This window comes from Myiozetetes cayanensis, unplaced genomic scaffold (assembly GCF_022539395.1).
Source record: "Myiozetetes cayanensis isolate MyiCay16 unplaced genomic scaffold, myiCay2020 scf17, whole genome shotgun sequence".
In the NCBI taxonomy this organism is placed as follows: Eukaryota; Metazoa; Chordata; class Aves; order Passeriformes; family Tyrannidae; genus Myiozetetes; species Myiozetetes cayanensis.
The window spans coordinates 1,953,463-3,106,895 of record NW_026087378.1 but is presented as its reverse complement, the minus strand read 5'-3'; the positions used below and the strand labels follow the sequence as shown (position 1 = coordinate 3,106,895).

The 1,153,433-nt window shown below is 39.9% G+C and overlaps 4 protein-coding genes and 1 long non-coding RNA gene across 21 annotated transcripts; 3 read left to right on the top strand and 2 right to left on the bottom strand.

Moving 5' to 3' along the window:
• The first annotated feature begins 402,354 nt into the window (after positions 1 to 402,354).
• TENM2 (teneurin transmembrane protein 2) lies at positions 402,355 to 1,019,672 on the top strand. Of its 16 annotated transcripts, XM_050312365.1 has the most exons (33): positions 402,355 to 402,486; positions 462,652 to 462,762; positions 539,326 to 539,601; positions 575,351 to 575,626; positions 733,463 to 733,546; positions 798,989 to 799,198; positions 844,777 to 845,011; positions 856,918 to 857,156; positions 894,447 to 894,569; positions 904,978 to 905,183; positions 913,005 to 913,200; positions 915,963 to 916,064; positions 919,920 to 919,952; positions 934,817 to 935,011; positions 940,410 to 940,610; positions 942,233 to 942,445; positions 965,912 to 966,058; positions 976,981 to 977,191; positions 981,642 to 981,761; positions 983,693 to 983,954; positions 984,594 to 984,861; positions 985,994 to 986,137; positions 987,661 to 987,910; positions 990,864 to 990,884; positions 994,722 to 994,954; positions 996,434 to 996,588; positions 997,085 to 997,959; positions 1,004,284 to 1,004,459; positions 1,005,973 to 1,006,208; positions 1,011,024 to 1,011,320; positions 1,012,199 to 1,013,813; positions 1,016,459 to 1,016,589; positions 1,017,784 to 1,019,672. In XM_050312365.1, exons 3-33 carry the CDS (start codon positions 539,376 to 539,378, stop codon positions 1,018,543 to 1,018,545), a joined length of 8,442 nt encoding a protein of 2,813 aa, XP_050168322.1. In that variant the 5' UTR covers positions 402,355 to 402,486; positions 462,652 to 462,762; positions 539,326 to 539,375; the 3' UTR covers positions 1,018,546 to 1,019,672. The 16 variants fall into 16 exon arrangements, with proteins under 16 accessions (XP_050168322.1, XP_050168324.1, XP_050168331.1 ...); XM_050312367.1 differs by lacking the exon at positions 402,355 to 402,486 and having other exon boundaries at positions 942,233 to 942,418; XM_050312374.1 differs by lacking the exons at positions 402,355 to 402,486; positions 733,463 to 733,546 and having other exon boundaries at positions 942,233 to 942,418.
• LOC126638468 (uncharacterized) lies at positions 696,526 to 703,878 on the bottom strand. The gene is made up of 3 exons (XR_007628615.1): positions 703,565 to 703,878; positions 703,330 to 703,479; positions 696,526 to 696,568 (listed from the first exon to the last, which is right to left on the bottom strand). It is a non-coding gene; the product is annotated as an uncharacterized LOC126638468 (long non-coding RNA).
• An 11,776-nt stretch (positions 1,019,673 to 1,031,448) lies between the features above and the next one.
• Positions 1,031,449 to 1,097,395, top strand: WWC1 (WW and C2 domain containing 1). The gene is made up of 23 exons (XM_050311978.1): positions 1,031,449 to 1,031,619; positions 1,062,588 to 1,062,697; positions 1,067,235 to 1,067,438; positions 1,068,722 to 1,068,798; positions 1,069,732 to 1,069,811; positions 1,070,734 to 1,070,863; positions 1,071,369 to 1,071,515; positions 1,072,547 to 1,072,620; positions 1,077,482 to 1,077,724; positions 1,079,196 to 1,079,285; positions 1,081,579 to 1,082,117; positions 1,086,241 to 1,086,349; positions 1,088,123 to 1,088,203; positions 1,088,686 to 1,088,772; positions 1,089,483 to 1,089,675; positions 1,090,464 to 1,090,616; positions 1,091,164 to 1,091,264; positions 1,092,007 to 1,092,154; positions 1,092,829 to 1,092,993; positions 1,094,117 to 1,094,209; positions 1,095,054 to 1,095,284; positions 1,096,038 to 1,096,159; positions 1,096,664 to 1,097,395. The coding sequence occupies exons 1-23, from the start codon at positions 1,031,501 to 1,031,503 to the stop codon at positions 1,096,728 to 1,096,730; spliced, it is 3,363 nt and encodes a 1,120-aa protein (XP_050167935.1). The 5' UTR covers positions 1,031,449 to 1,031,500; the 3' UTR covers positions 1,096,731 to 1,097,395.
• A 1,067-nt stretch (positions 1,097,396 to 1,098,462) lies between these two features.
• Positions 1,098,463 to 1,114,532, top strand: RARS1 (arginyl-tRNA synthetase 1). 2 transcript variants are annotated; one of them, XM_050312011.1, is made up of 16 exons: positions 1,098,475 to 1,098,531; positions 1,099,995 to 1,100,094; positions 1,103,239 to 1,103,373; positions 1,103,909 to 1,104,097; positions 1,107,349 to 1,107,460; positions 1,108,484 to 1,108,584; positions 1,109,039 to 1,109,160; positions 1,109,486 to 1,109,606; positions 1,109,917 to 1,110,046; positions 1,110,355 to 1,110,459; positions 1,111,168 to 1,111,346; positions 1,111,688 to 1,111,797; positions 1,112,415 to 1,112,520; positions 1,113,067 to 1,113,239; positions 1,113,798 to 1,114,045; positions 1,114,385 to 1,114,532. In XM_050312011.1, the coding sequence occupies exons 4-16, from the start codon at positions 1,103,945 to 1,103,947 to the stop codon at positions 1,114,492 to 1,114,494; spliced, it is 1,770 nt and encodes a 589-aa protein (XP_050167968.1). In that variant the 5' UTR covers positions 1,098,475 to 1,098,531; positions 1,099,995 to 1,100,094; positions 1,103,239 to 1,103,373; positions 1,103,909 to 1,103,944; the 3' UTR covers positions 1,114,495 to 1,114,532. The 2 variants fall into 2 exon arrangements, with proteins under 2 accessions (XP_050167967.1, XP_050167968.1); XM_050312010.1 differs by lacking the exon at positions 1,099,995 to 1,100,094 and having other exon boundaries at positions 1,098,463 to 1,098,531.
• A 383-nt stretch (positions 1,114,533 to 1,114,915) lies between these two features.
• On the bottom strand, positions 1,114,916 to 1,135,469 carry LOC126638423 (rho GTPase-activating protein 7-like). The gene is made up of 13 exons (XM_050312293.1): positions 1,135,417 to 1,135,469; positions 1,135,253 to 1,135,293; positions 1,128,109 to 1,128,180; positions 1,126,576 to 1,126,657; positions 1,125,497 to 1,125,560; positions 1,122,966 to 1,124,317; positions 1,122,366 to 1,122,536; positions 1,121,540 to 1,121,699; positions 1,120,144 to 1,120,342; positions 1,119,037 to 1,119,253; positions 1,117,233 to 1,117,347; positions 1,115,632 to 1,116,799; positions 1,114,916 to 1,114,961 (listed from the first exon to the last, which is right to left on the bottom strand). Exons 2-12 carry the CDS (start codon positions 1,135,275 to 1,135,277, stop codon positions 1,116,782 to 1,116,784), a joined length of 2,475 nt encoding a protein of 824 aa, XP_050168250.1. The 5' UTR covers positions 1,135,278 to 1,135,293; positions 1,135,417 to 1,135,469; the 3' UTR covers positions 1,114,916 to 1,114,961; positions 1,115,632 to 1,116,781.
• Between the last annotated feature and the right edge of the window lie 17,964 nt (positions 1,135,470 to 1,153,433).

Here is a 1,153,433-nt window from a genome sequence, read left to right as displayed (position 1 = left end):
AATTTTTCTTTTTCCAGTAAACATTAAATGCTCTGTTTACAAAATAGGCTTTGTTTGGTTTTATCAACTTTTAAATAAAGCCTGTCAAAAGCCATGTGAGACCATTGGGCTGGGACTCATAGCTGAGAATTTTTGGGATTTAGCAGTGGAGAACTGCTGTTTCTTAGACCTTGAAGAGCTTTATTTCACCATCAGGTTTGAAGGGGAGTAGATATTAATTTTTCTAACAAGGAGAAAAGAGTAAAATTGCACAACACTAACTAATTATTAGTGAAATAAATATGGAGAAATCCATACAGCATGAATCTCCTTGAAACGAGGCACAAGTGGAAAGCTGTTGACTAAACTCAAAAAGAACACTAGTGCTGACCCATAAAAAAATCCATCTTTGATTTTAGGATTTGTTCTAATTAACTGTTAAATGGCACCTCAGTTTTGATTTGTTCTGATGAGTACAGTATGGATAGAGCAATAAAAAGAGAGTCTTTTCCATCCTGTATGAACTTTAGTCCATTTCAGAGTAGAGGAAATGTAGACTTCATTTAATTTTAATAGGAAATAAAAGAGCAATAAATACATTATTGCTGAAGCTGAGAAATAGGGTAAGCAATTAGAATCATAGAATAATTTAGGTTGGAAATGGCCTCAGGAGTTCATCTTGTCTACCCCCCCAGAGGGGTGCACAGGGCCTTGCTTGGGTGTTGCTGGGACAGGGGACCTGATTTACATCTTTCATTCTCACATGGGAGTTGAGAGAGCTTTAGAGCACCTGCTAAATTTCAGTTGTAAATCAGAAAAAAATTATTTTACGTGAGCCATTTACTATATATATATATCTACTGGCAATCAAAAACTAAAATGGCTTCAGAGAATAAAAATAAGTTCAAAACATATTCAAAATCCAAGTATCCTTCATCAAATTTAGTATTTACTAGGTTTTTTTTTCCCCTTGTCTATTGGCCTCTCCAATGAGTTTTGCTTTTAAGATATGGGGGGATTAATCCAGCATATCTCTCTAGCTTTGCCCTGTGTGATTTCACAGGATAAACTTAGAATTAATTCCTCATACCCTTTCTGATGGAAGAGATAAGCCTTTAGATAAAATGTTATTTCAGTTGCTGTCTTATCCGGATGTTTGAGCTGCCAGTTAAATTGTAAATTAAAGGCTCAAAACTCTGGATTATGGACTCCAGCTTCATTATTAATGAAAAAATATGCCCTTTTCACAGTTTGTCGTTTTTATGCTTTCCAACAAACTCTCAAAAAAACATGGTGAATCTTTTCCACTGTCCTGCTTAAACAAAACAAAGATCCAGTGATAAAATCCTCCCTTAAATAATTGATTTGTGCCTATTCTGTCCACTTGAATGGCCAGCCCATGGAAATGTGAAGTTACTTCCGTGAGGCGCTTCTTGCCTTGGAATAAAGAAAAGCCTGAATCAGACTTCCCTCATTATACTACCCTGCAAAGTTTGTGTCACAAATTTTAATGTGATAGAAACTTCTCCATTGTTATTACCCTTTGAATGCAGCCTGGCAGTTTTGCCACTTCCACTGACTCATTTTCCCACTCACACAGTGGAGATTTATCTCGGTTGTCGCCTCGTACTTTTACATTAAGTCAATTAAATGATTAAACAACAACTGACCATACAATGTCAAAAACACGTATTTTATTTGGCCTTCCTATAAGGACAGCCATCCTTTATACAATGCTACATACAGTTCTGATTTATGGAAATTGTGCAGTTACATTTTAGATATTAAGGAAGAGTCTCCAAGAGAAGTGACTTGTTTGTAAGATCCATTTGGTGTTTGTTGGTTCAAATACAAGCTCTTTTAGTGGTGTTATTATTTCTGGTGGTCAAAAAGCTTATGGATATGGAAAAACATGTATTGAAATGAAAAGAAAAAAGCCAACAAACTAACATTCTGCAGCCTTCAGCCTTTCTGACTTTGTCCTGTTTCATTTAACCTTACTCCTACCATGGTGCATGTGCAAATGCAGATTAAAAAGTCAGTGTATACCCCCAAGGGTTTTCACAGACATTATAACCATAAAATTCCAAGCCTTAACTGGAAAGTAAGAGTATCCCAGAGAAGTAACAGATGCTGTGATGTTCTGCAGTGTGCATGTGGTCAATAGAGAGTACCAGGACATTGCATGTTGAGATGAAGTCAGTGTGTTAATGTGCATGTGACTGGGAGCACATACACACAGGCAGATATAGTCCTGTGATACAGTCCCCAACCTTAACAACTACGGTGACTTGTTTGAAAGTCCACCTGAAAATATTTATCAGCTTGATGGGTTTTCTGTTCGGTATAAGCATGATGGGTAGGTAGATCAATGTAGTATTCAGCCAAATTTTAGCAATTCAGTGATATCTGTATATCTGCTTTTTTTTTTATCCCTTTCCAAATGGTCAGTTCTTCAACCTCTGTTCCAGTTTCTCTTTCAAAGCAGTGCTCCCCTGAGGCACCATGCACGCTGGCCTTCCCTGGTGGGCCAAAGCTTTCTCCCCTCAGTTCACTCAGGTTGGACTATCATGTCAGCTGGCAGCCTCCACCCTCTGAAATTAGCACTGCTACGTGCTGCTTAGATACTGTGGGGCATCCCACAGGTCTTTGCATTTTTTATGTATTTTGTATGTTAACTGACCTTGCAAATCTCTCAGTGTTGTCACCATTTGCTTGCAGAGGGAGGCAATGGGAGGTAGATTCACTTAAAGGTTGGGGCTGTATTTAGTGAAGTGTTTTAGGGCACTTTGGAATCAGAAGCATTATAAGTATGTACATTATTAATGTCAGCATAAGCACTTTGTAGTAGTGTACGTGGCATACTGGTGAACGTAACATGAACTGCATTATTAGCAAAGAGCTGTGAAAATAATTTAAGACAGGATAAAACCAAAAAGAAAACAGCCCTCATCTAGCAGACATACCCTTTTACAAACTTTCTCTGTTTTCTGTTGCACAGCACATAACCACCTTGGGCCAAAGGGACCGTGGTGAGAAAGACTGGACATCCTTTATTCATTGTACAGGGCAAAAGGAGACAGAGGTGTTGCCTCCTGCGTGCACAAAGTGAGTGTGCTGAAAGAGATTGCACAAATGTATCTTGGAAATGAGGCTGTTTTCAGAAACATCCAGAGTAAACAAAACATACGAGGAGCACTTTAACAGTTTATCTTTACTGGAAAGTAGTAATAGTTATGTGGTCAGGAGACCTATTCTTGACTATTACATGTTCAGTGTCTCTTTTAATTACCTTCCATTTTAAAGACTATCAAAACCATTTATCTGAGCTCCAAAAGCTCCAAAGCATTCTGGAGCTTTAAAAGTGGTCTTTTAAATATTGCTTGTTTATTTTAGAGGGTTTTCATCTTCAGTACTCAGAAATATCCAGTAGTATACGTTATACCCATCTAAAATAGAAGGATAAATTATTCTGTTGATGTTAGCCACAAACTTCAGGGAGCCAAAGCTTTACTATGGACACTTGTTGAATATATATATCCACTTGTTCAGTGATTGCTGCCAGGGTGGGTCCCCTCAGGCACTTCTGTAGATTCCAGCCCTCAGGTTTTGCTCCTCACGGATTTCTCTCTTTCCTCCAGTTTTAATAAAACACCATCTCCAGCTGGCAAATAACCCATGCAACTGAATTGCATGTGTTCGCAAACTCTTCAGGTTCTTTTGACTTGTGTTGATCAATATTTCCTTCTTCTGGCATCTGCTTGAATGATAACTGTGGTGGGCTACCATACTTACCACTTGCATACTAATCCTTCCTTCAATTTTATGCTCTCTATTTCTTTGTATTAAATGCAGATGCATGGACTCGGGGAGGAAAAGTTATTTTTTATTGTGGCATCACACCTGATAATCAGCCACTCTGATGTGTTTCATCCCTTTGACTATCATAGCTTGTAAAGGTGCATAAAAAGATTCTGAGAGAGGACTTTTTTTTTTTTTTATTTCCTTGGGTTAATTACAGATGGAGTCCAAATTCTGTTCTGGATTATCTTTTTAACATCACTGCTGTTTAGAAGTTATTTATTCAATGTTCTTAGAATTAGACCAGATACTCTGATCACAAGATGAAGTGATGTGAGAAGGGATGTTGACTTTGTTGACCCTTTTTTCATTACTCTGCTCATAAGATTTTGAGTTTCCTCAAAATAAAACCTTTCCAGATAAGATCACCTTGAGTCAATAGCAAGAACCTTTACAAGATACAGCAAGCAGTGTCCACACTGGTTTGGGGATTTTCTTTGTTCATTTTGAGATTTTATGTTTTGTACAGCAGACAGCAGCTTTCAACATGTTTTTTGTCATATCACTTTTCTGGTTTTGTTCCAGTAGCTGCAATTTACACCACAAGGGGGATATCTTATTTATTATATTCACCACCAAGATAGAGGGGAACTTTGTGATCAGAATGCATCCAACAGTGAGGTGCCTTGGGTTTGTTGCCAGAGGTCTTGGTCAAAGATCTTTTTCTTTTAAGGTAAAAATAGATAGAATAACTAAATTAAATGCCAGTGTACGTCCCTAGGGGAAGTGTGAGTTGCTTCAGAATGAACAAAACTAATATACTTAAGACCAAATCATGAAAATTCTGATTTCTGCTCTGTTAAAATTGCTGCATTGTGATCAGAAAGAAAATAATGATTTAGGTAGGACTGAAAAAGCTGATTAATTAATCCTTTCTGTTGTTATTGTAGAAAATGCAAGTCTGTTCATTAGAAATTCAAACTTTGATCACAGGTACCTGTCCTTTCATCTGGAAAATGTAGTCCATAAGATTGTCAGGTGGGATTCTGTTCACATTGTGTCTGAAAAAAATTAATGTATTACTCCCTTATTAATCACTGGTTTGTCCAACAAGTTTGTTCTGTCCAAGGGGATTGAGTGGGAGAGTAACTGCTTGTCACTTTAATAAAGGTAACTGTCTCGTTTTAAAGACCTATTAGTTGGGGGCTTATGTGACTTACTCTATCAATTATTTAGTTTTTTAAAAGACTTTGGCTTCACAGTACCCCATTTTGTTTTATTCTGAGGATCAGCTTGAGAGATGATACCACTGATTCATGTATAATATCAAATGACAGACATTCCTTTGCTGGAAAAATTAAAAAAAAAGGTAGAAACTCAAATATAAGTATCTGAATTCAGAATTTACCTGAAATAAGGAACAATCAGGAACCTAATTTTTGGTATGCCTGTTTGGGGAATATATCACAGTAAAGCCTGTTTCTGGGAGTGCTTTTATGCAACACACAATTCTATGGAGGAGATTTGAGCAAGACAATATGAAATCTCAGCTTTTGTGCTCTCACCCTCATCTATTCTTCCCCCCCTCCCCAACTCAAGTCACCTTTTTTTCCATAATAACATTGTTCTGTACAAATATCATTGCTTATCTCTGGTGAGTTTTCCACTGTCTCTATAAACTGATGCAAGTAAACAAAAGTACTACAGGAAGCATCTCAAGTCATTGGGAAAAGAGTTTCAATAAACTACACGTGTATGTAAAACAACTAGGAAATAGCATGGCAGGAGCCACTCTGTGCACCTCCTTCACCTATGGAATCAGCTCAAGAGTTGTGTTGTGATGCCACTGCCAGGCTATAAACATGAGTCTGGTAGAGCTGCTGGACAAATGAGAGGAAGAAATTCCCAAAACAGGAGTTCCCTTTCATGTTCTCAGTCTTCTCGAGGAGGAGATAGATGCTTTCTGCCCCAAGGAATTAGAAATGTGACTCTGTTTGATTAAGTGTGCTGGAGAAAGCTGTCAAGAAAATTAGTTTTTAAAAAAGCCACACTGAATAGAGAAGTTGCAGAAAGAAGGAGAAAACCCAACTCTGGCACTCAAATTCAATTAATAATATGATACAAATTATTTCCCACACCCTGTAGGCAGCCACCTTGATGCTTACAGTTTATTTGGATCCATTTCAGCCATAGAGCTGACAGATTATTTTACCTCTTCTAGAATGTTTTCCCAAATGGGCAGTGGGTAAAACAAACCTTGTCATTACAGGCACAGGATCAAAGGTGAGCTCCCAGCCCTGTGCCAGCCCAGCACTCCTGTCCCCTCCTTTTCAAGAGCCCAAGGGTCCTGTGCAGCACTGGCAGGCTGATAAGGCACTGATGCATGTTTTATTTATTCCTCTGTTACTTAGAGAAAACCATAACATTTTTGTGCATGAAGGGAAAAATAGACCTTTAAATAAGCATTCAGAGAGGAGATCTGTTGCCCTCTTGTTTAAATGTGAAGTTTAAAAAAATCCCCAACAATTGTTGTTTGTGTCCAATTCTATACACTTCAAATTCTCCTAGATATTCCTTGATGGTGGTTGTGCAGATCTGGAAAAAGTGTCTGCTGTTAGTCTGAACATATTTTTTTCCTCTACAGAAAATGTGGGTGAAAAATATAGCAATCATTTTAATCTAAAGTAAATATTAAGCCCTTTACTTCAAAGGGCAGTGATAAGCAATTTCTGTGTTAATTTTAGCATTAGAAAATTAAAACTTGTATTTCAAGAATAAAATTACTTTAGAATGAACTTTGGGCAAAATCAATTTAAAGACTTCTAATGACTCTAATAGGTTTTGGACCAGGCCTGAAGAAGATAAATTATGAACCTACCTTCTTCTTCTCTCTCCAGGAACTCAGGAGATCTTATCATAAGAATGTAAATCTCAAAGGAACAGCTTGCTGCTGCATTTATTTATCACCTCCCAAAGTTCATTGTAGTTCTTGGGGGAATCAGTTTAATTACAACAGTAAATACTGTTCTAAATTTTTTCACTCCATGATGAAAAAGTATACAGCCATAATTACAGTCTGTGCATAGCATGCTTTGTCTCTGATTTACTTGTTTGCCAAAAAGCCATTTTCATGTGCTAATATTGCAGCAGTGGCAGTGTCACATGGCCCACTCCAACAGTGAGTGTTCCCACATAGCTGGAGTCAGTGCAGAGCATGCATTTTAAATAAACTCTGCCATAATTGTAACGAGGAAAAAACATGAAATCTAGGCAACAAGAACCAGGTTTTCAAATGTCACCCACCTGCACTGGTGAGGAGTCACTGTTTCTGTCCTCCTCATGGGGGTGACTGTTTCATTACCCAGAGGTGGAAGGGATGTAAGATATGACTTGTCCAGTCCCTGCCTCTTTAAAGGAGTCTGAAATTTTCCCCCTCCCCTTCACTGAACACATTTCCTTGTGAAAAACAAAAGCTCCTCTTTTGGTTTTCTTCTTTTTTCTTGCAGTGCTTGCAGGGATGGCTCAAGCACTCAGCTGGAAGGGTTTGAACCCAGTCATTCAGGAGTGTGGGGAATGGCAACAGAGGTTTTGGGGGATGCATGATGGGTGACTGTTGGTAGGAAAAGGGCTATGAGTCATATTTTTAAAACATGAGATTGCAGGAGAGATGGGCAGCCTGCTTTTATTCTTACTTAACTAACATCAGGGACAACTTACTCTTCACCCTTAATTGAAGTCTCCCTGTCTGCAGGAGTTCGAAAAGAACTTACCAGGCTGGTGTGAATAAATGATTGTCTAACTGTCAAATAGCACAGACCACCTCGATTTTGTTGCTGCCAGGTCATCCAAAAGTGCCAGTGCTCTATAAAAGAATCAATCCTGTGAAAGCACTGGATGTCTGTTAATAGATTTTTTTTCCTCTCTCAAACGGGATTGGTTTTCTGTTGGTATAAGAAGAGCTTCCTCGTGGATCTCCAGCTGTCATACGGATAAAATTAAAGCTGCACTAATTCACAGCAAGGAAAGGAAATATAGCAGCATATGAAGATGAAGGCTTTTCAAATTAAAGCTGAGATCCAATCATCTTATGAACCAAAACATTCTCTTAAGCAGTAGCCCTTAAACTGACCTTCACACACGGGAGGAAATCTTGGCACCATCCCATCAAATCTCTGATGTGTATCACAGAGAGAGCCAAGAGAAGACATTTTCCTTAACAGGTCATAAGGGTTATTTAACCTGCTGCTCCATACAGAATCTATTATTTAACAAATATTTATATGGATCTATTTTGGTCCTTTAGCTGAGATGTAAATTAAATTCAGTGGTGGGTAAACACTTTGAAAGTTTCTTGGTGTGGGGTTTCTGAGTGTCCCACTGACAGCAAGTCTTTAGTTACAGTACACAATATATGACAGATTATTGTGCTCTGCTGATCATTGTTGGAAACACTTCACGGAAATAAGTCTGTTAAATATATTTTATTTTGGTTGTGAAAGACTTCATTTTCATCAGGAAATACAGAAGTGTATATCTTTTATATGAGAGAAAAAGTGGAACACATACTAATTCTGTGTGTTACCTTTGCATCATCCTTTCTGAAAAACACGTTGGCAACTTTAGAAAACCACTGAATTAAATCCCATTTCAAGACAAATATATTGAAATATTCAAGTATATTTATATGGAAGTCCTTGAATATAAATTTGGAAATATTTTGCATGTTTAGATTGAACTGATAAAGCATTTTAGATTTGGAGAAATATTTAATTCAGTGCCATGTAGGGCTAATAGCATGGGTTACTTAGATTTTGGCAGAGAGGAGTAACATCTTTTAGTGTATATACTGTATCATTAATTTTGAATTAAACATTTTTGGTTTAAGATATTTATTCAACACTTTCAGATTAAATTTTTAAAATATGTTTCTTTCTTTCCTTAAGATCAATGTAATTTTTTGCTGGTAAGTCCTAAAAAACAGTGAAGAAATGATGTCTAATTTTCAGCCACTATTTTTAACAGGGCAACCAAAATAGAACTTTATTTTATACTTTTTTTTGGTATTAGCTCTGGATCAGAACATTTCATTTGAAAGTATTAGAAAAAATGAATCTAATTCATGCCCAAATATTGTAAGCTGTAGATTTATATATCTATAATTATGTATCTTTTCCTTTCTCTGATTTCAGTCAAGGTACTGGCAGTTAGAGGAGGATGGGATGATTATCGTGTTATTTATACTCAGATGAGGGGCAGGACTTTCCATGGCCCCTTGAGAGATCTTGATCTCATTTTTCTGCTGGATAGAATTCCTGTTTTACTGCATGAGCAATTCTGAGATTCATGGAGTCAATAGATCTCTGCTACCCCAGGATATTCAGATCAACTTTCCTTCTTGGTAAATCCCTTAGGCGGAGAAGATGTCACCTCCAACATCCAGTGAGACAGACTGCTTTATAATCAAGCTGTGTGCATCAGGCTGAGCTCTACAGCCTTAGACTTGGAATTAAAAATGAGGGTGACAGAGCACGGGTGTGTTTTAGGGAGTTTAAGAACCGTATATTGATATGTTCTTAAGATAAATGAAAGAATCACACCTCTGGTTTTGATTTTATCACCTGAGGGCACCAAATGTCATCAAGAGTCTGCAGCAGAAGCCCTATTTTCAAGTACCTTGCAGGCTATGAGGAAATAATTTCATATAACATAATTAGAGGCTGATCTTGACACATGCAAGTTCAGGTTCAATTTCTGATGCATGCACCCGGTTCATACATCCTAAATAAATACTTTTCTATCTTTTGATGCTTTCTGATTACCTAGAAATGCTCTCTTTTTTTTTTTCCCCATCATCCTCTCCCCCAGTAAATGGCCTTAGGGCATGTTACTGCAGACTATCATTCAGGAGAGGGGCTTCAGGAAGGTGTAAACACTGTTTGGTTGCTCTTCTGCTATATCTTATTTGTTTATTGACATCTTGAGTCTGCAGGCAGGTCAGTGAAGCTCTACCCAGATCCTTAATTTTGAAAAGAATGAGAATGATCATGTTTTAATAAGAGATGTGTTAATTGCAGACTCTGGTAAATAACTGTTTACAAAATCCCCTAAGTGTGTTTTCACCACATCAGAATTAATGTCAGGTGAGAACTTTTGTGTGTGAACTGCTTGGCTCATGATTGACACATGATTGAGGGATTGAGTTAGAGAGATTGAAATAGCTCAGGAGTTATTGTCTATGTGGGGAAGTGTGTTAAAAATAAATAACAATTTGAGTGCTTGTAAAGAACAGGGGCCTGGGTTTCTCTTCCTGCCTAAATTTGCCATCCTGCACTGAGCTTAGCTGTATTTAGCAGCCTGAGAATTGGAATTAATGAGCAGCGCTGAACTCTTGCAGGTGAATCCTCCATGTCTGCTATGACTCTGCAGACCCCTTAATTATAAGAGGTTTTGGGTTTGGAAGTTTGTATTGGTTTTGGTTTTTTGGTAATGCCACCAAACAACTTCAAGTTCTTTTAAAATGAAGATCCCTAAACCCAAAGAACGGAAGTGTAGTCCTTTAACTTGCCATTTCTTTGCTAACTATTATTTTGATGCTGGTATTTAAGCTTGTCAAGCATCTTTAATGAAACAAATGAGACAGAATGAAGGATGTTTTCTACCAGTTCAAACTTTTTCCTGCTTTCCCAAGTGAAGGCAAATGAGAAGGCAGATGGAAGTTGTAAAGCAAGCAGGTTTGAGGGTTGTGTGGAGGCTGTTTACAGGAACATATAGGGAGACCAGCTTTTTGCTCTCTCTAAATGAGGTGTGTGAAAGTCAAGGCTGTGACTAAGACTGCACAGTGAGCTACAGCAAGAATAGCTTGTTGAAGTTGATTTTCCTGGGTTTGTTCCTCGCTCCCATTTTTATCACCGTGGTATCATAATTTTTCTCAAAGGTTGGGTATGAGAACATAATGTTCTGTGTGGAGTAATTAGGGTGCTCATAGAACACAAGCAAACATGCTTCACAGCTGGAAACCTCTCCTTTAGAAATTACTTGGAGGGAATTTGCTTTCAGAGCCTTATTGAATAGGTCAGTGCAACAGAGGAGAGATTCCCCATCCCACACTGAAGACTGTTATTGTTTCTCAGCCACAGGGAGCAAGTGAATGACTACAGCCTTTAAAAGGAGATTTACTTCACTTTGCACTTTGAAGCTTAAGCCAAGATCTGCTGAGTAAAGATTAAACCATATAAATTGGAGTGGTTGGATTCTGTGTGAGATGATTTCCATGGTTTGACTTCACATTAGAGGATGTGCAATTAGAAACACTAAAAGGTAGTAAAGAGGGGGGTTGGAAATAACATGTATGATTCATCTATCCTGCAAGTCTGTCTTTGGGAGCTCTCAGTTCATGTGCTGGGTCCCTGTCTCACATTTTCTGTCCTTTACAGCCAAGAGCCACTTGTGTATTTATATTGCTTAAGACTCTCCCAGAGAAAGGCTCTCGTGACCTCTCTGTGAGAAGCACAAGGAGCTCTGTTGTTTGCAGATGACTTCTGAGATTGAGCCGTGCAGACAGAGCGTTGCCTTCCTTTGTCCTGGGATCCCAATCACGTTTAGCTGAGGCATAAAGACAGTTGTCAGAGGAATGTTTGCAGAACATGCATTTAAGCCCTCCACTCCAGGACCAGGTTCCTGCTGTTGCCAAAGGAATGTACTGCTGGCATAACCAGGACTAAACTGAAGGAAGTGGGACAGAGAGGTCTGAACTGGATCTCCCACTACAATCTCAGTTGACTGGGATGCCCTCTGCATATATGAAATTGTGCAGAGCAGAAGCAGTGGCAGTAAATGAGAACTCAGACAAACAAACACTGCTATTTCTTCTTCCATTTTTTAAGATCATCAAGATTATATTGACCCAGCTAAGTAGTTTAAAATCACATATAATTATATTGTTGTCTCTGCTGGATTTGCTTTCAAATTAATTCTACTCAATGTTGTGGCAAATTAATTTTGGAAAGTCATTAGAAGCATCAGAGTACTCCCATTGTAAATCAGTTTGTTCCTGCTATATGAGCCAAAACCACAGAATAAATAAAAAAAGGAAAAGCAAAGACATTAGTAACAGTAGCTGAAGGGTTAATAAGCCTTTAATTGAGTCACTACTTGACCAGGCAAATTATAACCCTATTCAGTGTGTGCCATTTACACAAGTTTTCCATGATTTCTCTCCTAAGGTAATAGGCCTAGCAGCTAGCTGGCTGCTGCTCCTGCTACGCTTCGGCAGCTGTCATTTTGACATATTTTCTGCTTTCTTTAGAAGAGAGAGGTTGATTGAATGTGAGAAAAGTGGAACTTTGACAGGCTGTCAGAATCCCTTGCAGCACAAACCTACCTGCCAGCTAACTTGTATCAGGTTTATTTCAAAGAAGGTTTCCAGCACACAAACTTCTATTACTAGCCCGAGAAGGGCTTAAATAGGTAGCTTCCATTTTGTCAAAAATCTAAATTACATAATTTTCCCCTCATATTTGTTTAAATTTCAGGAATTCCAGGTATCTCAGAGAAAGCAAAAGCAAACTCCTTTCCCCCTGTCCATATGCAAACACTTAGGTGGCTCTTCTTTACATTCTTTCATTATTTTTATTGTAATCAGTTATTTGTCCTAAATTATGAACAGCCTTCTGAAATTCTGAAGTTCATTAATTGGTCAGGAATAAATATGCTGTAAATGATCATTCCTTAATAGGGGATCAAGCTGGGAGGAGATGCAGCTGTTGGTCCTAATGGAATCAAGCTGTTATAATTAACAGCAGAAACTCTTCACATGACACATTCACCTCTTGCCTCGTGTCCTCACTCCCTGCCATCCTGCTGGGGCAATCCCCACAGAGGCAGGGCTTGTCCTGGTGTCCTCAAGGCACCTAGTTAAGGGTTTGGAAAGTCCCTCTGAGTGCTCTAAGGTATAAATGTGTATTCCTGAGGTCTTCATTTGCCTGTGACAGCCTCTGCCCCCTCGGCTCTGGCCTGAGTCACAGCCTGCAGGCGATGCCAGTGAGGGCTGGTGGCCTTGAGAAGATTCAGCGTGTTCTCGGTGTCCTGTGATTATCCATTGCTGCAGGTGTGACAAGGCCACTGCTCTAACAGGGTTAAATTAGTCTTGGGAAGCATTCACGCAGTGTCTTCTCTGCAGGGGCTTTTCATTTCTTTGGCCTGGAGTTTTCTGATAGCTGTGTCTCCATCTAAATCAATAAACACCTGTGGAAACCGTTCACTCAATTCACAGCTGAGTGGTCTTTATGAGAGCCAAAAGTAAATAGAAATAAAATGATCTAAAAGAAAGGGACTTCTCATCATACTGATCATCCTGAGAAACATGTTTATGTTGTCATTTCCACTTTGCTTTGTGGCTTGCATGAAAATGGTTAGTACCAATATACAATATTTATTCATCTGCATTGTCAGGTGTCTTTTGAGGCACATCCATAGCATTTTATATGTACCAGCTTTGGTATTTACATTTACCTATGTTTGATGAATGCAAGTTCTTTTGCCAATTTCCATGCACTAATATAGTTTTACTTATGAAAATCTCTTTTCCAGTGTATACAGTGAATAAATCAAACCTTACATTCCACTCTGATCCATATGATAATGATCATATACCATCTCTTCTGGTATAGATCTGTACTGCTCCTGTCAAAAAAGTCACAAAGCTTTGATTGAAGTCTGTGCCTAGCTAGAGTCTCAGCCTGAATCCATGCTACCTACAAAGTCTTTGTCCCTCCTAAGGATTTAAGGAGGTTTATGAAACTATTTAAAACTAAATAATAGCAGAATGGTGTAAAAGGCAAAGATGAGTGCAGCTTAACTGACTGAGAAACAAAGTGTGCCTGAGAGATATACTGGAGAATAGAGGTGAAAGTAAAAACACACTCACTGTACCTCCCGCCCCCCATCCTTTGGAATCCAATGTTTTTGCAGTGTGATTATCCAAATTATTCCTCACCGAAGCACTCAAACTTCCAAAAATGAGCACACATTATGCAGCCCTGCCAGACACTATTAGTCAAATAGCTAAGGTACAGCAATGAAAAGTTTTTCTCAAGACAGCTGAGAATGATTTCAGCAAGTCACCTCACCTGCCTTACTGCTTATTTATCCATAGTCTTTAGAATTGTACATAGTAATCAGTCACAAATTAAAACATTTGGATTATTAAACTGTGATTAGCCAGGTAATCACTGGAAAACCAGAAATGACTTAGAAATCTGCTCTGTACTGGGATTCTTTTCCATGCAGACATTGACAGAAAAACGAGTGGAAAATTTTGAAGACTGGTAGGCAATTACGTGGTTTCATTGCCTGAAAGGGACAGTTCAGAAGCAAATTCGTTGTAGGAGCTGAGAGATTTGATTTCATCTGGAGTGCAGAGAGCTTGGTGAAAATGTAGTCAGAGACCTAAGTTCCAGAAGTTATATTTGATACCTTTAAAAGCAGAGCATGGCATTGGAAAGCAAGCCTGAAGTCCTGACTAGAACCCCAGTCCAGTTTCTTCATCTGAAAGAAGGAACGTAATGAACTAATTGTTACTGGTCATTGTTCACAAAGATCTGTTAGATTTAGAAGTTTATAGAATCTGACACTTTAGCCCACTTCAACATTTCAAAAAGTGCTGCTCTACAAAGCTTAAATTAGAAAAATTAATAATTAAATTAATCCATGTTTTACCTTTCCATATGAAAGATTTTTTCTTCTTAGAGATAAATGTTCAAGGGACTTGGAAAAAGTCAGTTCTAGAAATAGATTTCCGTAGGAATTTGTTTTCTCTCATATTTCTGTACTTATTTGGCTACTCTTTTATCATTTGTACTTCACAAATTTAAGAGTTGGGCAAGTAAAAACCAGTTATAGATTTTGAACAACTGTACAGTGTACAAGATTTGCACTTGAATCTATCTGTATGCAGACAGAAAACCGGGTGCTATTCTGTGTAGAATATTAAAGGCAACAGGAGGAGTGTGAGGATCTGGGCAGAGTTTGTTTGAATGCTGATAAATCACGGAATCACTTTGTTTTCTGACCACTGGGACTTGCCATGTAGGGAAGATTCACTGCAACACACAGGAGTAGCTTGTGCTACAGGTTTTTGTTCCACCTCAAATCATTGACATTTGGGTAAAGAGCAGACATGTCCTCAGAGGCAAAGGAAAGGAAGTTTCCAAAGCATGTGCAGCATACTTATCCTTCCATCCTTCAATTTGATGATGATACTACTAATTGCCTAATTTTAATTTTATTGCTCTTACAGACATTTCTATCTAAAATTTTTTGAGGTTTTAGCTGAAAAGGACAAGTGTTCCTGTGGGTGTGAGCACATGGGGAACTCAAGGTTCTGATTGCCAAATTAATTGAAAGTTAGATGGGGTTACATTGTGTTGAGATTTGTATATTTAGTTATATATTTTAATACATGTGTGTATGTATATGTAGGAATACACACACATGCATATACAAATTTACAAGTGCATATATGCATATATGCAAAATATTTATATGCATATGTGCATGTGCAATAATATCTACATGTACATACAGATACACAGTTTTATTACTTCCTGAAATCATGGACTGTATTCATCCTTTTACCAGAATTTTCCTCTAAGGCACTTTCTGAACTAAATACATTGAGGTAAGGAAGAGGATGGTCCTGCCAGGCAGTGTTTTGAAGTGGAAATGAGAAAGAGCTAATTTTCTTCACAACAGTAGGCACAACCAAAGACCTATCAATATAGTGCAGGAGAGGCAGAGGAGGCAGAAACATGCTTTCATGTGAAATTGAAGTTGTCTGAGAATATCACTGTTGAAATCTTTAACATACTCCTCCTCTACAAAAAAAAAAGAGGAAAAATGACAAGCCTATCTTTTTCTTTTACAGTTCAATGACAAAAATCTTCTTTAAACTGACTTTGCTACAGGGAGGCCATCTTACTTCTGGAACAAAAAATTGCTGTTTGTCATATTGGCCCTCATGGCATGAAAACACACAGCCAAACCAGTCCCCCTGGCAAAAATGCCCACAGTCACTGTGATGCACCACCCCTCTTCCCATGCCAGGGACCAGCCTTTTAAAGGTAGGACTATTATTTCTCAATAGAGCAGAAAAAGATCTATAGAATATGCAAGCTGAAAATGCCATGAGAACATTTCAGGGAAGTCAGCACAGAGAACCTGGGGGCAGGTTCATGTCAGCTGCTGGTTCACTGTCCATGGTGCTCCACCAATTACTGAATTAATTCAGTGCTTTGGAAGAGGGAACATGCTGGTCACTGTCCCTCCTCGGAAGACCCTTGTCAAGTGTGAGGCTGAGAAGGTGAAATGGTGCATTCCAGCCCAGTTTGTCCTTCATGGTAATTAAAGGAATTACTTTCCTATTAGAGTTGAAGGGAATAAGGTAGAAAAAACATGGATTAAAATTGACGTCTTTGGTGACAAAGTAAATACATTTACATACCTCATGTGTGCACACTTATGAGCATCTACTTGACAGTAGCTTTATGTTTGGAAAAGGAGATTAATTTGAAAGTATAGAAGAAACACTTTTTTTTTTTCTTTTTTTTTTGTTTAGCTTTTTCTGTGGAAAAATCATTCTGGTGATGATTCTAATCACATTAATCCTCTTTCACATATTTCATTTGCTCACCCCAAGTGAGGAACGGGTGGAATTCTAAGGCCATCTCAGATTTGACAGTGTGCCACAGAGTAGAAGAAAACAAGCAGCAAAGCCAAGGAAGCACACTTGGCATCCCTCCCCTCACAGGAAAGACTCTGTAGTAAACTTGGGCTCTTTTCCCTCCCAGCCAATTTTCCTCATACTGGTGTTGTACTTCAATTTTCTCCAAAGCATATTTTCTGCTGGTTTAATTCTAATTACATGCATTTTTAGTAAAATACCAAATTGTTAATTTTCGTAATTAGCTTTGATATTTTAGCTTCCACATTGATCTTTCAATCTTCCATGCATATTTTGCTTTGGAAGTGATGTAGTTCTACATTGCATATACATAAAACAATGTGGGGCTTTTTCTTTTTTTGCCTGTTTCATACTTAGACATGAACTTTTCATTTAAAAGATGCAAGCCTACTTTTCTTTTTCCTCACTTTTCTTTCCTCTTTAAAGGTTACTAAAGAATAATGATTCTTTCCAGAGCTGTTACAGGAATAATTAAAATAATGATTGAAATTATGATTTGTGGTACAGTGGTGTGAATGATACTTGGATACTGCTCTTCATTCTCCTGGGTCAAGTTATTGTTAACAGTGATATAATATTTCTAACCTATATTCTGAAGAAAATTCTGCAACTATCTTACTGTGAATCTTTACTCCTCATCAGAGGAAGCATTTTGCCAACACAGTAGTGTTGTGGGGAGCAAAAAAAACCCACAATAACAACAAAAAATACGCAATTTTTATGTTTCCCATTATATACAGATACATAAAATTAACAAACATACTTTCTTTAAAGGCAAACACATTTTTATTAAGGAATTAATTTCTATTAATTTTCACCAGCTCATAGCTCCTGGGCATTTTCTTTTGAGTCCCAAAAATGAAGATGTTAGAGCTTACAAAGCCAAGAAGTGCTGCAGATGCAGAAATTAACCTCACATTTTTTCTTACCAATGGAGGATAAATGATGATTTTTTTGATTTTTCTTTAGCAAGAAGGCATGATAAAAAGAAAAGATAGATTTCAGCATAGGAGAAATTGGTGCATTGCAAATACTGTGAGTAAACAAATGACAAGTAAATATATGGCTTTATGGGTGCCGTCCTCCTGTTCCCTGCCTTGGGTTTTGATAGGTGAGAGGAAAGTAGAGCAGTAAGTAATTTTTTCTCCAAGGTGAGTCAAATCTTCACAAGGAAAAATTGGTATTGCCACACTTACTTCTGCCTGTTTACGGCTGAGCATCGACCACATTAGATTAATATGCAGTGTATATTTATTGCAAGATATTGGCAAGACTGGAAAGAACCTTTCCATGTGAAAAAGATATATCAATGGTGATCCTGGGTGCTCAGGTTTTTTTCTTTTGAATAGTAATAAACTGAATCCAGTGAAGAGTTCCAAGTAAACTAAATATAGTGTAGAATAAGGATAAGATTGTCATACATTATGAATACCATATTTTGTCCTTATGACAATGTAATTGAATTTAAAGTTTATGTTCAGTGGCTTTTTTATATTTTTATCTGTTTTATCTCGTAACAGCTTAAACTTGGTTTTCTTCCAACAAGATTGGTTCAGATTGCCTCGATTATTAAAACCCATGGGCAATTACTCATTTTTGCTGTACATGATTCAGGTGATTGATTTGGGTCAAATGGAAAAGTTCCTGGGTGGTTCATAGATATATACAAATATTATGTTTTCATATAATATCAGATTTGTTATTTTGCATAATCCTGCGATAAAACTCAGAGTTTCTGCCTAAGCTCTGCACAGTAAAAACAGTTGTGTTTCAAATTAGTTTGTGGGAAAGAAGAGTCTACTGCAACTCACCAAATCATAAATACATTAAACACCTCCTTAACCACTCTCAATCAAAATATTTCAGTGAAATATTTTAGCATGTATACAGTGGTGATATTTAGATACACTACCTTTATTCATTCACCTCAATAAAATAACCATACTCAGCAATTTTTTGTCATTAAGCATGGCCAGGAAATTTATGAGGAAACAATATATTATTTTTCATTACTTGTGTCAAGCAAATAAAGCAGAAGTGATAGATACGTGGCGACCCACATTGTCAACGACTATTTGAGTCCCGGGTTGGGGGGAGCACCTTTTGCAATATGTCATTTACTGAAGATTTTATAAAAAACAGAAGTGTCACTGCCTGAGTTCAGATTAGGAAACTCAACGTGTCAAGTGCCTGATTTTGACAAAACTCTCCCTTTGCCCTGCAACCTGCATTTTCACGTGGCTTTATATTATTTTTCCAATCAATAAAACTTGAGAGCAGCGCCTGCTTTTTGAGGTCTAAGGTTAAGTCCCACACACTTTTTCCAAACAGAAGTCTACAAAAGGCTCCCTGATAGCAGTTATTGATTGGGGACACAGTGCTCTTCTCCCGAGGGAATAAGTGTGCTAACCACCTGCAAGGGCAGGCAGGGAGTTATCCCAAAGGGAAAGGCAACACCTGGAAATGGTGAACCCCCAAGAACAGAAAGTGAGGTAACTTTTCACTTATTGGGAACAACAGGAATGGTGTAGGGTTAAAAAAGAGGAAAGGAAAGAAAAAGTTGTTGAATATTATTGCAGTGTCAGTAGTTACTCCAGCAGGAACCGAGCATATGATGGAGTAACAGAGAGTAGCAGAGCAGGAATGGAGCAAGTTCAGTTCCAGGTGGAGGGGTGATGTGCCTGCCTGGCTGTGTGACTGGGGCTGTGCCCTGGGACCCTGGGCCAGGTTGCCAACACTCCCCTTGTTGCTTTGGTCGTATAATGGGGTCTCAGTTCTCAGTGCCACTCTGCCAAATGCTCTTAGAGGAATATTTTCCCAGATATCATTGTTTACCTGTGCTCTTAACTATAGTCTGCGTGTCTGCTCAAAGAGCCCACCAATGCATCAGCTTTTGGGCACTTTTCCCAAAAAGACAGAAGAAAACCAACACTAGGAAGCTCAGGACTTAGTGGCTCTTCCATAATCACCTCTGTCCCTGTGGCCATGGGTGGAAGACAAAGGATTGCCAGCTGCCAGTTTATGTATATTTAGTGCATTGTCTACACTATATTTCGGTTACCTGGTTGGAATCTCTGGGAAAAACTGGCAGGATTATGAAATGGAAAAGCAAGGATGACACATACACACACCCTGAATAATCAAATGACTGGGGTATAGATTGTGCTTTTAAATCTTCCCCATATGGGTCTATTTTACAAAAGTTATTCAAGCTAGAAAAAGTGAAGCAGTCCCCAAGGACTCATGTACCAAATATTTTCTTACTGATTTTGTTGGTTTGCCTTTGTAGCACTAACACTAGATCTAAATTAGCTTTAGTAAAAAAATTGCTATCTTGTCCTCCTAAATACACTTCTTTTCCAAAAGCTGAAATGAGAACATGCATGTGGATAGAATAAGAAAAGAATCCTAAGGAAATCTTGACCCTGTAATCTTTGATAAGGCAGCCCAGCATGTTTACATTAGACCACTACATCACATCATGCAGAAGTGTGAGTTTAAAGGCCAATGAACTCTACAGATTTTCCCAAGTCTTTCACAGTTGCAGAAACACCTGTACTAAATATATTTGGGTTGGTGGTTCAATAGCAGAGTGACAGAGTCCTTAGAGACTGACCTGTGGTACCTCAGCTCAGTGGAAATGCAGTGGGAGCAATAATTTTTACTTGTCTTTATGTTGAACAGAGATCTGTCCTGAAGGCTGGACAAGCTTTGAGTTTTGTGATGGATAATTTCAAATGTGCACCACTTCTCTGAGGACAGCATCTCAAAATGTATCAGGAAAGGCTGGGTTCTGTTTCTGCAGGCTGGTAAAAGAATGGCTTTGAGTAATTCTAAGTGCCTACACAAAGCAGTCCAATCAGTATGTTCCTGTTGTACCTCTGTTTATCTCTGATTTATTTTTTTCTGTAGATGTGCAATGACTATCTTGGCAGCCTTGCAAAATACACCATGTGTGTATGTATGTATGCAAAGCACATGAATGCACTCCATTTTTCTCACAAGGATTATTTTAAAATATTTTGCATATTCAATCTCCTCTCTCTTTACAATACGATCAGCGATGTGCTATAAAGACACTTCAGGGAAGGGAAAGTAGATTGTTAATACTGGTGTATCACCTGCCATCTGGACACACTTAACACATGGTGAGATGTAAAGATTCAGCCATTTGTGGAATTTGATCCCAGAGCTCACTTTCAATCAGGTAAAGTCATGTCTAGACAGGCACAGATGTTGTATGTACATAATGTAGTTCATTTAATTTATGGCTTGCTTGTGTTAGAATAATGCTGCATTGGGATTAGTGCAGACCCACAGTGCCCTGGTAGGTGAATTGGTGACATTTGAGTTCAAAGGAGTGTGATCCATGCCAGTGTCCCCGGTGCATGGCAGCACATAAAACAGCTTCATCAAGGTGATGTATTCCCATTGATTTAGCTCCCAGTCAGAGAAAGACAATGGAACTGGAATTTTGCTTCTCACCTGCCCACTGTGTGGGTTATGCTAAAAAATCTGTAATAGTATCATCAGGCTTCTCTGTAAAGTAAATATAACAGTGCTGGGGATTCTTCTGGCATATTGCAGACCGGTGTTGATGTTTTGTATTCCTTCTGCCTACATTGTGCCTTTGAGCCCAGGGACCACACACTTTTCATTTACTGGCTGTAGCCTGTATAGCCCTGAACATGTAAGTGGAATTTCTTCTAATCTAGAAAACTTTTAACAGGTAGACAGTGGCAGATTGCTGTAAAAACCCCGAAATCTATGTATGTTGTGAAGTCTACTTTACTGGAACACTTTCTTCTATACACATGAATAGTTGCAATTATGGAGGCAGCCATATTCAAAATACTAAAATTACTCTGCAAGTTCACCAAATCCTCAGATGTATTTGGGTGGGCTTTTTTTCCTCTCCAGAAATACCCAAATTCTTTATTGTTCTTTCTTTGCTTAAAAATGTAACTCTTCTCCGAGCATATTCACTTTTCAGATCCCTGTTCTTGGAATGCATCTCCAGTCAGCAAATACAACGAGTGAAATGCAAAGTCTGAGGACACTGCCAGGGCCCCCTGACTGTCCCTGTGTCCTTTTGTGACACCCAAGCACATGTGACTACTGGGCAGTGCAGTGTATTAGCTTGTGGAGCAGCTCTCGTGCTCTGTGCTGAGCCTCCCTACTGAGCCTGTGTGTTAATTGTGAACACTAACACAGTCCATTCACATTTCACATGTGCAGGCGTGTATTGGCATGGAAATTGGCATTGGAAAACGTCCATTGTGAACATGAACTTCGGGATTAGGATTCTGTACAATGGGTTTAGGGCAGGAGAGCTGTGTTCATGTGGTAGCACAGAAAAAAACAGGGAGGAAGCAAAGTCTCTCTCTGCAGGCTGAAGAGGGATGGTAAAAGGAACCTTAAAAGGCTGGCAAAGGTAGACCAGTCTTTCTCCTCTCCATTGGCAGATGGCTCTAAAACAAATCAGTCAGTTATGTCCATGCCCAATCTGGTTTTGTTCTAAGGGAGCTGTATCCTCCAGAGCCCACCATCTGTTCCCCACCCTGCCATACGCCTGCTGAGGTAGGAATGTACATCCTCCAGGGAAGGATGGTGGCATCCATTCCCAGAACAGGGCTGCTGCTGCTCACCACAACTGGGGACATTGAAATGTGCTAAAAATTCAGCGTTCCCCATCTACACATAGCATCTCTGTTATACATCCTGTACTCAGGGAAGAGAGCTGTCTACTGCTTGGCCATTTCATTGATCCCCAAAGGCTGGATGTTGTCTGGAATATGCCACTCAAAAGTTGACATTTAAAGTGTAAATTTAGCATTTGTCAAAATTTGCAGGCTGTATGTGATATCTTTCCTAGGAATACATCACTCTTACAAAATTTTTACCTATTGCCAAAATACCCTTGGTTACCTCCAACAATAGCAAGCTTATCTTCCTTTCTATTTCTGAAGCTATAGAAGGACCTCGTGAGTTTCTGCAAAACAGTAGCAATTGCACCTCTTTATTTGTCTGTTGAAGATGACATAGCTTTTTGTTGCTTTTGTTACAGATTCTGGCTGGCTTTCACATATTAGAAGCTCTACAAACAAGGTAAGTGATTTAGAGTTTTGTACCTAACACATTAAGATGTAGATAAGATCAATAACAAATGGCATAAGAATTTGAAAGGTGTAGTGGGGAAGTAAGTTTCAAGTATTACTTGGAGTGATGGTGGCCGATTGACAGTCAGCCACCAGGAAAAAACATCTTCTCTCAAACTCCTAGAAAATTAATGTATTTGTCCTTTTTCATCCTTGTTTCAGATTTTATGGCTACCCATGCTGTCTTGCCCCACAGGATATTAAATAATAACAGTCTTCAGGCAGCAAAGAGAACTAATTGTCGTTCTTCTTCTACTTCACCAGTGCTGCTGTAATTGGAAGTTATCTCCTTATAATTGCATCTGTAGTGAATAGTAATTATAACTCTTATCATTAGCCTTTTTTTTAATTAGTTTTTTCCCCCTTATAAAATAATATTTTGTACTAGTCCTTGCCTGACTTCAGAACACAAAGATGGTCACTCCATTAGTCTCATATTTACTGTGCTGTTATAATTGCAAAGGTGGGTTCTGCACAGCTAACAGGAAACTTGTGACATGAGCAGTAAAATGGAGTAAGGGAACAGCTGGAGAACGTGAGCTGTGAATACGAGAGCAGAGCTTTCATTTTAATCCTTCCTTTGACTGTACGTGGAGTGCCGAACAGAGAGGCTGAGTATTACTACTGAGCATGGCTTTGAAATTAATTTAGATCAAACTGAATCACTTTAACCAAGAAAGAAAGCTTGCCAGCTCTTACTCAAATCAAACAGATATGCTTTTTTAATTTTTTTTTTTTTTTTTTTTTTACATCAGCTTTTTGGGCATATTTAAGAACGGGAGCAAACATTTTATCGACAGGGTATGATCTATACAAAAAAGGCATGGTGAAAAGATTCCTGAGCTCTCCCTGGAGGGCTGTCTCCCTCATCTCTTTTCCAAGAGCTCCATTTTGTTACCAAAATATATTAATTTCATTTTAAAAATATTACTCTAGAACTATACTGCATGATACAAGAGAAAGGATAACTGTGAAGTTCTACAAGTTAGAGTTTCTCTTCCCTATATATCTTATAAACACGGGGCTCTTATGTGCTCACAACCTGTGAGAAAGTGCTGAGAACTTTAGCAAGTAATAAAACATATTTGGACTGCTAATTTTAAATTTATTTCGAACTGTATATTTGTATACTACCAGTATATTTCATAATATTCATTTGCAGGTCTGAACAGCAGCATAAGATGGGGCTTGCAGCAGCCAGTTGAGAGAATGCTGGTTATTATTTAAATCACTCTAATTTTTAAACTAGAAGGCAGGAGTATCTGAAAATACCTGGTGAAAGGGTCTGCAATGCACAATAAGCTCCATAAGCACATTCCATATAGACTGTGAGGGACAATATTTGCAGAATTTAGTCCCACTGCACTTCCTGCTGTTATTCAGACTAAAGCTTGTAAATATGGGCTTTTCATCCTTTGTTTTAACCATCATTTCGACTTTCAGATGTGTTAGAAATCTCCTCTCCTCCTCCTCATTTTCCAGCTTAGACCCTGTATTTTATATGTTCTTAAGACCTTGAAAATCCTAATTTTCTTCTGACACATATCCTCTCCTAGCTCCAAAATTTGGCACTATAAATTTAGTCAAAACTTCTTTTTATTAGCGTGGTGTACTAAATATATATAGAGCATGTGTTTGACATTTTCGTAGCAAAACACAGACCATGTGTGTAGAAAATTGCATTGTGAGTCAACTTACCTGTTTATTTACTTCTACGCTTTTCCTTTGAAAAAATAAAAGAATTGGCAGATGCAAAAGTTTAATTAAGAGGAAGCTATTTTGGCTCCCTGGTCATAAAAAGAGAAAAACACATAAAAATACAAAACTTCTCTTGCCTTCCTTTACTTTTTGATATGGTGTGATTTAACCCTTATGTGAAAACCCTCTATATCTCCAAAGCCCTGTTTATACATCTATAGATATACAGAGCAGTTTCCACTCGTAGGATGAAATCCTGTGTGCCAAGATGCAGCCTGTAGGGGATTTTTAACAATGAGTTATAAAACCCCAAGGAAAAAGGGTTTATAAGAGAAATGCTGACACAACCTTAACTAAAGTGGTGCAAAAAGGCAGAGATACAATATAATTAAAACAGCGGAAGCCCAGAATGTCAGTAGCTGAGCAGATCTCCTTGACAAGTTCTCTGCTTTTTAACTTTGCAACTTTACCAGCATCAACTGTTTTTTGTGGGTGGTTTGTTGATTTGTTTTGTGGTTTTTTGTTTGGCTGTTTTGTTGTGTTGTTTTTTTTTTAAGGGTGTATTAGAAAGAGTTTTATAAAACTGCAGCAGAGGGCAAAACAGCAGTGAAATGATTGAAGATATGCATTTGAATCAGCTTGGTTTATAGGGATTACTTAGGCTATATGAAAATCCATGAAGGTCATAATGACATTTATGTCATTCTAAAACTGATGTGTGCTTTTTTTTGTTCCCTTTATACACTGAACAATAAACAGTCTCAAATGTGCTGCTGAATTGAAAAGTAGTTGTATTCAGCTTTTAGTGCAAAGCAAACTTTTAAGGAAATATATTATCTGTAATCTAAATTCATACCTTTTGGAGCTAAATAACATTTTCAACTAAGCTGCAATTTCACCAAATATCTACTTCAGCAAATTAGCTAATGTGTAATTTTTGCAAACATACATTTATAGGGGAGCTTTAAGCATTTTTTAAAAAAATTTGAAGACTTTCTTTTGCTGTGCTTAGTAACTGAAGTCTGGAGTCAGAAAATACACGCATCTTCCAAGTCATCTATACCATCCACACACTTTCTCTTTAAAAGTATGACTTTTTAAAAAGTAATTAGTTATAGGCAGATCTAGATTAAAAATTCATAAATATATCATAAATAAATGCTACATTACAGTTTTCAATAGGTATTGATTTTTGGTAGTCAGACACTTTGTCCAAAATCAAATGAGTTGTATTCCTAAATTACCAGAATAAGAACACACTCAATTTTAGCCACCACAGGCCCCATGGATTTAGTGTTCAGCATTTAAACTTTTTGTCTCCTCCATCATTTTTTCAACTAGAAACTGAGGGGAGAAAAGAAATCTGAGATTCAGAGAATTCCAACTCAGAGAACTGTGAGAATACACCACGTACCTTATTAACTGAGAGTGTTTTGTCACGTGCATTAATTTATGCTTACATGTTCTTTTGACTCTGTCTTACTTGTGTTTTTATATAAACAGATTCCTTCTCATTTTTTTAATCCTAGCTAGTTCTAATTATTTAATCCTCGTTCTTTAAATGGAAATCAAAGTTTCTGGTTCTTACTTAATCAATGGCCTTTGTCCTGTGTGCCTTTGATCTGCACTGACCAGTCTTGCAGAAGCCATAACCTCCATGTACAGCTTGGCAGACACAGGAATTGTGCTTCATTTCAGATGTTACAGTGGCACCAGTTGCATCTGAAAATCCAAATAAATATAAACGTTCGAATTGTTTTGTAATGTGGAAAAAAAAATATCCTTGGCTATCAGAGGAACAAGATGTAGGTAACAAAATACCAGTTACTGGGGGAGGGAGGAAAAAAAAGGAAACAACTCACACATTGAAATGACTGAAAATGAAGGCAAAGTTAGTGAAGAAAATCATATTGCTCATGCTGTTTGGCTTAATGCTAATAAAATAGTTTTGGTGGTTTTCCCAGCAATTAAAAGACTTTTCTAAAATACATCCCTAAATGCTTATATAAAAGAAGCACGCACAGCGTGGAATATATTTATGAACCACCTTTTAACTTCAAAGCTTTTTCTTTTTACATAATTTCGACAGCAGAAGAAATTAAAAAAAAAAAAATCCCTCTGAACTGTGTTTGGGTCTCTTAAAATACAGTAATTGGAGTGGATCAGCAGTTGGTAAAATTAATCCAAAGTAACTGTTTATTCAGTGTGGCTCCAATGTAATCCTACAGCTTTCAAGAATTCCAAACCCCACAAAATATAATTATATCCTAAAGATGCTAATGAATATGGGGGAAAATGTTGCCAATAAAATTCCTATCCCACACATGGTGCAGCTGGAATGGGGATCAGTCAGCACAGATCAATTCTCAGTTTTAAATTGTGTCCCAGGTTACATAAGGAATCACTAGAAATTTGAAAATTAGGCCGAGATTTCCAGGATTCAAGAGTTCATATTCCTATTTGAGGCTTAACGGGAGCATGTTATACACAAAATAATACATGGCCAGATACTTTTATTAAAGTCATAAAGAGCATTCCTAAGGAGGTTTTGACATTTTTCAGATATTTTGTTTACCCAAGAGAGTTTTACTATTTACATTCATGTGTTGCTACCAGAATTACACTCTTTAAACACTCGTACTGTGGTATAACAGCATTTTTCTCTGACTTAGCTCAAAGCTTTTCCAAGGACTCAAAAAAAAAAAAAAAAAAAATCTGCAAAGCAAGTGTGGAACCTTGTTTGCAGCAAATATATTGATTTAAACCTACATGTCAGGTTACATGGAATTTTCTGCTGTGAAATAGGAACTCACATCAAATTTGGAACGTGGACTGACGCTGAGATTGACATAGCACAGAACAGAGTGGGCCCAGAATATTGACACTCTTGAGAGAGAATTAGATACTCAGACTGGGTTTTTTTGCTTCCTCAAAAAACCCATGATCAACCCCCTGGATTTAACATTTCAGTGAACATCCTAAAGCCGTGGGTAGAACTCTCCTCTTGCTTTGTCAGCTGCCTTTTAGGCTGGTTGAGGGGTTGAAATGAGAACTAAGTGCAATAATGCAGCGCCCAGAGGAACCTGACACGCTGACAGCTGATCAGGATGGTGGTGTGGACATTGTCCTCTTCTTGGCTGAAGGAAAACACAGAACTAACGTGGTTATATTGTCACAGGTGCACAAAGCCTTTATTCAGAGCTAGTGCTTATATATCTGCACACCACATTATGTTGGGCAGCCACATCATTGTAAGGATCTCGTTTTGAAATGAAAAGCAACTGTTTTGCTGCATCTGGATGTTCAAATTCCATGAAACGTTGTATTTGAGAGAGCCCAGTTACTGGTTACCACTGCTAGACAGTTTCTCTTTCCAAAAGTGGCTTCAGAAGAATTTATTACCTGTGCAGTGCTCATACAAGGGTGAGGAAGATTCATTTCGGTAAGGGTTAGAGGTTAATGTTAATTAACACAACAGTGTTTGTATTATACCCCCAAGTCTTTGACAGAGTTGTTGAGTTAAAAAGGTGGAATGGGAGTTCAAGGTAGGGTGGGAGGAAGATCTGGGGATGATGGAGTCCTGTAGATGATGACACTCAGCATAGGAGGTGGGCTTTCTAAGAAACTAGAAAAGAAATCAAGTGCTTCTGCTGCATTGCACTTCTGAAGAAAAGGACCTATTTGTTGTAAGCACAGAGTGCTTCTGTAGCAGCCTGGTGGCTCATAAAGTGCTGATCCTAAATTACACAGGAGGCATTTCTCTTGTTTGAGGGAAACATAGCAGGTTGTAAGGCATATTTCTTAATATCCTGCTGCTTAATAATGAAGTAGAACAGAAAATGGTTAAGAGGGAGAAGAAAATGAGACCTTAATGAAGATTTTTCTATGTGTACATTGGAACAGATTAAACTGTGTTTTCAGGGCCAGGGAAAAGTGGAACACTTTTGTTATCAATCCTCTTTGTTTTGTTGCATGTTTCTTTTCTCATATGTTGATAGTTTTTCACTGCATTTTTGGTTCTTAGTACTTGTGTTAGCATGATAGATTATACTGGCTTCAGTGAAGTTCATATTTGTACTGGGTCACTGACCAAGGATAGAAAAAGAATTAAAGGAGTGAAAAAAAGGAGGCAAAAAAGACTCTCAGAGCTTTGGAAGAGCTGTTACATTTCATAAAGATAAAAAAGTCTGTCAATAAGCATTTGCCCAATGGTCTTAAACTATTATAATGTACTGAGTAGGTAGTGTGCCAAAATACTCTGTGTGTATTGCTGGATAAATCAGATGCATCTGAACTCCCTAAGAATAATGAACCTCATTTTTTATCTTAAATGCCTTAGTCCTCATTTTCCCACTGTGAGTGGGAAGGGAGGCCCAAAGAGTCAAACAGGAAATGTTTCATTTCTCTTGGACAGAGAGCAGCTGAGGCACAGCTATTTCAGGTGGGATATTCTGTGCTGCTGCTTGAAGATATCATGGCATTGGTGCATCTACTAAGGGCACCTGGCTGGAAAACATGAATTTCTCTTTGTGAACCATGCTGACCAAAACCTCACTGAACTGGGTTCACATGGCAGTAGCCTGTAATAGTGTTGACTTGTACATGAATGGACACAAATGGATCCTCAAAGAATTCCCTTAGGGTCAAGTTTTTGCCAGGCACCATCAAGGATAGTTGTGTGGATATAATTATTGGATTTGTAATAAAAACATTTTTCTAATTGATTAGTTGACCAATTAGACCAACATGATGATCGTGTTTTTAATGATCATCAATAATTCAAAGTAATCAGTGTGATGTTTTGGTTTACCACCCGGTGCTTTTAAAATGATCCCATCTATCATGGAAGTAACATATGGAAACCAAAGGAACTAAACCAATAGAATTTTATAGAATTTTAACTTCACTATATATATTAAAAAAAAATTCAAAAGGTGTAGAATTGAATAGAAAATATTATTCTACTGTAGTGTTTTTCAGTGACCTGCCAGATCCAGGAGGTATAACAAAGAGGTTGTTGGAAAATTCTCTTGAAAGGATTTATTTTCTCTGATAAAGTATAAACTTCTTCTCTAAAATAATGTACTTCTGTTAAGAAATCCCAAAGAGGCAGGAAGAAGACGACTGGCTTTGGCTGTAGTAGGTCTGCTTCACGTTGGTTTGTAGCTGTTTGAACACACTGGGGGATCCAGATCCAGCAGGCTCCAACAGATATTTGTGTTCTTTACCTCTACATGGCTTCCAATGTATTTTTCCACTTAGGTCAATATGAAGTCAGAAACCCAAAAGCATCACTGGGTATAAATGACAGTGACTGTCAGAATGGGCTCTGTCACCATTACAAGTAAGAATAAATCAGAGCAGTCCCAAGGATGTAATAATTTATGCTGGTGACATTTACCCTGGGTGGCTTGGGATTATAATATACCAGAAAGTCATGTTTTCCCCCAATTTGCATTATATTAATCATAGCATAGCTAAATATAAAGATCCAGCGTCAGGTTCAGTTCCATGTCACATCAGCTACCAAACAGAAACTCCAAATCAGTTGCTATGACTTCAAGCGTTGCCCGGTTCATCTGTGTTCAAATACTCAGATTCAAGGCAAGGGTTTTTTTAGAAATCAATTACATTTTATTTATAAAACACTCAGCAATGTGCAAAGTCAGATTTAAAATAATTTCAAACTTCCTGGCAGTAAATAAAAGCTTAAGTCCAGCAAATCATTAGTTGTTTTTATCTTCAAATTTAATAGCTGTATTCAACACTGTATAAGTGGCTTAAGGGCATTAAGGTTCTTAGTGTCTGTAAACTACATTGTTGGGACTTGGTTTTAAATATTTATAAGTCTACTATTAAGAACAAATCATTTTCTCAATCTATTTCACTAACAGAAATTATTTATAAGTATATCATTAATTATTTAGATTTTCCTGGTATTATAGTTACATTAATAATTAAATGCATCTAATTATTAAATCATATAAATAAGATTTAGTTTCATTGATGAGTTGAAATGCAAACGGCAATTCTATCACTGACTGTAAACATCTGAAATGAGATACTCTTCAGTAACAAGCCCTCATACTTGCTAGAAGTCATGAGAGTAACCTGCTGAGGTAACTTAACAGAATTACAGCAGGTAAAATCATGACAGGTTTTGGATTCTCCCAACCACAATCAGCTTTGTCCACCTCTCACAGGTATTCCAGTGCAGGTAGCCAGGATCTTCCTGCTGATCACCAGTTACCTCTGTGCTTCCTGATGGCAATTGCCTTTTACAGGGGAGGTGCAGATCTGATTCCCACTCCAGGAACCTTGGCCATCTCCTCATTAAAATGTTCCAGGAGTGCCACAACTCAGTGCCACAACTCTGTAACACTGTGCCCTGATCCCAGGAGTTATAACCCATTTCAAGGATCACTTTGATTTCTGCCCATCTCTGTCAGTACCAGCAGTGGCAGCTTCCACCACATGGCATCTCCAGCCAGGGGAGGGTGAGGTTTGTGCTCGCTGCTACACAGGATGACACAGTTAACAAGTGGCTCATTTCTCACTCAGTTGTGTCTTGTACAAAATATAATTACATGATGAGTGAAATGTGACCTGTTTCAGCCCCTGATTATGACAAAGGTAGACCAGGTTCAAAAGCCTGTCATTACCTATATAAAGTCTTCAGGTGATTACAGTTCTTCAGCATAAAACTGCAGCTAATGCAGTCCCACTGCTATCTCCAGTCTACCCATTATCAGGGATTACTCATGTCTGGTGATGATGTGCAATGACCCATGTGTGCAACAGACATAAAATCTTGACACCTTTTGAAACTGTGGATAGGCTGTTTTCTGGAATTGTTTACTGGCATTGGAAACAAATCAGCGTTTTGAACCTGGCACCTGGAGACCTCAGGTCTGTACTAATGAAATCTGGGTTTAAAGATTTTTCCTCTTTCATATATTCATGTAGGCCTCCTGGAAACACTCCTAAGTGGTCTTTTCAACTTTTCTTTCTCTCTGTGAAGTGCTCTCATGTACAGCCTAATTAATCACAGGCTAAAACTTTCTAATAAATTACAAACACTGTAGGTTTTCCAAATTTTATTTTGTGCTGTTCATAGCAAGTAAGCATCTGGTATAAATAGCTGCCCATAGTTGATTGGGGACATAAAATGTTCATATATGTTTATAATAGCACTTCATGTTTTCAGTACCAGCTTCTTCTCAGGTCTTTATTTGTTAATGTAATCCTGAAATCTTCAATTGCCTGCTTTCATCATAGCTTCTTTATTCTTTTAACCTGTTTCCAGCCATTCATGTTTATTGCAAAATAAAAGTAAGAATAATGTCAATGATTTCCCACACAAAAGCACCCAAGGGAACACTTTAGGACAATCTGAACTACAATGAGAAAGAACTGAGCTGATGCTAATTTATATGAACTTTTAATTTGAAGATAATACTAGAAGTGAATCATAATCTTCAAGGTGAAGAAGTACTTTAGCTTCCTAAGATGACTTAACCTGAACAGTGAAAGTGCCATTAATTACTTGTCATACCTGTTTATCATTGTTTCCAATGTAATAAAATCTGAAGGATATTTATTTCCAAAAGGTGATGCACTGGTAGAGTATTCAAACAATGAAGAACATGCAATTGGGATCAGAAGAAATCTAAGAAATCTTCTGTGTGTCTTGCATTCAAAGAGTCTCTAGTTTTCTTTCTTTGAGAAGGTTTTGCTTTATTTTGTGTTTGGTCATCTGGTTGGTTGATGAAAAATTGAACTGTTATCACACAAAATGGGGTGAAGTGATAAAAGGCTGACAAATTGTGCCCATCATGGGAAGTAAAGAGCAGAACCTGAGCTGTCCCAGTCCTATCCTACTTTTAACAAGATGAAATGACCAGTGAACTTCAGAAGGGAGCACACAAATAGACTGCAAACATCATGCCTTAATGCTTTTATGTTACAAAGAGCTCTAATTGCTCCTGCAGGGATGAGGAGTCAGAAATTAGAAAAATCGTAATTGCCCTCAATCTAATCACTAAACTTCAGCCAAAGCTGTCCAACTTTCTGTCATGTCAGTCCTCCTTGACTTGACTGTGTACAGCTGTTGCATTTAATCCTAGCCTGGAATTACCTCAAGAACTTTTTATTCTTTTTTTTTCTTTTTTTTCCATAACCCAACAGAGTTTACATCTCTCAACTCTTTCTGTCTCAATCTATGTTATCAGATCTTCTTCTACCAAATTTACTTTGCTTAAATTATTTATGCATAAACAAATTTCCACATAAAGTCAGTCACATCAGTATTCATACATACCCAAGGATTTACTTACTCTCTTGTGAGAGGAATTCAAGCACAGACTGTATTTTTGCTTGCAGGTTGTATATTCTTTATGAAAAAGTTGTCCTGAGTATCACAGAATCATAGAGTGCAAAGAGTCAGGGAAACTCTGAGATGGTGTCATATTAATCTATACATTTACTTGTTGATTATGGGCCTACTAGGTGTAAGTAAAAGTATCAGTCTTTGTACTTGTGAAAAATAAAGTCGTAGAATAGTTTGGGTTGGAAGGGACCTTAAAGATCACCTTGTTCCAACCCCTGCCATGGGCAGGGATATCTTCCACTAGACCAGGCTGCTCAAAGCCTCATTCAACCTGGCCTTTAGCACCTCCAGGGGTGGGGCAGCCACAACTTCTTTGTGCCAGGGCCTCACCACCCTCACAGTAAAGAATTTTTTCCTAATATCCAATCTAAACCCACAGTCTCAGTCTGAAGCCATTTCCTCTTGTCCTGTCACTGCATGCTCTTATAACAAGTCCCTCTCCATCTTTCTCACAAGTCCTTTGCTTTAGGTATGTAACTGCTCCTTGTCACCTTCTATTCACCCCAGTCTTTCTTCACTGCCACTGTTTAGATCAGTCAAATGCTGAGGCCACAGACGTGTGTGTATAATGTTGTTAGAGCTGAGCACGTGGGCAGAAGCAGCAGCAGCAGCAAATTGGAAACTGCGCTCTCTTGTCAACAGAGATTTTGCTTCTCTGAACTCTCATCCAATTTTCAAGTAATTTAAATTTAATGCTCTTTAACGTGATTAGGCAAAAATCTTAATCATGAGGCAGATTGACCTGCATGTCTGACAGACTGAAAGAGTGACACCTTCACAAATTTCTTCTGATTACAATGTAGGCTGGAAAGAGTTATTTTGGGAAGGAGGTTCTGCAGACTCTGGACACAAAGGTGTCACCCAAGTGCCTTTCAAAGTTGATTGAAGCATCAGGGCCAATTTTTGTCATCTTACTGAAATGTGCAGTACTACCAAGCTGTACTTAGTTACCAAAAGACATGCAGGGTTTCTAATACTTTTTTTTTTTCCTTAAAAGGGAATCGATGGAGTACATTTTAAACTGAAAATATCCTGAGGGTGGCATTGGATCTTGATCAAGTCTATCTTTGAGGAGGATGATATAAGGGAAAATTAATTATTAGTAGGATAATAGTGGTACAATATGATATATATTGAGATTTGTCAATAATAAATATAGATTTGAAAACAGAACAGGATTTCCAAGCTCTGGCCAAGAGGGAAGTCCTGAAACATTTCCAGACAAGGTGGAATATGAAGGAGGCTGTGTAATATGATAGAACCATGAAATGAATGAATTAAAAATTAAAACTTGTGACCTTTGTCTTTGGATGTTCAATGTGCTGGTATCCTCAGGAGGAGGATACTGAGACTCTTCGATGTCACTTGTTGATTGTTGCTGGTACTGAATTGATATTGACATTAATTAAATCCGTGCTTGAAGGGTTCAGCTTGGAGACTTAGCATGGCTGGAAAGAGATGCTGAAGGGATGCACTAACATGCCTAGAGATACTAAGAAATCTCATAAGTGATTAATTCATATACCTTCCTTTGCTCAGGATTAAAATGGTCACCAGAATTGTTTCCCAGAACAAAATTTTCACTGTGTTAAATTGGATTTGGGATGGGTAAGAGAAAGAAATTTGCCTCTTTCTGTAGCTGGGGAGCAATTACCTGGATAACCTGCGTGTTTTGCCCTTAAGAAATTCTCAGCTGTTGTAGGGACAAGGAAACTAAGTAATATCTTTAATAGCACTTTTTTCCTACATTTGTGCCATAGGATCACAAGCCTGTTGAATAAAACTGCATGTGCCATGCCATGCATTCTATGGTCTGTGGCTCATCCTTGTCAAATCATCTTTTCCTGGCTGGCTAAAATTTCTGTCTGATGGACCCCTTCAATCTGTGTGTTTCTGTGCTCCAATATCCCTGTCTGTAACAAAGCCCCAGGTGCAAATTCTCCATAGCTTTTAGATTCAGAGATCCACTGTTAATATGAGTAAGTATTATTAGGGATGGGCTGATGATATTCCTGTATGCAGATATCCTGGTTTTGTCTTATTTTTCTTTTACACTGGCAGCTATCCACTGCCAGAGGGGGAAGAAAATGTGGCTTTCTCCATTTAATTTTTTTTTATTCCTACCGAACATTAAGCAAATCTAGTCATCTAAGTATCTGGCTTAATGTCAAGAGTTCTATGAGTAGTAATAGCTGGGTTAGATCTCATCATTCTATGTATTAAGTTATAGTTGTTTCTTATCATAAGCATTATTTTACTTTTACCAACAGTCATTTTCCTCTGCCTTTTTATCACTGAGGCACTAAAGATCATTACATATTCTGTAAGTCTTCTCACCTTTCATTTTTACTAGGAATAATAAAATTGTATCATTAGAAGACTTCAGCCCTTCCCCAGCTTGTCTATGAACAAGTTGAGCAGCACAGTCCCCAGCATAACTCTCTGCAGGATTTTGCCTGTAAAAACTGGCCATTTATTATCTAAATGTCATGTCGGGGGTTTTATTCGCTTACAAATCCGTGCAACGGCTTTGTTTTGTATACCATGGAATCACAGAATGTTAAAGGGTTGGATTGGACCTTAAAGATCATCTACTTCCAGCCTGAGACTGGAAAGATTCAGTTCATTTTTGCCCGTTGATACCCGGTGTTTCTGGGAGGTGGATGGGCCATGGCACAGTAGCACACAAGTCCTGTGGTGTTCCAGGCCTCCCTGACACTGCAGGGTGTGCTCATCCACAGGCAGGGCTCTGAGCAGTTGTCTGAATCCTTTTGTATACCTTAGGGCTGACAGGGGATTCCCAGTGGAAAAGAAATAGTGAAAAAAATCACTAAGCTCTTTGGCATACTCTGTACTTTTTCTGTGAGCTGATAAGACACTCCTGGGATCCAGGAGACTTGAAATATTGTAAACCCAGTCATACTGAGATTCCCAGTGCTTGGCCCCCGAGACATGAGCTCCACTTTGTCATTTTCTTTCATTCCAGGCTTGCACCAGGAGGACAATTTCTCAAAATCATACAATCTATAAGGTTAATCAGTTGTATCTGTATGGATATTTCACATTATAAAGCACTTATGATTTCCTTGTAATCCCAAAGTTACCTGGCTGTTTTAAACAACTGAAACCAGTCTTTAAAATTAAAAGCAGGTATGACACAAGATAACACAAAATGATTTAGAAGTCGGTCTGTTTTCCACCGACAGGTTCAGTGCCCATGAGCTCTAGGGAAAGGAGGAAGCACAGAGCTCCCAGCATCCCAAACCAAACCCCAATCTCCACCCTTGCCCTGCTCCCAGGCTCTCACCACACACCCACCAGTGTGTGGCTGCTCAGGGGCCAGCCAGGAGCCACTGCCTCACATAGTGGTGGTATAACAGGGTTCACTGGACCCATTTTCCTACCTGCCTGCTGACAGCGGCTGCCAGAGTTATAGGAGGAGTTCACCTAACACCCCATCACCTGGGCCTGCCTACATCCTCCATCAAAAAGACCACTCTGAGCTTGGCCTGCATTAACATGAAAATATATTTATCATTTATATTGTATCAGGTGGCTCTGTCACAGACAATATTCCAGCTGGATTAGTCACTGCACCAGGGTCAGACAGGAAGTCCAGACCCCAACAAGCTCACATGTTGGGTAGGAGGCAGGGGCCAGATACAGCAGGAAACAGTGAAACAAAATCCATATCATAAACAGTGATTTCTTTATTTTTTATGAGTGCTACTAAAACCTGCAAACCAACAGATTCTTGGGTCTGTGCCTTATTCACCTTTATTTACTCACACATGGGTTCCAGCAGGCTTGGGAGCTGAAAAGCTGTTTTTTTCTGTCGACAGTAGCAATATACATCTTGCCAAGATTTTTACCACATTAGGAATATATTTTAAAAATTGGGACTGTGCAATTCAACTTTCCAATCTATTAGTTTATGTTTGCATAGGTTGTGTTTTTTTTTTTCCCTACTACCATGAGGAAAAAGATTTACTCCACTGGAGAACCGAAAACTGTGTTTCTGTGAAATCCAGCTGCATGTAAATGAGAAAACAGCTCCTCAGGAACTGTGTCCTCTCATGTGGTTAAGCAGGTGTGGAAGTTTTCCAAAAAAATGTTTTTGAGGCACTGCTGTAAATTCAGAATAGAAATGGAAAATTATTTCCATTTCCTTTTCACAGGGAGGGGAAAAAAAAAGTTTTATGTGAGTATTCTTAATATTATTAAAATTTAGCTATACCTTTTCCACTTAGAAGAAAATGTAGGCAGGTAAAGGCTACAAAGAGTTCATTACCATGCCAGGAACATCACAGGGGACCCAGGGTTTGGCCAGGCCCCCAGAGGTTAAGGTAGAGGCAGCGTGTGTGCTGACAGAGGTGCTAATTGTCTGTGTTTGGGCAGGGGCCCAGCACGGATCCCAGCCAGCCCCTCTCATGTGTAAGATAACACTGACAAGAGAAGAGTGACTGCAGCTTTTGTCTGCAGAATCACTCGTGTGCTGCACCAGGGCTGCAGTCTCGTGCTGCTTCATCTCTGCCCGAAGAGCCCACACCCAGCCCTACAACCTGTTCCTCTGACAATGGCAAGTGTGCAGAGCCTGCCAAACAGTTTATTAAATTACGGTGTTAAATGTGTTATCCCCTCTTCTGTGCTTTACAACAAAAATAACTTGAGTCAGAAGGTTCTGGCTTTGAGTACTTATAATCTTCTTCCCACCACTTTTCAACTGGGTTTCCCAGTTTGAGATCAGTATCCCCTGAAGAACAGCTGCTTCTTTGGATGAAGCAGATTTAAAACAGTAAATACCAATACACGCATTGCCTTATCTACATCTAACATTCCTGTCACTTCTGTACGTGGATGTGATTTAACCTTGCCATCATCTGTTCTCTTGAGGAGGAAATTACAGTCCATTTCTCCTTTGATCTGTCAGCTTGGAAGCAGCTGGCAACTTGTCAGCACCCCTTCTGCAGATGGACATTTCACTGCTGAGAGCAATACCCCAGCAATCTGTACGTACTCAGCCTTGACAAAATGACTTCATAATCAGTAGCCAAGGAGTTACTTTTCCCGGTGCTGTTCCATTTGAACATTTTTGCAGACTCATACTTCACCTACTTGCAGGTTCTCTCAAGCAATTCTCCCCCTCGTGAAGAAGTAGCTGTAAGTGGTGGGCAGGTTGCAAACAGAGATCAGGAAAAGCAAGGTGACATCCTGTCCTGTGTAGCTGAGGAAGTGGAAGCCTTAACAGAACAAGAATGAACATCCTGTATGCAAGTCTTAATGAAATTGGTGATTTAAAATCACAACATTTTTTTAAATGCAGGTTTCCAAGTCTCATTAACTTCAAACAAGAGGATTCATATTCTATTTAACTAGACTTCACATTGAGCCACTTTTCATTTACAGTATATTCCTAAAGGTAGAACCAGCAGGGAGATGAAATGACTTCATTTACTGGAATTACAGCTTCTTTTATATAAAATGTTAATCATTTTATATATGACAACCTTATGCTTAATGTTGCTAGAATACTCCTCATAAAACATTATTTTGTGAATGCACAGACTCCCCTACTGAGCCCATAACAGCTTTCAGTGGATGTGCTAATCCAGTTTGAATATATGTAGTATTTAATCTTCATTAAGATGCTGAAGTCTATACAATGTTAATTATTCATTTTGCATGTTCCTTGCACTTTATTGTAATTCATAATTTCCTTAATCAAAATGTAGTTTTTAATTATAACTGTAAAATTTGGATGAAACCTGCCTGGTAAGCATAAGCAGATTTTTTTTTTTTCTTAGTTTTGCTGAGATTTTAGTGTAGGATGACAAGGGGAATTTGCAGAATTGGTGAGAAAAGTGTTGAGTGAACAACGTTCAACCAAGTGAGGAGCATCACCCCATCCCTCAGCACAGCCCATGAGGGCTGCTGGGATCTTCTGCTGACATTTATTTGCTAAACCTGAAATCTCAAGGCCTGAGAGCACAGAGTGATTTTTAATCGGCCATTCTTGCCTCCTTTTCATCAGCACCAGAATGTGGTAAGCTGCTGCAGGTACTGTAGTGCATGTTTCTTTGAAAAGCTTTCCAGCAGGATAAGAAGACTGCCACGGTACACAGAGAAAATGCTAAGGAGAATTAAGAGAAGCCATTGCAGTTTCAATGTCCTTAAACAAAACATATTAAAACAGATGAGAAAATTTAGCAGAAAAATAGAAGAAAATGGGTAATGAGGGTCACTCTGAACAGAGATTAGGAGTAGAAAGTGTGCTTTTCTTCAAGTATGGCAGGAAACAATTAACTTACATTAACCATTTTAAACTACTGCTGGTTTTGATACAGAATAGTTTTTAAATAACTGCAAAGTGTCAAGTTACAAATGTTCCACGTGCTGAAGTGACAGGCAGTGCATTTAATCAAATATTTCTATGACACAGCAGAATAATCTGTTCCAGTTTCTGTGGGGTTTGTTTCATTTTGAATGCATGTATTTTTAAGTGGTAAAGTACTCAAAAATGACCGAAGGGAGCAAAGTATCATAAATGTGTACATTAGCAGGCAAGTCAGAGATGCATACCCTCTTTACCTTTTTATTCTTTCTGAAGCTCTGGAGAAATAAACTCAGAAATATTCACTTAGGGCTTGTATTATCATCCAGAGAAGACTAAAACATACAATGTCTCATAAAGGGAACCTCTGGGTCTCGGCAAATGTGTGCTCTTGCAAACCTTTGCCATGCCAGATTTACAACAAACTATTGATGAAAGTTACTTGTGAAATCACCAGGGAGGAAATCACATCTCTTTAGCTTGAAAGATATATTGGCAAATATGAACTGCCACAGGAGCTTTGATATGAGCTGCAGCTGCAGCCCCTCATCTGTCTGGAATGTCACAGTCAGTAGCTACACCTTTGGTCAGATGCACTGTGGCACATCCCAGGTGACTCAAGGAATATATCCTTTCTCATTAGTTATGTAGTCATGAAATGACCTTTAGAATAATAAAAATTCTAATGGTAAGGAAAAAAAAAATCTATGTCTTACCATCTTAGGATTTTCCTCATCTAGAACTTGACACTTCAGTTTGGGCTTACAGATAGAACTACTCATGTTCAAAAATCCCTAAACAGGCCAAATAACGTTGTTTAGGAAGTTGCTTTTTCTCCACTCATCAGCTGGGACTTGCTGAGCCAAATAACTCATGTACTACCAGTCTTCAAAGGTGAGCTACACACAAAAGGCAGCAGGACAGGCTGGGCAGAGAGAAGAGCACGGGAAAGAGTTAGGCAGGTGGATTTGTTGTTTTTCTGAGTGGCAATTATAAGTGTCAGCCTGCCAGACTGTCCCTCTTGTTGGGAGTCAATTTTTCATGAGGTCTCTGCTGCAGTAATCTAAAATTGGCTGGAACTTTATCACCTCCATGGTGCTCTGTCAGTGGGAGATCATTACCCAAGGTTCTTTGACCTCTCTGTTGAGACGTATGTATTGTGTTTCCATCCCCTATAACCATTTTACACTGCAGTTTTACACGTTTGAAAGGTGGTGCCTCGTGAGATTTTACACACCCAGTTGTAATATCTTGCAGAGATGATACATTAGTTCTTTGCTCAGTTGTGTCTTCTTTATTTCAAAATATTTCCATGAGAGGAAAGAAAGGTAAGCTGTACTAAAGGGACGTGTGGCGGATGTTATGGCTGGAATATGTAATTTTAAAATCTCTTTTCATATTGATATTAATGGTTAATATTCTGCATTTTAAAGGTTTTCAAAAAAAAAATGGCATTTCAGTGGTTCTGAGAAGTGTTATAAAGCTGTTGTGACATTTAAGAAATTAGCTGTGAATAAATCAAGGATCCTCTGAAACACACTGTGGAAGTGCAGAGCGATTGGAACTGTGGTTGCCATTAGCAAATAGCAATCCCTGATGGTACTGTTTGGACAAGTTGATTTCATGGAGAGATTTTTGGTTTATGCATTAAATCTGAAGTACCTGAGCACAGAGAGCTTTTTAAAGTTAATATAAAAACTCAAGATAAGAGTTTTAATATGTTTCACTCTTTTTCTGTGCTCTAGAAACCTTGTTCTTTTTTTGTCTTTAGAGTGTTTATGGTCCAAGTATACAATCACTCAAAATAAATCTATTGTAGAAGAGGAATTCTCTGTCTAGTTCCAGATCACCTGTATTTATATATGGAGAAAGGATTTATACTTGTTACAGTCCCATTTACTGACAAGGGGATACAATCTAGACAAAAGAGTGCATTTCAGTAATTCTCATCTTTTGAAACCTTTTTATGTCTTCTTTAGAACTCAGTGCTACTATTCTACAGTTCCCACAGTTGCTTAAGAGATGCATTTAAAACGCATTTTAAAAGTTTCTTTGACTAAGCCATTTTATTTCTTCTTTAAGATTTCATCTCCTCTCGTTCCTTTTCCATTTTCCTAAGCTTACTTTTCCAAGGTTTGACCCATAACTGAAGGCAGTAGAAAAATTCCAAGACCAATACAGGCTTTTTGAGCTTTTCCTGATGTCGTTTCTGTTCTCTTCTGTTGTCATTCTCACCATTTGTTGTTGTCATTGGCTATTTTCTGTGACTCTGGTGTTTGTGTATTTCTTCCTTTCTTCCACTGTCTCCCTTGGTTTCCAGCCTGTTGTGATGTTTGGTGAGCTGATCATCGTGTGACATTGTACAGAAAGGATATTGGTGTGTATGTGTGATGTTGTAATAAGACTAAATCCTGTTAAATGAGTTAGAAATGAATTCCAAAATAAGTCTTCAGGATTTTATTTCAGAAAAGATTACTTTGCATAATTTAAATATTAAGAGATTTTTCACAATCTGGTTTAGAGAACAACAGGGCAGTGGGCAAACCAAGAAGAATAACCAATGGCAAATTTTATTAATTTATTTTCCCGAATCATTTATGAGTAGTCTTGCCTGTTTTGTTAGCTGTATCAAATTATTAGCTGAATGATTTATGCAGATTATTTAGACCTGTGGTCTGTTTGCAAATTTTGCAGTATGATTAATTCCTGTCATTGGTTGTGACATATGATTCTTCACCTAAATCACATGATGTTGGGAAAAAAAAAAGTCTAATCGAAGTCATGAGGCTTTTGTTTGCAATTTACCTAAAATTTCAACTAAAATCACTTGTACTAAATAATTATGTCAGAATAAAGCCATATTATATGGTATTGAACTGATTCCAAGGAGATACCAGGACAATACTACTCAACTATTTAATGTAAAACTAATGTAAAAATGCACCTTGTTTAAACCCTGTTCAAAGAGATCTCCAATTTCCTTTTAAAGAGTAATTATTTTTCTTCTAGTTGTCTAACACAGCCTCACTACACTGACCTGGCTGTGGTGCACTGATAAATTACAGTGTCCTGCATGAGGAACAACTAAGTCCCAAATCCCCCCAAAGGATTTATTTTTGTATCATATTCAAGTGTTCTATCAGATCAGACTAGCATTAGCAAAGCTGCTATTGTTTTACTTACAGTCACACTCGATAACCATGTTTTAGTCTTTAAAAAAACTATAAACTAAAGCTCAAATGTTTAAAACCCAGTGGTAATAAATAAAATATGAGATCCAGAGAAGTTGAGGAGGTTTATGCCAAAAAGTTTCACGATTGTCAAGGAAGCAGTATTTCCTTAGTGAGGTTTCTTAAAACATTTAAAGATGTTTCTTTATTGACAAGTACATACCTGTGTTCTGTTAAAAATTTAAATATGTAAAACTATACTGAACTTACATTGAGATGAACAACTAAAAGAAAAGATTGCATGTTGATGTTTCTGCAGTCTGTGCTCTGTCTTGATTCAACAAATGCATGTTGTACCTCTATGAAGTCCAAAATATTTGAGAAAAGACTGTGTTCTATTTCAATGGCTTTTTGTCAACTCTCATCTTTCTACTTGCATTTAATCTTTAATGCTGAATGATTGATTGGCACTGGAATTCTACATTCAAATCCTACATTCCTCGGAGGTATTGTCGCAGTTCTGGTTTGGAGCAGCCCCGGGAGATGCAGTTCGATATTACTGCCTCTGGAACCCTGAAACAACCTGCTAACTTCTGCTTTGTGGCGAGGTGTGGGCAGTGCAGCGTCGTGTTGCTTGCCGGGAACATGAGGTTTTTCCACATGGATCTGGAATCAAACCCTGTTTGAGAACAGTTGTACTGCTGTGCTCGTTGTCTTAGAAGGGCACTGGCAGTGCTGCACGAGGGCCTGGGCAAGGACTGCAGGGGAAATAATGGAACCAGTGAGTATGAAAGCGAAATGACCCTCTGCTCCTTCAAAAATAAGTTATAAAGATGATGCAGAGGGAAAAGGAGTTGAAGCACCCTATCACTGCTCATGATGATTAGAGAATTTTGCAAATTCTCATGAGAAATACAGTGGATCTCATCACAAAGTACATAAAAATGCCAGTTGTGTTCAACACTCCAGACAACTGTCCGGCAGGTGGGACAAAGCCAGGTGGAGATTTGCTTAAAAGCCTTTAGAACAGAGAGGTTTGACTCCACATTAAAGATTTCTTTGTCAACTGAAGGGAAGGATGTGATAATTCATACTCTTTTTAATAGCATGAATAATTTGTAGGTGGCTCACTTTAAAATACATTCACTGGTAAAATAACCTATCTCCCAACAGTCCTACACTGCATATCTTGCCTCTACTACATATGGAAATATGTGCATAACCATGTGTATAACTCGAAGTTAGGTGAACTTAGCAGTTGTTTTGGAGGGTTTGCCTCAGAGCAGTTTGGTTCTGTGAGCAGAACACCTGCCAGCACTTCAGGTACCTTCCCGGAGCACATGGTCTGATTTAGTTTCCACACATTCTGCACTCTTTTGTTCTGCAGTGCAAACCAAAGCATGAAACCAGGGATATCTTGGAGACTGACCTCAAAAGCAACTGATTCAAACTAAAATGCTGACATCCACAGTCACCAAATAAAAGACACAAATTAAATTGCTTCTGGTTGGCCACATTTGAGGATGCTGGGAGGGTTCAAAACGAGCTCTGATTTCTGGAGTTTGTCCTGTGCTGAAAATAGAAGACCTTCCTCCTTGTTAACAAGGAATAACAGAGCTTAAATTAGAAAGAAATTTTATTTCATTGGCACAAAAGGTAAATGCTTTCAAGAGAACAAACATCCAGAATGGGTGCTGTAAACTTAAGAAGTGCCATTTAATCATGACACAAGGATGTTTCTTAGAAGGTATCTCACATAAAATGAATCCGCAGTACACATAATCTAATGGATTTTATTCCCAAATGAAGGACAGATACATTGACAATTGACAAAGGATAAATCTCCCTGTGGCTTTGTTTGTAGCTAGGAATAACCTCACTTACTAGAAGGCAATTTCTACTGCCAGTTCCACCCTCCTGGAACCATGGAACTCCATTGATGGGAGAGAATGCGGCTGTTACACCTTTGTTCTCAGCCAATTTTGCAAACTAATTTTTCCTAGATGATTTCCTAGTTGAAACATTTGAAAATAAACTAGTAGTCAGTTTTATTGCCAGCCTTTTTTTTTTTTTTACCTTTTTTTAATTCTTTTCTATTAGTCAGATACTGGTACCCTTTGTAAACAATTTAAAGAGTTCTTACTTGCATCACCTTGTGCTCAGCAGGTATTTGCTTTCAACAATGAATTGAACTTTAATAAGCTGGTACCCATAGCTTGTGCCATGTTGCTTCCAGAGATGAAAGCTTAGGACTAAAATAACAAACCAGGTCATAGGATTTTAACTGCCAGCCAGAAACAGAATTAGAGTTATGTTAGAACAGCTCCTCTGATATTTTTTTTTATAAAAAGGAAAGTGGTGGTTTGCTTTCATTTCCTCAGCACTGTTCCTTTATCTCAGGACTTCCTTTATTTATTTTTTTCTGATGTTTTGTTTTATTTTATTTTTGGAGGGGGATGTGGGGTTCGTTAGAGATGAGCAAATTGGAGGAGTGTTCATTCACTGCACATTCTTTGAATGTCTACCTGGATTACAAAACACTGCCAGCTGGGCACTGTTCTGCACAATATAAGTTACAGCCACATGTTCACCACATACTCTTCAGTATTGCTGGGCAAGTCGTTTTGTTAACAGTATCATGACCACTTAAATGTTCAAAATAGCTGTCACTGCCTAGTTCTGAAGCACAGGCAAAACCAGAAGCACAGTGACACCTGATTAAGCAGAGGTGAATTCATGGACTTCTCTGCATTTTTTACCCACTTAAATGGAGGCCCAAAGAAGTACTTACATATTTGTTTTGACTATTCCTGGTATTTAAGTGACCTAAACCAGCAAAATTTGACTGAAATTGCCATGAAAATGCCTGGGTTTATATTTGGTTGGGTTCCTTTTAGTGAGTCGGAATAACCTTTTCGCTATAATTAATCATTTCATATCCCACTGAAAGTGACAGATTATGCTTATACCTGACAGTAGAAAATATAGGGAAAAAAAAAAAGAAAAAAAGAAAAATATTTGTGGAAGGTGGGTGTTGTTTTGTTTTGTTGTTTTTTGTTTTGTTGGGTTGTTCGGGTTTTTTTGTCCAACAAGTATTTGATTTTCACTAAGATTTGAAACAACATTTCTGAGATTATTGTATATGATTGCCTGTTTGGGGTAAATTATGTAGTAGAAGGAAGCTGCAATATACATCATACTTATAAAATGATAATCTTATTCAGTGTTTGCTAATGCAGTGGAACTAAATACTCAATACTGAGTATTCAGTACTGAACCAATACTAAATACCATCTGACATTACACTTCCCATGGAAAGAAAAATTGTCTTACTGTTAATACTGCTGATCCATATTGATAGGTAAGAAATAGAGTAGTTAACTAGAACATATGGTAGGCATCGTTAAAAGAGTCCTGTCTCCATGCCAAAAAGTTATTGAATACAGCTGTAAAGGACTTGTTAATTGTGGCCACCCTCAAAGGAGCCAGCTGATCATTAAGGCTTTAGTGCCTTTCCCAGCTGCATTGCATCAGGGATAAGTGTTTAATATATTGGTGGGGATGGGACTGCTACTAGTTGAAGCTCAAACTCCTCAGGCTGTGTGGAGTGGAGTCTCTGTGTGTACAGAGCTCTGAATTTTCGTGTTTCTGAGGGTTACTTTTTTAAGGGCTGGTGGGTCCCTGTAACAACTCGAAGCCCCTGCAGTGCCTGATGCAAACACGCCGCTGGAGTGTGGGGTGAGTGCTGGATTTCGGGGTTATTGGAGGTCTTTGGCCATTAATGTGTGAGCAGTGCTGTGTGGACAGGCTGGAACAGACCTCTGGAACAGGTCATGGTGCATAGGATTTCTCCAACAGGTAGTTTATGCCCTGCTTGATCCATGTTCTTCTACTGGGAATGTAGAAGAGGAAAGTTGGCTGTGTATGTGACCACTGCTGGTTTGCTGAGCCCAGGCACTGATGGGCAGTTTTGGGGGTGTAAGACTAATATGTATGGGTGTAATGTATGAAAAATATAAGCCTTGGTAGATTTACCAATGATAATCTATAACATTTGTTTCTCAACAAACACATTTAAAGCTCTCCTCTGCTCCTCCCAGTAGCAGTGTTTTTAGCAACACAGGCAGACTTAGATGGTCAGTATTAAATTCAAGGCAAAGATGAATCAAAGAAAAAGAAATTCTTCAATGTCTGAGGGTTTTTAGCCATTTTTTTTTAAATTAGGATTTTTATTTTTTTGTTTAATAAAGATGTGCATAATAGAGAGGTTAAGATCTTTAATTTAATATGGAAATGAGCTAAAAAGAAGACACTTTACTCCCTCTGAATTTGCATTGCATATTTGCATTTTAATGAATTAACTGCATTTCACAGACCTGAAATGAATTTGCAACTAATAGCTGAACCCTTGCCACATGGTGTTCTCATTGTGGGCTCAGAGGAAGACTCTGTTACCTACAAATGATGTTCGTGGTTTCGGTGGTGAAAGGATACTGCTTACAGCAACAAAAATTACACAGAGTTATAATATTTAAACAAACATATCAGGGTACTGCTGTTTAATGCCTTCTATCTATGCTCCATACCTGCTTCTAGAGACAGGAGTAATTTGAAAACAACTGGGGCCTTTTTTAGCTGAATTTGGACTGTCCTTTTCCTAGAAACTGTGTGGTTTGTGTAGTGTGATGGCATTTTGGGATCCCCTGCCAGGGTATGTGAAGGCACCAGGTTTGGTGTCAGAACACCATGTGGAGCAGATGGTTTGGGGGCCTTAAACTACAAAATAGGGCATTCAACTGGAAAATATGTAATGAAAACTTTTATTGGTGTGCTGCAGTCCTTTCGCCAGGAGGTTGTTGAACTATGATTGCTGCTGTTTTTGAGATAGAATGTTTATGTATAAAACAAATACTTGGTATGGTTACAGTTTGACTTTGGTAAACCAGCTTTCATAACCTGAGAGCTGAGAATTGCTCAACAACCACTGCTTCTATTTCATTTCACAGTTTCCCTGGGTTTGCCTTACTCTCTGAGTCACCAAACTTTTAGCTTTGCTTGGATGTGACTTTTAACCTAAGTGTGTCTGTGGATAAATCATCTTCCAGATACTCCTGAATTGTGGCCTTTCCTTTTGCTAGGCACAGTTGGAAGTGTTCTAGTCTGTCACAAAGTGCCATTGTTAATTAGTGTTGGTGTGAGTAATTTTTTGTTGAAGGGACAGGTTTTTAATTTGGGGTTGGGATTTCTCATTTATTTGTATTAATTTTTACGTTTCCCTGCAAACTCTGCTTAAGTCTTGTTTTAGAGACAAAACATCTGGTAAAATGCAGCCAGTTTGTGCTGACTCATTCTCTGCATTATTGCATATAATGATGCTAAGTGGCCAAAAAGAAACATGAATGAGAATGATAAGAGTTCACAGATGCTTATATTTAATATGTCTGATAAAATCTTATACTAAAAGGCTTTCTTTGTCTTCAATTTTTTTTTTTTAACCTTGGTGGCACATCTCTACCTCTTTTATGAGATCTAAATTAATGTACTTATTAGGAGGTCTAGAAAAATGCACGTTAAATTACAGAAGCGGTCATGTGCCTGTGGTATTTATTTTTCTCATTACAAAATGTATCTCAAACACAGTTATACTGTGCAACAGGAGCACAGGTAATTCCTGATGCTCTTGTCCCCTGGGAGCTTTGCTATTAGCCTAATTGCCTGACTACTTAGAATGTGGAGGGGAAAAGAAGGGGGATTTGAGCCACAAAACCATAGTTTAAAGTTCTTTATAAGCAAGGTTGCAGTTAACAATGCACACTTTTAATGGACTTCTGACTGTCTTGGGGTTATATAACTAGCTCTGCTCTGATGTATAAGTACCTCTCAAATAATTAAAACTGTAGTTATGGGTACATCTCTCACTCTTCCAGATAGTAGGCAAGGGGGGAAAAAAAGCTTATCAGCTTGTAGCAACTTTGTCTGTAGAGTTCAGCAGGCTCGTTATTTGTGTTCAGAGACAGAATTATTTAGGGAAAGCTAATTTAGAGAAATGAGTTCTGCAATTAGAAATGAAAGATTTGTATTTCATTCCACCCTAGTTTTTGAAGTTCTCTTTGTTGCAGTTATACACTTTCATGTGTAAATTGCTGTGATACGTTTGGGATAAGATTCATGTCAACCTTTCAAAGCCATTTCAAAAAAACTATCTCAGGTTTTGTGAAAGACAACTTGTCAGGCTACCAGTGCCCTGAAACTTGGATTTGAATTACTGAATATCCTTCTGAACTTATTCACATTAATTAAGCATTGAAAAATACCTTCATGAATGCTTGAGACACTCGGAGTGATTTCATGTGTAGCACTTAGTTTGACAAAACCTTATGGAAATAGGCAACATCCTGAGTATCAAACTGATGGTGTGTTAACATTAAGCCCATGCTAAAAGCACGTGGATTCCTGGGGGGATCCTGAGCTTCAGTGTCCAGTTTATGCCTTTGAAGGACCATAATCTTGCACCTGGAAGGGTCTACCCTTTACAAAAGTGTATAACTACATGTTTCAGAGGAAAGTGAACTCAAAATCTTGTTGATTTTGAATGGTGAAAGGATAAGTTATTTTGAGACAAGCTTAAATATGTACACTAATGAGATACAGGAGTTACAGTAATGCCCTCTTAATTATCAAGAAATACACTGACCTAAAATTAAAATATTTAGAAATATTTTTAGAAACAGACTTACATAATGATTATATAAGCAAAGATTTTTATTTTAATTTCATTCATATTCCATAGTGACTTTTTTTTTATGTAAAGATGAACTTGCAGGCCTCCTTTCCCTCCTTCCTCCTTTTTCTTACTGACCTGATATGCTACTTAATGGGAAACTTTTAGGACCTCCAAAAAAACTTAGTAACAATGCAGAAAACCTAATAAGGTTATTCTCTCTGCTTTCATTTACAATACTAACAAAAACTATGGGAGTCCAATTAGAGTTTGACCTCTTCTTGTACCCTGGGGGAGATCTTTTTGTCGTTGTTGGTGTCTGTTTAGCCTTGAGCATTAAAAGAATTCTGAAAAGCGTTCATATCAGCACCAGTGTGCCTCTCCTCACAGACACAAGTGTTAGTCTGTAATTTTAGTGTGTATATATTGCTGTGTAATAGGCATTGATGCCTAGAAGGTTAGTCATCTGAAATGTAGACACGGATCTATTCAGACTGCAATATTCCCCAAATACAATATGTATGACTTCTGAATATTTCATACTGGAGGGAGTATTTCAGTGATGGTTTATTGGTGGTTTTATATTTTTTTCTAATAAGAATTATAAGATAGTGAAACCTTATTAACTTTCTCCCTCTAGTCAGATTTGGTTAGGGATACACCTGAACTTTGATCGTTCCTGGAGAAAAATCAGTGAGTGCACGGCTTGTTCTTGCTGATATTTGTCCCTTGCTCAGTGTACACATGTAACACTCAGGAGCATAGCTGAATGTCATGAGCAAACACTTTGAGGGTCAGGATCCCACAAAATCAATGTAGTCCATGCCAAATCCCACCACACATGCATATAACTAGAAAAAAATGAACTCTAAGCCCTGGAAGATGGCTTGGAAATCCAAATCACTGTAGGGCAAACTTTCCAACTGTCATTGCTTGTGAGGGATGTCCTTCATTTTGGAGCTAATTTTACCTCTGGCCCACAAAGACTTGAAAGTTGGCTCACTGTGCCTATTGTCAGTTTTTTATGGGAGGAAAAACTGAATCATGGAGTTGAGAAGTTCTGAAGTGTTCTTGTTGGAAAAGGGCATGATTAGAACATCAGAATGTCTTGGGTTTATAAGATTTTTCTCATTGGGTCTCCCTTTTAAAGCACTTGTTGTAGCAATTTGAAAAGTTTGTAAATGGCAATAGAGCTGAAGGTTGTTTACCCAATGAAGAAGGTGCTTGAATTCTGACTGTGTTCTACTGTTTTATTGTTTGAGTCCATTTTACATGAACTTCCAGTGGCTGTCCTTTCAGTTTCAAAATTGAAACTTGAAAAATTGTGACCAAATGTAGTCTGTACATTCTGAATATAATACAGTTGGAATCAAATTCTATTTATGTATGAACAGCAAACTTTCTGTAAATGAGTTTTTCTTAATTGGTTTTCACCAAATTGATATGTGGTTGTGTTAACTAATCTGTCATCTATCACTAAGCAGTACTTCTCTTTTACTCAGTCTTTTCTAGTATATGTGATCATGTATATGCTTATTCTTTTTAAAATTTTGATAAGGAAAAGATCATGGGGGGTGGGCAGGGAAGTAGGTTTACACTTGCATGGTAACAATTTGAATATTTAACCTAACTCTTTCTTGCAAGACCATGGGTTCTGTGTGAAATTTCTGTTTGAAAGGCTCTGTCAAGTCCTCAAATGCATGTTGGTGTTGCTGTTTCTGTGTGTTTCAGTATCCAGCAGGAAGACAGTTACCTAAACAATGACCCAGTGATATTCGTCCTTCTATCTAAAAAGGAAATTTTAAATGTGATAAAGCTTTGGATTGATTTAAGTCATTAGTATTTGTTTTATTAAATTTTAACATATTAAGAGTACAGAACATGTTTTTAACGTAAATGTGCGTGTTTTTCTGACTTGTTAAATAACTGCACCACTCTGGGGAAAAAAAATCTGCCTTCTATTAAGATGTGCCGAATGAGTGTCCCTGTTCCCAAGCAACGCCCTTCGTGGTGTTTGCACTGCTTCAGTGTTTCCAAGGAACACTCGTGCACACACAGGACCAGTGCATGTATGACAAAACACTTTCACTGGTGTGCTCACAGGATCTCACAGCTGATGGGATGTGAAACAGCACTTTGCATTAAGCAAGGGATGCTTTCCTTTTCCCTCAACACCCACTCCAAAGGAGGTTCACCTGGAGGGAAACTGCTCTTCCCTGTACAGACACTTTTACACAGTGTAGTCCTCCTCCCTCCTTCCTCTCTGTAGTATCCACTCCGTGTCCTTTTGTTCTTCTCCTGTTTTCATCAGTAAAGTATGTCCAAATTATCCACTAAGGCCAGCATATATAGACTATCATACCCCTAAAGGGTCTAGAGAGTCTCAGGTTTATCTGTGTTGTGTTCAACTAAAGGAGCAGTCGCCTGTTCAGCTAAGGACGTCAGTGAGTGACAGTCTTCATGTTTACAAACACAAAATAGTCTTCCATGTAGGATAGGAGCCTTTAGAGGAGAGTCAAGGTTTATAGTGACTGCCACTGTGTTTCTTAGAGTGCAGCTTTTAACATGCTTGTATACCTTGGCCACTTGACCGGTGCAGAGGAAATACTTCCTTAGATGTAAACAGAGAAAATCCTCAATCAGAAAAGACTAAGCAGAGAAGATAAAACTTAAATGAGCCTAGCTGAAAACAGACTTATCTCTTAAAGCACAGCTGAAGGCATAGAAACAAAGATACTGGCTAAAAAACTCCATGAAAATAGTTCTTAATGTACCCCCACCTCAAGCACTAAGAACTGTCCTGAGAAGGTTTGAGGTAGTTTGTCCTCGTTTTTAAGTGTTCAGAGTAAATACTTGGGCTGTTTCTTGTGATAGTTGTGCATTACATAGATTAAGGGGTAAATTCACATTTTACACTTCTCTAGAAGACAAAAATAAATATGGATCAGAAAACATAATATTAGTGATAGAACTTAACCTGAATAGCCTGCAAATGCAGATGGAGTTTGCAGCTCTAAAGCAGTGTAGGCTGGGAAGATAGCTGGCCAAGGGAGATAGTCAACTTTAAATGTTACCTCTCAGTTTGTGTAAAGTTAGTTAAACTAAAATCACAGTTACCCTCCAGTATAGTGTACAGTGAAAAAGTGTTCAAGTTTAAGGGGGTGGAAAAAAAAAGGTGAAATTCTTGTCTCTTTTTCCCCCTCCCTACCTCTTCAGCTGAGTGGGAATAACTTTTTTTCCTTAATCCTGAACCAAATGTTTGCTGTTTTGCAGCTGAAGGTGAAGTTCCTCACTGCAGCACTGACTTCCCCTGAACACAGATAGACTTCCACATCCTGCTACACTTAAAGCACAGGGTGTCACCATCAGGACTTCAGAGGGCTGCAGGTTTAGCTCTCGAGCTCTGTCTGTACAAGCTGGGGCTTCCATTTTGAAGGAAAATTTTCAGGAATGCATAATACCTGGGTTTTTTCCCTAGATAGTGACCTTTATTTGTAATGTATTTTTTTCATACTGTTGATTTTTAATTACAAATATGAATCCTTTGTGGGTGTTTACTGTAGAGCAAAATATTAGTTACTCACATTGACAGTATTAAGAAATAGCTGGATTGGAAGTGCAGTCAAGAACTTTGAGTTCCTTTTTCTCTGTTACTCTTCTTTCCTTTGTATGAAAATCATAACCCTGTTTTTTTCTTAATCAATTCCCTCTGGACAGGAAAAAATCATAATGGGCAAGATTTATCCAAGGCTTTCTCAGTTGTGGTTCTTTGTGTTTTCCACTCTAAGTGCTAAGATGTAAAGGGACTGATTTAATTTCATACATAGGTGGTGGGTTTAAATTTGCTGAATTTGAACCCTGTAGCATATGGTCCTCAACTCCTGTGTAGCCCTAATTGATATTTGACATTCATGGCAGGCAGGGTTCCTGCATCCACCCAGCAGTGTGAGATACCAGCTGCTGTTGTGCATTTACTGCCTTGGTACAATTGTGGGGCTTTAAGGGGGAAGAGGATAAGGGGATGGAGATGCTGGGTTTTTTTCTTGTTTTAACTTGAATACTAAATTACTTGGCTTCTTAGGAGTAGATAATGGCTAATATTTGTGGGAGGTTCACCTGAAAAGTTCTTCTGAAGGAAAAAAAAAAGTTAGAATTGAGTTGAACATGACTAAAATGTTACTTAAAAGTAAAGAAATACCTATACTGAGATATTTGAAGACACTATTTTTAGACCTAAATTTGTGACATGAAAACTTAGGTGTACAACTAAGAATAAATGATCAAGAGGCCATGAATAACAGGGATACAAATAGATGGTTTTGCACAGACTACTTTAAAACAATAAAAGGGAGGACATCAGCAGCTCCTGTCTTTAAGATCTTATTTGACGTTTTTCCATGACACAGTACAAAAAGCTCTTCTCTCTAACTTGGAGAGCCAGAGAGCAAGTCAAAATTGGTGAAGATGCATTCCATATCACAAATCAATCTCTTGAACTTATGTGCAAGTGTGAAATACTCACAAATATTTCAAATGTACCCCTGTGACTCAGCAACACAAATGTTTTACTTTCAAAAGTAAATAACTTTTTAGAAGTTTTCCTTTTAATGTAAACTTAAACATAAACTTGAAAGAACAATATGCAGTTTCATGATTTAGAGGAAGAAAAGATAAAGCATAATTTTACAGACTTGTCAGAAGAACCCTTTGCATTCTTCCTGTGTGCTTTGTTATTTTCAGACTTCTAACTTCAGTGGGATTTACCTTGATTTGATTTAAGATAAAAGTGGGATATAAAGGCAACTTCTTCAGTGTTGCTGTCAATTAAGATAGTTTCAGAATACACATTAAACATATTCTTAGATAAGTTTATTTTCTGAAGAAGGCATAAGGGTTGCAGCTAACCCCTGTTGTTGTTCTGCTGGCTTAAATGTTCACTGCTTATAAAAGAAAGAGAATTTCCAGCTACCTAAAGTCTATTTCCCCTTACTACTTTTTTCCCTTTGTGGAACACATTGATACTGTTTCTGGGGTTATTTCAGAGTCATCTCCCCCACCTTGTTTCCTTTTCTTCCTCGATTGTTTCAGAAATCCACGTTTATCTGATAAAACATGAAGATGATGGGGGTATATATAACTCAAATACTTCCTTTTGGCATCTGTATTGTCCAGATCACACTCAGTTGTTGTCCTTAGCATGGAACTCAGGATGTTAGTTCAGAAACCCTCTCTCTGGGAACTGACAACAGGGTGAGCTTGGGAACAAAGCAGTGGACTCGTGAGACAGCTCCTGGAAGATCAGAGCAGGGAACTGCAAAGGTGTGCTGCTCCCCAGCAATGCAACAATTGATGCTGCTGCAAAGTTGCAAGTTTTCCATTATGGAAAATTTTCCCAGCCTGTCTGAATGTGTCACAGGGAGAGGAGATGAGTCCTCTTCTGTAGCTCCCTCCCATGTGTTAGATTCAGGTGTGTCATCACTGGCTCTGCCCATTTTCCTTGTGGCATAGGGTAATAAATAAACAATAAAGGGAGAGAGGAATTAGAACTTCTTGAAAGAAGTTTTTCCTCTTGTACATTGACAAACTTTCCTATTTTTTCTCTGTTCTGTGCCACTTCCAAATATGCCACCCCACCTCTGTCCCAGTGATTCTGCAGCCACTGAACTGTTTCATGTACCAAGGGCTGAATAACAACAAAAAAGAGCTTTAGGTTCCCCAAGTGAATCAGCTCTCTATTAATAGCTTGAGGTGTTTTATAATTATAGCTAACATTAGCTCTGTGTGCCAAGACTGACCTCTGAACTAGTTCTTCCCAAAGCCAGTGAAACTCTTTTCCTCTTGAAGGAAGTTGCTGTGCAAAATGAGATCAAATAACATTAATTTAAAAGGCACGTGACACACTTGGAAAGAGATGTACTTAATGATTCATTTCAAGAATCAGAAGTGCACACAGATGTTTCCTTAATATTTTCTTGTGAAATATCTAAACATACCTAGATAAAAACAGTTAGGAAGTGAGAATGCAATTTATATGGTAAAGCTAAAGAGAGGGAAATGTGGGGATTTACTGTGGAGTTAGAATAAGCCTGCTCACTTAGGCTGGCTCCCTCTGCCCTAAAATGTGGAGTGTCACTGGAGAAGGGAGGAATGTTGTGAATAAGAGGAAGGCAGAGCATTCTTGTGAATTCTAAAATAACATTTTTGAGCTTTGCTTTCCCCTTCACGTTGGCATGGGTTAGTTGGCTGAGTAAAGGCAAGAAGCCTAATCTCCTTCCTCTAATGTCTTGTGTGGTGGAGGAAACAGCAGGTTGGCATAAGGCAGCTGGACAAACTGTAGGCAGATTTCTTAAGGCATTAGGCCTCGTTCATTATGAACTCTAACTATGCAGAACAAATTCCTGCTGAATTCATGGACTATTCCTTTGACTTGTCTAGAATTTAGCTTGAATCCCAGGTGACAAGGATGTTCCAAGGATGACAGCTGTGCTGAATAACTTTGTCATTCAAATTTTACAGCTAGTGACCCTCAACAATACTGAAAATGTGTTTGGATATGTGTTCACATGATGTTGGACCATGTGTAAGTACAGACATGTTATACACTGTTGGAAGCTTGGTAGCTTTTCAAGAAGATGCTATAGGGAGAACTTTCATTTAAGAAAACATTATGGCTTCCATGAAAATTACTTCTTCCCAGAGTACTTCATGGTTTATATAGCAGGTACAAGCTGTAGAGGTTGTGGGGTTTTGGGGGTGGGTGGTTTTGGGTTTTTTTTGGTATTATGACAACAGCTGTTGATCACATCACTGTGTAGGATAAAGCAACCACGGACAGCATGTTGAATGGAATTAAGTTTTTTGGATTCTTTCTCACTTCTATAGAGTTATCATTAGATGTGTGTGAGGAGAAATTGCACTGCAGGACAGCTCTCATGAAAATTCAGGTGTCTGGCAGGTGATTCACAGACAACTGTAAGCAGAAGTGATTTGAAAACAGCAGGAGAACTTCCCTTACAGCAAAATGCCAAGCAAATTTGTTGAGAATGAATTCCTATTAGAATTGTTTAAAGATAATGAGAATTTATCTGAGATTTTCCCATTATTGTTTTAAATCATGATTAATAAGGCTTCAGTTTTAAGAGTATAACAAATTTCTTATATAATCTAGGCAAGGCACTCATTAGTAAATGAAAATGAGAAGAGAGATGTAATGTATCCTTCTCATATTGCTGACATTCCCACTTTGGATCGAATCCAAGTGAATATAGTAACAATGCAAATGATTTTAGCTTTGTTGACAGCTGTAAAAAAAAATGGTTTGAAATCAGATTTAAGTATGTATTTGTACTGCAACAAAAAAAAAATCATGTAGTTTTGAACAAATATTTGTCAGTGACTGATGCACCTTGGAGGACTTGGTTGAGGTTGTATTTTTTCCTGTAATAGATGCAGAGAAACCAATTTCTGTTTATTTTATTCAAATGTGGCACCAACTAAATGTGGCTTGTGATGCTAATACAAACCTGTCTTTGAGTCAACAGTTAAGTACAATTAAATGCTGAAGGGTCAAAGCACATCTTCTACATAGCAAGGTGTCCTAGTTGAGTTTTGTTGTAAATGGGAAAAGAGATGTCTGCCTGTCTGATGAAAATCACAGAAACCTTGCAAATAACTAGCCCAGAACTACTGGATGAGTTGCTGAAGAAATAGGATTATAATAAATGACAAGAGAATTTTATGTTAAGTGAAAGTATCAATGGATTATTAATCCTTTTTAATAATGAAAATACCAGCACAAATCAAAGCATTTAACTAAATAATTCAGTTAATGGATTAGTTATTTCTGTCACTGATGTCAAATATGTGAACAGATTTACCTGTTTTGCATTTAATGTATTGTGGCTTTTTTTAAAATCAAAGAAGTGCCTACTGCCTTCAAGATTTTGATTATGATGCAAGTACAGCAGTGTGTACATTTTAATGACTTACACAGCAGAACAGGTGTCAAACCTCACAACAACAAAACATGTCTCCACAGTGATGAGAGAATTCGGTCTCCAGTTCCAGAGAGTTTCAGCTCTGGCTGAAGGAACACAAAGTTTGAATGACAAATCAAAGAAAGCAATGCTTAAAACAAAGAGGAAACTGTGGGTAACAGGCTGTAGAGAAAAGCCACTTCTAATGAGACAAAACACATGTGATTGAAGAGGGTAGATAAAGGAAGATGACAACAGAAGAGAGGAGCAGGTCAAACACAATGAGTTAGGGGAGACCTTGAGGAAAGAGATCAGAGAGGACATTAAAAAATAGAGTGTCAACATCATATGGGGTACTCTCAAATGAGAGAACTACAAGAGGATAAGAAGCTTTTGATGTGGAGTTACCAGCAGATGTTCTTTCTGAAAGACAATGATTACACAGTGTGCAGAGAGAGATGGAAATGGAGCCCCACAGAGTGCTGGAGAGTGTCACCAGTCACTCTGTGCACACAGCACTAGAAGTGCTCAGTGCAAGCATAGACCACTTCCCATTAGAAATAAGAGATGTGAGCATGAGCTTCCTTCTTTTTTTTTTCCCTGTCTCCTTTCCCTGTTTCCTCTTACAAAGTGTAACACAAAGGACTGACAAAAGCCACCATACAGCAGAACTTGTTAGAGATTGCAATCTGAGTGACTCAGATTGCGATGCAGACGTGTTGCACAAGCAAAATAATTTTCCCAGGAAGGGCAGTTGGCACCTTCACAGCTTCACTGGGGACATTTTCAAAGCAAGTAAAGGGAATATACTTTGTGTTGTTTTCATAGAATAGATTGGGTAGGAAGGTAGTAAAGGTCACCTAGTCCAACCACCCCTGCCATGAGCAGGGACATCTTCAACTGGATCAGGTTGCTCAGAGCCATGTCCAACCTGACCTTGAATGCTTCCAGGGATGGGGTGTCCACAGCCTCTGGGGACAACCTGTACCACTGTTTTACCACTGTCATAGTAAAAAAACTGCTTCCTTATATCTAATCTAGATGATTCCCCATTTATTCTAAAACTGTTTCTAAACCCTTTTCCTATTGTAACAGGCTGTGTTAAAATGTCTGTCCCAAGTAGGCCCCCTTCTAGTACTGAAAGGCTGTAACAAGGTCTCCCCAGAGCCTTCCTTGTCCAGGCTGAACAGTCCTAACTCTCCCAGCCTGTCCCCACAGGAGAGGTGCTCCATCCTTCTGATCACCTTCACGGTCTCCTCTGGACCCATTCCAAGAGGTTCCCATCCTTTGTATGTTTGGGACCCCGGAGCTGGATGCAGTACCCCAGGTGGGGTGTTGGTTGCAGGTTTAAGGTGTATTTGTTATAAAAGGCTGTCTCTTAGTACAGTAGAGAGCAGTAAATGACTGCTGTGTCTCCAGCAGTTATGAGCCAGTATAGCCAGGTAAGAGTTTTGTGTTCCACAACACGATTGCTGGGTGCAGTTGCAAGGGGAAAAAGAATCAATGACTTGACTTTAAAGTATTTCAAAGGGAGCTACCATCTGGTACCTAGATATCAGAGCACCCCTCGGAATACAGTGGGTTTAATTACTATCTCTAATCTTTATGAGAGGAGTGGGCAGGAAAAAAAATTCTTTGTGAAAAAGTTAGTTTGCATGTCTTAATATTTTAAATTTTTTTAATTTGCATTTATATGAGTTTATGTATGAGAAAGGAAGAGACTTCCCTTGTTTTACAATTAATATTAATTAGAGATTAGACCTTCTATGCTGCAGACTCTGCAAGGGAATCTCTTTAACACAATGAGCACATCATGAGACTGGTTGTGAAATGGCTTTTAGTCAAACAAAGAATGTTTTAGCTTCTCACGGGGAAGATTCTCTTCATCTTGCTTAGTAGGTGACACCTGGCTGACATCAATGGGTCATGATTTAATTCTGTCTTCACTTGCTCTAAAACAAGCTGATCAAGAGGAGTGTTTTTCGGGGTGGCTGCAGTCCTGTTACATGCACTAAGCTGAGCAGTCACAGTCACGTCTTGGCAGCTCTGAGATCTCACTATTGATCAGTAAATCTCTCCCTGCACTGAGTGCCTTCCAGTAATACTGGAATCTGAGAGCCTGACTGAGGTTGCCAAGTGAGGTTCATGCTTTTTCTACCATCTTTCCAAGGTGGGAATAGCATTTGGTTTGTCTTGTCATAGGTAGAAAGCATCTCTCCATCCAACTACCTGAAGATATTTTACAGGTGTCATACTGTTAATGCTTTATAGGGCGTGGTGGTGTGAGAGGCTTATGAAAATTGTTAATCTTGATAACTTGTCTGTCACTTTGATTAAATGATGTTTGAAATTATGTTACTATGCCTTTCCCAATAGTTATGGTCAAATATCAGGCTTAAAGGTATCTTGTGACTCAGTCCAAATAGTTTATTTTGGTATAAAAAGCACAGAATTTGCTTGGTTTATACCACAATAGTTACTGTATACTAAATTAATTACATTGTAGCAAAGGTGTTCAGGAGTGTTAAAAGGCAAGTAATGCAATTTCTCCTTTAATGTTTTTCTGAAGTATTAACCTGCTTGTTGTCTCCTACATTCATAAACCTCTGCAAGTTTTCTGATTAGAAATTCATTACTCTGCATGTGATTTGTGCACCATGTGATTTCTGAACATTTATCTTATTTTGGGACCAATACCACTGGGGCCTCCTGTATCTTTGTATATGCAGTAATTAAGTGGTCATTTGATAGCAGATTCCTTAAGAAGGTGAGATCTATTTTCCGTGTTTGTAACAGAAGAATTAGCAAGAGTGTTTGATTTCTTAGAGATGTTTGCCAATATGTACTTTAAGAATCAGTGATTCATTTTGAGATTGAATTTTGGTGTCAATTTTAGTGTACTTGGGTATTTAACCCTCTAAAGTACCTAGACTCGAATTTCAAAGCTCTTATACAGGTTTCCAATTATGCCAAATAATTTGTGATAAGTTTTAGTTTATTTTGGCTTGTAGAGGTTTTTAGGGTCAACCAGGAATGTTATCTATCTATACATCTCTTGAATTGCAGTATCAAATCACAAATTAAGACTTGAAGTGTATCCTCTTATATATAACCAATGCTATAATTTAACATTTGTTTTGTGGAATGGTTAATAATTTTAACCAAGTCCTAAAAAATTTTCACAGTAAATTCAAAGTACAGGAGTCATAGTAAGAAAACAGTGCCTCTGTCATCCTGTGTCACTTCCCAAAACAGATGAAACCCTCAAACCAGACTGAGGCTTTTCTCTTACCAATATCTTCTGTTTCTCTAGGAGAAACATGGATTATTCTATTTTCAAGGTAAAAGGAAGGAAGCCAAATTAAGTTATAAGAGGTGGTGTAGGAAGTCTGATAGAGCTCTGGGAACAGGACTTGGAAGACTGAGATATATGACACATGTTTAATACAGTAGACAACACTGCCTTGTGCAAATGGCTTAAAATCTCTTTACTTAGCCAGACCAACTGTAAAATCCAGCTAATAAAGCTTAACCACCCTTGTAAAGTGCTTTGAGGTCTACATATGAAATAGCACTTTGTGAATACAAAGCAACGACAGACTGGTTCTTGCCTTCCCTTGATGAGTAAATAGGAAGGAAGATCTGAGTGATTTATTTGGGTGACCCAGGGAGTAGTTACTGACTGTGAAGCCAGAAGATGTGTCTTTATCTTGAGTCTGGTGCTTTCAGATGCTTTGTAGTGGGAGGAGAGCTGTCCTGACTGCATATGTAGATACTTTAAGTGATGAAGCTCTTCATGTTTTTATGTGAACAGAATAGCAGCTCTACAGCTATGACTGAATTTGGCCAGCATTATTCATCCTTCTGGAGTTTAATACCCTCTATTACATATTGCCAAGGATTTCCCTTTGCTTAGTACTGAAGAGAAATGGAAACAAAGACAGCTTTTAAGACTGGAAAGCTTTACTTTCTCAGAAAACACTGTTGAAAAGCAAACTGATGTTACTGCCTACCAGTAAGGACACTTCCTCTCTTGTCACATCTTGCACAACATCTGAGCCCTTAAAACAAGGTAACAAATGCTTTGCATCTCCAGAAATTGTACACTAGGCACACAGTAAATTATTCCCACAGGTTTATATGACAATCTTTACATCTGAGAATTGATTTAAGACTTCATGTATCTCATTCTGAAGCAAGTGCAGGCTCCTGATGAGGTAACCAACACCAGCAGTTCATTAACTACACAGATGACATCTTCTCTGCTAAGAGAACTACTTAGTTCAGGCTCTGCAGACCTGGACTTCACCTAAGATCAAGTGGCAAGAATTACTTGCTTTAAGATGCTTCACAGGCTTAAAACAGGTTAGTTTTCTGCCCACTTCACCCAGTTATTAAGAATCTGATACTCATATGACTTGCCACAGCGTAAACTGTGTTCTGTAACTCAAAACAGATGCATCTCCAAACAACCCTGTCATTTTAGGGTTACTCTGTGCCTACACATGGTACTGCAAAGAAACTGAGAACATGATTGTGTAGGCAGTATCTGCTTCTTACTGTTTCCTTAATCCTTCCTATGTAATTATGAAGTATAATCCCATTGTAATCTTCCTTTCCAGTTCTAGACCCATTTCCATGTACAGTCAGTATTATATCAATTAATATTTTATTACTATTAAATGAGATTTGATCTTTTATCTTAAAAAAAAGGTAAAACTAGATATAGAATTGCAGACAATATTGGAAACTATTGTTCTAATTGTTACTGAAGATGTGTCACCAGTTGCCACTTTCTTCTTTTTTCTTAAGAGTAAAACCACATGAAAGTGATTGTTCTGCTTTGTGGAGCACTGATAGGAGCAAAAGATGGTGCTTGGCAGATATTTTGTGCTATCCATTACTTTATGTCACAATTTTAAGTCCCTGAATAAGGAGATTGTAGCTACTGCTGCCCTCTTTAAAGATAAACCCTTTCACAATAACTCTGCTGTAATGCAGTATTGTCAGGAAATGCAATATGCTTTCCCTTCGTGAGAAAACCTCTCTAATTGGAATCACTGGACCTTGACTTGCTTGTCACAGCTATATTCAGGGGCAAGGTGAAATCTTTAAGAAGCCTGATCAGGAAAATTAGACCGTGGCTTCTCTGAACAAAAACATAAGAGGACACATTCATAGGAACATCTTTCTACTTGAATTTTTCTTTTTTTTTTTTTTCCTTCTAATACGTGGGAATAACAACGGGCAGGGAGCAGGGGTTGGGCAAGAGAGATGGGTGATTGCCTTTGAACAGTCTGACTTGTTACAATTCAGTAATTAAAATCCAGAAAAAATAACTATTGTTGTTTCTTGTGCTGGAAGAGTTAATAAATATCTCAAACTTAGGAACAGGTGGGGGAATTGCAGCTAAAGCCATTGAGCTTAATGAGAATTAGTCATGCATTCTGATTGTTCAGATATTGGATGAGGGACCTGCAAGGCAAGTGCTTTTCCTAAGCTCCTGAAGTCAGGATAATAAATAGAAACAAATCATCTTCTAGTGATTAGCAGACATGTGTACAGAGAATTCATAACAGAAAAACAAGACAGTTTCATTGCAGTGTAGCAGAGCTATAGCTGAGACACCCTCTTCTCTCTTTCATATTACTGCTACTATTATTATTTAGGAATTCTGGTCTTTAATATTTTCCTAAAATATGAATGAATAAAAAGAAACTGAGCTGAACATGAAGTGTGTGGGTTATGCTGTTGGTGGAGGTGAGGGCAGGAACAGGGGGAAGGCTCAGAGTTAACTTTACCTGCTTCAGGTGTCCTGTGCAAAGCAAGGAATGTCATTAAAGGCACAACATATGGGCTATGTTGGTTGAATAGCACAGATTATGGAACCTGTGGTGTGCAGGAGATGGTGGAAAACCCCTTGAAATGAGCTAGTCAGTTGTTTTACTTGTTGGTATTCCCATGGGGGGGGGGGAACTGAGTTGAAGTGATCTGTAGGTCTGTACTGTATTTGTAGATCTGTAGCCAATGAATATTGGCTGGAATAACTCTGATTATAAATCTTAAAAGTATTGATCAGCCAAATTTTTATACTGGGCTAAGGCTCTTAGTTTACATTTTTAATCCTTCACAGACTTCTCTCACAGTAACTCGTGCATACACAACTCTTAAGAATTCTAATACCTTTTATCATTATAATATAAAACAATTGTATCATTATTTTAAGGGTGTCTTTTCTTGATCCTAGGAGCCTTAGGTGACTGGTTAGTGCAGTGCTAAATAAAATACTTGCTCTAATATTTGGGTTTACATTACATCCTATTCAGAAAGTTGGTCTCAGAATGAAAAAAAAAATTGATAACTGTTGCCTCAATTAGAAAGGTGCTGTGTGTGAAGATATTTGCAGTCACTCTTGCTTGCATGTGATAGAGATCACTAAAAAGTGAGCATTGACTCTCTAGTGAGTGGCTCAAAAATGTTTGTTTAGGCTACCAAATTATTTCCGAGTTCAAGAGTAGTGGTAAATAAAAAAGAAATAAATTACTAAAACTCAAACCAAAATGCAAGACTAGTTGCTTGCTGAAAGTGTAACTAAAATCTCTGCTGATACATTTTGGAACTCTCGTATTCTGAAGTAGAGGCTTTTATGACAGAACTGAAGGAAATGGAAAAACATAAAATCAAAAAAAAAATTTACTAGAGATTAAATAGTTTTTATTGCCAAATCAGCAACACGCACAGCTAATGGAAAATATTTTCTACAGACAGATGGGATAGTCAGATCCCAGGAGCATAAGTATGAAGTATCTGTTAAGATTCTATTTTATACATTTGCATATAAATATAAACATCATTAGTAGGGGCTAATTGCCCTGTAGGAACTACAACATGAGCATTAGAATCTTCAGGGTTGCTGTTTTTTTGTTGGTTTTTGAGGGGGGTTAAGTATCTCTATTACCCATCATGTTTGGTACTGCATGGCTGCAACGGATAATTACGACCATTAAGAATCTCAGTCACAGAATCCAAACCATTTGGACTGGCTTCCAGGGCCGCCCAGCACAGTAAGTAACCATTGTTTTGCTCATGCATATTCATAAGGGTTCTTGATTTGACTTTCATAGTAGGGGGCTTGTAAGAAACTCATCCACATATTTAGCCCTTACAGAGGACTGAACATCCAAGGTAACAGGATACTGTACGTGATCAAAGGCTTTCTGAAAAGCGGTGCATAAAGCAAGGAATTATGTATTGTAGCTCCTCAGAAGAAAAATAATAGTGTAAAAAACCTGGGATTTGAAGTATTTCAGTTTCTGAGTTGTCCTAGTGACAGAAAAGGTCAGAGGTCTGTGCTGTGCAAGGCTTGGTTGATGTGCCTCATTGCTGGGCAAAGAGCAGTTGAGTCATCTGTGATGAATGTTGAGGGCTTATATGTAAGATTTGGGAGTCTGTAACGTGTATGATAAAGGCAGTGGTGTTAGCACAGTGATGTAATTTTAAAAAAACTATGAGTGTTTCAAATACTGCTGTTATTTCCCATTTGAGAACTTGAATGGTGTTTGATTCAGTAAACTTGGACAAGACCTTGTTGACATTTAAAGAACCCAACCAAACAAACAAAACCCCCATGTTTGTGACACTGAGCTAATGTTTGCTACTGTGGACTAGAGGTATGAATTAGAAATAATACAGAAGTAATCTTCTAGAAATCTTCCCACTTCAAAAACCCTCACAAACCCAATATTATCCAAAAACTAAGTCCTTATTGTTGAAACACATCTGCATAACATAACACTTAGCAGGCTTTCTGCCTCCCATGACCCACACAATGTAGGGTATGGGAGCCCTTGGTTCTTGGCTGGATTAGATTGTCAGACAGTCATGGTCACTTGTGCTGGTTTTCTTTCCTTCATCTGTCCACTTTCCAAACCATCTGTCTTTCTCTGCTTCTACGTATTGTTTTTTATTTTTGTATTGACTATTCCTGGCAGCTTTTTCCCTGTCAAATGATGAACACTGTGATATTGTTCCATAGAAAATAACATTGGGGGCCTTGCCAGAAATATCCTGCTTACCCAACTTTGGCCTGCACTGTTATTTTCATGCATATCCTCATCTTCACGTTTAGTTTGGTCAGTGCCACAGGGAGAATTCTTCCCCCACCTTGCAGTGCTGCTTAACACAGTGGCCCCTGATCTCATTTAAAGGGACCTTTGTGGTCTAAGTTCATGTGCCAAGTCAGGGAAAGACCTTCCAGCAGTCAAAGAACAAAAATGAAAGCCTTGGACTGCCTGCATGAGAGGTAAAGGTAATGCACAAAATGCTTATATACCCCCACATAGGGAGTCCAGCCCAGTCAAGCTGCATTTCTGTTTAAAATAAATAAAAAATAAAAATTGGTAGGTGTGATCAGCTGTTGATTTCAATGTGTATTATCCTCAAAACAACATTAGAAACCCCCCTTGAAAATTCCTGTTGGAAATGAGCAGTTGTAACTCTAGATGGTATTAAACTGTGTAGCAGCCTCTGTGACTGGCACAGCAGATAACACTTAAGATGGAGCAAAACATATTTATGGAAGTGTTGATAAAGGTGTATTTCTCTGCAGCAGCAAGGGGCTGAATTACTGATTGGGAAGAGTACTCCTGGTCTTCAAGCACTGAGAGACTAATTCCTGTGAAAATATAAAGCTTCTCTCTTCAGTGGAATAGTATGAGGGGGGAAGTCCTTCATTCCTATCCACTGCTGTAATTGGTACAAGACACTCCTGGTCTCCTGACAGTGTGAAGTTCAAAGAAATTTCAGCATTAATTGGATGTAGCTCATCCATTCATGAGTTTGAGTATATACCAGATGAAATATCTGAGCATTAAACTGTAGGTATAGGGGATTACAGCCCTGGTTCTTGTGGAGGGGCACCAAATAATGTGAGTTTAAAACAGGCTTTGCAGGTAATACATAAAGGTATTGTATGGAATGATGAAAAACAAATTGCAGTAATAAACAAACATATTTTTTCATTCAGAAATTTCAATCACTGTGTCCAAAGTGATTCTTTTTGTAAGGATGTAGCTAAGGGATTCTTGGTGTAACAAACTCAGCAGACCTTTTGTGAGGATGTGTGAGAAACCAACTGTATTATGTGCAGTTGTTGTGTCTGAAACAGGAATGTCTGCTTAGAGACACTGGTAACCATTCCTTTTAGTGAATGTAGTAGAACACAGCCCTAAAGAGAGGCAGTTCAACCCTTATTTGACCATCAACCTTATCATTACCTCCACTGTGGTTATAATAAAATAGTATTCTAGCACATGGCAGCCGTGTGTGGAAAAATATAGGAAAGAGAGCAGGGAAAAGGAACATCATGGCATAGAGCACTATCAATAGCCTTGGGCTTAAAAAGTACATGTTACATTTGTTAATTGTATAATGTAAAAGCATTTCAAAACAACCTGCCACTCCAGTATCCTGTAATGGCAGAGCATCACCCCAGGGTAGAAAAGAATCAGCAGCCTGGTGTTGATCTGGTGTTGGTTTGCAATGCTCCTGGTGTTGCAGTGACTTTGGGCTCAGCCATGTGATGTGTGAGGCCCTAGCTCTGTGGGGTTTTAACCAATTTGGAAAGTAGTGCAGTCCAGCAAAATGTGAATGTCAGTTGGGGTTCCTTATGTGAACTGAACTAAGTTGAACTGTACACAGAGGAAGGTTTACAGTTCTCCATTAGTCACTCAGGAATGTACCATACACTTGATCCCAGTTTTCTCAAGATGATTGTTTAACATAAGGTTGTGTGTAACAGAACAACTAGATAACTTCTTTTCACTTTATACTGTGAAATGATTGCTTATAGTCTCATTCAGGAATTTAGTAATGTCAAAACAAATCAGACTTCTTTATTAAAAGAGGCTATGTGGTATATGCTGCTACTGCTATGTGCAAAGATTATTCTGTATTTTAAAATGGATTTAGTATAATGTAGTAAAATTGATGTCTCTATTTTTTCTTGAGACTTTGGATAGTTTTGGGCATCAGCAATATATATCACTAAAAAAATAATTTGTTCCAATAATGCAGATGTCACAGAAAACTACTCAAATGAAAAAGTTTGGCTTATTCCCAGGGTTATTCCCAGTGCCATCAAGTATCATCATTTTGTCATGTGAAAGTACACTGACACAGCACATTGCATCATGTACCTCTTCAAGCCACAGCAAATTGATCAAGTTTTTGCCCTACCAGAACTGTAAGTGGATTAGGGAAAGTGGATTAGGTGGTCACAAATTACTTTTTTTCAAGTGTCCACACACTGCATTTTGCAGATGTCAAAGTAACTATTTAGTCTGGAAATTGTTTGCTTGATAAAATGAAATATGAATGAGAGTTAATAGAAGATAGTCGTAGTCTGAGTGCATGGTTGGGAGGGAAGAGGATATTCCAGTTCTTTTCCTAATGCCTCTTCTACTCCATCCTCAGCATGGTCTCCCAGTGGCACTATAACTCAGCAGAAAAATCACTGTATCGAGGCTCCACACTAAAATCCAGACTCAGAGCTTTAATGAAGAAGAGGGTTAGTTATTGCTGGAGAGTTTCCAGAGAGATGTGGTAAATGAATACAGTCATTGCAGTTGGGGTCTGCTTAAGCTCTTACTGCCTGGTGGGTGTTCTGCATTACCAGGTGTGCTGGAGTTTACTGAAGTATCACATCTGAAGTATTTCTTCACCCTTCTTGCAAAGGTTTTAAATTTGATGGGTTTTAGTTGATTTCTTCAACAAGGCTGTTTGTTGGTGATTGTCAGACTTGCCTCCCTCCATTAAACATGGGTGGCATTTTGGAGGTGGATATGTCTACTGACTTCACTGCAAAACTGGACAGTGTCATTGAAATACCTGGTGAAAGGATTATGGAATCAGTGAGATTTAGAAGCTGGTACAATCTTATGATTTCAATAAGTTGAAGTCACAGGAGACAATATTTCCTGACTAGTTTGGGTTCTGTTGTGTTCAACAACAAATGATTTTTGTTTAGCTACTGACCACCTTAAAATTACTATAAAAATTCAAATGCTCCCAATTTTCAAAATATGCTCTGAGTGAAAATTCTGTATCTTGGCAACCAGGAATGGACAATTATTCTTTGGAAAAAGTCATCCTATCTGCCGAGATGAATTTATTATCATAATTCTTGCAAGGATATGTGAGTTTATTCAATATCTCTTCTTTGGCTCTCTTTACTGCAAGAGATATCCCAATTCATTGATATTGAAATTGGTGAAGTGGGTTTAATTCAATTCAAAGAAATACATATCTGGTGGTATAGCACAGCTCTTCATAGCATTTAAGGTTTCTCATGCTGCATAGAGAAAAAGACAATGGTCAATTTAAGAAATCTTGAATTAAAATGACTCTCAATCAGAATATGTACAGCTTGGCATATGTATATTTTTTTATGTTGAGGATGTGGAACTGCCCCCAGTAAAATGGCAAGAGATTTAATGCAAAGAGCTTTCTGCTTACAATAGACAGCTGCTATTGCCTGAGCTAAATAGCAGTACCTTTTCTTTTCCTTTTCTAAGTCTTCAGTCTTATAATTTAAATTATACAAGAAAATATTAGTTCTTTGTATCATTGTTCATTTAAATGCAGGACATGGACTTGAAGCAGAAAAGATAGAGGGATATGTGAAAGTGAGTCTGAACTTCTGAATTACATTAAGGAGGTTTAAATTCTTCTTTGAAGGATGGAGACAGAAGCAGACTTAGGTCTGTAAGATTAGCCACAGGAAATCATCAGCTAAATTAATAAGTAATTTGAGTGAATGGAATAGTAGAATTTTAAGGAGAGGAATTTGCTGCTTAGCCTAGGTTAGACTTCCTTCAGAAATGGTAATAATACTCCTTTTCAGGTCATGTCATAACGTGACCTTTTCATAGTGCTGATGTAAATCTGTGATTTCTACACAGAAAACACAGCTACACAAAAGGACAGATGGAATGTGTTCGGTGCTGGGCCTTCCCACACTCAGTTCTGTGTGTTTCTCTGCTGTTTTGGGTGAGGTTATCACTCAGCATGGAGAGTTGAGCAGGACAGAAAAGCTTGATTGCTGTGTTTCAAGCAGACCAGGCTGCTGTGGTACCTCCTCAGCAGGGCCCCTGTCCCAGCTCCACCTTACCCCATAAGGAATCACCAACCTGAGCTGCACAAGAGGAAAAGTGAACTCTGCAAAGAATCCCAACCAAATAAACTGCAAAACATATTTCATATGCAAATGAATTTCAATCAATTTCCAAATTAAATTCAATCAAATTACTTCTTTCAATATTCCATACCTGTCACTTGCTATCTCCATATGTCTGCTACATTTTGTGCTCTGAACAGGTGATTGTAAACAGGAAAAGGGTTTAAATACATCAGCGAGGCTGGCTGTCAGCATCAAGATGGCTTTTTAGCAATTCCTACTCAAACCTTGAAATCAAAACATATTTTTGGTAATTTTCATGAGAGTTTTCTTTGCAGTAAGATTCTTGTATATGAAAAAAAAATCCCTAGCACAAACCCACTAATTTTATGTGAAAAGAAATGGAAATAGTTCTCAGAAACACCCAAGCAAATTGAGAGTTTGTATTTGAGTAAATATTTCTTGGTACTTATTGGACCCTTGCATGTGTGAAAATTCATCTGTCCTCAGGATTGATAAAACACAATTAGGTGTGTCCTTTTTAAACAGTTTTCATTCCAGTGCAAGGAGGTTTATCTAGATTTTACTGCAATTTGGACAGTTTTACTTCTGAAATGGATGTCCCAATAGCTGTCACAAGTGAGTTTGGTGTAATGAACAGCATATACAACATTTTCAGTAATGACACGTGCAAATATTCCTTCAGTTGTTTGAAAGGAAAAAGGAACTCCTGCATAAAAAGACCAAGGAACTCTAAACTGGGATTGGTGCTCTTGGCCATTCCAGGCAGAATTTTCTCTGTTTCTTTCACAAATGGAATGCAGTAAAATAAGAGCACATGTGTACACATATCCCTCTCTTTGTTGTGCTGTTAAAGTCTTTGTTGTGGTTGGTACCACCGGTTATTTCATGGTAGTAGGAAACATTAAGAGCTGATATTACAGCCTTTGTAATATATCTACTCCCCTTTCTGTGCTTATATTAAAGTTTAGCTCTCTGTGTATGTATGACTGAAATGAAAGCTCAGCCCAGTGACTCACTGTCACAGAATAGGTTACTGGATTATTAATATTTTAACATTTTCCTTTAGCAAATATGAAAGCAGTTGTAGGTAAGTGTAGGACTTAGTAGAAATAAACTGCTTCTGGGTACAAGAACAGTAATTGCTGTCTGATTCAGTAGCATTATTTTGAGAGTTACATATCAAAGGAGAGAATAATATTTCTTGTATTCTAATAGGCCCTCCTTCTATATGAGTCATATTTGATAAAACTCTCTTTAGAAAAAGATTAAGTTCATCTTAAATAATTATGATTTGCATATTCCTATTATGACAGCTGCATTATTCTGAAAATGTGCTGTGCTATTTCTATGGCTTCTGAAAACAAAAAAGGTGAATTTCAGACTGTAAAAAAATCAGAACAAATGTTCTCTGCATGTAATTAGGCCATGCATATCATGAACATTGTTCTTGTGACTGCTTTTATAATTTTTACATAGTTATTTCAGAAAGGTTAAAAATTATGCATGCAGTCTTTATTATATTACACACATAATTTGGAAAAAGGCATTTCTCTGCACTAAAAATAATAAAGAAATAGATTCATTGTGTTGAGAAAAATTTATTTCTTGAGCATCAAATAATTTAATTCCTTTTTATTCTATGCAAAAAGTAATTTTATCCTAGGGGGAAATTATTGCTTAACTACTGTTATGTATTCACTGGCAGTCTCAACCACTCAGCCAAAGATAGTTCTAAAAAGGAAGTAGAGAAAGCTGATTGAAGTGAATCCTTAAACCAAATATGAAAAATAGAAGACTTAAGGCTTTATATGTTTCTTTCACAAAGAATCCATAATGTTCCTGACATTAGAGAACCATTTAAAATAGAACTGTGTGGTGACTTTATCATTGTCCTGTCATGGTTGCTTTGACATGTGACCATTTAGATGTTTATTGTGAGAACACTTATTCATTTCCAGGATGGGCACACTTTAAAAAAACAAACAAAAGTAAAAATGTGATGCTTGGGAGGAATGAGGAAATTAATCTCAAATGTTTTTACCCATTATTTATTTGTTTTGTTATTGTTAGATTAGGTTTTAAGTAACAGTTTTCCTGGCTTGTTGTCATGCTGGGATATCAGGCTTAGAATAACCCCCCATTCCTGTAGCTGAGACTGCTGCCAAGTCCTGGTCATGGAGATGGCATTTAATATGTCAGTAGGGATTGTATCAGTCAGGTGCAAAAATGGATGTAGATGGGGCTTTTCCAGCCTCAGTGTATTTCCTGTAGGTTGTGCAGTAGAAGTGTATTGTGTTAGTTGTGTAGGACCTGTGGGTTGTCACTCAAATCTCCATTTGAGTCCTACTGCAGGTCATTATTTTTTCCCTCATTCCCTGCATCAGAACATGAGTTAGGTTTCTTTCCATCACTTCAGGATACCTGAGGATATGGGTGGCCAGAGGAACCATCCCCAAGGGTCAGTATTTAACATGGATGTTCCAATGTGCTTATGTGTCATACTGATGGGATCTCTATGAGCTGTATATTTGAGCTGTGTCTTAAGTACAGAAACTGCCAGGCTAGAAAACTATGCAGAGAAAATGAGATGTTTGCACATTAACACATAGAATGTGTACAGGTCAGAAAAGTAGTAAAACATGCAGATATATGGTGTAACAGTTGTATGGCACATTATGGAATAATAGTGCTGGAATAGAGGTAAAAGGATATGGTTCTCATAGACAGAAATAGAAGGTGAGATGAAGCTTTAAGGATTTGTCAACCTTAATCACTGCCATAACATGCATGGAAAAAGGAACCAACCTATTTTTAAGAATAATATACTCTGTTGAAGGGCCCAAAAAGGTTGATGGAAGAAAAGAACCCAACTTTTTTGGAATCTGATATGTTTATGAACAGGATTATGTTATAGTTTCTTTGTTGATCCAATTCTGTGTTTATATATATCAATAACATCTGTTTGGATTTAGTTTTTTGCCAGTATCCTTTCAAGGAATATCATCACATTTCATGGCTTATGTAGAGCTTGAAAAAGGAAGCTGTACATAGACACTGTAGGTATCCATCTTGCTTGAGATGGAAATAAGATGTACTTAATAACCCAGTTTTTCTGTGTTTATATTGAGAAATCTAATTTTTGGAGTTAGTAGTAGTGTATACCAGTTCCCAAAAGTGAACTCTTATTCTCCTATCCTGTTGACTGCTGAAGAGGCTGCCTGGATAAACAGGCTTTATCCTGTCATGAAATCATAATTTGCATTATGACATTATATTTTGTTGTCATGGAAGCAGTAGCAGTGATATTCTTGATTCTGATGTGAATCTTAACAAATCTTTTACTGGCCATCAAGTTCCAACCTGAGGGGCTGGTTCCTGCCTGTGTTATGCATTTCCCTTCAGAGAGCCTGTCAATCATTCATTACCAGGTCACATATCTGACAGAAACCAGCAATCCCACTAACCTTCACAGCTCTACACGCTTTCTACTCTCATTACCATGTTCAGAAGCTTCTGCCATTAGCACAGGTGTTTTGTGGGCAGGCATATTTTGGGGAATAATCTCCTGTGATTTCTCTACAGGACAATTGTGATGAGTCCTTAGGTCTGTGAGATTTGAAATAGAGTGGTTTACATGCTTTCTTGTTGGCATTTATGAAATATAGGTATTGCATAGATGACAAAAATAGGATTTTTTTTTCTGTTAGAGGCACCACTGAATCTTTGCCTTTCTCTCTACTGGTTTTACAGCAGAGCTGTGGCTGTACCTTTGAGATGCAGCAGGTGAGAAGACATTTCACCCAACTCCCAGTACTCAGTGCAGATTTGTGTTTTCCTCTCGGTTGGGCTGCAAGAAGATAACTCCCAGTAAAGATAATTCTTGAAAATCTCTGCCTTTCCAAACATTTTTCCTCACCATGCCTACAAATTTCATGTGGCTGTACAACTGCAATTGGGAACCCAGGGTTCACCATCCTTCTCTCAAGGCTGTTAAAGCATTCTGTTCAGAAGAATAGCATGAATGCACCCCTGTTCACACAGGTTATTAATGATACTGGGATGTGTGTGAATCCCCAGCTTTGGCTATGTCTTGTTGCCTGCCCTAGATAACCTCATTCTGTCAATCTGCTCCCAGCACCAACACAGAGCTGTTCTTGGCAGATGGCACAGAGCATGACTGTGAGAATGTGCTACCCTCCTATCCCCCTGCTGACCCTCTGCACTAGTAGGAGTTCTGCTTAAATAATTCATGGCAAACTAACAGGGATTTCTTTCAATTTTTTTTATTGTTTAGTCCAGAAAGCTATTGACATACCAGGGTGTTCAGGTCTTTAGCCTGCATCCAGAGAAGTCATTAGAATATTGGGCTCACACAAAGCTGCTGTGGAGCATTACAAGTTGATTTGGATGGCTAGATACAGTTAGGTTTGGAGATCATATCTAATGGGGTCTGAATGCCACTGGAATCCTAAAAGTCTGTACTTTCCTACAGATAACATCAGACCAGGAAGGCTGGTGGAGGTTAGGCCAGGTAAATCCAAGTTGTTTCATTAAAGAGCTCCATCATTCATTCATCACTGTGATCTTGGCAGAGAGGAGTTGTATATCTTACTATTTGGGAAGTTGAAAGCTAGGAACATTTGTATTTTTTGGATTTTGACTGTCAAAATGTTCTGGCAATGCAGGATGAGTTATTACTGTTTTGCTGGGGTTTTTAGTTTGAGAAAATGTAAACATTTTGCATATTGAAGGAAATTACTAAATAGGAAATGCAAAGGGATTTTGATATCATTTTCAGAAAAGTTCACAGTTCTTCAGCTGTTGTTAAAGGAAAAAAAAAACAAATTCAGCATAGCACTTAAGCACGTTTAAATAATTTTAAAGGCAGTAGGAATTCCACAATTCCACAGCCAAGAGTGTCTGGGCAGGATTGCAGACTCTTACTGCTGTACCACCAAATCCTTCCACTGTAGTGTCTCTGGTATAGAACTTGTGAAGGCTTCAAAAATTGGGTTTATTGAGGCTTAGGTCTCCTGGTGATCTGTAAAGAAGGAATTTTATCTACTTTTATCTTTTCAAACCCCTTCACTGCTTGTTCTTGACAGTCATATTATGGGGACTGATGTACAATCTCTTTACTGTTGATGAATTTCCTCCCTCGAAGACCAGGAACAGAAGCTTTAGCTTGAGTAGAAAGCACATTTGCTGTTGAGCTGCAAGAAACTGAAAATTAGAGTTGTTACAGAAATTGCATCCTGTGTTACCAAAAAATGTTTAGGTCCACCATGTGATAACACTTCAATATAGTGGCCACTGCTAATTGTAGGGGAGTGTGACTGTCATCTTAGAAATAACTTGCTGAAACAAAAGTTACTTTTATTCTTTAGGGAATATATACTGGAGTTCATCATCCCTCGTGACTCCAAAGCTGTTCACCACACTTTCTCTGGCATGTTTAGGTTATTAACTAGATGGTTTCTCTAACACACATTTTGCTCCTCTTTAGGACCTGAAGAATTGGTGTTATGCATGAGTGTGTCTCTTTTCCAGTGAAATCAGGTTGTCTAATGAAGGATCTTATTTATTTTTGTGATTCTTTCTTCACTGGATGTTCTCAAAATGGAAAACTCTTTATAATTTTCTGCTTTGGATCTATCCAGAAATAGTTACATTCATATTACACATAAAATTAAGTGTTATATTTAAGGGTGCAGTAAGCAATACTATATCAAAGGCACTGAATTTTAAATACATATTCTTCTTGTATGAATGGACAGCTTAGCACAGTTCTTTAGGTGTTTCATGCTTTCCTGCACTTTAAAGTTCAAGCTAAAATCTTACTAATGTATTGTGCCTCTTTTTTTAAATCCAGGCAGAACTGAGATTGTCTCTTAAGAATGTCATAATAACCAGAAAGTAGCAATTTTACAACCATATATTAAACTCACATGACAGTCTAAATACAATCAATTATTTTCCACGAGTGTGCCACTACAGTGGGATGCAGAGTGTAGCTGTACTCCCACAATTACAGAGTCATATCAAAACTCACTTGATGCTCACACTTCTCATAATATTAAGTGGAGTAACTGGTTGAATGTGCTATCATAAAGACATAACAACCACAAAAGTAGTTAAAGCTTCATATGATCAACATTCACAATACAAATGACAGTTCACTACAATGTAATCCTACTATTTCTAAGGGCAGCTTCTTTCCTTCATTTCCTCTCACCATTTTCAACTTCTACAGGATGAAATTATTTCATGTTCTGCACAGACTTATCAAGAATAAGGTATACTAAAGGAATATAGGTCTCCATTCTGGAATCTTTAAAAACATTGTGGCTTAATAAGTATTTAATAGAAGAACAACATCTGAACACTCTGAATCCATGTCATCCTTTTGGTATTAAGAGTGGCAGTGATGTAAGAGGAGATGCTCCTGTAGTATAAAGGTACTGTATCTACTTGGATGTACAAAAACAGATAAACTGCACCCTTGAGAGGCAATGAAACACATGCTAGGGCAGAATAAATATGCTTTGGAAAGGGTACAGAGTATACTTTCCCCTTTCTTATTCTTCCTTTTGTCTTCCTTACAATGCCTCTTTGTGAAGGAGGAAAAAGGAAAAGAAAATATTTTTTTAAAACTGGTTTCCCCTTTTTACAGCATAGAGGTTTTATGGGAAAATGAAGCACGGAAGGAGATGCAGTGATAACAGCCAAGGGCATTTTGTATTGTATTTGGCAATGTTGTATATTTAAAAAAAAAGAACCTGAAAGTCTTTGGAGTGAACAATAAAAGCTTTTATTAAGACAGGTGATCCTTCTCTCATCAAAAAGGGTTTTGTTTCTTTGCCTGACACCTTCCTTGGGGTATTCTCAGACATGTCACCATTTTATAAAAGTGAAATAAGTAGTTTGTCACAGCTCCACAGGGTCTTTGAGAAGATCCATAGTCTGGGAGCTCAGACTGAACTCTGTTCCTCTCAAGACTTCCTTTTTAATTCCCAAATGTTATAGCTGGTTTTCATTAACCATTAAGGTCTTTCCTGGTATAATAGAACTTTCCAGGATGGGATTCCCTCTGGAAGTGAATCCATGCCATGGATTGCTGTGCTGATGGGTTGTTAGTCTTGACCATGTAGTCAGCCCTTCAGGTGTAATCATCAGTAATAAAAATGGCTGCAGGGAGTAGCTCTTATGGAACTAAATTGATTATCATTTTGAACTCTTTAGGCTTCTCATTCACTTATACTTAATCATGCACATGCTTGATTGCAAACAATTGATGGTAGACTTTTATGTCGTAATAGATCCTTCACTTTTATTCAAGTTTTACTGCAGTACAACTCAACCAGGCTGAAAGTTTTATTTAAAGAGACATCTCTAACCTGAAACCCAGAAACTAAAAAAACCCAACCTAGTATAGTCTCATGATCTGCCCTTGATTAGTCTGTTTTGGTAGTTTGACATGTCTATGTCTATATATACTGTGACTTCCTTGAACTTTATTGGGGGGGGGAAAAAAAGAGGGTCAAATTTTGTTCAGCCACTGCTGATCTGCAGTCTGTGCTTCCTGAAACTTCTTTGGAAATGAAAGTGTGTATAGAACAGGAGAGTCTCTGTGCAGTGTTTAAAAACTGTGTTTTAAGTGTTAAACTTGCTTAACTATCACCCAGGTAACAGGAACATCCTCCCAGCCCCCCAAAGCAATGACAAACACGACATATTTTTTACCATGGATTTTCACATAGCAAAGGTCTGGGGTTTTGTTTGTGTAGCTGTGGCTTTTACTAAATTGTTCCTAATGGCATTCCTTGTTGGGAAAACTTGATTGCTATTCATGTGCTCCTAAAGTTTAGAAAAAGATCCCACAATGTTTTAGCCAAAGTAAAAATTAAATAAAAACAAACTACAGACCAAAAAAACTCAACCAAACTGCAAAGAACAGAGAATATGAAGGACATAACTTTGATCAAGAAACAGGAAAGATTACCAACAGCTGGCATTAATTGTTTGCTAAACTGTTGCCTCAAACAGAATTTCTGATGGTGTTCAATAAATGATTGAAGTGAAAGCTGTCATAAGGCACTCATCCCTTCAGCACACTAGTTCTGCATCATAATAAATACAGTTAATGTTACAAGAGCCTGTGGGATAGAGAAGTCCTGTACTTGAATTTCCATAACTGGACTATCAACTTTTAAAGTTTGATACCTAATATAGTTATCTTAGAAACCATGACTTTTATACCATCAGGAAGCAGACATTCCAGAGCAAATGCCACTGGTACTTTTGGGATGGCTATTGTAATGGGAATATGGAAAATAACTTACTGTAATCAATAAGGTTAGGTTTGAGGACTCTAGAATTCTACAAGCTTGCTGGTGTGATGAGGAAGTATTGAGGAATTATCTGTCATTGTATTTAGAAAAATACTGGGGATATATGAAGAACTAAAAATGGTTCTGTAGTAGGTCTTCCTGAATGCATTTCTGTTGGAAGGAGCTTGAGGGGCTGCCTCGTGTTTGTGTGTTTTGGATTACGTGAAAATTCAAAATTCAGTATTGTAACCAACAGTAAAAACAACCCCCCAGACAAACAAAACCAAAACCCCCAAAACAACAACAAACAACACACACTCCCAAAATAAAACAAACCTATTGACAGTATATCTTTAGCATAAATAAGCATTAAATCAACCAACAAAATTTAATGACCTTACTTCTCAACCGGATTCCTGTGGAGCTCTTCTGGAACCTTTAATTGTGTTGCCAGGTGAGATTCCTTGTGGGAAGAGAGCTCCAGCTCTGCTGATGGGATGTCTCAAGCCCATCTCCAGGAGTATTCATAGCACAGAGTGCATTTCCACCTTGACACGGTAGGTGTGTGTTGAAATTGGGGAAGGCACGAGCTTTGTGCTGACTCAGGCTCCCCACACAGCCTTTGCTGAGCAGAGATGGTAAATGACTGTCAATACTGAGTGCATTAAAATAATTTTTTCCTAATCTTCACGGTAAATCTAACTAGTCACTGGTAAACTTTGATCTCCTATAGAGGATTTTTCATAATGTTGTCATCTGAAGTGAATTTGTCTTTGAAAATGTAGTAATCCCTTCAGGTCAGAGTAAGACACTGCAGAAAGCAAAAGCTGTCAGCTCAAATAAAATGTAGATGGTAAACAAATAAAAAACACAGATGCAAACCAGAGATGTGTACATTTTTAAAAAGTTTACTTTTGTTATTTCAGCTGACATTTCTCTGAATGTCACTAAGAGTGAATAAACAAGCTAATGAGGTTTTAGCGAAATCTCTGCAAACAAGTTGTGAATTAGAAAAAAAAAATTGCTCATCCCTTAATCCCTGACTTCCTATTTTGGGACTGTTCAAGTGTCTCCTGGTTTGCAGTGGTGCATTCATTCAACATGTGACTGGCATCAAAGGCATGAAATTCTGATTAACCTTTTTTTTTTTTTTTTTGGCGTCTCACCTCCTTCCAGTTTGAACTTGGAATCTCCTCCATGCACAGACCGCTAATGAGGAAATCCTTGCTTAGGAATTCAATGCAGAATGAGAGATTTATTTTTTTTCCTTTGCATAATGTCTGCTTTGAAGTCAGACAGTCCAAGAAAGTGATTGATCTCACCCAAGTTCATAACTTTTTCAAAGTGCTGCCGATATCATTAAATTTTAATTAACCCTTTGAGCTCCTTCTATGATGTAAAGATGAGGAAACATCAAAGGCTTGTGTGTTAGAGCAACACTGAAATCTTTTGAGCTGGCTTAGCCTTATTGAGGAAATGTAAGCTGCAAAATATTCCAGTTCCATAGTCAGCTCAATTCTAGTTACTGCCCTACTCAGTGTTAGGGGAGGCAAAGCAGTTGTTACATTCTCAGCTGGGGCTATTTATACACTGTCATGCTAAACCCCTCTTCTTGGAAATGTTCTTCATACTCAAAGAAGTAGTCTAGCTTAAAGTAAATGAATAGAATATAAAACCTTATTCTTTCTATTTTCATTTATTCTTGCTTTACATGTTATTGTCTTGCTTAGTTGTCTTGCAAAAAATGTGCTGTAGTATTTAATAGGGATTAAACAAATAATCTTGCCTTAAAAATAAATAATCTAGGCTTCACGCGTTAATAAAATTGATCCTATGTAATTCCTGCTCTTGACAGGGCAATTTCACTTAAAAGGAAATATCATACCCTTTTATCTCCATAACCCCTTGCTTATAGCAGGTGGGTAGGACCTGCAGAAGGCTTTGAGAGGGGCTGTGTTCTTAGGGCAAAGCCCAATTTTGCCTCTGTGGTGTGAAATGACTTACACCCCTGCCAAGACAGTGTGAACTGTGAACCAGTTGCACATTATGGTACAGAAATCCTTAGAGCAGCAAGAAGGAGGTTTTTTTGCTGCTTGGGTCAAAAGACAAGGCCTGGATGGAGGAATGCTCTGCTGGTACAGAGTGGGATGAGTGAGCAAGGTGAGCAAGAGGAGGAAACACCTTCCAAACTGCAAATGAAGAAAAAAGGAAGGTCAGGAAATGGATACCTTCTGCTGGACAGGGCAGCCTTTGATCTAATTTCCTGCTGATTCTGCTGAGGAAATTGATGGTGAGAAGATAAGAAGGACTGTTCTTCCTTTCTGGTTCTTTTATTAATACTGATTGTGGTAGAATGGACTTTTTGATATGCAAAGAAAATGCTTGTCAAAGCAAGCCCCTTCTGAATAATAATTTTTAAAAATGCACTTGTGATGATTCAGGGTGAAATGAGTATGTTTGACCGGGGGTTGGAGGATGTTTGGTCAGTCTGAGGAATTTCCAAAGAGGATCACTTGCCACTGTAATGAGGCAGGGTGATTGACAACGTTGTGTATTGTTTCACCTTTAACATGAAATGTAGGTTAAATGTGAAATGCCACATTCACATTTAATACAGCATATACCTGTGGGGGGGAAAAAAAAAAGGTGGTAAACCCAGCATGGTTTTTCTTGCCTATCCCTGGCACATCCAGCATTTGTTGAATTTGGAGTGCAGATTCCAAGTAGTGAAAGGGTTTTTTGTGTTCTCAGCTACACCTACCATAACAAGTGAATCAGTGCCTCCTGGGTGGATTACAGGGACCTTTCTGCCCTCAGACAGTGAAAATTAAATTAAGGCAACTGTTGCAGGGTTACACTACTTCAATAGCAGGAGGCTTAATTTAGCCTGATTGAAATTAGACCAATTAAACCAATATTTTAGAAGCAGGGATCAAAGATTTCCAAATGATTGTTTGGCTGGGGCAGAACTTCAGGCATTCCTCTACCACTTTTTAAAGTGACAAGGAGTAGGTAATGAAGGGATTACTAAAATTATTTTTCCACCTGTCATCCTTAAATCTTACAGAAAAGAACAGCATCGAGTCTGCTTTGTGATGTATGAATAAAAGTGAAGTTGTGACATCTGGTAAAAATGGAGTGAAAACAGACATGTGGAAATGGAGGATTTGTAAGGAACAGTCTCTTTTAAGAGCCAAAATTTTCTGAGTCGTCATAATGGGCCTATATGTGTGTGAGTGTGTCCCCATGCAGAGATGTGGGTGAAGCACCATTTGTCACTTACTGCTTGGTGTAATTTTGACATTCCACAGTAAACCCGATTTTCCAGCATGTTCTGAATTAACAGTTCATTTTATTGCGTGAGCATGTACAATGCTTACGTAAAATGTAAAATAATGTTATTAATTAAAACAAACAAAAAAAAAAAAGTGAGAGAGGAGCTGGACAGAAGCAATAGAATGTCTTCCAAAAGGGAAAATGTGTGGAGACACAGAGACACTTTGAGAGTCTATTCACTTTGGTGAATAACTTCCCTTGCTATAGGAAGAGGTGGGTTGTGGTGAGCATGTATTTATGAATGATCTGGGAAATGAAAGCATTAGTTTGAATCTGCATGGTAACTTGCTGATGTTGATTTCAAATTATTTTTAATTCATACCTATTTCAATAGAGGAGAGAAAAACAAAAATAACTGATATAATCTTTGCTTGTATATATGCAACATACCAATCATAGTTCTGTGCTAATGTTTTTTATTTAATAATAGCTAACAAATATTGAATGTAACACATACTAAAGAAAAGCATATGTTACAGAGGTAGAAAAACTTTTCCTTTTTATTGAACATGGATTGGAACATGTGAATAGAATTGCAGATTATGATGAGCCTGTTGATATATTTAAAATCATGCTATATGAGACACTTAAATTGTTATGAAAAAAAAAGAGGAAGAATTCTCTTTGGCTGTTGAAAATACGTGATCATTCAGGTGCCAGAAGTTGAAGCAAAGTACAGCATCTTAACTGAAGATTTTTCTAATAATAGTTTCATTCTGGCATTGACTTTCATTTTTGACTATTTTCAAGGACTATCAGTGGATTCAGTGTTGGAACAGACAATTCCAACATTGTACAGAAGCTTTGAGATTCCCTGTGTCTCAAAGCAGAACTGTGAAAATCAAAGGGCACTGGTCAGGGATGAATTGGCAAGATGCAGGATAAGTAAGGACTAAAAAAAGCTGGGTTTGCCTAAGCTGGGCTGAAATCTCTCCACTTCTAGTGAAGTGTATGTGTGTCTGTGGTGTCTTCACAGGCCATCTTTGCCTCTTATCTATTTCCTGACAGAAAGAAAGAGCCAGCAGATAGATTTGAGAGCAGCAGATAAAGCTACAGCATATTAAAGAGAATATTCAGCTGCTCAGTACTGTGGGTGCTCTACATGCAGTTTCCTAAGCACTTTGCTTAGAAGAGGTACCTGAATGTCAGGGGTTGACACCCCTGATGAGCTTCAGTAACATTTGTTAGCAAAAGCATTATTAAGATGGAAGACTTCACAAAGCGGAGACCCAGATGATCAGAAATGGTTTCTACTTCTTTCCTTTTATTGTTTTCATTTCATAAAATGAGTTTAGCATTCATTAAAGATAGTACTCAACAAGATGAGATGCTGGGATTTTTTTGCTCTGTGGTTGGTTGTTTCTTTGTTGTTCTTGTTTCTTTGGGTTGTTTTTTTGTTTGTTTGGGGTTTTGGTTTGGGGGGTTTTTAGGAGGCAGGAGGATAGTGGGTTTTGCTGTTTGTTTGGGTTTTAACCAGCAAACAGTCCAACTGCCCAATGCCAACCTTCCTCTGGGTATCAATGCTGATGTGGCTTGGTATGCTAAAATGGTAGCATCATCTGTTATTCCATCACATATGGAGTCACATAAAGCACCTTAAGTATTTATTCTTGGTTGGTAATTGCATTTTGTATTTTTCTCACCTTAAGAAGTTTCCTGATCCTTAAGAAATTCGTGTGTGACTTTGAGATGTTTTTGGATTTAGAAGTCTGCAGGCTTCCAGATAACATGCAAATATTATGAGGAAAGGGTCTATGGGTAAATAAGAGCTATTTTAGTTTATTCTTATGGAGTACTTCAACAGAAAAGACTGAGTGCATGTAGAATGTATTTAGAAAACAATTTTGCCCTTGAGAAGTTGTAGAGACTTCAAAAAAGACAGGAAGTAAGCAGAGCTCATTACAGTGATATGAATTACACTTATTTCAGATTGGCTGGAAAACAAATGGCTGCGTTTGCATTTTGCTGCTGTTGTGCATTTCAATGATCACTGCCTGCATTAACACTGCAACTGAACTGCTACAAAGCAATTTGTATATAGTCCCAAATAATCAGGAATCCTAAATCTAGCTAATGGCAGTATTAGTCACACAATTCCAAACTTCATGGATTAAGAAGCACTGCTGGATATAGAGGGATATTTATGCAATTGAAATGTTCAAGTGTCAGTCACTGGAGTTCAGTTCACTTTTCTTTGACATTCACCACTGTTCTTCAGAAAGGGATTTTGTATTTGATTTAAAGTAATTAAGTATACCTTTAATAGCTTAAATACAAGTGCCAACTTTGCTGCACATGAGTGCAAGGGCTATAAATATGTCTTTTTCTCTAATTTCAGGAAATTTGTTGGCAAAGTATTCATTTGGTAAGAAAAATGTGAAACTTTAAGTGTTGTTAGACTTCTTGTGGTTGTCTCCATGCATTTGTACTTTGATTTCTGACCACCATCACGCTCAAAGTGGTTTTGTCAGACTCTGAGGGAGAACTAGCCACCACATTGAAATTCCTTTCCTGTTAGTTTTTCAGAAATTGAATTGAAGTGTCAAAATTACAGCAGTTCTTTGGCACAAAGACACGTGGCACTTTCCCTTGGATCCATTAATATGTTTATAAACAAACCACAACCATCTTTTCCAACCTTGCTTGTCCATTGCTCCCAGCAGGTCCTGCCTCGGGCATACTCTGTGTTACCTGTTTCATCAGGTGCTTCACACAGACCCATTTTGTTAAAACCTGGTTACCTACAGAAATCTTCCCTGCACTTTTAAAGCAACACTCTTCCTTTTGTGTTCTATCTGTTGTTTATTGTTTCTCTGCTTCACCGAGAGGTGGTTGCACTTTTGATGGCAGGGTTAATGATCCTTTGATGTAGCAGAGCAGTAGTTAGTTTGCCAAGCAGTTGGCTTGAATCTTAGTTTGAAACGTCATATTAATAGTATTTACAATTCATGTTTAACTGGAAGACATAACAAAACTAAGTTTTAAAGACAATTTTAAATGAGTTACTGATACTGTCTAAGTGTCAGCCTAGTCTCCTGAAAATGTCAGAACACACTGAAGTAAGTTTAAATAAAGAAAAAAGAATTCTGAATTTACAGCATGACATGTTCTTTTTTGGTTTTTTTTTCCTGGAAAAGAGAAATAGCAAAATCAAAATATGTGAAAATGAAAAATGATAAGACTTCAGTATAAATATTTCACAAATTACATAAGCAGTTGCTAGATGGGCAATCTGCTCATGTTTTATGCCTTGTAATAAATTTTTGTTAGATTGTTTCTAACCAAGAGATGGAAAATGACAATAGGAAAAATTGCAGAGGGCTAATTCATCTGCTATTAAAAGTGCACTGCTATTCCCAGAGTTGTGTTATGAAATGTATCCCTTAGTTAAGGGGATAATAGTCAAGATCAGTTATTCAATATTAGAGTAGCATGATTACCAGGCAGCTCTGTCAGCCTTGCAGGGGCAAAAATACTGCTGCTTGTTACAAGTGCATTATAGTGTGGATTAAATGGGCATAAAAAAGCTTTAGGAATATCACTGTGCTTTCACCATTGAAATGCTGTGTCATAAAACACAGCTAACATTGAAGCACACAGCTAAATATTCTCCTTGGGCTACCTATTTTCTCTTTAAAAACCTTGTGTTAAAGCAATCCTTGTTTTATTTGCAGTTGCTCACAAGTGTGAGTAAATACGATGATTGGTGTATGATATAAAAAGCAGAAACATTCCCTGGCCGGCCTGTCCATTATCCATGAGGCACTCAGGGGTCTGAGCTCCAGGTATTTGTGCCTCCCTGGGTCACAGAGCAGGGCTTGCACGGACTGCAGGATCAGTCTGGGACCAGCAGTGCTGACAGAGGTCATAAAAACTTACAGCAGAGCTACTGAAGGCAAGGAAACCCTCAGTGCTTGCTGACTGAGCACTGAATTGCTAATGAAGAGTGTTTGGGGGTTGGGTTTTTTGCTGTGGACAAAATTAGTCTTCAGGGCTAACTTGTGCTGTGTATTGTTATGGAGTGATATGACTGGTTTATTCAAACATACGTTTTTCATTTCTAATTTGTTAAAAATTTATTGTTTTTATCAAAACCCACAAAGAGAGGGATTCTGAGCTTGAGATGCCTCTTGTTGCAGGGCACACAAAGTTTGGGTATTTAACTGACAAGACACTGGGCCACCCATTTGAGACCATAGTTCATATGGGAGTGGGAGAACAAATCAACTTTATATTTCCTGCTCTGAGCTGATACCTATGTAAGGAAGAGAAATTAATTCCATGTGAATCTTGACAGTATTTTAATGTACTTCTGAAACCTTACTTTGTGATAGAAGTGTCACTGCTGTTTTTATATATTTAAGATATTCAGAAACAAAATAATTTTTTTTTTTTTTTTTTAGTTTGAAGAGTTTACTGCTTAGAATTGGTCAAGGGAAAAAAGGCAGTTAGCTAAAATGAAAGCCTTTCTAAAAAGGCAGCTTCTCTTGTGGCATTACTACCTTCAAATGATGTGCCTACTGAGAGCAGCTTAGTTTGATGTAGCCACTTTCATAAAAGCTGATTCGGGATTTAGACTTTAAGAAAGCCTTCAAAAAAATGGAATATAAAATAAGAAATAAAAAAACAATTCTGAGGGTGTACTACAAGGATCTTTTTTTTATGTGATCCTACTTTATTTCTCATTTGAGAAGCACCTAAATTTTTTTTTTCAAGTATTACTTAAAGAATACAAAATCAGTTGACTATGTGATGTAAAAAGTTGGGATTCCAATAACTAGACACGTTCCTTAGACTGTTGTCAAAAGCTCAGCCTCTGACCTTTTACTTTTTTCAGCTCATTAGAGGTATGTATTTACTTATTGTAGATTGCCCAGTTAGCTCTGGGGTTTGCATCCTGTCAGGCTGTGTTACACAGAGCTGGCTGGAAGTCAAACAAAAACTGTGGTAGTACACACTGATACTCTTGTTTTTGGCTGTTGCAATTTGAGGGGGCATTGCTGAATTCCCATGGGACAGCAGGCATGATACGCATTGGTACATGCTGATATCTCCACCAGTGCAATTGTTGTAGTTATGATAGAAAATTCCTTTAAAGTCTTTTCCAAAACCCAAGTGTTCTAATTAGACTCATCCCATATTTGGAATGGGATTTCTAACAAACTGAGGTAGCTGCTTAAATGGCACTTTCACCTTAGGTAAGCTCAGCCTCAAATGACACTATCACCCCATAGCTCAACTGAACTTATCCTGTTCAGTTTTAGGGGCAAACACAGCTTACTCTGCTGGAAAACATGATGCTGGTCTATGTGGAAAAAGCAAAGTATATGCAAAGCATTCTCCAGTTTTTCATAATTACAGGAGCTGCTTATCCAAAGGGCAAACTGTCCACAAAAGATGCACATCAAATACTTTCTCTTCCAATTGACATTTAACTTTATATTTTAGCAACTATGCTATTTCCATATGATACATTTTTATATGACATGTACACAAGAAAATACCATTTCTGCACCACAATAAATAGATGTTTTTGTGAGCCACTGATGTTTGGGCTCAGAAACACTTGGAGAGAGGAGACTGAACCAAATCTAAAGACCAGTTCTAAAGGTCTGAACCATGTGCATCCAATAACTAACTTTTATTCTATATTTTTCCCCCACAAAATAAAATAATTTGTGTGCATATCTGTCAGGCTTTTTATATTTGTCAGTTTAAGACCCAACAAGTAGGAAACATTAGAAAAAAAAATCACTTTCATTATAAAATTGTAATACACAATGTATTGAAATATAGAAATAAACTAACAAGTGAACAGTTCTAACAAATTTTTGGAGAACTCAAATGAACAGCATTTCCTCCAACAGTGCTGGTCTATAACATATAGAAAAAGAGTCTGAAAAAGGCTTCAGTATTACTTATGGGCTTAGTTCATTAGCTGCCATCTAAAGCAATATTGATCACATTTTGCTTTCAGATTTAGCTCTTTGGTTATCAGCATGCCATATTTTTAGGGTTTCTGAAGTCTGGTGTTTTTTTTTTTTCCTGAAGGGATCTGTAATCACAGAACCATAGAATAGTTTGGATTGGAAGGGACCTTCAAGGTCATCTGGTTGGAACCCCCCTGCCATTAGCAGGGAGACACGTGATATGAAAATCAACTCACTGATGTAGCTGTTAGTATCTGTAAGTTTTTGTGTGCATATTTGGTGAGAATACAGAAGCAAACCTAATATTTCAGTTATATTCAGGATGAATTCCTGAAACCAACAAACATCTTGACCCTCTTTGACACACGAGATGCAAACAGTCTGGGTTTCTTTACCTTTTTATGTCTTGACTGGCCTAGAAGAACCTTTTACAACTAACAGACTGAACCAGAAGAGAACAGTTTCTCTAATGGATCAGGCTCTTAAAAAGGAGAAATCCAAAATTTTTGCCTTTTAAGGTAAATCTGTGCCTAAGTAACAACAAGTTCTGTAACAACCTCAGAGCAGAGTTTTAGTGACACAGGCGAGAACACAAAACACACACAAGTTGAGGTGGTGTAATTGGTCTCAGCCTGGAAGATGGTGAATCCATGGAAAGGAAGGATGACTTGAGGCTTAGAAGAAGTAGGGAAATGGAAAGGATCAAATAATGAAAGATTATAAAACTGAGCACAGGCATTGCCCTTTTGTGAGTAGCTTCCCTTCTACTTCACTAAGAACTTTATCTCTTTTAAAATGTTTCAGAAGGACTAGTGAAAAGTTTTTCCTTCTGCATTCAAAATTGTATTTGATATTGCTTTCAACGTTTGTTCCCAGGAGAGTACAAGACATTATTAGGTTGCTGATAGGGCAAACTAAGCAGCACCACCTCACTGAGTCTTTGTGTGCAGTTGTTCCTCTTGAGTTAGAAACTTTCTGGCAATGGATGATCTTTTTTGCTACAGTTTTTGAACAGCAGACAGGAATTTACTGGGGGGATTAAAGCTGTCCTGCCTCACTCTGCCCATTAGCATTGCAGAATGTGGCACACCAAGTCATTTCTCAGCACCTGAGTCACTGTCACAGCACGGTTCTGGTTTGTGACTGGAAATCCTGGATGCTCTGGTAACACAAATAATAACTACGCCAAAATTGTATCTTTTTTTATTAAATGTCATTCTGAATAGACGCTTCAATTAAGTAAGGAATAAGGAAGGACATCTTTCATCTTCTTCCTTATACTGCTGGTAAAATACAAACCATAGTTTAAAGAGGAGAACTGAATATGTCAATCTTTCATATCAACCTCCTGCTCAAGTGATTCTAGAAATGACTGTTTAAATTAAGGAAATAGGTTTTACCTGTCACCCACCCCTAGACCTTCTTGCTGTTCCTATAGGCTTTCTCTTTTGCTTTTTCTCCATACACTTGATTGAAAAACCAACTGTGTTTCTGCCTTTTTATATTCCAGGATTCTTTGACTCTTTGCAAATGCCAGCAGTCACACAGCTGTGAAAGAATCTTTTGATATTCACATTTTTTTGTAATATAGAATTCAAATTTATTTTCACTCTATCTTTCATGCTTCTCAAGCTTTAAATCCTGTAGAGAAAAAATAGAGATGTGAACACAGAAGAAGAAAAAAATCACCAGTTTGAACTCAAGACTGTAGCCAACTCAAGCAGTGAGAATTATTTCATTTGAGCAGAGGTGTGTGTGCATCTGTGATGAGAGAGATGGATGAAAAGAGATGAAAGTGGAGACAGATCTATGTATGCACACGTGTCAGAATGTGTATGTATTTTTTTATATTCTTCAGAGTATGTATAGATTTATAGTCGATGTGAAACAGAACTTTGCATCATGTAAATAACACATCAAATAAGAGATATTAGGCCAAATTAATCATTTGACTTAGTCCAATATATCTACAAGGCATCTGTATGTAAAAAAGAGTAGCTGCAACTGTTTATATTTTGTTCTATACTCTGATTCCCAATATTTGATCATTCTCTTGACCAATAAGTTGATTTATTCTGGTGGCTATTCTGGGGAGAGGAGCTTTTTTTTTTAATAGCTTTTCGGTCTGTGCAGCCATAAAGTCCTGTTTCCAGTTGCTGGAGCACAATGATGCATTGTAAGTAATAGAGTTTATACTGATTTACAGCAGCTTACTCCGAGGTAACAGGAAAAGTTTTCTACCGCTACTATTTTAAGCGCAGTATAAACTGAATTCATCAACATAGAATCCCACCTACCACATTATGTAAAATCTACTGGCTGTACTATTCCTCAGATGAGCTTACTCTGCTATTTAGACCTTGAAATTTCTGTTTGGCTTTTGTTGATTTTGCGAGGGGCGTGAGGCGCCGCCATTTTGCGAGGGGCGTGAGGCGCCGCCATTTTGCGAGGGGCGTGAGGCGCCGCCATTTTGCGAGGGGCGTGAGGCGCCGCCATTTTGCGAGGGGCGTGAGGCGCCGCCATTTTGCAAGGGGCGTGAGGCGCCGCCATTTTGCGAGGGGCGTGAGGCGCCGCCATTTTGCGAAGGACCACACGTGTTGTTTTTAAGACGACAGGTTGTGTGGGTTTTGGAGGCATTTTGGGACTCTAGTTGTGGGGATGCGACAGTTATTTCTTTAGTTTTTTGGTTTTGAACTAGTCCCAGCGCCATTTCTGTGCTTTGACCCCTTTCCCTTTTTTGATCTACAGTCTTTTTTAAGATTTTAAAAATTTATCTCCAAGCAATTACGGCTTCAGCCACTCGTTTGTCTCCCTCTAAAACAGCATTTGTTAGAGAAATTCCTATTTTGACCCATTCTTGGTAACTCAAGTATTTTGGGACATTTTTATAGACCCATTTTGCTAGTGATTTCGAGGAGCATTTATTCAAGGGGTGTCCCTAGCGTTTAAGCCATGGTAGCCGCTAGAATCCGGAGTCCACTTGGACGAAGCCCACTACCCTCAGCCACGGAGTCCATTGCCCTCCAGCACCTGCCCTGACAGAACAGGTGATCTTCTGGGTGCCAGAAGTCCTCAAGCCTGTCCGTGTTCAGGCACCATTTGACGCGGCTTGATCGGTAAGAACGGGGTCGGCACACTTTGAGGGTCAAAGATGAAATGGCCTCTTTATTAAAATGGTTTCTACCTTGTATAGGGTAGGGCGAGAACTTACTAGAAAAGGGGGGTAACTGGGGAGGAGTGAGGGCAGAGCATGCAAATCGGGTGGATAGCTCATCCAAATAAGGTAAACACTGCAGTGCAGCAAAATTCATCCAAAAAGAGGACAGGGTTCAGGGCCATGAGGGATATGGGATTTTACCAAAAACTGGGATACCATATAATGGGAATTACGTAACAAACCGAGAAGATAAAACATAAAACCCAAACCATGTATTCTTCAATAGTTCACAAAAGTCTACTTTGATGATGATTTCTTCCTTGGGAGGAATATTGAGTTTGGTGCTTTCTTTTCCATTCTCATTTTCACACTCATTGAAACATTTCTCATTGGAACTTGTAATTTAAGGAGAAAACCACCCATTCTGCTTTCATATACTCCATTTCAGGATTTTACTAGTCTAAAAAGTTTCCCAAAAAAGTATTTCAGGTGACAAATGACTTTGTTGTGCCCCTTCTAAACGGCATCTGTATCCATTGTTCTGTAAATGATTTTCTAAAGGCTATGGGGAAATTATGACTGAGGTACAAACACCACATTTCTTTAATACTGATTTCTGTTGTCTCTTCTTGTTTGGAAACAACATCAAATTGGCCCAGGTACATTGTCAGCTTGAATGAAAATGGGGGACCTGTATTACCTTGCTTAGCTAAGCACTCAGTTTTACATCATTTCTTTTAAGCCCCATGGAGTTGAGAGGGGAGATGTAACCTGGGACAGCTTCTGAGCACAAGATAAAAATGGCAAGAGTGTCTTCTCACTGATAAATATTTAGTGATGCACAGAAAATGTTTCTGGGGGTATTTCTAGGGATATGTGGCACAGTGTAAACTGAGAGGTGTGCACTAGTAGTAGACAATTTTACCTGTTTGGAGGAATAGGTATAACACAGAGCATCTTGCACAGTGATACTGAGTGTTACTCCACCTTTCATGGAAAATAGAGATGAAAAGATAAAAATTATTAAAAGATAGAGAGCATTTTCCAGGCAAGTGCCTCTGTGTGCAGTGTAACACTACAATTCTTTAAAAGTGCACTTCAGGAGGGATATTAAATTAATGGTTCAAAAAAAACCAGGGTGTTTTTGTCTGGAGTGGGAAAAAGCCTAATTTCCTAAGAACAATCCTTCAGTGATTCCAGCAGCAATAACATGGTTTGCCACTTACTGCAAATAAAAATAATTAAATTGTTCTTGGAGTGAGCAGAGTTCATCTGAGCTTTTCAATCTGAGTACCAACAGAAGTCAGGTTTTCTGTGATACTATTACTGGAGAAAGGAACAAAATGGAAGCAGGTAATGTCTGACACTAAAAATCCTAATTTTTATTGCTCTATGTTGTCAAAAAATCCTTAACAGGTCACATAGCAAAGGTATATTACATTACTTTATGGAACATTGTCTAGTTATCCAATATTTAAAAGGATACATTTAATTTAGATTGGATATGAGGAAAAATCCTTCTATGGTGAGGGTGGTGAGACACTGGAACAAGCTGTTGGGAGAAGCTGTGGGTGCCCCATTCCTGGAAGAATTCCAGGCCAGGTTGGATGGGACTTTGAGAGCAACCTGGTCAAGTGAAAGGTGTCCCTGCCCCTGGCAGGAAGGCTGGGACAAGATGATCTTTAAAGTTCCTTCCAACCAAACCATCTAATGATTCTAAGCTGCTGATGTGTTGTCAGTACTAATGGGAAACTGTGTGGTAACTGCCTCTAGAGTTGGTCAAAATACTGAATTTTTTTAACTGTTTTTAGTAGAAATAATAAAAAAATGTGATTCTCATTACTTACAAGTATTTTAGGAAAAGAGTTCTGCAGGACTAAATCCTGAAATCTAAATAAGATGTTACTCATATATTACTTCCTACTTGATTTATCCTAAAGTCACAATAGTCTTTCTTGCAAGTATGTCGCTCATGGGCAGGTTTTATCCATCTTCAATGAGCTAATATGGAGTTTTTAATTTCCATTAAACTTCAATTCATAAATCCTGAACTCTAGGAAAACTTTTTTATAATTAACAGAAAATATAAAATTAAACACTATTAAGCTTTCCTGACTTGTACTTCATTTGAAAAAAAATGTTATCTTGTACTTCTTTGTATTATTTTTTTGTTCCTTTTCTATGGTCTCTGGACAAGTTGGTGCAAACTGTCTTGTGTCCTCCTCCCTGAAAATTACCACCCTCTGAAGCAGACTGGTTGTGTCCAATCTTTCAGGACCTCCTTCTGTCCATCCTCAATATCCAGTGTGGCTATTTCCTCTTTTAGCAACTTCCTGCGAGCTTTCCAGTCCTTGTATTAATCTGTATTTCCAGTAGCACTGTGTGGCAGTATCTCAGTGCTCCTCTTACATCCAGATGCATTATCTGGTTTCTGGTTGGGTGTCTAAAACTCAAATCTCAAATTACACTGATTTAGGTATTTGAAATCAGGTAGAAAAGTTTCATCAGGTCAGACTGATAAAAACCACACAGAGATTGAAATGGGAAATGGAAGGAATGTTGTCTTTCTATCTAGGTGGGGATTACGTTTTCTATGATTATCTGGCATTCTGCCCAATCCTGTGATACTGCAGGGATGCTCTTGGGTTTTTTTTTTCCCCCCTACTATACCATATAATATTTTCAGCTGTTAGTTTTGAACTTGATTTGAACTTCATTATAAAGTAGGAGGAAAGATGTGTAGCTGCAAAGCATTACTGACTGCAAGGTGTATGGTCGGTGGAACACGTTGAACTAAGTATTTACTGCTTGTCTGTACTGTGATCAAAGGAGAGGGACATTTCAGTAACTTGGGTGGCCTCTGGATCTGTCTTTATATGTTCTTAATCTTGATATGCTTAAATGCAGAGTAATTATTGTTACCTCTGCTGTGTTTTCAGAATACTTCATTCCTTGTTCTTTTTCACTCTATAAAGCAGAAAAAAAAAAACCCCAAACCAAACCCTTTCAAATTTTATTGTTTAATTTCCTTTGAAAAATCCAGTTCATTAGGATTTTTTCATTTCACTTTTCTGCAAAGCTTTCTGACAAATTCTTTTTAATTATTTCTTCTTTGGTACTTTGTAGTTTCACTGCTTTTTCTTGACATACTATTGGAAAAGCACACTGCGGACCTTCTGTGTTTCCACTTTGGAATGCAAACTCCAGATAGCATTGCAGCTTTGGTCTTGCAGGAATTGAGCATTTGTTCGTGTTCACATAAAATAAGATTAATTTTTCTTACTCAAGTCATTTGGCTCCTTATCTAGTTATTACTTCTGTAGTTTGACTCCCTTAAATTTGAAACTTCAGGTATCGGTTTGTCTGCTTTGAAATTCAGCATGTACTGAGTTATCTGAGTTTGGTTTTTGTAACAGTAAAACAGTAAATAAACTGAAAGACCAAGAAAAACACACTCTTGTAGAATAATATTTTTTGAACAACTGATATTAGTCTTTTTTTCAGAATTTGAACTAAAAGATTTTTTTTTCCCACAATTGATCAAAAGGGGCAAGTACTATTAATTTATTGTTTCAGAGTTGAAATGTGGATCAGATCCAAATCTGCACTGGCTGTAACTGCCAGCGGAGCACATCCCAACGTTTGCCTTGGGTGGGGTGACAGAGGAAACAAGACTTTTTTGATGTCTGATATTTCAAGAATCTGCTTATGTTATTCTTGGGTAAATTGAATTCCAGGAATAATACTGGTTTCTGAGGGAAGATGAGTTTAAAACTTGGGGGCATAAGTGAGATTCTTTTCTAGGAACTTAGGTGGACTTTGAGCCAGGCCAATTACCTGCATCAGGGAAATGCATACACTGAGGGCATTTCAAGGCAGCAGGAACCCCTCAATAGAAAATGTAGAGGTTCTGAGAAGAAAATGTGCAAAATGTATGAAGTCTTCCTTGCCAAATTTGCTGATGATGTATCTTATATTACATTTCTTACCTGATGTCTCGCTGAAGATGAAGTCATCATGACATAAGACAGCCCAGCAGGTAGCACAGAAACACTTCAAAACCTTCCAAGTTCCCAAGCATTACGAGAGGAGTTAGTCACCCTTTAGCCACCAGTACTTCCTAGTTGTATAATACCTGGTTAAGCACAGCATGGCTAAGGAATACCTTTCTTGTCTAAAATATTTGTCTGATCCATCATTTCCAGCTGTCTGCTATCTTATCTTTTGACCCCTCTGTCACAGTGCTAATAGGATTTTTATAAACCAGCACAGCAGTGGACTTGAGAGCTCAACAGATTAGTTCCTGGGCTTTCATCTCTGGAACACAGTTCAAATTCAGCACTGACCAAGTGCACCATAATCCTCCTTTGGGCATTCTCACTGAAAAAGCAAGTATAGACTATCCTGTCTTCTGTAACTCAACTGGAAGCTCCTCCATGTAAGTGTCATTGCCTAACTCAGACATAAAACCTTTATGAAGTTTTTTTAATTTTTTTAATTGTAATTAAAAGAAATCAGGCAAGCTTTGCAATGCATTTCTTTTTCCTGAGCCTCTGCAGGTACCAATTATAGTCTACCAGAATTTAACAGATTTGCCAAAAAGTTTACTGTTTACACTTTGAAATCTAATGAAACCAAAACATTAGATATATTAGTCAGGACAAATATTTGTAAAAATTGTTTATCTTGATTTCAGTTTTACATTTAACATTTTAAAACTTTTATTTCTTATTGAAAATTAATACAATTATTTTTTTAAAATGTGTATATACTCAAATTGTGAAATCACTAGTCAAACCACAAGTTTTCTTCTTTAACCAATTACAGTATAACCTGGAAGATCCTAGAGAAGATTTGAGAAATGTGGCTATATTATTTCACTGCTGGGTGACTTATAAAAGTTCAGAAAACAGAAATGCATTGCTTATTGTTTTGGTAAACGCTAAAATCTCCTGTCAAGGTTTTGATACCACTGTTGTCCAGGCCAGGGTAAAGAGGAAGCTCCTTGCCCCCGTTGCCATTTGGGATTGCAAGGGTGAATAGTTTGGCAGCTCTTTGCAGAAATAGGAGTTAATCAAATCCACTTTTTTAGCACAACACCAGCATGTGCTTAGGAGGGGTCAGCTATGAGCAACTAGTGACAGATAGCAATGATGTGGTTTTTGTGGAGAAGGAATTTTTCCTGAGGCAAGTGACAACAGCTGGGGGAGTGGACTTTCCTACTGTCATGAAGTATGAGGTAAACAGAGCTGTTTTTCAGTTTCTTCATGATTTTTAGGAGAAAATAATAGTACCCTGGGTTTTTCTAATGCCACAGACTATTTTTCTGTGCTCTCCTGAACAGGAGAGTGGGAATATAAATATCCTTATAGCTAGTTGTAGCTAATGTACAATTCACAGCTTTTAGGGTTTTCTTTCCTACACTGTCATGACAATAATGGTAGTACCTCATGCATTTGTTTAAGAAAAGATAAAAATAGGAATAAAACATAATGTAAATTTACCTCATCCCATACACAGTGGCCAGTTATTTATCCAGTGATTTCTCTTCAGGAAAGCTGTTCCAGCTCTAGCTGCAAATGTTAAGGCCGGTCTAGTGATCCGGCTCTGCAAGCTGTTCAATAGGCCAGTTCTGCATCTGCTGGAATAGACAGAAATCTGCCCAGAGACGGGCACTTCACATGTATGGATACCTTAGCAGAACACAGATAGCAAGTCTTGCAAAGGTTACTCTTGCCAAATGTTCTTGTATTTATTGTGACAGTGTCTTTGTTGAATTCATTGAATGCAACTCCTCCTCCACCATCCATTTGATTTGCAAATGAATTCTCTTCGACTGTATTCACACCCCTTCTGTATTTGCTTTCCAACAGTATTCCAGCAAATTACTTTACTGGCAGGAACATTTAGTGAACCAGCCAATTTTAAGTATTGCAGGAGTATTCACAAAAACCAAAATTCTCATTCATAACTACAAGTATTCACAGACAGTTTCAAGATAAACCTAATCTTAAAGATGTGATTAGTGTGTCACTGAGCATGAACATTTCTTGAAACTTATGTTCTTGGTCAAAACAGCTAAACTTTGAGGGTTAAATTATTGTTATGAATTGGCCTGTGTATATGTGACAGATCAAGACTTACTGGAAGAAATGACTTTAGGAATTATATCTGAAGATAAATTCTGACAAGAAAAAAATTCCTTAAAAAGTTATTCCAATTTAGCTGCTTGAGACTGTGTCAGAGAATAGGAGTAGACAGCACAGTTGTGGTGATTGTTTCTTTCTTAATGGATAAAATATCATAATGCTTAATATTCAATGCCAAATGAGTTTGGGACGCTCAGTTTTTGTTTATCTGATTTGCTGTGTTTTCATTGCATCGAAAAGCAAAGATTTGGATATAAAACATTGCATACTTCTTTAAATAGTCAAATATACCTCCTGTAGTCACTGAAGTGACTCAAAACTAAGCAGTGCAGCTATTTCCACTTTGATGAACGCTATACTTTTGTTGTCTGGAAATGCAGGGAAGACAAAATACTCGGTTGCTTCTTAAGTACCCCTTGGTTCCAACAGCCCTGGGTGTGCGCATGCAGCTTGGTTTAGTCTGTGGAGAACAAAATTCTTTGGTATCATTCCTATTAGATTTTTTTTTAAACGAAAATATATCTGGACATACATATCTAGTTTTTATTTTGAACATTTTTTGGTTCCTGTCCAACTTTCCTCTTTATCTCCTGCATACCAGCTTCCAGGTATCTGTCTCCTGACAGTAGAGATGTGTGGAGGATTAGTGTCTTGATTGGCAGGTTGGCTAACATTACAGTTCTCTTCATATGGAGCTCTCCTTCAAGTTCTAAAAAACCACCACAGGCAGGCCAGGAAAAAATTTTGTTTCCCTTGTTGCAAAACAGCATGTATAACCTTCAATTTGGAATGGGATCTGAACTGGGATATCTTAATATAGTTCACCTATCAATGCAGATAAAATTATGGATGAAATAATAATTGTTGTCTTCATGTTCAATAACTCAGAGGAAAGGCAAGCTGTGTAACTCACAGGAATGACAGAAAGCTCAGGGTCATCGATTGTATCTTATGCTGCTAAATTAATAGATCCGAGTCCTTCTTCAATAAATAGAAACAGGAGCATTGTTTTTCACAATCCAATCTATTTGATAACATTCTGTCTGTGTGGCTACAGATACATGAAATATAGAGGGACAAGCAATTTATAGCTGTGTTGACCCACATCCCCCTACATTATAGCATTTAAACTGGATCCAGTCCTATAGAAGATAAAATACAAGTTAAGTATTATGAGCAGCCATTATAAGCAAAAAATTTGGGATGACTTGTTTTTCATAAACTAACTTTGTTTGCTCCCAAGAGGGAGACCTTGCCAAAACTCAGATAACTGTCAGACCTAAGGGATTCCCAGTCTTTTCCACACCTGTAGTGCCAGCCAGCACTGACCCCACCCAGGTCACAGTATCAAATGACTAAGCAGAGTCACTGCAGTATTTCCCCAACAATGGAGACAAGAAGGGAATATCCCTGTAATATTGGAAAGTAGTTTTAAGGAAGACCTTGAAGGAAAAACTGTTTAATTACAAACTGCTGGGGACAGGATGTACAGTAGCCTGGCTCTGGTATGACTGAGAAGGAATGTTGTGGGTTTGGATTTGACTTGTGGATAAATTATATGTGCCTTGTTTTTTTGTGCAAAACGAGCCCATTTAACTTACAGCTAAAACCAAGGCTTGTAACTAAGGTCTGCAGACTGATCCTGATGTGAGAGCTGAAAGACTTGCAGCACTGTGAGCTGATGAGAGCACTTCAGAATCAATGGCTTGTGTTCTCTTATTTGGATCAGAAACAAAAGTACTGCTTGGTACAAAAAGCTTTTACCCTCAGTCCACAAGTCTAAATTTATCCTTTTTGTAATGCCATTGCTTTTCCTACTGTACAACTTCAACACAGCTGTCCCTAACTTCCATCATGTTCCACTATATCCTATTTTCTGGTTTAGGCCTTAAAATTAGGAAGTACCATCTCCCTTGAGCATTTTACAAAAGTGAAGAAAATAATTTCCTCACACATCTCCACCCAGGGATATTTTTAAGCAAACTATTTATTTAAAGTGTTTTCATTTTCACCTCTGTAAATGTATTCTATAAGCCTTGTATTAAAATCCAAAAGGGAACCAAATTTAGGAAACTTATCTATGAGCATCTGAGTGACCTGGACCATTCGCTTGTGGTCTCTTTAGTTTGCCTTCACTCTTATTAATTTCCACCAATTTCACTGTGATTTTGTTAGTTTCTGTAGTATTTTTTAGTTTTATATGGTTATTTTTAGCTCTACAGTCTCGGTGCCTCTGCTGCTGGTATGTCCCCTCTCAGAGTCCTCAAGTTGAATAAATGGGAAAGTCACCAGAGCTTCTGTTCTGGTTTTAATGTAAACAGTCCACAGCTATTCACTTTTAAGTTTCCTCATGGGAAGAAATAGTTCTGCTGTTTGGATGATGCTGTTTTGAGGTCTTTCACTTGAAGCTCACTGCTGGCTAACTTGTGAGAGTTCAAGGAGGGCTGTATATTATTTATACATTATATATTGTCAGCAGCCTGCTTAAAATTGTAAGAATTAATAACTGAAATAAGCCAAGATCCAAAGTGGAAAGTGGTGCCTTTAACAGAGAGTCCCTTTGGAGCTGCTTTTAGGAAAATTCCATTAACCTTATCTTTGCAATGTCTTTTCCAAATTGCTTTTTTTTGCAGGTGGCAATTGCAGTCAAGCTCCTTGTGAATGTGAGGTTCTAACATAGATCTGGTCATGAAAGCCCTGTGCCTCTACCTCAGCTTGCACCTCATATCATTGACTCCTGATTGTTTTTATCAGCTCTGCTGCTCACTCAGAATTCACCTTAAAGGTCTCCTTTAGGATGAGGGAAGTAATTCAAGAAACAAAGGCACCTCGTTGTGCAACAGGTTTTTCTTATTCTCAAACCCATCTGGATGTGAGCTACTACCTGTCTGAGGGGTGATGTGATGTCTGAAATCTGTTACAGGAGGACAAAACTAGATCAAAAAACTACTGGACTGTTTGTATTGCAAAATGAGCAGTTAAGAGCATAACACTAAAAAGCAGCTGAACTGCAGCTCCAGATGGGATGACTGCACACATGCACATACAACCTCCTCCTCCAGAGCCAGCCTGAACTGCTTCATGTCTGATTAATCTGAATGACCCTTATGTTCTTTAGGTGCTTTCTGCACTCAGCAAACTTTAAAATGACTGCAAATTTATCAAGGTCCCTTAAGAGATGATCCATTGTTCCTCTCAATAACTTAATCAGATCTGTCTTCCAGGACTAGATGGGGAAATATTGCTGGTAGGAAACTGAAAACTAGCGAGGTATTGCAATAGTCCAAAGTATTCCCTTGCTAATTTTCCTAATTAAATTGTCAGGCAAAAATTGCCAAGTGATTTAAATCCCAAGGGAAGATTTACTGGTTTTTTCTGAGGTAGTCCTACCAACAGCCAGCCTTTAGAGCATTCCTAAAGTATCATCTCGCATGAGGCACAAATTAAGATTTATTGTTTTGAAGTTGCATCAAATAATTGATCAGAAACTGGAACTGGGATTATAGAACAAGATCAGAAATGAAATTTAGCAAATAATTGCAAAAATAATTGAAGTTACAAATCTTGAAAACTGAGTAACACTTCCTTTTAATGCCCACAGGGATGGGACTTGTGGCTTTGATTAAGATTAACACTGGGAGATAGGGGGAATGAAGAGAACAGAGGCAGTTTTAGGTGGGTTTAAAATTATGACATAATCTATTTTAAGAAAGAAAACAAAATTTACAATCCTACGTACAGGTAAAATTTAAGAGAAAAGCTATTTTTTCCATTTCAAAGAGTGCAGTTTCTTAGAAATACTTATGAATGGCCAACTAGTAAAGCCTTCGGTGTCACAGCTCTGGCTTTTTTAGGTTCTTATCTAAGCATCTTGTGTGTTCTGGCTGATGTACTTACTGAGTCTATTATTTGTTCATCCATTAAGACTACATTCAAGTGTAGTAAATTCCTAGTTATGGAGAGGAAAACAAAGATTTTTTTATTAGTAATTTTTATTTTCTTCATAAGACAACTTATCTCAGTTTCCAGTAACTTTTGAAAAATGCTGCATCCTTAACAATTTATTTTATTTTTTCCAAAACATGATTGCTTGGGTTGTGTTACCAGAGATCTAATCCTACTTCTGCTGAGAACTCCAGGACTATCACCATTTCTATGAATGAATACTAATTTAGGCTTACTGCTATGGATCTGGGAAACAGAGACATCGTGTCAGTCTGCTCAGTATTGGCAAACCGTTTGGGTTTAATTTGAAGTCTGAGGGGAAACTCATCCTGCATGTTAATCAATTTACAGAATCACACATACCAAAAAAGCCCCACTACACAAGACATAAAGCAAGAACACAGTTATTGTATAAAGGTGTGTCTCTATATATCAGTTTTTCTCTCACAAACAGGAGTGGTAGACATCTGGTGCTATTCTACCCCTATTAAGTTCAGGAGCAAAATTATAAATGAATCTTATGAAGGTGGAAAAAAAATCCAAACCCTAGCACAGACTGTTCAGTGACATAGTATCATGATGTATTCTCAAAATTATTACCATTCCCTTTTACTCATCTGTCACTGATTTTTAGTGTTTCAGACTTTTTTGTATTTGACATGAAGTGTAACTTATGAAAAGCACTCTAACTATTCATATTATTTTGTTATAGAAGTTTAACTGAAGTCAAATTAATGAAAGTCAAACTAAATATTTTTACTTTGCTGTAGAATTGTTAATTACACTTTCTGAATCAGAGTAAAGAACAATTGAGATATTCTTGCAAAACATTCTGATCTTGATAAAGCCACACTTTCAGAAAGAAAACTGCTTTTTCAAAACATGAAACACTTCTCAACTCACAAATGCTTATTTAACTACATCTAATTCCATGTAATTTGAAACTAGAACGAAATCCAGAGGGTGTTCTACATACCAGAGTGTCCGCATGACTGCTCCTGTGCAGTTAACAAGGTTGGGCAGCTCTGTGTATAATTCATGGCTACTCAGAGGGTATCTTGGGTCTCCAGGAACAGCTTCATCCTGCAGAACTCGGATTTCAGGTTTGGTGTGAGAAACACAGCAGCACATCCTTCACTGCTGGGCCACTGCGGGGCAGCTTTTGTGTTGCTGATGGAAGTAAACAACTGTAACTAAAGCTCTTGATTAGAGTAGCCCTTGGCCTCCAGAGGTGATCTAAGTTGTAAACATGACGTTGTTGCCAGAGGATGTTACAATTAATAATGGTATCTGCAAAAGAGAAATCTTGTGGCGGAGAAAATCTGAGGCAAATAGGATGAGTTGGGAAATATATTAAATATATATTAAAGGGGCTAATGTCTCATTCCTGTAATGCAAATGCTTGTGGAGAATCTAATTAACCTTTCAAGCGCTGATTCCAGAGTATTTTTGGCATCAAGAGCTATTTCTTGAGGAAAACAGCAGATGCCAGCGCCAAAATGTTTTGTTCCTTGGTTCATCTGTCTCTCTGGAAAAACTTTAATCTTGGCTTTGCCTCACACCTATTTTGTTTTTCTTGCTATTTGTAGAATACAATTCAATTCGGTGTTACTAATTAAATAATGTGCTGTGCTGGCAGTTGTGTTCTTCTCAGCAAGTTTAATCACACGACCTTCCCATTGCCAAAGTCCCGAGGTCCTTTAGCTGTTTATAAGAGAGGGGTTTAGTTTGGTTTTGTTCCTCTGTCTGCATGTTTGGTTGTTGTTTCCTATTCCTTGGAGAATCAGTAAAGTGGTTGAGAAATTCCTCTGGAGTACAGGTGTTCTGTGGACCAGGGGATTAACCCTGTTTAATTAATAGGTAATTAACCACCTTCTCCAAGGCTGCATTTTTGTGTTTTCCTGAGTTCAGGTGGATGAGTGTTGCCCTTGTTAACATAAATGCAAAGTCAGGTGAGAATTGTATTTTAATTTTCAAAATAATTCATTACCCTTAAGATCATGAATAGCCATAAGTGAGTTAAATATGCCTCAGGATTTGTGCCTGTGCTGTGTTATAGAGTAGAAATTGTTTTAACTGGTTAGAATTGCTCAAATGCGTAATTTCATAATATGACTATTTTGCAGAATATTGTACAGTAAGAAGTACTTGATTAGGGCTAAAAGCAGTGAAAGGCTCAAATCCAAAGAAGACTTTCCAGAGGCTTTCACCTCAGCTGCCTGCTTTCACCATGGACTTTGTGCTCTGGGGAGAAGATCCTCAGCATCTCCTGGCACTTCAGTGGTTAAATTGTCCCTTTTGGATCTTGCAGAACAATATCAGTCATCTTGTGTTAAGGGGAAAAAATGTCTAATCTTTGACAGAAATGAATTACTTCATACGGGACAGCTACATTTTGTCTGATACTTGTTGTCAGCTTTCACTGGGAGATGAGGAACTAAGAAATAGATTTCATCAAGTTCTGAGATGGGAGGAAATGAAATCTTAGCAAAGAAAACAAGTTATGCCTCCAGAATGGATTGTAGAAGTGAAAAGATCTATCAGGTGAAAACTGAATGTTAAAATAATTTGCCAAAAGATGACTTAGACAGTGCTGGGAGAGTCAGAAAAAGGTGGAGGGCACTAACATTGCCAGTTTATCAAAGGCTCATTCAAGATGTCCAGGCTTGCTGCTTGTCAGTTATTGTTGTTCTATTATGATTTTGGTTTGGCTTTAATTCCCTGTAGGTATTTTCTGATGCTACACTTTTATAAAAGTCACGTTGCCTGTTCACTTCTCCCATCAGTCTAGAACACAAATTTAATGATTTTGCTGTAAATACTCAGCTTTGCACATGCTTTCCCATCTGATAATCTCTTCCCCCCCGATTATTTCTGTCACTAAGAAAAGGAATTTTCAAATCTGCCTCCTGGCAGACCAATAGTTTGGGTGTAGTATTGAGGTGTGGTCTTTCCTCCTGATTAATTTTTGGCTGTGGAAAAACAGAAGAATGAAGAGGTCTCTACTCTTTTGACCTAACAAGTATCCAAATATGTCAGTTTATAGAAGCTTTCTCTTTACCTTCCTGTTTCTCCTAGTATTAATTGGAATTCTTTCAGCCACAAGGCTAGTCAAATATAATTCAACAAAAAAACTAAATGAATTTATTAGGTCTAAAAAATTCTTACAAGTTCACAATATGAGGTTTTTATTTTTCTGTCTCAGTTCACCACTTCTTGATGAAATATTTTTGACTCTCCCCTGACCTTTGAAAGATGGAGCAAAATGGAGACTGGGACTTGATTCAGAGCATTTGGCACTGAATTATCCCAGTTCAATGAATACCAAATCTGTGAATAAAATGTAGCACTTGTACAGTTGAGGCTCTGCTTTTTTAAGGGTAGGATGTGAAGTATATTCTACAAGGCAAAGGCAGAGTTAAGAACTCCCATAGAAGTCAGTGTTGGTGCATTTGACAAAATCTGTCATTCTAATACTCAGTAAACCCTAAATATTTTCCTTTGAACTTTGTCGTTCCTCCTCCCGATCACACTGTGTGAAAAAAACTCTCAATTGAACGAAACTGTTATTGTTGTAGGGCTTGTTGATTTGTTTTTCCACCAAGTGTGACGTTTATGCTTTGGGATGGGGAAAGGAGGCCTGATAAGAGGTGTAAATTGGAGTTAAATTCGTTTGGTGTGAATTACAGTTCAGGTTTTGTTTTCTTTCCTGAGTCCTGAAGATAAAGCCCGAATTATAAGAAATACTTATTATTCTGCTGCTTTCAAGATTTGACTTTGTTAGAAGTGGGCCTGGGATCACATGAGTTATTTTCTGCTGAAATGCTGTTGCACTCACAGAGATGCACATGCTCAGGAAGTTAATTTTTCTCTCTGCTGAAACAGGATCAGATTCTTTGAGTGACCCTGGTGTCTCCAGTCAGCTGCTTACACAGGGATAAAAGCTTGGAGAACTTTAGCTGATGTCCTGTTTTACTGACTGTTCTCTTCCCTGGCACTTCTGCCTGAAATGTCAGAGTGGAAGCGGGTGGTTAAAATTGCTATTTTTTTAGTTTTACTTGTAAACAATTTCCAGGTTTTATTGCTCATCAAAACAGAAGTAACTTTGATTTATTTATAGGCTACGTAAAGCAAATAAGGCTTGGCACTAAGAACGCCGGGTAGTAAAAAATAAAAATAGAAGTTATAGTATATTTTGCATTTCTTAATAAGTTTAACATTCCACTGCAGAAAGATATGATTCAAGTCACCATGTAAAGTACGGGAAAAATATCAGAGAAACTGCTTTATATTAGTTTGGGTTTTTTAAATTAGTACAGAGTTAAAGTTGAAGAAATGTGACCTCTGTTTGCTGTTAATGTTGTCCAGAGATATTACAGCAAGAGCAAAGTAAGTTTCAAAACTTGTTAATACAAGAAGGAAGAAAAACATAAAAAAAGGTACGTGGGGGGAGTAATAATTGTAGATTGTGGCTGATGAGTACCCTGCAGCTTATTTTGTTAGTCAAAATACATAAAGCTTCTTCCTTCCCACCACATTAACTGGGATTTACAGTTTAGTGCTATATTTATTTCTGTTCTCATCTCAAATTTGTCGAAGTAAAATATTCAGGTGATTATGATACTTAGTATGGTAACATTGACTTGATAGTGCAAACATTTAATAACAGCTGAAGGTGGATTATATTTCTGACATGAAATAGAAGGCTACAGCAATGGAGGAGTGCGAAGGGTTGCTTTTATTTTCACAGGTTGTGTTAAAATCTTCAATCCTGCAGAGTGTCTCTTAGTTTTCAGTGCTTGACTGTGTTAGTGCCAGATCTTCTCAAGCACACTGGAACTCAGTTTCCCTTTTTCAGTGGTTACACAGCCATTCTCATGGGGTATCATTAAAGCAACTTAAGAATTTCAAGCAACCCTTTGAGATGTTTGGAATTGTTTCTTAAATGTGCTTTACATATGTTGGTGTTCCTATGAACTGTTGTTGAGGCTGCAGTATTGATTTAGTGATGAGTTGTATGTGCTGTATGCAGGAGGGTCCCTACCCTCTTACCCTGGGTATCCAACCCCTCTGTTGTGCACAGCTTCTTTAGTTCTAAGACTGTAGGCAGGGGGCAAAGCAGATAACTTTATGAAAATACAGATTTTCAAAAAAGGTAAAAAAAATCCAACTTGTTTTAGGAAGACCTGCAGAGTATTTGAGGTTATTGGTCGTGTTGTAATGAGACATTGATCCTTATTGCATCTGAAAACATTGATCTTCAGAGGAGACTGGCTGAGTGTAGCCTGTGGAAGAAGCAATTTCTCATTGTCATAGTTGGCTGTGTCTGCCCATTAGGACACAAAAAATACCTAAGTCCAAACTGAGATCCTTGGACTCGCTGCCCTGTGATTTCTGCACTTCATGGAGATGGTTCTGGTTTACTTTATTTTACATATTGTTTCTTGGGTAATTCAAGGGTTGAGTGGGTTTTTTATTGTTTCTGTGGTAAGAATTCTGTTGTGCTGTCTATGTAAGTAGACACGTTGACCTGTCATTTTATAAGTGTTTCATTATTTAATCTTCACTGTCTTTTCACACTTCGAACACCTACCAGACACACCTTGTAATATGAAGGAATAGTGTAAAGGTTAGACTTGAATCTGCACTTGTTTGGTCGCCTCCTTGTGCCCTGTCCCTGACTCCCAATTATACCTGTGCAGCTGCAATATCCCCTGGGCATAAAATCCAAATAATCTAGGGCTTTTCCTTCTCTTTATAAATATACCAAGTGTATTTATATACCATAGAAATTTGTACAAGTGGCAGGGGCAACAGAACATGCCAAAGAGCTAAGACTGGGAGGCAGTCAGCTGAGGAGGGTGTGAATTGGAGGTTCCAGTTCCACATCTCTGAGCTCTGCATACCCCAAACAGGGAGCACAAGACAATGCAAAGAGGAACATTGCTGCTTACTGCAAAAACTGGGATACCTGAGAAGCTGCACAAAGCGTTCCTTCAGGCAGTGTTTGGTGCTCTGAGAATGTTGGTAGTGATGGAGTGGATAAAAAGCATTTCCTTTTCAAAACTGTGGAGTACATCCTTGATAAATGTAACCATTAGCAGATGATAGCTATAAAATCTGATGGGGCAGAGATCCATCCCCAGTTTCAGAATATTTAGAAAGACTGGGCTGAAACCCAACTCAGGTACCTCAAACTGCCAGGCAGCTGAGGAGAAAATTTTGTGTTTTCGTTCATTTCAGGTAGATTTTCATAAAAGCCTCTTGAAATCATTGCTTTCACTGAATGGATTTCATGTGTGTGTCAATCACAATGTCCCAGTGGATACAGAAGGTCTGTGTTTTCACTTGCCAGGTAGTTCTTGCACTTGTTTGCTGGTTCACTCATATAAAGTCCAGGAGTGGGAATTGGTTACCCCTTCAGGGCAGATTACATGTGAATGTGGAGAGACAATTAATGGTTGTGATGGTAAATGTCTGCCATTTTAACTTTAACACTTGCAAGAAACCCTCTGATATGTAGAGATGTGATCTGGAGAGGAATATGCTCTCATATAAAGATAGGAAAATTGTTTATGGTGATATTTTAGTCCCCTGCTTGAAGCAGATACAGAGAAAGAAGTACACAGACTTTCAGGGAATAAAAGCTGAAATTTATTTTCCTTTGAATTTGCAGGATATGTAGCTATCTAAGTTTCACAGTTGTGAATTAGGATAGAGTTAGATAGTAATTATTTTGTCAAACTTTATAAATTTTCCTCTTCTGATCCATGCCAACACCTTTAACTATAGCCTTTTGAGCTAGAAGTAGTATCATGTGGCTTATTGTAGTAAATCCTACATGTCTCCTAAACTAGGGATCTTTTTAAACATGATCAGACCAATTTAATATTCATTTTACTATCTGCCACTCAGTTTAATTGTAGTGAAACTCAGCTCTATGGTCTTGCTGACTGGCCCTCTTCAGAGCCTCTATAAATTAGACTTGGGTTTCTTTTTTATTCTTCTTTTAGTTTTAATATCCTTAATTTATTTTTTTTTCCCAAAAGAAGCTGTACAAAAAGGGGCTTTCTAAATCCAAAATAAATAAGTGAATACATAAAATTACAACTTTGGAAAGTTTCTGAAGAAAAAAAGCTTATTTGATTGCTGTTGAAATAAATAAATAACACCAAATGGATTTTATTAAAGCACTCTTTGTTCTGTGACGCATTCATCATACAGGTGTTCTCTCTTGAAAGAGGTGTTGATTCATCCTCTTTGTTGCTTTTGTTAAGGTGATAACCTGCTAAATGCTACAAACCTTCCTTAGCTGATAACAATGCTTGTCTGCAGGGAGTGTTTAGGAGAATGTAAAATCTGTTTTATTCACTGCTGGTACCATCTTTATGATAAGCTGCCATTTGTCGGAGGGATGCCCTTTGCACTGCAAATATGAACACGCTTCTAAATGTGAAATAAGGTGGTTGGGTTCCTTTTGTTGAGGAAATCTCTATGTTTACTGTATGTAAAAAAAAAAAAACCCAAACTATTGCAATTCAAAAATATTTCCTGTTTCTGAGTACTTCAGGGTGGAAAAATACACATTCTTATAACCAACCGTATATTCACTTGGGATATAAAATACTTACAGGGTCAAATGTTTTCTATGTATTTTTTTTTTTCTTGAACTGTGTTTAAGACTTTAAAAAAGTAGCTTCAACTATTCAAGCTAATGTAATACAAACTTGTAAATGTTTTGGGGATAATTTTGGGCAAACTAGATGATGAATAACTCATCAGAAGAATAAAATTAGCCTCTACCCATTCATTTAGTTGAGAGTGAATGAAGTGAACCAGTGGTCTCTGTGTCACATAGGAAGACAAAAATGAAGTGTTGGTCTATCATGCTACTTCCTTTAAGCATTTCCTAATTTTGTTATAATTATATAGTCAAGCAATGATGTTCCCTATCGTGCTGAATAAAATATAAATATTTTAAGTTCTATTAACTGTTCTACATATACAATTTTGATGTGTGACAAGCTGATATTAGACAAGGAGGAAGATTTTGTGTTTATTGTAGTACATAACATCTCCAGACAGTGAGTGAGCTGTGCTGTGCTAGTGAAAGTTCATCATTGCCACTTAAACTGTACTGAAGGGATTGTGAACTAGTCCAGATCTTCAGAGTGGCTGCATCACAAAAGTGCTCCGAGGCGCTGCCCTCCTGCCACACACTGTGCTCTCACCACAGCTGGGGAAACGGGTGTCAAACACAACCCTTAAACCATGGGGTGACAGATCCAAACACCACTAATGGAATAGTATCTCTTATTGTCCACAACTGTCTGCTTCAGTTACTCTTACATATGTTAAATTTTCTTTTTTTTATTCTTCTCTTTTTTACCCCTAAATCACTTTTATCAGACTCCAGATTGGCATTTCTTCGACTGACTGTGTGATCGAGCAGAGACAGAAGAGTTTTTAGACCTGACAGTCCAGGGGATTCACCCTGGCAGAGAAAGTTGTCTGTGTCTGAGTGTCCATTTGCATAACTCCCAGTTTCCCTGCAAGTCAGGTCTGAGATGCTGAGGTGTGTGAGGTAAAACCAGGGAGAATGCTCTGGAATCACAGACACCCCGATAGAGGCAAAGAAATAAACTGCTTCCTGTGGTGATGGCATCACTAATTATAAAGAAGATATATTTTCGTGTCTTAAAGTCGTGTGCTTGAATCTTTTTACCAATCTGTTAACCACAGTAACATGAATCATGTATTTAAAAACCTGAAGCCAAGTTGTTTTTGGGGAACTTTCTAGCAGTTCCGAGTGTCCCTTAACTTTTATCTGCAAGTCTGTTGACAATTTTAAAAAAAAGAGTTTTTTGGACTGCACCTCCTATTGGTAGACTTCTGAGTGTTTTTTGTGAATGCCTCCATAACGCTTCTGTTAAGCAACTAGCTGTGCTCAATAGCAAAAGAGATGTTAAGTGTTTCACAGCAGGTGAAATGAGTTGACCCTGAGCAGAGCAATTGTTTTCCTCAAAAAGGGCACGCCCCTTTCCTATGGACGTTTTGCCAAGTGTAATAAATGGCTGGTAAAGTGTAAATGCAGTATTTTCTTTTTTATAACAAAATTACCGTCCTAATTATTCACCACACTGAATGAAAAGATGATTTTTTTTCTTTTTTTCTTCTTGGAATTAGCTTTTCCCAAATTAAATTTCCCTCCTGGCTTTCTCTGACCACTTCTGCTGTTCTTGATGCTTGTGCCTGAGACACTGGAGGGAAGTGTCATATGTGTTGGGGTTTTTTTTCTGAAGCTGAACCCCTATAACTTAAAAATCAGTAAGTGAAAAGTGAATGAAATAAAGATATGGACAGTAAAGAATACAACATATTGGAAGATGTCATATTCACATCTACCAACTCTGCTTCTGCAATCCTTCAGCTGGGAAATGTCACAAGCAGCATCACTTGCAAGAGGAAGAACACAGATCTGATCTTTAATATGTAATTCTGAGGCTAATAATGTAGTTTGGAATCCCTGAAAAGATCATTTTCAAGTACCAGTGATTTTTTTCAATCAGTACAGGAGAAGGAAAAAAATCTTGACTGTATTTTTGGGTGGTTTTTTGTGCTTTTTGCTAAGTCCTGCTTGCTGTTCACCTGGATACACCTGCAGACCTGCTATTTGTAGGTGTCCCAAAGATAGTGCAACATCTCATTTGTCAAAATCATACATTTTACACCTCTTTTTTCCCACCTACGTGTTCCAAGTGGTTGGGGGTTTGGCATAACTGAGACTGAACAGTTTTTCCCCTTTGATACCTGCCTTTCCAGTCATGGTGCATCACAGCTTTAAAGGTTAATGTAAAAGTCTGACATGTCTTGATGGAATTTGTGGAATTTTAAAACTTTACTGAGCACCTGGCAGCAACTTAAGCCTCAGATGTCTCTTTCAAATGTATTGGATATATATCTGATGACTTTCAAACAATTCAAAAATGATAACAGGAGTTTTCAATGAAACAGTGATAAGCAAGTGGGAACAGAAAATCCTAAATGCATTTCAAAAAAAAAATCTAAGGAATCTTGCTATATCTAGGATACAATACAGGCAAGGGAGGAAAAAAATGTACTTTCAAAATGGATAACTGTAGTTCATGAGTTATCTTCATAATTCAGCAGAACAGTTATCCTCCCAGCATCCAGAAAACTGTCACTTCTGCTGTTTCCACCCTGCAATATCGAATAAGTGTAGATTTAGAAAGTACAAACTACTCTTGGTTGTGCAAATACTTGTAGGGGTTTTTCTGAGTAACATCAAAACTAAAAATGTTAAATTTTTGAGGGGTTTTTTAAAGGAAATATGAAAATATTAAGAAGCTATTTCTTTTTTTTTTTAAGCCAAGAAGATTCTCTTAACTTGACTTACCTGTCAGAAAGTAACCCCCTCAGTGAGCTGATTTGTTCAGGCAGGTTTTAGAGTGCAGAGAGACCAAGCAAGAAAGGTACACTGGAGTACCAAAGGGTTATTTCATTGGAGAGGTGGCATAAGAAGGTAATATTGGCCCAGCTGGTAGGGTGAGGATTTCTATGATCACACGTGGGAAAGGCTTGTCCTCTGCTGCCCCTTAGAACAGCTGAATGTCAGTGTTGTTCAGTTGTTCTTTTCCAGTTCTCTGCTTCTCTTCCCAAGGAGTTTTATACTATTCCTTGTGAACATTTTTCTTGAGCAGCTAAATGCCATGTTCTTGGTAGCTGCACTTTTCTGGTTGGTTTTAGTGCTCTTATCTTGCCTTTCCTTGTTTGACACAACTGCTTAGCTATCTGGAGTTCTTTTCATACAAAATTCTATCTTTGAAAATGTTACCTTCCTCTCTGTCTTCTCTAGACCGGTTTTTATCCTGACCAGCCATCAAAGTTATTATTAGAACTGATAAAAGGAAAATAATGTTTTCATAGTTGCTGGTTTAATAGTATTTCCCTTGAAATATCATTTCAAATATTAACCAACTCCTAAATAATGAGCAGGGGTTTTAGGGTTCTTTTGTTCCTGAAGAGAATTTTTTTTTTAAAAATATGCTTTGTGGAATCTGTATGAAAGTCACACCTTTTGAGTCTGGAGATATTTTTCCAGTTAGATTTGTCTGAGCCTCATTTTAATCTGCATGTCTTCAGCTGCACGAATGTGGGTTTTTTTGATAATTGCTTTGTTAGTCCTCTGACACTGAGTGACAGTACTTTTCAGTGCCTGACAGCCAAATCCATTGGCATACGACACTCCTCGTACACACTGAGGTGTTTTCTCTCTGCCTGGTGACAGGAAGAGCTTTCAAGTTGACAGAGGGGGGCTAAGACATCCTTACAAGTGAGAAGAAAGCTGAGAGAGGATGAGGAGGTTCTCTGTCAAAATAAAAGCATTCCTTTAGTTCATCCTTCCAGCATAATGAAATAAACAGAAGATCTGATAGCTACATGTTAAAACAATTTTATTTGTGTGTTGCTTATGGAAAAATGTATCACTTAGCTTACTATCAGGGTCCTCATGACTTGAAAATTTTTGCAGTAAATGTAACAAATAGATTTTTTTTCAGTGAGGTGATGAGTGGTTTGATGTAGCAAGGGAACATTTACATGTGAAGAGTATTTCAGTATCCTCTGAGATTTGATTTGATATTTTTTCTCGATAAATAATTAGTAGGGAATTTATTTATTTATTTATTTGGGGGGTTGTATGCATTCATTTTGTTTTAAAGTTAAATATGAGTTTGAGAGCTCTGTATGGTTTACAGTATCTCAAGTGATTTGTTGCTTCTATTTCATGCTTTGGATGCTTTCCCAGTGGAAAATAATGGTTTCATTTGTCAAAATTTCTGTAACAAGTTCAAGACATTCTGAGCAATGGGGTAGACAGAAGCCAGAAGGGTGTCTGCACTAATGCAGTGCTTGCTGTATCCATGAGGACAAGAGGATTAACTTGGTAGTATTAACTGGTAATACTAACTTGCTGTCTTTGGGGGAAGAGGGGGAACCAAACAACCAAATCCCAAACAAACCTCTTGCTGAGCTTACTTAGTTGGGAATTCATGAATTACCCATCAGGAGTAACTGTTCAAAGAATCAGATGAGTGGTTTATGTGAAGGAAGGGATGTAGGTTATTGTGGATGAATGTGGTTGATGATTGGCTATTTGTCTGTTCCTGGATGTTGTAGGTGGATATTCATGAGAATGTCTCTACTAATTTGTCTTTGTAACTGGATTCCACTACATCAATCTTTTATTTGTATTTGTCCCTTCCATTCATTGTTAACATTGTTAAATTTCAGTGTTATCAACTTTCATGGCATTTTGCAGCTCTGAATTTCATACTGCAGTTCTTAACACACCTACATCAAGTACGTAGGAAATGTTTTTTTGGTGGGAAGTTTTAAGTCAGGCTTTTCTTTTTCATCTTTCTATAAAACCTGTTTGGGCTTAGTTAATACAGTTGGTACTGAGGTAAAAAACCTAGACCATTCCAGGAGAGTAAAGAGGGATTGAAAACTGAAATTTAGAAGATGTGGTTCTGTACGTGCTTAGTTCTCTACTGTTGTGAAACACTTGAAAACTTTGAAGAGTACATGGTCTTAAAATAAAAATGTCCTACTGTTTATGCCACATCCAGCCTAAATACTTATTGTTTTTCATGGTTGTACTCATTTTGTTGTCTCTCAGCCCATGGCTTCCACTTTTCCTTCTGTTTCTCATTTTATTTCAAGTTGAGTTCAAGTATCAAAGGTTGCTCTGTCAGTGATTTTCAATAACAATGTAGTTGTTCTTGAAAGTAGTGGAAACATTAACTGCTAAATGGTTTCAGGGCATGGACTAGTATTTTAAACAAATCAGATTGCAGAGAACCTAAACCAGCTTATAGTTTTTCAAAAGGCAAGGATAAAGCATTTTAGAGACTGTCACAGAGAGAGCTTCATTAAATGTACAACCTCTCTTTGCTGCTTTTAAAAAAATATCTTTGTATGCTGTTAGCACACGAGTTTAAAACAAGCTTAATTTTTTGTGCCTCTTAATTATGTAATTAAATCTTCAGATTGAATCATTATAAATACTCTCTTTTATGATGGTTTAATCTTCCGTATCTTTTCTGTTCTCAAGATATCTTCACTTGAAACACATCTTAAAGATTAAATGAAAATTGCTTAGAATGGTGTAATCTTTTCAAGGGATGTGCTCAGGGCTGTCTGAAAACACTCAGTTGACCAATGGGTTTTGAAACTTCTGTTGTGTAAGTTGGTTCTTAATGTTCTTAGGCTTGCTCTGGTTACATACAAGCATAAGGGATTCTGTGGAAAATGTGTGATTTTTGTCTGCGGTGCTTGAAAGAAATCGGCTTTTTCTTCTGTTTTCATTAACCACATAACACTGACATCAAGATTTGGAGCCTCAAAATGTCCAACATATTCTGTCTTTGACAGTGTGGTATATTTTTAATTGCATTTTAAGAAAAGTGGCCTTAAACCGTCTTGTATTATGCATTATATCAATTATCTTGGTGGAAGAAACACATAAAGTACATTTAATTATAGGTTATAACTCAGCAAATCATAAAAATCCTGTTCTGAAGTAAATTGTTGTCACTAATTAGCTTTCCTGTTTGTCAGTACTAGAATAAACTCAATTCATGTCTTGCTAATATTAGTTATTTTCAGTGAATCCAAAAGGCATAAAATACTGAGGTGTCCAGTCACTAAGTAGTTTTCTAATATCAGAGGATATATAAATGGAAATCTATGTTCCATGGCTTTAAATACAGCATGCTGAGCTCACTTGTATTGTACTCGAAATTGAAATAATGTCTAACCTTGCTTTAAAATGCAGCAAGGAATGTGATATTTCAAATTTTGGGTTTGGCTTTTTGTTGTTTTGGGTTTTGTTTGTTTTTGGTTTGTGTTTGTTTGGTTTTTGTTTTGGTTTGTTTGGTTTTGGTTTGTGTTTGTTTGGTTTTTGTTTTGGTTTGTTTGGGTTTGTTTTTTGTTTTGTTTGTTGTTTGGTTTTTTGGGTTTTTGTGTTTCTTTGTTGTTTGTTGGTTTTGGGTTGGTTTGGTTTTTTTTGCATTAAAAGTGTTTTCCAAGAATTTCATGTTCGTGACCAGCAAAATTGAATGTTTAATCAAGGGCTGGAAGTGTTAAGGCACTGTTCATAACTGGGTATGGGACCTTTTGACATTTTAAATCACAAGGGTTCAAAGCACAAGAGATGAACGAAGTCTTCACTACATATCAGGGACAGTGGTTTGGCAGTGTGGGTGAAATCCTGACCACTGTCTGTGATGCTTTGCTCAGCTGGAGTCTTTCTTTTCCTGCAGAGCAACTTTTGGAAGTGCTGAACTAACTTTACTACCTAATTTACATGAAAATGCAAGATTATGTTGGAGTTTGTTGCTGTTTTCATTAGCAAACAAGAGAAGATAGTATAGAGGGACATTGTCACATTAATAATCATTACATATTTAAAACAAATAATCACAAATCAGTCCTGCTTTGCTCACCCTTTCCTCTATGTCAAATAACAATCAGAATTTAGGGAGGTATAACTTTTCTTAACTCTTTGATAGTATGTTGTTAAGGTCAGAAACAAAAGCCAGGATGAAAAGTTGAATCAATTGCTATTGTGAAGTAAAACACAGCACACAGTCATCCCAAAGGTAAATATATACAACATTTCAGGCCAGGCAATAGTTAACATGACTTTCTTTAAATAGAAAAAGCATTTTAAATAGAAGAAATGGGAACTGTGATTCGTCATAGCACACGACAGGGGTGTGAGCAGAGGCAATGGGACTGAATTTATAGTTATGCAGAAAGTTCTGTCGCATCTGTTGAGTCACAGAACACCCTTTTCAAATTCATGGATATCCTTTAAAGAGCACTAGTGTAAATCCTGTAGTACATTCTTGATCGCTTCTTTCCCAAGGGCTGTTTGAGCTGCAAGCTCTGTGAATAAACTCAGCAACTTGTATAACAGAAATAAAGGAGCTCCCAAAATCAGTACATAATAAAATCAAGTCCATTGTAGCCTGAGGTACAACGATAATGTCATATCAGGTGCAGTTCACAGACAGGAGAAAGTATCTTTAGCCTATTAAAACATGAAATCATAACTAATCCCTTCCAAGATCTGAGTGGCAGTAAATACTTCACGTCGGTCTCTCATGATGCACTTTTTAGTTTTCATTGGTGTTGCTGCAGATTCACATGGGTTTATTTCAGATTGTTCTATTTTGGGCCTGCTCTGTAAGTTCAGTAAGATCAGTTGAAGCCATCTGTGCACTGAGGCCTCTGTGCAGTTAGATGGTGATGTGAGAAGAGGCAGAAAGTCCTGTCAGAACTTGTGAATGAAAGCATGAGAGGAGGGGGGGAAAAAAATAAAACACTCCACCTGAAACATGAGCTCATGCAAAATATTTGTAATAGAAGTGAATTTTAAATGGAGGTTTGCTTCAGCAGTCTGTGATTACCATCCAGATTTGCTCCTCAGCAGTGCTGGTCTGTGCAGTTCACAAAACCACAACTAATGATGGCGTGGAATACTTTATTATAGTGGTTTAAAAGTGACTCAGAGCAGCCCAGCTGCAGTCTTCCTGAAGCTGAAAGTTTTATAAACGATGTGATGTGGCTCAGTTTGCTGGTGCTGTGTGCTTTTGTGAGATGACTTGATCAAGCTGTAGTCTGGGTTTGAAAGTAATCCTGGTTTTGTTCCTGAAATTTACTTTAGGGTTTACCCTCAGGGCTGACCTTTGGTTACCAGTCAGTATGCACTCAGTGTTCTGAACTGTCCTGCAAAGCCACACTTGGCTTTTGTCCACAGATAAAACTATTTGAAAATCTGCATTTCTGTGTGATGTGTGTGTGTACACACATGGGGGTGGTTTTGGTCTTCTTTATGTTTTGTGGAGGTTTTTTCCCTTTTTTTTCATATTTGACCTGAGCATCTCTGACATTTCGTACTGTTTTCTTAAAGCTGCACAATTCATTGTTCTCGAATAAGCTCCAGGTAAGGCACAGTTATCGTGCTATGACAGAAAACACAACAAAGTCCACTGTGGTGTCTTCCAGAGACATTTGGAACCCTCAAGGGAAAATCTTCATCTACCAGTGCTCTGGAAGGGGCAAAGAGAAGTTTTCAAATATCTACCTAAATGTCCCACAGAAAAGTGCTGTCCAAAGCTATTTTCTCTTTGTGCAGTTGACACTGCTGTGCACATCCACTGCTGAATCTAGAACTTGTTTCCCATTTTATCCCATTGTCGTCTCCGAAGCATCTAAATGTTGAGATGACTAAGAGGCTTTAAATACTTGCATTAGAGATGTTGATTAAAGAATGGAACCTGGAGAGGAATCTAAAAAATTGTTCTATTTCTTAATGGAAACAACAGACGAGTTCAGTGTCTCACTGCAGGAAACAAAAGAAGTGAAGATAGGAAATTAAAGATGAGAAATTCAAGGGCAGTGAAGAGTGATAAACCATCCCCTTAGAGCTACTTCCTTAGGAAGAAAATATATGTTAATCCATATAGCGAATCCAATATTGAGAGACTGGGAGGAGCAGAAACAGGTCAGAGAGGCATCAACATCTTTAATGTGGATTAAAAAATGGAGACATGATGAGTCTTCGTCAAATAACTTTGGGGATTTGATGTCCAGAAATTACTGTCACCTTCAAGACAATAAAGTCATAGATAAAATAGTTGATCCACAAACTTAATGCAAAGTTTGAGATGTCCATAAAAACATGAGGATGGTGCTCTATGAAGTCTTTCTCATATGGTTTTCTTTCATATAGAAAAGGTAAACAGCCCTTTGCCCTGGATACAACCTGCTGGAGTCCATAGTAAAATAGTTTCATCTTGCCAGGTCTTTGGAGAAAAGACCTGTCTCCTAAAATGCTGGAGTCTTATGGGGAAAAACTCACATGTAAATATATTGATTATTTTATTCACAGTCCAAACAGTTAAATGAAAACTACTGAAAAAAATACTCTCATGAAGGGTTGGGCTTTTTTCCCTTCTGGAGTGAACGAAAATGAATTAAGGGTTAATTTAGGAATTAAGGAGGAGAACATAAATTCAGAGACCATCTCAGTAACATACCCTAGGTGGAAATCAGTAAATTGTTTAAGGAAAATATTATTTAAAAGGAAAAGTAGAAAAGTACAGTCTTATTCTGTATGGACATTTAGTGCTGATGGTTGAATATTAGTAATGGTATACTACCAGACTAAAATTTGCTAGGCCTGAGTAGATAAGTATTGCAGGATGTTGTGAAAGTAGAAGTGGAATGTCCTTCAGGGAAGGCAAGTTTTAGAGCAATAACCAAGCACAACTTGAATCAGAACAGAAAAAGCATTAATGTTTTGCAGAAATCTTTGAATGGTTACTTAATGGTGATAACTGAATGAGTTTCCAGCCCATAATCCAGGCTCTGTAGTGTATTGAAGATTTTCTGAGTTCCCTAAATGTGTTATTTGTTACTATTTATCCTCAGATTCATATCCAGTGTGGGCTGCAGAAAATCAGTCAATTAGCAGTGGTAGGTGGGTAGATGTCTCGGGGATTAAGGCACTCAGATATCTATTTGTTAATCACACAAATAAGGAAAGGCAGATGCCAGGATCTGTTGTTACCTGGATACCAAGAACTGTGACTCAGAGGTCTTTGATCTTTTATCACTCCATAGAAGTTTTTCTTGAGTCTGAAAATAACTACTTTTCACTTTTAATACCTTATTGGGTTTATTTTTTGTTTTTGTTTGTTTTGTCTTTTTTTAGAATTAAAGAAAATAGTAACTTCTGATATTTGTGCATGTATGTGAACACTCTGATCATATTATTAAAGCTGATTTTTTGAGTGATTTTCCCAGGCTTTAGATTAATTTTTTAAACCCTGCTTGAAATGGGATTTTTGTCCAACAAGAATAACCTGTATGTGTATATCTGCAATATAATATTGTTAATCTTTTGCTTCTCCCCATTAAATTAGCACTGTAACCTATCTAGCAAGAAGCTGTGATCATTGCAGAGGAAAAATAAGGACAAAATTTTGAGGCAAACTTAAGAAGTAGAACCATATTTTCTGCTGTAATTTTCTTCTCACTGACTGTGAAGACAAGAAAGATCAAGTACAAAAGGGAGCAAATATTGCAAAAATATGCTGGATGAAAATAAATACTGAAATTAAAATGGTTTTATGTACCTTGAGTTAGGTTTTCTTCTAAAAATGGCATGTATTTTTCTCTTAAATATTCAAATCAAGTTTTAGCTGCTTGTCCTAAAATACACAGTCACAGCAAAAAGATTTATTTATATACAAGCACTAAGGAGAAAAGCATGACTGAGTTACACTGTTTGTTCATCAGCTTAACTGTAGAGCTGAAGGTGGCTTTCCATTTCTGAGCCACCTGGTAGCTTGATTTGACATCCTGTATGGCTGAAACCTTTAGACCCTGTCAGTGCCCTGCTTTGGGTGTTGAATGTCATCACAGAATGCTGTACAATTGCACATCCTAATGGTGCTCCTCATATTGTATAGACTTGTCTCTTTATATAATTGTTCTATTAATGTTCTTTGTGCTGCTACTTCCACAGAGGACTCTGGGAGACCACTGACAGTAATGGTTAAACCACTTATAATAGGAATTGTCTCTGTAACATGAAAGCTATTTCTGGATTGCCAGGCAATAGGAATTTCTTCTTCTATTTATAGTGGCATTTTGTATCAGGTTTACCTCCTCCACAGGCCAAAACAAAAGGGTAGTGCAGAAAAAGGAAGTAATTGCACCATAATTAAACTGATTTATGTGTTAGGAAGGAACTGCGTTTCAAATGTAAGAATAACTTTAAAAATAACGGAGTGAAGTTATCTGGAGAGTCTCTTGAAGTAATTGTCTCTGAAAGCTGCAGCAATTAAGTACTTTGGGATCAGAATACTGTTTGCAAAATATTACCAAATTAGCTACACTTACCAACGTATTGTCAACTTAAGTGTAGTGAACTGTGCATATGTTTGCTTTAGTAAACACTATTTGATCATTCAGAGTAACTAAGGGTGAATCCAGAAGCCTTTTGTCTTCTTTCATGGAGTAGAATTTAGAGTTAACACTTGTAAGATGGCCAAGCATGGAGTCTCTTTACATTCTGAGAAGGTAAATTTTATGGGAAGGCTGACAAGACAGGTAGGACTTCTCAATCAGCTTAGTTGTGAGTCTCTTGTGTCAAATCCCAGAGAAGTATTTTGGAAGTTGCTGGGTGTGCATTTTAATGAATGTCACAAAATTTCCCTTTGAAGATTGTAACCACGTGATTCTTCTACCATGGGAAAAATGTAGGATACTCCAGTGAACCGTCAGTTTGTATGTCTCTTAATTGTTATATATGTCTGGTAATAGTGCCTTGTAAAATTCTACCTGCAGGAATGTGCCAAACATCATTTAGTTGCTAATTATGGAGCACTTATGTCAAACTGTTCTTCATACTTCAACCTTTTATTACTTTTGGCATCCGTGGGCCTTTTTGATTTGACATCTGATTGATTGTCAGTTGTTCTGTGTGGTGTGTGTGTACTTTAATATGGGTTGACTGTGTTAAGTTAGACCTCCTGTTAACTTTAGCCCTAAGCACCACTTTCCTGTTGTGTGTCGTATCTCACAGCCTTTTGTAATGTTCATTTGGAGAACAGAGTATTTATAGAAATCTATGACTGATCTTTCCAATTTCAAAAGTCCATAATCTTCAAGCTACTCCTCTCCTTCCAGGCATGTATTTATTGCCTGGAAAGAGAGAGTGGTTTGCAGGAGGAGTGGATAGGAATGGGCCTGGTTGTCTGTAGTGCTCAGTGGCCTTATTTATTCCAGTCACTGATCTAAAAAGTACAGGCACTCCATATGTTCAGAATTATCAGGTAAATATGAAAGCATCATCCAGTGATATTACACAATAAAGGTCTCAGCTATGTGGCTTTTCATATAGAATTCAGATGGGGAAAAAGGTTTTGTACTTCCTAAATTACATTTCATAAGAAAGTCGTGATCTTGTACTCCCTGCTGGGGGGTACAAGAATTATACCTGAATTATGAATAAGAAGCCTGGCCCCAATAGAATGCACTGGGAAATGGTTACAGACATTAAGAATGTCATATTATTTAGTGTAAGCTGAGAAACACTCCATAATTACTGGCAGGTGATCTAGAATAGGACACTGAAATTGCCTATGTAATTGTAGATTGGTGATATTTTATGTGCATCCAGTTTGATTTTTGCATCAAGTCACCACATAATTATATATAAAGAGACTTTGCAAGATACCTGTTATTTCCTGAGGATCCATTACAGTCCATCAGGCAAAATATCAGTTTGGGCTTTTAAACTACATATTATAATATAAGACTTTCAAAATAAGGGTTGTTTACCCAATAGACTGTCAGATTATTTTTGGAGTCACTGTAAATAGATATTCTGCTCCTAGTTAGAGAGTTCTGAGAGAGCAGAGTGGGAATTGCAGTGGATTGTTTCTATGTAACCAAAATGCGGGGTCTTTGGGGTAGAGGGAGGTTCAGTTTACACAGGATTTACCGTGATTTGTATCAGTAAATTAAAATACAGAGCACCTGCAGCCATCTGCTTGTGGAGAATTTGACCAAGTGCAGGGAAGTGAATCATCCTGAAAGCTGAGTGACGAAAGACCAGGGTGATGATCAGAACAAACGTCAAGTGAAAAAGTTTTTCAAGTATTTGTAGCAAATCCAAGAAAAACTGACCAAAGATTGGTGTTGAAGTCACAGGACATGATATTACCAGATATGGCACCTCCTTTTATATGGGGTAACTTTATTCCTTGAGGGATTTGGGAAAGACTGTGTTTTAACTTTAATGAGTCAGTATGAAGTTGAAATTACTTGCCAACACATTCATGCATTTCGGTTGGTTTTTTACACTGCATTTTACATGAGGGGAAATTGCAAATAGTAAATGTCAAGGATTCACTCGGGGCATTACAATTTCAGAGGCATGAAGCTAATACATATTTGTCTCATTACTGTCACCAGATTGAAGTTAGTACATGGATGGCAAGAGCTCATAACTCATAGGAGACATAGTTACAAATGACCTGTGGGAGGTCACAGATATCACAACTTCCTCAGTTCGTATTACAAACGTGGCGTTAATAAGAAATGAGGTACATGTTGTTCATCATCTTTCACAAAGCTGGTTTTCACTGAAAAAGAGGTGAAAGGTTTGGTTGTGGTTTTTTTTCTTTTTTTTTTTTTTTTCTTCATTTCTAGTCTCCATTGATCTTGTCCTTGTAGATTATGGTGTATGGGACTGGGAAGGCAATGCCATCCTTCTGGTTACTGAAGTCATCTGTGATCTTACTGTATTAATATGACTGTATATATAACTGATATTTGGCTGAAGTATCACTAGAGCACTGAGGGGCAATGAGTATTGTATGGAGACTTTTAAATACAGTGTGCATGCAGAAGTTTTTTATCCTCTTCCTTGTTTTCACTCCCATTGAAGCGAAATAACAACACAGAACTCACAGCGGGTTCATCTCAACAACACAAAGTGTGTTGCTACCAGGTTATGTTAAGCAAGTTTAGGGGGTTTAGGACTTGCTTTGGGTTATGGTGGAGCAATCTGTGCTCTAAATTAAACATCCTTAGCAGGTGATTAAGTTACTATTGAGTGTGTACATCTGCACACTGTGACGGGTTGCCTGCCTATTGAATGGGGAGAGCTGCAGTTAATGTATTAAATCATTTGTCTGACAACTGCATTGTCTTCCTCTGTAATTGTAGGTGCAATTGCAGGTGTCAGCTTTGATTCATAAAACCACACATGGTTTGATTCATAAAGCCATAGAGGAGTATCTGAGAGACTGCTTCTCTCCCTGTTTGTGAAAAAAAGTGACACCAGGGTATTGATTCATCTCTTTGGTCACTTGATATTCAAAGGCCTGTTTGGTGGGAGGGTGTGTAATAAGCATATGAGCAAATAAATAAATACTATTCACACTCAGGTATCAGACTGGTATTGTAACTCATTAGTTGAAAATAAATTTTTTTTCTGTGTATCTGACCAAAGTGAATCCCAGCAGCTCAAGGAATCACGGAGGTTACTAAATGACAAACCTTCAAGGACTGAAAGGCACTTTCTGCATTCTTTTCACAGAATGTTTTCTCCTCTCTGATAATATAGTCCAAAAGCATGTCTTCAATGTCAGGTGTTTATGTAAGCAGTATCAATGATTAGAAAGATTTGGGAATGAAGTTTATAGTTCTGTGGAGAAGTTGTTAAAAACAAAGCCCTGGAGATATTTCATTGCATACACAGATTTGCTCCAGACATGGTACTGAAATACTTGAAGTGGCATTTCTGTCTCTTTACCAGGTTTTCAGCAAATGATGAAAAAGGAGAGGGAGCATAGAAAAAAGCATCACTGAAAATTGGCAAGTACAAACTGAATGAAGAAAAACTTGAGAGAGAACTAAGAATATATGCTTTCTGAGCACTAACTGGTTTCTGAGCTCACAGGGTGTCAAGTTATGCAAACAGATTAGTTTCCTTAAAATAGGATTTTTAGGTTTTTTACATATGTTATTTGTTGTAATTCTTGACAGCAGGAAGTCTTTAGTGGTTGGGGTGGGTTCCTAAAAGAAGGGGAGAAAAAAAGGAAACATTCCCCTTTTCAAAAGGACAAGGAGGAGGATCTGGGGAGGTATCAGCCACCCACAGGAGGGAGCAGCCACCAATCTAGCAAGGCCTGATTGTGCCTGATCAACCTGGCAGCTTTCTGAGGTTACTTCTTGTTGTGATGTTTTCTTGATTTCACCAGGACTTTTGACCAGGTGTCTCTTCACAGCCAAGATGGTTGGGTATGGGTTGCATTACAGACTGTAAGGTGTGGGAAATTGGCAGGACTTGTGGATACAAAATTGGCAGCTCCTTACTAATTACTACCAGAATCTTGAAACAGGAGGACCAGTGCTGGAAAAAAATCTTTATTAACAGCTTGGATGATGAGAATGAACAGGGAGCATCTCTGCAAGTTTGTGAGTGATACCAAATCCAGGGTGATGGCTTCACTACAAAGCAGAGTTGCTTCTCTTAAGCTGGAGACATGGTGTGAAAGAAACCTCATGAAATTCAGAAACAGCCAATGCATCTGTGGTGGAGTAACACCACACAAGAGCTGGGGCTGGGAGCCAACAGGCTCCAGAGCAGCTCTGCAGGAAAGGACAGGGGGGTCCTGTTGGGACAGGGAATAGAACGTGACTCCACAGTCTGCCTTTGTGGGAAAGGCTGTGACTGCATTCTGGGCTGTGTTAACAGCGAGTGTAAACAGCAGGGAAGGGAAAGGGACCTGTGACCGTATTTGGGGTTCCCCAGAACAAGAAAGAAATGGATGTAGTGGAGTAAGTCTGGCAGAGGGCCTGGGAGCCACTTGAATGTGGGCTGGAACACATCATTTGTTAGGAAAGGCTCTGCACTGAGTCCAGTGATCTACAAGAGGGAGCCCTTTTGTTCAAAAAAAAAAGCACCCTGAAACAAACCATGAAAACCCAAACTGAACAAAAACCCAAAACCCTGCAGAAATAAAAAAACCACACAACCAACATCATCACAATGATATAAACAAACACAACCCCCCACAAACCCCAAAACATGCTCCACCCTCCTTTCCCAGACATTTCTAAATCCCCAGCCTCAGGACTAAAGACTTGGAATACTGACAGAGGAAAGTATGTCCCTGACAAAAGGATTCAACATAATTTGGATCTTTTTAAACTAGAGCAGTTCTTACCTTACAGATGGAAAAGAAAACCTTTAAAACAGGCTTTATTGCTATGATAACATATTGTATCTCTTCGAGCTTACATTACAGTCAAGGGATTTTGTAGATTATAACGTTCTTTTAGTCACTTCATTTTTGTGAATTGGTTAGCTTTTGAAATGAAGCCTGAGCTATATCGGTGGGTAACTCTTCCAGATGTACACGCCTTTCGTTGGGGTTTTTTCAGCAAAGGAAATAGGAGCTCTTCACTATGTCTAATGACCTTACCATTTAGTGTAAAGAAAAAGTTGAGATTTATGTAAACTGCGAGAATGAATTCCATGTACCTTAAAAAACCAAACAAACTCACCCTAAGTAGTAAAGTATTCCTGTATGGCAGACACCTGAAACAAGACAACACTCTAAAAGCTGTATTTCCAGGCCTGTGTTAAATGTATTTGATGGCAAAGTGGCTTGGCTCTTTTAGAGCTTAAGGTTTGGTCTTTTGCAGTAGAAGGAATAAACAGCTTAAAATTTCCTAAATTCGTGGGCAAAAAATTATTTTATTAAATAATGGACCAAAAAAACCCATGTAAATTTGCTTCATTTTTGAGTCTTGGGGGTGATGATAATCTCTGAATACTGTGGTAAAGAAATGTGTTCCATGGACAGAAAATTAGCCCAGCATTTCCCCCTCTCCTGTTGTCTGTGTGCTGAGAAGGCACCAACACATTGGAGACATGGTGGCCAATTTCCTAATTCTGGTGCACAGCTAAAAGGAGTTTTCTAACCTGGTTATTTTGGTAAGTAAAAACTAGGAAAGGAAAGACATAATTGGCCAATCCCTATTTTATTGAATCTTTTGGTTATGAGAGTAATCTCGGACTGATGAGTCACTATTCATTTCATCTGAAGCTTTGCATGTATGTATTTTTTTACTGTTTTATCTGTCAGCTAAAAATAACTCTTGCAGAAATGACAGAACAAATTTTATGAGGAAATAATAAAATCTACCGCTGTGAACATGTCACTTGAGGCAAAAACAGTTGCTTATGCTGGCTGGAATGTTACTCTGATGTCTTTAAATAACTTCATTAGTCAATAAGATACAGTTTAATTATTTAAGTGACAAAAAAAGATGAGCTTTTGGTACTTACATGTACCCACTGTTTACTCTTTTTAGAGTATTCTTTACATTAGAGCTGCAAGCATTTGCAAAACCCCATTTGGCTGGCAAAATGTCTTTTTGTTTACAAAACCAGAAGCTTTTAGCCACTGAAGGTTTTTGAAGGTTTCCTGCTGGGATCCCAAGCTAACATTTTTTTGCCAGCAGGCAGCACTTTTAGCTCAGGGGAACCTGCTGTCACCAAAAGAGATTTTTCCTCAGGTGTCTTTACTTTTTATTGCAGCGTCTGAGGAGACTCATCCTTAGGAGAACCCCACTTCTTTGTCTCTCTGAAAAGCAGTCTGGTATTCACTGTGCACATTTTCTGCTTGAACTGGCATCTCTCAGTCATAGAATCATGGAGTTGTTTAGGTGGGAGAAGACCTTTGAGACCACTGAGTCCAGCTGTTAACCCAGCATTGCCAAGTCACCACTAAACCCGGGTCCCCAGGTACCACATCTACACCTCTTTGAAATATCTCCAGGGATGGTGACTCCACCACTTCCCTGGACAGCCTGTTCCAAAGCTCTACAACCCTTTTTGTAGGGAAATTTTTCCTGATGTCCAACCTAACCCTCCCCTGGTGCAACTTGAGTCTGTTTCCTCTTCTCCTGTCTCTTGTTTTTTTTTGTTTTTTGGATTTGGTTATACTGACCTGTCAATAATTGATATTGTTGTTCTGATAGATGACAGAATCTGGTCTCCTTAGATTCATCCTTTGGCTGCACTCTACTGTTCCATCTTTCTTTAGACTTCTGACAAGCAGGAACTTGCACAGTTGCTGAAGATTTAAAAGTCATGGTGGCTATTCATCCTCCCTGTCGCTGTGAGACATGGGATCATTACAACAGAGCTTTTCTTCCAGACTGCACATTGAGAAGCTTCAACCAATTCCTTGTACTTCTATTTCTCTCTTTGCAAAGCTGTGGCAAGAGGAATCATGATTTCATCTTCTGATTCTCTGTGGTCATCCCTACGAGATTAAAAGGGCATTGCATACTAAAGTAACTGCAATAGAGCTGTTTCTCTTTTTTTTGCTTCTGCTTTGAATAAGCTGGTACTTCAAAGGATACACCATCTGCCTCATTTCAGAGATACTTGCTTCAAAGCTAGGCACATTTAACAAAAAGGCAGGTAGTAAAGACCCTCTAACACCCCTTTCAATTCTAAAAAGGGAGGAAAAAGCCCAACAACAATCTCTGTTTGAGTAGATTCTTTAGTAGAATCGTGAAGTATGTGGTACAGTGATACTTTTTAATAATATATCAGAAAAAAAGATATGCAGTTTCATCTTCTTGTCCAACAGATCATTTCTTTGATCAGTTCTCTAGGCAAATTCTTTGTCTAAAAACAAAGCATTATCAAGGAAAAGGTTTCATTCTAGAGACTACAGAAGGTGTTTAACTGTGTGTTCAACTTCAGACTCTCCTTCCCAGTCCACGAACTGCACTTAATACAACTGTGTGTGAGTTTTATGCCAAGCTCCAAAGTTTGTGATTGCCATTTTCTCACTGATAGAAGTCACACCTGGTACTGTGTATGGCCCATGACAGAGGCAAGTGTCATCTTGGCTCAGGAGATTTGTTTGCTGCAGTTGGATCTCGTTGAAGTCACTAAGCCAAACTACTGATGAAGCATCCACCAAGTAAACTGTGTATAGGAGATGCACTGTGCTTTTGTGAAGGTGTCAGTACCTCTGATTGACATGGCCTTAAATGTATCTTCCCTCACTCATGACAGTGAATAATCACATATTACAGTGGTTTGTGCTTTCAGTCTCGATCATGTGCTGTAGTACTGCAGTGCTGAGAATACAGCTTTGTTGTTGGGTTGGGTTTGTTTCCTCCCAGCAGATCTGGCATAATGCCACTTACCTGGTGGCTCTAATGTTTAGCTTATTCTTGTCTGAGTTTTTTGGTTTTTGTAGTGCATTTTTCATATTTTCAAGGTTTATAGAGCAGAGTTTTCAGCTTTCTGTATAGTCCCAGTGCTGCTATCAGGGATAAATCAGCTTATTTATAGACTTCTGATGCAGTATAATGTCATGCTATCAACTTGATTCTGCTAGTATAAAATGTTATCACCACACTTGAAGAAAATTTGATAATTGACTGGCACTCCTAAGATTGAGTTTTACTTGGATGAGAGAATTAAGAATTACATCAATTCATGGTGAGATTCCCAGCATGTTTCCAAGTCTTCTGAGATTACTGTATTTATTAGCATTTAGGATAAACTATGGTTTTTAATTTGGAGGTTCCTTTAATTGATTAATACACCTTCCAAGTGGCAAACAGTCTTTACTCTCACTGAGAACTGTGATAAACAGTAAATAAAGCAAATGTATCTTTTAGGAAGTGATTTCATCACATCTCTTAAGTTTGCTATTTTGGCAATGGTGTCAAAAATCCTGAAAAATAAATACTCTGTCCTTCTTCACTTTCTCTCTTGGTGGAGTTTCCTCATGAGTTTGCTATTCAATTGAATATTGTTTCCTTATTCCTTTGATTTGAAACTCCTTGATCGTGTTTAACTGGGATCTTTTTGCTGTAACTGAAGATCAGTCATAACTACCAGGACATGGATAGATGTGCCTGATGGTCATCCAATTGGTTTTCCCCCAGTCCTACAGGGTTTTCCAATAATTCCTGGTTTTTTTCAGCTTGTGCAAGACAATCTGGCTGGGTAGTGTCAAGGGGTTTACTGAAGTCAAGATATGACATTTCCTACTTTGCTCTTAGCTACCAGGTTTGTGTTAAAGGAATTTAGATTGAGCTGTCAAACAGCTGATTTGCTCTCAAGAAGCCTGTGTTGGTGGCTATTCATCTCATGGTTAATCTCCAAGTGCTTATAAATAGTCAGTTTAATGTATTTGTTCCAGAAGTTTGCCTGGGGCTGAAGCAAAACTGAGTGGTCTGTAATTGCTCTGTAATTCTAACTTGTCTTTCTTTTCCCAACCTTCCTGCACAAACTCTCATCTCTGTAGAGACAGGAAATGCCTTAAAAACCAAAATGATTTTTTAAAAACACATTAACCATATGGTTTCTGCCAGGAATAAAAACTTAGAGAGTGTCCTCTGAACAAACATAAACGTCCAGCAGTATTAATTTCCCAGTTGCATTTACCACTTCAGAAATGTTTGTGTGTTGGCACAGAGAAGTTTTTTTTTCTGAATACATCATTGAATAAAAAGTGTGTTTTCCTCAAGAGGAAGTTAAAGACTGTAGAATGCTGAGGAGAAGTTCTAGAAGGTCAGTGAAGACAGTCCAACCTGCAAGTTTCTGCAGCCATTATGTAACTCCCTAAATGTTCTCATTAATGGCACTATGCCCATACTGAGAAGAATTACTGTGTACAACTGTTGTGTTGCAGGTAGAGAATTGACTTGTCAATAAAGCACTGCAGGTTCTGACATTGTCTTAGCTCAAGCAAACTAAATACCTCCTTCACTTAGTTTCAGTGAAGTTACAGCAGATAAAAATTCAGGCTGCCTTAGGATAGTGATGTGTTCCTATACTTTCATCCTTCAGAGGTTTTCCCATATTGTACAAGACTTAAAATACGGGAGCAAGAAGCATGAGATACTTAAATGCAATAAGTAATACTGTTCTAAATGATTTCTTGGGTGGTTCGTGTTCAGCAGTGTCATCTGGACAGGGGGAGGTGTGTGTATGTTTTCTTCCTGATGATCCTGTTTTTGAAAACAAATGTGTGGGTGAAAGAAGGGCCAACTAACACACAAATGCTAAGCAAGGGCAGATTGTGCCCAATACCTGTTCTTGAGATTTCAAAGGATGCTTCAGTTTAACAGGAATATGAAAAATATAAAATCTTAAGAACTCAGGATCTTTCCACTCATCAGTCAAGAATATTGGCTGTTTGTGTTATGCTCCACTGTGGGTGGATTTGTGCATTTGATTTCTTTCTGTGTGTTCAGCTTCTGTGGTCTCTCCCCTGTGGAGCTGATGACATGAAGTTCCTTCCCTTGAGGATGTTCTCCGATTTTTATTTTTTTTAATAAAATCATATTAAAGTTGAAGTAAAATCCACACCAAAGAGACTAAAATTGATAGGGAGAAGAAGGGCCATAAGGAAGGAAAATGTGACAAACACCTGGAAATGAAATATCTTAGTTCTTATTTGAAAAGTTGCTCAATTTGTAGCAATAGAAATATTAAGGGAATTTAAACAGGGTTGTCATTGCACTGATATCCATCTGAGAAACAATTCTGTGCTTTATCAGTGCCAGCACAGCTTTTCAAAGCAAATCAAGTTGAACAGTTTATAGTAGTTGATCACAACACACAGTATTGATTACTGAAAACCTGATATTTCCAAATTCCGGAAAAGCTACAAAGCATATAATTTTCTTGCTTTCAGACTCCGATATCTGAGAGACTGAGTGAGGGGATAACTGCAGTTGCTCTCAGCTCTGCTGCCCTTTGGGTGTGGAAACTTTGGTAGTTTTGAAGAAGCAGAACTGCTTTTTTTATGTCTGATAAGAGAAGATTCTTCTCTTTGGACATTGATTAATGGTGCCTTTTATATCTAAATAAGGTTAATGGAAATGGTATATCAGTAATGACAACAGGTTATGGAGTGATATTCCCAGTTCATTGCAAGAAATATCACTGTGGTGTTATTATGGTTTTTTTGAGAGAAAGAAGCACTGTTGCTGTTTTTGAACAACACAAATTTCAAAACCTAAAGAGAAATGTGTAATGAAAAATACAAACTTGGAAGGAAACTGTCCTTTCGTGGGTCAGCAATATCTCCTGGTGAAGGAATGGTTGAAGGGGGAGTAATCTGTCCCTTTGAGGTTTATGCTCCTGTTCTAGAAATCTCTTGACTAAATCAGGTGGCATTTCTGTAGTTTGATCCCATGCACCACACTGGTCACACACCTGTAATACCTGCAAGCCTTTTACAGATGCACAAGTTGTATTGAGCTCACTGGGCATTTTGGAGTGAATTCTGCAGTTGCTGAACTGGCAGAAAGCAGTGGGGGTCATCTCTTTGGTTTTATGCTGTGTTTATCTCCAGGCAATTTAAAGGTACTGTAGAACATGTAAATTCTTCTTTGACATAAGAGACAGGATAAAAGAAATATCCTACACCCCCATCAAAAGTTTCAGTAACTTCCACATAACTTTCTAGTTATATTCATGGAGTTAACTGGAGCTAGTAATGCACAGGACAACTTTTTCTTTATTACTGGTTTTTGTGTTAAAGTACCTGTAGGTGGTTATTAAAAATACCACACCCATGTTATAACTGCACAAGAGTTTTAATGGCACCTGTCTGCTGTGTTAGGGGAATTAGTGCAAAGACCCTGTAAAATTTCAGGGTCTTGAAGCTCCCTAATATGTTCACAACTCACCTATTCTTACTTTGCCTGTAAAGTAGCTCAGGTGGTGTAGCATTTTAGGCAGTTTTTTCCCTAGATCTTGGTTCTTTTCCAAATGATGATGCCAACAGGCTATACTGTTTTCCTGGTGTTTTGTTTCCAACAATTATATGCTGAACCTACAAATAAGGGCCTCAAACTGTACCTGTTTTGTCTTAAAGGTGTTAAGATTTGTTTATTATTGCTACCATTAAAGATATATTTTGAGAAGATAAACAAAACCTGCTACTTGAAAACTATTTTATAAAAACAAATTAATATAATTCATGTTGTCCACTTATTAGGATTGGTCTTCAATTTTTTTTTTTTCTTTGAGTGTTGAGCTGATTTATTCCAACGTACATGGCCATCCTACCACAGAAATATAAAAGTAAAACCTAAAAGCCATAAATTTCCACTCTGGGTATCACACAGATTCAGTGTAATGCCCTGTGAACTATTTCAGAATGCTCCCTGCAAAATCTTAGTGTGACAAAGTGTCAGCTTTGACAGATCAGTGGTGGAGATGGCACAGACTTGAATTAATAAAGGTCAGAATCGTCAACAGGACGAGATGCCTGGTGGCTTGTCAGCAAGCACTCAGACATAGTGGGAGAGAGTTTGGGGAAGGGCTGGGCCTTCTGAAATGTTTAAATATATTCTGAAATTTTATAGGTATCTCCAAAATGTGAGTTCTAATAGTCTAGGTAAAGCAAAAGCAAGGCAAGTGTCTTGACACTTGAGAAAGCTGGGGTTTTTCTGAGTCAAATGTAGTTCTTCCTTCCCCTCATCTACCACGAAAAAAACCATGTTCATCTGGTGTGTGAACAAGGATGTGGAACTTCATTTGACTTTGGAAATAAGTGAGCTTGTGAGGTAAAACAATGCGTATGTTTTAATAAGCTGAACGTCCAGTGAACATTCAGAATATAACCTTTACAAACTGACAAGTTCAAAAGCGGTTGTCATAAAAAGTTTTCTTAAGATAGCTTTCACAAAGATTTTAATTGAGGAATCTCACTTTCTAAGGCTCCTTTTCTCCCCCCCTTTCCAGTGTAGCATTTCTGTGGTACTTGACTGACATCACCTATTTTTTTCCATGAGTGGAAATGGGTTCTTGTGTATTTCTTCTGAGTTGTCTTTGCTCCCTTTAAAATCCTTTGCAATGTTGATTTGTTGTCTTGTGCTCCCACAGGAGCTTTTGCCACTCTCCCCCCTCCTCTGCAGACTCCAGCTCTCCTGGATGTGGGGTGGAGTTGGGTTTCCCTTTTGTCCCCTTCCTCCCTGACCCGGGCACTTCTCCACAACACACACTTGCTTGAGTACTAATGCCATTGTTAATGTGAGCTATGGTTGTCAATTCAAATGACTGGATGTAGCAAAGAAATTGATTCTTACTTTAAAGACCTTTTTTCCTCAGTCTGATACAACATGATGTAGACTGGGAACTTCATTTTGCTCATTTTACCACTCTAACTTTGAATCTGATGAATTTTGCATCACTAAGAGGTCATTTGAAATAACTGACCTATCAGATGCAGGCTTAATTGTCTTTCTTTAGTTCTGTTCTTTGTACAAATACATTTCCATTCATCTGACTTGTTGACTCAAATAGCTATTTATCTGCCCATCTGTCCTCTGGCTAATAAATAACCTTTCAGTGGGGACCAAAAACTTTGAAAGAAGGTTAGGGAAGAGAAAGGACCACTTTTAAGACAGTGTTGGCAGATTAATTTCTTTGTTTCTCCAATTATTTTTTCAATATAAAATAGCTACGTATAACTGACTCTATGTAAAATATATAATATGTAGTAGCCTTTTCTCAAAAGAATTCTTATATTTATTTGTATTCAACTCCTGTGTGGTACTTCACTATTGTTTTAGTTTCATAAAAACTAGCTAGCCAGTGTTATTCAAATTGCAATAAAACTTGCCAATGTTATCACATTTACAAAAAGGGTTTGATGGAAGAGCCCTGGGAGCTACAGACCTGTTAGTTTAACTTCAGTTCTTGGGAAAATTATGGAGAAGATTATACTGGGGACCATGGAAATGCACTTAAAGAAAAATGCAGTAAGCAGGTAGAGTCAATGTGGGTTCCCAGGGGAAAGTCCTGTTTAACTCATTTGATACCTTTGAGAGCTGTGGTCACCTGCCTGGTGGATGAGGGGAGGTGCTGGATGGAGTTTTTCTGAATTTTACTAAAGCTTGGGATTCTGTCCCTCCCAGCACCTTTTGAACACGTTGTCTAAACGTGTATGAGTGTGTTCAGATGATCTGAGTGAAGAACTGGCTGTAGGACAGATCCCAAAGACTTGCAGTGAATGGGTCCACACCAGTGCTGTCCCTCGGGGTTCAGTTCCATGCCAGTGCTGTTCAGTACATCCATCAGGGGCTGGGTGCAGGAGATGGATGCACCACTAGCAAGTTTGCTGATGGTACAAACACGAAGGGGCTGTTGGCTCTCTTGGGGGACAAGTTACCTTGCAGAGGTGTCTTGACAGGTTGGAGAATCGGGCCTGCCAGTGATGCAGAGGCGTTTGGACAACACTCTTAAGAATGTGCTGTAGCTTGGTCAGCCCTCAAAAAAACATGTAAGACTTTTTATGCAGTTTCTGTGTATTTATCCAGGACACCTGGTTTGAAATGAAGCATCTGAAAATGAAGAATTTATTAAAAAAACCGTAGAAACATTAATTCCTGTTAAGCTGCACGTTAGCTGAAGCAGATGTTTTCCAGTGGAAATGTATTATTGTGATAACTTGCAAGCAGTTCCTACAACATTTGCAATATAAAACTTAGCCACTGAATATATTCATTCTCTGAATACTGTTCAGTGGGGAGGAAAGTAAGTCTTGTAAGGATATTGTTGATTTTCCTGAAGCTTTCTGCTTATGTAGAGAAATTCTGCATTGGAAGCAACCTTCTCGAAATAAATAAATGGCAATTTATTTGGAATGGAAGATTATCTCCCTCTACATTTAACACAGAGTTGTTAGCTACTTAAGCTGAGAAGTGGAAGTGAATATACATAGCAACTCCTCTATTATATGATTGGAAATGTTTATGGAATCAGTTAGCCCTACTGTGAGGGAACCACCTCTGTTTGTGTGCAAACCGTGTTAATCATGCTGTGTTATTAATCCAGAAACCCAGCACTGGGGACACTGATCACACGTTGCTTTGTCTCCAGTTATACACAAACCCCCTAAATACTTGCTGTGACTTGTAACTGTATTCACTATGATCATGGGCCTTCCAGCTTCCCCATTATCTTTAAGACAATTTAGAAAGGAAGCTGAATTTGAGAATTCAGAGAGCCTGGATTTACTGGTTAAATCAGTGTGTGTGTGTGGTGTTTGTTGCTTTTGGTTTGTAAATTAAACCTTAACACAGTTGTGACTGTTTCTGTCCCCCTTGGCTGTTCAAGGCTTCTGTGTGCTGGGCACTTGAGCTAATGAAAAAATGTCTCCTTCAGCTGTTATTTTGTCCACTTGGCCTTTCAGCAGAACAGAAAAGTGGTGGAACAGTTTAATTCAAATGCAGACAAGGAGAGCAGCTGAGAGGAGCAGGAGATTGAATGAGGTGTGTGCTGAGGGAACTGGGGCAAGGAGTTCAGAGAAGAGGAATGAGGGGTAATTGGAAAGGGGAGTAAAGATAGAAAAGCACAGACTGATTTTGCTTTTTAGGCTTTGGGGTTCTTACAAGAGCAGCTCGTTTATTAGGAATGTGTTTTGTGTTTTCTAAACCACTGGTTTCAGCTGAGCAGTGCACTTTGTACTGCATTTCCCTCTTATTTCACACCAAGAGGGAAGAAAGCAGATGGTTGAAATGTTGATTCTCAGGCTGGTTTGTTCAGTCTCTGCTGATGAACTAAGTAATTATCAATATCATTCTGTAGAGAATTATTTTTACTTGGAGATATGCCTGTATTAAATGCTGGGGCAGAGAGTGGTGTATTAAAAAAAGACTGATTTAAAAGAACATAAAAGACCATTAAGATTCCAATGTCAGATATCCAGAGGATTCTTTCTTATAGCTATGCATTAAAAACAGGGGTTTTAACATTTTTTTGCCCTTATCCTCTTTCATTACTGAATGACGTGAGCGACAGACTGTATTGCTAATTTATTTTTCCAATATGACCCAAATCACCTTTAAACCCTTTTTGGTGTTTGATCTTAGAATTTGCATCTTTAAACTGTCTCCTTCATTTTCCTAGTCAGAGAGTGTGAGAACCAGGGAGGGCAGGTGACTGTGCCCTTACCTTTAGATTGTCCTTTTGGTCATGACAAGGAGAGCTGAAGCCTCTTCCAGAGTGCTCCTCAATTTGGGAAAGAGGGAAGCTCTTGGAGCATGAGTAGGACATTAGGCTTGACTTACAGAACAGTTACGTGGATGAACAGTGTGGAGCTTGAGTTTTACACAAAAGGGGACAGAAAATTTGTCTTTTAATGAAAATTAGGTCTTTTCCTGGGGAAAATGGAGGTTTCTGTTTCTCTAATCATACTGTTATGCTCTGTTAAAGATACATTATAAATATAACCATCTTTCAGTCTCCATTCATCAATGTACATTACCAGTGACTAGTGCAATTTATTCTTTCTTGCTGACTTTGTGTTACAGACACAGTTTTGGTGCCAGGTGAATTGCTAAGGAATGCCAGCCTTTCCATATAGAAACTTTCCTTTCATTCTTTTTTGTATATTCTCCCATTCTTGCTTTAACTAGAGCAAAAGACAACTTTTGGTCCAGGAGAAGAGTCAAGGAATTAATTTCTCCATCTGTGAACAAACTGTTTACTCTTTCATCCCAACACTGGAATGATTCCAATAATTTCACTTATATATTTTAAAGGCATATATTATCACTTTGATGATAGCTGTTACAAGTAGATAGAAACTAGGTGTTCCGTTTTATTCTTTCCCTTAATCCTCACCAACCTGAATATAGCCTCTTAAAAGAAATAAAGTTATACTAAAAGTAAAAAGAAATTGTATTTAGATAAGATCCATTTTATCTCTTATTTAATTTGTCTTACACCTCACAATAAATGGTAATTTTATGCTTTAATACTTCTGAAGAATAACAGGAGACTGCAGCTTTACTCTCATTCCTCTGTAGAATTCAGAAGCAAGGAATGGTACAGGCTGGAAACAAAGCAAAACAGTTTCTAAGGATTTCCCTTTTTATAAATGTTGCTCAGTGGACAGTACTCTGCACAAACTAGTCACAAGGGCAAGAGATATTTTGCAGAATATGTATTTAACCAGTTCTCAAGAACAAGGTTTTAAAATATTCACATTCAATCCATAGTTATGCTGCTAAATGAGCAACCCAGTCAAGTGTAAGCTGCAGGGCAGGCAAACAGCAAAACACAATTTCCGAAGGGTTTCTACTTCACAGGTCACCATCTCCTCTTATTTTTAAGATCATTGCTAGCCCTGTGCAGGAATTGACAGTTCTTGCCCAGTTTGTGGATGCTGTAAGCAGCTTTGGCACAGATTACTGATGCAGGGCTGGACAGCAAAGCAGCAGAGGATTTGTGAGAAGCTGCTTTTCTGCAACCATTCAGAGTCTGAGAGAGAGAATCAAGATAGGAGAGAGCCCACAGATTTTAAAAGATAAACTGAGCCTTGGAGAGGTGTTTTTAAAGAGGTCAGGTGTATGGATCCAGTAGGAAGCTTAAATCCAAGGGCTGTATTATTAGGGAATGAAGGCTTTCAGGTGAGACAGGTTCATGCAGACTGGAAAACGTATGGGGGTTTTGTCTCCTTTCTGTTCTCCATGTTCTGTTTCTAAGGGGGAAGGTGATGATGTGGGCTCAAAAGAGGTAATGCTCTGAATATATTGTGTTCTGTCTCAGCATTTTAGGAGTGCAGGACTTGATGGATCTGAGGAACACTTAGGGATGGCAGTGTTTGCAGTGTGGAGCTGGGATCCAGGGACAGAATTGAGAACACTTTCTCCTTTTTCTCTCCTGCATTAGGGGTTCTAAGACTGGCTTAAGGCAGATTGAAAATTGTGAGGAGCTCTTCCTCATAATGAAAGGAAGGGCCAGCAATGTGTCTTTTTCTTTTTATGGTCATCTGTTTAAAGAAAGCATATCTCCACTTTTTCTGATGCTCATATAGTCTAACTACGTGATTTTATACTCTTTTTGACAACTGTAATAATAAAAACAGAAAGAGAGAGAGAGATAAGTTGGATTTCCTTAAGATTGCAGGCTGCAGTAACAGATTCTATTGAAGAGACTTTAAACCACTTGAATATATCACTTTATTTTCATCAAAATGTCATTGTAAGAAAATACACTAACAATGCTGGTGTAACTACATTGCTGGGTATGTATTTAGATGTACATTGATGTGTACAAATTTAGTATTGGGATACTATTCCACTGTTCAGTTGCACCCAGGTAAGTGGTGGTTGATGGAGTGTCTCTAGCAGCATCTCTGTAGCTGGGTCATAGAGAAATTATGCAAATATTCAGGTAAATAAAAGGAGGCAAAACTTAGACAAAATCATTTTGACTCTTTTTTTCTAAGCACTAACAATCTGTCACATCTCAAAATACTTTTGCTAAATTAAATTTGAATTAAGTTTCTGATTGGTTTACTTACTCAAGTCAGGTTTTATTTTTTTCCTTTGATAGTTGTGGTTGTAGGTAAAACTGTATCAAGAGCAACCTTCATTTTGGGAGACCTGGATAGGGAAATGGTGAAGACTTTGAACGCTGTGGGGTTAATTGTAGGAGTAGAAGGAGAAATTTGTGCTAATTTAAGTTACGTGTGTGAAGTTCAAAGTTCTTCAACTGAAGACGGCACACCTTGTCAGAGGAGGAATGAAATGGTATTTCTGTGTTATACAGTTATGCTATTTGAGAAATTATTTTCATATTTCAGCTATGGGATTGAGGGTCTTAAACTGTCAGTCACTGCCAGTGTGTTGATCTGCTGTCTTAGAGCTCTTTCAAACTCTTGAATTCTTTCTCTTGTTTAAATGATAAAAGGAGTTGGGCAATAATTGAGTTTATAGAAAGGGAATTGAAATCAAATGTATGATACCTGCCCAAAGTACAACTGCATTTTAGAGGATGGAGAATAAATAGCCTGAACATTTTAATGGTTTAAATGGTTGTCAAGGATTAATTCCCAACGAGGTATTCTGATAGCAAGAAAATAAAAAGAGAAATGAGTGGAGTCAGGCAACCCTTGGGGCAATATTTTTACCTTTAAAGAGATACTGAGTTAATGTTTTGTCATCTCCCCGGCCCTTGTGCCTGGTACTGCATCATTTAGGCAGCTTGCACAGAAGGCCTTCCCACAGAACTTGCCTACTGAATAGGTCATCCTCATTACTCTTGGCTGTCCATTTGCAGCAGCTAATAACAGCTATTGTGTTAGAATAAAGCAAAATAAACCCCCTGCACTCCATCCAAAATGGCAGTGCTGGTAAAGCTGTGCCATATGCCATCATTATTTTGAATCAGAAATCATAGTCACAGCACAATGTTTCAACAGAAGAGTGTAAAATTATCTTGTGATCTTGAGCAAGGCTGGCTGGCAAGGCTCTCTGACCCATCTGGAGTGCTGCAGGCTCACACAGGGCTGGATCCCACTGCTCCAGTGAAAAATAGGAAGTGGAGGGGTCTGGGAGTGAGGTGTGTGGGACAATGAATTCCTATGAATTCCAAGACAGGATATATGAAATATAGCAGAGGTTGGTTACCCAAGCAAGAAAGCTTTCTGGGGGTAAAGCTTTCTGTAGGTTCAGAAACTTCTTTGGACTTTTAAAAGCTTTTTTTAGTTCTTTTTCCCTCCTTGGGATAGATTCTGCCTTAAGAAGGGACTGTTTTTATTCTTTAAACAGCTGCCTTCTGCTGTTACCTTTAGGCTTGCCACGCTTAAGAGTATTGACTGATTTTATTTTATTGTTATTTCTCCTAGGCAAGAGCTTTGGTTCCAAGTTGGGACATTTGGAAGTATGTGGTATTTTATCTTCAGACGAAAGAAGTTAGAGCTTTTCTTCAGCTCATGGTGCTGTGGATTAGAAGCAGGCAACATCAAGTCCACCTGTGTGGGGGGTTTATTTTTGGTTTCCAGCCAAGTATCACCATGGTATTTTTCAACTAGGTCTTATTTCTGTCATGACAGTCCAGAATGCACTGGTTAGACCTGAGAGCTGCTTACTCTCAGATGGGTAATCCAGAAATCTTGCTCTTGTGAGAAACAACCTTAATCTACCATAGATTAACTACCATAGGAGTGTTGGGGGAACTCCCCCTTGTCTGGCCATGTAACCATGTACCTTATTTAAGAAGAGATTTGAGAAGGGAAGATCTAAGGTTCCATTTTCAAATGCTGCTAAGCAAAGCAACGAGTGAGTTTTTCTCTTTTTGGTATTTCTCTGTTGCACAAGAGGAAGATGATGGTCATTAATAGTAGGCCTGGATCTGCTCAAGACAAGGACCTGTGGGAAGAAGATATGTATGGCTGGGTGTATTCTGGTTTTGTTGGGATGTGTGGAGTTGGACACTGATGCACAGCTTAGTCCTTCAGTGTTGTAAACTGGCTTTACACATGCAGTCTGTGTTTGATCTGAGCCTTCTGACTGACCCACAGGGCTCTTCCTTGATGTTTATAGATTTTACACTTGACATGAGCTATATAGATGACAAAATTGGTATAATGGTGCTCTGTCTACACCTCATTCCCCTTCCCAGGTGTTTCATTACTGTTGGAAAAGCTTCCCGTTTAGGCTGCTTGTCACACACTTGCTGGCCATGTTTGTCTGCTCTTGTACATTAATTAGTACTGGCAGGAATGAGGAGGGTCCAGGAGAGGAGACATGACCCAAAAATGTGTTGAGGTCGTGTTGTCCCCTGAGATGCCTCTTTTTGCAAAGTGTATCTTGATACCATCTGTGTCTAAGGCCATGGCTTATCCCCAGAGTCAGTGGGTTCAAGCAGGAGGATTAATAATGATTATTTCACCACTGTACTGTGACTTCCTGCTTACCCACCAGCTTTTACTTCCTATATTAAATTTCTGCTTTAGTATCTTTTTGGTTCATCAGAAATCTCCCTTAAAACCATGAATACTGTAGGCATAACCATCATTTTGATCAGTGCTTTTAGAAAAGCAGGTTTATCTGCTACTCTCTGCCTGAACTCTGAGTAGTTGATGGCCTGAAAATATAAGCACCACTGATATTGCACCTAAAAGAAAAAAAATCTAAAAGAAAATTTAAAAAAGGTATTTTTCTCTGTGTTTATAATTGCTTCCATGCCTGGCCATGGACATAGTGGTCACATACAGATTGGCTGGTCAGTCCAAATAAAAGAAACCTCTTAGAATTTAATCACAAGCCTTAAATTTTTCAGAAGGTGCTTTCCTCTCTTGCGGTTTGTTTGCATTTCTTTAATCAGAAACTGAAATAATCAAAACAGCCCCAATAAAGGGTCAATAGTGTCCAGATATTAGCTGTAGAAAGGCCTCAGGGATGCCACAGAGCAATGTGTTATCATGAGGTGTAAAAAAAAAAAGGCTAATTAAATATGATACAAACCAGCTTTTTATAAAGCTTTTACTATTGTTTCAGTTGTAGTGTAGCTTCTTTAAAACTACACAGAGCAATCCTAACACATGGAAAAGATCAATATTGTGCAGAAGCTGTTTCTATCCTCATCAGAACACAAATCATTTCCACAGCCTTTGCTGCATGAATATCTAAGGGATTCCATATTACAAATGATTCTGTTCATGTTCTATCCCTGTAACAAAACCTCCTGTACTATTGTAAGGTCTCTCAGGCAGAGCTGGAGACTATATGGCTTCAGCCTTGGGGGTTTGGTAATTTAACAATCATTTGTGGCATTTCACTTTTGAGATGAGAAGCATTTTTTATATCTGTTAGTTTGACTTTCAGTCCTGTTTCCCTTTTTTTTTTTTCTATAAATCCTTTTTTTTGTTTTAGCTGTGCTACATGAAAGAATTGATGTAGGTAATAAACCTGACCTAGTTCTGATCTTAAAAACTGCAACTGACAGTAACTTTTTAGGGAGTTTGATCTCCTGTGAACTAATCAAGGCTTAGGTGGTAGCCTCTATGGGAAGTAGGTGGTATCATAAAAATTCCTCAACAGGTAACTTTCTAAATTGGAATGAAAACTCATAAGAAAAATGTCAGCAGAAATGCTTTCTTAGACGGCAGGGAAGTGATGGCTTTCTGACATGCACAAAGACACACCGTGGAAATACATCAGAGGCAGAGATATCGTTCCATTTCTTAGTGAAAAACAGAAATAATTATCAGCTTCCAATTATCAATGATCCAGAAGGGAATGTAGAGGTGTTAGTCTTGCAGTTCTGACCGAGCAGGAGAGGGGGAGATTTCAGCTCACAACACACTCAATGACTAAAGCTCACATCAAGAATGAAGATAATTTAATTGGCAAGTTTCAACACCTGGCACATCCTTTCTAAAGCAGGAAGAGCTGCTGCAATGAAAGCACTTCTGTCATTTATAAGGAGTTCACCTGCTAACTATATTGACCAGTGAACTAAGAAGCTCTCTGTCTTGTCTGTTGAATTATGATTAAAGGTGAAACATAAAACTCCAGAGATAAAAAGCAATATGTAATATTGACATTGGAGATGCACATCAGTCACTTGGTGCTGTACATAGAACTGCAGTCAGACAGGGCAGCCTGGAGCAGTAATTAAAGGAGCACAGCAAGTATTTGCATGTTTGGGGACTGAAGGAGTTGTGCTGTGCTGTCCCACGATGCTGACCCTGCTAATGCTGTTACACACAGATGACTTGCAGTGCTACAGCAGATTTATTCAAACAGGCTTGTCACAGTCTGTGAGGCTGGAGACAAAATGCTGATGGCCACTGGGCTGAGGCTGTGTCTGCCTCTCAAACAGGCTTCTGGAAAAGGCTGCACTTATTCCATTCAGTCAGAAAAGGGCTTGGCTTTGGGGGTACAAAGGAAGGTGTTTCTGCTTCTCTGCCTTCCTGAGCACACAGGGAGTGGAGAGGATAAGGATACAGTGCCCGTGTTCTGTGTGCCTGAGTGGATCAAGATGCATTTCTGTGTCATCTCACATCCCCTCTGCCCAGTGAACATGCTGGGTATGAGCAAAGCAGCGCTTGCAGGGCTGTGGCAGATTTCTTCCACTACACAGGAGAAGAACTGTAGATTCATTATGTCTAATTAAAGGAAAAAATAAAATTAATCTCTGTAGTCTGAGCCTATTCATGCTTTCCCTGGGCTACTGATGAGAAGGGGACAACTCCAACGTAGCTCCTCTCTCACATTTTATGTATGGATTAGTTCAGACATGGAGTTCATGTAGTTTTGGCCAAAATTATAATGGTATGAATATCTGAACTTTGAAGTTTATTGGTGGAGAAAGTACATTTAGATGTGTTCCTCCTAAAATTTCTGAATGGTGTAATAAGGATCTATATGTCTACCACATGTGGGCCTTATCTGAGGCTCACTGTAATCACAGAACGTATTGCCATTGGCTCCAGCACTCTTGAAGCAGTCCTGGTGTGGTCAGTGGGCAAGAGCACAGTTTCCATGGTACTGCATTTCTTCTTTTTGGAGAAGTTATTACAACTAACGTGTCATAAAGTACTAAACCTTTGCTTAGTGTATATTCCACAAACTGGAAGAAAATAAAGGATAAAGAACACAAATTTTGTAATGAAGACTTTTGTCTTGTCAAGTTGTGGTGAATACCTTTATTCTGTGACATTTATTTATGCAATAATGCAAACAAAGCAATCTTTACTATCACTATATAGGATAGCAAGTTATCTTTAATTATCACTACAGAATGCTTGCAAAATCAAATACTGTTGGCAATCAACATTCATTATACAATAGCATGATTGCATCTGTTCGTATTACCAGATAAGCAGGGAAAATCAAAACAGTGTCTGATACATCCACTAAAACTGTCTGAGCAAAATATTGTATCCAACTCTGTTAATATCTCTCAGTGACTTTCATCTGATTAAGGTCCAAAGATACATAACCACAGATGTAAATTTTCCAGTGCCTCAGAAATTTAATACTGATATATTTCAACAGACTGGATAGTTGGAAGCACACTCCAGCTGACGTGATTATAGGCACAATATAAACTCATGACAGAGAGCTGTCGAAATCTCTGAGGCCGCAGGTGCAGGATTATAGTAAACCCCATTGAAACATGGAGCATTCTGCCTAAATGCATGAGTATGAAATTAATTAAGCAGTTGATCACATAATAAAAGTATGATGGATAATCTAATGGAAACTACCAGCTCAAAGTCAATAACAAACTTTATTCTTTTATTAGATGCAGCTGATTTTCAATTCCCCTATTTACAGGATTTTGTGCTTAATAAAACACTTAAAAACAAGAGGGTGTTTTTTTAAAATGAGAATTCAGTGTATTTATCTCCATTGGAAACTATAATGTGTAAGCAATGTAGAATTTATAGACAGACATATCTGTAAGTAAATCTCTAAGATACTTGGCTGAAAAGCACATCAAAGCGCAGTGAAATAATGAGACAGGCTCCAGCTGTTGGATTCCAACAGCTTTTGATTTGTGCTCTAGTAGAAGCTCCAGGTTTTGATTCTCTGTTGATTATTTCCATGGTACTGGAGATGATTTGTGCATTATTTAAAAAATAGGCAGTAGATAGCAAACAAGGGTGAGTTTGCAAACTGCATCTGAAAGGACATTTTGCTTCCTGATACAAGTTATTGCTTTCTATTCCCGTGTTCTCCATAACCAGCTGCCCTGGCTAAAAAAGACCTTTTAAAAAACATATGTAAAAGATTTTATGAAAATAATAGGTAAGTTTATCAGAGAATGTTGTGAGCAAAAAATCCAGGGATGTCTGTTCAGGCAGCTTTGCTCTTCTCTGTGTAGAGAGGCTTCTGTGGAAATTCAGAGCCTTTTAGGGCACACCTTACCATGAGGCTGATACTGTCAAGAAATTATTACCAGTAAAAAGCAAGTGCCTCTAAAGAAATTTGGAAGCCTTATGGAGGGACATGAGTTTAGAGTCAAATACATTGATCATATTGCTTTGTAAATGTACCGATGGCACTGTGCAGATAAGCTTCTTGCTCTGGAAGGAATTCCAAAAAATCTAGTGCTGAACTACAGTCTTCCTGATTTTATGCTAGAATGGCAGAGTAAAAATTAGGAAACTTCAGGGAACGTGTAGTATCTTAGCTCTTTCCTCAATTAAGGTTTACATCTGTTTCTACTTTGAATTTTAGAGGTGGTGTGTCATTTGGTGATGCATTACATGAAGGTTGTTACTTGTTACCAGAATGACAAAATTCAACCAGCTATACTGAAAAATGTTAGTGTAGTAACTTACCATGATTTTTGAAAGTTTTCTCTTTTTCTGGTGCAGATCAGAATGTTAATTGGATAGCTAAAGGTGTAAGTGCTTGGATATTCCTCTGCGATTTAGCCAAAGCCTGCAGTCTCAAAGAGGTATTAAAAGAAGAAACAAATCCTTTGTTTTTAATGTAACCTGGTGTTTCTGCTGAAATGGATTTCTTATTAGACCAGAGTTTTCTCATAGGTTTTGAACTTTACTTACAAGATGATATCACAGTAGGCAAACTACAAATGCTATTTAACAGCAGGCTGGGGCTGTATTTGCCAGCCCTGCCTCGAGCGTTCCCCTCAGAACAAGTCCATTGTCATTTAGTAGGAGATGTAGGAGCAGTTCGAGGATGGAAGTGAAAGCACATCTCACTGAATCTTGCATTACCTACAGCAGTCAGGAATGCCTTTCATTTCAAGGATTGAAGGTGTTCACCATCACCTTTTGGTTCGTTCTTTGGGAGCAGTTTGATATCTGGAGTTTGAATCTGCTCAGTCTAAACAAACTCTTCAGTCCAGGCATCCCATGCCTGTGTCTGTGTGCCAGCTGCTGACTGGGCTGTGTTATTCTCAGGCTGTTCTCTGGCTGTGCATTAAAAGCAGTTAACTGCTAAAACATTTTTGTGTGGAGCTCTGATTGAAGCCTGTGTGGAAGGTAAATATTGCATTGATCTTCCAAGAAGCCTTAGGTAGACAAATCCTTCATTTCTGCTGGGTTTAGACCTGAACAACATTTTAAGACCTGCCCAAGCCTCGAGAATGAGGGACACAAAAGTATTGCTTGAAACTTTGGGAAAACTTGAAAATAAAAGATGCATGGAGATGAGAGCTAAGGAGGTGTTTTCAAGGCTGGTAGATCAAAGTTGGAGCATACATCTGTTACAGATGTCTCTCTGCTTTGAGATGTGTTTAATCAGTGTGTTGTAAATATGTTAATCATATTAAAGAGAAGAAATACCTTGCAATCTTGATATTCCTTAGTTTCCATGTGTGGTGATTATTTATTATTACTTTTGCTTCTAAATGTCTGACTTAGGTATCCTATAAAGAAGCTTTCATTTACTGGTAGGGCTTGTCTGTTTGCAGTTTTATTCATTTTTCTTTTAATCTTTGTAACATTACCATTTCCCTGTGAAATGTAAATTGTGGTGAGGCTAAGAGGGTGATGCAGTCACATCTTAAGCCACTTACTCAGTTTTAGAAAGTCATCCTCAATTTACCTGATATGATGTACTGCTCAGTAAGACCGAAGACTAAACTTTTACTTGCATATTTGCGAGTTCTTCTGGAAACTGATTTCTAAATACTTAAAAGAGCGTTCCTGTGGCAGTGGGGACAAGTGAGATGACAAGAAATAGAAGGTGTAGGTTAGGTTTTACAGATCTTTGGGGTTACTAGCAGTAAAGAAATTGAATTTCAGGTTTAAGTTCCCTTTTTTAAGGGTTAAAACTGATCTTTTGAAAGAAATGGATCCCCTCCAAGTTGCACTGACAGCTTATGCAGGAAGCAGCACAATACCCTGCATACTTGTAAATAGTTGTGTGCTAAGCCCATTTTGGCACCAACACTCATCAGAGTGGATTTCTGAGCACCATCAAATTGCACTGAATAGGAAGATTCAAATAATGAATATGCTATTGGGATGTTCTACTGAACACTTTGGATGCTAATCTAGGTATACATTTTTTGTTTTTCTAAACTAGTCTTTGGTTTGATATTTGCAGATGTTGTTTGTCATTTCCACATCCTGTGTGTGCATAAATGTAATCCCTATGATAAAAGTAACTAAAACATTAAGGTACGTGATGTCATCTCAGAATACAGTAAATGAACACATAGTCAAACACCAGTGTAGTAACAGAATGTCATTTTCAAGGTCAAGGTATTTATCAGGAGAACTCAAAACAAAGCAGATGACTGTGCTAGTTAAATAGGAAAACAATAAACTAGTTTTTATTTAAAAAGCTGAATTAATCAAATTTATACTTTCTCTTTGATAATTGAAAGCAACAAGTCTGAGAAGACTTGTGTTCTCAAAGTGGTTAACTAGTCAGCAACACTGGCTATAATAGGACCTTTTAAAAGGACCTTTTAAAGATGCTCTATAAAATTAAATTTTAATGAGTGGTATTAAAGAGTGATACTTTCCATAGGAGCAAATGCAATATTAGCCTGAAGCTTTTGCTGTGTACCATCAGCCTCAGTACTGTGCTGTGTGTTGTCTCTTGTTATCTTCAACTATGGGAAGTATGATGATACTACAGCACTTGAAAGAAGTGAAAATACATTTAATATTATCCTTAGTATACTAGCTATTTCTTGGCTGAATAATGGTGTTCCTGTTGCTTTCACGATGCTTTTTCTGAGCAGTACTTATGGGCTTTTTTTTAAATAGGACATTATGCTCTTTCAAGGTTCTTACATTTCCCTATTCAATTCCTACATTGAATAAGAATTGGCTAGCTGAAGAAGGATTTTGGATGAGCAGTATCAAAACATAGGTGTGTACCTCTGAGAAAGAATTGTACTGGCTTTTCCCAAAGGAAAAACTCATAAGACAGTGACCCTTCAAAGATTTAAACAGAAAAAAAAAGTGTTTCCTGAGGGACATGAAGAGAGCAGAAGGGGAAGCAAAGAGAGGGGAGGAGAAAGGAGTGGCAACTTGAATCATTAACCTGGTAAATGGTACTAGAATATCAGCCTCCCTACTATCAGCAGTGATTGGAATGAATCCAGGAATTCAGAATGGGTCTGTAAATGTGTCTTCAATTGTAGCCTTTGGCATAGATTTATATTCACAGTCCCTTGGGCACTGAATTTCATTTCCCCATTTGCTAAATGAGGACAATTTATCCTAAATCAACGATAATCAGAGTAAACACTATTATTAATTTATTGTTTCCAGACTAGAAAAAAAACAGTAAAATGAAACTCTCTTCTTTTATCAGTGCTTTCCCCTACCCCTTTTGCCCTGAGGATCCTATTAGCAGAAAGCTGAGCAACTCTGTTTCATCAGAAATAAATTATGCCTCACTTTTTTAATGTAACTACTGAAGGGTTGTAAAGATTAGACATACGTTTGAACCTGCTATCACTTGATGTTATTTTCCTTGATGTTCTGAGCTTCTTTAGGGGAATGAAACAACATGTTCTTCTGAAAGCCGAGAGCAGAGTTTCTTTAAAAGAACACCAGCACAGATTTTGGTTGATGTACAAAATAGCTCAGGATCTGTACAGCAATATTTAAAGTAAGGTATAGGCAGCCTGAAAGAGAGCTGTCATAATTCCTGGCGTGTGCAAGAGGCAGGATGTTTGCAGGGCAAAGAGGTGGCAGAACTAGTCACCCTCATTTTTTACATGATTAGAAAAGTGTAATTCCCTAGAAACAGTAGGCTAATTCTCACTTTCTTCACAAAAGAGCTAAGGATGAAAAAACACCTTTAATTAATAAACACTGCTGGCACTACTTTGGTAACAAGCTGCTGTAAATGAAACTCTTAATTGCCTCAGAACAGAGTATTGTATACAAATTCATGTTACTCTTTAAGTGCTGTTCTTTGTTGTTGCTGCTTAACATTTTTGTAGGAAATAGAAGTAGCTTTGCCAGCCTCCTTGTCACTGAAAGCAGTTCCTGTCAGGTCTCCATTTGTGGGCATCACTGAGGTTAAAAAGTAACCCAAAACATTCCCTTATTGTAGCTAGAATAGACAGCTCTCAGTGCAGTCTAGATCCAAGATAAATTAAGTTGCGTATGAAGCTTCTGTTAATGAACTTATACTTTAAATTTTGCAATGAAATTGGATGATGAAAAAAAATTACAAAAAAAGAATAGCTTGTAAAATAAATATACTTAAAAATGTATACATATATTTACATTTTAGCATACACTGTGAAAAAATATTTTGGACTCATCTATAAAGCTATGTAAATAGGGTTTTTTACCCTCTGTATTGATTTTTTTTTTTTAATTTAATCTTCAAATTGACTTCTTTTGGCTGTAACTGTCAAAGACTCTGAGTTAGGCAGGAGCTGCATCTTCTACAGTGATAAAGAAAACACCAGAGAAAAATAACTGACATAAGAGTATTTGAATAGGTCCAGTCATGATCCTTTGGTTTTTGAATTCCTTGAACTCTTATTTCCATTATTAGGAGAAGTAAAACCTGTAGATTGCTGTAATTTGTGGGGCATCCCTGCACTTTCCATAAGGAAAGACACACAGATCAATCTGTGCTTAGGGATTGGAGAAGACGATAAAGAGGATGGGAGAAAATTTTTCTTACGTAGACAAGTTCAAGTCTATTGCAGTGATTTTGGTTATGGGAAAACTTTTAGCAAGTTGTAGAACATTTTTCAACATTTTTTTTTTCCTATGCTATCTTTAAATGCTTGTGAGAAGTGCTGAATTCAAGATAGTTATATCAGCTTAAACCTGACAGTGGCACCTAAAATAAGCATTCCTGCTTTCTTCTATTTTAGAGTTACTGAATGAGTGAATTGTCACCAGTCTCAAGGAGAGCAGAAGACTGGTAAGTAGTAACAGTCTTATTTTTTAATCTAAAGTGCAGAATTGTGAAGGAAAACATGTTTGGAATTGTTGTACTTGCTTGGTTTGATGGTCTAAACAGTTCACAGAAATTATTTTTGCTGCTTAGCATAATGCCTTTAGGGTGCACTCAGTGCACACACACACAGGACGATTCGTGATGTGTTTTTTGGGGACTTTTTCAGTCAGGAGATTGGTTTTAGATGCAAAATGGATTATGAAGTTCAGCCTTTACAGAAAGAGGCACTTACACTTGGTAATAACAGACTGATGCATCAGTTTATAAGGGGATCAACAAATATAAAGATGTAGCACTATTGATTTTTTCCTAACAATTGAGTAAAACTTAATTAAAAAAGAGACCAGAGCTTAAAGACACTTTCAGTTTAAATTTATTGGCTGAGATTATGAATGTTCTTCTGGCAGAGAAGACATCCTTGCCAGCCAAGAGAGATCCAGTAGCTCCTTGTTTGTGGATGTCACCCATTAACAATATTTCCCAGTAATAGAACTTGACAGTGGAGATCTGGGATCCCAGGCAAATACCTCCCTTTTAGGGGCTGTCTAATTGCTCAAAGTCAGCACACAGATTCAAGGAGTACTGCTCATTTCTGTTCCCAGTGAACTGCTCTGTACAAAGTAGAGCAGATGTAGCCACTCTGAATTCCCACAACAGATGGAATATGGAGCTCTATCGCAGAATATTCTGGAATGATTGAGTTGTGACAGATTTGACTTTAAATCCCTACTTTCAGGTAGGCAGAAGGAAGCTTAAAAATTCGCTCTCCAATCATCTAGAAGTAGCTCTCTGACCCTTAGTGTCACAAGGTGAGATGAGTGCACCCTGGTGTTGGATAGATTGCTGTTTGTACAAAATATGTAATATTTTCTAATAAGGAGAAAATAAATGACTGTGACACTTCACACTCTGATGGTTAGAACACAAACTTCTGGAATATGAGAAAATAGATGAAAAACCATTGAGGTCAGAACATCATGACCTTTCTTTGCCTTTGGAAAACAGCTTGTTTGAAACACCAAGAAAGTGTGGGAACGTCCTTTCTTATGTTTATTATTCTATGCCTAACCTTTGAAGGTCATATTTTTCTTCTTTTTTTTTTAAGCTTCTAAAACTTAATATGGTAGCGTGATAGCTCTTGAAAGCATGATCTACCATATCCAAAAATTAATTAAAAGGAAAAGCTACACAAATGGAGATGGAAAAGAACACACGAATATCTTACCAGAGATATCTTGGGGCCAATTTCAAGGTCAGCATATAGACCACTGTGAGTCTGTGCTGCAGCCAGAATGGCAGCTTTGATTCCTCACCTCTGACCCCATATTCCTTCTCCCTACTTACACTGCCAATTGCAAGGGAGCAGCAGCCCAGGCAGAGGAGGAAAACACCACCAAAAGCCCCAAATAGCTCCCCAAACCCTTCCCAAGACAAGTCTGGCATTCAGAAACCATAGGAAGATTTTTTTTCCTTTCAGAGCAGGTTTGAGGGGGATGTTTCTGTGCAGTTTTGTGCTCAGGATTGGCAGTGCAGGGGGGAGCAGCAGATCCAACAGTAGTTTTTGGTACTCTGAGAGCAACTGGAGCCTACTGTGGACCTGCTGCTGAAATTGCTCTGAAGGAAATCAAATCCAGAGAACTTCTCCATGAGTTAGAATAAATTTTTTATGATGGTGTGTGTTAGTCCACAGAGTGTTTCAGCTTCCTGTAAGACACAGTTTTAGTTTTATCTTTAATCAGCAGGAGATACAACTGGTATAAACTGTGATCTCTCTTTGATGAGTGGCACTTAGTAAGTACTGCAGATATCATTAGGTGCAATTTCACCCAATCAGTCATCTCTTAAGGTAAGTTAATGTCATGAAAGTGGATTGAGGTTTCTGGTAATCCTCACCCCTACTGTTTGCAGGCAGAATTTAAAAAGGTACAGTTCAGATACTTTATTAACACTTTGAATTTGACTTGCACTTTAGACATTTGTTTGTCTGATATTTATGTTTAGGTACATTTGCATAAAAGTAAATTTAGTATTGTGATATTAATACAAACACCTTTCCTGAACAAGTCCAGAAGCAGCACAAAACTCCAAGAACTGAGTATTTAAAAATAAATACTCAAGGTGATGATTGCAAACTACACGCTGGTGCCTAGCAGGGAAAAGTTTGCAATCCAGAAAATATGCAGAACCATTTATGTTATTCAAGGTCATCACAGTAAAGATAGCAAGTAAATTTGAGAGTTATGTTTAAGATTATTAGGAGTGCTGGAAAATCAAGCTCTGACATTATCTGTACAAGGAATAAATATGGTTAAATATGAGCCTAGACAGGTCTGTGACAGATAGCTCTTATTTAAGACAGTTTTTCATTAAATAACTCATCTGTTGATCCATGAATCAAAGATAAACTGAGAAAAAAAATATATACATGTATATTACAGAATACTTACCATTACTTCATTCCATGAAAAGTAAGAATCTAAAAAGAAGCGTTCTGGGAATGATTAAAAGAAACATTCTAAGAATTATCTGCCTCACAAATTACTGTAGTCCAAAGAAGTTGTTAAAGAATTCAATCAAAATTAAAGGAAAAAAAGAGGAAATACAGTAATTTTAAAAGAGAAACGTTATTTTAGGGAACACATCTCTTATTGTAGTATTTTTTCCAGTATAGTTAATGGCAATATACACATTTACTAATACACAATTTATTATTTATTTTAATAATTACTTGGCAAGATCCATCAAACTCCTGAGGAGTTCTGTCATCAAGAATTTTTAAATATAGGAGCCACAGCTGTTTACAACTGAATCATTCACAATGTATATCAATCAATTTCAGTAAAATGGTGTTGCTGAAATTGTGAACTGAAAGAATATTTCATCTTGAAAAATATGTTGGAGTAACCAAAACATGCTTGGAAAATAGTCCTTTTAAAGAACTGTGGCTGACATTGCTTGTAATAGAGAGCATAAATGAAAAAGTGATGAATAAAACATCCTTCAGTACAATTACAAATCAAAATAAGAGATGCACTAAAAAAATGTACAGAACATTGTCTGGAGGTCTCAGAGCGTACAGGAATGACTTCCCATTCCATTTCTGAGAAGAGGATTTCCATTAGTTACAGGATGTTAAATATCCAGCAGGAATGGTGCAATGTCCTTCTGCTGAAGAAGTTTCCCTGGAATAGGAAATGGATTTACAGTTTCAAAGAGAGGATGGAGTGTAGTGTGTATTTTTATGAGGTGCAGCAATTTAGATGTCCTTAACCTTAGTTTGGAGATGTCACTCTTGTTTAGCTCAAGTTGAGCAGCTGTTGGAAGGCAAGTGAAAATGCAAGTTGAAGGGAAATCAGTATGTACCAGGCAGAACACATAAAGAATATTGGTAAAAAGAGGATGCAAACATGAGGATATATTGGGTTTGGTCTTCAGTCCTCGCTCCTCAAAATAATTTAGGGGAAATTCTAAGATAACCTAGGAATAAAGAATTCTTATTGTTGCCATGGCACCATTTTAGCAACAGTGCAGGAACTGCTCTTTGCTTCCTGAATGATACAACCAAAGTTATTTAGTGGAATATACACAGGAAGAAAAATTTCTATCCACAAGAATTTAATCTGTGTAAGGACAACAGATTTTATTTTTACCATGTTTAACACCATGGAAATTTCTGGAGTTATGTGGCTTTTAAAGATCTGTGCCATGAAATGGTCTTAATCTTTTGGTTTCTCAGTCTTTAATTAACGGTCAAGCTTATATACTTCAGATTTAGAGGCTTTAAATGCAGAGGAATATTTTATAGTGCTAAGGTAATTGAAACAACTTATTATTCACTCTCCATGTAAAAAGAAATAATTCTGTCATATCAGGAATTCTTTCCCACTAGCTGTTTTCATGCAAACTGGTCACTTCTGGAAGTTGATTTTTCTGTGTAAAAGCCAGCGTGGATGAATGGAGGAGAGAAAGGAAAGTGGGCTTTAAGGAAAAAGGATTTTTTCCTTGCCAACTGCATCATGCATGACAAGGGCATGATAGCTCATCATGACAAGGAGTCAGAGAAAAGTGGAGTAATTTAATGTAATCATATGTTTAGAGAAACATAATAAGTAAAAGGACTAATGAATTCAGGTAACACGGATTTGTCTCCTGTGCTTGTCAGGGCCCTGCAACTGAATAAGCATCATTTTGCTGTGTGATAATAATGCATCTTCTCCTTTATGCTTTCTGTCTTAACTACTTTAAACTCCACGCTCATCAGGTCAAAAGCTAATGCATATTGTGTGTGTGAACAGTAACCTATTACAATGAGTGTATTTATCTTAGTTGCTTAAATAGCTCCAGTGCCACACACTCCTCATCATCGCTGGTGACTTCTGGCACTTGCACTGTAACCACTACATAATAACAGCCAGAGAATTTGGTGTATATATAACCTAAATATGTCTTCTGTGTATCTGATAGCTGAGATTAATAGCGTGCTCTCCTTGGAAATGGTTTTGCTGAAGCAATGCTATCATCTGAACACCATATTTGCATTCATATTATTTTCTGTAATCTAAACATTTTCTACAGAAGGAGGGTGTGGGAAGCTTTTTGTCAGTACCATTGAGTCGCATTGTTGAGAAATTCTCTTTCTATCTCAACTTTGCAGTAGAAAATAAGTGTCTACATTGGGTCTAGCAATTGAAATGGAACACTTTCAAAAATTCTCGTAAAATTGAGTATTAAATATTGGAAAACTCCATTTGTCAACTAAACAAACCTGTATAGCAGCTTAAAAATGTGAAGATTACTTTGGAGTTTGGAGTATGAGCACAAGATCCAGATTCTCCAGTTAAGGACACAGTTTCTCTCAAAAGAATCCTCTCAAAAGCTTCTTCAGAACAGTTCTAATACTTTCTGTTTGGCAAGAAATGTAATGAGCAACTGGGATGTATTTAAAATTTTCTCCTCTAAACTTGAACAAAACAAAGGAAGTATAGTCAAATGGAACTGAATGTTTTGAACTTTTTCCTAGTTCTCTTAGTGCAAGCTCAGAATGTTTGAGAGAATACAAACACGTTTCGTCTCCAGTTTCATTCAATCTGTTTTCACTTTCTTGACAATTCAATATGGATATTTGAGAATTTTTTTTTACATCAGCTCTTCTTTACTTTGTAACTCTCCCTTTCTCTCCAACTGTGCTCACTTATTTTATATATATATATATATCATTTCACACTCCTATTTTTCACCTTCTCCACTGGGAAAAATAGACTACTAAGGCTGATGATCACTTTCTGAAAGTTGTTTTTCCTTTCAGCTTGGTTTCCGTAAAGAGGCTGAAAGAAGGCAAATATGGAATGCTGAACGGGAAAATTTAGGATTTTTACTACTACGTAACAAAATGCTTGGCTTGGGTGGGGAGAAATCCAGATTCCATTTTTCTGGAAGGAAGGTTGTCACCAAACTCTATTTTGGAAAAAAAAATAGTTTGTTTCTTTCTTAGAAAATAATGTTTGGTAGTAAGAGTTTGTCTCCATGATCCCAGTGTGTAAGAAGTGGTTAGACTAAAGTTTTGATTGTTTTAGTGTGAAAAATCAGCTCTTAAAACTGAGTTTATACCTCTGCATTTAAACCAAGTCCATTATGATTCTGCACTGCAGCCTTCGAGGTAACAAAGGCCACAGCTACTAGTTCATGTTAGATGGAATTCATCTTCACACTGTTAATGCCTTTTTTTACCTTTATTACGTAAATTTGTTTATATCTCATTGAATAAATTTGGCAATATAAATGCTAAAACTTAAACCAGGATTATTCTTGAGAGCAGGGACCACCAGCAGTAGCAGTCTATGTGTGCAGTGTCTTGCTCAGCCATTACCTGCCCCAGAATCAGGAACAATTTTTTTGGTTGTGGTCAGCACCTCTATCTTCCCAAAGCTGGTGAAACCAAATGTACTGCAGAACTTGTGCAGCTTCCCTGGAGGACAGCACCCAGGTATCAGATGGAATTACATAAGCTTAAAAGTATAGGATTTTGTAGTAGTTTAGTAAATGGAGCTGTGTCTGTTGCCCGTGATCCATCCACGGATTTGTTGTACTCTTAACAGGTACTCATTTGCACTCCTGGGCATTATCTGTGAAATGCAGATGTTTATTGAACTGCTACCCAACATAGTTGACTCAAAATGGTTGTCAGCAGGTTGAAGGGTTTGCTGTGAAATTTAAACCCAGACTGACACTTAGGGCTTGGTGACTTAAGGGGTGTTGACATGCAGTTGTGTACTGAATGCTTCCAGCAGAGAGTGCAGTTCAAACAAACACTTGTACAGCAAACTTCAGACTGTTTGGTTAGTCTCTGCTGCTGGTGATTTCAGGATTTACAGCAGTCAGGACTAACTCACTGAGGTGTTCTCTCAGTGACAAAAACAGCCAAACCATCCCTTCTGATCCAGTACCAGGGCATTGGAGACATCATTTGAGACACACAAGGTAGCAGATGGGATCATGGGGGAATGGCAAACCACCTACGCTTCAGGTAGACCTGTCTCTGAGGCCGTTTCACAATCCCCAAATTTCTATATCATATTTATTTAATGCCAGCATATGCCTATTATCAGCTTACCCCAGCACACACCTAATTTCTGTAGACAATGCATCACCTCCTCTGGGCTGTCTCACGTTGGGTGTGATTGCAGCTCTGCCTGGTGCCCACGCTGCTTTGCCGGTCCTTACCATCCATAATACATTGTAACCATAGATACCGTGCCCCATTCAGACTGCAATCTTCAGGGCTCCACACTTGCTTTTGTAAATATTGTGATGAAAAGAGTGATTATATCTCAGATCAAGGCTTCAACAGAATACTAGTTAAAAACATTGATTAAGAAAATTAAAACTCTGTGCTCAGCTGTGTGTATCCCTAAGAGCACAGGGTGAAGTTAAAACTGAGATTCACAACTACTGCACATCAGCATGAAGTGCTCCTGAAAGGTAGTTTATTTTTGTGTTAGTGATCTCTCAAGGCCTGATCCAAACTCACTTGCAGGGAAGGTAAAACTTTCCATTGATTTTAATTTGCCTTGGAGCATAAGTATTTTATGGTTTAAATTGATATCTTCTAAATAGTGTATTGTGAGGTTTGTAAAGTGGTGAGGGTGAATTCAAATGTAAAATATTGTTATATTCCATTCTGGTGGTCTTAGGCAGCATTCACATCAACTACTCTGTGGGTATTCAACTGCAAAAGTAGTTGAACTCTTTTTTTCGAAGGGGAAAAAAAATCCCATGATTATAATGACAATATTTTTGATTTAATATTGTCTTTAACCTCATTAGGGAAATTTTTTACAAGCCTTTTTTTTTTCAAGCAGAAGTTCTGTCTCTGTATATGGCTATTAAAATCATTATACATTTTTAGGAGTAAATAAATTTAGGAGAACAGAAATGCATAATGCAGCACCCTTTTATCAAGGGCATATACCACACACCAGATGGAAAACAAACTGTGTTTACAACATTACCACTATCGCCACTGACACTACTAGATCTACAATATGTTATAGCAGCAGCTCCATTAACCTTGCTAGTTCTGTTGGAGTTGCCTGGTACTTTGCCCAATCTGTGTTTGTTGTCAGCAAATGGATCAAATTAGGAGATTTTCATTCTGTTTATTGACCTTTTTCCTCCTTCCTCAATTTAGGCCATAGTTCATTCAAAATTGTTCTACTATTGCTCTGTAAAATACTGCAAATAGATGGCTCTGGATCTGTCTGCTACTACACATGTAAATTATACTGTCTTACCTCGGAGGTGAAACCTCAGGACACCCATTGATAGCAAATGTGCTGCAAAAACACCAGTTTCTCCTTAGCTGATGGCCATGGTTGGTGATGTGCTCTCCGAGGCTGTCGACCTTTACCTGCATTAGGACACACGGCTGTTTTTCAAAGTGGGTTTGCCCACAAGATCTTTCACTTTTCAAATCAGAGCAATCCTCACCACTCCAATTTATGTTTTTAACATAGCCATACGTATTTGCTTGATGGCTTGAGAGAAGGGTGCGAATGTTGGGGTTTTTTTAAATAAGTTAACTGGAAGAGTGATTCTGCTGCCCTTCCCTCAATGTTTTCACTCCATACTAGTTGAAAGGATGTTTAGTTTCTAACCTGTGGCCTGTCTCGACTTCCCACCATCATTCCATTACCAGTTCAGTTCAGCAGGAACCACTGCAGTCCCATATGCTCCCACCCTGCGTTTGTGCTACAGAAATTCATAGGCAGCCACCTGACAACCCAAGTCTGTGAACTGATCCAGCCCAAACAGAACGTTTTGCTGCTGCTGTGATTTCTGGCTGGATGCATTTCCCACCTCACTAAGTGACTGCAAGAGCACTTCCACCTCAAGGGAGAACAGAGCCAAGTCCTGTGGGTGAGGAGAAGAGCACAGTCACTCCTCTCCCTAATGATGCTTACCAGATTAGACTGATTATGGACTAAGATATGTTAGCTAGACAATTAGGAAGCCTTAGGAAGCCACTTTCAATTAAATTGTTATTTGGAATGAGGTGGTGTCTTCCATGTGCCTACTGGCAGACACCTAAGCCATTTCTTGGCATTCTGTAGTTTTGTGGGTTTTTTTTTTTCCTTGTCAGTTCATTCATTAACATTATAAAGGAAACAAAGCTGTAGGGGTAAGAAAATTATTTCAAAGATTGAGACAGAAGTAACCTGATGCTGGCTTTGTGCAACCTCCCTTCCACTTCTTCCTGTTGTGCGAGTAGCGCTGAGCAGGCAGCTGTGATTTAGATCAACACCACTTGCCACAGCAAGCTGAATAACCCCCTGACCTTCAGTTCTATTGTGATACACAGGTTTCATTTTCTCTGAGCTGAAAGCAACTTATACTGAAGGGAAAATAAGGCCTGCTTCTCAATTTAGACAGGATTCAAGACACTGCATCAGCAGTCCGGCACACTGAAACAGTGGGGTTTTTTCTACTGCATAAAATATGGCAAATTTAAAAGTTGAGTGTTTTCTTGGTACCCTTATATTCACCTACATTTTGCATGGGGAAAAAACAAAACAAAACAATCAGTTTAGGCTGAAGAGTGAGAAATAATGAATGTAAAATAGAAATTTAGGAATTCAAAATGTTCTGCATTGCATCTTTGCAATATCCTCGTTCTGTGTAAGGACAGCCAGAACAACTGTGATTGCAAACATTTACCCCAAATTAATTCTTTCAAACTTAAATATTGTATAAAGCAGTTTGAGTACAACAGTCTTTATAGCAGTGATAGGTAAGGGTTGCATAAGCTGAAGCCATTTGGTTTATTCCTTCTTAATCTATCATATATTTACAAAAATATGGGTTTACCTGAAAATATTATCACAGACACATTGCATGTGCTGTCTATGAGCTTTCTTTTGCTTTTGCTGCTGAAGTGGCTTCTCTGCAGGGATGTCAAAGTGGATGAAGCCAAACAGTCATGGAACAGTTGTGGAAGCCTCCATGTGATCTGTCATATTTAACAGACTGCAGCACGAGGCTGAAATGTGGGATCTCCTGTCACAGCAGAGTTGAAGCAGTGCTTTTCTGGGTACCTGATAATAGGAGAGGTCACTTTTTAGAACAACTTACCTCATAGTAAATGGTGTAAGAGAAGCACTGGTGAGCCATCATTCATTCGAGCCTGCTATAGACAGTTCTTTGTCTCTAACAAGACAACAGGGAAGCCCAAATTGATAGCTGAGTCCTGCTGATATCACTTGTGTATTCATTCCTTCATGTACTTTGCCTGCAGTGTTTCTGAAAGATAAAATAGTGCTTAGGTTGATGAGAGGGAGTGGATAGGAAGAACTGTTTGGACATAATGAGAAATAAGATATCTTAAAGTAGAATCTATTTGTTTCTCTTTTTCACTAACACTCCTGACACAAGATTCTTTTAGAGGCTTCATTATGAGCACAGTTTTATCTATACTGCATGTAGGCAGATATGTAAAGAAGCAACAGAAGGGAAGGAATAAAAAAAAAGAGGGAAACTAACAACCACAAAGCAGATACCAAGCTTCTGTGAAAGCATCAGTCAGGATAGGAAATGATAATCTTTTCTAACCAAGAAAAAAAAGTCTGAACAAAAGTGCCCATGATCAAAAAAGAGTGACCCTGGTTGCTCCAGTCCAGTTTGGTATTGTATCTTTGTAAGCCTCCTGCTCTTTTGGTCATTCATTAGTACAGTAACTTTCTGTGCAGAGTATTTTAGTCAGATGTTATTGCAGTTCTGCTTGTAGGCATAAATCCAGTCATGCAAAATAGGCAACAGTGCGTGGACTTAATTGCTGTCCTCTGATGGACTGCAGCATGAGCACAAGTTGCAATATTAAATAAGCAGGAGAATGCATTATATATGGTCTCCTAATATCTGCAGCCATTTTTCTGTACCATGCACTGAGATCTTGCCCTTGTTCTTTATGCTCTTATAACATCTTCATTCCATTGTTGGAATTCTGTCTTTAGAGATATGCCACTTAAATCTATTCACTTCTTAGTAGCCTTTGCAATGAGTTTGAGCTGTTCTTCAGAAGATTCCTTGGCCCCCAGAGTGTTCTGTTTGTGCTATTGCTGTACAGCTCAGGGTGGTTTGGGACTCGGGGGACACGAATTTCTGCCAGATGTGTTATAGCTTGTTATTCAGAATCTTTACCAATTGTCTGAGTCTTTTAATTGCTAATCAAGGTTGCAGTGAACAGCAGTGAATAGAAACAGGGGTTAATAAAGACATGGACCCAAAACTGCAGTTTTATCCAAATATACAATCCTTGAAAGAAATTAGTATCTGTGTCCTTTGCTCGGAATACTCACTCATCTCTCACTGAAGTTTATGACTCGTCATGAACCATAGATCAAAGGTATTTTGAAAGGTAAATTCTATAGGGCACTCTTAATTCTACTGAATTGTGTTCTTTTGCAGCTGAAAGTTTATAGAAATTTGTGCAAGGCATTACCTGTCTGAAATACAAAGCTTTGTACAGAGAAATCTAACCTGTCCCTAGTGGTTCTACACATTTCCTCAAAATAAAAAATGAGAAGGAAGAGATATCTGTATTGTTTCTTAAGTTCAATCCTAAATTTTATACAGAAAAAAGTATTTAGTCTTACTGAAATACAACCAGAGAGGTACAGCTGTACTTACAGGACCTGGCTAATGACAGCAGTGACCTTTCATGACATCTGTTTGGTAGGCTTCAGACTGACCTTGTCAAAGTTAAACGCTCATAACATTCATATTTTGTTTTTATAGCATTATGATTCTGCATAACAGTGCTAAACACAAAACCACAGTATAATTATCCTGTCAATCAAGCTACCAGAAAAGGCATTTTCCACTAGCTTTGCACCTACCAAACTGTAAATAATTTATAAAATTAGAATTCAGAATTAAGTGGAGGCATTTTGGGGCTAGTTAAGCACTTGTCAGAGCTCTGTAGTTTAAGTGACCCCACACACTGAGCTCTGGTTGCTTCTATCCTGGGAGTGTAAAAATGGTCATTTGTCTTTGTATTGCTATGCTTGCACCTAATAAAAATATCAAGCTGTTAATAGAGCTCTGAACAGGTGTACAGTGTATGTTGTAATGATGTTTTATTCATTTGAATTTCCAGCCCATTTAGTCTCATCCAACGAACAACAAAAATATTTTCTTCGTTATTTCCAATTAATGTAAATGTCAAATGTTTGAATATATTATCACACTGATAATTCAGTTCGTTCGTTGATTTGTGGAGTATTTGCATTAAAGTGACAATTAAAACAAGGGGAAAAGTAATCCAGATTGCATGTTCTTATCTGTTGTCATGCTCTTACAGAGATGCTGAACTTGCTTCTGTGAGATCTCCCTGTGACTCTGCTAAACAAGTTTGCTAAAGCCTTTGAGTTTGCCATTGTTTATATCTGGTCTTTTTAAAAATACAATAGTTGATTTGTATTCATTTTAAAACAAGGTTTATTGGCTGTCCATTGACTGTTGTGTTGCATTATGTAACATGTTGGCTAGATTTTGGCTGGGATAGAGTTAATTTTCTTCCTGGTAGCTGGTAGAGTTCTGTGTTTTGGATTAAATTATGAGGGTCGTGCTGGTAGCACAGGGATATTTGAGTTGTTGCTGAGCAGGGCTGGCACAGTCAGGCATTTGCTTCTCATGCTGCCCTGCCAGGGAGCAGGCTGGGGGTGCACAGGATGCTGGGGGACACAGATAACCTCAAATGACCTGAGGGATGTTCCTGACACATTCCACAGTGTCATGCTGAGCAATAAAACTGGGAGGAATTGGCCAAGGGGGGATGACCCACTGCTCAAGGGCTGGCTGGGCACTGCTCAGCAGGTGGGGAGCAATTGCATTGTGCATCTCTGAGTTTGTATACTCTTTTATCATCATTATTATTATTTTCCCATCCTCTTCTGTCCTATTAAACTGCCCTTTATCTCAGCCCCCAAGTTCTACCTGTTTTTCTGATTCTTTCACCCATCCCACTGAGGGGGAGGGAGTGAATATCTCTGTGGTTCTTAACTGCCTGCCAGGTTAAACCACTGCACATGTTAAAATTGAGTTGACAGATACTAATCCCTCATAACAGACCTGTTCACGGGGCAGAACACTGCTTTATGGATATATAAAAACAAATGGCTTCTGATAGGACAGAGCCAATAAAATAATTCTCAATGTTAACCTCTCCTTGTGCTTATTTGTAACTTAGTCTGTGCCTGACCACTCAATTAAAGTGGGAAGTGAGTACTTCTCACCTGTCTCTCACTGCTGTCTTTCCAGCTCAATTAAATACTTTTAGAGTAAGCGGGACTGAAACTCTTCAGAAGCAGAAAGTATTTCAAAGGCCTGAAACATAAGTAAGAAAAGTCAATGACACCTAAAATTGGGCTTCTTAATCTCAATCGAAATATTTGAATAGGAATTACTTCTGTAGATGTAAATATCCTGTAGTTATGACCAAACTATTTCTGCTTGTTTGCCTTGTTTTATCATGTGGTGTTTTATTGATTAGCACACGTTGCTTTTGGCCCTGTTGCAGTGCCATGCTGGGGGCAGTGGTGAGGGTGTCCCCCTGCTGCACTGCCCAAGGAGGGTGTAGGTGCTCAGCTGACACTGGGCCTGGATGAGCAGGGATCTGCTGCTTTCAGCATCTTCTGCAGACATCTAGAGAGCACACTTGGGACTTTACAAACAAGAAAAAAATTATTACAGTCACATGCTAATTACTTAGCACCTCTAAAACTGCTCTTGCTTGGTTCAATTCCTAGATCTCTTGGTTAGATCCTCACCAGTATTTGGTACCTAATTTCTTTATATTTTTTTTTCCTGTTTGAGAGTTAAATTTTATATGACCTTTATAAATGCAGTTAATAATTGTCAAATGGCCCTTTCTCACATGGAGAAAATATGAAGCAAAACCAACCTGTGAATCCACCCGAACTACATCTCATCATCATATGCTCTCCATGGAAGGAGTCATGTGGTGCAGTCATTGCACTTTCCCTCCAGGTTTTGCATATGATGAAAATCTGCTGTGCTGAGAATACTGGACATGTTTAGTTTGTAATTAAGTGGTTTAGTACCTCTGATTTAGAAGATAAACTGAAATACTTGATATGGGGAAACAGTGATAGAAACAGAGATAGGAAAATATTTAGACTTTTGGTGTAGACTTTTCATACTTCATGCATGAATTACCTGAGTACTGTGAGAGGTTCATGTTGCTCATTTTCTAAAGAAACTCCTCATCTCTGTGATCTGACTTTAAAGCTGCTTTTGTTATGCCTACAGTGGTTCAAATCAAATTCCTGAATTTTTAGATGTTACTTTGATTTTCTTCTCTGTTACCTTTGCAACATCATCAACATTCAGAGAACCAAATAATGATCCAGCAAGGTGTAAAGTAGTTGGCATTATTAATAAAAGTAACAGAGGAGGGACCTGAAGGGGAGCAGAGAGGGAGCATTCCTAGGAAGAACTTGCTTAAAGTTATTCCATCTCTGTAGCTGAGGTCACAGGGGACTGTCTTGTGTGGTAAAGCTTTCATGCTTCATGATCACACAGAAAATTTAATCCCACTCTGGTTAAAAATGCCAGCTTCATGCCACTGCAGAGGAAAACACACAGCTTATGAGTTTGTAGAATAAATACAAGAAGAAAATATTGCAAAATATGTTCATGCAGGCTAAAATGTTTTCAGTATACAAGTTCATAATAAAAAATGTTGATAGTGTAGCTGAAACTTACTGTGTAAAGCTATGCAAACAAAGAAATGGGTACAAGGTGGGAGAAGATCAAGCCATCTATTGTATAACTTAGAGAGCAGTTCTCACTGAAAGATGGCTTTAAACAATCCTGCACAGCCCCATTATGGGTGTAATATATGGAAGACAATATACTCTGGTTGAATGGGAAATAAATTTAGATGCAGTAGGCAAAATCAGAGGTAGCATAAACTGGAAATAATAAATGGATCTGTACATGTGAGCAAAGCTTTGTGGGACAAAGTCTTTGAAGTTACAGAGAAGATGCTTTCTCTAACAGCTTCCTCTAATTTTATATCATGGTAAATTAAAAGTATAATGAATCTTAATTTTCTATCTGCAGACTTTCCTGAATTACAAAGGAGGGAAAAGACAGAAAAAAAGTCCCAACCCTTGCTTTAATTCTCCAGGAGGTTTTTGTGGGTTTGCTTTTTTGGGGGTTCTTTTGGGAGGGGGGTGTCTCTTTTTTTTTTTTTTTTTTTTTTTTTAACCTGGAAGATTCACTTAATTGCTTCCAGTTTTTGCTGAAGTCTTGATATTTATAACTCATAAAGTCCCCCCTGTGTGGGGCACTGCCACAGCCTGTGCAGGCCTTCACTGCTGGGGCGGTGGGGGCAGAAACTCATGTAAGCTGCTGCCCTGCTACCCTTCCCTGTCACCATCTCTTGAGGTGCTTTGTGAACTAAGAGTTATTTTATGACAGGAAAAGCAAAAACTGCTTCCATTTCATGGTTGTTTTGAGTCAGTCTTTTTATGTTCAATCCCTTTTATCCACGCTGTTCTGTGTCACTGTCTTGGCAGTTGTTTGGCTTTGGGTCAGGCAAGTGTCTCAAGAGAATACAGTTCAAGTGTGCCCAAAAAGGGAAAGAAAGTGGGTCTTTTTAATATGAGTTAAAACCCTTTTTTTATTTTCTTTTTGCCTAACTTAATATAAACTTTAAATCCAGGACATTACATGATTCAATTTTAAGTTTCAGTGGGAGGGTTTTTTTCCCAACAAATTAATTGACCTACCCCTAGTTGAAAGTTATTTGTTATTCCCAAATTCTCTATTTGGTTCTAAAGGTCCAGATGATCTTCTTAGATTTCTTGGCAGTTAGGGATATGTGTAAATAATTGGTAATAAAAAGGAAAAGATTGCAGTGGGTAAAGGGAATTACATATCTTCCCATTTCACTCAGGGAATATATCATAAAGAATATGTTTAAGCAGAGCTTTTTGAGGGCTCTTACATATAGCAAACAAGTTAATCTAGTTTCCCTGCAGTCATTATAACCAACTTTTATCAATTACTTGAGTGATTAGCCAGGACTGCATCATAGCTGACAAGTCTTTCTATGCACAATAATGTAAACTGTGGGAATTCACAGCTCAGATTTCACTTTGTGTAATTCAAATCTGATGAGCAACAAAAAGTCAAAACGTAGTAATTTGTTGGAATTATGGACTATCATTTAAATTACATTTTTACATCTAATCAGTGCATAGGGTCAGTTATTTCTGATCATTTGTAGTGCAACACAGAGATACAAATAAAGGAAAAATGAAGAAAGTACTGGAAAATAATCTAACAAACTGTTAGTGTTCAGATTGTAATTTACCAATGAGTATCCAAAAAATACCCAAACCCTGAACAGGAACAGGAAAAAGAAAAGAGGCTTTACAAGTATGTTTCCCTTTGTAGTTTCCCTAGAAGAAATAGCAAGGAGTGTTCAACTCCAGTGTATTTTAAGTAATTGATGAAGAACAATTTTCCTGGCAATTACTTTTAATGTCTATATCTCAAAGGATAATAATATTTGAGCCTCGGGCCGTGCAGTCGTATCTTCTGCTGTCTGCATTGGAAATAATGCTTAGGTTCATGTGCTTAATTCTATAGCCCTTGCTGTCTTTGTAGCACTCTGCATCATAGCAAAATATATTTGAAGAAGTGTGTTCTATTCTTTCTAAAGTTATTTTAGAGTAACTATGCCTTAGTATGTGTAGGGAGATAAACTAATCATAACGTTGTGTGCGGTGCTAAAGGGCACCAGAAGTGAGCCTGAGTGGAGACAGATAAGCTTGTGCAGCTTTGAGAAGTTTTAAAGCCACCATGTTTTGGGCTTTTTTTAAAAAATGTTAGGAAATTATTTCTGGCCTGCCCCCGAAAATGCTGCATTAATGAGATCACATGCAGCAGGAAGCTCAGATCTGGGCTGAGAAGCAAAAAGATGGTGTGATTCGCTCAAAATTCCTTTAACATCTTTTTTCACGGTGATGATTGAGTGACTTCCGAGAGAAAGGAGCCTCAGTGGTGTATTTCTGCAGCTCTGTGCTCAATAGTAAGGCCAACTAGCAGAGTATTCAGTGATCCCTGTGAATTAGGGCTGCTTTAGGGATGTGACGTGTCCCAGTGGGCACCGCAGCAGATGAGAGCAGTCGGAGAGGAAAAACCCTCTACCATTCAGGATCAGTGATTTGTGACCCCAGAAATAATGCAAAGGGTAAGTCAAATCCACCTTTTTAGATGCCATAACAATAACAAAGTGGACACTTTGCTTAGTGCCTGATTTCTGCAGCACCTTCCAGGAGATGTAAGACCAGGCTTACACACAGACAGCCATCAGCCTCTCACTTTTCGAGTTTGTTTTTCTGAAGTAGGATTTCCTCTCTCAACTGTGCACAGCTGAGGCAGTTGCAGGCACACATGATTATCCACATAGACATGGGTGATGTTGGTAGGTGTGCAGCTCTCTTTTTGTAAAAAGTCTGTAACCAGAGTTCTGTTTACAAAGCTGATAAAACACTGCAAAGTAAAGCAACGTGTACCCTGTACCAGTGGTGTGTTACAGGAGGGTCACCTGTAGCACTGTGTGTGCACTCACAGCAAAAAAACCTTCATGCCTTAACAGAGCCAGCAGTGTTTTGGTTCATCAGGGGGTTTTGGTGCTTTGGGAAGACTACAAATGAAGAGTTAATTGAACAACAACAAAATACGTATCAAGACAATCCCATGACCTATTTTTCGATAATTGTTTCTTCTCTTAAGAGAACATTACCTCTCTCACAGATGGTCAGAGTGATGCATTTGGGGAAATCAGCCAAACTTGGCTTTTTTCCTGGTCTCTCTGCTTGGTAACTGCAGCATTTAACCCCAGAAGTATTATTTAACTTTGCTCCAGATACCATTTTAATCAACAGTACTAGACTTCACAGTTGGAAAACTCCTTTTAAGGTGTCTGAACACAATTTTATTTTTTTTAATGTTTTAGAAAGAAACAGACTTTGCCAAAGTAAAACTTGCTTACTTTCAAATCTCTTGAGAAGGGATTCCTAAAATATAACTTGTAAAAAGGTTAGTGAATCAGGTGTTGATTGTATTAGGAGCTGGTCTTCCAATAGTGAAATCAGTTGTGTGAAGGAAAAAATATTTATTCCCTTTATTCATAGGAAGGAAGATGAAACAGGTGGAACACTCACGTAGAAGCTGTTAGGTTGAGTTCCTACTCTGGGACTAAAATGCAGGACTTTGTCTCTCTTTGTTCTACCACCTTATGCTTATCACAGCATTTTCAAGTGGCTTTGGTGTAAATTTGAACATGCAGAAACAGTGAGGTGCTCAAGCACCGATAGGGTGGGATTGTGTAAGGACAGCTTAGCACTTCATACCTGGCTGTGTGGTTGCCATGGGCAGATGGAGCTGTACGAGGTGCAGGGAGCCTGTTCCTCTCTGCCTCAGGCAGAGGGACACTCCTGTCAGGAGCATCCCGGTGGTCACATGTGAAGAGAAGGGACACACCCATCTTATCCACAGCAAGTTGTGAGTCAGGCAAAAGAAAGGAGCTGGATGTCTCACCTGTGCTTTTCTTCCCTCTCTAATATTTGTGAAAGCTCAGAACTTCTACAAAAGCTGTACAAATACCATTTTTAGAATAGGATGAAGCTGCAACTGAAACGATGATGTTTGGCCACGACAGCTCATTCAGTACAAGCTGAGCTCCTGGCAGAGGCACGGGAAATCATCCTCTCCTTACTCCTGCAAAGACCTTCTATGGTATTTCACGTGACCTGTAGTTTTGGTTTTTTACCCCAGTGCTGTTCTGCAGCTTGAAGACAGAGTTTCTTCACAGAGAAGTTTGATATTTTTCCAGTCACTGCTTTTGTGGAGATTATTCCCCTTCTCTTGTGTTTCTAGGTGAGCTGGGCTTCCATGCTGCAGGATGCTTTGGCTTTGGCTCCAAGCCCAGAATCTCAGCACGTTCCTCTTAATGGGTTTGATTTGATTTTTTTTTTTTTTGTATCTGTCTGCTTTTCTCTTTGCTGTCTATCTTTTAGTCCAAGCAAAATTTTGTTTGTATGATAAGCATGAGCAGGCCAGCCCTCCCCTTGCACAGCTACAAATTTCATTTATTTCCAACTCTGCTTTGCTTCCCCTCCACGGAGCTGAGATGAAGCTGGTGCTGACACTGTCTCACTGCAACATGGGCAGGGATGGGAGCCTAGAAAAGCAAGAAAACATTTCAGCAATAATTGAGCCAGAAATTATTTTTAAGTAATATTTTATTCAGATAAAATTATATTTACTTTCCTTGGAAAAGTTTATAAAGATTGTTTTTTAAGATGCTAAAAAATCAGCTGTTTAAGAAATCTGTTAACTCTTCAAGTACTTTAGAACACACCCATCATTTTTCCAGAAAATGAAAAATTCTCTTTCCTCACAGAACTGTGTTCCTTTCTGAACACTTCAAACTGTGGACAGGTCTCCTTTACCAAAGCAGGCTGAAGCAACCTTTCCCACATGCCACATGTTATCACTCTCTGACAGTTGACAGCAGAGCTTTTCATGTTTGGTCTCCTTAATCTATTTGAGTACAAAGATCTGGTTTAGTGCAAGTGAGCTCTTTTTAAACTGCTTAAAATAACCTGTGTGTTACAGATTAAGAGGTTATGGAACACACAGACGAGCAGTTCCCTGGCAAACGGGAGGGAGTGTTACTCTGATCTGGAGTGGCAAGGCAAGTGGCTGTCCCTCTGGAAAAGCCACGTGCGTGGCTGCTCAGCTCTTAACACCTCTGCTGGCAATTACCCAGGACTTACTGGGGGAGGAGGCTGTTTGTTTATTTAGTGTTGTGAGAAAGCATCTTGGGTATAACTGTCCAGCAGCTGAAGCAATTAAAGTCATTTAGATATGCTACAGAGGAAGTGGGGTTTTTTATATTTGGTTGCCTTACCAATATTTGCATTTGCATTCTGCAGAAAGAGCCTGTTTTAATGGATTAAAAATAAATACCTCATTGTAGAGATGTTCCTTATTGTTAAGTTTCATAGTTTATTTCAGAATTGCTGTAATATATTAAAGCAGAATAGTCTCTGATTTTTTCATAATGAACAATTCTGTTTACTTCTAATTTTCAGACCTGTAAAAAAAAAAAAGGACACAGGAAGAAACAAAAACAATTCTATTAAGTAATTGCTTTTATTCCATTCCAATTATTTTAATAATAGTGTTTAATGCCAGCTTCCTAGAGGCCAGTATGAGTTAGTCATTACCTATTTAGAGTACTCTCTCAGCTAGTTATTGTTTTATATTAAGCACTAATGGTGTCTATTTGAATAAGAAAGATTATTTCTTTCCCTTTACATGTCAACATCCCTCCATGAAGAGCTCTGTATCCCAGGGAGGTGTTAAGAGTTTGGTCCAAACCTGTGATGTGCTGGAGTGTAAAAGTGTTGTAAATAGGCAGATGTAATAACTGTGTGTCCCTGTGGCCTGTCAGGGGTCTTTTTGGGACTTAAAGCACTCAGACTTGGGACAGAGTGTTGTAAATGGCAGTGGGTACCTTGTTCTAAGTAAATGATGGAGTTATGGGGGTAGGTCCTGTCAGCCTTCTATGTCCCTGCAGGAAAGGGGCTCGTGGAAGTGCCAACCAGCAGCTGGTGGTACCAAACCATTCCTGAACTTGGAATCAAAGTGGTGTGTCCAGTTGGTATTGGTATCCTGCTGTGTTTGGGTGACCAGTTTTGGTAACTATTTAGTGGCTGTTGGGTAATGTCTTTGAGAAACAGCCAGGAATAGGCAGAGTGGTGAGTGATCCAGCCCTGCTGATCTGTGCATGGACACAGAGCTCCCTTCCTCTGTGTTTTCACAGCAGTTTGTTGTGTGGTCTCTCTTACATCTTTTCCAAATGCAGCTCTCCCATTTTGCCTCTCTATCACTCCTAATCTTTGGACCTTGGGAGTATTTCAGGCTCCTGCCATCAGCAATACCTTCTATTTCCAGTCTCTAGTTCTTTTAAAAGACAAGAAGCAACTCTGATTTTTTCCTGGGGTAAACTGGAAAAACTCAGACTTCCATAATCAGAAAAAATCTTGTTTGGCTAAAAGCTTTAAAAAAAACCCCTCCCTGAGTTAACAAAGCTGAAGGCAGAGGCAACTCTGTAAGAATCCTTTTCTTTATTGTGGGTTTTTTCCTCTTAGCAGAATGACTGACTCAAATAGTTTCATCACATCAGGTTGGCTTGTTGCTTCGGTAGGCTTTTAGAGGTTTATTTGTGTTCTTTCATAGATTTACTGTAGAAAAAACGTTTGTTTGCCAAAGGAAGAAAAATAATAAAAATACTAAGTATCAATAATGGGTATACAGTTCCTTTTCAGTCAAGGGATCATCTTCATTTTCAAATGAGGGATAGATGAGCTCTCTTACACTCAAATAATAACTTTTCATAGAAACCAAGGAAGCTCTTGTGTTCTCTCAAGGTTGAACATGGAGAATAAAAAAGTGATATTTGCAATTCTCTCGCCTTTTTGACATACTCTCCTTTTTTTTTTTTTTTTTACAAAAATAATAGAAAATTCATGAAGAAATCTGCTCTCCAGAAGCCACACAGCAAAGCAATTTGGCCTGGATATAAGAACAGAAGTATGGGAAAATCCCCTTTTTGCAAACACAGATTTTAAACAAGAGCAAGTTCTGCTTCAGAGCCAGACTGTTATTTTCAGGTCTGCACCCAACCAAGAGTTTTAATTGGTCTAGAAAAACCAAGAACTTGACATGAGTTCTCAGCATTAAAGAGGAGTGGGTGGAAAGGCAGGGGGAAAAGTCAGATACATAGCAAGTATTTTTTTGGCAGCTAGGGGAATACAATTAATCCATTTGTCAGATAGTGTACATACACTGCTCTTCAGGGCATTAACTAGTTGTTCCTATGTTAAAAATATCTTCTCAAATAAATTATGAATAAAAGGAACTGGGTTTTTTTCTCCTTTGGTTCTCTTTCTAATTCTCTTACTTCAAGTTTATTCAGTTGTGTTCTTACATGTGTTTTCTGGAGCCTGTTCACGTTGAAAATTTGAAACTCTGTGCTCTACCTTCATTATATGTCTTTTACCATCTAGCATAGTTTTCTATTTTACTTCTTAATCTTCTGTTTGTCTCCTTTTTACTTCTCTACCTCTCTCCCCTTTTGTCTTACTCTCTTTTTTCTACTTCCAATCATTTTTTTAATTCAGTTCATATTGTTTGCTAGCAAGTCTGTGTGGAGTGGTTCTGACAATATATATGCTTAGCTTTTTGTTTTCTTACCACAGTGACATCACATCAATCTCATCATAGTCTTAATTTCTTTTAACTCTAGTTGCAAGGGTTTGAAAATTTTCCTAAAGTCTCTGGACACTTAATTATTTCAAGATCATTTGAGCAGTTTCTGACACTGGTGAAAACTTGCATAGACAATAAGAAAACTGGTGTAATTTCTTAATAAATAACTGTGCAACCTGCTCTTGACACTGCTTTAGCAGGGCACTTGGACTGAATATCTCCCTTGCAACCCCAACTGCTCTGTGATTCTGTGATCTAATTTGTGGACTATTTATGCCAGATTTTGGCAGATTGCTGTCACTAATAACATTAATTTCCTATGCCATGTAACATACTTTGTTTACTATTTTATGTCTTAGGAAAAAAATTGTTATGCAGTTCTATTTTCTTTAGTAGCTGTCAGAAAATAGTAACTGGAATGAGTTTGTAAGCAGTGCACATTGGGAGGCTGTAGCTGAATACTGGAGTGGTCCATATGTCTTGGAGATTTTTAGGTTGCAGTTTTCTCAATTAATTGCTGCTCAGCTTTAAAAGCATAGCACAGCTCTAATATAGAATAAAAATAAGTGTGTTGGTGAAGTCATTTTTGCCCAGTACCGCTTTATCTTGTGGGTTTGTTTGGGGTTTAAGTTTGTTTTTAAAGATGGCAGTTACCATTTTAATTCAGTGTGGGCACTCCGTGCCTTGCCATTGTTGTGCATATTTAACTGGGAAAGTGGGAGTTGCCTGCTAGTTCTGTTAGAAAAGAATGCAAACCTGTGTTTACAAACCTAAGCTTTTCTTTTCTGCATCTGTTCAATATATTCCTTCCCCCAGCATAAGAAAACCTCCCCCATAATCCCTCTGATTACCAGGCTGATGGAGGTGTTCTCCAGTTCTTTTCAATGCCGTGTCAGCCAAGGCAGCTTCGAGTGTTGCTCACCATTTGCAGCTGAAGTCTCTCCTTTGATTGATGAAGATGACTGATGTTCTCTCACACCTTTGGTTCTGCTGGATAGCAACAGCAATGTCTGGCAGAAGTGAGATAGCAAGGACAAGACAAGCTGCAACACCTTCAGCCTCTGCTGACACTGGGAATAGAACATTTCTTTCCCGTGCTCCAGTTTATCCAGTGAGCTGAAAGTATTATATCTTTGTCCTGACACCAACAGAGTACAAGTTATTGAAGAGGAGAAATGTGTTAAGTACAGTTTACATACCCAAAGTCATCTAAGTCTTCCCTTATCACCACTGAAAATACTGAAGTTTAGCGTATAATTTTGGGTTTTTATTAGGTAGGAATCAAGAAACCACACCCTTAAGTGCCCATGTCCTGTAGGATTTCAGAATTTTATTCTACACCCTTTTATTTTAAAAGGTGCAGACTTCATGTAAAGTCACAGAGTCACCTACCATCTCTGTAGCTTGCAGTCAAAGGTCAAACAATTGACTTTTCTTAACAAATATCAGTAACTTTAATTACAGACTTCAAAGAGCAAAGTATTCTCCAGAGGGGTTTACTCAGTATAGAGCAAAATGTAGGGTGAAGTGTTGAAAATAGTTAAAATTCCTTGGTTACTGAATGTGTAATGAGAAATGGAAGGAACCAGCCTTCTAATTTGTAAATGCAAGGAAAGGTGGAAATATATTTATATGGCTGCGTGTTTACAACATGGTGGTTTAGAAATAGATCCAGAAATGGCATATATATGTTTATATAGGACAGATTCAGAATAAAAGAGGAAGTTTTATTTGTCTCTGGAAAAGGATGTCTTAAATAATTTATCACATTTTGCTCCTTGGAAGTGCCAATAATTGCATATCTGTTGTCTTAGGTATATGTATGTACCACTGCAATCTGAAATGCTGCAACTTTAAAGAATAAAAGAAGATAAAGAAGAAAAACTGTGCTTATTTTCTATAAATAAGCAAAAAAAACCTTTGTGCTGTTAACCACAAAACTTAAACTGTTTTTTTCTGAGAACCTTTTACAAGATATGTTTTATGTGAGAATGTTCAAGGGGCAGCTCCTCAGTTAGTAAAGCCACATCATTTTACTTCTGACCCTGAAAAGTAATCAATTATGACATTAAGGTTGGGACATCTTTGTCCTGTGGACTGATCCAGGGAGGAGCATTTTAACATGTCCCAGGAAACCAGCCTTTCTCCTTAGCTCTTGCTGCTAAGTGAAGTTAGAGATGTAATGCAGGCCAGGCAATCAGTTTGCAAGCCAGAAGAGGTAGGAAGGCTACAGGAAGCAGCAGTCGATGTGTTTGACCTTTCCTTTTTGCTGATCCAAACCTGTGATAGCTGAGAACTTCAAACTTGTTAGAGAAAGCTTTGTGTCACCTCAAAACTCAGTTGCAGAGTGCACTGCCCTGAGGGACAGCACTGAGTGTCCACACAGGGTGTGCCTGGGAGTGCTCCCGGGGAGGAGCAGCACACGTGCTTTACATTTGCATCCTGCTACTGATGCTACAGCAAAACCTATTCAGTAATTGTATTTTTACTGGGAGCCACTCCATAAATTGTAGTAGACTGCTTGTCTTGTCTCAATTCCTTTGGCAGTATTTTCCTCTCTCCACATCTATCTAGTTGTGTTTAAGAACTAGCTGCTACTTTATCTCCATTTGGTCCAGGATGACAAACTATTAATTCACTGGATAAGCTGCTATTCGGTGCAAAGAAATTGCTGCCAGTTCCTCGTGTGCACTGTGCCACAGCATTCCCATGCTGTGGAAAGAATCACAGGGTTTCCTGTGTGCAGGTGCTCTGGGATTCCCAACAATTTCTCCATTATGTCCAAAATTCTGTGATGAGATCGCCCAGTTAATTCAGTGTGTGAACAGCTGACTGAGAGAGCCTGTGCTGCTGCACAGAGAGGCTGCAGCTCCCTTCCAGAGGCTGTTTATTCCCTTCTGCCCTGCCAGGGAAGGGAGTCTGGGCTTGGGGCAAGCGAGCTGTCAGAGGTGATAGAAGCCTCTGAGATGATGGTGACTGGCACCCTTACTGGTGATGAACTTCAGATGTGACTGATCCAGTCAGGCTGAGGCACTGAAATCTGTGGAGCCAGTTGGGCACAATTATTGTAGGCAGGTTTTAATGTTGAGTCTCTCTTTTAGCACCATCTTTGAATTACAAATACTTGGTATGAGCAAGGTGTACAAAGACACAAGAAATTCTCCCAGCTCTGGGCACCATGACCAAACTATACAATAGAGTGTAGGAACTGCCTGTAAATACTGTCAGGTACAATTAGCTTTCTGTGCAAGGAGCTAATATAGCTGTTATCTAGATTTAAACATTCATGAAATTGCAGTTCTGAAAGGAAGAACCAGCATTTTCAACAAAATATCAGATAGGGGGTTTTGGCAGCTCCCTGTAATGTCCTTCATTCTAAAGATGAAGTATCAGTTTCTTCATCAATAACAAAGCTCCCTCACATCATGCCAGAGACAGTGTCATTTAAGAAATCTGTAATTTGGAGACACCCTCTCACAATGATGAAAACATCCTCAACTATGACTTTCGTGTTATTTCCCAATTATATTAAGGGCTTGTACAAGTCATGTAGCCCTGGCATTGCTACTTAGAAGTATCATAAGGTAACTAAACACTTCATAGGGTATTTCATAACAAAAATTCCCTGTTTACCAGCTCTTACCACAGCTGTGTTAGTATTTTCACCTTGTTTTAATATATTTTTTTCTTCCTCCCACTATTCTTTGGGTGATGTGCCTCTCTGCACCTCGAATTCAGCAAGGTAAAGCACCCTGGCATTTAACTGTTCTCCTGCTCGCTGGATATCCTCTGTTCTGAAGGGAGAGCCCTGATGCCAGCAGTCTTGGCAGGCCTCTCTCAGCCAGGTGTGATTCCATGTGGATGTACATTTTCTTTACTCTCTGGAAGAATGTATCTGGCCAGTATTAAGTTGGAGTAGGAGGTACTAAATCATATGGAATTTTTCAGCCACTTCTATTTTGATACATTTGTGTGCAAGACAAGAATAAAATACCTTCTGACAGAAACAATAACTACTCTGCTTTAAAATTCAATTACCTTTCCAAATATAAGTAAAAGGGAATATACCTATGGGAAATAAGGTAGTATGCATGATCATTACACCACTACCCCCTCCCTTTTTTTTTTATACCTGGCTCTTAGAGTGTAAGATTTTGATTTTTAAACGAGCTCACCAGATATACATGCAAGACAGGCAACTCCTATGTAAATTATCATTTCATATGAATCCTTATCCCATCTGCCGCCCCTTTCCTTACAGCTGTCCTTTGTTTCAAGCAATTCCTGTCACGGACTCCTGCAACCCACTGTTCAGACAGTCCTTACTCAGCTGAGTAATCCACTTGGAGGCTTAGATATATTTTTGAAGGATTTAGTTTTTAAATCTTGACTGCTGTGGAGAACAGCTTTTGGGGTTTGCTGGTTTTTTTTTTCTCCCAGTTTTGTCTAATGAGTATAGTTTGCCAGATATTAAGAGCAGTGCATAAAGGGTTGTTCTTGATAAGGCTTTTTTACTTCAAGCATGTTCTCTTTGTGGTGTCTCACAGAAGTTATAAGGATTTCCTTTTGTCTCCTCTCTTTTTGTAGCACATACTGGGATTAAGGACTCAGTACAAATCAAGAGGTGGTGGCATGTTTTAGAATTTATTGCATTTATTAAAGTATTCCAAACTCAAACTTTTCAATATAGTGATACCAATTTCAGATATTTAAGGGGATAAGTACCTATTGAGGATTTAGGGTAGGGTTGATTGAGGAAGCAAATCTACTTTCCGAACGTCTACAAAGAAAAATCAAATGAGAAATTCAGTATCAAAAACATCAAAGACAATAATGCAGTTGCTTTCATCTCCAGTATGTGCTTGCACTTCAAAGAAAAGCAAAATGCTCACCCTTCCGCCAGTGCCCCCGAAGGAGGATGAGCCTATAGTTGAAGATAAGTCTCCATCACTTCTTTGAGAGAACAGGGGAAATATAAGTACAATTTTGCACAGGAAAAATAACAAAACAAAACACAACAAACCCAACCAAACAGCTTTGCACTATTTCTTTCACTGTACTGGTTGTATCATAGGACATCTCTCATACTCAAGAATCCTCTTGTTTCATTGAGATGTGCAAGTAGTGATGTACCCCTCAAACCCTTCTCTTCACTCAAAAATTTTGTTTCCTTTGTTTGTCTCTCAAATCTGAGGATAATGGTATTTTCTGAGGTGATGTGCTTCATCCTAATTATCACTTCTGCCAAATGTGCTGATTGCACACAACTGAAGATGTGTATTTGCTCACTCACATGCTCCCAGACTTTTTATCTTGGAATTGATGATATTAGATTTAATTCTGGAAAGTCATTTTATATTAACAATTGTGTGAGGGACATGTTCAGTTACTCTGGCACTGTGAGGAGAGGAAGAGAGGTAAATCAACCTGTAACGCCTGTCTAAACAGTTTGCTGAGAAACCGGTGAATTTTAGGGCTGACCATGCTATAGAAAATCATGCATGTAATGATTCCCTAAATTCAAGTGTGTGATTCAGCACTCTTGATTGTCAGTGCAAATGTGTTCCCAAAACAACCCCCAGAAATTAACAGGAAAAAAAAATCAGGACATTTTCCTTCTGTACTCACTTTGGACATTTTTGTTTTTAGGCAAAGGTTATTGCTAAAGATATGCAGCAAACTGAAACTTATTTCTTTGAGTGGGAACAGGTTTAAAATGGTTGTTGAAATGAGACTAAATCCAGTTTTGGTTTTTTCTCCATGCTGCTTTAGCTCAGTTTCAAAGCTATCACTGATCAGGAAGCTTGACAGGCACAGTGTTTGCAAATCCTCACCAATGAGCAGTAACAAGATTTAAAAGTGAAACCTCTGAAGAGAGCCAGTTTGCTCAGTCAGCTTTATAAATTCAGTTATTTAACCATCTGCAAGCTAGACTTATTTTATTTTTGTCTATCAGATATAAACCCCACACAAATAAGAGCATCAGAGCCTAGCGAATATCATCACATAAAATAATCGTCCACACGTTTAGAGTTTATTATTTCATAACATACCAATCAGCTGAAAAGGGATTCAGAACACAGTAAAGTGAACAGGTTTGCTTTGAAAGGAGGGTACAAAGGAGAAGAAATATTTGGAAATCACTTTGATAGGGCAGTGTATCTTTGGCCTGTTTTCCTTGTCCTGTGGCAATGGGTAGGAGTTGAACCATTGGGAACAACCATTCCTCTTGCAGAAGCACATGGCCTGAACCCAAACCTGGGGGTCTGCTTGCCACAAATAAGGTGGCAATTTTCAAGAACTAATGATGGTAACAAACAGGCCTTTAAGGTATAATGGGCCTCCCGTGTTCTATTTGTCACTGTTAGATTTTAGTATTTTTGCCAATGAAGAGGATAAGTGTGTGTGTGAGGGGGGGGTTCCCCCAAAGATCGTTGGGGATGCAGGAAAATTTGTAGCAGTTTCAAGTATCATTGCCCTAACTGTGGTGCCATTTGTGGAAAAAGGAAGAGGGGAATACAGAGCAGAACTGATGCAAACCTGCTGCTGTGTTTTGTTGGGCACTCTTGCAGTTGTGTGAATGCACAGATGCGTAGATGTGTTTAATAATAATCACTATTTCTCACCAACTATCATGGTGGAGTCATTTATGTGACTGTTTGGAGCTGTTCAGTTTTGCAGGAGAGAAGGAACCTGTTGTTTCCTTTGCCACAAACTTGCTGCTTGTGGGCATTTGGTCTATGAATTTTTCTAGTCTCAACTGGACAGGTGAGATTGTGGAATGGTTTAGTCTGGATACTGTGGCTTTATGTTACTGCAATTTAGAATGCATTCTAGCTGGGGTAATTCAGGGTTATACAGCACCAGTCCATATGGTAATCAGTTGTAATTAGCTGGGGAATTACCATAAGAGTGAGGTATTTGTAAACAGTAAGGTCATCAATAATGGCTTTGAATGATGAGCAGCAGGAGATATTTAATGACAGTTGTTAAACTGTAACCAGTTCACATGCGAACTTCTGACAATGGATTTTTCTGAAGTTGTGATACTGGTGGGTTGTTTGGCTGAGATTTGCTGCTGTAGACTTATGGATTTCTGAGTGTATTAAAAGCAAGAACAAGCCTGCTATTTACGTTCTTACTCAATGGTCTGAATTTTTTTCACATCCTATGAACTAGTTCTTTGTAAGACTTATATTGATAGGAACTTAGAATTCCTGTGCTTTAAAAAAGGCCTTTTAAATCAAGCCTTTGACCTCATTGCTGTTCAGTTATTTATATATATGTGTGTGTGTAGGAAAATACCTCTCTATATGTTTATTAGCTATGCATATATCTAAGTGTTCCATATGTACCCTTATAGGTAAATAAATATATTGTATCTTATAACGAGAGTGCTTATATTGCTTAGACTTGGAGCCTGCTGTGGGGGTAGGCAAAATACATGAGTTTTTCCTTAGAGATCTCTTTCTTCCTCTGTAACATGAATGTATTTTTTTGGATGTGCTTTCAGAAACATGATGACATAGTTATGGCATGCTTCCTTCATGTCTGGAGCAAACTGGTGACAGTCTGTCAAGTCTATCTTCAGTATTTTAAACTTCCCAAAACTGAAGGGAGTTTTTTGTTGTTTTTTTTTGGGGGGTTGTGTTTTTTTTTCCTTTTTTTTTTTTTTTTTTCCCCAGAACAGTCATAACCTGCTGATTTTTCTCTTCAAAAGGAGGACAGGAAATTTTGACACGTGTAATGCTGTGTGCTCAGTGACTACATAAGTGTGTTTGCAGAACGTGTGTGTGCTGTGCAAAGCTCTGCTCTTTGCTACGAAAGATGAAGTAGCTTATGCATCCTGTCCAGAAGCAAGGACATTTTAGCCAGTCCAAAATAGATCATAAAGACTTGGTAGGGAAAGGCACAAGTGGGTGTAGGATGGGTGTCTGGACCCACTGTCCTCAAAAATCCCAGGTCCCTTGGCAGCTGTTCCAAAAGCCTCTGGCTCTCTGCAAAGTGTGAGTCCTAAATTCTGTTCAGCTCCTTCAGCTGTGTCAAATATCTGGTTAGAGAAGAAAACAGGTTAAACACACACCAGCCTTGAGAAAGCCTTGGAGAACTGGTGCAGTGATGAAAGAGATGAAACATAAATGCTCGTAATTCTATTTTCTGAAAACACAATTCCACGTAAAATTCATATTTGTTTTAATTAAAATAAAGCTGCACCTACTACCAACCCATGAAGCGTTTTTCTTTCCTGAATATCTCAAGAACTACATTTAGAAAACATGATTAAAGAGGCAATATTAAAGATGTTAGATTTCCCATTTTTATTTGCTGTTAAAGCACTTTAGAAGAATGTGATGTTTTGTAGCTTGTTTGTGTATCAGTGTGCAAAAGAAACTGCTACAGCTTAAATATAAATTTATTGCTTTTCACTGAGCAGTTTGTAAAGGCAGTGAGTAAAAAAATAATCTAGTAGATATCTTCACAGAATGCACAAATCTTTCCATTGTAGTTTTGAAAGCAAATGTAGAATCTGACTCAGTGTCACAGTCATCACGTTATTTAAACATTTTATTTTTGTCTGTGAATATAGAGTTGCTCTGGCAATTTAGTAATGCAAAACAGATGAAACCCTTTAAGGAGTTGCTGGCTGGCACAAAAGCTTTTATTATTTAAAAAAAAGTTAATCTCTTAAAAATGTTATACTATTGACAAAGTTGCTTGCAACAATTAAGAAATTTAAATGAGTCCCTCACAGAGCTGTAACAATTGGGTATTATGGTTTCACAGGAAATAAGAGTTTCAGATATTAAATGTTCACATTGTGGCATGAAAAAAATGCTTTGGATCTTAAGAGCAGCTTATCTTGCAGTGGAATTAGCTCAAAACAAGACTCTGATTCCTGGTTCCTCATTATTATTCAGAGACAGAAGTCACTGGGGCTTCGTGCCCTGGCTGAGACAGAGCCTGTGCCAAATCTTTGAGACAATCAGGTCCCTTGGCCTGATGAGGTATTTCGTTTAGCTCTGCAGTGAATAGAGTCTCCAGACTATTTCAGAGGCATTAGTGACTTCTCTTTGAAATATTGGGCACTGAAAGCCAAGTCCACGTCTAAAATAAATAAAGATAAAAAGGCCTGTTGATTCCATCTATGCTCGATCATTATGTTCCTTCCATTTCAGGGATTTTTCTGTTGCTCTCACAGAAACCAGTGACAGTCCCTTAGCGTTTGTGCCCCATGATTAAGTCAAAAGGTTTAAACTATTATGACTTCATTATGTGTGTTTACATAAATGTTTCTGATTACTTGAAATAGGAGGGTAAGCTCAGAAAAAAAATTACAGTGGCTTGCCTTCTTTGGTTTTGGGGTTCAGGGTTTTTCCTTCAGGAAAATCCAGCATCACTGATTCATCTTTTTTCCTGTCTTATCTCCCACATTTGTTACGTGTGGTACCTGTGATATGAGCCACGGTGTCTGCTGTAATAAATGGGCCTGTGGAGCACGAGATTAAATTGAATTCTGCTTGTGCTTATGTTTTTTTTTTGGTGAGACTAATCACATAGGCCGTGGTTTGCCTTGGTCAGGGAGCCCCAGCTAAGAATGTCTTTCTTCTGAGCCCTTTGAAATGCCCAGCACACATCCCTTCAGTCTTTATTCATGTTGCCTCGGAGCAAGGCCTTGCCATACAGCAGATAGTCAGACTTGGCCAAACTCTGCATCAGAAAATTCCTTGTCTTTTGGACAGAAAGGGTTGGTTATTAGTTACAAGCAAAGTTTGAGAATGTTTGTTTTTTTTTTAATATTGGCATAACAGGATTAGGGATTAAGAAAATTATGTCCCAGTATAAGCAGGTGCAGCACTTTAAGAATTTTACACAGTTGTATCTTGAAAGAGCAAGTGTTTTTCAGCCCATGTGCTACAAAATAAGAAGGCAAACTAAACAAATGTAGTTTAGAATTAACTGTATTAGATTTTCTACAAAAGTTTGAAAGGTGCTCTGCTATGGGCAGATTAAATTTGCAATGTTAAATTCAAAATTATCTGCCTTTTGGATGTACACGTACTATAGCTATAAAACCCAGTATGAAAATGCATTACATATGTAACCTTGATTTAGTCAGGTTGTCCTTTGCAGAAGGACAGCAAGTGTTTTATTTGATTGTCTCTAAAACTATATTCCTTCCTGTTTAAATAATCCCCTGTCTCTGCATGAATGCCTGCACATTAATGTTTAAATGTGTTTAAATGTCAGTTATCTGGCATTAGAAAAAACATCATTAATGCCAGATATTAAGCAATTATCATGGCAGGGGAACTGAGGTTTACAAACACATTTCTGCATTCATTTGTGATTTACTTGCAGTCGAGATTTTGCATGTATTAAAGCATGAATTAAAATAGTCGACAAATACTCTGAGCATCAGTTTGTTAAAGGACAGACAAACAGACCTATCACTTTTATTTTTAAAATATATAATTAGAGTGACTGACATGATTCTTAGGCAACTGAGAGAGTAACAGTTGGATTCTGATCTAGAGCTGGCTTACCCTCTTGGGCCTGAGATTTCTTGTCTGCACTGCAGCTCTGCATTGGATATTCTGCCCTCATCCTGTGATCCCAGCAAATGGAGCTAATAGGTATGATGTGGATAGACTAAGCAAGAGGTGTGCATGCCATGGCTCAGAGCGCTGCTGCCCAGAGCTGTCCTCCTGGTGCCGACAGACTTGGGGAGACGTTTACCATGGTGCCCTCAAAGTACTTTTGTCCTCGGCTGTGCGTCATTTTTGTTGCTCGTGTTTCAGACTTGGAGAGTACAGGCTTTAGGCACCGTAAAACAGTGATGTGAAGAAACATGGCCTTAGGAGAACATAAAACTAATCTACATTTTTTACATTAGCTAGACTTTGAAGCAGATTTGTTGTCATATTAGAAGACTGGCAAACCAAGAGCTGGCTAAAAAGCAGCGATACCATTAACTTCCCTTTTACCTTCAGTTACTCGAGTGACACAACAGATTTTTACATGCCCAGGAAGGTTTTTCAGTTGCTGGTAGCCAGGGAGTTCAGCTCCCACTGAAGCCATTTGTTTTGGTGCCTGAATGAGAACTAAAGACTTTGGGAAGTTGGAGCCTTAACTTCTTTGTGTGCCCAGCAGTTGCCCTGTGGCTGCATCCCAGAGTGGGGCAGGCAGAGCCATAGCCATGCCTTCCATCTGAAGTCCTCAAAGGGCTTCACAAAAGGGATCAAGTCTCAATCCCGAGCTCTCTAATTGTGCAGGCAGCTGAGCCAGTCTAATTAATCACTGCTGCCTGACCTGGGAGCTCCCAACCCTCTTCCAGCCCCTGCTTCCTTGTGCCAGGATTAGCAGGAGGAGCAGGAAATTGCCCTTTTGATGTTGAAGTGAGTTGACTCCAGCTTATGGAACAACAGGGAACACCCAGCACTGGGGGCTGGGGAAGGGAGGTGGGAAAAGCTGCAGCGTGGAGCCCTCAGGGTTTAACATCAGTAAAATGCCTAGAGCTTACATAACAACATTAAATAATCTAAAATTTCCAGTAGCTGTTTCAAGATTAAAGTTTACACACCCATACAATAGCTAAATTTTGTAGGTATTTACTGCCTGGGATTATTTTAGTAAGAAACAATCTTATTTAGAAATAAGAAATAAATTCTTATTTAGAAAGAATGTATTTCTTTGAGATTTGTGCATGCCTTAGGAGTTAAAATCATTGATAAAGTTTGTTCACTCTTTATACAGAGACAGTAGAAACAAGTGATACAAGGAAACTGCTAAGCACAAAAAGCCTCTATTTCTGGTATTCCCAGATACTTTTAGTAAGTTTGCCTTAGCTGAGGTTTTAATTTAGCATTAACAAAGGATTTTGTGATGTTTTATATCTAGTATTCAGCCTGTGATTTCATTTAGAACTACTATACATTTAAATCTCAGTTTGGAAGCCAGATACCACAGGAGAATAGCCCTGGAAAAATCTAAATTATCAGTTATGAGCTGATCTAAAACTTACAGTATTGAAACATCTTTTGAAATATGCATTACAGAATCTTTAAAGAGATCATACAAAATTCATCAAAACCCACTTTTCAGAAGCAGCTACTTTTTCATCAGGGTTTTACATGTCACTGGTTGTAGTTCCAAATTTTTCAGGCATTTACATATAAACAAAATTCTGTATATACACACACACACACACAGTGGAGGAGATGAGAGCTCATCTCTTACCGAGTCTTATGTTAGGAAGGAGAAAGCAGCAGTGCTGCTCTTGAGGTTTGGAAAACTGGGTAACAGATCTAAACTGGTAGTGTCTGGAGTTTATGGATTGTACAGGAAACGATTTCTGCAATACCTGGTCAATGTTTCATTAGCAGATGGGTAAATGCAGCAAAGACCTTTGCTAATGGTCATCCAAACTCAATAGGTACAAATGTACCTTTCTATCTTCCTTGAATTTTTAATTTTTTTGCATTATTCCCTTGGCTGGGGCTCCTGTACAAGAGCAGTCAGAGCCTTGAGCATGTAACAGCATCTGACCTCACCCATGTTGTTTACAATTTTGGAGCATTTGTGCATCTGTTTTGCTCATTCTTGTATTTACTTGTGTTGCCTCCATACCTCTCTGTGCAGTAATAACTGAAGACCTTGCAGAATTCCCTCTCTCAGCTGCTCCCATGTCCTCAGTTTGCCTGTGACAGAGCTACAGCTTTGCCTCTCTGTGTTCTGTGCTGAGTGGCCCTTCCCTCTGCTGTCAATTTTGGAGACTGCACAGAGGAAGAGAGACTCAGGTTGACAGGCAAGTTGGTAAGGGCTAAGCAGGGAGTTTCCTGTGAATCAAGATCTCCTGAAAGCCATTATTCATACTGGGAATATGCTGACCAGGGATAAAGGGAGAAGCAAAAATGAATGAAATGTTCCTTTGCTGTCTCCACGTTTCCCTAGATTTCTCCCATCTCTATCTTGCTTGGGAATTCACACCTGCTGAGAACAAGTTACTTCTTTGCATTCCCAGCCTGGCTGTGGCCCTTCAGCTGTGCATATGGAATAAATCCCACAGCTGCTTTAAAAAGAAGACCAGTATGGTACAAAAATAAGTTTTAGTCTCTTGTAAACGTCACTTGGCAAATTATGTGCTAGTTATACTAACTATGTTAACTAACATAAAATATCAAAAGTTTAGGTTCATAAAACTTGGCAGTTATGGACTTGTCCAGGAGCCAGAGTGACCAGATATATATTAACTTAAGCATCTATCAGAACAATAAACATCCTCGACTAATTCATTATCTCAAAGCAACCTGTGCTGCAGCCACACCAAACACAGCTACCTTGCAGCATGCCTTGAAGGGAAACAGGAAAGGAAAAACTTGACCAGCTACCTTTTCCAAATCATTGTAAAACTACTTTGACTCTTCTTCCTTCCTAAGGCATTTAAATAACTATCTAGTTAGTAATTATTCTATTTAATGCAATAAACCCTTTCCACTTGTAGATTTGGATTTCTCTGCACAGCCTGTGATTTGTAGGTGACTGATATGTTTTGAGAGCACCACGTTTAGCTTAGAATTAAAGGGAGAGTTTCATCTGGGGTCATTTCTGTACAGGATCAAGCACAGGCAGCTGGTATTCAAAACTAACAAACCAGGAAGATGCCCAAAAAAATCCTCAGTCTTGGTTTGATAAAATCTCAGTGGATTCATTTGTGTTGCCCTTTTCCTGAGGCAATAAAGAGAGAGGGTATTTTCAGACAGAGGATCTCAGTTAACACAAACATTCTGGGATGCTGGAGAGAGCTGATTGCCACCTTCCTGACTTTGCCTTAGGAAGGGTAAGTGATTATTTTAGCACTAGCATCATTCTGAAGGACTGCAACATATTTTACTTTGTTAACCTTTCTCTTTCCATTGGATTATTTGGTTGGAGTCAAGAGACTTAAACTGATGGTTTTCACTTGTATGATTTGCCAGCCCTTATAACTGGTGTAGTGCCAGGTTCATTCTGAGCTGTCACTGGGCAAGAGTGTTCCAGCTACATCCACCTGTTTGTGCTCTGGCTGCCAGGAGAGTGATTGGTTGTCAATTTGGCATCTTTGCCAGCACTGAAGTATTTTTTTAATTTTTTTTTTTTTCCTGGAGGAGGACAGTAATTGGCATTGGTAGCCTCAGATTGAGTATTATGAGTTTTCACAGACATCAGGACAGACACACTTAATACAATGGCTTGCTGAATTATCTTTTCCAGCATGTTTTAGTGAACACGTGGGTATTTTAGGTAACTGTAAAGGCAGCATATCACAGCTGAAGACATTGTCTTGTGTTGACTGGCTAAAGCTGTTAAAGGTAATCAATTCCTGTCTTCAGTTTGTCTTAATCTATGCCAGTGCTTAGCTCACCACAAAAACATTTGATCACATGCAGAGGTTCTTTTATTGTTTTGTTTTACCCAAACAATAGTGTTAACAGAAAGCAATAAAATCAGTAGCTGATCAAGACAAGTTTGCCTGCAACCTTTGTCATTAATGAATTGATATGAAGTGAGTGAAGTGTTGGTTTTTTTTTCCTTGATTGTGTAAACCTGAGAGAGGATAAACTCAATGGAATAAAAACCTTCATCTAAGACATATCAGCCTGTGTCTCCTTTAGCAATGTGATTTGATGAGAGCTGCCTTAGTTCTACTTCTGTTTGGATTTTCTATTATAACAAACTTGATGGCCCTGTCAAGTTACTTTTCAGATAGTTGTGGATTATCTCTATGGCCAGTTCCTGGGGAGTTTCACTTGTCACAAATACACTTAACACTAGAAAGCAAAAAAATTACACTGTGTGCAGGCTGTAGGTCTTGATAATGGGTAACACAATGAATTTCCCTGGCACTCTACACTTGTGTGCTCCTTCATCACAGGTGAAGTCAGGCAGCACACAGGGCAGGGGCCTTTTCTTCTGTCTTTATATTATTAATGCTGGGAGAGGGAAAAAGAGAAGGGACTGAAGTGAGGGAATCATCTGAAAGCAAACTGAATTTTCAGTACATACAGGCTCTTCAAATGCACAGCTGTTCTTTAACATACAGTTCATTAGATCAGTGACATGAAATAGACAGTAAATTTCTTCTTCTAATTACAATTCTGAAGAGATTTTCCTTTCTGCAGGCTGCCCTAAGCATCCTACTGTAGTCCCTTTCCAAGCAAGGAGGATTCAGTAAGAAGCACTGAGACTGAGCAATGGCTGTGTCCTCATTCTCAGGAGACATATTTCCCAATGAACAACAAAATGTGTGTGTTATTTACTGTATAACCCAAAATATAAATTTAGGCAAGCCTTGTAACTCGAGACTCTTCTGATACAATGTAACAGAAATCTTACAACTAAACTAAACTATTCCTATTTCTGTCCTTAAAATATTTTTCCTTGTAATTGGTAGTCTCCAGCTTTGATGCAGAGTGAGGAGTTCTGAGCAATTCTAATCTTTCAAATATTTTTTTTAATCTACTAGATAAACCTCTCCCAGGTTGCACACTTTTCCTAATTGACCAAAACAGAGGGCAAAGTGGAGGGCTGCAGTGTTATCCAGTGGTTAAGGTGTGGAGTGAAACAGTGCTGTAAGGCAGCTGGAACATGTTGAACCTCTCAGCATCCCATTCGAAATAATTATCTTACAGGAAACTTTAGGATTTCACTCTTAAATTCCCTATCAGAAAGAAGGATTTTTGGGAGTTCTAGGTGTTGCTCTCAAAACCTGCCAGTGTTTTTAACAGCAAAAGAAGAAATAACTTGTGTCCTTTGCAGCAATCCATTGGCTAATTTCAGGGAATTGGTCCTCTGGGACAGCCCCTGAGCTCTCTGGGTGACTTACATTGGAAGAAATAAGGAAAGAGCTTTTATGGGATGTTTTTTCACCAAGCCTTTTTTACGTTCATGGTCTCCCTCTGCTGCCTTTACATTCTGAGCTTGTGATTCCACTCCTTAGAGTGCTGGGTGGGTCCGTGGCACCCGAGGTGTGCTGTGGATGTGTCTGAGTCAACATGCAGTGACCCAGCCCTGCACACACCGCTCGTCCCTCCCCTCCCCAAACCATGGAGGTGCAAGGCAAGCTTGCCCCAGAGGGAACACCCTGGTGCACATGCAGCATGGAGACCCTGTGGGGTTAAGCCTGGCCTCTCTGTTGCCTCTATGAGAATACCTGGAGGGGAATGTGTTGCTGTGATGTGAGGCCAGAGGGCCCAGGCAGTCTCCTAAGGCGTTTGACTTGTATGCTTTCAAGTGTAGGCGAGTATTAAATTTTCATTGCAATGATAGTGTTTTCAGCTAGAATGCCTTTTGAGCACATCAAAAAAAAAAGGGACAGGCTGCCATGATTCAAGGCCAGAAATGGTAGTTGGGCAAGAGAAGGGAGGGCTAGCAATGCTACATCTGCTCAGAGCAGCAGCATCCAACTTCGTATCTGAATAAAATAAACATCGTGTTCAATTTGTAATATGTTATAATTATTGCTACCAAGAAAACAACCTCTTGAGCTAGGAGATAAGTGCCAAAAAGAAGCAGTGCCCAGCCAGTGTGACCTTAGAGCAGGAGGAGGGGTACACAAGTCTGCACACGTTGGTTCTGGAGAGATGCAAAGCTCAGTGAGATGGCAGGGAGGGAACTGGGGAAAAAACCACAAGTTACAGATGTGCCCAAATGGGTGTATTAATTTAGTGCACCATTAATTTACTATATTTTGAAATAATAGTATAAAACAAATGCAATTTCATCCTGTATGTGAACTCTGAATTATGTCATGTGGGTCATTCCAAAGGACAGAAGTGATCTTAGTCTGAGCTACCACCACTAAATCCTGTAAATATGCCTAATGTCTGGTGTCATTACCACACTGCTGTTTCTGTTCTCTGCTTAAGTCAGATTTGTCCTTAAGGTTTTGCACGGCCAATTATCAAAATAGAATGGGAAGTTGAATAAAGTAACAGTGGAAAACTACAAATAAAATAATAGTAAGAATCCAGACCAGTCCATATGGGGTCATTGTATCCATAGTGAAGAGTGCTGCCTGATCTTGCAGCATGAGCACTATTGTCTACATTACACTGCTTGCTCAGATACTTGGAATTCATGATGATAACACTTGAAATTAGGAAGGTTAATGACTAACTGATTAACAGCAGAAAAAGCTTTTGCCACAAGTGAGTTATAGCCATTGTTACAGTAAAGCCTCTGGAAAATGTTTTAAATCATCACAGAATTATTTCCTGAAAAGGTGCCTTGACTGCATCTGAAGGAACTCTGTCATGTTGCTTCACCTTAAGGAGCCTTTGAAAATGAATCCAGATGGATGGGCTTGAAAAATGTTGAGCTGGTCACTTTCTACAAGCATCTGAGCAACAGTGGCTTTGAGTGAACACTGACAGTGCAATTCAAGTCACATTTGGCTGCCACCTTTGAAAACTGAATGATCTGCTGCTTTATTTACTTACTCTTGGACACAAAAATGTAAAGTCAAAGTTTGATCCATTAACCTCCTGCAAACTACATCCTGGCAGCTGTTACTTATGAGCAGGAAATATGAAAATAGGGAAAAACTCTCGGGCTGAACTGAAAAATACACATTTGTAGATGTGAAATAGAGTAATGTTTAACTAAGGTAAGTTTACCTCTGCCTGGAGGCAGCTAAACCCTTGGTATATATTTATTGCTTTTCCATCTGGATGCATTGACCTGCTATATTTTTTAATTTATTCTTATGTACCAACTGTAATTATTACCCGTGAAATGAAGAAAAAAAAAGAAAAATCTCCAGAATTGTCAGCCTTTGAGCCTTTGTTTTCTATCTTCTCAGTTCTCGTATGTGGGATCACTGTCACAGCTTTCAAAACCTTTTTATTAATTTATCCTTAGATATGTTAAAAATCCATTCCTCTACATGATTTAGTTAGTTGAAAAAGAAAAAAAGTGAAGACAAATATCTGGCTGTAGATATCAGGTAACATTTAAATTGGTTGTAGACTATTAAATCTCATTTGTTCATAATGAGTGAAAAAAAGTATTACCCACTGAACTAGTGTTCATTTTCCTATTCCTGATTTATATTCAGAAGCATGAATACAGATGCATGGAATTAGGAGCAACACTCTTTCCAAAGGGTTTTAAATACTTTTCAAGTTGTAAATTCAACCCCAAATTTAAAAAAGAAAAAAATATATGGAGCAACAGTGGTTTGGTTGATACTACAGCAAATATTTTGTGGGTTTTTTTTAAATAACTCTTACCCATTTAGAGAGACTGGATTGGAAACTTATGTTCAAAAGGTAGTTTCAAAAAGGTACTTTGGAGAATTTCGGTTTCATACTATTATGTTTAATCCATATAACATAACTTTCATGGTACAGCTGGAGTCACTCAGTATAGAACTGAAGTTCAGAGTAGAAGCAGTTGTTCAAAGAGCAGCCAATTCTGTAACCAGATGTAGAGCCTCTGGAGGGCTCTGCTCCCTCTCGTGGCTCTCCTGTCTCCCTGGATCTGCCCAGGCTGTGTCCCGTTGGCTGCACCTCCTCTGCCAGTTTCTCTACCTTTTTTACTTCTTTTTCCTGCCTAGTTCTGGTTGCTGTTTATTTAGCAGAGCACTTGGATAGGAGCTGTCCCTGGTTCTGTCTTCATTAGTGTGTTAGTTCAGAACAGTTGCAGGTTCTGGGTGAAGCCCTGGCTGCTTTCACTTGTGCCACGCTGGCCCCACATCCATAAAGCATTTAGAAGTGTAAAGCAGATTTCTTTCAAAGGAGGCAAATCCTGACACTTCTTTCCATGGGGGCACAAAATGCATTCCAGCCCGTGAAAGAAGCGTCCAAACAAATAACTGGCTCCCTGTGTACTTCTCAGATATTTATTGAGGGATGGTGGCAGGGTACAAGGCTGAACATATTCCAGAGCAGGACATGGGAAGAACATACTGCACACGTGCAGGAGCCTCAGCTACAAACTGGTACAATATTGATTGCACCAAATGACTTGCTAATGGAGATTAAAGCCTTAGCTGCTCACACTGGTGGACATTTAAAAATCCATCATTCCAAATCACATTGATGGCTGAGCACGGTTTGCCTTGCAGAGCTGGGCTGGGGATGTTAACACTCAATTATTGCAGTAGAGAAGGGAGGGTCTGGCTGTCTGCAATGGCTTTTCACCCTTCTGTTGTAGAACATGTCATGGCTTCCTCGATAAAAGATATTTTCTTCTGCTCTTCTAGATACTATTATTACAATAATTCTAAACTGGAAGTAGAAATAAAGACATCAAATTTATTATTTATATTATTTTATAATATAGAGACTTTCCCTCATTCTCAGTCAATCTATTGTGCACATATATAAGAACATGACAGTTTTGCTTCCCCAGAGATTACAGACTGTCCCCGTTTTCTGATTCCTTGCTCCATCCTTGTATCCTTGTGACAACTGGACAGAGTTAAGTTGTTCTGATTTGTACTAGTATAAGTCTGGAGACGTGCTGGACAGCAATGAAGCTTTGCCAGCATCTACAGACCATTAGCAAAGACTCCAGAAAAGAGCTCAGTTCAAAGTCTGACTCTGAGAAATTTCATGTGCATGAATCCAAGTACTATTTTCACACAGAAATACAAATTCTGAATATACATGAGAGAGAGAAAAATTTTACTCACTTCAGAAATCTGGCTAAGATATTATTCCCACCAGGACATATGATCATTGAAAGAAAATGGAAAAGCATGGAAGCACCAGCTGTTTGTGAATGAATCAGATTTGGCCTGGTTAACATCAGAGATGAATCAAATATGGTTTTGTTAGGATGATAAAGACTGATGAATTGAAGAAGGTTTAGAAACCCTCTAAGGATTTGTCTGAAGACAGTGCCTGGCTTGTAAAAGTACCTATGCTGTTGAATAATATGAAATGGTTATTGGGTTATTTACTGGTTCACCTTCCCTTATCAGTTTCCTGCTGGCATCATCCTACAGTATCCTAACAAAATCAAAGACCACTGAGCCTCCCTGTTTCAGACAGGACATTGCCAGTCTGTGTGTCAGTGTGAGTCCAAGTCTGAGGCCTTCAAATAACATGGGATGTATTTAACCAAGCAACTTCTCTGCTGGTTTGTTCGAGTTTGTGTTCAAGAGGAATTTTAATATCTTAGGTATTATACCTAAGATGTGTTATATAAACTCAAAAAGCATTTTATGGAGGAGAAGGCTGCTTCACTGACAGTAGAGCTAGGATTAGAGTGTGAATGTGTAAACCGATTTGTTTGAATTTTCCAAGTAAATATTTATGACTTGTTTTAAAATGGGGAAGAATGTCCAGTCCATAATGCTACTGTAACATGCTGTTTGTAGCATTGGATACACAGAAATGCCTGATTGCTGTGAGAAGACTATATTCTGTGTTTGTTTGTCAGCTGCAGAATGCTCAAGTAAAGAACAAAGGTCCTGCAGTGAATGATTTCTAAAGTTTACATATAGATGGAATAAAATTGGTTTTTAAACCTGAAAAATGTTATCAACCACTAAATGAATGGTTTAGGGTGTTTTTGGTCCAGGTTCTTATTTACATGGGTGCATATTAGCATACAGGTGAATATTTATGCATTTATTTAAGAAAATCATGGGAATAGGATATGATGTGCTTTGCACTGACAATTGGCATTTGCTGTTTTCAGCAGAAGTGCTCATAGTGTTCCAAACATTTGGAAGAATTCTGGCAGTGGGGAAATGCTGTCGCTCTCAATGATTTTCATTTCATACATTCAAAAGACAACAACCCAAAAGCTCAAAGCAGAATCTTACACTTAACAAAAACCAACCTAATATGAAACTTTAAAGACACTTTCTGGGGGCATCCACTCCACATTATACCTGTAGCTCAAAGTAAAATTGCACTTGGGTTCACTTTCTGCAAATCAAAAATTCCTTCTCTTTAATTTCATTCAGATGTTTAGCTATGCTTCATTGTTACCACATTAGACAGCAAACACAAATCCAATAAAATGTAAACCTTGCTTTCATTAAGCTGAAAGCAACTTGCTTGTCCAAAGTCTTTGAGATTGACTCTTTTAGAAAATAGTTTATTCTCAAAGGTAAGCAACCTTGGTCAACTTGAAGCTCTGCTTAATCCCAGGAGAGTGATTGATTTTTTTTTTTAGTGGTGTTGTTTTTTTCTTTTCCTTACTCCACTGTCATGCAAATCATGAATTTACTTCATTCTGAGTTTGTTTATTTAGATAGAGTGAAAAAAAAAAGGTTGCTACTAGCAATTCTCTGTTTTCAAGGATAAAAAAAAAAATCCGCCAAGATATCACCTAATATTGCAGTGTTATTCTTTTTATGTTAATTGATGCTTTTAGGTAACAGTGATTGCTAGATTGTGTTCTTCCAAGTATATACTGACTCTGAAAACTGCCAATGTCATTTGAGAAGTAAGGCAGTGTAGATGACAACACCTCACACCAGAATGCTTAGGTAAATTTCTCTCTTTGAAAATATTAAGGGCAAGGTTGAGAGTGACATTAACTCTAATTCAGGCCTGGAAGAGTCGTTTGATCATTGCCAGAATTCTTTCCAGTGACAAACTACTGTGTTTGTATTTAACGAGCGAGGCTGTTAGAGAGGCAGGAGGGGGGTTCATCTGTCTGTGGTGATCTAAGCAGCAGCTCTCTAGTTCCTAGGGCACTCCAAAAATCTGGTGACTTGGATGCAATAAACCATTCCAGGAGTGCCTCTGAACTTGGGCAGGTGTTAATGAGTGCAGGTCTCAGATCTTCGCTGTGCAGCTCTGAAGGGTCCAAGGCCCACAGCATGTCAGGTGTGGGGTGGATGTGCCGAGGGTTCCTGGTGCAGCCCAGTGTTTCCAGGCTCTGCTGTAACCTGCTGTTTGTATCTCAGCTTTTGGAGATCTGGGCACTCCAGGATTTGGGGCATCTTGTCTGTTGAGTGTACAGAGCTGTGCTTAGCATTAGGCTTTGTGTTACCTCCACATGGTCACAGGGCAAAGAATACAGTGAAGTCTTTCCTCAATCTGATGGAATTTCCCCTTTAAAGTCTGATCAGAATGGCAGAGCTGTCACTGTCATAACTCATACAATCCGATGTATTTTAAAGTCTTTTTTCCTGGTAACCATAACAGTTTTCTTTCCATCTTCCTTCAAATATTTACACATTTAGCTTTCCTTGTTCAAAGCAAATCCAATAGTTTTATTTGCCTTTAATAGGCAAAATTAAGCAAGAACATAAGCTATGCTGTGTTGGCCTGGGGGAGCCTTGAGAAACACTAGAGAATTGACAAAAGGTGATTGAGAAAAGCAAATTATTTACTTCTCTAACCTCTCTCTCTCTGAGGCTGTATCTATGATGGAATCTTTTAGTTTCCATATAATTAAAAGATTGACTCATCCAGGCCAAAAACTGCTTATCAGTTACAGATTGCACGTGCACAAACCATGCAAGATCAGGAGGAAAACCTTTGTGGTATCTTGTGTACATGTGTTTGGAGGAAGAGGGAACAGGGAAAAACTGAAATATGTACATATATATATATATCTGTATATATATATGCAGCAAAACAAAATGGGCAAAATGTTTTGGTCAAGTGGGCTCTGTCTGATTTTTTTTTTTTTCCAGAATTCTGTTGTGAAGATGGCTAAACTTTGCTTTGGCCTGTGCAGAGAGAAGGGTTTGCCTTCAAGCTTTTCAGGTGTCCCCACAGAAAAAGTACTTTTTCCAGGGTTCAGAAATAACAGAAAACTTAGGAACTAAAATCTTTTACTATCATACCTTTTTGACAGTAACATTAAACCCATGATTTTTGGTCTGCCAGTCATTCATAATAATATTTTATTAGATTCACTAGAAGAGTTCTATCTTTTCTTTATTTTGTTGGGGTTTTTTTCCCCAGAAAAATGGGTATAAATCAAAATCTTTTTGCTACTGCTTTCCAAATGGATTATTTCAAATACTATGTCTTGATGGAATAGAAAGCATTTTAGGAAATGTGACTCATGTTATTTACAATGGTAAACACAAGAAAATAAAAGGGTAATATCAACTGGTGGGGGTTTTATTACCAATTTTTATTATGTTTTTGAGTTACTAATGGAAAATATGTTTGCTGATCAGTGTTTTATAATAAATGCTTAGTAGAGTAATTTTAATGAAAGAATACACAGTTCTGTTTAGCAATATGGAAAAAATACACATAATAAGATGTATTTTCTTTTAAGTGAAAGCCCTGAAAGAGTATAGTTTTTAGATTGGCTGAAATGTTTTAACTGGTATGAACTGGCTTGAACTGTCTCAAACAATAATAAATGACATTGCTAGAAGGCAACCATGGTAAATTGTTTGCTGCACTGCTGTGCAGGTTACTGTTCTTTTTTCCCCTCCCCTTGATCTCAATACTAATGACAGTAAGGGAATAAATGAAGCAATTTCTCCAGAGTATGTCTAACTATGTTGGATTTTATGTCCAGGAAAATTAAGATATAATAGCACGTCAGCAGAACTGAACCTGGTACCACCAGGACAGTTTTGTTAGTATTGATCCCAGGCTTGTTTGCAGCAGATTGGGGTGAAGGGACAAATTGAATGAGCAAATCCAGATTAGCACTGCTTAGCACCTTGTATTTATTAGAGTGGGGAACCACTGGAGTTGTAATTACTGCTCTGCATTACAAATGACATCATTTTTACTGCTTGGAACTTGCACGTTTCAGTGAGAAGTCTGGGAAATGATATTTTAATGTGCTTATTAGCAAAACTGTCTGAATCCCTCCCTTACATTAATGGTGACATCAGGGAGACTATGCTCCTGTACTGTAGCGTTGGGCAGTGTATTTACAAGAGGGAAATTCCATTCTCTTGGTGACTCGGGGGATGTCTCTGAGAACACATCTGTACTTCACTTCAATCTTCCTTCCTTGCCTCCTGTAATTCTGAGAAAGTTCCAAATTTATTCTTAACCAGCCTTGTACTTCCAGGGAACTAGAAGTCAGTGGGATTCACTGTCCTTCATGCACTGATAACTTCTGTTTCAAAAGCATTTATGTAAAACCGGTAGAGATAAATTTCAGAACCCAGAATCCAGCAATGCCGCATCAAGAAACAGGATGATAACTGACACCTTCAGAAACTGTCTAAATTTAGATGTCTGAATATTGTGACATAATATTTTTTTTTTTTTCCACCTGTGACAACCCAGTATTAAAGTGCTTAAACTTGCAGCCCCACCTACCAGTCAGTCCTCACCTCCAGGAGGCTTCCTGCAAGCAGGGTCCTCTAACACACAGAGTTTTGAACCACGCTTCTTTTTTAAAAGCAGCATTGGCCAGTTTCTTCATGCATTTCTACATTTCCTCATTTTCTCATTCCTTATGCTACTGCTGTAGAATAATTTTTTTCACAGAGGATTTGTTTGGGGGAGAAAAACCCACCTTCTTGTGACACCAGTCATCTTTCAGCGTGTTTCAGTTCAGCCTAGGAACAGGGTGGTGTGGTTATCCTCTGTGGCTCTGAAGAACAGAAGATGCTTTCTGAAAGAGCATTCTTGTGATGAAGTGGCAGAAACTGTGACTAGCACAATGCTTAGTTGTATCCCTTTAACTATTATTTAGAGACAAGAGCAGCACTCTCATGCCTGCAGACATGCACACCTCGCCAGCATTCAGGGGTTTGATTCCTTTCATCTGAAGCAGAAGCCCTGCTCCCTTTCCACGCTGTAATGTAAGATGCCTGTTAGTTTCCTGCAGTGTAAGAGCAGTTGACTTCCTCATGTTTGGCTTGTAAGATCTTTGGAGCCATATTTTATTTTGTGTGTGGGCATGACAAGAAAGTGGGAAGTTTTTTTCTTATTATACGAGCGGAGCTCGGATAGGGAGAGAAGGGGAACAGTGTGTTTCTGTGTACTGTTCCCTTAATTAGGGCTTCAACTCAAGTAGAAGTCAGCAGAGGTCATTCCATTAGTTTCACTTTCCCAAGTTTTTTCATACAATTAGATGGGTGAAGAATTACTTCTTAAGAAAGAATGAAATCCAAGATGCTCAAAACTAAGGGGTAGGTTCTGACAGCAGTCAGACAAGCTATTCCATCCGAATCCTGTCTTAAGCCTTGCCTCCTTCAGAATTCAGGACATTTCAAAATACCTGTAGAAACTTTTAAATAGTCTGTGTAATGTCAACTGCTTCTTAACCAGGACAAAGTGACTGAATTTTTAGTAAGTTAAGAAACAACCCAAAAATTCTTACTTAATGGTTTGTTTTTCGGAGCTGTGGAGAAGGTAGAAGTTGTTTCCTCTGATACCAGAACTTGTAGAACCTTGGATTCCCTCAGGCTGGAAAGTCCTTATGGGAGCTCTAGTCCAGTGTTGTTCTCAAAGCAATGTCAGTGCTGAATTCAGCCCAGGTAGCTGGGCTTCTGTCAAGTTTACAATCCCTTCAGGGATGGTGATTCCACAGCCTTGCTGTTAAACCTGTTCCAGTGCTTTATTACCCTCATAGTGAGCACTTTTATTGTGTCCCAGGGGAATCTCCCCTCATTTAGATTGTAGCTGTTGTCTCACACTGTGCAGAGCTGCACACAGAGCCTGGCTCAGGCTTCTCTTCCATGGGGCTGGCAGACTGCTCTCCAGCCTTCCCAAATCTGGATCTCTCTTCTCAATGCACAGAATCAAAACTTTATTTTCATCTACGTATGAACTAAGGAAGGGGTAAGCGTAGGATAGAAAAAATATTTAAGGATGTTGACATTTAAAAGAAAATTCTTGATGAAGAAGTATATTTAAGACTTTAGGTCTTTATTTCTATCAAAGAGAGTTCTGTTGCCTCTAAATTTTACTTTACAGTGTAAACATAATACAGAATAGTTGAATAATGATTGAATCAAATATAAAAACCCCCAACAATATTTTTTTCTTGTATTGGAAGATTCTTTTGTATTTTCCATCCTGTTATGATGAAATTGAAATGATCTCACAGTATGTCTTTATTTTGATGGAACTAGATTTTTCAGTGAAAATTTTTGTCCTTTTTCTGACAGGAGAACAATTCAAATAAAAACCTGTTGTTTTCATTGTAATTCATACAGAATTTCTAATAGGTCAGTAATACATTGGAAAGTTATTGCCATGTAATCTCTGTAGGAATTGGGCAAGCAATATTCCTCCAGGTACAACACTTCATAGGCAGGTTGTCAACCACTGAAAAATAACGAGTTGACAACAGTTTGGAAAAGAACACCAAGCTAATGGAGCAGTGGCAAAAACCTGGGGTTGTTAAAAGCATGATATATGAGGGAAGGAAAGAATGGGCAGAACAATGCAATGTGAAAAATGAATGGGCATTTCATTATAGAGGACTTCCCTCTTGTTTTCAAAGACGTTGCTGCTTGCAGAGCCCTGTGTGAATGCTGCAAGTGCTTTGTTGGCAGCAGACAGCCATGTCAGGTGCTTACACCTCTTCTTAGCAAGAAATTTGTATTGATGTGTCTTCAGGAAATTTTCAGATTGCAGAACCACACTAAATAAAATGTCATTTTCTGAATAAATTAGGATTTTATGCTATCATCTGAATTACTGATGGCATCCTGGGTAATATATTGTTTATGCTTCTCCTGAGGCAGCCTCTTCAATTTTACTTACACCTGTGGCTTAATATAGGACAGAAGGTCTTCCAAAGACCGCTGCTCCCAGTGGAACACTGCTGATTTTCAAGAGAAGGCTTGAAAATGATTCCAGTGTTTCTAGGTAAACCTCCAGGTCTTGTAGTTTCTAATTTGAACAGGCTTTTTGATGTGCAGGTATCAGCTACCACTGGGAGCAGCTTTTGTTTTATAGCTCATACTCTTCAGCTTGTAACCTCACAAAAGACAACTAAAATTGGCTTAATTTTGTTTAACTTGCATGACTGCTCCAGTCCTCACAAGGGGTTTGATGTATAGTTATCTATACCCCTTGTTGTTAGAATGAGTTCAATATCAGATAGTGATTAATGGAACATAGGAATAGTATAATGAATGATTTGGTAAAATAGTTGCTGAAAATGGCAGTCTGACCTCCCTCGTGGACAGCTTCAGGAAGGCTGGTGAGTCCAGCTGAAGTGCTGGCATCTCCCAGGCACTTGTGAGAGAAGGGTATGAACGTTACCCAAATGTTCAGGCAGTTTCTGTGCCCAAACCTGAGCACACATTTGAGAAAACATCCTCACGCCTTTGATACAAGACTCTCGAGTTAAAAAATCCTTCCCTTCCCCAAGTGGGAGCTTTGTGAAATCTCCAATTCTTAATTTCAGCTCGACATAATTAATAATTTGAAAGGATATCTTTAAAGACAGTTGCCTAACAGCTACAGAGAATGGATATTCCCCGGGGTCCTAACTCTCTGTTTATGTCTAAAAATACATGAAATGCAGCAGTCAACTGGTGTGCAAAACAATTAGTTTAAGCAAATGGCTAATAATTATTCATTAAACTTCAATGCTCAGAATTAAACCTCACTTAAACACCCTGCAGTTCTATTTTAAACCAGGGAAAAGCTGAACAGTGACACAGAAGAATGGAAAACATTGACACACTGACTGTGTGCTTAAAACTGCAGCCTTTCACAGAAACATTAATCTCTCAGTGAGTTAAGAAATACACTAAATATTAACACGGAGTAATCACGCTGGAGATCAAAGCCTTGCATTTCACGGCGTAAATTTAAGAGTAGAAGTTTCTCTGAGAAAGCAGTGAAAGCAAAATCCTGAGAAAGTCTTTGTTACCTAAAAAAAAATTAATTAAAACTGAGTTGAATTTTCCAAGGCATGTGCTACTTGCCCAAAAGGTAAAGTTATTCCAGTTCTCCATGACAGTAGAGGATGGATTTTACATAGTGTATTGCATTTTTTTGCCTCAAAAATGGAACATAAAACTCTCTGCAAAAGCAAAAATCTTAATTTGGACAAAACTTGCAGTTTTTCATTACCAGACCTTTATTTTTTTCTTCCTGAATTATAGCATTTAACCTTTTAAAGGATGAAAATGTTCATTTTGCTGAGTAGAAATGTGGGGGAAACTATTACAGTTTTATACATGACAAAAACCCAACCAAACAAAAAAAATCCCTTACTTTTTACAGAACCTTGAAAAAGTCCTATTAAAGAGCTCTTGGGGTGATGAGAAGTCTGGAGGAACTCAGGGTAATGCAGTGGAGCTGGGCAGGCAATCACTCTGAGAACAGGTTGGATTTTAAAGCTCACAGAGTTAATGCCTACAGACCAAGGTAAATCCTGTTTATCCTCTCAGGTGACGAGTTAGATCAGACAGATTGTATATAGAGATCTTCCCCGAGTCCTGCATTTAACTGCCTGGCAAAAATTGCCTTCTTGGAAAGACTCGTAATTGTAGGAGTTCTGAAACAAAGCAAAATGAAGTGATTAGAAAAAAACACTTAAGGAGGTGATGATTGAAATTAAGTTCAGGCACACAAATCTTCACAGTGGGATAGTTGTGTGGTTTGAATTGTTATTTAATCAAATATATTTAATTTAATATTGTACATTAGAGCTTCTTTCTATTGGTAAGGTTGTGTCAGTATTACCACCTTTTTTGTTTGGGGGTTTTAGTATGGAAATATTGGCATTCCCACGCACTCCTGAGGAAATGCAAATAAAGGAATGAGCATTTATAAACTCAGGTATTCCAAGAAATCCGTGTCCTGCTTTAAGTACATGGAGAATGCTGGTAGTTTTATTTGATGCTGAGTATCACACCCTGTATAAACCATGTCATCCTAGCCCTGGCATAGCAGCCCTTCCTGGGAATGCTGGTGAGTGAATCACAGTTCATTGGGTGTCACTGGGAAGAGGGGCCACACTGGATGAAATGTGGTTGAACATTGAGATCCCCTCGGTTTGGTTCCATGACCAGGGCACTCTCCTCACCTGGGTTTCCATGTTCTGAGACAGGAATGCTGAGATTTGTTGTGTGCTTTGAGATTTAGAGCTAGAAAATGCTACCCAAGAGGAAGGCAGTCTTCAAAGACTGACAAATTTGATGTGTATTTTTTGTCTCCACTGCATAGTTGGACACTGATAGTGGCACTAGAGAAATGAAGTGAGAGTAAAAATATTTGTACCAACATTCTGCTTAGTTTAATGTTGCAATGAGGAGTTTAGCTGGTTTCTAAATTTACAATGTGCTTTAATTTTGACAAAATTAAATGTTTGTCTACTTGCATCTTTTTTTATCCACATCTCAGGCCAACTCAAATAGCTTGCAAAAAAGGAGATAAAAATATTGTATGCTGAGGCTTCCATTCACGTAATTTTTAGGATTATAGAAAAATTTGCTACAAAGACCAGCTTAAATTAGAAAAGTGGCAGCTGTGAGTGTAAACATTTCCTCACTTTTTTCAGCAAGCTCTAAAAACTTAGTTATGCAGATGAGTTAAACCTGTTGAAAAAACAGTCATTTGGAGAAAAGATCACTCCTTACAGTTGTCATAAGTCACAGGATTGCTGTTTTGATTACATGTGAAAGTCATAGCAAAACAGTCTCTGTTGTCTTTCTGAGCGTTGTCCCATTCCTTTTGCTTTCACCAGAAGACTTTCTCTTTTTGTTGGTTCTTCACATTTAGTTTCTGCAAGTATTTAAAAAAAAATTAGTGAGATGTCACCATATCCTTTAATGGGAGCTGGTAAAGAGTTTTTTACAGAGTTTCATCTCTTGGAGAGTTTTGAGAGCATCCTTCTCTGAACCTTTCCTCTTGCAAAGGCCTCGAAAACTTGCTAGGATTTGGAGTCATTTGATAGGATTGTATATAAATATTACTGTTGTCAGACTCTTGATTCGAGAGAAGTAAACTTTTTCCTGACCATCAATATGAAAATATCCCTGGGAGTAGTTGTGTTACCTTTTTTCTTGTTTGCTTTTTACCACAACTAGACCCTATTCTGCCTCTCACTAAAGGATTGGTCTCAGAAACTAATATATTAAAAAATGGTATTAATTAAAATATTCATTTAAAAACTATTCATGTCACAATTGCAATGTAATTTACATTCTGGATTTTTTTCCCAGAATTATTACAAGCCTTGATAAGACTCTTAATTACCCAATCACAATGTCCAACTCTGTACATTTGGTTTTCTTTCCCAGATCTTTTATTTTTAATAGTACAACCCTGAGGACTTTTGATTATAAGATCTTCTGACTACAACTTACGAGCTTAATAGCCATCACTCTGTATTTATGATCCTGTATCACACTTCAGGGAGAGCTTCTGGAGCTTGTTTGTTGGCTTTGTTTGCAGCACTCAGAGCCCTGGAGACGTCAGCATTTAGCTGTGCTTTGGAATTGCTGAAGTGTGTTGTTCCACCAGCCTGGGTGGCCTACACAGCAACTCTAATAACAAATGGCTCTGGGTTTTTTCGTGGGGAAGGAACTGCACAGGCATTGTGTTAAGGTTGCCTTCTGACTATTAGGCAGTAATTTCTGAAGAAAAGAGCCTGCTGTTCTCTCACTTCTGAAATGAAACATGAGTATAACCTGGAATGAACCCGTGTCTTATGTTTTTATTCATTGTTTGTTGACCCTGTGGTCAACCCTCTGTCACTATGATTAATCATTCAGACTCCAGTTGTCCAAAAAGACAATTCAAGCCTTTTCTGCACGAGAAAATGGGGAGTGGAAGGAAATAAAACAAAGTATTAATGAAAGAAAATGGGTTAATCTTTGACATGATAATTTATACTTGGCCTAGCAAACCAACAGGAGTGCTCTTGTATGTGAATGATTAATAGCTGCAATGGCTGCATCTGTGACAAGTGATTAATAAAGTTTGTGATTAAAAAAAGTACTTCCTTTTCTTTTCCTTAACTGTGCAAATCTTGGAACTCCACTTCTGTCTGCACAGTGGTTCAGTTACAAAGCAGACCTATTTGTAATTCAGATGTCACTCACCATTACTCATGCAAACGTCTTCAAAATAGAGTTCCCTTGATCTGTTAAGTACTGAAGGACTGGGAAATCCAGCATGTCCCCAGGAGAATTCCTAGCCTGGGGAGAAAAAAATGTCTGAGGTGCAGCAGTTTGTTCATGTAACCTCTAAACATGGAATTTGTTGCATATAAAAATAGCATTTTATGACTGTAGAAACTAGTTACTAGATGCAAATTGAAGCTGTTGAATTGAACCTGTACTTCATAGTTAGAGCACTAACTTGCATTAAATCTCAAACCTGACCCAGATACAGCTATTTTTTTAATTTTTTTTTTCCAGAAGTTAGATCATGCTATGAAGAGGTGTATAATCTGAATGGAAATCATTCCCAGAGCTGTAAACGTGGCAGCTCCAACCAAGTGCTGCTTATTAAAGCCATACTTTCCCTTCTCCACAAGTTAACAGCATTGGACAGAATTTTGCAAACATCTGTTTACAACACCCCCTGATGTCTTTCAGAGCTCATTTGTAAATACATCACATGCCAGGCCCTAGACCGTCCAAATGGTGCTGGAAGAATGAAATGGGTGTGTTGGGGGAGGTAGGAATGGCAGCAGTGATTCACACTCGAGGTGCAGTTTGCTCTGCAGCCCCTCTCCCAGCAGTGGGTGGATGGGAGCAGATGCCTGGGGAAGCAGGAGTGAGGAGAGGATGGTGCTTTCCATCTTACACTTCACCAGTTCCTGGTAATCTGCAGCTTCCAGAGCTGGAATTTGAATTCACCCCATCAGGTTTGATAGCTATCAATATATCATGAAGTCATGTAAGCACTTCTTTAACCCACTTCTATTTTGTGTCCCTGTGACATTCTGTGGCAGTTCCCTTTACAGTTTCAAATATGAATTGCATGGTTTACCACTTTAAACTTGCTGTGTGAGCATTTCTTTGCCTTCCCTTCTAGTTCCTATTTCATGAGGAATGGTGAATAACCTTTCTTTATGTTCTGTTTACTGTGCATGATTTTGTAGACCTGTTTCATATTTCCCTTAGGTCACCTATTTCAAGATGAAAACTTTTAGTCACTTCATCTTTTCTCCCATGAAGTCTGTGGCACAGATTCTAATTATCTTATTTATGGTAGGGGATCAGTATCTGAGATAGATCCATCATGGATTTACACAGCAGTGTAATGCTGTTTTTAGGGTTCATTCCAAATTAGTTTCTTAATAATTCCAGACATTCTTTTTGGCTGCCCCCAAGCCCAAAAGTGGCACTTTCAAAGCAGCATCTACAGTGACTGTAAATCAGTTTAGCAGTAATAGCAATTTATACATAATCTGAGAGGATTGCCCTGTTGCTTTTTGTTCGTAGTTTTTAATGCTTTGTACTTATTTAATAATTTCTAGCATTAACCTTCATCTTGTGGTATTTTACACAAATGTCAGTAAAATGGGGTTTAATAATTTCATGCTTCCCCACTTGTGAGTAGCATATTTATTTTTCTCCTCTAAAGATATACATTGCTTATCAGGAAAAAAGAAACTTTAATCTAAGGCTCCTCACAGTGCCCTCTTTGGCTTGTGTAATCTGCAATTTAGAGCTGCAGATTTACAGGCTTTACACTCTTCTAGAAGTCTAATAAGGTTGGACTGATGGATTGGCAGAGAAACCATATTAAAGGCCCTTTTCTGGAAACACCACCTCAGCTGATGGTAATTCGTTGCAGTGACACGAAGTGAGATTTGTCTTTCGTGCTCTTGCAGATTAAAGTGCACAGAGAAAGCAACACTCACTCTAAGTGACAAAGTAAGTGTTGTTGAGAAATTTGTATAAAAGCTACCAAATTATTTCTTCCTTTGTAGGCATTAATGTAATATGTGAGAAGAGAGCATTGTCTCCCTGATTTATGGTAATGTAATTGCTAGTTTCGGGTAGAAGTTTTTTGAGCAGGGTTTGTTTTATTTGTTTGGAAATGTGTTTTTGTTGCCCAAAATTTCTTCAAATTATTTTTTGACCAGTCAGCAAAAATTATGTTTGGTAAGACAGGACACTTCAGCTGACATGAAAATATAACATTTTGGTTGATTTTTGTAATTTCAGAAGTGTGAGTTTGGAAATTATTCAACTGAGAAAGTGAACTCTAAGAAGAGGAGGAGGAGTGGGCATTGTTCTCAGTGTTCCCTGCTGGTTCAGGTCGTTGTTTCTCTGGGGAAGCGAATAGCAGTCTGTAATGTGAAATATCTATCAAAAAAAAGGGGAAGTACACAAGTTGGAGTCAGTATTCAAGTATGTAGCTATAAACTAAATATGAACTTAAGCAGAGACATCTGAGTGAAGCACATGCTATAACAGTTGAAAGCTGTGTGTGCTCACTTGGTATTTCATCAATAAATTAACCTTCTATTATTAGATTTTCCTTTTCATCTCCAGACCAGTTTCTTTCCTAAAACAACATGATTTCCAAAACACAACCTCGCTTACTTTGCAGAATGAAGTAGAAGTTTTTGATGCCTTGACCATTAAAATATTATCTTTCTTCTTCAATGTCCTACTAAGCTCGGGAGAAAAGGTTCAGTACTCAGCCAGAGAAAATGCAGATTCAAGTGGGCCTTCAATTTGCGTGTTGAAAACTCCACATGATGTTGATCCCATCATGTCTCATTCAGACTCCACTTGTGCCAGGAGCAGCCTGCCTCATTATTTTTTTCAGAAAGGTATCTTCAAACAAGCTGTGAAGTGGTTTTAAACCCTGTGTGGGTCTGTTAGTCTGCGGGCTCTTTAAGATGTGCAGCCACTGACAGTGATCACTGGAGAAACAGAGAAGGGTCCCTTCCTTTCCCCGTGGTAGCTTTGTTTGATTTACAGCATTTCTTTAAAACAGGAAATTGCTGGGAGTAATTCTTTCTAAACAAACTTGTGTCAGTGTGCTTGCAGAGACCGTAGTATTTACATTTAGCTGTTGATATTTTAATTAACAATTTCAACGTGTTGTTTGCCCTGCAAGTTCAGTGGGAAAAACTCTACAAATAAACAGCAGCTCCCTCTTGGACAATCACTCTGTAAATTAGCTTACTTTGTCAATAAAGCGCATGCCTATCAGCCCCTTCACGGCAGCAGGGGGCAAGGATGTTCATTTACTTAAGCAGTAGGTTATACTATTAGTGTGTGTGATTGCTGTTAATTAGAATATGTGTAGATGTCTCAGTGCTGCTCAGTTTGTAATATAAAACCTTTAAGCATTTAGGCTATTAATGAAGTCAATGAATGGTTCTATTAGGAGACCTTTTTTAGGTTGTTTTTATTGCTTCCTCTCTGTTTTGCTGTTATTTATTATAATAACAGTACAGCAGTCAAAATATAACCAAGGGCTGTACAGAAAAAAAAAGTAAAGCAGAGTTTTTACCTTGGAAGAGGCTGCAGGGGAAGGGACTGTATGTACCAATGTTTATCCTGAAAGTCTGAAACAGAAATGCAGTGAATTACAAGTGACTTCCATCATTTCCATTTGATATTCAGTTCAGTGTTTAAATATGCTTTCCAGATCCCTTTGACTTGAAATAATCTAAGCATTTGCTTAGTTTTTTAAATCCATCATAAACGTTCTCACTTGCACTTCCTTGTAAACAAGGTTATGTCAGCATATATATTTCAAAGACCAGGCTGTATGAATATGCATTTCTAATTTTAATTTTTAAACCAAATGTCTGTAGCCAATCCTGAATTAATGTCTGGGCTGGGCTGTGCTATTAGCTACATATAACCTCTCTCTGACATCAGTAGCAGGGTCAATTCAAACTCTTGTCACAGAGAACATGTTTTTCAAATATATAATCTAAAGGCACGTTCCTGTTTACATGCCAAAGATCAGTCGAGGGGAAATACTGTTTACAAAGATAAATAGTAGAGTATTATATGAAAATGCACCCATTACCTGGAAACAAAGTCCTCCGTGTGCATAGCTGTTGGGAGGGGCTGTTCCATGATCTTCCCAGACACAGTGGTGAGGCTGACAGCTCAGTAGTTCCCAGGGTCCTCCTTTCTACCCTTTTCAAAGATGGGTACAATGTTTCCCCTCTTCCAGTCACCTGGGACTTCACCTGACTGCCATGACTTTTCAAATATCATGGAGAGTGGCTTGGCAACTACATCAGCCAATTCCCTCAGGACTCCAGGATGCATCTCATCATGTCCCGTGGTCAAACCCTTTGCAGCAGGAGGGACTTTGCTCCACCAGCCTTGTGCTCCAGCCCCTCCAGAGGTGTGGGGAGAGAGGTAGCCAGTGAAAACAGGCAAAAATGTTGATGGCTACCTCAGCCTTGTCCTCATCTGTTGTTACCAGTTTGCCAGTCTTGCTCATCTTTCTTTGACCTTCCTTTTCTGGCTGACACACCTACAGAGGCTCTTCTTGATATTCTTTGTGTCCCTTCCCAAGCTCCAGCTGCACCTCAGTCTTTTTCACCCCATCCCTAAGCAAACAAAGAGTATCTCTGTACCCTTTCCAGGATACCTGTCCCTGCTCCCACTGCCTGTGCCTTTGCTTCTTGCCCTTCAGTTTGACCAGCAGGTCCCTACTCAGCCATGCCAGTCTCTTGCCTTCCTTGCACAATTCCTGGGTACTGAGAGCTGTTGTGTTCAATGAAAAGTGTCCTTAAAGATCTGCCAGCTCAGTTCTGCTCCCTTCTCCCTGAAGGCAGTCTCCCAAGGGGCCTTGGAAATTCGCTTCCCTAAAATTCAGGGCTCTGACTTAACTCCCTGCCTGGTCTATAACCCTCAGGATTCCAGTGTGTGATCACTGCAGCTCAGGCCACCTTCAGTGGTGGGCCTGGCAGTGCTGGGGTAACAGTTGAATTCAATGATCTTAAAGGTCCTTTCCAACCTAAATGATTGTATGAAATGTCTCCTAGAAGGTGCCAGGCATCAGTCTTACCAGAGCTCTTTGGAAATGCTCAGCCGGTGCCAGGCGCAGCAGCAGATGTGTTTGTAGAGGAAGTTCTCCAGCCATCAGCGGATTTGATGAGCTTGTACTTTGGCTGAGCTGCTGGAAAAAATGCTGGGCAGAGCTTCAAAGCCATATTGTGGAATTCACAAGATAAACAGGGACTTTCTGAGCTCAGTAAGGACAACTAAATTTAAGAGGACCACAATGATCATTCGAGATTCCCAGAGCTGCAGTTAGAACTCCCTCCCTCAGACCTTGTCTTGAGGCAGTGCTCAGAAATTGAGACAACATGACCTGTGTGAGACAAAGAAAATAGACAGAAGTACTGTGAGCCATCAGTACCCTGGAAGGACTTTTTCAACAAAAACAAAATTATGTGGTTTGAGGCCTGTATTCTGAAACAATATTCACTCACATTTTGATAGACTCTTTTCACACATAATTTAGTCACAAACTTCACATGAAATTGAGCTGAATTGTTGGTGAAATGCAGAGTGGTAAAAATTAGATAACTTCTGAAAATACTTTTCATTATACATATTTTGGCTAATAATCTTATCTTAGGTTGGATAAACAAATGCTGCTGTGTTGAGTCAATATGATCTACAAAGAAGGCTTTAGATTATGCATGGTAGCTAGTCCAGCTATGGCTGTGCACATCATTATAGCATTGATCATCATCTCTTAAGAAGAAATGGGTTTATACTTTCTAGGATGAGTAGAGAAATGATTTTTGCATGGATCAGTGAAGATCTCAATAACTGCCATAAGGCTTTCTCTGCTTTATGCAGAAGACTCTTCTGACAACATGTGAAAAAAAAAAAGATTATTTGAAACTGTTGTAGCAAAGAACAAATGTCCTGTTACATTTTCTTTGTCGAGAAATCTGAACACATGGAGAACAATACAAAGACTGCAGGAATTTGGCACAAAAGTCTATTGTAGTCTTACCTGGTAGAACAATTACAGATTGCTCGATGGCACCAGTAAGTAAAATAGTAATGTGTGTTTTTCAGGGTATTATTGACAGTTAAAAATCATAAAGTCCACAGGAAAATCAGCTTTGTGTATTTGCACAATAAATTAATTCTGCTTTAAATTTGCGATCAGAATGACACTCTGTTGAAAAAGTAAGTTTTTTGGTGTGGTTTCTCTGTGAGTATCCATGCTCCGTGAGCAGTGGTTCCATGGAAACAGGGATGTGCATGGAGAAACCATCAAAACCAACCAAACAAAAAAAACAGTGCCCAGGCTGTGAAATACCCCTCCCAGTACTCATCCAGCTCTATTAAATGCATGAGAAATGGCCCATTGTCTACTTAATTATTTTCAATCCAGCAATGTAACTCTATTAGAAATGTTTGTACTAAACACAAATTGGTTGAACTTTGACAGTGTACTAGCAGCTTATAATTTTATCTTTGAAAAACTGCCATCTGTATGCAAATATAAGGAAAATGAGAACACTTGCTCCTAGCCGGTATTGTAACTCACTTCATGCATTTTCCAAGGAAGTGTGCTAGAGATGAGAGAGCTTTCAAGACCAAATGCTATGTAGCCAAGTTTTCAATCACTTGCTGGCACAATGGTTTCAGAACTACAGAAGACTCTTGATTTTATCAATCCTGAATATGTGGGAATGTTGAAGCCAGTCCTCATGGAATGGATATATGTGTATTCTTCAGCTGAAATGTTTTCCTAATGCAGGAAATTACTTTTTTGACAACTGTCCTATTGCACATTTATTATATTTTCATGTGAGGCTTTTTTATTTTCCTCTTTATCCTTTGAGTAATGTAGCAGTGGTATTACCAACAGAGTAATGTGTGCTACTTTTGCTTCTTGGAAGTCAGAGGAAATGTATAGATAGAACTGGTATAAAAGTCTGGGGGAATAAGACCGAGCTGAAGGTTGTTGGAGTTGACTCAGCTGATGCAGACTTGGCAGAGAGATGAACACACAGGGAGGTGGATGCAGTTGAATATTCTTGCAGAACTTCAAGGCCAAAATTTGTCTTTCATTAAAAACTGGGAAATGGGTAACTGTTGATTGTCATGTAAAAAATCACTCAGAAAGGGCAAGAGGAGCTTCTAAATAATTGCACAGATGAAAACACAGAATGATTCTGTTTTCTCATGACTGAGAAACAGGAGGAACCTTACAGGTTCCAGGAACCTGTTCTCTATGTTTTGAGCTCCTAAAGGAATCTAGTTCTGGATTTCTCATCCGAATTGTTGCAGGTGAACCCAAGATACAGAAGCAAACTGTGTTCTTGGAAGCACTGACCAAACCATAACAACTTCACTGACAATAAGAACAGAAAAACTTTAGGATTCTGTTGCATCACTCAGATCCTACTTCATATACTGTGGCTCTTACAGGGACTTACAATACTGTAACGCTTGTGGCTGTCCCATCACTGGAAGTGTTCAAGGACAGGTAGGAAAGGACCTGGTCTAGTGGAAGGAGTCCCTGCCTGTTGCAGGGAGGTTGGAACAAGATGATTTTTAAGGTCCCTTCCAGCCCAAACCATTCTGTGATTCTATCATATTTAAATTTCTTCCAGTGACATCCACGACTTTGGTTTTCAGAGTCATTTTTCCTTTAATATTGCAAGCCATCAAAGCAGAGGAAGTTAACTTTATGTTATCACAAAAATGTGATTTGCCAAAGCAGATGAAACCATAAAATCCATGGACTTGTTTTTTTCTTCAGTAGAGCAGTGGCTGTTGATTCAGATGCATTTGAACTATGTGTGATGCTTCGTTAGGCTTTAGGTCAGCAAGTGACCTTTGGTCAGCATCCAGCCTTAGAAGTTTTTGAGAATTCTGTGCTTTATATGACCCCAACTGGCTTTTCATTTTCATATTTTGCTCTAAAATTGAGTCATGCTTTAAAGCAATTCTGATTTCCTCATCCATAATTTGCACCAAAATAATGGTTAATCAGAAAGTTAAGCAAAAGAAATTAAGAAGCCAGAGAACGAAGTACACTATTGCTGTGTACATTGATAAAAATATTTCACAGACCTGTTATTACTAAAAAGGATTGCCATTTACTGGCAGCAGGTGTTTGAAGTCAGGAGATGGAAATACTTTATAGCTAACTTCTGAAATATGAGAAGCACCTGCTAATCTTCAAATGAAAAATCACATTTTTCATGTCTTCTCTAACATTTGTGGTATGGCATTACTGACTTCATTTTCTGACCTTAAATAGGATGGCCTGACACATGGGCAGCTTGTGACAGTGATTAATTAGCATTAATGTTCTTGTTCAGTGTTCTGTCAAGAGTGACTGGGCATGGACTGTTCAACTTGTGATCTGCTGCCTTCACACAGCCCACAGCTCAGGGGACAAAAAGGAACACAGGGACAAGGATTTGTTGGTTTGTTTTGCTACACATTCAGTGAGGAACTGAGTAAGTGGTGTCAGACTATTTTTAGTTCCATTGGACTTTTGGGTCGGGTCTTCACAGAATATAAATAATACAAATACTGTACAAATAATACCAATACTATGTAAATCTGGTTAGTTCTGCTTTGTCAGTACAGGAACAACATTGTAGGAGTTGAAGATCAGTCCATAATAATCAGGAAATATAACTTAGGTTTATTTGTTGCTTTTTACATCAAATCTCCTCCAAAGTTAAGAGTTCTGATTTTTCAGTCCTCTTTCTCTCTCTCTTTTTTTTTTGGTGGAGTTTGTTTGGATGGTTGGTTGGTTGGTTGAGTTTGTTTGGTTTTGGGGGGGTTTTTTAGTAGCAGCATGGAAGAAGATCAGAGGAATCGGGCTTGGAGTATCTATAGTTAATTTCTAGCTTTTTGATCAACCTCTTGTAAGACTTTACCTCAATTATTTTTACCTTATAGTAAAAAACTGCCGATTATAAAGGGCTTACAGTCACAGATATTATTATTATTCATTTTTACATTACATTTTATCTACGTTTGCTCAGTGGGCCGATCCATGTTCTGCCTCTGCATTTCTGTGTATAAGCACTAAGTAGGTTGTTATCATTCTGAGGCATGTAAACATATGGATTTAGTTTCAAGGTACTTTGTAAACAAATGTGTGCAGAATACAGGAAAGTCTTTGAAATATAATGTTTCACAAAATCAACAGAAGGGTTTGTAATGGTTTTAATCAGTGTAGTATATGGCAGCAATATAACACAATTTTGTATCATATTAAAGCATGTTTTCCTCTCCTTTAACTTTGTTACCCAAGTCCTCTTGGAATGGTTGTCAGCTTTCTCTGTGTTGGTTATTGTGCAATGTTAGGGAAACTGCAGGGGGATGAAATCAGTTCTGAGAGACCCATTTTCAGATGAAACCATTAAGTTTCTCTGATAGTGATCACTGCACTCTTTTCTAATGTAAAATGTTTCATTGGTCTTGAAACGCTAAAAGTATCCTCAATTCCCCTTGCCTTGAAAGAGCTCAGTGGTGGGGGAGGGAGGACAAAACCTTCCATCCTATTCCACTACTATCTGCATCAAAAGTATAATAAACCCCCTGAAGTAGTGATATTGCAGCTAAATTGTAAACTGCATAAATAATTTTTATATTTGTCATAGCCAAGAGAATGTAGAAATTTGGGGTTGGTGATTAAAATGATGTAGTGAAGCTGATTTTCATGAAGTGCTGAGTGCCTTCCCTCTGTAAATTGTGCTTATTTGGGTCAGTTCAAGACTGGTACCCAAATTCTAAAGCAATATCACTACTTAAATTTCTGTGCATAACAACTGAAAATAGCAGTTCCAAGCCTGTTTCGGAAGGACACAACAACCTTGAGGTAAAGTTATTTGTGATTCTCGCTAAGTTTTAGTCAGTGAATTAGTCACCAGATAAACTTGCATCTGTCTGTAGCCTCCAACTTTGAAGCTCACTGCTGTTCCTTTGTGATAGTCACAGGAAAATTCTAGATCAGATATTCTTCTACCTTGTAAGCAACTGCCTTTGGGTGAGATGAACTAAGTCATACTAATCACATTGCTGTGGTGCAATACCAGCCCCTCTTTGTTCCTAATGCACCCTGCAGATGTAAACCCCTGTATTTCATTTCCCTTAAAAGCACTTACTTTTGGCATCACCAAATCAGAAGGGGATTAAAAAGAGTACAACATGTAATTCCTCGTTGGTTTTGATAGATTTTTGCATAGAGGAGGTAACAGATACTTCAGAATTGTCAGGCCTATCAAACTAGGGAGAAATTAATTCTGGGGAAAAGGTTTCTTAAAAGCATGGAGCAACTTATCCATGGAGATTGATTTGTAGAGCTTGCAGGCCTGCTTTACTTCAGCTCCACTGAACTATCTCCAGCTATGACATTTTACTGTTCTTGACAGAGAAATAAGTGCTGATGGGAATGTAAATATTGTGGAAGAAATAGAAGTTGTAACAATTAGTTTGACAGAGTAGACTTTAGAGGGGGAATTGTCCTCTGTGTTTAGACAGGAAACTGTGCTGCAGAGGGGAAGCACTCCAGGATTGCTGTTTCCCTGGTGCCTCTCTTTTGACTAAAGCATGGAAATGGAAATGAGCAGGTAAGACTTAGTGTCAGCATCTCAAAGTTTAGTTATGGGCAGCTACCTCATCATGAAAAATGTCAATTTAGATTTTAGAAATGGTCTTGATACTGTTTAGCATCTTTTCACACTGCATGCAATGTGCCATTCAGGTTTGTAGTGTTCTGATTTCAGGCATGTGGAAGTGCTAAAGCTAAAACCAGAGTACAGCCCCAAAGATTAGTTACTCTTCCATCCACTAGTAAGAATTGTGCTTAATGGAGTCTCTGTCCAATGTCTATGTAAAACTAAGTGCCGACATGAATAAAATTCTTAAGAGTAACTGAAGTCTTCTTGAGGGCTGTTAATGGAAAAAAAAAAAAAAAAAAAGATTTGTCATTGGAAATGTCAAGTGGAGAAATTGGATCATTTGTTAAGGTAGATCTAGTCACCAGACCCAGACTTATTTCTCAGATAGTATAGAAGACTGTTGTGTATCAAAAGAAAAATCATGAAAAAGAGGCTGTGATGGCAGGGGTGACTGTTACAGGAGTTATCATCTTCTGACTTAGAAGGTTGATTTTATTTTTACCATATTGTGCAGTCTCCTCTATCTGGTCTGTAACATCAGTAGAGAAGTTTCTCTCTTTTTCCTCATTGATCATCCCTGATACATGGTTGAACACCTTATTCCTGTAAATCCTTCTGAAGTGTTCCACATTGGCTTCACCCCATTGTTAGGAAGCTGGTGTGGTGCCTTTGAGTTGGGATCTAAAACTTATCAAGAATGTGCTCCCCTTGGATCCTTTAACGTACATTGTGAGGGGCCCTTTTTATGGTATCTAATGAGCTGTCCCACAAATGTGCTGAACGTTGTCATCAATCACTTCAAGGTGCTCCTTATTCGCTTTTCCTTTCCCTCTAAGAGACAGTTAAGTCAGAATATTTGAGTCCAGCAAGGAAAGTGCTCCCTGTGTAAGCAGCCTTTTCCAAAGCCGTGAGAAGGATGTGTGTGATTCCTCTGAGACATCAGCAGGTCTTGCATAGTCTTCATGATCACCTTCTCTTACTGAGGTTTTATTATCTTGGAAAATTTCAGACAGGCACTCTAGCATCGAGACAGAGAGCACAGGATTTCCCTTCTTGTATCCCCAGATGTTGTATCTATGGTATAACCTGTCCAGATGATACAGGAATTTCAAAGATGTCGTGGTCTGTAGGAGGTTGTAGCCAAAAAATTATTTTTATTCTTGCAGCTGTGTTAAAGACATGACATGTTAAATATTAGCAATACATAAAACATAAAAACTCACAAGGGTGCTGCAGCAATGCTGGAACAATCCCATTTTTCTCCCAAAATTAAAGATTAAAAAGCTAAGTATTTCCAGTTAATGCAGAGAGAGTTAAAAGCTTCAGTCTTAATTCTGCCATCAAGATTTTGTAGTTTGGACCAAAAGATGTCATTTATTCAACTTTATCTTTTTCTTTAAAAGGAGGAAAATAGCTGCACTGCAGGGTATTAAAGGAACATTTGCTTCTGTAAAGTTACAACTTGCAGTAGCAAGAAGAGTAAAGGGACTTCCAGGCATCAGCTGCTGAGTGCAAGGTTTCTTCTACCTCTTGATCAGGCCAGTCAAAAAAGTGATACTTAAAATTGGGTTTCTAAATTTGTACAATTTTTTTTTTTAAATCAAACCTTGTTTGGCAAACTGGGTGGTGGCTGAACATGGTACAGCACATGACAGTGGCAGCTGTAACAGTGGCACTGCCAGCAGACCCACACTCCATTAGCAAGGCCAGTTGTTGGGATTTTCCCCAGTTTTAAGTGAGTTGCTGGCCAGTTGTCCTCCTGGAGCAGCTTCTATTTCACATCTTTATCATTTAAACATTTTTGAAGTTGCTAATGCAAATTATTTGGATGGGGGCATTCAAGCAGTGAAAGTACAACATTTCTTCTAACATCAAAAATAATCTACAGATATTTGCCTAATTCAGATTGCTGGATTTATTATTATTTATTATTTTGCCATAGGAGTGATAACGGCTGAACTGAAGTCAGTGAGTTCAAACGTTATAAATGTTGTTTCTTTCTAAGTGTCAGACACACAAATGGATCAGCTAACAAAGATGATTGAAGTGTGGGTTTGGATGTCAGTCTACATATTGAGGTGTGCAGCTTGGTCAACAACAACGACAAAGAAAATAATAAAAGATAAAAAAGGAAGAGCTTTAGCCCCTTAGGCAAAGGCTAATGTTGATGCTAATTAATTCAGTGGACCTTGGATTAAGCCCACTTTCCTCAGGGAGGTATTTGTCCTCATTCTTTACTCCTGGAGTTTGTATTCAAACTACTGTATCTTTCTGTCACTATGAACAAAGTTACCTTTAAAAAGTCATCTATGAATATCATCACGGTGACTGACTTTTATCTTAACCCTGTGGGTCAACAGTATAAAAAATAAGAGCATTCAGAATCAGGTCTCTTTGACCTTTTCAGACTCCATGAATCTGCTTAATTTTTTTACAGCTGAAAAATCATTTTACAGGAGAAAAATACCCCAATTATTGCAGAATAGACCTATTAATAGAATGTGATTGTTGAAAGTGGGAATATCACCCTTTAACTGCCGCTGTCAGAAGAAGATTATTTAGTATTATTTACCTGTGCTTTTTTCACAATACTGTTAACACCACTGTGATTTGTTGACAAAATATTGCAGGGAAAATAACCCGGCAGGAGGTGCTCTGGGGGATTAGTGTGTTGGCTACTGCTGGTGGTTCTGACTGTCTACACACTCGTGCAGTAGATGCTCAGCTCTGTCTTTTTCCCTGCCTTCCCTGTTGCGCTTGGAATTGTGCTGTAGCTCAACGCCATTTCCTGTTCATTTGTATTCCACCAGACGACACAATTAGCTGGTTGGTGCACCCTTGTTAGCCAGATAGATTATTTCCATTTGGATTCTATGATCCTACTGAAAACTCATGAAAATGCAGATTGAGAAGCTTAGCAGCCGAAATAAATAAATAGAAGCAAGGATATGCAGCTTATCCGTCGTGCACCTCAGACTGGCCTTGCAGCTTCTTCAGAGGCTGCTGTCCCAGCATGAGAGGACTCTCAGTCAGTTTTAGTTACATCTTGTCACAGACACAGCCGATCCTTGGGCAATCCAGTTCTGCTTAGTGTTTCATAGTCTGGAAAAAAGCCCTGGAGTTCCAAAGCGAACTGTGTGCATTGTTAGAAGTTCATTTTGTGTCTCTAAATGCTAAAGCTGCCGCACAACAGTGTAATTACCTAGCCAGGTATATTTGATAGTATAATCTAATGTTTTCTTAAGACTCTCATGAAGGATTTTATTCTGTTAGCTAATTGACTGTGCCCATTCATCCCATGATTATCACAGAAGTAGCTAGTACACATCTCCCGCATTGCATTAGGTTTCAACAGGGATTGGGGGAGACTCATTTCTTTTCTGAAAAGACCCTCAAAAGAAAAACGTCTGAAACTATTTTAATAAGTAACTTCGTGTCTCCCAAGTATCGTTCCATTCCTTTTGCTGTCCCTTGATTTCTCTGCAACATCAAATACGGAGGATTAATAAAATCACGTTCATTAAGAACTAGAAGTAGGAAGCTACGAAAAGCATTGTGTACTAAACAGGAGTAAGCAAATATTGCAGACTCCGGTACTTCTGTTTGTTGTTCCCCAACTTCAGCATGTGGGGGAAGGAGCAGAGTAGGGAATGTTGCATTTACAGCATCTGTTGGTCTCTGTAAGTGCTCGCACAGCTCCGGGTGATGGCGAGAGAGTCTCCAGTGAAAGCTGCTCACCAACCTGAGCGCTGCATCCTGGGGTTCCACCCTGCTCCTGGCTCTCTGGGCAGCTGCTCCTAACATGTACAGCTCCCACGCAAAGGGGAGGCAAAATTAAGGAAAAGCGGAGGTAAAAATGCAGGCGTGTCTGGGTGGCGTTCTCATCTCTGTCTGAGCTGCATGACCCGAGGCCGCTCCCGGGTGTGTCTGCGCTGCAGCCCCGCGGGCAGCTCTGGCTCAGCAGCGACTGTGTCACAGCAGAGATGCCACAACTATCACAGTCCCTTCAGGAGCCGCGGGCCGGGGAGGTATAAAAGCTATTAAAAATCCATACGGGTGCGGATTTGCCCTCTGGCTAATCCAGTTGCTTAGATTTGGTCTCTGGAGCTATTCTAGAAATTGAAACTCAAGTCATTAGTACATAGCGCTGATAACACTGTGACTAAATTAATTTGTGAATTTATGTTAAGTAAATAAATAAATAGAACAATAATCCTTACCAAAGGAAAAAATGTAATAAAACCAAAGTCTTCCTATATATGTGGGCTCCTGGCTTAGCCACTCTTCTTCATAATGTTTTTTTCGAGTGTGAAGGAGGGGATCATCAAACTGACTGGATTAATAAGAAATTTCCTTGGTACATTTATGGAAGAGGAAGGCACATACTAGGAGCAGGTGGAGAAAAATTTAATGCATTAATATTAAATACCTCTAAAGTGTTAAGTAATACCTCTAAAGATCAATTCTGAGATAAGATGCTAAAATAGTTGTTTTACACCTAAGCATACGATCATATTTATTTATGTACTTTAATAAAATTCGGAATATGCAATTCCATGTTTACTTTGAACATGTATTATTGATACTGGGGCAGGGAATGTCATTGCATTAGTTTGACTGCATTGAGAAAGGCAAAGGTTTTTTGCTAATGGAATGCACTTTTTTTTTCTTTCAAGCACCTTTGTCAGAGCTTCCAACAAAAATAGTATTAGACTTATAATCCTTGAAGACATGATTTATATTAAAAGCAAACAAAAGAACAAGAAACTTTGCTCTCAATTTTTGGGCCTTAAGAAAACAAATTAGAGTCGTGTAGCCATGTAATCTGACTCAGAGGAGCAGGAGTGAAAGCAGCAGTCTCTCACCTGCAGACTGCTTATTCACACTCAGGCCAGACCAGGAGAGTCATAAAGGGATTCCAAGGTGTGGGGGATGGCTCTGTGTCCCCACTGCTTTCCACACCTGCACCTTTGTGGGGCCCACACTGACACACCCTCCTCCTCAGTCTTGGCCCTCTCAGAGAGAAAAACCTAAAGGATCAGTTTTGGTGGCTTGAATCATCACTGCAGTTTTAGAGAAGAGCCTGTCACAGAGGGGAATTGCAGAGCGACTTTCACTCTTATTACATGTGTTTTTACTGAACTTCCAAAGCTGCCAAACCAACTACTTCCCTGAGCCCTGAAACTGTGTGTGAGCATGTGTGCACACAGCTTTGCTCCTTCCAGATGCTGTTTCCCTTATGCCAGAAAGATGGTACAGCTGCTGCGTTGTCATTTTTCTATCACATCACTCTATACTTTGATTGAATCTTTTTCAAGTGTCTCCTTCCTTTGAAGCACAGGGGGGAAAAGAAAAAAAAAAAAAAAAGGAGTTTCTAAATGTATTCAGCTAAGGATTTATTTTTTAATCTAATAGCTATTTATATGTATTCCCAAAAGATGCTATTGTATGTAAGGCAAAACACCAGAAGTGATGCTGACAGGTATTGATTATCACCCCCAAAAAGACTGGAAGGAAACAGCAGAAGCTGTCCAGCTGCAGTCATGCTGTATCAACTCCTGCAGGGTGTTCTCATTTTCATCACTGCTGCTGTTCTTTCCTTCACTTTTTATTTTTCTTAAATTTGTGTCTTGCACAGGATAGAATAATGATGATTGGGATTTCAGCTCTGGCATATTTTGCAAGCTGTGAACAGTAACCTCTTCATACCTGCAGTGTAACTGTTGTCTGAAAATGGAGGTGGAACTGGAAGAATGGGATTTGAGATCTTAATCACTCTCATTTTGTTCTTATATTATAATGTATTTTAATAATATACTGTGGTTTAATATGGTCTGCTCTGCTGCCATGGGATAGAGAAAGGGAGCAAGTTAACTTCTAGTAAGGTGGAAGAAAAATGCAGTGATGATGTTTAAATAGACAATCACTATGTGCACCCATTTTCATTAAAACTGTTCAGCAGAACAAATACCTTACCTAGAGTACAGGTTTTTAGTCCTTCTGCACTTGCACATTGTCATATTTAGAAAAAGCTTGAAGAATTCTCTCTATCTCAGATTACAAGGCCCACTGCCACAACGGTTGCAGGACTGGCCACAGGTTTCTTGCTGCAACAGGTACTGCAGTCCACCTTCTGACTGCCTTTTTGTCTTCACTGTTCCCTTCAGCAGAGAGATCCTCAGTTCCCTGTGATCCTCTGGAGGGATAGGAATGGTCCTTCTAGCAAAGAGCATCAGGGCACAAGGATGGACAAACATATTACGAGTGTGTTAAACACTGTTAGAGTGCATATTAAGATTATTTTGGTGTGAGGAGTAATGAAAGGTAAGTAACATGTATTTTCGAACTGCAATAGAGGAAATGCAACGCTCCTGTGGAATGTGAATGCCAGGGATTTCCACGGGGTGTTATATGGATGGATAAAATTGCATGTGGATGGATGGCTGGTTGCTGAAGTGGTAAAACAATAGAAGGAAGCTTGTAATAGCCTGAGCATCTGAGAGAAGCTCCTGTGAGACCCAGGGCTGGGGGTTTGTGCAGGGGTTCTGCTGGGTAACTCCTTGTTAGCTTCTGAGAAAGAAACAAAACTAAAGGGTTTCTGCCAGTGTTCTCTTCCTGACTGGTGTACTCAAAAATCTGACTTCTGTGTAGTTACCACTCCAGCCATGTCCCTGTAGCATGGTCACCCACTCTTTTAGTTACAGCATTTCCAAAAGAAAGCCAGATAAAGCAAGAGCATTGCCCACTCCTGCTCCTCCTCCCCAAATCACTGGGAAGTTGAACATTCATTGTGTGCATGTGCATATTTGTACATATTTGTGCAAATATATGTTTATAAACTCTCTCTGTCTTGATTCACAGTCACTCTCATGTTTGCAGAGCCCTCATACCTAGGCTGTAAGTTGATTCAGAACTGTTGCCCTGTTTCTTGGCTTCCCTATCTCCAGCCTTGGGTTTTTTTCCAGTTTCTGGTTTATTGCTGCTTGCCAGCTACTGCAGCTTGATTGAAGTTCCCACTGCTCCTGTGTCTTAAGCCCTGCATGGGACCATAAGCCTTTACAGAATCCAACCCCAGAACCTAAGCCCTGTTTATCCTGACTCCAGTCTCACATCTTCTCAGGACTTACTGCTGAGTCCAACCTCAAGTTTGCTCTTGTATCTCACATAAACACACCAGAGAGCAAAAGCACACAGAAAATAGATGGATGGAGTTTCATCAGACTGGAGTTATCAGGGACAGGGCTTGTCAGACAACTCTACTGAACAGCAGCTTGTTTGTATGCAACCAGCTTTTCCTCTCTCTCTTCTTTTTATATTAACCCTCTTCTTCATCTTCCCATCCTTGGTTGTTCCCCGTCCAGCTGATATTAAGGATTCCTTTGCATGTTCCCGTAAATTGCTTAAAGCATCCCATAAATTGCCCACAGTCCCACTAAAATCAGTCATTCCCAGGACACTCAGTAATTCACCCCTTCTTATCAGTTCTCCACGACTTTGAATGGTTCCCTCAATGACCTATCATTCAGGGACCCGAGAGTTCTGTCTTTGGTGTTGTCTTCATTATCTCCTCTTTGTTGGAGTTTGTTTATCTGGCTGTGATTTATTGCTCTTTCTGCCTCTTGTCTTCGTTTTTACGCCGATTAGCCTTTAACCGGGTACCCTGTGCAACCCGACGTCCTTATTTGCCAGGAATTTTTTTTGTTGTAGCAGCAATTTAGTATCAATTCAGACTTAATCTGCTCTTTCATAGCCAAAGCAAAGTCAAGGAGAAACCATAAATCTGGATGGTGAACCCTGGCTAATACGACAGAAACGAGTATGCCTGCTTCTGGTACAAATTAGTCTTGCATAATAATCATCATCATCATGGCTAGGCTTCGCGAACGAAGATTTGAAAGGGCTCTACCCACGCTTGCTACAAGCGCGCTGATGGCTAAAAAGGCCAATGCGAGATAGACAAGTCCGGTTGCAAAGCATAATAATATGGACTCGGCATTAATGTCACTGTGGCACCTTTTTATTTCGCCCCTCCACGCCACTGTGTGCTTGGTGTGTACGTGTAGTAAGGAAGGAGTAAAGCAGGTGCTTTACAGGTACTTTAACATAAAATGCTCAGATTTCATGGGGGGTGTGTGGATACGACTGGAGTGAGGTGAAGAGCAGCGTCAGGCTCGTGTGTGATTCACTGCTCTGTGGATCACAGACCCCAGGGCTGTGAATTGTCTGCAATTGCCCGTTGGGATGGAGTCCTCTCTGCTTGGGTTTGTACAGCTCAGAATGAGATGCCATTAACAGCGGTCACTCACAGCTACAACAGTCGCCTTACATATTCTGCAGTCCTGTGGCTCCCTTGCCACAAGGACCCAAGTGTGGGATCACGGAGTGATTCAGCTGGAGAGGAAAGGAAATGAGTTTGAATGTAACGAGAGTGGCAGGATGGAAGGAAGGGTGCGAGGGGCCGAGGTGGTGAAATAGGAAGCTTTTCAGTTCAAGGTCATAAATATGAATCTTTCCCAAGCTGGCAGTGGCCAAAAGCCCAAACTGTCTGAAAGCAACATCACCCAGTAATGACAGAGATTGGAGGCAGGAGCAGAGAAAGGCATGAAAAGCTTTTGAAAGTGCCCTTGCGGGCTAATACTGTTACTCCAGTGAATAAGTCTCTTGAAGGCTGTGAGTCTGTGGCCATTTATCTGCTAGGCTTGCTATTCATCTCCTTTGAGTGTAGTGTAAATGCACTGTATTAGGGTCATGATGAGAGCAACCCTAAAACGTTTAAATATTAGAAATGAGTTGGCCAGCTATCCAGCAGGAAAGTACAGACTATTGCAAGCCAAACACAAAGAAAGCAGGGAAACAAAAGATAACATCTGGAAAGAGATGGCTGCACTGGGACTTGTGATCTTACAACCAAGTCTGTTAAGGAGGAGGGACTGTTTGATGGTATATAAGGCAGCTTTTCTCTTGTAAAATAAGGATAAAACATTGAGCATTCTTTTAAAAAGAGTTCTCACTGCTTCCAAAATATTTTAGGGACGCAAAAAGCAAGAATGCACAGAAACCAAATCATTTCTAGATTGCTCAAAAGTTTAAAATGTTGATAACAGGAAATTTTCATGGAAGAGACTAAGGAAAATTCATGCTACTTTTATTTCTGAAGCCTTAAGAAAGAAATACTGAGAGAATGGAAAGTAGAAGAGGGTTGGAATGTAACACTTGGACTATATTTTAGCATTGAGACAGACAAAATGATCAAGATTATCTTGCCTTAATGTCTCTAAAGAAAAAATGAGATAAGGATGAAGAGCTTACCAGCAGCAGTGACAAAAACTAGAAATTCATTCACCATTGAAACATCTCTCATCTCTGCCTGTGTCAAGGGTCTGAAACCTGAGTCCAAACCCAGGTATCACTTTGACATTTAGAGTTTGTTTCTTTAGCAGAAATGGGAATGTCACATCATTTGGAAGTACAAAATCCATGTATAAAATAGGAGATAGACTTCCCTCCTTGGGAAAAACCCACCACATTTAATAAGAAGTAAACCCCCCTCATTTATAACCAGTGTTGAACAGCAACATGTTTCAAATCTTGAAAAGGATGGGAGAATTTCTGAGAAGTGAAGTTGTAATCATAAAGGATTGGTAAAGCTTAGCTGTAATCCCCCCATATGCCACTTGGTTAAACCCCATTTAAATAAGCAATAGATATCACCACTGACTGGAAAAAGGATGAGAGATTCTCCTCCCAGTTGTGTGTTTCAGGATCTTTCAAAAACTGCAAAACAATTTGGAGAATTTTGTTAGGTGGATTCCTTCTGTTATTCCTTAGGGTATGTTCTCTTTGCAGATGCACACAACCTGTATTTGCTATTCTGTTTCGTGGACAGCAGCTATGCTAAGCTTTGAAAAGAGGATGTTAGCATTTTTAAAGCCTTTTTCCCCCTTTTTATTATATGAATCAATGTTCTTGAAGGAGTCAAAGTTCAATCCTCCTGCTGCATTACAATGCCTTTCAGTCTAATATTAGAGAGTGAGTCCCATTTTACTTTGTAATACGAAGCTTCTCTTCAGCATTAATTTCATTGGGAAAGCAGCTGCACTTATAATAGATTCCTTTAAAGCAAAATGGAAAATATACATTTATCAAATGACTTTCCTCCAATGATGCTGCAGCAGTCTTTATTGCATCAGAGTTGTCAGCCATCAGCCCATCTTCCTGAATAAAGGTGTGCCAAACCATAGAAGCAGGCTTTGTGTTCAATAAGCAAGTAAGTGAATTCTGTGGGAGGGGGACAGACAGACACTGTCTCAGCCTTTACAACATGTCCTATTTATTTATGCCCACATCACACAGCAAATTACTGTTGGACAATATTTCCTACATGGATGCAGCAAGTGACATTATCCATGTAAGAATCAAGCTTTTCCAGTTGTTTTGCCTAAGAGACTGATAACGTGTTAAACATAAAGTGCGTGGAGTTGTTGGAGCGAATCCAGAGGAGGCCACGAAGATGATGTCAGGGCTGGAGCACCTCTGCTGAGAGAGGGGGTTGTTCAGGCTGGAGAAGGGAAGGCTCCAGAGAGACCTTAGAGCCCCTTCCAGTGCATAAAGGGGCTCCAAGAGAGTTGAAGAAGGACTTGGGACAAGGGATGTAGTGACAGGAAAAGGGGAAATGGCTTGAAACTGAATCTGAGGAGGTTTGGGTTAGATTCTCCCCTGTGAGGGTGGGGAGGCCCTGGCACAGCTTGCCCAGAGAAGCTGTGGCTGCCCCATCCCTGGGAGTGTCCAAGGCCAGGTTGGATGGGGCTCTGAGCAACCTAGGATTGTGGAAGGTGTCCCTGCCTAGGGCAGAGGGCTTGGAACAAGATGATCTTTAAGGTTTCTTCCAACCCAAACCATTCTATGGCTCTAGGATCTTCAGGGAAACTTCTTCTTGCAGGAGTTGTGATGCAAGATTAGGCAGTGGAGATGGAAAGAAGGGAAGGTATTTTTACTTATTCCTGATATTCAGGTTGTAAGGTTGCACAAGCTCAGAAACCCCAATGAACAGACATATATTTATGACAAAATCAATCTGAAAGTGTCAAAGTAAATTTGCAGATGCCTAATTAGGAGAGTATATCACATTCTTATTATGATGTAGAATATCTGCATCACACCTCTCTGTATCAAATATGTAAATAAATAGGGAGATTCAGTCTCTGGGTGTTAGCTAGATGATTAGAGACACAGAAATGGAAATTAATAATTCAATTAATTTGAGTGCCTTTAAAATATAGGTGAATTAAGAACAGATTTGCCTCCTGCCTGAGAAGATGTGGATCTTCCTCCCTTAAAGCTCCCTAGGGCAGGACTATATTAATTTCATATTGCAGATTTCTAAAAAGTACTTCTATCAGCAATGGTGAGAACAGCTGAAACTTAAAACAACCCCTGCTCCAACAAACAACTGACCAAAAAAAACCCCAGGATAACTTTCACCAAGGAATTAATGACATTTGAGATGCCTGTCAGTTGTTGTCTGTCTTACTTGTCCATCTCCCCATGTTTTAGCTGTGCTTTATTCTGTAACATAACTCAGACTTCTCACACTTGAGTGTTAGACCAGCTTACAAACGTGCCTTTCATTTCCAGCACTGTTAGCAGAAAAGCATAATATCCTACCAAGATTTCTGGGCACAGCAGGATTTGTGTTCTCTGTTTTAAGGAAGAACTCTGAGGCTTGTTTTACATTCCTGAGAAGTAAAAGTAGCTTTTACACCAAGAAGTAAAATAATCAAATCAAGAAACTCCAGAAACTTTGAATTCAGCCCTGTAGAGCCTGTGTTTCAGAGAACTAATTTTTAGGTGGAATTTTTTATAACTCTATGCAAGTTCTGAGCTTGTGTGGAATTGGGAGTATCTGCTGTCTTAAGTGCCAGATCTGTAGGTTGCTAGGTGCAGCTGAGTACTATTAATTGTTCTAGAATTGGGCACAGCAAAATTGTGCTTTTTAAGTTAGAAACTAAAAGGAAAAAAATCAAGCATTCATTGTGCCAGCTTATTATTGTGTGTTAGAAGTGCAATCTATGTTTATTAAGTGATCATTCCACAACATGCTGATAACCGAAAGAAAATAGAGATAATCTTATTCATCTCTTGATTTGACTCTCTCTCTTTGAAAAAATTAAATGAGTGTAGAAGTTGAAGGTTCTGAATCAAAGTTCTAATAAGCCATGACTGCTGCTCACAGTGACATTTTCCCCCCACTGGGAATCATGTTATGCATCTTTCCTTTTTAGAAGAAAAAAAGTGGAAGGGTACAACAACTCCTTACAATTTTCTGCAAGTTACTATGCATTTATTATGGTTGTGACACTGAAGTCTATACTCTTTTTTTGACACGAGAGGAAAAATGTAAATAAAAGGTTCCTTTTATAAGTATTAAAACCAGAATTCCCACAGCATTGCACAGTTAGATCTTACATTAAGCATTTTTGGCAGGTACAAATTCACAGCATGGTTTTTGAGGCACCAGAAAACCAGAATTAGTCCAACTGACATTTTACAGTCAGAACAAAGATTTGAAAGAGTATGGTTTGTATACAACTACTTAAATATTACATATTAGCCCCTTAAAATAGAACTAAACTCAATAACACCCCTTAAAGAGACTTCATGCAGTTAATTATTAGTAAATTAAGTCCTTCAATCATTCTAAAGGTTGAAGAACATTAAATTATATAGTGCTTGCCAAATGATGGCCAAAATCTTATTTAATTTACACTCTGGAGTCAATGATGTTCAAGAGGTTGTGGCAGAGTAAGAGGGCAGAGTCTGGCCCTCTGAATAATTACTAGAGTAGAACAAAAGTAAAGAGCTCATTTGGAATGTCACTGTGAATCTGCAAAGCCTTATGATATAGAACTGTGCACCTCTGGGAGCACAGTGCTGTGCTGCAGGGTGACAGGGAGGAGAGGAAAACTCACTCCACTTCAGGGCCTTCCTTGAATAGAAATGATTTGTATGGATGTGCTGCAGTTTTGCTGTGAGCCTTGGGGAATGCCTTTGATGCACTTGATTAGGGAACAAGATCTCAACCTTGTAGACTCAGTAAGATCTTCACATGTTTAAATACAGATAATTAGTCTCAGTTCTCCTCACTCTTTTTTTTTTTTTTAACTTATATCATCATGATTTTAGTTTAGTTTTCCTTTTTTTTCTCCTTTCTTGTACTGCTCATTGATTAGAAGTGTTTATTTAATTGCCAGCGCAGTGCCCTGTTCCTGTTTTATGCAATATAAATGACCATGTCTAAACTTAATTTTGGACTGATGATAGATATTTTATAACAGATTTTAATACTGACTAGGAAATTCCTTCACATCCATCTCTGTATTATAATAGAGTGAACTTCAGAGATTGCTTATTGAGGTCCAAGCCTGCTGACATATGCAGAGCCATCTGCAGCTTGGGAGCAGCCTGGAGAAGTTGGGAAGTAGGTGTGTGCCCAGCTGACCTGCACAAAGCTTGAGCTTCTGCTGGGGCCCACATTTGCTGCACAGTCTGTGGCACGAGCCTTTCAGCAGGATGAATCCACTGGTTCCCAGCTGTGTGCACAGATGGGTGGGAGTAGTGACCGTGGGCACAGCCAGCAAGATGGGTATCGTTGTTTAGAGTGTCTGCCAATGGTGTGGTCAGCCCTGGGATTCAGGGCATGGTTCTCCATCGTGTGAATGCTTTGGTCTACACACTTATTTTGGACTTTAGTCCATGATTCTTTGCTCTCTTAAAAGATGGTGCATTCTGCCAAATGCTCACATGAAGTCAGCTATGGAGCTGGGTTGGTGTGTGTGGTTGAGCCCTTTTCTTTTATCATCATGGGTGAAAGCTTGACTTTCAGTGTTGTTGAACATAGTTTTTCTCTGATTATTCAGCTTTTAATAGGCATTGGCCCAAGGCAAATTTTAGTCAAAGTGTATTCCACTATGCCTGGAAAATGTTCTGGTAGTTTTAATTCTCTCTCTGTTGGCAGACTTGTTACTGACTGGTTCAAATTTTTTAACTACAGATTTACCCATTTTCCATATCTGTAACTAGATTCCCTTTCTCACACAGGTGTTGAAAAGACAATTCACTTGCTTACCTCATGGACTTCAAACCTTGTGTGATATAAATGGAGTATATGAGTTTCTTTGCTGTTTTTCAGTAAGTGCCCATTCTGTGCATGGAAGGAAGAGGGTCACAGGAAGGTTCAGAACTCTGGCCTGCTGCTTTTGGAGAGTCTTTTTTAAGAAGCAATTTCAAAATGATTTTGTAGGCAACGTGGAGTCTGTTTAATTCCATGTCAGGGAATGCAATGGGAGTTCAATGCATATTTGTCCACGTGCCTGGATGTGTTCTCGTGGTGAGGTGTCCACTGCACAGATCAGTGTCTTACCTTTAATCACTCTGCTTTGGCACAGGTTAAAATAAAACAACACACCCTTCCTCCCCCCAGAACCACATAAAACTGCTGCTTGTGTTCTGCTCTGGTGCATCAGTTCAAAATGGCTTTCTGTCTCACTCCACTGGTTTCTTGGAGGTGGGGATTGATCTGAGAATCTCTTGCATGATGTGTTTGAAATATTTATCTGAGGTTGAACTGCCAGGTGGTGTCCAAGTCACTCATTACAAGGCAGCAGAGGGAGGCTGTGCTGTCAGGGGGTTATCATTTTCATAAGACATGGCTCTGTGTTGATATTTATGGGCAGCAGGTTCTGTGCTTTATTAAACTTTGCAACAGGAAGAGAGAGTTGTGAGGTATTTGATTTAAATTCTGAAAATTGCAATCTGAAAGTAACAGCAAATTATACCCAAACAATGTTAGCATTGTCATTATCTGTAATATTCATGGTCGTTTGTTTTCTTATTTTTCTTTGCACGATTATCCTTAGATTTATTCTTTTTTTTTTTCTTTTCCTTCTCTTCATTTTCTCTTGCCTGAAGTTTTTTGTCTCCAAACATGTCAGTGGCTGTCTTGCAGCCCAGTGTAATTGGTAGCTGGTAAATGACCTGTGCTTTGTTTCTTGATCTGAGTCCTGCCTGATGTACCTGAGCTGGGTGAAACATGCCTTCAGGGTGCTACAAAGTTTGCCATGATCAAAGAACTGAGGACTTCTCTCATGGTGCACCCAGGCATCAATAAACACTTGTCTTACCTCCTACGAAGTGTAAGTTCAGTTTTGCTGCAGATTATTAGTAAGAAATAAACCAGCAGATGGAATCAGACGTGGCATTTTTCCCGTTGTGTGCTCTCTCTTGAGCCAACGTTACGCCTTGGTACAATCCTCCGGTGCTATACACAGCCCAGGCTGAAAGGTTTCATTATATTTTGGATTCCAGGAGCGTGACAGACATTTTTACATTATACAAACTACCTAAAATTGTAGTTCTTAAACGTTTTCATTGTCTGAAAGGCACATCTTATAACTGTGGGACAGGAATGTTATCTTTAGGTCAAATTACTGTGTGCTGAAGCATGACCCAATTTTCAGTTTAATGTGAATCCTATTTTGGTTGTGCAAAAAAATATAAGAAATACCCATTGACTGTGAGGTGCTTATTTCAGTTTTATTAAAGAGCTGCTGATTGCAAGTTATGGGATGCTATAAAATTGAAACTACCTTATTTAAAAGCATTCTCACTCGTGCCATGGGATAAAGGTTGATTTTGTAGCTCTGTAGATATTGTGTGAGGTAATTTAGATAGTGGTTCTTCATCTGAAGATATTTTCTTTTCTTTTTCTTAAAAAAAATAGTCCTGATACTTTTACATTTCGACAGTTAATCTTTAATTCTTCACCATACCAATTAACTGTGAGCTATTAGAGAAACAATAAGCCATGAATCATCAGCTACAAGTAGGCAGAGAGTTTAACAGTCAAGAGATTGAGCATTTCTTAATCTCATATACACTCAGCATCAAAGGGAATAAATCCAAGGTTAAAAAGAAAGGCTATCACATTCCCCACTGCTTTAGAAAACAACTTATTTCTTTCTCTCTTGTTCATCTGCCAATACAACACAACAGAAAGAAGGACCTGATTCTGCAATCCTTGATTTTTTTCAAGTTCTTATTTCTGTATCAGTCACATTAAGCAGAGTATAATATTAGGAGACATTATTCACAGTACACAAATTAAACCCATGAGAACAAACACCCTACTTCTTGTAAACTTTTAGTTCTGTGGAGGGTCCTCTTGAAAATGAATACTCCCGTTTCAAGTGTATTATGCATGGCAGTACAGCTATTCAATTAAGAGCCTTGGAATCCTTTAAAAGCTTGTTCCCTGCCTAACTGGGAGCACATAAATATCCTTGGCTTTCCCAGGGTTACTCATCTCTCAGAAGTTAAGCCGGGGTTCGTGTATATCAGAGCCAGAGCCTCCTGCATCTTGCAGAACAAAGGTGGGAGATCAAAAGGCTGGAGGCATTTCTGTGGTCAGAACTGCACGGGAAGTGGGGCTGCTTCATCACCAACCTTTTAGAAGTGATTGGTTATGGCAGCACTTCCTAAACACTGTTAACAACTACAGAAGGTTCTGGAGAGAGAGCACTTTAGGTCATATTTAGAATTGAAAACAGTTGTGCCACTCTGAACAGAACTGGGCACTGGGCGTTTACAGGAAGCAATCTGTGTGCAGAGCGAGCGGCTGCGTTTCACACGGGCAGATGCAGCTGGCAGGGTTTCAGTGCTGGGGTGAATGGGAGGCAGCAGTTCTGCACAGCCCTGCAGAGCCTTTCACTCTGACAGGGCTCCTGCAATGGAGCTGAATTTCACATCAGTGGGAGTGCTCTGCCTGCTTAGAACTTCGTTAAAATTCTGAGTGCAGCAGGCTCAGGTTTGGGTTTCTGCACCTTCTCACGAGGTTGGGGAGCAGAGGCAGGCTGGTGTGTTCTGGAGAACACTTTTCTGTGGGAAAATACCCATCAAAAGTGACAGTCTGAAGGAGAAAGGAGTAAATGAAAAAGACTGTTTCAAACCTAAATTTGGAAATCTTTTCAATTGCTAAAGATATTGAAGAAGCCTCATGTCTGTCAAAATGACCCATTTTGTTGGTCTTCAAACATTTGGTTGGAGGTGGCTTAATTAAGAGTAATTTCTTATTTCATAATCCATACCTAATTTGCCTTAATTGGCATGTTTTACAAATGTCTGGGCAAACACTAACAAAATATTCAGTCCAATGTTGAAATAGAAGATTGAATTTAGTAGTTGGCATAGCCAGGAAATATCACCAAGTATCCATCTAGACACTTTACAAAGAAATGGTAAAACTTCTAATTTTATGTCTTTTAGGTATTTTTAGTTTTGATACTAAGTGTTTCAGACAACTGTAGTGTTAATGCACCTGAGGCCAGTGCTGCTTCCTTACCATTAGCTTTCCTTTCTCAGCCATTTTTAGCATAATTCTGGGAAATTCTGATACTGTTTCCTTGCTCAGGTATTCCAGAAAAAACTCCACATTCAGTCCAAAACCTACAGCAATCAGGAACACTCTGCTATAATTCTTTTTTTTTTCAAGCAGTTTGTTGCCAATAGAATTTCCTCAATACCACCAATGCTTCTAATGTGTTTAAATCAATTAAATAGAAGAATTCATCAAATTCTATTCTCTTATCATTAGGAGTAATGAATAGCTAAAACTCCTACTCTGCTGGAAATGCAGAACTGCTTAATTCAAATTTCACTATCAACAATGCTGATATGGGGGAAACAAGTAAAAATTGTTGAAGGGCTTGTTAAGGATCGTCACGTGCTTTATTTCCACTAAGATAAATGTAAATGTTGAGATAGAATTTTATCTGCATTTAATTACTAATGCCATCACATCAGTTATGAACCAGAACAGAAACATTTTCTCCTGATCAGAATGGCAGCAATCAGTGCACAGGCCTGGAAGGGACCTGAAAAATCTGTGATCTCAGGGCAGAACGTTCCAGTCTGGTCCTTCCTTGCTATGGAGCTCCTCCCAGTTGATACTTTTTTCAAGAAGTCAATCAATTTAAAAGAACAAAGACTTTTTAAATCAAAAGTCCTGAATGAACTATTTTTCTAGCAGTCTGTTGAGAGTATCTGTAATAACCAGTCTGTAGTTATTGAGAGGGATTTTCTGTCATGGGAGATTTGAAAGAAGGAGTTGAAAAGAGAGTGACAAGGTGGTGAGCAGGGTCAATTTGAAGCAAACACTTTATTTACAGGAATTCTTTGCTTTGTGATGCAAATCCAGTGGGGAGGACTGGGTTGTTATTTTCATGTTCAGGGTACACATTCTTCCAGGTCAGTGATTTCTGTAGTGTACAGGGATCCAAGCAGCTCCTACTGTTGCCCATCTATCTACTACAACTTCTCTAGGGTCAGCATCCTGAGAGCCTTGTCTTTGCAGGAGCTCCTGTATTTCATGAGGAGCAGTTTCAAACCCAGCATGAGCACACAATGCAGTGGGACACTGTTTTATTGTCTTTTACTGTCTGAGTGGAAAATCGTAGACTATGGTTGGTATTACGAGGTTTTGAGAAAAGGGTGAGAATAAAACATATAAAGGAATACAGAAATATTCAGTGTGGCTATCAATGTAAACTTCTACATTCCAGAAGGACAATTTGGCATCAAGGGAGGAGATGGAGAAATGAGTCCTTCAGGAGATGGTCTGTGCTGTCAGGAGAAGTTGCTGAAGCACCAAATGCCGTTTGGAAAGACACACTGAAACTGAGCCAGAAAATTCCAGAGAAGAGATGATACATTTTGTGTCAAAACAGCAAAAAGCTTCTCCCCTTTTCCATCTCACTTTAGAGAGACCTGCATTCTAAACTAAGAGTGATGGTGGTAACAGTCATTGAAGGGCATTTTAAACAAATACAAAGCACTTGAAAAAGTACTACAATCTAATTTGGACTTACCAGCAGTTTTTAAAATGTAGATTCCCTCATTTCAATTCTTTGCCTTTCTGAGCAATGGGCTGATTCTTTGTTGAACTGTGAAACAACTATTTTTGAAAAAAATAGTGATTTTTATTTTGTGGAGGGAAGTCACAGAACAAACTCAAGTGAAATATTTTCCCCCTCTTTAAAATATACAATTATAATAACTTTGTCTCTTGGAAGTTGAATAGCAATAACACTCCTATAAAAGAATTTACATTTGAAAGAACAGGTCTGAAATTTTGATGCACATTTGATACATCTTTAAGTCTCAAAGAACAATAACTTTTAACTTAAAAGTCAATTTTAATCAGAATCTGTTTCATCATTATTGTTATTTTCCTTTTTGTATATTTGAGTATAGTTATATATGTGCATACTGTTCTTTCCTGCATGTATAAAATAACTGAAACCCAGATATATTCTTTGATGGTTTGGGGAAGTTTTTTCTGAATCATAGTCCCATTTTTAAAAATTTATACCAGATTTTTCAACTCTCCACTGCCTGTAACAATCTGGACTGTATCTTCAATCTTTTTAAGGGCCAGAAAAAGTATTCATCTAGAGAATTACACTGTGGCTTGGCAATGGAGGATCATTTCTTATTTTATTTGCTGACTATTTCTTCTTGTTTGCTATTTATGAAAAAGCTTTTCAAGTTGCATGGATTTTTTTTGGCTATTATTTTCTGCATGGAAAGTCCAGCACTTTACAAGAAAATAATTCTCTTACTCATCTTGCAGTTGTAGTTTGGACTTTAAATTCATACCTTTTCCATGTGGTGAGGACCTTCATCTGACTGCCCAACTAATGCCATTATTGCACTCTTTTCTGAAACAGTTCCTGCATTGTACTGACAGAAAATGTTCCTCTGATACTGAACTTCTGGCTGTTTGGGGCATTGCTTTGGTCACAAAAAGATTTCCTGTTCTTTAATTGTGGGATTCACCATCTTGTAGTAATGCAGTTAGAAACTGTATTTTTAAAATCAGATGCAATTACACTTTTCATCAAGATTGATATCCCAGTTTTCAGGGCTTTCTGAAGAGTGGTGGTCAGCAGTTGGCCTGAGATGTAGAAATACCCACTCCTGTTCAAGGGATAAAGACAAAAAGCTTTAGCCCATGTGTTTCTGAAATACACTTTTCTGGTTGAGTAGGAAGCTGATACACATAATACTCTGTCAGCTCCAAAAAAACCTTTCACCTTCCCTTTCTCCAGGAGTGTTGCTTTGTGTCAGGGTACACATTTCCTGTCTTACAGACTAGCAGAAAAATCAAGTCATGTCACAGTAAGTAAAGAAGTTTAAAGAAGCAAGAATTTTCAAGTCATCAAGGCAAATAGGAAATTGGCCTCATGGGGTGTTTTTCTGATCCAGTTTGACCAATCCAGGCTTTCAACACCTGGAATATTACTTGTTAATAAAACATCAGATGCTTAGGGGAAAAAAAAATCCCCACAAAAATAATAATAATAAAAAACCCTCAGCAATCAAATGTAACGAACATGGTTGTATTTTTTGTGGCAGTTACTACAACAAGGAGCTATTTAGTAAGGCCTATAGAATTAGGATTTAGCAATATGGGTTGGCAAATACACTGTAATGCCATTTAAATCTCTGCCACATCTCCACGGAATCATCGTGTTATAAAGCAACACCAGGAGTGGCATTACAAGGTAAATATCACCACATTCCATCAGCAGCTCACCAAGCTGACACTCTGGGATATTGACAAAGCTGAAAAGCAAAAATTGGGTTTCAGTTCTGTTTAAAAAGCTGTGCTGGTTTTGGCTGGGGTACTTGGTTGCTGGCTGGGGTTAAACCACAACAAAACCCAAACAAAACAAAAAACCCAACAGAGAGCAATGTAAATGTGCAGTCAGTAGGAGTTGTGCTGTTGTCATCAGTGGGACCAGCTGATTCCCACCATCTTCCTGCACATATAAAGTGTATTCTTCTTGCTTCCATTAAATCCAGTTCAGTACCTTTCTTTTTTCTTCTGTATTTTTTGGTGTTTTCCATGCTCATTTCATTTATGCTGTTTCTAAAACAGCCCCTCAAATAGCCAAGAATAACAAACCGGCCAAGGTGTGAGGAAAAATTGTTGCAAAGCAGAAGGCTGGAAGTTCTTCCTGTTGACTTTCCCAAAAGAAATGTGACATTGCTCCTCCCAGCAGGCCTCATTACATCACTGCCATGTGAGTTGGCAGCTCCCGTTCTCAGTGGGCAGTTCACCTCTCCACACTCCGGGAGTTCTTTGCAAACACAAACAGGCACTGGTTACACGGGTAACTTTTGACTATTTTGATTCTCTTCTGTGCAGTCAAAATGTTTAGAAAATTACCTCTGCAGCTTCTTCAAAGTAAAGCTGAGATTGAAAGGCAGGGCAATGTCCCAGCGTATTGCTCTTGCCACACTGGGAAAGGGAACATTTCTCACTCCTTGGGAAATGCTGCTGAGGGAGGAAACAGGCACCCGTTCTAGTGGGTGCCGTTAGCATTCCCTAAACTTCGCTGCTGGCTTACATTTCAAATAGCAAAAGTGATAAGGGAAAAAGCATTTATTTTAATTTATATATGTGCATAATTCTGAGCTCACAGAGGGGATTTAGAGTGAGAACTCAAGGGCAAACTCTGCCCTTCAGCTTTTACAGTTGCAAACTCCAAAATGCATTTCAAAATGCTTTGTACTCTTCTGTTAAAGCCTGAAAACACAACGAAGCACTTGAATTTTGGTCCTTGGGGAGCACTGCTCTGTCACTTTGGGTCCTGCAACACTTTCCAGTGATGTCTCATCAGTGTGAAACTATTTGCAGGTAGTGATGCACTGTGGAGGGACAGTGGGATGTGAGCACATAATATAAGGATTAGAATACTCTGACATAGGAGGTGACACACTGATATTTTGACCCAGGGCTCAGTCTCAGTCACCCAGTGGATATGGCTCTTATCAGCATCAAACAACAATAATTATTTCCAAAGCTGGATCCTAGGGTCAAACAGAAGTTAAGTAGCTTCCATGTTTCTTTGCTCACCACACACACAGTATTTATGAATCTTGATCCAGATTGTCAGTCATGTAAATCAGTGGGGACCTACCAAGCTCAGCAGAGGGTCTAGATCCCCATCAGCTTATCTGTATGTTATTGGAACTGGACATGCAGCAGGAGACTTGCAGCATTTTTTTGAGCAATAGAGTTTGTAGTAGAAAAAAAAAAAAAAAACCAACATATAAGTCATATTGAGTTTTAATCCTGTGCTCTTTCTTCTTTTTAGAAGTGGTTCACTCAGTCTCCTAATCACAGTGTATTATGTTGCTGCTTCACAATCACACTCCAAATGCAAATCACTCTGCTGGTTTCACGGTGACAGCAAGCCCTGACAGCAGCAGGTACTTGGAATCTACCAGTAAGATTTTAACTGCTTTGGAATGGTTGCAAGAAACTGTTTTGGGAGATTACAATCAGGGCATTCCATCAGAGGGCTGCTAAAGTAGCAGTGCTTTATTTCCACCAGCCTATATGCAAGGAGCTAATAAGTGATTACTGTCTTTGTATCTTTATATTTGAGGACTAGGTAGAGCATTTCTTTCGGTGAACAATGATTGTGTCTTCTCAAGGTATATGCAGTCATTAATATTAATGAAGCTTGCATACATGCATCCAAAAAGGCCTTATATCCCACATAATCAGTATTTATCTTGGCAAATTTAGCTTCATCACTGTCTATTTACTAAAAATAAGTCTTGTGTAGTTGATTTATAACTTCTGCCTGGTTTGTGTTGGGAACAGTTACCACTGTCTCGATCTCTCAGATTCTATAACCACCTTCTGCTCACTTAAGAGAAGGAAGGGAACTGTGACCTTGGAAAAAAGGATGTCTGTTTGGCAGCTCCCTGTCTGTCACTTGGAGAATCTGTGGACAAAGAAGCTGAAAACTTAGGAGATTAACACAGGAGTTCAGCAGTTTACTGTTGTTTTCCTGTGGTTGTAGCTGTGTTCACAGTGCAGTGTAGAATGCCAGGCAGGAGCTGCAGTGGAGACCACAAGGGAACAAATGCTGTTCAGAGCACTTTCCACACTACGAGTGCTTCTGACGAGCCCCTTCCTTTCACTCAAGTTGAACTGCTGGCTCAACAAGCCGAGTTTCTATTTCATCACTTAGAAATTATATTTGTGAAGAAGAAATGAGAAAGGGGAGTCTGCCTTTACAGTACTGAAAAGTGTTCATTGACATCACAAGTTCTTAATATGCAACATAATTTTTTGAAGTTCTTTTCTTGGCCCACATACTGTAAGCCATCTCATGAAGATAAATGGATATATTAGTAGCAAGTGTATAATATTTGGGAATTGCAGTGAATTATTAACTGCACCTCAGCTGCTGTTGCAATGTCCCAGGAAAAAGGACATATGTAATTCTTGGGTGTATAAATAAAGGAAGACTTAAGTAGCAGAGGGATAAGACATCAGTTCTGTATCTTATTTCACTGAATATAACTCTGAATAAGTTTCTTCATTATTCCATGCCTCTGCTGCCAATATATAAAAGGGATATAATATATTGAAACTACCCTGCCCTGTTTCTTGAAGTTCTGGAGTTTCTGGGAGTACAGTGCTGGGATATTCTGCCCTTCCTTAATAAATCCTTTTTAAGCAGGTGTAGTCCCTGAGCATGAGAGGCTGAAAACCGAATTCCTCTTTCAAATTTAAAAGAAGTCCTCTGTGATCGTTTGCTATTATTTTATTCTTCAAATGAACTTTCTTTTTATTCCTCACTTACCTAATCCTTTGTTCCACCATGAATAGGGTCTGACAAAATCTCACAGTCTCTTGGAGGAGCTGCTTTGCCTCTGGGTCAGTCAACTTTCAAGACTTTCAGGTTTCCACATGGACTAATTTATACCATTCCTGATTGTCCCAACCTTAGGCCATTCTTTCAGGGACAAAGGCTTTCCCAGCAGCTCCAGTAGCATAATTTTAAATGCCTTTTAGCCTTTTGGAGCATTCTGCTTGTTACAGGCCACTTGATTGAATTCCAGATTCTTTTAAGTAAGTCCAACTACTAGTTTTAGCTGTCTTTCACAGAGAAAAATTTCTCAGTTCATACTATTCTGCCTTTTTATTTAGGTTTAACACTCCTTTACTATGCTAATCTTTGCTAATGAGCAGTTTCCTTGTGCGAGTTTACACCGTCCTAATTCTGCAAACCAATGTCCCAGGTATTAGTTTGGTTTTTTTGGATAAACCATTTCTTATGTTACATGTCTAACGAACAGCAATCGAGTCTTACATGCCCCCAGATGTCCTCAGTGTTCAAGTGTTCCCTGCAGTATCCTGCTATGAGAAAGCTTTCTTTTAATACAGCTTGACAGCTGGACACAATTCCCTCTGTCCTGATCTTTGCCTTAGCCTGTTCTTTAGGATGCTTCTATAGATTTTATTGTCTAATTCTCCATTAAGCATCTTGAAGAGTACTTTTTTTTGATACTCTGGCATCCAGGTTAGGAACCCCAGCACGTGGATGCTTGGGATTGGGATCTGTACCCTCTGAGGGGAGGAACATCCCATTCTTACCTAATCATTTTGGAATGGCCCTTGACTCAAGGTAGCCTCAAGTCAAGTGCAAGGAAAACAAGTTTCTCAGAGTATCCAGAACCCCCCACATGTTTGTGAAGGATGGAAGTGAAAAAAAACAAACCAACAAACCAACAACACCAAAAACAAACAAAACCACCCAAAACCAACAACAAAAACCCAAACCCAAACCAAAACAAAACCCAACAAACCCCCCAAACAAACAAACAAACAAAACCCCCAACCCATTTAACTTAAAAACACACATTTTACTTAAAAACACACGTTTCTTAACCTTTCTCTGTCTTTATGAAATTATTTTCATCACCCTACTATGGCAGGGATGCATTCTTTCGACATTATTTTTGTCTTATATTGGGGAAAAGATTCATTTCATTCCTCATTCCTCATGCTTGTTGGTGCTTTACTCTGGTCCTGGTGTGTGCATCCCAGCAGGTAAGCTGAGACAAGGAGCCAGTGAAAATGAGAATAACCCTATAAAAAAGCACATCAGAGAGACCAGAGTCCTGTACTTCAGAATTTATTACTCCAGAAACATAATGAACAAAGCCTAATATTCAAATTGGAATTCAGGTTTGTGAAAGCAAAAGACAAAAATAACGCTGTTCTTGTGACTCACGGTGGGGTGACACCTGCCACTGGGTTTCAAGAGACATGGTGTAGAGGAGTAGTCTAACACACCTTTTTGGAGGAGACTGTTTCCTGGTGAGATAAGTCTTCTTGTCTTTGGCATTCATTCTACAGTTGTGAAAAGAGAATTCAATCTCTGCCGAATCACTCCAGCAGAAAATCTTGTGTTTTCCTTCAATGGTTTGAACTTGCTTATGGATTTCTTTCTAGATTGTTCCCAGCAGTCACAGACATTGTCTTACTGATATATTTATTCCCTTGTATTTATTGTCCTGGTCCAGTCTATCCTCAATTCTTGGCTAAACCTTCCTGTAGTAATTTTTTCTTGACTTAAATGTTAAGAGAAATTGATCAAGGATGATTTTTAATTATAAAAGTGCTTTGAAAAGATTTTTTTTCACCTGTATAATTAGAAGACATTTTAAAAGAAAATTTTCCAGTCAATTAGTCCCTAATGAAGCTCAATTTGTTTTACAAATTAACCTTTTCTTAAAATAACAGGATGATTTAATGCAAGAGTTATTCTGCTTGTTTCAGTCTGTACTGAGTCCTCTCTTCCACAGATACACATCCCTCCTAAGTCAATAGGAGATACAATCTGAGTTAATAGGGTTTTGTTCCCTAAAGCTTAACTTAAGCTTGTATGTTGACTATGAAACACTGGCATACTGAGGTTTGAGCCTTGCTTTGAGCTCTGGTTCCTTTCTTGCTCCAAACCTTGTTGTGCTGTGGTCCTGAAATCGGTGTGTTGACTCTCCATGAAATTAATCCATGGTGCCATATAAAATCCCCTTGCCAGGTTTTCAGACTCTTCATGACTGTGTTCTCTGTTAGTGAAGTCTTTTGCTGGTTCAACCCTGCTGCAGCTCTTAGTCCTGAGTCTGCTCTCACCTATGTTTACACAGATCTGCTTGTGACTGTGCCTGATTCTTTCCTCTCTGTGTTTTAAAAAGGTAACAATTCCAGGGGGTTAGTGCAGGTAGACCAATGTAAGAGAAGCTGGCACTGTAGGAGGATAGGACAGGGCTTGAGTGTTGCATAAAGACGTTTAAGCCTTCAGACCCCACAGCCTTCTCTTGTGTGCACTGCAGTTGAGTGCAGGAGTGTTTGGGGTCTGTGCTTTCTGTGTGCTCTGCCCCATCACAGGTGCTTCTTTGGTCTTTGAGTTCTTAGTGCAGCCCTCTGCATTACTGAAACAGGGGGGTGAAATGTTAATTGGGTTCAATGACTTTTTTATTGCATGGATTTAATTTTGAAATCATGATAATTAAGGTACTACTTAAAAATGTTTTATCATGACAGTGTTCACATTAATCATTAAGTGAATGAAGTGCTATACCTTTAAGTCTGCCTATATTTGCAACTCTGCATGTTTACTGCATTTAGATCAAAGTATATGATATCTGACTAAAAAATAGAAGATCACGTGGGAGTTCAGTGCCTTGACTTTCCCTTACTTGTGCCTAGGAAAAGGTTCTGTTTTGTATTGTTGCTGAGCACTGCCTGTGCATACTGACAGCTGGAAGAGCTTTGAGGCCAGATTTCTTTCTTGAAGGTGAACACATAATGTCCTTCTGTCTCCCACTGTGGCTGTGTGATGATATGCAGGGGGGAAGATGGGGAAGGACAGTGGTGTCTCGCCTCTTCTCTGCCCACATGGAGATGTGGTTCACTTCAGTTGCTTTTACTGCTGGAATACTGCTGGGAGCTGAGTCTTGAAGAAAATCCTTGGGAAAAACTGAATTAGTTCTGTGTTTTGAGAAAATATGCCATGTTTGAAAAGGTTCTGTGACTCTGACTGGTTTGCACATCTCTCCTATCCTGAGGAAGGACAGCACCGTTTGACTGTAGTTGAACAAACAGGTCTTTCCTAAAGGCATATTATGCTGTCTGCTATGAAAAGAGGTGATGGTTGTAGGCAACCTGAACTCAGTTTGAGTTCTGCTACCTGCAGGGAAAATACTGACTGAGCTGGATATTGAAAGCACCTCAGGAAGCTTGGGTAAGAAAACCAGTCTACATATCACTCCCAAGTAATTCTGAAGAGAAACCCACAGCTGACGGTTCTGCTTTAAATTATCCCTTTCTGCAGCTTCTGATAATTTTGAAGTGGCTTAGAACAGGAGCTGGCCTTTTATTCATTTACTTTTTTGATTTGTAATGGTAAACCAGACTTAGGCATAACTACGAGCAAGTTCTATTGAAGTGAGAAGTCTGGGGCTGGCGGGTAGTTGAGTGGACTTGCATTTAGAGGGTTGGGGACAGAATCAGTGATTGGAGCATTTGTATCTCCTGCTCCAGTCTCCTACAGGCATAAGCTCCTGTTACAAAAGAAAGAAAATGCAGGTTAACGAGTCTCTTATTTAAGAGGTAGTTAAGACTGCAGACAGCAGAAGAACTGCAAAACGGAGCGATCCCAATGTAAAATATTTACCTGCTGAACGTAGCAATGCCTGTCGTCTCAGAGATATACATTGCCTCTACCCTGCTCTCCCCCCCACATTCATCCCGGGTGCCATTTCGTCTGGCACATATGCCTGTTTATTTAGCGAAACATTCCCATAATGTGCCTGTCTGTTTTCGTATGCAGAGTTTAGTGTTTCCTGGCTCCGTCCCCAACATGTTCACATTAGGAAAACTGCTGTGTGTCTGTGCCTGTGGAGGGTTCTGTTCTCGGCTGTGTCACCGTGCTCAGCCGGGCGCGGATTGCATCTCAGCACAGCCTGGAACACTGTGGCCCTTGCAGGCTCGGGGGTCGGGCATCAGCCTCTCGCTGGGTAAAACAGGGTGGCAGCACATCCGCGGAAATAGTTGCAAGTATATGCAATGTATCTGTTTAATGATCTTATCTCTCCTGTGAGATCTTTTCCGATATGTTTGAAAAGCTGAGATCGTTCACAGTCACAGGGGAAAAGAGAGGAACAGGTACAGTGTTTTTCCCTGTTGAGTTCCCAGGCTTCCCCAGCTTCCAGTTCCTGTCAGAAACTCCAGGTCTTTCAGTGCTGTGTGCATTTTATTTAGGAATAAGTGCACTTTTCAGATTTTCTGCTCAGGGCCAAATAAGCTCTTCTGCCTAAGAACTGCAGTGAGAGTGATCCCCCTTGTTCCCACCCCTCTGGACTGAGGGACTCTATAAGCTGCATGCTGAGCTGTTAGAGTCGGGTCAGTGCAAGGTTACACATCTCACCGTGATTACCACCAGTGATTTTTCAAAAACTGAATTTGCCATGGCAGTCAAAAATAAAACAGCATGAAATGTTGTAATTTGCCTCACCAAAACATTCAGTGAAACGGACGAGAAATATGTCATAAATGAAGTATAGTTGATTTAGGTGACAGTGGTAGAAATCTGAGAAATTATTATGTTCTAATTCTTCTATGCTCATTCTTCAATGCAAGTACTGTACTTGGAACTAATTTTCATCTATTACACATTTCATAATACTATTAGTCTGATTAATTAATGCATAATATGTCCTGGAGACTAATTTGTTTACTCCTTGAGGGCTCATTAGGAGTTGCTATATGAATGTGAGATTAGATTTTAAAGTGAGCCACCTTCTAAAGATTAAATCATATGTCTGCTTTGCAGTAAACTGGCAAATGAAAGTCTGGCAATCTATAACCCTTGCTGCTATGGAGAAGCATGCTAAAAGTTTAGTGAAGTTGAATGCATAGCTAGGTGTTTCTCACAACTAAAAAACCCCTAATTCCTTGCCATAGGTATAGCTTTACATATTTTGAACCAAAATACTGATTTGTTAGGACAATTTGTCACTGCTGTGAATCTGAATGGAGTAGTACATGCCTTTTTATTTTGCATTTAAATACATGCTGCATTCTCATAGGGTTTCAACTTTGTTATTTTACTTTTTAATGATATTGTCTAACCAGAAACAATGGGTAACTGCACTGAAGTTCAGCATTCACCAAATACAGTAAAATTTGGGTCAGTCCCCTCGAGTGCTATTAGTCAGTCTAGATTTTATTGCCCATGCTGGATACAAATGTCACATTGTTATAAAGTTTTGCCCACATGACTTAAGAGGAACTTTCATTTGTTAAGTCCTATTTTTTTGTTTGTACTAGCATGAATTCTGAATGTTTTGTTAGACTGTGTTAGAGAACTGAATATCATTACAGAGAGAGCCAGAGTGGTGGCTCCTCCAGGAGCATAGATACTTCTGTAGTTATGGATGAACTCCCATAGGTATGTGAGTGTATTTATACTGTGTGTGTATATGTCTAAAAATGTCTTATTCATTGGTACCCTCCTAGTTCTAACCAGTCATTAAAGCTGTTTTCTATTCCTGTTTTCTCTCAGCCCTTTCAAATAGCAGAGGTAGCAGGTCAGCACTCTTGCAAGAACTTTGTCTGAGGCTTGTGCTCTCCACAGGCAGGTGATTTACAAATATTCTTAAGTTTTACTTGTGCAAGTTCTGAAATAAATCATTGTCTTTTATTTCCAAAACTTGGATTGGAAAATTTATCAGATCAGATTGCATCAGGAGAGTTCTTGCTTTCTGTCAACTATACGTTTTTTACTGTGAAATACTCTTGTTTTCACAACATTGGGAACCTCGCGTTTGAGCTCTGCCTTGATTAGGAAAATCTGAATCCACACCACGAAGGGAACGAGTTAATAGAGTTTTTCTTTCATCCCCCTGCACAAAGAATTCAAGCTGAAATAGCAATAACTTAGAGGGCTTTGAGTTGTGATTTACCTGTCTTTATTCCCTTTCAGGAAGAGTATTTACATTCCTCTTCGTGCTACTGTGAAATCACAGATGGCCTTAAAGTTTTTAGGTGATGTTGCATTTTTTCTTTTCATCTCTTTTCTTCTTCTGCTCACATAACCTTTTATCTCACTGAACAGAGATGATCTTCAAATCACTCTTTAGGCTGAAATCATAGTCCTGCTGAAGGAATTAGGAGGTTTGTTATATATTTTAAACTCTAGATTTTGAGTGTTAGCCTTCTGTGGATCATAAAATTGCCCCTGGATTTGTGCCTTTTGTTTATTTTGTGACTGCTTACCAGAAACTTCTATAGTTTATGGTCAGTAAAGGAAGTCCATTTTCTGAATCATCCTGTCAAGATTAGCATGTTGCTTCACACACATTTGTTATATTCTTCAATAAATGTGGTTTTTTGGGTTTGGAAGAGCTTCACCTTGCACTGGGGTAGCTCATGCTTTGACAGGTACACACACAAAATAGTCTCTCCATCTTTTGCTAGTTTGTGTTGTTGTGTTAGTTGAATACACAATAAATCTTTAGCACCAGTACTTTGTCATTGTACTTGAAACAAAACAGGTTTTGGAAAAAAAGTGAAGTGTTTCTGGAATTACAGAAAATGGAATTGCTCATTAGGAGCTCTCAGTCCCACCAAGGTGGAGAAGAATTTAGAGTCTCCTGTCTCTCAGTGGTGACAGCACAAATTCGACAAACGAAACATGTCTCTGCAGATTATCTCCCTCCTCCTAAACCACTCTGTGAGGCAGGTGTCCTTCTCCCATGGAGGTTCTGGAATAGCCAATACACAAGGAGTTCTGAATGAGATTGTCACTATTATATGCACAACCTGTAAATGTGATCTTGTCAACACTATTTTATTTCAATGTTTATACCTAAAGTCTATGATTATATAAGTCAACTAAAATAATTGTGTATTTTATTAAAACCCCTTATTTTTAAAGTGTATTCACTATTTTAAAAACCCTGAAGTACACATTCCTTATAGAAATATATCACTGAAAATCTCATAGGCAATAACCAATGTTTCTGGAGTGTCACTGCACTCAAATACATGATCAGTTAAAAAAAAAAAATTCTTGAGAATTGTTTTATCTTCATTCTTTTGACCTTTTTGGGTCATTCTAGGGGAATTCCAAGAAGTACCTGCGCTGGAAATAGCACTGTTGTGGCAAGGAAATAATCTGATTGCCTAATTACTTTGTATGGTTCAAAATCTTGTGCTCTCAAAACCCCCTTATTTCTCACTGTCTCCAAACTCCAGCGTCAGTGGCAGAGAAATACAAAGCCACCTCTGCTCTGAGATTTGAATTTGCACTTTGCTGTGACTGTTGTAGTATACAAATGATCTTGATTTATGCTACAAATTAAGTTTGAGACCAAGTCTCTGCGCTCGGGATGCATTGGCAGCTACCCAGCAAATACATCAAGGGGTGTGTTCGCTCTTTTAGGTGTCAGAGTGGGCGTTGGGGAGCGAAACACATTTCTTGGATGCTTCTCCTTGACAACACTGTCAGAAGCACTTAGAGTTAAACCTTGATCCCTGGAATACAATAGAGTTTTAGTTTTTAACTTCCAGTGGGAAGAGAACGTGCCCCTGAACGCAGTTAGTGGAGTGCCCAGGACAAGCTAATTTGTTTTGCTAACCCAGTTCGGCTTCATTAGAAAACACTTTTCAAAAAGAATTAAACTTTCCCCTGGTATGGACAGGACTGACGAAACTTCCTTCAGAGCCCATGAGGACCATTCATTTATAATCAGCCAGAGACACTGCTGTCTAGTGACAGGAGACACTGTCCAATCCTAGTGGAAACCAGTAGCATCTGCTGTGTCAGTGGGTAAGCAAAACAGACAAGTTGAGATGTCTTGAGAGCTGTTTTGCAGCAGCAGGTATTTTATGTGATTCAGAACAGGGTGGGCAAAGCTTCCCTTGATGAGTTTTCAGCGTCTGTCCCTATCTGTAACTCCATGGGGCTGAGTAAAGTCCTTTACCTCAGCAATGCTGCTGCCTGGGAGTCTCAAGTAATAAGACTCTGGGAATCTCTCTTGCATGACAGTTTTAAAGAAATGAATTCTTTAATATTAAGTACTTGTTTCCAAAGTGCCTGAAACTATGGTAGAGGATAAACAAAGCATCTAACTGTCCTTCAGCACTGTTGATTAAAGCTTAGATTATTTCAGCTGCTTAGAACAATTTGTCTTGCCATTGATATTGCTGTGACAGAGACCAGAGCTCATGAGCAGAAAGCAATTCCAGCATCATCCAGAAGGTTACATGTTCAGCACTCAGTGCTCTCTGCTGGGTTCCCTGCAAACCATCAGGAAGGAAAGGAAAATTCAGCGCTAATCCTACCATTTTGCCGGTTTATGACCTTTTGTTAAATTCCATTGTATGCAATTATTGATCAAGGAATGTTTTGCCGAGTGTTTTTGGGAGGAAGATGTTTATGGGTCACCTGCAAACTCTATTGCCAGCCTGGGAGTGGGATAGTCAGCACCAGCCAGAGCAAGGAGTGCAGGGAAGCTGGACATCAGGAGTCACTTGGGAATGTAGACTCTGTAGAAAAAGTGCAATTTGCAGGCTCCTGGGAATTTTTGACCTACAGAATTTTAGGATCCATAAGCAAGTGGTTGTACAGGGACTTAAGAAACTTCTGGCAATTCCTAACCCTGTTATATTGCTCAAAGTCGTATTGTTTCTACTTGTTTTGTGTTGCTGAGATTTGGGGACATACAGTAATAACAGTAACTAATCATCTGGGTTTATTTCTCTGCTTAATTCTGATGCACATGCAAATATCACAATTTTTTCAGCTTTTTCCATCATTATAGATAACAAAAGGGCCTGAGATGTACATATAGCCCAGCACTGCAGGATTTTTCTTTTTTCCTCAATTAATATATGTTAAATGCTGTTGAAAAGCATCTGTTTTCATGGAATTGAGGTTCAGAGGCATAAATCAGAGAGAAGGGAGTGTGCATTGCGGCATATACAGCAGTGACCCACGGCATTCATTGAAGGGCATTGGTGCATGTTCTTGCAGTTGTAAATTATACAATTTACTTAGAAAATCATAAACAATCATCTGCTAAAAATTCCTTTATTCTGAAGTTCACCTGTGCAGCTGATGAAAGCATGTGTTCCCAAAGGAAAATTATTCTCTTTGTTTTCAGATAGAGAGCCCAGTAAGTTGTAATGAGCATGTGCACAGTAAACAATTTATTAAGCTTCCATGAGCATAATGCAGGATGAATTCAAAGACAGTCTTCATGATTTCAGATATGTTGCACAGGGTTAAAAAGACCTGGTGTTTTCAATAGCAAAATGTCTTAGGCCACAGATTCAGCATTGCTATGGAAAAAAATAGTACCTGTCCTCTCTGCTTTCCAAGCTGCCCATTCATTTCAGCCTCTTGCTCTCTGCCACTGCAAGCATTTGTGCATCTGGGACATCAAAGGGATAAGGGAGTTAATCTAGATAAAAAAAATAATCTAGCATCATCTAATTTCAGAAAGCTTTCTTTCATTCAGTTATCTTTTTTTTAATGATGGCAAGCAAGACCTTAAAAAACATTGTCAAATGCAAGAATGTTCCTGTCCTAAGTGTAGACAAGTGCTGCCTCTTACAGCAAAGACACTGGATTTTGGCTCTTTTTGCATGCCAAGCAGATTCCTTTCTATATTCCAGGGCACTTGTGTGACATTGTATTAGAAAACCCATTGTGTAAATCATCACTTGGCTTCCCTTCCTAGTTCACCTCACACCACGTTAGTTTGTCAGCAGTTGGCTTTTGCTCTCACCACAGATTCTAAAAGTTTAAACATATCAACACTGCAAACGGCTCCAAGCTCCATTCTGCAGTGCACAGCTGGGTTTCCCTGGGTGCCTGTGCAGGATTCCTTCCAGCAGGAATGTGCTGTGGGAGAGTGCCCAGCCCTGGGGAGGGTATGGTGTGCTGTGTGTGCTGCACAGCAGTTGGGCTGCAGTTTACTGTTTGTCTGAAATCTGATAATCTCATCAGATTTTCCATGGAATTAGTCTGGTTTTAATTCATATAATATCCTCAATTTTTAATTCATATAATATCCTCAATTCTCTCAACTGCCTTAGGGTAATTTCCCCCAGAAATAGGTGAATTGCTATGGCAATGAAGCAAAAAAAAAGTCAGTGTGATGTTATGTAAATCACTGAAGTGAGGGATAACCCTGACTGGCTAAATCACAGCAAACGTGGTCATTTACACCAATAAAACAAGACTTTAATCTTGCATGTACCAAATTAAGATGAACTCTAAATGGTGTCCTAATGAGAAATATGACTTCCATGCGTCTTTTAATTTAAAAAAAAAAATTGCTTGGATCTGTATTATTGTTTGATTTGCATCCTTTAATGTGTACTATAAATTAAAAACTTTTTTTTTCTTTAAATTTGAAACTTTTGAAATCCTTTTTCACTCCCTGTACTTAATATTTTCACCTCTCTCCCAGGCTGCCTTCTCTTTGCCATTGTGTGTGTTGCACAAGGACAGCTCCAGGCAAGCAATATTCCCAGATTTTAACAAGACTCTGCTTAAAAATTCTTTCTGGAAAAAAACATCCTTAGAACACGATCCTTCCTAATCACATTAGTAAGAGGCTACAGTAATTTCTTTTTACCTTTGCAAATTAGGATTTCATTAGCATGCTTTTAATTTCTTCCAGAGTTTGTCTTGATGAATACACCAATCTCAGTAAGAGAAAATGGTAGAAATGTTGTCAGAAGATTTTGATTGCACTCAGCAGAAAGCATGTATTCGACAATAATAATTTTTTAAAACAGATAAACACTAGGTGGTGAGTTCTCAAGGAACAAAACAAACAAACAAACAAGAATAAAAATGTGATTCTAAAGAGAATGATCTTTCTAAAGATTTTTGCATTTAAGAAATGGGAAGGTAGGCTGTAATTTTGCTTATCAACCAGGTCAATAATCCATTCTTGAAATGATTTCCAATTTCCTTTACTGTAATGTTGATGTGGAGGGAAGGTGGCAGGAGTAGGAGAGGGAAGGGAAAAAAGTCATTTTTTCTGTCTGCTGATAGTCTAGCAATCCCTGAAACTTCAATAAAATTTCAAAAATAGAAACATAACAGAGAATGTTCACATTTATTCATTTTCTCAAGTACATGATTTATATAAAATTGTTACAATTTTTTTTTTTCATGGCAAAATACAAGGCTTGTTCTTCTCACTCAGAAAAAAAAAAAAAGAAGAAGAAGAAAGAAAAAACATTCACTCAAAAAGGAGCAAAACCAGATTTGGATTTTTCACAGGGGTTGTGATTTTTAAAGAAAACTTCCACTTGTTAGGCCATGCTTACTGTGTGTGCCAGGAAGGCCCCACTAGGGTTATGAACTTAGCTAAGATTTTCAGAAGAAACTGATAATTTCATTTTCTTTGTTATTCAGCTGTTGAAAATTATATGCAAAATACATCTTGATGCCCCAATATGCTTATTTTTAGGTCTTTTTTTCCTTCTCCTCCCTCCAGTATGAACGTTTCTCAGAAAACCTCCTGCCAGTTTGCATGGCCAGATCTAATTTCTTGTCCGAGTAAGAAGATTTATCAGCTGATAGATTTTTACACATTGGGATTGTTCTCCAGAGCAATAGTTTTCTTCATGTATGTGTGGATCAAAGTTGGCAAGACCAGACTGCAACACCACAGGGATGTTTTCCAATTGCTTTATGTGCAGTGAAAGGAGTGAAAATGGAACCTGTGGTGACCATCTCTGGGCTCCCCCCAACAGTGCTGTGGGTTGAGCCCTTTTAGTGATAAATTCCTGTGTCTGCTGGGATGGTTTAGCAGTGATTTTCAGAACGTGCTTCTTCCCAAATCCCCTGTGTTGCTCCCTGCCTCGTAGCCTGTGGAGCTGTATGAGGAGAGGATCCTGTTTCTCTGTGAATACTTTGCTAGTGCTATTTCCCCAAATACTCCTTGGAAGTGTTTGGGTACCCTGTGCTTAAGGATCACTGCTTATGGAGCAGTAGTGTATCTCATTTTCTGTTGGCTTGGCTTCTACTGATAAATCATTCTTACTACAGACTGAGATAAATGTATTTATGTACAAAATTTGAAACTCTAACTCTCTGAAAGAGCTGCTGGCTGGGAGTTGCAGGACATGCACTTACACTGTGTTTATTCAAAGACTGAATTTAAGAGTTCTCTCTCTGTCTTTATTGAGTTTGGAACCTGCAGATAAACACTTAACTCCTATGGTCAGACTCTGTGGTGGTACATACATACCTTACACCCCTCAGGGGGTGTTGAGAGGAGAAAATTACCCATCAGCCAAGCTGTGCAAACCTCCACATCCTCTGCATTTCTTCCTCTCTGTTACATTTCCATTTGCCGATAGTTCTTTTCTCCTTTCTCCCATTTTTTAATCCTTCACAGATTTTTCTGAATCATTCTTTCAGTCCAAAGGATTTGTTCCTTTTTCCCCTGTTTTCCCTCTCCTGAGAGTGCTCTCACCCCAGGAGCAGGTTCAGTTGCAGTACTGCATCTGTAGGCAGATGTGGCACAGGATTAATTGCTGATGGGCTAATGGCTTTGCAGTGGCTTAGCCAGCTGTGCAGGGGAGTGCCCTCCACACAGGGCTGGGTAGTGCTGAGCTGAGTCAAGTCCTTTTGCACACCATTTGTGACAAGAATTTCTTTACCATGTTTTATATATTAACATTTGGAATTATTAGTGAATGCACAGATCCATCTGACTGATGTGATGTGCTGGAACGATTGCTGGGAGCGATGTTAGACTGATAAGAGCTTGTCTGGACACTACAGCTGGTAAAAACACTTAGTTTTGCACAAAGGGAAAATAGAAATCAGAAGTAAATGCTTTCTTACTATGAGTATTTTATTTGGAGCTTACCTCAGAGAAATGTGGAAAGTCAAAATAGAGACACTGCAAAAATAAAAACTTTAAAAAAAAAATAATTTAAATTAGATACTACACCAGCCCTTCCAAAAGGCTCCTTTTCCAAAGCCCTCTCTTTCCAAAATGGGAGCTTTGCTGAAAACCCAAATACAAGGTGAAGGACAGACTGAAGCATGCAGCCTGCTGATCCAATGCTTCAGTGAGAACAGATGGTATTCTGAAACAGTCCATTTGTGATCATTCCATAATAAAGATTAAAATTGCATATTCCCCAGCAGAGGTGCTTTGGGCAACCTGCCAATTCACGAGCAAGTTCTTGGCCCTCCTCTTCCACCATTTGACTCCTTTTTGTTTTTTACCAACTTACCTGAATCATACACATTTCCAATGCTAAATCTTTTTATAAAAATTCAAGATAAAGGATTTTTTTTTATATTTCCATTGTTTTCCTGTTATAATAGTCTATTAAGTACAGTAGGAGATTGTTTTATTGTTCCAGACCATCATCTCAGGGTGGTGTTTTTAGTCATACACGTGTTGGAGCTGTGCTCGGTTTCCAAGGTGTGTGAGGTTGATAATTACACAATGAATGCAGGGCATTCTCTCATTGAATTTGTCCTTGTGAGCTAAGATGTGTGGGGGTGTTGTAACAAGGCAGCAGCTGTAACTGACATTCTAATCACAGTTGGGAGTCAGATATAATTTTTTTTTCCTTTAAAGTTGGCTGCAAACTGTTATTTTACTGGTTGCAGTGGAGCCAAACCCTGCCAAGCTGTGTCATAGCAGACAACCTGGGGTAACCTGGGATAGCAACAGTACACTGCTTATAATTAGTGGGTAATACAGGTATTACATCACAGTTTTTAGCTTAGTGTGATCTGAATTTTGATGCATTTCCTGTAAAATTGATAAGTACATTTTCAGAGGTCCATTCTTGTAAGATTTTTTTTAATATGCCATGTTAGTTTTAGAGCATTGTCCACATATCATCTTACTGGTATTACATTTGAAATATATATCTTTACTAAAAGAGATATAAGGAAAGTAAAATGTACTTGGCTGCTTCTACAGATTCTTTACTAATGTAGCTAAAATGACACTGTTTGGTTACAGTGCATGGGTGGGCAGGGTCAAATGTATTAGTTGTATTATGTTATTGGAGGCAATTTTGTGACTTGAATATACTGTGGTATGTTCATATCATCTCTGGGCAGGCAAAGAAGTAATTCCAAGTAGGCCACAGCCTTAAAAGCAAGGTCACTAAATAAGATTAAAAGATCTTTGAAGACAAGGCTTGAGTGAGAATTGTAATACTTTGTGCTGTTGAAGTAAATTCTGTTCAGAGGGAATTGTGACCAGGTTAATAAAAATAGGATACTATAATTTATTAGGTTTCTCTCTGTATGCTATCATTTTCTCACCTAGAAGAAATAACCATTACTCTGTGTTAAATGTTGGAAATTGCTCAGAATAGTCACCATTCTTTGTTCTTTGACTGTCACACTCCTGAGGTCCTTCCCAGAATCATTCTAAAAACAGATCTCCATTAATCCTGACATTATACAAAGAGATGTAAAGGTGTGTTCTATGAGACCAGGTTCACATAAGCAGTGCTGTTACCCAAAAGCAGACTTTGGTTGCTGATGTCCTGCTGTAAGTGCAGAACCCATGGTTAGTGCCTCCTTTTTTTTTTTTCCCCCAAGAAAAGAGTCCCTACTAAAATTGCAAGGGGCCAAATTATAAGAGGATTTGATACCTTCTTCCTAACAATTAGAGATTTATAAATTTCTATTTTTCTGAAGTTAATGTGTTTCCTTATTGTACTTGGGAAAGACCTGATTTTCAGTCACTTTGCCGAGCTCACAGCGTCACCACAGCACTTGGGTGTGCTTTCCTTGGCTTAGTTTGTACAAGCTGCTGACTTGGGCTGACTGCAGTGGGTCAGGTATCAGTAATGATCTTCCTGCTAAAGCAAACACCAGCACTACCCCCCCCCAAAGGAGCACAGTAGGGTGATTATTTCCTTTCTCCTCTTAACTACCTGGGGAAGTCAGACTTTCACAGACTTCCCATTTCTTGGGACAGTGGTGAAGGAACCCTGCCCAGAGGTTGTTAGCAGAAGAAAAGCTGGTGGTGTCTGTTCACTATTACAACCTCTTTTGTTCTCTTTCACAGCGGTTCCTTGCAGAGTTCCTTCCTAAAATGTTGTCCCTAACCCTCTCACATCGGAGCACACATGTGCTTTGTTATGTGTCCCTGAAATACCTCGTGATCATCAACAGGAATGAGAACTAATGTGTCCTGCCATGAGAACCGTGTGCTGACGTAGCTTAGTCTCTCTGGATGTCATAGAGTACTCTGCTCTACAGATTTAAACATTCAAATTCCTTATAGTTATAACCTAGGAGAAACTCTGAAGGTACCTGGGAGCTCTGTTGGTCTCCACTTCTAAAGCAGTCTGCAAAAGTGTCCCATGAGGTTAATGTGAGAGCTGAACTAAAGAACTGCTGTGTACATATGTATATGCAACATATTTACCTGTGTGTGCATTCCTTTTTATTGTCAGGTGTAAAACTAGAATTTTTCTAGTGTAAACTCTAGGCTTCTTCATCTTTCCTTTCTGCTTCTCTTTCTTGTATTTTTAAACCACTGTTAAATTATAGAAAGGCAGAAAGCAGTGTACTGCAGGATCCTTAGTGTTATGGTAGCAGACAGCAGCGTTCCCACTTACTGGATTTGGCATTCTACTTTCTTTCTCTATATCTCTAGCTGAAAACATTTGCTTTTGGACATAAATGCAGTCATGTTGGTATCACATGAAATTTTAAGCATGACAATATGGTTTCTGTAATTCCCAGAGGTGTGTGCTATGTCTAAAGCCAGCAGTGATCTAAACAACTGAAACCTGGGTTAGGAGCATGTCTTTGGAAATAACGTGTTAAAATAAATATCTTGACACCAGCTCTTTGGTGAATTTTAAATGTCTGGGAGAAGCAGGTCTGTAATGGTTGAAATGGTTTATATCTTCTGAGATTTTCAGTCCTGCATGTTTGGTTTGGAGAGGGGGTTAGAGAGTCACTGACAGCAGCAGGAAAATAAACACCATCCACATCTTCACCTGCTGTTACTCAGGGGGAATGGGATGCTGTGACATCTTCTATACCTCTGCTCTCAAATTCATCCGAGGTTACTCAGAAGAGAGAGAGAGCACCTGAGTATCTGCATCTAAATCTGGGGAGTGGATGGTTGTCCTTTTGGGGTTTGAGGGGGGAAGGGAGTTGATGGTTGTCCTTTTGGGGTTTGAGGGGGGAAGGGAGCTTTCACTGTTAGACATAATTTTTCCACAATCGTGCAAAGCAATTGCATCTGTGGTCACACTCAGGCAGAGTTAGAAGAAGGATGTAAGACCATCAGAATAAACAAAGTGGCAAGACTAAGGGGCAAGAAAAACATTACAAAATTACTTATCTATATGCCTGGTTTATTCATTCAATCTTCCTTTTACTCCTTTGTTTAGTTCTTTAGTTCTCTCCATTTTTGGCTGACTCATAATTGGTGTAATTTATATCTTGGTTTACTTCACATTTTGAATTTTTCCTGCTGTATACCTTTCAGTTGGTGAACAGAAGTAGATGTAAAGCTGATACAAATAATGGAAAGAGCTGCTCCTCGCTGGATTTAGCAATCACTTAGGCAAACATTTACATCGAGTGTACCTGTATTCCTTCTGAGGTTCGGATCTCTACATAAAATCAAGGCTGGAATTTCTCTGTGCCTTGAAGTAGACACTGTTTAGTTACATTAAACAAAGTGTTTGCCAGGAGCCCGGTGTGAAGCTTTCCCCTGTGTGCTTCAGTTCTTCATCCAGCAGGTGTGTAAGTAACTTGAAAGCAAAGGGATCTCCCCGGGAAGGGCAGAGCCCAGCTGGCAGTGGGAGCTGTCCTTTGGGCAGTCACTGAGAGCACTCAGGAGTAACTACAAATAGAAGGGGGTTGTTGTCTCACTGTTTGACAGTGTTTGAGTGTTAGTTACTGCAGGATGAATGGCAGCAGAGGTAAGACGTTCCCTCATTGCCTCTTTCTTGTGAAAGCTGTTAAACAGCTTTTGAATGTACCTGCGTCATTCTTGGTTTGTTTTCTTTTAACTTGGGCTTGTTTCTCTTATCTCTGTGATTTCATTGCTACTGTGAGATCACTCTGTGCAGAGACTGATTTAATACTTGGAGGCAGGTCTTCGGCTGGTGTAAATCAGCCCTTAATGATCTGGGAGCTTGACTGATTTACATCACATTTCGACTCAGTGTTTACCTCCAGGCTTCAAAACCCAAACAATTTATGTTGCGCCCATTTCACACTGGTTTACATAACAAATATTTTAGATCTCCCTGAGTCCTAATTTTTGGGTAAAGTTTTCAGTTCCACCCAGGCAAATGACCCCAGTGTTATTGATCATGGGTTATTCCAGACATTCGTTGCTACCTAAGTGAGTTTGAGGTCACAGGATCGTTGTTTTCTTCCCGTTCCTGTAGCTGAGAAGGAACAGACCGTGATTGGGGGGGGAGTTTACTCTGTGGTGCAGGGGCACACGTGTGGCTGTGGAAATCAGCAGTGACAAAGAAGAGAACACACAAAGAGAAATAACTTTAAATAGAATTGTTTAAAGTTATGATTTGAAGGTGATGACTGAAAAGAGGATTTGAATGTGATGCTGTATGAAAGATAAGAGGCAATTTGTGCATGTAGGGTATATTTGTCCTGGAGAGATGAAGTAGGATTAAGAGTATTTATATCCAACTTGAGTTATCTGACAACTTTTCTACAGAATATTTTGTTGACTGATAGAAACGTTGCACGAGATTGAATTCTAGTGCTGATGAAGAGCAAATCCAAGAGTTAACACGTAGGAAATGATAGCACAGGTCTCAAAATCACCTGGTGTTTTCAGGGGTCCCTGCTAATCTTCCCCCACTTCCCCTCTGGGTTGGTGCAGGGTTTGTTGAGTTGCATTGTAACCAGAATGAGTGAAATTATTACAGTTAGAAACAAAATAAGTGTCTTATTAAAGTGGATAAAGGAACTAGAGGCCTGAAAACTGGGCTTTTCTCCTGTCTAATCGAAGTACCGGGTTTTGAACAGCAGGGCTCCACACTCCTGTTTGCTGCTCTTGTGGAGTTCCAGCACCAGCAACACAAATAGATGTTCTGTGTAAGCAGTAAGGAATATTTTAGATTTTTTTTCTAAACACAAAATTCATGAAATTAAAACTCAGCATTTGCATTACTGCAGCATAAAAATTAAAATTTTAAACGGTCCCAGTTTAGTGCAAAAAAATGTGTCATGTACCAAACAGCATTTAAACAAAATTCTTCGTCCTATTCCATGCCCAGCTACTACGTGACTGCTAATGCAAATACTGTTTCTTCAGAACCTTGAATTATATTATTCTTATCAGTGTTAGATGTTCAAATATTAACTTTGAAAATGTCAGAAGGTACACATAGTGAATATGATTTAATGATGCTGAGAAACCATGATGTATTTAGAAGGTTTAAATTCTAAATTTATCTTAATTAAAACTAACTCTTACTGAATATGCACCAATTGGGGGTTTTTAACAGCACTACCTGTAGTTTTGCCAGAATTCTCAAATGACAGTGACATGTAATTTCATAAAGTTTTTTTACAAGCATTGTTTTACTTTTCCTTTCAAGAAAGTTGGAAAATAGAAGAAAAAGAAAACCCAAACCACACCAAGGACATGGAATCACGTTAAACCTTTTTTTGGCAGTTTGTAGGGTGACTGGTACTACTACTAAAGAACATTTGGGAGTTCTCCATTATTTGGGCACTAGCTGGAAGTTCATCAAGCTGTTTTCTTTTGATTCTCCCACAATAAAGAGATATGTACTGAATTTTACCATCAGTTCACTGGGCTTGTGTTACCACATGGAAGTTTTATCACTGTGACTGAGAAGTTTTATGCTGTGACTGAGAGCCTTTGTTCCTTGCCTTGATTTCCAGTCCTGGCTCTTAAGGCAGTGGTGAGGAGCTGTATCACAGGTAGTTGTTTGTTCAGGGTAACATCTGTTAGGCCTAAAATGACATGTTGAAGCACCAACAGGTAAGAAATGAGAAAAATCTCAGTGTCCAGTTGTGTGTACGGTACTAATATATCACATTCTACAAATAACAAAACAACCCAACAAAACAAAACAAAAAACACCCCCCCCCCAATTAGAATGATAATGAGTTTCCCCAGCTGTGCAGGAGAATTGGGCATTTGCTAAGGCATTAGAAAGCAGGGGGACATGGACACAGTCAGTCAAAATATGTTGTTGTTCCATGTCCTTAGGATGTGCATTTTTACTACTGGATTCAGTCCCAGAATTATTTGGCTCTGTTTTGTGTAACATAGAGAACTTCAGCTCTCTGGTCCTTGAAAATAGAGCCCCACAGCACCACAGCTTTAGCTGGGTGGCCACGGCAGAAATGTCCAGTGCCCATTCCAGGAGTATCTGATGGCAGCAGATCTGGTGCAGAGCACGAAAATGCTGCCTGGCAGTGAAGCAATCAGTGCTCTTTGCTGTGCACTGCTGCTGTTTTATCAGGGTGCCAGAGGAGATGGGGAAAATGCAGCCCATGTGCAGGTCCCAGCACCTGAATGGAGTTTTTCCAGTAGGTTCTGAACTGTAGAGGATTGTGGGGTGGGAGCCTGCAGAGGGAAAAGGGAGGAAAGGGAAGGTACAGCAGGTATTGAACAGCAACACAGACTGGCATGAATACAAATTAGCTCAAAGGTAGACCTGGGTAGGATCTTGAAAGTGATATAGATGAACCCCATAAAAATTCACTCTCAGTTTCAGAAAGGTTCTTTGAAAATCATTCCAGTGTAGAGGATATATTATTAACACTTCACTGTGAGAGCAAAAGCAGAAATCCACAGATTTTCGAATAATTCTTCTGAGGACAAATTAAAAGATTTCTCAGGCTCCTCAACTAATCACACACTTATTTATTAAAAATCTATTTAAAGCATTCCATTGTTCTCCATAAATATGCATGTTTATTTTAATAAGTGCTTTACAGATTTATTTCAATTCTATCTGAAACCCTCTGGTGGTTAGAAAACTTCGTATTCAAGTCCAGGTGTACAGAAAACCCAGAATGTATTTCTAAGATGTGGTAGCATAGTTATTAACAGTATTATTAATGACAGCTATTTTTGTTGTTGTTTTTGATTGCCACAAGAGAACACAGAAGCTTGCAGCTGGGATTCTTTGAAGCAATGTTCCATTCCTTAGGGAGCTGTTATTTCAATAAAAACAATGAAATCAGTTAGCATAGGTAATAAAATAATTATAGTAATTTATTTTGGCTGTTAAGTGTTGAATCCCCTTAGCTAATCATCCACTTGAAGCTGTTACTCAAACTGCCCTGGTTGCTTTTGCCTTTGGCTTAATCATGAATTCTTATTCACTGATAAATGCATTTTTAATAAATTTCTACAGTGCTTTTCTACCAGTGTTAATCTGAACACTATCAATAATGTAATGTATTGTTGCCCAAAACTAGTAAAGGATATTTCCCACTGTCCCAGCAGGAACAACAACAGTCATTCCTTGGCTTCTTTGTACCTGGGTACAACTGTACTTGTTTCCAGTGAGGAAAAGCTGGTTGTTCACAAACACAAGAGGAGAGTTTGTTCATGAGGTGTTCAGAAAACCCTGTGAGCTCGATTTACATCCTTCCATAGAAATACCCATCTTCCAGTACAGGGGAAGGCTGAAACCAATACAAATTGTTCTCTTTGATTAACTTAAACTTTCTTTTATTTTGCTTAGTTGTAGCTCCCAATAAGCACCTTAAAATGACCAAAAGCAAAACAAACAAGGGGCAAATTCTGTCTTAACTCAGAAAATGTAGTTAGACTTGCTTAAGAGAAGGACTCTGGGTCTTCCTTTCTTTTATAGGGCAAGAGTCCATGGAATCTGTAAAAAGTTTGATTCCAACTCCTCTGTACAGAATGCCTCATTATTTACAGATTTCAGGATTTTGTCCTTCAGAATGTTTGTGCTGAAGTTCTGGTGAATAAATTAATCATTATGTAAACTGACAACATTCAAACTCAGCCATCTCTAGATAAAACACAATTTTTTGTGATTTAACATCCTTTGCCTTGAACTGATTCAGCCACTCATTTCCTCAGTCTAAGTTATTGGGGGGAAGCTTTGAGTGACACGGATGAACACACGTACCTGTGGGGTGTAGGAGTGAGATGCTATCGACATGTCTATAAATGTGTGATCTAAAATCAATTGAAATCAGTAAAAACTGTTCCAAAGGCTCCATGAGACTTCCAGGCAGGTTTCATGGCCTGTGGCCAGCAAGAGTTGACTAAATGACTAACTCCAAGTGCGTGAACAGCTCCAGAGGGGTTTGCCCTCGTACAAAACAGTTGCGTTCCTTTTCTCAGAGTCGGAGCCTCACAAACAAGTGACAAAATGAAAAATCCCTCAGTGAAAAACTGTGTATCTGTAGCAACAATCTATATTGAAGTTGGTACTGCAATGGTAATTTTAGCTCCTTTACTACTGTATTTTATCTGGCAGGCCACAAAAAGCAACAGCTTCTAAAGCAGTAAATCCCCTCAAGGAAGAAAGCTGAGTTTTGATAGGAGTGGAAAAGAGATTCCAGGATTTGGGCAATCCAGAATGTGGTTTCTTAGATGGTCCTAAGGGTTTGGAAAGGTTAGCAACTTGTGGGAAAGGTGTTTGGGATGGCAGTTATTGGGGTTTTCTGTTTGTTTGTATTTTGCTTCGTAATGCTTAAGAGCAGTGAGTGTTTTCAGGTGGTTTCACTGCCTGGAACTCCTGAGAAGTGCAGGGACAATCTTTCCTTCAAGACTGTTTTGAATCTAAGTACAAACCATTGGCTCAGCCTGAACATTTTAAGGGAAAAATAATCCTCTTGTTAGGTGTGTCAACATTTGCATTCCAATTAAATTTTAAATAATCCTCAAAAGTTGAGCAAAATCTATGGTAGATTCTGCCAAAATTGATATGTCATTGGAACTGTCCTCTAGATCTTAAATACTGATTTAAAAGTCAGGATTTGGGGAAGACTATTGTTAAGGGATTTTGATATCCACATTTCTTTTTAAAGGGTTTTTGTTTTGGTTTGGTTTTGGAGGTATTTAAATGGACCTCCTTTGGGAGCTTCAGTCAGGGAGTGCAGAGAATGCAAACTCTGCGTTGCATCATTTTATTCCTTTAGGGATCACCTTTTACTCCCAGTGAAGTACCAAAAATTGCCATCTTTGATGAAAAAATATGTTCATAAGATACTTTGACAATTCCTATAGACTATAATGATGAGTGTTTTGATAAAAATGTTCTCTTGAAGGAAAACCTTTAAAATACATTTGCTCTGGTTCTGCAAGGCTTTAGTGGATAAAATAGATTTGTGGGTTTTTGTTTGCTTGGGGTTTTTTTTGCATTTCTGACAGCTAATACCTACTGTGGAGGTTTCTTTTTCTTTATCATGCCTCTAAATGTATTTTTCACTTAGTAGAGGCAATGTCAAGGTCTCCTTTAACATGCAGGTGGGGCAGCAGTGAGATTACATGGCTATTGCCCCCCATGAATGAAATCTGCAAAGCACAGTTTGAGATCACCTATAACATGAAAAGCAAACTAAAGATATTTTTCTGCTCAGCTGTATAACCCTTATAAAGAAAAATGGGGCATCATTCTTCTACTCAAAGTTACTGTAAATGGTCTACTAGTTGTGCTTTTTACTGAATTAAATGTAAATAATGAAGACCTAAAATTTCTTGGAAATGTAAAAAACTCTTCCAGTATTTATAAAAAAAAATGGAAATTTAAAGTCTAATGTGATAAACACAGGTATAAATAAATTACAGTAATGTTAGTAATTTATTTGACTTCTTTGGGAATAATAAAAATTTAAATACATGTACAATTGTCCATTACTTTAAAATATAATCTGGTTACTTTTAATAGTTTACAGAATGCCTTTCATATTAAGTTATTCAATTTTTAATTTTGTTGGATAGAAAAGTGCAGGGTTTTATTTCCTCTGCAGTAGAAATACAGGTGGCAAAAAAAAGTTAATCACACATTATGCCATGGGTTTCTTAAAGCTTCTGCTCCAGAGATCATTTGATTATTGAGCATCACAGCTTTCACATGTATACATTAAAAAAGGCTTGAAAATATACTCAAAAATATGGTATAGAGGGGAAATAAAATAAGATTACAAAAAGTGCTGGTTTAGAGGTTGAACTTTGTGAGGAGAGTTTCATGTTGTGAAGCAGCTTGTTAATGGGTTTGACTGCTTTTGTTCATCAGGGTATAGTTCAAGGTTTCCTTTAAACCTTAGACCTTCTTTATTTTCTATTCTGATAAACGTTGGAAAGGCAGAAGTAGGAGAAATACAAGTTTGCAGGCCAGAGAGTGTGTTACTGTGGTGGTCAGTGTAGGGATATCACTGTATAAAATCTTCCATTAAATAAATTAGAACAAAGGCTCTCTGAGCCCATGGTCAGACAGTACAGTACCCACAGACTTTTTCAGTCACCATGAAGCTTTTCCTCTCTTAAAATGCAGCAAAATCTGTTCACTTAGAAGCAAGAAAAAAATTTCTGTAAGTGATGGATTTAACACACTGGATAACCTTTTCATTAGACAATTATGTGTTTCAGGCCACGGGATATGAAGTGTATATTTTTTGTAGTACGTTTTCAGATGTCAATGACCCTATTTCATGGAATATAAGTCACACTGTGAATTTAAAGATCTGAGGAAAATCAATAGATGAGACATTGAAGACGCTTATATCAACTGAAAATATTTTTTGTGGGTTTTTTTCCCTCCCTCTTTTTTAATCTTCTTGCTGAAAGCTCAACCCAAACATCAAAAAACATTGAAAGACTTGGATAATAATTACTAGAGTCTTGGATTTTACTGTAAAGAGCTTTTGTATCCTAGCAGTATTTGAAGTCCTAATCCACTAGGTACAGTACCTTTGGGTAAGACACCAGCAATGTGAGAGAGAGTTAATCCAGGGAGCAATAAAAAGTATTGCTCGACATCAATATTGAAAACCTTCTCTTACCTTCACCATCAAAATCCAAACTGTACAGACATAGCTCACGTTCAACTAAGTCATTAACAGAATTGCATTAATAATTACATGTGTGTATTTGAGGTTAATGGTAGGGGAGGTATTTTTCCAAACATTCCTTTCATTAGTTTTTCAATCAGAATTGATGAAACTGGACTATCCTTTAATATGTTCTCCCCATAATTCCCAAACAGCCACTTTGTTCTTGTTTCTCAGCTTTCCCACAGACTTGAAAGTTCAGTGTTGGACACGTGAAACGTTCAGAGCAAGCCCCATTCTCAGAAGTGCATGTTCAGGCATAAAAACACACGTTTCTCAGAACAAAAAAAACCCCTGGCTCACCATATGCACTGATTATATGTAATCCAACAGGTTTAATCCTGAAAAAAGATGCCATTTAGGAATACTTTAGTGACTGTAGGGATACAATTTTATATTCCCTTATTAAAGCTGTTTAGGATTTGCAAATAGTCAGAGCTTTGGAGTTCTCTGCTTAATTCTCTCCTGTGCATGGATCCAAAATATGGAAGTCGCTTTGATAGTGAAACATGAGAGGAAATGAAAAATACAACAAAGTGGAACAACAGCCCCAATCAAACCATCACACATTTCAAGGACACTTACCCTGCCACTTAGTCAGAGTTAATAATCATTTAACCTTTCTGAATGAACAAAACATCAGAAAAAATGGCAATTCTTAATGCAATATAAATTTAAATAGAAAATTATGACAAATCAATCAGCACAGGTACACAGAGTAAATATTTATCAAATATTATTCATGCAGTTTGTTTCTACTCAAGTAGAGCAGAGCACAAAAAATGCTAAGAATTCATCTAAAGGCTATGTTCAGCTTAATGATACATGTGAGAATGACTGTGCATTTCCAAAATTGCTGACAAGGTAGTTAAAAAGTTAAAACATTCTGAAAAACCAACCACAGGTCTCAGGCTGAATTGGTGAAGCATTTTGAGTCAAAAGTTTGCCTGGGCTTTCTGTGTGGTCGGAAGAAACTCTTCCTATTTAACTTTCAGCTTTAATAAAGTTCTGTAGCAATTGTGCCATCCTGCTCCCAGGTACTTCAGACACTCCCTCAGGGGCTGTGGATTTCTGAAAGGCCATTAGAGGCACAGGCAGGTGCTGGTGCTGCCTGACAGGCCATGCTGGGAACTCTGGAGAAGGTGGATTGCTACAAAACAATTGTAAGACACACAGATTTTAGTGCTGCACGTTCTTCCAGCTGAGAATTTATAATGCAAAATTTCCTTTTTGGAGCTCAAGCTGTATAATGCAATAAAAAGATGCCCTGGATTTGGAAGTGTCATGAAGAACAGCCTGAGCATCAGACAGAAGGGGATGATAGTAAGGAGGAATGTCTCAAACATCTCTGTGAATGAGAAAACTGTGACCAAGGAAGATGAAGGAACTTGCTGAAGGTCAGAGTAAGACTCTTCTCCCTATGCATCTCTATGTGACACTCCTCACATTTCCTAATTTTTTATATGCCCAAATTACCCACTTTTGCTTATTCAGTTGACCTAATAACATCTGGATACTTTTCAGTATTGATTGGTGTAAGTGGGGCTTAGTGGCAAAATCGTTATTTTTTAATCTTGGAACTGCCAGCCCTTACTAATCTAGGCTGAAATTCAGTTTCTTCAATTAAGGGCTGCCATTACTAATTGTTTTTAAATGTTGCTTGGATGGTTCTAGTTCAAAAAGTTTAGTTCTTTAGCAATATTTTATAGTTCTACACTCTTAGTAATTAATTAAAACTCTATGTTCTGAGACATGACTGCAGCGAGAAAAGGGAAAATCCTGGAACAAAACTGGAACTTGAATGATAACTTCCAGAAAATAGTGGCTTGGTGGCTTTCTGTGCTGCACAGGAGCTGCATCTTTGTGTCTATTCATTTTGTGCATTAAACTAAGCCAAGCATTTTGTGCATTAAAGGGGTGGCAGGCAGAGCTGAGTTTGCCTGCCTGCCTCCCATCTATTCATGCAGCTCTGGAGGAAAGGTCACATAAGGATAATATGTCAAAAGGGTATAATTAAGATTCAGAAAGATTAATACCTGTGGTATTTAGTGAAATTGCCTTCTAGTGGAATGCTCATCTATTACTTTGATATTTAACATTTCTGCTGTTAAAATGTTAGTGCTTGTAAAAGTACAAAATTGGCAGCAGACATTTGGTTTATATACTCTTTTCATACCAAAAAAGAACCCCACAGGAGAAGCAATCAGATGGGGTTCTTTTTTTCACAGGGATTCTTCTGTGTAAGTTTTCCACTATTTCCACTATAAATTTGTATCTGGTGAGGTTATTTGAGTGATGCCAATCAGTTTGACAAGTGGTGTCAGTTTGGGAGGGTGGAGGAGAACATGCCAGTAACTGTATCTGAGATGTGTGGAACGGTCTCCAGTGAAATGAAAATGATACATCTGTAGGATGAAGAGGAATAAATGTTATTTAATTCAACATGAAGAGAAGGATCTCTTTAACATGATTCAGCACATACTTAATCCATAATTGAAAGCAGATGAGTAGCCTCACTGGAGTTCGTGCTACGTAGGAGCTGCGGTTCCTCCGACACTTCCAGTTACTGTGCAGACACATAAGAGATGGCACACTTCCCAAAAAGTTCAGTTAAGGTGAGAAGACTGGTGCAAACTGACACCACAAAGCAGGTAAAGTTAAAGCAGTAACTAGACAGGTATCAACAGAATGAAGGCATAACTTTTTTTTTTCCATATTCATTATGAATATTACAAATAGGGCTTTTTTTATGCGTTTCCTTCAAGTGTGAAAATAAATGCACAGTACGCTGCTGAAAATTATAGCACAACAAATTGGAATGAAAATGGGCATTTTTTCCCTAGAATTCTTGTCCATTTTTTAATCTTGAGTTTCTAAAATAAATGGAAATTTTGCTTTATTGCGAAACAGATCCTGCAAGACATTTACATGAATCATCCTTCTACAGATGGAGCTGATAATTAAGTGAGTCATAGGTAGAACTTTTAGATTTAGTCAGTAAAACTTCTACATGACTTTGCTACAAGTTTAACAAGTCAAAGTTTAGAGTACTGGCAGTACTAAATATGCTCTACAACTTGTTGTATGATACAACATGTGTGGCCTTTAAATTAAAAAATTCCCATTAGTGTAACAATAGGATCTTCATTTGCATTCCAAGCAAGGAAATTTGGAACTGTCACTGACATCACCACTGAAGTCATTTAAGGGTTTACAAGACGACAGCCCAAAATTTCTGCATTTCTGAAAAGAGTATAATTACTGTGAGTGTCATATCACTACTTCATGCATTTAATTGTGGGTTCACTTTATTTACGAAATTACAACTATGTTTGGTTAGTGTAATTAACTGTAATTACTGTGTGTCTGTCTGTCTTGGCCTGGGCCTGACTGTGCTTCAGCTGAGCACAGATGGAAGTTCAGAAGTTTCAGAACACTTCTGCTTTAAAGGAACTTTCCTTAGACACATTCCAAAGCTTCGGAAAGGCCTTTGTACTCCTCTGTCATGTAAGAAAATAATTCATCTATTGGTAGAATTTTAATTTTTACTTATACTGGGAAGAAGTGTTCAGCCTTCTAAAACTGAAATACAACTTCTGATTTCTCCTGTGATTCTGAAAGCTGGATCAAGGTATGATAATTACTTCACATGATCACATCATAAGCCTCAACAATACATTTAGTAAACAGCTAAGATGGATGTAGGCTAGACAAGGTGCTGCAGGAATTCAGAAGACAGTATCTTAAGCATTTTCAAAAAAGTGCATTATTTAACTTACTGGAGGTTTCATTGTGCAAACCTGATGGTTGAATATTGTGTGGTAATAAGTCCTTTTTCTGATCATTGAAAACAGATGGGAAATGGGCAACCAAAACAATTACTTTGATGTCTCTTAAGACTCTGACAAAGCTAATAACTTTGTATTCACATAAAAGACAAGGTTATCCCTCGGGCTATTTTGAGAAGAATGTGCTGTTTGTTCACAATTGTGCTGCAAAGACTCAGGGGCCAGAAATATGGTGGTGTTTGGGTTCCTTGTTTGTTGGGGTTTCATATTTGAGTATATTGTCCTACTGAGTCTATTAAAATTATTCCCACACCAGTTTGTGGGATCACACCCAAAGGTTTTTTCTGGTTTGTGCAGTTGCTGTGGATGTTACAGTCTAGACTCACTTCATTCTTCTGTATCTTCAGATGAATCTTGCTGTAATCTGCAGGCCTGCTCTACATGTTAAGAATTGCAATGTAATGCAATTCACTGCACTCGCCATTGCAGTGAGTCTGCACTTTAAAAAGTGGAATATACTTAGGGTTGCCTTCAGACCCACAGCTGCTGCTTCCTCAGGAGTCTTCCTGAACCCACAGATTACTCGGCAAGGCTCGGGAGAAGTTTCCCATTGAGCAACGGGGTGTTGCTTTGTGACTACAAGGCATTGCTTAGTTTAAAATGCATGGGAGTTACTTATACATCTGTTATGGTTTACTGGAAGAAAGTAAGAAAAAGGGAATGAGTATTAAGGGCTAAGAGAAGAGTGAAAGGAAAGAGAGAGAGTAAGCTGAGAAATGGGAGAGATGGAAGTTTGGCATAAATGCAGGTGTGCTCTTCAGGGTTCTTGCAGCTGGGTGTAATGGAGTGTTGTGACTGCTGAGGCTGCAGTGGAGATCACGGCTGAATGGGCAGAAAAGGTGGGAAAATACCAGCGGTGGGGTGGGATGAGGGATCAGCTCTAGCTGGAAAAGGCCAAGGCAATCGTTAGAGCTCAAAGTGAGTTACAAGTGCTGGGTGCTGAAGATACAGGGAGGGTTAAAGGTCTTGCAGCCCTGCTTGCTGCCGTTTGTGTCAGTAATTTTGGAACACAAAGGACAGACAAGTATGGGGCCGTTGCCTGGAAGCTGTTCTGGACTCTGTGTTACCCCAAGAGTATAAAAAGCCAGACGTGCCTTTTCCTTTCTGCTGCTGGGCAGAAGTGTTGGAGCTGACTCAACACGGTGCCACCCTGGAACTGCCAAATACATACAGTAAAGCAAATCTTCAAAAAACTTGTTGAATTTTACTGTAATTTGTCAGCATCTGATGGGAAAATAATAAAACAGACTGGACAAAACTGAAACAAGAAAGGTTTGAGTTTCATTCAGTCTCTTGAGCAGAACTTCCCTTGAAGAGGGGAGTTCAGTAAGGACTGAGAGAGCAGTAAAAAAAGTCTTTATTTTAGCAAATTTGATCTCTCTGAGAAGTAGCTAAAATAGAAACTCAAGCTGAGTTTTTAATTGCCAGATATTTGCAGAACAATAATAAGTTTTGTGAGTACACCTGCTAGGATAATGGAATTTTTTTGCCCTTCCTTTTTAAGCAGAAACAAGAAATACTATCCCAGGTATCTTAGCCATTTAACATCACATATGCTTTACCTGCACAAGCCCAGGTTTTCTATGTATGCAGCAACTACTCTATGAATTACTTGAGTACTGGCTGGTTTCTCATTGCCTCTCTTACCTACTTAATTAACCAGTTGTGTCACTTAGCTCGTTATAAACCTTTTTTTTTTTTCCCTTTCTTTCTTTCTTTGTGGCAACAAAGGCAATTACATTGAAGACTTAAGAAGCATGCAGAGCATTTTTGTCACTCATGAAGGCACGATTTGCCTTTGTAAACTGCAGGTATCAAAGCAGCTTTTCTATTCTGTTTGGACGCACAGCGTAGTAACAGGGGGATAAGAGGCAGCTGTGCTTCAGACCACATGAGGTAATTTGCAGACACATTTTAATTGCCTTTTAGAGAGCATGAAGGAGTTCCAAATAGTCTAATGAGTTCCAGCAAACACCTGTGAAATGCTTTTAGCCCACCATGTAAAACAGAAATTTAGAAAGGAATCAAGCCCAAGTCTGGCATGTGTATCCTAATGGAGGTTAGAGAGGAAACAATGGGCTTTCTTAAGTATTCACCACATCCTCTGAGGTGGAAATGAAGCAGACAACAAACTGGTTTATATTTTCATAACAACAGTTAAAGAGACAAATTTCAGGACATGGTCTTTGTAGAACAGTTACTGGAGGAGCCTGAGGAGGAGAGACTTGTTTGAGATTGAATTATAAATAGTTTCAGTGTAAAAGTCTATTTTTAATCATTATGTTGTAACTCAGCAAAGCAGTCATGGTCCATCTTAACTTCAAGTGCATGGGACTGTACCCCTCCAGTCAGAGCTGTTCTGGAGAGCTTTTGCTCCCCTGGGGCTTAGAAATGAGTGGAATCTCACTGTAAGATCCTGCAAATGAGTTAACACTGATTGTATGTGTGCCTATGTAGTGTCTGTATGCAGGTATTTTTGTTGGAATTGTGGATTGAAACCCTCTGCTGATAATGAATTTGATGTTTATGCTCAATATTTTAACAGTTTAATGGAAATAGTGCATAAAATGCCCAATCAAGTCGATCCTTGAAGTGGAGCTGTGGATGACATGAGTTATTTACCCCTGTTACCCTTCAGCTCTATCAAATACAACTTACCACCCCTATCAAGAGTGCCTGGAAATTTTGCATGTGCAAAGACCTGAGATTTTTCCAAGCTGATTGTTCAGAGAAAATGCCCAGAAATTTGGAAATGTTATTCCAAACCCAATACATTTGTAAGCTCAGGGAAGGGAGACACTGTGGACATTGTCATGGGGTGGCTTGTTTTTCAAAACCTCTATTAGGAGGATTTGCAGAGGGAAATATTTCTGAGATTTCTTTCCTTGCCATTTAAAAAAAGGCTTAACAGTAACTGCCTTTTTGCCTTCAAGAAATCCAGCAAGTTGATGGAAGTTATATAAGTTGTACATTAAACATACAGTGGAAGAATATCAATTTGACAAGAAAAAGCGTACGTTTGACACTTTGCATTTCATCATTTGAACTTGCAAGAGTGATTTGTGGCATGCAATAATGTTGTCTTAGGCCTCTTTGGAAATGTTACAGTTCTCAAATGATGAGAACACTGAATGTTTGGCTTTAGAGAGAAAGGAAGGAAAGTTTGCTGTTTGAATGACATGAATGAAATGACAGTTCATCTCTAGAATAAGACATTGTGCTGTGAGGCTGCTGTATCATTACTTCCTTAGCAATGAAAAATTCCATTAAAAATAATCTCTCTTGCACATTTTTGCCATAACATATATTCTTCCTCACTGGCAAGGGCAAAACTGTTCAGGGTGTAGGAGCTGAAGGAAAGGCTTTATGTGTACAGTGCATGGTGTTGCTCAGCAGAGATACCAAACTGAGGGAGAAAGTGAGGAATACCCATTCCTCTCTTCTGATTAATCCCTCAGGATTAGGAATTTTCTGTTTTTCAGATGAAGTTCAGACATGAGCCGGAGATAAAGTAATCCATTTTTAATTTCTGATGCAGTAGAGGCAGATTTGAGAAAAAAAGCATTTTCCTATCATGCACAAATTACACAATGCCTTAGATCTGCAATTTTTTTGTGGAATTACCTGAATTTTCTCCAGTTGTCCAAAAGGGGTTAAATAGATGGCATCAGGGAAGCACCACTGCAGCACTGAAGCGGTGACAGTCAGCACGTTACAGCACAGAGTCAACAGCTGCCTGATCAGTCACGGGGTAACCCAAAAATCTTGGGATGGGTGACACAAGGACTGAATTAAGGGCATTAACTATTAACTATTGAGCAGGAATTATCATTAAAGTTCCTTTTGAACAGCAACAAACTGCAGTATTGGGGATAAACCACAGAAACTAAAAGTGGGCCTGCACATATCAGGTGTCAGTACTTCCAGTAAAAGTTAGAAGAGCCTGGTAAAAAAATGCATTTCTTTCAGAAGTAAAATACCACATCCTCTTCTGCATATAGAAAAGTCTTCAAATTTGAGAATGAGTAATGCTTCATATTTTTGTGGAAAGAGAACAAGGTCTGTATTTACCCACTGGAGATGGTTAAAGGTGCAGAAGTCCTGTGCTCATGCAAAGGAACTGAAGAACAAGAAGTTTTTCATTTCTAATCAACTCAAAGAATCTTCATGGAAAAAAGAACCCCAAACTTTTAAAATGCTATTGTCTAGAAAACTCTGTGTTTTATACTGAGTAACTTTTTGCTGACATTTTAAAAGGAAACAGTTAATCTAATTCAATTAAGTTCTGTTTAATTTCCATATGAAACATCTTTCACTTGCAATATTTTGTTTCATTGTCAGTATAATTGTTTATTTAATATTATGTATCCTATTTTATAATACTTCCAAGTTATTCCTGCTCAGCATTTGAGTCCTTTGATAAAGCTGATTTAGACCTGATTTTCTAAGGTGTTTGCAAAGATACCATCAATGATTTAATCACAAAATCCACACTGAGAAGTATGGAAGATGCAAATAATAAAGTAACATGGTAACAAAGATCTGCCTGAGAAAATTGCACATCATTTAATTTAAGGTTTTGCAAGGTCTATTCCAGGTACTTTAAAAATAATAAACTTTGCTAGAAATAATAACAGCCGGGTTAGCATTTTTATACTCGTTCTATCCACACCCACCTCAGTTTGATTTCCCTTTCATATTTATCTACTTAGTGTACTCTTTTTTTCCTCTCCTCCCTCACTTCTCTGTGCTTTAAACAGATCCTTGCATATGAGGACTGTTCTCTCTGTTCTTGCTTAAGAATTGAGGAACTGCTATGAAAGATTCCTCTCTTTCATCCGTGAATTTCTTTTGTTTACCCTCTCCTCCTTTTCTGTTTGAACATCTTTCACTGCTCTTCTCTAGATTTTGTAAAGCATCAGAGCACATTTTGCTCCAACCATAGCTCTTTATATCTCCAAGAATTTTCTTACTCTTATCTACTTCTAAGAGGGCTAAGCACTGCACCACCATTAAATTAAATAAAAATTATTCATTATAACATTATTCTAATTACAAGGATAAAGAAAGCCCAGTGTCCCACATAAGGACACTGAAGCAGGGTGGGATTAAGTTTCAGTTTTGAAATTGTTATCACTTTGACAAAGCCCATACAAAGCCATTTTTAGTGTGGCTTTTAAAAATCCTGAAAACTTACTCATATTATCGATTGGTGTTAGAGCTGTGCCTGATCATCAGCTCTGGGAGTTGTGCTTTCACTTGTCATTCACGGTCAAAAGAGGGTTTTGAAGAGCTGGTCTGAAATAGCTTAACCTTTGTGAATCAAAACTCTCCCTGTGTGCCGAAGTAAACATCTTCTGATAGGTTTTATTTGCATTGTGCACTTCAGGATGATTCCTGAGGAGGGGAATTGTACAGGACTTCCTCACTATCTCATGGAGGTCTGGATCCAAAACAATCCTGAGGTTCTGCAGAAATTCAGATGGTCCACAGGATTCATGGGGGGTGGGAAATTCTTAGGGATAAGATGGTTAACTTCTGATTTCAACTATCCCTACTGCTTGTAAAGTACTTGAAGTAGGCAGGCTTGTGAGGCAGTTAGACTCTGCTTGTTTGAATTATTTAAATAAATATGCATTTTTATTTCCTAGTGTCTTTTAGAAATGAGTGCTTCATCTCACTAGCACCATAAATATAGTGCAGCATTACTGAACAGTATTCAAAGAAAATTATCTGCTCTTGATAATGGCATTACCACTTTTGAGGATAGCCTGAGGAGTTCCCTGCAGCTGGAATGTGCTGGAATCACTAAGGAAAGCTTTATTGTGGTCTGTGTTTGCCAGCAAATCCTCCTAGTATATGGTGACTTTTGAATTATTTTTGTTGGGCTGTCCATACCCAACACTCAGATAGTCCTAAAGAGATTTAAGGGCTTTTTAAACAAAAAAATGGTTGGTATCCCCTAGTCATGTTTGTGAATAAATATAGGTTTGAAACTTTAACTTGTGATGGATGCACAAGGCCAGGGGTGGGGAGAGATGGAGATGTTAAACCATGTAACAGTTAGTGAAGTTTAGACACAGCATGTTCTATAAATACCTCCTTCAACACAATAGAAACACTTGGTACATAACAGTGCATAATTCCATAGAGTCCAGAGGCCTTGTATATACCTCCAAAGAGAGGACAGGAAAAAACATGTTATAGGATCATAATTATATCATTCTTCATGAAATTTCTGATTGTGGTAAATCGAGAAAAATCTGCATTACTTGTTATGAAAATGCTTCACTTTTCCATTTGCTTCTTTATTGTGCCATATGTACTGTGTATTTGCCCCAAAAGAAATCTTAAAGGAAAGTAGTAGGGAAGAGTTAAAAAAAGGCTTTGTCCTGCTCTGTTAAGGCATGTTCTCTCTTTGGCTTCCCTCTGGCTAGAATGGATTATTCTTTCCAGGGTTATTCTGTCCTGGCACCAAAGAAGGTCCCATGTCCACAGTAAAGGTTGGGGAACTGAGTGAACCAAGTGTGACTGCCCAGGGTGTCAGTGGAAATCTGACAGTTTGGCAAAGGCTTAGAGAGGGTCAAAGGCAAAAAAACGAAGCAGAAACCATCTGCTACTCTTTGCTGTGGCTGAAACAAAGTGGTGGAAGTGACACCCATGTCTGCTGGCCTTTGCTCATAACTTAATTGCCTTCTATTTTTGAGTAATGAGTAAATAATGCTTTTCCCTGAAGATCCCATCACTGCAAACTCCTCACAGGGAGGAAACCCTGAGGGGTGCCAAACCCTGACTGGAACTTGTCACAGATACTGTAGGGAAGTTCCTGTGGATGCCAGGGCTCCAACTGAGACACTGTCACTGGAAAGCAGGCAGGTGTATTCCCACGTCCCACAGTGCTTGGATTAGGCAGAGCTCTGCTGAGTGAGGGACTGGAAGCCAAAACATGGAACAAGGGAGAGAAGGGCAGTTTAGAGAGAAGCTGCCATTCTAAATTAGGAAAAGGGCATAATATGAATTAGTGATCCTTCATCATCTTTACTGTCAGATGGTTCAACAATCTGACTTCTTAAAAAGTAGCATATTATTCTACTAAAACCCACTTCTATCATAAATGTATATAATGTTTTTAACTATAATTTAGGATATGGACCTTCTCCCTCTACTTTTTTTTTTTTTTTGGTTGTTTAAATACACTGTCACTCAGAAGAACAAAGTAAATATTGCTAAATACTTTTAGTGAGAGAAGAGTAAATGTACAGCAAATGCTTGGAGATGTTTCATGTTTTTGTCACAACTGCTTTTTACCTCTGCATGAAATGTTAAAAGTTGTAGTACAGGTACAGCTCTAACACAAACCAAGGTGAATTTTGTTTTAATCAAGGCAGAAAATTATGAGCTTTCTAAAGTACACGGGTAATATTGTAAAAAGTTTGTGAAAATAGGCTACTGTAGTGTTTGAACTGGACTTCCAGCATCAGACTTTTGCAATGTATCACCAAGAATTTACAGATAATTAAGCCAAACCAAAATATCATCTTACACCGCCCGGAATACGAGCCTCCTACTTGCATGGTCTTTATTTGTATCAAATTAGCTGTCCACATATAGTCCTCTACCCACCATTGATTACCTAATTACACAATCACTCCATCAGTAAATCAGCACAACATCTGTGACCCTCCGTGTCAGCGCAGCAGCCCCCCGTGATTCCCCAGGAGCTTTGGCGAGGCGGTTCTGCTGACATAAAATATTCCTTCTCCATTAGGGCTGGCACGCGCTCCGCGGTGCTCAATTACAGCACAATCGAGCGCGGGGCCCGGTGTCAGCCCATGTAATGACTTTCTGATTATCTGTCTTTAGATGATGAATGAAATGAAAATGTACTATTCAAACCAAAGGCGGGATCGCTAAAAGATGCTAAATGGAAATTTGTAGGGGCCGGCTTGGCGGAAAGAGGGAGGAGGTCAGAGGGCGAGGGGTTTGCCTCGCAGTCAGAAATGAAAAGGTGGAAATCATGTCTTAAACCGCTCTTAAAAACCATCTGGTGGAATGATGCTGCTTTCAAAGGTGTGGTCTTGTGGCCCGTGCACGTTCTGATCATCTCAGATGTTTTCAATCTCACAGTAGTGCATTGGAAGCATTTAGATTTCAGTGATTTTTTTTTTTTACAGTTTTGTATTTTCCCTTTTTGTTAGAGAGACTTAAGTGCTAGAGTTAACCCTATGTATAAGAACATTTCTTTAGACTAAATTTGATTATAATGAAGAGCTGCAATAATGAGTCGCTTTCAACCTAATAGGTTTTTTATTTGATGAATTGTGGAGAAAAAATGCTCTACATAGTTGTACTTTAAAATACATTTCTATGTGGAACTCACAATTTTACAGCTTATTCTTTGGGAGCAACAGTCCTGGAATCCATTTTATCTTCAGATAAGAAGGTAAAATATGTTCATCTTTTATGATGAGCATCTGCATTGCTGTGCAGTACCAATCTGTAAAACCTTAGATAACCAGTGACGTAGATCACTGCCAGATGTGCTTTCTTACATAATTTCTTAAAATCACAACTTTAAACAGCGTGTAACCAAGTCTCAAAGAGGAGGCTGTTACCCCAGAAACACCACATGGCAGTATGGAAAATAATATTGCAACTGAAAAGTATCCTTCTAAGTAGTCTAAACCAAAATGAATTATATCAGTATATGCCAGGATCATAAACATTCTGCTGTTCAAATAATTATGAGCAGATGTTTGATGGTACAGTTGGTTTTGTTCCTGTTTACATCTTCAGTTATTTTACTTAAAATTGAAAATCCCATAAAGCCACATGCTGGAGTGCTCTTTGACTCTTACTGAAATTAGAGCTTCCCATTTTACACCCTTAAATTGAATATTTCAAGCTTTAAGGGGTGTGCAACTTTTCTGGGAAACGTAGCTCTGGCTTTTCAACCACGATGTGACCAGTTGCAGGGTTAATCTGTTGCCAGAATACCACCCTGGAATTATATTAAGTCTTTTAGAGTGCATCCAGGTACGTTTAGCAGCATCCTGATATCTCCTTTCTAGTATTGCTTTTATTACAGAATTATTTTCCCCTGACACACACTGTGGACAAATGAATCTTGTGGCTTGTAAATCTTGTGTACATTGCATGAGTAATAAATACAGCTGCAATACAGAAGTTTATGCTGTATGAAAACAAAGACAGGCAGTGGCAACCCTCTGGAGTTGCTAACAGTGTCCAGTTCAGTTATAAAACTTAATGCTGTACAGCAGCTGAAATAAATTTGTGTTACAAATATTGTCCTGTTTGGGGAGCTTGAGGGAAGGAATCAAAAGAAATGGTGTGTAGCTTACTGGTACTTGATGATTTTTGACAAACTTATGATTAAATTTTAGGTGGAAATGAAGTTGGGTTGAAAGTGGCCTCAGTAAATGAAAATCTACCTGAGGATTTCACAGCACTCAGATGTGTATTTGGGGTTGAGTCGGCCCTTTCTGGAAGCAGAAACATTGAAAAGATTTGTAGCCCCTCAAGAACTTGGAACCTTCTATTTCCCCCAGGCCCCAGGGTCTCATTTCTGTCGATGTTCAGTAATAAGCTTTCTGATACAATACAGAGAAATATGCCAACAAAACACGAGGTAGAGAGATGCTGTCAACAAAGAGAGGGACACTCATCCCTTGCAAATCCATGACTTCAATCTAAACCAAGGGGCAGAGTTGCTCTGAGCTTGTCTCAGGAATCCAGATGGATCACACAACCCCATGAAAGGAAATTGTGGAATCTATTAGGTAGAAAGAGGAGATCTGCTGGTGGAATAACTTTAACAGACACGGGACTGTTTTTCATACTGTTCATACTATTTTAGTCATCATCATCAGACCTTCCTATGCCCCTTTTGCTTTAGCTTTTAAGAAGTCAAGGGCTGATTTTTTTAGAAGTCAGTGAGTTCTTTCGGTTGAATTGCTTTGCCAGGTGGCAAAAGAATTGTCTGGGTGCAAACTTTTATTTTGAATGATGAAGATGTTTCTATCAATTTTAGTTATACTACAGTTCCCACTCAAAAAAAATTGTAAAGAAAATTTAAATTCCCATAATTTAATATTTTTACTTGGTTATAGAACCCAAAATGTAGGAAAAGCAGAAATGTCCAAAAAGTAATTCTTGTTTTCTTCATTTAATTTTCTCCAGCCTTTCCTCATTGAATATAATCCTCAGCAGCTCTGGAGATTTGTTCTATCAGGTAACAAAGCTGGGATAATGCAGCAGAGCACAAACCCTGGGCTGTTCCTTAAAAAGAGGAGAGAGATGACCTCTGGAAGAATAATGCAATTTAGTACTGCTCCACTGGATTTGCTCCTGTTTGTGCTTGTTAACGTTAGAAGGCAAAAAGCCAGACAGCAAGGAGAAAGAAAAAAAGTGTGAGGAAAGTCAAATAAAGGTAAATGACTCAGGAAGATTGTAGCAAATTTAAGACTTATGATTTCTAGGTTATAAAATTTCCAAGTTTACAAAATAATTGGCATAAATACACATACTAAAACAATTATAAATTGTAATTATATTGAAGGCTAAACATAGTATCTTTTTCTTCTGTAGGTCAGGGTGCTGATCTTCTGTGAAATAACTGGAGAATCTCATTAACAACATGTAGTTAGTATTTGTTAATATTTTAATGCTAGAGAATTAGAGAGAATACAGATCAGAATTTTGTCATTCCTGAAATTTGCTTCCCCTCACTTTCTGTCTCTTCCCTCCTTTCCATTTCTCATTAGAGCTTTTCCTCACTGGGACAAGGTGCTGTCCCAGGATGCCACCCCCTGTGATTGCTGTGCCAGAGGGCAGCCAGTGATATGTTTGATAGACAAATTCCATGGAGCAAAATGATGACATTTCGTGTACGTTCTAATTTCACTGTAAGCCCCAAGGGGTCTGGAATGGTGGGGAATGATGAAGTACAGCCTGAAGCAGGACTTTTCTGCCTCCCACATCCTGACTCTATACCCACAAAAGAGCTCAAGATGTCGCCTTTGTTTTAAAGGAAGGCGTCTAATGCCTGGATTTATCCTGGCCTGGGATACAACTCCCCTTGGGGTTTGAATTACCTCAAGTGATTTACAGCTCACACTGAAAGGCTCCATTATATTCCCAGGCTTTGTTAGTGGCTGGGCTGGATGATTTAAGATGGTGGTTATCAGAGGTTATTGTGTTGTCTGGATAACGTGAGGAGCTTCCTGCTTGTGTTTCCCACTCATGTAGTTTTCTCAACCTTTTATCTGCAGGGCATGTAGGCTGAGCTTTCTGGGAAGAAAGGAAGAGAAATTCATTGTGGCAACCCAGTAGAAATGAGAGTAATCTTTCAGTGGCCAGTTGTTACTTCTCTTCACTTTGTTTAATCAGATGCATGTAGAAATGCACTGCATATATATATATGTATATATATATATTCATCACCTCATGACCATCTTCTGGCATGGGATGCTGTGCAGACAGTGAGGCTGAGAAGCACAACCCCCAAGGACAATCTGGAAATCTTAAGACACCTGATTTCCATGAGACCAGCTAAAGCTGCTCAAAGGTGCTGGAGTCTAAAAAGTGTTTTTATAATCTCCCATGAGTAGCTGGAACACTTGTTTAAGCCTTTCAGTGATACTGGACATCATCTGCTGTAACTCTGCTTGCTAGTGATACACAAATGTTTATGCAAGTAAAAGCTACAACTCCAAGGCTTCTCCCTGGTCTGTGGTAGAACAGTGATGTGCACATCACTACTCTGTGTGTGTGGGCACATTTCAGTTACCCAGAAAAATGCAGAGGTGCTTACCAAAGGAGGTGTAAGTTTCTACTAAAACGTGTATTGAAAATACATGGGGCACACGCAGGCTTTTAATTAGAAAACTTGCATTGCTACTAATTGGAAATAGAGTTTCAAGTCTCTTAATAAAAATAACATTTTAATCTCAAGCCTCTTACAGTTCTAATCAGTAATTTAAATACTCAGCAACTGGAAGGCCAATGTTTTTGCAGTCTACGTGGGGGTTTGTGTGAGTGTGTGTTAGTTGTTAATAGCTGTTCTCAGCAATCAGCACATTTCCAAACCAGCTTTAAAACACTGAGGTAGCCAGTCTAACCTTTCCTCTCATTTTCATACCTGATCACCATTTTCCCAGAGATAAGTGACAAAGACAAGTGGACCAAATGAAGCCTTGTGGTTTCAGTTATGATCCTTAGCTAACAATGCCTTATATCTTGAGAAACACAAAGGCATAACATGTTTCTGGAGCTTACAAAATCAAGCTGGGTCTCTGTTTTCAAAGCAGCAGCGATTCCAGCCTCTCTCACTTGGTTGTCAGGTTTTGATTGACAATGATTTTCCTCCAGTTATCCCCTGCTTCAAAATGCCATGGGAAGGATATTATGCATTCCCAACCTGTCAGCTTTGGCTGCCTTACAGAGTGTTCAATTATGCTCTAATCGAATAGCTGCCCAGTGTAGGCCACATAATGACTTCCTGATTATCTGACTTTAAATGATAAATGAAATGAATATGTAACATTCTTTTCAAATACAGGATAGTCACTGAGCCAAATGAAAACTGATTTTGTGCCCTTTTGTCTGAAAAAAAAAAAAAGTTATATTTTATTGTAATTCCATTCAACAGTTGTTCTGCTGCTTGTTTTGCCTTCATTAAGATAAACATGGAATGGGTTATCTAGGAAAATGCTAGTCTTTTTGTTTTCAGACAGATGCTGAAGGTGTTAAACACTGTTTAGATTGTTCTCCTTCCTCTCTTTACAATGACTTGGTAAGGTCAGATTGATATTATCAGTTCCTATTGGGAATATTTCAATACTTGCTGGCACTGCAACAAGTCTGCTTTGCGTAATGTCTTATAAAGACAGCATTAAGGTCTGCATAAATTATTTAGTGGTGAGAGTGCTAGATGTTTTTCATTTCCAGACTGTGGTATTAGTACTAAGCAACCAATACAGCTTTGGCAATCAAATAAACCTCTACCACCTCCCTGGGATAGCACACATTTATTGTGCTGAAGTCAAAGGCTTGCTGGGGAGGTTCTCCAGTCTCCTTGACCAACAGCCTATGAGGGGCAGTTTTTTGAAGCACTTCCTCTTAATTTTAGATACGATTGCTTCTGCCAAAATGATCTACGGAAGGTGCCTTCATATGAAGACTTAATGTAAAGCAGCCTCTGATTTTTGGACATGTTAGTCTGATAGTTGGGGCTTTTATACCTCTAGGAATGTCATGGGATGTAATAGATAAAAAGAACATTTGTGTTGCATTTCAGCTCATTTTGAACTTTGTTAATTGGCTGAAGCACTGGCAGTCCAGGCCCAGCTCCTCCATGAAAGATGCGCTTTGACCTCACTCTGAGCAATCCATCCCTGAACTCAGTGAGCTCCTATACTTGCATTCTTTCTGATTTTCAGCCTAATGTGAAGATATGATAGCCATGTAAAATTCTCCAACTTGGCTGCAGCAGAACTGTCTTTCCAATTTACTGATTTTGCCATTATTGTTTTTATTAAGCAGATCACGGCTGGGAGCAGGATCTCAAGGGCCACTTAGTTATTTCTTGAAAATGCTCCAGTGATTGAAATATTTGAGAGAAATATTGAATATTGAAATATTGAAATATTTGAAAGAATCCCCTCTTCATAGGGCAGCATTTTGGGAATGACCCTTTCTCTCAGAACTAAAACCCTTTTGTGTTATGGGTGGATTGATGGTGAGCCACTGACAATCCAGTCATGACTGTGTGTTTGAGACGTGTGTGCCTCTGTCAGAGCAGGTGGCAAAGGAAGGCTGCACCCACCTCCCACCTGCCTCTGTTCCAGTCCTGGGTGCCAAACATGAACAACCAGGCTGACCTGAGCAGCAGGTCATTTCTGCAAACCAGCAGGTCTGCTTTTGAAATCTCTCCTGTATGTTTATGTTGTCACCCCAAGAATTGTCACCCTAAATTTCTATTTCAGTAGGTAATGGTTGCATTTTTCATGCTTTAAAGTATTATAGCATAGTTCCTGCAGAATTGAGTCTTTGTATGATCCGAGGAGGAATGCAGTCTGAGAGGGAAGAGGTTGGGGACCATTTCCATGGTGCTCTTGAGAGCTGCTAAGAGGAGAGTGAGCCAGAAAAATCTGGTCAGCAGACACACTAGCACTAAGGTGACATTTCAGAAAGCAGGCAGAGAGGCTGGGTATTGGCAACAACTTCATCGAGTCACCATTAAGGGATGACAATCCAGCTCTGCTTAAGCTGATGTAGCAAAAACACCTTTCCATGTTATACAGCCATGTCAGAGCGTGCTGAGAGTTAATGCAGCCTCAGACTCAGCTGTATTCCTGTAATTTTTACCCAGTTATTCTCTGGATTTTGCCTCTAGGGGCTGGTAATATGCTTTACCAAATCTGAGAATTGAATTACCTGAAGAAAACCGTTTAAGGTTTTGAAAACAAACCTCGTGGCTTAGTAGATTGTGATTCAGGAAATCAGAACTCTTGTAATATTTTCTCCTGTGTCACAAACAGAGTGACTTGAAAGGAACTAAAGGGATTTTTTTTTTTTTAAATGTACAAAATAACATCTCTTTTAAAATTAAATAAGTGATTCCTGGAATTAAATGGGGTTTCTAATTAAACTTCTTGGGTCTACATTGTAACAGTCCTTCTAACTACTATCTCAGGGTTGGAACACACAACACAGGTGAAACTGAGGGGCACCTGAGCTCTTGCACAGTTAAAGTGCTTTCAGCTGCTCAAGTTCACTTGATTTTGTTCTGCTGTGCTTGTGATCCTTTAAATTAGCTACAGCTGAGCTGGCTGCAGCTAACGGACAGTTGTTGTTCTTATTTCCTTGGTAGATCCGAAGTGAGGTGGAGGTATTTCTGATCAGGTAAGGTGGTATGTGTGCATAGAACAACCAAGATTTAATTAATTGAGAGTGTCTTCTTTACCTTTTCTTCTTTTTACTTCACTAATTGTTATTATGCCAAGCTGAGGTAATTATGGTGTATGTCTGTATTGTTGGTGATAATTCTTACAGTGGGCTATTTCACTCTTCCTAACCCCTTGTACTCCAGCACAATCAGCTACCTGAGTATTTACCTTGCTTGTTTGGGGTTTTGTTGTTGTTCTTGTTTTGTTTTTAACTTTTCTGTGTAGGTGCTGTGTTAATTTTAGCTGTGCTTGAGCTGCTTATTTAAAAGGGATGCCTGTATGTCCCAGTAATACAGGCACACTCTCTGGAGTTGAGTAAAAACAAAAGAAATATATGTGTTTTAAAAGGTATTTTGCAAAACTAAGTAGTACCAAATTACGAAGGGAGAAAGTGATTTCACTTGTTTCTTAATTCATCTCTTGCAAACACTCCTTCCCTGGGAGCATTCCCAAAAGAAGAAAGACTGTAAATACAATTCTGAGAATTTTGTTTATTAAACAGATGAGGGGAAGAGGAAATCAATCCAAAATGCTTTCTGGCTCTCTTCAAGACTCACTATGGGAAGGATGTGCCAATATGTTTTGCCATGCTTTATGATGCATCCCTTCCCCTCTCTTTTGATTTCTTTCCTCCCCATTTCTCTACACTGTCCATAAAGAGAAAATATGAGGGGCTGAGGAGCACTCTTAGAAGGGGGTGAGCACTGAGGAGAGTTTCCTGGTGAGAACTGGTCACTGCATGTTCCTGGTGAACTCTACAAAGAATGAAAATAGGCAAAGAGAAAGGCAGGAGCAAGAAAAGATAAAGACTCTTCCTAGAGTTCAGACAGAAAAAAAGGTGTCTTGCTTGCTTTCTTCCTTGTCACGGCTTTGCTAAGAGCAAACAGGTAGTCCAGGCACAGGATTTTGCTATTTCTCTAATCTAGGTAACAAAATGTAAACTGATTTAGGAAAAGCACTGTGTTTAGCCAGGTAGCCACATGCACAGGTGTTGCTGGTTGTCTCTTAAAGAAGCAACCCCAGCTAAATTAAATCCTTCTGATGAACCCAAGCAATATGATATGAGTTGTGTTATAAAATGTCTAGTTTTGAAGCTAAAGGAGATAAAGGAAAATAGCATTAAAACCTAAAGAAGGAAGAGGGGGAAAAAAAGGTGGCAGCAGAAATCTTTGTTAATAAATACCCATAATAGTCTTTCTTCCAGGTCTTGTGTTACACTTGTGCAGTATGAAAACCTGGGGTAGCCCAGGAGGGTATTACCCTGCTTAGTTGTGTAACATTTTATTGAGCTCCAGAAGGACTAAGTGAGGATGGCATGCAAAGATTTCTCGAGGCCAGCGTGAACACAGAAACACAAAGAAATTTTTCTGAGCCTGTACTTAGATTAGGGTGAGCTCTGGTGATGTTCATCAGCTTGGCAAGCTGAGACACCTTTTCGAATTTTGATTGCACAGGATGCATAGTTGGTGCAGACAGAGCAGAATGGGAACTTAGGGAACAATGGGAATGCTGTTAATTCCCCAGAATAAAGATGTGTTGCTCCTTGATTATCAAGAGTGAGAGATCTAGAGAGGATGGTTCTTTTAAGAAGGATATTTGCCCTTTTATTGACTGTCTCTGAATTGGGATGAGTTAGATTAAATATATAACTTGTTACCGGTGTGTAGGACTCGGGAGCGTGTGGTACATGGCACAGTGACTGATAGAGCTGTGTTGGCAACTTGTGCATTTCTAATTGTATCAAGATTGTTTCCTGTCAGACTCAATTACTCCATGGAAAATTCAGGCACGAGCAGGAGCACTGTGAGCTCACAGCAGCGCTCCTTGAAGGCCAGGTGCTGGCCTGCAGAGCTTTCCCAGCAATTAGCACTTGCTTAATTTTTCATCTTTTCTTCTGGTGCTGGTTAATATGTAGGAACATTAAATTAATGGCTAGTGCTTGTGTGGTTGGTACACCAAATCCTGTGCATTTTGAGGCATCTAAATTGTCTGTGGCAGGTTTTGTGCACTTGTCAAGAATCCTGCATTGGTAAGTGAGAGGCAGTGCAGCATATGGAATAATGGTATTGGATCCTCTCTGAGAAGTTTTTGAGGAATTTATTCCTATGAAGAGGGGAAGTCATGGGTGTCACTGAGTCTTGGTGCATGTGGTAGATCTAAGTTGTTTGTTTGGTTTTAAAAATGTTTGGTTGTTTCTAAAAGATTGCTGCTGGAAGTTTGAAGCTGCTCCCCACCACACCAAGCTGGCCAGGGTGTGCAGCTGGAAGAGTATTTGCTGTACCCAGGGAAGTGTTAAAATGACCTTGCAATGGAATAGTGTTTAAAATCTGCTCTCTCATGTTAAATAAATGGGGATGGGGGGAAGGCTGGGTCAGATGCTGTACAATGACAATTAGGATAATGGGTAACCTGTCATGCAAATGAGTCTAAAAGGCCTTTAATCATTGGGCCTGCAGGAGAAAAGATCTGAATTTATAACTACTTGATATAAATGCATTAGGAATAAATACTGGGAAAGGGAAAAGAACTATTTAGCCTCAAGGAAAATGTGAATAAAAAACCTGAAAGGGACCATCTGGCCATGATCAAAGTGGATCTGTCCTGCCTGCTGGGGGATCAAGAGTTGCCTTTGAATAGTTTCATGGGGTCAGCAGAACTAACTTATTTTAAGGCAGAGTGATGGAAGTTTACGAAGACTGTAGGAATGAGGGTAATTACAACAGCAAAGGATTGTCCAGTTATCCAGAATTTTTTTTCCAAGACTTTTTCTTCTTTTCCCCTATATAAGGATGCACCTAAGTCAAGACATTCCCCTCCTTTAACAAAAGAGAAATGCAGCCTTACACTATTCAGTGTGGTGGGAGGTTATTGGGTGGCATCACTGGGAGCAGAGAGGGACCATAAATAATCATTAGTGCCATGTGAAGCACAAAGGACTTAAGAAAGAAGAATGAGCTGAAATATTTGCCTTTTTTTTTTTCTTCAACCCTATCAGTGTTGACATTTGACATAAGGCAGGGGAAGGGCTGTAAGAAAAACATAGTGATCATAAGCAACAGCAAAATATATTTCATTGCCCAGCAGTGTTGAATGTGAATTGTCTCGTCGTGTGTTAATGGTACTCTAACTACTGAGAATCAATAGGACAGACACTGGACATTGTTTTTTAAAGAGGAACATATGGCTTAGTGAAGCTTGGTATTTGATTGTTGCCCAAATTTTATGTGAAGCAGTCAGCATTGCATTTACCTTGGAATAAAGCACAGGTATACAGATGTATCTATATATCTGTCACCTCTGCACTCTAATACCTAATCAGTTATCTGCATGGTCTCGCTGTGTTCTATTTACGAGCGTCTTTCAGATTAATTTTTTTTCTTTTTTTCTGATGGTCATTTGAAAAATGTGTATTCAGAAATATGTTCCTAATCAAAATGCTGTACATAATTATGATACTTGGAAGCAATTTATCCAGGAAAACACACAAGCTGTGAAGCAGTTCCATGTATACAGGCTGACATTCTTTTAATGGTCTGTGCTTAAAATAATTAGTGAAAACGGTTCTTCTTAAAAATGAAAGAGGAGATATAGCTGTTCTTATGTGGGATATGAAAGTATCTGAGTAAGGTAGAGTTAGTACAGACATTTATATATATTTTTTTCTAATTCTGAAATTTTTCAACCGTTTATGATTCTGTATCCTGGCTGACTTAGCAAAGTTGAAGAGAACTCTATTTCATTACAAACTTCCTTTTTGATTATTATAAGTGAAAATCAGTTAAGGCAGGACATGCAGCTGGGATGTACATATTAAAGACTTCCTAGGCAACCAAAAATAAATCCTGCAAAGCTCAATATACGTCTATTCTACCTTGAAGACATTTCTTCAGATAATGAGTTATCTCGTAGTCCTTTGTAATGTACGTAACAAGAAAAAGCCAAAGTATACAGATACACAGAAAAGAATCCTGAAACTCACTGCAGTTTCAAAATTTCAAATCAAGAAGAAGGGAAGAGTTAAATCAACAAAGCCATTTGGTGTTTTTTTTCTTAAGAAAGTGCACAGGTAGATTGTACTAAGGAAGTTCGAGCTTTGTGCTGTTTCTCTGTAGATTTTAGAACAGGATCTGTGGTTTAACACTGAAACATTTGCACACCTGCTCCTTGCAACCCCCACCCCCTCCCCTTTTCTGGATGTACGTGTTAAATGACAGATCCTCTCCAATGATGTTCATGTGGTACTCCAAAATAATTCTGCAGACATGGTAAAAGCTTTTAGAGACTGTAAAACTGATTATCTCTTCTGTAGCTCTTTTCATCTTCAAAGCACTTACCAACATTAACTAATTAATCCTCACAGCATCCCTCTGAATTAGATATCATTGCCATTATACAGATGAAGGAATTGAAGCAAACACTTTGTGACTCGCTCCTGATCACCAAGAGGGTGACAGAGATGGAATTAGAATGCTCAGACCTGTGCACTTGGGTTCTCTGCTCCAGCCATCACACCATTCCTCTCCTGAGAAATGCACTTACAGCTATTGGTACCCTCACTGTGGCTGAGGGCTCAGCTTCTGTTAATGCAATCCTGTTAGGAATTGCTTGGATGGGAAATTTGTTTGTAGTCAGACAGGTTATTATCTCTTTAAACCTTCCTTCTGCTGTGTTTTCCTGACTGGTCCAAGTTTGTTGAAGGATCAGTCTCTCTTGTAGGATCATTGTCTGCTGACTGCAAACTTCAAAATTAAAGAGCAGGCAATTGTGATGTTTAGGCAGGAAGCAGAAATTGAAAAATAACCCTCATTCCTCTGACCTGAATGTACTGATCTGTTTATCCAACTCCTTAATATCATACATTTGAACCTAAAAACCTGCAAATTTACCATATTATTGTAATGAAATAAACTACATGCTGCAAGTCCAGAGGACAGAAGTTCCAGCTGTGATTGAGGTCTCTCCCCCCTCCTTTAGGGATGTTTTTTAACCCTCTCAGAGGCTGATGAGGACTTGGCTGCATTTCTTTGATTCTGAGGGAGTACTTTCCACCTGAGAACAGCTCTTTAGCAGTGTGTGCAGAGCAGGTGTTGGAATTGTTGGTGCCATGGCTTTGTTGCTCTCTGGTTGGCAGCTGTTGGGTGCCGTGGGTGGCGTGGCTCTCACCAGGGTCAGTGGGATCACTCTGCTCTTGTGTGAGTGTAGAGAGCTGCTCTGGGGAGGGCAGGGTGAGGGCTCAGGTGCTCTCAGGAAATACTGCTCAAAGTTCAGCAGACAGGCTCTTAAAAAAATTAGGAAGTATAAAATTAATATTTAACCAGATTACTACATTTTGTCTGCTTCATTAATTCTTTATTAACTTATGAAAATGCTGTTGATGGAAGTAATATTGACAGGGTGTATTGTTTTGGTTTGATTGCTGGGGTTTTTTTTAATATCTTCTGGTAAATGGAAACTTATCTTCCTTCTGAGCACAAACCATCTAACAAGGCATATGGGGCAAATGCTCTAATAAGACAACAATTATTAGGACATGATGCATAAATGTTTTATGTTGTTCATAACTCAGCTTTAAGAGATTAATAATGAAGATGTGAGGGAAATGCTGTCTTAAGTGTTCATGATTATATTAATATTAAGACACAGTGTAGGAAAGGAAATTGCTTTCAGGTAGCTGCCCTTATTGTTTGTAGAGAGAGCATTGTGAAGGAAATGTTCTTTCTATTTTCTTCCAATAATTCTTAAGCAGTTCCGCTCAGCTGAAGTGATGGGAACAATTCTCCATGACTACAAACCCATGAGAACCTATTATAGCTGTTCTTAAAAAATAATTCCAAAGTAGCCTGGGCTGCAACTCTTTGGCCCCAAATTACTGGGGAATAAGATTTCCAGAACTTTACTTAATTTTGGAAATTTTGCTGTTGTTTCTTCTGTGTCTGAAACAGACTCCTAATGGCTCAGAACTTTGGTGTTATCTGACCTGTGCATTCAGACTGGCAAAGACCCTTACAAATAAAAAGCTGTCCTTCCAAAAGGCAGAGAAGAATTCTTGGAAAGTTTGGGGGTAGTATTTAATCACAGGGACAGAATGAACAAATGTAAGGAGAAAGAAAGAATGAGTGGAGTGTAAGCATGGTGGAGTTTTGTGAACTGATTAGCTGTTGGCACAGCAAAACCATTCTGAATGCAGATTTTTTTTTCTACCTCTTTTTTAAATCTTAAGCAATTGCTGAGTATTCTCCTATCTTCAAAAAGTCACTGAAACAAAAGTGCCTTTTGTAGGAGAGAAGAATTCTTTGCTGTGTATTAGAAACCAAAACTCTTCAAAGTGGGTTGTGTAATATTGATGCTGCTGTAGGTAGAATGAAAATGTGGTATTGATGTCTTTATGGAATATTTCTATCTGTCCCTCTTCTGTCACAGAGTAAATGTATCTACGTGGCCTTCAGTTGGCTCCACTCTCCTGTGCTGAAGTTTTGCTCTCTGCTTCTTCTCTTCAAATCTTTATCACGTTTTCTGATCAGAACCTGAGCCCAGTAACAGTTGAGTTGAGCTATAAGATCCTGAAGCGAGATGGGAGTTGAGCAGTACAAGTTCATCCGTGCAGGATTGCTCCCACTTCCAGCACACCCCAGACTTGTTTGTGCCTTCCTCCTGCTCCCAAGTGCCTGCACGGGGACTGTTAATGCTCAGACCTAATGTGTGAAACACACGACTGTTTATCACAGCCCAGCAGGCAGGATACAGATATTTTCAAACAGCACTACTGCAGCCTTATCTCAATAGTGCTAATATTATCCCCTGCCAAAACAGACATGATATATTGAAGTATCTGTAACCGTTACAGGATCTCTGCATATTCCTTGAATTTAGCCTGCAGCAAGTCTGTCATCCACGGCCATCCTGATGTTGCAAGAAACAGCTTAAAATGTCGTCAGGGCAGTGGTGCTGACTTAAAAGCAGTGTGGGCACTTCTGACCTGTGAATTGAGATGTGTCCATTAAGCCAGGCTGACTGCTTTCCCACCTTCCCTTCTGCTTCCTTATGTCCTGGTAGTAGTTCACTTTCCTGTCAGATAGAGGAGGGGTTCAGGTCATAGCCAAAAATCTGTCTGGCATCAGAGCTAGGGTTCAAAGCTGTCTAATTTTAATACTTAACAAAATAAACAAAATAGTGTTTTTTCAATCCACCCAAGCCTGTCTAAGTTTTGGGAAAACTTTCCTTTCTTTATTTCTTCTGACTGGATTGAACCTAACACAGTAAAGCAGGAAAAGAACAAGTCCAATACTGCAAACCTTTTTATGTGTTATTATCTACAATATTTGTGTACAGCAGAGCTCAATTACACCATGATTGTGCAGAGATCCAATCTTCACAATGTAATGACTTCCTGATGGTCTGTCTATAAATGATAAATGAATAGAATATGCCACCTTCCAGCTGCATATACCACTATTCTTTGGGTGGGTGGGGAGGTGTAGGAGGAAGGTTCAAACCCTTTGTGTTATGCTTTTTTCCAGCCTGTCCTCAGGTTATGTGATTTGGATATATTTCCAATGTTGTGCAACCTCCCTGAAATACATCTTCCTGAAATTCAAAGGGGAAAAGTGGCTGTATGGGGTTAATCTCAGGATTTTACAAAAGAGTTTAGATCAAATCAAAACCCTTGGCTATTGGGGAACCACAGGTTCTTCTTGATCATGTAAGTCCCTCCATCACCCACTCCAGCATGGCACTTCTGAAATGCAGAAATCTGTCACTTCGGAGATAAAGCCACTAATCCACCTCTCTCCTTGACACATCCTCTGTTCAGTGGGCAGATTTCTTATACGGATATTTTCTGTCACTTTTGCCAGTACTACCTCTGTGTCATAAGCTGATGGCTTTAACTAGTGATTTTCTGTTTTTCAGATTCAACAGAGAAGTCCAAACTCCTCTCTGTGAAGTGTTTTCGGAGTTTATCCCCTGCTGAAAGTCTCCTCTAAGGTAATGGTTACAAATGACAGCGGGTGTATTGTAAACAAAGTTTCTGAAAAATGTTTCTTGCTCATCCAAAGACCTTGTGAATTCTACAGTCTGCATTATTTCTCTCAGCACCAGCAGCAACCTCTGACAATTTTGCTAGTTAAATGTCCATAATTATCTTTATTCTGGTTATTTTTCATGAGTTTTTCTCTTTGTCCTCTCTGAGAAGTCAACTTGATTAGTGCCTTTAGCGTTTTTACTTTTTTTGCCGCATCTTCTCAAGTATTTAGTTTAGTTCTCTGTTAAAAAGATTTTTGGTGTTCGCTTTCAGGAGCTTGTGCACTTTATTTCTGAAATAATATCAATCAAGTTTGGCTGTGATTTGGATATAAACTCATAGACTGTGTGAATTTCAGAAAGGTTTCCAGTGTAATGGTTGCTTTGGGGTTCTTTGGTGGAATATTATCCAAATCCTTAAGACTGTGTCTGTGTATTTATCTGTAATTGCACATTTATATATATATATATATACACACCTGTAACTTCTGTTACTACACTGAGAACAAAACTTATGCCTAAAGCACTAAGGGAGATGGTTTTTTGAGAAGAGAGGACGTTGTGATGACTGTCAGGTTCCTTCTAATCTATTGATCTGCTTCCTGAGCCGTGGTGATGGTTCTGTGCTTTGCAGAACAAACAATATCCGTCGTGTTACAGCACAGGCTGCAGTCCTGGGTTTTTGAGATGCCTGCTGACACTTGCAGCTGTCTGCTTCCATCTTGGGCTTCTTTTATCAGGAAGTCTTATCATTTGGGAAAATAAAAATGTCTAAGTTATTCACGGTGCTTTGGCTCCTCGTTGAATGTTAGAGACATAGGATGCAATCAGGAGCCTTTTCAAGTGCTTGCAGTGATTGCTGTTACTGTATTGCTTAGGTGAGGGTGCAGCAAGGTGGTAAATTCCTGACCAAGTCTCACTGGTTTGTAGTCTGCTGTTGGAAGGTATGACTGAGGAGGAGTTTTCTCTCTTCCTGTGGCTACACTAGCCCCTCTAATTTATTTATTTCTCTAGGTGTTTTGTGGTGTGTTTTACAACATGGTTCTTTCTCACAGCAAAAACTGATCTTGTCAGCTGAAGATCACGGCTCATATAAACTGGTGACATGAGGGGTTGTGTGTGTCTGTAGCTTCCCTTTCCACTTGCAAGTCAGAGATGCACTGAAGGACGTATTTCTGAGTTTTGAGGTTCAGCACAGTAACACCCAAGGATGCACTGCCGTGATTTCACCCTTTGGTCCTGGGGAGACAAGTGTGACAGTTACAGGTGATCACAAGGGTGCTCACACATGCAGGTTATGTAGAACTGCCACAGGAAAAAATCTGCAGCCCATACGTGGCACAGCCAGACAAATGTTGTGTTGGAAGACTGAAATACTTAAACTGATTGTTCTGGAAAAAGCAGTTGTCAAATTGGAGAAAATTAACCAGGGGAAAACACAGACAGAAAGGTAGAGAAACAAGGAGTTACATTAATTGACAAGGGAAATAATAATCCTGTCACCTGGCTTTTTAATTTTGTCATTATGTGTTGCTCCATCATCTTATCCCAGTGAGTGCCAGCCCCAGTGGTCCCAAAGGCTCTGTGATTTGAAATGCTGTTGTTGGATCTGATCTCTCACTTTCTCACCTGAAAGGTCATCAGTCTCTAAGCAGGTCTCACAGACTCAAGTGCACTTTTCAGCTCTGAACTCGGGTTTTGTGCATGCCTTAATTATTCAGCACTGATAACAAGGGGAGAAGAACAACTTGAAATGTGATGTTTGTAGGACAGACCATCCCTTAAATTGTATTCATTGTATTTATTCCTTTAGATCCCTAAATGAACTGGTCTGATTGCTCAAGAGGACAACAACTGGGAATAAATAGCTATACCAGTAGGCTTTTAAAAATAATAAATGTGTTAAAAAGAAGTGGATGAAATCCAGAGGATATGCCCCAAACAACTGGGTTGAAATATACAGCAGTGATCCACAGGGATTCTTTTGCATGCTGCACATTGACAGGGGGTGTTAGTGCAGCTTCTCCTGAGATGGAAACTACACTTAAGGAAAATTTAACATAAATTTCAGCAATGCAAAGCCACGTTCTCTAGGGGGGGTTTTGCTGAGATTCAGGTAATTGAAGAGCTTGTGGTTTATGCAGAATTGTTATTTCATACCTTTCTTCTGCATGGGAATTCTTAGTTTGTATCTTTAGTATCTCTAAATGGGATCAGTTCAGTTTGGAACTGATGCCTTAGTTTCAATCCCAGAGTTATTTAGGCTCTTTAGGTCCACAAACCACCTTGGAGGTCAGTTGAGGAGGGAATTGTGCAGCCAGTTTCCTTTGTCTCTAAAAGTTTCTACTTCTGTCTTGCTTTGCTGCCTCATATAATGCATAAAAGAACACTGCCAAAATGGCATATTTGTGGAACTGCTTTAAAAACTTAAAGTAGATTGGTTTAGAAACTATTGAAATATAGAAGAAAATAATTTAAATATAAATGCAAATATTGAAGTAGGGACCTAGAGGAATTATAAACCAGGATTTTTGCGAATCATGAATAAAAAACAAAGCTGCTATAATTGCTTGTGTCCTGTGAAAACACTGGATAGAAAGAGTAAAGAATTACTCAAGTATTTTGGACTTCTCAATGGCAATCAATATTTGCTCATTAGTGATGTTGGGGTTGGTTTTCTGGTGCAGATTTTTTTTTTTTCTTCAGATACATTAAATGTCCCATTTTATAATAATTTCCAGCTAACAGCACTTAGATCCTGTGGTAAAGCATAATTTTTTTTTTCTTCCTAAAAGTTGGTGTTGTTTGTTTTTTTTTCCCTGTCTGTAAGTCTTTCAGAAAATATCTTACTGCAGTTTGGTTCCTTCAAGTGTTCTACCCTTGGAGCAGGGCATCCACTTCCAGGAAATTTTGATGAGAATACTTCACAGCCAGCTACTATTTATAACCTTGAGGCTGTCTTTGATCCTAAATCAGCTTTGAATTACCATTTTAGTTACACTGGAGGGAAAAAAAGAGATTTTATCATATCCACAATACAGGAAAATTGGGAGGATGCAGTTATTTTAAGGCTTGTATTGCTAATTATAGTAACTTATTACCATACATTGTTGCTGGCATTCCACAATAGTTGTTTGTATAGAACTTGTTTTGCCATTTAACAAGTTCCAGCATTAGTTCTTTCTTTAGTAATATATGACTTGGTAGATTATTTGTGTTATGCTTTTTAATAATTGCTAAGATTTGGCTACTGAACACTGTCAGATTTTTCTCTTTTGTAAATGTTAATTGAAGGGAGTGGGGGGCAGGGTGGTTTTTCATTCAGCTGCCTGGTGTTCCTGTTGCTCAGTGAGTAAACAACAAAAAATATCCCACTCGGTATTTTAACTTTATGATTAACCTTTTCATCAGTGTAGGGATTGCATCCTGTATTTAATGCCAAATCCATCCTTGTGCCAGTGTCCTTAACAAAACAGCAAGAGGGGCTGCCCAGGTAGCTGCATATTGAGCACTGATATTATTTTTTTACAATTTTGCCAAGGGATATCTGAAAAAGAAGTGTTTGAGGAATAGAATCTCCCTGTGACTCCTGTACCAAGGCCTGCAGTGATTATAACAGCAGATACTCCATTAGGAGACTGTTCCCACATTAATGGGGGCTCTCCAAACTGTTTATGTTTCTCCCTCTACATTCCTTGTGCACTGGTGAGGTATTTTTGCTGTCAGCAGTGTGGGAACTTTATAATCAAAGGTTGCATTCACTTAATGCTAGTCTCTGTTTTCAGGATAAAGAGAAGAGACCTGAAGTAGAATATGAAAGCACTGTGGTGGTACTGTAATCTCCAAAGGTGCTAATCAGAAAATGCCAGCAGAAATCTTGAAAGAGTAAAATGCAAATAAAGAAAATAAGGAGATAGGCAGTTGTGTAGAAGTGCCAGAGGACTCTGGCATATTTTATTTTTATACTTTAAGTTCAAAGTAGATTTTTGAGGAAAGGTCTTGGAGCAACATGGTTTTGCCTGTTATGTTGGATTAGTAGCTCTACATGTGCATTTTGACTGGAAATTACTGAAGGTACCCATTCTTCACCTACTGTTCTAGCAGATATCTGTGATAGTGAGACAGTGATAGGCAAAAGCAGGAATAAAAATGATGATTATTTGCACAGCAACTTCAGTGTAAGAATTTTTGAATATAGCCTGTGCATCTGCAGGTATAACAGAGGGGCTGGGACTTATTCATTTCTAAATCCAGCCAGCAGCTTTTGTGTACTTGGAAAGGACATTTGTGTTAAATAGGAAGGGAAAACAATATACTCTTAATGTAATATTTAAGATCCAAAATCTCCTATGTATAACTTGGCTGCAAGGTTGGTCGTAGTTCTTTAGGCAGTGTTCACACAAATAGTTTGCTCACTCATCTATTTATAAATATGATTTGTGCAAATGATGAAACAAATATTTGTTCCCTTTACACTACTACTATTTCTATTTGAATTAGTAAAAGAATAATTAATGTGTAAATATCCTTCAGCTAATAAATTTATACCTGCAAAATTCTGCTTTCAGATGCATCCCCTTCAGCCAGTACAGTTTATTTTAGATGCCTAAAAACTACAGATTGCTGCTGTATGGTTACACCTTGGCCAAAAATGAACAAAAAGGTGACATGTGACTGATGCTCCCATGTGCAGTTATATTCCTGTCAGTGAAAGAAACTATTAGAAACGAGGAAATACACCCTAGAGCTGTAGCAAAGTCCCTGTTTTTTTTGGGTGAGGAGCTTGTGATTTATCCAGGAGATGTTGTATTGCAGCACAGTGGGGCTTTGAGAGACAGCTCATCATAATCTCTGGGGCCATGACCTGACAGATTAAATAGAATGAGGAGTTTTGTATTGTCAGAGCAATTCTGTCTAGAGGACAAAACATTTTATTTAGAGGGTAGATTGATGGGATTAAAGCTTTGCACTTATTTACTTTACACACTCAAATTTACTGTAAGATGTTTTTTATTAAACCAGCCACTGGATTGCTAAAGGAATTATTTTAGGACAGATGATTTCATTTAAATGAAGACTGAAGGATCAAAACCCTCAGAATTTATTAGTAAACTCAGTCCCTGCCATTCCTTTCCTCAAAAGCAATTTAATCTTTCCTTATTTCATGTTTATTTTAACTTGCAGACTATTTAGGAGAACTGGAGGCATGTAATTCTGTCCCTACATTCATTTTCAGCACTATATAAACTTGGAATGCCACAAGGTATCTGAATAATCAGAAATTCAAATAATTCTTAAGGTGGAGAGAGATGCTGTATGTTTTCTTTAAATGCTTTTGACAAGTGGCACAAATAAATAGTATCTATTATTTGTTGTCCCTTGTTGTATTTACACAGCTCTGCAGAATAAGCAGATAAATGCACCATCCTTTTCACAGATTTAACTCCTTGCTGTAAGAAAATTACCTAAGTGTTTAAATAAGGAGTTTACACAGAGATCCTTCTCACTGTCTTTCCCTTTTCTGTAATTCTCAGCAGGTGTTTAAATGTTTGGGGGTTTGTGTGTGTTTGTTTGGTTTTTTTTTTCCCCACTTCAGACTATCAGTGTAAAGGAATACCAAGAAATGTGTTAGTTTTAGATAATCCAAAATTCCCTTTGCTCAGCTTATTAGTTTATAGTTATCTGTGTGAATTAGAAATCTATTACCGTGTGTTCATCTTTCACCCAAATCTATTCACCAAGCATCAAAACTCATCAGTGAGATGGAGTAATGCCATTTAATTAGTCTTTGATATACAGTTAAATTAGGTCTTAATAAGGGGTAGTGCATCCTAAAATCAATTATCTCGCTCTTCTTAATAAGAGCAACTAATTAGTAGGTAAATCGCCACAGTTCCCCTTTTATCCTACAGTTTTTACAATCTTGTGGAGGAGATTAGGCTGAGGAAATTACTCCCTGATAGCTCTCAGAGAAATTTTAGGGCATACCTTTGAAAATGTTTTTCCAAGCAAACTGCAGTATAGAAAAGAAACAAAAAAGAAATAGGAAAAAAACCCACTTAATTTCTTCACAATTTTTACCCAGTTCCTTTTGTCTTGTGTCCTTCCAAAGGAGTTGCTCTGCCTGCTGCACCCTGTTAATGTACCATGAGTGTCTGTCCTCGTGAGCTCTAAGCACAATCTTTACAAAATATGGTTTTATGTAGGGAATGGCTTTTATTTTAGATGAAGAATCAGAATCCCAAAGAGGAAAATAATTGTCACACCATGCAAAAGTGGCACAGCATTCATGGAAAAAGACAGGTTTTATCCATAGTTACCAAAATTGTCACATTTTCAGCACAGAAGTGTTGGGTTTGAGATCCTGGTTTTTTTTTTTTTTAGTTAAGATTTCCAGCTTCCTCAAATGGAAGTTTTTTCCATTTTTAAAAAAAAAAAATCTATATTCCCAGTTATAACAACTGAACAGCTGGAAAAACTTCATGGATAAAGGAGAGTATTGGGAAGGATGCTCAGATTTTCTCTCACAAGTTCCATCTGTCTCAAAATGCCACTGGACATGTAGTGACTTTGACAGACCCCAATTTCATCCAGTCACATAGCCCAGCATCCAGTGTATTGCCTTAGATTTGTCAGGTTTGATGGCACCTTATTGAGGTTCTGCTTTCAAAAGATGGTGCAATTCACTTTCACTGGATATTTCTTTTTTTTTTTTTTTTTTTTCTCCTTGTCATGGTCAAAAGTTTGAAGGGAACTCAAGGACACGCTTGTGATTAATCAACAAATGCAGAGGCTTTTTTTTCATTCTTTTTCTGCTGCTACTACATCCTGCATATACCAGTCCCCTTCACACTAAACTTCCTTGCCAAGCATGTCAGAGAGATTTTATAACTGTGAAAGTGTGATGTTATTGCTTCAGTTTCCCTTATGCTTATTGTTGCAGCTTTTCTAGACACTTTCTGGTGTTAGTCATTAATGACAACACGGTGCCCCCGTTTAGAGAGTCTGAGGGTGCCGTCTGTTCTTTGTTTTTCCTCCCTGCTGAATTACTCATGCTTTCTGTGGAAGGAGATGTTCTGAAGGCAGCCATCCCTCCCTGGGAGACTTCATGAAGAGAGATTTATTCCCAGTTCAAGTGCTTGGCCCAGTGTTTCAGTTCATGATGTGAACAGTCCCAGAAGCTGGGAGAAGCAGTCCAACTGTTTGACTCTGAACTGGTCTGGGATGGGTGATTATGGTGGTGAATGTCTGAGTCTCCAGACAGTAACATTTGCACTGGAATCTCTGATGTTGTGTCAGTGATTGGTTTAAGCAGGAGAGAAGAAAACCAGACGTGCTGCCCAATTTCCTTCCCTGTTCTCTGTGTGTGACCAGTACAGAATCTGCACCCAAAATGTTACTGAGCCCCGATATAGAGCAGGTACCAAAATCTGTGCTCTGTACACGTGATAATAAAATGAGTCACAAACTGGCTGAGCACTTACAGCAAATACTTTTGCCAGTGAGGGAGGTGGAGGTGAGGATGACACACAACTAAAACCCCGGTGGACACTATTTTAGGCTTGCCTTTGGTACCTCAGATGACTTCTCAAGCCTTTTTAGCTTTTCTGACCCTCTCCTCAGCAGTGGAAAATTAAGATGGGGTGGAGATTTTAGTAATCCACAATCCAAGCCAGATGCATTTTAAGCATCTATTTTAAGCCTGCTTCTGCTGATGGCCTTGTGTTTGAGGACTGAAGGGGAAAAAATGAATTTATAGTATGGTTTCATGACCATGTTTTCTATATATGTGGGTGTCAAGTTTCTGGATGGACACTAGTTGGATGCTTTAATCTATTTTAAAGGCATATATTTGATTTTATTTTTTTTTTGAACTGAAGTTGAAATGGTGAATTAGAATCTTAAAATCATAGAAAGGTTTGGGTCAGAAAAGACCTCAAAGATCATTTAGTTCCAACTCTTCTGCCATGGATAGGACACCTTCCACTAGAATTAGACTTTTAATTAGTAATGAAACACTGTGGGTAGTTGAGGAAAAAGCCATTAAGCGTGTTCCTAACACTCTTGTTTGTATTTTGAATTTTGCATGTATGCAAATTATCTTTAAAAGGAGAGAAAGTCAACAAGCTTTGAAACGCAGCTGGAGAATGCAAAATATCAGAAATCCTTCCACTGATCTCTGCAGCTTAGATCTGGTTCAAAATGGGGACTAAAAGGTCATCATCTCCCACTCCTCCTTTTCCCCAGCTGTCCAACCTCTGTGAAGGCCAAGTTGGAAGGCAGAGGGGTCACTGGAGTTTAGCAGGGTTTCCCAGGCAGCTGTGCCCCCAGGCCTCAGAGGCAACTTTCGATTACAGGGGGTTTTGATTTGCAACAATAGGTTTGGATCAAATTGTTGTCATAATAAGTATTAACAAGCTGTTTAAGTGGCAACAGGAGGTCATTTTATGGAGTGAAAATGAATGTTAATTGCTAATTTTTTTTCTTTTTCAATTTTACTGTGTAGTCCTGACAAAATTATTGTACCAGTTTTGTGTTCTCTTCCACATATCTCTCTCCTTTTCCTGGTTTGCAGTGGACCTGCTTCAGGTAGGAATCTTTGCTCTTGCAAAATTTTTAAGAGTTCCTCTCATGCAAGTTTGAGAAAGTATCTAAGCCAGTATGTTGACAGTTAAAAAAATTCATTATTCCTTAATGAAGAATAACTGAAGAGAAATAAGAGAGATCTGTGTTCTTTTCTACTCCCTAGTATAATAGCAATGCATCTTTTCCCTGCCAAAGGGCACGGTGGACTCAGATGAAATCACCAATGTCATCTCCAAATGCCCTCTCACTTTGTCTGTCCTTTGACAGCTGTTGTTGGGTGACCCTCTGTGAAGTGAGGTGGGTTCTCCTCATGGGTTACATTTAGAGATCAGTGCTGCACGTTTTATGCAAAACTGAACAAATTATTGGCTAAAATTGGCAACCTCTGTTTGGTGTCAGGAATTACAGATTGAGCAGGTCTCATCTGCTCCCTGTCATCCTGTCTCCTCAGAGGAGCTGGGACACCGTGCTGCTGTCACACTGCTGGGGTCACATCGTGGTTTGCATCTGCAGCTTGGGAACAGCAGTGCTGGGAGCTGTTTGACAAGTGGCAGTTTCACTGGGAAACAAATCAGGGATGCACTTAGAGTGATTGACAGGGATTGCCAGTGTTGGAAGTGGGGTTGGTGCCTGAACAGTTTGCCCTAAGCAGGCACTTTAAGATGCCTCCATCAGTGGAAGAACAAACAAACAACTACCTCGTTGTGAGTGTCATACCTGTGTATGGTTCATGCTTTAAACAGTAGTTTGTATGAAACTTTTGGTGGTGTTTGATCCACTTGCATTCTGTGGGTATTATTCCAAAATCTGAGACCAGGGATCTCTATTTAAGAAGCTTTTTCTGAGGCATTTAGTTGTTCTGTTGGGTAAGTAAAGGAAAGAAAGTGTCAGCACAAGACAAAAGCCTTTACTGCGGTTACAGCTCTGACTTGGGGCAGAAGGAAGAACAGGTACCTTTGACATTGGGTTACAAACCTGCTCATGGGTACTTATTTTTATCCTGTCTTTGATTATTTGTCATAGGGATTTTTTCATGCATTCCAAAGGTAACACTTGGGGCTTGTGTGTGTGCTGTCTGCTGTTATCTTGAGGTAACCTTTCAGAGCCTCACCCCAGTGTCAGAGGCCTGTTTTAGAGCAATGCTTTGACTTACAGAAATATACAGGTGCTAAAGCAAAATGGAATTTGAATTATTAGAACAAAATCTCCTCGACCTTAAGATCAGATGATCATGGCTGCAGTGGTCTATGGAGTTGCTTATGATGAACTTTTCAGAATCCCACTCTTAATCTTATTATGATTCAAATTAAAATGTTGCTTAAAACCACCAGACTTCATTGTGGACAGAGACCAGTGACTTTGCTGTCCTTTCCCCTGTGACTTGTTGAATGATGCATCAGAGCAAAGGGTGTATAAAACACTGCCAGGGAAGAAACACACTCTTAAGTATTTAAAATGAACTTTGTGTTGATATAAAGGACTACACAGGGTAACTGATGATAGAAATCAATTGTAGGGTGGCTGCATCCTGGTGTTTAGTATTAACAAAAGGTTGGTTGTTCATCTAGGAATGTACTTGGCTAAGTTTTCTGCTTCTCCACTCATGGCTGAGTGATTTGTCTTCTCACTCCATATCTTCTGCTCACTGACAATGAGCTGTGCTGATTTAAAGGCTAAGATTGTGATCAGAACCATGAGATATCACTGGTTGAATGTTTTTACATATTCATCTTTTCAGGAGGAATTTGATTCCTGTCCTCCCTCCCTTCTTTGAGATAAAGCCTTCAAGCCTCTCTGGGAGTCTGGGGAAAACCAAAAATGTCAGCAGCTGTACAACAAATTATAAATTTCACCTGCATTTAAAATTTAATTTAAAATAATCTAACCTTGACTTTTTAAATGCCAGTAAGTTTGATGTTTCTTTTTACATGAACTTGAATTTACTTCCCACATTGATAGATGACTATAAATATTCTTTACTCCTTTGGCTGTTAATCATTTTATGTTTCATCTCTCTGCTTTGGGTAAACAGAACTGTATGAAACAGTAACTGAAGAGTAACTTTCTTATCATGTTGTTTCCTTGCTGCTTCAAGTATTTCATTCCCTGGAGTTTTTTCCTATCACTTCTTACTTAGATCTACAGTTTGTCTTCTCCTTTCCCTCTTCTCTTAATTTTCTCCTTTTACCTCTCAATTTCTCTTTCATTTTAACAGTGCTCTCCTCAAAACACACCCCAATGTTAGGATGAAAATGGAGCAACATTCTTCTCTCTTTCTTTCCCACTTTTCTGCCCCAGGCGTGAGGATTTGTGCCCTCCAGGGGAAAACTCATTCTAACCCAAGCTGAGGGCAGCATGCAGCAGTCACAGGAAATTCCAAACTCTTCTGAGCCTCTGTGGCTCTGCTTCGAGGGAGGGTAAGCTCAGCAATACACTCTTTTACTCAGTGCACTGATGACACTGCCAAGCTGCTCCAACTCCTTTGCATTGAGGAGACTGGGGGGCCAGGAAGCAGGGTGGCACAGGGCAAAGCTGGGAATGGGGATGGCTGTGGCAATTATCAGGTTAGCTTTCCACCCTCAGCAGCCTTTTTCCCTTACACAGACTTGTGCTCTACCTATGGCTACAGCTGTCAGACAGTTGGGTAAATGTGTAAATAGTAATTGACTCGTCTTGACCCACTGCTGCATTTCAGAAACAAGTTATTTAACAAATGAATGTCAAATACTTTCCCCTGATTTGTGGATTGTGTTGCTACTGCATGGGAAGTGTTATGACTTTGAAGTTAGAGTTTAATAACAAAGTCATTGTGTGTCTGTTACCATCCACCATCATTAATCCTGGCTGAATACTACGCATTTACACTGGAATCTTAGATTATCAGCTGGATATTTTTATCTTTAGGAAATAATATTAAGGTGTGTTGTACATTGTCCAGTCCTGTTGGATGTCACCAGGGCAGTGAGAATACTCTGTACAGTTACCAAATCCTATTTTAGTTTTAATGTTACCCTTAGCGTTGTGATGCCTTTAGACTTTTATTTACACAGAAACACTTATCAGGATAAGTGCTTTATTCAGTGTTTTTCACTTCACATTACAATTATGCTATCTGAAGATGGGATTACATAGTGCACTTTCAGATATGAATATGGATTGTTTTGCTGCAAAGTGGTGAATCACATGTGTGTGCTTTCTGCCATCAGATATGGGAAATGCAAAAACAAATGTGGAAGGGCAGATGTAGCAGATGTAGAGCTTTTATCTTGCTAAGGAACTCAGGAAAAAAAAAATTATTGTAATTCATGTCCTTATTTTGCTATATTTCCACTTTGGCCAGTAGCCAGTTTTATCACCAGGGTGAGCATGTGCACACTTTACTAAATGACATGTATTTCAAGCTTGGTAATAATCTTCCCTTTCTTGAAGACCCCCACAATGTTACAGAGGATCAGGGAGTTCTGGATTGTTTTCATAGGAAGAAGTCTCACTTCAAAAGTTGCTTCTCTTTCCCAGCTCGTGGTGGTCTCTTCCTCAGCTGGGCTCGTGTGTCCCTGCAAGCTCTAACAGGTATTTTGCTGCCATGGATTCTGCATTAGCTGCATGACAGTAATGCTTTAAGCTTTCCAGGCTTCTACATTTTTTATCTTTGGAGTACAGACGAAGATTACACACCTTTCCCTTCTCTTGTGCTCATGGTCTGCTGCAGAGAAGGGAGATACACACCTCAGCTAGTCACGGGCTAAAAGCTTCTGCCACAGCAAAGAACATTAAACTCGTCTGTATATACCCAAACTCAGGAAAGAAATACTGTCATCTTCTAAAATTCTTTTAATCCTTTATTTACTTAAGCTTTTTCTACCTGTGTGTCCTGCATGGCCTACCTGGTTTTGAGGGCATTCTGGAAACAAGGAATCCATCACACCTCTGAGCTGTGTGCAGTCTGGGTCCCCTATGTGACCAAGGGCTGGTGTTTATTCCTGTTCCAGTAATCTGGAGGCTATCATTGTGTTTAAAGAGGTTTTTTTTACCCAAAGGGGAATTACACTTTCATATTATAAGGCTCATTTGGGTCCTGATCCAAGGGAAATTATTATTCAGAGACTCTAAAGAACTGACAGATGTGACAGTATTGCTGTCCTCCCTTATACAAAGTAATTTTCATATATTTGCCCCCTGACCTTTGTCTTTATCATTGATGTTGGATTTATCCTTGCCAGCTGCCTTGTCTGGAGTTCTCAGCTTCCTTTAAATGTTGCTGGACATTTTGTCTATTCCTTAACCAAGTCTGAAAGCTCAGGGACTACTAAAATATTGAGGGTAACATTCTCCATGTTTATAGGTCAGAATCTTTCCTTCTTTCCTCTGCTATTAATAAGACAAAATCAGGTCCTGCCTTAGCACAGGTAACTCTGTGTACAGAACAGACCTGTGTGAAGCACAGCAGGTGTGAAGCAATGATTTGAATAGTATTGGTTTATTTACTTTCAATTGTTTGGCACAACAGGTGTCAGATTCCAAGTTTGCTTTCATAACCATGAAAAAAGGAGAACCCTTTTGGTATTTATATACACATAATTTATATGTAGTGGGAAGCAGGTTCTGTCCTGCACTAGGTTGTGTATTTTGTGTGTTTTACAAAATCAACAATTTAAATAGGCAGATCTGTGTCTTGAGTAAATTTTTACATCCTTTCTAAACTTACCTCTCATTTAGGTCAACACCTCATGACAGTTTTCTGATTTTTAGCACAAGAATATTTATTTTATTATCTATTTATTTTTTATATTCAGTTCAGAAGTACAAATATAATCATGAATAAAATGAAGAGCAATTAAGTTTACAATAAACTCTCAAACACAACACTCTTCTTGTGTTTTATGAAACAAATTTATGCAAACCCTGAGTACTTAAAATAATTTAACCATATTTCTTCTGTTTATGGGTCTAGAAAGAAATAATCTATAACTAATTAAGATACGTAATTTAAATCCATCACCTTTAGAAATCAATTTCAAGTCAGTTACCAGTGTTTACTATTTGACTTTGGTGGGTTTTTTTTGTGGTTTTTTTTTAATGATTATCTGGATTTCAGCATCCTGATAACTATTCAAAAGAAGTCTCCTCATTTTAAGCTGCTAAATTTTATGCACAGGACTACGTATGACCCTGTTTTTTGTGTATTCTGTTGTGGAGTACAGCAACAAACCACGGAAAGAGAAGCTGCTTTTCTCCGATAATTTTAACTACATAGTAGGTTTCTTCCACAGTCTTCCTGCAAACAGTCATAATAATTAAATTTTACAAATTAAACTTCATAGCTGGTGCCATTTTTTGAAGAACTTATTGCCATAAAATGGCCCCTTCCTATGCAAGCCCTGTAGTTTCAGATTATAGACTATCAAAGCAAGGATATGAGGGACTGAGTGATCATTGCCTGTGGAATGTGGAAGATTCCTTCATTCATTAGTCAGTAAATAATTTGTAGGGAATAAGTGAATTAATGTTCATTAACAATTAACTGATTATAAATAAATAACATAAATATGATGCTTGATTAAGAGATTGAGCATACATTAGATATCTGTGTCAATTGACAGTCTTTGTGTATATGTATATATAAGCACATATAGAATAATACACTAGTTATGATGTTAAACAAGATACTGCTAATCTCAGTTAGGATCCACCCCAAAAAATTCAGATCACCAATATTTTCCAAAATAATTTGTATTTGTGTAACTTTGCCGCAGTGAGATGTAATTAGCTCATTTCTCTGGTGATTTTGAATCCTTAGATATCTGGATCAGATACATCTGTCCTCTTCATCAGTATTAGAAAGAAACGGGTACATGGTATCATAAATTCAGCAGTAATCATCTTGAAAATTAGTTTAATTTATTTTTTTAATACTTTTTCAGTTGATTACTTTATTTAAGGTTTTCTTCTGAGGTAGGAAGATTCTGTGGTATAAAGCTAAATCTGGAGACAAAGTTATGATGAACATTGAGGAACAGTATCTCTCATGTCACTGTGATGAAAAACAACAACAAATTCTACTTGCACCTCCCAGCTGGCTGTAATTACTGCACTGGCTGAAATTCATTTGAAGAAAATTGTTTTTCAGGTGTTTTACCAGTATAATTATAAAAAAAATATTTAAGAAACTAGTTAGGCAGCTTGGCAAAAATGAGGCTCCCCTGATAAAGAGAAAGAAGTGTTATTACAGAGAAGTTCATGTGATGATTTTTAGGGTCTTCCTTATCAGCATCATTGTTCAGGAATTAAAAAAAAAAAAAGATTATTTGTTGCTTTGTATATAAAAGATTATCTTAGTAAAATTTCATAACGAACATAGGGAAGTTCATCAGGGGAAAATGAAAACTCATACAGCTGAGAGGAAATGACTGTGGAGTAATAGCTTTGAGAGACCTTGAGGTGATAGTGGGAAGAACAAATTAGATGTTAATCTGCACTGTGAGAGAGCTGCTGGAGTGGTCAGTGCTACCACAAGCAGCAGATATAAAGTCTTCTCAGTTTTGGACAGGGGAAGAGCCCCTTTGAGCAGAGCTGGTGAAATAAGAAACTCAAGATACCACCGTGCTGATAAGTCTGATCAATTATAAGCTGCTTAAAGAAAAGCAAGGTAGATAAGGGAGCTGGAGTCAGGTTTAGAGAACAACAATGCTTGGGAAACGTTGGGAAACAGCAGTTTCATTTGACATCTTAAGGGGTGTATTGTTCACCTACTCAACCACACTGCAATAACACTGCAAGCTTTGTTATGACGGCGAGAAGATGCTGAAGGCCACATTTTTAAAGCTTTACAGGCAGACAATGAGTTTCTTAGAGATGTGTAAGATGAGGTGCATGATATATTCTATTTTCATACAGTGCATTTCCATGCAAAAGTGTCTTCACAGTTTTCCTTTCATGTTTTAAAAGGGAAAAAAGGACATTTGATGTTGACTATCTGGGCCACCTACCTAGTTTTGTTCAGAAGAAAGTAAGTGAAATCTGCAGTGAAGTCAACTTAGATTACACAAACATACATATATATATATATATATATTACATCCCTGTATATAAATTAGTGATCACTCTTCCTATATACAATATGTATTTTGTGCCCTTGTTGAAGATCAAACTCTTCAGAGTGCCAGGGAATTGTATTCCCCAAAACAATGGACACAAACAAACCCTTTAACTTGAATCCATAAAACCCCAAGAGTTTTTGTCACCAAGAGTATTTTGAATCTCCTAATAAAGAACTTAAAAGATAAGGGCATCAGGCATAGTTGTTACCTACAAAAGACGAAATATTTCTATAATCTTTTATCAGCAATCTCTTGAAGGTAACATTGATTTTTCTATGCTATTAGCAATGAGGTTTAATCTCTTGACACCACCTCTGGTAACCTGTTAGGCATTTCATCCTGCCTTCAATAGAAATAAAAGTGGATCTGGTTGACTCAGTTTGTCGTACCCCGTGTTTGACACGCAGTGTTGGGGTTGCCTCAGTGCTGTGTTATTAATTAGGTTCATTGTAATCTAGCAGTAGTAAACAGAAAGCATATTCACAGGGCATTCAGCTTCAGCTGGAGTACCATAAGCTGTTAGGTAAATGAAAACTCCAGAGCTCTGAAAACATTAAAAATGTCGCTGTCAGTTCAAGTTCTGTTCATCACAGGAAAATGCAGAGTAATGAAAGCCAGAGAAGTGGTGATGAATGCGCCCACATCCATTGCAGCAGTCATCCAAAAAAGCTCCCACTCCATAATTTCAGGAGTAGTTGAGAAAATCATGTACACTTCAGCAGAAATGAAGGTAGTGTTAGCACTGTTTGGATAATTGGTTATGTCAGATATGAGGGGCCCATATATATAAGATGTTGCAAATGTGAACTAGACCTTTGACTTTTCTCAATCAATGTTTCTGAAAAGTAAAAATAAACAAAAATCTTAAGCAAAAGAATAAAAAGCCCCCTTATACAACGTGAAAATATATTCTTGTATGAAAAGTTGTCATCCAAGAAGCAAAGGGGTGCAGGTTTCCCTTCTCTGTTTGCTGAGGTGGTGTATAAAGCTGTTGGATTAACCAGAAAGCAGTACATTTTATAGAAATCATTACAGACAGAGAGATTTCTTACAAAAATATTTGTTCAAAACAATCTTGTTATATAAAACAGACTTGTAAAGAACAGAGGCACTGTTTGTCAGGCTTGATCAGAAAAGGACCGAGATAGGAATAAGATTTCTATTTGTACCCTTCTTATATAAACATGCTTTGTCTAGACTTATTTTTAAAAATTGGAATTGGATAGTATGGAAGAAAAGGTGGTAGAAAATGCTAGAATTAAGATTCAAATAATATCTTATAGTTTTATATTCTATCTTTCCCATTTAAGTGTATTGTTAAGTTGTAAAATTAACACTCCCATTCAGACATTTCCTCTTTCACCTCGTGTTTCCCTGTCTCTGGCATGCATCACTGACATTTTTTTGCAATATTGAACTTAGCCAAAAGAAATGAAAAAAAAGATAACCCAAATTTATTATTTGCACATGTATCAAAATGAAAGACCTAAAAATGCTGCAGATGGAAATTGGATAAATTTCAGAATTTCCAATAGAAGCAAAGGAATGGAAGCAGACAGCATCTAAGTCATTCAGAAACCCTGCTTTTATCTTGCACTTTGAGGGATTATGAATCCTGGAGTCTCAAACCCAACACCTTTCTGTCCCTTTCCATTGATCCAGAGTTCCTCTAGTTAGTTTTAAACACCTTTTACTTCCTTACAATTTGAAAATATTGTGTCCATTTTGATTATTTTTTGGAAGAGATAAGATGGGATAGGCTAAACCAGGTAAGGTTTGGGTTACAGCTGTGAAGGAAGCACAGTGTGTGATCAACAAACCTTTTTCACCTGAGTTCCTCTGAGTTGTTGAACTGCTTGTGTATGAACTCCTGTCATCTTCCCACATCAAGCCCAAGGGGTCTTAAACAATATTTTAGGTAATGTAGTAAGCATTTAATTTTCTTTAGAAGAACCCAATTATGCTAGAAATTAATAATTAAAAATTATAAATAGAATAAAGAGGAAAACATGAATATTATGTCCTACGGCTACATTTTTCAGCGTGATGTGCAGGGAATTAGGTGCAAAAATCCCATTTATGTTAATGGATCTTGCGTGTCTAATTCCTCATATAGTACAGTGCAAATTTACCCCCTGGTGTCTTTGATGGTACAGAGGACCAGCACAGAGGGGGAGAAGAGTGATTTATTTGATGATCTGTCAATCATAATGGCAACCAGAGAAAATTGCAAAGCTGATTTTAACCTCTGTAGAAACAGCTAGTTAGACCATATGCTTTTTTTCTCTTGCCAGATGTCATCATTCATCAATTTCTCATTAAGAAAATGGCACTTGAAAAAAAAATAAGAGTAAAGGTTTTTCTCTTTCTTAAAAAAAAAAAAAAAGTCTAGAAAATCAAACTATAAGAAACAGGATGAGGTAACCCCGTTCATAAAGGCAAGCACTGTGTGTCCTGTAGCAACTACAGCTCACACTGAAGTGCTTAAACCTGTCCCTATCTAATTTTTTTATGAAGGATTTAAAAAATTTACAATATCTGCAAAATTAAATACAATTAAAAATATATCCATTTATTCTGATGATCCCTAATCATGCAGAGTGATTGAGATATTCACGTTTTCTTTTCATCCCTTTAAGCTGGAGGTCACAGATATCCTCTTAAGCTCCTTCAACCTGTGTGGATAACAGGGGTCTCCTCTCTGCTGTTATGGGTTTGATATTTAAAAATGAACAACCAAAAAACAAAAATCACTGACAGGTAACAAAGATGTTAACATCAGAATAAGGCATTATTTGTTCTTAGTTTCTTGAAGATTGTCAAGAGTCAGTGTACAAAGAAAGCTTTATAGCTAAGTAAGTTGTCATTTTTGCTGCTACCCTGGTTAAATTTAAATACAGTTAAATAGCTTTTTTTTTTTTCAATATGTGCTTAAAGCATCCAGGAGAACCATAGGACAGCATTTTCCAAATATGACATACCCTCTCTTGTATAAATAACACCAACATGTTGTAAGTGTTTGGTAGGCTGCCGTTAAACAGCTGTTTTGTTATTAATATTTTATTGCCCTCCGCTTTCCAAGATATTTTGACACTTGCTATTATTTCAAATGCAGCTTTTCTTGGAGTTTTTAATGGTTTGTGTATATCTCTAGACAGTTTCAAGATCTTGAAGCTGTCACAACATGTTAAGTAGGCAAATCAGCTAACACAGTAGTTTCAAGAAAGATAATTTTCTTTGCATAACTTCAATCTGCATCATTTTGCATGACTTATTAACAGGAGCTGACTCATTGACAAACAAGGCATATAGCTTATGGAACAGAGAATGTTTCAGAGCAAATGTCTTCAAAAAAGCTAAGCACTGATCAAAATTCCGAATTTCCTGTTGCTGACAGATCAAAATGTGCAGAGGCTGCTTGTGGTTAAGATTTCATTGGAAAGCTTTCTGAGTATATTGCAATTTTGATACATGTAAATGTTTATCTTTACAGCTGTCAGGCCTTGGTGCACATAACCTCACTCAGTAGTTCAAATCTAAATTTCCAAAGGTCGTATATGGGACTGTAATTGTTTTAACATTTTAATTTTCTTTTTTTTTTTTTTTTCATTTACTTCTTCCATTCCTGGAGCGAGTGGGACAGTGAAGGTCAGAGTGATGGTGAAAATGGAGAGTTCTGACTTTTTATTCCTCTAAGCAGATCCTGTGCATCTGGTCAAAGCTGTATGCTGTCATTACACTGCATTGCTATTAACCTGTGCCCTCCTCTCCCGCTTAACACCCTTCCCAGGCTCGGAGATGATTCACAGCCTGTCATAGTTTAAGTCTGAGTGTCTCTGCCAGAGCCTGCTGACTGCTCTGAATCGAGTGTGCTGATTGGGTTTTTGATATGAGCTGCTATCACAAAGCAGAACTCCAAACTCTGTTTGTTTAGGAACTTGTGTTAGACAAAACATCTGTCCTGGAGGTGAAAGGAGGAATGTTTTATCTACTGAAACACGCCTCGCTTCTACCTTTTTCTAAAACGAATCACAAAGCCAGTAAAGACTGAAGAGTGTTTTCACTTCTTGTGCTTTATAGCAAAACAAAAGTGAGAAAGAACTATTGCTGTTCTTTTCTGCCTGGGCTGTTTGTCAGGTGCTGTAATAGCGACTTCAGAAGAGTAACCGACTCTTCTCTCCACTTCAGCAGATGGTGATTGTTTTGAACACTTGTAGAAGCTTTAGGAGTTCCTATCCCAAGTCTGGGTTTGAGTTTTCATGAAAAGCAAAGAAAAGGCTGCCTGCAGCCTTTAAATGCAATTAAGACGGTAGAAGTTGATGTTAAATCTTTGTCCTTTTTCCAGTAAAGTTTGGTAGTGGTTTCAGAGACACTGTGCAGAAGTAAAGTCTTTAAGACTGAATTTTTAGCAAATGAAGATTTTGATATTTAAATGTCTTCCTGTAACTGTTGTTTTGTTTAGTAGAAAGGAGACAGCTCTTCCCGCTAAATAAGGTTTATCAGGAGGACTGAAGTTTAAAAACCACAAATGAACACATTAGATTTTTTAAATATTTGAGCAGCTAACACGAGTTAAACTGCCCACGGGATGGTACTTGGACTAAAGAGAGGTTATCTTCTGCATATGTGTGCATTACAAAAACACACACAGAGTCCAGTTTTTCACTGCTGGGTACAGTGTGCTGCCTCAGCGACTCAAAAACCAGCCCTTTGGATGCTGAGCAATCAAAGGGGTTTTTGTGTTATAAAACTTCTCTGCAAGCCCTCGAGCAGAAAACATTCTTCAAGGTACTGCACCGTTCATCAATCCCCGGTGCCAGAGCGGTCCCTTGCAGCTGTCAGTCACTGCACACCAGGTGTGCTGGTGTGGGCTGGTTTTGAGTCTCCCAGTTCCTTCTTCCCTCCCTGATTTCTGTCCCAGAGCCCAGCAAAGCTGAGGACTGAGCTGTGTGCTCAGGAAGGTGGGAAATGGGAATCATAAAACTCAGAAAACTGTGATGGGAAAGAGTAGCCCACAAAAGTTGGTGGGATGTTTCTTTCCATCAAGTTCTTGCCTGGCATTAGTAACAAATTTGAATATACAGTAGTATAGACAGGATTTGCAATCTACTTAGTCAGAAGATTTCAGAAAACTTTTGTCACTTCTGGAGACCCAAAATCATACTAATTTGAGAGTGGGGCCCTGCCTTACCCCATTTTATGCCCAGGAATGTGGCCTTTGGCAAATAAGTGCCTCAGTAATATTTGTGTTTATTCACCATTAACTTTTCAGAGTTTTCATCCTTTCTTTTATGTTTATGTGATCAACAAGGATTTCCAAGTATTAATGTGGGCAATAGTATTATTTTTCCTGCATAATTTAAGGGGACTGCTCAAATGGAGTCCTATATCTGACATCATCCCTGTTAAATGTGCTGGTTATCTCTCATCAAGTGGGACCAATTCTGAAAAGACTCCTGTTTTTTCCAGCCCAGGCAGTTCAAATCTGAATTTTAGGCCAGATCCCTGTTTCTAAGTGCAGACTGGAATAAGCAGAAACTGTCATCCTTAAAAATGCATGCTTAGCTCTGGATTTCACAGATGAGAAGGCTGGGATAGCCCAAGGGAGAAGTAGGTGAACAGCTCCTGTCTGTGCTTAGCTACTTAATTCTAGAGGGATGGAGGAACAAAGACTTTCCAGAACCTGGTGAGGAACAGAGAGGTGTGAGCAGGGAGTGTGGATGTACTGCAGAGTAGCTGGGGCTGGACACAGGTCCTGGTGGTTTCAGTGCCTGGAAAAGATCAAGCCCCCAACTCTTCTGGTAAACAGTGATTCCTAATCTTACAGGGTCTATTCACTGAATTTAATTCTGTTTGTTATCAGTACAAATATTTAGTCAAAAGCACTGTTTGTGATGAAAATGGTGCTGCAAAAATAGTATGAGCTTTTTTTTGAAGTTTCTCTTACATTTTAGTAGAATTCCGTCAGTCGTGTCTTGACTCTGTGCTGCAAAATGTTTACTGAGAAATCCATTTTGTTACCATAAAATCTTGTCTGTTACTTTTGAAGAATTTTGATAGTGGTTTGAACAGCAATAAAAGGTATTGTGGAAACCTTTCTCAAAACTAGAAATCCAGCTAAATCCTATAAACTGGAAGAAAACATTAATACATTTTACAGAACTGTTTTTCTGTTTCCTAACTAGTTACACTAATTTCTTACTATGGTCCAGTTTATCTTGACTTTAAAGGACAGGTTTATTAAAGGGTCCTGCCCAGCAAGGTGCTGAGTTCTCTGTCTTTAAGTGAAGAAAAAATCCCAAACTATTTAAACAAGTTCATAGCTGACTAAATAATCTTGTTGACAGGAGCGTAAAAATGTGCTCAAAGTTGAACACATATATTTTCTGGATGAACACTGACAAAATGTGGTAAAATGGAGTCTTAAGTATGTAAGATAGAAGAAAAAATGGAAAGGAAGGAAAATGTCATTCCCTAAAATTTAAGAATGGGTTTTAAGCTTCTTAAAGGGTATCAATGGCTGCCTTTCCCAGGTGAAATTGCTATTGCATTTTTACACTATGCATTATGTGCAAGTAGGATGTCTGTTGTCTTTTTGATCCTTGAACATTTTATGGATCAAATCATTATTAACTGGAGTAGGCAAGAACAGAGGAAAGAGAAGAAACACAGTTTGCTTAAAATAATTCAGGGACAGAGAAGGCTCCAGTTAATCAAGTTTACTCTCTGGTAGATATTTATATTAATAGAAGATTTATCTGAATTAGATTCTGAGAAATTTGTTGAAATTTATAACTCAACTGCTTCATTAAAGCAATTTCCAAAAATTGGAAGGAAATAAAAAAGGGTAACAGCAGCAGTGTGTGCTCTTTGCTCTTCCTGGAATCAGGTGTGCAGAGCAGATGAGCATCTCACAGATATATATTCAGCAGTCTGTATAACAAAGAGCAGGAGACTTTAAGTACTGCTGTGTAATTTTGATGTCCCATTCATTCCACTTACTTACCATGTCCCACACCTAGAAAAATCTAGTCTTTACACAGAGATTAAAGCAGAATCAATACAAAGCAAATAGAATGGCCATTTTTATCTTTTATCACAACTTTTTTTTTCTGTTCTACACTAATTTCCGTGAATCACTTCTGAAATTATGTTCGTGAAAGCAAGAGGGATTTTTCTTCCCATATTATTTTCTGAAATTCATTGTTCTGGGGAGGTGGAAGATTCAGAACGGTATAAAGAAAAATATCACATCACAAGTTGTACATAGGGGGCAATAACCTTGATTGATTCTTTTTTTTCTTTTAATGCATTTTGGCCAGAGATACTGGGACCTGGAGCATCAAGATGACTTGATTTTCTATCATCACTGACTTTTGAGCAGATTTGAACAAATGTGTCTGTTCTTGCTATCCATTTAGGCTGGTTTGTGATATGAATGATTTTTGACTGGAGTTCTGAGTTTTAAAAAGTCATTTGAGGTGAGAAACCCAAATGCCAAGGATGATGAAGAATTCTGTTCTCGTAAATAATAAAGGCATTATTGTGGGTTGTTTGTGGAGTAATAGATGCTCATTCACACTGGGCATTTTCTCTCAAACCAAGGGTCATGATCACCAGAAGAGTTCCAAGAGGTTATGAAGTGTTAGCTGCAGTCAAGAGCAATTTATTTCCTCCTGTGTCAGCAGTGGTTTAATTCCTTTAAGGGGGAAAAAGAAAAGACACTGGAAATGTTTACTGTTTTTAATTGCTCTTTGCAGCTGAATTTCTTCCAGATGGAAAAGTGTAAATACTACTTGATAGACTTAGAGCTGTGTCTTGTTGCTTAACACCGGAGGAATTGGATTCACATAAAGACAGACAAACCAAAATGGGTAATGCTACTACAGAGAAATGCTGGATATAAGTTGTTTTTAATAGGATTTATCACTGGGCCATAATTTGGGACACTTTCTGAACACATCAGTGCTAGACTGGCATGGGTATAACCAAAAAATTGCTGTGCAGAGAGGCTGGGTGCTGAGGCTGAACTGGATGGCTACATGTTTGTAAAAGCACAGAAGTAGCCCAAGGGAAGGGCACAAACATTCAGGCAGGAAGGGCTGGTGGAATCCTCGCTTAAATTGACCAAAACCACTGTGCAATCTCCTGCTCAGCATGTCAGGCCTCATATGCATCAGCTCAGTTCTTTCTTGGAGACTCAAGGGTAATGCAAGGACAGAACTGAGGTTTGCCCCTTGAGGAGAGGAATATCATTTCACACTATCCCATGTTTAATTACCACCTACAGAATAACACTGCCCAATAAAGAGCCCAGGAAGGAGCTGCAATCCCAGTCCTGTAGGTAGTCAGTGCATTGCTTAAAGAAGCAAAGCTGTTACGGACAGAGAACACAAATCCCCTGAGAAAATGAATCTCCAGCTAAACTGTAAGCTACAAGAATAAACCAGCAAAGCTGATCTGCATGAATGTTACAAATAAATAAATAAATAAATCTTCATTTCTAATTTTCAGGAGGGATTAATAATAATAAAAAAAAACAAACAAAAAACACAACAACAAACAAAAACCAAACCAAGCAACTTTAAATAGATGAGGCATAGATGCGATTTCATATCTTGGGATTATAAAATAAAATACAAAATGGAAATTCATCTAAAATTTTGCTTACATAAGGTGATTCTGTGCTGTGTAATCCCCTCCAATGCACATAATTGCAACTTTGGAAGTATCACACTCGCAGGGCTAAGATATTCCAGTTAGTATTGAGATCTCCCATATGTGTTCCAATAATGTGTTTGATTGAGAATATGGCTAAGTCCTCTTTATTTTTATTTTTCTTTCTTTCTTTCTTTTTCTTTTCTCTTTTTTTTTTTTAAACAAAGCCAGCAGACAGTCCTTGCAGGACTCTAGGGATGTGCATACAAATAAAAGTGGAGATTCAAACGAACCAGCACTGAAACACACACACTGTTCTTTTCAAGTCTCCGTTTGCATTGATCTTTGAAGGACAATATGAAAAATCTTATTTTTAAATGCTTTTTTTTCATCCTAAATTAACTTTTTCTTCTCTAACTCCTCTTGACTATTGAATGAACCCAAGGGTAAAATGCAGATTCTGTTTTAATCATATTTTGCATAATACATTTGCACATTGTGAGTCATGGTACCCAGAAGGAAAGAAGCAGTGTTTAATTATATAATTCTAGAATTCTTTATGTTACCTTTCGTATTTTGATTCTATTCATTTGTAGCATGTTAACAACAAAGCCATGTTTTGAGATGTATGTGGACTAATAGCCACTTTCACTTTGAGGGTCGCTAGTGTTAAGTGTTTGTGTGTTAATAATTTCAAAATTGCTGTGTAGTTTTTGTTTATTGTCCTTGCAGCCAGACAGCACAAATGAGTACAAATATACATGTGTATACCTTAAAAAAGGGTGCATGCATACACGTATTTGTTAGGCATGACATTCCTGTGGCAGGCAGGGTTTCCTGATGCAGTAGATCTCTCGATCGGTCAGTCAGATTTTCAGTGAGCACAGGGGAGTGTGAAGCTGTATAAACACTTCCCTTCGAGGCTTTCCATGTTTGAGGAGAGACAGTGCTGGTGCTGTGCTGGAATGTTTGGGTGCAGGAGGTGCAGGATTCTGCCTCAGCCTGTGCTGGGAGCCGAGGGTGTCTGGCACCTCACACGCTCCTGCTTTGGGAGTGTAAATGCACAGACTGTGATGTGATCCAAGACTGGTGGCACTTCAGTGCCATAAACACTGCACCTTAAAAAGCTGACTCAGTAAAAGGGTAAGAATTTGCCTAGTTATGATCAGGGTTATTTGTGCATGTATGTGCCTAAATTTCAACGTGTTTCTTGCAAGCACTGAAACTGGAAATATCTCAATTTTGTACCGTTTCTTTGTGGCTTTGGTGAGTGCTCTGTATGTGTTTTAAGGCTACATACAATTTCAAACAATTTTAAATACTGCAAGCTCTGAAAGAGTTTGCTGAGTGGAAGCCCTTGTGTCTGGGGTTATAAAATTAAAAAGAAAGTTATTTAGCATATTATGCTTTATTTCAGTTTAGGAAGGATCTAAAGAGTTAGAGTAGTCTGATTTATTGGAGAAGCTCTGAAAAACAAGGGTTATATTGTCTTGAACTATTTCAGTGGTGTTGCTGGCGTGGCAGTATAATCCAAAGGACAGAATATCAATCAAGCCAGGAGGTACAGGAATGTAAACAAGCTTTAGAAAAAGTGTTCAACAGTTTGTTAAATAGACCACAACAAAACAAGTCCATTATCATTGCAAAAATAGATCTGAACTTAGTATGTTAATTATCTGAATAGCTTGGAAAAAAATCATAATTAATCCATCAGCAGTATTTTGTATTCTAATTCTGATACTGGATGGTGAGTTTTATGATTATTCATATTTCTGCCAATATATTGACATCTCCTAAAGATGAATAAATAGAAGGTTTTTTTCTCTCCTTATAGGATTCTTATTCTGGCAGAATTTATGACTGCAGTTCAAATCCCAGTATTTTTTTTTAATATCAAATATTTTTATTTATTATCAAAAAAGGAATTTTTTTTGCATAAGTCTAATACCATTGCCATTTCAGGAAGCCTTCTCAGCCTATGCTTTGCTGCCTCACCAGACACAGCTTTGTGTTGGATGCTTCAAAGTAATATACTTTATTTCCATTTCAGTCATGCTCATCCAGTGTGAGCCCTCAGATGCTCCAGTGGCTCGCACAGGGCTGCCCAGTGCACTGCTGGTTTCTGTGAATGGTGGGTTGTGTCATGAGGAGTTGATTCAGTGAGTGGCAACAGGAGTGCTCACTAACGCTGTGCTCCTTCGCAAGGAAATCAGGGTCTTCTCACCCGAAACTCTTTGCTCTTTTAAGTAGTGTTGGCACAGACAGGGGGAAGAAAGGGGAAGGTATCTTCTCTCAGAGTATATATTGTTTCCAGGACCAGAAATTGTTCACTAGATTTATATGTACCCATTAAACCTCTTTGTAAGTCCTTTTAAATCTGGGTTGTATTCCAGGTGGTACGTTTTTTTACCGTTTGCTCTCTGTGTTTGCTGTCTTTTCATACAGGTAGCATTGAAATACCCTGATCCCTTAAAACACAAACAAATGTCTTCGGGGTTTGCGAACCAAATAATACTTGGGAAGAAATCAATATTTATGTTTCTCCACGTTACGAAAAACGTCAGTCAAACCAATGCTGAGAAGCAGTTTTGGGTGCTTCCTCCTATTTCCATTTCATACTGTACCCCTTCCTTTGCCTCTACTATACACTTTCTTAAATCTCGCCGCTCTGATGGCACTAAGTAAGCACAAGTGAAAGTAACACAGAATGTAGAAAGTAATACACTTTATGTAGAAGCTCGTGTAAAGAGATTATCATTCACACCACATTTGGCTTTCATGACTTCAGTTGGGCTCAGCACCTCTTTATACTTCCCTCTCCTAATGTGATTTGCTGGGCTCTGTTCTCCCTGAGCTGTGCAGATTCCTCAGCGCTGTGTGCTGTGTAATGGAGAGACAGCTCCGAAGAGCAGCAGCTCAATGAGATTCAGCCTCTCCAAAATCAGCCAGCCATGGAGCTGTGCGTGGTGATGACACTTCATCTTAGCAAAGTGTTTTCCTGGTGGTTTACAACTCTCATATCAGTAGGAGACTTATCTAATTGCTCTGCTCAGAGTATCTGCATGTGTATCTATTTCTTTCACCCAAATATCTTTGCTAATGGCCAGTCCCTCTGTTTTCTCAGGAGTGGAGGCAACCACACGCTTTTGGCCTTTGCTGCTCGTCTGATTTGTTTCCCAGGGAGCTTCCTGGCTGTTGTGTGTATGATATCTTCAAATCACAAACCTCTGAGAGGACTGTGACTTTGTTGAGGGCATCAACGTTAAGTCAAGCTTTTGCAATCATATCAGGATCTTTCCCTCTTTTGTTTTTCCTTTTCCTTTTTTCCTCTTCCTTTTATTTTTCCTCTTTAACTATTCCATTTTACTTCCTTCCCTTCCCCATTTTTTTTCTTTTTCCTTTTCCTATTCTGTTTTTGCCATTCCATAAACAGTGTCTTTGAATTCCTCCACATCTTTCTTTTTTTTTTTTGGCATTGTCAGTATGGCAGGGCTGATCATGGAACAGGAGTCTGTACCATAAACTGATTAGAAATGTTATTCTTTATAATAAAGTAAACCTTGGCGTTTTCTTAATCTTCAGGACTTTGTTAATAACCGACTTGAAGTTAGCCTGAATTTTGGAATAGAAAGCCATGTACTTCACTGAGTATATTCCTGAGGGATTTGAGTCTCTTCTCCATTGCTAATATTCTCAGTGCATTAGCTGACTCTTATTTCAACCTGTGGGTGACATCCTGGCCCCAAAGCAATTAATTCAGGCACACAGCATTTTGATTGTTGCTTCATGAAATAAATGTTTTTCTCTTCGTTCTCTGTCCTTCCAAATGCTAAAATCTGTATTTCATCCTGCATGGATATCTCAGTAACAACTAAGATCTCTCTTGCTGCATTTCCGGTGTTGGTTTCCCACAAGCCTAAAGAATTTAGCAATGTTTTGGGTGTTTGTTTTCAGCTTTGGATTTGCCACCTGTAGGCTTCACAGTTTCCAAAGTGCATACCACAGGTTATTGTTCTCATTTCTTACTTAACTCTTATTGAGACAGTGACATCTCATCTAAAAAGAACCATAAATACAAACTGCATGTGTCAAATCGTTATATTGTGAGGACAAACAGGAGATTTGTGTGGCAAAAATGACAGGGCTTTGTGATTTCTTTAATGTCAGGGTGGTTTATTTGCTCCTGTCTTAAATACAGGAAGACTTTGAATCAGCTCAGTCCGCTTGTTACAGATTTTATAGTTTGTAAACACTGTTCCATGTCAGCTGCCCTGCTTTGCCAGCCCCCTCGTTTACAGTCCTCCTTTTAATCCACAGAAATAACGTGTGTGGTTTGCACCAGTCCCCTCCTTCATGATAATAAATCTGGAACAGCTTAGCCATTTTTCTCATTTTAGGATCCTTGCATTTTTATTGCCACAAGTTTAAATAGTATTTCATTAATTTCACTCTGTTGATCATCTGTTCAGCCTCTGGTTTAGTTTTGTGGAATTGCCTCCCTGGTCTCAGGCAGCACCTGGACAGAGTCAGCTCCAGACCCTGCTCACTTGTGTTGGGGTCCTGCTCAGATTCTCAGACCCTCTCACTAGAAATAAGTAGCAGTAACTGTGTGTATAAAACCCACAGATAAAAAATATTGACCTGTAAAAATGTTAAAAAAGCACCTCTTTCCCTCTGAGTGACTGTTGTTCTGTATAACCTGTGCCCAGATAGGTGAGAAAGCTTAAAATGGACTAAAGCCTTGGGCAAACTTAAAAATAACAGTTTAATAAAACACACTGTTTATAAGTGTGTTTCCCAGGAACGTGCTCCCTGGCAGCAGTTTAAGATTGTGGAAGTGAATCTTTTAATCTAGGTGGTGGATGAATGATGAAAATTTGATTTGATTTGATTACACTTCATTTAAAAGAATGAGTCAGTGGGCCAACTCTAAAAGCTCCTCAGGAGTTGTTATGAAACATGATGAAAATAATTTGTTAATACAGAATTTTTATCTGGCAGTTGAACTTGAGAAATACATATGTGAAAATTTAGCATTTAAAGGCCCACAGATACTATTCAGGAAGTTTACAGGAGAGTATTCTCAGATGGGGTTTGCAATCTTCGTTTCCTACTCAGAGAAATTCCTTTATTGTGTGTCTGGCTAGCAACTGAACATCAATTTCAAGTAAGAAGGCAAGTGTTAAGTTGTGGTGTTACCCATTTGAAATAGATTTGATGTTAAGTTATTCCTGCCTTTTGTGTGGACATGGTTTGGCAGGTCTTTTGTGTTTCAGATACTGTAAAATCCATGGAAAACAAGCAATACGATCTTTCTTTGGAAAGGGACAGGATTTCAGCTTGTAGTAAAACAAGAAAGTAATGACTGCAGGAATATTTATACTTCCAGATGTTTTAAGGGAAGTCTGAAATTCTGCAAGATTAAATCTTAGGGCATGTTTCCCAAATAACTGACTACATGCTCATTTTATGTAGTAGCAGGACCAGTTATTTACAGTCTTCTCCCACGTTGCCTGATTAAGTGTTCATGTAACCATTTGCACAAAACGAAGAGAGTTGGAATTTTCTAGTCCTTTTTCTTCACAGTAAAGCTTGAAAATACACCTACAATTAGAAGAAGATGGTAAATCAATACATTATTATCCCACATATCATGTATTCTCCTTTCTGCTGATCCTTGAATACAAACATTTAAGGGTTGTACCTCTTTGGTAAGAATGCCTTGAAATCATTAGCAGCAAAATACTTGGGTTTACATTTCCTAGAGTTGCTCACAGGCACTTGTTGCTTTACTGTTGTGCAAAGAGAAATCACATGAGTGTGGTGTAGTGATATTTTTTTCACAAAAGCATATTTTGCTATTCAGTGTAGGTTTTCCATACCCAATAATTGTGTACAAGCCATTCACTCAGTGTTATCCTGATTTTTGGAGCTGCTGAACACAGTCATTTTTCCAGTTAAACTGAAGAGAATGCTCTGTCTTCCTTATCTTCAAGAGTATGACCATGTAAGCACAGTGGAATGATCCTACTGTACAATAGTTCACTTTTTACTCAGATTTTGCTTTTGGCAGTTGATAAGTGGCTCCTGCTGGCTTATGTCAGTTGTCCTGCAGGAAGATTTGGGCAGTGATCTGTTTCCTAATTGCCATTTACCCTCAATCATTTGCATCTGGGTTGAAGAAATCCTCCTTCTCTCTAAATATTCTGCAGGATGTGATTTAAAATCAGATATTGTCAGGGTTTTTAAAGTGTAAATACCCACAGGTGAAAAAGAGCATCAATTCACTCTCCACTTCATGTCCAATCACATAACATTTACTTAGCAAAAAGAAACAAGCCCAAAGTCCCAAATTAAAAAAAAAATAGATAAATAAACTGAGTATCCACCAGAAAACAAAGGAACTGTCTGTATTATCCCTAATTACACACAGTGTACTTTGAAAACCACCCAGAAAAATATCACACTAAAATTACAGAGAAACCAGTCCTCGTTATCTCTCTTATGGAATTAAAGAAATAGCAGTTTGCACAAAACCCCTACAAATTTAAGTGGCACTTCAAATGGACTCAAAAAGGGAAAAGCCAAGCAATGGTTGTGATATTTAAAAATGAAGACAATGGGAAAATACTGATTTCCTTTTATGCAAACGTGTTTCATTTTCGAAAGCGACTTGTGTAAAAAAATATCTCCGGTGTGCAAAGGATTGGTTGGTGAATTCTCATCTATTAACTGCCTGTGAAACCAGTGTAGCCTGGAACTTGTGGACACCTTTGTCATTGCCTGTCTGGTTCTTCAGAACTGGCTTTGAGAAGAACTGGTCTGTGCATGTTTAGAAAATCACTGCTTCTGCTTTACACCCACAGACTTGATGTTTGCCTGCCCTGGCACTCACATTTAGCCAGGGGAATTAATGAAATAAAGCCCCAGAAAAGAAAATCCCAGAAGACTGAAAATTTAATAATTTAAATCAGAAGGACTGTTTACTTAAGGACATATTTATTATTGGGGTTTTTCACAACTCTTCTATAATTATGGTGCCTGAAGAATACTTTAGACTGATCTTTCATCAGCAAATCTCCCTAAGAAACAAAGAAATGCAGGTAGTTCTTCAGCAGGACTTTGAAAGCATTTTCCTTGTATTCCAAGGAAATGAAATTATTACACCCCAAGCCCCAAATATTAGTCAGGAAAGAGCAAAACAACCTTATATACCTTCTTTATCAAACATAGAAAAAGGGGAGATAAATATTAATTTTACTCTGTTACTTTATAGACTTTTATTTGAGAGCAATTTAATGATGAAATTTCTCTCATTTTCTCTGAAGCCTTCCCCCATTACAGTTTTCAAGTATTTGTGATTTTCTTCACCATGACCTAATTCTCAAAAGGCAATCATTGCAAACTCTTTCTTTTTTATTGTGTTTTTTTTTTCTTACTTGCTGAATTTTGGCTCTTTATATTAAATACCAGGAGGTTTTCAGATTTTAAAGCAACAAGCTTATTTGAAATTTGAGCAAATACTCCTCCAGTGTAATAAAGGATGTGCAAATAATGCAAGGATAATTCAATATACATGTGTCTCTGACAGAGATGCTGAAGTCTCTGCTCAGCATGGCTTCAAGTATTTACATCTGTGATTTTTAAGTTTTCATCTTCTTCCTTTCAATTTTTATCCACTTCTTCCCTACCCTCCCCCTTCTTTCTTTCCATTAACAAATAAGATCATTTAGAGAATTCACCTTTCCTGGGGGCTCTTGGGGTTATTTGGTTATAACAAGTAAGATTGTAATTTCTGTTGAGGCTTTTTAGAACTAATGAAAATTATCAACATGTCACACAGCTGCATTTCAGTTTTGTTTGTCAGAGCCCAGAACAGAATTGATTTTATAAATAGATCCTAAATGTGAGCACAGAATGTGCATACTGATGAGTTCGTGATAAAACTTTGTTTAGAGATACTTTTACAATTTACCCATGAAGAGCAAAAAGAATTGCATGTCAAACAGAGCAATATAAAGCAATTTTTTTTCGAAAGTCATTTGTGCAACTCCACATCCCTCACAATGTATTTTCTATAAGGGATTTTTTCTTTATGCTAATTTATGAGATACAAGAAGGTTTCATGTGTAATAGAAAGAAATGACTTGGTATAACTTTCAGGGGTGTCTTTAGGATTATCCAAGTTCACCTGCTGCAGTGACTTGGAAATAGTTTCTTTCTAATTTTATTATAATAATCAGACTATTTAATCATTAAAATATGAAAGCTGGTTGGATCATGATAATTTGGTAGTGGTTAACAAGGCCATTTGTATTGTGTGAAAAGAAACAAAAATCAGATCTATAGCACACTTTCCATCGAAGCTGAAATGTCTTTTGCTGCTTTGAATTATAGAACAGGTGTATGCACACAATGTGTCAGCCAAGTGCCAAGGTATGACCTCACTGAGTGTATAAAATATGGATTTGGACAAACTATGCACATGACCAGCCTATGAAATGGCAGGGTGGGGTGCTGGAATCACTGCTGTCGTTCTGGAGAGCACGGACATTGCAGCTAATGCTGAGTGGCCTCTAAAGCCTGGCTGACATTACACATGTTATTCTCTAAATCACTGATTGTAAATAACCATCCTGCTTTGTGGTGGTTGGAAAATAATATCTGTGCCACAGAGAAGCTGAGGAATAGCTCTGGAAAATCACTGATGGGAAAGGAAAATGAGCTGCTCAGATTCCCAGGTACTCCCAGGCATTGGTTATTTGTTCTGTGCATAACCAGAGTGGCTGATGTTACCAACAACACAAGGAGCAAAAATTGAGATAGGTAAAACACCAGATCAGAGCTGAAATAACGTTTGTAGCATGCCCAGGTGTTGCAATAAAGTGAAACTGATCTTGCTGGGGTTTTGTTTTGTTTTAAAAATTCACGCTGCTTGTTTTATTTTGCTGTTGGTTTCCATATTATTCTAGCAAGAACAGTCAGTCACTCATATTCCTTTCAGTTATAGTTTGCCAACTGTATTTCTCTACCAGGTTATTTTGCCACTGTTGTGCTACACACCCTTCTTAAAGTGATTTGCCATTTTAGTAAACCCTCAAAAAAACCCCCATGCATGGCTGAAAAATTTTGATTCAGGCACTCTGAAGAAGTGAGCATCATCCAGAGCTTTGATTTTGACAGATTAATACTTCTGCCCTCATCTCTCTAAATATAGTGTTGACAACATGGCTGATAGATTAGCCCTTTTCTTAATTCTATTGCTAAAACCTCATTGCTAGCTATGAATTTATGTGTCGTGCAAAATTAATATATAGAACAAATGCTGTCAGACCATGAGTATGGTCAAGGACTTAAGCGGGTCCTTTTACTTTAGTTTCTTTGGAGAGATAAAAAGCGTCTTTTGTTTTTGAAGGAAAAATATTTTGAAGTCTTTATCTACGTTCTCTTATTTTGAATATCTCACTCTCAGTAGTTGAGGCCTGGGAGAGTTAGGGTAAATAGATGTACTGATGCAAATCCATGGTTTGATTTCAACTTGGATTGGGCCTTGTAATTCTGTGCCACAAATTTAACAGAAGGTGCCTTATACAAATTACAGCTTGTTCAAAATGTAGCTGCCAGAATATTAATTTGAACAAAATATTCACAACCCACATTTTTTCCAACTTCTGGATCTTCTGCTGAGTTTTCCAATCTGTTGATTCTGTGCTCCTGTGTATTTCCTGATTAACTGGCAAGTTTTTGAAGGGAAAAAAAAAAAAAAAAGCCATCTTAGGGATTCCTTGTGTTCCTCTGAACCTGGGCTGGTTTCTGGCTCTTTTGTCATGCTCTTTTGAATGTCTGCTCGTTAGTCCAGCACATACAAATGAGTAGCTGGTGTGACTGTGTTTATTTGTGAGTTATTTCATTTTGATACAGGCTGAATTGATTCATTCTGGCTGATATACAAGAGATTTTTCCAGTCTCACTTAACTAGACCTGAGGGCCTGACATAGATTTTCTGTGGGATTGAAGTGCTTTTAAGTGGCAGATGATGGAAGCAGATGTGATTTTCACACCTGAGCTGGACAGGCCCCCTCTTTTATGTTCTCACAAAAACATTCTCCTGCAGAACAGCTCCGAGTACAGCCCAGGAGCTGTATCCTGCCTTCCTCTCTAGCCAGGCTTTCAGAGGACACTCCTGACTTGTGGAGGGCTCACACAAAGCCTGTTTGAGAACAAACTGAAAGAATAAAGAGGAGGTTAGAGCTGAAGAATAACGTGTAAGCATCTGTCACAGACTGGCAGAGACATCCCTGCCTTCCCCAGCAAAGAAACCGGAGGTGTAACAGAGCTGTCCCAGCGCAGCCTGGGAGATGGGATGTGATGTGTGCCTTCTACCTCACATCTGCATCCACTTCCTTACAGTCACTCACTAAACAGAGTTCTAAACCAGTTACAAAGTCACAGATTACCTTAACAGATATTAATATACTGGTTTGATTGTATTTGGATTGCTTCCTAAGGAGAAAATGTTATTTATATTCTAACTGTCAGAAGAATGGGAGAAGAATTGCCTTAACAAACGCATTACATCCATGTGTTTATAGATCCAGACTCCCTCAGGGAATGCTGCCAAAGATGATATTCTTCACATTTGGTTTGTAAGTTGCATCTTAGAGTAGAAAAATACATGCTGTAAAGGCATTATTATCCTTGTAAATGAGGCCCTGATTAAATAGAAAATTTAAACATGTCCTTAAATCTCACTGAGGCCAAGGGGGCATAAAAATAAGCTGAAAATTAAGTATATGTTCAGCATCTTTAATGACTTGACTACATTTTATTGTTGGGGCCAGAATTTTAGGAAATGTAGTTTGAAATTATTCAAATGTGGTGCAATGTATTTATAAAGTAAACATCTTTTTTTGTTGTTGTTTTTTGTTTTTTTTTTTCCCAGTGTACTAATTTCACAGGTTAAATTTAGCAGTATGAAAGACTGTCTTTTGCTGTGGTTTAACGGTGGAGCAAAATCTTGTGTATAGATTAGGAAAATATTTTGTGCTTGCAGAGTTTTCTTTTGGTACCATAGAAACATGGGCCACTCCAGGGCTTAGCTCAAGACAGGGCTCTTGGTGCTGGTGTGGAGGTCACTGCCCTGCCCTTGGGTTTAGTTTTCCATTTCTTATGGTCACCCTTTTAAAATTAATGTCTCTGAAGGACATTTCCATAAAAGACAAGTGGGGAATACCAGTGGCTGCTAAAATGGAAGCTTCATGTTGATAAACTGATAGTTAGCCTTACAAAATCTTGATGCTGTTTTAAGAGGTGCTCTAAAATCCAATATCCAAGTGAAGTCATTTTCCATAGTGAGGTGAATGGTAGCTCAAGGAAATACACGTAAATAAACCTTTTTATAGCATATAATTTAGAAACATTTCTTACATAATTGATCTTTCCACATTGTTTAAATATTTCCCTACACTTGATTAAAATAAAATCAAATTTGTACTTTTTTTTTTTAAATGTGAGTTTTTAGAAAATGAAAATTAAAAAAATATAAGTTCAACACTAGCTTGGATGAGAGCAAACTATATTTAAACTGGAAATATAAACTCACAGTGACATAAATTTACATTCTACCAGAAATAAAATTCTCTTCACAGAAATTGTGGAAGCCTTGCTGCTGAAATTCAGCCATTCAGAGCCTGTGCAGGTAATTTAAAAGAATTAAGTGTTAATCTGTGAACTGAATATTTGGTATATAAATAATTGTTTTAATTGCTGTCAGGTGCTGCATATCTTCGTGTTTCTAAAAAACAGCCCTGATCACCAAGAGCAGGGAAAGAGGATTACATTGGGAGCCTCAGATTTAGTCAAATTTGATTGAGGAAACATACAGGAGATTTTTGAGGAGGAGCAGAGGAGCTTGGCAGGTTTCTGCAGCTCGGTGTCCATGCCTTGTTGCTTCAGCTACTGAGACTTTCCACCCTCTAATCAGGCAGTTATTAATTATTGCTGCTAAAAAGGGAGCAGCTCTAAACCTGGAGGGGCGTTGTCTCCATTCCTCTTCCCAAGTGCACTTTTCCTGATTTCATGCAGGGTATCACCATAAACGTCAGTACCAGTGACATCACAGTGTCTGCTAGGCCAGAGCTGGTGCAGGAGTGCAGTCAGTAGGTGAATTATCACGCAGTGGTGGGTAGTTTAACGTGGAAGGAAACTATCTGTGAAGTCCTGCAAGAAAAAAATATTGATGCTTAAGGCAACTCTTAGATTTAGGAGATGAAGGTGTCGTTGTGAGCTCTAGTCTGTAACGACAAGGCAGATGTCTTTTTTTCGGTTTGTGCTATGAAGGGTGTTTCAAATCACTTGGAAAGTGTTAACTGATGAATAAACAGCTTTAACTGGAAGCTTTTAATGTGAATTTTTGGATTGTGTATTACAAGCAATGAAAGTCTCGTAACACTGGAATGCAAAAAGCAATGCACCTTATCAGCTTTTGTGAAAAATAAACCATATTACGTGTATTTACACTAATTGTATAATTAGACATTCAAATTACAGTATGTAAATACTTAGTAATCAGCTGAAATTTGCTTTGAAAAACAAGATAATTCCCTCAACACAGGCTACCTTAAAAGAATGTTAAGTTAGGAGAAACCCCACGAAAGTACAATGAGTAAATTAGCCTGCAGTAATCAAAACCTCAATAACTGGGGAGCAATGTGTAATTCCATCACTTGCTTTTGTGTGCAGCTATTTTTAACAATTCGAAGCCTAATCAGGTGATGTGCTGAGCACAGTGAAATAAATAGGAGTTCTCAAGAGTCTGTAATGCTAAAGCCCAACTTACTCCAAGGATTTGCCTTATTCCCCTGAAAAGGGAGGAATGTCTTTTCTCTTGAGAGGACCTCTTGCTCTTTAGAAGATCTCCTGGGAGATACATGGAGTGAGGAGGTGGATGTGCCAATGAGCCACACAGTGAAACTACAACCAGACATTCTTTAAAAGGCAGTACTAGGCCTGAGGAGTTCTGCTGAGTTTACAAAACCTGTAGTATTTGTCATGGTTATTCCATCTCAGCCTAAACCAGTTCTAGAGACAGCGTGTAAACCAAAACCACTTCTCCCCGTGCAGCCTTACTCTTTCAGTGTTAAATAATGGAGCATCATTTTTGTAAACTGCTGGTTGTTGGTTTTGACTGACGTGTTTACTCAGATAATGTAACAGTTTTTCTCAAAGAAATCTACTTAGTGTCTAGATGACATAAACATGTGGGGAGTTTTTTTGTAGAAGAAGGAGTTCCAAAGTGTTCTTTACAGTTCTGCCTAATTCTCTTTCAGGTTTTACAGCCTTATTTAGTGGTTTTCTTTCCTTAGCAGTGCTTGCATTACAGTCTTTATTTGCCTGTATCTGGAAAAAGTGCATTTGATGAGTCTGGGAATGGTGTCTGCTTAGGCAACACCTTCCTCCTGTGTAGACTGAATCTCATGAATCAATTATGGCCTGTGCTGCTGCTGGTTTTGCTGGCTGGCAGGAGTGATGGGATAAGCCACACACTTTGCCTGATGCTGATCTTTGCTAACACCGACTCCCGTTTAAAATTTAGTTCAGTATTTTACAATTAAATCCAAAGCAGCAATAAAAGTGAGCTAGTACAGTAAGAGAGAGCACTAATGCTTTACTAAAATGCTGAAATGGTTGTATAAGCAGTATTATTAATTTATACTGACATATAATAATATAGTAATTGTTGATACTTAAAACCTCTATCTTATCGGTCCCCAATACCTAAATGGAGAGATTTTGCTCTTTGTGACAAAACTAGTTGATCTCAGACTACTTAACAGACAGGGAAACAACTCTGTGTTCCTTCCTGGCTGTCCACAGTAGGTAGGAGAGCCAGCAAACAGGGTCTTCAGATTTGTCATCTCCTTGCCTGGATCCCTGAGCAGCCCCTGGCAGGTGCTGCAGCCAAGTGGGGTTTCAGCCACCGAAGGGCAGGGTGCCAGAGCGTGGCTTGCTTTCCCAAACATGAAGTGTGCTGGTGAGGACATTTAGCAGGGGATGAGAAAGGCTGCTTTTCACCCAAGTGGGGTTTAAGTGCATCAGCATCATCCCCAGGCTCAGCTGGGTCTGGGCTGCAGTGGGAGCCTGGAGCAGCTGCTCAGCTCCAGCCCCTCCACAAGCCTCGGCTGTGCCTTTGCCCTGACACCTGTGCTTCAGGTTGCTGAGCATCTGGTTGTAAAAGAGCATAAGATTATGTGCAATAACCACTTGGAAGTGTTGAATAATGGTCATCTTGACCAGCTGCAGGCAGCCTGCTCTTGCAGGCTCTGTGCTTGCATGTTACATATTCCAAAACTTGAGTTGGGTAAATTCACTGGTAAATTGAAGTAATCCAAGCATGGCAAGGGAACATCCTTTGTAATCCAAATATGTGGTCAGGATAACCATGAATGTGCTTTGCTCTGAATACATAATTCAGCAGCTTAGAATATAAGACTTGCTGCAAAACAGTGATGAGTAATTTTTGGACTGCAGCTGCTGGACACTCAGACTTCAATGGCTACTGAGAAGGAGCAAGACCACTGTATTGTGTTGCAAAGTTATTTTGATTTGCTACTTGAGTGAAGACAACCTTGATGAAAACCAACAAGTGACCTCTGTAGCCATGAAGCTGATCCAGGTTTCCTAATTGATTCACAGGAAGACATTTTTGGGAAAGCAATTGATGGTGTAGAAGAGGTGACAAGGATAGAGATGACAGAGACAGGAAAGACTCTGGGCAGTGTTGTGATCTCAAAATAACATGCAGAGGCTGACAAGACTGAGTCATCCCACTTAAAAACAGTCTAGTCACTATTACTGATAAGGACACTGAAAAGATTTCTCTGACATTTCTGACGTTTGGATTTTCCTATCCATTAACTCTTGAGGAAGATTCCTGACACCATAAAAACATAGGCTTTTTTGTGCAATACATTCATAGCAGTATTTGTGGAGTCTTGGGCAGTTTCCCAGACCTACTAGGCAAAAAAAGGATTGTCACTCTAAAAGCAAGAAGTACAGTTAAGAATTATAGTAACCAAATAAATCCATAGGGACTTCCAGGAAAGAACAATTGAACCCAACTGTCAAGATGGCAGTGGCTTTAAAAAACCGTGTCCTTTGTTCCAAGATGGGCACAATTGCCAGGATGAGAGCAGCAGTTTCTCCAGTAACTCAGCTGAAGGCAATGTAGATCATTCAATCTGAGACAAAAGGACATATTTGAACATACCATAATCACAGATCCAGGTACAAAGCAAAAAATAGCGTCAGCAGTAAAATCCGGGGTGGTGCTTCAAGGCAGTGCTCTTATAGGGTCTCTTACATACAATATTTTTGTTTTTATGCCACCAGCCAACATGTATCTGAACTGCAGGCTCCTTAGTTCATCACATACTGGGAACACGTGCAGCAAAATACTCCAGCAGTTGTCAGAGATTTATTTAAAGCGATTAGGAATTCAACACTGCAACAGCCAAAGCTTGCCATAATGTTTCATTTCTGTGTGTAAAACAGGACTTTCTGGAAGTGTTCATTTTTGACCAGTACATATTATCTAATCATGTCAATGAAGATAATGGTTCTGTGTAGCTTTCCCTTATCTGAGGGGATATATTTGATCAAAAAACCTCTTTAAGCATTCTTATGTTAACACCCTCTGTCTGAAGGGAAACTGATAGCTTAGTTTTTCTATGAGAGCTTATTATTGACCTCAATACGAGGACATTTAGTAATGGGTTTCTCTTGAGCTTTGCTTATTTTTAACAGAATCAGATGCTTCAAATAATAGCAATTTGAAAAATCTGATTCTCCTTCTTGTAATTGAAGGTGTCGTCTTGTCATATGTGTGCTTGGAAAACACCGTTCCTGGTTTGTATTCAGAGCAGTTCTGTGAAAAGCAGTGTCTTTAATATTTCTCCCACCACTGCTGCTCCATTACTCCTTGTTTGTTCATGTACTTAGCTGTCAGTGTTGCTGCTGACATGCTTCTTCGGGGAGACTTGATTAAATCAATCAATTATTGGGAAGTGCTCAATTAGCAACGTTTCCCTTCAGGTGGAGGTGCCTGCTAAGCCTGTGCTTTAAGCACAATATTTCTGCACAGCTTTTCAGGCCAGATGTACACGAATCAGAGCGTACTGGTGTGTCTGGTTGGGACTCCCCACACAGTGCCAGGCACAGGTTCATGGAAGTGGCAGGATGAAGCACCGGGAATACACCAGCCACTGCAGAGGGTCAGTGAGACAATAACGAGATGCCCACGGTTAAATTAAAGGGAACCAACTGCTTTTATCCTTTGCTTTCAGTTCAGTCTTTTGCATCTCCCCTTTTGTCTTCTGTCCTTGCCCTGATGATACCAGAAGATTGGGGTGTAGATTTAAGTATTTTTCTTTTCTTCTGCCAGGTTCAAGTCCACTGTGAAATCCGGGTTATTTTTCTGTGAGATGAATTTTCAGGATTTCAGTTTCATGGACACAGCTATAAAGTGCTGCCACTAAGAATTCATATCACTTATTTCTACTAATTAATAATCCCTTTCTCTGTCACTCTATGCCCATATTCCAAAGGAAATAATTCCTTTTCAATTTCCCTTTATTAACCACACCCTAAACCTCATTCTAACTAAACAAAAAGGGTGAATTGCTCGGGAATGCAGTCTCTGTCAGACTGTCAAGCAGTTACAGGAAGACAGCAATTAAGCCAAGCTGGAAGCAGTTTGAAGGCAGTTGCAGATTGATAGGCAAAGGAGCAATCAGCTTTCACAGACCTTTGGCTGGCCATGAGATGTTGACACTGTGCAAGGAGGTGCCTGCTTCATGTTCTTGAGCATGCACTTTCTTTCTGTGCATCTTGGAGAGGTTCATCAGCTGCTATCTGGTCCTCTATCTCACGAGATGCTTGGTTGATAAATAGTTGTTTTTTCCAAATAGCACATGTATATAGATTGCCATATCTGGATGGGAAAAAAAGAGTATTTGGCATGAGTTATTCCTAGTTCCAGGTGTTTTTCAAAGCGTTGGATAGATTTTTATTTTGTGAGTAACTTGTTTTACCTCAGAGAGCCACTAACTTCTTTGTGTGTGTGGCACAGACTCACTTCAGTAGCATTTGGTACTAGAAAGTACAGGGAACATAAAAATCATATAGATGTGTCTTGGAAGTGTCAGGGGTATCCCACAGGTTTTCTCATGGTTTAGGTGAAGGGAAGGCAAGTCACAGTGGTTTCTGTGTTGAATTACATTTGCACCTCTCCTCTAACTGAAACATGTGAGATTGTATATAGAAAGAAATTTCCTAGGACTTTGTGCTCAGTGGAAGTGAAAGGTGTGTGATTTTAATTTGGATTAGGTACCACTAATTTCTGTTGGCCACTCCACATTTCATGTCCCTTTTTCTCACTCCTGTGTTGAACTTCCTCTTTAAAATTTTAGGATTCATTCTCTGTTCTAAAATGATCCCCCCTCCAATAATGTTATTTTCCAAATTGACTTTTTCTTCTTTCTTTCATTACAACATTCTTTCTTTGTTGACCTTAGTTTTAGTTTCTCACCATCCTTTTTTTCCTCCACTTGCCATGTGCATGTCCAGTGTTCTTTAACACACTCATGCTCAAACCCACTCTCTCCCTTTGTTTAACTGCTGTTTCTTCTGAACTCTTCCCATTCTCACCTCCCTGTTCTGAGTCCCATATTTCATCTGTGCCGATTTTTATTACTCCCACTTTTATCTGTGTCTCCCTCAAGCTCCCATCACCCTTTGTGTTACGGCAAACTAATGATCAAGTGGGAAGAGTATCTGCTCCTTCATTCTTTCTTCTTTCAACACCCGTGTGATTAATCCTGGTCCTGCTGATTGGCCCGTGCCCTGATGATTGAGCTGTCGCTCACCCTGTCTCGCCACTGCTATGAAGCTGAACTTCAAACCAGGAGAGCATTCAGCGCTGTCACAGGGACGTGAGGCAGGAATTTACAAAGTGGCTCTGCATCTCCTGCACTTCCCCAACTTAGGAATGCAGAAAATACTCTGTAGGACTTACTAATGAAGCAGGGTAGGGCAGTGCCACTGCATGACGTAATCTCTCATCCCCCGAGATGAATGAATTATGGATACAAAACCATTATCACTTCCTCCTGGCAACATTTTCACTCTCTGTCAAGCTATATACCTGTGGCTTGTTGGCAGTGCTTTATTTCCTTCCTCCCACAGTATATTGCAAAGCTCCTGGAAGCTTTGTATTTGTATTATTTTTGTAGAACTGCTTTCATTATTTTTCCTCTGAATTCCCTTTGCTATTATGCCATTAACCTTTTAAAGCTTACACTTATTCATTTTAATAGTTTTAGTTTCATGAATGAGAGGCATCATATAATGCCACGTGTTTTCAGAATCACTGAGAAGTAAAATTAATAACATGAAGGTTCTTCTGTATGTATATTGGTCTTCCTAATGTGGAAAATTCCTAAGTTAACAGAGACCATAAGGAAAACTGCCTTTGTCAAATGTGTGGATACCTAATCTGAAATATGAGCACATGGTCCCCCTTTAAAATTCTGCTCATGATACTGGAAGAAGGACTGTAGGAAAATGAAACTTCTCTTATTAATAAGTGAACTAATTTTTTTTTAAATCTCCAACTAAGATTTGAGACTTTTTTATTTCAATGCAAATGTCCTTTCTTTCTGATCAAAAAGCCCATATGCCCTTCCCATGTGTGAAGTTCCTTTAATGGCATCTTTTCAAATATATCATAGTGCATATTCAGTATAATTTATAAATAATGTGGTGTGTTAGGTCAAAGCATCTTATAACGTTACATCAAGGAATGGGGATGTGGCAATCTTCAAGGCAGAGCTCCTGTAGAGGCAGACACTGTATTAATCTCTTTTCAGTTTTCATTTTCACTCTTCCCTCTCCAGCTTTATAATCCACTTTCACAAGTGGAGTAACTAAAATGAACAGAGAATGGGAATATGCCTTTAAAAAGTCCAGTGAATTGGTTTCTATTCAAGCTCACTGTGTAGGAATGGGACAGCAAAACTGGCACAAAGTAGATGAGAGAGAGAGAGATTAATCCATTTTCTGTCACTTCTGAGAGCAGAGTTCAAACCCATCCATGGAGAAAACCAGACTTTTTGCATGTGTGCTCAGTGTGTACAGTTGTCAGCAGTGAGGTCCTGTGAACTGCTCTGTCCCAGTGTCCAGGTGATAGAAGTCCCACAGCCCCAAGTGCAAGGTTTTGGAAGCAGCCCAGGAGCTGAACTCAAAGAGCTGGTACTTTATTAGCAGCACAGGAGTAATTAAGGTGCTGCTGGAAGGGCCTGATTAAGGGATGCTACAGCAGCAGATGAGCTTATTCTGTTAGAGATCTGACATGATTGTTTAGCAGAGCTGTGTGGGTGTTGTGTGTGTTGGGAGGATCTCTGCTTTAAAGAAAGCAAGCTCAGAATAAGTAAACCTGGAAGTCATGTCAGACATTTGACAGCTATCTACCTGTTGGCCATCCTGATGCCACCAATAACATGGAATTATATCTGGCAAAGGACCATCTGCCATTGGTGCTCAAGGTGATCTGGGTGGTGACTGACTGTGGGGAGGTTAAGCAGAGGCTCATTGAGCCCAGAGGGATCTCCCATGGCACAGGGACCTGAGGCAGGTTCAGTGGCCCTCCCTGTGGAGCAGTGCAGTGCTTTTTTTGTGGCTCTCCACCTTTTGAAAGTGAACAGCTTCTGTTTCTGTGCATGTGGGAGCAGAGTGGAGAGGTCAGTGCTGATATCAGTGCAAGGCTTGTGCACAGAGAGCATTCCCATGACCTGAAAAAGTACCTGAATTTGTGTATTTACAGGAAAGGTTACTTGTGTCCTCCAGCTTCCCTGTGTACCAGGCAGCACCAGGTACTGTCAGCATAAGAGTTGCCTCAGTTTTCCTGAAATTTGGCTTATTACAATTTTGTGATGCAATCTGCTTCTTAATCAAATAGCATTTGATAAAATACATTAGATAGTTTTGATCGTTTCCTGGAAATGTTTCTAACACCTGTAGAAAGCAGTAGAAACATTTTTAACTTTTTAAGCCACAAGACATATCTCTGTAATGTTATTAAAGCAATTTGTTAAAGTGTTAAAAATAGTTTATAGAGGTTTAATATTTTACCTTTTTCCATTGTCTTCTGTAGAATAGTCAAATAAAGGCAGAGGGCAAGTTGTGCACTATTTAACAGCAGTAAAATGGCAATTTAGAAGAAAAATAAAGTGAGGATATGTCAGTAGGATTTAACTGGATGTCACAGGTAGCAGGTTAGTTTTTGTGCAGCAAAGCAAAGGAGATGAGGCTGAGTTTTTTTAATTATGACAATGTTAGCATTGCTACCTTTTACACCAGCTACACAAGGTGTAATCTCAATGACAAATACCTCTAATAAGACATTAGTTCAGTGTTACTTCCAGAAAGATACTAATCACTGCATTTCTGTAGCAACTTCCAAGAACAGTTATTTTGGTTAAAGCAAAAACTGAGGCAAGAAAAATCTGATTTTTCTGGTGAGCCAGAGCAGTAACTGCCTCAGTACAGCAAAGGAGCTGGATGACAAAACACACTGGCACAGCTTTCATCAATGGTCTGTAGGAAAACTGAAGGACTGGTCTCCATGTTTTGATCCCAAAGATTCCAGTTCTTTAGCAGCCCTGTAAGCATAGGCAGTATCTTTCATTCTAGTTTTACACATTGCAGGCATGAAAGCACAACAAAATTTCAAATCTTGCATTTTTATTGTTGCAAAAATGCGCAGGTTTTTATATGCTAACTTTTTTATGGACAATTTTAGTTCTGCTTTACTTCAGCTTGGCTAAGGAGGCTGTGACTGGGCTAAGGACCCAGCAAAGCTCACATGGTTTAGTCAGAAGGCATCACTTGGACCCATTCTTGCTTTATTCTAAATACATCTACTTATCAGTCCTTTTCCTCTTTTGGGTATATTCTTGTATCATTTCTTTGCCTGGATTCCTGGAAGATTCCTCCCCAAGTCTTTCTGGAACTTGTTCTTTTCCCAAGAAATGTCATATTGTGTCAAACAAGTCCAGCAGTGAGTCTGTGTGTGTGTCTGCCCAGCGCTTTGCCTGCAAGTTTTCATCTCTCCATCTGTTAATTGTATGTAGTGACTTATGAGGGATTACAAGAAAGCATTTAAAGTAATTGGTATGATGGGGATACTCTTAGTTACCATTAGCACTGTCAGGTGATAATTTTCTGCATTTTCCCTTCTGTTTGGGGAGAATGCAGGGGTAAGTGTGCTAACAGGGGAAAGAAAAGCTGGCTGGATTAAAGAAATATATTTGTTTAATATTCCTTGAGCAAAGAATTTCATTCTCAGTGTGCATCAGGCGTTCTGACTGATGAGTGAAGGGTTGGGGAGTTTAAAAGGTGTGGTCTAATCCACTGTGCAATACAGAATGTAATACACATATAGTTAAACAGATGTAGAACTGCACTTTTCTGAAACAACAAGTTTTCTGAGCAAGATCAGATTATAAAGGGAACTGTGCAATTTTCTTAAGATTCTGTAATTGGGTACAAAACGTAAAAATTAGATTTGTGGATAAATAATTGAAAACTATTGCACACTTTTCTTTAAAAATAACCAAAAATGTTTATAAGTGGAGAAGTGGGTTTGATCTTCAGCTATTGCAGAAAGCCTGAAAAACAACAGGCTCATGGAAAGAGTGTTTTAAAATTGCCCTTCTGCAGGCAAGATATGTTGTTCTGGAAAGAAACCCTAAAGAGCCTGTGTATGCATTAATAGCTGTCCAACTCATCAAGGAGCTGAAGGAGTGGGAGCAGGTCAGTAATGTGTTACACATCCCCAGTTAGTCTTTTTTTTCATCAGCATAGCAGGTTTTATATAAATACTTCATTCACACACGACCTTGAAGTCCTGAAGGATCAGGTTACCTTGTGTTGAACTTGAATTTACCCTTGAGCTCACCCCTGCTTTCACTGAGGGTCTCGACCACATGATTTCCAGAGGTTCTTTCTAGTGTGAATTATTCCATATGATAATATGATGCAGAGGCTTGGTAATCAGCCTCTGTTGTCCAATTCTACAGGCAACATAATTATTAAGGTGCAATGTCCCACTGAAGAGCTGAGTGCATAATGAAAAACTAATGATTAACTCACAAATTCTGTCTGAGATACAAATTGTGATATTGCTATGTGGATGGTAATGTACAGATGTTCCCAAACACTTCTCATGTTTGATGAAGAAAGGCTCCTGATCCTAAAAGCAGAGTTACTAAACTGAAAGTATATAGCAGCCTTGACCTTAGGCTATTTATTATTTAATTACATGCTTTAAAAAAAAAAAATCATATAACTGCAGTGACTGGCAATGAAAACAGAAATCGTCTGTAGTTTGGAAAATTATAAGCAGTTTATGAGAGTAACAAAGGATGCATTTGTAATTAATGCTTTTCACAACAAAGAGCTTCAATAGCTACAGTGAAGAAAAGGAAAGAATCTGCATTCAGGATAAGGGTCACACAGAATCAGAATATTGGACTTGAATCCTTTTAATCTGCCTTCCTTATTGTTCTCTCCACCAAAATAAAACCCAAACCCAAAAAAAACACCTAAAACAAAACAAAACCCCACCCAAAAACCCAGACCCCCCCCAAAAAAAACCAAAACAAAAAACCCGAAAAAACCCCAGAAACCAAACCAACAAACAAACAAACAAGAAAATTCTTCAGCATCTTTGGAATAATAAAGCTGTAGCTGCATTAGAAGAGAGTAAAATTGTGGGAGAGAGGACTGGGTGGAGGGGATGAATCTGAAGGAAGAGTCAGAAAGGTAAAGGCTCCAAATGAGGTACCATTAGCAAACTATGTAAAAGGCAGGAAAAGCATTCTTTTAAAATGCACAAGAAGCCAGGGAATAACCAAAGGAACTGTCTGTCCTCTGCTTAAGAGGGATGTAAGAAGAAAAAAAAAAATAAAAATGTATCTAGAAAGCTGAAAAGCTTAATAGCTACTTTGTGTTAGTCCTTCACTAAAAAGATAGTAGTTAAAGGCTTGATGTGCTATTAGTAATAACAGAAAGGTGAGATGGAATCAGGAAGGAACAGGTTAAAATGTGCCTACCAATTTAACATGGAACACATTAAAATAATCTCTGGAGAGCCAGACAGAATCCTCCCTGGAGTGAGGTAACATCAGTATCAAAGCCACTGGCAATTTAATTAGTGAATTCATGGAGGGGTGGGAATTTCACTGGGGCTGGAAATGAATGCCAGAGAATGAAACCAGGCAGGTGTAAGATCATCATACTCAAATTTCACTTTTCCAATTCAGATCTGCAGGCCCAAGGGAATACTCTGTTGCTCTGGAAATCCATTGTTCAACACCATCTCTGGCCCTGACAGAGCAGCCTGTGAACCTGCCTTGCTGTTCAGCCCTCATTTTGGCAGTGGTCGTTGCACGGCCAACAGCCAGTCTTAGAGGCTGCAGGGACACACCTGCAGAGCCATGGGCTTGGGGTGGCAAATGTGACATGGTAGCATTTCCTACAGCACTGAGTCAACCTCCCAGTCAGGAGCAGAACCATCTGATTGATAACTCACATTATTTTTTAAAGTTGAGGGGCTCGGCAATATTGTGCTAAACACACATGAAGAGGAAGCATGAAATCACTGTGGTTGCTGTCCAATCTTTTCTTTATAATTATTTCATAAGCTGCCATCTGTAATTAAGTTTAAACTGTCAGTGGTTCCATAGCATAGTGGTGTCATTGATAATAACATGTACACAATTATATAATCCTTTCTACTGGGGAACATCAAAAAATCATGGCCAGGAATACATAACGGTTTTTTCAAAGGAGAGCAGATAAAACAGAAATTTCAATGGACTTCTATAACTCCACTGTTCTTATTGCTGTTTTCCTTTCTTTTTCTTTTTTTTTCTTTTTAATCTCTGCAAACAGGATATTTTTTAATCTGGAATATTTCTGCATTTTCACTGTTAAACAGTCATCCTCAGGTAGTTCAGGTTTCAATTTTAAACTAAAAACCAAACAGGAGCAGAGTGAAGATTGGATTTTCCTCTCAGAATAATACATGGGTCATTTCCTCTGTGAAAATTCCTCCAGATAGTTAAGTCACCTATTTACACCCTTTCCAGTTTTCCTGATGTGGAGGAAAATTAAAATCAGTCCCTCCCTTGGGGAAAGCTTATTCAACTGAGCATATGATGCTTCTGACCCTTTAGGCTGTCACTGTTAATGTGTTCCATCAGAGCCTGAAGCAGCTGCGTATCAAGCAATGGCAGCAGCTCAGAAACGTTGCTGGCCCTCCTCAGAATAAAAGAGCATGTTCAATAAGAGGAGAATGACGAATTTCTCCAGGCTCCCCTCTCCCCTGGGGCCCTTGTGGGAAGTCTGCCGTGCAGGAGTGGCTCCCACTCCGTGGGCAGATCACGCCGTTGATCAGCACAGCACAACAGGCATTAAGTAGAATTTGCTTCACTCTGTTTCAAGAGAAGATGATGTGAATAATCATGGGGTTTATAGCATATACAGAACATCCATAGTTACCATAGATATATATATATATGGTATGTGTGAGTACATATTACCCATGTGCTTGTGCAGTGTCAATGGCTGCAGTCCGCTGTAGCTTTAGTTGAAACACCTTTGTCCCACACATGACTCTTCCTCTCCCTTCCCACCTCCAAAGTCACTGGCCAAGATTATTTGTTTACATCTCTGCCACCTTTAGAGGCCACATATTGTCATATCCCCTAGTTATGATTCTGCTTATAGATGGGAGAGTTGATGTTCCCTGTCCAAATAACAGAGGAGGCAAAAACCCCTCTCCCAGGCTGTCTCTGGTGACTTCTCAGTCTCGTGTCCTCTTCTCAGCAATCATTTCTGAGCGCCTCTCATTCTGCTTGTGAAGCCACCTGGGATGAGGTGTTATGTTAACACAACACGCAGTTATATGTGTGATCCTTTCCAATATCCCTGGAAGTGACACGGGAGCTCTTCAGCTCCGCAGCAGCAGCTTGGGACTGCATGGGGTGCAGCCGTGGGATGAAGGGCCATCTCACTGTGATGCTGCTCTTTATTGTCCTGAAAAGTTTGTGGCAAATGGGAAAAGTTCTTCATTGCAGGATAAAGCAAATGTTACACCCAACTTGCTAAAAGACAGGGAGGAGGGACCCACCTGGGAGGATCGGGGGGGTCCTAGCGGGAAAGAAGTTTACAATGAGACAACTTAACCCTTCTTTTAAAAAGAGAATTTGGTAGATGATGTCAATGTGACCTTCAAACCTTAACTTTTGTGTGACTTTTTGCGTTTCTCTGAGTGGGTTCCACGGAGATGGTGTCAGGAAGCTGTCTGTGGTCTGGCTTCTTTGTATGGTTCTGCTGAAGGTGCTGAAAAAGTCAGTGGCGTTTTTCTGTCACCTGTGCATGGAGAAACTGTCCCTCCTGCAAATGGGCTCTGAGATGTGGGCAGTGTTCAGTCAGTTGTTGCTATGGTTGGATTGCAGACATTTGGCTGCTCCAGTGCTCCTTGGATGGGCACTTGTGTCGTGTAATGGGAGTTGGATTCCAGAACAGGAGGTGTTTGAGTTCAGTCTGTTTAGAGTTTGTTGATTTTTCTGCCAGCAAAATACCGTTTTTGACTAATAGTGTGGAATATTTGGGAGTGACTGTAGCAGTGCTTACTCTTTTTTTAAAGGAGGTAAAAGGAAGAGGGCTCATCCATCTGCAGTATGTATGTGATATTAGATATGTGAGTTACATGCTGTAGTTTAGATAGCAATTTCCCTGGGGACACAGTGGGTGACTGTGAGGGCAGGGTGGCCTGAAGATAAGGGGCTATCTGCTATATTGGCATGAAATGTTAGTAACCAGCATTCAATGTGGGTTTGCTTTCTCTTTTTATTTCAAAAGCAGAATTAAACAGATTTTGTTGCATTAAAACAAAACCTTTTCCATAGTAATAACCTTGTGAAGTGCTTGCATTCCATATAACTTCTCTAGTCTGACAGTGAACCACATTAATGAGGGCAAATCATTTTAGGAAGTTACCTTAAAGAAAAAGCAGAAAAAGAAACCTTTGTAATTATAAATCCTGATTATATAAAGTAATCAAACATAGGCTTTTTTTGCTTGAGTTGATGTTTCTCTTTTAAAATTACTTATTTAGAAGTCCCAGTGTTAAAATGGAGGATTCTTATTTAGCATTTAGAATTAACTCAACTATCTGATTCCTTATTGTGTAGCTCTCTGCTCGTGATCTTTAGGCTTAGTTTGTTCAGCTGTAGAGCAGCATTCCTGTTTGCTTTTTGGGTCTCTGAGCCTCACTGCTCCCCCTCCTCATTTTATTATCATAAAATTCAAAATACTTGACAAGGGAATGGACTTCAGAGGCTGCAGCCCAGTCATACTTCCCCAACATCAAAGTGAGGAAAGACTGAGGTGAGCCATCTTGACCAACATGAAACAGGACTTTGACATTGTAATTCATTGACATCACACTTGTTTAATCTTATTTTCTCTTTTTTCTCTCTCTTCTTTATTTTTTTTTAAATTTAGAACAGTAAAAAGAGGATATCCTAAGGACATTTATGAAATACACAACCCATAGGTGGGCAGAGGTGTAAAAAGAATCTGTGCCCACGCTCTTTTTTTTGAAAAGAGAATCAGATCTATGGAACAATATAGGTAGGGATTGCCTGGCTGAATGTCACAGACACTGCTCAGCGATCTGAACTTTCCTGGCTGGCCACTAAAATACAAAATAAGAAATTGATTTATTATAGCAGTTTACAGCAAATAAGTAGCACTTGATGCTGGTAATACACTGGAACCTAAAAACACACAAGCCTTAGGGGTTACCAAATAAATGCAACTCTTGTTTAAAAATTATCTTTAATAATGACAAGAAATGAAAACCCTGTTCTTTGTTATTCTAAATTCCACTTCAGTAAGCTAATGCCATTATTACTGAAAAATACAGTTCCTTAAATATAAGTTGAAAAATACTTGTGAGAATTATATTCTCATTAGAGGGAAATGTAGTTATTTAGAATCTGGGGAGTGTCTGTATTTGAACAGGATTTACACACTCGGGAAAGCAGAGAAGTGCTTTGTGCAGTACCTCTCATAATGTGCACATCTCAGCTCCTGTAAGAGTGTCACAAGTTTTGTATTAGCCTGCCTGAGAACAAGAGCTCTTTGCTAAATTCTAAATTATTTGACTTATTGTGCTTAAATATGTTTTGTTGTGATTATTAAACAGACAAATATGTGAAATTCTTCCTCTTCAGGATGACACTGACAAACAAACAGTCTGTGCTGCATTTTGCAAGTGTCAAATTATTAAAAGACTGAAAGAGAAAGAAAGAAACTATTTTAAAAACATGAGAAAAGAAAACCAAAAAGCATGTTGGGGTGTTTTCCAGTGCTGTCTGCAGCACGGCAGGATCTTGTGCTGTTTAGGCTGGGCAGAACGTGAGCAGAGCTGTAAACAGAAATTAAATGTACCTGAGGAAAAGCATCATAATGCTAGAATTAGTGTAGTTTTAGGGGGTTGACTTTTTAACATTTAAGGAATATGTTTAATGAAAATATATCTCACTGACAGTACCTCTTCAAGCTAAATTATGTACTTAGTACTGTATTTAGTAAACATTGGGCAGAATGTATTAATGGAAATATTATGACCAGTGTTATTATTAGATGATTATATTTGATTTGTGTAGGCTCCTCATGTTTTTATTAAACAAGTATTTATCAATGACTTAAACAGAAGTATCTTTTAAGTACAATGTGGTTTGCTGTGTATTATCAAGTCAAAAATTCACAGGAAAATATTTATCCTTTAAATATTGTGAATAAGTCAGCTTTGAGTCAGCTGGAACACAAGTCAGCACAACTCATATCAATAACTGAGAGGTTTTTTTCTCTTGAATGCTTTGTCTCTGGTTGCACGAGGGCATCTCTCTAGCCCTGTTGTGATAAGTAATTATCTGTTGAATCATTTAGAGCTAGTGCAGTGAAAGTGGCACACAGTGCCCATCCCTGGCTGAACTAACAGGGAATGCTGTATGGAAGTAAGGCATTGCACAAGAGTAACAGTATTTACGCTCTATTTTTTTATGTCAAGCAACTGTCTCTATGTCACCACCTCATCATCAGAACATTTATTTTTCTCTTATTCTGTGCTGTAAATTAGGCACAATGCTGGGAGTTAGGATAGGATGAAAAAAATTAATTAAAAGGGTACAAAATTAAGGCCACAAAATGTTTGAATTGTCAGTGATTGTAGAAAAGGCCATTGCACCTCTTGCTCTCTGTGATGCAGCCACGAGTAAGCAAGTCCTGCTGTATTTTTCAAGTGTGCTGACAGTGTGCATGGAGAGAGAAGAATGCTGCTGTATAGGCAAGTGGCCACTGATTTTGCTTTAAGAAGGACTTGGAGAAAGCAAAGGAGGGAAGTCTTTTGCTGCAGTAATGCAGTGAAATCTGCTGTTGCTATGGTCTCAATTGGGTGCCTGGAAGCGCTGATGTACATGTGAAATGTTTTCATATCACAAACAGATTAGCAACTTACTTGATACCAAGCACAGAGAAAGAAACCCATACTGCATATCCTTGTTTTCCTCTCTTTTTGTACGACAGCATAAAGTGAGGGTGTTGTTGGCAGCCAATTTGATGTCAGGTCTTTCTGTGATTCTTTCTTAGTGCTCATCAGGGTGCCCACAGACTAAAGCCATCCAGCATGAAGAGATTCTTCACATCACAGTTGCAGAAGCAAACTACTTCTTGCCAAGCACAGAAAATACCAATAAACATTACATATTCACATTTCCCTTTTGTTGTTTAATAAGGGAAAGGTGTCCTGGTGATTGCTCAGCCATCAAGCAGGAAAAAAATCACAACTCCCTTTCTTCTGTTTTTGCTCTTTTGTCAACACAGAGACTCCTTCCCTCAGCCTTCTGCTGTAAATATAGAGAGCATATAGAGAGTTCTCAACAGGAGACATAATGGGAAAACACAAAATTGCCCAGCTCGTTTGCCAGTCACAAATGACGGTGCCTCCGCTCTCGGCTGTAGGTGGGTGCCTTTGTCAGCCAGAATAGTTTCCCTGATGTCCAGAGGCATGTTTGTATATTTGGGATACATCTGCTTTCTTTAAACCCTCTGCTGTAGGATTTATTAATGACTTTTATGTGTGCAACCTGGATGTCCCCCTTTGATTTTTTTTTTTTGGTAGGGTTGTTTTTGCTGTCCCAGCTCCCACTTCCATGGTGTGGGGAGCGCAGGGCACTGCTCTGCAGCACGGTCTGAGGGGCAGCCTTTGGAATAACCAGCTAATAAAGAGTGTGTGTAAATAAAATTCCTTGCTTTAAAGCCCTATTGGCTTAATTTTAGTGCCACCACCCAGAGCTGTTGTCCTCTCCTTCTCACTACTTACACTATTTGTTTCTGCTCAGTGTGAGAAAGAAAACTTGCCCCAAGCTTTTTTCTTTTGTTTTTATTTCTCCCCCACACCTTTTTTTTTTTTTTTTTTAAATCCTTTTGAAGATGACAGAATCCAGATCCTTGCAAAGTAGCTGTGGAAATTCCTCCTTCTTTAGGCTTGAAATATCTTTACTAATCTTTAAGTCTACTAATTTACTCTGTCTGCCAGCATGAATTTGGCTCACTTCCTTACATGACACTAAACCACCACTAAACTACTGTTACTATCATTCTTTTTTTGTATACTAGTAGTCATAATAAGCCAGCAATAGAAATACCATCAGTAGACAGAAATATTCAAATTTTTTTGTTTGGTTTTGTGGGGTCTTTTATTGTTGTTTTGTTTTTGTTTTGTTTTGTTTTCATTCATAATAACAAAGAATGAAAATTGAAATAAATATGAAACCTCACTATTTTGGACAGTTCCACTCTTTGTGGTCACTCAGTAATCTCTGAGGTAGCTGTGCACATTTACTGCTTACACACGGGAAGTTAGGTGTGCAGAAAATATATATAATTTGTCTTTCATTTAAATGGTGACTCCAACTTCAAAGGATCTGGCCCTTCCAGGCACTTGATTGCTTTCCTAGTACTTTGAGGTTAATTTATTTCTTACAGATAGAAAATGGTAGATTTAGAAAATCAGACAATGTTCCAGCAGTGCTGCTCATGGGCAGTATTCCAGCATTTTACTGAATATCCACGTCTATGTCTCCTTAAATGAGCAGGTTGGGCACAGCCTCCATTGCTGGCAGACCCCTTGGAAATTATTAAATCTTACTGCTTGTCAAAATACATACTTTTACTTCTCTAGCAAATGTAATATATTGTATATAGTATAGATAAAATTTAACTTTTTTTTTTGGTAACACCTGTAACAAAAGTATGAAGGGAAAATGTAGGAAACGTATAGATGAGCTCCCAGGGAGTCATCCAGTGTTGTTGTATTTTTCTCAAACTCCAGTTATTTTCCTGGTAAATCCTGAAAGTAATTTTTGTTTAGTATGTTAATTTAGGAAGTAATCATACAGAAGCTTATATATATTGGTTTATATTTAGAATACTGGGAACAATCCTTGTGTAGCTCTATGTTAGACTACATTCTGATTTCTCTTTTCATTATGAGATATGAATTTATATGACTGGCTGCTCTGGGAAGTTCTGGTAAGAGTTTTCTACTATATTGCTTGGCAAAATAATCATAGTGTATTGAATGAATTCATACATTAGCATGACTCACATACAAGGCTGAGCAGTAGCACAGTTAAGCCAGCCACTTCCAGTAAATAAGAATTCAAAATCTCATGTTTATTTTAATTTTATTTACTGTGTTGCATATGCATATTTTCATGTTTTTCCTAGAAAACATTATTACTCTCCCTGCCTGCATCACTCTAATTGGAAGATAGGAGTGGCACCTTCTCAGATGCCTAAAAAAAAAATAAAAATCATCTTTCTCTTGTGGAGTTGTATTTTTCAGAAACTACAGATCTGTTAGAAAACAGGTCCCTGAAAACCTGCCTGTTAGAAAACATTTATAGCTGTTTGGCCAGAAGGTCTTGTCAGAATATGATTGTTCTGTGCATGTTTTTACATTAAAAAAAAAAAAAAGTCTTGTTAAAAGAAGTGCTTTTTTATCCCTGTATGCAAGGAGCATTTTGATTTCAGATACTGAATTAAAATCTAAATGTTTTTCAAGATATGGGGTTACACTGATCTCTTTAAACCCATATCTTAAAATTCTTGGTTTAGAAAATTATTTTATAATTTGGCTTAACCTTTGGGTGTTTCTCTTTCCGTTGAATTGGGCAAGCAGGGTTGTCAAGCATCTTTAAATATCCTTTTTTTTTTTTTCAGTCCACTCTCTGCTACAAGGTGGGATATTCCCCTTGTCATCACTCACTCTTGAAGGAGAGTTGTGGGGCAATATCTGGCAGATCACCAGCTACGGGCTTGGATTGTAAAATTCTGTTCTGTGTAGGGGGTGTAGCCAAGGTGAGGGGGATTTATGCTGGGGTGAGTCACCAGGCAGCAGAGCAGCTTTACTCCTCTGGGATTACAGCCATGCAGATTTATGGTCAGGTTTTGGGGTCTGATAGAGCAGTAACCAGGTGACTTCTCTACCTTCTGTGAAGTCTCTCATTAGACTTTGGTGGGATTCCTCCATGTCATTCTTCTAATGCACTTTTCCTGCTGTGCTGAATAGCAAGCTGGTGAAACAAGATCATACAGAAATACAGGACAAGTGGAAATTATTCTGTAATTTCTTTAATTGCTGGGTAGGGAGAATATTTCACTATAATGTACATTAAAACAACATTGTGGAGCTTATGACCCAAGTTCCAACTGACAGGGCAGTGTAAAACAAGACTGCAGCGAGGGATTCTGGAACTCTCAGGGGAGGGAAGGTCTCCTGGTGTAAATGTGTCATTGCTGGGGATTAGAAACTTGTGTTTTGGTCTCCAATCAGAGCCTTGTTTTCAGTTCAGCTGCAGTTAAATGGTAATTTGGGGCAGTAAGTGATGTCAAAAACATGGATTTCTTAAACCTGCTTCTTGTTCATTTACCTTTTGTCATGATATCTGCCATCTGGTAGGGTTTCGTGGTTTTTGTCCATCCTCACATCAGATAATAGAATCTTATGATATTTTGGGCTAGCAGGGACCTCAGGAGGTTGCAAGTCCAAGCTGAGGTCGACCCAGGTCACTCAGGGCTTGCTCCAGCCTGGTCTTGGAAACCTCCAAGGACAAGGACTGCACAGATTGTTCCATGCCTGGACATCCTGTGACCCCACAAGGTTCTGTTTGTCCCCATGGCCTAAATGGGAATAGCAGAGTCTCTGAGTTGTCTTTGCTGGAGGTAACTCCAACTGAAAACTGCTCTGCAAGCACAAAACTTTTTGAAAAGTTAGTACTTGGAAACAGAAGAGAGGTGAAAGTACAGAGGCCAGTAATAACACACCTTACAGCAGTGAAATCAATTTGTGTTGGGGATTAGTGTGGTTGTTTCACTTGAACTTAACTCTACTGGAGTTATTCAAATCACCTCTGTAATGAGACTGTAGCCCAGATCACTGGTCCTGGATGATCCAAAAAAAAAAACAGGGACAGACGGGGAAACACATTCTCTGGTTAAGAATCTGAGTTAAGCATCTTAACCAGTGAATCAGTGTGTTCCTTCATAGCAGGAACTCTGATGAGGTCTCTTGGTGGGCTTTGGCTGGCTGACAACTTTCAAACCTTCTCAGCAAAATTAGGAACAGCTCAGTAGTCCCTAAAGGAATTCGTACTAAGAACTGAGAACTGTTGTAAAGCCTTAGAACAACAGAAGAAAGAGGAAGAAGAGTAACAAGTAGTCTAAGAACTGTACAAACAAAATGTGTATATGAGAAGTGATTTACTGCTAAATATATTTAAATTATTTAGGATATGCTTATAACCTCATCCTGACAAAGTTGTGTGTGTTATCCTATTATTTTTTCATGCAAGAAACTCAGAATGGATGGAGCACTTTCTTACAGCAGGGCCCACATCACTGTGTGCATTAGGAAGGGTTTGGACTAGCTGAAGGTATCAGTCCTTAACTCCCAAGTCCCAAAATTCACCCAAGGTGATTTAGGAGCAGCCAGCTGATGCAAACCCTTCCTTGTGGCATCGGTGCCAAGGTTTTAGTCCACACTTCACCTGTCAGCAGCCAATGCCATTTCTTTCATTTTTTCAGACGTATTAAAAATTTATCACAAACATTTAAAGAAGAAAAATGCATTGACTTTTCTGAAAGCAATTTGTTAATTAACATCAAAGGGATGAAATTTGCCTTGCATTGCCTGGTGAGTGGCATTCTTCCATCGTCCTGGTTGCTATGGGGATGAAGGAAACTCTTGTTCCGGGTCACTCCTAAATTTGCACATGAAAGCATTAGAGATTACTGCTGTCTAATCAAGTTATATGGAAAAGTTTAAAGGGAGGTACAATGTTTTACAGCCAGCAACCTTCAACAGAATAAAACACAATAGCTGCAAAAAAGGATTATCTCCTGCTTTTAAAAACATACTAGGGAAGTTCAAATTGGTATGAAAGCTTTTTCAGCCAAACAACTTGATTTTTTTTTTTTTAAAGCTATTTTACAAATGAGGAATGTAGAATAACATTTCTAATAGAGAATTAGTGTATGCATTGCCCAACTCCAGGGCTGGATTCAGCATAATGAATAAGGCATGTGCTGTGCATTCATTAAATGATTTTACTCTTGAACTCCAGTTTCTTCTGTGTCAAAGTCCTTGATATTGTCATATCAGCATTGAAGTACAAAAAAAATTTGTTACTCTGAGCGTGAATTAAATTCTCAAAAGCAAAGAAGTCAGGACTTGACACCAAGTTCCAACAGGAAACCTCGGGAGAAGCCCAGATTTTGATGCAGATGCTGACTGGCAGCAGGGTCTGCAAGTGGCACGTGCAGACTGTGTTGTGTCTGTGTTGGAAGGTGTTCTGGAATGCTTTAGGAAGTGTCAGGTGTATTCCATGGTACAGACTACTCTTTTTGAGTGAGCTTGTATATTCATGTCTGGATTAGAGGGTTTTTTGTTTGGGCTTTGGTTTTTCATTATTTTATTTATTTTTGTTTCTTTTTAGATTGTCATTACTTGCAGTTTCCAAATGTCATGGTTTAGGAATGGTATTCCCCAATTTTGTGTTCCCGTTGAAACCACTCCAAACCAAGTGGTGCTCACTCACTCCCCCCTCCCCACCCCTCCCTGCAATGGGATGGAGAGGAGAACTGGAGGCACAAATAACCCTGTCCTGGCTGGAATCAGGACAGCAAATAATGTGTCAATCATGTTAAATGCTAGTTAAATGGAAAATACTAGAACTTTAACAGCAGTTGTACACACAGCTCTATTACAGAGCAGAACATTGTTACCTTAATTTTGAATATTTGTGATTTAAGAGTGCTGTCCAGAGACCACAACTGAAGAAACATAATGAGTTCTTTAAGTTATCTTTAAAATTCAATACAAACAAGAATATAGCATCCTTAATTATATATGAGGATACTCTTGTTATAAAATAGCATTGTTGTCATGGAAGCAATCAAGACTCAGCAACAAGGAAACTGTGTTTGATTGACCAAAGCTGGTTTTAACAATACAGTGAAAAAATATCCATTTTAAAGTAGCTGCTGAAGAAATGCATCTGCTTAATTGTTGGCTTATTTTTTCAGGACTAAACGGGCATTTTTCACTGCTAAAGCAAAGTACAAGATATGTTTTGTGATGGTACCACAAAAATGTAGAAGAAGACAGTACCTACACGTGTCTTTATTCCAGAGGGCTGAACTCTTGTAGCAGAACACTGAGTTTTTGCCTAGATGTGAGGAAGGGCCAATTAAGAACAATGTGTTAGTTACATACATCAGTAATTTGTATCTCTTTTCATCCCATACTGGTAGGACACTCACACCTAGAACTCTTGATTCTTCCTCTGATTGTTTCTCAATTTGAGATTTCCATGTGTGATTCTCCTCTTCCTATGGACCAGAAATATGCTCATGTTGTAGACTGGTCTGTCTGATCTATTTGTCTCTTCTATGCCCTAGGTCCAAAAATTATTTGAATTTAGAGGGCTTTTCTGTTCTTTGCCTTATTGGCTGTTTTTAAGCTGAGTTTGTCAGTGAAATGACTGTTCTTTGTACCAAAGTGCCTTCACCACTTAGAAGCGAAGATATTCTGACAGCAGCAGGCATATTTTCTATTCTTCAGTTCCAAAGTGTTTTGTCTACAGCAGGAACAAAAGTGATACCCTGATTTTAGCTGACCAATTGCACATCATGAATAATGCAGAGTAAAATGAATAACTCATCAGCAACTCTGATGCTGAGATTTGTTCCCACCCAGGGTCCACTAATTGTGATCTGATTCATATAAAGCAGTCTGCTTATAAATGTGTTGTGAGCAGAAAAAGGAATATATTTTTTAAAGAGTATATTCAATAATTTTACCAACCTGAGTTATAAATTTTCATTTAAATTCCAAATCCTGTTCTTATGCTGTGCCCTATTTTGATCTGAAATGATAGAACTAATTTTTTTCCTTATTCAGCATTTAAGAACCATCCATTTCCCAGTTCAGCTTTACAACAAATCCCACTGTTGCTTACTCTTTAAGCACACAGACAAAACAGTACTTTATGAAATGTATCAGAAGGACTAGATATTTACTGAGATTGTGCTCCCTCTCTCTGACTTACTGAAGGGAGGAAAAGAGAAAAACATGTCATGTTCCCTTTAGCCCTTTTCACGTCCTTGAAATACACAGTTTTATATCATAAGCAATTGGCAATTCTGAGGCTATGAATGATGAATAACCATTGCATCATGTAGCATTTTTCATTTTTATTTTGAAATTGTGATTCTACCCTCAGAATTGAGTATAGAATGGATATATTGATAATTTAATAGGAGATGAAAATAGTATTTTTTCTCTTAAGTCAGTGCAAGTAAGAATTGTTACTTAATGAATGACTTTTAGAACATGCATTGTGAGGGAATGGAACCTGAGCAGCTTCCTAAAGAAACAGAGAGCACAAGAGATGAAAAAGTTCTCATGTTTGAGAAAAAAGATGGGGTTTAAAATGTAAGGGATAGAAAGCTGACAGCCGAGGGTCCAGGTTTTCCTTCCAGGGGCCTTCATCAAGTGGCTTCTTGGATGCTCCTGTGGGAGAATAAGTGTGGCCTGAACACCACCTTCCCTCTTTCCTCCCGTGCTTTTCCCATAGCAGCAGGATATGGGGAGACAGTTGAGAGGTGGGGGTGGTGTTTTGGGGTTATTCACAGCCCCCAGCAGGGAGGGGCATGGCTGGTGAGGCTTCAGAGGCTGCTCCAGAACCAGTGGAACTAAGTAGGTTCCTCCAGGGGTCACTGGGAGTATCAGCCCCCGGTTCCTCTTGCACTGAAGTTGAGTGATCAATATCTATCTCTCTTCACAGAAATTACTTTAAACATTTTAAACTCCTTTCATCCCTCTTGGTTCATATTCAGAGCAGTTTCCACAGTGTCAGTGTGGCTATATCAAAAACAAAAAAAAAAGAACAGTGAGAGAACGTGGGGACATTTCTGTGCTGAGCAGCACCAGCCTCATCCCATCTCTGCAGCCCCTCAGTGATTCATTTCATCCTTCCCAGAGACACAGGAATGCTCCCCAACTTATCCTGATGAAGTCAGAATAGCAATGTTTAGGGACCTTGGTGACAAGTGACGGGGAGAAATGTGAGGATTTCTACTTCTTGATTATTGTTTTAAAGCTGGCACAAGTTTGCAGCAATGTGAAAGTTCATTCCTAATAGGCAAGTGCTCACATCCCAAGCCTCAGACTACAGTCAGACATAATTAACACCCTTTGACAGTCTCAGAAGGGAGTACAAAGACCATCTGAGCTGGGAAAGTTGAAAAACCCAGCTCCTGTTGCAGCTGAGACCTTCGAGGCTCTGCTTTTGAGGGACTTTGCTGAGAGAAGTGTGGAGAAGTCAGTACTGCTGCTGTCTGAGCTTTAGCTCTTCTGCTGATCATCTGGACAGTGGGAACTGTGACTGTGGAATCCTTCAGCAGCCTAAGAAACCCCCTTCCCCTAACGTTAAGTGAATTATTAAAAGAATAAAAATATGGCACATAAGCATCAAATGCATGAGAGCCTTCGCAGTTCTTATTTAAATTAGTTTTGATTCTCATAAAAGAAAAAAGAAAAAAAGGGGCGGAAAAAATGGAAACAGCATGAAATTTTTCTGGCACTGTTGAGCAGCCTGTGTTGCACCTCTCCCAGTCCTCATTGTTTTTTCCAGATTCGTTACAGTAATATTGCTTTTTCCAGCACTGTGTTGTTGTGATAAATTCACGCGTATTTTCTTCAGCCCCGAGTTTTGGCTTCAAGGAATCGATTCACGCTGGTATTTTTCACAAATAAGCTATTATAAGAACTTCAGAGAGAGAAAATAATTTTAGCTTTCAGAATGAATTGGCTGCTGGGATCAGGAGCTGGAAATGTCAGGTGTGGCACCTGCAGTTACCTTGGGCTTTGAGGTTCTGTGCAGGCATGGAAGTGGGGAAGAGCCTGACTTCCAGAGGTGCTGGAATTCCTGGGGGTTGTTAGCATTTCTGATAATTGCTCTTGTTTTGTTTCTGGTGAACTATCTTAGGACTGAATTTTTAGCTTCTGCGAATATTTTACATTCCATTTAATTACTGAAAATAGTACACAACTTAGTTGTTTGTTTGAGTTCTTCTAAATGTTAATGAATTTTGTGAGGCATATATTTTCAAAATGCTCAGAAAAATGAAATGGTCTCCAGTAGCTGTTTATCTTCTGCAACACACTTGCAAAAATCGGGTGGACTGTCCAGTTTCTTAAAGATTTAATGGAATACAATCATTAATGATTTGCTAATTTTTCTTTTAAGTGTTTGGTTATGTGTCAGGCTTTTAGAATTAAATGGAAACAGAAATGTAAGGGAGTGCTGTGAAGTGACAACTGTTTCTATACTGTGCTACACACACAGCACGTGTTGAGTTTACTCTGTGAATTTCCTGACAGGTTACATATTTCAGTTATTTTGCTTTCCTTAGTTCATTGGTCTGAGAAGCAGAAGTAAAACATCCAGCTTTACATAGTGGGAACAAGAACCATGAGTTTTCAAAATAACTTTTGAGTTACCTCCAGCTGTCACAAATTTCAGAGGCATCCTCCAGCTCTTGGCTCTGAACTCTTCTCAACTCATTGCTAGTGAAAGAGGCTGGAAGTACACTTGTGAATATTAATAAAATGAAATATAGTATTAAGAGCTAATCCAGTAAAATCTCCATTAGATTCTATAATTCTACCTATTTGTCATTCACACAAAAGCAGGTTTTACAGGCATAGCTTTTAAAATGCCTCAGGTTCGTCTTTAGCCTCAGAATAAAGAAGGGAAAGTGCTGGTAAGGTAGACTGAAATGAAATGGGTTTGTTTCTCTCAGCTTTTTTTCCTGTCCTGCGTGGCTCCCAAACTGCTGTGTGCTTGGCACTAAATCCACATGAGAAAGTGGAGTTATATTGTGAAATGGCAGCAGTTACTGCAGCATGGTTTCAGGACAAACTCACAGCTGTCAGCTTTTGGATCAGTCAAGTGTGGAGTTAGTGCAGGGAAAGTGTTTAGCCTCAAGAGGGAGAAAGCCAGCTGCCATGTCCATTAGCACCCTTTGTTGACCATCCAAGAACACCAGCAGCATCCAAGGCAGCTTTGTCCCAGCTCTCTTTGCTGGAGGAAATTACTGGAAGATGCCCAGTAAATGGGAAGAGAATGGCATGGGCAAAAATAAGGCAGAGGTAGAAATGCATTTAGATTTTGAGGTATAGGTTGTTTGATTCTTTGGGCATCCTCAAGTGAGACTTCATTTGCACCTGTCCTCTGGCAGAGAAGGGGATTGTTGAAGCACCACAGAAGAGAAGACTGTTACCCCCTTTGCATTGCATGGTGAATGCAGAAAGAACATGCCCCTCAAAAGGATAATCAACAAAATGTGCTAATATTTGAGCCAGCACTTTGAAAATCCTCAATTAATTTTGGGGCTGAGGATATTGGGTGCTCAATCTGAGCACTCCAGCTGCACTTGAATTATCTGAGAGCCTAGATGCTTGGGATCTCCTAAAATGAGATCCCAGCTGTTTCTGGTTGATAAGTCTAAAATTAGCAATCACTTTTGACAATTTTATTTTAAATTAAAAATTAAGTGCTTCCATTCATTATTTGTATTACATCATAGCACTTGGGAGCCCAGTCACAAATTAGGACATTACATTATTCGGTACATACAGGCAAAGAACAAAGATTGTCCATGTCCCTGAGATCTGACAGGTTAACTGCAAACCTGTGTATGGGAAACAAAGTGAAGGATACAAGGATATATGAGATATGATCCATCAAGATTGTCTCAGCATAACCAGCAGCATAAGCAGAGGCAAATTCTTGGTTTCTTTGTAAAAGGTTTTTATTTGGTTGGTTTGTTTTATTTTTTTTAAAGGATATAAGTTTAAGGAAAGATTGAAAAGAAACCTGTCAAGCTATTCACCTCTCATCTGCTGCATACACTGCTGCAGTTGGTAGGAACATTTATCCTTATCCCTGCAATGGATGGATGTGGCTGTGTTAGTTTCAATACACTACTAGTTGTTCTTTTTCTAAAATTTTAACAGTTTCCTCTTTCTTTTTTGGTGATTCTTCCTGGCACTATAATCAACAGATGAAGCATTATTTCTGTCTAGATTATAGCTGTTGAGTTGAATAGTAACATATCATAAGGCAAGACAGAGAAATTGCTATTGATGTCCAGATAAATATCACCCAATGAGAAATCTCGACTTAAAGTTAGGTCAAGTACTAAGTAGAAAAAGGTACAGTTGACACTGTGATCAAAACTCACATAATAAAGCAGTGCATTTGTATTCTACACTAATTTGCTCTTATGAGCTCTCGAGAGTGTTTGTGTGTGTGTACACACAGTTGTGTGTTTTCCTGTATTGTGTGGGTGGATGAAAACAAAACATACAGGGAAATATCTGAGTGCTTTGTTCTCCCTTTGTGTGTGCACTGCTGTTATTCCCTAACTAATTCTTATTAGAAGATTGAAGCATTGTAATTCAATCTGTGGGGAAAAAAAAAAAAAGAAAAAAGCCATTGTTTAAAAAAAACAATGTAGAGGCAGGAATTTGAATCGTGACAGAACGTTGTACACACAAAGAACAAAATCCTTAACAGGTAGTTGGAGTGTGGTTATGTCAATTCTCCCCAGCACAGATGGTGCAGCCACACTGCTGTAAGCACACACTAGATAGAGAGTATTTATATGTGTACTTATGGCAAAAGAAGAAATCACATTGACAGTGCAGACAAAGAATTTTTGAAGAGCTGTTTACAGTTTGCTGGAGCAAAGGAATAGTACAAAACCTACTCTAGTATGGTAAATATGTCCACTCACCATTTCTTCAGCATTTGTACTTTTTAATTAATTTTTATTGATGAGACTCAGCCAGAATTCTGAATCTGGTCATCGTGTTTGGATGAGACTAGGAGACAGATGTGAATTTTAGCCTTCAGATATATCCCAGCTATCTGACTAGCCTGCTGGCTACTTTCTGTGGGTTAAATCACTTCCTGAAGTGTGTTGTATACTTTTGATCTGGGCCACCAATATTTTTCCATCTTGGCATTAAGCAACAAGGAATTATTCCTCTGTGGAGGTGCAGGTGCAATGAGGAATTATCCTGAGTGCTCATGGCTTTCTAAATCAAATGAGACAATCATAGAACACTGTAAATCCACCAACAGCTGAGAACACCCCTAAAAATATCCATGCAAACATCTTACAAGAAGTAAGGACCCCAAAAGAGAATTTTTTAAATCTGGAAGTTTCTTGTAAAGCTCCATTTAAAACATTATCTTTACTTCAGACTTTCTTGTCTTCTGCAGGACCCTCTAGCCCTGAAAACCTTTCTTCTCCACCTACACTCCATATTCAGCTTGCTCTTGATTACAGTTATTTTACCACTGTAAGAATTCTACTTCCAAAAATACATATGAAAGCTTTTATTTCTGTGCTATTCAGCAGAAAATAACCACAGCATGGAGGCCACAGAAAATTGTGGATCTTGTTTCCTGCCTACTTGCATTAAACAGTGAAGAACTAAGGCCACCAAACCATTTCCAGCCACCTCTCTGTGCATCTCCTCTGGAGACCTGACATGGAGCTTTCTGTCTCTAACCAGCCCTTCCACTTGACTTACAAAAGCTGGTCATCTCCACACTCCAAAACAACATTTTCTCTAATTACTTAGGCAGCTCCAAACTGAATGTCTTTCACAACCACCTCCAGTGAGGGCCTGGGCCTGTTTCAAGGAAAGTGATAAAGGAAAAATACAGTTCTGGCTTTAAATCCCTTGTTTTCCTAAGCTGGATGGAATAATAATTTCAAAATAATTCTTTTCTAGATTATCAAGACTTTTCTTTTAGTTGTGGATGGGGAACCTTGAGCCAGTCTTAAAAGAACCTTTTCAGGAACATTCCCCAGTACTGTCTGGTTTGGTCAGTTCCCTGAATTTCCAGAGCAGAGACTAATCCTGATCATTCTTCATTCTTGGAGAAGGGGACAATGACTAGATACAGTAAACTGCCAAAAGGCCAGGTTTATTTATTTGAACTTGTTTTCTTTTCCCTTCAAGAATCAGTATTTCTGGATTAGCTGGTTGGGCAGGAAAGGGCAGTGTTGGAGAGTTAGAGCAGAGATTCCATATCCTTGATTTCCAGGGAGTGTTTCTCCTAACTCAAAATAAAGTGTTAATAACAGGACAGTGTGTCAATAATTATATTGTAACTTTAGTGATTTTGATTTTCCACTGGGTGATTTGGGTATACTTTAACAGAATTAGACTTACATATTTATTGTGAAGGCGCTGTTAACATAACAAATGTAAGGAGAATAAAACTGCATGAAAAGGTTGCCATGTTTGTAATTATTTATGTTTTTATAAAGTAGAGACATAGTCAGTGGTTATACAGGAGAGGTTTTTGGCTATTCAACCAGCCCTGACAGCAAACTTATCTTTTTTAAATTTTCATTGTATTGGTATTTTGCAGCAGGAAAATGAAAGTGGTATTTTCCTCTATGCAGTTTAATTTTCAGCAGTTTCATACTAACGGTGAAAGTTTCCCCTCAACAATGATCCTGAGCATCGCTGTAGCCCAGTTTTGAGCGCAGGCTTGATTGGTGAAATAAAGAAATGCTGTGCAGTATCATCTGTATTTTTCTGCTTGAATAATTTTCAGATGTTCTCAGTTGTTCCTCAGCTGATGAGCAGCTGTTCCAGACAGTTCATTCACTCACCAGGCTCACTCCAGCCCAGCCATCAGAGTCCTTTGAGTGCACATTCACTGCTCCGTGTGGCACGAATTGCCCCAAAGCAGAGGGTGTGATGGATGAGGCTTTCTCTGGACTCCACTTTTCTGGATGCTTTGTTCATCATTCTGATGGAGTTAGAGATGTGAATTTATGTCAGAAAAGTCGTGTAATCTGATTTCTATAACTGGGCACAGAGATAGGTCTTTATCTAATTACTCCTGTGTAAGAGGAATGCCTTTCTTTTTTTTTTTTTTTTTTAATGAATAGTGTGTTTTGGAAATCCATTCAGTCTGGGTTTAAAGATTTTAGGAAATGAGAATGTACCAATTCACTTGATCGTTCTTTCCAGTGATTAATTGATGTTAATGTAACATGTCATTGGATTAGAAAAGGAAAAAAATATTCTGACATAACTATAATAGGAAAATTCTCAGCTTCAGGAATGATAGATATTTCATTGTGTTTAATTTTCCTTTCATTTATGAGTTACTGGAAATTTTCTGATAAACTGAATTGGAATTGGATGGGTTCTAGTAGCTAAAGTATTTAAATAATGATAATTTCTGTTAACTCTTCTGTTTACTTCCTAAATAACATCAGAACAAGGAGGCTGTTGATTTTTTTACATATATATATTATTTTTGTTTGGGTTTTATTTTCATTTTGAGTTTCCTTTAATGATAGCAATAGAAATAAGTGATATCTGTGGGTGTGGTTTTTTACAATTCTTTACCATCTTGTAGATATATTTTCAATAGAAAGATGCACATAAATACCAACACAAGATGTATATTTAGGAAACAGCAGTTTCTGCAGAGGAGAGTCCTCTGAGATTTCAAAATCTAACTGAGGTGTTTCAAGTAATGTTTAGGTTTGGAACTAAGACTTTGCACAGGATAAATTTCTCTGCCAGAGATGTGAAACAGCGGTGAACATCTCTGAGTGTTTAATAAATAATATTAAAAAATAGATCTTTATTGTGTCATTCACAATTTGAAGGAAAAAACCCCAAAACCAACCCACAGTGTCAGAAGAGTTTGTTACTCTAAATCTGATGTCTTCCTTACAAACTGGTTTTTTTCATTTGAATGAAAATATATCATGTATTTCCCCCAATTCAAAACTTGTGAGCCCAAGCAATTTTGTGGATTTTCTTCATCTTTTTATCTTTTAATAATTTTCTTGCTGCTGTAGAGAAGATAGTAATATAATGGGCAAAACATTCTGGGGAAAGCATCTAAAATTTCAGATGGTGATAGAAAACCCCTGAGGAAAAAACATTTCCATCACAAAGTGTTCCTTTTTCAAGGAATCTTTGAAGTCTGTCACAGGACTCGACATTCAAAAATCTTCCTGCTTTGTTTCTTTTTTAAATTAATCATTTGAACATTTTTGGGGGCTTCAGATGTTTACTGGGTGATTATTAAGACACTGAAGTACTGAAGCAGACTCATGAGGTTACATATTTACCCTCATAGCCTTTTTATATTTTATTTTGACAAACCATCAATTGGAATTTTTAATTCAAACTATTCTCAAATGTTACAGCATTTTTTTTCACAGTATATTATCAAAGTATCGAGCCCTTTGATAAGGGTAATTAAACATGCCAAGTTTGTTTCCACAACCCTAAGTCTGCAATTGCTTAGACTTTCGTGCTGTTCCATGACTGAATTCAGCTCAGTCTATTTATTTACAGCAAAGCCAATGGCAGTGCTCCATCCTCTTCTAAATGGTGGCATGTTTATCATCAGAATGTGGGTGATAAACAGTCGTTTTGGAAGAGGTAATAAACCAGGGGACACTAGAAAGTATAATCACATATTAAAAAATTTTACATTGATTTTTGATGCGAGTTGTCCGGTTGGAACAAGAGTTTTTATGTGTCCTTTATTTGAGATGACAGAAGAAGAAGAAATAAAAAGGGCAGCCCTATTTATTAGAAAATAATATTGGAATAAGTTACACAAAAAGATATTTTTTGGAAAACTTCAATGTAATATAAACTTGGTGCACTTTCCTGAAGTTTAAATGCAGTTTAAATGTTTGTGAGGCTTCACAAACTCTCACCTGTCACGTAGTAAGCTGTTGTTTTGAAAGGAATTATACTTTGAATTAGATCCCAAATGTTGTGCTTGTGGGATCATTTTCCCTGTCCTTTTGGTTGGCACTGAGTAAGGTGGCTTTTTTTGTTTTTCCAGCCAGGGAATGATAAGAAAGTCTCTGAACAGTCTATAATTGTCTCGGTTTCACAACAGAACCTCTGTTTTGTGACACACAAATGGGATGATCCTTTTTATTGTCTTTCTCCCCGTCTGAGAGAGCTGAAATTTCCCACTGTTGTGCCCTTGATTTTGTCACTGGATTCATCCCCAGCAGAAATTGCAATTCACAGAGCATGGATTTGTGCAGAAGTTAACAAATTACAAGTGTTTTAATAAAGGCAGTAGTGACAGCTCAGGAGTAAGGTTTAGACTTAATATGTGTGCCAGGAAGTACATTAACTCTGGTAAAAAATAAAAGCATGTGAAATGGCATACTACTGACATGAGCTGATTATGATAATGCCTTAGTACAAATTTTTGAAAATCAGATACTATAAAAATATACCATTAACTTTATGTTAATAAAATATTTTGCTTGATGCCTTTTAAATTATTCATTTGAAGTAGTCTAAAAATATAAAAGAACTCTTATTATCATTCAATTTACATGATTACTCTAAGTTCACTTTTTTGGTTTAACATAAACAGAGTATAAAATCCACATCAAGATTTTAGATATTTAAAATGTATCATTTTTATGCAAAAATTGGAGCCTGTTATGATGTTAAGGTTGTCATTAGTATAAATATAACTCCAATTTCTGATTTGAAACTGTTTTACACATAGAAATTACCGCGTTTGCTGATTTGGTTCATTATTTCTGCTTTGATTATGCATGTCCTCTTTTGAAAAACAAAGTTTTACAAAATAAAAACTAAAAAACCCAATCAATTGACTTAATACTATTATGAGCTTTTCTTGTAAGTAGTGCAGGAATCAGGGTAGACATGGAAGGAGACATTTGGATAATTGAATATGGGAGTTTTTATTTTTTAGGTAAGCAGAGCTTGTATGATCAGTGGCATCAATCCAAGCATGGGTGAGGCACGATAGGACTCCCTAAAGCAATTAAAGTGGAGCAGGGATGTTCTCCTGAGATGGAAGCCCCCATCAGCCAGAGCAGGGAGGCTGAGTGACCTCTCTGCATTATTTGCTGGTGGCTGAGATTTGGAGAAGGTGTTACCTGATCCTCTGCTGTCTCTGCCTGTGTGAGATCACAGATTCATACAGCTTTCTGACCTTTATCATCACTGTCATTTCCTACAATTGATGACAACTTCTAGAGCCTCCGATGACTTTTTTTGTTTTGTTTTCCCTTCATCTATTTCTATTTGACTGTAAAGTCTATTTCCTTTGACTGCAAAGACAATTTTAACAGCTCAAACTTGTCAGACTTTCGAGTCTGATTCAGTCATTTCCGTGATCACTCAGTCACTCAAACACCACGGCCCCCTCAAGGGTCCCCCTCAGTGAGAATCCCCCCAACTCAGCAAGCAGTGGGGAAAGGGTGGTGGTTGCAAAAGTCGACTCTCAGCACTTAGTTTTGTGGGGATGAAGGGAATTTTATTTGGGACTTCCTAGGGAGAGCTGCGTGCACGGAGGATTGCGAGACTGGGGAGATAAACCTTGGCAACTGGAACGAGGCCACAGAATGGATAAGCCAGCTTTGCAGTCATTCACAAGGGATACGGCCTGAAATCAACCCAGCCCTGCATTGCCATCAGCCAGCATATGCAGGGGATTCTCACAGCTGCTGTGCTCAAGCCTTGTTTGTTGTGGGAGGTCACAGAAAATAGATGGTTTCATTTCTTATTTCTAAGAGTCATCTCGGTTCTCTGTGCTGCAGACTTAATCCCCACCAAAGCCACTCTGGCTGAGAAACACTAGACAATGTTATTTCCCTCTGATTAGCACTTTTTCCCAAATGGTTGTTTAATCTCCATATCTGGGTTAATTTGAAATAGCAACTGAGAACACAGAGACTTCCAAGAAGGAAGGAAATGTATTGTACTGCTTCGCTAAAAATTGAGCTTCACAAAGTAAAGGCAGTTGGATGAGGGGTTTGCTATTAGAAAGCACTTTCTGTGGCTGATACCATTCACTACACTCACAGGAATTTACAGACAGAGAAAACGCACTAATTCCTAATGGGAGGGTCAGAAGCAAGTTTGTGTAATATGTGAGTCACTGAAACTGATAAAGCCTGTTGGGAATCTTTCTTTTAACTGGTAAGTCATCTTAAGATGCATCATAGCAGGTCATGTCAGATAAACAGGGGTATGGTTCAGTGATGGGCTTGGCAATGCTCTGTTAACATTTGGACTTGATGATCTTAAAGGTCTTTTCCAACCTGAAGGATTCTGTTATTATTTTCTGCGATACCAGTTTGGATCCATCAACGATTTTTTTAAAAATAGCCATCATAGGAAAAATAAAAAAACCTTCAGCAAAGGAATGTAAGACCTATTTCCACATTCTCTTTTCATCTTTCATCTTGTCTTAGGTAAAAGTAAAAAATGCTATATTTGGCTCTTATGCACTTAGTTCACTCTCTTGTACAGTACATAACCCTCCTAGCTGCAGAGAAAGCAGCATGTTATGCAACAAAGAGTGTTTTTACTTTGTGCATTAGTTTCTAGCTCCAGGGTTTTTTTAAAGTTTAATTTAGTTTCTTTTTTAGCTCTATTTTCTTAGCTCCTTTATTCTCCTTTTCTTTTGGTCTGCTCTCGCAAGGCTCTCGCCAAGGTGTGAAACGTTCTGCATTGTTTTGCAGCCGCATTTGTCTCTCTGGGAGGAATCGGAGTTTGTTGTTTCGCTGGCAACTCTGAAATCACCACTGGGTCTGTCATGTGGTTAAGCTGCAGATGGTTTGCATGAGTTGCTTGTTTGAACTGCATGAAATGTCCCTCTGGACTCTGCTGTGATTCTGAGGAATATATGCACTATCAGTCACATGAAAACCAATCCATGTTCTACTTTTCTGTGACATTAATCCTCGCTAGCCATAGGTTTAGTTGTACAGCTCAGCTGCTTCTTCAGGTGAGGGAAGGGAGATGCAATCCTAAGCTATAACGAACCTTTCACAGGCATCCAGCAGCCTGGTTTAACCTCGGGAGATACCACTGCAGATAGTCAGGGATGGACGGGAAAGAAAATCCTCACACGCAAGTTGATCTCAAGCATCACATCAGAAAGGAAAAATTGTTTCTCCCTTAATGGACTGCCAATACAGAAAAGGTTTCAAATAAATACAATAAGCAGTTTTCTCCTTTATAGTAATTTTTAAAAGATCTGTTCTCTTTTGCAGAGGTGGGTGAATAAAGCAGATGCCGTGGCGGTCAAGCTGCTTTTCTTCAGCAATGTAACATTTTCAGATGCAGCCATGCTTGATGGGAAAGCCACAGGCAATACTGCAGCTTGTTGTTGATGGTTTGTCACTCATCAAGTTTCCCTGGCACAATTTATGTATATGCAAATACAACTTCTTGTCATGCCTCTAGATATTTTAAATGTCAAAAAACTCTGGTTACCCTGCACCAGACCAGAGGCTTCCAATGCCTGCATGGCACTGTGGCTCAGAAAGGGATTGCAGAGCAGCTGGAACTGTAGTAATATTTCACATCAAAAATACTGAATACACTGGGGAGGAGAGGTTATTGTTTTTATGAATTTAGGGCTCCTGAAATGTTTTCAGTTATCACATCAAGAGTTTCGTCTCTAATTATTGTTAACCTAAGACACCAGGACATCGTGGTTAGAGACAGCAGGGCAGTGTTATCAGAAAGTTTGTTAATTATTAAATATTGAAAGGAGTGGCCACACTTTCAAATATTCTCATTATATGAGATATTGACCATTTTTGAATGTCGGGATAGAAAAGCCAGAAGAGGAAACCACGACTGCTGAATCCTTCTGAAAATCTCCCATTTACCCTCATCAAACTTTACAAATCTGAAAATATACAGTTTTGTTACTCAGATTCATTATTGAGCTGGCTCACAGTTTTTTAAGTTTAATGTATTATATGCTATTTTGAAAATCCTGACCAATAGATTCCAGAAGGTGACACTCTAATTGAATATTTGGATTCCATTAAATTGGATTGTTTAATTTGACATAAAATGCATGGATGGTCTGAACAGGAGGACAGAAAGCCAGACTGGTCAACCTGTAGGTAAATAAGATGGTAAAGGAACTACAAATATATCTGAGGTTAACAGGACTTTGATATGTTAACCTCAAATTGTAGATGAGATGCAGAAGTGTATTACTAATGAGCTGGTTTAATGAAGAAGCCACAGCTTTGGGGTGAAAACCTGGACGCCAACCTTGTTGTAACAGCTGGCTTTCCTACCTTGAAAAAAGTTTGCTTTTATCTTATGGCACAACACTCCAATTGTAGTGCTGAGAGTCACATTTGCTCCTCAGATTCTCATGCAAGACCTAACCTGATGCATCAGTTGTCTGGATCAGAAGGCAAGCTGTGCTCAGTTGTCAGACCTCTTGTGATGTTCTGGGGAGAGAATGTGAAACCACGGGCTGTAGCAAATCACAAGATATGAATGTTGCATCTTCCCTGTTTGCTCTTCTAGAAAGAGGAAGTTGCAAACTAAGGAATAAAAAAGAGCCTCAGCGTTTTCTTGTGAAGTGAAAGTTCCTGACTTGAGCTCTTTAGTTTGTGAGAGGGGCGTGGGGTGTGGAAGTCACTTTGAAGTGTTAAGCTTTGCCTTCCCGGGGAGCAGCAGTGTGTGAGGGCAGAGCTGTGATATTGCCTTGCCGAGTGTCGCGGCACCTGCTCCCGTGTGAGTGACCCTGGGACTGCAGCGCAGGCACTCCCCAGCAGTCTGACACCTCCAGTCTGAAACTGTTTGCCCATGGCAGCTTTATTTTATTTGTGTGGAAATTGCTCAGCTCTGACATTTACAGTATGATTGTTGCTCTGCTCTGATCCTTCTCTGATCTATCGATCTGTGCTTTCTGCTCTACTGACAGAGTATTTCATCCTCGTGTATGAATCCTTGGAATTAGAGAAAGGCATCACCATAATTTTTTGATGTAAATTGGAGATTCTCAAAGTGAAAGGTGTGATTTCTGTAGGAAAAAATGTGACCCAGCCCCCAGTCATTCATCCAAAAGCAGAAGCACCTCGTGTACAAGCCTAAAGTGCCGGCTCATGTTCTGGGTTTGTTTTCCCCTCTCATTAGCAGGGTTGGAAAAATAGTCAGATTTGAGAAAGAGCTGTCTTACATAGTGCTGGAGAATGCAGCTTTTGATGCCATCCCACACTCTTTGGGTGTGGAATCCCAGAGGCTGGGAAATTATCCCACACTGCCTGTGTTCTGCTGGTAGGAGTCTCCTGTGCTGTGCTGCCACTACACTCAGCACAGGCAGGTCTGAACTGAGGGTACTTCCCTCCTCTGCACCACTACAGGAGTGTAGAACAGCAGATTGTAAGTCTAAAAAATGTATTAAATGTGATATTTATATAGAATACTAAATAAGATATAACAGTAAATCCCAGTAAATTAGTTTTTAACTGATGAAGGAATTGATAAATGATTTCTGCAGAAGTTGTGCAGATGCAGGTCAAGGTGGCAGCAGCTAAAATTTTATAATTTTATAATTTCAGCCCTTGAAATACTTAGTGATGACTTGAAATTATTTTGGGAGCTATAGTCCATCTCTCAGATGAAGCATGTCTATATTATTAAACATAATGACAGATGTATTTTTTCATATTTGCCACGAATAGAACCAGAGAAGCATTCAACAGTGAGGGAATGACTTCCATGCTAACTCCCATAGATTATCCTTTCCCTTTATTTGGAGAAGTGGAATTTCTCACTGATAGGAGACCAGGCTGTTGGGACTTACAAAATCTGTGCTGATCATGACGATAACAGACTGTGCAATACATGGAAAAAAATATTTTGCCAAAAGCTTCTCTAGCAAAAGATTTGCTCCATTTATAAAGTTTCAGACCTAAGACACTACTAATGTTCTCTTAAGAAAAGAGATCCTGATTGAAATATAACGTGGAGTTGTGAAAAAAACATGGAGGGTTAAGATGGTAGAAGAAAAGAGAAGTTTTACAAGAACTGTTTATTAATTAACCAAGGCACACATCCGGACTGGTGTAGTCTGGAAATGGATCAGATGTGCTGGCAGAAGATCAAGGATCATAGAGAAGCTTAATATGATTTGCCATTTTTATAGAGGATTCTGTCTCGTAACTATTAGGAAGAAGTCACTGACAGCTGGCATAAAGGAAGAGGACAGCCACTCCCCAGGAAACCCAAATGAAGAGTAATACGCAGAAAATACTGGAATTCACATTGGATGCCAACAAGATAACAAAAAAAATCATGAATTCATGAATAAGAATTCCTTACTGCGCTTTAAACACCCCCCTCTTTTAGAGCAATTTGGAGCTGAGCTAAGTGTGCTGACAAATGCTGCCTGAAAACAGTCAAAATTGTGAATGTTTTTGTGTTGATGTTTAAACACATCTGAATTTTAAGGATAGGAAATATACATGAAGAGAAGAATGAAAAAATGAAAAAAAAAAATCAACTTGGGAAACTAGTTCTAAGGAGAGGGAAAACTCATGAGAATTAGACTAAAAATGATCGTTAGCATTTACCATTTCTCCTAGGAACTTAAAATTATTTTCAGCTGGTATTTTTATTAAAGACTCTGCACAGTGCAAAACATTGGGAAATCTGCAATGTATTTTTCCTGTTTTTTCAGTCATAAGCAGGAAAGGATGCCTAACATTTCCTCACCCTTTAGATATAAGCAAAAATTGATGATTGGAAAAATTCTCAGGGAATTTCTATCTTCCACCCATATTTCCAGAAGATCAATCAATATAAGGAAGAAAAGGGTCCAATGGCACTATAATTGGTAATATAAAAATGTTTTTGAGTCTCAGTGGCTTATTTATTAATTGCATCAGTGACTGTCAAGGGTCAGGTGCACAGCAACAGCTGCTGTTTGTAGAAGGATTATACAGTTTACAGATCATGTGAGACATGAGTTTAGACATTCCTAACCTGGCTTAAGAGATGATATTTTATCTTAAAAAGTCAAGCTCAGGGTGAGCTTCCCCTGATGTGGTTGGATTGAGTCATAGCAGAGACTCCTCTGTTACATGTTCATGTCGAGCTTTTCTATGTAACTGGTTGCAAATGCAAAGGATGAATTTTTCAGGAGTGATGGATATTATCCATCCCACTGGATAATCCAAGTTATCCTGACACCTTTATTGTCTTAGATACTTGTGCATTAGTTGTAATCCCGCTGTGCCTGCAGCCCACCCTGCTGTCACTGGAATAGAGGTGCTGTTTGGAAGGCATGTTCATCACCCTGGAGCGAACGTGGTGCCTCTACCCCACACTGGAAAAGCAAAGCCTTTATAAATAACAATAGAAGATGTATCTGAACAAATTCTTAGATGAAAACATCCCAAATCACCCTTTTTGTTAGCTACAAAATACTTCCTTGTCTCTTAATGTCAACGTCCAGCTGCGTGTGGCATTGTCATTTTTATAGGGATGATTCTCGTTCTTCCAGAAAGAACATGTATTAGTTTTTAAAGTCATATTTACAAGTAACCTACATAAGACCTGCTGATATCTTGAATTTTCATAAGGCATACTTTTCTGAATTACAGATTCATAAAATGCCTCATTAAGAGGAGGTTGGGTATTTGAACGTATTGTGGTGTTTCCCCCAGCTTTACTGCAGTAAACAAACTTTTGTCTTCCTTTGAAAGACATTCAGCTAAAAAACAAAAAAGGATGATAGAGGTCTGCCTACTTTTCTGGGTTTTTTTCCTTTTCTTTCTTTCTGTTTTTAAACTGTGACTGAATTTCTCATGGTTTATTCTTCATCCACTCCTAATGCACTTTAATATTTTAATTTATTTAAGGCTCCTAAAATGACTGACTTTTACAATAGCCAGAATTTTTAGCTGTGTACACAGTGAGCAAAAGTCTCTACCTGAATATATAACTGAATATATACTGCTAAACCAGCAGCACTCAGATGAGTGTAATGGCCAAAAATGACTTGTGCTGTTACAGTTCATAAAGTCTTGCTCATCTGATGAGGAAACCTTCACCATGAGCTTACTGCAAGTGGAATCTGAGCTGTTTAACATTCCCGGTCCCTTAAACACACTCTAAAGCAGCATCTGATTCTTCAGCTGTCCTATAACCTGTACCAGACTTGAATAGCCACACTCACCTGTGTTCAGTTCCTGCTTAGTGTTTTCACTCAGTGTATTTGAATGTGGTTTATGCAGAGCAAATAAACTGTTCATCATTTAAGGGCCTGTCGACCTTTTTTTTTTTTTTTGTTCAATTTGAAGCTCTTAAGTGTGTTGAGGAAGATTTCTTAATGTGAACAGATTCACTACAATTACACATGCTGTTGTCATCTAGTTGTGTGCAAGTCAGTTTGAAAGAACAGTAGTTTAACTGATAATTGAAGTCCTCGTCCCAGTTCCTGGAGAACTCAATGTGTAAATCTTCATCTGATTCAGATGGCCAAATTTTTCACAGGCAGAGATTCATCAGAAACCTCATGGAATCTTTAAGTTCCCCTGTAAAAGGTCAAAATGAATTTTCCGAATGGAAAAATTGCTGATCCAAATCAGTGTCCCAGCTATTTATCCCTAATAAAGGGACACTAAAAATTACATGTTATTAAAATATTATGACTTGGGGGGAGGGGCAGGGGGGGAGAGGGTGATTATCTTAATGAGGAAAAGCAGAAAAACTATCCCCTGCTTCCATGTTTATTTTCCAGTCTCTTTTTTTAGCAAAGTATTCTGATCAGTTAAAAAAAAAAAAAAAAAAAAAAAAGATCATTTTTCTAAAAACTGTAGGAAAGAAAGAAAATGGTCAGAACCTCAACTGTTATTATATGGGTAGCTAGAGGGAGGGATCATATTTCTATGAGTCCCAGAGTTTTTATTAAACTTCTAATGTCTTTTCCATTTAGATGCATATAAAATAAACAACACAAATTTAATATATATATATGTAATCGATTATCTGATACAAACTGTAGCCTTTATTCCAAATTTATTAGCATTATTCTCATTTATAATTATACTGATATTCTCCATTGTGAGACAAACACAATAGGAATTCTCATATTATTATTAAAAAAAAAAAAAAAGATATCAAATCTGGAGAACAATTATTCACTGTAGTTGCCTGTAATCTTCCAGAATCTTTTTTCTTTTTGTGTAGATACTTTCTTATAAGTACATTAATAAAGAGCAAATCTAAACAAGATAAGAAAGGAAGAATTGGAAGCCTTCTCAATACACTTTCTTCCCCACAGCAGGAATTACAAAATAATTTTGTTTCTTTTTTTCCAGTTCTTTGCTGTTGCCCAGCCAACACCTGAGGGATCACAAACAAACCTGGGAGTAAGTAATTAAAATTCAAAGCTTCAGCATTCAGATACTTTTTTATACTTTCTTTTGCTTCCAACTAGCAAAGAATTTTCCAGACAAGCTTTTAATTAACAGGTGAGTTTAATTGATATGTGAGTTTTCTGTAAATAGGAAGGGTATCAGTGAGAAGTAGGGGAGGACTCTTTCATACTCCCAGTTTAAGACCGTTAGTTTATTTTCATATTGATAAATCTGTTTTCTTTGGTGAGTAAATAAAACAGCAAATACAAGTATTGGGAAGAGCTGAGGCAGAGTTAACCAGAATGATGCTGAATTTCATGGCACCTCCTTACAGGAAATCCTCCCTCAGCTCTCCCTGACAGGGATGAGCCTGTGGTGTCCAATGAAAAACTGGTGATGGAAATTCACAGGCACCATCAGCAGTGTGTTGTGCTTAAATAAACTGTATTGATTTCATTAGGTTGGGACTAATTTCCCCTAAGTTCACCACCTGAAATACAGGTGTCCATTTGACTTGTGTTCCAGCCAGTGGAGAGTCAGAAGTGTTGTTGAATCCTCCTTAAAATGTAGTCACCTTCTGTAGGAGGCTAAAAGTCTGGTGTCAGAATGCCCTAATTTAGACCACTCCAATTAACTTGCTAACATTCAACATGAATCTTCCTTGCTGCAATTGGGTTGTTTGTGGGGTTTTATTGGTTGGGTTTTTTGGCTTACCAGGCTTGTGGAAGTGTTAAGTGTGGGTTGGGTTTTGGGAGGGCTTTTTAAATGGCTGATTTCTGAAAGCAAATCAAAATGTTGTGAAATTTGACCATGCACTCTGTTGTGAAATCAGCTATTTCAAGAGACTAAGCCAGAGAATGAACCAGCCAAAGAGTTTCTTGTGATTTAAGGCCGTAGTAGGACAGCACACCCTTCGTGGAAAGGTTTCTTTCCTCCTCCACTATTACTGCTCCAGCTCCATGGGTCTGGTGGGAGAGCTGGGGAGGAATCAACAGTGTAGAGCAGTTAACATGCTCTGATGTGGAGTTCCTTATTTTCATCTTCCCAACAGTCTTTTTGAGTATTTGTTGCTATATTTCCTTGATTCAGTACACTTATGTGTGTAAGAAAGGGATTTCCTTGAGCAAGAGTGACCTAACTGGGTATTTAATGTAAAATTGTCTTGCAATTGGATTGTGCAAGCTCCTACAGGAGTATTTATAAATTCTTTTATTCTTGGGAAGGCAGCCTAGCTTTTCTCTGAGAGTATTTAGTCTGTCTTTGTGAAATACAATCCTTCAAGGAAGAAAAACATAGAGATTAGTATTAAAAAATGTATTTTTCAGTGAAGCACATTCCTTTCAACAAACATTAAAATTACTTCAGCCTTTCAAATAACTTTTAGAATTTCTCATTATATAGTTCCTTTCAGGTAAAACTAAGGAGATGGTTAAATAGGACATGATATTGGATTTGTAAGGAAAGACCAAGCAGTTTTCTGCTGCAGAAAATACCAGGTATACATTTTAGGAAAAATGTCAAGCTGTCTTTCCAAAGTTATTATTGTCCCTTAGAAACTTCATCCCTCCTTCCTCACAGGCAGTGAAGAGGAATGGACTTTCCTGAGGGCTTTCTGGTGGGATGGAAACAGGAGACAACTTTTGTCTGTGCGTTAATCAGTAGAAGGACAGTCTCATATGCAGCACTTGGCCTCTCCTGGGATCATCATATTCTGGCTGTTGGGTGGGTTTGGGTTGGTTGCAGTCAGCATGTTGTAACTTTGCTGGTTATGTTTGACAGTGAAGGGAGGGGAGGGTTGTTTGGGGTTTTTTAGCGTGCAGTTGAATCTGTGGATTACTTGGAGTAAGCAAAGGGGAGATTTTTGTCATTTTCCACGTCAGACCTCCGAAATTCAGGTTTAGGATGTTGCTTTTCTGTTTTGATAGTTTATTTTGTTTGGTATCAGTTATTTATTTATTTTTTTTCCTGTTCAACATATTTAAAACAGAAATGAAAAAGGCAAAGTGGTAGGAAAGGGCTGTGCAATGTAATCTGCTGATGCCACTTAACTCCATCTCTCGGCATATGAAAACCTGCCTGCTCCATGAAAAGCACAGCTCATTTAATTAGACCCTCATTTCCACGAATCCCTTAGTCCAAATGGATACATATAAGCTGCAATCCATCACAGCCATGATAGAGGAAGGGAAATTCTAGCTAGAGAAGCATTTGGTTCTCCTATTCCTCGTTCCTACCAAACCAGCTTCCATATTTTTCATTTGCTCTGTGTATTTATTTCTTTAGGATTAAACATGAGCAGTGATGGCTACAACATAGCTGTACATGTATAACTGGGGTTGTATTTGAGTCCATAAAGTTAAGTTTTGAGGTTCAGATGAGAAATTGGGAATTCAGCCACCCATCTAATTACCAAACGCTCGTCCCCGTGCACTGCCCAGCCAGGGAACGTGTCCCTCTCCTTCTAAAACAGATGGAGCTTTCAGTGTGCTGTAAGGTCACCAAATTCAAGCTGTTACAAACCAAAAACCAATTCCAAAGTTTTTCAGCTCTCACAGAGATGGCTTTGCCAAGCAGCCCACTCTGCTGTAATGTGGAGGAGCCGGTGGAGCAGGCACAGTGGTGGCAGAACGTCACCGGGCGGCCGGGAGGCTCATCTAAGTCACTGCCTGGGACCAATCCAAGGATCGGAGAGCAAAGGCTTAAAGCTACCTTTAACTTCCCAGGAGCTGAATTTGGCATCACAACACTAACCCAAAGAGCTGGCTCAAAGCTTTATGAAATTGTAGAATATGTGAGAGCAAGCTGTGAAGATTTAATCCAGATAATATCACAGTGGTATAACGATGGGCTGGGGTAGCAACTGGGAGATTTGGCAGGGGCTGTGTTGTAAGATGGCCAGCATTTCCTTCTCCAGGGTTATTTTTTCTTTGTTAAAATAAAAGATAGGTTGTTAAAACAAATATTTTCCAAGTATTTCACCGTATACTGAACAGTGAGCACCACTGTACACTGAGAAACAAATTAATGAATCAAACATTGCAGCACTATCCACAGGGGCTCGTTTAAAAGCAAATGCATGACAGAGCTGGAAACCAGCTTAAATGCAAATGAGCCAATGTGATGAAATCTGTAATGTTTGATTCATTAATTTGTCTCTCATCGTACAGCAGTGATCATTGTTTAGTGTGTGCTACTAATGAAAGACCTTTGTAGACAAGGATTTCCAACTTTCTAGATGAGCTTTAATTTAAAGTAAAGTTCTGTCACAAAACCTTTCATGACCATGAGATTCTTGCATCTGTACTAATTAGTTTCATAAAAAAGTAATATTTAACATATATAGTAGTTTTCTTGCTATGTAGGCTAGCAGATGGAAGGAAGGAGAGCCAGCATCATCTGATCCTCTAGTTTTCCAAAGGCCACCAGTAGCTAATATGTTATAGTTAAAAGGAGAAAAACACCAGAAAAAATCAAATTTTGGCTATGTGATGAAATAGAAAAGCCCCCCTCCCAGTCTTTAGAGAGAGTTACATTCCAGATTTTAATCTACAGTAGAATCATGACTGAATGCCCAAAAGGGGTGGAGGAGGGTGGTCAGTGTTGTTGTTCCCCTTTTATAGAAGTTAAACTGTGAAATGTCAGTTTGATGGATATTCTGGTAATATTTATTCAGTTCTGCATAGCAGTGACATCAGCCTCTGTTTTTCTGCTCCTTAACTCTCAGCCTGGAGCTGTGACTCTGTTCTCAGTCGTTCACGTGACTGTAAGATTGGGGAAGACAGGACAGAAAAGGATTGTCCAATTAAATAGCCACTGTAAAGCATATAATAAAATTTATCAATTTGGGCTCTAATGGCAAAAGAAATTCTACTTCAGTCTTAGCATTTACAGCCTTAACTACAGAAATTTTTACAGGGTGTTTTTTCTGTTGTTTGGGGGTTTTTTTTGTTCGTTGGTTTGGTTTGGTTTTTTGGTGATTTTTTTGGTTAGGATTCATCAATATGACGATGGCTTTGATTAGGAAGGATCTCCACGTGACATTTTAGAGAGATGGGTGACATTAACCTCACAGCATACCAGAAAAAAAAAAGGAGAGAGGTCTTTTGTAGCATATCAGCAGCACATAGTAAAAAATTGGCTTGGTTAGGAATCACATTTCTGAGATTCTTGTTCCAAATCCAAACATGCACCAGGCCAATCTGTCTATTTATTTCCATTCCGTATTTACAGTGGGGTGACATTTAGGCAAGTACAGTGCTAATTGCCTTGCAGGTACCTCTCAGTATTGACATCTACAATTAATCACAAAGCAGGCACACTCTTGATTCGAACATACCCATTTCTATCACATCACCATAGAGATGTGAAATATTTCCCAGCTTCTGAGGCCATTTTATTTCTGACAGGACAGTTGCTGCTCTCTTGGCTTTTTCTGAGATTGCAAACTAAGATGTCAAACATTGTCTGCTACAAAGCAGCCAGGTCTTGAGGGCAACTAGAGAAGGTTGTAATGTCATTAGTAATGACATATAAAGGGTTTTTTCTGTGAAAATGACTGTCTAAAATAATAGAAAATCTGGCCCTGCTGTAAACAGGATTTGGTTTTCATGGCTTACTCTATGCTGAAGCAAAACAATGCACACTTTCTCAGTGGTTACCAAAATTACTTGAAAACAAGGATTGAAATAGGTGTTTAGAAATGTATGAATCATGTTTAAGATTTCCTCAGTGAAAAGTTTCTGGAGTCTTTCTGTCCTTAAACGTGGAGTGAGCTGTCGGGATGAAATTTTGGAAAACCAACGAACAAAAGAAAAAAAGCCATGTGCAAAGATATTAGAAAGTAAATTCCATGAATATTTCATTTCTGTTTTCATCCAGCATTGAACATGTGTTAGACTTCAATTTTTCTGCTTAAATCTCTTTTTCTATATATAGCTTTTTCTGTGCTAGCCACTTAGTTTTTAGCTTCCCCAGCACCATTTAAACTCCATTTCTGCCTACCATCCTATCTTAGTGGATCTCAATGGTGCTACTTATTCTCTCGGGATTCAAAATTATTTTGAAATTTCTAGGAAGAAAATTGCTAATTTTTTAGTCCATTAATAGCTAGTTCTGTTCTGCTACAGACAGCAGCAAAAATCCTCCTTGTGTCAGTGATTCACAACGGAGATCCAAGAATGCTGCAGTGTATTTTGCATCAAACCATAGCTTCACCTGCCTGTTTTCCTTTAATTCAGTTAAAAACAATTTTTGTAGCTGCTTTTGAACTTAGCATTTTGTGCATCAGCTGCATCTTCTACCCTAGAACCAGTAGGACATTTAATTACCTGTTGTGTGTCCCTCTTTTTGAAAGCACTGCCTCCTATTCCCTGTGATTAGGAATACAGTATCCAGTGGGTTTTCCACCCAGGGCACGATGATTTGTGTGGCTCCTCTCTGAAAAGACAATTGTGCCTTCTCTGGGTAGGCATGGGGGCAGTGTGAGAAAGAGCTGGGCAGGGGAGCTGTTGTGCCTTCCAGCCCAGAGGTAAAGTGCAGGTGGAGATGCATCTGGGGGAACACAGCACAGGGGTTGGAGAGGAAGGCTCAGAAGCTGCTTGGAGACAGCCAATGGTCTTGAAATATCCATCTGCTTTAGTCACTCAACTGTTTGCACAGTTTTGGCACCAAAGGGTTAACACAGGAACAGCAGGGATAGAGAGTAAGTTAATTTTGTGCATAGTGGGATTTTTTTTTCGTCTCTCTTCTTTTGTGTTTTTTGTATTACTCATTTCTGTCTATTGTAGTAGAGTCTTTGAAGTCCTACCTAGCATGCTCTTTTTTTCTTCAAAAACAGTTTTGGCTCATTTTGAGATTCACAGCTTCGTTGTGGCTCTTATGTTGATGAAGCATTTTCTCATGGTCATGTTTATTTCCATTTGTGGATCTGTTGCTTCTCTCCTGAATGTTGTTCCATTTCTTAGCAGCCTCTTTTCACCCTCTCTTTTAGCATGTCCAATCCTTTACATCAGTCTTTTGGAGGGTTTAATTCCTCAGTTCTTCAGCTGATGGTATCAGACCTGTTTATGTTACTCTGCACAGCCAAAGAATTATAACTTGTGTGCGCCGTTCCGCTTCATGCACATGTTTATTAGTAAGCCAGTAATGTTGTAAGAAGTTGCACCAGCCATTGCCTGATGCAGTGTGCAAAAATTACAGTAGAGTAATTCAAAAATGTGTTATCTCAAAAGAACTCTCACTTCAAGCTACGGCAGGTGGTTTCAGCTAGTTAAGGAAAACTTTTTAAACCCTCCTTTTTCAGGTTATTTTAAGGTATTGTAGAAGTTTTACAAAATCAAAAGGTGTTATTGTGAAACAACTGAACTAACTACTTCACCAGCCACTGGAGATTTTTATTTCAGCATTTTCCAAAGTGTTTCCGTTGAACAACAAAATGTTGCACTTTACTCACATTCTGGTTTAATGTTTTATAAAGTAGCTTTCAAAAGGGACAGTCCATAGTCTATATCCAAGGATATTTTTAGTTTTTCCCATTAAGTGTTTAGGACATGACTTTATAGTTTATGTATAGGCAGGAGAAAACAAAGAAACTCAAAACTAATACAAAAGTTACCGTTGTGTAAAAATATTTCCAAGGTAACTGACCAGTATGTTTGTTTAGTATCTTGGAAGAGCAAGCACTGGGATGGTTTGAAGGCTCCAGCAAGGTGGGAACAGTTCCCTGGATACCACACCACACCACAGACTGCTCTGTCTGAGTCATGGCCACCTTCCCCATAGCCATGGAGCCTCAGCATAAAAAAACATCTGTGCTCTAAGGGCAGTCCAGCACTGGAGCAGGCTGCTCAGAGAGGTTGTGCAGTTTCCATCCTTGCATTCTTTCAAGTCTGTGTTGATCTCAGACAACTTCCTGAGGTCCCATCCAGCCTCAGTTGTTGTCCTCTCCTCTGTCTGTAGCCCCACACATTGCCTGTGCTGCCTTTTCCGGCAGGGAACTGTTCAGGAATAACAGCACTGCTAAACTCACAGTCAGCACCTTCCCAGGAATGAATCTGACAGTCTCTCTGAAAGGAGATACAGGTGGTTTGGGGGTAACTGGGACAGAGGGAGCTGAAGGAACTTGTTAAAGGTTACTCAGCTGGACAGTTGAAAAGTTGGTGACAGGCAACAAACCTCCTGCTGCCCAGTGCTGTTCCTTTAGACATGGTGTGTCATTGCAGAGGTGCATGGGCTGGCTGGAGGTGTGTTCCTGAGCCACATGGCACCGCACTGTGGTTGGGAGGCAGGATCAGGCAGGATCAGGCTGCCCCAGGCAGGCTGGTTCTGGTTCTGGCCAACACAAGTCCACTGCATCGTACTCAGTTCTATGTCCTGGACTTGCCTGCTGCTGTTCCACGAGAGGGGCATGGGAATTTTGTGTTCATATTATAAATTATTTTAGATTATTATCATAAATTATTTAGATTATTTCTTGACTACACTTTACAGAAAGACTTCTGAGAAAACATGGAAAGCCAATCAGTATTAAAATCTCCTGTCTGTCAGAGAAAGCACAGGAGCCAGGACTGGACCCTGAATCAGCCATCTGAGAAGCCTGAAGTGTGTAAAAACCCCACAAAATGAAGTCCATAAAACTAGATGAGCTGTAGCACCTTATCACAGCATTCTTAGTGCCTTCTAGATATTTCAGGAGAGTGCACAGGAGTTACCCTGTAACTGTTTCCAAACCAAGCAAGTGCTCACAGCACACGTTATGATGAGTTATGTGTGCTGTGTAGTTCTTCTTAGAGGCTGGTTCAACCCTTTGTGTAAGTTATGAGTGTTATTAGCAATAGAAATTGATCCCATGAAAGTAGAATAACATAAATAGATCAGTTCTGAAGACTCATTACCAGGATAAGTGAATACAATGTATTATGTTTTGTAATGGATTCTTTTATTTAATTTTTAAGTACCACATAGCTGATCAATCAAAAAGCACTAGTACTGTCCGTTTTCCTCTTGTGCAAAATTTAATTTAATTCTTGTGAAGAATCTTTAAGAAATAATATCAGGAATTGCAGGAAATGTTGAAAGACATTGTACAGAAAAACCTCACAGACTTTCTAGTTAGTTAACTGGTCTTTCTTTAGATCTGAGTTTCCCCTCTTCATGTTGTAAAACACATGACTAAACCAATTTGGTGTTTAATCCCCAGAATATGCTGTGAACCTCGCCTGTCTGTTTTTGTGTCAGTGCTTACTTGACTATGACTCCAGATGTGGAAAAAAATGGAATAGTAATAAGTCTCTTGCTTATATTTGATATGTGATTTTTAGATGGTTTATGCTATTTCCATATATACATTTGCTGAGAACTAGTCTTCAAAATTACTTTTTACTTATCTTCATGACTCTAGACTTTGAAGTAATACTTCAATGACAGCTGAACTGAGACATTTTAACAGGGGCTGAACAGACCTCTCGGTATTCTGTGCCATGCCAAAGAACTCCTTCCCTCTTGCAAGTTTTATCATGTAGGAGGCTATTAAAGTTACGAGTTTAGGCTGAGGCATGAATAAATCCTGAGTCGTCCTGATGATGTCATTACAGTGGTCAATAAAATACATGGAAGCAAAGGCTTTCCAAGTGACGGAGATCAGCTAACCAAATCAGGATACACGAGCAATTAACTCGTTAATTAAGATGAATGGGTGACATTAGCCCTCCTTAAACCCTGCTCGTCAGCATTTACAAATAGGAAAAGACGGATGTCTCCTTCCCAAGAAATCCAGCTTTTATTTTTCATTCTTTGACAGCATCTCATTCTTTCCACTTTGTAAACAAATTCGCTGATGAGCACTGCCAACCACGGAGATTTAAACAGCCCAGTTCAATCAGTGCTGTTGCTCAGAGGTAATGTATATGGATTTAATTTATTTTCTCGGCAAGTTGCAGTGAATCTATGTTTCTAATTAAGAGAAAATAAAGGGCTTTTGATGCCCAAATATATGAGATCATATGAATTCAATCAGCGGGACATGTCAGAGGCCACATAATTAAGTACTATGAAACTTCTTGCCTTTGAAGTGGGTTATTAGTTCTGACAAAGGTGTGTGTGTAAATTGAAGGAATGAAGTCTCAGATCTCTGTCCTTGCAAATCAGAATAATCTGTCTGGAAGCAGATAGATTATCTCTTCCTCCTTTTAATACATATATTGCAGTATATTTTCAGAAACATTCAAATTTCCCAGTGATTGAGATGCTATCGCCCTTTTGTAATCCTGAAAAATTGGAGTTTTCCCACTAATACAGTCAATTGATTAGTACTTTCTATTTTTAATGATATATGGTGGATATACAAATTCTGGAAAGGAGTAGTCTGTTTTCCTACTACCTGTATTCAAATAGCATATCCCACATGTGCAGGACGCAGGTTGGAATCAACAAAACTGCTGGAAACAGGAATTTAGTATTGTTTGCACTAATAATCCTTCATGTGTATAGTGTTTCAGGTACAACTTTTATCTGTGTTGATGTTACTGTTGGTAATTTCTGAGAAGCAGAATTTTGCAAGGCAGTATTAGGATATAGCTTTTTACTTCAGTAATAAGTTCTTTGTTGATAGAAATGCTGAGCATGTATTTAAACCCAGACTCTCCGAAGAACAGAAAGGCTGTATCAACTTTCCTCTCAAAGCTGAATTGGCAACTGGGAAAAATAAAAAAACACACAAAAGCCCAAGTTCCCTGCATCTCTTGTTTCAGGTGCAGCAAAGAAACAGGAAAGTTTCTCTTTGAACATAAATTTTTGTATTGCCGTTAGTTTAACAGCAGTCAAGAATAATGATGGTTTCAGCTTTCATGTAAACTCACTCTCACATTAAAAGTAGTAGTCCAATTGTTTCCTTGAAAGATCATCTCCCTGTCCTGACCCTAATGCCTCTATGTGCTGCTGCTGGTGTCAGGTACATGGAACTAGTCAGATACTTTTCATGTCCCTGTTGTGCAAAGTTCTGTGAATCACAAGCCCCACCCACCAGATGATTCTTATGAGATGTTTTGCCAAGGCTATTTTAGTTTCTTTTATATTAAAAAAAAAATTGGTTTGAGAATTGTGGAGACATATATATATATGTAGGAATGAAGATGGGAATACAAGGCTTCAAACTAAGTAAATGATTTCACAACATGGGAAGGGCTAGGGTTAGGACCCTGTAGAAGTCCTGGTGGCTTTATCCCAGAGATGTAGCAGAGGGATTTTCCATTCAGGAAGCTCTAAGTGATCCAGACATATCCAGAACTGGCTTTAACTTTGCTCAGCTACATCCAGAGAAGGAGAATTGAAATTTTGCCCCAGTTCAAATAGCAGAAACAGAATAACGTGGCAGCAGAAGAGTATTCATTACTCCCTTTCCTATGTTGGAAAACTGTGGAGACTTTTATGAAATCCTGTGACTTTTTGATCCCTTGACATGTTTACATGTAGTGAGGCTGGGTGGGATGTGGGGGAAGGACGAGGCTAGGGGGGAAATGGTGTCATTCTGTAAACAGAAGTTCCCATCTCTTTTGGGGTGATGATTTCCCTCCTCTACATGGGCAAGTTCTGGCTCCAGTGTTTTTCCCACTGTGTGGCTGCTGCCATGCAAGACTGGAACGTGAGGACATAATCCCTGCAAGCTATTTTTGTCCTGCTGTACTCATGGCAGAAGGCCTGGGAGTACCTGTGATATATATATGCCACTGTTGCTTGCAGTACCCACAGCCTGAGGCGTGTTACCCAGCAGTGCAGTCTGCAGCAGGACATTCATATACACAATTAAAACATCCTCACTTAGCAGCTTGTAGCTCTGTTCCCTGAAAAAAAAAAAAAAAAAAAAAAGAAGGTCCAAAAGCTTCCCTATTTGGGAATACTGTTACAGAGAATGTGGTTGAAATGGTGAGGAGATCAGCTGAGGAGGTGGATGATGACAGGGAAATAGCCATCTGTGTTTCAAGCAGATTTTTTGGATTCCTGACAGAAAATGGAATAATGTGGCTGTTTGATCTGCCCCACAATTGTCTTACCCACAAGTCCAGTCGAGTGAGATATTCTTTGAAAAGCTTCACACGATACAAACCTACATGTACAGAGAAAGATGCAAGGATGTAATTAGAAAAAGGGCACAAGCCCAAACTACACAGATTTCATAAGTGAACTCTTGCAGTTATTAAAATGTTTTGGCTTCATAACAGAACACAAATCTGCAGTTTTGCCAAAACCTGGATGTGAGGCCTCAGTGGAGGGGACAGTGTCACTGCTGGAGCCTGGGGAGCAGTTGGGCAGGGGGTGCTGCTGCCTGGGCACAGCTGACGTGGGCACAGACGTCTGTCTGTCTGCACTGGGGGGTATGGTGGGGGCAGGCACCGACCACATTCCTCTGTGTTTCCTTTTGCTGTGCCATTGGAATATAGACTGATGGATTTTCTAGCAAAATTTTTAAATGAGGGATGAAAACAATGTTTTGTGAGCATGAGTAGCTTTACAGCGTGTCGGTATGATTGGCTTTTCCATACTTCTGATTTATAGTTAAACTTCTCACCAAGTTCCCACGTTTTGATTATAATTTTCATCACTTTGGGTTTAGAAGGCTCGAGAGGATTTCACTGGGGCGTGAGGGTGCCTTTAACCTCCCAGTCAGCCTCTTCCATGATGGCTCTTAACCTTCAGATTGCTTGTGGGTTGGGCAGGGTATCGGTACAGGTGGGTCCGTGTTGAGCGCCGCTGAGTTGATAAGCTGAGCACTGCATGGAGCTGTGGTTACCTGTGCTCATGTATTAGTTTAACCACTGATAGCTCAGATAGAAATACAGTGAAGGCACAGCAGCACAGGCTGGTGCAGAGCAACAACAGCTCCCAGCAAGGAGCCCAGCTGCGCTGGCATCAGCTGGGGAACTCCCGCCAGCTCCGGGGGGGCTCCCGGGGCTCCAGTGCTGCTGCCACCCACTCGTGCCATAAACATGGACAAAGGACTGATTGGGTAGAAAAAAAATCTCTGCAGTTGTAACTTTGCTTTGAATATTAAGTGCCAGTCACTGTGTCTAATAAGGACCACGCCTTCAGGATGAGTTTGAAATGTTTGTCCTCTGTATCCACGTAGTTGTGTACCCAGAGCGATCAGGTCGGTCACTTTTAGGGGTCAGGCTTGCAGTTAAGTTCTAAATAACAATTTAATTCTTTGCTATCTCAGTTTGAAGTCATTCTGCTCCTTGAAGTCTCAATAGCAAAACCATTGGAAACTTCATATGGAAACCTTCTTTAACAGAATATCATTGCTGACAATTAAAGATGGGCATTGGACTGTCAAAGCCCAAGCAACTCAGATAGTAAACCTGTTCAGAAATTAATGTAATTTATGCATCTATATCCTAACAATTTTTGGCAATTCCATTGCACTTTAAAGCAGGAATATATTTATATATACCTAAGCATATGTTTCCATATAGAGATGTAGATACAAAAATATTTTCAAATTCATATATATGTATATATGTAGTTATAGGGAAAAGAAACTAAACTGTTCAAATTTTGCATCCAGCTGGTTGGAAAATCAGTGCTTATAAAAAGGCAGCACTCACCACCTACATATTTGTAAAAAGGTGAAGTAATGCAGTTTAAAATGGTAAGAGGACATTAAGATGGAACATATGAAATAAATAAAAAGTTCATATAATGGAAATGGAGAATAAGCAGAAAGAAAGTTGATTACTTCATTTTACAACTGACAGTTCAGTGAAGTTTCTGTTTTAATATTATGTGCAAGCCAAACTGCCAGGTTTTATTTATCATCTGATATAACTCTAGCTCTGGTCCAGGGTACTGGAAAACCTCTCTTGTAGAGTTTTACCTCTTTAACCTCAAATGAAAACTGGCATTCCATCTGGAGAGTGTCCAATGTGTCACATTTTGGTAGTCATCAACCAGCTCGCCTTATAAATCAAGAGCACTGATTAAATAATCAAGATTTTTGAAATGCCTTGAGGGAGCCGTACGTTTTTTGCATCAGTGATTAGTATTCAGTGACAATACTGAAATCTATTTGAGCTGCAGATATAAAACTGCATTTTGCATACTAGGCATAATCAGAGAGATTATATTCAGAAAGTGTGCTTCCCTTAAGACAGCAGAAGGTTATGACTTTTGCCATGGCTCCATTGTTAGTTTAAGTGAGCTTTGTCCTTGCTGTTGTACAGCCCTCCATTCACCAGAATAAAATCTTTTCTGCAGCTGTGTACTGGGAAAATGAAAATTCTAGGTAATAACTTTCATAGGGCAGCTGGTTAAAGAAAACTGTAGCCCCTGAATGGAAAGCAATTTTAATTAAAGATCTTTTTAGTTATTAAAACTTAGTTTATATTGTGTCATTTCTTTTGTTGTTGCAAGTAAGCATTTTGTCATTTAAATCATTTCCCCAAATCCTATATTACTGGCAGCAAGGGGGACTGCAGTTTACAAAAGAGACAATAGTTATTGGCTGCAAGAGAGACTGCCTAAGAAATAAGTTATTGTTCATATCAAAAAATAGAATCTAAGCCTTAAACTCAGTAATGAATTTATAAGAATTATAGCCATATAAATCAAGAAAATGCTTTCCTGAAAACCCATATGCAAAACTTGGCAGGTTGTGTCAGTTGGTCTTACCTCTCTCCTCCTTTCTGATGGGTGGGTTCTGCACCTCTGGGTCCCCCCAGGACCTGAGGAATGAGTGCAAAGTGCACCAAATGTAGCCCTGAGTGGGTGCTCAGCTGCCCAGAGCCCATGAGCTCAGCTGTGAGCTCAGCTGTGGAGTTTTTCTGGGAAACACCGAGCAGTGTGATACCCTCCCTCCTTCCAGACTCATCTTCCCAGCTCCCAGCCAAGTGAAAGTGTATCTTGTTACCCTTATGATGGGCTGGAGAGAATACCTTGGAAAGTGCTATACTTCCCCAGGCTTGTTGGGATAGCGTGCCCTGGTGTTAAGCAATTATAATTAAGTCACCCTTACCTCAAAAATTTAAAAAGTAAAGAATAATCCCTGCAACTGTAGAAGGCACGTTTGTGCCTTGATGTGCAGTGTTGCCATCCATCCATCCATATATTCCACGTGAGCTTGCAGGGGAATGTGTAATCACACTTCATACAGTCTGCATAAGTGGGCTTAATGCATGCTCATCACTGGCCTGGAGGTGATTAGAGATGATGATGTATAATCATTTGGAAGGGGGAAAGGAATGATGATCTGGGGCTGATCTGTCTCACTTCCCAGCCCTGTCCCTGATGGATCCTCTGACAGCTCTCAGTATTCATTCCTAGCCCACTGGAAGGCAATGGCAGTAGTACCAGTGCTCACCCTGCCTACCAACAGATTGCAGGTTCCTGGATGAAAGGAAGTGCATACATGAAGGGTGGTGTTGCTGCATTGTTTTGATAGATATAAACACATCAAAACATCGTTACAGACACGTACAAAATACTGGCTAAACCCAGGAAGAGGCTTGAGAGAAGTTTGGCTCTCCCATGCTGGGGGTGGCATTGCCTAATCATCTCAGCTGTGGTCAAAATAATACAGTCATTAAGATCCAGTTTCTAGAGTACTCAAGCAGAACTTGACATTAGGTGAAAAAAGAAAGGACTGGGATATAGATGTAAATGTAGATATTGTGCAATTTTAAACACATTTTATTTTTTCCTAGGTCAAATTCATAGCTAATTCTGCTGGCATTTAATGTGGATAGAGGATGTGAAATGTGATCTCTGTGTTCCAACTGAATGCTTCTTCATTTGATAGAGTAAATTGGAGATTAAAGATGTTTGACCATAATGTGCTTGTTTTGGTGTTTGATGAATATACCTTCTTCACCTGCTATTAGCCAACTGTCTGTTACTGATGCAGACTTTGCTTGTCTTACTTTTTAAGACGGCTACATTTTTACCCCCCCCCATTTCTTCCTGATATTCAAAAATAAATAGCGTACTTTGAGAGAAGTTCAGCTGCTTACTTTTTCAGTTCATTATTATTCTGTGCTGTTAACTTCTAAGATACTACAGTTACCAATTTACAGTTACCAATTGTTAATCAGCACAGTATCTTCTAGTATGGCAAAATCCTCCTTATCTTTATTTTCATAAAATTAATACCAGAAAATTATTTGTCATTGACCCTTGTTTCATAGTCCAAGTCCTTTTCCTTTGCTTGATTTAATCCTGATTCATACTGCTGGCATCAAGCAAAAGGTTTGGACCAGAGCTTTATTAAGAACTTAACAAAACAAATTTTTTTTTTTTGCTTTGCCCTAAACTGTGATATTTTCATTCTTTAGCTTTAATTGCTTGAGTTACACCTTGGTACATATAAGAGGTACAATACATGGGCAGAGAGGATTTCTAAAAGAAGGAGGAGAGAAAGTCTTGTGTTTGATAGACAAAAATCAACTTTAGAGATTTAAGGGCTCATTTGCAGGGTACAATACATTATTAGCTGATCTTCTCAGGAAAATTCCCTGCTGAGGTTTGTGACTGTTTTGGTGGGAATACTGAACAGAGCCCATTGATGTGGGTATTTTAGCTCGTGTGCCTCAGCTTAATACAGAACATTAAATTACTCTGCTGAATAATTAGGCATTTGTCAAGGAAAATAGATACTTATTAATGGATGATTTGCCATGTTTCATCCTCTCCACATACTTACCATTCTATTATTTAGAGTGCAAAAAGTTCTCTGTATTCATCTGCTCAGTTTTGCACCTGAAATCCCATTCCCTTCGTGTTTGTGTGTAGAAACTTCTGACTCCATTTTTTTTTTTTTTTTGCCTAGAAGTTCTCATAATTAATTTACATTATGCTTTAGTTTATGTATTATTGTGAATAAATGTTATCTTTATAGTATGAGTGCAGTGGCCAGTTCTGGGCTCCCCAGTACAAAAGAGCAAAGGGCCATGGTGGTGAGGAAGGGACTGGAGCACCTCATGGAGAAGAGAAGGCTGGGACAGCTGGGACTTTTCATCCCACTCAGCCTAGAGAAGGGGCTGTGGGGTGTCCATTCCTGGAGGTATTCAGAAGCTTTGTGGGCATATTCCTGGGCAACCAACTCCAAGGTGGCCTTTACTTGAGCAGGGGGTTTGGATGAGTTGAGCTCCAGAGGTTCCTGCCAACCTCAGCCATTCTGTGATGGCGTATCGTGATGGTCAAACTGACCAGACATCAACAAATGTAACGAAAAAAACTGGTGCCACCTTTACACTGGCATGCATGGCTGTGTTGAGTACCTGCAATTCTCAGTAAAATGTGGCCACGCTGCAGCAGGTAATTTAATACCAGTTGCTAATACCAGTTTAAACCAGTTGCTAAAATAGCATTTCTGAAATGAGAGTTGTGATGTATGGTAACTAAGAGCACGTGAAAGTCTTTCACAGTGATATCATAATTATTACTTGTTGCTGGCAAATTACTTTTTTTCCTGATTCTAGTGATGGCTGAAGCAGGAGGAAGTAATAAACAGGATTTTAAAGAGCTGAAAAGGAAAAAGAAAAAAAAGTGGTCTGAGGTTTTCAAATGTTCTGTCCATTGGTGGTTACATGTAAAGAATTATCTAAGAAAAAATATATTCAGTAAGTGCCATAAGTAATTGAATTATACAAGGATTAAGTGCTCAGTTTTATCAAGGGTTGGACTCACTGAATGCAGCAGCTGGACTCTCATGGGCTTTAACTCAAACCTCAAATAAAACAGTTTGATTAGTGTTGTTTGACCAGTGTAACAGCAAGTCTGTGTGAACTTAGTGTCATGCTGTGTTTTCAGCCTTCAGTCCAATAAACTCAGTGTATGACCATTTCAATTAGTGAAAAAGCCCTTTTGCACTTATTTTAAATACTGGTGGATGTTTGGATCTCCTCTTCTGATTCAGTGATATTAATCTTTACCACCTTGCAAACCAATGCTCTCCCTGATAACCTGACAAGGCAAATTGTAAATGGGATGCAATGGGACGTTTCTTGTCACGAATGCAGCTGCTCAGGGCATGTACAATTCCCAGCCCTCCAATCCCTGGCAGAACCAGGAGAAAATTTTACAGGTTGTACCCAGGCAGTACTGACCACCACACACCTGCAGCTGACACGGGTAAGAGGGGAAAAGCCCCAACAACTGACAAAGTTTCTAGAGAGATTGCAGTGATAGAAGGCTAAACTTTCTCTCTGTGCTCTGTAAAGTGATGTAACGTGTTTGTGTCTCCAAGAATCATTCCAGCAATAAAACACCATCCCATTTGGTGCACTTGTGCTCACTTAGCTGCGTTGTTTCTCCACACAGAGAGGAGAGATATCTCACCTCCCTCTCAGAACAACTGCACTCCAGCTGGCAAACACTGCTCGAGCTGAACAATTCTGACAAGTATTTATAATAAGCTGTTGCAGCTGCTGCAGCTCATTCTTTGCTTCTGTGTATCAGATTTTGCATTTAGTATTTTCCTTTATGATTTCATCTGCTATACCAGCTAGATTACTCACAGATTCACTCCAAATAGTAACAACAAATTATGCTGCCATTAACAGAATTGTATTATGTTTCTACTAATAATGAAATATTTTTCCACAATTTGGGCTACATAAAGTGGGATAAACAGATATTCTGCTATTCCTTAGTGGCCTTGTTTCTTCTCTACAGGAGGCAGTGAGTCTTTCCTTTCAGCTTGCTGTCCCCAAAGTTCCTGCTATTTGGAGGCTAAGCTTTGGATGACAAACTGCAAAGCTGACAGGAAAACATGCAAGGTTGGTATATAAAACAAGCCACACAGCTCGTGCCTTGACTATCACTGCTTTCTGTAAAATAAATAATATCCCCTCAGTCTGGGTAAGGCTCCTTCAGCTTACACGGGGAATATTACAAATTTCTTCTGTGTAAATTTGGAATCGAAGAGCTCAATTTCCTAAAACAAATTCAGAGAAAAAAAATAATTTTCAAACCAAATTCCTAAAAGAAAAAAAAACCCTTTATAACTTGTTCCCAAATTGAACAAAGCTCACAGAAATTGATGGTTCCTTTCAAGAACTGTGAAAAATGCTGTGGATATTTCCCTGGTTTGACAACCAAACAAAAACACCACTTGCTCTGCAAATTTTGCTGCAAGCACCAACAGCTTTACACCAAGATGACCCAAAGGAATTTTCCATCAAAGCAGAAGTGTACATCACATGAGCAGGTGAAAATGTGATGGAGAAAGGTGTGATGTCTCTGCATTTGCTATAAGCTTAACCCACATCAGCCTTCATCTAATGTGCAGTATTTTGTTTTATTTCCAAATTCCTGTGGATTTAGTAGTTGAACACTATTCTTGTGAGAAAGTGATTATTTGGCATTTGTATACCTAATGATATGGTAATACAGCCTTTAAAAAAAATCAGAATTCATCTTGTCTTTTAACATGCTGCAAATTGTACATATAATAGAAAGGGATATTTAAAACATCTTTATTTCATTATCTCATTTATTGTATTGTAGGTTGGCAACTAATTAGTATAGATATTTGAAGTTACAGATCGAGGAAACTAAATTAGTGAGCTATAATATAATTAATCACAGAAAACTTTTGTTCAGCAGCTAATCTATTAGCTACTTCTTCGCTTCTTGTTGATACTCATGGCTTTGATTAAGATTTTCGGTGCTTTATTTAACATCATAGCTTATTAATACAAAATTTAGTGAAGTATCTCCTGACTCTGGAATAACATTCCCAGAAAGAATTACAATGAAAATCCTCCTGGCTCTATACTTCAACAAGAAATAGCAGAGAGAAACTGCCAAGGGTCACCATGTCTTGGAGAAGGAGGCCTCGGGGTACCAGGCGTGCTTTTCAGTTTTTCCCTTCCCTCTAGTTATTCTCCTGTGCTTTCAGATGTTCCAGCCACCAAGTATTCCAGCCATAGCTGAAAGTGTGGAAAGAAAGCAGTAATCCAAACCAGGACCAAGATTCTTGCTTCAGAAACCTAAAGCAGAGAGAGTGCAAGGGCAGAACTCAGTGGGGTTTTGTGAGCACCCCTGAGCTGCTCACAGGTACACGAGAGAGCAGGATGGGGTCTGCATTCTGCCCCTCATTTAACAGGAGTTGGATACTTCCTCTTACTTTAGTTCCTTTCATTTACCTACAAAGATTATCTCTGAGAAGCAGAAATATCTGGGAAGATTTCAGTATTGGAAATAAATTGTCCCCTAATGAAGTTCCTGGGCATTGTCCTGACCACTTCTGGTGGAATGACTATATCAGTGGAACAAGGGAAGGGCCATACATGTCATTTATCTGGACTTGTGCAAAGCCTTTGACATGGTCCCCCACGACATCCTGCTCCCTGTATTGGAGAGAGATGCATTCGATGAGTGGATTGGTAGATGGATAAGAAATTGTTTGGATGTTCACATCCAGTGGTGGTGGTCAACAGCTCGAAGTCCCAGTGGATATCAGTGGCAAGTGATGTCCCTCAGGGTTCTGTGCTGGGACCAGTGTAAATTAATGTCTACATTAATGACATGGAAAATGGGATTGAGTGCACCCTCAGCAAGGGGTCAGGACAACCCCCAGGATCAACCCATGCTGGGGATGAGCTGCCCTGGGGAGAAGGACTTGGGGGTACTGGTGGTGAGAGGCTGGACAGGACACAGCAATGTGCACTCACAGCCCAGAAAGCCAAACATATGCTGGGCTGCATCCAAAGCAGTGTGGGCAGCAGGGGAGGAGGAGATTCTGCCCTGCTCAGGTGAGACCCCACCTGCAGAGCTGCCTCCAGCCCTGGGGGGCCAGCACAGGAAGGACATGGAGCTGTTGGAGCGAGTCCAGAGGAGACGCCAGGGTGATCAGAGGGATGGAGCAGCTGTGCTGGGAGGAGAGGCTGAGAGAGTTGGGATTGTTCAGCCTGGGGTGACATAACTGGGACCTTCCAGTACCTGAAGGGAACTTACAAGAAACATGGACAGAGGCTATTTACACAGGACAAGTGGGAATGACTCCAAACTGACAGACAGTAGGTTTAAATTAGATATTAGGAAATAATTCTTCCCTGTGAGGGTGGTGAGGCACTGGCACAGGTTGCCCAGAGAAGTTGTGGATGACAACCCTAAATAACCATTTTTAAAATAGTGCCTTTTGTTAGGGTAACATATTGGTAAACTTCTGACATTCATATTTTTGATTTCACCAAGTCTTTTGTGTGAGCCTTTTGGTGTAATTTGACACCAATGTAACCTATATGCATACACTAACTGTGTATTTATGTTGGATAGTTATTTGCAATTCATGCCTCAGTGGTCATTTATAGAGTTTTACTTATCCTGTCAGGCAGCTCTGACATTATCACATGACTCCAATTTGTTATTTACTTTAACTAATGAATAGCAAGTAGGCAAGGACTAAGCAAAGGAAATAATAACAAACCATAAACTGATACAGTAGCAGTAAAGTATGTGTAGCAAACACCTTCTTTTAACCCAAATCCACTCATTGGGATGTTTGTAAATAGGAGGAAAGAAAAGTTATTGGACAGATTATCTGCTAAAGTAATATTTCCAGCCCAAATAGTGATATTAATACCACTGAACGTGGAAATTTGTTATAGGAGATAAGGATTTAGAAAGTAAAAACAGTTTTCCTCATTTTAATTTAGTAAGGGGATGATACAGTTTCTGGTATATATTTCAGGGTTTTTTTCCCCCAAATATCATTACACTGAGTTTAATTATAGAAAAAAGTAGGAAATTTCACAGGAATAGCAATTGTGTACTGGTGAACAGCTTCGGGTATCTTTCAGGATTTTATTTTGAAAATTTGATAATGAGGAAAAGCTGTTAAAACTCAACACTCAAAATATTTGTAAGAGCAGAAGGATATATGTAATATAAATGCAAGATTTTGCCTTCTGTATATTCAGATGGATTTTTAATTGGATTTTGTTATTATCCAAAATTAAGGTTTGATATTACAAGTTTGTATGACACAGATTTCTTTAGACACCAGTTTTATATATGTACATATAACATAAAATGCACGTATGTGTATCTGCTAAGTTGTAATACTTTATAGTTAGTGTTCTAGGATATTTAGACTGTCATTTACTCATTTTCTTATTTTCTTAGTGTTGCTTAAAAGCAAAAAACCAACTGCATTTTTTGCAGTGGGCAATAAATGTCTATTTACAGAGTCAGGAGTCAGAATCAGAAACGTGAGCTCTGAATTGTGGTCACACTGTGTGACACCGCTTGATTTCTTTGTCAAAATTTGTTTGACTTGCATGGAGATCATCTGTAAATCATTATGAGTCAACACAGTAATGGAATTGTCAAAATTCCCAGTGACATCAGTGCAGCCCTAGTGAGAGCTGTGGTGTGAATGGTAACGTACAGCAGTGCCACCATAGAGTGGTGGGAGTCTCTAAAAAACCCCACATTTTTCTGGATGTTACAGTTACAGCACCTGGGCCTCTTCTGGTCCAGCTCTCTTTATTGCTGCAGAGAAGCTGCACTGGCAATACCAGTGGTGGGAAACAGTGAACAAAGAAATTCACTTTACACGTTCCCGTTAGGAAATGAATGTGCCTGTTCTCATCCTTGGGCCTTGATCTCACCGTGAGATTCAAAACATGCAGGTCATAATTCTACTTAAACACATCTTTACTGACATAAGTCATGGACAAATACCATCAGTAATCAGGCACAGGTATCATTACTGGGTATGGTCTCTTATAAATAAATCAATAGGAGTACAGGAACTACAGACTTCCAGCAGGAGCAGGGTTTCACAGAATCACCTGCTGGAGGGCCAAGGGGGATCATTAGATTGTGTAACCTGACCTTCTCGATAGCACATCATGTCATTTCATCCATTTACTCTGTACTGAGTCCAATAACTTATGTTTGACTAACACAGCTCTTCTCTATTTGCCTTTATATTGAGTTTCTTGGCCAAAAATCCATTACCATTTTTGTCAGGCCTGCCATCACCTAAAGGAACTTTTGTGGATTTCTTTTACTCTATTAGAAACCTGTCATTGGGAACGTGGGGCTCTGCTCCTTTAAACAGCAGTGATTATCCTCAAGTTGTGCATGATCAGTGGTGTTTGTGTTGGGCTTTGGGATTCTTCTGAGTGAAATATGCATCAAAATATATTACTGCCTGCCCTAGTTTCTTATTTATAGGTTTTGTTAGGAAGCATTAACTGTTTTTTTAAAGAAACTGGTCACGTTAGCAAAAACCCAACGATTCTGCCATTTTCAAAAGCAGCATTATACACTGAAAGCACATTCTGTCACCATGCAGACCCTTCCTCCCAGTCTTGTTTTTCATCCTATGTAATTCCTAACAGCATCTGAGATGTTCCTGCTCGCATCGAAGTACAGATGATTAGAGACGGATTTTTAAACAGGAAAGGGAGGTTTGGGAAAACACGCATTTGGACTGTGTGGCTGTTGCTCCCAAGGTGGACATTGCCAGCGTTCCTCAGCCTCCCAGATGTAAATTGGCTCATTGAAATCACAGTGTTGTGTTTGGAACAGCCGTCTCCTCCAGGCTGTTAGAGATTTGCATTCCCAGAATTTATTGTCTGTCTGTAGTCAACTGTTTTTTAATAGATATTTAAAAGACATGTCTTTACATCCCATATTATTATTATTTTTTCAAGGTAAATTTTAAGGGAAACAGAAATTATTTTGAATCATCAATATATAAAATTACTTTATTTCTTAAAATTTGATTCCCATAACATGCTCTTTAAGGTATTTTTTTTTAATATTCCTTGTGAGAAACCCACAAGATAACAAAGCAAAGAGCAGATACTCCTCTTGTAGATCTACTTAAAACTGAAGAGAGGAGGATTTTATCCTGCTGGCTGTCTGAGACTCCCTGGAAAAGTAATGAACACTCAAAAATACAGCTGTATCTTTTAAATTAGGAGCCTTCTTCTCTTGCTCACAGTGTAGTTGGTGTTCCTGTAGATCCTTGAGCACACCGGTGTGAGCACCCCTGTCCGAGGCTGTTTGTGGATTCAGTGTGGAATGCACTGAGAGCACCAAATAAACCCCATGAACTTTTGCTGAATTCTTGTACAACATTTTCAACAGCAATAAGGAAAATAAGGGCACCTTCATGCACAGGCTGAGGAAAGGTTTATCTTCATAGATTAGAATAAAAGTTTTAAGCACCTTGTAAAATTAATTGGAGGGGAGCTCACAGTTCCTGAACAATTCTCACGCTGCCATCAGTTGTAAGATGTTGTTTTGTTACTTATTTAAAGGTGATCATGCCTTTTTGGCAAACCTACTGCTTTCAGGTATTTTTGATAAATGTCCAGTACCAAGTGTCTGAAGTACAGAGGTGTTTATAATGAGCAGCAAAAACGAGAGATGTTTTATTAGGCTGTGAAACGATCCCTTCCCGATTACTTTTAATTGGGGAAATAACAAATTGGTGGTTTATCTCTTTAAGCTTTTGACCTAATAACTGCACTGTTTTTCATGAAACGTTCCCTTGGATGTAGCTTAAGGCTTTCTCAGTGGTTTTGTTCACAAACTTATAAATTACTCTCTGGCATTAGTTGATAGAATCCTTGAATAGTTTGGATGGGAAGAGACCTTTAAAGGCCAACCCCCCTGCCTTGAGCAGGGACATCTGCAACTGCAGTAGGCTATATAGTTAATATACATTTCCAGTAGTGCACTTTTGCACCATGCTGATGGTTTTTTTACAGCTTTCCGTGTGACTTTTCAAATGAAATAACGTGTTTCAACCGAGTGCAAAGCACCACTTCATGCAGAAGCATTTGCATTATTATGATATATATTGTACTTTATAACATCTTATATCCCTGAGGGCAGTTGTCTCCAACAATCTCAGAAACAACTAATTGATTGTTATCTTTTTTTTTTCAATTTCTTGGGGTGGGTTTTTTGGATCAAATGTATCACAGTGAAGTCAGAGGCCTACTGAGTTACTTCTTCAAATTTTTTCCCCTTCTCAGACTGTTAGAATATTTAAACAGAATTCTGTATATTTTCTGGCTTCTAAATGAGACCATTCTTATTCATAAGCTATTTAATATGACAAACTATCCTCTTAAATTGATTCCAGTATAAAAAGGTGCTCATGTACACTGACCTCCTTTCTTTGAGCAAAACAGAAATTACCTTATTAATCATATTCAATTGTTATGGGTCTCCACTTTGAAAAAAGTTAGACCACATAGAAAACCAGGCTTTATAGAATTGCCTTTATATAGATTTTCCTGACAGGGAAAAACCACAGCTGCCACAGTCCAAAAAGATTTTGATAGACCCAAGAAGAATGGGTTTTTATTTGTAAAAAACCCACATGAAACCTTAAAAAAAAAAATTCCTCGAAGACACTGTTTTAGTCTAGAAGACGATTATTCTCTCTCCCTTTACCCAGTTAATCTCTAAAACTGATGTAGAAGTTCTATGGACAGAGGGAATATAAACGAAGTTCAGGTGTCCTAACCCTAAAGCACTGGTATCTGATTTTGGTCAAGTGTTGCAGATTATTTTAATTTAAGTAATTTATTAATTGATTTATTTACTAGTCCTTTGAAAGTGTCCTATGATTTCCTTGTAGAAGTGTTCATTCTGAGGGAAATAAGGCATTCATTTGGAATCCATGTAGTCATTAGCCTGATGGTATTCTCTCAGTAGAACAGAAATATTAGAATAGCCAAAAAATTATGAAACCGTGTCATCAACTCACTTCTAAAGAATAAAATTAACAGAGAGGAACAGATACCTGGATACTTTGTTATTATTTATTAACTGAAGCCACCTTTCAACTTTTTGCTGAAGTAACGATGAAGCACAAATTTCTGGTTTAATGAACGTAGGAGGGATTTAAAAAAAAAAGGTTATCCTTTTTTTGTGTGTGTGGCTTTTTAAAACCAGAAATAGGTTTGCTGTTTTGTCAGTGTCCATCACTCCTGACTGGTTATCCCTTGCATGGCCAAATTCAGCCCTTGGGTGAGTGATATGGATTCTTCCAAGTGAGGAGATTGCTCACTGATTTGGAGCTGCTCTGAGCTGCACTGACCTGTTTCCAGCTACATCTGATGTTCAGTCTGGAGACTAAAACATCTTATTGGACAGTAATGCAGACAAAAAGAATCACAGGAAAAATCCTATTATCAGATAAATATTTTTAGTAATGAGGGAGCAGGATACAGTCATGCAAGATGCTTAATCTCAACGCCAACAACTCTTCAAATCACAATGCAGTTATAACATTTTCCATTTCCAAACAATGAGCAATTAAACATTAGCTAATTAAATGCTTTCACTGGTGAAAGAAAATATAAAAATACATGAAATTATCAAATAAGAAAACCAAGTGACTAATTTGTCAGCCTCAGCATCACTTTACAAATAGCAGCAGCCAAGTTTTCCCTACAATGCATATCAATCAATTTTACTTTTTACAGCTGATAAGATATTCTCTAATTAAATTATGTTTTAATTGCCTTTGACTTTTAATGCAAGGAAAATGACAATATGCTTTCCATTAGAGTACTCCCTACTTCTTTCTGTATACTGTGATTGTCATTATGCAGTGAACAGTTGTTCCACAGTGGTGTCAAGACTCCACATTTTCTCCTGAAACCAGGATCCTGAAGTAAATGTGGGGCTATTTTCTGTATGCTAATATAATTCTTTTAATTGTTGGCAGTATTGAGGTCTGCCCGTTTATTATTCTCAGAATTTTTCAGAACCATTTGATCCTCTGTGTGACTGAATTTACAATTAGAATGCTAGTCCTGGAAAAACACAAACTCTCTATTTTCACACTGAGTAACTTACTAATTACCCTTCAAAATATTTATTTTTTATAAGACTATCAAGAAGTGCATAGATAGAAGACATATTCTTGCTTTAAATGTGATAATTGAAGTTAATTATAGTACAGAAATGTGTGTCAGTAGGAACGTGCCAGAATTAGGACAGGAGATGCAGCTCAGACTCTCAGCACAGGGAGGGTTGTCCTTGGACACCAGCAAGTGCACAAGGGCTGTTCTGATAAACAGACCAGATCCAAGAGATCAAGGATAAAGAGGACTCTTCTCTGAGTGTCTCTTCTGCATTTGCAAAGCAAAGGGTGGGAAAGCAGCAGCCAATGTCTTGACAGTTCCTATTCTTCAATTCTGAACACACAGGAGTGTTCTGGGTGCTGGTATTTTGGACTATTCCAACCATACTTCTTCTTAATTCAGCTCAGAATTAAAGGAAGGCAAGCAAGCTATAAACAATCACTGCTGCAAGATATGAAAGCAAAACCAGAAAAACAATAAAGAAGGGAAATTAAATAAAGAACTTCTTTCTCTGGGCTTTGAGATAAGCAGACTGAAGGAAAATTTGGTGCAGCCATACTGCATTTAGCTTACTGTCTCACCCAAAAATTAATTTCTACACCAGCTGCAAAGAAAACATCATCCCAAGGTTGTACATGAAGGCTTCTGTCACACTGGGACACAATTACTCAACATTTAGCATTCACTCATTGCCATATGGGCCTAATACTATGCTCCTTATGCATGATTTACAAATAAAGTCAGAAGTGCTGCAATTGTGTTTTCCAGCCATTTCTTCAATGAACAGGTACTGGTACAGCCAATACTGAGATATTTTGTTGTAAGTAGTGGACATTTCAGTCACTGCACGAGTTCTTAATCTCCCTAGGATCCGCAGGAAGAAAATTATGTGATATGAGAACCTTTGATATTACAAGTTGTATTTAACATTTCAAGGCTCATTTGAATCAGCTCAGCTCACTGAACTGCTAAAGCACACAGGACAACACATCCTGTAGAGAGGAGAAACCTATAGATGTGTTTAGTAGCCTAAAGGTATATTACAAAAAAAAAAAAATTAGTAGCTGAAGATTAGGCCCAAAATTTTTTGGTGCTGTTCATTTCAGAAATCATCTGAGAGCCAGGCCTGGTGCATCAGGGAACAGAAGGGTGGATGGATCAGCAGCAAAACCCAGTACTGGGGTCCCTGTGATACTGGGGAACTTCTCATGACAGAAATTCTGTCATGACCCACAAATACCTGTAGAGGATGAGTCAATTAAATTTCATAGTAATGCAAAAAGTACTGTATCGTGGCACTATATCCTGATTTTGTCTCCCCTGTTGTAATCCATTAATATGCTGGAAAACTTGAGTTTTTAATGGAGATGTACAGGCAATAACATCTGCCTCCTGTGCCTTGGCAAGGTACTAATGGCTATTACAAAACACTTGCTGGAAGCATTCAGCCAGGTTTCTGCCCACAGCACAAATAAATGAATAAGTATGTTTTTACCCACTTGTGCTACCCAAGTTAACACAGTGTTTTGTAACCTCAGTATAAAGTAGAAAAAAGCAAATCATTTCAGGGGTTATGTATTTTTGTGGATACACTGAAGATGGAATCCTAAACAGAAGGGTTTATGCCATTAGGAAAGTGTATTTTTGTGCTTCTCAAAGAGCTGTAACAGGAGTGCTTTCTGCAGATCTCTGACAGAGCGTCTGTGCTGACAATGGTGAGCCCCTCCCGAGGCTCTCTCAGTGACCCAGTGGGACAGACTTGGCTGGAGGGGTTGTTTCTGTTAACAGTCCTGAAGGGTTAAACTTGCATTTGGTTTCCAAGGCCAGCACTGCTTTTCACAAGACTCATATTTCTGTGGGTGGCACGAAGTCACTGCAAAGAAAAGGCTGGAGACAATGGGCATATTTTCTTCTTGTGGAGTTTCTTAGAGAGCCAACATGAGTCAGTGGTCAAAGAACCAAAATTTCACAAAATTCAGTGAAAAAGGGAGATATTTTTAGAGGAAATCAAACTGCCTGATGTATAAGCTTGTATTTGTAGAAAGAATAATTATACAGTAGAGTGGTACCTCTTAGGAAGCACAAAAGGATAACAGTGATACATCACCCCGTTGCTGTAGGCTCTCAAAAGTCAGTAAAATTCTGTCTGTTAAATCAAATCGATTGTGGGTCACGTCCTAGATTTATAATAATTACAGTAAAAGTATTGTGATTAAAACCAAACCCTAGCTTTCATAAATACAGTGGGAATTAACACTTACCTTACGAGGTTAATATGCATGGGTTTAATTTGTTTTCTTTTTTTTTTTTTAGGCAATATTCAGAATCCAGAGGAAGAGGTTGCAATCTACAGGAAGCTGGTAGGTCAAATTTTTAAAATTATATAAACTCCAGTGCAATTAGAGTGACAAAAAATGTAAGCAGTAAGGTAATGAAACATGCATTTACTGGGTATTCAGAAAATATGCAAAATCATTTAAATTTACATACTGAGGGGGTGAAAATGTGGTTTAGCAGAGGCAATTAACATGAGAAAGTAAGACAGATGCTGTGCAAATAATTCATAATGAATAATTTCTTTGCTCCATTATGTGTTTGCAAGTTTTCCAAACAAACTAGTTTTTCTGATGTATATGTTCAGACTGTTTGCTGAATAATATCTATGCATAATTTTTTTGTCTGTAATTCATTCATAAGCAGAGCTTTCTGAATATTCAAGCTTTTTTTTTGAATGGGTACGTAGGTCGTAGAACACATTTCTCTTTTCCAATTGAAGAAACATAACTTATAGGTTCTGCTATGAATAATCACAATATTTAACAATATTTGCTTCATTATTTTACCAAACATTCCTGCTAGTAAACTCATTTGTTAAAATAATCACGGCAAGAGAGATGCAAACAAAAGCAAATAAATTAGCCTGGCATCCTCTCTTTTGTTTCTCACTTGAGAAAAAATAATTTGCACTGTCCATGATTCTGTTTGGCTTTAATTAAAACACACGAGGAAGCCGAAAATACCAAATTATAGTCTTAAACAGCCTGTTTGCTGTGGGTGCTTGGAGTGCCTGGCCCAGATGGGTGTGCTCTGGTGATTTTCTCCCCGTTGAGAAGCTCTGCCAGGTGCCATCCCAGCCCTTCCAAGGGGCTGCCTTTGTACCCCAAGGGCTTGGATGGAGGGGCAGAGCTCACCTCCATCCCCGGGCACCTCCAGCACCCACACGTGGGGTTGGCTCCCTGGCATAAAGGAAAGGTAACGAAGATGAATACACTGTTTGTTGGCAGTCAAGGTGATTAATTGCGAGGGACAAGCTTTAATTATGTCACGAGTAGCAATCGGTGTCATGGGCAGACACCGAGTTCTTACAGCCCGTTGTTAGACATGTGTTGAAGTTTGAATACAAACACTTTAGTGATTTAGTACAAACTGTGTCTTCTTGCATAGCAGGCGTGTATTCTTAATTATATTTAGAGTTGTGTTTATTTGGAACACTGGAAAAGTCAGTTTTTATGCTTTCTGTAAGTGAAGCAGGTCATCAGACCTGAGAGACTGCGGCATTCTTGTGATAAATGGTGTACAATGTACTCAATGATGAGTGAATTCCAGTTCCAGAATCTCATTAGCAATGTAAAAAAAAAAGCGGCATTTGATTTTATATATTTAATTTTGTACATATTTTTAAATATATTATATTATATTTCAGACTTTCTACTTCAGCTTATGATTTCAATAGTGATAATTAAAAAAAAAAAAAGGAAAAGGAAAAAGTAATCATGGTAAAAGTAAGCTAAGTTTCACATTCCTGAGGAGACACTGAGAGAATTTTCAGTTCTCTTTTGAGGTACCTTTATATCCCATGTATGTGCTCTCACTGAGGATCTGACAGTCTCAGCTTCCACCCCTTTTTATCCTGAGATCAGAAATTAGCCTGGGAATAGCTTATGACATGAATAGTACAAAGGATCCCTCACACCTTGCTAACACTAATAGGGCAGGAGAATGCAGAGAACATATAAATACAGTTTCACAAATGTCATTTCTGCAAATGTGTATCAGTGTGAAAGTTCTGCCACTCTCCTATTTTACACTGAATAATGTGAGAGCACCCAGACAATTATTTTAAATAACTTAAGTATGCCTACATGTCTTTGGAAGAGAATGGGAAGAGGAAAATAACTTGCTTAATAAGCCTTGGTGTCATAGTGTGTTAACCAGCATTTACAAGTTCCTTTAGGTGCAAAGAAATGATGTTTTAATGAGCATGGCAAACTAAACAATTGTTTGAAAATACAGAAAAATGACAATGAAGTGACAGTAAAACTAAAAGGAAGTTGTATATCACTAATTTGGCAGATTTTATATAGCAAACATGGCACATTTTTAAAAATTTTATGTATATATAAGTAAGAAAAGAACACAAAAGAAAACACCATTAAACCAATCTAGTTGAGTAAACATTCACATTGTTCCTTGGGTTGCTTGAATTCTCTTTCCTTTTTCAGCACTTTCAACTTTATGCAACCTCTAGACAAAGCAAACCTTGCAGTTACTATGTTTTGTTTCATTCTTTCCTATTTATCTTTATCCTATTTATCACAGTTTGATAAAATGTGTTTAGGCATCCAATAATTTCATTTGTGATTGCTATGACACATTATTTTTGTAACCTTAAAACAGACATTGTAGATGATACACCCTTGAAAACATAATTCCTGCTCAGACTTCCCATTCTCCTCTGGATGCCTCCATTTCTTTGTGCACTGCAGGAGTTCTAAGTGGTAGGAGTGATAAATGGACACGTTTCTTTGCATTATACATATTTACAGCAGGTAAACTGTGTGTACCGTATCACTTTATGAATCTATGGCCCGGTGCTGTTATGGCCAATGCATTAAATATTGGGCTTCTCGGGGACTGCTCACTGCAGTTTAACACAACAGATAATGAAAGGAGATCAGGCATGAAAAGTTCCTCTTTATCTTGCACCTTTCTTCACACAAAGTAGCTGATAACAGCTAAGTTCATCATCCTTCTTTCATACAGTATTCAGGAAACCAGGCACTTAAACCATGACCTTCACAGGGAGAGGACTGTGTCATCCCCTTTAGTCAGTAGCAAAAATAGGGCCCTGCTCCTGAATGGAGTTGTTGGATTTTGTCAGAAGATAAATTAAGCAAGTGAGTACTTTTGTGTGCTTTCATGGAACTTCTTTTCAAGGAAATACTTTGCATTAAAAGAAAACAGTTTATGTTTATGTTTTGTGCCTTTAAAAGAAGGCACAGAACATAAAAATTAGTCATGAAGGATGGAGTAAATTAAGGTTGAACAAAGCAAGAATAAAATTAAATAATAGCTTACTTAAGGCCCATCTCTAGTATTTCATTATTTTATTAAAAATGCTGTGCAATAGAAAAGAAATTATGCTAAAAAAAGTGATCCCAATCTTGAGAGTTTTATCTTGTTACCTTATTATTTAATGTTTCTCATTCTCTTGATAACTCTATACTAAGAAAACGAAAAATATTGTTCTATTATATTTTGCATTTGCAAGTGAGCCCATGGAAGTTAAAAGGATTCATTGATCTGGAAAAGTATTTTTAGGTAACAAATTCAGCTTTCTCCCCTCCCCCCCGGTAACTCCTCCCCCAGTCTCCAGAATGGTCTTATTTAAAAGGAACAAACACTGTTGGTGAAGTTTGCATTGGCATTTCATACAGGGATACAAGTGTATCACTTAGAAGGTAAACTGTTACGAACTGCATGCCCTGTTTTATGTATTGGACTCTTCTATTTTTTTTTTTCTGTTCTCATCCTTGTTTCCCCAATAATTCTTTGCATTTTTCCATGCACCCTGCAGCAGATGATTTGTCTGTACCAGTTTACACCCTTATTGCTGAAGCAGACTGCAAACTTAACAATGCTTTTGAGTCAGACTTCAAATCTTGGACTGACTGATTTCAATATTATGCAAAGTAGCTACTGTATCCTTTATACCTTGCTAGTTTCCTTTTCTCTTTATTTTCCCAGATATATTATTCTACCACTTAATTGCAGCTGAAACAGTTCAAATTACCTTTCACCCAGACTAGGTACTGTGTGTGGTGCCATTTACCCAAACTCAGCCCCATTCACTCTTGAGCAGAGTGTGTATCTGTGGTGTAACTCATTCACACCAAAACCACTTCATGCAGAGCTGAGAAAAACCACTTCTGGCATCAGAAATAAGTGTTGACTTTATCCTTTGTTCACTTTGTCGGTGAACTCGTTATTACTATCCAGAATGCTCCTCATAATCACCTTGGAGTATTTTCTCCCACTCCGAAATCCAAAGGCATTTCCATATACAAACAACTACATAAAGCAAATAGTTTTTCTTTAACGTGATGGTTACAACTCTCAGTAATTACAGCGGGAGGACAAGTGAAACTGTTCATCCTCTGCCGTGTCAGAGTCGTTTAAATGGCTGAGAGAATTAACATTGCAATAGTTTGCAACTACTCTCAGTAACAGTCAGGAGTTTGCAAAACCAAGCTTAGGACTAGTTAACTACTGTATCTTCCATTTATCTTACAAAAGTAGTGACAGTACAGATTTCAGTATGGGGGAACTGGAATCCAAAAAGTGTATTAGAAATCAGTATGACTCCAGTAACGAGGTGGGCCACAAGAAGGTAAAAGACCTGGGTCGTGATTCACAGAGTAAGAACTGCCCTGATATCCCTGTGTGTGTTAGCACAGTAACTCCTGTGGAAACAGTGCATCCCACCAACTCTTCAGCAGTGGCACCTAATTTTAATACCCATAAAGTGTTTTTCCTGAGAGCTGGACAATTTAAACACAAGAATTCTTCTCAGTGCCCAGTGAATTCTCCTCTTGATCAGCCAGATGAGCAGAGGCTCATCATTTGCTTACAGATGGCATTGGTCCACCTCAGCAACTGGTTAGGAGCCCTATTCCTCAGAATTCCTTTGAAATATTTGTGGCCAGCAGAGGCACTACAGGGAAAAAGAGGGTTAGGTATGTAAGTGCAGAGCCTGCTGCGTGCAGAGCACACTGCAGGCACACACCAGGGCACAGAGGTGGAATTCTGAGGAGTTCTGCGTGGGGATGGGGTTCCATGAGGGATGGCTGTGCATACTGAACACACTCATTGGCAGGCAGCGATTCCTCTGAAGTACAACAGTGTTCCGTGCCTGTAAAAGTCTTCACTTTTTCTTTATTTTCCACTGAGCAAGTATTACCTACAAGGACTTTCCATCTTTTTTTTTTTTAAATTCCCCTCCTCTTCTTCTTCCAGAACTGCAAACTTGTTGATGACACTGAATTGTTCAGAGCTGTTCAAGCATATACCAAGTGGCTTTCTACCTGCTCAGTGCTTCCATTTGAGCCATCTCAAAGACAGGCTATAATTCTTACAAGGTGGATGGGCTGGTTCTAGAAGGGAAGGGGAAAAAAAAAAAAAGAAAAAAGAAAAAGGCTAAAGAGACTGGAAACTACCTGGAAATACTAATACAATTTGAACACCTTTCTTTTCTTTTTGTCTGACAAATTACACACAGCTCCTGGCAATATTTAAGAGGTGACACAAACTCTCTTATTGTAATATCAAACAAACAACACATTTACTGAATTACCAAAGATGGTTATTCTAGTTAAAATTCTGTGTTAAAATTCTGCATCATGCCATTCCTCCTCTGTTGGTAGCTCACTGCATGATATCAGGCTCCTTCTCCCACACCACCACTGGTTACTTCCTTGGAACAGATAGATACTCCTATGTGCATTTTTTTTCTGTTTTTTTCTAATTCAGACTACTGTTCAGAGAATGTATTTCTTACTATGCAATTGCAGGCATAGGATTAAGAATGAAAATTGGACATCTGAATCAGGTGCAACTAGCAATATTACAGTATATATGATAAATGTAGGAAGTTGTACCAATTAATAAAATTAATCCTCTTTACAACATGTTAAAGCATTTGAGAGGCATTGTTCAGGAAGATAAGCTCTCTCTTTATTCTGAAGAGTCCTATGTTGTTACGGTGGATCATTGCATTTCACAAATTCTAATTTACAAGGTTTGAAAAAATTACAGTTATTATCTGGGATGGACCCCTTGTGTGATGCCAGCCAGTGAACTGCACCTGAGCTTCACCCAAGTAACCACTCCAACAATCCCATAACTTACATTTGAGGTACAACAGAACTTTCAGAAAGATTTTCATTTCTATTTTGAGTGCAAGCAACACCAGAATGCACATTCTATAGGTAAAATGTTCCTATCATTAATAAGCTACAGTACTAAAATTTCACCTTCACTGTGCAAGGCATTTACATACATCAGCTCCCAGAAGCTCTTTAATTACACCTGTTTTGATCAAGCTGTAGCAATGTGTGTGGTGGAGCAGCTACATGTGAATAGAGGAATAATGATATATAGGGACACACTGAAAAATCAGCAGTTCCAGGTCAGAAAGTTCAGACATGTGCTTAAAAGGCAAGGGGACAAGCACCCAGCAGTTCCCACCACTAAACTGCTAATCTTTCTTGTTGTCTCCTTTCTTCTTTCCTTTTATATCACACTGAAGGTCACTTTTTCAAAGAAGTGTGAGAAGATAGAGCCGTGGCCCTTCTGAAAGGGCACAAGATGCTCTCGTATCAGCAGGTTCTGTGAGTGACAAGGTGATTCTGAGAGAAGCCCCAAAGATGTGAGGGACTGAAGCTGGTAACTGATGCAGGCTGTGGGCAGCGCATCACAACCCTGCCTATTCAGCATCCCAGGCATGGAGCAGTGACTGAGGGAGCCAGCAGGGGCAGGGATCCGGCTGCAGTCCCCGTTCCTTTGCTAAAATCTGAAGGAATACTCTTATATTCACTTGAGATTCACTGCTTGGTACTTGTTCTTGGAGGCACTTACATTCTTTCCTCTAAAGAACTAAACAGAGATGACGTATTTAAAACATACAAGGGGAGATGTAGCCTGTGGTCACCATTTACCTACTAATCCAGTAGTTAAAGAGACCCAGGAAATGAGGTGCTTGGTTTATTCTATGCAGCCTCATGCATATTCAGGATCATGTCTCCCACTCCCAGGAGATTACCCTTAGCACCAGATTAAAGGGAAGGGAACAAACCTGTCCTGTATCACCACATCTAAAGGAATCCAAGATCATTTTAAACAGAAACAAGAGGAAGAGAGACCATGTTTCCCTGTCTTCTGTTAGGACTCTCACTTTAGGCAGAAGACACAGTTATCCTTCTAAAACCTACATTAATTGTCTCTCAGTTATTCCAGTTTTTGTATAATTAACATTAATCCTAACTGTGGACACAAAGCCAGTATTCCCACATTGGTCTTACTAATACTGCCTAGACATGTAACTTGTGTTTATTTTTGCTCTGATGCTCTCTCTGCTACCCATCCACTCCCGGCTGTCATCTTCACTAACCCATAACAGTGGGAGCATGTATTCAGTTATTCACCAGGACAAACTAATGCTGTTTATTGCAAACTGCCTTCCAGAAAACAATCCCCCCAGCCTGAAATGTCACCCGTGTTCTTTTTCACTGGGTGCCTGACCTTGACTTCAGCAGCTCTGTTGAACAAATGAGGCCACCTCACCAAGGCGCCTGGACCGGTCTGTGCCATTAACCCGTATCCATCATAATTGACCAGCAACAAATCCTTGTTGCATGGCATTTAATCAGCCATTTGTTTGTTCTCTCTCAAATCACTGGTCTGTTAAAGTAGCTTTGTAATATTGTATAGATCACTGCTAGAAATACTCCAATGAGATAAAGTTTTACAAATACCTTTAGAATGTGAGAGCCAAATGAATTCTGGTTTTTGCTAATTTCTCTTTAATCATCATAAGCATCAAGTTACATGCTTTATGGACGGCTATTACAGACATTCCATTACCTTTTTCACTCAAACTTGCATTCATCAAAATGTGTAATTCTGTCTCTCCTCTTGATAGGGACAACTCATTACTTAACTGCAAGTCTTTTTAATACATCTCCAGCATTCCTTTTTGCCATCTAGTTTATTTTCAGAGATGTTATTTCCAGTAAAATGACTGTTGCAGTATGTCTGTACACAAGACTCTCTGCAGAATCAAGACACTGCCATGCAGAGTACATTAAAATCTTGACCACAGCATTAAAGACAAGGACACATCTTGAAATCTGTGAAATGCCATAGAAAAAGATGAGGCCAGGGAGAAGTTGTGGCTCTGAATCTTCTTCACTCCTGTGAATAGATGCAGTCCTCAAGCGGCACCATTGCATGTAATTTCCCGAGTTCTACCAGTATGCTCGGCTCTCCCCTTTTCTCAATTAACCTTGAAAAGCTGAGAGATGCTTCCCTGCTGCTTCCTGGATTGCCCCTTAAAACTCCTGCTCTTTGTTGACAGTTAAAAAACTACAGTTGCAGTTGGAAAATTAACTCTGCTGTAGTTTCTCTCTAATCAGACATTCACAGTACACTTTCCCCAGCTACAGCTAATCCAGTGCGCTCCAGTTTACTCCCTTTCCCTGCAGAGATTTTCTATTTTATGGGATATGGACATGAAGTTGTTATGTTAAGTGGCATTGTTGGCCCTGCTGCTGTGCATTACCCGTGTCCAAGGCTTCTTTTCACTGCTGTTTCTGTGATTCCTGGTTAACTCCAGTTGCTATTTTCCTTTTGGCCTTGCCAGGAATACGTACTAAGTTTTATAGGTTGACATCAACTTGTGCCTGGCAGCTCGGCATCCTCTTGTTTCCTGATCTACTTTAGTACTCCTGTTTTTGGTGGTCTTGCAGATGTGCAGCAGTGGTGTAGTGTGTGTGTGTGTGGAAGCAAAGGTTCAGTAATAGTCGATGGTGAATTACTTCAGAGAAAAGACAAGTATTCTGTGCAGAATTTGGAAGTAATGTTATATGGAACGTGATGTCTGGGGCTCGCCCGTGGCCAGCTCGTAAGATTATAGCTGAAGTAATTCCACCCTGCAGAACTGACAGCAGTTTGCTGAAACGGTCCTAACTCGTGGCCAAAGGATGGCAGCGGTATATTTAACAGCTTTTCTGCCGTCGCTGCCCCCTCGGGGCCCGGCGGGCGGTGGGAGGGAGGTCCAGGGACGGGCATCCCGGCGGGGACCGGGCGCGTCCCCGCCTCCCGCGGCGCTGCGGCAGCGCCCGGGCCGGGGCAGGGGCGGTCAAGGCAGCGAGGGCACACACAAGCGGCGGTGCCATCGCCGCCGCCGGTGCCATCCCCGCTCCCGTCTCCTCATCGCCGTTCGCATCCCCGCTCCGCCGCTGCCTCCCGGCGCGCTCCCGGCCCCGCGCGCGTTCCCGCGGGCCGGGGATTGGCCGCGGCGCGCGCTCCCGGCCCCCTTTGCCGGGGCTCAGGAGGGGGAAGGAGCGGCGGGGCCGCGCCCGGAGCGCGGCTGACTGAGCGGGGCGCGCTCCCGCTGCGCGCTCCCGCCTCCCCGCGCGCTCCCTCCGCTCCCGCGCTCCCCCGGGGGCGGCGCGAGGCTGCGGCTGTTCCCGGCGCTCCGCTCCGCTCCTGCGGGAGGGACGGGACGGGAGAGCAGGGGAAGGGAAGGGAGAGGAGAGCAGGGCAGAGCGACAGGGAAGGGGGGTGTCCCTCCCCTCCGCACTGGAGGAATCCGCACCGGTGCGAAGTTGTCGCCCAGAGAACGGCGAGAGGCGCTCGGGCTGCTCAACCTGCTGCTGCCGCCGCCGCCGCCGCTGCTGGTAAATGCTCCTCACTCGGTACTTGCCGGCATGCTCGGGGCTCTCCGCTCCGCTCCGCGCTCGGCAGCGGCGCCCGGAGCCGCAGCGCTCTCGGGTCTGAGCCGCTCCTGCCTCCCGCGTCCCCCCCGTGCCGTAATTGCGTTAGCGGAGTTGACAAGTTGGGATGTGGGATGTGAGATGTGAGATGTGTGTGTGTGTGTGTGTCACACCCGGGCACTGCGCGGTCCGTGTGCCGGAGCTGGAATTCAGCACTTGGAGAGGTCATTAGTTGCATGAGTTCCAGGGAAGGAGGATTCTCTCTGTGCCTCTGCAATAAGTGCTGCTGCTGCTGCTTTTCTGCCTGTTAATTCTCATCCTTCATCGCTGGTATTTCTGATATTTTCACGGTGGTTTAATTTTGCCTTTGCTCTTTAAGCCTCTTCTTCTAATTAATTTATTTATTTTTTTCTTTCCCTCTTTTCTTCCGGGCTTGAAGTACGATGTTGTTATTTATTTTTTCAGTGTTTGCCAACAGTGTGGGAAGGTATCGCTGATTCAGAAACTATTGTCCACAGCGCATCTCGGTTAGGAACGGGCAGCAATAGGAGAAGGCAGGCATTTGTATTCCGAAAGGGAATTAAAGAAAAAAAAATCTGCATCATTGCTGCAGATTTGCAGGAAGCACTAAGGGACGGTAATATTTTGTTGTTGGCAAAGATAATAAACGTAGACGCGCTTTGGTGTTTCACGTACAGCCCTGCGATTGAGCTGTTTGGGAATTGCTCTTAATAATAAATTCCTGGCTGTGGAGGCAGAGATTGCTGGCATGTATCACATCCAGCGCTGAGACAATGTACCAGCGTGTGCTCACAGCGGAGCGCGTCCCTGGTAGACCTTACGTGGAGTGGCACTTTGACAAGATACTGTTTTGTCTCTCGCGTACACCCAAACTGAAATTTAAATAAGGTGCCTTAATGGATGTGAATTGAGCTCTTAACTCTCTGCCTCTGAACCAGAGTCCTTTTTCAACTCTTCTTGTTAAGATTCATGTGTAAACATTTATTTGCAGTGGTGTCAGGGGATTTAGCAGTACCGATGTCTTAATGTGTGCTTTTTATGCCTTTTTTTTTTTTTTTTAACTTCCATACTTAAGTGTTCTGTCCTTTTAAAAGGCTCAGAATATAATGGCAAATATTGCCTTGTTGTGTGTATATCTGTGTGCATAAATATTTAAATATTTATATATAATGTTTGACTTGTACTTGTTTAAATTTACCAAACCTTGTATTGCATGGAGAAAACAGGTGTTATAACAGAATTTAAATGGAGGAGCACAGAATTAAAGGAGATTTTGTTTATAAGGTCTAGCTGAATAGTTAAAAGATTATGTAAGATCGAAGACATTCAAAATGCATGTGTCCTAAAGAAGTAAAGTCTAGCAGCAGTAATTTAAGAACATAAAGCTTTACTGAAACAATAGAGAATGCACTATGTCAATAAGTATGTGTAGCTACCTAATATCCTCACAGAGCACTTTATGGAATGCTCCTCCAAGTCTGATGGATTTAACCCCACAGTCTTTTAAGTGCAGAGTTAATTAACAAGTAGTATCACCTGTTAGTATGGTTACTTTAAGTAACTGTAGTAGTTAACATTGGCTGTGCAGTCTCCAAGCTTTTCTTCGAACTTCAGAGGAATTGAGAGAGGTGATTCCTTCTTCAAGACATGTGAGTTATCATTCAACTGGTACAGAACCACCATATAGAATGACAGGTACCTTTCTAAGGGGTTGATGGAAGTGCTGGGTAGAGGTGATTTTTACAAGGGGCTGACAACCTGAAGATAAGTGACATTTCTTGCTTTGTCAAGATTTGAAATATATACAAACAGTGTATTTAGGCATCATTTTCCTGTGCATTGGCAAATCAGTGACCGGGTTGACAATTAATTTAGCTTGGCCCATGTGCTGAGGTTTCCAGTCGCTGAGTAATAAATAAAAACTAGTCATTTATTACACCGATATGGATTGTGTGGTATTCAAAAAGCCAGCTGTGAGAGCTGAGCTTTAATTCATTTTGAGAGGAAAACTTTTTGAGCTGTGATTTCTTAGTGTCCTGGCAACGTGAGAACTCGAAAAAGCATTTTTTAATCCAAGTCTTAACAGGCTTATAGCATGCTTAAAAAAAGAGAAGTTTTCATCCAGATAATGTTTGAATTTTCATTCTGCTTTTTAAAAAACATTTCCTGCTAAGACCAGTGCTTATAGAAAACACTAAAATTTTAGCTCTCTATGTGCTTATTTTTTATAGAGTTAATGAAAAAAAAAATGGTCTTCCTGTGTCATTAGATTTCAACTGCTTGGGTAACATGAGGAAAACTAACATGTGAACATCACTAGTGATGTTTTCCTGTAATTACATTGAACTGTATTTTAATTTTTAATATTTCACACTAAAAGTCAAGGCTGCATAAGAAAATAGAGGAGGTGCTTTCTCTTGTTAGGTCACAGAGATTAGCAGTGGTTCATATTGATTTGAGGAGGCTGTTACATTTCTTTGCCTTTTTAAAGAACAGTTTTATTTCTGGTGAAAACAGCAATATATATATATCAACTTGTCATATACTGTGGACATGGCTTTGGTATATTCCTGTCAAATACTGACATTTTTGTTTCTGCCGTCAAAGAAAATGTCCTGTGAACAGTTGTACTGTTACAGTAAGTAATGGTGTTATCTGTATTAGTGATTGTGTGCTTAAAATTATTTAGAACAACAGAGAAAAGGGAAAATGTTCAGTTCAATCAAGGTCAGTGTCTAGACTTTCTTGTCTGAGAGGTCAAACTAAACTGAAGGTCAAATTAGATGGAGACAAAGCTCAAGCCTCTATCAGACCACTTAGGTCAATATACCAATGTTTGAAAAGCTGGTTTGTGTTTGTTTGCAGTTTACCATGAATTTAATCCCTCAATCCTTAATGTTTTTGGCAAAAGATGCACTTAGGAGCAGCACCACTGAAGTCCATGCTTAAAAATAAGACTAAAAAAATATTGGACTCTTCTTTAAACAGTAGTGTTTTATGTAAATGGATAGTTCTAAAAAGTTTGCCCTCCCTTGCCCTGGATCTGTAACAGTAAATACAACCTTAAAATATAAATTAAATTAATTTCCACCAAACTGATTAAGATAAGAGATGTTTTAGTCCTGACTTGCTCTTTCAGAAGGTCAGTATTTAATGGAAATGGCAAGTTTTTTCCCAGGCTTTTTTTTTTTTTTTTTTTAAACTCTACATTACTTAAAATTTCACAAGACCTTTACCAGGAAGAACAGTTTCATATAGCCCTTACTGTGCAACAAGAGAAAGGCTCGTTTTGCTGATAATAAATACATGTAGAACCGGTCCATACTTTGTGACCGGAGGTGTCCCAGCCCGGAGCCGTCAATGCCAGCTGGTGGTGACTCATCTTTCTCATCTCTTGCTGCACGAGAAGCTCCTGTACAGTGAGCTTTGAGTTATGTAAGAGGTGGGCTATGAAATGACTCTGGTGAATCAGAGTTCCAAGCACACACTGGACCAGCTCCGTGTCCTGGCTGTGCCTGTAACCTCAGAGAGCCCCTGTGTCTGATCCTTGAGTGGCTCCAGCCACGTGTAACGTGTTTTCTGCAATACAGTCCCACCTAATCCATGTATGGATTTAAAAGACACTTTGGGGCATCCTCTGTTAGCTTAGTTTTGTCTCACAATTATTGTTCGGCACTGGGATCTCCTAATGCTGGTGCAGTTCCAATCCATTGTTTTAAATCCACCTTGCTGACTGACTGGATGTAATCAGACAGACTTTTGGGATCAGCAGGAAGCGTGCTAAGCTGTGATATTATTCCTTTTTTTTATATCTATATTTTTTTAAATAGATTCTTTCTGATTGAATTGATTGACGTTCAGTGCCAAATCTTAATAAATTGTCTACTTTCATCTTCATTGCTGAACATTATTAACCTTGTAGTCATCCAAACAGGGATGTAGTTGTAAGATCTTTATGAACAAGCTGAATTACAAACTTAGGTTTAGCTGGGCAGGTTGTGAATGGATACACAGTGCATGCACTGCCTTACACCAGTGGCAGACACGTTCTGGGTAACAGGGAAACAACTGATTTTAAGTCAGGCTTACTTTCACTTGGGAACAGGTTTTATAGAAGATAGATTTTATTATCTGATTAATGGAAATGGAGTTGCTCTGAGCTAGGGTGGTTTGGCTTTGGGGATGGTTTTGTATTGTGCTTTCTTGCATTGAGTTGTATTTTTTTTAACTATGCCAGTCAGTTAATATGGGGAAATTAAGAACAGGGTATCACCCTTTTTGGTTTTGGATAAAAAAAAATATTGTCGTTTTCTTCTGAAGAAACTTCTTGGCCAAAACACTAACTGTAACCCTTCCAAACTACAAATAAGTGTTAAAATGATATAAAATATATAAGTAGCTGCTCTTGAAGGATTTTCATAGCAGTTTGGGGCACACTGTAGCTGCCTTTATCTTTAGTAGCAGCATTTGAAGCTTTTGGTTGGTCTCAGTTCTCCAGATTTATCTGTTGTCTCTGAGCCCACACAGGCAAGGAAAGGCTCATTCAGAGTGGGGTGTGAGCCTATGGAAACCATGAACTTTTCCTAAATATCTGAATTGTAAGTGTTGGTTCTGTTGTGGGTTTGGGTGGCTCTGACAGTGCTACATGTCAACTGTTGTAGAAAAATGAAAGTTTAAGAGGTGTAAGTCAGTAGAAAAAATAAAAATTCTGTTATGAAGCCATTGCTACATAGGAATGTGAGCTCACCTGTAAAACTGTAAAATATAGAAAGTCCTAGGAAATATAAACAATAGATTTTTCCAAAGCTTTCTGTGAGTGTAATTGCCTAGTGACTTTTTTAATCTTTACCAAAAAAAAAAAAAAAGGAGAAATAAGTTGTCCTAATAGTGTGCTCCAAGATTGTACCATGCACTAAAACAACGGTAAGCACCTTTTTCAACAATAACAACAACAACAAAATGCTGAATATTTACAAAAGCAGAATACCAGATGTACAGATATAAGCATGACACTAAAGAAAAACTTTGTGATCTTTAGAATAAAGTTCACTTTACTTGCTTTGCTTCTTTTGCCAATGCTGTAGGAAATACTGTGTTTGAATCATATGCTGGAGGAAAAACAAGGCATTAGCTTTACATCAATTGAAATAAAGGAGCAAAGGTAAATATTAAATGCATCATAGTGTATAAAAATACATTCCCTAGGGAGGAATGTTATGCACTTCAAACTTGCAACATTAAATTAGTTTTCTGAAATAAATTAAAACAAGTTCTGCAGTTCTGCTGTCACTGTGTCATCCCTACTTTGACCATTACTAAAGAATTAGGCATTTAAAGAAAATGATTTTCCATCTTAGTTTATATTTCCACAGGTCACAGAATTGGATGTGCATGTGCAGGTTCTTGGTGCATTTGGGTGTGGTTCTGTGCTGAGGGACATTCAGAAAGTTGTGGTCCATCAAGACTTTAGTCTGGAACACAGAACTTCCTCTGAAGGGATGTTTTCTTGTCAGGGCATTTCTTCTGACTTTTCTCTCTGTAGTTTTGACACAGAGAAAATGTTTTTACATTGTCTGTGGTTTTTGAGAGGGTGAACTATGGCTGGTATTCTGGTTTGCATGAGAAAGTGCAAATGTGAACATCCACAAAAACGTAAGCCCTAACAGGATAGGGAAATAGTTTTCTCTCCTACTTCAACATAGCTGACTGAACACTGAATTCAAAAGGATTATTATTGAGTCTAGCAGAAAAAATTAATATTTTGTCAGACCCCTTCCAACGAGGGTAAAGTTTTAGACAAATCTTACTTTATAGGAGAATATTTCAGTGAGTTGAAACGTGATACACGTAACTACATCTGTAAGTAAACACAACAGTACCATGGAAGTGGATTAGCAATTGTAATAATTTTGTAACAGCTTGATTTGTCCATGGTGTTTATAGTACATGTGTACATATATGTGTGACACATGGAGGTCTGCCAGCAGTGAAGATACAGAAAATTCCCATAGTGAACGGCTTCCTTCAGTTTTGGGAACATGTGGCCTAAATATCAGCTAAAGAACCCTGGGAAAAAACCTGTTGAGGGAAGTGCTACATGTGCAGATTGCTACTGGAAGTGGAGCAATAGAGAACAGGTTTTTAAGGAAAGTTGACTGTTAGAGCTAAGTGGGTGCCTATAGGATGATCAAAACTTCCCATTAGCTGTACTCTAAGATCGATTCTTTATGTCCCTCAGGACTTTGTCTTGCATCTCTGGCTGTGGAAAATCCTTGAGAAAAGAACCTGCATCTAGATATTTCAGTTAAGGCACCTGAAATAAATGTGTGTGTTTGGTAGTTGAGTCAAGTCTTTTCAGGAAAGATTTACGAGAAGTAGATGGTCAGGTAGATTATTAGTAATCTAAAATCAAGATACAGTAACAAAGATTTGTGTACAGCCTTAGTCACAAAAGGAACTAAACCTTTTTTGTTTTTGCAGAGAAGTCAGCTGGCTTTAGTTGTCTCCCTGCACAGGGACTAACCTAAATCTCTTTTGCCCTTTCTCTCCAGCTGCTTGTTGTGGGCACAGAGCAGTGAGAGGAAAAGTCTTAGTCCAGTGCTAAATTTGGAAGGCACAGCTTTATTAACCAATACTGAAGTATGTGGTATTCCAGTGCAAATCTTCTCTGACACCAATGGCCTCAGCAATGGAATAAAGAATAAGCTGTGCAGCTGTCTTTTCTTTCAGCTTTCCTACCTGCTAAGGGATTCTGACTGAAATCCAGAACATTGTCACCTTCTCTCTTCTGTGCAACCTGCTTGAGGTTGAGAGGTGACATGAGAGTGGAGCTGCACAGACCAAATATTTCAGAGTCATGACAGTGGTCAGGACTAATGCTGAAATGGTTCCCTGTGCAGCAGAACTTGCTGCAGCATTTTTCTAGGCAAGCAGAGTCACAATTATTTCAGTATTCCTTCTAAGACAGTCCCTCTGGAAGGTGGAAATATCTTCGTGGTACTTTGTTTCACCACTGCAGGGCAAAGGGGAGACACAGTCTTTCTGAGATCATGACATGGATAACCAACATGTCTTCACTAATCTTACCATCACAGAGAAAAGCTGAAATAGTGAGTCCTCAGTGGATCACTGTCATCTCTCTCTTCCTCCTGCTGCTTTTGGATCATTCCCTAGCAAGGTGCAACCCCTTGTACGAACAGCAGTTTTCCTCTGGGGCATGAAGAGGGGGAGCAAGAGAGAAATGCAGGGGAAAAAAAGTAACCTGAATATTACCTCCCCTGCCCTGGGGGTGTCTTTTCTCTTTCAAAATTTTGCTCATGGCCTTTGGCTCCCCCAGTGCATTACTGTGACTGGGGTGAGTGCCTGGGAGACCTCGAGCCCTGGGTTGTGCCTTGGAGCAGTGAGGGAAGAGCTGGCAGCTCCTCCTGGTGTTGTGTTCCTTGTTACATTACCAGTGAGGATTATTAACTAATGAGTTGAATGAGAGAGACCTTTCACAAGCAGCTGTCACTGCTGGAGAGAAGAAGTGGCGAGAGGTGAGTAGAACCTGTGGCTTGCCTGTGGAGTATTTATTCTTCCACCGAAGCTCTAATTACCTAACTGCAACTCTTCTTCCATTTCTACAGCAATCCCAGGGGCCTCCATAGGTTCCTCTAGTTCAGCTGGCATTCTGTATCAGCTACCTTCAGGCTTAAATTGCTTTTCTTTTTCCTTTAAAGGAGCAGTAATCACTTCCCCCTGTGTTTCTCAGTCCAAAATATAAGCCCTTAATAGATTGCTCTTTTACAGAGCAGCTTATGCATTTCCTCCACACCTGTCACTCTGCCCATAACCTTCATTGACTGTGAATCCTGGATTTTATACATTGCCTGTTCTGTAGATCTTGAACTTGTTGTGTGTTACAGGACTGAGATTTATAATTGTACCCCAGTCAGTTTAAGGCCAGCTTTTGGGTGACCTTTTCCCTTTGCACGGGGTTCTGGGATAGAGAGAGCTGCATCACTCTGTTCGCCTCAGCATCTTCTTGGGGGAGGTAAGAATTAGGATTCTGTTGATACTCCCAACATTGATGGTCAGTCCCTTCTTCCCTGATGACTCCTGGCAAAGGAGACAATCTTTTTCATTCCTTTGCTCTTGCAGAAGAGAAGCAGTGTGAGGTGTGGGATTTAGATCCTTTGTAAAGGTGCTATGATTGCTGCTTTGTTCTGCCTCCATTTGCCAAAGGTTTTCCATCGAGCCCTGGATACAAAAGAGCCTCTGATTATTGAAAATTTCCTGGCCCCTGGAACGGAGTGTTAGAAGTCTGATGTATAGTCGGACTGGGTTAGTCCTAGTGAGGCTGAAACCTGGTGGATATTCAGAAAATCTTGAAGCAGTTTGCCTGAAAACAAGTAATTCATCCCTATGAGTTTCACGAGTGTCCTTAAATTTGTGACATAAAAATACTTTGATATAATGACAGCTAAGCCTGAATTAGCTGTGCTTGACTGCAAGGGTCTGATCCTGCAAACAGTCATTATTGTCCTGCTGTTGTTCAAATGACTGTGTGTGAGAAAGGATCACCTGCTAAAGGCAACCTCTGCCAGAACATGTTTTCCCCATTGTCATCCACTTGCAGTTTAGTTTAATTGATACATTTGAAAGAATGACACTTAAAAGATGGTTGGGTGTCCCTTCAATTTTGCTAATGAAATGCTGTTTTGTACTTGCTAGGCCATAATATTGGCACAGCAGAACCTATAATTTATAGCTAGCAGGTATTATTTTCAAACTAAGCAACAACAAACATATATATGATCTTGAATTTGTGGCAGTGATTGTAATGATTTAGGATCGAGCCTTGCTTACACATGCTACTGTTTTAGCTGGGTAGGGAGGCCAGCTTCTTGTTTCTAAGTGTTTTTCTTTAAAGAAAAAGAAAATAAAAATGGTACTTGGTACTACACATTACAAAAAGAATCACTGAGGTTAAAGAAAAAGGTGCTCAATACTTGGTTTGAGATTGCTTTCCATTTAGGCAGTGCAAGCAGAAGTAACCCCAAGGACTCTCTTGTACTGAGGAGCAGCTATGTGTTACTCCATCTGTGTCTCACCTTGTTTGCAGAGCAGGATACTGGCAGGCCTGGCAGGTGGAAGGGCTGTGGCTGAGGTGCTGTTTCCTGGGTCCAGGTGGTGAGCTAGCAAAAATGGGGATTAACAAATTCCTTGCTGCCTTCCTTCTGATGTCACTTATCTGCTCTGCATTTATCTCTGGCACAGCAGTATTTAAAGCTCCATGACCAAGGGTTATTTGACTTAGTTCAGTCAGTTCATGAATATTTTTGGACTGCTTTGTTGTGAATGGGTCTGTCTGTGTCAGAAGTCATGGTAGGCATATCCTTGTGAATTTTAAAATAACGCTTTCTGTGTCAGGTGGTTGGGTGGTGAATTTATCACATTTATGCCATGACCCTTAAAGGAATCTCTTTGGTTGAATGGGGGTCCCTTTTCTCTCTTCCACCTTCCTTTGTCCACATTGCCCACCCTGCTGCCCTCAGTCACTGCTGGGGAAGGTTTTACAGGTATAGTTTAAAGTTTGTAGTTGAATAACTATTGCCAGTAGTTGTACTTGTACTTGGTGCCATTTCTTCTGTGTGTATGAAGTCTTATTTGTGTCCATTACCAGCAGATTAGAGCTAAATGCTGAATGTTCTGAATTGATGTTTATTTCCACTTTGCTTACTTTGGAAGTCCACAGAGCTATTTATTCATCTTCTCTACTTAGCAGTTATTCAACATATCAGTTTGCTCACATAGTAAATCTGTAATAGCTTTTTGTATTATGGAAAACAATCCTTCCTTGAGTAGGGAAGCAGTGGTGCAGGATAAGCAAATGCACCGAAAAATAAGTTTATTCTCCACTTAGCAAAAGGGCTGTTGCAGTCCTGCAGATAAGGGCCTGGATCTGTTGCCTCTGAGTTCACCCACTCAGTTTACAAACTGTGCTTTCCTTCCAGCCCTCCTGTAGCAGGTTCATTTGGGAACTGGATTTACTGCCTGAAATGTATCAGTTTTGTGGAAAGATGTGTGTCTTCGGGTTTGCTAATTGCACACCTTTTGCCATTGTGATTTTTTTTCCTTTTTAATTGCAAATGTTTCAATTAGAAAGTGTTTTGGAAGATGATAGAAGTTGGATGAGGTTCCAGTAGTGTAGGAGGGAAAGCAAAATTAATCCAATTTTTAATTTCAGATAAACAGCTTTATTATAGAGGCTATCTTCTCCCTTTGTGATTAGTCTGAACATGGACAAGAGTCTTTTGAAAAAACTAAACTGTCTGTATTATGTTGGAAATACGTGGCAGGTAGATGGCCTGTTGTTCACTGACTGCTTTTAGCACATTATGGGACCATATTCTTCTCTTCTTTCAGTCACCAAGCTCAGGATTGGTGGAATAATGAATGCCCAGTTTAGTCCTTCCCTTTAACACTCTGGAATCCTTTGGTGGGCAGGGTGGATGTACCTCACTGCTGACCGTGACTGTGCCACAGAGGTGCCAGAAGCAGCTGTACCTCTCCCAAATTAAAACTGGGAGGCAGTACTGAAATCCCACTGTCATCCTGATTCCCATTTCCTTGTCATCTCATAAGTTCTGTGCTGACTAAAAGCTGAAATTTTGGAACACCAGAGATGAGCTTCTCTTAACTCCTGGGACACACCTGGCAAGGGCTATTTCAGTCTTCTCATACGCCTCAATCCATTATCCCTGTGAATAATGGAATACAGTGGCTCACAGTGGAATATAGTGTCTCAATGGGAAACATGTTTTTGGGAAAACTGAGTAACTTAGATCTCGGAGCTGCCTGCTTTTCTTAAGTGGTTTATTTATAGCTGTCCCTAAGTCTGTTGTATGTGAGTTATTCAAGACTTTGCAAGATGAATTTGCAGTTCTGTTGCAGACAGCAGTTTCTTTCATCACGAGAGAGACTTTCTTTCCCCTCCCCTTTGTTGTGTCTGTATGTTACAGTTAAATCTCATTTTCAGGACACTGTTTTCAGGATAGTTTTTTAAATGTCATGACTTATAATGGCAAAGACGTTGTGCCTACATAGACACATGGCCAGAAAAGGAACTCTTAACCTGGCTGCTCAATTCCTAGCTACTATTTCAGCAGCCTTTGAGTTCTGTTCATCTCAGTTTTGATGTCCACAGGACTTCTCAGACCTTCTCATCTTTCTGTTTTTCCACTTTCTGGCAGGAATTTCAGCCCAGAAAGACTACTTGTTCCTTGCCACAGTTGCATAGTGTTTCACTTCATGTGCACTTCGAACAGCTCTGCTCTCCCTTTGGACTTCTTTAAAGCTTTCACCAGGTGAGATTGAGGCTAGAAATTAGAGAAAACAAATAAACCCCAAACCCCAAATCCCCTTTCAGATGATAACAATAGTAAAGCATAGTACATCTGCAGTGGCTGTGAAATCCTCACTGTTAGTGATATTACAGTGCAGACTGGCCAGCCATCCATCTGGGATGATAACATTACCATTGATAGTGGCCTGCACCTGGGGACAGATTAGACAACTTTGCAGTGGGCATCTCTCCCAGCCTTATTTTTCTGCAATGTACTGGACAAGCACTTTATAACAGAAATAGGTGGATTTACACAGATGTCTGCCAAAAACCCTCCAACTTTTTTCTAAGTGTGTTTCTTAGAAATTGAATGTATCTCTCAAGTGACTGAACTGGCGTTTTGAGTTAGGACAGCTGAAAACTTGGATAGTTAGAGAATGGTAAAAGTGTTGTGCCTGGATACAAAAATCCTTGCTATGACAAGGTGGGATATTGTGTTGCTTCTGTTAAACTGGGTTTTTTCCTCCTCAGGCTTCCTGTCTAAGCAAGCCCTTAATGTATGGAAGGAGGCTAAGATCATAAGATAGCTGTTTTGCTGAGCTGTTCTGTACGTGCTGCAGCAACCTTCTAACTCCATAGTTGAAATTTTGCACTAATAAGTGTTTGTATATCCCAGGCAATTCATTTGGCATCATGTACCCTAAGAACAGCATCCAAATAATTAGTGAGACTTCATCAAATACCATGGAAAGAAAAGGAAAGTGTCCTTATTTGGTAAACGAATCTGAAACATCAGGAATAAATGCACAGAAAAGTAGATCATGATTTACATCATACAGACATTCTGGGAGGAGAGGATAATAGTAGCAAAGTCTTCATGGGAGTCCCTAGAACACACATGAAATAGAGCGAGATGAAAGACTGAAGCGATAATGGCTCTGTGAGGGAATGTCCTGCCTCTCTCCTTGTTTCCCTGTATTGCATCAGTACTGATCTTTTTACATGTGGAAAGAGGTGCCCTCTGTGACTAGTGCTGTATCAGTACTGCAGAACGGCTCCTTGAACTCTGAATTCCACTGAGGTATCCCCGGATGCCCCAGATACTGCTGAGGCTTTCCCTGGAAAACAAAATGGCTCAGGAAAAAAAAGAGCGATTTTTCAAGGCTGGCATAACCTTCCTGCATATTTTTCTAACATGAATTACAGTAGAATTAGCAAGTAAAATATTGAATATTGTCTCTTTTAATGCTACCCTTTGAAATTAATGGTAATGATGATTCCCCAGTTTGGGGAACGTGATAGTGGCTTTCTAGTGACTAATAGCTCCAGTCAGTAATGTAATAGATTTCTGCAACATGATAATGAAGAAAATTCTAATGAAGGTCACATAGCAAATGGTTACTGAATTGTTCCTTCTAAAAATCCGTCAAACTTTGCAATAATTTCTTCAGGTTTTGTTAAGCAGGCTTTTTAACCCCTGATGGCAGAGCTGTGATCATTACAGATATTTCAGTGATTTTTGTGGGAAGAGCAGACCTGGTCCATCAGGCTCTTGAAGAAAATTGAGGCTGCTTAGCTTGATGCATGATGTCAAAGTCCAGTTGGGTTTTCAGGCTTGTTAGATGACACAGCACTGTTGAACCTGGCAGCAAAAACAGGGCTGTGTGAAGCCTCATTTTGCTGTTTTTTCTCTCTCTCCATCCTGGATAACCTGATGGCAAGATGCAAGTGAATGTATCACTATGGAACTACAGAAGTTTTCAGTTGGTACTGTTGTTGATTGGGATTAATGGATGAGGCTTTCCATGTTACACATGGGGAGGACTTTTACAAGGGCATTGGAAGGAATGAGTCGTGTCTTGTAAACAATCTTGTAAACGCATTTCTAAATTGTGGCTAAAATCAAATGTGTTATTGTAGAATATTTTTCCTCATTTGCATTTGTGAATCATTCATCTGTTTATCATCAGCCAGTGGTATTTCTGCAGTGAGTTTCCGTTAGCTATCTACAAAATGATTTCTTTTTGTTCAGGGGACTGATTCTTATTCTGGCCTAGTTATGTTGGAGTTACAGGATTGTTAAGGTTGGAAAAGATCTCCAAGATCGAGTCCCACTGTTAACCCAGCACCACTGTGTTCACAGCTAAACCACGTCCCCAGGTACCACATTTACATCTCCTTGAAATACCCCCAGGGTGGTGATTCCACCACTCCCTTTGGCAGCCTGTTCCAATGCCTGGCCTCCCTTTTTCTTCATATCCAATCTAAACCTCCCTTTGGCACAACCTGAGGTCATTTCCTCTCATCCTATTGCTTGTTACCTGGGAGAAGAGACAAGCCCTCACCTGTCCACAACCTCCTTTCAACCTCCTTTTCTCCAGGCTGCTCCTCATGGGACTGACCCTCCAGAGCCTTCACCAGCTCCGTTGCCCTTCCCTGCACACATTCCAGCCCTTCAGTGTCTTTCTTGCCAGAAGGAGCCCAGGGCTGGGCACAGCACTCCAAGTGTGGCCTCACCAGCAGTGAGCACAGAGGGACAGTCACTGCCCTGGTCCTGCTGGCCACGCTGTCCCTGGTACAGGCCAGGTGCCTTTGGCCTTCTTGCCCACCTGGGCACGCTCTGGCTCGTGTTCAGCCACTGCTGACCAGCACCCCCAGGTCCTTTCCCTCTGGGCACTTTGCAGCCACTGTTCCCCCAGCCTGGAGCACTTCAGGGGGTCATTGTGACCCAAGGGCAGGACCCAGCTCTTCACCTTATTGAACCTCACACCACTGACCTCAGCTCATCCATCCTGCCTGTCCAGATCCCTCTGCAGACCCTGCCTACCCTCAGAAATATTAGATGACTAATTATTTCTCTGATAGAAAGTAAACACAAAAAAAATTTAAAAAATATATTCTTAAATCTACGAGTATTTAAAGAAACATGATGAACTGCATTTGCCTGTGAATCAGTAGCTTAAAATGAGGGTAATACTACAAAAATATAGTTCAAGTTAAGAATTGGCAGACAATCTTACATAAAACCCTTGCTGCTCAGAATGTGTTTTGGAAAAAGCACAACACCATGTAGGCTGTTATTTTGTTCCTGTGTTGAGATGAATTTGTTTAACTTTTGGAAGGATGTGCATGTATACATACAATTTCCTTCAAAAAAAGAGGGTGTGGGAAGTTTCTGATTACTGGTTCAGACTTTCTCTTCCATCTTTGAGGAAACAAATTTGTATTAAGAGGAGGTATTAACTGTAGAATTATTACTGAATTAAATAATTCCTATCATGGCTGTTGAGCTTTTTCATACCAAAATGTTGCTTCCTAGTTTGAAATTAGTGTCTGAAAACTAGAAAGGAATACAGTAACTCTGTTTTTTTTTCAAAAGACCCTAAATCTTCATCAGATACTGAATGGATTCTAATGGCTGATCTGAAAAGAAAAATAATTTTTATTCAATGTATTTGAATAGGGGAGATATAGCTTATTTCCAAATATAAAATAAAATCACAGTATAGTACAAAGTATATTATAGTACTTGATTGTACTACACATTCATAATATTGTTTTAAGATTAAGGTTTTCAAATTAAAACTTAAGTTTAGAACTACTGGGGAAAAATATATCTGTGTATACTTCATTATGTTTCATTTAACTCCTATAGCAAAACTAGGCAAATAAATACATGCAATCTGCAGGTCTTAAATAAATTTACTGTGTCAGAAAATTAAAAAAAAAAACACCCAACCTTCTTAAAGCTTTATTAATTTATTTGCTCATTTTCTAAAACATTTCTCTCTTTAATTTGCTTCTCTGTTACACTTTCACAATATGCATTTTTGGGGCAAACCAGATTTGTCATACATCTTCAGTGTAGCGATGATTTCTGTGCAATGACTGTTAAATCCTTGATTATGTTGTGAGGAAAAATGTAATGAAGTTATCTAGTACCTTTTTTTGAGGAGGAATAGCTGTAGTGTTCTTAACACATTCAGTGTGGTGCTTATGGAGCTTTCCAGAGAAGATGTAAAGCAGGAAATTTGTATATTGTTCAGCTGCCGCGCTGAAGGTGACAGATTTGTAGCTGTTGCTTGGTGTGTTTGATTCTTGCCATGCAGAGTGACAGGAATGCAGGTTAGAGGGCACAGAGTTAATGGTCCTGCTGGCTCTGAATTGGTTATGGTTCTAATCCCTGTGATTTCTCTTGTCTGTGATGCAGAAAACTAGAGAACGTGTGCTGTCTGTTGAGCAGCTCCCACTGCTGCCTGATGACCAAGACACGTCAAAACCAATTGCATAACACGGGGTCATGATCTCAGAGTTCCCTTTGGGTGCAGCCTGAGCCAGGGTGTTGGCAGAGCTGCCTGGGTCAGCTCTGTGGGACTTGGGTTTAGTGTCTGCTGCCTTTATAATACATGCCCTTTATAGGAGAAATACCTGCCATGCTGGGGTCTAGCCCTCTACTGGCTCTGTGATATGAATCCTAGAATCTCTAAAATTGGAAAAGACCTCCAAGATCACAGAGTCCAACCTTTGACTGATCACCACCTTGTCAAGTAAACCCCTGAGTGCCACGTCCGGTTGTTCCTTGAACACCTCCAGGGATGGTGACTCCACCACCTCCCTGAGCAGACTGTTCCAATGCCTGACCCCCATTTTCAGTGAAGAAATTCTTCCTGAACTTCGGCCTGAACCTCCTTGGCACAGCTTGAGGCTGTTTCCTCTTGTCCTGTCCCTTGTTCCCTGGGAGCAGAGCCCGACCCCCACCTGGCTCCACCCTTCTATCAGAGAATTGCAGTGTGTGAGAAGGTTCCCCCTGAGCCTCTTTTTCTCCAGACTGAACAATCCCAGTTGAACAATCAGCCACCCCTCATCAGACTTAATCTCTAAAGCAGAAGTACTAAGTGAATGAATTATGCTGGATCAGAAGGGTAGGAATTCTTAGATTTGCTATTGGGATGAGTTGTTTTCTCCTCACACTTTGATGCTGTCCATCATCATGTCATTGGTATGGTGCCCTGTATGAGAAATTAAATGGGTGTATGCCTGATTCCTAAGAACAGATTTTTCATTTTGTAATCTGTGACAAGCGACCAGAACTTGGGAAAACATGATGGCCTTTCTGCTTCAGACATATCTGTCTGTCTGGGGCTGAGTGCATTGTCACAGAAAACAGTGATGTTAAATACACAGGGAGATGCCTGTGCATCTCCAAATTTGATGTATAAAGTATTGGGGGTGAACTTTTTTAACTGAAGTGAGTTGTCACAGGTCTCACTTGCACTTTCATCTCAGTCTACTGGCACTTTGAATTTTGGGCTTGTCCAAGCTGCATGGAATAATGAAACAAGGTTTATTCCATTATTCTCATTGCCATATTCTCTAGGAGTGGACTTTTCATTTATTTCATGTTCTTAGAAGTGAAGTACTGAAGCCCAGATAGTTGTACTCTGACACCTTTCCAGAGCTGAAAATTCAGGCTTCCCGTTAGCCATGATTTCTCTCTCACAAAGGATGTGGTGAGTGTAGCAAATGCCATGAATGAACTTAAAAATCTCATCTCACCTGCAGCCAACTCTTGTGACAGATCTGAAGAAAATGAGGTATTTCTTTATCCTGACCACTTGCAAGTATCATCTAAAATTTGCATAGTAAGCACATCGTTTCAGAGGAGAGCTGGGTAATAAAAGGTGGGTGGTTTATCACCTTGGCTAAAGGTGATGAAGTTCAGAAACAAGAAGTTACAAGAAATATGAATTCTATGTGTGATTCAGACTGCAAGTACTATGGATTTCTTTCATTCTTTCACAGTTCACAGAAAATATATTCTCAAAGAGACTGTATTTTATAACACTTAAAAAAAAAAAAAAAGCTGCGATAGCTATATTGGATTTTTAAGTCAGCTTTGATTCCTGCCCTGCTGAATAGAAATGAGCAGTCTGATGTGGAGTCTTAAGAATGCATAGCAAGTGATGGTCAAACACCTGGTGTTACATCTAAATATAAGGCAAATAGCCCTGCCTCAGACAAGTACTCATTATTTGGCCAAAGAACCTATTTTTTGGTACAGTCTCTTATGCATAATTTTTGAGACACATGAGAGAAAGTTTCTCCTCTGTATTTCTTTCCCAGTATTTGTGAGACAGATGATCAAGAAGCTAATGTTTCATGGTCTCACTACACTTTCTGTTGTAGAAGATTTGGATGATTGCATCCCCATCTGGTCATTTGATGGGAACTTTCTGAAGCTCTAACAGTCGGTTTAGATTCTGACATACCACAGCTTGGAGAGATCTTCCCCAGCATTATTGTGCTATCTGATTGAGTCTGCATTTCCTAGAGATTACAGCTGTGATTATATAACCAAGAGATACAGGCAGATAGATAAAGATGAAAATCCTTTGTATCATCAGGCTTTGATTTTGTTTTGTTGAGGGTTGTTTTGTTTTGCTTTTCCCTCACAGATTTGAGTTGAATATAGGAACTTGAGAGAAAGAACTAGAACACAGACTGGGGAAAAGAAGACAGTAAATTGCACTTAGAAACCATATAAATCAGGGTTCTTGAAGAAGGTGTGTTGCCTTTCATATATATATATATTTGTCTGTGTGTGTATAGACATATGTGGAAAGGCTTACAATGCAGATGCCCTCGCTATGGTTGTCATAGTATTTTTTTCTACAAAATGTTGCTCCTTCTTTGTTAATTGTTTATTTTTATCTGCCTGTTTTTTGTTTGGGTGAAGATAGTAGTGGTAAGTAGTTGCTTTGCAGTAGAAGAATTCAAACTTCATTAGGCAAACGCAATGCTATCTTCTGTGCCATCGTATTCTTTATGAAAGTAGGATTTTGCACACAACCACATTAATTACAATTAACTGTAGCATTCCAGTTTGTTGACTTTTATTTATTCAGAACTTTATTAGTGTTAAACAATTAATGGTAAGTTGAACTTTAAAGTGGATGAGAACGTCATTCTGAGCTATAATAGCTTAGTGGATGAGCATATTGTCCTAAATTGGCTTAGCTGCATGGTTAAATGGTTGTTGTATGCAGGGTGTGTAATTACATGATGGCTGAATGCTCTTACACACATCACTCTCTTAGGTGCACGTCACAATATCATAGCAAATGTTTCCAAAAGTTGCAGTGATGAAAAATTGTTGTTGCAAGCACTACCTGTAAGTGTTGACTGGATTAAAAATAGATCAATCTGGCAAAAATATGCAGGTCAGAGGATTTAACTTATTCCCTAAATCTGGTTTTGCAGGTGTGTTTACTGTTTGGCAGCATTACTTTCCAGTTGTGTTGGGAGGAAAAAATTATTTTAGCATTTGCTCAATAGCTTTATTCTTTTTTCTATAGGCTTTCACTTACAGAGGATTTGCATTCGTAACACATTTTCCCATTTAACATGCTTTATATTATTGTAGGAAATAGAGAAGAAAAATTGCCAAGCTGTTTAAAAATTCAAATAAATACTTGTTTGTCCTATGAGTTACATTTGGAATCATACTTTTTTTTTTTTTTTTCCAAACTGCTAAGTGCAGTAAGGACACAATCCAATGATGAAGCAATCAGTTTTCTAAAATAAAAAATATGCTAGCACACACAGTTTAAAATAAATGTCTGTAGGAAGGATATTTTCCCTTTACATTTGCATTAATGTGCGTGGGAAGGATATTTTCTCCTTACTCTTGCATTACAACCAGATGCACACACGCACTCAGACACAGCTATTTATCTCTCTGTATTTATAAATATAGGCGACTCCTTTCAAGCCGTAGTAAGGCAGTGTGTGTAGTGGGAGCAGAAATAGTGGGACTGAAAACAGCTGTTGCCTCCTGGTTCTCCCACTTGCTCCCTGGAGAAATAATATGTTGCTTATCTCCAGACAGTAGCTGATTATTTTCTCCTACGCCTTCCTTGGCTGTTAGTGGGCTCACGGAGCAGAGGAGGCACAGCCACAGCCCCACGTGTCTCCACTTCACTCCGAGACAGGGAACAGTGTCCTCTGTAGCCTGTTCTTCCCCGTCAGCCAGCCGGCAGTGGACTGCACAGGAGAGTGACTAATTCATGCTCTCTGACCTTCTGCATGTAAAACAAGCAATATTATCATCCTCATTTGCACTTCTTTATTATTTGCTGTAGCGATAAAATCAGAGGTTCACAGATGGGTTTGCAGTGCTGTCCTGGGCTCTGCGTGAGTAGAGCTGGCAGTGGTTACCCAAGGGGGATGAGGAGGTGAATGCACTCCTGAGGGATTTGGGGGCTCAGGTGTGCCAGATGTCCCAGTGCTGCTGTGCTTCTTCCCTGCTCTCCAGGGCTGCCCTGGCTGCTCCCCTGTTCCCAGGGATGCCAGCAGCCCTCCAGGCCTGGCAGGACTCCTGCTCGGCCATGGTCAGCCTCTGGTTTCATGGTTTACCCCTTGGAATATCCTGTACGAGGGAGTTAAGAGCTGTCTTTCCTCCTGCCTCATTTCATAGATTGCCACAGCCTTGAGAGGGGATTATTTTGTGTTTAACCTGCTATCTTCAAATCACCCTTAGCTCAGGTCAGGCAAAGGATGAAATGCCGACTGAAAGCAGCCACAGCATCCAAACAAAACAACACGCGTTTCCACAAAGGGTGTAAATGGAGGAGAAAGGTTCCTAATCAGATCTTAATGCAATGAGTTCTCCCTCATCTTCCAGCTGTCATCTGACCTGTAGGTTTTCCTGGCCGTCTCTCCTTTTGCATCCAGTATATCTGTAATGACACCTGTTGCAGAGAACAGCTTCTTGCTGAAACATAGTGTTTACTGCCCATTCTGTTTGTCCTTGGCCTTAAAGGAGAAAGCTGTTTTCTTTCTCTCCAAAACTAGTTTATTTCTGACACCAGAACACAGTGCAGCTGCTCCTGTAAATTAGTGGGTTTTGTCACTTTCTGGAAGCTCCCTGTCTGTTACTCATGTTGTGTTCCCTGTACTTACCTGGCTGTTGGTGACTCCTCCCTTCCCCTTTTGGTGATTCAGTGTTTGTTTCCCAGCGTGAACTCTGTTGGTTTTGGGTTTTTTTCTGAACTTAGTATTTGTCTGTCTGTTCATCCTTAAACAAGCATAATTGATACAAATGTCAAAAGGAGGTGAGCGTAGGTGGCTCCCAATCGAGACTGAGCATCCTGATAATCACCATTTTGTGAACACCAGGGGCTTGGAGCAATTGACCTCCATCATCAGGCTTCCAGCAGCCAGAAACACAAACCAGTGGGTCTGAATTAATTGCCATTTTAAATGATACGTTTTGAAATTTTCTTTTGGCTCTAGCCCTCCTCGGCCTTTGTTGAGCAGCTCTGTCAGTGTGACTAATGATGTTGAACATCATCTTTACCAGATCACATCATCTTGAACAGATCACCCTAACTGGGAGTGCAGTTACACTCCATTTTCAGTGGGCTATCGAGAACATCTTTGTTAAGAAACCATTTTATGTCAAGCTTTTCTGTTTACCTGTCTGTTTACCACTGGCACAACAACCCTGCTTTTTCCTTTGGGCACATGTAGCATGTGAAACAAAAAATTACTCCTGAGGCTCGAGATGGAGCTGGTTTTGCCACATCACAAGTATTTTGTGGTCCAAAATCAGCCTGTGTTGATCCACAGTCAGCCTGTGGGTGTTCTCTGTGGATTCAGGTTTGGAGGAAAAGGCAGGCTAGATGTGGCACCATGACCCCACACTCCTTTATTGCATAAGAGGGAAAACTAAGCATGTGTGCTTGGAGGGAACAGATGTGGACAGTTAATTCTGTTGCCCTGACCAAGTGATTAAGGGAATTAAACCTGGCCCATTCCATTATGCTGAGTGTCCTTACACCCACTCCTGTTTAGAAGCAAAATGCTGCTTAAAGTGAAGAGTTATTGAAAAGCAGAGCACAAAACAAACATTATCAATCCCAGATGTGACACCTGACCTCTGTGCCTAAACACAGGCCTTGATGAATACAAGAGTCCCTTGTTGTGACCAATTGGACTATTCAAAAAAGGAGCAGTGCGAGACACCCGTTTGAGTTGTGAGCTGTGATTAGATTGCCTGAAAATCACATCTGTTAAAAAGGAGTAGGGGAGTAAATGCACACAGAAAATGACAGTGTATTTTATCTGTAGTGTTAGGATGTATTTTGTTACTGGTTTTCAAGAATATTGCTCTACAGTTTTCTATCAAGTTTTGCCCTAGGGTGATGGTTTAGAATTTTTAATTTAACTTTGTCTGTCATGACAAATGTAGAGAACTAGACAGCTGGGAAGTTGTAAAAGTCATTTTAAAAGGGAATTTCCAAGCTCCTCCACTTCAGTGGATTTAGCAAACCAAATTTTGCAAAAAAACAATTGATTATGCTTGTTGAAGTAAAAGCACAGTCTTATCTGTAAAATATGGCCATGCTAATAATCTCCAATTTTTCATAATTAAAGGATCATAATGTTCCAGAACTGCTCTCCTGTAATATTAATAGAAGATTAAAGATGGGCTGCAACCTTGAACTTCAAGCTTCAGCTTCAATGTTTTGAACTTTGTATAATGTGGTAAATATAAAAAGAAAGGTTACCAAGATCTTCCCTGGCTTTTCAAGACCTGAAATGATATTGGTTAAACCCTGAGTTCCAGTAACTGTGTAGCTCATGAAATACTCTTATTTATTAGAAGAGAAAATTGACTTACTCAGCCAAAAATAGATGAAAGGCAGGAAAAGGGTGAAAGTGGATGGCAGGTAAGTTCAGAAGCAGTACTTGATAAAGACTTGTACCTCTCCCATCAGAAGAGAGAGCGCTGTGATGTTCCTGCCATGCCACAGCCTTGGCCATACCTTGAGCTGTGCAGCCACCTCAGGCAGGTGGGTGTTCAACAGATGTGATGGTTCAAGGAAAGCACAGTGGCCTCTCCTACTTAAAATCTGTGAGGATGCAAAACTGCAGTCGTGTCTTCACCCTCTCCTTCAAAGCCTCCTGTCTATAGGTGAGGGCAGCAAAAGACAGATATCCTCTCCTCTCTGTTCTTCCCACTCTCTGCTGAACTCAAGGAAAAATTTGAGCTCAGCCCTATGACTTTCTGGAGCAGAAGCTGCAGCATAAAAAATCAATTGCAGAATCTCCCCCCTGTTTCTGAGGAAGAGCTGTGGAACTGGCCCGTGCCACTTGTTTCGTTCCAATCCTCAGCAACACCCTGAGCTACAGGACACCTGCTGGAACTGCCGTAGATTGAGGACAGGAATGTTGTAGCTGGTAACGCCCTGAACTGATAACTGAGTGGTGCCATTGAAGCTCTGTGGGTAGGAGTGCTGGTGTTTGAATTTTACAGAAGCTGATAGCTTAGACCACTGCTCACTAGGGAAGTGTGTTCGAGTGTATTTTTCAAGTGTTGATACATTAGACTGCTTAATTTTATGGTCCTGTGACTGAATGTAATTAATATTCTTAAATTAATTTCAGGCTACCTACTTAGCATTCTGTATTAGTAGGAATTAATGCTAGTACCTATTTTGTTTTCCTGTGCACAGTTACTTTGAAAATATTTGCTTTTGTCACTGCCCTTTCTAAACAAAATGAAGGCTTTTTTAAAAATTTAAATTGAAAACAAATTGTGTCTGTTTTTCAAAACTAAATCTTATGAGAATTTTTAGACAGGAATTGTATTTCAACATTAGGAAACTAAAACTATTTTTTTTTTCCTTGCTTATAATATGTTGCAGGGTAGTTAATGTCAGATATATTCTTTTCAAGACACTGAACCATGCTGGTTCTCTTTTACTGTAGCAGTACCTACAGCCTCAGCTTTTGGGTATATCTTAGGCCTCTTGTTATCATCATACCTTTTGAGCTCTTCAAGGTGCAATTCTATTTTTGAGTCTTTGAATCAAAGAAATTTCTAAGCAAAAGTTTAACTCCACATTTCAGGTGCAACACTACACTGACAGTTGGGTTCTTGCTGATTTTGGGGCTCATCCATTTTGATTCTGGCTATCCTTTAGTTCTGCAAGCTTTGCAGCAGCACATATATTCTTACATGATCTTTCAGCCTACTGCTTGCAGAAAAACTGGTAGAAGAAAGACTTAGTTAAATAATGATGGATGGAAATGCAATGGGCTGTTTCTCTCTGTTGGTAGTTGGAGGATTTGTGAGCCTGAGTCAGCTCCTCTGAACTCTTCCCTGCTCCTTCCACAGCTGGAGCCCTCTCTGTGCTGCAGCCAAGGTCTCTGGTGGTGGTGAAGAGCCTGGCTCAGCACACATCTCCTGTCTGTCCTGTCTTTTTTGTGAGGGCTGACAAGCAGACACAGGAGTTGTACAGGGAATTGATCAGAATGGGGAACATTTGAAGGGAGAGTTGCAGATACGACTTTTGTTTTTCTGGCCCGTAAAGCAGTATGGAGTTGTTCTCCTTTCTCCTTGTGCAGACATTTAGGTGATGCTCTTGGTTTCTAACAGAGCAGAGTGACCCAGTTAGCCTGACAGTGGCCACATGGGCACACACCTTCCAGTGTCCACCCTCCCTGGAAAGGTGGCAGTGTTAGTGCAGCTGTGTGTGGGGATAAGTGCAGAAAGGTCAGGAGGGCACGTGTGTCGTGTGTGTGTCCATGTATTTACTTCTGGTAACAGGAGCTGTCATGGAGAAGGTTACAATTCTCCACTATAAATTCTAGGGGCTTCTGGTTTAATTACCGAGGTTTTCTGATTTCTGTACAATTTCACTTTGAAGTGTCCAGCTGATTTTACACGTGGGCGGTCTTTCCCAACTTCAGTTGCTGTCTTTTGCCATGCAGCTGTTGGTGTGTTCTATTAATCTTGCAGTTGTTGCCCTTCTGGTGGGATGCTGTTTGATTTGTATCCTGCAGGATGTTGGAAAGAACGACAGAAGGAAAGACAAAACGCAAAGTTCGAAGAAGGAGATGAAAGAAGAATCTTGGATCAAATGCTGCAATAGCAAGCAGCATTTCCTTTTTATGTCAGCCCGAGTCAAACACAAGGTAGAAATACCTGGGATACTTCTTGGCTAATAAACTAAACCGTGAAACCGGTGTGGATCTATTCATCTGCTGCAAAGAGTCCTCTCTGCTGGTTATTGTTGCTATACTGGGAAAAGGAAGGAAAAAGAAAGAGAAAATGCTTCATTTTTTTCACTGCTGTCATCACTCATCCTAATGAGGACAAAAAAGGTTACCTCTACTAGGAGCATGATGCTTTCATGTACTCTGAAACCCACCTGCTCACTTCTTAATGAGAATGTGAGGTTTGGAGGTACTGTGATCGTGTTAGGTTATTTCTGAAATACATTACACAAGAAATAACTGTCAGCTGCCTGTTTGGTAACCAAGACTTTTTAATTCCGACATCTTGTGAAATGCTCTTGAAATAAATTTTTAAATCCTTTATTCTTACTGGTTCAGACCTTGTCAAGTGTCAGGCATCAGCAATATTTGAGTCTTGGGGGTTTACAAGTTGCATTTTACACAAACGTATTTCAGCGTCTGCTCATATAATATGCAATATATTTGTATGTATATGTAAATAAATATTCAGATCAGCATCATGGTTTGAATTTAGAGAAGATGTGACAACCTCTATGAGCTTTCAGAGATTATTAGTAAGATGAAACAATTTTTCATAAGGTATTTTGACATATCTGACCCATAAATTTCACCTGGTGTTCTGCTTCTGAGTTCGTGTATGTACCTTGGAGTTGAAGTGTCATCACCGTCCTGTGCTTTACAGCTGGGGTGTAAAGGGGAGTCTAAAATTATTAAGATGAGCAGGAGATGGTTTTATTTTGAGACTGAAAGCTGCAGGTGAATTTAGAGAGGCTTTTTTTTTTTCCCTCCTTGGCGGTCAGGGCATACCACACACCACGTTTCATACAAAACAAGACACACAGCTTGTTGTTTTTTTCCTGTGCCTTTGTGTTACTCCGTTTGCTGTTAAGTATTTAAAACATAACAAGTCTATCTGTGAACTTCAGTGGTTAAAACCGATAAAACCAATAAAAACAATGTGTTACAACCTCATTTGTGGTCACTTGAAGCCAACAACCAAGAGAAAACATCAGCTTTGGAGCTCTGTCAGAGATCATGAAGTTAACCAGCAGTCCTGACTGAATATATTAGATATTTAAGATGTTTTGCTCCACTCTCTCCGTGCTGTTCATGTGAGAATTGGTACTGCTAAAAGCTGCCCACAGAAGAGGAAAGGGATCCTCTCCAGCCAACTGACAGATCATTTCAGCACTTTGGGGGGAAAAAAGAAACGCTTGGACTTCCATAAGCACTTTTAATAGAGTAAATTGGAGTTGGGACCAATTAGTATATTTTAGATGAGGTAGTTCATGGTTGCTTTTAGGGTTTATAGTTTTGTTTCATTTAACGACTCTGTTTTATAACCTGACCTTGTGACTTCCAGTGAAACAGAAGGGTTTTTTCAGCTTATCTGATAACAGCTAGACCTGGCTATTCACAGGCAGCGTGGGGGGTTTTTGTTTGTTTGCTTTTTGGTTACGTGGTGTATGATGAGAAATCAGCTTGCACTGGTTTACAGGAGCAATCAGTTGTTTCCCCTAACACCACACAGTTCTGGAACAACACAACACACTCCACGGAGGAATTGCTTGAGTTGATTTATCCTGAATAGCTGCCCGTTGTCAAAAATTCATTGTGGTCATTGGTCTGCTAATAAAAGTAGCTCATAGAGCAAAGTAATTTTGAGTTAGAGGAGCAGATGTGGGCTCATTAGTGTCAAGGAGTTCACCATCAGGAGTTCAAGCTGAGTAATGATTAGCCAATGGAAAGTATGACTTAAAATCTTGAAATTCTTTTAACCCTCACAGCTTTTGAGGGCCAAATTGACTTGCTAATTTACAATGCACTCTGAATATCAGTGCTCTGAAAACTACACAGCAGGTGGCAGGTGGGGTTAGTGGAAAGCTGAAGAGAGCAGGTTAATGCTTGGAGAAGGGGTTGTCTTGACCCCTCCTCCCCTGTTTTATCAAGAATTGGGAGGAGGATTCAAACTCTTTGTCCCTGTAGCTTTCCACAGGTCTTTAAACAGTTATTTAACAGATTTTTAGCCTGATTCCAGATTCTTCACCCAAAGTTTCCTAGTTCCTAGGAGTTCTCTTGTTGCCTCTTGAGTCTTTTACGTGCTGTCCAGCATTTAGAAAGCAGCACACCCTCAAGTGCTGAGGCTCCCACCTGAAGTTCTGTGATGCAACACCCTTGTTGTGACCTTAGGATAAGAGGTGATTGATCACAACGCTGCCACACTTTGTTCCAGAGGGTATTGGATTCCTCCAGGAAGTGAGTTGTGCTATTGTTCTCTGTAGGGGAAGTTAAAAGGCCATGGCTTAATGCCCACCTTTTTTTTAAGTCATTTAATGCTGTTTAAACTCGGACATCAGCTCTGAATTGGTGACTGAAGAAATAAATGAAGATTTCTAATATTACTACAGCATATTCCCTCAGGTCATAATAGAAAGATTAGTGTCACATAAAGACATTCATAATAAAAATTCATATTCTGATGAAAAAGATTGTGTTAATGACACAAAACTGCTGTAAAGTAGTGCTACACAATCATATGTTAGAGAAATGTAACATTTTATCCTTCAACTTGTTTTCCTTCCTACTGATTTTTTTCCATTCACAGAAATATTTCCTGTATCTGATACATAACCTCAAATAAGATGTTTGATAGCTGTTCATTGGATAGAAATGCTTCTACTTCCGAAACATCAGCATAACTGTATCTTCTCATCTGCCTTTTAACTGTGACTTAGCCAGGAGCTGAAGCACAGTCAGTTCCATTCATCAAGGCTGAATCAAGTCTGTAAGCTTTATACTAAGATTTAAGTGCAGAAACCTATGTTTTGAACCTTACCAAACTCCACCCCTGGATTTTCTTTCCCCTGTAGCAGCTGATAACATCACTAACATCTCAGTAGAATTGGAGCAGTGTTCCTTGTGGTGATTTCAGTGATAGTGATAATCTCTCTTTCTGCTAGAGAGACAGAATGCTCTAAGCTTAGGTCTGCACATGAAAATAAAAAGACTATTTCACTATTTCAAATACATCTTTTGGAAATACGTGGCTTTTGTTTAAAATTTTTCTTCTATAAGGATTTAATGCAATTTTTCAATGAACAGAAAGTTGTTTGGGGTTATACAGGCTGTAACGAATGAGAGGGACACAGCAGTGGGAGGTTTATTTGGTGCTGGTTGCAAATGGAAATTACTACAATTCCCTTTATTAGAAAACTGCAATATGAAACAATAAATACATAGCAAAAGTACATTTGTTAAAAAAGGTGCTGTGGAGTGCAAAGTAGATAAATATTCAGGATAGCTGGAGTTTTCAGTTCACTTTTTTGAGAAAAAGATTCTCTTTTCACACTGAGATGTCATAAATACAGTTATGATTTCCCTCCACAGAACTGGTACCTTTGTATTTCTGTGAATATATGTTCAAATATCTTGTCTCTTTTTTTTTGGTTAATTTTTTTTGCAGAAAATATGCAATGTTTTAGCTTTAGTTATGTCCCCATGTGGTCATCTGCCTGTCTTTTTGTAATTGCTTCGTGTTTCACTTCTCTGACAACCATCTCTATTGATTCTTGACACAAAAAAGAATTTGTAGTATAAGCTGATGGTTTTGTAAGAAGTGTCTGTTCTTCAGTCTACTCTATCACCACATTGCAACTTAATTTTGCATTTCCAAAAAGGCCATTTGTTGGCCCAGAATAAAACTGTCATGAGCACAGATGGTGAAAAACATCTTTGAAAAAAAAGAAGGCAGATCTTGGTCTTTTCCACCTAGTTAGTGTAAGCATCACTCCATCCCATTCCACTGGTCTCCAGGTCTCCCTCTCCAGTGTAAGAGGATGGACGTTCAGTAGGACAAGATCACATTTTGTATTTTTTCCTGTTCTGACTTCTAGGAAGGCAATGTGGGAAATGTTAAGGAGGAGAAATTATGGTTCACTGGAGAAATTTCTGTAATAGGATTTTATGATACAAGGAAGTATAAACCCATCATCTGCCAGGCATAACAAAAATGGGAAGGTAAAATTAACTAGTAAGACATTGCTTTACTTTCTCCTCTATTTTTAATAATTTTTCAATTTTTATCCCAGGCTCTTTCGGCTTGTACATCACAAACTGTTAAATAAAATGAAGAATAGCATTAATGTACACTATTATTGGAATGTTAAGTAATATTTGGCTCAATAAATGAACTATTATCTGTTACAGTATCTGTCATAGACAGGGACAAATGTGTCCAAATTTTGAATTCTCTATTTAGATTTTGAGGACATTTTCATAGAATAAGCTTTCAGCATGCAGTCAGGCCAAAATTCCATATTCAATTTTCCATTTTTCTTAAAGCAGGGCGAAACTGTGTAAACCACAGCTAGGTGCTCAGTTTACCCCTGGAATCCATATGCTCTGTGCTGACTTGCTGCAGTGCTGTCTGTAGTGTCTGTCTTGCCTGTGACATTTCATTTAGTCCTGTCCCTGCTCTGCTCAGCTGGGGGCTGCTGGGCAGATGGGAACGTGTGCCACTGGCAAGGGCACACAGACACCAGAGAGCAATCCTGTGCACAGCCCTGCAGTTTGTGTGGAGGCCCATCTTTTAAGGATCCTGCACTCTGGAGGACACCCAGGCTGAGGGGCCAGGCTGCAGAGGGGAATTGCTTTGGGGAGCTGGGGTTTTATTCTGTGAAAAAGGCTTTTTACTCGGGGCTCGACTGGTAGATCTGGCGAGTGAGGTGGTGTTGGGAACGTGCTTCTGGTCACCTAAAAACTGGCTGTGTTTGGTGCAGTGTTAATAAGCTTTCTGAGAAGTTGTGCTGTGGAAGTGGAGATGGAAAATTGTCACGGATTTGACTGTAAATCCCACTTGACTTTCTCAGGCTTTATAGGACTGTGTATGTGCCATCTTCCTTGGCCTCAGGGCTCTGGCTATTCCCTGAGGTGGCTGCTTCCAACTGCTGCAGGCTGGTACAGCCAGGGGTAAAATCCACCTGCTTGTGCTACTGTAGCAGGAGTTCCCTGTGCCTCTGGTGGGTTGGGTGGTTGGGCAGCATTTTGCCCCTGGAGGATTGGTTTCTATTAGTTCTTTGAGGAGGATGCTGTGGTGGTGTGCTCTGAAGCGACTGACACTGGATGTAGATAATTTGAAGTTAGTGGGAGCAAACTGCAGGCAAACACTGATGATGTCCTGCGTTCGTGATCTCAGACAAACGTCCCTTACAGGTATCTGGCTGCCCACCATGAAACAAGGACACAATCTGAGCTAAGTTGGGACTGGAAGCCATTTATGAACTGTATTGTACTACCCAGTGCTCTTGTTTAGGATAATATGCCAAGCTTTATTTTTCTCAGTTTCTTCCTTCCTTTAGCAGCCTCAGTAATACTTTTCTGAACGATTTTATGCTTGTCAATTGTACTGTGCTGCTGTTCCATTAATACAGAAATGAATATTATTCTTGGTACAAAAAGAGCTGAAGTCTTATATGGGTCATAAATCCTGTTACAGTTTCTGGATTTCAGACCTAGTTGTCAGATCAAAGCATTTAAATTCCACCAAGGTACTCCTCCTTAACTTGGACTTTGTTTTTGCCAAGGCTGCACATATAGCATAGTATCACACTAGACTATTTGGATATTCTTTCCCTAAATATTGGCAGTGATCCCTGTTAGCTGATGTTTACATATTTGTATTTAAATTTTGGTGGTAATAAGTCTTGCTCTCTTAACCCTTCTGCTAACTAAACTCATGAGTTTGTATTTTAGTGTTGCTTTTACTTTACACCTTATTCAGCTTCTGGTGTTTATTTTAAACAAATCCTTTCTTTGCTCCCTTCAGCAGCCCTTCAACAGTTTATACAAAGTTATGTATATAAATCTAGTTAGGTTTGCACAGTGCAGTGAGACAGTTTATTGTTCAAGCTGTTAATAAACATAAATAGTATAATGTTGTATTCTGTAGTTTCACAGATCCGCTGGCACTATTCCAAGTCCCTCATGAGGTGAGTAGAGATAAATACAGTGGAAATAAGAAATACTGGAAATCAATTGAAGTCAACTAGTAGGAAGCATTTAATATCTGATTGCCTGTGTGCATCTGTGTAAGGTTGTTGATGGCTATCCTATAAAAAATATAACTATAGTAGAAAATGTTATGCTTTAACTACTGATTTTCACTGATAAGGTCTAATGAAACTGTAGTTTGACAGTCCAACAACATTTACTGAAATCCTTACAAACTGTTTAGCACCAAAGACCCCTTGGAACTTAAATCTTGCCTCTGAAACAAAAGGTACATCTAAGCTGTTTTAAAGGCAAAAGTATATTTTATATTTGCACACTTCCTTCCTCCCTTCAGTTTGGATAGTGCTTTCTGAGGAAAGAATGCAATCTTTAATGTTATTTCTATGGTTAATAGGCAATAATTGTTTCATAATTAAAATATTTTACTGCTTGATTTCAAATGTCATTTTCCTCTTAATATTTGTTAAAAGGGATAAGCTGATCTCCAGATGAAACGAAAAAAAAATGTAATTTGAGAAAAAATTGCTTAATTACAGTTGAAGTCAAGATTAACCTCCCCCCATGATTCAGACACTGACCTCATCATCTTGACCCACCATGAAAGTGTTTTTCTTAGACCTAATCACGAAGCAGAGCAGTGGTATCAGTTCCTGGGCTCTTGCTGGATGTCCAGGTAGCTGTGGTTGCTAAGAAAGTTGGCTTTTTAGTTTGTAAAAAAATTTTCCCTTCTTGGTTGGTCATTCTTCCATTACTGGCAGCGTCTGATGGTGTTTTTCCAAGGCATGCATTTTGGATTGTCCAAAGATCTTGGAGTAGCTCCAGCTGATGGAAAGAGGAGCTCACCTACCTCATTGCTGCTTCTCTGTGTGTTTCTACAGCTGGGGAGTTGTTATTCACAACAAAACTTTGAACTGATGGCAACTGAATGCCTTCATCTCTCCTGCTTTTCTCCTTGTTTTACTTCTTGGAAAGTCCTTTGATCAAGAGAGCAGCAAGTTCAGAGTGCTGCAAGCTCTTTCTTTCCCCTTCTGGAGGCAGCTGGCCAGGGTGGAACTCAGGCAGATTTTTGAGGCCTGGTGTAAAATGTTTTCATGCTCTTGGGTGACTGATATACTTGTCTTTTATGCTTAATATAATATAATACTCTACCTGCACAAATATTTTGAAGTGAGCACAAAAAAAAAAAAAAAGGTTAAAAAGTAAATAGATTATTTGTGATTAATAATTCCTCCCTGCAGGTGAATTGTAGAAGAATATTGGCTTCTATTAATGAGGTAGCAAGGAAACAAATGATATAAAAGCATAACAGGATTAATAGTGATGTTTATCTGGAAGTTGTGGTAATATGAGCATAGTTTTTAAAGAATGAAGCTTTTTTTCCTGAGGAGCTGAGATAAATAGCCAGATTTCTTTGGCATTGTAAATTAAGTATGTTACTATTTCTGTTAACACAGTGTGTCCAATTCTGTATGATAGTTTATTGTACACTTCTGTGACGCTGAATATTTTTTTTTCTCTGAGCTTCAATATTGTTATGCTGTTATAATTTTCACTGTAAATGATTACGTAGAGTTTTTGATACTCACTAATGAAAAATCAAGTTCTCGAATCTCTACAAAAGCAGGTTTCATTCACACACGTATTTTTATATATTCCTGTCAAAATAATACCTACACATTAATGTGCTCATTAATGAAATTAAAAAGAAATTTTATGGTTGGGTATTTTACATTCCTAGAGTTTCACTTTGTATTGTTCTCTCCATTACCCATTATTGTAACACAGTTATGTTAAGTAATACAGATCTGTTTTAGAGGAGTTGAACTACCAACTGTAGGTAGCTTTTCAGGCTGAAGTTGCTCGAGTACCTTTGTACATGGCAGTGAACCAATGCACAGCCCTCAGCCTTGTAATTTTAGAATTCAGTGTCTTAATAAGATCCAGTGGGTAATTACAGCGAGCTCAGTCTGCTGCTCCCCTCACGGGGCGTTGCAGATTGCACTAGGGTTGATTATAGGGGAGGAGGGGGCAACACAGCGTTCAGAGGGCTGGCATGTTTTGGGGTGCTTGTTTAAAAAATCAACACCACTGGGTAGTGAAAACTTGTCTGTAACTGCTAGAATCAATCAGATTAATCAGACATGAATAGCTCCACATTATCTTTTCTTTTCATACTTCTTGATGTTTTCACAGAAAGCTCTGTGTGCTGTTCTCTTGCTAAGCTGGAGCTGTGTGTAACTCTCTGGGAAAGATGGGAAGACAACAGCCCTTGCTATGTCACAGTTGGGTTTGTAGATTGGGGGTGGGAAGAGCCAAGTACTGTCACCAGAATCACCACCACTACCCTTGGCTACTGCCTCTGGTTAGAGATACAGAGGGCTCATGTATCTGGGTTTGGGTGGTTTTTTAAAGTTACTTGAGCCACGTTCCTGGAGTTTTAACATATTCACAACCCTTTGGATGGTCAGTAGGCAACATGTTTGATTTAGGGACTCTCTCTCAATGCCATGTTCCTGCCTTCTTTCAGTTCTGGACTTTAGCAGAGGTTAAGGTGTTCACTTTGGAGGTTCTCTTCACTGGGATTGCCACAGCACTTTAGGACGAAATACAGTGGCAAGAAATGTGTAAATGGTACTGAAGGGCAGTATTTGAAATGCTGTTCAGCATCTGAAGTCAGAAAAGCGAGGAGCATTCAGATTCTTACAGGAATTGTTGCCAAGTTACCACAGTCTCCTTTCTATAGGTAACTAAAAATGTTAAAATCCTGTTTTAATGCCTCTCTATAGTCAGAGTCCAAAAAGTTTGGTCAGAAGAAGGGAACCTGTTTTGTCTACAGTGGATGTAAATGCGAAAGGCATTTTTCTGTATCCTAATATATGCTAAGACTGAAAAAAAACCCCAAACAAAACACATGTAATTAACTCTATGAATGCATCAGCACTTGTACCACAAACTCTGTCTGTATGTGTTCAGGAGACAACATGGTAAGAACAGTCAATGGTAGGGACATGGTGAGATCAGATATTCAATCCATGGTTAATTCCAGGTCTCTCCATGTCTGTTTTTGCTCAGACATCTTCTGTGCTGGAGACAGGCATGGAGAGACTTGAAATAGCAGCAGATTGAACATCCAGACATCAGTGCTGGGAAGGGTACTGGGACTCTTTCAAAAGACTCATTTACAACGAAATAAGCAATAGGGATGTAATTCTCAGTATGTGCAGCTTTACAGGAAATGAATCATGAGCAAGCTTAATTTCAGTATTTAAAGAAGTTCAAAGGTTTGGCTGACAAAGGTGAAGGTGTAGCTGTAACAACCCTTTTAGAAAGACAGTTCTTTGCATTGCATGACATTCCAGTTTGAAAAATAGCACTGCCCTGTATCAGTGAAGCACAAGTTAAAAGGATTAAGAACTGGCCAACTGACAAACCTAAAAAATTAGTCATAATAATAGAGTGCAGCTCCATAGGGATCAGCACTGTGCCTGACACCATTTAACAGTTTCATCATTGATCTGAAGTACATGGAACTGTGGTAAAATTTGCAAATGACTCAAAGATTACCAAAGTGGTAAATAATGAGGGCAGGCAGTAATACAGAATTATCTATACTGATCCTGTCTGTATTCAGACATAATGTATTCTGGTTCAGTCAGATGCTAAGCTGTACAGCTGGGAGGAAAAGGCCTATTAAGTGAAGCTAATAAGAGATGGAAGAATGAGAAACATCAGAACTCGGAAACGACGAATCAGCACTAGTCTTCTGCAACTACAAGGAAGGGCCCAAATCATCCTTCCCTAGGTAGACAGAGAAATAGGGAATGATGGTCAGATCCATAAGCATTAGGATCAAGTACCAAAGGAAATGGTGTCACCCATCTCTCTGAATCTTTACATCAAGTCTAGGAGTTTTGCCATTGCTTGACGTGGATCATTGGCCTCAAACCAGGAGTCATCAAATGCAAAGCCACAGCATGTCGATGTACAGGAGGTCAGGCTGCGTGAACTGCAATTGCCTCTTGACCCTGAACTGGAACTATAAAAAGTGCTGTGTGGACTCACAGAATTGTCTGACAGACTTCTCTGGAGAAGCTGTTGTATCTAAAGGGAAATTGCTTGTCCCTTTAATTTAAGGTTGAAGCTTTATTTTTAGGTTTCGCTGAAATGTGCCTCTTCCCACATACTAAATTTAGACAAATTTAATTGTCAATTTTTCTGGCACAATAACATGGCAATCTAGAATGCTGGGGATTTTTTGTTTGTTTTTCCTTTTAAGTCTGAGGCAAAGTATGTATACAAATTAAATGAATGAGATTTGTTTTTCATATTGCTTTTGTAACTTGTGACAAGAAGACATTTTGGCCTAAGAATGAAGCTTATTTTTGGCTTAGAGAGGGAACTTCTTTCAAGACATGGAAAGTAGGAATATGTTTTAAGAGCAGATTTAGAGTTGAAACCTGAACACCTGTTGTCAGGCTTATACTAATCACCTGTGAACTTATCAGTAGGGTGACAGAGTGCTGTGTTGTGATGCTCGTGTTCTTAAAGACCTGGTTCGTTTTCACAGGCACTGTGGTGGAAATTTGGAGGCTCTTCCCGCTCTCTTCCAACACATTTTGTGGTGGCAGATCCTGTGCACAGTCCGTGCTGTTGCAGCATTTTATCTTTACCTTGTGCTCTCTGTGCCTCCTCCCCGTGTGGAGCCTTCACGGGACTCAGCAGCTCCAGCGAGGGACTGAGAGAGCCCACGCAGGGAAGGCTCTGCCTCAGTAGCACTCACTGCCTGTGCAAATGTAGAATCACCTTCTGAAGAGTACAGAGAGACAATCTGTGTGCTTTCCCCTTTTTTCCCCGTTGCTTTTCCTGGTGTCCTTCAGGCTCATGATCCCTTGTGTTTCTCAGTACTAGGGGGCATTCATGTCCCATAATAAGAAGCTGCCAACTCGACTTGCTAAGAGGTTACATTTTCTCCTGTAGTCAGTGAAATATTTCAAGAATGTTTCAGACTTGGATGTAGGTTAAGGAAATATTCTTTAGAAGTTTCACATGGAAAGTGCCTATGGCTTGTCTGCCTTTAAACCCCTTACACGTGTGTTACCATTACATCCAGGATGAAAAGCCTTCTATTAAAGTAGGGGTTATATTTATAGATACAAAGATGAAATGGTCTCATCTTCGACTTGAAATTTTTTTGTAGTCATTGAATAAAGCAAAAATCAAGGCTGTTGTATTCACCTTTCTGCGTGTTTTGTTTTGTTGTGAGCTTTTTTGAAGTGTGGCCTGGATTTTTTTGTTTCCCCAAAATTTTAATTTGCTTTTTAAGTTAGATTGCAGTGTTCTTTCAAATCACCTTCCAGAAAAAGGTTTAGTTAGATAGCAGCTCTTCAGAGAGTGCTGTTTGTGGCAGTGGTGTCTGTGGAAGGAGGGAGTGGCAGGGTGGGAGAGATGCTCTGTTTTTCCTGTGAGTTAATATCAGTCCTTGCCATATTTTCATTAAATGTGATGATTTGAGCTGCTGTGCAAAAGCAAACGGGGTCCACGTATTGCAAGACCAGTGGCAGAATGAGGGTTTGCTGCTGCTGAAAACTACAGGTGGAATATTGTAGGGTCATCACCTTGGTAGCCTCTAAACGAAATGCACAGTAATAACACAAGCTTTGTTTTCTATAGAATGCACAAAAAACTATCAGAAGCCCTGGGAGTGACATGACAAACACATGATGAGATTAGTATTATGTTCAGAAGAAGGGAAGGAAAAAAATACATTCCCTCAGGAAAATTGGAGTTGCATAGTGTGAGATTGTAATTCAGCCATGAAAAAGCAGAGCCAAGTAGGAATTTTCTGCTCTCATTGAATAAGGCTCTCCAGATCTTTTATCTGGATGCAGGCTCAGCATATGGTTATTGTGCTGATTCACTTGGTAGTTGTGTGATGGGAGGCCTGTTAACATGAACCCAGACTGGTAAAAACACTTGAGTTTTTCTTTAAGGACAGGGGAACTCGGGACGTGGACGTTGATAACAACAAAGCACCAACTGTAGAATGGAAGTGTAGAATTGGGTGGGAAAGGTCAGAAGAATATTCTTCGGTCTCTTGTATGAATTAGGGCAAAAAGAGAGAAAAATCTTGAAAATAGGATGCTGGGAATTGCATCTTTGGGAAGAGGGGTTTTTTTATGGTATTCCATAAAAATTAAAGAGCATAAAGTAAATCTTACTTGGAGGGCTTGTGTCACCCACAGCAGCAGGGAGGTGTTTGGAGTGTAGGCTGAGAAATTTGGGAAATTCACCCCCAAAGTAGGAGTTTGAAAGTTGCACAGCTGAACAGCTGGAAAAAAAAGCACATCCCACATCAAGGCTTTGGGGGAGTTAATTCCCATCTTTGAATTACCATTCATTTGAATGAATTGTTGAAGTTATAATGGTTTTGAAAAGAGTCAGTAAATCATAACATTTTTTCTGCTAATTAAAGCTAAACACGTAGTTAGTGTCAGTGGGAAACAATATGTAGATTTTATTGGTATGGTAACTTTTTTTTAAGGAGTACTTCATAGTGGAGTGATATTATTTCTGTGGAATACCAGGCCTCACAGGAGGTGAACTGGTGCTTTGGAACAAACTGAATTCTTAACCAGGTGTGCTTATAACTGAACTGGTTTGGTCTGAAATGAACCTTGTCAAAACCCAACCCCCCCACCATTTTAATGCAAATCATCACAGGAATCAAGGGGAAAAGAAGAATATTCAGGTTTTTGAAATATTTTTATTAAGACTATGATAAAGATTGAGTCTCTGCATGATTCCCTTCATGACTTAGAGATGTGTGATAAACATTCCAACCCCCTGCCACACACAGGCCTGGGCAACACTTTGAGAAGCACAAAATCCTCATGCCGTACAGGGGTATTTAATTCTTCCACCACATCAGGGCTGATCCCAAAATGCACGAATAGTACATTTTACCAGCCAGCACCGTGCTCTGAGTTTTAGGATGTGACGTCAAGTGGGTTTTGCTTTGGACTTTACCCATTAACCTCTCCCTGGGTGAGGACTGCCAGTGGTTTGTTGGGATTCAGGGCATGCAGGAATGACATGGAGGGCAGGAGAGTCGCTGTTGGAGGTAAGGGTTTTATGGGCAGTGGGCAGCAAGCAAAAATCGAGTGATATTTGCAGTTATAATAGTCATACACTGTTAGATCACATGGCCAACTCCAGCCAAGCAGAAACGATAGGATCATACAAAAATAGGACTGGAGATGACTGTAAGAGGGACTGTGGTTCGTTTCTTGCCTGAGGACAAGACGCACTCTCCTTAATGGCATTGGCATCAGGTATTTGGCTAAGCCATTTTTAAAGGCCTCCAGTGATGGTCAGTCCATGAAACCTCTGTCCCACCCACCCAAGGCATTCTCTATCATTACAAAGTATTTCAGAATCTCAGCCTCTACTTTGGTTTGTGCAGTTACTCTGCGTGCTGTTACTGACTTAATAATGGCATGAATATGAATAAAGCTCTTCCTTTTCTTTTTACTTTCTCATTATCTGCAGCTGAAACTGTGTTATCTTATCCCATCCCCTTCCTCCTCTACCGCATTGACTCCTCTTTAGACTAAACAATCGAGGGTTTTTTCAGTCTGGTTTTATGTAGGTCATGTTTCCTCTGATTATCTTTGTGGTGCTCTTCGGGGCCTTGTCTGGCTTTCCTCATTCTTGAAGTGCAGCGCTGCAAACTGTGCAGAACTGTGACTGAGCAGAGTTGGAAGGATCATTTCAGTCTGTTTTCTTGTTTATACAGCCCTACATAAATATAAACATAGTATATATTTAGAGAGTGAGGAACAGCATGATATTGTTGATTCATGTACAGCCTGTGATCTGCCGCAGCCAACAGCTTTTTTTTTTACTGCAGAATTACTTGTTTCTCATCTGTTTGTGTGCAGTTGAACATTTTTGCAGAAAAGGAAAAAATCTTTCCCTTTATCTCATTGTTGTGAGGTTCTTTTTTTCAGAAACATTTTACCCATATGTCAAGTTTAATTTTAATCTGAAGCCTGTCCTGTAGTGCCTTCTCATCTTGATGTTGTTTCTAGATTTAAATAGTCCACATTTGAGTCTTTAAAATACTAGAATAGTTTAGTTTGGAAGGTGGTTTGGTCCAACCACTTGCTGCAGCTGCTCAGGGAAGGTGTTTGCTGCACTAGATCCAGCACACATCCTGCACAATGCATCCTTGTATTTGGGCTGTGATCCCTTAGATCCCTCAGTCCTTCCTGGACTTGTCTAGCTTGACTGTGCTTTACTAGCTTGGTCAGCCTGTCCCTTCTCTTGTCAGTTAGAAGGTCAAATTGTGAGAGTTTCAAAAGAAAAGACTTTATTTTCTCAGTACAACTTCACAACTAAACAAAAGCTTTGGGTAGCCCACGTAACAATTAACTGCATTAATACGAGGTTATTAATTTGGCTTTTTCTTCAAGCAGTTGGTAGTTACGTATTTTCAGGGCATGGTGTTACTGTTTTGAACATAAAGCAATTCCAGCTGCATCTCCCACTAAGTTGGGAGCAGGCAGCTCCTTTCAGGCCACCAGGCTTTGGCATTATGAGAAGAAATATATTATTGGTAATAGTTGTTGCTATAAATCCCTTGTTTTGATCAGATGCCCATTAGTTAGAGGTAAATCAAGGGCTGCCTGATGACTCGGGCTGAGTTTGGCCTCTGGGAGGTTGGTGCTTGTTCTGTGGGAGGTGGGTTGAGGGAGGGAGAGGGGAGCAGAGCTGTGACTGGATGTGCTGTAGTTGGGCCAACGCAGCAAGGAGAGGTTATGCAGTTTATACTCCAGGAATTATTATCAAATACAGTAGTGACTGGAGAAAGGATTTGGCCATTTGGGCTGTGCTGAGTCAGGGGCCGTGTTAGGATTTGGTCCTGAGTCTCTGAGAGACGGTGGGACAGGGTTTGATGTTGGTATTGGGCTAGATAAGCAAATTCATTTAAAATCAGAATTAAAGATTTCTTTAACATAGACCAAGTTAGAGCCACTTAATGGATTAAACCAATGTCTACTGCTGTATTTTTTTGGGGTACAAAATGTTCTGTGTGCTAAACACGCGAAAGGAGCTTAATGGCAAGGTTTGAATCTTTTTACTTTTTTTTTTTTAATAAGGTGTGATTCATCTTTGCTATTCTCTAGTCTAATTAAAGATTAAAAAACCACCACAGAATACAAAATGGTAACATCATTCTGCAGTTGCATAATTTTGTAGCAGCCTAAAAAGCATCGTTTCCAGCTCTTACCCTATAAGTGAAGTATTTGGATGAGTAGGATTATCCTGTACTGGCCCATGGTGTGGCCTGCAGTGCTCACACTTTGCTCAGGCCAAATTCCCTGATAACACTGCTGCCCTAGTCTTATGTGGAAGTCCAGTGGATTTGATGGAAAAGCTTTTCAGTAACTTGGGAAGTTTTGGATCAAGCCCAAAAAGTACAGCCCTTAATCGTGTACTTTCCTGCGTGCTCAGAACAAATGGTTGTTTTGCCTTTCGGGAAACTTGGTGAGTTCTGGCGGTGCGAGGTGATAAATGGTGCCTAAATGGTGCCTCGTTACCGGGGATTTCACTGCGAAACAGAAGGCAGAGCCATCAAGACCTTTAACAGTAATACCTGCAGATTTAGCCAAGCTCACTATTGATGTGTTTTGGGTTGGGGGAGAAATGTGAGGAGAGAAAAGCCAAGTGTTCTAGGGAAATTATTAATCTTTACAGCCTGTATCTTCCTTTAAAAGACTTTTCTGAGAAAATTAGTTGTGCCTTGTGTGTAGTGTTCTGTTCTAGCGTGGTCTTTTAAGAGGCTTTTTCTTGCTAATAGTAAAATACAAAATGTGGAAGAGGAGGACATCAGTCCTTGTAAATGAAAAGTTTTTAAATAGCTGAGTAGGCAAAAGAGCTGGAAAACATTTTTCCTTTTTTTTCCTCCCCCCCTGTCTGTTGTAGATAGTGTTTATCGTTCACCCAACCAGAGAGCCTTTCCACAGACACCGTAACAAAAAAGCCCTAATAATATTTTTAAAGCAGATTAGAAATAATCTTCCCGCATGACCTTGCCCGGGTGACCTCGTGGTTTGTTGCTTTCGAGCTGGGCTCCGCATCACCAAAGCGGCGTTTCTGCTGCTTAATATGGTGTAGGTGAAGTGGCGTTGTACCTTTATCTGTGCTCCATCACCGGGGAGAGGAGGGAGGCAGCGCCGTGCCCTGTGCTGAGCCTGCCTGCTTTGTGTGCGACACTTTGGGAGAGCAATGTCACCGGGATAATGATATGCTCAATGACACTGCAGCAGCCTGGCGCAAAAGGGAGGGAAAAAAAACACAATACGGAGCATCCGAAAAAAACCCACAACACTTCTTTTGGTTTAATTTAATATGAACTCAATGTATAAGTATTTAGTATGATTCCCTTGTTTACCAAGTAATTATAGCTTTAAAATCTGTTTGGGTTAGCATTTAGCTTCTCTCCATCCAAGGGGATCATAATATTGATGGAATATGTATTAGCCCGTTCTTGTGAGCAAAAGTAATTAAAAATATATCTTTATTATTCTCGGTGTGATAGCAACCTATAATAAATTTTGAAATGAGCTGTTCAAACAAAATATCAAGTAATGTGCTTCTCTTCGTTTGCATATAGAAAATGAAGTCGAACCTCCTTAGTTTTACAAGGTTTTAATTAAATTAAGGGCTTCTGAAATGACATAAATTACAGAAGTGAAGCATGAACGGTTTAGTACTGGGAAAAAAATGTCTTGACACCAAAATTTAAACAGTATAACACAAACATTAAAGTGGCCTTCTACAATGACTTGAGGATTAGAACTGTGGCTATCAAGAATTAAAGGATTTTAAAGGAATAATCTTTCTGGTTTGATTATTACAAGCTAGTACTGATATATTTGACCTAAAGGAAAAGCTTTTTCCTTTAGCTACTGTGCCATCTAATAGCTTTTATTGTTGTTCTCATTAGAAAGAAAATGTCTATAAATGGGTGCTTAAATGTTTGCTTTTTTTTCTCGTTTGGCTGTGGTAACATTGGCAGATAAATACAGAAATGTAATTATTATTCCAACTTAATAGTACAAGCTTGTTTTTAATGTGCACACTTTCTAGGTTGCAGTAGATGAAGATTTATATTCTAAAATGCTGTAAATCATCTTTTGAGGCCTTAAACATGATACACAGACAAACCAGGAAACTACCTAATGCTGTTCTAACTTACACTCAGAGTAGTTGAAGTGATAAGATAGATTCATAGGTAATTCTTATCTTCCTAATCTCCTATAATATATGGAATCTTGATGTTATTAAACTGACAGTTATTGTTTTACAATAACATTTGTATTATCCTTTCTGAAGCGAAGTATTTTATTACCCCACCTCTGCATATTCAGGAGAAAATTCTACATATAAATTCTAATGATTTTTTTTAAAAATAATCTGGAAAAATACTTGAGGCCAGTTTCTGGATGTTAAAACTGAATGAGAATTTGACACTGTTCAGAGTTGTAACTCAAGTCTGAGCAAAACAAAGTGTGCAGTGTTCCAGAGGTCATGATAAATTGCCAAATAGTTTTACTTCTGTGGTACTCATAGTTTTTGTGTTGTTGTTTTTTTCCCTTGAAAAAACCCCACTAATATTGTTACTACCTTTTTCAAGTGTTTTCTGTAAATATACATAGACACAGAAATATTTAAAAGGATAGTGGTTTTGTTGTATGAAGAACATACTGAATTATGTTTATCCAAGAAGTACTTTGTTTAATCTTAATGTTTTTTACAAAACTAATACTGACAAATCATTTCAGTATCTCATATTTCTGCAGCTACATTAATTGGTAAAATGCTTCAAAGAAAAGAAAATTAGGAAATGACATTGTACGTGACTCGGCTCTTTCTTTTTTTTTCTCTCCCTTTTCCTCCCAAGTAAAAGCTTAAAAAGTTGTTGTTGATGCCTCTTTCTGTACTTGACCTTCCAAAAAACCCCTGACCTTGAATGCCAGATATTTTCTGCACTTTGCCTAACCTGAGTAAGGACACTTTCAGCATAAACCTGGTTCAGTGTCATAGTTATTAATTTGTTTAAAGTATAGATCAAGATAAAACCAGCTTGAGCTTAAGGTTGGTTTTGATTGGCCATTATTACCAAAACTGGATGAGTCTTGTTTGGTCTCTCATCCGGGGGTTGTGCTGAGGAGGTGACAGGAATGGTCCCCCTGGCCAAGGCAGCCAGAGTTGTGCTTCGCTCTCTCAGCAGCCTTGATGATGATCTTGCACACAGTGACCTAGAGTGATAAAGACTTGGAGTGGATGCACAATTGAGCCTTTGTGTTGCTTTTTTGTTTTGGAAAGGGCTTTTTATTTGTGTGTGTGTGTTTTTCTTTCCTATGAAGAGGAGCGTTGTGGATGAAAAAAAAAAAAAAAAAAAAAAACCTTTCACCTGAAAGCTGTCAGGATTCATAAAGTAGTAATTGTTTCAAGTGAGGCAACAGTTGAAACAAATATCCTTACTTTTTTGTTGTTTCTCTTTGTATTTTCTGCCTTGGTGGGAGGTGGCAGAGACACAGGCATTTAATTGTTATATTTACTGATTATGCAGGAACCAGAGAAGAGGAGTGCTCAGTAACTCTTGCTTATTCTGTACTTCCCCCTCCTCCACCCCCCATAATGATATTCAGGCTGTGAAGGGGTTGAAATATCAACCTCATATCTGGAGACAAATTTACATTTCACTCCAAACACCTTAATTTAATGAAGGTATTATGCTGTTGGTGGGTACTTAATTATGCTAGAGGCAGAGCTGAAATTTAATACTGTTCCACATGCAGGGAAGATTTACTAGTAGCTTATTTTCAAAAGTCCTCTAAAAGACTAATGCTTGTGCAGTCTACTCTTGTTTTTTTTAAAGCAGATTGGAACAACCCAAGCTTTCATAAATAAAATTTCATTTTAATTGCTCAGTGAAGATAATATATGTCTTTTTGGATTACGGGTTTTTGAGGAGGTATCTGGATTAGCTGGCTTTGCAGCACCGATCAATGCAACATTTACTGCCCTCAGCAGCTAAACCTCCGTGATTTACATGCAACAAATGTAATCACTCAGGACATGTAATGCTGTATGTGCTCAACTTATATATAAATCAAGGTGACAATTTGAAAATTATTACAGAGCACACCTCTTGGTGTCTCCTGTAACAGTTCCTCTCTTGCACACAGAAACCTGCCTTTTCAGTCTTAACTTACCATGCTCCTCATAATAAACGAGAGAGCAGCGCTCTGAGAGTTTTGAGTCACGGCACCTTCTACCCATGCACAGCACGCTGAATCCGTGGGGTGGAAGGTGAGGTGGCTGTTGTTATTGGGGGGGTGGGATTGCAAATATGAGCCAAGCAAGCCTGAGCCGTGTTACACCAGGGCCGTGGTGGTGGCTTAGTTTGGAATGCCCAGGCTCAGGAGGGAGCGGGGCCAAAGTGGGTGTCATTGCTCTGCCACAGCAGACGTGTCTCCTGCACATCAAGCCCAGCTTATCTCTCTTTATGGGTCAGAGTGAGTGTGTTCTGGCACAGAGCTGGATGTTGCCAGGGTTGCTCCGTTCCACCCCCTGGCAGGCTCAGGACCAGCCAGCTCGGACCTTTAGGCAGTTGCAGGCTGGATACTGCCATGGATTCCCTGTGCTTACACACCTGTGCCAAGGTTGTTTTTCTTCTGGCACTGAATGGAGCTGTCTTGAGGCATGTCTGGGACCAGGACGAGCAGCATGTGTTAGAATATGCTACAGTACACACAGGACATGTGTGATGTGAAAATATAAACTGGAATGCTAATGGTAAATGTATTAGTAGGATTTACTGATGACATAGAGGCGGTGTAACTGAGAACTCAGTGAGGCAAAACCTGATGTGATTAATATCAGTTAGTAATTTTATCTCAATTAAACCCAGCAATTTCTGCCCAGTGCATTAAGTTATTATATTGGGTTGTTGGGTGTTTTATTGCTCACTCTGCTACTGCTCCTCTGTTGGCCAGCTGGTGAGATGTCTTGCCTGTTTGTTTTGTTTTGTTCAACAAAACTTGACCAAACTATTTCTTCAGTTCAGACTTTTTCTAATGAAGCTTTTAAAACAAAATCTGGTGCCATTTTGGGGGGTACATTTTCACTTCAAAGCTATCATCTCATTTAAATGTGTGACGGTTTCACGCCTGATAACTTTCCTGATAATAATTCCTTATCACAGAACCTAAATATGACAGTTCCTGAGTTCTAGATGTCCCATTTCTTGTCACTGGGCAAGAGAATTAGGCTGAGTGACTTCAGCTGGGGAAACATCTGCTGTAGTTTTGAGCTGATTGCTGGCTTTTGGCTAACCTCAGCTGTAAATCATTCGGTAGTTAAAAGAAGCCTTTGTGGGTATTTAGAGCAGAAATCCTTACACAAGCAGCAAGTTCCAGAGCAGAGATTTTTTTAAAAGGTGAGAAAACTTTCTAGCAATTTCTTACACGTTTCAGTATTATTGGAACTTCTTTGCATTTGGGGGATTTCTTGGTAGAAGGAATTTTTCAGCACAGCAGAATGTCAATGTTTCTGAGATCACAGTGAGTTTGGTACAGCATGCGAGATGTTGTTTTATTTGGGCTGCACACCCCCTGCTTAAAAACGCACTTGCTTTTTGTCTTCTACCAGTTGGGGAAGGAAATAAGTTTCCCAAATGTTTGGCTGTTGCTCCAAAGCAGAAGGGATGTGCCGTGTGTTCCAGTTAAAAGAAGCCCTGCAGCAAAACGCGTTAGTGCCAGGCAGAGGTGTCATTATTCTGCAGGAACAGCAGTGGAGATAATGAGTGACCGAGGACAGTGGACAATGGAGAGTGAAACATGCCCTGTCAGTGCTCTGCCAGTGGAGTCTGGGCATGCTTTGCACTAGAAAGTGCTGCAAAATAGCAGGGCTGTGGCTGTTCTATGGAGAAAGAGGAGAAGGCAATGTAGTATTTTTAAGACTGATTTAATGCTTTTGCCATAATAACCAAAAGGCTTAAGCAAACAGCTTTGGTGCTTAATTCTTTCTTTGTTTTGAGACAAGCAGTTGTTGTTTCTGGGCTTCCAGCGCATTTTACTTTGAAACAAAAGAAATTAAAATCCAAAAGAGACTTAGCCTGGTGTGCTTTCCTTTCCTATGGAGTATATCCCTTATGTAAACAGCTTAGGTGAGGAGCATGTTAGATTGGAGTTGGGACTTCAGCAATTACACTGGAGAAGTGGCAAGTCTCAAAAACAATATTATGTACATGATCAGCCTCGTAAACAGGGAGTTCAGGATTCTGACTGTGATGCAGTTGTTGGGAAATCAGGACAGCAGAGGAGTAGAAGAAAAGATGGCAGCATGTAGAGGGATTGGTGCATGGATCTGGGGAGTGTGGAAGAAAGGGAAAGGTGGTCAACAAGGTGGAGACTACCCAGGTGCTTATTTTGGAAGCTAGGAGGATGTGTCCTTTGCCAACCATGCATGTTATCTACAAATCTGGGAAAAGATAGGAATTGAAGGATTTGAACAGGTCACAAAAAGGTAGAGGGAAGTGCTGAAATAATCCCTACCTTCAAACTGTTTTGGTTTGGAGTTTTTGTTTGTTTGTTTTGTGTTTTGTCTTCTTTTTTTTTTTATTTTATATTTTAGTATTATCATACAGATTGCTGGACACCATGGAGCATATTTGTCTGCTTGCCACTTGTCTAAAGTATCATACTCTTCAAAAAACAGTAGCAACATATTTCTCTTGAGTTTTTAACTGCTGTAGAAACGTTTTTGAGCAGTTTAAAACAGGAAATGAAATAACTGCAAGATGGAATCTCAGTCCTGTTTCGGGGAAGCAGAAAGGAAAATAACTTTAGCCACATTTCTCTGCAGATGTTCCACTTGACTATAGAATGATATGGTGCACAAGAAATGCTTATGCAAGTGGTATTTGACAGTGCCACCTATTGCTAGAAAAGCAGAACTAAGATGAGTGTTTTTGTTATGATCATGCCTAAATTGAGCAGAAAAAAGAGTGGTACCTATTCATCTTTTAATTATTTCCAGGTCACTTAGCTATGTAGATGTAAGTTTGACTTTGTTTCTATGACTGTGAAATGGACTGCACTTTTAAGAAATGGATTTATCACATTGTAGCATCAGAGAGGGGGAGATAAGTTTCTGTTTCAGAAAACTTGTAACTATTGGCATGTGGTTTAGTGCCAGTGACTCTACTTTGGCTAAACCAATTAAGCCTGATTATTCCTCCCCTGCTTTTTAATTGATGGCATTAAAGTTCATGTAATGCACTAAAAGATTGATCCTAATAATCCTAAAACTACATTAGATTTAGCAACACACACAGAAAGTTAGTTTTTTCTAGTGCTTGGAGTTTATGATAATGGGAAGAGAATTAAATGTTTTCTTACATGCATCCAGAATTTCTATGCAAAGCAACTGGCTAATGATGAAAATTCTTTGAAGACAAAGACTTAATGATCTGGATGCATCTTAATGTTTAATATCTTTTATCAAGTCTTTTAGTTAGCAAGCATGAAAGCTCATTTCTCCACCTGCCCTTTCAAGGATGATATTTGTTTTAGTATAGAAGTCTTAACTAATGCTAATGGTAAGAATAATGAAAGATTTATAAGGACAGCCTAAGATCAATTTTAAGTTTTAATTGTGGTTTTCATCATTACTGATCCTTCTTGCTGGCCTCAGTTCTGTTGTTCATTTCCACTAGAGAAACACCTCACCCTAAAAAAAACCCCAACACATTTTTGGCTTGTAATCTTTAATGGAGAGAAAAAGCGTTTCACATGTTTCAATGTTTTCCTTGTGAAGGATCTAAATGGCAAGGTAAGAGCAGGAAAAGATGAAGCAGGTTGGGGGTAATTTGTTCTTTCTCAGGTCTAGGCAGGTATCTCTCAGGAGTTTATTGCTGCTTCACATAAATTATATTCTTTGACTGAAGCTGTCCTCCTTCCTCAAAGATAGACCCGTCTTCTGTTACCCCTGCTGAGCTTCTGAAGGACTGGATTGCTGCAAAGCTTGAGGGAATCAAAGGAAGCAGCTCTCCAGTATATAGGCTTCTGTAGATTTAGAGGAGGTTCAGAAGGAGAAATAAAGGATGACCTGCCCATCTCCTGACTGGAGAAATTATGTGGAGACATCTGACTTCATCATCCTAGTTTAGTTCAGGGCTGAAATCTAATTTGGCCAAATAAAAATGCCTTTACTTACTTCATGGCTGGATTTTGTATGCTCTCTCATCTCAAGTCTTTTGGATCTCTTCTGCTGTCTTTTCTTATACATTTCATCTTCTATTTTGGTTTTTTGTAGCTACCTTCTCTCTTGATGTTCCTTAGCATTGGTCCATCGGTTTGGTTGTTCTCTTGTTCATTCATCTCCCTGTTATTTATTCACAGAATTAGAGCATCTGAGTAAAGCCAGCAAAATTTCAATTCTTGGTGCAAAGTTTAAGCCCCCTTTATAATCTTCCTTAATTTGCTGTTGGTGTAAAAAGGACAATATTTCCCAGCAGTGAATGAGGTGTCTGTGTAGGGGTCTGTAAACCCTCTTGTAAGGAAGGTTCCTGTTTAAGAGGAGTGACACTCAGGGTGTGCGAGGGAAGGGATGGGAGAGTACGTCCATCAGGGTGAGTGTGGGGCCAGCAGAGGGCACTTCAGCTTGAGAACAGGAATGGTGCTCCAGGCCAGGGTCCCAAACCGGCTGTCTGGGGTTAGAAATGGAGTTGATTTTTTCTTTAATGCTTGTGAGAACCACTTAGGCAAGGGGTGTTCCCGTTGTGATTGTTGCTTTGTTGGCACTGTCTTCTACAAACTGTCTGTGGCCAAACACTGTTGTACAGTGGAAGAGTTTGGGAACTGAAGGAGAAAAAGCATTCTTTGTATAGCTTAAGGGGTGACTTTAGTGAGAGGAATAATACCTTTGTTGTAACCTTGTGTCATCTAAAATTGAACATAATGGTGTGTGTTCAAACCATCCTTGGGAAAAAAACCCCAGCGTTTTTTCCCCCACGTGATGCTTCTAATTTCTTTTTAGTTGAGATTTGATTTATTCTTTTAATTAAAAAGCAACTGAAACTGGAGAACACTGCAACCTATTAACTAATTTTTGTGGATACCGGTGTAAATGACTTAATACCAAATTGCAATCTAGTTCCCCTTTCAACCCAGTGCCAATATTGTTATCTTGTAATACAATACTAACATATGATTATATCTGCCATTAATGCATTTAACAGTAGATGACAAATTTTGTTATGATAAGAAGCACCTCATGCTCTTTCATTTGCCCATGGTGTAAATCAGAAGTTACTGCCTTGGATTGAAAAGATTTATTCTTGTGTAAGAGCTTACTGGTGTAAGTGAGGATAGTCAAGCCTGACATGTGGTGATGTACCAAATTATATTACAGGATATTTAAATTCTGTCTCCCACTGTGAACAGCAGGATACCGTTTTTATCCTTCCTGTTGAATGCAGAATCACTTTTCCGTTTATAAATTGAGCCTGAACAGAGCGCTCTCGGTACTGGCTCTTCCTCTGTTCCTCCACACGCAGAGTATATTAAGACACCTGTTCATCCTTGTAAGGCAAGCAACAAACAAACCAAAATACTTTCCTGAAAACAAGTTGTTCTGGGATTAGTGGAACTAATGAAGCTTCACTGCCTGCAGATTTCTGTCCCCCATCCCTGATCCCCTCAGCAGCTCTCCCACCAGAAGGATTACTAGTTGCTCTCTGCTCATATTTCATGTGATCTTCCCCTTGTCCTGTTTGCCCTGCGGTAATGCCAGTTCCTGTTTTCCTCCAGCCTTTAAATCTTCCTGCAGTCCCTTCCACAGGTTCCTCCAGCCCCCATTCCATCAGCAGTTCTTCTGCCTGCTCCAGGGTGCCTGGGGTGCTGAGTGGGAGCTGCTCAGCTCAAGTTATTAGCCTCAGACATCTCAGAGGGGATGATAATTCAAATCCCTTGTTTTACTACCTGACAGATTTTCTCAGTGCTCAGGGGAATTTAATATCTTCAAGGTGACTGCCCTCTGTTAAACTTCATAGAAATGGATCAAGAGATATTAAAAGTGTGTCTTTATTCCTTCCACCTTGTTCCAGTGATTGGTCTTTGTTAGGCTAACTTCGAGGTGGTTTTGCTAAACTGCTGTTCTTTCTCTATCCTGCTTTCTTGTTTCTCCACTGCTCAGTGCAATGGTTACCACCCTGATAATGGTGCTGTTAACTGGAGAGACAGCAAGCACAGAACAGGAAAGAAGTGCTTAGCCCCTTATTTTTTAAGGGTGTGTGTTCAACTCAATAACTTATAGATGTTGCACCTGAGGACAGTATGGAATGATTCTTTAAACACACCAAAAAGAAAAGTGGAAGATAAACACTGAAAGTTTTCAGCTTCAATAAATAAAAAAATTAGCAGATTGCAGAGTTACAGCGTATAAATGATATTTAAATGTAAGTAACAGTAGAATGTATGAGCCTGGAAGGAACTTCTGGAGTTCCACCAGTTCTTCCCACTTTCAGAGTCCCTCTGGAGTTCTCAGGAGTGTGTCCAGTTGGACTTCCAGTATGTCTGTAGATGGAGACACCACAACCTCTCTGAGCAACCTGTTCCAGTGTTGGAACACCTGTGCTGGGGAGCAGGGTTTATCTGGAATGTTCTGTGCCTCTTTTTTCTTCTTGTCCTGTCAGGGGGTCTCTGTTCAGGTGCCCCCTCCCCTCAGGTGCACATGGGGTGGATCTGCCTGAGCCTCCCTTCTCCAGCCCGAGCAGTCTCAGCTTCTCCTCATGCCTGCTGGTACACACAGGGGGTGATGCACAAATGGCTAGCCATTATGTTTATAAAGTCTTGCACTTTGTAGATCATCCTTTTTTACCTCAGCAGTATTTGTTTTGGATTACTGAACACCTAGGTGCAGCTCGTGGTATTCTTTTATCAACCAAGTATTTTTCAAAAGGTCCTTTGAAATTCTGTACTTTGAAATTTAGGCACTGGTGGTATTTTCCAGTGGTTTAATACCTAGAATTTGACCTGCTCTTGTAGGTATGGACATTTCAGGTGACCATTTTCATTATAAAGGGGAAACTGTTCAAACTTCTTGCCTGTTATTAAGTTAGAAAAGCCAGGAGCAATCAGTGTCCTTTTAAGCTCCACTTTATTCAGTGGCTATGTATAGATTCACTGTCTTAGCTTTTAATACTTGAAAATCCTGTGTGAGTGTATTTATGCTCACTTAGGTGCTATCCAGTATTCAGTATTCAAATACCAGTACTCTCAGCTGAGGCCTTTAAGCTCGCTTGGTGCATTGAGTTTTTTCTCTGTGTTTTGCAAAAATGAAAGCGTGCACAGTGTGTTTTTATCAATATGTATTTAAAGAAAACACCTGCAGGTTTGAAAATTGTCCTGTTTGCTCAGTGCAGAGGGAGAGAGACAGCTGGGAGCAGAGGAATTACACCGAATCTCCTGCTGGATATCAAGTTTTCTCTTTGTGGCACTTTCCCAAAGGTGTATTAAAAAAAAAAAAAAAAAAAGGACAAACAAAACAGAAAACCAATCAACCAAAAAACAACAAACCAAACCAACCATCTTGAGAAATACTTCTTTAAAAAAAAATAGATATTAATTCTTAGAGTGTAACAGTTACCATATAAATGTACTGAATATAAATGTTGCAAGTGAATAAACTACAGTCAGTAGTTGGATGCTGGTGAAGATTGTGTGTGTTGCTCTTCAGGGACTAATGGACAAATAGAATTATTTTGTTAAATGAGGGACTATTGATAAGCCATGAGCATTTACACATGGCATGTTTTGTTGCTGTGTTGTATCGAGGCCCTGAGCTAAGGAGTTGAGAGGTCTTGTAAGAGGTGAGGACAATAATTAACAGATCCTACACAGAAAAAGTAAATCTGCCTTTAAACTACAGTTTGTAAAAGTAAGTTGGCTTCAGCCTCATGACAAATAACCCTCACCGAAAAGACAATGGGCAAAGTGCTGCTTAGTTGTCTTAATATTTGGGACTGCTTACTTTGAAATAATTTTGTAAGGAATACCCGGTACACAGGGCAGATTTTTTTAATCACAGTTTTGTTGTCTGGGATTTTTAATGAACTGTGCAGGCTCTTGCCTTTCCACTTTAATAGCTCAGAGATGATAGGACTTGGAAAAATATAATATTAAAATATTTTATGATTTCAAAAAATTATTTTTATTTATGTATTTATGTACATCATTCTGGACAAGTAATTACATAGAAAGACCCAATAAAAAGATTTTAAAAATTCTCTAAACTGCTTAATGAGGCCTAATATAAATCTGAATTTCAAATCACATTAGGGTTGTTGTATGCCCTAATTTCAGATGACAGTTCTGGCTTGCCACTCAGTTGGCCTTTTATTTTGTGTCACGAATTAACCAACCGTGAGTTTTTATGCCACTGTTTTTTTAAAGCAGAACTACACTTAAAGATGGGAAAACTTCGTTACGGTAGTTATGTTAGAACACAAGGTACAGTGGGGGGAGAGGGGAATAGAGGCAGTTTCTAACCATATTTTGATATTTCAAATATGGATAAATATAGAAGAGTAAAAAAGCCCTTCTAGTTTTTCACACTTCCTACCAATACAGTCGAGTGCAAAGTGTGTTTTCTGCTCATTAGGAGCAATGCATGAGCACCAAGGTGCTGCACTGCTCCTCAGCAGTGGCTGCTGGTAATGGGTGACTAATCCCACGTGCAGCACAGAATACATTTACAGGTCAAGCAGTTCTTGAAAATGTGTGGTGTTTGTGGCACTGTGAAACAGTGTCTGCAATCTGTGATTGAAGAACGAGGATCTACTAAAATCATGGAAGGGCAAAAAGCAACGCTGGGCTCTGCAGGTTTGGGGTGGTTTTTTTTTAATTTGCTGTTTGCTGCAGGAGATGAACATCTCATTGTGCCCGTTTTTTAGTGCTGTGACTGGATTCTGTGTCTCTGAATCAGCCCATCTAATGAATTAGGTAATACATGGGCTTTGGTGCATTGGTATTCCAGGATTGGATTAATAGCTCGGGGAAAGGTGAAAATATAACTTCTTGCCTTCTGCACTGGCAAATGAAGACTTTATCAAAATGACCTGGTAGTTATCAAGCCAAATTGTTCTTTTCTGTCTCTGTCTGGGGGTAGAGAGATGCCAGAAGGAACAAGAGATATGAGCTAGGCTGTCCTGGTTCAGATGGATGGCTGTAAGTGGATACCTGGAGACAGGACAAGGGACAATCATAATTGGAATGCCACTTAGTCTTTCCCAGGCTCACAGCCCTTTTGGTCCTGGGACTTGCAGAGCTGGATGTGGCCCTGACTGCTTGGGACACTTCAGTGGGGTTCTCTGAGGGTCTTTCTTGCCTTTGCTTAAATACCTGTAAACCTGTGGCCTCCCCAGCATTCCCTAACAAATGTGCATTTGCTGTGTAAAGAACCACCTTTTTTAAGGAGAGGAGAAGAAAGGAAAAAAAGAGTGTTCTGAACCAGAGTACTGCTAGTTCTGTTTGATGTCTCCTGGTTCTTGTGTGAGAAGAGTCAGGAAGGTCAGGATAACATACCTTGCAGCTTTCTCTGTGGTGTCCTTTCCTCTGAGTGGTGGGATTTGGTCAAAGGGAAATAAATTCAGTGCACTGTGGTGTTTGTTGTAGTGCTGTTTTCAGTGCTCTCCCAGGGCAGGAGGAGGAGGCAGTGCTGCCCTGGGGCTTTGGGAGGGGAGGTGGTCGCTGATGTATTGCTTGTTCTCTCCGGGTCTGATCAAAGCACGCTGGGACCTTGACCACTTAATGTAAAGGGATGAATCATGGTATTGTTATTGTGCTGCTCTGGGGAGCTTTTAGGAATACATCCATGTGCAGGATTACATAAAGCCAGAGCATTCTTACCCGTGTTTGAATGCACGAGCCTTCAGTAACTCAGTTTAGCTGCTCTTCATATGTAGAGGGGTGTGTGTTTGTACACACAGAGTTCTGTCTCTGAATGAGAGAGAGACTCTCCTGGCATAACTTTATTCATCCCTTTTAACGAGACAACATACTGGTTATCTCAGTAAACCTGTAAATAATAATGATTATCCAAAGACAGTGGTTGGAATTGCAATTACTATTGATTTTTTCATAAAATATTGTTGGAATAGTAATTCATTTAGTGGAGTGTTAAGCTCTGCTTATATCCAGACCCAATTACACTTATACTTTAGTGGTGCCTGGTGATGGTGCTGTGAAAAGGTCCAGCCTAAAGAATGTTTCCCCGTGTTTGAAGCTGCTTCTGGTGCTTCTGTGTTAGTATTTGGTGCATCCTTAAAGAAGGAAAGAACAGGACTTGATTTTCAGTGTGTTCTACAATCCAGGCTTGCAGATCCCCTCCAGGTGTTGCCCAGCCATAGCTGTGCCAGCTGCTGTGCCTTGGACCTGGTGGAGGCAGATTGTGTTTGTTGGATGAGTACACACTAAGATTTTGCACCTTTTAGGAATTGCTCAGGTTTATGCTGTAGTCTGTATCTACAGAGGCAATGATTAATGTTTTGGTTACCTTTAGCTACTTGAAAGGAAAATCTAAACCAAAACTCAATGTTAGGAGGTTGTTTTCTCTTTGGTTGTACAGATTGGGGCCTTACTGGGTCACCAGCTGTGGTGGGCACAGCCCAGAATGTTTTGTGCTTGCCCAGCACCAGAGTGCCTTTCATGCATCTTACTCAGATGTTTTTCTTTCACATTCCAACACCTTTTTTTCCTCTTGAGAAACTAATGAATATTTCACTCTTCTGTTCTCGTCTCCAGTTTATTTAGAGGTTTCCTGTTTACCTGACACTTTTTCAGTCCTGAGTTTTGTTTTGTTTGCAAACCAGAAATACTATTTGTAGCTGTTAAATGCACACTGTACCTGTTCTTGAAGAAATGAATAAACTTTCCTTTCAAATTTGTCTGTATAAATACACAGGAAAATACTTGCTTTAGCCATTTCTCCTCTAGAGTTTTTTGGGTCTTTCAGGTTCTTCCTCTTGCAGTTTTAGGAACTGGTGATACCCTGAAAGAGGAGAGAATCTTTGAAGTTTATTATGCAGGGGTTGTAATCTGTGCAAACCAATGTTTTGTAACTAGATACAGGCCATGGATAAACCACCCAGCATTGGTGGGAAATGATGTTGTTTTTCACTGAGCATAATTTTGCTTTATTAGCGTCAGCTCTCCTGATTCCTGTGCTACAAGAGGCTTCTTCCTGCAGGGATGGTACTACAGCTGGTGCTTGTTAAGCACCAACTTTTACTGTTATTCCATTGTAGCATTTTTAATTAATCTGTGAAATCCTGGTCTCCTTCGTGTTTTGGGTGACCAAACTGCTTCCTTTCAGCTCCAGAGTTCTTCCTTCCTGCTCCTCTGGTTGCACATTTCAGTAGACATGTCAAAGACTGGTACATTTTTTTCAGTTTTACTGCTTTTCTTTTTATTTGGATTAAGGTTGCTGTGTCTCTGAAGATGTGAGCAGAGTTACTCCACTGGTGTATTAGGGTTTGTGTTCTGCTGTGATCCACCTGCAGTTTTTGTTCTCTGCCTCATGCAAACAGTGCTATTTGATTTTTACCATGATCCTTCTCTTGTTACTGTCTGACTGCATTTCCTTCTTGCTGAATTCATGCAAGATTTCTCTTGAAAATTTAAAGTACTGTCTTCAACTATTACTACTATTAATTAGAACAAATTATTAATTTTTTAAGATAGATTTCTGGAAATATGGCTGTTACAAGCACAGAACTTGCATACTTGAGAAATTTATAATTTCTTATTTTTCTTAATTTCATTTCATTGTCTTGTTCTACAGCTGTAATATATTGAAAAAAACCCTTGTGTTTATAATTTCATGGCTGTTAAAAGCATTATTATTATTATTATTAATTATCCAGAATCTAGTTATTTTCCATTTGTTAATCTACCACTCTCATATCTTTTGCTGGTTAATGGGAAGAAGAAGTATTTCTTTTTTCTTTCAAGTTTGACCTAAAGCTTGCAAACCTAACTTCCATTATATGTATTGATGTTGGGATGAGGAAAGACATATCTTGAAAGTTTCACTTCTATTTGTCAAGGGTGTTGGGTTTTGATCAATATCACTTTAAATAATTGGCGTCTACTTTAAGTATCAAATAAATGGAAATTCTAAATAATCCCTAATTTGTTGGAATGTCTGGTGCTTTATAAAGCATTAATTTATATAAGTTTCTGGAAGATGATAGCCCTATACATTGAATATAAAGGCTGTACTGAACACAGAAAGTGAGTTGACATAAGAGTATTAGATGTCTTTGTTTTTTGAATAGCAGTTTTTCTTGCAAGCAGTCTCTCTGAAAGCACCTATCTGTCTTTATTGAAAGATGGGCTAGATTGGATTGCAGTTAGTCAAGCTGCCAAAGAAAAAGGTGGGGAATGGAGGTAGGAGCAGTGAGAAAAGTCAAGGACTCGATAGCCAAAAGTTTAATTTGAATTTGTCCTGGCCGTAGGGTGAAGTTGCATGATGGTCTCTTGTCTTCAGAACCCTTGGTTTGTGCAGTATTTTCATTAGAGGTGGTCTAAGAACCAGTTAGTCTTGTGAAGCCAAGGAGGGTGGTGTTTGTAAGGTCAGTGTTGTGGCTTTGCTTTGGTGTTTTGTTTTTTTTTTTATTTGCTGCCGGGGTGAAGTCAACGAAGCAGATTGTTCAGGAAGGGGATCATCTTGTTTGTGAATGGTCTGTGTTTTTCCTAACACTACAGTTCTGCCCTCAGTTGTCAACACCTGGTCAGGACATTTCCAGGTGCTCATTCCTGCCCTGAGTGTGCTCCCATGGCAGAGCACTGAGGGAAGAACTGATCCAGACTAAAACTGGCAGGAGGAGACAAAAGAAATGGGATTATTTTGGTCCTGTACCCAGTCAGGTTCAGTGGGTAACCACATCAGCTCCTGTCCTGGCTCAGAGGAGGGGAGATGTTGCAGAATTAAGAAGCCAGTTGCCCGGGGAAGGAGCTCATTGCCTGTGGGGCAGCAGAGCTGCTGTGTCCCTGCTGCTGATGTGCTCACGTGGCTGCAGCCTGGAGGACTGAGGCAAACTGCAATTGCTGTGTCCCAAATCTGCCTGTATGGTGATAGATGCCCCCACTGAAGATGCCATGGCATAGCTAGTAAATGCTTACTCGTCTGTTGTTTTACTGGGAACCTTAATACACGAAAACGCTCGTCCTTGTCAGCTGACAGCTGAAGGCACCAGAGCTGTCCTGCAGCACCCAAAGTGCTGTGGAATGCCAAGTGCAGGGAAAATTGGGCATATGATGTTCACAAACAAACACTTTTTCGATCCTCTCGTGCCAGGATCTCAGCCAGTTAAACAGGAGCAGCAGCTCTGGGGAGCGGTGAACGTGGCGTGGCTGGTGCCATGCAGCAGCAGGGGTGAGTCAGGGAGGCTGCCTGGCCTGGGGCCAGCAGTGTCAAAAATGAGCAGGAAATCGATTTAGTGAAGCTCTGTGGGTGAGCACCTTGCACTGATCCCCTGACTTTAAAAAAAAAAAGGAATAAAAATTAAAAATACCACTAATAAAATACAACATGAAATATGTACCGAGCAGAACAAATTGTCTGTGTTATGTAGATTTTTGCTGCTTCCTGGCTGTTATGGGCTTGGAGCTGTGATATTCCATTTCTGTCATTGCTGTGTGTGTAATCTATAACCTTCATCTAAGAAACACGACTCATTAATTAATCATTACCAAGGGCAAGACATGCAACAGCATCAAGTGTGCCAAATCCTCTCTCAAAGTTTTTAAGTGTCTGACTGCTCATAGATACCATCTCAGTAGTCCTGGCAGATTACTCTAAAGGACCAGATCTTGCAGCCTGTAATAAATTTATGGATTTTGATATCAGTTATTCCAGTGGCACTCAAAGTAATTTGCAACCTTATTTTCCATTTATTTAACTCTCTTTGTAGTGGTGCTCGGTGCTTTGCTGCTGTGGATCTTAGCACTGATGAAATAGCCAAAATATATGAACCACCTCTCATCAAGAGATGTTGGTAAATTAAGAGGTGTTCTCTCAGAGATGAGAGAAATGCTGAATGTCAGTGACAGGCCACTCCATGGGATGTCCCTTCTCTTCTGACAGATAGTTCACTCCATTTTCATGCTGGTTGTGTAGTATCTGCTGAAATTATTCCTGAAGAATCCAGTATTATTTTAAGAGATGTCCGAAAGGAGTAACTTCATTCCCTCTGGTGTGCTTCATCTCTTGTTTGCTTTGGCTTATTTGTAAAGGCTGGTAGATATTTGCAAACATTCTCACCTGCCCTCTTACAAGAAAGGCACGTCAATCAAAAAAAAACCCAGAACTTGTCAGATTGCATTTTTAGTCAGTCTTGGTAACAAGTAGCTTATTGAGACCTCTGTGATGAAACATGAAACCTGTTTTGATTTTTTGTTTGTTAATTTAGTGCATCAATTTAGGATGTTTTTTGTTTGTTTGTGGTTTTTTTTGTTTGTTTTTGGTTTTTTTTTAAAGTCAGTTAGAGCTACACTTTTTCATCTGTCTTTGGAGCTCTTCATATAAAACAGGCAAAAGTAAAAACTGAAAAACTGGAATTTTAGCCCTACTGCACTCTCTTTTTAGGGAGTCAAGGGAGAAAGACAATTGTATGCTTTGACATCTGAGTTTGGAAAACCCTGTTCTTACTTTAGTCTTCTTTCTCAAGTCGTTTTGGCGTGGTCTGCTGTCTCTTCCCTCCATGGTGCTCCATGGGAAGGTGCTATTCCAGCAGCACGGGGGCCCAGGGATGAGTGGGATGGGGGCAGTGCCTGGGCAGGGTGGGCTCTGCAGGACCTGTCCCCTCCTGGCTGTGCTGGGGCTGAGCCCCGAGCAGGAGCACCGTGGGCTTCAGTTATTTAATTATTATTTAATTTTAGCCGGGAGTGACCACGTGTCTTTCTGTTAATCAGCAGCTCCCCATGATCAGTTTTAAAGGTGGGCTTTCCTGAGGATTAAAGGTGTTTTGGCATGAGGTGGATTTTAGCTCTCACAAATTACTTATCGGTGTCTGTGTCTCTGTAACCTGATGCTGCTCTGGAGGATTTTTCCTCTTCCAAATTCAGCAGTTCCTGAAATTGTGGTATCCAAACAGGGAAGGCATAAAGGAATTAACAATTCTAAGCAAATGCCATGAATGGCACAGAATTACCAAAGCAGGAGGTGTGTATTAGAAGTGTAATTTGCACTGAGGCAGAGGTTGATAGGATTGCACAAAAGAAAGTAAGCATAATAGTGAAAATAAGCAGATTATGGAAGTAAAGGCTGCATTCCAAGCCCTAATTAGTGAGGTTATCTGTATTTCAGCTTTTACATTTGTGCATTAAAAGCACTGAGGGTTTGGGTTTTTTTTTCTTTAAAATTGATTCATATTCTTAGAAAAATCTTATGCCAGGATTCTGGCCTTAAAGATTTTACATGATACTAATGTACAATGTGTATCGAATTCTTTGTCTTATTTCAATAATTGATGCTTTATGGAAAGCTGTTGGCCTGAAATACAATTGTGCCTATTCATTTCCAGGGAGATAAACCTCGGCAGTTAAGTAGTGCCAGTACATCAAGCTTCTTTTTTTAACCAAAAATAAGTACCATTAATTTAAATATAGTGAAAGCAATGGATAAAGCTAGCAGTGTTAAATGCTCTCAGTGTTAAAAGAAAATAGCTTAAAAGTTCCTTGCATAGCAGTGAAAAAGCATTAGCTTGTCTTTATAGGGTTTTGTATGTATTTATGAAACATTTGGCTCTGGTATTGGTGGTTAACTTGTCTGTTCCCACCTCCAGCCTGTGGGGATTTTGTATTTTTTGGAGTGGGTGGCTATCAACTCTTTGAATTTCTTTGGCAGCACGACCAATCACTTCTTCACCATTATTTCTTATTGTTCAGTTTTTGAAAGCAGGGTGTAACCAACATTTTTTTTCCAAGTTATCTTACAAGTACTTTTGTCTCTACCTGGATCATTTCACTGACCAGGTGAAAAAAAAATCAATTGCTGAGGCTATGGACATGTTAGGTAATATTTGTTTTTCCAAAAATACTTTTGAGGATAATGAAAATGCTGAAGAAAACCTGGGAATCAACAGGTAGTAGAAAGTATTGCATACTGAGAAAGAAAAGATTAAATTGGCAGGGGAAGCAACAGAAGGTCTGAGAAGTGATGAGTAATTTAAATTCAACTTTTCATAATGAAGATAACCAGAGTTAGAAGTGCCTTGATGCAAAAGTTTTGAGGAATACTGTTCAAGATCATCCTGTCTTTTCCTTCTTTGGGAATTGTGTGGGAGGACGTGGTCCCTTCTTATTTGCTGCTTTTAGCAGGGTAAAAATTAAATGGCTAATCTCTCGAATCTCATTGCTTGAGTGTTTGCATTTGGGACAGGGAGGAGGGAAAATGAGAGGCATAAGGAAGGATACACCTAGAAGATGATTCCTTACATCCTACTGTGGGTAGATTGCGTGGCCCTTTTGGTAGTTAAAAACTGAGAGACGAGTACCAAACCACTGTTAAATCTTGGCTTATCACTAGTATTTTACAGCTAATTTTTTTCTGAAAGTTGTACTCTTTTTTTTTTTTCCCTCTGACAGATCCTTCTTGCTTTTCATTGCCCGCTGCACTAAGAACTCCCTCTCACCTGATGAGCTAAAGACACGACCCATAAGGACTGGGAAACGGAGCGTTCCAGACCTCCCCCTTCCGTGAGTACTCCCAGTTCAGCTTTGTGTGTTGTTCTGCTCGGAGATGTGTTTATATTGTCGACCGAAGTGGTTCCATCTATGCTTGAAAAGTGCCCAGGAAGATCTCTGCAGGAAAGTGGTTTTGTAGAGGAAAGCAATTTGTCTCAGCACTTTTCCTTTACAGAATCTACTGCAGTCTTTTCCAGCCCAACTGAATTACTTCGGAAGGCTTCACTTAGAGAAATAGGCTGCTTATTTTTTTTTTTTCCCCTTCCTACCTGCATGTTCATTTGCAGGAGTTGCCCATCCTGACAAATTCAGGATCAAATGAGGATGTTAGGAATTTATTGCTCCTGGCATCAAAGGAAATTTTTCTTCTCTCAAATGGACCTTTTGTTCAGATTCTGAACACAACAAAAACTACTTAGTCCGTATGTTTGGCTGCAGATCATGAAGTTCTCAATCTATGCACGTGTAATATATGCTGTGCAGAGAGAAGATAAAGAAAGAGTAAAACTTTTACACTGTCTGTTCTTTTGTGGTGTCTGTAACTGCTGATCAGAATGCTCACAAGACACCCTATAATTTAATTACTGTGGTACATATGCTCTGGGAATTAATGTAATTTTATACAGTACCACACTTACCCTGATGTGTCCAGCAGTGGAAATAGGGTGTCTTGCTTAGGAGCAGCTCAAGAGCAAAGGAAACAAAACAAAACCTTCTGTTGATACGTTCCCAGAAGAAAATAAAAAACTTTTTTTTTTTTTTTAATTTTGAGCTTTGTCTTCTCATGTGGATTTTAATTTTACCAAGCACGATTTTTTTGTGATACACTTGAGAATTCTTATTCAAATCATTTAAATCAGTGGCAGTATTTCTTAGGAAGCTACTCCGCAAGATCGTGCCTTTTTGTTAAGGAAATCTTTTAATTGAAGTTGGTTTAATGTAACATTTTATATTGTTTCACTTGGGAAAATTGTGGGGTTTAGATATGGGAAGCACCAAACTCCAAAGGAATTCTTTTACTCTCAGTTTGTACTACATTGCTTGCAATGGGTCAGTTGCTTTTTATTCCATGTTTTCTACAGGACTGCATTTCTTTAGTTTTTAGGCCATTAAGATCTCTGCTCCATGCTTAGAAAGTAAATTACTCTAAGAGTCTGAATCTTTAAATTTTCAAAATTTATGTAGTGTAAGAAAATTAAAATGAGAGAAGCAGAAATGCTTCAGCATAAGTAATTATTTATACTGAGGAAGAGAATCTGGTGGGATTGTGGAGTTTTTTCAATCTATTTTTACTGTTTTACTAGTTTGAGTTCCATGACAGTTTTCTGTGAGTTCTGTATGATCAGAAATATTAAAGAGGGGCTTCCTGAAAATTGTTTAGACTATTATGAATGTATCTATATATTCTATATATATGTTATTTGTATATGCTCCATGTATGTGTTCATGTATTCCTTTTAAGGGATCTTCACAGCCCATCTTCAAATAGTTAAAGAACAGATTGACAGGCACTTCTCACACGAAATTCCTGGAGGACAAACATTAGGTGATAAAATATTTTGGTCTATAAACTCTCACTTTGGCTCTGTATCTCAACAGCAGTTTGTCAGGGAGAGGTTGCAGAAGTAGGTCCTTGGTGAAAATTTCAAAACATCTGATAGCTCAATCTCAAATCCCCTGCTGTGGTCTTGGTTTGTTTGTTTTTGCTGCCTGTTTTCTAAAATAACCCCGAGTGGTCTCGCAGGGTCAGACAGCGGGTCAGGAGCAAAGCTGAACGGGAAACCCAGTTCGTAATTCCCTGCAATAATTGAGGTTGGGAATGTGCCTGCTTAAACCTTTCAAAACGCTGGCTGGATCCTGCACATTGCTTATTTACACTGCAGTGAATGTGGGGTTTCATTTTGGGGGTTTTGGGAGATGTTCTGCCTTCACATGCCGCAGTGAATTTTCCTTAGTTGCACCATTAGGGTTGGGAGTTTGCCCTGGGTTTTGTCCTTGTGTTTTCAGCTTGTTGTAGGTTCTGCACTGAACTTCACATTGTTGAGCCAGTACTGTCCATTCTTTGTTTCACTCCTCAAACTGTGGATTTGCTGCTGTGATGAGGAAGTGCTGGTAACTTTGCAGTTATTTCATTTTTGTGTGGTTTGCCCAGTCTTTGAGCAGTGCCTGTTTCTGCCTGTTTTGCTTTGTTCTTCTTCTTACAACTGACAGAGACTCACCATCAGTTCCCAAACAAATATTGAGACTCGTTTCCCTCCATCCTGTCCTTCTGCAGCATCTTCTGTGTTCCTCAGGGGCCATGGCTGTGACATCACTGTTTCAGCATGTTTGTCTGGTTTGCTTTTTGTTTTGGGCTTTTATTTGTTTTCTTTTCGACAAAGGCTGCTATCCCATCATGGTGGATCAAAGCCTTTAGAAAGTAACTACCTTAAAGAAAAAGCAAGTTTAACTTCTTGAACAAAACCCTCCTGGACTTCTCCTCAAGGGAGGATTCAGTTTCTTAGCTCGATAGTAAATTCTATATCTCGATAGTAATTCCCTTTTTCTGTGGGAGTGGGAAGAAAACAGCTTCTCAATCATTGCCAGCTTCTGTGCTCTTCTTAGTCCTGGGTCTGGAGGATTGTTTAAATTTTTTTTTTTAATAGATACAGTAAAATAGACACTTCCTGGAATTATAAGCAATGAAAGAGCAAGGACATATATGCAATTAAAACAAATCATTGTAATGTGGTGATTACAGAAGTAGAATTAAGGTGATGCCCATGCTTTTTTTAAATGATGCCATATCACCAAGTACTTGCTTTACTAAAGCATATTTTAAAAAAGAAGAGATAGCATTTCTTTACATTTTTGTCCTTGTTTTGGAGTTTAGTAGAATAATAATGGGGTTTAACCTATTTAGTTTTAGGAGTGGCTTTATATTTATTAGGACATACACCCACACATTGGCCTTAGGGAGAGAAATTTATTTGGCAGCTTTCTTTAAAACACAAGATTTGATGTGAGGAAATAGATGGAGCATTGTCATTTCTGGAGTCTTGCATGAGCAGATGAGAAATTGAATCTTGTTTTGGATAAATTCTGGCCTCTGTCAGATGTATGGAAGATGGGAATAATTCAAGCAGAACAGTAAGTCTTGTGTGATTTGAAAAAAAAAAGAAAGAAGATTACTGTATCTTAAAACATTTTAGTGGACTCTAGATGAGTATTCAGGCTGAGATGTTGTGAGGAAGACTAGCTATAAAAATACCAAATTATCACTAAATGTCAAGTAAAAATGTACTGGCAAAGATAAACAGATGTTTGAAGTCCTTTTGTTTTTGACTGACTGTTATGTAGTACACAAAGTTGAGTGTTGATAAATAGATGCTGATGGTATTTGCTATTCCATAAGAATTCCCTTGTAGTTAGGTATGGATTTTACTAACAATATTTTGCATTCTGTGCCATGACATCGTATAATTCATATGTTTTCTATATACTTCAGTGGGATATGAGCTTTTGTGTGAAAAGGGCTCTGGGGGGAATACTTAAAAAGAAAACTCATCTTTTGGCTTCTGTGGGAGTATGGGACTGTGGGTGAAAGGGTGGGGGGGAAATGCTGTAGGTATTCAGGGGTTGGCCTAGGGTGGAAGCTTGAGGGACCTGTTGGGAGAACTATCTGAATGCTTCTTAAAGAGAGGCTGAAGTGAACAGGTCCTACCTAGAAACTCTTGAAAATGATATTCTGTGCCTGTCCTTGGAGAGCCCAAAGAAAAGAGTTACAGCTCATGACAGATGGTGCTCTATGAAAGAGTCTGTATGACCTGGTACAGGCACTGAATGAGGGCATCTGACATGAAGGAAAATGTAAAATCCTGTCTGTGGTGCTCTCGTTAATCTGTCCTTTATTTATGGTTTTATCCCTTCTTTCCTGTGCTGAAAACTCAGTACTGGCAATTCTAGATTTCTGTGCAACTGATCCTGAAATCATCCTGGAAACCTGGTGGGGTTTCAGGAGAAGTTCTGTGTCCTTGAGGGTGATGGAGCCCTTCATGTCTGATGAGGAATGCTGAACTGAACTATTTCAGAGCTACCTTGTGAAAAGGTTCACAGTCAGCATCCTTCTTGGAAGAAACTCTCTGCCTGTAATTACTTTGTGGCTGGAGTTGGAGGGTAGTGTGACTCTGTAGGTGGCTGATAAATGTTTTGGGTGGAATAGAGCACACATACAAGGAATGAGAGGATAAAACTGCATTTCGGGTCCATTCATTCCAGTCCAGATTGGTGCCTTTGCCTTCATGAACAGCTTATTTTTGTGTATTTAAAGGAAAAGGAAAAAAAATCTGTAGGAGAAGGCAACATTTGTAAAATAGGTGTTTTCATTCAAGTTTTGCCTCTGCTTCTCGTTGTGCTGTTTGTGTTTCTAGAATAGCAGGGACAAGCTGGTTCATTAGGCTTTCAGTGCCTGTTAGAAAACACACTCCAATTCTGAACCAGTCTCCAATCAAATTACAAGTTAACTTTTAGTCAGCAAGCTGGATCTGCCTGGATAGGATCTTCAAAAATCAGGTTTGAAAGAAGGAAAACAGAAGAAGTAGACAAGAGCTGAACTGCCAGCGCAGTGAGAATCAAAACATTCAGCGCTCACAGCCGTGTCTGTGTGGGAAGCACTCCCTCCTTCAGCACTGGCTGACAGCTGTATGTATTTGCTGCTGAGCCTGGGACATGAATCAGTGACAATAAGCCTGGAGAAAGGCTGGGATGTCATCCTGGAGATGGCTGGTATTGACTGCAGGGAAGGGGACACGGAGTGGAGCAGGACACCTTGCAAGGATAAATCAGTTTTGCGTTCTGGGGAGTCCTCCAAGGGCATTAGTGATGCAGGAGGAAAACATGTCAGTAGGGCGTGGGGGAGTGACAGCATTGTGCTGCACTGTAGCTGTGTTGCAGTTCCAGGAGGTCTGTGAGGCAAGGTGATTCATAATCCAAGTACTATTTGTTCTACACTTTTATTTTCTTTTTCAATTTGAAGTCGTGTGCAGGGAATGTTGTGGTTTGCTACTTGTCTTCAAGCTATTATTTATTCTCAGTGTCACTGTGCCTTATACAAGTTTTCATTTACATAAATATGCCTCACAACGTTGGTACCTTGACAGTGACCTGAAGTGGAAAAACAATATAACTGCTACTGCCTCTCATGGTCCACTGTAGAAAACTGAAGTATGCCTAACTTTCTAAGCCTGGGTTTCAGTAGAATAACTTAAAATTATAAATTCAACATAACTGGAATTTGATGTGATTTTCACCTTGCACCTGCTCACCTGCTTTCCTGGCAGATGGGTAGAACCTTACCTTTTTGAGCGTGTACAGCAGAAGCAGCTTTGCTTCGTTCCCATCCTGACTGACCTACCTTTTCATACCCCCTGGCAGTCTGGTCCCTGCTTGTACAACACGAGGTTAATTACAGGGCTGTGAACGTGTGCATTAAAACAACCTGCCTACTGCTGGAGATATTTTTTGTTGTTGTTTTATAAGATTGCATCCTCTTATTTTTTTAGGATTAGCTGTGTCATAACTGTCATGTGGCACATTTCACAGGCAGTTGAAGTTTCCCTCACTTTAGCAGATAGATTTAGAAATCCAGCTTATTATGCAGATACCCACTTTGGATGATGAGCATCTGCAGCTCCTCAAGACACAGAGATGCTGGTGGATGCGTCTAGGCATCTTCATTTGTTGTGGTATGTTGTCCAAGAATAAATATACAGAATATATTGCAGTAGAACAGTCACAATGCAAAAAAAGAAACACGCTGGTGCTTTGTTATATCATAGCTGGCTTTGCTGCTGGTTATAAAGCAAGTGGTTAAATCCAAGTGAAAGGAATTTTTCTTTTTTAAAAAAAATATTCTAAATATTTGTTGGTTTTTTTTTTTAGTCAATCTCCTTAGCAACAGAAACAGATGTTTCCTTTCTCTTAGTCATTACAGTCAAAGAAAAAAGCTGCTTCAAAAATAATGAAAGCAGTTTCTATGAATAGGGTAGCTATTAATTGTTGCCAAGATGGTTTAGGATGATAATAAAGACATGCAACAATTGGCTTTTTTCTTTAATTGAAACATAGCTATCTAGTTAACCTGTACTGGTTAGGTGAGCTGTAATCTCTCTGCTCTTATAGTGCATTTATTGAGTGATTTCCTGTGTGACAGAGACAAGAGGGAGCTTGACTACTTGTGGTTTATTGAGGAGATATATAGTATCAATGTGTACCTAATGTTTTATTAATTTGCTACTTCAAAGCAAGTCGGTGAAGAGTTTGCCTTGAAGACAAAGAACTAAATGTGCATGGCCTTACAAATGTATATTTTTGTGCATCAGTTTATAATATGGAACAGTATAATTAATTCAAAACATGGACTTTGTTTTAGAGTGATGCTCTTTCTCAAATTATTGTATATTTTTCTCTAGATATTGATTACACAATTTCAAGCTGTACTTTGGTTTCAGAAGGGTTTACTGATCTGTAATTTCACCTGTATTGCCAAGAGTGTATTTTTAATTCACAGGAATTTGGCACATGTGAGGTTTAGAAAGAAATGGGCTGGGATGGCAAGATGAGGGTATGAACTCGTCCCTGTAAGCCAAGAGAAACAGACCTGCCTCTGGAATTTTGCCTTGCTCTTCACCGGCAATGTGGAATTCCAGACCTGTGTTGGATCATCTTGGTTTGAGGAGGAGAGGAGCAGCCAGACTGAGAAGAGGTAGTTTTAGGCAGATGATATATGATGGCCAGGCTAACCTCCATCCCTGGAAAGATCATGACTGTAGATTTTAAATCCACTTGCAAGTATGTCAAGCATAAGTAATAGTGTAGGTTTACTGGAGAGCTGCTGGTGTTTTACCAATTTCACCTTCTACAGTGAAATGTCCATAGATGGTCAGCAGAGGAGACAATGAAATGAATAGCCATGTCAGTCATTTGACACGTTTTAGTACCAAGTTTGAGTGGATTTGCACACTGAAAACCACAAAGCACATTTTCTTGGATTCTTCTGCAGCATTCATGTCTTGTGGTTTTTATTCTGGCTTATGGGGGCTTTTTGTTAGTTTGGTTTTGGCATGGGTCTGTTTTGGTTGGTTTTTGTTTGGGTTTCTTGTTTTTATTTTTTCCTTTTTACAAGCATATTCTCCTGTCGCTTGCATGTGTACAGTGGGGAAAAAGAAAATAAAACCCTTGATGTGAATTTTACTCCAAGAACTGGCTAAACGTGTAGAAGCAAAAAGTCAAGAAGGTTACGGTTATGCTACCTTTGATCACATTTGTACTCTCCCTGATGCTTTCTGTTTTCTGTCTCCTCCCAACCCTGAAAATAATAATAATTCTGATTGAAACCACTGCTGGCACGTGTTGGTGGCAGAAATGGTTTTGAGAAGCTTTACCAAAGAACCATCTGGAGCATGTGTGAGGGCCAAGAACACGGAGAACTTCCTCCATGGAGGAGCTGATGGGCTGGGTGGAGCAGTGAGCAGTAAACTGTGCCTGTAATCCTGTTAACTGGCCAGCACATCAGACAGATGGGCAGCTGCCCAAGTGCTGTTTCCCGGGGAGTTTTAGATAGCAGGCCATGCTCCCCCTTAGGTTTTGCTAGGGCAGCAGTGGAAGCCATCTGCATTCCAGTTGGGATGTGCAGGGTAGTCCAAAATTCCAACATTAACCCATTCCCAGTCCCTCAGTAAGTGCAGATTGTTTTTATCTGTTGTATGCTGAGAGTGGGGCATCCTCAGAGCTCCTCAGGAAGGAGCTTGCTGTGGGCAGATACAGAAAGGTGGACTGGGGAGGGCTGGAAAGGGAGAGGCTGAGTTTCAGTGAAAATTGTCTGTTCATCCTACTGCAACTTCTGTGGGTGGGTGAGGAGTAAAGGGATCTGCAGGAGGACCTCCAAAGGGAAAGCTTTCATCAGCTGTGGGCAGGGATAGTGTTCAAGAAATGACAGGTATTGTTGCAGGGAGGAGTCTTGGAGGAGTACAAAGCCCTGGTGTCTGGGCTCTGTAGGCAGGGAAGCATCAGGGGCTGTTGTGGGTCTGCTTCTCCCTAGGCAGAGTCCTTGCCTGGTGCTGGCTGCTGAAGTAAATACTTATTCCTACTAAGGGTTGAGTTTACTCAGTTTATTGCACTTGAAACAAGTATTGATCCTATAAAATACGAGTAGCTAAATGAAATGTTACTGCCAGTGTCATCCTGTGTAAGTATAATTAAAACAGGTCTGTGAACTCTCTGGTCATGCATTTCACGTGAATTCTCACCTGTGGTTCACCAGGTTAGATGCTGACTCCCTTCCACCTGAATTGTTGGAGTGGGAGGCTTTCTTTGGGGAGCAGGAGGTGATGTAAATTCTTCCATGACAACTGCAAATAAGGCAGTGAGGAAGCACTTTGTCACTTGGAGGAACAATAGTCATTAATATGGCTCTTTGCAAGCTGCACTGGTTCTATAGGAGGGACTAAAATTTTGTGACTGCAAGGCAGAAAAAGAGTGAGTTAGTGTGTGAGAAGAGCAGAAAATTCACTTCCCTGATGTCTCTTGTGTTGACCATCCAGCAACCTCAAATATCAAAAGGATTATTTTTTCTTGTTGCTTCTTCTTCCCACTTTACTCCTCACTGAAAGGCAAAATGTCCCTTGTTAGAAACCATTTTGGTGTTTCCTGGATTTTGGAAAATCATTGCTTATGGATTGGTGCTCTTTCCAAGTAAATGTAGATGACTCCTACAGAGTATTTTAGAGGAAATGTCAGGTTTTTCTTCATGCTCTCTTGTGTTTAAGTTCCATATGCCAGCTATCTGTTACTGTCCATAGGTTTGCTTACTTCTGATAGAAATTAGAAGAAAATAACTAATTCTTTTGTCATGAAAATGGAGTAAAAAAGTAACAGTCTGCAAAAGAAATAACTGACAGGGTGCCTGATACAGGTGATGCTCTCAATGGCAGTGCTTCCATGGGTGTTTAATGGGGGTCTTTTAAACATTCTCAACAAATTACCCCTAAAGGTAAAATCTCTGATAATTCTGCAGCTCTTCAAAGTCTGTCCACAAGTTATTTTTAAAGATGGGACTTCTCACAAAGAATAACTCTCTGATGTTCAAGGAATGAATCCCACTCAGTGCAATGCTAATGAGAATAAGATACAATTTTTCACGTTTCAAGTTCAATTCTGCTTTAACTTGAAATTACTACAGTTGGTAATAGGAGAAATTACATATGTGTAGTTAGTATTCTTGAAGTGTATGTGAGAATATAGAAGTTAAATGTGTTCTTTAAATGGATTGAATATTGGGAATGTCTGGTGGGGTTTTTTTTCTGAGATGTCACAACTGCATGAAAAATACCTGAACATAATTTGTTGAATCAACGTTCTTGCAAGGACTGTCTTATCTGTGGTTTGTGTGTGGTTTGTCAGGGGGCCAGGAGAGGGTTGTTTTGGTCGGTTTGATTGTTCTTGATTTTAACAAATAATCTGAAGTAATTGCCTTAAATTGTGTCTGGTTTCTGTCGCAGTGTTAGAACAGGTTCTTGGGTGACACTGCATGTGTACTCCTCTAGTAAAAGAAAATACACCAGAAAGAAAGTGATGGAAAGGAATTGTCTTCAAATGTTTGGCAATGACTGTTCTAAATCCTCTTAGTTATTCTGAGTTGAGGGTAAATTTTCAGTAAAACTATTACATAAATTAGAATCACAGAACCCAAAGTTACTTAGATATTGATTTTTCATTTTTTCACCCTACTGTAAAGATTATTGATTACTGTGACAGATCACAGCCACCCACATATCAATACTAAAAGCTTTTATTCATTATATATTCCAAGTATACTTTTAAAAATACTATTTTAAGTGAACTTTTAATACAAGCACCTTCACAGAACTTACTGTTGTGTGGAATTCATTGTGCTCTCCAGAGAAGTGTAGGATCTGTGGAGAAATACTTTTCATCCACCAAAGGAAATGGGGGATTTGACAACATGCATTTATCTACAAAATGTGAAGCAATATCTGATGAAATACATTTTGTCAATGAAATAAATTGCCAAACAAAATGTAATCCTTCCTCAAAATACGTTTAGCCTACACAGTGAAATAAGCCACTTCCACAAAGTGCATTTGGTTGCTTGAATTATTTGGATTTGCTGTCTGTCAGAATCTGTAGATAGTGTTGTGGGTTTGGGTTTTTTGTTGGTTTTTCTTGGTTTTTTGTGTGGTTTGTTTGTTTGTTTGTTTGTTTTTGTCAGACACTGTGTATCAAGCTGTTCTTTGGGGCTTTTTTAAAATAAATATAGATAAAATACATTTAATTTGAAGGTAGACACTTGATAGGACACCTTAAACTGGTGTTAGTTCAGCTGAAATGATAACAGGCAGACAGTTGGTGACAACTTTTCTACTGGTCTCAAATTTAAAATATCTTCATTCTATATGTAGAAAGCTACCTGAACCTTTATGTAACTGTTTAGAAAGGCATAATTCTTCTTGGGAAAAGGTTGCCAAAACCTGAAATCTCTGCAGAGAAATACAAGACTCCTGTTGAGTTTTTTAACAGTTATGTGTGCTGAAGTTGGTACTACAGGGTCTAGAGCTCAATTTTTTAAGCTAATGTTCAGAAAAAAAGACTACTATTTCCGATTTTGTGGTTCTTGAGGGCTCCAAATTTTCATGTAAAGCAGTAAAAGTGACTTAGAGACCATCTTTGTGACAGTTAAAGGTGCAAATTGTTCAGGCATAATCTGGAAGTACAGAAGGCAAAAGCAAAGCAGAAGTCTCCAACCCCAGTGAAGAGCGATCAGAGCTTGTCTTTGCTTAGAAGAAGGTAACAAGATTGTTCTTGTCACTGCTCCCTTGGACTGGAAGAGCACTAAGAGAAAAAGTCTGAGGAGTAGAAAGGCTTTAGGTTAGCAAAAGAACTTAGGTATCTACTGGAATGTTAAGTTTCTACTAGAATGCTTGGAACTGAGAGTGGAATTAGTTATAGATTCAAAGCAAAGTGTTAAAAAGAAATGTATTTGGAAAGAGAACTTGATGCTGAGCTTTTGCATCTTGTGGAAATGAAAATGCACGGTGCTGCAGCTGGAAAACACATCTCAAGTCTGGTTCCTTCACCTGTACAAACATTTTCCCAGTTGTTTCAGGAGGAGCTACGCAGATAGAAATGTGTTTCTTCTTATGTGTAACCAGGCAGAAATTGCTCTCCTTTCAAAATGTTATTTCATGTACAGTAAGTGAGAATGTCTGTAACTATGAAATGCATGTAAAAGTGGGCAGATTGGACTGCTGATACTACATGAACATTGTGGAGTGTTCCAGAAGTTTGTGCCTCCTTCCTTTCCCCTTCCTACCAGGATGCTTCTGTTGGTAACATTATTTGAAGGCAGTGTGTCTGCCTGAGGGAAATGATTACTGTCATATTTGTTGAGATATTTTTGCATTAATTTGGAGGATGCTATTTCTGCTGTCCCTTTCACTGCCACCTTTCTGAGCTGTCACAGTAATCACACATCATGAACTCCACATTAGCACGGGACATCAGAAGGATTTCCCAGAGCTGACTGGGCAAGCAGCAGGCTGATCTATATGTGACATATAGGAGCTGTTTTCCTCTGAACAGCTTAATCACTGAAATGAGAGACGAGCCCAAGTACCTGAGGATAGCTTGGGTACTTGGGTAAATGTCAGAGCTGTTGCGTTTTCTTCTATTCTAATGTAAATCAGGATTGCTCACTCTTTCCTCCTGTGATTTAGAGCAGTGAATCTTTATGGGAGCTGTCTGAAAATTAATAGCTGTTGTAGAAGGAACTGTGTAATAGAGTTTTAAATTATGTTTTTGGATTATGTATCATTTTGTGTTTTATTGCATAATTGTATATAGCACAACTAATGAAATACCAATTAAAAAAAAAAGTAATTTTTAAAAAACGTAACTATTGAACATCAATCCATTCTTTTTGCTTCAGCTCGTTAGTGCACCTGTGATTAAATTACAATTATGCATCCCACTTGATATATTTTACAGTTTAAATAGCCCAAAATCACATTGTTTTATGTGAGTCAGGGAGACAGAGGTACTAGCAGAGATCAGGACTGAAAAGTTGATATCTGTGGCATTTTTAGTTTCTGTGAATGAGATACCAAGGCTTAGGAATTGGTGTTTCCTGCACTCTGTCAAGATGTTTAAATGCTTGGATCAAGGGGACCTCTGGGAAGAGGATTCAAAATTCCTCAACTCTCAAGAAGTGTCTACTGGTGAAATGCAGCTTGGAAGGCACCAAAGTCAGTCAAAAACCCCACCCAGACACAAATACCTCATGCACCTTATCAGCAACTGAATTTCATCACTTCCACTGCTCACAGAATTAATAGATTTTGTTGAGAAATCAGCAATGCAAGGTTTCATCATAGAAGGTTTAAGAACATGTTGGTTTGGGGTTTTGGGTAGCTTACACATTTTACTTTCTAATTTTCTAGCAATAGCTCACTTAAAATGGTTACGTCGAGTTTTCGTGAAAAATTAGTATAAATAGTGGGAAAATTAAGTGAAAATGTGTATGGACCTGATAAAGTTGGGAGAGGTTGTAGTGGAACTGCAGATAATCCTGTATCAAGACTCTGAGGCAGTCTCTTGTAGACTGTGCTATGTATTTGCTCTTGGATTAAGAAATAAAGTATCAAAATTTCCCATTATATTGAAATTGATTAAAGATAAACAATATTTGAGTTTAATTAGTTTTAGGGAAACCTAATAATTGGAAGCCAAAAACGAGTTATATTTCAGTTCCAGTGTTCAGTGTATATGGAAAATACTGGAATTTTCTTTCAGCTTTTGTTGTACTTAAGCATTCTAGTTGTTTCCCAAAGAGAAAGCAAATGTGCCTGTTGACATGGATATGTTGATAAAGCGGTGTTATAGACAGAAAAATGGATACAATTCATTCATAAAATGCCCTGCATCAATTTTTAGTGTCTTGAAATGGTGAATATTAAAACAGATTTATACACACTGCTTTAGTGTTCCTTAGCAGATGAATAAAATGATGGAAACCAGTATTTTCATCTCTTTTTTTTATTTGGTCTGATGTCATTCTGTGCTGTCTCAAGGCTTTGACTGTCACTTGATTTGCTGTTGCAACAGTTTCTTACACTCAGGTTATTTTCTTTGGAGGAAGTGAACCAGCCTTTTTGTCAATGATAACCAGCTCGATCTCCTGTTGGTCACTGATTACAACTGCATGAAGTGTGGTATTAAAAATTGCTGGTCCTGAGCATCAGTGCTGAGAGAGCTCAAAACCAGCCAGTGAGTTGCTGGTGTTTAGTCTTGGCCTCCTGAATCGTGTCATGTGTTCTCATTGCCCATCATCAGCCAATCCCAAACCTTTCCATGCCACCTCTTGCTAATGAGGGGATAAATTGATTAAAAAGTCCTTGTTGCCAGGTCTTATTTGCCATTAAAAATTAGTCAGTTACTGAAATTGTTTATATCACTGTAAGAATAATAGCATTTCTAGATGGTCTCGCATCAAATTCTGCAGTTAACTTACAGAAGGGCTGGATAGGATCCTTCAAGGCTTTTGGCATTGAAAGGTACTCTGTACCTGTTTCTGTCTGTGTTTTAGTGCATTTTTCATTATCTGAAGGGCCAGAGTGATTTCTGTCAGTTTAACAATTGCCAGTTGCAGTTCTCTGTGCTTTATGGTGCTGCTTCTTCCTAAAGCCATTAGTCAGCTCTTTTAACTTGAGCTTTTCACTCTGGTGATTTTGCAGCTTCTTCAGACGTGAACTGTTGACATGGATGAGCTGCTTTTGTGGCAAAAGTCTCTCTTTGCTCCTCACTGGCGAGCAAATTAATTGCATAATATGGAAAGTGCTTTCAGCTGTAGTTTTTGGTGTGAACTTAAAATTTTCTTCTTCCTTTTGACTGTGACATTTTTTTTTTTGTCACAAATTTGTCAGAGACCAGCGGTCCTCGAAGTGCTGAAGCTTAGTGCTCTGGTTTGCTGCTCTGGCTGAATAGGCTTCCCAAATCCATTGTGGATACAGGAATTATGTGCCATCAGACTGGCACAGTGAAAATACATGCCTTTTGGAATTCTCTCTTTCTGCATTGTGCATGTCATGCTTCAGTTGCTGCAGGTTGGTCTTTTTTCTTTTTTTTAAAGGTGCTGTGGTACTTCCATGGCTGCTTTTTCAAAGGGCCATTTTTGGTTTTTCCCCTTTTTCGTGTAGGAAGGGGCCCAGAGAGCTGTGCCTCACACATAATGTCTGTGAGTTCCCCTGACTTCCCTTACTTCTCAACAATTAATAAGCAGAGTTGATTTGGAAAGAGTTACCAGAATCAGGAATTATAGACACCACAACTGAGAGAGTTTCATTGTCCATCTTGCTGTGTCAGTCAAGGGGCTGTGACTGCACTGGAGTAAAATTATATGGTAGTTTTCTGAATATAAACCTTACAGCGTGTGTTGAAGACAGAATGTTAGTTCTGAAGTTTTGAGACAATTTGGTTTGCTTCTTTTATACAAAGATCCTTTATATAAAATGATTGTTTGGAAGTTGAGAAAGTACATGTCTGTGGAAATGAAATGGTCCTTGATAGAGCTGGGAGGAGTCAGTTCTTGGGAAGGGCAACTGCAGTCTTACTCCATAGCACAGAAAGATGAACAGTTTGAAAGGAAAGTCATAATAAATGTTCACTTAATTAGTTTTGCAGAGGAAGAAAATATAGCAAGAAACATTGACATTAAAAAAGTATGATTTTAAATTAAGCTCTAAATGAGAATTGCTGTATTGATAAGTTGAACAAAAGCAACTGTCTAAGGAGGATTCAAAAAGCAGTGTGTACAATTTATCAGAGTGAAATAGCTTTGTGCAAACATGTGTTTTGGCAAATTATTGAAGTGAGCATTATGAATGCTTTTCTGAATTGAGTAATATTCAAGCCTTCATCTAGGAGTTAATATATCACCTGGAAAAAGGACCCAGTAATCTCCATTCAGCTTTTGACAGTGTGAATGTAATTGCAGAAAGACTAAAACAGAGCCTTAAAATTAAGGCAGGGAGCTTACAAGAAAAATTAAACAACCAGAAAGTAAATGGATTAGCAGAAGGAAAGAACTTAAATATATAGGAATGGAAATGGGATTGCTTACTATGAGTTTTATATTAATATGAGATTATTAAGTACTGATTAGTGCATGTACCTGTGGGGTTTTTTTCAAGAAATTAGTTCTGAAGGTGTTTCATTGACTTTTGTCCTGATGTATTGCATGTTGTATTCCTTTGAAAGTGAGAATGCCCAAGCTGTGTGATACAATTCTGCAGGTAAGTTCTCAAGAAAGCAATTTGTTAAACTAAGCAAGACTTTTTGTAGTGGTTCATTTTTGAAATACACAGAAATTAGCACATGTACCAGTTTATTCTGAAGCCAGCAAAACTTTGAATTTCTCTTCCTAGCCTGAATGTTTCAATGCAGAGTGCACAGCAGAATTGCATGTGAAAGACTCACTGAAAGTATCCTCAGAGTTTATGATGAATCTTCGAGGAAAGCCATGCCAAAGTTATGCATGTTAATAAAGCCAGATTTTAATGCATGATGTCCAGATCTAGATTTTCTGGATCACAAAAGAGAAAAGATTCCTTCATCTACGTGATGGACTAAGAAGTTCTTGTGAGATTGTTCTGCTTCCAAAGGGGGAAGCAGAAGGGTAAAACCTATCAAGTGATGCAGTGAGCAATTCAGTGTGATTATTTAAGAAGGAATTTCTTTCTCCTAGGGAGTTGCAGTATTTTCTGTTTTCCATGAATAAATGCCATTAAATAACATCTTTTGTAAATGTTGCATTATAATCAACCTATCCAAACTTACCAAAGAACATAAATATGTAACAACATTTTCACCTCTGGTCCTTAGAATTTTGGTCCCTTTTTTTTTTTTTAAAGACACAGACCTTGTTCAGTGTTTGTTTTGTGCAGGGAGAGTCTGGATGTGTCTCCTACCTAGGCCAGTTGTTGCTATGTTCAGGTTCAGCACCTGAGTGTGCATCTCTAATTTGAAAAGAAACATTTGCAACTCCAAAGCAAATTCCTTCTAGTGGGGTTGATTAAGTTCATGGCTGCAAGTGGCAAGTGCTCAGCCAAACCAAGACGTTCCATATCCAAAATATTGCCTTAGTAAAAGGAATAACAGTGTAGTAGAAGGTAGTTTGAACTCTTAAAGCAGCAGATCTGTGAAACGGTTATTGATGTGAATGAGTAACTGATTGATCAGGTAATAACTACCCTAATTTAAACCTGACAAGGAAATTGATGGTTGATATTGTTAAATATCCTCTAATGAGGCAGAAAGGAGACAGAGGAAAGGCAGGAGTGGTGTGAGTGTGCTGAGAGGGTTGCTTTGATAAACAAATGCAATATGGAATGACTGAGAAACAATAAGAGATGATAAAAGGTACAATTTTCGCGTCGTTTTTCAGACTGCAAGTGTTCTGTATGTACAATGGAGGGAAATGAGGGAAATTACTGAAGCTGGGAAAACATGGCATTATCCTGTATTTGCAGTGAGTTTGCATGTGCCCTACGTTGTTATTACATCCTAATTATTTTAAATGAGCTCTATAAAAGCCTTATGTCATTCCTAAATTTCTTGGTGAGTTTAAGCATCTGCATTTTGTGATTATTTTTTTTTACTATTATTTTTGTGTGTGTTTGTGTTTTTGTTTGTTGGTTTTTTCTCACATCAGATACATGGGATTTGCAACTAATTAATAGATTTAACACATTTAACAACACCATTATGTAATTTCCACTTGTAGGTAAGTTCCTGGACAGATTCCCATGGTGCATGTTGAAGAGATCCTAAAAACAATCACCTGAATTCACAGATCATTTTCTTTCACTTACATTATTGCTGGTGTACTATCAAAATACCAGAGAAAAGAAGATGCAAGTTACTGCTTTTTGCTGTTGTCTAATGTATGCTTGTAATTTGGTAATCTGCTCTCCAGGGTAATTGGAGATGTAGTTTATTCCCAGAATTCTAAGGGAAAAGAGAGAAACATTTCAGTGAAGGACCAGCCTATGTGCATTAGCCCCTAAGTACAGGGAAATAAATTTATGGCTTGTAATAATTGTGATAATCACTGTGCTTGAGTAAGTAAGAAGCTTTATTGATCATGTTAATTATTAACAACTCTTGAAGATGCATTCTAAAAATGTTCACAAAATTCATCTATTGTTCCGAGTTTGTGTTTTCTGGACTTTTAAAATGAAAATAATTTAAAGCAATGTTTGAGTTAAAATTGAATACAATTTGAATTATTATAAAAAAGAAATACTCAAATTTCATAACTTTAGGACTAAAGAGCCTAAACAGCAAAATGAACAGCAGTCCTAATTAAGACAATCTTTTCTCCCATGTGTTTTTCTCCCATTTATTATTTTTTTAACAACAATGTAAATTCCAGTTGCTTGAAATTGAAGTTTTGTGTCTTTCTAGAATCAACCAAAGCTGAACTGTGTTTTCCTCAGATAGGCTACTTGGCATGTTATCACGCTAGAATTTTTTGTAACTGTTGCTTTGGATAAATGAGACTTTTGAGTGGTTCTTATAGGGGTGCTCCACTGGGGCTTAATGTAATTAAGAAACATCACTGTGATACAGATAACACTTGATTACAGTAGTGGCCATTATGGAGGCAGAGTGTGCTAAAAATAAAGTAGTTAGGCTCCAATCTTAAGTTCATAGTAGAAAGAACAAATACCATGGAGGTGGTTTGTATACATACTGTGTCGAAAAATTGTTTGATAATCATGAAAATATGCTCTGATGGCAGAATTACTGAAGCTTTTTGTGTGTCACAGAACATAATAATTTGGAAGAGGAGGGTCTTGCTATTTTTGGGGAGTTCATTTAGAAATCTGTGTGCAAGAAGTAGGAGAGGTTACTGATAGGTTTAAGAGGACTGTGTCTTCTTCCTAAGATCATAAAATCCCTTTTTTTTCCCCCACTGAGTTCCAGCCAAAGTTCTCTGCTCAGCCAGGCTGGTGCTCTTCCCTGCCAGCTCAGTTCATGGATGAGCTGCCAGTCATCCCATGTTTCTGTGATGGCAGCTGTGCCATAGTTTTCCTGCTGGACAATGGCAGCAAAGAGCTGGTGGTTCTGTTTGCTGCTGTGGGATGTGGGGTTTGGTTTTGCTTCCTTAACCGAGCCCTGGGATTTGTGACGTGAATTGTGCTTACCTGGCCAGTGCATCATGTAGGTGAACTTCAACAGAAATACTCCTGCAAGAGGGAAAGAGGATGTTCTGGGAGAGTGAAGGAGCTCAAGTGATGAAACATATGCTCAAATATGCGCGTTAGTGGGAATTATGTGACCAGGAAAGACTTGTGGTGATATTGGTTACTTCCATCAGCCCTTGGTCTGAAATGATTTTCTTTTATCAATGCATTTTTCCAGAGACAATGACATCTCTTGAACCAATCAGTTCCTACTGCCAGAGGCACTCAGCTCCTGTTAGCACCCTGTGCAACCATCAGATCAGATCAAGCGAATTAATCTGTGACAAGCCCAGTAAAGAACAGTAACATTTCTCCATCTCTACGGTTGTCCCTCACAGCAGCTTCCTCAGAGCTGCAGTCCCTTCTCCTGCAGGACTATTTGTTCCTCTTTTCTTTCAGCTGTTTAGCTTTTAGAGCATGGAATAATGAGGATTGCATGGAACTGGTATTGCAAACCATCATGGTAGCAGTGGCACAGCCAGCACAATGGTTTGGGTTTTCCATTTGGAATGGAAGATCCTGTTGGAACATGAAATTTTGGAACTAGAGGTCAAGAAGTTCAGGCCACAGGTAAAATGGTATCTTCCAAAACAGCAACAAACAGCAGGAAGAAAAAACAAACTGAAACAACAACAACCAACCAAACAAAAAGTACCAACCTCAAACCACAGAATTTCCTGAATGTGGTAGAAAACACCATTGGCAAGATTGCTGACTTGTTAAATAGGCAGACCTGACATGGATTTCAAAAGACCATGAATTTTCCATCTTCTTACTAGGAAAATTTTCTATTCTTTCCACTCAGCCTTGTAGCTGGGGAGCTTTTGACAGCAGAGGGGGTGAGGGATGTTTATTTAGTTAAGGCTGTTATTCCTCGGGTCTTAATGTGGTGATGTTGTCAGTCTGTGCTGTTTTCCCTGCTCCTGGAATTGTGTAGTGAGAGTTAAAAAAGGCCTCGAGACTCTCCTACATTCTGTGTGTGCAGTGTGTGTTTTGGATGATGATGTGGTAGAAAGTATCCCTCATCCCCAGGAACCCTGGAGTGAAGCCTGTTTTCCTGGTTTACAAGCTCTCACTTTATTTCTTTTTATTTATTTCTTTCCTTCCCTTGTGGTTGGAGCATTTATTGAGTTTCTCTCCAAGGAAATGCCAGATTTTCCATAACTGGAGAAGAAGAACCAAGTCTAATGTGATTATCATCATAGGGAAATCTGTGATTGTAAAAGTGTTGAATACCATTTGTTCTTAATGCTCTGCTTCTCTTAATGATTTCCTTTAAGAAAAAAAAAAATTAGAAAAAGAACAAAAAAGTTGCCTGCATGAGCATGCATAAGTTTCAAAGAAATCAAACTACATTGTAATTTCCTTCTGTCTCCTATATTGCAATTGTAAAGTAGCCAGCTTGTTAAAATCACACTTTTTGATAAAAATTTTAACATTTGAAAGATGACAGAAGATAAAAGATGGGGAAAAAATGAGGTAAAGTTACTGTTGTTTTTTTCTGTTTGGTTTTTTTTCGTGCTTTTGGCTTGTTACAGCAGGACTGTGGCACAGTGAGAGAGGAATTTCTGCAGCATCCCTTATCCTGGGATTTTTCCTTACAGATGTCATGTACAATGTCAGTACCTGTCCTTGATTGTACATATTCTTTAACTCTATTTCAGGCTAGTGTCTAATTTAGTCCTTGTATTTAGTCCTCCTTCCCTTCTCAGCAGAAGTTTCACAGTTTGTAGAGTTGCTTTATGTTTATAAGAAAGATGAGGCCAATCTGCAGCTGTTGGAGAGCTCTTGTATCTCCCTGATTAATGCCCATCTGTGATACAGGTGAGGCTCAGCACTGACAGCTCTCCTGACCAGCAGTGATATCTCACAGGATTGTTTTTGTGGGAATAGCCATGTATGTAATGATTTAATTACGTTTTTGGTCAGGGTCTGTCAGTCAAGTGATTTGCTACTCTAATGTCAATCATTTGAGTACTGGTTCAGTACCTTCTGAGTAGATAATGTCAAAGTAGGAGACTTGTAATCAAGCTGAATTGAGCAAATTATCAAATTATCAAGTCACTCTATCAAGGGCCACTTAAAATTCAGTTAAAAAAAAATAAAAATCAGACTGACAATTTTTATCCATAACCTTTAAACAATTTATGTCTCTTTCTTTGATTCCTGTGGTTGTGTGGTTTTTTTATTTTTATTTTTTTAAGACAAAATCTCCTTGACATTTATAAGCTTTCTGTCAGGGCTCTCAGCAGGTAGATGGTAGTGTGGCTGTTGCCATTTCCAGGGCTCTGTTTTCACCTTCAGTTGCCAAGCACAGAGAGATGGGAAATAAAATAAATGGATCTTTCATTTGTGATTATCTTTTGCTGTCATATTTCAATGATGCATCAAACACTGAATTTAACCAAACACTCAAGTAAGTGCTTTAAACCTGTTGGAGATGCTTGCATTCCACAAACCCCTCAAACATGGTCCCAAGTTTGTTTTCCCCAGGATGTTCCTGTGTTTGTGGGTTAACTGTTGCTCATATGCTGAATAGAGTTGGGTATCAAGAGTGGCAGTAATTGCGGCTGTAATGAGTGGATCGATGATTTTTCAGTGGGCTGATGCTGTACAGGAAAATAATAACACAAACAAATGGAGAAAAAAATACTGCCTCCACCTCAGTGGATGCAGTCACTGTCCTCGTTAAAAGAACCACATGGAGCTCATTTATCTTGTGACAGCTTGAGAAGGGGCATTCCTGGCCAAGTGTTGCCTTTCCACACACTGATAATGGCCATTGAAAAACCTTGCATTGAGGCACTTCCATCTGAGTCCTTCGCTGGCCAAAATACGAGCAGTGCAGGTGTTTTAGGAAAACTAACCCTTTTTTTGTTCCTGAGTATATTTTGTTTGTGTTTATTGTATGTAATTATGATCCCTCTTCAGGAGTACAGATAGCTGGAATGAGGCTTGGTGCCATGATGTTGGGAAGGATTAATTTTGTGTGTAGTTTTGCAGGTTGGTGGTGGGTTCATTCCTCATGTGCTACGACCAAGGAGATAATCTTAAATGGGGGATGTGTGGCTTAAGTGTTTTGGAAGTTTGTTTGATTCAAGATGTTTTATACTTCCTTATATTTTCAAAGCCTTTTTTTCTAGGGCTGAGCAGGCAGAGAATGAAGGCTGTAAATACCAATTCTGTGTTCACAGCAGGATTTACTTGGCCCTAGCACAGCGTTCTAGGCCAGATGGCCAACAGCAGTTTAAAGGAGGAATTTACATGTGTAAAGGCAGGTCACATTTCTTTTTAAAATGTATTTTGGACTATAATTTATATTCTGGTTATGAGTTTGACATTTCAGCCATATGATCCACGTCTTGGGCAGTGCCAAAATCATTTAGTCCAAGCTGAATGGAAGGAAGAAAGGAGGGAAATCGTGCCTGTAGGAGTCTGTGCTCTTCTCTTCCCCAAACCTGATGTGCTAATGGGTAGTTGCTCCGGTGATTGCTATTTTCCCCTGGATCCAGCTTGCCCAGTGTGCTTAGTGTCACTTCTTGTGGAGCCCTGGGCAGAGATGTAATGGATTGTGCTCAGCCCTTTGCAATTAGATGTTAGATGTCACTTAGTCTGACATGTCCAAGAGGCAGTGTTCAGTCAGTACCTGCTGTTCAATCCAGCCACATGATCTTTCACTTTATTAGTGGATATCCACATCATTTAATAAACCAAATAATGTATTGTTCAGTACTGTTGTTTAAATACCATACTGTTGGCATACTGAATAATTCTTGTGACTAATAATGGTGATTTTGCTTTGATATGACTGGCTCATCTGTACAGAGCCATTTAATCCAGCAAACAAAGCTCATGTTTGGCCACATGAGTGTCAGTCTTCTATACATACATGTTTTAAACTAGGCCAGTTGGCCTTTGGGTAGTCCTTAGGTTGTCTTCCAGTTCAAGAGTAAAAGTCTCAAGGGATCCCTGGCTCCTTTTATCACTATAGAGATAAGATCTGCAGTATGCATTGCCTTTGAGTTCCTGGAGTATGTCCTACCACCACTGATTAATCTGGATAGAGTTGACTTCTGTCTTCTTTCTGCTGTTTTGTGAGTTTGAATTGGCATATGTTCATATCCTCACTAGGAATTTCTTATAGATGAAGTTCTGCAACACAGAAGGCACTAATTAGTGCATGATCAAATGGAAAGAATGGTTAAATAAAGGAGAAAGTAGCAGGTAGCAGGCCTAAATAAAATAGCTGCTGATTTTTTTTTCCTAAGGGTCTGATCAACAGAATGTGATTTTTGACCCATCTTTGAGGAAGTTAAGCAGAAATCCTCATGCTGCAGGACTGAAGTATTGGCCACCTTGAAACTAAAAATTATCAGTAAAACTGACTCTCTTGCTCTCAACTAAAACTGGTTAGTGAGTTAAGTGAGCAAAATCTTCATAATTTCTGTTAGATAGATTGGCCAGTCTGTAGAATTTATCTTGCTGAACTTACTTTCAAAACATGTTGAGACAAATGCACTTGCCCAAAATGTTAAAGAAGGAAGTGAAAAGACTACATGAAATAAAATAGCTTCTCTATTTGAGCAGCATATAAAAGAATTCACCCTCACCTTCTCATCAGGTATCTGTGCCATTCACACATACAAAATGACTGTGTGAATTACTAAACAAAGTGACATTAAATCCTGCATTTGGAATATCTTTTTTTGAAGGAAACACTCTTCTACTTTACAAGAAGACATTGATTTTCCCGTTTCCAGTGCTGGACCTTCATGGTCATGGACTCCCAGGAACTCCTGAGTGCCAGATTTCTGAGTCTGTTCCCTGAAAGCAGAACAGATAATCTGCTCTGCTGTTTTTCAGGAGAAGGATTTGAACAGCACAAAAACCAAACGTTACATCATGGCCAGAGAAGCACAAAGTGTTCGTGGGCCATATGGCCCTCTGGGGACTTGACTTTCCCTTTTTATTCCGAGTGCTACTACACTGATGGTCCCACCATAAATTAACCTACCTTTTCTGAGACTCTTCCAGCTGTATTTGTTCCTAGATTGGAGAAGAATTCTGATAAGGACATGTATTTTGTAAGGCCTGCTTCCTGCCATGATTCAGAGCTTGCTGGCTCTTCTTTAAAAGAAGGATCAAGTAGAAGCCCTCAGGCACATCCTGCCAAACCTTTGATGCTGCTGTCTGTCACAATCCAAGAGCAGACAGACATCCCTTTAAAGTGGGCCTGGAAGAGCATCCCACACCTGCTTTCTCCCGGTGCTAGTAGTTCTCACATAGTGACAGGCTTCTTCCCTGGCAACAGTGACTCCTGCTAGCATTAAAAATTTACCCGGGGCAGTTGCTCTGAATGTCTCTGGTTGTTTGAACATGACTTCTGAAGCTTCTTTTACCTCATGACTCAAGAACCAAAGAGCATTTCTGTTTTCCTGAGAGAAAGTGAAAGGAACTTTGCCTGGTGTTTAGCTTGGATCTGAAGTCAGTCAGTATATAAGTTCTTTTGCTGGATATTTGTATTAATGAAGTTTTTGTTGCATCCCCTACAATCTTGAAGACTGTTGAGAGACTATCAGTTTGCCAGTTCACTTACCTACAAACAGAATATTGTTGGGTAATGAGCCACCTGCTGTAATAAAACTGAGTGCCACTGCTGCTGTTTTCTGTGATAAAACAGAGTCTAGGAGCCTGTGATGCAGAGTCTGGGAGGGTCTGGATGGAAAGAGGGGCCAAAGTCACTGGAGTTTGCTCAACATTGTGTATCAGTGGCATCCTGCAGTCTGGGTCAGGTGGTACCTCGTGCCTCAGTTTCCATGTTGAGGCAGATCTCTCACTTGGATGAAAAAAGAAGTGTTTATCATATGACTGTAGATCTCAGAATGGCCAGAATTAATCTGTGCTTTTAACATAGGGACCTCTACCAACACATCAAAATGTTGTTGGAAATTTAGTGTCTGAATTGCCATCATCTTTTATGACTCTCTTTTTATCTACTTTCTCCTGATGCCCTCCCTGAAAACCCCCTGCCGTTCCCATGTCTGTTGTTGTCCCCAGCCCGGGCACTGCCGGGTGGGTTCTGTGCCACCACAGCTGCTGGCTGGGCTGTGGTGGAGCACGATGAGGTGAGTGTTTGGCTCAGCCCCTGTCCCTGCCCTGCCTGCCCTTCACCCTCGTGCCAAACATGCCCTGGGCAGCTGTCCTGTGAAATCTGCAGCCCTGACTGCATAGGCTGAGCTTAGACAGCAGTAAGAAAAATGAACATTATTTTTAAAGCACTAATGACGAGGAGATGCCCATTCTTTGAATTATCTTGACTCAGCATTTGCTCTGTTCAGGGTACATTTTCTCTTTCCAGCCTTCCATCCTTGGCTGTTTAAATTCAAGGGGGGTGGAAGCTGATGTAGTGTCGATTGCTGATGCTCTGGGAAAACACGTTAGATTTGAAAAGTGAGGATAGTTCTCTTCCCCAAACTGCCATTTAGACAGACCTACTTACCCTGGCCAAGTACTTTAATGAGAGATGCATTGGATCTTATTTTTTGTTACTGCAAGAAACCTCTGTGGCATAATTAGAAACACAGCTATACTTCCTGTTGTGACATTGGAAGGAGAAGTGTAAGTATTGCTTGCCTAATGGAAATTGGCAGCCCTTCTGTTGCAGTATTTTAAACCTGTTTTACTTTAAGTCAAACCAAAAATAAAATGGAGGGTTTTTTTCAGTCTGCTTCACTTTGAGTCAAACTGAAAATAAAATTGAGGTATTTTCCCTAAAAATATCCAAATTTCCTCTGAATGCCAAGACAAGACTTCAACTGCGTTTCAGAGACCTCACATTTGGATGTGTATTTTTTTTCCTTGAAAGGAAGGGATTGATACATTCTTTCTAATTAAAATTACTTTAAAAAAAAGCCAAAAGAAAGCCTGCTTTAAAGGATTATGTTGCTGTGAGGAACATAGTCTAACATCTTATATTTAAATAAACTGATTTTTCTAAGGGCCGTGAGCTTTCTCATTAAGAATTAAATTAATTTATCACCTTTATTTCATCAGTCACCACTCTGTTGTGTCTAAGATTCTGTCATTTTATTTAAAAAAATCTGTGTCTATGTGAAGGTTTGTTTGCACAGTTCATTTGTATGCATAGTTGCCTAATTTTGTTAGTAATAACATGGAAAGAGACTCTTCTTTATTCTCTCTGGACTGTTACAATCAAATGTAGTCAATTTAGTGTTTGTGTCCTGCATTTTCTCATACCTTCGAAGGTATTTCTGCTTTTTTTTTCCAAGAATTCATTTCGGGGAGTGTGGTTTTTCTTGGTAGAGAGAATGGCCTTATTTGGAGCCCTATATACACATATGTATATGTGTGTGTATATATATATGTATATACATATATAATAGAATATATATGCACAAAAATATATATTTGTATGTATGCATAAAATAGAATATATATATATTTACTTATATATACTTAGGAATTTATATATATATATATATATAAGATAAAATAGTGGTTATTTTTTAGCCACAACATAAACTCTTTGTCAATCCTTAAAGAACTTACTGAATACGCTAAATGAAGATAGGGATGTGTGGCAGTGCCTCTTTAAGGTGATTGTGGAGAGTAAGAACGTATGAAAATGTTTCACCGGGGCTGCCGCTTGTCTCCAGGTTGCTGTAACAGGGAGATGATCTCAATCTGCCTTCATGCTGTTAAAATGATTCATGAGCCTGCCAGAGTTCTCAAATGACGGAGTATTATTGCACCCTCTTCAAAGTTGGGCGCTGAGATAATTTGGCTGATGTTGGAGAAGGAATATACCGCAACCCCTGTGGCTCAACTTGCACGGGATAAACACGGCCCCCCACTGCTTCTCCTCTCCTTGGGTGTGCAGGAACAATTAACGTGTCAAAAAAAGAGGAATCGCAGAATGTTCTGGCTCCTTCCTTCCTGGAAAAGCGTAATTCCACCCTGAGCTGTGTTTTTGAAGTTACTGAGCAGGATTTGAGGTTTTATCTCCTCGCTCTCGTGCTTCGTGTGGGAAGACGTGGCTGAAGTTGGAAGAGCTTTATTGTGAGTTACTTGGGCACTGTCGTGTGCTTTATTAGGACAGGTTTTTATTGCTAGATGTAAACAGGTTCTGCAATCTGACTGCAGAAGTAGAGTTGTAATAAAATGGGGTTCATGTGGAGGTAGATGGTTATGATGATGATTTTCCTTTTGTTTCAGTTAAGTAAAAATAAGCTTTATCAGTTTTCCCCAATAACTCATGGGGAGTCAATGAGCTGAAGATTTCCCTTCTTTTTGGCTGTAGGAGTGATGTTATGAGAGATATTGAAACCTTTGTAAGACTTGGCTGTAGATTTGCATAATTTCAGGTTTATGTCTGTTGTGACCTTAACTGAAATGATACCTTCTTTCTGTGGTTTCTTTTTTCTATTTCTTTTTTTGGTTGGTTGGTTGGTTGGTTTGGTTTGTTAGCCCCCTACGTAATTGGTGAGGGGAACTTTGCTGTTGTGTCCTGAAGTATAAAAAAGCTATGGTGAAATATAAATATTTACAGTTCCTAGTTTGAAATCTACCTGAGAGAAGCTGTGAAGAGCAGATTTCAGAGGTGTTTCTGTTGAAAAACTGTTGTAAATTTTTGGGTGGATGTTCCTGACTGGGAAAAGTTGTGCGTTTCTGAGAGCAATGTGGAAGTTTAAATTTGGTGTTAACATAAAATCAATAGAAAGCAACTGTTATAATTTCTAATTCTCCGAATGAGGATGAGCAGTGATTAGTTCAGGATTAGTTTTTAGGATTGTTTGGGTTTTACTCTGTCTAATACAGATACAGTTTTCCAATGTCAAAACAGTTATTGGAAGCTAAGTAGTAGCAGATAAGAAGCAAGCATAGGTTCATACTAGTGTCTGTTTTGCAGAAGGCAAGTGGATTAGCCTGGGTTTCGTGATAGAACTAAAGCCATTTGCAAATAGCTGCATAATGGTTGCATAATGTTCAATTTTGTAAAAAAAAAAAAGGAAATTAAAAATCTTAGCGTTTAAAAAAAAGTCAACAGTAGGCAACAGGCTGCAATTAATAAATATGTGCTGCATCGTGAAATAATCTGTGCAAAATGCTAACAATTTCTAACTTAGCAGAACAGCAGTCTTGTAAAACAGCATTCAGGTAGAGTTTGTGTAACTGTAGCAACGCTGTGTTCTTTGATAACACCTCTCTGTGGTGAAGCATGCTTTCTAAATCATCTGGTTCCAGGTCAGTTGTCTTCTGAAACACATTACAGGATGACTTTTACTTTCTGCTGTGTTTAACCCAGAGAACCCTGAGAATCATCATTTCTATAAATCAGAACTTATATTTTAATAGTAACATGATTTTATCTATCTTGAAAAAGATCTGTTGCTTCTTCAGGGGTTTCTTCATGCAAGTGCAGCAGGAAATTGCCCCTGTTTGTGGTTTTATGTGCTACCTGGGCACTGAAGTGCTTGGTGCCATGGAAGGAGTAAGAGATAGACATGCCCTTAGTTTATATTGTGCTGTCACTGAAAAAAAACCCAACATAATAAATGTGTGCCTTTGTACTGGTAAGGGAGTGTCCATAGCATGTGTTCAGCCTTTAATTTGACTGTTATGATGTATCCAGCTGATTAGGTCTTACCCTTTCACTGGCCTGAGGGCAATTCTGAATCCAACAGCTTTGCCTAAGACAAATCAGGTAATTCTAAACTCCTGTGGCAACACCATACCTTCTATTTTGGAAGAAACATTCCCTCTTTTACCCTGTTTCAGTCCAATGAAAAGACTGGATAAAAAATTGCTTCGTTTTCTTTTAGTAACCTTCTTCTCTGCGTGGTAAAATTCCTCAAAATACAAAGTGTTTGGAGATACTGGAATTAAATGCTGTCGATCCACTGCTGCATCAACCATCTTGTATCCAGATAAGTGTTCTTTTAGCCTGTGACACAGTGCTTGAGAACAGCTTCGTGTTTCCCCCGTGTCCTGCTGGATTGTTTCTTCAATCAGAGTGATGGTTCACTTTTTAAAATTTCCTTAGCAGTTTTTGACAGTCCTGTTTGTTTCTGAAATTCAGCCAGAAAGCTCCCATCCTCACAACTGGATCGTGCTTTGCAAGGGGCAAGGTTTGCCCCCTAATTTCTGGATGAATGTGGATTCTAAGAGCTTCCTTTAAAGTCTGATCAGAAATTTCTGCCTCACTGGGTTTCCTGAGTTACGTATTTCCCACCCTTGATTGCTTGGAGGGCAGTTCTTGCAGCTACTGGCACTGATTGGTTTCTAAATATAGGGAAATTCTGCTGCAGGAAATTTTGAGACAGATCTGATAGAAGAGAAGGTGAGAAACTCTGTTATCAGAAAGTGGTGGTTGAAGGTCAATTTTATGTGGGCTCCTGTAATTTATCTACCTGCTACAATTTGGATGAAAGATTAAATTTACCCTTTCTTTACAGATCTCAAGTAATCAGTCTTTGGGTAAGGAATTAGATCAGATTTGGAGAGTTAGTATTTATCTTTCCACCTGTGATTAAGGTGGGCTGCTAAGTCATTGCTCTGAGGTTTGAATGGTGAATTAAACCTGGGGTGCTGCTTTTACCTTTCCCCCAGAGGATCTTGCAGGGTTGTCTGTCACCTCACACTCACTTTTAGGGTGGACCCTCTGTCAACTGCTCATTTATAAAAGCCCACAACAGTCAGGAGTTCCTTTACCCGTGTCACAGCTCAGAAGTTTGATTACAATTGCTCTGTACTTAACCATGAAACATCATCCCATTATTTTTCTTGCACGATGGAAACATAAAAATAAATGCAAGAGAAACTAAACATAAGAAGACAGAAAAACATTCAAGAATAAACCTATTGCATGAGGACTAGAAATCTTCTCATTCCTGGGCACAGGAACTGGGGAAGCAGCATTTTGCTCTGTTCCCTGCTCTGAGGGACACTTGGGACAGGTCACATCTGCACTCTCAAACACAGACACTTTTCGAATGAGGAGCCCTGAAGCAGCTCCCTGTGGTGGATCTGTGAGATCAAACCACTTTGGGGAGATTATTTGAAGGGTTTAGGATGCAGTGCTGTTGGAATTGGTGCTGAGGACAATTGTGATGAGGGGCCTTGTGAAAGGTAGCCTTAATCAGAAAGAGGTGTCCACTGGCTGGGAGGTGACTGGCAAGAGAACGAGAAGATGGGGATTATTTTAAACACTGAGTAGCTATAAAGACAAAAACCCCAGGCACAGGGTTGGGTTTGGGCTTGAATGGTGAAGCCTGAAATTTGCAATTTTTTGATTAGAAATGAGCTTTAACAATTTTGATACCTGTGATCTGTGTTGCTACTAGGGAAGAGCAAAGCCTAACTGAATAAAATTATTGCAATGTTTTATGAGACTGTTGGAGAATATTTTTATCTGGTCCTTCACTAAATTGTTTGCTTCCTGGCTTTTAAATGTAATTTTCTCTTTGAAGGATATTGCAGGCTATTGCATATTGTAACTTCAATGTTAATTCTCTATTTTATTTTTTTTTATTGTCAGTTACATGCCTTTTAAAAGTATATTACGCCTTCAGTCCTTAAGGCGGTTTCATTTGTTGGACAGTAATGTACATTCTGTCTAAAAAAAGCATAATACCCTCATAATTGAAGTAATAAGACAGACTAGAGGAGTAGGATTCATGGAAATGCTGTTTTCCAGGGTGTTTTCTGCCACAAATTTCTGTCTTTGTCAATTCTTACTGTTATTTACAGCAATAAAAGTTCCCATATTTGCAGGGAAAACAAAGAAAAAGGCGTGTCCATAAATACATATATGTATATATGACTCAAAACCAGTGACGAGCATTGGGAATAAGCTTCTAAGTAAGGCTTTAAATCAGACAGTCCTAAGTGCTCCTGTTATTCCCTTCACTTTGCCTTTTATCTACCTTTTCTCCTAGCCTGCCAGAACTGTTTCTTACCTAATACCAGATCCTTATAATGTAGATAAAAATCTTTAATGTCCTCGATGTTTGCCAGTTTGTCACAACTGCGAAAGGAATGCAGCCGTCTCTGATTTAGCCACAATTTTGGTTTGCTTCCCTTTTTGTAATTTTTTCCTAAAGCACCACGCAGTCTTTTCTGTGTATTTTTTCCCCCCGGAGCGGTGTTCCCTTTTCTGCTGGGAAGATCAATGCCAGAATCCTGGTGCTCACGGGCAATCCTATTATAGCAAACCAGTATTCACACACACACACACACTGCGAGCAAACACTTTAGTAAAGAAACAGATTTAAGTTTAAAGCTTGCAAAGGATTACTACACACAGTATAGAGAAATTATTTTTGGGGGGAAAATAATTACAAGTATCATAAAATTATCCCTTTAATGTGATTTAAGCACGTCTTTGTGTCTGTAATAAGTATACATTTAATTTTGATGAGCTACTTGCAAATGAATTTACGACTGCTAGAAACGAGGATGCTTTTTTCAGTCACTTGTGTCAATTGGAGGGTAATTGGCTGGTTCTTCAGAGGACTTGTGGGAAAAGCACTGAAGTACTGTCAGCATTTGACTATGCTTTTTTATTTCCTTGCTGTAAAGTACCCATAATTCAGCATACGTTGCAGGCTCTAACCACAAAGATTATTTTATGCTAAAGAGCCTCTAAAAGCAAGGTCAAAATGCTGCCATGTGGACTAGGTGGAAATGTCAGCTACAACCTGTGTGTAAGCTGAAGAAGAGAGTGCAGTGGAGTGAGTGCTAAATAGGACCTCTTAGTGCCTGTAGTGTGCTCCTGTTGCTCGACTGAATGCGTTAATCAATGAGGATATGGATACATGGAATAAAATGCATCTTTATTTTTACTGGCTGTGGTGCTGTTATGTGGAAGTGATGGTTGATCCAGCTAAAAAGGCGAAGTTGTGCATCTCATCTTTCAATCCAGACCAGCTGCTTTAGGACAGACAGGCACCTCCTCAGTGTTGGGGTGTTTGGAGGTGTGTGCACACACAGTGCAGCAAGAGCATCCTGGGCAAAGGTGACAAAGCTGGGCAGATGCTCTTGTTTTCATCTGGGCTGTTGTGTCTGGTGGAGGCAGAGCGTGTGTGTGTTGCATAGCAGTAGAAGACCATAATCAAGTGTCAGCATGAATTTTTGTCCCTACTTGGAGCCGGTTAAGACAGACCATTAGTGTTATTCTAACGAAGCGTGTGTGGTTGACTGTGCTGCTGCAAATGCAAGTTGAAATACGCTGTGATGGGCTGTACTCTGGAAGAATTTGAAGTGGATGGGTAATCTTGGCCACTCGGAAATGATCTTTCTTCCATTCTGACTTGAGAAGCATACTGTTAAATAAGGCTTTCATTAGCTGCCAGTTAATTTGGGACAAACTACCGCACTTAATATTTAGTAAATGGAAATGAAGGTGTCTCACGCTGATTGATTTTATTTCTCTCGTACATTTTGCCCATTGCTCAAGCTGTGGCATTTTTGATACCAGCTAATTAGGTTCATTCTGGGTAGATGGACAGCCCGAGTGACTCAGCAGGGCACAGTTAAATGACTTCCGTCCATCCTGCCAGGCTCGTTAGCAAGTCATGAATATCCTGATTATTTGCTTTGTGTTATTTGGTATGTTGGAGTGTTTTGCTTTGGAGAAATTGTGAATCATGGGCTAAGAATGAGCCTCCAGGAAGGTTTTGGGTATGTTGAAGGTGATTATCTTCTTTGAAATGCCCCGTGAGCTGTTCTGAGGGTTAGTGCAGAGGTGGGTTAGTGAGCTGAGTGTGGCAGCTTAGTGCTAAAAACTACAAACCTCTGCCATGTGAAGATCAGGGATATAATTAATTTGCTTTTAGAATGAATTCTGCATTTCCTAGCTGTTTTAGAGAACGAAATGTTACAGAGTTGTCATCCCTGGAAAAGCTTTGAGAACTAGAATCCTTTGGAACCAGGAAAAGGTGCAAAGGCAGAGGATTACACAGGATTATACTGTTTTGTCCGTGGTAGTGACTCCAGGAACTGAACTGGTTTTACTGGGAACACGGTGAAATAGATGCATCTCAGGGACAAAACTGCAATGTTTTTTTTCTGTTAAGCAGAAACATAATTTACATCGGCAAGCTGGTCTTAGAAACCAAGCACTAAAGGACATGCTGTTAATTTTTTTCCTCAAGAGAGGCTTTTATGATTTTTGCATTACATTTTTCTTTAGCATTCATCTAAGATACATCCAACACCTAGGACACTAATTGTTCAATAAGCAGCAGCTGCTCCAAATGAATACCATTCCAAAAATATTCATTTTTAATTACAGTTTCTTCCTGAATCTTGATAACTAACTAGTCATGCTGTTTGCTAAGCAGTCGGCTTGATTCTCCCAAGTATTACCTTAAATACCAGTTGGATAAGAAAAGCTGTGATGGTGCCCCAGGGGTTTTGCTGAGACATCTGAGATGAACTTTCTGGTGGGCCATGGTAACAATGATAGAGGCTTCTGATCTGAATTTCCCATTCACTTTAATTAGGCAGAGCTGTGAGGTTATCTGGGTGCTCAGTGAGTCAGTGCTGGTCCTCAGCTCCCTGTGAAAAAAAGTCTCATTCTGCTGCTGGGATCTCTGCATACCAGAGAATTTTTCTTTTGAGTGGAAATTGTTCTGGTTTTCCGAGGATGACTCAGTGAATTTCCAAAGCAGATGTGTCTCACACTCACCCATATACGCACACAGGCCTATCTGGAACCAGCATTTGCATAATGTCTGTACGTTCAAGGCCTACTTGATGATCTTTTAAGATGATGAGGGGTTTTATTTTAAACTAAATATGAAGCCACTTTAAACTATGAGCATAAAATATTTAATCAAACTGAAATGCCTGGTGTGATGCATTCTGCAGGCACAAAACACGTTTGCGTGGCTGCTGGTTTATGTTCACAGGTGGAAATTTATGTAAACTTAATGTTGTCTGCTTGAAAAGATGGCTGGTTTTTTCAGTTAACTATTTCCAGAATTCTAACTGAAAGAATCCTCAGTGGAAGCACTTTTTAAACATCTCTAGCACGCTGGTAAGTGCTGTGAGTACACATCTGCTTTGGACACCCATGATTACGTGGAACAAGACAGGTTTTCTACAAGTTGCTCAGCTAATTGGTCAGAATATTATTAATCCAAGGATGCTAGGCATCTTGCTTGCTCAGGGGTAGATTACACTCTCCTCTTAAAAACAGGAGAAAAGAAGAGGGAAAGATGTGCTGACAGAATCTCAATGAAAATAAAGATTGGGGTGTCATAAATGAGCTGCAAATACAGAAACGTAAATGGCTACTCTGCTCCCCACAGTTAGCAGTTGGGAAATAGTGTCTTTATTATAAATTGAGTCATGTATTTAGGAAATAATAACAGATAACTGCAATGATTGCGCCTTTTTTCCAGTTTATCTTAATTTATCTTAGCTGTATAGCCAACACTGAGTGGGTTGGTTTTCCCCCTACGATTTTCTTTGTTCCAGCAGGATTGATGAAATCTGATGAAATATTACTCAGCCCAATTTCAATAGTCAGCTGCTGGTAATTGCTTTGGTTACTAAATACCTGACATGAACTTTTTGTTTCCCAAATGGATTAGATTATCTAAGCACTGAGTTCCCTGTGGGCATTGAATTCTTCAGCTGAATTCCATCTTGATTTTAATGCTTTTGTAACAATGAAAAACGTTGGTTGAGCTGAAAATGATTGATATGACTAAAAGGATGCCTGAACCTTGGAGGTTTCTATAGTTGTATTTTTTTAATTTTTTTTCCCAACTTCTTACATGGCTATATCAGAAATGCCTTCTAGACTTAATGAAGGAAAAGTGAAGCTCTACTTCTTATCATATTAATACAGTTTTGGGTTTCCCAAGAGAGAATTTCTCATTTGTCTCAAGGTGATTTTTTTGTGTTGTACTTAAGTTGTCTGAATGATAAATAGTGCCCTACCTAAGTTGCAGGCTGTGTATGTAACGAGTCATATTGCACTGGAAAGTCTTCTGATAAAGTGAAATCCAATTTTGCATGGAAAAGCTAAGATGAATTTTAACCACTTTTTTGCTGGACCTTCATCAGTCAATCAGGACTTATTAGGAAATGAGAAATTACTCATTTAAACATTCAGTAATTAAGGACTGACAAGGTTGCTTTATTAGAATCACTTATTTTATAAACATTTATATTTATAAAAATATCTATTACGTTCAGATATATTTCGTATACATAAAGCATATAAATATTTCTGCATTGTTTAGCCTGAGAAAATCTCTATTAATTCGGAATTGGTTGCTAACTAATATTAGTATGCAGTTATTTCAGTTAAAATATTTTTAGGTAACTTTGTTACTTTAATAGGTCACACTTTATAAGAGGATACAGCAGATAGAGCTTTACTGGTAATTCTGGCTTAGTTTTACCTACTACAGTTCATCTTCAGTAAGACCATCACACCCAATTCCTCATGTTAACTCCATGGCACAGGAGGTTTTGCAGTAGCTCTGAAGAAAGGTGGTCACGGCACCTGCACTTACCTGGATGGGCAGTTGAATAATTGTGTCTTAAACTGAGAGTTCTGCACATCAGTGAATGACAAAATGTTCTCCAGTACTCAGCACATGTGAAAAACCGTAGGGCAGGTTAAAAAGGACAGCATTTATGTTTAGAGCACTTAGCAAAAGAGCTGGGATCAAAGATAACTTCTGCTTAGTTCCCCATTGTGTTGCAATAGGGTGTAAGTCCTGAAAGTGAGTAAATATGACGTATATATTACAAATACTGACTTTTGGCATGGACAAAAAAAAATTATCTGAGCCTAATCTTTGTTACCCCCAAGCAGTAATTATATCATTAACAGGAGACAGTAATTTCACATGTAGTTGCACTTTTGCAGATTACTTTACTCACCAATTGCTCTGGGTAACTAGCACAAATTTGTATTAGTAAGTCTAAATTCTGAATATGTTTGGAGTAGAAACACCTGGTAATGAGATGTCCTATAGGATTGTTGAGCATCAAACAAGATGGTTTTTTCTTTATCATATTTACAGAAAGCTTTGCTTGTGGGCTGACAAAGTGGTTGGCAGGAGTTCTGGGAATGGTTGGGAGGGCCGTCAGTTCACTGGGAAACCACTCAGCATTGTACCCTGGCTGCCTCCCTCTGGGACTTGGATGAATTTCTGCTCTTGTAGCCAAATTTACCCTGCATGCTGATTCACAGCCTGCTGGTGCCAAGGGAAAGCTCCTGTAGGGTTTTGGCTCAGGGCTGGGATCCAGCAGGATGGTCAGTCAAAGGGACAGGGATGTGCTCGGACATCACCCAAGCTCCGGAGCAGCAGGGGCCTCTTGGCCTCCTGAGTCTTTAGACAGCTCACCATCTGCTTTGTTGTCTGGGGATAATGGTTTGTTTATTTTGTGGCCTGGGCAGAAGTGGTTGCAGGTGACAGCCCCAGCGTTGGCTCCATGGGATACCTGTGTGAGGCCCTGGGAAATGACTGCCTGTTTCCCTAACCATGGAAACAAATGACATGATTTTCATTAAAAACAATCTGTTTGGACAGACTTGAAATACAAAATATTTTGCAAAACTAGTTTGACTTTATTGCTTTTATTTTGATAAGTTGGGTACATTACCTGTATCATGAACAAATATGATGTGTCTGTATAATATAGGATTCTTTCAGACCAGTGTTTCTGCTTAGTCATTAGCTGGGCTTTTCCTTGACAAGAAGGAACATGCTTGGTTTGTCTTTCATAGCCAATTGATGTTTAAAAAAACCAACCCAGTCAAACAACAAAGCAAATAAAAGCCTGTTCCCAAACAAAAGAAACCAACATAAAAAGGTTATAGTTCTGAATCCCTGATAGGCTGTATACTTGCGTCAGGTAACATTGCATGTTCTCTAGCTTGAAGTTTCTCTTATGAAATTATTAATATTCACATACTTTAAAACTGGGCATCTTTCTAATACAGTTAGTTTTTCTTGAGAGTTTATTGAAAAAAATACTTTGAATGATTTTTATTTTGTTGTAATTACTACTTACAACTAAACTGTCTTGGAGAGGCGAGTCAGTTTGTGTTCCTCTTCTGGTCTGTTCATACTGAACCATTTGCACAGTCACTTTAACATTTTATAGCTTCCCATTAGGAAGCAGGGGACTGGCATTCTGCTATAGAAACCTTTCCCAGAAGGTATGGTAAAAGACCCCTGGAAAAAAGAAATCATCGGTGTGTAGTCATTCCCCACATTCCCCACATGCTTCCCGTTCTCCCCAAAATGCTCATGACTCTTGACTGCAATGATTGTCCACAGATCCACTGCTTTGAGGTATAAACCCATTGCATCCACACCCAGCTTCAAGTATAACCTCATGGGATTTAGCTGCTTGCAGGTAAAGGTGGAAAAGAGAAGGGTGAAGACATGGATGATGGATTTAGTGATGGGAGAAAAAAAGATACAAAAGGGAAATGACAGCTCCTGTAATTGGGGAGAGCAGACATGCAAACTTACATAAGGGCTTTCCAACCAAATTGGGTAGGTTTAGGGCCTCTGGAGTTAATCAGTGTTATTTCCATGCCTCCTTTCATGTAAACAGCTTTGGCATTTGTCTGTCTCAGTCTCCAGATGAATCATTTACTTTTTCCACCTGCTGCTATCACCTGTCTAACTCTTCTGCTTGCAATTTCATGCTTACCTCCCTTCCACGTTTAATTCTTTATCAGTTTGCACCATTTTAGAGAAACTCAAAAGAAGCTTCTGATCTCAAACTCCAAATAGTCTGAGTGAGAATATAAAACACATATTATGTGCCACTTTTCAAGGACACACTGTACAAGTGGCTCACTGTAATCTGTTCTGGAACGCTTAAATTTTAAAAGGCACAAGATTTTGATAGCTGATTTTGTTTCTGTATGTGCCTATTTATATTTTTAGCACATTTGATAAAGTACTATTACACAACAGCCTCTTGGCTCTGGTGTTAGCCTTTGTACCAATGTTTTTTCATGCTTTGCAATGTGATTATGTAGCAATCTCTATGTTTATTAAAAGAAGGTTCCTTTTCTGCTGTAATAGCTAAGTCATCTCCACCTTTGTATCCTCCACCTGACAGACCCTTCGTGTCTTACTCAAGCTTAAAACACTTGTCCTAATTTCTGAAACTTTTCTTCTAAACTGTATTTAAAACTTTCTGTTTTTAACATCCTCCTCTTTTCTTCTCTGCTGACTTTGTTCCAGTCTTCATCTTATGTCTGACCCACTTAAGTGCCTGTGACTTTTCCCATTCTACTGCCTATAATTGAAGCTGTTTACTTTGCTTTGTGCCCAAAATACCCCTGTCTCTTCAGATCTGTTTTCAGACAGCAAGAACCCTCTTTACTTATAAGTCAGATTCTCCCATAGAGAACTTGTCAGCAATACAGCCCAGTGGCCATGCTGAAATCACCCACACGTGGCTTCCAACAGCCCAGCTTGTGCTGAAACAGAAACTCTTTCATGTTTGATACTTCAGTAGCACCAAAGAGATTTGTCACTCGGTGATATTCATGGTGATAATATAGAGCTCTGTAGCTGGCAATGTAGTTCTTCCTTTTTTCTTTTTTTTTTTTTTTTTTTTCTTTTTTTTAAATCGTGCTGTTGATGTGGAAGTCATAACCTATTGCATCTGCACTGTGTGATGAAGTTAAGGCCTGTGTTCAGCTGGGCTTGTGAGTATTTTCTTTTTTTTTTTTTTTGGTCTTAATAAATAAAGCCTGTAATTTGACAGATTATTTATTTTATGACACTCACAGAAAGGTAGCAACTGTAGGGCAGGAGCAAGAGGGGAATTTTTGCACACCTCTTCTTGTCTTGTAAGTCCATTACTATGTTTTAGCCCGTTCTCCCAGTGGGAAAGTGTGAAGTGTAAGTGCAGGCAACAGAGTTAAGCTGGAATGTCCTGCAGAGATTCACTATCACAAAGGGTAATGCTGCTTTATCGATCCTTTCCATACTGTCTCCCACAGTTGTGTTAAGCCTGCAGCAAGTGCAACCTTTACAAAACAAGATCAAGAGATAGGCCTTACCATTTAAGTTGAATACTGGCTTTAAAATAGGATAAAAGGATGTTTCTTCATGTGACATATGGTTGGCATTTTAGTATATACATGATAAAAAATCCACAGAGTGGAGGTTCACATTTATTGGAATATAATTTTTTTTTTGAGCCCTACATCTGTGAATGCAAGTGATAGGGCCAACTTAACTTTATATAAAAGGAAAGGAAAAGTGTTTTCAACTTTGACCAGGCAGCTTTCCTAGAGAATTCAAATGCCCATTTCTCCTCATATTCTGTGATATATTACTTAGTCATTACTTTCTTGTAGTGAACCAAGATTGTCTGGAATTTAACAAAGACCATCAGAAATCATTCCATAAATATTTTTGTGTTATTCCAGCTTCTCTGCTATACATAAGTCCATTGCTGCAGCAGTTGCCAAAGATGCTTATAAAATTTTTCACTAGTGCTTGGTTAGAGCACCCCAGGCTTTTACAAGAATGCTGGAGGGCTTTCAGCTTAGCAGTGCAGATTCTTGTTCAAAAGTTGGCCTGTACGTATAGAGAAATACCTTAATATGATAGATCCTAATTTCTGTTGTGAAGTTCATCAGAAAAGCATCAAGTGCTGATGATTTGTGTCAAGATCTGACTGTTATTTGGTGTCTTACTGGACTGCAGCTTATCTTTCGATGATTGAGGCAGAGCTGGGGTCATAAAAGAAGCAAATGAAATTGGGAGGCTGTGCTGTTCAGGTGTTGGTAGTGGAGTTTTGTCGTGCCCTCTCCCCCACAGCCTCAGTGCCAGTCCCTGGAACCAGAGGGACTGGGTTTGTCCTTGCACAGGCTTGGCTTTGCAGCTTTTGCTGGGATGCAGCTTTGCAGGCCTTTATACCTGTGACAGGACCTCTTCTGCAGCTTTGCTTTGACTCTTCAGCCAAGCCTTGTGCTAACCCTGTTTTTATCTTAAAGTTGTTGCAGTGACTGACTTGAAGAGAATCCGTTTACCCACGGAACCAACAGCAGCAACATTAAAAACAAAACCCAAACAAAAAGAACTCAACCAAAAAACCCACCAAGCCTCATATCCCAGATACCAGCATGTCTTCATTTCTTCCCTTTGTTTACTAGAATAATGTTAACACTTGGACTCTCCAGCAAGGTGTAATATATAACAAGTATTCTAAGATGCAGATTTTCCATATTCATGACATGGAAGCAAAAATACAAAGGCTGTTGGGAAATGGTAAAGTTGCAAATAAAACTCTGCTGGTCTCAGTCCTCAGGAGTCCTCCTGTCTCTTGTGATTAACACTGCTTGTCCCTTAGAGGATTTATCCAGAAGAGAAACTCAGTGATGAATTTAGAACAAGTCAGCAGCAACTTGAGACGGCAGTAACAGGAAATCCCTCTCAAGAATCCACATCTCCAATAACCTCTTACTCTGACAGCATGATTCCATCTTAGAATCTTCTACCTGAAAGTTGTTATAGTGAATAACAACGTTAAAATTCCTTATATTCAATTTCAGATGTAATGCAAATAGTGAAGTACATTGATTGTAGTGCAGTGATCCTCTGGCCACATTTAGGTTGCTATTTACTGGTGAAGCAAACAGGTGGTTGACTGTCACTGAAGTCAGACTTAGCACCATACTCTGTTCTTGTTTTGTATGGTATGACTAAGTTTTTAGGGGAAAAAAATGAGTTGTTTTTAAAAGATGAGTTGTTTTTAAAAATCAATTTGGAGACCAAAAGCAAAATAATAGTAGTTTTATCCAGTATTTTGGCAGTGACTAGATTAAAAAAAGAGCTCTAGTATGCACATGGCACATGAAAGGAAGGCACAGGCTTAGAAAATACAATGTATGCCATGAAGTGTCTGATAAATAAGAGCAGAATTCTATATTTCCCTAAGTAATTTTAACATAGTCTTGAAGCAATGGAGAGAAGTACTTTATTGTTTTGAAACTTTTGATTCTCTCATGCTAATGACAAAATCATTAAATCATTACTATAGCATCTAGCTAATTATTATTGTTGTGTCTTACGTACATAATTTAAAAATATTTATTTCTATGTTTAAGTAAAGAAAATACACACCTTAATAAAGCTTTTCCTTTTTTTTAGGATCCAGATTGCAGGTCTGATAAGTTCTAGTAGAATTAATTAAGGTCTGAGGATGAACCCAGACCTGGAAGGATGGACTGGAGAGATATTGGCTTAAAATGCAACATGTAGTGGACAGATAAGTTCCTCGTTAATTTGGATAGTTGGAACTTGATAGAGGGTGGTTTATAGCAAGCATCAAAATCTGCTTACAAACAGACTGCTCTCAAATGTGGGTATTTAGGTATATATATACTATATACTAATTTTTACCAGTGTTTATAAACCATGAATGGCTGTTGTCTCAGTTCTAAGTTTGTTTACCTACCTGTGAAATGTCATCAAGAATATTTACAGAGGGGGGAAAAAAGGGAGGATAGGATGTTAGGATTGATAAATTGCAGCTGGAACAGTTGTTGCCTTTGCTACGGATGCATCAAAGAGTTTTGGGTAAGCCAGTTAATAGGACTGTGCTTGAAAAGTAAAACTAAATAAATGCAAACCCCTTGTGCTTTTCAGAGCTAGTAAACTATATTGAGACTTTGGATAAAAACCCCATTACGTGGTAATTTTAAGAAAAATCATTACATTAATGCTACTGCACAAAACCCAGTTAAACAATGCAGCACAGTCACCATGTGGTACAGTTGCTGAAAGACAGGGATTCAGGTTTTAAGGAAAAAATGTGCTGTTATTACACCTGCATTTGGTAATGCACAGTAATGTGCAGCACTCTCTTGATTCCTTCGAGCCTTTCACCAAGCCATTAGTTTTTCATATTATTAGAGGGAAGCCACACACGAGTGGTTTTGCTAATCCACGGCTGGAAATTGGCCCACCTTCAGGTCCTGGGTGTGTTGTAGGTGTGCACGTGGAATTTACCACACACCTTGTGTACCTCAGTGCAGCGCATGGGGGCGAGGAAATGAAGCTCCAACACTTCTTGGGGAATTAACTAAGAAAACTTTTATTAATGTCACAGGAATACTCAGCTTGGAATCTCCTATTCGTACTAACAAAAGGGATTCCAGCAAGTGCAAGCCGAAATGGTGGAGTGAGGAATAAAACCCAAAAATATAATATGTAAATTCCAGAGAGATTTCAACTTGAACTGGAAGAGAAACTCTACATATCAATAAACACTGTAATAGTTTGTAAGAACTAGATAGCAACAATTAATTACTGAAGTTTATAACGTATACAGACTCTAACATTAACATATGTAACCCTAAACATAAATTTATATAAACACTTTCAGGTTAACAGGAAAAGGAAATATAAGTAAAGGTTTCAATCCTATTTTTCTTTGATTACTGTGATTCTGTCTTCAATACCTTGTTGGTTTTAACTCTTTAACAGTTTTCTTATTCAAGATCTCATCCGTCCCCTTTCACTCAAACATTCACGGAGGCCTCCTTTCATGTACAAATTTACACTCTTGAAGACTTTTCTATTCATAGAGATTGACCAATTATAAGCATTCATACAAATTGAAAAGTGAACTTTACATTTAAACTGTATGATTAGATTACTTTGGAATAAACATGAAGAAGCATATACTTGTAATGAAAAAAATCTTTTTTGTTATGAAACCACCACTCAAGTGTCATTTATACCTATTATCTCCATTCCCTCTTTTTTCTTTTCACTAGAAAGGATAAGATCTCATGCTTTTCATTGAATTTTCCATAAGAGGTTTTGATATATTACTTAGAGGATTCATCAGAACTGTAAGAATAAATAACTCAAAGGGAACTTTGTATAGGTAGAAACGGTTTGACAACTTGTGGAAATTTCTAAATTTTGCACAAACAGAGCATGATGGGGACTTCAATTCTTCTCTTGAGGTAGTATGTTGTGATTTCACTTACACATACACATTTATACACAACTTTCCTGATGGCCATCATCATTCATTCAAGCACTTCTATTGATCTCTCCTTTCATCCTTTTATAGCAGTGATTTTTATAGAACATAAATATTCTTTTTGTTTCACATAAAAGTAAATAAATGTTTTTATAACTTAAGGGTAAAATATACCTTTATCAATTATAATATCTACTTAAATATCGCCAATAATCATCTAATATATCCCTATAAATATATACATTCATTTTAAGTACAATTACCGACTATAGTAATGTCAAATTATTAAGTAAGTAGAACAATAATTCAAATGCTTTTTAAATAGAAAACAATATCAGGAAATAACTTATAAATCATGCTCTAAGGAAAGAGAAGCACTGAATGTTTGGGAAGTGGGTGTTGCCAGGCAGTTAGCGGAAGTCCTGTGCTTCTAGGGCGCCATTTTGCGGTACCAGATTCCCGCCTTTTCGTGAGGGGTGGGAAACAGCCGCCATCTTGTACGTTACGAGTCCCGACGCCAACACCGCGCTGCGACCGCCTTGCTGTCCCTGTCCTTGGATCTCAAGGTTGCTGTCTCTTTGCCTGGCCCTTTTGAGTGTTAATTAACAGTTCACCATTCTGATGGTTAGTAGAAAGTTCCTCACTTTGGACTGGAGCGCATGCAGTGTTGTTAAGGTAGTTGAAGCCACAGATTTTAAGTTCCATTTGTGTTAGAGCAGTAGCTAAATTGTCCACCTCTTGATATCGGGTTAAGAACTCTTCCTTTTTTGCAGCCTTTTTTAGGATTTTAAAGACCAGTTTCCAAGTAGACACTGCTTTGGCTGGTTCTTTATCTCCTCTAAGGGCAACGGCATGCGGGTTTGAAGAAATGAAGCCATGACGCTTCTTGGGGAGTTAACTAAAAGAATTTTTATTAATGTGACAGAAAAGACTTGGGCTGATCAGCCAACTTAGGGGAACATAAGGAGAAACTAAATGGCACAATCAACGAGGCTCCTGCCTTTTATAGGGTAGGGAAGGCTCTGGAACAAGAGGCAGAGCTTAATTCTATAAGGAAGAAATGAGCATATAAGGCTAGAAATGCAGGATTCCAGAGTGCAGGGAGAACAAGGGAAAATGGGGGTACAATGAAGGGAATTGATACAGTACAAAATACGATAACATAACACAAAACTTAAAACGCATTTTCTCAAAAAACTGGCTTCCAACACTTCTGGTGACAGCAGGGATTTCATCCATACTATTCCCTGTTTCCCAGAGGCCCCTCGCCCTCTCAGGTTTGTAAGGAAGATGCTGCAGTGAACGATGTCACTTGGGCATGGGTAGATACTGGTGCCAGTCCATTAATCTGTACTTCTGACCTTCTTTGTCCTGAAAAAAAGCTTTCTAAGTGAAGAGCATGGGCAGAGATGAATAATTCCAGCAGGCTGGAGGCAGCACGTGTTCTACAAGTTAAGCACTTCTGTACAACAGTTGTTCCATGGCCACTGTCAGTGCTTCAGCTCTGTATTTAAGTGGTGCACTTTACATGGAGCTATGCTTAGGCTTGATTTTTAATTAATACTCATCAGACGAAAAAAGTATTAATGATTTCCTGATAAATTGAGAGGTGGTAATCACTGGATCAATGGCAGACTTGTGTTTGAGAGAAGCATTCTGAGTAATTATTCCATTCTGATATTGTGGTTGACTCAAGTTGCGTTTTTTCCATCTGAATTATTTATAGTTTGAACAAGGCACGTCCTTTTGAGACATTCCAGTCTACTGTGTATGTATTGTGCTTTTCTGTAGGTGTAGAGTAATAATACTTTAAATTTTTGTAAATAATATTTTGGAGTTGTGATTCATTGAGGGTTTTCTGATGTGGTAACTTCTGATCTGTGTGTGTTTATATGTCAAGGATTGCAAAATATAAAGTAAAAGAACTGTGTTCACTTAAAGCTCATCCTGACCCTGAGTCAAACTGCTTTTGAGATTTGGGGGTAAAAAGATTCCATATTATCATTTTTGCACAGCATTGCTATTTGGTTCCATTAGGGATTGGAAATGTGGAAATACTATGGACCGGTGGCTGTCAATCTGAGCAAAGCCTGGTAGTGGTGAAAATCTCATTAGCCTGTCTATCAGATGAGATCTGAAACTGAGGTCTTGGCCACTTGTGGTCATTAAAGAGCTCACTCACTGCTCACAGGAGTAAAGGTGTTAAATACAGTGTCTTGGACAAATTCCAACTTGTGAAATTAGATTTGGCCTAAATTCCCTACCAGTTTAATACTTTGCTTCTTGTTCTTAACTACAGTGTAGTAATTCTTTGAGTTAGTAAACAGCTGCTCACATGTATCCTAAGCATCTCTGTTTTTCAGTGACAGGCAAAGTTTTTTTATAGTGTATGTTAGGTCTTAATAAAGTAAAATGGACAAAAAATTACCAAAAAATGTTACAATCAATCTGAAGCGGAAACTACAGTGTTAAAACATTATTATTGCGGGGTAAGTCAGGCTGCTTTTACAAGTCAACTGTTGTGACTGACTAACCATGTTCTTAGACTGCATCTAATATTTTTGTCACATATGGGCAAATTATCAATATCTTCATGGAGTACAAGTAATCACACAGTCAGATCAGGCTTCTGATGCAGCATATTTACACCAGAATTTACTTTCCTTAGTTTGAGTGTCCTTTTCACTTAGTTATATGGCTTGTTTGTCTTTACTTTTTACCTCTTATCTCGTTTTTTCTTGTTGGTTTTTGGTTTTGTTTTGGTTTGTTTTTTTTTTTTAATAAAAAAACCCCTAATATTCTAATTTTTCCTATGCTGCCTATTTCCTAAATGCATCCAAGTACTCTTTAGTTCTGGCTGCTCCAGTCTCTCTGAATTTGGCATCCTCAACTTGTCAGTCAGGGCAGCACTTGCAACGTGTCAGTAGAAATTACTTCTCTAAGTCTTTTCCTCAAAGATGTATTTCTGCAACATTAGACTGTGCTTTGAAATCCAGTGAGAATACACTGTGGAACCAGGGAGGAAACACACAGAGAAGTAAAAAAAATTATGTGTGAGTATTTGTTGGTAATAGTAGTCATTTTGTATTACTTACAGGAATCCAAACTGTTGTTTCTCACGTTTGCAAAATTTCATGCATTTCTTTCCTAATCTTTCTTTTTTGATCTTAAAAAATATGCTTCCAAACATACCTTATATGGAGCGTCCATTTTCTTCAATATTTTGTTCTCCCCATCTCTTTAGACTTTAATAACATGGTAAAGCAGGTGAAAAATAAGATATTAGTGTTAGGAGAGCTACAATATTATGGTGGGATCATGGTATTTTGTTACTTTTTAAGTTCATTTGCAGTTAATCAAGTTCTGCAGTTATCAAGTGGAACAAATCTCTATATTGATGATGTACTGCTTATAAAACTGCACATATTTTGTCTTCCACTGGTGGAGGGAGTACAAGGGCTTTGTATGGAATGAAGAGGTGCCATTTAAGATGAGAACTGTAGTTCATCACTGTCAGTAGTTTTGTCTGTTGGGTGGGTCAGCACATCTCTAAAAGCAGGGACATGTGTTGGATGTTTAAGATAAGTGGGGTTTAAAGTGAAAATATCCTCCAAAACATGAACTGTTTACTGTTTTTTCGTCATGTAAATATATGAAGATAATAAATGGTAGTGTTAAAATGTAGGAATAATATTTCCAGCACAAAATGATGGAAAGACATTTTTGTTCATTTTGATAAATTTGATAAATTTTAATGTCCAGTGTTCAGTAAATAATATCTGTATGCTTAAGAATAGTGAGTAGCCCCACTGGCTTTACTGGGACTAGCAATTGATTTAAATTTCAAGAAACAGTTAAATATTTATGTGTTGGCATACCTAGGCAGAGGTTAAAATGATTGGGCAGTAAACTGTACATTGAAGTGTACATTCAGTACCTGACATAGGTATTCAATAACTACACAAATTTGTGACAGTCTAGGACTGAGTCATTAAGAGAAGTAGAAGCCAACCTTCCTGGGTGTGTTCACGTGGCAGAAGTGGTGAGCTAGAAAACAAAATAGAAAAGAAATTTTCTAGGCACCAGGAAAAGTGAGCCCTGTAAAACACAGCTGTGAAACTGTTCTTCTGCCTTGAATTCTGGTGTGAGTGTCCACATACTGTGTGTAGGATCTGTGTAGGAGATGGTGCTGACTCTGCTGCTCAAGCTTGCTGTGAAAGAGTTTTATTTGGCTGTAAGACTGTGCAGCTTTAAATCTACTGAAATGAAGGCATATCATAGTTTCTCTGAGCAGAAAAGTTCTCCTTAGGTCAGAGAGCTCCAAGTTCAAGTAACTAAAGTAACTAGAAGGTTTCTGCAGACACACAGACACCCTCACCCCACTCACCTTTTCTGTGTGTGCATAATGTGAATGGCAAAGGGCTTATTTTATTTCACATTTAGAAATAAGTGGAAGCTAAAGAATAAAGGTTAAGTCCTGGTGTCTGTTATAGTATCTGCTGACTAGGATACCTGTTTTCCATGGTTAGTCATTGAGGTGCTTAGACTGATTTGGGAAACAGGGCTCAAAGTATTCAGTATTCTGTGAAATAGGTTGTCAGCATCAGAGCAGTGAACCCCAAGACTCTTCATTTCTTGATTGCACAAATGAGGCATGGATATACAGCAGGCCGACAATGATTTTGGTGCACAAGTGGCAATAACGATGGGTTAATTTTAAACATATTAAATCATCATTAAGAACTGGGATTTTCATCCTGCTTGCAATCAATGTTTTCTCATCACAATCTGAAATGGAAATTATACGGCACAGAGTGTTGTTGTCCTTGATTGCCAGGCTGTAGGACAGTAGATGTTTGTGGACTTCCTGATGGGCCAGGAAGGGTTTGAGTACGGCAGAGCTGCAAAACCCCATCTGCTGGATCCTGTGTGGCATTAAAGGTCACTGCAGTGCCTGGGCATAGAGCTGCACACCATCCCTGTCCTTCTGCCTCTCCTCCTGGTCACCAAAGCTTTCCTGCTGCTGTGTCACTGACCCCCTTGCTCCCCTCTCCAAGACTGTTGTCTCAGAGTGATAGCACACCATGCGTGGTTGCACACTGACCACAACATTTTTCCCTCCAGCCTGATGTCGCTGATGCATTTGATGAGCAATTACTGTATGTTGTGTTTGGTTTAAAGTGTGGAGATGACTGTATCTTTATGCTTTTCTGGATGTTGGACACTAAGAGGAAGGAGGAGACACAGCTTTGGAGCACCTTCCAGAGGACTGGATGCCTTTTCCTTGGGTGAAACTGAGCACCCTTGTGTTTGTACAGGAGTTTGTAGATCAGAGGGTACAGCCACTGCATCCTAAAAGCCTTGCCTTGTTCCTTGTCTTAAAAAATAGTGTGTCTGGGGTGCTCACAGGAGCTGCACAAAGGTTTATTCCAGAATGCAAACCAGCTTTTATCAGGCTCTTGGGGACCAAGCCTGGGGTCTTCTGGCTGAAAACAAGCAGCACAAACATTCCTGCTCATCTGCTGGTCTTAGAGATGCCTGGATGTTTTTATTTTTTTTCCCTTACTGTTTCCCTGCACAGAGGGTGGTCTGTAAGGCCCTGGGCAGTGAACACATGCACACCAGCTGCTGCCTTGGCCTGGTGATCGAATGGCTCTTGTGGGTGGGTTCGTGGGGGCGATCACTGAAGGTGACTCACTGCCAACAGGTCATGTGTTTGTTTGTGGAGCTTCATCCAGAGGCCTGGTGTCCCTTCAACCTTATGCAGTCACACTTGGAGTTAATAAAAGCTTCGGTTTAATGATGGCTGATCCCCACTGCAGAGGAGATCAGTGATGACACACTGGGGAAGGTGATGGCCTGTTGGTCAGGGCCTTTCTCCTCATGCAGACCTGCCTTCAAATTTCTTCTCTGTTGTAAAATACTTGCTGCTTATTATAAAGCTTGTGCAAGGAGGCATGCAGGCAGAAGGATTCACTTGCTGATTTTCTCCTGTACTGTGGGTTTTTTATTGCTGTTTCTTACACTGTTCTACCCTATGATGATTTGGACCAAACCGTAGGTTTCATCCTGTGTAATGCAGTTTACACAGACTCAGCCTGTATCAGATGATGATGATAATTTCAGTTAGGAAGCAATTCACCCTTTCAGAAAAGCACACAGAATGATGAATGCTGATTGAGCATTTCCCTTTTCTTTTTTAACAACATAAAAATTCTTACACAATCAAGGTAGATATACAATAGAAATTGTAAAGATAAAAACTTTCCTTTCTCTTGGGGAAATATGTATGTCTGCAATATTTGGCATTTAGCCTGATGTTGTAAAAGGCCCCAGAACATGTCAGAAGGAATTTAGTAGATGATCGCTGATGACCGACTATTAATCAACTGTACAAAACCCAAACAGAGCAGGCAGTAAAACGAGAGACTCAGTAGTTATATCTGCACCCTCTTAGATTGCATGAGGCCAAATACTGGGCAGGAGGAGGAAAAAAAGATGTGGTGGAATGGAACTTAAAAACTAACAATTATGTGTTTGAGGGAGTTTCTGATTGTTTGCTGTATGTGTCTGGGTTGTGCAGCAGAAATAAAATCCTACTTCAGAACATGTAGTTAGAATGGAGAAAGTTGTTTTTATTTCAACTGGATTTTTGATGCCTGTGAAATTAAAATAAGCCTGTAGGGTTTCTGTGACTTGGGGGGAGAGGTGTGAGAGGAATTTTCAGACAGCAGTGTTTTTTCAGTAATTATATACAGACTGGATTAACTTATGGGGGAAAAAATTGGTCTTCTGTAAACCAGTAGAATCTGCTGCTCTACAATGGTTTGCTTTTTAAAAAAGACAGTTTACAACATATAAAAATGGTAGGGGAAGCATCTTGAAAAACAAACATAAATTTGTATTTTTAAAGTAATAACTCTGGATTTTCCTAAAAGTCATTCTTGTTTTGATTTCTCCTTCTCTCTCTAAAATGTAGCACCCCTGCCGATGGATGGTAAGTACTGTATTTGTATTCAGCAGTGGAATATTAGAAGATAAACCCAAGGTCAATAAGCATAAATTAGACGGTGATCTGGGGACCAACAGACATAAAAATTTCAGGAAGTCTTAAATGCTAAATATTTGTGTCAATGTGAGGTCTTTACAACATGTGTAATGTGTCCTGCAAAGGCTCACAACACAGAACTTGCTTTTGCTGCAGTGGTGATTCAGAAGGGTAAGGATCCAAAGCTGCTGAAAAGTTTGAAAGAGGCATTGGAGCTTATTTTCATGAGGGGTTTGTTTGGTTTGTTCTCTGAGCGTGAGGCTTGGTGGGTTTTTTGGGGTGTGGAACTCTCGTTGCATCATTTAGATATGTCTGTGATACTGCCTTTCCTGCTAATTTCTACTGACTCTTATACTTTAACATTGACTAAATTTCAAGTATTGCTGGATCAGAGTTTTTCAGATGTCAGTTATTTTGTGATTAGAAAGTCAATTATAGCTGGTGCTTTGCTGCCAGGCCTATGGGGCTTTGTGTCTTTTCATTGTTAACATGCTTATGGAATAGAACTAAATGTGCAGAAACTTGTAATTAGTCTTTGTCCTCTATGTTAAACATGTATTTCTGTTGCCTCTTAAGGGAGGGTGGGGTATTGCTCCCTTGGGGGCACAGGGCAAGGATGGAAGGGGCCAGTGGTCAAGTAAAGGATGATGAACATCAATTGATGCCACATTTCATAGGGAAGGACCTGCAGAAGACTGAGAGTGGTGAACTACTCCAAAACAGCTTAAAAGTACCAGACACTGGGAACGGTAATCTCTCCATGTGCTTACAATGAGGTGCGTAAAACAAAGCAATATTAGTTTGTATCGTCCCTGTTTTACAAACTATTCTGTCACAGCCACCCCAAGCTCCAGGAGAAGGCTTGTGGTCCCAGCTGTCTCATTGATCATATGCCACGAGTTGTTGCAGCACACACAATTGAATTGCTTTTCCCTCAGGGAAACAATGTCTCCAGGTGTGCTAATAATAAAATTAATAGCTTAGAGAAACTGCTTGCCACAGCAGCCGTGGCTTTACAATGAGAGGATCGATTCCAGTGTTTAACTGTCCTAATTCCATAGTGGATACCCGACTCAGCCACTGCTGAGAGACGTTCGGTCTCACAGTTAATCAATACAGCCCTGATTTAAAACAAAGAACCCAGATTCAGGATTAGAAGTCTTGCTGAATAAAAGGATATGGGTTAAAACTGTCAACACCCTTCAACTATTATCTTAGCATAAAAGTTAGGAGTGCTTTAGCTACTGCCTCCCCAGGAAGTCGATGTGACACTACTGACTATATCCAACTCATTTTGTGAAGCTTTAGCTTGTAGATATTAGAACGGAAAATGGCACTTAAATCATCTTGACCTGGTGTTTTGCAGAGCTTCACGAATTCTGATTGTAATTGATAATATTGCTTTAGTGTGAATAATGTATGTGGTCATACACTGTAGTTATTACTCTGTCACATAGCACTGCTGTCAGTAGCCACAGATTTGACTGCCAGCGATGTGTCTTGAGGGGCACAAATGCTTTTATATTGGATTTTGAGAAGATCTTGGTTCTGAATGCTTCCAAACATCAAGGTTTAGCCTTTGCATGAAAGAAAATATGCATTTTTATAAGTTGATAGTGAAAGTGAAAGAGCATTAAACATTACTGTGTGGGACACGGGATGAAATTTCAGTGACAGCTTCTTAGTTGCAAGAGGAATGAGAGATACGTTGAAAATCACAGCTTATTTGTCAAAACATTTTTTTCTTCTCTTATTAAACTGGCAATTTGGCCTAATGACAGCCATTATTGTTCCTTGTCTTATATCCTTAGATGACTACAGCTGCACCACAGCTACCTCACCACAACTTAGCACAGCCAGTGAGGGGGGGCTGAGATATTTCTGCCAGCCATTAAGCACAACAGTTCCCTGCAGAGAGAAAGTAAATTCTCCTTTCCTCTCCCTCAGAGTTCAGTAAACAGCACTGAAATCACCTCTCCCTGTTGCATTCGATACCACCAGAGGAGTGTGGCTTCATTTGATGCCTTTGAGTTTAAGAGGGTTAACCATTAGGAGAAGTTAAGAGAAGGCTGTCCTAATCTGATGGAGGCTTTGTAGATAATGGGCAATTGGAGATAGTACTAGACCTTAAAAAAAATAAAGGAGTTAGGGAAGGAAAGGCTTCTAAACCAATTTAAGTGTTAAAATGCTGTTCATAACCTAGGAAAGATTGATGTATGTGATATGATACATGTAGAGGTACTGTTTTTCTTTTCTTTACATCAACTGGCAGAGAGGGCAGGGACAAAACTCTCCTGTAACAGCATAACTGTGCTCAATGATACTGTGGTGGCATCTCCCAAAGGATCTCACCACCACTCTCACAGCTCAGCCCCTGTACTCAGCAGGGAAAGATGACAGAGATGAGAAGATTCAATACAAAAACATGTTTTGAGGACTTCAGCCGCCTCCCATTTACAGGAGCAGCTAAAACATCTCTTTTCTGAATGGGAAGCATCAGCACCCAAGACGTGCTGGTGGGATTTGCAGGCCTGAGATGTGCACACTGCACTTCATCTCAGAATTGTTGCTTTTCGTCTCAAGACTCTGGCCTTTTCTGCATTAGTTATTCTGACAGATGTGGGAGAGGTCTGTGCTTCTATTTTTATCAAGAGTGTTTCAGTGATTTTGCTTCATAATAAATTGCCTTCATTTTTTTCAGTCTCTTAATGAATTAAACAACGTCCAGAGATAAAATGTCTCAGGATAAATAGTTTCAAGAGACTATCCAGGGCCATGACTAGATCACTAATTAGTTGTTTTTTCTTTTCTTCTCTATGTCCCAGCACCACACACTTTGTACACAAAGGTTGAGGGCAAAAGATAAAGATAAATTTGTTAACTAGCAGCCAACTTTTCCCTAAATGGGGAGAATGGCCTAGTTAGAAGAGCGGGCAGACCCTGAGAACTTGTTTCTTGTGGCTTGTTTCTAAGGCAGTTAACTGCAGGTGATTGCTGGGAAGTACTGGTAGGAATGAAGGCAGCCCTGTGTGGGTTTGATTGTTTGAATAAATAAATTTGTTAGGGGAAAGTGTGCTTTGAGTTCCTCAGAGACGCTGCTGGACACGGGCTTCCAATGGGGAAGCTCCAAAGGTGCAAATTGGAGATGGGTCTGTTGCCTCAATGCATTTGCAAGTGGCGAGGCCGAGAGTCTGGGAAGCGTCAGGAGATCTGTAGGACTGTGTTCTGGAAGAAGGCCAAGAAATTGGTTTCCTCTGAAGAACAGAGTTCAGATGGGAGATGAAAGGATTTGTGCTTCTGCTGAACGAGGGTGTCTGTCTGAACCAGAAGTCTGCGTGAGGGGAGAAGCTCAGAGGGCTCACAGAGATTTTGTTTTTTCCAGTGGGTGTCATTGCAGGTGAAGTTTTTTCATTGATCTGTGGAAAATTTGGATTGCATTTCCAGTCTGTCCTTAACAGCTGCAAGGATTCAGGTCTTTATTTATTAAAAACTTTAATTTTCATAAATGAGGCTGTGCTGCAGTGGTATTACCTAAATTGCCCGTTCTTCTGGGTTCTGCAGTTCTGCACTAAGGCAAGAGTCCTACTGATCAAACTGAGACATGATTGCTTATTTTAAAGAAAATAAGAAAAAAAAAAATTCTCCCTGCACTATCACAACAGCTCTTTTGTCCTTGGTTATTTTCACTAGTTCTTTTCCAAGTTTATGTATTAAGAGAATTTTTTTCTAAAAGTTTCAGGTACATGACTACAAGTTGCTTGCTCACTCCAAGCTACATTGATTTTCATTAAACAATAATAGTAGTATTGTTAAACCTGTTAAACATCCTAGTTATGTTAGTTATGTGAGTGTTGTTTTTGTATAAGAAGAGGTGGATGTTTCAGATGATTGGTATTGGCCTAACTGGTTTTTGTTGCGTTAGCAAATACCACTGAGTTTGTAATTGCATTTTAAAATACATTCATCTTTAAGAGAACTAGTTTTATAAGCTTTAGATGAGCATCAGTAACTGAATAATAAAGAGGCATAATTTAGTTTTCATTAATATTACACTTACTAGATTAAACCAATGAATTTTTATTAAACAGACTTGTATAAGAAGTAATTTTGATTAAGACATTCTCTTTTCGCAGAATGGATGTTGGCTCCATACACAGTAACAGATAAAAGTTACCTCTAGGAAAAAAAAACCCAAAACAACAAAAAAATGTGTATATAGAGAGGAAAGCAAAGGTTTTCCTCCATGTCTTGCCAATACTCGCAGATTTGGTTTAACAATTCCTTTGTCTGATTTTAATTTTATGGAATTATTAGTTGGCTTAAGGTCATGATGTATATTTAATTTAGACCTAGTGTTTTTCTAATTTTTTTTTAATAAATTTCCACTAAGTACTGAGTTTTAATATCTTGAAAGATACAAAGAGTATGTTTAAAACCACGACAAAACCCCCTGAGGAGTTGCACTGGTACAGTGGGATTGAGTCTGTCTATGAGTAAATAAGAATCCCTGGGTAGATGGCTCCAAGGACACTCCCACCAGCACAGTCCATTGGATCATCCACATCTGTATCTCCCTGATAGAGTTCCAAGGTTTGCTGTGAGCACAGAGGTGTCAGAACTTCCTAAGCAGCTTGTAAAATGGGAAGCTAAGCCTTGAATTAAGTTGTTAAGCTTTGTATAAGTCCTTTTATCAATGTCTCCTGTAACATCCCAGTATAATTTCCCAAAATGGCAAGTTTTGATTTGTGATGGCATTAAGAAGGTAATGCTACATGAGTGCAAATCCTTGTCTTTTATTTTTATTTTGATAATTTACTTTCCAATAATCTAATTGCCTTTTGTGGTGTGGAAGAACAAGTGTGTTGTATAAAAAGAGTATTTTCTTTCCTTTGTAGGCTTGGGCTTAGGAAGAAAGTGATGTCAGGAATTAATTTTTGTCATGTTCAAACTCTCATCTCTTAACAAGTAATTCAACAACGGAATGATGGACAGACAGTATTTTCAGGCATTCCTATAAGATGTGGCTTTGTGTTACACTGAAAGTATTTATAAGCTACAGTTCCACAACAAAAGTGTGGAAAAGAAATATAAATTCATAATAATTGAAAGGCCATGGTCTTTATTATCCTTTTAATGAATAGCTGAATTAGACTGCAAGTTTATAAGCCTTCTGTGAATATTTTGTTTTCTTGCACAATGACTGTTTAGTCTCACTTGACCTCAATGCAGTGATATGAGAGAGAAATCAGAGAATTAGTTACAATCTGAAATACTTTTTGATCAGTTTTGTCAGCTTTACTTTTCCCGTGGGACAAACCCATGTTCCTGAGCATGGCTAAAATACTTTTATAGGTTTCTTACTTTTTTTTTCCCCAGCTACATTTTCCATCTTCTACTGGAGAGTCAGAACTCAGGACAAGGAGGATCTTCTCTCCATCTTCTCTCATCTTGTCAATTGTTTTTACTATTTTTTTCTGTAATATACAAATGGTGTTGCTTGATAGTACGTCAAAGCTTTTATCCATCAAAATTTAAGGATGTGTAATCCATACTGTGCTGGAATACTTACAGGAAAAGCAACATTAGAAACACTCAAAAAGCAGAGATCCAAACTGCTGAGTGTTGCTGTGCTAAGTAACTAGGAAGAGTCTTTTTTTAGACAGTTACAGAAAGACTGGAAAAGTAATTTTGAAAGAATAGTAATATTTATTAGTTCATGTACAAAAGGATGATAAGGCTGGCATTTAATTTCATAGATATATTTCCAAGACTGTGAAACATTAGCATCTTAGGAAGGGAAAATAATTCTATGTAGAAACTTTAGGTCATAATTGTGAAATGAACCCTCTCCCTATCATTAATACCAGGTGATGTCAATCACTTCTCTCATGCAAATAATCTCTATAAATAGAGCAATTACTACATAAGCAGTCAATTATAAACTGTTGCATTGTGCAGAAAGCCATAGTACATTGGCTTGCTGTCATTTCCAGAAAGACTTTAACCTTTTACTAAAAAATAAGTGATTATGATGCAGTGGGAAGGATCTAGAAAAGCTGTGAAAAGGGGGGAAGAAATGCTCTCACTTACATAGGAGTTAGGAAGTCCAGTGTTCCTCAGCTGAGTGCTGGTTCTTTCTGAGATGATTTAGATTGAAATGAAGAGCCTTGGTCCTTGCAGAGCCACAGGGGCCACAATTACTGTTTGACCAGTGAGAGGAAAGGAGTTTTCTAAGCAAAATGTTCCCAGCTGTGGTTTGGTTCCTCCAGCAGGGTGGCACAGCACCAGGAGTTACAGGACTGGCTCAGCCCAGCAGATGTGGGCTCTTTACAAACCTCTTTTCGTTGTAACTGTCCTCACGTGCCTTAGAAGATTTCAGACATTAAAGTTACTGAGTGACAAACCACAGTTGCAGAACTTTACATTGTTGTATGTAAGTGTTAGTAAGATACACCAAAATAGAACTGCCCTCTCTATTATTAAACATTTCTGCAGATTATGTTGTTCTTCTGGGTAAGCTGACATTCTAAGTAGTTCTTACTGTGCTCCAGTGACACAGTTGGTTTCTTCACTCTGTTGTAGAAACAGAAACGACTGATATGTCCATTTGAAATACTCAGATTGTGCCATTGTAGAGGATTCTTTGGATATGACTGGACGCCAGAGTCTTCATGTTCTGCATTAGAAAAGCCCAAAATAAGCAGAATTCTTTGATAATAAAATGTTGGATGATGGTCAAATCTGGAAAGAAGGAACAATGTGATATTCATTCTAAAACATTTAATAAACCTCCTAGAAATAAATGTTAAGGTGAGTTAGACACAAAAACTGTTTTTGTGGCCCCCCAACAGAAGCAATAACTTCAGATGTGCTTGTAACTGGACTCAAGAAGTTTTGGACAAGTTGATTTAGGATAGTGAGGGAGCAGCCACGTGTCCTCTGCTTTCATTTCCAAGCCTCAGTGCTGTGATTTTGAGGCGTCTTAACTGACTGCTCTACTTTTTAATTGAGTGGGGACTCTGCATGTGCAATCCCAGCTAGTGCTCTGTAATGAATGCAGTAAATGTATGGGCATCATTAGTAAAATCTGGGAAGAGAGATTTGATACCTCTTCATACATAAGCAGTGTCCTTAACAGTTTTGCAGAAAAAACAAATATCTCTTCCTTGTATTAATGTCACAGTAAGAGCTCCTCTGTATCCCCTTTGGGTACAAGTTCCAATGAGGAGGAAACCTCACCGTGTTATTTACACACACTGTGTAATATGTAAGCAGTTCTCACTGTTGAATAAGTTGAATAGAACTGACAGGGTTTGTTATTCTATTTACTGTAGTTGTCCCTGTACTGAAACTTTCCCTAACAGCTCTCTGTCAGTGGTGCTTTCAGAGCAGGCTGACTTACCTTACTTGGGAAAGACCTTTCTGAATTGTAATTCAAGTGGCTGCGTGAGCTGAACAAGTTTTCCTTCTGGAAATAAACGTTGTACAGAGCGAGACACATTCTCGAAAATCTGTTTAGGAAAGTTGGTGTGACCCTTGTTTATCTGCAGCAGCTACAAATAATTGCAGCTGCTCTGTGGTGTACGTGGAACTTGTTAAAAGCAGTAGCATTTAAAGGGATCAGATTAAAGTGAGCTCTTCAATCAAATACATCTGGAGACTAAAACAGGCTTTAAAAGTACACACCTCAAACACGAGGTAATTCTGTTTCTGAGATGCAGAGGAAGGCGAGGTCAGAACCTACACAGGAGTTAGAAATTGGGCAGTGCCAGGAACAGGAGTGTAGCACTGTAGGGTGGAAACAAAGTCTGGCTCCTGTTTTGAGAGCTGTGCTAAAACACAGGTTTATGGATAGGAAATGAAATTTTGAGACCGTTTATGCACAAGGAATAAAGTTCTCAGGAGGCGAAAGTAAAAGTTAAAAAGAGATCCGTTTGTTGTTTAAATTATTATTCCAAACGTTCGAGATGGTTGCTGTGAGAAATGCCCGGAGTGACTCAGATGCAGGGGAGGAATGGTTGGTGTTTAATTACACAGGACTGCCACCTAGCATCAGCTCCCAGCTTGGAGCAGCTTCACACTTACAGCTGCAGCACTCGGCTTTTTACTGAAATTCATCTTTCTGTCCAACCTGGTTATCAGAGGATAAATGTCCATGCTAAAAAAATTGAAAAAAAAGAGACATTTCTTACATGGTAAACCTCAAATATTAACGTTAAAAGCTTTTTAATTCAGATCAAATGAAAACAGGACTAGCAAAAGCCTGTTTTGTTAAATAGGTATAATTATTTCCAAGTATAATGGTTTCCAAGTTTGTCTAGGTGGATGCCATGTTAATAAATGCTGCTTTGTCGCCATGTTAGTAAATGTTTTTTAGTAGCTCTCAAAAATCAAATGTTGCATTTAGAATTGTTGATGTTCTTTCAAATTCAAGCAGAAACTGGAAAATGAAAAAATCTCCTTTTTTTTTTTTTTTAAAGTGCACATACCCCAGATTTACGTGTTCCTTAAAGGAAAAACATCTGGGGGGTCATAATAAATAGAGTCACAGTAATCAAGATGTGACTGATTCTGTATGTGGCAGCAACCAGATATTTTATGTTTAGAAATTTGTGAGATTTGGTGAGATATTTGATCAAGGGAAATGCCAGCTTTCTTAGTCACAAATCCTTTTAATTTTTAGTATAGTGAAGTAATCCTTCTTATTGCTCTCAAGTGCAGGGTGAACACAGCAACATCCAGTCAAAAAGGTCCTTTACCTCAATAGCCTGTTAGTGCTTTGTTCTATTTTATTTCACTTTATAGTAAGTAAAAAATATTTTAAACATTCCAAGAAATGCCATAATATTACATTTAGATTGATGCCGTATTTAATGAGTCCTCTCTAGGATGTGATACCAAGTGTTAATCAATAGACATGCCAGAATAACTTCCAATACAACCTTGTGGAGTTTTTAAAATTAATTCTGATTAAAATTATTGACTTGTTGTGACTGACTGGGGTTGCAACTGGAGCTGTTTTTCATCCTAATTAGGAGGTTAGGTTCCACTGCTCCAACTGCAGATAACAGTGTAATGATTGTCATCTTGAAACATAACAGTCAATGGGAGATACTGTCAAAATCTGCCAACTGTCACGAATTATGGAAATTTCTCAGGGGGTTAAAACCACTGCTAAATGGGGTTTCCTTTGCTTCTTCAGAACATATTCAAGCACAGCTACTCAAGAGAATGCCTATTAACAGAAAGCATGGATCAAGTGGTGCTCAGATGGTTAGGGCCACCTCTTCATCTGTGATACAATTTACAAATATTTTAGGAGAGATATAGAATAGTCTTCTTTTTATAGGATTACAAATCAAATATCTTATTGCAAATTATGTATAGCAGGATTGTATTGTAGTTAACACTGCTCTGTTTTCTGGTCAGTTGTATTTATTGATGCAGTAAAGAAAGTGGAATGTGAAGGTAATGGCCACAAACATTGCTTGTGCATTTCCCTCACTGGTAACACCATGAGATTTGGAAAATTTTAGGTCATTCTATAGCTATATATTCCAGCTTTTCTTTTACAGTCTTCACACTGCTATGTCAAGGGGCAAAAATGAGAGAAAAAGGAAAAAAAAATGTTAGTTGTCACTGGGGCTGTGCTTCAGTTAGAGGTTATTTATAGTGAGTTTGTTTTTAATATTTCATGTACACAGACCTTTCCATCTCAGTCAGGTGTAACTCTGAAAACTCCTCTGCTGTAATTGCCTTTGGAGGTCTAGGGGAGGTTTTAAAACACCATCCATGTTATTTGATTAGTCCATTATAAATTACTGGGTAGTTTTCTCATTCCATCCGCCCTGTCTGTGGAATTTATTCCCCCATCTTCTTATGTTTCATAATGAAAAAGAAGTGTATGTCATGTGTGAGGGGAAATGAGGAGCAAAACCTTTGATTCAAAAGGAAACTAAGCTGAGGCTTGCATGCAGATATTCTCCAAGTTGCCTGGGTATTGGTCCTGGTCTCCTTGGAAGTGCTTTAAAGCAACTAATTTCAAGTTTTGGGATGAAGCACTACAAGTTCTGGTTCCAAATCTTACATCTCATTTTTCATTTCTTCTTCATCATCTATGTACAGAGGGAATTGCTGACAATCCTTCAGAATGGTCTTTTAGAAGAACACACGATTTGAGAGACAAAAAGCACAGAATCACAGAGTGGTTGAGGTTGAAAGGAATCTCTGGAGGTCACCTTGCCCAACCCCTAAGATTGTGTAAGATTTCTCAATTTTCTTCTTCTATTTTTAAAGGCTTTCTGTTTAAAAAGTAAAATCCATGCCATTTTCCAGCATGTTCAGTCCCCACATGAGGAGTCTGGGTTCCAGTTGGGGTTAAAAGGAACAAATGAAAGTGGTTCTTCATCCAGCAGGGAGCCTGGGTGTGTGAGCCTCCACTCCAGTGCAGACTGAGGGTGCAAAATATCAGCACAGGCTGCAGAAGAGACTGAAAAGTACTTTTAAGTTGACTTGCTTCCCATCATTTTGAGTCAATGAGCTAAAAAGACTATGAGTTTGGGCATATGAGTCCTAAATCTTCTCTTCTTCCCTTTCCCTGGATTCCTGCTCACTGCCACTGTTACAAACAAGGTGCTGGGTGGGTGGGCCCGTTGTCAATGCCCTTCTGTCCTGCTCTGGTCCTTACTGGGAGGGAGCCAGTGCTGGGAAGCCTCGTGCATGAGAACTGATACCAATAGAATTGCCAGCTGCCCTGATTTGGAATTTCAGTTGTCCTGTAGGGAGAACTGGTGAATTTTCCATCACTGAGGGAGGGTATCAGCGCTGGTTTGCCGTGTTTGCTTTGAAGGCTAAGAAATGGAGGGGCCGCTGACGGGGTTGTAGATGGGAGGTGATACAGATCTCTTTCCTGAGAAGTTTCTTTCCTTAGACTAGTATGTGAGGCAACACAACAGTTCATAACTCTCCACATTTTAGATTTTAAAGCGTGCATCCAGCTGAGTTTGCAGGTACTGTGTGACAGTGGCATATGTGTCCAGTGACACAGAGGTCCTTGTTGCCCAGACAGGTAGAATCAGCTGATATGTGATGAGTGCTCAGAGTTTGACTGACATTTTAAATGGTGTATTTACATTTTAATGCAGACATATTTTTGACAAACCCAACACTCTTACTGGCATGCAACTTCATGTTTTCACTGGAAAAGAGTTTTGAAAATGATGATGCTTGGGGCAGAAACTGGCAGAATTTTCAGCTGATGCAAATCAACCTATCTCCATCAACTCCGTGGAGGTGAAGTGATTTGTAGGAGCTGCAGAGCTGATAGTCATCATTATCTTTGTGTGAAGAAGATAAAACTGGTTCTGAGATCTACACAGTAGATTAGGACATTATTTGAAAAGTGTTTATTAACTGTTAAACAGAAAGTAGCTTCAGGTAAGATTTAAAGCCCTTGAAAAGGAAACACCAGCTTGTGCCTTGTCATTAACATTAAAATGTTAATGAGAGCTGGAGCTTAAACCAGCCCTGACCATGGTGTTGTGTCCACTTTAGGCTTCAAACCTTCATGCTGCCGGTGTAAACTCACTGCTCAGGGATTCTTTGAGTTTCTTGGATGGTGAAACAGAATTTGCTGGAAGAAAACCTCTCCTACAGCACTAGTGTTGTATTAAAAATGTAGGTCTCATTAAATTCTTTCTCATATAAAACAAGGAAAATTGTGAGTACAATAATTAGAATCACATTAACTAGCACAGGCTGCTTTTCTCTGTTAGAGTGTCAAATTCAATCCTCAGTGTGAAAACACAGCAAAATATCATTTTAGTTAAATATTTGTTGAATAAGAAAAGAAATATTTTCATTTGTAGACTCCTTAGAAACAATTAAGCATTAGCTCTGTCAAATACTGAATTATAAGTGAATTCAGTTTAAATTATGTGAACTATACATTCTTTGAAATTTGCTTAAAAAGGCTCATTATAAAACTAATGCTGTGAAAAGGCACTTCCTTTCAAACCGGGTAAAGCACCTGAATACTTTTTGTAAGTGGCTGCACATGTTTTGAAAGCATCCTGGTAATGCCTAATACCTTCCAAAGTACCTTTCAACAGTGAATTTCATATTCAGCACATCTGTGTTCCTACAAGACTTGCAGTAATAATTAGATTGGTTAACTATACTTTTTTTTTTTTAAAGATTGATTTTAATGTTTTAATCGATTTGAGGCAGATACACTCAATTGTGTGTGAAATCTTATTTATTTTGGGACAAAAGGGAATTGAGTCTTGGTAGAAAAAATTTGCCTTCCAGGGAAGAAAAGTCTTTAGACTTCACTTTTAAAAGCTGTTCAGTGTACTTAGAAACTCATAATTTTGGTCAGCATTACTTGTTGGACGTCGAATTTGCTTTATTAGTGTATTTTGGAACAAGTGTTGTTGAATGGTACAGCAGGTACGGGAATAATGTATTAGTTATTTTCCTTTTATCAACCCATTTCTTCAATTGGCTTTTCCTGGGTAGCAATGATCACTTCAAAGACTTGCATATAAATTCACACAGCAGAAACTCATTAATTTTCAGTAATTTTGGAAATGCACATGAGGAATAGCCAAATTCTTCAAATCTCTGCTATTGCCCTGTGCTGGATTCATTTATAAAGAGAATTGTAGATTGTTTCAAATGCAACTCCACCTAGAATTTGAGAAACCAAGAGAAATAAGGAGTATGATTTCCAGAAATGCAGATGGGTTTGGGGAACAGTCAAAATTAGGAAGCTTCTAAAAGCTGAGATACAAAAGTGGGTCAAAATGAAGTAGCTGAAACCCAAAGAATGTTAATGAAGTTCTGATTACAAACATTGTTGTTCCTTTGCCTTTTATTATTGTACCAGGCTCTGTTGGAGTCACAGAGGTTTGGTGTAACTGTGGAGCTTGAACAGAGCAGTGGTAAACTAATAAGTGTATGTTTTAGTACAGATTTGGGATGTTTTTCATGATGTGACACTTTGCTTTTCCATAGTTACGTTCTTAGTGGGAATGAACATGCTTTTGGCCCTCCTTTTAAAAGATATTATTTAGCAAAGTGAGGGTTAGCCTGGTTCTACATAAATAAGCAGACTTAGACTAACCTGATTTTTGGAATTCTTAGGAAGTATGGACAAGTCTCTGTAAATAAAGAAATAACTTCTAAAAATTCTGCTTCTTCATTTAAAAAAATCTAATTACTGATATGTCACAACTTCCTGTTGAATCACAATTTTTAAGTCATGTGTATTTGAAGCCCTGACCTGACCCTGATGTGCCTGCTGAGGCACTTGCACTGTGCCAGAACTCACATTAGTGCAGCCTAAATGGAGGGGAGCACTATGGGCCAGCTTGTATTTCCTTCTTATCACTGAAAACTCAACTTCTAAATGGGACATTTCCTTATTCTGTAGCCTTGATTATTGGAAAATATTCCAGCAGCCTCCTGTAAGTTCTTTATACTGAATATAAAAACACTGCTCGTTCAGGCTAGAATATCTAAACTACTTTCACAACTGAGACTGGGTTTGAAAATCTAAGCCAATCCAACTGGAAAACTGAGGATGCCATCGAGATATTATGTGAGTATACAGATTCCCTTGAAGATGTTTACAGGAAATAACTAGTTTACTTTGGGCTTAAAAGTCACTTTTCAGTTCGAGGTTATTCTACTTCCATAAATTCAGTTGCAATTTAAGTTACTACAGGTCTCTCTTCTGAGGAGTTGCCCAAGTGTCTTTTGAGGAGATCTGTGTGTTGTAGAGTGTCTCCTCTGCAGATCTTGTAATACATAAATATAACCATCAATTCCATTTTTCAGAGATAAGCCCAATCTGCATGCTATCCCTAAGGAATTGTATTTATTTTCCTAGTGCCTTTATATTTTTTTTCCATTTTATTACGCTACTTAAATATTTAAAAATTGGAGTTGAAAGTTGACCAGAAAATGTATTAAACCAACAAGGATTCATGCAAACAGCTTGTCCTTGCCAATATTTTTATGAGAATGAGAAAAGGGACTTATAGCCAGAATAAATAAATAGCATGTTTGTTTATTTAAAAGAATCCCCAATGCAAAAATTCAAGCAAGGGAATCTGTAAGTTGTGTATGTATATCAGATCTTGACTAAAACTTACCTTTCAATCAACACTGTGAAGTTGGACAGTTGCTTCTGTTGCTTCTACTCTCAGTTGTTAACTCTTAGTCTGCTTGCTCAGCCTGGGGCTTGTCAAATTTTGAGCTGTGCTCAGGAAATGGGCACAAAATGGGACAGCTCAGTGGTGCAAATGGAGCTCCTTTGCTCTTATGGCAGCTGAAATAAAAAATAACCATCATGTATCTTTAATGGTGTTAGAATTGAAAGCATCCTAGTGTTTTGCTCACAGACTCTGGTGTTTGTTGTGTTGTTTTACCGTGTTTTTTCCCCAGTCTAATTGAAGAAAGACTTGTTTTCTTCTGCTGCTTTTCATTGTAGCTGTTTGTACCAGCCCAGAGGAAGCTGCCTGTGTGGGGCAGGGAGCTGCTTTGGCTGGAATGAGGCAGGATGGATCACTAACACAGGAGGGGTTCTTGCTGCCTAATGCACCAAGTTCAGCTGCAGTCTCGTGTGTCTCCTGATATTCTTTGTTATTCAAAAGGCAGAACTAGAGTTGTTCAGAGCCAATGATTTCTCTCCTCCATGAAACCTGATGGCAGTGCCATAAGAGATATGAGAGATGTCGCTGTAAGTGGCTTTATTTTGCCACTCGCTAAATACTCAAATATACACTTCTAAATCCTGCTCTTTTTTGGATAGGAGACTCTGTTTCTGGGAGGTAGGAGAGGTTGAAGGTTTGTAAAAAGCTCTTTAATTCTGAGGTGCCTGGAGTTCTCTTGCCAGGACCCAAGGAGCACCGTCCCTGGCCACAGACTGAGCTCACAGATCTGGCCCCTCTGGATGCTCACAGTCACAGTTTCCACCACTGGTTGTGCAGAACCTGCTTTTGAAGAGCAACACGAGCACATCACTGACAACAGCATCAAGAAAAAAGGTTTCTCTTCTCCCCGTTACTTTTTGCCTTTTTAATTTTAATAATTCATAAAAGTTTTCATGCAAGTTAGAATTTACTGAGGTAATTTGGCCAAGAGAGTAAATTGGTAATGGTGTATGGATCATTTTACTTAGGTCATTGTGTGTCTTGATATTGACCTAAAATTACAATCTGATGGCTCTTAATGTATATGAAAAGCTTTGTCAGATATCTTTTCAGTTCTGTTTGCTAGTAAATTAGATTACAACTGTTCATAGTTTATTGATTTCAGTTCAGGATAATAAAGCATTTATAGTATTTGTTTCAGTTTCCTTCCTGCTCTAAGAGGTACAGAGATAGGAGACTTTTTCCCACTGCCTGTAAGGCAGAATGACCTACTGCAGCCAAGGGAGGCTTTAAATAGCAGGGCTGCTCTGCACTTTGCTCTTCTCTGCCTCAGTAACTTCATTTATTAGAGGAGGGGATTGCAGTGCTTTTCTTTGAGATGAGGAGAAACTCTTTAAAGGGTGGAGCATCAGTAAAACCACTGGGGGAAGGGACAGTAGGATGTTGCTTCGAGCAGTCTTTGTCCAGGGGATGAGGTGCATCCAGAGCCAGATGGGTGTGTCTGGGGGATGAGTTCATGAACAGGAAAATTCTGGAGCTGTCAGCACGAATGGGAGCTCATCTGAGGCATAACTGCAAAAAAGAGAGGTTACAAAGGAGATGATTAATTAGGACACTTTACTGACTCTGCACATCTCAAAAACTACCAGCACTATTTCATGTAAAGGGTGTAAATATTCCCTCCTTCGCAGTTTCTGCTGGGCTATCTCTATACCCAGCCCCAGCAGCTTGTGTTGTGCACACACAGAGAACAACTCCTGCTTTGAATGAAATACAGCAGAAAGGAAACTTTAACTGCCCCCACCAGCCCAGTGTATTGGCTAAAATCAACAAGCAGTTTGGCAGATGGGGTTGCACAGAAAGAGAAACCACCACTGACTTCTGTGGGGTTGTGGGTTCCATATTCACCAGTGGGAATAGAAGTGGAAGGATTTGGTTGGTAAATCATTGTAACAACTTTAGCTTTAATCTTTTTATTCTGTTTTACGACAATCTATAGATTTTCAGCCAGAGTAATGTACCATACATCTGAGTGTCACACACACAGTTGTCAGGTTGGTCATTGGCCACATATCTGTAGGATAGGCCCAGGTGAATGCCATGCTTGCTGGGCTACCAAACAAAAGATAAAATCTTCAGTGGATAAAGAATAGGTTTGTATGGATTTACATGAAATGGGAATGTGGCTCTGACTGGTGGAGAGGTGGGTGTTGGAGGTTACACTTCCTTCTCATGTGTTGTTTTCTTTGGAGTTACGATGGTGTCATTATAACATATGGCAGAGTTGTTTTCCTTTGGGTTTGTTTTCACATTTTGAAGGGACTGTTTCAAAGTCAACACCACCGAATGACATGTTTGGAAACTTAGGAGCTTGCAGTAGTGTCTTGGGAATTGTGGTAGAGCTTGTGCTTCTTACTTTTGTCAAATTGTGCTTTTAGTTCCTGTAGAATTTCTTCACTCTTGAACTGTATTTCAGGCATTTGCTGATCCCTCAGATGGTCTGTACTGTGAAATTTAAACCCATTCATTTTTCTCTGGCTTTCCATTTCTGCTGTGCTGTCAGTGTGGCTGTAGCAGGGACCCCACAGCAGAGATGTTCACTGCTCCTCTGCAGGCTGCACATGTCTGCAGACAGAATGCAGCCTCTGCCTTATTGTGCTGTTCAAACTTTGAACTCAGCTTCAAACCTGCAAGCTTAGATGACTTTCTACTTTATAAAGCTCTGACTTTTTAAGCCTGTGTGCTCAGCTTACAAAGCTTGCATCATGTGTTCACTTGGCAGGCTTGTTTCTGAAATAAATAGTTGTGATGACTTTTTTTTTAAAAAACCTTTTTATTACTATGGAACTTTTCCTAAATTAAGAATATTATAGTCTGAGCTTCAGTGCTGAACTGAGACCAGGTTGCTGAGGGCTTAGTGTAGTTGAATCTTGAAAATGAGCAAAATCCCCCAGCCCCTGCATCACCTCTCCAGTGCCTGTTTGTTCCCATAGTGTTTTTTACCCACTTTATTTCTGTTCAGAACTTGCAGTACTTCAGTTGGCACTTCTGGTTTCTCATCCCCTTTGGTTCTCCTCAGTAAAGCCCCTGGCTCCTTCTTCGTAGCCTCTTAGGAACAGCAAGGCCTCTGCTGGCCTTCCCTGCACAGGTTAAACAAGCCCAGTTCCTTCCTCTTTCCCCATGGATCTCGTGCTGCAGTCCCTTGAGACACTGGCATCCTTCCCTGGACTCGCTCCAATTTGTGAACATCTTTCTTGTTTTGTGGGAGGAGAACTCGATGCAATTTTGTTGCCATCTGTAAAGTACTGCTAAAAATCATGATATTAAAAAATCATTTACCTAGGTGGAGGTGGCTAATACAGCATTGGAACAAAGAGGGCTTGTGTTTAACTAATCCTTAGAAAAAGAATCAACTAAGTTTTGGACCTCCAGTTAATTTTGTTTTGAAAAACAGAACTATAAACTTTATTCATTCCAATCCTTTTGGAGAATAGGCAATTTTAAATTGTGGATGTAGGTGAGGATGTCTGTATAGCTGTACAGATACAGGAAATACGTAGTTTAAATCAAGTGTCTTCGTTGAAGTGATAAATTTTATTTTGCAAGATGCAGCGACACAGCTAAATGTGGTAGGTGAAACAACATTTGGTTTAAATTGGCTTTAAATATTACTTGCCAGGTTCCCTTAGGTTTGATCTCTCTCCTTTTCACAGGGTGCTGATGCTTTTGCCTGGGAAGTTTGACCATGGCAGTTGAAGAATGCAGGGATCTCAGTGCTGGATGCACGGCAATCCAGGCACCAGATGGCAAAATTGTGGGGGCTGGCTTTAGTGCAGGGAGCTTAGTCTGGAGAAGAAATTAGACATTGCAGCTTGGTTATTGTTCAGTCTGTGAAAGGGCAATGGAAAGGAAGGACAAAACGGATTTTGTAAAGATTCCTTGGAGTTTGAAGAGCGTTTTTTAACTTGTTACTTCCTTGTGACTCTTGCTTTGTGAAAGTGCCACACACAGCGAGTGGGGAGATGGTTGGTCGTGTTTCTCATGCAGCAGCTCAGCTGAGAATATCCCCATGTGAGCTCCCAGGCTCTGTGCTGGTACAGATAAAGCCCTTGGTGTCTGCAGGTGCCTTCAGGGACCTCCTGCTGGGGGCTGGATGAGGATCCCATGCAGGGTTGGGAAGTGTGGCAGCTGAGGAGCCAGGATGGGCTCAGCACGGAGCAGTGACTGCTGACAGTGGGACACAGCAGCACGTGCCAGGCTTTCTTTGGAGGCACAGCAAGAGGACAGTAAGCAAAATGATGGTCCTGTCCAAGAATTCTGCAGAAGGAAGTTGCAGTGAGAGTGAACATTAGATTACATGTACTGCCCTAAATGATGAGGTAGATAACATGTCAGCTGAAGCAGGTGGCCTTCTCCTTCATGATCTGGAGATGGACCAGAGGAGGTAGTAATGTCTGCACAGTGGCTGTACAATATTATGAGGTATTTGCTGCTTTTTGTGGTCTTCCACTGGCTGATTTCCTGGAAGTGTATTTTTCTTAATTTAAATTATTCAGAAGTTTTCATTTAATCAAGGGAACTGTCTCTGTCCTCTTCTGCTGTGACAACAGGCAAGCAAACCTTGCACTGCAGATTTGGGTGGACCAGCTTTCAGGGTGACAGGACCTCAGTTCTGTCCCTGCCAACCCCTTACTGTGTGGACACTGTAAATTCACTTCACAGATTTTGAGTTACAGTTGGTCATTTTTTAAAATAGTTGTATTCATTTTATGCATCATTGCAAAGTTTAATTTCTATCTATAAAGCAATTTGTTTTCCTTTATTGGAAGATGGAGGGAACAACACGTGTTAGCTGAGAAACTTTCAGTGCAACCTTCTTACTTTATTATGCAAAGTTCCATTGCTGGCTGAGGCAATCTCGGATTTAAAATGCTTCAGAAAATATTTGTATGGAAGCTGTTGAGCTCTCATGTCATCCATTTTGTGTGCCTTATCATGATGTTCTGTTGTCTTCCATTCCTATTTCTTTTTTCTTTTAACATTTTCTTAGCTTACCTTGACCCTTTAAAACAAAGACTCACTTTAGGAAGCTGTTTTTTCTGATAAAATCTGTGTGTTTACAAAGGCAAAGAGCTCCCAAGGAGTAAGGCTACCAGTTTACACAAACAAGACGACTCTGTTTTCCTTTTTTTTAACCTTTGTTTTCCTTTTTTTTATTTTTCCTCTCTACTGGGGGGAGTATCAGACCTAGCAAAGCCTTCTTCAAAGGGTATTTTCATAGGTTGACACTGCTAGCACGGAGAAAGCATGTTAAAGCACCTTGCTAATGAGCATAAGAAAATTGTTGGTATCAAATTGAAGTAGGAAAGGTTCCATGGAAGCTTTAAAGGAAGAAAGGGAGTGTTTCTTGGACAGAACGAGAGAGAATGATGTAAGTACAGAGTCAAAAGCAGGTGGTGTTCTCGGCTGAAGTGATAAGTAAAGTGCCTAAACTCCTAACTGCTTGCATGATTACTGCATTTGGTGAGTTCTGAGAATAGTCTTGGAGAGGTTTGAAAATAGCTAAGGAACTTCTTCAGTAGTGTGATCTTCGTGTAGTATCATCCTCGGAGGAGATGGGCACAGGGGCTTTGCTGCAGCTCAGCTTCTGGAAAAGTTCCCCCTTTCCAGTGTGTTCATCTGTTAAGAGCAAACAAGAAATGAAAGGTGCATTCCAAAGGGTTTTCTTTTGGCTGATCTTTTCTCCCAGTGGTTGCAGCTTTTGCTGTTGGCAGCAGGAATGAAGGTGCCCAACGGGTGTAGAATTACAGAATGTTTTAACATAAGGAAGTGGGAAAGAATTAGGAAGGAACTGCCTTCAAATTCTTGACTTTCAACCTGCCTGGGTGCAAAGAGAAGTACAGTTACATTTCTCCAGCTTCACAGCACAGTCCTCCACCAAGCCCCTGGATCACCGTGCCCAGGAGCTCCCAGAGACAGCTGCTGGATTAGCTGGGTCTGGAAAAAGGCTGCTGGAAACGAGCAGCATTCAAATCCATAACTGAAACTGGGGGCATAAATAAGGTTTTTAAGAAAATGAAAAGGCAAAGCAACCTGACAAGAGGATAGAACGCTGGAAAATTCTGGCAAATAATTAAATGAACCAAGTATTGGTGAAAGCAAAAGAGGGGGAATGGCTGGAGCACAATTTGTGCTCCAACCAGCTTGATGTCTCAGCTCCATTGCTAGTGAGGTTAAAAATCCCATTAGCCTAATTAAAGGCAGCATTCTATCCCAGGATTAGAATCAAAAAGGTGCATCACCAATGGACAATTAAATAAAGCAAGCTATCACTCCTTGTATGGGCATTTAGATCTATCTCACTTCCCTAAATGTTGATCAGTTTGATCAAGGACTTAATCAAAAATTATTTAGACAATTATTTCCTGTTTCAAAAGTATTCTCTAGTGATAGGAAACCATGATACAGAATCGTTAAAGCAATGCTTAACTGCATTGTCTTAATTATACAGTGATGAATTATTCTACCTTTCTTCATGAACAGCATTTTAGCAGTAGATAATATTATTGTTTATTCTTTCTAGGCAGTAGAAGAGCAATAGTGTTCTTTAGGCAATTGTTTCTAGCAAACTTAGTCTTCTGAAGTGCCTGGTTCATATTTGATCTTTAAAATCCATTTTGTGAACTTGTTCAGCTATGCTAATTTTAAGTATTTGTATTAATAGAGACCTTGGCTTGTTGTATTGTTCTATGTGACTTTTTATTTGGGTTTTTGTTTGCCTTTTTTTTAAATCTGACTGCATAGAATGATGGCAGAGTGTAGATAACTATTCTGAGAGCAGGAAACTGGAACTTGGGGTTTCCAGTGTGCAGCAAACCCACTGTGTGACCTCAGGTGGGTCTCTTTAACCTTTTGTGTAGGGTAAGGATAGTGTAGATTTAACTCTCCTGGCTGTTTATGAATATTTGTAAACAACTTTGAGGTAGGAGTGGAAATATGTTATCCTTGAGTAAAAGCTCATCTTTTATTTATTTATTTATTTATTTTAATGGGGTTCTGTCAATGGGTCATTCTGAAAGGAAGGAAGAACAGTCTCCAGTAGGAAAAACAGGAAAATTTCACATGCTTGAAAAACAGCAGAGTACACAAAGAGTTTTAATCTGGCACTTTCTTTACTTGGCCTTCAAACTCTTTTACCGCTTTGCCTCTGTGTATCTGGGAAGAAAAGATGTCATTTCAGCCTCATTTGTGTAACTAGCAATGTTCAGCTTCGTGCTGCTTTGCAGGGTTTATGAGCCCTGCTCTGAAAAAGGAGCTTTTGTGAAGCATGACCACCTTTCTGAGTCACTGTGCCACGATCTGCTCCTGATGGCTGCTGTAGCTTCTGGGAGGGGAATCAGCATGAGAGCTGGTGCTCTCTTTGGATGATCAGCTACTGAATTGTGTATGATACAAATGATATTTTGCTGAATTTCACATAACTTCTCAAGAAAAATCAAGTCAATTTACGATGCGGGCTATCAAAGCACTGCATTAGTTTTGTGCAATGGAGGCTTAAAGGCCACTAATCTTCTTCCTGCTCTGGAACCTTTCCCTCGTGTTTGTCAAGTTTGCTGTCTCTCGTGCTCTCAGAGGGGGAAAAACACTCAGTTTGTAGCAGATGAACATGAAGTCTTGCTTGGTTCATGTGTCTGCTCTGTTTCAGACCTGGGAGCCTCACAGATGCTTCTGATAGGGAAGTTGTACTGGTGTGGTTCCAAATCCGTGGTGATCCCCAGCTCGGGAGCTTCATAAATAACAATAAGGAATTTGGATCTGAATTTGTCTGCCTGCTTTTTCACCTGACCAAGTGCTCTTAAGAAAGAAACTCTCCATTTGTCCTCAGAATTGTGAGGCATCTCAGCACAGAGAGGAGCCTGGGCTCACATCCCCAACCCTCATGACCAACACACAGGGGAAATAAGGGGTTAATCATCAGCAGTCAGTGAGTGATGTGAGACTGACTGCTGGAAAACTGGCTGGTAGCTCCTGGGCCTTCCATCACTTCTTGATGGCATCTTATTTTCTTAATGGGATGTTATTTTCATAATAGATTTAAACAGTTGTGGGATTTCTAAGTTCCTGGAGTACAGAAATCTCAGAAGATAGTCTGGAAATAAAAACATGTGTATTTAAATAGATAAAAATACATATCTGAGATAAAGATTTGGCACAGTGCCTGATTTTGTTGTTCTTTGTACCATTTTGACTGTCCTTAGTCCACAAATACTTCCTATAGCTTTTATTTATTTAAAGGAAAAAATTAAATTAAAAAAGCATCTAATTTTTAACATATAGGTAGAGTGGCACACTAATTGTAAAATTCAGTATTTGGAGAGGAAAAAAATAAGAATATTAAAAAATCAGACAATTTATCAGTGAAAAATGATGTTGCATTATTACACCCAACAGACTGTCTAAATATACTTTGACTTTTGTTGCAAATCAAAACCAGTGTATTTGTCATCAACATTATTTCACCTAACAAAGTGTACATACTGTAGTAGTATCTGTCTTTAAAATTGCATTTTATTTACTGCCTTTAAAAAAAAAAAAAAAAAAAGCAGAAGGGATGCAGAAATAGAGATGTACTTTTCCACTAATATTAAAATCATCAAAACCCACAGCATTTAAATACCTGCTTTATTTTTTGCCTGAGAATTTGCACTGCACCATGCAGAACTAATGCATTTTCTCATTTCAGAAACAGTCTTTGCATAAAATTATCAACAGTGTTTGAATCTCTAAATCACAAGCTTATTTCCGATTGCTGCTCCTGAAAAGGAGTACAGGCTTTCAAGAGACCTTTTTTTTAAAGAACAGGTTGGTACATGATGTACTGGCTGTTTTAAATTAAAAAAAAAAGGAGGGAAGAAAGGCTGTTCCCAGGACCCTGTGCACTATTGCAGTGTTGGGATCTGGCTGGGCCAGGTGATTTCAGGGCACAGCCAAGGGCTTTGTTTTCCCTGGAACCTCCAGGTGATTCCTGCCCTCTGCCTGCTGTGAGTGGCAGTTCTAATGGCCATGTACACTGCAACTGTGTGAGGATCATTAGAAAGTGCAGGAAACAAGCACATGACTTGAGTTGGAGAAGTGCACGAATCAACTTTAAATGTAAAGAGACTTTTGGCAGAAGCTTCACTAAGCCATTCAAAGTCACTTTGAGCCCTCCCTCCCTCCTTGCCTCCTATTGGTTTGACTTTGCTAACACAAGAAAATGTGGTGGAGATTTTAAACCCCCTGAACAAAAAATTGCTTTTCACTTCTCAGCTCCTCTCTCTTTTCCTCCCTCCCCACCTCTCTTCTCCCTGTAGGTCCCAGTGTTTTCATGCCCTTGGACTACCCCACTCCTGCTGCCATTCCCACTGCTGTAGTTGTGTCCAGGTAAATAGTCTCCATATAAGCACAATGACTGTAAATGCTGGGTGAATACCCAGATGGAAGTGCATTAGACACATGTACCAGCAGCACACAGGATCCAATTACGTCAGCAGCAAATACAGAATGTGCCATTTACTGCTTTGGATTGACTCTTGGTGGAAGGCCCAGCTGAGATTGCACTCCTGTGACCTCTGCAGTCCTTGAGCAACTCTGTAGCAGGCCATCATAAATCATCAATAAGTATTTTCTGAATAAATACCTCACTCAAAGTTGGAGCCCCTGTTAGTGCTTCTGAAATAATGAAACCAAAGACAGATGAGAAAAACAGTTGAAATCAGTTCTTAGTGGTTGGACTGCTGTGTAGTGTAAGTGGGTCAGAATGAGCAGTATTAGTTAAATCCTTTGAAACAAAAGAAATTATTAAATCAGTTACTATTTAGGTCAATTACTCAAAATAAACTGTTCATGGAGAGCCCTTGAGACAAGCAACTCCAAGAGTATCAGGAGTTCTAAACTCCAATTGAATCTCACCATTATTCTCACTCAGCCAAAGCTATCACACCTTACCTTTCCAGGAATACATTACATAAAGATTTCACTATCTAACAGGGAAGGTGTTTAGAGTTGAGTTGAATCAGTATTTCATCTGTAAAAGATAAGTATGAAAAAAAAAAAAAAGTGAAACAGCTTTCCTAGAAGTGTGTTACAACTTCACTTGGTGGGATTTAAAGCAGCGTGTGGTGATACTGTTGTCTGAATTTTGAGAATGGTTATTGGCTGATGCTGTGGGAACTGCTTTCTGCCTGACTGCTTTGAGTTCATAGAAAGCCCCAAAGCCCAGATGAAGAGGAGGGAAGAATGAGAATATTTTGTTGCAGTTGGATGTATTTAGTCTCACATGCTTGGGAGAAAAAAGTTCAAGTAATTTTTAATGGTCTGGCATTATAAAAATCAAGTTATTCATCAAATTATTATGAGGCCCGATTCTTGTAACAAGATTTTCCCTGAGAAAGGTCAAAGTAAAGCTCTTGGGACATGTTTATCATATTTCTACATTTATTTTCTTGTGTTAACCTGTTAGACTTGGTGTGGTAGAAACAGTGCAGACATTGCATTTCACATTCTGCACATGTGGGGGACTGAGGAATATTCCCTGGCATGATCATGTACAGCATTGTCTTACCAGTTCTGTTTGGTTTGGTATTTGTAGAGTAACTGCACAAAATTCTACAAAAGAATATTTATTGAGGGAACAGTTTCAAAAACTCTTGTGCACCTGAGAAGATGCTTTAATGAGCTCATACCCTGGAAATTCTCATATCAGAAGTTTTATCTCTGTCATAGTAAATCCTTCTTAACTATAGTAACGAGGAATAAATGTTCTTTCAGAGACAATAGAAATTAGGCCAGAAAGCTTAAAGTTTAGCAGCCACAAAACCAAAAAGCTGTTTGTTTGCTGACCTCACAGACAATATGGAATTCATATGGAATAACAGGCTTTTGTATTCAATAATAGCATGAAGACATCCAGAGAGTAATTGGCAGGTTTTGCTCAATGCTGTAATATATTTATTTGTTTCTGTGTTTATAATTGTGATTAATTGATATCTGAATTTGATGAGGGAGTATTGAACTGGGATCAAAGAGCCAGGCATTGTTAATCTAAATGAAAGCAAGTGTTTGTGCCACCAGTGTTAATGTGCTTTACAGTTAACATGCTTTACAGTTTAATAAATATTACAGGACCAAATGACAGCTTAATAAATATTACAGAACAATTCAGATACAGAGTAGTCAGTGTAGATGTTCAGAGAAGTGAGAAACAGGAGTGTGTATTGAGTCTTCCTTTCTCTTTAATCTGAAATTATAAAACTAACCCTGTCAGTTTTAAGTGCTCAATGTCTCTGATTTTGTTTTGGCTTTTCTGTGTGTTGTATTTTGTGACTTTTTTTTCTCCTCTGAAATGTTAAAAATAAGTGAAAAAGGAAAAAAAAGTAAGCATATTTACACTTCTTATCGCTCACAGATTGCAGAGTACCTGTGGGTGGCTTAAAGCAGCTGTTTCTTGTGGTTGCTTAACTTTCTTCTTTAAAATAGAGAAAGAAAGGAAAAAAAGCTCCCAAAAACCACAAGAAGTCTAAATGTCAGAATCTAAATGAAACCCAGAAACCTTTTCTCCAGGTCACTCGCTCCTCTGGCCAAGTACATTTATTCTCTCTGAGGGCTCTGATCTGTTCCAGCCAACAAGCAGTGATTTAGCCAATCCTCATGCCAGTGTTATGACCTCTCCTCCTGCAGGTGCAAACAACTACCACAGTGAAAGGCAGGGCTGCCTGCCACAGTTTTATCACTTTTGGCTGGAGTTTGCTCCTCTGGGGCAGAGCTGGGCAGGACCTGGCCCTGCTTTGCTGGGTGGGCTTGTGAGTAGCAACCTGGACAGGGGCAAGGAGAAGTTCTTCAGCTATCCCAGCTAAATTTGCCCAAACCATTTCTTCACCTCCTCAGCCACATATGGAAAAAGCAAGAGGTTTCTTTCCAATTTTTACTCGTTAGCAAATCTGGGTATTTTTTACGTGGGAAGATTTCTTTTCCAGCAAAGAATTTTGTCATGAGGATTTCTCAGGACTTGCACAGACCTGGGCATAGTATGCCATGAGAGAAAGACATACATACTAATAGCAGCTCCAAATAATTAGTACCCCAGTGGGTAGGGTGCTTGTGCTTCTCTGTATTTCTGGCTTTCTCCAGGATCTTTCATTTTGAAGTTTATGCATGCTAACTGTGAATATATTAAAGTCTCTATCGGCAGTAAGGCTGTCCTAATTAAGGAGAGTGTAAGAAGACTGTAAGAAGCTCTCTCTCTTTCTGGTCCAGTGAGCAAGAAGAGATTTAGATGATTTTCAAGAGCTCCAAGTGCTGAGATGGATAAACTGAGGGGCTGTGAAGAAGTGCATCCAGTCATGTTCTGTGGTGCACAGGAGCAGCCAATTCCCAAAGTGTGCTCAGAGAATCAACACTGTGCAGAAATGCCAAGGCTGGAAAGGACCTCTGGAGATCCCCAGCCCAACCTTTTGGGCTTGAATGATGTTAACTAGGAGCAATAAAATTAGTTGGTGCTGCTTGTGAACACGTTAAAGGATAACATAGAGCTTTGTAATGCATTAAGGATGAATAGGAATAATCTCCTCTATGCAACTCTCCAGCATGCTTCAGTCTTAATTGCAAGCCCTCCTGCAGGAAGAAGGGAAATAATTAAGGCTGGTTTGAGTCTGCTTTTCTTTGTACTGTTGCATAACAGGAATAAATATAATTCTGTCAGTTGTGTTGTTACCAGGGCTCATTCAGAAATCAAAAGATGACAGTGTTTTTGTTTTATCGTTATTTTTTGAACTCTTCAATGGGATGATAATTTAGATAGAATGCAGTTCTCTTACAGCATTTCATTTTTTTTCTCCTCATCCATTCAGGTCAATTATTTCAATTTCTAAGGATGCATCATGTGGTTCTTCCCTTTCTTCTCGATCTGTGCTGCGTTGTTCCTCAAGGATAAGTCAGGGAGAGTAGAGTAAACCACAATGTGGCAGCAGCATTGCTCACTTCTGTTATCCTTTCATGTTTTTAGGTGACAGTGAGTGACCCCAAATATAAGAGTGGCTTTCCTGCCTCAGAATAATGGATATAAAAGACAGAAGACACCGTTCCCTGACGCGGGGCCGCTGTGGGAAGGAGTGTCGCTACACCAGCTCTTCCCTGGACAGTGAGGACTGCAGAGTCCCCACCCAGAAGTCCTACAGCTCCAGTGAGACACTGAAGGCCTATGATCATGACACCAGGATGCACTATGGCAATCGAGTGACTGACCTGGTGCACAGGGAGTCGGATGAGTTCCCAAGGCAAGGTAAGTTTAAAGGCAGAGCTGGTTTCTCTTGCACCAATACTGGGTAAACAGTCTCTGTTCCTTGCTAAAATACACCAGTGTTACAAGGAGTTTGAATGAAAGAACTGTAGGAGAATGGATGCTATTTCACCATTATTTCAAGTGTTTTGTGTTAAATTAGAAAGTCCTTTCTTTTCTCAGCTTTTCTGGGACTTCTGGAATTTGTAAATTAGGCAGAGAAGGATTTGCTGGTCTAAACACCTGACAGACACAAATGCTAGTGACCCTTAACCAGATGGTGTCTTTGGCATGGATCTTGGGGTCAGCCAATATGCTAATTTTGTATTCTGTTTCCTAGGTTAATTTTGGGATAATAATGGCACTTTCACCTGAATTTGTCTGGCTTCAACACATTACCTGTACTGGAAAGATAAATAAAACACTGTGATGGTAAAAACCCCTAGGGCCAACATACATTCATTATTAGCCAGCTGCCTTGGAATTCCATTCCTGTGCTGAACTGCTGTGTTATTGAACAGAGGGAATGGGATTGCTGGTTCCTCTGACTTCATTTTGTCACTGCTTACCCATAGTGTTTACCATCCACCTCATAAAAACTGAAAGGAGGAAACCCATCTAATTACTTTGGTAATTGGCTGTAATATGTTATTGCAGCATCGAGCCCCTAGAACTAATATTTGAAATTACCTGCCTGTGTGAACTTGTAAGCAAGGGAAGAAATCTCTTCTTTTATAAAATGGTCCTTGCTTTAAACACCTGTTATGTCCAATAAATTGATGAACAAGGAATTTAAATGGTTTTTTTAGTTGAAAAACCTGTGAATGTGCCTTTGCACTGTTCACACACACAGTTTTACTCTCAGGTATTTGCTTCTCTCAGTAAATTGTAAATCTCTCTGTTGAGACTATCAGTGAATGTGGCTTCATAGGAGTGGTGTTTAACCATCTGGTTAACTCAACCAAATGGCTTGGTTAAATTGGTACTCAGTCAACAATTAGGAATGGCTTTTACATTTCAAGGACTTGGTTTACTTTCAGTTGAAGGATCAGCTATGGTTTATATAAGGTAAGGTGTAGGCAACTTTGAGGCATAAATGTGTAGCTTTTGTGTTCCCTCTCAGTGGAAGGTAAACTATCTAGAACATCTTTAATTGCAGAAACTCTACTGATTTATGTATGTGCTTGTTGATGGCATGTGAGAGTTCTCTGCTATACATTTCTAGTGTTGTGACTCAGAATTTTAGGTTATCACACTTGTTTGTGGAAATCTTTCAATGAAAGGTCATTCCTTGTGCTGGATATCACGTCACACGTTGTTGAAAGCATTCTGCCAGCAATCAGTGTCTGTCCTCACCTTTAGATCGAACTATCTAATAATTAGTAGTGATAATTAAACCCTTGTCTAATCCCCTGTTTCTCTCACATTTGTGTGCAGGCATTTGGGAGTGTTTGCTCTGTGCTTGGTCTGTCAAACACCCAGTTCTGTTTTCAGAGGGAATCTCTGTTCTTGTAGGGTCTTTCTCTGCTCGTGGGTGTTTACCTAAGATAACACATCAAACTGCATCTGGATCGTTTGAGCCACTGGAGCCACCTTCAAAGTGGTTCCTTCTGCCTTGGTGTACAAGAGTCATCTAAATATTACCTTTCCCTATCTGGGAGATTGATGCTTCATCTCAAGTGCCTCATTTTAGTTCCCAAGTCATTATTCAGCATTTCATGATGGTATTTTTCTCTCGATTATTGATTTGACAACTGTTCATCCTCCTCCTGCTCTTAATGTCTTCTTATCTGCCCTTTTTATGAAGGGGAGTGCAAATTGTTGGTAACTGAATTGAAACACTCAGATTTTTTTTATTACTATTTTTCCCCTGCTAGTCTGTGTTGTTGTGTCTAAATGAGTAATGTTAGAGAACCAAAGTAAGGGTTTTGGTGAGATAATACGAGCAGTAACTCCTTATTTTCTTGCTTTTGTTAGGTTTGGAAAGCAAATTTCTTGAGAGAGTAAGTCTGGATGATGATTCTTTCTGATTGAACAGTTCTTCTGTTGAGATGAAATTTGAGATAATGTGGCAAGTAGATCCAGATTAAGACTTGGTAGATGTTCTCACTTTCCACATTAATGTTAAATGGATAAAAATGTGGCTCATATAGTAGGAAATACTGTTCACTTCATCTTATGCTTGCAGTTTCCAGCTGCAGACATCTAGGAATTTATACATGTAAATTTATTCTAAATTGAGTGGGTGTTTTGATGGGATTAAATTCTGTGGGAAATAAACATGCTTAAAACAAATAGTCTTTTGAGATTTTTTTGTTGTTTTTCTATTATAAAAAAGCTTGACTTTTTTTTTTTAAAGCAATTGCAGATATAGTCCTCAATATTTGGTCTCTTCTTTTAGCAAAGCTAAATATATTTAACTTACTGCAGTGTTTGGTTTCTCCATGGCACTGGAAGTGCTCAGAGCAGCTGTTTTTAGCTGCTGCCTGATCCTGCTTTACTGGGTTTGGGAGATCTGTGGAAGTGCAAGGCCAAGCTGCACTACTTCCATTATGGTTATGATGGTTCCTCAGAGAGGTGCTGATAATCCAAACCATATTCAGAGCTCAGAGGTCTCAAACAGTCCTTCTTGGGTTGCTGCAGTATTTTATTGTCCTTCTGCTCTGACTTGTCTCATGCTTCCTGAAGAAGCTGATGTCTGAACTATCAACACCTGCCTGGGCTGGTGTGAATAAAGCATTTAATAGGAAAACTGAACAGCTGGTGGAAGTTTAGCTCTGAGAATAAATCTTCAAAACTTTGCCATTGTTTGCATCTTTTGAAATAAGTTTTGTATGCTCATGTTTTGACAAATCTGCCAAAACCAATGGAAGTTCCTCTTTGCTGTAGGTGCTACTTTGGTGCAGCATTTGGAAATTTTGGCGTGAAGTCATGAAGGATGGCATGACTGATATTGCCTGAAACATCTTAGTCTGGCATGACTTCTGCTGTGCTTTTCCTAAGATGTTTACATGTAACCTCAGGAATAAATTTCCCCTTTTAATCTCTTTTTTTTTTTTAAATCATATCAGTAATAATATTTGTACCAAGTAATTCAGAATAAGTTTAGTATTTTTGTGCCAAACTTCTTTTCTGAAGATCTTCAAAACAGATGTGCAGAGTCTTGGCTAAAATGACAGGTCCAATGCATGTTTGAGCTATTCATTGTCTTAGATTTTCCCTAATTAAGTTAGAAATGTGTCTGTAAGTCAGTACTTGCCCTGGATATTCATCAGTGAATCGATCTGTAAAGTCCTTCAGTGGATCGGAGAGAGCGCTCAAACATTACAGGATTTATTTAAAGCCGAGGAGTCCTTTTTGAATGCTGTATTTTAAGATGAATAGAAACTTTTATACTTCCTGCTAGGATATGTCAAAAGCTTGAGAATAGTTCTGCCATCTCTGAATATCTGGAATATTTTGCAATCTTCTGCTAATACGTGAATTTCTCTATAGGCCGTGTATTTTTCCACCAAAGTGAACCAATTATCAAATGTCTTTTTTTTTTTCCTTTTTAAAGAAAATTCTTACTTTGACTTCATTTGCTGACCCAGCATGGGGAAGGTAGATGTTCTTTAAGGCAAAGAAATGAAGATTTTGGAAAACCTTTCTTTGAAGAGGTTTCTTTGAAAGGTTTTCTCAGCATTTATTCTCTAAGCAATTTGTGTTTAAAGGCTGAGCTGTTAAGAGTTTTAAACTGAATTTCAAAGGGGTGATTGCAAACCTGGCTGTTCCAGAGCTCCTCACTTGACATTCGTAGCTCGTGGATTTTGTGTTTCTGCCTGAGCCAAACTCTGGGCTTCAGCTGATGCAGAATTTATTAGCCAGTTGTTACACTGAATCCACTCCCTTCTCCTTCTCAAGTCAGATCTAGTTTAGCCACAAATCTCTGCTGTGAAATGTTAGAACAACCAGTGTGTGTGACTGAAGTTATTGAAATTAAGGCTAAACCCCCCAAATCACATTAAACAGGACCCAGCAGTCTTGTGAAATATTTAGTATTTTTTTTCACCAACGTTGAATTGCTTTGTGTGTCCCAGCACCTCTCTGTATGGTGAGATCATTTCAATAAAGAACAGCAGCCGATACCTTCCTGTGTGTCAGCTCCAATTCTATTTTTTGTTCTTTTATACTTCAAAATTACGTGCTTTTTGTACCCTGTTCAATACCATAGCTACGTTAACAGGAGGTTAAAAAATATAGTGACAATGATTACAGCAAATCCCTTATAATGCCCCTTAAGATTGTCTGCAATATTTATTAACATCAAATAGAAAATTAAGTTATTGCAGTAGAATTCTCAGAGAGGGACACTTGGGAAGTGTAATACACTCAGTTTCTTTGCCATGAAGTTGTGTTACCATGCCATACCAATCACCTCTTGGCTCTTTCGTGCTGCATGTTTTCTCCTTATATATTCAATAGGTTTCTTGGGGAAAAAAATTAATAATCAATTAATACAAAACCCCAAACCAAAGCAACCCAGACCAGTTTGATGAATCTAAATTTTATTTGTTACAGCCTATTCTAGGGCTGCTCTGATTGCTGAGAAAAATGAATCTTTTCTCCTCTGATTGTTGTTCACATCAGGTGTTCAGTGTCAGCAGGGAGTCACGTGCTGCTGTAGAGGGGACAGTCACTGGTACAGGTTCCTGTGCTCACTGCACTTTCCCTCACTCCTTATATTCCCAGTAACACCAAGATGGGCTTTTGATCATCTTGTCATCAAACATTTATGTATCCCTTCCAAACCCAACTGAGTTTTGGCAATTTTAGTTTTAGTGCTTCTTTCCAGAACCTGTGACCTTTGGAAAATTAAATGTTTGATATGTAGATTTGGATTCAGGACATTAAATAACACTTTTTCTTGTATTCTGGTTTTCTTTGTCATGTAAGGTTTTTGAGTGGCATTCTGCAATCTGTTACCTTTTTTTTTAATGTCTGTACAGTTATCTAATCAAACAGAATTTGAGGTAGAGGCAGGTGGCAGAAGCTTGAGAAGGAAGCCCTTAACATGGAATTCAGGTGTAGGGGAGCTTATGTGGGAGAAAGGCTTTAAGACAAGTTCCCTGTTAGAGCCAGTGCTCGTAATGTAACTTAAATTCTCTTGAATCAAGACTTAAATTTGGGTTTAATGGTTCCCTAAGAGATACGTGATCCCAGTGTCAAATATTTATTAGGATGAGATAACTGCCCTCAATGTCTCTTGCCTGGGAAGCGCAGCCTTAGTGAGAAATAAGAAAAATATATAATTTGTGATCCTTATTTAATAAGGGAAAGCTGCTGAATGAAAACTCCCTCCCCTACCTTCTCCCTCCCCAAGTCATAAAAGATGATATGGTTATTATTGTTAAGTGATTTCAAGACATGAAAGCACTTTTCATCTGTGCTTTCATCTGCGTTGAAGTTGTTAATAATGGAGCTGTGTAGCAGCATTACTAGACTAGCAAATAAATAAAGGTATAAACCTTTATAGCAGCTTTTCCCAAAGATGCTTTTAGGAAAGGAAAAGGTAAGAAAGTCTAACCCAAAGCTAACATGCCTCCTGCATTTAAACGCTACCACCAAAGTGGTCTTTAGAGCTGTAATAGTAAGGTGATCTGATAAATAGTATATTAATGATAAATGTATATTAGATCCAAATCCTAATAAAAACCAGAAATGGCTTTTCAGTGGAACATCATGGGGTTGACTTTGAGTCCTTGGGGTACTTCCATCTAAATCTGCACACACTGTTTCCTCTTGGCACTTTGTGGACTTTGTTGGTGTTCTGATTTGTAGTGGTTTGGTTTGGTTTGGTTTGATTTTTTACCTTTTTGAGCAGCAAGCTCCTCATTTGCAAATGGTAGTTTAAATCAGCTGTGGTCATCTCTCACGTTCCACTTCCCTTTTGTTCCCCTTCCATCCTCTTCCCTCGGCATTTCACCGTTTTCCATCTCCAAACACTGGGCCTTAATCTGCTGGGAGTGCTTGGTTGCTCAGACCTGCTGGGACCGACCGTGGGCAGGTCAGACTGACGTGGACTCGCTGAATGAAGGTGTGGCTCTCCTCTCTGAGCTGCTGGCCCCCTTGAGAAGCTGGGATGCTGACAGAGGACTTCAGTAATAATTAACGACACCAGCGCTGACAAACACAACACTGCTTTAATATTAATATGGATTTGTAGAATAAACAACAGCCAGACATAATACACGAGTGCTGTGTACACACAGTTTCTCTCAGGGAATAACTTTTTATTCTTGGCAGTTTCTCCCTTCTGATCATTAGTAAAAATCAGCATTTGTTTATAGTTTAAGTTAGAGACTCAGAATGCAAGGATTTCTGATGCAAATATATAGGTGTGTACAGACTTACGCTCCTTTTTTTTTTCTCTGAACATATATTTAGCTTTCAAAAAGCTGGTTTTTTACTGCTGCTGTACTGGACTCCTTATTAGTTGATGATTAAGTTGAACTGGGTTCAGGTTTTTTTAACTATTTACAAAGTTACATGCTCATTATGTAAACTACATATAAAAGATAACTTCTAAAAAGTAGATGTTATCCACTCATGTGGTTAACACACACTGGGAATAAAAGAAAATGTTAAAAATCCTTAGGTCTACTCTAGAATAGGCTTAGTAACCATTTTAATGCAAATACCTTTTCAAAAGATCTTCTAAATTAATAGGAATTATGCTTCCTATACTTCATAGCTTCCAGTTGGTGTCAAGGAAAAAGATCTTGTGCTTCAAACAGAGTCGTATTTGCTCACTTATAATGCTGAGTTCTGACTGAGTGCTGAGGAAAACCTGTTCTCATGGACTTTCCCCCTCCCCTCATCCCTTTACTCTACTTTGTAATAGATTTCTAAGACCTTGGATACTGAAAATAATCATTTTTGCTCCTATAAACCCTTCTCCATTTTCCCATACACACGTGCACACGCTCTTCTAAGAAGTTTGTAATATCTAGGCACATCTGTGGATGCTCTTTCTCATAGTAAAATCCACCATAAATGGAAATAATGTACTTCAGGGGAGAAGAAATCATGATTTTATTTTTAAAAAACATGTTCTAAATTGAAATATTTATTGATTAATTCTACTAAAAAATGACTACCTTGTATAAATATTCCTCCTTTTCTGTGTTCTTGTCTTCAAAAACATTTATAGTTTAGAAGTCTTTTTTTAAGGTCTGTTTTTCAGCGAGAAGTGTTTGGAAGATAGGCTGATTACTTGTGAGTGTTCTCAAACTGATAGAGATGCTTAGATGCTTTTCTAACACACCTATTAACATTGAAATCTCAGCTTTCAACCCCCTGAGCTGTGTTTGAACTGGGCACCTCTCTCCCTGCATCCTTGGCATGTTCCAGGAAATGAGTCTGCACGAGTCGTGTGGTCCTGAATTTGCATTAATGAATGTTGTTTCATTTCTCTGAGCTGGGGAGCCCCTCAAAAGCTTCTTTTCTGGTAAAAGGAAATTAGACCATTTGCTTCTCCTCCTCTTTCTCATAACACAGGAAGAAAGAACTGCTCAAATAGAACCAAGTTCTGTAAATATTTCACTGACAAAGGCATTTATTTTGGATTATGCGCTGTCCATCTCTCCAGTGCCACATGTTTTTAGGCTTGGCATCTTCATTAAAAATAAGGAAAGAATTAGATCTTTGTGTATTTGTGGAGTGTGTGGAAGATGGTTAAGCACCAGAGTGTGCATTGCTCCAATTCACAAGTCAATTTTCAGCTCAAATGCTTTGGGAACAGGTTTTAGGTGTGTTTTTTGTTTGCTCTGTAATTGTCTTCTGTGCTTGATTTTTTCCCCCCCTATTTTCTTTTGACATATCCTACTCCCGGGGACTAAATTCTACACTCAGAGGACAACTGGTTGGTCTGTGGTGATGATCACTGTGTTTGTATTTGTTTTCTCGTCCCTGTTTGTTCTCCTGATACCTCATACGGATGATGTGATTTTTAGAAGCTTTTCAAACTCTGTGACTGGACCCAAATACACACAGTTTACATAACAAAAACGTAAGTAAATTTTCAAACAAGCAAAAACACCACCCAAACCTCATTTTCTTTCTTAGAGAACCGTGGAGATTTTGGAGTTGAGTCAAAGCACTGATGATCATTTCACTTAAGCCTATAAATGGAAATCAAAATCAGTAGAAAAGAAAACAAGAAGGAAGAATAATTGGGTAAGCAGGGCCCAGCATTTTTCATTTGTTTTTTTGTTTTCTATTATTTGTCTCTGGATACAGAGTTTCAGGTAAGAAGGCCTACCATTACCTTCCTTGACCTGCTAGCAGGTTGCTCATCAACTTTCATCAGGTTATTTCTACACTGATCCCAGTCCTCTGCCCTTGAGTGAAGCACATTCTGGAGCTCTGGAAACATCAACAGCCAGAAAATCCATCCTTTCAGCTTCTGGGCAGCATCTGTGGGAAGTCAGACTCCATGTTAAGAGCAGATACCAGCTTCTCTTTGGGTTTTGGAAACCCACCATAGCCAGTGTTTTTGTGTACAGATTTAATGAGATGCTGCAGTTAAGTCAATTGTCTGTTCTGTGAACTCTAAGTAGAGCTCTTCAAGCATCTGCCTCCATAGTGTCATCTTCTGTCACAAATTCCCATTTGTTGGTGGTTTCTAAACCCTTTCCTGTCTTTTAGTTTGGCTCTAACAGAGGCAAAAGGTACCACAGCAATGCCATGGACACCCCAGTGCCATGGATAAAGATGTGCTGAAGAGACAGAGCCTTGTATACAGGGAGCCCTTTGATACTACTGTAACATTTGTAAATCCAACTTCAAATTAGCTTTTTCTGGCAGCAGTCAGTTCCTGTTGAGCTGCTGATCCTGTAAGGTTCCAAAATTATCTAGATAGCTGACTAGACAAAATAGCATGCAGATGTTTTTATATATTGACTTTTCTTATTTTTTTTTTTTTTTAATATGAGTGCTTAGCTGGAAGTGACTTACAGTGAATGCAGAAGTACATGTCTGTGAATGCAGAGCATATTGGAAGCAGAGATTTACTGTCCCAAAGTGTAATGCTTACTCAGCCATCTGATGAGATCTGAGCACTAAACAGTTTGAGAGGGATGCATAAAGCTGTTTTATTACAAGATGCTGTTATGAATTGTAGCAGCTTTCCTTATGGTATACTGCTGTTGCCAAACAAGTTGCAGGAATGTAAGCAGTTTTATTTGTAATTACTTGCTTACACTTCCTTAGAATAGTTGGGTTATAGCTGTTTGTGATTCCTGCTCCTCTGCTGGTGGCAATCCCTACATCCTGTTTAAGTCAGAAGGAAAAGATATCTTTTAAAACTGTTTGGAGAAGAGCCTCTCTGAGGAATGCTGCTGCTTCCATGTGATATGGAGCAGAGCTCAGATGTTTGTGTGTGTGACAGAACCTTGTTAAAATGGATGCACAAAGCTTACAGGGGGAAGCTCAAAAGAACAGTTGTCTGTTTCTTCCTAATGCAGTGAAAAGTGAAGTAAAAAGATAAGTAAGAAGTAATGAGATTTCATTTCAGCTGAATTTGAGCAAGGACAGAAGATGGAGAGAGGAATGACCCATCTGAAGAAATGTTATGGAGCAGTACAGTTTATGACCTACAATATCTTCTAAACTTTATTCAAAGCCTGAATGTTACAAACTGAATTTGACACTGGAAACTGTTGTTGACACAGCACTGAAAGCAGTGCCTGTTGTCTCGCTTCTGTGCAACTACCACTGCCTCTGATGGTGCTGGTGAGCTGCTTTTCCTTATGCCAGTCAAAGGTGTTCCTTAGGACAAATTGGCAGAGGAAGATATTTGCTGGAAGTAGTTTGCAAGAGCAGAACAGTTTGATCATCAGTACTGAAATATCTCTTGAGTGTTGTTTATCCAGTGCAATTGTAGAATTTAAAGACATGTCCAATGTTAAGAAAATTTGAGCAGATATTTAACAGCAGTTGTATTTTTTTCCCCCACTATTCCATGTGAAAAACGAAGAATAGTATTTGGTCAGTGCTTACCTAGAAGTTAACGAGGTGTGTGCTGGCTGGAAACAAGTTGAAATCTTATATAAGTGCTCTGTTGCAGGGTGATGCAGTTCAGTACTGAAATAAAAATTATCAGTATTTTAGGTTTTTCTGCTCAGGCCAGAGGGAATGTTAAGTTGCATAATTTAGAGGGATTAAAAAAAAGGGGACATCATGTAGAACAAATTGCATAAATTTTATTCCTTCGAGCAAATGGCCAGTTCTCTGGTAGCTGGTCTAGCACACTGTACTCACTTTTGGAAATTACTTGCAATAGAGTACTGTGTTTTAAAGATGGCATTTAAAGATGACATATTAAATTTTATAAATAGAATAGTAATATTTCACATTACGTAGTTACAGGAGCAAAAAGCCACTTTTTATGGACAGTAGTCAATTTGATTTCATAGCAATGTCCGATTTGCTGTTGAAGTTTTTCTGTCCCTGAGATAGGCATTTGAATGATAGGAAAGCAAAGCTAAAATGGTACTTAATCTCTGGGGGGCAGACTATTACCTTTGACTAAAATTATTCACAACATGCTAAAAGTTTGCTACACAAAAACTGATAATCTGGACATCATTCTTGCTTAAACAATCTTACCAAAGACTCGGAGAGGAGGAGAGGGTAGGAGTAGTCACATAGTTTCTTGTTTTAAGGGTTTGGGGTTTATTTTCTAATGAGGCTGTTAAATTTGGTGCAATTATATTTTGACATTAATTTTAAAATCATTACAGCAAATAACATTTTGTGTATAGTTAGGCAGCTAAGTGTGTGAGCTCCTATTAAGTTTTTTCCTAAATTCTTACGAACACGAAAATAAAACTCATAAGGCATTATTACCAGTATCTGCTTCAAGCACTGAATTTATAAAGTAGATTGTTAATAATATGAGGAATGATATATCACAACTGTAATGCTGTGTCTTCCAAACTTAATGAACAGTTACAATTTTTATAATGAAAAATTAAAATAAGGTTGAAGTGGTTTATAAGACTGCCTACAGATCTAGCAGCAGTCTAATTAGAAGAAAGAGCATTACATTTGAAGGGCTTGGGAATATATATTACCAAGTATTGACAGAGGACTAAAATCCTGCACTTGTGTTTAGGATTGTTCAAATGTGGCCTATTCAACCAGAACACAGCACAGAAAAATGAAATGCTATTTGCTCTCTGAAATCACTGTGTACACAGCAGATTGTGGGTTTAGATGTCTTCAGTACTTCGGTTACTGAGTCTCCCTTGTTGACTCGGTGCACCAATCTCTCATCTGTGTGTGCCCGTTTCTTCACCATTTCTGGAGTAAAATGAACCTCCTTGCTTGGTTTTGCTGTTCCCAAAGCGTGCTGAGGCTTTGGTTCCTGGCTGTGCCTGTTTGGGGTGATGGCCCCAAAGCAGCACAGAGGAGGTGCTGGATTAATACATTAAGGGCTTTGTGCAAAAGGCCGCTGCCCACAGCTGTTTGCCTGGCACAGGCAGCACCAAGGTGAGGCTCAGCTGGGTTTTTAGAGTTCACCCTCAAAGAAAACATTAAAATCCACACGATGCTCACCTTCAGGCCGTGGGAAGCTGCTGTGACGTGTGTGCCCTGTTCCTGTGTTGCAGGAGTGTCAGTGCAGGGCTGGGAGGTGCTGCACTGAAGGGGAGCTGCCTTCCCTTCCCGCAGGAGGGAGGCTGGGGAGGTTGACAACACAGGCACTGAGATGAGAGTTGTCATACTGCACTTCCCTCAACTTGTGTCCTCATTTTGTGTGATCCAGAATGACGGGAATTGAGAGTATATATTTGGAATAAGCTGCATTTGTGGTTATCAAATATGTCAGCCTTGCTTTTTATGTTTATATGTCGGGTTTGTAACCCTTATAAGCTGTTATTGCATGACAGACTCCTTTGTCTTAATTTTAGTCCCTTAAATTCATCATCTTCCTTCATTTTTTTGACAGCATAACAATGTTATACCTTGATCCCAGTATATCTATCCCACAGAGGGCTATAAAAAATTCACTGTGTGGCATTTTCTGTGGCCATCACTACACTAGGCAGGACAGTTCTTGTTAACAAAATTCCTCTGAAGTATTGTTTTAGAGTGAATTTTCTGTTGATCTCTTTCTTTCCTCACTATTTCTATACCTTGCAAAAACATAATGGGATGGGATTTATCCAGTTTTTCTCCAGTATCTCTTTTACTGCAGAGGATCTTGGTATCCAGCTTAAGAAAATTTATACCAGAAAATATTTCAGAATTGCGTCAGGTTAACCTCTTACCATATAGATGTGATATTTATAAAACAGGAACTTTGGCGTTCTGAGAGGTGATGATGATCTGTAGAATAAGATGGGATATCTGTGCATAGAAACAACTTGAAATATGTAATAAATAGAGTGACTGGACAGAATAAAGAAACGTGAAATTGAGGTAATTTCTACAAGTGTAATATTGTGTTGTAAAATATACAAATATTGTTTAAAAGTACTGATTCAGTTATTGAATCTAAAGTATCCCTTTGCCCAGCTGTGGAGTAGTGGACTGGGAGAATAGGAGGTTTAATTTAGATTCAATTTTTCTTCCTCAAAATTATGATTTTCCTAGTATATCATGGTTTTGAATGCTATTCTATGAATATTTTAGTTATCCCAACATCATGATTTTTGTATCCTCATTGCTTAATCTGTAGTTGTAGAGGGTGAGTTTGATATCTTTTTCATAGAATCATGGAATGATTTGGGTTGGAAGGAACCTTAAAACTCATCTTGTTCCAAGCCCTCTGCCCTGGGCAGGGATCCCTCCCACCAGACCAGGTTGCTCCAAGGCCCTTCCAACCTGGCCTTGGGCACTCCCAGGGCTGGGGCAGCCACAGCTTCTCTGGGCAGCTCTTGTACTGAGATAGAAAGAGGGATTGGCCATTCCAAATAACAGAGAAATCACAGCAGTGAATGTATTTGTCAGGCACGGCAAAGACTTCTTTACTCTTAACCAGGAATGTGCAAACAATAAACAAATGGCTGAAAATGAGAGAGCTTTACCTGAGATCCTCTTCAGGTGACAGAAATAACGCTCTGCCAGAGAAAGGTTCTGGTCTCGTATCAAAAGATGCTGTTACAGAAACGCACAGTAAATGTCCACAAACTGTTCAATAAATTAAGCCCCTGGACATGTTTATGGTCCTGTTTTCAAAACAGGAATTAAAATCTATGTCTCTGGAGGTCATAGAACTATTTAGCAAGGAAACAGACTCGAAGTGATTTGTAGCATCAATGAATAGCAAGTTTGTTGTTTTATTTTAAATAAGAAGGATTGTACCTAATATATTTACTACATTAAGTCCAGAAGTATAGTTTACTTAATGCTATGCAATATGGGAAAAAAAACAACAAACCACAAATTCATTGGTTTAAATTCATCTTGTTCATATGTAATGAGATGTTTAAAGTAAGTGTTTCGTTTATTGTTTGCTCATGTAAGCAAACTTTTCTCCTAAAGAGAAAAGGACTTTTGTCACCTCAGCATTGCAGGCAGAATCTCTGCACAAACTTTACCTTCCTACAGCCTTTTTACTGAGAAGTGTTTTTCTGAACTCAGCAGCTCCAAGAAGAGAGTTCCGTGGTTTGTTTCTCCACATGATCTTTGGCAGCTGCAAACCTGGCCCCCAAACCCCCCAGAGGGAATCTGTTAGCAGGGTGAGCAGCTCAAGGAAGGAGTGGGTAGACCCTGTTGCATAAGAGGGCAAACTGTGATTCCTTATCATTTCACTTCCTCCTGTTCCACTTACAAACGTTTTTTACGGACTATCTTATATTCCTCATGACTCCAGGTTGTAAATTAACATACGGCGTCATCTGAAATGCAGATGAGGGGAGAGAGGGCACTTGTGGAAAGTGGCTTCTTGTCTTACTGTCAAGGAGACTGTTATACTTGAAGTTTTATATTTCTGCTGAAATCTGTAGATATTTTTGGATATGCAGGTGGTAGAGTGTGTCTGTCAAATTTTCTAGTTGTTTTTTTTTTTTTCTCTCTCAAGGAATTCTTTGCAAAAATCTTTGGATTCTTGGCAAAATATTTTGAATGCATTTGTGGTTTTTTTTCTTTTTTTTTTCTCTGTATTCACCATTCATTTACATGATATTTTTTCTGATTCTCATCTTGATTGTTCTTTCTTGAAGACTTCTAGCCTGTGCAGAGTGATAGTGGTAAATAAAGACTTAAAATCACAGAAAAAAAAAAATAAAATCTAGTAGTGACAATATCTTCAGTGTTGAAAAGACAAGGTAAATTTTGAGACAGGAGGATTGACATGAGAGTTACCAAGATAAAGAGAAGACGAATAGGGCTGGTCAGGAGCAATGCTGAAAGAAGGGTAAAGAAAGAAAGGTGTCAGTATGGGATTCCAGAACATTTTTTCTCTCAATTAGGACTGTATGAGTAGTTCTTCCAACTACAGTTCCCCAGAGTACTGTGTTTAGAAACACCAAAACACATTCATATCATAGTTTTATGTCTATAATTGCGTTTTCTATTTATTTTATTTAGACATCATCCTTACCTGCAGAAAACAGATCTTGTTGTCTCCAACAATGAGCGTTTATTTGCTTAGAATGTGGATTTTACTTTCAGAGCTTTTTGATTAGAAAGGAAGAAAAGCAAACTAATGATTGTGAACTCTAAAATTATTCAGTACTAAACACCAGTAGATAATCCAGGGCACTTTAAGATGCAATTCGTTTTTTCATCTATTTAACAGGCCTCTAAATGATAATGAACTTGTCTTGATGTGCATGTTAATTTGTGGTGAAAGGTGGTAAATGAGAAGAGTCCCCGAGATTTAAAGTCTAAGAAAAACAACTTGAAATGCATCTACTTCATCTTTTATGTGACTAAAAATGATATAAAATAGAAGAAAACGGAGGTGGAATGTTTAAGAGTGAAAAATGTATACATTTTACGTAATTCATAGGGTTTGTTCCTGAAGAGAACAAAAAGCTAAGATTATATATGTCATCCTGATGTACCAAATCCTATTTAAATAATTATGAGATGTTTGGATTTTGTTATTTTTTTTGTCTTCCTCTAACTCACATATTCTGCCAGTGGGATGAATTATGTTGGTTCATTCCCATTTTACAGACAAAGTGCGTGAGCAAAGAGATTAAGTGAGTTGCTCAGGGGCATGAATAACATTGGGAGCTGAAAAAGGCAAAACAAAAAAAAATCTTTGCACTTAGATTAGTAATCCATTTTTATTTATATTAGCTAATATTTCCACTGTTGGCTTTTCCCTTCCTTATCTGTTGTCTGTGTAGCCTGTATTCTTAACTAGTCAGAAATTATTTTGCAAAATTCTCTGATTAGGGAAACTTGAAGCCATCTATCACGAGGGAGAATTCCACTTCAGTTAATTCTATGTGTCTTGCTTTCATCTAATTTTCTGGTGTTTCTGGAAAATACATATTGCCTTTATCCATCAAAGAAATGCAATAATAATTTAGAAAAATAAAGCTCAGAGTGCTTTATTTGTTGTTACTAAATAGAATTTAAAAATATGAAGGGGAAGTCAAAGACGTGCTTTTAGTGGGTTTTATTAACATAGGAATTACTCCTGTTCAAGCAGTTTGACAGCTTTATTAATGTAATTTATTTAATAAAGAAGCCTGACACTGCTGGGTAGGGGAAAACAGAAGACAGTCAAAGAAACAGCAAAGGTAGGCTTTGAGAGAGACAACAGTGGAGGCTGAGTGAGGGCTCTCACACCTTAGATAGGACTGGTAAAATAAAAGGAAGAAGGGAAGAAGAAAACAAATGAGCTGAATTTGCTCATATTTTTAAAACATAAAGTTAAAATGAGGGTTTGAGTTTGTTGTTGTCCTTTGGCCAATAATCTTTCCCTCTTCTGATGGGTAACATGGAGGGTAATGGTAGGAATCTCTTGTCTGTGTGATCCTTCAGTAAATGCACAAAGCATGGTGCAGCTTAAATGTGGCCAGTGCTAAATGCACATATATACATGTGTGGATGGGGTGTGTGATGGCCACAAGAGCAGGAGTTTCCTTATCCACCCATTTATATTCAGAAAGTAAGAAAATATGAGTTTATCCTCAGTTAACTTTTCAGTGCAGTCTTTAGAATTCTTGGAACTTAAGAAAAAAAAAAGTGCAAGAAGTGTATTAAAATCCAGGTAATTTAAAAGGTCCTGGTTAAACAAAACAGTCCCATTCATGCATAATCCGATTAATTAAAAAATATGTTCATAAAAGTCGAAACCTTTTACATGAAGGCAATGCTTGTAATTATCAGTACCCCAAGAAAACTGAACTGTAGGTGTATCTAAGTGAAGACACTGAGGTGAAAAAAATCATAGAAGTCTAAAATAGTAGTAAAACAGTGTTAATTCACTTTGTGGACACTCTTATTCATTGTTTTAGTGACCTTACTTCAGTTTCATTGGTTGATTTTTGGAAGCCATTACATCAAAGTAAAGCTATTCCACTTCTAACAGCCAGACTTGGTAGAGGTAGATATTGTAGTTTAATCTTCCAAGTTTCTTCTTAACTTTTCTGGGTTTGTGCAGTTAAATTCTTACCCAGGCATACACCTATAGATAATTCAGTTTTATAAAGATTCTGCTCTCAGGCCTTACAAGGCAGTGATCCCGTGCACGATCCCCAACTGAAGTCAGGCTCCCATTCCCATGGGATGGTGGTGGCTGCAAATGATGTTCACCTGCAGAATTGATGTCACAGGATGGAGGGTGAATATTTTGTTCAGGTACTTGCAAATAATGATGAGATATTTACTGAGAAACTAAATGTCCTGTATGTAATGACTTCAGAGGCACTGCTCTATGAAGAGTGGCTGTTTTACGTGATTTTATGTGATGTTATGTGATAGTTGATGATTTTGGGTTTTTCTATTCAGAACAGATACATCAAAACCCAAGAAACCTAAGGCAGAGTCCTGTGTCATGCCCCTTACATGGTAATTTACCATTAGTTTCTCTTCTAAACTGAAAAAAAGTCTGGTAACTCTTCTAGTTTGCAGGTGCCATTAATAAATTTAGGTCCAGGGGTCACTGTCTCTTTCCAATTTGTGTCCATGAAGGAGAAGGAATTAAGGCACATGTGATCCCATCTAGATCCAGTCCTGCAGGAGCTGTGACCTGTGTGTGATCCAGTTGTACATCCACAGCCTGTTCTTCCTCCCCTGTGACACCTCATCACAGTGAAGGCGAGGCTGTGCTGGGAGGGGGCAGAAGGCAAATTTCTGGTTCAGTACTGACCTCCCTTGCTCTCCTGTGTTGAACCATGCCCACCGTGTTATGTCTGAGTGCTGTGTCAGGGACCACTGTCTGTTTCTGATGAGCTGGACCAACAGGCTGGAATTATGAAGCTGCTTTTTCCAGTCTTTCTTACGCTGGAATTATATTTTCCTTGTGCTTACAGTTTTGTGATGGACAGGGCAAAGGCTGTTTCAGACCTGGTGAACGTGATGTATCTGTTCACAAAGAGCTCTTTCTGCACCATGTTGCTTTAAAAACGTGTGCTGCCAATTCAAAAGGTGGCCTCAATGTGACCATTTGAGTAAATGGTTAATCTGAGTACAAACTAACCTAATGGATTCCTAATTTTTTTTTTTTTTTTTTGTACCAGGGGTTCTTTTCATTTTAAAGCAGTAGGGAAGGTTTCCACAGTGCTTGTTAACTTTCCTCCCCCACTTGAGAGGGTTGCAGGTAAGTGGGAAGAGAGCCAGCTGCTGGTTTCATGTGCTTGCAATTTCAGCTGGACTGTTCCTGTCAGGATAGAGCAGATATTGTCATACGTAAATGGATTCTAATCAAATAGAAATGACTTTAGATATTTTTATATTTGTTTTTGGATGGGTGTAATTCACAAAGCTGAGTCTCTGTAAAATCCTATTAAATTCTGAAGTCTTTTTTTTACATATACTGATGCATAGAGCATTACAAGGCTTCTTTTTTTTTATATATATATAATGGGAAAATGTTTGGGGAGATAAAACCATAAGCTGGAACTGATCAAGCGATGGCAGATGAGGATTTTGTTTCCTGGTTGATTCACCTCCCTCTCCTTTTTTTTTTAGGCTTGAGAGATCAGTCAGAGGTGGCTTGAGAGTAGAATATGGCTCATTGATAGGGAGGATTTTGTGGAATTTGTGGTGGGGAACTGCAAATGTGCTGCAACAAGTGAGGCAAACAGGGGAGTGAGGAGAGGAGAGTGAGGTGTGGGAGTAGATGTGTTTTTACTTGGGCCCATCCAACCGTTGATAAGCACAGATTTGAGTCCTACTGGACTTTAATTAATAGCTCTCTGCTGTGAAATGTAGACTCACTAAACCACTGGTTAGGAATTCCAAAGGAAAAGAGCTAATCTGACAAATATTCTCTCTGCAGGGGTACAAAAGAATGAGTGCTTTGTTGTAGGATACACAAGGATACTGCTCTGTGACCTCCCTTGGTGCAGTGACAGTCCAGGAAGGTCATTTTGGACTGTCCAGACAGTGCTGTCCTGTTGTCACTGCTGTTCTGTGCTGCAGCTCACCAGGCTTGTTCCCCACTATAATTTGACTTGTAGAAGACATGGAATAAGCTATTCTTGAAGTTACAGATTCCATATCCTTGAATTTCATAGTGTTACCAGGGTTTACCTATAGTAGGAAAAAAAATTAGGAACCTGAGTTATTTTGTCTTGATGAAATGTCTGCCACTGAAGCCTGACTAGTAAACACATAATACTTTATTTTTTGTGACTGAAGACTGTGTTCTGGTTGTCTGACTTTATAGCTAAAGTAAGGCAGGACTGCAGGTGAGCTGTATTGACTATAACTGTGTCATGCAAATGAGATGAGGGAAATTTACTCCTGTACACTTATCCTTTTACAATACCTTTCAAATTCTTTTAAGAGCAGTAAAGATTGCATTTATTCTGTTAAGAAATTAAGTGGTGTGTTTTCTCTTTGTGCTTTCTTTTTTGCAGAATATTTCCTCCCTGCCTTTTTTTTTTTTCTTTCATATTTAGAACATGTTTGAGTCAGAAATGGAAGCCTAAAGGTTTTTCTGACAAATTGCTGAGGTCTATTAATTTGTATGGTTCATTTGTGCTCTCCATAGGCAAGCTGAATTTGCTGGTTGTGTGGGAAATGCAGTTATATTTTAATGGCATATCTAGTCCCTGTAATATTTTCTTTTTCGATCAGTGTCAATGTATTTGGAAGACTGAGTCCCTGTAAGGTTGAAAAGAGTCACTTTAGGAAATGAAAATAAATTGTATGTGAGAAGTTTGTGAAGGGAAGCTTGAGTGGCTGCTGAAGGCTGTTGCAGGGGTACTGAGGGGAGGAGAGGAGCTGTTTAATGCCAACTCTTCCTGTAGCCTGTCAATTTATTCATGCAGTGGACCTTGCAAGCCCAATCCACAGATGCTATTTTCTGCTCCTTACTGAATAAAACTCAGTGCTGGGTCCTGAGTGTAAAGATTAATTAGTCAGTGAGTGTTAAAGGTCTGTTAAAGCCATTATGGCGTGTGTCCACAGAGACAAATAGGGGCTATAAAACACTGGCTTCAAAACCTAATTTTACATGTGTATTTTTCATTAATAATACTGATGGTAGTAATAACTATAGTCTTTTCATCCTGAAAGCTCTCCAAGGACTAAATGCATAGTGCAGTGCATACTGTGTAGGAAGGATCATGCTTTCCATCACTGAAATGCAGGCTCTGGGCAGGCATCCTTCGAGTGACGTGGAGCTCAGGTTATTATTGGCCCTTGCACACAGAGCTGGGCACTGCAGCTCACACAAATAAGCTTCTTGCACCCAAAACTAATTGTTTCCTGAGCTGAGAGTACAAGAATATATATATATATATATGTTGAAAATGGCAATCAAAGAAGTTAATATTGTTATCTATATTTTTTTTTAGTTTGACTATAAAAAACGTTTTTCCACTTACTTGGCAGCTTTCAAATGAGCCCAGGGTTACTAAATTGTTGAATGTTTGACTTTTTGTCTGAACTTTTTAGCCAATTTAATAAACTTCAGCAATTGGCATAAATGGGAAGAATTTCTTTGTAAATATAAGCATATGCCTGAGTTGAAAATACTCTTGCTCATTTGTCTGGACTCAGCTGCAACTGTTCTGTGTGCACTGAAAATGAACGTCTGCTTTACCAGCACCTTCACAATCAAATGCTCCTCTTTGCACATTCTGCAGAGTTCTCTGGGGTTTTGTGGCATTTTTCTGTATACTTTTTGGTTTTTTGAAACCTGGTGGCTTAGGGCAATTCAGAGACTGAAACAGCAGATATGGCCTCTCTCTTATGGTTATAATTGTTGTAGTCTGCAAAACCAGAATAGGTTATAATACATGTGAAGGTATTCCTTCTTTTCTCTCCACAGAATGAGATTTAAGTCCTTATAGGTGCTTCTAAAATTTGGGCTTGTTTAGCCAGTTATGTCCAGCTGTGTGGAACTTATTTAAGATAAGCCTTATTTACAAAATTTGAAAACCAGAATCAAACCTGACTATATATATATTTTCTGTCTGGTTACAAATGAGGAAAACTGTCAACATGATTGGGAGAGAACTTCCTATTCTAGGTGGGACACTTGCTTTGAATGGTGTTTTCATCACCGTGTCGTCCTTGGATCAGAAGATGCCAAGATATATTAGATCTTAAATATAGGAGAAAAAAGATGGCATTTTTCATGTCAAAGCAATGGACTGTCAGGTCAGATTCCCAGATTTTTTTGTCAGAATGCTTTCCAGACTCCCTGTTACACATATCTTGGGTAATTTAAAGTATTTGTTGGCTCTCTCCAGCAATGGAGAGAAGGACTTGCATTCAGCAAGACATGCAAAAGTGCTCTGGGGTTTCTTCCTCTCTTTTAAGTTGTCTGCCTCCTGCAGTGTTTAATGGAAGTTGGGTTCCTTCAGGAGCAACAGTGAGCTGTTGTTTCAGCTGTTGTGTTGATGTCAAACCTGGAAAGCACGGAAAAGAAATGGAAAGATGTTGATTTGTTGAACAGGCTTCTGGCACAAAGATAACTGCATAAAAATAGATAGAGATGATAGTTGTCTTAGTTTCTTATTTTACATGACACTCTGGTACAGTAAGGAAAGGTTATTCTTGGAGGCAAAGTGAAAAGGAAAAATAATAATAAAAAAAGCGCTCAGTGGCTCTTGCCAGATTTCTCACTGTGATTCCATAACTGATAACCAATTATAAGAATTTTTTGGAACCTCCATGGATAGTCACACTAAAGGCTTCAAGAATTTAGCACTCTCTGCAAAGAAATTGAATTAATCTCTCACTTTAGCAATGTATTTATATTAGGCAGTGAATGAATGAAGTCAAAGGGCTAATAGATCTGGTGAGCAAAGCACTTGCTTTTCAGCTGTAGGTCAAGCAGCAGTTGCAGATCTCTGAGGTGCAACTTATCCTGGAGACAACTTGGTATCCGTGTGCTGCAGTGACTGACACAGCCAAGGGTGGGACTGGCAGCTGTGCCTGCTGCACCTCATCAGAATACCTGATGCTGCTGGAAGCCCCATCAGAACAGTTCACTTCTTGTAATGAAAGCTCAGTAACTGTGGTGTCATCTCTTCCAATAACATTAGTTTATGGAAACACACTTCATTTCTGGCATAGTTATCATCAAAAATATTATTTATTTTAGGCTCTAGGTCATTTTTGTAGTAAGTGATTTTACTCATATATGTAACATTAATTTAATTGTATGGGAATTGTGAGGGTTGCAGAAGGCCTTGTGAAGACTTTCAGTAATCCAGAATCTTTCAGATGCCTCCTTTGCCTTTCAGTGTGGCAATTCATCACGAGTACACTGGAACAATACCTGTGTTAAAATGAAGACTTGTGTGTGACAGTTTTTGCAGATACGTGCCAAGGTGCATGCCCATAATTCCTTAGGTGTGTGGTGATGATTCCTCATGAATATTCAAAATGGTTACAAACAGTTGCAATTTGGGCCACAGAGTTTTAATTTACGTAGAAAGGACAATCCATAATCAAAAATTGCAAAATTGGAGAATGCCTGTGTATAACCATAAGCTTTGATTTAGTTTTTGGCTTTTTCAAGCACTTGCCCACTTTGCTCAGTATTTGTTGCAGTTCATGTATTTGTATTTTGATGTAAATCTTCCTCACTCACTAGTGGTTAGAGAAGCCAGTGCAGACTATTGACTTTCAGGATGTAAATAGTCACGTACAGCAGAGGAGGAAGAGCACTCACAATATCTAGGGCAGGGTCCAGGCATGTTTGCAATTTGCAAACAATAAATAACAACAGTAAAAGTTCTTTAACCAGAAATGTTTCTGAGGGGAAAATAATGTCTCAGTAATGTCAGCCACTGAGGACTGAGGAGAGGCAGAGATGATCTTTGCAGATGGAGGATGATACCACATTGTGGCTTTTTCATCATCTTCAGCTTCTAAATCTCCCTTTCAGCCTTTTGCTGCAAAACTAGACTTGAATGTTTCATTATTTACATGTAATAGGAATTCAATCCTCTTAATATTTATCTTCTCACCATTTCATTGTTTCACTGCGAGCTTTTTATAGATATTGGCCTTTCATTTTTATGGGCAAAATAAAACCATTTTTGAGTGCATTTTGAACACCACAAATTAGGCTAATTTTTTTACTGCTGCCTTTTAAACCTTAATGATGTATGTATTTTTGTGTAAATCATGTGAATGGCTCATAGCTGACACTAATAATAGCACTAGCACTAACAAAAGAAAGAGAAGTTGGGAGTGGTGGATCTTGTATACTTTATGAATGGTTATTTCACAGGGAGCAGAGACTAACAAAAGCCAGTAACGATGTATAATTTAATGCATACAGCATGGCTGGCAAATAAAGTGCCCTAAGCTGCATCTTTATTTAGGCAGGTATTTTCTGGATTCATTCTAAAAGCCTCCACAAATACCACAAATGCAGGTTGTGAATAGAACAGTGCAGGGTAGCAATTTATTGCCCCCTAATTTTGTTTATGGTGCTAATGATGAGCAGTTTCACTGTGGTGGCTCAAAGCTCGACTTGTATTGGAATGGGCATATTGTGGAATAGCAATGACCAACAATTACACAGTTTTTGTCAGGTTCATATGGGTATCATTTATTAACAGCAATATCTAAATTAGCATTTCAGAGGTTTTTCAGGCTAGATGGTTTTAACTGCTCCTTCTCACATGAAAGTCTTAATTTCCTTCCCAGCACGGGCCTGTGAAGTGTAGGAAATGACTGTGGGGGTCTGTACCTGATAAATGTGCCTGCTAATGAGGGTCAGAGCATTGTGGGCTTCCTCAGGGTGACACCATCCCTGGCCACCCCTTCTGCTGTCACCCCAAGGTGAGGGATGTCTGCAGGTAGAGCTGGGCAGGAGGAGGATGTGTGTCACCAGAGCATGAGGGGCAGTTTGGTGGTGGAGCAGCCCAAGCCAAGAGGGCTCACCTGCTTCCCCATGGAGCTCCATCAGTAAATTGCTGCTCCCAAATGGGCCCTGTGGATGAGCAGCTCCCTGCAGGGACAGTGCCCAGCTCAGCACAGACACTCGTGGGCTCAGGGAACTCCTTTGTTGTCCTGTCCCGTGGCTGTGATAATGAGATAAAATAAACATCTTGGCTTTGGCCTCCTTTAACAGGGTTAGTTGTTCGTGGCTTTGGGATCAATCTTTGTCATGTGTCACAGTCCTTAAGGTGGGGATTAATACAGAATAGTAAACGGGGGTAGTGTTCAACTTTTCCTGTGGCTGTCTATCAGAAAGTTCTGAAGTGGATTTCTTTAAAGACTCTCTGTCTCCTGAGGAAAAGGGGATAAGGCAGTGTGTCCCTGGACAGGATCTATGACTCATTATGTCAATCAAATTCCACTTCAGAGGGGAATAAAGAGATTTGTATCTCAAAGCTGTGCATAACGACTTCTTGGCTTTTCATTTCATATTTATGAGCGGTTTACTTTGAAGTGTTTATCAGGCAATACGCAGAAACATGAGAGAGCATTGCCTGAAACCATGTTCAAGTGTCTAATCTGTTAAATGCTTGCTGAGCAGGCTAGTTCATCAGTGCATGCAATGCAAAAAAGAGAGGAAAAAAATAAACTTTCTGGGTTTTTGAGGTTTTGAAGCAGAATCTTTATATTAACAATATAAAAAGGATTAATAATGCCAAGCATTTTGAAATAAATGTAATATATGAAACTTACAAAAGTTGGTTATGTTCTGTGTTAAGTAGATAAATAGTTCTTTGCTTGAAAGGAAGCTTGACAATATTTAATACCAAAACTATACAGTGCCATATCTGCTCTCAAGAGGGGAGTACACTGTGACCACAGCATTCTCACTGTTAATTTTGAAGGCTCAAGGCATTCATAAGAGCAGACTGGTGTAGGGTTCTGTTTCCCCTCTAAAGAGGGCAATTTGCTGATAACAGAAATGTTAAAAGCTGATAAAAGAATAGCAGTGGCATTAGTCTGCAAGGGGAGCAAATTTGGAGCAGCATTACCCATTTGCTGTCTGCTGTGCCTGCAGGACTTTGAGGAGGCAACGACTGTTAAATAGGTCGAAGATTAAAAGCCCACAATTTTAGGTGAAGTGGAATCAAAATGGCAGTGTGATTGTCACTGTCACAGAGCCCCAGTGGGTTGGTTACACCAGACCATTTGCCTGGTGATCACTGCTCCAGTTTCCTGTTAACAAGTTGTCTGCTACCAGCCCTCTCAAGCCAGGCTTTCCTAATTCTGACAGTGAGGGGGAGACACAGAGACTGCAGCACTAACGAGAGCACTCCAGCACCACCCCAAAACCACCCTGGCAGCTCTGCTGTGTACACGGGCAGGGCAGTGTTTACCTGGGTGGGCACTTCCCAAGGGCCTGTGGTACCTGCTGTCCATGCATGTTATCCCTGCATGTCTTCATTTTATATCATTAGTTCAGTGCTTGATTTTTATCAAAAATACTTTTTTCTTTAAAAAAAAAAAAAAGTAGCTTTCCCCTCTACAGAGAAAATTGTTGACTTTGAAGGACTTGGTTTGTGGGTTCCTGTTTTGGACTTTGGAAAGTTATCCCTAAAATTACCTCGAGGACCACAGTTTATCAGTACCATATGTTTCTGATTATTTCAGCTAGAGATTTCTGCTTTGACTTTCAGGGTCAGAAATCCTTGGAAGCTTGAGCTATACACTGTTTTGGGTTGAGGGTTCTTTCTTCTGGCATTCCAACTGAGGAGGGAAGGGACTTTCTCCTCAATTATATATCTGTGCACATTGTCCACCAAATTCTCAGTTAAAAAATGAAAGTATTTTTAAAAAAAATCCATAAAACATATTCTGTGTTCAGTTTCCATGACAAAAGTAAGTTTTAGAAGAACTTAAATCCAAGGGTACTTTCACAGCATGTATGTCTGTTCTCTGTTCTGAAGTCTTTAAAGAGATAAAAAAGAAGAAAATAGAGCAACCAAATGCCTTTGAGAACCACAAATCTGAAATTCAAATAGAGGTGCTGGCAAGTTTTAATATGCTTAGCTGAATCAGAGGTTCATCAGTCTGAAAGTGATGGATAAATGTGAGAGCATCCAGAGCCTGTCATGGTGGCTTAAGCCACCTGGAGCCACAGCCAGCTCAGCTCCTGTGCCCTCTCACACCCGTAATTAAGAAAACAGTTTTTTCAGATAAGACAGGGGCTGAAAGGCCACAGGCAAGAGGTGTTCAACAGCACCACCCAGCTCTGCTGGCAGCGTTCACCTCATGGAAAAGGGGCTGGGAGCAGAACGGCCAAGCTCTCAGCCAAGGTATCCTGGAAGCAGCAGAAAGGAGGTTTTTGTTGTGGTTTTGTTTCCCATCCCTAGTCTTCAGTGCTGTCCTTACCTTCTCCATCCTCCCTTTCAAAAAACCCTGGGTTTAGGTTCAAAACTGCTCTGACTGCCATAGAGCCAAAAAGGGAATCTGTGAACTAGCCTAAAATGCTTCTTTGCCAGATGTTGGTAGGCTAAGAAGTGTGAACTCGTGTGAGGATTAGTGATTAATCCAATCTAATCTCCTGCTTGTTAAACCTAAGGGTTCTATAATTGAAGGTTGCAAAGTACAAAATAATAATAATGATGATGATAAATAAAAATAATAATATAATCATATGACACCTAGGCATACTTGACCTTTATCAGTGAGATGTGAATTTATCATTTCACCTGATCTGCAAGGCACTTGTGAAGCAAGTAAAGGCACTTAACAAGTGAGATGACGTGTGTGTTAAAAATAGTCAGATAACACAGCCTGCACAGTAACTCTTTTGCCAACAAATCAACTTTTGGTCTGGCTCTCTTTGTAATATTTAATGTGATATCTCCTAATAATAACACCTCACAAAGATTTTGGGTTTAGACTGGAAATTTTTAGTGCAGAACTAAGCAATAGAGAAGGGCATAAGTTTTGTTTTGTTATTTATTTACTTATTATTATTATTACAGTCTGGTTCTTGTGCAGAATATTTGACCTCGTAGGGGTCTTTTTAAAATCAGTGTTTGAAAATCAGGGTCAACGTTTTCCCACACATAAAAAAACTTTGACAAAGAGTTCGTAGTTCTATTTGAGGTGTCTTGGTAATTCCTCTTCAGAGGATCAAACACTTGCCACCTGTTCAACTCCGTGCCAAAGTGATGGTATGAGCTTAACTTGAATCTCCCTTCTGGTGTTAACCAGTGAAGTCAGGGCTGGCAGTCCTTCAAATTTTAGACGAAAATGGAAGAGAAAAGACAACAGAAGTGCAACAGCTGCCCTGTTGTTAAAATGGAGTTTTATAAAACAAAGATGTTGTTTCAAACAGCAGAAAGGTAGAATAAGCAGAATCTATAAGCTGTTTATTAGCACATACCACAGATCTTCATTGCAGAAGAAGGGAAAAATAATCTAAATTAAAACACAGCTACTGAAATTCTAAACCACTGGAAGAGAGGGAAGTGTAGATAAAACAGAGGAACACTTGGCATTCACCAAGGAGAGCTGTGCCTGCCAGCACCGCTGTCCCAGTGCAGCAGGCTCAAAGGGCGATGGTGCCCTTGGGTGTGCAGTGATCAGAAGCCCAGCAGAGCAGCCTGTTTGGTGTGTGGAGAATGCCAGTGTAAGAACAGAGAAGAGGTGCATGGCAGGAGGTCATATTTCATCCTTCCATCGTTCTGCAGACCAGTCAGTCCCAGCAGTGGAACTGGGCCATCCCTTTCCGTGCTTGGGATTGTATGGGCAGTGTACAAATTATGGTCATTGGCAGGTGTAAGAAATTGTGTATGAGGGGTTTGTATGTCATCTGTACAAAGCTCACAGACATCAGTACCTGAATAGGTGCCAGCTGATCCACTTAAATACCACAACTGACTGGACATTGAAAAGAACTAATTATTTTACTAGGATTAAAAATGGAAAGCTGAAAGCAATTTATAGTTCAGTCAAATAAATACAGATATTTCCTGATCTCTTCATAAAATGAAAGCAAATGGTAAATAGAAGAAAATCTGGTTATGTCCATTTTTTAGTAGGTAAACTGGCTCAAAGAGTTTAATCTGTTTTCATTGATATGCCTGATTATAAAATACATATTAATTCAAAAATTACAGTGGTCAAATAGTTTTAATTTTGTTATTCTCAAAGTTTGGCCTGAGGTTTATGTGGATTTTTTTAACATGCTTCGTGTGGTGCTCTGTTTAAATTGTTTTAATTTTTTGGAGAAGCTCTTATTTCCATTTTAGGTGAATTCCTTTATCAGTCCTTCAGTTCATTCGTGTTGATCTACTGATGGTCCCACAGTAGGATTAGAAACATGGAGTTAAATGCTGGCATTTCTAAAATCTGTTCTAAAAACCTGTTACAATCAATGTCACTCAGAATATAAATACAATTTCTGAGCCAAATAATGGGTTAAACCTCTTTTGTTCTACTGTGCAGGTTACAATTCACATTACTGTTATTTTTAAGTGAATGGTATTTGCAGTGAAGAAGCACCTTGTGACTAAACAGCTGACAGCTGCTGGTGCTCAGAAATCGTTATATGTGCCTGGGGACCTTCATAAAATATAGAATATCCATGTTCCTGGCCTGTGAAGCAAGGGATAAAGAAACAATTAAGGTTTTGTCTGTGATGACAGCTGATTCAGGTTTTTCAAGAGTTCCCAATTAAACAGTTATGGAAGTATGAAACCTTATTACCTGTGACTTCTGCTGCTTCTCGAGAGCACAGGATATTTATCAAGTCAGGAACAGCGATTTATTTTTTTACCACTTTTCAAATCTTGATTTAAGAGTATAAAAATAAGAAAAGCTTTTCATTAATTCAGCAAATTATCAGCAGTTAATTTATCCCCTGGTTTTCATAGAAATTGTTCTTAATAATTGAACTTCGTTTAGTCTATCAATGAAGATTAGGAGCTGTACAGCAATTTTATCCAAAAAGTACTTATAGCCATATTTATATATATATATATGGTCAATTGAGGGTTTGTTTCTCTGGAGACCAAGGAGAACTCACTGTCCTTTTCTGACATAACTAAAAGGATTTTACAACAGGCAACCAACATCTTTGTGAGTTAGACTAGAATGCAAATAACATCTTTTCAGTGCTGGAAACTGTGAATTTAAATTCTATAGGACCGCGGTCTAATCTTATTTGACTGTTATTGTGTTTTGTGTACTTGAGTTTGCACACATTTCTTAAAATAACACCTCAAAACTCGGATAGATCAAACCATTCAGGTTGAAATTTGCCGTGTCCCTGGGGGTTGGTTTGTTTGGGAACTGGACAAGGGGTATCTGACTGGATCTGAGGTGGATGCCAGAGAAAATCCCTCATTGTGCCTGCGGTGAAAACATCACGTGACTGTTGTGTTGATTCCACTGAACATCTCCATGCTTTGGATCAGAGATCCCAAGCTGGGAAATGTTTCCCTGCTCTCTGCCGAAATACGCTGGAGTTCCTGTGGGCAGAAGTGCCCACAGTTTGCAGGCATGCCCAGGCCTGGGGGGTGAGGGCTGAGCAGGGCTTTCCCATCACTCTGCTCCCTCAACTGGGGAGCTCTGGCACAGGGAACAACAGGGGAGGCTCAGCCTGGAATTTGCTTTCAGCTGGCACTGAATCAGCGAGGAGGAGGAGGAGAAGAAGTGCACCCAGGGAGAGCACAGGAGGGCGAAGCAGCAGAGGAGAGCAGAGCAATTGCTGACAGAATTGCTTACATGAATAACACATCCCTGTCTAGTAAATGAATCTGTACTCCTTTTACCACTCCTCAGAGGTGGGAAAAGTTGGAAAACTTTCAGTAAATCAAAGACAGGCTAAGAAAGTGAAGCGTTAGCCTGAAGAATTACATTCTAACCTGAGCTGTGTGGGGTAGATAATAAATAATAGTCATTCTTGACACCTAGCTCTGTTCTCTTGTCCTCCTGATCTGATTTTGTTTTTAATCAACATCAGCATTTGAGGAGAAAACAATAAATGCATGATTTTCCCTAAAGCAGCAGATCATCAAAAATAAGTTCATTACCATGAGGTGATGCCAGGGGTGTGGTTGGTGGGGTGAGGAGCAGAAAAGACTTTGCCCCTGTGTGAGAACTGCTCAGCAACAGCTGCAGCCTCTCTTCAGTTACCAGCAGTTTTCCAGCACAAATCCAAAACCAGCTACTGTGAAGAGAATTAACTCTATCTCAGCCAAAACCAGCACAGAAGGGGCATCTCCAAGTTAGAAAGAAGCAAGGCAGCTTATAGAAAACACAGTTAAAGGATTCTGCCATTGATGAGGGAAGCTAGGAAATGAATTTTACATTCAAACCAGGTGTTGCCATGTGCACAAAGATTCCTCTTTGCTGCTTCTACTCAGTTCACTGCAGAAGGGACTGGGGCAGTCAGAGTTTCACGTTTTAGAAAACCACTGTGTTTCTGTTGAATTTTAAAAATTGTTGACTGCATAAACTGTGTATTTATAACAAAATTTCCCTGTGTACATGTATATTCTGTACTGGAGAAAGCGTACCTGGAGTGGGGTGAGTCTGCACATCCATGTGTGCAGGGTGGGGGACAGGCAGAGATGGGCATCAAGACCTCTGTGCAGTTCTCACACTTCTCAGTAACATCTGTAAAGCATTTCCTGATGCCTCTGTCACAAATGTGCTCTCTCAAAGAAAGATTTAGCATCCTTAAGTGGTTAAAGTTCACATTAATTTGGTTATAAAATGTTTAGCTTTCCTGAGTAGCAATACCTGGAATTTAATGATCTTCAATGAAAATATGCCATCTGTGAATCTTCTTAGGAGGCAGTAACAGAAGTGTGTAGGAGGCCCTGCTGCTTTTAACCCCCAGCTGTCAATTTTCAAACCTACAACAAGGTATGGAGTGGTCATTACTGTTCTTTGCTGCATTCTGAGCAATCTGTTCTGCGGTGTTTGATCAGGGCAGAGTTTGTTCCACGGATACCAAAGGGTGACTATTTATTATTTAGGGAAAAATGGATAGAGAGTTAGGAAATAGGAATGTTAGGAGAGTCCAGGTAAAAAAGTTTGTTATAACTTTTGTGGAGATTACAAGGGGGAGGAAAAGCTACTTGTGAAGCTGCTGGAGGCTGGTGAGTCTGCTGACTGGAGTGGCCAGTATGTGTCCTCTTCATCACCTGACCTCCTCAATCATAGGGTGGCTTCTCTTCTTGGAGGATTTACAGTGAAAAAGGACTTCATCTTTTCTTTGTGCTGTTCTTTTTGAGTTTGTGGTTTCTTCAGAAATGGGATATTGCAGTCATTGTAATGTCAGTGATGGTAAGAGAGAGAATTTTCCAGGCATGTTTCACGCTAATGAATTTGCCACAAAGGGGATTCATTCGTGATGCTGTGGTTAAAATTCCTGTTTGTTGTACAGATAAGATACTTCTGATTTAAGTATATTCAAACTACCATAAAGGTGCAGTATGTTTTATAGTGATGTGTCAAGGAGAGAGGGGGAGATTTATTAAAAAAAAAAAAAAGTCTTACATTATTAATTTTTTTAAAAATTGTAAATACAATAGTAGAAAAGCTTCAAAAATACAGGAGGGACAGTAGTGTATCTGTCAGCATGGGTTTGGAGTCTCAGTTTAGAATATCTGAGGGGGTAGAATTAAAAAAACACCACATTTTGTATAACAGGATCTTTAACTATGGGAAAAGAATAGTGCTGAAGTGGTTGAAAGACAAGGGATGATTGAAGAGATGGCAGTTGTTTATTGGGTAAGGAGGATGAGAAAAAAGGTCAATGTTAAAAATGTGTACGCTAAGTGGATAAAAAATGAGATTGTCATCATGTGTTCTGCCATTGCAATGACTGAATTCATGAAGAATTAAGAAAAATTAAGTGTGCATCACAATTTGTTAAAAAGAGACCTCTTCATGGACCACAGATTGGAGCTAAACTGTGGTATTTGTGCCACCAAAATCATAATAGCTCTGAACATGACAAGAACTTGAGAAATATGGAATACCTTAAATAGATGGATTCTTGTGATCATCACTACTTGTGGTAGTAAAGACTGTAAGTGGTAGTCATCCTTTTGGTTTTAGACTTAGTCCAGTTGGGAGCTTGATGCAGTGTTGAAGGCAAATCCATCAGAGCTGTGCATTACTGCTTTCAGGATCTTCCTCTGAGGCATCTTGTAGCGATCACAGCTGGTTTAGATTCACCTTCAGAAGGGGCAGTTCATGCAGTTTTAATTACCCAAATGAGACCCCTGCCCAGGGGCTGGGTCAAAGTACCCTTTGTTTATATGGGGATGCTTTGCAGAGGTAATGAGCACAATAGTGCATCGTTGAAGTCAACACACTTTTAGTAAGTGTTTATACACTAAATAACTGAAATAGTAAACTTCTGTCAGAGGAGCCGTGCTAAAGAGGTAATACAAGTTATGTGCTAATTAAAAGGAAAACATCTATTCTATTGAGAGACTATTCACAGCATGTAGATTATGGGCAATGATGATGAAGTACATAACATTGTATTACACTTCTAAACTAGTGTTCTACTGCTCTATTTTTGTATGGGAGATTACACCCACCTCAAAGGAGCAGCTGCTTTTAACTGCTTTTCTTCAATGGAAATGGTCTCATGATTTCTGCAGGCGGGGATGAAGGGACAGGGGATGGAGGCTGCCAAGCTCTGCTGCATATGAAAAACCTTGGGACTTTTTATTTTTTGTGGTGTGTTCTTCAAGAGAAATAAGTTTCTTTTTCCAGCAACAAGGATCTGATGTTCTTTGCTTGAGCTCCCAATCGCTTAGAGCTGTAAGGAAGAGACTTCTTGAAGGATACACTAAATCTTAACCCCAGGCCAGGCTGGGTCTGTGTTTCCTCCCTCCAGCTCAGAGCAGTTTGTAGTGGCAGTGGGGCAAGGAAGGCTGTGTTTGTGTTGTTCTTTCTGTCACTGGGATCCCATTTGGAGTATTCTGGCAGGGGGAGTGGATATGAAATATGACTTGGGTGTTTTTTCAGCATTTGTGAGACTGTAGTTCATCTGCAAAGTAATAGTAGGGTTCTGTCTGCTGTGAAGTATGAGATAAATTATTTCCATGCATTCAGATTATATTTACCCCCCGTGTGAATTTACAGGGGTGGTCTACTGATGCCATTAATATCTTAATGTGCAATAATGGCTGAGCAAATGAGAGAATAATGGATTGGTGACAGCAGTTCATATGTTACTCAGGAGATGTGGGAGGTTTCATCTTAGGGAAACAAGGGATGTAGGAGAACATGATCCAGATCAAGAGAAGGTCTAGACTGTATAACTGTAGTATTTCTATCTCCTTTCCCTCATATTTTACAGTAAACAAAGGACTATGAAGATATCAGGAATTATAATATATATAGGTATATTTTTGCATATGTAGATATAAAATATATGTCTGATAGCTGCTTTTATATATATGTATGTAGATATAAAATGTGTATATATGAAAATGTGAAAAAAATTGTTATCCATGGGTATCCAAGGACAAATTATTCTGCTACTTCAAGCTGTCTTGTAGAACAGTCTCAAATAATATTTTGCAGAAGAAAATGCCAAAAATTATTAAATAAAGCTCATTAGAATCTACCAGAGAACATGACTTAACTGGAGAGGGAAATTTCTAGAATATTTCATGTCTACCATCAGGATGCTTGAGATTTTCTGTTGTAAGGCTGTAAGGAGATTTCTGAGAAGCAGCAGAGAAAATCCTTTCCCAGAGGCTCAGGGGCTGATTCCATTTGTGTTCCTGAGCTGATGTGATCCCCTTCTCAAATGTTTTAAACGTGGTCAGTTCCTGGCAGATGCCGAATTCCCAGATAATAAAACTCAGATGGGTGAATGATTTCTGTGACCAGTATATTTCACTTTTGGTGCCTTTACCATTTTCCTCAGACAAATAAAGCAAGAATTGCTCTGAAGATGCTTCTTGCTTCGGATGTTACAGTCACATTCTGACGTCAAGACAGGATGCTAATCAGAGGGAAATCAGATGGGATTGTAAGGGCTGTTAAAACCCACAGAATATCATTAAAATGTTTTACCAGGGATGTAAAACAGCTTAATTAAGCTAATATATTTATAATTTGTATGTATTTGTAGACATTTAATGCCACCAGCAAACAAGAAAACTTGAAAATCTTCATTTTCATGATGACTTTAAGTAATTTTAACGTAGGTGTAATGTCAATGTGTGCTCTACCTGTGTAAGTCAGAAAGTGTGGACCTACCAAGCTTCAAATCATTCCATATTTTTATAATTTTTTTGGTTTTATTTTGACCTGTTTATTAATAACTTTAAGGTTAGTTTGATAATAGGACTAAACCAAAACTTTAATCAATCAAACTGTTTTTGTTAAATGTCCCCTGTTGAAATTGCACATGATTAAAATTTCCACTTTCTTTAAAAGTAACTTTGTTTCATTTATCATGCTAGAGCTCTTCACTTATTAAAAAAAAAAAAGGCAAAAAATGTCTAGACTGAAGTGCACTTAAGAAGCTCATTTGTAGGACTGTTGAGTTCTTTGCTTTTGACTAAACCGCTAAATTTCTGATTACTACATTAAATATTAGAAGGCAGGTAAAATATGTTCCTAACTAGGAGGGTTCAGACCAATTTGGTGTTGATGGGAGTGAACTGACTATTTGAATGTCAGCCTTTTTATATTCCTTTTATGCACTGCCACTAAATGCTTCATATCTTGAGAAGCATCCCCCTGGTGATAATTCTTTACCCGGGGTTTTTCCCATTTACAGTTTAACCTTGGGGTGAAAGAGGGCACAGCTCCTCCCTCTTCCACACCTTCCCTTAATTGATGAGCTCTAGGAACAAATCTCAAGTAGGGCCCAGTTTTACTTTCTGTAGTTGTGTGCATACATCTCATAACCAAAAAATGGTTTAGCAGCTGGATGTGAGACTGGAGGGACTAATCTGTGAAAGAAGTTGTAATACTTAAAAAAAAAAAATCTTGTTAACTTCTTTATAAGTAGGAGACACTTAATTGTGTGTTTTATTTAGTCTGTGAACTTCCACAGTAGAGCTTTATTCTGACAAATACATAGCGGACGAGGAGACAACATAAGCTGATTTTGTGCAAAATAAAACTGCTGTTTTACAAACACAGACCACGGGTCTGGTTTCTCTGTGAATTAAGAAATTAATTAAATAATTGGCAGTTATACTGCCAGCGACTTCAGTTCTGGTTTTAGCCCAATGTAATGAAGCTCAAATTACTTTGCTTTTCCAAACCTTTGAAAGCCTTAGAGACCAGTGAATATTTCCCTGTATTTTTTACTGCCCTGTTCATTACTGTAGGAAACAAATACATAAGCAGAAATCAGCCATCAAGTCTGTGCTTTCTGAGAACCCAGGGGGACTGCACATGCTTTAAAAATGTATGAGACTTTGTCCACTGAGTCGTTATTAACTGCTGAAGGTCACGTGTTTGGACATTGGTTCAGAAAGTTTTGCCTTTAAACCCGGTGACCTCCTGATTTTGGTACTGATGCACAATTTCTTCTTGAATATGGTGGAGAAAAGGTAGAAAAGAGTTGCAGTGCTTATCAGGTCTGTCTTGATTTCTACAGCAGGTATTAAATTACTAACTTGCACCGAATGTAAGAGTGCAAAACTGGTGACGTGGTTTCCCGTTTCGTGGGTTTGCGTTTTTTCACTGTGTCTGTGGAAGGCTTGTGTATGAGAAAATGAGCGTTACAGAGGAAAAAAAAATCCTCTTTTCTAGTAATCAAATGCACAGCTTCAAAGCTCATGCTCTGCTCCTACAAATCTAACCTACAAAGTTAGATACATAGCAAAGCAGGTCATCTCATTAACACTTGTTGCGAGGTTTACGTTAATCACTCACCTCAGTGATTACTTATTTGGGGCCAAAATAGTAACTTAAAATTTGGAGACCTTTCCTACCTTTGTTTTGTATATTTGTCCATTTTAGCTGCATTTGCTGTGTTTGAGGTTAAGTTTTGCTAGACCAGAGATTTCACAGATCTCACAGCACAGTCTGAGTTGGAAGGGACCCACAAGGATCATCGAGCCCAGCTCTTAAGTGAATGGTCTACAGCATAATTAAGTGAAATTAAAAAGGTCTGTTATTTTAAAGCTTAACATAAATCCCCTAGGTTTTAAATTAATGACTTTTTTTTTTTTTTTAATTGCCCTTCTAGGAACAAACTTCACCCTTGCAGAGCTGGGGATCTGCGAGCCCTCTCCGCACCGCAGCGGTTACTGCTCAGACATAGGAATGCTCCACCAGGGCTATTCCCTGAGCACGGGCTCCGACGCCGACTCGGACACGGAGGGGGGGATGTCTCCGGAGCATGCCATCAGGCTGTGGGGAAGAGGGATCAAATCCAGGCGCAGTTCTGGTCTGTCAAGTCGGGAAAACTCAGCGCTCACGCTCACCGACTCCGACAACGAGAACAAGTCAGACGAGGAGAACGGTAGGCCTGGTTCTAAAATATATTCCTAATGTACACGTGTGAGAACGTGATCGTACTTCAGAATACTCCAGGCTTCTTTTAAAGGGGGTATTTTCACTTTCTCAGTTTGACTAAAGCTGCTTTTTAACAAGTTGGGTATTTTTTTTTACCATCAGTATCAGGAATCTTACAGATGCATCATATGATATATATCATGTTTGATCTTACAATTCGCTTTTCACACCGTGATCTTTCACAGAAGTTTGTGCTCAGAATATATTGAATTAAACTTAATGATGAGGAGCAGAAAGAAATTTCTTAGGAGAAATAGTTTCTCTTAATGTGAGAAATCATCTCATATGTGATTCTTCTACACAGCTTGAAGTAATATTAATAATCCACAGTATGCTGGTAGCTGGAACAGTGGTGCTAATTCGTAACAATCAGATTTAATTTGATGTACTTTTTCATTCTGAAGTTGGAAAAGAATTACTTTGCTGTTTGCATATCGGTATTGGGGGGCTTTTAGAAAGCAAACCTCTAGATCAGGCTGGGACAGAACACTTCTGTTTGGTGTGGTTTATTAAGGTCACCAAAATGAACTTTTGGCACTGCACCGCTCACTTGTGACACAGAACAACTCAGCAGTGGTGGGTTCCCAGTGACCTGATTCAGGTTCTTCACGTGTATCACCTTAAAGTTTTTAGCTGGGGCGTTTTCTGCACTTACATACATTTCAAGAACTAAAGAGGGGGAAATAGTAAAAATGGATTTGCATGAATTTGCCTTCCATGCTGCAGAGCGATGAAGGTGCAAACTCAGCTTGGTTAAAATAGAAATGAAAGGGTTTGCTTCTTGTCTCTCTGAGGAGGTGAAGAGGAACCTCCCTAACGTCACACCCTCAGAGCAACTGTTCCAGCAGCTGACTCCAGCTCATGAAGGCAGCTCTCTGCTGAGCACATTACTTGTGATAAAATTCAGCTTGATACGTTCTGGGTGCCTCTCGGGAGAGGATTTTTGTAGGTGTTTATTTTGGGCTCCTCCCTGTACTTACTGACAGTTGTCTCGCTTTCAACAAAGCTGGTGTGCCTGGCACTAAAAAAAAACAAGCAACTGCTTGTCAAAGCAAACAAGGAAAAACCAAATTACAGTTTATATATTGATAGAAAGAAGTTCAGAAAAGTGCCATTGATTTTGTTTGTAACAGCTGTCTTTTTTATTGTTGTTGTGGATTTAAATTGAACCTTCAAGTGCTGTCTCCTCTCCATAGACATAGCAGGATACATTTCTTCATCAAAACCAAGGAGGGAATGTGCATTTACTAATAATGGTTTGTACAAGGAAGCCCATGTTTTAAAAAGAATAAATGACTGCTTACTTGATTTTTCCCTTTTTCTTTCTAATAGTACCATTCACAGAAAATATGACAACTTCCATTGATTTTTAGTACACTTTTGGTAAGGCTACTGAGCCGTAATTTCAAGTAGAAAACCTGACTAATAGAATTCTGGCATTATGGAATGACTGGGTTTCAGTTCAGAAATTCACTTCTCTGAAGGTGGTTGTCTCCATTTCAGAGGCAGCAGTGTGCCACACCCCTTTTGTCCCAACAAATGTCATTTCAGGACCTACTTTTATACATATTGTTGCAGAAGTTGATAAAAGAATGAGTCTGTTTGCTTGTTTTTCAGTTTCATCCTTACAATAAGTGAATTATGAAGTAACTAGAAGTCTAGTGCAGTGAATCCATTTTGAATAGGTGGTTTTTCTAACAGTGATGTTAATAGGAGCAAGAAGAACATAATCAAATAGCAAGAAAGCAGCAGGCCAGTATGTGGAATTCGTTTTTACATGGCAGGGTTTTATTGAGAAAGGTTTCTGTGTGTTTGGTTGTTTGGAAAAAAACCATCACACAAGTCAGAAGCAGCTGTTATATAAACAGAGGTGTTAACTTCAGGAAACTTTTCAACCTTACTCTCTCACATATCCTGGTTAGCTCAAAAATCAATGCTTCTTCACATCACTGATTTTATGAAGTTTTGGGATGCATTATCATATAGATTGACAGTTGCCCCACTGGTTCAGCACCACAGTGTGGACACTTACAAAACCATCATTAATTTCTCACGCTTGTGCCCAGCAGTGGTTTCCTCCATAATAAACACCATGTCCTTCAGCAGCAGATCAATAACCTGCTAGGTGTTAGTCTGGAGAGGAAGTAACAGGAATCTATATTTCAAGAGAAATTTGCACTCTGATATGGTTTCAGATTTGCAGGATACCAGCATAAAACAAGGCATTGCTTAGAATGAGACTTGACCAATTTATCCCCAGCAATATTAGAAGGAACTCATGATACACAGACCTCTGACTTTATTTAAAGTACCGTTAAAGCTCTTTTCCTGGTACAGTTCGAGTGTTGTGTTATGAAGCAGTAGTTCAACTCCAAAATATGATTATTTTTTTAATATTGAGATGCTATCACAATTCCTACCACTGTGTTTAAAAAAAAACCCAAACAACATGACCAACAATTCTTTTTGGTGTTATTAAATCTATTTTGTCATTTTTAGCACATCTCCAAGTAGCACAGAGGAGGCCTAATTTCTAAAAATTGCTCTGGCAATATCATTTTGTTCCCATTCAAATCCATTCACAAAGCTTGTGACCATTTTCTGCACTTGTAGATTTAGTATGATTTAATTTTATCATAAACTAGAATGCCGTGAACCTTGAAATATTAGCAGGTCTGAAATGCTTATAGATAAATTGAAATAATGGAAACTCATTAAATTCCATGTTTTACTTGATACACTGAATTTCTTCCTGACAAAACACCATATTGACATTTGAAAAACAACACTTTTATTTTCAGAAGTTTGATTAGGCTCTAAATTCTTATCATATCTCGCAGCTTTTCCTGCTGTTGTGATCTGGTCATCTCTCAAGCTCCTTAGACAAGTCAAGGTGAACACGTAACACAAATTTGTCACCAAATTGTTATTCAGAATGATGTATTGAGTTTATTTAGGTAAAATACTCTCTTTTTTTCACAAAAATATAAAAAGTTAGTTAGAAATACAGGACACCTCTCATATCACGTGCCAGCTTTGTAGAGAGAATTACCTGTGGGGCCCCCCAGCTGTGGAGTACAGGGGATAGACCACAGTTCCTGAATGCTTATTTTTTTTTCCTTTTATTAAATCCTGTAACCGTTTATTCCAGAACATTCTGGAAAACATTCAAAAAGTAGCTTTTTCATCACTTGTCATGTTCTTTCCTAAGCCTATAGTATTTCTATTTCCAGAGTAAAGCTTAGGTGCTGATTTTGTTTAGGGAGTGACCTTGAAGCGAGTACTCTTCCAGGCTGTCAGTGCTTTTTCCCCTGTCTTTTTTAAAAAAAGAGAAGAGATCTTCCTTTTTTTCTTTTTTTAAGTTTTTTTGACTTGAAAATTATGTTCTTCTCAAAAATATAAAACATGATAAATTAAGGTAAATTCCAGTTTAAAAATCCCTGATGAAAATGGAGTGATCGTAATTAAAGGAGTGTTTCTGTACAGAATCATTTTACAGCAGATCCGCAGTCTTCTCTTTTCCGCTGTTACTGAAGGAGCAGTTCCAGGCTGTTAGGGAGGCGATTAAATTCAACTGACATTAGGCAGATGGGAGTGAAAAGCTGAATAGACCACTAATAGAGAAGAGAAAAGAGAATCCTACGTAGAGGAAAGGAGAAAGGAAAAGTAACATGTGAACTCAGAGCAGGTCTTGGTAATATTTCAGAGTGTTAAAATGAACTAGGAGAGGAGGGTTTGAGGTGTAAATCTAGACTGTGTTCATTCTCCTGTTGTGAAAGAGAAAATATCTGGAATGGTGTTGTGACTTCTTGGGGTTTTTTGAGAAGGTTTTCACCCTGACATTTTTTGTATTAATAACATTATTGTGTATAGTGGATAGATAATATGAGTGGTAGAATGTGGCAAAAAAGAAAATGTTTATCATGAGGTTTCTATGTTGATATTATAATATCAAACACTTGAGATATTTCTGGTTTACATTCATGTGTTAGAGAAGGGAAAAAAAATAAAAAAAGGGTGTCTTGGGGGAGGAGGAGACGAATTTCCAGGACTGAAACCATATTATTAAAATAGTGTCAGACCAAAACAGCTGATCAAGGATTACTTTTATCTTAGTAGTAGTGATTCTGAACTGAGCAGCAAGACCAAAATGAAGGAGGAGGAATAAAGCAATCCCAAAGTTCAGCAAATCAAGGGAGAGTTTAAGGTTGTGGAGTTACTGTGGAAATCTGTGCACGTTTTAAAGAAACCCACAACAAAACAGTGTGGGTTATGGCAGCTCTTTGTAGATAAAACCTGTGAGAAGCAAACATGCCTGTGTGGATACCCAGCTGCACCTCGGGAGGGGTGGGAAAGGGGTGCATTGTTGGAATGAACCTGGAGAGTCCTGGCACTGAATCCAGGAGTTTCTTTCCTCACTTCACCTCCTTTTCTTCCTGGAGAAGCTTTTCCATGCTCCACTGGAGCCAACCTGACTCCAGCATCAGGTCTGATGGTTCAAGTCATGTAGGAAGCTGCACCAATATTTTCAGGTTCCATATCCATCAGTATTTCCTATTCTAGACCTGTTGGTGACAATGAATTCTATTGGTTTTCCACATTCTTTTGGTGGTGTTTTTTATTGTAGTAATTAAAAGTCTGAGTAACAGGCAATACCTTGTGTGCATATCACTTATTATTGAATGAAAGAGGGCCATGAATAAAAAAAATAAGTTGGAAAAAGTATAAGAGAGAATAGGAAAAACTCTATGTATATTGTACTTCTGATTGAATCTTATGAAAAATTAGGGAAATTACATTCTCTCTGTTTTTTCCTTGCTATGAAGTTTTCAATGGTCATTTCATACACTACTTTCTCAAATAAATCTTGTAACAAAAAAACCTCACTTCATAATTTAAACTAATATCACGTTTTATGAGCAGTGTAATCTGGGCCTTTCTGGGGATGTTGAATAACAGACTTACAATAGAAAAGATGCTTTTACATCAGAGGAGTTTACAAAAAGGCACCAGACAGATGACAGCCCAGGAGTTTTTCTTATTTTTACTGTTGTAATTTTGACATCTTGTTCTCAATATTTTATTAGTTCAATTTTTTTTTTTCCCCAGCTTTCTATTTCACACTTCATAATTTGCAGGAGAGATTATGGTGAAACTGTGATTCTACTCTTGGGAATATTTTGGGTTTGTCATATGCATGCGAATGTCTCTGAGTGGCAAGACCATTTTGCAAGTAGGTTTTAATGTTCCTGGTCCCAGAATTCTCTTTGGGTTAAAAAGGTGGCAGATTAAGCTTGCTTCCTAAAGTTTACCACTAAGAAATATTCACTTTCACCAATAGGAAATACGGGATGTTCAGACTAATGGGGATGCAGTTGGAGCAGATCTGTGTAGTTCTCAAGTTGGAGGGAGGAATATACAATATGCTTTTATAATTTTGAGATGGAATATCAATGTTTTGTGTGAAGGAACCAGCAGGGAAGCTGTAGAATCACTGTGCATGTCAGAGTGAAGTGCTGATTTCAGCTGGTGCTGCTGCCTGGGAACGCTGTGCCTGCTCCTCTCCCAGAGCGACCCAGGTAGCATGGAAATGACAGGAGGGACAGATCTGAAAGAGAAGAGGGGAAGAGCTGCCACAGTTGTACGATCTGCTCGTAGCTGAGAAAGTGGCCAGATGGTCCTGAGGAAGTGGTGAGATTGAAATGAAATGTCATATACTCGGAAAATGGCACCGCGTACGTCACACGTCGCCGAGACTCCTGAAGGAGGAGAGCTGGGGAGGTTTGATCCTGCATGGGCAGCTTCGGCTCTGCTTTAGGAAGGCTTGTAAAGTACTTTGTAAATGACAAATTTAGAAAGTCATTAAGCACAGTATCAAAGCTTGGTTGCTTAAGTGGATCCAATTTTGATGTGCTCTCAAAACCTGAGGGCACTTCTGATAGGAAGTGGTTTCCTAATGAGGGAATTGACTAGCAGGGATGACTTTTAAAGACTTAACTACACATCAACTCAATTTTGTCCAGGTAAATGGCTTATGCATTCAGTGTGGAGGGAGGCTAGATGACGGGGTTAAGGACAAAAAATAGATATGTAGTCCTGGTAAACTTTAAAGCTTCGTGGAAGACAGGAATATGGAATGACAGTGTTTAACAGCTTAAAAATTTGTTACAATTTTAGTAAAACCCAGCAATGCTGAAGTGTAGGTTGGCAGGATGATGTGGTGAAGTAGTGCTGCACACACTGGTATGCTGAAAGAGCTCAGTGCTGTCTGGAACACAGTGTTGGATGGTATTCTGGAGACTAGGGTTGGAAAAGTGACAAGTGTGACAGGTCTGCTTAGGTGGCCTAAAAGGGTAAAAAAAAAAGTCCTCTTGACCATCAGTAGGTGGCATTCAGCAATTTGGCAGCCATTAGATCTTCCACTCAGTGTTACCTGGGAGATGTACATCAGGATCCCAGGTTTCATCCTCCCAGAGGCACATGTGTTTGTCCCCACCTGAACATAGAAGAAATGGATGAAATGTTAAAAAATCTCCAACTAAACAAACCAAAACCTAAACCACTGCAAACCAAACCAGCCTCTTACTGAGGGTGAGGAGAGGTCTTACACCTTGGGTGTCTGTAGTGTTGTTGCCCATTCATTTCAGTCAGGGTTCCAGTGTCTGTACAATTTTTCATTGCCCCTGAGGTGTCAGTGATTCCAGACCAGTGTCATGCTCTGGCAGAGCATCAGCCAGGTTTTAGTCCATATCCTCTGCGAGGGCCTGGCTGAAGCTGTATCCTGTTTTCCACTCTCTCTCTTCATGGTGATTTTATTTTGATTGGGTGAATGCCCTCCACATAATTGCCCGAACCAAGACAACCAGGAATTGAGACCTAGGAAATTAAGTCCAGCATTTAGCCAGGAAACTGAGGAAAACAGAAAAATGGGCTGGTGAATTAAGGCTATCAGGAGAATAATGAAGCAGCTGGGTTCATAAACTGCTGAGGCTAGCTGGGATCTTCCTTTTTCCTGAATTCATAGGGAAAGAGCTTTTGCCTGCAGCTGTATCTACATCATTGCGTGAAGGTCACAACATGGAGAGCTTTTTAAAAAAAACAAACTCTCAAAATAACCACAAGATTTTCCAATTAATGTTTTAATGATGAGCCTTTCCATCTAGTTGAGCGAAATGATGAAACTATGTTTAACAAGAACTCTATTACAGCACATTATTCAGTTTGTCAATTGTTAGTTTTAGAAAAGCCAACTTAGATGATATAGGTCACCCAGGTAAGGAAATGGCAGTGCCTTTGTTCAAAGCATAACTGAGTTAGAATAATGCCTTTTTATTCTTTTCTGTAACAGAGATGTGTATCAGATAGAGCCAGTCCAGCTTGGTACTAAATGTGTTGTGAGTGGCTGATGAGCAATAAAACCTTCCCAGGAAGGTTTTGTTATGGTGAAACAAAACCTTGTGTATTTCACATTTCCCTTGTAAACTGAAGCGCAGATCACAGGAATCCATGCAGTGAATTTATGTTGTCTTGCCTTGCAAAATGCTGTGAAATTTTACCAAATGCTTTCCTGAAATTTGTCAAGGTACTTTTTAAGCCTTCTGGCACCTTTCCTCATGTGTCATATCCCACTATTAATAATCTTCCCAATTACAAAGATTTGCATACTTCAGTGATTAGTGCATAATTGGGTGAAGGTACATACTGGTTTTTCTTGTCAGTCCTTCATTTGTGAAGCTCAGCCTGAGTCTGATCAGCTCTGCTAGTGCAGTGAATACCCATTGTCACACGTGTAAGACTGTTTAAGTATCATTATTGTTTCTAAATATTTCATGGGATATGCTTTTTGTTTACACTCTGCACACTGTTCTTTTCAAGGAATCTGTCAGCTTCTCAAAGACAGTGTATTTGAATTGATTGTTAACGTGATGCTGAAGTGTAACATCCTACTCAGGTAGGAAAGAATTCATCTGCAGTTAGAAAATGGAGAGGAAATGATCCCTTAGCTCTTCTAGTGCCAAAGGTTTAATATGTACGTATTAGAATAAACAGACTTTGTTGAAAATTAAATTATCCCATAACTAAGGAGTTTCAAGAGAGATTATTATTATCTTACTGTCTTTTATTGTAGAACTTCTTTTCAGTTAGTTCTTCAGCAGCACTAAGTTCTGTTCCTTAGATCAGAGGAGAGAAAATCTAATTCATAAGTCTGATTTTTGTGTCTTACCCACAAAGTCTTTTTGTGAGTTGACTTTCTGCAGAAGCTCCTGGCAGAATTGGGTGGCTTCTCTCAGATACTGGTGGGAGCAGCCTGGAAATCAACTGTTTCCTTTGCTTTTAATTTCATTTCTATTTCACACAGGTTAAAGACAACTTTGTACTTAACTTAGGCTTTTATGCATTCTATGACAGTCTCCTTCCTTGACACTGATAAGGGAAGTACTTTTATCTATTTGTTCAGTCTTTCTGTAGCATTAGAAATTGCTGACTCTCTGCCATTCTTCCTGTGAGAAGCTCTGGGGATGATTGGCAGTGCTTCAGGAAGGCTGAAGCTCTGCCTCTCGAATCAAGTGCGAGACTTTTTTAGGAGCAGCTGTTTGTCCACTTTCAAGCCACTTGCCTGTTCAGTCTTTGGCTCACAGACCTCTCATCAATGTTCTTTAACATCTCAAAAGATGTTGGTAGAGCTACGCAGACCATGCTGAAATCTTGACTATATGTGAACATGAAATGCTATCTGTGATAAAAGTACATTTTTTTCAATTTGTAGTTTGTCTATCTGATGGTTAAAGAACATCAGATTAGACTAAACCTATGAAAGAAAGATGTGATAGTGGGGAGGTGGAAGAATTTTGAAAAACTTGTCTTTTCCTTAAAGTTACCTGCTATTGAAGGCTGGTTAGCTTTGTTCTTAAAGCTGACCCCCTACCTTTTGCAGCTTGCAGTAGGAATCCTTTCCATGTCACAGATTTACATGAAGAAGTAGCTTTAAATGTTGGGGTTTTTCCAGGCTGAATAATTGACCTCATTATGTGTTACTGTTTGTCACCAGAGGGTGCCATTGCTGTGATCTTCCACATTCTTCTGCTAAAACCACTGATTTTTGGGAGAGGTGCTGCTTCTGTTCAGTACCTCTTCCTTTAGTTGTGTAAAGGAATGGCAAATGACCTAATGGAGAATAATTTTCACAACTGGCAGCAGAGTAATGTAGATGAAAACAGTAGTTGGAACATCCACGTCCTAAAAAGGGGGCTCTTTCGTTGTTGTCTGCTTGGGTTTGTTGCAGGAATATTTTGAATTAACACCATGTATGAATTAACAACACCAGTTGTGTGAAAACTCATTTCTTACCATGCAAATCTCCACAAGTCTCTAGATCCTCAGTGCTGTGTGGCAGAACAACACCAGGGTCAGAGGAACATTTTGAATTTGTGAATGACGTTACAGAAGAAGGTGTAGCTACTACAGAGTAAGTTGTTGGCCTGTTCTGTGCTGGCTCCTCAAGGCATTTGCCCTAATTTTTACACATGTAAGAATCTTAGGCTTGCATGTAGGATCTATTCCATGAATCTGTGGTGTTGTCCATCCGTGGCCAGGGAATGGGATCTCAGGGAGAGATTTACACAGACTGGACTCCAACAAATGCAGTTGATTCCTGGAATGTATCACAATTCATTCCCAGAGCATATCAGACTGTATTTAGATGCAGCACAAACTCATAGCTATACTTTCCAGCCTTTGGTATTTTCTCTGTGCTCCAAAATATGCAGTGCAGGTCAATGAAATAAAAATATGACCTTATCAAGCTTGTTTTTCTATAGGCTGAGATGGAAGAAATAGTTTTGGTAGGTTTTTTACTTTTTATTTTATTAAGAACCATGCTGGTTATCACTGAAGGCCTTCAAATAGCATGTCTCTGGGTCAGATCTTGCAGCTGAGCAACTATTCAGTGGAGAGGGTGACTTCTGTGGGTTTTGGAGTTGTTGTAAATACCTCTGAAATTGCTGACTGTTCAAGTCACTCAGGCTTTTCACCCAGCTGGTGAAATCGTATTTGCCTGGGAGTCCAAGGCACCCATGGAAACCACAATTGCTTGGCATGTTTGCCCTGTTGGAAGTGAGATCCCATCTTGTGAGAAGGCACAATATCCCCCAGTTGCAGCAACATGCCTGTAGGCAAGGCACAATGTGTGAGCATCATTTGTTTGCTTAGAGCCATGACTGTCATTCAGAAATATTGAAAGGTAGCAGTTGGATTTTTTCACACAAATGGTTAAGGGACTTTTCTCAACATCAAATTAGCGTTCAAGAGTGAAAATATAGCTTCTGTTTCCTCAGATGCTGAGCTGTAAGAAATGAGTAATCGTGATTCCTGGGGGGAATTTTTATTTATTTTTTTTATTTATTTTTACTTGAGTGGTAGTAGATAAATGGGTTTATCAGTTTTCCACAGAACACTTATATTTAGTAAACTTGAAACGAGATGAATTACAGTGAAGTTACTCCTCTTTCCAGTTTTCTTTAAGAGGAGAATTATTTTAAGGAGTTGTGTGCTATTTTTGCATCTCCCACATAATGCTATAGCCTCAAGCTACATTACACAGTGTGAATAAAGACAAAACAAGGGAATGGCTATAATTGCTTGACAGAGAGGAGTTTGTCTTTTGTAGATTTTTTTTTTTCCTATTTAAACTTCTTTTTACTCAGTAAAACAGGACACCACTAACACTTGTGCTAAAAAGTTGTTTCTGATCAGTTTTCCAGTGCATGGAAAATGTGGGGTGGGAAGGATTAGGTCAGGGCTAAGACTGTGATCTGCAGCCTGAAAAGACAAGTGGGTGAGAACAAGTAGTGGGACATGAGGCAGGAGGAGTCCAAGGAGGCTTCAGGTTTGGGGCAGCCAAGGAAACACCACACCAGTGCAAGGAAGTAGCAAAGTGCCATCAAAAATGTCTTCATTTACCGTGTGTGTGTGTGCTGGTTTTCAAAAGCATGTTATGGCAATGGCCATATTATAGAGAATTACTTTTGATTGCTTTTATGTGTACATAAAGGCTGGTGTTCACTTTAAGATTTCTTTTACTGTGGCACACCTTGCAGGCTGTTGGCCTTGGAGGACTGATGTGTGGGTGAGTGCCACGAGTTTGCCAGGAATTGAATGTTTGTGTTATAGGTCTGGGAAGGGCATGCAAATATTTGATGCATTTCGTTGTTATTTCAAAAGCTGCTAATATTATGTAAGTCAGTTAGTTCTCTTCTTTTGCAGAGCATTCAGTAGGGAAATAATAAACCTTATGTGCCCAGTCCTGTCAATACATCCCTGGGCAGCTGCTCAAAGACTCCTTGAGTCTCAATCATCCAGATTCATTTGCCAGTTCTAATTTTCTGGATAATTACTGCATACTTCAAGACCACTTCTGTTGTGATACTTAGCCAGATTTAATTCTTTCAGATACTTTATTTCTTAACCTATAATTTGACTTCCCCAAGAGCATCTGACGATGGGTACCCATATTCAGTTTAGTCCTACATTTCGGGATTGGATCACGCTCCCAGCCTGTCCTCTGGTTCACTCAGGACTCACTGTCCTGTCCCCTGTAGACTCTCTATTTGTGGACTAAATGTCCTTACAAAGAAGTAAGGACACTCAGTTCATAATGGAGCACAGTATCAGCTCTCAGAGGTGACAGAATGCCATCTAATCTTTTCAAATGAATGTTTCTATTAATTTAAAGCTGAATTTCTCCTATGTTTTCGGAGGTTTTGAATTAATTAATTACATTTTTCTTCCCTAGATAGCAGGACAGATGAAGGCAGTCTGATGTGATTACAATTATGAATTATTTTTTTTTATTTTAAAAAAAAAAAGGATAGATAGGAGACCAATGATGAATGTTAGGAGACTGACCCATAACCAGAGTGGGCAGACATTAATAATCAGTGTTTTCAGTGTTATTGTCAGTCCAGCTGTTTTGCTAAAGATCCTGAGAGAACACTCTGTGGGCAGTCAGTACTGCAGCTCTTCAGCTTGAAGGCTGGGGCTGAGGGGGAGGGTTTGGGCAGAATTCTGAGGACTTCACAGTAGCATCACTAAGATAAATAATTCTACGTGGTGAAATGTAAAGGAGGTAGAGCAGGCAGCTGTATGCTTTCTCTGGTTTTGGTCAGTCCTCTGATATTTTATACTCAGGGTTTTGTTGGTTTTTTGTGGTTTTTTTTTTGCTTTCTTCTTTTTTTACTGATTTTTTTCCCCACCATCTTTCCCCCCCCCATCAGTTTTTGGTCTTGGTAAAAATATTATACCATTTGCTGCTCTTTGTCTGAAAGACCATTTATTCCACCTTCCTACATTTTTTTCCCTAATATAACACAGTGCCTTGAGCTGTAATGTGGTTCCAGATAATCTCCTGGCTTTGTTTGACACGTGATGGCTTAAAAGCACTCTTTATAAAGCAGAGTATTACAGTATTAATGTGCAAAGTGAGGGTTATTCTCTTTTCCTACGTTTGATGAATTCTTTGCATGGCTTAAAACAAATGGAGGAGCAGATCATCTTACAGAAATAATGATCATCTTAGAAAAACTATCAGAAGAAATCAGTATTTTTCTTTCCTTGACTTTTTTCCCTCCTTATTTGAGTCTAGTTCATGAAATAATGGCATGTTAAAAATGCTTCAGATCACTTCTGTGGGGATAAATTTTGACACTGTTTCAAATATTGGTTTCATGTATTTCCTTTTTGTTAGTCTTCTTGTGCCACATGTACTGTAATATACTCTCATTTTTTCTTAGCTTAAAAGAAATGTGGGGGTTTTTTTAACAAACAAAAACTTTCCAAACCTTTTTAAATGAAGTATTTCTTGAGCTTTGCTGTTCTGTCTCAGAGGAGCAGAACATATGTGGCAACTTCTCCAGAAAGATCCTCTCAAAAGAACGTATTAAAGATGAAATATAAGGATTTTTAGATCAAAAGGATAATGATTTTTTAAAATCTTTACCATGTGATAAATTAATCAGAAGGTATTATAAAGATGTACAAACTTGCACAAGGAGAGGGAAGAGAAAGAAGAGAGTGACTTTGAAATTAATGTAGACACAGACCTGAAGACACAGTGTCAGGGGCTGGCTCTGAACCAGCAGACAGTGCTGCAGCACATGGGAGAGACACTCACACCTGCTTGGGATTCCTCCAAAGGATAAAGAACCAGAGGGATTCCTAAAGCTCCAAGTAATCAGCTTGCATATATCAGTATGGACTGAAGTGGTGTATTTCTGACAGGAATTCTATAACCATGAAGAAAAAAAAAATCTGTTATTTAATAAAAACCCTACAGACTTTCCTAGCAATGTATCCAAAAGCAGATGCTGGACTGAAACACCTCACACTGGGATAATTTCTGTTTCAGATTCCATATGTGAGCGTGTATATGACTCATTCGTGCTTAAAATGCAATTGTGCATGAATTTATCATTTGGTTAGTTAATAATTTTTACATTAGAATAGAAACACAGCGAAACCTGTTCTAACAAATGAGCTGCAAGGAAAAGTAGCAGCAGGAAAAGAGAGTGTGTGTTGCAACTTCCAACAGGAGGTTCACAGATAAGCCTGTCCCCCCAAACAAAGATACACTGTAATTAAATATATACTCCTCATTGCAGTTTATCTGATTTTTCAAGGTCTATTTTACTTACTCATAGAAGGCAGGTTGAATTCCACAACTGTGAGCCTTTATGATGTTTGTGTAAGCAGAATAGGTTGTAAACAAGTTTAGTAGATATTAACATTCAAAGGAATTCTGCAAGATTTAGAAACTAGAAGCTTGGTTCTGCAAGTCCATTTTAGCTTTAATTTGATAATGCTAATGGCATTTCAGGAAGGATTTTGATAAATACTAAGAAAGTGACTTCATTATTATGATTTATCAATAATAATGAAGGACATTTCTGATTTGCATGCACAGAAATTGTGAATTTTAGGCAAAGCTACAAAAATGTGATGACTGTGGGTATGGAACCTTGAATAAACCTGCACAGCTCTAGCAGTGCTGAGCGTACCAAAGAGTAGTCCATGTTCTGTTTATCTGTGCACAAAGAAGCATTGCCCAACCTGGGAAATGGTTGCAGACCTGATGTGATTTGTTCTGATGGTCTCAAAATACTTGACTTAGCTTGGAACCGAAGTGAGGAACTGTACCTTCCCTGTTTGTCCTCACTGTTCCTCAGTGGCTTTCTGCTTCTCCTCCTCCTCCCCAGAAAAGATCTTGTTTGCTCCCAGCATATCTTCTTTATGACCATGTTCCTCTGGACATCTTTGCTACCTGTTGTACAACTCTTGTTCTGACCTGTCTGATTTTGCTTCTCACACATTTTCCTGCCTCTCATTTGTCCAACTGTATCACAGCTCTCCTTTGGCCCCTGGGGGGTTATATATTATTTATGTATTTAGTTGAGCTGTGATATTGCTGGTTGTGCAAAGTCAAAATGTTAGAAAGTGTTCAACTTTTAAACTGATTTCTTTCACATCATGGCAAAGCTTCGTGGTGTCCAGAAAAGGGAGCTGCTGTCGTGCCACGCGATGGTGCCACATGAGGGGCAGTGCCATGAGGAGCTTTCCCTGTTTGAGGGCTGTGGGTTTAGGAGTCAAGCTGTCTTTCAAAAGGGATTAATACTGTGCTTGATACAGCAGAGAAATGTAGCAATAAATCAGTTCCGTAATATACATAGGACTTGTGGGATGAAACCTATTTTTTATTTATTTATGGTTTTCCACCACTTGTGGATTTTCGCCGTGCCTGTCACTGTATACAGGGGCTATTTTTGTTCAGCTCTGCTGTTGGAGTTCCCTGTGATTTAAATGAGCAGTGATGATCACCCTCTGAGCCAGGACCGACCCTATGGTGTTCCTGTGGCAGCCGGGGCTGTGTTATCCTTGGTCCCCGGGACTGATTAGGGCCATTAGTCCATTGATCGCTGCTCTCCCACCTCACCCTGCATTTGAAAGAGACACCCGGTGACTTAAGAAGTAGATGCATAAGCTATACATTTATCAGTGGGAATGAAAGAATCATTTCAGTTCAGACACAGGTGAGTCACTGCTTGTGTCAGCTTGAAGGCTACCAGCGAGAAAGATTTCCATTAGAAAACAACCAGACAGGAAAAATGAGTTGGACTTCTGAGGATTTGAAGTCTGAAATATGCAAATTACAGGAATTTGGCATACTGTCAGACATACACTTTTCCCCTTGATATACAGAATTTGTGTGATCTGCTCAGTCCAGCATCTTATTTGTGATAGATTTTTTATAATGAAATTTGTGAGTAGCTTCCTTTTTTCTTTTTTTCCTCCCCCCCCTTCCACCCCCATGTGAGCATTTTAGAACAGAAATTCTTTAGTCCAGTTTGGAGTGTTCTGTTGTGTTTTAGACATCTGTCTCCTTAAAACTTGAGGGAAAATACAAGATGCCTATTTGAAGAACACGGTGTCACTAACAGTGCTTGAAAGTGATGCAAAAGGTGATGGTGCTTCCTTATGCTCCTCTCATCACACATCATGGAGTACATTGGTGCACGTATGGGGGCCATTCTTTGAAAAAGAATAATAAACAGGTCCACGATGTGATGTCAGATCTAGTTAATCAGTGTACTAGAAATACATTACCCTAAATCTTGGTTAGGAAAATAGTAATCAAAGTCTTGAGTTGCTTTTCGGCTGGGGAGACAGATGGCATATCTGCTTAACGGCAAATATCCAAAAGAAATTTTTTTTAAAATCCTATCTTTCAAAACATGGCAATCAGAATCATCTTGGAAAGGAACTATTAAATTTAATAAGCCATATGTTCAGTGAATTTACTTATTTTGTTCAGAGATGTAGACATAGAATTCACCTCTGTGTCCTTTTGTGTAAATTAACTGCCTTATTCTCTGCTACACAATTAAGGTATTTAATGAAGTTCCAAATGTGCAACATGTTATTAGCCAAATACAGCTACTAGTTTTCATGTTGCTGAAATAAATGCATTTAGGTGAACAGTCTGCAGTTTACTAGAGTTCCCTCGGTGGAGTTGAGCGTGTTTGAAGATCAGATTGACTGGCAGCTTCCTTGGTATACATAAAACAGATCTAAAATTATTTCAAATAGAAATTCTCGGAGGATTCTATCATCTCTGCCGTTCTTGTTGTACCGAAGATGCAGATGTGCCAGACTGTTCTGCAGGATTATAAATGCATTAGTGAAACCCTAATACACTCTCTAACAAATATATGCAGTGCAAGAGGTTTTCTTAGGCATCTTGTACCCACTCGTTTTATTTATTTCATGTAATTGGCATGTTGTTCTGCTTTTATAGCTTGTTAAAATGAGATGTGAAAATGGCTGTAGCTAATGGCTGCTGGAAATCTTTTCCCATGGTAGGCAGGAGGCAAAAAAAAAAGCGTTGCGGATTTGAAAGCACAGTGCTCTGCCAGTGAGAAGCAGAGATTAAAAAGATGGGTATAATGCATTGCTGTGTGTAGCAGAAGCAAGTTTTAATGACCTGGGATATATAAATGAACATGGTAGATAAATGCCCAAGTGCTGAAGTGGCATTCTGGGGTAGGGGAAGGGTGTCAGCCTGAGCCAGGGCTGCTGAGCACTGTGGTGCTGACACTGAGGCACAGGTGGGTGGGAAGGGTGTGGTGGTAGCAGAGGAGTTTTTTCTTTTCTTCTTCAGAGAAAATTATAAGAGAATATGTCAAATTAGGTATTCTGAGCATTCTCCTGCTCTCCCTCTCTAGCAGAGTTGTTCCTTGACTGCATTTTCCCCATCCCTCCTTGGGTGCAAAGTCTGTGTCACCTGATGATTCCTGAAAAGCTTGCCCTTGCTTTTGGCAGGGGTGACCCAGAGTGGGCGTGTGGAGTCATCTCTCTCGACTCTTCCATGAAGTCTGGCCTATATTTCCTTTTTCCATGGAAGTTATTCTGTTGATCTGCTCTAACCTTACCCTTTCCTAGAGTTTGGTTTCTTGGTTTGCCAAGGGTTAGGTCATTCAGAAAAGTCTGTGCTTTGGAAAGGGGTTTTTTTTGTTGCTTTGGGTTTTTTAAGACTTTTTTTCTGCTCCCTTTTGCTATCAGGAAATTCTAAATGCTGCACAGATTTTCTTATAATCCTTGATGGACCTGCTACCTTTATATCTCCCCTTGGGTTGTTAAACTCCAGGCTATTGTTGTGTCAGAGAAACCTGCCCAGAAATTTGTTTGCTGAAGGAGTGCAGGAGAAATGGACCCCGCTGGTTACTGTTTTTAATAAACTTATGTTTCTGGATTATGGTCTCTCTCTTCTCCTCCCACCACATCTTTTTTATGAGTCTCTATGAAGTGACTTTTAGCTGGATATTGAACTGAGCTGTTAACTTTAAATTTAGTTTTTCTCTTCTTCAAAGGAGAATTGTCCCAGTCCTCATGATGCTGTTTTGTGGGCTACAATCAACCTAAAAGTCGCTTCAGTTCTTGGGAATCCTTTCCATAAATTACTGTGGCAGTGAACTCCTTCAGCTTAACAGAAGTGATTGAATAAAAACATTTCCCATTTAGGGAGAGGTAATTATTATGTAACATCCTTTGTAGTTCTCTCTTCTTTTTCCTTCTCTTTATCTAAAAATACTTTTCACTTCCCACTGTCAGAATCTAAATCTATATGTGCTTTGTGCAGGGAAAATCAGGACTCAAGATTAGAGTAAATATTGGAAGATAAGAGCATCTAATCTTGCTTGCCAGCATTTGTTGTGTTGTAGGAAAATGTACTGTAAAAGAATAGGAGTGCCAGTGTACAAGAGCTAATTTGAGTATGATTATTTTTCTTACCAGTCATTTAGTACTTCTTAAAGCCTGTTGGGTTTGTTTCTCTGTGTGTTCTGTGCACTTGCTGGTCTTTGATGACTGTTCCGAAAGGAAAGGAAGGATCTTTGGCCCTCCAGTACTCCATAGCTCTCTGCACTCAGGCATCTTTTAGAGGAGATAGATCCTGCCCCAGGAGAATTTGTTTTTCATCCCCAGCACCAGATGAGGATAGTTTGCTATAAGAAGCACAAAAAAAATCAAATGCCATTACGTATTTTAATTACCTTCCTCTAACAAGGCCACGTAAAAGTGACTTTATTTGTGATTCTTAACACACCCAAATTAGACCTGTGCAGTCACTGTGTATTTGTTATCAAAAGCAATTCATGAAGATAAGTTCAGAGCCGAAACCAAGTCTGTGTAGAACGTGGGGCCTGACGAGCCAAGCTCGCTGGCCTCTTGGAAGTCGTGCCAGGCCAAATGCACTTGTTTGGCAGTGCCTCATTTAATGCATTTCATGGTTCAGTTCCATTTTGGGTTTATTACTGTTACTGTGTGGGGCTAATTCTGAACTGTGAAGTTCCAGCTTACAGTGTGATACAGATCTAACCTGTGACTGAGAAAGTGCAGGACTTAGACAAGGGAAACTTGGGGGAGATGTGAGCACCTCCTCCCCAGAGTCAGGGCACTCCAACCAGGGGGATGACATACATTAACATGTTTTTACTCTGCTATAAAATGAACTGTTGGGGTCTGATTATATAGAAATCCATGCAAATGCCCAGCAAATACATCACTAGTTGTAAAGAAAAGCTTTCTTGTTTTTTCCCCTAGAATCCACTGTAGATGCTGTCAGATTATTTTATGTGATTCAAGTTGCTGTCAGGAGAAAGACACACTCTTTCCTGTGATTCTTAACTATACAGTTTTTAAACTTTCATGATTTAAAAGAAAAGATTACAGTTCTGTACACAATTATTTTAAATGCCCTCTCCAGTCTTCTTATCAGCTTTTGGAAAATGAAAGAGGATTTTAGTTTCAGGATTTCACCTGAGAAAGTGGAAGACAACAGAGTAACTCTGGTGTGACAGAGTCTTTTTTGTCACGAAGGGCATTTCACTGTCTCACCATGTTTAATGAAATGAGCAAACAATCTTTATATTGCCATGTGGTCTACGAACTTGTGGTTTGTTCTATGGCAAGGAATTAAATTGCAAATAGATGTAAAATTTTCCACTTTTTTTTTTTTTTTTTTTTTAAAGGCATGTCTTACAGGTCACTGTTTTCCTGGCCTCTCATACAAGAAAAACTTTATTTAAATAATTAAAAAAAATAGGAAACGTTTTTTTCCCTTATTAAAACATTTTAGAAGCTTCTGGGAAAGGGCTTGGTTTTTGTTCTGTATACCAATATCCATTTTTTCCCCAAAATATTTTCAGTGTGGCATTTGATTTCTAGACAATAGCACAGCACCTGTTAGATGTGTTCCAGAGAATGATCAACTGTTGTGTGCCTGTTCCAGTGTAAAATATTGGTAAGATGAAGTATATCAAACACATTTATCTGCTGCAAATCAGTTCGTCTCAGCAAAGACTCAGTTAAATTTTATGGAGCCTAATTTTGTTACTGATACACCTTCTGAATTTTATCTGATATACTGTATTTTTCTTCCCCGATAGGTCACATGAATCATCCTTTACTTTCCCTTTCAGAAGGGACAGTAAAAGCAAAGCCACCGCATTGCCACTTGTGTATAACTGGCGTGATTTACTGCACGGCTGAATATAAAATCATAAAACTTACAGGACATGGTTAATACATAACCATCAAAATAACAGAGTGCAATTCTAAATTTATGAGGCTGAACTTAACACTGAATATCAAATAAGAAGCACATTGATTTCTGTAGCGCATGGCTTAAAAACACATTAGGTGGCATAACTGCAAGACAGTACATTGATTTAAGCGTAAAATGCAGAGCACTCAATACTTCACCACCCAACGTTTCCCAGTAATGAACAAAGCTGTTGTATATTGATGAAAGGAAAATTATTTGTTTTGTTAGATTACGGTGCTCAAGCAGATGCCTTGCTTTTAGAGCGGGTCGGCATAATTGGGGTCGCGCTTGGTAACAAATGACGTTGGACACCTTAAAGAGGGAGTACACCGAGATCTCTGCATAATGTGCTCCAAGAAATATGTATTTAGTGTGGCCTGAATGTAAGTCTGGATTCAGGCACCCTCGTTTCGGGGAGAGCACTTTGGCAGGTACAGAAGATTAATTGCATTTTGGAGGCCTCTAATTGCTTTTAAAATGTTAAACATTTGCCTTCCTGAATCACGGCCAGAGACTCAGTCTATAAATCTCTATCGCGCTTTCTCACTGAGTTTTGCCAAAATTAACTCTGTTTACATTAGGACACACACTTTTGCCTTGTTTTAGGCCGCAGTACACAAGAAGTGCCTCTGCAAGTGAAGACTTTCATTGACTTTAGTCTAAGCTCCACGAAAGATTAATTGGATTAACATTGGCGATCCATCCAGATTTAGTCTTAAGCAGAAAATTCTACGTGGGGGTTGAAATTGGGTCTGTTGAGCGCGATTTCCTCACGATGCTCCACGTCCAGAGGGGCACCCTTGTCATTTTTGGTGCTGCAGTGGTGCTAACGGGGCGTGGAGCAGCTCAGTCAGTCCAGGTGAGTGTGGTCCCCACCAGGACCGGGCACAGTGAGCATGATGTGTGGGAGAGCTGCTCCTCAGCTTGGGACAGCAGGAGACATAAAAACATGCTGGTGATGAAGGATTGACGAGCTGCTTGGGACAGACAGGGCTGTGCATCAGACACACATGTCTGTGCACACACACACGGGTGTGTTGTGGAATCCTTACGTGGAGCGTGGCTGCCCCGTGTTCGGGCTGCGGCATCAGCAGGATGTGCCCTTTGGGCTGTGTGCATTCTGCAGCTGAAGTGAGCAGGAATCACATCAAAGCCTGTGCTGCAGGCTTTTTCAGAAGCCAAAATTGGGTGCAAGTCTGCATTCCAGTCATGCTTACGTTTTTGGGTACCTTTTTTTTTTTTAATCCTGCAAAGTTTAAGTATTAGTCTTCATGACATGCAAAATGGACCGAGGTGCGAGAGAATAATGTTTTAATCATCATTGACATTTTCAGAGAAGATTAAAATTTAATAAAATTAATTGTCCATTTTTGAATGGCTCACTTTGCAGTTAATCATACACCTTTAGCTTCCACTACAGAAGGGTATTTCTTTCCTGCAGTGTTTTTTTACCCTGAAATTTACTTGCAGTAATTGTGAGAATTGATTAAGTAGTTGGTTATCATTTTTTTCTCTAAATTAATACAGTGTAATTTTAATTTATGCTTAGTGTAAAATAAACTGGTTTTTTAATCTTCCTGAAAAAGACCTTTTTCCACCTGTACAAATATTTTTTTCTTTCCCTTTCAAAGGAAAATGTCCAACTTACTCGAAGAATATAAGTTACTGGGGTTATATTTAATGGCAAGTACAGAATACATTGTTTTCACTGCTGTGCATCTCTAGTAATATAATTTGAAGTGCTAGGGCCCTTTGCATCCATTTCTGAATCTATTATTAGTTGATTAAATTAACTGGCTGGATCAGTACAGTGAGAAGAGACACAGTAATGATATTACAGAATTAGTATGCTATGATGAATTGTCAGGAAAAGTAACTGTGACAGCCCTGTGGCCATATGCACTTAGCCATGCAATTTATAGTCATTTGAAAAGCCAAGGACTTTTCAGTTTTGGTTAGGAAATTTGTTCTTGCTTTTGACAGAAGTTGAGGGATATGTGTGTCTCGAACAAGAGGGGCTTTACCGTGCCAACGTGAAAAAGAAACCAAAGGCTCTCCTCAACTGCTGCCATTTGGGTGATTTGCAAAGAACAAGCTGCAGAAAAGGATGGCTTTTATTGTAGCTGCGCCAGCTCTTTGAAATAGATTATAATGGGATGGTGCTCAGGATATAATAGAGTGTTTCCTTCACAGTCAGACAAAATAGTGTTGCTTAGGGTGAGGTAAAAGGGAATGCCATCTTGTATCACAATTCTGGTGGTTACAGAGCACCACAAATTTTGGTACAGCAGCAGCGGGGCCTCTTTAGGAGGACAGTAAATACAGCTGGGTTTTATTCTTACAACTGACTTGAGGCTATTTCAAATGCCTTATTTTGCCTTTATGCAAATATTTTTAAGTAAAATAAATATTGCCAAACACCATCAAAATTACTGGTAGTTAGATCAGGTAATCAGCATGTAAGAATTCATTCACAGCCAGTGCTGTAGCAATTCCCACTCTCTTCAGCTTGCCCTGCTTGGTTGCTGGACACTTGGAATTTAAATTTAAAATCTTGCCATTTTCACATTTACCATATTGTGGGTTGGCTCTCTCTGTAACATTCTCAGTGATTAAAGCCAATTCCACAAATATATTGTCAAAGTAGTAACAGGCAGAGCCTGAATATGAAAGCAAGTAGACTAAAACAAAAGACAGCAGATTGTACAGTTAACTCATTCTTTTTGTGAGCCTAATGAATGGTATATCAGTAGTACTCTGGATATACAACCTTTGCTGAACACCAAACTAAAATTCTTGTTGAGCTCTATGGAGTGTGAAGTCATTTTTCTCAATATTGGTTATGTCAGTTAAAACTCTTGTAAAAGGAAAGGAAAATATGAAATGGAAAATATGAAATATGGTTTTAGTAGTTAAAAGATGGGATGCAAGGGGAATTCTTAATTTTACAGGTAACCACTCTGTAAGTTTTGTTGCCTCCTGGGATCTCTTCCTGGTACAGAGGTGCTGCAGATGATTCTTCAGGCTGCTGCATTTGCTACCTGACACCCAGAGAGCAGAACTGCTTTTGGCTTTGTGTCTGCTCCAGTGGGTTTTCCTTGGTGCATGTTGTTTTAAGCTTTAGAAGCAAATTATTTTCTTCATTTTCCTACAATAATTTCACTTTCTAATTTTAATTAGAGGAACATTTTCCCAGCTGCAATCTGAGGCTGACCTCTAAAGGTTACTTAGTCCATGGGCATGGCATATCAGTTTATACACATGATGAAGACCTCCTCAGTTCCACTCATCTGTTCTTCTCCTTTGCTTTCCATGTCATTAGAAAGTTTTTCTTCATGTTTAACTTGTTGAAATCCACCCTTTGTTTTGATTTGTTTGTTTGTTTGTTTTCTTTTTTAATGAAGAATGGACTGTTCCTTCTGCTTAAAATTTTGTCTTTGTATTGATATCAAATCTTGTGTTTGAGTCATATGTATTGATTTTTTGGAGTTAATACATTAAGCAAAACATGTCTGCTAAACTACTGTTCCCATAATTATTGCGTTTAACTCTTCAGATGTTGATCAGCCCGTGTTTCAGTGAGTTAATGGCTTGGTCTCAGGCTTTATTCCTGCATTTCTGTGAGCTCTGTACTGTCACCTGCATGCAACCTGGGTAACAAACACTGCAGTCTCAGTAATTTCCTAATCTTGCTGATCTGTGTATTCATAACAATTAGCACTAAATTACTCTCATGCTTATTTGCAACGGTAAGCTCAGAATGTTTAAAAAAAATATCCCTTATCAGCCAACAAAAAACAGCCCACCTACCCCCTCACACATGAAGTATAACAGACAACATAATAGTTCTTTTGAGGTGCTGTTTTTGCCACATTTAACTCATCATTATTTTAAAGGACTTTTTTTTTTGTATTACTGTAGAAGCAGCTTCTGCCCATAGATGATCAAATGCTGTTGGTTTCAGTGTTAGTGAGTGTAGGGTTAGAGCCAACATTTAAGCTGGGTGAAATTGAAGACAGACTTGGATGAAAATAATTTTATTTTTTATTTGCCTTGCTTTTTATGGCAGGGAGTTTTTATGATTTAGGTGTTTGATTTGGGGTCGTGTTACACTTGGGTGAACTAAAGTGATTGAACTTCATTTCTGATCTCTGATTCACCCAATACAGAGGCAGATAAGCTTTTAAGATCTTGCTTCTGAGTGTGCACACTCAAGTGCCTGGTCCCATTTCAAGTGTGTAGTCAGGATTGAGAGTATTTGTGTTAGACAGGAGCTTTTCATAGACAGGGATCACCAGTTGGCATAAGCAAAAGATTATCTTGTTTAAAAAGAAAACAAAAAGAGTTTGGTTAGTAGAAGCTGTTAGGAACGAGGATGGGGAAAATGAGGAGGCTGTGGTTCTGGAACATGCATCTTTCCCGTGCTGTGACCCAGAGCAGGGCCCCTCAGCCCCCAGTGCCTGGACCACGACACCAAACACTCCTGAGAAACAGCAGCGAGTCAGGATGCTCTGAAACAAATCCTGCCCGGGATATTTTGTCACCGTGTGCTGTATTTGGAATCTAAAAGAGCACTTAAACCTGAGCGGGCTGCTGATGGTTGCACTGAAGAGTCCACTCCGGCTGCCCGTGGAAATGAATGCCTTTGATGTCCGTGCACTGCAGAGAGACGCAGTAAGCAGCTAAATGCCCTAATGCATCCTGCCACTGAGCGATCTGAAAGCTTCCATGTGCATCGTGGAGCTTGTGCAGTAAGGTTTTCACTGTCAGCAAAGCAAAATGAATGCCTTTAGCTTTAAAGTTTAAATGCCTTGCTCAGCAGGGAGCCCAGAGAGATTTGTTCAACTGAAATGAGCTTATAATAAGGCTTTCATCCTAAGATAAGTAAGGACAACATTCGGTAGCTCTGTACTCCCTCACCAGAAAATACAAATAGCTTTCTCTATGTGTTATGATGCTGTTATTGTCTTTCATGTGATATGTTGCAATTCATGCTAATAGACATTTTCCATCGTGGACTGGTGTAATGCCATGCTGTAACTATATTGTATTGAGAAATTCAGAGAAATGAGAGTTGCAGCTTACATATTAATTGGTTTGTTTATTTTGCCCCCCAGAAACGAGCGTTAAGATAATATCTACAGAGAGATTGGCAGTAGCAAGGTATTTTAAACCAGTTAATTGTGCTCAAACTTTGCAGAGGTTCAAAATACATTTAGAGAGATTCATAGCAGAAGAAAATCCATCAGTGGCTATTAACCATGAAACACCACTCGTGGTTCAGGCAGTCCCAGAGCTGCAGATTGCTTGAGGCTGAGAGGGTGTGCAGGGGCTATCAGTGAGCCTGCTGCTATTGGAGACAGGAAACCAGGTGGGATGGCCCATTTATCTGACCTGGTGTGGCTGTTCGTGTATTCTCACTCCCGTGTCTGCTGATTTTCGAGCCCCACCCCAGTCATAATTATTTCTTATGCAATAATCCAGAGGCAGCATTTGATCTGCAGGTTTCACTTGGGATTGTTAAAACAGCGTTTATGGCTGGAGCCTCTGTCCACTCCGTAGTTTTGCACGTGGTGTTTGTTAACGGGGGTTTCTGAGTCCCTAATAAGCTGTTAACAACCTGTCAATTATAGTGCTGATGGAAATTAGCGAGACAGACAGCGAGGGACTGATGTGTACAGTATGCTGTCTCAGAGGATGGAAATAAACCCTTCCACTTTTAATCACTGTCCTTGCAACGCCATCTTCTTAATGTCTATAAAGTATTCATCTGGTCTTTTCCTTTATATCATGTTTTCAAATCGAATACAGTAGTTAAATATCAATTATTACAGGTCATATTTTGTGTTAAATACCAGACGTCTAAAAATAGAACAATGACATTTAGATACCAAGGACTTCAATGAATCTGTCTTTATGATGGTTTAAATGTCTTATTTACAATTTGCTGGTTTTCTGGGTTCACTGGAATCATCCTGCTTTCATTTCCACCACCTCCTTTTTTTTGTATTTTCTATTCACTTGTTTTCAATATATCACATTTTTGCTTGAAAATCCATTATTTCTTGGACTCTTTTTTAACTCCTCCCCAAGGACTGCAAGGCAGGTGTAAGTCTCACTACACCAGCCATCAAAACTTCTGTGGCTGCTTATTTATTTTTTTTTCTAAGTAATTCTCAGAAATGAAGTCTCACAGCTCATACTCCTTATCTTGGTCATGGTTCCCTCAGGAGCTTGCCACGAACCTAATCTCTTTCAAATTTCCATCAAAATATCAACATAAATTTATATGTGTCCCTCTTGGTAGCCATTAATTCTTGGAATACTCACCCAATGTCATTTCATACCCTGTGTTACTCGATTTGGCTCTGTAAGCACAGATCATTTTGACCTTACCAGTTCCAGTTAAAATTCAAATGCTTCTGGTTTGTGCTTACCATTGCATTATTTGTTCATCTGTTTGGAGGAAGTGGAGCAAAGTAGCAATTGGTTGACTTTGCTGTTTGACCATTGAAAGTGAGATTACTGATGGAGTACAAGTACCTGACACCTGGCTGGGATGTTGAGCAAGATTTCTATTTAATAAAAACGTCCGGAAGATTTCAAAGGGAGTTGCATTAGAAGACAAGCTACTTTTCTGGTGAATTTTAAAGATAAAGTGATCATTAAAAGCCTTCTCACTTGAGAGTTTCTCTTAAGTGCGTGTGCAGATGTAATTGAGGAGGGGAAAAGGTGGTTAACAATTGTGAGCAAAATTAAGTCCATTCCTGATTGTTCTCATCTCAGTTGGAAGTGTAAGAATTGTAGGCGCCTGGGTCTTGGCAGAGAATTATGTTTTATGGAGGAGTGCATAAATCAGATTTCAAAAGGCACAGTTCCATTCTGGCTTTGAAAGATTCTTTTGAACAGCCAGTTCTGCTTTGTGGGGTCATCCTGGAGCCCACTAAATCCTTTTATTTAGATCTGTTTTAAAAAGGTAGTTGGTGTCCTGGGCTTAAATCTGTCTTAGGGAACCATGGAATATTCTAGGTTGGAAGGAATGGCTGGAGATCATCTGGAGGTCTCTGTCTCATTCAGAAAGTCCTTTCTTCATCCTGCCTTCAGTGCAGGGGCTGCAGAGGGAGGTCCTCAACACCTCAGGAATCAGAACGATCCCGTTGCCCAGATCAAACCTGCCAACTGCTCTATGACATCTGGATCAGAGGAAGGGATCTTTCACCATGCAATATTTGCCTCTTGGATTTCAAATATTTAAACCCAATCTTAGGGGTGCATAGGCATTAATTTAACCAGAGTTAAATACTCTTAACTGAGTATTCTGCAGAACTTGAGTGGGTTATGTGCCTGCCGCCTCGATTCTGCTGCATTAATAGCAAGGGCTGTTTTTTCTTCTGGGAGCTGAATGGAATCAGGATCAAGAGCTAAGTAAAGTTAAACAGGCATTCATATTCATTCAGGAGCAGTACAAAGTATGTATTCAACTTGGTGCCATAATTTGCCTGTGATATCTGGTAAGCTTATTACTTAGCAAGAGCTATTAGATGAAGTTGGGCTCACAATTAGGAGGAGACCCAATCAGGCTTTTGCTTCACAGAGCATGTATGACTGTAGGAAGCTGATTAGGATATTTGTAGGATATTAGTGGGAGGCTGAGGAGTTGTCATTCCCTTTTCTGAAAAGATGGATTTGTTCAAAAAGCTATCTAATTGGATAGATAATTGATTAACTGAGAAATTATATTTTCCACAAAAAGCTGTCACCAGTCTGATAAAAAGCTTGTCCTTTACAGATTTTTGGAATATTAGGACAGATGTCTTCCAGTTATCATTTCCCAGCTGGAACCCTGTAAGAAACAAAAGAGTTGTAAGAGAGCATCATACTGTCAGGATGTGTTCAAATTGACTTTTTTTTTTTTTAAATAGTCAACAACAACTGGCTGCAGCATCTGTCATTACTGTACAGTTCTAGAATTGTTAATTCTACCAACTTTGGATTGGAATAGCGTTACAGACTGAAAACAACACAATTTCTCACTGGTTCTCTTTTTTTCTTGAAAACTTTACTGGTTCAAATGTACATTTTGTAGTTGGAACAGGAAGCTTGATGTTACTGATTTTGTGTTTTGGGACGACTGAAGAAAACCAGATATGGTGATAGCATTGCTCATATAGGAAAAGGCAGCAGGAATTCCGTGTCTCCTCTCATCCCTGGAGGCTGCAGCCCCCAGGGAACTGCTGCAGGGAATGCTTTCCCCTGATCTCACAGAGCTGCAGAACTCCTGCTCACAATAGGAACACGGTCAGTTTGAACTGGTTCAGTGTTCTCTGAACAGCTTGAGAGGCTTCCTTCAGTTCTCAGTACTGTGGGCTTTGGGGTGGGGTGGGTGTGTTTGGGTTAAAGGGTGCTGAGTTCAAAGATTTCTGACCCTACTCATGATTTAAATTTCTATATAATGCACAACAAATTGGAATTAAGTCTATGACTGAGTAGGTCTTCTAGTAATCCACAAAACCCAACTCAAATAATACTTTTGCATTGAACTTTTGAGTCTGCAGTCCTGAGTCTGTGGGGTGCAGTGCTGCATATTCTTATGTTCTGTATTACTGTGGTACCTGGCTGCTTTTCATGCATGTGCCAATTCCCATTTCAGATTCAGCCATCAAATATGTGTATGGTTGAAGGCACAAATTCAAAGGCCAGATTTGAAAGTTTGGCTTCTTTTTTTTTTTCTTTTTTTTTTTTTTTTCCTGTTAAGCCATCAGAGTTAATTTAAAATTTCACACATGGAGTTTGCCTGCCTCGCTCTAAATCAAAAGTAACTGCATTCAAATGAGGGAAGTTGCGAATGGAGATGAAAATAAATAATAGGAAACATTAAGAACGTTCTGAAAAAATGAATGTTGTAGAGTATCCCTCTAATTTTGTGCAGAAGAGTACTTATTTCTTAACCCATTAACAAAAAAAATATATGAGGTTAACTTGACTTCATTGAGTTTTTGCATGTTTTACACTTCATGGACATGCACTAAATCAGCTGTGCTAAACATACTTATTAGTATTCAATTTATTTCCCAGTCCCTTGAAGGAACCATGCTAATGTCTGGACTTCTAAGTTTGTTTTGATTTCTTGGTGGGGAATTGTATCCACATAAGTAAGCATGCACTGAACAGCAATAAATCATTATTTCTCAGATGACCAATATCAGCAGGAATCTCATATCCTTCCCTGCTGGAGCTGATTTCTAAATTCATTGAATAATTATTATTGCTGCTTTTCATATGTGACAAACATTCTTCTCTCTCTGATTCTGTTAAATCTTACAGTGATGTTCACACACAACCCAACATGCAGTGGGTGTTATTTTTAGGATGTGGCAAAAGGAAGAATAAGGAACCGACTTACATTTTAAAAGAACAACTTATAATAAACTGGGAACTTTGTACTATGTAGTTTAAGGAAAAAAAACCCCAATTCAGATTATTTTAATAACTTTTTAAATTTTGTGTTTTATCATATCAAAATGCAGATATTTTATTGAAACGTTAACATTCTTGTAATATCATGAACTGTTTCTGTCATGAAGAATAATGTTGTCAATTTTAAATTATCATAACAAAAATGTGGTACGGGATAAAGTGTCTCTGCTGAATACAAAATTCGGTGAAGCTCCCGAGGTTTTAGCAACAATTATGCAGATGGCAATGATCAATGGCTGCATGAAATTTTATCTCTTGCTGGAGATCTAACACCGTTGTATCAGTGTCTTTTGGAGAACAGCAATTGTTTTTATAATCTGGAGCAGAAAAGCAGTCGGAATTCCTGCAGATCTGCTCCAGCTGGGCTCTGTCACTGGGATTACACACAAGGCAGGGATGGAGATCTCGGGGTCTCTGGAGCTCGGGAGGCTCATCTTACACAGCTCTCGGTTGATGTCACCTCATCAGCACCACTGGTGTGCTGGTAGGTAAAACTGGGGGGAAAAAATAATTGGTTCTCAAAATAAAATTAAAAGGGCAGTTCTTTAGAATTTAAAAATAGATCTATTAGAAATATTAGTTAAGTCTATAACAAATTACTGTTTCATTCATCAAAGGGTTAATTGAATTTTTGAATGAAACACTGCAGAACTTCTCTACAGAAATGAGATGTCAATTCATTAGAGAAAAATCCTTTAATAGCCTGTAATTTAAACAGTTTTCCCCCAAAATGAATTTATTGGGTATTGACTGCCTCCCAACTCAGTTTTAATACTGATTAAATATTACAGCTTCATTGCAACAGCCCTGCTAGATTTTTCTAGCTTTTTTTTTTCCCCTCCTTCTTTTTCCTTTTTTTTCCCCTCTCATATGGAAACTTGGGTGATTGTGTTCAATTAATTTTAGAAGTTATGTTTATGATAAGGTAGGTGCAGCGAGAAAAGCCAGTCTGTTTGCAATGACTTTCCTTTCTTGCTTGTGAAATATTGTTCCTTTTTTAGTCCATGGCTTATGCCTTCCAACCAGAGAGAGCAATTCTGCAAAGACTCCCCCTTCCAGAAGCTGCTGCTCTTAAAATAGTTCCATATTTTCCCATTTATTTACCATATTACCTTTTGCTGCTATCAAAGCCCAATCTTTTGAAGCCAAAGCAAAGTTCAATTCTCTCGAGGCTCTTCACTGTTGTACATTTGGGGATTTTAAATTGGCTTCCACACACTGAAATGTTGTGGGGTTGGTTTGTCATGGGTTGATGTGTTGCCCTCCTGAGTGACAGGGATGGGATGACTCAGGCAGTGCTGGGGCCTGCTTTGTTATCCCTCACTGTTTGGCCCGTGCTGCTGGCATCACTCATCTACGTGCAACTAGCTCATCCAGTAGCACAAAATACATCTTATTTTATTTCTCAGTTTATTTAGTGAATTTCCAGGTGCAGCCTTTTAGTACTTTTGGGGAACAAAGCAAGGAAAGAGAAGGTGTATATGTCTGTATATATGCTGTACACCCCCACGGTAGGGCAAGCGTCAGGCAAGCTGTATCAGTTAACCAAGGCAAAACTTAACTTTGCCCTGGTCCCTCCCAAAGCACTGAAGGCAGGAGTGCAAAAAAGGAGAGATTTGGTGTCCCCTCTGCAGAGCCTGACAGCACAGCTGGTGCTGCAGCAACCACAGCCCTCAGGGTGAGCTGGGAAGCAGTGAAAGTGCCCATCCCTCGATGGGGACTGCTGTCAGTGAGAACGGATCAACTGCATTGAGCTGGACTGGTTAACAATCCTCTGTACAGGAGCCTGTGTCTGCTTCTTCAGGCTTTCTTTGTGCAGTTGCATCCTCATTTGAAACATTGTTTCGGCTATATTATAATTTATTAAAAAGCAGTAAATTTCTTAAGATGGAACTGAGCTTTTTTTTTTTTTCTTTAAGTCATCCGTAGAAGGCACAGAAGTGTTTATTAAGAAAAGCTGTAATTGTTAAAACGTTAATTGAATCATGCTTTGGAGTATTTGCATTTGATGGTCTGTTAGGTTAATAATGACTCAAAATGAATGCTGTTGCTTGTTCCTTGAGCATTCAGCATAATGTGAATTTATTCTTTTTTCTTCAGCTGCTCAGATAGACTTCTAGTATTGGAGGGTGATTAAAGATTGTGGTACAGGTAAAATAACTCACCAGTTTTCTTACTGGAAAAGGAAAGGAGAAGAGTATCACAAGTTTTGTTCCTTGATTGAACCCCTCACCCTGCCTCAGTGTTGCATTTCCCTCCAAAGCTGACTGTGCACGCACAGATGGGTCAGTGCTACCACCAGCTCCTTGAACCAGCTGAGGAGCCACATGAGACAGCTAACAAAGTCCAGAGCTAAATAGTCATGATTTAAAGGGTCAGGTTTAATACTGGGCTGGGATGAAGAGCAGTGTTTTACACCTTTAGGTGCTGTCATTCTGGATGGCTCCCTACTCAAGAAATATTCTTGCATCTGGATGCCATGGTTGTGATCGTAAAGAGGTTCTTTTAAACTTACATTTTGTAGTACAATTATGCAGGAAACTTTTAAAAATCTTCACGTACAGGGAATGTGCATCTGCTTCTGCCCACGGTACATTGGTGACCCCATGCTGTGAGAAACTTGTATCTGTATATTTTTTATTAGATAAAATTAAAATGTTAGCGATTCAAATAACATGAACTTATTCAGTTTGTACTTACGCGTTTTTGTTGCTATTTGCCTATGTTTAGATGACTCTCTGTTTAATATATTACACCTAAATGGCAAGAGCTCGGGAATAAAAGGTTAGCATAACTCCCAGCACCCTACACGAGTCCCTAGAGAGAGCCAACCTTCCCAAGCAAGGTCTGTTGCCCCTTATTCCTTTGGCCTCACAGTCATAGATAAAAAGTTGCAGGGTTTTTGTTTGTTTAGTTCCTGTAAGAGAATGAACATTTACATTTTCCTTTGTTTCATGCAGGCAGATAAACACGTAGAGTGGCATTTCTTATCTCCTTTACATACTGCTGTATTGCAGACACTCAGTGTTCCTGGGATGTTCAGGTTTGCGATACTTTTGGAAATAAATTTGGCAGCATTTCCTTGTACATCTTTTCCAGTAACAGCTGCAGCTTCTTTGCCTGTTGTGTTTTCCTTCTGTGATGGGTTGCAGTCAAGTGTAGTTATGGGAGATGGCGCTTCCGCTCCCGAGTGTGGAAGCCAAGGAAGTTTTGGCTAAGTTTTTGCTCTTCTTTCTTCTTTCTCTGTGCTTGTCATTCTCCCCTCTCGTGTATTTTGGCAGTGTGCTGTGGGAGCAAGAGCTGCAGCAATGTTGCTCCACAGGAAAAGACTGAAGCTGATTATCACAGAGTTGATATTAATGGACTTCTTTTGACAGTAAAGAGCACTTCAGGTGTTGGATCTGTCCTGCAGCTCTAGAGATGTCTGTGGGTTTAAAGGGGTGCTGAGGGTCTGTTTTTATACTCTGTTTTCTAAGGGGCCCATAGTGGACATGGAGCAATGGGAGCTGTCAGATTGGTGTGCTTGGCAGGCTCCTTTCCTCACAGTGTTCCTCGTCCCACGGGAGGAGAGGGAGTCAGGAGCGAGCGTGGCTGTGCTGAGGGGCTGCAGGTGGAGCCCAGCTCGCTGCAGGGTGCTGGTGGGGACAGGGCTTGCTGAGCTGAGTGCCTGAGCTCGGGGTGGGCTGTGTGGAAGCAGAGACCTTTGGAAGGATGCACACATTTGATGGCTGGGGGGTGGTGCCTGACATTTAGGGCAGTGTCGAGGTTGAAGGAAGGCAGTGCTGCAGATGGTGATTGCAGTCCCTGCTAGAACGGGTGCTTAACTCAAAATTTAATATCTGATGCTTTTAGCTCTGGGTGTGTGTTAATCAGCCATGTGTGTAAAGCAGGATGGTGACCTTCACAAAACCCTGAGCCATTAGTTAATTCAAACAAACCTAAATGTTTGACCAGTCATAAATACCACAGAGATTGAATGGGTGAAAACAAAGGAGATTAGAAGCTTTATCTGTATATAGAAATCACCAAGTTTAGAATCATAATGGTATTTAAATGATTCATTTACATCCAGATGGAAAGATAGTTCTTTTTTTATGCATGATTATAAAGTTACTGCAACATACCAATTTGTGCCCTGAGGCACAGGTGTGACAGGCAGCACCAGGTTCATGGGGTTTGTAATTGCTAGACGTCTGTTTGTTTTGATTTTTGTATTTTCTCACTTCAAATACAGATAATACTAAGAAGCCTTTATCAGTGACTGGGGTGCCTCCATAATGCTACAGTTTTAAATCCAAGAATTAAGAAACCCAATTGCACTTATATAGTATGCTAAATATGTATATATATTTAAATGTGCTGCTCCAGAAGATAGGAAATCAAGCTCACCTTCTGGTTCAGATTTAATGGTTTATGTCAAGGTAAAATTTTCACAGGACTTAAGTGAGATCTGCCATCAGATGCAGACAGGAATTTCAGACTCCCACTAAAATTGATCTGTTTCCAAAATGAAGGTTGCCAAGTCTTGTAGGTGCTTCAGAGCATTTTACCCTGTTCCTTCCCATACTTTATTATTTGTCTTGCCTCAATAAATATATTTCCCTGAATTCTTCTTTTTCCAGAAAGATCTCTCTCAGAGGGCTCTCCCTTGTCCTGTATCATTATTCCAGAGCATCTTCCCTCTTCCTTGCATGGTCTAAACCAGGGAATACCTCCCCAAATCTGTCTCCAAAGCAGTTTGGATCTCTCCAAGCAGCCTTTCTTCCCTGTGTAAGCTTGGCCTTTTCCTAATCCATGTTACAGTGGCAGTGATGAAGACCACCTGAAATTTAAAACAACAGCTTCCTTTCACCTGTATTACCCTTGAAAATATTGGCTCTGTGGATTCTGTGATGAGATAATGGCTTGTAGTTATTTTTATCTAGTGTTTAACCTAGTGTTAAAAATTTGCCCCTGATGTCCTCTTACTTCTGCCATTTTTATTCAAGTAATTCAATTAATTAAATAAAATGTGCTTCTTAAAGTAGAATTTTGCATATTAACAGACCTCTGCAACTAAATTTTAATAAACATTACATATTTTCTGACAAAACTAGCAGCCTAATGATAAGGAAATATCTCAAAAAGCCTCACAATATTTAGGAGTCCTTACATTTTTAGCAAGCTCTTTTCCCTGTAATCGGAAAGCTGCATTCTCCCTTTGATTTACTTTCTCTAACTACATTGATTTCCGTAGGCTAATATATATTTAATTTGTAGCTATGTGATTGCAACTAATATTACAGAGCTTTTAAAGGACAATAAATTCCAGAGTATGTTTTATAGATTTTTTTATTATTTTTTCTACTTCAAATATTTTAACCACTGAGGAAGGTATAATTTATCTTCTTGTTAGACTTCCGTGCATTTTTGATTTGTTCTAACTCAGGTTGCATTGAGATGGAGTGGTGTGTTCACATTTTTCAGACTGGGTTCCAATGCAATCCTCTATTTATAAACTGGTAACTAATTTATAAACTCATTTGTAAGGGAAACTCAGGCTCATACACAGTTCCTAAAGTTCCACGTAGCTCAGTTGACTTCCAAACATTTGGGATGTTCAGTTAATGTTACCCTTCCTTATGGGGAAGGAGAGGAAAACTGCCCAAAAAATACCCAAAAAACGATTTGTCCTCTAGGTGGTTTTTTGGCACGTAAGCCACAAGAAGGATGTAGAGAAGATGAGGCCAAGCCTGTTTTTCCAGGTGCAAGAGACAGGTGGAAAATCTCATCAATATAGAAGCAATTTTGTCCAACATGGTCAAACGCTGGAATTGGTGCCCAGGAAGGATGTGGAGTCTCCATCCTTGGAGATACTGGGGGATTGACCGGGCAAGGTGCTGAGCAGCCAGGTCTTATTTGGTCTGCTTGGAGCTGGGGTTGAACTGGGTGACCATCCTATATAAACTGGTCTGTAAATGCAGGTGAGCTTTTGTACCAACCCAGTTTCCCTCAGTGTCGCAGTGAGGTTTCAGTTTCCTCAGTGCTGGCCTGTAGTGCTGCTTTTGAGTTTTGATGATTCATGCCGTGGTGGATTTACAAATACTGTGGATATGGCAGGATATAATTACAATTTTATAGAATTGTACTGAAATTTGCATTTTGTAATTCGGACATCTTAGCAATAAGATAACACTTGCCTTAGATTGTAGGTTCCCATGGTACAGGAATTTTTATAGCTAAATAGTGTTGACATTGGCTGCCTCCCTCTAAATCCTTAAGAAAGGATAACCCAAAGGAAGTTAAATACCCTTATCTGATAGCAAGAGAGATCTCCTAATTGGAGGAGTGAGAAGGAACTTTGAAAGGAGGGAGGTTGTGATTTAGCATGACCAATGCTAATTTAGATTTAGGAAAAGGGATGAGGAAGTCTGCTCTAAGCACAGGGGCTACACATGGCATGTGTACTAGATCAGTTATTGCCAAGGATGGTAGAGAAAGTGAAGAAAAAAGGAAAAGTGGCTTAGAAATTTCTTTTCCAGTCTCTGCTTATCAACATGAAACATCTGCTTCAGCAGCACTGGCTCCCACTGACAGTCAGATACGGTGGAGCTCCTGCTCGCATTCGACACAACACCCCTGCACTTCCCTGAGCTGCACTGCGATGATTTATCGGGGGGTGTGTGTGTGATGTGCAGGACGTTGCAGGTTAAAATGTAAATGGTTCCAGTGCACTTGGATGAGCATCACATATGGAAATGAGCGTTGGCACAATTAATTTTTGTTTGTTAGAGTCTTAATGTTGCTAAGCTACGGAAGGAAACGGAGGGAGTCTGCAAGTTGCTGGCTGTTTGCACAGAATCTTTTAAATATTACACTTAATCAGGTGCTGTAGCTTAGCTTTTATTTAGTGTAAATAAAATGGGTGCTTTATGTAAAGCCACCATCTTAGCTTTAAAATATTCCTGCCTTTGCTTGTTATGAGAATACTTGTACCTATAAATAGGAAAAGAGCTGCGCTTAGATCAGAGGAGCTTCTTGGTCAGACAAGTACAGGCGTGAACACGATCAGCTCCTGTACAGTGTGACAGAACAATGCATTTTTATTTAAGAATTGCACAAACTTTCATTTGTAGCTAAATAATTTCATTTCACAAACAGCACAGCCCAGCTTTAAACCCACAAATAAATACAAGCTGCACTACGTCATGTTGATAATATTGCTTCCTAGGATGGAGTGCTTAACTTACTCCCCCCTGAATTCCCAGGGCAGAGGTGGATTATTAGAGCTTGAAATATAGAAGGTAAGTGCTTATGGTTTCACAGGCTGATGAAACAGCCAAAAGAAGAAAGGTGAAATGTTGACCTCAGGATAGAATAGCAGCAATCTCTGAATGCTTCTTCCCCAGTATATCTCTCTCCCCGTCCCCCACCTGAGAATATCTCGTGATACTTTAGTAAAACTAACAAGGGAGGCTTGGTTTTCTTTGTATTTTAATTCTTGCATTGCCCATAAATTCAGTTTATTTGCATGATGACCCAAACTCATTTGATGTTAAAGACTGAAAACAGTTTAGGAAGGGAGTAAGGATAGACCTTTGACAATGTGTTTCTACTTAATCCTCCTGTTTTGAACTGTTTGTGAAAACATTACAAATTCTTACTGTAGAGAGCAGAATTTGTCATATAATAGTAAATAAGTTTAAATGTTTAGAGTAGGAGTAAATGCCCCAAATATGTGAAATTGTTTATACTTCTGAAAAAAAAAAAAAAAAGCAACATTAGAGCCTGAAAGCACAGTACTTGTTCTGAAAACCTCTCTCTGTTCTGCAGTCAAAATTGACAGCTCTCTTGCACTGCACAGACCTGTATTTCTGTACTTTTATCTTGTTTCAGTTTACTTGGCAATACCTTACTTTAGAGGACAAAGAGTGTTTTGAACAGTCACAGAGTTTTCACCTCTGTTTCCTGAATGAAAGTTTACTCATTAGCTCAGAACTGTTACAAGGTCTAATGGAATAGATATGATTGTGTTGAATTCTACAAATATGTCCTTATCAGACTTTAATTTTATACGTTGTCTAAAATATATGGTTTCATTTCAGGGCATATTAGAGGTGATACTTAGATGGTATCTTCTCCAGAAGTAATTGAAATTATACTTAATATTAAAATCATATATTAATTATTTCTAGGCAAGGTACTTAATTCTAAAATTCATGCATTCTTTTCAGCAGTGGAAAGCTATTACTCAGCAGATAAGGATTTGCAGTAGACTGAGTATTTATCATATAGCAAAGTATTACAAATCAATTATTTAAACCATTGTTATATTTTAAGTCTATGAATATAATATCTCCCCAGATGATTTATTTTGCAGATGCTCAGCCGTGCCACTCAGTATCACATGGGAGTTGGACTCAGAAATCAATTTGTGGCTCTTCAGTATTGGATAGTTTTAATTTCCTAGAAGGAATAAGAGCCCATATGTGCTAACAAATACATAGGTGAAGAGTTCTTGACGCTAAGGATGCAGAAATCAGTGCATGGTTAGCACATGAGCCGGCTCAGTCAGGGGCAGTAATGAACCCACTACACACACCGCATGGTTTCAATTACAGCTTTATGTGACGAGACGGCGTGGTGCCAGAAACAAAAGATTGAAACAATTTAAATGATTCTCTTCATGGTTCAGATACTTGAGCCTCTGGTTTCTGTTCCCTTATTAACATTCACTTTTATCTGTGCAGAACTCAGACTCGGAAAATAGGGATTCGCTGCTTGCGTACGTAGAATGTCATCTTGTTAAAGGACGCTGGAGTATGATCTGGTAATATATCACTTAGTTAATTATTTGCTGTGTGATAGTTGCCTTCAAGGTTTATGTGCTCAAGGTCAAGAACTATTTCTAGAAATTGCTAATTTGTCCTAGTCAAAATTAGAGAAGTTCTCCTAATAGACAGTTAGCAAAATAAAGGTCGTAGTCCCCTCTTCATATAATTACTTAGCAGTTGAATCACTTACACCTCCAGCGGTGTCGCCTCTTCTCCACCTCCACAACCTGAGGGAGGGAGGGAGGCAAGCACTTGTGTCTGTAGGACACTATAATCTCTATTTCTCTTGCTGAAGGTGTCTTGCTGTCCTGTGCTCTTGCTTCAAGGCTTCCTTGCTGCTGGCTTGTCAGGCTGCCAGGCACACACAGGCTTTGGGTTCGCCTCGGGTCAGGCCAGCAGGCAGTGGGAGCAAGTCCCTGCAGTGCTCCCTCTCAGCTGCTGCAGGTTGTTCTGAGGATGGCTCAGGGAAAAGCCTGCAATTGTGACGTCTTTGCAGGCTCTTTGCCCTGAAGCACCAGCTTTTTCGAGCTTATGCATCACCCACTTCCCCAGGTGTGACGGGACACTGAGGTTCAGAGCAACTGTTTTTTGGCATTGCCAGATTTACAGAGGAGACTGTGCAGAGCCTCCTGTCCTGGGATGCCCAAGAAATAGGGCCATCGTGGCATTCTGGGTGTGCAGGTCTGCCCTACAGACCTTTATTCATCTCCACTACAGAGCCAATGGCCCAGGAATGGAAAGAGAATGAATCACTTTATTAAGCACCATCAGATGTTTTCTAAAGCCTTTGAGCACACTTTTAATGGAAGCAAGAATTTCTAATAGCCTCACTTTTTTTTTTCTTTTTCTTTTTTTTTTTTTTTTTTAATCAGGCTGTTTAGGCATAATAGATTTTCAGTTGTAAAGCTTATTAGAATGGAAGAATAATATAGTCAGGTTTCCAATTGCACTATGCTGAATTATTGTTGTAATGATTAAGCAAAGTAGGAATTATAAAGTATTTAGTACTGTTCTTACAATGAGACCGTTTAATGTAACTGAAGGTATGTGAGCAGAAGGTTTGCCTTGATGTGTAGGTTGATAGATTTTCCTTTAGTAAAGCTTATTTTCTTTTTACAGTTGAAGCAAATTAATAAAAAGATATTGAAAAGGTAATTATCTACTTGTCTACCTGTATTAGCATCTTACAACATTCTGCTTTATAGAGTAAGCTCTGTTGATGTTTATTAAATCCAGTGATACTTATTTGCTTTAGAAACTTAGATTAGATTGCATTTCATCAGACTCACTTTCTCAGTCACTTAAAGTTGTTTCTGTTTAACTGCTACCATTGTAAAGGACTGCTTTCTGAGGATTTCTTAGGAATCCCTTGTGGATTTGCCATTCCCAACATACATTCTCTTTGTATCCTCCTCCCTGAAGGTTTGTCTGCCACACACAGCCCATCTCACATAACTATCTGACATTCTTCTGGCCTTTTTTGGCCAATATCACCTTAAGTCCATATAAAATGGTTCTTGCTGCTAGTTAGTATTTGTTCCTTAAAATCCTTCCTTCCTCCCCCCCTCCCTAGGGCAGCAGTAAAATATAGGAAACGCTTGGGTAAATATGGGTTTGGGGATGCAGTCTATTGTAAATGTTAATGCTGCCAAAAATAACATTGTCTTTTCAATATCTGATTTCCGTTTTATTAACCTTGCAACAGCAAGCCTTCCCTCAATATTGCCTTTATTTTCTTTCCTTTTTTTTTTTTTGTAGGACCAGACCATAACCTGACATCTAAATTATTTCAGTCTTGATTTCTTCTGTTCTCTAGTTACCACAATTATTTTTTAGTTCCTTGAATTCAAACCATGATGATTGGTTCCTAGATATTATTCAGCCTGTTTCCTAAATTGACATCTATCATTGTTAAGTACTGCAACTTCAATTTTAGATTAATTTTCATATCTTGAAGTGGGAGATCAAGATGAGAACCCTGTTTCATCTTTGCTAATTTAAACCAGATCCAACTACTTTTTTCTTGTTCTGATGTGCCAAACATAAAACAAGTCATTTAACTGTGTGGTTCCTTCCTTTCTGTGAAATAGTTTTGACTTCTGGAAAAGGCTGAGAGTGAAAATATGTAAGGTGAACTGACTGGCAGGCCCTTCTGGAATATGAAGTGTGTTACACCTTCATGTCAAACTTATGTCTAAACCTGCTACAGTAACCTCCCTTCCACAGTATTTATCACAGTCAGGCAAAGATTTGCTACATAAAACACATAATTCTCCGTTCATCTTTAACTTTGAGGGAAAAAAATGACGCTTTGAGAAACTTTGTAAAGTAAAACATCAGTTTAATTTTTGCTAGAAATATCAAATTAAGATAAAATGGATTCATCTGTACTTCCTAAAACAAGAGGAGAAAATAACAGAGAAACAAGTCTCTTTGTTCTGTGTGAAAGAGAATACTTAATCACACATCAGCAGAGAATTAAAAAACATAGCAGCACATGAAAGTATTCTTTTTTTTTCTTCACTGAACAAATTAATTGCCAGCAATGGAAAAAAAAACCTACAAAGTACTGGTTTAAAAATAAAATATACATATCTTAAATTTAATAAACAGGAGCTAACACAGTTAAAATGAAGCTCCAAAAATCAGCTAGCAATTGGCAATTGGTTGTGGGTCTCATCAGCTTGAAATGCATATCCAACAACTTTCCTGCAAAAGAAACTTTGAAAGAGTAATTCTACATGCACGGATTTCTGAGACAGGCAGCTGCTGAATAAATGTCAAATGGACACTCTTGCAGCTCAATTCATTTCCCAGCTGAGACCTTGCCAAACAGGGAGGTCTTACACCACCCCATAATATTCCTCGTGATGTTCCCCATAACACTCTCGTTATGATTTTGTAAAATGAGAAGGACTCATCTTCAGTATTCACCAGGAAGTAGCATTTGTCTATCACTAGATATGCTGACAAATGTAGAAAGGGGATAAAGGGAAGAAACTCTTACCAAGTGGGTGAGAAGGATGCAGGATAATTCCCTCCTCATGCCCTTACAGTGACCTACAAGAGAGCAGGATGTGGCAGAAATAAAATGGATATAAGCTTATCTTGCAACGGGAGGTCTCTGAGAAATGGCAACATTTATGCTGTGTAGTCACATCCTTCTGCCTTTTTGGGGGTAGGATGACCTTAAACATGATAGTCAAGGAATAATCACCGGAATTAATTCTGTACTGCAGATACTTCAAGTGCACTTGTAAAAACACGGTGCTGGTTTTGTTTTCCAAGACTACCAAAAGAAAACATGAAATGTTTTCACAAAATGCAGGTGCGAGGACAGGACTGAAAAAATGGTTCTTCAGGGAAAAAAAGATCTTCAGGATTTCTACTGCACACTGAACACCTCCCCCTTCCTGGGATGGGTCATGCGCAGCTGGGGCAGGGCTGGAGCACTGAGGGAGAGCAAATAACCCAGGGGAGAACCTCGACCAGCCCACCTGGGCAGGGAGGTGATCTCCAATTTATGGAGACAAAGATTAGAGTTGAGTCTTGAAACGTTTTGGAATTTGTCCTTGGTTCTGTATCTTACTGGTTATATTGGGAGTAAGTTGTCAGTCACATTTGTCTGTTGGTTGTATTCAAACCCAATAATAATAATAATGACTGAGATGCATATAAATAGAATTTGGGCTGCTGCAAATTTTCCCCCAAACACAGAAATAGATCAATGTACATTTTATTAACTTTCTCTCTTTGTTTTTTTGCTACTTTTTGTGGCTTAAATGCTTATCTCTAACAGGGTACTGGTATTTTTAGCAGCATAGTAAGGGGCTTTTTACTCACTGTCATAGTATACATGGTTCATCACACTGTGATAGATCAGAATAGATCAGATCTGGATGAATGACTAAAGTTTTTTGCCAGGTTAGCCTGTCTGAGATGGCAGTTTAATTGTCCTGAACCACCTTAATACTTGAAGATAGCAGTTTATTAAAAGGAAAAAAAACCAATATGGCAAAATGGAGCTTTGTGTGTTGTTCACAGGCTGGATGACTAATGGGGATTCACCTTTCTATTTTAATCTGTTTCTCTCCACTGAGCAACACCCATCAGCTCTCCAAAGTGTATTTTTTTTTTTTGTGGTCTTCAGTCAATACTGTTTATAGCAAATCAAAATTTGACTGTGTGGTTTAGCTTCAAGTATTTGTTTTAAGCTAGCAAGTGGGACGGTTCTGACTTGCACTAGTCAGGGCTGGTAGCAATTGATGAGAAAAAGATTAGATTACTGCTTAATGATGACGTCTTCAAAAGCCCTGGAGTGACTGGGGAAGATAAGTCCCCTGGAAAATCAATGAAGCCCAGGCTCTGAAGACAGTTAGGTGAGTAGAAAATGTTGCTGTAATGACCTAAATGGTCGTTCTCTCTCCTGGTCTCTCAGTTGTAATATACAAGAGAGGACGAGTCTGTGCAAAAATATCCGGCATCTTGGAGCGTTTTTAGGCTGTTAAAAATCGGGATGCGAGATCTTTATCTGGTTACTCTCTCTTGTGCTTACCTAACTTAGGCAGCAATGGACTCTAAAGCGTTTCTAATGTAGAAGCTGCAGGGGAAAAGCAACCAAAAACTCCCCCAAGCCTCCAAAACAAACAAAAAATACTCCTTTAATGGAAGTAGTGGCTGTGCAGATGTCAAAGAATAAAATGTGTGTTTAAAACCATTCACATTATTAGCTAGTTGTATTCTTTGGTTCTTGGTTTTATGATCCCTAAAAAGTTGTCTTTTGATACTGGTGCTCATTTTATACGTGCATTTGATGTTTGTTCACATCATCCCAGAAGGACATGACTTTCTCTTACAACTTGCCGGGCATCCCAGATTTCCAGTTTCTAGGTGATGGTTTTCAGTTCAATCCCCTTAATCATTTCTGTGGTTCTCAGGCTGATATTCTGGGAACCCTTTGGGGATCCACTGTTCTCCTTCCTGGTCTCTTACTTGTCAAGAAGTGTTTGTTGTTACTGGTCTGATGGCACAGCATTCAGATAATGAGGAGGAGGAGGAAGGGGATTTCAGTCCTGGTGATGTTTTTCAAGAGGGAAATGGTCAGCTGTTACCTTGATGTTTGTTTCTGCCTCATGAGGTTCCTCGAGCTGTACTGCCATGCTGCACAAGTTGAACAAGTAATGGCTCAGAGCCTTATTTTCTGCCCTGTTATCAGGGGGTGGCACAGGAACTGTCCCAGTCTTGCACATTCTCCAAATTTCTGCCTTTTGCTTGGTTTCTAAAGATCATATCTTTTTGTACCATGGTGAGTTCCTGTCATACCTGTTGGGTATTTGAGAGTACATCAAGCAATGACTTAGCTGACACTGGCTGTGACAAATCCGGCACATGAGGGAGAAAATTAGTATCAGAGCCATCCCTTTTAAAGATGTGTAATGTTTCGTTAGCAGGCCTTGTAGCAATTAATGTGACTCAATGGCAGAGTGAGATACCCTTCAGCTGAAGCTCTAACTTCAGTCAGACCTTGTTTAAGACAAAAGACTGGAGAAGTCTCCCCCATCTGCTCACTCCCCATGGAAGTGAGATGCTCTCTGTAACCGAGGCAGGTGTGCACACAGTGCCTCCACTTAGTGCAGGTCTGGGGCATTGAAGAGAAGCTGTGAGAACTGGGTTTGCTCTGCCCCAGTAGAGACCTGGTTTCTGTTACCAGCTACCTAATAGAAGAGTGAAGGAGACAAACCTCTTCTCAGAGGTGTTCAACCATAGGACAAGGGGCACTGGATGCAAACTGCAGAAATGGGGGATTTCAATTCACTGCAAGGAACAAGGTTTTACCATGAGGGTGGTCAAGTACCAGAACAGGTTACCCAGAGAGGTACCCCATTGTCCATCCATGATCAAACTCAGAGCCCCAGTGGATGTTGTCCTGAGCACCCTGTGTTCTCTGACCTGCAGGCTGGACTAGAAGACCCATCTACAGCATTCTGTGGCTCTTTATTATATCCATGTATTTGAGAAAAGTTAAAGTCTAGATTCACTTGTATTGGGTAGTGTGACCTTTTTCTGCTTTGGGTTAGGTTTTCTAAGCCTGTATTTGAACTCGTGCTGTGGGATTTTCTTCCCTTAGAGCAAGCCAGGAAAGCTCAGTGGGCAGGTATGACACAAACTCATTGGTTTCTCCATGGGGTTAAAAACAAGGAGGTGAGACCTTTGCTGACTAAGAAGCTCCACTGGAATACTGGGGTTTCCATAAATGAGGAACGCTTTCTGTTGGGTTATGGAAGTTCCCATTGTGTGGTAGTTAAAAAGCATCAAAGTTGATGAATAAGCGTTCTTGCTGCAGTATCACTTTGATGCCATGTGATGAACTCTTGTGTTTGAGACTGGAGAGGGCAAGAGAGGTTTGTCCAGCGTTGTGTGAGCCTGTCATGGATTTGGGAGAGGAAGCTGGGAGTCCTGAATTCCAGCTGAGTGTACAGCTGCTCAGAGCATCCCCTGTCCTTGGGTCAGACCAGCTCTGTGACAGAACGAAACAATTGCATTTACTGATAGTGTTTTGCGTATTGTTGTGCTGAACATTTTGAAATGATGCTTCAAACAATAGGGGGAAGTGTGTGCAGCCTCACAGATCAAACTGAAGGACTTGATGCATAAAAGTAAATCTTATCTTAATTGCAGCTTGTCAAGGATGGCTGCTTGAAATAGAATATTCAGTGGCTGTTCAGGCGTCCTCTTTTTTGTCTGACTTGGTACATTGACCTTCTTATCCCTTTTGTGATGAATTCAAATTCAACTGGGATGCAAATTGTGGTGAAGATTGTGATGAATTTTATGATCTTGCCAGTAGAAATCATTCTGTGTCATTACCAAGGGATTAAAGCATCATAATTTGTGATTTTAATCTATGTAACAAGTCATCTGGCTGCCTGAGTATTAGCTGTGAAAAACTTGCTGTTAGTGCATTATTGCCCTTGTGTAAAGTTTTATATGCTGTTGTAATAAAGATACATGCTGTTCCAAAAATGGGCACAAAAGTCAAAGCGAATTTTAAGGATTTGATTTTTTTTTTTTTAGGAGAAGAAATGCTTAAGACTTTTCTTTTTGGGTTAAACATTGCATTTTTAATTATAATTTTTAACTAATTTGTTTTGGTGTAACTGTACTGTTTAAGAAAAAAGGTGACTCTGCACAAACACTTCTGATAAAAGTAGAGATTCCTCTTAGATGAGAAATACAAAAGCTAACATTTGTTGAAATGTAATGATTCATTTGGATGACCCATTTTCTTAATAGTTCTTTTTTTTTTTGCTAAGATCATAAGATGATTAATAGGTTGATCCAGGCTGCATTTATATTACATTCTAATTCTGCATTATATATTTTCCAATGTCAAAGAGCTAAAAGTTCAAATGGGGCTCATTTTCATTATCAAGTTAGGGGTGGGGTATTGTAAATTATTCACCTCCACTGAAGAGACCAGACTCATAAATCTGTTCTAAGGAAAGTGATGAAAGGTTTCCAACATGTCTTGAAGATACTAATTCATATCATAATTTTCATATCTGGAGTTGACAGCCAATAGCTGTTTCAGACTGAGGCTACACATCCTTTCACCATTCCCATTCCTTTCACTGGGATAAGCAAGAGACTGATTTCTTTCAGAGTAAATTCTCCTAAAATGTCTATAACTCTACTGCTGCTGCAAATATGAAAAACTAGCGAAGTTTAATAGAAGAATGGATATTCTGTGTGTGAGCAGGTGCTGTGATCCATGACATGATCTGCTGTAATGGCATTGCCTTATGGTTCTCATATGGAAGGGTGATGGGGCACCTTTCTGAGTTTGTAGGTGGATATAAAGAATGTGTTGGGAAACTGTTAAGAGGGGGAGTCTTCTCTGGACAGTTCATACCTCCTTTTAAGAATACCTGATATGTGTGTGTGGAACAGGAGAAGTGAATGCAAACCACGGTTTCGATGTGTTGTCCTTCATTTCCCTTGAACCATTTATCCCATTTTGTCATCATTTACCCATGAGTTAAATGCTCTGCATTCTTAAAACTCAAGCAAGCGGAACATGCAGATTTGTTTCTCACCATGTACATTTTCTGACCAACTGTCATCAGCGTGTTTAAACTGTGCTTCGTGTTGGATTGAATTAGAGATTTTATTGATACAGAACAGTGAGATCAGTGAGGCTGAATTCTGAGCTCAAATTTTCTTAAGACTTTGAATAATTCTTTTGATTTAAGGCAGAAAACTCAGAGGAAAAAATGATCAGTTTATCTTAGACCACATGTGGCTATTGTAGAATTGCCCAAAGCCATATAGAGAAGATCTTTAACAAAATGATAGGCTCTGAAATAAAAACAAAGCAAAGAAGACCTCATTTTTTTCTAAGGTAAGGTGAGCTCTGAATTTATCCTTACACGCGTGGTATTTTAAATGCCTGCCTATTCAGCTTTCTGTGAGTCACTTAACTGTTCTGTTCCAGCTTTGAATATCAATAATGGCATGTTTCCTGACATCTGGGTTAAGGTGAAGCTATTGTATCTGTCAGTTAACCTCTCTTTTGTCAGCCTGCCGTGCTGATAATTCTGTGTATGTGGTGCAGTCATTAAGTTATTCTCTGTCCTCTGGCACTCGGTGCGAAGACATTTTTTATTTTCTATACAAAATCTAGACTGCTTCTAACATATAAACTATGGAGTGGAGGCGGTGCCAATGTAGAAAGCACACTGCCTTCCTCACAAGTGATGTAATTTTTGCCAACTTTATGACCAAGTACAGCGATAACTATTTATTTAGCAGATATTATCATGCAAAGTTACCTTCACTGACAATGTTCATGTGAAAGGAGTGCCATCAGTATATTGTGAGGTATCTCATAAATATATAAAATACTCGTGTCACTTCATACTTGTTTCCAACATATTTTACTTCTTATTTCACTTCTTTACAGCTTGCATCATAAATTAGTGACTTTTAAAGTGTGTTCTCCCATCGCTTGTGGCATTGTGTAGGTTATTTAGTTTAAAGTAATTATGTCTCATCACAGATTTATGTTCTAGTCAGAGATTCAAAAGTGTGGAGCTCTACAGTCTATGAATGATTGCAGATTTTCAAAAGAGGAGAGTTTTTGAAGGTGTCTGTGTGTTAAGTTAAATTTTTGAATTAATAGGAACATCAAAGGTACAGCATCTGGGTCAGACAAGGACCTCAGCAGAACTGCTGTTTGAAGCCTTTCATTCTTGACCTCCAGGACTGTAATAAACTTTGAAATAATTTTCAAGGACACTTCAGATGCTCTGTCAATTAAACTGCCATACAAGCCCTTTTCCGGTTGGCCTGTAGCCATTATTTAATACAGTCATTAAAATTTAGTTTTAGGAGATATTGTTTGACACATGAAGTGTTTTCATCAAATGGATTTCCTACCAAAAAAAAAAATAAAAATAAAGGGAGGTAGACTTTTTTTTAAAACAAACAAACAAACAAACACCTAAAACCAAAAAACTGTGATTATCTAGAGGAGGATATGAGGATTTTAAGAGAGTATACATTCTGATTACAATGTTCTTTTGTATTCAAGTGCTTAATCTGCATAGGGCAGGTGTGGTGAAAGCACACAATAAGCTTAGGAGGACATGTAATACTAAAAAACCCCACAAAATTAGAAAAACAAAACAAACCACCAAACCAACAAAAAACTAAATAGTGAATTCTTTTGCCATTCTGGAAATCCTGATGTAGAACATACAGGGCTGTGGACACAACCTAAGACAGGGCTACTGAAGACTTCATTGTTTTGAGATGTTGCAAACCAATATTACAAATCAGAGTATTTCTTGTGGCAGAAATACTCTGCAGTGATGGTGCAGTAGGGTAAGAAGGCAGTGTTGTCCTCACAGGCTGCTGTTGCAAGACGTGATAATGACCCGAGAAGAGGAGGACTTGAGTATTGTTCCTTCTTTTGTGACTGTTGTGACTTTGGGAATGCTTTTTCAGTCTTTTGATATCTTTCTCCTCCTTTTCAGCTATTGCAGGGTGGCAGTGGTGGCAGTGATATCTGCCAGCCACGAGAGTGCTTTGGGCCGTAAGACATTCGGGTGTAAATTTGTCCAGTGTCCTTCAGGGGACTGTGCTGGTTCTGCACAACGTTTGGTTCTGGCCATCGCTAAAGGGCTTCAAATGTGTGTGCCAAGGTGGGGATGATGTGCTGGTTCCACTCCTACACCTGCAGCAGTTCTCTGTGACCTCTTCAGCTTCCTCAGTAGCTCAGGTTACTTCACTTCAAACGTCAAGGACACTATCCAAATAAAGATGGGGGGACGTTTGGTAACGTGCTGGGGATGTTACCTGTGCTCTGTTTTCAGCAGAAATTGAGTTTTATTGAGGCTCCAAGTTGCTTGGCCAGATAGTTTGATTTAAAGAGAGATGGTGGTGATACTGTCAGGAAGAGAGTGAGTAGTTTCATGGCACACATAGCTGAGAGAAATCTTTCAGCAGCTGGTCCTCTTGGAGGAAAAACAAACAAACAAACCACCCCAAACCAAACAAAAACCCCTTAACTCTGGCACTGTCTTGTTTGCAAAGTTATTTCTGGCCACAATTAACAGCATGTATGAGGACAAGTCTTACAAGCTATTACTCTGCCCTATGATCTGGATGTAATCCTCCCCTTCAACTTCACGTGTATTTGTTTATGAAGGCCACAGCTTCTAAACTTTGAAATTGAGATCAATAAAGTTATTTCCGTGGTTCTGAAATAGCAACAGCTGACACTCCGTTCGTTTGGAAATGGAAATCTTCCTTCCCTTCTGGCTTTAGCAGACTTTAGGGCCCTCTCAGGTCCTGAAGCCCATCACACCCTTTGGAGTTAAGGCTTTGGAGTTAAGGCCCCATGTTTTATCCTCTGTACCTTACAGTTAAATTTGTTGTGTAGGATAGCAGAGGATACGCAGTCGAGACATCAGGAATTTTGCCACATTGCTGTGCATCACTTCCCTTCCTGCCTCCCCTGCACACAGAGACTCAGATACCTACATCCTACCTTCTGGAATACCTGTGACCTTCTGTCTCTTGCTACACAGCAGAAAATCTGCTTAACACTAGATACTACAGAATGAACTGGGGTTTTTTGTTTGCTGCTCAGTCAGTCGGTTGGTTTTTCAAAGAGAGTATGAAGGAGTGCCACTTTGTCCATATTTATATATTTATTACTATGGACATTAATCTCTTGCTTTGTTTATTCTGGTTCACCACAGCCTGCCTCTCCAAGAACTTATCTTTCCTTAAGCGACCAGGTTCTGCAATCTGCTGCTCATTGCATCTTGAAACGCGGGATATAAATTCAAGTCAGGGACATTGTACTCTAGTTAAGGGACTGAGAGGATCGTAAAGAAAAATGAGAGGTATAGCAAATGTGTTTCCAATCTCTGTAGTATATATAATAGAAGGTTTTATTCTGCAATTGTCAGAGAGGATCTCATTAGAGCTCAGACTTTCCTGTTCCTGAAAAAGTTCTCGTGTTGGGTACTTGAAAGGGAAGAGTTCACAGAGTTAAGATTTAAGGGCATAGGCTCCCTTCTAATACAGGGAACTGTGATCACAATGGACTGAAAAGTTCATAAGCTGTTTTGAAGACAGTAGTAATATGTACAGTTTGCTTTATTCAGAAGCTCCTTCATGATGCAAGTGCACCTGCAGAGCTACGAAGGAAAGGAATTTTCCATTGCGTTGTCATCCATTAGTCTCCAAAGGCAGCTGCCTAAAAATAATGGACTGGATCAGCTTTAACTTGATTTTTTTTTTAGTAATAAACCTTTCCAAAGCAGGCTGAGAGGTTTAGGAGCATAAACCCCTCAAGCTGTCCCTGTGCTCTGTGTCAGAGCCCTTCTCCAGCTGTAGCTGGGAAACCTCACTCACCTCTGTTCCTGCAGACATGGACAAGAATTCCAGAGCCTCCCTATGGTTTTGCTAACTTGCATCCATTTTATGTGCCAAAAGTAGTCATAGAGTTGCTACATGTTTTAGAAAAACAAGAAAAACTAATAGAGAAATCTGCAAGATCTGTGTTTGGATCTCTAGTTCTGAGCCAGGCAACTGGAGTAAATAAACTGTCCCTTAGAATCTGCCTCCCAGTGGTGGTTCAAAGAGCAACAGGTGTCCCCAAACAGCCCAGGTTTGAGTTCTTAAAATAACATTTTGAGATTTATGGATTTTACTTTCATATTAAAATGGAAGTAGAGTTGATAAAGAGATACATAAACCAAGTAAGGGAAATGATGGTGGGAGTTTCTGGTCCAAGTTCAAGTGGACTTGCATTTTTCAGTTTTTATCATGGTAGTTACTATTTTTTTTGCTTTCCTTTTCTGTCCCCTGTCTCAAATGGTTTATACATAATATTTTTTTCCCATTTTATTGAAAAGCCCAAAGTTTCATTTTTAAAAATCTATTTTTTAATTTTCAGAAGTTGGTTTTTTTAGTATTCAGAATTATTAAAGTTTTTGAATGCTAAACTGTCCTTTCCCAGGTGGGAATATGCTTTGTGCTGGTGCCACTGTGGTTTGGAATTGGTTCAGATCATAACACAGCAAAATATTACTGACTGAGCTGAGCCTGTTCCTTTAATTTGGCTGTTTTTCCAAAAAACCTTTCCAACATCATTTGTCTCCTTATGATAAGCAACTTTTTATCAGTATGGTGTTTATTTTTCTAAACTGAAAATGAAAATAAAACCATACTTTACTGATTTGTATTTCACTGTTCTTTCAGGTCTTACACATGTTGATGAACTCGTTAAATCTTTGTAACAAATGAAAATTATAAAAAAAAAAAAAAAATTCAAAAGCAAACCCATGAGATTGGTCAGTTTTGGAGGGGGCCAGCTACTGGAGAAATTATCTTGAGCCTGACACAGTGAGCACTTACCGTATGTTTGATTTTAAGGAACATTTTGATAGTTTCCTGAATGTATTTATTTTAATTCACAGATGGGTATCATATTTAGCCAGCGTGAGAATAATCTCTGAAAAAATCTGTTGCTTTTTAAAATGAAATTTCTGAACTTGAAATATACTGACAACACTTTAGACAGAATCCTGGAAGCTGTTCCTGCTAGATTAGGTCACCTTGTTTTAATATGGAGAAAAATCTTAAAATTCCTAATTCAGTGTATTGTGGGGTAATTATTAAATGCTGCTTAGGCTCATATTAGATGATATATCTTATTATTTACTTAGAGATCCCTTAGCTAGTCTTCTTAACTGCAGGATGAAGCCATTATTTCATTGATTTCTGAAATTCTAAAAGACATTTTTCACTTTTTTACTAATTTATTTTAATTAGAACTTCAAGTTGTGATACCTTTAGAACAACAACAAAATACTTCCTGTTGAAAGAATGAGCTGATCTGAGTTGCTTTGTGGTCAAAGCTACTGAGGCCAATTTTCCTGAATATGCAAAATAGTCTGAAATATGATAATCTTAACTCGGGCTAGAAAACAAATAATTGCTAATTTCTTCTAGGTGGCATCAAAACTGGAGATCTGATCTGGAGCAGATTCTCTGTCCAATAGTTAATAATCTTTCTAATGAACATGTGACAGTCTGCTGGGATATGTGGCTTGGTGGGTGTGAGCTGAGCAGCTCTGCAGGGTCTCCCCATGTGAAATATATGCACAGATATAAAGACACATGATATCAAGATCTTTCTTCCTCCACAATAGTGCACATCAGTCTAGAGTAAATACACTGTTTTAGCTAAAGAAATGAGGACTCAGAGCGTTCCTGTAAACATTGGATGGGTTGCTGTCAAACTCATTGCTATTGATTGGAAAGTACTTCTGTGGGTAATGACTAAATACAGAAAGAAGAGCCTGGACTGGGACCAGGATTGACATTTGGGCTTAATGATATAATGAGACTTTAATAAGCCAGTAATGGGCAGCCTCACAAAATGAAATGAGCAAAGATTGCAAATACACAGATCAGTTCCTTGGATCTTAAATACAGACATTGTATTAATCTGTATCGATAAAAATTAATTGCTTATATTATATGGTCCAGATGTAATTATAGATCAAGATAACATTTCTTAATAAGGCAACATAGCCTTTCAAATTTCAAACCTTATGAACTATTGCAGCCAAGAGTTCAGGAGACCTGGAGCACCAGTTCTATTCCCTCCTTCATTCATTCTGGCTTTTTTCTTGCCCTCTCGTGCTCTGCCTTGGCTCCATTTGTTCTGGACCCGCTCTGATGTCATTATAGTTAGGCAGGAGTTTAAAGTCCCTCTGCACTGGGGTTTTATGATACAGTGATTTGATGGCCCTATCAGGCCTTCACAAACTTTCAGTTTCAAATTTAAGTTTAGTAAATTGATCATAGAAAGAGTCCAGCTGACTTTACTGCAGCACCTGTGTAAGTATGAGCAGCTTTATGGCCAGAATTTGCTCTGCAGACTCAGGTTTCCTGCAGTCCCTCCAAAGAGAGGGACACTGGGATCCTCCCACAGAACAAATCAATGTCACAAGGTCTTAAATAAGCAGGAATAAGGAAAATAAGGAAGTGAAACCTCTGTTATAATGCACTGATTCTTGCCTATTAATTTCTGAAGATCACCTTTCAGGTTGTTTTAATGTTATTTTGTCATAGCAAGTTTACTGTGAAATGTATAGAAGGACTACAGAGGAGCTTTTAATTATTATATTTTTGATAATGCTCGACTTTTTTCTGGCCAAGAATCAAGTCTTATAATTCAGGTCCTGTCTGCTCTGGTTTCAGTTTATCTGGACAACAGGTGATGGGATGGCAGGGAGGTTTGTCATGTTAGTGAAAAAATGAACAGGTCTTTAAAAAAAAGTCCAAAATTTAAGTGTTAATTTATAGCAAACAGGTCTGAGCAAAACAACGAACTGATGCCCTACACAGATCACTGAAGACCCTTTTTCCCCTCTGTTGCTCAGCCTCAATTTTGTCTGAAGTCAATGTTGCACCTCTTCTCTGATTACTCTGGTATTTTAAGCTTTCTGCCAAAATAGGTGCTAAAGATCTTTTGTAGAACAGAATGTGAAAGAAGAATAACACTTTGACTGTACTAAAAAAAAAAAGGAAAAAAAAGACTATGGTCAACACTTTTTACTGGTCTTGAAAAAAACCCTTCTTTTGTGCACATTGACCCCAATACACACCGTGTGTGCAATGCACGGGAGCTGCTGGGGAAAGCAGGGCTTTGGCAGAAGGCTCTGCCTGCGAGTTTTGGCAATAAGTATTTAACATGACCCTTGACTTTGTGTGCTTCCTGCATGTGTAAAAGCTATATCTGAAAAACAGGAAGGATATATTCTGTATTTAAAAAAAAAAAACAAACCTGAAGAAAAATTACTTTAATTTGGTTTACAACACGTTATTCCCAAGTTGATGTAAAAATTGCATCTTGGAGTCACACGTTTATTTGTTAGAACTTTTTCTGAAATCTTCTTGGGTCTTTCTGACTTCATCAAATGAACTGAGAAAAGGAAAAGTTCATGGAAAAGAAAGAAGTACTGTGACACATGAGTTTTACAGAGGCTTTTTGCTGGTTTTTACTCACCTATAAATACAGCCGTTTCTTGTCAGTGTTGTAACCAGCAACCTCCAGCATGCTAAAGCTGACTTGGTGGGTTGTAGGTAGAAGCATTGATAACTGATGGCAAGATGGACGTATTTTAATGATGTTTGGAATATATAAACCTGAATATCTTGTCGGCTGTGGTCACAAATGCATCTCATGTTGCTGTTTCCCTTGCTTTGTTTTGTTTTTGTTGAAAACCCCGCATTGTTTCTTCTTGTTAACATAAGATAACTGGAATAAGTTTCATATCACCATTCCCACTTGACTTGACATTTTCGTAGTTCAGATGAGGCTCTAATAACCTTTCTGAGCTCTGCTGGCTCTAATGATGTCCATTCAATAAATGAGATTTGAGCACTGCTGCCAGGCTAAACAGTATACTTGTACCTAATTGCAAAAAAAGAAAAAGCTTCCTTGAGAATTAATATTTAGCATTTTAGAAAAAAAAAAAATCAAAAATTCAAATCTTTATAACAAGTGGAGTCACCTTGATAATTTTTCCCCCCTTTGGACCTTGACTGTTTTGCTGACATCCCTATTTGCCCCTCTGTCATAAAGTGATAAGGATCCAGAAAACTTGCTAATGTGATAATTCAGTTTCTTGTTGACGTTACCTTTGTCTTCCCCAGCATAAGAGAATGGTGTCAGGTGTTATTTTGAGGTATAATCTGCATAGTTTATGAATATTACTGGTGATTGTTGCAGAAAGGAGGATGAGATGAGCTTACATCAGTGAGATTCACTTGTGGGGCCCATGACTAATGGCATGTGTCAACTCTGAGGGTGAAGTAGGAAAAAAGCAAAGGAGAGAGAGAGAAAAAAAAAAGGCTCCCAGTGGTGAGCTGGGTGGAGGAAAGGCAGGGGATCCCAGAGGAGTGTCTTTTCCAGGGCTGCAGGTGACCCCACTCCCATGGGGACAATGTATTTCTTGTCAGGACATGCCCAGGCATCCCTGGGCTCATTCCTGCTGAAGATTCCCTTATTAGCTGCAGACTGGGATGTGACCAGGGGGGTGTCCCACACCCTCGGGCTGTCCATCTTTCCGTGGGCACATTACTGGGTCCTGCTTGTTGCCCACTGAAATGACTTTGGGCACCCCCTCACTCTGAGCCTTGTTTTCCTCCAAGGAAAGGAGAAGCTACAAAACAAGGGGTAGGGAAAAGGGGAGGAAAGATGTAGTGATTTCCATGCCAGGAGGAGCCCAACGTAAAATGACAACACCAGGATTTGCAGCTATAAAACCATGAGAATAGTGGGGCAGGAACATCATCAGTGGAGCAGGGAAAGCTCTGCCCTGCAACTGAGGGGTGAAGTCACGGGGCAGATGCAGACCTGCAGAAGGAAGGCCCTGAGCACTGCAGAGATTGAGGCCCATCTGGCCTGGTGGAAAAAGAAACTAAAAGTTAGAATAGACAAAATATGCAGAATACTGTTTTTAGTAATTTTTATACTTTTGTTTCAATCCTTTTTCATGCTTTACTAAATGAAGGCTTGAGGAAAGATGTTTTTACTGCACAACTGAATGTGGGAAGAATCTAGATGGCGAAGAATGCTCCTGGAGAGAAAATGAGAGAATAGATGCTCCATCTGTGAGGATTTTCTTGTTTGCCATAGCACTCTATCAGGCCTTTTTATTTCTGATGCTCTTTGTTTGTAAACTGGTAACTCTTTGCAAATCCTGCAGTTGGAGCAAAGAACCCCTCAGCCAATATTTGTTTCCAAACACTGAGAGCTGATGGTGAGCATGATGGTGACCTTTAGTGGATCCTGGAAATGCATAAGCTGAGTGTGCAGGGGATGGCAAAGGCACTGTGTGATGTACTCAGGGTATGGAGAGAATGTGTGAAAGCAAGTGCTCCAAGCAGCTGAGCTGCAGGACACCTGCAGTGATGGCATTTCCTGCTCCTTGTGTTATTGTGGCAATGGGAGTTAAATGCAGGAGAACACCTACTAGGAGTGAGCAGAACAATCTCAGCTCTTGTATGCATTGGGCAATGGGGTTCCCCTGCCCCTTTTGCCTAATTTACCAATCCAGCAGTGTAGTCACATCATTCTCTGGGTTAAGTTTTTCTCTGGTGTAAGGCAGCGTGTGTGTGTGTGTGTGTATATATATATATGGATCTCCAGCAGTCATGGGAAGATGTTCTTCTTGTGTTCTCTAAACCAACAAAATGTGATGACTTTTATAGATCTGTTTTTCCTTCAAACCCTGAGAACACTGAATTCCATGTGGAGGGGACTGAAGTCCTCAAGTCTCTATAGTCAGAGATGATTTCTGTGAACACTGTGAACAGAAATTCTACTCAAAATAAGGAGGAAAAGAACCCACAGATCCCGTTCCCTTTTTGATACCCAGCCCTCTTAGTGAGTAACAAGCTGATGGTGGACACACCTAGCTGTGTGTAGGTATTCTCCATACAGTTGGCTGCCTGTGGAGCTCTTGCCTCAGACTGTCTCAGTTTACACTCCAGAGGAAGAACTGGGTCGTGTGTGTAACGACAGGAGTAAACAATCCAGGCCTTACCTCAGCACAACCAGTGCCAAAACCTGGCTGTTTGAAATGGGAGCTCCCAACCTGAGGACGAGCACCACTGTAGGGAGAACCCCGCTGGAAATTTTACATTCCCCTCGACATGGAAACTTTGACAGTTCTGGGGATCAAGGGGCAGAGAAGGACCTTCAGATCACACAGTCCACATATTGAAATAATCAGTGAGTGTTACAGGGGGTGATCCCAGACCTGTTACTCTTTCTATCCAGGTTAGCACTCTGTGAATTTTGGTGTAATTAATGAACTTGGGCTTGAATGGCTGTTTGGAAAGAATTGGGATGTAAATTGGCACCCAACTACTTGAGCATCTCTAAAGATAGGGCAATATTGAGACAGACCTAAGCTTGAAGTGCTAAGAAGTGTTTCTTTGCAAAGAGAAAGACAGACTCAGAGGTAATTTATGTGTTTGTCTAATAGAAAGAACAAAGCATTTTTAACAGCTAGTGAATTACTATCTTGTTTAGAAGCACAACTGTTTTTTACATCCTCTGGTTGGGCATGGCAGTAGCTTCTCCCAATGATATTTATATGTTAATAAAAGAGTGAAATAATAAAACAAATGCAAGAGTGCATTTTTAACTTATATTGCTTGTATTAGATCCTGCTTACAGACAGTTAATGGTTTTTCCCTCTGCAGCTTTATACATTGAAAAATAGTTATAAGAATAATAAGAAAGCTTCCTTAAATTCATTTTCAGTAAGTTATGTTCACCTTTTAAAAAAATAGTGTATAATTTGTTAATCTGCTTTCCCTGCCAAACTGGTTGTCTTATTCAACAATAAATCGAATACAAATCTTCCCCCAGGCAGAGAGACAGAATACGAACCCCTGAAAGTCTGGCAGCTTAATTGACATTTGGTGGTAGCCTTAGGCAGAAGTTAATTTCTACCCTGTTTATATATACACATATACTTTTCATAAAGCATGCAGGCAGTACTGCAGATAAATTAAGAGTAATTCATATTGTAGTTCCCAGGTACACACTTGTTGAAATGACATGAAGCCATTTCATGTTATGAGTGAAGGAGTTCCTCACAATTAACCAGATCTGTCAGCCTTGCAGGAACAGTGTGTTTCCAGGCAGCTGGATGAGGTTTGCAGAGCTCTGTTTTTATTCAATTGCCATCGAGTGAATACAGCAATCTCAAGAAATAAAACTGAGGGCTTCAGACCTTATTCCCAGAAGATGTCCCACCTACCTGAATGTTGCTGTTCATGAGTAGGAATTACCAGGCAGGCTGTTATATATGAGCAAGTATAAACTTTATTCATAAAAGAAGAGCTGTATGTGCCTAACTCATGGCTTAAAGTGAGTGCCAGGCAAGTTTCCTTAATAATGCATAATCCACAGTCAGGTAAGAATAGCAATACCAGGGCATTCCAAGGTAAATGGAGGATTAATTTGAATTATTTAAATTACATTTTTAATTTTGATCTATCTCCTTTGCCTGTGTAAACTGAAGTTCGGGGAATGAAGTCCAAGATCCAGCAGTAAAACTCCAGGCTTTGTGAGGGGATGGTTTGGCTCAGTGCCAGCTGTGGAGTTGGTCCTTTCTGTTCCTGTTCCACCCCACACTGTGATGAAAGTTCTGGTTTGTAAGGCTAATCCACTGGAGCTATTTGATTATACCTGTCAGTGCTATAGGCAGAGAAAATATTTATGAAACTAATGATTTTAAAGTGCAGTATTGAAATAGATGTGTACGATTACAAAAACAGTATCAGTCACCCTGGTAGGGAAAATCTGTAAATCAAAGCCCAGAGAGTTGTTTCTTTAGTGAGTGAGACTCTGTGTGCTTCTGAGTATGGGAACAATAGCAGGGGGAAAAAAAAAACAAATATATTTTTTGAGTATATACCATTGAATATCACAGTCCTAAGTGACAAGCAAGCGGGTGCTTTGAATTGCCCTCGTTCTTTGTGTGAACTTAGTTTGCCTTTGATTTCACAATACATATTGTCTTGTTTTGAACAAATTCTATGTGATAAAGCTGTTTTTATGATACAAGTCATCAGCTACAGTGAAAATCTTTGGTAAAGATTCATGGGGCTTGGGCATTTTTGAACTATTCAGCAATGACGAGAGGCAGGTATTGCAGGAGCTCGGTAGGAGCAGCACTTGTACTCAGGCACAAGGCACAGAGCTGGAAAGCTGCTTGATGATCAGAGATGCAGTAGTAGCAAATCATTTCTAGCTTGTAGTAGAGTCACAGGAAATCGGGATGTGCTTAAAGCAAGTTTGGCAGCAGTTGGGGCTTGAGAGTCTCCTCCTGAGGGCGGAGGGACCAGGACTCATTCCACAGGCAGGATCCACAGTCAGGATCTCGGGTACGAAGTGGTAACTGCGTCGTTAGAGCAAATCACTAAAGTTCTCCTCTAGTTCTCACTTTTCATAACACACATCCTCTGATTGTGAGTGTTTGTCAGCATAGCTTTGACCAGTCTTGCTCAAAGATGCAAAATCAAACAGTTTTCTCTGAAGTGGTGTGTAATGAAAAGAGAAGTTGGGCAGTTACCTGCTGCTGATGTGGCACCAGCTGTGGCACCAGCTCTCACTGTATTTAGCCTTTTTCTACATATTAATACACAGGACAGGGTGGCACAAACAGATTACTCTTCTGAGTTCATGTTGAGAGTGGATTTGAGTTGCTCTCACTGGTGCTGTTGACCAAGGAAATGTGCCAGCAGTGCATGTGAGGGTGTTGGATACACAGAGAGCTACCCAGAGCAAATCACCTGCAGCTGATCTACAAAACCCTTCTCTGCTCTGCTGCTAAAATTAAGTTTATGGATAATTTATCACCTACTTGTCTCTTGAATAAATTACACATACAAATGAAGACAGAAAAACTATAACAAGTGTTGCTTTTGGCTCTGGCAAATAGGCATGTGTGAATCTCTTATCAAATATCTCACAGACTGTTCTATTTAGCAGTTTCTGGTTTTGAACAAGTGATTCATTCTTGTAGCTCTTGTCTTTGTAGTACAAACATTAAATATTCTTTCCCTTCCATGACAATTTAGAAATTATCTATTATATTTGACATGTCAAAACAAACCCTGATGTATAAAAAATATCAGAATTTAGTAGCTGTGGTTAAAAATTTCACAATTATTTTGCTTTCATGTACTGTCATTTGCAGCTTTCTAATATATCTTTCATAGAAAGATTTTACATTATGTTGTAAATATGCTACTTGTTTACTAAGGTTTTTTTTTTCAGTTTCCCCAGTTTCTTCTCAAAGAGGTATTTTCAGGATATTTTTGTGGTGTTTTTCTTGTTTAGAAATATTACTGTAGGTTCCTTAAATGTAAATAATGACAAAGGAAGCAAATGGAATGAACTTTGGAAATTGCCACTATAATAAATGCCCCATTGATTTTGTATTAAGCTACACATGTACATTTTGTAATACTGCATTAATCAATAGATTTAGTCCTTTTCATTTCAATTTTTTTAAAAGCTTGTGTCTCGTTGATACTCATGTGCTACCCCCTGAGAGTTTGCTTTAACTCCTTGGTGCTGTGCTAGGTCTGTCATCTCTGTTTCAATCCTGGAATCTGCACGTATCTCGTTCTGCAGCTGAAGGATGAGAAACATGAGGGGGATACCTGACATTCCAGAGGTAAATAGGAGATTCGATCCCTTTCTGTGCTGAAAACTCGAGGCTTTTTTTAATTCGCTTTGGAGATTTTAAAAATTTTTCAATTTTAAAGATTTTTTTTTTTTTCTTGAACTGTGCTAACCTTTGGCCAGCTCAGGTGGTGGAGCTCATTTTCCAAGCGTGCTGGGCCGATGCTGTCCCCCCCCAGCCGCACTCACGGGGCTGGCACTGCCGCTGGAAAGCTGGGAGCGAAGTTAGTGCAGCTGCTCAGGTGCACATTAACCCTCCCACTCACTCCCTTCATTCCCCAATGGCACAAATCACGGGGAGCTTTCAAAAGAAACCCGGAAAAATAATGGCCTCGGCTTCTTGCTGTGACAAATACACAAAGTTAGTGGCTGGTTTCCACAAATAGTTACACTGTTAATGGAGCAGAGGAAAAAAAAACCCTCAGTTTATACAAGTGGAACAAATGACTTTAGTTTTAAGAATGTTGATGTTCCTTAAGTACCTCGTGCTGTACTTGTCTTTTTCCTTCTTTTTTGGGGAGAGGTGGGGAGAAGCAACACAACCCCCCACCAACTCTTAACCAAACTCAGTTATTTGTGATTAACACTTAGATTTTTAAGTGATTCATTTCCTTTTCTCTGTACACGATTTGGGTTTGCCTTTTGCGTTTCATCCTCTTCGTGTTTTAAGGGATCAGTTTGGGTTTAATTCCTTGTTTTTAGTTTCCTTGAGCTGCCAGAATGATACTGCATTTGGGTTTGCAGGATAGCAAGGGAACCTCCCCTGAGATGATTTTGTGTATCAGGCGAGTCAGTGTCTTTTGGAATCCCCAGAGAATTCAAAGAGAGATGCTACTAATTCTCTTCATTAAAACGAGTTGCCTGGAAGACAGATTATGTATTTACTTTTCCAAAAAAGTGCTTTTACACACGAGTTTGCTGCTTGGAGGATTCTGTGGCCCAACATCAGGATGTTGTGCTGATGGCCGTGACCAGCCGTAGGAGACACTTCCCTTCCTATGATCCTATTTAGAAGATCATTCCAGCTTTTTACAACTAATCTTTTTATAGCTCTTTAACTAGACTGCAAAGCAAGGTAAAAATAGAACTATTTACATCAAGTTTCATGACTCAGTTTTCTGTTAAAAAGGCAAAAATAGGAATGTCAGAATATAAATACTTTTGACATGATCTTTTACGGAATTCATTCAGAAGTTAAAATCGTATTTTATTTCGAGTTTCCTTGTTGCTGTGCATTTTCTAATATAGCTTAATCTGCAAATAGAGGACTAGATAGCACATGATAAATAATCACAACTTTTCAAAGGAAACAATTTTTATTAAAAAAGCATCACAGTATCTTTGAGAAAATGTTATGCTTCAAACTATGCAGAAAACCTGACGTTTTGACTTTTTATCATAAATCATGCTTAAGAGTAATTCCATGCACTAATTATGTACAGTAAAAACCTTCTGTTAGTACTGTCAATTTTAAAGGGAAATACTGTAATTACATACCCAGTACATCATTCTCTTACAACACATTCTCAAACACACTGAATGTGTACCGTTTCTTTCCAGACTTGCTAGCAGTTTTGTAAAGATTCCCTAATTTGCTGTGTAGTAATTGTGCTATATAATATCCAATACCTGTTGGAATTTTATAAGAGGAAGAAAAAAAAAGAAAAAAAAAAGGTAAAAGAACCTGAAAGGTTTTAATAATGGAGAGGTCTCTATGTGCTCTGCTAGTGGGGGGGAGAGACCAGCAGTGTAAAAAAAAATCCAATTATGTGTCATTTGTGTTATTGCTAATATAACTGCTATGAGTAGGATTTGAAGCTGAGCCCGTGCAGAATGCTACAGTAAAATACAGCTAATATATTTCTGTGAGAAAAGTATTCAGACAGTTTAAACTGTGCTGACGTTTATAATCATAAAGTTTCTAATAAAAGAGGGTTCAGTGGGATAAAATTTCCTGAGCAGGAGTTAGTATAATATTTAGAAGGAGGGATTTGTGTGCTGAGGAGTTCGTGAAGCTTCTTCTACATTGTGGTTGTACTTCTCAAAATCGTAGTAATCCACAAGTGTAGAACCAGCTAGGATTTTAATAAGAAACATAATACCAGGATTAAACATTGCTTGATTCTTCAAGCAATGCATTTTCAGAAACAAATCAAAGGTAACCATCTGGTAAAATTTCTAGTCAACATAACAGGGTGTGACTCTGATCTTTCAAACTGAATCTTGGTGCAGTGTTTTTATTTTATTTTTTTTTAATGTTAATTAAAGGTTATGTAGACTTGTAAAAAGGAAAATTTCTGGTTTTAGTGTGTGTGTGGAAGGGTTATCAATCCTGTCCCTAAAAAAATTTCCTGCCCCAAACCTGGGTAGAAATGTTCTGTATTTGTAGTGCTTTGACTTCCCTTGGGATACACAGCTTTACAAAATTTTAATCTCTTATTCTGGTGCAAAAACTACCATAAGATCTGTGCAGTTCTAGGGTTGAGAAATTAAACAGGCCAGCGTTGGATGGTCCTAAACTAATAGCGTGTTCAGCCTTTCACGAGGCACAACAAATCCTGTGTACCTGTAGGATGTGTTTCCCAAGTGCCAATGTGAAATAGTTACTTTACTTCCTTTTTCATGTTCGTGAAAACTTTGGAATGTGTGTCCTAACTGCTGGGTCTGGCCCAGCGAGGCACAAGCAGGCTGAGTCCTTTGATTTCAGTGTTACGTTTTTAATTTGGGGCTGTGTGTTATTTAGGCCAAGGATTGCAGACAGTTTGCAGAGGCAGCCATCCTCAATCAGTTCATGCACCTGCCATTTCTATCAGTCATCAAAACGAGAGATTGGAAAAGCCTGGACAAGGAAAAAGCAGAAATTTTGCACAGTTGTTTTGTTGTTTTGGGGTTTTTTTTCTGCTGAAATTCTGTTTACTCACCTTTTTGTCCTAAATGAAGTAAAAGCTCCCACTGAGAAATCCTGTCTCAGGTAGCTCTTTGGGTAGGAGACATTTACTTGCTGTACGTAGATAGTTTTATATAAACCAGATTGAAAATACACTTTTAAGCCTCACAACTTCTGCTCAGGCTCTTCATCTGTGAACATTAACACCGTTTTCTCTTCAGATTTGGTCAGGGTTTTGTTGGAAATGTTGCCCAAGTGAGGCTGGGGAAATCTCTGTCCCCCTGGGCCCTTGGGAAGCCCCTGGTGAAGCCCTGGGCAGGGCTGTGCTGACCTGAGCTGAGCAGGAGGTTATCTCTGCACTTCCCTGCTAACCTGAGTGCTCCTGCAGTTCTCTTATCTCAGCTCTGTCAGTGGACAAGGAAGTAAAAGGAGGATTAAAGACCAACAATAAAATAAATAAGAACCCAAATCTCCTGGAAACGTTTCTGTTCTTTTGCATTACTGTTATAACTTGCTGATTAATTGCTGTGTACCTGGTGAGATCTACCCTAATGTCTACTTCAGTTTGAAGTCATTCCTTTTCTAGGTGCTTCCCTGTCATTTTGGTGAGCAAAATTTTTATCTGAAATTGGTGAGCTCTGCTTTTCTAGTAATCTTTTATGGGTGTTAGTTCTGTATTTCTTTAGTTCAGATTTTTGTTGTACTTGCAGATACCTTCCTTGGTTTGTCCTTTTGTTTTTATTCTAGACCACAGGGCTTTTTGTAGCATGGATAATATTGCTTTGCAGTTCTTGATTTTGTGTCTTAATTTTACCTTTTAAAAGAGTATTCCATTATATAAAACTAACAACATGAGGCATTTCAGTCATCTGTAAAGACTGTCCTGGGGAATTCTCTCCCTTGACATTCTGAAGTGTCTTCTGTCTCTTCAAACTCAACAAGATTTCAGAGGCAAAGAAAATAGATTTGCACGGGACTTAACCCTGTACACTCTCTTCCCAATTTAAGACAACTTCATTTCCTTTACCAAGGGAAATCAAAGAAACAAATTTCAAAATGGAGTAAGATCTCCTTTCACAAACAGCTGGTTGGGATTTTTTGGTTGTTGGGGTTTTTTTCTAGTTCTTAGTACACTGATATATTACAGCTGCTGGCCTGTCCAGGGCTACGCTTTTGAAGATGGATTCTTTTCTCCCCAGAAGGAATCAGGACAGTTTTCCCATCTCACGTGCCTTTGCGACTAAATGTCCTTGGGCTTTGGCCCCTCTGGGCCCTCAGAGAAGCTGCTTGGTGTGGGCTGGCATTGAGGGGCACTGGGAGAGCTCCAGCAGTTTTCCTGGATCTCTTACCTGCATTTTGTACAGTTATTGTTCACATTTAATCACAAACTCTGTGAGACTGATGTGTGTGCTGGATGGTGTTACTTACCACGTCTTGGTGTGAAATGAATCCATTACAAATCACTTAAGTGTATAGACCATGTAATTTGTTTTCTATTCTTGTTATCAGTTCAGGGAAAAAAGGACTCAGGCAAAAAATGTCACAGAAAATGTGCTGTTGTTAATGACATTGCTGTCTAGTTATGGGAACTGGGAAAATCACTGATACTGGTGAATTTACTTTAATGCCTCGTGCCCAAGGTCTGGAGTGATGTGTGTATGACAGGTATGTCAGGAATGGAGCATCAGGTATAGAGCTCTGATTTCTGGTATTTGTTCACAACAGTTACCCCGCTCTTACATGTTGTATCTAGGAAATAAAGCTAAAATATGGACAAGCAGGAGTGGTAATGGGAGTAAAGGGAAAGTGAAGAACAGGAGCTGAGAAAGGCAAAGGATTTAGAAGATTGGCAGAGAAAATAGTGGTCTGAACAGGCACAGAATAGAGTGGGAGATAAGGCAGAAAGGGAACGTGGTTATGAGGCTGTTGAAGGAAGGATTTATCTCACCAAAAGCGATGCAGTTTGTCAGCCTCTGTATTTGCTGAAGCTCATTCAGTATTCGTGATGATATATGGAAATAATAGTAGAGGGAAGAGGAACACTTAGAGTGTGAGACTTTTCCTTTCAGCTGTGTTTATTCAAATGAATGGGAAACCCTGCCATGTGGTAGACTTCTCAGATGAGCTTCTCACGAATTACTTAGTGCTCCATAACTTAGTACTGATGCAGTAATTCTTTCTTTAAAAGCAATTATTTGTATGTATGAAAGTGTCAGCAGCTTGTGATGCATTACAGGCGAATTTAGTGTGCTGCTAATAGAAGTTAGCCTGCCAAATTAACTAGGCAGAGCAGTATGAGAACTGGTGTGACCTATTTCTGCATCTCTTGTGGGAATTAAAACAGAGGAGTAGTTGTAAGAAAATCTTAGGCCCCAGCATTGCTTTCATAATCAACTCCCAAGCAGTGGGATATAGAAGATACCAGCTCACTGGGGAACAGAACAATAAACAGGATTTGTGTGTGTCACTTGTAACTGTAGCTGCCGGGAATATTTTTTTCTGATTTCATTTCTGCTTCTCATTTTCAAGAGATTAAGTTGTTGTTAATATGTTGACAGCTACTGCTTTATTTATTTTATTCCAGTACTTAAGCCACAAATTTCATCTCTCCTTCATTGTCTGTGTTGTCTAGGGTATTTTATGAGAGGCCTTTTGGTTGTGTAATGCATTTCTATATGGATTTTAGGACAGATGATTGAAAAAGTATCAGTTAACCTATTGTAATATCAGCTTTCATAGGTGGGAACTGAGGTGATAATAAGTTGCAGGTAAAACTAAAAATATTGCTACAGTGGTAGCTTTTGAAGGTGTTGACTTAGGTTGCAAACCGCTAGTAAAGTATAATCCTGCTAGAGGTTTCAAGATTTTAAAAGGCAAAGCCAAGCTATTATAAGACAAAGTGGGATTGTGCAGCAGGATTTTCATCTTGCTTTTTTCTTCTGTAATTTTGTAAGGACTTATTTTTTCCCTTTTCCTGTTCTAGGCTTCAGAGTAGTGGACACTGTAGGTGGAGATCTGGTGGCCCATCTCTGATGACATTTGTGTGTTCCCTGGGCTTGATGGTAGTAGAGAAATGAATTGGGATAGGGAAAATTCTTTAAGAATGTTGTGGGGTGAAAATACATTTTAAAAACATTTTAAGCATTCTCTTAATTAACTGGGAACTCAAAAGTAGCTCCTGAAAATGCCTTCCAATCTCCACATGTGATTAAATAATCCTTAATGAGAAATAGGTCCTTTGATAGACACTATATCTGGCTAATTGAGGAAATCATTTCTGAAGACACTCCAGAGCACAGGAATGAGCAAGCCTGGCCTATACATGAAGATGTTTGCCTCTTATTGATGTTTAAAAGTTGCTAAATGAATCTTATTTAACTGACTGTGCACAGTCAAAATAGTGTTATGGTAATTGCACTGTATAACTTGAGGGGGTTATTTTGCTTCAGTGTAGAATTTTAAAGTGCAATGTATTTTTTGACTTTTCTCCTGCAGTTCATTGTTGCTGTGATTAAGTCATCATGGCTACTTAGATAGGCAGAATCTAAATACTACACAACATTGATTTTCCTTTTTGTTGTGTTTCATGAATGTGAAACTTGTCTTAAAGCCATAGTATGAAAAATCTTGTGCATTCTACTGTAGAAAATATTTATTTAATCTGGCAGTGAGCAGAAGTGACTAAAGGCTCCAATACAGCACAGGATTGTAGAAATACTGAAGTTGAACAAATCTAGAAAGATGTCCAAGATCAATGTCTGGTTAAAACTGAGATTTTATTTTTCTTCAGTGTCCATGCTTTTAATCAGAAAGAATTGCCTCTGGATTTCCTTTCCCCCTTGGTTGTTTTGTTTAACTGAATTCCAGTTCCTTATTTCATCTCACAGTTGCAGGGACTGGAGCACACAGTATGTGGAAGTGGTTTGGTCATTTCTCCATTCATATGGTTGTGGTTCCCCCAGTAACTGAGCAGCAAATCCTAAGCAAGTCACAAAAAGGAGAGGATTTTTTGAACACCAGTATGCACTGTCTTTGCTGGACAGTTTTACTTGTCATTGGACCAGTAGTTTGCACTGGGAAACGACCTTGAACTCTTGATACAAAAATATGAGGTTGAAGGGTCAGGAGGAAAAAGCAAGCATTTTCCTCATCTCCTGCTTGACCAGCAGGTGGGAAGGTGCCCTGGCAGGCACAGGTCAGTGCCCACCTCTGAGTTTGGTGGCTGTCTGGAATACACCACTGAGCTGTCTGAAAAACCTCATCACAGTGTGCTAATAGTAGCTGGAATACTGATTGAGATAAATCTGTAAACTTCTCCACCCTTCCTTAAAATTGGTTTATTTTCTGCACTTATATTGGATAAGACACTGTGTTTTTGCAAAATCAAAGAGGGGTAAAGAAACCCTGGGCCAAGAGGCTGAATGATGCTGCCCACGTCCCCTCCCGGGTACTTTCACCCCAATGGGGGGAACTCTCTGAGCTGGGTGAGGAGTGAGTTGGAGAGGCTTTCCCTGACTCTTCATGGACACAGAGATCCCCATTGTGGCACAAGAACATCAGTGCTGTAGCCTGGGCACCTTTGTCACGAGCTTTTAGCAGCACTAGGGAGGAATGGAGCTGGGTGACACGTCCACAGGCTCTTCCCTGAGGGATAATGGGATCTCAACACACCTCACTGTCACCTCTGGGTTACTCCAGTGTGGTTTGTGCAGAGCCAGTGGCTTCTGACTTCCAGTCTGTGCAAAGGGAATTCCTCACACCTAACTCCTTGGGGGCTGGGCTAATCACTGAGACCATAATCACCAAGGCCATTGCAGATGCTGGATGCAGAACACGTGTATTAATAATAAATTAATAATAAATTAAGATGTATTGGGAAAACTATCACAGAGGTTAAGCAAAATTCATGGCTACCACGGGAAGTCTGTGGAGGTGAGGTTGAGAGTTTAATCTCATACAAGCAGAGGTTAAACCAAGATGTTCACTGAAATAGAATATAATTAACCTGTTGCAACAATGTTAGAATGTAGCTTATCAAAAAGCAAAACACTGTAACACAAAGCAACACAAAAGTGAGAAAAATAAATTGTTGCTTATGCAGGGAAATGCAGGGCCCATACGTGTCAGGCAGGAAAATGGAGCAGCAAAAGTATTTTGCTTTTTTTCATGAAGTTGGTGATTGGCACCAGAGGTTGAGTTCCAGAGCTACATGTGCAGGTGGAAGAGAAGGGCAATGAGCAGCTGCCTTCCCCTGCCTGAGGAGGGAATGAGCTTGTGGTGTTAATTAATTGTTGATGTGCAAAGATTCTTCCTAGAAGAAGGAATCCACACAGGCCATTGTGACACATTCCTACTTCCCTTTCCCATGCAGCAAGAGGAAGCTCCTTTACATGGAGCAGCTGAAAAGACGGCCAAACAGGGAGCTTCTGCCACTGAAGGAGTGGTTTTGGGGTTTTGGAGGGGCTTTCTCTGCCCCATCTAACTAATTGTTAGTTCTAGCCAGCTCTTTCCCTGCCCTCATTAGCTTGGCTTCCTTGTGGCCTTCCCTTGGCCTCTTCATGCTGCTGTTTTCAGGATTTCTCTCTGATTTTCATGCCTATTTCCCTCTTACATAAACCTGTGCTTTTTTCAGGAGATCAGAGAGGAGCAAATGTTGGTTATTCTTCTGGAGGGAGTATCAAAGAGGGGGCAGCAGGTGGTTCTTTGCCTTTTCTCTCCTTTGTGAGGTGACTGGGTTCTATGTTGCTTGGTCCTAAGAAAATACTCCGATGAACACAAATAGCAATTGAAGCAACCGCTAATGCACTAATTAGCTGGTGTTCCTATTGACGTGTAAAGCAGAGCAGTGCTTGTAATTCCTCTCACCTTCACACCCCCATCAGATTTCAGGTAATTTTTTCCAGTCCAGCTCTCATATATACAGTGTGTATGTGTATATATATATATCTATATCTATCTATCTCAGTATGAAGTGCAGGCAATGCTTGGTGAAAGTGTGGGAGAAGGTTTCCCTTCGGGGATCCCAGAATAACAGGGACACTCAGTGTTTCTCAGTCTTCATTTGAATGCAGTTTTTGCAGGTGTTTTATTTTGAAAAGTCCTTTACTGATCCCATGGAAATAAACGTGGATCCAGGTTCTCCTGGTACCGGTTGCTCAGATTACTTCTAAGTGTGTAAACCTGACATTTCACATGAACTGGGGATTGTAAGGAGTCTGAACCAACTAGCTGTAATTTCATAATAAAGCTGTTTTCTGTTCTGAAGTGTTTTGGCAAACACTAATTTAGTTTGAAAAGGAAGTAAATAAACAAAAAATAATCAAGCCACTGATTTCCTGATATCAAAATTGCTTCCTATAACAGGAGTCAAGGATTCTCTTGAATACAAGGGACTTTAAAGGTGCCTAGCTTGGTATTAAGATAAGTGTTTATATTCAAATGCAAAAAGAAGAGTTGCTCTTAAAGCTACTGGTTTAATGGTTTTGTCTAATTGAATTTTTGTTTAATTCTTAGGAGGACGAAGCGATTGGCTTAGGTTAATTCAGAAATCGTGCAAAAGTTACTCTTTGAAACCATTTTAAGATTTTATTTTCACGTTTCTAATTAGCATTTTGAACGTTACACATGCTCTTGGTTCTAAATTAAGTAAAATAATGAAAGCCAAATTAAATATGTTCGAGTTTGGGCCTGCACGTGTTTAATCATTCAGTCAGAAGATGTATATGGGGTTTATTGCATTTAAAATCACTACTTAATTATTAATACTATTAAAATGCTGTTAAAACATAGCAAGTCACTAGAAGCCCTTTCAACAAGTATTACTGGATCTTTAAAAGAAATGGGAAAAGTAAAAGAAGTTGGGATTGAGCTCTGCTCACTTCATTTCCGTGCAGTGAAGCCTGATCCTGCTTTCAGGTAGGAACGTTGCTGCTCATCTCTGAAGAAGTTTCTAATGCTATGAGATCACTGGTGTTAATATTTCTAGTACAGTACCAAGAACAAGGAAAGGACAGTAAGATGGTGACTTTAATTACCTGTATAAATTAAACTCTTTGCTAGAGTCCTGTGATTGAAAGTCATTACTCTAACTTTATTGTTTGTTGTGAGCGTAAACTACAACCCAATTAAATTAGAAAGGAGGGCTTGATAGATGCTGGCAATTTGTGGCTTTCAGAAGGGAAAAACCCTGTCAAACAGTTCAAGATGATCTTGTTGGCTGTGCTTTTTAGTCTCTAACCCAGAACAAGCTAGTGGATTGAACTCTACAGCAGCAGGAAAAGAATTCCGTGTTGCACGGGCTGGGACGTGCTGAAGCCTTCAAGGAAGCAGACTGGTTCGTTTTTTCTGTCTGCGTGGAATTATGCTGTGTGCTTTCTTAGGAGGGGATATGACCCTCTCACAGTGACACAGCAAACTAATCATTTGGGATGTCCCCAAACTTTTCACTGGGCAGCATCAGGTTTTCCTGTGGCACAGGATCGTGAAGCTCTGATGTGTGCCCTGGTGTCTTGCACCCAGTAGAATTGGCCAGGCTTTCTTTCTGTGTTCAGATTTCTTTTCTAGAATGTGTTTTTATAATGTAAATTGCTACAGAATGATTCTGGCTTTTCCATCAGCATGTTCCAAACACCACTAGCGAACAGGTTCCCCTGGGTGGCTCCAGGGTCATATTACACACCCATAAGGATGTGAAATATATAAGTATTTGGGCACATTACTATTAGAAAACCTACAGAGCTACTTCTGCAGAACAAAGCAATAAAATAGACTGTTAATCCTAATAATCCAAGGAACACAGTCTCTTGTTCAGTTGGAAAGTCTTTTACTAATGTCACAGGCTAAGGGAATCATCTGTGTCTGCTGCCCTGACTCCTCTCTGGGCAGGGTATTTTCCCTGGAAGGGTGAGGAGGTCAATTATTGTGCAATGTGTAGTTTGAGAACTATTATGAGGCCCTTGTTTGTATGTGACTGTACCATGAGTAGGTGTTGCCTGCTGTGTATGGACAGTGCATGGGCTTTGTAGATACAGCCTGAGATTTCACAGGAGTCATTTCTATGAAGAGATACAAGATGTTGTCAAGGCCTTGTACCACTCGTGTTATGGGAGACTCACAAGTCTGACTGAGCTCTTTCCCTCCTTTCTCTCTTTCTTGGACCCGTGTCTGTGATGACACCAAACTTATGGCTCATCAGTGTTTGTCATTAAGGTTGGTGAAAAACAATTTGATAAAAGCTACCTCAATCCTTCACTAAATCTGTTTCTAATCTCCTTTTGCTGGAGACTAATACCAATCTTTGTTATGGTTGTACAGGTATTTGAACTCCAGATTTCCTTCTTGTTAGAGAAAAATGTTTGTAATAAGTGGCTGTGCTCAGGGATCAGTTCATATGGGGCTCCTCTGCAAGCAAGGTCCTCATTAAGATGTGATGACCACATTTTGACCTTGATCTTTGTGTCAACTCAAGATATTTATCAAAGGAAGCTGCAGAAGGCTTCTCTAGTTTTAGCCTGCCAACAATAATTAAAAAATGTAATTTGTCACTCTCTTGAGTAACTTTGATAATCCAAGCATATGTTCTGCACATCGGTTTTGTTTGTAGTGTTTGAATGTTGTATTAATTTGCTTGGAGAAAGAGGTAGTTCAGAAATAACTAACTCCAAATATTTCTATAAACTCAGAGTAGTGCTGTGGCATAGACCCAATCCAGAGCCACAGTGGGGTTGAGGTGCACCTTCTCCAACTTGGCTTCATCCTTGGGCCACTGTGCCTTCAGAGATAGACCTGCTCCAGCACAGCCTTGCCCACAGCCACAGTCCCTTCAGAAGTGAACTTTCCCCAACGTGGCCTGGCTGCAGTCCCTCCAGGGATGGACCTGCTCTGTCAGGGGTTTATCCATGGCCACAGGATTTGAGCACGAGCCTGTGCACAGACACAGATGCTTTGACGTGTACATTCTCCAGTGTGGACTGAGCTTTGGGCCACAGTCCCTTCAGGGATGTGCCTGCTGCTCCCCAGGCATAGCCCCAGGTGCTTTGAGCTGTACCTGCTCTGGGGTGGGCCTGCCCATGGACACACACACCTCAGGGTGTCCCACTCCCACAGGGACTCGCCCAAGGTCTCAGTCCCTTCCGTTCCAGTTCAGACTGGAGTTCCAGCCTGTCCTGTAGAGCAGCACAGACACAGAGTGGTGCCCTGGCCACCTGCCAGCCCAGGTGAGTGGCCATGGCTTTGTCAGAGCGTTCCCAGGCACAGCAGAGGGAGCTGATAAAGCAGCACAGCTCTGCAGAGAGAGCAAAAAGCAGCCACTAACAGGCACTGGACTCTAATAGAGAGTCAGGCCAGCGAGCCCTGTGGCAGGCACAGGAACCTGCTGATTAATGACCTGACTGCAGTGACACCTATGAATTCCACCTGGCACATTCCAATCAAATCTGTCCTTATCTCGAACCCTCCAAGCCCCACACTGGGCACCAGAAAGGACTGTCATAGTTGGCAGCTAAACCTCACACAGCCAGTACTCACCAGTGGAATGGGGGAGAGGATAGGAAGGGTAAAAGTGAGAAAACTTGTGGGTTTAGATAAAAGCAATTTCATGGTGAAAGCAAAAGCTGTGCATAAGCAAAGCAAAACAAGGAATTCATTCACTGCTTCCCATCCCTAGGACAGCAGGGCCCCATCACACACTGGAGACTTGGGAAGACAAATGTCATCATTGTGAACATCCCTACTTTATCCACTGAGCATGATGCCATTCATGTGGGATCTCCCTGGGCTCTGCCCCAGCTGTGTCTCCTCCCCCAGCCTCTTGTGCACCCAGCCTCTTCACTGCTGGGTTGGGGTGATGACCTGGAAAGGCCCTGACTCTGTGCAAGCCCTGCTTAGCAAACAGCTAAAACATCTCTGTGTCGCTAAAACATTTCCAGCACAAATCCAAAACACAGCCTATACCATACTGTTATGAAAATCAACTCTGCCCCAGCCAAAACTTGCACAGTAATTTAGGAAAACTGTCGGGTTTAATGTTCCTTTCCAGTCTGCAAACTTTCAAACAACCTTTTTTTATTTATTTATTTTTAATCTTAGGCATCTCAGCTTCCTCAATGCTTTCGTTCCTCAGTCCCATAATGTAAAGTACATCCATTCTGGTAGTCTTTTAAAATGTACATTTTTCTCAAGCTTATGGGTGGGTTTACAGATATGATCTCCCTCATATAAACAGTCTCTGCTACCCACTGCCTATTGTAAGGAATTAAATTCTCCAATGTGGATCTGTTCATTTGAAGGTACATTTGGATATGTAGTTAAGAGAAATGGTTCCTAGAAATGACAGAGGAATTTATAGCATCTAGTAGCCATAAACAGCTCAATGTTGCAAATGTGCATCCAAGAAACCTGAGAAAGAAACTAACATTTTAAGTGCCGGGCCTATTTATGGCATTGCAGGAATGATGGCAATAATTGCAGCTAAATAAAATAACAGAGCCTGTCATGGCTCTAAGGCAGCTGCAGCACAAGAGATGGTATGTGTATGATGATACTTTTGGAAACAAAGCACCATGTTTCTGTTCGGTTTTTAAGATTCCTGGCTGATCCTGATGTAAGCAAGTAGCAAGGGGAGGACTGTGACAAACAACTGAGGCATTTGCATTCTTCAGCTGACTTGCTGAGCTCCACTGAGGGCAGTCACACACAAGTCTTGTTTGCAGTGGGGTTGCCATGTGCTTTCATAATCAGGCCTCGAGTCTGGGCCATTAACCAGACAGTTTATTCAGGCACCTCTGCAGACCCTCTGTAGTCCCCTGGACACCGTGCAAGTTACGGGTGTGCTGACCCACCTTGCTGGCTCGGTGTCTCTGTCCCCGCTCTCTGGGTCCCGTTGTCCCCAGGGATTCTCTCTGCTGTCGGTTCTGTGCGAGGGCCCAGCGTGTGTGCAGAGTGGGGGTCTCAGCTGCCGCCATCAGTGCCCGACCATCTGCACTGAACAGTGTTAAAGCTGAGCAACACCAGCTTTTATGATATGGTCAGTGGGTATTTGGATAAGGTTACCTTGGCTGCTGCTTTATTCCCAAGTGATTCTTCCTCTGTGCTCAGCGCTGGTGAGGCCACACCTCGAGTGCTGTGTCCAGCTCTGGGTCCCTCACTTCAGGAAGGATGTTGAGGTGCTGGAGCGTGTCCAGAGAAGGGCAATGAGGCTGGTGAAGGCACAAGTCCTGTAAGAAGCAGCTGAGGGAGCTGGGTTTGTGCAGCCTGGAGAAGAGGAGGCTCAGGGGAGACCTCAGCACTCTCTACAACTCCCTGACCGGAGGCTGTAGCCAGGTGGGGGTCAGGCTCTGATCCACGGAACCAGCAGTAGGACAAGAGGGCACAGTCTCAGGCTGCACCAGGGGAGGTTTAGGTTGGACATTAGGATGAAGTTCAACACTACAGGAGTGATTGGGCACTGGAATGGGCTGCCCAGGGAGGTGGTGGAGCCACCGACCCTGGAGGTGTTTAAGAAGAGCCTGGATGTGTCATGTTCTAGTTGACAAGGTGGTGTTGGGTCATGGGTTGGACTTGATGATCTGAGGTCTTTTCCAGCCTAGCTGATTCTGTGATAAGAAAAGCTTGGTGTATGACTTTTCTTTGAAAATGGTGTGCTGTTTCTAAACCCACTCAGAAGAGCAATGCTCTGTTTTCCATCTATTTGTGTGCATTAGCATTGCAGGATTAGTTAAGCTGCAGGTTTAGATTTGTCCTGCATATTTAGATGTGAAAATAAGAAGCAGGAAACATCTGACATTTAGAAAGAGGGAAGAAAATATGAACTTCTTAAATGCTAGCATCCACTGAGAGAAGGCAGAGCTCATCCTTCTTTTAATAATTTGAAAAATATTTTAGTGCTTACTCAAAATGTATATCTCTCTGAGTTTGTTCCTCCTGTGCTGCTTTTCTGAGTTTACTAGGGCTGAAAAATTATACATTTAATGGAAATAGAGTAGAACACATGTTGTGGAGTTTTTGTAACCCAAGTGAGAACTTAAAGTTGTCAGTAAATTCGCACCATGCAACAGGAGAGAGGATAGAAGGTAAAGAGAGGCCTATTTTTACTAGATATTAATTGTTCACAGCAGTCTGTGCTGCTGCACACCAACATTCACAGCCAAGCCCTGTCATTTCCCATTGCAGTCTTGCTTCTCCTCTTTCTTTTACATTCTTGCAGTGTAACTTTTATTAGTGTTTTGTGCATGCTTCTTTTTTAGAGTGCTGGAAAATAATGAAGTTGTTCTAATTTCATTGCTGTGTGAGTGCTCTGTCAAATTGAGAAGCTGGTTCACCTTAATCTCAATTCTAAAGGGCCTTTTCTCTTTAGCAACTACCCAAGGAAAACCTACACACAGTCTCTATTGGAAGCTTTCACATCATTCCATTGCTTCATGAAGAATTTATTGATTTTATAGAGTATGTCTAAGCAATGCATCAGTAATTTATGAAGCTTTCATCATCATTTTTGCAGACTGAGGGCATGTGGGAAATATCATTTGTGCCACTGGAATGATGCTTAGAAAACAAAAATGAATACATCCAACAGGCTGTGTTACAGCTGTTTCCTACAGCACCAGTTTTGGCTGGGCTTCAAATATGGAAATCCTCTGGATGTTATTTGTTCTTGTTAATGGAACACCTGAAAAAAAATAAAAATGAGAGGGATGTTTTTTGCATCTTACTTCATGTTTTCCTTCATTTAAAGACAAACTTTGGTGGACCATTTAGTGCAGTAGTGACTGGAATAGTGAACTTTGCATGCTGGTCTGTTGGCATTATCACACCGATGCCAATGAGATTGGTGCCCCTACTCCTGTTCCTAAGGCACTGAAGCCCAGCCAAAATGCCCTGCATGGCCAGGGGATGCTGTGCTGGGCCCCTCCTTGGCCCAAGGGGAGATTTATGGTGTTCCCATTTCCCAGCTGAGCTGTGCAGCTCCCACCTGGAGCTCTGGGACCCAAGGGCAGGAAGTTATTTTATGTGGATGGCAGAAAGACAGTACAGTCTGATGTCCATTGTCAACTCCTCTCCCTCCTTGGGGCGTGCTGGTTTTTACAAGGCCACATCTGACAAATTTGTTATTGGAAATAAGGTGTTTGTGCCATTTTCAGTTTTGTCGTGGTGAGCAAGGGAAGAAAAGCTGAAGATTCCTTTGGGACAATTAAACATTTCTCTGTAGTTAGTTGCCTGGGTTGAGTCTTTGAGGCAATTGATTTATGGACGTGCTCATGCACTGGTTATTGCCAAGCAATCAACTTGAAAAAACAAAATAAAAATGTATATGGTCCTTTTGCTCTGGTTATTCTTTTACATGCAGTGGAAGACATTAAGATTATTACCTTGAAGACCTGAGCATTTTGAACTGAATTGAGGACTTGGCAGCATGTAAAGCACTAAACCTCATGCATTTTGATTTTAAAGGGCCATTACACTGGTATTGTCATTTGAATGTTTTAAAGGCTTTGTTCTCAAACGTAGAGGGTTAACTGATTATTGAGTGTTTACTACACAAAAGCTGTAGCTAATGTGCAATAATTAGAAGGGTTATTGTTATCAGACTGAAAATTTAGGCACTTGGTTTTTTATTTACTGACATTTCTTTGGCAACACTGTCAAACTCCTACCTACTCTCTGTGGGCAAGTGATAAATATGCAAGATTTACAATAGAGCTATTTTAAAATGGAACTTAAATGGTACCTGTAGCACACTAAGGTGAAAACTTCAGTGTTTACATGTCCAGGCATTACTCCTGAAAACTGGATTGCTGAAGTCAGTAAGAACACAACCAACACAATATCCATTAAACTGGAAAAAGGCTTCCTTTCCTTTGGTTCACCTCAACTCTGAAAAACAGAAACCTGGAAGAAGTCGTTGTCAGTGCAGGTTTCATTTGATTGTGAGACTGAAAAAAAGGATGCATGGAAGCCATCTGTTGATAATTGAAACAGCAATATCTGTTTTTAACACTTCAGCTGGATTATACTCATAGAGATTTTGAGAGAATGGGGAGTTTGGTGGAACAGGTTTGGAAGCAGGGCCATCTATCCTTCTAAAGCAAGCTTGTAAATTATCGATTTTTGTAATTAATTTTTACAAATCCAAATAAAAATTCTGGTGAAAATGAAGCCAGTGATACAAAGATTATCTATGAAGCTTCTTCAAAGAAACGTGTTTCCTGGCTGGGTGTATGTAAATAGATGCCTTGAAAATGTCCAGTATCCACAGGAATATCTGGATAGGAACCAAAATACCCATTCGAGCTATTCTTTAGTATCTTTTTTAGAACATATGTTTTGCACTGGATTGTAAAGAGCTAACAAGTATCCACTTGGTATAGAAATCCCTAATTATACATTAAAAACCTTCATAAGAGAAAAATTCTGAAAGTGCTCGGACATGATCTTGTGTTCCTGGCTGAATGAATATCCTTGGCACCAGTGATCTGCAGTTCACTGAAGGGGGAAATCAGGAGTGCCAAATAATTAGCGAAAGGTGCTTGGCAGGTTAGAGATTGAATGCTTGTGATACAGATGTACCCACTGCATGTGTTGTATTGTTCATGAACATTGCAAAGAAGTCGTACAAATTGCATTTTTAGTGCAGAAAGTGTGTTCAGGTCACAGGTTTTCTGCATCCTGAATTATTGTGATTGGGAGAGGTGGGTGTGTGGAATAATTTGAAGGTATTAATCCTGATGAACTCTGCTTTTTCCAGTTTCTTATTGTGGTGTTTTTGTTGTTTTTTTTTTTTTTTTTTTTTCTTTTAAAGAGAGACCAGAGTAGATGGCCAAGGAAAATGAAACTCGTCACCTTTCCCACCACCTACATGTATGCTTTAAGCTATAATAATACAGGCATTTTCTGTGTGGGCTGGTACTTCAGGGAAAGTCAGGGTAGTTTCATTATATTTGTACTTATAAGGCATTGGTACACACATTTTAGTTGTAGATCCTTTTTCTGCTTATAGAGATGCAAACTGGAATTCCAACATACTTTCAATTGCTTGTTCTCTTTCTTTAATACAATTTTTGAAATTCACCATTTCCCTAAGTAGGTTCTCCCAAGATTAGTTCCATCTAATTTTTAAAGCTACAACAGCAGGGAGAGGAATGAAAGTGAACAGGAAATAGCCCTAAAAATTTTATAAGATTATCTAAGTATGGAAAATTTTAATTTGGTATTGTTCTAAAAGTGTGTAAATCCATCCAGAAGAACAACAGAATTAGAACAACTGTGCCCTAAAACAACACAGAGTATACAATATGAAGGTTAAAGACTTAATGAAAGGATTAAAGCAGTCCTAGGGGTATTCTCTGTGCACCTGCCCTGTGTTTTATGAGTTCTGCTGTTGAGAGATCCACTCCAGGTTTATCCCTGCTAGAGGATATTTTGCGTGGAAGCTGATTCTTTCATTTATATTTCCATAGGATGTATATTCTCACATGCACAGGGTGTGTGTTCCCATGTACATACAAATGCATTACCCACATACTCTTTTCTATGTTCATATGTCCACAAGGGCATCAGAAGAGCACAGTTCCCCCCCCTCAAATAAGGTGACCACATTTTTTTCAAGCAACTTTTGACATGTTAGGTTTCAAGCCTTGTCCTGGCATTCTGGGTTTTTACACTTTCTAGGTCCTTGAAGGTGTCAAGGCAGGAGGAACCCTGGCAGCAGCCTGGCTTTCCCAAGGGTGTCTCTTGTTCAGACTTCCTGCTAGTTCTCAGCTGGCCTTTTCTTACCTTTTCTGGGCTGTCCCCGTTGTTGGGCCATTTTCCCTTCCCTGCTTCAGGAAAGTAGTTAAAACCTTGTCCCTCCTGACTCAAAACTAGTACAGCCAGGTGGATCAGACTGTTCTGCATTTGTATTCGAGACCGTAGATCCTCATTCTGTGCTAGAAATCATGTATCTGGTGTTGTCAGAAGGGATTGTCCATTGGTGTTACAACGAACTTTATGAAGGGAATCTGCTGCTCTGTTGCTTGTTGTGCCTTCTCCAGCTGATATTTTCAAGGTAGCCCTTGCAGTAAGGAACAGCTCCCTCCCTCTGCTGTTAATGCTCTGTCATTCCTCATCAGCTTCCAATGCCAGGAACCCAAGTGGATGTTGCTTCTAAGGCTGAGCTAAAGAAATCCTCTGTGTAGAAGTAATTTTCTATGCTCACTTTTTGGAGTTTAAAAAGTAAACAGCATATGTCCAAGAGTGTGTGGGAGGCGAAAAATGCATACACTTAACAACTTGTGTGCTTCACAAAGCATGGACTAGCTCGCTGCAGAAACACAGTGCTGATACTGATAGCATGTGCTTGACAGGAATTTGTAGGAAGAGAATAACCTTAATAAAGTGTGTGAGTCATTAGGAGCCGAGCGGAATTATACTGAAATAGTTAATGCATATAAAGCAAATGTCGTATTTTTACCCAAAATATTTTTCCTGTGTGTTTTGCACACGGATTTATGTCTAATGCAGTCCTCTTACTAAAGGTTCGCTCCTGTATTTACATCGATGCTTAACTTCAAGCTCACAGATATCAAAACAAACACTGACACAGAACTGATTACATGTGCAAGTGCTCATTTATGCCATGTACTGAGATGGGTTTTTTTCCCTCTATCCTTTCCTTTGGTTTTATGAGATGAGTAAAACCAAAGGGCAGTTGGTGTCAGTTTGGGAAACCACTTTCACTTCACTACATTCACCCCCCCAATATCCAGTCCTTTTGGTAATGTCCATATTTGATTTTCAGGCAGCAATTTTGTTATCAGTCAGAGAAAACTTTCCTGAGATACTGGGCTTGTGAGAATTTTTTTCTTTTTTTTTTTTCCAAAATTACTTTATTCCCGAATGTCAATCACAGAATGTCTTTGTTTATAATCTCTTAAAACCGTCGGAGAGGCTCAGTGTGAATGTCACGGTCGGAGAGAGTTGAGTGGTTCTCTGATGTGATAAGGATGCATTTAGCTCGTGTTTTGGGAAGGTCTCTGAGCACACGTCAGCAAGCCCACACAGAGGCTCTGTGCCATCTGCTGCTCACACCGGAGGAGATGGAGACTGGGGGCTGGATTAGGTGCTCAGTGGAGGTTTTTCTGCTGTTGTTACTGTAACGTCAGGCTGGACCTTCTCAAAGCAGAGCAAATCATTAGGAAATTTGCATGTTTTAGCAGCAGGAGTCGGGCGGACCAAAGGCAAAAGATGATGAATCCCCCTTTGAAGCAGCCAACCCCACCTCCCAGGGCTTGTCCGGAGCATCTCGCTCCTCTCCCGCAGCCCTGGCGGTCACCGGCCCCGCCGACGCCTGACAAAGCCTGACTTAATGACTTTCTGCACCACATTCACTCGGTGTACATTAATGAGGATTTTTTAGTTGTGTTCCTGCTTTTTGTCTCTTTTAAGACTACTTTACAGTGTTTTAGCATCATGTTCAAAAGGCTAGTCAGACTTGTGTGCTCGCAGCCTCATTAAAATTCTGTTCTGCACATCCTCTGACTCACACTTTATAATCTATCAGAACACCTGTTTTCTTTACAATGGCCACAAGGCAGCTCAAAACACTGTGGTATTTAGCATTTAATAATGAGCACAAGATATGTATTTTTTGACACTTAAAATTTCCTTTAGAAAAGCGTATGGAAAAAATCCTGGTTGGAATGAATTATCTGAGTTCTCTTCCCTCCCCTCCTCCCCATGTTTCACTGTTTGAATTTTGACAAAACTCGTTAATTCTGTGGCAAATGGAGAATTCCTGCATGACATTAGGCAGTGGTCACGAGGAGCAGTGCTGAAATCCACGGGGCAATCCCTTTACCCACAGTATTAACAATTTTGGAATTTGTTAGGGCAGGAAGCGATTGAGATTTGTATCTACATTTAAATAAGAGCCCTTCACAAGCAGTTCATTGTAACTCTACCCCTATGAGGATGCTTAGAAGCTTAAGTATATTGTTAACATCTGTCTCTTTATCATTCCATTACTTAAATCAATAAGTGGGCATTGCAAACAATTTTTCCTTTAGTTTCAGGCTTTTTAGAATTGTAGTATTTAGCTTAGTATTAACCACTTGATACAGAAGCAGTTTGAGGGCTCAGCGTGGGGTGAAAAATGTGATCTCAAAGGGCGAATGCCTGTCAGTGTTATGTAAGCGAAGAATCATCTCCCAGTGGATATGAAATTCTGTATCTTTAGTGCCCTAATAGAGGACATACTGCAAGTTGATTATTGTAATCCTACAGTGTTATCTCATCAGTGAGTGGATTAAGGGAGTTCTTTCTGCTGAGGGGTCAGAATAAACATTTTCATTTACTCCCTGCTGTGTCACAGACAAATAGAGGTGTTATCTAAGAACGTCTCGCCACACATGGTAAATGTAACTGCAGTAATGTATCAATGATTCTTCTCCCAGCTTTCCACTGTCATACAAAATAGAATGTATGCTGGAAATAAACTCGAGAAATGGTTACTAAAAGGGAACAAGGTATTATCAATGCTTAATGTAGAAACTCTTATTCCTCTCTAATTAACTCACCTTGGCTCAGTTAGCAAAGTTTCCAGTGTGCGACATTGCACGTCATTTTTATCAGGAAAACAAGTTCACTGCCTGTGTAGTTCCAAGAATGAGGGATGCTGTACAGTATTTTAAAGGAGTAGGTTGAAAAGATGAGGAAATAAATGTGCAAGTGGAGGAGATAAGTGTCATGGGCAGATTTAACATCCCACCTGTTGCAGAACAAGATTTCCAAGGAGAATCCTGTGCATTGTGCATAAGTTGCTTACTCCATGTACTCTTCCAGGGAATTTTCATAAAATACCAGAAGGAGTAGGGATTTTTCTTTTCCTGCTAAATGTTGCTCTTTTTGAAAATTGCTGCTCCCAGGATGAAACCTCCTCCTCTGAATGAAACGGTGGCAGGGCACATTTCAGTGCGAGAACAGTTCCTGGTAAGGCAGCAGCCCACTGTGTGTGGCATCAGAGCACGGGGAGGATCAAGGGTGGCAGCAAATGCAAAGGCAGAACCACTATCACATTAAAGGAAAAGACCTGGAGGTGCCTAATGCAGAGGGTTCCTGAGTCTTGTAAAGCAGGTGTCAGCTTAGCTTTTGTGGTCTGAATCACTCGGTAGGTTCTGCAGGGGTTTTATCTCGTAGATGGCTGTGGAGTTGTTAGCTTCCAGTAATTCTGAGAATGGATTTCTTCCCTATATGGCTTATATACCTAAAAGATATTTTAAAAATAAATGGGTGATATTCCTGGACAATGCACAGAGGGGGAAAAAAAAAGTGATCAAAATGCAAAATTGTTGTTGTGGAAATCTGCCAAGATCCCCTAATCTGCAGAGTGTGTATACCTGTATTTCTTCAAACACAGTGCAAAATAGTGGATGGATGTCTTGATATATACTGAATAAAGTATACAAAAGCAACTGAGCTAAAAATTGAAATTGTGCCTCTATTATAGAGGAAGAAATTTTCTAGCAAATCGTCTTCTTTGGGAAAGGTACAGGATCACGACCTTTCCCTTCTAAGGTGCTGGTTTTCCCCCTCACCTTCTCACCCTCCAGGCAGAGGTCTGCACAAAGATCAATTCCAGCAAGGCTGAGGTGAGACCCCCTGCCCAGATCCTGCCCCCTTTCTCCTTCCTGCCCCCATGGCAGTTCCTTGAATTGTGCAGGGGGAATTTCACAGGTGAAGTTTTCACATCAGTTGACAAATTACACTCAATTTAGGGTTTCTTTGTGGTTTGGTTTGGTTTAGTTTTAGGGAGGGTTGTTTGTTTGTTTGTTTGTGTTTGGTTTTTGGGGTTTTTTTTGGGAGGACAGGATTTTGTTTTGTTTGTTTTGTTGGGATTTTTTTCAGAGTGGAGCAGTTACTCTAAGGCAGGTCCTCAGCTCATGTGTTTGCAGTTGTGAGCTGAGCGGGGGAGAGCTGGCAGGCCGGGCAGGGATGAGTGGGTGCGAGAGGAGGAGGGTAGGATCTGTTTACACTGGGTTCAGCACCAGCAAAAATTACAGCATGGAACTGCACTCTCAGCAGACAATTTGATTACTGAGGCACTGCTCCAAGCACATGATTTATCCACGTAGCTCGACACAGATAGGAATAGAGCCAGTGTGCTAATGCAAAGTAAGAGTTTCAAATAGAGGTTAATCAGATGTGACAAAATAGAATGAAATATAGACAGAATTAAACAAAACATGTGAGTGTTGTATAAAAGAGTGAACTCAAACCACTAAACAGAATAAAACATAAAATACTAGTTACATGACACACTAAAATCTGTTTGAATGTGGTTTGCCACATGACAGGTTTCATTATATCATTCATTTGACAAAAACAAAGACGTTTTCTCCAGAGCCTCAAAGCAGGAGTATAACCAAGGTCAGTGTGTATTAGATTTGCTGGTGCAGCAGAGCATGGCCGTGACTGGGGCTGGGGAGGCTCTGAGGACATCCCACACACGCTCCTGGGGAAGGGCTGAGGCTCCAGCACTGACTGGCACAACAGCTCGCCGGGTAACTTCTGCATCTGATGTAGGCATCAAAACTTCACCTAAGCTGATCTAGCTGCCAGCTCTTGGTCCTCCCAGTTCCCATCAGAGAAATGCTTATGGAGTACTGTGTTGGCATAAAACAAACCTTGTCAAGATTTCTCTGTGTGAGATTTATGCAGAGTGAAATAAAAGTGTGACATGGACACCTGATGCGTGAGTCTTCTGTATGAAGCATGACACTTGGCAGCAGAGCCAGTGCTGAGCTCTGCAGACCTGCCAATTCGCACTCATTTGGAGTGACTCAGGCATTTTTTCCTGTTGGTTGTGCGCAAATATCTTGCTAAACAGCTCCCGAAGTTAAGAGGGGTTTTTTTATGCAATGAAACATTTTTCTAAAGTATTTTTTTTAACAGTGCTTCTTTAGACATATGTTTTCCTTCTGTTCTTTAATCACAGTTAGCCTTTCAAAACAAAATCTATATGGATTTTGAACATGAATAATTAAAAGAATACATTCTGCTTTTGTCTCCTTGTCTTACAGCAGCATTTGGATCTTCAGCTTTTGTTAAAACCCACAGTTTTACTGGGGAACTGAGGACCTAATCTGAACTGCAGGTTAGCTCCTTATTTGTATCACCCAAGTCTTATTTATGGGCAAAAAAGAAACACAACCATATGCACAGTTGAGAATTTATTGTAAATGGAACTGAAGTCATAGCAGGCTAATCAAAGAATTACTGTCAGGCCACATGCAGCTGTTACAGAAAAAGGAGGAAAGGGAGAGGGAAGAAAGTCTCAATAAAAGAAATAAAATAAAACAGGTGGATAAAAATACATTTCCAAGTTGTTGAATAAACTCCCCAACCCCTATCCCTTCCTTTCTCACGTTAAGGCACAATCCCACTGCCCCTGGGTCCCCAGGCTGCAGACTTCAGGTCAGGAGGGAGGTTTTGGTGACATTCCCGTTCCAGGAGGGGTATGGCACTGCTGGCAAGGAGTTCATCTTTCTCTTTGGCTGGGAAGAGCACGATGCTGCTGCTGGGGGTGTTTCCTCCTCCTCACCCCAGGAACACTGGGGGCTCCCGCTGAGTTTCTGGCACGTTTTTGCACCTTGCTCCTTTCCTTCCCCACGGCTCTGCAGCTCCGTGTGACATCTGGATTTACTGGGTATGCAGTCTCTCCAGTGCCATGGGCTTGCTCCCTGTTTTCTCTGTTACCCTTCTCAACAGCTTTGCCCGTCCCAGGCCTGTTCCCCTGGTGCCTGCACCGTGCTGATGGTTCCCAGGTCACCCCCTGCCCTCTCTTGGCAGCCACGCCGGCGCTGCCGCGTCACGCCGGGGTCAGACCCGTGGAATGCTGCCCAGACTGACCGCTTGTCATTACAAACTCCTTAGGAATTATGGTTGTTTCACACGAGTACACAGAGCTAAGGACAAGTAACACCCATTAAACAATGCCAAGGCTGGCATGGCCAGAGGCCTGTGCTTTTGGGTACCACCAACCCTGGTGCCACACAGGCACCGCCAGTGCCTCTTCTGGTGGCATTAAACACGTCATCAGGTCCTGCTGTCTGGGTCCCATAAGATTGTCCATTGCTCCCATCTTCCCTTATTTATACTGGGGGTAGCATTGATGAGAGGATGAATAATAACAACGTGATAAGAGCATTTTTCACAGATTTTTGAAGAGGTGGAAAGTGAATGCATGGGTTTTCTTAAACTCAAATAATTTCTGAATGGAGTCTGAGGTTAATCCTTTGGGTGCACTGAATGTAAAAACAGTAAAGGAAAAATAAGTTTGAAAATAGCAAAAATGCCATGAAAAATTGCTATTGAACACCTCAGTGGCTCTTTCAAAATCTATCACATTGAAGTTACAAAAGGAAAATCAGTCATGTTAGGAGAAGCAGTATGTCAATACAGTTGTATTTTATAATCCTAATGCTGGCAGAACTGCTTTGCACCATTTGTAGCAGTATCTACACTGCTGGCTCAGGGTTCAATCTTTGTCTTCCAGCTTATTACCATAAGAATTTTACTGTCAGGTTAGGAGTTCAGTGTGACCAGTTCAGCTTCTCTTTCTACTAACCCTGTGCCATTGGAATATTTAACAAATTTATGTTTGCATATATATATAAAATACAAGTATGTAAATTATTAAGTGGAAAAATCTAAGCCTTAGGGAGTTATTGGTGGTAATATGAGGATTTACACAGTTGACTATATTTATTCTTAGTAATATTATAGGGATTGTTATTGTTTCCTTTTGGTGTTCCCCTATCAAGTGGATTTCAGTTCAGGTGGGGGTTTTTGCAGTGATAGTGTGGCAACGAGTTCCACAGGATAGCAGTTCATTAACAGCAGTTGTTCTGCTGTTACTGTATGGATTATTCAAGTGTCCCAGTCTCTTGGGGTGGGTAAATGTGTAATTGGGGTGTGCAGCTGAACTTCCAGTCTCCTTTGCTGTCATGTTCCCTGTTGCTGGGTAAGCACAGAACTCTGCTATTGCCTGGGCACTGTGACAGCACATCTATACAGTGGGTTGCAAGGAACTTTCTTGTACTGCTATACTCCTCCTCCTCCTCCCCAGGAGTTCAAACTCCAACAGCAGATTAATATTATCTACCAAATATTATAAATTTTATGCTCTGTACACTCATGTATATAAATATGGAGAAGTGGTTTAAAACTAAAAGAAGAGAGATTTTAAATTCGATTTTAGGAAGAAGTTGCTCCCTGTGAGGGTGGGCAGGCCCTGGCACAGCTTGCCCACAGAAGCTGTGGCTGCCCCATCCCTGGAAGTGCCCGAGGCTGGGTTGGGCAGGGCTTGGAGCAACCTGGGCTGGTGGAAGGTGTCCCTGCCCATGGCAGGGGGGTAGAACCAGGTGATCTTTGAGGTCCCTTCCAACCCAAACCATTCTATTATTCTGTGATATGAATGGATGTGATTTTTATTCAGTTTCTTTTTTTCTCCAGAGCAGTTCCTACCCCTGATCCTTCATTAAACACCCCTGTGGGTATGATAGGATAGAATTCTCACAGCTCCACGGAGTTAAACTATGAGACCAGCCTTAGAAACAGCTGTGGCCAAAACAGGGGCACAGATATTTGCTTCATTTCCTGACCACAAACTTCGGCATTTTATTTGTTGCTTTGTTTTTTGTTTGTTCTTTAACACATTCTCTGTTTGATCCATTAGGAAGAACATTAAAGCTGAGTGTTCAGCTCATTAAGTTTCAGTCATGCAAAGACTTTCATTCTCAGAATAAAAGCTCATGCACTTGGAAATATTTGAAAAAAAAAATTAGAATGTAGAAGCTTGAACAGTTCCAATGTACAATGGAATTGTGTGAAAGACCAAAATCCATTTTATAAAAAATAGCAGGTTCCACGTGCCAGGAAACATTAGGAGAGCACACAAATGCAATGGGGTTTTCAAGCTTTTCACCAAGGTGTAGAAAGATCTGCAGTTATGTGAATCCAAGGCTATTAAATACTTTTAATACCCCCTGTTATTCTTTGACAGCTGTATAAAATCAGTCTTCTGACAAATTCTTCTCCATTTTTTATTTAGATAAAAAAGTTCAATAATTAAACTTTGCCAATGAATGTCAAATTTCAGTTAGTGAAAGAGAGAGAAAATGCAGAAACAAATCATTTATTACACAATATAATGCCATTTCATTTTCATAGAAAGTGAGTTTCATTATCTTAAAACTTAAGCTATTGCTCTTTCCCCAGACATTTAAATGAAGAAATGTTTAGTCATAACAGAAACACTTTTAAAAATTTGTTTTTATTTTAAGAAAGGCGTTTTTCCTGCTCTGGTTTCTCTATGTTCTTTAGGAACCACTTCCCTGATAGACAAGTGAAGCATAAGAATTTTCCTTTCCAGAGATTCAGTTAATTTAGTATTTTGCAAGGAAATGGCAGAAATAGCACAGAAAGTGGGGAGCTGCTGAGTTACCAGACAAGCCTTTTCCTAAGCAGAGAGACGATGGCTCACAAAACCAGCCTGATAAAAGATTCATTTTAATTAGTAGTTTGGGGGTTTTTTAAGCCATACAGTGAGGTTGATTAGCCCTACACTACAATTCCATACATTTGTGCAGAAAGCAGTTGAAATTAAAAGAATTAGATACTGAATATTAAATATTTTTAAGATATTAATGAAATATCCTTAACAGGTTGTAAGGCTGATGTAAAACAGCAGAATACAAAGGTGCAGATTATTAGTATTCTGCACATGAATGATGTAGGTTTTCTTTGAAGTTACCTATTAAAAAAAAAGAGGGCTTGTTGCTTGAACTACATCTCCTCTGAAAATAGATACATTCCTGCCCTTCCAAGACTTCTCCTATTTTTACATAAGTAAAAGCAGCTTGAAGGAAAATCTCATTTGTCTCTTGATCATCCCCAGGAAAAACGTTTCTTACGGAATGCTGCAGGACAGCACCTGCTCCCACTCCATTGAGGGTGCAGCAGGTACATTTGAGCAATGAACAAATGATATATATTTTTTTTTTAAGGCCATAATGATTTCTACAAGAAATAGCAACCTGTGCTTACCTCAGACTGCACCCGTGCTCATCTTGACTTCTTACTGAGGCAGCTGCGTGACCTCACTGAACTCTCAGAGTATTGGCAAAACTTTCATCAAAAATATGCTAGCACGGACTTTTTGGGTTATTTTACACTACTTCTAAATGCCCAGTGATTCATTTCCTTTTTAGAAGTGATGTGTTTGAGCCAGAATCAGTCTCTGTATTTTGTTGGAAAGATCCTCATTGTATCCAGAGCAGTGAAAAACTGGATTATAGCCGTGCTTGGTGTCAGTTGTACTTCCCTGAACACAGCAACTTGTTCAAGCTGAGTGACTCTTACAGTCTTTTTTTTTTAAACAATTTATACATTTGTCCAAGTGCCTAAACTTTCATGCCTCTTTTCCTCTTAGGAGATGCACCATAAATACTGTATTTGTGAGATGTTTGGCTCTAACCAGCCATTTATTTAAAAGATCAAAGAAATAAACATGTTGTGACTTTTTTTTTACTTCACAATATCAGCAGAGCACGGCCAGATTAATATGTACAGAACTCAGAAATGTAAAGTTTAATTATTTACAAGCATTTCAGCTGCTGTTAATTGGCAGCTGAGAGTGCAAAGCCTGTGTTCCCCAGCCAAACAAGCCTTGACTGTGCAAGAGCAGTAACTCAGTAACTAATGGGCAATGATCAGGCAAGGAGAGCACCCCCAAACAGTGGGGGCTGCCTTTAGTGAGTGCTGTCACTGCTGCCACGGGCTGGGATGAATGATTCCTAAGGCAAAATCACCAAAGGGATCCTTAGGGTTATAAAGGGCAAAATGTGTCAGTGTGTTCTAGAAGATAACCCATAATGTTTGTTAAGGAGGGAACAGTGATGAAGGAGAGAGGCCATAGCTGTCGTTACATCAGCAAACAAATTTAAGTGAAATCAGAATTTGCCCCTGAATGTCAGTGCCAATAATATTGTGATGCTGGAGTTATCTTAAGCTAGATAAAGGTATCAAACTGATGTGAGGTGTAAATCACCGTCTCAGGATAAACAGATATTGAAGAACTTGTTCTTTCGTTGAATATGTGAAAAATGAAAAGCACACTGTGTTGGTAGGAAGGGCGGTTTCTATTTCAGAAACACCTGTGGGACTGATGAGCTGCCTGACTTCCAACTGAAATGAAGAAATTCCATTGAAAAAAGTGAAATGCAAAATTGTAGCTTCACTTGCCATGTATTATCTTGCCTGTGTCTGTTTTATTCTTCTTCTTAGAACTTGCCTTTTATTATCATTTAATCATCTTGATCGGTGTTATTATAACCACAAAATGTCAGCCTGAGCAAAGTGACAATCCAGTCATTATTTTGTTTCAATGTCATCTTTGTCAGTTCAGGCTTAGCTACCATTTGAAATTTTGGTATCATTTGTGATATGACCAGTATTTACAGGTGAGCAGGTACGATAAAACAGCACCTCAATATTCCAGTTCAGGATTAACTCCCACATCTGGAATTATTCACCTGTGTCACCTTAATGATTTTTTTTTCCCCTTAAATGTGTTCTGGAATCTTAATATTCGATAGATAAATAGTTCTGTATTGTTAAATGACACTGGTAACTCTCCCTGGCTGTTTGGAACACTTTTCTGTTGTTTTCCGTACCCATGATGACAGGCAGATATTGTTCAAACACCTCTAATATGAATGGAGAAGTTACTTTTCAAGACACACTTAAATTTTAACTATTCTAACATTCCAAAACCTCTCCTGGAAATCACCATCACAGCAAATAATTTGATGTTCTCAGTATCTGCCTAAAGAAAAAAAAATTATGTCATCATTTATATTTTATTTGGGATACATTTGAAATGAGAAACATGCACTAAGATTGTTCAGAAATGTAAAGGATTATTCAATGTACTGCTTTGCATTCTTAGTTTCAGTGCAAGAAAGATAAACTATTAAAAAGAGGGACCAGTTAATGCAGCATAAAGATGATGCATAAAATGTGACATCTCTTTAACATTGAGAGAAAACACTTCCCTCCATTGAGTGCTTTACAGCAAATGCAAAATATTGACACAGCCCTATTATACCAAACAATAGACTTCTTTCAGAAAGATAATTTTATAGAAGGGGTAGTATCATGTGATCTTATTAATATTTATGAAATATGATAACAGAAAAAAGGGAATTGGGAGAGCGCTGCTATCTTTATAGACCCTATCCATTTCAGCTTCAAAATGTTTTTCATTTCACACATCAGACACTAATTAGCAAATATCTAATTAGTGTTAGAAGAGTAATCGCTCATGGGAGTTGTTGAGGCTTTGAGCTTTCATGCATGCAAAAATAGTGCCACTTTAGGTACATTTGTTAAGGTACAGTAACTTTAACTTTTATTTTTCTCTGAACTGCGTGAATTAAAATAAAAAGCAAAGTGAAGCTCCAGTAAGTGGGGGCGGGAAAATGACTGCATTGATGAAGAGTGAGGCAAGATCCAGAAAAATTAACATTTAGGTATTTTGAAACTTCTGCAGGTGCTGATAAATTCACTGGACAGAATAGAATATAATATTAATTTGATTTGGTTTTACTTTGCAGGTGAAAGACTATCTGTAATGTTCCTCTTAACAAAACAGATAACTACATAAATCCCCAAATGATCTGAACACACAATACAGCTAAGGGTGGAATAATCAAAATGCTATCCCAGAATTCTATCATTTTGAAGTTCTGCAGCTCAAGTATGTCGTGGTGCTAAGTTTCTTGTTATGAATATTAATTATTAAGTTACATGGGTTTTATTTCACATTTTTTCTTCCATGAGAGTCATAAATTCTGTATGGATGGAATCTCTCTTAGCAGTAATTTTGTCACAGAGCAGGTATTTGCACTTTAGCTGGGAACAGAGGTAGCGCTCGGTACGGAGTGTTGTGCTCCTGTCAGCATCAAACTGAAATGTGATGGAGGAAATAAAACCTGCTGGTTTTCACATCTGGTTTTCCATTCCTGGTTTTAGCAATACTTGAAAGTTCACTCTAGAATGATATAAGCAAAAGCAGGATTTTGAAAATAGCCAGATTCTATGAGAGTAATATTAATGATAAAATACTTCAATACTGTTTAAATATGCAACAAAATATTGAAAATTGCTGGAGGACTGAAGAATTAGTCCTTTTTGATTCTACTGAATTTGGGAACACAACCCTTTTTGCTCAGCTTTCTGAAAGTGAAATGTCTGTCTGTTGAATCTGGTGCTTTCTAATTCATATTCATAAACATTTTTTCAATAACTGTTTACTATCAGTTTAATTTTAAAGATAATGTGGGTTCAAACTGCAGTGTTTAGATGGAGAAAAAGCAATTTGTCTGTGATCTCCACTAAATTGATTTCCATTTCAGTGGAAATGGCTTGTTCTGAAGTTTCAACTGTCCTCAGCAGACTGCTTCCTCCTAATGATGCAATATTTGCCCAATATCGAGTTGTCCCACTCTCCAGAATCCTGCTCCTCAATCTCAGAGAAATTGAATCGTCTATTTTGTTGTAGGAGCTGAATGGAAAACTGATGTAAATAAAGAGCATAAAAGCTGGATGGACTTAATTCTGTTTTCTGTTCAGGCAGCCAGATCTGCATGGGGTTTGCACCTATTTCCCAAGTTCATTAATGAAGCCACCAGTAGGCCAAGAACACGGGAGAAGGGACTATCAGATGTTGGACCAAGGGTCAGCTTCCTAAAAATCATCTCCATTATATTGCTGAGCAAAGTATTTATTCCCCAGACTCAGTTCCAGTGAACTCTTAATTACTGGGGTTTTTTATCTTTTGTTGCCTTCTGTCTTAGACTCTTTCAAAAACCGCAGTGAATTCCTAAGCTGTGGGTCACTGAGTACAGCTGACATTTTTAAACACGTGAATGAAAATTAAGTGTGAAAAATGGTGCTTAGATCATACAGACTGTGTGAGGACATCATACAGACTGTGGGGGGGAAAAAGGAAGTTTAGAAAGAGGCCTCTGGAAAATGAAGGAGGTGGTATTTCTGTGCATTACATCTGTGAGGATGGAGAAAGGACTGTGTTTTATACAAGTTTCCATGCGTGGCTTAACAGCATTGTTGGAAATGGGCTGATTTACACGGGGGTGGCCTGTTGATGTTCCTTGGAACTTAAGGGGGCATATCAGCACATCTTTTTCATCATCAAAATGCTGCACAAATAGTTTGCATCATGGCAGTTTTCCATATATTGTGACTTTTCTAATTCCAACTCCTGTTTACAGTAATGCTGCTCAGCTCTCCTGTGCAGCTCAGAATTGCCAAGCATTTCTTAGGAAATGTTGCTGCCACCACTTCCAGTTACAGAGGAGAACACTGAAAAGGAGGGAGGCAAATGACTTGAAGCAAATTTGAGAGTTTCTCCTAACTCCAGTTTGCTTCTCCAGTCACTTGTCCTTGCTATTGTATTATCTGTACCAGAAATAAGAGTTTCTAAACATTAATAAAATGTTAAAGCATGTACTGCTGGCTTTAGGTGAATGATCCTCCCTTATGTTTTTTTTTTTGCTTGTTTTTAAGGCTATCGTTGATCAGGAATTGCTACACAGTAGATAGAATTCATAATAAACACATAATGATTTTATTTTAAAATACATATTTAGTTTACTTTTAGGAGATGAGGCTTTATTGCTGTTCCCCTTCCAGGTAATTCACATGTCAGTGGAAATGCAAGAGCAGCCCCCCCTGGGTAACAGGGATAGAGACACTGCTCTTACCTCCTCTTCAAAGCACCTCTAGAAATTCCTTCAATGCATCCATTCCTGTGTGTCATCTTTTAATTTGCGTCAGTCCAGAGCTGGGGGGGGGTGTTTTAATTTAAACTCACTATTTTTTTTAAGATCAACATGGAGTGTGCTACATATACGCAGTTTTATTGGTCTGTATTGATTTTATGGAGCAGAAAAATAAGCAAAATGAAAATAGTCACTGCTGTTGAATTGTTGCACCAGACAAACCAAAAATAATAATAAGGCATACCTTTGTTAGTGATGTTTTTCAGTATTTGCAGGATTTCTGTTCAGTCAAGCAGATGGAATCAAGCTTGTAAACATCAATTTATGGTAGATTTCGCAGGTGTTTAACATCTGTCTCAAACATTTGATGGTATTTCCACACAGCCTAATTAGCAAGGTCAAAAATCAAAGATGTGTATATAAAGCAACAGTGACCAGAACGTAAACATGAATCATAAGCAGATTCTTGGTATCCCATGATGATTTACTGCTTGTGGGAAAACTTAATCTCATTTTTATTTAATTCTTCTCCTTCCTATTCCAAAGATATGCTTAAAAATATATGTTTTGTGCTTAGTGTAGTGACATAGTTAAGACATGTAGGCAAAACAAGTCTTTTGGGTTCTTTATTTACTGTATTTCCTGCATTTAGATTATGCAAACCTTGTGGGTTTAACCTTTCTCCATTATAAAAAATCACTCTGTAAAAGCATTTCCATAAGTTTAAAAACCTTTTTTCAGTCACTCCTGGGCGTGGCTTGACCAGGGAAAGAAACTTTAGCACAACTTTTTAGTTTTGATTCTTGAGGAAATTGGTTTTGAATAATCTGAATGTACTTAGACTTCTTCTAAGTCTCTGTATGTTAAAGAATAACAACCTTAGAAGTAAACTATTTTATTTTGTCTTCCAGAATTCAGTTAGTTATCATTAACGTTATTCAGCTCGTAGAAGTTATGTGTTGCCGTGTTATTTCTTAGTCAGGAAAGGGGACATACTACAAATTAACAAGCAACTGAAGAGATCCAACCCAAATGCTTCTTTGGAAAAGTGTTAAAACTCAGTCAGGGTCATGAAATGACAGGTGTCTACTTATTAAAGGTGATAAACTCGCTAAGGAACCTGAAGCAGGTGAATGTTGTCTCTGGGGAAACACATCTACCATTTTGCAGATTTGAAGTCCGTATTCAGTTCCCCAAATGCATTGGCTTACTACAGTATGTAGATCGCAGCTAGAACAGGTAAATGCAATTTATGCAAGTATATAAATCAAAGAGTGTGGTTTTAGGTACCCTTTCATGAATTAGATTTGTCTCCCAATATTCCTATTAAAGCAGGTAAATATCCCTGATCCTCATTATTTAGAGATCAGGTGGCATTAGCAAACACAAATTATATTTCAGCCACAGAGTTTCAAGCTTTTCAGCTGAATGTTGGGATCGTTTCTAAATCAGTAGGAAATAATTCTCCATCTCCCACATAATTTAACCTCTTTATTTTCTATTTCCCCTTCTGTAAAGTGGGAACAGTAACACTATGTGCAAATTCAGTATAGGTAACACACAGAACAGTTTTTGCTGCTTTTGAGATCCACAATGGATATTGCCAACGGCGTGGTACCGCTTTTAGGAGAACTTCCCACTGTGTAAAACTTCTCCATCAAAGTCAGGAAAGCACCAAAATGGGTTTCATGATGATGATTGAATCCCAAAGCTTGCTAAGACTGCAGGTGACTGTGCTAGCAGCAACAGCTTTGGTTAAGCTGTAGTTATTTCACTTTCTTCTACAACCAATACAAAGCCAGAATTACACTCTTTTGCAGAAGGCTGTATGGAATATTAGAGTATACTCAACATATATTTTTATTTAAGCAATGCAAAACAAAATTTAAAAAAAAAACACACTAAGTTTGTATTTATCCATGGAGTAATTAGATTTTCAGGAATCTGTTTGGATTTTAGGAGACCACCTTATTTATTTCTCTGATGCAAATTAATGCTTTTAACAGACAGCCTCAAATAATGTTCCTGTATTCCAGACTGCGGTGTAAATGGTCGTGTATTGGTTTTATTACCCCTGGATGTGTTTACTTTGCTCGATCAGAAGTACAACCAGGTGGTACCATCTTCTCACAACAATTTTGCTTCCCTTTGAATGAGAATGGCTCATTTGAAGTTTGCGAAAGGCATATCCGTGTGGAATTCATAGGATTTCATGTTGTGATACAGCAAGGAGACTTGCTAGAAATTGCCTGTTTCAGGCTGATGATGCAAAACCAGACATCTGTTAAATTAACATCTATCTAACATTTTTGCCTCTCCGTCAAATGCACTCAAAAAATTTAAATCTTTTTTAGCTGTCAAAACAATCTGTCACAAGATATTTGTGGGGGTTTTTTGTATAATGGGTTACTTAAGGAAAGCAGCATATGGCTGAGTGAGCTGCACCTATGCTGCACTTCCCCAGCTCTGTGTTACCTGTGAACTACTGCAAGGGGTACAGGCTGCAGTGATTACTTCTGAAAAATTTAAATAGATAAAGTTCAACTCCGTACTTTCTAACCCGTTGGTTCCTTTTCTGTTCTGTGCTTCAAACAAAAAACCCTCAAACTTCTATTTGATTGGAAAATGGGGTTTTTGTCTGCCTTTTTGTCTTAGAGCAGTCCATAGGATGATAAGTACATCCTGCAATAAATCACAATGGGAACAAGCCTGCATTCACCTGCAGGTTTGTTTCTTTGCTTAATTTAGGCTATTCATTACTTCTCACATAGAGAAGGATATAATAACACATTAGCAATTACAATTATGTATAATTTTAATAAAAGCCTGTAATAATAGGTCCTAATAATGACCAAAACAAAAAAGCCTTCAATGCAATATATAGCTCTGCATTGTGCTGGCTTCTCATTCCATCAAAACACGCCTTGTGTACCTTGGTGACATTCTGGGTGTGCTTTTCTGTGCCCCTTTCAGTCCTGCAGCACAGTGCCCTGCCCCATCCTGCAAGAACAGTACTGCAGTTTTTCCAGGGGAAATTCAGAGTGAAATCCCGGCCTCATTAAAGTTCATGGGTCTGCTACCTCCAAGTCAGTGAAACCTGAACTGACTGCTTGCTTCACTGTATTTTCTGACAGCCAAACACATTGGAAGCCCAGTGTTAAAGCTCTTTAAATTATTTCTTTCAGAATTTGTTTGTATACGTTTCTTCTACTTTCAGGTTTTGATTAATGTGTGGTTGAGAAATGGGGTTTTGCTTTGCTCTGCTTTGCTTTTGTTAGTCCCACAGCACACATAAAGCGGGTGTGAAGATGAGATACTTTGCTCTGGGAATACTCAGCAGCTTTGCAGGCGGGTGAGACTGGAAGTTCTGAGGATGTGATGAACTTCACCTCTGGGGAGAAATGTGCCACCCACACCACCACAGCCCTTCAGGGGTGTCTGGCCTTGCTCATTCATGGTGTGGTTTGGATTTAGGCTCAAGGGAGGAAGAGCATTGTGTAAAAGCATTGCAATAAGTCACTGTATTTCATTAGTTATTAACAGAAAACTTTCAATTCCCCTGGAAGGGATTCTGTGGGATTCCATACCAGTTTGGTATTCTTAGAGAGAAAGCATTTAAGCAGGGAGAACATACAGGGACATAGACTGTGGAAATCATTCATGTAAATGTCACTTTTATCTTAGATTTGTCATCTCATTTTAATACACTGAATCCCATGAATATGTTTAATTGTAGTTTGCTTTACATTAAGTTGTATTTCTTACTACTGACTGCAGCCAAAATATATACATGTTAATTATAATTATGGGGTTTTCTAAAGCTAGTTGTTGCACTTTGCTTTGACAAATGTGCTATAACAGGCTGCAGAAGCTGTTTTAGGATTTTTGGGAGAGTTTAGAAACAGGTTTATTCTAGTAAAGACTTGATTACTGTGAGATAAATGATACTAGTATCAGAGAAACACAAATGAAAACTTTAGAGATCGCATTGTAGACTAGTGTACGTTGCTGGAGACCCGTGGACTTCGGTGGAGCTTGTAGTTGTGAAACTTTTTTTGTTTGTGAAACTTTTAGGCATTTCAGGCCTTTACCATTCACACAAGTTGGTGGGTACCCAGCTGACTGAGTATTTCAAGGACGGACTGACAGAGAAGCAGATTTTCTCAGAGTAAAAATGTGTCAATGTTAATGTTTGATTTCCAAAGCCAGCGGTCTTCATCATAGAAACTAGAATTTCCTTCTTCCTCTTTGTTGTTGCTATTGTGTCTGCTCTTTAGGAGATAATTTCCAAGTGTTGATATTCTTAGGTGTAACAGACTGTGACAAGCTGAAGCACTAGCCTTACCTTTCCTGGGCAGAGGCAGATTGGCAATAATCTTCAGTAAAGGTGACAATAATCATTAGAGCCTCAGGGCTGCACTGAAAGTCCACTGTAGGAGGAAGTATAGGTATTAAAAGGGTGTGTTTTTCTACACTGCTTAATAAAATGAAACCTGTGCTTTTGTTTGATATGCTAATACCAGTCCCTTTTGTTTGTTGGGGAAATCCTTAGTATGTGGAAGCTTCTTTCTGATCTGACACACCCATAAGGTAATCAGTGGAAAGTTGATCCTAATATCCCACTGCAGGCAGTCCCCTAAGAGTGAAGGGTCACTCAGTGTCCATCTTACCATGCTCCCACACCAGGCTGCTGCTGTCCTCCTGTTTTCCTCTCATCCTCCTCCCCAAAGCCTCAGTCTGTAGTTTCCTCTGCAGTTCATCCCACCCCTGCAGAAGGTCCCACGGGCCAAAGGCAGAGTGGGCTGTTCTGAGAACTCCTCTGGGAAAGGGTGGTGTGGGGCTTTTGCCCAACGTGAGACCATGTCATTTCCACCAGCAGCTGAACCCTCACTGTTCCCCACAGCTGGAATTGCACCCAAGAGGTGTGTGTGTATTTTCACCCACTGGCTGCCCACGAGCACCAGGACAGACTACTCAGGATGTGTTGTCCTTCACTCACTGGCAGGCCAGTCAATGCAAGTTTTTTTGCTGGCTACAAATCTGTGCTGGCCCTGTTAGGAACTGCTCTTTGAGGCAGGTTAAAAGCCATGCAAACAGCAAAGCCCAAGAACTCGCAGTGTTACGGCTTGTGGGCAATGAACCTTCAGGCACAGGTACAAATCTGAAGGAAATTATTTTAAAGTGCTTTTGCCTTAAAATGGGTTCTTGGCTTTCCCTTTCTCTCTCTCTCCCTTTTTCTTTTTTCCTTAAATGAATACTGTTCTGAAGAAGCAGATTTTGGGAGCATTGTGCTGGGAACAAAAGGATTCTTTCAAAGACTTGTTGCTCAGCCGTGTTTACAGGATTCTTCTTTTCCTGAAGCCTTCTAAAGTCTTCTCAATTATCCACTTCCCTAATGTATTCATATTTGCTGGAAGAAAACTTGCTCTATTTTGAGGAGGACTGCACCAAGTGCAGTTGTTCCCAGTGTTTTCTGGGTGAAACTGAGAAAACTGACAATGACAATTCTTTCCCCAGATCTCTCAGTGTCCTCCTGTTCTATCCACAGCTCTGCTACTTCCCCTCTGTTTCCTTTTCTATGGTATTGTGACTTTCCATACATGTTAGGTGCCCAGAATGTCATACAGAAATCATTCCTTGCTGGGTAAGGAACAACTGCACTTGTCCACGTGGCATTAATAATAATTATGTTCATAATCGTCTTTGGGAATATATTAATATTGTCTCCTTACATATGTATTAGGTTAACACTTAGCTAAATAATCATAATTAGCAACTTGAACATTTTGTGTAAACAGTAGTTATTAAACCCTTAAATGGGTCCTATGAGGTATCATTACCACCATTATATAAACAGAAAAAAATTGACCACATCAAAGATAATTGTCTTTCCCAAGATCCAGCAGTGAATCTCAAACTGAGATGTGATTTGATCTCCAAGGCTCTGTTTCAGTCATGGGTTTTGCATGCTTTAACACACTGACTCCCAGGAGTTCAGTGTAACTTGTCTGAACAATAAAAATATTATTGTTTACATTCTATTTTCTAGTCATCACAGAAGAAACAAGTTATCAGTACTAGTCCTGTGGTTTTTTGGGGGGTCCCTACTGAAAATAAAAAAAAAATTTTTTTTGGATTTGGGATGGCTTCTATAACTCTATTAGTTGTAACCTTAGGTGTTGTTTTCTACTTTGAAATAAAATTACTGAAGCAAGATATTACCTGAAAAATTACAAGCTCTGTTAGAATGCTGTTGCAAGTTAACCCAAATGGCACAGAAATGTCATACATAGTTGATTATAATCATGCTTCTGTGTGGAATGTTATTTTTGTGTATTGCTCTGCTCTGTTTATAACCATTAAGAAGGGAATTATGCACAGTAATGTGTCTAGATTCCAAGGAAGTTATTTGGCCTGTACATTATGATTTTTATTTGTTGCTTGGCTGCAGGACAGCATATGGAGTCATTATCCACTTAATAACCGAAAGAGATGCAACCTCCCTTCCCCTGGGTGAGCGTGGGGAGGGGAGGAGGCAGCATCTGTCACCTGTGCAGGCAGACTGCGAGCTGGAGGGTCACTCAGGGCTCTCATCTCCGCCTTTTCCAAGAAGAGCTGTTTGCTTGTTTGTTGGTTTTTTTTAATATTATTATTATTATTTTAGTACCTGGAATAATGATCCTGTCCTAGGAAGGTGTGGGCACTGCAGTGGGAATGTTTGTTTGCAGGGGTACAGAGCACAGTCCTGCTCTTGTTCATCGGGTACCAGGGGCGCTGTAGGGCACGTTTGGATTCTGGGATATTCGTATGCCAAAGTATGAAAGATGCAGCTGAGGAAATGAGTTCAATGGGCTTTGAGGCCATAGAGGAACTGGCTGAGGTGAGATTCCATCTAGCTGATTTGCTTAAAGACTGGAACAGTCACATATTGAGTGAGGTTTTTGTAGCCAGAGCAAAAACATTTCCATGTTTGCATATTGTTCTTTGGAATATGAACTGATTCTGCATGTCCCTGTCTCCCTCTGTTGTTCAATGTCCTACTCTTTTTTTGTGTGCTTTTTAATGGTTTTTTGGTCTTGCTGAATAGTAATTGAGTGGGTAATGGGGCCAACTAAATTTTAATAAGGTTTTATTTGATTATAACTTCATTTAAAGCATTCGGATAAGACTCATGTAAAAAGTAATTCTTTTTTTTCATTCAGCTGCAGTGTGGTTAAAAATTCACTGTAATCCTGTAGTTAAAATTGTTAATCTAAAGTGAAAACTATACACATTAATTGTTCACGTTACCAGTAGCTATCAGTGGTGCTAATTTTGGTTTTTATGCATGAGCTAAGCCCACAGTCTATACCTGAGTCTCTGAGAAAATAAAAGATCTGTTTCTTCAGGCGCCTACAGCATCAGCCTTGTCATGCTGATGACTGTGGCGAGACAGGATTGCCATTAGTGTTGGCCCTTTGGCACCTCTCCTCGATCGGAGCGCCCGGCCGGGCTGCTCAGGTATTCACCGCGCATCGCAGCCGCAGCCGGGATCCGAGGGCTCTCTGCTCTGCTCCTGCCGGGGCTGTGTCTCCGTTCAGGCGCTGTCAGCTCTGGTTTGTATCACACCCTGCTCCTCTGACCTTCCCGCAGCAGGGCAGGCGCTCCCCGCCGTCCTCCGGGTCCCGCACCCCGCGCAGTGCGGGTGCCCTGCGGTGACCGGGGTTCCTGAGGGGCTGGGCTGGGCTCTGTCCCCTCGCCTGGCCCGGGATGTTCATTCCCTGCCGTTCCAAAGAAAGCCCCAGTGCTGCTCCCCCGGGCTGGGTGTGATGTGCGATGTCCCCAGAGCGCCCCGGGGGCGGCTCCTCAGGATGCTCCGTGCGGGGGCTCCGGGGGCTCCCGCGCATCTCCCGTCCCGCGCCGGGCGAGGAGCGGGATGGAGGCAGTGCCGGGGCTCCTGCCCTGCCCGCAGGTACGTCATGCGGCTGCACGGGGGGCTGTTCCCGGCGTCGGGAGGGTGATGGAGTGCGGCCGGGACGGGGAGCGCCTCAGGTGGGGGATTACCTGGGGACCTGCTCGGGCAGCTCCTGGGGACAAGTCCCAGGGAAAAAGAAAAACCACCACAATAGCAGCAACAGTTCCCCTCAAAGGGGAAAAAAAGAAAAAAAAGAAAGAAAGAAAGAAAAAAAGGCAAAACCCACCAAACCCACCAAACAAACAAACACACCTTCCCAAGTGGAAGGTGTGCCTGCCTGCTGCAAGGAGCTTGGAACTGCGTGATCTTTAAGGTCCCTTCCAACTCAAACCGTTCTGTGATTCTATGAAAAAAACCACAACCAAAGCAAAACTCAGAATTTCTGTCTTATCCTGTCCTTTCTCCCCGGGGCAGCTGGAAGCTGGAGCTGGGCAGGGAGCGAGCCAGCTCTGCTTTCCTCTGGCCTGAGCACCTTTGAGTGTAGAGGCTCGGTCTGAAAAGAGCTGTGTTAAACTCAGCTCTAATGGTCTGGGAGACAAAGCATTGTGTTTGTAGCTGAATAGCTCGAGCATTGGCATCCTCCTTACTTGCTGTTCTAGGAAATATTGGGTGTCATGACAAAACTTGTGAAGGTGTTAACCAGTTAGTGACTGGTACAGCTGCAGTTTGGCAGCCTCAGCCGTTCTGCTGACCTTTGTCACTCCAGCACATCTTAGCATACTTCATCTCGGCAAGAAGGTGTCTCAGAGCGTGACATAGCAGAGCACTTGGGTGCTTGCCTGATTCCATGAGATACCTCTGGGCCAGGAGGTATATCATAAATAAGCAGTCCTACTGGTAGTAGATGTACCCCAGCTGTGCTGGCTGGGCAGGATCCGAGGGGAGGCAAATTCCTGATGGGTGACACCTGAGGAGGGGTGGTGACTGCCCTGACCGGTGTCCCTGTAGTGGAGACAGGTGATTGCTTTCATTTGGGGCAGCTGAGGGAAGGGCAACGAACAGGGCACAGGTGTGGCCAATTACCAGCTCCCAATCCCTGCAGTCTGGGCCTCACCAGCGTTGGTTTGTGCAGCTCGAATGTCTTGTGGTCACCGTCCCAGCTAGAGCTGCCTGAGGGTGGCGTGTAGCTCCAGAAATGCGAGGCTTTGTGCTGATTTTCCATGGATGTCGTTTGAGTAGCATAGGTAAGAGAAATGCATCTGTATCTTTAGTGTTGGATGGCTATCTTTATGGTAAATGTTTGTTTTGTCTTGTGAACTTTAGGCATTGCCAGGCATTGAAAGTATTTCAATAATATCCTTTCATTGCTCTTAAAGGACTTCTTGATAAGCATAAAGAAATGCTTCCATTCTAGTGAGTACCTGAAAATGTGTTTTTAGGCCTTGGATCAGATATAACTTATGATGGTAGAATGGCTTTGGCGAATTCTTATCAAACTGAGAAGCATTTTGAAAATTAAATTCACAGTACTATATGTTTCTTCACACATTTTGTTTCTTTGTCATGAACACGTATTAGTTGATGTCAATTAATAGCTTGTGAATTTGGTTAACAGGAAATCTGTTAGAGCTGAGACAAACACTAGGTGCTATGATAGAGATAAGGGCAACAGAGTGCTTATAACATGCTTTATGATTTATGCATTGCGTGACTGCACTCATGTCCTTTATGCTAAAAGGAAAAAAAAACCAGCAGCAGAGTGGTATTGCTTTACATTATTGTGGTTACCTTGAAACTTAAATCAGCAGAGAATCTATAATAAATAAGGTTTCATAGTATTTCATCAGGGATCCAAATGTTTTCCCATAGAGTTCAGCAAGCACAGTTTACATAGACAAAAATGAAGGGGAGGAAGGTCTGGTTGTGGTGGTTTTTAATGTGTGGATACCCCTCCCTGATGTTGTCAAGCACAGTTTTCAAAGTACCTGTACAAATCAACTGTTAGTCTGTACTCCATTCATAGTTGGGGGTACTGGGTCACAGGGGGAAGAGATGTATTTTAAAAAGTCATTAAAAACACCCCAAAAGAGGAAGTTCATGGAAAGAGGAAATCGAGGTTATTAGAGAATTTGAACACTATGAAATTGTCTCTCTGTGGTTTTGTTTTAGTTGGTTTTTTTTTTCAGGTTTGTACCTCTTAAATATTGTGCTTTCAGTGTGCATTAAGATGAGCACTTTCTGGGAGGTCTGTGTGACTCCATCATGTTGTTTAGTGTAGGTTCATATCTATTCTTGGCAAATTCCAGAGGGTTTTTTTGGTATTCAGTTCCTGAAATTGTACCATTTTATTCCAGATTTCATAAGTAAGGGTCAGGCAATTGCAAAAGATACATCAAGCTTTTAATTTCTTGAGTGATTGTCACAGGAGAGAGAGGGCTGAAAACGACAATGGCTGAAATAAACTGGTTGGCTGAAAAATAGTAAAAGTGAAGATAGTCAGCTCTTTTCTCTTTTTTTAACTGTTCTTTCACTTTGTCAGAAACTGTTTAGGAGAAAGTTTCTGCTTTAGTGACTCTGGCTTCATAAAGCTGAAGAACGTTTCAGATAACAGCCAGGCAGTTCACAGGTGCTCTCACTGGTCACCAGTAACTCACCAGTCAGCTGAGTGGGAGAAATGGCACAGTCTCAGTTGAGTTTCCATGGAATCAAAATCTGTATGTTCTTATTAAAATGTGATTCTTTTTAAATACAGCAAATGACTTACTATGAATATTTTTAAGAGAATGAACATACCTAAAAAGCCACATCTTGCTATTTATAATGTGATCTGGTTGTGTTTCAGAACTGTGAAACAGTTGTCGTGAAACCAAACCTAAAATGTGCACTTAAATATTTTTAAGTTTTAATCATCCACAATGTAATGTCATGTTTGCTTTTTAAAGCATTTTTAACATGCATAGGTTTGTTTTTTTAATATTTCTGTCGCTTTTTAACAACTTACTTAAAATCCTGTGTCTTAAAGGTCTCAAGAGTCAATCATGTCAAGCTCTTGGTGTTCTCAATCAGTACTTCACATTTACCTTTTTTTTTTGCTTTTGCTTTTCTGTGTGTCCTGTTAGGGGTGTGGAATGACTTTTCTGGTTCATACCACAGGCTCCTCAAAAGCTGTGTCTGACGGGAGCCGAGGCAATGCCAAGGGAAGGGGTTTCAGGGTGCTTTTATGTGCCACATCAACCCTTGTGTGTGGAATTCTGCTCTGTGTTCTGCAGCACAACAGATGGGGAGCAAACCAGAGTTTGCTGAAGCTCCCTACCCTTTTCCTCATCTCCCCATTTCTTGAGTCACAGTACAGATGCAGTGTGAAACTGTTTAATACAGCAACCTCCTGACTGATGCGATGAGGAAGGCTCTGCACATCCTCAGGCAGCACGTGGGGACCGTGCAGTTGGTTTTATAGATTGCTGTTGTGACGCTGCTGGTGTAGCAGGGTCTCCAATCATTTCCATGGCTGTGGGAGCTGTTGCTGTAAAGGTGACTGTTCATCGTGGGTCTGTTATACCTGTGCAGAAATGGAAGCCTTCCCAGCTCTCCAGGGGTCTTTCAGCTGGCCTGGTAAACTGAGAGGGCTGGACAACTTTGTTTCATGAGATAAGGTGTGCTGTTATAGTATACGAGTGCTCTTGGTCACTACACAAAACAATTTGAACCATTAAATGAATTTTCAGGTGTTACTAGTAGGGTGAGACCTAATCCTGTAAGACCTTGGTGCTTTAAATATGAAAATATGTGATATACATCTGAAAAGTGGAGTTCTGGTGCAAAAACTGTGGATTGGGACATGAACAGACAAGAGCAAGTGTTAAGTAAGGCCTTTGTTCCTGTTTTTCACTTCTGCTGCTGTGTCCTGTATAAGAGATGGAGCACCATTTTTCTGTTTTCATCTTGGAACTTCACTCTTAAAATAAAAAGTTATTGATTACACACCCCCCAACCCTCTTTATTTTTTTTGGCCGCCTCTTGCAGTTTTAGGCATCCTTGGCTCATGACATAGATCAAATTCAGCTCCAGAAGGGCAGAAGGCCTTTGGATCCTGACAACAAACAATTTAAAGAGGTTTATAGATTTGGTTCTGTGCTTCCAGATTAGCCAGGCAATATGCTTGTGTCAAGATCAGCCCACAAAAAAAAAAGGTTTTTGATGACCCTGGTTATTAGGGAAGGACAGCAGTGGCCTTTTAATTTGTTGACATCCTTCTCCTTTTTGCCATCTGTATCAGAGGTGTAGCAAAGCAGTGTATACAGAATCTGGAATTGAATTCACAGCAGAAATGATCTCACAATAGAAGTCAGCCTGAATATAGGTCAAGTTAGTGCATAGGAAACCAACACATCCTCAGAGCTGTGGCTCAAAGAAGTACTGAGTGCTCAAGGGTACACTTAAGGCATGAATGTTGCATATTAATTCAGAGGACTGGGCAGTAAAACTACGGTTGGTTCAGTTTCCAAGTGTGTTGCCCTGTGCTCTACAATAAAGTGTACACTCAGTGGAGCAATGTACTCTGTTGTCTCAGTGCAGATTTGTGTTTCATGTAGAGATCTTCCATTATCTGGTTGTGAAGAAAACCCTTCTCGAGCTGCACGGGGCTCTCCTGGAAGCCTCCTTTGTCTTGGCAAGCAGAAGGTGCCTGTGCAGCCTGGAGGAGCTCTCTGCCCAGGGCAGGCACACCTGGATCTTGTTGGCAAATTATTCTTTCCATCCCTATTGTTAATTGAGGCACAGGGGTTTCACTTGAACTGGCTGCCATTGAGGCACACCTGAAGGTAACCTGTTTGCTGCTGGTTTTTAAAAAAATGTAAATCTTCTGGGAGAGATACTTGAGGAAATGTTTGAGTACCCAGGACAGTCTTAAAAGGCCTTAGCATTTGTGACTGTAATTGGAGTAAAAATTCTAAACAGACAGACAACAAGTTGGTGCCACAGAAGTCTGAATCTTGAAATGTCATTTTAATGCATATTCCTCTATGGTTTTACAAGTAAATAGAAGGGCGGGGTGGAATTACATGTCCTTTGAAATTAGTGTTCCCAAATAACCAAGAACATACTGATTATCTCCTATTTTAGCAGTTTAGCAAAATTTACAAAAGTACTGATTTCCATTCATTCATGAAATGATTGGTTTCAAAATATACTAACACTTATTTTTATGAAATAGAGAAAACTACAAATTAACTATGTAAACAGAATAACAACTTAGGTATTAGTTATTATCACTTACTGAGTTGACAATGATAAGAATCAAAGATTATTTTTAGTAGCCATTAAGAAATCTGCATGACTCATTACAAGCTGCTTCTGCTGGGAGTTTCTTTTTGTTTCCTTTGCAGAACACTTGGCTGTCCCTTCTCTCGTGTAACACAGGCAGTCATAGATCAGTTTGTTCAGCCATGCATACAGTGAGTAGGGTTGTAGTGTTTGGACCAAATGGAGGTCATAAACAGTTTTAATTTATAATGATGCTATCACATGTATTCAGTTATGCTCAAAAAGCTGCATTTAAGTGGTTTTATAATTCATACCAGTAATAGCATCCCAGTTTTTCTTCACCCTGCCAGGCTGTTGTGTGTAGCTTATGCCTGTGCAAGGTCTTTATCCTGTGCCTCTCACAGTAAAATTATGTCTGATCCTGACACTTGTTTTACCACACCAAGTGTATTTCTTGTAAATTGGATGCTGGGAAGTTAAGTATAGACAATATAAGACACAAGGGGTTTTCTTGTGTGCTCAGTTCTTAGCCCTTGTGCCACTCCTTGTATTTGCTCTGAGCAGTGAGCAGATCAGAGTCCAGGGAATGGTAGGTGGGGAGGGATGCAGGGCCTCACTGTGCTGTTCTGCTTGTATAGTGGTTGTGGTGTAAGAGATCCAAGGGTATTACTGGAACAGGGTTTGTGGGGGAAAGGTGGTATGCTTTATTAAATCAATGGATGTAACTGGAAAAAAAAAATAGAAGCTTTCAGACGCAGTTTTTCAGGTCTGAAACAGAGGAAACACAACCAAAAGGTTGGAGAAATTAGTTCTGTGTTTGTGTCACCCAACTAGGTAACTGGCAAAGCAAGTCTTTGCCAGATGTACAATACAGAGGGGTGTTGCTAAGAGGAAGTGGTCGTTGGCTCTTTTGCATAGGCAGAAGCTTTCATTATCTCCAAAGTCAGATTGTTTCTGGCCAGCAGTCTCTGTGATAGGTGTGAGCACTTTTGGAGTCATTTGCCACTTTATTTCCCCATCATTTGCTGTCATGGTGCTCCACTGCATTTTCCTGGGAGGGGTCTGTGTGGATCCAGCCCCACTGAAACAATGCAATGCGTTGGATGCTCTTAAACTGCTTTGTTACTACACAAGTTTCAAGTCACAGGGTCGGTGTTTGCGTGCAGGCTTATCACTTCCTAGACCTAAAGCAAACAGAAGAGTGATCCAGATTTCTAGTAGAGCAGACAAATAAGGGATTAAGAGGTTTTCTGTAATTAAACTTCAACTTGTCTTGGCTTCCTCAGGTAAGATTGAGGGAAAGCTCTGATTTAGTTATTTTCTTTGTAATGTTGAAAGTGGGGTTTTTGTTTTTAAAAAAAAGGCTGGGAATCAGTTCTTTATATCTCTGCACAAAATGGCATTGCTAGTCCATTTCTGTGTTATTTGTGATGTTCTCTGGTGTGGTGCTGGTGTGCTCCTGGAGTACTGCTTGAAGAAGTTCAAGTGGAAGGCCATTTAACAGCAGGAAAATAGAGTTTTCACATTTATGTTCGTCAAAGCCTTGCCTGTCTTATGGAAATGTGGCTGATTTATAGAATAACTTCCTTCCATAGGAGCATGACTTGCTTTGCTCACTGGAGCTGTAAGGAGTCAAGCAGTTCAGTGTCCAAACATTTTTAGTTCAAACACAAGGTCAGTTCTTGTAGAAAACAATTTATTTATTCCATGTACAAGCTTATTCTGAGTTTTAGCCACACAATCTTAACATCTTTCATAAAAACAAACTGCATGCATGTTTTCAAGTGTTTTGTTGACCTTGGATGCAAATGCAGGGGCTCGATTCTATTGTGAATTTGTAGGTAGGCCCATGAGGATGAATAAATACTTCTAGAACTACGAATTTTTTGTTTGCATTTTTTGGAAGTTGTTGTCATGGATATAATCTAGTACATTGTCAGAGATGTGGAAACTTCTTATCAAGTCTTCCATGAGAAAAGCAATTTACCATAAAGGGCGAGAAAATACAAAATTATTGGGAAAAAGGAATTCCTTAATTGTTCCTGTTATTAATTTTAAGGCAGAGTGGCTTCTTATAGGAACTTGGAATTTCTTTTTGCTTGTTTTCTTTTTAAAAGGAGGTAGGCACTTCCTTTAGAGTATTTACTAATAATACTCCAGAAAAATTTGCAATAACTGAACACATGGATCTCTATTTCTCTCTCATCTTCCTGCCCCCTGAATTTTCAGGTGGTATTTATTTCCATAAAACAGGAAGCCTTTGAAACACCAGCAGAGTAAGGAGAAATACCTGATCTATCAACAAACTGCTCCAGTGCTAGGTCAGGCTAATGCTGTAGGAAGAGAGGTTTAAAAGCCCGTTGTTCTTACTAATATTTTTCTCCATATGGTGAATTTTACTCTAAGCTCACATGTTGAAGGTGGCACAAAGTTGTGAGAATCTGATTTGAATGGATCTGTATTTATGTCAGTGTATTGCCACTCCCCAGGGGACAGAAAATAAGAGGTGGAACACTGAATCAATCCCAAATTTATCAGTAAGTGCAGGGTATGGGTCAGTTTGCAAGCTTAAAGATTTGTTTTGCAGGTCTTGCTATACAAATATGAAAACTGGATTCCATCTGTCCAGAGCTTAATATGATGGTTTCTGGTGAGATTGTGGAGGCTAGCATTTATAGAAGAACATCAGTTCTGGAAAGTTCTGTGGTACAATAATGATTCATAAGTACTCAGTGCTGAAATGGACCACTGATACCCTGATAATCATTTGTGAACTCATCTTTGGAACTGGAAAACCCTTACAGAAGAGGATACTGCATTATATAGAGCTGCTAAAACATTATTTTTTTTTTTTTAAGGTAGCTATTTATCTTACGACATGGATGCCCAGAGGTAGCACTGTGTGACTTGCATGAGCTGACACAGCAGTGTGCTGGGCAGTTCAGGTCTAGGTCTAGATTTCCAGCATCTCACTGACACAGTCCTTCCTTTTCCCTCACTTGAGGTGGTAGGATCCAAGGGAAGGCCCCAATAGGGTGCTGCAGCAAAGAAAATATGTGTTCTTTTCCAGTTTTGTTTAGATCTCCATGTAACAGCCAGGTCTGACCATGGACTTGTGGCAGTTCTGCAGACAAGTACCATGTGTGCTTTGGGCCAGCTGACCAGTTCCCAGTTGGCAAAAAGCCTATTTGCCTTTACCATGACAAGGTAAAAGGTAAAAAAAAAAGTGAATTACAGAAGCTGTCCTGATGTTACAGATCATATCTGTAGTTAAAAATAAAAACACCAACCAAACCATCCACACGCACATCCCGCCCTCATCTTGCATGAAAATGAAGGCTTAGTGTGGACTTGTATGAGGACTTAGACCTTTCCCAAATGAGTAGGAATTCATCATTAACTTTAAAATTTTAAATTTAGGTTTCAGCTTTTAATTCCTTTGACAAATACTGGAAATCTGAAAGTACCTCTGATGGATTCCTTGAAAAAATGCTACATCCAGGTCATGTTTTTTCCTTTTCCTACTACTTAGTGCAACTTCATCTAAAAATTCCATGGTAAATAGAATAAAGTGTCTGAAATGCCCGTTTTTAAAAAAACAGATTTATCAACGCTAATATGTTTTGCTGCTATGAAAACTCGGTTATTAATATTAAACATTTGTTCAGTCATTTGTTTATCAGTGGCAGTTTGTTAGTAGTTATAAGTAGAATTCCATCTGCCAGTTAAACTATATTGTATATTGATGTAGAAATTAGCAGCTTCTGCTTTTTTAGGGAGTGGGGGGGGTGGGGGGGGACGGTGTCTTTCCTAATGAATATACGAACTTAATTGCACATCAACGGCTCTCTAGAAGATGGTCGGGGGATCTCAGGTATACTGCACACGAGTCTGCCAGGCGGGCGAAAACAGGCACACACTGTGATTATCTCAGTTTTCAAACCTGGGAGAGACAAGAATGCGTTGCTAAATGAGAGAGGCAGTATGTCATGCTCACTGAGATAAAAACAGAAGCTGCCAGACACTTTGGCTTTATTCGGCGAATTCGTTGCTTCAAAACTCTCCTCTTTTCTTCACGCTCGTTCCCCCTCCCATTCCCATTCTTTCTCTTCCCCTCGCTGCTGTCGCGATCTCTCTCTCATTGTTCTCTCCCTCTTTCCCCCGTCTTTGATGCACATACGTTGTCACATTTCATTGACTCTCCCCTCTTCTCTGTTCTTACACTCACGCCTAGTGGTGCTTCAGCCAGAGCTCGCAGCCTCTCCGCCGAGTTTTAGTCATGTGTGAAGCTCAGTTTGATCGAGCGCTCCTTTTCTGCCTTTTCACTCTCGCAAAAGATTAAAAGGTGGCGTCACATCGCTCGCCGGCTCTTTCCCGCAGGAGGGACTTAAAAGGGACAACAAAAACTAATCACTTTGAATAAGCTTTCTCCTGAAAAAAAAAAAAAAAAAGGAAAGAAAAAGAAAAAAAAAAAAAGGGACATAGCTGTGCAATTTGAGGCCGGTGCTAAGGATTGGGAAGGCTAGAGGATGCTTCATACTGCTAACAAGGGAAGGAAGCCTTCAACTGAGGCAGGTAAGAAGTGTCTGAATCCGAATGTTTTATGGAGTGCTCGGTCGGAGCGGTGGATTGCCAGCGTTCTGTAACTGAGGCGAGCAACTGCAGCAAGAGGCAGCATCGGTGTTGTATCAGATTCCTTTTGTTTAAGATGTAAAGTATGTGCTATAAACTGAATTAGAAATGGGGTTGGGAGGATGCTGTATTCGCACTGAACGCTTGTTTCCCCCCCCCCCCCTTTTATTTCTGTGTATCAAAATAAATCAACCAGCTTTTGTGAAAGCTGGACTTTGCTTAAGGTTAAATTCAGTGCTTAAATCTCAGTGTAAGAGAAGCTTTTGAGTCTTATAGCCCTCGGTGAGCTTGCATTCTGCAATTTGATTGCAACAGCTAAACTAAAAAAAAATAATTTACTTATTTACTATTTATTGTGTAAGGCAAAATCCAACGTTGAGTTTAAGTCTAGGTGAATATGGTTTGTTTGCCTGGCATTTCATCAGATGAATAGCTCTACCCTTATAGACGTACTGTAAAACCTATTTCGTGTTTATGTTTTGTAAATTGAGATTAAGTAGGATCCTGAATGAAATACGTGACTAAAACTCCTAAAATGCATCTGTGTTTAGTAAAGCAATCACCAAATTAGAATAATGGATTTATGTCAGTTGTCAAATGGAGTTAACTCTGAAAGTGCTGTCCACAAGTGCACTTGGATTATAATAAAGGGCTTTCTGTTTTAACAGTTATTGAGAGGAGCTAATTTATCAGGCAAAGCCTATGAACTTAAGTCTTGTGATGATATGAAATTCCGTGGCCGAAGGGGTTTGTGGTTTTGGGAAACGGACGATGCCCTTTTATTCTCCATGAAAATACATGGAGGCTTTATAGGGATTCCAAAAGGCAAAAATAATTTTAATTACTTTTAAAATTTTACATGCTGCTACGTGCTTTTTATTCTCAACTGGTATATTTAACTAGTGGGACTTCTGTTCCTGCTTTTCACTGGCTTTGGTGCCTTTTTTTCTCTCCTATGTTTTACAGTTGCTCCCTGTATTAGCAAACAGACTAAATAGGAGCAAGGGATTTTGAGCAGCAGTCTCATTGTCACACTGAAAAGTGAACAAGCAGTCAAGGATAGTTAGACCATTATTAGGGCTTTAGAGGAAAGCAAATAATATTGTAGTGACCAGAGTTTATTGTGAAGTGGAGCACTTATTAGCTGGCTCTGCAAGCAGAGCTGCGAGAAGCTAACTTGGTAAGCTGTCAGAGAGTAAACAGCCTTTGATAGGCAGCATTTCGTGGTGCAGCCCCACAAACGAGCGCACCGAGGGTCGAAATGAGCGTGTTTACTTGAGAACTTTGCGGTCTTTAGGCAAGTTTCCCCCAGTGCCTCAGCCCAGCTTGCAGCCCAACGAGTGCGCAGTGCTCCGGCCCCTGCAGAATTCCAGGGCAGTGCTTTCTGGGGACGTTTGCAGGGCTTGATTCTCCAGGACAGGCAGTGACAAACCACCACACAGCTGAGCAGCATCGAGCCCCCAGGGAAGCTGAGTCTCCCACCAGCGAGCAGGAACTTCACACCTCAGTCCTCACCTTCACTGGTAGATAATCAGACACGTTCATCTCGTACAAAGGGACAGATTTTATTTTTTTCCTGAGGACCTCAAATAAGAAAAGAGAGTTCGTAAATGTTTCATTGTTGTGGGCATTTTTACTTCTTAACTTGCTGGACCTGTTCATTATTTGGCATTGGAATTGCCACTACACCTCTGTTTCACCTTCCAAAATGTTTCTATATGTTCTTCCAAGATCTGTTCGTGCTTCAGCTCTGTTGACACGCATGCTGGGTCAAACTGAAATTAAGAGTAACTTCTCTGACAAAAACGAAAGTCCTGGATGTAGTGTGGGTACTTGAACTGGTATTTTGTGACTTAAGGTGTGTAAATGCTAGATGGCTTCTGATAGGAATTAGTCATGAAGACTTTGTTCCTTATGAAATGGCAGGAAACTGGAAGGTTGAAGATGTACCACCTTGATCTGTTTGAGCTCAGAATGCAGGATCAGAATTGCAGAGGATTTCTCTCTCCTTTTGGCATTTGCTAACTCTGCCCCTACTAGATGTTAAATGGGTGATTAATAGAAATAGCAGCATTTTACTGATGTTCCAGTAGATGTTGCTGGAGAGCAAAGTAAAGATTACTTCATCCAGAGAAAGAAATGCAGTGAGATTACAAAAGCCAAAGAAAAACCTCAAACCTGTTGGTAATTTCATAATATGAGACCATTAATTTTTTACATCATTATCGTAGGTGCTATTCCATCTGAAAACCTGAGGAGATACATGTGCTGAAGTGAGGCACATGTAGATACAACCATCTGTCTTCTTTTAAGGTTTTTAGTTTTTACTTCCCTCTTTTAAAATGTTATCACTAGTATTAGCATGGTTTGACATGTGTGTTTTCTTAGAGGAAGTGGTGAAAGACTATCCCTAGAAGTTAGTTGTTTGTTTTTTGTGGGTTTTTTTTTTCCCCAATGCAGCCCCAAAATACAAATGTTTAATTATAAATTAAGAAATGAAATGCATGCACCTTCAGAATTAGAATTCTAGTTCAATGAAGTTGCTTTCCTTTGAGAATAGCAAGAGCTTGCCAAATCAACACATAGGATAATTAAAAGACAAAAAAAAAAGCTCTCTCCCAATTTGTACATTATTTTATGTGTACTTTTTTTAAACTATGGACAATTGCGAGTTACCATCTTGTTATGTGATTAAATTCTGAGAGATGAGTCTCAGATCAATAAATTGTAGAGTACCTAATGGCAAATGTGAGAATAGGAAACTGTGGTGCTCTATGCTAAAAGTGCTGTTTTATTAATTAATCTGATAAAATGATAAAACAGTCCCAGAGGACAGGAGGATTTTAGTGTACAGGCACTAACTGATGCAATTTCAGGCAACCACTGACCTCTATCTGTGGGAATATTTATTTTTGGAGGTGATCATCAACCGTAACTGATTTCAAATTCAAAACACTAATGGATGTTGTGTTGGTTTCTTTAATCCCAGCTTTTCATGTAAAGCAGGGTAAACATGCAAAACTTAGGCTACTCATTATAAAAGTGAGGTCTCTCTGCATGCAAGTGGTTTGTACCTATTTGTACCTTAAATTAAAAAAAAAAAAAAAAGGAAGAACAAGAATTATTTGAAGATCATGTGGAGATTTCAGTTTTTAGAATTAAAATGACTGTGTTTTGCTGAAGTTTACAATCCGTAGCAGTGTGGTTTTATTTGGTTTGCCACTTAGCATGTAAGAAAATTCCAGCTTCTGCTTATAATTGGAAAAAAATGCAGATAGAAAAATGTGTGGCAGATCTCTACAGTCAATCTCCCATGTCATTTGCATTGTGGGTTGTTTATTTATTGTAGGTTTGTGTTTACTATTTTTGGGAGGTTTTGCAGATTTGTGCATCAAAATTTCTTTAATCTGACAAGCTTTAGGTTGATGTTTTGGGTTTTCTCCTGCACAGGTTTGCTGTTGCCAGCAGGGGTTTTGCTTAATGTTCTGCTTCTTTAATTTATTGCTCAAGTTGACAACTGTGTACCTACTCATACCCTTCAGAAAACTGTTTGCATACTTTATTTGCAGAAGTGAAATCTTTCTGTATTTCATGGTTTAGGAAATGTCAATGTTTTATATATTTATTGAATAGTCACATAGTTATGGGCTTTTTTTTTTTTCCTCAGACTTAGCAGTTCCTAATGTTGGAGGGACAATTGGCCATGGCCATAGAAGGTTGTGCATCTCAGTTGGGCACGACCAAGAGTTCATGGGCATTTTTATAGTCCTGTGTCATTCAGAAAACTAAGCCTGACTGGGAGAACATCACCAGAATTACATTCTTGTACCTTCCCCACTTGAGTTTATCCTCAGACTTGTCAGTTCAATGAAATGGTACACAATTTAGTTTAAAAGATTGTAATATGTCATGAGTTTCCAAAGAGAATTCCCTGTTGAAAACCGTGGCAAATTCAGTTTAAAGGCTTATGACACAATATAGCCCCGAGGAATAAACTTTTATCTTGGTATTTCTCAGTTCTCAAAGTCATGAAAAGAAAAGCAAGCACACTTGTATACTGGAATTTTATTTAGGAGTACACTGTGGAAAGCTCAGAACAGCTGAATAGGGTAAATAATTCTGACCACAATTGAGTTTATTGCCTCAATTTCCAGTAGCAGCAGTACTGTCTTTCTAGGTTTGTCTCTGGATGCTTATTTATGTATAAACAAACACAGAAACCTGAATCCATGTATTTTAATTTAAGCCCATTTGAAATTTAAAAATACATACCTAGTCTCACGTTATTGGAGCAGAGGGAGAGTGGATGTCTTGGAGTCTGCAGTAAGTTACTGAAATATAAAGCTGTGATATGTACAGAGGAGAATGTACTGCAGATAATAGTATTTTAATGACTTATTTGTGAAGCTGGTTTCAAATGCATGTATATCATTTGTTCCATCACTGTGATAGTCTTATTACAATAGGTGAATAAAAAAGTGAATAAAAATAATGTGGAAAAAAATTAGAAATAGAATTTGGCGATGAAGACCTCTTAATCTAAAGGCAAAGACATGGATGTGTATATTTTCCTTGTTTATGCTGCAGTAACTCCTGAGTAACTCCAAGTAATGCATATAAGGGGGTTTTTTTAGCTGTATTGTGTAGAATATATTTAGCTAACACAGTTCTTACTCTATGCATGCAATTTTTGAAGATACAGAGCTCAGTTGCTATCTATGGCTTATATTGATTTAATAAAATTCTACCTGTAGCTCGTAGCTGATTCCAAATCAAATAAAATTCGTATTCTGTTATCACATGCAATACGATTATAAGACTGTAAAACACTGCATTAAAGATTAGAAGGCTTTATCTCCCCTCCCTCAAAGTAAAAAAAAAAAAAAAAAAAAGCTTTTTAGCTAAAGCTGTTTGAAGTAGGACTTCTTTCAGATCCTTCTCCTAAACTTACCTTTCTGAGTTTCCAGAGGATAAAATCATATGAAAGTATCTTGAGAGTGGTCCTTCTCGGTAGAACATTAACAGTCCTAGAAAACCCAATATGTGTTTCCAGGAATTTTGGTACAGAACTGAATACAAAGAATGTGCCTTTCAGATTTCACATGTTAATTTTGTGTATACCTGTGGAATGTTTATTTGTTATACTTGAGCACACAGCATTACCAAGTAATGGCTCTTAACAATGGTAGTTATTCTAACATTGTTAGGGAAGAACACAGTCTTTTCTGCTCCCCTCTTTTCATTATTGGATTAATGTCTATTTTGAATAAATTTTAGTTGACAAATTCAACTCCTTCAGCCCTTTCTGCTTGGTCAAAATGTCAACCCCAACAGAGGCTTTTGTGCAGTTTTTTTCCTGCCAGCAAAATGGAGACAAGGAATCTGCTGCAAGATGTTGTCATTGGGGTTTAGGGGGGGAGAAGTGTTGCTAGTAAGTTAGGAGAGACTGGTCTCCTCTCCCTACGTACAGTAAAGTCTGTTTTTCAGTAACTCGGGGTGTCTGCTGTGTAGCACTCCCTCCCCAGCAGGTATTCAGGCCTAAATGAAACCTGGGTTGTCTCGATGTTTATATTGATATTTGTACTTGTAGCCTAATTCTGTACACAACAGATAAGGCCGGGTGTGTTTGTGTTGGAGGGACACAAAGAGAAGAGAGGGAATAAAAGCACGAGACTTTGCATGTCTAGAAAACACAGGAAAGGGAACGTTTCCAAGAACAATGTGTGATTAGAGTAAAAACTGTAACATCCAATACTGCATGCAGATTGCTCTCAGGTCAGCCTATTGTACTGCTGCTCCAGTGTCCATGGCCATAAATAATGTATATGTGCTATACATGTATACATACAGTCTCTAGAGGTCAGTAGAATGTAAGGAATGGGCAGATGTTTGGGTTTCTGATGTGAGACTTGGAGATGCAGCAAATCAGCTGTTGCTACCTAGAGAAGATGAATATGTTTCTAATGAAGTTTGGAAGTGAGGTAATTAATCAGAGTTAACAAAGAGCTGAATGGAAGAGAATCGTGTCTGTCTTGTTGCGGAAATGAGTGTAAATTATTTGTTTTGGGCAAATTCCTGATAAATGCTCATTTGCGTTCTAAGGAACTTGACAGAAATCCAAACCGTGATTATTGTATTACAGCTCATTATATTGCATCTCCTTCCTACCTTTTCTGAGAGGATCTTTTAGAATGACTGAAATACAAATTCAGATGGTTTCTTTGAGAGATCTTATGTCAAATGCAAAGCAAATCAGGGCTCCAGTGCAGGCAACACATTTTCTTTTCACATTTACACAGTTAACCACGACCAGCCTCAAAAAATTAATAGTCTTATTCTTGTTCACCACTTTCTAACATGAAGTCTTCTGAATGAACTGGTCACTCGTGGTTGAAGGTTCTAATTTCTTTTTTAAAAGTGCTTTCACAGAATCATTTAGGCTGGAAAAACCCTCTAAGAATATCGAGCCCAGCCTATGACTGAACAGCACCGTGTCAGCTACACCAGAGCACTGATGCCGTGTCCAGTTGGTTCTTGAACACCTCCAGGGATGGGCACTCCACCAACCACCCTGGGCAGCCCCTTCCAATGCCTGACCAGCCTTTGGTGAAGAAATTCTTCCTGATGTCCAACCTGAACCTCCCCTAGCACAACTTGAGGCCATTTCCTCCTGTCCTGTCCCTTGTTCCCTGGGAGCAGACCCCAGCCCCCCCTGCTTCCCCCCACCTTCAGTGAGTTGTAGAGAGTGTGAAGGTCCCCCTGAGCCTCCTTTTCTCCAGGCTGAGCCTCCCAGCTCCTTCAGCTGCTCCTGCTGCTCCAGCCCCTTCCCCAGCTCCATTACCTTCTCTGGAACCATCCAGCCCCTCCGTTTCTGGAACATACACAAGTACCTTGTTTAATGTTTCCATATTTTTCTGGAGGAGAATGATAAACTGTTTCATTATCTTGTGGCACTGGTTTATTTTATCTTTTTTTTTAGTCAGCATTGGACCAAGAGGATACAGGAATCCAAATCCACTCTAGTGAACACAGATAATAGGCTTCATTATCTGATGGCATTCTACTAGCAATGATTCAGTTGTGTTGATTCATGGGGACAATGCCATGATGGCACCTGCTGGGTGTGTTTGGTTTCAACACTGTCTAGGTTCTGGGTTTTTTCCTTTGTTTTTACTAACATTGTATTTTTCCTCATCTTCTTAGGAAACATCTGAAATTAAAACAAAACACATGTAGAACTTACTCATACTCACCAAGCATTAATTCACCAACCACCAGTCCAGAGCTTTTCACCTTTAGTCTAGAAAGAAAACACAGTAGCTCTTAAAAAGCGGGACTGGGTGATGAGTGTCCATAGCACACAAAATGTTGCTCAGTTGGATAAATGATTGTGCTGCAACAGAGGTCCTTTTAAGGCCAATTTGCATGGGAAAGTGTGTGGACATGCCTTTGGCACTCTCTCTACACATCTGTGGTTACACATGGGGTTTAATGTCTTTGCAGATGCTGACAGTTGCTTCCCAACCACGCTATTTAAAATATAAACAAAAATTTCTGATTCCAGAGTCAGGCTGTGTTACAGTGGCCCGTGTGTAGTGTTGCATTGTGAACAACGTGGTTGGATTTAAATGTAGTTAGGTGTTAAATGTATCTATGTAAAAAGGTCCTTAGAAATGAGGGGTTTATGTGCTCTCTGTTTCTCTCTTTAAAGAGGCTGTTTGGGTGGTATTTGATATCTCTCTTCTGGTTATGTTGTAGTTATGCTTTGCATTGTGATAGGAGAATTCCTGTCATAGAATTAGTTAGGTCATCAATTCCTTTTCTACTTGTTATTTTTGTTAGTTTGCCTGGAAGCTATGCTTCAAAAACCTCTGATGTCCCTAGGTTCTCTGGAAGGGATCTTTCAAAGCAGTGTACAAACTTGTCTTAATTGTTGCAGGAATCATTCTGATTTTCTTCCCCCGTTGTTCTTTGAATGTACTGAAAACTTTGTTTAAGCATTAGGTATGACAAAGCAAAGATGTGGAAGTGGAGCTCAAAACTTCAGTGTACCTACTTTTGGAGAAGCAGAAAAACTGCCACATCAATTTTCATTAAATGTGTGCTTTTAACATAAAACCATGGAGATAATGAAAGATGTACTTGGAGTCATTATTAGAAACCGAGAAACTAGAATGGCCCCTCAGAATGTACAGAGTTATTTCATGTACTGGACTGGGTGCTGAAGAACCTGTTCTCACAGTTTATCTGTATAAACTGAAGAGCAGCTGAAGTTAATATAACCAAAAGAGAAAAGCTGCCTCTGTAAATGGTGAAGAATTGACTCAGTCTGAAATGATGGCAGACCTTTGGCTTTAGTTGTTTTATGATGATATATTGTATTTTGCTTTCCTGTTTGTTGTGTTTGTGTGATTATCTCAGGCACAAAATCATAATGTTATAACAGCAATGGTCTGTATTTTTAGATCCATTGGCTCTTCTCTACCTCAGTGAGAACTGGATGACTGTTTTGTGGGGGCAAAACTGAGTTTCAGAAATATCACTTCTAAAAAAACACATCTATTTTCATTGGGATTTTTTTTTCCCCTTTTCAGAACTGTAAACAAAAGAATAGTGGAAAGCGGGATTTTAGACCCAACAGCACTTTTGGTGGGTATTTAAGTGGAGGCATATTTTAGGTTTCAGGAATGCAAGGAGTGGACTGGCTCTTCTGTGGACTGTTCTTTATGTCCCCAGTAGGTTCCACAGGGGAATAGGGAGTAACTGGATACAGCAAAAAATACAGAGAAGATGATTCTTTCTTAAAAGAACCTAGGAAAGCCTTCAGGACATTCTCTTTTCAAACATAGATAGAGTGGTGTTTTTAAAGAACAGTTATCAGCAACCAGAGTAAGTTTGTGTTTTTCACCCTACATTTCAATGTAGGGTGAAATGCCAATATTAGAAAATGATGGGTTCTTTTGAATCCACAGCCTAGTAGGTAATCATAATATTAAAAAGTTGTCTGTGTGATTATTTGTGATGAGAAATTGATTTCGTTACTCAATTGGTCCCACAGTTCTGTGTTTAGTGTTTTATTTCCTTGTGACAAGAGGTGTATGCTTAGAAAAGAGGACAAAAGTGCTTACCTCCTAAAACAAACCACACAACTCTGAGAGAATTATGTGCAAACTTGAGTAACCATGGCATTTGGATCTAAAGAAATATGAAATGACAGTAATAACCAGTATCACTGTAAAATTACAAATTATTTCAATTTAAGTGATTTCATTTTTCTGCACACATTTTTAAAGTCTGTCACCGTAAGCTGTTGACTTCATCTTGAACACATTCTGCAGTCTTGACAGTTGAGGATTTGCTAATACTAAATCAGTAATTGTTGGCTTTGAAGAGGGATCCAGCATCTTCAGCGAGAGCTTATTAAACTGTGAAATATGGATTGCCTCTACCCTAATGGCCTCTGAATCCTATTATCATCCCATTAGAGAGTGTGGGATTTTAGTAATTCTGTTGTTGTTTTCAGTGGGCAGCAAGTACAATGGGGAAGGGCAGGGGTTAATGCAATTCATCTCCTGTAATAGTGTAACAGTGAGTCCTTTATCATTCCATGGGAATCTTTTCCCTATTGCAGGGAAAGTGGCTGCAATCAGAACTAACCCCCACCCCCAAAAAAAACCCCAACAAAAACCCCTTGAGATTTCCTTCATTGCCTCCACTTTGTAAACAGAATAGAAATGAATAAGTTGATAAATAAGCAAGTGCCAAGTAGGCTGCGGTCTAGAAGGGTTTTCAATTGCAATCATTATGCCAAGTGGTGTATTGAAATACCTCTTCAGATAAGATCATTATATTTTTAATTATTTAATTGCATTGATACTATAATACTCTGATTGGTTTTCAAAAACACGAAAACACCTTATTCTTTTCCTCATAACTTCCACGTGAAAAATGTAAACGAAAATGTAAAACAAAGGAGAAGAAAACAAGTGGTTTAAGTGGTGAGAGGGGAACTTTTGTACTTGGAATGATAGTTGCCTATTTTGATCTGTAAAAGCTCCCTCCAATGACAGTACATCTTAGTAGAGGAATAATTTCTTTCAAGTTCACAGTCTAAAGGAATATGAAGCATTAATAGGTATTAAGTGGGAGTAGAAGTCGTCACATGCCAAGGTTTTGTCTGCCTTCAGTCGTGCACGAGGCCAGGGTGGAACTTGCTCAGCACCTGCTATGATTTTTTTTTTTTCCCCAAGTGTTTTATGGAGATTGATTTGACAGTTAAATTTCAAATGCTAGAGGCAACTTGCTTCTGATTTCAGAACAGGATCAAAAAGGGGAAGATTTCAAACAGATATTGCAAGATGAGCTGAGAGGGACTTGTCAGTGTAACTTTTCAGATAAACAATATCTGATACGCTGATGTGCGTACCATATTGAGCTGGGATTAGTTTGATTCATGAGATGCTTCTAGCTAATATTTTCCTTTTCAAACAAAGATAAAAGGGATTGTTATTCAAGGCAGTTACTTTACCTTTATTTATTTATTTATTTATTTAAGAAATCAGAAGATACTTGTAAGGCTTGGAGTCTTCATAACGTGTTTTCTCCAGTGTTTGTGTTCGGTTCTTCCATGGTGTTGCCTGTAAACATAGCAGTTGGCTTTATTATGAATAGCCAGATCTTGCATGAAAATAGTAAGGGCTAGAGCAGAATCTGACAGAAATGGACTTCTGCCTAAAGCTCACTGAGTAACAGTCATGTGAGCAGCTTCTTACATCCTACCTGTGTTTATTTATGCCTTTTGCATGTTTGATAACAGAGCCCAAGAAAGCAAAATCTGTACAGAAGCACTTCAGATCAAGTGGTCTATAAATATTAATTTAAATATACTTATTAATTAAATAAGTATTAATTACAAAATGTTAATAAAATCCTCTTTGCAGTCTTCCCTCAGTTCAGTTTGTGGGTCTTTGCAGTTGTTACACATGAATATTTGCTCCCATTCGGCCAGATCTGTTCTCTGTCACTGGTAATTCTGGGTTTTGGAGAAAAGGGATCAGTTGGAACATCACAATTGTTCATCTTTCCAAAGAATGCTGGCAAGAGACAGCCTGGATTTGTCTGCTGTAAGAGTTGCACCTGGATAATCCGCTCACTGGAAATATCCAGTCAGGGGCCAGTAACCCAGTTTTTTTATGGTGGAGTAGATGAGTTCTGTTCTCCTTTACCAGTGGTGAGATTTAAATGCCTTACAGTGTGCTCTGCAAGTAGGTCAGTGTTATAGCTGGAACCAAATCAACTGATTTGTCAGCAAACTCTTTTCCCTCCTGAAAGCACCCTGTTCTTCGCTGGGTAGAGTCCATGTGTCTCTGCAGGTCAAAGCCTCCTTCTGGGAAGTGCTAAACAAATCCGTGGGAAGGTTTGATCTCCTCCCTGAGTTAATAATCTAATTATAACCTGCTTACGGAAAGATAGAGTATCTAAATATTTTAAAGGTTTTCTTCTTGCTTCTGCAACAATATTAAATAAGGTTCCACTAGCAGAAATGTGCTTAATTTGAAAATGGCTTTGTTCTGCCAGATCTCAGAGTGAATCTTTGTTCTAATTAGTAGGACCCGGATGATGACAATAGAATGAGGCAGTATATATTACCTTTCTATATTTGAATTTTGGTTTAATTTTAGAATTTTGCTACATCCTTTCAGAACACAGTTAGTAAACCAAAAAAAATCACTAAGTAGCAGTACTGGTATGGATCCTAATTAATTTGCATACTCTGAAGTATACAATGAAGATGAGTAAATAAGGTTTGACAATACAATTTTTGCAAAAAAAAATTCATTTTAATCACGGAATTGTAACAAAGGGCAGTTTGAGAAGACTTTTGCTCACAGTTTCGTGTATGAACAAAGGAAATGTGTGTGATGACCATCACAAGGGTAAGAAGGGTTCAACTCTACCTTGTGATGCACAAGAGAGTAGCTGAAGTGAAATATTGAAGACATTTGAAGACTAATTTTTTCGGAGTTGTAGTGATCAGTAGATACAAGAATAATCTTCAGCCTTAGTCCATGTGGTTAATGCTGGTGTTTGTATCTAACAGGGTGGTTTTGTGTATCTACCAGGCTCTCACTTGTGATGTATTAGTACCCTAGTATGGTTTGATTACTTCCTATGATAGAACCAATTTTTAATTTGATAACCTTGTTTTATACTGGATTATGTTTTGTGGTGCAGCACTTATTAGGAATATAGCTACTAGAAGGCCCTTTTTACAGAAGGCTTCTCATTACAACTTTTTTTTCAACCCTACACTGCACTATTTTTATTTACATACTTCAAAACTGCTGGTTTAGAATGTTTTATATACTGAAAAGTGCTGGCCTGGATTTATGCTTTTTGTGTTTTGTTTTGGTTTTTTCAAATATAAATTTTATTTTCGTTTAAATATATTGTGATTAAACTTAAACTATTTAAAAAAAACCTACACTTTAAAACGATTAAATTTTTTCAGTTCACTTTTGGCATCAGAATGCTGACCTTGTACTTTAAGTAGTAACATTAATCTGCCATCAAGACCCTGTTGTTTAAACATTTGACATACGCCAGAGAGGTGGAGAAGGGAAACAACAAACAAACAAAACATTTGTGCCAACGAGCTGCATTTTAAATTAACAAACAACGTTGGTGTCTCATCCCAAATAAGAGAGCTGAACATATGAAAGCATGCAGTATTTTCACTCTAATCTGTCAAATAAAAATGCAGTGCTTAGGGGAAGCACTCGGGAAGGTGGAGGTAGATAAACATAGAGGTAAAGGATGGCATAGTCAGGAATGAAGGAACTTTCATGCAGGTTTAGTGGTCAGTTGTTAAACCCTGGGCCAATAACTTAAGCAAAAGGTTGCAGTATAGTCTTCTATAATGTAATGAAATAGTGTATTTGACTGCTGGAGATCATTGACTCTAATAAGTAGTTGTTCTTTTGAACTGATGTTTGATTCTCTTAGTGCTCAATACCCTTTTATTTTACTTTACTTTGGCTCAAAAAGAAGATTGAAATCTAACAAAGTAATCTGGTCCTTTCAAACCCCCCAAAGATTTTGACTTTATCCAGCTAACCTCATCTTTCTGTATGATTTTGTTTCTGAACAGTTCTTTATTTCAAGTGGGGAAAAAAACCCTTTCCAAATGTGGTTTGAGTTGCAGGGGTTTGAATGGAGACCCAAAATGCGTGACTGCAGAGCACAGGGACCATAACCTGCAGCCCCCATTTGTATTTTGGGAGGTAGATTATGCCCTTTGGGATGTACTTGGTGGTGTTAATTTGTCTGCATAGGATGTTTAAGCTAAGCAAGATGATCTGTTCTTGTTGGGATCACAGGTTGTCTCTTGGTCTTATTGGAGATAACTTCCTTAGAAGAAGTCATTTGGGAAGGATAGAGTCTTGTTATGCAAAGGCAGATAATGTGAAAGGTTGAGCTTATTATCTAAAAATAACTGTAAATTAATTAATTCTTTCTTTCAATTTTCTGATCCTGGCATACCACAGGGGGGGAAAGCCAATAAGCTAACTGAGTCAGGATTAGCTTTGTTCTAACTGTAATCCAGCAGAAACTTCTGTTATTTTTCCAAAAAGGCCTGCTAAGCAAACGTCAGGAGGCCCAGCAGTTTGAAAGGTGTCATCCTGCTCCTGCTCCCACCCTCCGTCCTTCTGAACAGCAGGAGCTGCAGTTTGACACTGATCAGCTCAAAAGTCCACTCTGGAAAGTCTGAGGGATCATCTCCCAGGAATGTTTGTTTGAAATGCATGTTCTGAGGGTGGAAAATAACCTATCCATCTGCAATTTTATTATTAAGTAAGAAGTGGTGATTAGCCCTGGAGATTTTTTTGTGTGTTGGTGACCAGCGAAACATCCTGTCAGTGATGTACAAATCAGAGTCCTGAGCTCAAGCTGAACAGTGTGATTGGACCTTTTAGATATTTAAGGCTGGCTGGGCAAAGGACAACAGTCCTTGTTCCTGTTTTCCATGTCAGACTCCAGTAATTCTACATGGAATATCACATTTGTCATTACAGGAACTTCAACACTGTTGCCTTTACCAGACATTATCCTAAATGCAACTTGCTGGATTTCTTGCTGAAAGAGCTTGCTTAAGCAATGAGCCTTTCTGACCTCATAGTGGAATTTTCATTATTTTCATATTATTCATGATGATCTGAATTCATTCAGAGGTGTGAAGTGCAACATCCTTCTTGCAAAGTAGAAATGTTTCCTCTGCAATCTCAGCACTGTGTTCCATACCCATCCTCAACTGCAGGTTTCGTGCACTGTATTTCCAATACCTGTATCTTACACTAGAGCTCTCCAGGTGTCAATGATTCTGTGTGGTGGCACATGTAGAGTGGTTTAATATTTATTCCTTCCCTGCCTTCTGATGAAAAAAAACCCTTTCAACCACATTAACAAAAAGCCTGTCTGCATCAGAATGTCTGCTTTTTTAATTAAAACATTGAGTTGAATTTGTGAATGAATTTGTGCCCTGGTAGCTCTGGCATTTTTAGAGACACAAGTGACACTGACTGAAGCGAGTATTTGATTCAAATAAAAGATTTGACTATTCTAGACACTTCTGACTGTGGGAAAGCCAGGCTTTGCTTGTGGCTTTGATACATTCTGACCATCAGAATGCAGAAAGTGGAAGAGTCATTGTTGCCCTCCCTGCTTTAATCATTCTACTCACTCCCCCAAAATATACCTTAAGTAGAAGTGCTGCTGTTCCTACTACATCATTGTAAAACAATATTCTAGTATTGTCAGCACAAGTTTAGATTAACCACTTAGAAAATAACATATACAGAGTATATACAGAGAGAGTGGTACATAGAAATCAGAAACCAGATTTATAAAATGAGAATTGAGGGAATTGACAATTTCTTTTCACACTGAAGTCTACTAATTCAGGGTGATTATTCCACTCAGCACTGCGTGGAGTTAAATCCCTCTCCTGATGTTTGCAACATAGCATCTTCATTCTTCATTGAAATTTCGAATGCATCTTTCAGCTAGCACAGAACTAAGTTTGTCCTTTTGTGTGTGTGGCTATTGGGATGATATATCGTCTGTTTTCCCACTGTCCTGTTTGCTGACTGCAGAGGAATGGAATGTATCATTGGCTGGTTTGATACTGTGAAAAGGGAAAGCTGCACTTCTACTACAGTAAATTGGAAGGGAAGGTGCTCTTTGTTTCTCTCTTGACCTGCATGGCTTAGTAGTGTTTGTGTTGCCTGTGTGGGCCTTGGCCTTCAGGAAACACTCCTGTGCTGTGCTGGCTTTTTCCAGAAAGGCCAGTTTAGAAGCTGGGAGCCGTGGTGCAGTCACTGCAGTGCATCTCCTGCTCCTTTGTACTGCTGCCAGTTTGTGGATTGTGTTGTGTGCCAGATTACAGATAGAATCCTGATAAAAAGTCTTTGTCTTCCTGATACAGTTTAGGGAATGGGAAAAAAAGTAAGGAAAAAGCAAACAAACCCCAGCCAGGGACATTGCTGGGCTGTGCAGCAAAACTGCAGATTTTGGTATTTTGTGATTGTAGGGAAAAGCTTCATCTCATGCCTAAATCTAAAATCTAAAGGGATCTGAGAAACTCTGGAATATTCTTGCTCAAACTTTGTTTCCATGTGGGTTGTTTTTCATACTCCAGTGCACTGGCAACACTTTGCTGTGTATCCAGCTAACTGTAGGACCTTGGCTATTGGTGTGAGTAAAATGGATTTCACCTTGACACAGTAAACTCATTAGGTGTCATGTATGTCCATTTAGGAAAGTGTATTCTTCTGAAGTTCTGGAGGTTGTTATTCAACTTCTTTCACTTCAAATTAGTAAAAGTAAAAGGTGTATTAAAATCATTAGAGAGAGTGAGTTCCTGCTTTTAGGGGAGCTCAATTTTCTCCTGAGCTAAGTCTCCTGAGATCTGTAGACAGTCAGTGCCAAGATAACATTGGCACCATTTTCTTATTGCCATGGTGATCTTCAGCTCTGCTGAATACTCAAGGGAGACCATGGTATTTTAAAGCAAGTAGAATTTTGGTAATTAAAAAGGCTGGAAGGAAGGATCTTTCTAAATTTTGCTGGCTTAGGTAAATACGGATAATGATTTATGTCTGAATAGGACAGTTATTAGTCTCCTTTACTAGATTAGCACAGAATAATAGTCAACTCCAAAGACTCTGATGGTTGGAGGGGGACAGGTGGGATCTCCAGTGTGCCATCAGCGTCCAGATTCCGAGCTGGGATCTCCAGCGATCCTCCCCCAGGCACTGGGCAGGGGCCATGGGCACCTGCGCTGGAACAACACTGCCCTTTATCCATGGGGCACGGTGAGAGCTCTGATCTGCAAGAGGAATTAAGGGCAGGAGTACATTCCAGAAGGTTTTCCAATTAAGCTGTTGCTGGCAAGTTGGACTCCTCCTCTGGATGCAGTTTTATTGAACGCAAACTTTACGCATTACTGATGGCTGTGAATTTTTCAGCCTCTCCACCGTGTCTCTGTCATGGCCCAGTTTTCAGCTCTGTGTGGTTACAGAGTGAGTCAGCATTTGGGCTGGGTTTGTGATAGTCTGATATTCCCTCCACTTTTTTTTTTCCCCCCTTTCTTCTTTTTTGACCTTTTCAAGCATCCCAATCAATGCACAAGGGCAGTGTAAAGCATGATGAAAGCCAGGATGGTGAGACACCTGCTATGCTAATATGTTTGGGCGAAAAAAACCCCAAAAATATTACAAAACCTTGGTACTCTCATGATTTCAACCCATTATTTCAGGTCAAATTTAGCCCTTCAGCCATACAAGCTATTTTTGAAAGGCTGTGTACTGTCTTGAATGTTTATGTAAAATATGCTCTTGGCAAAGAAATAAGCATTTGAAATGAAACTTAAATTGTTGTGTGTTTAAACTTCTTGAATATTTTGTCAAAACATACAAATGATTGTATCAATTCTTTTTGACTGCCTCCACCCATATGCTTCTGCTCATTGATATCTGTTAATACTGCTTGTGATTGGGGGGGGGGGCATTCTGAAATACTTCTTTCATCATGTATGATAAATTTAAGTTTTTTAACTTGCAAAGTAGAAAATGAAAGCTGTATTCTCCTTTAATGTGCAGTTTAATCATGTCACACCTGAAAGATGCCCATTATGCTTATAAAGCGTTAAAAGAGATTTCAGTCCATTTGGTATGTTAAAAACCAATTTCCTTATCAAGCCAGATTTTAAGGCTTGCTGAGGCAGAGCTCCCGCTGCCCTGGTGACTTCAGAAATGTATAAATGTGATTCCTTCAAAATGGAATTAGTGTGGAAACCACTTCTCATGACACTGAGGATAAAAACTGTGGGTGACCCTACCTGCAGTGGTAAATGCTGACTCCCCAGAAGGAAATTCCTTCTTGAGCACGTGAGACGGGAACGTTGAGACACGTTCGAGCAAGTCATTGCTGGGATTGCTCTTCGAGGTTGCTCTTGTGTCTCTCCTCCTTACATTTCCACATTGATGCTCTGAGGTAGATTGCAAAGGAAACATGTGAAAGATTTGGGATTAAATAGGAAATTTGTGGTTGCTGTCAGATGGGTGCATACTTACTGTTTCCCTTTTTTGGATGTGCCCTTAAAAATAGCTGTGTTCAGGGATAGACTAGAACTTCCTTCGGGGCTCTTCTCTCTGGAGCTGTGGAGCAGCATTGCTGCTGGGGAAGCAAAGGTTTGGCAGCTTTGCACACTCTCCAGCACAGCCAGCTAATGAAGAAAAATAGTGCCATTCTGGGGGGAATACAAAGCAGGTGTTGTGCATGTGCACATACACCCACCCCTTATCCCCCAGTTCATCTGTAATCCTCCTGATTCGCTTTGGATGCTGTTGCCTGAGCCCAGGCTGTGCCAATATGTGTAACACCACAATTTCACTTCTGAAGAGGTAGGTGGATTTGGACAGCTCTGTATCAATTCCTGAGGACACAGAGTAACTTTCCCCAAATGGTTCAGTCTCTAATTAGTGGGCACAGAGCCTTGCCAAGAAATGTATTTCTGGCAGAGCTCCACTTTGCTGAGCGGGTCAGGATTTTCCTGATTTTTATCACTGTACTTTATATGTGATTGATTTTGTTCAACTGAATGTAATCCCCCAGTTTGTTTGGTTTGTCATATCAGTGTAAATGAAATTAATAATTGGTGGGGTAATATCTTCCAGATTTGTGTGTGGTTTTTTGGTTTTGTGGTGGTTTGTTGCCTTTTTTTTCCCCACCCTTTTTAATGTATTTTAAAAAGCTATATTGAAAGCCACCATTTAGGTAGATTAGAAGCATTCCAGCTTCTCTAGTTATTTGCATTGGGTTGTATTATTTAAAGGCCGTAATCTAACTGTGCTCTACATTTACCTTCTTTAAAAAGGATAAACCTGTTACTTGCCTGGCTCTGAGCAAGGACTACAGTAAATAAACAAACCCAAGTCTCTATGTAGTTATTTTTAGCTTAACTAGACTACTTTTCTTCTTATTTCAGTTCAAGATGAGATGAGAACTGCAAATAGCCTAAATTAGTCTGTAGCATTTATATCTTGTTAGGTTTCCTGCCTTGGAAAATATGCAGGAAAATGATTATACGTGGTATTCATCTAGAGGCTGATGAGTTTGTTATAATTATGAAGGTAGATGTAATGAGATGAAAACATCTCTTTCTTTAGGCTCTCTGAGGAATTCCTTCTCTCCATATGCTGTTGAGTTAACTGTTTTCTAACCAAAGAGTTCCTCAGCATTCACTTGTGATATTTTGGGGAGTTTCCTCAGTTACTGTGTAGGAGATTGATTGGCAGCTCTGGTATTAGCATTTATAGGTGATAACTAATTAAATTCTCCATGCACATGGGTGGATAATAAAGACCCCTTCACATCTCATTTATTAAGGCAAATCTCCAGTGTAATTATCATTTTACCATTATTTAGCATGCTAAATAACTTGTTGTTGAGTAATTTTGTAGTTCCTTCTAAAATTCAGACTGAACTGAGATATAAGTATAACTAAACTCTTCATCATTACAACTTGAACAAAGTTGTAATATAGTAGTTTGGGTTTATACTTTCTTTTCTCTTTCAGAATGTACATTTTTTAGTTTTTTTCAGCTCAAAGTTTGAAACTAATTTTATCATTCCTAGACTGTCTTCAAATATTTAAAAGGCAGTATGAAGCACTTAGCTGAGGAAACTGGAGGACTTATCACTTCCTGTACAGGGAACAGTGTTAGCAAAGAATCTGTGAGAATGGCACTACAAGTATTTACTATTTGATAAGGAATGCTGAGTTTCCCTGATGTAACAGTGATATAACAGTAGATTAGAAATTGCTCTTTTTATTTCATTTGTTTTGATGATTATATTTCTGTTTGTGTGGGGGTAATAAATTTCTTTTTAAGGCTGTGTCCCTTCCCCAAAGGATTCTATCCATATGTGTTTTTTTCAGTGTGCTTTTATTTATGTTAGTAATGTGTATGTGCATCTTTACATGCATTTGTCCAATGGAATCTGTTCAACTGCTTGTGTTTGAGAACTGGTTGCAGTGCACTTAACTTCATGTGAGAAGAGATCTTGACACAGTAAACTGAGACTGGAAAAAGGTTTCCATCACTGTGATTGATAAACTTGTAACATTTTTATGATATGATTTGCATACTTAGATATCTATAAATTAAGAATATGTGTATATATATGCACAGCCATACCTACGTTCTCCATGTGCAGTCTCATTAATCTTTGCCTCAGTTGGGTTTTTGCCATTCCCACCTGTCCATGCTTTTGTTTTCCTGGTTTTTTGGTTTTTTCCTCCTCCCCCCCCATGTTGCTTCTCCATTCCTTTGATTCAAGCTCAACTGCTTTCTTATGTTTTATTTTCTAGGCACACACAACTTAAAGTACAGCAGAACAAATGTTGTTCCTCTCTGTCCCACCCCTGTTGTTACTGTAATTTCACAAAGGTTTGGTTGACTTTTATGTGGTGATTCAGATTTCTGGAGGAAAATGGGGCTTGGGGATATTGTTCTGCACTTCTTTTGTTCATTGGTACTGTACCTGTAGAAGTGGTAATTTTTGGAGAGTCCTACACTGACTCTTTTGGTGTGAACTTTTATGACAGCAGAGGTTTCACCCACGATTGCAGGATGACTCTCTCTTTGTCTGATGTGATTCAAGATTTCAAAGTAAGAAATAGCATGAGTTCTTCCTTCACAGGGAATTAGTTTCTTCCTCAACTGTCTTCCCAGGTTCTGCTGTCACAGTTTCCTAAGGCTTCACATAAAGGTGACCTAGAATTGAATGTTTTTTTTGACGAGCTTAATTATGTAGATATTTAGTCATCGTTCACCTTCTATGCTTCTAGTAATGCCAAGCCACAGTTTGCAGCCAAACAGAGCCCTTCTGGCACAGGAGGCATGTTTACATTTTTCACAGCAAGTTGAGATCACTGCCTGATCTAAGTTTTTTTATTAGGGAAATATTCAGAAGGATAGCAAGAGACCTTTACACCAGTCAGATGTCCTGGTGGGTTTTTAACATGTTCTACAGGAGACAGCCCTTCTCGGGCTAGATCAATTTCTAACTAAAATATAAACTATCTCTACCTTTTTTGCTTTCTTGACTATCCAACATCTCTTTTCCTTAATCCTTAAGTCTCTCGTGATGTGAGGTGATGAGATGCTACAGGAAAAGGGAGAGGGCAGTTGTTCTGTGGTGACTAAAGCAGTAAATGTGCATTTGCTTTACAGTCATACAGTGAATGTCCACTCAGATTAGAGATAATGCATTTACAGTTTGGGAAGGCTTTATCAAACAGGTCTCTGCAGTTTAGGATGTGAGTAGGGGCGCTGTGAGTGACTTTGCAGTAGCAGAGGCTTTCTCAGCTGTTGTCAGTTCTTATGGAGCTCTGGAGAAATGCATAACTAAAAAGCATCTGGCATCAGTGTTTGTGAACTAGACTCTCTCTCTTTCATCTTGGCAATCCTTGAAAACTGAAGTAATTGCCACTGGGATTGAGGTGGATGTAGCTGTGGGAGTAACTTTGTGCAGGGCTGCCCACACTGTTCAGGTTTTTGTAGTAGGCAGAAGATGAGTGGGGTTTGATTCACCTCATTTTCTGTTATTACAGCTACTGTCTGCCTCTGTATCTTATGTTCCTTGGGTTTTTTTTAAATCTTGAATGGTATTTTCTTACAGGCTTTGTTCCTTGGCAGCAAATACTCAAGATTTAGGAAGGAGGTGTAGGCAAGTGTGCTGATGTGCATTCTGCCTCATGAACAACCTCATTCCATGTTTCTTTAAGTGACAGAGTGATATGACTTATGCATGGCACTCTGGCTTGGTTTGTAAAACACTGTTTTTCAGTAGGCTGTTACTTCACAAGTGCCTTTAGTATAACCTTTCACGTCGTGCATTAAAATCCCCAACTAATTTCTTTAAATTCCTTAGTCACTGAAGACTATTTATGTAAGTGACTGAAGATACAGATAACTTGTTTGTAAACTGCATAAGCATCTAAATCTCACTGGTGTGTTTCTATTTTTAAGTGTTGGCAAAAAAAAAAAAAAGAAGGATAAAATAATTTTAAAAAAAAAGAATTGGAGGCTGCTAAGGTTCCTATACTGCAGAGAGAAAAAAAAAGCTTGTAATATTCTCCCAGATGAAAATTAGCACAGAAAAAGTTAGCCACTTTGTACATTTTACATGGTGGAGGGTAAAAGTTCTACTTTTTTTCTGTATTTCTGTAGCTTTTGTTTTTTGAAACTCTTAATTTACTAAAAATTTCATGATGATACACAGGCATATTGTGTAGATTTGTGTTTTGGATCTTTTAATCATTGATCCATCCTATGTCAGTGTTTATATTTTGAGGTGTTCCAGTGACAAAAGTCCTTGGATTGTTAAATAATTCTTAGATTACATCTGTCCTGTGAGAACCTGACAAGGAGGGGTTTACACTAAACCTGCATTTGGGAAACTCCAAGTTTTGTTCTGATAGCTGGCTGGGCAGCTGTGCTTTTATTTCCACCTTTTAATTTCGCATTTTAGCAACAAGGACATTTCCCAAGAACTCTTTTTTAGGGGCTGCTTCGAAATGAACGAAACGCTTTGGAGACCGGGCCATTCCCATAACAGGGAAAGCTGGAAATTTCACTGTGGAGTTGTGCTGTTGCTGCCAAAGTGACCTTGGTTGGTGGAGAGATGACAGAGTGCTGTGCTGGCCGCGCCTGACAGCAGCGCGATAGCGGCGCCGCTGACAAATCGCTCGCATTAAAATGGGGGGCACTTTCGGCAGCACCGGCGTCCCCATCCATCAGTCCTGATTACTACACAAACGTCAGCCCCGGCACGGAGCGCATTTGTCAGAGGGAGTAAAAAGCAGTTGTTAGTAGGAGCACTACCTGTCACGGTAATGGACTAAAGCTCACCGCGTTCGCACTCGTGGATTTGCAAAACGGCTTGTCCGGGGCTCGCAGAAAACACACTTTGTGTTTGTGCAGTGCAGCGGGGTAATTAAACGGGGAGAATTACAAATATGGATGATTGAAAAGTTTCTCGAGTGCTTGAAGCTACCTCAAGTGCATCTGAGAGAGACTGTCTTCCATAGAGTGCTTAAAGCAGTAGGGAATCAAAATGCACACTGGAAAATGGCTGATTCGGTTAGGTTTGGTTTGGGGTTTTTTTAATGCTAATTAAGAAACTATAGAATTGGAATTCATTCCAAAATTTAAGTACTTGCAGAATTGGGTAGGGGTTGATATTTTTGGTCATAGCTACTGATTCCTTCATCTTTCTTGCATAAGGGTTGTATGTGCACATCAAAGCACTGCAGAGTTAGAAACTTCGTCATACAAGGCAGATTGGTTTTGTCATAAAGGAATTAAGTAAATGTGGAACTGAATTATTTCACTGGATGGCAGGTCTGCCTTAACTAACAGTGCTTGTTTAATTTTGCCAGCAGAGATGTTGATGGTGGCTGATGTTACTGTAGGTTAGTTTTATTTTGGTTTTACTGTTCTGTATAATTCATAGGGTACAAAGCCCCTGATAATTTCTGTATCATAACTGAGGAATTCTGCAGAAAGATCTAAGTTAAATCACTGTAAATAGTGCTGTCTATGCAGTCCAGCTGACTTTATTCATATTGAAGAGAGTAGGACTATCCCATAATGAAGCTGTGTAACTCTGGGATGACTTCGATATTGTAAAACTGCCATTCCTAAGAGCTTATTAGAAACAAGATTGTTCTGGTTTTCACTCACTGCTTAGTCAGTGTGGAGTGTATAATAGATGTAATAAACCTCTAGATAATTATTCCAGGAAGAATGAGTCATGTAAGTTCAAGTGTTTGTTTGGTTTTGGGGGGAATCAGTGCTTTTTGTAATGCCAATACTGCTTTAAACCCAGCTTTTTCTATAGAAGAATTTCTATTTCATATTTGAGATCTTTTGTCTCAACTTGAAAAAGAACACAAAGTATGAGATGGAGAATACAGAGAATGAAAAAAATACTGTTGCAACTAAGACAACTGAAAAGCCTAAATTGCTAATTTATTTACCCATGTGGAGTTTTTGTGATATGTTGTTTGTTTGTTTTTTTTCAGAAGTTTCACCTTACAGTTGTCCTACCCTAATTATTACCAATTCAAAAAAAAAAAAAAAGAAAACAAAGCCTTTTGCCAAACACTGTAAGTGCTGAAAAGAAATTTGCCTGGGGCAAAGCTGCATTTGATTGCTCAGTTGCATGAAGGTTCTTGTGTGGGAAACTTTTTTTAGTTTATTAGTTTACTTTTGGGGGCTGGTTCAACTTGCATTCATCAGGAAGGGGAAAAGGAAGTTCATCTGGAATGGGAAATACATGAGTATTTTTAAGGATCTCTTTAAATACTTTTGACTTCGTGTTGTGGATTAGAACTCAGTATACAGAAGCCATTATTTACATCTTTCAATGGATAACCACACCTAATTGATTGTTGTGTGTGCTCTCTGTTTTAAGTGAATTTCTCTTGAGCAAGTTTCTTACATTGCACAATAGAGTGAGTGCTCTCTAACTCCTCCTCCAACACTTTAATAAACATTTAGAGCATTTGATGCAGTGCAGCATTTGCTATCAAGGTGTAACAATGGGGAGATGAATTGAAAAAATGGGTGTTCTTCTTTGGGATCTCTAAAGAAAACCAGACCACCTCCTGGATTATCAGTAAATGTCTCAGGTGTGATACCTGGGCACACCATTACTTCACTTCTTTACAGTCTTTGTGATTTTGGAACTATTAGCATGTTTATTTTCACTATGTTAATGAAATTAGGCATGGATTCCTAGGATCAAATCATTTCCTAAAAATGTGTGTTTCAGAATTGTAACACTAACCCTGTTCTTAGCTACTGAGATTTCACTCCAGGACAGTGTTGGAAGCCTTTCTTAGGCCTGCAGATGTGTACCCACAATTCTGCACTGAAACCTCCAAACAGCTTTTTGTGTGTATTACTGTAAAGATCCCATTAAAATGAGATTTTGGTGAAAAATGGTTACTGAAGATTATTTTGAACCTGTGAAATTAAACGAAAGATTATCTCGATATTATATCCTGCTATGCATGAAAATGTCGATTTCTGTGCTTTTGTATTGATAGAGCAGCGCCTTGAGCAGATAAACATTCCTTCCATCATCATGGCTTTATTGCTCTGCCATTCCCTCTGTTTTCCCTGCTGAGCAGATGTAATCAGTTGTATCTGTATTTGCATTATCAACTGTAGGCCATGCATAGCTCACCAAGCTTGCTAAAGAACGTCTCTAAATGTTATTTATTGTTGGAATTTGCACACAACCCAAGAACATATGACATATAATGTTCACAGAGCTAATCAAAACCTCCAGTTAGCTTTTGGAATTTGATCTCCTTCCAGAACAGACTGGCAAGTCAGGTTGTTTTTGAGTTTTCTGGAAAATGGAAATTTCTGTAACGTTCTCTGCCCAAAACATACAAGTTTGGGTAAGAAATGAAGTTCCCAACAGTTTGATGACTACTCAGCATGACCCCTGAGCAGTCCTCAGGTGTCTTAGTCCTCTGGTGCCTTAAAAAAGGGAGGTGGAGTTTCCAAACTGGAGTTTTTCTCTGTTAAGGCATCATGGAACAATTGGTAAGGCAAATTCTGGCAGTCTTGTCATGGACTCTGTTGGAAAGAATGAACTGTGACAGCTGGGTTTTCCCACTAACTCTGATCTTCTCCAGTGAGCTCCTCTAACAATACTTTTGCTGCGTTGCACTGCAGATTGGAATACAATTACAGGGATCTGGGAGGAATGGGTAACTTAATGATTGTTCTGAGGACTGTTCAAGAGGGCCTGAGGTTTATAGATTATAGCATCATTATGTCTCAGGAGTTAATAAGAGAGGGATGTGATCAATAGAGCATTTCAGTAGTGCAGCAGGGGAACAGGATGGCAGTGAACACCCTGCATTTGGTTGGTGTCACAGTCCACTGCTAAAAATCAGTCTGTTGTAGAGGACAAACCCTCTTTTCAATACACTGTATTTTAAATAAATATTAGTAGAATGATAAAAATCTTTACACTTATGTTTGTACCTAACTTTGTTGTTCTCTTGAAAGGAAGGTCCCTTTTTGGAAGCCTCGTTTTCCTGTTGGAAAATTCCCCAGTCCTTTACCTTGCCAGTGTGCTTCTCTTTTTGTATAGACTGCCTGGAAACACTGAAACAACAGTCCAAGCTGAACTCCTCTTTAGGTTTTGATGAAAAAAGACTGCTTGCATATCTACAAAATCTCATACTGTGCCCAAAATATTCCATAAAGGACTATTAAGCCAGGTAGAGAAAATTCATGAGACATTCCAACCATCAAGTAAATTCTCTAAAACATTTGTGTGCTTATCCTTAGTCACACTTTATCAGTTTGCCATTTTTTTTAATCAGTATAATTTTGTGGACATGGTGAATTAAGGAAGTTGATAATGTTTGCTTTTTCTTGTATAGATTGACCTAGCTGATTAGGTAGTAATAAGATATAGCTTCAAGGGAATAAAAAAATGCTTTATTTATCTGTATTTTAAAATATGTGTGTGTTATAGATTCAGTGGCAATTCTGCTCTATTTTATACCATTCTAGTTCAAGCTTTCTAGTGCATTTTGTTAAAAAAAGGCTAGGGGAGAGGCAAAGAGATCTTCAGACGTGACAATTGCTTGAAGTGGTGTTTGCAGTGATGGAAAAGACAGCAGTTCCCCAAGGAAGGAAAAAGAACCTTACAGTTATTTTATCCTCTGTTTGTACGCATCTGAACAGCTGGAGAGGAACTTCAGTTGGAAATCATCACTTTTGTTGATGATTGTTCTGTCTTTTATTTATCCCTGTCTATATTCTGAAACTGCTGCTAACTTACCAGTATCTTTGAGTTTTGGTTTGTTGGGGTTTTTAATGAGGTATTTTTTATTTTATCCTCCCCCCCCCATAAAAGAATATTCTGGGCAAGGTAAAATTAAATTTCTCTTGAATACTGACTTGTTAAATATTCAGGATTATTATTTTGCACACTATTCCTCTGATGTGGAATCATGGAACAACCAGTTGTCCCTGAGCCAGCAGTGCCCCTGTGGCCAAGAAGGCCAAATGGGATCCTTCATTGGGAAGGGCATTGCCAGCAGGTCAGGGAGGTGATCCTGCCCCTCTGCTCAGCCCTGGTGAGGCACATCTGGAGTGCTGTGTCTGGCTCTGGGCTCCTCAGGAGCAAACTCTGACCAAAGATTCGAGATCCCCCTTTTTTCTTTTTTAATTTCACAACTTTACAACTCAAGAAATGACAGATGTTTCAAATGTGAAAGGGAGAGGTTTGTTTGGCTTGATTTCTCTTTGACATTTGATACACTAAGGAGAACTAAGAAATAATGAATGAGATGGTTCAGCACAGGTGTGTCTCTAAATAAGCATCAACAAAACAGGGTGGTGGAAGTTTCTGCAGATGCAGTGTATTTTATTGGTGCCATTTTACTGGTTAACAGACATCTATGTAACCAAATCAAAGCTCGGTTGTTCTGATGTTGAAAACTTCAATATCCAAGTTCAATCTTAATTAGATAATGCTTTGGTTTTGAATGAGGAGCCCTTGGTACTAAACTGGTGCTCATTTTAAACATAAGGGTTCACAGTTGAACTTTGGCATCTGGGGAGTATAAGGTGACCAGCTGCCAGCAGGGATGAGTTGACTGAGATATCAGAGCGGAGCAAGATTGACTCATCTGAAACCAGGGATTCAGAAATGACACACTTAATCCCTGTGGATGGGGTACTTGGCAGTGCAGTTTACATCCTCCCTCCTGGTAATCTGAAAAGTAGCCATGACATCGGCTCCGGAGGGAGCTGCTTGGCAGCTTTCCCTGGGTGTGTGTGAGGGAAGGTGCTGTAATTAGAGACAGCACAATGTGGAGCAGGGACAGAGCGGAAAAGGCTGAATTTTATTAAATTGAATGTTTTCATCAACAGCTAAGCAACAAGCCCCATGTAACACCGTGAATTAATTGTGGAAAATATTTGTTGTTCTGCCATACACTTGCTGTGGAAATACTGCTACAAAGAGTGCAGACAGTTCTGTGCTCTGTGTCATATTGCTCTGAAATACAGGGGAATGAAAATGGGAAAGTAGGATTTCTGTTCAACTTTATTTCCCTCCTCAATACTTTCTGTTTCCCTTTGAAGAGAAGAAAATAAGCTTGAGGCCTTTTCAGACATGAACACCACAGATAGCTGGTTTATTTATCAGGTCTTTAAGTTTTGAAGAGTTTGTGGGGTTTTTTTGTTTGATTATTTTTGAGTTTGTTTTGTTTTGGAATTTTAGGGGAAGTTGTTTTTATTTTAGGCATGCTAAATAGTGCAACATAGGTGTTTGCAAATAATGATTCCCCTGACAGAAGTCCCAAAAATACATCATGATCCATAAGGAAAGCTGGAAATTATTTTCGTGGTAGAAAAATAGAAATGGCTCATAAACTAATTGAGCATTAAAATATATTTGAGATTGGAGGGCTGTTAAAGCTGTGGTAGGGATATCATTGCATGTGTGCTGAAATACTGTTCAGTTTTTGTGGCTTTATTTTTATTTTTTCCCCCTGATTTTTAAATACAGAGCTCATTTTGCCAAAGTAACATCTGCACGGCAGGCCACGTATTTTTATGTTGCTTATTTCACTTCCCAGGCTTTATAATGCTACCCAAAGGCATGCTGTGCTAAGCTAGGAATTCACTTTTTATGTCTTGTTGTTCCTGAATAACTAGATGAACTAATAATAGCCTGGAAGTACATCAAAAGCATGCTTAGGTTGAGCAAGGTAATGGTGTCTTTTTGTATTTTACTTGAAAAATTTTTAATTTGTGAATTAAACACATAAATAATAGTGAGGATGTTTTAAAGCAGGAGGTGTGTGAGCTGATAATGGGTGTAGAGCACAGTAGGAGCAAGGTGCTTTACATCTACCAGGGGTGGTTTCAGTGCAGGAAAGAAATGGGGTTCTCATCCTTCAGAGGAAGTGTCTTTGAAAGTAGCTCTCCAAATTAGGCTTCTATAGGTGAAAAATAAGTGTAATCAAGAGCCTGATTTTGTTGGGTTTTTTTTTTTTGGGGGGGGGGGAGACATGTGTGTGTTCTGAAATCAGACAGCATTATTTACACAGTCACTACTTCTCATCCAGCCCAAAGTCACTATTTTTTTACCATCACAACAAGGACTCCCCAAATTTGGGACAAAAAGTATAATACAAAATAAAGAATCCTTAATACTGTTCTCTCAAGTACACTTAGAGATGCGGAGGGAAGTTTTTTTGCTACTATTCCTGGAATGATGCTGTACAGGGCTTTTGGAAGGGTGCATTCTTCCTCACTTAGTGTGTTTGCAAACAGTTTAAAAATCATGGTGCATCATCTGTTTTCCTGTCACCTCAGAATCATTTTGAGAGGTGCAGGGGAGCGGGGATTGCTTTCCTTCCATGGCTTCCCTAGCAAGTCTCATTTTTCTTCATGTTTTTCTGCAGGGTTTTTTCTCTGCTTTTGACTTGGAAATCTCTCTTGTACGAACTGTCATAAAGAATATTTATATCATCATAGAGTAACGATGGAGTATTTTTAAATGTAAAGTAGGTTTGCCATTTGCAGAATTGAAATGTACACCTGGATGTTATTCCCTTTCTTTGAGTTGGGTCACGTGTTCACTTGTTGATTTACTGGGTGATTTCTGAAGGACTTACTGACAGTTCAAAAAAAACCCTATAACATAAAATCTACATACCACTGTTTCTTAGGATAATCAGTTCTCAAGTTGGTAGTTCAGAAGGATGGAAATACCCTGCAGTATCTTTCAGGAGTGACTTTTTAGTCCTCCCTGGGGCCAGGCATCTTTCCACTGTCTTTCCATGGTGAAGATTAAATTACTATAAAACATCACCTGGTGCACTGTGCTGAAATGCTTTCCAAGAGTGCCCCATCCCTCTTAGCTAAAGCAACAAATTTGAATTGGTTCTTAATTCACTCCTAACAAATCTATGTTGACTGTTCTTTATCTCCGTTTCTTATCCTCACAAAATTCAGGTTTAGCAATTGGTTCCATGTCATTTGATATCAGAGTTAAGCCGACAGGTCTATTAATTTCTTTTTCCTCCCCTCACCCTCACTTTGCAAAGGCAGATATTGCTTTGTGTTCCTTTGGGATGCTTCGTCCTCTCTGAGTGTTCTGAGATGATCACTAATTGGTCAGAGGTTCTTTTTATTTGTTGTTTTCTCAAGTGTTTTATTGAAAGCTGTAGGCTCAACTTTGGATATTCCTGATGTGAAGATATCTGTGGTGCCGAAATACTCTTTAACACGGGGATTTTTAAAAAAATATTGCACACAAATTTGATTTTAATTGTCATACAGTGCCTTTTGGAGGATAAAAACAAACTCTGTTAATAATTCATCCAGTTTTAGCACAACTTTGCTTCTTTTTTTCCCACCTTATACTTAAGTGGTTTTTTCCCTCCCTTACAGTTTGGGGCTCATGTTGTACTTTACATTTCTAATGATCAAGAATAAAAGTACAATGTATAACCTTATTCTGTTATTAACAGGATTTGCATGAAAAACCCACGAAGAAATCCTGAAAAAAATTAATGTGGATGTTGTGAAGATTGAAATGAAAAGGCTTCCTAACAATTAGAGTTCATAACACACAGCATGAATATAGCAATTGTTCTGTTATGGCAGCTGACTTGATTGGATGTATATGCAATTAAACTCCTGAAAAACTAATTTTTAAACATTCTTTGCACATGTGAAATACTGTGCTGTCCACAGTGCTTTTGTTTGGACTTGCTAAAAAGCTCTCATATGTAGTAAAAATACCTTTAATGGAAAGAAAGAAAACCCATAAAATTGTGGTGTGGTTTTTTTTTTTTTAGCCAAGTGCAGAATGTGCTCATTTAATCCCCTTGTGATTAAAACACTTAAAGGTGCACTTACCTTGTGTGTGAGTATTCCCATTCTCTGAAATGAGGCTGCTTATGCTTGAAACCTTCAGCAAGGCCACAGGAAAGAACAGGTTTGGTGCATTGTTAACTAAATAGTACTGATGACTCCATTAAAATGAACGTGCATACAATATCTCTGAATTTACGTCCTTATTGCTCCCATTTTTCAAATTTGAAGTATTAGAAGGAAGGCAAAGCTATCTGCAGCCTTTGGAGCGCTGCAAAAGAAAAGAAGCCTCTCACCATAAATATCATTACTTCAATTGCATTTTTCCACCCAGCTGGGTAATTCTGGAGACACATCCTATAACTCATGCAAAGGAGAGGAGTGAAAAAAAGAAATCACACTTGGTCTGTTGTGCCAGCCATACTGCAGTAGTTTTAAGGTTGTATTTTATACGTGTTTATTTGCTGTTTTGTGAACCTTAATAAGCCTTGCATTCAGCTGCAGTGAAGTGTTGCATGACTGAGTTACCTGCCACACTGTACCTAATATGAGCTGAAGGTTTTAATCCTTCTTTGTCTATTTTTTGTAAGGGTATTGGCATTGTGTATTTAAAAATATTCCTACCAGTGCTCAGGTACTTGTGGAGTTCCAGTTAGGCTTTGAGACATTATTTTTGTTAGGTACTGAATAAGCATAAATTGTCATCAGGTCTTATCAAAATACTATATAACATTGATTCTGTACAGAATCTTTCAGAATATATGTGAGGGAAATGTAAACCACCTATACCTGCTCTTGGCAGCATGGTTAGGCTTTTTTTGTTGGTTTTTTTTAATCTGTTCACTATGAAAGTTTTGCATTAAGTTCTTAGTATGTTTTTTGAAGTCTTTTAGTTGCTGGTAATTATTATAGCAGTATATCAATCCATGTGTGAGCTTATCCATCCAGTCTCTGCACCAGCACTCTTCTGCAATAATTTAACACGGTCTGAATATGTTGGTGATTTCCCTGTGGTCTTCCCCTTAATTGTTCTTTTGAGTTTCTCATGTTTATAATAATTAGTGAAGGTCCTGAAGTATTAGTGGCACGAGCAGACCCTGAGTAGATTAAACCAGTATTTTATCAGATGCATTCATGCAACTCCTTAAACCACACCATGGAATTCTCTGTTCTTATCCTGTTGTTGTTTTGTCCATGCCAACAACTCTGCCTGAGGCCACACTGTGAGCTCAAGGACTGAGCTGTTGAGATGTGTGGTTGTTTCCTAAAATTGAGTAATGTTCTCCAGTGAATTGTGACTTCATATTAACTAGTTAATTATATGATGTAGGTAAAACATCCTAGTGTTACTTTGGGCATATTAGTGTCATCCTAAAAAGTTGCATCATAATTGTCCTCTTTTTAGAATTTCCTCATATTTAAATATACAACAAAGTACCCAGAGAGTAAGACTTTGGTTACATTGGTGCTCACTTCCCTCATGTTGCTACACTCACTGCTGGAAACCCTTTGGATCTTTCGCTTGGTCTGCAGTCAGAGTTGTAGAAATATGTTCTTTATTCAGATATTCCAATATCCTGCAGCTTGTGGTTAATAGTTTCATCCCATGGGTTCATCCAAAGCCTTAAATGTTGTCCATAATGGTTTTGGTTAGGGCATGGAAGTACATGATCTTTGAGTTCCTTCCAGCCCAACCCATTCTAGAGCCAGTTGTGTGACAGGAGGTTCTTTTCAGTTGTCAACCCTCATCTCAGTGCTGTTAACAAAACGTGTAGGACTGTCAGGAAACTGCAGGACAGGGAGAAGGGCTTCACTCTCTTAAAACAGGCTTGCTCCCATGTTTTTTAGTGTCAACAGTCAGAAATACTTACACACCAAGCAAGAATCAACTGGGTGAAAGAAAAGCGAAGCACCACGTGTGCATTAAGATTTTAGTCCCAGATGATAACATCCTAAACAGAAATGACCACAAAGTTGTATACACGCCTTTGTCCTGTTATTTTTTCATGCCTGCAACAGGTATTCGGTGGGAAACCAACTTACTATGCTTACTGAATTCTAGAATTATTGTGTCATTTGGAAGAGCTCAAATGTCACTGTAAGGAAATAAACAGGAAGATGTACTACAGGGAAGCAATATCGCATGAAAATGGGCTGAGAGGATATAAATGTAATTAGCAAAACACATTTTCATGACTAGTAAAATTAGCACCCATTTATACATGTTATACACTTGAACCCTTGTTGACACCTGAGGCTGGGAAAATATATCTGCTAATCAAAACATGTAATTATATCCTATGAAGCTGAAGTAACGCACTGAATCCTTGCTCTTCATGGTGTTAATGATTTGTGAAACTCATTTACCCGATCACCTCAGTTTGTCCTTTCTTGCTGTATTTCTGTTCCCCGAAATAGTGAGGTCAGGGACGTGCTAAAGCAATTAAATATTACATCTATGGAAGAGTCAACATTGCACAGATTTGTTAGATGGTATTGATATTAGAGAAGAAGGCGCTCTCAACTGTAGGGAAAAGATCCTCTGGTGGCAAAATAAGCAAAGCAAGATGAATTATTAACTTGCTGGAGAACTAGAATTCCTCCAGACCTTTAATATAGTTGGGGAGTTGATAACTTGTAATTTCCCACTGGCATGGCCTTGCTTTGCTGTCTTCAGAGTTGATATCTCCATCTAACTGAAGAAAATTGTGGTCTGATGCAAAAAAATACGGGGGAAAAGTGTAAATGATTGGGTTTGTAGGGGTTTGGGCCTGTATAGGAGAATTAGCAAGGAAAAGTGGAGGGTACAAAATGCTCACTAAGTTGAATGATACCACAACAGATAATTTATTTTGGTTTACAGCCCAGTTCTAAAGTAGCATTGTGGGCATGTCAGAGATGAATGAACTTAATGCAGGAGAACAATTTATTTAGTCTGCAAATAGTAAAGTGTGTTGTGCCAGTGAAAGGTGTGCTGCCGTGGCTGCTGACACAGTTCTCTCACAGCTTTTGGTTTGTGGGTGCAGCTGGAGCAAATTAGAGTTGGAAGAGGGGGAAAGGAGGCTTTAGATACAGTTTTTTGGTGATGAAAGGTAGAACCAGAAATTAACTGATTCAGAGTAACTTTAAAATCATCTTTATCTTTAGTTCTTGCAGTTCAACAATATTCAGGCTAGTTAAATTATAAAGATGTTTCTGGAAGGGAGAAGTGCTTCTGCAGTAGCACAGATGTTCTGCATCTTGATTAAACACCTCTGAGTAACCAGTCCTAAATATTCTTTTTAATCACCTTGAATTTCTATATCTAACTGTCTTAGATGAACCAAGCAAGAAGAGTTTGTAACAACACCACTTTACCATTCCTCACTTGCACCATTTTTATTGATGTTCCATGAGAATGCTTTCTTTCTTTTTCGGAAAACCAAGATAATTAAAATTTAAAATGGAATAAGCATAACACACGTCATGTTTATTAATCATGAGGAACAGTGAAGAACAGTGTAGTATAAAAATGCATTAACTAGTACGTTAACATTAACATCTATATAAACATTAACAATATACATTAACATGTTAAGAGGTTTCCTAGAAAACTGGAAATGAGTAGAAAATTTACTCCTTCTAATATTTGAAGATGAATTAGTTCAATGTATCATAGTTCTGATGATACAATTTTCCTTTTTACCCTAATTTAATGTAAGTGAAACTGTAGCAATATTCACATATTATATTTGCTCTATGCTATGTAGTTACTGTCCTGAATGTCCCCTCTTACATCCATTATTCTCACAGTTTTAAGTGAAGACTCAGGGAACACCATAGATGTTCTGGAAAAATCCACAACTTAAGTCCACAAAAATAATTTTAAAAATCTTGCTGTGCACACCTTGAAATAAAATTGGGGAGTCTGTATAAGTCAAATAAATAGAACTGATATAGTAACATATAATACTGCATTGAATCTGTACATACACATAAATAGTCTAGCACAGGATTATTCTGTTTGTTCCTTTTGGACATGCTCTGGAATTGGTTTAGATGTTCTCTCAGTATATTCTGTTGGTGATGGGATATGTGGAAAATCCTGTGTATAAGTTGAAACAATTACTCAAAAAGTCAGTCAAGAGGATTCCAGTTCTCCATTCGAAGTCATTGGGTGTGACTTCTGGGTATGAATTTAAAACTTTTTGGTCCTTTATGCACTGCTTCCATCAAACCAGTGATGTGTTATGGAATCTGAGTACCTGTGCAGTGAGTGGACTGCTTGGACATTCAGAATCCAGCAACAATGCAACAGGAATTTGGGGAAAAGTAGTGGAAGTGGCTCTAGAATATACTCAATCCCAGGCCTTGAGTTCTCCTCAGAGTGAAGTGTTGCCTGGGCTGAACTACTCGTACCTTAACACAGCCAAGGGTTGTTCATGCTTAGTGACATTTAAATTCAACATTTTTCCTTGCTGTATCAGTTTGTGTTACCCAGTCATGCAAGAAGGGGTTGTTTTTTTTAGCAAGGTTGTTTCTGCACTCTCTTCTGAGGATTAAATTGCAACGTGTCCAAAGCACAGGTGTAATCCACACAATTCTGTGCCTACGTTGTGCTTAATGAAGCAATTTTGCAACTGAAGTGCTTGATTTTTGACATACAGTTTGTGAAAAGGCTGCTTCAGCTGGGACATTACTCACACCTTCCAGAAGTGATGTGTTCCACCTTGCAGTTGTCCCTGTCGTGAAGCACTGCTAGAGGTGTGATTGGCCTGGTGGTCTCCGTGTGCCAGAGGATATCTGGGATATCTGTCGTGACTGAAAAATAGGATTTGGTGTGTGGAAACTTAAATAGTTGCAAATGCTTGTGGTGAAATAATAAACCCAAGTAATTCTAAAAAAGCCTTTGAGCTGGGAAGGGCTATTTAAAATGCCATTGGTTACTTCATCACTAATTGTGTGAATTATGTCATGATACGCTAGTTGGTAGAATTCTTATGTCCAGATGTGATTTTGTGCATTTTGAAACTCCCTCTATAAAACATAATTACAAAGCTCTGTTTGCTCCCTCCTTCAGCACAGTGCTGGTTTTACAGCTCAGCATTTCTCTGTGTTGGAACAGGGTCAGCAGCTGTTTGGGTTTTATGAGTGATAAACATAACTGCATACAGTAAAGATTTGGTTTTAAATTCTGTTTTCTAATACATGTCTTTACTCCCAGGTGGTTGAATACGGCTCATGGCCACGGGTGACTGGTGAAATATTTAATGTCCCAGATTAATGACCACTCAGTCCCTAGGTAGCTGCATCAGAGGTGTTGGGATAAAAGCAGTGACCATTGAGAGGTTACTGCTGGGCTGGGGCACAGTCTGTCCACTGTTGAGATAACAGGTTTCTAGTCACCTGTTCACTCACTGGATTTGTCTTCTCTTGCCTTTGTGTCTTCTTCTCTTGTTTGGAAGATATTACACACATTCAAACAGAAAATAATTTCCACAGACTGGTATATCTTGGTCCAATGGTTTCCTTAAAAAAGAAAGTCTAAAAAAAAATTCTGGCATGAGAAATTTCTTTTTATTACATTCTCAAGCTTACCTCTTGTCTTGTTTTTACATTAGCTGGCTCAGTAGAACTTGCATGGAACGTTTTATGCATGAAGCATGCTTGCCATCCTCGTGCACTCTTGGGATCCCTGAGCCACAGAGGTGTGTTCAGGATTTGTGCCCAGCACAAAAGGAAGGGAGAAGCTTTCACAGAGAGTGCCATGCCAGGAGTGCAAGGACAGGAAACACAACCTGTATACAGGACCAACCCTCTCCCCTGCCTCGTCCTAAATGGAGCCTTAGTGTTGGGATGATATTTAACCTTCATCTGAAAGGGTGTGAGGTGTTCAGTGTATTTGCCTTGAAAGGATAAAATGCTCAGCTGCACCTGTTACAATCTGAATTTATTTCTTCGGGACAGTCCTTTTTGATTCTTGGCCCTTGCAGCTTTTGAGACTTTTTTTTTAGTTTTTTCCCAACAGAATTGTAACCAGTTAAGTTGTGTGTTTGTCTTTTCAAGTCTCCTACTCCAAATTTTCCTTAAGGTTTTGCAGTTTGTTGCTCCATGATGTGTGAGCACGGAGTGTGCAATGAACAGGCAGAAATTACTGATGTGGTTCCTCTTTTAGCAGTTTTTAACCAGGGAAACGAGCTGTGAACACGAGGTGCAGCTTTTATGTGGACATCTAAACTTGGGACTGAGATTTCTATTTACATCTAAGGTCATCCTTGTGTGTATTTGTATTTCAAAAAAATTTTTAGGCTTACCATATATATAGAAATAACCTGTTTGTTTTGAACTCTGAACATCATCTGCACTATTGTCACAGATATCCAAGTTTTAAAATAGCAAAAAGCCCTTGCTCACCTGTTCCAATATTTTTATGCAAACTATTTGAAGTTAGAGGGTATAAATGAAGCTTAAATTCTCTCATTTGATGATTCCTCCTGCATCACTGCTCTTGCCTCCAGCTCTGTTTCTACCTTCTCTCATTCTAGGATTGGCAGTGAGATGCAGTGTTCATATCCTGTTCACATCCTAATGATTTGTCTCTAAGTTTTGAGACAACTCTGACCCATTTATTGCTTTGTTCCTTTTTATATGGCATTTATGGACGATGATGGCCACTTAAAAGATGGACAACCATTGAAAATTTTCAAATGTCAGCCTGTTTCAAATATAATTTAACACTTCTACAGTTCAAGTCACGACTTGGCCTTTTTCTTGCTTCTTCTTTTAATGAAGACTGAAACTTTCTTCATTCTGTTCTCTTAAAAGCAGGAGGGTTTGATGTAGATTAACACTGGATCTGCTTTTCAAACTTCCTCCTTCATCCCACAACAGACCATGTATAGGATCAAAAGGCATCATTTTGATCATCTAAAATATCTGGAGATAAAGTGTGAACTGTCTTATGCATATGGCATTTCCATGATAATGTTTGTGGAGGAGGAGAAAATCTGATTTATACTTTTTTTCCCCAGTCGTGATTTGTCATTTTAAGTGAATGTCCTTTTAGGTAATATAGCCAACACAGTTCATGCTAAAAGGCATAATCCCACTTTTAGCCTTTATGAGATATCATTTCTAGAGAATAAGAGACCATGAAGTTTTTAATTGCCAGGATTTATAAGAAAATACTTCAGTATGCACTGATCCTTCACTGTGTACACAAATGGTCATCAATGATGTCATCATTTTGCATGTGTCTAACAGAGGGCAGATCTTTTTTCTGGAATGTTTTGTGGGGAGTTTGGAGGTTTCTGTGTAACAGCACTGCCTTGTGCTATGGTTTAGATGGCTTTTATCTATCTACTAGAGGCTCTTTCAGGATAAATTGACAACCTGCACTGTGCCTTTGTGCTCAATCACCTCTGTGTGCAGAGTGCCAGTGATGTTTTCAGAATAACACTCGTGATAAGGAAAAAGTGAGCATAAAGGGGCTGCTGAGAATTTATTGGTACTCCTCGTTCTGTTGATCAGGAGCTTTGCCAACACAGTGACTCAACTGCCTGTTTAGAGAACAGGTAGAGCCTTTTCTAGCCAGAGTATTTCTCCTCCTCAGAGATAAAAATAAGAGTTGGTGACTTCAGGGTAGAATGAACAGGAGCTGAGACAGCTTGTCACTGCTGAATCTTGTCCTGACAGCTGCCTTAGCAGAATGCATTTGATAAACTGTGATTGACAAAATACTTGAAAACTGCAGCTTAAAACTGAATTTCTGGAGCATGTGAGAGCAGACAGGATGAAGTAAGTGTAGTCTTATGAGCACACAGAGCTGTCATCATGCACATAACTCTCTTTAAATTTGAAAAATAGCTGTAAGGGAACCTAGACTGTCCTGATATAATTATCAAGATCATTACTGCAGTTGAGGCTTTGTTTGAAGCTGGGTCATTATGCAATATTTTGTGCTTGTTTATTACACAGAAATCTAATGTTGTAACTTAATTCAGTGATAGAGAAGGGGCAAAACAACAACAAAAAAAATCAGCTATGGATTTCTCTGAACTTCTGGAGTCCATACATAAATTGTGAAGGTTTTTGGTCCATTTTGATACTAAAGAAAGAACCAACAACAGTGGACCTGCTTTCCCTGACTTTACATTTCTGGTCTGAGAACAATTAGATTCCATTTACAGCAAATTAAGCTTATTATTCTCCAAAAAGAAAACCCTTCTAATAAGTCTTCTGCACGATTGGAGGCACTCAGAGGGCTCTTTCCTTAGGTGGATTGTCTGTTCTATTTCAAACCAATACAATCTCCTTAATTGTCTACATAAAATATGTCATTCCACAGAATTTGGGAATTCATTACATCACTCCTGTGTAAACACTGGGATGATTTTCAGAGCACTTCTTTCTAAATTCAGTTGCAAAAGGAAGTTATGGGACACGGGTAGAATTGACTGCTGAGTGCTGTGGCAGTGAGCAGAGCACAGTGGCCTGTGCTGATTGTAGTCATTAGACTGCACTGCCAGTCAATGCATTTGTTGGTGTTTGTTCTATTTTACATTTGCATTTAAATTCCTGTGAAGGAAAGATAAGATAGAGGTAAACAAATGATGCTGATTTGCTCTTGAGTTGAGCTCCTACTTGACATGTGATTTGAAGAGACAGGCAACATTTGGGGAAAATGCCTGGGCATTCTTTGGAAAGCATCATCTCTCCACTCATTCTCCAGCACACTTCAAAAGCACATATCCCTCAGGTTTTAATGAAAACATAAATCAACAAGGAATAACTAAAAATACACTTACAATGAGCAGGAAACTGGGTCAATCTCAGCATTACTCGGTATTTGCAGCTTAAATAGAATATATTGCAATGTTTGTCACATCATAAATATCCTTCTGGTACATGTAGAAAGCAGTCATGCTCATTTGCTCCAGACCATTATCCCTTTGGAGCCAGTGTGTGTGATGCTTTCTCTGTGACTGTGCACAGCACAGACCTGGGCTGTGTTTGTGCGTGTCTGTGTTGTCCAGGCAATTCTTCTGTCTCATCTGGGACCTGCTTGGTTTGGGTAGAGTCCTTATGGTGTGAATTTATTGTTGTTCTGTTCATGGGACAAACTTAACTTTGGTGATTTTTTTTTTTTAAAGAGCTGCAAAACAGAAACTCAGAAGTGAGTGTTTTCTGTGTGCCAGTGTAGTGATGACAAAGGTATTGAAAATTTCCTTAAGAAGACTCACAGTGTGAATGGGTGGGATAGAGAACAGCAGGTGACGTTGTTGAGGAAATATGATGGGCTCTGGATTGTGTATTACAGCTCAGGGAAGTTGTTAGTGCAGCAGTGGACTGTCCTGTGAAAGGCTATCCATGGGATATTACAGTAATGCAAACAACTCTTCTCTTACAACAAACAAGAGGAACCAGTGGAAAGTTTATTTAAAGTTAAAAACCAGAAAATATTGTCAGTGCCACTGTATAAATGTGTGGAAATTCCATACATTGAACAACATGTTGAATTCTCATTCTTTCCTTTAACGAGGGATATAACAGAACTGCAAAGGATAAGAGCCAGTGAGATGGGTTAGCCAAGGATGGCATGGATTCCTTGTGAAGAATGAATTTAACAGTTGAATATTCTGTGGTATAAAACAACCAGTGAGATGATCTGGAGTCTCCAGTTGTGAGTGACATGAAGAATATGAATAAGGAATGACTGTTCACTCCTTTTTACCTGTGTGGGAACTATCCAACATCAAACTAGCAAATGGCAGATCCAGAATGAGCAAATTCTGCATCACAAGCATTCAGGGTAGCTGTTGGACTGCTTGTCCCTGGACTTTGGCTCTGAACCTGTGTAAATTGTTAGTATTTCCAGACTTGAGAAACTGATGGAAGAAATATCCAACCAGAGCCATGGAATCAAACTTTCAGGAAATCTGAGAGACAAGCTCGTGGAGTTACAGAGGATATTCTTGAGTATTATCCTCATGTTCTAGTATTATACTTTTCCCTAGGGTAGAGAAGTGATAAAATATCCTTGGTGTGACTCGCTACAGGTTGTACTTACCTTCTTTATCAGAAAGTACTGAGAACAGTTTTGTTTCAAAGCTGTAGGTGATTTCATTATACAGGCTGAACAGATAGTGGATAAAATTTGAGATTGAAATCTAGTCCTTCCTATTGTTTTCCCCAGTAAAAAACACACTAAAGCAGTAAGCTTGTCTTTTTTTTTTTTTTTTTTAATTGTGTGTCAGTTCTTAGTTCTTCAAAATTGTTTACAGGCACAGATGACAAATTAGTTTTACCAGCTAAATTACTTGAAAACTGTAATTTGATTTTATTTTTTTCACTAATGGAACTTGCTGTAGAAAGACAAGACAGATCAGGAAGGAAAAGTAGGTCTAAAGGTGGTTGACGCTCATCAATTAATTAACTTGCCACAACAATTTGAAAGCAAACAATAATTCTTAACAACCAAGAACATAACTGCTTAATGAGGAAGACAGGTGCTGAAGTTATTACTTCAAGAGCTTCTTTGTTTTGTTTTGTGAGGCTTTGCTATTGCTAGAACACTGATCTCAATCACTTCCTTTGTATTTTTAGGGACAGGCTTGATTTTAAATGAGCCACAGTGTTCGAGGCAGGACGTTGTAGCACCTGTGGAACGTTCAGGTTGTTGGAGAAGATGCCCGATATGTCACTAACGTGGTAGCACTTTGGTCCTTCTTACCTTTATTGTCCACGTGTCTTGGCTTTGTAATGTTTTTTGGACAGAACAAATAGTTTTTTGGTGATCTGCTTTTTTGTTTGTTTGTTTTTGGAGGAGGGGCAGGGTGACACAACACCCAACACGTGATGATTCTAATTTAGTGACATTAGAATTGCAGCCTTGTAGTGGAAAACCTTCTTTCCTTTGTTTTATGAATCCCTTTCACAGCTGTCACAGTGCTCCGTTCTGCTGACATTAGCTGATGAATGAAAACAAGGACAATCTTATCAAGAGCAGTTAATTGGAGTTTATTCCCTTGTTTTACAAAAGAAGCAGGAAATTAGTATGGGCAGATAAGTTTTTCTGGTTGACTTATCCGTTCTTTATACTTTCAAGCTGAAAAATATTTATCCCGCAATAAGGAGACGAGTTCTTTCTAAGGAATTACTTTTAGAATTCAAACTCTTTTTAGCCTTCTCTACAAAGCTTTTATTGATGCAGTTTTGTGTGCTGCCAAAAGTGATGAGAAACAGCAGTGGGTGCTTTAATTGAAGTGCTGATTGGTGGCAGTACAATGCATCTAATCTTCTCTATATTTTAAGCTTTGTACCTGACCACTTTGGTGTAAAACTTGATTAATCTGAATTTTGTCACCATGTTCATGTAATGATATCAGGTTTGGAGACTTATTTTATTTTTTTAAATATCTAAATTTGAAAAATCACTTTGTAAAAGGGTTACTGCTCTTTCCAGGTGTCAAGGTTTTGATCTAAAACCTGGTCACTGGTCAGAGGCTGACCTAAGTGGTGCTTGTGAGAAAGACTTGCATGGAAAAGGTATTCAAGAAAGAAGGCAACTCTAGAGAACCTTTGGTTTCTGCTTGAGACTGAGAACCTTTTCTTAATTTTTAATAAAGTATGCCCCTGAGAATGGTGACTTAGGATTTTATAAATTATGAAGATATGACTCGTACCTGAGTCATTGGTCTGTGTGGGGATACTAAACCATTCCCAGCAGCGTGAAGTAATAGTTGTTAAATTGACCTTTACTTCAAAAGGCAAAGCAAAACAAAACCAGAAGGGAACAGCACGAGGAAGAACAAAAAATGTTGCAAAGTTTCAGTGGGAGTTTTTTTTTTCTTTTTATGTGAGTCAATGACCACGTTGAATTATGAATATTTCAGATGGTAGAGCTTGGCTGTTCAGGGGTGTTTGAGAAGATTCTTCCAAATTACCAGTGATGTAGTGGCATGATCTTAAAGTGGTATTGTGAGACTGACTGACACTCCTACACAGACATAACCATTTGGACTTATGAGGGCCTTTCTTTAATTCTTTTTGGAAATAAGAATAGTAAAACCCATTTCATTGGACTTATAGAAATCCACTTGAAATTTAATTTCAGTTCACTTTGAGTTCTTAAATGTAGCAGAGTCGTGCACAAAGAAGCAGACACATCTATGCACTCTGCTAAGTGCTGGTCTGAATTATGTATGTCCCTGAGATACTTATGGAACAAATACATCCCAGTGCTTTCAGTAGTCCATAGGAAATGAAAACACGATTTATAAGTATTTGTCATTTTAAGTCCCGTGCTGTTGTCTCTAACGTGGCTAAATTGCTTACTTTATCCTGTATGAAAGGCATGGACAATGTGCTTGGAAAATCCAGCTCCTGGTACAGCAGATCTGTTGCTGGTCATGTTTGATAATATTTAGAAAGTCTTAAATTGAGGAGAAAATTCTTCAGACTCCCCTTTTTTGTAACCTCATCTTTGGTAGGCTGAGGAGAAGGAAAATGATGTAATTACCATTGAGTTCACTGAACTATAAGACTCTTTTAGATGTGGTTGAACTGTATTAGAGCATTTTTGCTATGTAGTGTTTGTGATTCCTGCATGAAGATTTGGTGTTGTGCTAAGATATTTTGTGAAAGTATACACTTAAATGTGTCTTGTGGGTGTTTTTGTATGGGAGAATAATTCTGCTTGAGAGCTGCCAGTATACGATGCAGGTAAAGCTTTTTAAGTTTAATTGACTTGTTGATTGTGCTTCAGAGGAGAGAAAAATGAACACAACTTTTGTACAAGATCAAACAAAACATTGGATACAAAATGTGCAGTAGAAAATAATAGAGTAATAGAGCAGAAAGTAATTCTGTCAAGACAATGCAGGAAAAGAAAAGTTGAGTGGCCTTTTTGTTGCAGAACAGTTTGTGTTCCCATGCTTTTGTACATAAGTTTTACGTGACTGACTTTTTTTTTCCCCTGATTTTTTCACAATCATAGTTTAACTCTGGCAATGAGGTGTGTGGAGGTTGAGGTACCACATGTTTTGGTCTGTCCACTAGGCTTGGTCTGAAGTATTATGGCAGAATGTGATGGAAAAAAACCAACAACAACAGTAAAAAAAGGTTATTTGAGGATAAAGTAGAGCATTGACCTGCGTGGTGTTCTGTCAGTTGTTATGGGGTTTGTCCTCTTCATCAAAAAACATAATGATCATCAGTAAGTGGTGAGTGAATAGCAATGAAAATATACTGAGGCAGTGACAGAGGAGCAGCTTCTGCTCACAGAGGGTGCTCAGTAGAGAGGAAATCAGACAGCTGGGGCAAGATGGGAATGGAGCAAGTGTTTGTTGTGGATGGTTTTGTGCAAATATTGGAAGGGAGGGGAAGCAGCTTGAGAAATTCAGGGAGTTTATTTGTAAGACTTTTTTTTTCCAATGCTTCTGAAGCACTACTTTCTAAAATAAACAATCTTTTTATTGTTTACTGCCAGTAAAAATTTGGTTATGCCACTGTGATAAATAGAAGAGGGGAAATGAGAACAGAGCTTAGGAGGATGTTTAGGCTCTGGTCATATTTAAAGTTCCACAGTTATTTTCTAGATAAATGTTGACAAAGAAGCGTAAGAATTATGGGTGGAGGAAGCAAGTCTTATAAAATGCAAGGAAGTTTTCATATGTCCAAAAAAACCCTCCCAGACCAACCAACCATAAAAATTTGCAATCATCTTAAAGGGTGGAGCACATATTATGGGATTGGTAGCCAAGCTGTTAGTGATGCCCTGTTGGGAAATGCTGAACAGTGAAATGCCAGAATACCTGTGAACTAATGAGGTTGAAAATTCGTAGTACATATTTGGAAGAATCCATTCAGACAGCACTGAGAAGGGAAAAATTCCAAAGGAAGAAAACTGGGGATGGGGAAGAAAGGAAGAAGAAATGGGGCTGGGGCTGGGGCTGGTTCCTGGGTGGGTGAGAGGTATGAGTGGTTGCTAGGCCAGCTCAAAAAGATGAACCAGGACTTAAGAAAATGAGTTTGAACAATGCAGAAGGCAAGCAGTTATTCCCAACCTCATGTGCCTCACAGGACACCGGGTCAGGAACTGCAGTAGCTGTTTGCTCAGCTGTCAAATGTGTTGCTGGTATTTGTACTGTTGTTTAAAAAGACCTGTATCAGCATTGATTTTTAACTTAAAGTGGGACTCGAGACAGCAAGCTGAGAACTGCTACTCATTCATCTTTGAAAGTCAAGTACAGAAAGCAGGTTTCTTTCTCCCTGCCAGTGACTGTAAGAACAAAAGGATCTGTGGGCACTGGGGGGTTGTGTTTTAGGGGAATGTATAGCAGGACACAGGAAATTCACACAGATGTAACTGTGCTGTCTGGTAGGGACTAAAATTAACTTAAAAATCTAAAGATTTACTTACAAAAGATTTTTTTTCCCTAATTTTTGGCAAGGCCAAAGATTGTAGGTCATAGTCTATTCCATCCTCTGTGATAATTGCAAAATCCATTACTATCCCTTTGAGATATTTTTTTTATAAAAGACTGCTCTAAATCTGAATAAAAGCCTAATAAGTAGATTAGTTAGAACAATAGTCCTCATGAGGATGGTTGATTCCAAGTGTAGCTGCTAGAGATAACCCTAAATGCAATTAGGTTTAACTCCCTGTGAGTGTCAAAGGAAGGTAATGCCAGTGGAGCCTTCCCTTCAGGTGACACTATTTTAGAGTGTCTCAACATTTAAATATCCTTTCCTTTGGGTATTGGTAACAAATTTCTCTCCTTTTTTTTTTTTTTTTTTTTTTAAGTTGTTGGAGAAACAGAGCCTGTAAACTGATGTTTTAGCTGTTGGTTTTAGGTGTTTCACATAAAAAAGGGATGGCTCAGCTTGCTTGTGTGAGCAGTTTGTTGTCCTCCTCTGTATCCTGGGTAAGGATCAAATATCCCAGGGTGGCCACAGGCAGGTGAGAGAGAAAACAGATGAAGGAACATACACAAGCTTAAAGGGTAATGTGGTAAAATGTCAATAGATGAGCTGTTGGTGGATTAATTCTGGTTTTCCTCTTGGAAGAGAAATAAAAGCAAAACTTGTATTAAAGCAAAAAGAGAGACAGGAAAGGTTTCAAAGCTTTGCACGTTACAGGATGTGATATAACAGAAATTGTAAAATTGCAGACTACTAAAATGCTTTGATTCAACTCTAAGTACCACAGAAGAATTGTGCTGTATTTAAGAATTTGTCCCTTTTTTCACATAAAACAGGAATAGGGATAAAAAAAGCTTAGTGAAACAATTCCATGAGTTCCTTTTTGACATATGCATGTGTTGACTTGAAATTAATTATTTTTAAAACATGAAAATAATACCAACTTGCTGGTAATACCAAATGAAGAAATGGGCAATATTTTTTCTTAATTTTCAGTTTTATATTGATACTCATTCTGCTCTACCCTTCACATATCTTCACTTCATCTGCCTATTGTTCTTTGAATTGTCTTTCTTGATAAGATAGTGAAGCATTAGATAACTTCACTATCTTGATAAGTGAAATGTTGCTGAAAATCTCATTTTCCTTCCTTGCTTTAAATCAAAAGTCTGCATCATCAAAAGCATTTAGTCATACCACTTAAAAATTGAATTTCACATGTGCCAAGGAGACATTTAACTGGTTTGTAAACTCTGTCTGATTTTAATCGTTTGTAACTTGTTCCTTGAAATTCCTTTCCCCCCCAAGTTAGGGATCTAAGGCTCAGGAGCTGTCATTCTTTCACATTATTTCTGTTGCAGCAAAACATTTGTTCTCCTAATGGCTCATGTGTTGTCTTTATATCTTTAGCGTGCAAAGTGGTTTATTTTCTGTTGTTTTGATCAGCTCTTTTTATATCTATAAGTGTCAATGTGTTACCTTTTTTTCTTTGCATATAATGGTACACAGAACACATTTTCACTGTTGATTTGTGTGAGTCTTCAGTGCAAGATTAAGTTGTTATCTTATAAAAGTTATGAAGGATTTGAGACTGAGTTGTACCAAGTAAAATTATTTCTTTCTCAATGAAGACTTAGAGAACAGCAAAAAGTGGAGCAATTGTACATTCATTATTAGGCTTCTTGTCTTGCTGTTTTGTGTGAGGAAAACCATGTAAATAAATAAAAATAGGGTTTATGTTTCCTGTTTACTACATCTGAAAACTCTCCTGATGTTATTATGAAATTCAGTAATAATTTTCAATTGATTTTGTGCTTTTCAAATGTTAAATGACTCCCTGATTACTTCACGTTTTCAAAATCCAGGATGATTTGAGTTAGTTGGTTTTAGTCAAAGAGAGAGATGATTTAAAACTTAAAGGGAGGTTCGTGTTTTGGAGTTCTTTTGTATGTGTTAAAGTCTCCTTTTGTAAAACTGGAGAGATTTTATGAGACATAAAATTGAATTCTCCTTGCAACAGGGGAGTTTCTCTGGTTTCTGTCTAGCTGAGATGCAGCAGAATGAGCCTGATTATGTTGTTAGTCAAGGTAAAAGTCATCATACTGCTGCAATAAACATGGAAGAAGTGATCTATTTCATCTGAAAGTGTCCCTTTTCCAAATGTATCTTAAAAGTTTAGGTTTAGATAACAAAAAATATCTTTTAGAATGATATATTGTTACATGGTTGGCTATAGGAGCAATGGATAGTACACTGAAAATAAGTTAGGATGATGTAGCATGTATGGAAAATCTCCTGGCCTTCAGGTTAAATTCTAACACACATCAGACAGATTTTTAGGCACTCAATCCTTTTTGTGGTTAAAGATGCCCACAGTGGGTTTATGGACCTCCTGCAATGCAAGATTGCACCAAACTACTGCTACTCAATGTGCCTTTTTATGTGTCATTGATAACAAGATAACAGAATTCTCAGATAATAATGAGGAATGTATTTTTTTGTTATTGAGGAATGCACTGGGTGGGAGGAGGTGAAACACTCTATTGACTGTATTGCACCAAAGGTGAATGGAATGGAGGAAAAGGAGGAGAGCCATCTCTAAAATGTTATTTGTTTTATTTCATTTAGATTTTCACACACACCTTTCTGAGAAATTGAAAGACAGACAGACAAGCTGGCAGCAGCTGGCTGAGACAAAGAACTCTCTCATACGTAAGGTTTTTATTTTGCTTAAACTCTATTTCTTGTACACTTAGAACCTAGTTTAGAACTTGTGTGTCGTGCAGTGATTAATCTCGTTCTGTTTATGTTCTGCTTATTATGTGTTGTGGGATTTCTTTCTTTGTTTGTTGTTTCCCTCTGGGTATTTTATATTCTGTTGAATAAACCTGATCTCTCTTTACTCCTTATTTCTATTTCATTGTTGAATATTACCTCCCTGGTTTGATTGAACTAATTAGGGGTGGGTTTTTTTACTGGGAGTTTTCACTGAAGGAGCTGTTTTCCCTGAGCTGATGTTGCTCCATGTCATTCCAAGGAGAGCTAAGACATGTGAGAGATGCTGGATATGGATACACACAGGCATCATTTCAAAGCAATCTAGTACCTGTATCCAGCAATATTTTCACAAAGGCAATCAGATACATTGTATTCCATTGGTCAAAGCTTGCATGTGATATGTGTTTCTTCAGAGATTCTTGAATCTGACTTTGGAATGAAAAATGTAGTGCTAACTCTGTTTGTCTTCAGTCTTACTTTGTAATTTCTTTGGATCTAAGAGTCTCACATTCAGACCATCACGCTTGATGTGTCACTGAAGTTCTGTATCTTTGGGGCCGTGCAAAACTATCAGGGAGTTGTGTTGGTGGTTTTGGTTTTTGCAGGGAATCACCTCATGGATAGATGGAGGTTTTTTAAGTACCACTCCTCCTCACACACCTGCATACCTTTTGTTTCCCTGAGAGCAAAACTCCTTTGGACAAAAAAGCCCACAAAAGATAAAAATGCCAAGCTGCAGTAATATAAATCTAAAGGCATCTTAAGGGATTTTAGTATGAAGATGACTCAGTGACATCTTAATCTTGACATTTCTTGAATTCAAAAAGGTTTTTCATTCATTAGATATCTGCACTTATACTAACTATAGTATCAGCATGTGCCCTTAATAAATTAGCAAGAGCTATTTTAAAACAGTCTTTTGTCCTCAACACTGCAATTTTTACCTTGCATTTGACTGCCTAACGAGATGAAAGATGTATTTTGTTATTTCATTCTTTCCTTCCATTGCACCTGTGACCTAGCACATAATTGAAAGATACCTTTCCATTTGGGTTTTTCATTTAAGCACTTAAGTAAATGCTCTGCAAAATGAGGGCCCTAACCAGGAATAATGTTGTGCTTGCTTGATATTTATATGGGACTGAAACCAAGGTTTTCTCATCACCCTCAGCTTTATTTTCTGATAAAGTAGTTGCTTGATTGTTGGCAAAAACTAGTGAATGGCATCATTCTTTGAATCTCAAACAGTGTCTGAACAAATACTGGGACAGTTTCTTAAGTGAAATTCTGGAAAGTCCTGAGCATCTGTGACCGTGCACAGTTAATGCAGTTCACAAGTGCTCAGTGTGTTTTCAAACTGGAGATAAGGACTGTGTGTTGTCTTTCCATGCTTCTTAGAGGAGTGGGAGCCAGAGCATTTGGTAGAGGAATTAAATTTCCATAATGCTGATGTATAATGCTAAAAACTACCCAAGGTGGTATGTAGATGGTTGGTAATAAAGATGAAATTAATAAGGAGTGGAAATGGTCTTGTACATATCTCTGCATTTTTGAGACATCATGGTTATTGGTGTTGCTGCAGGGATTTTGGCACAGGTGAAATGAGTGGGTTATACTCTCTAGACTGTTCTAAATCTCAAAGAATAACACTTGAGAGCATTTTCCAGGATCACAGGAAGGTTTTGCCTAACACATTGCATCCAAGTGAACAGTGTCTTCTCTTACGTGAAGCTTTGAAGCTTTCCATCAAATATTGTTTCTCTTTGGTTTAGTTATTTTCCCTGACAACCTGATACCCTTCCCAATTCAAATGTGATTGTTATGTTGCTTTTAGCTTTTGGTACTGTGCTTGTTCAGAGCTCTAGAAATTAAGAATTTTAGAATGTAATAATAACTATATTTTAACTCAAAAATACGTAATAGTATTAATTCTTACCTCTGGCTTGACAGTAAACATGCATTTAAGAAAATAATTGAACTGAGACAAGCAACAGAAAAACTTCCTGCTGGTAATCTGCATGCTCTAAGTGTGGTTAGAAAGGTGCAGTGAGATTATAGCCCCAGATTCTGATGTGCTGACTGGCACTGATATCAGCCAAATCTATTATGTTAATAATTCAGGGCAATTGACCAAAAGCAAGCTTTATCTCTGCCCCTTTTAAACGGTGCCACAGCATTTTTTACATCAATCTGGTTGCTGCCAAACCCAGACAGATGGCACTAACCTTGGTTTAAAGCCTCATCTGGCTGAGAATGCATCCAAATAGTGTTGCAAATCTTTCCCTGTGTGTGTTGTGTCAACAGAAGAGGACTCTCTGTGTCACCAGGAGTAGAGCCCTCAGACTTTGCATTTGTAAGGCACCCAGTTATCCTGTGTGCTCCTCCAGTGGATGGGTTGCTCTGCTGTGTTCTAATGAAATGTTGGGTTTCTTGATCTGCTCAGCCCTTGCCTTACTAAAGAGGAAGATGCTGCTGGTGCAGACCAAGAGGTTTTGGAAAAAAAGGAGGTTAAGTGCTGAACATGGATATTAGAATGGCCAGTGCTTCAGAAATACAGGCAGAGGGATTGTTGTCAGATCCGTGTTCAGATGCTGGAAGGAAAAAAGAATTCAGGTGTTCCACAGAAAAAGTATCTCCCCTACCTACTATGTGGAGTAACCCTGAATCTCACCTGCTCTGAGTAATACTTTCCTGGGAGAAGAATTCCTAGTAGATTAAAAAAATACAACAGACAAAACAAACAAACAAACAAAACAAAACAACACCCCAAAATATCTCAGATCTATCTCGTACTAAGCATTCAGAATGAAAAACAAAATCAAACAAAAGAACAAGACCACCCTTGGTTTCCTTTTCGAGCTCTAAAATAATGTAAGAAAAGTTCAGAGATGTATTGGAATCATTAATGCTTTTAAAGCATTCAGGTGGTATAATGTTGAGTAAAATATAAAAGAAAAAGCAATGCAGTGGTGTACTGCTTGGAGTGTGATTTGAATATGGCACTGAGAGCACTGTTCTTATTAAATGACAAGGGAAAGGGGTCAGTCCCTGGTACAGTGTGGGTGCAAGTCAACCTGGATGCTCAATGCAATACAAGGCTTGACGGGGGGGTGAAAGGATTCAGTCAGGTGATGAAAATACATTGCAGTGCACGAACAGAGCACTCCAGGCAGCCTCACTGTGCCATTTCCTACCTCCTGGTTCACTTTGCAGTGTGCTTTAATCACCTTTGCTCTTTGCTTCAGCAGGATGATCTCGAGTAAATTGGGATGATGCAAGTCCAGGCGGTGCAGTGGAGTCCATGGTCTCTGAGTTCCTGTACAAAGCTGTCAATACCAAACCTGTGGGAATGACTGGAGCTGTCAAGCTGGGGATTTGGTGTGTTGTTGCAGCAAGCATGCAGGTGTCTCGCAGATCTGTGCGAGGAAGGGCGTAAAGTAACACTGGGATGTCACCTGTGGAACTGTAATTTGATGAAGATAGGAATTAAGCCTTTTCAGGGGGAAGAAAATTAATTGGATTTTATCCTAGGCCTATGACATGCAGCGACAAAACACAACTGGTGTGTAGGGAGGATGGATTTAGGAGGATGATCTCTCTATGGTGTATCTGATGTCATCAGTGAGAAGGGTAGACTGATGTGCAGTAGCCTTCACATATAAACAAGTTCTTTTGCTTTGTTGAAAATTGCTTTTAACTAAAGTGTATTGATACTGTGGAAAGCATTGATAATAATTCTCTTTAAATCACAGTAGTGAGGAATTTAGTTCACTTGGCTGCTTTCATTGGGGATTTACCTTACTGAGGATTAGATGAGTTTGCATTTCTGGGATGTTTTTCAGGTTCACATTCTAATGGAAATTCTTTTAAAACTACATGAGCAAAACCTGGGGTTATCATGGGATTTCAGCAGTGATTTCTTTGCGTAGCCGAGTCCAGGGTTTGCAATTGCTCTTCATTCCTGCTGTTTTGTTAAGAGACAACCAAACAGAGAACATAAACCACAAAGCCAAAAGTTTGTGATCAAATAAAATAACGAGAACGTAGGAAATTCCGAGGGAGAAGTAAAGTAAAGTAACTCTCTTACATATTAAAGAACAAGCTGACAGTTCTACCAGGTGCCTCTCCTAAGAGCAACATCACAGAATTTGTCTTAACACCACCAGTATCAGAAATAAAACATTTGGAATTTGCTTACGAAACAAACCAGGTTGTGTGATGAAGGAATGAGCTGCTAAAAAACACTCGATCATCTCAGATTTTACAAACCCAGCTCCTGTGTCCTAAAAACTGGAAACCATGAGAACAAGAGTTGTTATTTTAAGGAATTTTGTGACAGCTTAAAAAAAAAAAAAATTTTTTTCACTTTTTGCATGAAACTTCTACCTTCAAGATACTGATGAAATAGGTGGCAATTTTTAACACAACCAGTGATAAAATAAACACCATCTGCTAGTGTTGACTTATTCCATAGCCTTCTCATGCTGGGTGATTTTATTTCACTTTTTTTCAGAAATAGTTAATGGCACATCTGCTGTATGGTGGAGGTGCATCTTCAGTGATGAAATGTGGACAAAAGATTAGGGAAAACAATAACAAACCTTTTGCAGGAAACTGAAGAGTGTATTTAAGTGCTATAACTTAAACCATATATATCTATGTTGATGCCTTTTGTTTTTTTATTTTGACCCGGTTTATTACTGGATCCCAAATATTAAATGTATTAAATCCCTGTCCTCATTTTATGGTTTCACAAAACATTTGATAAGTTATGCAAACTGTAAAACTGTACATGGTCTAAGAAAAAAAACGACATCTGGAAAAAACCCCAACATCATATAAACATTATGTCCTGAAACATAGTGAGTAGAAACGAAGCCTTGCATTAGCTCCTGACGAACACTGGCTGAGGAAATACTGATAGAAGTAGTTAAAGGGTAAACATCTCTACCTGTAGTTATTTTAATACTTTTACCTCAACTTCATTCAATTTATTATTTTAGTAATGAATGTGTAGAAAAGCAGTGCCTGTGAAGTAATGTGTGATTAATGTTAATTGTTCTGATAAAAGAAAAAAAGGAGCAATCTGACTCTGGAGTTTTGTCTTCACAGACTGCATAGTAATTAAAAATTGGAATGAGAATTCATGCAAGTTGCTCTAAATGCCTACATTAGATAGTGAGCATTTGAAGTCGTCCCATGTTCCTTAGCAGTGATAAACAGATTTACATAAGTTAAATACTTATATTACAAACCTTTTGGCTTGACCCGCTCTGTGTAAACATTTCATTTATGAATTATCAAATCTCTTTGAAAGACAGCCTTCTGTACGTGTATTATCATTTATGTTAATCTGCAACATTTTTCAAGCTGCTGTGCCTGGAGTTCGGGTGAAGAATCCCTTGCTTATTCATACCCATATGTATGCTGTGAAACTTGAATAACGAGGGAGACAAGAAGAACTGATTTAAAAAATAAATTATATACGTATTTTTTTTATACTGGTGCCATAATGGTGTAGTTTGGGGTTACTTACATCCACTGATACCAGAAAAAGTGGAGGGAGTCAGAGCAGGGATTTTTTTATCAATGTCCATAGGTTGCTTTTATAAAAAACTTTCTTTTGTTTGGGTCGTGGACTTGGAAATAAAGGTGCTTTATTCCAAGCTCCATCTGCATCTGTGGCAAAACCTCTATAGCCTCTAACAGATTATATGACATATTACACTATATTTTTATTTTGGAGAAGGAGTGAGGAAATGAAGACAGTAAATTATTGTAAAATATGTTACTTGCAAAGCCTTCCACTTACTAAAGATTTTTACTTTGATGATGCACAGCTGCATTCAGAAGGGCAAGTATTTTGATAGAAATGTAGTGGATGGTCTTCTTGTATTTGAAGAAATAAATCTGCTTGGGATAAAAAACCAGGGGTGAAAAGTTGAGTCACGTAGGACGCTTCTTGATATCCACTTCCTCACTGGGCTAAGTGAGTTCAGTATTTTCAACCAACTTCAAAGTTTTTCTCCTGCCATTAAGACTGACAGACTTATCTGATAAAATGTTTTCATGCTGCTTCAGAATTTCTTTCCTTAAGCAGGATTGTTAGGAGTTAGTATTTGATCCTGACCTAATTGTTTAAATTTTGACTGATGGTTCAGTAGCATGAATGTGCTTCAGAAACAGGGGGTTTTTGTAGCGTATTATGCTCAGAATCTACCCATTTGTTCCTTTTTCATTTGGAATGAAAGCTTTGCTTCCTCAGTCAAAGTCTGAGGTAGGAAAATACTGTGCCTCAAATCCCACATGGCTTGAACTACCTGGTCCTGATTAATGAAAATATTGAATGTGGTGTTAATGCCAGGAGGCTCCCGAAAGGACTTACTGAAACTTACTGACATAATCCTTTTCTAAAATAAAGCATGATTTTTGTTTGATTAAATAGCATGTGAAAGTGAGAAATTGAGTGCATCTTGGAAAAGTAAATGAACTGCAGTGAGGAGAAGGAAATCAGGTGGCCTGTTTCTCATTACTAACCAGAAATGTTCCTCTGTCACCTTGCAGAATCTTCAGCCTTCTTTGAGCACTGTAGTATATTCATTTCTAAGGCAAAACTGTACTGCTGCACTCCCTCCTCTTTCCACTCAAAGAATACTTGGTGATTCTCAGGAGTAGTTATAGATGTTGCCCCTGAGTTGGGATTCTGCAATTTGACTTTGTGTATCCTGTGATGAAATCATCATTTAGGAGAATGCACATTGGTGGGTTTTTTCAGTAGTAAAAACAGCACGTGCACCCTCCCTGCCAGGTTATTACCCAGCACAGGCTGAGCAGCCACATGCTCTGATGTAGCAGGGACCTGGTTTGGTCACTAGAACTGACATATTCAGAGTAATGAAAGGCACCTCTTGTTTTAGTCACCGTCACTCCTTGTTCTCTTTGTAAAAAGCCTTGTCAAAAGAAACAGCGCTGCACTTGCAGCCAAAATCGTCTTCTTGTCTTCTGCTCTTAGCAGGAAGGATTGAATCCCTCACTTCTTAGATCTGACTCAGAACCAGCTTCATTTTAGGTTGGTTTCTGAACATTGTGTCTCATTGAAAATTAAATGCTGTAAAAAAACATGTGAGCTCCATGTCTTAAAGGCAGATATCAACTTTTTCTATAGGTTAAATGTAGGGTTTGTATCAACAATCTGAGGCAGAATTGAAATCAGGAGAGTGTTTTGGATAGATTTAGGTTAATCTAAGGAAGATAGATAGGACTGATGTGGTTTTTATTGATTTCTTCATTTTCTAAGTCACTTGTGTGATATACATTATTGACATTCCTTTTAAGGTGACTCAGAGGTGGTCAAGTCAGGCATTGGTAGTTGTCAGAGTGGTTAATCCTGTTACTAAGGTAATGAAGTAGTAGTAATGTGAAAAGTGCTGCAGCTGTTAATGATCACAAATGTAAATGGTATTTGCTTTCCTTTACTGTGATTTTTCAGATATGTCCTAAATGTGTGGTGATAGTAGAAATCAAATTGTCTGAAAGTTAAATATAGAGTAAGGGGAGAAGTCAGAAATATCTCTGAAGTGGGAGTTAATGGATACACTAAATACATGTGGAGATTCCTGCAGACAAAATTTGAAATCAGTAAAATCTAAACACTTGAGCTGACTCCTAAATTAAGAAATGTTATATAAAACCAGCTGCTGCTGTTAGAGAATGCTTCTGTCTGTTTTCTTTGTCAAATTAATGTAGAGAAACTTATTTTTAAAATTTGTATGCTTAATATGTGTACTTAGCTGAATTCCTTATTCTGCTTTTAATTAACAGCTGTTCTAAATTTGGTTCCCTGACCAGGGCATGCTTATGACCATTGTTTTACATGACAATCAAATTAACATTTAAAAAGTCCTTTTTTTCACCTTCATTGTTCTCATTAGAGAAATACCTATTTCCATGTTCATGCTTTTTTCTAACTGAACCTGGTGTGCCAGATGTGCTGTGTGAGCCTGTGGCTAAAGAAACCCTCCTTGCCTTACCTGCTTAGAGCAGAAGAATGCAGGCACTGCTCTTGAAGTGCTATCACTTCACAGTGACAGATGACTTATTTTAGTTGGAGGGGAATGTGTAACACAACTTCAATTCTGTTTTATAGATACACGTGCAATAAGTTCCGTTCTCGTGTTATTTCGGATAGAAAATGTACAGAACGTAACTTTCTGAATTCCCAGAATGACCTTAACTTCTCAATATTATCTGTCAGCTTTTTCTCTTTATTCCAAAGTAACTCTGTCTTTTTTACCTCTATTCCTTGTATGTGGCAACTGTTGCTGTCTGAGACATAACACAATTAACCTACGCTTCATTTTGAGGGACATGGGCTAAAAATAAATAAACAATTTGATTGCATAATTCACACCTTGGTAAACTCCAGCTGTCCAAAGTCAGGGGTTTGTTTTTTGGTTTTGTTTTTGGGTTTTTTTTCTGTTTCACCTTGCATTTTTAGGCTCCCCTGTGTCCCCTCAGAGCTCCTGTGGAGCTCAGCTGTCTGCTCCTCTGCAAGCACACATTTCCAGTGTCAGCAAACGCCTGGCTCTGGTTCACTGCACGGTTAATTCCCAGCCATTAATTTGTTGAAGGAATGTTTGAACCCATCAGCTTAAAAGTAAATCACTTCCCAGGTCTGATGCATCAGGAGGCACGGGTAAAGAGGTAGTAAAATTATATTGGCTTTAAACTGTTGCCTTTTCATAACTGGGAGATGCAAACACAAAGTGTTTTATTCTGTTATGGGAAAAGTTACATGTCCAGGAACTGGGGAAAAATACACTGAAGTGTGTTATGCTGTAGAAACAGGATGGGTAGACACACTTTACTGTATCTGCTATATTTTTTATATCTGTATATTTTTATATTTTTTATATCTGTATCTGCTCTATTTTTTATAGTAGCAGATAGAGATGGAGAGTCCCTGAGAATGTGGAAAAGCGATGGCACAAGCAGAGAGCGCTTCCTAAAGAGGGCAGGGTAGTTGAGAAAAACAATTTTTCAAGTTCTTAACATTTCTAATGTGTTCTTTAGGTTCTTTGAATATTATAAAGATGTAACTTTCAAGTAAGTTACACTGATCAGTAGGTAGGTAGTTGAAGGCTGGAGGAGAATAAAATCTGTGGTAAGCTCACACCACCCTGTCCTCAGCAGAGTGCCTGTCATACAAGGACACCTTTTAGCTGGAAACCTAAATCAGTGTGGTATCCACTGTACACATCAGACATGAGAAATAAATTCCATTAAAGGAAAGCTACGTTGTGTTTCTAGTGAATTTACATTTTTAAAGAAGAGATGTGCATGTCCTTTATGAATTGTTTATGTCTACCTCAGAAAACCCAGTGCTTTGTCATCGCTCAGTGTGGTTAATCCAGTGCAGAAGTTGAGCAGTGGTAGTGTGAGCAGGTGCCGAGGGTTCCAAAATGCCCGTGGAAGTGAAGGCCAAGGGCTGTAAATCTGGTCTGTATCACAAGTTGTGATTTCCTGAGTGACAATGCCCAGAGCCACAGTGTGTAATTAATCTCTGCTAAACATGCACAGGACGTAGAGTAGACTCAGTGCTAAACATATTCTAGCAGCTGTTCCAACATAGTTCCTCCTTCAGTCAGCTGAAGAATTTGCTGTAAAGAAATGCAGCGTACACTTTGTATTGGGTTTTACTCAGCCAGTTAAGGCACTCAACAATTAGTACTCTGGAGCTGAAAATTAATCAAAAGGGAACAGAACTGTGGTGAAAGAAAACAGTTTATACATTGATTGAAACACTAATGAAGATTTTTTTTTTCTTTGCCTGGATATATAATATATATGATTCTTTTAGTTCAGAGCAAAAGCAAAGCATATAAATCATTCCCCTGGATGCTTTTAAGGACAGCATCTGCCCTTCCTGGATAGTGCTGCCTAATAGAGCTTTATAACAGTGCAGATGCACTATTTTTCTGGAGTTCCAGGAACCTTGGAAGCACAGGACATTTGGTTCTCATGAGTCTTAACTATCTACCAGATCATAAGTTAATCCAGGGTGCATTGTTTCTGCAGTTGGATCAGAATATGGCTTTCTTAGGCAGAATTTTTTTTGTTATTGTTGTTGTGTTTTGTTATTATTATTTTATTTCATAAACCAGGTAAGCCTCGACTGCTAAAGACATTTTTGAAAGAATTTTAAGTGGACCTTTGTGAGGAAAGAGAACTGTTTATTGACGGCTAAGAGTGAAAAGTTATTTAATTAAAATACAAACATCCTATTCTTGTTGATATGGTTAAGTCAGAGGAGGTAATATTTGCTTGCTGAAAAGCCAGACTCTGAATTTTAGACCTGCTTTTCCTGATGGTAAGAATGATGGTCGGAGTGGTTTTGTTCTCAAGGAGCTTAGGCCCCCTCAGCACCATGGTAACCTCGAAGAGCTTGACTGGGGTTTTTTTTGAGAGATCCCAGTTGTTCTTGAAGTGGAAGCAGGCATTGGGCATTGAGGATTGTGTGTCAGAGCACACCCATGCAGAAGGTGATATAGGGGTGATTTTGAACCTCCCCTTATTTGTGTAGCTAAGTGTGTTGTAACCTAGTCCTTGCATTAAAGTGTTATTTTACGTGCAGCATGACCTTCACTTCTTACACACCAGAAATAACCACTACTGAAATTTCAATATATGAGATTTTGTGTATATGTATAATGAGATACCAATTATATTTGAGTTTGTATTTTAATCTAAATTATTTTTTAAAAAATTCAGATCAAACGTTAGTTTATTCTTCAAATTGTTGATTTGCCCCCAACTGGGATTTCCTGCGTAGCACTGAGATGTTCAGACACTCAGTTATGTGGTTGACTGTGACTGCTTTGAGCTTCCAAATATCCTAGGCAGTGATTAGATTTTTTTTTTTCTATGATGTTGCTATTTACAATATTCCTGTGAAGTTGCATCAGCTGGCTTTTGACAGGTTAATATGTTTTGTGTAACTGCAACTTTAATCATCTTTCTTCTGAATTGTCTGTACTTAAACATCTGCAGTCCTGGAGTTCCATAGCTCGGTGAGGTTGTTCAATCCCACTTTAATTTTCATCTTGATGTATTATAAATTTTACCTGGCAAGTAATAGCAGGAGGGAGTACTTCACACAGCAGTGCACCTGCTGGTCTGTGTTGGTGTAAGTGGCACATATTTCAGTCAAGTGATGTGACAAATTATTATTGTTTCATCATTTCTTTCTAAAGAAAAAAAAAAAAAACTGACCTCAAGGAAATGTCAGTATTTCTCATAAATGTAATGGCTCTTCTTGAAGAAATGCAATATTTGAATTCAGATACCAATAGAAAACTGAAGCCAGAATATTAGTTAATGCACAAGAGTTGCTGAAAACATTAGAAATGGAGAAGGCAGGTCCCTCTTTTTAAATCACAGTTTTCAAAGTTATTTTTTATATGAAAATGACAAGTATTTATTTTACATATGCTCCTACTCATATATGTTGATATTTCTCCATCCATCCCATACCCCCATATCACAGCTAGTTTGGGAGAGTCAGGATTAGTGGCAGATTTCATGTTAATGAGAAGTGATGGCACTTCATTGTTTATTGAAGGCTTTTGTCTGATGGAGATAAATAGATAAATGACATGCTTGGGGTTACCAGGAAAATGTGATTTCATCATTGGATAAGCGAGCTTTGAAACATTCTCCCCAGTTTACAAATAAGTGATGATGGTGCCAGATCTGACAAAGAGAAACATTTATTCTCATGCCTGAAGCTCTGGCTGGAGTCACTCGAACATTGTGTCTTGCTGTCAGATATTTCATATAGGTTTGGGTAAATAACAAATTTCTAAGTTCTAGGAATAATCCCCATTATTCACATAATTGCATAATTTCTCTAAACATAGAAAGAGTAGAAGACTGATCATTGTTTAAGTCTGCACATTGGAGAGGATCTGACCCGCTTGTGCCAGCAAAATTTAGACCCCTTCGTAGTCAGTAGCAAAGGTGAGGGCTCTAAGCTCATCTCCTCCTCTTTCTGCTCTGATTTGAGGCACCAAAAATAGGTATCTGAAGCTACAAAATGTGGATTTTCCATCAAGAATGAACCTGAGTGAGGAATTAACCTTATCTAACTTGGAGATTGGCTCTTGAGGTTGTAGCCTTGGACTGCGTGACCTCGAGAGATCCCTTTCAAACTTAATTGTTCTACAAGTCTGTATTAATATCTTCCTGTGACATAAAAAGGAGATAATTAATTTGTGTGAGACCTGTAATTTGTTTCCTGAAACCATAATAATCTTGACCTAAGTGTAGGCACTTACATTACTGAACCTTTTGATACCGTTTTTGGAACTCATCTGTTCAGAACCCTGATCGTTTCTTGGTCCATTGGAACCACTTCAGGTTATTTCAGCACCACGAACAGTGAAGGAGTGGAGACCCAGCACTCTGAAATAAATCCCAAATGTAGAGTATTTCCCAGAATTGATCTTGAAAATACCATAAAAAAATCTTATCTGATAATTAAGTTCTGTCCTGCACATGAGAAGAGCACTATTAGTTAAATATTAAAGCATACATGGGTGATAAACAGTTGGATTTTTCCTAGACCCACAGGCTTTAAATGCAGTGCTGTTACGGAACCTGTTTTGTTGCAACAAAAGCTTCATTGCCTCAGAACATGATGAGTGTTCCATACATAAATGGGAGTTAAAAGAGGAGAAATTACTCTGTAAGTAAATGATGACCCAGATGTAAATCCTCCTGTCCCTCCCACATTGTATTGGAGGGAATTTGCTGCCCTGTTTGTGTGTGTGGCATATATTTAGCACACGTGCAAGGTGTGAGGAAAGGACAGCAGTGACAATTGCTTTACAGACTGGCAGCCTGCCAGCTCTGGACCAAAACTTGACTCTCAGAATATTTTGTGTAAATTTGCAATGGACAGTCTGGTGCTGTGCTGGGTTTCACAGGACACAAACTCTTCACATTAAATTCTCTACCAGAGATGTTACTTTACATACCTGAATGTAACAGGGTTATGGCAAAGACTGCTCATCTCATTATTTATCAGATAATAAAGCTGGAAAATTCTCCTGTTGGTGTCCTATCCAAAATGGATACTAATGTGTGCATTTGGAATATGTTACTAGAGAGATAAATAGGTCCATGGGAAATCAAACTAAAATGTTTTGCACATGTTCTTCACCCTTGCATTAAGGTTTTCCTAGCTTTCAGGGTCTGCTGTGGCTCTCCATAAGGTATTTTACGGTTTCATTGTTGCTCAGAGTGATTTCTTTCCACTGAAATGAGTAGCCATGGTTACTGTGTGGCTACTGCAGGCCCGTGCTCTGTATGATTAATTGTTGTATGATCTATGTTTTCAAGCTGTAGCAGGAATTCTTCAGCTTCTAGTCAGAACTCTCATTTCTTGGGGAAAATAAAATTTGATTGCAGAAGTTCTGTAAGCCTGCCTGAAACGAGGGAATTTGGTGGAAGGTGATGTTTTAATAACAGTGTTAAGCCTTTTGTGAAGAAGCAGATGTTCTCTTTCCGTGTTCTGTTCCCTTGGCAAAAGCAAGTTGTTTTGGTAAATCCTGTCACAGTTGCAGGTTTCTAGGAGAAATTGAAAACTTGCTCAAGATAAATGCAGTATTGGTTAGTGGGCCAGCGTGTTTGGGAGAACTCAGATATGTCTGATGGGGAAAGAACTTCAGAGAAAACTGAAGTACCAGTACCCACAAGACATTTCTCAGTTAAGCTATACTAGGTATTCACTACGATAAAATTGGGTGTCGATTTTTGGGCCCATGTTCACCACAACCTAAAGCCAAACAACTCTTATGCATCCCATATGCAAAGGAGTCAATTGTATGAGCTCCTGTGTTTTGTCTTGTGTTTTGTCTTCAGAGCCATGAGATGTATTGAAAAAGAAAATGGGGACTATGATGTAAACCACTAGGGCTCCTCAGCATTTCTGTGTGAGAAAAGCAGCAGCAAACATCCAGCATCAGCAGGGGGTGCCTGGTAACACCGGGCATTTTCCAGGATTAATCCTGGTCTGTCTTGGTGAGTGTAGGGCTGCCATTCAGTGCCACACCATTCTGTTGCTTCTGCTGCAAGGTGGCATGACATGGAAACAGGGCTTAGCAGAGACCTGACAATAGCATATTATTGTCTGGATGCCTGAGCATCTTGTTGGAGCTGCAGAAATCTGCATTTAAATCGAGCAAGTTGTTAAGCTATTAAACATCAGAAGAGCAGCAAATAATTTCAGTGAATTTTATTGTATTTTTACACTGTGCATATACATTCATACAAAGCTCTCAATAGTCTAGTTACTTTTACATTATTTTATACATATTTCTGATTTTTACTGAAAAAAATATCTGAGTAGTTAGTATGCATAATTTTGTTCTTGTTCATTGATTAGTAGCAAGAAAATAGCAAAGGTAAACAATGAGATTTCTGATAATAGCTACTTACTGATTTATTGGTAATCAGCGAAGCAAATTTTTAAGAGTTTAATTGTTGATGAATGACTTAAATTACAGTTTTGATGCATCAGTTCATGTGTGTTGCCTTGCTGCAGGCTGCCTGATCAATGCCTTCACTGCACATTCTGGTTTTAGTTTTTTAAACACATCAAATATGATGAGAAGGCAAGAAATTGAGAAAAGGAGATATGCATATGCTGAAGGGACATAAATAATCTTGAGTTTAAGGGAGAGATGACTGTTCAGAAGTAGAACATGTTGGATGTGGGACATTTTGTCAAAGGTAACGGTTTCAGCAGTTACTGAACACAAAGCTGACTGGAACAAATAATAGAAGAGATTTTATAGTGTTAGAAAATCTTCCCATTAACTGAACACAATATGCAGGAGCAAACATATGGATTGGTCTCATTAAGAACAAAGACATGTGTTTGAGATGAGCCTCAAAGGGAAGAAGAGAAGTGGCATTTCAGTTCAGGAAAGACAAAAGAATAATGGGGTTAAATTAGAGCAACATCACATTATCACACTGGTGGAGTTTGGACAAAGGCAGAGAGTACAATAATCAGTCTTGCTCTATGTGGAAAAAGAAGAAAAAGAAAGGATTGAGTCTGTTACAGGGCATAATAAAGTTTTGTTTGTTTGTTTTTCAGCTTTTCAAAGCTTTTCCCAATTTGTTTGGTGCTGCTGTGATTCTGTGCAGTTTGGGCATTGCTGGTTCCACAGTCAGTTCTGTCACATGGAATATCCAGAGGAAATCCTCAGCACTGAGTGTAGCGTTCCTTTTGCACCTCTCATGAATTTGCTCTTCTTTTCCATGGTGGTTGTCAGAAGCTTTATGTGATCTCTGGTCTTCATGGCTCGAGGTGAATGCCTCGATTTTGATTGATGAACTGCAGGAGTTCTTACTCTGCTTTGTAGTTACAATTAATTGGAGATGTTGGTAACCTGTGTGTGGAAATCCATCAGCTGTTCCAGTTGGAAGACCTATTTCAGTGCCTGACTGAAGGCACCTCACTATACAGTGTATGTGTAGGGAATGAGTGCACAGAGTGTTCTTTTAGTGGCACTTCTAACATGAAGCATGAAAAAACCCCATTCACAGGTTTGCATCTGAATTTCCACTGATGCCAACTGTGTACAATTTAGTTATCGGAGTGTTAGTAAATCAAACAGGGAAAAGAAATAATCAAAATTAAAATACAGAAGATGCTGCTGTGTGGTCTTTTTGTTTCCTTGCCTTCAGCAGGTCTGTGAGTGCTGTTAGGGATTTGTAGGGGCACAGCCTGACAGGCTGGCTGTGTCTGATGCAAGACAGAATTTCTCAGTCAGGTAGGCTTGTGTTTTTCACACTGATCCCTGAATCAAGCAGACAGGCACTCTTTATCATCCTCTGGTTAAAACAAATAAATTAGTCTCAGCTTTTCCTTCCCTGTGTCTTTGAGCTCCCTTGTCAGCAAGTCTGGGCATCTTCTGTGCTGTGTTGGTTTCTTTTGTTGAACCCTCCAGTTCACTCCCTCCTCTCCCTCTCCCCACAGTTGTATCCCCCTGCATCTCAAAGAGTTCATTTAAGAAGGAGCAGACTTACAGAGGAATTTTTACATGATCTCCCATTATGGAGATTTCAATCTGTTCCACAATCACGATTCAATCTGTTAGCTAGATAAGAGTTTAAGAAATGTTTTAGGCTTTCAGAACTTCGTAACAAAAAGGAGCAGTTTAATATGCAGTTAGCAGTAAGGTGTAATATTTACAGTGATGTAATGCCAAGGGAAGATGTTGCTCAAATTGAGATGATTTAAGGGACACAAAGATAAAAATTGAAAAAAAATCAGTTACATCTAAGTCTTATAAAAAATAAGAACCTTTAATATTAAAAATAGAAGAGGGGAAGAGAAAACCATTCTTTTAGTCTCTGAGCATACTGTGATGTACCAAATCACTTGTCTGTAGTTGAGATACTTTTTGTAATGTTATAATACAAGGTGCTGCAATATCATGCTGCAGGACTAGACCATGCAAAATAAGGCAAAAGTGACACCTGCACACCAAAATTTATAGTGCTTTTGTAAGATCTACTACCCAGCCTGAGGCTTGCATTGTGACTGTTAGAAATTGTACAATTAATTTATTTATTTATTTACAGAAAACAGTAAGGTGTGTTTGGGGAGCAGTACGCATATTAGGAGTCAATGAAGTCAAATTTTATGAGAAAAAGTCTCTAAAGTAACTTGTCATCTTCTGTAAGTCTAGGATACAATTCACATAAATGACATTTTTTGAATGTCTTAGGCATGTGTTAAGAGATGAACATCTGATCCTTGTGGTTTCCTTAGAATTAGTTGAATGTATGGTTACCTTGTCCCTAGCACATGAACACACTGACCAGACAAAAGCAAGTGTTTAATCAGATAAATGAACTTTATTAATGCTGGCTCAGTGTCGAGGCATTCACAGTCCCTGACGAGACAGAGAGCCTGGAATCAGTCAATTAGGAAAATTTTGTTAAAAATTAAAACTTTTAGGTAAACTTCTAAAACAGGTTAATCCAGAAGGTATTTCTGATGAAAGAAAGAAGGAATAGAATATATCCATAATGAAGGCCAAGTCCTCCTGTCTGTAGCCAAGAATAATCACACACCAAGTCTGCCTTGTGAATGGGAGTTAGTCTGGAAGGTGGGCAGTTCAGAACAGGGTACAGGATGTTTGATCCTGAGAGGGGGACAAAAGGAGTTCAAGTCCTAAGGAGCGTGTCTTCAAGGTGGTGCTGTCTTGGTTGTGAACATGAGAGCAGTCTGAAGTCACTCTGTCCTCTCTTATGTTTGCTTTTCTACAGTAAGGGCTCTGAGCTTGGTTACCTTTTGTGAGGTAGAATGATAAGCCTCATTTCTTTTGTGGATTCGTGAGAAATATTTTGAAATATTGTGATTTCAATTCAAGTGAAAAATATTTTGATGACAGTGTTTGCCATCCTCCTCATAACTCTGTCAGTGTCTATTGTGAGTTAGAAGGAAAAATGAGTAGTTGTGGCTGGGTCAGATAGCAGGAATTTGCAGAGAACTCGGTGTTCTGTGTTGCATCCAACAAGGTCTGTCTTCCTTTGAAACAGGGATGACCTCTCTGACTGAATACCAAGGAAGTTCAAAACCCTCTAATTTTCCTTGAAATCTATTTTTATCACGATCAGGGACAGGCAAAGTTAAAAAGTACAAGACTGACAATACAGAAAGGAAAAAATGCCTGTACTGAGTGGTGCAGGTATTCTGTAGCAGAGTGGAAAATTCTTCTGGTTTTTATGCTTCATCACTTTTATCATGTGCAGCATGTTACTGAGGGTTGCTTAAGTATTCCACTGAATTTCTGGAAGAAATTATAGTAATTTATGAATCCCACTGCAAAATCATAAAGTTTAATTAGCATCAGTGACTGTTGCTGTCACTGACAATACCATTACTATTGAGAGAAAAAGCATATATTTAATGAGGAGAAAATATTTGAAATATGAATTCAAAAGCATATATAAAACATAAATGTAAATGTATGTAGATATGTGTATGTCTATTAGCTTTATTTGACACGAGGCCAGGTGTGTGGAACAAGGGTCTCTCTGGGTGAGTTAGAGAAAATCACTTCCCGTGATTCACATTTTGGAGTTGAATGCTGTTCTATTGTCCAGAAGCACTTTAGAAATTCTGAGAAATATTAATACAATGCCCATTGTGTGTAATGCCTGAAGAATTCTTGGAAGGTGTGCACAGAATCTGTGAGGCAGAGTTTTTGTACTGCATTTCTGCCAGTGCTGTTTGCAGCTCCCTAAGAAAAATGGTTGTAATGACTCAACTACAGCAGCTGATGCACCGATTCTGTGTCTGTGCCAGACCCCTCTTTGATTTGTAAAAGGTCCCAACTGGGAACTCGTGCTTGCTTGGGGAAAAAAAGACAAGTAGAGAAGAAATTGCTTTAACACCTGAAAATTCTGCTGATTTTCCCCAGGTCTCCTACTGCAAAGAATAACAACATGAAGGAAGGGAGGGTGTTAAAATATCCCCAGTGCTGCCTGTGTAAGATGTGTCAATCATGTTGAATCTTGTCAGTTTTTCACAGTTCTGTTTGTTTGAAGAAGATAATATTTGCACATTTTATACCATCCATCAACTGAAATGTACCCATTGATTCCAGAAAGGTATTTGACCCTGGAAAAGCAATTACTTCTGCTCAAATCAAAAGACAAATGTGGAGGTGTTTTCATGAGTAAAATAACATTTTAAAACATTATAAAGTGCAGATAGGAAGGTAGCAATAAACACACATTTTAAAAGACATATATTTTTAAGCACTTGTCAGAAACGTGAACCTGGTGAGATGTGGAAATGTCAGACACATTACATGTGCAGGACGTGCATTTGGCATTTTGCTGTCAGCAGGGGAGTTCTTCTGCAACTAATTCCTCAGGAACCACACGCTGAGTGTGTCTGCAGGGAGGAAGGAGGGCTAGGGTAGAAGCATATATTGTTTATTTTGTGGAGGTGTCTTAACAGGATTTTTTTTTTTTCTCTTAAGGAGAAGACCATTTGTTGTGTCAGTCACGCTGTATGATAATTTTCTGGAGTTGGAATAAATTCCATATTTTATGCAAAACATGAGTCAAACTGTGCAGCTCACCAGTCATACAGGTACAAATGGGTAAATACTAGTATACTACATGCAAAATTGGTTAAAAATCCTCCCTTCTAGCTCATATGTGTTTAAGAAAAAATTTTCTGCTGCTGAATTCCTGACTGTTGCAGGGGGACCTGCACAGCATTGTTTTATTGGGGTCTCCTTTCAGACATAAGGGGAGGGCAAGAATTGATTGATTGCCTGGTTCAGCCATTTGGGTCACTGTCCCTCCTCTCCCCTCAGTTCTGCCAAATACTAAACCCCTGTTTGCTGTACTGTTGAATTTCCCTGGGAATGTTGGCCCCTGGAACACCCACTATCCCAGCAGGGCTATTGGTGATGGTCCAGTTGGTTATTCCAGCTGTGGATGTTTAATTTGACACAGCTGGTGTAGTTTGTAGCCTCAGGAACGTGGTAGGGAAATGGAATATATGTATCATTGCAAACTCCAACCTAAAATTCCTGCAGGACAATATCACATGAAACTAATATATTAATGAATACACAGAGTATAATGGGTAGTTATAGTTTAAGTTTATACATCAAGGTTTCCCACAGAGATCTTCATAGGCACACCATAAACACCAACAGTCATGATTTTTAACCTCTTTTAGACTGTAAACTCAAAACACTTGAATCAAGATTATCCAAATTTAACAGTAGTATTAAACAGAGGAGCAATAGTGATTGAAAATTCAGATTCATAGCAACTAGTTTCCTCTCCTTATTGCATTTAAAAAAATTAAAAAAAAATTTATTATGGTGATTCGATACAGCTTTTGTTACCACTGATAGGCACTTTTTTATAATACGGTCAGAATGCAGTGGAAAATATAACAGACCTGGTTTGTGTTGAGAAAAATTATATGTGGCATTTTAAGTATACCTTTGGTTCAAGTTTTAAATTTTACCCTGAATGAACAAACATTATATAGATTTGGAAGTTGAAAAAAATGCCTTTTTCAAGTTAGTGAGATGTGTTCTGTTGCTGATTTTACTCTCACTTAGACAGTGTTTTCTTATGTGAATAAACTGCAGTAATTGAGTGCATCCTCTTGTTATGAATCCAGAGAAGAGAGAAACAGAAAGGGGGAAAAGAAAAACCAATAACAGAAAACCAAAAAACCCAAAACAACTACCCCTTTTTAGTTCATGAAATTTTTTTCAGGATTAGGCCAAAATTCTGATTACTGTGCATTGCAGCATCACTGACATCAAATAGATGCAAATGCTGAACTGTGCTTACTGCAGCAGTAATCGTTATTTGACTTTACATGTTCTGCAGCAGGACTGGTTTTTTTGTACTGAGCTGTAGATAACTACATAGGGAAAAGACAAGTAGGAGACAATGAAACCCTTTTTTTAATCTTCAGAAAGAATTCATTAGTAGATGGAGGAGAAACACTTTTCTTTGCAGAAGTTTTTAAAGCATATGTTCAAAGATATTTAACTTAGTGGACTGCATAGTATTGTCAGAAAGAGGATATAAAAGATGAATTATCCCTATGTTTTAATTGAGACAGTATGATTGGTCCACATTAGTAAAAATGTTTGTCGTTCTTTATAAAGTCACCAGTGTGTTGTCAGGCACTGAATTATGGTTTTCTGAAGCTGAAACCCCTCTCTGTAAGTGCTCTTGGTCCCCATACACCCATATTCCTGATCCCATCTCTGGTACACCTCTATGTTTGGAAAATAACAGGGATTGTGATGGTTTATTGGGCTCCTGTGTCAGCCTCTCCTTGTGAAACCTGTTCTGTCATTCCACTGGATATCCCTTTGATTGGTGCAGGCAGTGCCAGTGTTTCCCTCATCAAGATTCCCTCTTCCTGGGATGTCCCTGCACTTCATCTGTGCCGCAGCTCTTCCCGGATTTGTAACCCCGTGTTCCTGCTCCCACCCTGTGTCAGCAGGGACTGCAGAGTGCCTGTGCCCTCTACAGCCAAGGGGACTCAAGCACAAGGATACACTGAATTTTTATCCAGTGTGTTGCAGTCACTGATCTCTGAACACATGGGAGTTTTGTGTCATCACTCATTGCATGAAACTGAATGCAGGACAGTGAGACAGGACCAGGCATTCTATATAATGCAATAATTATTTACAGCTTTACTGTGGACTAGAATTAAATTAATATCCTTGGGCTTATTCTTAATTTTTCTTAAATGGAACACAGTAATAATTATTAATACTTCTCTTTCTTATGTCACATGCCTCGAGCTCGATTGTGTAAACACTTAATTAAGTGTAAAGGTAATGATCGTGCCCCAACTTTTTCACAGCATCTGAGCAGAGAAGGGTGTGCAATGACATCTAAGAGAAAATGTAGTAATTGCATTTTGCTTCTAAAATTATAGTTTCATGGAAACACATTTTAATATTTCTCTTTTTCTTAAACTGAAACTGCATAACTTTGCTCTGGTTTATAGACTTTCTCCAATGAAACCTAAGCACAACTGTAACTAGTGCACTTTTCAAGGAAAAAAATTTGACAGCTGTAGTTCTTCAGTGTGCTTGGGGCTTGCCTGAGGACCTTGCTGTTCCTCTGAACCATACTTTGATTCCCACTCTGTCGGTTGGGTTGGGAAATGAAAGCAATTTTGACCATTTAAACTTCTGGATAGAGAAGAGTCTTTATTCTTTGGGGTCGTAAAAGGAGGAGGAGAATTTGATCATTTGGGGCTTCTCGCTGGGAATTTCAGTGACACCTCTGCATCCTTTCAACTTTTTCATCTTGCTGTTGAAATTTTTCACTGGAATCTTAATATTCGTTACAATGTGCATAGATGCTGAGAGTTATATTAAGAAATAAATGCTAACGTATTTATGGGGGCTATACATTTTCAAGAGTTGGCTCTAGGTTTTTTTTGTTTCTTATTTTTGAGAAAAACATCTATACTCCTATGCTGATACATCAGCACTGAAATGCAGCTGTGGCTATATGCTAGTAATGGCAACTGAGTACCAGTGAAGAGAAGGAATAAATGGAAAAGTGTTTTGAATCCTTTAATGTTTAAAAATAGTGTCATTTTCATGAAGCTTTCTGTAAGTTTTACTGAATGATGGTCTGAGTCAGCGTTAATGGGATTTGAAGATGTGATTTCATGGTGCTCTAATTATTTTAATCCTCATTTTCAGACAATGTTTTATTAATGGCATCGTGTTAAAAGCCTGATAAGTTACTCTTAAGTGTGGCAGGAAGAGGGGCCTAATTAAAAAAAAAAAAAAGAGAGAGAAACATTGTTTACACTGAAGATTTCGTAGAGGTTTTTAGTGGGAAACAACCATTTAAGACATTCAGTGTTGGAAGAAATAACTAATAACTTTAGTGAGCACAACTTAATCCTGGTGCTTGATCCTTCCCTTGCTCATGCTTATGTCTCAAGGTATTTAATAGAGCCCTGGCACAGCTTCTTTGTTCCTCCAGCCTCGTGGTGCTGCTCTTTGGTTTTTTCCTTCCTTAGCTTTGTCTCTCTGCAGCTCAGAATTTGCAGCGTTCGGCTTTACCAGATGATCAGTAAATGTCAAACAAAGTGTTGCTGCCAACAGAGCTATTGAAGTGCTGCATTTTCAATGTGACTTTTTTTTTTTTTTAATTGACTCCTGAGAGGTTGAAATGGAAAGTGCCAGTGCCTGAGCGTCGGGGATTCATGGAAACAAGGCCTCACATTCCAGCTTCTGCTCTCCATGCACTTCTCTGTCTGTCCTTGCCTTGAGAACCTGCTTATGCTCATATATCTATTCACCCTAGGAACAGCTTAACATAGTTTCGATTTTGCTGAGAATTAACTTATTTTAAGTCTGGCAAGACATTTCGGGAAAACATACCCTAAAACTGAGAGGGGAAGACATTTAGCTGAGTAGCACCCATCCTTCAGAAACAGCAGGGACGTGCTGCAGGCTCTGAGCTCCCAGCATAAGGTGTCAGGAGTGGTTCCCTGCTTCTCCCTCTCTGGCATTTCTTTACCCCTTCACCGTGGTGACGGCAGCTTCCTCTGCGCTTGGGAGCTGGGCTGAGAAGCACTGCATGTGCTACGTGGGCCAAATCCCCTTCTCCTTGCCAATGTGTAAGTGGGTTTTTTTGGTGGGCCAACTGTCAGGCAGAGCACTGTGGAATGTGGTGATGATGAGACTTGTGTGTTGCAGCAGTAGATGGCAAGTGCAGTCCCATCAGCGCTGCCCAGCCAAGGGGTGTGTCCTGTGGGTCACCTGTGGGTCCTGTGTGTCCAATTCTCTAAAGTGGGGCAGAATTACGACTCAGTAGAGAAACAGGGACAAGGGATGGCATTTACTGTTCTTTAAGTCTGTGCTTTACATCCTTGGAATTGGTGGCAAATGGTTTCTGATTTGGTTTGGGTTTTTTTTTTCCTAGACTAATTTCAAGATTTAACTCCTCTTGCTCTCCACTGCCTCTCTCAATTCTTCTTTCTCTTTTAAAGTGTGTATATAATTTTAGTTTTTCCCTACATCACAGAAATATTAGTCCTAGGAAGTTTCAGTATAAAGAAAAAAGAGGTTTTGACCCACTCTACAATACATGGTTTGCGTGTTTTACATCTCCTCCTTTCAACCTGCCTGCAGAGCAACAGGTAACCATATAGTTCATCACAACTTCCTTACTAAAAATTGGTTAAATCAATTTAAACTAAAATACCACTTTTGGTATTTTGGTTCTGCTTCCCACTCTGATTTATCAGAATAGTTACATTTACATGTCAGATGCAGAAAGATGATGATCCCAGAAATCAGGCTTGCTCATCTGTGTAATCATTTTTGAGCGTTTTCTAATCAGAGATGCTTTCTGCATTAGCATTGGTGATTTTCAGTTGCACTGATATGTTTGTTCTGTATTTGTGATTAATAAGCTGCTTGGAATATTTTTTACACTTGACTGTATGAATGTTTTCACCTGCACAAAAAAAGCATTGTTACAGAGGTTCCAGAGAATGTCCTGTGTGTGTCTGTTCTTAGTGATTTCACATTCCTGGAAAATACTTGGAAACCATGGGTTTCTGAGGGTGTGTTTCACTACTCTTTGCTATTCTGGTCTCCACTTGCATACTGGGATGGAAGAACGTTGTCAGAATACATATTTATGATTGCTGGATAAATGTTCATGCTCAGTGTGTCAATGGAGAGCTCTACCAATCCTATTCTATTTTTTCTGCAGCTGACTGATATGTGCATGCAAATAGATATGTAGATGAATTCTTCAGCTCCACAGTAAACATCCACAGTGAGGTTTATGTGGTACAGTCAGAATGATAAAGCTTTGGCAGAGAAATTCTCCCCACGGCCCGAAATCACCATCTTGGCACTCGTGCAGTGCCATGTGTATGCCCAAATTCCAAAGGTGGGGATGAAAGGAGCTGGGTTTGTGTTTACTGGTTTAGCAGATCAGCCTTTATGTACAGCCAGTGTGCCTTCAGTGCTGCAGTGAAGTCAGGCACGTGGATGGAACTGTGCCTATTAGAAGCTTCCCCAGCAGGAAAGCGACTGAATGAAAGAATGCCCTGAAAACACACGGAAAAGTTACTAATCTGCTATGGCAGTGGCAGGGAGGTGACTGGGGAGAAGAAACCCTCATCTTGGAATGTATAATACTGGTAAACATGCAAATTAGATGTTGGTGTTTTGTCTAGATGATTCTGTGGCTGTCATACTTCTTTTCATCAACAAGGTTAAAATATATATATAGTTAAATAACAGATCTAAAAATAAGGAGAATTTTGAAGGGCAGGTTATGGACTAAGTCTGACAATATCATGAGCCTATTTTCTATAAATGGATTATTTTTAGAGGCCTTTTTTTGTTTTACATCTTTAGGCTATGCCTGAATCCTTTTTAAAGAAGTCTTTTTCCTGAAGCTTGGAGGATTGTAACGCTGAGGCTTTCAAATAATCAACCCCTTCTAGGAGTGGGAGCTTGAAGCAAAATACCAAAAAAGGACATTAGTCACATTAACAGAAGAGAACATACATGACTCATTAGACATAAATAGCACCAGATTCAACAGGGTAATAGCAGTATCTGCTGATAGGTTAGAGATTGAAGGGGGCGGCATAAGTGACATGCTAAGGCAAATTACATTGTTCTGCCATTCTATAGGCTCCAAATAAAGTCTGGCCCCAGGGCTTAAGATTATTCCTACTTGAAAATAAGAAAATAAAGATAGAATTAATCTTGTCTAATTTGCACTAATATAAAAGCTATGCTATTATTCAAAGTTAATCATCAGTAAAATAAGGCAGGCACTTAGTGATCCATCCTGCACGGTTCATCTTAGGATGGCATGGGAGAAATGCCCCTGTTGTGGTGTATATCATTAACTGCAGAGGTAACCACTTGACTGTGGTTAGATAACCGTTTTTAAATTGCTAGAATTATTTGAAACCTATCCTTAAGCATCTGAGTTAAGGTAGAAGAGTGTGTTTCATTTGAAATTCTCTCCCTGGTGAACTGCTCTGCTCTGTCCTTTGGCATCAGTTGTCTTGCTGCCACCTGCTTCTCCATGGAGGGCACTGAGAGACCAGAGGTGCTAATTTTTCACTGCAGTCACTTGTAGGCTCTTTGGACTCATAGCCTAAATTTGGATATTCCCAAGACGTGTCTCACTTTGCTCAAGAAGCTGAATAAGAAACAGTAACCCCTATTTGTAATCCCTTGACTTAGCTTTTCTGACAGGTAAGTTTAACAACTGCAGATGGACAATGCCCAAAGTGACAGCATGGCTAACCTAGAAATGGAGCTACAAAAATGAGGTTTGTTAAAGTACTTCAACATTGTATACAACAGCATTGATTGTGGTTGTCATTTAAAGATGTTTTGAAACAAATCTTGACCACAGAAGCAGCTTCTTGGTAGTCACTTGCAGAAGTCCTGTGGTGAGGCACGGCCTCCACAGTTGTGCTTCTCAAAAGAGCACTGAGCTCATGCAGGGGAGTTTTGGGAAGGAATTTTTTCGCAGCTTAAAGACAACACAGGCCCACATAACCATTCTTGGGTTTATCTGAAAGTCTGTCCCTTTAACTTTAGCTGGGAGTTCTTTGAAGAAGTGGTTTGGGTCTGTTACGTTTTTCAGGAGCCCACATGTTGGGAATCAAATTGTAGCTCTGGACTCACACGTTGTTTGAGTTTGCTGATTTTCTGCATCATTTCAGAAAGCCTTGTGACAGAGTCTGTGCCTGGCATGTCAGTACAACAGACATCAGATTTGGGAAAACATTCCCAAAGTAAATGTCTGCGTGCCCTGGGTGCACACTGGGGTCAGTTTTGGAGATCATGACTCCTAATGCCTGTGGTACAGCACCCTTAGGATTGTGCTGGGGAGGCTGTTGCTTGCTGTGTACCACCACTGGTTTGTAGCAGTGGTATTTATTCTACTTTGTCATTTTCTCCCGTTTTCTGATAAATTTAAAACGTTCTGTAACTAAGTAGCATCGTGCATGTCGTGATCAGTTTTAATTGGTAGAACTTAACTTTCTTTTCCCATTATGTGTAGTTAATTTTAGACTCATATGCACTTAAGTTTTGAGGGTAATGGGAAGATTATTATCTAGAGCCAGCATACTTGTGGGGTTTTTTAAATACATGTATTTTTGTATCTTTTATAATTAGTATTCATTTCAGTCTCATCTGTATTTATTTATGAATGTTAGTCTATATTCCTATACCTCTTTACATATTGTTTATATAACATGTATAGTACTATACAAAGTATAATATACATATTTCAGTATTTGTAGTCATCTCTACAGTTTATTTATTATTATGCTTTAAATGCTGATTTACACTTTACATTTTAAGCAACATCCCATTTTTTGGGGTAGAGTTTTGGATGTATTATTCCAGACTAGATCCTGGATGAACAGGTGTCCACCCTGCATCGCTGGCTTGTGTGCCTGTGCACGGCAGGGAAGGAGAGATAGGATGGGATTTGGATGGTTTTGTACTCTCTGTGTTTCCTGTGACAAACTCAGGGCAGTTCCATGAGAAACCTCCAGAGGTTTTGCTGCTATTTCTGCTCGTGCTTCAGAGTTATCTAATTTTTGCCATATTATTTGTGGAGAATCACAAGTGTCTCACTTCGAGCCTGTGCTTAACTGCAAGTCCTTGTGTCTTTTATTGCAGCTAGTTCCAAACAGCTTACGAGGCAATTGTCCAGGCTTTGGAGGCAATTTAAAAATGAGGAATCTCGGGTATTGCTGCAACTGGGATTTACTAATTAATTGGTATAAAAGGCAAGAATTAAATTGACTTGATGAATTTTTTTTTTAAACCAACCTGCACACCATTATATTCCTAATATGTTATGGTATTTGAAAGCTGTAGTTCATTAATTTTTTTCCTTGCTTACTTGTGAGCAGCCAAGTGGATTCTCACTTGCTGTGAGAGAGGGTGTCAAAAGGTTCACTGAAAATTAAGTGCACCATAATTTGCTTTCTCCTCACCTCTGTAGCCAGTCATTTTGTTGTAGAATGTTATTATTTTGGTCAAGCATTATTTGCCCATTGGAGAATCTGAATTAACTGTTCCTGATTATCTATTCATCAGTGATGTTCTTGGAAAAGGTTTCCAAAGAAAAATAATTCAAATCCTTTCCAGGCATCATTCTAAGTGAGTTTGATCTACCAGTAATTCCTCAAGTTCTCTTTCTTGCCTTTCTTAGATGAGAAAAATGTTATAAAGGGCTTGGCCCTTGGCAATGGTGTTTCACAAGTGAGTGTCACCTTACTACAATATCCATCCTTTTTTACAGCACTCTTGGCAAACCCTATCCAGTCCTGTCCATCCTCCCCTGTCCCACTGCCCCCTCACTGAGTGCCACCAGCTCCTTGGCATCTCCTTCATGGCTCTGCCCCAGGAGGTTCTGTCTAGCAATTCCTTGACTACACCAAAGCCTTCTCTCAAGTTTTAGAGTCCAAACCTTGGCTAGTGGCCTTCCCAGGCTTTCTCAGGATCTCAAACTCAGTCATTTCACTGTGTCTTCAAACTGGTGGTGCTTGGTGCAGTCGAGGTGTATTCCCTCTCTTTCTCATCCTTGCTTGTCCTCTGTAAGTCAATGGTCCTTTTTCCAGTCATCCGTGCTCTTCTGCTGTGTCTTGTGATCGTGATCACATCACAGATTCCTGAGTGAACTTGATTTCGTCCTGATTGTTGCCCAAACTCTGCACAGTAGTAACAGACACCTGAGGAAGGTGTGTGAAGGCCTTCACTTATGAGCAGGAATGTGGAAAGTGCCTTGTTTTCCCTCATGCATCCCTCCTCCACTTACAGCTCCTCCTCCTTTATGTTTGAGTTTCACTCTGTGCCTGTACTCCTGAGGCTGTGTTGATGTATTTACTGACAGCTGTGATAAAAATCTAAGTTTACAGATGTGCATGAGCATATATGCCTGTGGAACATGGTACTGTATTACTCCAGCTTTTCATCTGCAGCCTTGTATTATCTATAAACAAACATACAGCTCATATTTAGGTGTTTGCCAAATTTTAGTTAAAATTATGAAGCTTAAATGTAATTGTCATATAATCTTGGCTATGAATTTTTAAGGCAGGTGTCAGCCACTGCTATTTTGCATGCCTTCCCTCCTCCCAAACCAGCCAGAGCTCTTAGGTTGGAGATGTGTATCAGAAACAGTGACAGCATTTCCAACAGCTCCTCTGGAGCATTTTAGAACTTAGAGAAGTTTTATTACTGGAAATTAAGCTTTGAAAGTCCAAAGGAGAAATTGTATTTTATGTGAAAGTCTTTCAGTGCATTTAAGAGTGAAATAATTCTTTGCACTTCAATAAAAAAGAAATATCCTTGCTTCATAAACCTACTTCAGGGGGTTTTTTGTTTGTAGTTTGGGTTTTTCCCCCTCAACATTCTCTTTGAAGCTTACCACTTGATAGATTAGCCCAGTGCTAAATAAAATGCCCTTTTTTATGTGTGGAAGGTTGGTAATTATTGCAAAAAGATTCTTAGTGGCTCATAATATACATATAATCAGATTAGTTTTGAATTCTAGCTCAGCTGAGAATGTAGGAGTAATCCAATTGGTGCTTGTTTACCTCTGCTTTTTGTGGTGCCTCAAAGGGTTGAGGCAGCAGCTCAGGAAGGAGGGCAGCTGGTTCTGTGCTGAGAACAGCCGTGGGGAGACGCGTTTGAAACTGTTGAGACGAATCCCAGTGCTTTGGGGGTCTGCTCAAAACTCCGGGGCCTGGGTGGGCTGTTCAGTCTGATTAAAGTACAGTTAGACAGTGAGAAACCTGTCCCAGAGAGGGAGGTGTGTGGCTCTCTCAGATCCTGCAGCTGAGCTCATCATGTAGGACTAAGTGTGTGGATTTCAAACACGCTGAAGCAGAGATGAAACTGCTGCAGTTTTGGGGCACTGGGTGTAACATGGAAACTTGGGTGAAGACCAAACCCATGGGATCTTCGTGTCTCTCAGTAATGCTTCTCCTGCTACTTTCCTGGGATTTATTCCTCTACGATAATAGTTAATTAGGAGACTGTGGGGGGTACTCAAGGGTCAGGTACAGCTTTTAAAGGGTTTTATTTTCTTCTCCAACCCCTTCAAATGAGTCTCAGACTTCACTGTAATTTAAACAATTTAACAATTATTTCTTTTAGTAATTCTTTCACATCTTGTCCAATCTTTCTTCATGTGTTGTTACAGTCAGAGCTTCATCTATTGTAGGACAAAGGGTGAGCTGATTGGTTCAGGTGCTGATCTTATAATTTAGTGAAATTATGTTTAGAGCAGCAGGGGAAAGGCAGACAGGAACTAGCCACTTTATTATGCTATATATATATATACAACTATATACTGTATATATAACAAATTTAAATGAAATTAATTTCTAAATATCTAGTCATCATTAAGGATTCATTCTGCTTTCAGTAATAATCAAGTGTACCTATATTTATTAAATGTAATGTTTGTGAATTAGTGTATGTCAGTACATGTATACAGAGATGTTTAATGCCTTTTGAAACTTAAACATTGGGAATCTGTTCCCACCGTGCCAGGATTACATCTCAAGGAATATATTTGCATACTTGGTGTTTTTTTTTTTAATAATATTTAGTTCTTTGTAACTTTCTATTAAATGTTTAGTAACAGAACAGGTCTCTGGCTCTCAGTGTGTAACTGTGAGGTGTCATAATGTGCCCGATGCAGGTTCCACCAGCACTGCCCACGAGGCCAGCACAGGTTCACGTTCTAGCAAAGTGTGCATTAGAAGGTCTCTCAAGATTTTTGAAAAGCAAATACTTTCATATTCTTTGTATTATACCTCTTTGTTAGAGTGTCAATATGGGGTTTTTATAAGCTTTATTGAACTATAAACTATGAAACATTTTATTTTTTCTTGGACAGTGAGTCCTACAGCACTTAAAAATTTAGCTGCTACCACGTGTTTGGCAGCGTAGAAACTAAAATCACAAAATGCGAAATTAAAATGTCATGGTAAATATCTGCTTCATTGTGTTTCTTGTTCATTAAGAGATAAAGGAGGTATTGTTCATAAGGATAAAGGGATTCATTGTTTCAGTTTACAGTTTACTTGTTATACCAAACAAAAAAAAAAATCAGGAATTACTTGAAGCATTTGTTATAATGCATGGAGTGTGTGTAGGGAGTGTGTTTTGAAACTTGGTTAGACTGCTTGCATAATTTGAATTTAGTTAAATTAGATTTTAAAAACCACAGAAATTTATATTCTGCCTACATGGGCCATGTTTTAAAGATAGAAGCCCTTCAAAGTAAATTACTGCAAGGAACCAACCTGTATCCAGCCTAGCAAAATTAGTTCAAGGTATCCTGGGGTAGTGCTAAATGAAAATGCTGTTTGTGGTGTCAGAGCACACAGAAATGGTATTGATGTGTTGGTTCTTTTGTCAGAATGGAAGGAACGATGTCAAGGTATTTCCTTATAGGTAGGGAGATAACAATAAACAGTGTAACTCGATGGGTATTTGCTGAGGATCCTCAGTGTAGGGTTCCTGTCTGAAGATACACTGATTTTTCAGTCTACTGGAACTGCCCTGTTTGACACAAGGGGTCTCTTTTAGCAGTCCAATATCTCTTTCCTTACTGCAGGATAAATTAGGTCTTAGAAACAGCGACATGTGCACTAGTTCTGGATGTGGGAAGCGTTTTGGGGGCGGGGTGAGGTTCTGTGGTGGTTTTTGGTGTTTTTTTTAATGAAGCCAGAGAGATGGAGAGATCTGCTTGATAATAAAGCTTAACTTGAGTGCCAGCTCCGTGCTGTTACAGCATATTACTACACAGCAAGAAATGTGGCACAGATGTTGTGGCAGCCATATTTTACACCCTCCAAAAGGTCATGTCGCTTGTTATTACATTCAGAATCAATATTAAGTGAGCGTTCCAAATTTCAGCTGTCAGTTGAATTTATTGCTGCAAACCAAGGCTGAAAGGTTTTCAACTGTGATTCGAGCAAGCTAACAAATTAATAATACAGGAGTATGTGTAGTGGAGCAGGTGATCCATGTTCCAACAGAAAAGGAAGTTTAATTGAAAATCAGAGAAATCAGAGCCGAGATGTTGAGTCCAGTCACTTGACCATGGGGGACCTGTAGCGTCTGCAAGGACCTGTTGTGTGGTCACTGTTAGGGCAGCTTTGCAAACAGATTAAATTTTATTCTGCTTGGTGAGGAACTACCTGCGTGTGTGTGGTACCTGTAAGTGTCTTATCTTGGAAAGTACTTTGCTGTCTGACACATGAAAGTCATTTATATATTCCTGTGTTCTGTGCACGTGTGAAAATTCTGCTCTTGTGTTGTCATCTCTGGCACAGCAAAAGGGAGCAGGTCTTGGTGGGGGGGGGGAAAGCGGCCAGCAGTGCTGTCCAGGAGAGCTGCAGCTTGGGAGGCTGAGTTTGTACCTGTGTTTTCACTTTCTCCAGGGGAAAGATAAATTGCGGCATCAAAGCAGTTTTTGGAACAGCAAAGTTCGTGATGTTCAACGGGGATGGACTTCTGGGAAAGAATCTTATGCCTTTCAATATAGAATGCCTTTAAGTATCCACAGTACTCACAGTTCAAGTCTCTCTCGTTTGGGAAGATGTTGGAATTTCTTAAAATGTCTGGATGTTGTGTACTTTTGGTGGTACTCACAGTATCAGATACTCAGAGATCAGGATGAAGAAAAACTCCTTGCAGTCTAAAACATCTCTTGTTTTCAGTGGGTGTTAAAGTGACCTTAGCAAGTTGAACAACACGACTTTCATCTGATTTATCTTGTGTGTTGTTCTTCCCTATCTTCAGATAGTTCCATTCTGCCAATTTGCATTTGCTTAAAGACTTTTCCACAATATGTGCAGTACCTCTGTGATATGCTTTGTTGCTTTTCCTCCTTCTGTTCCAGAAACAGTGGATTTTGCTTCACATATTTGTGAAGGATTTTCCTCCATTTTAAAGTACAGCTGATCAAAATTGCAGCTAATCTGCAGCAATTCCCTTACATTTTGCATAAATTTGATATTATTCGTGCTATTTAATGTAAATTCTTCAGATAGAAGTTTATGGTTCTCGAAGCTAAACTTGTGAAACGAGGCAAAATTGTAAAGGAACTGTCAAATGGAAATGAGAGCAATAAGAGAGGAAACATGCCTCCACATCTGCCTTTTGTGTACTTTTTGCCTTTTTTTGTACCTTTAAGTTTTAAACTACCTTCTTCTCGTTTGTGCTAGTGCCCAGAGAAAAGCAGCAATGCAGAAGTGTGAGTACTGTTGTACATTTCTGGCTTTAGGGGAAAAAAAAAAATTATTTTCCTTAAAAATCATGGACAGATACAAGGAAAACATATTACCACAGTGTAGATTTTTGAGAAGTAATTGGCTAATATGAAGGAGATCAAATGCTGGAGGGGAGAGCAATGGGGCAGATGTTTTAATATGCCAAAGGAATTCTGCTGCACCACTGTGCACTATTTTGGAGAAAGCATAAATCATAGTCATTTAAAATAGACTGTGTGGATCACAGAGCTGATTGAAGTTATCCTCAGACTGCCACATGACTTACTATTGCAAAACAGAACCAGATTCCAGCTTTCCTGCTGCAGGGAAGATAATTTCTGTCACATCCTCACCGCCACTGCCATTCTGATTCTTCTCATTGTTTCTGTTTCCTCAGTAACAACTATAGCTATTTGCATTTGCAATGGTCTTTTGAGACTACAAGCCCTGAAAGGATCAGGCATTTGTATGTACCTTCAATTTTACCAAAATGGCATTTTCAAACCATTGCAAAAAATCCACATGCTGGTTTTCTTCTAAAATGCAGAAAGGAAGCCATGGAGACATTGAGACAATCAGTGTTTGTTTTGTTTGGGTTTTTTTTTCATCAGCACATTTCTACATGGATGAGAAATTTACTTCAGTGCTTAAGTTTAAGTGGTGAAACTGTAGCATAAGCTGGTTTTATCTCATGCTGTCACTTAAATCGAGATAAAAAACTTCTTATGTCCCTTTTTCTTTCTGTGTACCTCAGTGAAGTAAATACTTTAGGTTGTATGGCAGCCAAAATCTGGTACATTAAAATTTACAGATGGCAAAAGGCATGTCTCTTCATCTGCCAATGTGTGATTCAGATAGCACAAGCAGACTTCCATCCACTTGACCGCAGTGGAGTTGGCACAGCCTTCCTTCTCACTCCATTCCCAGGCTTGCTTGATAAAGCAAAGTCAGTGATGCTTCTGTGTGAAGAGGAGTGTAGCTTTTAGATCTAAGATAATTAAAAATACTTAAGAAATATTTATGGAAAGATTAATTTTTGCATATTTTGAATTCCGTGGTTGCCAGGGGAGTGCGTGGTGACTCGTTTGAAGTGCTGCCTTTCTCAGAAGATAATACTAACTTGTAAATAATTTACATGTCAGAATCTGAGGTCAGGTACGCATTAAAATGGGTAGAACATCTTAATTTCACCACATTAAGTCAAAACTGTAGAGCTAAAAGTATAACAACATCAAATAATTAAATTTGTGTTGGCAGGTTATGGAATGTGTGTTTAACCCCATTAGAGTAAGCACAGACTGATGTGACATCCTGTTATGAAGGTACAAAAAGAAAAGTTTGTGGTGTTTGTTTGTTTGTTTAAGAAATAATTTTGGTAGAAAATTTTTGGGAACCCTTTACTCTTTTAAGTGTGTGTGGGGGTTTGTATATGTTTAGGAAAAAAGTCTTATTCAGCACTTAGAAGCACACGGATTATTGTAGCTCCAAGGGACTCTGCACACCACAATACATTCTTAGAGCCCTGAAGTTCTTTTCACAAAGGTCAGTTTTTCATTCAGCAATGCACATCAGTCTCTGTAGTCTGGTTTGTGTGAGGAATTGAGATTTCTAAGATGTAGACTTTTGTTTGATGGAGCCCAATGGGGTGCTTGTGTCACGTAGAGCAGCAGTTCTCAAGATTTAAGAACCAGCATGCCACATCAAAAATTCAGAAGCTCTTATTATACTACCTGTAAGATTTTGATTAGTTTAATTATAAATGTTTCTTATTCTGTTTTTTTTACTAACCTGCACATGGGCTGATTGCAGCTCACCAGTGGTGTTTGTAATACAATAATATACTGCGCTCTAAATTTTGATAACCACTTCTGCCAAAAGATCTGTCTGCCTGCTTTGGACAATTACCTATGTTGGTAATCTGCTCTTTCTGGTTTTCTTTTTGTTGCTTAAATATCTCTGTAATAACAATGCTAATTTATTAGATCAGAGGTGTACCTAAGTGGTAAAGAATCACAAGCAGGAAATCTCAAGCAAACAAGACCAAATTGGATTGCAAAAGGCAAGAGGACTGTCATGTCTGCAGGCCTGATCAGACTGATCTAGTGGCAGGAACCTGAGTTCTGGCTGTTTGCTCTGTTTATAGAGTTCTTGGAGGCAAAAGTGTTTTCCTTCCTCTTGCCAACCAACCCTGCATCTCCTCTTATGTAGGAGAGATGTTTGATTAATCATTGCTCACACACTCTCCAAGCTAAACTCTTGTTTCCCCTTCTGTTTCTCCACCTTGAGGCTGGTAATTCTGCTCTTCATGACAGAGTTTGGGAGACGTGAGTCTGTCCTTTGGGGAAACCTTTTGGACACAGGATGGAATAAACGCTGGTATGGCTGAAATATTGTCCTTCCAGGAAGTGCCAGGCTTGAGTCAGGAATTGTGCATCAACAGTTGTTTGGGTTTTTTTTCTCCTTTTCTAAACTTTCTCTGAAGAGAATGCAAGTGCCACTTCCAACCGGGCTCTTTAGGAATATTCTGGAAGCAGTTTCTGGTTTTATGGGTGTTTCTGAGAGCTAAGGCTTTGACAGCCCGTTGATCACAGGCTGCCCCATGGCAATTGTTCTTCAAGAATTCTGTGATTAAAGATAATCCTCTCTTTAGGAAGACTTGATAAGTATGGCACTTAATATGTTTGCTGGGATCTGCCTAAGGCTTTCAAAGAGGGGATTCCATACTGGAATAACTGGAGAATGCACAGCTTTCAGAAAAATTGTGTCATTTATTGCACACCTCCGTGTTACCTCCCCTAAAGCATAACCAAAGAGATAAAACATCCATCCTTTTTCAGTAAGTGTAATCTCTTGTGATTTCTTTTTAATTAGATTTTTATCTTCTGTTTTGTGCTGATGGGTTTCAGTGTTTAGGCTGATCTTGTGCCTCTTGTACCCCACTGGCCTGCCTTTGAGTGGTGTCATTATTACAGCAGGTGGGGAAGGGACACCATAAATTTATGGGAACTTGGGAACTTTGTGGATCATCCTGTAGTTGATAAATGTGAATGACTGAGGTGAAAAATTTTGAACCAGTGGATATTGATGTGGTGTTCTGGAAGTTCCTGTGTTATTGTATTTCCATGCTAATTTTGAATATTCTGGGGGTTAATTTTTTTCCTGTTTTTTTTTGTTTTGTTTTCTGTTTTCTCAAATTCACCCAATGTTTTCTCAACTAAATCACATAAACATTCTGCTTTTGACAGTTCAGCACTAGACATTCACCTCATTTCTTGAGGTGTTTATAGGCAACACTCCATGCCAAGCTTGAAGCAGCCTGTGTTGTGGCAGTAGTAGCTCTGTTGCCAAAAAATTCACCACTGTCAGCCTGTCGAGAGCAAGATGAGACTGATGATGGTTCCCTGTCTGTAGGGAAGTCAAATGCCAAAGATCACTGGGAGGATTTGAGAGGAGAAAGGAAAGCAAATGTCCTTTTTTCAATTATAATTTCACAAAAAAGGCTGCCAAGGAAGAAATTAGAAAAAATAACTAATTGAAAATACAGTTGTCTCTTAATAGGGGGGATGGGAATCTACTGGTAGCGAGGACACTGCATCAAAAATGGTCAATGACCATTGGTTGCAATTAAATAGAAAATCTAATAGTGGGGTAGTAAAAATGTATACATATATAGTGTACAGGGAGAGGGAAGGAAATTATCAAAACCTCTAGAAATGTCTGGGGAAAAAAAGGAAAAGAAATTAAGCTTGCTGCCAGTAATGTTATTATTCAGAGACAGTCCAAAATTCTTTCTGTCCCCAGATTACATTAAAGGACTCATAAAAGCAATTAACATGTAGACTATTTTTCTAAGTCACTGGAATTTTCACCATCTAATTACCCATTATGTAATAGCTGGAAGCCAGCAGATAATCTCAAATTGTTGATGCCCTAGGATAATTTAAAATACTTTGGTAGTAGTTGTTTATAAAAAAAAAAGTAACCCAAACCAAAACACAAGTTTTCAAACTGTGTGGACATTGCCTTAGCATGTGTTCATTGGAAATTATTTAGTCTGAGACTGAAAATCAAATGGTTCTGATTACCTTTGTGTTACTGGTTTTGATCTTGTTCTGGTGAGTTAGGCATGATGCCTTGTTGAAAGGGACTGCTCCTGAAAAGGAACAGGAACAAACAGTTGAACCAATATCAGAAATTATATTAATTTCGTGATGTTTTTCAATATTCATAGTTCAATTTTTGTTATGAAAGTACTAATCTCCATACTAGATGCAAGAGCATTTTGTTGATTTTACTCTAAAGAGAGTTTTCCTCTCAGTGCTTATAAACACTGGTTTAAATCACCTAGAGTTTGTTGTGTTTTGATGAGTGCCACTGTTGCCCTCATTCGCTGAACTATTTAAACATAATATAAATAAACACACCAAAAGTTTAACAAATGCTTATATACTGGCTGAACATGACTGAAAGCTACACTTGCTCATTAACTTGATACTTAAAATAACTCATCCTGAACTGCCAAGAACTCAATTTCCTTTCCTTGATGTTTTTGCATTTTTTAGCCTTTTTTTGTGCTGTATAAAAAATAAGTTTATAAATGCCCCCCATCTAAAAATAAAGCTTTGACAATAACAAAGACAAGTGAGCCTGATAGGGGTCATTGATTTTCAATTTTCTGTTTAAAATCTTCGTTTTCTTATTAGATTTCTGTCTAATAGAGTACAATGAAGAGGGTAGGATGTCCAAAGATTAGGATACTTGTCTGGGAATCTAAAGAAATTTTCTACCCACATCTGCCCATGTGTATGAATTATTAATTGCATGATACATGGGGGGTGTTCTGGCAGGAGCAGTGCTATGTGAGCAAGGTGCTGGCCTTCTCAGGCATAAAAACAATTGTACATGTTACTTTTCAAATACATGTTAAGCGTTTCTTCATCAGCTCTACAAGTGAAAAACAGAAGGTATGGGTAATGATTAATATTTATTGTAGCACTTCAAGTGACTCTGTACTTAACATTTGGGCTTGGGTTGTAATGCTGTAGGTCAGTCTATGAAATCCATTGTTTCCTTTCTGCTTCTCCATATTTTTCATGCATCTTCACACAACTGAGCATCCAAATGTCACGATGCTGATGGAACTCCCCGCTTGTTAAAGCGTGTGTCACCTTACATGTGTGATGGCACGTGCAGGAGAGGTCCAGAAGAGCATCTTGAGCCTCCCTAAACTAGGTCTGTGTGAACAGGTGTGTTGGTTTACCTGCTGATCCAGTGAAGTGCTGATGGCTGTTGTGGAGAACAGTATCAGCAGACCCTTTCTGCTGAGAAATACACTGTGGGGAGAGACACCTGCTTGAGGGGGAAAGCAGGCAGGGGATTAAGATGCATTTGTGAAGCAGCTCACAGAGGCCTAAGTGAGTAGTGGAACCATTACAACTTCCCATTCATGAGCTAGGGGATAGGAATTAGCAGAAATATTGATTTATTATTGGCTTTTAAACCACTGCTCCTGAAAGGTGTCAGTACTCAGACAGCTTCCATATTGACTTGCTATTTTTTCATCATCTCTGCTTCACGAGTGTAATTAAGATACCAGCTCATGTTAATGTTCCTCAGCTATATCTTGTTTTCACCTGATGACTTTGAGAGTTATTGCACTGTTTATTCATCCTGTGTACAATGTTAAGTGCTTTTCAGTGGCTGATCCCTGCCCTGGTGGGCTTGTAGGCTACACTAGGCATAGGGACAGCAAGGAAAAGGACTGATTCTCAAACTGCTTAGAACACATACAGTTGATTTTCAGCTTCATGGCAGAGGGTTCCGAGGAGTTGGTTTATTTGTTTCTCCATTACTTTGTTTTTGATGGCTGGTTTTTTGAAAACAATTGTGAAAAGAGAAATGAAAGAACAGGAATATTAACTAAAAAAAACCCAGCAAAAATCAACCATTGTTGCAAATGATTAAGATCCAGTGGAAGAAATGGCTATTCAATTTTCTGCCATAATGTGAGTTATCTTTTATGAAACAGAGTAATACCAATCTTTTGAAATATAAACTGCAGTTACAATATTGACAAAGAACATGGAGTTGTATTCCAAACTTGAAAGGTTCTGCTACAAACATTACAATAGTTCCAACACTTTAATATTAAATTAATTGAATTGGGTTGATTCAAAGTTATAACTGTTTAGGTTTTCAGGATTTTGAGAGAAACAGGTGAGTTCAGTTTAGCATTTGATAGTGTTGATAAGTTCAAAATAAGATTTTATTAATACTAAAAAAAAGAAGTAAAATACTAATGATTAATTTTAAACATAGAGCAGTAAACTTTAATATAATTAACATGTATTAATAACTTTCTATATTATAATATTTTGTGTCATAATATATAATTATACAAATAACTTTATGTAAGTAACAGCCAAATCAGAAGTGAAATTAATCCCCATATTTAAAATATAGGGCTGTAGCCAACTGCAAATGTAACAGTAATTGTTCTGTCCCTTCCTGGGGCTGATGCTACTCTAGGTTAGTATATCTTAGTCACACACATTCACACAGGCTATGATGTTATGCTCAAGTTCTACACATATAGAAGGAAGCTGTGAACTGTTCAGGGAAGGCAATGTTACTCCTATCGAAAATTTACGACTAAAGCTGAAGAAACTTGTACTTGAGCTGGAAGTTTGCAGTTCATCTGACACCAAACATGTAAGGAGAATTTTGAGACTAGGTTTCGAGTTGGTAGAGAGAGATTGCAATATGGAGACAGTAAACATTCTGAGGCAGAAGCTGAGAAAGATAAAAAAAAGGAAGAGAATAAGTGCGTGGAAGGAAAATAAAATGCAGATTTGCGAAGGTTGGGAATTTCTGCATTATGCCGAGTGCCTCGTTTCCAAGTTGCTCTCCATCTGTGAGTGGTGGATGCAGGCATGCAGGTCAGATCTCTGGCAGACAGCAGCTCTCAGGAACCACTAATCCTCCCTGTCACTCTTCTCTAAACGCTATTGTTCATCTAAACTAAAATGGTACTAAACTACATGCTGCTGGCATTTCAAATGTAAAGATTATCAAAAGATCTTAAGCTAAAGACTGGAAAAGATTGACAAGTGCAAAAGCACACATCATGCAGGATTCGTTCCTCCAGGCGTTCACTCATAAACTATTTTCTATTAAAAGAATGAAACATAAGCTGACAACATGAAGACAGGAAGTGGCACGGATAAGCACAACAAATGAAGCCAAAATTACAAAGGTACATGCACGGTAATGGTGAGATCGAGGGGAAGTCTGTAAGTATTTCTGCAGAATCTTAGAGGTCTGCAGTGAGAGCACTTAGAGCATTTATCTCTGTAAACAGATACAGAAACTGGCTTGATGCAAAGGAAGGGGATAAGGGCTTTGCAGATGAGTCATAGAAGGCCAGATTTGGTAAAACCACCTGGACACAGTGGGATTGCAACAAAGGACCTGAAAGGCTCCAGCATCAGCAGGGCCAGTTCCTTCTGGATCCCAGCAAAGAGAAAGCTGCCTCTCACACTAAAGTTAGGGATGTGCTGTTTGTTAGCAGAGATGCAATTTTCTGAGTTTCAGGTAATGATGGGACCGTGACAACCAGGATGTGCTTTCAGTCTTTATCATGGTTTTACCTTAAGGCAGGTGGAGAACTAGGATATGTATCTGCAAATCTTCTGCAACTTCAGTGCACAGCACAAGCAGTTATAGTCACGTTTTGAGCAGAAAATGAGTATCAGGATAGTAGACACAGAGTAAGGCCCAAATAGAACCAGACATGTATTCATTAAATAAGATGATATCAGGATAGATAGGGTAACAAGCAATTATCATATGAAAGGAAGACCAGCTATGTAAAGCACTGTAAGGCAAAGCATGTAACTGGGTCCAGTCTGTGTCATGGTATCTTTGTGACTCGAAATTCCCTGCTCAAGTTGTAAGCACGCAGGATGACGTCTGTATTTCTGACATCTGACTGGGATGAGGATTGTCTGCTACGTGTCAAGAAAGATCAGAGACTTTTGTGCAGGTGGAAAGAACTTTAATGATGGCTAATAATATGCTCTGCAGATTAACTCTCAGATGATATAAAGACTTGTGTTTTTAGATGGCACAGATGCCTTGGAATCCACTGAAGCTTTTGCTTTAGCTGTGAGTTGTGTTTGAACTGCTTCAAGATGCGAGTGTGATAGGGAAACTTTCTGTAGTGGTGACTGTACCTTGCTTAAGGTGTCTTTATTTCACGATGGTTTTACATGTTCCCAGAATACTTCAACAGTTTCACATAGGTGTAAGTGTCTCAGTTTGGAAAATCACTTGCTGATGGATGGGAAAAGGGAAGGCAAGGAAGGGGTTATTGGCAGTGGTTGGGTGGGGAGGGATGGGCTGGATGACCAGCTCTAGCCCACTGGTCTATCACCAGCTACTCCATGAGCCTAAAGGAATTAGAAGGTATCACCTTCACTCCTTAAGTTCTAAGTGCAGCAGGTCTTTTATACTTCCTCATAGCTGTGCTGACAGCACCACTAAAGAAATTGGCTGTGCCTGTGAGCACCTCTGTGGAGGTGAGCAGGGTGTAATAAGTGCATATTTCTGATGATCGCATTTCCGTATGAAGTCTTGTAGAGGAAAGTATGCCCTGTGGGTTTTTTAGGACTTTATCCCGGAATCTTTGAATAAATGGGTAACTCTGCTTTCTGTTTCCTTCCTGTCTTTCTACTAGAAATGTCTCTATACAGTACAGGCTTCAAGTGACTGCAGTGCTAAGTAGGGCTTGTCAAACAGCTCATTGTCAAAAGGTTGACCTTTGGTGATTAAAACCATCTAATCCAAATCTGTTTGCTTCTCCTAAAATACACAGGGTGAAATAAAAGAGAAATAATTTTTCATGTGTTTTTTTTCTAGCTGTTACACTACTAGCATTTTATCATTCATACATCTCCTAATGAAAGTATTGGATGTAGTGTTTTCAAAGGGAATGTCCCCCTTTCCATTATCGATTCACATAACTTTTGTTATGTTTCTAACAAATCCCTGCCTTATATACGAATTATGTAATAGAGCTGAGATTGAAATCAGGTAATCTAACCTCTTGTGCCGCTCCTTAATTTGAGAAAAATAAGAAGGAGCCACAACAAGGCAGTAGATCTTGAGAGCATATCCAGTGAAATCCCTGGTTCTCCCCATCACCTTCTCAGTGTGAGCTTTGTGTGGCTGGGACAGTGTCTTTCCCTGGTTTACAGCTTTGAATATGCTTATTTTTAATAACTCCTGACCAGCTAAGAGTTGCTTTGTGAGTGTAAGACTGTAAATGCAAATTTCTGCTCAACTTTATGATGCAGTCAAACAATCTGGCTGCAGATATGATGATGTTACATGCATTCTTTGAAAATCTGATGTAGCAGGTTAAGAGTTATTTGCTGTCAACTGCTATTGCTGTAGGAAAACACATTTCTTCCAGGATATTGTTCAGTTTTTTTTTCTAGTCTGTCTGTGTGTGTGTGTATGTATATATATATATTTATGAAGCAAAAGTTATCATTATGAAATAGTGTGGCATTAATTCTGAAGTATTAATAGAACAAATTAAGAAGTTAATAAGCAACACAACACCAAAAAGATAGGACTTGATCAGTCCTCCCAGGTCTTCTCTTCGTTCTGCCATGGGGTGGTTTTGCATCCTTGACCTCGTCTTGCTCCTTTTTATACAAAACTAAGGCAGCAAAGTATGTGTACCAGAGGGGTACAGAAATAGCAGCACTCAAAAGATGTTTTAAAGCAGAAGAATGGAAACAGCTTTGGTACCTTTTAAACTAAAGTACCTTTCTACAGCAGTTCTTTGGCTGAAGAGAACAGAAACAGTTTTCTTTTCTAAATGGTAGAAGAAGAGCAATTTTCCTTTTTGGGTAGAGTTGGTTGGAAAGTTACAAAACCTCATTACTTAGATGAGCTTTATGCTTTCAACTAATAATTGACAATTTCTTTATTCCCATGTATTTCCAAGACCTGCTAGTAAAGGACAAAATCAGTATTCCTATCTAGTATTAATTAATTTGTTACTAAGTGTGTGGAAATACTAATTAAATAGTCTAAATAGCTCATTTACACACATATAGAATATAGTATTTTTTAAGACTTGTGATGCCCTGCATGAGCAAGTTCTGTGTATGTCAGCAGAGCAGGGACCTCATCAGTGGTTTGAAACTGAGTCATTGTGATTTGTTTATGTAACATGTTTCTGTTTTCAGGTTTTCTGGCAAATATGCATTGGCCTTGTTACGTTTACCATAAACATCCAGATAATTGTTAGGTAATGAGGGAAGTACAAATAATGTGGAAAAGCAAAACAAAGCAACTGTTGTAGCATAACTATTGTGGTTCTGTTTTATTAGTGTCCTTGAAGCACAAAACCCAGGTCTTATGTATTTGACTTTGAATGGACTCGTAGCTTTCATTACCCAAACGAAAACTGCCTTGCAGATAATCATGCTTTAGTTTTGCTTTGGTGCTCTCTGGCTCACAGAAAAGAAGGTGGTGTGTATAGGTGGGATATGGAAAGGTGTCCACATGACTTGGTTTGCTTTTCAATTCAGATTGGAGTGCAAACAGAACAAAAAAAAAAGAAAATAAATGCATGAATAAAGCTCTTTTCTCCAGTTACTGTCACTATGAAACTAACTCATCGTTTCTTTTCAACTGGACTAAGTTAAGGGGTGATAGAACCACTCTGGTTTGGATTTGGGGTGAAGAACAAGCCCTTGTTGTGTAAGGAGCTCCCTGACATTTTGGGCAGGAGCTGTAATGAAAGCTGTGCCTGCTCTGTGTGCACTTGGAACTGAAAGATAAAACTGACTGTACATTTCTCTTCAAAAGGCATGTCAAGCTCACTTGCTTCCAGGAAGGAAAACCACTGCTTTTGAATCTGGCATACCTTACTTGTCAAATCGTGCCAGTGTGTGGACTGGAGAGATATTTTTTGTGGCCTGATAATTGTAATTGGTAAAATACCCCTGGTCTGCAGAATTCTGAAACTTGGTATTACTGAGACTTGGAGCCCTGGGCTCCTGCATCTCCTGCTGCACCTGGAATGTGTGGACATTTGGAGTGTACACTTTCTGTCTGATGTGCTGCTCTCACATGCCCTGCTCTCTTGAAATTCATGAGAAATCAAATGGATGAGGTCATGAAGGCAGTGCTACCAAGCTGAAATCAGAAGTTAGGCTGTAAATTGTAGGGCTGGTAGACAAGCCACGTTTCACTGCAGTTCAGCTTGGAAGAATCTTCCTACCATCTAGAAAAATCTAGACTTTCTAGACATCCCTACCTTGTACAATCTTTTCCTTCCCAATTGGGCCATCTCTTTAATTTTGACTGGGTTCATTTTGGCTGGCATTAGCAATACTCTAGATTATGCAAACAGTGTAGCAGTCACTTTAAAAATAATAATAAAAATAATAATAATAAAAATTAAAAATCAGCATTTTTCTCCTTTGAAACCAGGCTTCTTCTTTCTTTATAAGAATGGTGGTGGTGATGTTTATGCAGTTGTGGTTTGCAGAGGCACCTGGAGGAACACCGTGTTCCTCCTCCCAAGTTTCAGAAGGATTTTGGGGGAGCAAAGTGCAACCATGGTGGTATAGCTTTAATTTCCTCCAGACAGCTCTACAGATACAGAATGAGATATCTAAGTCTCAGGGGTTGTAAATAGCTGCAGAAATGTGGCAAAGATAATTTATTGTTGTATCTTAATTAAAACTATAATTAACAAATAAACATTTTGCTAATAACATGCTAACAAATTTTCTGAAAGGTAATATAATCAGAGACTTGATTCCTCTTTTTCATACCCTTTACAGTCGTGTGTTTCCATTGGCATAAATGAAAAGACTTGTAGGATTGGTTTTGGGGGTTTTTTCTTGATATTATCATAGTTAGACTCAGGACCATAATTTCTAATTAAAGACTTGAAAGTTTCTTGGACCCAGAGCAGCTATTGGCTTTTTCTCTCCTCTGTGTGTGTGTTGAATGATAGTAAATGTTCTGTCTGTGGTGCCTTTCTGCAGCCTGAAGTCAGAATATGCAGATTTTTTTACATGCTTTTAGCAGAAATAGAAGGGCTAGATATCTGTCTTGCACTACAGTAACAGTAGGAAATATAAAAATAATAGTGAAGTATTTCATGGTGGCTCAGTCAACTGACAGCTAGAAATTAGCAGTCCTTTATAAAAAAAGGAAAATGTTGCCTCCCAAGATATTTTTACATATATTTTGAAGCAGGAGAAAACTTGGGTAACATTGGTGCATTTGTACAGCAACTGCAAGCACAAACTGGTAAATCAGATTTTTTTTCATAATCTGATTTTCACAGATTATTTAGTTTTAAAAATATGATTGTGCAATTAAGCCACTTAGTACTGTTTCTTTTAAAAATCTTTTACATTTCTAAATAGCTTTGTGATCCTGAGCAAACTGGAGCTCCGGGAGTGTAATACATATTTATTAAATGTTTTGGCCTGTAGAAAATGTTTTCAAAGGCTTTGTTCTCCCACAACATTCTGCAAGTACACACCAATAAAAGCATCATGCTCTGACTGCACGGAGCTAAGAAAAGAAGTGACCTGGAGGAATTAGAAGAGGTGATAGAAGGACATATTTTTGGCTGGCAAAGTCAGGGCTTCATGTTTAATTTACAAAAACATTAAACTTTTCATGTTTAATTTAAGGAAACAGTAGAATGTTGGGATTTATAATCCCAGTGATGCTTTGTCAGTGCTACACGGTGGTAGTGGCAGGGCTGCCGTTCCGGGCTGCAGATGTATGGAAACATTTTACTAAAAATGCCTTTATTTTTGTCACTGGGGGGGGAAAAAAAAGGAGAAAACAGCTAAGGCAGCAACAACAAAAACAAGACATTAGGCATGCACTACTAGTCTAGCTAATTCTAGGGGTGCTATTAGCAGACATTTAGGCAAATCTATTAACATTTAGCATCAGCACAAATGCGATTACATTCCTACTTTTCCTGTTTCTGGCAAAATATGCATGGCCATTCAAGGGAGGAGAAGGATATTGAAGCCGTTTGTTAGGTAGTACAGCTTAAATGGGGAAAGAGGTTTTAGATAATTAAGTTGAAGGAGAAACTTGACTCAAAAATGTTACTGAAAAAGGGAGTGAGATGTCCTGAAGAATGATGCTCATCAAGTGTTTTGGGTGGCATGTTCTGTGCATCACCGCCGATTTTCATTTTTAAACAAATCTTAAGCTTTCAACTTTTATATTTAACTCTTCCTTTGTTTTAATTCTTGGAATCTGGGAATACCTTCTCCAAATCTATACAAGATAGTCTTTTTTTAACAGCATCCATTGTGCAGTTTAAGTTAAAAATACTTTAAAAAATGTTTTTTGTCTTCTAAGATATACCAGGCGACCATACAGCAGGACAGGCTGAAGTGTAGTAGCTGCAGTAATTGTCTTATTTTTGACAGTGAAAAAGGGCAAATGCTTTATTATAAGACATAAAAAAATCAATAGACTACACATATTGTAATGTGCTGCTGTAAATGGGAAAATTCTTCCTGACTCTAGGTTAGTTTTTTTGTGGGTTGACTGACATCGTATATTATACAACAGAAAATTCCTCTTCAACTTTACAATTGAAAGAAAATATTTGGAAAAACAGTTGTCATGGGTTTTAATTATTATGATTATTTTTTTTTAAGCACTGAAGGGCTCAACATTTTTTAAATGCCTGGCCGTGTGGTCCTTATAAATTTATCATCACCCATATTATGTTCCCTGTTTGAAAAAAAAAATCCAAACAAATAATGATTATTCAGCTGTTGCTATTTTTAATAATTTCAGTTTGTATTTCATTGGTTTTCTTCTTCTTTGAGCTACCCAAGTAGCAACTTGATATCAGGAAGGAGAATTTGTGAGCCAAAATAGAGGAGTCCCTGTGTGCACTGAGTTATTACAGATACTTCTGTTACCAGCTCTCCCTGCTCCTTTCCTCAGTGCCTCTAAATGGGGTTAATTTAGTGTGGCCTCTTGGTTCTTTGGAGACCCCAGAGCTCCCAGGGACATCCATAATGCCTGGTGCCTGCTCAGGCCCTCCTGGTTTTTCCAGCTGTGTAAAGTATTAATTTGTGGAGAAATGATTTCTTACCAAGAGCAGCGTGAATCCTTTTTCTACAGTGAGAGTACTCCGTGTTAACTTCTGCTTTTCTGTCCCCTGCTCCAGTAGATGGGCAGGCCTGATTTTCATCTCCATCTCTCATTTTCAGTTCTGTATTTTGACTTTAATTGATAGAGTTGCAGCAAATGAAATACCGAGTTCTGTCCAGGGTTTTATAATGTTTGTTCAGAAACACCTTGTGTTGTAGGGCTGTGCTGTTAGCATGTCTGAGGTCTATTGTAGCAGAAAGTCGGGGATTTTGACTCATTTTCCAACTCTACACTTTTGTTCTGTCCTTTCCACCTTTACTGTTGTGTTTTGCAAGACTTTCCCCCACCCAGCACCCTTTGAATCCTCCAGCCCCACGGGAAGCTTTGTGACTCAGGATAAGCTGGGTGTCAAGGGCTGTCACCTGGAGGGGCCTTTGGCCAGGAAAGGGGGAACCCTTTGGTGTTGTCACCATCTCCTCGCCAGCCTGGGCTGCTTGGTGCTCTCCCACCCCTCCGGGGAGTCAGAGCGGGGACTTGGCTGTGGGGAGGAAGGGATGGTTCCTGATGCGGGAAATGGGGGCAGAAGCTCAGAGATGTCCCTGTGAGCCCATGGCGGTCCCAAATTTCCTGCAGCCACGGAAGAATACAGGGGTGTTGAGAGCTAGGGAACGAGGAGCTGGAGAGTTTCTGAGCTGAAGTGAGAGGCCGTGCACTCCCTGCAGCTTCTCTCACCTGAGCCTTCTCCAGATGAGCCCCTGGCTTAGGTCTTTATTCACATTTTTCAACTTTGTTTGTATTACTAAATTCAGTAGAGCTTCTGGGTATAAAATGCTGTAGCCGTTCTAATATTTTTTAGCAAATATGCTGCACTTGCTTGTTTAGTTGTTTAATTCCTCAAACAGTTGCTTTGTTTTATACTTTTTTTTTCTTTTTTTTTTTAGTAATTTCTTCTTGTTCTGTGAGGAAGGCAAAAATCACATTTCTATGAACCAGATACTTTGTTACATTAACACATATTTTGTACTTAACAAGTACAGATTTAAGTGATTATTTATATAAAACGTGTGAGAATAAATTCTTCCTGTGCTTGTCTCTTGAGACTTAAATTCACAATTCTGAATTTTTCTACACACAGCAGTTAATGATTTAATTTGTATTGGTGGCAGTTTAAATCCTGTCACTGCTCAAATGGCATTGACTGCTGCTACAAAAATACACAACCACAAAATAATCCCAGATTGTTGTTTAAAAAAAAAGTAAACCAGATTTAAATACTTCATTTCTCAATTAGATATTAATCTTGTAAATGGAACTGTTTGAATGTAAGAGAAGAGTAAACAATCCATTCTTACAGAATCTTTCAGTGCATCTCTCAAAGTCAAATATGATCTGGAATGCTAATGTTACATTTCTGGGTTTCAAAGGATTTTGGGCCTTTTAAGCTGTCTAAACTTTTCTCTGCTACCTTTTGACACATTTTGGGAAGGCGTAATGAACTTCTGTTGGAGGCAGCGGGATTCGGAAGTGTTCAACAGTGTCAAGCACAATGCCAGAAAGAGTGCAAAGTCTTTTCAGTGATCATAACAAAAGTTGATCTAGAAGTCCTCTCAATGTTTTACTCCTTTTGTTTTTTTTTTTTTTTTTTTTTTGAGGCATATTTCCCATAGGAGCTGATTTTCTTCCAGCACATTGCAGTGTATTTTGGGGGTTGTGCTGACAACATCATAGAGACCCCAGAAAATGGAACCCACCTTAGAGCATGGGACTGAAGTGGTTGCTAGCTTTAAAATCTTTGAAGAAGAGGAGACTTTGGAGAAAAATACTCATTCTAATGAGAAGGGATAAAGTGCAGTCCTCCCCACGCTGCTGAATTGCAGCACCCAGTTAAACCTCTGCATGTAGGGTAATCATTGGCAGAGGCAGCAACAATTGGAATTATCACAATGTCATAATGGCTTTCAGCTGCTCCTCTGAACCTGCTTGGTGTCTACAGGAAAAAAAAAAAAGTTAAACCAGTAATTTTTCTTTGTAAGAACTCAAAGCATAGAATCTTAACCACACAGGAAGTTTGAAATGTCAGAGTGATTCTGTTGTTTTGATCACTCGGGACCTGAGCAGACACAACGATGGTGGTGCTGTACCTGCTGTCTTTAGGGTGGCCAAACTCCAGAGAGGTGGTCATACCCCAGGCCTTGGACAATGAAATAGTCCAGTCCACTGGAGTGTTCCTTCATTTGGGTCACCTTGTTAATAGTGACAAAGCCATTGCCACCTGTAGTACATCCTGGGTTGAGTAACTGTCAAGAAGCAACAACAACGAGCAGGTTATTGCAGAGAGGCATCCCTTAGGTACTTTTAGGTTGGGGACAAGCAGTGAATGGGTTTGTTCCAGGAAAATGTTGCCAATTTTCACTTCTTTGTATAGATACTTAAATCTGACCGTTGCTCTTGTTAGAGGTTGTTGGAGTTGAAGGCACAAACTGAGGTTTGACTTAGATCATGGAGGCAAACTCTTGGCCAGTGTTCTCATTCTGCATGTTCTGATATCAGAATAGTCTGCACTCACTGGTGTCAGCTTTTCCTCAGTGATGGACCTGTCCTGTTAAACATAATATCACTCTAATAATGAAGCCTCCTTTCAGCCTGCTCTGTTGGATCTATGGTAGAGGCAGAAGATAAATAAGAATGGCTAAGTTTTAATAAGACTGGGCAAAGAATGAACTGGATACTTGAAACATTTTCTGTCCTAATAATTTCTGTAGATAGGGAGGATATTGCTATAATTGTTAATGACTTTGGGGTTTTTAAACCCATATCAGAGGGGTCGTTACTCTAACAAAATCTTAATCAAGTCTTTCAGTGGCACTATTGAATTTTAAAAGTTAGTAGTTACTGGTTACAGCATGACTTCGTTAGTATACAGGAAAATCATTCTGTGGTGATTAACATCTATTCACATCTTGGAATGCATTATAGGCTCTAAATTATCATAGAAATTAATGCAATCTTCTTAAAAGGGTTTAAAATATGGTAATAGATACAGCATACTAGCACCTGCAGCTCAAGGTACCAAAGTTATTAAAGTTGGATATAATTATATTTATTTTGCAAGCATCTAAATGAGGGGGAGAATAAGAAACAAAGTTTAATAAAAATTGAAAAGAATAGGCACTCAATTTGAGATCAAGACAGATTTTAAAAATTTTCTTTCATTTAACAAATACGTTGATATTTCTGATGCATATGAAATACTTTGTCCATTTTAAAGCTTGAAACCTGTGGTAGAATTGTGATATTCCTTTGTATTAGTGAACTCAACTGGGTTTCTTGTGATTTACACCAGTAAATCAAGGAGGGAAAGTTGTTACACAAGTTTAATTTTTCAAGGCTGCTGCTTCTCACCTGTGCACTGTGCACATATTTTTGAAGGGTCAATTGCAGATTAATTTTCCAGTGGTCTAACAGAACAGATGTATGAAAACAAAATATGGCAGCTGCTTGCAACTCAGATTCTGAGTTAGCAGAGAGCAAGCAGTGGTACCTCCAAATGAGCAGGTACCATTAACTTGGAGCTGATGCACTGTAGTACTTTGCTTATTTAGAGATGTGACGTGTGGATACAGAAATAACTGATCTAAACTTGACTTCAGTTCCCATTCTGCAATTAAATTAACAGAACTAGTGAAAGGTTATGATTAGTTCCCCCATGTAAAAGAAAAATATGTATTTATGTGTTTCTGTTGAATATCTGTAGTATAATAAGTAAATATCTCCTCATTCCTTATCTCCTTATTCTTTAGATGTTTCATTGGGTGAATCCCTGCCTATCTTTAAGATAACAAGAAGACACGCTGACATTTGATGGCAGTGTTCATTGTGCATAAAGTGGAGTGTGTACAGCACATCAAGTGCAGAGTTGGAATGCCAAGAGAGATTTACAGATAACAGAAATTAGCAGAAAACGCTCCTTATTATCAGTAGGGGAAGAGCTGTATTTGAAATGACAGCCAGATGCTTGTTTACTGTGATTAGAACCTTAATGGTGATATTCTGTTTGCAGCTCTGGGTGCGTGGCAGCCACTGAGGTCGGGGGGATTTTGGGGAGACTTCAAACGTGGCCTTGCTTTATTTACTTTTATTTTTCCTGACGTAAAAGGACGTCTGCTGCTCAGGGTGCCAAACAGTACAAAGTAACACAAAAATGGGAGCTGTTTAGTGGCCGGTTCTGGCTTTGGGTGAAGGGAGTGTTGGGATATGTGTGTTCTACCAGATGTGGTACAGGAAAGCAAAATCTTTGCAGTATCATTAGATTATCATTCACAAGTACTTCTGTTTCAATTTTCTCAACAGTTCCTCCAGCATTAGAGGCTTTTAAGCATCTGTTGATATTGTATGATGATCTTAATGAGATAGAAAAACAAGTGTTTTCTGCATAGGAATGAGCTCAGAATATTTTTGTCCCATTTGGAATCAAGTTAGAATTACAATTCAGTCCTTATGTAGATATCCTTGTCCAGCTGTAACACTTGAGATTTACTTTAGCTTTAAGTTTGAGACTGAAGGTAAGCAGTGGAAGAGAAAAGGGAATAAAAATGAAGGGATTAAAAAAATACCGACACACCACATCCCACAACAAAACAGAAAACAAGCAAAGCCAATACACAGTGTAATTACTAATTCATTCAGAAATGAAAGTCATGGGTTCTTAAAGTGAAGTGACCAAAACCAATACCTAAGAGTTTGCCAGGCAATAACAGTGGTATTTGTATCTCTTTAACTGGCTTTAACCTTTCCCTTTGTGTGGAACTATTACAGAACTAAAGGAGAGAATATTTAGGGAGACAGGTGTGTGTTAGCTCGTGGTTTGCACCGTTTTAATGAGGCCAAAGCAGTAAAGACTCCCAACAGCTCCTGAGGTGTGGATGATGAATGGCTGTCTTCCACTGATGAAACACAGTGTTGTGCTCAAAAATATGAGTTGCTGTTTAAATATGAAAATATTAATTTATTCAGTTAGGAACTATTCTTGAATGATTTATTCCTTCTCAGGAATATGTGTGCAAATGTATTTGAATAAAAATCAAATAAGTTTTGCTTCTTGGCAGGAGGAAAGTTGAAGTGGCTGGATTAGAGAAAATGCTTTTAAGGTGTGGTAGATTTGGAAATAAATAAATAAATATGTGCACAATTGTTCAAATACATTTACTTTAGGGAGTTTAGGCGTGTCTCCAGTAAATTGATCATTAATCACATGTAGCAAAGTTAAAATGAGAATTTAGCAATGGCCAGCTGTGCCATTTTGCTAATGCAAGGTTAAATATGTGGTGGATAAGTAAGTGCTAGTTTTAGTGGAAGTGTGGATATTAATTATTGCCTATTGATTATCCTTAATGGCTTCATTTATTCAAGGTGTTTGTCTTACTCCATGTGGTGGAAATCTACCATGCATCAAGAATATAATTGAAAGATGGTGCTTAGGGTTTCTCATTATGGTCCTTATGATTTCTTATTTTAGGCCTTAATTTTTTCCATTTTGGTCCTTTTTATTCCCTTGAAAAGCATCTGAAGTAACAATCTGAGAGTGGACAAGCAGCGAGTCCCCTGCTTCACATCCAGGTACGCATTAAAGTTTATGTACCAAGCTGCAGTATCTAAAAATAGAGTTGGTAAACACGTGTATGATTGCTGAGTGTATTCCTTGGGGAAACTGAAGTTGCTTAAGAAAGGGATAGAGCTCCTCTTGCACACAGGAGCACTCCGAGAAATAAATCCCATGTAGTTACCTTCCCTTCACTCACAGAATCTTCACATACCATTTACAGGAGAAAAAACACTGTCAAAATAAAATAGGTGTTACTTTCTGTGACACACGGCTACATTGTTAGTCTGAAAGTTTTATTAACAGCTCACATTTATATATTTTTATGATACTTTTAAAATAGTGAGTTATGAACGATTGAAAATACCCTCCAGCTTAATTGAGAACCATTATGTCTAGTAATTGCCAGTGATTTCAGAAACAGCCGTTGTTCTCTGGCCTATTAACATAATTTGAATTTTTTATTGCACTTCATAATTATCTGTTGGAGTTAAAAAACAGGCCCATTTACTGAAGTGTTTAAGAACAAAAGCCCCAAATGGGCTGGATTGTGATGTATTATTTCTATTAACCGACCTTGCTGGAACCGTTTTGTACATCAGTTTTTGATGGGGTCGTGACTTGTGATAGAAGAGGAGGGTGGATTTTCTAGTTTTCGTTTCACTAAGTGTAGGTAAAAAGGCATCTTTTAAAATTGTCTTTGACTCTTCCTTACATATCTACTCCATTTAGTCCTCAATACCACTTTAACATGATTTCCATGATAGCTGAGAGAAGCACTATTTCAGTCTTACATACTTTACAAATTTTATCTGCTCACTGTTGCAAGTTGTCAAAGACAGAAGGAACTTGACCCCTGCTTAGATTATAACATTTTTATATCAGGACTCCGTTTTAGTTCTGTGATTTATAGTGAAAACAAGTTCCTTATCTCTCTCTTAGATTTCTGTGTACTGCAATAAAAGAAATCACTGGTTTTTCCAACCCATGCTCACATGCAGCATATGTGATATAAATGCCTCCAGTGACAGGAAGATCTCCTTGTTGTTCCTATTTCTGTCGTCATTCTTTGTAGAAAGGGTTTTAAGCAGGTTTATCTTCCTTGAGTGTTTAGACCTCGAGCCCCCATGTAATCTTCTCAATTAGTCCCTGGGGCTGTGGAGAGACAGCAAAGTGAAGTTCTCTTAGCAGCTAAAATTGCAGGTTCATGTTAAAACTAAGCTTTTAAACAATCTGGTATTGGAGGGGGGAAAAAGAGGAAAAAAACCCAGATGGAAGTCCTGGACTTTTGGCTGATGGTAAAGATAGTGAAATGTGTGATCAACTTTTCAGAGAATTGTTAACTAAATTTTTTTGTAATCCCTGGCAGGTGACGTCACAGGGTGTGTACACTGCTTCTCTCTATAGTGATCCTCTCTGTCCCACTAATTTCATCTACATTCTCCTAAAATCCATCAAATGCTGTGTTCAGTCTTTTTTGGGCCCTGATGGAAAGCCTGAGAAGATCTGGGGGACAGAGGACGTGGGGGTGGGCAGAGAAGGGACCGGCTGCAAACCACTCTGACCTCAGCCAGTTGCTTATTTAGGGCATCCAGCTGTTAAATGACTTCACCATCATCTGTTGCTTCCTTCTGTGGCAGAAACATTTTACATTTCCCTTTATATCCATAATCAGAAAGCACATACCAGGAAACTGGTACAGCTGTTGGGGGAAAATGGTACCGAGGAGAAGAGAACTTTGCTTTGAGCAAAGAGAAGCAGCTCCTAAGCAGGGTTTGTTTGTTGTGTTTGGTTTCATTTTGGAGGAAATACTTTTCTAATGAATTGACAGAGCCCAGCTGTAAGCCTGAATTCCAGACATGAGGTTTCTGCAAGCTCTGAGTAACATCCATGTAGCTGAAAGGACTGTAAAAATCCCATGAACGTGTTGACCAATGGCAAAATTTAGATTTGAATAAACCCAGAGCTTTCTGAGGATTAAAAGGGCTTTTTTTTTTTTTTTTAATTATTATTTCTTCAGGAAAGTTTTACATAGGTGAGGTGGAATGAATGGGAAATTTCTTAATATGTAAGTGTTCTCCCATCATTAAAAATGATAAAATAAATGTTATATAAGTGTGATTCTTCATGCTTTAGTGCAGGAGGCAACTTTTGGATGACTAGGAAAGAAAATCACACATTATCTTTTGTTGTTAGTTAAGCCTAAACTAGGAATCTGGAATTGTTCTACTGCCTCTATGATAGTTTTTACAGTGAGCTCCTGACTGTTGTTGCTGAAGAGGTCCTTACATCACACTGGGAACTGGACTAACTGGGTTTGCCTTGCAGGACATACTTTTTAATACCTTCTGCTTGCTTGTTTATTTGGGTTTTTTTTTGGTTTAGTGACATCAATATCAAGTAAAACATATATATTCTCATGAGTAATGAGAATTCTTTCCTGAAAATAACTCTTAAAATCAACTCTTAGTAGGGTTAGGACACCACGTATTTTAATGTGCATACAAATATGTACTTGTGTTTTGTCTATATATTTGTATGTGTTCATATAATATCCATATATGCAGTATACACCCGATTGTCAAATATTATGTGGATTTTTTTTCCTATCACTTGCAGCAGAGTAAAGGAAGATCTTTAAACTGGGGCCTGACAGACCCCAGTGAAAAGTTTTGTAGGCGTTGTTTGTAAAACCAAGTCTTGCTGTGCAGAAGAAAAGTCAAAGTTTTAAAAATTTTCCTTGTGTTATGCACTGTAAGTGTCTGTTGGTTCAGTTGTAGGTCAGTATTGTTATGTATTGCAGAGGATGTTGTTCTTCCCTGTTTCTCTGCCTCGCAGCTTGCAGGTGATGGCAAGTAGTGCCAAATTAGACATGATGTGACCCGAGATCTCTGTGTGATTGTTTCATCTGGATGTGAGAGGGAAGCTGTCAGTGTGATGAGCACGGGACCAAGTTTTGCACTGAGACAATTGATTTTCTTCATACATTTATTTGTGACATGCAGTTATAAACACAGCAGTTGAGCCACCTCTTACCTTAAAATTGCGGTGTAACCGAATATTTAAATTAATTAACCGGAGTTCAGAAATTCAGACGAGTTAGAAGTTGCTTTTATGGTGTGGATACCAGACTTCAAGGGTGAAAAAGAAGCAATCCCAGATATCTTAAGTAGTTTTTAATGTTCTCTGTCTCCATTGATAGCCTGAATTTTTGACAGCAGAAGCATACACAGTTCATCTTCCCTGACTGCTTTCTCCATAAGTCTTCGACTGAGTTTAGTTATGACTTATAGCTTGAGCATGGCATTTGGGAAAAACAGAAAAAGTAGTATAAATGTAAATGTGAAGAGCTGCAGCTCATTCTGTTTTTGAAATTGTTGGTGTGAAAAGAACTCAACAGTGTTTTATTTAAACAAGGTCTGCTTCAACCTTGATTGACTTGCAGTAAATTGCCTGGTACGAGAGGCAAAAGGAAGTGGATAGAAAAATGGCAATCAACACCAAATGTTTCACATATTGATTGACAAGCACCAGAGATGTGCTAGAGTAAGATAAATTGGCTAACAGAGCCCATCTTGACAGCTCCTGAGATGGGAAAATTGTTCCTGTTAATTTGCTGCTGGGACCTTGTCATTTATGGGGATATATATTTGAGTGCCTTCTAATGGTGTAAACAAACTTTGGATTCCTAAGTAGCATATTTCAGCTTCAGTTGCTTTAATTTCTCTCTGTCCATGTATTTCTGAGCTGTAGTTGTAAAGTGCTTTAAGATGGAAAAGATGAGAGAAACTGTCATTATTTTAAAGATACAGTTCGTGCTGAAATACAGGCTGGTACGTTCAAGCTATTCTGTAGCCTGTTTGATTTTCAGTGGGGTTTTTGCTTTACTGAAAGGCATGGAACAGAGCCCATTTGTTGTAGAACAACATGAAGAGCATGTGTCTTTATTCCTTCATTCTGGCAACTTTATAATGAAAAGATTTCTTACCTTTTTAACATATCTAGTTTTGTGCTTCCAAATGCCTTTTAATCAGGTTACAGGGTTTTTTTAGTACTGCAGAGTGAAGATCCCTTTTCCATATAGTAGCCTTTCCTGTCTGCAATTTCTTTTCATTAAAAGGAAATTTTATCTTTTTAATTTCCTGTATTGCTCTCCCAGAGTGCCATTAATTATGGCAATATACAACTCTGGTAAAATAATTAATGGTCTGATAGCCGTTGTGTTGCAATCTCCCACTCAGAGGTTTTATTTTGGCTAAATCCTTCCACATGAAGTGAAACTTGACATAAACCTTCTCACTCAAGAGTAAACATTTTTCAATTCTCATAAAAGTAAAGCGAGCAGATTCCAGTACTCATCTAAGGTGTGGCCCACAAACAGTAAATGATATTTTTCTTTCTTCCATGGTTTATTTTTTGTTTCTTTATTTGAGCCTTGTTCCCAAACTCTGAACTAGAAATCAGCTTCACAAAGCTGGAAATATTTCGAACCTTGTTCAATGCTAGATGAGGGGGATATTTTATCTGCTTACTTGTAAGTGGTTTGGTAGCTTGTCCATAATCCTGTGCTGGAGTACTTTCTGTATTCCATGTCTTCTTCAGGGAACAGTTCGCTCTACCAGAAGACATCAAAGATTTTAAAGGCCTAATTATGCCCAGCTGCTTATTAGTGGTGGTGTTTTACTTCTCCTTTGATTTTAAACTGCAGTTTAGATCCAAGCTGTGTTCCTAGACCTGAGCACAGTGGATCATCCTGCACTGAATGAACACAGCAGCCTGGTATTCCTGTCAGGAAAAGACTGCTGCTGGGGGAACTTCCCTCTGTGCAGAAGCTTTTCAGGCCTCCAGAGTGAAATCCTGGCTGTGCTGAAGGCAAAAATTCAGTTTGCATTGGGTTACAGGGAGCTGAGATTTCACTTTGGTTTGCAGTGAAATGGTTGTTCATTCCTGAAGGAGGACGTGCCACAGAGCCTGGCAGCTTCTTGTCAGGGCACACAAATGTTCAGTGGAAAATATCCTGACAGTCCAAAACCACCCATTAAATGTTTAAGAAAATGAGATGTTTAACTACCTGAAGCACAGTAAGACACAGGGATGTTAAATGCTGACACACTAATTGTGTCTTGGAAAATTCCACCAGTGTCAGGAAGGACTGAAAAGTCAAACCTTTAGTTTGTTTGTACACCCAAAACTCCTACTAAGTTAATAAGGGTGGTATAAGAAATGCAAGAGTGAATCTTGAGAGAAGAGACCAGATGAAGCAAGAAAAATTTAATTCTCAAGATAATATCATGTAAATGTAAGTATCAGCATCAAGAGTGATGGAAGATTAATTCCCATCGTCCTGATGCTTTTCTGGCTGCACCTCAGTATCTCCCAGCACTAAAATAAAAACACCTCCAGAGTGTGTCCCAGCAGTGGAATAGCAATAATTCCGAAGGGTGTTCTCCACACATTTAGAAAGCAAATAGAAACACCATATTGAAGCTGTAGGTGGAACTAAGAAAAGTAGACTTTAATAGCCTGAAGCAGAATTAGCCAGAATTTAGGGCTGACACGTGATAAGGGCAGATTTTAAGCATATTATTAAAATTATTTGCCCGTTTACATAACATGGATCACGCAAAGCCTTGTTTTTATTTCACATTCGTTCACCAGAAATTAGAGTTGCTTTTCTTAGTAGGCTGCAAAGAGTTAACACAACCCCCCTCATCATTATCCAACTCCCACCAGTCAGTACTAACTATGTTCAACTTTTGCAGAGTTCGTTAAATAATTACAGGTTGGAGTTTTCTCATGTTTGTTCAAGATGTTATTTTTCCCACCTATTAGTGGCTCCCGGCACTTGAATCTCTTAAGTGTTGCAATGTTCCTGAAAACAAATGTCTCTAATAGACATAAAGCCAACATCATTCAGGAGGGTACACAGTGGAGATGGCAGGAGTGACTGTTTTAGAAATATTTAGAATTTCAGTAAAATAAGGTGAAGGTAAACAGAAGGTGTTTATGGTTAGAGGAAACAAGTTTGCAGCACAGCAGAGTCTGAACTCCCGGTGTCCCTGGAGTCAAGATCAAATCAACTACTCCTGGATTTATCTCAGGAGGTAGATTTCAAAGGGGGCTGGTAATTACCTACCTAGGACCTAATTACAACCCCTTCATCAGTGGAATTCCCTGACATGAATGCTGAGCTGATAAGATTGATAAATAGGGCATTTTCTTTCTTCCCAATTTTGCAAAGCTGCACATAGTTATTAAGTTACTATAAAGGTGTAAATTCATTCACATATGGCTGTGAGTCTTCCACTAAGTTGCTTCTCAATACATTCCTGATCTTAGAACGTTATTTTTGTCCCACAAGGAACAGGCAGTTGATGAGTTGTTATAATTTAATGTTAGTTATAGTTAGTTCAGTAGAACCTTTTTTTTTTTAGGGAAGTCAAGTTAGTGCAGGTTGGTGTGAGTTTTGCTCCTGTGGATTTGTCTCTGTTTCTACTGCCTGAATCAGAGGTAGGGTAATATTAGAGAAGACGTTTTGACTTTATGAGTGATGGGAAAAAATCATTGAAACAAATTACTGTTTTCCAGCTATGAAGGTATCAAACATATGCCAAGTAATCAGCTTGCTAGTGTAATAGGTTCATGAAGGAAAAGGGTTTTCTAATCTTATTCACTGGTGTTTTTCCCAAGACAGCAACAGCTTTTATAAAATGAGACTTGTAACTTCTCATTACGGAATCTAATCTGCCCAGAAGACATTGAACAGCTGCAAAACCCTAACATCTTCTAGCTGTAAATTGCTTTTATTATTTATCTTTGTTTAACTAAAAAAGAAAGGGGCATCAGATGATTTAACAAGACAAGAATTAAATGACATTAGCTTTTGACAGCAGCAAATTATTCCTTTACATACTGAATTGGTTTAGATAATTTTAAAGTCATGACTGTCTCCTTATTTTTAATATCCAAATTTCGTAAAACTGATACATTTTGTAGATGGATTGCTTAGAAAAATTGATTTAACTCTAACACTGGAAGTCAGAAGTGATTGATTTCCAAGTTAGTCTCATTCTTCCGCATAGATTTTAGTAATGATAATATCTTGCATCGGTACAGTGATTTTCATATTCAAAGATTACACATGTGCAGTACTTCAGAAAATATTAACCACATACAGAGGTCACATGGTTAAGGAACATAACAAAGCTTGAACAAGCTTGTGGAATGGATCTGTAATAAAACAGAGACCAAGACTAGCTGGTGGTTCTTCATCTGTCCCCTTTCTATTATCTACAGTTCTCAAACTGTATTCCTGGGTGTGCAGTAAATGGTTTTACTTGAGAGAACAGTGAACAGAAACATATGAATATGAATATATTTAAATGTTGGAGGCTTTCTTCTTAACATAAACCATTTTAAAATTTTTCATAACAAGTTTTGAGAAAACTGGTTCACTGTTATGTAAATCACAGGTGATGACTTCCTATGTCTAGATCTCTTTTTCATCACTCTCTTAATTTTTTCAGAGCTGTCCTCTGTCTTTCCCTGGTATGATATGATGGTAGCAGCTTCATCCTCAGCTGCCCTGACTATCATTTTGATGCAGAGAAAATACCTAAAATCAGCAAACAGGTCTGGGCAGAAGTATCAGCCCTGGGCTTTTAGAAAGACCTCGTTTTCTCCTTTGACTCTTGTGAAATAGGCTCTGTGAAAACCTTTTTCTTAGCTTGGCTGGTTTTGTGCCTGTTTGCTTTCAGAGATAGGAGCTTCAGGAGCACTGGAAGTACCTTTCTTCGGTGATAACTCCCTGTCATCCAAATCCTGATTTATATCTTTCTCTTTTGCTGTTTTAAAGTGTGTTTGCCTTAGAGAAAAAAAAAAAAAGCAGCAGGAGTTTAGGCAACAGAAAGCAATGATCACAGTTTGTTGGATTTCTTTCCCTCTTTATCCCTGAGTACTTCATTTGGGGTTTTTGTCTTGTCAACTGGAAGTGCAGCCTGCTGAATGGAGGGTTTCCCGAGTGCTCTGCATGGCTGGCTGAGCACTGCTGCCTGCTGATGGGGTGACGTTGGGTGCTGTGCCTTGTCTCTCTCCTGGGAGCTGGCAGCACAGGATTCTTGGCTCTGGGGGGAATAACTTTCTCCCCTGAGCCCAGCTTTGCCTGCTGAGGCCCTGCCAGCCTCTGTTGAGTGGAAGCACAAGTGCCAGTTCAGCTCCAAAATCATAGATGTGTTGCCCCGCCCTGCCCTTGTCAATTAAATGTAGTAATTTCACAAAGTGCGAAATATTTGTATTCCCTATGCCAGTAGGAGCAAGATGTATTTAGCTTATTAAATATAACTCTGCATGAGAGTACCCAGGCCATTGGTGAGCCATGCTTTGCGTTTATTTTGGAAGGAGATATTTTTTTTTCTCTTGCAGAAAGCAGTTCTGGTGGGGAGGAAGAGGAAAGTTTGCTGAATGTGCTGTACCTCAGGAAAGTTTCACCTCCATCAGCTGCCGGCTTACTTTATAGTGCTTTGCACTGCAAAAACATGCATCTTACGTTATCTAGTTGTTTCCTGACACATTTAGCAGCATTTCTCACTCTTTAAAGTGCTGACAATGGAGGTGCTTCACTTAGGCTGACTTGCAAACGTAGTGAGAAGGCGTTGAGCGCTGGAGGAGGAGAGCGGTGAGCCTGTTACAGGGTCCTGCCTGTGGTCCTTGTACTGATTCTGTCCAGCCTTCCCACTGTTTCCTGATGGAAGGGAGCAAAGGAGGAGGATATATGATCCTTCCCTTTAATCACCTCTCGTTAATATTCAGCCAATGCCATTATTAGATAACCTTCTCTGTATAATTTTAGTAAATACGAGCAACACAGCAACTGCAGTTAATGATCCTGTCCATCATTTAAGTCACTAACATAATTTTATGGGATTACTTCACACAGGGTCCTATACTTTGTATTGGTGTAACAGGAACATCAGCAGCTTCAATCAGTAAATGTCAAAATCTTGATTGCCAATTAAGTGTTTTACACGGCACTTCTGATGCCATCACTTATGGAGAAACAACTCATCTGCTTTCACTCTTTACTTCCTTAGCTTCCTGCATTAATACTTTAATGCTACTACATCCTCCAAAGAGTTTTTTAAAAAGTTAGCATAAGGTTTCCCTTCTTTCTGCAATCTGATGTGTCAAGGACTGAACAGTGAGACATTGATTTGTGCATTTTTTTCTTATCTCAGTCCTTATGACCAGATCTCCTCTTTGATTGTGTCTCTTATTTATGTGTATTCATGCTGGAGTGATTGCAGGCAGTCTTTTTTCCCTTTTGATTTTTTTCCTTCTGGTGATGGTTTTGGTCCTTCAGGTCAATGGCAACCAAAGTCTCTCTTCTCCAGATGTGTTATTGTGATTAAGATGAACAGAATTTTAGCTGTCTTACAGATTTCTAGGTTTGAAACAGTCCTCTCTGTCACCCCATTGCTGCGTTGCACCACGACCACACATGGCAGGCTCTGCCTTCTTCAGCCTCTCTCTGCCTGTGAAGTTGTCCTTAACAAGGAGATTAAAGGAATTCCTCACACCAGTGTCCCATCTGCATCCCCAGCGTTTGAGCAGGCCCTCCTGAAGGTGGCTGCAGAGCTTGTGGCATCATTAGGAGCTCTGAGCGTGGCCGGGTTTCTGAATGCAGGTTGTACAGCAGATTTTAAGCCTTTAGGACCTCAAGTGTAGCAGTAATTGAGGAACAGTTCCATAAAAGCTCCTGGGCTGATGTAGAAATGAGAAATTGATTTAAAAAAAAAAAAAAGGGAATTTAAGTTATTAGAGGATAAATAAGGCCCTTGCAGAATGAGGTGCCCCGAGGCATGGAAGCCCAAAGCTAGCCCAAATTTGAATGAAGGAGAGTTACTAAGTTTCTTCCTTCACTCTAAACAGTAAAATAAGATAAATGACAGGAGAAAGGAAGGGGAGAGGAGGGGAATTTTTTTTTCCCCTTCTTGAATGCCTGATCTTTTTGAAAAATACCTTACAGATGCTGCATTCAGTATCTTGCAAGTCTTTTTCATGCATGAATATGTGCAGTATGAACATGCATATGAACAGAGGTTGGAAGAAGAGCTAATACATTTTCCTATTGAAAATGGAATACCTCAGCTTTATGTCTGGTTTCCCTTTCTAGCATTTGTATCTGTTCTTTCTTTGAGTATGTTACACAATTACATTATTGCCATCACTGGAAGTATCCATTACATAGGATTTCTGTCAATGCACAGCTAGATAAAAACATTATTCACAGAAGCTTTAACATATTAATATATGAAGACTAGACACAAGTTGTAGGAACTTCTCTTGACATTGTGATTTAAATGTTGAAAACAGCAGTGTAATAGAACACTGATGTTACCAGACATTGCAGTGTCTCCCACACTGCAGGGTATTGCAAATCCCACTGGGAAATGATGCAAACTACGAACCAGTTCAAGAGATGGGGGGGAGTTCACAATACAACTGCTGAGGTATCTGTAGACACATGAATGGGTCTGACAAGGAGCTCAGGTTTATAAAACCTGGAAAGCTTAGTGTGTCCTTCTGAATGGTTGATTGAACTTATTTGACCAAGATGTTTGTATTAGACAGTATGGATTTTTCTCATTATTTCTCACTTAAGAGTATATAGTAACAAATAAATTGCATGTATCGTGCTCTTTAAAGCCTAACTGATTAAACCACACTTCTCCTTGGTAGTTTCACAACCATTCTCTCAGCTGTGGCACTGCAGATAGTTACCCTTTAGATTAATTTCCTAAGGCAACAAAGCTTAATAGTGTCTTTCTGTTCCTCTTCAGTAATTTTTCGACTCAATTCCCACCAAATTTTACAAAAGATGGGATAAATATTGTAAGATATTCTGAGTGTTTCAGGAGCTGAGGGTAGAGAGAGAAGACATTTTACTAGAGCCCCACAACAGTAGAGGGAATGGCTGTAGTGGGAGTTTAATGTTCGGTAGATGCCAAAAACCAGCTTGGTAGAAAGATGGGGAATGCCCCAACCACAAGAAAAGTTTTAATCAAATTCGGCAGCTTATTAGGAAATCTAACCAGAGGGCAGATTGGCAATAGGTTCTGGTGCTCACAGACATCTATGTTTTCCAATTGACATGTGCTTGTGGACAGATCTTCCTCAGGAACCAACTTCCCACCAAAATAATGCAACATTTTAGCAGCTTCATACCTTCTGTCTCCTCTAACTACAAACAGAGCTGTAGTAACTGGACATTTTAGCTTTTCTTCAGGGATTTGGGCTGTGTTATTTCACAATGCTAACAATGTGATTAGCTTTCCTGACAAAAGAATTCTTGTGCTGTTTTTTTTTAATTTCTCAATATACTCTGCAAAAATGTACCTAAATTGCTCTAAAATACTATATGCAGTTTACACAGAAGGAGAAAATCTTCTCCTTCATCTCATACCGTCACATGTCCCACAGTTTTATAATACAGTAATACATTTTCATATGGTACACAGAGTAAATGCAGATTTAGAATTTATAAAGCTGCTTCTTTCAACTTCACAGTGTTGAAGCAGAGCCAGAATATGTGAAAATTAAATGCACACAGTGGGCACAAGTGTCACATTCCTGTCAGAGGTGTGTCAAACCTCAGCCTCTCTGTGTCTTTCCAACATAGTGCCAAGAAATAATCAAACCTGTCATCTGTGTGCATTTGATGGAATGGATTGGTGTAAAGTTATGGGAAGTTCACAAAAGCAAAGAATACATAAATATGAGCATTGTTGTCGTCGTTGACTTGCTGCCATTAGTTTAGTTGACCAAAACCATGTTGTTACAGTGGGCTGAGGTGTATTGTACCCACCAAGGATTGGGCTGCAGGGTTGGAATTAAACTGGTGAGCTGGGCAGGAAATTTTGCCCCTCTGCAGGGCACAGGAAAACAACAGGAGCGAAAGAAAAGCAAAACTTTGAGTTGCCAATCCACATTCCAGCTTAGCCCATCTCTAAAGTGGAATAATTGCCTTTCAGTCCTGTTGCTCTTGTCACATCTGCCAGTGGGTTTTGGGAAGATCTACAACATCACAGGAAGAACCTCAGCCCTTCTATGGTTCTTGTTACATGCCCCTGAGAGATTCCTGTGCTGGAGCAATTTTCCTGGTTGGGGAAAAAAAAAAAAAATCAGCCCACCACCATTGTTATAAGAGATTTACAGATGTGATGTAATTTCAGGAATTATAGTTCTCTTTCTCAAAAAAATCCCTATTTCTGTGAAATGTTTTCCTGGTAAAATATGGAGCTGCTGCACTTGCATTTTGCAGGATGTGAGAGTGCAGTGAGGGGGCCTTTCAGTGTCTGGTGGCCCAGTGTGGCAGTGCCCATGTGGAGCAGGACAGGACCCTTCTGTCCAGGGGTGGGCAGTGGCATTAACCAGCATCTGTTCACCTGAGGAGCTACAAGCCAGTGCTGCAGGGGGAATTTTGGGATGAGTTCACAACACAGCTGCTCACAGTGCCGTGAATGTGATACAAAGGGACAAGCTGGTAGCAGTGGAGAGGCTGAGGGGCTCTGCACAGCAGAGGTGGGATGGAAGGATGGGCAGTCACGGTGCAATTACTTGGCTGTTGTTTTTTTTTTTCATTACATTCATTGCTGATCTTTGATCCCTCTGTCCTCTTTCCCAGGTCGTCCCATTCCACCTACATCCTCGTCCAGCCTTCTCCCATCTGCTCAGCTGCCCAGTTCTCATAATCCTCCACCAGTTAGCTGCCAGATGCCATTGCTAGACAGCAACACGTCCCATCAAATCATGGACACCAATCCTGACGAGGAGTTCTCTCCTAACTCATATCTACTGAGAGCATGTTCAGGCCCACAGCAGGCTTCCAGCAGTGGTAAGAAAATTGCAAACATATGGAGTTTGTTTGTGACATGTTTTGTGCCAGTTTTATGCCTTTTTTTTTTTTTTCCTTTAAATTTGCAAATGTGTTCTTGCATCAGCACAAAATTGAGAGCATCTGTGGAAATGGGGCAACACAATCTCACTGGTTTATTTCATAGAAACTTTTCTGGAAACACAATACATTGTGTGTGGTTTTACTTCATTTTACTGCAGAGGGATTTTTAGTTTTAGGTATGTTACAAGCAGTGTAAAAATATTATTGAATTCTTGACGTCAGAGGGATTTATTTTTCAAAGGTGGTTTCGTGCTCCCTGATGTATCTTGTGGGAGAGAGATGTACACACAATGGTTCTTTTTCCTGCATGGACTAATCTAATATCTCATTTGGTGATGAGGTTCTGTATCTCAAAATGCACGTTGCTTCTGCCAGTCTGTGTCTGTTCTTGTTTCTGAATCTGTCTGATTCTATACTTACAGTGTCACATTTAACTAAGATCTGCTATTTTTCAGCAAATTAATTCTTTTCTTTCAGGACACTGTTTTAGAACATTTGCAGCTCTATCAGTCATGGAATCTGTAGTGCTGAGGGTTTTCTTTCTTTTTCTTTCTTTATTTTTTTAAATATAGAATTTTTTTTAAATTTTATTTTTATTAGCAGGCAATGACTTGTCATTTTGACAGCCGAAAACTGAGGAATGAAAATGCAATCCCTTTTTTAGAAATAAAGGCAAAACAAAGGAAGGCTATTATAGCACCTTCTATTTTCCTTTTTTTTTTTTTTTTAAACACAGATATATGTTGTGCAGTTCCTGTCCATTTAAACTAAGTTTATATCTTAGATGAGGTTCCTGATCTGCCTAAGGGGTCTCTTTCCTGTAACAATACAGCTCTGAACAGTGGTGTGGAACTGTTGGCCTTTGTGGGTGCTCACAGAATGACCTTGGCTCAGGGGTGTGTGATGGGAGGCTGAGACAATGAGCAGTGGAAAGAAAAGATTCAGAGGGGATATGAGGTAAAACTTTTTACCTAAGCACTGGATTAGAACAGGTGGCTCAGGGAGCCTCTGCAGTCTCTGCCCTTGGAGGTTTTCAAGAACAGGTTTGCTAAAATCCTGAGCTTGCTCTGACCTCAGAGCTGCCCTTGCTTGGCAGGAGACTGGACTAGGGACCTCCTGGGGTTCCTTCCATCCTGAATTATCCCTTAACCCCCTCGAGATATGTTAAAATATGATCACACAAAGAAATAATAATTCAGAGGTTGAGTGTACCTGTGCTTCTTTGCCACTTGAATTATGAGTGGTAAAAATGATGCTGGTTTTGAGGGGCTTTTAGGGTTTCAGGGGGATTTTGGGAGCTGCAGACCTCAAAATCTGTAATAGGCAACTCAGTAGAAACCATGGAAATGGGGAGTGGAGAAGTGGGTATGATTTATCTCTGAATCAGAGTAGCTCCATTCAGGACTCCTTTGAAGGGTCAGCTGTTTCTGAAGAAGGGGGTTCCAGGTGATTGAAGGGTCTTTGTGTTTTCCAAAGAGTCTCAGAAAAACCTGTCACTAAATGTTTTTTAGGAAGCTAAAGTAACATCGGGGTAAGAGGGAAGGTTCCTGCATGGTAAGTAGTTGTTTTAAAGACAGTAAGCAGAAGTTGGAGCTCCCCAATGAATTTTCATGGGACATGAAAACAGAGAAGAGGGTGAGCTGTGGGGGTACGAAAGGGATGGCAGGGTGCTGAGAGTGAGATCAGCCTGTGAGGAATCACAAAAGCAGCCGTGAGACTGAGTAACAGGGCAATGAAATGACAGAGGAAATTAGGGCAGAGAAATGTCACGTGATGTCCCTGGAAAAAGCAGCTCTGGTTCACAGGTTGGTGATGGACCATTACCTGTCCACAGTGAGGAATGTGGGGTGTGTTTGCTTCATCTCAGAGCTGGGAGCAGTGGGAGAATGTTGACAGCTGAAGAAAGGAATAAAGAACAAAAGAAGGAACATTGTCTAAAGGATGTGGTGGATCAAACATTTTGTGAGGGTTTTAAGGGAAATGGGAAGAGTAAATGGGAGAGGGACGAAAGAAGTAGAAGAAAATCAAGGTCAGGGAATGTGGACTGAAACAGAGACTTGGAGGATACTTGAGCAGTTGGTATTTGCAGCCCCTTCTGGGACTGAGGGAACCACGAGGGCTTTTCTCAGGAAGCCAAATGAAGGAAGTTGCAGTAAAACAACACCTGAAAATTTGATGGAAGAGCTCTTTTTGTTTCATTTTAAATAATAATCACTGTTTCTTTATATCCTTAAAAGCTTTCTGTTTGACAGTTGTTACTGTGGGCTGACCCAAGGAGCCTTTTTGCCACGCTCTAAGCATTGATTTGTTCATTCTACATCTTAGCATTTTCCCCCCAAATAGCCCATTTACTTCTTTAATAAACAGTCATATAATAAATATTGACTTTTAATTTTCAGGGTATAAGAAACAGGTGTCTGTTTTAGGGTTTTTTTTTTAATTTTTGATCACAGACACATGCATCACTATTTGATCAGCACTGAGTGTTCTATAGCATGAGCTCTTCTGGACTTAATGCATCCTCTGGAAATTAATAGTTATTTTCTAGTAGTATTGGTTTTTTTCTGTAGTTGTCACAATGTTTCCTTTGCACAGTTTATGAGAAAATACCACAGATAATGATATTTACAATAAATCTTAGCATTTTTTGTGTCTCATCATTAGCCTTGAAAGATTTCCAGAGCAGCTTTTACCATCTACATGATAGGGAAAGGTAGATCATGATCTGGTGGTAGGTTTTGTTTTTTCCTTTTTTAATTTTTTTTTTCACTAACATAGGTTAGTTCCTATGGAAACTTAGCAACATAGATGCAGACATCTGGCAGATGGTAAATAAATGTAAATATTTTGTTTGGATTTGGGGTTGGGTTAAAAAAAGAAGATTTATAGATACTTAGATTTAAGGCTTAGATCGCAGATAATCTGTGAATCATTAATAAATATTTGCTGGTGTTTTCTAGATCCTTCTTTAAACATTTCTATTTCAAAGTACGTGCTGAATATGAAATATTTGCTCAAGTCTTGTACTAATTACTTTGTTGAAGTGTCCTCTTGTTTGTCTGATTGTAGACTTATGCTTGCCTCAACCTCTACCATTACAGGTTAGCTCCTCAACAGGTTTAAGATGAATCTTTTTGGATATGAGGTGATGCTCATCCACATGTGCTGCCCTGTGCCCTTCACAGTAACCATTCTAAATATATATGGAAAAATCGTTTCCCTAAAAAAATTACCTAATCAAATCTTCTATCAAATGAGCAATCTATTGTTGATGTTATGAAGGCCTTTAATCCACAATAAATCTTTGTTAGAACTCATCAGAGCTCCCAGTTTGAGAGAAATGTGATTATGGCACTCTTAAAATGACATTACATCATCGGGGTGATTGGTTTATCATTTGGAGAAGTGGCATCAATCATAACCAGCATAACCACACAGTAAATGAATTCAACCTTTCTACTGCAGAACAATGACACAATAATTGCTCAAAATCAGACTTAAAATGAAATCAGAAAATGCACTTTCTTTAAATATGATGTTAACCTAATGGAATATATTATTAAAAATCATGTTTGAGGAAGTTCTGTGTAATTAAAAATATGTGAAAATGTATTCCTTTTTTCTCTCATTAGACCCTGATTTCAGTTGCAGAATCATTTTCTATGCAACAAGATATTATGCTGTTTTTAATTGAACTCCCATCACTTACATTGCTTGTATTTCTTAATATAATATGCAGCACAATTATATGTGATGAAGGACAAGAGGTTTTTGAAATCTGGTGCACCTGCTGATAGTATTTTGAAAAACACAAATATTATAGAAGGAAATGAGACCTTTTATCCTTGAAAAGTTAGTGGATTTTTTTCTTTTTCCCTTCTGAAAGAAGGTCAGTTCCAGTCACACCATTTTCTAGGATGGTTTCTTACAGCTAAAATAGGCGTAGGTTTGTTTCTTCTTCCTCTGTTTGTATATATGTTCTTTCTGGCAATATAAGGTGACTCAGCATGCTGGAATGACATTTTAATGCCTTCACTCATAATACAGTGTAACAAGTTGGTTTTCAACCTTATATAGAACAAAAGATAAGGGGTTTTGGTGCCTGCACATTTGCTTTTATTATATCCTATTCATTTGTTTTCCATCTTGAGTAAAACATGTAGATGTACCTGTTCACACTGTAGGTTTTCATATAGTGATAATCTCATTCTTATCGATGAGAGAGTAAAAGCAGAAGCAGAAGGATTTTTGGAGTATTTGGATTTGGGGAAAATTCTAAACTGTGATTTAGATGTTGCCATGATTCCCAAGAACTTGAAGTTTAACTGGAAGGGGGACTGTGCCTGGTTTTTCAGTGTTAACGTGTCTTTTTGGCTCAGGGACAATGATACAAAGCATTTGGCTCAATGGAACAGTATTTACCCACAGAGTAGTTTGGACACTGCTTAGAGGACAGTTTGCTTTGATTTTTTTCACAAGCAGTTGTTGGCAGCAAGAAGAGAGAAACAGAGAAACAGGTTGGCTTGAATGAGATAATTGTTGTTCTTTAATGTCTGAGAGTTAGAGTTGAACTAAAGAATGTGACTCCTTATGCTTATGACCCTATTATGTGGTAATATTATGTAAATTATCAATATTCATTATATTCAGTATAAATATCTTGAAGGACCTCCTATGTTCAACAGATACAACCTATAGGATTTCATTATTAGTAATGTGTAATTACCACCATCTCCGTGCAGTTTAACCCAGATTGCTAAAATCTTCTTTTCTGAAAGAAGCCAGGACTTTCATTAATGCACTGTAACTGGAGGTCTTATTTGAGATCCTCTGCTGGGACTGCTTGCAAGTGTTTGTTTTATAGCCCTCTACAGGCATCAAATAAAGAAGTAGTTCCAGTTTCTAGTCTATAATGCAAACCCATACAGCAGATAGTCATCTTTAAGAAATAAATGAGCCCTACAGAAAAAATAATTACATCTTCTTCAGATGATTAAATATCACCCCCTACTCAATGGAGACCACAGTTTCTGTATCTATCAGCTTACAGGACAGCAAATAAAAGGAGCAGCAACAACAATCTGGAATTCATAGCTCTTTTTTGTTGTTGTTTTTTTAATCCTCATAAAAGATTGACTTTGGCTTACTTAAGAGACTAAATAAAAGAGTCTGGATATCTTAGTAGGTAGCACTTTGATCTTTTTTGCCAGAAAGACAAAGGTTTAAAGTGTAGATAAGAAACCTTGGAGTGCACAGCTGTCCCAGCGTGATACCAGTTGCTGGAGGAACTGTTCTGTGATTAATCAGGCTCAATACAGGGCGTGAAACGCTCTGACAGGAACCTCATGGAGTTCAGCAAGGGAAATGCAAAGGTCTGTGCCTGGGGAGGAATAACCCCTGCACCAGTACCCTGCTGGGACTGACCAGCAGCTCTGCACTGGGGTCTTGGGGAGCTGAGGCTTGACCAGGAGTCAGCAATGTGCTCTGGGGCCAAGCATTGACACTGGTCATGGGCTGTGATCCTTCTCTGCTCTGCGAGACCCTGCTCGAGTGCTGGGTGCAGTTTTGGGCTCCCAGGACAGGAGGGGCATGAGCTCCCAGGAAAGGCCACTGAGGTGCTCAAGGGATTGGAGCATCCGAGGCATCATGAGAGGCTGAGAGCAGGGACTGTCCAGCCTGCAGAAGAAAAGGCTCAGGGGGATCTTATCACAGTGGGGAAGAGGAGCAACAAGGGAGACAAGGAATTAAAATCTTCCTCTCCTTGTCAGTGTGACAAGTGGGGCCGTGAGGAGGGCTGTTGTTTTACTTTGGTGCTCGTTGGGTGTTTGTTTACTTTTGGTTTTGTTTAGTTTGGTCTCTCTGCATTACTTCTGAGATCAGGCAGGGAGGAACAGCAATCAGAAAGAAAATTTTGGCCTCCTTCACTGTTACTTTTCTGTCCTAACTGCTATGTAAGTTTAAGATTTCAGCAGCATCTTTCTGGAACATCTTTCAGAATATTTCATTGCAGAATTAAATTATGCTTAGATCAGCAGTAGTTAAAACCAGTCAAGGTTCCAGGTTTGGTTTTTTAAAATTAGTTCATATACTTTCCTAAATCTGCCTCAAAAAGGCAGCCTTGCATTACAGCCATGTGTAAAATTCTGTTTAGGAATAGTATTTCCTATTCAATAAACTCACCAGGAAATGCCATAAGGAACTTTCCTCTGATGACATTTTACAGCAATGCAAAAAAGGGTTGTAAACTGAGCATTTCAATTTCTATTTCTAAATTAAGAGTAAATTATGTGTGCTTGTTTCTGGGTCAGTTGTCGTTACCATTACTGAGCATTTCAGTGCCATGGGCTTTTTTCTACCTTGGCACCCATGGCTGTTGGGCACTGCCCCGGAAGGAGCAGAGAGCAACACTAATTTGGAGATTCTGTCTTTAATGCTTAATGGAGCTCAAGAGCATAAATCACCCTATATTTCTTAAAATTCTTTTCAGCAGATGAGAATCCAGTAAAGATACAGAAACTGAAACCTGTTGGGTTCCTGGTGTTTATGCTATCAAGCCTGGCCAAACTTTGAGGTTTTAAGCAATAGTGTCTCTTACACATATTGTTTAAACAGTGCAGGTATGCAGAAGCAAGGTACCTGAAAAGATTTTTTTTTTCTTTCAAAACTTGTTTCTAACACTTAAATTCTCTAAATCCTTAATGACCAGTCACATTCTCATTCTGTTGCATCTCTTGAGCACTGAGTTTAATTTCAGAGCTTTGAACTGGAGTTGGAAATGGAGGGAACAGCATGAACTGTGTTTTCCCACTGAAAACGAAGGGTGTACTTTCTCTTAAGTATCAGCTCCATGTTGCTGCAACCATTACTGATATTATTGCTGCTGCTAATCTGTGTACCCTGTGGATGATGCCAGCAGATGTCTGAATTTCAGCCAGAAGACGTGATTCCAGATATTAAGATATTGCGGAAACATTATATTTATTAATTTATGAATTCATAATCGTAGCAAACAAATCTCAAACAGAAGGTTCTGTGGTAATAAAAATGATAATGCATTACAAAAAGCTATAGAATGGAGAACAGCCTCTAATTCTGTTGTTTATGTATTTTTGTCTTTTTCTTAAACTCACCGTGGTTTTGAGAGCTGGAAAGATTTTTCTGAGCTGCTTTTACATCATTTTAGTTTAAGGCTTGTAAATGTGTTGAACTGGAAGCCTCTGTAGTCCCACAGCAATGCAGCTGCAGCACCAGCTTTCCAAGGTTCCATTTCTCCAGTACATTACCTCTGTTTTCTGATCTCTGCCATGATGGTTGGGACACAACGTGGTGACTGTGGCCAGTCAGGCCTTGTTTTTTCTCATCACCAATGCTTATTCTGTCTCCTGGCAGCTCCTTAGAAGTCACCAATAACAGTGAAACTTTTGAAAACTTTTGAAGCTTTCAAAACGTAATGACAAGACATTGTTGCTCTGTGTCACTGCACCAAGAAAATGGGTGCCTAGACTTGGTACACCACTTGAAAACTGGAAGGCACTGAGGATATTACAATTATAAGCAGAAAAACTCAGTGTTTTTTTCTTTTTCTTTCATATGCTGAGTTCAGATGTTTGTGTGTTTTTCCTCTATGTGTAGAAAATTGTTCTTGCTAATGCTCTCTGCTGTAAGTCTTGCTGCATGGAAAGAATTTTTCAGGCTTTGTGATAATTTTGTCTTTTGATAAAGAGTTCTTAATCTTCTGAACTGCATCTCCTTTTCACTGGCAGTGGCATAGTCCTAACAAGTTCCAGAGTGGATAGTGCTGCTGTTTAAACGGAAAGGCAACATTTAGAAAACATTTCATGCTTTTAGCTGTTACCAACACAATTTGGTAGCTGATTGAAAGTGAGGAGTCGAGCATATGCAAGCTGTTTGCGCATCAGGGGCTACAAAGTAGAGAACCTAAAATTTAGGGTAACATTTTTTAAAGAATTTTTTGCAATATTTGTGCACAGAAGGTTCTGTGGGTGGCTTGGTTGGCTGGTTTTGTAATAACAGAAAGTTATTAACTTCACTCTTTCTCCCTATAAATCCAAATAAGTGCCATTACAAACACTTACAGGCAAGGAGACACTTTTCATCTGAGTCAATAACTTGTCTTATGGATTTCCTGATTTTGATAAGCTTTATTTAAATGATAAATTGTGCAGTTATCTAGTGCTTAATTATTACTCCTAGTTATAAAATTACATTAATAGATTTACAGTTTTATTTACCTGTTTCTAATATGCTTATAAATATTAGCATTTTACCAGGCAAACCTCTAAATATGTCACCTATTTATCACATTAACATCTCCAGAAATTGAGTTTGTCTTCATATAAAGCAAGATGGAATCAATAGAAATTAGGACTTTTTTTTCCTTTAGAATATATTCAATCTTAATTCTAAAAACTACAGGAGGTGGAGACCTCACCACATCACTGTCAAAACTGCTCAGTGGTTCTTAATTATTCTCACTGGGTTTTTTTCAATATTCATGCCTGACTCTTTGCCTGACAGTTCTCCCATGCATGTCTTCTACAGCCCTTCATAAACAGAAAGAGATCTGGACTCTGCCACTTCACTCTGAATATTTTTCCCTTTCTGTTTACCTGCTCCAGCCCTGTTGCCCTCTGGGAGCAGGTGCTTTAAAAAGGGCTTGCACAAACAGCTTTACTGATGAAACCCTCCACTGAAAACAGGGCTCATCCAAGCAAAATATGCTTTCCTGTTACTCCCTACCCAGTTCCTCAAATGCATTAAGCCATATTTTAAATTTGCCTGCATTGCTGCATTTTCTGCTGCCTTTTGCTGCTGAATGCTTTTGTAGACCAGGGTCTTTATAAGTCTCAACTTGAGCAACCTCGTGCAGCCACTGCTACAAGTAGGAATTCAATAAAAGCCTGTGGTTCCTCCACTAAACAGCTCCTTTATTTGATGCAGGATTGCACATATTCCCTGGGGAGGGGAGCAGGATGGAGGTGCACAGCCACAGGGTGTGTGCTGGGACACAGAGCACGTGTTGAGATGGGCTGTGTTCAGAGCTGAGCATGGAGTTTCTTCGGGTCTCTCTGTGGTGATGCTCTTGGCTTTTGCACCATGTCTGCCCTCATATGCCATGTGCACTCTGAGGAGTCAGGAACTCAAGTGCAAGTCTTGAAATGGCCAGTTCCTGTGTTGTTTGTGATTCCCACCTATCTGAAATCATCACATGATGAGGGGTTATTTCTTTTCCTCATGGAAGTTAATCAACCAAACAATATTGCCTTTTTTTATTTCATTACAATGATGTCTAATTTATTTCTCTGGCAGATTTTTACACAGAAAAGCTGAGGACTTTGAATGTTTGTCAAAGTTAATTACTGGCCTGAGTAAATGCTTACTTTTTCAGATCATTTGATATCCAAGCATAGTGGGAATCCTGCTCCATTTTGTCAGCTCCCCAAACGATTCCCCAGCTCAGTCTGTGGCATCCACACATGAGTGAAATTTTGTCTCTTGCTCTGTTCTGTTTGGAATTCTGTGTTTTCTTCCAGTCTGCAGCAGTGCTGCACTTGCTCCCAGTTCCCAAGGTTGCTTTTATTGCAGTGACCTTTCCCATCCACCCAGGATGCTATTTGTCATTCCACTCTCCTTCGATCCCTGCCTCGCCCCACCAAGGTATTGCCTCACATGTGGCTCCTGTACAATAGTTCCTTTCTGTTTAATGAATTTTTGCTGGGCTGGAACAGTGTGCTTTTCAGTAACTGAGCATTTCTCTGCTTTCATTCAGGTCAGATCTAATGATTTGTGAAATAAATAAATACCTAGAAGCAGAACCATAACAGCATCTTTTACGATTGTAGTGATAACCTTGCATATTTTGGATCTGAAAAAAAAAACCCCTAGTAAATCAAAAGGAAGGAAAATTGGCACTTTGGTGTGGAATTTGTATTGTTTTGAGAAGGCTCCTTGTCCCTAGAGCTATGCTAATTTAGGAACAATAACTAGAACGCTAGAAAATTAATAACTTTTAATAAGTTATTAAAAAGCAATGTGTGGGTATAGAAACCTATATATACCAGACCCCTAAAAGTTAGGAGCTCTTAAATCTGCTGACAGATCTTTCAAAATCTGCCAGAGAGGGACCGGCTTGCTGTGAACTACCATGTCCTAAAATATTCCATTCATAATAACAGAAAGTTCAGCATTATTTCATTAGTCCCTAAGAAAAAACATTTATGACCTTGTTATTTTGAGAGGCCCTTCCTTCTTGGTCTTCAGTCTTCAGACCTGGAGGACAGTTGTTAGTATGGAATGAAATGGGAAGTCCCAGCTGCAAATCCACGTGATTTGGGAAGAACTCAGAACTCTGGACTTTAATATTACATACCAAATTAATTAAATCTGTATTGTACATGCCATGGTAATTATTTGGGGTTTTACAAATAACTTATTCTACTGGAATCAGCAGGAATTTTGTACACTAAACACCAGGCTAAGTCCTCAGTTATGTAATGAGGTGTGAAACGTTCTGCCTAACAAAACACACTGTTTGAGCCTGTTAATACCTGTTCCCACAAACAGGTGGATAATTGTTTTACTTGGCACAAATCTGTCAGTTATAGGGATTAACAAACACAAAAAGGTGTAAAATCTTTGTTAGTTTGTGAGCTTAGGGTTTCTGAAAACATAATTTACCAAAGTGGAGAGAAGGGAGTTTGGGGATTTTGAGCTCAGTAGGCAGTGATGGCTTGGAGTTATTCTGTCAAGTGCTGGGACTGGGCATATCAATCCTTAGTGACCCTGCAATGCAGGTTTCATCATCTCCTGGCACCTTCACTTCCAGTGTAGCTGAAAAACTTGCTTCAAAAACCAAAAAGGAGTAACGTGGAGGCCAAAGAAATAAAAAGGTAAAACTCAGGAGGGATGAAACAAGAAATCTGGACTTTCTCAGTTAGCATACTTGGTTAGGAAGAGCAATATTAAACACTTTAATGCAAAGGAAAATGTGGCTGGGTTTTTTCCCCACCCTAAATTTCAAACTTTTTGTTTAACTTTCCAGTGTGGGTTAAAAGAACCAAAAAAGTAAAAACAGACAGAAATCCTTAAAGTGAGAGGTGAAAAAAATTTGCTTAAAAATCTTCTAAATGGAATGGTTCAGCCTTTCAAAAATCATTGTAATTTATGCATTTTGCAAATCTTTTGGCTGTTTTCCCCCTTTATCTTTTCCAGCTAAAAAAATGTAGAAAAAATTCGATAAGATATTCATGAATTATTTGTGTCCTTGTCATCTGGGTCAGGCACTTGGCAGAAACCAGGTAAAGAATAGTTATTAATTGGAAAAACCATGAAGTTAGTAGACATTGCAAGGACAGTCAGTTATACTTGTGAGTGCTCTATGCAGCTGGAGAAGATGGTGCAGAGAAAACCAGGCAGCCTGGAGGAAAAGGAGGAATTTCTGAGCCTCTGGGTTTGCCATTTGAGACTGATTTGAAAGCATGATGAGATTATGGAGACTGATGTGTGTAAACAGGCTGAGAACTGGTGGTTCTGGTGCTGCAGAAAGACTGGTGAGGGACTGTACTTATAAAACTAATCTAAGGAAAAGACTCAAGTGTCTGGCTAGAAACCAACCTCCTAAAAGTGCTCTGTCAGCAGCTCAAGCCCAGTCCCTCTCACAGGTAGCACAGCTGTTCTTCCAAATGATTTACAGAAAAAAGGTATATAATACAAATCACTTGCAGTCATCATCCAGAAGTACATAAATGGCCACAAAACTTATTTATTCCGTTGCTTTCCAACTACAGGCCAGTTCTAAATATTTTTCTTTTTCCTTCTTTTTTTTTTTTATTGTTGACAGCTGGAAGGATTCCACATTCTTCATTCTTCAACTCCTCTGAGATCATGCCAGAAACACAAATGCATTAGGGAGTCTGGTTTCCTTTTCTTTTTTTGGAACAATTTCCATCAATATCCTGCTGTCACAAAGCAACTGGTGCTGTTTCACAGCTCTTTATCATGGCAGTTTTATTCTGGGGAGCTGCAGCAATTGCTTGGTTTTTTTTTTGCAGGAACCCCAACGGCTCAGCTGACTTCTGGTAAAACTCATCAGTCAAGTTTGGTTCAGCTGATGCCAATTTCTTCTTTTCTAACCTTTAAATTTCCTTGAGGAAAGTAGGACTGGCTGTTCCTGCTGGATCAGCAGCCTCTGCATTCAGTGGTTTCTTCATACCATAATATGGGTTGGTTTAGAGAACAGTATTTCCTTTGTAGGGTAGACAGATTCAGTTCAAATTCCCAAATTCCCAAGGGGTCTGGAGGCACAAATTCAGAGTGTGGACAGCTGGTTTGATGTTTGTTCTCTCCAGGTGTTGGGTTTGTTTGGTTTGGGGAGGAAGGTAGGATATGTGTTGGTTTAGGTGGAGGGTTTTTTGTTTGCTGTTCTAAACTAGAAGCTTGATTATATACATTAAATACTTTTGTCTTCTGTCTGGGAATCTAAATTTTGAACTGTTTTTTAATAACATCTGTGAGGTTAATTTGATTAACAAAACAAGTACGTTGCTGTTGATTCTTTTAAGAATTAATGTTCTATCATGCTGACTTAAATTAACAGGATCTATCAGGTTTCAGTCTGTGCAAAAATTTTGCAGTTTAATTATTTGTAATTCCCAGAAAATGCTCTCAGGTGGTCTTATGAGAAAGCATCTGAACAGTTTGAGAAAACTGTAGCAAAATTATGTAATTTCAGGTTGTGGTTTCAGTGTAGTGTTGTCAAAGACCGGGAACATAAAATAATAAATAAAATAGTTAAAGAGAACATAAAGAGAACATAAAAAGGAGAACTTCCCCCTCTAGCTTTTCTAACTCTGACATGTGTTTTCTAAAACTTTCTGTATCTCCCTCCATTAGGTTTCAGTTTGAGCAGATGCTGGACTTCTGTTCCTTTTTCTAGATACAAGTTTTTATTTTCTCACTGCAAAGCAAACACAGAGCAGATGTCCTACATGGAAGCATTTAGTACTTTCCACAACTGCCCAGCAACGAGAGCAGTGGCTCTCCAGTGTTCCTGGAGAAACTGCCAGGTTCTATATGAAATTCCCTACATATTTTCATAAGATTTGATGCTTTCTCCACCTTTGATTTTGCATTTTGAAATCGATCGAAGATATTGTTAATTTAATAGTATCATAACAAACCTGAATGTTACTAAATATTCCCAGGAGTAGCAGTGGAGGATGTTCAGAGCAAATGGCTCCAACAGGGAAGGACCTGTGGCTCAGCTCTGTCTGCCCTGCCAGGCTCCATGAAATTAAAGGGAACGGGTTTTCTTACAGCTCTCCCAGCTGCTTTTTATTAATCCGTGTTATTAGATGACTGTTACAGGCTCTCTAATGATTTCTTGGTTGTACCCTATTCATCAGAATTCTCATAATGAAACCGCTCTCCTGCTTTTATTTATTCTTAAATCTTGTTTGAGCCACTGACTGGGTGTCTGGTGCTACTCTTAGCACGTGGTGATCTCTGTTTCACAATTACAGAACATAAACCAAAATAAACAATGGGCTGTATAAGTGAACTCTCATTGCTAAGCAACTTGACAGAAGGATGTTAAACCCACTTATACTTACAGGTAATGCACATCAGAATATGGGTGGGGTTTATGTTGTCTTGATGTAAACCTTCAGATTTTTTGTGGAAATTTTCATGCCACAGTTTTGTAGCCGAAAGTCGTAAAAGCTTATTCCAGGATTTGAAAAAGAATAGATAATCAAGTTTGAAATAGTAGGTTTATTGCCTGGTCCACTGCAAACATTATGAATTAGCCAAGACTTAGAGACGGTATTATCAAGTTTCTGAATTTAGAAACAAACAACAGGTCCCTGCACTTCCATTTATCTCTGTTGAATCCTCTTCATGAGACAGTTGAGATTCAATATTGGTAAATGTTAAATCACCAGGGGAAAAAAAATAGAATTTTCTCATAGGTGAGACAAAATAAGAAATATAAGGCTGTTGCTTTTAATGACAGTAAAGTTTTTTGAGTACTGAAAGAGCTCCAAAAAAGCCATGGGAATACTTAGGTATCAATGGCTCACAGGAACATACAGTTCTGCTGTGTCATTATAGGGAATTGTTATGCATCACATAGGCACTACTGAGGTAATCAGTTCATCAGAAATTTGCCTATAATTAAAACTTCATAAGCAAAGATTTCCAGAAATAAAATTGTGTATCTACTTTTAAACACAACACTCACGAAGAAAAAAACCTCTGAGTAATAAAGCAAATTAAAATAGCAGTGGGTTTCTAATTGAACTTGGAATGTCCAAGTTTCTTTGAAAAACAGTGATGGAATTTCATAAGTCAAATTTACTGGCACATTTTGAGTGGACTATGCTCAAATATTACATTACATGATGAAGAGTTGTATCCTCTGGAGATCGAATGGAATATTGTGACAGCTGTCAGTAAAGCAAATCTGTTGTCCAACAGAGGAAGATGGTCATTAGGAAGAACAGGGCAGTTAACACCTGCGTTTCACTGCTGCACAAAATGGGTCGACAATGCAGGGGATGAGCTGGCAATTAAAGAGGTGCACATAAGTATTAGTTTCATTTAAGAAATCTTCAAAATCTTGCAGCCTTTAAAGTGATCATTATCTGTAAACTTTTATCTGTAATGTGATAGAGAATTGTGGAAGAATTTAGCAGAATTCTCCAATTGAAAAGAAAAAAATAGGATTCTGTGGGATTGTTATTTTATTAGAGTGGTTGAATTCACCAGTTAAGAGTATGGTTAAGGAATCTGTAAAGATGATTTAATTTTCAAATATAATGGGCTTTACAGCCCCAATCTTACATGTGACCATTAAGCTTACAAAAAAAAAAAAGGCTATTTATTTTGAATACTTACTTCTTTTTCTCATGAGGAAAATAAGTCAATCCCTGTTTTTAAATCACTAAGCACTGTTTTTAACCCCATTGTTAAACAATTTCAAGTCTATTATAATATTTGCTATTAGCAAGATTTCAGCACATACTTCCTTAATAGATATTTATATTGCTAGACATGTTTGGTTATTTGAGGTTTGCCCCTATCCAGCCTGGAGACCTATGCAGTTCACAGGTGATTTTCATATCAAACATGTTTATATTCATATATACATGACTATAATCCCTGTGGGTCACGTTCTCCTTCCCATTTATTGAGGTGCTTGAGTGGTGTTACCTGGAGTGGGAAAAACACACTCTACTGCACAGTTTACTTGTCCTGTATTTTATCAGTGCCCAGCAGATGGTGGAGACTGTAAGTCTAAGTTAATGGAAACAAAAAATTGCAAGAAAAACACCATATCCAGAGAAATAAAGTCACGTAAACTTTAAAAAAAAAAAAATCAATTAATATGAGCCAAGAAATGATGGAAAGGTGGGTGATGACTGAGACATTAGTGATGGCAGGACTTTGAGACATTCTTAAAAATTGTATTCTGTGCCAGCTTTCTCAGGAGTTTCAGCTGTCATTTAATCACTCAAATCAGCTTTCAGAGTTTCAGAGGGTCAGAGGAGAGAGAGCTATAGTTCATTTTGAAAATGTGCTCATTGTTCAGGCAATTGCTCTTAAAAACCTTACTCCACAGTATTGAATAAGCTGAGAATTGCAATTTTCAGATTTCTGCCTGAAACAGTCTTTGGAGGAGTTCTGTTTAAATCTTCCATTGTTCTTTATTGAGGAGAATAAGGGATCATATAAACATGTTTTCAGATATTTTCATGTCAGAAATTATGTGAAAGCATCTTAGACGTGCTTTTTTTTTGCTTTGTCTGGTATTGGCTGGAAATTATGTCTTCCACGTGGTAATATAACCTTGAAATTCATTAGTCTGGTAGGTGGGAAATGTACAGATGGTGGAGTTTGGCAAATGATTTTGGTAAAGGTCTTCTCTGTTTGAAGTCAGTGATTTGATCGTTGATTTATTTATCACCGGTTTAGTGTAATTTAAATGAAAACTTAATTAAGCGAGCTTTGATTAAAATTCCATACGAAGAATGTAAATGTTGGTAAATGATAATTACTCCCAGAATTGCTAAAGTGTTGAAAATGACAGAATGTCTCCTCTTACCTGTCTGGCTGCTTTGTTTCAGCAGTGCCCCTCCAACTCCTCCTCTGTGTTTTTCAGAGTGTGCTTTTGTGTAAGAGTGTTCTGGCCTACCAAATTACAGCCTGGCTTAATTGCAAACAGCTCTTCAAAACCCCTGAGTGAACCTCAGATTTTCACAATTACAGATATTAGTTCTTAGACGTTTCTGCTGCTGTCATTCATCAAGTGCTTGAGCTTATTCAGCATCAGTAAACAGAACCAGGGCTGGAAACGTGGGGGTTGATGTTAAGGTTTAATGATGGAAAGGCAAGCAAGAGGCTGAAGGGAAGAAAGCCGAAGCCCTTGAGTTTGTTAAAGAGGGAGGTTGAGCAGGAGTAAGGAAATGTTCTTTGGGGCAGTATGGGGCTGAGTTAGAAATGGGGGACAGTGCATTTATAATGCATTTGAAGTTACCTCTGAGGATCAAACAGTGAGTAAAATCCTTACTCAGCCTGAGTACAACTTAGTGCTATTTACATTTACAGCTGCAGTTGACTGAACCTGTGTCAGCTGTAAATTCTCTCCATATATGTTGAAGTGTCCATACACGTATGTCCATGGTCACATATGTTACATTTATAAAATGCCCAGGATATATTTACATACTGTACATATATATTAGGTAAATAACAAAAATGAAAGTGGAGAAATCAGGGATTTTTTTTTTTTTTTTAAATTATGAAGAGCCTGGGTATATGGAAAATTGTTCTGGACAAAGCAAGGAAAAGGGCATTATCTGTAATTAGAAATAATAATGTATAATTGGTTCATTTGCCATATTTCTACAGTTCTGATTTAGTTGAACAATGTGATCATTATGCCACCAGTTTTCAATAGAGGTGTCACAATGAAAAATAATTGCAATATTCCACAATATTAACTGTACCCTAATTGCAAAAGTTTTGAAATATAATTACCATGAAAGCTAATGCGACAGGGAACATTAAGCATAATTAGTGTATTTTAAAAAAGGGGAAAACTGTTAGAAGCTTGTTATTGTCTCATAAGGTAGCTTCAAATTAGCTGGATGCAGAGCACTTTCATCTAGGTTTTCTATAATTTTGGTTATTAGCACAGACTGCAATAAATTTATTTGACACAGCCCACACCTGCTAACCCTGCAGGAAGGAATTTCTAATGTGCACGGGACCCAGGTCTCTCACAGAATCTGTCACAATTTCCTGGGAGATGGCACTGGGTAAGGCTTAGCTGGGGGTTGGTTTGGGGGGGGGGGTGGTGTTCATTTGGGTTTGTTTTTTTTCAGATGAACACTCATGCTGCTACCTGGCTTGAATTTCACTGTGGTTTAGGAAATTTCTTCTAAAAGATACACAAAAATGCTACTGTGAAGCACTTCAAACAAATGAGAACCATGTTCTGAGAAAAATATGTAGTATATTACTTAGATCTGTTTTCTCTACACAACAACTGCATGCCTCCACATAGAGCATGGGTGTTCACTCATATAATTAGAATTTATCTTTTGAAACAAAGGAAAACAACCTATCAAACCTCTTGTGTGCTAGAAATGTTTCTGTGCCCCTAGAGCAGGGGAGAGGACCCAAACCATAAGAAGCAGTCTTGGCTTTCTGTGAGGTCAGATTTTCTGTAAGGAACATCAAGAGATTTTTCCTGTGGTGTTTTTTTTGGGTCGTGTTTTGCAGGTAGAAACTTAATGGTTTTTCAGGTTTTGCTATGTTTCAAAATTATTGAAACATGATTTTTGGAATAACTTAGATCAAGTTTACAGAGGAAACATCATTAGCTGAAGTATTGGTAGTGGACATGGATTTAAGAAACACTTCTTTTACTTGGTCTTAAATTACTATTAACCACTGAGTCTACTTTTCATCATCTGTGTTTGTTGTTATTGCAGAGGTGTACCAGATTTGTTTTTGGAAGGAAATTAGCTCATACATCAGGTAAAGGTTTGGGTTAGGTAGTGCAACCCATTTTTCCCTATAATCTTCTCAAGTTAGCATCTGATGCTAATTGTTGAAAGTGTAATTTATGAAAACTTGTTGTTTTCAGTTTAACTCCAGTGGTTTTTAATCTCTTCAGTATCTATCACCAGCCAATGCCCTAATATTCCTCTTAGGACAATTTAAAATCCTATGGAAATGTGTAAGAAAGGTTCTTGGTTTTTTCTCTCCAAACTAATTCTTCTTTAATTTAAGCCTAGGACAGAGCTTGGTTCTGCAGAAGTAGTGGAAAGTTTAAAACTGAGGAAAAATGTTAAGTTATGGAAATCCAAGTGATGTTTACAGTGTGCAGTATGGAAGTCAGCCACCTGAAAGCAAGTAGGGAGAATAGGATCCTGCTCTTTCTTTTAGAAGTTAAACCAATAAATTTTTTCAGCCTAACTCCATTTTCTGTAACTTTCTCTTCTGCCAGGTTGAGGTTCATTTTTTTTTAAGTTCTGTTCAACTGTGCACATGAAAATCTGCAGATATTTCTGAACAGCCATTTAGTATACATGTTCTGGAGGTTAGAAAGTCTTAACTAGGATTCTTCCAGCTAGGAAACAGCACTGCAGAGCTGTCAAAGCAGGGGGCCAGGATCTGAGCAAGAAGTGGGAGTGTGTGATGTAACCCTCAGAACCATAGCCAGCCCACAGACAAACTGAGTTAGGTAATATTAGGAATCGTGTTCTCACTTATATCCTTTCCATTTGCTTAAATGGAATCGATTACAGATTGTTCAGTGTTTGTTTAAAGAGAATTCGTCACCCTAATTTTTAACTTTGAGTAAAGGACAGCAAAAAAAACGAAAACAAACAACAAACCTGAGCCACAGGAGAGTGTGCTTACATTTTCTAAAAAGGAAGAACATGAGCTGTAATGTGTAGGGCTGGAATACCTTTATCCCTTCATTTAACTGGATATATCCCTGTTTTACTTTATAACTGTGACCCTTAGGTGTGCACAGTTCCTCCCCATCCTGCTCAGCCCATGCTCCTGCCTGCCCAGGAGCTGTGATACTGCAGCACCAAGATGCACTCAGGTTAATCAGTGGTGCTGATAAGCAGCAAGCCTCAGATCCAGGCTTTTCCAAAAGACCCCCATTTCTGAGTGTCTCAGTAATGATGCCTACATTGAGACCCTTTTCTTTTGATTATTCTCCAGTGCTGAGACTTATGGGCAAAACGTTGCCTTCATTTGGCAGCACAAGTCAGCTCTGCCTTAGCTCAGACTGAGCTGATTGCTGTGAGCAGCCACAGCTGAACCCCCCTGTCCCTTTAGTAAAGGAGCTGACTGATTTCACTTCTACAGAAAACTGACAACTTTTGCTTAAAATGCATTAACATTTATAAAGCACTTGATTCTCATCAGTGATACGCAGCTTTGTGGTGTTGTACCTGTAGGTGCAGCCTTGTGTGTGTCACCTGCCAAAGTGCAGCACTGGTCAGGTATCATGTTTGGTAAAGTAAAGAGAGCCTTTGATTTCTTAGAGAGCGCCAGAGCCAGCTGTGAAAGGGTTCATTCATACACAAAGGCTATTGTAGTCTTAGTTTGGCGTCTTATTTTCATCACTGGTTGCCACCAGCCTAACACTGGGCTGCTTTCTCCTGCCCTGGCTTCACGCTGCTGCTGCTCTGCCTTCCTTTGTGCCAGCTCCAGAAGCTCTCTCGTTAGTTGGATCATCAAAGAGCCTGTCGACAGCCCGGGTACAAGGTTTGTTCCCACTTGGATTAGCGGGCTGGTGGTGTCACTGCCAACAGAAAGGGAAGAGGCTGGGCCGGGAGGGCTGGGGCTCTTTTGGCAGCACTCTGGACTTTGTCAAAACCAGCTGGAAAGCTGTGCTCTTAGAGGTATTTGTGGAGAGATGAGCTTGTAATTAGCTCTGCTTTGGGCCCACTGTCAGTGTCTCCTTTGGAGAATGTCCTGCCGTGCTGAGAGGTGCTGCTCCTTAACCACCTTTTCATGTGTCAGTCTGAACTGATTCTCCTTGCTGAGCTCTCTGGGCCACATGTCAGAAACACTCTGTGCCTGCTGCTAGTCCCTTCTCTGAGAAAGAACTCTGTACTTCACTGCATCTCTTTTATTTTTGCCTTTGTGTGCTGTTTTTGTTTTTTAGATTCCTTCCCACCTCCTCTTGTTCTTCCTTCTCCCAGTTATCAGTAAATGGGTCAGTTCTTACTGCAGCCGTGGCAGAATCACAGTGCCTTCTGCCAGCAGGTACAAAATAAGAGAGATCACCCCTGCCAGGCAACTCAAGGCTCTGCTCCCCTTTCAGATATCGAATCTGATGTATCTGTTCTTTTGCAAACAACTTTAAGCTGTGTGCCAGACTTGCATTGATTCATTATTTAATGCTTACTGTTAATTCCTTGGCATAATTCCCCTGTTATTTATTATATAAAACATTATTTCATTAACTAGATTGAAACAGATGAGGGTGGAGAACAGACCTCTGTCAGACAAATTTAAACAAGTATTCAATATTCAAGATCGAGCTTGAGATTTTCAGGAATTAATCTCCATTTAGGCTCCTATATGAAAAAGAATAATTTCTTTCTTTTTCCTTTGCTCTTAAGCATGTATGCAACTACTCATGCATACAAAGAAGCATGCCAATACTGAAAACTGCAGATTTTTGTTTAATAGAATTTATTTAGCAAAGGAATTGGGCCTCCCATGACCACCACGACAAACATCTGTTCTTACTGCTGTTCAGCATATCTAGATATGAGATGCACCTTCTTGCCTTTGGAATTGTCTTTGAAAGTGAACATTTTCAGTTGTGGTGCTAAGATTTTTTTTGGGGGAGGGGAAGGATTGCTTTGGAGGGGAGGATGCTGCTGCTGTGCCTGTGGGATTGGTCCCAGCTCTGCTGCACCTTCCTGCGATCTCTGTTGGAACATGCTCAGACGTATATTTTGTTCTTGATATATTTGGGGTGAGTTGTGGATCTCTAACTCACTGTATTTCAGCTTCTTCAGTGGTTTGGAACAAAAGAGCTGGCTGGTGGAAAGAAAAAATCCCATTCTGTCTGTGAGTCAGTCACCTAGCTTGCTGTTGCCCACAAAACCTTTGCCAGTGGGTCTCCAGGGATGTTCTTGTCTTCAGTTCCCTGAAGAGCTCACCATGTGTCCCTACTATTTGTAGCAAACCAAAAATTAGACGTCTGAATCTTCTTCCATCTTCCCCTTCTTTTGGCCCTTTGCTGCATAGTTTAGATTGAGAGGGTATTAAAATAAGGTACCAAACCCAGGTTGCTTCACTCTCTTTGTTGAGCAGGGAGGGTGCCTTCATTAATTATCATGAGAATTAGTTCAGTTATCACCTTAGCTCCTAAAACACAGAGCCTTGAGGGGAATATCAGCAATTAATTTGTGTTCTGTGCTTCACAGTGTACAGGAACGCACAGTGCTCTTCTCATTAAGCCTTTCTGCTTATTTTTCATATGGGTTTCAAGTCAGACATTTCCTGTTGGGATTTTCTGCCATAAATAGCTGTCCATATTTTATTCCCACCAGCTGTGCATTTGAGGAGCACACAGAAAAGTTTATGAATCACTACTGCTTGACAGATCCCAACCACCACAATATTCTGCCACATAGCCAACAGCAGCAAGTGAATGATATTAGCTCTTAACTCTCCAGAAAACTCTGTTCAGTAATTAAACATTAAGCCTCTGATGCCTATCATCATTCTCTGCCAAGACCCTTTACAATACTGGTTTTCTATGTTCAGGTAACGATATTAGAGATGATAATTTATTCTGGAAATGTAACTATCTGAGAAAAATGAATTTGCTGAAATCAGAATTTCATTTATGAGCTGGATTTTCAGGATTTTCTCCTAATTCTGACATTCACCATGCAAAGATATTTATTTAGTTAAAAAATCCTCTGAATATAGGATAATTGACAAAGAGTGATGAAAAGAACAATATTTAGAACTGTGGCACCAGTAGCAGTGTATAATATAATGCAGAAATCTGCCTTCATTCAATAAGGACAAATGATCCAACAGCACTTCAAGCTTTGGGCATCATTTCCAAGTTAATCTGCTCTGCTTTGGTGTCAACATAAAATTGAGTTCAACTCACTAGCAAGCTCTGGAATCTTCAAATAAAAATTCAAACTTGTAACACATACAGCACTGTTGACAGAAACTGTGAAGTCTGTTTTCCATCAGTGTATGTACATAGCTCATTTAATGTTATTGTGATGAAAAATAATAAGAATAACCCTCAAATAAATTAATAGCTGTGTGGTGTTTGGTAGCAGCCACAGCTCCTGCTCACCAGCTGAAGCTGTCAGTCTCTGTTTGCTAGTAGTAATTTTCTATTTTACAACAAAATGGACAAAGAAAATAAAGCACACAGAACTTTAAAAGATCTGAAGCTTGAAGCTGCAAAATCAAGCCTGTAGAAGCTTGTTAATTTTCTGTGCAGTCTGAGTTGGCTCAGTCTTTTACACTATAATGCATTGTACCAAAGGCTGGAGCCCTGTTCTGTCCCCTCAGCCCCAGTGGGTTTGTGGCCAGCCTTGATATGTGCCCAGGGTCTTAGGGTAATCCTTCCCACCATTCTCCTGCTGGTACTTTTTCAGCTTTGATATTTATTCAGTACACAGTCTGCTTGTCTGTCTGGACCTGATTCACATTTCCCTTGCTCATCATCTAGTGATTCTTATGAACTGACTTCCCCTCTTTAATTTGTCTGGCTCAGTGCGTGGGGTTGTGTTAGTTTTTTTCCTCACCCTTTCAATAGTTTTCAGCTCCTCTTCTGGGATCTTCAAATGTCTCTCTTTCTCCCCTCTGTTAGGTCTGCCTTTCTGTCTTCTTTTTCCCAGTACCTCAATGTGCTCCCTCATTGCCTCCATCCTCCTGACACCTTTCCATTGCCCAGCTCCTCGTTCCACCTCAATCTTTTCTTTTCCCTAGGCTTCCTTTTTAACATCCCAGCATCAGCCAGTCCAAGATCCTTAGATCCTGTGGATCCCACAGGGTCAGGTGCCCCTCCCTGCTATGGCTGATGGCTTGAGAAGGTGGTGGCACAACTTTAACCACTTCCAGGCTTTCCTGCCTGTTCCGTCGCCACTGCAGAGATGCTTTGCCAGTGATTTCATCACCAGTCCCTATAGCAGAGTCACTGTAAGTCAAGACAGTGCAGAGGAGAGTATGAGGCTGCTGCTACCAGTTTGTAGTGATTTTTGTTCATATTCCCACCTTGGAAAAGGGGATGTTAGTGTGGTATTGCTGTGTTGCCTGTAATAGATGGTTTAGAGCAGCCCAGAGCCCTGGCTGCAGGGGAGAGAGGAGAGCCTGTCTTTGATCCAGGCAGAAAGCAACTGCAGAGCCTTTGAAAATGTGAAATTTGGAAAGCAAAATAAAGCTTTTGTGGACAGGGACATGGGGATGTCAGGAAGCATTTCACCAATAGAGCCACTGCACTTCCATGTGCCTTGTCTGAGCTGCTGTTCCAGCTCTTCAAACAGAGCATTCCTCTGTTCCCTTTAATACAGGCAAACCTAAATATTCCTGCTGCCTGTCTTCCAGGAAAAATGCAAGTCTTTTGGCCCTTTCTAAAGCAAGATTAGGCCAATATGTTTTTTGTAGGATGTTGACCAGGTAATTTGGGGGTTCTCTAAGGAAGAAAAACAGAATATTCAAGTAGGCAACACAGAACAAGATTAATACTTGGTGGAGTTTCGAGTGCATGGGGCACATGTACAGATGGAAGATTGTCCCAAAAATGGTGGACATATAAAATTGTATATTCATCAGTTTTATTAATCTTTAGAAAAACGGCACAGGACCAGCGACATCGAAATTAATCTCTATTTACATCTTTAAGAATAAGACAAGTATTAAAAAATCACTATGCAGAAAATAATAGAATGTTTACAAAATCAATGTACATTTTTGCTTGGAATGATGATGAGCAGTCTTGGAAACAGCAGTATTGCATATTGGTATTTCTTTTTAATGTATCTCTAGGATACAAGCTAAAATTAAAATACTGAAAATGCAAAGTATGAGTGCTGTTTGGTTGTAAATAAAAAGGAAACTTGCATTACTAGAATACAGAATAGCTGGGAATGGAAACTTTAGATTATAAGGGAGATTTGGCAGAAGCTCACATTTCTAAAAAGAACACTCGAAAGAATAATATTATGTCTTCGATAAAATGAGATTAACGTGGCTAATTCTTAATGCCCACAAGTGAGATTGCCTTGCAAGATGTTTGATGTCAGACAGTGTAATTGCCTCATAACAGAGTTTGGAACAGTAGCTTCTGCTACTCATAAAAAGCCTCCTGAAGGACTCAGATGCAGTAGTAGTGATGCTATGTTACATTAATCTAAAATTATTCACTTAATGTTTGTGAATAGGAATTTCACTTCAGCTTTGGAGAAATAAAATGTCTGCCTGCAAGTTTTCATTCTTCTCCACCTTCTCTCATCTCTAAATGTTTGAAAGTAAGGAGTTTGAAATGTTAAACTAAGCAGAGAGTTGGGTTGACAGGGAACTGTACCCATGACCACTGTCATCATTTATTATTGCGGTCTGTAGCATGACACTGCCTCCAGGCACCTGGAATATATCGTTATTTAAATGCACCACTTGATATAGCAGTAATTGTGTCACAGCTCATGTGTAATTACACCGACTGAAGGTGTTTGTGTGTGTAGCTGCCTATGGCTGCATGTGCATATTTGTTTTTTGGTTAATTTGGCTTTGTGTTGATTTTTGTTCACATCAAAAAACTGCTGTTGACAGGTCTGCAGACAATGCCAGATACAGGTTAAAATCTTAAATGGGATCTGTCCAGGTTTGGTGGCACCATGGAATTTTTGTTACAATGCTGTGCTTTAGAAACTGATTCCTACGTGTGACTTGGGATAATTTCCTTGGTATTTGTGACCCTTTTTTATTAAGTTAAACTTAACCTTCTTAGATGTCTTACATTCCTTTAACAAAATAAAGGTTTACTCCATGAAATGGTACCAGGCAGAATGTAACAATATACCACGGCTGTGATAGGTGAATTTTGGGTAGCTCTTTTAATCAAGCTGTATGACTCGTTATTAGGTCATAGTTTAGATAAAACTATTTGATTTTTTATTTTTTTTTCTTACCAAGGCTAGAATAGGCATAAAATTATTTAAACGAGCTTTGAAACCTTATAGTTCATCTGGCAAACTGCTGTAGGTTATTAGAAAACGTGAAGGGGAAGGAGAGAGGAAATTCTGAAAGCAATTAGAGAACTCTTTTGACAGCTCTTTCAGCAGATAAAAAGCCAGCTTCTTTCTCCTGGCATTGGTTTGTGTCTTATGGACAGTTGTGCCATTAATATGCAAATGCAGGATGTAGGGAAAGGCATGTGTTGAGACACTTGCAGATTATTCAAAATTAAAATAAAATTACCAAGACTACAAATAAGATATTTTTTTTTCCCCCCTTCAAATTTAGCAGTCAAACTTCATTGAAATGGTTCAGTATTTTACTTTGAAACCCGGTTACTTGAGCCATCCATCCTGTGATCTGAATTCTTCCACATGCATATTCATGCGTGTGTTTACATATTTTTGTTTGTTTATTGCATTTGGTACTTCAGTAATGTGTAATTTCTATTTCTTCCTTTTGTCTGGGGGCCTCTCATATTACATTTAGATTGTATCCTTTATCATTCCAAATTGACATTTATGCTTTTACTGCTATTGTTTGCCTAGCTCCTCTCTGGTACGGATCAACAATTTGTTTTAATCTGTGTCACTTCTCTTATCTCCCTGTACGCAGAGATGCAGTCACTCTGCACTCGCTCCCGCCCACGGAGATTGTGTTACAAACAGCGCTCCCGCCCCGCTCCGGAATGCCGGGGAATCTTAATTGCTTTTCCAGTTCGTTTATAAGAACGCTCAGACACAGTATGTGCGAGACCGGCTTTGACAAAAGTAATGGTATGCCAATGCCTATGAATAAATAAATGCCATTTACATGGAGGAATACTGTGGCAGCAGAAGGGAAGTCGCAGGATGGGAGCTAATGATGGTTTAAAAACGTTATTCCTCGTTCTTAGCGGGGAGCCGAGGAAAACCCAGAAAGCTGTAGGGCTTGTGCTGCTCTACAGGTACTGCTGTCTTTGTAAACAATAGTTTTTGTTTTAATTTTCTCAACTGACTGGCTGGAAAACTTTGTGGTATAAATGAGAGTTAGACAAGAAATGTTTGAATTTCTAGCGGCCTTGGGAAGCTGTTAGGCTTCCTGTGGATTTTTGCTTTCTAATAATCACTTTAACAGTTTGTACTCAATTCCTTCCTTATATTGCTCCCCTGTCCGGGTAAAAGCTGTGATGTCAAAGAGTTTAGGAGGTGAGAAATACTGGCACAATCTGTGTGTGGTGACAGGTTTGGAGCTGTAAGCAAAGGGCTGGAACTAGTCAGTTTTATGTACTGAGTGATGAATCTCTCTCTGTTGGGAAGAGGAATAATGAGGGCAATCAGAATAGGCTGGCAGAGAGCAGGCATGGAAACGGGCTCTGCAGTACTCGATAGATCAGTCCAGGTATGGAGGCTGATGATGGGAACCTAATAAAATTATCAGAGCTGAGCAGAGGTATAGCAGTGAGAGAGCTGGGGCACCTTCCTGCTCCTTTTCCCTGTCCACAGTGCCTGTGACCCACTGCACAGACTTCCAGTGCCTCGGTGACCCTTCTGTTTTGCTTGGGGTGAATTCCATGCACCAGGAGTTCACCATTTGTTACAAACTCCTTCTCGGGAGGGAAACAAGCTGCACTGTGTGGAAGAACATGGTGTGGGAGGAAAAGGCTGTTTGCCTTCATGTACATCCTGGGACCAATCCAACTGATTAGGAGGTGACAGTCACCAGCTTGGTAGGAAGCAGTACTGATGGATATGTTTAGGAAGGAAAAAAATCTGTATCAAAATTTGATAGACTAATAGGAGAAATGTCATAAGAAAGTGCAGTGTGTATATATAAAGACAAACAAAGATAATAATCAGCTGCCTTATCCAGGTCTGGAAGCTTTACCATCATGAGGCATCAAAGCAAGTGAATACATTTTGTGTGTTTCCTCCAGCAGTCTGTCTCAGTGACAGTCTTTCCCACTTCCATTTCCTTCCCTTATTTTTTTTCTTTTCTCACATAACCATTTTTGTTGGTTTTACTTCAAGAAAATAAATACGGTTTTGGAGAGTGCGTGATGGTTAGAAAGAAAAATAGGAGGGAGAGAGACTGTCCTTTTTCAGAGGTGTCCTGCTCTGTGGGATGGGAGCAAAAGCAGCCCAGCATGTGCCTTCACAGGCCTGACAGCAGATAGATAATTCAGGGACAACAAATAAATGATAAGCTATTTCTAACCCTTAAGAATAGTGAGATTCTTTTTTGTGTTTTCCACATCCCCCATAAAAACTGAGGCAGACAGCATGCCTGTCTCTTACAGCTTTCTCAAATATGAATAAACAATGCCTGTAGCTCTGTAGCTCTTTAATTTTTGATCTAGAGAAGCCTTACTCTTTTTTTTCTAAGTGATGTCTCCTTGACCAGCAACTTTGTTTGCAATGCACTGGGTTTATTAATTGCTCACAGTTAAAAAAAATCAGATGTGCAAACTAATATTATCTGAAGAGCAAATGTGTTGTAGTTGCATTTGAAGTGGAATGAGTGTTGTGAATTATCAAAAAATGAGAGCAGAAGAGTATTGTCTCTTTCACTGAAAAATTATGAAGTGTTAGAAAATTGAAGACAATGTATTATTGTGTATCATTTATGACAGTAATATTAATACTCAGGCTGTGCTTAAGTGATACCTTTGTTATTATTCTGCTCTGTTGATGGTTTTTTGAGCAATGTATACCAATAACTGGCTTGACTCACAGGTGAAAAGAATAATGTATATAATGCACAGCAGCTGGATTGAACAGGAAGCTGCACTTTCTTTCAATACAGTTCATGTCCAGCTATAAACTGTGCTTAGGATATGGACACAGGACCCTTGTATATTGTATTTTAATCAATAACTTCTAGACTTAGCAAGATTTGTTCCCTCTATATTTTCTCAAGTTTCAGGACCTTTTGTTAAATATTCTCTACTAGACTTTTTCCATTCCATAAACTTTTTCCAAATGAAAATATTGAATTCACCCTCTGATTATTACCTTTTTCTTTAACAGCTGTCTATTCCTGTTGTAAATTCCAGATCTACGTGTTTGAATCTAATTTTAGTCGGCATTACAACTCCTGTATCAGTACAGAAGAAGAGCTCCTTGATCTCCAAAATACCTACTTTTTCATTTTTATATGCTAATGCATGTAATATAGCTCTGCCCTGTGATACTGTAGCTGTTTTTAATTAAGCAATCCTTAATTCTTATTCTTTGAGCAGCTTAGCCATCTTGTTCTCAAACTTGCTCAATATTCTTGGTTTTAAGATCGTGTAGGCCTTTGACATCCCTCTCAAATTGGCAGTGGTATGCCAGCTGTGTTCTCTGCTCTACCTTAGTTTTTGATATCTCTTGAATGTCTGTCTTTATTCTTGCAACTTAAAAAAAAAAAAAACAACTAACAAGTAGTGTTTAGGAATTCAATTAATGTGATACCTAATATTTTCTGAAAGCATTAGCATCTGGTGGCTTTCCTCTTTCCCTCTCTCTGTGTTGAGGAAGAAGAAATGTTTGAGCCTGTCACTGAAGTTAGTGATTGCAATTGTGACATTACTTGATCATGGTTTCCTTATGGTTAAATCCATGGCTTGCTCGTGTCTGTCTAGCATGTGAATTTACAAACCCTTTATTTCTTGACCTTCTAATGCAAAACCTGATTTGAAACCTGAAGTTCCTATAGATGTATTTTTCACAATATTTAACCTGATTTATTTGTGATGTGGAACAATCTCTTGCTGTTCCTTGCATGTTTGACCTGTCATTTAGAACTGCTGTATCACCAGCACAGACAAAAATCTGATATTAATTCTTAGACCATGAAATATTGTTGTTGTTCCAATCTACAAGTTTTTCTTCATAATGAAGCAATGGCAGTGACAAACCAGGGAAGAGATTGCATTCTCAGTTTGACACCAGCAGCTGTGTTAGACTCTTTGCTTAAGTTTGCATTTTCTTTAACCACTGAAGCCATACCTTGAAATACAGTTAGGCAAATTTAATTATTTTTGCTTGCTTCCTGTAATATTTCAAGATATGTGAAAATGAATCACAGTGGGGGTTATCTTATGCTTTCCTAAAAATCTATAAAGTTTATAATGGGTAGATACTGCTTTATTGCATTACACAATTTATTATCCTCCATTCACGCCGTAAGTCCTTTTATTTCTTTCATTTTGAGTTTATTAGCTGTGTCTGGCTTGAATTATTTTATTTAAACATTACCTCGTTGCCCTCATCAGAGTTAAATGAACCTTCTTTGTTCTTTTTAAGAAGTTTGGGTTATAAGCAGCTTGACACCCCCGTTTTGGGTGAGGGAGCATGTGGAAACACAGCTCCGTCCAGGGAATCCTGTTTGGTGCTGTCAATACAGCTCAGAAAGCTCAAAAGGCAGGAAAACTGCTGAGGGCCATGCTTTCAAACAGTGCAGAGTTCCAGTGTAAGTTTTATTTCACACCCATACTCCCTCCTGCCTGCCCTGCCTGCCCCTCACACCACGGACACCTCCCTGCAGCACTGGGAGCTCCTCTCCAGTGGGAGATGGGCAATTCCAGGCTGCTGCTCATGTTTCCACGAGCTATTCCCCACCGGAGGCTCCAAGCAGAGAAGCAATCCTGAGGCAGGGAATGCTGGAAAGGGAAGTTACAGATGAAAGAAGGGGGCATGAAACACTGGGCATGCTGGGTACTGCAGTGAGAAGGGTAGAAGTCCCAAACAGTCCTTGTTACCGTGAACTTCATGTGAAAAACATTCAAATGTCTTGAAAGAAAAATAGGAGATTCATATGTACAACCTATATGGGAATGTAACTTCTACAGAGAAGAAGAGGGAAGAAGAAATGCAAAAGGAAAATTTTTGTATGTAATGCCATACAAAAAAAAAAATCCTTGGAGCGGAGTTCTCCCTGGTGGGAGTACATGCCTTTGAATGGGGAACACAGATTACACACAGGGAAAGGAAGAAACAGAGCAAATATTGTTAATCCTCATCAGAAACACAGAGTCATGATCAAGTAAAATACTGAAGGCATAAGTGCTATTCATAGCTTGCCCCATTGATGCAATTTTTGCGTTCAGCCCTCTAGAAAATTTCTTTTACTACCCAATTAGTTTTTATTTTATTTCTGGTGAAGATTTGTAATATTAATTACCAACATAAAAACAAAGATGCAGTGCACTGAAACAAATGGATGTGTTTTTATGCTTAGATTAAAACATTACTTGTACTTGTTTACAGTGAAATCTCCTTGCTGTCACAGTGGTGTTAACAGGGTTATAAACTTTAAAGTTCTTAGAAGGAAGCAAAAAAGTATATTATCTTCTAGCTATGGTGTAATCTACCATTAGTTACCTAAATATTGCTGCATTTATACTGTATCATGTACTTATCAAACATCTACATGACTCCTTAACTATTTCCAAAACAAAAGAGTCATTATTTACCCACTGTGAAAATAGCCTTGTGTTAGTGGTATTAGAAATCATTAGCTCTATTAAGTCCGTTATCAGCTCTGCTGGCAGCTGGAAATATCCTGCAGCTCAGGAGGGCTCCCAAACGTTCCCCAGTCATTATATTCTAGATCACTTTGCTTTCTTGTACGCTGAAAACAGATTATAATCACATTCAGCCACAGGCAAAAATAGAAGCTGACAACAGTGGTAGAAAAAAGATTTATGAAACTTTTCATTGCTCGGGGCAGTATTTTGTAACAAGATAACAGTGTTGTCCCTTAGATAGGAGCATGAGTGAACAGTTCAGCTATGTCTTTCTATCATCTTGGTGTTCCGTGTCTCAAAATGACAATTATCACACCATAAACACAGCCCAAAGCATTACAGATGTCTATAAGCAGAATCCATATTAATTGTTAATGCATAAAGAAGAGACAGATCAGTTTATGTTAGCTTAGGAAATAATAGTCTATTTTTTTTGTGGGTATGGAATAACAAATAGAAGTATTAATTTTATCTTGCCATTGCTTGCTTTGAATAGGATTGACTCCAAAAATGGTATCTTGAAGTGTGTTGGGTTTAAAAGAATTCCTTTATCAGTCTTTGCTCCAGCTGAAGCTGGCCCTTCAAACACTACATCTTAAGTAGCTGGATTAAAATAATTTCTTTAATGTGGCTCAAAATCGTGGGTTTGGGTACTTTCCTGGAAACATTTTCACAAGAAGTGCTCCTTGTTGGGAAGAAAAATAACATAGTTTTTCAAAAGCTACAGTGGAGAAAGAATAACGATATCTACATGAAAGTATATTTTTAATTTTCCTGTCTTAACAGGTGCGTAGTTGTGGACTCCCTATTTTTAAATCCCGTGAAACAGGACTGAGGTTTAACTGAGCAGGCACAGGTCAGTTTTGTACATCAGAGCGTTCTCCTGGGTACTCCTGAATGCCCAGTACCTGTATATGTCCAGATAACTCTGTGTACCTAATAAACTTCAATGTGATATGTATAAATTCCCTCACTTCAGAAATTCTATTTTACCTGTGCTTCCTTTTTTGCTGATCGTCCATGGTAAATTAGTATAGGTTTGATTCAAATTCAATCTGTAACTCTCCCTGCTGTTCATGTGAAGAGCTGAAATCTGCCTCACTTGAGTTCCTGTCTGAGCATCATCTGAAGTATTTATAACCAAGGCTCTAAAACTGTTACAAAGATAGTAGCATGCCATTTCTTTTTATGCAAAACTTGCTTTGGTATGACATATCTGGAGCAGAGAAAAGGCTAACATGCTTATTTTGCCAGCTGACCTAAGTGAACAAATAGATACAGAAAGATTGGAGTGGGAATTGTTATATTTTCTGTGATGAATCAGGTTTTGAAACAGGCTGAGAGTAATTTGGTGCTGTGTAGGGATGTCAGAATTCATGCCAGTTATGCAAGATGTTTGAATCTAAGCGAGAATTGGAGTAACAATTTTAAGCAGAATTATTTGATTAGGAAAAAAACCTGTTGTGTCTTTCTGCTTTCAGCTGTAAAGATACTCCACACACATGGGGAAATATGGGAAAGAAGAGGATGGCATTTAGGGAGGAAAATTCTTAGCAATTTTTTTCTTAACTAGGAAGTAAGATTGTACAATATTAAGATGAAGTATCTTACTTTGTATTTTTGTGTCACCAAAAAAAAAAATTCTGGACCTTGATGTGATTCAGAAAAGTTTCTGAAAAATATAGAACAAGGTGTTGCCAGTGAGTGGGGATTTCATGCTTCAGCAGATGCTACAGAAATGTTTTGGTTTGGTTTTTTTTCCTGTAGACATGTTTTAGGAATACTGTCTTTAAAGAACACAGATCATGCTTGTCACTAATTAGGCATTTCAGCTGTGGATTGTAATAGGTCCTTTGTGATGCTGTGAGCAAGAGCTGGGGTTTGTGTTGCTTGGTATTTGTTCTACCAGGAGATTAAGATGGGTTATCTCAGAGGATGGATTGTAAGAGGTGAGGAACCAAGGGGTAAAACTCCTGAACTATTGCAGAGATGGCAGGACAGGAAAAGAATTTAAAACTACCAAAGAAAAGTATGAAAAAAAACCCTAAAGCTTGAAGATAGCAGATAGCAGAAAGAGAAGGATAAGAAGGAAGAGAACAATGTTATTTAATGATGAGTTTCTCAGCCCCCCTCAAAGCTCCGGCTCTAGGTACCAGTCTGTTAGAGCAGGGTGTGCTTGCTTTGCCTGTGCTGGCTCAACTCCATAAAAATAGAGCCTTTCCTTGAGTTTTAAGCTAATTTCTTTATAGTCTGGCACATCAGCACAAAGTTGCCCAGGGATTGAGGCAGCTCCCATCTCCTGTTGTGGCTCCAAAGTGCAGTGAAGTCACGGCACCTCACAGGAGCAGGGGCTGTGCAGCTTGTGCCAACCACACACTGGTACCGGAGTACCCCCACCTTACTCTTCACATCAGTCTGTCCTTGTCACTTGCTCCTAAATTTGACTCTGAGGCTGCTTTAGCAGCAGGATGCCTCTGTTCAGAGGGTGTTTTGCTGCCAAAACATACTTTTAATGAGAAGACCAGCTGTTCTCCCTCAGGACCGTGCTTCCACTTGTTCCTTCGTTTTCTTCTTAATTGTCTTATCACTGATGAATAATTTAATAATTTTTCTTGAGTATTTCATAAATTTAGAGTTTTGTGGAGTCTCAGTTAATAAAAACACAGCAACAGTTGATTCGCTTCCCCTCCGTTCGTGGCACAGCTTGCCATTTCCCCCTGAGCTTGTATCAAAAATATGCAGCTAAATGAAATAGTGAAACCATATCAAGATGTCTGTCAGCATCCTACACTGATGTGTAGTTTGGGTTTTATTCCAGACTATTTTATTATGTGGAAAATATGCATGGAACAGTCTTTAAGCTTTAAGGATGATTGGTTTGCCTGCCCTGTAGAGGATAGCTTTTGCTTTTGCATTTCTGTTAAAATGTACTAATTGGACATTAGCTTAAAAATGTAAACCTCTCCAATGGGCAGGACCTGTCTTACATATCATTTGGAAAATCCGTGATCAGGGTTTTGCTTGGGGTTATTTGTTGTTGCTTTTTAACAGCCATCTAAAAGGTCAGGCACAATGATACTGCATTTCTAGGTCTTTATCCAGTGTGGAAATTGCCCCATTTGTTTCTGCTAACTGAAAGACATTATTCAAACATTCTGCATTTAAAAAACAAACAAATGAACCCCAAAACAAACAAATAAAACACGAACAAGACAAATCCACCACCAACAAAAACAAACCAAACAAAAAAACTCACATCCAGACACCCAAACCAATTTGAAACAATAGTTAAATATGGGATACTTTCTGTTTAGCACCCACTAGAATTAGTTTTCATGCGCTTTAATTTGCTATAACAGGAGAAAATGTGACAGATGAGAAAGACCTGTTGGAAGAAGAAAAAGGCCAGAAGAAACCAGGGAAGCAGGGCTTGGCCACACAGTTCTGTGTTAATTCATTGCTCTCTGTGTTTCAGTGTGTGTAAGATTTTGATAATTTTTTACCTTATTAGGCTTCATTTCTGAAGCACATTAAAAGAACACACAGCAGACTCAGTAGAGAACATTAAGTATTATCATTATTGTCACATTGTGGTTGTTGGTATTGATCACTTCAGTGTGTGTAACATTGACTGCAAGCAGTTTTGACAGATAAAAGCTCTATAGCTGATGTTGCCAGAGTACAAGATTTACGGGGTTTGTGATCCCCTCCTATGCCATGTTTAACTATCCAGTTTAACATCTCCTCTGCCTTTCTTTGTTTGTGAATAATTCTTTCAGATACACTCATTTAAAATAAAATCTTTGCTCTCTGGGCATTCATATGCTTTTAGAAATGTGTCAAAGATAACCCTAATTTTTGAGTTGCATGTGATAAAAATCCATTTCTGATCCTGATTTGATTTTGATTCATTCCATGATAAGCATGGAAACCTAATAAGTGTCCCACTACCTAAAACTATATCTGTAATTTACTGGTGACTATATAATGAAAATAACTTTCACTCAAAGTACTACAGATTTTTTTTTAGAGGGAAAATAATGTCCTCTTGACTTTGGACTTTCTTAAGCTTGACAACTTCTCTGTTTGTGAATATTCCTTGGAAAATGTGGTTCACAGAAGATCCTTGAAGTCTTCTTCAGAAAAGTCTTGATGTGTTGAGCATGTATCTGCAGAAGACTTAACACAGATTTTTCATGTATATAAATTTAGAAGTAATAATTGTCAAGGTGCTTTTTTTTCTGGTAGCAGACTACTATCCTGCTACTGTAAGAGCTCATAGGACATCTTTATTTAGTGTTTTTTTCCCTTCTTTTCTGCTCTTTCCTTCCCCTGTGTCTCAAAGAAGCAGAATTGTCTGACTGATTTCAGTACCCTCACCTCCTTTTCCTCTCTGCCATGATTTCACAAGTCAGCTGCAGTGTCAGGAAGTTTTGTCCCTTAGTCTTCCTTGCTGAAATTCATCGAATTATGGCTTTACCTGCCCCGCAGCTTTTCAGTCCAAGGGATTCCAGCCATGCACACTCACGTTAAAGCAAAAATTTCTGGCATAGGTTTTGATTGTTTCACATTGCTAGAAAAAGCTGCTTGAAATTTTTGCAAGGTGACAGATATTTATCCAGAGGTTTTAGTCAGACTGCAATCAGTATTTAACTGCTCCCTAGTCTTCTATGACTTTAATTGGATAAAATATTGTGGTCATCCTCTTTTCCCATTTTTAAATTCTTCTTTAATATTGCCACTGTCATTATTATCAATACAACATTGCATCTCAAGGTTGGGGTTTTTTTTCCGTTTCTTTTCATGGTATTAAGCACCACTTAGTATTGTGGTGCTATCAGACATTCTGAAGGAAGAAACCCTATATAATGCAACTATGATAGCTGCTTTCATACCTTAAATAGGAAGTGCAATGTGTTCGCTCAGTTCTCAATTAATACCGTGTTTCTGTGGCTCTTTACTGGAGTCTCTTTGCATTGCTGGTCTCAGAGAAATAAAACCATGGCCTTGGGACAGAGAAGGGCATGTAAAGATTGTGTTGATCTGAGTACCTGGGGTGAAGCTGTGCTTTCAGAAACACGGATAATGGGTAGGGCTGTGCTGTTCCCTCCCCGCTTGACACTGGGAACAGGCAGCATTGCCCAAAGGCATTACAGTTCCCTGCCTTCTGTTTGTTCTGGTAATGTGGGAGCACATCAGGGTTTGGTGTCTGCCAGGATGATTACACAGTCTCTTCAGGTTGTGAATTCCATTGCCTTCTCCGTGCTGGTGAGGTAAGAGCAGCGCTTATTGAAAGTGGCAGCCCAGAGCACGGCTGTGTTGTGATTCTGCTGGGTGAACTGGGCAGGGCATGGCAGACAGGCAGGCAGCACTGGCCCAGGAGATTAGTAGGGATGGTGTTTTCTATGTCACTGATTGCAAGTGAGTTAGTCAGGTGTATTTTATAAAAAGGAAAAAGAAAAAAATAATTCATAGCCTTGTTCTGAGAGTCTCGTCAAGCTCTCACAGTAGGGAGCTGCACAGAGATTCAACATCTTGGTGAAGACTAAGTCTCTGCAAAATGTTAGTAATGCTATTTAGTGCAATGTAGATAAGACAACACTTGGTCTCTTCCACCTAGACTAAGTTTTCAGTGAGTTGCTTTGTTCCTGCTGTGCTACAGGGTAGTTCTCTAGCTTGCAGTAAGTTCATCCACGGCAAATGCAGCAGTAGTGGAGCATTTGCTGCAGTGCTATTCAGAGGATTGCTGGCCAGCACAAGCTCTGTGGGTGCCTCATCCCACTGGTGTTGGTTAATTTTCCTGGTCTCCAAGCAGACTGAAAGCCAGCTGCAGTCTGGAAGCTCTCTGGCTGCTGTGATGGAGCTGTGCCCATGGCAGCACTCCCAGCAGCTGTGGGAGCTCGTTCCCACACCACAGCTGAAGTCCCCATGCTCGGCTGGGCTGCGTGGGCACCTCCCCTCTACCCCACACTCGGGGTCCTTTCATCCCTGGGCAGTGCCTGATGGCATCCCTGGGGCTTGGCTTTCTCTGAGCTCTGCCACGCTGAGGGTCACGGACAGTGTTTTGCCAGGCATCCACAGGGCTCTGAGGCCATGGGTGATGGGGACTGGGATCAACCCCTGGACTCAGTCACATCAGTCATGGTGTTTTGAGAAGTCCTAGCCCAGCTGCAGCACCCAGTGAAAGAGACCCATCATTTTCAGAGCTGAAATCATCTTGTACCAACTCTTCTGTTTTACCATGTGTGACTGTGGGGTTACAGTTGTTTTTTAGTTGTGTGGGTTTGGTTTTGGGTTTTTTTTTTTTTTCCCTTCACACTCTACAAACTCTAATTAAAAAGTTGTCTAAGAATTGCTGGCTTAGTGTTGGCTCATGTACTGCCGAGTGATAAACTGTGTGAGGGCTTTCATGCACCACTTTATGGTAACCTCTATTTTTACTCATTAACCCGTGGTTTCATCCAGCAGAACCTTTTACTTGTGGTAGCTGATGGTAACCTCTCTGGTACCTTGAAAAGCCAGGAAACTTTGACAGGACTTCTTATCTGAGTGGTTTTTGACATTCTTTTTTGTCCAGTACAAACCAATAACGAATTCAAATGAAATCCTGCTGCCTGTGAAAGAAATGCCAGTCATGTACTGTTGCAGCTTGCAGTACCCTGGAGGCAGACAAATCCTTGTTTCTGTCTTGTACTTATTTGTACCTTGCCTGCTTTTAAAAAGAGAAATAACCCATTGAAAAGCCTGATTCAGTGCAACATGTACTTTGCATTATATTTGCTTTTCTTTACTCCAGCATTATGCAACTATTCCTCTTACTTTTTCCATATATTCTGCACAAATTATTTTTACCTGTTCTACATGTTGGGAAACAGATGGTCCTGCTAGTAAATAACTGGCTTCCCAGGAGCTGTGAAATTGAATTCTCCCAGGAAACTTCTCCATGAGTCTTGTATTTACTGGTATAAGTCAGTGAGCCTTCATGTTAACGATGCTTATATACCAGTGTTTGTTTTCACCATTTGATTATCAGTTGGTTCAACCCAAAGGTAAAACTGTATTTAATTATTATTTTCATGCTTTCTTTGTGCCAAAGAGGTCGTATTTTAAGTATAAAAAGGAAGGGAAAAAAAATACTTAAGCCCTAAAAACCCATTGAAGAGCATTGTAGTAAAATACAACTTTTTTTTTTTCCCTCTTAGACAAGAAAACTAGTATATTTTTGTTGATCCTGCTGTTGAACTGAAAAAAATCTAGACTGGTGTGCACTGTGCATTCTGGTGAGTCGTCCCAGGGCAGTAGTATAAGATGGAATAAGAAATAAATTTAGCAGTTGACAGAAGTTAGTGCTACTGGGAAGAGATGGTAATACTGCCTGGGAAACAGAAAGTACTTGGTGCTGAAAGCCATGTTCAATATATTTAGTTTCATTAGTAGTTCAGCTGCCAAACTTCTCAATGGTGAAACTTGACATTACAGACTTAGAACAACAGAAGGATTCAAAATCGTTACTCTGCTGATAGACCTTTCCTTCCTTAAAGATCTGCAGTACCTGGAAGGCTGATTTATTAAAAAGCTCACCTAGGCATTGCTGAGATCTCAGTCTCCTATTAGATCTTCCCTGTGACACAGTTACTTTAGTAATTTATTTTGAGAGACTCTTTCTTGTATAGATTTTCTGTGAGGTTGGGTTTAAAAAAAAAAATCTATTTTGGACAAAATCTATTTAGTAATACATTCGGTGACATTTCTGAAATAATCAAGATGTAGTGCATTGCATTAAACCACCCATGAGTGGCATTCCTTTTGTCCCCTTGGAAGCCAGCTCTGTGTGCTGACTGGGTGATGCAAGATCCAAAGTGCTGCTTTAACAGGGATGACTTTCTATTGCACCTGACTCCAGACTCACAATGAATTGGAAATCATGGCACAGTTATTCTTATGTCACTGCGAAAATTTTCAGGCTCCCCTTTGCACCATCCAAAGAAGCAGCAGTTTTCAAGCTGTACTTCTCTAAGGAAAATGTCCCCAGGCCTCTTGCTGGCCTAAACATTTCTGTTCGGAAATTTCTGGATGTTGTTCAGAAAAATCTACGTCCTCACTTTCTGGTTAGTGTGATTTCCAGTGCATCAAACTGTGTGAGCTTAGGCAAGGATTTAGACTGGGTTCAACTCTTTCCCGTTCTGCAGAACCAAGTCTGGAGAGCAACATTTACCTTTGTGCACTAAAATGTTCCATGGTAATGACATGGCAATAATGAACTTCATTGCTTAGAAACCTATATGTGTGCTTTTCTTTGTAGTTCCTCTTACATCAGTTCCTTCTTCAGAGTGCAGTCATGTATCTAAGCTGAAGAAGATAAATACACCCTTAAACTCTCTGAAACATGTTTTATATTTATATCAGTATTGGACAACTGAATGAAAAGGTTGATTGGAAAATACGTGAGATGCACTGATTGTTTTTCAATTAGAAAGAAGACAACTCTCAGTTTCTCTGTGACTTGTTTTTACAATAGATAAAATTAGAAGTAGTATGTCTACATTTTCATTTTTGTGTGTATATATATGTATGTGTGTGTGTGTGTGTATATATATATACATATAAAAGTACCACAGGACACTGAGTCCACATAAAGCATTATTATTGAAGTGATATGTTCTGCCATTGTCTAGACATTATTTTATGCAGCCTCTGCACCTCATGCAGTGCAATAATGAATATTTAAGTGATGTATTTCCACAAATATAATTAGTACAGGGTATCTCAGATAATACTGTTTTGTAGGGCAGTGGGTTTTAACCTTTTTGTAGGTGACCCTGACTTGAAAGAGTTAGCTATGTGATTGTAATCCCTCAGATTAGACTCCAGAGGAAGGATCCTACTTTGCCTTTGGCTCTCTGAGTATGCACACTGCTTTTTCACAACCAACCCATCCAGCACTGTGACCAAATCTGCCATTTCTTTGGCTCCAGGCATGCTGAGCTAATATTCCTGCTCCAAGAAGGCTGGTTCTTTCTGGGTGCACTTGGATGTGGGCACAGAGCACCTGGGCACCTCTGGTGTGGGGAGTGCGATGGAGCAGCAGTTCGTGGTCTGCGTACACAGCAGCAACTCGGGGCTGGCAGAGCTCGTTTGGCTGAGCTGCCTCTTCCTGCCACAGGATCTGATTGCCCTCTAAGTCCTGAGAAATTTACCTTCAGCACTCCTGCAAAGGATATGGATAAAAGGTGCTTAGAGATAACAAGTGATTCATCCACGATTGCTCAAGGGTTGGCTCAGCCAGAGGAGAAGATAGAAACTATCTCCTATAGAAAAGTCCTAGACTTTATCCATTCAACCACCTTTCCTCTTTTCCGTGTGACTGACTGGATATCGTGGGGAAGCAATGGGGTAATTTTTGTTTGGCTTTTTTTGTTGTTGTTTCTTTTGTTGTCACAGCAACATTTAATTTTCTACTCTAATATTGTGCCGAGGACATGGCTGTGGTGCGCTGGCAGACACTGATAAGTGACTTACCATTTCATACCACACGTTTACTGAATTTCATTTGAAAATGTACAGTCTGGGATGACAGCCAGTCATTCTTGCCTCAGACAGTGTAAAAACATACAGACAAAAGAAGGAACACCTGGCAAATGTTTTAGGTTTAAAAGAACAAGAGAGAGAGGTAATGGTATCCACGGTTAGGAGTGAGATAACTTGCTTCTTTTACAGCATGTGTTGAAAACATTTTCAGAACATTTAGTTGCCATTTAACTATGGCCACGCACACAATAATGTGGAGAATTAAAGCAGGCAGACAGGAGAACTGAGGCAGACACGGCACAAACCCCAGTCTGTGTTGCTGGGCAGGAGCCCTGGTCCCGCCCTGCCAGACTCGCTGCAATCCCAGGCTGGAAGTTGGCCCTGGAGACGGCAGCTCCTGTGACACTGCCGTGTTCCTGGGCGTTTCAGTGCTTTCTTTGCTCCCTGACTCAGAGTAATGTGAGCTGCCTTCGAAGATGAATTTAGCTTGGAAGGTGGCCCTGTGGTTCTGTGAAACACCCGTTACTCATTGTGATGGCAGATGATGTGGTTTCCTTGGGAAAACAGTGTGGCAGAGTACTCTGAATAAAGAACTAGGAATACTGCAGGCTGGGTTTCTAGTGCTGGCTAACAAGGGTTGTCTGTAGGCTGTGAAAGGAATTTTTTCTTTCAATGCATCAGCTCTGTGGTTTGTTTGTTTGTTTGGGGGTTTTGTGCGTGTGTGTTCAATATTTGTATTGTTTGAAGTATAACAAAATAATTTCATCATTATTCATTTTAGAAAATTAATGTGTTTGTGTTTTTCAGTTCTTTTGTGAAAAGGAATCACGGCAAGGTGTTTATATGTCTCTTAACATTTAATCATGGCACAGAGGATAATTCAGCACAACTAAGATACGATCTACATTACTTTTTGAGGTAGTATTGACCAAGAACTGGGATGCAGGGAAGCGATTGCTTTACTCAGATCAGGGATGCTGCTGATTCTGCTTTGAATTTCATCTCCGAGGAGGGAGATTAAATTATTCTCCTCAGATCCTTGTGTTGCTTGGATTTAGTGCGTGTGTTAAGTCAGTGTACCAAAGCCTTGGAGGAACTATGGAAAACAATTTGGCCATGCTAAAGCAGATGTGAAGTTTCACTTTGTGTATTAGTCAACATCTGAAGTGTAAAAACAGCCGAGAAGGGATATTTGAAGCGTGTGCTCAGGAGCACATGGCCATCACTGATGTACCTGTGATGCCAGCGGCTTTCTCTCATCTCTGAGGTTGCTGAGCTGTGCCAGAATAAGACTGTTGTGATGCAGAGGCTCCTGAGGGATCTGTGGCCACCCATCACAGCATGTTTCTCATGGCAGCCCTGCCTTCACCCTGCCTTGTGCTCAGCAGGGTCACAGCCGTGGGCTGAGCTTTGGGGGCTGCAGGTCTTCTGCTCTCTCTCTCTCTCTATGCAGTGGAAGGGAACGGGTTTGGGATTCTGATGGGGTTTTTGTTTGCTTTTAAGGAGACAAATGCTATTTTGCATCTTGTTTCAACTGAGTTTTACCTCTGTGCTAACGTGGTTTGTTTAATTGTTTCACCACAAACCATGTTTTTTTCTTCTTTAGTATTTTGGTTCTGATTAAACCTAAATAAGTTGATTGTGTAGCTTATGATGAATTCAAAGATACATAGATCAGACTTTGTGTTCTCAGATTACTCAATTGGAACACAATTAATCCTAACTCAGCTTCTAATTTAAAGTGAGAGTTGCTGATATTCTTGACTGCAGTAAGATCTCTTGAAGAATCACATGTTGATTATGTGGACACCAGGCCCTGATTTTTCAGAAGTGCTCGGCACAATCAGTGTGTAGCAGAATTGATTAGAATTAGGAATATTGTCTGTTTGTGAATTTAAATAAGAAATTAAAATATTTAAAAATACAAGATACGGAGAGTGCTTCAGATTCCCAGTTCTCTGATTTTTATTAAGCTTTTAAGAGACTTCTTAAATCCTAAATTTTCCAGCTTTCATGGTGTATTCTGGTGAAACCCCTGATGCATCTAACAATTGAGAAAAGGCCTCATTTCCTCAGTGTTTTTCCCCAAACCAATACTGGCAACTATATCAAAAATAAAATCTCTTTCCTGATGTAAAAAACCAGATGTAGTCCATGCAGACGCTCGTCATTGTGTTGAAGCTTCCAAACAATAAAGCAGTTTGCGAGAGGCCACACCAGTCCTTCCACCCACTGATCCTTTATTGTGGGACAGGTGATTTACTCCTCTGAGCTCAGCAGATTTGCAGGTACTGCCGCTGAAGTTTTAATTTAGGCAAAGATGCTCATAAAGAAGTGCTCAGATGTTCAGATGCGAATCCAATTTTATATCCCTGGCAAGTTCAATAGCGTTCGGCTTCTGCTTTTGATTCATTTAAACAGGTTTATGAAGAAGCAGCATATTAAGCTTTTATCTCTCTCATATATACACCAGAGTGTGTGCATGCTCCCTAGTTAGTACTTTTTATATATATAAACTCTTATATGTTTTAATATAAACTGTATAATATCTGTATGACATTAGTATTGGTATTTGTTTTATATTTCTATATTAAAGGCTGCATTCATCTTGTGCCAGATTTCAGAGGTTTTGCAGCTGCAGTGTGTGTTCAGTTACCTCTGCACAGCTCATTTTGCACAGTATCTTATATTTACTGTGTGGGAACTGAGTCTTGAGGCGGATTAAATTAATTTGTGGTAACTTGAATTCAACTCTTGCTTCCTTAATGTTACAGAAATGCTATTTATTGATGTGCTCTTGCCTCACTTTTAAGAACAGCCTCTATGATTTTGTGGTGACAAGATTTAGTCTTTATTTAGCTGGCATTACCGTGGCTCTCAGAGCAAAACTGTTTTGTTTATGTGGGTAGGACTTTGCTGTACTTATCCTCAGGAAGGAAAGGCTGCATCTTAAGTAAGTTGAGAAAACATGAATCTTTTGAAGTAACTTTCAAGACAAGGGCACTCTTTTGTATTTTATCACTCGTAGATATCCACTTATTGAAATCCAAACCTGCTTTGTTTAAAGTCACAGCACAGACTAGGAGAGTAATTCCACTTAAGCTCCTGTGCGTGTGGATATTGTCCAAACACGTTTTCTTCCTGCTGTGTCTTACTCCACATGCTCTTGTGGAATGGCTCAGGACCTAGTGTAGATGTGATGTTCTTGGAGGTCCAAATGGGAACTCTAAAGGTAAAACTTTCTAGTCTAAATAGTCTCTTTCAAACTTAGACAAGAATGTAGCAAAGGCAAGGATAGTGAGGAGAGAGCACATGCAACAGCCCTAAAATTTAGAATGTGTTCATGAAAGGCAACAGACATTCAAAAGAGATGCAGAAACTGCTGTGTAGATTTGAGGCAACATGTTGAAGATGCAGAATTTATTACAATTCGCTGCTTAAAGTTTCTTGTCAGAGGACAGCTTCCACTTTACCTTGCACAAGTCCCACTAAACCTACCTGTTCTTCATCAGCCTGTGCTCCCCCAGGCCCACAGAAACACTTAAGAAGATTATTGACCTCTCTCCAAAAAAAGTCTGTTCTCTCTCTGTTCCCTGGTTGTGCTGCTGTGAGGAACAGGTGCTCTCATGGCTTTTCCTTGGGACAAGCAGTCTGCAGTGCCAGGAGGGAGCTGGTCCTGGGGGTGCTGCGTAGGAGCATTGAATCATTTAGCTTGGAAAAGTTTTCTAAGATCATCAAGTCCAAGCCTCAGCCCAGCACTGGCAGGTCACCACTAAATTATGCCCCTAAGTGCCACATCTCACATGCAGGAAGAACCAAGCCAGGTGCTCAGGACCAGGCAGAACATGGATACTGCTGCAGCTCGGGATGCTGTGCCAGTAAAATGCCCTTCTGGTGTTCTGTGGATTGCTTCTGGGGTGTTATTTTGTGTGTTGTCTTTTTGTGGGTTTTTTGGTTTGTTGTGTTTTGTTTTGTTTTGTTTTTAAATGAATATTTGCCTTAATTAACTTGCAGTCAATTAATCAGTTCAGCAGTTTTTCTATACTTCTTTGTTTCATATCAAAAAAAGATCAGTCTTGCTGCAAGTGGTTTCCCCTTGTGATGTTTTCTTTTATTATTTGATTCATTAAGTACAGAATTTGCTTCAGTTTCTAAAAACAAACACACATCATTAGTTATCATTTCTGTAATATATACTGATTAATGCTTGCTAGAAAACTGCAACTTGATACAATGTCTAGAGCATGTGGTTCATAACAGTGTTTATTTTCTTTATTCTCTTTTGCTATTTTCATTAGACATAAATCATTGCAATGTGTGGAACTGCACTTAAATACAGACCAGTAAATAAGTTTGTTTAGAAAAGTGCCAGTGTTTAGAATGACACCTGCTTATTCAATTTTCTTCTCATGTTTTAATCCACTTGCCTCAATGATTAGAAAAAACAGTTTTCATTATCAATGCCAACGTGCCAGTACTCAAAGAACAAGAAGTTTATATCCTTTTATCACTAAAAATATAATCTGTCATTTTTCAGTGAAGGGGCTGAAGGAGTGGCATCATTTTCAGCTCTTGCTGTGTGTTTGTGGCATTACTAAACAGAGGAATACAGACCAAATCCTGATCACATGGAAGAATATGAAAGATACCATCAGTGCCTTGTTGCTCTCTTTTCACATTTGGAGTTTAATCTTCTTGTGCTGGCACAAATCCTGTTCATTTGAAGCTGATTGGTAAAATAACACTGAATGAAGAGATTGAGATCTCTGGTTAAATTTTATAGAAGCCTAAAGAACATATTCTCAAAAAGCTATTTTTAATCCATTAAGGTTCATCTCCTGAAAGTCCCTGATAGAAACAGGGAGGAAAAAAGTTCCTCTGGGTAGATGTTGAGGATGATCAAGGCTAGGCTGCTGTCCTCTGCTCCACAGAGGAGACTTTCTCCAGGGAAAATCGCTAAAGAAGTATTTTTAAATCTAAATATGGTCTCTGTCAACATCCCAACTGTGCAGCCTGGAAACACTGTTTTATGGTGCTGATCTCAAATAATCACTGATCTATTTAACCATGTTTTGATGCCTCCAGGTCCAAGAGGCACATGGGCTTAGCTTTGTGTTTGCAAGGTTTGACTCTTTTCCCAGGCAGTGTTCCCTAGAAAACGCCATGGAGAGCAGTACCATCACACACATTTGTGATTTGTTCTTCTTTTCTGTTTTAGGTCCTTCAAATCACCACAGCCAGTCAACGCTGAGGCCGCCTCTCCCTCCTCCTCACAACCATTCCCTGTCCCATCACCATTCCTCTGCCAACTCCCTCAACAGGAACTCGCTCACCAACCGCCGCAACCAGATCCACGCGCCCGCCCCGGCGCCCAACGACCTGGCCACCACCCCCGAGTCCGTGCAGCTCCAGGACAGCTGGGTGCTCAACAGCAACGTCCCGCTCGAGACCAGGTGGGTGCTGTGCTGGACACCCCGGGAGGTGCCTCTGACGGGCCTCTGGAGCACCCTGGGTTTGTCAGGAGCGCTCTTTTGGCGCGCTCTGTGCCGCTGGTGGTTTCGGCTGGCACAGCGTTGGGAGTCAGTGGCGTTAGAGCGTCCACCAGCCCCGATTTGCTTTGCTTTCCAAGGTAGGCAGGTGAACATCTTTGTTCACATCCCATTTTAAAGCCTTTTGGACCATCCCTGCATACACAGCTCGTGAGATTAGTGCAGTGTATTTATATCACAGGCTCAGGGACAATTTATTTAGAATTCATATTGACTGTGCTGCTGAAAAATTATACATTTTTCCTTTCCTGGGGTAACAAACAGAGGCTCACTTGACATTATGCATTTTGGGAGACTTGGGGAAACAATCCCAGATTCAAGACTGACAGTACTATAATTTTAATTTATACCTCATCCAACATGCGAGTTCATTTTAATCTCTTCTGTACGTGTTAGTAGCTTGATGCCTGTGGGGCAAACAGTGGCATATAAATGAAAAGGTGCAGCACTTAGGCCTGACAGAGAAATATATAAATAAGTGCCTGACGTGCTGCTGGTCCAAATATTCTGGTTTGTTGTCATTTGGGGTATGGAATGTCAAACATATTTAACTCGCAGTTTAAATATCAGAGCTGGCAGAGCTGAGCTCTCAGAATTTAAAATTGGCTGTGGTGGTGCTGAATAAAGTGCTTGGAATAGCAGGGTGGTGTTGCTTGCCCAGATAGGGATAAACACAGAGTACAGGTGGAGGAGCTGGGCTGCTGGTAACCACTGGCTCGTGCTGGGGTTTCAGCTGCTGGGCTGCCGCAGCTTCTGAGATGTTACATTTGGTTTGCAGCCTTCTGGGAATTTAATGCCACTCTGCTGGGTTGCACCCTGAGTAGCTACATATGGTGTAGTTATACCACCATGCAGCCTCAGCCCAGGCCCTCCAAAAATTTGATTAAAGACTGTCATCTGGTTTGGAGCTCTGGGAGGAGCTGCTATAGCTGGATTGGAGTTACAGCACCCGGGCTGTTGTTACTCAGTAGTTAATCAGTGGTTATTCCTCCATGGGGAGAAGATGAGACTGGAAGGAGCAGGGAGTCTGTGCCAGTCTGTGCTCCTGTGCTGGGCTGGGATGTGCACAAGGGGTGCACTCACACTGCCCTGCTTTGCTGAAATGGGAACATGAAGAAGGGGGGTGCTAAAGAGCAAATGCAAGTTATCCAAAGCCAAGGTGGCCAAAAAAAAGAAAGGAAATGAATTCTCGCTTGCTTAGGGTTTGGAGCTAACTTTGACCAGAAAAAAAAAAGTGATGCTCAACTCTTAACTGCTGCTCCTGTGAGAGCCTCTGCTACATTTTAGAACTTAACTTGGGCATCCTGAATTTGTTATTTATTGTTAAGAATTAAGAGATAAAACTGTTGGTCCTGTTAAGCCCGGGCCAGTTCTTCTGTGTGGATCATTGCCCAGGATTTGAACACAGTTTTAATTTTGGTGTAGAGTGGTCCCAACTGCACCTGGTCTGCCTGTTTCCAACTGAAATTGTTCTTGGGTACAGCAGTTTCAGAAATGTGTCATTTCTCAAGTTTTAAGATTGCCCCAATTTACCAATCACTTTACATGGATGGAATTTTTTTGGATATTCACAGAAGGATTCTTTTCCATAATACTGACAATCCCTGAGCCACAGCAGGGGACATTTGCCTGGCTGGTTTTATTTTGCTGTGTGATTTTCTGCCTATTCCCTGACAATGGTGACTGTCAGTTCCATTACTGACATTGGTTCTCTCCTTTCTTTTTTTTAGATGAAAACTCTGGGAATGTATATGTACATGTTGATGACAAAAGGTTACTCTGTGAATACTGTTATTTTTGGAGGTTGCAGGATGCCCTGCAGTTAATTGGAGCCTTTTGGTAGATAGGTTTGTCATAGGCAAGCATTAAGCTATTAGAAAATGTCCTGGCAGAATTGCTGTGTTCCAAGACTATTCCAGAGTTGCTTCAGGATCGATTTTTCTTCTTTTCTGAAATTACACACCTGACAGGGCTTGATGACAAGTTTCATCACAAGAATATTAACTCAGAAGATGACTTTTTTTTTTCTGTTTGCAGTGAGTTTTGCTGAAATGGATGCTTGTAAAATCATTGGAGACTTTCAGAATTAGCCTGTAATTCTTTCACTTTTAAAATGGTGTTTCATCTACATTCATACCAATAGCCTCAAAAAAAGGACACCATTTTCAAAACTTTTTATTTCAACCTTTGTAGCTTTAGCTTGTTGCAAAACACTGACCCCTCTCATCCTACCACTTCAAAGTGCATTGCCTTTTAATTTTCATCTTGTTGTCTGTTTATTAATCTCAGTAGTGAAGTGCTCAGGAGGGAAATCCAGCACTGACAGCACCTGCTTTATCAGGAAAGAGTTTCATAACTTTTAGTTTTCACCTTTTAGTTACCTTCAGTAGCTTCTGCTCTCAACTGAAAATGATGTGCAAGTAGTCACGTTACTGATTATGAAATAACAAGGGGTACCCGAGCCGTCTGAAGGGAATGTTTTGTGTCAGCACGACAAAACTCGGCTCACAATTTAGATTCCAGATGTCTCTTTATCTAACAGTACCGACTGCTGAAATGATTGAATAATACAGCATGTGTCTGCATGTTGTTATTTTTTTTTTAGTAAGAATATTTTAACCTTCCCTTGGTTCCTTTGCTGTCTTAGGCAGCTTGGTCTAAATTCAGACTGTCTGGAGACATCACAATTTCCAAATATATCCTTTCTCCATCTCTTGTTTCAGTATTGATTGGGGGTTGTTAATCACATCTGGTTTATTTTCTTTCTGATGTAAAGGAAGCTTTTACTGCTGCCTGCACATGTTTTCACGTGGCCTCTTCAGGCAACTGTACCCAAATCTCTGTGTACCCTTTGTGGTGCTGTATTTTTTTTCATAATTATACTAAGCTGTACTACAACAGCTCATCACTTTTAGTGGAGCTACAAGTTTGCAAAATGCCTATACAGAGTTCCTAATTACACATTTTGGATTGGAAAGAGCTTTAAGGATCATCGTGGACAGGGTCACCTGTCACAGGTTGCTCAGAGACCAAACCAACCTGGCCTGGAGCACTTGCGGTGATGTGTGCTTGATTTTAGTGTGCTTGCTGCTGCTTCGAGGCAATCAAATATGGACTGCATCTCCCCTAGTCTGCTGCTGCTTTATGGCTGCAAGAGGCCCCCTGGCTGGCTACATAATTGTTCTGTTTTCTTTGAAATAAGGGCCTGTAATGGAAGGGTTGAAATATCCCTAAGTAAGGCTGCAGTAATGCAGCGCCGTAGCCTTTTTATGGTGCTATTTTTATGGTTCATTTCTGCAGTATTTAGCTGCCTTACCTTTAGGCTCAGAGCTGCTGTTTAATGCTCTTTAACTTTTATTGTCCTCCTTGCAGTCCTGTTTCAAACCACCTCCTCCTCCTCCTAACAAAGTGCTGGTTTCTGCCTTTTCCAGTTAAGAGGTGTTCCTTTATTGCTGCTTTAATCATTGCTTTCGACGGGGATTTGTGATGGAAATACTGCCTTTGAACATCCCGGTGTGAGTCTCGTTACTTCCAGACAGCCAGAGAGGCAGCACCTGCTTTAAAGCTGGAAATGCTTTGAGGGCACAGGGAGAAAAGAATGGCTTTGCCAGGGAGGTTCACGTGGCTCTTTGCACTGCAGGAGTCCTCTGGGGCAGGAACCTCACACAGGCACTGGTCAAAATGGAATGACTGGTGAGGGAGAAGAACAGAGGAGCTTTCATGGACAGATGTTTGGGATTGCCTCATGTACTAATACCTGTTTCCATGCTTCATATTGATATTAAATTAATTGGTACAATTGTAATTAATAATACTTAATCCAGGAGGAAAAAAAAATAGAATTAAAAAGAAATCAGTCTTATTCTTTAGTCTCATAATTAGTCTCATAATTTGAAATATTTTCATCCAAATCTTGTAAAGATAATTTTTTTATCTATGTCTATAATTTCTTTGAGCCTTCTCACAATGATTTGTTGCTAGGCTTCTGTTACATCCTCATGTTTCTTCTCCTGTGTTTCAAGAGAAAGGATGATGGTCACTGATCTGGTGATTATCAATTTCTCTAGATTGTGTGGGCTGTAGTATAAGACCAATGGTCCAAATCTGGGTTCATTTAAGCTAAGTTCAGTTTAAAGATTGAGCAATCTGAAAATTAACCTGAAAAGAACTTCCATAACCCTTAAAAGAACCCCCATGTTGCTCTTAAAAATATTTACCTTTTTCTGGGGTTCAAGCTATGTTTGTTGCTTTTCCAGTCCAATTCCAACACAGTCACTCTGGGTCAGCCTGAGGACAGCAATGGGAAATTAATGGATGGAGTAGCAACATGAGCTGTATCCCAGTCTGTTCAATCCCAGTGTTTGAACTCATAATCGTGGGGCATCAGAACAGGGAAACATCTGCACCCAGTGTTTTTGTATCTGCAGCTTTCCAGGGAAGGAATGAACACTGTGCCTGAGTGGCAAAAAAGACCAGGAATAGAGCACATAGGAAGAGGGATTTAATGCTGCAAGGGCAGGGGTATTAATTTTTTTCAAGAAGGAAGTGAATGGTCTGTAGTGTTGTTAATACTGCACTCACATTCTGTCCCATGTTTGAGTGTCAAGATCAGCTGCAGAACTTCTGAACTGAATATATCAACTTGAAGTTTCTGCCTGTGTCGAAGTTGCAGGCTACAGCTGCTCTCTGCAATTGTCTGCCTATTTTCAATGGTGTCTCAATATTTTGATAACTTTGTACACGATGCAAAATGTTCTGGAACAGAAGAGTGAAGCAAAATTTCTTTTCCTTTTGTTAATGCAAATTTCTAGGATATATTGGGCACAACAAACAACTACTAGGAACAGTGAAGTCCTCACTCTAATTTTGCTTTGTCTTATGTAGCTTTCTCTTACCTAAACTTCAATCCTCTGGCACTGAGGGCTGGGGCAAGCACTGACTGCTGCACGTGAAGGTTGCAGGAAGGTTGTGGGGACTTGGCAAATAATTGGGATCTGTGTGGATAGATTTTGGACCTGTTTAAAAATCAAAAGCATTTTAAAGAGTCGAGGAGAGCACAGTCAAAAGCATCCCCAAGGACTTGACGCACGTTTGGGCCATGCACTTGGAGGAATTCCAAAAGCACCGTAGAAAGGTCATTTTTAGCAGGCTGCTGGGGTATCGTTTTCATAACAAATGTAGACACTGGGGAAAAAGGAAAGGAAAACACTACAAAAGCAGGATACATAATGATGATTCAGAAAATCCATATAGATATACTCCCACTCACATTCATATAAGCTCAAAGAAGTTTTTACTGATTGCAGATAATTGCATGTTTTCACGATCTTGTTGGTTGGTATTTTTATGTTCTGTGTCGTGAAGAGTGAACAGGCAGTGTGAGTGACTGTACAAGAAGAGGCAGGTACTCCTAGGGTGTTGCTTTTTATTCAAAAAGAACTAAAAGTTTGAGTTCTCTTTTTAAAATTCACATAGAGACTGATAAAATTCTCACAGAGTTCTTTTATAATTCTAGTCTATTATTTATAGACTTCAAATAGCACTGTTAGTACTTTTTTTCTTGTTAACTGAGTAGCTGAATTAAGAGATAGTGGAGAGCTTATGTGTATGCCTTTTAAAATAGAAGTGTTTTGAAATTATGTTCATTAAGTGATGTAGAAAGTTAAAACTGAATGGATCCATTGAAATGCAAAGTGCTCCCTACTGAAACAACAAATGTTGGCATTATTGGACTTCATCACTTGACACACTATGCAACATGCTACTCAGAACTTTAGGACACAAGGTTTTCTGCTTAAAGAAGGGAAAGTTCCTACAGTTGAGCTGATGCAGAGCTGCCTAAATGTTCCTATATCTGCATTATTAATCCTGCTCCACTGTCAGGTAAGTGCATATGCAAAGACACTGATATTTCTTGTGTTTGTGTCTGTTGCTGTGCCTGTTACTCTTTCCTAGGCATTAACCAGCAGTTTCACCCTTGCATTCCTGGGAAATAAGCAACAGGGCAAGAAAGAGGTGCAGAATTTGCTACCTTTCCTGGTTTTCCCCTTCTAGAGCTTATGCCTTTCCTTGTTGGTGTTCTGCCTCTCAAATCCTTGAGCTGCTCCCAATCCCCATCTCAGCAGTCCTTCCCCTCTCAGTATTTTCCACCGTACCTTTCTGTAGCCTCTCCCACAGCTCTGTGTCACAGCAGGGCTGTGCCATGGGGACAGACCAGAGCCAGGCCTGGAACACAGCACGGACAACACCAAGAGAACTGTCCAGGGGGTTATAAAAGGTTATAAAATTGTATCCAGCAGTATCTCAATCTTTCAGAGGAAAGCAGATTGCCCTGCAGAGAGGTACCCAGGCCACAGCTGGCGCTGTGGTACAGTACAGGTGTGCCCTTGTGAACATTGCCAGTTTGGTTTGGTTTAATAATGTGACAGGTCAGGGTGCCCAACAGCCTGCCTTGCTGTCAGGCACTGTTCAATCACTGTGCTTCACGTGTCCAGCTGTGTCTTTGTTAGAGGGTGGGTGGTGGTGACAAGCCAGCCTGGCACTCACGGCAGCCTCTGTGACGCTCTGCTTTGCACGCTGCAAAGTTTGAGAACGCTTTGCCTGGGGATGTGAAGAACCCAGCCTTTAAGGAGCCATCAGCTTCCAAGAGCTGAGGAGCTGGCACTGGAGCTGTTCTGGGAGCTGGGTGGCTGCTGCAAGGTTCAGAGTTAGGTTACAGTGGGTACAAGTGTCCCCTTGGTACTGATGTGTTCATCCTGAATTGCTGTTCCTGTGCCTAATAGGGTGTCCTTAGTGCCTGTGTCATTACCTGCAGCAGGCTGGAAATCACGGAAATGGTGTGTTGTGAGGACTGTGCTCTGTTTGCAACAAGCATTTGGGTGTGGGGGTGCACAGTATGTATAAAATGGCCAGTTGGTTTATGTTTGTATTTTAAATAGCTTTCCACTGAGAAATCTGCCTTACTGAGTTTAATCTGTACATTTGACGCGATTGAGACAATTCCTTGTAACTATACAATTTAGACATTTAAAGATGACATGTTTCAACCTTTACTGCTAACTTCAGAACTTTCTGGGGGTGACACACAAGTCCCTGTGTTCTGGGCAGTAGAAAGGGTAGAAACTTCTGTGCAGTTTTACCACACCAGAGGGAACCCTCAGCTGTGGAAACCTGGCAGATAGACCCATGTTTTGTGCAAGAACATGCAATTAAATCTCATTTGGAGAAAGACTGAGACACAGGTAACCAAAGCTTGCACCAGTCTACCACTCACAGTTCATTTTTGCATAACAGGCATAACAACAGCTTATACAGTTTTCTTTAGTCTGGGTTTCTTTTTGTATGGAAGGTAGAAAGCTGCCATAAAACTTCACTGTCTGAATCTGGCAGCCACTTTGAGGCTTCCACTGACATAAAATGACTCATGGCTACTTTTTTGGAGGACTTTGAAGCTTAAATTTTTTTTTTTCTCCCAATGAAAACCAGCATGTTATATTCTATATTCCATTGTTTCTTTTCTTCTAAGAATAAATGTCCAATAAAATTATAGACAGGTGTGATTTTACCACAGCTTGAAGGTATTTTTAAGTCCTAGAACAACTAAACTGAACTGTTTCTATTCTCTTGGCGTGTAGCTTTTCTATTTATTAATTATTATTGAAACCCTATAAAAACTGTTAAAAAAAGAGACAATTTAAGCATTATTGTTCTCTGTATATCTTTTTTTTCAAATACAGAATAATTTTAGGATAGTATGAGGAGGGAAAGAAGCAATTTATGTTAGAAAGTGTCTTATTCTTCTTTTCTATTACAGTTTTTCATCACAAACCCTTTTTTTTTTTTCCTCTACACTCATTCTTGCCGTGTGCTGCCATGACAATCTGGCCAGAAAAGAGGGGAAAAAAACGATTGTTCTCTCAAAGAATATGGAAGTTAATACAGTCTCTGTCAGACCACTACTCCCTGAGCACCAGAGGTCCTTTTGACCTGTGGGAAAATAAATGCTAGAGCCAGCTCTGAATTAATGAAGAAAGCAAAACGTGGCTTTTTCCATTTACCATTAGTGCACAGAAGGGTGGGCAAATGTCCCCTGGCAAGCTCAACTTTCAGAGGTGTCACCTTTCTCCCTGTGCCAGTGATGAGGTGCCCCTGTGTGACCCCCACGCTGCTGAAAACAAAGGGGGTCCATCCTGCAGGCTTCACTTATGTTCTGTGAGCAGCACCCAGGCTCCTTTCATGGCTTTTCAAGGACACCTAAATTACCAAATCATCGCATGCTGACAGTCATATTTTTGTATTTTTTCGGTATAGGATTGTCTTATTGATCCGCAGGAATTAGGGAGACTGAGCTGAGACTTAGCAAATTTACTCTCCTGTTTTCAAAACAGAGAATTAGTCCCAGTTTAATTCAAATTACTAATGCTAATTGTGAGGCAGAAAATGTGTTTTTCTTAATCGTGTTTGATGGGTGAACAGGTAAGACAGAGAATACAGTTTTTTAATTCTTATATGGAACGTATTTGAAATTAAGTGAACTGGTACAAATCAGATCATTTCTTTTCATAAGCAGACGTTGTACGATGCTCCCAGCCTTACTGCTGTGAGGCTGTAATTAATGTTGATAAATGCTCATGTTCTCTCTGTGCAGCTTCAGCCCACAGACAATTGGTTGTACCAGAGCATGTCAAATCTCACATAAAAATATGGCTATAGATCATTGGGTTTAGGGATAGAGTTGAGACAAGTCAATTTATTTCCATTAGTGGCTGAATCCAGATTTAAAACTCCAGGAGTCCAAGTGTTTTGTCCATTGTGTCCTCAGTCTTTCTGTTCTGCTTTGCTGTAATTTAGGTATATCTGCTAATCTGGCCTCCAGCTTTGGGAGGCAGTGTCAGTTTTCCAAAGTGGCTTGGTGGATATTTAACACATCTTCAGTTAAATGTCTTTTTTAAACTTTTGAAGGCAGAACTTGTGTACTTTCAGGTATTTTTTCTGTCTTCTGATGGCTGCCACTTTGTCAGGAGTCCTCATATGGAGTGGGGGAACTTTTGACTTTCAAAATACGTGGGTAGGACACAGGGGTATGAAAAAATTCAGGGTTTTTCCAATGACCTTTTTTTCTTCTTTGCTTTGAGAATGGCACTTGTATCCTTTTCAGTCAGCCTTTTTTTGCTCTACGAAGTTCTGATTAGTTTTAACAGTATCATAAAGATCATGTTTGTATGGATAAGTGTTTTGATTTTCTTTATATACTTTATGTATCTCAGTGTGGATCACGGTGGAAGTATTTTTTGTTCTACCTTTTTTTTTTTTTTGTCTTCTCACATGAAACAGTATATGATTGACATGTTCTATTAAAGCATATCTAGATATTCATTAATTCAGTTTTAATGGGAGCAGAGTTTCATTATATATCTGAGTTTACTTTAACAATGCTTTATATTAAAATTTCCATTGGTACTGTAGCTGGCTTCTCAGCTAAAGGGGACATAAAATTCCTGGGTTTAAAAACCTTGACATTTCAGATAAAGACAGTTCCAAGGACAGCAATTTCCAGTTTGATTCTATGAGATCTGCTTTTGGGCAGGAAAAGGATAAGAACTGTTGTAGACCCTGAGGTCCCAACCTGAGAAGGTCACTCATGCCGTGAGGATTCAGGAGGAGAAGGGGGTCTTGGACTGAGACAGATGTAGATTTAACCTGGATGAGGTTAAATGAATAAAATCCATAAGCCTTTGTCTCACCAGGACTCTCCTTCTTCTGTCCTTCCCTCCTTCCTCATGTCCCTTCAATCCCTGGGTCCAGTCGTGGGAAGGGTCTTGTGCTCCAAACTCTGAAGAGCAAAGCAGAATGGACCAAACCTGCTTCTGCTACCAGGTGCTGGTCAGGTTTTAACCAGACAGAAGAGTTAATGATCCACTGTAACACAACCAGCACCATAACATCATTTCCCCAACAGTTATTTTCATTGAACTGTTGCAAAGTAAAGAAACATTTAAGATGAAGTGTTCAAGAAATGAGACTTTGATTATTTCTTGTTTTTGTGTAACTGGAAGGTGTATTTTTTAATTTAAAAGGCTGGGTAATTTTGAGGAGGAACCCTTTTGCCATTTGCTTTTACTGTGTTTTCTCATAGATCACGTATGATGTGCAGAAAAGAAGCAATTCTAACCTCTCATGAACCTCAGGGATAAGGAAAAAAAGGGCAGCTTTATTTGGTTAAAAAAAAAAAAAAAGGCATTGTTTCTGTTAAGTAACTGGTATTAATCTGCCTGAGTTTGATTGCAGACTTGTGTGTCTGAAGTCTCCAAAGCACAAGGGAAAAGTTATGACAGTGGATACTGCCACTGCCTTTGGTGGCTGAAATATTTTCTGAAACAAACTAGCTTTTGGTCACTGTTGTAAGGGATGTACAAGGTCACTAGGATTTTAAAATTCAATATTAACAAAGGCAGTGTCAAACTAAATAATTTTCTTGTTCATTAATAGAGTTTATTAATTAATTGAAGAAAATACCATACTTTGAGGCTGTCTTCAAATAGGAATGTTTAATTATAAACTGTGAAACCTGGCCAGCCTTGCTTTTACTGCCTTATACCTTTCTGCAAGTTCTGTGCAAGTTATTATACTCTGGATTTCATTTCAAAATAAATGCTTTAATATACTTTAAAATCACTTCTACTATTCTGTAAAATAAGCATGCACTGATCTATGCTTGACAGTAGGCACATGCATGATGGTGGGCTGGAAAAAGTGCTTAGGAAACACATTTCAGCTTCAAACTTCCAAATTGTTGCTGTAATAAACAGTGACTGACATGGATTTTAAAGCTCTCACAGGTGGTTTGAGAGCGACATACTGGATTGTATCTGAATACAAATGTTAAACATATTTTACATTTGAAGTAAGACTTGGGTTATTTTAGGCTGCGATTTTGAGTTTGGAGATTACTGAGTGTCTTCGTTCTGTCTGATTCCAAGAAGCACTTTCAGAGCTGTGAAGGGAGAGGAAATGAAATAAATCTTCAGAGCTCTTCTATCTTAAACCAAGTGGCCTTCTCGAAGACCACTGCCCTTATTCCGTGCTTCTCATTTTATTGTTTACTGAGAACGTGCCTGTAGTTAGTTCTGCCTGACTGTGAGAAGTTAATCTGAAGAAACCAGTCTTATAGTTTGCTTTCTCCATTTCCTCCATCTGGAATGTGTTGACAGAGTTTTCTGAGATTTTTTTTTTTAGGGAGTGTATTCTGTCCTTTATTTTCTTCTTAACAAATGCACGGGCAGTTGAGTCCTCTTTTTTGCTGCTCAGTCATGTGATTTTCTCAGTTGCTCAAACAAAACCTGTGTACTGTTAAAAAAAAAAAATCATGGTTAATTCTAAATCTGGCAGATCTTTTCTTGCAGAACTATGGGTTTTGCTCAGTGTGTGCTTAGTGGTTTTTGCTGGCGGCTTTTGCCAAGAGTGTAAATGAGACTCATAATGTTTTCCTAGAGTATTTGTTGGGTGGTGGATTCCACAGGGAGCTCACAGACACTTCACTGGTCATGCTGTGTTTTAGCTGCTACGTGGTCAAGTTGCATCTAATTACAGCAAGGATTAAGAAAGATATCCTGACACTGTGTTTTACTATCAGTTGTTAAGCTCTGAGAGCAAAAAGACTACGAGAATTTTCATCTCTATTTCTTCACACAAAATCCTTTTTAGTTAAATTCAACAGGCTATGGCACCTGGAGTGTAATAGGAGTAGGAGATGTTCTTTCTTAACTACAGGACTTGCCATTTTCAACTGTGTTCCATTTTATGTTTTGCAGGCATTTCTTGTTTAAGACATCTTCTGGAACTACTCCGCTGTTCAGCAGCTCTTCCCCCGGTTACCCACTGACCTCAGGAACGGTTTATACTCCACCTCCCAGGCTGCTACCTAGAAATACATTCTCCAGGAATGCGTTCAAGCTGAAAAAACCCTCCAAGTATTGCAGCTGGAAATGTGCTGCTTTGTCTGCAATTGCTGCTGCAGTCCTGCTTGCCATCCTGCTGGCGTATTTCATAGGTAAGGCTGTGTTTTCTCTCTCAAATCCCATGGCTGTGTCAGCAAGTGAAAGTTCAGCAGGTAAAAGGATGGTTAATGTGTGTCACAGATTTGTGTTCTTAATGAGCAAAGAATATTATTATTCCTTGTAGTGAAAATAAAATGGTCAAGTCACATTCACTGTCATAAGAGCAGTGGAAACAAGAATTCTTCCACTTCCATTCAGGATTCTTAATGTGCAGTGTGAACTTTAGGTGTCAGATACACACCTCTCATAGAGGGCACAAACAGAGTGATGTAATGACTTGCTGAGGTACTATATATATATATTTAAAAAATATTTGGAAAACATGGTTGTAGTCAGTGAACATAAGTAACATAACCCGGTGGCATTTGAATTCAAATATTACCATCACATGCTGCCTTTAGATAAAAAACACAAAATCATTCTGATTAGTAGCTCTCTGTCTGTGTTGGTCTGTGTGCCTAAATCCTGGGGTTTTAGACCTGGATCATTAGATAGTTCCATTCTGTGTGCTGTTATTTTCCGTGTTCCATACATCCTTAGTCTTGTAAGGAAAAGTATAGAAACTCTGAATGTTGTGCTTCTTTCCCAGGATTTTTATATTGGTAGTGACTGTATCATGTCCTAATTCTTTCTGTATCATGTCCTAAACCACTTTCTGTGTTTTTTTCAGATTTTTTTTTTTTTTTTAAATGTGCTTCTGATATTTTGTCTTTTTTAATTTAACTATTTCTGATTTCCTCCCCCGGTATCCCCCTCATTCTCTGTTGTAGAGGGTTTTCTAAGTGTCTATACAAACTAGCTGTGTATTTTGTACCTTTTCCAGTGCCTTCAACAATACACTGGTGACAGTGATGTGCTGTAGAAACTCTCTTCTCTGAGTAAATGGCAAAATTATGGTAGCCTGACGATATTTTCTGTTAGTGCTTTCCAGATCTATTCTGTGTGGGTTTTATTTCACCTCTGAAACTATACTCACATACAGCACTCAAAAGACCTATAAAGATGCACTGAATTTCTCTCTGTTCTTTTTTTTTTTGATCCCATATAATCTGACTCTTCAGGATAGACTCTGTTTTCTTAGAAAACCCCATTTTTCATAGTAATGAGCTTCTATATGTAATTAATATATAGAGTAGTAAGAGCTGACTACTTTATTGCTGCTGTATAGTCCAGGCCTACATCCCAGCATTCTCAGTACTACAGGGCTAACCATCTTTCTGCATTTCTTCTGTAGAAAGCCTCAGAAGAATAACAAGCTTCGTTTGCTACATAAATGAAAAGATTGGAAAGCACATGATTCATTGAACTTGACAGTTATCATACAACAGCTCCCTGTTTGAGTGATTATGCACATGGGAAATGATATGCTGCAAGTTGAACATTTTAATCATGTGCATAACTTTGAAGTGATGGATTATGAAATGTATTTTTCCGTGGTATTTAGGTTAGTGTAATCCAAATCAAAGCTTTTCAACGTGGTTATTGCTTGATACACTTTCACATATAAGACAAGAAAGAAAGTACAGCAATATATTGACTCTTAATAATTGATGAATGAGGTATCAGTTCAGGTAATGACATAAGTGATCCATTTTGACAGAAGTTTTTGAGGTCTTCTGTTGAAAGAATGATGAGCACAATAGAGTTGGTAGAGAACACAACAAAGCAGGGTTTAGGAAGAGAGTGTTGGCTCAAGGATTAAATAATGAGAAGTTACCTGACAAGCTTCATGCCATACACAGGAAAGAATATCTGTCAAAATCAGAAAATAGTTGAAATTAATCCTCTGAATAAATTTGACGGGTCCACCGTGATCATAATTTAAAGTGATGGAAAAGAGAGAAAAGAAAAAGAACCCAAAAAAGCAGTTGCATAGCCTTAGGCAAAAGGGATGTGCTTTAGTTAGGCCATTTATTAAATTAATTCCCTCACTCTCAGCAAAAACTCATACAATTCATTCCACATGACAAAGAGCAGGTGTAAGACCATCAGCTATAAAGTAATCCTTGCTGTCCTCCAGCAGCATGACTTAAGGTGCTAAATCATCTCCTTATTTGAAAAAAGGAGAGGCATTAAAGGTGCTGGTAATGTTTTTCTGCTGTACGTGTCCACAAAGAAAATTTCTTGCTCTCCACCACAGCAGAGGTTGTATCACTGGGGTTACATTACCTCGAAGTAACAGGTATGGAAAAAGTCATCAAGGCTTGCAGCAAATGGTTCTGCTCCTTGGATATCAATGCTGGTCAAGACTGTTGCAGGACTAAATGAAAAAGGCAGTGATGGCAAATAGGAGGTAATTATTTTGAAAGAATACTTTGAAGTTCTCATAGATTTATAAATGGATTGTACATTGTATAAGTGTCATTAAAGAAATGGGATAATTGATATGGATAAGTCATTGAAAACATGATGTCTTCACGTTTAAACATGGCACTTTCAGAGGGCTGCCTAAGATGATGGGGGGGCATGAAAAAATTCCTAATTTGGGCGATATGAAAGAGATAGGAAAAAAATAGAAAATAATAAATATTGCAAAAAATTGAGGCATTCTTATTGCCTTTCCACTAACACACAAGTAAAATGACTGAAATGAAAAGGCAGTATGTTTAAAGCTTTCAAAATAAATTCATAGTGTGTAAATAACCTTTGGAACTTCTTGCTGCACTACATAATTGATGTTAAATAAAGATACTACTGAGATTTTAAGAAGTAAACATTTGTCAAAATAATGGCAATATGCCTTGTTAGAAGGTAACTTTGGGGTTTATTTTTCTTTTTTAAGATACATATAGATTGATTGTTTAGATCATAATATTGTCATTGAAGTTTAGCTATTTAGATAGATTCTTGCTTTATAGACCAGTCAGTAGCACTGTTATCTGAGTTTTCCTAAATCTTTCTTTGAAAACTATCCTGACTGATGTCTGGGAAAAATTCCTGCAAGTTGCACTGGTTCTCTGTCAGAAGGCATCTGTTTGTGCAGAATATCCTTGGTTCTGTGTGTGTTTTGCCATCTTAGACATACTGTTCTGTACTTGAATTCCTTTACGCTGGCAGGGTTTCTGCAGGAATTTGACACAGATCAGATTTACCAGGTTGAAAATAAATCAAGGGATTTGGGCATTTTTTTGGTTAAAGGGATGGACAGAGGAAAAAAAAAATCAATAAGAAAAAGAGCATATTAAGATGTTTCTATGGCTGACTGTTATGCTGCTTTTAATAACAGACAATAGGAATAAAACCACTTGAGTTAACTTTCCCTTTACGTGGCATACACAAGTTGTCTGTGTATTTAAAGGCAGGTTTATCACTTCTCCCTGTTCCTTCAGTAGCCAGATGTGAGTGAAATGCAGAGTATTTGTTGCTAGAATTGCACAACCTTTTTAGTAAATTCCAGCATGCAGGATGGAAATAAAATTGTTCCACAATCCTCTCTGAGACTTGTGCCATTTCACAAAGCCCAGGAGTTATTCCTATTATCCAGGGGTGACATATGAAGAATGTAGAAGCAGCCATTCAAATTAGGACATCCTCAAGATATTGGGCTGGTGGTAAAACCCAGTTACGAGAAAGTAATTTATAAAGTGTCAAAAGGAAAGCATATACCACACATATTGTCTTTGTCAGAGTGTTCACTTCAGAGGTTAAGGGAGTGATGAAAGCATTTGTCATGTTAAATTAGTTTTTAGCTCTTTTGATTCATGCCAAACTCGGAGGGGAAAAATATAAAAAAAGAAGAAAGAAGGAGCAGAAAAAGAGTCACCTTGTGTTTTTCACAAAGTAATTGCTGCCAAACGTAAATACCACATTTTTGTAAGCCTTTACACTGCTCTGGTTTCTGCCAATCTATCTTTGAGCATCAAAGAACATCTGACCATCAACATGTCAGACATTAAAAATATGGTAATTTAAAGTATTTAGGCTTTCCTGTGTGTGGGGGGAAACGCCTAAACTGTTATTTCCTGTAAAAATTAAAAACTACAATAGGTTTAAAGATGTTTCACGTGAAAATAACATCTTGATACTCGTACGGTAACTTTTATAGAGTATTGATGTTATTTTATCTGCTATCACTTTGAAGAAGATACAGGAAAAACAAAAGGAAAATGAGAGAGATTATGAGAGCAGCATGCTTGCACTATGTCTTTAGTGCCTAAGTTACACGTGAAAACATTATTAGTTATTTATTCCTCAGTGTTATTTGACCTTAAAGACACAAGAGGTTTAAGATAAATTTCAGATTTCTGCATAAACTTGAAATAATATATTCACTTCAGCGCCATAAAAAGGACTGAATTGCCAAAGGGTCTGGCAGTTAATTAAGCAAATGAAAATGTGTTCTTTCTTTTTATTCCCTATATATATATTTGAAATTAAAACCTGAAAAATAGCTGTGCACAGGAACATAAGACATAGAGGGAAATAAATGGTTAATTTATGTAGTTATTCCTCTTGTACTCCCAGAAGTATTCATTTGTTTCTGTGACAGTCAGACAATGAAAGTTATGGGGTTTCTTATTTGGAAGCAGGAGTCTCATCTTTGCTCTGCATCAAATAGGTACATACCACAGTTTGCATAAAGTTTTATTCTTCGACTGTTGATACCAACCTGAGTTATTTTATTCCACAAATGAGTCAGATATTTGTTAATGAGAGTGCTTGGGTGAAGTTTGTTCGTTCCTCTTTGTAAGTTTTTTCACTCATAAGTCCAGTTGCCATTCTTACTCTTATTCCATAGGTGAGGATTCATCAAAACAAGTTGCTAAAGTGACTGTCTTACATACTCATGGATTATTTTTTTCTCTCTCTCTGAGTAGTTTTTGACAAACAGGAACTTAAGTTTCATTTGATTTCTTATGTTTCATTTGTTTTTCACTCGTGGAGTCAGAAAACCACTGACTTTGTCTTGTCCAGACTTGACTGAAATCAAATATGCTAGACATTTTGGAAAGCAAGACTGAAAAAGGGAAAATCATGCAAAGCTGGAACCTCAGAAAGGCAGAGGGCATCTGGCTGCCAATCACTGCGATCAGATTCACTTGAAATCAATGTAAACCGAGGGAGTGCTGCATCTTGCAAGATTAGCTGATGACAGAAGGTTCTGTTCTTAAATTTGCATTGAAAATAGGTGTCACTTAGGGGCAATAATTAAATTCCAGAATATGCCTGTCATATTCTAAATGTCACACATTCAGTGATTCTTATTGACTGCTATCAGTCAATCTGAGAGAGAAAAGCGTAGTAGTAGCTCGATAAGCTTGTCTGATGCTGCCTCTGAAAAGAGAGGTTTTGGAGCCTTTTAGGGAATAGCATCTGGCCCCATTCTGTAAGAAAACTACGTGCTAGTGCTGGGAATCATGGTGCCTGCCTCCAGGAAATTTAGATGTGGCTTTCTATCCTAGCAAGTGTCCCTGTTCCACAGTCCAAAGGTGTGAGAGATTCTTTAGGGCAAGGAGACAGTTTTCCGAGAGACAAGATGCTCCAGCTGCTCTATGTGTTTAATGCCACAAGGAACTGGAGGACTTGGATGTGAATTTACTTGAGTATAGTTTCTCTGGGCTTTTCCTGAGTCAAAAATAAAAGCTTGATCTACAGATTTTTTTCCAAGAAAAGCCAATGTACCTGTTGTTTTGCCCAGCAGAAGTCTTGGGGATAGTGGAAGTGGGAGGATTTCAGTGTGAAAGGGGCAGTCTTGCAGCCTGTTCAGTTCTTTGTCTTTGTCACAGATTTTCATACAGTAAATCTCAGCACTTGAAACTAGAGTGAGACTAATGTTTCCATAACTCACAGAGTGCTACCATGTCCTTAGCTCTTGAAATTGAAAACCCTTCCTGCTCAGCTACCGGTTCCATTTGGAATCCTTGGCAAGAGACAGGAGACAGAGGGATCATAGCACATATTCCTTTTTGTGTTATTGGGTGTGTGTTTTCAGGGCCCCTCTTGGTTTGTTAATGCATATTGCACAGCACAGTCTGGGATGGGCCTGAGACAACATTTTTCACCCATACTGGCAGTCCTCCTGTTTTTAGAGAGATGGTGTTTACAATTAGTAGTTTAGTAGTACAGTTATTATTTATACAGTAGAGGTTTTGGCGTTTTCTAGTCCAAGCTGCAGGAATGGCTCCTTCAGAGATGATTTCTTTTTTCTTCTCTTAGATGTGAAGTACAAGCTTTGCTTCACGTGCCCTGACATCCCACCATGCACAAACTAGAAAGGGCTGGGTTTCGTGATGTCCGTGTGACAGAGCCTGTTTTCACTTCCATCGGTGCAAATACTGAATATTATGGATTTTTTTTTAGTAGTCTAGGATTTAATCCCAGAAGCACAGGTATGAAGTCTTGTCGGGGCAAAGAGATAGCAGAGATGAGGCGGTGCAAAACGAGTCTTGCAGGAAGTTCAGAGGCAAAAACAATGAAAAAGCATTGAGATATTTTAGTGAGACATGCTTTATAACCTAGCCCAACAAACTGAGATGAGGCCATTTTTCAGGGGAAAGGTAAGCATAAAGGATATTGAAGATTAAATTTTGTGAATATAATGCCAAGTCAAAGAAAACTATCAAATAAACCTGTGGTCATTCTCTCCGAAAAGTCAATGTTCAGTATCAGAGTAAAATATCTCATTTCTTCCTAGGTAAACATTGCTTTCTTAGCAGTTATTTAGATTGAGATCACCAGTTGATCATTTATGGATTCATTTATATTGATTATTTGTTGCTGTGTTTCTGTGTTGACTCATTGTGTTGCTTTGCACTGAGTGTGCTTATGGATTTTATTCATTTAAGTGCAGCAGTACATATTTGCCTTTAGAAATATATCCATTGCTCTATGGGGTAATAGCAGATTGAAAGATGTCACGTGGATTTTGTAAGTGGCTGACGTGGCTCTTACAACAGCATTATGAATGCCATGGGAAAAAAACCCCACAGAAAATACTTAAATGTGCTAAAGAGACAAGAGACTATTCAAGGAATATTCAAGGAACTTGAGAGAAGACAAAATAAAAAATTGGAGTTAAATTCAATTTGTGAAAATAATAAGACAGGGTAATAGAGTACAGAAATTATGGAGCAAAGGAAGCTGAACAGTGGCAAGAGAAATGACACATCACGATGAACTGACAGAAAAATTTACTCACCATATAATATAATGGGATGAAATTATCTCCTTTCAGCATTTTAAAAACTGTTTAAGAAATAGTTTTCAGGTTCATTTCAGCCCTTGCTTCTTCAGGCTTTAATTTCACGTAGTCTTGTTGCACGACACTTTGACCTGCCTTCTCATGTCACTGCTGCCAGCCATCTGATGTATCTGTATGTCCAGTAATAAAGTCATTGGCTTGCCAAGGTCAGTGAGTTTGAACACCTAACACACCATATTCACTTGATGCTGTGCCTTGTTATTAATCCTTCACGTTGTGGTATTGTTATAAACAGGAAAAATGACATCTTCCCTGATAAACTATCTGATCCCCAGGACAAATTTGCACTCAAGATTTAGGTTTACAAGGTTAGAGGGTAATTCAGGTAGGAAGGGACCTCTGGCTGTCTCTTGTCCGGTCTTGTACTCAAAACTGGGTCATCTCTGATGTCCACTCTGCTCTTGAAGACCTCTAGGGACAGAGATTGCACCTGGCTTTATCTTCCTGATGACCTGCAGGTACCAACAAGCTGCTTTGAAGCTGCTCTCTCTCCCCCAGGCTGGATAAACCCAGCTCCCTCAGCCCCTCTTCCCACAGCCAGTGCTCCAGCCCCCAGCCTTCCTGGGGACATTCCCTGGGCTTGCTCTGGTTTATTGATGTCCTTGTTGTGTTGGAAGGCCCCAAACTGGATGCAGTTGTTCTAAAAGCAGAATAATGAGGGCTGAGCAGATGGGAGAATCATCTCCCCAAGTCTCCTGGCCATGCTTCTGTTCCTACAGCCCAGGGAGCAGCTGCCAGGGCACATTCCTGACTCCTGTTCGTCCAAGGGGACCCCAGGGCTTTTCACACAGAGCTGCTCCCCAGCCTGGCAGTCCCCAGTTTGTACCACTGCAAGGAGTTATTCCCATTTCTAGTGATCTGAGGCATTTTTGCCTGAACAATGATGAGTGCTAAGCTGTGAGACATGTAGTCCTTTCCTTGAGTGTGAATGAATGTCTGTTTTCCAGAACAGAATTTGACCATGATTGGTACAGAAGAGCCAAAGCCTGTTTTATTTATTAGAGCAATGAGTGTAGAAAGGAGAGGCTCCTTTTGGGACTGATGCATGTATGCTTCCTTTATATTCAGCTAATTTCTTACTTAATTTCTCATAATCGTTTCTGACATCAGAAGCTTGAATTACAATGCCAAAATGAAGAATGTAGTTGGTTAGAAAAATCATGTTTTGACTTGTATGTTGAGCAGATTTGATAATGAGAGAATCACTATTGAGCCCCACTGTGTGATTTTGAGACAATATGGATGTCTTTATCTTGGCTATTACTAAATAATTACTAGAAAAGGCAAGCATTTGTATTAATATAGTTTCTGAATGGAAAAGGATTTTCATTCTCTAAAGTTGGTCTTACAGAACCTTACCTAAAACTGTAAATATACTCTGGGTTTAGTTTGTTTTCTTCTCTGAGATGTCCAGATTTATCCCTCTGTGTCATGTTTAATTTTTAAAAGGCAATATACATAATGCATAGCAGTGCTGCAGTTAATTTGGTTTTAAGCTTTTTTTTTTTTTTTTTTTAATTTGCTGGTTGGTTGATCAGCTGATTCCCTCCAACATTTTTCTTACTAAATACTTTCTGAGAGAAGTCACAGAACAGAAGATGTTTTCACGTACTGATGCCAGTGTAGCAGAATAGGTTCCCCACTGGCTGGATGAGGAGGTGTACTCTGTGTCTGTGGCACGTTATTTGCCTTGCAGGAATCAACCTGGATTAGACAAGATGCTTGGAAAGGTCACTCTCTTACATATGTGATGCTTGTCCTTGTGTGTTAACAGTGGTTTCATTTAAATCTGAGCATTTTACAAGCCACAGAACTGCATTTTTCTATGTATTTGCATCTTCTTCTTCTTTCAATTTACTTATTTCTCCTGCAAGAGACTTCCTATTTTCTGCAAGGTGCAGGTGACTGAGTAGAGCTAATGCAGGGCTCAGAGGATGAAGAATTACACAGGGATGCAGGAGAAGGTCAGAAGGCTCTGTCCGTGTTGACAGGCATCTACTGCTGGTCCTCAGGATCCCAATTTCACATAAACTGACTTGGGTGCAATTTTAGCAAGAGCAAGCCCAAAATCATCCCACTATTATCAAGAGATTTGGCAGTGTAGCTGAAATAATTCTGTGCAGTCAGTAGAACAGAATTCCAAATTTTCAATTTTCAATCAGCATCCTTGTCCTACAGCTTTGCCTCCTAAATATGGAACCCATGAAACCCCTGTGTAATTCTAGGGGAGGCAGTTTGATCCAAGGCAGGTGGTTTGTCAGCAAACCCAGGTTTTGCTTCTGACAGTTGGAATTGGAGTTGTGAGGGTCATGTTTTCTTTTGCAGAAGGAAAGTGATACTCCTTCTGTCAGACTGTACTGCCACTAGAGGATTTCTGTGTTCAGTTATTAAAAACTTTAAAAGAGAGGTAAATAGTGCTTGATATGCTGAGAAAATTAATGGATGCTTGAAAAATGTCAGGAGTACATAGCAAGTGTCCCAAGGTAATAGAAGGAGTAGAAATGAACTTGTGGCATCTCTGCTGGTCTGAGGAAAATGCAAAATAACTTTGAACTGAAAGAGAAATTAAACAATTTCACAGCAGGCACAGCAACAGTTACCAGAGATGGGCAATGCAATGGATTAGTGTGCCTGTAGCATCCAGGGGCTTCTCTAAGGCAAAACCTGGGCCCATTTGTAAGAACATGGTGCAGAGCTGAAAATACAGAATCATGTTAAAACTGGCCACAAGGTAGCAGAGAGCATCAAGAGAAAAAAATGCAATTTAGGCCCATAAGATTTATTAAGCCAAAAATTTATTTCACCTGTTGTTTCTTTCTTTGTGCATATCCCCTTCTGCATCTTGAGACTCCATTAATCACTGAAATGCAAAACTCCAACCACATGAGAAAAGCAAAAGGAGGGCCCATAATGGAATCTGCTCATTAAGAAAAGCTCAGGGATCTGATTAGTCTTACTCTTGCAGGGGGAGTTTTGACTTTTTTTAAAAAACAATTTGTCATTTTAACTCTCTTGTTATTGTCTTTATAGCCAGAATCTAAACCTTAAAAACATCAGAGTTCTTAAAGAGAGGTTTAGGGATTGGGAGCTTGTTTCTTGAAGAGTATTAGGGTCTTTTCCAACAGGACGAATTTTTCTGCACCTCTGGAGGCTTCCTGAAAATCCTAAAACAAATAATAGAAAAATAGTGATTTAAACCCTAATTTCTAATACAAACCAGCTCTGGCTGTCTAGATGAAGAATAAGCTTCAATAAATGGGAGACAGACGCAAGGCTCTTCAGTATGAAGAGTAGCGAGGATGCAGAAATAGAAATAGGTTTTTCATTACATGAGGGATTATGCTTGGGCCAGAAATGCCAACTATTCTGTGGACCGCAGCTGCACTCTCTGTCTGCTGTTGCATTAGCTGGTAATAGTAAAACAATGATGTGATGGTAGAGACAGCTATTTGTTCTCAGAAACACAGAAAAGTTGTTTTTCCCTTTCTTGGCTTGGATTGCCATATTGTCCTCCATGGCATGTCTTAAACCTGTGTCTTTTCGCAGCAAATGGGCCACAGATTAAAATACACATTCTCCTTGAGCACCACCTGAGGATGCTCCTGCAGCTGCTGCTGTGCTCCCTCAGCCAGTTTTTTCTGCTGTTGTCCTGACAATCCTTAGTCAATTCAGGGCTCGTTATTAGCTTGCACAAGCCGGGCCAGGGCAATTGCCTGAGCAGCCCTGGGCAAGTGCCACCCATTAGGCCTGGGGGGGTTATTGTTGCTGGGAGCAGTGGATTTAGAGACCTTCAGGAAAACAGCAGGAGTCATCTTGCCCCTTGATTGGTTTTCTGTCGTTTGATCAGCACCGCCCACCCTCATATTGACAGAGAGACTGGGAATAGTAGTGGTTTTCAGGATATAGCTGGATAGAGGGCTTCACTCAGTCTCATCCTGAAATATTTGAAAAAGGAAATTACTGAGGTTGAAACGCTGTGATTTTCATCTCTTTAGATTTTTTTCTTTTAGATCTCTGACAGAATGAGTTTTATCTCTTGCTTTAGGCTAAATAAAGGTTTAACAACATTTAATACACACAGTTCTCTTCATCTTCAGATTTTTTTTTCCCTGTCAAAAATCTGTGCATTTACTTTTTATAAAATCACTGTGGAAGTGGTCTGCTTAACTCCATTTCCTGTGCCATGAAGCATTGTTTTAATATGTTGTTTGACTTTTTAAAATGAGCATTCATAAATCACTCATCTTTTTTTCCATATTTACCACTAGAAAACTGTAAACAGCCTGAACAGGAAAAGGCTTTTAAACACAGTGCAATTTACTTAACATTGATTTGGCACTCCTGGAGTACCAGATACACAACAGGTTTCTTAGCAATGGGATTTTTCTTTCCTTTGGCTGTGTGAGCTTTTCAAAATGTACAGTTTGCCTGCAGTTTCCATGATTTGAGGATATTTAGTATGGAATTCACTGTTTCAATGAATTTGGAATCCCTGGATATTAGGTTCAAAGCTATTGGCATTCCAACCTGCATTTCAACCCAAGTCTTAAGTAGGAAACATTTTATTAGCTGCTTTAGCAAGTGGTGGTGTTTTGATGTGAGTAGTTCTCAGTACAGCACAGCTGAGGGGTTCAGGTCTGCACCAGGTGGTGTAACCCCCTAGAACAATCCATGCAGTCCCTGGGCTTATTCTGGCACTCAAGGGCCCAGAGTCACAGGAAAAGCATGAACTGCAGGTTGTGAATTGTGCTACAAATCCTTCCCTGCCAACCTCAGGCAGCTCTGGGGCCAGGACCTTGGATTGCCAGTTTGCACAGGGGGTGCCTTTGCCTGGTACCTGAGACCAGTGCGTGCTCCTTCATTTCCCAGGGATGGGGCAGCACATGGCCTGGGGCTGACTTCATAAAATCCATCCCATTTTTTACCCTTTGAGCACCGAGCCTTATTCTGAGCACAGATCTTAGCTTTTCCTAATAGGAAGGTCCAAACCAGAGCTCAGGGCACAAAGCTTAGGAACTGCAGTTCCTATTCTTCAGCTGTAAGCTATCCCTTACATACTTGGAGCAGATTTTGCTTTAAATGCTCTCCATTAAGAGTTTCTGCTGAGGGCTGCAACTTGCCTACACCAACAATCCCAGAGCAGTTTACAGAAAAGGTAATGGCTGCATGTACTGCACACCTTGCTTTTTCTTTAGTGTAGTCGTGGCTCTGGAATCGTCAATATTTTTTTTTTATAGTTGTACAAAGCAGTTTCCTTAGTTCAGTGTTCAGGGGCTTCACACTTGGGTAAATTACTGAACGTAGCAGGTCACCAGTAAGTGTCTGTGTTGATACTTTTAACAAAAATGTGCAAATTTTTATACTCAGTTTTACTGTGTGACCCCAAATCTTTGTTTTCAGAGACATAATACTTTTGTTATTCCTTACAAGGCAAAATAGGCCTCAGATACCGAGGTGGCAGCAATTCTTTTACTTTGCTTAGTAAGGGTGCTCATGAAAATCTTCATCAGAAAGAGTTACTGATCAGAAGTCAGGAGAAAGGCTTTGAAAGCAATTCAGTTGTTTTCAGCAGTCACTGCTCAGCTGGTCAGAATTCCACTGATTAGGAACATGGGTACTTGTAGGTAAAGGTGAAGGCATACAATTGTATGGAAAATAACTGTGAATCTTTGTTTCCCTTGTCTGAAAATTTAAACAATCATGTCCTTTCTTGGCTGAAGGAAAATACAAATCCTAGTTGCTTTCTCCTCCCTTTTAAAGTGACTGTAAAACTGTGGGGCTTCTTCCTACCCTCCTCTGCTGGGATATCCTCTGTTAAATGCGATTTATGTCAACATGCACTGTGCAATGTGTGTTCAGTCTTTAGTAAGTCACACTATTTATCAGTGCCAGCTGGGGGGTGGGAGATTCCTCTGAAACCCATGTGGGTCACCTCCATGACAATATCCCCTCTGTCAACCCAAGAACTGGAAATCTACAATCATTAGTCCCTGGTTTTCAGTAATATAAATGTCCCACGTGCCATTTACAAGTATTGCTTAGTATGAAATGCCATTTCAGTTTGAACTCTCTGACTAGTCTGCTACGATAAAGATAATATTATTCCATGATCGTTTTACCTTTTAAAGCATTTTCTAAATATGAACAGTTTTTCCCTAAAGCCTTTTTGTGGGAGTCAAAGGTCTGGATTGAAATGGCAAGCTTGTAATAGAGTTTGGTCTGCAGATTAAGAAAAGGCCAAATCTGTAGTAGACAGAATTATATTTTACATGTCTCTAGTTTGCTTATTGTTTGTGTATGTGTGTGTGATATCCACAAATTGAACTGATTTATCTAAATATTTTACTGATTTCTTTCACCTGCTTTTTGTTGTGTGCTACTAGATGCACTTACATCCTATGTAGATAATATTTTGTGCTATACTAAAAGTAAATAATAATACCATAAACTGACAGAAACTATGAAAATATTTCCCCTATTTTTTAGCATGATTATTTTATGTATTTTTCAGAATTTTACCCTAGGCTTGTTCTTGAAAATATTCCATGTGTAGTGTTCTAAAGTTTGTTTGAAATGCACGTGTAAGTAAAGTCAGGAATGGGAAAATAGATCATAGTTAGTTTAAACTTTTCTGCAGCAGGGTAGAAGTTTACAAAAATAGATGAGGCAGTAACTGGAAATAGTATTATTTTCTTTGGTGCAATTTACAGTATATTGAAGTGGTTTATATTTTGGAGGAATCCAGTGCGTGTTGGTCACCGACACTTGTAATGAATTATAAAATTGTACTCTTTTATAAGGAGAGATGTCCCTTAGACCTGTCATTGCTGCAGGGTCAGGTCAGTGTTTTGTATAAGTTTTAATATAGTTAATTATATATTCCGTATACTATATATTATATATATACACACTATATATAGTATATATTGTGTATATATATGCATTGTATACTGTATATATGTATATATACAACACACATACACACTATATGTACTATATAGTATTATATATTTAGTATACTATATTATATATAATAAAATATATAATAAAGATCACTATATAATAAAAATCACTAAATCTAGACTGTGCCAAGAGATGTACAGATCAGCTGGGTCTGCTGAAACTGCCCTTCCCTGTGCAGCTTTTTGTGAAAGAGGGCACTGGGAATATCTTTAGGTAGAAGACATTTAGGACAAAGCAGGTTGTCCCAGCTATGGAGCTGGGGGAAATCCCTCTAACTCTCACCCTGACATCCATGGTTTTAAACCCAGCCCGTGGCTGGGGCAAAACTTGAGCTGAGAGTGTTCCTGGACACCTCTGAAGCGGTGAAGTAAAGTTTGCTCTCTGTCTCGCTGGCTGAAGGTCAGATGCAGTCTCCTGTGAGCCAGGGCTGGGGGAAGGCAGGGGGGCAGTGCAGATTTGTCACTTCCCCCTCTCTTAATGTAAGATCATCTGGATGTGACCATCCGTTTCTTCCCTGCCCTTGGCAGCAGAGCAGGCGCCACTTCACGGTGTCTCTCTGGCACCATCAATCTGTTGTATGGGCTGGGATGCCACGCTAGGAAAACAAATAGCACTGGTGTCCCAGCCAAGGACTAACAGATGGGGCGAAATTCTGCTGTCCTCTCACTAAATCTAGCTAGCAAATTGATAACCAGCTTTTTCAACTGAAATAAGCTGAGTCCTGGCTCTACAAAAGGAATGCTCTGTACTACCTCGTAGCACTTGCCTCTCTTGTTAAAGCCAGAGTTGATAGATTTCTTTTAATCATAAGGGTTTTTTCCTTCCTCTCCTCCCCAGCTTATATTTCCTCATGCATGTTTTAATTCTTGGTAGTCTGGACATATTCTAGATAACCCAGCTATTGCTGATGTCTTTAAAGAAAATGCAGCTTTATTTATACTCTTGGGTTTTATTCAAGGAAAACCCATGTTCTCTGGTGCTCTCATAATTAAACGGAAGTTTGTGTAGATGCCAGTATTGTAAATTTTATTTTCCTTAAGAAAAAAAATAACATCTGGTTTAGGAGCAGTAAAAAAATTTTGTAAGTTTTATTTATTTGTAAAGCAATAGCTGCTGTGATTGAAATTAAACATGGGATCATGCTGCTTCTGATTAATTCTAGCACAGAGGAGCCAAAAAATAACTTGATTTTTTTCTGTAAATAGGCTAAATTAGCATCTGGTAAATAATGATAGTTGGAGGACTTGAAAGACAAAAGTTTTATTTTCTGCTCGTTGAAATTAGTCATTTTCAAAAAATAATGCTTGAAGTTAAGGTTATGATTCACTGTTTTGCAGAACAGAGATGAATAATAGTTAATGCTAATTTAGCTTATAAGCACTTTACTGTGGGGAAAGTAAATGTTATTATTCCTACATTCCAGATGGCTAAATTGAGTTTCAGTAATGTATATATTTTTCATTACTGTAAAAAATGGATCTTGGGTCTGCTGGTTTTGAGTGTCTTTTGAGTAGTATCAGACTCTATCTTCTGGTATTTAAAAGTAGCGTAATAGCTAGAAGTGAGGAAGAGCACTAGGTTTCAGAAAGAAATCATAGCACAGGGTGGTAAAGTGGGACAGACAATTCCTGCCTGTTTAGACAGCAAAGCATGATATGCAACTCCTGCACATTTCCAGGTAGTCAGGAGGAAAGACCTGAGTGTGTGAGTGTTGGTGTGTGTTGATAATGAAGTGACTTCCTCACCAAGTGCAAGAATAATGACACCAGCTGGACTACACTGGCTTTGGAAGGAATCCTACACCTTCACATCACATTTGGAGCAATTTTTTAACATCGTTTTTCCTTGCTGTAGGCAAAATAATTTGTTCTTGCTAACATCTCGACACCTTTACTTGTGAATAGCTAACATTCTGTAGTTATTTTAATGAAGAATATCAGTATACTGCTTGAGTTCTGATAGTCTGTTAAAACTTAATATGAGGGTCAGCTGAGCTTTTGGGGTCTGTGTGTCAGAGTGGTTTTCTCATTGTCCTGCTCCACCTAACCACTTGTTCCCCAGCTCATTTGCTTTCCCAGGTAACTCCATGCAAGGAGAGGGCTGTAGCCTTGGGTGGTACCATATCAGTTAAAATCTTCCTCTGGTCTTTCAGGATGCAGGACTTGTTCTCCAAGCACAGCCTGATCTGTCCAGTTGTATTTCAGGATCCCAAGTTAGCGTCCCTGTGGGGAAAAGTGTTGCTTTTGAGGTTGTTTTCTGAGAACCACTGCCTCTTGGGGAAGCGCAGCTATTTCTGCATTGTTCTCTGAGAGCCGAGCAGAGGAGAAATAGAAACAGGTTGTAGAGGGGAACAAAGCCCATGACTTTAATTGTATTCACTGGTTGCTGCCAGGATATCAAGTGTGACAGCCTTGGCCCACACCCAATGTTAAGTCACTTTTTACTGTTGCTTTAGCTGAGGTATAGACAGTGATAAAGGAGCAATTTCTTCAGAGTAGGAGTGAAGCTGGACCACTTGAGGAACCTTTCAGTGCTACTCCTGTTCTGAGAATAAATGGCAAATACCAGGTTCTGAGGCCATCTTTCATTAGCAGGATGTTCACCTTAAAAAAATAAAGAGTTAAAGTGCAATCTACCGTGTAAGAAGCTGTAACAAGAAAAAATATGTTGCTTTAATGCTTTGTTCTGAAGGGAAGAAGTCAAGTTTTGTTCTATTTCCCATACAACTCAGTGAAAGGAACTTTACAGAACAAGGACAGAGAATACTGATTTCTGCTCTCTGGTTTTCTTTTGAAGGGTACAGATCCCTATCCCTTAGTAAAGCTTTCAGAATTACTCTGCTTGCACAGTAATCTGTTTTTTCCCCAGCTGTGGTTCACTCATCCATCTTCTAATGCTGATACTACACTCTCCTTGTTTCAGTGCTGTCAGGAGTAGGAGTGGTTGTGTTTTGTTTGTGTTGCTGTTAGTGGCAATACCGGGTTTTCTCATTTAAGAATCTGCAGGAATCGTGAGTGTGATTCCAAGGAAAGCAATTTGTATGTTACTAACCAAAAAAAAAAAAAAAAATGAGGTCTTGCAGAAGAAAGATAAAATATGAGATGTGTTATCAGTACCTGTTTGCATGTAATGTCAACAACAGCTCTGTCAACATTCTCAGATTGCTTTTAAATATTTACTAGTTGTTTTGTGGAGAAGACAGTGAATATTTTGATCTTGACAATAAGATTGTGATTCCCTCCAAATAACCTGATACAGATTAAACTGGAGAGATGTTGCAAAAATGCTTTAAGTCACTTATGTTTCTGTGATACAGATTAATAAAACTAGATTTATTTTTCTAGATAGTTAGTGTTTGTAGAATTTTATTCCATTTTTTTGATAGCTTCTTTTTCTTTGATTTCTCCGTGGAATTAGTATAAAAAATTACATGTTTTCTTGTTGATGTATGTGAATGGAAACACAGCTGGGTACATCTTATTTTAGTGCTTTGAAGATTGCTCTTTAAGTGCTTGTGTTCTGGTGGAACAGCAAAGTTATGCAGTGTATTGTGCTACTAAAAAATTCAATAACTTCAATCTACAGCATCCATGTGCCACTGCCTGAGCCTTTCTGCCAACAGGTCACATGTGCAAAGACAGTCAGAGTCCTCCTCCTTCCTCCCTTTCCTCATCCTCTCCCCCAGGTTCCATATATTCTGTCAGTTGTCACCCCAGCAGGTGTCTCACGGCAGATAGAGGCCCAAAAAATGTGAATGAAGTAGCACATAATTTAATGATTGATTTACAAAGCAGGCGCTGAAGGGAAAAATGCTTCTCTCTCTGATACCAGCGGGCAACCACTAAATCATCAGCCTACACAAAAGCAGAGTACAGCCATCCACGAGGAGGATTTAAGGCAAACTAAGCTAAGCAGCATGCCACGGTGAGCAGCTGGGAGCTGTCAAAGCAGGGGGACAGAGCAGAGCCTGTTTGAGTGCTGGGATCAGTCCCAGGGTGTGGGTGCAGGACCACGAGCCCTCCATGGCACAGCAGGTTTGCATCCCCATCACAGCTACTGTCCCTCACAGTGCTTGTGTCGAGAAAACTTCTCAGTAATGACAAGTTCATATTAGTCTTTTAGGAAAACAGCAGTTCTGTGTTTTACTGTATAACTTTCTGCCACCTCAGTCTGCAGTGCCTTGGGTACACCCAGGCAACACTGCTGGGGCCACTGAGAACTGTGTAGGTTTTTAGCTGCAGCATTTATCGGTATTTCTGATGAACCAAACACAAGGATATTTAACTGGAGATGTTGCTGAAATTGTGCTCTATGTGGCTGCTGCATTGATGTTTACACTTGCACTACTTCCCAGGTTTATTTTAGGGGGTTTGGTTATGGTGTTTCTGGGGTAGCAGGGGCCAGGCTGAGAACGGACGATCCAGCTCTCCTGTCACAGTACTGAGCTCAGGGTTAGAAGCTTGAATTTAAACTCTAAACCATGCAGAAGCTGATGGAAAGGTACTGAGGGAACAATCTTGAGTTACAAACTGCAGGGTTCAACTCCAGCTTTCTTACTTAGGCTTCATTATCACTTGGACACTGCCCTGGTGGCTCTGCACTGTCACACAGCTGGCAGTGGCTGTGCCTTCCTGGGCAGAGCTAAGATGCTGCTTGGCTTTTCCATGGAAAACCTGCAGGTTGCTTTAGTGTAGACCAGTTTTCAGTGTGAATAGTAAGGATTTATTGTCACCTGTCTCAAGATGCAGCTAAGGCTGGTGCAGACCAGCTCCTGTGGTTTTCATGCAATCCCATTGCATTTTTCCATGAGGAATTGTTTCCTTTCCCTGTCCTGCAATGCAGGTGTTGAACTCCTGTTAGTCTGCACTGTTCTTGACTCCCACCATCATAGAATTATCAAGGCTGGAAAAGACCTCTAAAAATCCTTGAGTCCAGCCCCTATCCCAGCACTGCCACATCACCACTAAACCCCTCTGGGGGCTGTTCCTGAAATCAGTGGAAACCATAAAACATGTGACAGGTGGCCATGGAACACTTAGGCTATTGAGGGATACTTTTATTTTGATATCTCCTGTAATGTAACCTTAATATCCCTGCCATTGAATTTACATGACAGATCTAGGAAATAGCCTAGAAAATGATACCATTAATTAAGAGATTCCTTAAGGACTGGGTGCAGATACAGGAAAATGTGCATCATGGCACCATTCAGGAAAATTTATTCTTACAATTATGGCCATCAGTGCTGGCACACCTAATCTGAGAAGTAAAATCTGCATTTGTAGGTAAGACTGGGGGCTTGTTTCCAACATTCTGATATTGTAAGGTTTGCTAAGTTGCTCGGATACAGGCAGAAAGGTAAGCATATTTAATACATCTTGTTGAATAAATTTTATAAAATATTACTGCGATCTGAGGTTCACTAGGTTATATCTGAGGCTTTGCTGAAGTGGAATTGTCATGAAAAATAGTATGGACTTGATTCATGATTGCATTATTCCTCTTCCACACTGATATAGCTACATTGAAAATAATTGGCTTAGACCAATGGGGCATGAAAAAGATTCAGGGACGAATCTGACTCTGTTTCTTGAAATGAAATATGTACCATTTTCTGTTCAGCATTTGCTGTACCTTAAGAAAAATCATAAGGCAAATTGCATCAAATCACACTATTAAAAGAAACATTTTCTTGTTCTGTGCAGTAGAACTGATCTGAAACATTTATGTGCTCAGAATTTTTTCAGAAGCACACTTTTTATCCTTGCCCTGTATTTAAAAATTGATAACCAAGGGGAAAAGCTGTTGAGTTATAAAAACAGGGGGGTTTTTTCTTGTAATTGTGTCATCTACTGCTAAAACATAATTGAACTCAAGGTTTGCATTTGCAAATGACCTTGACTAAAGTTTTGCAATTCAAAGAATTCATTTAATGACTTAGACTGTCTAGAATGCCAGAATCACTTTATGGGGCAAAACCTATGTTGCTCCTAGTGAGGACCCTCTATTTGACAAAGTCAGCAGATGACTCTTTCTGCTTCTTATGGGACGATTTTAAACTCTGTTTACAGAGAAAGTCAGTATGAGGCAGCAATTCAGAGTGAGGCTGAATGATCTTAGGAGTCTTGTACTTGCCTATGGCTCAAAGAACCAGCTTGCAAACTCTCTGGGGGTACCTGGCTCACCAGCCTCCTGGAACCAGTAGCCCTTTATTGGCCCCAGTTTTGGGAACAGTCTTCACTCCATTGCTTTCTGCATGTGGAGACCGGTTTATGTGATGGGGATGACGTTGCTGGGTTGTGCATGCTGCATCTTCTGAGCACTTCCTACAAGGGGAGAGATTGCTGTAGACTGTGCTTGGTGCATGTAATTCCCTGGCTCACACCTCTGTGCTGTCTTGGTTATGGAAAGAATAAATAATGTATTTCTGCCTGTCAGTCCCCTTTGCTCCCTCCTCTCTTCTTCCTCCCCAAAGGGAGACTGCAGGCTTAGATTTTCTCCTTGATTCAAGTTTTTAAACTTTATTGGGTATTTCTGAGTGCGAGAGGAGAGAAAAGGACGAGAGAATGATTACATACCTTGAAGTGCCTGAAGATGAAAATCCTCAGTCTTAATTTCTCACCTTTAAGCCAATATCCATTTACTCCTTGAATAAATACTTTCCCAGAAGCATTAGTGAAAAAAAAAAAAAAGCCTGTGTGGATGTCCCCTTGTAAGCATGCCTTGGGTGTTATTCCAGTGGTGCTTACCCAGATGTGTTCATGTGCTGACTGGGAGAGTTCACTGCACATTTGAAGTACAATCATTAGTTGATTGGAATATATGTTGTTCTTTCTAGCAAGTGCTTTTTAGTTTGTTCTTTAGGGATCTTTTAAAAGGCGTAAATCATTGCCTTATGATTGCTATTCTGAGTAAACTGCCTGGCTGTGTCTCTCAGTACCCTTCCCCTGATTCCCCTTTTCCGTCTCTAGCTCCCTCACCAAGCTGTATCTTCCTGGGAGTATACTCAGGTTGGAAGACACAATAAAGAGAAAATGATAAAAATAATTTCTCCCTTTCAGAATACTGCTCCCCAAGTAGTGTAGTTACTTGCACAAATAATATGGGTGCTGTTAAAAACTCACAGACAGGAGCAGTAGGTAGTGGTTATGTGCTGTATCATTGCTCCAGACGGGGTTGTCTCTGCAGACACAGGGCAGTGAAACAACAGAAGCTGGAAAGCAGCAGCTCTCTGACTCCCTGTTCCATGGGAAGTGGGCAGCTCTGGCTCCTGGTTTCAATGCCAGACAGGTTAGTCCCAGTAGTTTTTAAGCTGTACCTGTCAATCAGGCAGATTCTAAATGGACCATGGGTTTGGACAACTGCTAGATAGGGAATATAATCCTTTGCCTTTGCTTGCTGGAAGAAGAATTGGATGGCATTAAGAGGCTTGAGCCTGCTAGATATTTGCTTCTGGGTTTCTTAATACACCTTCTTGTTAAGTGTATTTGTTCATCAAAGTCTCTTCTTTATCTCCACTCATAGAGATGCTTGAAAATAGATGAAACTCAGATCAAATAAATGTTTTCATTTTAACTTGAAAAAAGAAATTCACATGATTTAAAAAATAATTAAAATGGAGCTTCCCATTATTCCCAGTGCTATTGTGAGAATTGGGCTGAAAGCCACACAGTTCCTTCCTTGCCAAAATGGGGCATAACCAAGTTTGTTTAGCAGGCTTTTCATGAGAGCCAGTCCTTACACTGAAAGCTCCTATCCTGTCACCTGTTTTTAAATGCTTCAAATGTAGGAAGCCTGCTGCAGGTGGTATCAGTAGTTTTACTGATCTGAGGCCTTGGGCAAATTCATTTGAATTGCTTTGAAACTGCATATTCAAAATTCAATAAAATGAGAGGGTCTGATGGTGCAGCTGCAGTATATCCCCTCCAGCTGGGTTAGCTGAGACGTTTCAAGGCCCTGGACTAGCAAAGCCTGGGTGTGATGTACAGATTATACAGATAGCTGCCAGGGAAGAGGTTTTGGCAGGCTGGGTGCAGCGATACCCCCTGCCAGCAGACTTGGGAGTGAGTAACAGTGGCTTTCATGCTATGTGGCATCTTTTGCTGGCTTTCCTAGACAGAAATTTGTTGGTGCAATAGTGGCAGCAGGCCAGTGGGAGGGGATTGCCTCGAGGGTAAAGGGATGGAATGTAGGGAAAACAATAAACCCAAAAAGCTCCAGTTGTTTAGAAAGCGATTGGCCATCCTGAATGCCTTGGTATGGCTCCAGACTGAACTGTGCTGTGGGTGGGTTTCGTTAAATTGCATTCAGAAATCATATTTGCCCTTGGGCAAATACCCTTGCTTTTATGCATACCAGGCAAGTCACGTGCACCAAAATGGAATTCACATGGTGCTTTAGTCAAAAAGCTAATGTCAGTCATCATACCTTTTATGCATATCCAATCCCTTGGTTCTTTATGCCCATTTAAATATGCAGAAGTGCTTTTTATTATTACCTTGCCTGTAAAGCACCGAGATAGATATATAGGCCATGTAATTTATTGCAGTATAGGCTCTTCTCTGCATATGTATTCAGCACTTACAGATACAAATTAAAATCGTAGGCATAAAATATTTTGGTTGTTGGGTTCTGATTTTCCCAGATTTGTGCTGTTAAACAGTGGAATTAATTCCTTTTATGCACTGTGCATCCACACGGCTTTCCAAATAACTCCTTCAGTAGCGGTACATGGCTTATCTTTGTAGCATTGTAGTGCTGGTATCCGTGTGAGCAGCACAGTGCTGGCACAACCAGCACAGTGCCTAAAGGTGAGATAATCAGAGAACACATGCGGGGACGTTATTTGAGCACCATATCGTTGGACTGCACAGTGTGTCCCTCGTTACTGAAAGGGCTACCATGAAATTTAATTTAGGATTTTACAGGCACATTCTGAATTGGAAACCTCTGTAATAACTTTCCCTTTGCTCAGCCTTTTAACTGTGAAATTCAGTTGGGGAGTTTTGAAGCAGCAGGTAGTGTCGCAGCACTCTGGAGGGATTTTGCCAGGATTCAGCTAAAGTGCTTGCAAGTGTCATTTCCATATTTAACTAATTTCAGTTTTTAATTAGCTCCATGTGAAAAATGAGAGTTCACGCTGAGCTAAGCTGTCAGCATAGAGTCTTGTTTCCTTTCTAGCCTCTCAGGACAATTATTGCAGCATCCCCTGGTTTTTTCAATGAGAGTGCTTAGCCGCTGCACGCTCCGTCCCTCCCATTGTTCCCCGCCAGGAGCAGGGGAGTGTGTTGTGTCTAGCTGGCTAAAATGGAGAAGATAAGTTCTGAAAATATTTCAAATACAAAATTGGCTCAGTGAAGGTTCAAAGAACTTCAGAGGTCTGGCTCAGAAACATCCAGCAGAATGGACTGCGCTCCCTGCTCAGCCCTCCCTGGCACTGAGCAGTCGCTGTCATTGTTCCGAGCAGCGTCGGAGCATTTCAGCTTCATTACTTACTGCATTGGCCAGCATTGTGTTTCAGAAAGCACAGTGTGAAAACAGGTTTTTCATGGGGCTTTCTGCAGCCAGAGTGGTAACAATGCAGTGCTCCAGAGACTGTTCATCCCAAAGGCCTGTGGTGCTCTACGAAAAAAAGAACTGCTTTTGTATAAAATTCCATCACACAGTGTAGGGATGGAAATTTGTTAATCCTGCATCTCAGCTGACATTTTACCTCTGGGGACTTGAATGCAAAAGTTAAAATAGTTTTCAAGAACGAAATGAGAGCTGCAGTTCACGTAAACTCTTCAAAGCCATGGGATGTGAACAGGTTTATGAAACAACGTTATAAACTCATAGCAGTCCTGAGTTACATTTGCACGACAGTCGTATAATACCATTGTTATTTTTGAAAGAATGCAGTCATTAAATTGTCAAAATTACATTTCAATGGAAAAATTGGTGAAATAACTCTGTGGGTGTTATCTCAGGGTTGGTTTGGGGTTTTGATGGTTTTTTAAAACCTATCCTAGAAGGTGAGATTTGTAAAGATGTATGAATAGGCTTGGTAGTGTCTTCATCTTCATTTCAGCTCATACGCTAGCAAAAAAGCTAGGTTGTGTGTGTTTTATTTCTCACTAATTAGTACGGACAGCCACTTCCAGTAGACAGAAGCAGATTTTCTCTATTAGACCATAAAATCAAATGCATCTTTTTCAAATCAAGATGGATGGGGAAAAAAAAGAAATCTCAGCTGTGGCACTTTCTGGGTTCTTAATGTTCGTAATGTTGTGAAAGAAGAAGGTAAATACATTGGAGAAACTTGTCAGATACAGTGACACTGAAGAGTTACTAGTCATTTTTCTTTTAAGTTATTGAGGAGCTGCTTTGATACCTGCTACCAAGATGAAGCAAATTCTTGAAAGGGGAAAAAAAAAAAAGGAAAATAAATTTCATAGTGAAGAGTGAGGCTGAAATGCTAGATAGATTTTCAATATAGTTTAGGGTTCGGGGTTTCCTTAAAATATAGTATTTACTGTTTCATCCATCAGAGGAAAAAGATATATAATCCTGGTTTGGTTGTCAGCCAGCTGGGGGTAACAGACATGAAGAAGTAGAGCTTGAGCTTTAACTGTGAAGTACTAATGTGGAGTTCTAGCCACTATATATCTTATTTTGCCCCTTGTAGTGTGAGTTGTCTTCTCTTTGAAGGATAATTCTCTGTTATTTTATTGGTATTACTAAATAAAGTTGTTACATATATTAAAATTTATTGTATTAATCATGTAACACAATTCAGTTATGCCTTACAAAGTGTATGTAATTGAAGGCAAAGGTTTCTGAGGGTATGTAATCTAGCTCATATTTCATTCTGTGATTCATTAATTAATTGTATACAGTGATACATATGCTAATGCACTATAGCTCGTGTCCAATTCACCCTTCAATTTAAACTGTTGACTTTGCAGGGTGGAGTTTTTTATGGGTTGCATTGCTGTTGCTTGTATAAAAATTTTTTCAGCCATTGTTAGGATATTCACGGTCTCAAATACTTAAAATAAATAGAGTTGTTCTGAAGGGAAGCTCTCTCCACTGAAGTCAGTGACAATTTTGACCTTGATGACAATGGGCCTTGATTTTAAACAGCTCTAAGCTGACTGATGATGAGCATTCTGCATTGCTGACCTCAGGCAGCAGAGTTGGCTGCTGCATCATTTTGTATGCAAGGAAAGCTTCGTTAGAGTGATCAGGTATCAGATGCTCTGTACATTAAGCTGGAGTCATTTTTCTGTTGTGGGCAGCAGCTCCATCTGTAACAGTGATTTCTGCAATCTCTGCAGTGATTTGGTTTTTTTGTTATGTCAAGAAGATCAAATCGAGTAGTCTTAAAACCCCCATGTTGTAAAAAGCTATTTGAGATATAATACGTAAAGAAAATTAATACCAATATTAATATTTCATTAAGTGTCTCTTATGATGATGTTCCTTAGATTAATTGTGATGTAGGTATCCAAATTAAATAAAAATGTCTTCCATTATTCATGGTGCACAGTGCTTGAAGTGGACTTACACCGACTGGTGGGCTGTCATGATGTTTGTTGGTACTTCAGGGGCACATGTAAGCTTTTATTCCTTCCTATATTGGCTGATGAAATAATATAACAGGATGTTTTGGTGATGCAACCGATAATCATACATGAACACACAGAAATTCCCTGTAAAATGTCTGTTGCTGCAGTCTGAAAACTTGCAGTTCTGCCGCTTCAAAATAAAGCAGAGATCTGAGATTGAAATCCTGGCACCACAGAACCCTCCACTGATTTCTCATGTGCTCCCACACTGGTGTGATCACATGGAAATCCTGCCCTCACTCCCAGCTTGCACTTCCTTACCCACTCTAGAATTCTGGCTGGGAAGATGAGAAGGCACAGATGCAGGAGGGCAAGATTTCAGTCTCTGAAAGCTGTAAAATTTTTGCTATAAGCATTGTTTTTCCTGCGAAGCAAACTTCAGACTTGGAAATCTGCCAAGAATGAAACAGGTAGAAGATTGGAAATAGTTCTAGTACATTCATTATGGGAAATGATTAACAGAAATCATGAAAGGGCAATGGAAAAAAAAATCTCAGAAATGTACCTGAAGTCCACTTTGATAATTGTTTATTTTTCAAAAAAACTGCCACCGAAAAAAACAATCCTCACAAAAGAATTTGAGTTACATGGCTGTAACTGACTGGCTATATAAGATATTTATCAAATAAAACCTGCATATTTGATTTTCATAGGTTTCTATTCTGGCTCAGTAGGAAATCTGAATCACAATACATTAATAATGTCAGCTTTTCAAGCCTTATAGAAAGACTAAATCTGCTTAGATGCTAAATATAATCTGTACCTTTATGTCAGTATCAAGATACAATTTAGGTTAGCTTTATATATACCTTTTGAAGCATATTGTGAAAGAAGAATAAACAGTTTATAGTGTTGAAAATGAATGAGAAGCTATGGGAGAAGAAATCATCTTTACTTTTCATCTCTGGATTTATTTCCTCTTTGTAATGAACTTTTAACTCCAATAATTACTTTGTGTAGAGAGTAAAACCTTAAACTTTATCATTCATGCAGTGTTTTAAATTGTGATTTTTATCAGGTGATTAAATTAATTCTGTATCATTTCTATTAGAGGAAGAATATATCCTGTGATTAGAAATTACACTTTTTTTTTGTACTGTGGACAGAAATGTGGCCATTCATAATCATGCGATTTCACTTCATTCAGTGTATGCAAGGGAGTAATAAAGGTAAAAACTATTTTCTTATCAGTGTGGCTAACAATCAGAGGCTGAGCCAAGGTCTGAATGCTTTGGAACAGTGAGATTATGAAAATCTTGTTCAACATGTTTGTAGAGATTAGGGCAGTTGCAGTTTCAGAAGATGAACGTAGTCGAATAAATGTTTGACATGATATCCCTTAGGTTTATGATCAGTATTAAAAGTAAAGCAGTTATTCTAATGCTTGTAAGTTCAGGCCTCAGTGATTTGCAAGAGTATATTTGTGCCTGTATTCCTTGAAACACCAGTTTCAAGTCTCATCTAGGTTCTTCCTCCTCTTGGAAACAGAATAAAGATGAGCTGGCTACTTTGTTCATGATGATGGTGTCTTTTAGGTGTGAAATTAAAATTGGATTCAATTTGCTTTGTACTAACATTGAATGCTCACAATTGCTTGGGAAAAAAAAATTAAAAAAGGGTTTCCATTGTTTCTGAGTTAAGAGCATCCCTTTCTGCTCTTCTAAGCTCGTTTCAGAAGTTGGCAGTATTTTGGCAAGGCTGCTAAAGTGGATATTGTATAATGTGATTAGGGACCTTCCAGGCTGAAAGATGCTGTATTGGGTAAATAAAAATATATACACTTTTCTTATTAGTTCCAGCCATCTAGTTCAGATGCAAGACCAAAAAGATTGGAGCCTTGACTCCTGAAATTGCCATAAGAAGTGAGTTCACGTTGCACAGTCTCAGGAGCTGATTAATCGTGTGCCAGCTCTCTACGCTCTGTACAATCTAAGGCCTGTCATGAGAATAAATGAATAGTGCACTGTATTCTGCTTCTCTTTTAAGGTCTTTGTCGTGAGATTCCAGACTCTGAAGGCAGCATGCAATGCTGTTACCCTTCTTGTGACAAAAAGATTGCTCAAAGTGGCACAAAATCAAAACATTTCAGTAAAGAAGAGTGAAACAGGAAAAGTTGAAGTCTAATCCAGGGTTGTTTTTTTCTAGCCCATCCGAGCAGTGACTGGTGAACCAACACCCACTCAAGGTACAACTCATGTTCCTGTAGGCTGGAGCTCTGCTGCCTGTTGTTTTCCTTGGAATTGGGTATTAGGTCTTCACATCCTCCAGTTCCTCCCACCCCCAAAGTAGCTGCAAGTGTGTGTAAGCTTTTCAAGTATTTTTGGAAGTAGAAAAACTGAAGATGGAAATAGAGGAATGAACTTTCAAAGCATTGCATGGCAGATAAGCACACAAATCACATTACTACTAATGGGATTTGTGGCTATATCTTTCATGCTGTGCTCTGAAAATCCATTCCATTCAGTTTATTGACATGCACAGGGAAAAGAAATCAAGTCAGCTTGGAGGGAGGGTGATCAATTTAAAAAAAGTTTACTTTTCTTGGGTCCCCCTATTTCTTCTGTGTGAACACAATGACAATGAATCATCTTATAGCCCTCCTTCCATCTCCTTTTTCATCTTTAATAACATTTATTCAAAAGAAAGCAATTAATTCCTAGCAGAAGTTTTGCTGCTGCTAACAACAGTGCACTCATTCATAGATCCTTTATGGTATTTCTATAAAACACTTCCTGGGCTGGATGCTTTAAAGCAAAAGCCTTGTTCTAAACAGTTTATTGTCTGAAAGAGTTTACATGCTGAGGGTGAAATTATGCCTAAGGATTTCTTTCTTATGTTGAAGATTGTGAGAAGTCAACTTTCCTTTCCATTGTGTCTCCGAAAAGGCACGGTGTGTCCTGTGTTTCCCTGGTGAGCGGAAGGAGCACGACTGACATTTGTGCCGTGCAGAGGGGCACTGTGCTCAGCCCTCTTCCCCAGCACACACTCCCCAAAGCTGAGGGTCAGCCTCTAATTCCTTCAACTAACATCCCTGAGAGTGAGGTGCTGAAATTGCAGTTTGCTGTGCCTGTGGTTACAGGAACTCTCTGGATGAGAGAAGCCCAGAGGTGGATTGTCTGCAGCAGTGAGGAGGCCAGCAGGAATGGCAGCCTGAGATATCTTATGTTCATTTTTTTCATAACCTTACTGTTTAATCAGCCCTCAAGGCTTTCCTCTTGTAGCCAGAAAATACACCGCCATTCTCTTTGGAAAGTTACAAAATGTTGTTGTTATTTTAAGTATAAAACTGTTGCAGAGCTCAGGCACAATTAACAAGAACATAAACTTGTGGCTGGGTGACATACAGAGGTTTGTATGGGGGTAACTTCATGGGCTTAATTCAATTGATGGAAAAGTGGAGAAAAACATGCTTTAAGATATAAAAATGCGCAGTGGTGCCATTATAGTTAATGGAATTCTCCATTTTCAGCATTGTAAACTAAAAAAAGAGACTCTGAGAAGTGAGAGGTCTTGTTCAATGTTATGAGTAGGATAAATAAGGCAGCAAAATGGTTCTTTTTTGTCCTCTCTAGCTGTAATACAGGCAGGCCTACTGTTTTATTGAAAATAGCATGATCTGTTAATTCCTAAAGTTGTGTATTTTGATAATGCTTTATATGGAGTTCCCAAATGAACTTTTAATTTAAATTTATTGAGAAAACGTAGTGCACAGCAAATAGCATAGTGATGATTAAGATGAATTGCCGGGAATGAATGACCTTGAAAGTAAGCCACTTATTTGTTGTTGAGCTTCAATGGTCACAGTCAATAAGCAGGACTTCTTGCATACATTTCACAACAGAAGTATTAAATTTAGATCAAGTGATCTATTTTTGAAATGCTACTTTAACCTTGCCTGTTAACAGTTGAATGCTCACAAGTAGAGGAAGCAATATAATCAGGAATACATCCAAATATTTTCTATGAGGTCTGTAGGATTCTTAGTCATTAATATTAAAACATGAGTTCATAAATACCCTAAGTGCTGGTAGTCCGGAGAATTATTTATTTTTTTAGCTGGTCTTTAATCTCTGGTATCAACTCCGTAAAAGTTAAATCCTTATCTGCTGTGCCCTTGAGATCTCCAACAAGATATTTTGAAAATGCGTCGCTCATAATTATAACTGACTCTGCTGTGCTGTTAATTAGGGAGAGTATTTACCTTTGTGCTGATGAACAGCTACACTGGGTTGAGGAACCTGCACAAACGTTGTGGCATGACAGCAATTGCCATTTATGTACTACATAAATGTCTAAAAACCATGCAGCTTCTAGGAAATGCTTTATGGCATAAAAATTTCAGGGTTTACCTGTGATGTGTCACAGTGAACGTTCCCTAAGTTGTCTGGGCTGGTGGATGGGTAGGGATGTGCTGTGGTACAGTGTAGGGGATAAGCTCATATCAAACACTTCAAGAAGCCTTGGGACTAGTGGATACACTGAGGGGTGTTGTGTGTGTGTAGGAACAGCTGTGTTGGGTTGGATGTGTCAAGTTTAATTTAATTTGGCTCCAACATCCAAAAATGGTTATCCTGTAAGAACAGGCAAAGCATGTATGTACTTTTCCCTACTGATCTTCCACCCTCTGGTCCTTCTAGGTCTTTTCTGAAATGACGAGTGGTGGCACAACAATATTCCTTGCTTTGTTCACCCTTCCCATACTGATTCAATCTTTTACTTACTTGGAAATTTTCAGGGAACTTTATCATGCTAGCCCAGAATTTCCCTTCTGTTTGATAACAGTCAGCTCAGAGGTCATTATTTTATATGTGGAGTTAGGATTACTCCTCTCCAGTGTGTGCTATTTTATTTTAACTGGGTTTAAATTTCATCTGCCGTTTTCTGGCCCAGTAGCTCGGTTATGTTCTGTCCTTGTGCAGTTCCCAGTCAGGCCTCCTCTTGAATAATGCAGACTGTGCCCCCTCCCTGCACAGCCTGTTTTCATTTGGAATTTCTATTGTATCATAGGTTTGGATTTTTCAAACAGCACTTTAGACATTCCTGTAGATAATATATCAAAAGTGGCAGGCGTCCACCCAGCAAGCCATGTGGTTTTTGTTTTAGAAAAAGGCGTGGGAATGGGATGGATTTTTCTGTTGGATACCCTCAGGAGGGCTCTGGCATCCTTGTCACAGTCACACTAGGTATTCAAGGAAGAACAGAAAGTTCTGGCAGTGAGTCCTTAATTTGAGGAGAGATGTCATTATTTTTCTAGCCAGGAAAGGTGCTACTTGTTCACACTGCTTATTTTAAGACTGTTTCTTTAGTAACAAGACTTATATTCTTCGGTAATGATTTTTCAAGCACTTTATTATATGTTAAACTGAAGGATTTAAGGTTATAGATCCTGGAGACACTGTCCATTTCTGCCAGTAACGTAAAATGAAGGGGCTTCAGTATAACTGTGAGTTCAGGTCTTTGGGTGCAGTGGCTTTCTTTGAGACACCTGCCTCAGCCGTTGTCAGGGAGTCATATCCCGTTCCAGCTGCATCCTGACAGTGCTTGTGTGGCTCCTGCTGCAGATGTGGCTGAAGGCTGGCCAACAGAATGATGGAGCAGAGGATGGTGTCAGCCTCTGTAAATCATCCACGATTTCCTGAAATCTTTGTCAGGCATAGTTGTTGCCAAGACCAAATTTTGTGGGAGAGGCCGTTTGTGCTTAAGTAACACTTGCAGACCTCGCTGTCCTCTGTGTTAGCGTCTGTTAATTGTAAGACATGTTAGCAAAATATGGCAAAAATCTCAGCTGAGATTTAGGTCAGTAAATTTTGATTGTATGTGTGTGTTTGTGAGCTGTCTTGTAACCTATTCAGGTGTGAGAAGCTTCTTGCTTCCCCTGTTACAGCTGCCCAAGGATCCGTGCTCCTCAGCAGAGACCCGAAAGCACTAGTTAGGATCAAGTGGAGTGTTTCCAGGCACCGTGCAAGTTTTTCCCATGCAGTTCCTCATCTGCTGTTTTCTGACTTTGAGACCCCTGCTATTCCTGTCTCGGGCATCTCTTGAGGAGAGGTTGTCAGCTGTGATGGATTGTGCATTCATTCTGTAATGGGGGCAAGTAATCACTGGGGAATAGGCCTAACACACTCGTTTCGCTTGTGACTTGGGTTGAACTTGAACCTATTTCTCCAGAGGAATCACAAAAGAACTTTAAATTACTGTGTTTCTAGTCTTTTAAGTAACTGTTATTTTATGAATAATAATTGGGATCAGTAAGATCAATTTCTGGTATTTCTAGACTTCTGCTGCATGATCAAGAAGCAATAACTAGTAAAGGACCACGAGTCTCAGCTGAGTAACATTTAATACAAAGTAAGAGTGCAATAATGTTTAATTATTTTTTAATTTTTGGAGGGGATCCATTTACTCTTTTCGACTTATCTGAGTTACTCATGTATATGCACTCACAGGTGTATAGCACTAAAATTATTTTGCTTCATTCAAATACTGTGGTGCATTAAAACAGTGTCCAGACCATATGAAATAAAAACCAGATGTGTACATAGGTCTTTGAATACATATGCTATGAAATTAAATTATGCTAAGATTTATTAGGTACCTTTTGTTTCATCATGTCTGTGACTCATTAGGCCTGACTTGGAAATTACATTGATGTTGCTCAAGACCAAGTGTACTGGAATAGCCAGAGTTACATCATTGTTCACCTCATGAGTGGATGGGAAGGAAACTTTGAGCATTGCTGCTGCTGTAATACAATGGCCTCTGTACAGGAATGTGCTTTAAGGGTTTATTTGCTCATGTTGTTCGTGATATAACGGAGTGATTTCTTTTTCATGTGAAAAGAGGTTGGCCTACTTCAGACAAATATGATATCACTATATCCTGACAAAGTGAAATCATAGTTTGATGGGTTCATTTTGAATGACAATAATTTAGGGTTTACTAAGCATGACAACTTGGAAAATTAAAATATGGAAATAATCTGAATCCTGTTTACTTTTATAACCTTTCCATCTTTTTGAGTTGCTTAGGGAATACCCAAATTTCTAACAAGCACGCATACGTGCTTATTTTCCAGACCCTAACTGGGAAGTTGCAGTAGGAATTGAGGAAAATGATGGATCATTAATCTGCATATTTCTCACTTTAAGAAGGAATACCAGGGAGTAAAGGGATAAGTGAAAAACCTCATTCTGCACTGCCTATTGGCAGACACCGAGTTGTGCCACAGGGAGATCTGTAGCACGCAAAGACACCAGAGGTCTCTCATTTTAAAAATACAAGGTCAAGAGTGACAGGAGCACAAAGATAAGACAAAGAGCTTCCAGAGCTTGGAAACCATTGTCCATTAGGCTGAACTCTGAATGGAGTGGGTTTATGGCCAGAATGAGAGAGGACTAATCAAAGAGGAATGTGAGGGACACTACTGAGTCTTGAAGAACATTCAAGAAAATTTTGCATGTAAGTTTTATCATTTTTCTGTGTTTTTTTTTTTTTTTTTTACCTTTTGGGACTTCTTGCAATAATATGTGATTCATTCTGGCAACCTCTATCTTATGTAAGTCTTAGACTGATCCTTGACAGCTCTACCACCTGGAGTGATGAACCAGTTCTGTGCCTTTGTTCTTAATGGGCAATGCAGGTTTAGCTTCCAGGTGCTTTCACTCTCTGTGTGTGTTGCTAGGGTGGGAGTGAGAGGTTGTTATTTTTTACCTAAATCTCAAAGGTTTTACTTCAAAATTTATTGTTTCTGAGTTCTCGTGTTTTAGAGAACATAAATACACAGTTCTCTATTCTGAGTTACTAGATATTAAATGGACCAGATAAATTCTTACAAGCTCAGTGTTTGAAAATCGGGTATCAGAGACAAGAGCTTAGAAAATATGCTTAATGTTGAGGGGATAAAAAGCAAACACATAAAAATGACACCTACAAAATGTATGTAAATGCTCTGTAAAATGTAATTTATGAATACACCATATAGATAAAATGGCACCTCTTTGTGTTTTAAATCATCAGGGATGTGTTTGTCTCCAAAGGTTAATCTATAAACCAAATGTGGACACCTGGAAATGTGTTTGAGTAAGCAGGCTAGTTTGGAAAATATTTTGATCCTTTGGAGAAAATGTGGCCAGTTATGTCCTTGTGGCCAGTATTGATGAAAATGTGTTGATGGGAAGGCAAAGCCACAAAGATTATTTTGTTGTAGTTTCAGAATAGAAAAGAAAAATTAAAAAAAAAAAAATAGGAAATAGCCACAAATTCACTAGCCCAAATTTCTCCTCTGACACACGTGCATTCAACATCTGAATGGATCCCTGTATTTCTAATTAAACGGGCTTCTACTTATTCCTTTGCTGGAGGCATTTTTGTTTGATTAACAGAACAAAAGGTTAATCATATAAATTTGCCATCTCATAGCGTTGTGAAGCAGGAGAGAATGGGTTTCTCCTTGTTCTCCCCGCTCGGCTACCAGTCAGCTTGGCTGGCTGCAGTGCAAGCACGGAGCTTTCCCCTCAGGCCCCCGTGACACACTTTCCTCGACTTATTCTTGGTGGAAGGTGAACGTTCCTCGTGTCTGTGACCTGAGCTGTCTCAGTGGAAGTTTGTAGCTCACCTAATGGATGTGTGAGCTGGGCAGGAGATTCTCGGGCTCTGTGAGGGGCAGAGCAGACATGCAAATCCCTGCCCCGTTAGGAAGGAGCTCTAATTGCTCCTCTGCCTAACGTGCATCTATGATTAAAACACAGAGCAGTGAAGTTATTAATGAAACCATGGTGTGCTTGGAAGCAGATGGATCACGGGGGTTTTTTAATACCATGTTAATAAGATCTTTTATAATTCCTTGTCTGAATTTACCTGGTAATTATAAGGTAGCAACTATAATTCTCTTGGACAGACTATTAGTTATGATTTCCTTATCTCTCCTTTGTAAGGACTGGTGCACACTAGAAGCAGCAGGCTTTCATCTCTGCAAAGTGACCTACATTTATGCTTGTGCTTGCAATGAAATGAAAAAATCGCAACTTCGAATAGATACACTGAGAGTATAAACCACAAAAGTCTAATTCTCCTCTGTGACTTGTTTTTGTTTCGGGGCTTTGAAATTCACTTAATCTTCACGCACTCTTGGCTGTCGGGGCTGGTCCAGCTGAACCTGGTGCGGGAATTGCTGACAGCACAAACACACCCCAAGCTGCTCCTCTGCCTCCATCCCCAGCCCTGTCAGAGCCCCACACAGATGTCTCTGCTCCACGGGCACAGTCTGTATGAGCTGCGACTTGGTGGTGGTTGAGCTTTCTGAGGGATTTTTCAATTTCGTTTGCAGTGCTGAAAAGAAAATTATTTGTTTGAGATTAGACTGAAAAAGCCTTTCAAAATGCTTGTTTTGGCAAAACAAACAAACAAACAAAAGTTGTAACTGAATAAAACAATTGTATATTTTCAAGGAATTCTTAAACATTCCCTAGAAGTAAATTTTGAATAGTTTCTCAGCAAAACATCCTTTTCGGGTTCATGCCTGGTATTTTTTAACATACAAGAAGCTTTAATGTTTTGGGTTTTTTCATAATAGAAAAAAATTGTAAATTCAGCATGAATGTGAAATCTGGCAACTGCCCTGTTCACACAAAATGTCTCTTGATTTTATTTCCTGTTTTTAGATGTCTGCTTAGTCCGTAGATATGTCCGGGGGAAGGTGGTGTTAGGAAAGCTGTCTTGCTCCCCAGCTGCTTTTGTCAAAAAGGTTGAACTCTGCACAGATTGTGTGCTGAGAGCTTTTCAGGAGCTGGGAATAGATGGATTCTGGGGATGGGAGGTGTTTTGTTTTCTTGGGTTTTAGGAGTACTTATGTGAATAGATCACGTCTAAATGGATTCCCTGTATTCAGAGATTATCTGAGTGATGGCTCAAACACTGTAAATGGCAGTTCCTGTGAGAATTCTTTTGCCTTTCCCATCCCTCCCATTCACTCTCTGAACACTTTAGCATGTGACCACTGCTGGGCTATTTGTGACCACACGGGCTCTGCTGCAGTTGCTTGGAATTGGATGCAAAATATCTGCTAATGTGATGTGGATCTGACACTGCAGAGGTGAACAATTCTAAGGGTGCCCATAATTATATTTATTTTCTGCTCCTGAACTGACAGTGAATCCTCTCAGACACTTCTTAACATAACTGGAAATGCTGTTCTCTGTGGTATATATGTTTGCACACTACCTGTGTAAGCAGGAAGAGTGCTGATGGTGGGCGTAAAGAAAGGGAATAAAAACAGCTTGGTGGGCTTTTCTATCCCTCACCACTGCTCTGCATTGTGAGAATGCCGTGGGGATAATATGATGAAAGTGTGGAGATGTTTGCAGGTAGCTTCTGTTTATACAAGGTGAAGATGCACATAAATCCACTGGCTGAACGATTCAGACCTGTCAAGTCTCATGCATTATGCACAGGACTTATTCAATTAGCCCTGCCACAGTGCCTATAACTCATGCACTTGCAGGGGGGGTGCCTTGGCCTTGCTCCCACTCCACAGTTTATGTTCCAGGTGCAGCTGCACAGCCTCTGACATGGGACACACAGTCCTGCCTCTGCCGTGGGGGTGTCTGGAGAGGCCACGAGCAGGTGCTGTGAGCAGGCAAACCCCCCCTGCGCGGGACCGTGCGTGGCTCAGGTTTTTGAGGTCAAAGCATTGGCAAAACCCTGGATTTGTCAGAAAAGTTTAATCGACAAAATTAAGACAGAGGCTGTGTAATGGCTTCAAACTGAGAGTAGGTTCAAGTTAGATGTTAGGAAGAAATTCATCTCTGTGAGGGTGGTGATGCCCTGGCACAGGTTACCCAGAGAAGCTGTAGATGCCCTTCCCTGGAAGTGTCCAAGGCCAAGTTGGACAGGGCTTGGAACAACCTGGGATAGTGGGAGGTGTCCCTGCCCATGGCAGGGGCTTGGAACAAAACGAGCTTTAAGGCTCATTCCAACCCAAACCATTCTGTGATTCTGTTATTCTAATCTGTTGATTTAAATAAGTTGTACTAAACACGAGGTAATTGCATTACAATGTGATTAGTATACATAGGGCTAAAGCTGATTATATAATCAACGTATAAATTACCACCTATAATTTAAACTCGGAGCTGGTACTTGCAGCCGTGCTTTGTTTCCCAGGATGTGTCCCCTCCGAAACGTGTGAGTGGGGAAAGTGGTACATGATGCCAGAGTCTGAACAGAATGCTTGCTGTGATCGACTGGGTTGTAAAGCATTTTGCCTTCAGTAACTTAGGAGATCTGATAACTGCACAAAACTGAGAGATGTGTGTGAGTCACCAGGCCTGCTTTTGTTCGTTTGTTTGTTTGGGGTTTTTTGTCTGTTTTGCCCTTTTGTTTTTTGTTTTTTTTTTCTTTCCCCCGCATATTCCCCATTCCTCCGAGCCGAGTCGCTTTTACGGTGTTGTGCGCTGAGATGTGTCACTGGCAGCAGCCGCGCTGACCGCTGTCTCCCGCCCTTGTGTCCGCAGCGATGCATCTCCTGGGGCTGAACTGGCAGCTGCAGCCGGCCGAGGGACCGACCTTCAACAACGGGCTGCGGCCGCCGCGCCCGCCCGGCGACGACGGCCCGGCGACGGCCCCTGCCGGCAGAGGTGGGTCCGGACCCGCGGGGAACGCGCGAAATCACCCCCCCAAAAGAAACCAAAAGCCTAGTTTTATCGTTCGGGTTATCGCAAACTCGCGTGGTTTCTGGAAGCTGATCACTGGTGAGGATGCGCTCGCTCGGGTGATGCTGGAGAAGGGCTTGGTTGTAAAAGTGTAATTTTTTTTTTTTACTGTGTAGGTATCCTGGTTTTAGATATAGTTAGAGATCTTAAAGGAAGAGGAAGGTGAGGGAACTGGGCTTGTTCAGCCTCGACAAGAGGCAACTGAGGCCTTATTAATTTTTATAAATATCTAAAGGGAGGTGTCAGAGGGTGGAGTGGGCTCTGCTCAGTGGTGCTGAGCAACAGGACAAGAGTCAACAGGCAGAAACTGGTGCACAGGAAGTCCCACCTGAACATGGGGAAGAACTTCTTTCCTGTGCAGTGACCAAACACTGGGACAGATTGCCTAGAGAGGCTGTGGAGTCTCCCTCACTGGAGATATTCCAGGCCTGTCTGGATGCAGTCCTGTGCCATGTGCTCTGGGATGATCCTGCTGGGGCAGGGAGGTTGGACCAGATGACCCACAGTGGTCCCTTCCAACCTGACCCACTCTGTGATTCTGTGAAAAGCTTGATTTAGTAGAAGTGCATTGTGCTGCTTGAGGGAAGTCAAGAACCTTGGCTTGCAGCTGAGACCACATCCCTGTTTCTTCTTCTTTCTCAGATGAATTCTAATATCAAACATCAATTGACCCATAGTAAACAGTCTGTCCTGTGGTATTAGTGTGAGCAATGCAGGCAACAAATGGATTCTTTTTCTCTTAAAGAAAAACTGTATTCCAGTGGAGGATGACAAAGAGGGCAATGAGAAGAAAGAATAAGAACCAGAAATACTTTCTTAAGCTAAGAAAGCATATGTTAAAAATACAGAGAAATTACATATCACAAATAGGACTTTAATCACCTGAATAGAGTGTGTTTTACTGGTGAGGTTCAGGGGTTTTCTTTGCTACACCACAGTAAGGCCTTCTCTGGTTATTACAAAAATTGCAATGAGAAGGCAGAACAGAATGTTTGAATTAATGAAAGCACCTCCCAGACCTCGGTGTGCTGTGATGGTGGGATGGAGTGACAGAGCACTTGCTTTTCGTCAACAGAAGAGTTCTGTTCAGGGCTGAGCAGCATCTTGCTCTCAGGACCTGTGGTCCGTGTTAAACTTGCCAATTGCCAAAGCAAGTGTTAGGAACAAGTGGTGACACAGGATACTTGTATGGGATGCACTGGGGGGAAAAATATCAGTTAAAATACAGCTGGGTGAGGAAGCTGAGTTGTTCTTCTATGGGCTCGATGGTTTCATGGATTTGCCTCTGTTTTCAATAAATGCTGCTGCACCTCAACTTCTTCCTGTTTTCTGTGGAGGGACTGGTTTTGGCTTCGTTAAAGTTTTTTAGGCAAGTGTTCGTTGGTTTGGCTTTCATCTCTGACTGGCTGTAGGTCAAACTGGATGAACAGCACATCCCTGAGTGCAAGGCAGAATGTTTGTATTGCTGCTGAACTTCCTCCCGGTTGTGCACAGGTGAGAGACCCTCTGGTTCTGGGCAGGAACCTGAAGAGCTCAGCTCTGCAATTATGGTCACTTAGCAGACAACTGCAGTGTTTAACACGCTTCCCAATTCCCTCCCCTGCAGCTTTTTGTTGCCATCTCTGTGCAAATATAGGGCAGCAGGATTGTTGAATTGGAAAGTGCTCATCTGCCTGGGGCACTTCAGTGCAAATTCTGGCAGTTTATCCCGGCCCCACTCTAATTAGCTCTGCACATTTGAAGAGGTGGAGATGCCGCTGTTTTGGGAGTGGTAACCTCCTGTAGAGGAGGCAAGGAGACAGAACTGCTGGTTATGTCTTAAATTGCTGCAGTTAACTTTCCTCAGAGCGTGTTGGAAAAGTTTACTTGTTCTTCTGACATTTTGTAGAAGGTTGCTGAAATGTTGATAACCTGGGGGAATGGGGAAGAACAATATTTAGGCAAGTAATCTTCCACAGTGGAATAAAATGAATGACAGGTTTGGATGAACACAAGGAGTAACGAAAAGACAAATTCTTAAAGCAGGAAGGGTAAAAAGTTTTTCTACCTCACCTTTCCTTTTATTATGTCCAAGTTAATATTGCTATCCCAGCAGTTTTTAGGAAAGCCTCTGACAGCTTTTAACACAACAACCATTTCAGGGCTCTGGCTGTGGAGAGTGACCTTTCTATAATTGACACAACTCAGGATGAAGCCATTCTTTTCAAAACATGGGTCTCCCAAAGAAACCTTTAACCCCTAGTCTGAGAAGGGCCACTTAAACACAAGCTGTGCCTACTCAGCAAGCAAGGCATTTTAAAGTAGAGCAATTTGAAAGGAGAAAAAAAAAAAAAAAGAAGAAAGAAAAAAAGGCAGATATTCAATTTGATCTTCTTGTTCCTTATTAAGAGACTAAATTCTGGTACAAAATAATAAAACTGCAATTTAAGATGAATGTAAATTACTTTATTACTGCGTATTCCTACCTGAATGAAAACAAAATTCACTATTAAGGTAACACAGTTTCAGGTTTTTTGTAATTACACACTACATCTCACTAAAACCGGGTATGTCTGAAAGGAGGAGGCAAGTGCAATGGGTAGAACAATCCTCAGTGCTGCTGTAAAACTGCAAGTGAAGTCCACCATGCTGCAGAAGTTGTGCTGAACCAGGGGTTTAGATTAAGGGACAAAAGTAAAGTTCCTCTCTTTATACAAATTATAACACAGTATCCCTTCATAGTGGGTAAAACAAAAATTGTCACCGCCATGGAATTGCTACAGGGACGAGGTAGATTGTAATGACATTAAAAAAAGGTTTCTGAGAGTGAAGCCCATTTGTCTCTTTCGGTTTGTAAGGATAATGTTAGAATTTTGGTGTTATAAATCTAAATTAGGGAAAAATGTGGGGGGAAAAAGTTGCATGTTAGGGAATAATTGCTTCTTCACGAAGAAGTGAGTTAGATGACCTTATGGGATTTTTCTGTGCCTAGATTCTGTTAATCTATGCCAGAAATGTTTTCTGCATTTAAAATTATGTAGAAGGTTAGACACACATTGCCATAAAATATGTGACTGTGCACTGTTTCCTTTTTAATTGACAGAATATACCATGAAAGTCAACTAAAATCATGTCAGAGGACACCTAAGATAACCTACCATTTATGTGGAAATATCCAAACCAACTCCAGCTGCAAATCCACATAAAGAATGCTTTGATGTAGAGTTTTTTGTTTAGGAAATATTGTCTTTGGTGTGCTCACAGATTTAGCAGATTTTCTAGTAATTCAAAAACGACTTAGTATTTTATCTTGATTATTTCCTAAAATAATGTTCTGTAAAGCTGAAAAACACAGTAAGAGATTGAGGTCTCTGATCCTGGAAATCCTCATTTTAAAAGACACCAAAGAAAACTGTGGGCAATTGTAAACCTGAAAGATCCCTTTATATACAACAAATATACTAATTGGAAAAAAGTGGATGTGAATTTGTGTTCTGACTCATGTAACTGAGGGTTTGTGTCTCATTGGACCAACCAGCTTGATCCAGGTTCATGGTCAGTTTGAGATATTTCACTAAATCTACCACAACGTGTGTGGATTTCAAAAAGACAATTACAGTTAGTTAAATGTTAAAGTATTGAGGTGTCATGAAAAATACTTGTTTCCAGATAACACGTTCAGCATTGCAAATATAGTGGCAATTATGAAACGAAGGAAGTTAAATTTGCTGTTAAGTCTGATGCCATCTTTCTTACTTGAGATGAGAGAGGAGAAAAACAGATTCCTACTGATCTAGCAGAAATTTTCCGTGGATAAATGTGGAAAGCTGAGCTCAGCAGTCATTGTGGAGCTGTACAGGTTGTCTTCAGCCCTCTCCAAGTGATGTTGAGAGCTCTGCCAGATGCAGCTGCGAGTCACATTTTGGTTTGCACACAGAAATTAATAGTTGAGCTATTTTATTAGCGATGCAGCAGACAGGCAATGTTAAAGGAATAACAAAATGATGCAATGGGAGGATCTACCACCCTTATAATAGCGATTATTTGGGGTTCAGGTGCACATAGAACAGTTCCTCACTCGACTGCCCGAGGCACTGGTGCTACCCCCGACTGTGCTCCTGTGGAAACCTACTCAGCAGACAGTGTAAGGACTCTGGGAACAGCTGGAGGGAACTCTTTGTCATGCTGTAAAAGATAAACTCATACCTCATTAACAAAGTAAACAACATGAATCTTTGAGTTTCCACCATTTCCTTTCAGACTCTTGGAAGCAGATGATCAAAATGTAACAACAATCAATGTACTTTAAATGTCACTTCTGTTACCTTCACTCAATTTAATCAAGACATGCCGTCATTTTCCAGGTGGATTAATCTTATTAAGTAGTTATGAGGCTAATGTAATGTAGGTCTTAATTAACACATTAGCAAGCAGAACTATTAATATGGACTCTATGAAGGCTTGCAGATGTGGTCGTCTGAAAATACACCAAGTTCAAGGGCTGTTTTAGCAAAAGCAAAATATTTGGCTAAATTCAGCAGGAGAGGAGTTTTAGGTTTTGGTGATGTTAATGGTGACAGTACAAGTTCCAGTGTTCAAAGTTAGGCAATAAAGTGCGTTATAAACTGTCAGATTATCGTTATGCTCAGGTAGAAAGTGACACTAGTATGTATTTGTTGTTGAAATGCAGTGAACTAACAGATCTTGATTTTATATCAGTTGTATTTTGCTTTGGATTCTGAAAACAGTGAATCTTCATGCTCACAGTCATGTGAAGATGTGCCTAAATTTTTAGGTGTATCAGGATATTAAAGCACGATGCTTGATTCCACGTGCAGGGCCACATTGTTTGGCTGCAGCTGAGCCAGACCAGGGGTCTTAACAGACACTCCCTTGGAAGATTTTCTTTCCTCTAGCCACAACAGAAATTTGAGATGCTGACCCAACAACCTGAGATTGTGATTTTGTATCAGAAGCTGTTTTACTGGGCTCCTGAAAGCTCATACAAATTCAGAAACTTCTTTCCTCCTCACTTCACAAAACAGAGCTCACTGGTACCTCAGCATCTTCAGCATAACTGAGGTTCAAGATGTGCCATAGCAGCTCCTCCAGACAAACTCCCATTGCCTGGCTTTTTAGTTCATTGTAGCTGTGGGAATTTGTTTTGCAGTAGCAGTAAATCTATTGTACACATTTCAAAAAGAGTCTGTTTTCACTTGAATCCAAGGCACTTATGTGGTAGCAGTAGATAATTTGAAGCATAAGTTCATATAGGGGGTCATCAGCATGGTAATAGTTCATAGCAGTGATTTTTCCACTAAATATATTTGTATAGAAAAGACATTTTCTACTTTTTTTATTTATTATTTGTCTTTCTGGAACAATAAGAAATGTCTGGTCATATAAGTAGCAAATTTACCTGAGGAAAAAAATTAAACTGTCATTGAGAACCATAGTCATTCTCACACATTCTTTTTTGTCAAAAAGTCAGTGGGGTGTGTTTTTATATTGAATGATTTCCTTTACACAGCTGTGCCATAAATTTCTTCAGAATTCCAAGTCATCTGTGAAAATCCCTGGCTGTATAACAAACAACAACAGAAAAAGGGGTTAGATAAAAAGATAAGGAAAGCTTTGTCTGCAGCAGCGATTTATAAGAAATACAGAATTACAGGAAAAGAAGTGGAAGAGAATTCTCTTTAACCAACACTGGTGATATTTATTCCTTGTATTTACTTTGAGATTGTCCACATGATCTTGGTAGTTCATTATGGATCCACTGGAATGGTTATTCTGATAGATACTTTTCAAGATTGTTCTCAAGGTGCAGTTTACAGTCACCCCTGTGATGAAGGCACAGTCACAGCCCTGGAGTTAATTGCTGTTCCAGTGTGATGTCTGTGGCGTGACACTGCTGGTAGCCAGATTTCATTTTTATTTTTAATTTCAACTGCAGTGTGGGATACTGTAGTTATAAATACTCAAGTATATCTGGTTTCAGTGTAAATACAGCTCTGCCTCCAGAGCTGACACTGCTTGACATCAGTTAAATTAAAGGCTGACTGGGCATGTCCCATCCTCTGCCACCTTGAATCTGACCTCCAGCTCACAGATGAGACCTGCTGACAACTTAGCAGGGGGAGTTTGCATTGCTGTTGTCATGTGTTGCCTCTCTGATAGCTTCAAAGGCAAATATGCTCGAATGCTAAAACAGTCTTTTCAAATGTATATGCCAAAATAGTAATTCAACTGGGTAAATAACGCAGCAGTTTAAATGAATAAGAGTTATTTAGTTGATGAATATATGTTTGACTGAGTGATTGAAATGGTTCCCCTGGGTAAGATGAAGTAGTATGCTTTTAAAACTCTTTTGTAGATGTTTACAGAGAGGAAATGACAGGGGGGAAAAAAGAAATCAAGTATCCATGGGGTTATGAGATAAACAGATGAAACTTTGCAACAGTCACCCACAGCAGAGAGAAAGATCTTGGTATTCATTTGTTCCCAGTAGTGTGAGTTGTTGGGGTTAGTCTTTCTTCCCAGATTTGTCAGTTTGTCACATCTGTAACTTCACTTTAATGCAGTTGATGTTCTTTGGATGTGATCTGCAGTGGTCCATCAAAATGGAAAAGCTTCTAAAAATAGCTGGAGGGGAGTGAGTCAGGTGGCAAGATACACTCTCTGCATTAGGAGGTGAGCACCGAAGGGATCTATAGAAAAAGTTTGGGTATGTAGAGACAGGGTTTGTCAGTGAAGCTGTTAGTAGAAAAAAAAAGCATTGCAAATACAAAAGCCAGGATGATGGTCTGCTTTTCAGGTTAAAAAAATAAACTTAAGCTTATTAACTAAGAAAAGAGATTCAGTGGTCATACCTACTTTGCATTTCCCTTCTGTATTTCTAACCTGGGGAGGAAGGAACATGAAAGGGCTGATGTTGAGACACCTCCTTTAGTATTTTTATGTTACTGTTCTGCATTCCTCATCTTCAAGAATTTTTAATAACTCTGTCATTGTTAATAATTCTGTTTTACAAGCAGTCATCTGAGAACATCAAGGCCATGACCAACTCAGGTGCACTGGCAGCATCAAAGCAAGGAGTAGAATCAAGATGCTGTCACTAATTTTGTGTCTCTTATCAACAGGAATAACTCAGCAGGAATTTGTAAGACTATGATTCAATAATGCATAATCTTAGAGCTCTGATATATTTCTGGACTTAAAACTTTCTAAGCTGTTAGTTAAACTTGCAAATGTGAAACCCAGACTTTGGTACAACTTCAAGCACTTCTAAATTGTGTTATTTCAGCATTGTAAGGCAGGGCCATAAAACCAGGATGTCATGTATTAAATTCTCAAAAGCAAAAGAAAAGGATCTTTTTCAGGATGCCAGAGGTGAGGCAGCAGCTGTTTGTCACAGATGTGGCACAGGCTGGATATAGAGCAGATATAGAGGATGCTGTACTCTAAAAATACAGACTTGAAAAGAGTCACCCATCTGTTCCATTCTTTGGTGTACATCTTGATCACCTGTGATAGCTGATCATCTAACCTGCTCTTAATATCCTCTGCTGAGTTGAGCCCCTGTCAGAGTTCTCTTCCCAGGTGAATTTTCCTGAGCCACTGAAATATTCCAGAAGGAGTGGTTTGGAGAATTAGTAACCAGGTCAGTTATGTTTTAGAGCAAAAAGAAAAGAGCATCTTTAGGGAAATGCTTCCAAAGATAATATCAAACCTGAACTGAATCATTTCAGTATCAGGAACCTGAAATTTCTCTCTAGGCTGACTGATAACCACAAATTCAATTGTCTTATCTGCAGTTTTCACCAATTTTTAAGATGATCACTTCTAATTTTTAATGAGAAATATGAAGAAATGGTCTTTTTCTAAAAATCTTTGGTCAGTAAAGTTTGACATCTGATACATTTTTTTATCTTTGCATGCAGAAGCAGTATAAATGTAACTCTGGTTCTCCTGAATGCTGGAACATTATAGTTTTAGCTTATTTGATGCATTTGAGTCCTCAAAAAATGCCCTTTCCTAGATAGAAATACCATACAGAATTTTGGAAATCCAAAGGATGTTAAGGCTGAATTTATCCAAAAATACTAAAACTTGAGTCTCCATTAGAATTGAAAGTTGTAATTCTAGGGAATATATACTCAACAGATTTACAAGAAATATAATTAACAAAAGTCATTGATGGTGTTGTTTTGGAGCTGCTTCAAGAGCCAGTGAAACCATAACTGCCAACAGGGACTGTGGTGACCTTACCATTTGCATGCTCAGTAAATTTACTGCACTGGATAATAATAATAACTACTGGAAATAGCTTTTTCTTTGACAGTTTTGATATACTGGGGCTGAAGGATGAGGTTCTTTGAGTGTGTCAAGGAGCTTTTGTCAGATTAGATACAGCTGATGTTCCTTAAGGTGTGCACAGTTTGGTTCCAAAGAAATGATTTACAGCATGCTCCGTAAGAACGGTGACAAAAATTCATCATTTACCACCATAGCTTGGGATTGTGGAGTAATGTTGTACTCAAAGGAGATGAAGGAGCCCTCAGTTTTACGCTGACTTCCCAGCTCTGCCAGTGATTCCAGTGTAGCACCTAGCAGGTGATTTTTCTGTGCTCTGTGTCTGGATTTCCTGCCCATGTGGGCAAGGGCTCATTTAAATTCTAGTGAGATGGTGCTTGGCTGCACTGAGATTGGAACTTTGAGATATCCTCTGTTGCAGTAATCCATTAGAAATGACATCCTGTAGTTTTTATGAAACAGTACATGTTTGAATCTGGTTTCTATCTGTGCTCTTGGGTGGCTCTAACAGCACATTCCTTGACGTTCTCAGCCATTTTTCCTTTCTTTGCAGCCTGTTGTTTCAGCATCTCCTCCTTTCTCTTTCTTTGTTAGTGCTGTGATGTTATTGTAGACCCATTAACATAGAAAATGAAGAAACAAACAAGTTGCTGAAAACTGTGTAGCAGTTGGGATTCAGAGCATTCTTTTACCATTTCAAAACACTGCCAACATAATATCTGTTTCATTATGTACAAGTGTAAGTGCTGCTAACATAGATAATTTGGAGTCTATAATTGAAACAGTGCTTTTGCAGCTCTCTCAATTAAAGATAGTCAAGACAGAAAAGCTGTTATGTACTTACCTGCTGGAATTATATGTTATTCTGTGCCATCCTGTTGCATTCATACAGTGCTGGAATATATTTCAACAGTAACTTGCCAGTTATGGAAAATAGCATTGCACCATGGAAAAAAAAACATTGAGCTTTTTGCAAAAGCCCTCAGGTTGTATCAGAGGTAACATTACCATCCAGTGTATCTGAATAGTGATATTAATGATGCCTTTTAATTTCTGTGATTGTTAACAGTTATTTTCTGTGGTTTTTCTGGTCGTTATAGTGTCTGTTGTAAGAATTTTTAAATGGATTTCTCGCCATGTTGTTTGGGAATACAGAACACAGAAACAAAGCACTGGTCGTTCCATGTATTACACTGTGTGTTTAAAATATGTGTAGCCTCAGAACCTGTTCAGAAGGGATTTGCACCACGTTTTAAAGGTTCACTGTTTCATGGGCTGGAAGCCAGAGCACTCAACCAGAAAGGTCTTATGTCTTGTCTTCAATAATGCATGATGAAGAACCAACAAATGATGGGTTTTAACTAACCACAGCACCAGGGAGAAGGACTTGTAGATAGACCTTGCTTCAGGCAGAGAGAACTTAAAATGCACTACACCGAGTTGTGCTAACTTTCTTTCAAGGAGAAGATGCATGTTAGAGTTCAGAAATTGTCCTCTAAACCATTTTCTGTGCATTTCATTTCTTCTTCTGTCCACTCTTTTGTCTGTGACTTGTCTGAGTTTATCGCCCTACTTTGGTGAATAAAACTGGTAATAAAAATTTGCAATCAGTTAATATAGATTGAAGTTACCCCTTCAGTTCACCTTTCTTGTAATTTTTTTATACTCTAGTTGTGTAAAAGACTCAGTTGAAAAGAGCACAGGGAGATTCACATGAGCTTGATTGACTCTCTACCGTTACTATATTTGATGAGTAAGAAGTAATTGCAGAATTAAAGGGTTTGAGGGCTTAGAAGATTGCAGATGTTCCACCAAAAAAAAAAAAAAAGAAAGAAAAAAGGTTCACAGAGTTCTTACTTCAAATATAAGGGCCAAATTCTTACATACTGATTGAAACAGCGGACAGATTGCATCAGAATAAGGAAGTTACAGTTTGATTTAAGAGCTGTCATTGCCACAGATGCTCATCTTGAATGAATAAAACTTACCTGTTATAAGCAACCGTCTCATTTGATTTATATTTGCTTTTATTTTATAGGACCATGGGTCAGCAGGAATAGCAGCATAGATAGCGGAGAAACAGAAGTTGGACACAGGGTCACCCAGGAGGTGCCCCCTGGAGTTTTTTGGCGGTCCCAGATCCATATCAGCCAGCCACAGTTCCTGAAGTTCAACATATCCTTAGGGAAGGATGCTCTTTTTGGTGTTTATATAAGAAGAGGACTCCCACCATCACATGCCCAGGTACTTTGTCCATGTGTTCGTTGCCTTTAAATGTCAAAATGCAAAAAGTTTAGAGCATCTGTGTTAAAGTTGAAGTTTATGGAACTCAAGTTTAGGGATTCCTGTGAATTAGTTCATATTTGACTGAACACCCTGATATTAACATTTCTAGGTTGTTACATACCTCAACAATACATTGATAAAAGAAGTGATCTTTTTAAGGAACAATGTTCTTGCAATTGAAGCCAGGTTTCAAATCTGTGATGAAGTCAGGCACCAACTGGGATAAACCCATCCAGTTATGCACCAGTCAAAATGATGGGTGGTGTTGGTCAAGCTCCCATTTTCACAGCCCTGTGTACAGTGGGAATGCCTGCACAGCCAGATGTGTTAACATGGAATTTTCTACCTTCAGAGAAGTTTTAATCTCCACATGCAGTTTGAGTGGCATCACTGGGAGATGCAACAGATCTTGGCATCTCTGCCACCCAGGCACATTAGAGAACATGAAACAGTGGCCACATGCTTGAGAGCTTTCATTTACCCCCTTTTCCTTCAAGGACAGTATTTAGATCTATCATCTGACTCAGGCATGGGGCAAGTCTTGCAGTTGGGAAACCCAATTCTTCTTGATTTCTACCCAGCCTCAGAGATGAGAACTCAGAGTTTAGAGTGACCCTATAGGACAGAGCTAAGGGCTGTAGATAAGGTAGTTGTAAAGTTAAGTATCTTTTTCTTCTAGGCTGTGCACCAGGCTTTTTAATTTCTTTGCTATGAGAAGGTATAGCGATATTTTCTGTTACAGAGAGAATTTCTTTATTATATTGAAAATTCATTAATGTGAATGGAAAGATTCCCATTTACTTAATTTAGAACTAAATGAGAAATAATATATTTGCAGTTACACATACTAAAAGGAAAGAGCCTGCATTCCTTGGAGTGGAAGGAAAGCAGAAATAGCAAACATCTTTTGGAAAAAGGGCCCTTTTTGTATATCCTTGCTACTACAAATTAGTTCTTTATTCAGAATCTCTCAGCTAAAATTAAATACTTTATTTAGTGTATGACTTCCAAAAAGCAATGATTCCATGATTCCTTTTAGGAAAGTCTCATTTAACACTTCTAGATGCCTTGCCCTGATTCACTTTTTTATTACTGTTTTTTGGCAAAGCAAACTGCAGTTGCATAAATGGTTAAAATACATGATCCTAGCTAAAAGCCCAGAGGCCTTAACATAATTGCATTGCTCCATATTGCCATGTAGGGAAAATAATACTGGCTGCAAAGAGATATCAGCTCTGGGTGATCTGTGTCCATGTGCATGCACAAACTCGTGGTACAAACAGGGAGGCAGCCAATTAATTTTCTGGGGAAAACTGCTCTTACATTATCTGAATTTTGGATCTGTTTCCCAATGTCTGGCAAATTTATGGAATTCTTCTGCATTGCCTCTCGTTCCTCAGTGTTTGTTCTTCCTGTAGTCGTAACTGAGGACCAAAATCTTTGATCAGAGCTGGGAAGAAAGGAGTGAGGAGGTTTACAAGGGTTTATGTCCTCTGCTGCTAAGAATTGGTGAAGAAGGAGCTTTGACTGTTTAAAATCCACCAACTTACTGTAGAGTATGCTCTTTTAAAATGTTCCCTGAGTTACTGAATGGCTCTATCTGACTGGCAAGGAATCAGGATCAGCAGCCCACAGCCCAAGGAGGGGAGGGCATGTGGTCACTTTTCCAGATAACTAGACATTATCATGCAGCATCGCAAAATTTGTTAAAAAGACTAGATAAGTAGGGGAAATTGCAGAGGGCTGTTGAGGGATTTTAAGCCGTTTTCAGACATCCATGCCACACAGAAAATACCCACAGATAATATATTCCAGGGTGGGAGCCTTTCTTAAGAATGTTTTGGCTGTAATGCTTCAATCTGTTGTCTTGAGGGTGAAATTATGTCTGTGGATCTTCAGCTGTTGCAATGAGGTAATGGCATAATTCATTGAGCATGTCTCATTTAATTCAGAATTTTGGCACTACTTCCCCTACTCTATCATGAAAAAAATTGGCCATTTAGTTGAGAAAAACAAACAAAAGTAGAAATCATGAAATGAAAATTACTTAGGGCAACCAAAGCTCCAAAGCAATCATCAAGATTTGCTATAAATACAGGTTAATTATAATTTTTTGACTAAGACATGGTGGAGGTATGCTTGTATGTTTTATAAGAAATCCAGTGGGAAGTAACTGGTAGTCAAAAATATTTTTTTCTTTTTAATTCAATATGAACTTTATATTGCAATATGATCAGATGTATTTGTTCTAGGTTTCATTATGTTCTTATCTGAGAAGGCTGTGATCAGGCAAAGTTTTCTTTTTTACTTTCACTCCACATCCATAGAATATAAATTTCATGACCTTTCTGTTAAATTAAATAATGAGAAATACCAACTGTGTTTCCTCCTGAGCTGGATTTCTCCTCAGAGAAGCTGCTTTCCAGCTTTAGGTGAAGTTCCAAACCTCTTCTATAAGTAGGGTTACTGAAATCCACTAGTATAATCTGCAGTATAAACTAGTCTACATCTGGTCTGGATCTGCAGCACAAACCAGTATAAACTTTCCCACATTCATGCAGGGTCCTGGTGCTTGTTACCAGAGTCATACAGCAGAAGATTCCTTGGCATTTTTGCCCAGCAATCAAAATTCAGTCAAGCTGCTACCAACAGAAATAATTTTAGGAAAAAAAAAAATAAAAAAGGCAAGCTGTTGCAGACCTGAGTTAGTGAAAAGAAGCCTTGTTCTGAGAGAAGGGAGCACAAAGCTTTTGTATTAATGAAAATAGTCTGAAGTTGACACCAGGCGATATTTTAAAATTGAAATTTAAAATCCTTGTTTCTGTAGGTTGAGGACATGAGCTCTAAAGCAGTGAAACAGCTACACTTGACAGTTCATCACCGATCAGTGCTGATATGTCAAGCCAAGTAAAATCCTTTGTGGGAGCAAGTCAATAATCAGCAAATTAGGTACATGATTAACCTGAGACAACAAGATGCAGTTCCTGTCTGAGAGCCCTGCTGAGATTTAACCTTCTCAGTATTACTGTTTAGCAAATATTCCAAATGTCTGGTTTAGTCAGTCAAACTGATGTAGCTGTAAACTTGTCTGGATGCAGCCTCGTGTGCCATGTGCACAGGGAGTGGGGCTCTGGAGGAGCAGTAAAAATGCAGTTTTGAGTGGCAAGCAGACTGCAAACAGGAACGCAGTGCTTTGGAGCAAAATCCTCCCAGCCTGTGCAGTACTGTGTGGAAATAACAGAATGCACATTGCAGGCTTGAATGATCATTAGGAATTTAGCAGAAGAGTCATATTAATAGAGTTGATAATGTACAGAAAATGAACAGTAAATGTCAAATAATGCACGAAGTGGCTCTGCTGAGATTACAGCAATTATGAGGTTGCTACATGTTGGTAGAACGTTCCAAATGACGCATGAAATAAGGTAACCTTATAGGAACATCGCTGGAATGTCTGGAGAAGGCAGTGCGTGGAGCTGGGTTGTTTTCACGTCCAGCAGAGTGTGTTATACTTACAGAATTTTTCATGTCAAAATGAAAGCTGTTTTCATTCAGAAGAGAAAATGGCTTTATTTGGAACAACTTGAAGAGCTGGGGAGCTTCAGTGTTAGCTTGGGTTTTAGCCAGTGCTCAAACACGTTCAGGTGCTCTGACCACCTACTGCCTGCCTGTGCTGTGCTGCACTGCCCTGGTCAGCTCGTGGCACATCCAAATGTGAAAACAAACTGGTTGGCTGTCATGGAGGGTATCAGATGTTTCATGGCTGCATTTTAATTAATAATTACCAACTGGATTTTATGAAGAACTAATTTTAAAGCACTTTGCAAACAAGTTTCCCTGACATATGTTTTCTTGGCTGCTTAGGTCCTACAGGGCTTTGGCATAAAGGCAAATAAGAGCTCCAGTGCCAAATCTGCTCTCCCCCTCCATTTGGATATTCATCCATTATTAAGACAAGAGCTCTAAGAAATCTTTCTCTTCAACTCCTAATTTCAAACAGGCATTTTGTGGAGGCATGAAAATAGTTTCAAATCTAAGAAAGAAAGGCCCTGAAGATCTTGCAGGCTCTCTGCATTCTCAGCCTTGACCTCTGTGAGCTCCCTCTGCATTGCAGTGCTCACAAGTTCACTCTGCCTGTGAAACTGGGCTCAGTGGATCTGTGCTGGATGGATGGCCCTGTGCAGTGGAGTCACAACTGCATATGTGAAGTTCCAAAAGCGTTTTGCTGACTCCCCATGGTTACTGGAAAAAGAAAGTCCTTATTAGCCTATGAATAAAATGCACTGAAAGCACTGAATGGAGAAATTATAAAAAACAAATTGCCCAGAAAGAACTTAGTATGAGATTTTAGGTTTGTAAATAAAAGTAAGCAGTGGGGTTTCGATATGCCGGGTAGTAAAAATAAACAAACTCACTGAGAGCGTGAATTTGGAATTTGTTTAGCGAGGTAGGTTGGTAAGTCACTTGCTTATATGGAGCTTTAATCATAGTAAGTACTCCCTGCTGCAAAATTGAACTCTGATGATGTAGTCATTTGGGATTTCTGCTGCATGTTGCTCCTGAGCAGTTTTTGCCATTTTTGTGTGACTTTCAGTATGAAACCATGAAAATAAAGGATCATTTAAAAAAGGGGAAAGAAAGTCGAAAGTCAGTGAAACTTCCAAATTACTTCAGAGATTTAGTTTGGTTTGACACATCCATTCCCTAATTCATGTGATTTAGCGGTCTCTTCCCTAGCAGTTGTGTTGTGTGTGTTAGATTAAGAATTCCACAGTTGCTTCTTAATGATCATGAAACTACTTGCCTTCTTTTCCTAGATGGGTCTTCTAATCTATTCATATATGCCAATAAGTAGCTTTAAAGCAAGACTGATATCTTCAGCACAACATTATATAAAAGTAATTAATCTCTCAAGTGTGGTAAATCAGAAAATCAACAGGGCCAGGAGAAGCAAAATGATGATTCAGCCAACCGTGTGAAGAAATCTTATCAGGTTATGAATTCACAGTGCCATCTCAGTGACTCTTCAGTCAGGGATTTTCAATTTTGGGGTACATATATACCTAGTCCTTGCTGACACATTGAGATTTAGTACAGCCAGGGAACCACCAGCAGATCATTATCTTTTTTTCTTTTCCCCCTCAGTCCTGAGGAATCCAAAGAGGGATAAAAATGTATAGTTATATTCTGTATCAGTTTGCACCGGTACTTCACCATTCATGCAGTTATTCAGGTTTAGCCATTTTTTGCCTGAGCATTAAATTGTTTTTCATAGTTTGATTAAAGAGGGGCAATGCCAGCCTGAACTGTACCAAAGTTAAAATCATAGCCTTCCAGGGGGTCATGCCAAGGGATCTGCTCTCACTGGGTCACACCCCGTCATGGTGAAAAGAGATTGTGCAGCTAAAACTGCTTCAAGCAGTTTCAGGCTGAGCACTCTTCCCCTTCGATCTGGCCAACTGCTGAGCCTTCTCCACTCTCTGAGGTGGAATCAGCATCAAACAGAGGGGAGGCAGAGGAACCTGCCAGCACAAGCAGAGACGAACAGCGTGTTGCCAGTGAGAAATGTCAGCTTTTATTGCTGCTTCCTTAGTTGACCCTTTGTGAACGATTGTTCTGAAGAGCACAATTTCTTTTTCCCAAGATGTTGCCCGAGTAATAACATTTCCCAAGGAGGTGATGAGTCTGTCCTTAACCTCTGGCTGTTAGACAGTGGGTTTTAGCAGTATTTCCAAATGTCATTGATTTAGAAGATAGAGATATGTGTGTTTGGTACCTCGGATATTCTGAGAGTTACTGACATGCCAGAATTCTCTAAATCTCTGGTGTGCTTTGGCATAAACGTGCTAATTTGCCTGATTTACCTTCCCCTGTAAAAATCCCATGTGAGAAAAGGCTCAAGTGGATGGCAGTCTGATATTAACAGTCTGGTGACACTTTTAATTCCACTTCTCCTGCATTGTCCCATGTTTAAAGACATAGGAAAGAGTGGATAATGCACTCACTGTGACGGTAGCTTTTAGCATTAGTAGGTTTGGGGCTCAAATTCCTCCCTGCCATGTATTTCCTTTGTGGCTGCATATTGGTGTCAGATCCACATGTTTACTAGGAAGTCAATAGTACTTCTATGTGTTTCCCTTTGTTGTAAGGCCGAGTCTATTGCTGGTATATAACTTAGAAATTTTCAACTAGCAAGGTGAGCTTTTATATCCCAGTTTTAGACAGATGCAAGGCATGGCACTAAAGTGTTAAATCCCTTCAGCCTCTTCCACTAGAAGGGAGAATCTCCATTATTTTATTGCATATTGTATATTATTTGCTAGTACTTGCTGTTAATGAGTGGAATGCAGTGTACAAGACAGCCCTCTCTGGATGTTTATTTTGGTTTAGGATGCAAAATGACAGTTTTCTGTTTAAACTGAAAGCAAGGGAAGGTGGATGTTTTCTCATAGCTGTTGCAAGCACAGCCTGTATGTGTTAGAGATAACGGAGGGAAATGTAATGAAGCTACTGGCAAGCAAGCACATACTATTACTGTATTTTATTGAACACATACATCTTTCTTTAGACATGTCTATCTATCTCTATCTACTCCTACACAGATAAATGTGTCTAAAACAAGATGTGTTTTCATAGGGGACTTGTTATACGACTATCAAAAGATTAGATATATTGTTTTTGTTGTTTCTTAAGGGCTTCCCTTAGATAGGGACTATGAGAGCCACTCAGTTGAGCATTAGCATCAGCTTGAGAGCTCCAGAATCACAGACAATAAAGACAGAAAAAAAAGCCTATTAGGAAAGCTAGTCCAGCTGCTTTGTTATGCAGAGTTATTCCCTGTTGTAGACTAACCAATATTTCTTCCAGTCCTGTTTAATTGTGGCATCTCCATTGGGAGGCTATTTACTGAGCTTAATAGATGGGAAACTTATGTGACATTCATCTTAAATTTCTTTCTTTCTTTTTTTAGTTCCATGCCATTAATGGTGCCATCCCTCTTATACTCTAAATAATCACTTGCTCTGTTTGATCCCTTTTCCAAAGATTAATGCAATGTTCTAGCATACTTGGAAACCATCCAACCAGAAATTCTCAGTTTTCCTTAATATAAGTCCAATTCCTTCAGCCACTTGATTTGTGTTATTCCTTTCCATGCTCCCTCTGGTTATTGTGTCATACTTGCCCTGATTGTTCCACAAACAACCTCAGGTAAGCAACTTTTCCTCTGTGATGTAAAACTTGTGCAGTGTATTTTTATCAGGCGCTGAGTTACCCGTTAGACAAACACATTTCCTGTTTGTGCTCTTCCTGTTCCACATTCTGGGGGCTTCCATTCATTGGTGTGTCTGGAGATGCATCTCATGTGTCTGCTCCTGTTGCAGCAAGAAGTTGTTGTAGGTGATTGTTTAGAAAAGGGTGTGTGTCTCCAAGGTTGAACGTTTCCAGCTTTGAAAGCTGGAACCTAAAAGTAACTGACCAAATCATAGGTTTCATTTCTTTTTCTCAAAAACCATCCTGTTAAGCAATACCATTTGTGCATTTTCTGATCACCTATACAGGGGAAAGATGCATAATTCCCAGAACGTGTGTTCCATGGTCAGCTGGTAAATGGTAGTTTCACATTGACGTATCTGTCACAAATACCATTTTATAACAAGGTGGAGGAGACTTTGAGCTGAAATATCATTTGTATTCAGCTCTGTTTGTTTGGGGGTTGGTTTGTTTTTGTTCTTTTTTTTTTTTTTGTTCTTTTTTTTCCCCTGGTTTTTCCCCCTGCAGTATGATTTCATGGAACGCTTGGATGGCAAAGAGAAATGGAGTGTGGTGGAGTCCCCACGGGAACGTCGGAGCATTCAGACCCTCGTTCAGAATGAGGCCGTGTTTGTCCAATACTTGGATGTGGGTTTGTGGCACCTGGCATTTTACAATGATGGCAAGGACAAGGAAGTGGTCTCTTTCAGTACAGTCATTTTGGGTAGGTATTTCCACCAGCTGAGCATTTTTTCTTTCTGTTTTATACCTTCCTTTACTTAAAGTTGTAATACTTTTTTGCAATCTTCAGTGTTTGGCCTGTTTGTCCTTATGTTATGTTATGCTTTTTTTCCCTCAACACTACTCTTGACAAAGAGCACATTTTTAATTGCTGATTTCCCTCTTTAGATTTTAACATTTCCATACATCTTGAGTCTAGTTTGGGAAAACAAGGCTCAGATAAGTTCAGTCTGGTTTGAAGCATTCCCCAGTTAATATTTCTCTCCCTTATCTGTCATTTTTATACTTCTTATTTGTTTCTCTGAAGAAGCTTCTTTTACACCCAGGTGGAATAGGATCCAACAGGAGAGCTGTTTAATCTTAGTAGAAAGAGCTCAAGAAAACGATACCTGCAAATGAGGTTATTGTTTGCAGCCACCCTAGAGATTAATTGAGTCAGTTAATTAGCTGTATGCTGTCTTACAGCTTACCACTCACCTAATAGTGAGTCATCTCCTCAACATGGTGGAACCAAGAGCCAAACAATCTTGCCTGCAGTTTTTTTAGAAGAACAGGGTTACATTTAGTTGAAAATCAAAGTGACTCTAAATTCTCCAGGCTTTATTAGATTTGTTGAACTTTGGAGCACTTAACGAACTTTCCTGACTGTCTTTTCACAGGGGCATAACAATTTCTGAGATACTCTATCTTATATTCTGCCCTGGCTGGTGAAGTGTTAAATGGCACTGTATTGTATATCTCTGTAATTCCTGTTAGTTTAGGGAAAGAGAAGCTGCAAAAAGTACAAGTCAGTTTTTAAACTTTAAATAGTCAGAGGTATTTTCCAGCCTTGCCTGATTAACAATATGAAGAGTAGTTTTTTTCCTTTTACACTAGTATAAAATTCAGTTTGTTGGCTTAAGTCCCAAGAAGGGTGTAGGCGGATAGTCAATACTGCCATTAAGTATGAACATAATTATTTCTGTTAACCTCAGTTAAGATTAAAAAATTATTGTTTTTTCATAGCTTATAAGGTGCTATACATGTTGATATATATATATATAGAGAGAGAGAGAGATACTTGTATATTTGCCCATGAAAGGTTTTTCTGCTTCTCCAAAACCAACAAGAACATTCATGCTTTTGTCTTGTTATGCCCCTGTTGTGCTTAGAAAACCTTAGGATATTATAAACTACCCTTAAAAGAGTTACCTGGTCTAGGCTACAGCTTTCAGAGACCAATAGTCAGAGGTCTGATAGTCAGGTAGACTACTTGGTAGTGCAATGATAGTAATTGGAATGAAATCCAGAGAAAAGTATAGTATTTTATCCAGTTCCGAGGTGGTTCTACACACACCCATATCAGACACTTCACAATCAAAGGATCTGAGACAGCTCTGGTATGGAAGAGGAGAAAGAATAACAGGAATTATGTTAACTCCCAGGGAATACTAAATTTACCATGATTTTTGAATACACAGAAGAATGCTTTTGTGTATGCCATGAAGCAAAATAATGAATAAATCTATAAACAAGCTCCTTCAAGATAAATTGATATCTTTAAGCATTACATTTCAATTTTTCTCTTCATTGTTTACATGAATCATTTCAGGAGGCCAAGCTAATGACATCTCTTTGAGAACTTGCTTTAGACATTTTGTATTTGCTGTTCTGCAACTGTGAAATTAGATTTAAAGTTGTTCCTGAGTCCTTTTCTTCTTTGAAGTTTAATTTGACAAACAATACTCTGGATGGTTCCGCTGGTTCCAAATCCAAATTTTATTTTCTGTCTTGTACAGATGCTATTGGTTTGGTGCCTGGGACTGACAGAGCCATTTGGTTTGGAGGCACAGGTCACACAACCACAGGGAGTAATAGCGAAGAGTAACAACTGCCCAGTTAGGTTTTAGTTCCAATAACTCAGTGTTGAAAATATGTTCCACTGAAATCCAACAGCTTTCAGATTAAAATGATTTTAAGAATTAATTTCAAAATTGGAATTTTATTTCTGGGTTGTTATTATGCAAAGTAGTGTATGTATTATCCAAATAATAACAGAAATAGTATAAAATTAGTGTGTTGGTACAGCTAAAATGTTATCAGGCTGATGTGTCTATTGTCCTCATATTATTGAAGTCATCACTTCAGTCAGTCACTCTTAAACTTTTCCTCAGTTTTTAAAGGACTCATCCTTCTAAAGGACTCATCCTCTCGCAGAACTACTTACACCTTTTTAATTCTTTTTATTTTTTTGAATCAAGTATATTTGCCAGAAGAAAAGAGCTCCTTTTTGTGATGTTCAGCAGATATTTCAGCTTAATTAATGAGGCTTTAAATGTCTGTAGAAGGCAAAGAAGATCCAGTCCTTGGGATAATGAGTGTCCCGTGGCAGAGTGGCTGTGCCAGAGCAAAGTCTCATTGCAGGAGGGAGAGTGTTGAATTTCCTGGTGAAATGTTACGTTTGCTACATAATATAAATTCCAACGAAGCTCTGAAGGTCTTAAGAGGACCCACCTATCTGCTGGAACAGAGGACTTGAGCCCTATCAGAAGACTTGGAGTTCTAATGGTGCCCAAAGGCTTTGGTGCATCACCAGATCTCAACACTTACTCATGCTACCACAGAATTAAGTGCTTTCTGCTTCACCCAAACCCTGTGGTGTTCATATTATTAGGGGTTGTTCCTCTAACTATTGAAGGCAAAATAAACTGAAAAAAATTGGGCAAAAAATGAGCAGGCTGATTGCCTGTGTTTCTTGTGTTTCAGATTCGGTGCAGGACTGCCCACGTCACTGCCACGGGAACGGCGAGTGTGTGTCAGGTGTCTGCCACTGCTTTCCAGGATTTCATGGAGCAGACTGTGCTAAAGGTATCATTTTCCCTGTATTTACAAATAACCACAGTGTGTGTTTGTGATGTAAGGATCTGCAGTGCCTGCTAGCTAGCATGGGTCCAAGCTAGATTCAAATAGATCAATATGCTTTTTTTTCTCTTAGATCTCAAGTTAAATAGGATCAAGAGGAAGTATTGCTACGTTACCTATGAGCTTGCATAGCTACAGCTTTTTTGTGGCAGAGGTAACAGGCAGAAATGGCAGAAAATAAATTTATTTTCTATGAAAGTGGATGAATTATCAGTGCTTTCTGATAATCATTAACTGGTCTGCAACAAAAGACTTCTTTATTGACAGTATGTAGTATATATTCTGGCTTGCCTAAGCCTTACTTCTATCACAAAGCATCTTTCTTGCATATACAGTTACTCTTTGACTGAAGGAACTTCTCCTCTTGTAGGAAAATAAGTAGGACTCTATAAAATCTTAAAATAAACCTTTCCTTAAATGTCAATTGTAAATTTTGACAACTAAAACTGGGAAATGCATGATAGGATTAAGCAGAAATCTAAATGACATCTGTGGATTGGCAGAATGTGTTTATTAAGTTTTTCTGAGAGTTTGGGATAGCTGTCATAGGGAAAAGATTCATAAAGGAGGAGTTCTTCAGTTATACAGTTAGTATCAGATATCTTGTCTAAATTTAATGGCTTGTTTGTATTCCCTGATGTTCCTGAGGACAAACTCATAACAAACATTTTACAGTTTGCTTCCTTCCTAGTTTGTGTGAGATTCAGGCACACTATCAGTGTTGTGCTTACAATTGTTTTCCACAGGGATAGGGTTGTTAGAGTTCGAAGAGGGGAATGCCTGATGTTTGAAAGCTTTCTGAAATAACCTGAAGGGCCTTAGAAATTTCCTCATTTCTTCTTATACTCCTGATCCAGTCCTGAGGACAGTTATTTGTGCCCCACCTCTCTCCCTGCCGTAGCATCCGGCATACTCGTGCCTGTCTATGAAATACTCCTTGAGTAGCTGTTATAGTTGTACTGGAGGGAGTAATTTCCATTTAGTGTCTCCATATTTGGCTCTTGAAGGTGCTCCAGTACAAAAAAAAAAAAAAAAAAAGAAAAATAGAGACCTCAAGGGCCTTGGAAAGCTCATGCTGTTATTTCAGTGCTCGCCCTGCTCCTTGTAAAGAATGCTTCAAATGCAGCGTGCATGTTGTTTGATTACCTGAGAAATTAAGACAGCTGGCAAATACAGAGAGGAGATATCTGTATCCCACAAAGTAAATGGTGTGATAATGTGTGCTATAAATACAGATTGACAGCTGTATGCATTTCTGTGGTGTTAACCTGTGAAAGTGTGCATGCAGTGACTGTGTGCTTCACTGCCACCCTTCACACAGACATGGCCATTATATCAACTCATTTGCATTTTGAGTTGTGGAGCAATCCTGCATTGTGTACTCAACCTCTGTGTAACACTGTATGCTGTGTTAATGCTGGAAAATACTTTGTTCAGGCTGTGACAGATAAAATAGGGTTTTTTTCCTAGGGTGTCAAATTGTATCTGTATCTGTCAGGCTTCTCCTGCCCCTCAGTGCATTCCCTCCGCTTCCTGCTTTGTCCTTTCTGTGTCGTCTCTTTCCCCTCAAAAGCAGGAATGGTTTCTTGGAAGCTTCTTTCAACTATTCTACTGTTTTCTTGTCAGACACCATGGTATTTCTAAAGAACAAAGAAGCTTGGAAAGCTACATAAAATGAACACGGGCTTGTTGACAGCACTCGTGTTTCGGTGCAGGCACAGAACTGCACAGCATTACCCTGTGAGCCCTGCCCAGAACTGTGGCTGAGTTGGGTGCAAGGGCTCTGTGCCTCACCCATTTCACAGGCACTTCCATGCCTGTTCTCGAGGCCACAGATTTTCCTGCTCACTTGGCTGCTGATTACATGTGAGAGCAGCTTCAGAAGACAGAAATCAAAATTGGGATTGTATGCGTGGTAAAACACAGTACAATGAGATAGAGAATTGCATCTTTTCCAGCGTATGACATGTATGGACACATGTTAAATGTACATTTACAGCAATATTAAATTTATATTTAAGCTGTCACAAGTATGAAAGTATAATGATTTTCTTTCCATCAGATTTTTTAAATTATTATTTCCCTAGCAACACGTCTTTCAATGTCTCATTTCTCTACTGTAGAACAATTTGAGGCAAGACTCAAATAAAGCAATACAGGGAAAATGTGAACAAGCTCCTCAGATGGCTTGTAGAACTTGGTCTATTCAGCAACACACTAGCCTGAGTTTCACTTTGGGTGAAACCCAAGTTTGATAGATATGATCCTTTATAGCAGTGTTACAGGGCTCATCTTGAGGCTACCAGAGGCAGTGAACCATTGGAGGAGTCACCTGCAAACCATTTGCAGGCAGTGCACAGGTACTACTCCATCCAGGCTGTTCTAAAAGATGAACATGAGGGGAAGCAATGGGAAACAGCACAGACATGACTGAAGATCCATTTGCTCCAGGAAAATTACTGGAAAGAGATGAACTTTTGGCCCCACCCCACGGGCTGTAGTGCTTTGGTACCCTGACTGAAGTGGTACAACCTTCCCCCTCTGAAACACTCCTGCCAAATACTGGGGAGGGGGTGTTATTTCTCACCATTACCTATGGAAATAGCTTATTCTCAAGTATTCAGTATCAACACATTTACTCCCTCCATGCTGGGGCAGGATTCCATTTGAAACCATTTGGAGTGTAACCTAATTAAGGTTAAAGAATTTCATCTAACATACAGAAAAGGTAATGGTACACTTTGATCTGGTGTGGATAAGATACGGCATACAAAGAAAAAGAAAATCTGCTGATGGGAGGATAATTCAGTGTGAGTGGAGATGAGTCCTGATAAAGCAAGTGTGTACAGTTAAAGCCAGTGGAAGATTTGCTGGGAATTGACCTACACTGTGAGTAACCTCCTGCCCACCATTATCTGTAGAAGTTATTGATGAAAAGTGATGCTATGACCAAGGATCAATTAAAGAATCAGACATGCAGCTATGATTATCTTATTTTGGTGTGTTGTCACCTTTTTATATTCATCTCTATTTTTCCATAATCCCTATGGCATAACTGCTGAGTTATATCAAGATGTCCTTCTTCCTTAGTGTTCCTGCTGTTGATGTCTGATCATAGTTTGGTTTTTTTCAAGTTCCGTGGTAAATCTGCAAGCAGGCATCCTGCATCACCATTTGTAGGGTTCAGTGACACAATGAGTTGAGTTCCTAGAAGTGACCCAGAGTTGGCTACAATTTAATTTCATCTCATAAGATAATTGAAGGACAATGCAACTCTTCCACTCCTTTAACAAAGCTGCTTCCAAAGACACTGCCATAGACTGTTTTGCAACTGTGCACAGAGCCTCCTTTAATTTTGCATTTTGAAATACTAGGATTTGCACCGTAAGCATCTTTAGCTAATCTGAGAAGGTGAACAATGCACCATCACACGGGATTTGTGCCTTGGCATGATGAGCATAGCCTGCTAAGAGATGGTGTCTGATTAGTAAAAGAAGGACAAAAATGGACTCAAGTAGCTTATGTCAACTGCCATGAAGTCGCCATTTAGCAGATACTTTTAGTTGATTATGCAATGTAATGAGAAACATGTTTAATATTTTAATCTAAATGGATTGAAGGCTTTAGGATTTTTTAAAACCAAAAATTTGTGCAATGTTTGATCGGTTGACTTTTTAATCTGATTTTTAAGAGCTCTAATTAATCAGATTTATGTTATTCGCGGTTTCTTTTCCTGTTCTCCTTGTGTGGGTTTTTCATTATTTTATTTTCATTCTGTTTGTTTTTGGCTTACTGGCAAAGGACGGCGCCACTTTAATAAGTATAAAAAGAAGGGTAGGTTTTTTTAAATTTCTTTTTATTTCTTTTGCAACATCTATTTAGTTTGAAATAGTTACTAAGCTGTAAAGTGTAGTCTCTCTCTTTTGAAATTTACTCTAATGGATTTGCTGTTTGCACCACAATAAGAGTTCCTACCACTGCCATTTTCTTTGTTGTGTGTGTGTGCTATTAACTCTGTATAAAAATGTAAAAAGCTGACAATTATTAGGTAAGTAAGGTATAATTGCTAGAAGAAGCAACTCATGCTTTTTTTCAGTTGTTATTCTGATTTCAGTTGTTTGAGACTCTTCTCACTCGAGGTTTTTTGGAGGCTTGTTGCTTGGACAGTAGTGCATAAAGTAATGTTTTTTCATCAATTGAATACACTGCTTACAACTGTTCTCTTTGTGCCATGTCCAGAATGCTTCCAGTGGCATAAGATGTTCTGGCAGTGATTGCAATGGAGAAAACATGAATTTTGGGGTGCATCCTGCTGAATAATTCAGTACTTGGTTCATTACTGTGTAGAACACGTGGCCCACACAAATTAAAGGTATCAGGCATATGCTGGTAATGTATAGGAGCTTGTATTTCCTGTCTCTGTCAGTTAAGAAAGCAGTGTTTGTCTTCAAAACTTGGCTTGAAATTATGGGAACTAAAAATGGCTCAAGCAGACAAAGGTCCCCTGGACTTTGAAAGTCGAACAGCCTTTTTCGTTTACCTGTCCTGCACAGAGGAGATGGGACCTCACAGAGGTGAGGCAGCACTTTGGGTCTTCCGTGGCACAGACAGATAGAATGTGTGTCTTGTTCTGTTCAGGTGACTCACTGCAATAACAGGTTATGGATCAGACAAGTGAAGTTGTTCAGATCAAACATGCTGACACCCACACCAGATTGGTTTGCAAAGCAAAGAGCAGGAGAGGGACAATAGAATAGGAAAAATGCTGGGTTTGTGGTATTATGAAGAGATTTTCATGAGCAATAGTATTTGTTAAAGGTGATCTGTTGTGGGTAGTTCTTTACATGCAAAACAAATAAATAAAAGCAGTGCCTGACTCCAGGAACTAATCAGATCAATACAAGTCAAAGGGAAATTAATGTGGAGGTATAAGGAAAAACAGTTATTATGCAGTGTTTAAAAACACACCAGCAGTGTGACTGTTCTCAGTTTGAGAGTGCCCTGTGTAAAATAGAGCTTTAAGAGGGATAATAGGGCAAATAGATAACATCTTGTGGATAAGGGAGGGCAAATGGAGGAGACTGACCATAGGAAACAGCTCAAAGAAAGAAGTTCTAAAATTTGACTCTCAAAAGCATCCTAAGTCCTAGAAAGGTCAAAGTCAGAATTTGAGCAGTGAACAGTGTGGGGTGAAAGGGATCTATAAGCGGAGTTAGAGCATGAGCTGCTGTTCTGTGTGATAGGAGGAAAAGACCTGAAACAGGACTGGGAAAGAAAAGTGACACAGTTGAAGCATAGATTAACAAATTATCAACATGATTTTTGCAGCACTGTTGCATATAAGCATGACTGAGGAAGACTGAACTTATCAACGTGTAGAAAAAGGCGTTTGTTTAATGTTGATTTTATTTGCTGAAAGCCAGGGCAGAATTCTGACCAAGAGATGCAATGCAAAAAAAAAAAAATCTGTAAGACTTTGTCAAAGCCTGAATGTGAGGGGAGAAAAGAAGTATAAAAAAATATATCCAGATTATGAACCTTAATAATAGATAGAGTGATGGTATTATCCACAGTCACAGAGCAAGAATGCAGGGTGGGGCTGAGAAATAGTGGGTTAGAGAGAAAAGATAAATTAAAGAAGAAATAACTTTATTGGTAAGCATTTTACATGCTCATAATCATAGCATGTCTCATCACTTACATCATACTCTTGGGAGGAAAAAAAAAAAAGTATGCTTTTCTTTGGAAATACTGCATTCCTGACTTGTCACCCACACATATCTCACATCCTTTCTTGCAGTTGACAAAATTCAGCATGTTCAGCTTCTCTCTTTGTCTCTGTTTCTGGGTGGGTTTGTTTTTGGGTTTTGTGTGTTTATGTGTGTATGTGTGCCAACTTATGTGTGTGCTGCAGCAGCAGCACAGCCCTGGCTTGTCACTCAAATCTTCCCTCACAGTGGGTGGAAGCATCATTTAGATACTTGAACAGACAAGGCTGTCTTTGGCAACGTTCCTCTCCAGCAGTTCCCACCTCTCCGACTCAGTTCCTTAAAAAGCCTTTGTTAGAAAATTTCTTCTCGTTTTCCCAGTCTCATATTTTATTAGCAGACTTCTTTCATTTCAAACTGATGATGTCCTCAGTTGCCTTGAAGTGAGTTTTCTGCATAGGACAGTGATTGCCCTCGTTTTTTTTAGTTTTACAGAGCAGAGGTAGACTGTAAAAAGAGGTTTGTGCCATTAACTCTGTCTAAAATAATTAGAGAATAAATAAATGGACATGAAAGCTATTTTGACAATGACTGACAGCCATTGTTGTCTATCAGCTGCTACTTGCCTGCATGAAATGAGATAGTAGGTTTGATCCAGTGTCAGGTAGACAAGTGGAGCCAACACAAAATCCATCACTCCAGCTCTTGCTAATTGGCAATTTAAACAGGAGCCAAGAACTGATGGGGTCACAGACTGAATTCTTTCAGATTGTTAGTGGTCATGGCTCCAAAAGGGGCTCAAGGCATACAGTCAGTAGTGCCAAGGAATAGAACACAGGAGCCCTCGTGTCTAGTCTGCAGCTTTCCTCATCAATCCTCATGAATTCTGTGGGAGATTAGAAGTAAGAACAGGGGACTGGAGAGCCTGGACTCCAGAATTCTACAGCAGATACCTTGTTAAATTTCTGTTACAAGACAAGTCATTTAGCATCCTAACATTTCATTGCTGTTTAAAAGTATGTTCCTGTCCCTGCAGTACATTGGAGATTAAAGGCGAGGGTTAACAGTGCTCTGTGTGACAGGATGGTGACAGAAGAGTACTCAGATCACTCCCCAGCCTGCCCTGGACTGGAGTGGGTGCTTCATATCCTTTACATTCTTTGTAAGAGAATATTTGCAAAGTTGAAATAGGACCCAGGAGCTGTTTTTAGCTTTGGGAATATTTGAGAAAACAGGCTTTAAAAATATTGCTTTCAACATGCAAAATATAGACTTCTCATTTTTCTGAAAGGTTTTATGGCTTCTGTTGATTCCAGCTTTGAACTTAGGTTATAAAGAATTTATCTACAAAAGAGCTAGTCCTGAATCATTTCAAGTGGGGATGCTGCTGTTGTTTAGAGGCACACCTTTCCTTTTTTTTTTAGGTGTTATAATTGTGCCTCTACAGGGCAACAAAAATGCTTTAAATTGTTTAAAGCTATTCACTTAACGTTGTTAAATATACATGATACTTGCATCTAGTGTAGCAACTTAGGGTTTTCTATATCAAAATGCCAGTAAACATACAGCCAAACTTGTGCATGTGGATTGCACTGCCCTTTCCTGTGTTTCTAAATTCAAGTTGCAGCCTGTGAACTTGAACTCATGTCCCAAAGAGCTTGCAGTATAGAGGTGCAGCTAAGAAGGCAGACTTATTCTGTAGGAGGAGATTTCAAAGACAAAGCTAAAAGGATCAGGAAAAAATAGGGAATACTGAGGAGATCAATAGGGAAGGAAGCAGATAATAACTGAGGGAAGTTGTTAATGGCACTGATGGACAAAAGAGGAGAGGCAAAAAGTGTAAGGAGTCTCTGATTTCGGTGAACACTCAGGCATCTTTATCTGATCATTGGCTACCCAGCATGTAGAGATTTAGAGACCAAAGACCAGAGCCATGGGCAGTCCTGTAGCTGAACTGGAACCAAATTTTATTGGCTTAATATGGTAAGAAAGTTTGCTTTGCTTATGTCCAAGATGGAAAGCACATGGAAACACAGTAACATCTTATTAATGGATTTTTCTTCAGCAGTATTATATAATATTTTCATACTTATTAAAAACAGGGTACATTCATTTGATCTCTCAGAGCTGCTTTTGAAGGCTGCTGTATTATCAGATATTTACTTGCTTTATCTTTCTTCTCTTCTTATGTATGTGCAGCACAAACACATCTATTTGCACAAATATTTTCTGTTTTGATGGCGTTCCAATAAGTAGAATATTTCAAAAGGTTCCCAGTGCAGCAGGGAAGTGGACATGCATACAAATACATGCAGGGCACAGACCACTGTGCAGCTTAGTTCTGGCAGGCCACAAATCTTTTTTCCTTTTTAATACTTCCATTGGTGACCAAGAATCTCTCTGCTCTAACCATACTCTGCTGAGCTGAATTGTGCTCACTGTGCTGTGTGCTTTGTAATTTGTTTTTGTGTTTAATTGGTTAGCTTATTTAATTGTCTTGCAATCTGCATTTTGTTTTTAGGTTGCTTTGTCTCCCTGGACTTGTCCTGGTGTTTGTTTATTTCATTAAGTTCTAAGAGTTTGCCTTTGCACTTGTGTTGGGATCATCCTGGAGTCCTTGTGTTGATGGTAAATGTCATTGAAGCAGCTATGATTAAGTAGTATTGTAAATCACATCATAGAAATACAGCTGATTTAAAAGATCCTTAGACATTTGGCATCCCTGAATAACAGAAACAGCCCTGAATCATAGCTTCATATTTCAGGATGTATGACTTCTTTTCGTACCTACATTATATCTGGGTTTGAACCTATGATTTAGATATTTTTCTATATTTAGCTTCTGTTTGGGTGAGCTTAAATTCAGTTAGCTGTCAATCCCCCTTCACGTTCTCAAACAAACAAAATAATCTCTAACTCAAATGTAGAAAATATCTCTATCTAAAAATATGTTTAAATATCTGCGGCTAATGTGGAACTGAGAAGTTCAACATGTTATGATTTAAATCTTTTCTGGTAAATTTAATAAGACAAATAGTAGTAACTGAAATGAGACCAAACCAGCTTAGGGTTTTAAATACCCTAAACTGCAGCCTGTGGGTGTAATCCTGCATCTACTGCACTGATGTTTAGCCAGAGCTGAACCATTACCAGAGAAGAGCAATAGCTTTTACAGCATTCATTGGGAAAGGTGTAAAATTTTACAAAAAATATTGGGAGAAATATCTCACTTTTCTGTTCCTTCTTCTAGAAGCACAAGTGATTTCATGCTGTCAGTGCTTCTCTGTTGTGAATCATAACACGTGTGTTTGGAAGGATAATTCTGGTATTTGCTGTTTGTCCTTACTGCTGCTTTTTGTGAGCTTGGAGCATCATCTCCTGATTTCTTGCTGGTTCTTTCCACTGAGACAGCAACTGAAACCTCTGATATAGTTTAGTTTTCCCTTCGTGCTCAGTTTTTCTCATGATGAAGTTATCAAGATACAAATGAAGATCTACATGCTTGTCTATGACAGTAGCTGATTTCAACATCTGTTTGTTTCCATCTGTTGGTAGAAAGTAAAACTTGTTTCTCTGCATGGTCTTGTGTCACTTCACTGCTTATATCAGAAGCAGGAATTTCACAGCTCTGATTCTGTATTACATGTTTGCACAGAAAAAGAGTTTGATTGTTTGTTTGTTTGTTTCCTTTCTTTTCAAAGGCATAAAATATGTGGCAAACTGATCAGTCACATTCTTCCCTGGTAAGCCAGGACCAGAGCAGGGGAACTTCCATCTCCTTGAATGCACTGGTGCATGTGAAAAAGAGATTGAACTGTGCTGCTCTTTAAAGATGCAGGAGATGGGGAGGGCCCAAACTGGATTGGCTGCAAATCAATCCACCGTTTGCAAATCATTTTAGTTTAGCACAGAGGTCTCCAGGCTTCCCTTTAACATGGGCAGTGAGAGCTGCAGAGCTTCTGCAGTAGTGGAGGGGGAAGCAAACAGGCTGTGACCAAGTGTTGAATCCAGAATGTACTGACAGGAGAAAGTCCTCCAGACATTTGACTCCTGGCATGGCTTTATCAAGTGTCTAGTGCACTCAAATGTCCTTTTTTTCTCTCTGTCTCCAATGTTTAGTTTATTTTATGCCACTTAAAAATCATTTTATGTTCAGCTGTGGCTTTTCCAGTGAGACAGCACAGTGATCTTTTTCTCTCCCCCTGCTGTGCTCCACTATCTTTAGAGAACTAAGATCTTTGTTGATGTTTAGTGAGATTGTCTAAGCTCATCTTCACAAAAGCAGTAATGGGGCTTCAGTCCTTTCAATCCACCATTAAAATAGTTCCAATGTATCTTGACATTTGCTTGATTTTGATTTTCCTTATTCTTACAGACTGCATTGTTAACGTTATTGACAATATTCATAAGGGTCAATTCATCAAGCGAAATTTTCTTGTACCAAGTGACCAGCCTCGAAGAGATCATTTGAAAAATTTGCTGTGGTTCTGGAAATTGGTGCTAGATAGCATGGGAAGACATGTTTGTAATTCTTACATAGATTTTTGTAACAGTTGTTAAGCAAAGCAATTATCTAATGGAAATAGGTGCTTTGTACAATAGTAGAGACAGGAACAGTAAGTGTTGTCTTTTTGACAGATAGGCTCACACTGAAGGCAATGAGAAAAAAATATTTTTGATAAATTTTGGCCAAGGCAAAAGTTTGCTGAGTGTTCAGAAGAATGTAAATATTCATTGTGCAATAAATGCTGTTCAGCCACTTCTATAAAAATCCTGCCATTTTTTTTGGTAGAACAGCTTAAGTACTTATTGATCGAGAACTTCTTACCTCCCAAAATGGAGGCATCCCCATATCTCTACAGGTATTTTAAATGAATTGAATTAATCATAGGCTTAAAAGTCTCTAGTGGTCTTCGTTAAGTTTCCTGGGTTTAATTAAAACATCTGTGCACTTTTAATTTATCGATTCATCCAACTCATATGTCATGTTTTTAACACACCCCAGCATGCTCTGCATCATTTTTAACCCGATTTCCACTTAACTAAAGCAATTAAATTCACCCCGGATTAATTAAAGCATCCATACTTTAGTGCTTAAGTCAGCGTGTGCTGCTTTCCCCAAATGGTTTCTGAATGTCAGAGATTTGACACACCTGATGAGTTTTTTGTCCTTCTGGAAATCCTTCTGTGAGCCTCTTCCTGGCTTGCCAATGTGCAGTTTGGCAGAGCTAGACCAGAGAGCTTGGTTAGGCTGGGCTTGGGCACCTGAAGTGGGGACAGCAGAACATGACTTGGGAAAGGCTGGACATTCCCTCTTAATACTGACCTGATGCCTGCAAGGGTAGGATACCCCTGCTGCTAAATCATTTAAATTAGTTGTGTGTTCTGTAAACAATTTCATGAAGTAACTCCTAAAGCATCTGATGTCAGTGACAGTTTTCTGTAGCTGTTCCTTCTTCTGCTTCTGGGTGCATTTCTACAAGATGACTCCTGGCTGGAAGAGCACAAGGCCTTAGAGCAGCCTGAAAGATGTTGTAGGTCTTCCCAATTGTCGCTGTTCCCTGGAACATTTCAGCCTGACAGAAGTTAGAATTCAAACACCCTTCTTCCTGGCCATGCAAAGGGCATCTTTGTGAGGCACAAAGAGCAGATGAGAGAAAACAGCCTTGGATTCATTCAGTCCTCCATTCCAGAATGATTTTCTTGTGTCTAAGGGGTGGGGCAGCCTCTCACCAGGAGAGTAGAATAAAACCAGCATAAACTAGTAAAAAACAAACAGCATAACCCATGGAGTGGTCTTAGAAGTTATTTCAGGCTTTCATATCCATAAATGAACTCCAGTAAATGCTAATAAGCCTGCAGACAAGTAGTGAAATGTGCAGCCAACTGATTAAAATAGGTTTAAACAGAAAATATGAAGGGAAGTATCAAACAAAATAATTGCATTTTCTGACTACAAATTAGTAGAGTCATATGTCTCCTAATTTTTAGAAATATGGGCAAATACTTGGGGTAACGAGATGTAATAATTAAGGGCATATATTTGGTGTAAGAAAGGATGGGTAATAAAATAAGGGGTATTTCAGTACTATTTTGTTTATAATAATGTAAAGTCTAGAGCCAACATTTTGAATCAGGTTGACAGCAATTAACTTTTTTAATAACTGGGCTGATTTTCTGAAATGCAAATGTTTGCAATTCCTTTGGGTTTAGTGGTTTTGTGGATTTAAACTCATTTAGATTAAGATTGTTCATATATGAATAGGTATGACTTCATCTTAGGAGCACAGGAACTTGTCTGGAGCTTTTGGAGTGAAACTAAAATTATCCAGGGCTTTGGTAGACAACTGTAGTAGGATTCAACTCTAGCATCACTTGATTACTTAGTTGTCTAATTTCTCCATTGATGAGAAAATTACATTTCTAGCCTAAATGCCACATATGCATCACCAACATAAATGCCAAAAAGAGAAAAACACCAGTACAATGTGACCCTGCTCATATTTACTAAGTGGAACCAGGCAGTTGTAGACTACATTTCTTTTAGATATTTCCTCTATTTCTGCTCCAGTTTGGAGCTGACCTGGAGTGCATTTATAGGCTTCAGATTAGACTGTTAAAACCAGTAATCCATTTTCTTTGTATACTGGCAAAACCTTGCATAATCTCTCAGCAGTAGCAGCTTAATCTCTGCTAGAAGGAAGTCCAAGTGTGAGCTATTAGAGAGTCTGAATTAATCATCCCCTAGAGGAATTGCACCCAGGAGGGTCACTGGAAAGGTTCATTGGTGAGAGGTTTGACCTGGTATGTGTCTTCAGTACAATTCCTCGTGGCCACTGAAACAAAGAACAACTTTGTTTTTATTATGCCCATGTGTATTTCACTTCTTCATGTACCTGGGAATTTGTGCAGCTCTGTCCAAAGAGCATAACAAAAGTGCCCAGTCAGCTCAGTGATTTTTAGTGACTGAAATTCACTTCCTCCTCCTAAACTGGAGCATCTACAGATAAAAATAAGCTTTATTTCTCTTAGGTTTCTACAGTTCAACAAGGGCTGAACATATCATATACAGGAGTATAAATAGTGTCTCTTCAGTAAGTTTGTTTTTTTCCTGAATGTGTTTGTTTATATAGAGGTTATATTAATGAAGTAAAGTTGTAATGGCTCATACCAAACTTCCATTTCACCCAGGCTTTCAGCTGTGATGGTGGCCTGCAGCAGAGAGTTGAGGAAGGGTGAAAATTGTACCTGTCTTTGTTGCTTCTCTGGTAAATTCTCTTAGTTCTAGACAGAGGACTTCCTACAATAGATGATGCCTCTTTGTGTTTAGGAGCCCTTGTAGAGCTTCACTCCGTGAATTTGTCTAATTCTGTGATCAATCAGGGGATGTTCTTCCATGAGTTCTAACTTTTCAGATAATCTTGTTGAAACTGGTTGATGGAACAGTCAGCAGTACTTAGAATGTAAGGGCACTTTAGATGGTGTCCAGGTCCTCTGTTGGTTCAGTCTTAAACTCACATTTGAACACTCAGCCCTAATTTTCCATGCTGTTTGCATTGTAAACAGGCAGTAAAGCTCATTGTTTTTTCCACACCAGCTTGTGATAAGAAAAACCTGGTTTTATATGCAAAATTAGGGCTTGTAATCATTATGGATACCATTCTGGCCCTGACTCAACCACTACCCCTTGTCCATCCAGACCAGTGACTCCCCTCACCAGCCCACCACGGGCATCTCACCACAAAAAACTGTGGTATATGCACTAAAAAAATTTGACACAGGGGACTCCTAAACCTGTAGATAACACAAAGGAAGGTAATCTTCTTCTGCCATGTTAAAAAATTACATTTGTATGTAAAACTGAGCTGCTCGCAAAATAAGAGCAATAGAAGGGCATGGTAGGTGCAAGTTCAAAAACCTTTCAAGCCTGCACATATTTGTGCCCAGAGACTCAAATAGCTTTTAAGAGAAGAATACCAATTTGTCTATTTTATGAGGAGGAACTGAAAAAAGTCTGTGTTAGAGAACTGACAGCCTAGATCCCAGTGGTACAGGACTCTCTGCACCAGGGTAATGTTTGCTCTACAGCAAGAGAAACCAAGCCAGAGCTCTGCCTTCACATCATGTTTGGAACTTCAAGTAACAGGGGAAGGCCTCTCAAGCAAGCAGCTGTGTAACTAACCCAAGTTCTGCAACAGCCTCCGAGAGTTTGACTCCCCAGAAAATCCTTTACTGGCTTCTTGCCATGCTCTAGAAGAACACCTCTGGTGAGTATGTGTGTGTGGATACTGCAAGGGTGGGTGAAGGCAGTGTGTGCACAGCCTGCAGCTGGAAACTTGGTGGCTTTTGATGCCAGACCATCTGGGCGTTATCCCTTGCCATCTCCTCTCCTCATCCATGTGTAACAGGCTGTTACCAAATCACCTTTCCTCATGCATCAGGGAATATCAACATTACTCCAAAATAACTCTCCAAAGATAATCTTTAGAGAGAGAACTTTTAGAGGGATGTTGGGCTTGTCTCTCTTGCTTAGTTGATGTTCTTAAATGTGTGCAGCATAAAGAACTCAAAGGTCTGTAGAATCCATGCATCAGCTGAGACCCATATGAAGAAGAGTCAGGTTTTGTTCAAATACCAGTAAAGGGCAGAATCACATCACCAAATTTAGGGCTAATACCTGTTATGCTTTTTCAGCCTTCACTCAGGATGTGTACCCTTGTGCCTAACTTGCTTGAGTGTGCCATAACTATTCCTGAAGATCTCTGTGCACTTTTTGACAGTGCTGCTGTGGGATATGCAACCTGTCTCTCCCCAGAAATGAGATGGAATTTGATTGTTCCATTACATAAATCATTTTCCTTCACATTCCTTCAACAGACTTTGAGCAGTCAGTCCTGTCCCAGAACAAGGGCCATCTACTTCATGTAGGGAAGCATAAACAGTCCTAAACAAGAACTCCAGGTGATTCTTGAGTAGTTTCCACATGAATTGAAGCTGCCTGGATATAAAATTAGAGTGGATTGGTTTGGACTCATCCTGCAGCAACATGGTCTAGCAAATAGGCATAGCAAACCTCTTTCTGGCTACCTGCTCCAGTTTTCTGTGGAAAAGCAGCTTGATTCTCTCTCTTCCTCACACAGAACAGCCTATGAACACATACCAAAAAGATTAAGGAAGAACCATTTATTACAGCAGTGACAAACCAGCTTCTTATAACCCATGCTTGCTTGCTTGCTTGCATTCTTGCTTACATGTTTCTTGTGCAGTCCTAGTGACATGGCAGTCTTGGAAATGCCAAAATCTGACCCAGATTCTCTGTCAGTTTTCTTACTCTCGAAGTGATATTCCAGTCACATAGTTTGTAGAATAACCCCAGCAGAGGGTTGTAGATTAAACTGTGGCTTTGAGTTGCAAGTGTCTTAATCTTAACTATATTCATTTCATCCCTAGGGTTAAATGACAGATTCTCCTTTTTGTCCCAGGGGAGTTCTGGTGTCACTGACATCGTGGCAATGCATATTGCAGTGGCAAACCACTGAAGGCAGATTGCTGTTGAACTCACAGCCAAGCTTCACAAGGACTGAATAGATTTATGAACCATAGCAAGACCTCTGACCTGGTAAAAACATGAAGAGAGGAATGAGAAGCTGTGACATGGCTTTCAGCTTTACTAAATTCCTGAAGCACCATACCAGAGTGAGGGAAAACTAAAAAACTACTGTGGGAGCTCTTTAGCCCAAGACCCAGCACTATCCAGTAATCTTTCTTCTCCAGTGCCAGTCTCTGGTGTCCCAGAAGTTGAACCCTGCAAATCCAGATCAAAAGTAGGAGCTAAGAATGACCTTCCCATAGACAAGCTCCAAGTAGCAGATATGCATCTCTTTTAGCTGGTCTGCAATTGTCCATTGCTAAATGAGACTTAGGGGCAAAACAAGCAGAGAATTGTTCTTACAGCAGATGCCTGGCACAGATTTATAGGTCTAGACCACTCTAGGTCTAGGGTGATCGCATCTAAGTGGCTTGGGTTGGTTTTTTGTTGTTGTTGTTTTGGTTTTCTTTTTTTATTTATTTTAGGAATGGAGTTATTTCTGCTCAATGCCTCTTACAAGGAACTGTGCTGTTTAAATAGAGTTATTGTCTTTATTTGAGTTTCCACTTCACAGGAGAGGTTTGCAGAACAGAAGTCCTTCCAGGTGGTGAGTGACATGTTGACCTGTAAAACAACAAGACAAAAAAAGCTATTCCTCACTTGTATCCAGCTTGTGAGTCGACTCTAACTTTTTGTCTTTATAACTACTTGAACAGATGTGGTTTGTTCAGAGAAACTGTATACTGCCTACAGATTCATTTAGCTTTCCTGGGATGTTTTCTTTCTATGCTGCTTTATCACAGCATGGGGAGGAGTTTGATGGGCAAAAGCAGTGTGTCCCAGTGCAGCTGGAGAATCCACACTGAGCAACCGTCAGTAGTAACAGCTCTGAGTCTCTGCAATGGCTTGGAATCATTGCAGAGAATAACCAGCTTACTTCCTTCTGTGAGGGACTTGAGCAGGGGGACTGCAGGATTAACCAACACATTGCCTTGCTCTAGAGAGAGAGATTTTTGTGTTAAAATGAGGCCCAAATAAAGGGCCAGTGTCTCTACAGTCTGTCAGGATGTGCAAGATGGCACCAAGAAACTGGCCACTCATGATTACTGCAGGTCTTCAGGATAGGCTGTCTATTCATCCCTTGCCACCAGATCCTCTTCACCAAGGCAAATAAAGAGAGCAGGAAGAAGTGACTACCATTCTTACAGTGATTTGGGAAAACCTATCAGTGTCAGCCCAAACAAGACTTTTGATAGCAGTGAAACAGAGAGTTATGGACAAAGGAATTGTCTGTGCCCCCAGGTCTTTATGCCTGAAAAGTGGAAGTGGTGCCAGGTTGATCCCTTTCTTCCTGGCTCACCTGCATGATTTGCAGGAGGAGCAGCACACCTGGGCAGTGCTGTGAACACTGGGGAACTGAGCCAGGCTCCAGCTGTGGTACCTGCAGGCAGAAGGAACAGTCACACAGCGTTCAGGTTGTTACCAGTTCAGCCTGTGGTGTATCATGGAGGGGTGTTTGATGATGCCATGCAAAAAGATGTAAAATAGACTGTCCCAGAGTGCAGTGTGGACATAATGGATGTTTGTCTGTGTGGCATTTTAGTCCAGCTGGTTCAGTAAAGTTAATTCTGAAACCAGCTGCAAAAAACAAAACTGGTAGAACTTTAACATGAACGTTTTTCACTGAACTCAGGACAGCACTTGTGAACATATATCACATCTGAAATACAAATGTTGCTGCTGGAAATTATATTTCATTCAAATTTGTGTTCATTTTTGGAGTGAGTAAGAAAGCCACTGGACAAGACTCAGAGTGATAGAGAACAGCAGGTTTGCAGTAGAATGAAGTCCTATTGCCACCAAAGGATGGATATCATGGCTCTGAGACATAGGAACAGTAGCAAAAAAAACCAGACTCCAGCATACTGATATTTGTAGTTGTTTTACTGTAGAAAAAAAGAGGCTAAAAAAGATTATGCGTGTGGCCCATCATCCTGTAGTCTTAGTTGAAATAACTCTCAGCACTCCAAATTTTAGCTGACATTTCAGGTTAGAAATCTGAGTTTATTTTTGTCTGATCAATTTTTTCCCATTTCAAATAAGAAAATTCCTGAAAAATATCTATCCTGAAATGTGTTTTTGCAGCAGATCAATGGGGCCAGCTAAGATTAATAAGGGTTGCAGGACTGAACAGTGAAGAAGTTGGATAACTGGACCATTACACATTTCTTCGTACGAAATCAATTACTTGGGTTCCTCTTGATCATCCAGGTTAAAGGCATAATAGAAGCCAAGAAGACATTAGGACCTTTTAATGATTAATAGTAGCTTTTGAGTATATTTTTGGCACTGTAAAACTAGGTGTTAGTTTCTAATTACTTTGAAGGGTGAGAAGACAGGGAAATACTTTTCTGTCTTTATCAAACTACATCAGAGAGAAGAGCACAAAACTGTACGTTTTCTCCAAGATTCACTTCATTACTCCTATTTTCTGTTATTCTTCTGTTATTTTTTCCATTTCTCTGGGTAGGGACCACATCCAGTCTTTGACAGGCGCAGAGGATCACAGATTGCCATGTTTACAAGGGAGACATGAGCATAAAGGAGTGTGAACAGGCCTTAGTGTAACATTTATATGCAGATGGGTTTTAATAAACCACTTGTTTCTTTCCATTGCTCTGCATATGTACAACATCTGATTCCTGGCACCCAAGACCTGCCAACTACCTTTATTATTCATAGGCTTCACTCCATTTGCATTAATGAATATTTGCTCAGGATGTGTCTTACCCCCTTAATAACACAAGGGTGAGGGATAAGGGTTAATAATGGTGCTTTCTTGCCAATACACACAGGGTAAGAGCTGTCACTCTGGGATTTGGGGAAACCAGGTTCACCAGGGATATTGGTGGCAAGGTGCATTTCTAGTAGCTGAAAGCTTGTGTTCAAGATTCTTACACTGAAAGTGAAAAGATCTAAAAAAGTATGGGGACATCACATTAAAAAAGTGTTGTGAAAGAAGAAAGATGCTATATAATAAAATGTTGTGGGGACTGAATGTTTTGTGTTCTGCTGTCTGTGGAAACTGAGTGTGAGCTAGAGGAACAAAGCAGAGTAATGTCAGACTCAAATCTGTCAAACACCACCAGTAGTTTATAAAGAATGGGAGTTGTATTCTTGGAATGCCCAACACACGAGTGCTTTATTAGATAATAACCAAATTATTTCTTTGGGAAACGAAGAACTGAACTACTACAAATGATCTTAGATTTCTTTTTTCTCCCCAGTAAGTTAACATATTAGAGTGTATGTACAAGTATTTGGCAGTGGATTTTTAGTGCACTGTTACAGGAGTACGTGCGTGACCCTGGATGCTGTTTTCCTTTCGTTCCCTTTTCCAGCTGCCTGCCCGGTTCTGTGCAGTGGCAATGGTCAATACTCCAAAGGCACCTGCTTGTGCTACAGTGGCTGGAAAGGTCCAGAGTGTGATGTACCCATCAGCCAGTGTATTGATCCCTCGTGTGGAGGTCACGGTTCCTGCATCGAAGGGAACTGTGTCTGTTCGGTGGGCTACAAAGGAGAAAACTGTGAGGAAGGTAAGGGTGTTTATTTTCTGTGTTGTAAATTTGTTTTCTGGGTTTTGGAATTATTTAATGAGTAGGGGAAAAAGAAAGATCAGAGGAAAAACCTAAGCATGAAACTGCTGTAGGAGATGATTGTAAAATAGGGTAGTCACAATTTTACTGATTTATGAAAATTCAGATGGAACTTCTGACCCTCTGTATACGTTGCTTTGCAGTATTAAGAGTGTCTGCCACAAGTAAATCTGAATAATTCCTTTGTTGACGAGTGAAGAGAAAAATCTTTTCTTATGGATTATGTTTACTGAACAATTTAGGTGTGAAATGCAGAGGAGAAAGGAGCAGTGGTAGACAAAATTGTACAGCTTCAGCTTCACACAAAGCACACGTATCAATCACTGTTAAGACAGAAGCTCATGAAACAAATTTGAAAGACTTAGATGACTGTGTGACTTACAGAGTTAATGTTGGGCAAATTACTCCTGTTAACTGCAATCATACAGAATTAAAGAAAAGGTGGATAGTACACATGAACAAAAACTGTCTTCTAAATGCAGAAAACCTTTCCAGGTTTAAAGTGTCCAATTCCTTGTGTGTGTAGAATGAGCAAATTTAACAAAATAACCCTGCAAAATGTAGTCATATATTAAGCTCAATCCTGGTTGTATTCACAGTGTTTTCTGTCAAAATGCACAACATAAATTGGGCTGCTTTTCTTTCTGAAGTATATTAGTATGGTTTTAAAAGGGAATTTAATTCCCCAGACAGTTGCTAACAGACAGTTCAGGGTTCCTTGGCACATCCTCAGGGCAGTAGTAGTTGATGTTACGTTATGATGACATTCCAGAGTTCATTAATCCTCCAAAGGGAGAAGCAGCTTGAGTACTAAAGTGATAGGACTGGGATGACAAGCTTTTAGGACTAAGGAGTCTCTCTGGGATATTCTGAATGGGTTGCAGAGCTGTCCACCACGTGTATTGATTTTTATCTTACCCTATAATGAAGAGCTGTTTCTCCCATCAGAAAACAAAGGGGAAGAAAACTATGAGGACTTGAGAACCACCAAGGGTTTTATTCTTTGGACTACAGTTATCACCTTTAGGACAAAGTCTTGCATTAATCTGAGTGAACTTACTGTGAAAAAAGGAAAAAAAAAAAAACCCACAAGGATCCTCACTAGTGGGACTGCCAACACTGCAACTGCTTGTTCAGTTCATTGCTGTCACCTCCCTCCTAAAGCTTCCCAGCACTGGTTATAACAGCTTTAATCCAGAACTCAGTTGTTGTCAGGACTTTTTCCATTGTTTTTAATGGGTTGCATTTCAAACTATATCCAGAAAATGCTGTAAGGTCCTTTTTGTCTACTTAGAACTGATAATTCTCAGTTCTCGTTAAGTGTAAGATTATAGGAGATATTCAAAAATTATCTGAAATGCCTTGCTTTAACTATCATTTGCATCGAAATCAAAGATGGAAAAATCCTGTCCTAAACTTGCTCTACAACATCCAGTCTCTTATCAGGAATGCAAAAGCTCTCTTTCTGGCACTAACTGCAGTTGTTTGCTTAGTCTCTTTGAGCTTGATACATTTAATCACGTTTTGTGTTATGTAAATGCTTTTATTATTAGAAAGATTATGGTAAATGGCCTAAATAATCTTTCTTAATTCTGTAAATTTTACCTTGCAAGCAGCTCCTCCCTTACCCTGATGGTAATTTCCAGCTACTCTGTGGAATTATCTCTCTGCTTTCAGTTGTCCAGGATGGCTGTGGTGTATCTGGGCCAGATGCCTTGGATTCCATAGACTCCTGTAAGAGAAATAGGCTCCTGTGGTGCTTCATTCAGTTTATCTTGAGGTGAATGTTTGAAACTAGAGAAACAAACACATCTGCAGCTCCAGAAAAGTTTATAGAACAAAGGTGTTGTGTTAACACCAGGCAAAGCTGGGACCACTACAAAATATTGTCAGTCAGCTAAGTTTTCTGGGAGGTGAATTGCTATTTGAGATGAAAAGATAGACATTATTTAATCAACACTGTGCTTGGAAGGATATATTTTTTTCTTAAAAAGATAGATAGATAACAAAGGCATAAATAGATAACAAATTTGCTGCAAACTTGGAAGGGGTCAATAACATGACAAGAAAGGTTAAAATAACCTTTTGCATATATCATTGGACAATAAATAAGTTTAAAAAAATGATTTGCAAATAAATAAGAAGCGACCATCGTGTTTCCACCCTAAAATTCCATTTTTTTGGTACATATTTCTTACATTAATTCTAGTGCTATAGGAAAAAGGGTATACATGAAGTGGTGTCTCTCCAATTAATCACCTAATTTTATTTCAAGTTTTTGCATGAATTAAAAATTTCCCCTTTTAATGGTAGAATGATACAAATAATATATATGTAGTTAAATATAATATATGAAATCTGCTCTATTGATTTGAACTTCCAAAAGGAACAGCGAAGGTTGATTCATTTGCCAACTATGATATTGAATTAGAACGAGTGGGTCAGCGTTTTTTTTGTCTTCCCCAATAGCTTTTTATTTCTGATATTCCTCATGGTCATATTGTTCAAACAATTTACCCAAAATGAAAGTGGCACCAAAATCAATACTTGTGATGCACAATTTTTGCAGCATAAACATTGTTGCTCTATTAACAAATTTGCACACAAGATGAAGTGGAGTATTTGTCAGGCTTCATTCAATCTTGTTTCGGGGGGGAGAGAAGGGAAATCACCAAATTAGGTTAAGTTAAGGGTGGTTTTCTTGTCGCTTTCCTGGTCGAGTCATTTTTCAATGACATTTAACTTCATAAGTGTAATTCATGGCTCTTTGGGGACTTCGTGGTACATATTGTTCAGAAAACTCCTTGACCTCCTTTTTTGTCCTTAAGGATATAAATTGCTTTCAGTACCTCTTTTTGTCAAATCTACAGAGGGCCCAATACTAAATGAGCTCTAATGATCTGAGCTGCCCAGGGGCCCTGAGTTCCAGGTCTAACGTTACCTGCACGTTCCCCTTTGTTGAAACACCAAAGACAGTCCCTTTGTAAATCCTTATTAAATACCATTGTAAACCCTCCTCCACCTCAGGGCCAGCACCTTTGCAGCATAAGGCAGTGCAGTTCTATTGCAGGTAATCACATTATGCTAATTTTAACAGCAGAGGATCTGGCCCGAGATGATAACTCTTAAGAGCAGGCATTAAAATAGAACAAGATTGGAGCTCAAAGTGAAAACTCTCCTCAGTTTAAACTTTGAAAGCTGCTACTTGCCCATATGATAGAACAAAACAGCTGTAAAGTATATTTGTCTGGAACAAAGGATAAAGGTGTTTAGTGTGTTATCCTGTAAAACAAGGCTTAGGGCATTGATAGGCTTATTCTGTGGAAATGAGGCTCAGCTGCTGGAGCACTGTAATTCAGGACAGAGGAAGGACTGTTAATTTCTGTAGCAGAAGGTGGTGTTTTTCATATGCTCTGCATTCCTTTCATTAGTGCTTTCATTTGAGAAGATGATACATTCGTGACAAGGAGAGTACATTATGACTTATTATTATCTCCTAAAAGTAGCTGTCCTGCCACATATGATGTTATACACATATTACCCTTCTAAATTTTCCATTAAAATATCATGATCTCAAAAAAAAAAGTAATAGACTAAATGTGTGTGTGGGAGGGCAGTAGCCTTCATCCTAAAAGTAGTTTGATCTAAGTTTTTATGTTCTTCTTTATTGACTCCAATTATTTTATCACAGCTCTGTCTCTGTTGGGTTCAACAGAAATAGTATGAAAGATGTATTCCAAACATTGAACAGGTTATAACTTTGTTAAGCACCAAGAAGGACTAACAGTACAGGACAAACATTCTGCATAATTTTAGAACAGTTTTTTAATTTATCAACTTTTTTTCAGAGCTGAACCACAAAACAATCTTGGTTTACCTATAAATACAAAATTGCATTTTAATATTTTCATGTCTCGGTAGCTAAGCTTTAAATCTATAAAAAACCCAAAACTATAGCCAGTGTCATCATTAAAATGAAAATCTTGTAAGAAATTTCACAGTAATTTATTCTTGTACTACTGTAATCTGAATTAAAATCAAAACTATTCTGATAACTCATGTTATTGCATCTCTGTACCTGCCTCAATCCTCTGTTTGTATCTAATCTATATACTTACTTTAAATGTTCTGCAACTACATAAAATAATTTGACAAGGCTCTGTGTTTATAGAAAAGCTGAGATTTGAAAGATCAAGTATTGTTCACATCAGGTAGAGTGAAAATGTCTCTGCCTTAATTTAGAAGGATCAATTTGGAAAAGATGAGAGATAAATCACTTTCATTATAAACTCAGATCTTCCTGGAACAGCGAGAGAGAATGCCAATCATTCTTGGCCCTGTTGTTGTGAGCTAATATATACCAGTCATGAGATGAATTCAGCTTATTTAAGGCATGAATTTGACCTTGGCCCTCAATTCCACAGCAAAAGGCACTTGGTGAAGCCTCTGTGTTGGTGTTTGCAGCACAGCATAGTATATTTATACACATTCATGATATAAGATAAAAATTTGGAAATTCATAAGGTTACTGATAAAGTTTATTTGAAAGGCAGCTCATAACATTCCTTTATTTGTCAGGATTGAAATAGCAACTGAAATTTCATTGAATAATTTTCTGTCATAACTCTTTTCACTTTCTTACTCTGTTGTTTCTGGATTGAGAAAAATATGAAATCCATGTCTGTATCTGGTTTTATTTCTTTTAAGAGGAATAAACTGCAAGTTAGAATATGGTTTGAAGTACCTGGGGCTCTCATTTTCACAGCTCTGCTATTAATGAACCATGGGTCAAACATTCAGAAGTACTTGAATGATTAGGAGCCCAAACGAAGCTGAGAGCCACTGGTACCTGAAGTGGCTCTCAGGATTGTTCTCACAGTGCTCTAGCATTTTTATAGTAATAATAGCAGTACTGAAGATACTCCAAAGGAAAAAATCCTTTAAAACTGCAATTTATTAGCTTACTTTTTAATTTAAGTACAGTACATAAATCATTGAAACTTCAGTGTATTTCAGAAGAATGTCTCCAGGCTAATATGTGGAACTCTTGTTATATGTATTTAAACACTATTTTTAAGTCTTTGTGCTTCCCCACCACAGCATTGCTGCAGTAAACTGTCGTTGTTCAGTCAAACCCTGTTTTATTTACTTAATTTAGTGTAAAATATAAATTACTTCACTTTCCCATTCTCACTCCAGGTTGCTAACAAGAACCACCTCAATTTCCCTTATTTATCACAGCGATACAAACTTCTCAGTGCACTTCCCTACACATTTTCCAAACACCGTATTGTGTGAACCGACCATTTTCCACGTCGTGTTTTGTTTTCTTCCGCAGTGGATTGCTTGGATCCGACATGCTCCAACCACGGAGTGTGTGTGAATGGGGAATGTCTCTGCAGCCCTGGATGGGGAGGAGTGAACTGTGAGCTTCCCAGAGCCCAGTGCCCGGACCAGTGCAGTGGGCACGGCACCTACCTGTCTGACACAGGGCTCTGCAGCTGCGATCCCAACTGGATGGGCCCCGACTGCTCCGTTGGTAAGGAAAAGATTGCCTTGCAATATGTTGCAGTACTGCTCCTGTTTTGTTAAAACATTAATGTCCACTGCAGGTTTGAAATGCAAATAATTTAGGAACTTGTCTTTGGAACGCGTTTGATCTTGTTTAGTTCTGTTGGGGAGCTGTGTGTGTGCATCTCAGATACTATTTTTTGGTGAAATTCTTTATTTGGGGCTGTCAGCTGGGGGTAAGGTGGATGCAGGTTAGGAGTTTGTGTTTCGTTCTAGCACTGAGTCTCATTTGGACCGAAAAAGTTGCATGAATGCTTCACATCTGTAAATGAAAATAAAAACAAAAACATCCACCATTTATAAATGGGTATAACATTTGAAGAATGAGAATGCCCCACTTGGGTCTATTTCCGGAATTTGCTTTACTGCACATAAAATGCTACTCATTTATTAAAAACATCACAAACTAGAAAGATACCTTTTCAAATAAAGGGTATTTTTCCCTCTTGAGTTGTATGCAGAATATTAAAAAAAAAAGTTTTTATAATATTAAATTTTATACATATTTATATTTTATTATACAAGTTCATATAGTATTAAAGTTTTATAATATATTAAAAAAAATGAAGTAAAACTTAAAAGCAGGTACAAAAGTGTTAGTTAAAACTTTTCATCCTCACCAAAGCTACAAGTGTAAAATTTGATTATTCTAACAGAAGGAACAAAAGAGGACAACACAGATTTGACAAGACAGCAAATGTTCTATTTGTGTGGGGAGAAAAATACTGGGAATTTTGCATTTATATTGTAAGCTGAACCTTGAGATGGAGCTGTGGGCCAAAAACAAGTCTCTCCAAATAATATTCACATGTTATTTCGTAAGATTAAGCACTTATAACACCCCACTGGTGACGTGAATATGATGATGTGTTTTCTGCTTCATGAATTAGCAGACAGAAAAATTCATGAATGAGAGTTTTATTGTCCGTTTCTTTGGTGACTTGTGGGGCAAAAGACCCCTCTGCTTTTCTACAACTTCAGCTGGCAGAGAGCAGTAGAATTTTGGGAGTGAGACACCAGATAATAACTGACCATGTAATAGAAATCCAAGATCCCTCCTTTGAAAGTCTTTTACCCATCGCTCCTAGAGTCTAAGTGACCCTGAACTGCCACCATTCTCTGCTGAATGTCTGTGTTTCAGTGCCATTCCTTGCAAATCAATGTCTGTCGTTGAAATTTATCCCCTGAGGTCCAGGTTTGAGTAAAGCAGAGCTACCTGCTCCCATTCTGGCTGCTGACAGTGTTGGGGACACTACCTCTGAAACTTGTTTTTATCTGCATAGAGGACCCAGCTCTAGCACAGTCTGTCCAGCAGATTCTTTTAAAACAACTTTTAAATATGATTTAGTTTTAAAGCAAAAGTTAAATGCCAGTGTTCTTCAGAATATGAACAGGCCAGCTTTTGGCAGCACTTAGTTTGCAGCCACAGCACGTCTGTTCTGCTCCCCTTCCCTTCACGGCTCGGCCGCTGCCGCTGAAGAACCCTCTGCAGTTCCAGTTGTTGTTGGGTTTGTTTCGTGGTTGTTTGCTGTTGTTTTGGGGGTTTTTCCCTCTGCAAATCAGTTTGTTATTCCTTCTTTTCTCTCCTAGAAGTGTGTTCTGTGGACTGTGGCACCCACGGGGTGTGCATGGGCGGAGCGTGTCGCTGCGAGGAAGGGTGGACGGGAGCGGCCTGTGACCAGCGCGTGTGCCACCCCCGCTGCACGGAGCACGGAACTTGTAAAGATGGGAAGTGTGAATGCAGAGAGGGCTGGAATGGGGAGCACTGCACCATTGGTAGGCAAACGACAGGCACCGAAACAGGCACATATTGCTTTCTTTTCATAAATCGTAGAGACATAGTTACTGTCGTGTGTTGTAATGGGCTGTTCCCTTAAGGGCCCTAGTGCTTGACTCTGACTCGAAGTGTGCTGGGTGAAATGCAGGTGAGCTCTTGGAATCCTTTAAAATCAGTAACAAAATGATTTGTAGAGATAAAAAAACCCCAACAAACGATAAATTCCACAGCAAGTGAATGTTAGTAAGTAAAAATGTAACGAATGGTTCATCCCCGTATCATCCAAGCCAAGATTTTCAAACTTAACTAAATATTTCTTTGTGCAAATGGCACTTCTTTTAATTTCCTGGTCTGATGCATTAGTGGCCTCCTGCTGTTCTACATCACATCTGAAACACATCCCCACCATCCCCCCACCCCCGAGCAGGGGTCAAGTGGTGGAGGATTAAGTGTTCCTGGTGGTACAGAAATAGCTCCCTGGCTTTCTCCTGTTATTTTCCCTATGCCGAAATCAAAAATGGGAAATCCTCAGCGATCACATTCCTTCTGAGAAGTCTGAGCAAATTTATCTGGAACAAGAGTATCCAGCTGCTGAGTCAATGTGAGGTTCAGGCGAGGGTGCTTTTCTCCAGAAAATTTTTGGAGGACTGTGAGGTATATCTTAAAAGAAACCTATTGAGTCCTAATCCAAAAATCATACCGTTTTCATTATCTTAAAGTGGTAAATTTAACAAAGAAAAGAGTAGGTCAATTGAGATCTTTATAGCAATCAGGGACCTTAATGGGACAGTCTTATTACAAGTGAATTGTTATTTCTTTACTTAAAAGTGTGGTGAGATTCTTGCATCCCTCAAGCTGTTTTTCTTTTTCATTCCCCTCTGATTTCTCCTTGGATATACAAATCATTTCTGATAAACATATGAGTTGGAAACTAAAAGTATACTCTTATTGGAGAAAAAAAAAATAACAATTGATACATCTTTTCAGGGCATATCCTTTGATGTTGTGGTGCTGCATGCTTTGCTACACTATGCTAATATGATTTAAATCAAAGCTTTTATGACTGAACACTTTGTGACCAGCACAGATGCAGAGTGCTCTTTCATAATTGCTTTCAGGCTTCCATCATATCAACACACCTCTGATAGATTAATCCAGGCATTTTGTGCTCATATTAAGTGCTTCTCAGATCTTTACAAAATGCCTAATATGTATTTTTTCATTAAATTCTGTAGTAGTCGCTTATTTTAAAAAGTTCATGCTTTGTGCAAAATTTGTTTTGCTTTATAATATCTTAGTAATATGCCTATGTTTAGAAGTAATTAGTGTATGTAAAGTCTTTATTACTGTGCAGACAAAAAGATGCCTTTTACCAAGATCTCAAAAGTATGCTGAAAATTGCAAGGTGAACTAGTGAACTCTGCAGTGAGATTTTTTTAAGTCTAATTTTCAGAGCTTTGAACTAAATATCTTCCCTATTACTGATATATGTAATCAATTCTTTCCAGAGGAAGGGTGATACTTCTAAAGTGATTAAAATATGCATAAACTTTTTTTTGTTTGCTACGTGTTAGAAAGATATCCTTGAAGCTTAATGTGGTTCTGCCTGTGGCAAGGATGGAGACTGGTGCAAAGAATTTAGACATGTGCTCCTAGTTGTTGTTGTGTATGAGATCAGTGCAGTCCTAAGTTGTGTGTTGTTTGTAGACAGATATATATTCTTGTGATAAGCCTGTACTAGCATGAACTTTTGTATGATCATGTCTGGAGGCCATTTACAAAAGCACAGAGCAGGAATGGGATTGAGTTCAGAGGGACAGCCCAGCATGGCCCCACTGGTTTGTGTGACGCGGGCCTGACCCACAGGGAGAGTTCAGAGGATAAGGATGGCAAAGCTAATTTTTGTAAGTACTGGTATGAAAAATGCCAGAAGTTACCACTGGAAAATTTGTCCTTAGAGTGAATTGATACTTTGGTACAAGGCTGAGTTACTCAAGATGTTTTAAACGTTAGTGTGAAGAACTGAAGTGCACTTAAATTTTATGGAAAACTCACTTTCATTTCAAGCATTATCTTATGGTTTCACTTTCAACTGAAAGTTTGACATACCATTTAATGTCAGAATTACTCACTGAGGAGGGTCCACCTGAAAAGATAATATTTCAGGAATGCATTTTTCATGTGTTAAAACTTTGATTTTTAAAAAGGATTTAAAAATTATTTTATTTCATTTGGTTAATCCAGAGCAATGATGAAGTCCTTTTTGGAAGGTGTCTGTCAAACTGCACAGTCTGTTTGTCCTAAGACAAAGCCAGGTCAGAGCAGAGTAAGACAGCAAAGGAGCTGAGGGTGAATCTCTCCCATTGTTTTACATAGTTTGTATTTTTGAATACCCTTGTTAGTCCTTAGGAGCACTGCATGGCCAGGCTTACCTCACAGGACATTTGAGAATTTCTCCATATGGATCCAAGCAGAAAAATGTGAATCCCATAGGACAGGTTATATCCTCTGAATTTCCACTTTTTGCTACACCTAGTCTGAAATGAAGTCAGCAGAAAAACTTGCTGTGATTCCAGTGACTTTCAACCAGGCCCACTTAGAACAAATAGTTTTGACTTCTGAGAAAGAAAAGTGAGTTTCTATATGCAAACCAAAATGCTTCTGTTTGGGTTTCTTTACCAGTTTCATGTGCTATATTTACATGGCAGTGGAAAAGAAATCATCATAGCAACCTGCAGGTATCCAGCTTCACTCAGGATATTTTATTCTATTTAATATCAAATTAGGCTTTAACAGATACTTGACAGAATGCACACTTTTTGGCATTTCGATGTTGAGTGTCTAAGCTCAAAAATTTCACCAGAAGTGCAGTTTCTCTCTGCATTACCTGGTTTTAAGCAAAGCACTCTGAAAAGCCTCCCAGCACAGCAGTATTAGCTCAGTGTTAACAAACTGTTTGTGCAAAGCAGCTTTTACCTGTGTGCAATACCAGGACACATAAAAATGAATGCACATAAAAATGAATGCACATTCCAAGTTACACAGATTTTGATAATTCTATATCCAAATAATATAAAAGTGAAAGGAGGGGTGTCTGGTCTTGCTCAGATGCCTGCACGTAGCAGAACTGCAGTTCACTTTGCTACTTCAGGCAAGGAAAAAAAATTGCTTACTGGAGTGGTGATAAAGAAAATTAATCTTTTCCCAGTGCAAAAATAGACCTGTCAGGATATGTTTATTAAGTGATTACTATTCATTGATTGCAATTATGGAGGAAGTTATAACTAAATAATAGAGGGTAATCTAGATGAGGAAAAAAATATTGGAAAACTAATAACAAAGTGAAAGACTAAGGTATAGAAGTTGTTAATCTCAAACCAATTGCATGACAGAAATTTAAGATGGAGGATTTAGCTTTTCCTTGAATCATCTGAGTGCTGTTAAAGTGTGCAGTTATAAAACAGATCTGATGCTTTCATTGAAAACAATATTTGGATGTTTAAAGCTGTTGTTTTTAAACGGTTGCAGAGGATGTTCTGTGTACAAACTCTCAAGATAGTATTCCAAGGACAGATCTAATGAAACAGTCAGAAATATCAACTAAAAAGTGTAATTCCATCTGTAATTCATATCCCTGCAGCATGAAATGTGACCCTTATTAATTTATTGGTAAAGATCTCACTGTGAGACCAGTGAAATCAGGATTTAATCCTCAACATTTACAAGTAAAATTTAAAAGTCTGAAAATGTATCTTTTGAGGTGAGCTCTCACCAGAAGGTGATATATAAGAGGTTTTCTTTGTGGCTCTCTGTTATATTCCCAAGTTTTGCTCTTGTCTGCTCATGTCCTACATAAGATGTAGGTTAAGCATTCCCTTTCAGACAGAAAATGGGGAAAGATTGTACTCAAGGCTATTTCATAGTAAGAATTGTCTACAGCACATTTTGATCCAGACAAGTCTTATATTTTGTGTTCCTTTTTTTTTATTATTTTTTCACTGCAAATGAGCTTTACTCCCTGGTACAGGCATCGAAGCTGACTCTCTGCCTGCCTCCCTGTAGACCCAGCACAGCCAGGTGATGTGCACCTCTGCAGGCTCTGCTTAGGTTCACTCAGGTTGGAAAAGCCCCTTAAGACCCTTGAGTACAACCATAAATCCTGGCCTTGGCACTGCTTTTGGAAATCCAACCCCAGAGCCAGGGATCTGCCACTCTCTTTCCCCCAGTGAGTCCTTGGCCCCTGGACTAAAAACATCAAAATTGTAAGATGTGTTCCTCAATAAATAAGGGATTTGGAATTCTCTCTTAGCCCTTTATCTTATCTTCTGTGTTTTCAAGGCCTTGAATAAAGCAGCAAGATTAGAAACAACCAGGATTCTGTCACCTACATGGTGGGAAATAACATAAAATTTTCAGATAAAATGAAAATGTTCAGGAAAAAGAAAGGATTCTGTGTCCAGGATTAAGATGTTTAAGTTACAGTACAGGATATTTGTGTTAGGTGTTGGGAAAAATCATGTAACAGTAAATGAAAAACTGAAGTAGGTTGTCCAGGAAAGTTGTGGACTCCTTTTCAGTACAGCTTTTAACAGGAACAGCAGAGAGGTAATCCATCCTGCCATGGGGCAGTGAGCTCACTAGAAAGTCAGTGAACTGCATGAGCTCCCTTCCAGTCTCGTTTTAAATGAGCTTAAAAGGAAGGATTCCTCCTAAGGAATTTATTTTATAATGGCCTATGTTAGGATTTGTACTTTCATTGCCTTTAAGAATCTAAGGCTGCTCTTGGAAATAGAATTGATCATTTACCCAGCTAAGGAAGCTAATCTGTGTGTTCTGTATTTGCAGAACAATGGGTTTGTCAATGTGGATATTGAGCCACTCTGAAAGATCCAAACAAATTTACACCCAGTAGGTAAATACTTTCAATGCTCTCCCTTTAAAGCACGAAGATTCACCCAGGTGAACACTTGGTGAATGTTATTCCACCTCTGGTTTTACTAAAAAGTAAAGTCTAGTAAAAATTCCTCTCCCTCCAAGTGTTTCAGGATGACCATGCCCTTTCCAGCTTTTAGACATGTTTATATTTGCTGTCAGCTGGAAGGAAAACCACAAGTAAAGTATAAAGATTTAGTTATTTACCTTATCATGAAGTCAATAATCGATAGGAACATTAATAATGCAGCATTGTGTTATCTTTGGATGAAGCAAGATATTTTTGTCCCATGATAATGCTCTTTGTGTCAAAGATTTTTTTTTCTTCTACTACTGATTCCTCTTGTTGTAATTACCACGGTAATGACTCAAAGATGAGGCAATTTTCAGGAGAGATGGAAAGTGTGTGGGAGGAGGCAGTGGAAAGCCATCGTGTCTGACAAAGAGCAATTTAGAAGGAGCTAGATATATTAGACTTCTCCAATGCACTTCTAACTTAAAATTAATCTGTAACAGTTTATAACCTATCAAGGCATAAAAAAAATCTCTAGCGAAGATGACAGGAATTTAGATTGCATGCTCTGCAGAGGGAGGAACGCATTTTTTTCATTTTATTTGAAAAATGTGTAGAATATTTGGGTCATGACCACTTTTCATTACTGTTGGTACAGAAATATGTTGGTAATATATATGATGACATGACCAGAAACGTTAGAGATGTTGGCTGTGCCTGCAGATTCCGGTTCATCACCTGGGTGATACAATTATCCCACTCTTTTTACAGCTGGTAGCAGGTTCCTTGATAAGCACACCTGTGATACAGCCTTTTAGGTGCCAGGCTTCCCTTAGAGTGTTGTAGGGTGGTTCCCCTCTGTCTGTTCAGCAAAGCAGAAGAGCAGCAGGTACCTCATGAGGCAAACTCAGAGATTCTCAACAGTTTCTGTCATTCCCTGCACGTCACTCACATTTTCATTTCCATCATGCAAGCGTGGAGAGACTCAAAAGGTAGAAGTTTCCCTTATGAAGTGGTATTTTGATCGCATATGTTATATCATTTTATAACCCAAACCAAGGAAATGTACCAGTCAGTCAGACAAAGGGTCATTTAGTCCAGGATCTCTGCGCTTCAGTAAAGGTGCAAGTTCCTGCTAAATAGATTTCTTCCTGGAAAGTGATGCTTCTTACCTATCCCAGCTACATTTGCTGTCGAGGTGCTTTGTGTTGTAAATGTGTCATCTTTTATTTCACCTCCAAAACTCCTGAGTAAAATATCTTGGCCCTGAAGTCCCCAGATTACACCGTGTAGATAGCACTTGCTTGCGTTTTTTTTTGTTTCTGGTTTGTAACTTTGCAAATTCCTGCTGAAATAGACTTGGCTACTTTGTGGATCAGGGATGAGTAAACTTCCTGAACAATCTCTGTAGCACTGAGGAATCCAGAAGTACGATATGCATCCACTTACTTTATCATAAGCTGATTATGTGTATTCGTAAGGAAGTATATTCTGTGTAGAGATTTGTGTATAGTGAGAGTGGTTTGACTTTCAGGGAGTTTAGAAACAGAAATCCTTTTCATTTGCAGAATTTACATGGGGCAGCTGGGGATCTTTTTTGGCTGAAAGGCAAGCTTATTCATGAGGAAGAACTTTCCTGTTTGCATTCTTTGCTGAGGGCTTCCTGTAAATGATTGAAATATGTCAGAGTGCAGTGTCAGAACACTTGAGTGGCTTTTTTCTCTCTCTTTTTATAGGATATTTGCAGAACATGACCTTATTTCTTCCCTTCCTAGCCCAAAAAATTTAATGAGTGTGTTTTCAGCAAAACTTCCTGCATTATGTCTAGTACTTCAAAGATGCACCCAGCAGATACTGGTGAATAGCTTCCCAAACTAAACCACATTTCTTTTCTCTCCTTTTGGAGGGGCTTCTACATGAGTTATATTGATTTTCAGGCCAATTCTTGAACTCTTAAAAGACCACAAAAAGAGGGGAAGGGCAATCAATCAAGGAGCTGATCTAACTTTTGAAAGGGCAGAGCTGATTTTGCTGTTCACAGGAGTATTCCCAGCGTCAGACAATCTTCTCTTCTCCTGCAGATAATATTTTCTGTGTTATTTTGCACCCTGTGGTGTCAAGCAGAGCTTCAGCAAGTGAGTGAATTACATGGTGTTGCTGGATACAAAACAACAAAGGCACAGGGATGCTTGTGAGAGGTCAGTGACACAGATTGTATAGAGATAGAAGAAAGGCAGGACCAGATCTTGAGAAATATATCTGTATATACATATATGTAATATTTATACTTCCTAAGAAAGAAATAGAAAAGAGAACAATACCTGCCCATCCTTTTGAGGCCTGCTGTTTGGGTTCTTGTTAGAGATGCCTTTTCCTTGATCACTTGCATTCTTGCCTATACATTCTCAAGGTATAATTTCTGCATCTTCAGCATCAGTTTCACATAATCCTTCATGCTTGAAGATGCAAATAAAGCCAGATGTGTTTTGCCTGACAGCTGCAAACTCTGTGGAATAACAATTCAGGTGCAAAGCTTTACCTTTTCAGCTTCTTGCCAATTTAGCATCAAATTAATGGCAGGATGCATGAGAAGTTAGAGACTTGTCTTCCTAAGATATTTGATGCTTTTGAAATTCTCTACTCAATATTTTCTTAGTTTAATGTTGTATTAAAAATATTAATGTCAGAAATAAAAAGGAAAAAATGGTCTCTGTAGCACCTCTGAAGTGTCAGTTCAGGATTTTGCTGTGTGATCTATTTAGGGCTTCAGGGAAAAACGAAACTATTGAAAGGCTCCTCTTTAAACTGTCAGCTCTCTGTTATGCAGTAACTGCTCACTGAGGATGAATACACACTGATGTTGAATATTGATACATCCTTCTTTCACTAAAAGCCCTTACTTAGACAGTTTTTTAAAAGATCTTAAGGAATGAATATGGGGACTTGTTCAGAGCACGAGTTATGAGGTATCGTGTGCCATCCTTATTGCAGAAAGTTTTTACAAAATTTATGTTATCCAGCTCTTGTCTCTCGTTCTTTCTTTCCATCCCTGTTCTGAGCTGCTTATGAAATGCTCATTAGGATAACATTCCTTCTGGAAATTATTCCTGTAGGTAGACTCAGCCTACTTCAGTTCAGATAGAGTTTTTCTATGCATATAAAAAGAAGCAAAGCTTGCTGTACAAGAGAAATCATAATATAATGTAGTATATATCTCATTTGCCCCAAGAAATTACAAACATACTTTGGGTTACTGAAATATAAGAGCTAAATACAAACTTGATTGTTCTTGAAGACGTTTGGGTCTGATGTTGTGGTCCACGTGTTGTGGTTCACCTCTGTATGTTGAAAGTTCAAATAATTGGAATAATACTGAAGTCGCTGTTACCTGATTTATAGCTGCCAAGAAACTGCAATTCACTGTAGATTTCTACAATTTTCAGCACATACTACTGTAGTGTTTCCAGTGATATAACACTGATTGACACATAGCTCTCAGTCTCAGACTGTCAGTTGTCTTCAAAACACATCCGTGCCGGGATAGATGGAGACAAAGCAATACTGGTGTCTCATTAATCTACCAGCAGCTTACAGTCATACTGAAAACCAAAGGGAAAAGCAGGACACGAGAAATTAAGGTTACTGTGTTTGTTGTCATTCCCTCTTCATTCACTAACAGGATTAGAGCAGAAAGGATTCGTGGCCCAGCTGTTCCCTGAAGATTTTCCAATCTGAGAGCTGACCCTTAGCACTGTGTGCTATACACTTAATTTAAATATTTCACTCCACACAAGTACCTCTCTTAAACAGTTAAGCAGTTTTCATGGAAAAGTAGCAACTTTGCTTCCACAAAGACTTCAGTGTGACACGGATCAGAACATTATCCCTAATGAAAATTTAGGCAGAGGAGACATGGCTGTCTGCTTATCCATGCAAAGCTTTTCTGCCTCTCATTCTACTACACTTAAAGGATATTTTTACTCCTGCCTTTCTGTAATGTGCCAGCTCTATGGCCCATGACTGATGTGTAACATCTGGGATGTGCTGCCTTTCCTTGTGCTGTCTCACTGGTTATTGGGAGCCGTGCAGCGAGTCCCAGATGTTCAAATGTAAAACAGTCTCTGGGTTCTCTCAAACAGGGTTTGTGGAACAGCACCCAAGTCCTACCCACCTCATTTGTAATTCCTCCATTGCAGAATGCCTTTTAAAAGGCTGTGGGTTTCCTCTAGTCTACAACTAGGGAGCTATAATTTTGACAAACAACCCACCAGAGTCAGGGTTTATGGCTTTTTTTCCTAATCCTACTCTATTTTTAGTTTCTGTTCACAGTTTTTAACAGTCCAGTGTGGTTGATCAACTTGGCATCAGTAGACTGTGACCCGCTTTTAAAGTGCTGTAAAATAAGATATCAACAAAATAGCTGCAAGGAAATGTTTAGGTATTACTTCTTTAACTGTTTTGTCATGACTGAACTACATGAACTACATGAGCTCATAGTTAATCATTCATATAATTGAAAAGCATATACACTTCTATCATTGCAGTGCATTTTTACAGGAATCCAGTTGAAGATTAATCTCTTCTGTATTCATTCTGCTTAATTATAACATTTCAAATGAGGTTTTTTTGGGTTTGTTTTTTTTAGGTAGATGTTGGAAGGTTAAAGTTATTCAAGAGTGTGAAAAATGAGTAAGGTTCATAATGCACCTAGACCACATGTGTTTTAATTTGCCTTCAAATAGTTTCTCAGAGCTCTGAACAGCTGAGCTAAAGAACCACAGTGCATCAAGATGCAGCCCCTGTTCTGAAGAGAATTAGTAGGGATAATAGCTTTGGTTAGCTAAGAAATAAATATAATGGTGTAATTGTGATTAAAAACATTCTTTTTAATTAAAAACTAAATCAGTTTGTGGTGAAAAATATTACTGGTTTGCTAGGTTGTGATTTGAGGCTAGAAGCAATACTAAGAGGACAATTATCCAAAGGCACAAATTAGCAAAGAAAAAAAATATCGACTTAGCAATAGCATTTTTTTACCTAGAAGAGCATGGTGATTTATTGATCTACTACTTCGAATACTGTGATTTTCCAATTGTTAGGAATTAAAAAGGAGTTGCTGCGTTTCTTGTGGAATCAGTTCCTCAAGAATAGAACTGAAGCTATTTTTGTAAATTCAGCATGCACAAACACAAACCCCTGAACGTCCCAGAAGATGCTGATTCTCCTAAAACCAGAGACACATTAGTACAGATGAGAGAACAGACTTTTTGTTGTAAACCACTGGGAATACCAGAGAGTAGAACAAAGTCCCTAATATAGCATGTAGCCCTCCACTTTTCAACACAGTTTAAACATAAACTGATCTGACTTCTTTGCTTTCCATTTAGTAAAGCAAGGCAAAATGTGTATATGCTGGGTTACAGATCACTTCTCTCTGAAATTAATAGAGGAATTAGCATGATAGCATGCAGTCTGACAGTGGAAGACAGTGTGCTCAGAATTAAGCAGTTACAGAAAAAGAAGATGGGTGTTTCTCTTCCCAATTTTTTTAAACTGCAGAATCACTTGCATTTGAACCAGAAAAGTATTACTGAAAGCAGGAAGCCATGGATCACTATTTACTGCTGAAAAGTGAAAGTGTAATATGACTGTGTTAAAATGATTGCAGATTCTGATTAATTCTTTTCCCCCCCCCCCTTTTTTTTATTTTAGAGTAAATTGATAGCAGTACATGAAAAGCAGTGGTAATGTGCCTTTTCTTGTTAAAAAAAAAATAAATTGAAAGGGTGTTTTGGACTTAAATCACTGCATAGGAGTTTTTTAGGGTTCTGAAAGGAAGGTTAACATTGCTTCCATGCAGCACTGCTAATAGATAGGTGAATTGGAGTCGGAGGGAGCACAGTGACACAGATTTTTAGGTCCAGTTCCTCTTTTTTTTTAGCTTCTTTAGAAACTAGGGGTAAAATTACTCTTTTGTTACTGCCTCCCTTGGATCGTTATTAATTGATTATGGAGCCAGTCCATAAATATCTTCCTCGTGTCCTGTGAATGTTTGAACCTTGGGGTCTTTTTCCAAAATAAGTCAGAAATATTGATTTAGGAGGGAGAAAGTCTTCCATGTTTAGAGAATGGGTTATCAGAGTCAAGGTCACTCTTTGCGAAGGCTGAACAGGCAACAGTCGCTTGATGGAAATACTGGGTGAGTGTCACACTACAGACAGTGTAAAACCTGTGTAAATGGGTCTGCCCTCCTTGTTCCTGCAGTGTTCCTTCTTCCTGCAGCGTTCCCCACAGAGATGGTTACGGACCAGAAACCTAAACTACTGTGTCGTTCTCACACACGTGGCTATAGGGGTGAAGGGGAAATGAGAAACATATAGAGATTTTTAAGCATTACCTTTCCTTCATTCAGATCCAGAGGGCCCTGTAGATGTTATGGGGTTTATGATTCTTCATTAGAATTTTCTGTTAGATATTCTGTAACAATTTTGATTGCTTATATGCTCAGTTTAAAAATAAAAAAAAAAAGTCAATTAAAATTGGTCCAGCCCACCCTTAATTTCAAACACTAGTGCATGTACTTTATCAAAAGAGTTAATCAGGTATGAAATATCACTCAGATAGCAAACTTTTTGGGTACACCAAAGTGTCTCCTGAAATTGTTACTATTTTCATACCACATGAAAATTTTTTTAAATAAAATTGACTGCTTATTAAAACCTAATTATTTTCCCATTCCTTTTAATCTTTCAATCTTCCATACACAAAGAATTTTCTAAGTAAATTCTGTCATCTTAGAGCCAGTAATTGTACTTCCAGTTACCATGAAAGTCCTTAAATCCTCATTACTTAATTTAAAAGCATTACTGCATGGAAAGTTTAAAGTATGAGTTGCTTTGTATAGGGAAATATTTATTCAGCAGAACTGAGGTAGTTTACCATATTTGTCTTCCATTAAAGACTGCATCTGTTTATTCAACTTTTGTAGTTAGTTTCCCCTTCTCTACTAATGATTTTTGTCAACATTTCTGAGATAAAACAGTGTAGCTGGAAAACTTTCTATCAAGTCGTATATAATGTGCCTGATTTCTTAAGGTGAGTGTTCCCATTGCTATTAAATGGGAGATTTCGTGAAGTTATCTTGCAGAATATGCCTCCCCAGATCTTAGTTATTTATTTTCTTTTCTGTATTTTATTGCTTGAGATAAAGATGTTATAAAATGTGAGGAGAGATGTCACTCAGAAGTGAACTAATGACAGTGAAGTGAAAAGGAAAATGCCTGTTCTCTTCAGTGTTGCTTCTGGTTTTTCGTCCTGTGGCAAAAGATTACAGGTTTACTAAAGATGAACTTTCACAGGGCTACTGCCACCAATCCCTTACTTAAATTAGGTGACTTCAGTCCAGATCAGGAAATAATTACAATTAGCAAGTTGTTTCATTCTGAGTGAGAAGAAGGTGGAGAATTGACTTAGAAGTCTTGCACTGACAGAGCTGTATCTCGAGGAGAAAGGCTTTGTCATTAATCTGCATGAGAGTTTTTCCACTTAAAAAGGATTTTAAAAAAACTTCCTGACTGCTTACAGCAGTAAATTGGATATGCACTGTGCCTGATTAAGCATATTCCCACATATGTATTTACTCTGAAACCTTGAGCCGTTCCAGAATTCACTTTGCTTGATTACAGTCCATGGAGATCTTAAACTCAATAGAGTCAAACTGCATCAAACCTCAGGAGAGAGACCTTCAGGTGATATTTTGGTGTTACAAGGTGTTCTCTTCTTAGGTTTTCATGGCATGGAGCATTCTGGAAATCCTCTGCAGCTCGAACCAGGGCAGGACTTGTCTTTCTGCTCCAAACTATTGCTGTGAAGTGGGAAAAGGCTGCTTGGTTTCACAGCTTTGGATAAATGGTTATTAGCTAAAGAAAAACCTAATTATTATGAGTTTCTAACATGTTCCTTGAAATGTGCTAACAGTTCAGCTATGTATAAGCAACGAACAATGATGATGTAGCCCACTGAAATTGTGGGAATCAGAGTGTGGAAACCAGTTACCATTTTATTTGAGCACTGAGAGTCAGTAATGCTGGCCTTCAGAGTAATCTCATGTTCCCTACCCCGGGACTTTTCTAAGTAATAATCAGGATAGAAAACAGAAACTTCTTTGACATCTCTTTGATATTTAGATTCACTATGAGCTGCTACTCAAGCTGTATTTTCATCATTGCAAAGAAAGAACTAATTGCACAGAACTTTAGCCCGTTGTCCTTTAGCTGTCCCATCTACAGACCTTAGATTTTTTATTATTATTTTTGTTGTCATTGGAAATTCCTTTTAACTGGTGATGAGGCAGTCTCCAGATATCTTGGCTGCATCTCCAACTCACTTGTCTTGTGTTTCCCTTCCTGAGTGAAGTGCTCCTGATAAACACTCCCAATGTACCAAGTAACAACCTGCCTGTCCCGGTGTGGCTTAAAACCTGTCAAATATAGATGCAAGGCAGTCAAGTTAAAAGTCTTGTTGCTTCTTCTGATGGCTTCAACAGAGAAATGGAAAATAAATACTCTGCCTAGCAGCAGAAAGACTTAAGTATTCGTTCCAGAGAATTAAGAACACTTCTAGTGAGGCGAGGGGAGGAGCAGAGCCATCAGCTGCCTGATAGTAAATATGTTTAATGTAAAGCAAGCAGAGCCTAAAGACTCGTTTCTCTTCCAAATTTCTTCCAAGTGCAGATTAAATACTCTTGGCTTTCTGGGGGGTGGAATGGAGAAGATGATCTCCATAGCAGATCAAAATCACTTTCCCAGATTTATTTCGTATTTAAATATCAAAGCAACTGGCTATGTATGAAGGATTATGAGGTTTCTTCCTTCGCCACATGGCAGGTTTTAAAAAGTGGAACAAAAAGAGAGCTAACTTATGCTTTGTCTGTGTATGCAGGATTTAAACCAGTTTATTTATGAAAACAACATTTTTATTTCTGTAGCTTTTATTAGCTATTTGTGCCGTTGGTAGATATAAAAATTGGAAAATGGTGTGATATTCATGAGGCTTATGTATATTGACAGGGAATGCAGAATGGTGCCTTACACTTTAAAATTAAAGGCATGTTTATAGTTTATGTACTGAAATATTCATCTTCTATCCTACATCTGCCAAACAACTCAGCATACACAAATACATAACTCAAAATACATTGCTTATCTATTTTAATTTGTTTTCCATATATTGCCTATGTGGCAGAATACTACTCCTAGGTCGTGGGCATTATTTCATGCTTCACATTTGTACATATTTAAACTCCCAGAATTCTAACCTTAACAAACATGTGAGGTATATTTATTTTACTATTCAAATATCCATTATTTTTGGTCACTTCTAATAATGTTTTACTGTCATGAATATTTAGGATTACTGCAAGCTAGAAGGAGTAGGAGAAGCATTTAGTGTGTGTTACTATTTTTCATTCCAAACTACCCCACAATGCTTCTGGAAAACCTTCTATTTTTTTGTTTGGGATTTTCCTTTGGGATAGCTGGAATGTTTGAACTCTGAAGTCTGAAACCATACAGTGTGCAGCCATGGAATCGATGTGATTAATACTTTAAGAAGATCAGCTGCAAAATATAATGCACATGTCTATAGAGTACTTTTCATCCTGAAGGGATTCCAAAGTCCTGTACCAAATTTAAGGGACAGAACATACTAATCTGCTACAGAGTAATAGAGGAAACTGTCTACTTATGTTAAGGCTCATATTTATTCTGCTGTTAGAGATAACCTGTGCACTTACACAGGATCTGCATTTGCATACCTGAAAGTTAATTGCTAAATTATAAATTCTATGCAGGCATTAATATCTAATGAATAGCAAGTAATTATATTTTAATAATGCCTGAGAAAACTGGGATTCCCTGCCCTGAGAATTATGAATTATAAGGCTCTAAAACCAAAGGGATCATAGATAATTCAGTTTGGATGGGATGTCAGGAGGTCATCTGGTCCAGCCTCTTCCTCAAAGCAGGGTTGTTATGAGGTCAGACATCAGACTTGGGCCCACAGTTTTTATGGCAGACTCCCTACAATCCTCATTATTGCCCACTGGACAGGCTGTTACCACTCAGTGCCCTTCCTATGCATCTTCTGTAGCATATTGAGCAACATAAGTAGTGTGTAACATCTGCTTTTTCTCACTGCAGTTCCCTACTTGTGTGTGCACATCCCATTCCCTCACATCCCTGAATTCCAATCAAATTAGAAATGCTGGTGTAAGGAGAGCGGTTCTGTTTGGTCCCTGTAAATGCTGACTAAGCTTACTGGGCATTTTGATTGACTTGAACTCCTCTGTTTTGTAAAGCTTTTTGTATGTTAAAGTAGTTATGGTCAGAGAAATGCAATTTGTATTTGGAGGAAAAGTGGATAATAAGTGATTTTTATTTTTCTATGTAAGTGGAAGTTTTCATTAAAGGAATAAAGGAGTTCGTTCCTCCTGTATGCCATAAGTGGAGGGTTTGTGAAGTGAAAAAAAGTATTTTGAATAACTGAACTGAGAATGTCTTCCCCCCAAAAGGTCTTAAATTGCATTAGGTCTGGAATATTAGTTTAGCTTTAGTAGGACTTTGTAAAAATGTTTGGAAATGGAAAATTTTATACTAGTGGTATTTGGTTAGGATGGATACATCCAAGTGCTGCTTGTTTCTTTGGGGACTGATCAGGCTCATGCCAGCCTGATGAAGAGTCCATTTCCAAGTGATTCACTGCCTTCAGGCAGGAGAAGCCCTAGTTATCCATGATCCTTCCAGCAGGCAGGAAGGGCTGTAAAACCATCAGCAGCACTTTATGATCCAGGGGTTTTCCCCATGCTTGGTAGTCAGCTAACACATAGAAATCAGAGAAAACCCGTGTTTTCTGAAGAACAACCGCTTATAATAATTTTAAGTATGATATGAAGTGCCCAGCTACAGCCAATCTGCCATGAGGTTGTACATTAGCTGACTGAAATCCATGTAATTCTGTTGAATTTGGCTGAATTTTGCCAGTGTGGACCACCCTGTTTTTAGGATGGTTTTCTGTCTACCTAAGTCCTAAAGGATTACATTGGTGTGCTTATACTCAAAGTATTTGTACATTCAGCTCACCAGGAAACGGCTGATTTAACCTGACTTGGTGTTTAGCTCCCCTGCCGCTGCTCTGAAACTTGCTTGCAGCAAATAGTGTTGCTTAAAAAGATTTCCTGAGCAGAAGATCTAGTGATGCTGACTTCCCTTTAAAACCTGAAGCAGAAGAAATGCTGGGTGGCATCTGTGTGCTGAGAAAAGCTGGGCAGTGACAATAGAGCCTTCCTCTGATGACCCATCAGGGCATTCAGAGAGTAAAAGGTGAGATGCAATTACGGTGTGAATCCTAATTTTTATGAAGGAATGACTGAAACCGCTTGCCATAACACTGTGATTAATGCAGGGACTTTAGTTATTACATTGTAATTAGGTTATATATTCTTTTAAATATGAAGGCAGTGTTTTGCTTGGCAGTGTTTTGCTTGTTGCCCTTAATTGACTGAATTTACACATCCTGTCGGATAGGTCACTTCATCATTACACTGCCACAAAACTATTTATATAGACGTTATTTTAGAGATAAACCCAACTTGAGAAGGCTTCTTTCTCAGAAAAGATATTACAAATTACAAAGGACGATACCAGTCCTTGTATGCAATATCAGAAACATTAATACAGTAAAAGATTATGGTTGTGGTAGTGGTTTTATGAATGTAATTTCACCTGGAATTATATTCTAAATGGGTTTTGTTACAGTAAGATTAATTTGAAAGACTCAGCTATCTTAAATACAAATTTTACTGCATCTTTTATATGTCTTTTTATTGGATATATGAATAGGAGTTGAATATGAGTCTTGTTTGAGAAGAATACACTGTGTAACTGAAATGTGCTGCTGGGGTCAGATTTCAGCTCTTGCTCAGAATTGCAGCAAATAATCTCCTTGGCCTGCAGAAGGAATTATGTTGCTCTGCTGCAGCAGTGTCTTTACCTGTGTTCCACAGAACTACTGTGCTTATGCTGGTGCACAACCCAAACTGTTGTCAGCTGGCCACGATAAAGCCACGGTGCAGAGCCTTGGTTTGCTGGCAGGATGGGATGTGTCTTCACGTTCACGTTGGCAATATCAGGGTGCAGACAGGACACTGCCTGGCAGGACCACCCTGGCCCTGCCTGCACTCTATGGGTGATGTGGGGGCTGTGTGGTGTTTGGACATCGTGGTCATCCCACATTTACAGGACTGGATGTGGCCTCCTGGCTACCCCAGAGCACTTGGCGTTGCAGAGGCTTCTCAGTCTTATGACTGAACTTCCCAATATGCAGCCTCTCTTCCTTCTTGAAACTGTGTTTTATATGCACAGGCAGTCCAAATTCAGGGCTCAGCTGGAACTCTGTGTGTACATTCAGCCTTCTGAGCAGACATGGATATTTTTGATCATTGATCTGTTTGCTTTCCTCAAATCTCAGGGCAGTATTGCACAAACTGTCCCCATCTTTTTCCTGCCCAGCTACAGGCAGCTTGGAGGGGAGGGGTCACACCAAAAGCTGGTGACAGAAAAAACTCTGTTGGTTGTGCACAAGAGAGAGTCCTCTAGGATGTCTTCCCCTCAAGAAAGTCACAGGAGCCCATCTACTGGAGTTGCTTAAAATGAAGTTGGATAAAATGGAATGTTCTGCTGGGAGCAATCCCTTGTTAACAAGGCATGATGCTCTGACAGCCCTTGGGGTTTTTTCAATCTCAGATGTTTGTGACCTATATTGCAACATGAGCTTTCCTCTCCTTTTCTCTGTCTGTGTGTGTTTCTGTATCTTTTTTGTTGTTCTTTTTCTTCAAAAAGATGCAAGTGACTTTTCTTGAAAATTTGTTTTTAATACCAGCAGTTCCCCTTTGTGGAAGCTTCATTTCTCTTCTTCTGAAACATCACACTTGTGTGATATTTTTCTCATATTTCTCTATTTTGTTTAAAAAATTGGATATTACCTGAGTTCCTGCCTTTACATGTGAAAGACTGAAATTGCATAGATAGATAGATAGAATTTAGAGGGAAAATCTGTTATGACATACATGTCCCAGGCAATTAAAGGAATGTTTGTCTGAATAAGAAGTATTAGAATGGAGGATTTCAGGGTCCTTGAAACTTAATTTTTGTTCTTTTCCTTTTTTTCCAACCTGTTCAATAAATAAAATTGTAGCTGGGCCATTCTGTAGTTCTAACTTAGGTATGCATTCATCTGCCCAACACATCTGCAAATAGGTATTTATTCTGTACATTCCTTCTGTTTGATACCTATCTTTAAATATTTAGGGTGTTGGGTAGTTAAAAAAAATATTGCTTTCTCTGACAAAAAGGAGTGGAAGAAGAGGCAAGGAAGGCAGTCAGAGCATGTTGGTAACAAACTCTTCAGTGCCACGGAGAATCTCCAGCTCTGTGTGAGTCCTGTCTGGAAACCAAGCAGAGCTGCTGTGGTACTTGAGCAGTGACAATGGCCTTTGTGTTACACTGAAAGGCTGGGTTAATTGTTCACAATTTGTCAATCAGTGTCACTGTCCTGCTTCAAAGACCTGGGATAGTGCCCTGCAGGGCTCCAGCCTGTTCTAGAGCTGTCCAAACTCACTCGAAGGGGCCTCACCCCTCACTCAACAAATACCATATTGCACTGACATGTGTTTGGTTACATGCTTTGGGGGCCGAGTTTATTTTAGTTGAACTGTTGCTCTGCAGAAAATAACTCGTGTGTGCTTACCATAACACTATGTGTCACTTTTATTTGTATGCCCTTTCTTTGGCTTTAACTAAGCCCTGCAGGCTTTGGGATTGAAGGATTAAAATATAACAATAGCAAATAAAAAGCATAATTTTATTTTCAACGTTGCTAGGTACCTTGTTCTATGTACCTCATTTATTATTTGCTAGATAGCTGTAGGCATACCAGCACCTCACTGAAGGAATGAACAGAAAATATGAAAACAGCGATTATCCTCTAAAATCCAAATTAAACAGGCTATTGTCATTACTGCTTTTATGTAATTTCTCTATATTCTTCAGGTACCATCGTAGCCCAGACTGCTGTTATTTGCTACAGCTCTGTAGTTAACAGCTCTAATGAGAAGAGGAGGATTTAAATGTAATTTAAATGTTCCCCTTGAAACTCAGGTGTATCCTAAGAGTTAGAAAACCCTGTGCTGTAGAACATACTCTACTGCAGGGCTCCTTCACCCACAGGACCACCTGGTCCAGCCTCAGTGCAAGTCAGTTGAAAGGCTTCACTGCCTGCCGGGGGGGCTTTGGATCAGGATGTGTGAAAGGAGGTCAGGCAGATATCGTATTCCAGATAAACAGCAGATATCGTATTCCAGACATCTTGCTGCACCACATGTGCACTAAATGGGGAGGGGTGCTGGGAACCCTTTCTGCTTGAAAGTCCTGTTTGAAGGAGTTTGGAGGATAGATGACTGATAGTGTAGGATCAGAAGGGCTCAGAAGACATAACCTCTTGATTTATTTTTCCATATACAAACAGTAGAGGCTAAAAGCATCATCCATTTCTCTTAAGTGCTTACGAGATACAACTTAGATTTTACTTTTTTTCCTCTATCTCTCCTTTTTTCTTTAATTATACTAAGAGGCTACCTATTCCTTCAAAGTTTGAAAACTTTAAAAAGTGCAAGATTTCTCTTAACTTCTCTATCCCTAGTTGCCCTTTCCCTTATTTTCTTTCCAGAATGGTTTGCTCCATTATAAGTGGGAGTTCTGATGATTCTGACTGAAACCACAAATAAATTGGGCAGATTTTATGTTTCAATTTACCTAAAATGTTTGTTTTGCAATTTTAAAGTAGTTTATGCCAAGGAAAATCTATGTATGTCTGGGAAGCTGGACAGGTGTATTTGTATACCTGGAGTTTGTGAGTACCAATGGAGTGAAAAGGAATTCTGTGCAGAATTTATCCAAAACTCAATTAGAATTTTTGATGTACTGCCAAGACACTGGAAATTAATTTGCTGAGTTCAAAAATGAATTAACCACCTTAAAATTTGGTCTCAGAATAATTTCATTGTAGCATTCTCTTGTAAATATATCCAGCACTACCCATTTTCCAAACAAGCACTGTCCATATAGTGGTTTTTGCTATTCACAATGATTCTGACTCTGATGATTTCTCATATGCAAAACATATTGAAGTCTTTCTTGCTCTTTTAATTACTGCATATGTACCTGTACTGCAGGTCCCAATTTCCAATCCTGCAGACAAGTTGGAGACTGAGAGAGAAGGGAGTGTTTTAGTGTTTCACCTTTAGCAGCAGCTACAAAAGTGTGAGACACTTGAACTGCTGTTGCCTGTACTCTGCCTGTTCTGTGAATAAATAGGTTGTCAATCTAGCACTTTAAACAAGCACTTTCTTCTTTTTTTAACCTTGCTTCTTGACATTTTCCATTAAGCATGCTGTAATGGAAAAGATGAGGGGAATTTCTCTGCACAGCAGGCATAGCAACCTGTCTGCTTAGCACGAGGGGCCGTTCTCTGAGCTGTGACTGAGAGCTTCGTACCTCCGTGGGTTACTTGAGATAAGATGTTGATAGCCCTTCCCTCTGTGACTGCCTTACTCTCTCTGTGACTCCCTAACTCAGAGAATTCATAAGCCAGCAGGTTGCACACTGCTGAGTGTGGGCTGCAGAGTGAAACTCTCCAAAACCCTTGAAGGCCATCAAAGCCCATGAGCCACATGGAAATGCTGTGTGTGCAGAGGATGCTCACCAGTACTCATCACTGTGCACATACACATGTAGGAAAATTTAAAAAGAGATAGTCAGTGCAGTGCCTGAATTTAAACTTTATTTAGAAGAAAACTTGTGAATACTAGATCATAATGGAGCTCTGTTGTCTAGTTGGTCTAGCAGACTGTGATGCTATATAGATACTTCCTTGAAGAGAGGCAAAAATGCACATAAGCATGCATGGTGACATAACCATGAAAAATACCTAGTTAGTTGTCCATTACTTAAAGCTGTTTTGAAGTTAATTCATCATTAATTTAATAGATCCTTAAAAGAAGATGTTATTGTCCAAGTGCTTGTATCTTATTATTATAGTCTACCGCTGTTCATTCCCTTCCCTCTGATATTTATGTTATTCAAACAGTGTGTCTTTGGAAGGCTGTGGTTAAATAAGCTCTGGAGAGGTAGCATAGTGTTTCCTAGCAACACCATGTCTATAGCAGTGGTGCTGCCTCCTCTCCTTACTCTAAACGCAAAGTCATGTCCATTAATCCCCAGCTGCACTTAAAACTTTTCAGGGATTTTGCTAGCTCCCTACTGTTCATGTTTTCATCTTGCTCATATGCTGCAAGGCAAACTGCTTCAGTGGTTTAATTCTCTTCAGTGCCTCGGTTTAAAACCAACCGTGTGTGTGTGTGTATTCACAATTACTCTTTGTTTTTCGTTTAAAACAAATAATTGGTCCTACGCTGTGATGCCTGCACTCAAACATTATAATTTTGGTCATTCAAGGAACCTGACAAAATTAAAGAGATAAAATAAATGTCTGGAGAATCTGTTACCTGTACTGCAAAAGTCAGTGAAATTTCTTACAGCTAAGATATGTAATGGCAAAGTAACTCTAAATTTAACTTAAAATTTAACTTCAAATTTAACTTAAAGGGGCACTTTTTATTTAATATACAACAACACTGAAATACAACTTATAGGACTTGTTTATGTCTGCTGATAGCTTTCTGATATTCTTTAACATGAACTGAATAGTCTTGGACCTATTGTGATAAGTTGTAAACTCCTGCAGAAGTGTGAAAACCAGTCTGGGGTGGGAGGAACTGCCCTCTGCCACCAGCTGGCTACAGCCAAGGAGTTGGGAGGAGCAGGAAGAGATAAACTCAGAGCTGTGGCTTTCTGAGCAGGTTTGTAGAAACACACAGCAGTCCAAATTAGTGATTTCTGGAGGGCTTCAACCTTTCAGCACTAGTAGGAAAGCTGTGGTAGCTCGACCATTTCTTCTGTTCCCTGCTACGTGCAGAGGCCAAGGGGCACAAAGGTGACATCCTGTCATTTTAGTCTTTCTCCAGTGCTGCACTTCTGATGTGCTGCTCAGGCAAAGAAAACATATTTGTTTGTTTTCAGGCTATTTCTCACTGCTACCTTCCTCTCTCACAGTTGGTGAGAAGAGTATCTACAGTCTGGTAGGGTGCCCATTAGTCCTTTTGTGCTCTTAAAATGCCTGGAGGAGTGGAATACTTAATTAATAGCCACAGCTTGGGGGCACGGCGTCAAATGTGGAGGACTAACCCAGCCAGTCAGTGAGACCTGAGAGAGCTGCAGCAGGTCCCTGCATGTCTTGATGCCAACAGTGACCCATCGCTGCTGGTGGAGAGAAAAATGAGAGAGTGTGAAGCTTTGTGAGCTGTCCTGAGGTAAAATTTTCTGCCCAAAAGTGACAGCAGTGAGATCCTTATTGCATGTTCTCCAGTGGCTGTAGAGATGGCAGGATCAGACAGTGCTTTCAACTCAAATGAGAGCTTGTGAATGTTTAAAATCTAACACTTATTGTCAATATGGCAACACAATCTTCTGCTCAGATTCATGAAGAGGTGATGTCAGAGACCTGCTGCAGGTCACTTAAATCTCTTCTGTCACCTCCACAGACAAATGCACGTGCTTGTGTGGATTGGCTGCTGATGGATTTAGTTGTATTTACCGAGGCTGCAGTTTGGTCTTCTTACCCTTCTTCATAATGAATATTCAGTAAGATACCAGTAGTGCCTCCTGAGACTCATTTAGCTCCAGGAAAAAGCAGTCGAGGTATTCTATCACCTATGGACAGTTGTTAGAATGTGTAAGCAGCTTAGCTAATTAATATTTTTGTTCCTATTTCGGCTCTTGCTATACAATAAGTCATGTCATATCCATAATCAATTCAAAACATACATCTTCTGGGGGATATCTCCTCTAATGTGTTTTTTTAGAAAGTGTGAAATGTTACATCATAATATGAGTAAACTTAGTGTTAAATAAGTAGGTATCATAAAACTACCGGCAGTGAAGGAAAATATTTTCAAAACTATTTATTTAAACTTTGTGTTTAGAGACAAAACTATTTATTTAAACCTTGTGTTTAGAGAAGCTCTGGAGAATGATGCAACTCACAGTGCAAAAGCCCTCTGAGCATTGACGAGCTTGTTGAAGAAGACGTTCCCCCTCCTATGTGTGTACACATAGGAGACAGATCTTCTGTCAGCAGCCTGTCAGCTCAAGGTCTGAACCTTCATGGGGTTCTTAGGACACGTATTAGAGCCGTTAGGGCTCCTCCTGCCCTTTGGCTTGAGCTAGATCCCCGTTTCTCAGAGGTGTCCCCTTTCTTCGTGTCCCCTTTCTTCGCCGAGAGTGTTTGTCCCAGCAGCAGGAGCTTTTTGTCTGCACAGTGATATTGCAGCGGGGTGGGTGTGCCCTGGGCTTACCCTCTGCGTTTGTCCTCCCAGATGGATGCCCGGACCTGTGCAATGGCAACGGGAGGTGCACGCTGGGCCAGAACAGCTGGCAGTGCGTCTGCCAGAGCGGCTGGAGGGGGCCGGGATGCAGCGTCGCCATGGAAACCGCCTGTGCCGACAACAAGGATAACGAGGGAGGTGAGCAAAGCCCTTCGATTCCCAGTCCCGAAAGAGCAGAGGGTCGCACACACCCGCTTCGGGAGCCGCTGCTGTCAGCGGTGGTGTTACCTTTGTCTCCGAGCAGATGAGGAGGAGGGAGCTGTGGCCGTGGGGGAGATGTGGGGGGACCCACAGCTCCCGTGGCGAGGCAGGTGGGATGTGCAGCCCCACCCCACACCCCATCAGTGGGGAGCGTGGCCCCAGCCCACCAGCACTGCTTGCTGTGGCTCCCGGTGCCTGGGGGCTGCAGAAGAGCCCCCTGTGCGTGTGCACAGCAGAGCAGCTGACAGGGCAGGGTGTTGAGCAGTGTTTGTCCTGCTCTGCTGTGCACAGCCCGTGTCAGTGGCTGTCACTTGCTGTCACACTGCACAGTTCACTCGACAGACTTTGAAGGGCTGAGTGAGGTGTGCTGAGCAGGCAGGCATGGTCTGACAGCCCTCTTCAATTTTCCCTCCTCTTTATCAGACTTATCCTATTAAATATGGATTGTGTCTTGTGTTTCCCTCCAAAGATGGCTTTAGTTTGTTACGTTTTGTAGAGCCTTCCGTGATGTATTAGGCCATGCTGTACTGAAAGCAGTTCTGAGTTCTGCCATCTAAACAAGATTGCTTAATTTGCTCCTTCATTTGAACCAACTTTGAATACAGTGCCCTAAGTCACAGAAATTCTTTTTCATGTTCTACTACTCTGTATTAAAAACCAAGCATCAGACACAGCTTTCTTCCTTGAGACTCCTTCACTTTCCTTTGGCCAGTGATTAATCTGAAGAGCACAACTGTTCTTTTGCTGCTTAATATTTCTTAAAACTGCAAAGAAACATTTGACTGCTTGGAATAGCTTCTTCTAGGGCAAAATTGTCGTTAAGATGGCTGCTTTAATTTTATGTAAGATTTCAGTGTTTAGAAATTGTAAGTCCCAAACTGAGAAACAGGGTAGTTTGGGTTTAATTACACGATATTAACCACACCTCAGTATCATCTACTAGTTTTAATATGTAAATCTTCTATTAGTTCCTTGGTTTCACATGATCAGGGCTTATGGAAGTATTTTACAAGTGCTAAAGCTGATTCAATTTCAGAGAACTAGAACTTGATTTATAGCTGTAACTGAACTGTAAAGAGCAGAATCTAACTGCCAAGTTACATTAGTTGGCATTTAAATATACAAAAAAACCCCACCAAACTTGTCTTAATATGCAGTGTAAGAAACTAAAAGGTGAACTGCTTAGATTTGCAGTTTTTACATACTTTGAAGATTATGAAGGACAACTTGAAAATGGGTGTATCATTACAATGTCCTCAAAGCATGGAATGACTTTGGAAAATATTATTAGAAATACTGGAATGAGAGGTTTATTTATCTATCCAGGACATTATTCTACACTTGTATAACAGACAGGCAAACAGGGAAAAAAATAACGAGTGAAACCATTCAGCTGTTCATCCTGATGTAAAATTGCAGAATTCTAAAACTCAGTTCACAGAAGGCAAATAATAGTTCATCGAAGGCAAAGAATACCTAGACTGTGCCATACCATGGACATCTAATATGATGTATTAATAATTAATGCAGAATCATCTATTCCATTACCGTGCAAGGTATGTGGTTTCTGGTTTACCACAGTAAGGCACCTGAAAGAAAACAGGTTGGTCAGGCTGAAGGCTGGAAAGATTTAGAAGGGAACTCTTCAGATGTTCTCAAGGCTTGCAGGTTGAAGTCATTTTTTTCCAGGAGACTAGAGAGGTTATAGCCCATCGCTTCTTGTGAGTGTAAATAGATTGAAAATTTATGCTTGTTCCAAGGTCCAGATAACCTGAGAAGTCCCTTTGACCCACACATTTTCACATGGGGAATTTTATGATAAAGGCGGAAATGAATCCTCTTGTCTTCTGACCCTGAGCTCAGCACTTTAATTCAGCAATCATTCCTGCTCTCTCACAGTCTCATCCTTATTGTGTTTCTATAGAGTGCTTGTATGAGGGAGCTCAGGTGCTGTTCAACACCTGTTCAGCTGCTGTTCCCCCACACACTTGCCAGGCACACCTGAAAAACCACAGACACTTTGATTTTGCCACCCTGTGTGTTGTAGCTGGCACAGGCTGAGTTACCCACGGGCTGAGGCACTGCAGAGCTCTTCGGTCTCTCTCGTGCCCTGGTGATTTTTGCAGTTGCAGTTTGCTTGGTTGTGTTTTGAGTTTCAGATGTCTTTGAGACAGCATGGGGTCCTTTCCAATATGCACTGTGAGGACAGAGCCATTGTCATCACCATCAGTTTGTCAAACTGTCACAGGAGCTACAACAAAACTCAAGTATAGCATTAATCACTTAATGCTTAATATCTCAGAGGGCAGTTCTGCCTTTGCCTGAGCTGTACTGCTCTTTATGTGTCTGGATCACCACACACCTGGCCAGGAATGTGTCCTGTGACCTGTGTGTTTGTAGGGGAACATGCAGGAATGGAGAGGCTGGAAGGGATGTGTGCTCTGTGCTTTGAACTGCATCTTTACATTATTGTGACTCTGTACAGAAAGGAACAGATAAAATTAAGTTTTCTCATTAGACAAAGCTGAAAACTGTACTGTGGGAATCAATGCTAAAGATCCAGCTAGTTACCAGAACCCCAAGTTTCACATAAAATGCAAGATTATTGGAAGTTAAAGAAATTGCCTCTCCTCCCAGTCACTCTTTTCATTTGAAACTCAGCTGAGTTTATTTGCAGCAAAGTGTTGAGCTCATTTGCTGCTCCATTAGCAACACTACTCTGTTAACATAGACAGGTAATTCTGGAGTAGTACTGAAGACACAAGCTGTTCTTTCAGAAGGCAGTAGGGGAGCTCAAAATACTTTTTTTTTTTTGCCTAGATGGGGTCCTTCTTTGGACAGCTGAACCTCCTTCCTTTCTGTCCATCTATGTATGCTGTTAAAGTGCAGTTCCTTCAGCATGTCACTGAAAGAAACTATCATTTTCTGTCTTCCATTCTTCCCCATGTGGCAGCAAATTTAACATATTTTGGAGCTCTCTCCCTGTTCAGCCATTCCTGTTGTAATTGTACCTCACAATCAGATTCAAAGGCCTTGGGCCAAGTCTTCATTTCATGGATGTCAGGAAGAGCATTACCACTGACTCCAGAGGGATTCCCATTTGTCCTGCTTTGTCTTATTATCTGCCACAATGCAAACTCCACACCGTAGTTCAAAAAGAGAAAAATGAAAGATTATACTTAATATTTTCGTTCTGTTTTAGTTTAATGCTCTTTAGTTGGTTTATTCCTATAAGGGGCAGATGTGTCCCTGTCTTGTTGAGACTCAAAAATCTTCATTTTAAATGAGATGTCAGTGTGGATTACTCATATAAATAAAATGGGATTCCAGAGCAGAGAGAGGAGAGGTGCCCAAAACTGTTTTGTCCTCCTAGGGCTGTTCAGGTGGAGCTGGGCATGACCTGAGGTGGCACTGGACCTGCATTTGTCCTCACCATCACAGGTCAAATAGAGATATGGGCTTAACTAGGTCTTCATCCTGGAAGTGTCCAAGGCCAGGTTGGACAGGGTTTGGAGCAACCTGTGCTAGTGGAAGGTGTCCCTGCCCATGGCAGGGGGGATGGAAAAAGATGGTGTTTAAGGTCCCTTCCAACCCAAACCATTCTGTGATTTTGTGATTCAGCATAACCTTGTTTATGTTTACTACGGTGCGTAGGTTACTTTGCTGAAAAAACTTGAAAGTCTCCTATTTATCTGTTTATTTATTTATTTGTCTATAAGGGGGAAGCCTGGCTGAAAAGGAAGGAGATTCTGGCACTGTATCACTTCTAAGATCTCTTTAAATTGGAAAGTGCTTCTGTTTCCAACAATGTTTGGGTTACAGAATTTACTCGCTCTGACCACTTTTAAAGCCAATATCTCTCCTTAATCAGTTCCTCAGTAATCTAATCGTTATTAAGCATCTTTTGGAGGGATTAGAAATAGCTTTATTTTAAGACCTATAATTGTGCTTACAATATATAATCCCCCCAATAGACACATATAACTCATTTAGTTCACTGTGGATTTATTTTAGGAAATTAAGGCATTACAGGTGGTATTTTGAGGAATGGGAGAGGATATGTTACTTTTTAAATTCCTATTTCTTTTGACATACTGCATAAAGAAATCTCTGCAGTGTCTCTTTATACCCGTCTTTTTGCAATAACTTTGTCATAATTTACTTGTTCCTAAATTGAAAAATGTTTTTAGCATCTCCCTAAATTGTGTGTAACTAGATTTCACCTTAGACTTCACAGTGCCTCCAGGTACATTAGACAGTATAATGCACAGAAAAACTCCTATATCTTTTCTAAAGAATAGTTTCAATAGGTGTTGGATGCAGTTCATACCCATCATGTTTGAGGGGTCTTTGTCCTGAGCATCCTGGGATAACTTAGGAGAGTTATTTAAGAACCTCTGCAGAAGGAACCTTGTCAGGAGCCCGTATTTCCCACTGGGGTCGCTCTTCTAGGCTTTTCTTTTCCTTCTTTCTCTCTTCTTCCACCTTTTGCATTTTTTAAAATTACCAATTTTGATACTTTTTTATTGGCAATACAGTTGTGTAATCTCAGAGAAAGAAAAACAGAAAATAACCAAAATTTTGCTAAATTGGTTTGTTTCAGATTTCATCAGGATGGGAGAGGACAGGTGCAGGCAGGTTAAAAGAAAAAAAAAAAGAATTTAAAAAAAAAAAGACTTAAATGCAATCACTGCTTATTATCGCTTCCCAGATCGCATTTCTCCTCCAAATGTAATTATCTGGACTAAAATTGGGAGGGGAAGGAAAGGAAGCGACCCACAGCAGTACAGAATACTAAGCTAAATAGAATGAGGAATTTCTTATTTGTTATGCAAAGTGGGACATTCTTTCTAAAATACATTTTAATTTATTTTCCACTTGGCTTTCCAAAGAGAGATGTGCATCTCTCAGAAGGCAAATTTTGCCCTTCGGTTTGTTGCTTTATAGCTGTAACCCCACCAAGAAGTACAGTTGGTGGTAATTCTGTTTGGCACAATACATTAAAGATAATGAATGAGGGAAAGTCAGCTATCTGCTCCAGTATGAAATCTCTTCAATTCATGAGAAAAATACATTTCTAGAGAAGTTCACTGTCAGGACAGTGCACTTGACTGATTGAAAGGCTGTTTATTTGAGTTGTCTTAGAAAACTCATCTCTGAAATTAGACAGAAGGAAAATAGAAGGAAAAGAGAAGTGTCTTCCTGCAATAAACATTTAGAAAAAAATTGCTTTTAGAAAATTACAAATCCTTTGACTTGATACTGCATCAGGCTCGTGACATTTAAGATAATACAAGTATTTCACAGCACAAAAGCAAATCATGTAATTTAGCTTGCCTCAACAAGCATTGCCTCAGCGGGGGTCTCTAATTCAGCACAGACAAAAGATTTTATGAAGTTCTCAATATAAATACCCAGAATACTCTTGGTGCAGAAAATACCTTCCCAGAACCTCTACAATAGTCAGTTTTAGAGCATTAACTGCAATCAGTAGTTGAAATCTGCTGTGGATGGGGGCCAAGGGTGAGTCATGTGGGCTGGGGTATAAAGTGTGTATCAAAGCTAGATGTTATGTAAGTTTGACAGGAGCTAATGAGTGTGCTTGTGTGTGATTCTGTTCTAACTCGGTGTCAGCCCCTAATCGCCTCTGCACACATTAGTCAGCTTATCCTGCCTCTGCCCCTCACGGGACGTGTTCCCACAATGCTCTTACAACTCATGGAGAGGAGAAAGGAAGAAATTCAGGGGCTGCAAATTCCATGGTTTAGTCCATGTAGGTGTCTGTGTTCACTGGGGCTGAACAAACACGGTTTTTTCAGGTTGTTCTCGTCTTCCAGCTCAGGGATGAGGGTTTTCCTGGCTACCAGAGCTCTGGGCAACAGAGGGATCCTGAGTGGACAAGGGAAGTGGGGCTGGTGCTTGACCACTTCCATATTCCAGGGTGCTTTAAAGTATTACAGATGGTATTTTGAGGAATGTGAGAGGGTACATTACTTTTTAAGATCCTATTTCTTTTGACATATTGCATAAGGCAATCACTACAGTGCCTCTTTATACCCGTCTTTATACCCTCATTGTGGAGTTTTTGGAGGCACACCCAGCATTACACAGAATCCAGGTTAATTCTACTTCACCAAAATATGGGATTTAGATCCAGCTTTTCCTGAAAGGCAGCTTTGGTTACAAAAATACTCTGTTGTACTCGCAGTTAGCTGTAAAAGGCAGTGGTATAATGGATGTCCTGACAGTTTACACAGAGACTTTCCAGTTTGGCTATTTGAGGAAACAGGGCTGGAACAGGAATAGAAGCATTTCCTTTCTTGTTAGCACCAGGAACTTCTGAGGAATTATTTTGAATGATATATGCCAGTATAGCTGACAGTAATTAGATCAGGCTTGAAAAGTGTGAAAATTTGGGTTAAATATTAGATAAAACTTCCTGGTAATAAGATATACTGGGCTGTGGCATAGCCAGCCTGTGGAAGCAGTTCTGCATGCAATTTTAGAGCTCAATTAAAATATTTCTGTGTTGGCAGAGAGAAGACCTACTCTTTTGATAATCTGATAGAGCATCTCTAATTCTTTCACCTTGGGTATATTAATACTGCACATAATTAAAATCGGATCATGATAAATTAACTAATTTGCCCTTAGAATGATCAAAGACCCTTTTGCCCTCAGGGTTCGTAGTAGCTGCTGTTCCCCCCCCCTCCTCCCCACCTCCATTTTAATCATCAGTCTGAAATGTTTATTGGAAAAAGAAAAATTTCCAGGAATTAGGCTCTGAAAGTCCCCAGCTCCTGCAGCTAGTGAAGTGTAAGGATGCCCTCTGCTGAGCACGGGCTCAGGAGTTTTGGGATGGAAGCAGAACTGTCCCCTGCTGGGTACAGAAAGCATTTTCTCAAGCAGCTGGATATCAAGTCATAGTTCACTCATTTCTAACCTGTATCATGAATTGAACCTGAAGCACAACCTACCAGTGTTTGGAGAAGTGTGTAAACTAAAGATGATTTACTCACAGGGGTTTAACAAAACCCCAGTAGTTCAAGCATCAACTTTCTGCAGAAAGGTGTAGCACAGTTCTGGCATCCAGTTGCCTGGAAGTGGTGAGAAGGTATATTCAGTGGTGAAGGAAAACTGATGCTGAGAGGTTCTAAATACATTAGCAGCAAAATATATCACTATTCCTACTGAGAGCTTTTTAGTCCTTGTAAGGATGGTCAAGAGGAACACAACAATAAAGCCCTCTCAAATATGGCATGCACAGGGAGGTTAGTCTGCTTACATGTAATGCTTTGAAGTTTTCTTTTTGCTGCATAGCAAAGTCTGCCAAGAAGCTTGTGGAAAGTCAAGAAATGTGTGTATCCAGTAGCAGAAGTGAAGTCTTCAAGAGGAACACTGCCACTTGCTTGGTTTCTGAAAAGATTTGGGAATTCAGAACCATGAACAGCAACGGAGAGTTAATCCTGTGCTGCCAGTTTAAATTAGATCAAAATTTCCTCTTTCCTTCTTCTCAGTTAAGGCCGGGTCAGGACTTCTTTTGGTCTGACATTATTGGGGGAGGTTCAGCACCATCTTCACTCCCTCTCCAGTCTCTTCCCTTTAGCATGCAGAGTTGCAGAGAGCTATTAACTGCCCACTTTAGGCTCAGATATGTATGCCATGAAGAGCAGCAATATTTTGGGGAGGTGCATGGTGAGAGTTTTGTCATTGAATTAACTTTATAAATAATTCAGCGTACCTGAGGAAATCTGGAAGACTACAAGCTCTGAAACATATATTAAAAACACAAGTTCTGAATTCTAATTAAAATTCATGCTAATGGCAGAGTTTCTCATACAGAAAGTACTCTTTTTTTCCTAGCCCTTATTTAAATCAACTGAGTCTAATGCAAATAAATGATTTTGTAACAATTTACTTCATATGTAATGGTACCATATGGCTGGAAAAATGGGCTGGAAGAAACTTCATGAAGTGCAAGGTCCTGCACATGAGGAGACACAATCCCAGGCACAAATGTGTTCTGGGAAACACTTCTTTGTGCAGTGAGTGAACACTGGAGCAGGTGCCCAGAGAGCTTGTGGAGTCTCCAACCTTGGAGATATTCAAAAGCTGTCTGGGCATGGACTTGGGCAGTTGGCTTCTGGTAGCCTTGCTTGAGCAGGGGGATTGGACCAGGTGACCTCCAGAAGTTTTGCCAGCCTCAGTCATTCTGTGATAATAGTCTGGATGAACTAAACATGAACAAAAACTGATATAGGCTGACATTTTCATGCATAGAGTCAGAGATGTGAGAGCAGCAAAGTCAATAATAGCAACAACTGTGAATGTGGCCAGCACAGTGGTGTGTGAGCCTTTGATACCAGCAGTGCCTGGAGTCTGGCTGGGTGTGCTGAACACATCCAGAACTCAGTGCTGCTGTTGCAACAAGCTGGATCAACTAGTTCACATAGGGTAAGAATATCCTAACTCCTGAATCCAGTCATCTGGGATTAAATTAGTGTAGGGGAATATAGCCATATATTATGAATAATAATGCTCTAAACAAGTGAATTGTTTTTATTTGTTATGCTCTGTGCCTGTCTTTTGTAAATATTGTTGCAGCCAGCTGAAAGCGTGCGGGTCTGAATTCACATAACTGCCCTGAAACCTTCTTACATGAGAGGCATCACAGGCAGGTTTCTCCCTGGTGTTGAATGGAGACATTTCCAGCCTCCCAGGTCCTGAACTGGCAATTCAGAGCAGTTTGATTGCCTGCTTGATTGTTTGTGAGATAACGGTGAGATTGGCAGTGGCAGGGTAATTTACTGGAGATTGCAATGTCAGGCGATATCCAGGGGGGCTCGTGAGCATAAAGATGTGATTCTCATGACTGACAGGAGGCTGGGAGATTGATATGCCCATTCAGAGTTCATGGTGTCATCAGAAGGGTTTGGTTACGGCATCTCATAATCTGCTGCGTGATGAGGTCATTGCGGGTGTAACTTGTGCTCACCTCTAACAACAGGTAGAGCAAAAATACGATGCAGCTGCAATGTGTAAATGTAAAATTTATACCCTGTGGTTTTGCCTCAGTTATTTCTGGTGTGTTGATGGGATTTTTTTTTTGCCTGGTGGTCGTCTGAGTAAAAGAACTGAGTGGACTAAACAGTGGGCAGCTCTAAGTTCGTAGTTGCAAGGTTCTCACAAACTGAACAGGAATGCAGGATACTGGGAAAAAGTTCTCAGAGCTTGATAGGAAAAGTGCCTTGAGTTGTACCCTGAACTGAAGCTCCTGATGTCCTCAGAGTGATTATATAAAGTGGGTGGAAAATGGACTGTGGCAAAACAGAAAATTCCTACGGCCACGTTGGAAAGGATTTCAAGATAAATGGAGCTCTTGATGTGAATAGGCGGCTGACCTTAAAGCAACATGCAGCTCTCACAACAAGGTGCTTTGTCTGACTTAAATGTCTTTGGAGGCCTGACTGAAACATTGCCAGCATACCTGGGCAATTTTTGGTTTTAAATCAGACACAGTCATTTTAGGCACACACAATGGAAATACAAGGCTAATGGTAAAATAAGAAAGTTTTTTATAGTTTTGGGTTGGTTTTTTTTTTCTTTTTGTTGTTGTTTTTTCAGTTATCACTGTGCAGGTCTGTTGTGCATTTGAAAATCTTGAAAATGCATGAGTCATGATCTTACATAAATGTACTTTTGTCAGCTTCCCTGGAATGCTCTTTATTTTGTATGGTGTTCAATGTATGCCCTTGCCGTATTTATATTGAAAAAATCAGATTAATACACCTTGGAGAGACTCTGAAGGTTTACAGACATAAATAGATTGCAGACTGAATGCCTGATTCTTGCCAGAGAAGATGAACAAACAAATGTTTCTAAATTGTTAGAGATGATAATGTTTTAAAATAAATGGTTATTAATTTCTAAATTACAGTAGAACTCTATTGAGAGAACATAGTTAAATGGTGATACCAAAGGAAAGGATGATGCTAACTTGTTACTCTATGTGCTAAAAATAGTCAGTTGTTATTTTTTAAGTATACAGATCGATCTTCCCATTGACTCCATTTTAATTTCTGATGTTAAAATTCTATTTTTTCTTAAAAATACACCTTAAGAAATATTCTTGATGAACAACCTGATATGCAATATGATGACTGAACCCGCCAACTCTGAGGCTGATCCTTCCTTAACTAAGCACGCACATAAATTCTGAGATATCTATGGGAGGTGGGAGTTCCAGCAGCACTTCCCTCTGAATTGCCAAAATGGCTACAATTTCATTTCTGTTTTACTTAGGTAATGATAACTTACTCTGTCACCCCCCTTTCCTCTCAACTCCCCAAACAGGACAACTCAAATGAAACAGTGTAATTCTCGAGACAAACAAAAAACCCAAACAGACAAACAAAAGGGGGGAACAAAAACAAAACAAAAAACAACCAATCAAAAGGAAACAAACAAAAAACCCACCAGGCAAATAAACTAAACCAAAAATCCTTTATTCCTACCACTTCCTTCTTCCTAATTCCAGCGCCTAACAGATTACTTTGGGATTGATCCTCATCTAACATTGGTGACTCTTGGGGCTGTCCTGTGCAGGGCTAAGGGTTGGACTGGATGATCCTTGTGTTCCCAAGTCAGTAAATTCTGTGTTACATTAATTGTAGGTGTCTAAGCAGTGTGCTCAAAAGCCTCATCCTCGTTGCACCATTGGCTCAATTACCAGTTTTAGGGCACAGACATGTTATGAATAGTGAGCTTTAAGTTTTTCCCAGTGCCTTCAGTTTTCCATTGGATATTACAGCTCAGCAGTGCCGTGCAGCTGGCTGAACGTGAGGATTGTTACCTTTCAGATGGCTTGGTGGACTGCCTGGACCCAGACTGCTGCCTCCAGGCCACTTGTCAGAACAGCCTCCTGTGCCGGGGCTCGCGGGACCCCCTGGACATCATCCAGCAGAGCCACTCTGGAGCACCAGCTGTGAAGTCATTCTATGATCGAATCAAGCTCCTGGTGGGGAAGGACAGCACTCACATCATCCCAGGAGAAAATCCCTTCAACAGCAGGTAGCAGCTATGAATGTGGCACTGGATCTGTGCAGTTGAGAATTTCTCCCAACGATTTTATTCGTGTTTTAACGTGAGATGCTGCCTTCAGGTGCTTCATGTTTGCCCTGATCACACTCTGTTGCAGTTTGTGACGTGGGCTTTGTTTCACAAACTGAGTTTTATTAGCTTTTATTAGTATTTTAACGTATTGGCAACACCTAGAAGAAGGTTCCTTCCACTGAGCAGGAGGTTCTGGGATTTATATTTTATGAAGACTGCAGTCTAGACCAAGGGAAATGCAAAGTAGTTTCCAGTTAAAAGAGATTGTGTTTTATTTAGTACCATTAACACAAGTTTCAATAGCGGAATAACATTTCAAATAAATTTAAAGATACATTAACTTAGGGAGTTTTATTATTTATTCCTTATATAAAGCCATTTTACTTGTATCATCAATACATCTAAGTGTTCTTTTTCTTCTTGTTTGTTTTTTCCTAAGCTTGTTGTTCCTGTGATTATTAATTATATATTTGTAATGAATCTAAAAGCCAGCACATCATTAATTGATATTTGATGCCATTGTATGCTTACAAGAAGATTGGTATTATATAATATGTTAATTATGTTCATATCACCAAAATTAAAGCTTAAGAAAGAACATAATTTGAGATAACGCCCAAAAGATTGGATTTCGTTACAGGAAACTGTTCTCTCAGTCAGGATCCCATTACAGGCTTAATGGGTGATGTAGAGCAGGTCCCTCAATATTTGTCTGTAAAACAAGGATCATAATGTTTCTGGATACATCAGGCAGGTCCCCACTGTATTCGTTCCTGTACTGCTCAAACAGCACAATCATTTCCATATTCCATCACAAAGTCCCTTCTGGATCCTGCTCTGCATTAGATAGATTTTATGCTATTCTGTAAAGTACTCCATGCATACATACATGGAGTTGTTTGAAAGGAAAAAAAAAGAGAAAAAAATAATTCTATTTTCACTGAAATTTGTTGTGATCTTTTTTTATCAGCTCTGTAAAATTAAGATGGGGGAATTCATGCAATTTTCTGCAGAGTTCTGTGAAAAGGAAAACAAGACAAGAGAGAAGCTTACTAATTCATGAGGCTGAATAATTTGTTCAAAAAGTAATGCAGGCTATAGTATAAAAAGTAAATAGTCCACAGACTGGTTAGTACAATGCTGGGCTATGAGTTACCACCAGCAATATTTCCTCAAGTAGAAAGAAGCCAGAAGTTTCCTGTTATGTACTGGATGCTGACCAAGCTCAAGCCATTACCTCCTTATGCTCTGTGGAATGAAAATGGGTGTATTCCCTGTGTCTGTATTTCACTATCACCTGATAATGTTTAGCTGTGTTATTAACATGATCCAACACTTCATTCTGAGATCTTCAAGTGTTTTACAGAAGCAGGTGATTATCATTCCAAATTTCTAGATGGCTGCAGTGCTGTGCAGACATTGTTATGCCATCCAAGAAATATCAGAATTTGTATTAGAAATAATCAAGCTGTTTAAGTGTAGATATGAATTGGAGTCTTTAAAACAGCCTAAGAATTAAGCTGTTGACAGCCTAAGGGGTGCAGTGACACACTTGAAGGGATATCATCCAGAGGGACCTGGACAAGCTCGAGCAGTGACCCTCAGGAATCTCATGATGTTTAACAAGTGCTGGATCAGTGCTGGATCCAGAGGAGGCATCAAGATGATCAGAGGGATGGAGCAGCTCTGCTGGGAGGAAAAGCTGGGAGAGTTGGGATTGTTCAGTCTGGAGAAGAGAAGCTTTGGGGTGACCTAACTGTGGCCTTCCAGTGCCTGAAGAGAACCTACAAGAAACATGGACAGAGACTATTCACAAGGGCCTGGAGTGGCAGGGCAAGGGGAAATTGCTTCAAACTGACAGAGAGTAGGTTTAAATTAGATACTAGGGAGAAAATCTTCCCTGTGAGGGTGGTAAGACCCTGGCACAGGGAAGCTGTGGCTGCCCCATCCCTGGAAGTGTCCAAGGCCAGGTTGGATGGGGTTTGGAGCAACCTGGGATAGTGGAAGGTGTCCCTGCCCATGGCAGGGTATTGGAACAAGATGATCTTTAAGGTGCCTTCAAACCCAAACCGTTCTATGGTTCTATGAATTAGAGCTTTAGGCTAAGCAGGAGCTGACAGTTCAGTCCTGAGGCTCCCTTGAAAAAAATCTCATCTGAAATTATAGATTTCTTTTTTTTTTTAAATATGTTTTCCAGGGTTCCTGGTGGCAGGAGTCTTACTTCTATTTTATTCCTCTGAAGTACACTGCAGATTTTAGCATAACTGTGTAAATGGCATATTAATGACGTTAAAATTTGCCTTAACCTCTAAGTTGTGAAGGTGCTTTTGATAATTCTGCAGCTCAGCTGTTATTTTTGGTAGCAGTTTTAGGCAAATTATTGTATAGTGTCAAAATGTAAGTTTTAAAACTAAGGTTTTTGACTTTTTAAAAGTGCCACAGGGTTAGACTCCTGAGTTTTACATATACTGAAGCTGCCATAGTCCCAAGAATTAGCTCCCATGAAAGATACTGGCTCTGTTTGCTCTCATTCCATTGAGAGACAGGAAAAAGTGGAGCAAAATAGTGGTTATTATTTTTTTCCAGTCTTAGAATAAGAAAAAGTTATTTCCTACCCTGCTAAAGCAATAAAAACAAAATTTATTGTTTGCAAAAATATTTAAGTCTCATTAATCATTTCTGTGCAGAAACAAGATGAAGTTTTCAGAAACACAAAAGCTACCTTTTTACACATTTAAATTCCTTGTTAAACAAAAAGGAAAAGCACTTCGTGTATCAGCTTAATTTGTAAGTTACACTTTTAAAAGATTACCAAAGAAAGGTTGTCCTATGTGTGACTATTAGTCAAAATATAGCTTCTTATAAATCCAGATTTTAACTACATTTTACCTTTTTTTAATATCCATTGTGTTCTTGATTCTAGAATTTTAGAAATGAAAAGGAAGATTATTGACCAAAATATTTTATTCACATTATTTCCTGAAATATTAAAATTTAAGGTAGAAAAAAATTAAGTCATGACATTACTCATTCTCTTCTGCCATATGATGATTTCTTTCTAAATCTACTTTCTGCACACTTCCCCTAGAGAAGCTTGAGTGACTTTCTTCCTGCAACTATTTCTCAGTGTTTATAACATTAAATATTTCAAGCAAAATGAATAATGCCAAGGCAATTATCTTTGTCCAATATGTTTCCAAGTAGATTTTTCTTAGCAAGTAGCAATTTCTATTAAATCCCATATTCTGATATGAAATGTTATTTTGCAAATTAAAATTTGACCTGAAGGATCAAGAAGCAGTTGAAAGTTCTAAAAGAAAAGTAACAGAAATGGTTCATTTTCATTAATTTGTTTCTTTTATTGAAGAAAATATTGTACCTGTTTGGAATAAAAATACGAGGAAGTAGTTTTTAAATAATCAGTACAATACAGTTAGGAAAATGTGGGGTTGGGATCCCTGAGGTTATGGGTTAAGAGGACTGAACTCTCTCCCTGTTTCCCAGGTCGACTTGTCCTGTTTTCACATTTCCAGTGTAGAAATGGAAGCCATCTACAACGAGCTCTTTCTTTTCCCTCTCCCTTTTACCAAGCAGCTTCCACCCCCACCAATCTGCTTCTCTCAGGGTACAGGGAAGGAGGAAGGGAAAGGAGCCAGGGGCTGGAGACTCATCTCCAGCTGGGAGCAGCAGCACTTTCTGCCCGCTGTGCACTTAACATGCACTCTCCAAAGAGAAAAAAACCACTGTGCCCCTTGGAGGGAGAGCTCATCTTCACGTCCCTTAGGTTGAGCAAAGCTGCTTATCCTGCTGGCTGAGAAAACTCTTTGTTTTGCCTGTGCATAAAGATGGCCTTAAAACCAAATCCTTCCTCCTGCTGGCAAAGTGCAAAGCGAAGGGTTCCAAATCGGGACCGAATGTGGTGTAGGAACATCAGTCATTCCGTAGGACAAGGGCATGGGAACCTTAACTTGGAGAATTGGATTGTGGAGGAAAAAAGATATGGCATTGCACCATATTTTTCAAGTGTATTAGGCACCCACAGGCACGTTATTGTACACAGGGAGGTTTTTGAGCTCTAGTGGGGCTGCAGGGTCACAGCTCTGGCCTGGCTGAATGTGAGGGAGATTTCTACGCTGCAAAGCCTCGTTAGACAATGAGGCAAAGCCTTGTTAGACAAGGAAAGCACTGACTCCCATTCTGTATACACATCTCACTGCATAGATAAACAGAGTCTTGATTAAGGTGTACAGAGGGAGCTGGGCAACATTGTGGCTCCTCAATATTTGAAAAATCTCTGGAGAAAATTGGATTTCGACTAAATGAGGCACAAGTGTTCCACTGCTCCGCTTACAAACAACATAACTTCCCTTTTGTGATTAATACCTTTAATTCTCCTTCTTTTTTTCAGTCTTGTGTCTCTCATAAGAGGCCAAGTGGTGACTACAGATGGAACTCCTCTAGTTGGGGTCAACGTGTCGTTTGTCAAGTATCCAAAGTACGGCTACACCATCACTCGTCAGGATGGCACGTGAGTGTCTCCTGTTCATTGAGCCCCTCTTTCATATGTGGTGTCTTTGCTGGTTAACAGATGGTGTGATCTAGTGGAACCGTGTGGTATCAGGCATTGCCTTCCTCCCAGGGCAAAGAGCTATTAAGTAAACACAAAAGTAATTTTTCACGTGGCATTTTGAACACCAACTGCATGTAAATACGAACAGGCTGACTTCTGGTAATGACGTGTTAGCAGGCAGACTCCTTTCAGATAAATTGCTCTTTATCTATGAAAACATTTGTGGACTACAGCAATATCCAGCTGAGACCAGAAATATTTTATTTTAAAATGCAATGCAGGCTAACACTTCCAGGAAAAAAAAAATTATCATTATAGAATAGTATATTTTGTTAAAAGTTCCCTTCTGCCTCTCTTTCCTTTTGAAGATCCACTCTCTTTTGAGTTTCTTCAGGGTAGAATGTAATCAAAAGATTCTAATTGAATATATTTAGACAATTTCCTGCTGTGCAAAAAAGTGCTCTTTCCCCCTTGTATCAGCTTATTTGAAATGCACACAGATTCAGATAAACAAAAGTCAGTATGTCATGGTTTATCTGGTTTACTGGCTGTGGTACCTAAAACAATCTATCTGACACAGGCATTGTAAACATTTGCCGTTTTATCTTGATCATGCATACAAACAATTGAATTGAAATAATTAATATGAGTCAACTGAACTATAGGGAGTATTCAAGTGCCACATTTCTCAGAATATTAATCTGTTATAATAAAAGTATAATGCTGATTTCAGTGGTTTAATACTTCAGTAAATGGTGAGATGAACTATATTTAAAACTGAATAAATTGTTGAAGTCATTGAGTAATTTGTTACATTGCCAGCATTTACATGGAACAACTGATACCTGCTTCTGTTGTTAGAACAACCTGGAAGCATTTTACTCCTTAAGGCCAGATTTCAAACACCTGTGCAGCTCCACATAGCTGCTGTGGTTGTGTAGGGAGTTGGGAGTAAACACCTAATATCCCTGAAAAATGACAGATCAGTTATCCTGGGGACAGGGATTCTTGTTTGTAGAACACTTCTCATTACGATTCTCTTACTGCCACCTGTCCTATTCTGTGCTTGATGGACAGGGTCTTTCAGGAAATGGATAATTAGTTGTCCAGCTCAGAATGAACTTGGCTTCTCTGCTTATTCTGTTTAAGGGGCTTGTAATAATAAATGTGGTGGTTTGTCTGTTGGGCATTTTTTGAATTATTTAATGCAGATTTTATATCAGAATGAGGTTTGTCCAGGTGACTTCAAATCATTGCTTGTGTTGGCTGGTTTTCAGCTGTTTAGTTGCCAGAGATTCACATCCCATTATTGATCATTTGAAGCATGACATTTAAAACATATTCATGGTCCTCTCCCTCTCCCCACCTCCAGTGGGATGGGGAGAGAATCAGAAAGGTAAAAGTAAGAAAACTCGTGGGTTGAGATAAAAGCAGTTTATTAACTGAAATAAAATAGTAATCATAATAAATTCTAATGAAAAGGAAAATAACGAAAAGGGAAAGAAATGCCCAGCCAGATCTGGAGCAGCTTCTCCCCTAGTGTGGCCTGGGATATCCCTTGGGTCATTTGGGGTCAGTTGTCCCAGCTGTGTCCCCTCCCAACTCCTTGTGCACCCACATTCTGCCCTCTGGTGGGGTGAGGTGAGGAGGAGGAAAGTCCCTGACTCTGTGTAAGCACTGCTCAGCAATAACAAAAACACCCCTGTGTTACCAACATTGTTGTCACCCTGAATCCAAAACTCAGGCAGCTATTAGGAAGAAAATTAACCCCATACCAGTCAAAACCAGGCATATACCCATGGCCATAGGTGTACCTCTGTGTCATTAGCCAGGAATGTTATTACTGGAATTATTCAGTCTTGTCACTTCTAAAGGCCACATTTTTCTAGGTTTGACTTGGTTGCAAATGGTGGAGCTTCCCTGACCTTGCACTTTGAACGGGCCCCGTTTATGAGTCAGGAAAGGACAGTGTGGCTGCCATGGAATAGCTTCTATGCCATGGACACACTTGTGATGAAGACAGAGGAGAACTCCATTCCCAGCTGTGATCTGAGTGGTTTTGTCCGTCCTGACCCAGTCATCATTTCATCACCGCTTTCAACTTTCTTCAGTGACGCTCCCAGCCGGAATCCCATCGTGCCAGAAACCCAGGTAAGAACAGTGGGAGTGAAAAGGGTACAGAAATCAGTCACCATGTCCCTGCAATTGCTGCAGCAAATGCCTCTGTAGAGCTGCATTTGTTCTGACAGGTACCAGGTATTCTAGTGAGGGCTGCAGGAGATATCCCAGGTTTGTGTCACCCAGACACATTTATCTTTGACTACCTTGCACTATCCCACTATCATACAATATATCAAGTATATCTCTGTATTTCAGTTGACAGCTTAGGTTGTTCAAGAGAATTTTGCAAAGGATTGGCATGTGGTGCCAACCACAACTGTTTCCTTGTTTACAACTTAGGACAAAGGAAAACTGCCCTGGTACTGTTGTTACACTGTATTCAGTTAGTCTTTATACTGTGAGTGCAAGTTGGGGGTTCCTGTGACTGTGTTTGTCATGTTTCCCTTGCATATAACTTGCAGTAAAAATACTTGTACTTAAAAAGAATGTGTACCCAGACACCCAATAACTATTTGTCAGAAATGTCAGCTGAACTGTGTCACTGCACTGCTTTGAGGACAGCCATTCCCAGTAGCAGAAGGTCATAAGTTCATAAGACTATGCAAGGTGATATTAAAAAGTAAAAATAAAAATCACTAACATGAAATGCTTGATTCTTTTCCTGTTCAGGTTCTTCATGAAGAAATTGAGATCCCTGGCTCTAGTATAAAGCTCAGCTACCTGAGTTCCCGTACTGCTGGATACAAATCCTTACTGAAGATCATCATGACTCAGACCCTTGTGCCTCTGAATCTCATCAAAGTTCATTTGATGGTGGCGGTTGAAGGGCATTTATTTCAAAAATCGTTTCAGGCATCTCCCAACTTGGCATATACATTTATCTGGGACAAAACAGATGCATATGGTCAGAAGGTGTATGGGTTGTCAGATGCTGTAGGTAAGTCAGCTCATACAAGCTCCAAAACTTTCAGGTGACTCCTGTAATTCTAAACAGGAAAACTGCAAGAGATTCTTGTGGAGGAGCAAGTACAGACTGAACAGTTCTTGTCTCCCTGACACAGTTTATCTTTGTATTACTGTTCTTTTACACATTAAAGATCATATTCAGAGGGTCTAAAATCCATCACCATGCCTTTGTTTCCTGATTGGTACCTGACTTAGAAGGTTTAGACCAGGAAATAGGAAAAACTGGACACAGGAACTTAGGTGAAACCTAGTCCATCATTATGTTTCTGTTTTCTTTCAGTTAAGAAATGATCCTCATGGCTGACAGTCTGCAGAGCACTTGGGTTTTCACACATGCCATTATTGTAGTCTCTTGTGGTATAACACATTTGAAATGAAAACGCTGTTCCTCTAATGCTGTTCAGTCTTGTAGTTCTGTAGCTATTTTTAGTTTGCTTGGTTTTAGTGGGTGGGAAAAAGAGTGATCATCATAATATTTTTCAGTTTTCATTGAGTATCAGAATAATTTTGATACAACAGTGCTAAAAATGAGCATCAGAGCTGTGCCAGTGTAGAAACAACAGCTTATTTTTAGTCTTAATTATTTTCTATATTTTCTAAATTTGTCTTTGCTGTAGCTTTTCTTTCTGACATTATTGCATGGGATAATGCTCTCCTGAGTAATGCTTACAGTGCACTTGTGCTTAAATGCACACAAAGTTTTCACTGCTGTTTGGTATATGGTATGTAAAATGAATACACTAAATAAATGCCATGAACACCTGGCAAATAAAGAATTTGATCTTGTCCTGTTATCTGATAGAATAATTTTATTATATTTTACAAGTCGTATTTCTCACTCTCCTCCCACCAAACCAGTCACTTCCCAGTGTGAGCTGTTAAGATAGAAGTGATCAGATCCCTGCAGAGTACATGTGAATGAAGTTTCAAATTTATGTCTAGTCAAAGATCTGAATACAATATTGTAGAATAAAAAGGAGTAGTATAATCACTCCATCTTCTTGAGGGGCCTGTGAAACTGGAATGCTGATTATTGGGAATGTGCTTTGGACATTTAATTCAGTGTTTGTTCAGCAAGTCTATTAGATTTTCTTTTATTTCAGTGTCTGTGGGTTTTGAATATGAGACTTGCCCCAGTCTCATTTTATGGGAGAAGAGGACAGCGCTGCTGCAAGGATTTGAACTAGATCCTTCAAACTTAGGAGGATGGTCCCTGGATAAACACCATGTGCTTAATGTCAAGAGTGGTGAGTTGGTTAATTCCATGTGTTTTCTGTCCTATATGGAGTTTTGCCTGCGAACGCTTTTTTTTTGCTTTATATTACACTTTAAAAAATGCATTTTCTTCAATCTTTTTGTGTCGTCTTTAGCTCAGTAAGGTATGGAACACATTCCAACTGTCAGAAACTTTTTGGAACAAATTTTTGACTGTTCTGCACAACATGACTTTCTGAGTCCAGATCTCTATCTTCTATTCTGTTGTTCATTTATTCCCCTGTAATATCTTTTTGTCTTCCTTCCCTTTTGCTTTTTAATGGACCATACCCATTCCTGGTTCCTTTTACTTGGCTTTTTTTTCCCTCTGAGATGAGGCTTACAAGGAGTATGAGTCTGTGACCAGATACTGACTTTCATTTGTCTTTCTCATTTGCCACCTGTCTGTATTTTCCTCACTTCTCTTTGTCTTTCCGTATCCTAAGCTGAACGTTTCTGATCCCCCCATTTTACTCTTTGGGAGCTGAATGCTCAGCATATATTTTATTTGATCCCTATAAAGTGTTGTTTACAGCCTTCCTGCTGATCCCTGCATTAACAAATAGCAAAGGATATTTTTGCTCAATAAATCTAAAGTAGCCTTCAGGATAGGCAAGATGAGGCTATTTGAACACACTTGCAGTGCTGGGCAGTGGATCCAACACTTTTTGAAACAGATATTTGGGTAGTGCATGTCACTGTTGTGGGGAGCCAGTTGCATTAGGATCATACAGCTGCATTTCTGAAAGAACACGAGGCTGAAACTGTCCAGACAGATATCCACAGTTTTTGATGACACTGAAAATGTTCGCTCTGTCAGAGAATCCACTCTTTTCTTGGAACAGGGATCTGCTCTCTTAAACATTTTGAAAATAAATCCTATCTTAAAGGTATTTCTTTGAAGCATAATAAAAATCCGTACCACTACCTTCCCTCTTGCCTTTTATCACTGATCCTTAGTAGCCCTTCTGGGAGTTTCATCTGTCTCCTATCCTTTCTTTTTCTATGTTACCATCTTCTCTGATGCCTTTGTTTCTCATTTTTCATTTTCCATTAAAAAAAAACTGTGAAAGACTGAGAGGTGGAAAGAGAATAGTAAGGTTGGCACAAAATTCCAGACAAAACATAGTATAGGAAACTGGAATGAGAGGATCCAGGCATAGAAATAAGGAACACATCTTCTCTGCTTTTGCCTTCCCAGTTAATATCACAGTCTAAACCACAGCACCAGGCCAGAGCTGTGTGGCAATGTTTTCTTTCATAATGAACACTAAGGGACTGTGGGTGTAGATTTGGGTCTGTGGGTGTGTGTGTGTGTGCTTTTCAACACTGAATCTCATTGCACCTTTATTTTTACTACTGCAAAGCCCTTTTGCTCTTCTCGTTCGACTGAAAACCCAAATGCTGGAGTCTTTTCAGTGTACAGCCCTTAAGAGCAGCTGTTGGAAAGAGAACAGCCTGAAGTCCCTTGCAATGAATGGTGGTAATAACCACTTCTTCTCCTCTTTGTCATTAGGTATATTGCACAAAGGCAACGGAGAAAACCAGTTCCTAACTCAGCAGCCGGCTGTGATAACCAGCATTATGGGGAATGGGCGCCGGAGAAGCATATCCTGCCCAAGCTGCAATGGTCTGGCAGAAGGAAATAAGCTTTTGGCCCCTGTAGCACTGGCAGTGGGTATTGATGGAAGCCTCTTTGTTGGAGATTTTAACTACATCCGGCGTATCTTCCCCTCCAGGAATGTTACTAGCATATTGGAGCTGAGGTAAGGTGTTAACCTTAGTGCTGCACTTCTGGAGCCTGTGCTCAAATCAGCCTTTACCATTACTTTTTATAATTTTGAAAAACATTGTCACTTTCAACCTACTTAAATTCCAGTGGAGAAATGGGGCACAGAAATGCATAGTTCAAAAGCCTGTAGCTTATCAGAGCGGTGACTACAGAGAAGGAATTAAGAGTACAAATCAATTGGTACGAAAAGTGCAAACCATCCCCTTCTGTCTCATTGGTGATCATTGATACAATCTCCCCTCTGTGCTATACCTCTTTTAGTTTTGTTTGAAAACTGCAGAACTGACTGCCCTTAGGTGCTGAGCCACAGTGATAAGCAGAGGTGTACCAGTCTCACGAGGTCAGAGGGAAGGGTTTCCTATCCGTGGTTTTGAGAGCCACTTGCCTCATTCTTGTAATTCTGTTCCTCTAGGTTGACAAGTGCAGTTCAGGTTGACATACAGAGCCATTTTGCATCATCAGAACTCTTTTTGAGATTTTAACTCTGTCCTCCTGTCCCATGCCCCCTTCCAAGCTTAAGATTTGGTCACTTAATAGGGAAGGCATGAGTGTAGAGTGTACCACTTCACCCATTTCTGTTCCATCTCCTTTTTTCATTCTTCTAGGAGAGGCAAGAGCTACTGCTTCAAACCCTAACTCATGTAACTGGACCTTATACTTACAGCACTACTGAGGATTTGCAGAAAAATAAAGAAAAATACCATGCACTGGCTGTGTGCTGACCCTTCTGGAGCCCACTCAGGCAGCAGCATTAGTGCTCCTGGAAATTGGATATAGCTGCAAAGCACACAGAGTGAATTTAGGTCACTAGTCTTTTCTTAATGATATGACCAATCACCAGTTCCTCTGCTTCCACTGTACTTTCAGTTTTTAATTAGTGGGAAAAAGCACAAAACTATTGGACTGGTAAAGAATAGGAGGCCTAGCTCTATTTTACACCTCTCTTCCATTCATGTCATTCTGTTGATGTCACTATTGTGAATTCTGATTCTATATAAGAGAAAAGAGATCTGATTCAGGCCAATTCTACTCTGAAATCACTCTCTGACACCTACCTCATACACCATCAGGCTGCCTCATTATATTTTTTTTTTTAAAGTCATGGATCATGCAGTGCTTTCTGCTAGCAGCTCAGTGTAAGCCACAGAAGGTAGCTGGCATGGACGTGTGACCTGCTATAAATATTTATATCAATATGCACTAAAATTCTGCGTTATATAGAATATGCTAATTTTATTTTATTTTTTTCTAATTCAGTCAGTTCTGTTTAGCTTTCTAGTGAATAGGACTACAGCTTTATAGGTGAAGAAAAACATTTTCAGATTAGGATATTTAATACAAGGAATCTGTCTGCACCTCACTTCCTAATATCAACCAGTGGCAAAGCTTTGTAGCACACCTGATGTTTGAAAATGTTACCTCAAAGTTTACAGCAGTATCAGTCTGAGTACTTTGCTTTCTTTCTGTGCAAGAGAGACTGAGAGGGAGCTTCAGTTTTCATTACATGAGAGGGGAAAATGGGAAAGAACATCAGTAAAGAGACAGAAGATGGACTTCTTAATCTGCTGTTGTCCAGTTTCTCCTTTACGAAACTGTTTTCCACAACATAGTTTCTTTAGCTTATGTTAGAACTGTTGGCAAGGAACAGTGAAGCTACTGTATAGCGAGTGCTGTTGGACAGCCACAAAGGACTTGACAGGTTTTTAGGATTTACAGGTTTTATATTACATTATGATGTCTTTTGCCCCCTCTTCCTCTAAAGGGAATTAAGATCCATTCCAGCAAACATCATCTATAGCAGTAATTGTGATTCATTGCCCATCTTAAAGTCTGTATGAGTTACACAAGTAAGAGTTTGAAGATTTGAGCCATTTAAGTATGAACAAGAGCAGAGTCTTCAGCTTGTATCAAGTAGCTTGGATAACGCTGCAATAGCATGTCAGCAAGTATTACAAACCAAATACATCACTTTATTTAGATTTCACAACTGATGTAATTTTGGTTTCACATAAACCAAGATAACTCTTGAGTAACTTTACAAGTCAGAATATCCCAGTGTGCATTTTTGCTTCACACTGTCCTTCATGAAGATGCCTGATTGGAATGGCAAATAGGGATTTTGACTCAAGTGCTGCGTGTCCCACTTAACACTGGTACTACAAGCTGGGGGCTGTGCCTCGAGTGCTGCAGCTCAGGAGTCATGTACCTCTTTGTTTCCTTCAGTGGATATTCCTAAATTGAAATTACATCAACACAGTGAAACACTGTGGTGTGGAGAATGTATTAATTTTCTTCTGGGAAGCAGAGGACACTTTTCCCTTGGCTTTGTGTCTGGGCAGTAAACTGTGGATCAGTTAATGCTGTTTATCCCCCATTGTACAGTACCTTACTGCTCACTTACGAGGGGTTTTTTTCACCCTCATATTTGTTTTGATAGGCTTGAACAGATACCAAGGAGCATCCAGACTTGCTTTAAGCAATTATTTTAGTGACTGGAAGGAGAGAAAAACAAACTACATAGTAGAAATTTGTTTAGAAATGGCCTGTTGGAAAACTATTTGGACTAGAGAGTTTACCTCCAACTGGCAGATAACATCCCGAGCTTGGTGCTCCTCCCTGCCCAGCTCTGTATTCAGAAAACTGCCCATTTCTCTCTCTCCCAGCCCACAATATTTCCAAGTGAAAACTCTTTCAATTGTCCAGAAAGTTTCCTGTATGTGAGGGTGGGGGTGGGGGCAGGGGTATCCTACTAGGGAACCCTATCCTTCCCAGTCACTCTTCATCTGTAAACTAAGCCAAGGCTAGTGCTGAAAAGAGATATCTTCTCCTGTGTCCTTTTGTAAAATAAAACAAATACTATGTTTGCTTTACCATCTATTCTTCAGCTAACTGTTTGTTCTTTTTTCTTCTGTTTCCTTTCTATAAAGAAATAAAGAGTTTAAACATAGGTAAGACATGAGCTCTTTCCCATATAATTTGATATGGTTTGTTTGCTTCATTGTGTTTGCTTTTTGTGTTGTGCTTCTTGTGTAATGTTATGTTCTTCATGTACCATATATAGAAACATTTTTATGTGCTAATTGTGTGTTATGAATATGCTAAGCATTAGCAATTATGAAATGCAGTCAAAAAGCAACCAAATAAGTTCTGACAGTAATTACAAATTTCTAGTAGAATGCAAGTATAACGAACCTCAAGCTAACCTGTAGATAAACACCTCTCCCTGCTGTCTATAATTGGTCTAAATGGTCAAGGTAAACTACAACAGCATTTACACAAATGCCAGAGAGGTTCACAAAAGCACTAATGACTGCATATAGGCCAAAAACTCATTTTCTGGTCATTAATGATTTTCTGAACCTGCTGTCCTTTGCCATAATTTAGTTTATATTTCATTTGTCAAACACATTTAATAGTTAGTCAACCTGTGGGTTGTATGCAACCACTAGGAGCAGTCATTGTAAGATTCAGGAGGGAGGCATAACTTTCTGCATGTTAGGAGAAGCAATTTTTCATCATCTCACCTCAGCACTAGGTATTCTGAATGGCAGCAGCTTAGGAAAACCTCCTTTCATGCCACACATGGGACAGGGAGGAAGTTCATCCTGGAGAAAATCAAGGGCAAGAACAAGAAGAGCTGTTGTAAACTATTCCATGGTGTCCTGTGCATCACCCTTTTAAAACCATACTTTCCATTTATGTAATACAAGTTGATGCAATAGATGGTCTGGGCTAAATAGTATTATTTTCCCTTAACAGTGTATTTTGGTATAGCAAGTGTAACACCACTAAATATTTTTATCTGGATGAACTCATTCACAATTTGCTAATGATTACTGGTGGTGCTGGAGGTTCCTTGTTTGCTTCTCTGAAGCTTAGTTCCTTTTTCAGATGCTTAGAGATTTGCTCTGGGCAGCTTCTCTTTTTGGTTAAATTTAAAGAAAAGCTGTTGTTGCACTGTTGTGAATTCATTGCACCTGTGAGAAGAACAGGGAGGATAAGCTGGTCCTGCTGGCACTTGCTGAGCACTCACACAGAGCAGAGTGAGGCTGCAGGTGCTGGTAACCACTGCATTCACTCAGGAGGGCATGGAGGCAGAGACATTATTGGCAGAGGCCTCTGAGAAATACTGAATGCCATGGAAAATCTTTTAAAACAAGGTACAATCCTTGGCCTCCTGTAATTCAAATTAGATATTACAATGATGTGGGGAAAAGAGAGGCAGAGGTCTTTAATTGCTCGGGTGCCAGTTTGAGACATACTGACTACTCAGTTATAAAACACATCCCCGTTTGAGGCAATAGGCTCATCAGTCCTTTGGGGACACAGTGAGTGCACGTCACCTTCCAGCAGTTGTTTTCTGCCAAAGTCCCTCAAAAATTTGCATGGAAAGTCTTCTACTATCTGTTCCCTTACAGGGCTCAGGAAGGAGGGGAAGGGTGTGCAGGAGGTCTGAGGCTCCAGTGAGCCACTCCCTGATCTGGAACCAAAGCTCATGACTGACTCCCTGGCACAGCTGCCCTGGGGGAGGGAGATTCCAGAGGAGAAAGGCAGGGACTAGAGGAGAGAGGGAGATAAGCCCATGTTCTGCCATTGCTCTTTACTCTAACTCATCCCTTATCCCATCCTGGTAGCAGCAGGACACACCTGGAGGTAGCTGAGGGCAGAAAGGAGGCAGATAGGCAGACACACATTGGCAAAATCGTGTCCAGAAAGAGGAGACCCTTCCATTCCTGTGGGGTGGCTGCTGCTCTGTGTCTAGCAGCAGCTCAGCTCCTCTGGGCACTGTGTCAGCAGCTCTCACTGGTGAGACCAGCAAGGGCCCTGCCTTGTGTCTGTGCCCAGCTCCAGTCTGTACCTGCCCCAGGTCCCCCATTTGGCCAAGCTGGGGGCGGGGGTGCCTTCTTTTAGAAGGGCCACACAAAAGGCACCATCTTTGAGCTAAGTTTGGGTGTATTTGTGAAATATGGAACACCAGTGTCACGACAGAGTGTGTTCTTCAGTGCCAGGGGGCGGCGTGGTGGGAGAAGAGAGCAGAATTTCAAAACAATGACAAATGTGCAGATATTTGTATGGCTCAGATACTTGAGAGACTGGAGGAATCTCCTAAGTGGAAAGAATGCTTTTTCTATGTGGCAAAGAAGGTTGAGCATTATTTTGGAGGAATGTGATAAGGGTCTAGTGAAGAGATGCATTCTGCTGCTGAAGATAAGGAGAGGAACTCGGGGAATAATGAGATTGTGCTCTATTCTCAAGCATGTCACTTAGTCTCCCTGCATAACTTTGTCTACACCACTTAACCTCTCTGTGCCTCAGTTTCCTCCTCTGTAATATGGGTGTAATACCCACCTTTTTAAAGTACTTTGAGATCCATGCATGAAATAAAACCTGCCAAGTATTTTTTATTTACTGTATTTCTTCATCTCTAATTTCTACACTCCTAGACTTCAGCAGATGGTATTGCCTCTGCCATCTGAATTGCTATCAAACCCATCTCCTTCCTTCCTTCTGCGGTTTTAGAACAAACTCTTATTGACCTAAAATCATGGCATGTCAAAGACTGGCATAGAGGAAAATAACTGTAGAAAGTGATATTTTGGGGCCTCCTCATTCCTCCAAATCTGGTCATGGCCACGTGACCACAGTTATCTTTGTGTGCCGATGATTCATCTGCCAGAAGTGGCCTTATTAGAGTTTGAGCAAATCTGATCAAGAAATGGCTTATGTCCATCATAACTTAACCTCTGTGTATCCTCACTCTTGGAGATGGGCACTTTTGCCACATGAAACTAGGAGTGTGGATATTTGGAGGCAAATCTCTCTGGTTACTGGTAAGTAACCTTCATTTTTTTTTTCTTCCTGTCTTCCATTTGTCTTCTATGCATTGACCTTATTTATGCTCACCCATAGGCTCCAAAGGCTGGAAAATTCACATCACGCTTAAAAACCAACTAAATTGAGTTAAACTAGCCAGGCAAGATTTTGAAAATATTTCTGCACTGCAGTTCTGTGTGTGAATGTATATATATATATATTGCTAAGATTGACATTTCTCAATTTTCAGATGATTTGCTAAAGTAGTTCCAAAATGTGACAAGCTGTCAAAAAACATATATTTCAGAAGAGAAGTAGCTTTCCATATGAGCGCCCATTCTAATCACAAACTGAGGACCAGTTTCTTGATAACAGAAGGTTTGGAGTTAAAGTCAGACACTTGGGGTCTCTGGTTTTAGCTGATATAACCAACTTCATCTGCCGTAAATGAGATTCTTGATAAGAATGAATGAGAACAAATTTGCTTTAGGAATAAATTTGTTATGCCTCTGCCTCCTATTTATACAAGACCTCACAAATCTTGTGGCGTAATCTAAGTAACTCAGAAGCTGATTCTTTGATCTTACTCCTATGACTTCTGGTTCCAAAGGAAGTTAAACAAGGTAGCGGGGAGGGGGGGAACGGATAAGCTGAAGAGAATTGACCTGGAGCAGATCTAAAAGGCTAAAGAGATCAAGACTGCTGTGCAGCTCTGGCTTACTGGGCTCTGCTGTGCAAGGCTCAGTGTAGAAGGATGAGTGAGATTTAAAATGACAACCCCTCTGAACACTGACCAGGCCCCAATCAAGTTAGGTCCTCAGGTGGTGGTCCCTCAGACCTCAGCTCTGTATGAACGTGTCAGACTTTCTTTCCAGATCTTTCTGTGCCTGATGAGCACCCAAGCTCTGAAAGCCTGTGAAGTTTCTAGACTGCTCAGCTGTTTCTGTTCTATGCTTTCTTTCTCTCTAAAGCAACAATCCCGCTCATAAATACTATCTGGCCGTGGACCCTGTTTCAGGCTCACTCTACGTGTCGGACACCAATAGTCGACGGATATACAGAGTCAAGTCCCTCACAGGCACCAAAGACCTCGCGGGTAACTCTGAAGTGGTGGCAGGGACGGGAGAGCAGTGCCTGCCCTTTGATGAAGCCAGATGTGGGGATGGAGGGAAGGCAGTGGACGCAACCCTAATGAGCCCTCGAGGTAAAGTAGGAAAAGAAGCCGGAGAAAACGACTGCGTGCGGCTGGGCTGGATGTGGAAATAATTATCTGGCAATTAAATCACTCCTTGCTCGGTGATTTTTATTCTGGGCTTTAATTACAGTGGATTGGCAAGTGCTCGTGCTTTGTTTAGTTAAAGCAAACTTTATTACCCCAACACTGAGTGCTGCAAAAGGAGAACAGAACACAAATTAGCAGGGTACCACTCACTCCAAGAAGCAAGCGTGTAAACCAGGAAACAAATTACTGTTTGAGATACAGTCTTTGGGGAGAAAAACTGCCTGATGTGGCTTTTCTCTGAGTTTTTATTCGATGTATTTCCTCTTTCTTCAGAGTTAGAGAAAAAAAAAAGGATTTTTTCGGCCTTTCCAGTTTCTAATTTTCAACAAAAAGTTTTCAAGATGATCTAGAGATTTGGGAATGTTTTTAAGGCTTTTTCTCTCTGTTGTTTCTTCTTAATTGTAAGGATGAATTAATCAGGTGTACTGCCAGGTGTTTCAAACATCTTTGATTTTTTTTTCAGTGGTTGAAAATAACTAGATGATCATAAAAGTGAATAAAAATGGAAGGTCCTGTCTCTTTATATAGGAAGCAGTTTCAGTTAATGTGTAGAAGTTAAGAAGACAAAGCTGTATCTTCTCTCACTGCCCAATAGGGATGAGCGCTGCAACCATTTGAAGCCAGAATTTTTAGATCAATATTTTATTTTCAGCCCGAGAAACGGACAAGGCAGTGCGCCAAATCAAAGCAGGAAAGGCAAGTGAGAAAAAGGCTGCCCTCCTTCCCAACCGGCAGCAGCATCCGTCTGTTCCTCTGAGGGAGCACCCTTTCATTCTGTGCCTTTCCTCTCTAAGGACTCCCAATGTGACAGGCATTGAACCTTCCCTTTTTTTTTTTTTTTTCTAGGCTGGCAACCCCTGTGTCTTCATCTGGAAACACCAGATGTTCTTCCCATATTTTTACTGCAACAGGTCGAAAGAATAAAAAAAAAAAGCATCCCAGAAATAATAAAATGGCCTCCTAGTTTTTAAAAAGTTTTAAAGGAACTTTAAAATATTTCTAAAAATTCTTCTTCTTCACTGGATTCTTCTGGTGAAGAAAGCAATGCCTCAAATTTACGAGAGCAAAACTTGGGTGAAAGTTTTCTAATTGGATTTATGTAATATATCATACAGAGTTTGAATCTAGAAATAAGCTGATGCGTTCTGCTTGCTCTTTGGCATGTTTGGGGATTTCTGGGGTTTTCTTTAAAGCCCTGATGGATAAACCTGCTTGATGCCATTTGTTTGGCAGAACTGTGGGTACTTGGAGGGTTCCAGGACCTGTGCTCAGGTTGGGAGGGAGGAAAGAATGGGGGAACTGAACAGATGTCACCATCTTGTAGTCTTGTCAATAAGACAAAGCCAGCCTTGAAGCCAGGAGCCTCACTGCTGCACTGATGCCTGGGTTTTATGTTTGCAGGAATTGCAGTGGATAAGTATGGACTCATGTATTTTGTTGATGCCACTATGATTAGAAAGGTGGATCAGAACGGAATCATATCAACCCTGCTGGGCTCCAATGACCTAACTGCTGTTCGGCCTCTCAGCTGTGATTCCAGCATGGATGTCTCCCAGGTAGGCTCTTACTGCATTTATTTCCTTCTCTGCCTTAGAAGAGACAGGCATCTATTTTGGATGACTGCCTGGCCACTTAAGAAATACGTTATGCAGCGCAAGATGATAGCTTATTTGATTCATTACTGAAATGAGTGAACCATCCTTTTTACTGTGGCTAACACAGGTTATTTATGCAACTGTAGAGAAATAAGGTTGAGATAATGGGAGTTATTGTCTTAATTGCCTGTTATTCTGTAATTATTGTAGAGCTTCCACGATGTAGCATTCATTCTTTGCACAGAAACACAATTAGCCAAAGTTACGACCGCACGTAGCTTTAATATTTCCGAAAAAACCAAATCATTGTTTGAAATAGTTGCCGTTCATGACTCGGTTTCATGATTTACGCTGATAAACCCCTCACTAATTTGCTGTTGTTACACATGGAATTTTAAACACTGGAAGTGTACTTTTCAGTTACGAGTTTTACAGTGATAATTTGTGCAACTCATAGGTACGGCTGGAGTGGCCTACTGATCTCGCTGTCAATCCCATGGACAACTCCCTTTATGTCCTAGAGAACAATGTTATTTTACGGATCACAGAAAACCATCAAGTTAGCATTATTGCTGGACGCCCCATGCACTGCCAGGTTCCTGGTATAGACTACTCTCTTAGCAAACTGGCTATTCATTCTGCACTTGAATCAGCCAGTGCCATTGCCATCTCACACACAGGAGTTCTTTACATCAGTGAGACAGATGAAAAAAAAATTAATCGGCTCCGCCAGGTAACTACCAATGGAGAAATATGCCTTCTTGCAGGGGCAGCTTCAGACTGTGATTGCAAAAATGATGTCAACTGTAATTGCTATGCTGGGGATGATGGGTATGCCACTGATGCCATCTTAAATTCACCATCTTCCTTAGCTGTGGCCCCAGATGGTACCATCTACATAGCTGATCTCGGAAATATCCGCATTAGGGCTGTCAGTAAAAACAGGCCCATTCTTAATTCCTTTAACCAATATGAAGCTGCATCTCCAGGAGAACAGGAGCTGTATGTCTTCAATGCTGACGGGATTCACCAGTACACTCTCAGCCTTGTTACCGGGGAGTACTTGTACAATTTCACCTATAGCAGCGATAACGATGTCACGGAGGTGATGGACAACAATGGCAACTCCTTGAAGGTCCGTCGGGATGCCAGTGGGATGCCCCGCCATTTACTGATGCCGGATAATCAGATTGTCACGCTGGCTGTTGGCACTAATGGTGGACTCAAGCTAGTCTCAACACAGACCCTGGAGCTCGGATTAATGACATATAACGGAAACAGTGGTCTCTTAGCAACGAAGAGTGATGAAACAGGATGGACAACATTTTATGAGTAAGAATGTTTTTGGATATATTAAGCGTACATTTATTTTTCAAATGGTAGTGTGTAGGCCCTAAACTGACCCTGCTGAAATTTGTTGTAGGTTTTTCACTGGTACTGAATAAGACCATTGCACCTCAGTCTAGTTTGGCGCTGGAAATGGTTAAGTGGCTTTGGGTGGGTGCTGATCCACCTAAATCCCTGCCTGGGGTTAGAGTTCAGGGCAGCTCATCCACCTCCAGCATGAAGGACTGTGTGCCACGCCCAGAACCCCACGTTAGTTGCCCTGCTCTTAGTTGTCACCACGGCTCCAAAAGTGCACAGCCAGAGCAGCCCCCAGCACTCTGTGGCTCCTGCTGAGCTGCCTCTCTCTAGGAACCCTCATGCTGCAGCTTCTTTTGGAACTCAGGTTATCTGTCTTTCTGTTCAGACTCATATATTACTCATGGTTGTTAAAATGTTGATTAACTTCACTGATTGTTCATTCTTGAGACAAGCGAGGAAATTAGATCCCCAGCTATCTGTCAGACCCCTGGTGTAACTTCCATAATTTGTAGATAACCCAAAAGCACACTGGTGTTCATGAGTGTATAGATTAAATAGACAGAGCTTCCTCTTTAAATGAAATTCATCTGAAGAGATGAAGTTCAAAAGTATATTAAAAATCTAGAAAAACTAGTCAGATTTTTATTAATATTTATCTTATTCTTAGTAGTCTCATTGCCATTTTTTCCATTAAAACAATTTTAAAAATAGAAGCTAAATCATATATTGAAAAAAATGTATGGCAATTTAGCTTTTAAGTATGGCAAGTCTGATGCCATATATCGTTTTATATAGTTAATTAATGATTAATAAATATCATTCCTCAAAATAGTGAGCAGAAAATATGAATAGGGCTTTATATCTCGTTTTAAATGGCAGGCTGATTTTCAAGGTTAGCAATGACACACACACACCTCTTTCAGCTTATTAATGCATTCAGCTTCGCCACCACTCTCTCTCTGTTTAGAGATAACACAAGTAATGCAGGAATGAAAAGGACTGTATTCAATCTGCTCAGAACATCTCTAAATCAGCACTGCACATCGGTGCTTTGTCCGTGCTGCGTTTGGCTCTCCCGTAGGAAGGAAAGCAGTGCCCTCTCGTGGGGCCCTGCACACCAAACCACTGATGCCTCGGCTAGGCTGGGCCTAGAGATGTGGAGTGGGGTTTTTTCCCTTAATATTTTGCCAAGATTATTCCTTTACCACAAATTTGTTACAAAAGTAGTCCGGTTGTGTGACCACATCAAGGTGTTACCTGCTGATTACAAGCTCACTGGACTAGGCAGAATAAAATTAATAAAATTCCATATTATTGCTGATGAGATGTGGATGCCGTTCTAGGTAGGGTTTTTTTCATTGTTTTTTCCTCTATAGGTAGCTCAAGATTCAGTCACATAAATCAGCTATTTCTCAAAACACTGGTAATTAATTGTAGAAGACTAAATAGAAAAGCAAGTTAAAACTCAACATGAAAATCAATGAAACATTAAAAAAGGTCATCAGAAAGTTACCAGTTACAAAACTGGTACAACTGGTGTTTGAGAATCACACCAAGTAGTAAGTTAACATGATGTATTAGAAAAATTGCATTATGAGTCCTAAGGAAATATAGAGGATAGGGGCTTTGATGTCTTACTGAGATCAGCTGAAAGTATCATTTAATGTGTATATAGTGCTGCAAATTTTTTCCAAGATCAAATAGGAAGAAATGTGCAACCTTTGCCTCAGGTCAGTGGAAGTTAAGTACCATATTTAGGTCTAAATAGTACAGCCTGAGGTACTGTATTAGATAATTAGTAAGTTTGATGAGGCAGCAGAAATAACTTACTTTCTCCCAGATTTGTACATACGTTCTCATAAGCATAGAGCCCACAGATGAGAGGACCATGTGGACATTATTTAAATGAAATTTACAAACCTAAACAATCACAGTCCACAGTCACTCGATACTGGTTTCTGTTTGTTCTTCAAAGCAGCTCCTAAGGGAAAATTCTGTATTCATCATTCTGCAATTTATTTTGGTAGCTGTAAGTTAATATCAATTGAAGATGAAAGATATATTTAGTTAATGAGAGTTTAGAAGGACAACAAAATAGCTTTCTGTACCATTACATTCCTGCATTCATACATAGATAATCAGTACCCAAAATTGTTAATATGGCAGCAGAACCAGAAAAGAACAAAAGTCTTCTGTGTAGGAAAATACTACGTGAACTAAAGTTCTTATGAAAAATTTATTTCCATGCATTTATATCAACCAGATGTTGAAGTACTGTGCTATCTTATTGGGTATATTCCTTTCATTTGTCTGAAACTTTACCCTGGAAACGCTCTCAGAACTAAATTTGTGCAGTTCATGTAGGCATGCATCTGTATCTGCAGAGAAATGCAGCCACAAAATGGTTTTGTGTGTGTATACACACTCCATATGTGCATTCTATAGATAGCACCTGTGTATGTGCAGGCAGCTCATTTGCAGTAGGAACAGGCAAGGCTCTTCAATAATAGAACAGCTACCAGCAGGCTCACATGGGGTAATTTAAGCTTGGTTTGGGCATGAAGCACAGATCTTTGAGGTGTTCCCAGGGGTATTCCACTTGGTCTAGGGAGCAGCTGAAGAGAAGGCTGCAGTTTTCTTCTTAAATCAGGTTTTATGAGGGCGAGAAAATGGGGATGTATGTAAATGTATGTGGGTCTGTGCCTTGCCCAGCTCTGTTCCTCCCTTCTGTTCCTCCTTTCTGCAGTGCTGGATGTGGCTCTGTCCTGGCTGCTCCTGTTGAGCAGCACATGCTCAAACCTCGGAGGTCAGGATGCCAGAGATAAAAAATGCCTGAGGTAGAGAGGTGCCATAATACTGGGCATGGGAGAGCAGCCTTCAGGGCACTGTCACAGCTCACTGAAGGGATGCACAGGTCAGGTGTTTGTAGCTGCCAGAGAAGGTGACAAGTGCTCAGCTGTGGGACACAGCTGTAGGTGTGGTGTGTTGGGTGGCCCAGCACCCACGGGATGGCTCTGGAAGGCTCGGATCTCCTGGGCTGGCAGAATCAGCCAACACCTCTGTGCCTGCCCTGGTGTCTGGGGACACCCAGAGCTGTCCTGGGAAGCCTTTTCTTTCTGGGGGACACTTGGTGGCAGTTAGCCACCATGTGTTGGGGAGTTGGCAGCACGCACAAGGTTGTTTTTTAAGGTACTGGCATTAAGAAAGGTTTTCTCCCCTTATAATTTTATTAGCAGAAAAACCTGGGATGAAACCATACTCTAAACTGAAGTCAGTAACAAAAGCTCAGGAATTTTAGTGTACCAAAGCCCACCTCATTTGAAGATATAAAGGTTGCCTTTTTCAGATCTAGTTCATCCAGCCTGATGCTGTGTCATAGCCTGTGATAGGTAGTGACTGCTTCTGATAAAGATACCAAGAAGTCCCAGGTTAACTAGGTTTTTTTTTCCATTGCAAATTTTCTTTTTTGCTTCATTAGGATCAGGTTCAGGACATGAAGAAGAAAGGAATAAAACCACTTAAGTCTTACAGTGTTTATTCTTATTATTCAGGTTAATGTCTGGGTGTTGTGTTCTACTGAGTGTTTGCTCTCACATAATACATAAATTTTAAAAAAACCCAACAAAACAACAACCCTCAGGAACATGTCACTTAAATTTTGCAGTACATAAAAGGTGGTTTTTTTATTGATTTTAATTTTTTTACCTTTAAGGTATTTTTTAACAGGATTTGATTGATGCAATGGCCGAAGTAGAAATGCCTTTTTTTATGCATTGTATCACAGTGTGTATCTGTCATTTAAGCAGTGAATTTTTTGTATATCTAGCTCGTAAACAAAATGTTCTGCAGATTTTCATGAAGAGTACTTTTGTATGTATTAAGTGTGTCCACTTAAGGGCTTATAAGCCCTTTTAATCTCTGCTGTTGCTGATTCCCAGTGACCAACACTGGGAAACATGCCCCATGGCAGGGACAAAACCCTGGTTTCTTGAAATAGCAGTGGAATATTTTCATTTTCCTGTTTCAGTCTCTGTACATCCACATCCATATTTACTTTTTAGACTGCCCTTGCACTTTGAACAGAGATTTCCAGTGAGTAGCCCACAGCAATCCCCAGGAATTTTTCCTAGGTTAATTAAAAACCCAGCAATATGAATGAAGAGTTTAAATTAATGTCTCATTTGCATTGCCTAAAATATATTTGCTGGTGGGGAATTTCACCAACCGTTTTTCTGGAAGTTCACCACACTCTGCACAGTCACACTAACGCTACTCATGGACTTTCCTGGTTTGTCCTAAACAACATCACAGAATCACACAGAATTCCACTGTCTTTCCTGTAATATTTGACATCTAAGCCTTCTCTTCATTGCTCTGGTCTTCACTAAACATGCCACATAAAGACTCTTAGGGAGCATCTCATTATTAACCTTTGAGATTTTTGAAACTGTCCATTTTTTGTACTTTTTCCTTGATTCCATTTAGATGGATGCTTGGCTGGATCAAATTCTTCCCTCATCTCTATTTTTTGAGTACTTTTCACTTCTTTTTTTTTTTTTTTTTTTGAAGACCCTTATAAAGACTTAACCAAATCCCCTTTCATAGATTACCTCAATGTTTTATCTTTTATCCAGTATCTTGCTGATATGCTGATATCAGTATCTAGCTGATATGGTAAAAGTATTTATATATGAATGTATATGTATATGTGGAGAGAAACTTCTGACTTTTATTGATAAAAATCATGCTGCTTACTTAATCTTGCGTTGTTCCTAAACTGCTTAAATGAACACAATGTATTATTGGTCCCTTTTAGGTCGCATGATGCTTTGTTTTATTGATTTCCTTCTTTGCCTAATACTCCCCTTGGTTCTGGTAAGGCTTGTTGCTCCACAGGTGACCTTTTTTTCCTCCTCCCCCCCGATATTCAGTTGAATGGGTGCAACCATTTGCCATGGATTTGAAACTCATATGTTTTATTTGTGTTTACTAAGGAGCCAGTCTGTGTGTTAATTTTGGAGATGTACAGTTCAGGTGGCACAAACAGCTTGAGGTTTGTGAATGATTTCATTGCAAAGCCGTGTTGAAAGCACTGATTTCTTTTCATCTTTCCAGCTAACCGTGACGTGCAAAGAAGTGAGCGAGCTCCATGGTACTAAACGTGCTCCTCTCCTCTTCTGTTACTCTCAGGCAATGCAGTGGATTTACCAGTTCTCTTCCAGGCTTCCCACTCCCTGGATTTCTCCATTCCAAGGATGAGCAGTTGGTTTCAATCTCCACCTAAACTTTTCCTTTTATCTACACAGGACATTTTTTCTTGCCTTTCTGTGCGCTTTGGTGAGAGCCTCTTGCACAAGTAGAGAATTGCAGCAAGCAGAGTGGCAGCCTGGAATGCTGATTTTGTTTCAGGTCCCCATTTCTTGCCCTTAAGATCCAAGGAATTGCTTCTCTATAATATGTATGCACACAAATAGAGCATACTAGAGGAAAGGGAGAAATGGTATGATTTGGTTTCCAGCAGCATTCCTTCCTTCCCCCCTCCTCAGGCTTTATACCTCTAAATAAATTAAACTCAATAAACTCATGGAGAGCAGCCCTTTTTATTTTATTTTTTTTTTAAATCTTTATGCCTCTGGAGCACTTAACTCATCTTCTAAGGTCTATTCTGAGTGCTGACTGCTGCCCTTTGTGAAACTCCTACCTATCCTGTGCTTTTCATCTTTCATCTTTATGAGCCAAAACACTGACCCCAAAATGCAGTTCAATACCACAGATAAGATCAAAATGAAATTATGTTCTCAAGCTGATGTCTTTTTTTAATCCTGTGTGGCAAGTTTATTCTTTGATATGTCATTAAAGACCATACTTAGTTTCCACTAAGTATTTAATTGCAAATATGCAGTGTATGTAATTGTATATTGTAGTGTCCAGCAGAAGTCCACTTCCTTTGAGTGAAATGCAACTACTAAAAAGCAGCTTATTTTGCTAATTATAATTGTTTGAGCCAAATACCACTCTGTATATCCATAATAATTTAATTAATGTAATAATGTAAAATATGCTAGCCTGGATTTGCACCCATGTAATTGAGATCAGTATCTCTAAAAATATATTATTTCATCATTATAGACTCTTTCAAGAACAGAGAAATAGATATGCCTAGGATGTTCTTGAAAGCCTGTTTCATTCTGGGGTTTTTTTTTGCACAAGTGTGGTGCATTATTAATACATTGGGTATTGAAATGAACATATATCCTCATGCTTTCTTGCTCTCACTAACTTTTCTATTAGCTATGATCATGAAGGGCGTCTGACCAATGTAACACGTCCCACTGGAGTGGTAACTAGCCTTCATCGAGAGATGGAAAAGTCTATTACCATCGACATTGAGAATTCTAATCGGGATGACGATGTCACGGTCATCACAAATCTCTCCTCTGTGGAGGCTTCCTATACAGTTGTTCAAGGTACCAAATCACACTTCTCAGCACACCTCCTTAACCACACACACAGCTTGAGAAAAAGATTTGTGCCCTTAGGACACTTGTGAGCAGGGGGAAAATTGTGTAAGGTTTTGGAAGAAAGGCTCCCATAAAGCTTATTGCTAAAATGACAGGTAAGAGACCTTTCACAGCCATGCTTTGTGTCAAGTATGTATGGTCACTGTCTGCTGGGGAAAGTTAGTCCTGCCACTGCCTCTTGGGTCAGGGTCACTTTACCCACTCACATATTTGTATTTCATTGGAAAATTGGCTCTGAATTGAGTGCCACAGAGATGCAGGCTGACTGCTGGATGTGGGCTGCTCGGGAAGAGATCCTCCTGGAGAGGCTCAGGGAGCCTCCTGCTATGAGAAGTGACATCTTCCAAATTTGTACACTGCCCTTAATTACAGTGTAGAACAACCAGGGCAGGGGGTGATCACTTTGAAGTGCAGTGTTACAGCCCAAGTGTGGCAGGAGGCAGCAGCAGCACAGGGGTTCAGTGTTTGTGTAGAGCTTTCCAGCACCACCCAGCCATTGTATCTGATGGAGCAAAACCAGTCAGTTATCAAAGACAGACTGAAAGGAATTTGGTGAGTGATGGGGATTTTTAATTAAGATGTAATGTCACGGGAATGAGAATACCATCATCAAACAATAGCCTCCTCCTGACATAAATGTCAACATTTATAGACTATTATACCATGACAGGTCTGGTTACAAAGACTCTATTTCTCTTATACCAGATGATTAATTACGTAGATGCTGTCCTTCTGTCAGGCAAATATTGATGCTTTGCTGACAGCTGCACACTGTAGCACCCCACCCTGGCTGAGAATGGACTTGGCTGTGTCAAACAGCTGGAGAACCACACGGCCTTGGGAGCACAGGATTATTGCTGTAACTCTTCTCTGACAGCCAGGTGTGCCCATCAGGCCACCGTGGTTCTGGTGGGAAGGCAGGCGAGTGAAGGACTGGGGCTGCCAGCTTGCACTGCTGGAGCCTCACACCTTGAGGATTCAAAGCCAAACTGTAATTCTGTACAAAGCCTCTGCTTGGAGACAGTTTTTAAACAGATGGAAAGAAGAGGCGCTTACTTCTTCCTACCTATAAAGAGTCCAGTAATATTTTTCTTTTTGTCCTGGAGTTTAATGGTTTGTTGTTTATCCAGCAGTTCAGTTTTCAGGAGTCTTTGTTCATACCAGAAAATAAATTACGTGGTTGAACACATATCACTGCGCATTTTGATTCACAATTAAGACTGAAGGGAAAACATAATGAAATAAACACAGTATCTCTCTGCAGGCTCACTGTTACACTACTGTTCTTTACATGAATCAGTAACATCTGTAATTTCCACCATAGTACCACGTAAATGGTAATTGCAGGCTGACTTCATTTAACATCAACAGGAGTGCAATAAAAAACCAATCAAATTAAGCTATATGTTTTCTTTATGACTGGAGTAGCTAAATTATTTTCTTTTCATTATTGCTGTAGATCAAGTGAGGAACAGCTACCAGCTCTGTAATAATGGTACTTTGAGAGTGATGTATGCCAATGGCATGAGCATTAGCTTTCACAGCGAACCTCATGTCCTGGCTGGGACTGTGACTCCCACCATAGGACGATGTAATATTTCTCTACCAATGGAAAATGGTTTAAACTCAATTGAATGGCGTCTGAGGAAGGAACAGATTAAAGGCAAAGTGACTGTGTTTGGAAGAAAGCTCAGGGTAAGTAGAATCTATCGTTACCATAACGATCTTTTCCTCTTTGGGCAGAAAATTAATGTTTTTGTTTTGAAGGACATGCCTTCCCTATTTTTACTTGTTAAAAATGTACAGCTGTAGGATTGTCTTTGGTATGACATGCTTTCCTCTGTTTGAGAGCTCAGTAGGGTGCATGGGATCGTCTGCTGCAATCAGCTATACAGGCTTTGTTACTAAAAGTATTGCAAAAGTGATTGTTAAAAATACACAGAATATTACAGAATCATAGAATCATCAGGGTTGGAAGAGACTTTCAAGATCATCCAGTCCAGCTGTAAACTGAGCACCGCCACAATCACTCCTAAACCACATCCCCAAGTACCACATTCAGACCACTCTTGAACACTTCCAGAGATAGTGACTCCTCTACCTCCCTGGGCAACTTATTCCGATGCCTGACCACTCTTTCGGTGAAAAATGTTTGTCTAATATCTAATCTGAACCTCCCTTTATGCAATTTAATCTCATCCTTTCACTTGAGACTTGGCAGGAGAAGCTGACCTTCCCCTTGCCACCTCCTTTCAGGGAGACCAATGAATTACCCCCCTGAATGAGGTGGGAGTCTGAGGGCTCACCATTTGTACCCAGTTGGTGCTGTGGAGCAAACACAACTGCAGCTTGAGCAGTTGCATTCTGCTGCTGTAAAATCCCCTTACAGACTCACTGACACAGGCATGTTGTGTTTATTCCCTTTCCCAAATGGCACGATGGGAAAATAATTGCTATAATTACAAAGTCATAAGCATAGGATAAGAAAGACACTCAGGTCATGTAATCTATCCCCTGCCAAATTAAAGATCTGCTGCAGCTGGATTAATCCAATTCTGTGTTTAGCTGGCCTGGTTTTCTCCCCCTTCAGTGTCTAAACTTTCACTGGGTGCTTTATATGTGTCATTTTGGAAGGGCTTTGAGGTACTGGGGAGAAAACAAATGTAGTGCCAGTCAAGCCCTCTTCTAGTTACTCTTCTAGTAATTCTTTCAACATCAATGAACATGAGATACAGTTCTGTGTGCTCAAGATGATATATTAAATGCAACAAATGTAAACAATTATGTGGTGATTTACCAAAAAAAATTTACTTGGATGTTAAATGTTGTTATTTTCTATTGCTTAACATATAATTCCCAATGTTGAGTTAACAACTCTTTCCTTATTCTCACAAATGCACAGAATGTACTTATTGGGAGAGAGGGAAGGTTAGACAAAAAATTGAATGAGATTAGCAGCTAATCCTTAATGACTAAATTTCATGGCTGTGTAATTGATTTTTGATGTGTTGACCTGCAGCAGTTGATTATAAGTGGAAAACAGATCAACTCTGCATTTTGACTCGGTGTTCAAAATAAAAATAAATGGGACCCTGAAATGAAATTGCTGTAATCCTAACTCTCAATACTAAAAATTTAATAGAGGTACTTGTGGTAATTAGCTGACGTTAAACACATCTTGGAGCTGAAACCTTGCCTGAGATAGGTTTTCTTGCATCATGTTTATGCAAATCAAAACAATGCTTTATCTAGCAACACCTCAACATTTAATTGTCTGGTGTTAGTTCCTGTAACAATAATCACATATCCATTTAGCTCTTTTAAATGAAAATCACTATGAGATTATCACAGGTTGAGTGGACTGAAAATGAAATTTGAAAATGAGGGAGAAAGCATAGAATTTATTTGCATCTCATTTATTCTAATTCATCTTTATAAATTGTTTAGTGAACGAAACAGAGCAAGTGTTTGGAACATTGAGGGGGAGCCAGTGGCAGGCAGGGACAGCTGTGGCACGCAGTGATACAACCTGCAGAGGTGAGAGAGCGTGTGGGGCCATCTCTGGATCCCCAGCTCAGGATCAGGATTATTGAAGGGGTGGTCATTCTGTAGGATTCACCTCTCAGGTGGGTACCTCACCTCTTAGTGCTCTTAGGATTAGTTGCTGGAGCCCACGCTCCTGTTCTCCAGTGCTGAAAGGAGACATAATAAAGGTGGGGACAGACTTTTAGCAGGGTCTAAAAGGACAGGGGATGGTGGTTTTAAACTAAAAGAGATTTAAATTTAGGCTAGTTATAAGGAAGAAATCTTTTATGGTGAGTGTGGTGAGGCACTGGCACAGGGTGCCCAGAGAGGTGGTAGATGGCCCATCCCTGGAAACACTGACAGTCAGGCTGGACTCTGCACAGCCTGCTCCAGTTGGAGATGTCCCTGCTCACTGCAGAGGGATTGTACTGGGTGATCATTAAAGGTCCCTCCCAACCCAAAATACTCCATGATTCTATGAGTCCTCACACAGTGCTGCTGCCCGTGCCCCCAGCTCTGCTCCTCTGTGCTGTGGGCACATCACAGCCACTCGTGTCAGCCTCTGCACACACACACGGGTGGGTTTCATTACCCTGAGAAAGGAAGCCCTGCACTTCACCTTTATCTTCTCCCACTCACTGTCTGCTGCTGTTTTATGTACCACATGTTCAGTGTCTTGTGGTAGCTTCAGATGAAGTCGTGATAAGATTCCCTTCTGAGGAGTTTTTGTTGCGGTGCAGCGTCACGTAAAGTGATTTTTGGGGCCAGACCTTTCCAAGGCACAAAGGGCGCATCCCCCACAAGCCACTTCAGCAGCAGCTGAGGGAAAACCAAATGTGCTCGTGGGTAGGGAACAAAAGAGGAAGGGCTTGTTAGGTAATCTGCTGTCGTGATAATTGTAACTGTTATTACTGTTCCCAGAAAGAGTGGGAGTTAGTCAGCCTGTTTGGGTTTCTGTATGATTAATACGATACTGCAATTACACTCTCCAGTTTTCCTTATTTTACAAATGCAAATGGAGTTATTGGATTATCCAGGCAGGTGATGTTTGTGTGCGCATCTCCAAGTGATGTTTGTGGGTGTGCACAGCTCTTGTCTGTATAATCGTTATAAAAAACCCTACTAATTTTGTTTTCTGTGGCAAAAAACCTAAAAACTGTTACAATGTTTTTGAGAAAAGAGAGGATACCTGGATCAGAGTTTTCTACATGGAGATTATGGTTGCAGTTACTGTAACGGAGGGAAGGAACTCCAGAAATCCCAATTGCCTTATGAAGCTTCAGAAATTATAAAAAAAGGCCAAACCAGAAGCAAACAAAAGCTAAAATTCACTTTATAATCTTTCTGAACTACTTCTTTTTTTTCTTTTTAGAAAATCTGCCCATCCTTAATAAATTGGGATCTGTCAGTCATACACTAACCCTTTAATTCTATAGCTAAATGTTTTGGGGAAGTGAAAGCCCTTTTCTGTTGATAGAAAGGGTTTTCTTATGTCTCTGTCATCAGGCCTGATCCTACAAAATGAGAGTAACCAGCTGAGAAAGTACTGATGTTGAGTTTGGCTTCCCTGGTTTTGCTTTCATTATAATGAGGGAGCAGAATATGATTTATTTTGCCCCAAGGTGTTTTAAGAAAAATACCCTATCTTTTCTTTGAATCATAGGAGAAGTTGCTGGGATAACCTTTGGGAAAACCTACAGAAGAGAGCTTTTTTTTCTAGTAATTGCCCACTGAGGAAATGCAAACTGCTAAAGAGATAAATTTTATTAATGGAGAAAATTAGGATAATGAGCAATAATTTGAAATAATTATTTCTTTACAAACACAAAATTGTATTAATTTTAAATGTGCTTTCTGTATAACTGATTTCCTACTGAGTTGGTTGGGGTGGGAATTGGGTTTACCCCTGCCGGTGAATATATCTCAGAATAACTTTTATGTCCTCAAGAAAGGCTCAGGGTTAATTTACATATTGTTTGATGTGCAGTTTAATTTTGAGTAAGAGAAAACGTTGCTTAATCAAAGCCACTGTAAAATATAAGCTGAAGAACAAATTCCCAGAAATTGATGAATATTTTTTAAGTAGTCATTGCTCTCAAATTGTATCTAATTTAAAGACTTCTACTTTATTAATGATGCATCTACAATTAAATTACTTAAGAAGCTTTATCAGATTACAGCATTAGCCTGAATTCTATGGCTTAGCCCCCAGTGAATATATTTATGTATCTCTCATTATAGCTTTCTCACTAGAAGCCTCTCCATTTGGCATTCTTATTCTCCTTTGCTTCTGTTTTGCTCTTTTACTTAAAAAAAAAAAAAATCTGCCTCTGAAACTCTTCATGCTGGACTTTGAATGAAAATTATAACAACAACAACAAAAAGAAAAATATGTACCCTCATTATTTAGCACTTTGGTTTTTCAACACTAGAAGTCCATATTTCCCAGCCTGTACGATCAGGATTTTTAAACAGAAAAATTGAAACCCATCTCAAGTGATTGGGTTGCTGAAGGATCTGTTGAATATTTGGAAAGTACATGAAGAAAACAATAAGTGAATGAATTCTAAGCAGGGTGTTGGAATTACAGAAGCCAAGTGGCTAAACCTCAATGAAGGCACAAAATTATGATTTTTTTCCTGTGGTTCTTAGGGTGATTTTAGGGGAAAAGGCAAAGAACTACTGATGGCAGAAGTAGAAAAATTACTTCCATGCAAAATAATTAATTTCCCTGCACTTTACACTTAGGTGGGCAGATTGTCTGCCCGTTCTGACCATAAGGGAAGCCTTTGTCTGTAGGATGCCATGAGAAATCAAAATCGCATATTTGAATATACTGAGAAGTAGAAAGCAAAAGCCAGTTAACAGCAAGGCATCCTGCACTTCCCAAAACTGATTTCTCTGCTGTGTTTTCACACCGTAAATCCAGAGGGATGGTGTGCCCACCACACGCTGAGTGCAGCCTCCTTTCCTCCCCCTCCGCAGGTGCACGGGAGGAATTTACTGTCCATCGACTACGACCGGAACATTCGCACGGAGAAGATCTATGACGACCACCGGAAATTCACCCTGCGGATCATCTACGACCAGCTGGGACGGCCCTTCCTGTGGCTGCCCAGCAGTGGCCTGGCTGCTGTCAACGTGTCCTACTTCCTGAACGGGCGCCTGGCCGGGCTCCAGCGCGGCGCCATGAGCGAGAGGACCGACATCGACAAGCAAGGCAGGATCACATCCCGCATGTTTGCCGACGGGAAAGTGTGGAGCTACACCTACCTAGAGAACGTAGGTGATGCTGCCTTACCTTCTGGCGTCAGCTGCAAAGACACAAAGCGCTGCCCAGCTTCGTTTTAAGGTGTACACGGAACACACCCCCACAAACTATCTAAAATTTGATGTGTTCCAGCTGTTAAGAATCCCTACATACCTGGTCTCAAAATTCCTTATTTTTTAATTAGTCAGCTGACTTTGACTAATTTTCAGTGGGAAATACTTTGTTCATGGTTTGTGTCTTTTGATATTTTCCTGACAATGGTGAGGCTGCCGTAAAATGGTGTAAACTAACACAATGAATTGTGCTTAATTAAGCCCAAAAATGCACGACTAAAGCTGACAAAAGGTTCATGTAGGAACAGGTAATTCATCTTTAATCATTACTTATTAAATGAAAGCCAAATTAAGACCCTTTAGTCATAAAATTTTCTTAAATACTACAAAATTGTGTATTGTTTTCTCTTTCCCTTCCTGTTGTTCTAAGCAAACCAGAGCTGATGCTCTCTGCTTTCTCACGTATTTCACAGTAACGGTTGTGAATTACAACTGCTGGCAGAAAGATAAATCAAGTCATTTATCTAACTCCTCTACATCCCTCAGGAAAAAAAAAAAAAAAAAAGAAAAAAAAAAAGTCCTCCTACAGGGAGAGTAGCTCACAGGTTGCTAACCTACACTTTCTCTGGAGCATCAGCATATTGATTTCCAAGGAGCAGATCCTCTCATCTGGCAATCTGACAATATCCCTGAGCAGCTCCGTGCCCCTAACTAATGTATCTGATTCTCTCTGTAGTCATTTAACATTAATACCCTTCCAGTAAACTTTTTCTTGGTGCCCTCCCACAGGCCACGTGCTGAAACGTGGTAACTGTTTGTTCTTGCTTTCCCTCTAGTCCATGGTGTTGCTGCTCCAGAGTCAGCGACAGTACATCTTCGAGTTCGACTCCTCGGACCGCCTCCACGCTGTCACCATGCCCAGCGTGGCCCGGCACAGCATGTCCACCCACACCTCCATCGGCTACATCAGGAATATCTACAACCCTCCTGAGAGCAACGCTTCCGTGATTTTTGATTACAGCGACGACGGGAGGATTTTGAAAACGTCGTTTCTGGGTACCGGCCGGCAAGTCTTCTACAAGTATGGAAAGCTGTCCAAGCTATCTGAAATTGTTTATGACAGCACTGCGGTGACTTTTGGGTACGACGAAACCACGGGCGTCCTAAAAATGGTGAATTTGCAAAGTGGGGGATTTTCTTGTACGATTCGCTACCGGAAAATTGGTCCTCTCGTTGACAAACAAATCTACAGGTTCTCTGAAGAAGGCATGGTCAATGCAAGGTTTGATTATACATACCACGACAACAGCTTTCGAATCGCAAGCATCAAACCCATAATAAGTGAGACGCCCCTCCCAGTTGATCTCTACCGTTACGATGAGATTTCTGGCAAAGTAGAGCATTTTGGCAAATTCGGAGTTATTTATTATGATATAAACCAAATTATCACCACGGCAGTTATGACACTGAGCAAGCACTTTGATACCCATGGACGGATTAAAGAGGTTCAGTATGAAATGTTCCGGTCCCTGATGTACTGGATGACCGTGCAGTACGACAGCATGGGCAGGGTGACCAAAAGGGAGCTGAAACTCGGCCCCTACGCCAACACGACCAAGTACACCTATGATTATGACGGAGATGGGCAACTGCAAAGCGTGGCAGTAAATGACAGGCCCACCTGGCGCTACAGCTACGACCTGAATGGAAACCTGCACCTCCTGAATCCTGGGAACAGCGTCCGGCTGATGCCGCTGCGCTACGACCTGAGGGACAGGATCACGCGCTTGGGCGACATCCCGTACAAGATCGACGACGACGGGTTCCTGTGGCAGCGGGGAGCGGATGTGTTCGACTACAACTCCAAAGGGCTGCTGACCAGAGCTTACAACAAAGCCAACGGGTGGAGCGTTCAGTACCGCTACGACGGGCTGGGCCGAAGGGCTTCCTGTAAGACCAACCTGGGGCATCACCTGCAGTACTTTTATGCTGATCTTCACAATCCAACCAGGGTAACTCACGTCTACAATCACTCCAATTCCGAAATTACCTCTTTGTACTACGACCTGCAAGGCCACCTCTTTGCCATGGAGAGTAGCAGCGGGGAAGAGTATTATGTGGCCTCTGATAACACGGGCACTCCGTTGGCCGTGTTCAGCATCAACGGCCTCATGATCAAACAGCTTCAGTACACGGCGTACGGGGAGATTTATTACGACTCCAACCCAGATTTCCAGCTGGTCATTGGGTTCCATGGAGGGCTGTATGATCCTTTAACCAAACTTGTGCATTTCACCCAAAGGGACTATGATGTCCTGGCTGGGCGCTGGACATCTCCCGATTACACCATGTGGAAAAAAATTGGCAGAGAACCCGCTCCTTTCAACCTGTACATGTTCAAGAGTAACAACCCTCTCAGCAATGAACTGGATCTAAAGAATTATGTAACAGGTGAGGCTTCATCACATTTATGTTAAGTAACAGTACAGTTTGGAAGCTGATTTGGGAAAGAAATTTAATTTCTTCTTACTAGCCCTTGTCTGAATCCTCCCATCAAGTGTGGGCCATTTTCCTTTTTGTGCTATGAAAAGGGCTGGCTAGTGCTGATCCTTTGGTTCTGCTCTACCCTGAATGACAGGCACTAAGTGAGAAGCCACAATGAGTTATGGAGGGGAAAAAATAAAAATAGTTTTGCTGAATATGAAATTTTAGTGCAGCCATAGTGCTCTTCCTGTTGAACTAGTACTGCGTGAAGATGTGTTCATTCTAATTCTGTATCAAGAAAAGTTGAAATCACCTACAGGAATCACTGGCAGGTTGGTTCAGAATCACAAGCTAGAACTGCTCAGATCTCTTCCTTTCAGGGCTGCTTTCAGAATTAACTACTGACTGAGCCCATGGGCACATTATGAGTTAGCACCCAGAATGGATTTAATTAAACCTCTTTTTACCATTTTTAATATGCAAACAGTTTTTAGTCATTAAAACAAAATCCTTGATGTTTTTTAAAATTATTTCATCCTGCAAGACTAAGAAATGTTATGGAGTGTGTAGAGCTGAGAAACAAAAGTAGTTTTGATCACATATGTTAGAATTGGGTAAAACTTGTAACCCCTTCTTAATTAGGAATAATTTTTCATTTGGTAACATCACACAGTACTTGAACTAGCTGCTGGCAGTTTCTAAAAGGAAAGGTAATTAATATGTCTTCAGGAAAAGCTTTTTTTCAGAATTGAATATGCAGTGTACAATAATTAGAGCAGTGATATCATTTTTAGAAAGGAGTGATCTTAATTTTAACAGTAATTTGAATTTCAAGAAAAGTGTGCATTTTCTTCAAAGAAAATCTTAGCAAGTTTCATTAGTACATTGCGACCTAATAGGTACAACACACCCCAGATTCTACTGGAGCTACTCTGAAAATTGGAGATAGTGCAATTTCTATCTGACAGTGTGAAAATAGTGATGACTGAAATTACCTTGGGATCAAATTCTGTTGTCCTAAATTCAACAAAATTCCTAGTTTCATCCACCACTGTTTGATTTAGGTTTTCAGCATCATCTTACTGTATTTTGCTACATTCTAAAGTTGCATTGGTTTAATTTATCCATCCACTGGAGGAGATCTAGAAAGATAAATTGTTTTTTGGGACAACACACACCTTGTGGTCTGTAAAAATATTGTATCAGTGATGCTTTATGGAGTAAACAGATTATCTTGCACAAGAAGTGATGATGGTGACACCTTTGTTGTCATAGTTTAAAAAGAAACAGAGAACAAAAAAAAACCAAAACATCTCACTCCCCAATCCATTCTTACTGTTAACCCCTGACACTGCTTGATTCACAGAATTGCTGAAAAGGAATTCCTGTAGCAAGTGCAGTGCTGCAAAGCACATTAGCTAAGCAAATTAGTGACTATTTTGTATATAGGTCCTCCTCTGGTTTTTCTGGAATTAGGGCAGCTGAACTGAATTGTTCAGGAGATACCATTTAACTATAAAAGTAATTGAAGCCTTAAAAAGGAGCAGTAACCCTGTGCTGTCCAAAGGTACAGGAAAAATACAGTAGGCACTGTATTTTGTGTGATGGGAGATAGATATGGACACCTTAATAAAGGCAGAGTATTTCACTACTTATTTTAGAGTCAGAATGGCCAAGAAAAGAAGACTTTTGGAGAAAACTGGCTTTGCAATAGCTCAGGTCACAGGAGGAAGCTGCAATAGCAGCATCAGGAGCCAGTGCAGGCCATCAAGAAGAGTTGGATACTGGGAAAGACAGGAGAGATTTTTAAGCAAAAATGGTCATGAATCAGGAAACAGAAATGTAAAACAGGGTCATGGACTCTTCTTTTTTGTTAAAAAGATCGTTTGGATAGCTAAAATACATCATTAGTTGTTAAAACCTGCTGAGGGAGAATTACTGTTATTAATTTACTTCCTTAGCTTTTTCAGATAGATCTGAAGGCAGAGTTTTCCTGGTCAAAGCCACAGCTGGAACTTCCCAAAGCTCACCTTAGAGCTGAGCTGTAACCCAACTATGCAGCTCCTACTTTCCCTGGAGGGATGGGGAGGATATTCTTAGTGCCTAAATTTAGACATCTGATTTACAAGTCTGGCTTCTCACTGCTTTTAATGGAGCCTCTGGAGACCTGGTGACAGCTGATAGAACTAGGACGTAGAAGAAAAGCCATGTATTTCCCCAAAGGACTTTGCAAATGTTTTTAAAGCGTTAACCTAATAAAATATCATTTTACAATACAGTTATAGGTTACAGTAGCCACATTAGAAGGTGTCAGTACACCATGGAACACGTACAGCATGCTGTAAAACGTTTGGATAAGGTATGTGCTATAATGCAAAAAGAGGTAGTATGTCCTTGATGAAGTATTTAGGTTAAATTTAAAGCAATATTTCCTGTGCCTGTTCATGGTAGATTGCTACAATTCTGTAAAGTTTCACACTGTAATGTTAATTGTGACTTCAGTTACTACTTGAAATTAAGGAGGTCAAGGATGGATTTCCAAATTTTTTTTTCTTTCCTCTATTTGTTACACACATTTTTTTCTCACTTGCCTGCTTTCTTTTGATTTTTAGATGTCAAGAGCTGGTTGGTGATGTTTGGATTTCAGCTTAGCAACATTATTCCTGGTTTCCCTAGAGCGAAAATGTACTTTGTGTCACCGCCGTACGAACTGTCTGAGAGTCAAGCCTGTGAAAATGGACAGGTAGGCAGAAGTATTAAGTTAAATCTTTTGATAAATTTACCCCACTCTATGAGTAGAATTGCTGGGTCTTCTGTAGTTACAGCAGAAGGCCAAGTATTTAATTCAATGTAAATTGAAGTGAGTATAGCTGGTTTTATACTAATGAACATAAGCCTCTCTTGCCAGCCTTCGTTGTTATCATAATTACAATGTCATTAGTTTGTCTTTTATTGAGTTATTCCTTGATTAACAAGTTGTAACTCGATTAATTTGATTAGCAATGACAAAGGGAGACTTTGTCAGGGTAATTTATCATCTGTTGTACCTTTGGTAAAACCATCCTAATAACAGATGTGTTGCAATAAACCTAGGCTGGTACTTGTACTGGTAAAAAAGGGTTCTACTCCTCACCCTGTAGGAGGATTTCTTATAATTTGTTGTCATTTTCCTAGCTGTTTGGTACTCTAGTTAACTTCAGTTACAATGTTCATACTTAATTGTCAGGTTAAGGGTGAACAATGGTTTTGACCTTTATAATAAATTACAGCCCATTTAATAAACTTAAGAAGAGCACTAGGCTAATTCCAAACTTAGCCTTTGCTAGGCTTACTTCATCTTTGTGGTAATGCAGTAGAAATTGTTGTATAAACCTAAACATACCACTTTCACAGGCTTCTGAGTTATTTGAGAGTCTGAATCCCCTCTTCAGGAATTGCCGTGGTACTTTTGAGGCAAATTTCACCTGTTTCAAACAAGCTTACACTCATAAATGTTTTAGTTATATATACTGGTTTAAAATCTCTAGACAAAAGTGTCCAGAAGTTAAATGCCACCTTTTAGTACCTTGATTCTGTTTGTTTCCAGCTCTGATTAAAACTGTACTAGACTTGGATTTTTCTTGTTCTTTCACTGGACATTATATAATTTGCCAAAATTGAAATTTTTGGCACATATATGTTATGAAGGGTGATGAGAAGTCTTTCATTTGGTATTAAGGATGACAGAATAATTTGTCAAGTGAACATTTACCTGATTCTGAACTGGATAAGTGTAAGGATGGGTAACTGAGGGTGGCCTTTCCATAGAGCAGAATTTTTCACTGCACAGCTTCCCTTTAATAAAGCATAGCAAAGATTTTTATCAGTCTCTGAAATGAGTATGTTCAGATCTGTATCTTCTTTGGTGTATTTTTTTCTTTTGTTTTGCTCTCCCCAGCTAATCACAGGAGTGCAGCAGACGACAGAAAGGCACAACCAGGCTTTCATGGCCCTGGAGGGACAGGTCATATCTAAAAGATTACATGCCAGTATTAGAGAAAAAGCAGGTCACTGGTTCGCCACGACCACTCCTATCGTCGGGAAGGGAATCATGTTTGCTGTGAAGGAGGGCCGTGTGACCACTGGCGTTTCCAGCATAGCCACGGATGACAGCAGGAAAATCGCCTCTGTCCTGAACAGTGCTCACTACCTGGAGAAGATGCACTACAGCATCGAGGGGAAGGACACCCACTACTTCGTGAAGGTCGGCTCGGCCGACAGCGACCTCGTCACCCTCGCCATGACCAGCGGGAGGAAGGTCCTGGACAGCGGCATCAACGTCACCGTGTCCCAGCCCACGCTCCTTGTCAACGGCAGGACTCGAAGGTTTACGAATATTGAGTTTCAGTATTCCACCCTGCTGCTCAACATCCGCTACGGCCTCACCCCCGACACGCTGGACGAGGAGAAGGCGCGAGTGTTGGAGCAGGCCCGGCAGCGAGCCCTGGGCTCGGCATGGGCCAAGGAGCAGCAGAAGGCACGGGACGGCCGGGAGGGCAGCCGGGTATGGACAGACGGAGAGAGGCAGCAGCTCCTGAACACGGGAAGGGTCCAAGGTTACGAGGGATATTATGTCCTGCCCGTGGAGCAGTACCCAGAGCTAGCAGACAGTAGCAGCAACATCCAGTTTTTAAGACAGAACGAAATGGGAAAGAGGTAACAAATTAACCTGCTGTCATCCTTTGCTGGATGAATCAGTAGTCATAACTGTTATCTCCTCTCCTAAGGAGATGAAGACCTAAATGGGGGCACTAGGCTGAGCTACTCTGGGATAGTAAGTGGCAAAAAAGCTCATATTTTTTGAGTTAAATGCTACTGTTCAAGGGATTAAAAACCACATCCTGAAGTGGACTAAAGCCAGACTGAAAACTCTTAAGCGTACAAATTAAAAAGTACCCCTGAAATATTACCCACTTGTTCTGGGTCTAAAGAAAAACAAAAAGAAGGCCTCGTATTGTATTACCTCACTCCATTCACACGTGAGCAAACTAAGAAATTCAAGTGGGCCACTTTCACTAACCAGCTGATGAAACACAGATGATTCAGACTGCTTGTTTGATAAATATCCAAGAGGTTTTCATTTAAAGCAAAATACAGGTGCATTTAAAACATGACTTTGGGGTGATTTGTGTGTAGCAACTGGAGGACAAATGGAATGCAAGTGAGAGCGCACTGGAAATAGGAAAGGAAAAATATATTTAAAAGTAACAAAACCACACTTGCACTCTGACCCTCCACTTGTCTGGCCTGAAGCTTAACTTATTCAAAGAGGGCAGAGTGTAAAGTTACATTCAAAATGGTGGCTATAAATCACTACAGATAAATTTCATACTCTGTTTGTCTTTGAAGATTTCCATTGTGGACAGTATAACACAGTTACAGGGTGTAGTCTGTTTAGATTCAGTAGTTTGTTGGTATCAGTTCCAGTAGAGCTGTGGGCATTGTGTTACACTATTGCAAATGGGCACCACGTCAGATCACCCTGTACATACATCAGCCAGAAGGCACAATCACTGTTTCAGATTTAAAAATTATTAGTGTGTTTGTTTGGTCGAGAAACTGAGACAATCACATTACGGTCACCACTAAAAAAAAAAGAAAAAAAAAAAGTCTAATAAGAACTTTGGTACAAGAACTTTTTTGTAATATACATGTATGAATTGTTCATTGAGTTTTTATATTAATTTTAATTTGCTGCTAAGCAAAGACTAGAGACAGGCAAAGATAATTTATGGCAAAGTGTTTAAATTGTTTATACATAAATAAAGTCTCTAAAACTCCTGTGAATTACTTGTCTTCCATTGCAAAATCTTGTAAAAGTGATTCATGTCTCACTGTCATCTGATGCACACAGCATCTTATATGTGGAAATGACTTCTGGTCGCCTTGTGGACTCTGCTGGTCCTTTCATCTCTGGGCAAGCAAAGTCCTACATACACATGACCCAAAACTCTGCTTAGGACACAGGAGAAAATTGGTAAATGCTTTAGAAATTCCATCTCTGCACCTCACGACTAGCAACCCTCAAACTGCCATGTGTTTCAATCCTGGAATTAGTTTAATTGCACTAAAGTAACCTCCAAACAGTTTGAAAATGTAGTAATATAATATTAAATGGAACATGGAAGGCTGTGAGCCAGGAAGTCTCCATGAAATCTGTCTTCTTTGGGAGATTGCTTACTTCTACCACATTTAAAAATGGGACGTAAGATCAAAGCCTCTCTCCTAAGCAAACAATCACTCCTGGTGATGATAAAAGGGAGCCATCCATCAACCAGAGCCCTGCCACTTTTATCTCATTTAAGTATGTAGCTGGGGAGCTCTACTTAATTTTGAGAACAGTTTTGCTTTTGGGGTTGCAAATGAGGTTTTTAATGATTCATGATACCGACAGAGATGCTTGAGTTGATTACGGGCATTAATTCACTCCAGGGCATTTTTAAAGCCGAACCGTTCGGTGCCTGTGTTGTGTAACACCTGGAGCACTCAGAAAGCACATCTAATTTCTGCTCTGCAAACAAGAGCCACCCCATTCTGACTGGGGCTTACACCTACATGTTCACCCTATGTAGTTCACCCACAGGAACCCCCAGCTCTGTTACTCATCCTCTGAAGGAGGAGCCTGGCTGCGTTTTCAGGTGGAGTCCTGGTTGTCCTTCACTGCAGGTGTTTTTCTCTGCTGAGGGGCTTGAAGTGCTGTTGCATTATCACTCCATTCTTTACAAGTGAAACCTCTTAAGGAAATAGCGTTACTTTGTTTTAAATGGAGGCATAAAACATGAAATCACAAGGCGGAGACGTTTTCCATGATCACAGTTTTTCTGGGTTACCTGGCCCTGTACTGGTAAGATGCTTGGGTCATTTTCTGGGATGGATTTTTTCTTGCAGTTAAAAGGTTTGTGTGATGCATCAAAGAGATTGGAAGAACTGCTGTATTTTTGTAATTGTGATAAAAGAGCTAGATTCTCTCATGTGGAAAAAACAGCTCACCGTTAAAGGCCATACTAAAGAGTTTTCACTTAACAAAGGGAGAGATGACTGGTGTGGCCGTGGCCTGCTCTCTTGTGGTCTCCTTTCCCTGTCTCTGGAGGCATCTCTTCCTCCCTTCTCCTTTCTACAACCTCCCCTTTCCTCACGCTCCAACAAATTGGTATCTCCTGTTTCTCTCAGAGCTCTTGCATTTACTGTCTCGTCCTTGCTAGACTTTTCCATATGGAATAGATGATTAACCTAAAGCAATGCCAAGGAGACACAGACTGGATTCTTCTTATGGGGGAGTAGTTAAATGGTGGCTTTAACAGTGACATTGTGGCTGTGTCCCCAACAGTGCTGTGATCAGGACAGGCCAAGGGCAGCCCCGAAAGGACCTGGCCTGTGAGGCGCTCCTGGCTGTGGGAAGGCACGAGCTCAGGCCAGCCCAAGAGCTACAAAGGTAGGTTTGCCCTCCTGACTCACTCGAGTGTAAGCTGGGTTGTTTGTAGAGAGAGCAGGAATCCAAGAACAGGCTTCTGTTTGACGGCGAAACCAGATGGAGAAATCAGCGTTAGTCTACGTTTCCTTTTTCCCGTTGGATTCTGTAAGGAATTTGGTTTTTATAACCCTGCAGTTCAGCTTGAAAAAAACCCTGTTTTGTTTCCTGACTGAGCCCAAAGCCTGGCTGTGGGTGTAGGCATGTGCCTGAGCACACCCTGCTCCTCTCCACCATGGGTGTTTGGCCTCTCCAGGTGACACCCATGGCATTTTGGCTGCACAATGGCAGTTCTGTCCATGAGATGCCCAGAGGTACCAGCATTTGCCTCCTGGCACTGCCTCGCCCATTCCACTCCCCAGCAGTGCCCTGTCAGCCTGCCTTAGGGGCCTCAGTGTGTCCCAGATAAAGGCACACACAGGTACTCCTCCTAAAGCTGGGCCAGACCAGTGGATCCACAATACTCTCGTGGGAACAAAGGAGGAGAAGGGAGCATTTAGACACTTTTTTTATATTTTGCTGCCTGCAGTGCAGTGGCTGACACAGGCTCACACTATGGGCTCTGAGAATGCCCAGAGCCATTCTGAAACCTGCATGGGAGCCTGGCTCTTGAACTGCTGGTTTTCACCTCCCATCCCTTGGGTAATGCAGCCTCTCAGAAACTTCCTACCAGAAATGTTGCACCAAAATATTCTGCTTCTGTAAGCCCCTGATGTAGGCTTTGTGTAGTCCAGGCTCATCACTGCTGTATGAGCAGGAGAGCTAGATATCCTCACCTCTCCTGAACGTGACCATAACACCTGCATTAACTGCTTTGTACTGAAATTGCTGTCAAGTTGACCTTTTTGCCAGCAGTCTTACAAACAGTTCTGAAGCACTCAGTGATCAAACATGGGAATATGTTCAACAGGCAGCTTTGAGGGTACAGCCCCAGGAAACTCTAAAGTTTCTGTTGCCATATCATATGTTTATCTGATGATCTTGCATGAGAACCACACGTGGAGGTCAGTCATATACCCAGGTGGCCTTTATTTGAACTGTGAGTCTGTTCTAAGGTGAGATCATGCCTTACAAACTAAGGTAGGATGGCCTTGCAAGTTCTACCCCATCCAAATGTAAAGCACAAGGCCCTTAATCTCAGGAAATATGAAATTTATCAGGCCTTCTATACCTGTAATTTCTTCTCCAAAGAGGAATCAAAAGTAGATATCCCTGAGCATTTTTGAATGTGAAAACAGGGCTTTACTAGCCTGATTTGTAGAGTTGATCAGGCACCATGACTTTAGTTAAAGGGTGTAATGAAGAGTTATGGGGACCCCTCTGCCCCTGAGCTGCCTCTGAGATTTTCTGCCAACAAGGAAAATTCCTTCCCAACCTCTTCAGTTACAGCCTGCAGCATAAAAGATTCTTATTTGCGAGGATTACTTAGTTTAAACATTACTCACTGCATTTGAAACCTGTCACTCCTCTGGAATCGAACTTCTCCACCTCTGTGGCACCAAGTGCTGAGGGCTGCACTCTCCAGAGGAGGGTCAGCATCCACCAGGGTTCGGCTGCTGACACAGCTGCTAAAGGCGTTTCACTCTGCAGATCTCTCTCTGAATTAGCAACAAGAACCTAAACCCTACAGCCACTGTCAGCCCACAGAAAACAGTGAAGGAGTACAGGCTCTAGCAGGTGGCTCCACTGGGTCTGTGTCTGAAGGCTCTGCTCTTGATTGTATGAACACACCTAAGCTGTAGCTGCTTGCTTAGGTCAATAATATCAAAACTATTCCCTCTCCCTTACTGTGCATGTCTGCCTCTCTCTAAGGTGTTATGCAATGCTTGAACGTGACCAAGAGCTCTAGAAATGCAAATACCATTGCCATTGTCAAAGCTTCAACACCCCTGGCTTCATCAGCACCATCTGGCAGGTCATTACCTGGGCTAGTAGGAAGAGCAGGTGGCATTTAAAAAGCAGCTGAGACTGGGTCACACAGCAGTCATCACAGAGTGCTTTGCAGCACCCTCACAGCTGGACCCATCACACCCATGGCCTAAAGTTGGTCATTTCAATCTCAGCTGACCGTGTTTCAGCTCAGCCTCCTCACTGCAATCACCAAAAATAGGAAAAACACAGCAGTGGAATCACCAGTGGGATGTGCTTGGGTACCCAAGCCGGACATCCAACCGGATTCCCAACAAGGAAACAGCTTGGAAGAGAAGGCAGGGACTTGGCCCTAACAGCCTCTCCCCCACACAGTCTGGGGGCTGTCTGCCAGCACCCCGCAGGCTGGCCAACCTCTGCCACCACCAGCCCCAGCAGCCACTCCTGACCTGCAGAATTTGCACCAAGGCAAGAGTCAGTGCCCAGCCAATGCCTTGCACCCACCCTGTGCTTTGGCTCATCTGCAGCTCAGTACGTGCCACCAGCCCTGCCTGGGATTCCCTGCACCTCTTAGAAACACGTGTCTAATGGAACAGGTTAGACTTCCCCTCAGTTCCTTGTTTGTTAAAATATTTGTGTAGCATCTCGGGAGGATTTAATGGTAAGTTAGGCTAGTTTTGTGGTGCTTCTGAGCCAAGGACAAAAAAAAAAAAAAAAAGGCAAGTAATAAAGTAAAATGTGGTAAAAACACCATGGGAGAGAGCCGTGTGCCAACTTCCAGACAAGCAAATGAATGCAGCCAATTTATAAGTCCTTAACAAATAGGATTTATAATGGAAGTGGCAGTTAAGCCATCATGAATACAGAAGGTGGCAGGCAGTACTCTGTAACTCTGTCCGTGCTCTGCTACAGCAGCTCAGCAGCATTGCTATTGGAGAAATTGGATTTACAGAAGTTTTGCATCTTTAGGTGACAGCTTCTGGCAGGCTTTAGTCCAGTTTGGTGGTTGCAAAAAGAATATGTGACAGCAGAACTGTGTGTGCTTTACCACTTACAATGCTACAGCCCAGGCCTTGTGACTGTGTCAAATACCTCTCACTCCTCAACCTCTACTGACTGCAGCCATCATGTAAATTAAGGTAAAATATAAAAAAAAATATTAGTGCTATAAATCAGTAATTCAGCTATCTCATTTTTAGTGGTCTGCAGTAGTCAGTGACTCAATAGGCTCTTCTTGATAAATCACTTTGTTATCTCTAGAAAGAATTTTTGACATGAAAAAGAGATTCCTGTTTGCTTCTGAGGGCTGTGGTGATCTTTTAGAAAATGTCCCTCTCTTAATTCCTTGGCCTCTGCTTCAGCTGGGGGGTGACCAGGAGCCCCAGCTCTACCCCTGTGAGCCCAGCCCAGCTACAGCTGTGCCAGCCTTCACTCCTCCCAGCTGGGCACTGACCAAAATTGCGGGGCACAGACTGCCTGCCCTGCCAGGCACCATCAGGCATCACCAGGCACCGTGGCAGCTCTCACCCACCCCTGCAGAGAAAGCACAGCCCCTAACTCTCCTGAAAGCCTGACACAGCTAAAGGGAAAATACTGTACTTTGTCATGCTTGACATCAGATAACATGACTGCAAAACTCGCTGTGATTTAAAATCTGTGCCTGTTTGCCTGAGGAAGCGGGTCTGGTGTGCCAGGTCTGCAGTCTGTGCCTCCATCAGCCCCACTGGCCACCTCACTGCTGCCACAGTCCCTGCAGCCCCTGGGCAGGAGCAGCCAGGCAGATCCTTTGGCTGTTGCATCCACTGCAGTTTGCCACCAGTTTGTGGTCTGAGGTGTGACAGGTACCACCAGCCACCCTTTTACCACTCGTAGGAGACAAATGCTGCTGTCCCTGTGGTCACAGACCTCCCCTGGCTTCTCAGGAGTGCTCCAGGGGCCCTGAGAGGAAAGGGGGGTGATAACCACACTGCCAGGATGGCTCAGTGCTGCTTTCAGTGGGATGGGGGTGAGCAACAGCTAAGAAGCAGCATTTGAATTAATAACATGTGAAATAAGTGGTCCTTAGAGTCCTGCCTCTTGTTAAGTATTTTCAAAGTGAAGCTAAGCTGCTTTAAATGAACAGTTGTATTTTAGTGTCTGATTTATGTAGTACAGTGACTGAGGGGAGCTTGTTTGGGGTGTTTTTTCTCTCTCTTTGCTGCTGCAGCTGTGAGCTGCTGTGTGTGGACAGGAGCAGTGCTTTCCCTCCTCAGGGCTGTGGTCATGCATTCACTCAGCCACAGCATGACTGCTGCACTGTCCCACAGCCACTCAGCCCTTGCTCCCAGCCCTGGATAAACCCCTGTGATGCTCTGGGTACCAGCACCCTCTCACCAGCCTCTGAGTGGCAAATTCAAGTTCACATCCAACCAGAACAGCATGATACTGGGCGGGTGTGATGCATGTAGGAGGGAAGGGAAAGCCTTGGAGAACTTGCTTCTGCCTTCACCTTGCCCTTTGCTGGTGCAAGTTCTCTTGTCCCCTTTGGGGCCTGCCATGCTACTGACAGCAATGGCACCCCTTGGAGGGTGGTTCCCTCTGCTGCTCCTGCACTTGGCAGATGCCGGCACGCCTCTGGACAGATTGCCGAGGCAGCAGGACAGACTGCCAAGGCGCCTGGCTCCTGTCCCACCGCTGCCTTGCTGAGCAGCAGCCTGCTCACAAGAGCAGCCTTGGAATCCCTCGCCTGGCCACTTCCCACTCGGAGAAACCATGGCACCTGTCCCTTCACCGCTCAGTGCCACCAGCTGCCGCCCCAGCCGGGCCGCTCAACCTGCTCGTTAGCGCTAATGGGAGGCAGAGGTTTCACAGGGCTGTGCCAGACAACAGAAATCCCACCTGCAGTGCCCTGTTGTCACTAACGCGGTGTCAAATGAGGCTCCACAGAAAAATCCCATCTGTCGGGTTAGAAACACAAGGCACGTTGGCAAAATTAAACCTCTTTTGCTCCCCTTGCCCTGGGTCAGGCACATGTTGCTGCCCCAGCGCTGCCTGTGCCGCTCTGCTCTGCACTGGTGCTTCTCAGCTCTTTTTGGCTGGGTACTGGGCTGATTTTACAGCTCAAGGTCCACTATGGGTATCAGTGCACATGGACGTTTCCTATCACAAGCACATGCAGGCTATTCCCTCCTTATGTGCAGCAAAGGGCACTTGTCACACTTGATATGGATGAGCTCCAGCCGTGCTGTGTCCTGGTCACATCCCAGCACCTCGCTCTGCTGCCGTGGGACACCCTCAGGGGACTGTAGGTGACCCTTGGGTAGAGAGTCACACGACATGCTGGCAGAAATGCAAAAGTGCCTGTTTTCAGGGCAGAAAGGTGGAGTGCTGTGGCTGGGGAGCTGACACGTGACCAGGAGAAACCTGCTTGTGGGAGGAGCTCTCCCTGAGCAAATAATGGGCCAGCGAATAAAGCTTTTGATGCCAAACCAATTGATTTCTCTGTCATATGTGTTCTCCATGACAGGCTGATGGAAATTTTTAAGCCTTTTTTTTTTTTTTTTTTTTTACTTTTATAACTAAGAGTGACTGTTTGGCCCCATTCCTCAGGGCCAGGGCTGGCTGTCAAGGGCAGATCTTGAGGAGCTCAGTGCTGGCACCTTGGAATCAGCAGAGCCCCACGTGAGTGGCTGATTTGGCAGGTGGGTGGCAGCTTCCAAAAGCTGCTGATGTCTCATGGGGGACAGCTGGGTATTGGGGGATTGGCACAGGAGCTCAGGATGGGATTTGAGATCCTCACTGCTATGAGAACAGCTCCACTTTCACTTGGGTGGTCTCCCTGTTTGGCTAAGCAGACACACATTCAGCTCCTACTGTGTGCTCCAAGGGATATCCACACACTGGAGGAAGACAGAGGCCCAATCTTCCCAGCAATGTCAAAGGACGATTGCAGTGCTTCAGGTGGACCCACAATAAAGCAACAGAGATAAGGGTTGTTTGGGGGGAAAAAAAAAAACAAACCTGTTTTGTTTGTAGGTGAAAAAATCTCAGAGCACCCAAAGGTCATAGTTAGGAATTTATTCCCTCGATGCAGGCTTGTTTGCTGAAAGATAAGGATCTTTGATGCAGGTGTACAAAGTGCCAAGGATCGGGAAGGTGGCACAGAGTAAACCCGTGGCCAAGTGACGTGTTTGGTGGCAGCCCTGACAGCCCCAGGAATCACGAGAACTGTCACAGATGGATCCTGTTTTCCCAAGGTAGAGCTCAGCTGACGGAGGGTTTCCTGCCTTTGGGGGTTAATGATACTGCCACGTTAGAGCCAGCCTTGCCTGTGTCAGGGGATGGCCTGAATGTTTGTGCTGGTGTAAATATTGACCCATGGCTCAGTAGAACCCTGATTCAGCAGTGGCTGGGGACTGTCCTAGGGACTGCAGGATCTCACCCTGGGTCATAACAGCTCTGTGTGATGGCCCCACCACTGGGGACTTGACCATCCTAAAGGTATTTTCTAACCTCAGTGAGTCTGTGATTCCATTGCATCTTGTTTCACAAACAATCTAATCACATACCTCTTACAACCCTCCTGCAAGAGGCCAAAACACACCAGGAATCCGACCAGCACATTTCCCGGGGCACTGGGAAACCCACCTTGCCGCACAGGTCCTATTTAATCACCTTGCTAGAGGAACTTGAGACTCACCAACCCTCACATCCCACGGTGAGGAAGCACTGAGCCTGTGCACGGAACAGAACGACAGATGCTTTGTCTGGAACAAGGGGTGCCAGGACCGGCGGGACACCGGGCAAGACGCAGCCAACACCTGCCAGAGCAACAGGATGGCTTTGCGGATGTCAGCTGCCCGTTTTTTTTTATTTAAGGCCTCCAGCAACGGGTCTTTTAAGGAGCAGTTTGAAAGAAAACAATGAAGTGGCTTTGCCAATGTTTGCAGAAAGTTCCTTTCATGTCGGGACTGGAAAGAACAGCAGGTTGTGTTCGCTCTTCCCTGCCTCGTGGGCACCTCGGCTCTTCCCTCTGGGCTGGAACAGGTTCTGAAAGCAGGAGGGCTACAGGTTACTTTCACAATGATGTGTTCCATCTTTCCAAACCGGGTTCTGACCATTTTATAAAAATAAAATTCTGTTTGGCAAATGAAAAAAAAGTGACATACAGTTTGGAAGTGAGCAGGATGGGGAAGAGGCTTTCTAGAAGGGTAAGGGAGCTCTCCTTGGAAATGATATGATTGCTTCAAGCTGAACAATGCTGGAGGTTTTAAATAAATTGCGGTATTTAGGGTAAATGTAATTTTTTCCTGGCAATTGAATTTAAACCCTTTTTTCCTCCTATTTCAGTTCAGGTATCTGAAGGTTTTGGCTAGGAGAACAATAGCCACTTTTGACTTTTATGTTTTTGTTATTTGAAGTCAATTAAGAACAGAGCAAAAGTACAAAATTACAGGCTTTTGAATGTACTGGGGATAAAAAGCCCACCTGAGCAGCAAGGAACCAGCTTCTCCAAAACAGAACCCACCTGCAGAAAATCACTGCTCCTGTTACTGAGCAATTGGTTACCTGGCCGGCTGTGGGCTCTGACGAGACAGGGGTGTGCAGCACAGGAGGTCATGTTGGAGATGTTGACCCCAGGGCAAAAAAAAAATGAGGTTTCTGCAGACTTTGGCCTCTGCCCTGTTCTTCCTTTTCACATAGGTAAGAGGTTACCTACGAAGCAAACCTTCCCTTTCCTTGCTCATGAGAAAACAATCACCTGTTTGTTTATTGCTTTACCTTTCAAACAGACTCTGATAACACTGAATTCTTTTGTTGTGAGTGTAAGTGGTAAAAGGGAGTAAGTTACCATATGCACATTCCTGATTATGTTTATAAATTCATAGGGTTCAATGGCAGGGCTGTGTTTTTCTGGTTAATAAATAAAGAGGAGTGGAAAAATAAGATCTTTTGACTTGAGTCAGAACTACCTGCAAATATTTTCTGACGTATTTGTTTCAAAAGCAATTATCTTTTAAAAATTTACACAATTACTTTCTTCATAAACACAGTTGATGACATTGGGAAAAGAAAAGGTATTTGATCAGCTTCTTCACACAGAGCCTTTTGCTATATGATCTACATATGCTCTGAAATTTCGAAAAAACACTTGAAAATAAACATTTTTTGTTTATTTTCTTTTGTAAGTATCTCAGTGCTTGAACATAAGACCAGAAATGCAAGACCATGAAAACACAGAGTAATTTGTTATCACTTTATTATTCACTTCTTCTCTTGTAATATTTAAAAACATTGGTTGCTGCTGATTTTTTTTCCTATTGTTACAGTCCCTCCCTTCGAAACGTCTTAAGCATTTCGCTGAGTGTTTTACAACGAGAGAAAAAAAAAAAAAAAACCAACACGTTATCCACGAGATTAAGAGCAGAAAAGAGAAAATGTGAGCAGCAGTGAGTAGCCCAGTGCCCTGCAGTATTCCCCTGCACACCGCTGGCGTCCGCCCAGAGCTCCCGGCGGTCCCGGTGTGTGCTCGCTGGAGCGGCACTGCTCCCAGTGCTCCCAGCGCTCCCAGTGCTCCCAGCCTGCCCTTCCAAAAGAAACTACAAGCCTCGCTTAGAGTCGTGGACAGATACAGTGTTTATTCCCTTATTCTTTATTTATTATTAATTTACAAGCCTCGTGTATGGTCCTCTTCATAAAAGCAACGCATTTAGTGCCCCCCCTTCCCCCAAGTCTGGCTTCATATAAAATAGGGTTAAGTCAGGCTATTTTCCGAATGCCTCACTTTCAGTTTTACTTGTCTTCATTTTCTTCCCTGCTCAACCACTTCATCAGCCAACTGCTACTGCATTCTGCTTCAGCCTCTGGAGAATTAGCAGTTCTGACTCCCAGCAGGTTGTCAGAAAGCCTGAAAGAAGTTATCTTACCCTCAAAATCTGGAGAAAAAAATGAGATGTTATTTCTAATTGTCTTTTTTCACTTTTCCACTGCAGCCCTTCGGGGGCTCCCCTCTTCCCATCCTCCAGTTTCCTTTTCCACCCTGTGCTTGGCAGGGATCCCTGCTCCATTCTGCCGTTTCAATAGCTGCAGCTCTACAAAACTTCTTGCTTTTCCCCCACCCTTGGCAGTGGGAAACTGGCGTCGGCTGGAGCTCCCCGGGGAAAGCGCTGCCTCCCACAAAACCCGCGCCCTGGGCACGTCCCCCTCCCCAGCTCACGGCCCGATCGCGTGCTTGCAGGAGCTTTTGTTGTGACGTTTTGTCATGGGCTGGCTGTTCGAGCCCAAATGAATGAAACGTGGGGGCAGAAGACTGTGGAGGGCACGTCCTCAGCTCCTTCCATCCTGTGTCGGAGCTGCGCTCCGGTAGCGGCGGCGGCTGCTCGGGAAGGGGTCCGTACCCGCAGGGTGGGCACCATCACCTCCCTGCAGCTCGTGGCTTGTCCCTGGGGCTTGCTGTGCTGCCCTTTTATAACCCGGCCTCCCGATGGTCCGCGCTGTATTCCATGCCTCTGGAACTCACACAAAACCAACCCCGTGGGCCGCTCCGATGGCTCATGCGGGGAGCCCACCCCGGCTGAGCCAGGGCAGTGCCCTGGGCCGTGGTCAGGGCCACCTCATGTCCCAGAGGGTGCCCGCAGAGTCGAGGAGGAGCTGATGTGCTCTTGCGCCTCCGGGGGCACCGAGCATCCCCGACCCGCTGCGGGACACACTCGTCCTGCCCTCTGCGTGGCCGAGCCCAGCCGCGGGAGCTGCGTGCAAGGCTGCGCTTACAGCGGCTGCCCCGCGGCTTTCCAGCCCGAGTCTCCCGCCCAGCACTGGTCCCGATTCCCGGATCCCGGATCCCGAATCCCGGATCCCCCCGATCCCGGCCCGCTCCCTCCCCCGCCGGCAGGGGGCGCTCTCCCGGCCTTCGGCAGCCGCCCCCGCCGGGGCCCCGCGGGGGCGTGTCGGGGGCGTGGCCTCTGAGGGGGGGGGCGTGTCCAGAGGGCGTGGTCTATGCGGGGGCGTGCCCAGGGCGGCGGGCGGGGCAGGAAATGGAGGCGTGAGCGGGCGGAGCGGCTGCACTGACCGCGGGCAGCGCCGCTCCCGCCCCGGCCCCGGCCCCGGCCCCGGCCCGCCCCCGCCGCGGGGCCGGCGTGAGAGGCTGCCCGGCGTGAGAGGCTGCCCGGCGTGAGAGGCTGCCCGGCGGCGCTCCCTGCGCGCCTGGGCCGGCGCGGCCCCCGCACGGCGGCGGCGGGAGAGAGGGAAGGGGCAGCCCCGGAGCGCGGCCGGAGCGGCGCATGGGGCAGCGGCGCGGGCCATGCCGAGGAAGGAGCTGCCGCTGCCCGAGGGCTGGGAGGAGGCGCGGGACTACGACGGGAAGGTGTATTACATCGACCACGGCAGCCGCACCACCAGCTGGGTCGACCCCCGCGACAGGTGGGCGGGGGCGGCGGGCGCGGGGCGGCCCCCAGAGCCGGGAGCCGGGCCGGACCTGGGCCGTGTCCCCAGCGGGCTCCGCGGGGCGGGCAGCGCAGAGCAGGACCGGCCGCGGCTGCACCTGCGGGCCTGGCCGGGCTGCGCGGGAGGGGAGCGGTGGAGTGGGATCGGCGAGTTGTATTTTGCAGTTTTGCTCCTCGTCTCCCTGCCCGGCTCTTTCCCCGTCCCAGCCATCCCGCCGTACCGCGGCCATGCGGCCCTGGCAGCGGGGAGCCCGCCTGGGTCGCAGCGGTGCTCGGTGTTTTTGGGGAGGGGTGGCAGGGAAGGGGCGCTGGGCCGTGTCCTGCATCGTGGCCCAGCTCTGCCAGCGGCTCCGTGGCCTTGCCCGGCTTGGCCATCGCGGAGGTCGCTGACTTCAGGGTGTGTCTCATCGCCCCTCTTTGCCGCTCTCTTCCCTGCGGTGTCCCCTTGCTTGCTCTTTCCCTGTATCAGTCACTTAAAGTAAGAGGAACAGCCAAGCCTGCTGTTCGAGACCCAGGTAATTTTCCAAGCAGTGCTCTGTCCTAGCACGTTGTAGCTCCGTGCTTGAGGCAGTTATGGTGAGCCAGCACACAGGAGCTTGAGCGTGCTGGAAGCTCAGCTGCTGGATCGCTGTTGAAATCAGAAGTTTCTAAATTTACCGTTTAATGCTTTGGTAGCGGAAGTTCCCGGACGCAGCGACCCAAAAATCCGTGTCAGTGAGCTGGAAATCCCAACAATCTGAAATATGCAGTTTGTCATTGATAAATTTCGTACACTTCCCCATCTGACAGTGAGTGTTCGCCTTGTTATGGGGCAGAGAGTGTGATTTCTGCACTGGTGTTCCTCTCTTCCCCTTGCTGCAGTGATCAGTTCCTTGAAGGGGTTTCCATTCGTGGTGAGATGTCAGGACTTTGCCTTCACTGTGTTTATTTAGACGGGTTTTTTGTGAAGCATGGAAGTGAATGATTGTCCAGTTTTACAAGATTTCAAGGAGTGTTCTGCATTCCAGGAATAATCCTTCTGTGTACTGTACACAAATGCAACCTTCTGCCAGCTGGGGGGTTTGGAACTCATCTTGGGGTAATGTAATGTGGTTAAGAAGGACTAGTAACACAGTTGTTTCAAGGTGGTTTTTTTAACCTTCATAAAAGTCAGCAGAAGCTTAAATTAGGGATGCTTTCCTGGCATCTTAATTTTGTTGCAGAGAATGAAGACAAGTGAGAAATCTAACAGGCCTAATAGAGGCTTATAAAAATTCCTGTGTGTCCTTGGTTAGTGATTCAAGAATGACAGAAATGACTAACTGGGTGCCTCATTTAGCCATGTGTACTGAGCTGTCGCAGAACCTTCACCTGCTCACCTGCTCTTAAAGGACAATATTCAAACGCACACTGATAACTCCTATCACATGACATATTTGTTGTGCACATAGAAATACACCTGAATACACGTGGCCCTGACGAGCTTTGCGTCTGAGTCATCTTCCAGTAGTGCTGCTGAGAAAACAACCTGTATTGGACGCTGCCCCTGAAAACCCTCAAAGTTCTGAAGAGTCTATTGGTCCACACTGGAACAACTGTGTGACACAACAACCTGCCCAGTAGCTGGGGGATGATGTGCTTGTATGAGTTGAAATCCTGCCCTGACATACAGGAAAGAAGTTCCTCTTCCAAGTAATTTACCACTGGCTGTGAAAAACAGCTGATGGGAGGGATTTCTGATCAGGTCAAGTCATGAGGTACCTGCTCCCTGCAGTACTAAACCTGGATTTTCACACTGAGCATTGAACTTTATCAGTGCATTTTAAGTTTAAATGCTTGTCAGTGGTACTGTACCTTGGTAACACCTGATGGGTTTTATTCAGGGTGCTGCAAGTGGTAGCGAAAGATGGAACACGGAGGTTTTTAAACCTTCCCTAAATCTTTCACTCTAGCTTAATTTAGTGGAAATAAACACGAGCAGGGATACCATCTAGCTTCAGGGCGTGGCCTCACCCCTTGTTTTGTGGCAGCAGTTGGTGTCAGGTTTGTAGTCCTGCTGACTGAGGTTGGCTTAACAGGCTATGAGGGAAGCAGAGCTGGCTGTGGGCACACAGGGAAGATCCAGAGCAGGGAAGGAGAGGCAGAGAGTGAAAGGTGGGACCTCAGCTGGCCATGGGCTGTGAAAGCAAAAGCTGGGCTGGTGGTTTTCCAGTTCTTGTTTAGTGCATGACACCAGTCCTGTAGAGGGGCTGTAAGAGATGTTGGACTTTGCCAGTGGGAAGTCACTGGCACGTGGTAGCATCTCACTCTTCTGTAAAGCTGGCTATAGTGATGCTCAGGTGCCTGGAATCTTGATTGACCTTTCCAGACTTCAGGGCAGTCCTGAGAAACCTGTGGATGTTGGAGCATTTTGGGAAATCATTTTAGGATTAAATAATCTGAAGAATTTCATGACTGAACTGTTACTGTACCTGTGATATGGTGTAACAGAAAAGCATCAAGGTACCTTGCTTGCAGGAATATCAGGTTAAAAAGCTGTAAGGCAATTCTGCTGAACAGTTGGAGAAAAAAAATCCCCAAACCTACTGTGTTTTCCCTTGTGTAAAAGGAAACTCACATAGCTGACTCTTTTTGCAGATTTGTTTGAAATTAGGTAATTCAGGAATTGGATACATAGTGTTATGGGACATCAAACCTTACAGAGCTAGGGGGAAAAATTTTGTCATTCCTAATTCTTGAGCCAGGCATGACCTTTCAGGTATGCACCAGTGCATACCAGCTGGTAAACCATGCCAGAGAGCTGTCCCAGTTGCTTTCTGAACACAGAGGGTGCATCTGCTCGGGAAGCTGCTGTGCTGGTGGCCAAACAGAAAATACCAGTGGTGGCTCAGAACTTTAGCACCAGCTTCTCCCTGTTCTTAAACATCAGCATGAGAAACACTTAAATATTTAACAGAGTACCCTGAGTGAGATTTCTGTTTTCATCAGACATGAGGGTTAGAGGTGGCATTTGGGATCCAGTGGTGTGCTGTCCTTGGGCTCGTTTTAGCGAACCTCGACTCTCCCTCAGACTGTCTTGGAAGAGGAAATTTTTTTTCACTTCTCCTTGCCTTTCAACCCAGAAATTTCAGGATTGTATTGGGGGTTTGGAGATGCCCAGTCTCAATTATTTGTGTTCTTGTACTGTTCCTACTCACCTACTCTTGCATGGGGGTGTAAGCAGTTTTTTCTAGGTTGTTTTAGATTGAGCTGACTGAACTTCTCATTTTACCTCAATCACTGGACTCCTGCTGAGAGTGAAAGCTAGTGAAACAGGAGCACTTCTAGCTTAAGTTTGGTCAAGCTACTAAACAGCAGCAGATGTTTCCAGTTTTGGAAAGCAGCAGTGCCTCAGTTGATGGCCCTTCGTTTCTTGAGGGTTCTTGTTGCTGTAAAGGGTTGGAGATGTTCATTAATAAAAGCCCAGGTTCTCTGCAGTTGCTCCCTAGATTTCCTTCCTACTCTACGTGGAGGTTTTCCCATTCTGAACCTCCAAAGTAGTGCTTTGGAGAAGAACCAATTCACGTGGTGTCACATGGAGAAGACCTTGTGTATTTAAAATAGTCAGGGCCACCTGTTTACTCAGGAAGATTCAGGTTTGCTGAACCTGAGGATTTTAGTGGAGAAAAACCAGGCATGTCGTGTAGAGAGCACCATCATCTCACCATGCCCTTCTAGGCTTCATGTGAAACGCTGCAAAGTATTTTGTCTTTGCATTATTCTGATCTTTAAGCTTTTTATCCCCAGTCTGCTCTGCACACTTGGTCTCCAAACCTCCTGTATTAAAGATTCAGAAATGTGAGCATTGTGCTAAAATTTCACATGTAACTGCCTAGTCCTTGGATTATTTGCTTAAGTGTAGCATAACTATAATCACTGGAATCAAGCTAAATATAGCGAACTTAAACGTGAGAGTTCTCCAAAGTAAAAGGGCTGGAAGAAGGGAAGGCAGTAAAAGGCAGCAGGGATAAAAGGAGCTGTGCTTTTCTGTAGATTAAAATCAGTAAGAATAAGGAGAAGAGAGCAGAATTTTCCAAGATGGAGCATTTCTCTTCACTGGGGTTTTCTTTCATCAGTGGCAGCAGCGCAGGTCATGCAGCTGAAGGCTCCTAGTTTGATGCCTGCTGCTGCCTTTCTTTACTGATAGCTAGCTAAGCACCCTGTCATATATATGTGAATCTGCTGCTTTCTCGTGTTTGAATTCCCCAAAATAGCTGATTACTTTATAAAGAACAGGCAGCTCAGTGTGTGCCCATAGAAACTGCTGATGGCCGTTTTCCACGAGTACAGAAGGGAGTGACAAAGATGCAGTCTTCAAAGTCATCTAAGTGCCATCTCTGGGAACAGGTGTCCTAATGTGTAGGACTTGTGCTGTTCTTACTTTCCACAGTAATTGGTTTATGTAAGTGCTAATATATAGGGAGACAAGGACAGTAAGATTATTGTGACACTTTAAATTGTTTTAATTCATTAATATCAAGTGTCTTCCAAGATGAGCAAACACAGGATGCACCTGTGACTGGAAAAAGTGGATTGGAGCTGAAATTGATCACACTGCTTCAGTTATGAAAAAAATCTGACTTTAATTGTTCTATTTATTGTGGTGTTGTTTGTTTTGGTTGGTTTTGTTTTTTCCCTGGACTCCCCAGGCAAGCCTGGTTTAGGGTGTCTTGATCACTTTGGACACTGCAGGGACTGCCTTCAGAGTCTGTGCTCACTTGTGTAAGCTCCCTTCAAACTGGGAAGGTGGCTGGAAACAACAGGTGTGATGCTTTTTAACAAGGGCATCACTGCTAAAGGTGTGGTATGCACACGTGCAGCGACAGAGGATGTTTGCACTGACTTTAGAACTACTAAAAGCATTATTTATATCTTCCCTTTGGAACATGGGAAAAAAAAAAGCAAAATGAGAAGCTTTGTTAAGATCAGCAGCTTTTTAATGTATCTTGGGGAATTCTGAGTCTTAAAAGACCGGAACTGCTTTTGAAGAATTCTCCATAAATCATACTGTTAAGAAATATGTATGTTGAGCTTTGTCTCCTGCACTGGCAAGGTCATCTTGCTCACAAGATCAGTCCTTTAATTTTGCCTCAGAAACTGACAGCTTGTGAAGTTAGTGACGCTGCCACTGACTGGAAACTTATTTGGCAATGGAATCAACTATTTCATCCCTATATAGGTCATGTATTTTCATATCAAAGTAGTTATCTTGATCTCCATCCAGTGGAATGTCAGGAAATTGGCTAGTAAATTCCAGGAGATGTGGATATGACAGGTGAGAGGCGGCTGCTGTGTTGGTCACCTGGGGTGGCTACTCAGTGCTGTTGCTGATGGGGCACTTTAAGCTGGTGCTGGTGCTGCAGGATAAAATTCTATATCAGTGCAGAATTGGCTGAAAAATGTTATTTTGCTGTCTGGGTTAATTTTGCAGAAACAGCGATCCAGGTTGTGTGTGCTTGTGCAGAAACTTGTGGTGGCACAGCTGGGGTAGAGCCAGCAGGCTGGGAGGTGTGGGAGTGGGGCTGGCTCTGGTGGCAACCCGGGAATGCTGCTGAGGGTGCACTTGTGAAACTGTCCCCAGGCACTTGACCTGGTCAGGCTCTCTGCCAGCCCAGCTGAGGAGGTGTTCCCAGGGCTGGAGGTGCTTGGCTTTGCCTCATGATTTCTGACCAACTTTTAGGGAGAGAATGGATTTGCTGGAGCTCAGGTGAAACCAGCAATGAGGCAGAGTATCTAGTTCCTAAAGGAATTCTTCACAGGGCATCTTCATAGCTAGCTAGCACGGTTATGGGAAGATGAGTTTGCAGCAAACTTTTCCATGTCTGAATCTGATTTAAATTCCTCTAGCTCATGTCAGAATATTTGTTGGAAGACATGGGAAGACTTGCCCAAAGGAGTTTACTGAAATAACTTGTGTATGAAGAAGCGTGGGTGGCTCAGGGTGGTCGTCACTGACCCACCACTCCACCTTTTCAGATGGGGTCTAATCTCAGTTGCTGGAGGAATGTATTAGTAAATGATTGATTCCTACTGTGTGCTCCTGAAGGTGCTCACTGCCCAGGCCAGCCTTGCACTCCGCTCAGCGTGCCAGGCACCATCACCGCCCCACAGCGGTTACCGACTCTGATCCCACTGCCTGCCACAACTCAAGTGTTCTGGGCTTCACCTGACACTCGGTTCTGTCAAGTATGGGAGAACTTCAGGCCGAAGAGTGGCTTGGGAAAGCCTTGCTAATCTCCCTGTGCCAGGAGCTGGCTGCCTGGACCTGGTGGCCTTGAGTGCTGCACCAGCAGGGCAGGTACTGGCTGAAATAATAAATCAATAAAGAGGGGTGGCAGCAGCTTGGCAGAGTCAGGTGCAGGTATGTAGACTACTCCGTACACACATTTGAGAGCTATGCAGATTGACCACTTCCTTGGGGAGAAATACTTTTTATGCTGGCTGGGTGCCAGTCATGAGACCTGTTTAGTGAGGTTACGTGCTTTGCTTGTGGTAATGAAGACTTAGCTTAAACTGCTCAAATAAAACCCAGAGTTCTTGTTCACAGAGCCTAAGGTTACTGCTCCCCCTCCCTTTTAAGCTACATGCATAGATAATTGGCTGAACAAACAGTGGGCAAAACTGCTCTCAGAAGAATAATAACTGCTTTTCACTGCCACTCATTCAATGAAGTGACATCTGGAAGACTCTCCAGACAGTCACAGGAGGTTTGGTGTGTAACAGGAAGATGCAAAGAAGCCAAGTCCTACAGCTGTCAGTGTTCACTGTTTTTTTCATGCTCTTGGATGGGTTCTCCTGGCTTGGTTTGTTCTCAGTTTATGCTGATACTTACGGCTTCCACCCCAGCCACGATGTTCTGCAACATAAGTACCCAGCACATTTAAAAAGCAGATGAATTGCTTTCTGAGTCTCATAGAGGTGCTGTGGGGATTAATTAGTTCTGACGAAGTGCTTTCTGGCTGAGATGTCAAACTTATGTTTCAGGACTAATGGTATTGTTCTGTGAAACTGTTTAGTTCTCCTCAAATGCCTAATCACTATTTTAGAAGAATGTACTCTTTGGAGGAAAGCTTTATTGATTTAAAGCACGCAATAAACAGTATTGATTTGCAAGAGGCAGTCATTCATATCTGCTCTATGCAGAGCTGAGATGTAAGGTGGCCACACAGCTATTTTGAACTAAAATGTAAGTGAAACTATTGCTTAAATGACCCTGCAGCAGTTTGCAAATTTCTCATATGTGACTTAACTGCCTTAATAGCCTTGTACTCAGAACAAGGGCAGTGTCCTGCTGAGGAGAGGGCTCTCTGCTATTTCATCTCTCACAACTCTACCACAGGGAGGGTGGCCTGCAGAGGAACAGCAGTGGGTAAAATAATCTTCTGGACCTTTAGAGCACCACAGGAAAATGTAGGTAGTCCCAGAACTGCTCTGTAAAGCGGTACTGTGGATAGCTTAGTGCTTAATTTAACTTGTGCCAGACACAACTTGGATTTCCTGTGCCAGCTGAGCCTCTGCAGCTGGTAGAAGACATGCTGGTGGCCCAGCTGTGCAAGCTTTCCCCTTGTCCATGCAGCCTCCAGGCCACAGGGGGCACGAATACTTTGGGACATCCTTCAAGGGGCTCAAGCAGGTTGGCACCACGGCTTAGCACAGCAGCAATCTGTTGCACCACAGCACCTAAACCCCAGTGAACAAGAGGAGTCATCTCCTGACATCTTCATGAAGGTCTCATAGTTGGACTGTTTGAAAGATTGAGTATGTTTTTGAGCTGCTTATCCAAATTACCTCAGTGGGGATTTGGGTGGGGATGACAGTGGAAAGTATTTGACTGTCACATGTGATGCTGCTCTGCATATTATCCAGCCTGTTTCCTGGGAGGTATCTCGGGTTGGTGGCCTGCCTTGGGTGGTGCTGGTCAGTCAGCCTTGCTCACAGGAGGTTGTGGTAACCCCTCTGGGAGTTGATCATACTCACTGGGTAGAGTTGGCTTGCTCTGTAGCTGCTGAAATGCAAGGGAGGAGGGGTGTGGGTGGGAGTGGGGAGGCAGCAGCACCCCAGGAACAGAGCACCCGTTGTCCTGGGCTGGCAGGGACTGCCAGGTGGGTGAGGGTGGGCTCCTCATGTCCTGCACTGCAGTAGTGCAGGTGGGTGTTCTATGGTGCTCTAGAGCTGCTCTCCCAGTGCTGCTTTCCTTGAGTCTGCTGCTGCTCCACAGGGCTCCTGTAACTCACTGGGGGTTTACAAAGGTTTCTGAAGCAGTGTTGTGTGCTGTGCTCCTGCATCTGATGTCACTAATCCAGGAGGTGTGACAGACCTACTGCCCCAGGGGGAGGTCCATGCCCAGCTGGTGATGCTGCTCTTGTCTCTAACAGCTCTTAGGTTGGTGCAGTGCTCTTTGGATGTGCTGCTGGTGTTCAGACTCCACCTTTATTCAGAATGGTGGCACTTGCTCATCATCTGATGTGACTTTGGTTCAGTCTTCTGGTTGCTGCTTATGACTTTTGTTGTTCTGATGGGAAGAGAGGAGCTTAGCTGGCCAGAGGCCTTTCTTCTTCCTTCTTTGGATACAGCTTCTGTGTTCTTTATAGGATTTTTCCAGATGGTTCCTGTGACTAGTGGAGTGATGCAAGTGATGCAGCTTTATTGACTGCTGTTGCTCTGAATGAATTCCTGTGTAGAAGAGATGGAAAGTTTTCTCTAGGGAGAACTTGGTATGAAAAAGAAATATTTTTAAAGAAAAAAATAGTAAGGCTTATCTAAGTTAGGATGACCTGTATCTAGTGTTCCAGCTGAGCTTTTCATATCAAATTGTGGAGGTTTTTCAAAAAATAAATATTCTTAATATGAATAATGTTTGGTATTGAAATTAAATCAGCACTTTGAGCAGACTTTTTTTTGTTGGAGCTTGTATGTGGTGATGCTCAGGTGTATTTGATGTGATGTGTGTTAACGCTGCAGAGAATAAGGAGGTTAAACTCTTCTGCTCAGGATATTGTTCAACATTTCTCAACATCTGGTCTCTCTCCACTTCAGTTGTCAGTTAACCCACTTGTTTAGATTTTTCTGGAATTCCTTTAAGTCATCTCCACATCCAGCTAACCTAAATAGCTTGTCAGCCAGCAAGGCAGTAAGCCAGGCTTGCTGTTTGTCTTGTCTTGTGTCACTAGTAAAGATTTCACACCACAAGGTGTAATCATCAGTTACACAAGTTATTGCCGTGATGGGACACTGACTGTTTAATTTTCATATGGACACATACTCAGAGGGCTTTAAGCTGTTTAACAGTTCTCAAAAAGAAGTTTTCCAGTATTCTAGACATGGGCAGATTTGTCTGGCAAAGAGGTCTCTTTGCAGTCATCAGTGTTATTCTGTCTTATTTTAAGGTGTATATGCAGGAAAGTGAAATGTCTTGGCTGCTGCTGTGTCCCGTGGTTTTCTGTGGCACCAACATTTAGGAAGATATCTTAGACTTCCTGACTTTATTTTCCACTTTTTAAATGTGAATGTGGAAGCTTCCAGATTTAATTTAAATCCAGCCTGGCCAATATCAATGTGGTATCTTTTCAGTTGAGTTGGTCTAGAGTTCTGAATAAAGGTAGACACATTGTCATATGCCATCTGTTAATTATTCATAGACTACTGTGTGGCAGGCATGGTGAGCTTCTCATACAACTGGCTTACTAGTAATTTAATTTTGAAGGTATCTGCCATCATTTACTTGATGCTAATGAAAGCATAACCTGAGTGTGAATACTTTCTTAAAGCACGTGGTGTTTGCTTGCTGATCTCTTATACTCCTTGGGCACTACTCCTCACTTCCTTTTTAAGATTTCTAGTTAGCAGAAAAATGTGTGGATGGAAGGGGAGGGGTATGTGGCAGAGGAGCCTGGCTTGGTCATTTGCAAAAGAGTTGCATGTCTAAAAATCTCAGTTTGCAAAGAGAAATTTGCAACTGAACTGGTCACACAGAGTCCTCCGCTCAGGCTTGTTTTCACACATCCTTTGTAAATGCCACTCTTATCCCTAAAGCAAATGTTCTGTGTTGAGTTCTCTCATCTTTATTCTCTATTTGTCCAGCAGTCTGTAGCTGATGCCCCATAGTGCTTCCTGGTTTATTTTCTATCTGCTTCCCAGACACAGGCTCCTGCAGCTTTGGGTGGTAGTTCTGACACGCTGTGTTGCATGTTCAGTAGCTTAGCTGGGCTGGTGGCCCTTTCTAGTGGGGTCACTGTGGGTTTTGAGTCAGGTGCTGTGGTGGTTCTTCCCTCCTGTTGGGAAAAGCTCCCTCAGTTAATGGGGGAGGACATGACTGCAGCTGAACATGTCACAGTTCACAGCCTGGTTTAGCCCTGCCACCAGGCAATGACTGTTGGGGTGGGGGAGGATTTGCTCTTGGGTCAGACCAGGTCCCATCATGTGTGTGGCTGCTGCCAGAGCCCCAGGCAGTGAGATGGGGGCTGAGGCTCCAGCCTGCTCCCATTTTCTGAGCAGAGCCAAGTGACACCAGGTCCTTAGGAAAAGGTGGCATCTGGTGCAGTTTACTCCTCCTGTTAGGGTTTTGCTGTGTAGTAACAAAAACGAGAACAGCCCAAGTGGTAATTCACACCCATAATCCTTCTGCTTGGAAGTCTGCTTGTGACACTTCTGATGGAGTGTGGCAGTTTGGGAAGTGTTCCTTTGCAGTCAGATTTGGTACAGAATAGATTTTCAGTGAAATAACCTAAGTTAAATCATTTTAACAATGCCCTCCAAAGGTGCTGTTGTTTGAATTACTTCCCTGGGGTAGTCAGGCAGATGTGTGGCAAAGACCCTCTGAGTGATGGTGGTGCCTCTTGCCTTTCTTATTGTTGAAGACAGGCTGAAATGCTGCTTCGGTCCAACTGCTTTGTGGCCAGCCCAGATGCCCGTTGGAAAGTGTAGGGAATAATGGAGTTATGTCAGTATGAATTAGGGATTTTACCATAACAGTTTTATTATTTATGTGGCATCCTCCATCTTTATGGAGGGTTTACTTCCCCTCAGATGGTGTCTTTGCAGTGGAAGGCAAGCTGTCACTTCGTACCTTTGTGTTGCCAGCTCAATGCACTCCTTTTCCCAGTGGTTGTTGCTGCTTCAACTTTGTCACTCACAAGCTGTATAACACTGTTGCTTAGTTCTCTTATGGCCATGCTTACAGGGTCTTTAAAGCCTTTCATAAAGTAAGCATTTCATTTTGCCTGATGGGAGAAGGAGGTTTATGGAGTTTGGAAAAAAAAAACCAAAAAAAAAAGGGGGGGGAAGAAATACGCTGTAGGTAATAGATTCCAAAAATGCAAATTTGTTTAAGCAACCCCTTAAAAAGAAGGGAGGGAAGAAGGAATTGAAGATTAAAACCTGTGTTTATATACATGTAGAAGCTGGAGGCAAAGCAATCCATTCATAAATATACAATAGGATTTATGTCATGGTGAGAAGTGCTACATGCATATTCATGTGTGATTTGCAAATCCTTTGGCGATTAAATACTTTACTCCAAACTCAAGAACTAAATAACCTTCTTGTTGAAATGAGATGTCCAAAGGCTCTAATGCTTCTCCAGTGGAGGGGAAAGGCTGGGTGGTGTAATAGATCTGATACTTTAATTTTCACTCTATTAAAAGATTTCTGGCGTGCTTTGGGCATTGTTTTATTAGAATAATCAGTAAGTTTTGAACAAAACACAGAGCGGAGAATTGCAAAAAACATCGTGAAGCCTATCATGCTAAGAGAAGCAAATAGGCTTAGAAACTTGTTAGGGTGTTTTTCTCAGCTTGATTTTATTGTAAAATACCTTTGTCTAAGCTTTCATATCCCGTAGGTAAGGAAGGAGGCAGATAAGTAACAGCTTGGGGTGCCTCTGTCTGAAATAAGTAGCCTTTGTGCAAGTTGAATTGGCTTTAAAAGATGTAGCCTCAGTTCCTCATGTAACACTAAAAGAAGAATATGAATACACTGTTGCTGGTGCTTTTGGTTTTCAAAAGCGTTAAAGTATCACAGACAAAGTATCTACTTTCTAACATATGAATGGGAAAAAATACTGCTGAGGAATAACTGTTTGCTGCAACTTGGGTTGCTACAGCTGGTGAGTGCTCAGTGACAGCATTCCTAGGTAGGGTGGGGGGATGCGACTGGTTGATCTTGCCCTTCAGTCATCGGACTAAATGATACTCTGCAAACGGGACTGCAACTGCCAGGCATCCATCTGAAAAAACAGAGCTCAGCCTATGCCTCTGATACCACCGTGATAAGGCTGGGACTTACAATGTGGTTGTGTTACGTGCTTTGTGCCTGCCCTCAGCTTTCCTTAGGGTCCTTTTGCAGCTGGATTTAGCAGTCCTGTGTCCCCTCTTGATCCACCAGCTGCTTGGCTAGGGCAGCAGACTGGTGGCCACGTAGCATTGCAGCTCTGTGATGGCTGATGTTTGTGGATTGCTACGGGCAGTTACTAAAGAACTTCTCAGTTCTTAAAGCTGGACCTAAGCCTGCTCAGTTCCAACTGTGTAAATTCCCTGTTTACCCTTTGGGAAAGCTGTGGTTTATTCTTGTGTTTGGACCTTCACAAACTGTTGTTTGCTGTGCTCTCTCATGTGTTCTCGATGGCTCGTATTGGAATAGCTCCTTTTTGGTAGCTTTATGAGCTCTTTCTCCTTTATGCATGGTTTTGCATTGGCAGAGTATAAGGTACATCCATGCTGGATGGGAAAAGCCAGCAGAGTTCTTGTGTTCTTTCTTCCCCACTGAGGTTAGTCTGTCTTTGAAAGTTGTGTTGTCTGATTTAGCTTTCCTACTCTTGTTTTGTAACAGCTCGCTTGTGGGATGCTTTGATTGAGCTGAACAAGACAGAGCAGTGCACTCAATTCACTGAGGACTCTATATGTATGGTTCTGGCTGGCACAGGTGTAACAAATTGCCCTTTTAGTCCTGTTTACTTGTTTTTCTCATTCAGTCACAGGTAGTTTCTGCTCCTTGGTGATCAGAGAAGAGCCCTGGATTCCCTGTTTGCTGTCTTGTGCTGTGATCAGGGAAGCACATAGCAGAGGCAATGTCCCTTCGGTGCTTGGGGCTCTGCTGTACAAAGCTGTACTTCAGTTGATTTGAAATAATGTCTCCAGGTAACAGGAAAGTTGTTGATTTTACAATGAGCACTGAGAGTTTGTATCATCTGCCATGTCAGAGCATCAGCTGTTTGAGCTGGTTGCTGGTCACAGGAGGGAGTGTAAATGCAGCACTGAGTACTTGAAGAGTATGGTGTAGTTTCATAAAAAGGACAAAACTGAAGGAAATAAATCCAGTTCTCCTTAAGCTGAGCCCTGAGTTGGTGACTTCTTGGCTTTAGATGTTGGACACTTCACCCATGAAGCAGTTCAGGTGCACACAGAGCATGAGGCGTGATGTCCCTGATTACTGTGAGGCTGTATGAGCTGGTTTTATGTGAGTATTTTTTATTATGTATTAATGAGGAAAACTAGAAGAGATAAATTTATTAACAAGTCTCCTGTTTTAAATGAGTGCTGCTCAGGTAGGGGCTGGATGGGAGGTGAATTTGTTTCCCCCCTGTTTTAGTAACCATAAGTGGTTGCCTCTGGATCCATCTCAGAGGAGTGCAGTGAACCATTGCAACCACTTGTACTTCTGCTGGACGAAAAGGTCAAAATCTTTGCCCTAGGGCTTGGTTCTGGCTGTGGGCCTGAGCACAAGCCCCACTGGCAGGGCTGGAGCAGGCTGAGGAGGGACTGAGCCATCCTGTCATGGAAGGTGGCCACTCCTTTAGCCCAAGTGCCCATATGACTCCTCCCTGAGCTTGCTGGCAAGCAGGAAACTGCTCCCTCTTTTTTGGGCATGGTTTCTGCTGGTGCAGTGAGTTGGAATGGCCCAAGGACTGTCTGGCAGCAGTGACCTGCCGGGGTGGGAGTGACCTTCCTGCCAAACGTTGTTCTCCTGGAAGTCATGGCTCACTCCTGAGCTGCTGTCGGAGCAGTTGTGCTGTGCTTGCCTGGCACCACGGGTGGCAAGTGTGGGTTCAGCCAGGCAGCTGTGTCACTTGTAGTTTGTCTTTCGAAGCAGGCAGCTTAAATATCAGATTGATGCTTTCTCAGTGCTGCGCTGTGGGCTGTAATTCCATCTGCTGTGACACGGTGAAGGTGACACCTAAAAAGGTATGTGCTGCTTTCTGGATGTCCTCCCTGTATCTCCTGCATACGTAACCGGAGGCACCATTTTACCTGCATACTGGCCTTGCTCAGTGTGTGGTTGCTCAGGAGCCTAGCAGAACACTCAGTATTTTTCTCTGAAATGCTGTTTGAATTTCAATGTCATATTTCATTCATTCCGAGCACTGCAGTTTCTGCAACATCACTGCCCTTTGTCTTCTCCGGTCTGGAACAGTGGAAGCATCTGTTTATGCCATTGATTTGGCAATTATTAGAAGGACATTGAATAAAGGACATTATTAGTGGATAGGAGGAGTATTCAAAGACCTCTGCCCGCAAGGTCTGTGTTTTTAATAGTTCTGCAGATTCATCACTGATTTTGGAACTTGGTAGCAAGTTGGTTCCCTGGATCAGTCTGTAGATTAGATTAAAGTTACTAGACAAGGGCAGCAAGAGTATTTTGTTTGCCAGAGAATTTCGGCTTGGTCTATGCAGGTGAGCTGAACTGTGGATAATGATTTATTTAGCTGAGCTGATGGGAGTAAGTTAATATACATGTTGTGAATTCTGCATTGGTGGTGTAGATCAGCATTTGGGTAGAAATGAATAAAAAGGGTAAGAAAGCGAAACTAATTGCTAAAAAAAATATAAAATACTGGCATGGGAGTTGCATTTCATCCAGGTGCTGGTGGTGATGTATTACTCAGTTAAGCAGCAAATTTCAAACCTGTGAGCTCTCGTGATGGCTTGCTTAAGAGCAGACATACAGTACTGTAAGGCACAATGTCAGATCCATTAAACACAGCTTTGACTTAAGGATGAAAATGAAGAGCTGAGATATTTTAGGTAATGGCCTTAAGCAGCAGTGATGGTTGTATTCTAACAGACTCAGTGAGTTATAAACAAGCTACAGCTGAGGCCAGATCGAGCAGCTGATAACTGTGCACAGTGCCTGGCATAGCTTGGTTGGAGAGCAGCACACACCGTGTGTGAGGCTGTTCTCCCTGGTGTGTACCCTGAGCTCCCTTACAGGGGAGGTGTCTGTACCCACACAGCTCTGGTTTCCATAACACTTTCCACCTCCCCAGCTGCTTCAGTTTTACCTCAAGTGTCTTGCTACGAATACTGGTTTTGACTGAGTGAGACTGACTCATTCAGCTGCTACTTATCCTTTGGCATATATAAAGGCTGCAAAACCTGATAGTTACGGAGAAAAAGTGTTACTGAGGGATCTTGGCGTGAAATACTACTTTACACTGTCTGAAAAAAACCCAAACCGGCTTTTTCCTCTTTTTTTGGTGTTGGATGGGAGAAGGGAAAAGGCAACTGAGGTAAAGGGCTGTCTTTCTAACAATATCCACTATAAAGGATTTGGATTGTGCATAGAGAAGACTGGCTTTGAACTAGTTTGTTTTTCAGAACCTTGCTTTCTAAAATTCAAGGAAAGGTACTGGTGACCCGAGGCATTCCAGGCCCCCCAAGAAAAATCTCAGGAGTGAAATGTCTTGTGCCTTTAAAGCACCTGCAGATCCTGCCAATTGTTTGCCTGGTTGCTCTACACAGAGGGTTTATTTTGTGAGCAGAGCATAGATGTAGCTCACCATCTTCTTTTCCTGGCTACATCCCCTGTGTTGAAAACTGAGAGAGAGAAAATACCTTGTTACAGATGGAAGGCATCTGGGGCTTGATGAGGCACAAAGATGTGATTTCCTACTGTGCTAAGTTTCTGTGGTCTCTGCTACATTTTAGTATCTTATTTTGACCAACTTATATTTTCCAAGACAAAGCTGAAACTCTGACAGAGTTGGTGCCTTCTGCTGCTTCCCTCGATTTGTAGGGAAAGAGAAATGTGTGAAAGCGGAGGTGGTTTGGCTTCACATGTTACAAAGCCCTGAAATAATATTCTGTGTCTTATACACCAAATGTTTAGGATCATTCTATTTTTGGAGTTCATGTTAAATAATAGGTAAAATGGCAATACATAGAAGGTAAAAATGGAAAATTCAATGCTAAGTACAAAGTATAGCATAAGCTATAGGTATATGATTGCTTAGGATAAGGCTTTCCATAGGATGTAGCCATACCATGGGGATGAAACCAGTTGAGGGGGGTTAGAACTCACCTGCGTGTTATTTTGGATATTTAGAGGTCTGGGAAGCTCAAATGAAATCCTCAGCAGAAGAAATAAGAAATGTCAGAAACATCGTAGAATCCATCAAAAACATAGCTATTGCTCTTAGTGCCTAAAAAGCACCCAAATGATTTGGCCACATGCAGCACAGAAAGGAGCCCTGGTCTGAGCCATCATCTGGGGTGCTCTGGGGAGAGCTGTTACCTTGCAGTCGATCTGCCTGACATCAGTGACAGCAAATCTGGGCACTGGAAAATGAAGACAGAATGACTGAAAGGAAGAGACAGTATCCCTGGTGTGCCACAGCACTCTCTGTCTGGCAAACACCTAGGACAAGGATCTCCATCTGGCGTGGGCTCGGCCCTCGAGGAGTGGCTGCTGCCATAGGAACCGAGGTCCCTGCCAGTGCCCTTCTGCTGGGATTAAATCCGGGACAGCCACGTTATGGCAGGCACTGCTGCTGGCTCCCATGTCGAGCTCTTCTGTCTTCACAACCCATCACCTGCACTGTTGCTGTGTCCTCACTGGCATCACTCTCACAGCTTCAGAATGTGGCTCAAACGTTATGCTGTGCTCTGCTTCCAGATGTTTGGTGTGGTTAAAAAAGGGAGTAAGGATTTTCAACATCTTTGGGGAGGCAATATGTGCAACTGCTGGGTCACCCCAGCCAGTCAGAGCCTCTTAGGGCTCAGCTTTGTATTCAGATACGCTGGCCTGCGAGCTGCAGACATTCCAGATACTTGTGTTCATTTTGGCTGTATCCAGGCACGCACTCACAAAGAGCAAGATGCGTGCAGTGAAGTATAAATCCCGTCCTCTAATGACTCAAAGCACTGTTGTGTGCGCATACATGCTTAACAGATTGTATAATTAGCTGGCTTTGTAAGCTGGCAGCATGTATGATTCTCCAGTAGCTACCTAGAAATCCTGTGTGGGGTAGGGAGTGCATGTGGGTCCTTAAGCTTGTGGTATCCATGCAGTATCCAGCGATGACTGCTGGCCGCAAGGGAGGGGGCTGCATCCCCTGTGCCAGGAGGAGAAGGGCTTCCCAGGCCCAGTGCCATCACCTCTGCCTATTCCCCTGAGCCCTGGGCTGGCAGCAGCTATTCCCCCTTGGCTGCTGATGCTGGGCTGGTTTGACTGGCGGCTCTGGGCTGTGGGGACAGGGGCTGTCCCCAAAGTTAGTCCCCACGCTGTGTCCTTGAAGACAGGCTCAGCAGATCCTGTGGCTTCAGCATGCACAGCATGAGTTACCACTAGAGCCCTTCTCTTGGCCCGTGAGTTTGATTAGGCATTGGCCCGGACTGGAATCTGGTTTTATTTGAAATACTTAATTCAGAAATGTTAATCCCGGAGGTCACAAGCCTCGCTGCAGAGCTATCCTGACCCTGCAGTGCAGGAGCTGCTGGTCCTGCTGGCGCAGCGGCTGCGGCTGCGGTGCCTGCTCGGGAGAGAGAGAGGTGTTCCCAGCCCCGGGATCGGGCTGCCAGCAAATAGAAAGGCTGGGGTTTACTGCTGCGGAGGAATGCGACAGGTTGTGCCGGTGTCCGGGAGACGCGGAGGGTGGGAACACGCACCAGGGCCCAGGGCTGCGTGCTTGGGATTTCATTGGAGCCGGGGAGGAGCCGGTAGGGGAGCGAACATGACCTTGAAAATCCTTATCGAGATGAAAAGGTGCAGTCAGCGAGCACATTCCTCCGCGGCCACGCTGCTGCACAGTGTGACAGCCAGCGCTGCGGCTGCACAGAGCTCCACAGAGAGCTCGCCGGGGCTCCGGGAGGTGCCTTCCCACAGCCCGGCAGAGTTGTGGTCTGAGGGTGTGTAAATCCAAGCGATCAGCTTCTAAGGCTGATGGTTTCTGTGCATTTATAAGTAATAACGAGCCTGAAGGCAGCAGCAAGGCAAAGTCTGGCAGGTGGAGAAGATGGGCCACTCGAGAGGACCAGTTTTAATTATGATTCCATGGCAGATGAAGCTCATCTACAAGTTTGGTGCCCAGAAATCTGGTGAGCAGCCAGGCAGCTCATCACAACCACCAAGGGGGTTGTGGTTTTCCCCAGTGTTGCTCCTGTTCCTGACACTCCTCTGTCCCTGGCACACCGTTGACTGCAGAGTCCTGCTAACCCAGCTGGGAATTCACTGGGCAGGACAGTCTGGGTGCTGTTCTGCTGTGTTTCTGGGCCAGAAGCAGTTTGTGAAAGGGCTTGGAGGGTACAGTAGGGGAGAGCAGAGCTGCTGGACTGGGAAGAGGAACAAGGAAAAGCTGTGTAGGGTGTAAGGTGTGAGAGATGTTTTTTATGGGAGCGACAAACCATTAGCCTGGCTTAGTTGCTGATGTCTTTGCGCTGTGGATCCACCACAGTTCTCCCTCTCTCCCCTGTGCTAGCACGTGTACTTGTACACTCACATGCTAATTCAGGTTGAGAAACTGCATCTCCTAGAAATTGATCCTTTTCTAAAATGCTTTCTGTGTGCTTTTAATCCTGAAGCGTGTCCCAGGGAAGTGACACCGTGCAGATAAAGCAACCCTTGCAGTGCAGAAAAGAAATCATCACTACTGTATGTGCTGTAAAATGAAAAATACTGCATTCCTGAAGGAATCTAAGTATCATTTCAGCTTCACTGTGGTACTTTTGTTGCTGAGGCTGCACTGCAGCTTTGGGAACAGATACTTAAAATTCATTGGTTTGTGATAGGGGTTTTTTTGTTTGTTTGTTTTTTCTCTCTTGACAAGGATAGAATAAAAACCTGTCTTTCTCAGTGGGTATATGAACTTACCCTTGTGTGCTGTGTGCTTTTTGTTGAAGGAATTCAGGCAGTGTCTTTTAGATAATTCCTTTCTAAATGCTTAGCTTAGAGCATTTGGATAAAAACGTTTTCTCACTTAACAAATCCAGATCCTTCCCAGTTTTAGAGGATCTAGGTGTGTGCTGTGAGTTTGGTCGTGTGCTGATGATCTTGGGGCATTCATTCTTAGGCACTGTGGAATGGAGTGGCTTCTCCTCAGGGAGGTGGAACGTGCCCATGCTGACCTTCATGCCATAACTTCAGCTTTTGTCTGCCACGATACTTGATTAAGACAAATCTAGCATCTCTGGCTTTTTTTCTTTGAAGTTATCCAGCTGGTAAAGCTGGGATGAAATGCAGCCTGTTTGCTGGGGTTCACCTGCTTCACTTTCTAACGTGGAACAATTACTGTGGTGGTACTGAAACCGGTGTCTCTGCTGTCCTACATGCCAGGAGCTTGGAATGAGGTACATACCTACTACACGTGTATGGGAGAAGTGGGAATACAGAGATACCAAGAAGACACAAGACTGTGTTTTTAGCCACCTTCACCAGGGTTTATCGGAAGGAGAAAGATTGTTCCTTTGGAAGGAGGTTCCTGCACTCTTGTTCATACACCAAAGTAAAATAGTGGCTAAATATTAATAATAAGACTATGTGAGGTGTGTCTCTGACACATACCTAGAGCATGAAGTGTGAGCAGCAGTGATGAGGTGGTATGTGTGCTGAGTCCCTGCGTTAGTGGAAAGAAATGCTGTATGTTTTGAACTGAGGAATAACTTAAAAGCTTTTGATATCTGGTGCCTACGTAAAGATCTGTTGGACACTTCAAAAATTATAATACAATGCATTAGATAGAAACTTGGTGAACTGCCTCAGGCCACAACAAAGAGCAGTCTTTTCTTCCACAAGGCCCTCACAGCAAACTATCTGCCAGTGGAAGATGACACTTTGACACATATGCATGCTCATGTTTAAAGATGTTACCTGAAGAAGTCTTTCATGGTGGTGGCACAGTTCCAGAGTCTTCAAAGCAGACAGTACCAAAAATAGAGTTCTCCTCTCAGGCTGACCTAAGCTGTGGTCCCTGGCCTGTGCCTCTGTACAAATGGACTTTTTTGCTCTTCCTGAGTTCAGTTCTGGGCACACAAGTCCTCAGCCGGCTGCTTGTGCCACTGCAGAGCTGGCAGAAGGACTGTGAGTGGGCTTTAAACCACACAAGATAGGTGAGGAAGGGGAATGTCAAGTGCAAGAGGCATTATAACTTCCATGTTAACAGAAATTTCATCTGTTGGCAAAACATACTGATAGTGGATCATTAAAAATAAATGATGTTTATAAGAGTAAATCAATCAAACTCACTGGGTGATGCAAATCTCACTTTTGCTGTCCTTAGATGCGTGAGCAACCTTCAGTACTTGTTGATTTGTATCGACTCTCTTGCAATGTGTGAAGTACTGAGCTATGTTTAGTGCTTTGTACAGTTCTGCCTATAAACGCAGTTTGGCATGATTTTTTTGGTGGCTTAACTACATGGTAAATCAAGGCTTTGTTACTTTGGATGAAAAAGAAACTAAATTGTGAATTCTGTGCTCTTACCTTCAAACTCTTTACATCTCCTAAAGCTTTACTCTCATGAGGTTGTTTTAGACATCTGTTCTTGTTGTTCTTGACATTTCTGTTTATTTTTATACAGTATGGCTTTTCAGGAACTGAGAAGACATTGCATCAACACTTACAGTGGCAGTAGTAGATAGTAAAGCTAATACTGTGAATTCCAAGTGCTTTTGTGCTTCAGCAGTCACTGCATCCATGAGCTGAGGACTATGTAACCTGGACTTTCTTCCCTTTGGATCAGAAATGAGTTGTCAGGCTTTCATTCCCAAAGGCTGCCTTCAGTGCTAACTCACAAGGCTGAGTCTGTTGAAATAATTTTGGTTTGCCCCTCTTGCAGGATATGTCATGGATTACAGTTATCAGGGCAGTGCTTATGCTGAAGTACATATTCTGTACTTTGAATTCACAGTTCAGGATTGCAGTTCTGTTTTCTCCACTGCTCCAAGATCATCTTGACCAGGCATCTCCTCTGATTCTTGCAGGCAGTCAGAAATATTCCTGTTCATACCTGGTACTGCTGAGTTTACAATGGCATGGAAGGGGCCCGTGAACTCCTGTGACTGCACTGAGGCCTCTTTGGAGTTCACTTGACTTGGTAGTTTCCTCTGTGTAGCTGGATTCTGCTCCATCTGGACAAGATTTCCGAGTTGCCAGACTGATGTCAGATCAGAGAGCCAAGAATTGATCTAGGCATTGCATAAAAGCTGAGTGGCTGCAGCTGATCTACCTTAGGGCAAAGAGCAAAAGGGGCTGTGGTGGTGCCCTGCTGCATAAGAAATGTTTATAATGCAGAAATAGCAAGCAGACAGTCCTGCTGAAGCTGCTGTACAGTCAGTGCTAGCAGGAGGTGAGCAGGGAGCAGCATACAAACCATGTGCTTGTGAAAACAGCCTCTTGTGCTTCCCTTGCCCCTTTGCAAATAGGCTTTCATACTAGCAATGCTTGGTTTCTGCATTGGGTAGATTAGGTCTCTAGATGAGTCCAGTGATGCCATCCTAGAGTTGTCTGTTTTCCCACTCCAAATGCCATGTGAATAAAGGGCCTGGGAGCTGGCAGTGTTGCAGGAGGTATTCACTGTCATACTGCTTTTTCACAGTAGAGATAGAACATGCTAGTGAGAAATACATTTCTTCTCAAAGAATTAAGGTTTGTCATCACCATACATGAAGTGAAAATTCAAGGCTCAATGAAGTTCAGTTGTGGAGTGAATCCCAAGTCTGTTCCCCTTCACAGACATCCGGATGGTCAGCACCATGCTCGCTGCTGCACTGCCTGTCTTTGCATGCTGCTGTCCATGGATAATGTGTTCCTGAACGCTGAGGGACAGCAGTTGTTCAGTTCCTACCTCCTTGATGGCATCTCAAATATTTATCTTTTCCTGACAGCAGGTATTGGTTCCCTGCTTTAGGAGCTGTGTTGTGGGGGGAGTCTGTCCTAAACACCTCCTTATCTTGAGGCATTTTGCCAATGTAAACTGCTGCCACCCACGCTATGGGCAGCCTTTCAGGGAAGGAGGAATGCTGGCTGTAAGAACACAGGCAAGCCTTCCAGTTCATAATCTCCCAAATATGTCAAGAAACTCGTTTGACTGCTCTGGATGTTTGGTAGACAATTTATCCCTTACTGTGAAGTGTGACCAGTCCCTTCTTTGAGAACAGTTGAACTTCCAAGTGAAGAGAAGAACTGACTTGTTTTTAGCCAATCTACTCAGGCTGTGGCAGGTGGCAAGGCTGCTTATCCTACAAGAACTGCAGGCAACTTCAGCCATTTAAAACTAAAGACATTTTAATTACTTGCATGGTTAATTTCCAACTCTTTCACGCTTTTAGTTCAGTTGTGTTGCACTGTTCTCATCAAGTTGTACCTTACTCCTTTATATCTTTTCTGCCTAATCAGTTCAGGAAAGCATGCAGGATATACAGGCTGGCAGGCAAGTTAATGTTGTGAGAAGCCTCAGCTCCCATTTCCTGACTTTTTAACCTTGAACTATCCCAGGAATTTTTGCATTTGAGTGATTAAGAAGGTATGAACTGACCTCCTGCCTCCCTCCTGCTTGCAGAACCAGTTTGTTAATCTCTGGGAATGATCTAAAATCTGTAAGTGGTTTTTGATGGTCTTCTCCTTGCAAATAACTTAGCTTCTTTGCTTCCAGGGCTAAATGATATGTACTGAACAGGAATACATGGGCAAACAGACTGTCAGTGTGTGCAAAGCAGAGCTTGTAAACATGCAAGCCTTTCAGAAGTGGATAGAACAAGCAGTTAACTGTTCAACTGATGTGTTCTAGGCATGCTGGTAGTGGCTGATGGGGTCATAAATAGTGTATTGTATACAAAATTATGCTTCCATGATTGTGTTTGACCAATAGAAATTTTATTTTGCTATTGCTATTTATTTTGCTATTGCTATTAAAGGTATAAATGCATTTGTGTTTGGAATGCTTGAAGTACAGACTTGTTGCGAGACTTTCAGGTGTCTTTGGTGTCTCCTGATCTCTTTTGTGGAGAATCTACTTGGGCAGCCTGTGGCTAACTTCTGTAGAAAGAGAATAATTTAGATGTTACCTGCTTATGTGAAAGGGTCTGAACTGGCAAATTACATGCAACTCAAAATCACCTTAACGAGGTACAGAGGTTATTCTCATGGCTTGGCCATAGAGCAGTAAAGGACATCACTGAGTTCTTGTGTCAATAAAAATGTTTAAAATGATGACAGCTTGGAAAATAAGCTGTGAAGATAGATGTTGATCTTGCTTATCCTACAGGTGACCCAATGCATGGAGCATTAGGGGCCAGGAGGAGACACAGGATGAAAGAGATCTTCAGGAGGCTGAGAAGATGCTCAATAACCATGGCAACAAAAGAAACCACTTCTGAAAAGCAAACAGCTCTGCAGTTTGAGTTGTTTGAGGACATGTGTTGATTATTTTAAGGCATTTCTATTGGTAATGTTTCTGTTGTACTTTAAGCAGATTTGTTTATTTTAAAGCAACAGCTTCAAATAGGTGTTTTTCTCAGACTTGACCCCATTTGTACTGCAAGGGGTGTAATTCTGTTCCCAATTATCCTTTATCACACCAAGACCAGGACCACACACCGACAGTCATTGAAATGACATGTGTTTGAGGTTACTATAAGTTTAGGGGCCTGTGCCTTGCTGTGGGTCTTGGAATAATGTCTGGCTTCCAAAACTTTGAAATGTCATATCTGATCTCTCATCAGGCTCCTTGGAGTATAGTTTAGAAGCTTCTCAGATTTGTGATCGCTTCTTAAAGGCTTCTCTTGTTACCTGGGAAGCACATTCCCATTCATGGTTCCTGTCTGCTTATGGTGGTCTGAATTACTCCTTTCTGCTCCCCTCAGTGTGTAGGTCTCCCCTTTTCACTCCCTCACAGCTGGTGAGGTTTTGGTGCAATCGAAGGTGCCATGTGGATACTGGCTGCTAGGGATGAGCTGTTCTCATCACCTTTTGCCTCAATTGCAGTTGGAATGGGAGTGCAAGGGAGTGTTTCATCCTGCCCAGGTGTGTAGTGACAGGGTGAGAAAAGCTTTGCCAGCAAGATCATAAACCAGGGCCTCTTCCCTGCCACACCTCCAGCCTCCAAAGGCAATTCTCCCCGCAGTGAGAGAAGATGCTCCCAGGGAAAATAGTTACTATAGTGACAAATGGCCCCGGCGTGTTTGAGGGCTGGATCACCAAGTTGAGTAATAAATGTGTAGGAGTCTATTTTTAAAAGCTTTTGTGAGGAGGAGACTGCTGTAGTCCTAGAAAATTTGTCTGCAAAGTGATAGGTTTTTCTGTGCTGAAGTTTAAAAATAATCACCCTCTGTCTTGAGAATGGGATGACCTCATTAAAAACAAAGAAGCTTGTATGTCATCGTGTGGAGCCTCCTGGCAGTGATTCCTGCAGCAGCCTTCTGAGTTACAGTAGGAGCTCTGCCCATTAACAGGTTCCTCAAAACTCAGACCCACAGGGATCTTGGGTACAGCTGCCCCAGTGTCACAGTTGGAATTAGGTGCTTTTAGCTCATTCTCTGTCCTGGTCTGTGCAGCACATCCTGGCACATAATGAGAAGAAGCCATTGAAAATAAAATCTGACTTCAAGCTTCTCCCACAAAAATACTGGGTTTAAAAAACATTTGGTTTTGTAAGAGAAATGGTGTGAGTGGAATTATCTGCCACAACTCATAATTTTCTTACCTGGCTTGACTTCTTGCCCATGAACCTGCGAGACCTGAGCACTTGCTGTGTACCTGTGAGTGCAGCAGGGAAGGGGAGAGCTGAACAGAGCTGGAAAGCTGATTTTTAGGGTTTGGTGACTTATGCTGAAGCTGTAAGACGAGCTGGCATGAAGGTCCTGAGTGATCCAGGTGCTGTCTTTGTTCCTTATGCAGGGAGCTGCTGCAATGGGTCCAGCAACCTGCAGGAAATCCCCTGATGTGTGGTTTGACCCACAGGGAGTCATGAAGGATTTCATGTAAGGCCATGTGATCTGTGCTGAACTGATTAACATAAGGCTCTCCTGTTTAAATGGCTTTACTTTGTTATGAGGCTGAGGAACCCTGCAAACATAGGGATTAAGTGGGTTTATGTGAGGTGTAGAGGCTTGGCAGTGCACTGTTGGTTTATAAATGTCCTCATCTCGGTGACCCACGGGCACTGTTTGCCAACTGCACATCTCTGCATGCACACTTGTACTGACAGCTGCCTGTGGGTTTGCTCAGTTGCTGTGGGCCACCAACTGGTACCGAAATCCAGTAATTACAAAAACACCTTTTCCTGTTTTAAGAAGTTCAGAACTGATTTCTGTTACCTTCGTAGCATTAACTCCAGATTTGTAAGTGGCGCAGGTCACCCATCTCCCACTCCCGTCGGGAATCTCTGTACAGACATGTTTAACAAACCTTCTGTCAATCAAAAACTGGTTATACAAGGATTATTTGCCTTCAGTTTCCTGTGTAATGAGGTTTTTGATTGACAACAGTGGAGCTAAAGAATATAGAAAGGCTTTCTGAATCTGAGATGAGCAAGTTTCTATTTAACAGTGTTTGCACATGATAACATTGACTTCCAGTTTTATCTGTGATAGAAACTGAAGGTGATCAAAAATAAGAAATATAGAAACCCTTCTCATTTAAAAATGGCGTGGATTAGAAAGTAGAGGTAGGAAGCTAACTTTCTATTTCCTGCAGTAGCAGTGGGATTTGAACATCATTTGTTGTACAAATAGTTGATCTATTGGGGGCAAACGTTTTGGAAAGATGGAAGTGCCTCAGTAAGTTCAGCACGGTTGGTGGGTGAGCAGTGGCTTTCCCCTCAGTCTGCCTCTTCCTGAAGACTGTTAGATGCTCCTCAGGACAGGAACTTGGGTGATGCTGTTATCTTTTACCTCTGTTTATCAGGACTAATTTCTGAAATGGTGTCCTTGACCTGCTGTGTGTGGTGGTTGCTGTGGGCACCTGGTTTCCAGGTGTCTTTGATGAGCATTTGCACTTGTTCAAGTAAATTTGGATTTCTTGAATGCAATTAAATTAAAAACTAACATACTGAAAACTAAGGAAATATTATCTAAATGGATAAATCTAGGTTGATGTTTCATTTCCAAAATGCTAAATATTTCTCATAATGACTTTGATTAAAATGTAGCTAATGGAGAAAGGGCAGTCACAGGTATGATGAATGTGAGATATAGGTGAGTTGAAATGAGATGAATGTATGGGTGCCTTAGGGGTGAGCTTAAAAGGACAGAGTTATGCCATGATTTACAAATATCTTCTCTAGCTCAGGCTGGTTTCTCTTGTAGACCTCCACACCAAGCTCAGCCTCCAGCTTAGAAGCAGATGAAGCACTTGAAGAGCAGTTCTGGTCTAACTGATGCATTAGAGCAAAGCTTGCATGGCTGGAAGATGCAGACAAGACTCATGTCTCAGTGTCATCTCTTTTAACTAGACCAGTTTGGGTTTAATAAAAAGTGCTATATGTACAGACTTTCTGTTTGCCCCCTTGGTTCCCTCTTTGGGACTGGAGATCAGAAGTCAAAGTCAGGATTTGCTCAACTTTGGGATGCATTACTTTTGTTTGAAAGCTGGGTGAATGAATCTGGAGGTTTCCCTAACAGAGGAGGGTAAGGAATGCACAAACCATTCCTTCCTTGGTTAGAAGCACATTGGTGCAGGGGATCTGTTTCTGTAGATTGCTGCTTTGATCTGCCTACAGAGAGGACCTGTTATATGATAACATAGTTTGACTGAGTTGATGAGATTTTCCCCAAAGCAGCTCAGGAAGCTTTGTGAATTGTAAAGGAGATGTTTCAAAGGAATAGACCTGCAGATGTGTCCTAGCTTCAACTTCCCACATGCAGGAACAGTCCTGTTTTATGCAGCAATAATAGACTAACTAAATCATGTCTTGCTGTGAGAAAGAAACTTCTCCTTTTGCTCATTTAATCCCTCATGTTACATTGTGAATGTGCTTCGGGAGATGCTGCATTTTTGGGCCCCTTCTGGAAAACTGGTTTATTTCAGTCTTCATAGCAAACCCTAAAGTCATACCTTAAAACAAGGAAATAATCTCCTTTTTCTTTTTATGCTGTATTCAGAGTCTGGCTACACAATACATTGCATGTCTTTCATCTGCAATTGTAGCATTGTTGCTTTGATTTGTGCCAGTTTTTCCCACAACAGCAAGGAAAAAGAGCTTAGGAAAGTAGGTAACATGGTTACAAAGGTGCAGTTATTTGGGGAAATAGCTCTTTTGTCTATAACAAATGGAATTACTCACTTACTTATAAAACTAATTACTCTTCTGTTGCTAGTTGAATGGTAAGTTTCTCCTCTGTACAAATAGGATAGTTGGAAGCTTGTGGTCAGCCAGGGAGGATGGCCCTAGTGCGTGCGTGGTGATGGGTGCTCGTTGAGATATGCTGAGAATACAAGTCTCAAAAGTGAGATAATTGTCTATTTCTGAGCCCTAGTAATTGGCAAGTCTCCAGTTGGCTTGTGTCATTGCTAGAGCAGACTGATCCTGCCTTGATTTTTCTCCCCTTTTTCCAAAACTCCAGCTGAAAGAACTGGCTGGATGTAGTTCATGCACTGCATTTTGTATGGAAAATAGGAATAAGCATCCTTCAGTTGCTTGGTCCTGGCTTCCTATTGAGTCTGACAGTTCCTGAGCACATTTAGAAGGAATTCAGCTCTTTCTAACAAAGTAGGACTGGACAAAAGCTGAACAGAAGCTTTATAAGTTTGGTATTAAACTTTGGCAGTACAGTGCCATTCCCTGACAAAAGTATTCCCAAGACCTGAGGCTGATAGTGTAGCTCAGCACTGGCGTTTGGGTTTGGGTTTGTTTGTTTTTAACCAAAAAAAAGAGTTTGATATTAGTGTTAGGTGAGATTCTTGAGTGGAATTCTGCTGCAGAATCTCCACTCAGTGTGTAATGCTAATTAAGATACTGAGATATGTTTTATGTCTCTAGCACACTCTCAACTAACGTACTTTAAGTATAGGTTTAATTACTGCTCCGTGTTGAGGGATGCTTGGATCCCTCACTAAAATGTTGAGCACTATAGTTGGGACATGGGAAAGGCATGGTTCCTGTTTTAATCAGTCTGTGGGGTGGAATGGAAGCTGGGGTGCAATGTCAGAGGCTTCAAACCCAGGGCACAGGGGAGGTGCTGGGATGGCCAGGGCAGGGCAGGCTGTGTTCCCCATTATTGGTCAAAGGAGGAGATTGTCCTGCTCTGCTCTGCACTGGTGCAGCTGAGGTCACTTGGTCTGTTCAGCCTGGAGAAGAGGAGAGTGAGGGGAGACCTCATGGGGGTCTTCAACATCCTCTCGAGGGGAAGCAGAGGGGCAGGTACCAATCTCTTCACTCTCATAATCAGTGACAGGACTCGAGAAAATGGCGTGGAGCTGAACTGGGAGAGGTTTAGGTTGGATCTCAGGGAAAGGTTCTTCACCCAGAGGGTGGTTGGGCACTGGAACAGGCTCCCCAGGGCAGTGGTCACAGCACCAGGCCTGTCTGAGCTCAAGAAGTGTGTGGACAATGCTCTCTCAAGCACATGGTGGGATTGTTGGGGTGTACTGTGCAGGGCCAGGAGTCTGACTCCATGATCCTGATGGGTCCCTCCCAACTCAACATATTCTGTGATTCTGTGATCCCAGTATGCCTGTGCCCTCCCAGGGGTGGGAGCAGGTTCTCTGTAGTTCAGCATTTAGTGTTTCACTCTTCCCCACCTGTCCTGCTTCCACACAGACCACTAACATTGGACAAAAGCAGATGCCATTTGCAGAGAGGGTGGAAGTGCTAACCCCAGTGTTTAACTTAAAATTGCCAACACGTTTGCTGCTACACTTTCATCTGTGTTATCTCCAGAGAGTGCCTTGTATCTGACCTTGCTCTGCATTTTTACCCTTGTGCATCTTTGATTTGATCAACTCAGCAGCACGTACTGGGTACTCAGGCTGAGGAAACAGCTTGATTATGGGGAATAACATGGGATAAGGGATAGCAATCACAAGTATTGAGATTCTATTTTATTTTCAGGTAACCTCTATTTTCTGTACAAACATGCTTTTGGTACACAATCTAGATTAACAACTGTAAAAACAAACCCTTCAGTGAAACTTTCTCAATAAAGTTTCACAGTTCTATTCTGTGAAACTCTGAGTTCTTTTGCACTGCAGAGCTTTAAATTAAATTGAAATTTTCTGAGAAAATAGCGATTAAAACACTGCTTCTTATGGCAAAGGCAATGTGTTGAAAGGGAAATGCAGCAGCAGGTAAGCAGAGGTCTTAGTGGCTTACATGGCTTTTACAGAAATGTTCCCACCTTGTTCTTACTGCATACCAGGTATATGGATCATATCTGGGGGGAATTATGTTCAATTTCTTCTGGCTAGAGGCTTTTTTCTCTAAAATTCCCCTAAACACTGTAGGGTGACTGTAATATGGAGTTACCACTGGGTTGCTCAGTGCCTCCAGGTGAAGTATGCTCAGAACTTAAACTCTTTGTCAAGCTGTCAGCCCTGCTGAATTATCTTTGGATATGAAAAACTTTCTGCAAACCTGTTCAGTCTTTCCCAGTGGGTTGGAGACTTGCTCTCCTACCCCCTTGCCTCCCTGTGACATGCTGCTTGTGTGGGGCAGAGTTGGGTACAGCTCCAGGGCTGCTTTTTGACCCAGTTGCTCCCAGCATGTGGCTGCTGGAGAGGGGGCTGTGGTGTTGTACAGTGTGTCCTGTGCTTTCTGCTCGAAGGGCTCCCCTGGTAAGTCACAGTAAGTCAGACCTGTGAGTCCCAACATGAAGTCACGGCCCCTCTTCCAGATACACCACGTGCACTGGGGTTGTGTGGTGGATCTTTGGACTTGTGGCATATTGTGCTTTTGGCAGCTGGAGATGAGACACCTGCAAGATTAATTCTTGCTGGCTTGTGCCTCCCTGCAGTGCTGTGTTTGGTTAGGAGTTTTGCTGGGGCAAGCTGAAGCTCATTAACTCAGAGTCAAAGGGAGGAAAGGGACATGGTTTTGGTGATTAAAGTCTGCAGGGTCACTCAAGGAGTGGGTACTCTGAGCTTTGTGTTCAGCCATACAAGCCCTCAGAGTGTTGCTGGATGTGGTCTCTAATAGGAAAACTCATCAGAGCAGTGCTGTGGAAATACTTCCTTATTGGGACGGAGCAGGTTACACATTTTTGTGATACTGAGAAACTAATCTAGTTTGTCATTAATGAAACAGAACATATTGCAATGCAAATGAGAGGAGTTGCATGACAAGTGGTCCCACAGTCCTCAGCACTTGCTATTGATTGTGCAGTCTTAATTATTCATGCTATGCAAATTGCATTTCTCATCTTGCTCCTTCTTGTCTACATATTTTTGGTACAGGACTTGCCTGCAAACAGTCTTGTTCTTTCACTTGAGAGACAAGGATTGTTTCTGGCAAAGTTCTTAATGTTCCTTTGTCGAGCAAGTACTGGCTGAGCCGGGCAAGGCTCTGGAGCTCTGTCAGAATGAATTCCTCTTACTGTAACTTCAGATGAAGAAAGGGAAGAGTTGGTGGAGTATTATATATGATAAGAACAAAAGCTTTAATGTAGTTTTCAACTTCCTTTGGTTTTGATACTGGAGCCCTTGTGGCACTTGTTTTCTGGTCAGTTGTTTGGAATAGAGATGTGAGAGTGTTCTTTTATTCATGCTAAATATTACTTTGCATTTCAGGTATACTAAGCCACTAACCTTTGCAGACTGCATTAGTGACGAGTTGCCATTAGGATGGGAAGAAGCTTATGACCCTCAGGTTGGAGTCTATTACATAGACCACAACACCAGTAAGTGACACGTTATTGTATTTTTGCAGAGTGATTGTTTTGTGCCTGTGTTAAAATATACTGAACACAAAACCACAGAGTTGCTGACAGCGTGTTTTAGAGTAGATCTGAGATCTGCAGCTCAGGAAATCAGATCCTGCCCTTCTCCGTTGTACAAGGTGCTTCCCTCTCTAAACAGGAATCTGAGACATTTTGGTTGGCAGTCACGTTTAGCTGATACTGTGGACACACCTCTGTCAGACTTGGTTGTACTGAGGAGTCCAACTAAGTAGCAGTGATCTGGAGTTTGTCCTTAGCCTGGAATTTGTCCCTGTGGCAAGACCATCAGAAATAGTGCAAAGGTCTTGTGTTGATTCCCCTGGCAGGGATCAACTGGATGACAGCACGAGCTCCCTTTTCTGCAGGAGCTTGCAGTGCCTTTGCTGGAAACTCTCAAGTAAGCTTGGGATGTCCTGAGATGTGTGCAAGTTCAGTCTTGTGGTGTTTTTATTCTGTGTCCTCAAACTACACTCTTTGTTAGAATGCGTGATAGGCCCAAAGAGTTAAATTTATAAGCTCATTTGAATTACGAGAAAATACAGCATTTGATATGTCCTTGCAGGTATTGTTAGGATAAGTGTATTGGGTTGTGCTAGAACAAATCCCCTGAAAAAGTTATATAAAAAAATAAATCAGTGGCTTTGATTCTCTTTACAGAGCAGCTCCAATTGCAGTCCAGAATTTCACAGCAGAACCATGGCCAGGCTCTTTTGGGAGAGCTTGTAAAAAACTTTTAAAATTAAGACTGAAGTGCCTTGAAGTTGTGAGATTTTTTAAGTCTACTTCTAGGACTTCAACTGAGAACTTCAGCAGCATATTTTTTCTCATCAAGTAACATGATCTTTTTAAAAATAAAAATGTGGAAGCCTGTTGTGGTTTGTTTGTTTGGTTGGTTGGTTTTTTCCCCTGATTTTATTTTATTCTTTTCTTCCCTTGAGTATCTTCATCTACATACTCTTTTTCAGAAATGCCACAATTTCACGTGGCCTGTGTTTGCACCTTCTGGGCTTTAGCAACTCCTCTTGGATACTAAAAATGCAGACTGAAAAAAGCCCGTTCCCAAAAGCACTAATTGACCTCTGCAATACGAAGATCAAAAGTTTCTGGATGTCAAGATTACTCAAATATTTTTATTTAGAGCTTATGTCATCCTCAAAATCACAGGATTTACATATCTTTAAATGGCTTTATCCTAAGTATTTTTCTGTGTGGCATGGGACATTTGGTTTTACTTTTTCCAGGAAAGGATAGTGCAGAAGGAAAGGGTTGGCCCCAGGGTGACCATGCAAAGGTCTGGTTGCAGGTCTGAGAGGGCTGTTACCCCTGGTCAGTACCACTCAAAAGCACCACAGGATTCAGGGGCATGCAGAGAAGCCTTCAAACTATGCTGACACCTGCTTAATAAAATAACAGTTGCTTTTAAAAAGTTACGCTTCTATGGGATGTCAGAGGCCTACAAGACTTGAATGAGAATTTCAGCTAAAAGTTAAAAATAAGAGAAGCACACTCATGATCCTATTTCTTGTGCTCACTCTCATCCAAATCATGATAAAGCAAAACATATCCATTTACCTTCACCTAATCAAGCAGCTCATCGTTGTGGTTTATGTTGAAGTATCCTCTGGAGGGTGTCCAAAACCTTCTTCCTCTCCAAGGTGTCTTGCAGATTCCCTGGCAGGAAGGAACTGTCATCAGAGGGTGTGAAGGGGATGGAGCCAGGTTGGTTCTTGCTGCATAAGTGCTTGAGACTAATTGTCAGAAACAAGCCCAAGGACAGACTTAAACTAAATCTAAAGCCAGGAGCCATTAAAAGAAGTGAGATGGAGAACAATTCTAAGCACCCCTCTGAGGGAAAATAAATACAATTAAATTGAATTGAGTACCCAGAGTATTCCTAATGCAGTATTAATGCATAGCCCTGAGTGTGTCTCTCTGGGAAAACTTCTTTGGAATTTGATTTGCACGAAGAAATGATGCTGATGCAAGCAGAGTAAGGCTACATTCCTCCAACATGAAACAACCAGATTTATTTATGACAAGCTCAACATTAAATTAAAAATTCACAAGACAACACTTGATGTAATAGCCTTCATTTCTATAGCCCTTTAATCTCACTTTTGAATGTATTTTGCATTTCTCAGTGGCTGGGGCCCATTGAGAGCCCTGGGCCAGCATTTTCATTGATTGGTATTACATGTTTGAAAACCAAAGCTCAAAGCTGCAATCTAGGGGACACCGTGATTGCTGTAAAGGTGGAGGTGAATATTTAGAAAAAATACAAAACCAAGGCATTTCAACACCTAAATGTGTTGTCCATTCTCTCCGTGAGCTGGCCCCTGAGGGTTCCCTGTGTCAGATGCTGTATGGGCTTGGGGCAGTGGCAGTGCTTCCCCACCTGACAGGAGTGTTCAGGATTGTATGTTTTTATAGTCTTCCTCCTGGCTGCTTACAGTGGAGGGATTTCCCTGCAGCAGCTTCCACCACCCTTCTTGGGATTATGGGAAGAATGGGCTGCTAATCTAAGGAAAAACTGGAAATAGCCAGGCTTGAAGACCTTATGTCTGTGTAGGCTCATGACCCAGTGTCCTGCATTAGACTTCAAGAGTTGTGGGTATTTTGCCAAGATACTTATTATGCTTGAAATTAAAGAGTCCTGAGTCACAGTTCCTGGTGCTTATTCATGGAATCTGGATGTCTGGGAATGTGAGGGTCAGCTCCCTGGGTAACTCACAGCAGACTTTCCCCTTCTGTGGAGTAAAGGAAGTTACTCCATGTGGGTGTGGGTCATGGTTGTATGGAAAATGGGATTTGGGTACAAGAACAGAGGCAGGAGCCTGGGGATTTCAGAGCCTTACAGGTGCTGTGTCCTCCTGACTTTTCTTTTGCTCCCTCTAAGAGAGGCTGTAGTGCTGTCCATGAGGGCACCAGCACCTACAGCTGGCACAAGCAGCTGCTTTTTCCTCAGGTTATTTTGGGGCAGTTTTTCAGGTCCAGGCTTAGCTTTAATGTTACATCAGCTGAAATGTTGCTTCTGCTTGCAGGACCTGTAAAGGACTTTTTGTTGGAATGCTTCTACAAGCTATACTGGGGGTTTTTTAATCACTTTTTGCAGCTTCTCCAGGTTTTGCTATATAATTTGAAGTGCCATGTGTTCTTTGGGGTCTTGAGATACTGTTAAAACAAGTTATTGCTGGAGTAGGCTGTTAATTTTCTCCTCAGCATGATCATGGACAGCTTGTGAAAATGGTTGTGTGTCCATCCCTTGGGTAAAATCCTTTATCTGTAGTTCTGCTCCTGGGATTACTGTCCAGCTGCTCTATTCCCTACATCCAGTGTTAGTATTATGCCTGACTCACTCGAGCTGCTCATACCTTCCACCCTGGCAGCTTTTACTAAATATTTAAAGAGGCTCTTAAGATATGCAGATTAAATTCCTACTGGTAGTTTCAAGCAGGTCCTTTTTATTAATTATTCATTATGTGGTAACTAGGCATCCTTATTCAAGCATGTTAGTTTAGACAGTTCAGAGCACTTGGTCAACTGAATACTGGAACCTGTTCCAAACAAGAACATGTAATAGCCTTGAAATAGAAATGAAAAATGTTTTGGACACTTCCTCACAAAACAGCGACAAACACTGACAATAAATTTGCTTCGTTAGTATTAGGACCAACTGTGTGTGTGTGACCTCATGCCTTTTTCACGATGAGAAACCTGGAAAGCAATATATTGGTTGTGTTGGGGTAATGGAGATGGAATTGTAACTACTCGTGGCTGTGTTGCCTTAAGTTCCACCTCCTGTATTCTTCAGTGATTTGCTGCTGTCCCTGCTTTTGGTGAAGGAATTGTTTGCTGCCCTTCGGAGATGCTGTTTGTATAAAGTCATTTAAGAGGGTTCCACAAATCCATCCTGTGATTTAATGAGTCTTTATTTCTACTTACCTATGGAATTGGAGTGAGAAGCCTTTCCTTCCCCTCTTTAATAAAAGCCACTTGGCAGCCAACAAGGACGGGCAGAGTTGTAAATGCTTTCATGTTGTCAGATGCAGTATAATGCAGTCATGTGGCAATGATATTTTCTGAAGGATTTTTTTATCAGTGAAACAGTAGAGGTATTTTATTAGTAATGTTATAAACCTCTGCAATAAAGATAAGTCTAACAGTCAATGTCAGGATCTTAGAGCTGTGTGTGCATGTTCTCTGGTGAGTGTTTTTAAAAGCCAGAACCAGGGTGGCTTCAGCTGCAGAGGAGTTGGAGAGTTGTATGACGATTTTGTAATGAACTGTAATGAAACTACACAGTGTTTCAGCAAAACTCATTGGAATTCATTGTGGATCAATGGTCACCTCCTAAGAAAAAAGGAAAATATCCTTATTCCGCTTTTTTATTACAAGCAAGGGGCTATTTTAAAATATTGTCATAGATAGTGAAGCTTCTCCAGGCAGCAGAACAAACCTGCATTCTGTTAATCTGGCTCTCTCCTGTTTTCTGTCCAAGAAACTACACAGATAGAAGACCCTCGAGTGCAATGGCGGCGGGAGCAGGAGCACATGCTGAAAGACTACCTGGTGCTGGCCCAGGAGGCGATTGCTGCACAGAAGGAGATCTATCAAGTGAAACAGCAGAGGCTTGAGTTGGCCCAGCAGGAATATCGGCAGCTGCATGATGTTTGGGAGCACAAACTGGGCTCTCAGACCAGCTGTGAGTACTTAGTGAACTCCTAACCAGTGACTTCCTCAGTCATGAACCCACCAGGACAGTAAAAATGCATGAAGCTGGTCCTCTGATGGAGCACTGGCATTCTTTATTGCACAGGAAGCATCAATACCTGTTGCTTCAAGAGTTGGTGCAGAAATTTCTATAGAATGCCATATGTTTCCTCCTCACTTACTAGTTAGGAGCTGGAAAATGTCCAGAGGAGGATTTATTTCCTACAAGTATTCCAGAATTTTTTTATAATCCTCTATAATTGCAGACTTTCTGTGTTCTTGCTAGCCCCATCAGTGCACCTCTCTCTCCCTGCTTCACTCTTGTGAGTTATGTCTTATGGTGGACAATTCCAGTGGCTAATGCTGTACCTGCTGTTAAAAGATTTTAAGTGGTTTTCTGTCAGCTGAAGGATTCTTGTTTGACAAGGCTCCTGTCCATCATCTCTGAAGTACAAGTTTTGTTCTTTCCTTAAGAGCACTCTACCTGAGTGCTGGTGTAGCAGAGCAGTACACTAAGAACATGAGTTACACTGGTGTGATGTGATCTGTCTTGAGAAATACAGCCAAACTGAAAGAGCTAGAAATGCTTTCCCGTGTTTTATAGGGCTTAAACTGATGGCTGCAAGGATCAAAATATCTCCCTTGCCTACAGCTACCTCTAACAACATTGTACATCGGGGAGCTTCTGTACCTTCTGAGGCAGAAGGGGTTTAACCACCGCTGAGAAGAGAGTTCTGCCCTTAATGGGACAATAATTTAATCCAGTATGACATGTTGTATGGTTGGTTATGTCCTCAAGGCTGTGAGAAGGCTTGCGTTGCATTTTTCACTTTCTTCTCACTCTTGGCTTTTTTTTTTTTCCTAAAGATTCAGTGAATTGTTTTGCTCAATGAGAAAGTCTGAAAAAATAATTAAGTAAACCTTTATGCAATGCCTGTCCCTTCAGTTCTGTTAAATGCCTTTGGAAATGCAGGAAGCCACACTACTGAATGGAGTGAATGTGTTTGGGAGTTTGAGTTAAGTGTGTTAACCTGGAACAAATCCAGACCCTGGAGATGCAGGACATGCTCTGGCCTCTTTAGTATACACTTGTTGTGGAGTGCTTGACTGCACCGTTGCCTTTCCCTGCCTGTGAGAGGAGTGAGATCTGGAAACTGGGCAACAGGCCCACACCAGCAATGTGTGGAGATCTGGGCCTGCTGGAGTGAGGGGAGGTCTTGCTTTGTGCTGGGGAGGAAGGTGAAGCTGCTAAACTCGGTGCTGTATTTGTTCTAGTGCTCTCTGGCTCATCGTCAAGTTCCAAGTACGACCCGGAGATCCTCAAAGCGGAGATTGCTACTACAAAATCCAGGGTGAGTAGTACAAAGGGACCTTTGCTTGCCATGAGTAACCTTCAGATATTTCCAGACCTCATGGTAAATACTGAAAGGGGATGCCAAAGCGGTTGGAAGAGCTAATGTCGCTATTTTTAATCTAGGAGGCAATTTATCAGAGTTTTCAAACGTTGCAATCTTGGGATTTTGAAACCCTTTCTTTTCCCCCTTAGACTTTAGACTTCCTTGGCAGCTGGCAGGACATCCTGCTGCACAGATACGCTGTGGGCTATGTGCTGGCTCCTGGTTGTGCCCCAGCACTGGAGAGCTGTGAGTTCTCTCCAGAGACTGGCAGCTGTTTTGTCCTGGGCTCAGTGCGGGTTGTCAGCAGTGGCTGTGTGCGCTCTCATGCAGAGCTCTGTTTGGGGAGAAGAAAGGACTAAAGTAAAGTAGGTCAGTGTGGCCTCTGTGGAGGAATATAAAACAGCAAGCTGTAGGGTCAGTGGATTTACAATTTATGTTATCATCCTGCTGTGTTACTCGTGCATTGGGGCCTTTCAGTTTGGTATCTTGGAGAGTGGCTTTTGTGGTATCTTGTGGAGTGTAACCCCTGTCTTGATGCTTAACAGGTTTTTTAATGACTGGGAAGGTTTTAAACATTTCTGAGTAAAATTGACTTGTGTTTCATTGTTGTCTCTTGAATTTTTCTCAACTTTTCTGCTTATGAGGTTGGACCTCCTCTTGAGCCCCAATTCCCTGGTATAATAGCATGTAATGGATAAAGCCCTAGAAAGTGATAAAGTCCTGATGAGGATGCATTTAGGGCTGTTTGCTGCTGTTGAGATGAGCTGATTATCTGGAAAATTTGTTTAGAGTACTGTCTACACGGAGTAAATTCTGAATTGAATGGGTACTGCTGTACCTAAGTACCCACGTAAGATATCATTCTAAAAATGTGACACCTTGCTGCAGGTTAATAAACTCAAGAGAGAAGTAGCTCACATGAAGCAAGAGCTCCAGTACAAAGAGCATGGATTTCAAACACTGAAGAAGTAAGTGTGCTCTCAAGATCTTATTTTCAGTGCAGAACATTTCTGGCTTGCAATGCATCCCCCACTACGTTTATAAATAGCTGCCTAAATAACGTAAGCTGAAATATGTTGCTGCTGATATCTTTAGGCATATGCAGCTGACAGCAGTGCACAGCCATGGGGGTAGCTGTCTCAAATCAATGCCTGGATGTGATTGACCACATCAGAACTGTCTTCATGGCAAGAAGATTTTGAATCAGGATCCTTGGCCCTTAACTGGTGTTCAGTTTTGCTCAGTGTGGCTCAACACAGGTGGCACAGTACAGCCCATTGTCTTAATTATAAGAAGCATTGATTTAGGGCACTGAGGAAAAACTTGAGGGGGAGCTTGAGGGGAGGAAAAGTTTCAGGTACTTACCTTTTTATGACTAGACATCTGACATCTTTTAAAGAAATATTTGTTATAAATGTCAACTGTGGTAGAATTCCTTTGGGAAAAGCAAAGGCTGAGGTGGTTTGTAATTAGGTTGTACAAGCAAATACATCTGTGCATGTGAGTCTGTGCCTGGATTTTGAAATCATGACTGAAAATAAAATAATTCTCATAGATGGTTAAGCTGATCCTCTCCAGCTTAGAAACAAGGCAGCTGGCAGCACTCTGCCCAAACATACCCTACTGGGGGGTTTGTGTGCACCTTCGTCCTCCCTAGGAGTCAAAGAGATGATGATATGGCTAAAGTCAGAATTCTGAAGCTTAAGGTACTGCTGAGTGGAGTAACTTAGGCAGTGATGAATGGGGTTCTTTGTTCCTTCTGTTGTCCTTGTTATACTTTGGAGTGTTTTTCTTAAAAATTCCTGTCAAGATGCATGCATTTAGGATGATTCAATGAGCCGGATGTTATAAAGTGTTAGCTTACTGGGTTTTTTTTAAATTTCTATGCAGAATTGACATGAAAATGTCTGATACTCAAGGTGGCTACAAACTTGATGAGGCACAAGCCATTTTAAGTGAAATGAAAGCTCTCAAGAAGGCCATCACATCAGGGGAAAAGGAAAAACAAGACCTCATTCAGGTATTGAAACAAGATGACTTCACATTTTTTTGTGTCACCATGGCTGGAAGATTGAATTTCTGAGAAGTAATTTAAGTATTTTGCCTTTCAGATCTGTAATTGAGATTTTTATTGACATAAACTAGTTCTGTGTTGTGGTTGGACTGCAGCCTTTCAGTTCTTCAGATCCTGGAAATAAGAAGTATAAAATGTAACAACTAACAGTAGTAAGCACTTGCTTAGAGATTAGTGTTCATCTCCAGGTTTACTGGTTAAGAATGAACCCTGTGGCCTTCTTGGTCTGCCATGTCCAGCTGAGAGCCTGTCTGTCCAGGCAGGATGGTGATGTGGGCTGCTCCAGGCTGTGGGAGATGCAGTCCAGCCATGCCTGACCTCCTGTTTGTGGAGTCTGAGTGGGCTCAGCAAACATGGCCAGATCTTAATCACGTGGTTAGGCTGAAGTTATTCAGCTGCTGAGGTGCTTTGAGCAGGAGTGAGCTCACCTCATGACTTTTTATGGTTTTAGAGCCTGGCCAGGTTAAAAGACAGCTTTGTGAACGACAGAGGATCCCAGTCAGACCTGTGGGCCAGCAGCGTGTCTGTGGAAAGCTCCAGCCCTTTGCTACCCCGGCAGTACCTGGATGTCAGCTCCCAGACTGATGTTTCAGGAAATGTGAGTAATGCTTGAGAAACCCTGTGCATGTGGAAACATTCCCCTGAACTATGTGTAGTACTACCTTAGTGTGAATTTCCAGGCTTGGGCAAGTCTCTATGGAATCTTAGCTTCCCTTGGTTTAAACTTCAGTGTGACCTTCGTTTTTGTGTGCAGTGTTAATGTATCTCTAAGGGCAGCCTCATGTTTCCCCACACTGTCTCTATGAGAACAACCCAGGTGGGAATAAAAGGGAAGGAAGCTTTTTCTTGCCTGTAGGTGTAGTTCTTGTGATACAAATATTCCCATAGCTCTTTATAGCAATGGTATGCCACGAGACAAGAAACTACAGCTCCATGTGGGCCAAGCTCTAATGAGGACTCTTCCCTTAGGAGTATGTTTGGCTTTTATGGTGTTCCAAGTGATAACAGTGGCATGTGTGCAGATATTTTCATGCCATCAAACGTGTAGAGCTCATGAACCTTCAGTCCACGTGTGCAACAAGATCCCAACTGTCAGGTGGTGCCAGCCTTGGTCAGTGCTGTGGGTGCATCTTATTTCTCACAGGACAGCACAGAGCCTCTCCTGTGAACCTTTACTTACACATTTGCAGCCACTTTCAGTCAGGGCCACACGTTACTAAAGATCTGCAGGTTTGGGCATGTTGGGATGTCCCTTGTCTTTTAAGACTTTACAGCCAAAGAAAGATGTCATCCCAAACCAAGGGTGCAAACAGCATTTAAGAAAGAAAGATTAAACACACAAAGGTATTTGTGTGTGCATAGAAATAGAAGCCCAAGATAGATGTGGTAGATTTACTTTTTTTCTGATAAACTAGGCCAAAAAGTGCCTCTTAATCTTGTGGGGTTTCAAGTATTTGAAGAAGTCATGAAAACATATAATCAAAGGCAGTGTGCTCCTATTCTGTGATTGGCTTAACTAGGAAATGAGTTTGACAAGAGCAAGTGTCACTTGTAACCTCATCACTTTCAGTAGGAAAAACCAGAAGAGGAGTGGTTACTAAATTGCTGATGTTATGTTTTGTGTCTCAGTTTATTACCAGCAGCAATAACCAGTTGGCTGAGAAAGTGAGATTACGCCTGCAGTATGAAGAAGCAAAGAGAAGGTAATTCTTTGGACCTTTAGGCTGTCACACACAGCTTATTCTGAGGATAATTCACTAGAAAAGGTGCCACCAGATTGAAACCCAGCATTACTGCTAAATAAATATGGTAATTTTTGAGGCGGTGAGACAATAGGCTTTTTGGGCCAGTGTTATCTTTCAAGAAATAAATAACCATCCTAGAAATTACTAAGACCTGACTAATACATGAAGAATTCAGTCTGGCCACGCCTATGGGGACATAAGTGGTTTTGCTACCTGTTGCCAATGCTTCCTCATTCCTAATAAGGAGACTATACTGCAAGGCATGTCCTTACCTTATTCAAAATGAAATGAATGTTTGCATGGCTTGAAGGCTGATAAGGAGAAAGGTATTTTGTGTTAACACCTAACATATCAAAATATGGTCAATGGCTGCAATTCCAAAGCTTATCTGTAAGAACGTAAGTTTTTACCCTTGCCCTCTGATCTGAGATGAATGGAGAATAGATTAAAAAAAAAAGTCTATCTACTTAACAGGCCAATTTAAGCCAAAGGTTTACAGCTTTTACTTTTTTGATAGATAATAGCTAACACAACTATGTAGTTAAATGAAAAACCACCAAGCATTATTATTTAGACTTTGGCTGGCCTAGTCCTTACAGTGATGTAACCACTGGTGGTGGTGACTTTTTCACTTTTAACTGCTCTGGAGGGACTTTGCAATTCCAGAATAACAAAGTTCAGATGCTTGGTACACTCTGTACTGGGATATATGCAAAGAGAAGGATTTTTCTCCAGCCTCTAATTAGAAATAAGAGCTTTAAGGCTGAGATTACTCAAAATGTTCTCATTTTGGTATATTGGCACGGCCAATAGGCCAATGTTTCTCAGTGGCATAAAATCTGATCTCTGTCTGTGGCAGTTGTCAAAGACTGTGTGTGCTCAGCTGCCTCTGACACAAATTTACACTTTTGTTCTTAGGTAGAGCAGTTTCATCAGAACTGTTTGTTTTACCAGTCCAAGATTTGCCAAACTACCTTGACACTGAAATCATGCAGTGACTTTTTAAAACAACATGAAAAATATTATTCTTTCAGATGCAGTGGTTAATTTTTCTGTGTTAAAATTGCTTGTTACTTTTAAGCTTTGCTGAAGACTGCAGTTTAGTTCACACTGACTTTACATCTTCAGACTAAAGAGGAGTACTCTTACTTTAGCCTGTATCTTTTCCAAGGAGGGGCAAGGGAATAGTGGCAAATCTGAGAATATAATCAATATGCTCTTTAAAAAGAGTTGGAACTTTATAAAGGCAGTGCAGTAGTTCATTTGAAGTAATGATGAAGGGCATGCACACATCTTGCAATCAGAGAATATTTGATACCCATTCCCCATGTCTGTCTTAGATTAGCTATAGATTTTTCTCAGAGTTTAAAAAACATTATTATGAGGAAAGATGGATCTGAATGGATATGAATAACTGATGCTAAAATGCAAAGATCTCCAGCTATCAGAGCACTGTGGTTTTGGCACAGTGTTTAGTGGGAGCTGCAGAAACAAACACCTCAACTGGTTGAAAGCTGGAACAATACTATGGATATAGTGACTCACAAGGAACCTTCTGTTCCTGTGAAAATTCTTCCTTGTGATGTTAGAAGTGTTTCCTGTCCCCACAGCAGTGTTAAAATGTTCCAAAAACTCAAAGAAGAGTAAGTGCTTTGCCCTCACACGTACTATGAAGGAGCCAAGTGGTGAAAATACATGTGCCTTATTAGCTCTGCATTTTGTGGAAAGGTAAAACTGAAGGCTTGAAATCAAGATGATCCCGTATTAATTAGTTTAGAACTACTTGGTTTGTAAGAGGCTGATGTTTTTGACTGTGGCAGACTCTGTTTACACCCATTGTTGTGGGCCAGACTAAAGGCACAGATGTAGGTGAATAATTTGCTGACCTTCACTACACCAGAACTGTCAGGACACAGTTCTACCTGTTCCCTTCCCCACCACTAAAGCAGGAGAGCCCTAAAGCTCATAATGCAAAACCTGCAAAAAAGGGCACAGGGCAGCTTAAGTGCCAAACCTGGGTGCTGCAGCATAAATGTAATGAAATTTTGTTGTACAGTTTCAGAGATGTAGTAGTAACTCCCTTGTGTAGCACTTGCACTTTGCACTGCTTTCATTCCTTCAACAGTTAAACTTTCAGCTTGGATTTTGTGTGACTGGTGGTAACTCTGGGATTTTAGAAATATTTTTTCTAATCTCCTAAAATGAAATATATTAATGTCACATTGAGTAGCATTGCAACAGTGGGTATTTGACTGGTCAGTTTTTAGACCACACCTCCCACTTGGTTGTTTTGCTTTTTTCTGAAGAGCAGAGGCTGATGTCAGATAGGATTGCTAATTACTGGTTGTAGATACACATCTTAATGTCCACTCAGTGGAGATGCATGTGTTCTGAACACTCTCCAAAGAGACTAAAAATTTTATGTGTTATGCCTGTGTTGCACAATAATAGAAAGTACTAACTTTCCCTTGTAAAGGGGAAAAAAAAAAGATGTGATATGACAGTGAATAAATCATCTAACTGCCTTTTCTAGGTAAAAAGAAAACAGTGAAATAAAACTTGACCTTCCTGGTCAGTATTTCTTCAGTCTTGCAAGCTTGTGGCCATTCAGAAAGATGATGTGACCTGAGCCCAGCATAGCAACCCAGCCTGGCTCTGCAGTGATGCAGTTCAGACTCAGGCAGTGAATTCTGGAGTGTTCAGCCAAGTGCCTGCAAGGTGTTCCCTTTGTAATGGTGCTGCTTCACTGGAAAAAATAGAATACATAAATCTCCTTTTTAACTGAGAAGGGGAAAAAGAATGATCATTTACCAAAGGTAAAACCTGAGGTTAGTTTAACAAAGCTGTTAGACTCGGAAATGCATAGAGAACAAATTCCCGTGGAAAAGCCATATCCATGCAAATGTATGCCAAAAGAGATCAGATTAATGCCAGCCAATCCTCTTAGACTCATATCCCTTCAAAATGCACAGAGGAATTCTTGGATTATGAATTAATGCCACTGTTAATTCTTCGTTGGAGCACAGTATTGCACTTAATCAGGCACTCAAAAACAAAACAGCTCTTAAGAAGACCTAAAAATAGTTGAGCTGAATATCTATCAATTATGGAACTTTAATTAGAGTAAGCAACCTGCTGTGGGAAATGGGTTTACAGAAAGGGAGGCTTCTCTTCAGAAAGGTGATCTCTGGTGTGTCTCCTGTGACGGTGGAGGCAGGTCAGTGTGTGTGAGCCTAATCCTTCACAGGCTCTCTCGGGGCTCGAGTTCCTCTTGGCCTCTGGAGCTCAGAAGACAAAGCTTTATTCTTCAAGGCCATTCAGGAGCCGTGTAGCTGCTGCTGCCCAGATCTGCATCTTATTGCATACCCCAAACACTTTGATTTTGCTGGTTGGCACTGAACGTGCTCTGTGCCTGCACGTGTGCTGGTTTGCTGGAGGAAGCGACACCGTCCTGCACTTCTGTAGCATAAACCAAATTCTAGAAAGAGATGAACCCAGATTAGTGGTTGCAACTATTTGTTGTGCCCAATTTAGGTCCAGTAATTCTGTCACCAGATCACAAAGCCCTTCTCAAAGGGAGGTGAATATTGGACATTCACTTTACATGCACAGCATTTCACTTCCATTTCTTATGTATTTACTAAACCCAAGTGACAGATTAACCTGAGTTAATCATGTGAAGGGGCACATATGCCTTGACTCTCTAGTCTTCAGTCAGGTGAATTATTTTTGCAAATATCTTGCTTTACATTGCAAAATACTTTTTCTTCCTGTTTGCCTTCTAAGCTTTTCTAATTTTTCTCCCCCAGCCCATTCTGCCCTTCCCCTTCCCTGCTTTCCACTTGACTTTTTTTGACCGTGCAAGTTCCAGAAATGCAAGTCCCTGGTAATTCTTTTTCAGCTTTATCTGTGCTATGGTTTCTCACCAAACTGCCTGATCACCCTGTCAGGTCATGAAGAGTTGTAGGTCAGGGAGTGCAAAGGAAGCAGCTGCCTTACCTGCCACAAGCTGTGCTGTCAGTCAAAGCTCTTGCTAAATTCTAGATCTGTATTGCTCTTGCTTTTAGTCATCATCTTCCTGCCTGAGCTCATGTGGTGTGATGCTGAAGGACTGGTAATACAGACTTTAAACTGAAATCTGGAATGATACTTCTAGTGAAAATAGACTTAAAATTGGGTGCAAATAGGAAGCTCTGGATTTAGGTAGTGTTTTATTGTCTCTCTGACTCCTCACATCCGGAGGTGCAGGGTGCCCCAGAGGAGTGTAGCTCTTTAATGTGTCCAAAATGCTTATGGTTGAGTCAACAGGTGAATTTTTCCAGTAGCAGCATGGAGACATGATTAACTTCCTCATTGTAAAGACAAAAAGGAATCCCTAAACTTCTGAGTAACCTCTGATCTTTATCTGAATTGTATATGGGGAGTATAAAGTTCTTTCCCATAAAGCTGATTAAAGATCAGATATTTACCACATGATACTCTTCACACGAACTACTGTGAGGTCATTGGCTGTAAGGCATATGAAGCACCTAGAATATATCTGATTGCTTTCTCTCAGATCCAGAACTTTTGTTATATTATTCCCTGACTGGTGGACACTACAGATTAGCTAGAGACTTCATTTTCTGTTGGGAACAAACCCATTCTGCATGTGCACATCCCAGGGGTGTTGTCACTTTGACATTTTGGTAATGGGGACATGAGCTGAGGGCAGTGGAAGATGTGGTTGGTTGTGGTGCACCTTTGTGTGTCTGGAGCAGATCAGCCACTCAGGGAATAACTGTTTTGTTGTGTGGTTTTTTTTTCTTTTCTTCTCCAGAATAGCAAACCTGAAAATCCAACTGGCTAAGCTTGACAGTGAGGCCTGGCCTGGCGTGCTGGACTCTGAGCGGGACCGTCTGATACTGATTAATGAGAAGGAGGAGCTCCTGAAAGAAATGCGGTTTATTAGCCCCAGAAAATGGACTCGAGGGGAGGTGGAGAGGCTGGAGACGGAGAGGAGGCGCCTGGAGGAAGACCTTCAGGCTGCCAGAGACACTCAGAGCAAAGCTCTGACTGAGAGGTAGGTTAGTGGGCACAGGGCAGAGTGTGCCTCGTTGGGCAAGAGGTACCCAGGGGCAAGCGGCAACATCCCCTGGCTGACTGCTCAGAGCAGTGTGCCCTGGGATTTCCAGGACACTCCACTTAGAAGGCCTCTGAAATCATCTCCCAGACAACCCACCTGCAAGTCTTACTCCCCTAGTGGGCGAGAGGTTGTTGTTCCTATGATGGATCCTTTATGGGAACGTGAGAAATGCTCAAAATAACCCAGTGTAATGCTAGTGCAGTGTAATGTTTCTGTATGCAGCCAGCACCTCACAGCAGCTTCTACACTTGCTGTGCAGTCTGAGGCTTGGTAAATGTCAGCAGATGGAATTTTAAATTTTTAAAATTTGTTGTTTGTTCTTAGCATCCTTGTATTTGATTCCTGTAGGATCTGGTATTTGACAGGGCTGGGGGACTCGCACAGAGTGTCCTGTGAATCTAAACTAGCTGTAAAAAGTGCCAGCTATCCTCCCTAATTTTACTTGTGTTGCAGGGGGAGATCTCATGGGGATGTACAGTGAGGATGAATACTGCATTAGGCATTGCCTACAGGTGTTTTACAATCTGGATGCATTAACGTGGGTGGCTATGACAATGTTTCTGGTAGCTGCAGTCTCTTGAATATGTATGGAATAGGCACATTGCATTCACTCTCTCTGTGGCTCTGTATTTTCATTTCTTCTACATGGCCAGTGTCCAGATGACACCAGTTTTCTGCCTAGTCTTTTCATGGTTTTATCATGCTGGAAAAAATGTAAACATCTCAGCTGCAAGACTTCTACCAGCCTGAAATATCCATGGTTTGACAAATCTTTTTGGAATTAAGATGAACCCTTTCATTTGGGATTTTTAGGAATATGGTGATGTTCTAGTGTTCCAAAGAAATAGCATGTTTCTGGGGAAGGCTTTTGTGTCCAGAGACCTGTTAAATTGGAGTGTGAGCACCCAAGTGTGCGTGTTTGTCTCAAACCAATTCAGGTGTGAAACAAAGCTGAGATGTTGCTGAAGTCAATAATTCATGTAGAACTGTAATGAGATGGTTAATAGCTAAATCATGTAACCTTTAATCATCCATAGGCCTTAGTGAAAGGAAATGAAGGCATTTTTACATTTATCAGCACAGTAACTGTAGGAATGCAATAATGTATAGTGAGTAAAATCTGCCTGACTTTCGAGGCCTGATCCTCGAAACATTAACTCTTATAGTACTAGCTGTAATTATTTTCCCCTCTTGTGAATGTTTTCAGGATTAAACTCCACATTTTAAGAATTGTTGAAGTTGGTAAACATTTACACATCTCAACCAAATTCTGTCCTCTGTTATACTGTGCATTTTTATTAACTTTTGTAGGATTTCACAGGGGAAAAATAAGTAGGTTTTATCTTTAATCTGCCTTTTAAATAGTAAATGCTGCTTTAGCTCATCTTTTTCTTCTGTCTTCTCTTAGATTGAAGTTGAGTAGCAAAAGGAATCAGCTTGTCCGGGAGCTGGAAGAAACAACGCGATTAGTTGCAATGTTGCACACCCAGCTGAAAAGGTAGGTGACCTTTTCCAGAAGCTGTAGGTGCTTGAACTGCCTTTCTCTGCTAACAATTTCATCTCCCAGCTGAGAGGGCTGAAAGGCCTTTCAGTTATAGTAGTGACCTAAGAGCCCTGTGTAGCCAGTGGGAAGAGAAGCCTCGAGGGTCATACATCAGTTTAGATGGACGCTTTTCACTGGACTGAATAACCTGAATAGCTGCCTCTGCCTGACAACATGCACAGTCCCTTCTACTTCAGACATGTAACATTTAGATGACCAAGGATAGCTGAGATTTTTTCACTGAAGTTTGAATTCCTGAAGTATTATATTAATTAAAGTATGTTAAAGACAGCAAGTGAAGTGGATCTTAGTAATGCAACTACATGTATGAATGTCATGACAATATTTCTCTAAATTAATTCCAGATGTGCTGTTGCTTGCAATGCAGACAGTGTATTGAGATATCCCTGAGTCTGTTGTGATCCATAAGGTTTCTGTAGTCAGAATGTGGCCTGGTAATTCAGGCTGTATTTTTGGAAAAGCACAGGATTGCTGTTTCCAGGCAAATTGCAGGCAGTAAGGTCAAATCATCATTTTGCTAAAACTGTGTTTTTGTTGTTCTGATTTTCAAGAAAGTTTGATGGGTTTTTTTGTTTGAGGTTTTTCGTGTCAGTGTGTACTGAATTTACTCTGTTTGTAGCTTCTGCTCCACTTGGATTCTGTTTGATTTTGTGAAGATGACACCGAAAAGACTGGAAAGAAATCATAGTGCAAGACTGACATGTAAATAAGCCACCATGGAGAGTAGCAATCTGTGAGGCTTTTATGCAGTGGAAATGCATCATATTTTCATTTCACCTAGCTGATTAGGGATCTTTTGAGGTGACCAAGAAGCATGTGAAACTAATTTCTTCCTAACCATGTGCCCAGTGTTCTTGGCATGCTCCTTCAGAAGAATAAGTGTTTGTTATTAACCCCATAATGCAAAATGTCTGGCATCCAAAGCTATGCACCAAAGGAAGTCAAGCACAGATTTTTGATAGGGAAAGGATTAATTAAAACCCCCTCCCTTTTCATAGTGAAATACACTGAAAAGCTGTAAAATTAGTAGACCTTGACAGATCTATAAATATTGCCAATATGCAAAGCCATCTCTCATGTTTCAGTTATATTTCATCCAGAAGCTTTTTGGACCAAATGTGATGTAGTCCACATCTGTCATACAAATGCAGAAGATATTTTGTGCCAAAATTATACTAAATGCAGCATATTTGCCTTTTTTCTCATAAGGTCAGGGACATAATTATACAAATGTAGCTTCCAGCTTTTACCCCATAAATAATAAATAAGGATTTATTAGGCTTATTAACATCTCACTGTTTTTCAGTGGGGCAACTTAAGCCACTTATACATATGCAGAGATTTTTCAGTAGCTAATCCCTATCTGAAGTGAGGGTCAGTAATGAGCAAGGTCTTTAATATCCAGAGCAGGAGTGTTGGTTTTAATGGAATTTTATTTTATATATATATATATATAAGGGATGATACATGTTGTAGTCACTACTGGAGTATTTGTTGGGTCTTCTGAGCAGAAAACTGTGCTGTGTTGTCTGGGCTTTCTCATCTGAACAGACTTCTGTACAGCACCTGCTTAAAATTAATTTTGCTGTCAGTTATGTTCTGAACCTAGAACTCTAGGGATGAGTAATGTGTGTGAGCTGATTTCACAGCCCAGCCCCAACTCTTTCCCTTGCTCTTTCGGCCCTGTATTCCATGAACCAGTCTTTCACGTAGGTAAACCCTGCCAGTTTTCTGGGAGCTGCTGGCTGCTGTGATCTCTGAGGGCCAGTTCCAGGCAGCTGTGATATTGTGTTTTGGCTGCAGATCCAAAATTGAGGCAAATGGAAGAAAATTTCCATGTGGTCAGACAGTTCATTGCAATAACTTCATCTTCTTGCATGGGCCTGGCTGGTTTTTGTGCTTTGGAGATTAACAGGAACCATAGAGGTTTTCCAGACAGATGCGGGAGGAGGGTGGTGTCACTAATTTTAATTGATTTGAAGCTGTTCATTAGAGTTGTTTTGGCTAAACAAGGACACTTGTGGGTTTGATATGGTGAGCAGAAAAATGTGTATGAATGCTACTGTTTTTATCGAGATGTTCCTGCTGCGTAGGCTGTGGTTCTGGATTGCTGTGGGGACTAATGCATATGGCCTGAGCTAACAAAGCAAAACCTGTGGGCTTGGTGACATTCCAGTGCTTTCAGGAGAAATTACAGTGTAATGGTTTTCTGACTTGTTTCCCCCAGTCTCTCCACCAGCATGCTTTCCCTCTCCTCGAGCAGCAGCCCTGGCTCTCTCGCATCTAGCAGAGGATCTCTTGCCACCTCCAGCCAAGATTCATCCACCTCGGCCAGTTTCACTGATCTCTACTACGAGCACCTGGAGCAGTTGGAGCAGTTGGACTCAGAATATCAGAACAAGCTTGACTTGCTCTTGGAAGGAGCCACTGGGTTTAGGCCATCGGGCTGTATCACCACTATTCACGAAAACGAAGTAGCAAAAACTCAAAAAGCAGATACCACGAGTCGCGTTCAGGCTCTGAGATCCCTGTCTGGTACTCCAAAATCCATGACATCGCTGTCTCCAAGGTCCTCTCTCTCTTCTCCATCTCCACCTTGCTCTCCACTGGTGATAGACCCACTCCTAAGTGGTGATGCCTTTTCAAGCCATATGGATTTTGATGATGCAGAGATAAGTACAAATCTCTCAGAACTCACCCTAAACACTGGGAGTGGCAACTGTAGGCTGGAAGAGCCTAGAGCAGGAGATAAACATCTAGGTCAAGGTATGGTAAAAGATTTGCAAGCACTGCATGCATTTATTTTTAATGTAGTTCATAAAGCACTGAGAAGCAAGTGTTTCAGAAGCTGTCTGTCATCTTGGTATCTTTATGTTAAAAAGTGTTTTCAGCTGTGAGTTCTGTCTTGTTTGGGAGGAAGGGTTGGTATTTTAATTTGTACACGAAAAATGCTGCTGATCTGGTGAGTCTTTCAAAAAAACCTGTATTTAGATGTGTTTTAATTGTACTTGCACACATGTACACAGCTCACAGGGATTTCATGTGCACATGTAAGTGGTTGTGGTGGGATTCCTGGTTTAATTTGGCACCAAACTATTCAGAATGTCATCTAGTGTTTTGGGTCTGGGAGGCACATAATGCCATATTGACGCAAACTTTTTGACCAAGCTTTTGAGGAGGGCTGGGAAAGCCATTTAGCCTAATAGTTAAGAAATTATAGTAATAATCCTTCCCTTCTAGCTTGGAATGCATAAGATCTTGCTCTGGTTCCCAGTAAATCAGTGGCAATGAATTTATTAATTTCAGCTGAGCAGACATGTCAAGGCTGTGCTTGAATTCTGATGTTTTGAGGCGGGTGGTCTCTTAGCAACAAAAACGTGTGTAGATTGTGAGTGTGATAAAATAAGACATTTAGAGATAGTGGATGTTCTCATATATGCATATGGCTCATTGGTGGGTGGGCAGGGCTCATCCTTTTTTAGGATGGTGGATGGAAAGCAGGAGGCACAGTCAGGGCACAGTGCTGGGGCCTTTTTGGCTGTAGTTGGGTAAAATCCAGTGAGTGAAAGGACTGGATTTGTAGCTGCAGTGAGGAAGAGCTTTAAAGACAATATAAAATTGCAAGCTGTAGTCCTATGAACCAGCAGTGCAATTTGTTTCTGTTTTCATAGGATTATAGAACAGCCTGTGCAAGTAAAGGGAACTAGTACCATGTTATCACTGCCTTCTGCATTAAGGAGGCTGACACTATTTAAAACACAATAAAAGACACGAGTGCAAATCTTCCCCTTTGAGCTACCATTTTCCTACAAGCAAGAAATATTATGCATTTGAGTAGGAAACACTAATTATTCTTATTAGAACTGGGCACTGATTAGTTTTAACCTTTTTAGCTCTTCAAGATTTGCCAAGGCTGTTAAAGTGAAAGCTCAGGTGTTAAGCAGATTAAGTGATTACTGCTGTTAGCCAGTCAGCAGACAAAATAATCACCATAAGTAGTTTATTTCAGGGCAATAACGAGATGAGGTTTTACTCCTCAGGCATTTTGGAGGGGGGGGTGAGTGTTTCAGTGTAACACTGGAAATGCAGTGGCTGGATCTGGGGTGGTCAGTCCTGGGCAAAGCCCGCTCACGTGTTCTTTAAGTAGAGCTCAGCAGTATATATCTGAGGGATTTGCTTTGTCTTTCTGTTAGAACAGAACCTCTGCCACCTTTGGGACTGAAATAAGGTTTCCTTTCTCACCTGAAGAATAACTGAGCGATTTAGGAAAACCTGGGATCTGGAAGAGTCCGGCATTCTCTGATTAAGTGGTGTGGATGTGAGGAAAGTGCATGACATGGCTCTTCAAAGCCTTGTCGTGGTGTCTCCAGGAGAGCCCATGGAAGGGAAAATGGCAGGAAGAGAAGAGCAAACTTTATATTCTTGATTTGAGTGGAAAAAAAGGCGGAAAAACACAGGTAGTGTTATCTGCCTGCTTGGAGATACGGAAGAGAGTTGAGTCAGTTCTGAACTCTTCCATAAACTTTCTTATTAGTGTGGTACCTCTTCAGAGACCTAAGGCTAAAAACTGAAAATCCAAATTTTGTGTTAATTAGCTGCATGAAAGGGCTTAAGACTTGCAGGGCTGAGCTTCCAAGTCCTTTGCAAAAACAGCAAGGAAAAGGATAGCTGCATGATGAATCCTTTTCAGGGAACTATTCATCCTTTATTCAGGTTTACACTTTAACACTCCACTGTACAGAGACTCACTTCATTGCTGAGGTCTGTGCATCCTCTGTATTCACCTCTCTTGGCCTTGAGGTGCTCAGAAGTGGTAAAAAATGAGGCTTTTGGGTTGAAAGGACTAGATGGCAGTGGGAACTGAAGGAGAAAAAAGGGTTAAGTGTGTGGAGGCCAACCTGTGATGCCTTTCCCAGTAAGGAAACCTCATGCAAAGGTGTTCCCAGAGCAGCATTTCTGAGTGGTGTATAGAAGTCAAGCAACCTAGATCTAGAAAATCAGCCAGCAGGGGAGAAGTTATTTCATATTAAAACCATGGACTAGGAGGTGCAAAGCAGCACTGAGGAAAGAAGCACCATAGTTTTGCCTCTGCCCACGCACCTCCAGCACAGCAGGGGCCAGGCCCTTGCACAGGGCAGGAGGGAGGATGGATTAAACTGTGAATGCCAGTACTAAATGGATCCACTTGTTTAATTACCGTGTTACAGATGCTAACTTCTATTTATGTGGATTGGCCTATGGGGAAAAGGTCTGGTCGTTTTATTTCTGCAATGGTTCTATGGGAATACCAAGATGGAAAATCCCATTTGGTTGGTAGTGTCAGAAAATCCATGGATAAAAGGAACCAAATGGCACAGGTGTCTCAATGGATTGGTGTTACCTGTAGCACCCTCTACTGTTGGCTGTGGAACAAGTCCATTATGGTATTCCATAACTCTTGTGTTGAGCTTGCACACGTTTTCCACCAGTTTATTCAAAGCTGGTTTTAATTCTTAAAGTGGCTTTGTGACACTGTGAGGAAAAAAAAAAACCACCAAAAACCCAACAACACAAGAAAACCCCAAAAACAAAACTCAAAACCCAAAAAACCAATCAAAACTCAAACTTGTTTTTTAATGAAGAAAATATGTGATGAAAACCATGTATTAGTTTGGGGACACGTGCTTTCCTAAATCTACAGGAAAGAGGGACCACTGCTGAAAAACAAAAGCCCCTTGGAGAGGAGTGCACTGCAACTGCTGCTGCGGGGTCACAGCTGCTCCCAGGGTGACACATGGCACCTCCTCACTCTGGGAGCAGGTTTTCCACAGCCCTGACAGGGAGGGACATCTAGGAGCTGGGTGTGGCCCAGCACTCCTTACCCATGCTGGCAGATGGAGTTCTCCAGACTCTTGAACAAAACTTCTTTGCAGAAACGTTCAAGTGAAGAGGTGCAGAATTTGCAGAAGTTTCCAGGGCCGTTTTGTAGCACAAGAAATTTGCATAACACCTTTGTGCAAAACTCCTTGCTTCACCTTCCTTGGTTTCTCTTCCCCATCTCCTTTTCCCTGCATTCCTGCACGTGGCTGCTCTTTTAAATCCTATAATCTCTCTTTCTCTCCATGTTCAGCCAGTTAACCTGGTCTTTATGGACCTGCCTTCTGTCCTTTTGGGCTTAGGGGTAGTCAGGGGGGTGGTTTTTCTGCTGTTCCCCCTCCTTGAAGCTAAACTTGGCATAAATTCTTCAGGCAGGATATACCTCTCCACATAATCCATACTAGCCTAGAGCTTGGTCAGCAGCTTTAGCCCAGCTGCTCTCTGTGTGGCTGAACCAGAAGGTCTGCTACCTGCTTAAGGGTGACTTGTTTTATTGGTTCATATTTATAAGTTCACTGGAATTGAGGGGTTCTGCTTCTTCTTCATCATGGATTTATGGATACCTCCCTGCCTTTCCAGGGCTTTGAAAGCCTCTCCCCACGTTGCCTGCAAGGGAGGACCTGTGCCCACGGAGGAGCTGGGGCAGCTGTAGCACACTCAGCACAATCTGTGTGTAACCTCAGCCCATGGGTACACTGCTGCAGGACCCAAGGATTAAATGGGCACTGACTGTGTGGTGAAGCCCTGCTCTCACCTCCACCACTCGGGCTGTTCCTCACGGTTTCCTGGGGCTTTCTGTTCTCCAGGGCAGTCGGGCACTCCCAGTGCACTCAGTCCATGGTCGCTTTCGAGCTCAGCCCACCCCACCCGTGCCCTCTCCTGTCTTCAGAAATGTGCCTGTTGCTTAACAATACTTGGGTGGGGGGAAAAAATGCTATTCGAAGGGAGGAGAAGAAAAAAAGCTGCTGCTTATCCAGAGAGTTTCATTTTCATTAACACCTGCTTTTGGTTTTCCTCTGTGCTTTTCTGATAGGTATAAATACAGCTGGAGGGACAGCACTGAAGGTGGCGTGTGTGTCAGCTGCAGTGTCTGATGAATCTGTTGCTGGAGATAGCGGGGTATACGAGGCGTCTGTACAAAGGTAGACATCAGATCTCTCCCTAGGACGAAGCCAATGACTCAGCTTTGCACAGAGTCAGCTGGAATACTGCTGGTTATGGCCTATTTTGTAATTCGGTGGCTGAAGTTCTCAATCTCAGATTTCTTAATACTTCTGAAAAATCCATGAGCAGGTTGAATTTGATTATCAAAATGACCCATGCTTCCTGTAATAGCTGAAAGCAAGCTCACAGGGAGCTGTTTGAACAGCTGGTCTGTTTGTGGAGGTGCTGGTAAGCTGTGACTGCTGCCTTGGCGGGGGTAGCGGAGCCATCTGGCAGGTGTAAAGTTCCCCTCCTCTCAATCAGCCACTCTGCTGTCAGTGACAGCCCTCAGTCAGTGGGAGGGGATTTGGGATGTCTAAGGAAAATAGCAGAAGCACCTTGAAGTGCCTCATGGATGTGTACGTGCCGTGATGCAGTTCCCAAGTTCTTGGAACCAGTATGTGACTCCTGCAGGACTTGTCCCTCTAAGGACAAAACTTGTCACTGGAGCTGGGAGTCACTGCTCTTGCTGGGTTTGTGGACCTCCCATACTGCTTGCTGAAGCTGCCTGGGGAGCTTTGAAAAAAGTTCAGTGGAAGGCAGTGATCTTGTTGGTACCTGGTTTGGCTGCACCTAACATGGGTTTCCCTACTGCTTTTCTTAGCACTGAGGGTCATTAGTTGCAAGACAAAACTGTGCAGAAGCAAAAAATTGCTCATCTCATATTCCCCCCATTCGTTATCTTCATCAATTCTCTAGAAAAATGAGTAATTTTTATGTTTACAGCACAATTCGCTTTGACAAGGAAGTGCAATGCTTCTGTGAATTAGAGCTCGTGGTTCTCAACCCAGGCAGTCGGTTGGGTGTCTCAGGGCCCCTGTGTCCCCTCAAGGGGACAGGCAGCTCTGTGGAGAAGGGAGGAAGGATAGCATGTGGCAATTACAGAAGGCATCCCATGCACACTCACATGTCTGATGTTATTTAGTGTTGTTTGGGTTGTCAATTTACCAACCTTTGTGGTGACTTCAGTGTCATTTTGATGCCTGTTCCAAATGGTGAAGGTGGGATGGGCTACCCATGTGTCCTTTGTAGCTGAAAAGTAAAGAAATCCAAGAGAGTGCTAGGTAGTAATAGGGAAAATAATTAGAAGAGAAGAATACTAATCCTGTTTTCGTGTGCTACAGCATAGCCTCAATTAGACAATGAGTGTAGTTTGGGGACTTTCAGTGCATAAAAGTTTGGAGGAGGAATACATTGGGAGGAAAATGATGCAGAATAGCTGTTTCCAGCAAGACCAGTCGGTGTACTCTGTCACTTTCAATGTGCTTAAGAAAGTTTGATTTCATTAAAGAAACAAAGGAATTACTTAAATCTAATAAAACTTGAGAATTTTTGCTGTCATGATTCAGGACAGGATTGCAGTCGTTAAGTCTTATTTCTCTTGCTGGGCAGTCAGCCGTTTTTACTAAAATCAGTCAAGGGAACCCTTTAAAAATCCCCCACTGCCTTATTTTTGCAGTCTTTGTGTGGCTTTTTTTTTTTTTTTTGGCAGTGAAGAGGCAAGACATATGACTTTCTGCTGATAAGCACTGTAATACATACCTCTAAGGCTGATTGCACTTACTTCTTAAATGGGCTTTCTTTTAGCTGCTAGTTGTACAAAATCCATATACCCAACCCCTGAATGGCAGGGAAAAGATCCTGTATCACCTAAATGCAAACACTTCAATAAGAGGCAAATCAAGTCCTTAATTGTCTTTGATTCCTTTCAGGCCATGTGTGTCAGAAGTGATGGTGTTTGACAGTGATGACAGTGAAGCAGTGGGGACAGCTAAAGTGCAAATTGCAATGAGGTAAGCGTGACACATTTTTATTGGATTTCCCTTCCAATGGAAAAGAATGATGGTTGGGATTTAAAAGATAGTGCTTTATGTGCTGTTTTCTTACCCTGTTTATCCTGTCCTATTTGTATTAACTAACTAATGCCCTCTTGGTGGTGTAATTGAGAAATAAGCTCGACTCCAGGAGGTTCTTAGGACCAGTTACCCTCTTTCATGTCACTGGAAAGCAGCTGGTGTTAGTGTGTTATGAGGATGCAAACCAGCAATGGGAGCACTGAGTGCAGGGTTGGAGAAAGCCTTTTGCTGGCTTGCAGTGTCCTTAAGTGTCCAGCCTGTGGGGGAAAAACTGCTGAGAGTAAATGGCAGTCGCAGTGTTGTCTTGTTTTTAAATTTTTGATGTCGTTTGTGTTAATGAAACAAGCGGAACACTCATTCATGGAGTACAAGGCAGACTTCTCTAACAATAACGCTTTTTTTGTGTCTTTCCCATTCAGATATGATGACAAAAATAAACAATTTGCAATACTGGTCATCCAGCTGAGTAATGTTGCAGCACTGCTGTTACAGCAAGATCAAAAAGTGTAAGTGGGTGATATAAACACCGTTGATATATTTGTATTGGATCCCAGTGGGAATAAAACTGACATGGGCTTATGGTTTTCACACTCCTAAATATTTACCCTTTCTGAAATGTTTCTATACTTTGTTATATATAGCAACACTTAACAACTAATAAAGCTGTAAAATGAAATAAGGTGCAGTTTTTTCCTCAAAAGGTCTGTATTTGCTAGGAAAAGACTTGCCTGGAATTAGCACTAGCTGGTGAGGTTTTTAATTGTAGCAACTGCACCGAGTGGAGAGGAGGTGCTAATTCTGCTGCAGAGCTCTTCCTTGGACACCTGCACAGATGCAGCTGTGGGAAAATGTGCAGCTTCTACCAGACTCATTCTGGACACAAGTTTTTTTAAATTCAGCTGTATGCCGACAAAAATTTGATTCATTTTTGCTGTTTCCACCCACAGAAGGGTGTGACAAATTGCACAGGGTAAAAAACCATGTAAAACGTGATCCCACGATGTCTGATTACATCAGAGGGACGGGGTCTGTGACAACTCCTGCCACTTCCCATCTCTGACGCTGTGACGAGACATTCCTTTTTTTCTCAGTTGACTGATCCTCCAGGGAATAGGATAGGACAGTGGTGTCCACAGTGCTTAGGATGGCTCTGCCTGCCAGATGTGTGGAGCTGCACAGCTGTAGGGCAGCCCTGACTGCAGTGCTGTCTCCACAGGAACATCCGTGTGGCTGTCCTGCCCTGCTCGGAGAGCACGAGCTGCCTGTTCCGCACCAGACCGGTGGAAGCTGCAGACAATCTTGTGTACAATGAAGTGTTTTGGGTTTCCATCTCTTACCCGGCTCTGCGCCAGAAGACTTTAAGGGTCGATGTTTGCACTGTAGATAAGTCTCACCTTGAGGAATGTTTGGTTAGTATTTCAGCTCTGTCTTAATACGTTTTTGTTTGTTCCCTCTTTTTAGTTAGAGAGAATGTTACACTCTGAAGTATGGTAATTTCTTATTATATAAGTGTTCTTGGTAATTCTTAGCTATATGGTCTCTCCCACATAGAATTCTTTGCAGTAACAATTTTGATCAGGATAAGAAATTATTAGATAAATGTTTTGTTACAGAACTACTGGTGACTTTGTCAGACCACTGGATATTTCTTCTCTCATGAGTTGATGTCAAACTCTAACTATTGTTCTTCCTTTTGGAAACGTTTATGGTAGTGTAATTGAGAACCAATTACTTTGGGTTTGAATGTATCAGGTTATGTACTAAATGTAATGCAGTAAAAAATGACAAGGCAGATGAAGAGGAATGGAATCTACCAAGCTAAAACATCTGGGGCTGGGCAGTGACTTTTGTCAGCCTTGCAAATTTCTTGAAAGGGAGTCTTCCTCTCCTGTTCTTTTCTCTTTTTCTTTGAAGCTCTGGCTGTAATTTATCCTGGCTGCAGTAGCACTGTTCATACTTCTGGATTCTTGTACACTGTTGTAGTAAAATCCTTGTTACTTGGAAGCCCTAGACAAGCTAAAAATAAACATAAATAAAGCATTACTAGTGATGTCAAAATGAGATAAACTGGCAATTTTTCTTTTTGCCAAACTTGACAAAGTCAAGAAGTCCCGGATCTCCACTCTCACTTCTTATGATTGGTGTGGTAGTTGTTCATTTTAGTATTACACTGAAACTGTGTTTTTTCTCTCAATAGGGTGGAGCACAAATTAGCCTTGCTGAAATATGTAGATCTGGAGAGAAATCAACCCGGTGGTATAACCTCCTTAGTTATAAATATCAGGAGAAGCAACACAGGAAAAATAAACAAGGAAACAGCCACTCTGAAGTACCCTGCACTGAAAAAACAGTAAGAACAACTGCTTTAATCAAATTTCTTCTAAGCAAGAGGGACTGTTAGAGTAGAGGAGAAGGGAAGGCTGACGTGTTTATATTTACAGCTTAAAAATGTTTAGTGCAACAAAATAATAAACATGTTGATTACAGATATGCCCTTGTCCTGGGCTAAATACTTACTGAAACCTGCTCCTCACGCAGCTGAGGGATGTGGTGCCTGGTCTGGTGTAAGTGATGTGTGAGCTCTGCCTTTCTGCCCAGCAGGCCGTTCACCTTGCTGCGATGAACTTGCTGGACGAGTCGAGATCCAGCCTTACCTTTGCACATGCATGGCATGGAACAGGCTCAGCCTGGAGCTGCTCACGTGCACGTGCTGGGGGAGGTGGGCCAGGCGTGCTCACACAGGCTGGGCTCACACTGGATGTGCAATGGGCTGCTGGAACGAGGCAGGGCTCCCTCCTGCCCCTGGAGGAGAGCAGGGGCTGTTCTGACCTGAAAGGCTGGGCACTGTGCAGTTTGTGAGAGTCATTTCTTCACAAGAAGCCTCTTGCTCTCCTCAGGACTCTGTCTCAGCACTCTTAGAGCAGACAGCTGTTGAACTGGAAGCTGTGGAGAAGAAGCTGGAGGAAAGCAGAAGCACTTTAACTAGTGGAGAGAGCTGGTAGGTACCATCCCACCATCTTAGTGTTGTGGGGCGATCAGAGCATTTGGGTATCCATGTGCAGAGGAAGAGCAGATGATACTGAGCTGTGGGAGGCTTCTTCTGTCTCTGTTTTGGTGAAAAAATCCTATTTCTTCTGTTCTGGAGGTTGTGCATGGAAAATGAGAACAAAGCTGATAAATGCTGAAAATAGTCAACAGCACTATGCTAATTTTGTTATTTGTTCAATGTTCTGTGGATGTCCTGAAAACTCCACTGTATAGTGCAAGTGCCTGAATATTAATTTGGCTGTTGTTTATATGGTTTAGACTCAGATTTCATTAATGAAGCCCAACATTTGAAATAAAAAGCAAGCCTGGCCAACGGGGTTGATGGAGAAGCCTGCTGTGAGTTCAAATGAGCTAAAAAGGATGTCAAAACAATGCTTCAGTTTTGTCCAGCCACACTTTTTAACTGAGATTAATGGCATCCTGAGAGCTCCCCTCAAGATGCACTCACCTTAAGGCCAGACCACATGGCTGAACCCTCAGCTTGCTTCTTTTGAAGTCAGATCAGGATCAAGTTTTGGGCTGTAATGTTGCCTTCTGGTGCAGTTTCGCTCCAGTTTCAAGCCGATGTTTGTGTAATCCTCTGGCTGCCTTGGGGATGTGTTTCTGTCCAGCAGCTTACAGGAGGTAACTCCTGCTGCAGCACCAGTATTGGCCACAACAGGCCAGTTCAATAACAAAGCTGTTCCTAACAGGCAAGATGAAGAGGTTCCTGATCCAGAAGAACAGGATGAGATCAGTGAAAATGAAGCAGAGGAGGAGGAAGAATTCTGTGCTGGAAAATCTCTGTGGGAAACAGAAGAAAGTCTGAATTCCCAGCTGCACATGGAAATAGCAGAGAAGGTACAGTCTCAAGGGCCTTTTGAACAGAAAGATGATAAACCCATTGCTCATCTGACTGGGTTGCTGTTGAACTGAGCAAGGCTACAGCAGTTATTTGAAAGTTCATCACTGATGATTAAATGTTGTATCTACCCAAAAATCTTTGTAAATAACTCTATGTGACCATTTTTGTCTCACAGTTAGTATAGGGTTGTTTCATGCCTTCTTTTTCCTGCTCATGAAAACTGTTTTCATTAATGTGACAGTGGTTTTGACCTTGTTTAGTTCTGACTGTAGTTGTAGTCAAAGGTATGCTGTACACGTGCTCTCTACACATCGATTTGGATCTTTGCTGCAGATGCACAGCAAGATAATGGTCTTTAAAATCATACCTCTGTTCTCTGTGAGGTTGCCAGGTCACAAGGATGTCCTGGATCCACGGGCAAAGCTCGTTGGAATCAATTGTGTTGTACAGCAATCAATGGATGTGGAGCCCTTAGGGAGCAATACGGTCCATGTAGCTGCCAGAGTTCCAGGAGTGAAGTGTCAGGACACCCTGCATGGAAAGGGCTAAGGAATATCTGGGTCTGAATGCAGCATCTGTGGGACTGAGAGTGTGGCTGTCAGACAGCCCTGGGTGTGTGTCATGGGGACAGTGGCAAGGTGGCACTTACACTGCAGGGTGTGTCTTCCAGGTGGATAAAGAGACCAACACAGAGAGCCTTGCACAGTCCTCCACTGTGGTTCGTCCGAAAGACAAAAGAGCAGCCAACCCACCCCAGACTCAGTTTGTCAGAGGCAGCACCATCATCCGCTCCAAAACCTTCTCTCCAGGACCTCAGAGTCAGTACGTGTGTCGGGTAAGGAAGGGGCAACCCTGAGGGTGTAAATGCTGGGTTTCTGTAATGGGTCATATCCGTGTTCACTTAGTCTGAATTTTTCACAGAAACATGGCAGTGCTTTCTTCTCTCCCCCTCTGGCTTCAGAAGTTGCTCTGTCCTCACCTCCCAGACAGTATCTTTCCCTGGAAATAACAATATTAAGCACAAATTTATAATATACATATGTGCACATGTTTGTGGTACATGCAGCGTGTTGAGATGCCCAAACTGACCTAGAAGGGCTGCTGTAAAACAGTGATGAATAGGCTGCATATCCAAACTCTTTCCTGCTGCTTTAAGACTGTTCTGTGCTAATTTGAACTGATCTAGCTGTGTCCACCTGACTTTACATGAGGTGAATGTGAAACCTTGATAAAAATGGAAAGCTAAGTATCTGATAATGTCAGCAGAAAAACTGTAGAAGCCTCAAAGTTGCCAGTGTGCTTAGTCTGAAGGTAACTGAACAGGTCATGTGTTGGGTCAGATGTCACTTCCTCTGCTTTGAAATGTGTGTTCACAATTATTTCCTGAATGAAGGGCCAGAATAAACTATAAATAACTCGTCTTTTAAGTAGAACTGGCAAACAAGCAAGCATTTTTTTATCATGCACGACCTGTCCCAAGTGAGCATGTTCCTAACACAGCCGAGGCAGATTTGCTGGGCAGGTTCTCTCCTGCCCAGAGAAAAGAGAAATCTCTAATAAAGAAGTCCCACGTTTTACAGATGCTAGAAAAGATTATTATTATTATTATTATTATTCCTACTTAGAGCTTATTTTTCTAGGCTCTTTGCCCAGGCTAGTTACTTGCACAGAAGAAGAGCAGTAGTGGCGTAGAGTCCCATATCATACCTAAACTTAGACTGTGTAGAAATAGGGACACTATTCCCAAAAAGGGACAGAGTTCAAGGCTTTTGGCAGGATCTGGCTATGCCAAGCGTATGTTACACACTCAGACTGGGGTGTCTGCTGTGGCCTTTCACAAAACTCCATAGCTCTGCTTACAGCCACTTAAAGAACCCTCTGGTCTCACTGATAACAGTGTGTATGCACTGCTTGTATTTCTTTCATGAAAAATATGTGGTTTTCACGTTCCTTTTCAGCTGAATCGCAGTGATAGTGACAGTTCAACTCTATCCAAAAAGCCCCCCTTCGTTCGAAATGCAATGGAGAGACGAAGTGTCAGAGTGAAACGGGTAAGAACATCACCACTTTTTTTTTTCCCTCTGGCACAGACACTTGGCAAAAACCAGGAAAGTGTTTTAAAGGAAAAATTTGCAAACATAAATCAATTGCCACATGCTTTCATTCACAACCTTTTCTTTGTGTCTCTCGAGGCTCTCAAGGATTCTTTGACATAATAGAATATGACAGCGATATTTAAGTTGGAATTAATTTAGAACAATGAATTTAGGAAGATGGTTCCTAGTATTTTCCATCTTGTCAGAGCACAAGAAGTAGCACAAACAGTTTTGCTGTGTTTATTGTTTTGAGATTCTTAAGTATTTACAATAAATGTGAGGAGCTGGGGAAGAGGGTGAGGAGACTGATGTCTCAGATGCTCAGGTGACCCTGTTGTAGGGACTCCGTGGCACAGAATGAATCCCTGTGCCCACTGTGATGGCAATCACTAAAATTCCCCCAGGATACTGATACTGAGCTCCTAAGGAGATGGTTTTCTTGGGACAGCTTGTGTTTGAAACTAGCAGAAGGCAACATGTCACTGGCAAAAGCAATCACAGGTTTTTCTGCAGCATTGTGGATTCATCTGAAGATGAGACATTAAACTTAGGAGCAAGGTGTGCAGGCAGGATTTGTTTGGTTTGGTTTGGTTTGGAGAAGCTGCCAAGGAAGAACTTTAGTGGAAACACAGAAATCAAAACACTTACCTGTAAGACTTCGTGTTTTCTGTCTTGAGACGGGCTGGAAAGCAGGATCAATAGAGATGGTTGAAAAATGGGTCTTGTGATGTATTTGGCACTTCTTGGGTGGAGTGCTTGGAACACTTCCCCCTGTGTTCATACACCCCTTCTTTTCCAGCCTTCAGTCAAGTCCTTCGGTACAGAGCGCCTGATCCGCACCTCCCTAGACCTGGAGCTGGACCTGCAAGCCTCGAAAACCTGGCACGACCAGCTGGTTCAGGAAATCTCGGTGCTGAGGGAGCTGAAGGAACAGCTGGAACAAGCTCAAAGTCAGGGTGAGAAAGAGTTGCCACAGTGGGTGAAGGACGATGAGAGGTTTCGGCTGCTGCTGAGGCTGGTGGAGAAACGAGTGAGTAACACCTGCCTTTGGGTTTCATTCAACTTGTTTGGGGAAATGGGATTTTGGAAACAGGGGACTTGGGACCATCACTAAAAAAAGGAAGCCTCAGCACCAGTCACTCTTGCCTTCCATGTAGGGCTCCATCAAGCTGTTAGCACTGAACCATGGCATTTGGCAGCACAGAGATTTCCTGCCCTAGCACAGGTGCCCACAGGAGGGGTCACAAAAGCCATCTGTTCTGCCAGGGGCAGCCTCCCACCCTGCAGCAGGTGTGGTGTGTGGTGGTTAGCACTTAACTTACTCTACATCACACCCTCCCTCGTGTACAGGGCTCCTTCCCAGCTTCTGGGCTTGGCTGGGCACCTCTGCTGACACCAGGCAGAGACTGAGGTGTGAGGGCACCAGGTGCAGCAGGGAGTTGGTGCAAGGTGCTTTTGGGGCACAGCAGGAACGTGGGGTGACATGTTCTTGTGTGAACTGATCTTTTGGCTTTAAAGGTATATCAAGAAGACACCAAGAGAGTGCTGATAGCACCCATAATTCTCACCAAAGGCTGGAAGAAGACCTTATAAAAAGCTGTCTCCGTTACAATGGTTAGCTGACAAGCTTCAGTTTAGCTCCTGTGGCTCATGATTTCCAGAGGCAACAGTTTCCAAGCCCCTCAGACCTCCAGCTGAAATACTGCTGTACTTGGAGATAGTTAGGATAAAATAATTCCTCCTGGAAACGTTTATTTTTGGGTTTTTTTTATTATTTGTTTAGGTGCAAAAAACAGAACACAAGTGTGAGCTAAAGGCTGATAAAATGATGAGAGCTGCTGCCAAGGATGTCCACAGGCTGCGAGGGCAGAGTCGGAAGGAGCCTCTGGAAGTACAGTCATTCAGGTAATTAGAGGTAAAGGGGAGGAAAAATGGACTGCTGCCATGATTATTCTGTGGATAACTAAGATGCTGACGAGGAAGTCTGATCTTTGCCAGAAGTAGTTAAATGTTAATAAGAACTTCTGTAATTTTATATCAAAGTATAAGGTCTGAGAGTCAGGGAAACCCCTTGCAGCACTGCACATGATCAAAGCAACCAGCAGTGCTCCAAATCATTCCCCACCTGGCAGCAGGTTCTTTGACACAGAAGCAGCCCTTTGCTGCCCCGAGTAACAGATCTGGAAGGGGAAAAAACCCAGAGCTTTTCTGAAATGGCTTCTGGTAAGGTCAGTGTTGTGAGTTTAACTGCAGGCTCATGCCTGGTAAGTAAATTAAGAGGTTTAGGTTTAGGGAGGATGTACTGCTGCTCCTTTGTGGGAACAGCTGGTGGGATAAACTCTCATGGGGATGATGGACATTTCTGGCAAGACTCCTGTTGCAGTAACAACTGATCATTTTTTTTTTTAGAGAGAAAATGGCATTTTTCACACGGCCGAGGATAAACATCCCCACGCTCTCTGCAGACGATGTGTGATCACCATAAAGTATTTGCTTTCCGGACAATTCTACAAATGCAGTTTGGGTTTTGAAGTTATTTATGTGGTATTATGAAGGTACCAAGGCATTTGTATATTAGAGCTTTTGTCAGTATGTGGATGTTTTGAAGATTTTTAGGTTAAAGTTATATCATCACAGAAACCAGCATTAAAGTGACAAGATTGTATAGTTTGTATATTTAGGAATGTATTTTTGGGAAATAGAATTTTAAATAAGAACAAATGCAGCGTAAGGTGCTGTTATTCTTAAATAATGCTGTTTAGACTTTTTGTACAGCTCTACCTTTTAGAGGTTTTACTGCAATAAAATGAATTTGAAGGAACCTCACCCCTACCTTCTATGATGTTCTGCATCGGACTCTCAGTGATGTCTTTTGTACCCTGTGGGGAATGCAGGGAGCCAGTTTGGACTCCCAAGTGCTGTGAACGAATTCTCTGTGAGCTGTGAAGCATTTGTGTTTCCTGCCAGGTCATAAAAGTAGGTGTGAAGTTCAGAATACTTGCACTTTTAACATTTGTACTGCAGCTCATGTCTGTAATGGGTCTGTTAAGGTAACGTGGGGAGCCCATTGAAACCACTGCTGTGGGAGGAGGGCTGCAGGTTTAAAGTCCATATTAGGTTTTTTCCAATAAAGTGACCTTTCTGGACAAACCTGCCTTCTTGCTTTTTGTCTTGTGTGAATCTTCTCATCCCCTGGCACCTAAATTGAGGTTTTTTCCTGTCACTGTCTGGAAGCATATAGCTTTTCCTTCCTCTGTATGTCCTTCAGACCAGGCATTTTTGAGAGGTAGCTGGTGGATAAACCTTGGAAGAAATTGCTCCTGGGATTTTTCCTTTTGTTCTAAACACAGGTTTTACTAAAGGTGTTAAGAGATGTAACTCACTGCTCCCTGGCTGGGTACAGAATGTCACTTTGCACATAGCTGGGTAAGAGCCACTGGATGTTTTGTCAACCCCAGTCCCTGCCCCTTTGTTCCAAACGTCTTCCTGTGCTCGTCGCTCTCACAGGGAATGTTCGCCATCATCACGCCCTGGAGACTTTGTTGCTGTGTCACATGAAATGCTGTAACTGACTTATTTCATGGAATCATGGAATGTCCTGAGCTGGAAGGGACCCACCAGGATCATCCAGTCCGACTCCTGGCCCTGCCCAGGACACCCCAGCAATCCCACCCTGTCCCTGAGAGCGTTGTCCAAATGCTCCCTGAGCTCTGGCAGCCTTGGGGCTGTGCCCACTGCCCTGGGGAGCCTGTTCAGTGCCAACCACCCTCTGGGGGAAGAACCTTTTCCTGAGATCCAACCTGACCCTGCCCTGACACAGCTCCAGCTGTTCCCTCGGGTCCTATCACCTGTTTTTCCTCCCCACCGGTCCATCCCCTGTGCCCGTTTTGTCCCCACACCCTGGGGACGGGACGTGTCACCTGTGAAAGTGCTGGTGGGTGACACTGAGTGAGGGACTGGGGGTGCCCTTCCCTTCGCTCTTCCCTTCTCTCTTCTTCTTTCCCTTCTCTTCCCTTTCCTCCTCCTCTTCCTTCCTCCTCGTCCTTCTCCCCTTCCCTTCTCCCCTCCCCTCCCCAGACTCTCCCGGGCCGTATCCCGCAGGCTCGGGCGCGGTTTCCAGGGCAGCGTTCCCGAGGGAGGGTCGGTCCTCCCCGCCGCCCGGGGGCGCTGCCGCCGCCGCTGTCGCTCCTTTCCGCTTCCCGCGGGGCGCTCCCGGTTCCGGCCGCCCGAGGATGGAGGCGCGCGTGGCGCAGAGCGCGGCCCGGCTGGCGCGGCAGGTACGGGGCGGGATAACCCGGGATAACCCGGGAACAGCCCGGGATAACCCGGGAACAGCCCGGGAGAGCCGGGCACGGCACGGCACGGCACGGCAGCGCCGCGGGGCGCAGGGGCGGGCGAGCCCCGGGTTCCCTGCCCGGGGCGCGGGTCGGTGTGTGAGGGCAGGGCGGGCAGGGCTGAGGCGCCTCCTCGGGCGCTCCCGCGGGGGCCGAGACAGAGAGCAGCGTCCCGGCACTGCCTCGGGCCTGGCGCTCTGTGCCCGTGATAAACTTCTGCAAAAAGCCTGCCCAGAGCGAGTCATCTGAGCCGGACGGGGCGGGGTGTCCTGTCCCGGTTCCTGTCCCTGTTCCCGGTTCCGTGCCCGGCCCGCCGGGATCAGCCGCTCCGGGAGGGCCCAGGGCAGCTCCAGGGATGCGCTCCCCGAGCACCTGTTGGGTGCAGGGCGGGTGTGCCCCTGGCAGCCCTGGCCTTCCCCAGCAGGGCTGTGGCAGCCGCGGGGTGCTCGGCTTTGGGAAAAGGTTGTGACAGCCCTCTCCCTTTTCGGTGACAAGAACAATAATAGGAAATAAATCAGACTGCCAGGTCTGCCCTGGTCAGTGATCAGTATTGACAGTCGAGAACAGAGGCAGCTTCAGGAAAGCTTTGACTCCACAGGTTGACTTCTCTCGTGTTGCCCCAGGAGCATCTGACTGAGAGGTTCGGGACATTTGGTTTGGGTTTTTGTCTGCCAGTCTCGTGTGTTCTTAAGCAACTTTCCAGTGTGTTTTCTGCTTACAGACATAAGCACTGCCATAAAACACTGAGATAAATCTGGCCGTTGAATCTCTGCAACTCCTTTTTGCCTGTGATTTTTCCTTTTTTTCTTTGTTGCTGCTAGGAGAGGAAGCACACCTTGGGTGTTCTGGTAAAGGCATTCTCCCTTTGCCAACACTGCAGTCTGGTCTTTAGTCCATAAACAAATTCCACTCACTGAAGGAAAGCAGGAGAACAGTGTTCAGCTCTAACTCTGGGAGGCTGAAGGAGGCCACGTGGGATTACTGAGCCTCAGCCTACCTGACACCTTGCTCCCAGTGCCAGCTGCAGCAAACCCTGGAGCCTGTGGTGAGCCAGCCTGCAGGAATCATTAGCTCTTCAGAGTAAGGAGTGTGTGCTGAGTTATTGCACTGAGCCACCTGAGCAGGGCTTGGCAAAGTAGGAATAGAGATAAAACTGATCAGGAGGCAAGAAGAGAGATGTTCTGCTCCCTTTCCCATGCTTTCTCAGGTCATTTCCCCCCGCTTTTTTTTTTTCTTTTAAACTTGGTGGAGAAAAATTCTGTGACATTAAAGCCCAGAGGCAGAAGTCTATGCAAGTTTCTTGTTAATTCACTGGGATCTTTGGAAGACAGTCTTATGTGCTAAGGGAAAAATGTAAGGGTGATTTTGGTCCTATTGAAAAAGCTGTAGTTTTTTTGTATTCACAGGTGAGGGGAAGATTTCTAGTACTCAGCTGACCAAAGAGCCCTTGGAGATGTCAGCATGGCCTCATGTAATTCCCGCAGCTTCTCATGAGGTGGTCATCAGGTATGACCCTTTACTGACAAGTTGTGATAGTGCAGGTAGAATAAACCAGGAGGTAACACTTTATGATAGTGCAGGCAGAATAAACCAGGAGGTACACTTTATGACCTTAACAGCAGCTTTTTCCTTCCTTGTCTCAGTCACACATCTTGTAGATCAGAGGAGTGTTGGTGTTGACTCACTTGGATAGTACCATGAGAGAGGGATTACAAGGGTTGTCTGTAGTTTGTTTTTCAGAAAGGATGTAGAATTTATAATACCCCTCAATAACCTCTGGTGTTCACAAATGATTTCCTAGAGAATTAGCTTTATCATGAGCTGCAGGGATAGGGGAAATTTATGATGTGAATATGTAAAGACCTTGTTCCAGGTGAGCTCAGCAACAAGGTTTTGGATTCTGTGGGTGTCACAGAATCATAGCATATCTCAGGTTGGAAGGGACTCATAAGGATCATCATTTATTGGGATTCCAACCCCATGGATTCTGGAATCCAGTGAGTTCAGACTTTTCTGCTGGGTTGTTTTGAATGAAAACTTCATCATCTGTATTAGCTGTTGATGAGCACAAAAAGGGAGACTGAAATGGCAGCAGCACACTGGGGTGGGCAGCTGGGCCACCATGGGGAAACCTTCTGCTCTCAGTTCTCACTCAGGTAACATAGGGACTGCTACTGAAACTTTCTGAAGAAGAGGAGCACTGCATGTCATAGTCTGGGGTGACAAATGGGCCTGGTCAAACCTGAAATGGGGCCAGCCCGAATGCCTTCAGGTGTCTGTGCTGCTTTGGTGCAGTCATGGGAAAGAACTAGGTGAGACTTGCTGAGCTGTGATGTTGTTTTAGAGTTTTTTACCTCCTGACCAGATTAGGATACTGATTGTCACCCTGTGTCTGGGTGGGAAAGCTGTTTGGGCCAGATGTCTGCCCCAGGGGTTGGTGATTCCTGAGAATCCTGGTTCTGGGTTCTGGCTGTGCATGTGGATAAACCTCTTTCTTCATCCTTTCTTGTAGTCTAACAGTATGGAAAGAAGCTCCAGTAGAATACTGGTGATCTCACCTGCAGGTCTTCCCTTGGATGGCCAGAGGTTTTTGTGATGATGGAGGAAAATCCAAATCAAATTCCTGTTCTGAAAAGCTGGTATTGAACCATCTTGGTGGTTATAGCTTTGGAGGAATCTTTTAATGCAGGAGGAGTACGTCTGAGCTGCTGCTTGTCTTGGATATGCAGTGATTTTAGTTTGAATGTGCTTTTCTGGGTCTGGACAAGGTTTGCCCTCGATGCAGAACTCTCCCTGGGGTCTTGGTAGCCTGTTCTGAAGCTGGTGACTTTGCTAGAGAAAAGACAGTACTGTGTGGACACAGAATTTACAGATAATGTGTAAAGAGTAGAAGCTACCTTTGTGCTTTTCTTTAAAGCACATTCTAGGGTTGGGGGGCATGAGATATGCATTTCTCTGCTCTGATGTTCTTTCAAGTCAGTTTGTAGCAGTAATGGTCACTGAAACTTACAGTGACTCAGCTGTGAAAGCACAATGAATTCTCTCTTGAGCTATTTTAAACTTGGAAATTCAGAAGATTTTTCAAATGGGTGTATAAGTTAAATACTACCAGGTCAGGCCCGGAAGAAGAGTTGAAAATAAACCGGTCTGTTTGCTGCTTGTTGTGTGGATTGTATGTACATGAGAGAAAAACAGTTGGGGCACATGCTTTGGCTTGCTGGGGCTGAAATGGTCTATTTGAAGTGAGTTAAGGAACAGCTGTTCAATGATTTTGGTTATCTAAAAGCCAAACCAGAGGATTTGATAAAGTTTTGGAGTTTTTTTTTCCTCTGAGTCCTATTTTTTCACATTTGAACTGCAAGAAGCAGCATCCTGTTCTCCTGTAGCAGAGGAGACCTTGAGGCTATAAAAGAAGTGTGCCATAAACTGAAGCACAACTGAAGAGTGACCTCAAAAGTACTGATTTTCAGCTTGACCCATAAATAGACCAATCTTAAGATTGTTTTGCCTCAGCTTAGGTTTCTGAGCATCTGCAGTTAGTTACAGCAGCATTTCTGGGAGCTGTTGTTCAGGTGGACGTACAGGACCAGAAGATTCAATGGCCCAGTTTTTTTCCTAATTAAATATTCTGTTTGTTTCAAGAGCAACAAAGTAAATGAGCCCTTTTTGATAAGGTTTGGTGGCCTGTTTGACTACAATAATAGGCTGAGCTGCATCCTGCTGTGGAAGTTCTGGCAGAGGAGAGCCTGGATGAGGGAGCTGAGGGGCTGGGAGCCAGGGTGAGCAGTGCGTGCTGCCTCTCCTTCCATTGGAGCACTGAGTCCCTTAAAGCTCCAGGAGCCTCCAGGTTGTGTGTGAGCCAGTTCTGTGGCTCAGGGCACAAAGCCTCTTACAGGGGGGCACAAGAGATGGACAACAGAGGTGACATTTCAGCTACTTGGTTTCTTTAGGGAGTGGGGTGAGGAAAATTCCCACTCCTTGCAGCAGCTTCCAACCAGGCTGTGAGGTCTGCAGGGGCGCAAGGAAGTTTGTTTTTTTGGAGCACAAAGGTCCACCTGAAATTCCTGATTGCTCCTGAATGCCTTGTGTCAGTTTTAAGGGAGAAGCCACACTGGAGGCAGGGAAGGAAAGGTGGTGTGTCTGGGTGGAAGTGAGTGCACACTGCAGAAACGCCCCTGTGGAGCAGCAGGCTGTCCTTCCTGGCATTCCTGCCTCCAGGTGGGCTTTGAGCTTGCTGGGGTTGTGAGTGATTGTGGTTTCCTCTTCTGAAAGAGAAACTGTGAGATGGTGAAACTGGCTGAAGAGGGCTTAAGGGAATTTTGAGTGAAGTTATTTGACGTCTTTATTAGATCAAAAAAGCTGGAGGAACTGCTTATTTTGGGATGATCCTTAATTAGCATGACCTGTTGTCTTTCTTGCGCTTTTGTCCTGATATCAGTGAGATTGTCTTCTAACTGCCTTTTTCCAAGATTTCAGAATCCCTGGTTTTGATACAAATAGAAACAACCTTCACACAGTACAGGTTTGGAATTATTCAACTTCCATGTATGTCATTGCTGTTACCTTTATGAGGCAAAATAGAACTTGTAGCTCATCACCTCCTGCCCCCACTCCAGGAACTGCTGTGTGACAATTCAATTTGCTTTTCAGGAAAACGAGATCAAGCTGCTGACTGCAGAAATTGAGCGTCTGAAGAACTGTGGGTGCTTGGGAGTCTCCCCCAGTTTGGAAGGGCTGCGAGACGAAAACGCAAAGCTCAAGTATCGGTTAAATTTCCTTCAAAAGGTAAGGGAATAAAGAACAAAGAATTCTTGCAGCAGCATGTGGTTTTTTTGTTCTCATTAAGGCAAGCTAAATAAGTGATGTCAGTTTGTTACAGCTAGTGATGTGTGACAGTGTGCTCACTCTGCATTCTGACACCTTAACTGGGGACACATCAGATATTTTTTGGTTCCTTAAACAGAAAACTACTTTTATGGAAAGTGTCAGTAGGTCAGCAAGCCCACACTGTCACATTTTGGCCAGTCATGCACTGGGTGGCCAAGCTGAGGTCTGTCCAGGATCACTGACAAAGGAGTGAGAAGTAATGCAGCCCTGCATTCAGGGAAAGGTTTGTGCTGGAAGCTTCAACAGCAGAAGCAGCTCTTGAATCACCTAATTTTTATGTTGTACATGTCGCTCCTGTGCCTAGAGGTGTCAGCCAGATCTGTCAGCTGTGCTTTGCCAGGCAGCCAAGGAGAAAAGTGGGATGTAACAGTTCCTCAGATGTTGTGAATTTAACCTTCTGGATCTTGTTGGGTTGGTTTGTTGTTTTTTTCAGAGCCTTCAGGAGGAAAGAAGTAAAACAGCAAAAAGCATGATTAATATCAACAGCTGTCTTCAGGAGATCTTTGGAGCTGCTATTCAGGCTGCCTACCCAGAGTTAGAAAACCCTCCACTGGTGGTGACACCAAGTCAGCAGCCCAAATTTGGAGATTACCAGTGTAACAGTGCCATGGCCATATCACAGGTAAACGTAAAAACAATCTTAACAAAGCTGTTGGAAGCTAAGTGACAGACAGCACAGTGAAAGTTGCAATCCTGGACTTGTTGTAGGTGTCTGGGCTGAGAATTGAGTGAGTGTCTAAAGACATTTTGGGGGAAGCATTGGCCTTTACAGAGCTGACCTTTAAAGTTTAGATGACAGGTATGAGAGAGTTAATGTGTAACACAGAAAAATGCTCAGTTCATGGGATCTAAATCCAATCAGGATTTAAGTGCTGTATTGATTTGCCAATAATGTGCAATTATCTACCAATTAGTGAGCTGTATGTTTGGAACTAAAACCAGCAAAACAATAAATCACAATTCCAGGGAGTTACAAAATGTTGAGGAACACCTGCATAACTCTGCATGCTCTTCCCTAGTGCCAGGAAAGTGTGATGTCCCCACACACATCTGCACAGTTTTGTGCACATGTACCCCCTTCTCAGAGGGCAGGTGACAAACCTGGGACTGCGGGTTCCACTCACTGCTCACACCTCCTGTTGCTGTGGGTGCTGATTGTTGTTGGGTTCCTAAATTTCCAGTTCTGTGACAGGTGCTCTTTCCAACCTTTTGAAGTGCACTATTCCACACGCTTTTTGTGCTCTCATTCCTGTCTCACTGGCTGTTGCTATCCAAGCATTTGCTAAGGGGAGGCTCTGTGGGCATCCCTACATCTGTAGCCAGTGGTATCTATATTTTATTTTAAATGAGCAAAAGGCAGGAAGCATGGGGGTTTTGTTACAATGTTCTGATGTTGGAGGTTCTCAGGCAGCTGTAAGGATGGTTCCACTTAACAGAACACCTGTTAGTGTGTGCAGAGGAAGGAGTGGGGTTTTTTTTTGGCCTGTCTGGTATCAGCAGTTACTTAGGAAATTGTGGTACTGCTACTTTGTGGAAGATATTTGACCAAAGAAGACCCAAATACAGTAAGAGATACTTCAGCAGTTGGCTGTGACCGTGCTGAAGTAAAACCAGGAGATGTGGGAGAAAGAAAGCACCCAAACTTTGAATGCATTGGTGCCTTTGAGCGACTAAATAAACTCTTTGTAATCACAGATCTTTTATTTGGCAATCTCAACAGAGACAACTTTTTCCTTCTCTTCAGGTGTTCTGTTGTCAATTCACCTTTATTAATCCACTAGGCTGGCAGTTTTGACATGGACTGCCATGTGTGGAATTCTGCTCCCCAGGTCGCCATGGGCAGCTGCTGTGCCCGTTGTCCGTGACTGCCAACGTGCCAGCCAGCAGGCGCCGGGCCGGGAGTGCCAGGGTGGAAACAGCCCTCACAAATACGTGTGCCTTCCCCTGCTCTCATTAGCATATTGTGACAGGGCTGAGCCCCCTGGGTGACTGCACTGACACGGGATTCAGAGCGTTGCCACTTTTCTGACCGCTGCGTTACCCCAATTAAATCGCGGTTGGGATTCTCGAGCGGTCCCAGCGCCGACGTTGTTCGCATAACTCGGTGTCTGAACGGTCCCCTCCGAGCCAGCGTTTCGAGTTCCAGGTTGTCAACTGTGCTGGTGAATAAGGGTTCCTAGTGCTGGGCTTGGCTGTGGAGTTTGTCCCCTGCATGCTGGGTTGGAGCTTGGCAGTGCTCGCACAGGCAGCAGTCTGAGAGCGTGTCAGCACAGCAGAGCCAGCAGCAGGTTATGGACTTCCTGTCAGCCTAAGTTTTAGGGGCTTGGCTGTGGGGCAGGTCTCCCCAGGGTGTCCCCTGCGCAGAGCCAGGGTCACTGGGACTGCCAGAGGAGCAGGAAGTGCCCTGACTGGGACGTGCCAGGCAGCAGCCTCTCCCTGCAAGGCACTGGTGTGGAAAGGGCCCTCACAAATGCCTATTGTTTTCCCGGGAGCTCATCAGCATATTAATGCCTGGGGTTTCAGCCAGGAGCTCCCTTTGCTCCTTAGAGTCAATGGAGTATGGTAACCAATTCTGGAATGGTTCAGATAACACGCCTGTTATCTGGTATAACATGCTCATAATCTGGTTTTGCATTTATTTTTCCTGTAGTGTACACTTTAAGTAGCATTAAAGGCATAAAGGAGGTTTGCTTTTCTTGCCCATTCCAAGCCTTTACCATTCTGTAAGGATCCTGTAATGATCAGCTGTATGACAGGTTAAACAGGAAGCTGAAAACTTTAGAAATACATTTTGCAGCAGACTGCAAGTTAGCAAATACAGGCAAATTCTGAGTTGACAAAGAGGTACTTGATCTTTGTGATCTTGATGGGAGCAAGGTGATGAGTTTTCAAACACATTGTGGTAATAACAGAAAATCACCTGCTCAGAAACAAACAGTTGTGGTAATTTTATACAGTGTGAATGTAGTGTTTTGCAAGGGGTGGGTTGGACAAGCTCACAGAATCCTCCTAAAGGGTGTTCTTGTAAGATTTGCAAAAAGCTATATGAGAAGATGCTTTGGTAATGGACAGGGAAATTTGGGAGTTGGTCTAAATGATCTTTGAAGGTCCCTCTAACCCAAACCATTCAGGTGCAATCATTGCATGTCAATTTAGAGTTTCTCACAGTGGGCCGTGCATGGCTCCAGGGAAAAGGAGGGAGCTACTTTCCCAGTAGTTTTTCTGATGCTCTTTTAAGAAAAAGGGTAATGTTAGAATTATCTGTGGTTGCTTGGGTTGTTGGGTTTTATTTATTTATTCACTTATTTATCTATTCCCTTATTTATTTATTAAGCTTAAGACTAAGGCAGGACTGAAGGCAGTTTGCTTTGGTTGCTTTTAGTCATAAATCAGCAGACTTGCTCCGAAACCACACTCCGAGTCTGCTGCAGGCACAGTTCAGAACTTCACATATGAGTGTTGGCAGAGCTGAGGACACCCATGAGCCTGGTCAACAGGACTGTGAAGCAGTGTGAAGGACTCTGCCAGATATGCTGATATTTTAAGGGTTTGTCTCTTTTGCTAGCTTAAAAAAGTAGAGATTTGCCAAACCACTCAACGTGTTTTGAAAAATAACCTGGGAGATTTTCTTCTGACATGGAGGCTGCTCTGAGAAGAAGGGGGGGAACCTGTTGGGTCCAGTCAGGCTCCTGCTGTGGAGAACTGATCTGATCTGTAAAACTCAGTAGAAATGTTTTTCTTTGTGTGTGTCTCTGCATTATGAAGCTGAAGGACCAGGAGGATCTTTCAGTGCTGCAGTATCTGTGTTTCTGTTCCACTCTGTAGAGTGTTTTGGAGGATTGAATTTTACTTGATCTTCTTGTTGTGTTTCAGATACTGCTCAAAACCAAGGAGCAGAAGGTTATCCCACGAGAAATCGCTGACAAAATAGCAAAAAACATTCCTGCCAATGAGTGCATTGAGAAGGTCGAAATTGCTGGTCCTGGTAAGATCAGTTTCATTTTACACAGTAGGTTTTAAAGCAGAAAGGGCATTTTTATTCTGGATGGTGAACAGGGAAGCTGAGCTGAGTTCAGTTCACCAGCATGTTGTGATTTAAAACTGCAGTTTGAATTTAAAACTGCAGGGTGAATTAGCTGCTTCTGTCTTGGTGAGCTTTGTAGCCCTCACACTTGTGCAGCAGCAGCAATCTACCTCTGTATTAGAACTGCCAAGTATGATCCTGACCCCCTTAATTAGCAATTTTTCCACTGATGCTTAAAGGACCAGCTTTTCCCCTTTGAATACTGGTGATGGGTATCAGGCCACAGTCATGAAATCACAGCAAAAATTGATATGCCCTTCTTGCTGCTCCTTACATGGTGAGGACACCTTGTCCTCTCAGCACTGAGAGGCTGGAGTAGCATGGATGTTATTCATTGCTGCATCTGTTTTATCCCTGTGACCCAAGAAGGAATACAAGGGCTCATATTCCTTAGGGCTTCAGCATAAACACAAAAATCCCATGGCACAGCCCTTCTAGTGCTTGGGCATAAATTTGTTGATTGGCTCTGTGAAGCAGAAGTGAAACAGTGTCATCCCACAAGGCTGGATTACCCCAGGTGAAACTATATATTTTAGGATATTAATTTAAAAAAAAAAAGGAGACAAAACAGGATTTGCTTTTGCATTCTGGAAACCAAATTATTTATTTTCTTGTAAAAAATTGTTTTTATAAATTCACCTTTGAGAGACAGTGCACAAAAAGGACTTAGGTCAGTGGTGTAGCTTGAGCATCTGACTCCTGCAGTAAAGGCTGTAGTGGTGTGAATCAGACTCTTAATCTGGGAACAGAAATTGTCATCTAGTGACAGCTTTGTTGTCCTGTGGCTGAAAACTGTTTTGTTCTGTCAAGCTGACTTCACGTGCTTTTGTGCTTGAGGAAACAAATCCAAGGGGAAAGGAAACAAAGAGTGGTTTGAGGCACTTCTGCAGCCCCAGCACTCATTGCTGGTTTTCTCCTCTAAAGGTTTTATCAACGTCCACTTGAGAAAGGATTTTGTGTCGAAGCAGCTGAGCAGTTTATTGATGAATGGAGTTCAACCACCAGCCATTGGCAAGAGGAAAAAGGTACAGCAGTGAGCACACAGGCACCTGCTGTAGGTGAAACATGCTGGACTGCAGGTAGCTTTGAAATTCACACCTGAAATGCTGTGCTGAGCAGATGTCCATGGCAGCAGGTTGTTAGAGCAGAGTAGGTGGGATGTGGCATAGGGGTCATGGGTGGGCTGTGTGTACGTGGTGTGGTCTCTGTGGGGCGAGGGACGGGGGTTCCCTGGGGCAGGTGTTGTGCCCAGGTCAGTCTGGGACTGATCCCTGACCCTGAGCTGGGCTGCAGCAAAGCCCCAGGCTGGAAGCCTGCTCTGATGTCCTCTCTGGGCCCTCTCTGCTGGCTGTGTTTGAGGGTCGGCAGAGGCGAGCCCTGTTCACCCTGCTCCCCCCCAACAACACCCAGATTAAACACATGAGGTGTGGAAATGACCACTGCCTTTTATTCATGTGTTCCTGTGGTGCTGTGTCCTAGGTAGTGGTGGATTTTTCATCCCCTAACATTGCCAAGGAGATGCATGTTGGCCACCTGAGGTCCACCATCATCGGGGAGAGCATGTGCCGACTATTCGAGTTCGCAGGTTATGACGTTCTGAGGTGAGAGTTGATTCCTGGGTGTGGTGGGCTTGGTTGGCTGAGTCTGTGCAGTACCTGTCTCTGTGCTTTGGCCTGTGTTGGGCTTTGTTTATAAGCATGTGGCAAATAACCCCTTCTGTGTAGAAAGACACTCAGCTGAGCAAGTGTAGCAGGGTAAGAAATCAAGGAGGGCAGCAGCTTCATTGCAGTGAAACTGGGGGAGCTTGACTGGTTTGGGTTTCTGGTATTATGTGTGTTCCTTCTTTTGGAATACATCTTTTTAAAATGTGTGTATCTTAGAGCATATGTTCAAAAAATCATTGTTGTGCTCTTCAATTGCTTCAAGGTTAAACCATTTAGGAGATTGGGGCACCCAGTTTGGAATGCTCATTGCCCACCTCCAAGACAAATTTCCGGACTACTTAACTGTTTCTCCTCCCATTGGGGACCTCCAAGCTTTTTACAAGGTATTTTTAACAAACAAGTGTAATATTTATGTCAACATCTCAAAAGAAGATCGAGGAACTTTACAGATTGGGAAGTATTTTGGAGAAACAAAAGAATCAAATCACTGTTAATAGATTATTGCAGTAGGCTGCCATAGGGTAAAGAATTGTGGTATCTGGTACTGAGTTGTCAGCATGGGGCATGATCAGAGGGCTTTGTAAGCTTGCAGCTTCTCTGTCTTTTGGGATGGGCGTGCTTGGAGGGGCTGTTATGAGTGGCAGCTGGTGTCAGGGGAGAAGGCAGTGCTTTTCCACGTGTCTTTCACTGCAGGAATCCAAGCGGAGGTTTGACACAGAGGAGGAGTTTAAGAAACGTGCCTACCAATGTGTGGTGCTGCTGCAGAGCAAAAACCCCGACTTCATCAAAGCCTGGGAGCTCATCTGTGACGTGTCACGCAAAGGTGACTTTGCCAGGTCCAGAAACGTGTCTCAGCAGTAGAACAGGGGGGCTTCTTCACCTTTAAGTCTGAGCCCATGCTCCTATTTTCTTTTGAAAATCACTGCCACGAGAAGCTTAAAGCAAAAAGCCATTACAGCCAAAGTACTGGGCTGTCTGTGGAGGCTTTCAGCTAAATCTTTTGTCTCCTCAGTCCTGATGGCTTGACCAAGGGATGGATAATGCCTTGCTGTGCCCACTGGTAAAACATGCACCACTGGTTACCACTGTGTGCCTTTAATGGAAGTATTTTGTTCTGTTTCTCTCCTCAAGAATTCCAGAAAATCTACAACTGTTTGGACATCACGCTCATAGAGAGAGGGGAATCATTCTACCACGAGATGATGAAAGACATTGTCAAAGAATTTGAAGATAAAGGTGAGGCTTTTGGTCTCAGGTCAGAATTTCTGCAGCTGTGAGCATGTCTTTGATACTTGTAGGCAATAGCGTGAGGTACTATTGGAATTTATTGTATCCTGAGTAAACAGGGAACAATATAGGACAGACTTTCTGATCTTAGTGTTGTGACTGTGTGGGAACTTTGTCTGAGAAATGTTCATGAAGACAGTAGGATTTTTGGATCATGTTGACTCTGAAACTGGCAAGAAGCCAAATGCAGCATAAAAAGTCTCTGGTTTTACATGTTCCTGTCTGGATTCAGCAGTTCCTGAGTCTCACTGTCTGAAGTGTTATCACTAGTCTTACCACTGAAAGACTTCATGCTGAGTCCTCATTACATCTCCATAGTTTCAGTTGCCTTTAATGTCATACCTTGTGATGCTGGGTTTGTGGCTGTACAGGAGGATCTGGATGCCAGTGTTGGGAGTTTTTAAATCAGATCCCTTCTGGTAAGGCCACCTCTGTACAGATCTGCTTCCTTGTGCGTAGCTCTGGAAGTGCCCTACGGAACGTGACTTGGTTGACAAGGGAGTTCCATGCAGGTTTTTTTTGTATTTTCAGCCATTAATTATTTGATCATGTGAGTGTATGGCCTTTTCGTGCTGGTAGCATCAGGGAAGTGTTTCTGCTGGCCCACAAACCTCCCTGCTGTGATACAAGGCAGAATGTCTTCCTTTGCTTTTGCAGGGTTTGTCCAGGTTGATGATGGCAGGAAGATCGTGTTTGTCCCGGGTTTCCCTGTGCCACTGACAATCATGAAATCAGACGGAGGTTACACATATGACACATCAGACTTAGCTGCTCTTAAGCACAGGCTGTGTGAAGAGAAGGGTGACATCCTTATCTATGTTGTGGACAGCGGCCAGGTGAGTTCCCCAGCTCTGCTCTCACTGCTGGTGCAGCTCATCCCAAAGTGCGTTAAGTGCTGGATGCAGCAGTAACGCAGGTAGAACACCACAGGCTCTTTAGTGTCCTTGGTGTATCTACCCCTTACCTGGGCAGTGATGGGAATTTGCCAGTTGCTGCTTCTTTAAGCCAGGAAAACATCTTCAAAAGGTTCAACTTTCTGATGTGGAATTTCTCTGTGGAGCTTGAGAAATTTTAAGTCTCGTTATGAGAGCGTTGTTGTGAATGAGATAAAGCAAGGAAGAAAACTGCACTTGGAGGAGTGGGCTGAGAACCAGTTGTTGGTGTTTATTCCTTGCAGTCTGTGCATTTACAAACAGTGTTTGCAGCTGGACAGATGATTGGCTGGTATGACCCCAAAGTGACCAGAGTGGCCCATGCTGCTTTCGGAGTGGTGCTGGGAGAAGACAAGTAAGTGCTTGGGTGCAGTTTTTCCTCTGTGTTTGCCTTGGAGAGGATGTTTGAGTGAATGCAGGAGACTTGCTCTTGTGTGTTGACAGGTATGTGACATGCCAAAAAAAAACCCAGAAGAAAGCACCACATCCCATGCTGTTTTCCATAACTGTGTCATTTTGTTGCTTGTCACTGTCCTTGATCCACGTAGTCACTGGTGCTGTGGTCACATTCCCTCTTGGGCCTGGCTTCTGCTGGGAGATGGCAGTGGTAAAGGCCACAATTTCCATTACTTTCTGCCTTCTTCGTGGTAGGTGAAACATAAGTTGGGAAAAGTCTGGCACTGGTATTTTATTCTGCCTGATGTCTGGAACTGGGACTGTTCTGACTGTGGGAGCCTTCCTGGTCAGCACCCCGTGTGTGTTCTCTCAGTTTTGTAGCTGTCTGTGGGATGGCAATTTCTTCAATACAGAGAGATCTGCCACGTGCTTTTTTACTAAGCCATAAGGTGTGAGCAGTGGAAATCCCTGCAAGAGGCTCTGGTGCATGTCCTGGATCTGCCTGGGGTGCCCTAGGCAGAGGGTGGAAGTGTTCTGTCTGTTATACAGGTGGTCATTTTGTCTGTGTGTTTTCAGGAAGAAGTTCAAAACTCGTTCAGGGGATACAGTGCGTCTCATAGACCTGCTGGAAGAAGGGCTGAAACGAGCGATGGACAAGCTGAAAGACAAGGAACGGGACAAGGTACTTGTGACAGAGTGTTTATCTTTCCTGGGAACTGTGCTGGGTACTGCAGAGCTTCCTGGGGCTGGGAGCACAGAGATGGGCCTGCAGGTACTGTCAGGTCTCCCTGCTGTGATGGCAACAGCTGTGACTCCCCCAGGATGCAGGAGGTGATGGGAGAATATGCAGTTTGGACTGTCCAAAATGCTCTGTAAGGGTTGGAGGATTGTTTATTATGTGTAGTTTGTAAGAAGCAGTATGAACATCACACCTGACAGGTGAGACACTGTGGGGCTCAGGGGTCCTGTGGGCTGTCAGGAGTCAGCCTTAGCCTGGGCAGGGTTGCAGTGCAGTTGATTGCAAGAGAAGTGAGATGTGAATGTGGGGTTTTCTGGTGCCCTGAAGTGGAGAGGTGTGTGTGAACTGAGTACCACACGGGTATAATCCCCTTAGGAGCCTGGGCTCTCCTCCTGAGCCCTGCTGGGTGGCCAGGGCTGCATGCTGTGGTTCATGAGGGCAGCACAGTGTTCTTCCTCCTGACTGTGATCTGCCTTGAATTTGCACCAGGTCCTCACAGCAGAAGAGCTGAAAGCTGCCCAGACATCAGTGGCTTTTGGATGCATTAAATATGCAGATCTGTCCCACAACAGACTAAATGACTACGTCTTCTCCTTCGACAAGATGCTGGATGACCGAGGGAACACAGCTGCCTATCTGCTGTATGCCTTCACACGGATCAGGTGGGTGAGGGAGCAGCTGGAGCTGGTGCTGATGCTCTGCATGTGTGAGCAGAGGTGTGATGGTCACATCAGTGCTCTTGGAGGTTAGTGAGAGAAGGCAGCTACACTGGGGTGCACCACAGGCAAGATTTTATTTGTCATTGTAAATGGTGTGTGCCCTGCCACCTGAAATGGCTCCACACATCCCAGGGAGGGAGCTGCGGGAGTTTCTGCTAATCAGAGGATTTAGGTGGTTGGAAAAGGGTGCACCTGTGTTCCAGCAGCTGCTCAGCTCAGGTGTTGCCATACCCCACAGTTTTTCTGGCACCCTGAGCCTGGTTTGCTTGGCATCATCGTGTGTCCTTGCTGATGTGGGTGCCCAGAGCCCATCCCTCCCTGTTCCTGTGCAGTGCCCTCCTGGATCACCCCAGGGCAGGGGCTCCCCCTGCATCCCCAGGGCTGATGGACCAGTTTGGCCTGATCACTGAGGACTGGACATCAGTCCTGGGACAGGCCAGACAGGCGAGCAGGCTGAGCAGTGGGAGCCCCACAAGCAGCCCATGTTCTGCATCATTCCAGGGCCATCGCTCGCCTGGCCAACATTGACGAGCAGATGCTGCGGAAGGCAGCCAGGGAGGAGGTGCTTATCCTCGACCACGAGAAGGAGTGGAAGCTGGGCAAGTGCATCCTGAGGTTCCCTGAGATCCTGCAGAAGATCCTGGAGGACTTGTTGTTGCACACGCTCTGTGACTACCTGTATGAGCTGGCCACCACCTTCACCGAGTTCTACGACAACTGCTACTGCGTGGAGAAGGACAGGCAGAGTGGTGAGTGCTGCCCGTGGGGTGCTGCGTGTGCCTGTCCCGTATCATAGTACAGATGCTCTCCAGGGTGTTTCCCTGTGCTGGGAAGGCTGTTGTCACACTCCTTGCTGCTGCAGAACAAGGGTCTGTGTGGAAGGACAGCCTGTGTTGTCATCTGCCAGTGAGCAGGAAGGTTGAGTAGAGCTGGGAGCAGCCTGGAAACACGAGGGGCTGGTCAGTCTGCCCGGCTTAGGGAGAGCAGGAAGGGCTCTGTGCCAGTCCAGGGCCAGGCTGTGGGCAGAGGGGAAGGCACCACTGGTTGTTCAGAGCAGCTGCTCCAGCTCCTCTGTTGGTGTTTTCCAGGCCAGATCGTGAAGGTGAACATGTGGAGGCTGCTCCTGTGCGAAGCCACTGCTGCTGTCATGGCCAAGGGATTCGACATCCTGGGGATCAAGCCTGTCCAGAGGATGTAGCTGTGCCCTGTGGAATGACAATAAAGGGACTAAACAACTGGAGTTGTCTGTGTCTGTTGGGGTGGGGTTGTGGTAAGGGAAGGCGCTGTGGGGGAGCAGCACCCCCTTAGGGGAGAAAGGAAGAGAGGAATGAAGAGTAAGGGAAGAAGGAAAGAAAGGATGCAGGGAGGGAGGAAGGAAAAGGCGAGAAAAGGAGCGTGGCTTCAGCAGCCGCAGGTACAGAGACAGACAAGGGCTGCTGGCACAGCTCAGAGCAATTCTCCATGCAGGATCCAAAGCCCAAGAACTCCAAACACCCAAGGGTACCTTCAGGAAGCCCTCCAGCCCCGTGCAGCCACCCACACTCCCAAAGCCAACCTTACTTTGGTGACCCACTCCATCCCCTTTACCTTGTTTGCCAGGTATGAGCAGCTCACCCGGCCTTCAGTGTCATCTTGGTGCTGCAGGCAGGCAGGCAGCAGTTTTACCTGGAGGAGCAGGAAGCCCAGGGAGGAACAGATCAGTTAACTACACTCCCTCAGAGGAAAACACAAGGGAAATGCTTTTCCCCTCAGGAGCAATGTTTTGAATCCCTGCAGAGCTGGAAAACCACTTTGCAGGGTGCGTGCTGATCTTGGGGAACTGCAAGGAGCCACAGCTCCTGCCTTTGCCCTGGGGTTTGTTGGAGGCTGTGCTGTGAGACCCCTGAAAAGACCTTCAAACTCCTAAAGCAGCACAGAAATGCAGCTTTGCTGCTCGTTAGGTGTTGCATTGATAGAGATGCTCACTGACATCTGCATGTGTGTGTGTATACACATATCTACATACATGTGTACAGATCTGTGTAGATACAAGAGATCTGTGTCTGTTTATCTGGTGTCCCAGGTTCTTCCCTGTAGAGACAGCTGGGGGAGGGATGGGCTGTCACAGCTGGTCAGTGCCCTGCACCTCATGTGGAGGGGCACCAGCTGGCCCTTCAGCAAGGGCAGCCCTGTGCAAACACACTCTGCTAATGGCTGGCCCACAACCATCAAACACAAAACAAACACAAAAAAAACAAAACCAAAATCAAACAAACAAACAACCCCCAGTGCCCACAAACCCACCCTGCTGGTGACGGCCACACGCTGTGCTCCCTGACCCCCTGTGTGCACTCACCTGCACCCACAGCCCTGCCATGGCCGGGCACTCCCTCCTTCCAGGGCTGGGCAGTGCCAGGGCCCCCTCCTGCCCTACCTGTGGGAGGTGCTGGGCAGGCCTGGGGATGGCAGTGGTGATGAGTCCTGCTCACAGGGGCGAGGCCAGGCCAGGCAGGGTCAGGTTCAGTGGTGGGAGCAGCATCAGCCGCAGTCCAGCAATGGCCACAGTGCCCAGAGTCCAGGTCTGGGTCCGGAGCAGTGGGAGTGTGTCCAGGGGCACAGCAGAGACTGCCCTGCCGAGCAGAACGGGGACAGCCTTCTCCAGACTTCTTCAGATGCCTCCCCTGGCAGGGCAGGGGGCACAGCAGCAGGACCCCAGCACCCTGGGCCAGGGCTGGAGTCAGCAATGCTGCTGGAGAAGTGCCCTGGTTGCAGCAGGGTGTGTGGGACGTCCGTGTGTCCAAGGGTAGCTCAGAGTCCCCATGGGGCTGTTCCAGGGGGCCGTGCAGCCAGGGACAGGGCCAGTCCCATGCTGACCATGGGGTACAGGGCAGGCAGCAGGTGTTGGGGCACCCCAGATGGTACCCTTGGGAATGGCTAGAGGAGTTCAGGCCACTTCTGAGGAAATGAGGAACCCGTGGTTGGGCTGGGGGTGGATGGGGTCACTGAAGAGTCCTGTCCAGGTTGGAGACTGATGCCATGCAGGGGACCCCCTGCTCTGAGGAGGGGTGTCACTCAGAAGACAGGCTGGTTGTGGGAGTCAGTGCTGGAGGAGCCCTGGGGCAGGGCCACGTGTCAGGCAGTTCAGGGGAGCCAGGGGACAGTGGCCCCTGCCCACATGGGGTGCTGGAGCAGAAGGTCCCAGCTGACTGTCGGGGTGCACCAAGGGCTGATGGCACCCCTGAGGGAAAGGGACCAGGTGTCAGGTGGGATAATGGGGCTGGCAGGGCAGCTGCCCAGTCCCACAGTGCCTGAGCCAGGCCAGGCATGGCAGCCAGGGTGAGCCAAAAATCCGGATCATCAGACACATCCACGGTGACGAGGTCCGAGGTAGAGCCAGGAAGGTGAGTCGGCAAGGGAGGTCAGGATCAGGTCCAGGGACAGCAACCAGGGTCAGCCACAGTCCAGCGATCACCAGGCAAGTCCATAATGATGGGCAAAGGCCATGGTCAAGCTGGGAAGTCAGTCTGTGGGCCAAGGTCCAGGTTCAGATTACTGGGGTCCATGGCCAGGCACAGGCATGGCTGTTGCTCTGGCCAGGCCCCAGCAGCAAAGCCTCAGCTTCAACCCACTCTCCAAGAAGGGATGGCCAGGGCCTCCCTGCCAGGGCTCTTGGCAGCCTCTGCCCCACAGGTGCTCTCTAAGCTGGCCCCAAGCCCAAGGAGCCAAACCCTCATTGTTGATGGGGATGGAGAGGGACTGGAGGAGCCCTTACAAATAGTTGCAGTAAACCTGCAATGACACTGATTTTCTCTTTGATGGCACCAGCAGGACTCACACGTGTCACGGGCCCAGAGCAGCACCTGGGCTGGCAGGGATCTCTGAGGAGCAATGCCCCATCTGCTGCTCCGAGCAGCCCACCCACCCCAGGGCTCTTGCTTTGCACAGTTAGTGACGTACCTGGAAGAGCCTGTTGCACTCCATGATCATGTGGGCCAAGCCCTGCGTTGCTGCCAGGTTCTCACTCAGCTCCCTCTGGTCTGGCTTCCCTAAGCTGCACTTCCTCTGACTGGATCTATGGGAAGCAGAAGGTGAAAGGAAGGCTGGGTGAGTGAGGTGCTGGGAACCACACACAAAACACACTGCACTGAACAGCCCCTGTGTGCCATGTACTCGGTGTCACATTCCTGCAGAGAGGTGCACAGAGCTCCCTCCCAGCACACCCCAAAAGTGTCCAGGGTACCACTGACTGACCAGTAGTAATGGATGCCCAAGAAAGGCAAGCCAAGGATTTTATTCCCCAAGCACATCATCACACACTTGGCCAAGGACAGCAATGACCCCAAACTGAGCTGTGTGTAGACTTCACATATCAAGCTCCTTTGATACCTGCAGAGCCCATGTAGAACCTTTTAAAACCTTTGGCCCAAACCACACCAAACACGTTTCAAAAACAGTCCCGTCTTTTAATTCATATCCAGTGTATGACATCATTAATCCTGGCTTCTGAAACTTTTAGCTACGTGCATTCCTGCCAAACGGCTTGAAAATTGGGTGGAAGATAATAATCCTCAGTGCTGCTCCTCAGAGTCAGACCTGTCAGCTCATACCCTTTGAAGTCGGAGCCCTGCACCAAGGCATTAATGCACAGCTAAAGCTTCAAAGCATCCTGGCCTCTAAACACTGACAACAAAGAGAAAACTCCATTTCTATTTTTGGTCCTAGCATTTCCAGGGTAAGGTTGATGTAAACCAAAGGGGTACAACTCCCAGAGTGAGACTCCCAGGAGCTCCAACACCACAGCAATCCAGCCGGACCTGCTGCCACTCCACTGCATCCCCAGCTGCCCTCTCAGTGTCCCCACAGCTCCCTTGCTGTGAGCTGGCTCAGCACAGGGATCCTCCAGGCACTTTCAAATGTTTTGTGCCATTCAGGAGAAAACCCTTAAGTGTTTTCTTTCCCCTCCCCTGTGCTGTCCAGAGCCTGTAAGATGCCAACAGCACATCTGACAGCTTCTGCTTTGGGACTAGTCCTCAGCTGTAGGTCTCCAGGTGATGGGTGCACAATGCTTCCATCCCAGTCAGCTGTGCATCCCTGCCCTTGCACATGCCTTTCCATAACTCAGGAGCACAGAGCAAAGCAAACAGCCCTGCCTCAGGAGGCCAGATAAGGCATGAATGCTCTCAGAGATTATTTGTCTCCTTTGGCCCAAGGGCACCTTCCTCCTTGCACGTACAAACAGGGGATGTTATGCAACCCAGATACTTTTACTTATTAAGATAAATTTACAGAATCCCTGTGGCTCGACTTGGCAGGAATGATCCCCTTTATCACCCAGCAGAACCAGCGCCAGGAGCTGCTGCAATCTGCCAGGTACCTGCAGGGCCTTGAAGCTGCACCTGGGGTCAGGTTGCCAGAGCAGGAGCACATTTCCAAAGGACAGCATCACTTTAAAGCCACAAGCTGGTTCCTGGGCAGCTGGACCCCTGGACAACCACAGGGAATACAGCAGGGGTGAGGGACACACACACACTGGTCAGGAGAACAGCAGAGGGGCCTCACCACTGCTCTGGGTAGTGAGTGGCTGGATTGCTCCATGCTCTGCTCCTGCTGCACCTGAGCAACCAGATTTAAGGCAAATCCCAAGACACACACACCATTTCCCCCTCAAAAGCAGACACTGACCCCAGGCCAGCCAAAGAAAGCATTGCTCCAGCAAAGGAGACTGTGGACAGCAGCAGTACCAGCATCAAGATGTCAATACCTGGTGGAGGAGGAGCTGTCCCGCCTCAGGGTGTTGAGGTGAAACAAAGAAGGTGCAAGACAGACAGCAATGTTGGTTGGGGTCATCTGGTTCTCCTCGACAAAAGCAACCACATCTCGCAGGAAGAACAGGAGGATTTTCAGTGCTTCTCGGTTTTCCTTTGGGAGAAGGAGAATGGCAGCCTGGACAGCCTGGAACTGCTGATCCTTTGGCACATCTGGAGACAGAAAAAATGATGAAAATCACACATGGCTTGCAGAGGCAGTAGGAGAAATGGTACATTTGGTGTGACGGCCTTTCCTCGTCTCCTGTGAGTTAGGGACAGGAAAACGGATGAACCTACAGGCTCAGTGCCCTGCTTGGGACCCTGCTGATGGATGCACAGGATACCAGCAGCTTGTTGACTTATGTCAAAAAAAGGTCACATTTAGGCTGCAAAACCCGGCAGAAATCTCAAACTTCACCTTGCTAAACCTTTTCTCAAAAACATGACCATCATTAGTCCCTTCAGCGAGTTCCTTCCCCAGCGCAGCTGCTTTTTGAAAGTGAATTCCTTGCGGGCAAAGTACTGGAGATGGAACCTGTTCAAACTGTATCAAATGTGAGATTTCAGCTTCAGGTTTCCTCCTTTTTTTGGGTCGAGTCTCAAGGACGGTAACAGTGAGAGCAGGGGCAGAAAGGTGCAGGCATTTCCTGGCAAAGAGGCTGTTTCACAGCAGCTGTGCTTGGGCACCCTAATAAAGAAACGTCATCAATATACCAGGACTGCTTGCACAAGGAGCTCTGTCATACCTTGAACAAGGGGAACAGATTAGTTCTTCATTTCACATAAAGAAATGACTGTTTAAAAATGCAGTTTGAAGGGGGCTGCTGCCTCATGTCATTACACTCATCCTTCAAGGAACAGAAATAGCTGGTCCATAGGATGCAGATGGGAAGCTCTCAAGTCCAGAGCCACAATTAACTCATCTTTTCAGAAATGTCCTGCCTGATTTGCCTCCTCTGACTACAAGGGAACCTGGCCCTAGTCCTAGTCTGGCCACTGCCTTGAACAGCTGAATATTAAGATATCTAAGGCATTGGAAAACTGTGTCTTTTGTTACCTACATTGGTAGATGTGGAGGAAGGATTCACAGAGCCTGCTGGTGAATATGGGCTCAGGAAGGTCTCGGAAATACTGCTTCACCATGTCTGCCACATCAAATGCTGACTGCCCTTCGTAACAGACATTGTTTGGGTTGGTTTCATTCATTTCTCTTAAAGACAGAATCCTGGATTTAACACCAGATTTTCGGAACAGGCCAACCTGTGGGTAAAAGAAAATATTAGAGACAAAGAGAGGAGTCATCAGGAATCAAAATTCTGACAAATAATTGATCCTTCACCTTCCTTTTGATAGCAAAGACCCTCTGGCAGTGGGATCTAACACCAAAATACTTTTGTATCATCAGAAGCAGCACAGACATTCCTCCCAGGCAAACCATGCCTGATGCCCACAGAACCAGAAAAATATCAGTTGTCATGTTTGCTTTCTTTTTACTTAATGTAAAATTACTCTTTTTGACTTTTAAAATCACTGCTATTGACATCTGTCCGTGTGCTTGGGCAGGCTGTGTTCACACACGTCAACTGCAAGTTTCACATGCACCAGTGTGTGTCCACTCAAACACAAACACACAACCATGCCTGTGCTGGAACAAACAAACTGAGATCCACAAGGCTCAGGTTTAACACATCTTATACATCTAATCCATCCACAGGTTGACAATGGGCAGCTGTCATCCTGAGGGAAATTATGATTTTATTTTTATTATAATTTAATATAATCATTAACCTCAAAGTGAAACACACTTGTACTGCCAACTCACAGAACACACACACTTCTGTACTTTGGAATGATATTACACACCTAGATAGTGGCAAAGCACAAGGGGGAAAAGAAGTCCTCTCTTTAACTGATATGCCTCATGTCCCAGGGTCTCCCATTTCTGCAGCTGTGCTATGGAGATACCACGTGCAGCCCACACTTCCACTGCCACCTCTACTTAGGGGATAAATACAGAGCTGAGATGCAGAAAAGGATGTTACAGGCACTGCTGTAATACGTTTTCTCTCTGCTTAGTGGTACATTTCAGCTGAAACAAGATTAATTTTCACATTAGCTCTGGCACTACCAGCAACCACAGAGCAGATCTGTCTGGCAGATTTACCTCCTTATGGAGCAGAGAGATGACACCTCCCTGGGCAAGGACAGCCTGGCTGCCTGCACCAGCTGCAGAGGGTTTCAGTGAGGCAAGGCACAAAGGCACAGTACAGGACTAAAGGCATTCCCAGCAGGAATCAGCACTGGTATTTCCTCTCAGGCTCTGATCTACACCTTTCTGCCTGTTCAGAGCCTCAGGGGGGCAAGAAAGCCCTTCACAAAAGAGGGAAGAAGAGTCTGGTTCCCTGGAGCAGATCCATTCATGGCCTACAGCTTCTCTGGGCTGCCTCGAGTTCATACCTGGTCAAGAAAGTGGCTTCTCAGGTAGTCCAGGGCTTGCAGGATCCCGTTGGGCAGGGGGTGGCTTGTTCGCTGCACGTTCAGGAGTAAAGGAACCCCAAACACGTTTTTGTCCTTGTAGTCCGAGGCTTTGGGTTTTTTAATGAACTTTGGTATGGTCCTGGAAAGAAAAAAACAGTCCATGCAACTTATTAGGTCCCCAGCACACTCCACCTGCTGCTTTATATGCATGGGAAAGCATTTAGTTGTACCTTGTCACTACCCAAATTCTGCCACAGACCTGCACACACAGCACCATCAGAGGGAGAAAATCAGCCAAGGCCTTGACTTGAAATTAGCTGTAAAAAGCATCCTCATGGGAAATAAATTCCACCCCTTTAGGGCACTGCAGGTTTTTTTCACTTCTTTCTGTATTCAAGCACCAGCTCCCTATCACAAGATGCTGACTGATGTCCTTTAAGTGTGTGACTTTTTGTCACTGTTCTAGTTCAAACAGAGACTGAAGAGCTGTATTCTCAGCCTTGCCAGCCCTCACCTCAGGTCCTGCAATCCCTGTGAAGCACCTCTGACAAAGCCCTGAAAACAGGCAAATTTAAAGAGAAACTATAATGTGCTTTAAAATCAGTAACAGCACGACCACCAGTGAGGAGCCAAAGTGCAGCCCCCAGCAGAGGAAATACTGGAGCCTTGGAAACAACCATGAAGCTGCTGGAGATTTAATAGGATGAAATTCCTCATGTGTAATCTAGACAGACAAGGAAGTTCACCTGCTTACAACAAATCCTCTCTTTCCAGCACAGGTTGCTTTAGTATAAGACAAACTTACCAGTTCCAGCCCTGCTTGCTGGAAGGGGAATATCTGTCCATTAAAGCAGTGAGTTTCAACAATGCCAGCTTTTGTGTCCGGGCCAGCTGGGCAGCAGACTGGCCATCACTCAGCATGGGAAGGCTTTCCAAGTTCACAGTCTCTTCCACAGACCAGTGTTGCTTCCTGTGCCTGTGGGATAAATATTGTTCAAGCTTAGGATCATCCCTGTTAGTTTTCTGTCTGCAGCTGTAAAGCACCTAAGACTCCAAACGACCCGCAGCTCCCAAACACCACAGGGTTGGTTTTGTTACTTGCACTCAAACAAGGTACTTCCCATCCAGCAGCTCCTCTGGTAATACCAGCTCTTTCCCTAAGAAATATACAGCAAGCTGGCAGTAAGGCCTGATTCCAAATGTCTGAGTGCTCATGCAGACCCTGAGTGTCCTGCTTTCAGCAGAGCACAGATGTTGTCACCAGAGTGCCCACGGACTGGTGGTACCTGGCACCAACAGTGCAGACCCTGCTGCCTAGAACAGACTTACTTAAGAATACTTTGTTCAGGCAGAGCAATTACATTTTGAGCGGCCAGAATCAAGGGGAAACCCAAGGATGGCTGACCTGTTGGCCTTTTTAGAGTCTGTGATGTATGTCAGATCTGCAGAGCCAATCTCCTTGCCCAGGCCACAGCTGCTCTCTCCCTCAGTGTCCCCTGCCGTCTTGTCTTCTGAGACCTCTGTTTCAAGAGAGCTTTCTTTAGGGGAGGATGGACACAGAGAGGTCAAGTCACTGGCAAAGTCAGAATCCCCATCATCTGAGAGCTTCTCTGTCCACTGATCAACCAACTTCTTGAGGCCGTTGACATCTGCTATAACATTGTTCAGTTCTGAGAAAACATCATCATCACCGACTTGTGCCGCCTCCAGATTGTCAAGGTTGATATTGGGCATGTTGTCATACACACTTAGCCTGTTACAGGAGCCCGAAAGGGGACTCCTGGGGGCTTTGGGCTCCTTGGAACTGCTTCTGCTCCGGCTTCTCCTGCAGCCGTGAAAACTCCCAGTTCTCCAGTTGACAGAAGAGTTGTCTGCTGGAGACAGGGAGCTGTCTGTAAGAGCTGTGGGGAAAGTGCCAGGTTTATGGCCTTGTGGTATTTGAAACATCTGGGGTTTTTGTAATGTCATGTCATTTTCCAGGTTTTGCTGAGACAGGTCATTCCACAGCAAGAGCTTGCTGGAGTCTGTGTGCTCTGCACACATCCCCCTGCCCTCACAGGGGCTGCCTGGTTTTATACCGGGGCTTGGAGTGCTCACTGTGCTGCTCTTTCCAGACTGACTGCTGCTGCTGGGACTCTGGGGAGAAAAGGAAGAATTGCCCTTTGTTTGGAGGCCAGAGAGGTCAGAAATATTTACACAGTTCAGCATCTTCATCTTTTCTTCGTTAAGCCCTTCCAGAAGAACAGGTTCACTTATTATGGGTTTGGCCTTTGACTGACCACTCCTTAAGTTGCAGCTCCTTAAATGCAGCTTCTCCATTTTCTTCAGAAGGCTCTTCCTCTTTTTGGATGGTGACTTATCCAAAAGCTTTTGCTCACTGGTGTTATTTAAAAATTCACTGGGGGGAAGAGAACAACTGAAAGTAGAGTCCAGTGAAGGTACCTTAATTAAGGAACATCTCGAGGCACTCATGTTGTTTTCCACATCTTCAAAAGGTTTTGGGGAGCTCACAGTGTCACTGTCAGCACTGCTGGTGCTGTGAACTGAGGACACATCGTGCTTCTCTCCATGATCCAGGAAGACACTGTCCTCCTTGCTGATGATCTTCAGTACTGGACTGCCTGGGACAGAGGCACTGGCACCTCCCTCTGCTGGAAAACCCTCCAGGCTCTCGATTCGAGACCACCTCTGACTGCACCTCTCATAAGCCCACCTACTGCTTATTGCACAGGGTTCATCATCTTCAGAATCATCACTCTTAGAAGGGGGAAAAAAGCACAAGTCAAGACCAAGGTTTAAATTTTAAATTACAAAAAAACCCCAAATTTAACAAAAAAAAAAAAAAAGAAACTTCAATTTTCTGCCTGCCTCCAAAACCCCCAAGACCAACATATGGAAATGTGACCATTCATTCACTGAAGGGCTGCCCTGAGTTAGCTGAAAAACATGCTGACAAATGATTCCAAAGCACACTGACAGATCTGGGAAGTTTACCACAGGAAAAGGGGACAGATTTGACCTAGAGGTGAAAAATCCTGCTTTGCGGCAAACCTAAAGCATTTGAAAGATAATTTTATTGAATTTGCATGGCCTTTCCTAAAGCCAAACAAATCAAACACTCTGATGGCCAAAATTCATTCATTTTCAGGTAAAGAAGTGTTTGGCTGTGGGACTGTGGCATCATCAATATCTGTGGCACCCTCTTGAACTCCTCAGCCTCCCCTGACACCTGCCCCAATTGCTCTATTGTCCCCATTCCAAGGGAACAGTGGGATAGCAAAGTGTCTCTTCTCTGTGGGCTCTCTCTTGCCCAATTCCTTCCTAATGACAGAGTGGAATTTTCAAAAAAACCCAGACATTTTTCCAGAAGATGGCATTATTTTCTTGCTAATCCTGCACTTAATCCACGGTACCTCAGAGGCTTTGCAGTCCTGGTGTTGCCCAGCCAAGCTGTGACTATCACTTTGTTTCAGCTGCAGAACCTTTTGTGGGAGAGGACAAAACCAGCACAGCTAAAACCCATCTATCAACATTTGGGTTGCCCATTTAATTTCTCTGCCTTACTGGGAGTGAAATTTCACTTTCAGCACTTAAATAAGGCTGTGAAACTACTTAGGAAAACAAGGATAGACATGTTGAGGTGGGACCTTGGTGCAACTATTGGACAGTAACATGTGCCAAATTAATTTTTAAAACTGTTTCAAAGCCCAGTCCTAACCTACCTTACAAAGTTACGAATTGAAAAGTGACTAATTTCAACCTCAATCCCTGTATTTTTCAGCAGAAAACACAAGTGGAAGAGCTTTCCAGGACAGAAGAGAATAAAAAGGAAAGTTCAGAAATTGCTAATCCTTCCTGCACTTTTCAAAACCAGGGTTTGATGCAATAGCTGAACACATTTTTAATGAGAACAGTAACTGTGTTTTACAAACATACCCGTTTCCTCTGACGGCCTATTTCCACTTTCATTGATGCACATCTGTTCAGTGTGTTCAGCCGTCTGGGGCATGAGAAAAAACAGAGAAGTTTTAAATTTAAATATTTTATTTCTTGAAAACAAACGTGCCAATACAGTTGTGATCTTCTACCATAGGGTCTTCATTATTGGTGCCCAAGACTGACATTCTTTCAGAGGTTCCTCATACATTTTGCCAAAACCAGCACCAATAACAACCCCATGATGTTCACACTTCAAGTTCTGCCGTGTTAAAACTAGAGAAGACAACCACAATTAATAACTTAATTTTAAAAATCATATTATTAGCTTTAATGATTGTGAAGAACTGTCTATTGAATTAAGATTTGCCAGGAGATGAACTTTCCAGTCCCCTTAAGAGGTAGAAATTCTAATTTCTGCCAAAGGAACTCTGATGAACAATCCCACCACGAGAAGGCTTCAGACACCGTGGTATGAAGTGAAGCAGAATTCCTCACACTTCCCTGGCAGCCTTCCATGGGGAAAGGCCAAAGGGCTGTGGGTTTGACCTCGCACTGACAGCACAATTTCACTTGTACGTGCTCTGAACAGCTGTGGTAAAACAATAGTTTCAAATCAATACCTTTGCTTCTCACTCAAAAAACATTCAGAAAAAAAGGAAGGGATCTTGTGCAGACAATTATTTTTCTGTCTATCTGCTGGAACAGAAATTGGCCAGTCAGAGGAAATTCCTGCACTCTGTCCTACGTGATCCTGGAGAGCAGCCTGCTTTGCTTGCAGGGAACTGATTATTTTTTCTCAGCCTGCAGACATCTCACATTACAGAAAAGACAGATCTGATGCTCAGTATAACATCCCCAAGACCTTGGCTGGAGATGAGCAGACACATGGTTACCTCTCTTTTAAATTCTTAAAACAACCAACTTCACTGGTGCTAAACCATGTGCTTAAGTGATTTCCTTCAGTCCCAGAACTGGTGACTTTGTTAGTCTCTGACAGAAACAAAGGCATGAGAAGATAATTGACAAATAACTGTGGGGCCTGGAGGTGTTAAAGGTGACCCATAATTCATGTTTACCTGAAGAGTGATTCAATCGCATCTCCATCTAAAAATTCATGATCTTTCCTCACGGTTTTTACATCAATGGGAAACTGCATATCTGTAAACAAAGAAGTTGAATGTGAAATCTGAGTTTTAATTGCAAAGACTTTCAATTTTGCAACACTATTCATCATGGGAAAGGAATCTAAACCTATTTTTATAGCTATACATTCATGCAATGATCCTTCAAGTAAGTGAGGGTTAGTTCCTTAGAGCAAGTAGAATAAATGTAGGGATCTGCTTGCTGCCGTTGGTTACAGGTAGACAAACACTTCTGCATTTCCAGGAGCTTGTAGCATTGTAGACAGGAAATACAAAATAAACTTTGGCTCTGGTTTGGTTCTCTGCACCTTCGGGTGTAGAACAGGGAGTATTTCATGTGAGCTCTGTGCGGCTGAGGTTCAGTGCAGCACGTGACACACACTCTGTAAGCTGTAATGAGGCTGACAAATCATGCTGGGCTGGAAGCTGATTGATCCACCAGCAGAGGAGTCCGGTGTTTCAGCTTCTGAGATCTAACCTTGCAGGTGAGGGAACCAGTAAGGTCCAGCAGGTATTTTCCTGGCTTATTTTTTCAGCTTAATTTCCCTGGTCTGCAAATTACGCTGGGGATTCGTTTTCCAGAAGCATGGCAGTGTACATTTCCAACACACATCTAGCAGAATAAAATCTGCTGTAGTTAGGCAGGAAGCACTACCATGAGGCAGCAGGTTTCACAGCACAGGGCTTTCAAATCCAGCTCTGTGGCTTGGCTTCGAGTTTTTAATTTCGCAGTGAACAGGGGGAGGTGGGAATGAGAACAGGCAGAAGGCACTGTTGGTTCTTTTAACTGTAGTTCTTTGATAAAATCCCTCTTAAAAATAAATTAGTTTTTGTTACATTCACTACTTGTGACAATAAACATATTTTAAAGAAGAACAGTTCTAAGGTATAAGTACAAGTGTGGCCTGAAAGTTATACAAGTTCTTAATAAATCCATGCCTCCCCCACAAGAAATAAACATACTTTGAAGATTTAATGACATGAAAGACATGCTGAAATTGCTTTTTTTTTTGATGGTTGGCTGCTGCTGGGTGTCAGTTTTAAACACTTATGATTGCAAGATGATTTTTCCAATCTTTTTCAAAACACCAATAAAGCAATCCGGCTCAGGCTGGAGAGCCTTGGAGGAGTTTTGGTTGCAGTCAGTGGTTGGAAAAAAACTCCAACACTGCAAGTAAAAGAGCCTGAAAAAATTATAAGCAACTAAAAGTCACAAAAGCAGAGATTTTTCTGAGTTACAGGAAAACGAAAGGAGGGAAGATTTGGTCCTTTACAGAATTCTACTGAGTCCCTGCTGAGATGTCCCTTCTGCAAGAGCTTCACTATTTTTCTGAAGATTTGCATGAATATATGCCAGAATTTGGAAATGCTTCCATCAAAAGTGTCAGGTTCTGAAATATATTATTTATGTGAGCAATTCCACTCGAGTTCAGTGCCAGCTGCTTTGACAAATCTCTGTGATCATACCTTCAAACAGCTGAGCATACTGGGGAAACCCGGCAGCCCTCAGCCAGTCACAGGCTTCTCTGGCTTCAATTTCTGCAAGGAGAACACACACTTGTTCATGTACAGTGCTCACCACAGTCAGTGCTTTCACAGTATGAGCAAATTTTACCTGGTGGATCCTCTTGAGGGTCTTGTGTTTCTTTAGGATGTCACTAAAGAGGAATAAATCCTCGTATCCAACTCACATGGCTCCAGAGCAGTCACCCCACCACAGGATGGATAAGCAAACACACGAGAGTCTAGATATGAGCACGTAGCTGAGATGTCACACATGGGTGCACATCAGCTACCCCTGAGCTGTGGGCAGTGGAGCATCTGTTACATGTTGAAAGGAGTCACCAGGGAAGGTGCAGAACACACAACTCTGCCCTCGCGCAGCAAAGCCCCTTCGTGCATTCCAGCTCTGAGAGATGGTGATAAGACACAAACCAGCCCTATAAATAAACTTAAAATGCTATCACAACCTTAATAACACTGGACACGGCCTAAGCATTCCCAGAACAAGAGTTCTCAGGAGTACCTGTTGCTAGGGTCTATCAATATTTATTTCCTTGCCAACTACCTACGCAACTTGGCAGTCCCTGCAGCACTGCAGATGTCAAGAATTAGCTGCTCATTTTGTGACAATTCCTAAAGCCCTATGCCCAGTTCTGTAATATTCCCACAGGAGCAGAGCAGAATATAACTTCAGAAACTCACAGAGCACTCACCAGATTCCTCAAAAACACAAGCAGGTCAGCATGAGTACCTGCCATCAGGCTCCAAGCTCTGTCAATACTAGAAATTACCAGCTCTGTGGAAGAGGAGAGGATTCCCATTTACACTTTCTGTGAGCCTGTGTGCGCTCCAGATCATGTCACAACAGACACCAACCAAAAGGCAAAGGCACCTTTGAAAAAAATGTTTTTAAACTACCTTACAAATCAAGTATGCTCAGTAGAGAGAAATGTTTTTAAAGCACCTTAAATAGTGGCATGATAGGCTAGTCCTGTTCCTTAAAACTATTTTCTTTACACATACACTCACAGATTAGGATTCCAAAGCACTTGACATACATACCTGTCCAAATTCCCTGCTTGCTTTGCTCAGACTCCTCAGTTGTAAGTCACCAGTGCAACAGACTGAAGAATCTCACCAAAGAAATTGCACAGCTTCCATGATTTTATTGTTCTACTTCTACACTTCGAATTGTTTCCATTATCACTTGATTATTTTGGACAATGACGTCCATAAAACAGGCTTCCCTGTACAAAACTCTGTGGCTTTTTCATCTGAGAATAAAGTGATACCACAGGAAGACAAGGATGTTTTTACACAAAACAGGTGCATGACTCCTTTTTTGTTTTTTTTTAAACTGCAGAACAGAAACTAATTTCTTCCACAGCAGCCTATACAGACTATGCTTACATTTATTACTATTCTTACTGCTGTAATTTATCATAATCTTTACCACAACACAGCACTTACAGAATACCAAGAGAAAGGACTGAAAAAGACCAGCACTGTACTCAGAGAGTAAAAGAAAAAAAAAAAGAAAGAAAGAAAACAATCTTTAGAAAAGAGCCAGGAGGGTGACAACTCTAACATCAAAAGTCTTCACAAAGTGATTTTCACTTAGAAAAGCCCAGTGAACTCACCCAGCCATCTCAGTGTGGAGAAACTACAGCTGTGCTAATTGCAGACCTGGGCACAGCTGCCCTGAGCTCAGGCAGACAGTGACTGTGTAGGGGTTGAAGCTTCCCCAGCTGAAGCAAACCAAGCCCTGAACTGTGATGCAAATAAGAACAGGCAGAAAAATGTTTTGCACCTGGTGATGACATTTTCAATGAACATGACTGAAAATACAACAGAATTGTCACACCTAGAAGTGGCTTTTCCATAGGACAAGGACACAGGAGCTGCGGGAATTTTCTATGCTGACATAAATCTTCATGCCTTTTAAGGTACCTTTTCACAGTCACAGGGGAGGTTTAGATTAGATATTAGGAATAAATTCTTCCCTGTGAGGGTGGTGAGACCCTGGCACAGGTTGCCCAGAGGAGCTGTGGCTGCCCCATCCCTGGAAGTGCCCAAGGCCAGGTTGGATGGGGCTTGGAGCAGCCTGGGCTAGTGGAAGGTGTCCCTGCCCATGGCAGGGGGTTGGAATTGGATAATCTTTCAGATCCCTTCCAATCCAAAACATTATATGATTCTATAAATTATCTGCCATTAATTATGTGATTATTCATTGCTAAAATAACTACCAAAAGGGTCCTCCTGATATCTCCACATTTCAGTGGCCTCTGTGCTGCCTCCTCCTGCTGGAAACTGAAATTATAAAGGGATAATGGATGGCTAGGAATTTTACCATGGTGAAAGGAAAGTCCCAGACCAGCCTGTATTACTATGATAATGAATGTGAGAGGAGGAAATAAAAAAGGAAATAAGAAATAATGACTCAAAGGAAAGTAGCTCCTCTCTATAGGGCTGCACTCAGCACTGACATGCAGGACTGCTTTGCTTTTATGGCATGTGCAGCATGAAGGACAAGTGAAAGCTCATCAGACAGCAGTGGCAAAATGCAGATGAAGCTCCCCAGCAGTGCTCTCCCCAGATGGAGAGTTCTACAAATAAAAGTCACAGAGACATAAGAGAAGAGCAATAATCATGAGCAGCGTTGATGGGTGACACCAACACACCCACCTGGGGCAGCAGCTCTTATAAACGTGCCACAGACACTTAAAGCCCTCCTTATAACAGGGAGGGGCTAAAGTGGCAACCACAGCCCTGGCAACCTGCATGATGCTTTAAGGCATGCATAGAAAACCAGCCAAAGCTCAGTTTCCTACGTAAGATTCCCCATGAAAAGCAGAGATGATCTTCTTGAAGCACCTTTGGGGCTATTGAAAACACCCTCACACTGCAAGACAAAGAGTATAGATGAGCCCTTTTTGAAGACCCATTCCAAGCTTGGCTTCACAGCCTCTCTGCTCCACCTCACATGATGAAATGCACCTTCCCAACAGCCTCTCTGCCTGGTTAGAGATTGATTTCCTATTTCTGTAGTCACACTGCCACTGCAAAAGAATCTTCCAGGTTTGCAGACTAATTTCTAAAATCAATGTGCTAATAAACCCAAGCTGATAGGAATTGTGTAGTCCTTCTCGATGTTAGATCAGGTGCTTGTTGGAGAGAAGCTGACTCTTCCTGCATAAAAATAAGAAATGGGGCAGCCTTTATAAAGCAATTTGGAGCAGCACTCCCAAATACTGTTGCAATCACAGCACATCTGCCTGTAAACTGGATGTCCTACAAGAGCAGGACATTTTTTTAACATCTTTTGGGTGCTATCTGTACAACTGAAATGGCAGAGCAACCTGAATGTGTCACCTCCCTCTCCTGAACTGATTTCATAATTAAGCAGATGAAAAAAAAAAAATTCCTGCAAAGCTTAATATCCTTAAATCAGAGGCTGCCAGCAACACTTCCATGCCAAGCCAGCTATTTCCCCATGGGCTACAGGTGGTAGGTTACTACCAGACGTTTATGAGAAACAACACAGAGCACAGGGCCTGTGCCAGCCTTTGGCTGCCCTGTGCTACACAGGTACGTTCTGTGCTGAGGGTTCAGCCCAGTCCCACTGCAAACAGCACTCAAACTGCTGGCTGTGCCCCAGCCTGCCTGTCCCAGCAACCCCAGCACACCAGCCCTCCCCAGCTGCTGCCCCTTGTTCCCCACTGGGGATTCATTGCACCCTCCTCCCCAGAGCCCCAGTACCTCCATCAGCTTGGCTGTGACACCTCTCCTTCATCCACCTGGGCTGAAAAACTGTGTTCCCCATCTGAGCACTGTCCTGTTTGCAGACTGCAGCACCCAGACTCTTCAGCTACTTAGAAACCAGATGCTACAAAGTGTATTAATCCCTATCGTAATGAACATCAGTGTTAACAGGACTGCTTGCAATAAAGACAAGACATCTGTGCTGAAATCTGGGCATTCTCTCTGAGGTGTTTTCCTCACAAGAAGCAGCACTTTCCTTACAATGAGGGAGAGGCAGCAACTGAAACCAGTGGCAGCTGTATATCTAACAGGCCACTCAGCCTTACCACAAGAAGGTCACAGACTTCAGCTACAGAAGAATGTCAAACTGCACTTCAAATTCTTAAAAATATTCTCTCTAAATAAAATAGGAGGATACAAATTTGTATTTGAAAGCATAAGTACAACAAACCTTACTGTCAGAATGCAGCGTGACTGACTTGCAGCTGCACAGACCTGCTGCCAAAGCAGGAGACCTCTTCCTTTCCTTTCCCCAGCTGTGTGTTCCTCCTCACCATCACCCTGAGCCTATGCCAGGAGGCCTCATCAGCCAAAACAGCAGGAAAGGAGTCACTTTTTTGTTTTTATAAAGTTGAATTTGTGATGTTTTATCTTTCTGAATCTGCTATCACATGTTCTGATGAGCTCCAGTGGCAGGACAAGAGCAGTGGTGGGTACGAGCAGAGAGAAATCTGGGAACACGCCCTGCCCACCCCAGCTGGCAGTTCTCAGGCAGCTCAGTCTGGTGTGAAACCTTCCCCTAAATGTATCCCCTTTTCCACAGAGGTGTCTAATTCTAGGTCTATTTCAAAGCAATTTTTAATCAGGTTTTTAAAACCCACGGTACATGTATTACTTTGACTTCTATCCTCGTCCAAAATAGTTTTCCAGTTTTGACAGGTAGGAATCAAATGGTGATCAGGACTTCATTAAGTAAAGGGATTTATACTCCAGTCTGAACATCTTCCAAAACCATTCCAGGGAGCAGAACAGTTTGAGAGGTTTTCCTGCTGTTTGAACCACTAGTTACTGCAGGACCTTATTTATCCCCTTTTCTGTGGGACACAAGTGTGGTGCTTGTGGAAAGGAGCTGATTTCTCAACACACCCAGCACAGAACCACGTGCAGACAGGAGAACAGAACAGAGGGTAGGACCAACTCCTCACTTCGACTACATTTTACATCACTCTGGAATGAAACAGGCAAAAATCCAAAGAATGTCACTCTTTCCCAATTTCTGTCATTGTATAGGAAGCACATTTTTTTCTCTCCACGTGGCAGGAATCCTCCTCAACAGCCACAGACTTGCAGATGCCTCAAAACCTGCTTGATGTGCCACAGCCTGGGGAGGTGCTGCTGCCTCCTCTCATCACCAACAATCCCAAATTGTCCCGCTCAGCCTCTCCAGTCCTGGAGTCGACAGGCCCCATGAATGCTTGGCAGCCACATGTCAGCTGTGAGCTGGCAGGTCCCTCATGCAGTGCCTTAGATCCTGTCACTGCTGGTTGTGCTGCCCATGCTGGAAGCAAAGAGGGGTTTCAGGTTCCGTTTGAAGATAAAATTGCGAGTTTCCCATTACATCTTTCTGGTTTGTGCATCTTCCCAGGGCTACAAAAATTGGTGTCTCTTCCCTACAGCTGCTAATGAGCTATTTCATTTTATGCACACCCTGTGAAAAATGCCTTTGCTGTGCCAGACCTCTGATTTCCAGAGGATGTTCAGAACTGCATTATACCTGAGACTGGATTTTCAAGAAGTGCTTTTATTTGTGTTATCTCCTCTTAAAAAGAATCAGAACATGTTGTCTCCATCCTGAACGCTCAAACACGATGCTTGCAAAGCAGGGTGTTTGCACTGACCAGGATAAGCAGTCAGGGACTTGTAAAACTGTCAAACTCTCCAAAAGCTAAGATGGATCATAAATAAATGGAAATGTTTATTCTGCTTTCCCTTGTGCAATGCAAAATATCAAAGCCTAATAGTACTTAACTAGCCCACTCAAGGAAGAGAAAAAAAAAAGATTATAGCTTGGAATGCAGCCAGGATAATTTAGGCTCCATGCAGATAGTGAACATAAATGTCTGGAAAATGAAAAGGCCAAGATATTTGTCCTTTCATTCCTACTTTACTATCATGCTGGTGTTTTGGAACCGCAGCCAACTCTTCAGTTATCACAGCTGGGAACTGCAATGTATCCCAGAACTTTGTGGCAACCTTAATTGCATCTTTATCCAGCTCCTTGGCTTCAGCTCCCCAGGCTGATTACGAGGACTCCCAAGCTGATATTAAGGGTCTTACTCAGGTCCTTGTCATTTGCCTCTCATGTTGGTTTTTAGGACCCAGAGAAGTTTAAAGGCTTTTTCTTTGCAGACCACATTAAGTAGCTTGTCAGTGCTGGCTGATCTTTTAATTGTTTCTGTGTAAGTTAGAGAAGGTGGTGTTTGCTCTATGGGAATTTCAAAGGGCTCAAGGGAGTTAGGTGCCCAATTCACATCCAACTTTAGGAGAGTATAACTCTCTAATTTCCAATCCACATTGGAAAATCCTTATCCAAGTAAGTGGGGCAAGAGAGGGGATTTATTTCCCTGCAATCTAATCCCAGATATGTTGCTTCTCCATGACTTGGTCCTCCTGGCTGCAAAGCAGGAACCGATCCCACATTTCTCTGACGCAGAAGCTCCTTATGGATGTTTTTTCACGGGACCCTTGTACGTGATTGAGAAATACTTGATGCAAGATTCCTAGGAGGAAGTGTAGCAGGGAGGGTAACTGCTCACCTCCACTTGAGCCAACATCAATAAACCTCTAGCACAGAAGTAACAAAACCCAACACAAGCTAATTGTGCTCTTTCATCGTGTAGCAATCAGTTTTCCTTAACTATACAAAATGCTAATAATACCACTGTGTGATACAGGTTCAACCAAGGCACAAAGAACTATTTAACCCAGCAGAGACTGCCCAGTAAGTTGTTACATCTAAAAGCAAGATGGTTTATTGGCTCTGCTAAGGCTGTGCTGTGCTGAGCCTGCTGACAGCTGCTGAGCCCAGGGCAATGGACAAACTTTTACTGGGTCACTGTACCCTGGTGGAGCTTGTGGATATTCAAAGATAGACAGCAAAGTCAGGAAATCTACTCAGCACTTCCCAAGTGCATCCAGCTAGGAAGCAAAAGCAGCAGCTACTGAAAGAGCAGGATCCAAAGTGTGGACAACCCGGGAGCTGCTGTCACACCAACAAAGCAGCGGCAGGAAACAGCAGCACCCACCTGGACCCTCACCTGGGGATGTCATCTGCCACGGAACCCACCTGGATCCTCTCCGGGGGATGTCATCTGCCGTGGAACCCACCTAGATCCTCTCTGGGGGATGTCATCTGCCACGGAACCCACCTGGACCCTCACCTGGGGATGTCATCTGCCACGGAACCCACCTGGACCCTCACCTGGGGATGTCATCTGCCACGGAACCCACCTGGATCCTCTCCGGGGGATGACATTGCCTCAGAACTCACCTGGATCCTCTCCGGGGGATGTCATCTGCCACGGAACCCACCTGGATCCTCTCCTGGGGATGTCATCTGCCGCAGCCCCGCAGCCGCCGCCGCTGCCGCTCCGCTCCGGTGCGGGACCGCCCTGCTCCGGGCGAGGAACATCCCCCGATGCCGCAGCCCCGCCCGCCCCGGCTCCCTGCCCGTGGAGCGCTCCCTGTCCCCGCTCCGTATCCCCTCTCCGTGTCCCCTCTCCGTGTCCCAGTGGAGCGCTCCGTGTCCCCGCTCCGTGTCCCTGCTCCGTGTCCCCGCTCCGTGTCCCCGCTCCGAGTCCCCGCTCGGTCCGATGCCGCAGGAGGGATGTCCCGCAGGTCCCTGCCTGCACCTGGCAGAGGTCCCTGCCTGTACCCGCTGCCCAGAGCCGCCACTCCACCCGCAGTGCCCCCCGTTCAGAGCGAACCTGAAGGCGAATCAGCACCTCCTGCCCGGCTCACCTCGATGTTTTAAGGTTTTGCCAACGTCATTCCTCAAAGCGTTACAAAATTAGCTACTTTTCCACGTTTTCCTTCCTAGCTGATACCTAGAGCAGTGCTGCCTCTACACTGCCCACGCATAATTGGGAAGTACTGCATCCCGCCAAGGAGATGCTGTGCCCAGGAGCACAGATGGAACAAAATAGAACCGGGATTCATCCTTGTAACTGATCTGATTCCCGATATCCACTGCCACCCGGCCATCCAATGTGCTTGTTGTTTTACAGTGAGGACCTTTGCCACAATGGTTTTCATGGAACAGACAGAACCCTTGCTTCTATTTTGCTTACATGGACTTAGTCTAGACAAAAAAAAAAGTTTGTGGCCTCAAAAATTCATGTGCATTTAAGCAATGAATCTGGGTGCTAAAAACATGTGATTGTGCTTTGGGACCCCTGAAACAGACTGGGTTTCTTTGCTTTTGCTGTAGTTCATTGCTGCTGTGATTTGAGTTCCTGCTTCTAATGATTTAATACAAAATCTAATTAAAAAAAACATGATCAGCCTTTGCAGCCTGAACAGTCATTGTACAGGGATAGTCAATGGGTACAGAGTGTCGTGTAGGCTGGTCTCAGAAGAACATATCAAAAGTATTAATACATTTTAAATTATTATTAATACATTTTAAGTTATTTCCTAGAAGTCAACTTTAAATCTCTAGTAGATTTTATGTCTGCTGGACTGTCAGGCATCACAGTTCCATAGGGCAGACAGAAGGGTGGAATGCTGTGTTCATTTACAGAGGTTAACAGATAATTCAAACTCAGTGAACCAATCCAGGAAACAAGTCGAGTCTCCAAATTTCTGTAGGACAACTTCTTGTAATGTTTAGGCTCTTGCAGTTTGGACCTCAAAACACCAATGGGAAAACAAGAAATTCAATGAAGTGGCATATCAAAAATTTTCTATTTAAAGTAAGAATTCTTCTGAATGGGGTTGCTTTTGTTCTGTTTTGGGTTTTTGTGTGTGTGTGTGTGTTTTTGTTTTGGTTTGGTTTTTTTCCCCCAAATGAAGACTTAAGAAGTGAAATAATGGGGTTTTTCTCTTTTGCCCAATCTCATTTAGGAATATTACACCCTAATGAAGTTAAAATTTATATATGTGTTTCATTATCATTAGTTTTCTGAATAACAACCAAATGCAAAATTTGTACAGACTTATGATTCATTTTTGTGCAATTGGTTCCAAAATGGACAATTTGTATGGCACAGTAAAATAGATGTTTGACATTGGCACTGGGCGACACAACACAAAGGAAATGAAGGTAGTGTGATATATGGTGTTAGCTGTGATTAGCCAAGAAAATGCTTCTTGCCAGACCCACCCAAAGCCATATGTAAAATACACACCCTGCTCTGATTAAATTCTCAGCTATGTGTTTGGGTTAGGGAGGCAGAATGTATAATTGAAATCTGGGGATAACATCAGTAGACTGCTCCCATACTATAGAAATGCTCCACCTGGAGCATGCAGGTTCTCTTTCCCACCCATTTTCCTTTGGGCATTTCCAATGAAATGACACTACCTAACCCTAAAATGCTCATTTTCTCTCTCTTTAACAGTGAACTGCCATCAAAGTTCCTAGTGTTGCATGGGATCAAGAAAAGGCCCACAGGGGATCTCAGGGGTGAACAACTTCAGTAGGACACAGCACTCAGTGAAGGATTCCTGAAGGTTTTTCAGGAAGGAATGACATTCCTCTATTTTGATCATGTTATCTATGCTATAGTACCATGAACTTACGGAATCCCTGCATCTCCCTGAAAAGAGGAGGTTCAGCCCACACACAAGAAGTTCACACTTCCTGCTCACCTGGCCTTTTCAGTTCCCAGCTCTGCAGCTCACAAAGAACCACCTAAACCCATTACTAAAGCCTCACACCTTATGTCACTGTTTGGGACTGAAGCCTGGAAAATGGCATCTTTTCCCCCAGATGGTCATTGCTGCTTGGTTTGCTCTTTTCTGGAAGCACTTGTCCTTGCTGATGGCCCTCCAGAACATTTCTGATGGGTTCCTCTCCAAGCTTTGACCAAAACCCCAGCCATCAGCCTAGTGTAGGCCAGCACAGGCAGGGATTCTGTGCACAGAATCCAAACCAGACATATTCCACCTTGCTCAGATATGGTGAAAGACAACCCAGACCGGGTCATTTCAAACAGCTTCACGAACTACTGCATGATCAAAATTAATTGTTTTTATAAACGAGCCTACCACTGCTAAATCCCTCACTCATGCTTAACCAAAACTCTGCAAACCCCCCAAGTTACTGAAGTTATTTCAGGCAGGCTCTGTGCCAAGCAGTGGACTCACTTCTCACCAAAGCCAAGCTGCTTGCATATTTTGATTCCTATGTCACTGGAATATTTCCCATACATTTACAAGAGATCACCTCACTCCTTTCTCCCCCTCACTCCCTTTTACCACCTCCCTCACGTAACACTTTTCAGGAATCAAAACTGAATGGAATTTCAATTCTGACTTTCTCTTGGCAAGATCCCAAATTAACTGTTTTCTGTTTTCCTCGCTGATGACCTTGAGTTCACATAGGAGATCAAGAAATCTAACTTCAGCTGTGACTATACTAGGAGGCATCAGGAAAGATATTTCTATGGAAACAAGTTGTTGAGAGGAAAGTTACGTGATTGATTAATGAGTTAGACCAATTGGGAGGAAAAATGCAGAACAAAACACAGGCAATACATTAAGACAGTTAAAGACGTGAATGTTAACGGTGATGGGGAATAATTGTCAGTTACAAAGGAGAAAATTAATAAGCTCACTAGAAAAGGATTTAAAGGGAAAATAATCAGATAATATAAAGGAAAAAAAAAAAGAAGACAGGTTAACAAAACCAAAAATTCCTGAGAAGGAAATCCATTGACTGAAAAGTATTTTCCCAAGGACAAAAAAAAAAAGACTGAAACTTTATCATTGCCTATGCCTGTGATGCAAGGCAGGTGAGAAAAACTGCTTATACATGTATTGCAGGGAGAAAGATGTATGAGCAGGAATCTGTGTCACTATTTTTCTTCTCATGACAAGGTTAAGATGAATAAAGTCTTTAACCTTGCTAAAAAAAGAGGGAAATAATATTGTTATTAATTAATTGTTAAATATAAATGATTACCTAATTATTAATTAATATTGTTAAATAGAGACTCTTGGATATGCTGAAGTGCTGTTGAGGTGAAGATAAAACATTAACCCATCATATTTTAAAAGTTGCATCTCATTGTCACTCTGGTCTCCTTGTCAGAAAGCATCTATGTGAGAAAATCAGCACATTCAATGCCCCCTTGAAAATAACAGCAGATTTCCCCCCTAAAAACATGGTTAAATGCTGTGGCTCCAAGTCGCTCAAAAGGCTGTGGGATTACAGCAAATGTATCCTCATGGTTTGTGTGGTTGTAGTCATTCAAAACCACTGAGACCTGATCTTTACAGTCTTCACCATCAAAATCTGAACACATGATGAAAATCTTCTGCATGGTTTCCATACTGTTTTCTCCACCTCCCAATGAACTTTGCTTGGCTGCTTTCACTGGGACCTTCCAGTGAAACCTGCAGCAGCTAAAGCGTTATCCCATTTCCAAGCTTATCTTCACAGACCTGAAACCTAGAAACTCCTGCTATGGATTTTGGTCCCTGACAGGCCAGGTAATTGTTAATTGAAATTTTTATGTCTTCCTTTCCAAACTCAGCTTTCAACAATTAGGTCACAACAGCCCCAAATGGTAGGGAATGCACCTCTTACCCCTTCTAGAAATCCCTGCAACACAAAAAACCAGGGATAATTCCCCTTGGAATACCAGAACTAAGAATCAAATACAAACCCTCTTATTCAAGGAAAGATAAAGTGTCCTTGTTATTCCTGTATCCTCAGAAGAAGTTGCTCCTTTTATATGGCTGTTTACCTGCTGTTACAATAACCACAACTACCCCGTGTTGTTATGAAAGGAAATACTCTGGAATTGCTGATCCTGGAAAACAGCAGAGTGTTGCCTTGTCCAGCGGGTGACATTGACTTGGTTTGATCTTCCCTCCTCTAAATTCTGATGCTCCTATTTCCACTAAACTTGTGCAATCTGCTTCCCATCAGAGCAGGTCAAATCTCAAGCTGGAATTTAGCTTTTGCCTTCTGCTCTTAAAAGCCAAGCATTTTTTAAAGAGGAAAACACTATGCTATCACAATGAATTCCAGGGATTTTCTCTGGAAACTTTTATGATTAGACTAAATAAATTGAAGAATTCTTTCAGAACTAGTGAAGTTCCTAAAATGTGGGTGAGAGAATGTAGCAAAAAAGGACATAACGTTTTGTTTCATAGATTCACCAGGAGCATTTAATTTGAAAAAGCTCAAGAGAAATGTAGTGGGTGCATGGAGTTCCCTAAGGAGTTTCTCCACTGGAGATGAAAATCCATGTCAAACCTTCCTGCCTGGGAACAGAGCACAGAGGAGTTTGTTTAACAGGGAACAGGGTACCCAGAGGGAAATCACAGTCCTGACCCTCTGCCAACTGAGAGAAACGAGCAGAGTAAGCACTTTGATTTTTCTCAATCACTTAACTTTTCTCCTATCTCAAGAGCCACTTCAAGGCAAAGGTGACACCAAAGGCAGAGCCACTGACACTTCTGAAGTCTCTACATGAAGGCATTAACCCACAGAGCATTGGCCAGGACGCCTGAGGAGCAGAGCTCTGCAAAATCTGCCCTCACAAACACACATTTCTGAGGAAGGAAAGCACTTGATCAATAATGTAACCTCAAAGGCTTCCTTTCAGTTCTTCCCACCAAAATGTAGTCAATGTTTTGGATAAATATAACTGGATTGAAGGCATACTGCAAAAAAATTCACCTTAATGTCAACTTCTAACTGTTGAAGTTTAACAAAACTAATCTGCACGGGTAGCAGAGAAAAATGGTTACCGCTTGTAATTTCTTACTTTTTCTCCTAAAGAGTAAAGTATGATCTCTGAAAGGTTTTGCCATCTTTGTTATTAAAGTGCATTTCTAGAGTCATAAAAGAACTTGGGCTTGGTTTATTTACAGTCCAGCAAGAGTAGACCGTGCATAGTGGAACAAATAAGCTGCTGAAATGGTCCTGAGGAAGCATTTAGGTTGCCCGTGCTTATATTTGGACCTGAGATATTTGGAAACAGATGACTCTTATCTCTTTTTACATACACCACACATGGGCACTGGCATTGACGCTTAGGAGTTTTTTTATTCAAAGTAACATTATTTCAGAAACAACAAAGTGCTTTTCCCAGCAAAGCTCACAGGCTGGGATCCACTACTCTCCAGAGTAAATTTTTGAGACCAACTTGTTCCCTAGAAGGAAACTCTAGAGGGATTTCATGTGAAAAACAAATCCAAAAGAGTAAGTCCCAGCATAACCAGCCTGTGTGCCAGGTCCTGTCCAGGCACTAGTGAACACAGTGTCCTGCCTTGGACAGAGGTGGTCTTTGCCAAAGACATCACATGAAATGGGAGAGCAAGACAACCTTGTGGGAGAAGACAGAGTATCAAGAAACATATGAAGCTCCTCTACTGTAATACGTGTGGGATTGTATGGAAAAGAAAATTATCTTCTTTCAGCTCTTCCCACCTAAGAAGCCACAGATTTTAACCTGCTCTGATTCACAAAGCCTGGTTTCACAGCCCTGTGCCCGCTTGGGTACAGCATCTGCTTCTGGCAGGTGAGCCCCAAGGGGCTCTGACATGGGGGTGGTGATGAGTGACCTGCCAGCTCTGAACAGAGGTGGGCACTGCTGTGTTTTCTTGGCACAGCTGCTCAGGTTTTCTATGTAAAGCCCCACTGCTTGTGAAAATTATGCTGGTTATGAATTTGAGTCCACCAGCTACAAGTTCAAATTAAAAAAAAAAAAAAGGGGAAGGAATACAGCAGCAAGGAAGTAATTGGTCAATCCTGTCCAGACCACCAAATTTGCTTTGATTATCTGATAGACATACACTGGTATAAATGGTACTTAACTGAGGAGGGAATAATGAAAAAAAGCATCAGAACTCCTGGTGAACTAGCTGGGAGTTCCACAAAGCCCTCATCTGTCGCTGCTCAACACTGAAATTTTACATGGAGGGAGCAGTTTGGGAGAGAAGCAGCTCCCCTTTGTCTCAATGCTGAGATGCAGCCTACAGTCAGTGATGCCCTGTGTCTCCTGAAGTGATTCTGCAAACTATTCATCCCCTGGGCCTTCCCAGGGACACCCAGTCAGGAACATCTTACTCCAACTCAGAATCACTGTCAGTCCAGCAGTATATAAAGAGAACAAACTCACCAGAAGACATTTTCAACTATTTAAATAAATAAACCCAGACTGCCCACTCTATGTCTCACTAAAATTAATCCAAAGGACTGAGATTTAGGCATGGATGGATTATCCATTCTAGAAATGACACTTTGACGCTTGGGAAATAAAACTTTTTATACAAAATAACTAAAAAGAATCATTTCTGTGCTGCTGTGTCCCTCTGACACAGACTGGGCCTGCAGGTGTAAAGCTGTTCCCAAACCCACTCTGAGCTTTTCCTTCGCCCAGCCAGTGCAGCACAAGCCTCTGATGCCTTCTGTGAGGACATGAACGCTTCAGATGGCAGCACTGCCGCTGCACTGGGCTTTGGGCTTGTAGGGAAACAACCCCACAGATGAAAATTCCTCAAGAAATTGCAGTGTGTCAACATCCCTGGTTAAGCAGATGACATGACACACAGACAGTCCTTTCCTCTGGAGTTCAGACTGCTCTGATATTGCTGTGAACCAAGACCAAGTCAGATAGGATCTGTATCCAAACTCTGGATCCTCTTTCAGTCATGGCTGTTGAAAAACAGCTGTTTCTGGCCTGACCAGAAAAGCAGAACAGTACCTTGTGCTTATTTTCCCTCCTATCCTCATTATGTCTCGGCTGTTGAACAAAGCAGCTGGACAAAGCAGTGGATTCCTCAAAGATCCAGTGGATGCTCATTCCAGCAACAAATCAAAGCAGCTAAACAGGTCAATTTTTCACCAATCAGCAAAAGCCAGGACCCCCTAATTTTAGCAGATTGATTTTACACATGAAAAGACAGTTTCTGTTTCTAAAACTATGTCTTAACAGCTCAGGAAGCAGCAACAGGCAAGTGCCATGTTGGAACAAAGCCCATCCTGAGTTTATCTGTTCATGCAGTCAGACGTGCTTGGTTGGAAATCTCCTGAGAACAGGTTTGCTTGTGAGTTTTTCTGAGAACTTCTTGCTTTTGAGCTAAATAAATGTCAGAGAATTAAAGACATTTTGGTGCCAGAGTTTGGGAACTGGTGGTCCAATGTTATGGCCATTGGTGTGGTATTGCCATCAGTGTGAGCAATGGGATGCAAAGGAACATGAAGAGTTTTGTTACAAGAGAGCTCACATAGTGGCTCACATACATAAGAAGAGTTAGAATGTATAAACTTTGGAAATTTAGATTATTGATTATTTAACTGAATGATCATTGAATGATTTAATTTGATTTGATTTGATGAAAAGTGATTATTAGAAAAACAAAATCTGAAAGGTAATTAGGTTTTGATAGAATACTGCTTAAAGAGGATTAACAAATACTGTCTTGAATTCTCCACAGTTCAGTTTTTCCACTTTCATGACCTTGTTTCATTATTTTCAACCATTCTTGAAGCCATAATTTTGTCCAGATGAGTAACTAGGGACCCATAGATCTCACCTACAGCTGGTAGATCTGCTCTCTGATGTGAGCAGCTAATACCACAGTGACCTTGATCAGTTTGCATCCCCTCATAAGCTGAAACTTTTCTCAAAGATATTTGCCAAGTGCTTACTAATCTATTTCCAGGAATGTGTCAATAACAGAGAAGGAAAAGGTAGTGGTAGTCAATTTGAGCCAAATCAACCATTACAGATTATTGACTCATTTTATGATACAAGTGATGCCATTTGCTCTTTTCCCTGCTCAAGTTTATCATGAGCAGATAATTCCTGGAAATCTTCAAGACCTTCCCAGAAAACAGTGTAGTTATATTTCTGTGGGGTTCTTTTCTGACATAAGCTTAAGTTTTTCATTTGAATCACTAACTTTAGACCTATGGCAAACTTCTGAAAATGCAATTGTCATTTGGGAGAAATAACAGCCAAAAGATTTCGATAAATAGCCTCAATAAATCCCATAAGTACAGTAGCATTTTCATCTGAAAAGGGGAACAGCTTGTGCCTGGACCTCTGAGAAGCTGAGACTAATTTTGGCTCTTCACTTTGGCACTTCAAATGAGAAGAAGGAAAGCAACAATAAAGCAACCAATGAGGGGGAATAGAAAGAGACTGCAGATCAGTATCTGTAAGGCAAAGTGTAAAATTGCAGTAGCAACTTGCAAATCCATTTTCCAAATGTACAAGACATGCTGTCTAGGCAGGGAACTACAGAGGATCTCCCCTCACAGCCATTCTATGGACTGTGACAAGAGCCAAGAAACAGGTCAATATTCTGAGTGCTTTAAAATTCATTTCCTTTGCAGCAGCTCTAAAAAGTGAGAATACCTTGGTAAGATGACAGTGGTGCTTCTAATCATTGTATCTCATTTTTACAATGGCTCTGGAATTGATGTCAAATCGATTTAAAGGCAACATAAAACCAGATTCATATGTTATAGTAGGTTCAGCCTCCTTAACAGACTACAGTGTATCTCAGCAATGTCTGGGAGCTTATTTTAATCTCTGCATGATAATTGCTTACTGAAAGAAGAGAATACACTTCACATATAAAATCAGCTTTTAAAATATTTTATGAATATTTTAAAGCTTGGGAAATAAATATTTTAAATAATGAATAGATAATGTCCTGCTCTCTTGTCTATCACAGGAATCCTTTTTCTCCTTTGTCCAGCACCCACCTGTACTGACATAAAATGCTTCTACCTATTAACAGTGAGAAGAAACTGCTGAAAGCCCTCAGTCATGGTGGGGTTGAAAATTCATTCCCCCTTCCTAAAATTTGGTTTTCTAAAAATACAGATGGCCACCAAGCAGGGTGAGGAGCCTGAGGAGCTCAGGAGGGTGTGGGGATGCCGGTCAGCCCTGGCACAGTTTGGTGGTCCTGCAGGTCCCAGAGAGTGTTTCTGCTTGCACACCCAACTCCCCCAGCCCCCAGGTACCTGGGAATGACCAAACCCCAGGCAGCACCTCCCTCCCCAGCCATGGACCTGCTGGAGGGTGGCCGAGCACCTTCCGTCCAGTCTCGAGGCCACTCAGAGCCACTTCACTGCCTCGCCCCAGGGCCCCACGAGCACGGGGGCTTTCCAGCAGCCTCTGTGCTTGATGGATCCAGTGTGTCTCTTGTCACAGCCTAAGTTGTGTACATAACTCGTGCTGACCTCTTCCTTCTGCACCGAGGCCCTGGTCCGAGCCAGAGATCTGTCGGGCGTCACCAGGCCGCTGATTTGACGCACTATTTTTAAATAACTCACAAATATTTAAACAACATTTCTATCAGCACTGCATGTTTAGAAGACATCCAGGAATGTCAAGAGTACCCGGGCTGGCTGGCCCACATGGAGCACAGCCCTGCAGCAGTGCCGAGTTATCGGGTGGCCCGTGGCTCACACCAGCACATGCAAAGCCCCTGGCAAGCAACTCAGAGGCTTTCAGCACCCGGGCTGAGGTCTGGTGAGACAAGCTGAGTACACAGACTGCAACTCTGAGAACTCAGCCTTAGTTGTGGTTTAGTTGTGATTTGACTTCAGGGGACAACAAAGAGCCCAAAGTCACTACTGAAGTCATCAATACCCAGATTTCGGTTCTGTCGTCCCTGTGACATCTTTCAACCACTCCCAGATCCTCTCCTGGAGGAGCTGACAGCACCCATTCTGGCTAACAAACTGGTTCTGAGAGGGGCTGTGAGCCCAGGTCTGGAGACTGACTGAGCCAGTGCTCCTGTCACACAGCAGTGTGAAGACAAAAGGCAGTTGCATCTCAGTCCTAATTTAATACACATTTAGGATACATGGCTCTATCCTTCATGACATCTCTAGTCGACCACAAGGGCTCCACTACCAGGTGCTGGGTGTAAAGGCATTCACTATCTAGGCACTAATGCAAACCAATTTTACAATCAGTTTCTGTTTTGGAAAAGTAGCAAGCCCAGTAAAGCTCAGGTTTAAGGTTGGTTATTTTACTTCTTGGCTATAACAGACTTTCAAAACTCAACAGAAGATTTCTTCACGCATTTTGAATTTGAAGAAGATTGCTGTTAAGAAGTTCAAAAAAGAAATGCTAACAGTAAACCACCCAAAACCACTAAAACCTGTTCATAAAAGCGCTTCACACCAAAAGACCTTGATGTGCTTTAGCTCACTTCAGGTTTCAGCAGTACTCAGTCCTTGCCTAAGACTGGAGCAAAGCTTCGTGCCAGCCCACCTAAAATGGGAGGTTGTGTCTGTTCAGACATAATACAACCCCTTTACTGAGCCAAACAATTTTTCCTTGGATGGTTTTGCAGGATAGGCTGTTAGAAGACATGGAGCTGACAGGTCACAACAGCATGTGTTGTCTTGAGAGAGGCTGGCAAGGAGTACGAAGCAGATTGCAAAGCCTCACCTTCTCTTTTAAGCAGTGAGGCAAATAAAGGTGTCTAAGTCAGAACGGTAGAAAACACACGTGGGTTTCCTTTGTTTGCCCAATATCCACAACAATACTTGAGACAAATGTCCCAGGCTGGTGCAGAGTTAGATCTGGAAGTCTCAAGGTACACATTAGCTACCTAGGCAAGGAAACATTCAAGTAGGCATTGCCTTTGTAATAGGCTTTAGAAGGACCAAGAAAAAAGTATATTGTCCTGTCAATACTAGGGTGTCAGCACATGGAAACGCCTTGTAGGTTGTGCCCTGGAGAGAAAACAGCTTCTCACTTTCTGCAAAACATCTTGACCTAATATTTGGGATAATACAAGCCTTTTACATATTTCTCAGTAGGAACTAAATCTCTTTTGCAGAGAAGATACCATCTCTATGTCCAACACTGGCAGTGAAGTAAAAGGATTCCGGCTGCCTGATTCCAAACACCCTGTCCAACATGCTGCCACTACACACAAAGCAGGAACCCAGACTTCAGCCAAGGCCAGAGGTTAGGTGTGTAGATGTGCCCTTTCCTGCAGGTGTAACCCTGTTGAGAATGAATGGGTAGGTGTGCACTGTAGCTCCTGTGTTCAGGGACATTTACCTTTGGCTACAAAGCACAGCCACATATTTCTGTGACAGGAGGATTTGTCTTGTCTCCCCACATTCAAGAATAACCCTTGCTGCCAGGTTCCAGCTGGACACAGGAATGCTGTGCAGTTTCTAGCTGTGGCATTCACATAGCCCTTACCTCTGATAAGAGGGAGTGAGGGAGAGTCTGGGCTGATAGGACCTCATGGGTTGGTTTACATCAATATCACTTACTCAACCTCACTATAACTTTTTGCAGTTCTTGTAAAGGAGGCATTATAGAAATACAAATATTCACCCACTCCCTCTTTTCTCCTTTCCAGAAAAGCCTCACTTCATCTTTAAGAAGTAAAAACAGTAAGAGGAAAAAAAAAAAAGGCACTGCTCCATTGCAACATCAAGCCAGCGTAAGCAGTGACAGCACCCACATGAAATATTTTACCATTAATGGCTCCAATAGAAATCCTTCTGGATGATCTATGGAAGCCCTGCAATCAGTATTTGTCTAAGCTTTGCTCAGCCCCATTTCAAAATGACGGTTCTCTGATGAGAGGGGAGTTGCCCTCACTTGTACCATCAAATTTAGAAATCCATTTAAGTCCTTTTGATGTTAGTTGAATGATCACTTCTGGTAGGTTATAAAAAAAAGTGCAGCTAAGCCACATTTGTTTTTTCTGTAATGTTTGGAAAGTGTAAACACTTAAATCATCAACCAAGTGCATATCATTCATATTCACCATACCTTTTAAAAGCATACTTAGCATACCACTGAGAAAGATTACATTGCTGACAGAAATCAAGTGTCTGGATTAATTTAAAGGAGTGCATTTCACAATCCATCATTCCAGAATAGGAGAACAAGGAACTGCTTGGTTAGATTAAATGGTGAGCTACTCTGGAACAAATGAAAGGAAATTCATCTCTGCACCATGTCTAGTCCAGACGTGTAATTCGGGGCTGACGCTATTAAAAGCCAAGCAGTCTCTCTGGGTTTCATAAAGACTGAATCATTTTACAACTAATATTTATTTGCACTCTTGCACAACATGAGAAGCAGCAGGATTTGTGGCTTATAAGACGAGCTGACACGTTCAGGCCAGCGCTATTCAAGGACTTTTTGAAGGAGAACAGGTGTGGAAAACCAGCCTGGAAATGGTGGGGCAGAAGCAAAGCCCTCCTGGGCCAAGTGTGCAGCAAACTGAGAGGATGCTCCCTGCTCCCACCGTGGCATGTTTGAACCAGCAGCAGGGCCTTCCCACTGCAGGTCACTTTAGGGACACTGCCAGGACACTTTAGGGACATCAACACTGCATTTGATTCATGTGGGTCAGCAAAAGGGCTCTGTGTCACATTCTACCCAGCTGGTTCAGTGGGGGCATTCTGGGCTGCCCACTGAGAAAAGGGGCACCCCAACATGCAGAGACAATCAGGTTCAGCAGAACAGGTGATCTCCTGAGGAGACTTTACGAGCAACAGAAGGTTTGCAAACCCCTTTATAACTACTTGCTCTTCAAAAGTAAATCAGAATATTATCTTCATATACCTGACAGTATTCCAGGCAAAACATGAGCATATTTAATTTACATTCATTTCCCCAACTAGGTCATTTAGGCAGTGAACAGCAGAGTACAGCTGATCAGGTACCATGAAACCTTGAAGTGCCTTGACATAGAGAGCAGCTCAGCCTTCCAGAATCCAGAGGCACTGGTGACTGGGACGTGGCTGATACAGGGACAGGGATGGGTGGTTTCCTCATGGCTTTGACACACTTTCACAACCATCATCTCCCAGCCTGGCAGGTCACAGAGCTGCCTCTCTGCCCACCTTCCAAATATGCACCCACTTGTCACCCATGGGCTCACCAGGGGCTGGGGCTGTGTCCCTAGGGAAGAATCCTTCTATTTTCCCAAATGTTTTGCTCTCCTCCTTCCTTTTTCTCACACGAGCTCTGTCTCACACACAGACACATCCTGGTGCAGAGGAAATGCTTCACACCCCGCAGCACCCATGCCAGTGGAGGAGCCTGCTGAGGAGTGAGAACACCACAGCTACCCATCAGTGACCTGAAAGGTTTAGTGGCAGAGCAAGACCTCAGCCAGTGGGAAGCACTACAGAAATCCTCATGGCACAAAGCTCCCTTTTTCAAGGCAGGGCAGGCACTGGAAGGAGGGCGAGGTTGTCCCTGTGGACCGGAGCTCAAAGGAAACCTGCAGGAGAGCCAGCAGTGCTGCTCTGCCTTCCCTCACTGAAGACTGGGGTTGTGTAACTCTTCTCCACAGAAATGCATGCCTACAGGCAGGTGTGCCTGGGAGAGGCTGTGTCTCTAAGCTGAGAAGTCAGTCTGTGAGTCAGACCTCCTACAGCCTTGCAACCATGAAGTAACAGCCACAAGCTATGACCTGAAGCTTGTCCTGGTGCTGCCATTAGCAAACATGGCAAGTGGATTTCGACTTGGGAAGCAAGAGTTTATTCCTCTCTCTGTGTCCAACCCTAGCTCATAAACTCACACAATAATCAGCTTGAGAGTTAATATTTCCATAAATTCTGGTTTCCAAAGTGCTGTGCTTCTCCACAGCAAAAAAAAGGCATCTAGTTCCCCAGGTTCTACCTGCACACTCCAGAAAGGACCAAAATACAGGGGGAGGTGTTTCTCTGAAGGCTGAATGGGAGAAGGCAAAGTGAGAGAGGAGATATGCACAAGGTCACACAGTGGATGAATGAACAGGCAAAGCCAAATACAAACCCCTTACAGGACCTCCCCCCTCCCCTGCCACGCATTGTCTTTTCTGAAATCAGAAAAAAACCAGCACGGGAGATCATCTCTATCATCTTAGTGTGATTAATCCTTATCTGCTGTAACTGCTGAAATACCAACCATTTATTTTTATACATTTGGCAAAACACCTTTTCCCTTTATTGCCTTGGCCAAAACCAGCCCAATTTTTCAGGTTGATTGGGCGTTTGGCAGTAACGCTCCTAAACGGCCCTGCTGCTGCAGGATGGCCGAGCACTGGCACTGGGAGATTTATAGCAGTGAGCCCCAGGTAAGGATGCTCCGTTTTCCTGCAGACTGATTAGCACTGTCTATTGCAGGGATTTAAGTGTTTTTTCAAAGGACGCATTTGAAGAGCTGAAATGGATACACACTGTCAGCTCCTGGCAGTTTAAGTGCAAACAGCTGCCCTGAAAGCTCTGTGCAGCACCACAAAGAGACGAGCCTCTATGAAAGCTAGTCAATCAAAGGAGATAAATCTTTGTGTCAGTTCCAATTATTGAGATACTCCAGTTAACGCAGGGAATCATAGACATTAGACTGGCTTTAAATGCCCACGTGGTTGGGACTATACCATTGCTCCTGGGAGGCAATTTCACTGTCTGACAGATCAAGAGACTTTTCTCAGCTAGTTAATTCCAATTAAGTTTTTCCTCTCAATTTCATCCTCCTATCCATTATCCTCAGCCAGGTACCCTTCACAATTCCTTTCCTGCCATGCTGCTCATGCCAAGAGTCCTGGAAATGGTGACATTATTACAAGTACCTGGTGATGACACCCAGGAGGCCTCCCAGTGCTGTAGGCTCAGAGCAAAGATGATTTCTGTCTTTAAGAGCCTCCTCCAGCTGCTACAGCCTTTAAATAAAGCTCTACACTTCAGTTTAGGTACGCCAGTAACCTCCCCTCCTTGTGTTTTGCCTCTTGTCCTCTGATAAGCTTTGTTTCTTCTGGCTCCCCTGACTTCAGACAGCAATCAAAGTGTAAATCAGATGTGTTTAGATGGTGTAACTAGAAAAGAGCTGCTGCTGCAGAATTACCTCCTGATATTTTTCTAGGAGTCCCACAAGCCCCAGTGTCCTGGAAGATGTCGTGAGAATAGATAACACAACAGAAAAAGTTATACTGCAGTGTCATGAACTTGATATAAAGCAAAATTACAGGAGATTACATTAAATAATTCCTTTCCTTGCTCCTCCAAAGACTAATAGGAATGGCTGCACACTGCAAAGTGGATAGGATTCATCGGTGTCTTATCTCTGATATCAAATTGGGCTGGTCACACAGCTCCCCTTCCCTCAACCACATCGCTGCCTCTCTCACACGCTCAGGAAGACAAACGCAATTAAACAATCTGTAAACATATTCCTCCAGCTCAGGAAGGTCAAGGGGTTTGCAAGTTTATTTCAAGAAACAAGAGGAATTCAGCCCTTTATTCAGCACAGCAGAGAGCATCAAAGGATGGCAAGCTGCTCTGAGGAAGCAGGTCTGGTAAGGGTTCCAGGGGTAAAGTGTGTGCATAGTCAGGTCAAGGTTGGAGCCCCAGCCTGGATTTACAGCAGTGTAAAGGACAGCACTACCCAGCCCAGTATTTACGTTATTCAGGCCAAGGAAAAAATGTAGTGGCAGCTGTGAACAGTTTAAATATCCAAACCCTGATGGGAGGACCTTCATGCAGGGGTTTGGTTTGTTATTGCAGCTGACTCTCTGCATCTCCTTTATCTTCCTTCTTTTTTTTTTTTTTTTTATTCCTTTCAGAGATGTTTGACCCTAAATGCAAAAGGATAACGTGGGTCAGGAGGAGTGTTTATTATGTATGAGTTATTTTTCTTTCATGTTAGCAAAATCCTTTTGTAAAAGTTGGCAGCAGTCCCTGTTACAGCTAAATTTTGGACCCATGGGTGATCTGGAATTTAACATTATTTATGTCTCAGTATAAAAAAGCAGTGGAAAGGAAGCAAATTCAAAGAAAATAATCAGAGCACAGCTGAGGTCTGTAGCTTTACTTATTTAAACCGCTCAAGTCTATCACTGCCCTCACAACTATTTCAGGGGTTTGAGGCTTGCTGTGTAGAAGCTGGAGGATTTGTAGAAATCACATTATTAGGTGTTCTGACACAACCTGCTCTCAGCACCAACACACTGATGGCAGTGCAGAGTTGTTGCAGTTTAAATCCTTTGCACTACAGGCACAGAGGGGAGCACCAAGTGGGGAGCAAATCCTGCTGCTGGCATCACTCCAACCCCCTGCCCCCAGCCCCTGGATTCACTGGGTTGAGGTGACAGGCACCCAGACCTGCAGTCCTTTTTCCCCCTGCCTGGCATGTGGCTCCTCAGCAATTCACCCCCTAACTCCAGGGAGCTGCTTGGATCCCAAGAGTAACTGCTGAGTATGAACAAGAGCTGAAGTTCAGCCCTAGGCTGCCAGCGCTGTCCAGGCTGGGGTCATTGCAGGGAAAATCATTCCTGGAGGGTGGGGTTGCAAAGAACATTTTTAGGAAGGGGTTATTTTGTGTTCTTAATCCCGGAATGGTCCCAGGGTAAACCCATGCTGGCTGTTTTTCCAAGCCTCATTTACTCTCAATCAACATACACCGAGGCACAAGTTTTTAAAATACTCAGAAACCAGGTTTGCTCCTTGTCCACGCTGTTTCATAGCAATCTTCAACAAAGTTGAAGGAAAAACCACAATTGCTCCTTATACAAACATGCACAAGAGAAAATACTCCCCAAAACCTTGCACCATCACAGTCAGGGGTCAACCCCAGTGGCAGGATAAGCTCTGTCCACACTTTTCCCTTGGCCACCCTTTCTTCCAGCAGACCTCTCTGTGAATAGACAACATTCCCTGCTTCCACAGCTCACTCCTCCAGCAACTGAACATACAGGGAGCTTGAAAACACCCCACATCCCCTCCAAAATGTCCCCAGGTATCTGGAGGCTGCTCAGCTTGAGGTTGAGAAGAGCTATCTAAGTTTTTGGGGAAGAACACCTTTAAATGCACACCACTTTTCACTTTGAGGCATCCTCCCCCTCCAGCACGAGCAGACATTAAATATGTGCATACTCAGTGCCCTGCAAGCTCCACTGCCATCGGGCTGGATCAGCAAGGGGAGCTTGCCTGAGTAATTCAGGTGTCTGTGGAATGTCAGACCCTGCAGGTACAGCCAGGGTGACATTTTCAGAAGTAGCTACATTTCTTAGACTCTTCAAGCTCCACTGAAACTCGCTTGAGGTGAATTTGAATGGAACTTAGGCCCCCAGATCTCTTTTGCATTTTAAGTTGGCTTCTATCTTTAAATTTTGCAATAAATAACGAGCAGACTCTGCTTGGAAAGTTGGGAGCAGAGTGGGAGTTTGCATAGCATGATCATGAGCCTAAATGAGCACAATTCCTTTGAATATTGAAAGTGTATTTAGCGTGGTGCCCAAGGTCACAGAGCAAATCAATGGGCAAAACTGAATCAAAGCCCTGAGGGCATATTACTTAC

What these genes read in the sequence shown, in the direction of transcription:
- LOC126638423 (XM_050312293.1), bottom strand. Translation starts at nt 1,135,277, where the DNA reads ATGACATCCCCCGGAGAGGATCCAG. An exon ending in ATCCCCCGGAGAGGATCCAG is followed by an intron (nt 1,128,181 to 1,135,252) that starts GTGGGTTCCGTG and finishes TTCTCCTTGCAG; the next exon opens with AAATTGAAGCCAGAGAAGCC. An exon ending in GACAGCTCCTCCTCCACCAG is followed by an intron (nt 1,117,348 to 1,119,036) that starts GTATTGACATCT and finishes TGCTTCCCATAG; the next exon opens with ATCCAGTCAGAGGAAGTGCA.
- WWC1 (XM_050311978.1), top strand. Translation starts at nt 1,031,501, where the DNA reads ATGCCGAGGAAGGAGCTGCCGCTGCCCGAGGGCTGGGAGGAGGCGCGG. An exon ending in TTGCACACCCAGCTGAAAAG is followed by an intron (nt 1,079,286 to 1,081,578) that starts GTAGGTGACCTT and finishes TGTTTCCCCCAG; the next exon opens with TCTCTCCACCAGCATGCTTT. An exon ending in TTAACTAGTGGAGAGAGCTG is followed by an intron (nt 1,091,265 to 1,092,006) that starts GTAGGTACCATC and finishes TGTTCCTAACAG; the next exon opens with GCAAGATGAAGAGGTTCCTG.
- TENM2 (XM_050312365.1), top strand. Translation starts at nt 539,376, where the DNA reads ATGGATATAAAAGACAGAAGACACCGTTCCCTGACGCGGGGCCGCTGT. An exon ending in TGGGTTGTCAGATGCTGTAG is followed by an intron (nt 984,862 to 985,993) that starts GTAAGTCAGCTC and finishes CTTTTATTTCAG; the next exon opens with TGTCTGTGGGTTTTGAATAT. An exon ending in CCAGCATGGATGTCTCCCAG is followed by an intron (nt 996,589 to 997,084) that starts GTAGGCTCTTAC and finishes TGCAACTCATAG; the next exon opens with GTACGGCTGGAGTGGCCTAC.
- RARS1 (XM_050312010.1), top strand. Translation starts at nt 1,098,487, where the DNA reads ATGGAGGCGCGCGTGGCGCAGAGCGCGGCCCGGCTGGCGCGGCAG. An exon ending in GGTCGAAATTGCTGGTCCTG is followed by an intron (nt 1,107,461 to 1,108,483) that starts GTAAGATCAGTT and finishes TCTCCTCTAAAG; the next exon opens with GTTTTATCAACGTCCACTTG. An exon ending in CCATTGGCAAGAGGAAAAAG is followed by an intron (nt 1,108,585 to 1,109,038) that starts GTACAGCAGTGA and finishes GCTGTGTCCTAG; the next exon opens with GTAGTGGTGGATTTTTCATC.